At 38.3% G+C, this 1032500-nt stretch overlaps 2 protein-coding genes across 4 annotated transcripts in view; both read left to right on the top strand.

The window, feature by feature from the left end:
* Positions 1-21519, top strand: part of CREB3L2 (cAMP responsive element binding protein 3 like 2) — a 119977-nt gene extending 98458 nt beyond the window's left edge. The window contains exons 3-12 of the mRNA XM_053718993.1: positions 7144-7331; positions 8239-8329; positions 9796-9983; positions 11804-11950; positions 12074-12132; positions 13781-13849; positions 13973-14072; positions 14966-15095; positions 17813-18026; positions 19667-21519. Of these exons, the coding sequence (XP_053574968.1) occupies positions 7144-7331; positions 8239-8329; positions 9796-9983; positions 11804-11950; positions 12074-12132; positions 13781-13849; positions 13973-14072; positions 14966-15095; positions 17813-18026; positions 19667-19742 (1262 nt within the window). The 3' untranslated portion in view covers positions 19743-21519. The remainder of the gene's footprint in view (positions 1-7143; positions 7332-8238; positions 8330-9795; positions 9984-11803; positions 11951-12073; positions 12133-13780; positions 13850-13972; positions 14073-14965; positions 15096-17812; positions 18027-19666) is intronic.
* A 438645-nt stretch (positions 21520-460164) lies between these two features.
* Positions 460165-1021002, top strand: DGKI (diacylglycerol kinase iota). Of its 3 annotated transcripts, XM_053718990.1 has the most exons (34): positions 460165-462787; positions 495603-495711; positions 501734-501829; positions 515475-515549; positions 520103-520159; positions 524638-524736; positions 531775-531846; positions 536091-536207; positions 557847-557921; positions 598774-598869; positions 599022-599104; positions 622984-623044; positions 631041-631154; positions 638780-638917; positions 646304-646382; positions 679016-679071; positions 680677-680739; positions 682916-682989; positions 683353-683464; positions 687458-687657; positions 692027-692089; positions 734074-734174; positions 802424-802503; positions 803252-803290; positions 810627-810696; positions 830163-830203; positions 832400-832527; positions 839794-839916; positions 912473-912498; positions 915680-915717; positions 1009695-1009815; positions 1016895-1016931; positions 1019727-1019826; positions 1020328-1021002. In XM_053718990.1, exons 1-34 carry the CDS (start codon positions 462336-462338, stop codon positions 1020442-1020444), a joined length of 3312 nt encoding a protein of 1103 aa, XP_053574965.1. In that variant the 5' UTR covers positions 460165-462335; the 3' UTR covers positions 1020445-1021002. The 3 variants fall into 3 exon arrangements, with proteins under 3 accessions (XP_053574965.1, XP_053574967.1, XP_053574966.1); XM_053718992.1 differs by lacking the exon at positions 692027-692089 and having other exon boundaries at positions 524668-524736; XM_053718991.1 differs by lacking the exon at positions 692027-692089.
* Positions 1021003-1032500: the final 11498 nt, after the last annotated feature.

The following is a 1032500-nucleotide window of genomic DNA, read 5'->3' as shown; positions in this document are numbered from 1 at the left end:
TCATAAGTGTCGAGAAAAATATGGCTGAAGTGGCAACCCTATCTAGCTCTCAGCAGTGAATTGCAGCTCCTTCAACAAAGGGTAAGAAGAGAGCAAAGCATATTTGATAATATAAGTAAATTGGAAAGTTGTTTAAAACTGTATCTGAATAATGATCGAAAAACTTTGGGTTTTATGTCCCTTTAATACATCCTTAAACTCAAATAGACATAAACAGGGTGAAGTGAGGCTGGAAACGAAGTAAATAATGTAAGGAGGGAAAAAATAGTAAAGGGTTAAAATATGTACTAAAAATAAAAGAAATGGATATTGAATATAGATATATGATACGCTTACAACATTTCTGTGGTCTATCTAGTAGCTGCACAATTGTCAAAATAAACATTTCTGATTAAAGGGTTATTTTTCTGGAGGGAAAATGTAAACTTTCTTTGGCATGATAAAGGTTAATGATTTTACATGTCCCCACACCCAGTGCTTCCAGTAAGGGGTTAAAGTCTCTTTTTTTTTTCTTTCCTATTTTTCCCCCTTCTTAAGTACACAACAGTTGATATCCGGAAGCAGTGGGGTACGGTTCTCCGTCTGACGTCAGCAGTGAAATCAGCCGTAGGGTGTAAACTTAACCCCTTCCTGCTGTGCTCACTCGCCAGCATTCTAATGAAAGTCACAAACTGCAGAGTATTAGACTTCTGCCCCATATGAATCTGTAGGAGAAAGGGCAATAATGAGTCTAAATAAAACTTGTTTACAGTTTACCTAAATGTGGGTTAAAGTCAGGGCTGGACAGGGTGTGCAGATAAATTATATATACATAGAAACATATCGGAATCAGGCGTCTGCAAAGAGTTAACATTGTTGGCTACCAGCCTATTTGCAAGGTGTAAGGTGTTTGCTATATGAGCTGTAAAGCTGTGTATTTAGTTTAGAGGTAATTCCTGAGAAAGAGAATATGTCAGTGAATGTTGTTGGCATTTATAAATCAGTCATACATTTTAATGGCTATAAATTATATAATAAATCCTTATGAATTCTTTTTTTAATTTCTAAACTCTTAATTTTGTTTGGGAACATACAATATTTGTGTGGCTGTGAGGAAATAAAGTTCATTAAAGCGGCTAATTTATAATAGCTGAAATATGGCGTCGCTTAACAGCACTTCTAGAAAAACACAGCAAAAAAAACGTACTTTAAAGGGGATGAGTTGTCTTAATAAAATAAATGACACTAATCTTTTGCTCACGCCTCTATTTAAAGACTCCCTATTTTGTTTGTTCCTGTCATTAACTCATGCTGGCCTACACAAGTCTTTCATTTCTTCACTGGCAGAGTGATCCGATTTGAAAGACAGTGTAGAGAATACCTGTGAGGAATTTAGTGTGTGTCAGGGCTGTTATTGGAATTCTAAAAATTCATACTGCCCTTTAAGATGCATTCTTTATTAGTTTCTCTTCCTAAAGGGTAAGGTAGGGTTATCTTATCTTTGAAAAGCTTAGAAAGAATATGGTATTGGAAGATTTGGTTTATGGACTCAGGTAGCCAGTATATGAGATCTGCTAATATCAGCTGTATTAAAATAAATACACTTTCAATTAAATAATGATACAGATTCTCTTTCTGGTCCTAAATAGGAACGCTGTAACTGGGGTTGCCACCTCAGCCATGTTTTCTTGGACACTTATGAGTTACACATGCTGCAGGGAGAAACATGAATGGCGCTTTCCAGGATTACTATTAGAGTGCTATCCAGGGGTGCAATTCATGTTCTTCCCTGCATGCCCTGCAGCATGTATGTCTCATAAGTGTCCAGGAAAACATAGCCAAGGTGGCAACCCTAGTTTTAATCCTGTTTACATTTAGACCTACATTTGTATCTGATTTAAAGGGATGTAAATGAGTTAGTGTGGGTATAGATTTGTATTGATTAACAGTAACTGCCCCCCCCCCCCACACACATATTTAAAGGGACGGTCAAGTAAAAAAAAAAAAAAGTTCATGTTTCAAATAGGGCATGTAATTTTAAACAACTTTCCAATTTACTTTTATCGCCAATTTTGCTTTGTTCTCTTGGTATTCTTAGTTGAAAGCTAAACCTAGGAGGTTCATATGCTCATTTCTTAGACCTTGAAGGCCGCCTTTAATCTAAATGCATTTTGATGTTTTTCACCACTAGAGGGCATTAGTTCACGTGTTTCATATAGATAACATTGAGCTCATGCACGTGAATTTACCATGGAGACAGCTCTGATTGGCTAAAATGCAAGTCTGTCAAAAGACCTGAAATAAGGGGGCAGTCTGCAGAGGCTTAGATACAAGGTAATTACAGATGTAAAATGTATATAACTATAACTGTGTTGGTTATGCAAAACTGGGTAATTGGTAATTAAGGGATTATCTATCTTTTAAAACAACAAAAATTCTGGTGTTGACTGTCCCTTTAAAGCAGATTACAAACAAATTAATACAGGAGGAGGAGGGTCCTGTTACAAAGATCAGATCTAAGCTGTGGCTACCTGGCTTTTGAGGTTTGCCCAGCCCTGTTTTATACATAACAACCAGCTGGATTGCTGAATTTTTATATTAAAGGGGTAGTCAACACCAGAATTTCTGTTCTTTAAAAAGAAAGATAATCCCTTTATTACTCATTCCCCAGTTTTGCATAACCAACACAGTTATAATAATACATGTTTTACCTCTGTAATTACCTTGTATCTAAGCTTCTGCTGACTGACCCCTTATTTCAGTTCTTTTGACAGACTTGCATTTTAGCCAATCGGTGCTCACTCCTAGGTCACTTCAGGTGCATGCGATCAATGTTATCTATTAGAAACACATGAACTAATGCCCTCTAGTGGTCAAAATGCATTAGAGGCAGTCTTCAAGGTCTAAGAAATTAGCATATGAACCTCCTAAATTTAGCTTTCAACTAAGAATACCAAGAGAACAAAGCAAAATTAGTGATAAAAGTAAATTGGAAAGTTGTTTAAAATAACGTGCCCTATTTAAATCATGAAAGTGTTTTTGGACTTGTCCGTCCCTTTAAGAAGAAAGTCAAAATTAAGCTTTCATGGATCAGATGAAATGTGGTTTTAAGTGACTGTTCAGTTTACTTTTATGATCAATTTTACTTCATTCGCTTTGTTGAAAAGCATACCTAGGTATGCACAGGACTAACCGTGTACTACTGGGAGCTATCTGATGATTGGTTGCTACACACTTATGCGTCTTGTCATTGACTCACCAATTGTACCCAGCTAGCTCCCAGTAGTAGATTGCTGTTCTGAAGCGGACTTTAAATGTGTGTTTAACCAAGCAACAGTGAAATCTTGTGTTTTTTTCCCCTTGCATGTCCCTTTAAGATCTTAACATTTAATTCTTTATCTGACAAACTGGATAGTGTGAGTGATTCATTTCAGCTGGTCCTGTTTTATTGGCAATTCTAAGCTCCACATCAGTTTCTTTATGGGTGGAAAGTCACACAGCGCCCTCTTGTGCTAAATAAGTTTTTTTCTAGGTACATGCTATTGGTTACCTATTTATTTGTGCGCTACATTTTATTTCCTTATATTCACTGTACAATTACTTTCTATTTTCTTATTATTTGTTATGTTGTTTTAGTTGAAAATTGCAATAAATGTTTTCCAGTGCAAGTAAGCAGGAATAAGGGCTATGTAATGGGGATGTAGATCTAGTAATGAGTAGGAATATTTCTAATGTTATTAGATGTATAATAGTTACTACACACACTTATTAAATTAAAGGTACATGAAACCCATTTTTTCTTCCATGACTTGAATTGAACATACAGTTTATATCATCATTTACTTTTATATTCAAATTTACTTCATTATCTTTGTATCATTTGTTGAAGAAGCAACAATAAACCTACTTGGTGGCTGGTTGGACACACTGACTGAGCCAATGACAAGTCGTATATGTGCATCCAATCAATCAGCAGTACTGTGCTGCTTCATAGCCTACCTAGGTATGCTTTTTAACAGATACCAAGAGAACAAAGCAAATTAGATGATAGAAGTTGTTTATAAGTACATGCTCTATCTCAATCATAAGTGTCATTTTATCTTTACTGTCCCTTTTAACCCCTCGTCATAAACGTGGCAGCCTGTAGGCACATGACAAGTCTTTTCGTCGCTGTTAAAACGCTGTTTTTTGGGGGGATCCCCCGCACTACAGGCCGGTGATCGTTGGTGGCCTAGTGGGTGGCACTCCCAGGCTTCATGGGCGTGCCAGTGACGTCACCACATACACATGTGGTGACGTCACAAAGAGGCGGAACCAAGTAGCTGCAAGCTGAACCCCTCTCTCAGCTCCCTTAGCAGCTACAGGGCTCCAAGACCCTCATTTGAAAGATAATTCACTTTCAAATGGCGCCATGCCTTGAATTGTAAATGTAACATTGGCATATTGTATGTATACTATAATTTGTGTGGGTAACTCAATGTAATTTGACCTACAATAGGGTTTAAATGTAGGTAGCCTAAAAAGCTTAATATTGGCTCAGCTGGGGAGGAAAAAAGGCATAGCAGCAAAAGGGTTAATGAAAACAATATTTGTGTGTGATGGCAAGAATGTACAACCAGCATTAAACAATACATAATAAAGCAAAACGAGTATATCAACGTCCCACGGAGAGTTCATCCGTGCATGTTTCTTGGCTGAAAAACGATAGCGTGCATACTTCTGGTACAGGCATCGGGTTTCTCTGCACATAAGTGCGTGCCTTAGTGATTTCTTTTTGTAAAAAAGACAGAAAATCTGGCTGAGGTGTATTCTTGCTGCGGTTTGTGTTAATTCTACCTTTAATTAAACTACTTTCACAAGCATCACAGTTGTAGAGAGCAAGCAGGTGATCAGATTCCTTATATTTGTTACCCTTAAATAATAAATGTAGTCAATTAAAGGAACAGTAACCTCAATTTTTCAGCAATGTATTTTTTACATTGCAGTATATGAACGTAATGCGTATTATTTCCATAGCTAATCCATACAATGCCTTGCAAAAGTATTCACCCCCTTGACTTTTGACCTATTTTGTTACATTACAGCCTTAAGTTCAATGTTTTATTAATCTGAATTTTATGGGATGGATCAGAACACAAAAGTTTAAGTTGGTGAAGTGAAATGAGAAAAATACATACATAAAACTATTTTTTAGAAATAGAAAACAGAAAATTGGCATGTGCGTATGTAATCACCCCCTTTGTTATGAAGCCCATAAAAAGCTCTGGTGCAGCCAATTACCTTCAGAAGTCACATAATTAGTGAAATGATGTCCACCTGTGCGCAATCTAAGTGTCACATGATCTGTCATTACATATACACACCTTTTTTGAAAGGCCCCAGAGGCTGCAACACCTAAGCAAGAGGCACCACTAACCAAACACTGCCAAGAAGACCAAGGAACTCTCCAAACAAGTAAGGGACAATGTTGTTGAGAAGTACAAGTCAGGGTTAGGTTATAAAAAAAATATCCAAATCTTTGATGATCCCCAGGAGCACCATCAAATCTATCATAACAAAATGGAAAGAACATGGCACAACAGCAAACCTGCCAAGAGACGGCCGCCCACCAAAACTCACGGACCGGGCAAGGAGGGCGTTAATCAGAGAGGCAGCACAGAGGCCTAGGGTAACCCTGGAGGAGCTGCAGAGTTCCACAGCAGAGACTGGAGTATCTGTACATAGGACGACAATAAGCCGTACGCTCCATAGAGTTGGGCTTTATGGCAGAGTGGCCAGAAGAAAGCCATTACTTTCAGCAAAAATCAAAATGGCACGTTTTGAGTTTGCGAAAAGGCATGTGGGAGACTCCCAAAATGTATGGAGGAAGGTGCTCTGGTCTGAGACTAAAATTGAACTTTTCGGCCATCAAAGAAAACGCTATGTCTGGCGCAAATCCAACACATCAAATCACCCAAAGAACCCCATCCCCACAGTGAAAAAGGGTGGTGGCAGCATCATGCTGTGGGGATGTTTTTCAGCAGCCGGGACTGGGAAACTGGTCAGAGTTGAGGGAAAGATGGATGGTGCTAAATACAGGGATATTCTTGAGCAAAACCTGTACCACTCTGTGTGTGATTTGATGGTAGGACAGAGGTTCCCCTTCCAGCAGGACAATGACCCCAAACACACTGCTAAAGCAACACTTGAGTGGTTTAAGGGGAAACATGTAAATGTGTTGGAATGGCCTAGTCAAAGCCCAGACCTCAAGCCAATAGAAAATCTATGGTCAGACTTAAAAATTGCTATTCACAATCGCAAACCATCCAACTTGAAGGAGCTGGAGCAGTTTTGCAAGGAGAATGGGCAAAAATCCCAGTGGTAAGATGTGGCAAGCTCATAGAGACTTATCCAAAGCGACTTGGAGGTGTGATTGCCGCAAAAGGTGGCTCTACAAAGTTTTGCCTAGGGGGGTGAATAGTTATGCTCATTTACTTTTTCTGTTATTTTGTCCGATTTCTTGTTTGCTTCACAATAAAAAAATAAAAAAACATCTTCAAAGTTGTGGGCATGTTCTGTAAATTAAATGATGCAAATCCTCAAACAATCCATGTTAATTCCAGGTTGTGAGGCAACAAAACACAAAAAATGCCAAGGGGGGGGGTGAATACTTTTGCAAGGCATTGTATTCGAAATATTTTATTTACACCACAGTAGCCGCTTGCAGACTCCCATTACTGACCGCCCTTTAGGTTAGGTGTTTACAGCCAATCAGAAACCATACTTCTTGCAATGTGATAAGACAGATTGTGTCCTAGTCCCTGCTGTTTAAGCTGCATTGAGTGAACGACGAGTGGTGTATCCTCTGCAGCACAACTAAACTTGTCATTTATTCATTGCAGTTTGGAAAGCAGTGACGCGGGAGTGTGCTCTGTTCAATCCCAATGGGGCAGGTGGTCCGCTTTCTGATTGGCTGTACTGCCTGCACAAGCTAAACAGGAAAAAAACCTAGGGTTACGAAAAGCATATGTGGTAAATCTGTGAACTCCCTTTACTATTATTATAATTATTATTATTATTATTATCGGCCAACAGATTCAGCAGCGCTTTAGGTGTTCAGTTTGTATTTGTATAATGTGTCTTGCCTCATATGACCAGTGATATGACAATTTCTTTTTTCTTTAGCGGATTTGACAGGCGAGGACTGGTGTCTGACGGGAGAGATTCCTGCCCCCCAAATTAAGAGGGAAGCTGCCATTGAGGAAACCCCTGGCCTTGCTCCTTCAGTCACACTGACAAACGCCGCTCTGCCTGTTCTGCCTGTAACGGTGGAGATGGAGAACTCCTCACTACCACAATCAGCACCAGACAAGGTAACTGCACAGTCTGACAGGAGAGGGGGAGGTGTCTGATAAGGGTTTTTGCAAGGGATCTGTGTTTGTGCTGCGCAGCACTTTACACAATAATTCATATGCATCTGCATATTTACTATTAATTTGAAGTGTTTCATTCTGGCATAAGAGGAAAAAATGCAGCAGCATCAATATCTCAGACTGTTTATTAAAGGGACGGTGTACTCATGCAAGCAGCTGTATTCAAAGCTGCAGCAGGAACACCCTTTTAAGTGGGCTGGGCTCTCCCTCTTCCACACACACCGGAAGGTTCATTTCTGTCGCCTCTTGCTTTTGTAGTTTTACTATAGCCAATACCGCAGTATTTCAATGTTACATAGAATTAGCGGTTTCAAGGAAAAGCTGTTATTTTAAATAACAATTTAATACACTCCAGCAGGTTAAATAGAACATTGGTAGTCTATTGAAGGGGATAAAATGTTTTAGTATAAAATTCTTTTAAGGAATTCTCACAGAAGAAAACAGACTTAAGGAACATAAGGTGTGGTAGTTACAGGTACAAGACTCCCAGCAGATGTGGGAGGGATATATACAATTAAAGAATTTAGAATACTCGAGAGAAGCATAAAATAGACTTGAACAAAATAAATGAATCGGTTGCTCTTTATCTGTTTGGGTTGTTTGCTTTTTATGCTAATAATGATATGAGGTCTATGTAATATATTAATATAAATATACAGTGTGTGTGTGTATGTATGTATGTATGTGTATATATATATATATATATATATATATATATATATATATATATATATATATATATATATATATATATATATATATATATATATATATAATACACATAAATAAATACAAATTTTCTTTTAGTGGTTCAGCCTGTGCATTAACCCTGATGTCTTTTTCGCAGGCTAAGATACTGAGTCCCAAGCCTCTTCTTCCGCAGATAAAGCTTGAACCACATGAAGTGGATCAGTTCCTGAACTTGTGCCCTAAGGAAGGTGTGTAGTATCAGAAACTATTAAACGTTTATGTGCGCCAGTGACCAGTGAATAGACTTTAGCAGATCACTTTTAAAGGGGCATGAAACCCAAAAATTCTCTTTCATGATTCAGATAGAGAATACGATTTTAAACAACTTCCCAATGTACTTCTATTATTTAATTTGCTTCATTCTCTTGTTATCCTTTGCTAAAAGGTTTATCTATGAACGCTCAGGAGCAGCAGCGAATCTAGGTTCTAGTTGCTGATTGGTCGCTGCATATATATACTGATTGTCATTGGCTCACCCATGTGTTTAGTTAGAAACCAGTAGTGCATTGCTGCTCCTTCAACAAATGATACCAAGAGAATAACACAAATTAAATAATAGAAGTAAATTAGAAAGTTGTTTAAAATTGTATTCTCTATCTGAATCATGAAATACATTTTTTGGGGTTTCATGTCCCTTTTAACAAATTTTGTATCCAAAATTTTGCATTCTGCATTAGGTGTTAGGAAAACTCACTGAACATGCTGTATAGGGTCTTCCAGTGATGGAAATTACATCAGGTGGATATAAGTGTTGCAACACTTAAAGGGGCTGTCTATACCACAAGTTTTATTGATAAAAGAGATAGATAATCCCTTTCCCTTACCCATTCCCCAGTTTTGCATAATCAACACGGTTATATTAAAGGGACAGTCTACACTAAAATTGTTATTGTTTAAAAAGATAGATAACGCCTTTTATTGCCCATTTCCCTGCTTTGCAGAACCAACATTGTTATATTAAAAACAGGAGACTGCTAGTTCATGTATTTTTAAGATTTAGCACAACACAGTACTGCATGCAAGTCAATAGATAATGTGATCAGGGGGCTGTCAGAAGATGCTTAGATACAAGGTAATCACACAGGTAAAACATATTAATATAACTGTGTTAGTTATGCAAAACTGGGGAATGAATGAGTAATAAAGGGATTATCTATCTTTTTCAAACAAAAAAATTATATTTTAGACTGCCCCTTTAATATACTTTTTATCTCTGTGATTACCTTGTGTCTAAGCCTCTGCAGACTGCCCCTTGTTTCGCTTCTTTTGACAGACTTGCATTTTAGCCAATCAGTGCTGACTCCTAGGTAACTCCACGGGAGTGAGCACAATGTTATCTGTAAGGCACACACAAACTAGTGCTATCAAGCTATAAAAAGAACTGTCAAAATGCACTGATATAAGAAGCGGCCTTCAAGGGCTTCGAAATTGGCATTTTTTATTGAAAGCTAAATAAGGATTATATACAAGTTTCATGTACTGCCTGCAAGCTTATAGATGTGGGACCAGTTGCAGGCTGCTTCTCTGGTAGGTATCAATTAGTAATCAAAAGAATGTATTGGGTCTAGACTAGAATTCTCTAGTCCTAAACCTGCCATTGGCTTGAGATGACTAAAAACAGGCATTTTTAAAAATGTATTTTCTGTTTTTACAGCGCCTACATCAGACTCTCTTCAGCTGCCGCCAACACCCCCCAGCAGCCATGGAAGTGACTCGGAGGGAGGCCAGAGTCCCAGCAGATCATTTCCACCTTCAAGCCCTCTCCAGTCGCAATCCGGTGGTAAAGTGGCCACTCGCAACCCTTCTGCGCTGTCTAACTCTCCCCTGCTGACTGCACCGCATGTAAGCTTCCCATACATTTCTGTTGGCAAAAAAATGTGCTGCTTTTAGTTAATGTTTTTTTTTGTTTGTGTTTTTTTTGGCAGTCAACCACACACCTACATGTTTCACCGAAATTATGGATGGGCATGTAATTTCACCATATTAGTTAAAGGGATATTGAACCCAATTTTTTTTTTCCATGATTCAGATGGAGCATGCCGTTTTAAGCAACTTCCTAGTTTACTCCTATTATCAATTTTTCTTTGTTCTCTTGGTATCTTTATTTAAAAAAAAAAAAAAACAGGAATGTAAGCCTAGGAACCGGGCCATTTTTGGTTCAGAACCCTGCAAAGCGCTTGCTGATTGGTGGCTACATTTAGCCACCAATCAGCAAGCACTTACCGAGGTTCTGAACTAAAGATAGGCCGGCTCGTAAGCTTACATTCCTGCTTTTTTCAAATAAAGATACAAAGATAACGAAGAACAATTTTTAATAAGAATAAATTAGGAAGTTGCTTAAAATTGCATGCTCTATCTAAATCATGAAAGAAAAAACATTTGGTTTACTAATTCTTCAATAAAGCCTCTTGCATGAGGTACATAATTGCTTTACTTGTTCACGAATGCCCTCCATGAGCGGTTTATAGAGAGCTTACTTGATTCTAAAGTTAATTGAATATGACTGTTTTCTAGGGCTAAATACTGAATGTTCTGAACTTATTGACACTTATAGATTTAATGGAATAGTCACGAGATTTTCTTTTGGTGGGAAATTGTCATGAGCATTTCTGATTTCTGCATACTTAAATAGGAAAGTCCAAATTAAACTTGCATGATTCAGATATGTCATGTCATTTTAAGACCCCTTTAAATTCACTTATATACTTTGTTTTCCTGGTATCCGTTTAAATAAAGAATATGTACATATCCTACACCAGTGAGAGCTAGTTGGTGATTGGTGCTTGCACACATTTTGTCTTTTGTGACTAGATGTGATTGGCTAGCTCCCAGTAGTGTATTGCTTCTCCTTGAAAAAAGGATATCAAGAGAATGAAGCAAATTTGATAATAAAATTCAATTGGAAAATTTGTTTAAAATTGTATTTTCTATCTGAATTCTGAAGGAAAAAATTGGGTTTCATGTCCCTCTAAAACAACATTCACTAGATACATTTCATGCACACTCACTAATTATGGGTGCTGTTATTTTGGAACCTAGGTCACACTGTAGGTATCTAAAGGAGAGTTACTGCACATGCGCAAACGCATTAGCCCTAGAACACGGTACAAACTAGATTTTAATATAACCTCAATACTAGGCTTATAATATGTATTTGGTGTTTATGTCACTTTTTAAAGATCAATCTTTCTTTTTTTGTCAGAATGTTCTAAATGATCTGTCATTTCAACATTTAAAAACAGAATTAAAAAAAAAACTACAATTACAGTAGTGCCTTTGTACTTACCGTCACATTGTGTATGTATTCTGCTTGGGTGTTGGTGGGTCTGTTAACATCACTAGCACGTGGATTTGATGTCACTATTGGTTATGGTACCTATTGCCAGTTATTTAATATATATCTATGTATAAATCTCTTTCCTGTCTCCTAAAATATGCAGTGTGCATAGCTCTTCAATATTTTCTCTGACTCTTAAAAGAACAGTTTAAACTCAAAATTAAATTCCCAGAAAATATTTAGGGGAAAAAATATTTATTTTCCAGCTTTCCTTATAATTTAACTCTGATAACTGCAAAACAATGCACGTTTTACATGTATATACTTTGGAACATAGCTTGGTGATTTTTCTTCTTTCTGACTTTCATTACTCTCGACTCTACAGAAGCTCCAAGGAACTGGTCCCCTGATGCTCACCGAGGAAGAAAAGAGGACCCTAATTGCTGAAGGATATCCCATCCCCACTAAACTTCCCCTTACCAAAGCTGAAGAGAAGGCTCTGAAAAAAATCCGCAGAAAGATAAAGAACAAGGTAAGACCCCTCTAGTCCTTGTATCTCATAGAGCAACCAAGTTCATATGAAACCATACGTCCTCCTAGGGTGGCTTTTTATTATTATTGCGATATAGAGGTTTACTCTCATATTTGTCACTAGATCTCTGCTCAGGAAAGTCGTAGGAAGAAGAAGGAATACATGGACAGCCTGGAAAAAAGGTAACTTCTCTCACATCTCGTCCGGTACCAAGGAACACTTACCTAGATTTGCTAAAGCTCACAGGGTTCTGCAAGCTAGTGGGTTAGAGGACCCGTAAGGCTGAATAACATGCAATATTCTTAGTGCAGTTTAGTTATTATCTGTTTTAGTACGTCTGTTAATTTTGGGACGACCAGGCCAACTTGCTTTTTGGGTGAAGATCTATTTTACATGGCAGACGATTTAAAATGAAATACGTTATTTTATAAATTCTGTTCCTAAATAGATTATGTCACAGGCAATAAGTCTAAATAATATTAAGTCTAAAGTGAATAAAAATATTTCATTTTGTAATATAGTACTAGAGTTCATTTTACCTCATGTGGGGAAATGAAGCGTCTCTTAGTTCCTGATGATATAAATCTCTCTGCTCTGGCGAGATGATCTAAAGTACATTCAGTATTGTGAGATCCCTCAAAAAATGTAGAAATGCAAACTTTAGCTTTTAAGTGCTGTTTATCCTGCTATGAATGTAAAAGACACAAACTGTAGATAGCAATATAATGCTCAAGAAAGACCCCAATGATTTTGCCTGATTTCTCTCCATGCCAGCTAGTCTTTGATAATCAGTCCCTTAGGGAGATGTTTAATTTTCCTTTCTAGAATACCACAAGGGAACTGGTTTTATCATATGTTCGAAAGAATTAAGCTCAGCCAAATACCATGGCCGTGAGTGCGGGTATATGAGTGCGGGTATATGAGTACGGGTACACAGTGACACGGATGCATAGTAAAGATAAGTGCAGATACATAAAACACATTAAACAAAAATTAATAATAGAGATGATTTCTGCTTCAAAATGCTTAGTCTTTGAATGGATAGTTTAGTCAAAATTAAACCTTCATAATTCAGATAGCGCATGTACTTTTAAACAACTTTCCAATTCACTTTATCATCAAATTTGCTTTGTTCCCTTTGCATTCTTAGTTGAAAGCTAAACCTAGATAGGCTCATATGCTAATTTTTAAGCCCTTAATTGCCGCCTCTTATCTCAATGCATTTGTCTGTTTCTCACAGCTAGAGGGTGTTAGTTCACGTGTGTCATATAGATAATATTGTGCTCACTCCTGCGGAGTTTTTTTACTAGTCGGCACTGATTGGCTAAAATGCAAGTCTGTCAAGTACTGAGATAAGGGGGCAGTCTGCAGAGGCTTAGATAAAAGGTAATTACAGAGTTAAAAAGTATATTAATATAACCGTGTTGGTTATGCAAAGCTGGGAAATGGGTAATAAAGGGATTATCTATCTTTTTAAACAATAAAACTTCTGGAGTAGACTGTCCTTTACGAGTTTGCTACATATGTATATTTATAATATGAAATCATTATAGATGATCTTTATATATGACAAACTATGCTTTTGCTGGTGTGTACCTAAACCAGGTAGAGAACGGATAGGGGGTGATGGTTCTATGTCTGGGGTGTGGCCCTAGACCTGGTTAGGGAAATGATCAGTAGCACAAGTCATATCTTGCCCATTGAATTAGCACTGCAGAATCTGTTGGCGCTCTACAAATTACTGATGATGATGATGATGATAATAATAATAGAATACAGCGCTGTCCAGTTAGACTGTTTCTAAGACCACTCTCTGACCTTCTTGTCTAGGGTTGAGAATTGTTCCTCTGAAAACAGTGAGCTACGTAAGAAGGTGGAAGTCCTAGAGACCACTAACAGGTGAGATTTGTCATAAGGGGACCTGATTATTGGAGTGACTTGTACTGTGAGTCCTCAACGTGTTCCATGGGCTCACACCACAAGAGCTTACACTCATTGTCTGAAATTTTTTTTTCTTCCCAGAACTCTCTTACAGCAGCTGCAGCGTCTCCAGGCCATGGTAGCAGGCAAAGTATCCCGATCATGTAAAGCAGCGAGCACTCAGACTGGCACCTGTCTTATGGTGAGCGCTGGGCACCTTTGTAGGCATCAGTAATCATTTTTACTATATACTGATCAATTTTCTGATTAAAATTCCTAGCGCTTACCAAACTCTTTACATATAGTACTCTGTCCTGTTGGTTTTTATGTGGGGGGTTTTCTCTTCTGGATTTAGAATTTCTTGGTTTTAAGACACAGACTCAGAGACCATACAGCATCCGACCAACCCCCTTTTCATGTAGTAACTAATAAATACTTATTGCACACTTATTACTTTCTGTTATAGGATTTTACTTTAAGGGGGGAGTAAAATCATAATTAAACTTTTTAGATTCAGATAGAACATGCAATTTTAAACAACTTGTCCAATTTGCTTTGTTCTTTTGGTATCCTTTGTTGAAAAACATAACTAGGTAGGCTCAGGAACAACAATTCACTAGCTGCTGATTGGTGGCTGCACATACTTCATATTCCTCTTGTCATTGGCTGAGCAGAGTTGTTCAACTAGCTCCCAGTAGTGCATTGCTGCTCCTTCAACAGAGGATATCAAGAGAATGATGCAAAATTGATAATAGAAGTAAATTGTAAAGTTGTTTAACATTTTATGTTCTGTCTGAATCATCCAAAGACATCTTTTGTGTTTTCTGATCCCTTTAATCTCATCTATGAGAATTATGTAATGACAAAATACTCAATTTCTCCATGGGGACAAAATGCTCTTGAATATTTCCCTCTCTATTATTTCCTGGTTCCAGGATCTTCTTTTTTTACTTTGGTGTTTTTTTCTATATTCCCTGGTTATACAATAATAGCAGCTGCTGTATAAAAGGCTCATATAACCCTGATTGCTAGTGGTTGCAGGATGACTGAGTGTTCTTTCCTAGCCTGAAATGCTTATACCTTTTGTCCCATCAGGTTATTGTCCTGTGCTTTGCTGTAATATTTGGAAGCTTCACACAGAATTTCGATCTTTACTCATCAGCCACAAAGACGGTACACGAGCCAAGTCGGCATTCTGCACCTGAGTCTTATGCAGCCTCAATAGGTGAGTGGCTGTATTAATACGTTGTAGCTAGGACTTGAACGTCTACTATGCAAAATGTAAATTTAAAAACTCTCAAAACACTATGGGCCAGATTACGAGGGCATGCTAACCGTTACACACGAGCAAAAAGGGGTTTATCACGGCTGTTTGCACGCATAGGATGTAGCACTCCTATTATAAGATGAAAGTAAACGCGTTCGCTTGAGCGCAATTGAAGTCAACGCGTGTGTGGATAGCGCGTCCTCAAAAAAACAAAAAAGTGTGAGAAAACACATCAAAAATACATTACAAAGTACAGTTATGCTAATCATAACACATCTAACAAAAAATATTAAAAAAAAAGGTATAAGGGTTCAAACATTTGCATGTCTGAGACCTCATAAGGCTTTAACAAAGGAATACATACATATACATGTCTAAATATTTATATGTATATGTGTATAAACATACATGCGCTCTATGGTCATTTTGTTTTTTGCGCACATCGGATAGCACGTGAGCGAATACTTTTTGTTTTAAACTTGTAATACGAGCGCAACTGACACACTTACTTCTAGCATAGTTAGCGTGTGAGTGTTAAATACTCCACTTGTAATTATGCCCTATCTCTGTATCCTTTGTGAGTTGTGTTATTGTATAAAATGTATATAAAGTTTGTGCTCAAATATGTAATACTGTGTTTATAGGTCATTTAAATGCACACATCTTATATTAAACTGTGCGGCATAGGAAATACAAGAAGCATTGTCTAACCACCTGTTTATAGACTCAGCTGACAAATTTCAATCAATATTTCTATTCTTACCCTGTGTCCCAAATATTGTAATGTGAGAGATTATTTCAGTCTCAAAACACACGCAAAAAAAATTAATTCTTACTTCTCTATATGCAGTTGAGGTATATAAGATATTACACCACATGCACTAAATTCCTCTTCTGGTTATTTTTTATATATAGGTAGTGTATATTGGCAGTTATGCTGATTTACACTAAAGATGCATAAAAATTAAAACTTTAAAAACAGTATCTGTTTGATATCAAAGTTTACATTATCTTACAGTCTAGGAACACACCACTTGATTAGGTTTTTTCCCTTTGCTATGGTTAATAAGGGTCAGATATAAATGAGTGTGCACATTGATCAAGAAATCTGTCTCGAGAAGGTTGCAGGGACGGGGTTATGGCATCCGCAGGATGCACTGTAGGTTCTCTGTGGGCAGTGAAAACTTTTCTAAAGTTAAATTACATGAAAGCTGTCAAAATAATGGATGTGTATTCTAAATGTTTGGTTTTTTTTATGGTGAGAGAAACATTGTTTAATATCCCTTTTAAAGTGATAGTATACACTCATTTTTAGGGATGCACCGAAATTTCGGCCGCAGAAAGTTTCGGCCAAAAATTGCATTTTTGGCTATTTCGGTTTTCGTTTTTTTTTGCCTGTTAGTTTCGGTAAAATTATTGTGTAGCATATTTCAAATTTGCATATAATGAGTTTTCTAGGATTATACTTTATTTGGATAATTGGTAAAAATTGATTATGTTACATAGAACTAAATGAAGAATAATACAGTATATTGATATTTATAATTGTTTTAAGTAGGGATGCACCAAAATTTTGTTGCAGAAACATTTTGGTCGAAAATGGCATTATTTTTTTGCCTGTTTTTTTTTTTTCTTGGTAAAAAAAAAAAAATAATAATTTGAAAAAATACATTTTCGGTATCAGTTTCGGTTTTTCGGCCAAGTGCATCCCGGATTTTCGGATTCGGTTTCGGTCCAGAATTTCCATTTCGGTGCATCACTACTCATTTTCATATAACTGCATGTAATCGACACTACTATAAAGAATAAGATGCACAGATACTGATATAAAAATCCAGTATAAAACTGTTTAAAAACTTACTTAGAAGCTGTCAGTTTAGCTCTGTTGAAAAGGCAGTTGGAAAGCCCACTGCAAGTGGGAAATAAGACACTCCCTCCCCCTTCTTTTGCATATGAAAAGACCCTTTACACAAACAGGATCAAGTTGGAGAAGGTAGCTGACGGTATTCACATAAAACTTTGGGGCTTGGTTAGGAGTCTGAAAATCAGAGCAATGTTATTTAAAAATAAGCAAAACTTAAAGGGACATTAAACACTAAATACATGCTAGATAGAATGATGCATTCAAAGAAAAGATTAGTCCATAACTAACATGTAGATTTATTTTTTAAAGTTTCATTAGTTGTTTAAAAAGTGACAAAATAAGTGTAAAGTTTTAGTGTCTATAAAACACTGGGAGCTGCCATGTTGTAACTTGTGTTACCTTCTCTGCTGTGGCCAATTAGGGACAGTTATAAATAGGTCACTAGAGTGTGCAGCCAATGGCTGTGCTGGATTTAACAGTGTTCTGCACTTCCATTTCTAACAGGAACTGAAAAGCTCACAATTTCAGAATGGAATTACAGGCAAAGAGGACAAAATAAATAATGAAAGTATATTGCAGAGTTGTTTTATTATATACAATTTATCATTTTATATTACCATCTCAAAGTGTTTAATGTCCCTTTAACATTTATTTAAAAAAAACAACTTCATGGGCTTTATAAATAGATCATCTACAAAACATTTATGCAAAGAAAAAATGAGTGTTTAATGGCCCTTTTAAGTACACTTTTTTTTTCTGGAATACTCTGTGGCCTCTTTGTCTACAACTGTGTTTTTCTGGGTTTTTTTAGTGCGCTCCAGGAATCTCCTAATTTTTGAGGAGCACCACACAATGGATGAAATACACAGCTCAGCAGTGACCATAGATGCACAAGATGCTTGGGAAAGGCACACAGAGAGCATCGCACAGCACAGAGCAGCAATGCTGGAGGCTCTCGGCCAGCCCCGAGAGAAATCATATGCTGTGTCCAATGACAGCATCAGGGATAGTACTATGCGGCACAGGTGAGATGCGCAGGGCTCATTATGTTCTACCGTATGTAAGCTTGATCTTAACATTATAGGCACAAGGAAGGAAAAATGATTCTGATGGAGAGTTCAATTTTATTTTTTTTATTTACTGCTAATATCGAATCTACCTTTTTCTCTTGGTAAACTGAGTGTCTTTCCAGGAAGCATCAGGAGCATGCTTAAAAACTAACAAGCACACAACATACAGACTCTCTGACACACAGAAAGATACATAAAAACTAACACAAGTGCACACACACATATACAGACTCTGACACACACACATAGAGACACAGAAAGATACATAAAAACCAACAAACACACAAATACACTTTCTGACACACACAAAGATACATAAAGATACAAACAGACTCTCTGACACACACACAGACACATAAAGATATAGAAAATCCAACAAGCACACACACATAGACTTTCTGACAGACAGACACACACACACACACACACACACAGAAAGATACATAAAAACAAACACACACACGGACTTTCTGATACAGACACACACATACACAGAAATCTACATTACAACTAACAAGGACACACACATAGACTTTCTGACAGACACACACACACACACACACACACACACACACAGAAAGATACATAAAAACCAACAAACACACACACAGACTCTCTGACACACACAAAGATACATACATATACAAGCAGACTCTGACACACACACACACACACAAACACAGAAAAATACATAAAAACCAACAAGCACACACACAGACTCTCTGACACACACACACAAATACAGAAAGATACATAAAAGCCAACAAGCACATACACACATACAGACTTTCTGACACACACACACAAAGATGCATACAGATACAGACTTTGACACACACACACACAGATACAGCTAGAGAGAGACAACGATACACACACATACAGACTCTCTCTGTAAAGAATACACACATAAAGAAAAATGGACACAACTAAAAAGACACAAACCCACAAACAGATTTTCTCTGAGACACACACACACATAGATAGACATGGGTAAAGACAAACACTGAGACTCTGACACTTACAGACATACCCAGATAAAGAGACACACATATACAGATATTCTGACAAACACACTCACTCATACTTGAATATACACACTCTTATATAGGATACTCAGACACCAACACAACTACTCACAAAAGAAAGACACAGATAAAGAGACACACAAATATACAAACACACAGAAACACTCACAAAGACCAGCAAATACAGGGAAAACAGACACATTTATATACACAGAGGCCCTCTCTCTTACACATATAAACAACGACAAACTCTGACACACAGAGACATACATACACATTAAAAACAAAGTAATTAAAAATAAGTAATTATTAAAACGGATAAAGTATAATACCAATTTGTTCATATAAATAGGATCATGTGTAAACCCATATCTAAAAAAAATAAAAAATAGGCATCTCTGGTAAAATTGAGAACATTTTAAATAAAAAGTATTTGATGTTCTTGTCAATTCAACAGATTATTATCTCTAATACAGTCAATGCACCCTGGTCCTTTTTAATAAAAGAAAGATGAGCAGGATCTGTCAGTCTCTATTTTAATCTTCATTTTTATTTTATCCATTCCAGGTACAGCTCAGAATATGGTCATAACGATACAATGAAAGTAATACAATTGGACAGAAGAGTAAACGCCACTTCCTAATGAAGAAATTGCTTCCACGCCTTCCCCAAATCCCTGCTCTACAGCAATTTTTTTTCTTTTCTTCTTGAGCTGATACAACCACCTTTCAATCTCCTACATCCATTCAGCCATTCGGACTTAACCCCATCTTGATAGGTGAAGGAGACAGGAACTTTGACATAACCCTGGCACAAGTGTTTGAACAAGCAAGTTGCTGATCCTTGCAATCCACTGAATTTTTTTTGTTGAATCAGGATTTTAATAATTCAGTGTGATGGAGTCATTCCATAATTATTCATCAATATCACTGGTCTTTCAAGTTAACCTGAATACAGGTTGGACAACATGATATTTAAATTCCCACTTTGCCCTGCTGGAAAGGGCACAATCCAATTTCTCAGTTTACTTTTTTAGCAACATATCCTTTTTTGTTTTTGATCCTTTAAGCACAAGCTGCAAAAAAAAAGATTTGAGTTCATTGCCAAACGCGCATTTCACTTTTTTGGCTTACAGTGAAATAAAAAAATTTATTTAGCTATTAGGTTATGAGTATAAGACTAATACGTTAGTTTTTGTAACCATATGGCATGGTTTTAAAGGTGACACATTTGGGGAATTAATTAGCACAAAATTTGAGACACTTGATATTATATTATCTACTTTCAATATACAATTGTACACGTTGACAGATTTTACAGATTGTCACTTAAGATGCCAATTTCTGATACTGCTCCATCACTCTGTTTTCCAGTGCCCTTTTTGTGTTAGAATATCTTTTTAAAGAGTAAGCAGGGAAATATATTTATATTGCATCATGATATAATTTTAGAGAGAAAAAAACAAAAACTAAAATATCCCCTTTACTTGAAATTTAATGCAGTCAATAATGCTGAGTGTGTTTATGCCACCCAAAACAATCAATATATATTTTGTAAAACTGAGATCAGCTTTTGTCTTCATCACAAAAAGTCATCTGCTGCCACTGTCTATATATGTATATGTACACATCAGTCCCCTGTTGTAAATAGTATTTATTAGTTTTATCTTTTTACCTGCGACTTCTTTTCCTCAGCAATCATTTCTTCGGCAGTGAGACTAGGGGTTGTGTCCACATGCCTATCATATTTGATCATTTGTTTTATAGCCAGTAATATACACCGCAACCTGCCTGATATTTCTGTCTGTCCAATATGGAGAAATAAAGGCAGCCACCTATAATAGCTAATTAACCTCTTCACTGCTGCAGAGGTTGATACACCATTGATTGGCATAATATTTTCAACATTGACAATTTTACCGAGTTTTTTAATAACACTGAAAATTAAGGGAGTGAGACAGGCAATAATTATTTATGAGACTTTGTGGTTATTTATGACACTCGTGGTCATATTAAATATGACTGGCCAATAATTCTATGTTTGTAGTTGAAGGGCAATTTATTAAAATAAGCTCAAGATTTTAAATCTCTCCCATTTCATGTTTCAAAAAAACAAATGTTCTGCCTTATATGGTTTATTAGAAATGTATAAAAAATTGTCTTTTGTAACCTTTTTTTTTTTTTTGCCACCTTGCTGGCATTGAATAGGTTAAAATCAGACAGGCATTTTTATCTTCAAATCCATTGCTTCGACCTCCTGCCGTGATTCATACAACTTAAGTAAATGTGCTGTATGCCCTGGCACAGAAGGGGCAAAAATTTCATTTTTTGTTCGTTCTGTATTTCAGCTTCTATATTTTTGGTATATTATTTTTTATAAAACTAAAATTGAAAAAATTAAATAAAAATAATGCATAGTGATCTGTGTCTTTGTGTTAAATGTGTGTATTGGTATCACGTTGGCATTTGCTGAAATAACTGATATATCATTTTGATCCATTCAGTATTATTCTGCATATATAGGCCTAGATAGCAAGTGAAGCACACAAATATTACCGCTAACACCGGTCAAGTTAAATCAATAGCACTCATATTACAAGTTGAAAGTTAAAGGGACAGTCTACTCCAGAGTTTTTATTGTTTAAAATATAGATAATCCCTTTAGTACCCATTCCCCAGTTTTGCATAACTAACACGGTTATATTAATACACTTTCTTTTACAAAGATATGACGAGTCCACGGATTTCATCCTTACTTATGGGATATTAACCTCCTGCTAACAGGAAGTGGCAAAGAGCACCACAGCAGAGCTGTATATATAGCCCTTCCCCTCCACTCCCAGTCATTCTCTTTGCCTGTTTTATACTAGGAAGACTTGGTAAAGTGAGGTGTTAGTTTTAGTTTCTTCAATCAAGAAGTTTTTTATTTTAAATGGTACTGGTGCGTACTATTTTCCTCAGGGGGATATGGAAGAATATTTCTGCCCTGAGGTTTGATGATCTTAGCATTTGTAACTAAGATCCATGCTGGTTCCCACAAGACTTTTGAAGGTAACCATGAGACATCTTCAGTGTGCAGACCGGTTTCATGCTACAAGCAGCATTAAGGTATGTGCAGCCTTTTTTTCTGAGGAGACTTGGTGTATCAGAACTGGCTGGCATTATTTCCCTGTATGGAATGGGGTAAGCAGTAAAACCTATTTTAAAAAGAGGGGTGTTACTGGAGTCCCTATTTTATATTTATCATTAGTTGATATTTGGGCATTATGTGACATGGGAGACAATATAAAAAACAATGTTTTATGTTTTTTATTTTTGGCACTTAAAACTTATTGGTTTTATGCTTGAGGGTTATATTGTGTGTGTATCTTTACTTTAGTGCAAAACTGCATTTCCATGCGGTGTTGTTTGGGCCTACTCCAACTTTTGACCTTAAGGGGCGGAGCCTATTTTGCCGCAATTTCTTCAGGCTTAGCAGCAGCAAACAGTAACTCGGTGGCTCCTGGACTGTGTAGCTAGTCTGAAGGGTTGGAAACTTGATTTGAGTACCCTGGGGGCAGGTAGGCGCCACAGCTTTGGTGCAGGGGGTATTTTTATCTATCTTTTGACTACATGTTGATATAAGTACTTCTAAAGCCTTATTTCTGTCCTTGCTTCTGGGTGCAGTAATTTTTGGGTTAACCAATGATATTAAGTTAAATTTGGGAATAATTTAACGTTTTTTGTGCATTTTGGAAAAATTGTTCACTTTTTCATTTCTTAGGCACAGTACACGTTTTTTATAATGTTTATTTCTCTTACTTGGTGTATTCAGTCCACGGATTCATCCTTACTTGTGGGATATTCTCAATCCCTACAGGAAGAGGCAAAGAGAGCACACAGCAAAGCTGTCCATATAGCTCCCCTCAGGCGCCGCCCCCCCCAGTCATTCTCTTTGCCGCTCTAACAAGTAGCATCTCCACGGGAGGGTAAAGAGTATGTGGTGTTAGATTTGTAGTTTTTATTTCTTCAATCAAGAGTTTGTTATTTTAAAATAGTGCCGGTTTGTACTATTTACTCTGAGGCAGAAAGTGATGAAGATTTCTGCTGAGAGGAAAAAGATTTTAGAATGTTGTAACTAAAATCCATTGCTGTTCCCACGCAGGACTGTTGAGTACAGGAGAACTTCAGTTGGGGGGGAACAGTTTGCAGGTTTATACTGCTTAAGGTATGTTTAGTCATTTTTTCTAACAAGCCCTGGTAGTGCTAGAAGACTGACAGAAATCCCATGAGGGAAGGTAAGCCATTTTCTGAGACACTGTATAGAATGATGGCTTCAGTTAAGGGCTTTAATACTGACAGACACTGTGATGGGCTAAATCGATTACTTTATTAGGGTAATCTTATGTTTATTAAGCGTTTTTGACGTTGAAAACACTTTTTGTGGACTTTTTTATGCCTGGCATTTTGTAAGACAGCTAATCTGACTCAGAAAGGCCCCATAACTCTGGAGTGATGAAGGAGGGGGCCTCATTTTCGCGCCTCAATTGCACAGTTAATTTGCAACACAGCTCCATGCAGCTTCATGTGCAGAGCCTTTAGAGTACTGGAGGACTTCAGGGAGGCTTAATTTACACCTGCAATTAACCCTAAAGGAAGGTAAAGCCATAAGACTGTGGCATCGTACTGTAGTGGGTTAAACCGGGTGTTTACTTCATTTTGCTCCGGTTTGGGCATTAAGGGGTTAAACGATTTGAAAATTTGTTTGCAAGTATTTCAAGACATTAGGATCATGTGGTGAAAATTTCATTAAGATCGGATGTTTTTTGATGATTTGGTAAAAAAGTGTGTGCCTTTTTATTATTTAAAGAGACAGTAACGTTTTTTCAAAAAGTATTTTTTTTTCAACATTTTAGTGTTGTCTGAGTCTGTCAAACATGTCTGAGCCTTCAGATAGACCTTGTTCTTTATGTTCAAAAGCCATGGCTGTACCCCCATTGCATTTATGTTTAAAGTGTGCAAAAACATCTAAGCATTTTAAAGATCAGTGACAATTAAAAATGCTGCCCAAGATGATTCCTTAACGGAGGGTAATGAGGATAGTCCTTCTTCCTCCCCCCACGCGTCTACACCAGTTACGCCCGCGCAAGTGATGCCTAGTACCTCTAGCACATTGGCCCCTATCACTTTACAACAATTAGCAGCAGTAATGGATAATTCCCTTGCAGCATTTTTATCCAAACTGCCAGTTTTTCCAAGAAAGCGTGATAGCTCAGTTTTAAATACAGAGGATGAGCAATCTGAAGCTTTGGATAATTTATCTGTAGTACCCTCACAAAACTCAGAGGTAGCAGTGAGGGAAGGGCTGTCTGAGGGAGAAATTTCTGACACAGGAAAAGTTTCTCAGCAGGCAGAGTCAGATTCCTTAGCGTTTAAATTTAAGCTGGAACACCTCTGCGTCCTGCTTAAGGAGGTTTTAGCTACGCTGGATGATTGTGACCCCATGGTGGTCCCTGAAAAATTGTGTAAGATGGACAGATTTCTAGAGGGCCCTGTATACACTGAGACATTTCCGATCCCAAAGAGGGTGGCGGATATTGTGACTAAGGAGTGGGAGAGACCAGGTGTACCCTTTGTTCCCCCACCTATCTTTAAGAAAATGTTCCCATTAAACTACCCTAGGCGGGACGCGTGGCAGACGGTCCCTAAGGTAGAGGGGGCTGTTTCAACACTGGCTAAGCGTACAACCATACCAATAGAGGACAGTTGTGCTTTCAAAGATCCTATGGATAAAAAATTGGAAGGATTGCTGAAGAAAATTTTTGTTCAGCAAGGTTTTCTACTTCAACCAATTGCCTGCATTATTCCGGTAACTACTGCAGCGGCTTTCTGGTTCGAGGCCCTGGAGGAGTCGCTCCAGAGGGAGACTTCATACGATGAGGTCATGGATAGAATTCACGCTTTGGAGCTGGCTAATTCTTTTATCACTGATGCCGCTCTCCAATTAGCTAAACTAGCGGCAAAAAACTCAGGTTTTGCCATTATTGTGCGAAGAGCGCTTTGGCTCAAATCGTGGTCGGCGGATGATGTGTCCAAAACAAAACTGTTAAATATTCCCTTCAAGGGGAAAACCCTATTCGGCCCAGAGCTGAAAGAAATTATTTCAGATATCACTGGGGGCAAGGGCCATGCCCTTCCACAAGATAGGCCGTTTAAGGCCAAAAATAAGGCTAATTTTCGCTCCTTTCGCAACTTCAGGAGCGGACCTGCTGCAACCTCTGCTGCCGCAAAGCAAGATAACGCTTCCCAGCCCAAAGCAACCTGGAAACCCTTGCAGGGCTGGAATAAGGGTAAACAGGCCAAGAAGCCTGCTCCTGCTACCAAGACAGCATGAGGGGTAGCCCCCGATCCGGGATCGGATCTGGTAGGGGGCAGACTTTCTCTCTTTGCTCAGGCTTGGGCAAGAGACGTTCCGAATCCCTGGGCATTAGAAATAGTTGCTCTGGGGTACCTTCTAGAATTCAAGGATTCTCCCCCAAAGGGAAGGTTCCACATTTCTCGTTTGTCTTCAGACCAAACAAAGAAACAGGCGTTCTTATGCTGTGTAGAAGATCTACTAAAAATGGGAGTGATACACCCAGTTCCGGTTGCAGAACAAGGACTGGGCTTTTACTCAAACCTGTTTGTAGTTCCCAAAAAGGAAGGAACTTTCAGGCCAATCCTGGATCTAAAAATTCTAAACAAATTCCTCAGAGTTCCGTCTTTCAAGATGGAAACCATTCGGACAATCTTGCCGATGATCCAGGAAGGTCAATATATGACTATCGTGGATCTAAAGGATGCGTACCTACATATTCCTATCCACAAAGATCACCATCAGTTCCTAAGGTTCACCTTTCTGGACAAACATTACCAGTTCGTGGCCCTTCCTTTCGGGTTGGCCACCGCTCCCAGAATTTTCAAAAAGGTGCTAGGGTCCCTTCAAGTGGTTCTAAGACCGCGGGGCATTGCAGTAGCACCTTACCTAGATGACATATTAATACAGGCGTCTTCCTTTCACAGAGCCAAGGCTCATACGGACATCGTTCTGGCCTTTCTAAGGTCTCATGGGTGGGAGGTGAACGTAGAAAAGAGTTCTCTGTCCCCACTCACAAGGGTTCCCTTTCTGGGAACACTAATAGACTCGGTAGAAATTAAAATCTTTCTGACAGAGGTCAGGAAGTCAAAACTGCTGAATACTTGCCGAGTTTTTCATTCCATTCCTCTGCCTTCCGTGGCTCAATGCATGGAAGTAATTGGTTTAATGGTTGCGGCTATGGACGTAGTCCCTTTCGCCCAAATCCATCTCAGACCACTGCAGCTGTGCATGCTCAAACAGTGGAATGGAGATTACGCAGATTTGTCTCCTCAAATTCAAATGGATCAAAGAACCAGGGACTCTCTTCTCTGGTGGTTGTCTCAAGTTCACCTGTCTCAGGGAATGAGTTTCCGCAGACCGGAGTGGATCATTGTCACGACCGATGCCAGTCTGGTAGACTGGGGTGTGATCTGGAACTCCCTGAAGGCTCAGGGACTATGGTCTCGGGAAGAATCTCTTCTCCCGATAAACATTTTGGAGCTGAGAACGATATTCAATACGCTCCAGGCGTGGCCTCAACTAGCAGAGGCCAAATTCATCAGGTTTCAGTTGGACAACATCACGACTGTGGCGTACATCAATCAACAGGGAGGAACAAAGAGTTCCCTAGGGATGAAGGAAGTAACCAAGATCATCAAATGGGCGGAGGATCACTCCTGCCATCTATCTGCAATTCACATCCCAGGGGTAGACAACTGGGAGGCGGATTTCCTAAGTCGTCAGACTTTCCATCCGGGGGAGTGGGAACTCCACCCGGAGGTTTTTGCTCAGCTGACCCAGCTATGGGGCATTCCAGAGTTGGATCTAATGGCGTCCCGTCAGAACACCAAACTTCCCCTTTACGGGTCCAGATCCAGGGATCCCAAGGCGGCATTGATAGATGCATTAATAGCACCTTGGTCATTCAGTCTAGCTTATGTCTTTCCACCGTTTCCTCTTCTCCCTCGGCTAATAGCCAGAATCAAACAGAAGAAGAATTCGGTAATTCTGATAGCGCCTGCGTGGCCATGCAGGACTTGGTATGCAGACCTAGTGGACATGTCATCGGTCCCACCATGGAAACTGCCATCGAGACAGGATCTTCTAATCCAAGGTCCTTTCAAGCATCCAAGTCTAGTTTCTCTGCAACTGACTGCTTGGAGATTGAACGCTTAATTCTAGCTAAGCGGGGTTTCTCTGATTCAGTTATAGATACTCTGATACAGGCCAGAAAGCCTGTCACCAGGAAAATTTACCATAAGATATGGCGGAAATATCTTTGGTGGTGTGAATCCAAGGGTTACTTGTGGAGTAAAGTTAGGATTCCAAGGATATTGTCTTTTCTCCAAGAAGGTTTGGAGAAAGGTCTGTCAGCTAGTTCCTTAACAGATATCTGCTCTGTCTATTCTGTTACACAAGCGTCTGGCAGCTGTACCAGACGTTCAGGCGTTTGCACAGGCCCTAGTTAGAATCAAGCCTGTCTACAGACCTGTGGCTCCTCCATGGAGTCTAAATTTAGTTCTTTCAGTTCTTCAAGGGGTTCCGTTTGAACCTTTGCATTCCATAGATATCAAGTTATTATCTTGGAAATTTTTGTTTTTAGTAGCTATTTCTTCTGCTTGAAGAGTTTCAGAATTTCACCCTATCTGGTGTTCCATGCAAATAAGGTTGTTTTACGCACTAAACCTGGTTTTCTTCCAAAGGTGGTTTCTAATAGGAATATTAACCAGGAAATCATTGTTCCTTCTCTGTGCCCTAATCCAGTTTCTAAGACGGAACGACTGTTGCACAATCTCGATGTGGTTAGTGCTTTAAAGTTCTATCTAAAAGCAACCAAAGATTTCAGACAAACATCATCCTTGTTTGTTGTGTATTCTGGTAAGAGGAGAGGTCAGAAAGCGACTGCTACCTCTCTGTCATTTTGGCTGAAAAGCATCATCCGATTGGCTTATGAGACTGCTGGTAAGCAGCCTCCTGAACGAATTACAGCTCATTCCACCAGAGCTGTGGCTTCCACATGGGCTTTCAAGAATGAGGCTTCTGTTGAACAGATTTGTAAGGCAGCGACTTGGTCTTCACTGCATACATTCGCCAAATTTTATAAATTTGATACTTTTGCTTCTGCGGAGGCTATTTTTGGGAGAAAGGTTTTTGCAAGCAGTGGTGCCTTCTGTTTAGGTTACCTGACTTGTTCCCTCCCTTCATCCGTGTCCTATTGCTTTGGTATTGGTATCCCACAAGTAAGGATGAATCCGTGGACTGAATACACCAAGTAAGAGAAAACAGAATTTATGCTTACCTGATAAATTACTTTCTCTTACAGGTGTATTCAGTCCATGGCCCGCCCTGATATTTAAGTCAGGTTCAAATTTAATTTACAATAACTACAGTCACCACTGCACCCTATGGTTCTCCTTTTTCTCCTAACCGTTGGTCGAATGACTGGGGGGCGGAGCCTTAGGGGAGCTATATGGACAGCTTTGCTGTGTGCTCTCTTTGCCACTTCCTGTAGGGATTGAGAATATCCCACAAGTAAGGATGAATCCGTGGACTGAATACACCTGTAAGAGAAAGTAATTCATCAGGTAAGCATAAATTCTGTTTTTATGCTATAAATAAGTGTTTAAACGACTTTTGTGGTATTGCTAGTCTGTTCAACATGTCTGACATTGAGGTTTCTCATTGTTCTATGTGTTTAGAAGCTATTGTGCAACCCCCTCTATCATTGTGTAACTTTTGTATTGAAAGGGCTTTACAATGTAAAAAGCATATTTTAAATAAAGTAAGTGTGCCTAAGAATGATTCTCAGTCTGAAGAGAATCAGGATATGCCATCCAATTCTCCCCAAGTGTCACAACCTTTTATGCCCACACAAGCGACGCCAAGTACTTCTAGTGCGTCTAATTCCTTTACTCTGCAGGAGATGGCTGCAGTCATGTCAACTACCCTTACAGAGGTATTTTTTAAATTACCAGTGTTGCAGGGTAAACGCAGTAGGTCAGGTATTAATGTAAATACTGAATCCTCTGATGCTTTATTAGCTATTTTCAATGTTCCCTCATAGTTCTCTGAGTTGGGGATTAGGGAATTACTGTCTGAGGGTGAAATTTCTGATTCAGGGAATGTTTTGCCTCAGACAGATTCAGATGCTATGTCATTTAAATTTAAGCTTGATCACCTCTGCCTGTTGCTTAGGGAGGTTTTAGCGACTCTGGATGATTGTGATCCTATTGTGATTCCTCCAGAGAAATTGTGTAAAATGGATAAATATTTGGAAGTTCCTACTTACGCTGATGTTTTTCCGGTTCCTAAGAGAATTTCGGAAATTATTAGTAAGGAATGGGATAGACCAGGTATACCGTTTTCTCCCTCTCCTAATTTTAAGAAAATGTTTCCTATATCAGATACCATTCGGGACTCATGGCAAGCGGTCCCTAAGGTAGAGAGAGCTATGTCTTCCCTAGCTAAGCATACTACTATACCCATTGAGGAGTGGTTGTGCTTTCAAGGATCCTATGGATAAGAAATTAGAGGGTCTACTAAAGAAATTATTTGTTAATCAGGGATTTCTTTTACAACCTACGGCTTGCATTGTTCCAGTAACTACTGCAGCAGTTTTTTGGTTTGAGGCTCTAGAAGTCTCTTAAGGTTGAGACTCCATTAGATGACATTCTAGATGGAATTAAGGCTCTTAAGCTAGCTAATTCTTTTATTACTGATGCTGCTTTTCAAATTACTAAATTAGCGGCAAAAAACGTAGGATTTGCTATTTTAGCTAGTAGAGCATTTTGGCTCAAATCTTGGTCTGCTGATGTGTCATCAAAACATAAGCTTTTAGCTATTCCCTTTAAAGGTAAGACCCTTTTTGGGCCAGAATTGAAAGAGATCATTTCTGATAGTACAGGAGGTAAGGGCCATGCCCTACCTCAGGATAGGTCGGTTAAAATGAGGGGTAAACAGAATAATTTTCGTTCCTTTCGGAACTTTAAAGGAGGACCCCCCGCTTCTTCTTCTTCCACAAAGCAGCATGAAGGGGTGGCCCCCGATCCGGGACCGGATCTAGTAGGGGGCAGACTTTCTTTCTTTGCTCAGGCTTGGGCAAGTGATGTTCAGGATTTCTGGGCACTAGCACGGTTATCAATTGGAATTCAAGGATTTTCTCCCAAGAGGGAGATTTCATCTTTCAAAATTATCTGCAAACCAGATAAAGAGAGAGGTGTTCTTACGCTGTGTAAAAGACCTTTTTACTATGGGAGTAATCTGTCCTGTTCCAAAATTGGAACAGGGACAGGGGTTTTACTCAAACCTATTTGTGGTCCCCAAAAAAGAGGGATTGTTCAGACCCATTTTTTTAACCTCAAGTGTCTAAACAAATTTCTAAGAGTTCCATCATTCAAGATGGAGACAATTCGAATGATTTTTCCAATGATCCAGGAGGGTCAATATATGACTACCGTGGATTTGAAGGATGCTTACCTTCATATTCCAATCCACAAAGATCATCATCGGTGTCTAAGGTTTGCCTTCTTGGACAAACATTATCAGTTCGTGGCTCTTCCTTTCGGGTTGGCCACAGTACCCAGAATCTTCACAAAGGTTCTAGGGTCTCTTTTGGCGGTTCTCAGACCTGCAAGGGAATAGCGGTGGCGCCTTATCTGGACGATATTCTGATTCAGGCGTTAACATATCATCTGACAATATCTCACATGGACACAGTGTTGTCTTTTCTGAGAACTCACAGCTGGAAGGTGAACATAGAGAAGAGTTCACTTGTTCCACAGACAAGGGTTCCTTTTCTGGGAACTCTGATAGAATCGGTAGCCATGAAAGTATTTCTGACGGAGGTCAGAAAATCAAAGATTTTGAATACTTGCCGAGCACTTCTGTCCATTCCTCGGCCATCAGTGGCTCAGTGTATGGAGGTAATCGGATTAATGGTAGCGGCAATGGACATCGTTCCGTTTGCTCGCTTTCATCTCAGACCACTGCAACTGTGCATGTTCGGTCAGTGGAATGGGGATTATGCGGATTTATCTCCAAAGATAATTCTGGATCAAGAGACCAGAAACTCTCTTCTTTGGTGGTTGTTGCCAGATCATCTGTCCTAGGGGACTTGTTTCCACAGACCCTCGTAGGTGATAGTGACAACAGATGCCAGCCTTCTGGGCTGGGGTGCAGTTTGGAATTCCCTGAATGCTCAGGGTGTTTGGACTCAGGTGAAGTCTCTACTTCCAATCAATATTCTGGAACTGAGAGCAATATTCAATGTGCTTCAGGCATGGCCTCAGTTGGCTTTGGACAAATTCATCAGATTCCAGTCGGACAACATAACGACTGTGGCATATGTCAATCATCAGGGGGAACAAGGAGTGATGATAGAAGTATCCAAGATAATCAGTTGGGCAGAGGCCCACTCTTGTCATCTATCAGCAATCTACATCCCAGGGGTAGAGAACTGGGAAGCAGATTTTCTAAGTCAACAGACTTTTCATCGGGGGGAGTGGGAACTTCACCCGGAGGTATTTGCCTCATTGATTCTCAGATGGGGCATACCGGAATTGGTTTTGATGGCATCCCGACAGAATGCCAAGCTTCCAAGATAGGGATCCCAGTCAAGGGATCCTCAGGCCGAACTGATAGATGCCTTGGCAGTACCTTGGTTGTTCAGCCTAGCTTATGTGTTTCCGCCGTTTCCTCTCCTCCCACGCGTGATTGCTCGAATCAGACAGGAGAGAGCTTCAGTGATCCTGATAGCGCTTGCGTGGCCACACAGGACTTGGTATGCGGATCTAGTGGACATGTCCTCTCTGCCACCGTGGAAACTTCTGTTGAGACAGGACCTTTTCATTCAAGGTCCTTTCCAACATCCAAATCTAATTTCCCTTCAACTGACTGTGTGGAGATTGAACGCTTGATTTTATCGAAGCGAGGATTCTCTGGTTCAGTTATCAATACTTTGATACAGGCTAGAAAGCCTGTCACTAGAAAAATCTATCATAAGATATGGCGTAAATATCTTTTTGGTGTGAATCCAAGGGTTACTCATGGAGTTAAGTTAGGATTCCTAGGATTTTGTCTTTTCTCCAAGAAGGATTGAAAAAAGGGTTATCAGCAAGTTCCTTATAGGGACAAATTTCAGCTTTGTCAATTCTGTTTCACAAACGTTTGGCAAATGTATCAGATGTTCAGTCTTTTTGTCAGGCTCTATCTAGAATTAAGCCTGTATTTAGACCTATTACTCCTCCCTGGAGTTTGAATTTAGTTCTTCGAGTTCTGCAAGGGGTTCCGTTTGAACCTATGCATTCCATAGATATTAAACTATTAACTTGGAAAGTTCTGTTTTTGGTTGCTATTTCTTCTGCTCGAAGAGTTTCTGAGCTTTCAGCATTACAGTGTGATTCGCCTTATCTCATATTTCATTCTGATAAGGTGGTTTTTACGTACCAAACCTGGGTTCCTTCCTAAGGTTATTTCGAATAAGAATATTAATCAGGAAATTGTTGTTCCTTCCTTGTGTCCTAATCCTTCTTCTAAGAAGGAGCGTCTGTTACATAACTTGGATGTGGCCCGTGCCTTAAAGTTTTACTTACAGGCAACTAAGGATTTCCGTCAATCATCTTCATTATTCATTGTTTATTCTGGAAAGCGTAGGGGTCATAAAGCTACGGCTACCTCTATTTCTTTTTGGCTGAGAAGTATCATCCGCCTGGCATATGAGACTGCTGGACAGCAGCCTCCTGAAAGAATTACGGCTCATTCTTCTAGGGCTGTGGCTTCCACATGGGCTTTTAAAAACAATGCATCTGTGGAACAGATTTGTAAGGCTGCGACTTGGTCGTCCCTTCACACTTTTTCCAAATTTTCCAAATTTGATACTTTTGCTTCTTCTGAGGCTATCTTTGGGAGAAAGGTTCTTCAAGCAGTGGTGCCTTCCGTTTATGTTCCTGTCTTGTCCCTCCCTTTCATCCGTGTCCTATTGCTTTGGTATTGGTTTCCCACAAGTAAGGATGAAATCCGTGGACTCGTCATATCTTTGTAAAAGAAAACTAAATTTTATGCTTACCTGATAAATTACTTTTCTTTTACGATATGACGAGTCCACGGCCCACCCTGTTCTTTTTAAGACAGTTTTTCTTTATATTTTTTGTAAACTTCAGTCACCTCTGCACCTTTTTAGCCTTTCCTTTTTCTCTTCCTATACCTTCGGCCGAATGACTGAGGGTGGAGGGGAAGGGGAGGGGCTATATATACAGCTCTGCTGTGGTGCTCTTTGCCACTTTCTGTTAGCAGGAGGTTAATATCCCACAAGTAAGGATGAAATCCGTGGACTCGTCATATCGTAAAAGAAAGTAATTTATCAGGTAAGCATAAATTTAGTTTTTTACCTCTGTGATTACCTTGCATCTAAGCCTCTGCAGACTGCCCCTTATCTCAGTTCTTTTGACAGACTTGCATTTTAGCCAATCAGTGCTGACTCATAGGTAACTCCACAGGATTGAGCACAATGTCATCTATATGACACACATGAACTAGCGCTGTCTAACACTGGAAAAACTGTCAAAATGCACTGAGATAAGAGGTGGCCTTCAAGGGCTCAGAAATTAGCACATGAGCCTACCTAGGTTTAGCTTTCAAGAAAGAATACCAAGGGAAAAAAAGCAAATTTGGTAATAAAAATAAATTGGAAAGTTGTTTAAAATTGCATGTCCTTTCTGAATCATGAAAGTTGAACTTTGACTTTACTGTCCCTTTAAGTTATTGCTCGAGTAAAAGCATCAAGCTCTCTAACATCTGGGGCCCCATTACATATGCAGCTTCGCCCGCAAAAGCCGTTGATGCCGTTTTTTGCACGGTTTTGGTATTCTATATACAGCGTCGCATATAAATGCGGCACGTATATTTCGCTCGCAATTTTTACTCCCATAGGCTAACATGGAACCGCGTTGCAAATTGGTATCCAATATCCAGCGCAAGGATCTTACTCCATTTTTACCTCGCCATAAAAGGCAACCTTAGCAGAGTATGGGAGCACCGTAACTCCCGAAAATGCCTGCAAAAATAAACTAACGCATGCACAATGTCTAGTTGCTTGTCAACCGCAATCCCCCACCACAATAACTAACAAAGTGTATTAACCCCTATATTCGCCATCAAACCCACACCGCAAGTAATAACTAAATTATTAACCCCTATATCCGCCAACCCCAACATCGCAAACTACCTATTAAAACTAGTAACCCCTAATCCGCCATTAACCCACAACGCAATAAACCCATTAAAACTATTTACCCCTAAACAGCTAAAAAAGCCTACAATGCAATAAACCTAACCCCCCCTAACCTAACACCCCCTAAATGAACCCAAATTACCTAATTTACAAAATACTAAAGTTACTATTAAATTAAAAAAAACCTAACACTACTTTAAAAATACAAATAAACTAAGTATAAATTAAAGGGACAGTCTAATCAAAATTCTGGAGTCGACTGTCCCTTTAAGCTACAATTACAGAAAATTAAAAATAAGATTACAGAAAATAAAAAATAAAATTATCAAATTTTAAAAAATTATACCTAATCCCTACGAAAATAAAAAAGACCCCCCAAAATAAAAACACGCCCTACTGTAATAAACTACCAGTAGCCCTTAAAAGGGCTTTTTGCAGGGCATTGCCCAAAGATAATCAGCTCTTTTACAAGAAAATACACAAGCTCCCCAACAGTAAAACACCCCACCCACCAAACCCACCCAAATAAAATAACCTAACACTAAAAACCCTAAACTACTCATTGCCCTGAAAAGGGCATTTGTTGGGCATTGCCCTTAAAAGGGCATTCAGCTCTTTTACTGCCCACCCTATCTAAATCAAATTAAAAAAAAAAAAAAAACCTTAAAAAAACCCTATGTCTAAGCCACAGGTTGCTACTCACTGTTCCTGAAGTCTGGCGAAGAAGGTCCTGTTCCAGACGGTGAAGTCTTCTTCCAAGCTGCGACCTCTACTTTCGTCTTCCTAGAACATCCTTCGCGGAGCGGAGCTGAAGACTGAAGACCGTCGAACGAGGAGCCATGGAGCGTGGAGGATCCTCTTCGTACGATCTTCGCTGCACACTGGATAGAGAATTCAAAGGACGCGATTAAAAATGGCGTCCCTTGAATTCCTATTGGCTGATTTGATTCTTCAAATTCAAATCAGCCAATAGGATGAAAGCTACTCAAATCATATTGGCTGTTCAAATCGGCCAATAGGATGAGAGCTACTGAAATTCTATTGGCTATTCAAATCAGCTATTCAAAGCACCATTATATTTCCAGTTCCCCTTTTTTATGCTTTTTTACTCCTTTTTTATCACCTCACTACTTGGCTATTCGTTAAACTGAGTTGTGGGTGTGGAGCTGACGGGGGTGGATATTGATTATCAAATTGCATCATCAGGTCATCTGTATAAGGTTTGGTGTAAGGCTTCAGGTTCATAATTCAAACATAGGAAGTGCAAATTAATAACAATGAATCATTTAAAGGGACAGTAAGCACCTGGTAAATTCAATATTTTTCTGCAGTAAAGCAATAAATTATAATATAAGGTGAGTGTGACATTTTTAAAAATGCATTAGCACTTTGCTTGCTACAATCGGGTGCGTACCAACCAGGGACACTAGGGTCGCCACTGCTCTCTGACATCCTTTTTTAGGGGTCCCACAGCCACTGTTCCCTCTAAGATGTGCGCTTACTATTTGTATTAGTTTTATTTATATTTTTTTTTATACATTTTATGCCACTTTAATTATGACTAGACTGCCCCTTTAAGCTTCATGTTACTCTTCAAGTGTTAGGACAAGATTAGTAAAGAATTGAATAAATGAAGGTAGCAGTGACTGTCTTTAAGGAATTGCCTAACCCATAAAAGTAATTGCTTGGTCTGCTCCTGCAGAGCTATCAGTCTATGAATTGGTCTAAACTCCTCACCAATCATTGATGGTAGATGATATGAAAGATCTCACCTAGTAAGATAGCTCCTAGTCAAATACAAATGTATCAAAATGTGATCAAAGTGTTCCTGGTCATCAATATATTTTATATTATCTGAGAGAAACATCTAAACTACGCTTAGCCTTTTATCATATTGCACTGTTATTTATTTGATTGTTATGTTTTTGTAAACCACCACTAGGATGAGTACATTTGATTATACAGTAGATAAAAAAATAAGATTTTACAAAGGAAATTTTAATTCAAAGAAAACTCAAAAAAGCTTTTAATCTAGAAATATTTAATGGCGTTAAATCGCCTTTATGTTATCATCCCAGGGGTTAATATGACATTAAAAGCTAAATGAACAGGTAGGTACAGTCTTACCAGATGGGATGGAGTTCATTTACCTATGATACGTTACCCTAATACTGGAAACAGCTGACACGAGGATGTGTATAGTTACTGACACTGCCAGATCACATTGCTTGAAAACATTACAAGACTCAGACCAGTGGTGATTGACAGATGTTATCTGCTATACGTCTTCAGCATTCTTCTTGGCTCAAAGACTCCTACTGAATCCAAATATATCCATTGCAGCTCCAATAGGAGCATGTAAAGCTAATGACACCAAATAAAACTATTGGCACTAATATAATATTATAATATTATAACATTTTGAAGCTTACTATAATCCACTAGCACTGTCTGTAGACAAAATATTGCACAAGAGATATATAAAATATTTTTTTATTTTTTTTATTTTGAAAATATTTTTTTTATTGAGGATTAAGCAGTACAGCAGGTGTCACAACGCAGGTGACTAAAAAATGCACATATATGCAAACATTATATTGTTGTAATGACATAGTAAATATAGCTGTTGATGGGAATACAGATCATATAAATCAGGCATATCAAGCATGAAATAAAATATCTACAGCATAAACCTCATTTTTAATTATTTTGAATAAGAATATAAACCTCATTTGTAAATAGTGTGAACAGACTGTAAATACAGGGGCAAACTAGTACTTCAGTATTATCAATTAACTTAACTTTCTAGGGACTTCATAAAGTCAGTTTAGGAATCATCTCCTATAAGGATTTAAATTTTCACCTAGAGGATGATGAGAAGAGCAGATATTGAACAGATGAACAAAGAGAAATCAGAATAAAACACTAAAGACCAACTTATTCGGTTCAGACAATTTAATGTGTGTCTTATAGGTTTGAGCCGAGTGTATCAGTATTAATCAGGTGAGGTTTTAAATACTCTATCAAGTATGGTGAACCAGAGGATCACCAAGAGGAGAAGTGTATCTAGATACGAAACTGACTTCTCCAGTCCCCGTAAAAGGGGATAACACAAATAGAATTTGCGTCCAAAAGGGGGGGGGGGCGGTGCCTAGTAGTATAGGAACATACTAGGAGAGAGAAAATTAACAACTAACCTAATAAAGTAAGCTGATGGGAGCTCAGGCAGAAACAATTAAGGGCTATCAGTTTTGCTCTTGGGAAAATATATACATATAGAACAGAGCGAGCATGATGTGTAATTTTACAGCCCAGTAATAACAATGCACATAGACAGGATGCATAAAACAGTGAATGGTGTAGTAGAAAATATGAAACTGTAAATAGCTGCACTAGCATTGACTTAGTGAGACCTGTACCGTATATAACAGGGGAACGCAATCTAATAACTAACTGCAAATGAAATGTATAACAAACTCAGGCTAACGTTACTCCTTTAAGTGTGATATTAGCTGTGTAGCTAGTGTTAAGAATCAAAAGGGAATGCATGAATCTCAATCCTCACCAGACTATAATCTACAAACAATATTGAGGCAAACTTTAAAACCTATATAGTTATGTTTTTGAGTACATGACTACTTATAGTTTTATGGGACTATGCTATAACATTATAAGGTAGCAGGAGAGAAGTACATTGGCGTTACACATAATACAAAATTAAGGATAAATTGCACCGGGCAAACAAAAGTTCAATCCAGTCCGGGATGTAAGTCTCAATTGCAATCTGCCTACAGACCGCCAGCTATGTATTTGCCCAACTCCGGACCTCTCACAGGCAATTTAGAAATAACGAGAAAGACATAGGCTGAGTGTAGAGTATAACAAAATCCCAGTGTTCACACTCGCTGCTCCCATTATGAGGACAGATTGTCTGTAAATTGATCTTATCCTGTAATATAAAACTAAATAAATTGCACCCGTGAGCGATATAAAGGGCCTCAGCATATCAGCTTTGGGTAGTAGAATAGAAGACAGTGTGCAGCAGCGCTACGCAATTCACTGTGGGGTCTTGTAAATGCTGCAAACATCCCACAGCAGACACTGGCCGTCCATGGTGTAGCTTGTAAAATCTATGCTTGGGCCTGGGATCTCGCCAGATTAGAGCCACACCATAGACACCCGTCTAATTTCCAGTCTAGCCCACCCCCGTACTACTGAATAAAAATAAATGGAGAAGAGCTACATCGCAGGACCATCTTGGGGCCACCATCATAAGCTCCGCAGCCCCCTGTAACCAATTATTCAACCGCACAGCCAACACAATGCCTCTCTCTCCCTCAGGGCTACACCCAGGGACTTTTAGCATGGATACTGTCCATATCGGCAAGGGTTGAGCCAAGATACAGTAGTCGTGAATGTAAGAGGTAGCATCATGGCATCGATCTGTCCCTCGCGAGTCACCGTTCCCTCTTGCCTCAAGTGTAGAGCTCTTCAATAGGGGCATACGCCCGGCTGACCTGCCAAACACACATATGGAACCCGGTCCGGGGAGCAAATCTCTGTCAGTCAGCGCGGGCGTGGAGGTAAGTTCAGACGTCTGATCTTCAGACTCATGGTGCGTCTCAATAGTACTGCTTATTAGATCGGGCATTATCTCTCCCGGGCTCTGCGGCGCGTCATCTGTACTGTGGCTGCAGTCTTCTGAGACCTCATATGCCGGTAACATAATCTGGGGTGAAGTGAAGGCTCCCTTTAGTTCGCACAGAAAACTGTATTGGAAGTTATCCAGCGCATGGAGTAGGCTGTCAAGTAAGGTATCATTCCTTATCTCTGTGGCTGGAGGCATCATGGCTCCCGGGACAGTAGTTTTCTGGAAACTATAAAAAATAATATCCGTTTTCAGCCCACAGCTCTGAGAACCAAGGCGGGAGGTTAAATTGTGATAAACAGCTTAGTGTTCGAAGTAAACATCAGCTGGGCATATATAGGGCTGTATGCTGAAAATAGTAATATAGTGTACTCATAGCTCAAGACGGCGGATCGTCCTGCTTCACTATCCAGCTGCCGCACCAGCCATCATATAAAATAATAGTTTATGTCCGTGTCTCTTGTCCCAAAAACGTTCACTCCACTGCTTAAGAACCAAACTAGCAGGGGGATATAAAAAGAACTTTGTAGGTTGTTGATAATCTTGGTTAGGTTGATGAAGTTTTTAGGAGCTCAAGACAGACACGTCTTGCTGCTTCAGCTGCTGGCTCCGCCCCCCCCCTATATAAAATATTTTAATGATATGCACTTTTAATTTAATTCTGACAACAACAAAAAATCCTTAATTAAGAGTCTTGAAACACAAAATATTTATTTCATGATTCAGATAGAGCATACAATTTAAAAAATGTACTTCATTCTCTTGGTATCCTTTGTTGGAGGAGCAATGCAATACTGGGAGCTAGCTAGTAACACTTTGGGTGAGCCAAGTACAACAGACATATTTCTGCAGTCTCCAAACAGCAGATAACTTCCAGTAGTGCATTGCTGTTTCTGAGGCTAACTAGGTATGTTTTTCAATAAAGCGAATTAAGTAAATTAGATATCTGATGTACATGGGATGGCTGTTTAAAGTTGCCTGCGCTAGCTGATTCGTGGAAGTTTAATTTTAACTTTTCTGTCCCTTTAATCTTTAGACTGCTCTTGCCTCTGCATTCTCTCAACTTGTATAGTCCCAATTTGCCTTAAACATACAACATATAAGGTATGCTGCATAGCTGGGTTATCCATTGGTGGACCTATTTATTAGGGTTGCCACCTCTGCCATGTTTTCCTGGAGTTACACATGCTACAGAGTGTGCAGGGAGGAACATGTATTGTGTTTCTGGACAGCACTATTCATATACACTATGGGGCCTATCTATCAAGCTCCGAATGGAGCTTGATGCCCCGTGTTTTTGGAGAGCCTGCAGGCTCGCCAGAAACAGCAGTTATGAAGCAGCGGTCACAAAGAACGCTGCTCCATAACCTGTCTGCCTGCTCAGAGCAGGCGGACAGACATTGCCGGAAATCAACCCAATCAAGTACGATCGGGTTGATTGACACCCCCCTGCTGGCGGCCCACTGGCCGCGAGTCTGCAGGGGGCGGTGTTGCACCAGCAGCTCTTGTGATCTGCTGGTGCAATGCTGAATATGGCGAGCGTATTGCTCGCCGTATTCAGCGAGGTCTGGCGGATCTGATCCGCACTGTCGCATCAGGTCCGCCAGACTTTGATAAATTGGGGCCTATATACAGTGGGGCAAAAAAGTATTTAGTCTGCCACCAATTGTGCAAGTTCTCCCACTTAAGAAGATGAGAGGCCTGTAATTTTCATCATAGGTATACCTCAACTATGAGAGACAAAATGTGGAAACAAATCAAATTATGGTGGAAAATAAGTATTTGGTCAATATCAAAAGTTCATCTCAATACTTTGTTATATATCCTTTGTTGGCAATGACAGAGGTCAAACGTTTTCTGTAAGTCTTCACAAGGTTGTCACACACTGTTGCTGGTATGTTGGCCCATTCCTACATGCAGATCTCCTCTAGAGCAGTGATGTTTTGGGGCTGTCACTGGGCAACACAGACTTTCAACTCCCTCCAAAGGTTTTCTATGGGGTTGAGATCTGGAGACTGGCTAGGCCACTCCAGGTCCTTGAAATGCTTCTTACGAAGCCACTCCTTCGTTGCCCGGGCGGTATGTTTGGGATCATTGTCATGCTGAAAGACCCAGTCACGTTTCATCTTCAATGACCTTGCTGATGGAAGGAGGTTTGCACTCAAAATCTCATGATACATGGCCCCATTCATTCTTTCATGTACACGGATCAGTCGTCCTGTTCCCTTTGCAGAGAAACAGCCCCAAAGCATGATGTTGCCACCCCCATGCTTCACAGTAGGTATGGTGTTCTTTGGTTGCAACTCAGCATTCTCTCTCCTCCAAACACGACGAGTTGTGTTTCTACCAAACAGTTCTACTTTGGTTTCATCTGACCATATGAAATTCTCCCAATCCGCTTCTGGATCATCCAAATGCTCTCTAGCATACTTCAGACGGGCCAGGACATGTACTGGCTTAAGCAGGGGGACACGTCTGGCACTGCAGGATCTGAGTCCCTGGCGGCGTAGTGTGTTACTGATGGTAGCCTTTGTTATAGGTCATTCACTAGGTCCCCCCGTGTGGTTCTGGGATGTTTGCTCACCGTTCTTGTGATTATTTTGACCCCACGGGGTGAGATCTTGCATGGAGCCCCAGATCGAGGGAGATTATCAGTGGTCTTGTATGTCTTCCATTTTCTAATTATTGCTCCCACAGTTGATTTCTTCACACCAAGCTGCTTGCCTATTGCAGATTCAGTCTTCCCAGCCTGTTGCAGGGCTACAATTTTGTTTCTGGTGTCCTTCGACAGCTCTTTGGTCTTCACCATAGTGGCGTTTGGAGTGTGACTGTTTGAGGTTGTGGACAGGTGTCTTTTATACTGATAACAAGTTCAAACAGGTGCCATTAATACAGGTAATGAGTGGAGGACAGAGGAGCCTCTTAAATAAGAAGATACAGGTATGTGAGAGCCAGAAATCTTGCTTGTTTGTAGGTGACCAAATACTTATTTTCCACCATAATATGCAAATAAATTATTTCCAAATCGGATAATGTGATTAACTGGATTTGTTTCCACATTTTGTCTCTCATAGTTGAGGTATACTTATGATGAAAATTACAGGCCTCTCTCATCTTCTTAAGTGGGAGAACTTGCACAATTGGTTGCTGACTAAATACTTTTTTGCCCCACTGTATGTTCTTCTGTGCAGCATGTGTAACTTATAAGTGTCCAGGAAAACATGGTTGAGGTGGCAACCCTAATATATATATATATATATATATATATATATATATATATATATATATATATATATATATATATATATATATATATATATATATATAAATATAGGTGTGTGTGTATATAATTATTTCCCCTCAGACTGCAATAAAACCCTCAGAAAATCCATGTGTCCTATTAAAGAAGATGACAGTGCTTTGAATAACTGCTTATTTTAAAGAAAAAAATGCTTGGACAAAGTTTACATTTTAAAAAGACATGAAACCCAACATTTTCCTTTCTTGTTTAGACAGAGCATTGTTTTAATGTTATTCATTTTATATACTGTGAAAATATATGATTCCTCTTGTGATAAAAGCAAGAGTATTGTGATTTATTAATGAAAGGTCAAAGCTTTAACTGCCAACTCACTTAATCTAAAATGGAATTCCTGATTATAATGTCTTCATTTAATATAGATATGCTTTTTATCCTATCATTCTAATATTTTTAGAATTCAAAGACTAGGACTAAATCTGGTACTTATTTTTTCCACAATTTCTATTAAAAAGTTTCATTATCATAAACCCAATTCTGACTGCTAAATATAACACGCAATATATAGCATATATAATCACAAGATTCTTCACAAAAGAAAGTCATGAATTGGGTAGCTATAAAAATTGCCTCTCTAGTGCTTCAATATGTAGTTTATTACTGAGCTACAGAGTCCTTGCTGTTTGCAAAATTTGGAAGAAAGTTTTCAATTCTTTTTCAATCTTAAAGTGACATGGTACACTAGATTTTTCTGTGATCCATGTATATAGCCCATGTGGGAGTGTTATTTTTAAAAAAATGTATTGTTTTGCTTATCTTTAAATAACATTGTGCTGATTTTTAGACTTCTAACCAAGCCCCAAAGTTTTAAATGTATACTGATGTCTATAGACTCCAGCTTGCCCCTGTTTGTGTAAAAGGTTTTCTCATATGCAGGGGAGGGGTGAGAGTGTCGCCTCTTCCCGTTTTCTCAGCCCATTTCAGTGGGTGTCCCAGCCAAACCTCATCAACAGAGCTAAATTGAGAGCTTCTAAGCATGTTTTTAATACATTTTATACTGGATTTTTATATCAGTATCTGTGCATATTCTTCTTTATAGTGGTGTCTATTACATGCAGTTATATGAAAATTGGTGTATATTGTCCCTTTAACCCCTTAAGGACGACAGCACTTTACCATTTTCTGTCTGTTTGGGACCAGGGCTATTTTTACATTTCTGCAGTGTTTGTGTTTAGCTGTAATTTTCTTCTTACTCATTTACTGTACCCACACATATTATATCCCGTTTCTCTCGCCATTAAATGGACTTTCTAAATATACCATTATTTTTATCATGCCTTATAATTTGCTACAATTTATTTTCATAAAATATGAGGAAAAAATGGAAATAAACATACTTTTTCTAACTTTGACCCCCAAAATCTGTTACACTTCTACAACTATCAAAAAACACCCATGCTAAATAGTTTCTAAATTTTGTCCTGAGTTTAGAAATACCCAATGTTTACATGTTCTTTGCTATTTTTGCAAGTTATAGGGCAATAAGTACAAGTAGCACTTTGCTATTTCAAAACCATTTTTTTTTGTTCAAAATTAGCGATAGTTACATTGGAACAATGATATCTGTCAGGAATCCCTGAATATCCCTTCACATGTATATATTTTTAAAAAGAAGACAACCTAAGGTATTAAACTTGGGGTATTTTGACTCTTTTCATGCAACCATTTTACCACCAATCTATGCCAAAGTTTGAAAGAAAAAAAAATGTTGATTTTTTGACAAAATAGCAATGTAAGAATACATTTACTGAGAATATTAAGGGTTACTGCCAAATAACACCCCAATATGTGTTCAGCAACATCTCCTGAGTACAGTGATACCACCCATGTATAGGAGTGTTGGGTTCTCTGGGGGCTAAAAGGCTTTATTTTTAGGGGGCGTATTCCAGTTTTTCAACTTGGAATTTTCACATCTGTCATCATGCACCCATGTCCTATTTGGATAATTTCTGAAGCCGGCCAATATAATTTACCCCCATCAAACAATATATTTTTGAAAAGTAGACACCCTAGGTTATTTCAAATGCTTGTATTTTAACACTTTCCATGCACTAATTCAACCACCAGTCTTTGTCAAACTATTGGGTAGTCATTATTTTGTGTTATTTTTCACACACGTTGTACTTTAGGCATGGATTCTTAGTTCCTGTTATGCGTTACTGCAAAAAAAAACCTCAATATGTGTTCAACAACATCTCCTGAGTACAGTGATACCACCCATGAATAGGTTTTAGATTCTTTCACCTGGGCCCTGTGGTTTCTAGTTACACCTCTGAATTTAGTTATTAAAAGTGAGAGTATTTCTTCTGATAGGCCTATCTTTAGTTTGGGGCCTATCGCATACCACAGTTTTATTTATTGCCATGAAAGTGTATATTTTTGAAATGTTGATACACCAAGGTATTGTATATGGTGTGCTTTGATGCCTTTGGAGCAACCGTTTTAAATGTAGTGAAATGTAAAAATCTGGCACAGTAAAAGTAAAAACACTACCAAAAAAAACATCTAACAGTAAACATAACTAAAAAAAGAATAGCAGCAAATGTCTTTATTTTTTAAAAATGGACCATTGTATGGTACCGCTTGAAGCAGTCCCCAATGCAGAGTCCAGGCTGTCCAGGGCAATCAGAACAGTGATATATGGTGTCCCTTCTCTGCCCCCTCTTGTTACAGACTCTGCATTTTTTTGTGGTTTCTGTTTTGCGGCAGTAGGGGGGATTTTAAAAATAAAATGGGTAGCCCCAACTCTGCTCTCTCCCATCATCGCCCGGGGAGCAGGTGCATCTTGGTACAAAATCCCCGAAATGATCTGGAGCTGAAACTGTAAAAACGTCTGTTTCATTCCGGGGTTTGCTTTTTTGAACAACAAAAAAGCATTGTGGGTTGCAATACGCATTAGGTAAATTGCAACCTTTTTGTACCAGACCCTTGTCTTCCGCTTAATTAGGTAGGGCTGCAGCAGCTGTTATGCCAGATCAACCCCACCCATATGCCGGTTATAAGACTTGATGCACACTGGCTTCCTTATGATCTAAGCTCTGCCACATACAGAGACCACCACCGTCCTCTCTGTGTGGATGGTGGTAAGAAGGTATACATCCTTCTTGTCTCTGTACTTAAGTGCCAACAGCTCCTCTTGGCGCAGAGCTGAGGTCTCCCCCCTTCGTAGCCGGGTGTGTGCAAGTTGTCCTGGGAAACCTGCGCGGTTCTTTTTAATTGTACCGCAAGCTACTGTATCAAAGCAATACAGTAGCTTAAACAAAAGGACACTTGTATAATAATTGTCTAAGTACAAGTGATACCCTTTGTTCATTAGGGGTAATATAGGGTCCCAGACAATCTTGCCAGTGGTTTACATATGTTCTGGGCAACCGGGAGGGTCAAGGTGGCTATCCTTTCCCTCATACACCCGGAAGGCCTGAGTATACCCAGTCTCGCTCTCACAGAGCTTATACACCTTTACACCATACCTGGATCGCTCGGAAGGAATATACTGCTTGAATCCCAGCCTTCCCTTATACTTCATCAGGGATTCATCAACGCATATATTCCTTCCAGGTGTATAAGCCTCTGCAAACCTGGCAGAATAGTGGGTAATCAGAGGGCGGATTTTATACAGCCTGTCAAATTAGGGATGCTCCCTAAGGGGGCACAGGCTGTTGTTGCTGAAGTGCATGAAATGTAGAATCATTTCATATCTCTTCTTCAACATACTCTGGGAGAAAATGGGGGTAGAGCAGATGGGGCTACTGCTCCAGTAGGAGCGAATGGAGGGTTTCTTTATGATGCCCATCAGCATAGTCAATGTCACATTGATGGGGGCCCATTGCTGCTTTGCCAAATATGTTTCAGGCTTTGCAGCACCGAACTGATGGGCATATAAATTAGTTTGGGCGACAATGTTCCCCAATACTTCATCACCCAGAAACACCTCCAGGAACTGTTGGGTGCTAAAACCTACAACATCTATATTGATGCCAGGATTTGCTGTGAAGGGTAGGATATCTGGCCTCTGGAGATGAGGCGTTACCCACTCTTCAGCGACAATGGCAGCAACACGCCTTCTTCTGGCAGGGGGGCTAGCAGCCACAGATACATCATTATTAGTTGAGACTGCATCTAATGATGTATCTGAGAATATGGCAGGGTCAAAATTGGGGTCTGAGTCAGACATAGAGGCATCTGACTCTGATGCAAGGATGGCATACGCCTCCTCAGCGCTATATGTTTTCTGTGACATTATTGTATTTGTCACAGAAAAAAAATACTAAACAAAAAATGCACAGAAAATTTAAATTTAAATTAACTTATTTAACTAAATGGCTGTGAAAAGAGCCTTTGGGTCTCTCAATTTTTAACAAATAAATGAAATAAATCTCTCTCTCCTAAACACAGGTCTCTCTCTCTCTCCAACAAATATGCAAGTGAGGAGAGGGAGGGAGATCCACACTGATCAGAGTCAATATTTACAAATATTGACATGATCAGACAAATGGGATATTTTATTATAATTTTTTTTTGTGGAAGGCTCAGATTGGGTGACCCTAGCTTGCCCCTATGATGAGGCAGGCTAGGGACACCCCCAGAGGCCCCATGATGCACTGGGCAACGCCATCTTGGAAGCCTCATGGGGTGGGGGAGGGGGGCTATATGGGGCTTTTATTTGTTATAATAAAATACTTTAAAAAAAAAAAAATTATACCTAACTAAGTGCCTCGACCCACCGAGGCACTTAGCACACAAGCAGGCCATCGAAAGCCTGTCCGATCGCTTCCGATGCTCTGCTAGACTGCCGGGCTCCACATGGAGCGAAACCGGAAGTGATCACTTGTGGGGCAGTGATCAATCCGGTCCCGGCAGCGCTCAGTTTAGCCAACGACGTACGTTAACTGCATTTTTTTGCAGGACGTACCCCATATGTCGTCGGTCGTTAAGGGGTTAAAAGGGATATAAAGGTCAAAAAAGAAATGTGCATGGGAGCATTTCAATTAGAAATAGAAGCATTTTCTCAATACACTTTCATTAGCAAAAATGCTTCTAGTAAAAGCTATTGCAGTTTCTCTGCGACAGACACAGCCGTGCATCAGTATTCACACACAATACCTGCTCAGAGAGTTAGCGGTGGCTTCAGAAGCAACACACATCACCACCAGCTTGCCAAACAGGCATGTTGTTTGTATACTGGTGCACGGCTCTCACAGCATATGTGCGTATGCTGCAGAAAAACAGTAATAAGTTTTACTAGAAGCATTTTTGCTAATGAAAGCTTCTATTTCACATTGAAATGCACCCATGCAATTTCATTTTTGACCTTTCTATCCCATTAATCAGTAGCTGAAATTACTGTGTTCTGCCTTTAAAAAACATTTAAAAAAAAAGAGTCTCTTAAACACCTTTGAATAGATATTCCTGGAGCCCACTGCCACTCTAATAAACTTATTAACCCCTATTCCTCGGCTCACAGAGCCCACCGCCACCTACATTATACTTATTAACCCCTAATCTGCCGCCCCTACCCCGCCGCCACCTACATTATGTTATTAACCCCTATCCTGCTGCTCCCGGAGCCCACCGCAACTAAATAAATGTATTAACCCCTAAACCGCCAGCCCCCCACATCACCATAAACTAAATTAACCTATTAACCCCTAAAACTAACAACTCTATAACTTTATATTAAATATTAACTCATCCATATCTTATAATAAATTTAAACTTACCTTTAAAATTACATTAAACTATATTAAACTATTAATTAATCTACCCTAACTATTATAATAAAATGACATTAAACTATTAATTAACCTACCCTATTTTAATAAAAATACATTAAACTATATTAAATTAATGATTAATCTAACCTATCTTTTAAACTAAAATTACATTAAACTATATTAAAATAAAAATTAACCTAACATTTATACTAAAATTACATAAAACTAAAAATTAAATTAAATATATTATATATTTAAACACCTAACCCTACTCAAATAATTTAAATCTACACTACAAAATTACAGTTACAAAAAACTAAGTTACAAAAAATAACAAACACTAAGTTACACAAAAAAATAAACACTAGGTTACAAAAAATAAAAAAGAAATGATCAAAGCTTTAAAATAATTACACCTAATCTAAGGGCCCTATGAAAATAAAAAAGCCCCCCCAAAATAATAAACCCCCTAGCCTACAATAAACTACAAATAGCCCTTAAAAGGGCCTTTTGCGGCCCATTGCCCCAAAGTAATCAGCTCTTTTACCTGTAAAAAAAATTTCAAATACCCCCCAACAATAAAACCCACCACCCACACAACCAACCCCCCCAAATAAAACCCTAACTGAAAAAAACCTAAGCTCCCCATTGCCCTGAAAAGGGCATTTGGATGGGCATTGCCCTTAAAAGGGCATTTAGCTCTTTTGTAGCTCAAAAGCCCTAATCTAAAAATAAAACCCACCCAATAAACACTTATAAAATCCTAACACTAACCTCTGAAGATCGACTTACAGTTTTGAAGATCTGACATCCATCCTCCAAGAAGCCGGGAGAAGTCTTCATCGAAGCGGCAAGAAGTCCTCCAAGAAGCCGGCCGAAGTCTTCATCCAAGCACGCAGAAGTCTTCACCCAGACGGCATCTTCTATCTTCATCCATCCGGCGTGGAGTGGGTCCATCTTCAAGACATCCAATGCGGAGCATCCTCTTCTTCTGACGGACTAACGACGAATGAAGGTTCCTTTAAATGACATCATCCAAGATGGCGTCCCTTAGATTCCGATTGGCTGATAGATTTCTATCAGCCAATCAGAATTAAGGTAGAAAAAATCCTATTGGCTGTTGCAATCAGCCAATAGGATTGAGCTTGCATTCTATTGGCTATTCCAATCAGCCAATAGAATGCAAGCTCAATCCTATTGGCTGACTGCAACAGCCAATAGGATTTTTTCTACCTTAATTTCAATTGGTTGATAGAATTCTGTCAGCGCTGACTGAGTTATGAGGTTATAAATATAGTAATATGCTTTGTTGGACACTCAACTGCAGATTTAGTCTAAATTATTTACAAAGTATTTTCATAGAGGAAGAATTCACTCCTGTATTCTGTATTCTTGGTTACAGGAGAGATTTAGTAACTTAGGTTTGATTGTTTGCTGAAGAAGATTGTGACTGTCTCTCTTGGCAATAAACCCTGTGCTTGTGTAGAGGAAACAATGAGAAGAGTTTGTTTGTTTTATCTCCCAAATGTGCCTGTTGAGAGAGCACTGAGAGCAAAGCTGTTGCGGCTGGAGTGTGTACAGGCTGACGTAGGAAGGGGGCGTGGCCAACTGGAGCACTCGTTCACTTGTCTAAGCTTGATATTATTGCAACAACAGTTGTACACCTACTTATTCTGGCAACAGTCTAGGCGTAGGAGGCGGCAGTTATGATATCGCCAGCAGGGAGTTCTGGTAAGAGTGATTGCGGCTGCAAGCGGATACACTGGAACAGAGGTGTATAGCTCTTTCTGAGATTCATTGCAGTTCCTCTCTGATGTTTAATCCTTTAGCGGTTGGTTAGATGGGAGAAGAGGTAGTTTCCTAGAAGTCTTCAAGATATGGTTATCTCTGGTAGTAAATTATAGTCTTGGGAATACCTGAGAGATCAGCAAGTATACGTGCTGTGTGTAGCTATGCTACACGCTAAACTAAATTGATTAGCACCTGTGGCTGTGTTAAGCAAGAATTTATAGAGTGTTCTTAAAGGTACATACACATACAGGTAAACACCTGACAGGTCCCCCCCTCAACGGGGCTGCACCGCAGCAACCGGTCCAGGACGATCAGGATTAGCTTGATGGAAGCGAGCAATGAGACGAACTGCCTACAAGTTAGAGCTGGATTCCCAGGAGTCGTCCTCTGGGGCATACCTCTTCCATCGTATGAGATACTGCAACTGGCCCCTGAATAGTCTCGAATCCAAAATCTGACTGATCTCGTAAATCTCATCTTCGGTGTCAACAGGATTGAGGGGAGCAATGTGTCCCGTGGACCTGATAGGGTGGTATGGCTTCAGGAGGGATACATGGAATGTGGGATGAACACGGAAATCAGGGGGTAAAGCCAAAGTAACCACATTGGCGTTCACGACCTTGGCGATGAGGTATGGTCCGAGAAACAACTTAATTTCTTACATGGAGTACGTAACTTCAAGTGTTTTGTTGACAGCCATACCTTGTCCCCTACATGGTAGGTGGGCGGAACTCTCCTTTTGGCATCATAGAATATTTTTTGTTTCTCCTGTGAGAGTTTGATATTGTTTTGTACATAGGTCTGTATATCCTGGAGTGAGGTGATCAAATCATTGAGCTGCGGAGACGTTGTGTTCAGTTCTGGATACATCTGGAATGTTGGATGATAGGCATAATTGGCATAGAAGGGTGATGTTTTCGTGGAAGCGTTCAAGGAATTGTTGTAAGCGTATTCTGCCATAGGAATGTTTTTAACCCAATTATCCTGTTCGTAGGAACAAAAGCACGGCACTGGTTAACCCTCTCCGTTTGGCCATTAGTTTGTGGGTGAAATGCAGTGCTGTAGCAGTGATCGATCTTTAATACTGTACTGAGTTGTTTCCAGAAACGGGATGTGAATTGTGTTCCGTGGTCTGTTATGATCACTGAGGGAAGACCATGTAGTCTTATGATATTAGTGATGAAGAGCTCAGCAGTTTCTGCAGAGGTTGGTAATTTCTTGTAAGGGACAAAATGCGCCATTTTAGTAAGCAGATCTACAACCACTAATATGGTGTTGTAGCCTTTGGATTTTGGAAGCTCTACAACAAAGTCCATTCCGAGGGTATGCCACGGTCTCCTTGGTACTGGTAGTGGGTTTAGTAGTCCGTATGGCCGAGCTTTTTCTGATTTTGAAGTCACGCAGATTGAACAACTGGTCACATATTCTTTTATATCTTGATTTATTTTAGGCCACCAATAATTTCTGCATATTAATTCGGTAGTTTTATGAATACCTGGATGTCCTACCAGGGGGGCATCGTGATGTTCCAGAAGTATAGCTTGTCTGAGAGAAGGGGGTATGTATAATTTGTCTCCGGTGTAGTATAACCCATCTGGGTTTAAATCTAGCTTGTCCTTCGGGTAAGTTGAATCTTCCTGTTGAGAACTCTGTAGCGTTTTGTGTGATGTATGGATGATTCTGAGGAAATGGTCAGGAGTTAGTATAGTTTGTGGGAGGTTTGGTTAAGAGGGTTTACTCAAATTCCTAGAGAGTGCGTCAGCCTTCCCGTTTTTTGATCCTGGTCTGTATGTAATGTGGAAGGAGAATCTGGTAAAGAACAGACTCCATCGTAGTTGACGGGCTGACAAGGGCTTGCTGGTCTGTAGGTATTCTAGATTCCGGTGATCTGTGTAGACCAATATGGGTATCTTGGTGCCCTCCAACAGGTGTCGCCAATGTTCGAACGAAGACTTGATAACTAGCAACTCTTTCTCACCGATGGAGTAATTCATCTCTGGTGCTGTCATTAAGCAAGAAAAGTAAGCAATGGGATGTATTGGCATGTTTGGCGACTTCCGTTGTGACAGTATGGCCCCAAGAGCGTATTCGGAAGCATCAACTTCCAAGATGTACTGGAGCTCTGGATCAGGGAAACTGAGAATAGGTGCTGTGGTGAATGCTTTTTTCAAGTAAGTGAAGGCTTCTTCTTCAGGTGGACCCTAGTGAAACGTGGTATGCGATCCTGTGAGTCTGCTTAAGGGTTTGGCTATATTTGAAAAACCCTTTATGAATTTCCGATAAAAGTTTGCAAATCCTAGGAAGTGTTGTACTTCCTTGCGATTCTTTGGCCTGGGCCAGTTTTTAATAGTATCAACTTTGTTAATTTCCATTTTAATACCTGATGAAGAGATGCGATACCCAAGGAACAAAATTTCTTTAGCATGGAACAAGCATTTTTCTGGCTTAGCATATAGATGGTGAGTTCTGAGTCATCCAAGTACCCATCTAACATGTTTCTTGTGGTCCTCGATGTTCTCTGAGTAGATTAGGATGTCATCCAGGTAAACAACTACACAAACATCCAGGAGATCTCTAAAAATATGGTTGATCAGGTATTGAAAAGTGGCAGGGGCATTACAAAGCCCAAATGGCATTACTCTGTATTCATACAGACCATAACGGGTCCTGAAGGCTGTGAGCCACTCGTCGCCCTCCCTAATCCTCACCAGATTGTAGGCTCCTCTGAGATCCAGCTTCGTGAAAATTTTTGCTTTACTAAGACGTTCCACAAGTTCCGGTATGAGCGGTAACGGGTATCTGTTTTTAACAGTTCTCTTGTTCAGCTCCCGGTAGTCTATGATAGGCCTCAGTGAATCGTCCTTGTTCTTCACAAAGAAGATGCCAGCACCAGCTGGAGAAGTGGACGGCCTGATGAATCCTTTTTTCAAGTTCTCCTCTAAGTAGGTTTTTAGGTAATCCAGTTCTGGCTGTGATAATGGATACAGATGTCCTACTGGTATAGAAGATCCTGGCAGAAGTTCGATGGGACAATCGTAGGATCGATGTGGCGGTAGAGCTTTCGCTTCCCTTTTAGAAAACACATCCTGAAAATCCTGATATTCGTCTGGTAAAGGTAACTGGGTCACCTGTAACAGTAATTAGAAACATGTTGTTCGGCAATAGGTTGACTTGTATTCCACTTGGAGCGTCTCCCAGTGTATGGTGGGTTGGTGCAATTGTAGCCAGGACAGTCCTAAAACAACAGGGAATAAAGATGATGGTAACACATCAAAGGTTACATATTCAACATGTCCATCTAGAGAGGTAACTTTAAGGGGTATAGTTTGGTTTTTAATTGGACCGGTATTCACAAGAGAACCATCAATCACTCTGACAGACACTGGTTTGAGTTTTAACACTAGAGGGATTTTATTCTTTTTTATTAATGCAGCATCAAGAATACTGGAATATGCCCCGGAATCGATTATTGCTTCAGTTTGCAGCGTCCGCTTGTCCCACTGTAGGGAGAGAGGGAGAGTACAGTAAGCAGGGTTTATAACTTTGCTTGTGAAACAATTACTATAGAGTAGTGACTTACTTCTCTTTTGGCGTATCAACAGGGGACAGTCCCGTACGGTGTGGTTCGGTGCTGCACAATACATACAGAGGTTTCTCTGTTTCCTACAGAGCCTTTCCTCAGGTTGTAGGGGCCCTTTCATTATGCCAAGTTCCATAGGTACAGAAGTATCCTTGGGGGTTATTGCTGCGGATTGAGCTGTATTAGGCTTGTAAGGGATTTCCGTGTGTTGACGTTCTGCTCGTCTTTCTCTCAAGCGACGGTCAATCTGGATAGACAAACTTATAAGTGCCTCTAAGGATCTTGGAATCTCGATTCTTGCGAGTTCATCTTTCAATGGATCAGAAAGTCCAATCCTGTACTGGTTGCGTAATGCAACCTCACTCAATTCTGAGTCAGTAGCGTACAGTTTAAACTCTGTGGCGTATTCTTTTGCAGGTCTTCTGCCTTGTTTAAGCGATCTCATTTTGGTTTCTGCAGATAACTGCTTTTGTGTATCCTCGTAGAGATGGCTCATTTGAGCAAAAAATCCAGAGAGTGATCCCAAAACCTGATCATCGTTCTCAAAAAGCAGGTCTGCCCAAATCCTAGCTTCCCCACGTAGAAGAGATAACTGTCATCACTTTTATGCGTTCAGTATGGTACGTTTTTGGTCTCATCATAAATAAGAGGTTGCAGGTGTTTTTGAACTGCCTGAAGGTCGTCCTGTCACTGCCCTGTGGCTCTGGGGTGTTATCTTTTATGATGGTCTTAAGGTTCTCATTTTGGATTTGCAGCTCTCTTAACCCTTGGGATAACTGGTCCACTCGCTGCGATAAATTATAGACCACTGTTGGAAGATCTGCTGGGTCCATGTTTGGGCTAATCAATATGTCAGCGCTGACTGAGTTAGGAGGTTATAAATATAGTAATATGCTTTGTTGGACACTCAACTACAGATTTAGTTTAAATTATTTACAAAGTATTTTCATAGAGGAAGAATTCACTCCTGTATTCTGTATTCTTGGTTACAGGAGAGATTAAGTAACTTAGGTTTGATTGTTTGCTGAAGAAGATTGTGACTGTCTCTCTTGGCAATAAACCCTGTGCTTGTGTAGAGGAAACAGTGAGAAGAGTTCGTGCCTGTTGAGAGAGCACTGGGAACTGAGAGCAAAGCTGTTGCGGCTGGAGTGTGTACAGGCTGACGTAGGAAGGGGCGTGGCCAACCGGAGCACTCGTTCACTTGTCTAAGCTTGATGGTGATTATCAGTTGAATAAAAAAGACACATATTATTGCAACAACAGTTGTACACCTACTTATTTTGGCAACAGTCTAGGCGTAGGAGGAGGCAGCTATGATATCGCCAGCAGGGAGTTCCGGTAAGAGTGATTGCGGCTGCAAGCAGATACACTGGAACAAAGGTGTATAGCTCTTTCTGAGATTCGTTGCAGTTCCTCTCTGATGTTTAATCCTTTAGCGGTTGGTTAGATGGGAGAAGAGGTAGTTTCCTAGAAGTCTTCAAGATATGGTTATCTCTGGTAGTAAATTATAGTCTTGGGAATACCTGAGAGATCAGCAAGTATACGTGCTGTGTGTAGCTATTCTACACGCTAAACTAAATTGATTAGCACCTGTGGCTGTGTGAAGCAGGAATTTATAGAGTGTTCTTAAAGGTACATACACATACAGGTAAACACCTGACAAATTCTATCAGCCAATCGGAATCTAAGGGACGCCATCTTGGATGACGTCATTTAAAGGAACCTTCATTCGTCGTTAGTCCGTCGGAAGAAGAGGATGCTCCGTGTTGGATGTCTTGAAGATGGACCCGCTCCGCGCTGGATGGATGAAGATAGAAGATGCCGTCTGGGTGAAGACTTCTGCGGGCTTGGATGAAGACGTCGGGCTTCTTGGAGGACTTCTTGCCGCTTCGATGAAGACTTCTTCCGGCTTCTTGGAGGATGGATGTCGGATCTTCAAAACTGTAAGTCGATCTTAAGGGGTTAGTGTTAGGATTTTTTAAGGGTTTATTGGGTGGGTTTTATTTTTAGATTAGGGTTTTTGGGCTGCAAAAGAGCTAAATGCCCTTTTAAGGGCAATACCCATCCAAATGCCCTTTTCAGGGCAATGGGGAGCTTAGGCTTTTTTAGTTAGTGTTTTATTTGGGGGGTTGGTTGTGTGGGTGGTGGGTTTTACTGTTGGGGGGGGTATTTGTATTTTTTTTACAGGTAAAAGAGCCGATTACTTTGGGGCAATGCCCCGCAAAAGGCCCTTTTAAGGGTTATTTTTAGTTTATTGTAGGCTAGGTTTTTTTTTATTTTGGGTGGCTTTTTTATTTTCATAGGGCCCTTAGATTAGGTGTAATTATTTTAAAGCTTTGATAATTTCTTTTTTTTTTTTTGTAATTTAGTGTTTATTTTTTGTGTAACATAGTGTTTGTTATTTTTTGTAACTTAGTTTTTTGTAACTTTGTAATTTTGTAGTATAGATTTAAATTATTTGAGTAGGGTTAGGAGTTTAAATATATAATATATTTAATTTAATTTTTTGTTTTATGTAATTTTAGTATAAAAGTTAGGTTAGATTAATTTTTATTTTAATATAGTTTAATGTAATTTTATTTTAAAAGATAGGTTGGATTAATCATTAATTTAATATAGTTTAATGTATTTTTTATTATAATAGGGTAGGTTAATTAATAGTTTAATGTAATTTTATGATAATAGTTAGGGTAAATTAATTAATAGTTTAATATAGTTTAATTTAAATCTAAAAATAAGTTTAAATTTATTATAAGATAGGGATGAGGGGTGTCGGGGCGGCAGATTAAGGGTTAATAAGTATAATGTAGGTGGCGGCGGTGTAGGGGGCGGCAGATTAGGGGTTAATAAGTATAATGTAGGTGGCAGCAGTGTCGGGGCGGCAGATTAGGGGTGTTTAGACTTGGGGTACATGTTAGGGTGTTAGGTGTAAACGTAACTTTTATTATACCATAGGAATCAATGGGATATCGGGCAGCAGCGAACATAAGCTTTCACTGCTTTCAGACTCCCATTGATTCCTATGGCATCCGCCGCCTCCAGGGCGACAGATTGAAAACCAGGTGCGCTGGGCCGGATTAGTGGTGAGCGTACCTGGTAGTTATTTGATTAGTAGCAAAAGTAGTCAGATAGTGCCGAATTTGCATTCGGAACATCTGTAATGACGTTACTGCCTGTCCCTGCTGCTATCATCGATCTGTGTCGGACTGAGTTACGTCACAAAATTCTACATTTGCCGGTCTGTAGGCTTTGATAACTAAGGCGAATCAAGCTCGCCACAATTACGCTGCGGAATTTCAGCGTATTTGCAGTTGACGGCTTGATAAATAGGCCCCATCATCTTTAGGCTCTTTAAACAAGTCCTGTGGGTTTCAGTATCATATTTATGCTGATGACACACAAACCTACCTTTCTGCACCAGACATTTCCTCTTCCCTGCTGACTCGTGTCACCAGCTGCCTAGCTAATATCTCATCCTGGATGGCTTCTCACTAGTTAAAGCTGAACCTCTCTAAAAATGAACTTCTTCTATTTCCTCCCTGTACCAATCTCCCCATTCCCCAAATCTCACCTACTGTGGACAACTCTGTCATCACCTCTACCCCTCAGGCCTGCTGCTTTGGGGTCACACTTGACTCTGAACTTTCTTTTGCTCCTTAGATTTCTCCTGCCTCTTCTACCTAAAAATATCTCTAAAATGTTTCACTTCCTCAATCAAGACACAACTAAGATCCTTAGCAATTTCCCTTCTTGACTACTGCAATTCTGTCTTCTCTGGTCTCCCTGGTTACTGCCTGTCCCTGCTGCTATCATCATGAATGTCTCTGCCAGGCTCATTTTTCTTAAGCATCGCTCCACATCTACTGCACCTTTTTACTAACATCTCCAATGGCTTCTCTTAGCCTCAAGAATCAAATTCTAAATCTTGACCCTAACATACAAAGCCCTCACCAACACTACACCCTCCTATATCTCTGCTCTTGTCTGCAAATACTACATAACTCGCCCCTTCCACTCTACGCAAGAGACCTACTTCTTATCTCTCATCACTTCTTTCCTCACACTCTCGTCTATAAGACTTTTCTAGAACTGAACCTATCATATGGAACTCTTTGCCTTGTTCAGTCAGTATTGACTCTATTCTTAAAAACCTCTAATGTTCCTTAAAAACATATCTGTTCAGGGATGCGTACTGTCTACTACTTAGGTTCCCCTCTCCCTCAACGTCCCCATGTACATCTTTTAGAGTGTAAGCTCACAAGTCCACCTGTCCTATTGACCATTTTATCTAAAGATGGTTTACAGCTTACAGTGACTCAAGGGCAGGGCCCTCTACCCTTATGATTTATGTAAATGTCTTCTGATTATTGTACTACATAAATGCATACTTATGATTTATGTAATTGTCTTCTGATAATTTTACTCCATAGCTGTATACTTAATGTTACAGTGCTGCCTAATATGTTGGTACTTTATAAATAATAATAATAGGGGCATGGAATCCAAAATTATTCTTTTGTGATTCAGACAAAGGGCTCCATTTCTGAAGCAGCGGATGCTGCTGGTTCGGAGTCCCATCATTTCTGGCTAGTCATAAGACGGCTGCTCCATAACCTGTCAAAAGGTGTCGGATTTAAATAATTTTGATACGATCAGGATGATTGACAGCCCCTGCTAGCGGCTGATTGGCCGCCAGTGAGCAGGGGGCGGCATTGCACAGCATTTTACTAGATACTATAAGTAAATTAGAAAGTTGTTTAAAATTGTATGCTCTATGTGAATCGTGAAAGAAAAAAAATTGGGTTTCATGTTGCTTTAATTCTTCCCTAAAATCTTTTTTTTCATTATTAACCCTTTGTTTCACATTTCTTAAGTTTTGACTCACCTCTATTCTTTTAAGAGTTAATACCAGGTTTTCAGAAGAGTTAAACGTAAAAATAATATCTTGTGCCTTTGCCTCCCTTCTTTAATGCTCGTGGGATATTCCTCTATCAGACCAAACTCGGCCAGTAGTCTTCTTATCATGGCGTCAAGCTGGAATGATAGGGAATATCCCAGAGCAGAGAAAGTTTGCAAAATGAGGTAAGCGGTACTCACAGTAGGCAGGGTAGACTTTGGTGGCAACAGGTAGAGAATCCAGCGGTATGGCAGTTCAAGGGCAAACCAATAGAAGGACCGGAAATCAGCAACAAGGGAATCCAGTTATTTACAGTTCAGGGATAAACCAACAGAATGGTCAGGCAGGTAGAGTTCGGCAACAGTATAGCAATCCAATGGTTCAAGGGTTAAACAGGCAGAGTGGTCAGACAGGCAGAGTTCAGCAACAGTATGGCAATCCAGTACTTTAGGGGTTAAGCAAGCAGAGTAGTCAGACAGGCAGAGTTCAGTAACATTATGGCAATCCAGTACTTTGTGGGTTAAGCAAGTAGAGTAGTCAGATAGGCAGAGTTCAATAACGTTATGACTGTCCAGTACTTTAGGGGTTAAGCAAGCAGAGTAGTCAAACAGGCAGAGTTCAATAACGTTAAGGCAATCCAGTATACAGTAACACCCAGGAGCACACTAAGTAACACCTATACTTGGGCAGTGATAGGTAGAAAGTGAGCAACTTACGCAGGATTTGCGTCACAGGAGATCTTGACCAGCTTCAGAATGCAGCAATGACGTCACTGCCACACTCACACAGGAGCCGACTCTACCCTAGGCAATGAGCAGAACAGCAGGCGCCGCGTCCCTAGCAACAGCTAGAGCAGTGTGGCATGACATAGCCTCCTTTCAAGGGTTCCCTCCGGGAACCAGAGTCAGCCTCAAAGGATGAGCAGCATGGAATCTGTAGATCAAAGATGGAGCATGCACATCACGTGCAGGAACCCAGGAACGATTCACCACAGAGTAACCCTTCCAATGTACCAGATACTGCAGTTATCGGCACCTGTACCTGGAGTCCAGGATCGTAGCAACCTTATATTCAGGGTCACCATAGACCAGGAGTGGAGGAGGAGCAGCTCAGAGACAGGTATATCTATTCTTGATGTAATGCTTGAGTACTGAGATGTGGAAGACTGAGTGTATGCGCAGGGTTTTGGGCAAGGCCACTTTGTAGGCAACAGGAGACAGTCTTTTCAGGACTTTGTAAGGAGCGATAAACCTAGGCCCTAATTTGTGACTGGGTTGATGTAGACGAATATGTCGAGTAGAGACCCAAACATGTTCACCTACCGCGATGGCACGCACAGAAGCTTTATGATGATTAAAAAACCTCTTGTATCTAGAGACAGCTCAATGTAACTGAGAGCGAATACGTTGCCAATGAGTGGTGAGATTAGTAACATTTCGGTCTGCAGCAGGAACCCCTGTGGACTGAGCAGAAAGAGGGAAGACACAAGGTTTATAACCTGCTGCGGCTTGAAATGGAGAACATCATAGAGAAGAATGCAAATAAGTGTTCCTTGCCAGCTCAGCTAGGGGTAACAACTCAGACCAGTTGGTATGAGAGAATTAACAAAGGTTCTAAGATAGACCTTGAGATCCTGATTTACTCTCTGTTAGCCCATTAGTCTGAGGACGGTAGCCAGAAGACAAGGAAACGGTGGTTCCAATCAACTTGCAAAAGGCTCTCCAAAAGGTATAGATGAATTGTGGACCTCTGTCGGAAACAATATTCACGGGAATGCCATGAAGTCATACAACATGCAAGAGAAGAAGAGACGATAATTCTTGGGAAGAAGGCAGTTTCTTTAGGGGTACAAAATGAGCCAGTCTGGAAAATTGACCCACCACAACCCAGATAACCATATGATGGTCAGAAGGAGGGAGGTCCACAATGAAGTCCATTGTTATGTGTGTCCATAGTTGTTTGGGAATGGACAATGAATGGAGCAAGCCAGGAGGTAAGGATCGGGGAGTTTTGTTGGCAGCACAAGTCGTGCAGGCTTTCACATAATCCTGAGCATCAGACTTCATAGTAGGCCACCATACATGTCGGGAAAGAAGCTTAAAAGTCCTTAGCAAACCTAGATGTCCTGAAAGTTTACTATCATGAGCCCAGGAAAGCACAGGAGTGCCTAGGTTCAGAGGTACAAAAAGAAGTGGATCAGCGTTGTAACTTTGCGCTCCCGACCTTCAATTACCTCCATTTTGACCAAAAGGGTATATGTAATAGTGTCGCTCAAGATTTACCAGATATATATAGCATATAACGATATCAGCTGAATACCTCAGGAGTCTGGGGGGTTTATGTATTTGAAAGTAGGTCATTAGCAAGGCTGCAACTGTAGCTTCGACCATACCAGTTCTGAATGACGGCTGTTATCATTGAAAGACATATCAATCTTGTCAGCAGAGTTCAGTGATATCAAGCAGGGCTAGAATAGTTGTCGATGAAAAGAATGTGGGATGATTTTCACCAGATTCAGTTGTTTATATGAGCTGCTATAGTAAAAGGGGTACTTATAATAGGTGATTAAAAGGGCCTAAAGACCCCCATGGCCCCTTGTTTTAACACCTAGAAGCCCATCTTTAAAATAAAGCTCCTGTTCAAGTTTTAAATAGCCAGGTGATTGCAGTGGTAATAGTGATCTCATGGGGGTCTATTTATGAAGCAGCGGAACCGACTGAAGCAGAAGTTAAGAAGCAGTTCCTGCCGATTGGCCGCAAATCTGCAGGGGGCGGTATTGCACTAGCAGTTTACCAGAACTGCTGGTGCAATGATAAATGCCGACAGCGTATGCTGTCGGCATTTATCGATGTGCGGCAGACATGATTCGCTATAGCTCGCTATAGCGGATCATGTCTGTCCGCACATACATAAATAGACCCCATGGTGTGTATAAATATGCATTTATTTGAGTAGAGGCTCATGGGAGCTCGTACGTGCACATCAAAGTTGTATACATATACCCAAAGGACCTTTTTTATATGGAGACAACCCATTCTTCTATTTACAGAGTTTAGACAAAAAACAATACACACTATTTTTTGCAACCTTGTTTATTAAATTTTTAACAAAAATATACTTTTTTTTTTTTACACATTTTGGCTGGAATGTCCCTTTAATTGAGTGTTTTAAACAGTGTTGGAAAAAATGTATGCATTTTTGCAGTTGGAAAGTTATTATGCATCTGACGATCAATATTCCCATAAACGAAATAAATGCTTTATTAGTCTTTATGAGTGCTAATTACAGAATGACAGTAAACTATAGCTAAGCTGTTTTAGGGGAAATGTATGTTTCTGTTAAACACTTACTGACAGAGATATCTGTAACTGTAACATCTGAGAACAGGCGAGGATTTGAAGATATCTTAACTTGAAGAATAATTCATCTGCTTCTTTAATCTGATTGATTTTTGTTCATGAAATCCTGGGAGCTTTATTACCCTTGAGGACGGCATCTCATCCAAAGTTCCCAAATGATCTTTTCTTTCCATATTATCATTATTCAGCAGGAAAATGTGTCCTAATATTATTCATCCTGGTGTTTTAGAGTTTGGTGTAATAGAAGGACTTCTTTTAATTGGAAAACAAGATAATTATTTGTAGATTGAACAATGGATGTTGGGTGTGCAGGGGTACTTCAAGTGCTTGTTCCGATAAATAAAAAACATAATTTATGTAAGAACTTACCTGATAAATTCATTTCTTTCATATTAGCAAGAGTCCATGAGCTAGTGACGTATGGGATATACATTCCTACCAGGAGGGGCAAAGTTTCCCAAACCTCAAAATGCCTATAAATACACCCCTCACCACACCCACAATTCAGTTTAACGAATAGCCCAGTAGTGGGGTGATAAAGAAAGGAGTAAAAAGCATCAACAAAGGAATTTTGAAATAATTGTGCTTTATACAAAAAAATCATAACCACCATAAAAAGGGTGGGCCTCATGGACTCTATTTATCAAAGTCTGGTGGACCTGATCCGACAGTGCGGATCAGGTCCACCAGACCTTGCTGAATATGGAGAGCAATACGCTCTCCATATTCAGCATTGCACCAGCAGCTCACAAGAGCTGCTGGTACAACGCCCCCCCCTGCAGAATCGCGGTCAATCAGCCGCCAGCAGGGGGTTTCAATCAAGTACGAGTACGATCGGGTTGAATTGCAGCGACGTCTTTAGACCGCTGCTTCATAACTGGTGTTAACACGGGCCGTCAAGCTCCTTTCGGAGCTTGATAGATAGGCCCCATGGACTCTTGCCAATATGAAAGAAATTAATTATTGGTAAAGGAATTGTAGCTATTAGGACCTTTTTGGAGTAGAGATCTAAAATACAATAAATATATACATTTGGGCAAGCTGCCTGTAAGATTTATTTATTTTGAAATAGATGTTCTATTATATATTCGTAGGTCCTAGAGAGTAATTTACAAGTGCAATTAATATCGAGTTAGTCAGTTAGCTTAGGTTGGGGCATACCATAGGGGATAGATACATTCAGGCATATGTATGTGGATAGATATATATTTAAATGCTAGTATGTATATATATGTGTACATGGATGTGTCCATGTGTATATCTGTATATATATATATATATATATATATATATATACACAAATTAATTTATACTCTAGCCATGATACAAGCCCAACATCAATATAGGCATTATGATGAAAAATCCCCCTAGAGATGTTATAAGCAAAAGGATAAGTCAAATACTTTGGGTAGAATTACAATAAGTAAATGTATTGCAGTATGCACATTTCTTGAATATAATATGTTAAGATTCCTGTTTGTATGAATTAGGCTAATATCTAATAGCAGAACACAAGTAGTACAAGTTAAATGCTATGGAGTCAAATCACATGTATATAATGTTTGAATTGTTTAATGTTTAAAATGTTTAATGTCCCACAGCTTACAGGGAATAGGAATAAAAAGGGTTAACTTCTGTAACTTACACATTCTAAAGTGTTTCATGTGTTAAACAATTAACAATTAAGGTGTAACCAATCAGAAATGGTCTGTTGCTTTTAAATATGTAGATTCTTACTGTGACAAGTAGCAGCTTATGAGGACGGCTTTTGAGGCGAAACATGTCAGTTGCTATTTGCTGACCATTACTATTTTTGAACCATGTTTGTGCCATTGATGTGGAAATTTTAATATAACGCCAAGGTGTAAATAAAGGAATACTTTTTAAACCCATCTCGCAGCCGGTGCTCCTTTTACTGCTTTTCTTTGTTCTTAATGGAAGTGGCCAAAGTTGGCAACTGGACATCCGAACAAGATCCACATACCAAAACCTGTGAGGCCATGCTGTAGCTACCAGCAACACAAACGATTGTTCCATGATGATTTTGGAGGTCACTCTTGGAAGAAGAACTAGAGGCGGGGAAATATAAGCAGGTTGGTAACACCAAGGAACTGTTAACGCATCCACCGCCTCCGCCTGAGGATCCCTGGACCTGGACAGGTACCTGGGTAGTTTCTTGTTTAGATGGGAAGCCATCAGATCTATTTCTGGGAGACTCCACAACTGAACAATCTGAGAAAACACATCTGGATGGAGCGACCACTCCCCCGGATGTAAAGTCTGACGGCTGAGATAATCCGCTTCCCAATTGTCTATACCTGGGATATGAACCGCAGAAATTAGACAGGAGTTGGATCCAAGATACTTCTTTCATAGCTTGGAGATTGTGAGTCCCACCCTGATGATTGACATATGCCACAGTTGTGATATTGTCTGTCTGAAAACAAATTAACGGTTCTCTCTTCAACAGAGGCCAAACCTGAAGAGCCCTGAAAATAGCACGGAATTCTAAAATATTGATTGGTAACCTCACCTCTTGAGATTTCCAAACCCCTTGTGCTGTCAGAGATCCCCAGACAGCTCCCCAACCTGACTTTCATCTGTTGTGATCACAGTCCAGGTTGGATGAACAAAAGAGGCCCCTTGAACTATACAATGGTGATCTAACCACCAAGTCAGAGAGAGTCGAACATTGGGATTTAAGGATATTAATTGTGATATCTTTGTATAATCCCTGCACCATTAATTCAGCATACAAAGCTGGAGAGGTCTCGTATGAAAACGAGCAAAGGGGATCGCGTCCGATGCTGCAGTCATGAGACCTAAAACTTCCATGCACATAGCTAGTGAAGGAAATGATTGAGACTGAAGGTTCTGACAAGCTGAAACCAATTTAATCATCTCTTGTCTGTTAGAGACAGAGTCATGGACACTGAATCTATCTGGAAACCTAAAAAGGTGACCCTTGTCTGAGGAGTCAAATAACTTTTTGGTAAATTGATCCTCCAACCATGTCTTTGTAGAAACTATACTAGTTGATTTGTGTGAGATTCTGCAGAATGTAAAAACTGAGCTAGTACCAAGATATTGTCCAAATAAGGAAACACTGCAATACCCCGTTCTCTGATTACAGAGAGTAGGGCACCGAGAACCTTTGAAAAGATTCTTGGAGCTGTCGCTAGGCCAAATGGAAGAGCGACAAATTGGTAATGCTTGTCTAGAAAAGAGAATCTCAGAAACTGATAGTCCTTATAGTAACCATTTTGAAAGTTGGCACTCTTACATAACGATTCAAAATTTTCAGATCCAGAACTGGTCTGAATGAATTTTCTTTCTTTGGGACAATGAATAGATTTGAATAAAACCCCAGACCCTATTCCTGAAACGGAACTGGTATGATTACCCCTGAAAGCTCCAGGTCTGAAACACACTTCAGAAAAGCCTGAGCCTTTACTGGATTTGCTGGGATGCGTGAGAGAAAAAATCTTCTCACAGGAGGTCTTACTCTGAATCCTATTCGGTACCCTTGAGAGTCAATACTCTGAATCCATTGATTTTGGACAGAATCTCCCCAAATGTTTTGGAAGAATCTTAATCTGCCCCCTACCATCTAAGCTGGAATGAGGGCCGCACCTTCATGCAGACTTGGGGGCTGGCTTTGGTTTCTTAAACGGTTTGGATTTACTCCAACTTGAAGAAGGTTTCCAATTGGAACCAGATTCTTTGGGGGAAGGATTAGGTTTCTGTTCCTTATTTTGACGAAAGGAACGAAAACGGTTAGAAGCTTTAGGTTTACCCTTAGGTCTTATATCCTGAGGCAAAAAAACTCCCTTCCCCCCAGTGACAGTTGAAATAATCGAATCCAACTGAGAACCTAATAAATAATTACCTTGGAAAGAAAGAGATAGTAATCTAGACTTAGATACCATGTCAGCATTCCAATATTTGAGCTACAAAGCTCTTCTAGCTAAAATAGCTAAATGCATTGATTTAACATCAATTTTGATGATATCAAAAATGGCATCACAGATAAAATGATTAGCATGTTGAAGCAAGCGAACAATGCTAGACAAATCAGGATCCATTTCCTGTTGCGCTAAACTTTCAAACCAAAAAGTTGATGCAGCTGCAACATCATCCATAGAAATGGCAGGCATGAGAAGATAGCCAGAATATAAATATGCTTTCCTTAGATAAGATTCAAGTTTCCTATCTAAAGGGGGTCTTTAAAAGAAGTACTATCTTACATATGAATAGTAGTACATTTAGCAAGAGTAGAAATAGCCCCATCAACTTTGGGGATCTTTTCCCAAAACTCCAATCTAACTTCTGGCAAAGGATATGATTTTTTAAACCTTGAAGAAGGAATAAAAGAAGTACCAGGCCTTTTCCATTCCTTAGAAATCATATCAGAAATAGCATCAGGAACTTGAAAAACCTCTGGAGTGACCACAGGAGGTTTATAAACAGAATTTAAACGTTTACTAGTTTTAATATCAAGAGGATTAGTTTCCTCAATATCCAATGTAATCAACACCTCTTTTAACAAGGAACGAATATACTCCATTTAAAATAGATTTGTCAGTGTCAATATCTGAGGAAGGATCTTCTGAATCAGATAGATCCTCATCAGAGGAGGATAATTCAGTATGTTGTCGGTCATTTGAAATTTCATCAACTTTATGAGAAGTTTTAAAAGACCTTTTACGTTTATTAGGAGGCGGGATGGCAGACAAAGCCTTCTGAATCGCATCAGCAATAATATCTTTCATATTCACAGGTATATCATGTACATTAGATGTGATGTTGAAGGAACAACAGGCATTGTACTATTACTGATGGACACATTGGCCTCTAGTTATTAAGGTCTGGCGGACCTGATCGGACACTGTGGATCAGGTCCACCAGACCTCCCGTATTCAGCACTGCACCAGCAGCTCAAAAGAGCTGCTAGTGCAACGCCGTCCCCTGCAAACTCGCGGCCAATGGGCCGCCAGGAGGGGGTGTCAATCATCCCGATCATACTTTAACCTCCACAAATTTACAACAGATGCACTTAGCTTTGGTAGAACTGTTATCAGGCAGCAGGGTTCCAACAGTGGTTTCTGAGACAGGATCAAATTTGAGACATCTTGCAAATGTAAGAAAAAAACAACATACAAAGCAAAATGATCAATTTCCTTATATGGCAGTTTCAAGAATGGGAAAAAAATTTAAACAGCATAGCCCTCTGACATAGAAAAAGGCAAGAGGCATATAGGAATGGGGTTCTAAATAATTAAATTATTTGGCGCGAAGTATGACGCACAACGCAAACTGAAATTTTTTTGGCGCTAACAACATCGGGAAATGACACACTCACATCATTGTAGACGCAAACTTGTGCAAGGAACTCAGCGTCAACTAAGACGCCGGAAATTACGAATTTGCGTCATCGAACGTACCTTCGCGCTGAAAAAATTCTCGCACCAAGAATGACGCAATAAACTCTGGCATTTTGCGCCCTAGCGAGCCTAATTTTGCCTGCGAAATTTAATGAAAAAGCAGTCAATTGAAAAAAGACTATACCCCAGGTAAGAAAAATATTTTCCTAAATATCACCTAGATTACGAGTTTTTGCGTTAGAGGCTATGCGGTGCTAACGAGCAGTTTTGTCTCACTGCTCACTTACATGAAGCGCTGGTATTACGAGTTTTCAGAAACCCTGTCGTTCAAAGACAAGAAGTGAGCGTTGAGCAAAATTTTGCTCATTACCGCACTCCAATACCAGCGCTGCTTAAGTCAGCGGTGAGCTGGTGTAAAGTGCTCGTTCACGATTTCCCCATAGTTATCAACGGGGAGAGCCAGCTGAAAAAAAGTCTAACACCTGCAAAAAAGCAGCGTAAAGCTCCTTAACGCAGCCCCATTGATTCCTATGGGGAAATAAATTTTATGTCTACACCTAACACCCTAACATGAGCCCCGAGTCTAAACACCCCTAATCTTACACTTATTAACCCCTAATCTGCCGCCCCCGACATCGCCGACACCTATATTATACTTATTAACCTCTAATCTGCCGCTCCGGACACCACCGCCACCTACATTATACTTATGAACCTCGAATCTGCTGCACCCAACATCGCCGCCACCTACATTATATTTATTAACCCCTAATCTGCTGCCCTCAATGTCGCCGCCACCTACCTATACTTATTAACCCCTAATCTGCTGCCCCCAACGTCGCCATCACTATAATATACATATTAGCCCCTAAACTGCCGCACTCCCGCCTCACAAACATTAGTTAAATGTTATTAAACCCTAATCTGCCGTCCTTAACATCACCGCCACCTACCTACATTTATTAACCCCTAATCTGCCGCCCCCAACGTCGCCGCCACTATATTAAAGTTATTAACCCCTAAACCTAAGTCTAACCCTAAACCTAACACCCACTAACTTAAATATAATTTAAATAAATCTAAATAAATATTCATATCATTAACTAAATTATTCCTATTTATTCACATATACTTACCTGTAAAAAAAAAACTAAGCTAGCTACAATATAACTAATAGTTACATCTGAGCTATCTTAGGCTGCAGGGCCATATGTCTGATCTGAGGTCTGATGTGAGTATATAACTGACAGGTACTGCAGGGCTATATGTCTGATCTGAGGTCTGATGTGAGTATATAACTGACAGGTACTGCAGGGCCATATGTCTGATCTGAGGTCTGATGTGAGTATATAACTGACAGGTACTGCAGGGCCATATGTCTGATCTGAGGTCTGATGTGAGTATATAACTGACAGGTACTGCAGGGCCATATGTCTGATCTGAAGTCTGATGTGAGTATGTAACTGACAGGTACTGCAGGGCCATATGTCTGATCTGAGGTCTGATGTGAGTATATAACTGACAGGTACTGCAGGGCCATATGTCTGATCTGATGTCTGATGTGAATATAACTGACAGGTACTGCAGGGCCATATGTCTGATCTGAGGTCTGATGTGAGTATATAACTGACTTGTACTGCAGGGCCATATGTCTGATCTGAGGGCTGATGTGAATATAACTGACAGGTACTGCAGGGCCATATGTCTGATCTGAGGTCTGATGTGAGTATATAACTGACAGGTACTGCAGGGCCATATGTCTGATCTGAGGTCTGATATGAATATAACTGACAGGCACTGCAGGGCCATATGTCTGATCTGAGGTCTGATGTGAGTATGTAACTGACAGGTACTGCAGGGCCATATGTCTGATCTGAGGTCTGATGTGAATTTAACTGACAGGTACTGCATGGCCATCTCTGATCTGATGTCTGATGTGAGTATATAACTGACAGGTACTGCATGGCCATATATCTGATCTGAGGTCTGATGTGAGTATATAACTGACAGGTACTGCAGGGCCATATGTCTGATCTGAGATCTGATGTGAATATAACTGACAGGTACTGCAGGGCCATCTCTGATCTGAGGTCTGATGTGAGTATATAACTGACAGGTACTGCAGGGCCATATATCTGATCTGAGGTCTGATGTGAGTATATAACTGACAGGTACTGCAGGGCCATATGTCTGATCTGAGGTCTGATGTGAATATAACTGACAGGTACTGCAGGGCCATATGTCTGATCTGAGGTCTGATGTGAGTATATAACTGACAGGGGCTGCAGGGCCATATGTCTGATCTGAGGTCTGATGTGAGTACATAACTGACTTGTACTGCAGGGCCATATGTCTGATCTGAGGTCTGATGTGAGTATATAACTGACAGGGGCTGCAGGGCCATATGTCTGATCTGAGGTCTGATGTGAGTATATAACTGACAGGTACTGCAGGGCTATATGTCTGATCTGAGGTCTGATGTGAGTATATAACTGACAGGTACTGCAGGGCCATATGTCTGATCTGAGGTCTGATGTGAGTATATAACTGACAAGTACTGGGCCATATGTCTGATCTGAGGTCTGATGTGAGTATATAACTGACAAGTACTGGGCCATATGTCTGATCTGAGGTCTGATGTGAATATAACTGACAGGTACTGCAGGGCCATATGTCTGATCTGAGGTCTGATGTGAATATAACTGACAGGTACTGCAGGGCCATATGTCTGATCTGAGGTATGATGTGAGTATATAACTGACTTGTACTGCAGGGCCATATGTCTGATCTGAGGTCTGATGTGAATATAACTGACAGGTACTGCAGGGCCATATGTCTGATCTGAGGTCTGATGTGAGTACATAACTGACTTGTACTGCAGGGCCATATGTCTGATCTGAGGTCTGATGTGAATATAACTAACAGGTACTGCAGGGCCATATGTCTGATCTGAGGTCTGATGTGAGTATATAACTAACAGGTACTGCAGGGCCATATGTCTGATCTGAGGTCTGATGTGAGTATATAACTGACAGGTACTGCAGGGCCATATGTCTGATCTGAGGTCTGATGTGAGTATATAACTGACAGGTACTGCAGGGCCATATGTCTGATCTGAGGTCTGATGTGAGTATATAACTGAGAGGTACTGCAGGGCCATATGTCTGATCTGAGGTCTGATGTGAGTATATAACTGACAGGTACTGCAGGGCCATATGTCTGATCTGAGGTCTGATGTGAATATAACTAACAGGTACTGCAGGGCCATCTCTGATCTGATGTCTGATGTGAGTATATAACTGAGAGGTGCTGCAGGGCCATATGTCTGATCTGAGGTCTGATGTGAGTATATAACTGACAGGTACTGCAGGGCCATATGTCTGATCTGAGGTCTGATGTGAGTATATAACTGACAGGGGCTGCAGGGCCATATGTCTGATCTGAGGTCTGATGTGAGTATGTAACTGACAGGTACTGCAGGGCCATATGTCTGATCTGAGGTCTGGTGTGAGTATATAACTGACAGGTACTGCAGGGCTATATGTCTGATCTGAGGTCTGATGTGAGTATATAACTGACAGGTACTGCAGGGCCATATGTCTGATCTGAGGTCTGATGTGAGTATATAACTGACAGGGGCTGCAGGGCCATATGTCTGATCTGAGGTCTGATGTGAGTACATAACTGACTTGTACTGCAGGGCCATATGTCTGATCTGAGGTCTGATGTGAGTATATAACTGACAGGGGCTGCAGGGCCATATGTCTGATCTGAGGTCTGATGTGAGTATATAACTGACAGGTACTGCAGGGCCATATGTCTGATCTGATGTCTGATGTGAGTATATAACTGACAGGGGCTGCAGGGCCATATGTCTGATCTGAGGTCTGATGTGAGTATATAACTGACTTGTACTGCAGGGCCATATGTCTGATCTGAGGTCTGATGTGAGTATATAACTGACAAGTACTGGGCCATATGTCTGATCTGAGGTCTGATGTGAGTATATAACTGACAAGTACTGGGCCATATGTCTGATCTGAGGTCTGATGTGAGTATATAACTGACAAGTACTGGGCCATATGTCTGATCTGAGGTCTGATGTGAGTATATAACTGACAGGTACTGCAGGGCCATATGTCTGATCTGAGGTCTGATGTGAGTATATAACTGACAGGGGCTGCAGGGCCATATGTCTGATCTGAGGTCTGATGTGAGTATATAACTGACATGTACTGCAGGGCCATATGTCTGATCTGATGTCTGATGTGAGTATATAACTGACAGGTACTGCAGGGCCATATGTCTGATCTGATGTCTGATGTGAGTATATAACTGACAGGGGCTGCAGGGCCATATGTCTGATCTGAGGTCTGATGTGAGTATATAACTGACAGGTACTGGGCCATATGTCTGATCTGAGGTCTGATGTGAGTATATAACTGACAGGTACTGCTGGACCATATGTCTGATCTGAGGTCTGATGTGAGTATATAACTGACAGGTACTGGGCCATATGTCTGATCTGAGGTCTGATGTGAGTATATAACTGACAGGTACTGCAGGGCTATATGTCTGATCTGAGGTCTGATGTGAGTATATAACTGACAGGTACTGCAGGGCCATATGTCTGATCTGAGGTCTGATGTGAGTATATAACTGACAGGTACTGCAGGGCCATATGTCTGATTTGAGGTCTGATGTGAGTATATAACTGACAGGTACTGCTGGACCATATGTCTGATCTGAGGTCTGATGTGAGTATATAACTGACAGGTACTGCTGGACCATGTCTGATCTGAGGTTATCCAAATTTTCTGTGGAGGATGTTACCCTAGCTGGAATACACTGTTTTTATAGTAGATAATATGGGGATGGCCTATTTAGTCCAGGTTCTTAATTAATCATCAGAATATCTTTGTAAATATCACAGACAACATCATTTTTATTTACTTTTTGCTGGAACTATATTCTGTTTGTTACCACTCGGTAGAAATAATTTTTGAATTGCAGACCATATATTAACTGCTCATGTTTTGAATAAACAGATTTTTGTTTTTCAGGTTTCTTTAAAATTCACTATTGCAGAAAATTACATTAAAATATTGTGTAAATCAAGATTTCATAAAATCATTTAATATTGCAGCTAAAATGTATTCCACCAGAGGGCAGCACTTACACAATCTGAATTTGTATGCATAACAGAAAGCTTTAACCTGAAAATAAAAACATAAACACAATCTGACATCAGATATTGCTTTGCCTGTCTTTTTTTTCTTTCTAGCTTTCCTTCCTTGTTTGGTGCTTGATTATGTTTTATGTCCAAGATAGACATATGCCAATTAAAACAGATTGAAAGTCTGCTGTGCTAATTGCTGACGTCTCTGCTGTAGGCTATTCAGTGCATCCATCACTGCATTAGTAAATTAATCTTTTATCACAATAATCCTAGGTCTTTCACTGTCTCATTTTATAGCATGACCTCTTGTTTTCTTTTATACCTATAAATACATTTATATCACATCTCTCATTTATCATGTCATTTCCTTTAAGAGATTTGTAAAAAAAAAAAAAAAGATTTAAAGGGGTGTTAAACACCTGTTGCTTTTGTATTATAATTATCTGCTTGTTCCACAAACCCTGGAGAGGCCAAAAAGCCCAAACTGTAACCTGGGTTTCTAAAATGCTGCAAATTGTTTACATCACCTATCTGATTTGCAGCATTTTTAGGAGTGTGGCACAAGCACAAATTTGACACAAAAGCAAGTGGGATTGATTGCTTTGGATAGATAAAGGGAACTATATATATATATAAAATGTTGGAGGTTTTCTGGAATTTGCATGAAATATATTAGCTTCATTTGCCAGTCAATTTTATTTGCTGTACAATTCACAGGTTTACAAATATTTTCTATTCAAATTTAGAAAGTGATTACAGTGCTAGGTATTAACTTTAGTTTTTAAATCCTTAATGATAAAACAAACTAAAACTAAACTTTGCTGAAAAACATACCTAAGTAGACCCACCTATTCACTGCTAAGAGCTAGGTGGTTATTGGTGGCTGCACATTTTCACTGGGTCACCAGATGTGTTAAGCGTTTGTGCAGTTGGGGCAATATTAAAATATTCAACAAATTAGAACATTTTCCTTTTTCCCTTTTTTCCCTTTGAAGGACATTAAAGGGATACGAAGGTCAAAATTAAATTAGCATGATTACAGGAGAGACACTTTTAAATTCACTTCTATTTTCAAATGTGCTTTGTTCTCTTGGTATCCCTTGTTGAAAAATAATACACATATATCCTACACTAGTGAGAGCTAGCTCCTGATTGGTGTCTTCACACATTTGTCTTTTGTGAGTGGCTAACTAGATGTGTTCAGCTAGCTGCCAGTTGTGCAATGGTGTAACTTCAGCAAAAGATAACAAAAGAATGAAGCAAATTTGAGAATGAGAGTAAATTGGAAAGTTGTTTAAAATTGTATTCTCTATCTGAATTATGAAAGAAAATGTTGGGGTTTCCTGTCCCTTTAAATACCTCTTTTTTGTGTAAAAATTCTGCTTTGTCCCACGCTCCCTAGAGAGATAAAAAAAGCAAAGGGCTAGATTACAAATGGAGCGCTAAATTATCTTGCCCCGGCAAAAGGGGGGGGGGGGGGCAAATGCCCTCAAAATAGAGGAGATTATAGGTTTTTTATTTTTTTTAAAAAGTATCATTTTTAAATTAAAAAAAACTGCACTAGGCAGTTTTGGGGTTAAAGTTGGTGGGAGTGGCATTGTCTGTAACCTGCAAATGCTGCAAATGAAATTGTTGGTTTAGGTAATTTTCAGCTTCTGGAACACTGAGGTTACAGATTTTGCTTTTTGGCCTCTCGGGGGCATGGGACAAAGTACTACTTTTACACAAAATGAAGACGTGCTTAAAGTAACACAAACACAAATAGACCATGTGATTTTTAAACAACTTTCCAATTTACTTTTATTATCAAATTTGCTTAATTCTCTTCTTATCCTTTTTTTAAGAAGCAGCAATGCACTACTGGGAGGTAGCTGAACACATCTGGTCAACCAATGACAAGAGACATACATGTGCAGCCACCAATCAGCAGCTAGCTCCCAGTAATGCATTGCTGCTCCTGGGTCTACCTAGGTATGCTTTTCAATAAAGGATACCAAGAGAAGCAAATAAGATAATAGAAGTAAATTGGAAAGTTGTTTCAAATTATACAATGAAAGAAAAAAAAATAGTTTTGATGCCTCTTTAATTATCTGCGTTAGATTATATGCATATGTAAATAAAATAGCATTTAATGTGCCTTTAATGTAGAATCTCATTGCTGTTTTTAGCTCCCTATAAGCAATGCAAACAGTAACACTATTTCCCTATTGGAAAAGATTGTGTGCTAGATTACTAGAGGCGCGCTTATGTTAGCTCACGCGATATTAAAATATGGCACCATCATTAAAACTTGCACTCATATTACTAGTTGAAAGTACACACTACCGCACGGCCGCAAACTAAATTTGCGTTCTTCAGATTAGCGCAACTGAAGTCGTCACATAGACCATTAGGCCTAAATAAAAAGTTGCACCAAACACAATATAAAAACATTAAACTAAAGTGTTACACTCAGATATACACTATCTAATAAAAAATATTACCATAAATTTTAAAAATTAAAAAGTTATAAGGGTTAAAAGGTATATAAATGGAAAGGGCTATAATTTATATATACATACATAGAGATATAAAAATATGAGTATATATATATATATATATATATATATATATATATATATATATATATATATATATATATATACTAGTCCTAAAGCCTGTGTACACGGGCCATTTTTTGCAGTACAGCGGTCCCACCCCATGCTCTCTCTCTATCCCCCCTCTCTTTCTCCCCTCTCTTTTGCTCTTTCTTTCTCCCCTCTCTTTTGCTCTCTCTCTCCCCTCTCTTTTACTCTCTCTTTCCCCCCTCTCTTTTGCTGTCTCTCTCCCCCCTCTCTTTTGCTCTCTCTCTCCCCCCTCTCTTTTGCTCTCTCTCTCCCCCCTCTCTTTTGCTCTCTCTCCCCCTCTCTTTTGCTCTCTGTTCCCCCTCTCTTTTGCTCGCTCTCTCCCCCTCTCTTTTGCTCTCTCTCCCCCTCTTTTGTTGTCTCTCTCCCTCTCTTTTGCTTTCTCTCTCTCCCCCTCTTTTGCTGTCTCTCCCTCTCTTTAGCTCTCTCTCTTCTCCCTCTTGTTTGCTCTCTCTCCTCTCGTTTGCTCTCTCTCTCCTCTCTTTTGCTCTCTCCCTCTCTTTTGCTCTCTCCCCCCTCTCTTTTGCTCTCTCTCCTCCTCTTTTGCTGTCTCTCTCCCTCTCTTTTGCTCTCTCCCTCTCTTTTGCGGTCTCTCTCCCTCTCTTTTGCTCTCTCTCTTCCTCCTGTTGTTTGCTCTCTCTCCTCTTGTTTGCTCTCTCTCTCCTTTCTTTTGCTGTCTCTCTTCCTCTCTATTGCTCTCTCTCCCCCTCTCTTTTGAGCTCTCTCCCCCCTCTCTTTTGCGCTCTCTCCACCTCTCTTTTGCTCTCTCTTCCCCTCTCTTTTGCGCTCTCTCCTCCCACACTTTTGTGCTCTCTCCCCCCTCTCTTTTGCGCTCTCTCCCCCCTCTCTTTTACGCTCTCTCTCCCCTCTCTTTTGTGCTCTCTCCCCCTCTCTTTTGCACTCTCTCCCCCTCTCTTTTGCGCTCTCTCCCCCTCTCTTTTGCACTCTCTCCCCCCTCTTTTGCACTCTCCTCCCTCTCTTTTGCGCTCTCTCCACCCTCTCTTTTGCGCTCTCTCCCCCTCTCTTTTGCGCTCTCTCACCCTCTCTTTTGCACACTCTCCCCTCTCTTTTGCACTCTCCCACCCCTCTTTTGCACTCTCCTCCCTCTCTTTTGCGCTCTCTCCCCCCTCTCTTTTGCGCTCTCTCCCCCTCTCTTTTGCGGACTCTCCCCCCTCTCTTTTGCGCACTCTCCCCCTCTCCGGTCGGCCCCGGCATCTAACCCACCCGGCCCGCCAATGTCACGCCCACATTGCACCTGTCCACACTCATGTCGCACCCGCCCGCCACGCCCACTCCGCACCAGCCTGGTCACGCCCAGGGCCGCCACTAGAAATTTTGGGGCCCCTGACTTAACCATTGATCAGGCCCCCCCCCCTCCTTTGACATGTGCAATTTTTGACCAAGTGACTAAAATGTATATGCACTTTATTCTGAATTGTCTATTTAAACTTGGAAATGTTGTAAAGGTAGTAACATGCAAACACACAGACACACTCATACACTGAAACACACACACACACTTACAAATAAGGATTCACATATAGACACTCTAGCAGACACACAAAGAAACTCAGACACAGACACCCAAACAGACACTCAGCACTTGTTTACATTGACCTGACAAGTAATGAGGTAGACTACAGTTGTAAAAAAAAGGAGATTTAGAAAACAAAATATGGAGTTCTGATTATCTTTTTGTAAAGGAAGATGCCAACTAAATTATGACAACAGCATGTAGTGGCTAAAAGGAAGGGCCCTGAACTGAATTTAAAGGTTAAATGGTAGATTGCTGACTTCCGGAAAGGTCTCATTAGTCTCAAAGTCTGTAGAAAGATGTGAATAATTAGTAGTTAGGTCAAAATGTCCTAAAAAGGAACAGACAATGGACACACACACACATAAACTCAAACTTGCACATACACCCAAGGAAACACTGACAGAGACAGCCTCAGAAAACACACAAAGACATACACACACACACAGAGACACCCACAGAAAACACAGAAAGACATACATACACACCCTCACTGAGACATCCACAGAAAACACACAAAGACATACACACACCCTCACAGAGACACCCACAGAAAATACACACCCTCACAGAGACATCCACAGAAAACACAGACATACATACACACACACACACCCTCACAGAGACATCCACAGAAAACACAGACATACACACCCACCCTCACAGAGGCATCCAGAGAAAATACACAAAGACAAATACACGCCCACCCTCACAGAGACACCCATAGAAAAAGCTCAAAGACATATGCACACACCCTCACAGACATCCACAGAAAATGCACAAAGACATACACACCCAACCTCACAGAGACCAACAGAAAAAAATACATACACACTCATAGAGACACAAACCAAAGCACAAAGACATAAACACAGACACCCACAGAAACACTCACAGGAGGAAACATTTATGCACCTTGCATCCCCTTAATCAACAGTGTGTGACATGCATGATAAAAAAAATGCAGAAATTAAGAGATCACTTTTTAAAGAATCATATTTGTAAATGTGCAAACAAAAATAATTCTGTGAATTCAAAATTGTACATTAATGATCTGGGTAGATGGCTAGATGAAGAAAAGTACTTTTAAAAGGTTGACATATGTTTGTTTGATATTTTCCCCAACCAAGAGCACCACTTCAAATATAGTGTACAAATGTTCCCATCTGTCAGCTGTACTTGTGGATTTTGAAAATGCTGTACTCTATATGGTCTTGGTGGAACCATAAGCTGTGGTACTCATACTATTAGATCTGGTTAAATGCAGGATTTAAGCTTGTTGGTATGCATTTCAAAATTAAGTCAGCTGTAGAGTAAACTGAACAGTTTTAAGTTAACCTGTCTCATTCCAACACTGAGCAATCTTAGTCTGAGAGTATAACATGTTATGCAGATGTAAAAATCTTAGATAAAATGCCTCCTTGTATCTGGAAAGTCCTTGCATAAAGGGGCAGTAAACTGGAATGTAATATATCATTTGTGTATTGAGGAGGAAAAATTTCTGCATGGTTTTAAATATAGAATTTCTACAGCATTGTCAAATAATCATAAATACACTGCTGTTAAAAAAATTTGTTTTTATGAACCCCTGGCCCCACCATACAACTACTACCACACTGAAGTTACAATCTTAAATTGCACAAAGAAATAAAAAACATTTGCTAAGTAATTCCTACCTCCTCTGCAAATGAAAGTGATCAGCCGTCTGACTCAGGCACACGCTCTACAAACAAAGTGCCAAGTCTGTCTCACACTGTGCATAGTGGTTTAGTGCACACTCTGAAATCCTCTCAAATGCTAATACTTTACTCCTTGTAATAACATTCCCCATGCTCAATTAGCACTCTGCTGTAGTACCCACTGGTGGCTGCCAAAATGTAAAAAAAAAAAAAAAAAAAAAAATTTTTTTTTTTTTTTTTTTTTTAGTTCTTGCCTCCTGGGGCCCCCTAGCCCATTGGGCCCCTGACAGGAGTCACCCCTGTCACCCCCTGATGGCGGCCCTGGTCACGCCCACTCCACCACACGACGCCAGGTCAGTTGGAAGGCCAGGTGTGTTTGTCCTCGCGCGCAGTCTCTACTGCGCATGACAGCTTCGGACAAACACACTATGCCTTTTATTATATAGGATATATATATATATATATATATACATATGTATACATGTTTACACATGTGACATGTATATACACATGTATATCAACTTTGGAACCCTTTCCACTCAAATGCTCGAAAACATGAAAAATCTATTTTATTCAATTTTAATATTTACCAATGTGTTTTACTGTGTTTTTATGTAAATATTTTGCATTCCAATGTTCTTCACATAGGGGAAAATGTTATTTGTATTTTTAAATAAATATCCCTATATATATATCTGTATATATCTATACTTGTTAGCCAAGTTGGTTTGACAGGCTGCTGTACCTTTCTAAATATTTGTTTTTACATTGCCCGTCTTTTCATTGCCCCCTTTTTTTAATTTTACTTTCTTTCATGGGAATTGAGAGATGTTCCCAAAGACCCAGAGTGGCAGGCAGGACAGCAGGCAGAATGCCCAAGCAGTATCAGTACGAGGCTGTTGCACACTCGCCTGTGTGTAAGCTGATCATTCAAGAACTAGATTTATTGAATTTATAATCATCACTATATAACTGTATAATCTGGCAGTAGGGGATGGTATAAAAATGTACGTATGTATTTAATATACATATATGTTATATCTGGCACAGCCCCTTTACATGCACTATAAAAAGATCAATCAGACTCACATATCCTACAACCCCTCTACACGCTCCATAAACACATCAATCAGATTGAAATACCCTGCAGCCTCTCTACAACACCTATAAACATACCACTCTCCTGCAGCCCCTCTACAATCATATCCTGCAGCCTCTCTACAAGCCCCATAAAAAAACAATCATATTAAAATCCTCTGCAGCTACTCTACAAGCCCTATAAACACATCAAGCAGATTGAAATACCCTGCAGCCTCTCTACAACACCTATAAACATACCAATCACATCAGATCAGACTCAAATATCCTGCTGCGCGTCCACAAGCCCCACAAACACATCAGAGTCAGATCAGACTAAAATACCCTGCAGCCCCTTTACAACCCCTATAAACATACCAATCACATCAAATCAGACTCAAATCTCCTGCAGCCCTTCCACAAGTTCCATAAACACACCAATCAAATTGAAATCCCATGCAGCCCCCTACAAGCCCTATAAACACATAAATCAGAGTCAGATCAGACTCAAATTCCTGCAGCATCTCTACAAGCCCCAAAACACATCAATCAGAGTTAGATCAGACTTAAATCTCCTGCAGCCCCTCTACAAGCCCCACCAACACACCAATCATATTGAAAAACCCCTGCAGCTCCTCTACAAACCCTATAAACACACCAGAGTCAGATCAGACTCAAATCTCCTGCAGCCCCTCTACAAGCCCTATAAACACACTAATCAAAGTCATATCAGACTCAAATCTTCTGCAGCCCCTCTAAAAGCCCCAGAAACACACCAATCAGAGTCAGATCAGACTCAAATCTCCTGCAGCCCCCCTTTTCAAGCTCTACAAACACTCCAATCATATTGAAAAAAACCTGCAGCCCCTCTACAAACCCTTTAAACACATCAATCAGACTCAGATCAGACTCAAATCCTCTGCAGTCACCCTAGAAACCATTTCAGTTATTTTTAGACTTAGGAAAAAAAGTTTTTTATTAAAAAAGAAGGTTTTTGTGGCAGAGTTTAATTTAAATAGTATATGTAAAGACATGGGACTGTGTACTTGGGAAGTCTTTTATACTTGTTTTATTGAAATTGTTGAGCATGGACCTATTGAGGATCTACACTATTTCAGCTGATTTTTTGAGCTCCATCCACTTAGCCCTCAGGCGTGAACCAATTAATTTTACTGCGCACCCCTATAGAAGTCTATTCAGTTAAGGAATGCATGCTTTCCGCCATGCAGATGTTAGTGCACTAGTGAACAAGCGCAAAAATGGAAGCAGGGATTGCGCTGGAGCAATGTTAACTCTCAACAGAGCTAACATTGTTGTGCCCCTCTTGTAATCTAGTCCAAAATGTTTTCATTAGAATACTGGAGTTCATCTTTCAGATAAGGATTATGTGGGGAGCCCTTAATCATACGACAGACACATAATATGGAGCATATGGTGCTCTAAATCACGTGAGTACAAAGTCGGCAATATTATTTGAAAGCTTGAATTTGAAATGTACTACACCATATGGCTGTTTTCTTTCTACATATATCGTTGAGGAGTAATTGCAAAGACAATCTATGCTAATGGAAATTACATTGATTATGGAAGAAACTCAGGATATACACTTGTGTTTTATTCAGACTTTTGTGTATCACCTTTTTTTTTAATCACACTTGGATTTTGTTTATATTTGTTATTATTACTGTTTTCACTTCAGGATTCAGTTAACCCTTTCATGACAGGGTTAATTTGTCTACATTGGAACAATCGAGAGATTTTAATTATGGGATCGGGTAAGGGGGTGTCCCTATGATGCTAGGCAAGCCCTCCAGACAGCAATCCCATCCTGGGAGCACCGTTGGCTTCAGGACAGCTAAACGCCTAGGTTGTTCTATTCTGTCCTAACGGCGTTAAAGCCTGGCCCCCTGTTATAGTCTCAAATCTGACCTCAAATCAGTACTCCAGGCCCTGCAGCCCCTCTGGGAAGAACATACCCAATTCAGACCACAGATCAAACCTGACTCTGCAGGCCCTTACCTTAAAGGACTATCTTATCATACAACACTTGTCTCCCAGATCTGGAGTGGGGTAGTCTATTGCTCTCTCTCTCTCTCTCTCTATTTATATATATATATATATATATATATATAAATATATATATATTAGCACCTCTGGGTATGATAGCATATATATTAAACATATTTTTTGTTTTCTCTTCACTGTACGAATATATATGTAGAATTGGAGTTGGTTAGGTTTTAATCTCCCATTATTAAAGTATTTCATTTGACCTAGCTAACTATTTCTAAGCGAGATTATCAACTCAGTCTCAGGGCTATTACATTTATACCTTATGTTGCAGCAGAGTCTTGAGACCCCCTGAAAATTTGAAAGTTTAATGCTGGTCAATACCTTGTATCCCCCCTCTTATAAACATTTTAGTTTACAAGAACAATCTCTGCCGATTGGATACAGTCCTCACCTAGACGTTCTTTCCAGTTGCAGGCCCACGGTGAACTACAGAGTTCAATTCTAAGTAAGGAGCCATATGTCTTAGAGAGATCTTCAGTAAAGTAGGCGAGATGCAATACGGTGCTACTTCCACCATGCCCACAATATTACTGGACTATTTCATCATACCATACTTGTCTCCCAGATCTGGAGTGGGGTAATCTATTGCTCTGCTACCTTAGAGCTAATAAGATGCTTGTTGGGACTATTATATTATATATATTAGCACCTCTGGGTATGATAGCATACAGTGGATATAAAAAATCTACACACCCCTGTTAAAATGGCAGGTTTCTGTGATGTAAAAAAATGAGACAAAGATAAATCATTTCAGATCTTTTTCCACCTTTAATGTGACCTATAAACTATGCAACTCAATTGAAAAACAAACTGAAATCTTTTAGGTGAAGGGAAGTAAAAAAAATAAAAAAAATAATAATATTTGTTGAAGCAACTTTTGATTTTATTACAGCACTCAGACTCATACCCCAAAAGACTATCTGCATGGCACATCTTGACTTGGCAAGATTTGCCCACTCTTCTTTGCAAAAACACTCCAAATCTGTCAGATTGCGAGGGCATCTCCTGTGCACAGCCCTCTTAAGATCACCCCACAGATTTTCGATTGGATTCAGGTCTGGGCTCTGGCTGGGCCATTCCGAAACTTTAATCTTCTTCTGGTGAAGCCATTCCTTTGTTGATTTGGATGTATGCTTTGGGTTGTTGTCATGCTGAAAGATGAAGTTCCTCTTCATGTTCAGCTTTCTAGCAGAAGCCTGAAGGTTTTGTGCCAATATTGACTAGTATTTGGAACTGTTTATAATTCCCTCTACCTTGAATAAGGCCCCAGTTTCAGCTGAAGAAAAACAGCCCCAAAGCATGATGCTGCCATCACCATGTTTCACTGTGGGTATGGTGTTATTTTGGTGATGTGCAGTGTTGTTTTTGCGCCAAACATATCTTTTGGAATTATTACCAAAAAGTTCAACCTTAGTTTTATCAGATCATAACACCTTTTCTCACATGCTTTTGGGACACTTCAGATGTGTTTTTGCTAAATTTAGCTGGGCTTTGATGTTTTTCTTCGTAAGAAAAGGCTTCCGTCTTGCCGTCTACCCCAAAGCCCAAACATATGAAGAATACGGGCGATTGTTGTCACATGTACCACACAGCCAGTACTTGCCAGATATTCCTGCAGCTCCTTTAATGTTGCTGTAGGCCTCTTGGCAGCCTCCCAGACCAGTTTTCTTCTCGTCTTTTCATCAATTTTGGAGGGACATCCAGTTCTTGGTAATATCATTGTTGTGCCATATGTTCCACTTGATGATGACGGTCATCACTGTGTTCCATGGTATATCTAATGCCTTGGAAATTATTTTGTACCCTTCTCCTGACTGATACCTTTTAATAATGAGATCCCTCTAATGCTTTGGAAGCTCTCTGCGGACCATGGCTTTTGTGTAGGATGCGACTAAGAAAATGTTAGGAAAGACCTACTAGAACAGCTGAACTTTATTTGGGGTTAATCAGAGGCACTTTAAATGATGGCAGGTGTGTGATGACTCTTATTTAACATGGTTTTGAATGTGATTGCTTAATTCTGAACACAGCTACATCCCCACTTATGCAACCACATTATTTTAGTTTTTCTTGTTTACTTCCCTCCACCTAAAAGATTTCAGTTTGTTTTTCAATCAAGTTGTACAGTTTATAGGTCACATTAAAGGTGGAAAAAGTTCTGTAATGATTTATCTTTGTCTAATTTTTTTACATCACAGAAACCTGACATTTTAACAGAGGTGTGTAGACTTTTTATATCCACTGTATATATCAAACATATTTTTTGTTTTCTCTTCACTGTGCAAATATATATGTAGAATTGGAGTTGGTTAGGTTTTAATCTCCCATTATTAAAGTATTTTATTTCACCTAGCTAACTATTTGTAAGCGAGATTATCAATTCAGGGCTATTACATTTATACCTTATGTTGTAGCAGAGTCTTGAGAACCCCTGAAAATTTTAACGTTTAATGCTGGTCAATACTAGGGATGGGTGAATGTGTTTATATCTGAATTCGAATGTTAGAACGAATGTTATTGTAGAAATTCGATTTACATAATAGAATGTTGATAAGAACGAATATTCTTAAAAATTCGATTTTCGAATGTTATTTACAGTTTTCGAATGTCACATTCGAATTCGAATGTCACATTCGAATTTGAATGTCACATTCGAATTCGAATGTTACATTCGAATATCACATTCGAATTCGAATATTACATTTATAAAACACAATTGTAGACTAGAAACACTATTTCGAATGTCACATTCGAATCGAATATCACATTCGAATCGAATATCACATTCGAATCGAATGTCACATTCGAAATTCGAATAGTACATTTATAAAACACAGTATTAGACTAGAAATACTATTTCAAATTTGAATGTGACATTCGAATTCCAATGCAGCATTCAAATTCGAATATTACATTTATTAAACACAGTTGCAGACTAGAAATACTATTTAAAATTTGAATGTCACATTCGAATTCCAATGTCACATTCGAATTCGAATATTACATTTCGAAATTGAATGAATACATAGCTAAACATTCTATTATTCGAACGAATATTTTCGAATTTAATTGAAAAATTTGAAAACGAAAATTCGAAAATAGAATGTTAGAATGTTATATAAACATTTGAAATTCGATTCGAACGAATGTATCAAAATTTGTTTTAAATTTTGAATTTTTAGAAACATTCGCCCATCCCTAGTGAATACCTTGTATCCCCCCTCTTATAAACGTTTTAGTTATCAATGGGATCTTTAGACTTTCTATCTCTCCCTGGCTCAATATGGGCTCTCATCAAAGCTACAATGCTATTACTTCTACTAGGTCTATAACATATACTTCTCCAAGATAGTACGTATACTGTTGTATAACAGTGTATATTGTTTGGCAGCGACTATATTATATAATGCAGCCAAACTAACAATCCAGGTTTTTGTTACCTAATAATATCGACCTATGTCTTAGACACAAACCTATTGTTGTGCATTTCAGGAATAGCTAACATATATCATGGAGGTCTTATAGGTTTTTATTGGTTCATAAATATCTCACGACTGAGGGTTTACCATTTTATTCATACTTATATTTATATACAGTACCTTGCTTATAATACTAGTTCCCTTGTACATACACGGGCATAAGTTATTGATTACATTTGCTACTTGTAGAGATAACTTATCAACGCAAATATTAATATCCCTATGAGAACATATATTTTTATTGTATCTAAATTGTGGGCGAATACATTTTGGGAAGCTAGAACTGCTATTGCCCTATACTATACCGTTAGAAGATGATACACTATATGGGATTGTTTCTAAAATATATACAGGATACATGGGGGCCAATTTATCAAAGCTTTAACCGATAATACGATGGAATCTGCTTGAATCTCGCGTCATATTCGATGCAAATTGAATCCGCCGTAATTAACATAGCATCAACATCGTAAAATGTTGAAAAGTGTGACGTAAGATACGCTCCCGCGATCTCAATCCGACGCAGATCGATGCTTGCGTCATTCCAGATGTTTAAAATTCACATTCGACTCTATTTGACCCTCTTGCCAATTTATCATACATTCAACAGGTATTCTTGCGTCTTTGCCGCCGCAGTGTACCTATCGTTCAAACCGCCATGCTTGAGGCCGCGAATGCCATAGAAATCAATGGGAGTCTGAAAACCCAGAAAGGTTATGTTAGATGCTGCAAGAGAATGAAGCTTATTACATATTTATGTAAATTAGAAAGTTGATTACAATTGTATACTCTTTCTAAATCACACAGAAAACAAAGAAGTATGTACAGTATCTACATAATATGTTGAATAATAATATTATAATCACATGTAATTTCAAGGGACAGATTAATTTCAAAAGTAGTTTTAATGGCAGGTATTGTCTGTCTGGACTAGTAGATAGAGATACAAATGAAATAAATACATTGCATACTATAGCTAACTTCCTTTTTTTGATCAATCTAATTTCACCATGTTTAACGCATGTAATACAAGTCCCACTGCATTTGGCACCAAATTTGACGCAATACTTCGCACCAAATTGGATGCAATACTCAAACTCCTAAACAGCCACAAACTAGTGACATTTTCCACCACATTGGATTAGGAAATGCATAAAGCACATGGTTTATGACATCAGCCAATCTGATTTAAATATACATTTTATACTATCACTAACTAATCAAATTGCTCAATACTTGTGTCATTGATCACTCATCAGAACTTGTAAGTGCCATTTGTTACATTGTGTATTATACTTTGAAAGTATGTATATGTGAAATTAGTATTAAAGATAAACATTGATGATGACATTAGAACACACAGTGTAATATTTTGGACAATGATTTGAAAAATCGAATGATGTTTGATTCAATATTATCTTAAGATGATAGCTCAAAGGTATAGTCTACCTAACATTAAACTGTCATGAATCAGATACAGCAGAAATTAAAATCACCTCTTTACTGTCATTATATTTTCAACATTTTTCTTAGTTCTTTTGAATTTCATTTTCATTAAGAAATGTCATCTTATATGCCAGCCCATTTTATAACTCCTGTGTAGGGGTGGTGTTTAAATCTCTATCTACTACACTGCAATCAGGAAGGATTACACAGGTGCAGAGAGAAAACTGTCCCAGCTCTTAAAATATCCATTGTTTCAAATAAATACATGATACCCTGATTACATGTTATATTCACAATTATTCTTGCTCAGAATAATAATATATTTACACTATATACATATAGTGGTGTAAATTAACACAGAGATATGAAAGACAACATTGTTTAGAACAAATAAAATTTAGGGACATATAAATATGTTTGGAAAAGATTTCTGACATAACACACATATATATACAAGTATGTTCAAAGATATATGTACAAATTGTAGCATTAATAATCATTTAAAACAAAGAAAAAAACATGAGATATTCATATCATGATTTCTAGAAATACAAATACACATTAATTTATGTGAAAATATCATATCAGAATTTTTGTATAACAAATAAATAAAACAAAAAAATAACTTTCTCTGAGATATTATTGTTTGTTTAGGTATAAATCTAGCTATTTCTTGGACATTAACAGATGAAAAACAAAAGATTAGCTTTAGATCAATGTGCTTGTTCATGGACAGTAATGATATGGTATAATTAAAATTGGAAAAAAACAGAATATCCGCAACATCGATGACTCTTATTTGTCAACAGTCTGATGCTCATCGCTCCATACTTGATGCGCGTGTTTTTGACAGACTTTTTAATAAATAAAGGCGTCGTATGTGGATATCTGGCGAGCGTATTGACTCCAGCGAATGCACCGAGATTGACACTTTGATAAATCGGCCCCATGATGTTCCTTTGTAACCTTTTCAAGAAGTCAACTAACTAAAAGCTTAGAATATTATTTATAACTCAGGTCTCAAGAGGTTATTCTTCGATCCTCTCCATGTTCTAAATGTTTATCTATGTATGTGATATTTGATGTTTTCACCTGATAGTTACTCTTAAACTGATAACATTTCCTTTCAAGATCCTATTATATATCTTATAAAATTAGAAAATTACGATTCACCATTTGAGATCCAAGAGTGGCCTCATAGGTTACTTAGAAGGCTAACAGTCTGATTGGGCAAAAATTGTGTATCCTAATTCTACAAATGTCTCATAACTATGCTATGTATCTCTTGCTTAAGTATTTATTGGTTGTATGTATGAAAATTACTTGTATAATCTAAACTGACATTTATGCTTTGTATGCCTCAAATTGAATCTCAATTCATTTTTATTTTTAAAAATGGAATCCGTTGCAGGTAGGATATCTCCCCTGCCACAAGTCTCAGTTGCAATTTGGGGATGTATAAAAAGAATGTATAACGCAATCTTGAAAGTGCAACTTAATACCAGCTCCATTTGTCATCAAACACACATATTCGCTATCTACAGTCACTCTGTGATTTAAGCATATGAGCTAACTTCAGCTCAGGTTGTCGTCACCAATCTCTTTTACCTTCTAAATGTGGCTCCTCAACTAATCAGACAATAGCCATCCACTCCCTATTTCAGCTCTAAGGGTTCGATTTATCAAGCCATGGCGGACAGGGGCATACATATGCACCCCTGTCCGCCCGAATCCGATGGTTGTATTCCGCATTGCACGCAAGTGCTATTTTGCGCTTGTGTGCAACACTACCCCCTGCCTGTGCACAGCCAATCACGCACGGGCAAGAGCTGGTGGAGGTGGAGAAGAGGCTAGGAAGTGGCGATCTGATGACCGCTGCTTGATAAATACTGACTGCAGGTTCTCTTGTGAGCAAGGTGGAGGGCTTGATAAATCGAGCTTTAAGAGCTCTGTCTGTTCTACGGATGCTGTCTTCTAGTTTCCTTTCCGCTACAGGTTTCAACTCCGCTGGTGTTTGTTGTACACTCATGCCGCTTTGTCACCATCACACCACGTGATCTCTGTAGCCAATAGGAAGCTGGATTTCTCGGGAAATGAGAATATAGTAAAATCCATGAACAATGACAAAGGCTTTTCATATGTAGACAGAGCTTTATATGTAGATAGAGCTGATAATAACCATCAATGCGTTTCGCTGTTTACACAGCTTTATCAAGCTGCTCCTTCAACAAAGGATACCAAGAAAATGAAGAAAATTTTAAAATAGAAGTAAACTGGAGAATTGTTTCAAATTGTATGCTCTATCTGAATCAAGAAAGAAATTTAAGGTGTTTTATCTCCCTGTAACTATATTTTGTGCATTAGTGAAATCCGTGTACACGTTCCCAATATCACCGGCAGCTCTTCTGATCACACATTGATCTCCACTCTGTAACTTTAGAACAAAACAGAAGGCGCCTGCTAGTGCACTAAACAATATACAAAAAACAAAATGAGGCTGTGGTACTCACAAGTGTGGCAGCACCTAAATGTGCTGTTAAATGCAGACTGGAATATCTCAATTTCCCAGCTCACTGACCTCCGGTTGTGGTAATCAACCCCCTGCTCCTGCAGACCATGTAAGGATGGATCTCATTTGTGCACTCTGTCAAAGTTAAAAACATTTATTGTAAAAACACAATATACAAGATAAAATAGGCTGAGGGACTGTCTTGCAACCCTCAAAAGCCTTAGCAGAATCACAACGCGTTTCTCGCCAATACAAGCTGTTTCATCAGGCGTAAATACCGGAGGTCAGTGAGCTGGGACACTGAGATATCCCAGTCTGTGTCTATCAGCACATTTGGGTGCTGCTACACTTGTGAGTACCAAGGCCTCATTTTGTTCATTGTATATTGTCTAGTGGAAAAGCTGTGCTGTATGGAGCTCAGCATTGCCTTATAACTGGGATGCTGAGAAACTGTGAAAAGAAGTAGGCCATACCTCTAAACCCTTTAGGAATGGTTGGGAGGTCTACCATACTCACCGGCATATAAGGAAGCAGGAGTCTTACCGTTCCTGTAACTATAAACTAACCAGTGACTGGTAAACAGCACATGACACGTTTCTTAGAAATGTTTTCTCTAATAACACAGAAGTTCAGGATATGATCTTCCTGTTGATTTAGTTCAGGATAATGCACCAAAGTACACAACGATATCTGTCACCATATAAAATGTTAGTCAAATACTACAGGATTAGATATACTCAGTAATATTACCAGGACGTTTTAGGTTTCAATAAACGTCTATTGGCAGTGCTAGATGCACATAATGAATCATCTAAAATGTAATTTTACACACATACAAGGCACTTATGGGAAAGCCAAATAAGATGGACTAAAGCTGACTAATTTATCAAGATAAGATAAATCTGATACAGCAAATATATTATACACAGATCCAAGACCCACTTTTATTGCTGTGGCATCTTTACTTGTAGAAGGAGAGTCTAACATCCATCAGCATTCACAGCTTCCTTCCTACTGATGAAATGAAGCTCAGGAGGTGAGCCCCTGTCTTGTGAGCAAGAATACACAGAAGTACAGCATGATTACTTAGGGGCCTATTTATTAAAGGTCTTGCTGACCTGATCCGACAGTGCGGATCAGGTCCGCAAGACCTCGCAGATTGCGGAGAGCAATACGCTCTCCGTATTTAACATTGCACCAGCAGCTCACAAGAGCTGCTGGTGCAACGCCGCCCCCTGCTGACTCGCGGACAATCAGACACCAGCAGGGGGTGTCAATCAACCCGATCGTACTCAATCGGGTTGATTTCCGGCGATTCCTGTCCTCCTCATCAGAGCAGGTGGACAGGGTTATGGAGCAGCGGTCTTTAGACCGCTGCTTCATAACTGGTGTTTCTGGCGAGTCTGAAGACTCGCCAGAAACACGGGCCACAAGCTCCGTTCGGAGCTTGATAAATGGGCCCCTTAATGTTAAAGTGATGGTAAATCCTAGCGTTTGTGAAGGTATAAAAATCTAAGGCAGCCCACCGGCAGAACGCTATTTTCACTATTTGGCTCAGAGGTGGCGCACGGCTATTGGCTAAGAGGTGGAAACGTCACCTCTGAGCCAAATAACAAAAATAGCGCTCTGCAGCTCAGTGCGGCGATCGCTTGGAACAAATAAAGGAGCTTTCTGCATGAAGTATTTTATATTTCATGAATGAAAGTCACCTTTATTTGTTTTAATAGTCAATCCTAGCGTTTTGCAAATGCTAGGATTTACCATCACTTTAAGCTTGAAAGAGACACAAAAGTCAAAAGTAAATTTTCATAGTTTAGACAGAGCATGGAATTTTAAGAGACTTTTTAATTTACTTATATTATAATTTAAAAAAACTATTAAAAACAGGGGCACTTTCATTCATGAAAATTGACATAGCACCGTATTTTAAAAACACTTACCTTATTCGTCTGAAACGACGAATCGCCGTTCTGAAACGATGCCCCGCCTGCTTCTTCCAGGTTTACTTACCCAGCAATGGCGAAACTGGCTTCCTCCAATCACGGCGTTGCCTCAGGAAATGATTACCCCAGGGGGGGGGGGGAAGCCGTGATTGGAGGATGCCGGAATCATCATTGCTGACGTATGAAGAGGCTTGCGACGGGCTGGTGAAGCACTGGAGCGGCTTCAAGAAGAAAAGGTAAGTATATTTTTTAAAAACGGCTGAAATGTCAATTTTCATGAATGAAAGTGCCCTTGTTTTTAATAGTTTTTTTTAAAACCGGGCACTTTGACATGAAAATTGACCTTCACTTTAAATGATTTTTTTATTTTACAGGAAATCACCATTAAAGTATATGGGGATTTATGTAGATAAATCATTTGATAACTATTTCTAAAGGATTGTGATTAACCCCTAGTTAAATGCAAGAAATAGTGCAATAATAAAATACAGCATTGATGCAAAGACATCTTGAAATAGGTTGCTGGTAAGAAATTTAGTAATAGCAAACTTTCCATTCCTGGATAAAACTTGTGTATATAATGTCTCTCTTGCTTACTCATAGGGGCCGAATTATCAAGCTCCGAATGGATCGCCGGAAACAGAAGTTAAGACTGCTGCTCCATAACCTGATGCTTTGAGGCCACGGACAGAAATCAACCCGATCAAATACGATTGGATTGATTGACACCCCCTGCTAGTGGCCGATTGTCCGCAAATCTGCAGGGGGCGGCATTGCACCAGCAGTTCACCAGAACTTCTGGTGCAATGATAAATGCCGATAGCGTATGCTGTCGGCATTTATTGATGTGTGGCGGATATGATACGCTACATTGTATCATGTCCGCTCGCACATTAATAAATAGGCCCCATAGAGTTTTATTACTGATTTATAGACCCTGCACTACCATTCCAAAAAGATATTGTTGTACATGTGGTGTGCTGTAGAATTAATACAGTGACAGTAATATGTTTAATTAAAGTGATCAGAAACTTTCCCCTTTGTATAAAGAGATCCAGTAATATTTTAGATGGAGTTTAATTCATTAGTTGTAATGAAGATACGCTTTAACTTTAATGTAGCACTGAAATTCAAATGCTCCGCACTTCAGCTACCCACTTCAAAAGTAATTTTTTGATGAGCTGATGGTTTAAAATGCTCTCCAATTGCTACAAAAAAAAAAGAAAAAAAAAAAGGGCCGTATGGCTAGAGCACTGATTGGAGAACAATTCAAAATGTTAGCTCACAAAAATTTTTTATTTTGAAGTGGGCAGCTGGAGCGCAGGGTATTTGTATTTCAGCACTACAATAAAAAGTCAATTAAAATGTAACTTCATTACAACTCCATTGCTTGATCTTCTGAGTCATCAAGTTCGGCCCCATGTACCTATCATAACTGCCCCTTCACAACCATTACCTCCCCATATAATAAAAACAACAGACTTATTTCTTTGTTACACATTGGCCGCAGCTCCATTATTAAAGTGAAAGTAAATTTAGAGCCTCAACAATAATGCCATCCATTAATGTTCATTAGATTAGTCTAGTCGCTATCTTTCTTTTCAAAAAAACATTATTATTTAGTATTTATATCGTCAATTTTATACCTTTGTCCATAGTTCCTCCGCCCATCCGATCATTTCCTGATTTATCTCCTCTAAACATAAGACCGGTCCCACCCACTCGTACGTGTACATTTGTGCGCGTTCTCGTGCTATGTGTTAATGAAACAAGTGGTGCAAAGGTGTAAAAAAAATGTTTATTTTCATTTATTATTAAATGTCCTGTAATCTGAAAACTAATAGTATTTACTATTTTTACATAAATTGGCTGTTAAAACGAATGGAATGATGCAATATTGGTTCTTGAGATTGGGCACATACTGGAGTATAAGACAATAATACTAATAATGTAACAGTGTGTTCTAGCACCATGCAGCACTACAATCAGCTGCAACAACAAACAATATTCTCATTTATGGATTACGTAGGATCTCCGTCTCAAAGCTTTGTTGTAGTTGCATTAGCTATTGTTTAACTATTTAAAAACCTTCAACTTTAATAAATAAGCTGACAATAGTGAGACTAGCATCGTAACTTCAGGGGGTTAGTGATAGTTTTTTTTTTAAGGGGTTATTGGGTGGGTTTTAGAGTAGGGTTGGTTGTGTGGGTGGTAGGTTTTAATGTTGGGGGGGGATTTGTAATTTATTTTACAGGTAAAAGAGCTGATTACTTTGGGGCAATGCCCCGCAAAAGGCCCTTTTAAGGGCTATTTGTAATTTAGTGTAGGGTAGGGCTTTCTTTTTTTTATTTTAGGGGGCTTTTTTATTTTGTTAGGGGGATTAGATTAGGTGTAATTAGTTTAAAAATCTTGCAATTTTTTTTATTATTTTCTGTAATTTAGTGTGTTTTTTTTTGGTACTTTATATAATTTTATTTAATTTAGGTAATTAATTTAATTATAGTGGTAGTGTTAGGTGTAATTGTAACTTAGGTTAGGTTTTATTTTACAGGTAAATTTGTATTTATTATAGCTAGGTAGTTATTAAATAGTTAATAACTATTTAATAACTATTCTACCTAGTTAAAATAAATACAAACTTGCCTGTAAAATAAAAAATAAACCCTAAGCTAGATACAATGTAACTATTAGTTATATTGTAGCTAGCTTAGGGTTTATTTTATAGGTAAGTATTTAGTTTTAAATAGGAATTATTTAGTTAATGATAGTTATTTTATTTATCTTTATTTAAATTATATTTAAGTTGGAGGGGGTTAGGGTTAGACTTAGATTTAGGGGTTAATAACTTTAATATAGTGGCGGCGACGTTAGGGACGGCAGATTAGAGGTTAATAAAATTTAACTAATGTTTGCAAGGCGGGAGTGCGGCGGTTTAGGGGTTAATATATTTATTATAGTGCCGGCAATGTCCAGTTCGGCAGGTTAGGGGTTAATTTTTTTTTTTAAGTGTTTGCAATGTGGGGGGCCTCGGTTTAGGGGTTAATAGGTAGTTTATGGGTGTTAGTGTACTTTTTAGCACTTTAGTTAAGAGTTTTATGCTACGGCGTTGTAGTGTAAAACTCTTAACTACTGACTTTAAAATGCAGTACCAGGCTTGACAGGAGAGGGTCTACTGCTCACTTTTTGTCAGACTCGTAATACCGGTGCTATGCAAGTCCCATTGAAAAAAGAGGATACGCAATTGACGTAAGTGGATTTGCGGTATTTCTGAGTCTGGCCAAAAAACTGAGCGGTACACCTGTACCTTCAAGACTTGTAATACCAGCGGGCATTAACTAAAACTCCATTCTGATAAAACATCAACATCAGATAAACTGGACCAGTAAGCGGTGCTAGTTCACCTATTAGAAATATAGCCGTCACACCTCTGGACACAACCGTACACTTGTTGAGGCCGTTAAATCAAGACTTTAACACTTGGCTTCTAGAGAACCCCTTGCCCCTAGAGGTCCGCCACATGCACTCCCACCCTGTAGAGAGGCAAAATTTCACCCCTCTCATTTGTCCATATTCTATTAATGACTGTGAATGAACTAGCACCCCCGCCAGCTAGCTGCGACAAGACAAACCTTGCAAATATTGCATTCAAAAGAGTGGGCAGGACTCGGGAGGGAGATGCTGACACTTCATTTTTTTGTCGTTATCTGCTACTTTTTCCGCTCAGCCCCTTAAGTAACGCCTTCTTCACTCCACCCCTTCCTTTTTCCCAACAACCCCAGGGCCTCTTCCTTCCCCAGGTCAAATGCCCCCTCCAGCTCAGCCCTATCTGCTTCCAGGGACCTCTCGGATCTATTTATACAAAGGGGAACGTTTTCCATTACTTTCATACAGTATTTGATCAATGCATTTAATATGCTCATACATGCATATATACACTACAGTAAAATAAAATGAAAGATACATGAAACCCCCAAAATGTCTTTTGTGATTCAGACAGAGCATATAATAAAACTTCTATCCTAAAAATGGCTTTGTTCTAATGGTATTCTTTATTGATGGGTGCAGGTAGCGTGCATCTGTCTTGAATAATACATGGCAGGAAAAAGTGCTGCCGTCCAGTGTTCTTGCAAATGTATAACATTCTTTCAAACAGACACATGCACTCTCCTGAACTCCACACATTACATCTTCACATTCTAAATAAAAGTGGTGGAGGAAAACATATTTAAAGAGCAACATGCCGTTTTTAAATACACTGAGTGAATCGTTAGCCATAAAATCTTACTGCAAATGCAGGGAAGTAATCTCAATGCATGGATGTAACTTCAATGACAGTTCCGCTGGCAGTGATATCCGCGCTAGAAATGGGAGCTGAATTATGTAATATTGAATTAAAGGGACATAAAACCCACATTTTTTCTTTCATGATTCAGACAGAGCATGTGATTTTAAACAACTCTCCAACTTACTTTTATGACCTAATTGTTTTGTTCTCTTGGTATCCTTTGTTGAAAAGGATACCTAGGTAGGCTCAGGATCTGCTGATTGGTGGCTGCACATATATGCCTCATGTTATTGGCTCGCCCAATACATTAACTAGAATTAAGCAAATTAGATAATAGAAGTAAATTTGAAAGTTATTTAAAATTGTATTTTTATAGTAAGGACTTTTTTAACACTTCTTTTGCCCCAGAAAAAGTTCTGCAAATGCCCCTGTATATCTGGGTGATTGGTTAAATAGAACAATGATTTCTAACCACAACAGATACTAATTACCTCAATCACACAATACTAATAAACATTCTGTACTGCAAATGATCTTTCTGAGCTACACAGACAGCCATATATCCCAAAGTGATTAACATAGGCAGTAAACAGTTTTATGCACTTTAGAAAGATCTCAGATCCCCAGACGAGACAGTGTCTAAGCACCACTGTATTAGCTCAGCAATATATTAGTATTTAATGACATTTAGACAGTTGTGCCTATTGCCATTATAGAATTTGTGCCCTGATTTAACCCCACTCCTTGGTTGTAATTTAAATTATTGCTTTAAATGTTTTATGAATTTGATAGTATCTTAAAGTCCATAGATATTTAAAGACAAACTTTATTGTTCAGAAATGTTATAACTAGCCAAAGTCTATAGATTTATCAGTAGACTTGTGCGCGGCGAAAAAAAATCGTTTTGGTTTGTTTCGGATGTTTTTGAATTTCGTTTTTGGATCGATTCGAATTCGGATACATTTGAATGCATTCGTTTCGGATTCGTTCGGATTCATTCAGATTAGAATAAATTTGGATGTATTCGGTTCGGATTCGATTAGTAAATTCGGAAGTTCGGTATGTGTTAGGTGGGATGTGCTGTGTATTAGACTATTATTATGTACTGTAATATTAGGTGTAACCCATAGCAGAGTGATATAACCTAATATACAGTACAATACTAGTGTAATTGTGATTAGTCCATGGCCATCTGAATGTTATGAATAAATCCAATTTATTCGTTAGATTTGGTGCTATGGTAATTCGAAAATTCAAATCGATCCGAATCTCCGAATTTGATAAATTCGGAACGAAACGAAATGCACATGTTTATTTATCAGTTATAATAGTTTGAATGTTTAACATGATATTAAAGTGATATGAAATCCAAACATTTTGTTTTGTGATTCAGACAGAGCATACAATTTTAATAACGTTTCCAGTTTACTTCTATTATCAAATTTGCTTCGTTCCCATAGGTACTTAGATAGGTGTCTGGAGCACTATTTGGCAGGAAATAGTGCTGTCATCTAGTGCTCTTGCAAATGGATAACATTCTTGCACAACCGCTGCTATATAGTGCTCCAGACATGCACGCTCCTGAGCTTATGTCCCTTACTTTTTAACAAAAGATACAGGGCCTGATATTCAAAATCTCGCAGCTCAGGTGAGATGATCTAAGACAGCGGTCGCCAACCAGTGGTGCATGGACCACTGGTGGTCCCCAAGAAGATGTAGGTGGTCCTTGACACCATCAAGCAGGAATTAATCTACTCTGATGGTGTCACCCTTGTCTCGCTACAACTCCCTACAGTGCCTCTCCCTACGCACATTGCGCAGTACTGCGCAAATGCATCTCTGTTTCCAGCTCAAAAGTTGACACTCACCCTTCATCTGTCATATGGAAGTATTCTCTCAGTTCTGTCATTTAGTTAGTTAATTCCAAAAAACAATTCTTAAAAATGTGTAAATATATACATAATGTAAACTTAGCTATGGTTATACTAGTTATGTACAGTATGTGTGTATATATATGTGTGTGTGTATATATATACTGTATTTATACAGGTATAGCTCACTTTACAGCGCTTCACTTTACAGCGCTTTGTGGAGCTGAAGTTCAACCTCCAAGGATTTTGAAACAGTGCTGTAATCATTGTGAGATTGGGAGAAAAGTCACTGGCACCATTTTGTTATGCTTAGTTCACTCTGTATACAGCATTACAGTGCAATCTGTGTCTGTGTTATAGTCTGGCAAATTTTACTACAGTAATTGTCACAATTTTACAGGTGCAGTATTTATTAAATACTGTGCTGTGCTAGTGTTAAACTAAACGTAGCACTATTGCACCCCTAATATATGTTAGTTCAAACATGTTTTCAAGTCTTTAAACAGACTGGCAAGTGAAAAGAAAGCTAAAACTGCCTTGTTACACTTTAAGGCAGTTTTCACTTTACAGCAGGGCTCCGGTCCCTAACAGGCTGTATGAACGGAGTATACCTGTATACACATTATAGAGGTTTGTACCTTTTAAAAAAAAAAAAATCATGTTAGTGGTCCACGGGATTCAAAATTATGAGTTTAGTGGTCCCTGAGGTCCTAAAGGTTGGCGACCCCTGATCTAAGACGTCTCATCAGTATGGAGAGGTCCTTCAAAAATGTTAGAAACACAAATTTTAATTTGAAAGATATTTATCTCACTATGCTGAGTTTTGTATGTGAAAGAGAGACATTTACATTACAATATAAGGTTTAAAAAAATCCCAAAGATTTGGAATGATTCCTTTCCATGCCGGTGAGCTTTTGAATATCAGGCCCATAGAGAGAACAAAGACAATTTGATATTATAAGTAAATTAGAAAGTTGGCTAAAATTGTATGCTCTGTCAGAATCACAAAAGAAACGTTTTGGGTTTCATGTCCCTTTAAGGATATTTGTATAGTATACAGTAGCAATTAATGACTGTGCTGCAATAGATCGGTATACAAAATAAATGTTTTCAAAACATTTAAAACTTTAATTTTGGTAGCAAAAATCAAATTGTTTTGCAGCCCAGAGGTACTCAACTTGAACACCTATAGAGTATATATTATTTCCTTTGGGAAATGACCTGATCAATCAATCACTCTTGGAGTTACTTTTAGTAAGGAATTAAAGGGCAGTAGATTTTGCCAGATAGTGATATGGAACAATGGGGGGTAGTTATCAACGTGTCAACTTTCCTGCCTTCGCCGGCCCAATACGCCCGCCTAAGCTCGCCTCACATCGCCGCCGCGGACCTGAAAAATTTCGCCTAAGTTATCAAATAAAGCTGTCAAAAAGCCGCGCACCAAGTACGGGGCGATGAGCAGTGGACTGTGAGAGTTATCACTCATCCGATCTCGCTGCTCTTCTGCTTTTTCCCAGCTTTATTGCTAGCCTGTCACTAAGCACCCACACTAACTACACTGTTCTACCCCCTATACCGGCGCCCCCGGAGCCCCCCGCAACTAAATAAAGTTACTAACCCCTAAAACGCCGCTCCTAGACCCTGCCGCAACTCTGATAAATGTATTAACCCCTAAACCGCCGCTCCTAGACCCTGCCGCAACTCTGATAAATGTATTAACCCCTAAACCGCCGCTCCCGGACACCGCTGCCACCTACATTATACCTATTAACCCCTATCCTGCCCCCCCTATACCGTCGCCCTCTATAATAAAGTTATTAACCCCTATCCTGCTGATCCCGCACCTCGCCGCAACTAAATAGTTTAACCCCTAAACCGCCGCTCCCGGACCCTGCCGCAACCTATATTAAATTTATTAACCCCTAATCTGCCCCCCCTACACCGTCGCCACCTATAATAAATTTATTAACCCCTATCCTGCCCCCCACTACACCGCCGCCACTGTAATAAATTTATTAACCCCTAAACCTAAGTCTAACACTAACCCTAACACCCCCCTAACTTAAATATTAATTAAATAAATCTAAATAATATTTCTATTATGAACTAAATTAATCCTATTTAAAACTAAATACTTACCTTTAAAATAAACCCTAACGGCTAGATTTAGAGCTTTGTCGGTAACGACCCGCGTAGCTAACGCTGGCTTTTTTCTGGCCGCACCTTTTAAATAACTCTGGTATTGAGAGTTCACAGAATGGCTGCGTTAGGCTCCAAAAAAGGAGCGTAGAGCATATTTAACGCAACTTCAACTCTCGATACCAGAGTTGCTTACGGACGCGGCCAGCTGTAAAAACGTGCTCGTGCACGATTCCCCCATAGAAAACAATGGGGCTGTTTGAGCTGAAAAAAAAACTAACACCTGCAAAAAAGCCGCGTTCAGCTCCTAACGCAGCCCCATTGTTTGCTATGGGGAAACATTTCCTACGTCTGCACCTAACACTCTAACATGTACCCCGAGTCTAAACACCCCTAACCTTACACTTATTAACCCCTAATCTGCCGCCCCCGCTATCGCTGACCCCTGCATATTTTTTTTAACCCCTAATCTGCCGCTCCGTAAACCGCCGCTACTTACATTATCCCTATGTACCCCTAATCTGCTGCCCCTAACACCGCCGACCCCTATATTATATTTATTAACCCCTAATCTGCCTCCCACAACATCGCCTCCACCTGCCTACACTTATTAACCCCTAATCTGCCGACCGGACCGCACCGCTATTATAATAAAGTTATTAACCCCTAATCCGCCTCACTCCCGCCTCAATAACCCTATAATAAATAGTATTAACCCCTAATCTGCCCTCCCTAACATCGCTGACACCTAACTTCAAACATTAACCCCTAATCTGCCGACTGGAGCTCACCGCTATTCTAATAAATGTATTAACCCCTAAAGCTAAGTCTAACCCTAACACTAACACCCCCCTAAGTTAAATATAATTTAAATCTAACGAAATAAATTAACTCTTATTAAATAAATTATTCCTATTTAAAGCTAAATACTTACCTGTAAAATAAATCCTAATATAGCTACAATATAAATTATAATTATATTATAGCTATTTTAGGATTTATATTTATTTTACAGGTAACTTTGTATTTATTTTAACCAGGTACAATAGCTATTAAATAGTTAAGAACTATTTAATAGCTAAAATAGTTAAAATAATTACAAAATTACCTGTAAAATAAATCCTAACCTAAGTTACAATTAAACCTAACACTACACTATCAATAAATTAATTAAAATACCAACAATTATCTACAATTAAACCTAACACTACACTATCAATAAATTATTTAAATAAAATATCTACAAATAAATACAATGAAATAAACTAAAGTACAAAAAATAAAAAAGAACTAAGTTACAAAACATCCTCTTCAACCGACGACTAGACGACGAATGACGGTTCCTTTAAATGACGTCATCCAAGATGGCGTCCCTCGAATTCCGATTGGCTTATAGGATTCTATCAACCAATCGGAATTAAGGTAGGAATATTCTGATTGGCTGTTCCGATCAGCCAATAGAATGCGAGCTCAATCTGATTGGCTTATTGGATCAGCCAATCGGATTGAACTTGATTCTGATTGGCTGATTCCATCAGCCAATCAGAATATTCCTACCTTAATTCCGATTGGCTGATAGAATCCTATCAGCCAATCGGAATTCGAGGGACGCCATCTTGGATGACGTCATTTAAAGGAACCGTCATTCGTCTACTCGTCGGTTGAAGAGGATGTTCCGCGTCGGCTTGGAAGAAGATGGTTCCGCTCCGCTCCAGAAGATTGAAGATGCGGCTTGATAGAAGACTTCATCCCGATGATGGACTTCCGACTTCAGCCCGATGATGGATTTCTTCAGTCGCCGCTTGGATCCAGACTTCAGCCCGAGGATGGACGTCACTCTTCAGCCCCCCGCTTGGGCTTGGATCAACACTTCCGAGGCTTGGATCAAGACTTCCGAGGACGGATCGGTGAACCTGGCAGGGTGAAGATAAGGTAGGAAGATCTTCAGGGGCTTAGTGTTAGGTTTATTTAAGGGGGGTTTGGGTTAGATTAGGGGTATGTGGGTGGTTGGTTGTAATGTTGGGGGGGGGTATTGTATGTGTTTTTTTACAGGCAAAAGAGCTGAATTCTTTGGGGCATGCCCCGCAAAGGGCCCTGTTCAGGGCTGGTAAGGTAAAATAGCTTTGAACTTTTTTAATTTAGAATAGGGTAGGGCATTTTTTTATTTTGGGGGGCTTTGTTATTTTATTAGGGGGCTTAGAGTAGGTGTAATTAGTTTAAAATTGTTGTAATATTTTTCTAATGTTTGTAAATATTTTTTTATTTTTTGTAACTTAGTTCTTTTTTATTTTTTGTACTTTAGTTAGTTTATTTCATTGTAGTTATTTGTAGATATTTTATTTAAATAATTTATTGATAGTGTAGTGTTAGGTTTAATTGTAGATAATTGTAGGTATTGTATTTAATTAATGTATTGATAGTGTAGTGTTAGGTTTAATTGTAGATAATTGTAGGTAGTTTATTTAATTAATTTATTGATAGTGTAGTGTTAGGTTTAATTGTAACTTAGGTTAGGATTTATTTTACAGGTAATTTTGTAATTATTTTAACTATTTTAGCTATTAAATAGTTATTAACTATTTAATAGCTATTGTACCTGGTTAAAATAAATACAAAGTTACCTGTAAAATAAATATAAATCCTAAAATAGCTATAATATAATTATAATTTATGTTGTAGCTATATTAGGGTTTATTTTACAGGTAAGTATTTAGCTTTAAATAGGAATAATTTATTTAATAAGAGTTAATTTATTTCGTTAGAATAAAATTATATTTAACTTAGGGGGGTGTTAGGGTTAGGGTTAAAATTAGCTTTAGGGGTTAAAAAATGTATTAGAGTAGCGGTGAGCTCCGATCGGCAGATTAGGGGTTAATACTTGAAGTTAGGTGTCGGCGATGTTAGGGAGGGCAGATTAGGGGTTAATACTATTTATTATAGGGTTATTGAGGCGGGAGTGAGGCGGATTAGGGGTTAATAACTTTATTATAGTAGCGGTGCGGTCCGCTCGGCAGATTAGGGGTTAATAAGTGTAGGCAGGTGGAGGCGACGTTGAGGGGGGCAGGTTAGGGGTTAATAAATATAATATAGGGGTCGGCGATGTTAGGGGCAGCAGATTAGGGGTACATAAGGATAACGTAAGTAGTGGCGCTTTGCGGTCGGCAGATTAGGGGTTAATAAGTGTAGGCAGGTGGAGGCGACGTTGTGGGGGGCAGGTTAGGGGTTAATAAATATAATATAGGGGTCGGCGGTGTTAGGGGCAGCAGATTAGGGGTACATAAGTATAACGTAGGTGGCGGTCGGCAGATTAGGGGTTAAAAAAATTTAATCGAGTGGCGGCGATGTGGGGGGACCTCGGTTTAGGGGTACATAGGTAGTTTATGGGTGTTAGTGTACTTTAGAGCACAGTAGTTAAGAGCTTTATAAACCGGCGTTAGCCCAGAAAGCTCTTAACTACTAACTTTTTTCTGCGGCTGGAGTTTTGTCGTTAGATTTCTAACGCTCACTTCAGCCACGACTCTAAATACCGGAGTTAGAAAGATCCCATTGAAAAGATAGGATACGCAATTGACGTAAGGGGATCTGCGGTATGGAAAAGTCGCGGCTGAAAAGTGAGCGTTAGACCCTTTCCTGACTGACTCCAAATACCGGCGGTAGCCTAAAACCAGCGTTAGGAGCCTCTAACGCTGGTTTTCACGGCTACCGCCAAACTCTAAATCTAGGCCTAAGATAGCTACAATATAAATAATAATTATATTGTAGCTATCTTAGGATTTATTTTTATTTTACAGGCAAATTTCAATTTATATTAACTAGGTACAATAGCTATTAAATAGTTATTAACTATTTAATAGCTTACCTATCTAAAATAAAGAGAAATTTACCTGTAAAATAAAAACTAACCTAAGTTACAATTACACCTAACACTACACTATACTTTAATACATTATTCCTATTTAAAACTAAATACTTACCTGTAAAATAAACCCTAAGATAGCTACAATGTAATTAATAATTACATTGTAGCTATTTTAGGAATTATATTTATTTTACAGGTAACAAACCCCCCCAAAATAAAAAAATGCCCTACCCTATTCTAAATTAAAAAAGTTCAAAGCTCTTTTACCTTACCAGCCCTTAAAAGGGCCATTTGTGGGGCATGCCCCAAAGAATTCAGCTCTTTTGCCTGTAAAAGAAAAATACAACCCCCCCCAACATTAAAACCCACCAGCCACATACCCCTAATCTAACCCCAACCCCCCTTAAAATAACCTAACACTAATCCCCTGAAGATCATCCTACCTTTAGTCGTCTTCACTCAGCCGTGCAGCGATGGAACCGAGAGGAGACCCGGACCGGCAGAAGTTATCCTCCAAGCGGCGCTGAAGAAATCTTCCATCCGATGAAGTGATCCTCCAAGCGGCGCTGAAGAAGTCTTCCATCCGGGCGATGTCATCTTCCAAGAGGCGCTGAAGAAGTCTTCTATCCGGGCGATGTCATCTTCCAAGCGGGGTCTTGAATCTTCATCCCGCCGACGCGGAACATCCTTCTTTACCGACGGACTACCGACGAATGAAGGCTCCTTTAAGGGACGTCATCCAAGATGGCGTCCCTTCAATTCCGATTGGCTGATAGGATTCTATCAGCCAATCGGAATTAAGGTAGGAAAAATCTGATTGGCTGATTGAATCAGCCAATCAGATTCAAGTTCAATCCGATTGGCTGATCCAATCAGCCAATCAGATTGAGCTCGCATTCTATTGGCTGTTTCGATCAGCCAATAGAATGCAAGCTCAATCTGATTGGCTGATTGCGGAACATCTGTAGTGACGTAAGAATCGATCTGTGTCGGACTGAGTCCGGCGGATCGAAGTTTACGTCACAAAATTCTACTTTTGCCGGTCTCTAGCCTTTGATAACTAAGGCGAATCAGCCTCGCCACAAATACGCTGCGGAATTCCAGCGTATTTGAGGTTGACGGCTTGATAACTAGGCCGCAATGTATATTTTGCCCTATGCTCTTTAAATGGTTTATTTATTGTTTTTATTGTAAACCAGTGACCCGTTGTTGTTTAATGACTAAGTATGAGCCCTCCATATTACTTTGGCCTTGGGTTATGAGAAATATTAAATAGTTGGGGGTTAGAGGGTCTAGGAGCTGCAGATTTCCCAGTGCCTAAGACAGCACAAAAACTAAATACAACACTGAATGACTGTCTAGAATGTTGTAGGGTTAGGATTCTGAATACTTTAGGATTAATTTTAGCTTCTCTGGGGCAGTGGGAAAAACACATTTCTTTCATGTAATTGGCAGGAGTCCATGAGCTAGTGACGTATGAGATATACAATCCTACCAGGAGGGGCAAAGTTTCCCAAACTTTAAAATGCCTATAAATACACCCCTCACCACACCCACAATTCAGTTTTACAAACTTTGCCTCCTATGGAGGTGGTGAAGTAAGTTTGTGCTTAGATTTCTACGTTGACATGCGCTTCTCAGCATTTTTGAAGCCTGTTTCCTCTCAGAGTAGAGCAAATGTCAGAGGGATGTGAAGGGAGTATCACCTATTGAATGCAATGGTTTTCCTCACGGGGATCTATTTCATAGGTTCTCTGTTATCGGTCGTAGAGATTCATCTCCTACCTCCCTTTTCAGATCGACAATATACTCTCATATTCCATTACCTCTACTAATAACTGTTTCAGTACTGGTTTGGCTATCTGCTATATGTGGATGGGTGCAGGGCCGGATTGGGCCGCCGGGATACCAGGAAAAATCCTGGTGGGCCGGCAGAGGCTGGGCTGGGGCAGCTGCAGAAGTGAGTCACTTTTGAGGGAGCGCAGTGGGCTGCCGCTCGGCTATTTCTAATTCCATAGCCGCATCGCTGTTTAAATCACCGCCCATCACCTCCTTACAAATCCGCCCATATCCCTAATCCTTCCTTATAGAACTGCCCACGTAATCCTACTGAGGGCATTCCAACACAGATTCAGTACCCACCCACTAGAATTTGTATACCTGTCTCTCGCCAGCGCCGCACTTGCTTTGAGTCCCTCCCCTTTGTTACACGACATCCGTCCAACGCAGGGAGAAGGCAGTATCGCCGCCTTGAAACAAATTTAAAACCGAGAGCGGGAAAGAAGTAAAAGTTGTGGATTTGGAAATGGTGGCAGCCCAGAGCTCTCCGGAGGTGTAATGGACATTACAATCCATCTGTAGTCAGTCACCCAGGTCAGCAGAGAGGTTGTGAATGTGAATTCGCCTTTGCAAGAAAAAGGTAAGTAATGACTTCCTGAATCCTGGGACTTCATCCCATATAAAAACATACAGTATACTAACATAAACATCAGTGATCTGTGCACCCCTGACTTTCACAACTACGAGATTTATATGGATGTATGCTATAGTTTACTGGAAGCTTTAATTTTTGGTTAATAGTTTTAGGAAACACTTTTAATGATGTCATATGAGAGCCACTGGAGGGAGTTTTAAATGCCCCATGCCTTTTTTGAAAGTGTTAATATTGAAGAAAGGGTGGGGGAGGATTGACAGATTGCTTGTAGGGGTCGGGGCACTTTTGGGGAATGTGTCAGATAAGATGGGATAGTGATCCTATACACTGCCCACTGAGAACAGTTGGAATGTTTATATTGTGCAGATTGCAAATACTTGACTTGCTTGCTGATTGCAGTACCTGTGCGTTTTTATTGATTTGAGGATTGAGAGCAGTGATCCTGCTATTCAAATGGAGGAGTGAGCTGGTGTTAGAATGTGAGCTGTCACTAAGTACTCAAGAACTACCACTAATGTGAAACAGGTTAGCCCTTTCCTTCCAGATCCCTTTCCAATTTCTCCCAGAAAGGGGAGCTGGAGGGGGCGGAGCTGGAGCAGAGGGGGCGGGGCTGGGCCGGTCTATACAAATTTCCAGGGGCGGTCTGATTTCCCAGTACGGCCCTGGATGGGTGTCTTCAGGTAAGTATGTTTTTATTACTTAAGAAACTCTCAGCTATGGTTTGGCACTTTATGTATTTATATAAAGTTTTAAATATATGTGTTGTACTTATATTTGCCATGATTCAGGTTTCAGTATATTTCCTTTTGCAGACTGTCAGTTTCATATCTGGGAAATGCATTTTTTAGAAATGTATTTCTTACCTGGGGTGTAGTTTTTTTTTTCAATTGACTGTCATTTTTCAAATTCGCGGGCAGAATTAGGCTTGCGAGGGCGCAAAATGCTAAAGTTTATTGCGTCATTCTTGGCGCAAGATTTTTTGGGCGCGAAGTTACGTTCGTTGACGCAAATTCGTCATTTCCGGCGTTTTAGTTGACACCAGGTCCTTTCACAAGGTTGCGTCATCTATGATGCGAGTGTGTCGTTTTCGGACGTTTTTGGTGCCCAAAAATATTTTTCTGTTTGTTGTGCATCATACTTGGCGCCAAATATTTTCATTATTTTAGACCCCATTCCTATTTGCCTCTTGCCTTTTTTCTATGTCAGAGGGCTATTCTGTTTGCATTTTTTCCTATTCCTGAAACTGCCATATAAGGAAATTGATAATTTTGCTTTATATGTTGTTTTTTTCTCTTACATTTGCAAGATGTCTCAATCTGATCCTGTCTCAGAATTCACTGTTGGATCCCTGCTGCCTGATAACAGTTCTACCAAAGCTAAGTGCATTTGTGGTTTGTAATAGTTGTCATGATAAACTTTTACATGCAGAAAATGTATCCATCAGTAGTAGTTCATTACCTATTGCTGTTCCCTCAACATCTAATGCACAAGATATACCTGTAAATTTAAAAGAATTTATTTCTGATTCTATTCGGAAGGCTTTGTCTGCCATTCCGCCTTCTAATAAACGTAAAAGGTCTTTTAAAACTTCTCATAAGGTTGATGAAATTTCAAATGACCAACATACTGAATTATCCTTCTCTGATGAGGATCTATCTGATTCAGAAGATCCTGCCTCAGATATTGACACTGATAAATCCTCTTATTTATTTAAATTGGAGTATATTCATTCTTTGTTAAAAGAAGTGTTGATTACATTGGATATGGAGGAAACTAGTCCTCTTGATATTAAAACTAGTAAACGTTTAAATTCTGTTTATAAACCTCCTGTGGTTATTCCAGAGGTTTTTCCAGTTCCTGATGCTATTTCTGATATGATTTCAAAGGAATGGAATAAGCCTGGTACTTCTTTTATTCCTTCTTCAAGGTTTAAAAAATTGTATCCTTTTCCAGAAGTTAGATTGGAGTTTTGGGAAAAGATCCCCAAAGTTGATGGGGCTATCTCTACTCTTGCTAAATGTACTACTATTCCTATGGAAGATAGTACTTCTTTTAAAGATCCTTTAGATAGGAAACTTGAATCTTATCTAAGGAAAGCTTATTTATATTCAGGTCATCTTCTTAGGCCTGCAATTTCTTTGGCTGATGTTGCGACTGCTTCAACTTTTTGGTTGGATACTTTAGCGCAACAAGTATCGGATCATGATTTTTCTAGCATTGTTAAGTTGATTCAACATGCTAATAATTTCATTTGTGATGCCATTTTTGATGAAAAATGTATGTTAAATCTATGTCTTTAGCTATTTTAGCTTGAAGAGCTTTGTGGCTCAAATCTTGGAATGCTGATATGACTTCTAAGTCCAGATTGCTATCTCTTTCTTTCTAAAGTAATAAATTATTTGGTTCTCAGTTGGATTCAATAATTTCAACTGTTACTGGGGAGAAGGGAGTTTTTTTTTGCCTCAGGATAAAAAACCTAAGGGTAAATCTAAAGCTTTTAACTGTTTTCGTTCCTTTCGACAAAATAAGGAACAGAAACCTAATCCTTCCCCCAAGGAATCTGCTTCCAATTGGAAGCCTTCTTTAAACTGGAATAAATCCAAGCCATTTAAGGGATCAAAACCAGCCCCCAAGTCCGCATGAAGGTGCGGCCCTCATTCCAGCTCAGCTGGTAGGGGGCAGATTGAAATTTTTCAAAGATGTTTGGATCAATTCGGTCCAAAATCATCGGATTTAGAGTATTGTCTCTCAGGGGTACAGAATAGGATTCAGAGTAAGACCGCCTGTGAGAAGATTTTTTCTCTCACGCATTCCGGTAAACCCAGTAAAGGCTCAGGCTTTTCTGAAGTGTGTTTCAGACCTGGAGTTATCAGGGGTAATCATGCCAGTTCCGTTTCAGGAACAGGGTCTGGGATTTTATTCAAATCTATTAATTGTGCCAAAGAAAGAAAATTCATTCAGACCAGTTTTGGATCTAAAGATTTTGAATCGATATGTAAGAGTACCAACTTTGAAAATGGTGACTATAAGGACTATTCTGCCTTTTGTTCAGCAAGGGCATTATATGTCCACAATAGACTTACAGGATGCATATCTTCATATTCCGATTCATCCAGATCACTATCAGTTCCTGAGATTCTCTTTTCTAGACAAGCATTACCAATTTGTTGCTCTTCCTTTTGGCCTAGTGACAGCTCCAAGAATCTTTTCAAATGTTCTAGGTGCCCTACTCTCTGTAATCAGAGAGTGGGGTATTGCGGTATTTCCTTATTTGGATGATATCTTGGTACTTGCTCAGTCTTTACGTTCTGCAGAATCTCACACAAATCAACTAGTGTTGTTTCTTCGAAGACATGGTTGGAGGATCAATATACCAAAAAAACCTTTGATTCCTCAGACAAGAGTAACCTTTTTAGGTTTCCAGATAGATTCAGTGTCCATGACTTTGTCTCTAACAGACAAGAGACGTTTGAAATTGGTTGCAGCCTGTCGGAACCTTCAGTCTCAGTCATTCCCTTCAGTAGCTATGTGCATGGAAGTTTTAGGTCCCCTTTGCTCGTTTTCATATGAGACCTCTCCAGCTTTGTATGCTGAACCAATAGTGCAGGAATTATTCAAGGATATCACAATTAATATCCTTAAATCCCAAAATTCTACTTTCTCTTACTTGGTGGTTAGATCACCATCATATAATTTTAGGGGCCTCTTTCGTCCGTCCAACCTGGACTGTGATCACAACAGATGCAAGTCTTTCAGATTGGGGAGCTGTTTGGGGATCTCTGACAGCACAAGGAGTTTAGAAATCTCAAGAGGCAAGATTACCAATCAATATTTTAGAACTCCGTGCAATTCTCAGAGCTCTTCAATTTTGGCCTCTGTTGAAGAGAGAACCATTCATTTGTTTTCAGACAGACAATGTCACAACTGTGGCATATGTCAATCATCAGGGTGGGACTCACAGTCCTAAAGCTATGAAAGAAGTATCTCGGATACTTGTTTGGGCGGAATCCAGCTCCTGTCTAATTTCTGCGGTTCATATCTCAGGTATAGACAATTGGGAAGCGGATTACCTCAGTCGTCAGACTTTACATCCAGGAGAATGGTCTCTCCACCCAGATGTGTTTTCTCAAATTGTTCAGATGTGGGGGCTTCCAGAAATAGATCTGATGGCATCTCATCTGAACAAAAAACTTCCCAGGTACCTGTCCAGGTCCAGGGATCCTCAGGTGGAAGCAGTGGATGCATTGACACTTCCTTGGTGTTATCAACCTGCTTATATTTTCCAACCTCTAGTTCTTCTTCCAAGAGTGATCTCCAAGATCATCAGGGAGCAATCGTTTGTGCTGCTGGTAGCTCCAGCATGGCCTCACAGGTTTTGGTATGCGGATCTTGTTTGGATGTCCAGTTGCCAACCTTGGCCACTTCCACTAAGGCCAGACCTATCTCAAGGTCCGTTTTTCCATCAGGATCTCAAATCATTAAATTTGAAGGTATGGAGATTGAACGCTTAGTACTGAGTCATAGAGGTTTCTCTGACTCAGTGATAAATAATATGTTGCAGGTTCGTAAATCTGTTTTTAGAAAGATTTATTATCGAGTTTGGAAGACTTACATTTCATTGTGTTCTTTTCATAAATTTTCTTGGCATTCTTTTAGAATTCCTAGAATTTTACAGTTTCTTCAGGATGGTTTGGATAAAGGTTTGTCTGCAAGTTCCTTGAAAGGACAAATCTATGCTCTTTCTGTTTTATTTCACAGAAAGATTGCTAAACTTCCTGATATTCATTGTTTTGTGCAGGCTTTGGTTCGTATCAAGTCATTAAATCAATCTCTCCTCCTTGGAGTCTTAATTTAGTTTTGAAGGCTTTACAGGCTCCTCCGTTTGAGCCTATGCATTCTTTGGACATTAAACTACTTTCTTAGAAAGTGTTGTTTCTTTTGGCCATCTCTTCTGCTAGAAGAGTTTCTGAATTATCTGCTCTCTCTTGTGAATCTCCTTTTCTGATTTTTAATCAGGATAAGGTGGTTTGCGGACTTCATTTACATTTTTACCTAAGGTTGTAAATTCTAACAACATTAATAGAGAAATTGTTGTACCTTCCTTGTGTCCTAATCCTAAGAATTCTTTGGAGAGATCCTTACATTCTTTGGATGTGGTAAGAGCTTTGAAATATTCTGTTGAAGCTACTAAAGATTTCAGGAAGACTTCTAATCTATTTGTTATATTTTCTGGTTCTAGGAAAGGTCAGAAGGCTTCTGCTGTTTCCTTGGCTTCGTGGTTAAAGTTTTTGATTCATCAAGCTTATTTGGAGTCGTATCAAGCTCTGCCTCAGAGAATTACAGCTCATTCTACTAAATCAGTCTCTACTTCGTGGGATTTTAAGAATTAAGCTTCAGTTGATCAGATTTGCAAAGCAGCAACTTGGTCTTCTTTGCATACATTTACTAAATTCTACCGTTTTGATGTATTTGCTTCTTCGGAAGCAGTTTTTGGTAGAAAAGTTCTTCAGGCAGCTGTTTCAGTTTGATTCTTCTGCTTTTGATTTAAGTTTTTTCCTTTCATTTATGAGATTAAATTTATATTTTTGGGTTGTGGATTAATTTTTTTCAGCGGAAAATTACTGTTTTTATTTTTATCCCTCCCTCTCTAGTGACTCTTGTGTGGAGTTCCACATCTTGGGTATTGCTATCTCATACGCCACTAGCTCATGGACTATTGCCAATTACATGAAAGAAAACATAATTTATGTAAGAACTTACCTGATAAATTAATTTCTTTCATATTGGCAAGAGTCCATGAGGCCCACCCTTTTTTTATGGTGGTTATAATTTTTTGTATAAAGCACAATTATTTCCAAATTCCTTTGTTGATGCTTTTTACTCCTTTCTTTATCACCCCACTACTTGGCTATTCGTTAAACTGAATTGTGGGTGTGGTGAGGGGTGTATTTATAGGCATTTTGAGGTTTGGGAAACTTTGCCGCTCCTGGTAGGATTGTATATCCCATACGTCACTAGCTCATGGACTTTTGCCAACATGAAAGAAATGAATTTATCAGGTAAGTTCTTACATAAATTATGTTTTTTTACAGGAAAAGTAGGCGATAAAAATGTCCATTTTAAATACAATAATATTGTGTAAAATGTGCAGAAAAGTATTTCAGTCCCAGTTAATATGGTTTACCGTTCTAGCATTAAAAAAAAAGGACTAGCATTAGTGACGTATCTTATAGGAATATACACTATAATATAAAAGAAGCCATACTCCTTGAAAAAGCAAATATGGTGAAACGTATGTCGGATATAATGGACTGACATCACCAGGAGGTTGAGACTATGGGGTCAATTTATCAAGCTCCGTACGGAGCTTGATGCCCCATGAAGGCTCGCCGGAAACAGAAGTTATGAAGCAGTGGTCTAGTGTGGCTGATACAATCAGCCAATAGGATTGAGCTTGCATTCTATTGACTATTCCAATCAGCCAATAGAATGTGAGCTTAATCCTATTGGCTAGTTAAAATAAATACAAACTTAATAAAAATACAATGAAATAAAAATAACACCTAAGCTAACTACAATGTAACTATTAGTTATATTGTAGCTTAGGGTTTATTTTACAGGTATTTAGTTTTAAATAGGAATTATTTAGGTAATAATAGTAATTTGTATTTAGATTTATTTTAATTATATTAAAGTTAGGGGTGTTAGGGTTAGACTTAGGGTTAGGTTTAGAGGTTAATATATTTATTTAGCGTTAGAGGTGTGGGAGGCCAGAGGTTTAGGGGTTAATAACTTTAGTATAGTGGCGGCGACATTAGGGGCAGCAGATTAGGGGTTAATAAGTGTAGTTAGGTGGCGGCGATTTTGGGGGCAGCAGATTAGGGGTTAATAACAGTAATGTAGGTTGAGGCGATGTTACATTTTTTAAAATTATATTGAAGTTAGGGGGTGTTACGGTTAGGGTTACGTTAGGGTTAGGTTTAGGGGTTTATTATAGCGGCGGAGTGGGCGGACGGCAGAATAGGGGTTAATTATATTAAACTAGTGTTTTTGATGCGGGAGGACGGCGGTTTACGGGTTAATAATTTTATTATAGTGGCGACGATGTCGGGGAGCGCAGGAATAGGGGTTAATACATTTTTTAAGTGGCGGCGATGTCCGGAGCGGCAGATTAGGGGTTATTAATTTTATTTTATTATTTGCGATGCGGGAGGGCCTCGGTTTAGGGGTTAATAGGTAGTTTATGTTAGTGTACTTTGTAGCACTTTAGTTATGAGTTTTATGCTACAGCTTTGTAACGTAAAACTTATAACTATTGACTTTAGATGGCATTACAGATCTTGTCATTTTAGGCTGTACCGCTCACTTTTTGGCATACCAGCGCTATGAAAGTCCCATTGAAAAAGGACTTTTTTAAAAGTGCGGTACTAACGTAACGTTGCGTGACGGCCAAAAAGGAAAAACTATGCTTTTTCACTCATAATGCCAAACTCGTAATCTGGCTGAAAGTGATTATAGAAAAAAAACAAAAAAGAAGAAAACCTTCTACTACATTTTCTATGGTATTCATGTACATTTCAGGTGTGTGGGTAGTTTACAAATCATAGTATTGTAAATATGTAACGTTGAGATGGTGAAGAAGGTTTGGAAAAGAGAAAAGGTAAAGAAAAAGAAAAGAGGTCTGTTCTGTAGTCCATTCCAAAACTGAATAGGTGTTGTTATGTTTGAGACAACTCTGTCACGAATTGTTGTTAATGTTGTTTAGCTGTATATCTGTAGCTTTATTTTGTGATATTAAAGTTTAATTTTACCCCGTACATGTTGATTCCATGAGGCAAATTCTTATTTATAGTGAGGGAGATTTTTTTCACCTTCTGCATTTATTAATAATTGTGGTTTTTTTATCATTCTTAAAGACTACACTAATTCACAACAATACATAGAAAATTTCTTAAATTATTAAAAAAAAAAAAAAGTATAATTCACTAGGGGTTGTCTCTCAACTCCCATTTGCTTGTTTGATTCACAAAACACCAGAGGGTGTTTAGATACACTCCAATATGTTTTCTGGTTTTTTTTTCCTATTTTTTGTTCTTTTTCTTTTTTTGTTTTCTCTCACTTCACTTAATGGAAAAAGTATTACACATGTAAAAACCAACTCACCAAAAATGCCTGTAAAATCTAAAGATAAAAGAGCCAAGATGGCTGATACCAGTGTTGATATTCTTTCAGATACAGTCCCTCTAGCTATTGATACTCAGGCCCTTATCAGTCAACTAACCGCCATTTTCTCTCTGCAATTTGATTCTATTAAAAAAGAACTAGGTGTCATTGTATCAGATATAGGAGCACTTTCCTTAGAAGTTAAACAATTTTCAACAAGATTGGTCGAAGCAGAAGATAGGATATCGTCTCTTGAAGATCAGGCAAATGTTAATGAAATAATTATACGAAAACAAGAGGTCAAATTAAACAATATGCAATTGCGCCTGGAGGATCTGGAAGATTGCTCCAGGCGCAATAACATAAGAATTATTGGCCTACCGGAGTCTCCGGAGTTTAAAGATCTGATGACATTCACTTCTACCACCTTACCACAGGCCCTGGGTATGCCAACACGTTTGCTACCATTAGCAATAGAAAGGGCGCATAGAGTTGACCCCAGAAAACTGGTGGGGAATGGGGCCTTTAGACCAAGAATGTCTACCTTCAAGCTCCTGAATTTCCAGGACAAAGTTGAATTATTGAAGTTATTTAAAAAATCTGATCCTGTCGTATTTGGTATCAATAAGATACTACTATTCCAGGATTTTTCTGTCGAGACCCCCGCTAGGAGGAAGGCCATGGCACCATATTGTACCCAGATAATAAACAAAGGCATAAAGGCCTGGTTGATGTATCCTGCTAGAATTATAGTAGATGATAAAGGTTGTAGACATGTATTCAGTGAAGTAGCAGAAGTTGTTGATTTTATAAAAACTCTATCGCCTAGATTTAGAGTTTGGCATTAGCCGTCAAAACCAGCGTTAGGGGCTCCTAACGCTGGTTTTGGGCTACCGCTGGTATTTAGAGTTGTGTAGGTAAAGGTCTAAGGCTCACTTTGCAGCCGCGACTTTTCCATACCGCAGATCCCCTTACGTCAATTGCGTATCCTATCTTTTCAATGGGATCTTTCTAACGCTGGTATTTAGAGTCTTGGCTGAAGTGAGCGTTAGAAATCTAACGACAAAACTCCAGCCGCAGCAAAAAGCCAGGAGTTAAGAGCTTTATGGGCTAATGCCGGTTCTCGCCAACACTATAATAAATATATTAACCCCTAAAGCTAAGTCTAACCCTAACACTAACACCCCCCTAAGTTAAATATAATTTAAATCTAACTAAATAAATTAACTCTTATTAAATAAATTATTCCTATTTAAAGCTAAATACTTACCTGTAAAATAAATCCTAATATAGCTACAATATAAATTATAATTATATTGTAGCTATTTTAGGATTAATATTTTTTTTACAGGCAACTTTGTATTTATTTTAACCAGGTACAATAGCTATTAAATAGTTAATAACTATTTAATAGTTACCTAGTTAAAATAATTACAAAATTACCTGTAAAATAAATCCTAACCTAAGTTACAATTAAACCTAACACTACACTATCAATAAATTAATTAAATAAAATACCTACAATTATCTACAATTAAACCTAACACTACACTATCAATAAATTAATTAAATACAATACCTACAAATAAATACAATTATATAAACTAACTAAATTACAAAAAATAAAAAAAGAACTTAGTTACAAAAAATAAAAAAATATTTACAAACATTATAAAAATATTACAACAATTTTAAGCTAATTACACCTACTCTAAGCCCCCTAATAAAATAACAAAGCCCCCAAAATGAAAAAATGCCCTACCCTATTCTAAAATACAAATAGAAAAGCTCTTTTACCTTACCAGCCCTTAAAAGGGCCTTTTGCGGGGCATGCCCCAAAGAATTCAGCTCTTTTGCCTGGAAAAAAAAACATACAATACCCCCCCAACATTACAACCCACCACCCACATACCCCTAATCTAACCCAAACCCCCCTTAAATAAACCTAACACTAAGTCCCTGAAGATCTTCCTACCTTATCTTCACCACGCCGGGTATCACCGATCGGTCCAGGTTCCGAAGTCTTCATCCAAGCCCAAGCGGGGGCTGAAGATGTCCATGATCTGGCTGAAGAGGTCCATCATCGAGCAGAAGTCTTCATCCTATCCGGGCAGAAGAGGAGATCCGGACCGGTAGACATCTTCATCCAAGCGGCATCTTCTATCTTCTTCCATCCGACGACGAGCGGCTCCATCTTCAAGACCTCCGGTGCGGATCCATCCTCTTCTTCCGACGTCCTAACACAGAATGAAGGTTCCTTTAAGGGACGTCATCCAATATGGCGTCCCTCGAATTCTGATTGGCTGATAGGATTCTATTAGCCAATCGGAATTAAGGTAGGAAAATTCTGATTGGCTGATGGAATCAGCCAATCAGATTCAAGTTCAATCCGATTGGCTGATCCAATCAGCCAATCAGATTGAGCTCGCATTCTATTGGCTGTTCCGATCAGCCAATAGAATGCAAGCTCAATCTGATTGGCTGATTGGATCAGCCAATCGGATTGAACTTGAATCTGATTGGCTGATTCCATCAGCCAATCAGAATTTTCCTACCTTAATTCCGATTGGCTAATAGAATCGGAATTCGAGGGATGCCATCTTGGATGACGTCCCTTAAAGGAACCTTCATTCTGTGTTAGGACAGAAGAAGAAGAAGATGGATCCGCGCCGGAGGTCTTGAAGATGGACCCGCTTGTCGTCGGATGGAAGAAGATAGAAGATGCCGCTTGGATGAAGAAGTCTACCGGTCCGGATCTCCTCTTCTGCCCGGATAGGATGAAGACTTCTGCCCGATGATGGACCTCTTCAGCCGGATCATGGACATCTTCAGCCCCCGCTTGGGCTTGGATGAAGACTTCGGAACCTGGACCGATCGGTGATACCCGGCGTGGTGAAGATAAGGTAGGAAGATCTTCAGGGGCTTAGTGTTAGGTTTATTTAAGGGGGGTTTGGGTTAGATTAGGGGTATGTGGGTGGTGGGTTGTAATGTTGGGGGGGGGGGTATTGTATGTTTTTTTTCCAGGCAAAAGAGCTGAATTCTTTGGGGCATGCCCCGCAAAAGGCCCTTTTAAGGGCTGGTAAGGTAAAAGAGCTTTTCTATTTGTATTTTAGAATAGGGTAGGGCATTTTTTTTATTTTGGGGGGCTTTGTTATTTTATTAGGGGGCTTAGAGTAGGTGTAATTAGCTTAAAATTGTTGTAATATTTTTATAATGTTTGTAAATATTTTTTTATTTTTTGTACTTTAGTTAGTTTATTTAATTGTATTTATTTGTAGGTATTGTATATAATTAATTTATTGATAGTGTAGTGTTAGGTTTAATTGTAGATAATTGTAGGTATTTTATTTAATTAATTTATTGATAGTGTAGTGTTAGGTTTAATTGTAACTTAGGTTAGGATTTATTTTACAGGTAATTTTGTAATTATTTTAACTAGGTAACTATTAAATAGTTATTAACTATTTAATAGCTATTGTACCTGGTTAAAATAAATACAAAGTTGCCTGTAAAATAAATATTAATCCTAAAATAGCTACAATATAATTATAATTTATATTGTAGCTATATTAGGATTTATTTTACAGTTAAGTAATTAAGGTTAAAATGGGAATAATTTATTTAATAAAAGTTAATTTATTTTGTCAGATTTAAATTATATTTAACTTAGGGGGGTGTTAGTGTTAGGGTTAGACTTAGCTTTAGGGGTTAATACATTTATTAGAGTAGCGGTGAGGTCCGGTAGGCAGATTAGGGGTTAATAATTGTAGGTAGGTGGAGGCGACGTTGGGGGCAGCAGATTAGGGGTTAATAAATATAATATAGGGGTCGGCGGTGTTAGGGGCAGAAGATTAGGGGTACATACGGATAATGTAGGTTGCGGCGGTGTACGGAGTGGCAGATTAGGGGTTAAAAAAAATATGCAGGTGTCAGCGATAGCGGGGGCGGCAGATTAGAGGTTAATAAGTGTAAGGTTAGGGGTGTTTAGACTCGGGGTTCATGTTAGGGTGTTAGGTGCAGACTTAGAAACTGTTTCCCCATAGGAAACAATGGGGCTGCGTTAGGAGCTGAACGCTGCTTTTTTGCAGGTGTTAGGTTTTTTTTCAGCTCAAACTGCCCCATTGTTTCCTATGGGGATATCGTGCACAAGCACGTTTTTGAAGCTGGCCGCGTCCGTAAGCACCGCTGGTATTGAGAGTTGCAGTGGCGGTAAATATGCCTGTACGCTCCCTTTTTGGAGCCTAACGCAGCCCTTCTGTGAACTCTAAATACCAGCGGTATTTAAAAGGTGCGGGGGAAAAAAAGCCAGCGTTAGCTACGCGGGTCGTTACCGACAAAACTCTAAATCTAGCCGTATGTTAATAATAGAGAGGAATATATAATAAGGGGTCTGTTGGGAAATTGATCCTGATGTTTATTCTCCAGAGTTTAATGTCAAGAAATGTTGTATATTGGAAAATGTATATATGGTTTTCGGAGGCAAATTACCTGCTTGGACTGGTTTGGGGTTTTTTTTCTTATGGGACCGTTCTTCCCATAAAAATTTAGCTAGTCATTTGCGCAGTGCTAAATATTTTAAGAAACTATGTAGTAAACTAAATCTGATAGATGTTTGGCGGATCCAAAATCCCGATACTCTAGCATATACGTGTGAGTCTAAAGCCCACAGGACGTTCTCCAGGATTGATTTGTTTTTGGTGTCAGAATCTCTATCTATATGGCAAGCTAAGGCAGAGATTAGAGAGTTTCTGATATCGGACCTAGCTTTAATCTCACTAATGTTATCTCTCTCTGCCAAGGGTAAACCACATAATTCGGTGTTTTGCTTCCCTCGTTTTTTATATTCTGATCATAGATTCTGTGTATGGTTGAAACAAAAATGGCAGGAGTATGGTATTAATAATGCTAATTATAGAGAAAAAGTGGAAATTTTTTGGGAAGCTTCTAAAACTGTGCTACGGGGGCGAGATTATGGTTTACTTGCATAGACGAGGAAGGAGGATTAGGTCACGTGAGGTTTCCCTGGCAAATAAAGTAAAGAATACCTACAGAGCGGTACAGAATGTGCCCTCACAGACAAATTGGGATAAGTATCTAGCAAGCAGGAAAGAGCGAGATTTGTTTTTAAAACAAAAGTCACAAGCAGAAGAAGTCAGAATAAACCATCATTATAGGGGGTTCCATGGGTGTTCGGCAAAATATCTTGCAAATCTCACCAAAAATAGGAAGAGGAAATATTTTATACCGGTTATTAAATATGATGAGCTGAGATATTTTGAGACCCAGGGAATTAGTGAAGTACTTGCTACTTATTATCAACATTTATATTCTTCAATGAATATTAATTTGCATAACCAAGAGATATTCTGGTCTAAAGTTGTGACTCCCAAGATCCAATCTGAAGAATTGGCAATATTAAATGAACCAATAACTAGAGAAAAGATTTGCAAAGCTATTGAGAAATTGAAACTGAATAAGGCTCCTGGCCCAGCAGAATTTTATAAATGCCTAATGGACGACCTACTTCCGGTGTTAGAAGTCTTGTTCAATAATTATTATTCAGTAGACAATTTAATTTCATCATATTTTTCAATGGCTAATATCTCCCTTATTCTCAAAAAGGGTAAAAATCCTGAGGCTCCAGCATCATATAGACCGATTTCGGTCTTGAATTCGGATTATAAAATTCTTGCTTCTATTCTAGCCGCTAGATTCTCTCAGTGTTTACAGAACCTTATACACCCGGATCAGACGGGATTTATGACCAATAGGAACCCGAGTAAAAATTGTTGCAAACTTACAACGTTTTTGGATTATGCTTGGAATAAAGAACAAGAACATAAACTGAGTGGGGCTCAGGACATGGCTGTCCTTACATTAGACGCTGTTAAAGCGTTCGATTCTATAATATGGGAACACCTATTCACTTCGCTGGAAAAATTTGGGGTTAGTGGGAACTTTGTTCAGTTTATCCACAGAATCTATTCAAGACCCATATCCTATTTATTGGTAAATGGAACTAGCTCCCCTAAGATAACATTGCAATGCGGTACAAGACAAGGCTGCCCATTATCACCTTTACTGTTTAACATAGCCTTAGAACCGCTAGCGATAAGTTTAAGAAATAGCCTAACGGGGATAGCATTAGGCTCTCAATGTTTAAAAATTCTGTTATACGCGGATGACATTCTAGTTTTTTTGGAGAACCTCCAGCAATCCATTCCAATTTTGACGCATCTGCTTGATGAGTTTAGCTCATTCTCTGGCTATAAGGTAAACTTATTAAAAAGTGAATTAATGTATGTGGGCAAATTCCCTCCTAGCTGTTGTAATATTCCATTTAAAGTTGTCGACGCTATTAAATATTTGGGATTAGAGTTGCATAAGAATCCTAAACATTGGTATCTAGATAATTATGTTCCTCTATTCCAAAAAATTAAATTGGATTTGCAATTATGGGTTTCTTTTCCATTGTCTATAACGGCCAGGGTGAACTTGGTGAAAACCATTATTTTTCCGCGGCTTCTGTACCCAATACAAAACTTACCTCTGCTTTTGACCAATAGTGATTTAAGGAAACTGCATGGCTATTTTTCCAAATTTATCTGGCAAAATAAAAAACCACGTATGTCATTGGCAAGGCTAATACAGAGAACTGGTTCAGGGGGATTATCGTTTCCAGATATCAGGTTGTATAACACTGCAGCTTTGATAAAAGTTGCGATTGATTGGCTAGCTGGAACGAATAGATTTTCTTCTATTGAAGAGGAAACCTTTTTAATATATCCTTTTGCGCTAACAGCAATATTACATTGCAGTCCTCGACAGTTACCCTCTAACATTCTTTCGCTCATAACATTTAAGAATATCATCCTCGCGTGGCATAAGTTCTGCAGAATGTTAGAGATAGATTTTTCTTTTTCAGAGTTCCTTCCTATTCAGAGTAACCCGTTGTTTTCCCCTGGTATTAATCACAGACCCTTCAAATCTTGGGTAGAGAAAGGCTTATGTTTTGTAAACTAGTTATTAGGACCTGATTATCAAATGTTGGCTGGGGAAACCCTTTTTTCCTTATATGAGCTTCCTAGGTCAAATTTATTTGCATTTTTTCAAGTTCGACATTTTGTTGCGGCTCAGAAGTGGAAGTTTCCCCCCGCGGTTGCGTGGTCCAATGTCAGAACCCTGATACAAAAATTTGTTTCTGGCGACACATCGATTTTATTAATATATGACATTATGTTGTCCAAACAAAGTCAGGGATTTTTAGACAAGATCTGTAATTATTGGGTTCCCTCCATTCCCCATATAGATCATATTAGTGACAAACAAAGTTTTAGTACTTTAAACAAGTGTAAAGTCCCATCAAATTGGAAGGAATCACATATGAAGCTTCTTAATTATTTCTATTTAGATCCAGTGAAGCTTGCCAGATTTTATTCTACTAGGTCCCCATGTTGTCCAAGATGTTTGAACCCCAGAGCGGATTTATTTCATGTTTTGGTCGTGCCCTAGAATTAACCAATTATGGTTGAAAATCATATATTGGTTTAATTATTATTATAGTTTATCGATTCCCCTCACGTTCCAAGACATTGTGTTACTATCCTATGGATAGTGACAGTCATTGGGTGCGTACTTTAAACACTATTATATTAGCCGTTAGACAGCTTATATTAAAGAACTGGAAATCTAAAAGAGGGCCGGCGTTTTCAGTGTTTATTCAAGCTATACAAGACAACAGGGTAGGTATAAGATACAACGCTCAAATCTCAAATGCTATTCCCAAAAGGTAAGTGCACCTCCTAACATCAAACCAAAATAGAAAAAGAACAAGGGGATATGGGAATGCGCTGTAAAAAACAGCATATGAGAGGTAAAGAACTATATAAGGAATGTGGATTACACAAGAGTATAATAAAAAAGTTTATATTTGTTTATAATTGTATTACAATAAGCGATGCCGGCATCTGTTACAAAGTAAAATAGTACAATTAAAATAGGATAAGAATCAACATAAAATATAAAACATCAGTGTGTAGTGCTGTAAGTAACTATAAAAATAATAATATGTTGCAAAGTAACACAATGTTAAAATTTAAACAGAGTCAATGTTACCGTCCTTTCACAATCAGGCCAGTGATTAGAGTGTCTGATCCAGCTGTTTATATGAATGCAGGTATGACTTGGAAAATTCCCTCTGCGTTGTTTTTAAAACAGCGAAAAGTTTGCAAAATCTTCTGGCTTGTATCCAATGTCTGTGAGTTAAATTTCAAAGACACATTCACAGCCGTATTTGCGGGATGTCCAGTGCTGTGGACCGGTTCCGGTCAGGAGGTCAGAGTGCAGGAGTAATGATAAGCAACGACAGACTTAGTTTCTTTGAAGTAAAAATGAATCAGACTGCTTTTAACAAATGTGGGTCATGGGTGGGAATTACGCATATAGAGTCAATTCATATATTAAAGAGGCTCAATGCACCACACCTACCGCATATGTAAGTCAAGCAGTTGAATTGCAAATGGAGTTTGTAACAGCGTCCATATTATTCAGATTCCAGTGCTGGACAGAAGAAAGTAGATCATGGGTATGATGGTATTTCCAAGAAAAAAACAACTCTGTGAATTAGAGTTGCTCTCAACCACCTTACCTACTACTTAATTTCACAAGTTATGAGCAAATTTCTACGCGTTTCAGCCTAGTCAGGCCTTTATCAAGATTGATAAATCCACATTCCTTATATAGTTCTTTACCTCTCATATGCTGTTTTTTACAGCGCATTCCCATATCCCCTTGTTCTTCAAGCTATACAAGAGCAGATTGTTTTCGAATCCTATCATTTGAAGGATGCTTTTAGAAAAAAGAATTAAGAAATTTTTATTAGCATGGTACCCTATTATTAAGTCTTATCCCATACCCATACAAAAACAGATTTTATCACCTTGTCTTTCCTCTGCTAGCTTTGCAGAAATGGTTATATTAGAGTTGTTTCCGCATACGTGGATAACAAACGCAGGCGACTTATAATATTAATTATCTCCAGTGTCTTTCTCTTTTCTTTTTCCTTTTTTTTTTTTAATTTTTTTTTATTAGTATTATTATTTTTATTTCGCAGGGTACCCAGTAGCCAGGCGCTGCTAGGTGTAAACTATAAAAATACCGACAAATTTATGTCATATATGTTCTGTGTTAAACTATGCATACAATGCTGTTTTTGGTTATATGCGACATGAAGATTGTATTTTTTGTTCTAAACAGTGTTGGTGACAAATAAAGAGATATTTAAAAAAAAAAAAAATGTGAGTGTATCTAAGGAGATGACTAACCAATTTGGAGGAGTGACCTGTGTCATAGCCCATAGTGCCCAATATAGACAAGTGTGTGGGATTATTAAGAAGCATTTTAAACTTCTTATTGCAGATGACAAACTAATGAATTGTGTAGATAGAGGCATCAGGTGCTCTTTCAGACGTGGCAAGACTATTGGCAACATAATTTCTCCATCAGATCTGCCCCCCGTCCAGTCGAATAAGAGTTCCTGGTTAACCCATGTGGGGATGTTCAAATGTGGGAGAAACAAATGTAAACCTTGTGACTATGCAATATTCTTTAAGACATTTAAATCTGAAGTAACACAGGAATCTTTTGATATAAAACACTGTCTTAACTGTAATTCTACCTATGTCACTTATGTCATCACCTGTATTTTGTGCAATTGGCAATATGTTGGACAAACGACACGTGAAGTGGGGTCTAGACTAAGAGAACACTTTTCAACTATCACTATCGGAAAATCGACTACCCCACTTGTCCAACACTTTGCCCTTTGTCACAATAAAAGCTTAGACTCTTTTAGGTGGCAGGTTATAGATAAAACTGTCCTGCCCAAAAGAGGCGGTGACAAGAATAAGATCTTAAGTAGAAATGAAATGTATTGGATATTTAGGCTTGATACCCGAGTTCCGCTAGGGTTCAACTCAGAATATGACCTCATTAACCATTGGCAGAACTAGATACGGTATACCAGTTCTATGTCCACCAGTTGTCAATCATTAAAGTATGAGTTTGCTCTTTTGAGATACTAACCTTGCCACCTTTGGCTATTCCTCCCCTAGGATATTTTATCTGTAGGTGTCATGGCATCATGTGACTCAGCTCAGGGGATATATCTTTAATCCAATTTATTTTAGAGTCGAGTGTACTTTTTTTGATGATACTTAATTGGCGTTTTGCATGATTGTCTAAATAGTTGAGGGTTGTTGTGTTGTTTATTTGACACGTTTATATCAGGTACATATTACTGCTTGGGATTTGTATCTGTTGCAACTGCTGGGTCTGATCAATGGCTAATCCCTTATGATCTTGCAATCATGGTAAATACTGCTCTGGCATAGTGGTTAGCTTAACTACCTATGATCCTGGGGACCCGGGATCGCTACCCCATAGGTACTTATTAATTATTTGTTATTCATCTAATTATTATTACTGTTTTGACTTGACATCAATCTACAAATATCTCTAATGGAGATACCCCTTTTTACCATTGGGCTACAATTATGATTGTGAGGTATTAGAAATACTACAATATGATTTACTCTCATTATAGCAATAACCATCCTTTATGTAAACAAACTTTTTGTATGATTTCTCCAATATAACATGCTTGGTGTGTTTTTTTTGTGTATTTATTTCTTTTTGCTCTAAACTATGAAATACACTATTGTACTATATAGAGTAACCTGTCTTATCTACAGGTATTTGTACCAAGAAGCTGTAATGCTTTAATATATAGGTAATATCTGTATCTCTTTAAATATATATTTTAAAATATCTATCACACTAAATAGGGGGTCTGTTCCCTTAAGGCTATATTAACAGGCATCATTCAGCTGTGTATACATTGTTCTTAACCAATGGCTGTTTAGGTTAGGGTTTAAGTAGTGTGTTCTCACTATTAAGATTAGCTATGATTACGGCTTTTTAGCTGAAACGCGTAAGCACCTTCTATACAGCTGTTTTTGATCCTTGTTTTTACTGTTGGTGTGGATTATGGACTTTTAATATATTCCTATTGGACACAATAAATGTTAAGTATTATTTAATGGATATTGTTCTGCCTGTCTTTGTTCTTTACACTATTTGTCATAACATAGAATAATTTTAAATAAGGTTAAATTGTGTTTAATTTTTGGGGGTTTATTTAGTAGCCACACTAATGGGCCCAGGGTAAAATTGATATCTAGTATTATTTCTATTTCTGTGATGATCTTTCTCCAGAAGTTTTGAATTGTGTTGCACCACCACCACATGTGAGCCATATTGCTTCCTTTGTGGCCACATCTCCAACAGTGGCCTGATTTATTATGGTATATATATGGGGTAAGGTACCATTTGTGTAGGAGTTTAAAATTAGTTACCAGTAAGGTTAATGAGATTGATGTTTTGGATATGTTTTGTAAAAGGGTTATACTCATTTGAGGTAGAATTATTATTCCCAGGTCGTCTTCCCACTTTTCTAAGTAGGGGGTATGTAGCCGGGTGGGTTGGTAGTCAGAATTTTGTATATTCTTGAGAGAGTATGTGTGAGTAAAGGGGTACGAACGCATACATTTTCGAAATTAGTTAATGGTCTAACCATGTTTCTGGATTGTTCGTGGTGGGTAATAAAATGGTGTACTCGATGATAAATTAACCAATTACGAAAACATGTATATCCCTTGTCTATGAGATCAGATTGTGGTAGTATCATTTCGTTAACAATTAACATATAGATAGAGATGTTTCGTGTAAGAGTATTTGACGGATCAGTTATTGCACTAGTTCCTATCGTGAATTGTCCATTTTCTATTAGCAAAGTTAGGGGAGAGGGATTAGACTAAATGTTGTTGTGTTCATTTAAAATGTGTTCCCACATCTGATAGGTTTCTGTGATCAATGGGGAGTTGTATGGCATTTTTTTTTTTGGTTTCTCTATGTTCCAACACAATCTCCCCAGGTAAGGTGTTTCAGAAATTAAGTGTTCTAATTGCACCCATCTTTTATGGTTATAATGTATGTGCCAGTCCACTATTCATTGTAAGAAGATAGCGTGTCTGTATAGGGTTATGTTAGGTATCCTAAACCGCCTTGTTGTTTGGGGGTTTGCATGATTTTGCTATTGAATCTAGGAGGTTTTCTGTTCCAGACAAAGTCACAAAAGGCTTTTTGTATGCTTGGGATATATTGTTTGGGATCGGTAGTGATTGGAGAATGTATAGTAGTCTGGGAAATATATTCATTTTAAGAACATTTTACCCATCCAATATAATCTTTTTGAGAACCATGACGATAGGTCTCTGATGTTTTTTTTAATCGGTTTTAAAGTTACTTATGTAAATTTCATCTATTGTTGTTGCTAACTTGATACCTAAATAATGTAGCGTGTAAGGACACCATGTAAATGGTGTTAGTTTTTTAACTTTGGTTAGAGTGTGTTCGTCCAGATTAATGTTTAGAACCTCTGATTTTGTTGTGTTTATCTTGAAGTTAGATAGTGAGTTAAAGTTTTGGAATTCTTGCAATAGTGGGGGAATGGAAGATTCTGGGTCTGTAATAGAGAAGAGTATGTCGTCTGCGAAAAGGGACATGACATAAGATTGTGGGCCGATTGTTATTTCTTTAAAGGGACACTAAACGCAATTTTTTTCTTTAATGATTCAGATACAGCATGCAATTTTAAACAACTTTCTAGTTTACTCCTATTATCAATTTTTCTTCGTTCTCTTGCTATCTTTATTTAAAAAGCAGGAATGTGATGCATAGGAGCCGGACCATTTTTGGTTGAGAACCTGGGTTATGCTTGCTTATTGGTGGGTAAATGTCAGCCTCCAATGAGCAAGCGCTATCCATGGTGCTGAACCGAAAATGGGCTGGCTGCTAAGATTTACATTCATCACTCAAATAAAGATAGCAAGAGAACGAAGTAAAATTGATAATAGGAGTAAATTAGAAAGTTGCTTAAAATTGCACGCTCTATCTGAATCATGAAAGGAACATTTTGGGTTCAGTGTCCCTTTAATGAGATGATTTTGTCTAATTTTGGTCGCTATTGTTTCAATGAAACAGGCAAAATGTAGGGGTGAAAGAGCGCATCCCTGGTGGGTTCCATTAGGAAATGTAAAAGATTTTGAAAGGATGCCATTTATTAATAATTTGGCATTGGGGTGTGAATATAGGGAAAATATTCTGGGCAATATTTGAGGACTGAATCCCATATGCATTAAGGTGGATTGTAGGAAATCCCAGTCAACGCGGTCGAAGGCCTTTTCTGCGTCGATAGACAATAGGATTCCTGGGATTCACTTGTCTTGTGCGAATTGAATTAGGTGTAAGGCCCTGATCGTGTTGTCTTTAGCCTCCCGTTTTGGGATAAATCACCTTGATGAAGGCCGATTGTTTTGAATTTGGGGTATATATGGAGACTAGTGTGACCAGTTGGCCATAAAGCAATCCCACTAGGATGATATATCTACCCTCTTTGTCTCTTATGATTTTAATTTCCTTGAATGGGACATTTTTTCTAATTAGGATTTAGGGTGAGAGGCAAAGTAACAGTTGCCATCAGTGTTCCCTCTAAGGACAGTTTTGTGTGCAGCCCAGCAGTGAAACAGTTAACAAGAGAACCATACCTTGCCATCTGCATTGTGTAGTGTTTGCTAATTGCAGGGTGTGGTTACCTAATTAACTGTTTCACTGCTGGGCCGCACACAAAACTGGCCTTAGAGGGAACACTGGTTGCCATATTTGAGTGTGAAGGTTAAGGGTTCTCTGCCTTTGATGAAATGGGTTTCCTGTTGAAATGCTAAGTCTGTTTTGTGTCTGTCGAATTCCCTCAAGGCTTGGGATCTTTTTGATGGTATATTAAGTCCTTTGGAGTTTATTGTTTGGATACTTATGGAATCTATTTTTTTTTGTTTTGTTGATGGTTAGCCATAAGGTGGTAATGTAAGTGTTACTACAAGTGTTGCAATCATATGGTGAATAGCGATATTGAAGTTGCTTGAGTTGGTGTGTGTTGAGTTGTCTTTCAGGAAATATAATATATAATATATAAAACAATAACATTAACTTTGTCAAGAGTGACAAAGGTGAGGAAGCGTTTCCTTCTCTTTGACCCTTGTCAGGGGTGATCTCAATAAATAAATATTTCTATAAATAATATGACCGTACATTCTTGTTTTGTGTTTCATATGTTAGATACGGTCGTGTGTATTTTTTTGTCACCAAGTTGTAATGGCAGCTAAGAGGTATCAAACCAATAAATATAGCTTGGGCATCTATGCTTGATTGCGTTGCTGTTGCCACGTGGAAAACGCAGGCACCCTACTGGCGGGTAAATATTCCATTAGCCGGAATTATAATAATTATTTTGTTTCCACATGTCAGCAGCCAGGTTGATTGTTTATTATACATATTCAATGATGTTATTTTACTTACTAAACATTGTTGAGTAAATGGATATAAAACATTTGTAACTTCAAGTCTCTGAACTCTTCTAACATTATAAACGTAACTATTCATTATGAACTTTATCTCAAACAAATAACTATAGCAAAAACATTTTAAATTTAAAGTTTTGGTATAGCTCTGGATAAGATATTACATCTTTCTAGATAATAGATGTTTATACGACCTTCATATATTGTTGTTGAAGTCTTTAGAAAGAGTGATTTTCCTAGTATGATGTTAGAGTCAATTCACTTGATAGGTGGGTCTTTGGTGTGTCTTTAAGACACTAAATGCCATTGTGAGCGTTGCTGTTTAGGGTAATGTTCTTGAGTTGTGTTCTGGTTTGTAAGTTCCTGTTGCTGTGGTTGTAAAAAAGTTATATTAAGTTCTTTGGAGAGGGTCTCAATGTCGTCGTTATCTTTGTAAACCAGGGTTTTACCATCTCTTTGGATTATGAGGCTAAATGGGAAGCCCCAACAGTATTTGATTTTATTCTCTTGCAGTTTAGAAGTTATGAACTTTTTTCAATTGCGGTTGGGCACAGATCTTGGAATATTTGGAGGTTATGTCCTTGGAAGGATATTGTGCTTTTGGATCTCGCTTGTTTCCAAATAGCTTCTTTTTGTTGATAGGTGGTGAATTTCATAATTATGTCCCGTGGGGGGCTTGCTGGGTTCAGTTTCGCCCGTAAGGCCCTATGTGCTCTTTCTACTGATGTTTCTGCTAGTTTCAGTGAAGGGTCTAGATGCTTAAAAAGCTGAAGGAGATATGTAAGCAGGTTTTCTTGAGTTATATCTTCAAGCACTCCTCTTATCCTGAAGTTGCTGCATCTGCTCCTATTATCAAGGTCCTCAACTTTCAATTGTAGTTCTTGGATAATGGAGTCTTGACAGTTAAGGTGTTGAGTGTTATCACTGACCAGTGAGTTTAGATTTTCTTGACCCTCTTCTAGGTATTTGATACTGGAACCTAGGTCATTTATATTTTTCCATAGGGAGGATACTTCCGATTTTATGAAGACTTTCAGGTCAGTGATATATGTTTTTGATGGGAGAGCAGCTATTGTGTTCTGGACTTGGGATAGTTGGTCAAGAGAGACCTGGGGGAGTACCCTATTGGATTGTGCTGCCATTTTGTCTGTTTGCTTAGCAGGTTCTGGTTCAGAATGTAGGTCTACTTCTGTTGAGTGGAAAAAGAAGCTTACTGGTGGAGTGTTTAATGTTGCCAGTTTTTTAGCAGGTCTGTTTGATTTCCTTGCTGCCATATGCAAGGGGAGAGCAAGCTAATTATACTTGCTTATATAGTGAGATGTCTTCTTATATGTTCAGAGTATTGTGTGCAAATATATGTTAATTTTAGCACCTAGCTGGGTTTAAGAGACTGGTAGGTTGGTCCCTTTGTATCTGTTGCCACTTTAAGACAAACAATGAGCGAAGTTTTCAGCACACTTCTTTATGTTAAGTTGCGTGGAACACTTTTATATGTTGGTTTTCATAAAGGTTAAGTGTAATATTCCTAAGGTTCCATGCTGTTTGCACGTGGGTTAATTTGTGAAAGTGAGCAGTTTAGGTTATAAAGTATTGAGTCGTCTGTTAGAGGAGAATGTTCCAAAAAGGTATAGATTCAGTTGAGATCTAGTTCTGACTGACCCTGCTTAGGGTTTAATATATTTTTAGTGTGGATCACAGCGTGTAAATGTTATGTCCCTTGTAGATCATATTAGTGTACCTTGTTTGGAATGCGATGTGCATTTTGTATATAATGGGCCTTCTGATTTAACTTAGCGTATGCGTAGCAGGCATGTAGAAGGAATCGGCTCTCACCTTATCCGTATTGGTATGATTTGCCGGTGATCGGCATTTAACATCGTTGCAGGATGCTTCAGGTCGCAAGAGTTTGAGCTGTTTTCAACATGGTGTCCGGTCGTCGTCCTCCACAGCTAGTTTTCGGAGCTGTATTTGTGATCGGTCAACGATTTTTCATTCCGGGTTCCTTGAAGGCGTTCTCAGGGTGTTTGGTAGTCGGGTTGGTGACTTTATTCCCTGTTATTTATCGCTGGATGGGACCGACTGAGAAGGAAAGGCCACAGAGCTTCACTGTAGTGAAACCATGTCCATGCACGGCTTCGCCCCGCCTCCTCCTTTCTTGTACGTTTTAACACAATATTATTGTATTTATTTGCTTTCTTTTTATTTTTGTGTATCACATAAGTTGCTTTCTTATTTTGTTGTTTTATAAATGTACAATTCAATTCTAATTAAGGATTTTATGGGGCATTCAGTTTTGAGTTTAATAACCATGTAATTGTTTTTACGTAAAGTTGTGTCAACTATAGAAACCTCCTTCCAATCTTAGCTCTTCTCCAATAAAACCTAGATCCTCTGGCCAACGAAGCAGAATTCACAACTGTTCCGCATATTGCCACGTCGTTAGATCACTGGTCTTCTACAAAGAACACTTAAATATTCAAGCAAACTTTCACATAATTTTTTTGATCTCAACCTTTCGTTTTTAAAAATTCAACACTTCATTTATTTGCACACGCACTTGGATACTTTTTTAATTATATGGACACTTTAATGAACTTTTTGTAAAATTGGAAATTGGATGAATTTTGTTATCTTATTTAGAGCCACAAATTATTCATTTAATAATTATTAATTTTTTTATTAGCACTTATTTTTTTTTTTTTATTTAAATATTTTTATTGGTAAACAATGAAATGAATGTACATATACCAAGGAGACGCAGCTCCAAAACATCAAGACAGAGCTTGGAAAAATAACAGACAATTGGATGCGTCAGAATTGAAATAAACAGTTTCACTTAAAGCAAAATGCTGAGTATATACTTGACTTATCATGCCTTAAACCATGGATGACAAGTCTGAGAATATGGAGGGGAAATCATAATCACTAAAAGTCAAGAAGACCTTTATGTAAGGGGGGGTAGTGGGGGGGGGGGGGGAAGGGGAGAAAGCAGAGAGAGAGAAAGGGTAGTCCAGGTGTGAACGCAAACATACTGAGTGAGTTACAGATATGGGGAAGGTACAGTCAAGGAGCTAAGTGTCCTGGGCAGTTGCGTTGGGTTTCCAGTCTGTGTTGTGAGTCTCCTTCCAATCTGCCCAAATCAGCTCGAATAGGTCAGATTTATTTAATTTGTAAAATATATCCTTTTCCATGGTATATACATAAGCCATATTATTACAGACTACTGGCCAGCTGGGGGGTAGTTCTTTTTTCCAGGAGCATGCTATAGAGTATTTTATAGTCATGAATAGGTAGATGCAGATATACGCATGATGTTTAGGTCGAGAATGTAAATTTAGGTGGAGAAGGGCTGAAGAAAACACCCTGGGGAACCTAATGCCGATACTCTATAGGACCGAAAAACATTTCCGCCATAGAGGTTGAATCACGGGGCACTCCCACCATATATGATGGGCGTTGCCCCTGTGGCCACAGTTTCGTCAGCATTTGGGGGACACCTTCAGGAACATTTTTGCTAACCTAGTGGGTACATAATACCAGTGGGATATAAGTTTAAAATAGGTCTCGTACAACGTTGTGCAATGAATAGCCTTCTGGGTCAGAGAGAAGGCTCGCTCCCACTCCACGGGTGTATTGTGCCTCCCCATCAGCGTTTCCCAGCGGGACAGATGGGCAGGAGTTTCCGGGCTTTGTGACCCGCCTAAAAGCACGTAGTGGGTAGAGAGGGGCCTACACAGCCTATCTCCCCTAGCCCAGATGGACTCCCATAAGTTAATGGCCTATCTAAGGTGGGTTTAAAACCCCAACTGCTTAGGAAACTCTTAATTCTATGATATTCGAAGGATAAATACGAAGGGACATGGGTAGCACCGCTAATTTGGGATAGTTGTTTAAAGGAGTCTCGGGGGGGGGGCGAGGACCAAAGGTCCGATATACGATTAATTCCTAGTTGGGCCCATTTATTAGGGTGAGAGTCTTGAAGACCCAAGAGAAGACCCGCCATGGAAGCGACTGGGGAAGGATGAGGGGCTACATGTGGATGGTGTCGGATTCTATCCCAGAAGTCGAGACATTCACGCACGACAGGGTTGATTAAGGCCAGTTCCCTTCGGCAATGTGGCGGGTCCAGATTAGGTCCCGCAAGGCAATTTGGAATGGCAGCGAGGCCTGTTCAATGGATTTCCATTTAGCATCCGATGACTTTACTCCCCATTGGGAAACATGGGTAAGCATTGCACCTTCATAATACCGTATCACCGACGGGGAAGCTATGCCCCCCGAGGATTTAGGAAGTTGGAGCACTCTATGTGCAACTCTAGGCGGTTTACCCATCCAGATGAATTTGGTGAACCCGCTCTGGAATTAGAGAAGCAAATGTCTGGGTATTTTAATGGGCAGGCAATGGAATAGATACGTCAGCCTGGGGAGGAAAGACATTTTCAACGCCGTGATCCTGCCCAGCCAAGATACATGCTGGAGGTTCCAGTCTTTACGCAAGGAGTGAAGTGAGGTTAAAAGAGGGAGAAAGTTATCTTTAATTATTTGGGGGAGGCTACTAGAAATCCGGACACCTAAGTGTAAAACAGATTGTTCTGTCCAATTAAAATTGTAGTTCTTAGTGAGGGAAACTAATTGCGCACTTGTAAACCCTTGTGTATACACTTGAGTTTTTGATAAGTTTAGCTTGTAGTAAGAGTGGGCACCGAAGGAGGTGAGTATATCTAGGAGTCTGGGAATCCCCTGCTCAGGATGCGACGAGAAGAGGGTGACATCGTCGGCAAATAGTGCAATCTTGTGCGAGGTTCCCGACAGGGTGACACCTTTAATTTGGGGATCAGATCTTATCTGCTCTGCAAGGGGTTCGATCGAAAGGGCGAACAAAAGCGGCGAGAGGGGACACCCCTGCCTGGTGCCATTTGTGATAGAAAAGAGTGGGTAGTGGAAGCCCAGACCGCTCACAGATGCAGTAGGAGTGGAGTAAAGGGCCTGAACAGCCGCTATGAAGTCGGGGGGAATGTGAAATCTCTTGAGGACTGCCCACAGGTATTGCCATCTGACCCGGTCGAACGCCTTTTTGGCATCAAGAGAGATGACCGCAAGCGGCCTATGAAGTTGTGAGGCGAGGGTGAGAATATTAAGGAGTCGCCTCATATTGTCTGGGCCCTCTCGGAGAGGGACGAATCCCACCTGATCCGGGTCAATGAGGGAAGGCAGAAGGTTGGCGAGACGATTGACTAGTATCTTTGAATAGAACTTAATGTCCGTGTTTATCAAAGAGATAGGCCTGTAGCTCGCGCAAAGGGATGGGTCCTTGTCGGGTTTGAGGATGGTGACAATATTGGCTTCTAGAAATTCACTCTTAAAGCAGCCTTCTTTTCTGGCCAAGTTATAAAACTTTAGTAGTAGAGGGGCAAGTTCTTGAGCATAGACCTTATAGAAATGAGCCGGGTAGCCATCTGGGCCAGGGGACTTAAAGGACTTCGCGTTCTTAATAACTCTCAAGACTTCTGGAAGAGAAAAAGGGGAGCTTAAGATGTCTCGTTGTTCCGGGGCAAGCATGGGGAGCGACAAGGTCTTAAGGTAAGTCTCCAGAACCTCCTGAGAAGAGGACTTAGGTGACTCAGCTGTGGCTATATTATGAAGCTTGGCATAATAGTCGGCAAAAGCCTCGCCTATCTGGGATGGAACCCGAAGAAGAGAACCTGAGGACCGTATGGAATGAATCTGGGATGCCCCTAATCTATTCCTAATTTTGTTCCCTAGCAGAGTATCGGCCTTATTGCTTTTATAGTAAAATAAGTGCTTAAGCTTGGTAAGGTTAAGCTGGGTTCTGCGCAGTTCAATCCTGGAAATGTGGTCTTTAAGTTCAATAATTTGGGATGTGGTATTTGCTGTGACTGCACTTCTATTGCGTGCCTCTAGTTGTCTCAACTTGATGTGAGCTTGTGAGAGGGTGAGGCCTGCCTGCTTTCTAAGGTGTGATTGTTTAGTAATAAGGAGACCTCTAATTGTAGCCTTAGCCGCACCCCATAATGTGTTGTCTCTAACAGATAGATTGTCATTAGTTTGAATGAAGTGGGTAATATCTCTGCGAAGTTCCTCTCTAAAGGCTACGTCCTCCAGAATCTGGTGGGGTAACCTCCATTTGGGTCTAATATGAGAAGTGTTAGTAGAAGTTATGTCAGCCTGGACTAGGTCATGGTCAGACCAGGCACAAAGGGATAATTTGGCCATCTTAATCAAATCAAGGGAGTCAGCTATGGAGAAGATGTAATCTAGTCTCGAGTATAGTTGTGGGGGTGCGAGAAATGGGTATAGTCATGGTCGCGTGGGTGTAGGGCTCTCCAGATGTCATACAGGCCAGACATTATTTGTCGGAAACTGTGTGAAAGTTGTTTAGCTGGGGAGGGTGTTAGATCTGAAGACCTGGATCTTCTGTCTATTGAGTGGTCCCAGACCATGTTAAAGTCCCCAGCTATGAGGACCCTCCCCTGCTGGACCTGGGAGAGGACATGGAGAATATGTTTAAGGTATCTTGACTGATTGGAGTTCGGGAGATATATGGACACTAGAGTGTAAGTGACATGATTCAGTTGACAAATAAATATAACATATCTCGTCTGAGGGTCCCTGATAGCTTGCACAAGTTCGAAGGCCAGACGCTTGTGTAACAATATTGCTACTCCTCTGGCTTTTTTACCATAAGAGGCAGTTTCAATATGGGTATAGGACTTGGAGATGAGCCTAAGAGGCTCCTTGTCCAGCCAGTGGGTCTCCTGCAGGAATACCACATCTGGGTTATGATGTTTCAATGACCTAAGTAACAGGCTACGTTTATGGGGAGAATTAAGACCTCTAACATTGTGTGTCAGAAGCCTAAGAGTGGACATAGTCGGTGTGAAGAGTGGGGGTGTAGAGCCCTATGAAGTATCTAGACTGTGTCGTGAGTGGGCGGAAGGGTGAAGGGAATAGAGCTGGGAGGTGAAGGGGGAGGAAGGGGCACTAAGAGGAGTGCCCAGAAGTGTGGTGGAAATAGTCCACCTCAAAGAGTCCTGGAGTGGACTTCTATGTGGGGGCGGAGCAGTTGAGGAAATTAAACTAAGGTACACAAAGTTAAGAGCATCATCAACAGCAGCCCGGCTCTGCGACAAATAAGTACCAAAATACAAACTAACAGTGAAAGAGTAATAAGTAATTTGTTGGAGAACAGTAAAATAATAATCAGCAGAACAAACTTGAAAAAAACAAATTCAACAGGTATTGCAAACATAATTCTAGTGAACATGAGAACATAGGTCCACCGAGTAGCTATGAATTGGTGATAAAATTAGTCCCATACATAAGTTGAAGAGAACGAGCCCAAGGGTTTAAGTGATGGCTGTGGGTTGAGGCAGTTTTGACCTTTTAGCTCTGTGTTCATTGACAGTCCACTCTGGTGCGGAAGCGCGCAACTTAGGGTAGGGAGGGTCCTGTTGGGGAGGGGGCTCTGGTCTAAGACCCCAGTTGGTGAGGAGAGCTAGGCCCTGGGCCAAAGTTGCGGCCACAAAGGTTTGATTGTCCTTGGTGATGATAAGGCGAGTTGGGTACCCCCATCTGTACTTGATATTATTTTTCCGGAGAGTGACAGTGACAGATTGATAGTGGCATCTCTGTTGGAGGGTGTGAGCTTAGAGATCAGGGAGGAGCTGGATGTATTTAAATTTCTCGCTGAGAGACGGCTTCTTGAAGGCTGCTTGCATCAGCCTATCCTTGTATAGAAAACTGTGGAAGCACACTATTACATCCCGCGGTTTGTCTTGAGCACGTTTCTAGAGCGCAGTGCCCTGTGTGCACACTCCATGGTGGTGGTCAAGAACTCCGGGCTGCCAATCAAAGTATGAAACAGTTCCCTCAAGAAGTCCTGCAGCTCAGATGGCGCAATCGATTCCGGGATTCCATGGAATCTGATGTTATTGCACCTGGATCTGTCCTCTACATCTGCCACCTTGAGTTCCAATTGAGAGATTTGGTCAGCCAGGCTTTCTAAGTAGGCTAAGAGGTTAGATTGATCCACCACTATGTCGTCTTGCTTCCGTTCCAGGGCATCCACTCTCTCCCCAATTTCCGAGATCTCTTTTTTGAGCTCTGCTGAACTTCGCTGAATTTCCTGCGTAATGAATTTAGTCTACGAGGCTAACAATTTGTTTAGAGATTTCTCGGTGATGTAATGTTGTGAGGCAGACGCTGATTGAATACTAGATTGGGACTCCTCGTCTTGCGAGTCAGGGTCACTTAACTCTCCTTGGGGTTCCATGTCTGGGTCCTTAGATTGTTGTGAGAAGTGGTCGTAGACTGTCTTCTTAGATTTCGATGCTGATTTAAGAGGCTTCCTACCTAAGTGCGGCATGTTGCAAGGGCTAAATGTTGACAAAGCACCCCAAAACAAGTGTACTTAAGGTAGATTTGCAAGGGACTGTATAATTCTGCTGAAAAAAAAAAAGGATTAGTGAATCATATGGAAAAGTCAAGCATTACTCTTGGTACTGCAGAGCGGGGCTGATTACCATACAAATTGTAGCAATCACATGTTAAATGCAAACACTCAAATACAATAGATCAATTCTGGTCCCTCACCTCAGGGAAATTGGGGATACGACCCGAAGGAAGGGGAAAGGAAATTGGAAGTGACCCAGCCGGACAAGCCGAGTGGGAGCGGGAAGGTGAGGGAATGGAAAGCAGTGGCAGAAAAGTCGAGCAGACAAACTGAGAATACGGTAAATACCAATACAATATTATTCCTGGCAGGTCTCTAAGGGTATAGCTCTGTAGTGTCCTATTGCCTAAATGTAAACTTAAGCTGAATTGTTCTCATGGGTGTACAGTGAGGAATGTCTAATAAATCTAATTAGACCCAGTATCCCGTACTAATTATGTGCAGGGCTGATATGAAGCATGCACACTATAGTCTGAGTGCAGGCAGTAAATACCAATACAGAATTATTCAGGGCTAGGCTTTAGTGGCGAAGCTTTATAGTGTATTATGCCTAGATGTAAGCTTGGTAAGACTCGTTCCCGTGAATGTGTAGAGAGGAATGTATATAAAGCCTGATCTAGTCTGACAGCGTGGTCTAGGTCTATACTGGGCTAATGCAGGATATGAAATCTATTGCCCAAGTCCACATCTAGGTCAGTGTGCTCCACAGTAATAGTAATAATGAGGGTTGTGTATCAGAGTTAAACTGAATCAGTATCAGAGTGAAACTGAATCAGAAGTGTTATGGAGTGGTGTGCTAGACTTATGCGGTGTGTGCACCATAAGATAGAACCTGTAAAATGAAAAAGCAGATTAGATCAACAACACTACACCCTGAAAATGAAGTTCAGGGACACCTGAGCTGACGCAGAAGCTGTGACGTAAAGCTACTCAGCCTAAGAAACCACTTAGCCTGACTAAGAGATACAGTCAATAAACAGTTCTATATGTGCTACAGGCTGTAATTTGAAGTTGCAAATTAGTTCTAGTAATGTCCATACAACTGTTATACTATACAGTGGTGAAGAGTGTCCACGGATGGGATGCGGTGGGACTATGTAAGCTTTATAACTTTATGTTCAGGCCGCAGTGAGGCATAGACTGGTGTAGTTGCAAAGTATAGGAGCAATAATGCAATTGTGTGACCAGGTTGAGAAATTAACATTTAGAGATGTCTTAAGGGATAAGAACTCTGTAGTAAGAACATGCAGTGGGATAGTCTGCAAGATGGGCAAATGTCACTTAGTAAATGAGCAGTATGGATCCCTCAACATTGTACTGGCAGTTCAAACACTCACGTTGCCTGAGCTGTGATAGGGTAGAGAGGGGGTGTTTGCAACCGGCTGTTGAAGTTAACCCTTATGTATTACTCTATGAAAGGCCAGATAGGGAGAACAATTGCTAAGGAAGCAGACAAACTGGAGTATACAGTATCTAATGTCCCTGAGGTACAAACGTGCGTCCCAGCTTAAGATAGTATGAAGCCTGGGGGCCAAACATTTATCCCCTGCATGTGGGGTACTGATAAAGGGGGATGTCAGTGACCTAGGTATCCCACGTGGCAGTAAGGTAGATTGTACGTGACTCACCCGGCCTGTCCTAGTGGGAATGTATATGGAGGTGCCCTTCTGTGTCTCGGCTCACCTTACCGGGGAATCTGCTTGTCCCCTAGAAGCTGAACTGGATGCTGGACCTTGTAGATAAGCCCAACACTTGAAGGCCTCAGGTCCTGCTGGCGGCCCCCTCACTGCGCTGTCAAGATGGCAGCGGTTCGCGCCAAAAAGCCCAACAGGCCCAGGATAGAAAGTCTCACCTCTGAGCTACTAAACAGTAGCAGATGGAAGTTACCGGCAATCCTCTCATACCCTCTGCTTCTCCTCTGCTGGCTGCGTGGAAGGTGCGAGGTGGCTGTGTGTTCCGGTTGGAACCTGATTGCTGCGTGAAGCTTGTGGCCGGTGCAAAAGGTCCTCCGGTTCCTCAACCCTGCTGGTGCGGCTTAATTCTTCAGCTCCGGAGCGGATCCCCGACCCTCCGGAGCCTGCTGCAGGGCGCCTCAGGTACTTTGCTAGAGCCTTAACTCCTTATGCAGCTGAGGCGGTCTCAGAGTTCTCTCAGCACTTGAAAAGGAAGGTTCTCTGTAGTGTGCGATGTCTTCGTCTTGCTAAGGGGCACCAGGCAGGGTAATGGCGTGTCGGCTCAGCAAGCGTGTGGTCAGTAGGTACTCCGGAGCGGATCCCCGACCCTCCGGAGTAGAATGCAATAAAGGGACAGGCTTCGGCTAGGAGCTGTTAAATGTAGTAGTTAGGCCTCCGGAGCGGAGCCCCGACCCTCCAGACGATATGGTCTCACTCAGCCTTTCACCAGCCGGGATGTTTTGAGGCAAGGGCTTAATATAAAAGTGCAGGATCGCAGGAATAGGTCCCTGTTCTTCAGTGCCCTGTTTGCAAGAAAGTATAAACTCCCAAAGCTCTCTTATTTATTAAAAACTAATAAAAGTTGTGCTATCTAATGAGGAGCTCCTGAAAGCACGTCTTCTCTCTCCTGCGGTTAACTCCGCCCCCCTATTAGCACTTTTATAGATTGAACTTGACTATTAATTTGTACTTAATTGTTTTGTCACGATATTTGGTGCACCCTCATTTTATCCATATTGGTTTGAGTTTATCATATATTTTTTTCTGTTCCGCATATTGCAGGATTACCTTTGTGCCTCTCACAGCTTTCCCTTTGGGGTGACATGTCCCTGTTTCTAAAATGAATCCACATACTTTACAGACTCTCCTAGTCCGGATGGTGCCCAGTATCTGCACAATCTCACCCATGACACGGCCAATCGAGCCAAGGAAAAGTTAGGAGGCATGGCAATGACCCACAAAACATAGCAACGGAACTGTTCATTATCATGTTTATACCTTTATTAGGCAACCATAACACAGACTAAACGTTTCATTAACTTTAGTAGATTTTTAAAATGGTAGTAAATGATTTTCTATTCTGACTCATGGCACAACTGGTCAATGGCCCAGATCAGAGGAGCTTCAGCAGAGAGCCATATTGCTTCACCCATTACAGATGCACTTCTCACCATGAGAAGGCAAACCCATAGCTACCACCTACTGTGTGTGGCTACTCTCATCAGTCTGGTCATCACTCATTCCCCTCTCTGTTAACTTGCTGGACCATGACCAACTGCCATGGCTAGAATGTCATAGCTCCAAACTATTAGGGGCACTGGGATAAGGAAGCAGCACAAAAAACAACACTCAAACTTATGGAGCTAGATTAACTAAACATACAACAGCCAAGATGAATTATTAGCAATCCCAGCAATGCTGCTATTGTCATGGCTGACATCTACAGCATAAATACCAAGCACACAACAAATGGAAGACAAGGTAGTGAATCAGGAAGCCAGCAGGACTGATCCTGAATGACATCCTGTAAATAGTGATGTCGCGAACATAAAACTTTCTGCTCGCGAACGGCGAACGCGAACTTCCGCAAATGTTCGCGAACCGGGCGAACCGCCATAGACTTCAATAGGCAGGCGAATTTTAAAACCCACAGGGACTCTTTCTGGCCACAATAGTGATGGAAAAGTTGTTTCAAGGGGACTGTGGCATGCCGGAGGGGGATCCATGGCAAAACTCCCATGCAAAATTACATAGTTGATGCAGAGTCTGGTTTTAATCCATAAAGGGCATAAATCACCTAACATTCCTAAATTGTTTGGAATAACGTGCTTTAAAACATCAGGTATGATGTTGTATCGATCAGGTAGTGTAAGGGTTATGCCCGCTTCACAGTGCGCAGTGTAGGTGATATACCTGCCCTGACCATGCTTTGCAGACCAGGTATCAGTGGTCAGATGGACCCTTGCCCCAACACTGTGTGCCAGACATGCCATTACTTCCTTTTGCACAATCGAGTACAGGTTGGGGATTGCCTTTTGTGCAAAGAAATTTCGGCCGGGTACCTTCCACTGCGGTGTCCCAATAGCTACAAATTTTTGGAACGCCTCAGACTCCACCAGCTTGTATGGTAAAAGCTGGCGGGCTAAGAGTTCAGACAAGCCAGCTGTCAAATGCCGGGCAAGGGGGTGACTTTGTGACATTGGCTTCTTACGCTCAAACATGTCCTTGACAGACACCTGACTGTGGGCAGATGAGCAGGAACTGCTCAAGGCGAGAGACGGAGTGGCGGATGGTTGAGAGGGGGCAAGGATTACAGCAGTGGTTGACGTGGCTGAAGATGCTGGACCAGGAGGAGGATAGCGGCTTTGAGTTTGTGTGCTGCTTGTACTCATGTGTTGATCCCATAGGCGTTTGTGATGTGCGATCATGTGCCTTCGCAAAGCAGTTGTACCTAGGTGGGTGTTGAACTTCCCATGACTCTTCTTTTGGCACAGGTTGCAAATGGCATCGCTGTTGTCAGAGGCAGACACACAAAAAAATGCCACACTGCTGAGCTCTGCGATGACTGCATTCTGGTGGTGGCAACAGCATGCGTTGATTGGCGTGCTGTCTGGCTGACCCCGGGTGCCGATGCATGCTGTCTGACTGTGCCACTAGCTCCTTGCGACGACCTCCCCCTGCTTCCAACTCGTCTCCTCCTCCTCTCTGTCTCCCCATCTGAACTTTCCCCCTGTTCTTCTTCTCTTCTAGCGGGCACCCACATGACATCCACGGACGCATCGTCATCATCAACCGCTTCACTTGTATCTGACAACTCAGCAAAGGAAGCAGCAGCGGGTACAACATCATCATCATCACACCGTACGTCCATGTGTGTAATGCTGCCTGACTGAGACATATCCCTGTTATCTACATCCTCTGGCAATAATGGTTGCGCATCACTCATTTCTTCCAACTGATGTGTAAATAACTCCTCTGACAGATCAAGTGAAGCGGCTGTGGTGCTAGTCTTGGTGGTGGCGGCAGGCGGGCGAGTGGTAACTTGAGAGGTGCCCGAAGCTAAGCTGGAGGAGGATGGTGCGTCAAGGTTCCGAGCGGAAGCTGTAGAAGATTGGGTGTCCTGTGTTAGCCAGTCAACTATGTCCTCAGAACTTTTCGAGTTCAGGGTACGTAGCCTCTGAACACTGAGCATTATTCTAGGGCCAAAGGCAATCACAGCACCACGACCACGATGGCCCCTGCGGGGTGGCCTGACTCTGCCTGTCATTTTTTTTTCGATTAGTGGTACTATGCGTGCAAGATACTGTGACAACAGATATGAGTAGCACTGTGCACTGGCAGAAGATGGCAGAGTAGACGCTGTAGGCCTGATACACACGCTTGCAGACAACTAACTGCTATTCAATCTATTACAGTCAAAATTGTATTTTTTTTTTAAATGTACACTACTGTTACACCAGATATGAGTTGCACTGGGGTGACACTGTGCCCTGGCAGGCCCTGAAACGCACACGTGTGAAGGAAACTGACTGCTATTATTTCACAGTCAAATTTCTAGTTTTTTTTTAACCCCTTAAGGACCAAGGCCATTTTTCAATTTCTTTCCCTTAAAGGAACATTCCGGTCAAAATTTAAATGCACATAGATGAATTACATCTTTGAATAGAAACAAATTTGCAATATAGATGTATTGGCAAAAATTATTCTAGTAAAAGTTATCACTGTTTTAGCACAACATTTTCTCTGCATGTGCACGTGAAGTATAAATAGATATTCTCACAGCACCGGCAATTTAAATACTGCAGTTGTTTAGATCATCAGTGGGGCTTGTATCATGTCAGCACTTAACAAATTGAGTCATTACCAGATGTTAAAAGCACCTTAGGCTCTCTGAGCAAGTGCTGTGTTTAAAATGCTGGTGCACGGAGCATACTTAAATACACTTTTGAAACAGCTATAGCTTTTATTAGAAGCATTTTTGCTAATGCATATATATTACAAAAATGCTTCTATTCAAAACTACAATGAATCCATGTAAAGTAAATTTTTGGCTGGAATGTCCCTTTAAGGACCAGGGCTATTTTTACATTTCTGCGGTGTTTGTGTTTAGCTGTAATTTTCCTCTTACTCATTTACTGTACCCACACATATTATATACCGTTTTTCTCTCCACTAAATGGACTTTCTAAAGATACCATTATTTTCATCATATCTTATAATTTATTATTAAAAATATTATAAAATATGAGAAAAAAATGGAAAAAACACACTTTTTCTAACTTTGACCCCCAAAATCTGTTACACATCTACAACCACCAAAAAACAACCATGCTAAATATTTTCTAAATTTTGTCCTGAGTTTAGAAATACCCAATGTTAACATGTTCTTTGCTTTTTTTGCAAATTATAGGGAAATAAATACAAGAAGCACTTTGCTATTTCAAAACCACTTTTTTTTCAAAATGAGCGCTAGTTACATTGGAACCCTGATATCTGTCAGGAATACCTGAATATCCCTTGACATGTAAATATTTTTTTTTAGAAGACATCCAAAAGTATTGATCTATGCCCATTTTGGTATATTTCATGCCACCATTTCACCGCCAAATGCGATCAAATAAAAAAAAATTGTTCACTTTTTCACAAACTTTAGGTTTCTCACAGAAATTCTTTACAAACAACTTATGCAATTATGGCATAAATGGTTGTAAATGCTTCTCTGGGATCCCCTTTGTTCAGAAATAGCAGACTTATATGGCTTTGGCATTGCTTTTTGGTAATTAGAAGGCTGCTAAATGCCACTGCACACCACATGTGTTTTATGCCCAGCAGTGAAGGGGTTAATTAGGGAGCATGTAGGGAGCTTGTAGAGTTAATTTTAGCTTAAGTGTAGTGTAGTAGACAACCCAAAGTATTGATCTAGGCCCATTTTGGTATATTTAATGCCACCATTTCACCGCCAAATGCGATCAAATTTAAAAAAAACTTAAATTTTTTCGCAATTTTAGGTTTCTCACTGAAATTATTTACAAACAGCTTGTGCAATTATGGCACAAATGGTTGTAAATGCTTCTCTGGGATCCCCTTTCTTCAGAAATAGCAGACATATATGACTTTGGCGTTGCTTTCTGGTAATTAGAAGGCCGCTAAATGCTGCTGTGCATCACACGTGTATTATGGCTAGCAGTGAAGGGGTTAATTAGGTAGTTTGTAGGGAGCTTGCAGGGTTAATTTTAGCTTTAGTGTAGAGATCAGCCTCCCACCTGACACATCAGACTCCCTGATCCCTCCCAAACAGCTCCCTTCCCTCCCCCACCGCACAATTGTCCCCGCCATCTTAAGTACTGGCAGAAAGTCTGCCAGTACTAAAATAAAAGGTTTTTAAATTTTTTTTATAGCATATTTACATATGCTGTGGTGTAGCATCCCCCCTTAGCCCCCAACCTCCCTGATCCCCCCCAAAACAGCTCTCTAACCCTCCCCATCTGCCTTATTGGCGGCCATCTTTGGTACTGGCAGCTGTCTGCCAGTACCCAGTTTGCAAAAAAAAATTGTTTTTTCTTTTTTTCCTGTAGTGTAGCTTCCCCCCCCCCCACAGACCAACCCCCACCACCTGCCACACCAGATATGAGTGGTGGCACTGGGCAAGTGGGCACAGTATATGCTGTGAGCCTGACACACACGCTGGCAGGCAGGCAACTGCAATTAGATTACACAGGAAGAAAAAAAAAAAGTAGACTGATGTTCTAGCCCTAAAAAGGGCTTTTTGGGGTGCTGTCCTTACAGCAGAGATCAGATGAGTCCTTCAGGACTGTAATGGACACTGAATACACTAGCCTAGCTATCGATTTCCCTATTAAATCAGCAGCAGCTACACTGTCCCTCCTTTCACTAAGAATACAGCTTCCGAATGAATCTAAAATGAATGCTGTCCAGGAGCTGGGAGGGTCTGGGAGGGAGGGTCTGCTGCTGATTGGCTGGAATGTGTCTGCTGACTGTGAGGTACAGGGTCAAAGTTTACTCAATGATAACGAATAGGGGGCGGACCGAACATCGCATATGTTCACCCGCCGCGGCGAACGCGAACAAGCTATGTTCACCGGGAACTATTCGCCGGCGAACTATTCGCGACATCACTACTGCTGTAAAACAAGGGGCCCAGCATAACACTCTGCAATTTAAAGATCATAAGATATTGGGGCCTAGTTATCAAGCCGTCAACCTCAAATACGCTGGAATTCCGCAGCGTATTTGTGGCGAGGCTGATACGCCTTAGTTATCAAAGGCTCGAGACCGGCTAAAGTAGAATTTTGTGACGTAAGCTTCGATCCGCCGGACTCAGTCCGACACAGATCGATTCTTACGTCACTCCAGATGTTCCGCACACAAGTGCGGCACATTCTCACTACTTTTGCTAGTTATCAAAAAACTAGCAGGTACGCTCGGCACTTTTACGGCCCAGCGTACCTGGTTTTCAAACCGCCACCCCTGGAGGCGGCGGATCCCATAGGAATCAATGGGAGTCTGACCATAGCGAAAGTACAAGTTCGCTGATGACAGACATCCCATTCATTCCTATGGGAGCTGTCTACACCTAACACCCTAACATGTACCCCGAGTCTAAACACCACTAATCTGGCCCCCTACACCGCTGCAACTAAATAAAGTTATTACCCCCTAAACCGCCGCTCCCGGAGCCCACCGCAAGCTACTCTATACATATTAACCCCTAAACCGCCGCTCCTGGAGCCCACCGCAAGCTACTCTATACATATTAACCCCTAAACCGCTGCTCCCGGAGCCCACCGCAACTATAATAAATGTATTAACCCCTATCCTGCCCCCCCTACACCGTCGCCACCTATAATAAATGTAATAACCCATAATCTGCCCCCCCTACACCGTCGCCACCTATAATAAATTTATTAACCCCTATCCTGCCCCCCACTACACCGCCGCCACTGTAATAAAATTATTAACCCCTAAACCTAAGTCTAACCCTAACCCTAACGCCCCCCTAACTTAAATATTAATTAAATAAATCTAAATAAATTAACTCTTATTAACTAAATGAATCCTATTTAAAACTAAATACTTACCTTTAAAATATACCTTAATATAGCTACAATATAAATAATAATTATATTGTAGCTATCTTAGGATTTATTTTTATTTTACAGGCACCTTTCAATTTATTTTAACTAGGTACAATAGCTATTAAATAGTTATTAACTATTTAATAGCGTACCTAGCTAAAATAAAGAGAAATTTACCTGTAAAATAAAAACTAACCTAAGTTACAATTACACCTAACACTACACTATACTTTAATAAATTATTCCTATTTAAAACTAAATACTTACCTGTAAAATAAACCCTAAGATAGCTACAATATAAATAATAATTATATTGTAGCTATCTTAGGATTTATCTTTATTTTACAGGTAACTTGGTATTTATTTTAGCTAGTTAGAATAGTTATTAAATAGTTATTAACTATTTAATAACTACCTAGCTAAAAGAAATACAAAATTACCTGTAAAATAAATCCTAACTTAAGTTACAATTAAACCTAATACTACACTATCATTAAATTAATTAAATAAACTACCTACAAATAACTACAATTAAATACAATTACATAAACTAACTAAAGTACAATAAAGAAAAAAAGCTAAGTTACAAAAAATAAAAAAATAAGTTACAAACATGTTAAAAATATTACAACAATTTTAAGCTACTTACACCTAATCTAAGCCCCCTAATAAAATAACAAACCCCCCAAAATACAAAAATGCCCTACCCTATTCTAAATTAAATAAACTTCAAAGCTCTTTTACCTTACCAGTCCTTAAAAGGGCCATTTGTGGGGGCATGCCCCAAAGAAAACAGCTCTTTTGCCTGTAAAAGAAAAATACAACCCCCCCCAACATTAAAACCCACCACCCACATACCCCTAATCTAACCCAAACCCCCCTTACAAAAACCTAACACTAATCCCCTGAAGATCATCCTACCTTGTCTTCACTCAGCCGAGCAGCGATGGAACCGAAGTGGACATCCGGAGCGGAAGAAGTTAATCCTCCAAGCGGCGCTGAAGAAATCTTCCATCCGATGAAGTCATCATCCAGGCGGCGCTGAAGAAAAGTCTTCGATCCGGTCGATGTCATCTTCAAAGAGGCGCTGAAGAGGTCTTCTATCCGGGCGATGTCATCTTCCAAGCCGGGTCTTGAATCTTCCTTCCGCCGACGCGGAACCTCCTTCTTCACCGACGGACTACGACGAATGAAGGCTCCTTTAAGGGACGTCATCCAAGATGGCGTCCCCTCAATTCCGATTGGCTGATAGGATTCTATCAGCCAATCGGAATTAAGGTAGGAAAAATCTGATTGGCTGATGGAATCAGCCAATCAGATTGAGCTCGCATTCTATTGGCTGTTCCGATCAGCCAATAGAATGCGAGCTCAATCTGATTGGCTGATTGGATCAGCCAATCGGATTGAACTTGAATCTGATTGGCTGATTCCATCAGCCAATCAGAATTTTCCTACCTTAATTCCGATTGGCTGATAGAATCCTATCAGCCAATCGGAATTGAGGGGACGCCATCTTGGATGACGTCCCTTAAAGGAGCCTTCATTCGTCGTAGTCCGTCGGTGAAGAAGGAGGTTCCGCGTCGGCGGAAGGAAGATTCAAGACCCGGCTTGGAAGATGACTTCGCCCGGATAGAAGACCTCTTCAGCGCCTCTTTGAAGATGACATCGGCCGGATCGAAGACTTTTCTTCAGCGCCGCCTGGATGATGACTTCATCGGATGGAAGATTTCTTCAGTTCCGCTTGGAGGATTAACTTCTTCCGCTCTGGATGTCCACTTCGGTTCCATCGCTGCTCGGCTGAGTGAAGACAAAGTAGGATGATCTTCAGGGGATTAGTGTTAGGTTTTTGTAAGGGGGGTTTGGGTTAGATTAGGGGTATGTGGGTGGTGGGTTTTAATGTTGGGGGGGGTTGTATTTTTCTTTTACAGGCAAAAGAGCTGTTTTCTTTGGGGCATGCCCCCACAAATGGCCCTTTTAAGGGCTGGTAAGGTAAAAGAGCTTTGAAGTTTATTTAATTTAGAATAGGGTAGGGCATTTTTTTTATTTTGGGGGGTTTGTTATTTTATTAGGGGGCTTAGATTAGGTGTAAGTAGCTTAAAATTGTTGTAATATTTTTAACATGTTTGTAACTTATTTTTTTATTTTTTGTAACTTAGCTTTTTTTATTTTTTGTACTTTAGTTAGTTTATGTAATTGTATTTAATTGTAGTTATTTGTAGGTAGTTTATTTAATTAATTTAATGATAGTGTAGTATTAGGTTTAATTGTAACTTAGGTTAGGATTTATTTTACAGGTAATTTTGTATTTCTTTTAGCTAGGTAGTTATTAAATAGTTAATAACTATTTAATAACTATTCTAACTAGCTAAAATAAATACAAAGTTACCTGTAAAATAAATATAAATCCTAAGATAGCTCCAATATAATTATTATTTATATTGTAGCTATATTAGGGTTTATTTTACAGGTAAGTATTTAGTTTTAAATAGGAATAATTTATTAAAGTATAGTGTAGTGTTAGGTGTAATTGTAACTTAGTTCAGGATTTATTTTACAGGTAAATTTCAGTTTATTTTAGCTAGGTAAGCTATTAAACAGTTAATAACTATTTAATAGCTATTGTACCTAGTTAAAATAAATTGAAAGGTACCTGTAAAATAAAAATAAATCCTAAGATAGCTAGAATATAATTATTATTTATATTGTAGCTATATTAGGGTTTATTTTAAAGGTAAGTATTTAGTTTTAAATAGGATTCATTTAGTTAATAATAAAAATATTAGTTAGATTTATTTAATTAATATTTAAGTTAGGGGGGCGTTAGGGTTAGAGTTAGACTTAGGTTTAGGGGTTAATAATTTTATTACAGTGGCGGCGGCGTAGTGGGGGGCAGGATAGGGGTTAATAAATTTATTATAGGTGACGACGGTGTAGGGGGGCAGGATAGGGGTTAATAGGTTTAATATAGGTTGCGGCGGGTTCAGGGAGCGGCGGTTTAGGGGTTAAACTATTTATTTAGTTGCGGAGAGGTGCGGGATCAGCAGGATAGGGGTTAATAACTTTATAATAGAGGGCGACGGTGTAGGGGGGGCAGGATAGGGGTTACTAGGTATACTGTAGGTGGCAGCGGTGTCCGGGAGTGGCGGTTTAGGGGTTAATACATTTATAAGAGTTGCGGCGGGGTCTAGGAGCGGCGGTTTAGGGGTTAGTAACTTTATTGAGTTGCGGGAGGCTCCGGGGGCGCCGGTATAGGGATAGAACAGTGTAGTTTAGTGTGAGTGCTTAGTGACAGGCTAGCAATAAAGCTGGGAAAAAGCCGAAGAGCAGCGAGATCGGATGAGTGATAACTCTCACAGTCCGCTGCTCATCGCCCCGCGGCTTTTTGACAGCTTTATTTGATAACTTAGGCGTATTTTTTCAGGTCTGCGGCGGCGATGTGAGGCGAGCTTAGGCGGGCGTATTGGGCCGGCGAAGCCAGAAAAGTAGACGGCTTGATAACTACCCCCCATGGTAGCTCACTATGTTGTTGGCACTAAGATAATAGTTTTATGTTGGTAGGTTGACACCCTCTGTGGTCAGCACACTGTAAACCAAACAGCTGCTTGTTCTCTGTGTTATCAGTGTAGTCACAATAGGTTAAAAGCAAAACTTTAGTTGCAACATGTTTCTCAGCTCAGTAAAACCAGCTATGTTGTCAGGCATTTGGATGGCATAACCCTTATATCAGTCAAGCCGTCCTACAAAATGGCAACAAGAGTGCACACTTACAGTCCTTTCACTCCAATAAAGTCAGGGAGTAAACCCTAAGGTTAAGACCCACAAGGGGCCTCTCACACTGGCAAACTGGTAAAACTGATGCACTTGCTCATCCTGGAAAAAGTCGAAATACAGCGAATGGGCAAAGTTCTGATGTGTCTTTATATTTTATTTAGAACATAGCTATTCTTTACTGACGGTTTTCCTTTAGTGAAAAAAAGAAACAGCTAAGCAATTTAATTAGCCTTTTTGTTAAATGGCTGTTGGATTTCAACCTTCTGGTTTTCTGTGCAGAACAGAAGGAAGGGTGTATTTGTCACAAGGGGCATGCAAGGGCAGTAAGGAAACCAGGTTGTCTCGGAAATCCCATGAAGTATTTATCTCTCTACCCATTAGATATGGAGATCAGGCTGAGTCACATTACTGTATAATCAAGACTTTTTGGCTCCAGTAAAGCGACTGGCTCACATGCCTTGGCACAATATCCAGCTTACCATTATAATTTTATTAGACATTTCAATTTGCTTCTATTTTTTTGTGTTCATTATGCTAAGTGTAAGCTCTTGGGACCCAAAACTCCGTAATCTAAAGGCTGTTTTTGGGACATATTTTACAGGTACAAACACGTCAGAGGCACTAGAAATGCTTGAATTATAAATGCAGAACAAAAAGAAAAAAGCAGGACCCTAGATTTAACCCATGCTTTGGCAGCAAAAGGGTTAAAGAAAGGGATTTAAACTTCCTTTTAACACTTATTAAACAACAATCAAATGCGAAACGGCATATAGTATGCAATAGCTGTAAGATGAATCTAACACTAAAAGGGACATAAAACACAAATTTTTAAACAGCTTTGCAATTTACTTCTTTTATCGAATTTGCTTCATTCTTTTGATATCCATTGTTGAAAAGCATATATAAATAGGCTCATTAGCTGCTGATTGGTGGCTGCACTGCTATTTCTTCAACAAAGGATATCTAAAGAATGAAGAAAATTAGATATTAGAAGTAAATTGGAATGTTTTTTAAAATTGTATTCTCTATCTTAATCATGAAATAAATATTTTGGGTTTCATGTCCCTTTAATGATATTTATTGGAAGACTGATGTAGATGTAATGAGAAATCATTGATTCAGCTGTTTTGTTTTAGAATATTATTAAATATATAAACAAAATACACAGAAAAAAGAAAACAGTGCCAAGGCTGTATATAAACTGTGAGTCAGCTTTTGGCTACATATAGTAGAAAATCAGTGCTCCTCTGCATTATCATATAAATAAGCTTTTTATGTCACATACAATGAATTAATAACCATTGCCTAAAGAATCATTAAATACAGAAGAATTGCATAATCAACAAAAGCATAGTACGAAGACAGTCCAATAGCACTTACTTTGAATTTCAAATGAGTAGTATTTTTTTCTTATAAATTTCAAAATTTGCTTCCATTTCCTGCCCCCTCTATCATGTGACAGCCATCAGCCAATCACAGACTCATGTATGTATACAATGTGATCTTTTGCACATGCTCAGTAGTAGGGGATGCCTCAGAAAGTGTGCATATAAAAACACTGAGCAACATTTGATAATGAAAGTAAATTGGAAAGTTTGTTAAAACCACGTCATATCAGAATCACAAAAATTTAATTTAGACTTTAGAGTCCCTTTAAACAACATTATGGACAAAAATAAAGGCCCAGATTACGAGTTTTGCGTTAGAGGCTATGCGGTGCTAAAGAGCAGTTTTCACTCACCGCTCACTTACCTACAGCGCTGGTATTACGAGTTTTCAGAAACCCATCGTTAAAAGGCAAGAAGTGAGCGTTGAGCAAAATTTTGCTCATTACCGCACTCCAATACCAGCCCTGCTTAAGTCAGCGGTGAGCTGGTGTAACGTGCTTGTGCACGATTTCCTCTTAAGAAGCATCGGGGAGAGCCGGCTGAAAAAATGTCTAACACCTGCAAAAAAGCAGCATAAAACTCCTTAACGCAGCCCCATTGATTCCTATGGGAAAATAAAATGTATGTCTAAACCTAACACCCTAAGATGAACACTGAGTCTAAACACCACTAATCTTACACTTATTAACCTCTAATCTGCCGCCCCCGACATCGCCAACACCTACATTATAATTATTAACCCCTAATCTGCCGCTCCGGACACCGCCGCCACATACATTATACTTATGAACCCTTAATCTGCTGCCCCCAACATCGCCGACACTTACATTATATTTATTAACCCCTAATCTGTCGTCCCCAATGTCGCCGCCACCCACCTACACTTATTATCCCCTAATCTGCCGCCCCCAACGTCACCACCACTATAATAAACATATTAACCCCTAAATCGCCGCACTGCCGCCTCGCAAACATTAGGTAAATATTATTAACCCCTAATCTGCTGGCCCTAACATCGCCGCCACCTACCTACATTTATTAACCCCTAATCTGCCACCCCCAACGTTACTGCCACTATATTAAAGTTATTAACCCCTAAACCTAAGTCTAACCCTAAACCTAACACCCCCTAACTTAAATATAATTTAAATAAATCTAAATAAATATTACTATCATTAACTAAATTATTCCTATTTAAAACTAAATACTTACCTGTAAAATAAACCCTAAGGCCTAGATTTGGAGTTTGGCGGTAGATGGGCTGTTAACGCTACGCGGGCTTTTTTCTGGCCGCACCATAAATTTAACTCTGGTATCGAGAGTTCAAACAAATGCTGCGTTAGGCTCCAAAAAAGGAGCGTAGAGCATTTTTACCGCAAATGCAACTCTCGATACCAGAGTTGCTTACGGACGCGGCCAGCCTCAAAAACGTGCTCGTGCACGATATCCCCATAGGAAACAACGGGGCTGTTTGAGCTGAAAAAAAACCTAACACCTGCAAAAAAGCAGCGTTCAGCTCCTAACGCAGCCCCATTGTTTCCTATGGGGAAACACTTCCTACGTCTGCACCTAACACTCTAACATGTACCCCGAGTCTAAACACCCCTAACCTTACACTTATTAACCCCTAATCTATCGCTGACCCCTGCATATTTTTTTTAACCCCTAATCTGCCGCTCCGTAAACTGCCGCAACCTACGTTATCCCTATGTACCCCTAATCTGCTGCCCCTAACACCGCCGACCCCTAGATTATATTTATTAACCCCTAATCTGCCCCCCTCAACGTCGCCGACACCTGCCTACACTTATTAACCCCTAATCTGCCGAGCGGACCTGAGCGCTACTATAATAAAGTTATTAACCCCTAATCCGCCTCACTAACCCTATCATAAATAGTATTAACCCCTAATCTGCCCTCCCTAACATCGCCGACACCTACCTTCAATTATTAACCCCTAATCTGCCGACCGGAGCTCATCGCTACTATAATAAATGGATTAACCCCTAAAGCTAAGTCTAACCCTAACACTAACACCCCCCTAACTTAAATATAATTTAAATCTTACGAAATTAATTAACTCTTATTAAATAAATTATTCCTATTTAAAGCTAAATACTTACCTGTAAAATAAACCCTAATATAGCTACAATATAAATTATAATCATATTGTAGCTATTTTAGGATTAATATTTATTTTACAGGCAACTTGGTAATTATTTTAACCAGGTACAATAGCTATTAAATAGTTAAGAACTATTTAATAGTTACCTAGTTAAAATAATAACAAAATTACCTGTAAAATAAGTCCTAACCTAAGTTATAATTAAACCTAACACTACCCTATCAATAAATTAATTAAATAAACTACCTACAATTACCTACAATTAACCTAACACTACACTATCAATAAATAAATTAAATACAATTGCTACAAATAACTACAATTACATAAACTAACTAAAGTACAAAAAATAAAAAAGAACTAAGTTACAAAAAATAAAAAAATATTTACCAACATAAGAAAAATATTACAACAATTTTAAACTAATTACACCTACTCTAAGCCCCCTAATAAAATAACAAAGACCCCCAAAATAAAAAATTCCCTACCCTATTCTAAATTAATAAATGTAAAAAAACTTTTACCTTACCAGCCCTGAACAGGGCCCTTTGCGGGGCATGCCCCAAGAAAATCAGCTCTTTTGCCTGTAAAAAAAAACATACAATACCCCCCTCCAACATTACAACCCACCACCCACATACCCCTAATCTAACCCAAACCCCCCTTAAATAAACCTAACACTAAGCCCCTGAAGATCTTCCTACCTTGTCTTCACCATCCAGGTATCACCGATCCGTCCTGGCATCCGGTGCTGAAGAGGTCCAGAAGAGGGTCCAAAGTCTTCCTCCTATCCGGCAAGAAGAGGACATCCGAACCGGCAAACATCTTCTCCAAGCGGCATCTTCGATCTTCTTCCATCCGGTGCGGAGCGGGTCCATCTTGAAGACCTCCATCGCGGATCCATCCTTCTTCTCCGACGACTAGACGACGAATGACGGTTCCTTTAAATGACGTCATCCAAGATGGCGTCCCTCGAATTCCGATTGGCTGATAGGATTCTATCAGCCAATCGGAATTAAGGTAGGAATATTCTGATTGGCTGATGGAATCAGCCAATCAGAATCAAGTTCAATCCGATTGGCTGATCCAATCAGCCAATCAGATTGAGCTCGCATTCTATTGGCTGATCGGAACAGCCAATAGAATGCGAGCTCAATCTGATTGGCTGATTGGATCAGCCAATAGGATTGAACTTGATTCTGATTGGCTGATTCCATCAGCCAATCAGAATATTCCTACCTTAATTCCGATTGGCTGATAGAATCCTATCAGCCAATCGGAATTCGAGGGACGCCATCTTGGATGACGTCATTTAAAGGAACCGTCATTCGTCGTCTAGTCGTTGGAGAAGAAGGATGGATCCGCGATGGAGGTCTTCAAGATGGACCCGCTCCGCACCGGATGGAAGAAGATCGAAGATGCCGCTTGGAGAAGATGTTTGCCGGTCCGGATGTCCTCTTCTTGCCGGATAGGAGGAAGACTTTGGACCCTCTTCTGGACCTCTTCAGCACCGGATGCCAGGACGGATCAGTGATACCTGGATGGTGAAGACAAGGTAGGAAGATCTTCAGGGGCTTAGTGTTAGGTTTATTTAAGGGGGGTTTGGGTTAGATTAGGGGTATGTGGGTGGTGGGTTGTAATGTTGGAGGGGGGTATTGTATGTTTTTTTTTACAGGCAAAAGAGCTGATTTTCTTGGGGCATGCCCCGCAAAGGGCCCTGTTCAGGGCTGGTAAGGTAAAAGAGCTTTTACATTTATTAATTTAGAATAGGGTAGGGAATTTTTTATTTTGGGGGTCTTTGTTATTTTATTAGGGGGCTTAGAGTAGGTGTAATTAGTTTAAAATTGTTGTAATATTTTTCTTATGTTGGTAAATATTTTTTTATTTTTTGTAACTTAGTTCTTTTTTATTTTTTGTACTTTAGTTAGTTTATGTAATTGTAGTTATTTGTAGCAATTGTATTTAATTTATTTATTGATAGTGTAGTGTTAGATTAATTGTAGGTAATTGTAGGTAGTTTATTTAATTAATTTATTGATAGGGTAGTGTTAGGTTTAATTATAACTTAGGTTAGGACTTATTTTACAGGTAATTTTGTTATTATTTTAACTAGGTAACTATTAAATAGTTCTTAACTATTTAATAGCTATTGTACCTGGTTAAAATAATTACCAAGTTGCCTGTAAAATAAATATTAATCCTAAAATAGCTACAATATGATTATAATTTATATTGTAGCTATATTAGGGTTTATTTTACAGGTAAGTATTTAGCTTTAAATAGGAATAATTTATTTAATAAGAGTTAATTAATTTCGTAAGATTTAAATTATATTTAAGTTAGGGGGATGTTAGTGTTAGGGTTAGACTTAGCTTTAGGGGTTAATCCATTTATTATAGTAGCGATGAGCTCCGGTCGGCAGATTAGGGGTTAATAATTGAAGGTAGGTGTCGGCGATGTTAGGGAGGGCAGATTAGGGGTTAATACTATTTATGATAGGGTTAGTGAGGCGGATTAGGGGTTAATAACTTTATTATAGTAGCGCTCAGGTCCGCTCGGCAGATTAGGGGTTAATAAGTGTAGGCAGGTGTCGGCGACGTTGAGGGGGGCAGATTAGGGGTTAATAAATATAATATAGGGGTCGGCGGTGTTAGGGGCAGCAGATTAGGGGTACATAAGTATAACGTAGGTGGCGGTCGGCAGATTAGGGGTTAAAAATTTTTAATTGAGTGGCGGCGATGTGGGGGGACCTCGGTTTAGGGGTACATAGGTAGTTTATGGGTGTTAGTGTACTTTAGGGTACAGTAGTTAAGAGCTTTATGAACCGGCGTTAGCCCAGAAAGCTCTTAACTCCTGCTATTTTCCTGCGGCTGGAGTTTTGTCGTTAGAGCTCTAACGCTCACTTCAGAAACGACTCTAAATACCGGCGTTAGAAAGATCCCATTGAAAAGATAGGATACGCAATTGACGTAAGGGGATCTGCGGTATGGAAAAGTCGCGGCTGAAAAGTGAGCGTTAGACCCTTTAATCACTGACTCCAAATACCGGCGGTAGCCTAAAACCAGCGTTAGGAGCCTCTAACGCTGGTTTTCACGGCTAACGCCAAACTCCAAATCTAGGCCTCTGATAGCTACAATAGAACTAATAGTTACATTGTAGCTATCTTAGGTTTTATTTTTATTTTACAGGCAAGTTTGTATTTATTTTAACTAGGTACAATAGTTATTAAATAGTTATTAACTATTTAATAACTACCTAGTTAAAATAAAGACAAATTTACCTGTAAAATAAAACCTAACCTAAATTACACTAACACCTAACACTACACTATAATTAAATAAATTAACTAAATTAAATACAATTACCTACATTAAATTAAATTAGCTAAAGTACAAAAAAACCCCACTTAATTACAGAAAATAATAAACAAATTACAGAAATTTTAACTAATTACACCTAATCTAATAGCCCTATTAAAATAAAAAGTCCCCCCAAAATAAAAAAAACCCTAGACTAAACTAAACTACCAATAGCCCTTAAAAGGGCCTTTTGCGGGGCATTGCCCCAAAGTAATCAGCTCTTTTACCTGTAAAAAAAAATACAAACAACCCCCCAACACTCTCATATAACATACACACTCTCATACAACTCACACACCCTCTTAAATAACACACACACACACTCTTATACAACTCACACACCACACACACTCTCATATAACACACACACACACTCTTTTACAACTCACACATCACGCACACTCTCATATAACACACACACTCTCATACAACTCACACACCACACACACTCTTATATAACACACACACACACTCTTATACAACTCACACACCACACACACTCTCATATAACACACACACACACTCTTTTACAACTCACACATCACGCACACTCTCATATAACACACACACTCTCATACAACTCACACACCACACACACTCTTATATAACACACACACACACTCTTATACAACTCACACACCACACACACTCTCATATAACACACACACACACTCTTTTTAAAAAAAAAATATCTTTATTTATAACCAATCAGTGGTACTATAACATTAAGTATGTCTGTTTCACACCACGCAGGGTGTTTTAAAGAAAACTTCCAAAAAGAAAAAGACAAATTTGATACAATCTTGACAGTTATCTAGGCAGTCAGCTCATTACATACTTATGGCTTTAAACAAGTTCCTTTATCATTCTTTTCTTTCCCCTTTTTTAACACTTTATTGGTTATTTCCTTTTTATTCTTAAACTAAAAAAAAACATTAACCAGACAAATAACCAAACCAACAGACAAAAGAAAAAGAAAGACACACACACACACTCTTATAGAACTCACACACCACACACACTCTTATATAACACACACACACTCTTATATAAAACACACACACTATTATATAACACACACACACACTCTTATACAACTCACACACACCACACACACTCTTATATAACACACACACACACACACACTCTTATACAACTCACACACCACACACACTCTTATATAACACACACACACACTCTTATAGAACTCACACACCACACACACTCTTATATAACACACACACACTCTTATATAAAACACACACACTATTATATAACACACACACACACTCTTATACAACTCACACACACCACACACACTCTTATATAACACACACACACACACTCTTATACAACTCACACACCACACACACTCTTATATAACACACACACACTCTTATATAACACACACACTCTTATATAACACACACACACCACACACTCTTATATAACACACACACACTCTTATATAACACACACACACTTTTATATAACACACACACTCTTATACAACTCACACACCACACACACTCTTATATAACACACACACACACACACACACACACTCTTATACAACTCACACACCACACACACTCTTATATAACACACACACACACTCTTATACAACTCACACACCACACACACTCTTATATAACACACACACACACACACACACACTCTTATACAACTCACACACCTCACACACTCTTATATAACACACACACACACTCTTATATAACACACACACTCTTATACAACTCACACACCACACACACTCTTATATAACACACACACACTCTTATATAACACACACACTCTTATACAACTCACACACCACACATACTCTTATATAACACACACACACTCTTATATAACACACACACTCTTATACAACTCACACACCACACACACTCTTATATAACACACACACACTTATATAACACACACACACAATCTTATACAACTTACACACCACACACACTCTTATATAACACACACACACACACACTTATATAACACACACACACTCTTATATAACACACACACACACACTCGTATATAACACACACACACTCTTATATAACACACACACACACACACACACACTCTTATATAACACACACACACACTCTTATACAACTCACACACCACACACACTCTTATATAACACACACACACTCTTATATAACACACACACACACTATTATACAACTCACACAACACACACACTCTTTTATAACACACACACGCTCTTATATAACACACACATTCTTATACAACTCACACACCACACACACTCTTATATAACACACACACTCTTATACAACTCAAACTCACACACCACGCACACTCTTATATACCACACACACTCTCTTACTACAACCTCACTCTCCTACAACACATACACAAGTCGCGACCCAGTAAACATGGTATTGTGACCCATTAATTGGTCCTGACCAGTTGTTTGAAGAACCATGCTTTTGAAAACATTGGACTAGATTACAAGTGGAGCACAAATTTATCGCACACGTGCGATAAATAACCAGCCATTACAAGTGGCTGTTTTTGCTACCGCAAGCTCACAGTAGCAATTAGCGCTTATAAAATTAACAAGAGAACAGATCTCTGCTTAATTTTATAAATGTCTTCAAACTTAAAGTGATGGTAAACTCTCCCTTTTTTAAAATGAGATCTGGAATGTTAGTGATATTTTAATTTAAGTTTAATTAATCAGTTGTAATGAAGTTGTACTATAACTTACTTTTTAATATAGATATGAAATTCAAATTACCTGCGCTCCACCGTCCACTTCAAAAGTACATTTTTCTATGAGCTAAAAGTTTGAACTGTTCTCCAATCAGAGCTCTAGCTTCAACAAAAGTGCTGTATGGGGAGAGCGTTGATTGGACAACAATTCAATCCGTTAGCTGTCAGAAACAGAAACATTGACTTTTGAAGTTGTTCGCGGAACGCAGGGTATTTAAATTTCATATCTAAATTAAAAAGTAAATTATACCACATCTTCATTACAACTGATGAATTAAACATCTAAAATATCACTAACATTCTGGATCTGTTTTTGTTAAGGGGAGAGTTTACCATCACTTTAAGTGTAATATATTTTATTAAAAAATAAATGGCCAGATTACGAGTTTTGCGTTATGTTATTTCCACTGCTCACCTTTAATAGCGCTGCTATTACAAGTTTTCCAAAAACCTGCATTAGCGGGCAATGTGGCAGCTTTGCGCTCGATATTCAAACACCAGCGCTGCTTTGAGCTGGTTTTACGTGCTCGTGCACGATTTCCCCATAGACATCAATGGGGAGAGCCGACTAAAAAAAAGCCTAACACCTGCAATGACGGAGCGCAAAGCTCCGTAACACAGCCCCATTGATTCCTATGGGGAAAGAAAATTTATGTTTAAACCTAACACCCTAACATAAACCCAGAGTCTAAACACCCCTAATCTGCTGCCCCTGACATTGCGACACCTACATTACACTTATTAACCCCTAATCTGCCACCCCCGACATCGCCGCCACCTACATTACACTTATTAACCCCTAATCTGCCGCCCCCAACATCGCCGCCACCACTATACTAAAGTTATTAACCCCTAAACCTCTGGCCTCCCACATCACTAACACTAAATAAATATATTAACCCCTAAACCTAACCCTAAGTCTAACCCTAACACCCCTAACTTTAATATAATTAAAATAAATCGAAATGAAACTTATTATTATTACCTAATTAATTCCTATTTAAAACGAATTACTTTCCTATAAAATAAACCATAAGCTAGCTACAATATAACTAATAGTTACATTGTAGCTATCTTTGGTTTTATTTTTATTTCACAGCTAAGTTTGTATTTATTTTAACTAGGTAGACTAGTTAGTAAATAGTTATTAACTATTTACTAACTATCTAGTTAAATAAAATACAAACTTACCTGTAAAATAAAACCTAACCTAAGTTACACTAACTCCTAACATCACACTAAAATTGAAAACAATTACATTAATTAAATACAATTAAAGGGACACTGAACCCAAATTTTTCTTTCATGCCAATAGGATTTTTTACCCTGTAATTCTGATTGGCTGATAGAATTCTATCAGCCAATCGGAATTCAAGGGACTCCATCTTGGATGACGTCATTTAAAGGAAACTTCATTCTTGAATAGCCAGCGAAAGAAGAGGATGCTCCATGCCTGATATCTTGAAGATAGAGCTGCTCCGCGTTGGAAGGATGAAGATAGAAGATGTCGTCTGGATGAAGACTTCTGCCTGCCTTGAGGACGACTTCTTGTGTTAGGTTTTACTAAGAGTTAATTGGGTGGGTTTTATTTTTAGATTAGGGAGGGACTTTGGGCACAGAAAAAGAGCGAAATGCCCTTTTAAGGGCAATGCCCATCCATATGCCCTTTTCAGGGCAATGCGGAGCTTAGGTTTTTTAGGTAGGTTTTTTTTGGGGGGTTGGTTGTGTGGGTGGTGGGTTTTACTGTTGGGGGGTTGTTTGTAATTTTTTTTTACAAGTAAAAGAGCCGATTTCTTTGGGGCAAAGCCCCGCAAAAGGCCCTTTTAAGGGCCATTGGCAATTTAGTGTAGGCTAGGTTTTTTTATTTTATTTTGGGGGGCTTTTTTACTTTGATAGGGCTATTAGATTAGGTGTAATTAGTTTAAATATTTGATCATTTCTTTTTTATTTTGTGTAATTTAGTGTTTATTATTTTTGTAATTTAGATAAATGTATTTTGTTAATTTAATTTATTTAATTTTAGTGTAATGTTAGGTTTTAGTGTAAGACAGGTAGGTTTTATTTTACAGGTAATTTTGTATTTATTTTAACTAGGTAGCTAGTAAATAGTTAATAACTATTTACTAACTAGTATAATCTAGTTAAAATAAATACAAACTTGCCTGTGAAATAAAAATAAAACCTAAGATAGCTGTAACTATTAGTTATATTGTAGCTAGCTTAGGGTTTATTTTACAGGTAAGTATTTAGTCTTAAAAAAGTATTATTTAGGTAATAATTGTAATTTGTATTTAGATTTATTTTAATTATATTAAAGTTAGGGGTGTTAGGGTTAGGGTTAGACTTAGGGTTAGGTTTAGGGGTTAATATATTTATTTAGTGTTAGTGGTGTGGGAGGCCAGATGCAATCAGCCAATAGGATTGAGCTCACATTCTATTGGCTGTTCCAATCAGCCAATAGAATGCAAGCTCAGTCCTATTGGCTGATTGGATCAGCCAATAGGATTGAAGCTCAATCCTATTGGCTGATTGCATCAGCCAATAGGATTTTTTTACCCTGTAATTCTGATTGGCTGATAGAATTCTATCAGCCAATCGGAATTCAAGGGACTCCATCTTGGATGACGTCATTTAGAGGAAATTTCATTCTTGAATAGCCAGCGAAAGAAGAGGATGCTCCACGCCTGATGTCTTGAAGATGGAGCCGCTCCGCATTGGAAGGATGAAGATAGAAGATGCCGTCTGGATGAAGACTTCTGCCTGCCTTGAGGACGACTTCTTGCCGTTTGGATGAAGACTTCTCCCGTCTTCATTGAGGACTTCTGCCCGCTTGGATGAAGACTTCTCCTGACTGTATGAGGATGGATGTCCGGTCTTCAAAAACTGTAAGTGGATCTTCGGGGGTTAGTGTTAGGTTTTATTAAGAGTTTATTGGGTGGGTTTTATTTTTAGATTAGAGACTCTGGGCACAGAAAAAGAGCTAAATGCCCTTTTAAGGGCAATGCCCATCCAAATGTCCTTTTCAGGGCAATGGGGAGCTTAGGTTATTTAGGTAGGTTTTTTTGGGGGGGTTGGTTGTGTGGATGGTGGGTTTTACTGTTGGGGGGTTGTTTGTATTTTTTTTTACAGGTAAAAGAGCTGATTTCTTTGGGGCAAAGCCCCGCAAAAGGCCCTTTTAAGGGCCATTGGCAATTTAGTGTAGGCTAGGTTTTTTATTTTTATTTTGGGGGGCTTTTTTATTTTGATAGGGCTATTAGATTAGGTGTAATTAGTTTAAATATTTGATCATTTCTTTTTTATTTTGTGTAATTTAGTGTTTATTATTTTTTGTAATTTAGATAAATGTATTTTGTTAATTTAATTTATTTAATTTTAGCGTAATGTTAGGTTTTAGTGTAAGACAGGTTAGGTTTTATTTTACAGGTAATTTTGTATTTATTTTAACTAGGTAGCTAGTAAATAGTTAATAACTATTTACTAACTAGTATATCTAGTTAAAATAAATACAAACTTGCCTGTGAATAAAAATAAAACCTAAGATAGCTACAATGCAACTATTAGTTATATTGTAGCAAGCTTAGGGTTTATTTTACAGGTAAGTATTTAGTCTTAAATAGGTAATATTTAGGTAATAATAGTCATTTGTATTTAGATTTTTTTTAATTATATTAAAGTTAGGGGTGTTAGGGTTAGGGTTAGACTTAGGGTTAGGTTTAGGGGTTAATATATTTATTTAGTGTTAGGGGTGTGGGAGGCCAAAAGCAATCAGCCAATAGGATTGAGCTTGCATTCTATTGGCTGTTCCAATCAGCCAACAGAATGTGAGCTCAATCCTATTGGCTGATTGGATCAGCCAATATGATTGAAGCTCAATCCTATTGGCTGATTGCATCAGCCAATAGGATTTTTTACCCTTTAATTCCGATTGGCTGATAGAATTCTATCAGCCAATTGGAATTCAAAGGACTCCATCTTGGATCACGTCATTTAAAGGAAACTTTATTCTTGAATAGCCAGAGAAAGAAGAGGATGCTCCGCGCCGGATATCTTGAAGAGGGAGCCGCTCCGCGTCGGAAGGATGAAGATAGAAGATGCCGTCTGGATGAAGACTTCTGCCTGCCTTGAGGACGACTTCTTGCCGTTTGGATGAAGACTTCTCCCGGCTTCATTGAGGACTTCTGCCCGCTTGGATGAAGGCTTCTCCTGACTGTATGAGGATGAATGTCCGGTCTTCAAAAACTGTAAGTGGATCTTCGGGGGTTAGTGTTAGGTTTTATTAAGAGTTTATTGGGTGGGTTTTATTTTTAGATTAGGGACTTTGGGCACAGAAAAAGAGCTAAATGCCCTTTTAAGGGCAATGCCCATCCAAATGCCCTTTTCAGGGCAATGGGGAGCTTAGGTTTTTTAGGTAGATTTTTTTTGGGGGGTTGGTTGTGTGGGTGGTGGGTTTTACTGTTGGGGGGTTGTTTGTATTTTTTTTTACAGGTAAAAGAGCTGATTTCCTTGGGGCAAAGCTCCGCAAAAGGCCCTTTTAAGGGCCATTGGCAATTTAGTGTAGGCTAGGTTTTTTATTTTTATTTTGGGGGGCTTTTTTATTTTGATAGGGCTATTAGATTAGGTGTAATTAGTTTAAATATTTGATCATTTCTTTTTTATTTTGTGTAATTTAGTGTTTATTATTTTTGTAATTTAGATAAATGTATTTTGTTAATTTAATTTATTTAATTTTAGCGTAATGTTAGGTTTTAGTGTAAGACAGGTTAGGTTTTATTTTACAGGTAATTTTGTATTTATTTTAACTAGGTAGCTAGTAAATAGTTAATAACTATTTACTAACTAGTATAATCTAGTTAAAATAAATACAAACTTGCCAGTGAAATAAAAATAAAACCTAAGATAGCTACAATGCAACTATTAGTTATATTGTAGCTAGCTTAGGGTTTATTTTACAGGTAAGTATTTAGTCTTAAATAGGTAATATTTAGGTAATAATAGTCATTTGTATTTAGATTTATTTTAATTATATTAAAGTTAGGGGTGTTAGGGTTAGACTTAGGGTTAGGTTTAGAGGTTAATACATTTATTTAGTGTTAGTAGTGTGGGAGGCCAGAGGTTTAGGGGTTAATAACTTTAGTATAGTGGCGACGACATTGGGGGCAGCAGATTAGGGGTTAATAAGTGTAGTTAGGTGGCGGTGATTTTGGGGGCAGCAGATTAGGGGTTAATAACAGTAATGTAGGTTGTGGCGATGTTAGGGACAGCAGATTAGGGGTTAATAAGTGTATGTAGGTGGCGACGACATTGGGGGCAGCAGATTAGGGTTTAATAATATTTAACTAGTGTTTGCAATACGGGAGTGTGGCGTTTTAGGGGTTAATATGTTTATTATAGTGGTGGCGATGTCCGGAGCAGCAGATTAGGGGTTAATAATTTTATTTTAGTGTTTGCTATGCGGGAGGGTCTCGGTTTAGGGGTTAATAGGTAGTTTATGGGCGTTAGTGTACTTCGTGACACTTTAGTTATGAGTTTTATGGTACAGTTTTATAACGTAAAACCCATAACTACTGACTTTCAGTTTACGGTACAGATCTTGTAGTTATGGACAGGCAAACTCGTAATACCGGCGCTATGGGAGTCCCATTGAAAAAGGACTTTTTAAAAAGTACGGTAGTTACGTTGCGCTACGGCCAAAAAAGTGTGCGGTACAGCTGTACCTACAAGACTCGTAATAGCAGCGGTAGTGAAAAAGCAGCGTTATAAGGCTTTTTCACTCATAACGCAAAACTCATAATCTAGCCGAAGGATAGTAGCATCTTTCATTTTTTAATAAAATAACTGCACTAGGCAGTATTTTGGGGCTAAAGTTGGCAGCTGCAGGGTGTTAGAAAAAAAAACGGCACTAAAAAGTTCCTTTACATTTTGTGTTCCCTGTAAATATTTATGTATATGCTTAAATACATATACACATATTAACACATACATATATATGTATATAAGCATATAGATATCTATTTACAATTAGCTGCCATCGCTGCATGACTTATCCCTTTCAATGTGCTAGGTTCAATCTCAAGCCGTGTCTGACGGCATGAGAACATGGCTCCTATTGGAGCCTATGGAAGCGCGCTCTCATGAGCGCAATGCTTCCCAGCAATGCAAACGCAAGCTCACGTTTGCATTGTGCTCAACTTGTAATACCAGCGCACATTAGCGTGCACAGGTATTACTCAGTGGAGCGCAAATATTGCTTTCGCAAATGCAATATTTAGCGTTCCACTTCTAATCTGGTACATTTTTTTTTCTGTTTAAATGTTTGCAAAAAGACACTGTACTTATAACACACACCTCAGTTTAATGTGAAGCATGTGCTGGCTAATCAATCATTTTTATATATGAAATAGCTGTGGGCAGATAATCTTGGCACAGGGCGGGGCTGGGGTCAGTATTCTAGAAGAATATGGTAATTGGATGGAGTGAGAGAAAAAGAGAAATGAGTGGGTGTTTCAGGCACAGTGATTAGTTTGCTAGTTACTGTTGAGGATAGTGCAGAGGAGTGGAACACGCAGGTGACATTTGGGTGATAAGGATGATGATATGAGTGGGTGTTACTAGTAAGACTTATCATTAGACTAGTTGCTGTTGTTCAGTTTAACAGTGGGATTTAGAGTATTGGGTCATTAAGGGACAATGTGTCACAATAGCAGGTATTATTTAAAGGGATATTTTTTTATATATCTATAATATATAGCAGCATTTAAAGAATAAATTGCAAGAGGTCTACATACACAGTACATATACCAAAAGCATTGTCATTTCAGAGGCTTTTACAAATGTAATAGTGGATGTGGACCTGAAAGGGACATTCTAGTACAAAAATGATATGCTCTGAATTTTTAGACTGACCCTAGCTTACAATGACCATGACTATAAGTGGAGCAAAAATATGTTAGCACTATAGTGCGCTACCATCATTACAGCCTAATCATAGCGCCTCCATTTTGACTCTTATAGTACAAGTTACATAAAGATGTGATATTTTCTGGCAAGCTTTTTACAGATATTCTGCATCACTTTCAAGTGATTCAGCATATGGGTAACATTTCCCTTCAAAGTAGAATCTAGTGACACTGCTACAAGCCAGCAGCAACTTAACAAACAGAATACAAATGTCAAAAACAGAAGGCAAAACATACATATTTATTGGCTGACACAGGAATCAATCAACATTGCTGGATCACCATACAACTGTAAATCGGAAACCTTTCTCACCTGCAGTATAGCTTTTTCTGCTTTAGGGTACCGTTTTTTTTACCACGTTAATGAATCTATAACATTTTGTTTTGTTTGTTTGTTTTTAAGATAATTTGTTTAACATTCTAGGACAAATGCAACAAATATAGAAAATTTGTTGTGTTTTTACATTTGTCCAAATCTGAATGCACATGTCAAGCGAGAAATACCTATAAGCCAATGAAAATTAGTTGTATGTTGTACATTCTATACTACAGTTCTTGTGAATATCTCTTCATTTCTATGGAGCTGGGGAATGGTATCTGACTGGCTTTACTGCCCACCTGATTTTGAAAAAGAAAGTGGACTGTCTAGGCCCAGGGTGTCCAAACTTTGCTCTCCAGAGGTTTTGGAACTACATTTCCGATGATGCTCAGCCAGCATTTTATCTAGCTGAGCATCATGGGAAATGTAGTTCCAAAACCTCTGGAGAGCAAAGTTTGGACACCCCTAGGGGCACAGTCATGAAGCAAGCACACAGGGGCAGTAAAGATGCACTTTACAAAACATTAATGATATTTTTAGGATGTGTGATGCATAAACATGGTTATAAATGTGAGATAATAAATAGGATTTGTGCCTTACACTGAGGTAGGTATATAAATGTATGGTTGCACTGAGTTGGGCTATATACTATAAAATGGTGGACTACATTATACTGCAGGCTATGGAGCCTATTTAACAAGCTCTGTATTGAGCTTGATGCCCCGTGCTTCTGGCTAGCCTTCAGGCTCGCCAGAAACACAAGTTATGACCGCTGCTCCATAACCTGTCTGCCTGCTCTGAGGCAGCGGACAGACATCGGCGGAAAAGAAAACCGGATCCAATACAATCGGGTTGATTGACACCCCCTGCTAGCGGCCGCGAATCTTCAGGGGGCGGTATTGCACCAGCAGTTCACAAGAACTGCTGGTGCAATGATAAATGCAGAGAGCGTATGCTGTCGGCATTTATCAATGTGCAGCGGTCATGATCCGCAATATCGGATCATGTCCGCTCGCACATTCTTAAATAGGCCCCTAAGAGTGTTATTCTGAGGTGGTTAGTTTTATATTTATCGTTTGTGAGCATTATTATGAGTGTTTCTTACATTATTTAGTGAGGATGGGTTTCTATATTATAATGAAGGGATTTGTTATCCTGAGGGGTAGACTATTACAATAAGTGGGTATATGACTGTAATGCTGAGCGGGCTGTAATAATGTGTTATTCTGAGGGACCGACACATTATAAAGGTATGTGTGTAGGATGTGTCATGTTAAGTGGTCTATATTTTTATGCTTTTGTATTAACCCAATAAAATTACTATTTTTATGGCGCGACTGCCTCTTGTACTTTATATTATTATGAAGTCATTTTTTTTTTACACAATGGGAAGCTGTTTTGACATAATAGCTGGAGAGAAACCCAACATAAGTGGTGTGAGTGTAATACAAAGGGGAGTATATATTATAATGAGTAGGTGTGTGCCTTATACAGAGGTAGGTATATGTTGTGGTGACAGATGTAGATATAATAATAATAAAAAAGGGGAATGTGTATTATACAGAGATAGTATATATTATAAGGATAATGTGCGCTACCGCAATGAGGGGTATGGGCAATATACTGAGTGCCATATAGAGAGGGGTGTGAGCGTTATACTGAGTGCCATATAGAGAGAGGGGTGTGAGCATTATACTGAGTGCCATATAGAGAGGGGTATGAGCATTATACTGAGTGCCATATATAGAGAGGGGTGTGAGCGTTATACTGAGTGCCATATAGAGAGGGGTATGAGCATTATACTGAGTGCCATATAGAGAGAGGGGTGTGAGCGTTATACTGAGTGCCATATATAGAGAGGGGTGTGAGCATTATACTGAGTGCCATATAGAGAGGGATGTGAGCATTATACTGAGTGCCATATAGAGAGGGTATAAGTATTATACTGAGTGCCATATAGAGAGAGGGGTATGAGCATTATACTGAGTACCATATAGAGAGAGGGGTGTGAGCGTTATACTGAGTACCATATAGAGAGAGGGTGTGAGCGTTATACTGAGTACCATATAGAGAGAGGGGTATGAGCATTATACTGAGTGCCATATAGAGAGAGGGGTGTGAGCGTTATACTGAGTACCATATAGAGAGAGGGTGTGAGCATTATACTGAGTACCATATAGAGAGAGGGGTATGAGCATTATACTGAGTGCCATATAGAGAGAGGGGTGTGAGCGTTATACTGAGCACCATATAGAGAGAGGGGTGTGAGCGTTATACTAAGTACCATATAGAGAGAGGGTATGAGCATTATACTGAGTGCCATATGTAGAGGGGTATAAGCATTATACTGAGTGCCATAGGGAGAGGGGTGTGAGCATTATACTGAATACCATATAGAGAGAGGGGTGTGAGCGTTATACTGAGTACCATATAGAGAGAGGGGTGTGAGCGTTATACTAAGTACCATATAGAGAGAGGGTATGAGCATTATACTGAGTGCCATATGTAGAGGGGTATAAGCATTATACTGAGTCCCATAGAGAGAGGGGTGTGAGCGTTATACTGAGTGCCATATATAGAGAGGGGTATGAGCATTATACTGAGTGCCATAGAGAGAGGGGTATGAGCATTATACTGAGTACCATATAGAGAGGGGGTGAGCATTATACTGAGTACCATATAGAGAGAAGGTATGAGCATTATACTGAGTACCATATAGAGAGGGTATAAGTATTATACTGAGTCCCATATAGAGAGAGGGGTATAAGCATTATACTGAGTGCCATATAGAGAGGGGTGTGAGCGTTATACTGAGTGCCATATAGAGAGGGTATAAGCATTATACTGAGTACCATATAGAGAGAAGGTATGAGCATTATACTGAGTACCATATAGAGAGAGGGGTATGAGCATTATACTGAGTACCATATAGAGAGAAGGGTGTGAGCGTTATACTGAGTACCATATAGAGAGGGGTGTGAGCATTATACTGAGTGCCATATAGAGAGAGGGGTATGAGCGTTATACTGAGTACCATATAGAGAGGGGGTGTGAGCGTTATGCTGAGTGCCATATGGGGTGTGAGCGTTATACTGAGTGCCATATAGAGACGGGGTGTGAGCGTTATACTGAGTGCCATATAGAGACGGGGTGTGAGCGTTATACTGAGTGCCATATAGAGAGAGGGGTGTGAGCGTTATACTGAGTGCCATATAGAGACGAGGTGTGAGCGATATACTGAGTGCCATGGGGTGTGAGCATTATACTGAGTGCCATATAGAGAGAGGGGTATGAGCATTATACTGAGTGCCATATAGAGAGAGGGGTGTGAGCGTTATACTGAGTGCCATATGGGGTGTGAGCATTATACTGTGTACCATATAGAGAGGGGGTGTGAGCGTTATACTGAGTACCATATAGAGAGGGTGTGTGAGCGTTATACTGAGTACCATATAGAGAGAGGGGTGTGAGCGTTATACTGAGTGCCATATGGGGTGTGAGCATTATACTGTGTACCATATAGAGAGGGGGTGTGAGCGTTATACTGAGTACCATATAGAGAGGGTGTGTGAGCGTTATACTGAGTACCATATAGAGAGAGGGGTGTGAACATTATACTGAGTACCATATAGAGAGGGGGTGTGAGCATTATACTGAGTGCCATATAGAGAGGCGGTGTGAGCATTATACTGAGTACCATATAGAGAGGGGGTGTGAGCATTATACTGAGTGCCATATAGAGAGGGGGTGTGAGCATTATACTGAGTACCATATAGAGAGGGGGTGTGAGCATTATACTGAGTGCCATATAGAGAGAGGGGTGTGAGTGTTATACTGAGTGCCATATAGAGACGAGGTGTGAGCGATATACTGAGTGCCATGGGGTGTGAGCATTATACTGAGTGCCATATAGAGAGGTGTATGAGCATTATACTGAGTGCCATATAGAGAGAGGGGTGTGAGCATTATACTGAGTACCATATAGAGAGGGGGTGTGAGCGTTATACTGAGTGCCATACAGGGAGTGCAGAATTATTAGGCAAATGAGTATTTTGACCACATCATCCTCTTTATGCATGTTGTCTTACTCCAAGCTGTATAGGCTCGAAAGCCTACTACCAATTAAACATATTAGGTGATGTGCATCTCTGTAATGAGAAGGGGTGTGGTCTAATGACATCAACACCCTATATCAGGTGTGCATAATTATTAGGCAACTTCCTTTCCTTTGGCAAAATGGGTCAAAAGAAGGACTTGACAGGCTCAGAAAAGTCAAAAATAGTGAGATATCTTGCAGAGGGATGCAGCACTCTTAAAATTGCAAAGCTTCTGAAGCGTGATCATCGAACAATCAAGCGTTTCATTCAAAATAGTCAACTGGGTCGCAAGAAGCGTGTGGAAAAACCAAGGCGCAAAATAACTGCCCATGAACTGAGAAAAGTCAAGCGTGCAGCTGCCAAGATGCCACTTGCCACCAGTTTGGCCATATTTCAGAGCTGCAACATCACTGGAGTGCCCAAAAGCACAAGGTGTGCAATACTCAGAGACATGGCCAAGGTAAGAAAGGCTGAAAGACGACCACCACTGAACAAGACACACAAGCTGAAACGTCAAGACTGGGCCAAGAAATATCTCAAGACTGATTTTTCTAAGGTTTTATGGACTGATGAAATGAGAGTGAGTCTTGATGGGCCAGTTGGATGGGCCGTGGCTGGATTGGTAAAGGGCAGAGAGCTCCAGTCCGACTCAGACGCCAGCAAGGTGGAGGTGGAGTACTGGTTTGGGCTGGTATCATCAAAGATGAACTTGTGGGGCCTTTTCGGGCTGAGGATGGAGTCAAGCTCAACTCCCAGTCCTACTGCCAGTTTCTGGAAGACACCTTCTTCAAGCAGTGGTACAGGAAGAAGTCTGCATCCTTCAAGAAAAACATGATTTTCATGCAGGACAATGCTCCATCACACGCGTCCAAGTACTCCACAGCGTGGCTGGCAAGAAAGGGTATAAAAGAAGAAAATCTAATGACATGGCCTCCTTGTTCACCTGATCTGAACCCCATTGAGAACCTGTGGTCCATCATCAAATGTGAGATTTACAAGGAGGGAAAACAGTACACCTCTCTGAACAGTGTCTGGGAGGCTGTGGTTGCTGCTGCACGCAATGTTGATGGTGAACAGATCAAAACACTGACAGAATCCATGGATGGCAGGCTTTTGAGTGTCCTTGCAAAGAAAGGTGGCTATATTGGTCACTGATTTGTTTTTGTTTTGTTTTTGAATGTCAGAAATGTATATTTGTGAATGTTGAGATGTTATATTGGTTTCACTGGTAAAAATAAATAATTGAAATGGGTATATATTTGTTTTTTGTTAAGTTGCCTAATAATTATGCACAGTAATAGTCACCTGCACACACAGATATCCCCCTAAAATAGCTATAACTAAAAACAAACTAAAAACTACTTCCAAAAATATTCAGCTTTGATATTAATGAGTTTTTTGGGTTCATTGAGAACATGGTTGTTGTTCAATAATAAAATTAATCCTCAAAAATACAACTTGCCTAATAATTCTGCACTCCCTGTATAGAGAGAGGGGTGTGAGCGTTATACTGAGTGCCATATAGAGAGAGGGGTGTGAGCGTTATACTGAGTGCCATATGGGGTGTGAGCATTATACTGAGTACCATATAGAGAGGGGGTGTGAGCGTTATACTGAGTACCATATAGAGAAGGGTGTGAGCATTATACTGAGTGCCATATAGAGAGGGGTGTGAGCATTATACTGAGTGCCATATAGAGAGGGGGTGTGAGCATTATACTGAGTGCCATATAGAGAGAGGGGTGTGAGTGTTATACTGAGTACCATATAGAGAGGGGTGTGAGCATTATACTGAGTGCCATATAGAGAGGGGGTGTGAGCATTACAGGGAGTGCAGAATTATTAGGCAAGTTGTATTTTTGAGGATTAATTTTATTATTGAACAACAACCATGTTCTCAATGAACCCAAAAAACTCATTAATATCAAAGCTGAATAGTTTTGGAAGTAGTTTTTAGTTTGTTTTTAGTTATAGCTATTTTAGGGGGATATCTGTGTGTGCAGGTGACTATTACTGTGCATAATTATTAGGCAACTTAGCAAAAAACAAATATATACCCATTTCAATTATTTATTTTTACCAGTGAAACCAATATAAAATCTCAACATTCACAAATATACATTTCTGACATTCAAAAACAAAACAAAAACAAATCCGTGACCAATATAGCCACCTTTCTTTGCAAGGACACTCAAAAGCCTGCCATCCATGGATTCTGTCAGTGTTTTGATCTGTTCACCATCAACATTGCGTGCAGCAGCAACCACAGCCTCCCAGACACTGTTCAGAGAGGTGTACTGTTTTCCCTCCTTGTAAATCTCACATTTGATGATGGACCACAGGTTCTCAATGGGGTTCAGATCAGGTGAACAAGGAGGCCATGTCATTAGATTTTCTTCTTTTATACCCTTTCTTGCCAGCCACGCTGTGGAGTACATGGACGCGTGTGATGGAGCATTGTCCTGCATGAAAATCATGTTTTTCTTGAAGGATGCAGACTTCTTCCTGTACCACTGCTTGAAGAAGGTGTCTTCCAGAAACTGGCAGTAGGACTGGGAGTTGAGCTTGACTCCATCCTCAACCCAAAAAGGCCCCACAAGCTCATCTTTGATGATACCAGCCCAAACCAGTACTCCACCTCCACCTTGCTGGCGTCTGAGTCGGACTGGAGCTCTCTGCCCTTTACCAATCCAGCCACGGGCCCATCCATCTGGCCCATTAAGACTCACTCTCATTTCATCAGTCCATAAAACCTTAGAAAAATCAGTCTTGAGATATTTCTTGGCCCAGTCTTGACGTTTCAGCTTGTGTGTCTTGTTCAGTGGTGGTCGTCTTTCAGCCTTTCTTACCTTGGCCATGTCTCTGAGTATTGCACACCTTGTGCTTTTGGGCACTCCAGTGATGTTGCAGCTCTGAAATATGGCCAAACTGGTGGCAAGTGGCATCTTGGCAGCTGCACGCTTGACTTTTCTCAGTTCATGGGCAGTTATTTTGCGCCTTGGTTTTTCCACACGCTTCTTGCGACCCTGTTGACTATTTTGAATGAAATGCTTGATTGTTCGATGATCACGCTTCAGAAGCTTTGCAATTTTAAGAGTGCTGCATCCCTCTGCAAGATATCTCACTATTTGTGACTTTTCTGAGCCTGTCAAGTCCTTCTTTTGACCAATTTTGCCAAAGGAAAGGAAGTTGCCTAATAATTATGCACACCTGATATAGGGTGTTGATGTCATTAGACCACACCCATTCTCATTACAGAGATGCACATCACCTAATATGCTTAATTGGTAGTAGGCTTTCGAGCCTATACAGCTTGGAGTAAGACAACATGCATAAAGAGGATGATGTGGTCAAAATACTAATTTGCCTAATAATTCTGCACTCCCTGTATACTGAGTACCATATAGAGAGGGGTGTGAGCATTATACTGAGTGCCATATAGAGAGGGGGTGTGAGCATTATACTGAGTGCCATATAGAGAGGGGGTGTGAGCATTATACTGAGTACCATATAGAGAGAGGGGGTGTGAGCATTATACTGAGTACCATATAGAGAGGGTGTGTGAGCGTTATACTGAGTACCATATAGAGAGGGTGTGTGAGCGTTATACTGAGTACCATATAGAGAGGGGGTGTGAGCATTATACTGAGTACCATATAGAGAGAAGGTATGAGCATTATACTGAGTGCCATATAGAGAGAAGGTATGAGCATTATACTGAGTGCCATATAGAGAGGGGGTGTGAGCATTATACTGAGTGCCATATAGAGAGAGGTGTATGAGCATTATACTGAGTGCCATATAGAGAGAGGGGTGTGAGCATTATACTGAGTGCCATATAGAGAGAAGGGTGTGAGCGTTATACTGAGTGCCATATGGGGTATGAGCGTTATAGTGAGTGCCATAAGGGGTATGAGCGTTATACTGAGTGCCATAAGGGGTATGAGCGTTATACTGAGGGGGTGTGAGCGTTATACTGAGTGCCATATAGAGAGGGGGTGTGAGCGCTATACTGAGTACCATATAGAGAGGGGGTGTGAGCGTTATACTGAGTGCCATATAGAGAGGGGGTGTGAGCGTTATACTGAGTGCCATAAGGGGTGTGAGCGTTATACTGAGTGCCATAAGGGGTGTGAGCGTTATAATGAGTGCCATATAGAGAGGGGGTGTGAGCGTTATACTGAGTGCCATATAGAGAGGGGGTGTGAGCGTTATACTGAGTGCCATAAGAGGTATGAGCGTTATACTGAGTGCCATATGGGGTATGAGCGTTATACTGAGTGCCATATAGAGAGGGGGTATGAGCGTTATACTGAGTGCCATATAGAGAGGGGGTATGAGCGTTATACTGAGTGCCATATGGGGTATGAGCGTTATACTGAGTGCCATATGGGGTATGAGCGTTATACTGTGTAACATATAGAGAGAGGGGTGTGAGCGTTATACTGAGTGCCATATAGAGAGGGGGTGTGAGCGTTATACTGAGTGCCATATAGAGAGGGGGTATGAGTGTTATACTGAGTGCCATATAGAGAGGGGGTATGAGCATTATACTGAGTGCCATATGGGGTATGAGCGTTATACTGAGTGCCATATAGAGAGAGGGGTATGAGCGTTATACTGAGTGCCATATGGGGTATGAGCGTTATACTGAGTGCTATATGGGGTATGAGCATTATACTGAGTGCCATATGGGGTATGAGCGTTATACTGAGTGCCATATAGAGAGGGGGTATGAGCGTTATACTGAGTGCCATATAGAGAGGGGGTATGAGCGTTATACTAAGTGCCATATGGGGTATGAGCGTTATACTGAGTGCCATATGGGGTATGAGCGTTATACTGAGTGCCATATAGAGAGAGGGGTATGAGCGTTATACTGAGTGCCATATGGGGTATGAGCGTTATACTGAGTGCCATATAGAGAGAGGGGTATGAGCGTTATACTGAGTGCCATATGGGGTATGAGCGTTATACTGAGTGCCATATAGAGAGAGGGGTGTGAGCGTTATACTGAGTGCCATATGGGGTATGAGCGTTATACTTTGTACCATATAGAGAGAGGGGTGTGAGCGTTATACTGAGTGCCATATGGGGTATGAGCGTTATACTGAGTGCCATATGGGGTATGAGCGTTATAGTGAGTGCCATATGGGGTATGAGCGTTATACTGAGTGCCATATGGGGTATGAGCGTTATACTGAGTGCCATATGGGGTATGAGCGTTATACTGAGTGCCATATGGGGTATGAGCGTTATAGTGAGTGCCATATGGGGTATGAGCGTTATACTGAGTGCCATATGGGGTATGAGCGTTATACTGAGTGCCATATGGGGTATGAGCGTTATACTGAGTGCCATATGGGGTATGAGCGTTATACTGAGTGCCATAAGGGGTATGAGCGTTATACTGAGTGCCATATGGGGTATGAGCGTTATACTGAGTGCCATATGGGGTATGAGCGTTATACTGAGTGCCATATAGAGAGGGGGTATGAGCGTTATACTGAGTGCCATATGGGGTATGAGCGTTATACTGAGTGCCATATGGGGTATGAGCGTTATACTGAGTGCCACAAGTATCAGGTGTAGTGCACTCTGTACTAGGGTGGCCTGCAGTAGAATGAGAGGATACAGTTTATGCTACGTGTGCTTTTACTAAACAGATAGAATATTATAATGAGAGGGAGGCGGTGGTGTAACTCAGGGACCCGGCCTGTGATTGGCCGGGGAGGAGTTTCCCACAATGCCCCGGTGCCCGCTCCCCCCATGGATGCTGCCGCAGCGCCTCTGCCATTTGCAGCGCTTAGGAGCGGAGCAGTGAGTGTGCCCGGGACCCACCGCTCAGCCCCCGGGCCGGCACAGATATGAACTCACCGCCCGATGGAACCCAGAGCCGGGACACGAGATGCCGGGGAGCCGAGGGAGGGCAGGACACGGCCGGGGAAGCCGCCTTACAAGAGCCTCTTCCAGTGCACCGAGACAGGGAGGAGTCGGTGGAAGAGAAGCTCAGGCACCTGACCTTCCGGAAACAGGTGTCCTACAGGTAAGGGGGGCGAGGGATGTGACATATTGCAATGGAGGGCATTGGTGTGTGACATACAAGTGACAGGGACCCAAATGCTTGTGTCATCCAGGTGAGCGGGGAAGTTGGCTTGTGCCCTACAGGTGACTTGGCGCAGAGGCTTGTGTTCTACAGGTGAGGGGACAAATGGGCTTATGTCCTACAGGTGAGGGGGGCAAATTGGCTTGTGTCCTACAGGTGAGGGGGGCAAATGGGCTTGTGTCCTACAGGTGAATTGGCACAGATGTGCCCTATAGGTGAATTGGCACAGAGGCTTGTGTCCTACAGGTGAATTGGCACAGAGGTGCCCTATAGGTGAATTGGCACAGAGGCTTGTGTCCTACAGGTGAATTGGCACAGAGGTGCCCTATAGGTGAATTGGCACAGAGGCTTGTGACCTACAGGTGAATTGGCACAGAGGTTTGTGCCTTACAGGTGAGTGGGCAAAGAGGCTTGTGTCCTACAGGTGCGGGGGGCAAAGAGGCTTGTATCCTACAGGTGAGGGTGATAGAGGAGCTTGTAACATGTAGATGAGGGGAGGAGGACTTGTGTCATACAGGTGAGGGGGCCAAGAACCTTGTATGCCACAGATGGGGGGGGGGGAGCTTGTGTGAAATAGATAAGAAAGCATTGTTTCATACATGTAAGAGAGCCAAGGTGTAGAATCATAGTGCTGAGACTGGTGCAGAGAGTTGTGTCATACAGGTGAAGTACAGGAAAGCTTGTGTTATACAGGTGAGGGGGACACAGATGCTTGTGACATGCAGATGAGGGACAGAAGTCCTTGTGGGATACAGGTGAGGGAGACACAAATACTTGTAACATGCAGATGAGGGACAGAAGGCCTTGTGTTATACAGGTGAGGGGGACACAGATGCTTGTTACCCCTAATCTAACCCAAACCCCCCTTAAATAAACCTAACACTAAGCCCCTGAAGATCTTCCTACCTTATCTTCACCATACCAGGTTCACCGATCCGTTCTCGGAAGTCTTGATCCAAGCCTCGGAAGTGATGATCCAAGCCCAAGCGGGGGGACAGACGGTCTTGTGTTATACAGGTGAGGGGGACATAGATGCTTGTTACATGCAGATGAGGGACAGACGGGGTTTATTTAAGGGGGGTTTGGGTTAGATTAGGGGTAACAAGCATCTGTGTCCCCCTCACCTGTATAACACAAGGCCTTCTGTCCCTCATCTGCATGTTACAAGTATTTGTGTCTCCCTCACCTGTATCCCACAAGGACTTCATATGGCACACAGGTTTGGGGAGGAAGAATATGTGTGGACGGGGATAATTTTAAACACACATAGAGTTGGCATGGATTGGCTTACAGGGTTTGGTAGGGATAATGTGTGTTCCCTACAGATGATGGGCAGATGTTAAACACACATAGAGTTTGTATAGCTTAAAGGGTTGGATGGGAAGAATATGTGTGCCATACAGATGATGGGGCAGATGTTAAACACAAATGCAGTAGATATGGCTTACATGGTTGTAGAAGAAGAAATGTGTGTCCTTTAGATAATGGGACAGAAGTTAAACACATATGGAGTACATATGGCTTACAGGGTTGGGGAGGAAGAATATGTGTGAAGTACAGATGATGGGGTGATGTTACTGCACTGCAGGGGAGGGTTTCAGCAATTGGTTTCATACAGTCTAAGAGGTAAAGTTGTTCAGATGAGAACCAGGGGGGCAGGCTACATTTAGGTGTGGGTGATATAATAGGTGCACTTCTGGTAAGAGGGACAGTATGACACAAGTAATTATAGAAAGGGCATATATATTACAGGCAAAAATGACAGATAAAATAGTGGCATTCATATTATGTTGAGTATAGGAAACATATATAGTAGTTTGTGGTCATTCTAATTAAAAATACATATGGACTAGGGTCATACCAGATCCAGTTGCCAGAAGACCTGTGTCCTTCAGCTATAGGGCTTCCTTTTGTTGCATACTGAGAGTTATACAGATGGACTTGTGTCAGACAAACCAGGGTTACTTATTCAGATATATATGATGAATCAAATGGGCTTCTGTTTTATAGATGAAGGGAAGAAGAATTAGTACACTTAATAGGACATTAAACTCAAAATGTAATTTCCCATGAAGGGTTTAATTATGCACAATGAAAAAAACTTTATAGTGTGCTTTTATTATTTATTTTGCTTCCTGTTCCTGTAATTTAAATCTGATATTTTTAAGATGAAGTACATTCAATGGAATTCAGAACCCAGCAAAGGAACTCTTTTATTGCTGTCCCTAATTAAATTCAACAAAGGAGATAAGAAAAACATACTCAGGAGGATTTTCAATGAGTATGTCCCTGGACTGCAAAACAATGGAAATCTTTTAAAACATTTATCTTGTATGCACATTTTTTTCAATGCAGGGATTATTTAAAGATGCATATATATAAAAAAATGACTTTATTGTCCTCTTAAGGTCAGGTTTCACAGAGCTGACATATCTAACGAAGGGTAGCTGGCATACAAGAGAAGGGGACAGTATGACATCAGCTGAGGACAGCGAAGTGCCATAAATGTAATGAATATAAAAATATATATGAAGTTACTGAGCTCTGTAAAATTTCATAGCAGTTACACAGGACACAAGTGCTGTACCTAGGGGTGTCAGCTGTCGGGTTAGCGCACATGAGAATATGCGATCATGTTTGCGCGAGAGTGGGTTTTATTCCACTTTTTTCTCTATTGACTTCTATGGAGGAATATGTGAAGGCGCACCCAATATTCTAACTTCAGATTTTTGCTCTAGTCGGGTTACCACTGGAGCGAAAATAGTTTACTTACAACTGCAACCCGACGAGCGCAAAAATCTTACTTCTAGCACACAATTAACACTCAAGCAGGAGCATTAATTTGCGCTTCACTCGTAATCTGGCCCATAGTACCCAGTGATTGGCTGCTGTGTCTGCCTGTCACTTCTGATTAGATGACCTTTCATGTTCTTCTAGGGTGCTGCAATGCTTATGGCTCTCTTGAAGGACTTTACCTATGTGCTTTTTTTGCAGTATTTTAATATATAGTAAGCGAGGGTACGTTCTGTAAACATGTTTGTATAAGGATATCTCTTTAATAGAAGTCATACACACCTGTGTGCACAAATACTACTTGCAGCAGTTTGCATAATACTATATATTACTCTGTTCTCTCATATCTGTTTTGTTATGAATAAGTGTCTGTTGTGCACTTTACATTGCTATTGACTCTAATTCTTAATGTAGATATGATGCCCTATAATTGATAACATATTTAGCCATACACATTTCATTTTAACCTCTAAAAATACCAGTACTGTAATCTGAAATAGTTCCACTGGTTTAGTTTGTGTCTCAATTAGTATCAAAGCTTCCATCTAGCCTGCCTGAGACTTCAGGATTTAGGCAATAAACATACAGTGTACATGCGCGTTCTGGCGTGCAGCCCTGCAATGTTTTTGTTTTTTTATAGTATTGTGTTCTCCAGGGTCTTAACCCTTTTGCTTCCAGAAAAGCAGAACATTGCTGGCTGTTCAAGCACAGAAAGTGTTACTTGGTCAAAGATAGTCTTTACCATTTTTTTTTTAATAAGCTGAATTTTTGTAAAACATTTTCATAATAGTACTGCGGTAACCGATAAGCAGGATGTAATATCTTATCATTTGTGAAATGCATCCCTCCAGGGGGAATAATGGTCTGCGGATTATATACATCTATCCTTCCTTACAATGTTATTTTTTTTTTTTGCTGCCTTATTGCAATTCATCGCTCTGCTTTTATTCCTCCCTCTTGCCCTATTTCAGTTGTATTTGATGTCTTCCAAAATCCCCCTGATATTTATGTAATGAGTTGGAAACATGACTATATTTGGTAAATGCGTATATATATATGTTTTATATGCAAGCATGTTTATCACTGTTTTATGCAAAATGTGGCTTAATAATATTGCAAACTCCAAATCAGTGATGTTGCCGAGTATTGACAGAGCACAAGGAGGTGGGCGTAGGGATTAATTGCATAAGGTGTGTGGGGCAGATGCTTTTATGCCAGCTGGCTAATAGTGGGCAGTGTGCCTTGAATACCTGTTTTTTGAGGAGAGAAGAGATAAGCAAAAGTAAATGCTGAAATGATATATCCTGTGTAGGGTATGGTCTAAACAGGATAGTCAAACATCCATAAAAGTAGTGGGCAATATACAATGACATTTTATAATACTGAGGCTATATATACAAAGTACTTGCTTAATTGTGGTTTAATTTTTGATGGCACTGAATGGTATATGTTTTTTTTTATGGTGGCCAAAAAAGTTTACATTTGGTGCTAACAGGCTGGTCTCCTTTCCTAAACAGATCAAACAAACTGTGGCAGTGTTTATCAACCGTGGTGCTTAAGTACCCCCAACAGACCAGGTTTTCATTATAGCTGAACCAGTGCACAGTGCACTTATATAACTTATAAGTGTCTAGGAAAACATGGCCGAAGTGGCAACCCTAATTACCGTACTGGTCACATAGATATAATACTGTAATATTCATTTTTTATTTATCTATTTTTTATTTATTTTTTCCCTAGAAAAATAGCCACTATTTTTTTAAGCCAAAAGACATGGTAATTGCTTACAAAATATTTTTAAATGATCTATTAATATCTAAACACGTTTTGGGAGTAAATCATTTATACGTTTCATGTGTTGTGTTATTATTTATAATATTTATTATATTATTTATTTTATTATATTTGGTTAGTTATTTTCAGTGAAAACGATTGTCAATGTAAAAATGAAATTGTAAAAGTTCAGTCATTTTGCTTTCTATAATAGTGAAAGATTTCAAGGAAGTATCATTTAAATAATAAAACATTATTATTTATTAACTTTAAAGGGACATTATCAATGTTTTATTTATGCTTTAGAAATTATGCCCATGCATTGCAAAATATCTACATACAAAAACATTAATTTAAGAGCTTTTAGAATTAGCATTTTGTTAGAAAAAATATGCATTGTTTTGCAGTCCTTTTTGAAAGTTGCTTATTTTAACTTTGCTTGTCGGGCCTAATTAGGGACAGGTATAATCTAGCTCTTGCACATATCAACCAATCAATTTGTAGCATTGTAGTGTAGTGTCAGGATTTGGAAACACTGCAATATTTAGAGGTGAATTATAGCAAAAGCAGGCAAAGTAAATAATGAAAGTGCATAATTAAAAATTTTTCGTCAGATTACCAGTGGAGCGGTATTTAACGCTCCTGCTCGAGTGCGAACTCTGCTAGAAATAAGCTTCTTGCCCGCATCGGGTAGTGCTCGTATTACAAGTTGAAAGTAAACAGATTTTGCTCACACGATAAACTGGCGCTTGTAAAAAGCTGAATTTGGAATATCAAGAGTGTTAACGTATTCCCCCATATAGGGTAAATGGAGCAAAGAAAGTGGAAAAGACCCTAACACCTTACTAGCACGCAAAACCCGATTGCAGGGCGACCCTGCACAGGTCACTCTGTGGCCTCCCTCTGCTCCCTGCCACTGGTCCCCAGCTGGTGATTTAACAAGAGGCATATATATATATATATATATATATATATATATGCATAGCCACCAATCAGCAGCTAGCTCACAGTAGAACATTGCTTTTGATTAGCCTGTCTAAGTATGCTTTTTAACAACAAAATATATCAAGAGAGCCAAGCCAATTAGACAATAAAAGTAATTTGGAAAGTTGATTAAAATTGTATGTTCTATCTGAATCATGAAAGTTTAATTTTAATCAAGAAAGTTTATAAAAACACACACTCCCAGTGGGTGAAACAGAGAGGTACTAAAATGTAAATTTTCCATTGTCCTTTCTAATTATTATATACTTTGAGTATACAGTGACTGATAAGATAAGGATGGCTTGTGTATATAAGGTGATATGTAGAGATAAGATAAAGCGATCTGATCTCCCTGCAAGCTGAACCAATATAATCAGGTTGTGGTTTCAATTAGCAGAAACAGCTATGTCATTTACAAAAATAAACATAAAACAACAATTGCCCATACATTTTATAATCTGCAGCTGGTCATTGGAAACAAATGAAGAAGAAACCAAAATTACAGTACACTGTCCCTTTTAAGAGAGCAGGGAAACGGGGGAAGCAGCTGTATGCCAGTTAAGAGATAATAATACAGCTTTATTATTATTATTATTATGTGGCAAGTAAGAGTTTGCTCAGACATTGTGGTTTGCTCCCTGCCTGTGGATCTGTATATCCCACATCAGTAAACCCTGTAATCCTCACCCTGCTATTACTTGTACAGTACACACATAAATCTATCATGACGGGGCTCTGGGACATTGGAAGTGGGCAGGGTCGGCTGTCACAGATTACACACTCATTCCTGCTGTTCTGTAGAGTTAAACAGCCCTCTCTCTCCCAGCATGTAGTTAATGCAAAGCAAAGAAAACTGTGGGATATCATTCTGTGCCATATATGGAAGTACTGCTGTATATAAATATATATATAGCTTACATGTGTGCTATAAATAGAGAGACTTATCTTATAGAAAGATCTCAGAACTCCAGTAAACAAATACATGACTCAGGTCTACCTCCCCAATCAGCCTAAACAGTTTGTAGATTTTTATTGGTCTTTTTTTGCCACGCACCCTTATTTATAAAGGCTTAAGGCAGCTCAAATATTAACCTGTTTGATTATGTGTGCCAAGCAATGCACTAATTCCCAGGGATTCGGCCTGCTCAAGTTCTTTTTCAGCATTAGCATTTCTTGTTTTCAGCAGAGGTCTCTTATTATCCACACCCCAAACAGATCTGAAATGATATGCAAGTATAATTCTGTTCTCTAACCCTTCCACACCCTGAAAAAGGCACTAATAGAGAGTTGATATCTTGTGTTTTAAGAGTAGTTTGTGTGTTTGGCACTATAGTAACTGATGGTTGTACAGTACCGTGCAGGAGTAATGGTGAAGTATTTACTTATAACAGCATTTTTTAAAGGGACATGAAACCAATTTTTTTTTTCATGTAGTGTACAATTTTAAACAACTTTCCAATTTTTTTTTCTATTGAATTTGCTTCATTCTCATGGTATCCTTTGTTGATTGGTTGGTGCACATAGATGCCTCGCGTGATTGGCTCACCACAATGCAATGCATATGGGTGATCCAATAACATGAGGCATATATGTACAGCCACTAATCAGCAGCTTCTGAGCCTACCTAGGTATGCTTTTCAACAAAACATATCAAGAGAACAAAAAAAGTTAGATAATAGATGTAACTTGGAAAGTTGTTTAAATTGTATTCTCTCTCTGAATCATGAAAGAAAAAGCCTGTTTTTCTTATCTGATATTTCCTGCTGATGCCAGTTAAGAATGGATATAAATGAGATGAGCGCAAATGTAAAAATCTCACAGACTTTAGCGTCCCTTTAAATGCCTCAATTGTAAAGTCGTTTGGTAGCATCACTGATTTTACATTATTGTCAGATGTTATTATTATCATTGATGGCCCCAGAATATAGGGGGGGGTGGGCAGACAGTTTAAAGTAGAGGGGGCACTGCCATAAATCTACTATATATGTTTACACACCTCTTAGCATTTCCTGAAGCCTAACTGTAATTTTATGGGTGTGGCCACAGTGAAAGGGGCTGAATCTATGGTGTGTTGGGGGTTGGGTTTATTCTGGGCGTGTCCTGTGTGGAATGGTGGTGCAAATTCACTATGCTGTGTATGGTCATAGCTGGGGGGCGCATGGGGGCAGGCTAGTGCCCCACTAACCCTTCCTGGGGACACCTATGATGATTATCGTTACTGTTAAAAATGATAACAAGAATATAATTTATTTTATTGTTATCCTTAATTTGTTAAGCAATATCGTATTCAGTAGCACTTACCTAGGGGTAGAATACATAAGACTATACATGATAATACTATAAAAGATAATACTTGTTCATAATAATTATATGAGCCTATGGGGCATATTTATCAAGCTCTGTGTTTTCGGCGAGCCTTCAGGTGATAAGCAGAGTGTTCACAGCTCTAACTACAGAGTAATACATTGGGAAATGTTTCAATATACAGTAGCTAGGTAAGAGCTCTGATAATTTAGAAACTTGATACTAGTATTCCTAATGAGTATACTGTCACCACAGGATTTATAACAGCTTTCTGGAAGAATCATTTTTATAGAGAGCACTCTAGCAGCACATTATATTTGAGTGACTTCTGCTGAAATTCTTATAAGTTTATTTATCAGTACATAGGTTGACGTATGCTCTGGCACTAATTTGTGAGTACTGCAGAATCTAGAAGGAGTTCTGGCTGCATATAATATTTGAAAGATGTTCGGTAGTACAGTCATATGTGAGCTCTTTTACTGTACTGTATATTCGGGTTACTACAAAGTAAATACAGTGTGAAGTTTTGGTGAATGCTTTGATACTAAGAGACAGTATTTTCTGTGAATGCTCTCAAAGGAAGTAATAATCCTTTTGCAAGAAAATAACACATTATGTACAGGTGATACCTTTAATAGTGGATACAATTTAGCTTTGAGGATACTGAGGTCCCCTTGTCAGACAGGCAGTATTTATTTAGAGCTCTCACAGCTCATTACCACAGAGTGAGCTATGATCAAACAATGTCTTGGATTGAGCATTGTGTCATTATCTTATTTATAACGTGCAGGTGTCTTAATTATATGAGGAGTGCAATTATACCATAAAATATAGGAAAGCATTATAATAGTACAATATGTTAGATAAACGTTTTATGGTTTTATAATATGTTGGAATTAAATGCTGTTATAATAATAGTAGAAAGCATTTTGACATAATAGATATGTCCTGGTGCTGGCATCTCTAAAAGAACATGCTGGTAAAATAGAACTAATAGTACAGTATCTATCAGAGAATATTGATAATATAGTATATTTGTAATGTCTGCCTGTAGCATTACTCAGAGAGCACAATCTTAGTACATGCACGTTGAAGAAAGCTTTAAAGTATAACTTGGCTTTTTGATCACATTGTTCAGTTTACAAAGTCATGGAGAGTTAAAATGTGAGCCTGGTGATATTTGGGATGGCTTTGACAGCATTTTAGTGGACTGTTTAATTGTATTGAGTTTTCTTGCCTTTACATTGTATCAGGCAACATTTTCAGGACCTTGGACAGTGCTCTGAATATTGCTACTTCAGACACTTGTGATAATCAATTGTGTTTCCTTACGGTTTTGTTTGATGACTTCAAATTTAGAGTTTCTTGAACACTATCTAATTCATCAACGTATTACTCTTTAGCCCTCTGCATCTAGATTTATTTATTGTTTTCATTCTTTAAACTGTTTGAAAAAATCACAGGACTCTCACCATGCAGCTTTTTTTTTTACTCAAGTTTTACAATATCTATAAAATGCCTAAGTGGTCTTATACTTAAAGGGACACTCAAGTCAAAATTAAAGGGCCACTGTAAGTAAATATTTCTATGCCTGTTACTAACTAACTACCCCAAATACGCTTTTTATCAATAGCATTTCATTAACATATCTCTACCGTATATCAGAAATCTTGTCTGCCAATGTAATTGTTTTCCAAACCCACTCCGTGGGTATCCTTTGCTCTGTACCAATCCGTTTACAATACCTAGGTTTCAAAATGGCGCTTTAAACACAAAGTTATTGATTTTAGTATTTTGAACACGCAGTGCTGAAAATAGTGGGCAGGATAATGTGACATCATCGGCGAATAAAAGATATAACTTTTAGAACGTTATGAAACTTTGTTTTGGAGAAAATATAGGTCAGTAGGTTTTAATTAATGTTTATTAACTTTAATATGTTAGTTGTTTAGCTTAAAAATTATAACAGAAAGTAATCCTTTAAACTTGCCTGATTCAGATAGAGCAGCAATTTTAAACGACTTTCCAATTTACTTTCATTAACAAAATGTGCACAGTCTTTTTATACCTACAATTTTTTAGTCACCCGTTCCTAGTGAGCATGTGCAAGAATTGACAGAATATACGTACATGCATTTGTGATTGGCTGATGGCTGTCACATGATAAAGGAGGAGTTTAAATAGACATAACTGAAATTTGTCAGAAAAAAATCTACAACTCATTTTAAATGCTATTGCATTGTCTTTTTATTATGCATTTGTTTATTATGCAAATCTACTGTATTAACTTGTCCTTTAATTATACTTGAACAAAGATAGGAAGATATAGGTTACCTCTTGTGTACTGCATTTTCTTGGATCATTCTTTATGCTAAATACCTTAAGAGTTCCGTAATATTACTGTAACACTAGTTTATTTCCTATGAGAGTACTCCATCTTCACAGCACCTTGGAGAGTGTTCTGACTTTCCAGTATATTAAAGGTGGAGTTAATAATTACTTATTTTGGTGTTCATGGTGTCCTGAGAACTTTGAAACCACAGAGTGTTCATATTGTAGTTTGAACCTTTTAGTAAAGAACCTCAGAGAGTATTCCAGCAGCCCAATACCTCTGAGGGCTTGAAGATAATACAACCTCATGAGTATGTACATTTTATCTTAACTCCAACTCTTTTATAACATGCTTGACAATAAAAAAAATCACCCTTCTGAAACTATAAGAAACATAATATATTGTCTTTATTTTTTCACATTGTATTTCAGGATTTCTCTTTCATTTCTCTTCTCTCTCTTTTATGCCTGTCTTTTCCTTTCAATTCCATTTTGGACCTTGTTCTACTTCGTCAGTGTGGCATAGCTGTTGACCTATCTTCTCCATGTACCCTTTCATATGCGTTGTGTTCCCTTTAGGGATTATGTCAGTTTTCCTGTCTCCCCGGCTGGGGGTATCTGATGCTCCCAGGATTGTCATTATCACAAATTCATTTTCATGGTATGGCTTCTGAGCTGAGCCTTTCCTTTGAAGTCCCTGTCATCTATTTATGTGAGCAATGAGCCTGCTATGTATTAATATATAAAAGTGAATATATTCATGATAACAAAACTGGGTTTCATAATTCCAGACACATTTTTATATATAAAAAAGGGTAATTTAGAGATTGCCTGCACTAGTTATTTTAACTAATTCATTTCCTGACAGCACTACAAAGGAGTTATACTATAACAGACAGAACTATAAAAGGAATAACTCCTTGATATGTATATGGTATTGTGTACTCTAACAATAGACATTTGACTGTTTTTCAATATTGTATATGTTATACTGTATGTGATATATATATATATATATATATATATATATATATATATATATATATATATATATTTAGAATTTATCTGTTATTCTGTTATGGTAGGTGGCTAGCAGAGGAGCTGAGGTCTAATCTGCCATACAGCTTACAGAGGAGGTACAGGACCATGGGCCTAATTATGACTCTGTATACCTTGCATATTTATGTGTGTGTATGTGTGTGTGTGAGTTTGTGTGTGTGTATGTGCATACGTGTGTATATGTGTGTGTGAGTTTGTGTCTGTGTATGTGTGTGAGTTTGTGTGTGTGTGTATGTGCATACGTGTGTATATGTGTGTGTGTGAGTTTGTGTCTGTGTATGTGTGTGAGTTTGTGTCTGTGTATGTGTGTGAGTTGGTTTCTATGTATGTGTGTGAGTTTGTGTCTGTGTATGTGCATATGTATGTATATGTGTGTGTGTAAGTTTGTGTCTGTGTATGTGTGTGAGTTTGTGTCTTTGTATGTGTGTGAGTTTGTGTCTGTGTGTGTGTGAGTTGGTTTCTATGTATGTGTGTGAGTTTGTGTCTGTGTATGTGCGTATACGTGAGTATATGTGTGTGTGTGAGTTTGTGTCTGTGTATGTGTGTGAGTTTGTGTATGTGTATGTGTGTGTGTATGTGCATACGTGTGTATATGTGTGTGTGTGAGTTTGTGTGTGTGTATGTGTGTGAGTTTGTGTGTGTGTATGTGTGTGAGTTTGTGTCTGTGTATGTGCATACGTGTGTATATGTGTGTGTGTGAGTTTTTGTCTGTGTATGTGTGTGAGTTTGTGTATGTGTATGTGTGTGTGTATGTGCATACGTGTGTATATGTATGTGTGAGTTTGTGTCTGTGTATGTGTGTGAGTTTGTGTCTGTGTATGTGTGTGAGTTTATGTCTGTATATGTGTGTGAGTTTGTGTCTGTGTATGTGTGTGAGCTTATGTCTGTATATGTGTGTGAGTTTGTGTCTGTGTATGTGTGTGAGTTTGTGTCTGTGTATGTGTGTGAGTTTGTGTCTGTGTGTGAGTTTATGTGTGTATATGTGTGTGAGTTTGTGTCTGTGTATGTGTGTGAGTTTATGTCTGTATATGTGTGTGAGTTTGTGTATGTGTGTGAGTTTATGTCTGTATATGTGTGTGAGTTTGTGTCTGTGTATGTGTGTGAGTTTGTGTCTGTGTATGTGTGTGAGTTTATGTCTGTATATGTGTGTGAGTTTGTGTCTGTGTATGTGTGTGAGTTTATGTCTGTATATGTGTGTGAGTTTGTGTCTGTGTATGTGTGTGAGTTTATGTCTGTATATGTGTGTGAGTTTGTGTCTGTGTATGTGTGTGAGTTTATGTCTGTATATGTGTGTGAGTTTGTGTCTGTGTATGTGTGTGAGTTTATGTCTGTATATGTGTGAGAGTTTGTGTCTGTGTATGTGTGTGAGTTTATGTCTGTATATGTGTGTGAGTTTGTGTCTGTGTATGTGTGTGAGTTTATGTGTGTATGTGCATACGTGTGTATATGTATGTGTGAGTTTGTGTCTGTGTATGTGTGTGAGTTTGTGTGTGTGTGTATGTGCATACGTGTGTATATGTGTGTGTGTGAGTTTGTGTCTGTGTATGTGTGTGAGTTTGTGTCTGTGTATGTGTGTGAGTTGGTTTCTATGTATGTGTGTGAGTTTGTGTCTGTGTATGTGCATATGTATGTATATGTGTGTGTGTAAGTTTGTGTCTGTGTATGTGTGTGAGTTTGTGTCTTTGTATGTGTGTGAGTTTGTGTCTGTGTGTGTGTGAGTTGGTTTCTATGTATGTGTGTGAGTTTGTGTCTGTGTATGTGCGTATACGTGAGTATATGTGTGTGTGTGAGTTTGTGTCTGTGTATGTGTGTGAGTTTGTGTATGTGTATGTGTGTGTGTATGTGCATACGTGTGTATATGTGTGTGTGTGAGTTTGTGTGTGTGTATGTGTGTGAGTTTGTGTGTGTGTATGTGTGTGAGTTTGTGTCTGTGTATGTGCATACGTGTGTATATGTGTGTGTGTGAGTTTTTGTCTGTGTATGTGTGTGAGTTTGTGTATGTGTATGTGTGTGTGTATGTGCATACGTGTGTATATGTATGTGTGAGTTTGTGTCTGTGTATGTGTGTGAGTTTGTGTCTGTGTATGTGTGTGAGTTTATGTCTGTATATGTGTGTGAGTTTGTGTCTGTGTATGTGTGTGAGCTTATGTCTGTATATGTGTGTGAGTTTGTGTCTGTGTATGTGTGTGAGTTTGTGTCTGTGTATGTGTGTGAGTTTGTGTCTGTGTGTGAGTTTATGTGTGTATATGTGTGTGAGTTTGTGTCTGTGTATGTGTGTGAGTTTATGTCTGTATATGTGTGTGAGTTTGTGTATGTGTGTGAGTTTATGTCTGTATATGTGTGTGAGTTTGTGTCTGTGTATGTGTGTGAGTTTGTGTCTGTGTATGTGTGTGAGTTTATGTCTGTATATGTGTGTGAGTTTGTGTCTGTGTATGTGTGTGAGTTTATGTCTGTATATGTGTGTGAGTTTGTGTCTGTGTATGTGTGTGAGTTTATGTCTGTATATGTGTGTGAGTTTGTGTCTGTGTATGTGTGTGAGTTTATGTCTGTATATGTGTGTGAGTTTGTGTCTGTGTATGTGTGTGAGTTTATGTCTGTATATGTGTGAGAGTTTGTGTCTGTGTATGTGTGTGAGTTTATGTCTGTATATGTGTGTGAGTTTGTGTCTGTGTATGTGTGTGAGTTTATGTGTGTATGTGCATACGTGTGTATATGTATGTGTGAGTTTGTGTCTGTGTATGTGTGTGAGTTTGCGTGTCCTATAGATAATATTCCTGTGGAGTTATTAATGAGTCAGTACTGATTGGCTAAAATGCCAGTCTGTCAAAAGAATTGAGATAAGGGGCAGTCTGCAGAGGTAAAAAGCGTATTATTGTTGGTTATGTAAAACAGGGGAATGGGTAATTAAGGGATTATCTATATTTTTACAAACATTTTCAAGTAGTCTATCCCTTTAATTTCTTTTAAAAAATTAATTAAAAGTTAACATAAACATAAGTGATTTTTGGCTCTGCGAGTATGACAATTAAAATATCTATTGCACATGTGGACAAAAAAACATGATGCATTTCACAATTATTATTTCAGCCATTCACTGACTCAGCAAGCGCTACCCAGGTACTGAACCAAAAATGGTCTGGCTCCTAAGCTTACATTCCTGCTTTTCATATAAAGATACTAAGAGAACAAAGAAATAGTAATAATAGGAGTAAATTAGAAATGTGTTTAAAATTGGGTTTCATATCCCTTTAATATTAAGCCTATATGAGCTGGTGGATAGTGGATATATTGTACGTTTATATAGTGTGTAAATAGTGTGTTATATGTATGTATTATACTGTAAAATACTATATTACGTATTTTAAGTAAATTTGTTATTTAAAAATATGTGTTTTTAACTTGGTGTGTTCTTTTTAGGAACAAGATGTCACGTACGGGTTATTAATATCCCATAGACGACAGTAGCCACTGCTTTTTCATGCTACAATAGTTTGGTTTTTAAACATTGCACTGTGTAAAATGTGTTTTTAAAAGACAACAGCCTTTTTAACATTGTATTTTTAAGTTGCTACAAGTTCATACTGTTCTAAACGCGTTTAGTTCTAATATTACCATCACACTGTACCAAAATGTGCTCTATTTTTATAACACGTTTGGTGCAGTTCGACCGCAATATTAAAAGTAAACCAAAGTTAGGTTTACTAAAGATACAGATTAATTTATTTTTTCTATTATCTGCAATAACATGAAAACCAGTGTGAAACCGTCATGGGGGCCCATTTATCAAGCTCTGGATGGAGCTTGAGGGCCTGTGTTTCTGGCGAGCTGGAGCATTTTTGGCTCTGAGCAGGCGGACAGACCGCTGCAATTCAGTTGATTGACACCCCCCTGCTGGTGGCCGATTGGCCGCGATTCTTTAGGGGGCGGCGTTGCACCAGCAGCTCACAAAAGCTGCTGGTGCAATTCTGAATACGGAGAGCGTATTGCTCTCCGCATTCAGCGAGGTCTGGCGGACCTGATCCGCACTGTCGGATCTGGTCCGCCAGACCTTTGATAAATATCCTCCCTTATGTTCTTTGAAACGTCACCTCCCATCTCACTGAGGATATATCTCTGTTATTTCTGTCCTTACATGTTTATCAAATTAGACATACTCTTACCACCTTCTCAGCTCTTCTTCATAAAATATAAAATACACCCCCGAACAAATGAAAAAATAATTTGCTAATGATTCACTCAAAAACAAACAATATCCTAAATATGTCCTTGTCAATAATCGGTAAACCATGAAGCTGTGCAGCAGGTAACGTCAGTAGTACTTGGTTGTACTGACAGTTTATTCTTAGATTAGGGGGTGTTTTTATTTTGGGGGGGGCTTTTTTATTTTCATAGGGATTAGGTTTAATTTTAGAAACTTTGGTAATTTGTTTTTTTATTTTCTGTAATGTTAGCCTTTTTTTATTTTTTTGTAATCAGCTTTTTTTTATTTTTTGTAACTTTAGTATTTTTTAGTTTAGGTAATTTGTGTTAATTTAGGGGGTGTTAGGTTAGGGGGTCTTAGGTTAGGGGGCGGTTTAAGGGGTTAATGGGTTCATTAGGTTTATTGCGATGTGGGGGTTTTGCGGTTTAGGGGTTAATAGGTTAATTATGTTTATTGCGATGTGAGGATTTTGCGGTTTAGGGGTTCATAGGGTAATTAGGTTTATTGCGATGTGGGTGGCTGACGGTTAAGGGATTAAGGGGTTAATTACTTTATTATTTTGCGATGTGTGGGTTTGCGGTGTATCTCTTAATACTTTGTGTGTGAAGTTCGTTTTTTTGGTATACTTTGTGCGAGCTGTGTTTTTTTTTTTGTTTTTTTAATGTTCCGTTTGCCTTCGCTGCATCCCGGTGGATTCTGAAATTTTCGGAATCCACCTGGATGCAGCTTCGCAACATTCTATTGGCTGCCTCGCGCTGCAAACATTCCATTGAGGATGCGTGCATAACTGCCGACGGCGACGGACATTACAAACGCAATTATAGTATATATATATATATATATATATATATGCACACACACACACGCAATGTTTGCTTATAAAAAACTAGGAATATCTGTATGTGTGTGTGTGTGTGTATTTTCCTATATTCCTTTTACATACAAACCTTTTCATTACAGTATTTCTTTACTGTGTCTTTCATTGGGTATTAAGTGTGATGTTGATTTTAGATTATTATCTTTGCTCATTAAGTATTAATTACTACAACAGTGTCTCTGCATCCTATATATTATTTCCCTGCAACATGATATGCAATGCAAGTTCCTGCTGGGGGTTGCTGTCTGTAATCACTGTTGATGTGGGCAGCTGTACCCATCCCTGCCGAAGCATTCAGCTTATTTTACTTGTAAATATGTTCAACCAGATATAACGTCCTTTGTCAGCTCTTGTCAAGCCAACGTCTGAGCCTCAAGTACTGATGAATAGCAAGATGCTCTGCTCTCCCTGGTGCCAGAATATATTTAAATGCCTTTGCAGTTTACTAACAACAGTTTCCATTTCTACTCATCAGAATTTCCATACAAAAACAATGTATATATGTTCTGTTTTTTAAGCCATTTCATTCCAATATTTACTGTTCATTGGCATTTTCTTGAATACGATTTGTTAAGTACGTCAAAACATGTATATGAAGTGTATTATTAAAGAGCATATATACTGTGTATATATATATATATATATATATATTTATATACTGTATATACATATATATATACTGTATATATATATATATATACTGTAAAATGACAACATAATCCACAGTGCTGTTTGTGTGTGTTATATAATAGTGTGCATCCACACAATTTATTTTAAAGGGATATTTTAAAGGAAAAATGACTTGTTCTGATTCTTTAGAGCATGTCATTTTTTTTAGTATTGATCATAATCAACTATGGGCCAGATTACAAGTGGGGCACTAAATATTTTACCGCTCGCACAGTAACTGCACTTAAAGTAAAAAATTAGGGCGGCCACATTAACACACATATTACAAGTTGAAAATAAAAAGCGTGCAAGTGGAAGACCGAGGCGCGCTATCTTGAGGATTTTCGCTCTTGCTCTATCTTTTTACTTTCAACTTATGAGTGCAAACCCACATGTTTACTTCTAGAGGTGTTTTCACGCGAACGGAAATGCTAAATAATGCGCCACTTGTAATTTGTCCCACAATGTTTACAGAGATCAAGAACAGCAAAAGAAAACAAATTATATGTCAAATGAAAACAGAGATGCATTGTGAAAAAATACAAATAGTAAATAATAAGTAGAAGTATCTGCCCACTCACACAACACTGAGTGAAGACAACTTAACAACAATAAGAAATTGTTAACCACAATAATAATAATAATAATAATAATAATAACAATAATAATAATAATAATAAGTCATAAGTGCCTCATGAGAGCACCTTCCATAGGCTCAGAGATGTCATCAGAACCTTGCACTGCGAAGGGGCTAAGTAGCGCAGCATTTTTAAATATATTTGTATATGAATATATATTTATGTGTTAATATGTGTAAAATCTAGATTTTTTTAAAATAAAAAACTATAGTGCCCTCTATTTTGAGAGCATTTGGGGCAACTCTCACACACACATACTCACACACATACTCTCACGCACTAACTCAGACCTACACACTAACTCATAACACACACTCACACTCTAACTCACACTCTCACTCTAACTCTCACACACACATACTCACACACATACTCTCACACACTAACTCAGACCTACACACTAACTCATAACACACACTCACACTCTAACTCACACTCTTACTCTAACACTCACACACACATACTCTCACACACTTTCTCTTACACTAACACACACTTTCACACACACACACACACACACATACTCTCTGTCACAAACACACTCACACACACACACACACACACACACACACACACACACACACATAAAGACACTAATGCTCTCACACACACACACTCTCTCACACACTTTCTCTTACACTAACACACACTTTCACACACACATACTCTCTGTCACAAACACACTCACACACACATAAAGACACTAATGCTCTCACACACACACTCTCACACACTATCTCTTACACTAACACACTTTCACACACACTCTAACACACACATACTCTCTGTCACAAAGACACACACACATAAATACACTAACACTCTCTCTCTCTCTCACACACACACACACACACACATACTCTCTGTCACAAACACACACACACACATACTCTCTGTCACAAACACACACACACACACACACACACATAAAGACACTAATGCTCTCACACACACACACTCTCTCACACACTTTCTCTTACACTAACACACACTTTCACACACACATACTCTCTGTCACAAACACACTCACACACACATAAAGACACGAATGCTCTCACACACACACACTCACACACTATCTCTTACACTAACACACTTTCACACACACTCTAACACACACATACTCTCTGTCACAAAGACACACACACATAAAGACACTAACACTCTCTCTCTCACACACACACACACACACACACTCTCTCGCACACTTTCACACACACTCTAACACACACATACTCTCTGTCACAAAGACACACACACACACACATAAAGACACTAACACTCTCTCTCTCTCTCTCTCTCTCTCACACACACACACACACACACACACACACACACACACTCTCACACACTTTCTCTTACACTAGCACACACTTTCACACAAACATACTCTCTGTCACAAACACACTCACACACACATAAAGACACTAATGCTCTCACACACACACTCTCTCACACACTATCTCTTACACTAACACACTTTCACACACACTCTAACACACACATACTCTCTGTCACAAAGACACACACACATAAAGACACTAACACTCTCTCTCTCTCACACACACACACACACATACTCTCTGTCACAAACACACACACACACACACACATACTCTCTGTCACAAACACACTCACACACACATAAAGGCACTAATGCTCTCACACACACACTCTCTCACACACTTTCTCTTACACTAGCACACACTCTCACACACACTCTAACACACACATACTCTCTGTCACAAACAAAGACACTCACACATGCAAACATAAAGACACTAACACTCACACACACACTAACACACACTCTCTCACACACTAATTCAAATACAGTCACTCTTTTACACACAGACACACACACACAGAAAGACACTGACAAACACAAAGACACACACTCTCTCACACCCAAAGACACTTAAACACACAGACACACTCCCACACAAAGACACACACGCAAGAGAGAAATAACTGTAAGCATGTGCAGTACAGGGAGTGCAGAATTATTAGGCAAGTTGTATTTTTGAGGATTAATTTTATTATTGAACAACAACCATGTTCTCAATGAACCCAAATAACTCATTAATATCAAAGCTGAATAGTTTTGGAAGTAGTTTTTAGTTTGTTTTTAGTTATAGCTATTTTAGGGGGATATCTGTGTGTGCAGGTGACTATTACTGTGCATAATTATTAGGCAACTTAACAAAAAACAAATATATACCCATTTCAATTATTTATTTTTACCAGTGAAACCAATATAACATCTCAACATTCACAAATATACATTTCTGACATTCAAAAACAAAACAAAAACAAATCAGTGACCAATATAGCCACCTTTCTTTGCAAGGACACTCAAAAGCCTGCCATCCATGGATTCTGTCAGTGTTTTGATCTGTTCACCATCAACATTGCGTGCAGCAGCAACCACAGCCTCCCAGACACTGTTCAGAGAGGTGTACTGTTTTCCCTCCTTGTAAATCTCACATTTGATGATGGACCACAGGTTCTCAATGGGGTTCAGATCAGGTGAACAAGGAGGCCATGTCATTAGATTTTCTTCTTTTATACCCTTTCTTGCCAGCCACGCTGTGGAGTACTTGGACGCGTGTGATGGAGCATTGTCCTGCAGGAAAATCATGTTTTTCTTGAAGGATGCAGACTTCTTCCTGTACCACTGCTTGAAGAAGGTGTCTTCCAGAAACTGGCAGTAGGACTGGGAGTTGAGCTTGACTCCATCCTCAACCCGAAAAGGCCCCACAAGCTCATCTTTGATGATACCAGCCCAAACCAGTACTCCACCTCCACCTTGCTGGCGTCTGAGTCGGACTGGAGCTCTCTGCCCTTTACCAATCCAGCCATGGGCCCATCCATCTGGCCCATCAAGACTCACTCTCATTTCATCAGTCCATAAAACCTTAGAAAAATCAGTCTTGAGATATTTCTTGGCCCAGTCTTGACATTTCAGCTTGTGTGTCTTGTTCAGTGGTGGTCGTCTTTCAGCCTTTCTTACCTTGGCCATGTCTCTGAGTATTGCACACCTTGTGCTTTTGGGCACTCCAGTGATGTTGCAGCTCTGAAATATGGCCAAACTGGTGGAAAGTGGCATCTTGGCAGCTGCACGCTTGACTTTTCTCAGTTCATGGGCAGTTATTTTGCGCCTTGGTTTTTCCACACGCTTCTTGCGACCCTGTTGACTATTTTGAATGAAACGCTTGATTGTTCGATGATCACGCTTCAGAAGCTTTGCAATTTTAAGAGTGCTGCATCCCTCTGCAAGATATCTCACTATTTTTTACTTTTCTGAGCCTGTCAAGTCCTTCTTTTGACCCATTTTGCCAAAGGAAAGGAAGTTGCCTAATAATTATGCACACCTGATGTAGGGTGTTGATGTCATTAGACCACACCCCTTCTCATTACAGAGATGCACATCACCTAATATGCTTATATACACATATAAACACATAAATATATATGTACATACACATATAAACACATAAATATATATGTACATACACATATAAACACATAAATATATAGGTATATACACATATAAACACATAAATATATATGTACATACACATATAAACACATACATATATATGTACATACACATATAAACATAAACACAGAAATATATATGTATATACACATATAAACACATAAATATATATGTGCATACACATATAAACACATATATATTTATGTGTATGTACATATATATTTATGTATATACACATAAATATATATGTACATACACATATAAACACATAAATATATATGTACATACACATATAAACATAAACACATAAATATATATGTATATACACATATAAACACATAAATATATATGTAACCGAACATCTGTGGAAATTAATCACAAAGAAAAAAGGGCGCCTCCAAGTGCAATATTGCAAGATAATAAACAAAAAATAAAATTTGTGCAAGAAAAATACTGACAAAATAAGCAGCACCTATGTGCTGATTGGGGCAGGCTGGGGAATCACAGTGACCCAGCTATACTGATCCAGCGATTGGATGATGGATCTTCAATGGAAACAAATGTAGAATCTGAACAAGAAATCAAAAAAGAGATGGGGGAGCATCTCCTAGTGCATCTCCTAGTGCAATAATGTAATATAAATGGCACAAATGGACAAACTTGAAGATTGTATACTCACAAAGGGAGCAGCACCTATGTGCTGATTGAGGCAGGCTGAGGAATCACAGTGACCCAGCTACACTGCTCCTGCAGCAGGATGATGGTTACCAATATCTCCAAACAAACAATCAGGCTTAGACTTCCATATAAATAACAATTTATTTAAAAATTCAAGGGATGTGAGTGACACCCCAATATAAAAACAATTTTTTAAAAACAGTTGCAACTAGTTTCTCAGCTACAAAGGCTAGGAGCCTGAGGAAACAACCTTTGTAGCTGAGAAACTAGTTGCAACATCACAGAGCTGGTGGATGTTAGAGATCTTGCACTCCCCCCACCTTCCATTTGAGGATGCCCCACAGATGCTCAATAGGTTTGCAGACATGATTGGCCAGTCCATCACCTTTACCCTCAGCTTCTATAGCAAGGCAGTGGTTGTCTTGGAGGTGTGTTTGGGGTCGTTATCATGTTGGAATACTGCCCTCTGGCCCAGTTTCCGAAGGGAGGGGATCATGCTCTGCTTCAGTATGTCACAGTACATGTTGGCATTCATGGTTCCCTCAATGAACTGTAGCTCCCCAGTGCCGGCATCACTCATTCAGGCCCAGAACATGACTCTCCCACCACCATGCTTGACTGTAGGCAAGAAACAATTGTTTTTTTACTCCTCACCTGGTTGCTGCCACACACGCTTGACACCATCTGAACCAAATGAGTTTATCTTGGTCTCATCAGATCACAGGACATGGTTCCAGTAATCCATGTCCTTAGTCTGCTTGTCTTCAGCAAACTGTTTGCATGCTTTCTTGTGTATCATCTTTAGAAGAGGCTTCCTTCTGGGATGACAGCCATGCAAACCAATTTGATGCAGTGTGTGGAGTATGGTCTGAGCACTGACAGGCTGACCCCCCACCCCTTCAACCTTTGCAGCAATGCTGGCAGCACTCATATGTCTATTTCCCAAAGACAACCTCTGGATATGACGCTGAGCACGTACACTCAACTTCTTTGGTCGACCATGGCAAAGCCTGACTGAGTGGAACCTGTCCTGTGAAACCGTTGTATGGTCTTTGCCACCGTGATGCAGCTCAGTTTCAGGGGTCTTGACAATCTTCTTAAAGCCTAGGCCATCTTTTTGTAGAGCAACAATTCTTTTTTTCAGATCCTCAGAGAGTTCTTTGCCATGAGGTGCCATTTTGAACTTCCAGTGACCAGTATGAGAGAGTGTGAGAGCGACAACACCAAATTTAACAAACCTGCTCCCCATTCACACCTGAGATATTGTTACACGAATGAGTCACATGACACGGGGAGGGAAAATGGCTAATTAGGCCCAATTTGGGTGTACTAATTTTTGTTGCCAATGGTTTAGACATTAATGGCTATGTGTTGAGTTATTTAGAGGGGACAGCAAATTTACACTGTTATACAGGCTGTACACTCATTACTTTACATTGTAGCAAAGTGTCATTTCTTCACTGTTGTCACGTGAAAAGATATAATAAAATATTTACAAAAATGTGAGGGTGTACTCACTTTTGTCAGATACTGTATGTGCAGCCACCAATCAGCAGCTCCTGAGCCTACCTAGGTATCTTTATCAACAAGGGATACCAAGACCACTAAAAAAATTAGATAATAGGAGTAAATTGGAAAGTTGTCTTCAAATTACATTCTGTAACTGAATCATGAAAGAAAAAAAATTGGGTTTCATGAGCCTTTAAATTCCTTTGTTATTTGTATGTGCCACCGTTTTTAGTTCCTTGTAGCCTTGTATTTGTTCCTCTATCACTCACAATCACAAATTCTATTTAAAGGTACAGTACATACAGTACCTTGTAATTACATGATATTGCTGTTGTCTTGGTATTCCATAGGTTTACATATCAGCTAAATCCAAACACTTTTAAAGCAAATTAAGCTTTGCTGCAATTGTTTTTCAATAGCTAAACTCCACGCACCACTTGCCTCATTTTGAGGAGCCAATCTGGACTTGATTCTACAAAAGACAAGGCTAACCATGTTCATTATGGGGTAAGTCATAATCTACTGGTAAATTGAACATCTTCTATGAAGATACCATGTTGTGAGGGGTTAAACACAAATACAGGGTTACTAAAATGTTTAATTAGCATGTGATTTTTCAACTATTATGGCCCTTTAAGTCTGGAGATAACTGGACTTGCCAATAACTGGACTTGCTAAAGTCTTAACAAAATGTTCAAGTGTTAAAGGGACATCAAAGCATTTAGTTTTGAATAGAAGTATTTATGCAATACATATTTTTTTTTATAGCAAAATGCTTCTGTATGCTTCAGTGAAAGTGTTTTCTGTGCACACATGGGGTTGCCAGTTGTGTACAGTATTTTAGCAGGCTGTCCAGTAAAATGTGCAAATGTAAAAGCTTCCTAGGCCTCAAGACTTTATGGAGCAGAAAGAAGTGAGGTACAATCAAAGGGTCAAGAAAATTCTCTTTACGTGTGTTAATGTCAGCCACAGAAGTAACAATGATATATTTGTATGTTACTGGCAGCTAAGGGGTAAAATGATTGCTCAGTAGTGAAACATATACATGGTAGGATTAAGAGTGGGGGCTAAGGTGACCACACCTACCATTGTGCCCATTTAGCGGGGCATTGTGTGACCCTAACTACCATTGGGCCCAGTGCCATAGCATTGTCCAGTATTTTTGTGGAAGACATCTGGCAACCCTATGCACAGAGCATATGTAGATATGCTCTGTACACCTTCATTCAAACATTGAATGTGGTCATTATATATATCTATATATATATTATGTGGGTGAGTCGCTGGTCCTCATTTATGAACATGCCGGTGGTCAAGGCTCCAAGACAGGGAACCTGTCTGCCCATGTTTGTGGCCAGCATGTAATAACTTGGATATTCTCCCTGCACTACAAGGGCTTCTTAACTATGTCTTCTGCTTGATAAATGGAGTACATTGCTTATGAATACATGCTGGCTCTCTGAGCTCAATAAAAGCTGTCACTGAAAAAGTCACAAGTTTTGCTCTGTTTTGCATATAAATGTATATTGCAAAATGCTTCTATTCAAAACAGAAACACCTTCATGTGCATTTACGTTTTACATTGTTTGTCCCCTTTACCAAAATCTGCCTTTTTATCACCAGTTAAAGGGATATTAAACAGTGCTGTTTTGGTAAAAACAAAAAGAAACAGATTGTATAAAAAACAACAAACAAATTACTCGTTTTCTTGCATAATGAGCACTTAGAAATTCCGAGTGTAGCTCCTGGGCTGCCTCCAGTGTAATATCGGAGCTGACAACTTTGAAACTTAGGTTACATTCTAACTGACCTAGACCTGAGCAAGTCTGACTCCCTGTTATCTAGTCTATTCATTTAAAGGGACATGAAACCCTACATTTTTCTTTCATGATTCAAATAGAGAATATGCTTTTTAAAAAGGTTTCCAATTTTCTTCTATTATCAAATTTGCTTCGTTCTCATGTTATTCTTTGTTTAATAGATATCCAGATAGGCAGTGAAGCACTACATGACAGGAAATACTGCTGCCATCTAGTGGTATTGCTAATGTATAACATTGTTGCAAAACTGCTGCCATATAGTGCTGCAGATATGTGCACACTCCTGAACTTTCCTTCCTGCTTTTCAACAAAGGATAACCAGAAAACGAAGACAATTTGATAATAGAAATAAATTGTAAAGTTGTTTAAAATCGTATGCTATATCTGAATCATGAAAGATTTTTTTGGGGGATTTATGTCCCTTTAATTGTAACCAGGCTAGAAGTTTTATGACATCAGGCTAAGATAAACCTTCCTGCAGAGGGCTCCTTCTCCTTGTAAGGCTCTGACAGGAAGTAAAGGACAAGCACAAATGTAGGGAAAAAATAAATAAATAAATATATATAATAATATACTGTATACTGTATATTGCAATTATTTCTATTAAAGGACCACTCCGTGCAGTAGAATTGCATAATAAACAAGTACATAATTAAAAGCCCATTTAACAGCTACTCTGAATTTCATAAAAGCAGTAGATTTTTTTCTGACAAATTTATTTTTGATTCTATTTTTCCGGCCCCTTGTATCATGTGACAGACAGCAGCCAATCACAGACTAGAATACGTATACCCTGTGAGCTTGTGCACATGCTCAGTAGGATCAGAAAGTGTGAATATAAAACGACTGTGCAAAATTTGATAATGGAAGTAAATTGGAAAGTGTCTTAAAACTGCTGCTCTATCTGAATCATAAAAGTTTATTTTGACTTGAGTGCCCCTTTAACCCCTTAATGACAACTGACGTACCAGGTACGTCCTGCAAAAACTTGCAGTTAGTGACAATGGACATATCTGGTACGTCAGTTGTCTTAGAGAGTGCAATCGCTTCCAGCAGCTCTCAGGGTATTGCAGTGATGCCTCGATATTGAGGCATCCTGCAATACCCTTTAGAAAGCATCCGATGCAGAGAGAGCCACTCTGTGGCCCTCTCTGCACCAGTAGCGATGCGGCCGTTCGTTGGTGGGTGGGAGCTTACAGGGAGGAGGGTGGGCGGCCCATCGCTACCCGGCATCCGGTTCCTTTAAGTGCATTGTGCACGCCGGATGCCGGGAGCGTGCGGGGGGCTGCGTGCACGCGCGCGCGTGCGTGTGTGCGCGCGCACACACACACGCACTGCCACCAATGAACGCACTGCCACCAATGAATTTTGGTAAGAGGGAGGGGGGCAGAATTTTTTAAATAAAGGATCAGGATCAGGATCTGGATCTGGTGGGGGGTTGGGGCAGCTACACTACAGAAAAAATAAAAATAAAACATGCAAAAACACTTTATTTTTGGGGGAAAACTGGGTACTGGCAGACAGCTGCCAGTACCCAAGATGGTGGCAATTAGGTAGGTGGGGAGGGTTAGAGAGGTGTTTGGGGGGGATCAGGGAGGTTGGGGGTTAAGGCAGGGGTCCATCACAGCTGAATAATTAAAAAAAAAAAAAAAAAAACACCTTTTATTTTAGTACTGGCAGACTTTCTGCCAGTACTTAAGATGGCGGGGACAATTGTGGGGTGGGGGAGGGAAGAGAACTGTCTGGGAGGGATCAGGGGGTGGGATGTGTCAGGTGGGAGGCTAATCTCTACACTAAAGCTAAAATTAACCCTGCAAGCTCTCTACAAGCTACCTAATTAACCCCTTCACTGCTGGGCTTAATACAAGTGTGGTGCGCAGCAGCATTTAGCGGCCTCCTAATTGCCAAAAAGCAACGCCAAAGCCATATATGTCTGCTATTTATGAACAAAGGAGATCCCAGAGAAGCATTTACAACCATTTGTGCCATAATTGCACAAGCTGTTTGTAAATAATTTAAGTGAGAAACCTAAAATTGTGAAAAATGTCACTTTTTTTTTTATTTGCTCGCATTTGGCGGTGAAATGGTGGCATAAAATATACCAAAATGGGCCTAGATCAATACTTTGGGTTGTCTACTACACTACACTAAAGCTAAAATTAACCCTTCAAGGTCCCTACAAGGTCCCTAATTAACCCCTTCACTGCTGGGCATAATACACGTGTGGTGCGCAGCTGCATTTAGCGGCCTTCTAATTACCAAAAAGCAACGCCAAAGCCATATATGTCTGCTATTTCTGAACAAAGGGGATCCCAGAGAAGCATTTACAACCATTTGTGCCATAATTGCACAAACTGTTTGTAAATAATTTCAGTGAGAAACCTAAAGTTTGTGACAACATTTGTGAAAAAGTGAACAATTTTTTTTATTTGCTCGCATTTGGCAGTGAAATGGTGGCATGAAATATACCAAAATGGGCATAAATCAATACTTTGGGTTGTCTTCTAAAAAAAAATATATACATGTCAAGGGATATTCAGGGATTCCGGACAGATATCAGTGTTCCAATGTAACTAGCGCTAATTTTGAAAAAAAGTGGTTTGGAAATAGCAAAGTTCTACTTGTACTTATTGCCCTATAACTTGCAAAAAAAGCAAACAACATGTAACCATTGGGTATTTCTAAACTCAGGACAAAATTTAGAAACTATTTAGCATGGGTGTTTTTTGGTGGTTGTAGATGTGTAACAGATTTTGGAGGTCAAAGTTAGAAAAAGTGTGTTTTTTTCCATTTTTTCCTCATATTTTATATATTTTTTATATTAAATTATAAGATGTGATGAAAAAAATGGTATCTTTAGAAAGTCCATTTAATGGCGAGAAAAACGGTATATAATATGTGTGGGTACAGTAAATGAGTAAGAGGAAAATTACAGCTAAACACAAACACTGCAGAAATGTAAAAATAGCCATTGTCATTAAGGGTAAGAAAACTGAAAAATGGTCCGGTCATTAAGGGGTTAAAGTGACACTGAACCCAAATTTTTTCTTTCGTGATTCAGATAGAGCATGCAATTTTAAGCAACTTTCTAATTTACTCCTATTATCAAATTCTCTTCATTCTCTTGGTATCTTTATTTGAAATGCAAAAATTTAAGTTTAAATGCCGGCCCATTTTTGGTGAACACACTGTGTTGTTCATGCTGATTGGTGGATAAATTCACCCACCAATAAACAAGTGCTTTCCATTGTTCTGAACCAAAAAATAGCTTAGATGCCTTCTTTTTTTAAATAAAGAAAGCAAGAGAACGAAGAAAAATTGATAATAGGAGTAAATTAGAAAGTTGCCTAAATTTGCATGTTCTATCTGAATCACGAAAGAAAAAAATTGGGTTCAGTGTCCCTTTAAGTTTAAAACACAGCTTAGTGCTTTTTTATACCAACGAAATAGACTTTTTAATATCCCTTTAATGTTTATATTTGTACATTCTAAGCTTATGGTACAACTGCACTAATTTATAATGACAGGTATCTCCTTGTGGTAATTGCTTCTATTTCAAACAAGCTGAAGGAATTTGTAAAAATGATCCATGAATGAAAATCCTGTAAACAGACGACTGATAAGGCATATTATAATATGCACCACAGGAGCGTAACATTTATATATGACAGCATGGTGGGTTTAATGGATGAATCCATACTTGTCTCAGTTCAGCTGCATTAATTAAACTCATCCTGATTTAATGATATATTCTTCTTATTTGGTAACTGTGTTTGTATAAGGAGAGTCATAAGATTTTAGGTAAGCCTACATGATGGCGTGTTATAAATAAATACATAGCGCCAGATAACAAGTGGAGCGCTGAACATAGCTTTCGAGAAAGCGATATTAGCTTTCCACTGAGTAATACAAGCGTATGTGCACTGGTATTGCATGTTGAGAGCAATGCGAACGCAACCTCGCGTTTTCATTTCTAGGAAGCATTGCGCTCATTAGAGCGTGCTTCCTTAGGCTCCAATGGGAGCCTTGTTCTCATGCCGTGAGACACGGTATGAGAACTCGCGCAGCACAGGGGGTAAGTAGCACAGCGATGGCAGCAAAATGTAAATATAAATATATATGAATATATGTGTTAATATGTGTATATACAAATATTAACACATAAATATATATGCATAAAAGCATATACATATATATTTACTGGGAACACACAGTTCCCATAGACCTTAATGTAAAGGCACTTTTCAGTGCCTTTTTTTTTTCTAACACCCCATACCTGCTCTCTTTAGACCCCAAAATGCTGCTAACTTTATTTTTTAATAAAATAAATCACACTTGATTTTGGGAGCATTTTATGGACATTTATAAAATTAACCAGAGATCTGCTCACAGTTGCAATAACCATCCACTTGTAATGGCTGATTAATTATAGCGCTCCCGCAAACAGGCACATTTTCCTGTTTGCGGGCACGCAGTAATTTAGCGCTCCACTTGTAATCTAGCCCATAATGTATTATTATTGTTGTTATTATCATATGCAGAGATTAAGTGGTAAACCAAAATTGGCTTTAAAGGGGGTTGAACTTTTTGACAGGCCATTAATTGGAAGTTCATTAAAGGGGCGGAACTTTGGTTGTTCATGTCTAAAAGAGGGCAGGATTTCTCCAGACCCTTAATTTGCATATTTGCATACTTCAGGGGGCGTACTGCTAAAATGATCACAGTTGCAAGGAATGCAATCATTTACCACTGCTGTGCGCTCCACATTTCAAATCCCACAGCACCATCAAAGTATGGGCATAAAGGGCACAGAGCAGCACCATAATACAAATAAAAATTATTTTTGCCTTAGCTTGTACAATTCTGTAAAATTTCCCATCATGTTTACCTCTATCTCTAATAATTATTTTCTAGCAGTGTATTATCACCCATCTAAATTGTACAAATATTACAACTATAAGCCTAACTGAAACTGTGTTCTCTGTGCTAAGTAGTGTCACTAATTAGTGCAAGCCTTTCCCCTAGACCATGTACACCATGCTCTCAGGTTAATTTTACACACCCAAAATACATCCTAGGGCCACTCAAACACCAGCCACTGTAAGTAAATCTTAATATAATATAAACCCAAGAAACTCCCCACCTAAGTACACTAACCCCACCCCTAATCATATTAACCTTACAAACTCCATTGCTAACCACACTACCCCACTCCTAATCATATAAACCCAACAAACTCCATGCCTAACTACATGAACCCCACTCCTAAACATATAAACCCAACAAACTCCACTACTAACCACACTAACCCTACCCCTAATCATATAAACATAACAAACTCCATGCCTAACTACACCAAACTCACCCCTAATCATATAAACCCAACAAACTCCACCGCTAATCACACTAACCCCACTCCTAATCATATAAACCCAACAAACTCCACTACTAACCACACTAACCCTACCCCTAATCATATAAACATAACAAACTCCATGCCTAACTACACCAAACTCACCCCTAATCATATAAACCCAACAAACTCCACCGCTTATCACACTAACCCCACTCCTAATCATATAAACCCAACAAACTCCATGCCTAACTACACTAACCTCACCCCTAATCATATAACCCAACAAACTCCGCCGCTAAACACACAAAGGCAATCTATAATGATATAAACCCAACATATCCACCCCAAACAACACAAAGGCCATCTATAATGATATAAACCCAACAAACTGCACACCTAACTACACTAAACCTTCCCCTAATCATATAACCCAACAAACTTCACTGCTAACCACACACACCACACCTCTAATCACATTAACCCCAAAATCTCCTCCCCTAACCACACAAAGGCAATCTATAATGATATAAACCCCACAAACTCCACCCCATTAACAATAAGCCCATCCCTAATCATATAAACCCAAAAATCTTTACCCTTAACTACCCAAACTTCCCTAAACCACCAAAAATCCACCCAACCACACAGACCCCACGCCTAGTCACATGATACAGGGGTAGGAAATGTTAACAAATTTTGAAATTTAACAGGAAAAAAAATCACTGTTCAGTGTTATTGTTAACTTTTTTTGTGTGTAACAGTTAACTAGAGCTCTGAGGTTGTGCTATACCAATGCGCGTTAAATTCAATTGTGCTCAAGGGAATGCGTTTACCTGTGACAGTCCTGCAAAATGCAGGACAGTTGGGAGCTGTAGTACAATATAGATAATAGAGCTCTCAAGCATATAGGTTAAAATTATTATAATAACAACATTAAAGTGAAGGATTGACTATTGAAACAACCACGGCTAAAAAAATCTTTGCTAAGAGGTAATGTTTTCTCCTCTTAGCCAATAGCCGTGCTTTAAATCCAGCTTGGCGCCCATGGGAGCCGGATTTACCGCACGGCTATTGGCTAAGAGGTGAAAGCGTCACCTCTTAGCAAAAAGTTTTTTAGCCGTGGGCTGCTGTAGCAGCTAAGAACGGCGATCTGTTGAAACAAATAAAGGAGCTTTCTACATAAAGTATCTTATACTTCATTATTATTATTATTATCATTTATTTGTATAGAGCTGCCAAATTCCGTAGCGCTGGATGAAAGTCCCCTTTATTTGTTTCAATAGTCAATCATAGCGTTTGTACAACGCTAGGATTAACTTTCACTTTAAGCTGAATACACATTTCCTTTTTTTTGACAGGATGTAAAATGTGTCTTCTGAAACGTATGTGTGTTTCTGCATTTGCACATATAAATGTGTGACTATGTGCATGTGCACATAATTGTGTGTTCATGTGCATTTGCGTGCATGTGCACATGTATATGAGGGTGTGTGCGTGTGTGTGCACATATGTTTGAAAGTGCATGTATGTGCACATACACATTTTCTTGTATTTGTGTTTGCATGTGCATGATTGTGTCAATAGATGTAAGTCATATTTCTTTGGCTTCAAAATAAATTAGTCTTGTGGTCTATGCATGTGACATCCTGTTTGACACATGTATGTTCACTTATGTGTGTACATGCATGCTCACTTGTGGTTTATGGGTGTGCATATGTGTGTAGAGTGCATGTGTGTGTGCTTGTGTACATGTTTGTGTATGATGTATACATGCCATGGCCTCTAGTTATCAAAGTCTGGCGGACCTGATCCGACAGTGCGGATCAGGTCCGCCAGACCTCGCTGAATACGGTGAGCAATACGCTCGCCGTATTCATCATTGCACCAGCAGCTCACAAGAGCTGCTGGTGCAACGCCGCCCCCTGCAGACTTGCGGCCAATGGGCCGTCAGCAGGGGGGTGTCAATCAACCCGATCATACTCGATCAGGTTGATTTCCGGCGATGTCTGTCCGCCTGCTCAGAGCAGACAGACAGGTTATGGGGCAGCAGTCTTTGTGACCGCTGCTTCATAACTGCTGTTTCTGGCGAGCCAAACACGGGGCATCAAGCCCATTCGGAGCTTGATACATATGCCCCCATATCTTTTTGGCTTCAAACTGAATTAGTCTTTTGTAGTGTATGTAACCTATGACAACCTGTTGGATAAGAAGAATCTAATGGTATTTAAGGAATAATGTTCATCTGTTTGTAGATCCTACAATTCAGCTGCAGAAATGCTGTACCTAGATGTTGTCATCTCTCTGCTTTTGTGAACATAGCTTAATCCAGGTCATGCATTGCATTGCAGCTTTCCTACAGGCTGCACTCGCCATGTGACCGCTTTTGGTGCCTTGGGGTAGGTAGCAGGGACATTGCTGTCTTCTTGAGAGGATTGTGATACAATGAACCATGACAGCATTAAATAGCCATCTATGTGTGCCCAATAGCAAGTAACCTCTTGCTCTCCAAAATCTACAACAACTACATGTAAGAAAGCGTCTTGCCCTGTACGCTGCCAGCTGTAGGTGTAGTGCATCTGCAGGTTGTACTCTCTTTCATAAGCCTCATCTCTGGCTCCCCAGTTGGCGCCATATCTGCACTGCAATGGGATGATATCCAGTATTACCTTTCTGCATGCACACTGTTTAGCACATACTTGTGCTTATAGATACAAATAATATTAAAGGGACAGTCTACTCCATATGTTTATTGTTTAAAAAGATAATCCCTTTATTACCCATTCCCCAGTTTTGCACAGCCAACACGGTTATATTAATAAACTTTCTACCTCTGTGATTACCTTGTATCTAAGCCTCTGCAGTCTGCCCCCTTATCTCAGTGCTATTTACAGACTTGCATTTTAGCCAATCAGTGCTGACTTATGAATAATTCCACTGGAGTAGAGCATAATGTTATCTATATGGCACACATGAACTAGCGCTGTCTAGCTGTGAAAAGCTAATACAATGCACTGAGATAAGAGGCAGTCTCTAGTGGCTTAGAGACAGGCAGACAAGAAGTTGTAAAGTATATTAATACTAGTACTAAAGCCCGTGTACACGGGCCATTTTTTGCAGTACAGCGGTTCCACCCCTTGCACTCTCCCCCATCTCTTTTGCTCTCTCTTCCCCCCTCTCTTTTGCTTTCTCTCTCCCCTCTCCTTTGCTTTCTCTCTCCCCTCTTTTGCTCTCTCTCTCCCCTCTTTTGCTCTCTCTCTCCCCTCTTTGGCTTTCTCCCTCCTTTCTTTTGCTCTCTCTCCCCCCTCTTTTGTTCTCTCCCCCCCTCTTTTGTTCTCTCCCGCCTCTTTGGCTCTCTCCCCCCCCCCCCTGTTTGGCTCTCCTCCCCCCTCTTTGGCTCTCCCCCCCCTCTTTGGCTCTCCCCCCCCCCTCTTTAGCTCTCTCCCCTCTTTTGCTCTCTCTCCTCTTTGGCTCTCTCTCTCCCCTTTGGCTCTCTCCCCCCTTTGGCTCTCCTTCCCCCCCTTTGGTCCCCCCCCTTTGGCTCTCTCCCCCGCCTTTGGCTCTCCCCCCCTTTGGCTCTCTCCCCCCCCTTTGGCTCTCTCCCCCCCTCTTTGGCTCTCCCCCCTCTTTGGCTCCCCCCCTCTTTGGCTCTGCCCCCCCCCTCTTTGGCTCTGCCCCCCCCCCCTCTTTGGCTCTCTCTCCCCCCTCTTTGTCTCTCTCCCCTCTTTTGCTCTCCTCTTTGGCTCTCTTTCCTCTTTGGTTCTCTCTCTCCCCCCTCTTTGGCTCTCCTCCCCCCTTTATCTCTCTCCCCCCCCCCTTTGGCTCTCTCCCCCCCTCTTTGGCTCTCCCCCCCCCCCCCCTCTTTGGCTCTCTCTCCCCCCTCTTTGGCTCTCTCTCCCCCCTCGTTGGCTCTCTCTCCTTTTTGGCTCTTTTTCCTCTTTGGCTCTCTCTCTCCACCCTCTTTGGCTCTCCCCCCCATTCTCTTTGGCTCTCCCCCCCTTCTCTTTGGCTCTCCCCCCCTTCTCTTTGGCTCTCCCCCCCCCTTCTCTTTGGCTCCCCCCCTTCTCTTTGGCTCTCCCCCCCCTTCTCTTTGGCTCCCCCCCTTCTCTTTGGCTCTCCCCCCCCTTCTCTTTGGCTCCCCCCCTTCTCTTTGGCTCTCCCCCCCTTCTCTTTGGCTCTCCCCCCCCTTCTCTTTGGCTCCCCCCCTTCTCTTTGGCTCTCCCCCCTTCTCTTTAGCTCTCCCCCCCCTTCTCTTTGGCTCCCCCCCTTCTCTTTGGCTCCCCCCCCTTCTCTTTGGCTCCCCCCCCTTCTCTTTGGCTCTCCCCCCCCTTCTCTTTGGCTCCCCCCCATTCTCTTTGGCTCTCCCCCCCTTCTCTTTGGCTCTCCCCCCCTTCTCTTTGGCTCTCCCCCCCCCCTTCTCTTTGGCTCCCCCCCTTCTCTTTGGCTCTCCCCCCCTTCTCTTTGGCTCCCCCCCTTCTCTTTGGCTCTCCCCCCCTTCTCTTTGGCTCCCCCCCCCCCTTCTCTTTGGCTCCCCCCCTTCTCTTTGGCTCTCCCCCCCTTCTCTTTAGCTCTCCCCCCCCCCTTCTCTTTGGCTCCCCCCCCTTCTCTTTGGCTCTCCCCCCTTCTCTTTGGCTCCCCCCCTTCTCTTTGGCTCTCCCCCCCCTTCTCTTTGGCTCTCCCCCCCTTCTCTTTGGCTCCCCCCCTTCTCTTTGGCTCTCCCCCCCTTCTCTTTGGCTGTCCCCCCCCTTCTCTTTGGCTTTCCCCCCCCTTCTCTTTGGCTCTCCCCCCCCCTTCTCTTGTGCTCTCCCCCCCCTTCTCTTGTGCTCTCCCCCCCCCCTTGGCTCTCCCCCCCCTTTGGCTCTCCCCCCCCTTTGGCTCTCCCCCCCCCCCTTTGGCTCTCTCCCCCCCTCTTTGGCCCTTCTCCCCCCCCCCCTCTCCTGCTCCCTCCCTGGCTCTGTCTTCACATCGCGGGACCCCGCCCGGCCACGCCCATCGCGGCGACACCCGTCCGGCCACGCCCCTCGCAATGCCTGGCCACGCCCCTCGCGATGCCCGGTCTCGCCCCCATCGCAACGCTCCCGTCGGCCACAAACAGCTGTGAGGTCTGGGGAGCGTGTGGCCGCTTCTCACGTAGCAGACCTCACAGCTGTTGAGTAGCTTACCTCGCGCTCCCCAGACCTCACAGCTGTTTGTGTACCTCGCGCTCCCTATCTCAAGGCCAAGTGTGTTTGTCTGTACTGCGCATGACAGCTTCGGACAAACACACTTGGCCTTTTATAATATAGGATATCAATGCTGGTTGTGAAAGGGTAGTACATTGGTAGTGTTATCTTTCTTTTAAAAGGTAAAGTAGCTATTTATAAACTTCTTAATACACTCCAACAAGTAAAATGGTTCATTTGGAACACATTAAAGGGGATTCATGTTTTAAGTACAACATCCCCTTAACTATAAACATTGCATAGTTACTTTTAAAAATTACTTTATAAGCTTGTCTATATCATTCCCTGGCTCACTAGCCAGGGAATGATAGCAGAGGAGATTTGACAAAGATTGAAGTTAAATCCGCCAATCAGATTTTTCCTACCTTAAATCCGATTGGCTGATAGAATCCTATCAGCCAATCGGAATTCGAGGGACGCCATCTTGGATTTGTCATTTAAAGGAACCGTCATTCGTCGTTAGTCCATCGGCCAGGAAGGATGCTCCGCGCCGGAGGTCTTGAAGATGGAGCCGCTCCTCGTCGGATGGATTAAGATAGAAGATGCCGCTTGGATGAAGATGTCTGCCGGTCCGGATGTCCTCTTCTGCCCGGATAGGATGAAGACTTCTGCCGGTCCGGATGTCCTCTTCTGCCCGGATAGGATGAAGACTTCTGCCTGTCTGGATGTCCTCTTCTGCCCCATCGGATGAAGACTTCGGCCCGGCTGGGTAAAGACGACTCAAGGTAGGGAGATCTTCAGGGGGTTAGTGTTAGGTTTTTTTAAGGGGGTTTTGGGTGGGTTAGAGTAGGGGTATGTGGGTGGTGGGTTTTAATGTTGGGGGGGTTGTATTTTTTTTTACAGGTAAAAGAGCTGATTACTTTGGGGCAATGCCCCGCAAAAAGCCCTTTTAAGGGCTGGTAAAAGAGCTGATTACTTTGTAATGTAGAATAGGGTAGGGACTTTTATTATTTTGGTATTTTTTAATTTTATTAGGGGGCTTAGATTAGGTGTATTTAGTTTAAAATTCTTGTAATTCTTTTTTATTTTCTGTAATTTAGTGTTTGTTTTATTTTGTAATTTAGTTTAGTTTATTTAATTGTATTTAATTGTAGGTATTTGTAGGTAATTTATTTAATTAATTTAATGATAGTGTAGTGTTAGGTTTAATTGTAACTTAGGTTAGGATTTATTTTACAGGTAATTTTGTATTTCTTTTAGCTAGGTAGTTATTAAATAGTTCATAACTATTTAATAACTATTGTACCTAGTTAAAATAAATACAAAGTTACCTGTAAAATAAAAATATATCCTAAAATAGCTACAATGTAATTATTAATTACATTGTAGCTATCATACGGCTAGATTTAGAGTTTTGTCGGTAATGACCCGCGTAGCTAACGCTGTCTTTTTTCTGGCCGCACCTTTTAAATAACTCTGGTATTGAGAGTCCACAGAATGGCTGCGTTAGGCTCCAAAAAAGGAGCGTAGAGCATATTTAACGCAACTTCAACTCTCGATACCAGAGTTGCTTACGGAAGCGGCCAGCTTAAAAAACGTGCTCGTGCACGATTCCCCCATAGGGGCTGTTTGAGCTGAAAAAAAACCTAACACCTGCAAAAAAGCCGCGTTCAGCTCCTAACGCAGCCCCATTGTTTGCTATGGGGAAACACTTCCTACGTCTGCACCTAACACTCTAACATGTACCCCGAGTCTAAAGACCCCTAACCTTACACTTATTAACCCCTAATCTGTCGCCCCCGCTATCGCTGACCCCTGCATATTATTATTAACCCCTAATCTGCCGCTCCGTAAACCGCCGCTACTTACATTATCCCTATGTACCCCTAATCTGCTGTCCCTAACACCGCTGACCCCTATATTATATTTATTAACCCCTAATCTGCCCCCCACAACGTCGCCTCCACCTGCCTACACTTATTAACCCCTAATCTGCCGACCGGACCGCACCGCTATTATAATAAAGTTATTAACCCCTAATCCGCCTCACTAACCCTATAATAAATAGTATTAACCCCTAATCTGCCCTCCCTAACATCACCGACACCTAACTTCAAACATTAACCCCTAATCTGCCGACTGGAGCTCACCGCTATTCTAATAAATGTATTAACCCCTAAAGCTAAGTCTAACCCTAACACTAACACCCCCCTAACTTAAATATAATTTAAATCTAACAAAATTAATTAACTCTTATTAAATAAATTAATCCTATTTAAAGCTAAATACTTACCTGTAAAATAAATCCTAATATAGCTACAATATAAATTATAATTATATTATAGCTATTTTAGGATTAATATTTATTTTACAGGTAACTTTGTATTTATTTTAACCAGGTACAATAGCTATTAAATAGTTAAGAACTATTTAATAGCTAAAATAGTTAAAATAATTACAAAATTACCTGTAAAATAAATCCTAACCTAAGTTACAATTAAACCTAACACTAAACTATCAATAAATTAATTAAATAAAATACCTACAATTACCTACAATTAAACCTAACACTACACTATCAATAAATTAATTAAATACAATATCTACAAATAAATACAATGAAATAAACTAACTAAAGTACAAAAAATAAAAAAGAACTAAGTTACAAAAAATAAAAAAATATTTACAAACATCAGAAAAATATTACAACAATTTTAAACTAATTACACCTACTCTAAGCCCCCTAATAAAATAACAAAGACCCCCAAAATAAAAAAAATGCCCTACCCTATTCTAAATTACTAAAGTTCAAAGCTCTTTTACCTTACCAGCCCTGAACAGGGCCCTTTGCGGGGCATGCCCCAAAGAATTCAGCTCTTTTGCCTGTAAAAAAACACATACAATACCCCCCCCCCAACATTACAACCCACCACCCACATACCCCTAATCTAACCCAAACCCCCTTAAATAAACCTAACACTAAGCCCCTGAAGATCTTCCTACCTTGTCTTCACCATGCCAGGTATCACCGATCGTTCCAGGCTCCGAAATCTTCATCTAAGCCCAAGCGGGGGCTAGACATCCATCATCCGACGGCTGAAGAAGTCCAGAAGAGGCTCCAAAGTCTTCATCCTATCCGGGAAGAAGAGTAGATCCGGACCGGCAACCATCTTCTTCCAAGCGGCATCTTCTATCTTCATCCGATGAGGACCGGCTCCATCTTGAAGACCTCCAGATGGTTGCCGGTCCGGATCTACTCTTCTTCCTGGATAGGATGAAGACTTTGGAGCCTCTTCTGGACTTCTTCAGCCGTCGGATGATGGATGTCTAGCCCCCGCTTGGGCTTAGATGAAGATTTCGGAGCCTGGAACGATCGGTGATACCTGGCATGGTGAAGACAAGGTAGGAAGATCTTCAGGGGCTTAGTGTTAGGTTTATTTAAGGGGGGTTTGGGTTAGATTAGGGGTATGTGGGTGGTGGGTTGTAATGTTGGGGGGGGGTATTGTATGTTTTTTTTTACAGGCAAAAGAGCTGAATTCTTTGGGGCATGCCCCGCAAAGGGCCCTGTTCAGGGCTGGTAAGGTAAAAGAGCTTTGAACTTTTGTAATTTAGAATAGGGTAGGGCATTTTTTTATTTTGGGGGTCTTTGTTATTTTATTAGGGGGCTTAGAGTAGGTGTAATTAGTTTAAAATTGTTGTAATATTTTTCTGATGTTTGTAAATATTTTTTTATTTTTTGTAACTTAGTTCTTTTTTATTTTTTGTACTTTAGTTAGTTTATTTCATTGTATTTATTTGTAGATATTGTATTTAATTAATGTATTGATAGTGTAGTGTTAGGTTTAATTGTAGGTAATTGTAGGTATTTTATTTAATTTATTTATTGATAGTGTAGTGTTAGGTTTAATTGTAACTTAGGTTAGGATTTATTTTACAGGTAATTTTGTAATTATTTTAACTATTTTAGCTATTAAATAGTTCTTAACTATTTAATAGCTATTGTACCTGGTTAAAATAAATACAAAGTTACCTGTAAAATAAATATTAATCCTAAAATAGCTATAATATAATTATAATTTATATTGCATCTATATTAGGGTTTATTTTACAGGTAAGTATTTAGCTTTAAATAGGAATAATTTATTTAATAAGAGTTAATTTATTTTGTTAGATTTAAATTATATTTAACTTAGGGGGGTGTTAGTGTTAGGGTTAGACTTAGCTTTAGGGGTTAATCCATTTATTAGAATAGCGGCGAGATTCGGTCGGCAGATTAGGGGTTAATAATTGAAGTTAGGTGTCGCGATGTTAGGGAGGGCAGATTAGGGGTTAATACTATTTATTATAGGGTTATTGAGGCGGGAGTGAGGCGGATTAGGGGTTAATAACTTTATTATAGTAGCGGTGCGGTCCGCTCGACAGATTAGGGGTTAATAAGTGTAGGCAGGTGGAGGCGACGTTGAGGGGGGCAGATTAGGGGTTAATAAATATAATATAGGGGTCGGCGGTGTTAGGGGCAGCAGATTAGGGGTACATAAGTATAACGTAGGTGGCGGTCGGCAGATTAGGGGTTAATTATTGTAGGTAGCTGGCGGCGACGTTGTGGGGGGCAGGTTAGGGGTTAATAAATATAATATAGGGGTCGGCGGTGTTAGGGGCAGCAGATTAGGGGTACATAAGTATAACGTAGGTGGCGGTCGGCAGATTAGGGGTTAAAAAAATGTAATCGAGTGGCGGCGATGTGGGGGGACCTCGGTTTAGGGGTACATAGGTAGTTTATGGGTGTTAGTGTACTTTAGAGCACAGTAGTTAAGAGCTTTATAAACCGGCGTTAGCCCAGAAAGCTCTTAACTACTGACTTTTTTCTGCGGCTGGAGTTTTGTCGTTAGATTTCTAACGCTCACTTCAGACACGAATCTAAATACCGGAGTTAGAAAGATCCCATTGAAAAGATAGGATACGCAATTGATGTAAGGGGATCTGCGGTATGGAAAAGTCGCGGCTGAAAAGTGAGCGTTAGACCCTTTCCTGACTGACTCCAAATACCGGCGGTAGCCTAAAACCAGCGTTAGGAGCCTCTAACGCTGGTTTTCACGGCTACCGCCAAACTCCAAATCTAGGCCTTAGGGTTTATTTTACAGGTAAGTATTTAGTTTTAAATAGGAATAATTTAGTTAATAAGAGTAATATTATTTAGATTTATTTAATTAATATTTAAGTTAGGGGGGTGTTAGGGTTAGTGTTAGACTTTTAGGTTTAGGGGTTAAAAGTTTTATTATAGTGGCGTCGGTATAGGGGGGGCAGGATAGGGGTTAATAGGTGTTATGTAGGTGGCGGCAGGGTCCGGGAGCGGTGGTTTAGGGGTTAACATATTTATTTCAGTTGCGGCGGGGTCCGGGAGCAGCGGTTTAGGGGTTAAACAATTTATTTAGTTGCGGCGGGGTCTGGGATCGGTAGGATAGGGTTAATAAGTTTATGTAGGTGGCGGCGGTATAGGGGGCGTCAGATTAGGGGTTAATAGGTATAATGTAGGTGGCGGCGGGGTCCGAGAGCGGCGGTTTAGGGGTTAATAGATTTATTACAGTTGTGGCGGGGTCTAGGAGCGGCGGTTTAGGGGTTAATAACTTTATTTAGTTGCGGGGGGCTCCGGGGGCGCCGGTATAGGGGGTAGAACAGTATAGTATAGTGTGAGTGCTTAGTGACAGGTGTATCAATAAAGCTGTAAAAAAGTCGAAGAGCAGCGAGATTGATGAGTGATAAGTATCAGAGTCCGCTGCTCATCGCCCCGTACTTGGTGCGCGGCTTTTTGTCAGATTTATTGATAACTTTGGCGAGCGTATTCAGGTCCGCGGCGGCGAGCGTATTGGGCCGGCGAATGCAGGTAAGTAGACGGCTTCCTAACTAGAGGCCTATATATCTGAATCACGGATACAAAACTTTACAAGATACAATTATCGGAACAGTGAATATAATGATAGTGTTCAAGTCCCATATATCAAAATGAGAGGGTATTACATATACAACCCTGTTAAAAGTGGTAAATCCAGGTCCAGGCAGCTGTCTGTGGTAGGATCCAAGGCCGGGATATATTCTTTATATCCTTTATATTCTCTATAAATTGGAATATGTTCTCTCTGAATCATGAAAGAAATGTTTGAGTTTTATGTCCCTTTCATTTTGAATTTCCTATCCTTTTAACTTTCCCTTTCTAATTATTGTAGAACTTAAAGTGAAGGTCCATTTTGATGAATTAGTGCCCGGTTTTTAATAAACCTATTAAAAGCATTGGCACTTTAATTCATCAAAATTGACACTTCACTGTTTTCTTCAAAAACTTACCTTTTAATCCTGAATGCCGCTCCAGCGATTCCCCCGGCCGTCGGAAGTCTCTGCAGACATCAGAAATGACGAATCAGACTTCCTCCAATCACAGTTTTCCCCCCAGGGGAATCTTGGCCTGATGCAACGCTGTGATTGGAGGAAGCCGGATTCGTCATTTTGGACCCGCGAAGATGGCCTGCGACATGCGGAGGAAGTGCTGGAGCGGCTGCCAGGATTAAAAGGTAAGTTTTTGAAGAAAACAGTGAAATGTCAATTTTGATGAATTAAAGTACCCTTGTTTTTAATAGGTTTATTAAAAACCAGGCACTAATTCATCAAAATGGACCTTCACTTTAACAAATTTTGGAAGACAGGAATGCCTTGTTGCTTTATTTTACACATATATAAATGCAAACATCCTTGTCCAGCTCGCAAAAAGTGAGAAGCTGGCTTCTTAGTATTCCTGCCGGCCGCTAAACTTCTACAATCTTATTTACAGAGTTAGGATCAGGAAGCCTTTTTATTATAAAATTTGTGTTCTCTTATAACCAAGAGACATGTTTAAAAAAGAATTCCTTAGTTTGATGTTGCTTTCACAAATAATAATTGTTTTTCATGAATAAAAAATGTTTCTTTCTTACATGTTTTTTACTTAATATATTGTGTATTTACAACATCAAAATATTGATTTAGTTAATAACAAAAGGTGTCTTTGCGCAGCGCCTTGGGCGTTCTGTAGGAGTGCTCAGGACTTTTCACCTACACCTTATTTAAGGGGATATGAAAGCAACAATTTTTCTTTAATAAATCAGATAGAGAAAACAATGTTAAACAACTTTCTAAGTGCAGGAGACTGTCAAAATGCGCAAATTCCCTCATTGTGGGAAGAGAACTGCCTATAGTACAAGAGGTGCGCTATTGATAGCGGGGGACGCGATAAGCAGTATTACTGGACTGCACTAATATTCATGCACAACTTGATATTACAAGTCCATGGCAAATCACGTTTACCAGAGTAGGATTAGAGTGGCCAACATAGCTTTAGCGCATCCATTACTTTCAATGGATATCGCAACCTCGCTAAATAGCTATGTGTATACATATGTATTTATGTGTTTATATGTGTAATATGTGTGTTTACACATACAAATATATATATATATATATATATATATATATATACCACCAGAAGCAGGGAACCAGCACACTTTTTTTATATTCAGCTGCCGGGGTGCACTTGCAAGCAAACAAATATCCACATAATAAAGCAGGCACTCTCCGTTTTAATTTTATCGTTTAATGGTAAACGTTTTCGGGGTCTCCCCCGTCCTCAGACCACTTACAGATATCTGATAATACACAACTTAAATATCTACTCACCCTCACCGTGTCAAATCACCAACAGACTCCCAGCTTCCGTGTCGCGCAACTGCGCATGCGCGCCCGGAACTAATAAGAGCCGACAAGGACCAACCACCCACTGCTAAAAGCAAAAGTGAAAATCAACATCACACACAATAATGCAGCAGTGTAGACCGCTAACTGCATATAGTACTATACTGCAGAGAAATATTATTACCCTATACACACTGACTCCTTTCTCCTGGACTCTATGGAGTTGATACAGCTGTTAAAGACCTATCACACATCTGGTGGAGGCGAGTTGCTGGTCACACTAGATGTGACCAGTTTATACACCGTGATTCCCCATGATCAGGGTATGGCTGCTATGGTGTACCATCTTCTTAGACATCCTTATGTTGGGCCTCCAGTGGATGTGATGTCGGAACTACTGGATTTCTGTTTGAGATGTAATTATTTCAAATTTGAGAGGGACTTTTATTTACAGATCTCAGGAACAGCGATGGGGTCCAATGTGGCCCCATCTTATGCGAATCTGTTTATGGCCCACTTCGAAACGGTCGCAACTACTGCCTTTGGTGATCACAGAATACGGCTATACCGACGGTATATTGATGATCTCTTCCTTATCTGGTGTGGTACAGAGGATGAGTTACTGGTGTGGTATGCAGAATTAAACAAGGTGAATCCACATATACAGTTGAAGATGACCTATGATATACATACCATCGACTTCCTTGATCTAAGGATCTTTAAGGAAAACACAGGTATCAGCACAACCTTATACTATAAGGAAACTGACAGGAACTCACTATTGGATGCTACAAGCTGCCATCCTCCCAGTTTGAAAAAATCATTGGCAAGATCACAGTTTAAGCGAGTGGTACGCAACAACAGTAACCAGCAAAGGAAGGAACAGCAACTACAGGAAATGTACAAAAAATTCATGGACCGTGGGTATGGTTCTAAACATCTTGACGAATCACTGATTGAAGCGACGGGGCTTACACAGGAAGAGGCACTTATGAAGATGGAGAGGGATAAGAGTGAGGAGAAGAAGATGATCTTTACCACCATCTTCTCACCTGAAAAGCTACAGTTCTCCAATATCTTGAGGGAACATTGAGACATTTTGGAGAGTGACAAAACACTACCTTTTGCTTCCTGTGTGTCACCTTTGGTTGGGTTCAAACGTGGAAGATCACTGAAAGATATGCTCTTGAGGCCCGACAACAGTGACAGCTATATGCCTAGTACATGGTTAAAAACCACGAAAAAAGGTTGCTTCCGTTGCAGTGGTTGCACTACCTGTGGTGGGTTAACCCAGAGCAGCACGTTTCAACATCCATGGTCTAATAAAAAATATAAAATCTTGCACAGGGTGACCTGCACAACCACGTATATTGTTTACTTACTACACTGTCCGTGTGGTAAATTTTACGTGGGTAAGACCCAGGATGATCTCAGGACGAGGATGGCGAACCACCGGTCAGCGATTCGGCTGGCAATCAAGGATGGTGATTCAGATCAACCGGTGGCTCGCCACTTCTGTACCAGTGGTCATGCTGTATCTGACCTTCGGTATATTATCATAGATCACGTTCCACGCAACCCTAGGGGGGGTGACAGGGGCAGGCGTCTACTACAACGAGAGTCTCAGTGGATTTTTAACCTGGAGACTATGTACCCAAAGGGGCTGAATGTCCATTTGGATTACCAATGTTTTTTGTAAGACTTGTAGTGGATGTATGCCTACTGCCACCGTCATAGTTAGATGTGAGCTTAAGATATTATGTTGGGGTATGTCCATGACTGGATTAAATACATGCAATTAAATTGCAATCCAGCTCATTATCTTTTTGACTGGGTTCCCCACTGTTAGTTAAACATCCGTGTAACTGAGGATGACTGTTAAATATTAAAAAAAAGGTGACACGGTGGGGTGCTTTGTGGTTAAGTAATATACACAGGGGTCCAACACCTTTAAGTTGGTTAAAGAGATATTGGGCCAATTGTTCAGTTAGGGGCAGGAGTGTAATACAGGATGAATAATGCAACCTAACACGGATGTCCCTTCTGTGTAAATATGACTGTGTAAATATAACCGTATAAAAATATAATAATATCCCCTTTATGGCAGAATGGTAACAGGTGTATACTTAACATTTGAAGTAATAAGGTGTAAACAAGGCTTGAGGATAGGTCTGTGTATATTTCAATATGCCGAGTATAGGGTAATAATATTTCTCTGCAGTATAGTACTATATGCAGTTAGCGGTCTACACTGCTGCATTATTGTGTGTGATGTTGATTTTCACTTTTGCTTTTAGCAGTGGGTGGTTGGTCCTTGTCGGCTCTTCTTAGTTCCGGGCGCGCATGCGCAGTTGCGCGACACGGAAGCTGGGAGTCTGTTGGTGATTTGACACGGTGAGGGTGAGTAGATATTTAAGTTGTGTATTATCAGATATCTGTAAGTGGTCTGAGGACGGGGGAGACCCCGAAAACGTTTACCATTAAACGATAAAATTAAAACGGAGAGTGCCTGCTTTATTATGTGGATATATATATATATATATATATATATATATATATATATATATGGCTCAAAATTTCCACTTGCCCACTAGCCATTGGCAAGTGAAAATTGAATTGTGAAATTTAGTGAGTGAAGTTGAATCAACATTTACTGTGGGGGTTGTAAATAGCAAAGTTAGCACATTGTATTTGCAAAATGTACACTCCTATTGCAACATTGACAAACATTTTGGGCTATGTGCTAAAAATATTATCTGAAGGGATATTATATATCCTAGAAAGTTTATTCCTCTAGAGATGTAGGGACCCCATTAGTACTTAGGCTGTTACTTCTGAGAGGGTAAACAGGGGCAGAGAGAGGAAAGTGGAGAAGAAATAGTTAAGAGAGAGTGGAGAGAAAAAAAGAAATAGAGAAGATATTTGAGAGAGGAGAAAGAGTGTAAAGAGAAGGTAGAGGGTAAAAAAGAGAAATTGAACAGGGGAGGAAGTGGATATAGAGTTAAGAAAGAAGAGATGATAATTAATAAAAAAAAAACAGGTCTGCTATGACCTTCCATGACTGTCAGCACTCTCTGCATTCTCTCAGTTCAACTTCCTTTTTCCATCCAGCTGTTGTCTTCCCCAAAACCCCTAGTTGATGTTGCTAAATGTTATGCACTTATTTTTGTTAATTTATTTATATCTGTACATACAATATATGTCTATATATAAATCTGTATCTGTGTATATATATATATATATATTACAAAAAATATACTTTCATATATAATTATATATAAATATATATTTAAAAAATAAAAAGTACATTTTCTTCTGCGTGAACATAGGAATTTAAAGTATTTCTAACCCACCTTCGGCTTAGCACAATTGGTATAGCGTAGTGTCTGGTAATTGCGCGATTGATAAAATGAAAAGGCTTTCTTTAGGGCGCCCCTTTAGAGGTCTATGGGGAGAGGGAGTTAGCGCGGTCGCGATATCTGAAGTCCTGAAATTAGCGCACCTGATTCTTTTGCTCTTGTGCTAACCTTTTACTTTTAACTTGTAATACTAGCGCTGAACCGACAGTGCTAATTTTTTACTTTGAGCGTGCCACTTGTAATTTAGCCCTTCGCATTTTACTCAAATCTACATGATTTGTACTGTAAAACCCTTGATATATATTGAGACAGATTAATGCTCAATAGGTGTCCCAGACCGATTTGCAGTAAGTATTCTTATGTTCTAGGTGGCAAAAATAGTGTGAAAAACAAGAAAGAAAATGTATTGCAGTCAGAATACCGTACAGAGGTCCTTACAACAATTCTATTCACTTGTGGTTTTCTCTCTGGTGCTTTATACGTCTCTTGTTTTCCTGGCGATTAAATTTGCATGAAACATTTGACTAAGATTGAAATGTGATTATATTTGCTATTTAAGTGTAGTCATTTGGCTTGCAAATAACTAGAGACGCCAAAAATAAAATGGCATTCAGCTGTAGACAGTCTGGGAAGCTGAGAAAGAAAAATCAGATTAGAGTGGCATTAGACCCATAGTTTAGTTCTCCATAATATGATGAATTATGCATTGTAAAAAACGTACTTTTGTTATTTATTTTGTGTCCATTTTCTGCAAATCATTTTGAAAATTGTAGTTTTTTTAATACACTGCTCATTTAACCCCTCACCCCAATCGGACATAGATCGACATCATGCGGTGCAAAGCCCAGCGTACTGCATAACGTAGATCTACGTCCGACATGTTGGAAGCCCAAGCAGTCTCAGCTGTCAAGTGACAACCAAGACTTGCTGTTTGTGGGTTTCGGGCACCATATGATGCCAGATTGTTGCAGACAGTGACTCTACTACAGAAAATACTAGAGAAAAATGGGAAATTAGAGGGGTGGTCCCTACATAATGATTGCGGGGAGAGGGAAGTGGGAAGGGTGAGGGTTGACCCCTACACTACAGAAGAAAAATATTAATGAATAAATACAATTAAATTAAAAATATTTGTAAACTGGGTACTGGCAGACAGCTGCCAGTACCTAAGATGGCTGCTACTAGTGGGAGGGGGAGGGTTAGAGAGCTGTTTGGGAGGGATCAGGAAAGTGGGTGGGTTGAGGAGGGATCCCTACACTACAGACAATAAGAAGTCCTAAACTGCATACTAGCAAAATGGTGATGAGGACTAGTGGGGGAGAGAGCCTTTTGAGAGGGATCAGGGAGGTGTCAGGTGAGAGGGTAATCCCTGCATTACAATATTATTATCCTTACCAGAAGGCAAAGCCATGCATGTCTGCTATTTCTGAACAAAAAGGATCCCAGATAAGCTTTTACAACCATTTGTGCTATCAGTGCACAAGTTAACAATTTTTTTTATATTTGATCACATTTGGCGGTGAAATGGGGGCATGATATATATCAAAATGGGCCTAGATTAATACTTTGGGTTGTCTACTTAAAAAACCATGGTGATAGCAAAAATACTAAAAAATCTCCAATATTTTGGGCCCATTCTTTTCTGAAATTCCTGGTAGCGAAGGGGTTAAAACATAGTTGCCAACATTTCATAAAAATTTTCAGTGACACTTTGAGGCAGAGCAGGCAAGCAGGTAACTGGAGTACTGATAGTAATAGTATAATTTAGATTTATCCATATTATACAAATAACAGCACCAGGCTCTTAATATTGACAATACCAGTCTCTGGAACACATTTAGGGCATATGGTTATTGTTACAACACAGCATCAAAATTAGGCATATTAGACAAATAATGTGAGAACCCATTTAATAATAATAATATTCCAGTATGAGTTGTTAAAGAACAAAATATATACAGTGCTCAGCATAAATAAGTATACCCTAACAGATTTGTCAGAAAACTTTTACTTACCTTTCAGAAACAAAATTCTATGGGGCACTATACTACAAAATAGTCCCACAAATGCGGGCCATTGATTGCAACCAAGATTTGTTAATTTGCACCCACAACAATGTATTTTTCCTAACAAATTAATTCAAGACCGTGCAGCAAAAATTAATACACCCCAATGAAAGTCATAGGAGCAAAGCTAAATGTCTGACAACAAATTCCTAATTAACAAGAATTCAACTACAGGTGGGTCTAATTATTCATTACACAGGTGTCCAGCAGACAGTTGATTATAAAATGGTGTTACTTAACAAAGAAAACCCCTTCCCATGTCATGCTGTCAGCAATTTGCACCACATGGAAGAGAAATGTCATAAAGCCTGAGAAAGAAAATAATTTATTTACATAAGAAATCAGTCAGAATACTGTAGCAAAAGTGATACAAAAATGCAACCATCTCACAGAGATGTCCAGGCCATCCACGGAAGTTAACATCTCAACAGGAGCGTCTTCTGATGAGAAGGGTTGAAGAAAATCGCCATGCAAGTTCACTGCAGATAGCTAAAGAAGTAGAAAGCCAAACTGGGTTTATTGTTTCCTGTGACACGATACGGCGTACATTGCAGAGGAATGGCATGCATGGGTGTCGTCCATGAAGGAAGCCTCTCCTAAAGCTAATGCACAAAAAAGCCTGCCTAGAGATTGCCAGGACACATGCCGAAAAAGAAGAAGACTACTGGGACTCTGTACTCTGGAGTGATGAGACTAAAATAAATGGTTTTGGAACTGATGGCTTTAAAATTGTATGGCGTCGCAAAGGTGAGGAGTACATTGAAAAATGCGTGGTGACTACAGTGAAACATGGTGGTGGCAGTGTCATTTTGTGGGGCTGCATGAGTGCTGTTGGTGTCGGGGAGCTGCATTTTATTGATGGTATCATGAATTCACAGATGTACTTCTCTATATTGAAAGAGAAGATGCTACCATCACTCCATGCCGTTGGTCGTCGTGCAGTTTTCCAATATGACAATGATCCATAACACACATCTAAGGCCACTGTTGCATTTCTGAAGAAAAACGGGTGAAAGTGATGCAGTGGCCAAGGATGTCTTCTGATCTGAACCCAATTTAACACCTATGGGGAATTCTGAAGAGACAAGTTGAGCATCACTCTCCATCCATCATCCAGGCTCTAAAAGTGGTCGTTCTTGAAGAATGTAAAAAGATAGATGTTGCAATATGTCACCAACTTGTTCATTCCATGCCTAGAAGACTTGGTGCTGTCCTTACAAATCATGGAGGTCATACAAAATACTAGATGTAGTAGTTTTTGTCGGGGGGTGTATTCATTTGTGCATCACCTACTTTGAGTAAACCTGAAGATTTTGTAATCTAAGTTACATTATTAACCTTACTTTCATGTAATGAGCTAAACAAATGTTCTATAAAACTCGTATACTATTAACAGTCATTTATTCTTACAAAAGACCATAACAATAGAAGCATTCTTGCACTATTGAAGTAAAGTTATAATGAAACATAAACCATCTCCTGATAAATTATTTTTAACTGTCCAGCTCTTATATATTATCACTTCCCTGTATATTACAGTATTGCAGGGCTCAGCTGAGTGCACACAGAACTGAAGTGACACAAAACTACCTTAGATCCACTGTCCTAATAGCCTGCAGTAATTCTTCCTAAGTTATCCTGAACTCCTAATGACGCTCTGAGGGCAGAGGTGCAGGGGAAGAGCTAGGCTGCAGTGTGTCAAATTTCTATAAACAGGAGGAGAGACACAGCAAATACTCAGTGCAGCTGATCTTACTGTGTGATTATGCATAGCACCGAACTGGGTGAGCAGTTGGGAGCAAATGGATGTTTGTATTATTTAGTCTGACAGCAATTTTCAATTTTTTTCACTTTGTGTAGGATGGGGTGTACGTTTAAAACCCATGTTAAAATCAGTAAACTGCAGACGATACAGAGTGCTAAAATATGAAAATTACTGTCAGACTAAATAATGCAAAGCTGCAAACAACAATTTATCTACAGTAGTAGCCAAGTAACCCTCCTCTTTTAAATAAATAAGCACAGCTCCTTACCTAGTGTGAAGGAGCTGTTTGTGTATTTTTATCTGATTTGTGGCAGTTTATACATTGGTCACTAAGAGAAGGTGCAGCAAGGGGTCGCTGCCTAGACCTGCTCTGTGTGATCAAGCAGAGTACTGCAAGTACAGCCTCAACGGCAGCTCATCCCATTAAAGGGACAGTCTACACCAGAATTTTTATTGTTTTAAAAGATAGATAATCCCTTTATTACCCATTCCCCAGTTTTGCATAACCAACACAGTTATATTAATATACTTTTAACCTCTGTGATTACCTTGTATCTAAGCCTCTGCAAACTGCCCCCTTATTTCAGTTCTTTTGACAGACTTGCAGTTTAGCCAATCAGTGCCTGCTCCCAGATAGCTTCACGTGCACGAGCACAGTGTTATCTATATGAAATACATGAACTAACACCCTCTAGTGGTGAAAAACTGTTGAAATGCATTCTGAAAAGAGGTGGCCTTCAAGGTCTAAGAAATTAGCATATGAACCTCCTAGGTTAAGCTTTCAACTAAGAATACCAAGAGAACAAAGCAAAATTGGTGATAAAAGTAAATTGGAAAATTGTTTAAAATTACATGCTCTATCTGAATCATGAAAGTTTTTTTTGGCCTAGACTGTCCCTTTAACTTGTGTCACACATGCCCCAGTTCAGCTGCAGTTCTCCAAATCTCCTGGAGGGACATCTCCAGGGACAAAAAAAATCTAGGGACAAACAACAAAATCCAGGGACTGTCCTAGGAAATCAGGGACTGTTGGCAACTATTGGTTAAAGGCTGGAGAGCACCCTATATAATTCATAACCCTAACCCTACAACATTCTAGAGAGTGACTGATTAATCAGGGTAGTTGCTCATTTTTGTCTTCTATTACCTGGCTACAGCAGAGGAAACATGCCAAGGGGTTTGTCTATGCACTGCAAAATGGCTAAATTTGGGGTAAAATACATCCCAGAATATAAAAAATGCATTATGAGTCAACACATCTGGGAGACATGGGAATACCAAGTAGAAATGCTATGTCTTACAATGACTAGTAGAATAGCAAACAGGTATAGAAAAAAAGTGCTATTGTTCTTATAAATAATTCATATCATATTGTTCAGCTTCAATGACTGGGCGCTTCAGCAACATTGAATAGTGAGAAGTAGACTGTATTTGTCCTTTCTCTTGATGTTGTGTGGACTGTTTAACTGAGGAGCGGGAAGATGATTGTTAAACACATAATTAATGCTGTGTGTAAGGGAAGAAATGTTGCTTGAGTTAAATGATTACACATTTTGCCTATACATCATGTTTCTAAATACTGATAGCGGCAGTTTTAAACAAATTTCTAATTTACTTCTATCATCAAATTTTCTTTGTTCTCTTGGTATATTTTGTTGAAATGAAGGGACATAAGCTCAGGAGTGTGCACGCGTCTGGAGCACAATATGGCAGCAGTTTTGTAAGAATGTTATCTATTTGCAGGAGCACAATATGGCAGCACTATTTCATGCCATGTAGCCATTTAGACACCTAACTAGCGCCTAGATTTAGAGTTTTGTCGGTAAAGACCCGCGGTGCTAACGCTGCTTTTTTTCCAGCGCACCTTTAAGACAACGCTGGTATTTAGAGTTGTCTGAATGGCTGCGTTAGCCTCAGAAAAGGGAGCGTTGAGCATAATTTAGCTCCACTTCAACCCTCAATACCAGCGTTGCCTACGGTAGCGGTAAGCTGGAAAAACGTGCTCGTGCACGATATCCCCATAGGAAACAATGGGGCTGAGCTGGCTAAAAAGAAAACTAACACCTGCAAAAAAGCAGCGTTCAGCTCCTAACGCAGCCCCATTGTTTCCTATGGAGAAAGAAAATTTATGTTTACACCTAACACCCTAACATGAACCCCGAGTCTAAACACCCCTAACATTATACTTATTAACCCCTAATCTGCCGCCCCCGCTATCGCTGACACCTACATTATACTATTAACCTCTAATCTGCCGCTCCAGACACCGCCCCAACCTACATTATAGCTATGAACCCCTAATCTACTGCCCCTAACATCACCGACGCCTATATTATATTTATTACCCCCTAATCTGCCCCCCCCCCAACGTCGCCGCCACCTACCTACACTTATTAACCCCTAATCTCCCGACCGGACCTTGCCGCCACTATAATAAATGTATTAACCCCTAAACCTCCGCACTCCCGCCTCACAAACACTATAATAAATTGTATTAACCCCTATTCTGCCCTCCCTAACATCGCCGCCACCTACATACAAATATTAACCCCAATGTCGCCGCTACTATAATAAAGTTATTAAACCTAACCCTAACCCCCCCTAAGTTAAATATAATTTAAATTAATCTAAATAAATTTACTATAATTAAATAAATTATTCCTATTTAAAACTGAATACTTACCTATAAAATAAACCCTAATATAGCTGCAATATAACTAATAGTTACATTGTAGCTATTTTAGGATTTATATTTATTTTACAGGCAACTTTGTATTTATTTTAACTAGGTACAATAGCTATTAAATAGTTAATAACTATTTAATAGCTACCTAGTTAAAATAATTACAAAATTACCTGTAAAATAAATCCTAACCTAAGTTACAAATACACCTAACACTACACTATCAATAAATTAATTAAATAAATTACCTACAATTAGCTAAACTAAAATACAATTAAATAAACTAATCTATAATACAAAAAAACACAAACACTAAATTACAGAAAATAAAAAAATTACAAGAAGTTTAAACTAATTACACCTAATCTAAGCCCCCTAATAAAATAAAAAAAGCCCCCCAAAATAATAAAATGCCCTACCCTATTCTAAATTACAAAGTAATCAGCTCTTTTACCAGCCCTTAAAAGGGCTTTTTGCGGGGCATTGCCCCAAAGTAATCAGCTCTTTTACCTATAAAAAAATACAACCCCCCCAACATTAAAACCCACCACCCACATACCCCTACTCTAACCCACCCAAACCCCCCTTAAATAAACCTAACACTAACCCCCTGAAGATCTCCCTACTATCTTCATCCATCCGGAGCGGAGCCATCTTCCATAGAGCCGACGCGGAGCCATCCTCCTCAACCGACGGACTAACGACGAATGACGGTTCCTTTAAGGGACGTCATCCAAGATGGCGTCCCTCGAATTCCGATTGGCTGATAGGATTCTATCAGCCAATCGGAATTAAGGTAAGAAAAATCTGATTGGCTGATTCAATCAGCCAATCAGATTGAAGTTCAATCCGATTGGCTGATCCAATCAGCCAATCGGATTGACCTCGCATTCTATTGGCTGATCGGAACAGCCAATAGAATGCAAGGTCAATCTGATTGGATCAGCCAATCAGATTGAACTTCAATCTGATTGGCTGATTGAATCAGCCAATCAGATTTTTCTTACCTTAATTCCGATTGGCTGATAGAAACCTATCAGCCAATCGGAATTCGAGGGACGCTATCTTGGATGACGTCCCCCAACTGGCTGCTGAGCATTTTAGTTATTTTGTGAAAAGCCATAACATAAGCAGTTAGGTTCTGTATTGTGGACACGGATAATGACGTCCCCCGGTGTCCCAGTTGCATTATATGCCATGTGTGGTACTAGTAATGCAATTCTCACCTTACACAAATAGCACAATATTTGCAGCAGAGATCTGCAGACTGTAAAGCTGAAAAACAGGATTGCCAAAAATCCCATTAAATGCTACAGAACAAAGAAAGTGGAGCAGATTGTAGCTGTAAATGTGTTGTGGCAGATGTGAGCCCTGCACAGTGTGCATTTTCACTCTCCCTAAAATTAGTATTGTTGCTAAATTTATGCACATAAATGGGAAGTGAATTTGGAGGCATGGTTTGTTTCCATGACATCACAATGGTACCGACAGGACAGGATCTAAATGCAATATGGGCAGAGAGAGGTCCATTGACCTACAGTGAGATCTCAGCAGCAGATACAGGAGAGGGGGGGGGCATTTTCACAACACATCACCCCTCTCCTAAAGCAGATATGGAAAAGATTAGTTTGGAAACATCAATGGCTGCTGAGAAGGGGGATGACACTATCTCTGTAACCCTTTCATCTCTTGAAGAAGTTGGAAGAAATTAGTGTTTATGACTTTTCTTTTAGTTGCACAGCCTGCTTCACAGTCACATAACTAAGATGCTGTGCATTAGAGTACACTGTTGTATGAGCCCATGGTTATAAAGAATAACATATATGTGACTGCATATCAAAAACAAACCTGCTCAGGTGAATTGTTTTTTTGTCTTCGAGGGAACACATCTAGTTGCATAAAAAAATAAGGTGGAAGTAAAATAAATAATACAAAAATAAATGATTATTATTTATCAGGGATCACCACCAGGTTGGCAGCAAAACCTCCTAGACCAAAAAGAAACGAAAAGTTCCCCACATTAGTAAGGGAGGCAAAAAGAAACCTAAAAAAAACAGGTAGTTGTGTACAATCTGAGTAGCTGTGTTTTTAATGTTGATGAATTTAAACTACTTAAACGTGGGTTATTCCTACACCAAAAATAGACAGGTTTAGGGTTAATGTTGATATTCACAAACTACAACGTCAGTTAAAGTTGAGAGATTTTTTTTAAAGGTAAACAGATAGGACAGAGGCATGATTTTAAAGTTCCTTCTGCTTTCGACCCACCTAATACTAATCCTTCTATCCGAAGCTTTACTCATATGCTTTCTGTTGAGTTTGATACATTTTCACCGACTATTAATTTTTAAAATTCAACACAAGGTGAGAAATTAGCTTTAGATAATTTGAGAAATGATAAATCCATGGTCTATTGTAGTTCAGAGTCATTATGATTATAGGAACGAAGCATTAAAGCAACTAACTGACTTATCTGTCTATCTAACCCAGACTTTTTTTTAAAAAAAAACTACTGATGCACTCTTGAAATATTGTTTTGAGGCCGGTGCAATTAATGAGAGTGAACTTGACTATATGATGGTAGATCACCCAATGGTACCGGTTTTATGTTTACTACTGAAAATACACAAAACCTTGACAGACCCTCCTGGCAGGCCAATAGTGTCTGCTAGAAATTCACTTTGTGCTAAAGTAGCTGAGTTCATTGACTATCACTTGCAACTGGTGGTTCAAAACTTATTTTCATATTTACAAGACTCTTCTAATTGTAATTGTAATTCCATGATTAAAGGGTCTAACTTTGTACACCCATTAACAGGAAAAAAGTATGACATTAGAGGGTTACTTTACATGTGAAAATACATTTGTAATTTATTTAATTAAGTGTCCATGTGGGAGGGTCTACATTGGAGAGACCACCCGCAAGGTATGGGAGAGAATTAATCAACATAAGAGCAATATTAGATGTAATAGCTCCAGTCTCCTCCCATGTTTTGCAATATGGCCATAACATTAGCCAGCTCAGTTTCTAAATCATTGACACTGTAGCTTATCCTAGACGAGGGGGGGGGGGGGGTGATAGGGAACTCCTCTTAAAAAGAAGGGAAGCATTTTGGATCCACAAGTTGAATTATATGCAGCCTGTGTGCTTAAATAAAGAATTTGATCTAAATGCTTTTCTGTAAATTAACTACATAAAATTGCTCTTGATACAATCTGCTGTATTCTACATCATAGTGTAGGATTTATACTATTTATGTAAATATGGTTTTAATCTATATTGGCATATATCATTTTAAATGACTATATGAAATGAAACTGCATTAATTATTTTTAGCCACCAGGGGGAGGTGATGCCTCTGGTTTGTGATTGGAGACCCAATTAGGGATATGGCTATATATTGATGCTTCATGTGGTATCAATTATGCATGATTAAGGGCAGGGGGCCCGAAACTTTGCACATCTATGTGACCCCGCTGTGAATATAGGTTCTTTTATTTCAAAGTACTGCTGTGTGTGGATTTATGTATTTTTAATTATATATATATATATATATAGCTATATATAATCATATATATATATATATATATATATATATATATATAGGTGTATATATATATATTGTACCTAAATAACATCAGATGTATGTAGTAATATTTATTTAAGAATAAATACAATATATTCTTCTATGTGAAGAACATTGGAATGTGAAATATTCATATTCTCATGTCGTGTTAGCAAACATGAGAATATGCGATTGGGTTTGCATATGAGACTTCTGTGGGGGAATAGGATTTTTGTGTGCATGATATTCTAAGTTCGGCTTTTTGCACTTATCGGGTTAGCATGCGGACGAAAACAATTTACTTTCAACTCATAGAGTGCAACCCGACGCGTGCAAAAAACTTCTAGCCAGTTAATGCTCGAGCAGGAACGTTAATTAGCGTTCCACTTGTAATCTGGTCCTATGTGTATAACGGGGTAATTTGTACTTAGCATCAAGATCACTGATCACGTACCAACATGTTGCCATGTTTTTGTTTACATGTGGCGTATGGTTATGTCCACCAATAGGAGTTCACACTGCTGCTGTTGTGGAGCCATTGAATTAAAAGGCATGGGCGGTACTATCTATGACGTGTGGTCACGTGCTTGGGCAATGACAATTGGGCTACGTAATGTTGTTGTTATAAAAGTGCTACTGCGTTTACAATGTATACACTGCTGTCTATGCTGTTGTAGCACTTGATAAAGTTGTCAGAGTACACCGAAACGTTATGTAGGTTTTTATGTTTTTAAATAGAAAATAAAAGGTAAGTTTTAGTCTGTGCAAAATCCAGTGTAAAATCTACACTAAAGCTATGTGGTTGAAACATTGTGCATTCCGGTTGTTATGGAGCAAAAGTGAGTGCATCAATTAGGACATATGATTTATATATATATATATATATATATACACATATATATATATATATATATACATAATAAAAACAAGAAAAATGAAAAAAAGAAACTTTTATGATTCAGATGTTGCATATAATTAACAACATTTTTAAAATGAGTGCTGTTTTCAAATGTAGATATTTCTTTTGGTATTCTTTGATTAAAATTCCATAAGAGAATAATGAAGAACGTCTTGATTGCTATATGTATAATGTTATTAAAGGGGTAAATTAGAAATTAAACTTTTATTCATTCCTATAGGGCATACAATTTCTCTGGGAGCATTTGTGTGATTGTCTGTGTATATACTATTCAGACTGTATACTATAGTTTTCATAATGATGTCCATATATAATGCTGGTTTTCTGTAAGCATAATTTGGCCCTGAAAAGATAATGAGTATGTAGAGAAGATTACATGTTAGGCTGTGATGTGGCTGCGTGGCACGTCACTGGGTACACGTAGTGTTCAATTCTGTTCTTAAAGGGATGTTTCATTAAAAAAAAAAATCAAATTATATATCTTCTTTGCACACAGGAATGAAATACAGTTCATCCAAATTCCCATGAAAAAGTGCATCACTAGGCTTTTCATTACAATTAAATAAATCCCAGTCTATTCAAACTACAGTACTTATAGTAAACTTTTCACATTAATTTGCATCACTGTAATACCTCCAATAACTTCTATGAGGATAGCCATCTAAAATTAGTTTTTTAATATATTTTTCCAGAATTTTGTCTGCTCTCCTTATGTATTGGAATGGCTAGAAAATGAAAATGAAGCAAAAAAGAAGAAGAAAGCAAATTAAGGGAGAGGAAGGGATGGGGAGCTACACTACAGAAACATAGGTGGGATGGGGGAGGTTGGAGACCCTAGCTAATGATCACAGGAGGGGGGAGGTGAGGAGACCACTACACTACAGAAACATAGGTGGGATGGGAGAGGTTGGAGACCCTAGCTAATGATCACAGGAGGGGGGAGGTGAGGGGACCACTACACTACAGAAACATAGGTGGGATGGGGGAGATTAGAGACCCTAGCTAATGATAACAGGAGGGGGGAGGTGAGGGGACCACTACACTACAGAAACATAGGTGGGATTGGAGAGGTTGGAGACCCTAGCTAATGATCACAGGAGGGGGGATGTGAGGGGACCACTACACTACAGAAACATAGGTGGGATGGGGGAGGTTGGAGACCCTAGCTAATGATCACAGGAGGGGGGAGGTGAGGGGACCACTACACTACAGATACATAGGTGGGATGGGGGAGGTTAGAGACCCTAGCTAATTATAACAGGAGGGGGGAGGTGAGGGGACCATTACACTACAGGAAAATAAAACATTTAATACAATTAAAAAAATATTAGTATTTATATGTACTGTCAGACAGCTGCCAGTACTAAAGATGGCCGCAATTAGTGGAGGAGGGAGGTTAGAAACTCGGACAAGGGGGGGGGGATATTGTTTTATGGCCGCTTAAGATGTATCGACAGGAAACAGACAAATAACTACGAGACAACTCCTGCTACACCAAATTAGGCTATAATCCTAAACAAGAGTATTTACAAATTTACATGAATCTAATAGAAGGGGCTAAAAATGACAATATTATTACAACTAAGGAATTTCAGTTCCTAAAAGTGACAAATCCCATCGTAGCCACCATTTATGTAATCCCCAAGATTCACAAAAATAAAACTTACCCCCCCACCCCCCGGTCGTCCGATAGTGTCTGGAATTGGTAGTCTCACTGAAAAGGCAAGCAAATATATAGATTACAGATTAAGAAACTATCTCACCCAGATCTCCTCTTATGTACAAGACACCACAAATGTTCTGAATCAATTGGACAATATTAACATCTCAAAGAGTACTTGGCTTGTTACTGCCGATGTAGAATCGCTCTATACCTGTATTAGACATGAACTAGGTTTAGAAGCAATAGAATGGTTCCTCACAATTGGGTCTGAAGAAGACCCCATTCATGATGAGTTCTTACTACAATTACTCAAATTTGTACTCAAATACAATTAATTCACTTTCAACAATTGTTTTTATCTGCAAACAAGAGGTACTGCCATGGGCACAGCATGTGCTCCCACCTATGCCAGTCTGTTTTTAGGCTGGTGGGAGCACAGATATATATTTTCTGATATTAACTCAAGTTTTTTGAAAAAAATTCCCCTCTGGATAAGGTAAATAGACAATGTACTGTTACTGTGGGAAGGTACAAAAGAGGAACTGGATCTTTTTCTAGTCAATCTGAATTCGAATCATCTGAACATCAAATTAACCTATGATGCCAGTTTAACTATGGTAAATTTCCTAGATTTGGAAATAAATAAAACTTCATATGGGACACTAGCAACGGATGTACATAGAAAACCAACAGCGACCAATAGTGTCCTTCATAGCTCCAGTGCCCATGCTCCAAACACAATTCAAGCCCTCCCGATTGGTGAATTCTTGAGAATGAAAAGAAACTGTTCCTCAGATTTGAGTTATAAGAAAAGAGCAAAAGAACTAACAGAAAGACTCCTATTGAGGGGATACAGTAAAAGGGCAATTAAAAAGGCGGAACACAGGGCAAGAGTGACCAACAGGAAGGAGCTACTTCAGAAGAAAAAAATTAAATCTAAACAAGATCAGATAAGATTTATATCGACATACAATCCAGCTAGTCCATATATAAGAAATATACTACAGGATAACTGGCATATCTTGATGTCTGATCCCTATTTAAAAACAATTCTGGGTAACCAAATCCAAACAGAGTACAGGAGAACTCGCAACTTAAAAGATCTAATAAGCCCAAGCCATCTGGAGGGTCAAAAAACAATCAGTGCATTTACACATGGTTCCTTCAATTGCGGAACCTGCACCACATGCAACTACATGTTAAAAAATAAGTACAATACAAGATCGTTTCAGTAAACCTCACAAAATAAATGCACACATTAACTGCCAGACTGAAGGGGTAGTATATGCAGTACGGTGCAAGTGTGACTTATTTTATATCGGCATGACAACCATAAAGATAAGAGTGAGGTTGCAGGAACATCTTAGGAACATCAAGAATGCTGCAAAAGACCTCCAAACAGGAAAACCATTAACCTCAGTGGCAAAATATTTTATTAATAAACACAACTCAAAACAAAGTGATCTAAAATGTTTTGGGTTACAGAAAGTGAAGTTTGGAATTAGAGGAGGGGATGTTGAGAAAACCCTGCTTAAAGCTGAAAGTAAATGGATTTTTTTGTTAAACACACTATATCCATTGGGTCTCAATGAGCATAATAACTTTTCTCCTTTTTTATAACAAGTTTTGAAAAAATAGCCTCTTCAATCTAGCAGATCCTGTGAAATCCAATCCTATTCCTCAGTTGTACACTACCAGATAGACCCCACAAGCTTGAAACTTCAATAGGCATTAGATAAGAGATGATGAAGTCACCACATATTCCTAACTCATCAATTACTCCTTAGTAGCCCAGGATAATCCCTATCACTTTTTATTAATAAGTTCACATTAAAGTACTTTGTAATTTATTTAATACATACACATTTTTAATATTTTATCCTTATTGTAAGGTTGTAATCACTTTATATCAGTGTGTATTACAATGCTTTCACAATATTATTATTATCAGGTATTTGTAGAGCGTCAACAGATTCCGCAGCGTGGTTTTCATGCTTTTCAGTTAGTCTAATTCGTTTCTTTATGTTTGTGTAGTATTTATAATAACCTCACTATTTACGTAACATGGATTTATTCCACGAGTCACAATGTCAACACGTAAATATGAGTTAAATATAAACATTTGCAAATTCACTCACAAACCAAATTGAGATTTGTCACTCACAACCTCCCTGGAAAGGTTCTCAAGGGAATTCTGTAAGTATGAAAATGAATACCGCTGTCATATATTGAATCAATAGACAAGCTTAATCTAGAAAGTATTATCATATGCCCTTTGGATAAATTCATAAAAAACATCTAGTCTGGTACGAAGTATTTATCATCAATTCACAACTGAGGGGAGTCTGCAACTACAAACTTCATACATTGATGCCATATTAGTTACGTATCAACAAGACTCTGGCATGTACTTACCATACTATAAGAACATGCTGGGGATTGGCTAAAAATGGATGACGTTGGTATAAGAGGCATGGCTGTCACGTCACGCTATAAAAAACAGTGAGCGGTGTGCTCACCCTTTGAAAAAGTCGGTTAGGCGAAACATGTTAGGGACTTTAGGGTAATGGTGAGGAGTCCTAAGAGATCCTGTATTTTTAGATTGCCTTAGGCTGCTTTTGGTCATAGTTGTCAATGGGTCTTAGAAGTGTAATATTGTATTGAGACCTGATGGTGGGAGCATGGGGAGTAGGAACACTTAAGGTAATTGTTATTCAAAAGCAGTTGATAAACCTTGCCTGGTGCCGCACGGCAGCTAAACGCGGCTAATATTTGGAACTACATATATATAGAATGTCATCTTTACTCTCATAACATCGGTTACTATAATTACAGTAGAACGCAATACTGCAAGACCTCTTATTACTTTATGTGGCATAATATTAATCAATTTTAATTGCAACAGTAACCGCTCTGGTAAAGCACGTAATTTGACACAATTTGTCTATATATAGCTTCTCAACATATTGGAACCGAGAGATTGTAAACACCACTGCTCTCCCTTTAGGAGACTTTAGTTACTACCATTCAGCTGCTTATATAATATACCGACGAACAATCTAAGTGGCGATAATGGCTAATATACTTATTATCGGTACGCTACCTATAATACTCAACGGTATTCTTCCAAGTGTTTACAAAATTGTTTATGTATATTTGAAGGGACACTCAAGTCAAAATTAGGGATGGGCAAATGTGTTTATATTCGAATTCGAATGTTAGAACGAATGTTATTGTAGAAATTTGATTTACATAATAGAATGTTGATAAGAACGAATATTCTTAAAAATTTGATTTTCGAATGTTATTTACAGTTTTCGAATGTCACATTCGAATTCGAATATTACATTTATAAAACACAGTATTAGAGTAGAAATACTATTTCGAATTCGAATGTCACATTCAAATCGAATATCACATTAGAATCGAATATCACATTCGAATCGAATATCACATTCGAATCGAATATTACATTTAAAAAACACAGTATTAGACTAGAAATACTATTTCAAATTTGAATGTGACATTTAAAACACAGTACTAGAAACACAGTACTAGACTAGAAATACTATTTCAAATTCGAATATTACATTTATTAAACACAGTTGTAGACTAGAAATACTATTTCAAATTTGAATGTCACATTCGAATTCGAATATTACATTTCGAAATTGAATGAATACATAGCTAAACATTCTATTATTCGAACGAATATTTTCAAATTTTATTGAAAAATTCGAAAACGAAAATTCGAAAATAGAATGTTAGAATCTTATATAAACATTCGAAATTCGATTCGAACTAACGAATGTATCAAAATTCATTTTAAATTTTGCATTTCTAGAAACATTCGCCCATCCCTAGTCAAAATTAAACTTTCATGATTCAGATAGAGCAGCAATTTTAAACAACTTTCCAATTTACTTCCATTAAATGTGCACAGTCTTTTTATATTTACACTTTTTGAGTCACCAACTGCTACTGAGCATGTGCAAGAATTCACAGCTTATAAGTACATGCATTTGTGATTGGCTGATGGCTGTCACATGATACAGGGGGAGTGGAAATAACTTTGCAATTTATTTAACAAAAATCTACTACTCATTTGAAGTTCAGACTAAGTGCTATTGCATTGTCTTCTTATCATGCATTTGTTGATTATGCAAATTTAGAATGTTGACTGGTCCTTTAAGTTGGTTTTGTAAGTTTTATACGCACACCTAAGCTTATTCACCACAGCAAGATGGTTAATTTGATAAAATAATGTACTGGTACTTTAATTGTCTTTTTAAATAAAAAATGTAGTAGCCTTTTTACACTATAGGTGTTACCTTTATGTTTATAACCAATCACCCTTGTTGACCAACTAGATTAGTATCACCTGACATTTGAGTTCAAATAACACAGAGCCTTACTATTATAACTAGCCATACATGGCATAACATGTACCTCAGAATATTTTCAACTGAACTCATTTGCAGGGTTATCGTGGATAACTGCTAAAATCAGTACTAAGTATTTTCAAACGAGGGAATGTTAATAATATAACTTACAAAATAAGCACACCATAAGTAGTTCAATCTACGTTATACAAAGTTTTTATCTATTGTGCTTAGTACCGATAATAATATTCCTTATGGTTTCTTCTTAATTGGAGTGAGTGTCAAGATTAGGATAGTCTTCTATATTTATTGGCTAATGTACCAAACATTTAGTTCATGACAAACCGTCTGAGGTGTTATTATTTTTCAACCTCAGGCACTCATTCTCAACCCACCATAGTATTCTCCTCCATCTTGATTTTCAATACCCAATAGTACCACTATGATAGGCTCCTAAGAGTGTTTCTAATTCGGTATCTTCCTATTTTATTGTGTATTTATAATAAAAGTTATATGTTAATTACTCACAGTCATATGTACATATCCAAGACTAATTTGCATTTATAGTTGTCTGGTATATAAAGTGACCCATTTGCATGACAGTTACACCTACTACAACCCCGTGAGTGCTATATATGTAGTCTTTGCTTTTTAAGTGTGGGCTTTCTTGCCTCTCTAATTAGCTGTTTCAAGGTTCGAGAACTATTTGGGGGGATATAAAAATAATAATAATAAAAAAACTAATCTGCAGACTGTCTGCCTGTACCTAAGATGGTGGTGACCAGTGGGGAGTGAGGGAGGGAATAGAGTGGTTTGGAAAGGATCGGGAGGTGGGAGGTATCAGGTGGGAGGGTAATCTCTACACTAAAGCTAAAATTAACCTTAAAAGCTACCTGACTAACCCCTTCACCGCTGGGAATAAAAGAAGTGTGGTGTGCAGCTGCAAATATTACCCTTTTAATTACCAAAAAGCAATGGCAAAGCCATGTATGTCTAATTACCTGAACAAAGGGGATCCCAGAGAAGCTTTTACAATCATTTGTGTCATGATTGCACAAGAGGCATGTAAATAATTTCTGTAAAAAAAAAACCCACGTTTGTGAATAAGTTAACAATTTTTTTTATTTGATTGCATTTGTCGGTGAAATGGTGTCATGAAATATACCAAAAGGGACCTAGATCAATACCTTGGGTTGTCTACTTAAACAAAAAAATATAGTTTTGGCAGGTAAATAAAACAAAAAAGGCTCTATTTCTGGTTAAATGTAATGATAGCAAAAATGCTAAAAACTCTCTGGTATTTTGGGCAAGTTCTTCTCTGAAATACCCGAACATGAATGGGCTAATTTTTTAAAATTTATATTTATATATATGTTACGGGTATACTATTCACATTATTTATAAATGATTTGCCAAATGTCTGCAAATCCTCAACTGTACACATGTACGCAGACGACACAGTAATCTTTGCAAACAATTCCACTCTGCCGCAGCTTGAAGCAGTGCTCCAAGACCAGTTCACAGAGGTAGAAAAGTGGATCTCAAAAAACAAACTCTTCCTAAACACTGATAAAACTGTCACAATGATCTTTGGAACGGTACCTAAATTACACAAACTACAAAACTCCCATCTACGCATCAAAACAAAATCAAATGTCACACTGACCGCAGTCTACTCTTTCAAATACTTGGGTATGTTGTTAGAACCCAATCTATCTTTTGGCCTCCACATAGAAAAACTTGCATCTAAACTCCAATCTAAATATCCAAAACTATATCCAAAACTAGGTGCCCTGTACAGAAACAAAGCCTGCCTCAGCGCTACAGTAAAGGGAAAGATTGTACAGCAAATGCTGATGCCTATCATGGATTATGGGGATGTAGTATATGCACCTGCACCGCAAACTCACCTAAATAAACTTAATACACTGTATAACTCGTTCTGCCGCTTTGTGCTACAATGTAACTACAGGACCCACCATTGTGACATGCTAAAATAACTAAACTGGCTGTTGCTGGAATCCAGACGCACCCTCCATCTTTCCAGTCTTGTGTTTAAGAGCTTTTCTTGGAAGCTCCCACCCTACCTGAGCAGAATGCTCTCCCCGGCTGTTCCCACCTCCTATAACCTCCGATCCTGTACCAGCACATTATTTAGTTTGCCTCAATACAAAAAGAAAGCAGCTCGATCCTCCTTTTCCTACAGAGCACCACAGTTATGGAACGACCTCCCGCACACTTTCAAACCTTCCCCAAGCCTAATTTCCTTTAAGAGATCCCTCTCTACATATCTCAAAACACAAATTCTGTCATGGTTGATTATATATTTCCTACCTGTTCTATGTTAAACTTTGCATATATTGTGTATTAATATTGTTTTTGTATTTTATTGTACCCTATTGTATCAATGCAATATTTTGTGGACCCAGGACATACTTGAAAACGAGAGAAATCTCAATGTATGCTTCCTGGTAAAATATTTTATAAATAAATAAATAATAAGTAAGAAATTCCGGTAATCCTAGGTACCAGGGTAAAATGGATGTAAACCCCAATGTACTGTAATTCCCTCATGTACACTATTTTTTTTTTGCCTCCATCTGAGGCTTAAACGGAGGGGGGGGGGGCTTTTGCCCCCAGGCAGAGGCAAAAAAAAAAAAAAAAAAAAGATAGTGAAGATGGGGAAATGACAGTGCGTGCTATATTTGTTTGGCGCGGTGAGTCCGCACTCTGAGGGGATTTATGATCTTGCATTGGGCTTTACCCACAGCCGCTTGGGTAATATCCATTTTACCCGGGTAATCCTAGGATTACCCAATATCTGACTTTACCCATAACACACACACACATATATATATTATATTATATTAGGGCTGTGTAATATGGAAAAAAATAAATCTAAATTTTTTGATGAAATATTGCAATTGTATTAAAAAATATTTTTTCAACGTGCATTTTGCATTTAAAAATGCATTTAACTGCTTAACCACCAGAGTGACAAAACACAGCCAGGATGCCACCTTACTAGTTTGCGCAGTGTACTGTAATAGTGTGCAGCGTAACATCATGTAACTATTACTGTACCTATGGTGATTTGCATGGTAAAAAATATTCTTACTTGAGCAGGTGTTATAAAAATAGTTAAAGGAACATTCCATTTCTATCGGCGTGCGTATAAAATCAGTTTTACATGTGACTATAGAGACAGCATAGCAAAATTATATATGATGCTTTGTTGCATATATGTGCACTTTAAATGCTGGTTGGCTGCAACATTTCACTTTCATCTTGTAATGCTAGCGCAAGGATAGGAGCACTATTAATTTAACTTGAACAGTGTTAGCCTTTAATAGCGCTAATATTTTTACGCTCCACTTGTAATCTAGCCCTCAGTACAGTCATTTATTTTACAATAGACCGCCCCTTTAATAGTTTGCCTGCATCAGGACACATGTAGTAAGAGTAACTTAAAGGATATAAAACACCTTGTGACTAAAATATAAAATGCTTAAAGGGACAGTAAAGTCAAAATAAACAACTTTCCAATTACTTTTATCATCAAAATTGCTTTGTTCTCTTTGTATTCTTTGTTGAAAGCTAAACCTAGGTAGGCGCATATGTTATTTCTAAGCCCTTGAAGGTCACCTTTTATCTCAGTCCATTGTATTAGCTTTTCACAGCCAGACATTAGGAACTAATGATTCTGTCATTCTAGGAGTATCACGCGGACGCTGTGTTCCGCACGAGCTAAGATTATGAAACTTGTCTTGAAGAAGGCCTAAGAAAAGGCCGAAACGTCGACACTATACTTATGTTAGAACTACAATAAAAGATTATCTTATGTATGAAGTCCTGTGAGTGCCCTCCTTCTCTACTAGTATTCTATACATATTACTTGAGGATTGCACCCAGGCACTGGAAACATTGATGTGGAAGGAGTGCTAGGCCACCGGCTACCACATATATATATATATATATATACACACATATCTATATAAATATATGTATACACACACACATATGGCTGCTCAAGTTAGATTTTACACAATACCCTCATAAGCAGACCAGCAATCCCTATTATCTATTTACTCTTGAGATATATAGGTGTAGATGACATAGCTATAGAGATATATCAAGAGTAAATAGATAATAGGGATTCCTGGTCATCTTAAAGGAACAGTCTATTCCAAAATAAACTTTCATGATTCGGATAGAGAATGTAAGCCCTTGAAGGCCTCCTCTTCTCTCAGGGCATTTTGACAGTTTTTCACCACTAGAGGGTGTTAGTTCATGTGTGTCATATAGATAACACTGTGCTCACGCATGTGGAGTTTAGGTGAGCCAGCTCTGATTGGCTAAAATGGATGTCTGTAACAAGAAGTGAAATAAGGGGGCAGTTTGCAGAGGCTTAGATACAAGATAATCACAGAGATAAAAAGTGTATTTATATAACTGTGTTGGTTATGCAAAACTAGGAAATGGGTAATAAAGGGATTATCTATCTTTTTAAACAATAACAATTCTGGTGGAGACTGTCTCTTTAAGTTCTAAAATACCATAGCATCATCAAGAGGGTTATTCTTATAAATGTACACCAATAGTACAAGCAACACAAGATTCTTAATAAAAATAGTTCTAGCCACAAGAAGAGACTAAATTCAGTGTTATAAAGATTTATATGAGCAAGTACAATTTTGAAGGCAATGAATGTATAGGGCAGTATAAAACTAAAACAAAGGAAATTCCTGTAAAAATTAGGCTAAATAATTAATTAGTAACAACTTTTTAACACTTTACAATTCTAAAACTCACTGAGAATTGAAAGCCTTGTGTCTTTCACAGGGTTAAGTTCTCCCTAAGTGCCACAATGGATAGTGTCTGCTTCCCTCAATGATGTCAGAGTGCAGAGAGTTAATGGGTAATCCTGAGAAGGCAGTCAATCAATTAAGAGCTCAGCCATCGACATATTTATGGGAGCTAAGGAATTTTTTAGCCTTTGCAGAGACTACACGTGCAGTCAGAAGCCAATGTGCACGCCAAAGCTGCCAATGAGATCTATAGCTAAGTTTGTGTTGAAGGCAGCTGGGCCACCCTGAGGGGGGCTGGTCGCAGTCGCGACCTCTGCATCCCCAGTAGTTACATCCCTGGTTTTTACCATCTGGGAGGATTTTGTCAAAGTGGATACCACATACAGTTGAGAACTTCATGGCATAAACCTAATGCACTTCTATACTCAATGCTGTTTTGCTTTTCTAATATATTGAAACAAAATAAATTAATAAAATAAAATAGAATAGAATAAATCAAAATAAAACTATAAATTAATAACCAGTTTAAGGTGAAAAGTCCCTATCTGCCAGTGGAAATGCTGACCTCAACAATAACCTGTTAAGAGAACAGGCTACACGGTTGTGGTCACTGCAGTCAGAGCGAGAAGGGCTCGGTTCCTCGCCTACAGACATCCATAAATCTGCACCACTATGAATTTCTTTTTACTTGCAGGGCTTCTGAGCAAAGTTTAAAAATACTGAGGAAAACAAAAAGTGATTTATTGTTATCACATAATATGTGTATGAACCAATGTTATGTTGGCACTAGAAATATGGTGCAGTGATGTGTCTGTGTTATTGTACAGTCACCAGCACTTACAGGCACTAGATGAGATGGCACCTGATCTCTTCCACTAGCACTGCAGGCACCAGATAACACAGCACCTGATCTCTCTCACCAGCACTGCAAGTAATAGATAAGGCGGCACCTGATGAGGCGGCACCTGATCTCTATTTCCAGCACTACAGGCACTAGATGAGGCAGCACCTGACCTCTCTCACCAGCACTGCAGGCACTAGATGAGGCGGCACCTGATCTCTCTCACCAGCACTGCAGGCACTAGATGAGGCGGCACCTGATCTCTCTCACCAGCACTGCATGCACTAGATGAGGCGGCACCTGATCTCTCTCACTAAGCACTACAGGCACTAGATGAGGCGGCTCCTGATCTCTCTAACTAAGCACTGCAGGCACTAGATGAGGCGGCACCTGACCTCTCTCACTAAGGACTACAGACACTAGATGAGGCGGCACCTGATCTCTCTCACTAAGCACTACAGGCACTAGATGAGGCGGCACCTGTCGTCTCTCACCAGCACTGCAGGCACTAGATGAGGCAGCACCTGTTCTCTCTCACCAACACTGCAGGTACTAGATGAGGCGGCACCTGTTCTCTCTCACCAGCACTGCAGGCACTAGATGAGGAGGTACCTGGTCTCTCTCACCAGCACTACAGGCACTAGATGAGGCGGCACCTGACCTCTCTCACTAGCACTGCATGCACTAGATAAGGCGGCACCTGTTCTTATTTACCAGCACTGCAGGCACTAGATGAAGGGGCACCTGATCTCCCTCAGTAGCACTGCAGGCACTAGTTGAAGTGACACCTTTTCTCACCAGTACTGCAAGCACTAGATGAGGCGCACCTGATCTCTCTCAGTAGCACTGCAGGCAGTAGATGAAGCGGCACCTGTTCTCACTCACCAGCACTAAAGGCAGTAGATGAGGCGGCACCTGTTCTCACTCACCAGCACTACAGGCAGTAGATGAGGCAGCACCTGTTCTCACTCACCAGCACTGCAGGCAGTAGGTGAGGCGGCACCTGATCTCAGCACTGCAGGCACTAGATGTGGCGGTACCTGAACTCTCTCACTAGCACTGCAGGCAGTAGATGAGGTGGCACCTGATCTCAGCACTGCAGGCACTGGATGTGGCGGTACCTGACCTCTCTCACTAGCACTGCAAGCAGTAGATGAGGCGGCACCTGAACTTTCTCACCAACACTGCAGGCAGTAGATGAGGCAGTACCTGACCTCTCTCACTAGCACTGCAGGCAGTAGATGAGGCGGCACCTGAACTTTCTCACCAACACTGTAGGCAGTAGATAAGGTGGCACCTGTTCTCACTCACCAGCACTGCAAGCATTAGATGAGGCGGCTCCTGTTCTCACTCACCAGCACTGCAGGCAATAGATGAGGCTCACCTGATCTCTCTCACTAGAACTGCAGTCAGTAGATAAGGCAGCACCTGTTCTTTCTCACTAGCACTGCAAGCACTAGATGAGGCGGCACCTGTTCTCACTCACCAGCACTGCAGGCAGTAGGTGAGGCGACACCTGATCTCAGCACTGCAAGCACTAGATGAGGCGGTACCTGACCTCTCTCACTAGCACTACATGCACTAGATGAGGCTGCACCTGACCTCTCTCACTAGAATTGCAGGCAGTAGATGAGGCTGCACCTGACCTCTCTCACCAGCACTGCAGGCACTAGATGAGGCTGCACCAGACCTCTCTCACTAGCAATGCAGGCAGTAGATGAGGCGGCACCTGAACTTTCTCACCAGCACTGCAGGCAGTAAATGAGGCGGCACCTGTTCTTACTCACCAGCACTGCAGGCAGTAGATTAGGCTGCACCTGTTCTCACTCACCAGCACTGCAGGCAGTAGATGAGGCTTCACCTGTTATCACTCACCAGCACTGCAGGCAGTAGATGAGGCGGCACTTGAACTTTCTCACCAGCACTGCAGGCAGAAGATGAGGGGCCACCTGTTCTCACTCACCAGCACTGCAGGCAGTAGATAAGGTGGCACCTAACCTCTCTCACCAGCACTGCAGGCACTAGATGAGGCTGCACCTGACCTCTCTCACTATCACTGCAGGCAGTAGATGAGGCGGCATCTGACCTCTCTCACCAGCACTGCAGGCAGTAGATGAGGAGGCACCTGAACTTTCTCACCAGCACTGCAGGCACTAGATGAGGCTGCACCTGACCTCTCTGACAGCACTGCAGGCACTAGATGAGGCTGCACCTGACCTCTCTCACTAGCACTGAAGGCAGTAGACGAGGTGGCACCTGTTCTCACTCACCAGCACGGCAGGCAGTAGATGAGGGGGCACCTGTTCTCACTCACCAGCACGGCAGCCAGTAGATGAGGCGGCACCTGTTCTCACTCACCAGCACTGCAGGCAGTAGATGAGGCGGCACCTGTTCTCACTCACCAGCACTGCAGGCAGTAGATGAGGCTGCACCTGTTCTCACTCACCAGTACGGCAGGCAGTAGATGAGGTGGCACCTGTTCTCACTCACCAGCACTGCAGGCAGTAGATGAGGCGGCACCTGTTCTCACTCACCAGCATTGCAGGCAGTAGATGAGGCGGCACCTGTTCTCACTCACCAGTACTGCAGGCAGTAGATGAGGCGGCACCTGTTCTCACTCACCAGTACTGCAGGCAGTAGATGAGGCGGCACCTGTTCTCACTCACCAGTACTGCAGGCAGTAGATGAGGTGGCACCTGTTCTCACTCACCAGCACTGCAGGCAGTAGATGAGGCGGCACCTGTTCTCACTCACCAGCACTGCAGGCAGTAGATGAGGCGGCACCTGTTCTCACTCACCAGCACTGCAGGCAGTAGATGAGGCTGCACCTGTTCTCACTCACCAGTACAGCAGGCAGTAGATGAGGTGGCACCTGTTCTCACTCACCAGCACTGCAGGCAGTAGATGAGGCGGCACCTGTTCTCACTCACCAGCACTGCAGGCAGTAGATGAGGCGGCACCTGTTCTCACTCACCAGCACTGCAGGCAGTAGATGAGGCGGCACCTGTTCTCACTCACCAGTACTGCAGGCAGTAGATGAGGCGGCACCTGTTCTCACTCACCAGTACTGCAGGCAGTAGATGAGGCGGCACCTGTTCTCACTTACCAGCACTGCAGGTAGTAGATAAGGTGGCACCTGTTCTCACTCACCAGCACTGCAGGTATTAGATAAGGCGGCACCTGACCTCTCTCACCAGCACTGCAGGCAGTAGATAAGGCGGCCCCTGACCTCTCTCACCAGCACTGCAGGCAGTAGATGAGGCGGCACCTGTTCTCACTTACCAGCACTGCAGGCAGTAGATAAGGCGGCACCTGTTCTCACTCACCAGCACTGCAGGCAGTAGTTGAGGCGGCATCTGTTCTCACTTACCAGCACTGCAGGTAGTAGATAAGGCGGCACCTGTTCTCACTCACCAGCACTGCAGGTAGTAGATAAGGCGGCACCTGACCTCTCTCACCAGCACTGCAGGCAGTAGATGAGGCGGCACCTGTTCTCGCTCACCAGCACTGCAGGCAGTAGATGAGGCGGCACCTGACCTCTCTCACCAGCACTGCAGGTAGTAGATGAGGCGGCACCTGTTCTCGCTCACCAGCACTGCAGGCAGTAGATGAGGCGGCACCTGACCTCTCTCACCAGCACTGCAGGTAGTAGATGAGGCGGCACCTGTTCTCACTCACCAGCACTGCAGGTAGTAGATGAGGCGGCACCTGTTCTTACTCACCAGCACTGCAGGCAGTAGATGAGGCGGCACCTGTTCTCTCTCACCAGCACTGCAGGCAGTAGATGAGGCTGCACCTGACCTCACTCACCAGCACTGCAGGCAGTAGAGGAGGCGGCACCTGTTCTCACTCACCAGCACTGCAGGTAGTGGATGAGGCGGCACCTGTTCTCACTCACCAGCACTGCAGGCAGTAGATGAGGCGGCACCTGACCTCTCTCACCAGCACTGCAGGCAGTAGAGGAGGCGGCACCTGTTCTCACTCACCAGCACTGCAGGCAGTAGATGAGGCGGTATCTGTCAGAAAGACCCAGTCTCTGACTTTCACCCTCCCAGAACATTTAAAGGCTAGATTGGGAAATTGAACATATTGTCTGATTAAAGAGCTCTTCATGTGCAACCATACTTACCTAGCCTGTTTTCCAATAAATCCCTTTAATTTCCGCCAAGCCCTATATTTTAAAGAAACAAACCAGTGTCTTCTAATTAAACAATACTGTCAGCAAAGGATTTTTATTTCACAGCCTTTTGCATGCAACCCATAGGGAAATTATGGTGAATGCATCTCTTTGAATTAAACTTTAGCTGTCAGGTTTAACAGGGTCAGAGCAGAAGCAAATTCTATGCAGAGAGCTTATTGATAATTGGATATGTAAAATATATGGCTAAGAGGATATGTAAAATATATGGCTAAGAGGATATGTAAAATATATGGCTAAGAGGATATGTAAAATATATGGCTAAGAGGATATGGTAATAGGATACTAATAACTTGGCACTAAAGCACTTGCAGGGCACTGGTATTACATGACCCTGCTATGCATTTGTGAGCCTGTATGGTTGCTGCATACTATCCCGCAGTTAACACTTTCAGAACAAGGGTAAAACCCCAGAATTTTCTTTTGTGACTCAGATAGAGCATACTGTTTGCAATTTACTTATATTATCACATTTGCTTTGTTCCCATAATATTCTTTACAAAAAGGGTAAGTGTATAGCGCTGAACTTAAAACACTTAAGCCTCCCTTATAATGTCCTCCTCCTAGACAAAAAAGTGAAAAATATCATTTGAAAGTATATGGAAGGCGCTAAAAAAGCTCTAAGGGCTAGATTTATCAACCCTGAGGCGTACAGGGGCGCGTATACGCAACCCTGTACGCCTCAGATCGCCTGTGGCGGGGCGCAATTACCCGCAGGTAATTAACATTGCACACGAGCGCAATTTTGTGCTCGCGTGCAATCCTGCCCCCTGCCCGCGCACAGCCAATCACGCGCGGGCAGGAGCTGTTAATCTCCTCGGTCGGACTCGACCAAGGAGATTGAATTTCGCCAGAATAGATGTGGCGAAGATGTTAGGGAAGCAGCGGTCTGGTGACCGCTGCTTGATAAATCGCGGCGAGCAAGTTCTTGTGAGAACTTGCTGCCGCAGGGGCTTGATAAATCTAGCCCTAAGTGTTAAAGATAAGGAGAGTGATTGTATGTTGTAAAAACAAATGTTATACCTAGCGTATATATCAATATGTCAGAGAATCTGTTTAGGTTACCACCTTCTTTACATCTTAATAAAACGAATGAAACAAATACGGAATTATAAAAAAACCTAAACAGGTTCTCTGACATATTGATACATACGCTAGGTATAACATTTGTTTTTACAAAAGGATCCAGATTGCATTATTGCTACAATATCCCCATCTCACATTTGAGGATCTTTCCTTTATGTTCCAAATAGAACTTTACTGATATATTATTTAGTCACACTCGCAACAAACAATCATTCTCCTTATCTTTAACACTTAGAGCTTTTTTAGCGCCTCCCATAATATTCTTTGTTGAAGAGATACCTAGGTAGGTGCTTGGAGCACTGTAGGGCAGGGACATTCTCATAAAACTGCTGCCATATAGTGCTCCAGACACGTGCACGCTCCTGAGCTTACATCCCTGATTTTCAACAAAAGATACCAAGAGAGCGACGAAAATGTGATAAAAGAAGTAAATTAGAAAGTTGTTTAAAATTGCATGTTGTATATCAAGGGGTGCTCAATCTTGGTGCTCCAGAGGATTTGTAACTACATTTCCCATGATGCTCAGCTAGCCTAAAGTGTCTGGACATCATGGGAAATGCTGGCTGAGCAACATGGGAAATGTAGTTCCAAAACCTCTGGAACACCAAGATTGAGCACCCTGTTGTTTCTGAACCATGAAAGAAAAAATTTGCGTTTCTTAACCCTTTAAGAATATATCCTAGCACTTCTGATCAGACCAATCATTAACCTCATGGCTAACAAAGAGTACATTGCTAGACAATGTATGGCAGACAAGAGATTAAGGGGACATTAAAGGGATATGCATTACATATGTGTATAAAAATGTAGCAGTGATATATTTCAAATGCATCTTTAAGTTGTCCATGTTTTTATACTTACAAAACTTCCAGCTGTTATCCTGACCCCTGAACAACTGTCTACGCTTCTTTTTTTTAGCTTCCTATGCTCAGAGAAAAACAACCAATCAGAGGCTGTATTGCACAAGCTATGTTCTTCACTATGAGTACATTCCCATAGCTGTCATTTTTCTTACTGTCAGTGGGGATTAGGTTTGCCCCCTCGGCTATGTTTTCTGGGGACTTATGACTTACACATGCTGCAGGGTGCATAGTTGCCAACAGTCCCTGATTTCCAGGGACAGTCCCTGGATTTTGTTGTATGTCCCTGGAAATGTCCCTGAAAATCTCCTGGAATTTTTTTTGAAATGTTGGCAACTATGAGGGTGCTGTCCTGGGATGTCCAGCAGTACAATACATGTTCCCTTCTGCACACCCTGCAGCATGTGTAACTCATAAGTGTCCAGGAAAATATGGCCGAGGTGGCAACCCTAGTGGGGATGAATCCCTTTTTACTAGTGCTAATAGCAGCACCTCATATTGCAGATGGTAGTGTCCTACCTCCTGCTCACAGCTGTTAGCATAGCATCATAATTACACTGTCTAGTGGCTGCACTGATTTATGTGCTTTTTTTAGGGCTGCGGAACCTGTTGGCGCTCTACAAATACGTGATAATAATAATAATAATGTGCTGGCGAATCGCATCATCACCTAGAGAAAAAAGACATTTGTTTATAGATTTGTAAGTATCTTTCCATCAGTGAAACGAGCGTTACGTGTAAATAAATATAATTATGTTTTTACATTTACATCTTATTTTTATATAGGGCATCAGCGCACAGATAGTTAAAGGGATAGGAAATTTAAAATTAAACTTGTATGATTCAGATAGAGAATGTAATGTAAAGGCAGTTTTAAAATAACTTCTTTTTTTAAATGTGTTTTGTTCTCTTGATATCACTTGTTGAAAAAGAAACCGCACATATCCTACACTAGTGGGAGCTGCTGCTGATTGGTGCCTGCACACATTTGTCTCTTGTGATTGGCTAACTAGATGGGTTCAGCTAGCTGCCAGTAGCTCAATGCTACTCCTTCAGCAAATGATAACAAGAGAATTAAGCAAATTTGATCATATAAGTAAATTGAAAAGTTGTTAAAAATTGTATGTTCTATCCAAATCATGAAAGAAAATGTTGGAGTTTCCTGTCCCATTAAAAAAAATAATATATATATATATATATATATATATATATATATATTCTTGTGGATACATTGCTGATGTATGTATTTAAGAATCTACTAGTGATAGGTACTAATATCCACAACTCACCCTGAGGGGTTATTAATCAGTACTCTGTGTAGAGTTGCCAGCTTTCTCCAAAAAATGACAGGATAAGCAGACTTCATACCCAAATGTCTACGTCCCCTACCAGTCATATGCCCATACCAGCCCTTCGCTTAGATTTGTAACCTAGGTTACAGGTTTTGCTTATTGGCATCTCTAGTACAATTTTTACACAAAAGCACACAATTTTAAAGGGAAACCATAATATAAATTTGGTTTCCCTTGAATATGTTCCAAATAACGTGTTATACTTACTGCAGTGTATTAAATGTATGGGACATTGTTGATTCGTGTTTTTAAATTTGAAATAGATGGTTTTGCTCATTAAAATCTGTTGTTCTAAAGGACATGCCCATAAAAATGGGCTAAGCCTGCAGATAAAGCATAATTGCTAGTGTTATCTATGTATAAACACACAACCTAATAGGCAATAACTAACTATTATTAAAATGCTTATTGTGTCTGGCAGGGGAATAAGCACAACCAGCTTTTTGAGATACAAAGGGCCAGATTACGATTTGAGCACAAACGTTTGCTTGCAAGCGATATCGGGTTTTTGCAATCATTTGGGCCCCGGTTATATTGAAAGGAAACACTATCGCTTGAGCTTAATAGCATTTACGCTAGAATTATTACGGCGACTTCAGAGCAAAGGGCTTTAACATTGAGATTGAGCCATTACAAGTCAAATTAACGCTCAAACAATGAACCCGAGGTCATAACTAACTAACCTCTATAAACCAGCTTGATTTATATTTAAATCAGTGATTTCCAGAGTTGTTTTGTTAAACTCATGAGTTTCTTCTTTACAGCACCGGCATGAAACAGGTATATTTAATCTATAAATATATTTATCATATACATCATTTAAAACTAAATATTTGCATCCACTTATCAAAATCAATTACAATACTTATATTTCAATGTAAAGTAATATTACTATAATTTATATGCTTGACACAATGCGGCCTATTTATGAAATGTCTGTCGGACCTGATCCGACAGTGCGGATCAGGTCCGACAGACATCGCTGAATGCGGAGGGCAATACGCTCTTCGTATTCAGCACTGCGCCAGCAGCTCACAAGAGCTGCTGGTGCAACACCGCCCCCTGCAGACTCGCAGCCAATCGGCCTCCAGCAGGGAGGTGTCAATCAACCCGATCGTACTCGATCAAGTTGAATTCCGGCGATTCCTGTCCGCCTCATTAGAGCAGGGTTATGGAGCAGCGGTCTTTAGACCACTGCTTTATAACTGCTGTTTCTGGCAAGCCTGCAGGCTCGCCAGAAACACGGGCCCACAAGCTCCGTACAGAGCTTGATAGATAGGCCTCAATGTGTGATATTACTAAACTACATGCACTACTGTCATTTTGTGATTAGCTTACAACAATCCGTCACCCACTCTGCAATAGAAATAGTGGGTCTACTGCTTTCAATAGACAGAAGCGATCGGTGACGCAATCAGTGATGTTTCGGGAGCTTGCGCATGCGCATTGCGTCTTCAGTCCACTATATTTGGCCTACGATCAATTTTAGAAGCAATAATGCAGCCAAACGGTAAATAATACAAATGTAAAAGGAATTATTAACTGGAATGATTTTTAACGATTTTTGATTGATGGAACTTTTTAGGTTTAGTGTCCCTTTAAATGCACATAATAAACATATCTACAATATATCAACCATTGCAAAATTGATACAGATATCAATACTAGGGTTGCAGCTGTCTTCCACTTAAATACTGGACAATCTGTAAGAGACTGGGCATTATGGTAAGTGGGTTAATACAATGCCCCCCCCCCCCAAATCTGTACCTTAGGACTCAACACTCATGATCCTATTATGTATATTTTTCAAAAAGGAACAGTCACTTTGCCCCTTGGCTGAGAGTAACATGCAAATCAATAATAATTTTACCTCTCTGCCAGTGATTTGACCCCCTTGGCTGCCCCGCAATATTTTGTGCTCCATATTTGTAACACATTGAAGCATAGGAGGTCGTTTACATTTAGCTAACACTGATGAACTTTATGTGTCCATTACTTTTGTGAAGATTTTACTGGACAGCCTGCTAAATACTGAACTGTCCAGTTGAAAGTCAGTAATAGGTAAAAAAAAACAAAAAAGATCTAAAACTATACAATTGTAACACACACTTTAACCCATTAACTGTCAAAAAGAAGCACTCATTTATAGGGGTCATGTTACTTGTGAGCAGTGGAGAATACATTTTGGATTTAGAAGTTTGATGCACATTTATTTCTTGCATTGATTGATTTTTTGGTGATCGACAGCCATTAATGATAGTTAAAGGGACCATCTACTCCAGAATTTGTATTGTTTAAAAAGATAGATAATCCCTTTATTACCCATTCCCCAGTTTTGCACAACCAACACGGTTATATTAATACACTTTTTTTCCTCTCTGACTACTTTGTATCTAAGCCTCTGCAGACTGCCCTCTTATTTCAGTTCTTTTGACAGACTTGCACTTTAGCCAATCCGTGCTGACTCATAAATAACTCCACAGGCGTGAGCACGTTATCTACATGGCAAACATGAACTTATGCCCTCTAGCTGTAAAAAACTGTCAAATGCATTAAGATAAGAGGCGACCTTCAAGTGCTTAGAAATGATCATATGAGGCTACCTAGGTTAAGCTTTCAACTAAGAATACCAAAAGAACAAAGCAAATTTGATGATAAAAGTGAATTAGAAAGTTGTTCAAAATCACATTCCCTATCTGAATCATGAAAGTTTAATTTTAACTAGACTGTCCCTTTAACAGTGCTGTTGTGCGGAAATGGAGATTATTAAATATTAACGCAGTTATCAGCCTTTTTTGCAAAAAAAAATACTCTTTACCCATGGAAAAACATCTTTACATGAGTGTGTAGATGCATCTGTTTTGTGTATATTATGTAATAAAATAGTTTTTAGCACTTGTGCAAAAAGCATGCAGTTAGATTCTCCTGCAGAAGCGACTCCCACACACTATTAAAAAGCTGCCATGATTAGCGCGGCCTACATGTGTGCTTGATAGAGGATGCTGTTGTGACGTGTGTCTGCAGGTGAGAATATGAATGAGAGTAAAAGGGGAATAATTAAATGAGGTGAGAAAAAGAGTATACACAGATGATATTTATACACTAGTGTGAACTGGCTTTCTGTGAATGAGCCTCATTAAAGCATCATTTTATCTAGATATAGATAGTGTTATCTCAATGCATTCTCCCCACACGTATAACACCAGCTCTGCAGGACAGAACGAAACATACTGATCTATAATAACAGTTTAGTAGTCTGTATTACTAATGCACCAGCTTAGCTAACTGACAGCCAGATTACGAGTTTGGCGTTATGAGTGAAAAAGCATCGGAACGTTGCTTTTTCCCTACTGCTGCTATTACAAGTCTTGTCAGAATAGCTGTACCGCACACGTTTGTGGCCTTCACGCAACGTCAGTACCGCACTTTTTAAAATGGGACTTTCATAGCGCCGGTATTACGAGTTTTGCGGTGAGGCCAAAAAGTGAGCGGTACAGCCTAAAATGACAAGATCCGTATCGCCATCTAAAGTCAGTAGTTAGGAGTTATTACGTTACAAATCTGTAACATAAAACTCATAACAAAACTGCTACAAAGTACACTAACACCCATAAACTACCTTTTAACCCCTAAACCGAGGCCCTCCTGCATCTCCAACACTAAAATAAAATTATTAACCCCTAATCTGCCGCTCCGGACATCGCCGCCACTTAAAAAATGTATTAACCCCTATTCCGCCTCATCCCGACATTGTCGCCACTATAATAAAATTATTAACCCCTAAACCGCCGCCCTCCCACATAAAAAACACTATTTAAATATTATTAACCCCTAATCTACCGTCCGCCCACTCCGCCGCTATAATAAACCTATTAACCCCTAAACCTAACCCTAACGTAACCCTAACCCTAACACAACCTAACTTAAATATAATTAAAATAAATCTAAATAAAACCTAATATTAATAACTAATTCCTATTTAAAACTAAATACAAACTTACCGGTAAAATAAACCCTAAGCTAGCTACAAAATAACTAATAGTTACATTGTATCTATCTTAGGTTTTATTTTTATTTCACAGGTAAGTTTGTATTTATTTATTTATTTATTTATTTTTTAAAGATTTTTTATTGAGCATCAAAAGATATATATAATAAGTTTTCAAATAATTACAATACATAACGTGCGTGTATAAAGGGCTTTGAAAACTAAAGATAGCATGGGTTAGCCCTGACCGGGCAGAATGTGAGAAATTATAGTTCTCTGAGGTAAAACAAAGAAAAGTCCTTATGGTAGTCCCATAGATGTAGGTTGCTGCTCAATTTCCTCTTTTTCTCTTTTTTTTTCCTTGTAGAAATAATGAACATTGAAAAATTTAAACAGAACATATTGGCATACATGCATCAATAAGGATCAGAAGGATCCAATAACTCAATGGCAGTCTAAGTAAAATAAAATAAAAAAAAAAAAAAAAAGAAGGAAAGAAAAGAAAGGAGAACTCCCTGTTTTTATAACCAGAGTCCATACATTGCGTCATCTGATTAATATTATGGAGTGCAAAGTTTTACCCTGCACTCTACTTCAGGGTTCGAAACAAAAACAGAACAAGTCATAGTACACGTTGTCATATCAGAGTGTGGATGTCTAAAGCGTTCAAGGCATTCACATCGCCCTAAGCGCTCAAAGCATTGAAAGTAATCAAAGTATTTAGGGCATTCAGGGCAATCAGGGCATTCAGAGTACTCAAGGCGCACAAGGCGGACCCCAGCCACAGCTTCCCATCCCCTCTGTCCTGTGCGTGCGTCAGTCATTCCCTATCTCGTGGCAAAGCTCAACTCCTAGGTGGCCACAGCTGTATTATTGTCAGGGTGTGTCGTTGTCCACATCGTTAGCATGGTATCGTGAATGTCTAATCGTCCTGTCAGCAAGTAATGATATCTCTCCAACTGTAGCGTAGTGTTTACCCTAGCTCTCCAATCTGATATTGTGGGGATATAGGTAGATTTCCAGTTGAGTGGGATAAGGGCCTTTGCACTAGACAGTAGCAGCATAAGTAGGGACTTTTGGGCATGTGAGCAGAATTTGAATGGGAAATGGAATAACAACACCTCTGGGGTTCTAGGAACCGTTAAATTGGTGATCAAGCATAATTCTTTCCAGATTGAATCCCAGAACTGTCCAAGTAACAGGCAGTCCCACCACACATGTACTAGGGTGCCCTCCGTCCCGCAACCCCTCCAGCATTTTCCTGTGGTAGATGGATAGATCTTTTTCAATCTATTCGGAGTGAGATACCACCTACTCAGGAGTTTATAATGAGATTCTTGTGTGCGTGCTGAAACCGATACTTTTTTCCCTAGGAGAAACATTTGGGACCATTCCTCAGCTGTAAAAGTGTATCCCAGTTCCCTATGCCATTGTGTGGTGTATTGTGGTAGGGCATTTGCAGGTGAGGACAGGGCTATTTTATATAAGATTGAGATCAAATGTTGAGGTGTATGAGATGATACACACAGCCTTTCAAATTTTGTCATGTCCCTAACAAAGAGGTGTTTATATTTATGGGTACTAATGTAATGTTGTGTTTGGGAATATATGAACCAAGATTTGGCTAAGTTCGGATGTTTTTCCAGTAATTCCTGTGGGGTTTTAAGTCTTCCTTGGATTATAAGATCATTTACACAATTCAATGGGAGTGTGGGTGTGTTAGCCGTCCCCGTCATGGATAAAGGCAAGTCGTGGTTGTCGTATATAGGTGTAAGGGGCCCATATTTAGTGGATATATGCGAGTCTATGGAGACCGCCTTGTCCCATTCATTAAACAGCTCATCTAGTAGTGGCAGTTTTGAGATATTAGCAGGTCTGTGTTTTTTATCTGTCCAGAACAAGGCAGCCAAGTTTGTCTTCTGGATTGTATGCATACCTATTTGCTTCCAGGCTTTGTCAACATGTGTCCAGCACCACTCCACCACTCTCTGCAACAATACTGCTCTCCTGTAAGTTGGGATATGGGGGACACCCAGGCCCCCCTGTTCCCGTGGTAGATATAAAGTCTGCCTATTGATTCTCGGCCTAATGCCGTTCCAAATGAACTCCTCAACTAACGATTGTAGCGAAGCTACAAAGGTGTGAGGTAAAGCAATGGGCACCGTTTGGAGTAGATATAATATCCTTGGCAGGACATTCATCTTAACGACTCCAACCCTGCCGAGCCAGGATATAGTTTTATTCCTCCACTCCGAGAGATCTCTAGTTATCTCCTTTTTGAGCTGGACATAGTTAGCCTCTAGTACTTCAGCACTAGATTGTGAGATATGTATTCCTAAGTATTTCAGGGTACTGGTCTTTTGTATAAAGGGGGAGTGTCCCTTGAGCCATATCTGTGTCTCTAGGGGTATAGATATACCCAGGAGTTCCGATTTCGTAAGGTTGAGTAGGAAATTGGAAACTAACCCATATTTCGCAAACTCCACCAGGACAGCTGGGATAGATGTTTCTATGTCAGTAATGGTCAGCATAAGGTCATCAGCGTACATAGCCAATTTATTTTCAGTGGGTCCTGTCTGTATGCCCTTTATCTCGGGGTTATTTCTTATATTACTAGCTAGTGCTTCTATCGCAATGGCAAATAGAGCCGGTGAAAGGGGGCAGCCCTGCCTTGTCCCGTTAGTAATGTGGAAGGGCTCGGACAGAATGCCATTAACCTTTATCTGTGCATTTGGGTGGGAGTATAAAGCAAATATAGTCTTTAAAAATTTATCGCCGAATCCCATTCTCTTCATGGTACCCCGCAGGAAAGCCCAGTCCACCCTATCAAAGGCTTTCTCTGCGTCCGTAGACAGCAGAGCCAAGGGTATTGAGTTTGATTTAGCATAAGCTATGAGGTGGAAGATTTTCAGGGTGTTGTCCCTGGCCTCCCTGCCAGGGATGAATCCCACCTGATCGGTGGAGATCAGTTTTGGAAGGAATTTGTTAACTCGGGTTGCCAGGGCCTTCGCCAATATCTTAATATCACTATTAAGAAGGGAGATAGGTCTATAGTTTGCTGGTTTGTCTTGAGCCTTCCCAGGTTTTGGCAGCACCGTGACAAAGGCTGACAGCATAGAGTTAGGTAGTGTCCCTGTGTCCGTGAGTTCACCAAATAGTGTTTGCATATGGGGTAAGAGCATTGAGAGAAAGGTCTTATAATATTTATTGCTTAGCCCATCCGGGCCTGGACTTTTCCCATTCGGGAGATCTTTTATTGTGTCCGCTATTTCTTTTTGGGTCAGGGGGGATTCCAAACTGTCAGACTCCTCTTTTGTCAATGATGGAAGGGTCGTGTGAGCTAGGTAGTCTTGTATTTTCTGTGTGTGGGCTGTTTCCCTCTCATTAGTAAGGTTATATAGTTTATAGTAGTAATCACGAAAGATTTTTGCGATGTTATAGCTATCCCGTCTAGTCCTTTTTTGGTCATCTGTCATGGTGTATATATATGATTTAAGCTTCTGGCGGGTAAGGGCTCTCGCCAGGAGTCTGCCTGCCTTGTCCCCTCCCTCATAGTATTTTTGTTTAAGTTTTAAGGCTGAACAGTGTTGTTCCTCTTGTAGGAGTGCCTTAAAGTCGAGCCGTGCCTGAGAGAGTTCCTTTTCCAGTGATATGTTAGTGGTGTCTCTTTTGTGTTTTTCCTCTAGGGTATGAATGGCTTGGAGCATGGAATTATATTTAGCTCTGCGGAGTTTGGCCAATTTAGATTTATGTTTGATCAAAATTCCGCGGAGCACACATTTATGTGCCTCCCAAACCGAAGTGAGTGGTATGTCGTCTTGTATGTTAATGGAAAAGTATTCATTCATGGATGTTTCTATGTCTGCTCTTATTTCAGGCCTGTCTAAGAGGGTGTCCTCAAGTTTCCACAGAAAAGGGGTGTTGAGTGAGTTTGGCCATGTGATATCACATTGCACGGGTGCGTGATCAGACCAGGTGATGGAGGTGATTTCGCTATGAGTGATGTATGAAATACCCTGTGAATCAGTGAACAGATAATCTATCCGTGAGTATTTCTTGTGGGGGTTGGAATAAAAGGTAAAATCCCTTTCTGTCGGATGTGTAGTTCTCCAAATGTCATGTAGAAAGAGGCTTTTAAGTAGAGAATTAATTTGTCTTAGGGTGTGATGTGGAACGCTAGAGACCCCATTGGAAGTGTCAGCTAGTGGAATTAAAGGTGCGTTAAGGTCCCCTCCTACGAACAAAACTCCCTTGGCTGTTTCTTGAATTTTATGTACAACACCCTTCAAGAATGTGTCCTGTTTCGTATTGGGGGAGTATATGTTGACCAATGTGATCAACTTGTTATGGAGCTGTCCCACAAGTATTATGTACCTTCCGTCCTTATCTTTTTCTAGTGTAATTAGTTTAAATGGGAGTTTGTGATGTATAAGGATCCCTACTCCATTCTGTTTGTGGGGGGCCTGAAGACAGGTACACAGTCGGATATGCGTGGCTATGCCATTTCGGCTCTTTGGATCTGATGAAATGAGTTTCTTGGAGAAACACGATATCTCCCTTCATTCTCTGTAGGTCCCTAATTACTATAGAGCGCTTCCCCGGATTATTAAGACCCTTAGCATTTACTGTCAAGAGTCTAATTTGGTGTCGCTTGGGTATATTACGTATGCCCACCATGATGGTGCCAACTAATTTAACTAGAGTCTAGTTGTGAGAGAGTGCTAAGCGTGAGGGGAGGACAATGAAAGAGGCAAACAGAACTATGAACGTCACCGGGGTCCGCCCAGTGCAATGCCCAACACCAAGAGAACAAGTGTTTGAGGTGGTATTGACAATCCAATTGATTGACAGTTGTGTACAGTATTTGAACAAAAGTAAAAACAAGTGAAGTGAGTCTAGAGGGATGTGCCCTGTTAGACCCATAGAGTTGTAAATTTAAGGAGTTTAACCAGACCATTTACGACATAAACTTTGATATAAACAATAACATTGAGATATACGAGCAGCAGCTGCTCCTCCACAACTTCCCTGAGGCATGCTGTGAACCCCCCGCCGCGGACCATAAAGTGGAAGGAGGTAGGGTCCGTCTGGACCAGTTAATGTTGCACAAATAGTGCATCCATTCCATCAGCGGGAGGCCACCAGCGCGCCCCATGCAGACATACATCCAATCAACTCGACAACATCATATTGTAAACATTTTATAAGTTTCTAACAAATAGCTATAAACATGTGTTACTGGGATTCAAAGGAGAATACACTTTCTATTGAGTTGTTAGCTTAAAAAGTTTAACTAAACTATCTGGGTCGTAAGCATTATCATAATCAATAACTGAAAACATTAATATAATCGGATAACAGCTGCCGCTCCGTCACTTGTATATTTTCCCTGAGGCTCAGTGGGACCCTCCCAGCTGTGGACCCTGGAGTGGAGGCTAATATAGACCCTCAGGGCCAAGTATTGCTGCACAAGTAGTGCATCCACTCAGGAAGCAGGAGGCTGGCAACGCGCCCCATTGGGATATTCGTCCAAACATTGTAATTTCAACAGCAATAAAACATAAACATCCTGAGAATATTTAGCATGTGTCTAAGAATATAGGGTACCTCTATTCAAATGGGAACACCAGTATCACTGCAAACATTGTAAGTTCTGCAAGAGTTCCCCCCATCAAGGGGCATATGCAACACCGAATAGAGCAGAATCACAGTCTCAGAATTGTAGAGAAATCCCTATCGCTGCTCCCTGTCAATATCTTGGGCATTAGCATTGTTGGAGTCACTTCTAGCTCCGTCTTCATGAGGCGTCTTGGGAATAGGAGGAGGGGTTATTCCTAATGTGTTACAAAAGGGGCCCATATCCTCAAAGGATCTGTATATTGTGGTGCGGTCTCCTTTGGTGGCCACAATACTTGTAGGAAATCCCCATCTGTAGGTGATCTTTTGTTCCTGAAGGATACTTGTAAGAAATTTCAGCTCCCTTCTCTTTTGCAGGGTTGTGGGGCTTAGATCGGAAAAAATTTGTAAAGACACTCCGGCGTGTGTGATCGGGTGTTTGTTTCTGCTGTGTTTCAAAATTTCTTCTTTATCTTTAAAGTTGAGTATCCTGATAATAACATCACGTGGGGGCGTCTTTGCTGGGGGTTTGGGGCGCAGCGCTCTATGCGCTCTTTCTATTTCAATTGTAGGTGCCATTGGAGTACCTTTGATTGTCCTAAATAAATCCTGTAAATATCCTTGAAGCGCTGCTGGGTGTATGGTCTCTGGGATACCTCTGATTCGCAGGTTATTTCTTCTTCCACGGTTATCTAGGTCTTCTATTTTGTCCATTAGGATGTGTACCATATCCGTGTTATATTGAGCCCTAGCAGATGTATCTTTAACTTCCTCCAGGATATTTTCATGGTGTTGTTCTACACTGTTGACCCTACGTGTGAGGTCATTAAGATCCTTCCGGAGTTCGCCAAAAAGGCCCTTGACCTCAGTCATGACTCCCCGAATGTCCTCTTTTGAAGATAGAAATTTCAAATCTTCCTTTGTAACATATGATGTGGGTAATGCTGTTGTCTGCTGAGTTTGTGAAGACACCCCTTGACGTGGTTCAGGTTGAGGGGATATCGTTTCTGCTGAAGCTGAGTCAGTGGGTTTTAGGTAGTGATTCATGTTTCTAGCTCTGGAATTCTTATCTCCAGTTAAATTCTTCTTTTGGGGCATTCCAGTTTAGGGTTTAGGCAGGCCAGTAGTTTCAGCCCCTCCTATGTAGGTATATATTCTATAGGAGCTGTTAGTAGATTATGATGAGGCTGTCTGTTCCAGGTGGTGGAGGTTATTGTTGGTGCATATGCGCTAGCTGTGATGTTGATATAACACTCTTAACTGGGTTAAATAAACAGGCTAAGTTCTCTTTCTGTTGTGTCACTTTTCCCTGCTATATGTTAAATCACAACAGCACAATTGGCACCCTTATATGCACTCACTATCAAAGAATCCGACCAGCAGCAGTGATATAGCTGTGCTTCTATTGATTTTATTTATTTATGCCCCAGGGTTTGTTTATGTGCGGCCCCCAAAGCGCTCTTGGTAAGTGACTGAAGTGCCTGTATTTGTGTTATGTTTGATCGCACTTGCCCACTGAATATGCGGTCTATGTGGGGACAGGTGTTTGTAGAGAAAGATCTTACCCATAAGAAGCACCTCCTGTGGCAAGGCCTGCAAGCGGGTCTGATGTGCAGCTTCTATGGGACTCACGCAAGGGAGCTGTGCCTTAAGTGTCGGATGCACCGGGTGGTGTTCCGTCTGGCTTCAGTTGTATCCTGCTCTCTAATTTGCGTGCCTGTAATTCTGTGAGTCGCCACCGGTGTGAATTTGCAGGACTCTGATGGCTCCGATGTCGCGCTGGATCGGCTGTCTGGAGAGGCGCGATGTTATCTGCACTGGGATCCGGCTGTGGCCTGCAGCTTGCGTTATGTGGATAAGTGAATTTTATTCACAGAGGCCGTTTACGGGTCTCCGTTTACCTCAGGGCAAGGTGAGGTGACTCTTCTCTCTGTTATCTCTAATTTTAAAGGTCTGGTCTTTCCTTGTATCTCTGATTAATTATCTTGGGCCTAAACAGTGTGCTGGAGCTCTAAGCTATAGTGGCCATCTTCCAGCGCGGCCAAGCTCCGCCCCCCAAGTTTGTATTTATTTTAACTAGGTAGACTAGTTAGTAAATAGTTATTAACTATTTACTAGCTACCTAGTTAAAATAAATACAAATTTACCTGTAAAATAAAACCTAAACTGCCTTACACTAAAACCTAACATTACAATGAAATTACATTAATTAAATTAACAAAATACAATTATCTAAATTACAAAAAATAATAAACACTAAATTACACAAAATAAAAAAAGAAATAATCAAAAATAAAAACGAATTACTCCTAATAACCGCTTGGATGAGGACTTCGCCGCCTGGATAAGGATGGATGTCCGGTCTTCAAAAACTGTAAGTGGATCGTCGGGGGTTAGTGTTAGTTTTTTTTAAGGGTTTATTGGGTGAGTTTTATTTTTAGCTTAGGGTTTTGGGCAATGTAAAAGAGCTAAATGCCCTTTTAAGGGCAATGGCCATCCAAATGCCCTTTTCAGGGCAATGGGGAGCTTAGGTTTATTTAGATAGGTTTTTATTTGGGGGGTTGGTTGTGTGGGTGGTGGGTTTTACTGTTGGGGGGTTATTTGTATTTTTTTTACAGGTAAAAGCGCTGATTTCCTTTAAGGGCCATTGGTAGTTTAGTGTAGGCTAGGGTTTTTTTTATTTTGGGGGAGCTTTTTTATTTTGATAGGGCTATTAGATTAGGAGTAATTTGTTTTTATTTTTGATAATTTATTTTTTTATTTTGTGTAATTTAGTGTTTATTATTTTTTGTACTTTAGATAATTGTATTTTGTTAATTTAATTTATTTAATTTTATTGTAATGTTAGGTTTTAGTGTAAGGCAGGTTAGGTTTTTTTTTTACAGGTAAATTTGTATTTATTTTAACTAGGTATCTAGTAAATAGTTAAGAACTATTTACTAACTAGTCTACCTAGTTAAAATAAATACAAACTTACCTGTGAAATAAAAATAAAACCTAAGATAGATACTATTAGTTATATTGTAGCTATCTTAGGGTTTATTTTACAGGTAAGCAAGTATTTATTTTTAAATAGGAATTATTTAGTTATTAATAGTAGGTTTTATTTATAATTATTTTAATTATGTTAAAGTTAGGGGTGTTAGGGTTAGGGTTAGACTTAGGGTTATGTTAGGAGTTAATATATTTATTAGGGTTAATAACTTTAGTATAGTGGCAGCGGCAACATTGGGGGTGGCAGATTAGGGGTTAATAAGTGTAGGTAGCTGGCAGCGACATAGGGGGACGGCAGATTAGGGGTTAATAAGTGTAATGTAGGTGGCGGCGATGTAGGGGGCGGCAGATTAGGGGTTAATAAATGCAGGTAGGTGTTGGCGACATTGAGGGACGGCAGATTAGGGGTTAATAAGTGTAATGTAGGTGGCGGCGATGTCGGGGGGGCAGATTAGGGGTTAATAAGTGTAGGTAGGTGTTGGCGACATTGAGGGGCAGCAGATTAGGGGTGTTTAGACTCGGGGTTTATGTTATACATTTTTTCCCCCATAGGGGCTGTGTTACGGAGCTTTACGGTCCGCGATTGCAGGTGTTAGGCTTTTTTTTAGCCGGCTCTCCCCATTGATTTCTATGGGGAAATCATGCACGAGCACGTCAAAACACTGCTTGTATTTGGGTGAAGCATGGAGCTCAACGCAACCATATCGTCCGCACAAGCAGTTTTTTTGCAAACCTGTAATAGCAGCGCTATGAAAGGTGAGCGTTGAAAATAACTTGCAAGTTATTAGTGAGCCAGCCATAATGCAAAACTCGTAATCTGGCTGTGAATTAGGCTTCACTAACCAGGCTCCACCCTGCACAAAATGTGCACTTTCAAGTAGTGCACCAGTCTGTACTAACTGGGCACCAGCATGTACTAACTGTGCACCAGCCTGTAGAAGTGTGCACCAGCCTGTACTAACCATACACCAGCATATACTAACCGTGCACCAGCCTGTAGAACTGTACACCAGCCTGTACTACTAACCATGCACCAGCATTTACTAACCGTGCATCAGCATGTACTAACTGTGCACCAGCCTGTAGAACTGTGCACTAACCGTGCACCAGCCTGTACTAATCATGCTCAGCCTGTACTAACCGTGTACCAGCCTGTACTAACCGTGTACCAGCCTGTACTAACCATGCCCCAGCCTGTACTAACTGTGCACCAGCCTGTAGAACTGTGCACCTTGCATCAGCCTGTTCTAACCGTGCACCAGCCTGTTCTAACTGTACACCAGCCTGTACTAACCATGCACCAGCCTGTACTAACCTTGCACCAGCCTGTACTAACCTTGCACCAGCCTGCACTAACCATGCACCAGCATGTACTAACCGTGCACCAGCCTGTACTAACTGTACACCAGCCTGTACTAACCATGCAACAGCCTGTACTAACCATGCACCAGCCTGTACTAACCATGCACCAGCATGTACTAACCGTGCACCAGCATGTACTAACCGTGCACCAGTCTGTAGAACTGTGCACCAGCCTGTATTAACTGTGCACCAGCCTGTACTAACTGTGCACCAGCCTGTACTAACTGTGCACCAGCCTGTACTAACCGTGTACCAGCCTGTACTAACCATGCACCAGCCTGTACTAACTATACACCAGCCTGCACTAACCTGCACCAGCATGTACTAACCATCCACCAACCTGCACTAATCGTGCACCAGCCTGTACTAACCATACACCAGCCTGTACTAACCGTGCACCAGCCTGTACTAACCATACACCAGCCTGTACTAACCGTGCACCAGCCTGTACTAACCGTGCACCAGCCTGTACTAACCGTGCACCAGCCTGTACTAACCGTGCACCAGCATGTACTAACTGTGCACCAGCCTGTACTAACCGTGCACCAGCCTGTACTAACCGTGCACCAGCCTGTACTAACCGTGCACCAGCATGTACTAACTTTACACCAGCAGGTACTAACCGTGCACCAGCCTGTACTAACCATACACCAGCCTGTATTAACCGTGCACCAGCCTGCACTAACCATGCACCAGCCTGTACTAACCATACACCAGCCTGTACTAACCGTGCACCAGCATGTACTAACCATGCACCAGCATGTACTAACTGTGCACCAGCCTGTAGAACTGTGCACCAGCCTAAACTAACCATGCACCAGCCTGTAGAATTGTGCACCAGCCTGTACTAACCTTGCACCAGCATGTACTAACCGTGCATTAGCATGTACTAACCGTGCACCAGAATGTACTAACTGTGCACCAGCCTGTACTTACCATGCACCAGCATCTAGAACTGTGTACCAGCCTGTACTAACTGTGCACCAGCCTGTACTAACTGTGTACCAGCCTGTACTAACCGTGCACCAGCCTGTACTAACTATACACCAGCCTGCACTAACCGTGCACCAGCCTGTACTAACCGTGCACCAGTATGTACTAACTGTGCACCAGCCTGCACTAACCGTGTACCAGCCTTTACTGACCATGCACCAACCTGTACTAACCGTGTACCAGCCTTTACTGACCATGCACCAACCTGTACTAACCGTGTACTAACTGTGCACCAGCCTGTACTAACCGTGTACCAGCCTGTACTAACCGTGCACCAGCCTGTACTAACCGTGCACCAGCCTGTACTAACCGTGCACCAGCATGTACTAACTGTGCACCAGCCTGTACTAACCGTGCACCAGCCTGTACTAACCGTGCACCAGCCTGTACTAACCATGCACCAGCATGTACTAACTTTACACCAGCAGGTACTAACCGTGCACCAGCCTGTACTAACCATACACCAGCCTGTATTAACCGTGCACCAGCCTGCACTAACCATGCACCAGCCTGTACTAACCATACACCAGCCTGTACTAACCGTGCACCAGCATGTACTAACCATGCACCAGCATGTACTAACTGTGCACCAGCCTGTAGAACTGTGCACCAGCCTAAACTAACCATGCACCAGCCTGTAGAATTGTGCACCAGCCTGTACTAACCTTGCACCAGCATGTACTAACCGTGCATTAGCATGTACTAACCGTGCACCAGAATGTACTAACTGTGCACCAGCCTGTACTTACCATGCACCAGCATCTAGAACTGTGTACCAGCCTGTACTAACTGTGCACCAGCCTGTACTAACTGTGTACCAGCCTGTACTAACCGTGCACCAGCCTGTACTAACTATACACCAGCCTGCACTAACCGTGCACCAGCCTGTACTAACCGTGCACCAGTATGTACTAACTGTGCACCAGCCTGCACTAACCGTGTACCAGCCTTTACTGACCATGCACCAACCTGTACTAACCGTGTACTAACTGTGCACCAGCCTGTACTAACCGTGTACCAGCCTGTACTAACCGTGCACCAGCCTGTACTAACTATACACCAGCCTGCACTAACCGTGCACCAGCATGTACTAACCGTGCACCAGTATATACTAACTGTGCACCAGCCTGCACTAACCGTGCACCAGCCTGTACTAACCATGCACCAACCTGTACTAACCGTGTACCAGCCTGTACTAACCGTGTACCAGCCTGTACTAACTGTGCACTAGCCTGTACTAACCGTGCACCAGCCTGTACTAACTGTGCACCAGCCTGTAGAACTGTGCACCAGCCTGTACTAACCATGCAACAGCATGTACTAACTGTGCACCAGCCTGTAGAACTTTGCACCAGCATGTACTAACCGTGCACCAGAATGTACTAACCGTGCACCAGAATGTTTTAACTGTGCACCAGCCTGTAGAACTGTGCACCAGCCTGTACTAACCATGCACCAGCCTGTACTAACTGTGCACCAGCCTGTAGAACTGTGCACCAGCCTGTATTAACCATGCACTAGCATGTACTAACTGTGCACTAGACTGTAGAACTGTGCACCAGCCTGTTCTAACCATGCACCAGCATGTACTAACCGTGCACCAGAATGTACTAACTGTGCACCAGCCTGTAGAACTTTGCACCAGCCTTTACTAACCGTGCACCAGCCTGTACTAATTGTGCAACAACCTGCACTAACCGTGTACCAGCCTGTACTAACCGTGCACCAGCATGTACTAACTATACACCAGCCTGCACTAACCGTGCACCAGCATGTACTAACCGTGCACCAGTATGTACTATCTGTGCACCAGCCTGCACTAACCGTGCACCAGCCTGTACTAACCGTTCACCAGCCTGTACTAACAGTGTATCAGCCTGTACTAACTGTGCACCAGCCTGTACTAACCGTGCACCAGCCTGTACTAACTGTGCACCAGCCTATAGAACTGTGCACCAGTCTGTACTAACCATGCACCAGCATGTAGAACTGTGCACCAGCCTTTACTAACCGTGTACCAGCCTGTACTAACCGTGCACCAGCCTGTACTAACTATACACTAGCCTGCACTAACCGTGCACCAGCATGTACTAACCATACACCAGCCTGTACTAACCGTGCACCAGCCTGTACTATTCCTGGACCAGCATGTACTAACTGTTCACCAGCCTGTAGAACTGTGCACCAGCCTGCTCTAACAGTGCACCAGCCTGTACTAACTGTGCACCAGCCTGTACTAACCATACAACAGCATGTACTAGCTTTACACCAGCATTTATCTAACCGTGCACCAGCCTGTACTAACCATTCACCAGCCTGTACTAACCGTGCACCAGCCTGCACTAACCATGCACCAGCCTGTACTAACCATACACCAGCCTGTACTAACTATGCACCAGCCTGTACTAATTGTGCACCAGCCTGAACTAACTGTGTACCAGTCTGTAGAACTGTGCACCAGCCTGTACTAACCGTGCACCAGCATGTACTAACCGTGCACCAGCATGTACTGACCGTGCACCAGAATGTACTTACTGTGCACCAGCCTGTACTAACCATGCACCAGCATGTAGAACTGTGCACCAGCCTGTACTAATCATGTACCATCCTGTACTAACCGTGTACCAGCCTGTACTAACCGTGCACAAGCTTGTGCTAACTATACACCAGCAGGCACTAACCATGCACCATCATGTACTAACCAGGCACCAGTATGTACTAACCAAGCACCAGCCTGTACTAACCGTGCACCAGCCTGTACTAACCATACACCAGCCTGTACTAAACATGCACCAGCCTGTACTGACCATGCACCAGCATGTACTAGCTTTACACCAGCATTTATCTAACCATGCACCAGCCTGTACTAACCATACACCAGCATGCACTAACCATGCATCAGCCTGTATTAACTGTGCACCAGCCTGTACTAATGTGCACCAGCCTGTACTAACTGTGCTCCAGCATGTACTAACTGTGCACCAGCATGTACTAACCGTGCACTAGAATGTACTTACTGTGCACCAGCCTGTAGAACTGTGCACCAGCCTGTACTAACCGTGCACCAGCATGTACTAACCGTGCACTAGAATGAACTTACTGTGCACCAGTCTGTAGAACTGTGCACTAGCCTGTACTAACCATGCTCCAGCATGTACTAACCGTGCACCAGCATGTACTAACCGTGCACTAGAATGTACTTACTGTGCACCAGCCTGTAGAACTGTGCACCAGCCTGTACTAACCATGCACCAGCCTGTACTAACCATGCACCAGCCTGTACTAACCATACACCAGCATGCACTAACCATGCATCAGCCTGTATTAACTGTGCACCAGCCTGTACTAATGTGCACCAGCCTGTACTAACTGTGCTCCAGCATGTACTAACCGTGCACCAGCATGTACTAACCGTGCACTAGAATGTACTTACTGTGCACCAGCCTGTAGAACTGTGCACCAGCCTGTACTAACCATGCACCAGCATGTAGAACTGTGCACCAGCCTGTACTAACCGTGCACCAGCCTGTACTAACCGTGTACCATCCTGTACTAACCGTGTACCAGCCTGTACTAACCGTGTACCAGCTTGTACTAACCGTGCACCAGCCTGTACTAACTATACCAGCGTGCACTAACCGTGCACCATCATATACTAACCGTGCACCAACCTGTACTAAACATACACCAGCCTGTACTAACCGTGCACCAGCCTGTACTAACCCTGCACCAGCATGTACTAACTGTGCACCAGCCTGTAGAACCGTGCACCAGCCTGTACTAACTATACCAGCGTGCACCATCATGTACTAATCGTGCACCAACCTGTACTAAACATACACCAGCCTGCACTAATCGTGCACCAGCCTGTACTAACCCTGCACCAGCATGTACTAACTGTGCACCAGCCTGTAGAACTGTGCACCAGCCTGTACTAACAGTGCACCAGCTTGTACTAACCATGCACCAGCCTGTACTAACTTTACACTAGCATGTACTAACCGTGCACCAGCCTGCACTAACCATGCACCAGCCTGTACTAACCATACACCAGCCTATATTAACCGTGCACCAGCCTGTACTAATTGTGTACCAGCCTGTACAAACTATGCACCAGCCTGTACTAACCGTGCACCAGCATGTACTAACCGTGCACCAGACTGTACTAATCATGCACCAGCCTGTACTAACCATACACCAAAGTCCATGAATTTCAAGAAAACTCCAGCCACCAATTTCTTTAAAAGACCTTTATTCTTTTGTCATGGGTCCCATTGATATACAACGTTTCAAGCCAGCATTAGGCTCTTAGTCATGACATGACTAAGAGCCTAATACTGGCTTGAAACGTTGTATATCAATGGGACCCATGACAAAAGAATAAAGGTCTTTTAAAGAAATTGGTGGCTGGAGTTTTCTTGAAATTCATGGACTTTGGTGAGACTTGGCAAGTCTGTTACTCCGTGCCCCACTGAAAGAGGAAAATTGGTGTGCTGTTTTCCATTATTTTGATTCTAACCATACACCAGCCTGTACTAACCATGCACCAGCCTGTACTAACCGTACTCCAGTCTGTACTAACCATGCACCAGCCTGTACTAACCGTACTCCAGTCTGTACTAACCATGCACCAGCCTGTACTAATTGTGCACCAGCTTGTACTAACCATACACCAGCCTGTAATAACCGTGCACCAGCCTGTACCAATTGTGCACCAGCCTGTACTAACCATACACCAGCCTGTACTAACCGTACTCCAGCCTGTACTAACCGTACTCCAGCCTGGTCTAACCATGCATCAGTCCGTATTAACCGTGCACCAGCGTGTACTAACCATGCATCAGTCCATACTAACCATGCATCAGTCCATACTAACCATGCACCAACCTGTACTAACCATGCACCAGCCTGTACTAACCATGCACCAGCCTGTACTAACCATGCATCAGTCTGTACTAACCATGCACCAGCCTGTACTAACCATGCATCAGTCTGTACTAACCATGCATCAGTCTGTACTAACCATGCACCAGCCTGTACTAACCATGCACCAGCCTGTACTAACCATGCACCAGCCTGTACTAACCATGCAGCAGTCCGTACTAACCTTGCACCAGCCTGTACTAACCATGCACCAGCCTGTACTAACCGTGCACCAGCCTGTACTAACTGTGCACCAGCCTGTACTAACCGTACTCCAGCCTGTACTAAATGTACTCCAGCCTGTACTAACCATGCAACAGCCTGTACTAACCGTACACCAGCCTGTACTAACCATACACCAGCATGTACTAACCGTACACCAGCATGTACTAACCATACACCAGCCTGTACTAACCATACACCAGCCTGTACTAATCGTGCATTAGCCTGTACTAACCGTACTCCAGCCCGTACTAACCGTACTCCAGCCCGTACTAACCATGCACCAGCCTGTACTAACTACTAATATTTAAAGAGACAGTCAAGTCCCAAAAAAACTTTCATGATTTAAATAGGGCATGTAATTTTAAATGACTTCCCAATTTACTTTTATCACCAATTTTGCTTTATTCTCTTGGTATTCTTAGTTGAAAGCTAAACCTAAGAGGTTCATATGCTAATTTCTTAGACTTTGAAGACTGCCTCTAATCTGAATGCATTTTGACCACTAGAGGGCATTAGTTCATGTGTTTCATATAGATAACATTGAGCTTATGCACGTGAAGTGACCTAGGAGTGAGCACTGATTGGCTAAAATGCCAGTCAGTGCTCAATCTTTATAATTTATAAACATATAAATTATTTCAACACTTAATAACCCCCTTTCATCAGTTGCTTTTTATATACTATAGTGGAATATCAATAGATGTTCACACTTGCAACTATATATTTTATAAGGAGTATTTCACTTACATAAAATATTTACCGGTATGCATAGTGTGAAAATTATCAACATCACTACCTATGAACTTATTGAGTCACCTTTTTTCTAACGATTTATCTCCCCGAATTGGGAGAACTATTTAATCTTTATACCATCTTAGGGTGACTCTCAAACAGAAAAAAACGCCAGTCTGTCAAAAGAACTGAAATAAGGGGGCAGTCAGCCTATAGTGCTGTATTCTAAACGGTCCGTTACTACAATTATATTTACTTGGTTTTGTTTTGTAACCTAGTGGGGAAATTACTATTTCAATAACTCCAATTGTGGAATGATTTAAGTTTAGCGCTTTTCTGTATATCTAGCTATACTTTAGTGCTTTTTTACTATCTGAGGACATAAATATCTTCAGTTTCGTATCTCCTGAATAAATAAATGAACTGATATTTTTGATACATTTATTGAAACCATTTAGCATTAAGAACGTATATGCTGTATCAACTTTCAGGAAATTACAAAAGCAGTGACCAATACTATTAGAAACATCCATTTGAAAACCTTATATGTTGCGTGTCTTGTGTGGGTATCTTACCGGACACGAATCTGTTACTTTTAGCTCCCGGCACATTTGTAATCTCTGCCATTTCCACACTATTTGCACCAGTTGCAATATACAAGATATCATTACCATAGATTCATAATGACTGACAGGGGTATTAACGCTTTAATTGCGAAAGTGATTCAATCCACAATTATACTTTGTACTCCACTGTGCTGGTTTATAATCGGCTAATCTAGCTATTAGGTACAAACTTTTCCATAATACAAATATAAGGAGGTATAAACGTATAAATTATTTTGACACTTAATAACCCCCTTTCATTAGTTGCTTTTTACATATTATAGTGGAATATCAATAGATGTTCACCCTTGCAACTATATTTTATAAGGAGTATTTCACTTCAGAGTAACTTACATAAAATATTTATGCATAGTCCAGAAAATTATCAACAGCACTACCTATGAACTTATTGAGTCACCTTTTTTCTAACGATTTATCTCCCCGAATTGGAAGAACTATTTCATCTTTATACCATCTTAGGGTGACTCTCAACCTATAGTATCCACATTGGACCTTTATTTGGGATATTACAGTACTGATCTTTTCGGTGCCTAATTATTGTGTTTTCGCTATCTGTTTTTACTGTGCGTTTTCCCCATTTTTTTTTTTTTTAATTACCAATAAAGTTTACCTTTTAACCTTTCTGTGTTCCATAACTAGGGACATTCCTGTCTTTTATAAGTGTATATGATAATAAATACACATGACATACAGTGTATAAGTAAAGACACAGATCTTTATTACCAGTGGTATAAATGATGAGGAGTGCTATTTAGTATACACCTTTGTAGTTGGTCACACCACTATCCGTTTTGCTCTAATATACCAGTATACAGCACCCACTCCCTTAGTAAATTCTAGCAATTTTATCAATTGGGTCATCATTTAGTAGTGCCATTCTCTATTCCCCTCTCTCCCTTTTCCTCGTTCACATGAAGTAACAATATGCCTTACTGCACTACTAATTCACCAGCCTACATGCCCCATGCCTGATCTTGCAGTATTCTTGCCTCAGAGTGAGGTAACTATATGGGATACAGCACTACTAATTCACCAGCCTACATGCCCCATGCCTGATCTTGCAGTATTCTTGCCTCAGAGTGAGGTAACTATATGGGATACAGCACTACTAATTCACCAGCCTACATGCCCCATGCCTGATCTTGCAGTATTCTTGCCTCAGAGTGAGGTAACTATATGGGATACAGCACTACTAATTCACCAGCCTACATGCCCCATGCCTGATCTTGCAGTATTCTTGCCTCAGAGTGAGGTAACTATATGGGATACAGCACTACTAATTCACCAGCCTACATGCCCCATGCCTGATCTTGCAGTATTCTTGCCTCAGAGTGAGGTAACTATATGGGATACAGCACTACTAATTCACCAGCCTACATGCCCCATGCCTGATCTTGCAGTATTCTTGCCCCAGAGTGAGGTAACTATATGGCATACAGCACTACTAATTCACCAGCCTACATGCCCAATCTTGCAGTAATAATGCCCCAGACTGACAGGGCTGCACTGGGAAATCAGATCGACCCTGGAAATTTGTATAGACCGACCCAGCCCCGCCCCTCCAGCCTAGCCACACCCCCTCCAGCCCAGCCCATACAAATTCTGAAACTATAATGCTGCAGAGTAACCAGGCTTTCAAAATCTTTTGCCACAATCACCTGCATTAAAAGATTATATACACCAGCATGAACCTTCAAAATATCTCACACTACTGTCCAGATTTTCCTCTTAATTATCAGGAAGAAACCATTGTTGATTTTGCTATATGGCATACTGCACTACTAATTCACTAACCTACGTGCCCCATGCCTGATCTTCCAGTAATGATTTCCCAGAGTGAGGTAACTATATGGCATACTGCACTACTAATTCACCAGCCTACGTGCCCCATGCCTGATCTTCCAGTAATGATTTCCCAGAGTGAGGTAAGTATATGGCATACTGCACTACTAATTCACAAGCCTACATGCCCCATGCCCGATCTTGCAGTAATAATACTCCAGAGTGAGGTAACTATATGGCATACTGCACTACCAATTCACCAGCCTACATGCCCCATGCCTAATCTTGCAGTAAAGATGCCCCAAAGTGAGGTAATTATATGGCATACTGCACTACTTACTCGCTAGCCTACATGCCCCATGCCTGATCTTGCAGTAATCATGCCCCAGAGTGAGGTAACTATATGGCATACTGCACTACTAATTCACCAGCCTACATGCACCATGCCTGATCTTGCAGTAATGATGCCCCAGAGTGAGGTAACAATATGTCATACTGCACTACTAATTCACCACCCTACATGCACCATGCCTGAAATTGCAGTAATAATGCCCCAGAGTGAGGTAACTATATGGCATACTGCACTACTAATTCACCAGCCTACATGCCCCATGCCTGATCTTGCAGTAATAATGCCCCAGAGTGAAGTAACCATATGCCTTTATGCACTATTAATTCACCAACCTATCTAGGTGCCTGATCTTACAATATTAATGCACCAGTCTAGATACTCCATGCTCCATCTTGCTGTAATAATAAGTAACAGTAATAATACCCCAGTGTAAAGTAACAGTATACTAATTACCGGCCTATGTGCATCATGTCCAAATCTGCATTAATTATACCTCAGTGTCAAGTAACAGTATACTAATTGCCAGCCTATGTCCTCTCCTACAGTAATAATACCCCACTGTGATGTAACAGTTAATCATATTACTAATGCACAAGCCTGCACCACCCAGTGACCAGCCCTTAGTAATAATGAAACAAATATACAGGTAGGCGGTGTTCTCTCTCACCAAATTACCCCAATGTATGAACTAGTCCACCAGTATAAAGTTTATAAGAGAAGTTCGTAGTCCACTTATAAATGTAAACCTTCTCCTTTTGATATTCGCAGTAAGGTTAAACAAACTATTGATTTAGTCCCACTGTATAGTAAAGTCCTCTTTAACAGTACAAGGGAGATCCGTGTAGTAACATACCTCCTCTCTGATGAAGCTCAAGTGTGTTTGTGCGAAACATGTCAGGTCTTTCTGCCAGTGATTCTAACTTTGCTGTTGGTTTGTACCAATAAACCCAATGATTGACTTTGCACTATAATGGTCTGGGAGTAATAATTTTTGGATTCCTGCTTAATAATAATGTCCTAGTGTAGAGTAATACTGCACTGCTAATCTACTAACCCACAATGTCCCTTCTTGCAATAATAATACCCCTGTGTGAAGTAACTATTAGTCATACTGCCCTACGGATGCATGATTCTTACCTGTGCTAATACTACAAATTGTACACTAACCTGCACTAACTAGCAGCCCACACAGACAACAACCAGGCAAAACCAGGAAGGGGCACTTTAAACATTCACTCCTATATTACAGCAATATGCCACTATATACATTTTCACTGTTCTGGAAGATTTTCTGTTACTTTTTCCAAAGACAGTAGCTGCACATATCTAGCTGTGAATACATTGAAGATGAAAAATTAAAACTGTTAAGAGAAAAAAATATAAGAGCAATCTGAATGCAGATAACAAGCAGGAAAACAGTAGGGCTGGAGGTTATATCAGAAGATGGGAACTGGAATAAAACAAAATCTATGTAGATGGAAGATATAGAGAGATGGGATTGTGAAATGTAGGTGTTGAAAATCCTCAAGCCAGGCAATTCCAACAGCAAAGAGGCTTAAGGGAATTGCTATGCAAATCTTAAACACAGCACAGAATAAAGCCCAGTAAATCCCAGTGTGCAGAAACCAGTATCTGAATCCTCAGTATTCTTTTCCTCCCACCATTGCTGGCTACTCCTGGTATTTGCTACTGTCTGATACCAATAGTGCTACACACATATGCAAAGCTGAGTGCAGGACCTACAGTAAACTTGCATAAAACCATTCTTTTTATTTCTTATAGCTTAGGGGGGGGGGGGGGGGGGGCTAGGTGACCCACGTGCCAGATTGCTTAGCAGGCAAAGAGGATAAAGATTAGTGTCTCCATGGAAACCGCTTCCTGGCAGAAGTTGTGATGGGAGTTGAGATGTGAGGCTGGGTGCATGCTGCAGACTGAGAGTATGTCATGTGAGGTGACTGACACACATATGCACACGTAGCTGCTAGCACCAATCATTCCAGCTCTGCTCTGTTGTGCAATAAGGAAGTAAAAAAGGAGAGATGAAGAGGATATAGGGAGGTGATTTTTTTTAAATTATCACAATAAAATGAGTTAGTGACATTGTACTTTAGATTTTTCTTTGCATAAATGTTTTGCAGATGATCCATTTATATAGCCAATCTGGGTGTGTTGTTGTAAAAATGTAAAATTTTGCTTATTTTTAAATAACATTGTGCTGATTTTCAGACGCTTAACAAAGCCCCAAAGTTTTAGATTCATACTGATGTACACAGACTTCAGACTGCTTCTGTTTGTATAATAGGTCTTTCCATATTCAGGGGGAGGGGGAAGGTTCTGCTCTCAGCCCCTTTCAGTCGGTGTCCCAGACTAATCTTATCAACAGTACTAAATTGGGAGCTTCTAGGTAGGGCATGTCATTTTAAATAACTTTCTAATTTACTTTTATCATCAAATTTGCTTAGTTTTTTGCTGTTGAAGGCTAATATTAGGTAGGCTCATATGATCATTTCTAAGCCTTGAGGGCCGCCTCTAATTTGACCTCAAGTCTGTCAAAAGATCTGAGATAAGGAGGCAGACAGCAGAAGCTTAGATACAAGGTAATTACAGAGGTAAAAAGTATATTTCTATAACAGTGTTGGTTATGCAAAACTGGGGAATGGTAAATAAAGGGATTATCTATCTTTTTAATTACAGTAATAACATTTTTGGTGTTTACTATACCTTTAACTTTGAAATTTGTCAGAAAATTATCTACTATTCATTTGAAGATCAGACTAAGTGCTATAACATAGTCTTTTTTATCATGGATTGGTTGGGTATACAAATCTACTGTATTTACTGGTCTTTAAAAGCAAATAGATAGAAGAGGAAAAACATAATTTATGTAAGAACTTGCCTGATAAATTAATTTCTTTCATAATGGCAAGAGTCCATGAGCTAGTGACGTATGGGATATACAATCCTACAAGGACGGGGCAAAGTTTCCCAAACCTCAAAATGCCTATAAATACACCTCCCACCACACACATACTTTAGTTTAACGCATAGCCAAGTAGTGAGGTGTAAAAAGAAATAAAAAAGCATACAAAAAAAGAGGAACTGGAAAATAACATTGTGCTTTTATACTAAAAAATATAACCACCAAAAACAGGGTGGGCCTCATGGACTCTTGCCATTATGAAAGAAATTAATTTATCAGATAAGTTCTTACATAAATTATATTTTCTTTCATGTAAATGGCAAGAGTCCATGAGCCAGTGACGTATGGGATAAAATACCCAAGATGTGGAAGTCCACAGAAGAGTCACTAGAGAGGGAAGGATAAAATAATAACAGCTATTTCCGCTGAGAAATTAAATCCACAAAATAAGTTCTTATAAACAGAAGAATCAAACTGAGACAGCTGCCTGAAGAACTTTTCTACCAAATACTTCTTCTGAAGAAGCAAATACATCAAAATGGTAACATTTTGTAAATGTATGCAAAGAAGACCAAGTTGCTGCTTTGCAAATCTGATCAACTGAAGCTTCATTCTTAAAAGCACAAGAAGTGGCAACTGAGCTAGTAGAATGAGCTATAAATCTCTGAGACGGAGACTGTCCCGCCTCCAAATAAGCGTTGTGAATCAAAAGCTTTAACCAAGATGCCAAAGAAATGGCAGAGGCTTTCTGACCTTTCCTAGAACCAGAAAAGATAAAAAATAGTCTAGAAGTCTTCCTGAAATCCTTAGTAGCCTCAACATAGTATTTCAAAGCCCATCCAAAGAGTGTAACGATCTTTCAAGCAAATTCTTAGGATTCGGACACAAGGAAGTAACAACAATTTCCCTACTAATGTTGTTAGAATTCACAACCTTAGAAAGAAATTTAAATGAAGTCCGCAAAACAGCTTTATCCTTATGGAAAATCAGAAAAGGAGACTCACATGAGAGAGCAGATAATTTAGAAACTCTTCTAGCAGAAGAGATAGCCAAAAGGAACAATACTTTCCAAGAAAGTAATTTAATATCCAAAGAATGCATAGGCTCAAAATGAGGAGCCTGTAAAACCTTCAAAACCTAATTAAGACTCCATGAAGGAGAAATAGACTTAATAACAGGCTTGATACAGACCAAAGCCTGAACAAAACTGTAAATATCAGGAAGTTTAGAAATCTTTATATGAAATAAAACAGAAAGAGCAGAGATTTGTCCCTTCAAAATACTTGCAGACAAACCTTTATCCAAACCATCCTGAAGAAACTGTAAAATTCTAGGAATTCTAAAAGAATGCCAAGAGAATTTATGAGAACACCATGAAATATAGATTTTCCAAACCCAATAACAAATCTTCCTAGAAAAAGACTTACAAGCCTGCAACATAGTATTAATCACTGAGTCAGAGAAACCTCTATGACTAAGCAATACACGTTCAATTTCCATACCTTCAAATTTAGCGATTTGAGATCCTGATAGAAAAATGGCCCTTGAGACAGAAGGTCTGGACGTAAAGGAAGTGGCCAAGGCTGGCAACTGGACATCTGGACAAAATCCGCATACCAAAACCTGTGAGGCCATGCTGGTGCTATCAGAAACACATGCGATTGTTCCATTATGATCTTGGAGATCACCCTTGGAAGAAGAACTAGAGGTGGAAAAATATAAGCAAGTTGGTAAGACCAAGGAACTGTTAACGCATCCACAATCTCCACCTGAAGATCCCTGGACCTGGAAAGGTATCTGGGAAGTTTCCTGTTGAGATGGGAAGCCATCAGATCTATTTCTGGCAGACACCACATCTGTACAATCTGAAAAAACACATATGGATGGAGAGACCACTCCCCCGGATGCAGTCTGACGGCTGAGATAATCCACTTCCCAATTGTCTACACCTGGGATATGAATCACAGAAATTAGACAAAAGTTGGATTCCGCCCAAGAAAGTATCTGTGATACTTCTTTCATTGCTAAAGGACTGCGAGTCCCTCCCTGATCATTGACATATGCCACAGTTGTGATATTGTCTGTCTGAAAGTGAATGAAAAGTTCTCTCTTTAATAGAGGCTAAGCCTAAAGAGCTCTGAAGATAGCACGGAGTTCTAAAATATTGATTGGTAACCTCACCTCTTAAGGTTTCCAAACCCCTTGTGCTGTCAGAGACCCCCAGACAGCTTCCCAACCTGTGAGACTTGCATCTGTTGAGATCACATTCCAGGAAGGATGAACAAAGGAGGCCCCTTGAATGATTCGATGATGGTCCAAACACCAGGACAGAGAGAGTTGAATGTCGGGATTTAAGTATATCAATTTTGATATCTGAGTATAATCCCTGCATCATTGATTCAGCATGCAAAGCTGCAGAGGTCTCATATGAAAAGGAACAAAGGGGATCGCGTCCGATGCTGCAGTCATGAGACCTAAAACTTCCATACACATAGCCACTGAAGGAAATGATCGAGACTGAAGGTTTCGGCAGGCGGAAACTAATTTCATTCATCTCTTGTCTGTTGAAGACTGAGTCATGGACACTGAATCTATCTGGAAATCTAAAAAGGTGACCCTTTTCTGAGGAATCAAGAAACTCTTTGGTAAATTGATCCTCCAACCATGTCTTTGAAGAGACAACACTAGTTGATTTGTGTGAGATTCTGCAGAATGAAAAGATTGAGCCAGTACCAAGATATCATCCAAATAAGGAAACACAGCAATACCCTGCTCTCTGATTACAGATAGAAGGGCACCGAGAACCTTCAAAAAGATTCTTGGAGCTGTCGCTAGACCAAATGGAAGAGCAACAAATTGGTAATGCTTGTCTAGAAAATAGAATCTCAGAAACCTATAGTGATCTGGATGAATCAGAATATGAAGATAAGCGTCCTGTAAGCCTATTAAGGACATGTATTGACCTTGCTGAACAAAAAGCAGAATAGTCCTTATAGTCACCATCTTGAAAGTTGGGACCCTTACAAAACAATTCAAAAACGTCAGATCCAGAACTGGTCTGAATGAATTTTCTTTCTTTGGGACAATGAATATATTTGAATAAAAACCCAGACCCTGTTCCTGAAGTGGAACTGGTATAATCACCCCTTAAAGCTCCAGATCTGAAACACACTTTAGAAAAGTCTGAGCTTTCACAGGATTTGCTAGAACATGAGAAAGAATATTCTCACAGGAGGTCTTATTCTGAAACCTATTCTACACCCTTGAGAAACAATGCTCTGAATCCACTGATTCTGATCAGAATCTGCCCAAATATTTTGAAATAATTTCAATCTGCCCCCCACCAGTTGAACTGGATTGAGGGCTGCACCTTCATGCAGTCTTGGGGGCTGGCTTTGGTTTCTTATAAGGTTTGGATTTATTCCAACTTGAAAATGGCTTCCAATTGGAGCCAGAGTCCTTAGGGAAAGAAATGGTTTTCTGTTCTCTAATCTGACGAAAGGAACAAAACTGATTAGAAGCTTTAGATTTACCCTTAGACTTTTTATCTTGGGGCAAAAAAACTCCTTCCCCCCCAGTGATAGTGGAAATAATAGAGTCCAACTGAGAACCAAATAAAATATAACCCTGGAAAGATAGATATAGTCATCTAGATTTAGATACCATGTCAGCATTCCATAATTTAAGCCATAAAGCTCTTCTAGCCAGAATAGCTAAAGACATAGATTTAACATTAATTGTGATGATATAAAAAAAAGCATCACAGATAAAATGATTAGTATGTTTAAGCAAATGAACAATGCTAGAGAAATCAGGATCTGTTTCCTGGTGTGCTAAGCTATCCAACCAAATAGTTGGTGCAGCCGCAACATCAGCCATAGAAATGACAGGCCTGAGAATATAGCCGGAATGTAAATAAGTTTTCCTTAGATAAGATTCAATCTTCCTTTCTAAAGGATCCTTAAAATAAGTACTATCTTCCATAGGAATAGTAGTATGTTTGGCAAGAGTAGAAATAGCCCTGTCACGGATACCAGGCTGCAAGGGTTAAACCCCTACCCCCTATAACCTCACCCCTGTTGTTTCTCAGTGGTTTTGGGCTCCTCAGAGCAATCACAACCCCTGGAAGCTTTGGTTTGCTTGTCTTGTGAAAAGCTGGTGTATGACCAGGAAAACCCTCCTAGGCTGGCCGGGCCCCTGGAACTCCCGGTTGGCTGCCTCACCACGGATACCCGTCTAACCCCTCTTAGGCTCTCCGGGCTCCTGGAACTCTCGGTCGGTCACAGGACAGCAGGACACCCGCTAAATTTACCCCTGGTCGCTCCAGCAACCATGTGCCCCAGAGCTCCGCTCTTTTGGGGATTAGTAGCCCCTAGGGAGGACAAGAGGTGGGGGAATTACTGGAGGGGAGCTGCTTTGAGAACCGGGGGTTTTGGACACCCCTACCCCCATAACTTCAACGGGCTGTATCTCCGGTCCCCAATCACGACGTGCCGCCGCTCCCCCGGGATCACCCCAAAACCGTCACCACTGTGTCCTGGGATTCTGTGGGACTATGTTTGCTATGGAGGCGCCGGTCAGTCTGGAGGGGCGGGAATGGCGGGAAAACTGTGGCATTGTCTCCCTGTTATATCAAGATGTGTGTTTGTCCCAATAAAGGCAGTTCTCTTTTTTCACCTGAATGCTAGTCTGTTTAGTCATTTAGGTGGGCTCCTGCTAGAATCACTTTCCTGGGCTAAATAGGAATCACTTTCCTGGGCTACATAGCAGCTTGTTCCAGGCAGATGAAGGGCCCATTTGGCGGAGCTACCCAGCAGGGGTAGCCGGGGATCCGTCACAAGCCCCATCAACCTTAGGGACTTTTTCCCAAAACTCCAAATTAGCCACTGGTAAAGGATAGACCTTCTTAAACCTAGAAGAAGGATTAAAAGAAGCACCAGGCTTAGACCATTCTTTAGCAATCACATCAGAAACCGCATCTGGAACAGGAAAAACCTCAGGAGTAATCACAGAAAGTTTAAAAACAGAATTTAAATGTTTACTGGTTTTGTTATCAAGAGGATCAAACTCCTCAATACCCAAAGTAACCAATACCTCTTTCAACAAAGACCGAATATATTAAATCTTAAAAAGATAAGAAGATTTATCAATTTCAATGTCTGAAGTAGGATCTTCTGAAGCAGAGAGATCCTCTTTAGAGGAGGATATTTCAGTATGTTGTGGGTCATCACAAATTTCATCAGTTTTATAAGAAGTTTTAAAAGACCTTTTACGTTTATTAGAAGGTGGAATAGCATTCTGTATTGCATCAACAATATCATTTTTCATATCAACAGGGATATCATATACATTAGATGTTGAGGGAACAAGAGATGCTGTACTAGTACTAATAGAAACATTATTGGCATGCAAAAGCTTATCATGACAACTGTTACATAATATTGCCGGAGATAAAATCTCAGCTTGCTTACAACAGATACACTTAGCTTTGGTAGAATTGTGTTCAGGCAGCATGGTTACTACAGTAGCTTCTGAGACAGGATTAAACTGACACATCTTGCAAAATGTAAAAGAAAAAATAACATTTAAACAAAATATCAAATTTCCTCATATAGCAGTTTCAGGAATGGGAAAAAATGCATATACTAAATAAGCAGAAAAGCAAACACCATAGCCCTCTAAAATGAAAAGAGAGCAGGGAGCATAAAGGAAGTGGGGTAATATAACTAAAAAAATATTTTGGGGGGCGGAGCCAACTACCATAGGAGTAGGACGCACACCTCAAGAGCTCCTAATATTTACCTCGATCTTACTAAATTTTATCATTGATAAACACCATTCTATGTCCCTATATTGGAGACTTATATTGCAGACTACCTTCTGAACACAGGTGGAGGAACACTGCAGCGTTATACATCTAAACTTTTTCACCTTTAGCCCTTTACTTCCCTGGGGAGTGCCGGGTGCATGAAAACATGGCTGCGCTCCTTCTATCTCAACTGCAAGATTTATTGGTCCGGCATAATAACTCTCTTTTGGAAGCAGTAGCTGAGGCTTTTAGACCTGCCACTATCTATACTACCACTTCGACCGGTCTAACTGTCTGTGAGGAGAAGGGCATTGCAGATCTAATTACCACCACGCAACAGCCGCCATCTTTAATATCTGTACAGAGATCTCTCCCATTGTCCTACACTAAACATGAGCTTGGGAGACGGGAAGCTGGCAGAGGGCTACACTCTATTTTCATATCACAAGAACCGCTGCTGGATGCGCTCTATAGCAGTTTAAAGAGGTCATCGTTAACAGAAGTTCATTGCTGTATGACTACCGGAACAGCCCAGCTTGAGGCGGTGAGCACTTCTATCTTGACTAACATAATTGACACTTCAGAGAGAGCCTTAAATGTTCCTGCAGTGAGCCAGTCACCTAATACACTGTGTCCCCCCCAGCTAGAACCAAAGTCGTCTCTCTTTGTAAAAAGGAGGAAGAAGCTACGCAAAGAATCAAGCCGAGCCCACAGGTACTTCAGCCTCGCGGCTGGTCTAAATATCATTATAGACTCACTCACAGCCCGTTTCCCGCTATACCTCTCCGGGAGCTATACAAATGTGGGTATTAACCCCGGCACTTCTCCCATATCTTTCCCGACGTCAGATCAGTGCAGAGACGACCGGACTGATTCCCTACAGCAGTGCATAACCGGAGCGGATTATGGCTCTAATGCGAATCTGAACTATTATGAAGCAGGATGATCTGGACTTTAGTAGGTTTTGCGCTCCAAGGAGCTACACACTAAACCGGACACTATTACATCGATTTGTTGTCCCCTACACGTAGCTACCATAGCTTGTGAGCTTATCTCTGATAAAAATTACAGTTCAGGATAGACTATACTGATTTTGCCCTTTTGTGTTTGAGAGTTGATGTTGTTTATACCTTCCCTGCTCCCTAGGCTTAGGAATTCACTCTTCCCTTCTGCACAGATGTAGAACTATGCGCGCCCCATTGCCTATTATAAGTGTATGGCACCTGAGAGCTATATAGGTAATTAAGCGACATTGTTGAACATAGTATTAATTTAGAGTTATTAATGCAAATGATCACTAGAACTTATCTTAGGGGATGCCTTCCCAGTTTCACATAAAATGGGTTTTACTATATTTTTCATAACTTAGTTGAACGCTAAGCAACTCTAACTAGTTTGTTTTACAGGTTAATGACAATGTTCATATACTGCGATATATCATATATAGGCCCCTTTTTGTCTGCACTCACTATACGTATAACTAAATTTCAATGTCTCACTGCATGGTTTTTCCATATTTGCAGGCCCTCATGCTGAGTATTGCCTCATTGTGCTATTGGTGTGTGTGGCTTCTTGCCGCCAGCGGCCGGGGCGGCGGGATGTTATATTCATCAAATAGATAACCCCATAGATTAGTTTTGAATATAGCGGTGCAGCATAATGACATCTGCAACCCATAAGCAATGTTCCAGCCCTTCACTATGTACTGAGACTGCAGTTTTATTCCTAATAATATATCCTTAGTTGATATATGCCCTTGACAAATTCAGACGATTTTGAGATTACTTATGCCAGAGTATATGCTTGGGAGTGCTTTAATTACACTGTTACTTATAGCCTTTTCTATGCTCAGATCCCGGTTCCCCTTGGTTGTCATAACCCCTAGCGCAGGCTGGCCCTGCATTCACATCTAGTTGCACAGCGTCTCACCTCCATAATTATTGAGAATGCTCTATGGCTCTCCCTAGTGGTTCCATATTGAATTCCTAGGCTTTAGTATATAGAATATAGCTCTAATTTATGCCCTTCTAATTCTCCTCATAGACATAAAGTCTTGTTTCTCGCAAATAATGTACTCCTCACCAGGATGCAGTGCTTTATTACCTCATCTTCATTCAGCGTCTTTACCATAATTATTGCAGATATGGATATTATTGTGTATATTTTATTCGTCATAAGTCCAATTACTGCATTTAAATCCCCCCCCCCCCCACACACTATTACCCTCTTGGAATATACCTCCCTACATGGGAGTTCTAACTACGCGGTTTATCTTGTACATACCGCACTTGAAAGATTTAACCATATTTACTTCTCATATCGCATTATATAATAGGGAGCGACATTTGTTGAAATATATCTTGACAATCTACTCTATCAATATGACCATCTTAAGTATATATTAATATCTCTTGATAATCTATTCTATCACTAGAACCATCTAAAATATCTACTGTATGAGTAATAGGGTAAATGAGGTTCCAACCTTTAGTCCAGTACTTCTTCCATTGTGAATCTTGCTTTTCAACATGGAAACCATTTTATTATGAAGTATTATATTTGTGCTGTTTATGGTTTATCACCATGTATCAGATGTATTGTCTTTTCCATAACCTCAAAGTACCCATTGTTTGTGTAATAACGAAAATGAGGTTCCAATTTTCAGGCGAACATTCCTTCCAATGTAATTCTTGCTTGACTACATGGAAACTTGTGATATACTATATCTATGTTATTTTTGGTTTATCACCATGCATAAGTTGTATTGTTTTTTTCCACAACCTCAATAAAAAATTTATAAAAAAAAAAAAAAAAAAAAAAAAAAAAAAAAAAATATTTTAACGCCAAGTATGACGCACAATGCAAAGTTATATTTTTTTTGCCTCCAAACAATATCCGGAAATTATGCAACTTGCGTCATAACAAGTGCGACTTTGCACCAAACAAACTAACGTCAAGACGCAGAAAATGCTGAAACTTGCGACACTATAGACGCAAATTTGCAGCCCAAAATTTTTGCACCAAAATGGCGCAATAAATAACAGCATCTTGCGCCCTCGCGAGCCTAGATTTGCCCGCGAATTAAAGTAAAAACAAGTCAAATTGGAAAAAAAGACTAAACCCCAGGTAAGAAAAAATTTATATTTTAAAAAAAACCTCTTCCTTAAACATGATTCTCATACTGAAACTGTTAAACTGCAAAGGGAAATACACATAGACCTGACTCATGGCAAATATAAGTAAATATATATATTTAAAACTTTGTATTAATACATAAAGCGCCAAACATAGCTGAGAGTGTCTTAAATAATGATACATACTTACCGAAAGACACCCATCCATATATAGCAGATAGCCAAACCAGCACTGAAAACTATCAGGATAGGTAATGGTATAAGAGTATATCGTCGCTCTGAAAAGGGAGGTAGGAGATGAATCCCTACGACCGATAACAGAGAGCCCTTGAAAAGATTTCCCATGAGTGAAACCATAATAATCAACAGGCAATACTCTCCTCACATCCCTCTGACCAACACTGTACTTTGAGAGGAATTGGGCTTCAGAATGCTTAGAAGCGCTTATCATAGAAGAAATCATTAAAATCAAGCACAAACTTACTTCACCGCCTCCATAGGAGGCAAAGTTTGTAAAACTGAAGTATGAGTGAGGTGGGGGTGTATTTATAGTTATTTTGAGAATTGGGAAACTTTGCCCCCTCCTGGTAGGAATGTATATCCCATATGTCACTAGCTCATGGACTCTTGCCATTTACATGAAAGAAAAGGCTCATCACACTCGTGTTAGGTTTACAGATGCATAACTTGTCCCTTCTGATTCCTTAAAGGGACATGAAACCCCCCAAAAAAGTGTTAATGTGATCTTAAAAAGCTTTCCAGTTTACTTCTATTATCTAGTTTGCTTCATTCTCTTGCTATCCATTGTTAAAAAAGAATATCGAGGTATGCTAGGTAGCACTACTGGGAGCTAGCTTCTGATTTGTGGCTGAACATACATGCCTCTTGTCTTGGCTGACCTTATGTGTTCAGCTAGCTCCCAGTAGTGCATTAACGCTCCTTCAACAAAGCATACCAAAGATATATAATAATATATATAATAATAGAAGTAAATTGGAAAGTTGTTTAAAATGATATGCTGTATCTGAACAATTGTAGGTTCCATGTACTTTTAAAACCCTAGGCCTTTTGTGTAATTTTTCTCTATAACCTTACAGCATCTGTGGCTCGTCATACAGGTCAAGTAAAGGACAAAACAGAATGAGTTTGTAATATGTAGAATTGTGTATCTAGGTTTTTAGCAGTTTGTTAAGTGGAGTAAAAGAAATTGAATGACTAACTCTACTACAAATATATTTACACCTTCTCCTTAATGGACAAACAATCATTGTTTTAATTATTTAACTAACCAGTTAATTAAATTAATTAATTTATACACACACACACACACACACACACACACATATATATACATATACACACACACACACATATATATATATACATATAGACACACACATATATATATACATATGCACACACACATATATATATATATACATGTAGACACACACATACACATATATATATATATATACATATAGACACACACACATATATATATATATATATATATAGACACACACACATATATATATATATACATATATACATATACACACATATATATATATATATATATATATATATATACATATAGACACACACATACACATATATATATACATATACACACACACACACACACACATATATATATATATATATACATATACACACACACATATATATATATATATATATATATATATATATATACATATAGACACACACACACATATATACATATATACACACACACACACACACATATATATATATACATATAGACACACACACATATATACATATATACACACACATACACATGTATATACATATACACACACACATATATACATATACACACACACACACACACACATATATATATATATACATATATACATATACACACACATATATATATACATATACACACACACACACTTATATACATATATACACACACATACACATATATATATACACACACATATATACATATATACACACACACACACATATATATATATATATATATATATATACATATAGACACACACACATATATATACATAAAGACACACACACGTATATACATAAAGGCACAAATCGTCACAGTCAGTATTTTTAAAGCTCAAGTCAATGTTGAAAATGAAGAATAAATATAAAAATAGAGATTATATCACAGGGAAACCTCTTCTAAGTGTGTTAGAATCTAGTTGTAAACCCTAGCAACTTTAGCTCTTAAATTAGGCTGTATAATTATGTATACAAATATATGCTAATAATCATGGCCGGTATTTTTTTCTATAAAAATTGGAAACCCTACTAACATATCACTGCATTGCAAACGTTAGCATAACCTTACAATTTATTCCCCAAGAGTAGTTGAGGAATAAACCACTCAAAAAGCCTTGTATCCTTCCTGTTGCTAATTAGATACATATGTAAATTAGCTTGTGCTCTGATTTAACCAATCACTGTACAGAACATTGCAAAGTCAGTAAACGTTCACCATACTTAAAGGGACAGTCTAGTCAAAATTAAACTTTCATGATTCAGATAGGGAATGCAATTTTAAACAACTTTCCAATTCCCTTTTATCATCTAATTTGCTATGTTCTCTTGGTATTCTTTGTTGAAAGCCAAACCTAAGTAGGCTCTTGAAGGCCGCCCCCCCTATTTCAATGCGTTTGCCATTTTTTCGCGGCTAGAGGGCGTTAGTTCATGTGTGCCAAACAGATAACATTTTGACCACAACTAAGGAGTTACAAGTGATAGGGCACTGATTGGCTAAATGCAAGTCTGTCAAAAGAACTGAAATAAGGGGGCAGTCTGCAGAGGCTACAAGGTAATCACCCTACAAGGTAATCACAGAGGGAAAAAGTATATTAATAAAACCGTGTTGGTTATGCAAAACAGGGGAATGGTTAATAAAAGGGATTATCTATCTTTTTAACAATAACAATTCTGTAGTAAACTGTCCCTTTAAATATGATGAACACATTCATGCCCCTTTGAATTTAGTGAAATAAACAGAGGTAATTTATAGTAAAAATAAGCAAAATAAAGAATGACAATACTGCTTTAGTTTTCTTCATTAAAAGTCATATGGGGATTACATAATGGGGCCTATCTATCAAGCTCTGAGAGGAGCTTGACGGCCCGTGTTTCTGGCGAGTCTTCAGACTCAAGTATAAGTTTATAAATGGTTCGTGTGTAACCCAAATAATGTATGATACATCAAAGGTGGGATAAATTATAGCTACAGGAATTTTACAAATGGCCTCATAAAAATAATGCCTGTATTAAACACATAGGCAAAGTCGTAAGAGCGGAGCAGCTATGTTTTTAAATCAAATAAGTATTCCACCTATAATAGTGAATTTGATAACCTAATTACAGTCTATAGTAAGCTAGAGTAAGTAGCTAGTAGGTAGGGAAGCACTCATATGCCTATAAATAATATATTATAATCTCATATAATAGAGTATTAAATCACTCTAAAATAGTGGTTACATTTAATTGTTCTTGATGAGAGTTAGTTGAAATTGTTACAATAATGTCACTAATCCCTATATCAGGGATTATATATAGTAAATAGATGTAACTTATCATATGGAGATAATTTTCATAAAAACTCCCTTAGTTGTATATTTGTTATAAATTAATGCTGGTATTACTGTGTATAGTTTGCATTAATTATGTAACTCAAGAGATGTAGTATGAGGCAAAGGGATAATGTTTTAGTGCTTGGTGTTAACTTTCCAGTTTAGCTATGTCTGGATTTCCCCAAACTTTGACCCGGATTTATTGACCCAGTTTTTAGTAGCACAACAGGTACGATAGTATAAAATTATTATATTTTAAGAGCTAAAAATAAGCCCAATAATAACTCTTATATTGTATATAGTTAAATACTGTTTGCCCGGAGTGCTCACAAAATACATTAAACAGCCAATGCCTGCTTTGATTGGTATTCTTTCACTGCCGATTTTACATATTGCGCTGCTCAGTCTCATTGACATGAAACATACAGTACTATATTGGCTGCTTCAGTGCAGACTTAGGTAGATATTATGTTATACTACTCGCAGAATTACCACAAAGAATTCATGTCTTAGAGCTAACAGCGTCTTCTGATTTAGTTACATATTGCTATCGCTACTAAGTATCAGTAGTATGGGACACAAAATGATTAACTAACTGCTTCATTGCAGTCTTAAGTAAATATTAAGGTATTGTCATTATTGTGCCGCCAAATAGTATCTAAATCTTAGAACGAGCAACGTATTATCTTATCACTAAATGGTGCCAGCAAGTATAGACTTTAAAAACCACAACGAGCTCCCATCAGCTCCCCCTCCTCCCTTGACATGTTTCGCCGGGTTTCCGGCTTTATCAAAAGGCAGGGCGCCGCGGACAACACGGCTATTTATGAGTCTCGCTCCTCCTCCTTGGTTTACGCACAGCCAATCAGGATCCTCCAGTGTTGTAGTGTCATAAAGGAGGAATCATGCAAAGACAGGACGTGTGCAAAAGAGTATATTCTGCAGAGGTATATTAATGTTACCATACAGTGCAGCCCTATCGTTACATTATTGGATTAAATATCATTTAGATGGGATTATTGTTAAACAAAAGAAAACTTAACATCAAAATAAGTGTGTAATTACTTTGAAGATAATTGATACATATTGTGAATAATACATACAGTTACAATAAAATCTTTGAAACATTACTGAGTTGTGTGGATTCTGTATATTTAGTTGAAGTAACGTTCAAAGATGATGATAGTATTGTTAGATTTTGTTGACGTGATAGCCTATAAATTAAACATAAATTCTTAAAGCGTGAACGCCTCTAAGTGCCATTATAACAGAATTAATATATAACTTAAATTTAAAATGTCACCTATTGTGATGGTGGAAAGTTTAAAGTGGAAATATATATAAAAATAAATAAATTGATAATGTGTAAGTTTTTAAATTAATTATTGTGTGTCTTAATAAAGTGCAGGATGTGCCTTTTGTGGTTACGTGTTATTATATAATAAATAATGATTTTGATGAATAAATCGGAATATGTGATGCGTTAGTTGATACTGTGATGCTTAAATCGGTATGCGTAATGTGTTAAATCTTAAACTGTGAGAATTAATGTGCAAAAAATGTCACAAAGACACAGTGTGGCAAAAAAAAACATGCTAGTAGTGAAACCCCAAAATTTCATATTACCATAACAGGTAATTAGTGACTAATAATGAAAAATAAATAATAAAAATAGAAGATAAAAATTAATTTTTATTAATAATAAAATAAAAATTAATGAATTAAAAAGTATGAAGTGAGGGGTCATTAAGGCCCCCAAGTTTTTGATTTGAAGTGAAATATTGTTATATCAGTTTCCTTGTAGGTATGATACATATCTGCACATGTATATATGTGTATAAATATACACATATATGTTATTGGATAAATAATTATATATTTTTAATATCTGTTGAATTCTTTACAGATATGTAAAAAAGTTGTTATTTTCATTTAATCCATAGGGTTGTAAAGAGTTGAGAAGGTAAATCCAACGACTCTCTGCTCGCAAAAGTTGTTGTTCAGTGTCACCCCCTCTGTTTCCAAGTGTTACTGTCTGTATCCCAAAACAGCGGAAATCAGAGGTCTTAGATCTATGTTTTTTGTGGAAATGGGATGCAACCGTTGTAATAATTTTCTTCTCTTTCAAATCTTTGTCAGCATTTCTAATGTTGCTCAAATGTTCAAACATCCGAGTCCTGAACTTGCGTGTCGTCATGCCAACATAATATTTTTTGCAACTACAGGTAATTCCATAAATTACAGATTCTGTATTGCAGTTAATGTGGGAATTGATGGTGTGGATTTGATTAAATCTATCATTAACAGATTTGAGTGGTAGAAGATATTGACAAACTGAACAATTTCTGCACTTAAAATTTCCTAGCGCGATGGGGTTTAGTTTACGTCTTCTTTTTTCAAAGTGGCTGGGACTTAAAAGATCTTTAAGATTATTTGATCTTTTGTATCCCACTTGAATTCTGTCCCCCACGATATCTTTCAGTGTCGGGTCAGATTTAAGTATCCCCAGATGTTTGTTTAAGATATTGACTACCTCTTTCACTTGAGGTGAATAGGTTACAATGATTCTAGTTGTATCATCCTTAGCCTTTTTCTTTTTGTACAGTAATTGTTTTCTGTCGTTTTTTTCAGCTCTCTGTTTGGCTTTTTTTTATAGACAGATTACTGTATCCTCTTGCTTGTAATCTATTTTGCAGTTCAGTTGCTCTCTGTTTGTATAATTTAGGATCTGAGCAGTTCCTTTTCATTCGGAGGAATTCTCCGATTGGAAGGGATCTTACAGTGTGGGGGCAGTGAGCACTATCTGAGTGGAGAAGGCTGTTGGTAGCCGTTTCTTTACGATATACGTCTGTAATAATTTCTCCATCCTGACTCTTCATGATTTTTAAATCCAAGAAAGTGATACTCTCTTTGCTTTGTTCCCACGTAAGTTTGATGTTATGGGTATTTGTGTTTAAAATACTCAGTAATTTATCTAATTTATTTTGAGGGCCTTCCCAGATGAAGAACACATCATCAATGTATCTTAGCCACAGCGGTATGTGCTCCACATACATTGCATTCACATCCGAGAATATGTTATTTTAGAGGTAGTTTATTACTATATCTCTGAACCTCTTGATTATAGCCGAATATCTAGGGATTTTCAATCTCAGCCAATATCTTATTAATCTACTATTGGACAGCATACTCCTTATTATATTAGGTCTTAGTCTTAGATATCCAGTTTTCAAACTGTGAATTTTGTGCCAGCATTTTAGTTTTAACTTACCCAGATTTTAACCTATTCTAATAAAGATTTATGTTTTAATTGATGTGATTCTTTTTCTAACTCCATTATTTAGGGGTCTTTATTGGGTGCTTATTTAGTATCATTTTGTGGTTAGTTCCTCAAGCTAACCAGTATGTAATGCAACTTTTTGGATACATAGCACCTTAACCACACATAATTGTGCAATTCCTGGGCCATTAACCCTATTAGGAACGGTAACAGACCCGATATCACATTAAATGAGTGGTGCCATCAGTTCATCTGAATTCAAGTCTTCAGACTCGCCAGAAACAGCAGTTATGAAGCAGAGGTCACAAAGACCGCTGCTCCATAACCTGTCCGCCTGCTCTGAGCAGGCGGACAGACATCGCCGGAAATCAAGCCGATCGAGTACCATCGGGTTGATTGACACCTCCCTGCTGGCGGCCCATTGGTCGCGAGTCTGCAGGGGGCGGCATTGCACCAGCATCTCTTGTGAGCTGCTGGTGCAATGCTGAATATGGAGAGCGTATTGCTCTCCGCATTCAGCGAGGTCTGGTGGACCTGATCCGCCTTTGTGTTTATTGTCCCTACAGATGCACATTTCTGTTCCTTTGGCTTTACTTATAACAAAACAAAAGTAATTTTGTATCTCATAATGCTGTTTATGGACTTGGGTCTAAACATACATTATTGAGATTTTCATTTTGTACAATTGTCAATGCTTATAATATGTATTTTATGCTTTTTAGACTGAATAAATGTGATCAATATTTGTATTTTTTCATAAATACACATTTGTAAAATATTTTTATATATTAGAAATACTGAAAACTATTTTTTGTTATTTTTTTTTTTAATTAATGACAAAAATCATCTTAGTGTTTGTTTCACATTGTTAATGTCATATTTTTGGAAATAAAGAAATGATTTTGTGACATAAATGCAGCTTACCGTACTTGTTTAATTGGAAAACAGATGTCATAGTGTTACAGATAAATGCTATTATTGATTGAACAAAAAGCATACGCATCAGGCATTCTAATTATATCATTCAACAGTCAAATAATTGGAGTAAAAAAAAATCAAAAGATTATTTTAAATGTCAATTTAAAAACAGCTGGAAATACAGGTACCTACTATTCTACAATAATATGATTTTTTTTAACAGCGTTTGATTTAAAATAAAAAAAATTAGGGTAAATTGCTACATTGATAGCGCTAGCAGTGCAGTTAGAGAACGCAAACAAATTACTTACTCTTAATTAAATTATTGATTACCACTTATCTCCAAATCCTATAAATGAATCACAGCTGACTGCCACTTGCCAGCAATGACAGGAAACATATTTTGCTGGTTGGCCGAGTCATTAAAATCACAATATTTTTAAAATAAAAAATAAAAAAATAGTTTTAGAAAATGTCACTTTAATAAAACTAAGAAGATATTCAATTATTTAAAAAAATAAGCAGAAAAAAATATTAAAAATAAAATTTGCATTGAAATTACTAAAAAAAAAATATTGAACCTCAAAGACTATTTGGTCTCTGATCAAAAAGAGGTGGCTCATATTTTCAAGCAGGTTCTTTTTAATCCGTGATGTAGTTTGAAGTGTATTTAAAAAAAAAAAATGTGCGAATGAAAAAAAAGGAAGCAGCGTTTTTCATCAGCACTTAAAAAAGAAGCAGAGAAATTAGGGTGTTTTTATTTCATGGGGGTTTTCTTTCACAGGTTTCTTTATTTGAAGCTTTTTTTCTGATTTTCAGTTTTTTTTCCTCTGTAACTGGGTCCTGTGTGTGCCTAGAGACATAGCAAAGATTAAATGTTTAATTGGACTAAAGAATAAAATTATGTATTTTGCACTACTTTTTTTAACTACTTTTTTTCTGCACTGCTGTCTGGCACTATTTTCTCGAGTTCTTACAATGGTACTCGCCAGCAAGTAGGTGGCGAAGATTTGGAGTGAAAATAAAAACGTATTTGTAATATCTCTTGCTTTTGAATAGTATTCTAAGCCAATATGGCTGCCTGGGGCATGAAATACTGCAGCTGCGTATATTTTCCTGCAACATATTACGTATCTGCTGAGGAGCTGCGAATATCAGCCTGACCTCTTGATTTTGACTACTGCCTCCTGATTTTGAAGTGAGTTTTGACACAAATTAGCTGCCAAATAAAAATAATGGATGTGCATTGCAATTTTTTTTTTTACTATAATTAAACATAATTAAACATATTATGGAGACATGAAGTTTACTTTAATGTCCCACTCATTTCCGTCAAAGTTTTTAAAGAAGTGGCATGTGGTGCAGAGCCAGGGACTGATGAGTTATGTAGCTGACAGAGGGGCTATAGTGCTGAGGGTCTGAAGAGTTATTTGGGCGACAGAGGGGCTGTAGTGCTGGGGGTCTGAAGAGTTATGTGGGTTACAGAGGGGCTGTAGAGCTGGGGTCTGATGAGTTATGTGGGTGTCATAGGGGCTGTAGTGCTGGGGGGTCTGATGAGTTATGTGGGTGACAGAGGGGCTGCTGTGCTGGGGGTCTGATGAGTTATGTGGGTGACAGAGGGGCTGTAGTGTTGGGGGTCTGATGAGTTATGTGGGTGACAGAGGGGCTGTAGAGCTGGGGGGTCTGATGAGTTATGTGGGTGACAGAGGGGCTGTAGAGCTGGGGGTCTGATGTGTTATGTGGGTGACAGAGGGGCTGTGGAGCTGGGGGTCTGATTAGTTATGTGGGTGACAGAGGTGCTGTAGTGTTGGGGGTCTGATGAGTTATGTGGGTGACAGAGGGGCTGTAGTGCTGGGGGTCTAATGAGTTATGTGGGTGACAGAGGGGCTGTAGTGTTGGGGGTGTGATGAGTTATGTGGGTGACAGAGGGGCTGTAGAGCTGGGGGGTCTGATGAGTTATGTGGGTCACAGAGGGGCTGTAGTGTTGGGCGTCTGATGAGTTATGTGGGTGACAGAGGGGCTGTAGTGCTGGGGGTCTAATGAGTTATGTGGGTAATAAAGGGGCTGTAGTGCTGGGGGTCTGATGAGTTATGTGGGTGGCAGAGGGGCTGTAGTGCTGGGTGTCTGATGAGTTATGTGGGTTACAGAGGGGTTGTAGTGCTGGGGGTCTGATGAGTTATGTGGGTGACAGAGGGGCTGTAGTGCTGGGTGTCTGATGAGTTATGTGGGTTACAGAGGGGTTGTAGAGCTGGGGGTCTGATTAGTTATGTGGGTGACAGAGGGGCTGTAGTGCTGGGGGTCTGATGAGTTATGTGGGTGACAGAGGGGCTGTAGTGTTGGGGGTCTGATGAGGTATGTGGGTGACAGAGGGGCTGTAGTGTTGGGGGTCTGATTAGTTATGTGGGTGACAGAGGGGCTGTAGTGCTGGGGGTCTGATGAATTATGTGGGTGACAGAGGGGCTGTAGAGCCGAGGGTCTGATGAGTTATGTGGGTGACAGAGGGGCTGTAGAGCCGAGGGTCTGATGAGTTATGTGGGTGACAGAAGGGCTGTAGAGCTGGGGGTGTGATGAGTTATGTGGGTGACAGAGGGGCTGTAGTGTTGGGGGTCTGATGAGTTATGTGGGTGACAGAGGGGCTGTAGTGTTGGAGGTCTGATGAGTTATGTGGGTGACAGAGGGGCTGTAGTGTTGGGGGTCTAATGAGTTATGTGGGTGATAAAGGGGCTGTAGTGCTGGGGGTCTGATGAGTTATGTGGGTGACAGAGCTGCTGTAGAGCTGGGGGTCTGATGAGTTATGTGGGTGACAGAGGGGCTGTAGTGTTGGGGGTCTGATGAGCTATGTGGGTGACAGAGGGGCTGTAGAGCTGGGGGTCTGATTAGTTATGTGGGTGACAGAGGGGCTGTAGTGCTGGGGGTCTGATTAGTTATGTGGGCGACAGAGGGGCTGTAGTGCTGGGGGTCTGATGAGTTATGTGGGTGACAGAGGGGCTGTAGAGCTGGGGGTCTGATGAGTTATGTGGGTGACAGGTGTTGTTTTGCTGGGGGTCTTATGAGTTATGTGGGTGAAAGAAGGTCTGGGGTCTGTTGATGTATGTTGGTGACAGAGGATCTGTTGAGCTGGGGGTCTGATGTTTCTTGTGCTTGGTAGAAGAGCTGAAAGGCCAGTTGTATGGGAGTATGATATGGCTGATGTGCCATATCTATCTATCTATCTATCTATCTATCTATCACTAAAAACTAAAAGTCCCACACTGATGCAACCTTGTAGGTATTTAAAAATGTGGTGCCTGTTTCGGCTTCTCTCTGAGCATTTGTGATCACTGCAGAGAGCTGACGGCATGAAGACATGCTTGTTATACAGACGCAGTTATCTGCAAGCAGCGTGAAGACAATGTTGCATGTCTAGTAGCTGCTAGCTGTGTTAAAGAGACAACAAACATCTTGTAAGTATAAGACATTTCTGTTGTCCTTCTATAAAATAACATAACAGCAAGTTTAAAGGGACAGTCAACCCCAAAATTGTTATTGTTTAAAAAGATAGATAATGCCTTTACTACCCATTCCCCAGCTTTGCACAAGCAACATTGTTATATTAATATACTTCATAACATTATAAACTCTACATTTCTACCTGTTTCTAAGCCACTACAGACAGTCTCTTAATCACATGCTTTCTAATTAGCTTTTCACAACAGTAGACTGCTAGTTCATTTGGGCCATATAGATAACATAGTGTTCATGCCCGAGGAGTTATTTAAGATTTAGCACAACACAGTACTAAATGTAAGTAAATAGATAATAAATAAAAAGTTAGGGGGGGACTGTGATACGATGCTTAGATACAAGGTAATAAGTATATTAATATAACTGTGTTGTTTATGCAAAACTGGGACATGGGTAATAAAAGGGATTATCTATCTTTCAAAACAATAAAAATTATATTGTATACTGTCCCTTTAAACATTTTTTACTGTAATTGTTTTTCCATAGGCAAACTCCACTCACCTCTTTCCTTATTTGGAGCAGCCAATCTGAGCTTTAGTCTGCAGACAACAAGGTTATCCATGGTTATAATGTTAGTATAAAATGCACTGTTTTACAGTTGTTATCCATTAAAGCCAACTAGGGGAGTAGCAGTGTTAGTCATGAGATGTCAGCATGGTGCTTTTCCAGTTCTGAGAATTGGAAAACCCACAATTTTAAGAGCTCAATGATATGAAAAGTCATCAAAAGAAAGAAAGAAAGCATATTGCAAAGTTGTTTTACTGCACATAACTAAAGCTTTTATATAAAAATCTCAAGGTGTTTCTTGTCCCTGTAAATACTGTAAGACATGTGTGATCACCTTTTACTCTATGACCTGTTAACCCAGGAAGTACAGTCTGCTGGCCCAATAGTGGGTAGTGACCTCAGTATTAAAGAACCCTGATCTACATGATCTGTGTCTTGCAGTCTTCTCTTGTAGGTATTGAGCACTTTTTTTGTACAGTACCAAGTAGATTGTGGAGTTAATTATATAGTTTATTATATAGTGTTTAGCATACTTTAGTTTACTGGGACAGGTCTATATTTTTTGCCAGCTGGCCATGGGTTATATTTCATACCTATGGTAAGTGGAGTTCTTATTCTACACAATTTAACAATTAACTTTAATCTACTTTTTAATGCATTTGTAGATATAATGGGCAGAGTAGGCGGGTTTATCCATTAAAGTACCCTAAACTCAATAATAAACGTTTATGGTTCAGATAAAGTGTACAATTTTAAGAGACTTTTCAATTTACTTTAATTATCTTTAGCATTTTTTTACTTTTACTTTTCAATTTATTTTGTTGTCTTGGTATCCAGGGCCTGGATTGGCCTACTGGTATACCGGGAGATTTCCTGGTGGACCACCGCAGGTCTACACAATTTAGGGAAGCAGAGCCTGCAGAGGGAGCCTCCGGGAGGTCATGGAGCAAGTCTTATGCACATGCACAGCACATCTATTCTTTCAAGGCTGCTCTGCTCCTGGCAGCAGAACCGTGAGTGGGGGGGCAGATCAGGTGCTGCCTCCACACTGCTGCATGGATGGAAGTCACTAACAGACTCAGAAAAGGGAGTCCACAGAGTGGCCAGACTTTGCAGGAAAGTTGAAGGTCAGGGGTGGTGGGGTGCCCAGCATTCTGGGTTGGTCTTCAAAAATTTCCAGGGCTGCTAGGATTTTCCAGTCTGGCCTTGTTGGTATCTTTTGTTAAAAAACATACCTAAGTAGGCTCAGGAACAGCAGTGTTTGGTGCCTATGTTCAGCTAGCTCCCAATAGAGAATTGTTGTTCTGGCACTGACTTTAACTATGTGATTAACTCATTTACAATAGTAGAATTATAAAAGACATTAACTCTTTAGAACATTTAGAGAATTGTTTTCCTACTTTTATGAACCTTTAACTAATCTGGTATATACTGAAATATATATCATACAAGGTCACAACCCTTTGGGTTTTTTGAGAACAAGGTGTCAGACAAAAAAAGTGAACGCTAATTATTTCTCCTGACATATGTCATTGTCAACAACCAAAATAATCTCATCTCAGCTAATACAGAAAATAATCCTCAAGGGATAGTTTTATATACAAGACAGTAGAACATCTAAAAAAAAACCTTAAACACCTTATGGGGAAAAATGAAATGGGACAAAAAAAGAAATATATGTTTTAAAAATTACACTTGTTTAATAAAATGGAATTCACTTTTCAAGATATTTATCAATTTTACAATAAACTTTGAAATGTGATGTAATAGATAAAAATGTTTATTGCGGCAAATGAAGGCAATTTAGATACAAATTGTTTGTAATATACTTAAGTCCCCTGAAGAAGCAGAGGGAATATTTATGTAAGAAATAAACCAAAACAAACTCATGTTATTACATTGAGAAAACAATTAGACATTTACTTCATGGAACAAATGCTCATTGAATATTTATAAACCTGCAAAAGCTTTTGTCACTGTGCCTCATTCTAAGCTGAGAGAAATAATCAGATAAAGTGATGTGATTGGCCACAGTAAGCAGCGTAGGTGTGAATTGGGGTAATGGATCACGTCACTGGGGAATATAAAGCCCTCTGACTTCTTATATTATCTACAAATGTATCCTTTATCTTTCCTTCTGGAGCACATATGGCATAAAAAACAAGTATAAATATAAGGATGTAGTTTGTTTTATTGTTGCCGGCACAGATTCAGGTTGTACAACTGAACGGTATCACACATAAATGCATATACAAAGTGTCCACAGCACCTTATCTTAAAAATAACTCCTTTATTGGAACAGATTAAAATACATGGACGCTTAGACAAGTTGAAGCAAGTGTCTTATATACACAGAAACTGACTAGGAAGCCAGGAATTACCCCTTCACTAAAATCAAATGAAAATCCACTCCCTCAAAATACAATATTTAGAATAAAACAGAGCATTCAAAATCCCTGATAAGCCCTTTAGGTATCAAAGTATCTAGTTCATGTATCCAGAAGAGCTTCCTTTGTTTGAGTAATCTCTCTCTACCCCCCCCCCCCACACACACACACCTAATAGGATCTATAATACACCAACGTAATGGCTGATCTGATCAATAAAATAAAAAGATTCAGGTGCCTGGGTATCTCTGCAACTCATATTCGACCTATGTTGACTAAGGCAGTCATGGCTTTTATAGGTGGTCTCGCCTATATAAACCAAACAGGGACATACAATCATATATATTACATATGAAGAATCACATGTGAAGAAAGTCTTTGATTTTATATTTACAACCTTTTCTGTATATGTTTATCAAGGCCTACATCTGTTTTGAATAGTTGATCTCTTAGATGTTTAACCCTTCTAAAGACCATCATTGGTTGTTCCTGGAAGGCTTCTGTATTTCTATTACAGTAAAAGGGATAGTCAGTTTCATGATTCAAATAGGGCATGTAATTTTAACTTTCCAATTTACTTTTATCACCAATTTTGCTTTGTTCTCTTGCTATTCTTAGTTGAAAGTTAAACCTAGGAGGTTCATATGCTAATTTCTTAGACCTTGAAGGCCGCCTCTTATCTAAATGCATTTTGACAGTTTTTCACCACAAGAGGGAGTTAGTTCATGTGTTTCATATAGATAACATTGAACTCATGCACGTGAATTTACCAAGGAGTGAGCACTAATTGGTTAAAATGCAAGTCTGTCAAAAGAACTGAAATAAGGGGGCAGTCTGCAGAGGCATAGATACAAGATAATTACAGAGGTAAAATAACTTGTACGTTATTTTCACTGCTCACCTTTCATAGCGCTGCTATTACAGGTTTGCAAAAAACGGCTTGTGCGGGCGATATGGTTGCGTTGAGCTCCATACCTCACCCAAATACAAGCATAGTTTTGACATGCTTGTGCACGATTTCCCCATAGACATCAATGGGGAGAGCCGGCTAAAAAAAAGCCTAACACCTGCAATCGCAGAGCGTAAAGCTCCGTAATGCAGCCCTATTGATGTCTATGGGGGAAAAATGTATGTTTAACCCTAACACCCTAACATAAACCCTGAGTCTAAATACCCCTAATCTGCCGCCCCCGACATCGCCGAGACCTACATTACACTTATTAACCCCTAATCTGCCGCCCCAATGTCGCTTCCACCTACCTACACTTATAAACCCCTAATCTGCCGCCCCCAATGTCACTGCCACCTACCTACACTTATTAACCCCTAATCTGCCACCCCAATGTCGCCGCCGCCACTATACTAAAGTTATTAACCCCTAAACCTCTGGCCTCCCAGATCACTAACACTAAATAAATATATTAACCCCTAAACCTAACCCTAAGTCTAACCCTAACCCTAACGTAACCCTAACCCTAACACCCCCTAACTTTAACATAATTAAAATAATTCTAAATAAAACTTACTATTAATAACTAAATAATTCCAATTTAAAAATAAATACTTACCTGTAAAATAAACACTAAGCTAGCTACAATATAACTCATAGTTACATTGTAGTTAACTTAGGTGTTATTTTTATTTCACAGGTAAGCTTGTATTTATTTTAACTAGGTAGACTAGTTAGTAAATAGTTATTAACTATTTACTAACTACCTAGTTAAAATCAATACAAAGTTACCTGTAAAATAAAACCTAACCTGAGTTACACTAACACCTAACATTACAATACATTAAATAAATTAAAATAACAAAATACAATTATCTAAATTACCCAAAAAAATAAACACTAAATTACACAAAATAAAAAAAGAAATGATCATAAATAAAAACTAATTACTCCTAATCTAATAGCCCTATCAAAATAAAAAAGCCCCCCCAAAATAAAAAAACCCTAGCCTACACTAAACTGCCAGTGGCCCTTAAAAGGGCCTTTTGCGGGCATTGCTCCAAAGAAATCAGCTCTTTTACCTATAAAAAAAAAATACAAACAACCCCCAACAGTAAAACCCACCAACCACACAACCAAACCCACAAATAAAATCCTATCTAAATAAACCTAAGCTCCCCATTGCCCTGAAAAGGGCATTTGAATGGGCATTGCCCTTAAAAGGGCATTTAGCTCTTTTACATTGCCCGAAACCCAAAGCTAAAAATAAAACCTGCCCAATAAACCCATAAAAAAACTGATCCAATCAGCCAAAAGAATGCAAGCTCAATCCTATTGGCTGATTGCAACAGCCAATAGGATTTTTCCCCCCTTAATTCCTATTGGCTGATTTTATTTTATCAGCCAATCGGAATGTAAGGGACGCCATCTTGGATGACGTCATTTAAAGGTAAACGTCATTCTTCAGCAACCATCGTAAGAAGAGGATGCTCCGCGCCGGATGTCTTGAAGATGGACGAGCTCTGTGCCGGATGGGCAATGTAAAAGAGCTAAATACCCATCCAAATGCCCTTTGGGGGGTTTGGTTGTGTGGGTGGTGGGTTTTACTATTGTGGGGCTGTTTGTATTGATTTTTTTTACAGGTAAAAGAGCTGATTTCTTTGGAGCAATGCCCCGCAAAAGGCCCTTTTAAGGGCCATTGGCAGTTTAGTGTAGGCTAAGTTTTTTTTTAATTTTGGGGGGGCTTTTTTATTTTGATAGGGTTATTAGATTAGGAGTAATTCGTTTTTATTTTTGATAATTTCTTTTTTTATTTTGTGTAATTTTAGTGTTTATTTTTTTGCGGTACTGATGTTGCGTGACTGCCAAAAAAGTGTGCGGTACAGCTATTCTGACAAGACTTGTAATAGCAGCAGTAGGGAAAAAACCATCATTATGGGCCATAACGATGCTTTTTCACTCATAACGCCAAACTCGTAATCTGGCTGTGTGTTAGTTATGCAAAACTGGGGAATGGGTAATTAATGGATTATCTATCTTTTAAAACAACAAAAATTCTAGTGTTGACTGTCCCTTTAAGCACATGCCAATGCTTCTTGATTATATTTGTAATATTGTCACTATATGTATTGTATTGGGTTAAAAAGACCGTCCTAGACTTTTATACTTGTTTATTCATTTGCCTTTGTTTGCTAGGAGGGTTTTTTAACTCAATTTAAAATATACTTTTATGATTCAGAAAGAGCATGCAGTTTTTAGACACTGTCCAATTTACACCCATTATCAAATTTTGCACAACCTTTTTATATTCACACTTTCTGGGGAACAAGATCGTACTGAGCATGTGCACTAACTCACAGGGTATACGTATACTAGTCTGCGATTGGCTGATGTCTGTCACATGATACAGGGGACTGGAAAATGGTAGAAAAAAATCTGTTTATTTCAAATTCCGAATAGGTGTTAAATCATTGTTTTTTTATGCATTCTACAGTGATTAGTCCTATAACTAAGCATTTCTGGATAATATTAGGGAGACATCCTCTATTAATGCATGCTACTTTATCTGTATCACTTATATATATGTCTGTACTTCTGTTATACTCAAATAAATATTGTGATATGTTTGTGACAAAATCAAATTAGCTTTGTTCTTTTGGTATCCTTTGCTGAAGCGTAGCCTCTGGAGCAGCATTAGCTAGCTCACAATAGGGTTTGCTGCTCCTGAGCCTACTGAAATATGCTTTTCAACAAAGGTAACCTAGGGCGCGATTACATATGCAGCGTTGCCCGCAAAAGCCTGCAATGTCGGTTTTAGTCCAGCATTGCTATCACATACACGGCTCCGCATATAAATGCGGCGCATATATTTCACCTGTCGCCCACTAATTTTACTCCTATAAACTAATATAGAACCGCATCACAAATCGGTATCACATATTCAGCGCAAGGACTTACGTGGCAAAAATTAAGGAATCTTACTCCATTTTCACCTCGCCACACATAGGCAGGCGCAGCAAGCTTTGCGCTGAAAATGTGACCACTGTAACTCCCTGAAAGTTCTAACTAACACCTAAGGCATGCGCAATATCTACCTGTCAGCTACCATCTACCCCACCGCAATAACTATTTTAATATATATATATACCCCTAATCCGCCAACCCCCACATCGCAAACTACCTAATAAAGGGATTAACCCCTAAACCGCCACCCCCCATCAACGCAAATATACCTATTTAACACTACCTAATCTAAACTAAATTACCAATAGCCCTTAAAAGGGTATTTTGCGCAGGGCATTGCCCTAAGTTAAACAGCTCTTTTACATTAAATAAATAAGTCCCCGTCTAACAGTAAAACCCCCCACCCACCAAACCACCCAAAAAAAAAAAAAACTAACACTAAAAAACCTAAGCTACCCATTGCCCCTAAAGGGGCATTTGTATGGGCATTGCCCTTAAAAAAGCATTCAGCTCTTTTACAAGCCCATTACAACCCTAATCTAAAAAAACAAACAAAAAAACAAAAATAAAAAAAATCCTAAATCTAACCCCCAAATAGGTAATCACCGTTCCTGAAGTCCGGCGGAGAAGGTCTTCTTCCATGCGTTGAAATCTTCTTGGAGGCGGCGATATCTTCTTCCAGCGTGGCAACCTCTTCATCCAGGACCAAGCCGGCACAGAGGTGACCGCAGAACAGAAGACCAGCGACTGTGGAGCCATCGGGTGTGGAGATCCTCTTTGTACGATGATCGTCGCACACTGAAGATGGAATGCAAGGTACCCGTTTAAATATGGGGTACCTTGCATTCCTATTGGCTGAAAAATTAAAATCAGCTAATAGGATTAGAGCTACTTTAATCTTATTGGCTGATTTGAATTTTTGCGCTGGCTGGGTCCTGGATGAAGATAGAAGAGGTCGCCGTGCTGAAAGAAGATATCACCGCCTCCAAGAAGACTTCACCGCCTGGTAGAAGACCTTCTCCGCTAGACTTCAAGAACGATGAGTACCTATTTGGGGGTTAGACTTGGGTTTTTTTTAGATTCAGGTTTTAATGGGCTTGTAAAAGAGCTGAATGCCCTTTTAAGGGCAATGCCCATACAAATGCCACTTATGGGGCAATGGGTAGCTTAGGTTTTTTTAGTGTTATTTTTTTTATTTTGGGGGGTTTTGTGGGTGGGGGGTTACTGTTAGGGGGGAATTAGTATTTTTAAATGTATAAGAGCTGTTTAAGGGCTTTTGGTAGTTTAGGGATTAGGTTTATTTTTTTATTTTTTATATGTTGGTTTGTTATTTTCTGTAATGTTAGACTTTTTTATTTTTTGTAATTTAAGATTAATTTAAACTTAGTTTTTGTATTTTTAAAGTAATGTTAGGTTTTTTATTTTAATTGTAATTTAGTATTTTTTAATTTTAGGTAATTGGGGTTAATTTAGGGGGTGTAAGGTTAGGGGGCTTAGTAATTAAATTAGTTATTTGCGTTGTTGGGGGTTGGGGGTTTAGGGGTTAATAGCTTAATTAGGTTTAATGCGTTGTGGGGGGATTGCGGTTTAGGGGTTAATACATATATTAGGTAGATCACAATGTGGGTGAATGGCAGATTAGGGGTTAATACATATATTAGGTAGATCACGATATGGGTGAATGGCTGGTTAGGGTTGAATGCATTTATTAGGTATATTGCATTGTGGGGGGTTGGCGGTTTAGGGGTTAATACTTTTATTATTAGTTGCGATGTGGGCGGATTGCAGATATAGGGGTTTTGACGTGTGGGGTTTATTTTTGGGAGGCGGGTTAGACTTTTACGGGCAATTTTTTTTTTCTTACGCGCTGGCAGTTTCTAAACTGCCGTAAGTCAGTGGCGACTCCAGAAATGTGTATTTACGCACTTTTTAACTTTAGTGCATGTGCTCAAAATAATGTCAGAATATATAGATTTTGTCTGACAGATTAAAGAGAAGGTAAACTTTGATGAATCAGTGCCCTGTTTTTAAAAATATTATTAAAAACAGGGGCACTTTCAGTCATCAAAGTTTACATTTCACAGTTTTTGTAAAAATACTTACCTTTTATTCTGGAAGCCGCTCCAGCGCTTCCCCCTGTACAACATACTCATCAGTGTATAGATACATCATTATACAGTGCAGCATACTCATCAGTGTATAGATACATCATTATACAGTACAGCATACTCATCAGTGTATAGATACATCATTATACAGTACAGCATACTCATCAGTGTATAGATACATCATTATACTGCACAGCATACTCATCAGTGTATATATACATCATTATACTGCACAGCATACTCATTAGTGTATAGATACATCATTATACAGCACAGCATACTCATCAGTGTATAGTTACATCATTATACAGTGCATCATACTCATCAGTGTATAGTTACATCATTATACAGTGCAGCATACTCATCAGTGTATAGATACATTATTACACTGTACAGCATACTCATCAGTGTATAGATACATCATTATACAGTGCAGCATACTCATCAGTGTATAGATACATTATTACACTGTACAGCATACTCATCAGTGTATAGATACATCATTATACAGTGCAGCATACTCAGCAGTGTATAGATACATCATTATACTGTACAGCATACTCATCAGTGTATAAATATCTCATTATACTGTACAGCATACTCATCAGTGTATAGTTACATCATTATGCAGTGCAGCATACTCATCAGGGTATAGATACATCATTATACAGTGCAGCATACTCATCAGTGTATAGATACATCATTATACAGCACAGCATACTCATCAGTGTATAGATACATCATTATACAGTACAGCATACTCATCAGTGTATAGATACATCATTATACTGCACAGCATACTCAGTGTATAAATACATCATTATACTGCACAGCATACTCAGTGTATAAATACATCATTATACAGTGCAGCATACTCATCAGTGTATAGATACATCATTATACTGTACAGCATACTCATCAGTGTATAAATATATCATTATACTGTACAGCATACTCAGTGTATAAATACATCATTATACTGCACAGCATACTCATCAGTGTATAGATACATCATTATACAGTGCAGCATACTCATCAGTGTATAGATACATCATTATACAGTACAGCATAATCATCAGTGTATATATACATCATTATACTGCACAGCATACTCAGTGTATAGATACATCATTATACAGTGCAGCATACTCATCAGTGTATAGATACATCATTATACTGAACAGCATACTCATCAGTGTATAGATACATCATTATACAGTGCAGCATACTCATCAGTGTATAGATACATCATTATACAGTGCAGCATATTCATCAGTGTATAGATACATCATTATTAGGGATGGACGAATGTGTAAATTTTCGAATTTCGAATGTAGAATGAATGTTATTACCGAAATTCGAATTCTAAATCCGAATGTCGATAAGAACGAATATTCTTAAAAATTCGAAAATCGAATGTTATTTATGAATGTCACTTTCGAATTTGAATGTTTATAATTATATCGAATGTCCACATTCGAAATTTCGAATTTAACATTCTATTTAACAAATACTATTCAGAAGTTCAATAGTTCATGTGGTAGGGCGGAAATCTAGTAAATTGATACATAATAGATACAAATATATCATTTCAAATGTTTCCATATAGAATATTGCATAATTCGAATATTACATTTAAAGACAGCATTAGAAATACTATTACAAACATATAAATTCGAATTTTTCAAATTCGAATATAAATTCAAATTTTTCGAATTCGAATATTGCATAATTCGAATATTACATTTAAAGAAAAAGCATTAGAAATACTATTACAATCTAAATTCGAATTTTTCGAAAATAATATTTTCGAATGTAATCGTAAAATTCGAAACCGAACATTCGAAAATCGAATGTTAGAATGTTATGTAAACATTCGAAATTCGATTCGAACGAACGAATGTGTTAAAATTCGTGCCGTTTTTCGAATGTTGCGAAACATTCGCCCATCCCTAATCATTATACTGAACAGCATACTCATCAGTGTATAGATACATCATTATACAATGCAGCATACTCATCAGTGTATAGATACATCATTATACATCACAGCATACTCATCAGGGTATAGATACATTATTATACAGCACAGCATACTCATCAGTGTATAGATACATCATTATACAATGCAGCATACTCATCAGTGTATAGATACATCATTATACATCACAGCATACTCATCAGTGTACAGATACATAATTATACAGTGCAGCATACTCATCAGTGTAAAGATACATCATTATTCAGTACAGCATACTTATCAGGGTATAGATACATTATTATACAGCACAGCATACTCATCAGTGTATAGATACATAATTATACAGTGCAGCATACTCAGTGTAAAGATACATCATTATTCAGTACAGCATACTCATCAGTGTAAAGATACATCATTATATAGTACAGCATACTCATCAGTGTATAGATAAATCATTATACTGCACAGCATACTCATCAGTGTATAGATATATAATTATAAAGTACAGCATACTCATTAGTGTATAGATAGATCATTATACAGTGCAGGATACTCATCAGTGTATAGATACACCATTATACAGTGTAGGATACTCATCAGTGTATAGATACACCATTATACAGTGTAACATACTCATCAGTGTATAGATACATCATTATACAGCACAGCATACCCATCAGTGTATAGATACATCATTATACTGTACAGCATACTCATCAGTGTATAGATACATCATTATACAGTACTGCATACTCATCAGTGTATAGATACATCATTATACAGTACAGCATACTCATCAGTGTATAGATACATCATTATACAGCACAGCATACTCATCAGTGTATAGATACATCATTATACAGCACAGCATACTCACCAGTGTATAGATACATCATACTGTAGAGCATACTCATCAGTGTATAGATACATCATTATACTGCACAGCATACTCATCAGTGTATAGATACATCATTCTACAGTGCAGCATACTCATCAGTGTATAGATATATAATTATACAGTATAGCATACTCATTAGTGTATAGATACATCATTATACTGCACAGCATACTCATCAGTGTATAGATACATCGTTCTACAGTGCAGCATACTCATCAGTGTATAGATATATAATTATACAGTATAGCATACTCATTAGTGTATAGATACATCATTATACTGCACAGCATACTCATCAGTGTATAGATACATCATTATACAGTGCAGCATACTCATCAGTGTATAGATACATAATTATACTGCACAGCATACTCATCAGTGTATATATACATCATTATACGGCACAGCATACTCATTAGTGTATAGATACATCATTATACAGTGCAGGATACTCATCATTGTATAGATGCATCATTATACAGCACAGCATACTCATCAGTGTATAGATACATCATTATACAGTGCAGCATACTCATCAGTGTATAGATACATCATTATACAGTACAGCATACTCATCAGTGTATAGATACATCATTATACAGTACAGCATACTCATCAGTGTATAGATTCATCATTATACAGCACAGCATACTCATCAGTGTATAGATACATCATTATACTGAACAGCATATTCATCAGTGTATATATACATCATTATACAGTGCAGCATACTCATCAGTGTATAAATATATCATTATACTGCACAACATACTCATCAGTGGATATATACATCATTATACTGCACAGAATACTCATTAGTGTATAGATACATCATTATACAGTGCAGCATACTCATCAGTGTATAGATACATCATTATACAGTGCAGCATACTCATCAGTGTATAGATACATCATTATACAGTGCAGGATACTCATCAGTGTATAGATACATCATTATAGAGCACAGCATACTCATCAGTGTATAGATACATAATTATACAGTGCAGCATACTCATTAGTGTATAGATACATCATTATACAGTGTAACATACTCATCAGTGTATAGATACATCATTATACAGTGTAACATACTCATCAGTGTATAGATGCATCATTATACAGCACAGCATACCCATCAGTGTATAGATACATCATTATACAGCACAGCATACTCATCAGTGTATAGATACATCATTATACAGTACAGAATACTCATCAGTGTATAGATACATCATTATACAGTACAGCATACTCATCAGTGTATAGATACATCATTATACTGCACAGCATACTCAACAGTGTATAGATACATCATTATACAGTACAGCATACTCATCAGTGTATAGATACATCATTATACAGTACAGAATACTCATCAGTGTATAGATACATCATTATACTGCACAGCATACTCAACAGTGTATAGATACATCATTATACAGTACAGAATACTCATCAGTGTATAGATACATCATTATACAGCACAGCATACCCATCAGTGTATAGATACATCATTATACTGTACAGCATACTCATCAGTGTATAGATACATCATTATACAGTACAGCATACTCATCAGTGTATAGATACATCATTATACAGCACAGCATACCCATCAGTGTACAGATACATCATTATACTGTACAGCATACTCATCAGTGTATAGATTCATCATTATACAGCACAGCATACTCATCAGTGTATAGATACATCATTATACAGTGCAGCATACTCATCAGTGTATAGATACATCATTATATAGTACAGCATACTCATCAGTGTATAGATACATCATTATACTGAACAGCATACTCATCAGTGTATAGATATATAATTATACAGTATAGCATACTCATTAGTGTATAGATACATCATTATACAGTGTAACATACTCATCAGTGTATAGATACATCATTATACAGTGTAACATACTCATCAGTGTATAGATACATCATTATACAGCACAGCATACCCATCAGTGTATAGATACATCATTATACTGTACAGCATACTCATCAGTGTATAGATACATCATTATACTGCACAGCATACTCATCAGTGTATAGATACATCATTATACTGCACAGCATACTCATCAGTGTATAGATACATCATTATACTGCACAGCATACTCATCAGTGTATAGATACATCATTATACAGTACAGCATACTCCTCAGTGTATAGATACATCATTATACAGTGCAGCATACTCATCAGTGTATAGATACATCATTATACAGTACAGCATGCTCATCAGTGTATAGATACATCATTATATAGTACAGCATACTCATCAGTGTATAGATACATCATTATACTGCACAGCATACTCATCAGTGTATAGATACATCATTATATAGTGCAGCATACTCATCAGTGTATAGATACATCATTATACTGTGCAGCATACTCTTCAGTGTATAGATACATCATTATACTGTGCAGCATACTCATCAGTGTATATATACATCATTATACAGTGCAGCATACTCATCAGTGTATAGATACATCATTATACAGCACAGCATACTCATCAGTGTATAGATATATCATTATACTGTACAGCATACTCATCAGTGTATATATACATCATTATACTGCACAGCATACTCATTAGTGTATAGATACATCATTATATAGTACAGCATACTCATCAGTGTATAGATACATCATTATACTGTGCAGCATACTCATCAGTGTATAGATACATCATTATATAGTACAGCATACTCATCAGTGTATAGATACATCATTATATAGTACAGCATACTCATCAGTGTATAGATACATCATTATACTGTGCAGCATACTCATCAGTGTATAGATACATCATTATACTGTGCAGCATACTCATCAGTGTATATATACATCATTATACAGTGCAGCATACTCATCAGTGTATAGATACATCATTATACTGTACAGCATACTCATCAGTGTATAGATACATCATTATACTGTACAGCATACTCATCAGTGTATAGATACATCATTATACAGTGCAGCATACTCATCAGTGTATAGTTACATCATTATACTGTACAGCATACTTATCAGTGTATATGTGATGATTCAATAAAGATTATATAAAAAATGAGCTGATTTGAATAAAGCAGGTTTGTTGCTCTTGAATATATAAACCCAGTAAACAATATTGTTCTCAATGGGTTAAATAGAATGAGCAATTACTAAGAAATAAAACATGTCTGCTATGTTTGGATTTGAACCATTGAGATAAACCAAAAATTTGCAGAGTAAGTAGTACAAAGTCTCTGAAGTAAGACTAGAATAAGATCCCATGATGATGTTAGGCATTTAATACATAACGTCTGAATATATATTCTGCGGCATGAAATCAATCTTGCATAATGAGATGCAACAGTCTGTGTAAGAAATATTGGCAAATCTCCACAAATACACTTTAAACAAGGTACACAGTATTATGCTTACAACAGGTAGTTAATATAGGTAGATGCACTGAAGCAGTCTCATTTGAAAACTAGGAGAGATATCTCTGGGTAAAACTTTATATTGGTAATACCTGGATAGCTTAGTTGCAGTCTTCGTAAGCTTAGATGCAGTCCTGTAAGTGTTGGAAAGAAAGTACCTTGCAAAGGAAACCAAAGCATGTTTGGAACAAGTCGACGGGGATGTGTGCAGACCTTTGATCCGGAAGGAGGAGCTGAGGGTTCCGGATAGCGTGAGCTCCGTTTGGTGGCAATGGATGCAGGAAGGCACAGAGCGTTGTCAGCGAACGCAGGAGATGAAACACACTGAGTGACCAGCAGGAATCCAGGGAGCGCTGGTGCGGTCCGTTGGTAATGAATTAAAGCTGATAGGATCTTCGGGCAAATAAGGTTTAGGTTAAATAAACATAAGCCAGACGACCTGAGGAAACAGGAGTGAGTACACTTATCACCTATGCATCAAATGTAATTATCAGGCAACAAACCTAGTAGGAATGGTGATTAAATAGCAATAGGAAGTGGGTAGGAGGGGATATACCTTAAAGGTATATCACAGTATAGATACATCATTATACAGTGCTATAAAGTGCAGGTGCAAACTGAGTAAACAGATGAAGAAAAATCTAAATCAAATATTTAGTGTGACCACCCTTTGCCTTCAAACAGCATCAATACCTCTAGGTGCACTTGAGCAAAGTTAGGGAGTTTGTAAGTATAATGTGTCTGCAGGACTATATGGCAACAGCTTTGCAACAATGTTATACATTAGCAAGAACACTAGATGGCAGCACTAACAATGTTATACATTAGCAAGAACACTAGATGGCAGCACTAACAATGTTATACATTAGCAAGAACACTAGATGGCAGCACTAACAATGTTATACATTAGCAAGAACACTAGATGGCAGCACTAACAATGTTATACATTAGCAAGAACACTAGATGGCAGCACTATTTCCTGTCATGTAGTGCTTCAGACGTGAACACTATCTATATAGATATCTCTTCCAAAAAGAATAACATAAGAACAAAGCAAATTTAATAATATAAATATATTGGAAACTTTTCTAAAATTGTATTCTCTATCTGAATCATTAAAGAAAAATATTGGGTTACATTTCCCTTTAAAAGTCATACAGCAAATCAAGACTGAGCAGAGCAGCAAGACACAAGATAGCTGTACTGCAAGGTCTCCAAATGTGCTGTCCAAGCTCTTCTGAAGAAGCACAAAGAAACAGGCAATGCTTAGGACTGTATACTCTGTGGTCAGCCAGGGATGCTCAGTGCAGCAGATAAAAAACACACATCATGCTTACTTCCCTTCACAATCAGAAGATGTCCAGCAGTGCCATCAGCTCAAAAATAGCAGAAACCAGTGGGACCCTGGTACACCCACCTACTGTCTGAAGAAGTCTGTTCAGAAGTGGTATTCATGGAAGACTTGTGGCCAAAAAGCCATACCTCCAACGTGGAAACAAGGCCAAGCAACTCAACTATGTATGAAAACACAGGAAGTGAGTCGCAGAAAAATGGCAGCAGGTATTTTGGACAGATGAGTCAAAATTTGAAATATTTGGATGTAGCCGAATGTAGTTTGTTTGATGAAGCGTTGGAGAGCGGTACAAGAATTAGTGTACAGGCAGATACTTATCAATCATGCAATACCATCAGGGAGGCATCTGATTGGCCCCAAATATTTTCTGCAGCATGAGGCCCCCAAACATACAAAGTCATTAAGAGTTATCTTTAGATTAAAGAAGAACATGGAGTCCGGGAAGTGATAGTACGGCTTCCACAGAGCGCTGGTCTCAACATCATCTAGTCTGTCTGGGATTACATGAAGAGACAGAAGCAACTGAAGCTGCCTAAATCCACAGAAGGACTGTGGTTAGTTCTCCAAGATGTTTGGAACAATCTGCCTGCTGATTTCCTTAAAAAATATACGTGTAAATATTGATTTGATTTATATTTGTTTTCTGTTTACTCCCTTTGCATTTTGTTAAAGGGACATTAAACACTTTGAAATGTTAATATAAATCAATAAATTGTATGTATAAAAAGAAGTCTGCAATATACTTTAATTATTTATTGTGTCCTCTTTGCCTGTAATTCCATTCTGACATTGTGAACTTTTCAGTTCCTGTTAGAAATGGAAGTGCAGAACACTGTTATATTCCACACAGCCATTGGCTGCACACTCTAGTGACCTATTTGTAACTGTCCCTAACATGGCAGCTCCCATTGTTTTATAGACACACACTTATTTTGTCAATATTTAAACAGTTAATGAAACTTTAAAAAAATACATCTACATATTATTCTCAGACTAATCTTTTTCCTTGTATTCGTCATTCTATCTAGCATTTATTTAGTGTTTATTATCCCTTTAACTGAATTAACTATTAACATTTGTACTTTTTAAAGTATTCTTACTTTACAGCATTTTTTCCCACCTGCCTAAAACTTTTGCACAGTAGTGCATAAGCTCAAAATCATTATACAGAGAAACATATATATTATTAGATTTACTTATTACTGATCTACCTTTGGAGAGGGCCTAAAACATTTTTGTACCATGACCCTCTGTTGAGTAGTTTTTACTCCTTTGGGTGCCGAGGGTTAAATGTAGTGTTATATGTGGTTGCATAATCTTTTTAGAGTGTTTATAAAAGTAGAGAGATGAGTTGTAGCTGCTGATTCACATGACACCAATTTACTGATCTGCTCATTGGAGCCAGCTGTTCCTTTTAGCTTTGGGATGCTATTACTTGGGTAGCAAGTAGACACTGTGGTTTGTGGGTTCATTAGACATCACTACCTTTAATCGTCTCTTGCACATAATACGCTGGGACCACACAAATGATAATAACTATCTGTTGGATTGTATGTTTGTGCACAGTGTGCTTTTAGGAGCTTGGAAACATTCCCAGAATCTCCCGTGCCTGCTGTGCTCAGGATCTGTTTTCACAGGAGGAAAAATGATCCAGCAGCTGTTGTCAGTCTGTCCTGCCTCCTTCCGGCTATTTCCCTCATAAATTAGCCACAGGGGCATAACTTGGTGAAGTGCCCTTGGTGCATAAGCCCTGCTCTATCCACCTGTTCTTGGATGAAAGAGTTAAAGAGCCACTCTGATTACACTGCAGCACATTGGCTCTGTGTATACCTTTTTAATTAGGTGAAACAAATCGACAAGATGTGTTGATGTTATGTCAGTTGACAGTGGTTTAACGTCTTGGCTGCTCCCCTCATTGGCAGTTAAGGGGTTACATCTGTTGCCACTTACCATTTCAATCTGTTACCACATACCATTACCATTCAGTGGTGCATGTACTTTTTGTGTTGCCCTAAGCACTAGAAAATCTTCTGCCCCCAAATCCCCAGCTTGCAACAATTTTACATAATATTTGTAATGTTTGTATTAAGTTTTTTTTTGCTGCCCTATGCACTGGTGGTGTCAGTAACAGGAAACACAGAAGTTAAAACGATAGGAAAGGCAAAATTAGACTTGCATTATTCAGACAGAGCAGGTCATTTTAAATTCACTTCTTTTTTCAAATATTTATAGAATTATGCTGGGATGTGAGAGACAATTTCATTTACATCCATGCAACCCCCTTGTTCAGCCCATTTTACGATAAAAAACAATTATGCTTTGTATTTTGTACTTATAAGTAAGAATTGCTGTGTGTTTTTGCACATCCAGTGCGATTGACGCTGTGCATATTTAATATCATTTATTCCTGTGTAATTTACATACACATTTTAAGTTTTGAACAATTTAACAATACCATTTTTTCCCTGCATATGTTTGTGTGAATGGTTCAATTATTCGTTTGGTAAGATTTTTAAAATACTAATTTTATTGTATACTTTGTAAAGTATGCACCTCCTTCCCATATGAACATGCAGTATACGCCCATTTGAGGGTAAAAAGTAGCTTTATAGGATTCCATCAGGGATGGACTGGCGAGGAATTCTTTAAAGGGACAAACCCCCACATTTTTTCTTTCATGATTCAGATAGAACATATCATTTTATACAACTTTCCAATGCACTTCTATTATCACATTTTCTTATTATATTTTGTTGAAAAACAGAAAGGTAAGTTGAGGAGTGTGCACGTGTTGGCAGCAGTTTTGCAACAATGTTATACATTAGCAAGAACACTAGATGGCAGCACTATTTCCTGTCATGTAGTGCTTCAGACATGTGCACGCTAACTATATAGGTATCTCTTCATCAAAGAATAACATGAGAATTAAGAAAATTTGATAATAGAAGTTAACTTCTAATCAGAAACTTTTTTTAAATTATATTCTCTATCTGAATCATAAAAGAAACATTTTGGGAGAGAGGAAGAGGAGGGGCCTGTGCATACGGCAGGTGCTTTCCTGCAGATTTGCCTGAGGCGGTTTGTCGCGCCTGGTATCTCCCCTGACAGAGACCTGCAACCATCTACATCGTGGTATACTCTATAACACCGTGTGGAGTCACCTACATGGAAATAAAAGACCGTGATAATGCCCTGAGAATGTTCTAAGGTGGCTGCGTGAACATTTCTCCTAAAGGGTTGTTAAAGACCGACACACCTTACCTGCCCCTCTCAACCGGGAGGCCAGGTACACAGCCAAATCAGCTTACAATTATAACTAGATATTACTGGAATACATTCCTACGCTTCTTTTGCCCAATCTCCAAGGACCTATTTTACCTCTCTCCCCACCCACCGGTGATGCGTGTGGGGAGAGTGTAGTGGTGGTCGCGCTTGGAGGGCCGCAGGGGATGCAGTATGGACCGTGCTTTCGCTTGACTCTATGAGCACGTATACACCGAAGATCTGGAGACACAATTCACAATAAGTCAACACTGAAACTCACCCCTGCGCTTCGTCTGCTCAGTCTCACAGCGCCTGTCTTGCCTGTCTCCCCGCCCACCGGTGCTGCGTGTGGGGAGACTGCAGCGGTGGCTGCGTTACGGGGTTTGCTGGGGACGCAGTCCAGTTTGCGCTGTCTTCTGGCTCTGTGAGGTTGGGAGCTGTGAAGACCTGGAGATACCGGAGAGTAGACTCACTTGAGCGGAGGGATCCCATTCTTGAGTCGCGACCCCTACACCGCCCTCCCTGCCCACCGGTGCTGCGTGCAGGGAGCAGGCGGAGTGATTCATTCTAGGGATCAGAGAGATGCAGGGACAGTTCCCAGACTGAGTAGGCTCCTGGCTAACACAGCTACAGTGAAAAACGGATCTTCAGCTGAAGGAGGGACACAGACTGCCGAGTCTGACCAGAGGGGGGTAAGAGTTTGTCTTAACACCACTGGAGAAGTACTCATCCCCCCCCCAATAATAATAATAATAAGACCAATAACTGTCCTATACAAGCAGAGATAGGAGGGCTGGTTAGTAATAACTGTAAAAACGGAGCACGGTGAAGCTCCACTGCAAGATCAATAGGGGCCTGAGCTGGAACATATAACCTCTGTATAAGGAAAAGAACTTAACTCCTACTTATTCCCAGCGTGGTCTGACCTCTAAAAAGGGATAGAGACACTCTCTTGCTCTTGCCCCATTTCAATTTGATCTTGGAACTGATATACAATGGATATCTTAGCTGGTTTTGTTATGTTTGTTGCCCTATGCCAAAAGTGGCAGTTTTGATTATAACTTAAGGATTCTAACTGTGTAGAATTAACAGGAGGATATTTACTTTACTTATTGCATAGATTGTATTGTTTTTTTTTTTTGTTTTTTTTTTCTTGTTTTGCTGTTAAATTCTGCACAAGTAGAGCTGAAGCAGATAGTGATCTATTAACTAAACTGAGAAAAATTGAAACCTAAGTAATAATTTGATGTTAGTTTTTTTCTCTGATGGTTCTTCTTTTTCTGTTTGTTATTAAAAGCTAGGGAAAAATTAATTGCAAGGCTCAAAGTCTTCTGAGGCCCTATAACTTTAGTATAACATTGCATACATTCTATCATATACACTTATTTAATTACTTAGAGGTGGTATGCAGATTTCAAAATATTATAGGTAACCCATAGGGACCAAGTTCTCTCAATAGCGATCAGTCCCATATGTCTTAAAGGGTTACTGCTATCCCTAGGGTTAAACTGATGTAGGCAAAGCTAATATTACCCTGTGCATACTGTATTCTATTTGGGATACCTAAGTTAAGAAGGCTCCCGTCGGGGGAAACCTTGATAGATTAAAAGGTGTATTAAATTATTAGAGGGCTCCGTTCTAGTCAAAGCGTAGCAATCTTATAGTTCATTCTCTGGGAGAGAATAACCCTGGTCGGCCTAGATCACTTCTTTCCCCACAGTCACTACTAAAACACTTCTTTTATATTTTTCTTGGACCCCCACTTTTTTCCTCCCCCCCCCCCCCTCCCTTTTTTTTTTTTTTTCTCTCCCCCTCCACTTAGGCACTTATTTACTTGAGTTCACTGCGATGTTATCACTTTAAGACACAGCACACTTTTCTCCCCACAGGAGGGAGGGAAGGAGAGGGAGGAGGAGGGATTGACTAATTGGTTCTCTCTCTCTCTCCCCCATTCCTCCTTCCCTTCCTCTTTTTTTTTCCCCTCCTTCTCCTCACTTTCCTTTTTAGTCGCACTTATTTATGGATAGATTTTTAAATTCACCAATCACTCACAAAAGCACTCCGCCGGCCATGGCTTCCAGAGTCAAGGAAAGGAAAAACAAAGCTCCACCAGAAACCTTAGTTGAACTGCACCCTGAACCTAGCTCTGCCAGAAGCATTAGCGTGGGTACACACTCGCAAGGACTAGTGAATAGTATCTTAGAAGCCTTAAATCCAAAATTTGAATTACTCCGGATAGAAATAAAACAAGACCTAAATTCGTTATCTAATGAGGTTAAGCAATTTACGATGAGAATCGAAGAAGCGGAGCAAAGAGTCTCCGACCTTGAAGATCTCACATCAGTCCAAAGCACCAAAATACAGGCAAATACTAGTTCCATTAGAGAATTACAGAACAAGATCGAAGATCTAGAAAACCGATCAAGAAGGAATAATGTCAGAATAATTGGGGTCCCTGAATCTTCAGATTATTTAGATCTTCAGAAATTTGCAGCTGAATCACTCCCCAAACTACTAAACTTTCCACAAGAACTGTTACCCTTAGTAATAGAGAGAGCCCATAGAATAGGGAGACCTAGGGATACAGAAGGAAATAAATCTAGGCCCAGACCTATAATTGTACGATATTTGAGCTATCAAGATAAGCTTAAAATCATGCAATTATCTCGTAAGAATTTGCCTGTGCTCTTGGAGGGGACTAAAATATCAATCTAATATACTATATCCGGCTAAACTCAAAATAGAATTTCAGGGCCACATATATTTTTATGAGACCGCTGCGGAGGCAGAAAAGTTTTTTACGGAAAAAGTTGCTAAATAGGATAACAGGCTTTCTGATAATTTAAATGTACTCCATCACATTTCTGATAAACAAAAATGAATGGCTCTGTTTTCTTTTTTTTGCACTAAGTTTTAAGGAGAATTACTCTTCTGGGGACGGGGATGGGGGGGCAACACATATTTTTTTCTCCTTTTTTTTAACATTTTTTCCTTTTTTTTTCTTTTTTTTTTTTCTCTTTTTTCTTTAAGTAACGTTTAAAAAAGGTAAATTGACCTTAACGTCCTGGAACGTCGGGGGTATCTCTTCTCCAATAAAATGCAAGGCTATAATCTCGCAACTGAGGAAATATAACACCGATATATCCTTTATACAAGAGACTCATCTTAATGCGGATGAATCAGTTAAATTGAAAACTTCTTGGGTGAAAGAGGTATTTTATGTACCTGGCATAGGTAGGAAGAGGGGAGTTGCTATCTTACTGGGGAAGAGGTTAACCTACGAAATATTAGCGAAATACTCTGACTCAAATAGCAGAGTTTTAATTTTGAAAATTAAATTGGCAAATCTTGTCTACATACTCTGTAACATTTATGCCCCCAATAATTTTGATTCTAAATTCTGGGACTCGGTTCAAACTAATATTCTACAAATGGGGGAAGGAAGTGTCATATTGGCAGGGGATTTCAATATGGTACCACGAATACCTATTGATAGGCATAGGGGGGAAAAAATATCTGCTTGCAATCTAAGAGAGACAAGTTAGAGGCTAGAATGTTTAGAAATTTAGAGAGTAATTTGGCTCTTAAAGATTTATGGAGAATACAACATCCAGATCAAAGAGAGTATACGTGCAAGGCTAGAAATGCTAACTCCTTTTCAAGAATAGATTTATTCTTAGTCAATGATAAAGTAATAAAGATAGGCTCTACTACTAAGATTGCACAAATAACCATCTCAGATCATGCTCCAATCTTATTAGAGATCCCAATTCGTGGTAAAATGTATTCTTCACGGCGGTTTTTTCCCCCAAAATTTTTATCAAATAATTTAAAATTTAAAAACTGACTAATGAATAAAATGAATTAATTTTTCGCTTTAAATTTGGGCTCAGTCAATAACCCAAACTCTCTATGGGAAGCAGGTAAAGCTGTAATGAGGGGTGAGATTATTGCATATATGGTCAAGCTAAAAAAAAACAACTAGTTTTAGAGAAAATCAAGCATTGAAAGCCCTGACCAATTCTTATAATAGATACTTATCTCATCCCACCCCTTTAAATTGGAGACAATATTCTGCTGCCAAGGGAGAGAGAGATACCTTACTGACCCATAATACGGTCCAAGCCGACTTAAAATCTAAAGCAAAGTTCTATCACCATGGGGACAAAGCCGGTAAATTTCTGGCCAGTTTATATAAGAATGTACAAGGGAACTCCTCAATTGACTCATTGGTAGAATCTGACTCTCTGATTAATGACCCGAAAGAAATACTAGAAACCTTTTCAGATTATTATAAAGGGATTTATTCCTTTAAGGAGTCCGATCTGGTAGCTTCAAGAGATTTCTGGGAAGGCCTGGACCATCCAGTACTTGCTGAAGACGCAGTAAATAAAATTAATGCCCCCATAGCAGATCAAGAGATCCTTCAAACCATTAAGGAACTCCGGTCGGACAAAGCTCCTGGGCCGGACTCATTGCCTAATGAGTTTTATAAGATGCTGGCACCGATTGTCACTCCCCATCTGAAGACACTCTTTAATTACTTCTACATAGAGAGGAACCCTATCTCTATATCCTTCTCCGCCTCTACTACGTCACTAATTCTAAAACAAGGTAAAGACCCTTTAAAAAAGGAGGCCTATCGGCCCATAGCATTACTCAACTCCGATTACAAACTATTGACCTCGATCCTAGCTAAAAGATTACAGAATGAGATTGGGCCTCTTATTAATGAGGACCAGGCGGGGTTTCTAAATAAACGCAACTTAACAGCTAAAATCAGAGAACTCTTTCTGATCCTTGATTACTTCAACAACTCTGAGAAAATACCATCTCAAGACCCAAGGGACCTGACGGTAATAGCGCTAGACGCAGAGAAGGCGTTTGACTCAGTGCATCATCGGCATATTCTGTCTTCCTTGCTATCTTTTGGATTTAAGGATAACTTTGTATACTTTATTAAAAGTCTTTGTGAAAACTCATCAACCAAACTTTCTATTAATCAGCTAGAATCTGGTCCTATTAAACTTCAAAGGGGCACCAGACAAGGCTGCCCCTTATCTCCTTTGTTGTTTGACCTAGCTATTGAGCCTCTTGCCCTCAGAATAAGAAAAGATCTCCAAGGTATACAGATAGGGTCAGTGAAACAAAAAATTGCTTTGTATGCCGATGATGTACTGGTCTACGTCTCAAATACTAGATCCAATATCCCCAAATTACTCTCGATTACAAATTCTTTTGGAACCTTTACGGGATATAAAATTAATCTGGCTAAATCAGAGTTAATGTGGGGTAGGAAAAGTGAGACATCCATGACTGACTCACCTTTTAATGAGGTCAGATCTCACTTTAGATATTTAGGCATCAACGTTTCGCCAAATCCACGAGAGTGGTATGATCTTAATATCTCTCCAGTCTTATCCAAGGTAAAGGAGTATATGAAGAACTGGCAAAATTTTCCCCTCTCATTGACGGGTCGAATTGCTCTTTTCAAGATGGTTCTTCTCCCTAAGATCCTTTTTCCTTTGCAAAATGTACCAGCCATCTTGAAAACTAAAGACTGGAAGAGTCTATGTAAGGCTCTTCGGTATTTCTTATGGAGGTGCAAAAGGCCCCGAATTTCGATTTCTAGATTACATCTGCCCAGAAGGTATGGTGGCATGGCTCTACCAGATCTCAGTTGTTACAGCTTGGTTTTTCTAGCCCGAAATGTATTAGATTGGCTATTAAATAAGAATTACTTCACGAATAATACTCTTGAAATAAACATATTATATCCATATAAGCCCACAGCTTTAATTCACTGCCCTTTGCACTTGATTCCTAAGGAAGTGAAATGCCTTAGCTCTATATACACAATATTACAAGCTTGGAAAAAATTAGGATTTAAATTAGGCATAGACCTATCCATCCCGAAATTTCAAGGATTATGTGGCAATCCGGAATTCCAAAGAGGTACTCAATCACAGGTCTTCCAGAAATGGAATAGCCTCGGACTGACTTATCTCACACAATTTATAAACCAAGAGGCCCGTCTAATTAAAACTTTTGAGTCCTTAAAACAGGAATTCGAACTAAACAATAAAGATTTCTTCGCGTATTTACAAGCTAGGCATTACCTTTCTTTACTTATCGGCAAATATGGTTGGTCCTGGTCTTGGGGGAAACTAGATAGCTGGCCTATCCTGGTTAAAAATAACCTATTCTCCATTTCAACCTGGTACAACCTGTTGGTCAGCCAGAAAGGCGAATCTAATCTAGATTATAGAACGCAAAAATGGAATTTACTGTCTCAAGACTTACATATAGGGCCCAACCAGGTTGAAAGGTCTATAGCCACGATAACACAAACTACTTTATCTGCTAGCTGGAGGGAATCACACATCAAGCTACTATATAGAACCTATTATACCCCGCTCAAAGGATTCAAATGGCATAATTTCAACTTTAATGTGTCTCCAAAATGTTCGCTCCCAGCGGCGGACTTAGTCCATATGATATGGACCTGTCCTCGTTTAACGCAGTTTTGGCGGAAGTTAGAATTTTGGCTTACTAGGGCGCTGAAATTCCCTTCTTTCTCTCTCTCCTTGGCAGAAGTAATCTTCTTCGTTGAATCCCCGACCACTTATAACTCTAAAAAAATAATAAACATGACAATCCTGGCCGCAAGGAATTTAATCCTTAATAAATGGCGAGACACCTCAACTCCGAGTGTATCAGAAGTCAAAAACTACATGAAAAAGCAATGTGCCATTGAGCAGTTGGACATAACTGTGACTTCCGAAAGAGAAATAACTCTCTTTTTTCAGAAGTGGTCTAGATTCATTAAAATTTCCCCCCAGAAAGAAATAGATAATCTAATATACCCCCTTAGAAACTCCGAGACAGTTTTACTAGGACGTTGGTAAGAAAGGCCCCCCCCCCCTTTCTTTCTTTTTTTTTTTTTTTTCTCCCTCTCTGTGCTGCCCTTCCCCATCCCCTCTCCCCGTAGATGTTGAATAGACAACGGTCAAACTGAAATCTTGTTTATGGCTTTAATTATTTATGTGTTTGGAAAAGAAGGGGAGGAAAGGAGAAAATAAGAAAAAAAAAATTTTTGAATTCTATCATGTTACACTTTGTCTACAAGCTATTTATTTACATTCCATCCTCAAGTTTTATAACATGAGATCTCTTCCTCTCCTTATTTTTTGTATATGTATTTCTGCTGAGAATTGCTGATTATTGTTTATGTTGTAAATTTAAAACTGAATAAAAAGTATACACTAAAAAAAAAAAAAAAAAAAAGAAACATTTTGGGTTTCATGTCCCTTTAATAATCTTGCCAGCTCACAGATCATTGGGCCCTTATCCTAGATTAAAAGGCCTTTTCACTTATTATCTCTAATCCCCTGTTGAGGCCAGTTAGTAACAGTTATAAATGAACTGAGTGATAACTATCTCATTTATTTTTTCCAATTGTAAACAATTATAATTTTAAGAAACACAATTTCCAATTCCTTTTAAAAGATGGAAATGCCGACTTTATTCCACGCAGTCATTGGTTGCACACTCTAGTGATCTATTTATAACTGTCCCTAATTGGCCTCTGCAGAAAAGGAAACCTAGGTTACAACATGGTGGAGCCAATTGCTTTACAGATACTAAAACAATACACTTATTTTTAAAAATGTTAAACAACTAATAAAATAAAAAAATACATCTGCATATTATTCTCATGATAATATTTGCATTGAAAACATAATTATATCTGGTTTTTATTTAGTGTTTACATAAACTCTAGTGTTTACTTGAGGTAATTGTATAAATTACCAAATAATAATCATTAATAACATCAAAGTGACAGACAAGTCAAAATTAAACTTGCATGATTCAGGTAGGGTATTCAATTTTAAACAACGTTCCAATTTACTTTTATCATCAAATTAGCTTTGCTTTCTTGGTATTCTTGTTGAAGGCTAAACCTGGGTTGGCTCATATGCTAATTTCTAAGCCCTTAAGGGCCGTCTGTTATCTCAGTTCATTTTGACAGTTTTTCACAGTTAGACACTGCTAGTTATCATTCATGTATGTCATATAGATGACATTATGAGTCAGCACTTATTGGCTAAAATACAAGTCTGTGAAAAGAACTCAGATAAAGGGGCAGTCTGCAGAGGCTTAGATACAAGGTAATCACAGATGTAAAAAGTATATTAATGTAACTGTGTTGGTTATGCAAAACTGGGGATTGGGTAATAAAGGGATTATCTATCTTTTTAAACAATAACAATTGTGGAGTAGACTGTCCCTTTAAGTCATTTCAATAAGCTAATGTCAACCTTGTATTCCTCAGTAAGTAACTTCCTTTCAGCAGATACATGGTTACTCTTCAAGCCTAATTTGTTTATAGTTTACATTTGTCATTCAAGTCATAATAGTGGCAATTAGCTAATTGTCAATCTTTCAAAATAGAAAAAAAACTGCCTTGCTGCCTGTGTAAACAAGAGCGATAAAACATCTGGATAGCTTTACCGCATGTAATAAAATAAAGATGGAATTAGTTGAGTTACAGTTGAGATCCTGTAGAAGAAGATTCTGTTGGTGCATGCTTGCATTTGCTGTGCTAAGTACAACATGCGGTTTTATCATTGCTGTGCTAAGTACAACATGAGAAGCGGGTGGGGGATCCCTGGTCCGGCTTGGCTGCAGAATAAGGTATTAAAAAGAAACGCTGCAATGTGAAGTTTCATGAATGAAAGTGCCCATGTTTTTAATAGTATTTAACTGATTCATGAAAATTTACATTCACTTTAATTTTCGGGGCACTAATTGCTACAGCGAGCTTGCGGTAGCAATAACCAGCCACTTGTAATGACTAGTTAATTATTGTGCTCCACTTGTAATGGCTAGTTAATTATTGTGCTCCACTTGTAATAAATAGTTAATTATCATGCTCCACTTGTAATGGCTAGTTAATTATTGTGCTCCACTTGTAATGGCTAGTTAATTATTGTGCTCCACTTGTAATAGCTAGTTAATTATTGTGCTCCACTTTTACTCTAGCCCTAAATGTTTAGGCTTACAGCTAACGACAGGTTAAGTTGACAAACATGGAAAGGCAGGATTATTATGATGATTTATTTGTATAGACAAAATGACCTTAACGCTGGGTGCAAAGGTACAAACTAGTAGAGGAGGACGGCCCTACTCTGAAGAGCTTACAGTCTACAGGATGACTTTACTTACCAAATGTGTCAGTTATTTAATTGGTTGGTGCTTTGAGGTTTCTGGGCTGCTTAGGTGGCGACCAATCTTACTTTGTGAAACGGTGAAATAAACATAAAGAAAAGAGGCGGAGTGGATAGTGGGAGAGAGCTCGTCTACTGGAGCATCATGCAGAATGCGGGACTCCTGTGAGTTCTGGGATGATGCTCAGACAGGGCTGCCACTCAGCTGGTATTCACTGACATGACTGGTATTTGTAGTGTTCAAGTTAATATAGAAATAATGAGTAAATATGAAAATAAAGGCCCTATCATGGTGAAATGTCCTCTAGGTTTGTTATAATTTGATTAAAAAAATGAATGATCATTCAAATGAGTGGTTTGTAAGATGGCAACTTTTTTGGAAACAATGATGAGGAAAGACACATGCACTATAAGTCAACATTACTAGGCTCCAAGGGTTACAATGACAGGTAGGGGGGATCTTTTTGGAAAAAAAATATGTTATGCTTCCTTTTGGATTGCTGAGCACTCGCTGGTTGGTTCCTTAGCTATCCCAAGCTGCTGAGAAACACACATTATGTGCAAGTATGATACTTTTGATGGCTAGAGAGAGAAAATACTCTTTTTTTATGATTCCTATCCATGTAACTTAAAATCCCAGAATTACCAAAGAAGACGTAAGGTACCAGAAATACTTAGGAAACCACTGCTAGAAATGCAGGACAGCCAAGGCTTATACTTGAGCCACACATTTTAAAGACCTTAATCCTGACAGTATTAAAGTGATGGTAAACTTTAGCTAATCAAATGACATATATGTAATCTTTTCCATTTAAAAGGTATATGTGTACCATTTTTTTAGTCTTTCCATGAAAAGGGTTAAATATGTGCCTATAGTCTTTATAACAATGTTATGCCGGCCCACTGGGATGAACTCTTTATGTGTTTTTTTTTATGACACTTCCAATTAACATTCAATCAGTGTGTGTGTCATATGACACTTCCAATTAACATTCAATCAGTGTGTGTGTCATATGACACTCTTGAAGTCCAGCCCCTTGAAAGCCCATAGGAAGCCTATGTAGAGAGTAGGTGGGACTGCTGTCTATGTCACAGCCCAGCTAAAGAGAAGAAGTGAAGGGGGCAAAGGAACAGAAGATATCAAGTAGGATAATAAATCTTTTATTATAATATATATACACTGTCTGATATTTACCATCACTTTAAGGTTTCTGGGTATTTTGGAGAAATGGTCATGTGACTGCTGTTTTTGTGATAATGCTCTTTCTAATGTGTTTACCTTCCATCATTTTACAGCCACTTGTTCCTTCTCAATATTTTTAATTTGTTACTGTCAAACTTATCTTGAATAATTTTTATTATTATTATTATTAATAATAATAATAATAATAATAATTTGATATTAAAAGGCTCTAATACTCTATGACATTTTACATCTAACCATGTGTTTAACCCAAGTAAAAGGGTTCAATACATAATTGTGTACCCCAGAGTAGCATATGCTAGTAGTCACCAATCACAGGTTGTGTCCAGTTTAGGAGGGAAAGTGTATTTAACCTCAGGGGCTGTGTATTTAACCCTTGTGTGTACATAGTAGTGCAACAGTGAAATATGCTGGCATTTAGTATTCAAGTGTAAATACTTCAACTATAGGAACATGCAAATGTTAGGTGAGCCAATTGCTAGTATATGACTGCCGGAAAACAGAGCTTTGCTATTCCCTAGTCACTATATCTGTTTTGTAGCATCTACCTATAGATATAAACTATTCTTTTAGTTCATTAATATTGCTGCGCTTCTCTTCTCTAAAATGGAGTTCTCATATGTGTAGGATATCAAGACTCAAGGGCATATCTTTTAAAGCGTCAACTAAAAATATGCTTGAATCCCGCGTCTTATTTGTTGCGAAATTGACCCGTCTTAGTTATCAAAGCTTCAAGATCGTCAAATGTTGAAATGTATGATGAAATATATGCTCCCGCAATCTCTATCCGCCGCAGATCGATGCTTGCGTCATTACAGATGTTTCAAATTCATATTTGACTCTATTTTACCCTTTTCCCAATTTATCAAACATTTAACAGGTACGCTTGTGTCTATTCCGACGCAGCGTACCTAGTTTTCAGTCCGCCACCCTTGAGGCCGCGGATGCCATAGATATCAATGGGAGTCTGAAAACACAGAAAGCTTATGTTTGATGCTGCAAGAGAATGAAGTATATTACATAATAAAAGTAAATTAGAAACTTTATTAAAATTGTATACCCTTTCTAAATCAAACAATATTATTGCTCCACATTTGGTGCACTAGTAGATATAGGGATAAAAATGAAAAATACATTACTACTTATGGATTATGTTACAACTTTGCAACACATTTGGAGAAATAATATTGTCCCCTTGCTTTGTAATGAGAGACAAAGTTTTGCTCCAAACTTGTTGCACTAATAGATATAGAGATAAAAATGAAATAAATACACAACACAATATAGCTAACTTCCTTCTTATTTTTTTGGAAAAATCTATTTGCACCATGTTTAAGCCGTGTAATACAAGTTTCACTCTCCAATTCGCCCCAAATTTGACGCAACACTTTTTGCACCAATTATGTTGCAAACTCCTAAACAACCCACACACTAGTGAATTTTTCAACCACTTTTGATTGGAATATGCATAATCACATGATTTATGACATCAGCCAATCTGATTCAAATATACATTATAAACTATCACTAACGAATCAAATTGCTTGATACTTGTGTCATTGATCACTCATCAGAAGTTGTAAGTGCCATTTGGTACATTGTGTATTATACTTTGAAAGTATGTATATGTGAAATTAGTATTAAAGATAAACATTGATGCTGACATTAGGACACACAGTGTAATATTTTAGACAATGATTTTAAAATTTGAATTGATGTTTGATTCAATATAATCTTAAGATGAAGCGCAAAGGGATAGCCCACCTAACATTAAACTGTCATGATTCATATACAGCAGAAATTAAAATCACCTCTTTACTCTCATTATATTTTCAGTGTTTTTCTGACACCTGTGTAGGGGTGTTTTTTTAAAACTAGATTGCAATCAGGAGGGGTTACACAGGTACAGAGAGAAAACTGGCTCAGCTCTTAAAATATCCATTGCTTGCAAATAAATACATATGATACCCTGATTACATAATATATTCGTAAATATTCCTGCTCAGAATAATAATAAATTTACACTATATACATATTGTGGTATAAATAAACACAGAGATATGAAAGACAACATTGTTTAGAACAAAAAAAGGAACTTAGGGACATGTAAATATGTTTTCAAAAGATTTCTGACATAACAAATACACACACACACATATATATATATATATATATATATATATATATATACTGTGTATGTATATATATATATATATATATATATACACACACAAGTATGTGCAAAGATATATGTACAAATTCTAGCATTAATAATCATTTATATAAAAAAAAAAAACATATGAGATAAAAACATATCATGACCTAGAAATACAAATACACATTTATTTAAGTGAAAGTATCATATAACAGTTTTTTTGTATAACACATAAATATAAAAAAACATTTTCTATGAGATATTGTTTGTTGAGGTATACATGTAGCTATTTCTTGGACATTAACAGATGAAAAATAGAAGATCAGCTTTAGAGAAATGTGCTTGTTCATAGACAGTAATGAAATGGTATAAATAAAGTTGGGAAAAACCTGAATAACCGCAACATCGATGACTGTTAGTTAACAACAGTCCGATGCTCATCGTGCAGTACTTGACGTGCGTGTTTTTGACTTTTTTTTATAAATAAGGTCATCATATGTGGATCCGCGCCAGCGATGTCTGGCTAGTGTATTGATGCTGGCGAATGCACCGAGATTGACGCTTTGATAAATATCCCCCTCAGTCCTTAGTTGGTTAAAAGGATATGAAACCCAATGTTTTTTGTTCATGATTCAGATACAGCCTGCAATTTTAAGCAACTGTCTAATTTTCTCGTATTATCAATTTTCTTCATTCTCATGGTATCTTTATTTGAAAAGCAGGAATGTAAGCTTAGGAGCCGGGCCATTTTTGGTTCAGAACCTGGATAGCACTTGATGATTGGTGGATTGCTAAATTGATAATAGGAGTAAATTAGAAAGTTTCTTAAAATGACATGCTCTATCTGAATCATGAAAGAAAACATTTGGGTTTTATATCCCTTAAAGGGATAGTAAAGTCCAAATTAAACTTTCATAATTCAGATAGGGCATGTCATTTTAAACAACTTTCTAATTTACTTTTATCATCAAATTTGCTTTATTCTCTTGGTATTCTTAGTTGAAAGCTAAACCTAGGTAGGCTCATATGCTAATTTCTAAGCACTAGAAGGTCCCCTCTTATCTGAATGCATTTGACAGTTTTTCACAGCTAAAGGGCTTTAGTTCATGTGTTTCATATAAATAACATTGTGCTCACGCACATGGAGTTATTTAAGAGTCAGCAGTTATTGCCTGAAATGCAAATCTGTCAAAAGATCTGAGATAATTAGGCAGTCTGCAGAAGCTTAGATACAAGATAATTACAGAGGTAAAAAGTATATTTCTATAACAGTGTGGTTTATGCAAAACTGGATAAAGGGATTATCTATCTTTTTAAACAATAACAATGTTGGTGTTTACTATCCCTTTAAGCATAGATCTTACTGTGCTATAAAAAGATACACCCTCTAGGAAGTAGAGTTGCCAGTTGTCCAGTATTCAGCGGGACAGTCGCATATTTCTACAGACTGTCCAGTGAAATCTATGCAAAAATACTGGAGATTTTAAATATTCCATTTTTAAAAGCCCTGAGTGGCAGCCAGTGGCGTAGCGTGGGTTGTCAGTGCCCAGGGCAAGGCAAGTATTGCGCCCCCCCCATCCCCATTTTAGATATGCTGCATCTTCTTACATTTGGGACAAACCAAGCAAAGACCCAAGCCTGGTAGATCACATAAAGCAAGGGACACTGTCTCCTCTCCCACAAAATGCTCCCTTAACCATCTTTACTGGATAACTAACAGTTTATTGCTGATGCTACCCATATCCCCAAAATATGTCCCTTGTCATAAGCAGCTGCTAATCAGTAGCGCCTTACAAACAAAGCCATGAAAATAATATATTGGCAATACAAGAGGCAGTGGGTGAAGCCTGCAAGCATTATGTGCTATCCCCCTGTGATCAAACCCTGTCTGCAGCTCTCCAGAGCTGGGCAAATATATACAATATTAAATTTTAAGATTTATTCTATTCTATTTACGCATAGGGGAAAGCCCCCCTTAACCCCCATCTGGTGGTGACATGTCCTGATATGTAAAACTTCATGGTACAAATACTGCAGACCACAGGGTGCATCCACCCCCACATTGCAGCAACCCATATTGTATATGTGGTGCAATAGGTTTTTGGTAAGTCGTTAAAAAGAGGAAAAGGGGACACACAGGTTGGCAGCTGTTACATAAGGTTGTCCCTGCTGGGCAGACTGTCTTTTGGGTGCCAATGACATATAAAAGTGGGGTATATATTCTACCTTAATAAATATAACAATTGTAAGTAATCAATATAAAAGGGGCATGGGACATACAACCCAGCATTACATACATATATGGGGGGAGGGTGTATGGTATTTAGGGGGGTGCTGTTAAATTTATTTACTAACACAAATTATAGTTATTTTTTTTTTACTTTAAATGCAGTAAGGGTGGGTTTAATGTAAATAAAAAAGGCAATGAGCACCCAAACCCTAAAAATAGGTAAAAGTCCACACCTCAGGAGTCCAGCAAGAAATAGATTCAAGATGGGGAATTCATAGGACTTCTTTGATAGGAGACAAACACAGTGAAATGCCTGGTGAGCAGCACAATCCTGGTGCCAGACAGCACACAAATCCCTAAATCTACTTCTGCCCTAGGAAGATCATGGAGGGGAAAAATCAAATACAGGAAACAAGGTCTCATTTTTGTCAACTGTCACAAATATACTTTTTTTGTGCAAGGACAAGATGGCGTAAGTTGTAATCAGAACCCGGTCAAACATGAAAGTATGGTCTCTGATCACCCACCATCCCACTAACTAGGTAACTGGGGTTAACAGAAATGCAGAGCCCAGCCATGCTGCCACCAGTGCCACGGGTTTGAAAGAGATTTATTGCACTTTTTAAGGATTCCTCCCCCCCACCTCTGCTTAGAGATCCTTAAAAAGTGCCCCAGGCAATGCATGGCATTCTGGCTCTGGGTCCTTTGTTGGAAGGGAACTTACTTGTTGGGTAATAATAGAACCGTAATTAAGCTGCATTTTACGTGTTGCTAGTATCAGGAAAAAACAGGGCTATAAGTAAGTCTGGTCCTGACACCTTACCTTAGTCGCGGCATCACCACATTCCTGACGGGTCGCAGAACAGAGCTGGGGGCCTGTCAGAATTTTTAGCCTCCCTTCTTCCCTTTGCTAAATTGAGGCTGAAAGCGCCCCTCAGAATTATTAGATCACTGCTCTATGTGTTATTGGCAGTCAAAGAAGTACAAGTATTGATTTTTATGGGACTGGCAGCCAAGGATATGAAGTCATTGCTCAGTGGTGAAAAATATATATATTGCAGTCAAGGGTTGAATTGAGCCTAAAGTAGTGCTTATAGGATGGGCCATTGTGTAACCCAAACCACCTGTGCCAAGTCACCTACTGGCCAACCAGTGTTTAAAGGGACATTCCGGTCAAAATTTAAATGCACATAGATGAATTACATCTTTGAATAGAAACATTTTTGCAATATACATGTATAGGCAAAAATGCTTCTAGTAAAATATATCACTTTTTTGTATTTACATTTTTCTGTACATGTGAAGCATAGCTAGATATTCTCAGTGCACCAGCCATATATTATATATATTATGAGATGCTACAAACACCTTAGGCTCTCTGAGGAAGTGCTGTGTAAAAAAAATGCTGGTGCATTGTGCATACTTTAATACACTTTTGAAACAGCTATAGCTTTTATTAGAAGCATTTTTGCTAATATAAATTACAAAAATGCTTTCAAAACTGAAATGCAACCATATGGATTCCAATTTTGGCTGGAATGTCCCTTTAATTGGGGGACAGTTGGTAACTCAGTTGGAAAACAGCAGAGGAAAACACAGAGATACCACATTGGCTGTGCAAATAGACCAATCAAAATTTGCTTCTGTCTGGCAATAATTTATTGATAATGTCCAATGATCAATCTATTCTGCTCTATCCAGTTTAGGTTTGACCACATGTAAATATCTTTGTTAATTTTTTTACATTTTCGCTGCTCTCTCTGAAATGACTGTATCTTGTGTGATGGGCGTCTGAGGCCACTTGTCAGGCGATAAACCTTAAAGGGACAGTCTAGTAAAAAAAACTTTCATGATTTAAATAGGGCATGTAATTTTAAACAACTTTCCAATTTACTTTTATTACCAATTTTGCTTTGTTCTCTTGGTATTCTTAGTTGAAAGCTAAATCTAGGAAGTATATATGCTAATTCCTTAGACCTAGAAGGCCACCTCTAATCTGAATGCATTTTGACAGTTTTTCACCACTAGAGGGTGTTAGTTCATGTGTTTCATATAGATAACATTGAGCTCAGGCACGTGAAGCGCCTAGGAGTCAGCAATGATTGGCTAAAAATGCAAGTCTGTCAAAAGAATAGAAATAAGGGGGCAGTTTGCAGAGCCATAGATACAAGGTAACCACAGAGGTAAAAAGTATATTATTATAACTGTGTTGGTTATGCAAAATTGGGGAATGGGTAATAAAGGGATTATCTACCTTTTTAAACAACAAAAATTCTGCTGTTTACTGTCCCTTTAATGAAGGTCTTTGTTTTATTTGTGCTATGAGACTACTTGATAAAAGTGTTTATGGGAGCGATATGATTGCTCACCTTCCCTAGCTGTTTTACAGAATATAAAGAGAAATAATAATCAGTTTCATGAAGAGGGAAATGAAAACATACCTAGCTGGTGCCAACATCTCCAAGCTTAAACCTTTTCACATTACTTGTTGCTATTTAAGTATTGCTGACAAAATAGACGGCTAAACTCCCACAGCACTAAAGAGCTTTGTTATAGTATAAAGATCTCTATGTGATGTAAAAACATAATGGGGAAAGAGAATTTTCATGTTTTCTGTGCTGATAAATAGTACCATGTACAGGAGGGGTGAAATGGCAGCAGAATGTAAGTGTGTTTTGTCTTGAGATTTCAAGTGGATGCGAGGGAGCTGACCTAGAAACCGGAGAGTGACTCACAGTGAGCTCGGGGACTCTTATACAGGTGTTTATTACATAGCAGCTTTCAAGAAATGATTACAAAGTGTTACTTTTTCATTTTTAACCCTTTGTGCAAGCTCCTAGTGCTATTTGTAGCAGAACAAGTGTAAACCTGTTCTGAGCAAAAAATATTATGTACTTTTACATACTAAGCTTTCTCCAAGATGTATTGTATTTCACCCTTGACATTTCTAAATGGGGGTTACAGTCTGATATTTTAACCAACTGGCTGGTAAATGTATGTTTTAAAAAAAAAAAAAAAAAAAAACAGATACAGAAGTGCCCTTTTTTTAATTCCCAGATATGCAGTATCTTTTCCAGTGGTGTCCTCACTCCCCTGTCGCAACTGTTAACTTCCTGCTGCACAGAAAAAGGGGGAAACAGCTGCATTAAGTTATGGGGCAGCAGCACCGCGGTTTGACTGGTTGTGTTCGGCATATTTGCAGTGCAGGGGTCTGACCTGAGATCTGTTGTGGACATAAGGATCTGCAGAGTCAGGGGTCTGATCTGATGTGGTTATGTAGCTGACAGAGGGGCTTCAGGAGGACAATGGATCTAGTCTGAGGTTTGATTTGGTTATGACGCTGAGATACTGTAGGTCTAACAGCCTGATCTGATGTGGTTATGTAGCTGACAGAGAAGCCTCAGGACTATGGATCTAATCTGAGGTCTGATTGTCACTGATGTACTATAGATCTAGCAGCTGTAGGTCTTACGGCCTGATATGATGTGGTTATGTAGCTGACAGAGAGGCTTCCGGACTCTATTGATCTAATCTGTGACCTGATTTGCGAATATTTCGCTGAGATACTGTAGGTCTAACAGCCTGATCTGATGTGGTTATGTAGCTGACAGAGAAGCCTCAGGACTATGGATCTAATCTGAGGTCTGATTGTCACTGATGTACTGTAGATCTAGCAGCTGTAGGTCTTATGGCCTGATATGATGTGGTTATGTAGCTGACAGAGAGGCTTCCGGACTCTATTGATCTAATCTGTGACCTGATTTGCGAATATTTCGCTGAGATACTGTAGGTCTAACAGCCTGATCTGAGGTGGTTTTTGTAGCTGACAGAAAAACCTCAGGACTAATCTGAGGTCTGATTTGGGTATATTGCTGATGTTCTCTAGATCTAATAGCCTGGTCTGATGTGGTTTTGTAGCTGACAGAGAGGCTTCACTATTATGGATCTAATCTGAGGTCTGATTTGAGTATGTCGCTGATGTACTGTAGATCTAGTGGCCTGATATGATGTGGTTATGTAGCTGACAGAGAGGCTTCAGGACCATGTATCTAATCTGAGGTCTGATTTGAGTATATTGCCGATGTTCTGTAGATCTAGCAGCCTTACTTTATGTGGTTATATAGCTGACAGAGAGGCTTCAATATTATGGATCTAATCTGAGGACTGATTTGAGTATGTCGCTGATGTACTGTAGATCTAGCAGCCTGGTCTGATGTGGTTATGTAGCTGACAGAGAGGCTTCCAGACTATGAATCTAATCTGAGGTCTGATTTGAGTATGTAGTTGAGATACTGTAGATCTAGTAGCCTAATCTGATGTGGTTTTGTATCTGAAAGAGAAGCCTCAGGACCATGGATCTAATCTAAGGTCTGATTTGGGTATGTATCTGAGATGCTGTAGATCTAGTAGCCTGATATGATGTGGTTATGTAGCTGACAGAGAGGTTTCAGGACCATGTATCTAATCTGAGGTCTGATTTGGGTATATTGCTGATGTTCTTTAGATCTAGCAGCCTGATCTGATGTGGTTATATATCTGACAGAGAGGCTTCCGGACTATGGATCTAATCTGAGGTCTGATTTGAGTATGTAGCTGAGATACTGTAGATCTAGTAGCCTAATCTGATGTGGTTTTGTAGCTGAAAGAGAAGCCTCAGGACCATGGATCTAATCTGAGGTCTGATTTGGGTATATTGCTGATGTTCTGTAGATCTAGCAGGCTGGTCTGATGTGGATATGTAGCTGACAGAGAGGCGTCAAGACCTTGTATCTAATCTGATGTCTGATTTGGGTATATTGCTGATGTTCTGTAGATCTAGCAGCCTGATCTGATGTGGTTATGTATCTGACAGAGAGGCTTCCGGACTATGGATCTAATCTGAGGTCTGATTTGAGCATGTAGCTGAGATACTGTAGATCTAGTAGCCTAATCTGATGTGGTTTTGCAGCTGAAAGAGAAGCCTCAGGACCATGGATCTAATATGAGGTCTGATTTGGGTATATTGCTGATGTTCTGTAGATCTAGCAGCCTGGTCTGATGTGGTTATATATCTGACAGAGAGGCTTTCCGGACTATGGATCTAATCTGGGGTCTGATTTGAGTATGTAGCTGAGATACTGTAGATCTAGTAGCCTAATCTGATGTGATTTCATAGCTAAAAGAGAAGCCTCAGGACCATGGATCTAATCTGAGGTCTGATTTGGGTATGCATCTGAGATGCTGTAGATCTAGTAGCCTGATGTGGTTATGTATCTGACAGAGAAGCTTCAGGACCATGTATCTAATCTGAGGTCTGATTTGAGTATATTGCTAATGTTCTGTAGATCTAGTAACCTAATCTGATGTGGTTTTGTAGCTGAAAGAGAAGCCTCAGGACCATGCATCTAATCTGAGGTCTGATTTGGGTATATTGCTAATGTTCTGTAGATCTAGCAGGCTGGTCTGATGTGGATATGTAGCTGACAGAGAGGCTTCAGGACTATTGATCTAATCTGAGGTCTGATTTGAGTATGTAGCTGAGATACTGTAGATCTAGTAGCCTAATCTGATGTGGTTTTGTAGCCGAAAGAGAAGCCTCAGGACCATGGATCTAATCTGAGATCTGATTTGAGTATATTGCTGATGTTCTGTAGATCTTGTAGCCTGATCTGATGTGGTTATGTATCTGGCAGAGAGGCCTCAGGACCATGTATCTAATCTGAGGTCTGATTTGCACATGTAGCTGAGATGCTATAGACCTAGTAGCCTGACCTTATATGGTTATGTAGCTGACAGAGAGGCTTTAATACTATAGATCTAATCTGAGGTCTGATTTAAGTATGTCACGGATGTACTGTAGATCTAGCAGCCTGATCTGATGTGGTTATGTATCTGACAGAGAGGCTTCCAGACTATGGATCTAATCTGAGGTCTGATTTGAGTATGTAGCTGAGATACTGTAGATCTAGTAGCCTAATCTGATGTGGTTTTGTAGCCGAAAGAGAAGCCTCAGGACCATGGATCTAATCTGAGATCTGATTTGAGTAAATCGCTGATGTACTGTAGATCTAGCAGCCTGGTCTGATGTGGTTATGTAGCTGACAGAGAAGCCCCAAAACCATGTGTCTAATCTGAGGTCTGATTTGTGCATGTAGCTGAGATACCGTAGACCTAGTAGCCTGACCTTATGTGGTTACGTAGCTGACAGAGAGGCTTAAATACTATGGATCTAATCTGGGGTCTGATTTCAGTATGTCACTGATGTACTGTAGATCTAGCAGCCTGGTCTGATGTGGTTATGTAGCTAACAGAGAGGCTTCCGGATTATGGATCTAATCTGAGGTCTGATTTGAGTATGTAGCTGAGATACTGTAGAGCTAGTAGCCAAATTTGATGTGGTTTTGTATCTGAAAGAGAAGCCTCAGGACCATGGATCTAATCTGAGGTGTAATTTGGGTATGTATCTGAGATGCTGTAGATCTAGTAGCCTGATATGGTTAAGTAGCTGACAGAGAGGCTTCAGGACCATGTCTGATTTGGGTATATTGCTGATGTTCTGTAGATCTAGCAGCCTGATCTGATGTGTGACAGAGAGGCTTCCAGACTATGAATCTAATCTGAGGTCTGATTTGAGTATGTAGTTGAGATACTGTAGATCTAGTAGCCTAATCTGATGTGGTTTTGTAGGTGAAAGAGAAGCCTCAGGACCATGGATCTAATCTGAGGTCTGATTTGGGTATGTATTTGAGATGCTGTAGATCTAGTAGCCTGATATGATGTGGTTATGTAGCTGACAGAGAGGCTTCAGGACCATGTATCTAATCTGAGGTCTGATTTGGGTATATTGCTGATGTTCTGTAGATCTAGCAGCCTTACCTTATGTGGCTATGTAGCTGACAGAGAGGCTTCCATATTATGGATCTAATCTGAGTACGGATTTGAGTATGTCGCTGATGTACTGTAGATCTTGCAGCCTGGTCTGATGTGGATATGTAGCTGACAGAGAGGCTTCAGGACCATGTAACGAATCTGAGGTCTGATTTTGGTATATTACTGATGTTCTGTAGATCTAGCAGCCTGATCTGATGTGGTTATATATCTGACAGAGAGGCTTCCGGACTACGGATCTAATCTGAGGTCTGATTTGAGTATGTAGCTGAGATACTGTAGATCTAGTAGCCTAATCTGATGTGGTTTTGTATCTGAAAGAGAAGCCTCAGGGCCATGGATCTAATCTGAGGTCTGATTTGGGTATATTACTAATTTTCTGTAGATCTAGCAGGCTGGTCTGATGTGGATATGTAGCTGACAGAGAGGCGTCAGGACCTTGTATCTAATCTGAGGTCTGATTTGGGTATATTGCTGATGTTCTGTAGATCTAGCAGCCTGATCTGATGTGGTTATGTATCTGACAGAGAGGCTTCTGGACTATGGATCTAATCTGAGGTCTGATTTGAGTATGTAGCTGAGATACTGTAGATCTAGTAGCCTAATCTGATGTGGTTTCATAGCTAAAAGAGAAGCCTCAGGACCATGGATGTAATCTGAGGTCTGATTTGGGTATGTATCTGAGATACTGTAGATCTAGTAGCCTAATCTGATGTGGTTTTGTAGCTGAAAGAGAAGCCTCAGGACCATGGATCTAATCTGAGGTCTGATTTGGGTATATTGCTAATGTTCTGTAGATCTAGTAGGCTAGTCTGATGTGGATATGTAGCTGACAGAGAGGCATCAGGACCTTGTATCTAATCTGAGGTCTGATTTGGGTATATTGCTGATGTTCTGTAGATCTAGCAGCCTTACCTTATGTGGCTATGTAGCTGACAGAGAGGCTTCCATATTATGGATCTAATCTGAGGACTGATTTGAGTATGTCGCTGATGTACTGTAGATCTTGCAGCCTGGTCTGATGTGGATATGTAGCTGACAGAGAGGCTTCAGGACCATGTAACGAATCTGAGGTCTGATTTTGGTATATTGCTGATGTTCTGTAGATCTAGCAGCCTGATCTGATGTGGTTATATATCTGACAGAGAGGCTTCCGGACTACGGATCTAATCTGAGGTCTGATTTGAGTATGTAGCTGAGATACTGTAGATCTAGTAGCCTAATCTGATGTGGTTTCATAGCTAAAAGAGAAGCCTCAGGACCATGGATGTAATCTGAGGTCTGATTTGGGTATATTGCTAATGTTCTGTAGATCTAGTAGGCTAGTCTGATGTGGATATGTAGCTGACAGAGAGGCATCAGGACCTTGTATCTAATCTGAGGTCTGATTTGGGTATATTGCTGATGTTCTGTAGATCTAGCAGCCTGATCTGATGTGGTTATGTATCTGACAGAGAGGCTTCCGGACTATGGATCTAATCTGAGGTCTGATTTGAGTATGTAGCTGAGATACTGTAGATCTAGTAGCCTAATCTGATGTGGTTTTGTATCTGAAAGAGAAGCCTCAGGACCATGGATCTAATCTGAGGTCTGATTTGGGTATATTGCTGATGTTTTGTTGATCTAGCAGCCTGATCTGATGTGGTTATATATCTGACAGAGAGGCTTCCGGACTATGGATCTAATCTGAGGTCTGATTTGGGTGTATTGCTGATGTACTGTAGATCTAGCAGCCTGGTCTGATGTGGTTATGTAGCTGACAGAGAAGCCTCAAGACCATGTGTCTAATCTGAAGTCTGATTTGTGCATGTAGCTGAAGATGCTTAAATAGTATGGATCTAATCTGGGGTCTGATTTCAGTATGTCACTGATGTACTGTAGATCTAGCAGCCTAGTCGGATGTGGTTATGTAGCTAACAGAGAGGCTTCCGGACTATGGATCTAATCTGAGGTATGATTTGAGTATGTATTTGAGATACTGTAGATCTAGTAGCCTAATTTGATGTGGTTTTGTAGCTGAAATAGAAGCCTCAGGACCATGGATCTAATGTGAGGTCTGATTTGGTTATGTATCTGAGATGCTGTAGATCTAGTAGCCTGATGTGGTTAAATAGCTGACAGAGAGGCTTCAGGACCATGTATCTAACCTGAGGTCTGATTTGGGTATATTGCTGATGTTCTGTAGATCTAGTAGCCTGATCTGATGTGGTTATATATCTGACAGGCTTCCGGACTATGGATCTAATCTGAGGTCTGATTTGAGTATGTAGCTGAGATACTGTAGATCTAGTAGCCTAATCTGATGTGGTTTTGTAGCTGACAGAGATGCCTCAGAACCATGGATCTAATCTGAGGTCTGATTTGGGTATATTGCTAATGTTCTGTAGATCTAGCAGGCTGGTCTGATGTGGATATGTAGCTGACAGGGAGGCTTCAGGACTATGGATCTAATCTGAGGTCTGATTTGAGTATATTGCTGATGTTCTGTAGATCGTGTAGCCTGATCTGATGTGGTTATGTAGCTGGCAGAGAGGCCTCAGGACCATGGATCTAATCTGAGGTCTGATTTGCGCATGTAGCTGAGATACCATAGACCTAGTAGGTTGACTTTATATGGTTATGTAGCTGACAGAGAGGCTTCAATACTATGGATCTAATCTGTGGTCTGATTTGAGTATTTGGCTGATGTACTGTAGATCTAGCAGCCTGGTCTGATGTGGTTATGTAGCTGACAGAGAGGCTTCAGGACTATGGATCTAATCTGAGGTCTGATTTGAGTATATTGCTGATGTTCTGTAGATCTAGTAGCCTGGTCTGATGTGTTTATGTAGCTGACAGAAAGGCCTCAGGACCATGGATCTAATCTTAGGTCTGATTAGGGTATGTCGCTGATGTACTGTAGATCTAGCAGCCTGGTCTGATGTGGTTATGTAGCTGACAGAGAGGCTTCCGGACTATGGATCTAATCTGAAGTCTGATTTGGGTATGTAGCTGAGAAACTGTAGTTATAGTAGTTTTATCTGATGTGATCATGGGATTTGCAGAAGGAGTGCAGGGACAGAGTCTCTTATTTAAGGTCTGATATAGGCATGTAATTGACTGAGGTCTGATCTGAGATCTGATGTGTGCATGTTACTGGTAAAAATGCTGCAGCTCTTTGGTGTCTGACTTGAGGTCTGATGTAACTGAAAGACATGTTGCATCAACTTTCCTGTTTACTTCTATTATTCAATTTGCTACATTCTCTTGGAATCATTTGATGAAAGTTATTTATGCAGCCACCAATCAGCAGCTGGAACCTAGGTTATTTGCTGCTCCTGAGCTTACCTAGATAAACCTTTCAGCAAAAGATAACAAGAGAAAGTAGCAAATTAAATAATAAATGTAAATTGGAAAGTTGTTTAAAATTGTATGTTCTGTGTAAATCATGAATGTTTAATTATGACTTTACTGTCCCTTTAAAGGAGTTGAGATAATTTTTTTCTTTTTACTAACCATCAAGTTCCCTTGTGCCTCTGTTTTTCGGGTTTCTGGGGCTTATCAGGGACATTAAACTGCTGTGCAAAATTACAAATGAATAATAACTACTCAGTATGTTATTGCAGTTTATCCTGTTCCTGCACCTCTTTTCAAATTATTTAGTTCCCCTGTTTTTATACAGATACTGAAGCTCCGCCTCTTTGTACTGGACGCCGCCATCTTGAAGCTCAAGTATTCTCACAGCCTGTGACAGAAGCTGTGCACACTCACAGCTTAGTGATATTGCCCCCTTTTTTACAGCTGTATCATTTGCATGGAATTAGTGTGCATAATAGCTCCTTGAGACCCTTACGGGTGATTAGCTGCGCTTTGCAAGTACCACATACAATACATACATACATAATACATCATGTGAGCTTTACATTTTTCTATTTTTTACACATTTTACGTTACACAAAATATATTTAAAAAAAGCACCCAGCAACAATATAGAGCAATGCAACCTCTGCACAAATGTACAGATCCAGCTCTGTATCCTTGACGCTAACTTGAAACACATTATACAGTTGTCAAGAAGTTCTCAACCTTATTGATCTGTAAATACCCACTGGCTCTGCCACACTGTGTGTGAGAATACCTAAGTTTCAAGATGGCCGCCCCCAGTAAAAAGAGGTAGAACTTCACCATCGAACAACATTTCAAGGGTTAAAATAGAAACACTTTAAAGAGAGCTGTAGCAACAGAAGGTAAGGCAATAGCATAGTGACTACTAACCATTCTGATGAAGCTGTGCCAAGCAATTTAATGTCCCTTTAAGTGCAGTGGCCCTTTGTTATACTTCCCCGTGTTGTTGACACCGGGTCATAATCCGCACTAAAAGCATTACGTCATTATCCGCACTTCAACATAAACTCAAACTATTAAGGATATTATGTAAGAGTGCTCAGTCATATAAAACTTAATTTAGGGAGTCTGGTGAATGTCAAAGACATGCAGTAGGTTTTACAGCATAACAAATAATGAAAAGGATTGAGAATTGAATGGATTTGGTTACATATTACTGTAATGCTAATTTGAATCATGTGGCTGTAAACTTTTGGATGATAAGTTCAAAATACGTATATGATGTGTGTAGTTTTGCAGTACTATGGGCTCGATTTATCAATCAATGGGGGACATATTCCCCCCTATCCGCCCCAGCTCTCCTTTGGCACTATTTTGCGCTCATGTGCATCTCCACCCCCTGCCTGCGCACAGCCAATCTTGCACAGATAGGAGCTGTCAATCTCCCCAGTCGGACGATGCCTGGGAGATTGAAATTCTTCACCTAAGAGGTGGAGAACAGGGTAGGAAGCAGCGGTCTAATGATCGCTGCTTGATAAATACTGACTGCAGGTTCTCTTGTGAGAAGGGCTTGATAAATCGTGAGCTTCCTGTAACCTTTTTACAAGTTAGCATGTATATTTGCCATATCTAACATAAACCTTTTGATGTGTTGACAGTGTGAATTTGCTGTGAATGATATAAGAATTCCTGCTGTATCTTAGCTACTGGCTGTCACACAGCAATTATCAGTGACTATATATATATATATATATATATATATATATATATATATATATATATATATATATATATATATATATACACACACATACAGCTCTGGAAAAAATGAAGAGACCATTGGAAAATGATCTGTTTCTCTGTTTTTACTATTTATAGATATGTGTATTATGTGTTTGGTTACATTTACATTTTTGTTTTATTCTATAAACTACTGACAACATTTTTCCCAAATTCCAAATAAAAATATTGTCATTCAGAGCATTTATTTGCAGAAAATGATAACTAGTCAAAATAACAAAAAAGATTCAGTGTTTTCAGACCTAAAATAATACAAAGAAAACAAGTTCATAGTCATTTTTAAACAACACAATACTAATGTTTTAACTTAGCAAGAGTTCAGAAATCTATATTTGGTGCAATAACCCTGATTTTTAATCACAGCTTTCATGCATCTTGGCATGTTTTCCACCAGTCTTTCACATTACTGTTGGGCAAGTTTATGCCACTCCTGGCGCAAAAATTCAAGCAGCTTGGATTTGTTTGATGGCTTGTGACCATCCATCTTCCTTTTGATCAGAGGTTTTCAATGGGGTTCACGTCTGGAGCTTGGGCTGGCCATGACGGGGTCTTGATCTCGTGGTCCTCCATCTACACCTTGATTGACCTGGCTGTGTAGCACGGAGTATTGTCCTGCTGGAAAATCCAATCCTAAGAGTTGGGGAACATTGTCAGAACAGAAGGAAGCAAGTTTTCTTCCAGGATAACCTTGTACATGGTTGATTCATGCGTTCTTCATAGAGATAAATAAACACTGCATCTTTTTTGTTATTTGACCAGTTGTCATTTTCTACAAATAAATGATCTAAATGTAAATATTTAATTGGAATTTGTAGAAATGTTATCAGTAGTTTATAGAATAAAACAAAAATGTGAATTTTACTCAAACACATACCTATAAATAGTAAAACCCTCCCACTGCCTCCTCAACCCTCCCACTTCCTGACCACTCCTCAACAGCTCTCTAACTAGTAGCAGCTATATGTGGCATTTGCAGCCGTCTGCCAGTACTCAGTTTATAGTATTCTTAATTATGTATTCATAAAAAAACAAACAAATCTGTAGTGTAGTTATCCCCCTCCCACTCCAAGCCATCGTCAATAGGGACCCCTCCCCACCTGTTTCTGTAGCATAGAAACCCCCCTCCCTCCCTCCCCCTACTTCTATGTGCCGCCCACTAGCCTTCCTCCTTCCCTCCCACATCACCCACGGTGTCACCGCAAACCAGTACAGACAGTGACAGAGTGTCCCTGTGTGTTTGACAGTGGGGCCGCAGCATGAGCCAAATCAACACAGTACGCCGGGCAAAGCTCTTTGTGACATAGAACCTACATCCATTTGGCTTAAGGGGCTAAACCTCTGATGGCACAAGCCTGACAAGATCATTACAGCAGGTGTCTCAGACCTCTCCTGTCCAATCCATATTAACCCATTTGGCAGCCATGGTTTCTAAATTAATTTGATTAACTGATTTGAAGAGCACTTAGTCATGCAGAATTACTTGTGTGTCAAGGTGTATTTTACCTGCAGCATAGTACGATAACGACAGTAAGAAATAGCGGGTAGTGGGTGTGGGGTGGGTGCCACAAATAGGTGGTGGGTGAGAAAGACACTGAGCAGTAATTGCTTTTTTTTTCTTTGCCTCATCGAACCTTGGCAAACACAGGCTGTGCAGCTCATCTATTTATAGCTGCTGGGGTCTGTACTTCTTTTCTTAGCATCAGTTAGATGTGCTATCAATTATCCATGATGTTAAAGCTGATAAAAGGAAAGTCATGTGAGACAGGTGCTCAGGGACTGGGTGGGTGAGGAAGAAGGGAGCTAGCCAGGAAAATGTTGTGAGGGATCAGAATAGCTTTGAATAGAAAAGGAGACAAATTAGAGAAAGCTGCTGCAGAAGATAAAAAAGACAGTCTGAGATGCTTTATCAAATGGTGCAAATTCAGAGACTCCTGCAAATCTATCTTTCCTGGTGTTTTATTAATAGCTGCCAACATTGAAATATGTTTTCAAGAGCAAAATGGGGAAAAGAAATTAAGTAAGCAGGTTACGGGAGTATTGACCACACCCACAGCTTGTTGCCATAGGTCTGTCCATTATGCTCCACCCACAATATGCCCACTGTACAGTGCACACTATATATACACACAATATACCCACTGTACAGTGCACACTAGATATACACACAATATACCCACTGTATAGTGCACACTAGATATACACACAATATACCCACTGTACAGTGCACACTATATATACACACACAATATACCCACTGTTCAGTGCACACTATATATACACACAATATACCCACTGTACAGTGCACACTATATATACACAATATGCCCACTGCACAGTGCACACTATATATACACACACAATATACCCACTTTACAGTGCACACTATATATACACACAATATACCCACTGTACAGTGCACACTATATATACACACAATATACCCACTGTACAGTGCACACTATATATACACAATATACCCACTGTACAGTGCACACTATATATACACACGATATACCCACTGTACAGTGCACACTATATATACACAATATACCCACTGTACAGTACACACAATATACCCACTGTACAGTGCACACTATATATACACAATATACCCACTGTACAGTGCACACTATATATACACACAATATGCCCACTGTACAGTGCACACTATATATACACACAACATGCCCACTGTACAGTGCACACTATATATACACACAATATACCCACTGTACAGTGCACACTATATATACACAATATGCCCACTGTAGAGTGCACACTATATATACACACAATATACCCACTGTACAGTGCACACTATATATACACAATATGTCCACTGTACAGTGCACACTATATATACACAATATGCCCACTGTACAGTGCACACTATATACACACAATATACCTACTGTACAGTGCACACAATATATACACAATATACCCACTGTACAGTGCACACTATATACACACAATATACCCACTGTACAGTGCACACTATATATACACACAATATGCCCACTGTACAGTGCACACTATATATACACAATATACCCAATGTACAGTGCACACTATATATACACACAATATACCCACTGTACAGTGCACACTATATATACACAATATGCCCACTGTACAGTGCACACTATATATACACACACACCATCTACCCATTGTACAGTGCACACTATATATACACAATATGCCCACTGCACAGTGCACACCATATATACACACAATATACCCACTGTACAGTGCACACTATATACACACAATATACCCACTGTACAGTGCACACTATATATACACACAATATGTCCACTTTACAGTGCACACTATATATACACAATATACCCAATGTACAGTACACACTATATATACACACAATATACCCACTGTACAGTGCACACTATATATACACAATATGCCCACTGTACAGTGCACACTATATATACACACACAATATACCCATTGTACAGGGCACACTATATATACACACAATATGCCCACTGCACAGTGCACACTATATATACACACACAATATACCCACTGCACAGTGCACACTATATATACACAATATGCCCACTGTACAGTGCACACTATATACACACACACAATATACCCATTGTACAGTGCACACTATATATACACAATATGCCCACTGCACAGTGCACACTATATATACACACAATATACCCACTGCACAGTGCACACACAATATACACAATATGCCCACTGTACAGTGCACACTATATATACACACAATATACCCACTGTACAGTGCACACTATATATACACAATATATCCACTGTACAGAACACACTATATATACACACACACAATATACCCACTGTACAGTGCACACTATATATACACAATATACCCACTGTACAGTGCACACTATATATACACAATATGCCCACTGTACAGTGCACACTATATATACACACAATATACCCACTGTACAGTGCACACTATATACACAATATGCCCATTGTACAGTGCACACTATATATACACACACAATATACCCACTGTACAGTGCACACTATATATACACAATATGCCCACTGTACAGTGCACACTATATATTCACAAAATATACCCACTGTACAGTGCACACTATATATACACAATATGCCCACTGTACAGTGCACACTATATATACACAATATACCCACTGTACAGTGCACACTATATATACACAATATGCCCACTGTACAGTGCACACTATATATACACAATATACCCACTGTACAGTGCACACTATATATACACAATATGCCCACTGTACAGTGCACACTATATACACACACAATATACCCACTGTACAGTGCACACTATATATACACAATATACCCACTGTACAGTGCACACTATATACACACAATATGCCCACTGTACAGTGCACACTATATATACACAATATGCCCACTGTACAGTGCACACTATATATACACACACAATATACCCACTGTACAGTGCACACTATATATACACACAATATACCCACTGTACAGTGCACACTATATATACACAATATACCCACTGTACAGTGCACACTATATATACACACAATATACCCACTGTACAGTGCACACTATATATACACAATATACCCACTGTACAGTACACACAATATACCCACTGTACAGTGCACACTATATATACACACAATATACCCACTATACAGTGCACACTATAAATACACAATATGCCCACTGCACAGTGCACACTATATATACACACAATATACCCACTGTACAGTGCACACTATATATACACACAACATGCCCACTGTACAGTGCACACTATATATACACACAATATACCCACTGTACAGTGCACACTATATATACACAATATGCCCACTGTACAGTGCACACTATATATACACACAATATTTCCACTGCACAGTGCACACTATATATACACAATATGCCCACTGTACAGTGCACACTATATATACACACAATATACCCACTGTACTGTGCACACTATATATACACAATATGCCCACTGTACAGTGCACACTATATATACACACAATATACCCACTGTACAGTGCACACTATATATACACAATATGCCCACTGTACAGTGCACACTATATACACACAACATACCCACTGTACAGTGCACACTATATATACACAATATACCCACTGTACAGTGCACACTATATACACACAATATACCCACTGTACAGTGCACACTATATATACACACAATAGGCCCACTGTACAGTGCACACTATATATACACAATATACCCACTGTACAGTGCACACTATATATACACACACAATATACCCACTGTACAGTGCAAACTATATATACACAATATGCCCACTGTACAGTGCACACTATATATACACACACACAATATACCCATTGTACAGTGCACACTATATATACACAATATGCCCACTGCACAGTGCACACTATATATACACACAATATACCCACTGCACAGTGCACACTATATATACACACACAATATGCCCACTGTACAGTGCACACTATATATACACACAATATACCCACTGCACAGTGCACACTATATATACACAATATGCCCACTGTACAGTGCACACTATATATACACACAATATACCCACTGTACAGTGCACACTATATATACACAATATGCCCACTGTACAGTGCACACTATATACACACAATATACCCACTGTACAGTGCACACTATATATACACAATATACCCACTGTACAGTACACACTATATATACACACACAATATACCCACTGTACAGTGCACACTATATATACACAATATACCCACTGTACAGTGCACACTATATATACACAATATGCCCACTGTACAGTGCACACTATATATACACACAATATACCCACTGTACAGTGCACACTATATATACACAATATGCCCACTGTACAGTGCACACTATATATACACACAATATACCCACTGTACAGTGCACACTATATATACACAATATGCCCACTGTACAGTGCACACTATATATACACACAATATACCCACTGTACAGTGCACACTATATATATACACAATATGCCCACTGTACAGTGCACACTATATATACACAATATACCCACTGTACAGTGCACACTATATATATATATATATATATATATATATATATATATATATATATATATATACACAATATGCCCACTGTACAGTACACACTATATATACACAATATACCCACTGTACAGTGCACACTATATATACAAACAATATACCCACTGTACAGTGCACACTATATATACACAATATACCCACTGTACAGTGCACACTATATATACACAATATGCCCACTGTACAGTGCACACTATATATACACACAATATACCCACTGTACAGTGCACACTATATATACACAATATGCCCACTGTACAGTGCACACTATATATACACACAATATACCCACTGTACAGTGCACACTATATATACACACAATATGCCCACTGTACAGTGCACACTATATATACACACACAATATAGCCACTGTACAGTGCACACTATATATACACAATATGCCCACTGTACAGTGCACACTATATATACACAATATACCCGCTGTACAGTGCACACTATATATACACAATATGCCCACTGTACAGTGCACACTATATATACACACAATATAGCCACTGTACAGTGCACACTATATATACACAATATGCCCACTGTACAGTGCACACTATATATACACAATATACCCGCTGTACAGTGCACACTATATATACACAATATACCCACTGTACAGTGCACACTATATATACACAATATGCCCACTGTACAGTGCACACTATATATACACACAATATACCCACTGTACAGTGCACACTATATATACACAATATGCCCACTGTACAGTGCACACTATATATACACACAATATACCCACTGTACAGTGCACACTATATATACACAATATGCCCACTGTACAGTGCACACTATATATACACACAATATACCCACTGTACAGTGCACACTATATATATATACACAATATGCCCACTGTACAGTGCACACTATATATACACAATATACCCACTGTACATTGCACACTATATATACACAATATGCCCACTGTACAGTGCACACTATATATACACAATATACCCACTGTACAGTGCACACTATATATACACACAATATGCCCACTGTACAGTGCACACTATATACACACAATATACCCACTGTACAGTGCACACTATATATACACAATATACCCACTGTACAGTGCACACTATATACACACAATATACCCACTGTACAGTGCACACTATATATACACAATATGCCCACTGTACAGTGCACACTATATACACACAATATACCCACTGTGCAGTGCACACTATATATACACAACATACCCAATGTACAGTGCACACTATATATACACACAATATACCCACTGTACAGTGCACACTATATATACACAATATGCCCACTGTACAGTGCACACTATATATACACACACAATATACCCATTGTACAGTGCACACTATATATACACAATATGCCCACTGCACAGTGCACACTATTTATACACACAATATACCCACTGCACAGTGCACACTATATATACACAATATGCCCACTGTACAGTGCACACTATATACACACACAGTATACCCACTGCACAGTGCACACTATATATACACAATATGCCCACTGTACAGTGCACACTATATATATATATACACACAATATACCCACTGTACAGTGCACACTATATACACACAATATACCCACTGTACAGTGCACACTATATATACACAATATGCCTACTGTACAGTGCACACTATATACACACAATATACCCACTGTACAGTGCACACTATATATACACAATATACCCAATGTACAGTGCACACTATATATACACACAATATACCCACTGTACAGTGCACACTATATGTACACAATATGCCCACTGTACAGTGCACACTATATATACACACAATATACCCACTGTACAGTGCACACTATATATACACAATATGCCCACTGCACAGTGCACACTATATATACACACACAATATACCCACTGCACAGTGCACACTATATATACACAATATGCCCACTGTACAGTGCACAGTATATATACACACAATATACCCACTGCACAGTGCACACTATATATACACAATATGATCACTGTACAGTGCACACTATATATACACACACAATATACCCACTGTACAGTGCACACTATGGGGCCTAGTTATCAAGCCGTCAACCTCAAATACGCTGGAATTCCGCAGCGTATTTGTGGCGAGGCTGATACGCCTTAGTTATCAAAGGCTCGAGACCGGCAAAAGTAGAATTTTGTGACGTAAGCATCGATCCGCCGGACTCAGTCCGACACAGATCGATTCTTACGTCACTCCAGATGTTCCGCACACAAGTGCGGCACATTCTCACTACTTTTGCTAGTTATCAAAAAACTAGCAGGTACGCTCGGCACTTTTACGGCCCAGCGTACCTGGTTTTCAATCCGCCACCCCTGGAGGCGGCGGATCCCATAGGAATCAATGGGAGTCTGACCATAGCGAAAGTACAAGTTCGCTGCTGACAGACATCCCATTGATTTCTATGGGAGCTGTCTACACCTAACACCCTAACATGTACCCCGAGTCTAAACACCACTAATCTGTCCCCCCCTACACCGCCGCAACTAAATAAAGTTATTACCCCCTAAACCGCCGCTCCCGGAGCCCACTGCAAGCTACTCTATACATATTAACCCCTAAACCGCCGCTCCCAGAGCCCACTGCAAGCTACTCTATACATATTAACCCCTAAACCGCCGCAACCTATATTAAATGTATTAACCCCTAATCTGCCCCCCCCCACACCGTCGCCACCTATAATAAATTTATTAACCCCTATCCTGCCCCCCACTACGCCGCCGCCACTGTAATAAAATTATTAACCCCTAAACCTAAGTCTAACCCTAACGCCCCCCTAACTTAAATATTAATTAAATAAATCTAAATAAATTAACTCTTATTAACTAAATGAATCCTGTTTAAAACTAAATACTTACCTTTAAAATAAACCCTAATATAGCTACAATATAAATAATAATTATATTCTAGCTATCTTAGGATTTATATTTATTTTACAGGCAACTTTCAATTTATTTTAACTAGGTACAATAGCTATTAAATAGTTATTAACTATTTAATAGCTTACCTAGCTAAAATAAAAAGAGAAATGTACCTGTTAAATAAATCCTAACCTAAGTTACAATTACACCTAACACTACACTATACTTTAATAAATTATTCCTATTTAAAACTAAATACTTACCTGTAAAATAAACCCTAATATAGCTACAATATAATTAATAATTATATTGTAGCTATCTTAGGATTTATATTTATTTTACAGGTAACTTTGTATTTATTTTAGCTAGTTAGAATAGTTATTAAATAGTTATTAACTATTTAATAACTACCTAGCTAAAAGAAATACAAAATTACCTGTAAAATAAATCCTAACTTAAGTTACAATTAAACCTAATACTACACTATCATTAAATTAATTAAATAAACTACCTACAAATAACTACTATTAAATACAATTACATAAACTAACTAAAGTACAAAAAATAAAAAAAGCTAAGTTACAAAAAATAAAAAAAAAGTTACAAACATGTTAAAAATATTACAACAATTTTAAGCTACTTACACCTAATATAAGCCCCCTAATAAAATAACAAACCCCCCCAAAATAAAAAAATGCCCTACCCTATTCTAAATTAAATAAATTTCAAAGCTCTTTTACCATTTGTGGGGGCATGCCCCAAAGAAAACAGCTCTTTTGCCTGTAAAAGAAAAATACAACCCCCCCCCAACATTAAAACCCACCACCCACATACCCCTAATCTAACCCAAACCCCCCTTACAAAAACCTAACACTAATCCCCTGAAGATCATCCTACCTTTAGTTGTCTTCACTCAGCCGAGCCACCGATGGAACTGAAGAGGACATCCGGAGCGGAAGAAGTTAATCCTCCAAGCGGCGCTGAAGAAATCTTCCATCCGATGAAGTCATCATCCAGGCGGCGCTGAAGAAAAGTCTTCGATCCGGCCGATGTCATCTTCAAAGAGGCGCTGAAGAGGTCTTCTATCCGGGCGAAGTCATCTTCCAAGCCGGGTCTTGAATCTTCCTTCCGCCGACGCGGAACCACCTTCTTCACCGACGGACTACGACGAATGACGGCTCCTTTAAGGGACGTCATCCAAGATGGCGTCCCCTCAATTCCGATTGGCTGATAGGATTCTATCAGCCAATCGGAATTAAGGTAGGAAAATTCTGATTGGCTGATGGAATCAGCCAATCAGATTCAAGTTCAATCCGATTGGCTGATCCAATCAGCCAATCAGATTGAGCTCGCATTCTATTGGCTGATCGGAACAGCCAATAGAATGCAAGCTCAATCTGATTGGCTGATTCCATCAGCCAATCAGATTTTTCCTACCTTAATTCCGATTGGCTGATAGAATCCTATCAGCCAATCGGAATTGAGGGGACGCCATCTTGGATGACGTCCCTTAAAGGAGCCGTCATTCGTCGTAGTCCGTCGGTGAAGAAGGTGGTTCCGCGTCGGCGGAAGGAAGATTCAAGACCCAGCTTGGAAGATGACTTCGCCCGGATAGAAGACCTCTTCAGCGCCTCTTTGAAGATGACATGGGCCGGATCGAAGACTTTTCTTCAGCGCCGCCTGGATGATGACTTCATCGGATGGAAGATTTCTTCAGCGCCGCTTGGAGGATTAACTTCTTCCGCTCCGGATGTCCTCTTCAGTTCCATCGGTGGCTCGGCTGAGTGAAGACAACTAAAGGTAGGATGATCTTCAGGGGATTAGTGTTAGGTTTTTGTAAGGGGGGTTTGGGTTAGATTAGGGGTATGTGGGTGGTGGGTTTTAATGTTGGGGGGGTTGTATTTTTCTTTTACAGGCAAAAGAGCTGTTTTCTTTGGGGCATGCCCCCACAAATGGCCCTTTTAAGGGCTGGTAAGGTAAAAGAGCTTTGAAATGTATTTAATTTAGAATAGGGTAGGGCATTTTTTTATTTTGGGGGGGTTTGTTATTTTATTAGGGGGCTTAGATTAGGTGTAAGTAGCTTAAAATTGTTGTAATATTTTTAACATGTTTGTAACTTATTTTTTGATTTTTTGTACTTTAGTTAGTTTATGTAATTTTATTTAATTGTAGTTATTTGTAGGTAGTTTATTTAATTAATTTAATGATAGTGTAGTATTAGGTTTAATTGTAACTTAGGTTAGGATTTATTTTACAGGTAATTTTGTATTTCTTTTAGCTAGGTAGTTATTAAATAGTTAATAACTATTTAATAACTATTCTAACTAGCTAAAATAAATACAAAGTTACCCGTAAAATAAATATAAATCCTAAGATAGCTACAATATAATTATTAATTATATTGGAGCTATCTTAGGGTTTATTTTACAGGTAAGTATTTATTTTTAAATAGGAATAATTTATTAAAGTATAGTGTAGTGTTAGGTGTAATTATAACTTAGGTTAGGATTTATTTTACAGGTAAATTTCTCTTTATTTTAGCTAGGTAGCTATTAAATAGTTAATAACTATTTAATAGCTATTGTACCTGGTTAAAATAAATTGAAAGGTACCTGTAAAATAAAAATAAATCCTAAGATAGCTAGAATATAATTATTATTTATATTGTAGCTCTATTAGGGTTTATTTTAAAAGGTAAGTATTCAGTTTTAAATAGGATTCATTTAGTTAATAAGAGTTAATTTATTTAGATTTATTTAATTAATATTTAAGTTAGGGGGGCGTTAGGGTTAGGGTTAGACTTAGGTTTAGGGGTTAATCATTTTATTACAGTGGCGGCGGTGTAGTGGGGGGCAGGATAGGGGTTAATAAATTTATTATAGGTGGCGACGGTGTAGGGGGGGCAGGATAGGGGATAATAGGTTTAATATAGGTTGTGGCGGGTTCAGGGAGCGGCGGTTTAGGGGTTAAACTATTTATTTAGTTGCGGAGAGGTGCGGGATCAGCAGGATAGGGGTTAATAATTTTATAATAGAGGGCGACGGTGTAGGGGGGGCAGGATAGGGGTTACTAGGTATACTGTAGGTGGCAGCGGTGTCCGGGAGCGGCGGTTTAGGGGTTAATACATTTATAAGAGTTGCGGCAGGGTCTAGGAGCGGCGGTTTAGGGGTTAATACATTTATAAGAGTTGCGGCAGGGTCTAGGAGCGGCGGTTTAGGGGTTAATACATTTATAAGAGTTGCGGCGGGGTCTAGGAGCGGCGGTTTAGGGGTTAGTAACTTTATTGAGTTGCGGGAGGCTCCGGGGGCGCCGGTATAGGGGGTAGAACAGTGTAGTTTAGTGTGAGTGCTTAGTGACAGGCTAGCAATAAAGCTGGGAAAAAGCCGAAGGGCAGCGAGATCGGATGAGTGATAACTGTCACAGTCCGCTGCTCATCGCCCCGCGGCTTTTTGACAGCTTTATTTGATAACTTAGGCGTATTTTTTCAGGTCCGCGGCGGCGATGTGAGGCGAGCTTAGGCGGGCGTATTGGGCCGGCGAAGCCACAAAAGTAGACGGCTTGATAACTACCCCCCTATATATACAAACAATATACCCACTGTACAATGCACACTATATATACACACAATATACCTACTGTACAGTGCACACTATATATACACATACAATATACCCACTGTACAGTGCACACTATATGTACAAACAATATACCCACTGTACAGTGCACACTATATATACACAATATGCCCACTGTACAGTGCACACTAGATATATACACAATATACCCACTGTACAGTGCACACTATATATACACAATATGCCCACTGTACAGTGCACACTATATATACACACAATATACCCACTGTACAGTGTACACTATATATACACAATATGCCCACTGTACAGTGCACACTATATATACAAACAATATACCCACTGTACAGTGTACACTATCAGGGCCGGATTTACAGCCCAGGTGCCTGTAGGCACCAAAATCTAAAGCGCCCTCCCACGCGCTCACATGTATGAACAATACAGCCTAAAACTTTATAGAATTATGATTTATTTTTTTAAAGCAGCTGCTAATTTTGCCACATAAATGGTAGTGCATGATCTATAACAAAACACTCCAGAAAGTATTTGCCCAGTATGATGAGATTTTTTAATATAATTTATACAAGAAAAGTGCAGGTTGTCTAGACTGGGGCTTCATTTAGAAACTTTGCTGACCAAGCCTGCAATGTGCACAATCAGCCAAGGGTCAGTTGTTTTTTTAAAGTGTGTTTATCCTGTGGAACAGCCCTGGCATTTTGCATTTTAGCAATAGTATTTATACCTATGCTATTTTATATGAAAGACTGCTCTCTGACTGTACAATCTGTCATTTTGATTTTGACAGCCGCTGCTGCTGCAGCTGATACATGTCCACCATACACTCTGTAATAGCACACAAATAGTCACTTACTGTTACTCCCCAAAAAAGAACCAACCCCCACACACTTACTAACAGGCCGCTCTGGCTGCTCTGTCTGCATTCACTAGAGAAACGGACCGGACCGGCCAGTGTGGTGGCCATCTTTGTTTAGGGCAAAGTTATTATCTACTATTGTGAGTGAGGGCAGAGCCGCAGAGGTGTGCAGAAAAGACATATGGAGCAGAGAGACAGGCGCCCCTCAATGGAAGGCGCCTGTAGGCACATGTCTACTCTGCCTAATGGTAAATCCGGCCCTGTACACTATATATACACAATATGCCCACTGTAGAGTGCACACTATATATACACAATATGCCCACTGTAGAGTGCACACTATATATACACAATATGCCCACTGCACAGTGCACACTATATATACACAATATACCCACTGTACTCTAAAGACCGCTGCTCCATAACCTGTCCGCTTGCTCTGATGAGGCAGACAGATCGCCACAATTCAACCCGATTGAGTACAATCTGGTTGATTGACCCCCCCCAATCGGGTTGATTGGCCGCGAGTCTGCAGGGGGCGGCATTGCACCAGCAGCCCACAAGAGCTGCTTGTGCAATGCTGAATACGGAGAGCGTATTGCTCTCCGCATTCAGCGATGTCTGTCGGACCTGATCCGCACTGTTGGATCAGGTCTGACAGACCTTTGATAAATAGGCCTCAAACTATAAACTGCATGAGATTTGCAGATTCCATTATTATTATTGTATTATTCCTGCTGTAAAGTGCAGGAGATTCAGATACTACAATAGGCAAACAAATATTACATAAAACTAACAAAGACCTCAAGCAAATTAATTATCACCTTGCTATCCTCCAACTTAAAGGGACAGTATACTCCGGAATTGTTATTGTTTAAAAAGATAGATAATCCCTTTATCACCCATTACACGGTTTTGCATAATTAACACTGTTATATTAATATACTTCTTGCCTCTGTGATTACCTTGTATCTAAGCCTCTGCAGACTGCCTCCTTATCTGTAGTTCTTTTGCCAGACTTGCATTTAAGCCAATCAGTGCTGACTCATAAATAACTCCATTGGAGTGTGCACAATTTTGTTTTATCTATATGGCACATATGAACTAGCGCTGTCTATCTTTGGAAACCTGTCAAAATTCACTGAGATAAGAGGCGGCCTTAGAAAAAATTGCATGCCCTATCTGAATCATGAAAGTTACATTTTGACTAGATTGTCCCTTTAAGGTCATGACCCTTTGTTCTGGCACTGTTTCAGCCTCAGCTTTTTAATCTTAAATGTTTCTGTCCCTTTTCAACTGTAAACTATACATTTGGAACCCATCCTTGTAAGTTTTATATTTAGACAATTGTGAACCTGTTTAGCAGTCTTCCTTTGTACAGTTTCTAGTTTATTTATATCCTACTAAAGATACAAGGCACCATATGAAAAGCAGCGGATACTGCTATGGAGCCTTGCATGGCTGCTTTCTGCATTGTAAGTAGCAGAGGTTACCTCTTAGTTGGCGGAGATAGCTCCCCCCGAACACGTTTGTCCTAGAGCCCCTTTGCTTTTTGCGAGAAGAGGCTTTTGAAGCACACCCAATAGAAGTGTATGGGGAAAGGGAGTTAACGGGGCCACTCTGTCCACCCCCCAGATGTTAGTGCGCCTGAGTCTTTGCTCGTGTGCTAACATTTTACTTTCAACTTGTAATACGAGTACAAGAATAGGAGCGCTATTGGTTTAGCTTGGCGCAGTAAGAGCTCATTAGCAATAACAGTTTTGAGCTCCATTTGTGCTCTATGTTTCATGAAACGTGTCAGATGGTGGATCTGCCCCCAATCTCCTGTTGTACTTTATGTAAAAATATTTTTAATTGTTGACAAATAAAATTTGGACTTTAAATTTATTGCTGTCACTTTTTTTTCTATCCTAGTCTCCAGAACTGTACACACATGGCCAGGCTAGTGATCTATAAAGTGTCATCAGTACCTCTGCTTTTCATATGCTTACACCACTATACAAGCAAACATCCCACTTGCATTTAAAGTGAATGTAAATTTTGATGCTAAAGCGCCCAGTTTTTAAAAATTCGGTTAAAAAACAGGGGCACTTTAATTCATTTGAAAATTTACATTTCATTTGTGTTGTGAAAAAAAACTTACCTTTTAAACTTGACAGCCGCTCCAGCTTCCTCCGCCAGTCGCAAACCCTCTTCCTGGGTCTAAAATGAGGAATCCGGCTTCTTCCAATCACAGCGTTGAATCAGACATTGATTCCCCTGGAGGGGAAGCCATGATTGGAGGATGACCTATCCATCATTTCTGACATCAGAAATGGCTTGCGACGACCGGAGGAAGCTGGAGCAGCTGTCAAGATTAAAAGGAGTGAAATGTAAATTTTGATGAATTAAAGTGCCCCTGTTTCTAATCTAATTTTTAAAAACCGGGCACTTTAGCATCAAAATTTACTTTCACTTTAAATTTACATTTTTTTGAATAATGAGAAGTAAAAACTTTTGACATTAAAGGGACATGAAACCCAAACGTTTTCGTTTATGATTCACACAGAGCATGCAGCTTTAAACAACTTTCTAATATACTTCTATTATCAATTTTCTCTGTTCTCTTGGTATCTTTTGTTGAAAAGCAGGGGTATATGCTTAGGAGCTGGCCCATTTCAGGAGCACTATATGGCAGCAGTTTTGCAAGAATATTATCCACTTGCTAGAGCACTAGATAGCAGCACTATTTCCTGTCATGTAGTGCTCCAGATGCCTATCTAGGTATCTCTTCAACACAGAATATCATGAGAACAAAGCAAATTTGATAATAGAAATAAATTGGAAACTTTTTAAAAAGTTTTGCTCTATCTGAACCACAAAAGAACATTTCTGGGGTTCATATCCAGTTAACACTAGTACAGCTGTATCAGTTATGTGCTTTATACTTATTGTATCTATCAGCCAATGAGAATTAAAAGTAGCTATCTGCCAATAAAGATTAGTGGGTAGTACACAGCTGATACTGCTGTATTAGTCTGAATGTTTAATACAAACAGCCTTTACTTTACGTTTTTTTATAGTGATTGTTAAATGTTCCAGTTTCTTTCAATTTTATATCTAAAAGTGTGTTTGTGTTTTTTTAATCTACTGTATAGATTTTCAAAATGTAAAACAGTAGCCACTTATTTCAAGACTCTGGTCCATAAAAAAGTTACAGGCACAGCCATGTCCTGGAGACATAAACTGTAGTTGACACAGGGATTTTGCTTTCCTTGAATTATTTGTGTATATTCATATGTCACACTCTGTGTGCTTGTTCACACATTGGTTTTGTGAGCTTAGTTTGCCTATGACAGAAGAAAAGCTCAATTTAAAGGGACACAAAACACAACATTTTTCTTTCATGATAGAGCATAGAAATTTAAAAAAATGTACTGTTTACTTCTGTTATCAAATGAATTTCATTCTCTTGGTATCCTTTATATAGGAGCATATCTATGTAGTTTCAGGAGAGTGCACGTGTCTACAGCACTATATGTAATTATTTTTGCTTAAATGCTTTTAACACTTATACATTGTGCAAATATTGTAGTATGCAGTGTACAAATATATGAAATTGTTAAAATCATTCATGCAAAAATGCTGACATATAGTAATGTACACACATGTACGCTCCTGAGACTACCTAGGTATGCTCTTTGACCAGAGGCGTAACTAGAAACCACAGGGCCCAGGTGGAAGAATCTAAGAAGGCCCCCCACCCCAAAAAAAGTGAATTTGATACATATCTCTTTTTTTTTTTAACATTTAACACAGAAAAAAATGTGAATCAGATTACATGTCTGCAAAAGGAGGTACCCTGTGCCCACAGTCTGTGAGATGGTCTGACCCCCTATTACTGACCCTACCCACCCCAGTACTTTATAAAGTGATCACAGTAGTCAGTGACATGGTCCAGCCCCCCCGTACTGTATATAGTGGTACTATATAGTGACACTGTTTACCCCCTCCCCCATGCTGTAGTAACAAGGTCTGTAATTTCCTGGTTCCACAAACATACACACACACACATACATGCATACACACACAGTCACATACATACATACACACATGCACACACACACACACACACACACATACAGCACATGCATAAATACACACACAGTCACATACATACATACACACATACACATACACACACACATACAGCACATGCATAAATACACACACAGTCACATACATACATACACACATGCACACACACACACATACAGCACATGCATAAATACACACACAGTCACATACATACATACATACACACATGCACACACACACATACAGCACATGCATAAATACACACACAGTCACATACATACATACACACATACAGTACATGCATAAATACACACACAGTCGCATACATACATACACACACACACATACAGTACATGCATAAATACACACACAGTAACATACATACACACAGTCACATACATACATACACACACACACAGTACATGCATAAATACACACACAGTCACATACATACATACATACATACACACACACACATGCATACACACACACACACACACAGAGTCACATACATACACACACACACACACAGTCACATACATACATACATACAGTACATGCATAAATGCACACAGTCACATACATACATACACTCACACACACATGCATACATACACACACAATCACACACAGTCACATACATACACACACAGTCACACACATACACACACACATACATGCATAAATACACACACAGTCACATACATACATACACACATAAACACCAATGGGTAAAAAAGAAAGGCTAACCCCTGTAGTCAGAGACACTAGTGAAGCATCATGTCACACTCACATGATATCAGTGCAGGTCAACGTTTTTTATTAAATTGCGACCTCTGCACCCCCTGTAGTTTTGTTCCTGTCTTTAACCAAGGATACCAACAGAATGAAATAAGAAGTTGTTGACAAATCCTGTTCTGACTTTCACTATAGATAACAATTTCTGAACCTTGTCTTGTATTGTTATCATGTTTTTTATCCAATGAGCACAATCCTTAAATGTTTCATCCTTTAAAGAGATATTAAACAGTACAAGATTGTTATATATATATGCTCAATTATGTGTAGTTAAAAATCTTTGCAATATACTTTCATTATTCAATTTGCCCCCTTTTTCTGTAATTTAACTTTGAAATTTGTTGGTTTTCTAAATTCTACTGAGTTTCTATAAAGTAATGAAGGCCGCCATCTTTGAACCTGTTTTTCCCTTATCTGTCTTTCCTGAAAAGGCTAATTAGGGCTAAATATACATCTGGCAATAACAGAGACTGTGTGGCTAGAATTATTATCTTACAGGGTTACACACAGCCTTGTTTGCAGTTTCTTTTATTACCTGTTTTATATCTGTCAGTAATTGTCATCAGCAGGAGAGATAGATAAGGGGAAAACCTAAGTTCAAACATGGTTCCCATTGCTTTATTCTAAAGTACTTAAGAGAAGCTAAACCTTTACAATTATATCTTCAATAGTTAAATAACTACTATAATTGTAAAAAATAATTCTACATACTAATTTAGACGTCTTTGCTTTGAAAACATCACTATGGCCTCTAGTTATCAATGTCTGTCGGACCTGATCCGACAGACATCGCTGAATATGGCGAGCAATTTGCTCGCCGTATTCAGCATTGCACCAGCAGCTCACAAGAGCTGCTGGTGCAACGCCACCCCCTGCTGACTCGCGGCCAGCAGGGGGGTGTCAATCAACCCGATCGTACTCGATCGGGTTGATTTCCGGCGATGTCTGTCCGTCTGCTCAGAGCAGGCAGACAGGTTATGGAGCAGCGGTCTTTGTGACCGCTGCTTCGTAACTACTGTTTCTGGCGAGTCTAAAGACTCGCCAGAAACACGGGGCATCAAGCTTCATACGGAGCTTGTTAAATAAAGCCCTATGTATTTACTGTTTAATATCCATTTACCCCTCAAGCTCAAAATTGTTACCTCCCAAAAATAAATCTGCATAGTTAACCTCCCAATGTCATAATCCGAAAACCAAAAGTGCAGAACTCACAACAAACAAAATGGCAAGATGATGGTTTAGCTGAAGGGCTGATTGTAGTAATGCTATAGGTAGGTGCAATTACCCTAATGTGCTCTAAAACCGATATAATATGTGTGTATGTCTTTTTAAAGAGATATAATATGTGTGTATGTCTTTTTAAAGAGATATAATATGTGTGTATGTCTTTATAAAGAGATATAATATGTGTGTTTGTCTTTATAAATAGATATAATATGTGTGTATGTCTTTATAAAGAGATATAATATGTGTGTATGTCTTTATAAACAATATAATATGTGTGTATGTCTTTATAAAGAGATATAATATGTGTGTGTCTTTATAAAGAGATATAATATGTGTGTATGTCTTTATAAACAATATAATATGTGTGTATGTCTTTATAAAGAGATATAATACGTGTGTATGTCTTTTTAAAGAGATATAATATGTGTGTATGTCTTTATAAAGAGATATAATATGTGTGTATGTCTTTATAAAGAGATATAATATGTGTGTATGTCTTTATAAAGAGAAATAATATGTGTGTATGTCTTTATAAAGAGATATAATATGTGTGTATGTCTTTATAAAGAGATATAATATGTGTGTATATCTTTATAAAGAGATATAATATGTGTGTATGTCTTTATAAAGAGATATAATATGTGTGTATGTCTTTATAAAGCAATATAATATGTGTGTATGTCTTTATAAAGAGATATAATATGTGTGTTTGTCTTTTTTAAAGAGATATAATATGTGTGTATGTCTTTATAAAGAGATATAATATGTGTGTATGTCTTTATAAAGCGATATAATATGTGTGTATGTCTTTTTAAAGAGATATAATATGTGTGTATGTCTTTATAAAGCGATATAATATGTGTGTATGTCTTTTTAAAGAGATATAATATGTGTGTATGTCTTTTTAAAGAGATATAATATGTGTGTATGTCTTTATAAAGAGATATAATATGTGTGTATGTCTTTATAAAGAGATATAATATGTGTGCATGTCTTTATAAAGAGATATAATATGTGTGTATGTCTTTATAAAGAGATATAATATGTGTGTATGTCTTTTTAAAGCAATATAATATGTGTGTATGTCTTTTTAAACAATATAATATGTGTATGTCTTTTTAAAGCAATATAATATGTGTGTATGTCTTTTTAAAGCAATATAATATGTGTGTATGTCTTTTTAAAACAATATAATATGTGTGTATGTCTTTTTAAAGCAATATAATATGTGTGTATGTCTTTTTAAAGCAATATAATATGTGTGTATGTCTTTTTAAAGAGATATAATATGTGTGTATGTCTTTTTAAAGCAATATAATATGTGTGTATGTCTTTTTAAAGAGATATAATATGTGTGTATGTCTTTATAAAGAGATATAATATGTGTGTATGTCTTTATAAAGAGATATAATATGTGTGTATGTCTTTATAAAGAGATATAATATGTGTGTATGTCTTTATAAAGAGATATAATATGTGTGTATGTCTTTATAAAGAGATATAATATGTGTGTATGTCTTTATAAAGATATATAATATGTGTGTATGTCTTTATAAAGCGATATAATATGTGTGTATGTCTTTATAAAGCGATATAATATGTGTGTATGTCTTTATATAGAGATATAATATGTGTGTGTGTCTTTATAAAGAGATATAATATGTGTGTATGTCTTTATAAAGCGATATAATATGTGTGTATGTCTTTATAAAGCAATATAATATGTGTGTATGTCTTTATAAAGAGATATAATATGTGTGTATGTCTTTATAAAGAGATATAATATGTGTGTATGTCTTTATAAAGAGATATAATATGTGTGTATGTCTTTATAAAGAGATATAATATGTGTGTATGTCTTTATAAAGAGATATAATATGTGTGTGTGTCTTTATAAAGAGATATAATATGTGTGTATGTCTTTATAAAGAGATATAATATGTGTGTATGTCTTTATAAAGAGATATAATATGTGTGTATGTCTTTATAAAGAGATATAATATGTGTGTATGTCTTTATAAAGAGATATAATATGTGTGTATGTCTTTATAAAGAGATATAATATGTGTGTATGTCTTTATAAACAATATAATATGTGTGTATGTCTTTATAAAGAGATATAATATGTGTGTATGTCTTTATAAAGAGATATAATATGTGTGTATGTCTTTATAAAGAGATATAATATGTGTGTATGTCTTTTTAAACAATATAATATGTGTGTATGTCTTTATAAAGCGATATAATATGTGTGTATGTCTTTATAAAGAGATATAATATGTGTGTATGTCTTTATAAAGAGATATAATATGTGTGTATGTCTTTTTAAAGCAATATAATATGTGTGTATGTCTTTTTAAAGCAATATAATATGTGTGTATGTCTTTATAAAGAGATATAATATGTGTGTATGTCTTTATAAAGAGATATAATATGTGTGTATGTCTTTATAAAGAGATATAATATGTGTGTATGTCTTTATAAAGAGATATAATATGTGTGTATGTCTTTTTAAAGAGATATAATATGTGTGTATGTCTTTATAAAGAGATATAATATGTGTGTATGTCTTTATAAAGAGATATAATATGTGTGTATGTCTTTATAAAGAGATATAATATGTGTGTATGTCTTTATAAAGAGATATAATATGTGTGCATGTCTTTATAAAGAGATATAATATGTGTGTATGTCTTTATAAAGAGATATAATATGTGTGTATGTCTTTATAAAGAGATATAATATGTGTGTATGTCTTTATAAAGAGATATAATATGTGTGTATGTCTTTATAAAGAGATATAATATGTGTGTATGTCTTTATAAAGAGATATAATATGTGTGTATGTCTTTATAAAGAGATATAATATGTGTGTGTGTCTTTATAAAGAGATATAATATGTGTGTATGTCTTTATAAAGAGATATAATATGTGTGTGTGTCTTTATAAAGAGATATAATATGTGTGTATGTCTTTATAAAGAGATATAATATGTGTGTATGTCTTTATAAAGAGATATAATATGTGTGTGTGTCTTTATAAAGAGATATAATATGTGTGTATGTCTTTATAAAGAGATATAATATGTGTGTGTGTCTTTATAAAGAGATATAATATGTGTGTATGTCTTTATAAAGAGATATAATATGTGTGTGTGTCTTTATAAAGAGATATAATATGTGTGTGTGTCTTTATAAAGAGATATAATATGTGTGTATGTCTTTATAAAGAGATATAATATGTGTGTGTGTCTTTATAAAGAGATATAATATGTGTGTATGTCTTTATAAAGAGATATAATATGTGTGTATGTCTTTATAAAGAGATATAATATGTGTGTGTGTCTTTATAAAGAGATATAATATGTGTGTATGTCTTTATAAAGAGATATAATATGTGTGTGTGTCTTTATAAAGAGATATAATATGTGTGTGTGTCTTTATAAAGAGATATAATATGTGTGTATGTCTTTATAAAGAGATATAATATGTGTGTGTGTCTTTATAAAGAGATATAATATGTGTGTATGTCTTTATAAAGAGATATAATATGTGTGTATGTCTTTATAAAGAGATATAATATGTGTGTGTGTCTTTATAAAGAGATATAATATGTGTGTATGTCTTTATAAAGAGATATGAAACCCAAAATTGTCTTTTGTCATTCAGACAGAGCATACAATTTTAAATAATCTTTCCAATTTAGCTTCTATTATCATATTTGCTTTGTTCCTTGGTATTCTTTGTTGAAGAATAGGTAGGCATCTGATGTATTACATGACAGGAACTAGTGCTGCCATCTAGTGCTCTTGCAAATGGATAACATTCTTGCAAAACTGCTGCCATATAGTGCTCTAGACACGTGCACGCTCCTGAGCTTTTCAACAAGCGACACACTGATTTACTTCTAATTTACTTCTATTATCAATTTGTCTTTATTCTCTTGGTATATTTATTTGAAAAAGCAAGAATGTAAGCTTAGGAGCCGGCCCATTTTTGGTTCAGCACCTGGATAGCGCTTGCTGATTGGTGTATATGGGGCCGATTTATTAAGGCCTGAATGTGCCCCAATGCACTGGTTTCCGCGCAAGCCTTCAGGCTCTCCGGAAATAGGAGTTAAGAAGCAGCGGTCTTATGACCGCTGCTCCTTAACTTGTCCGCCACCTCTAAGGTGGAGAACAGCAATCAGCACGATCGGATACGATCAAGTTGATTGACACCCCCTGCTAGCGGCCAATTGGCCGTGAATCTGCAGGGGGCGGTATTGCACAAGCATTGCTTGTGCAATGATAAATGCCAACAGCATATACTATCGGCATTTATCGATGTGTGGCGGACATGATCTGCTACAGCAGATCATATCTGTCCGTCCGCACAAAAATTAACCGGCCCCTAAATGCTAATTTGTATTTGTGTAAAAGAGCTTATTATTATAATTATTATTATAATATTATTATTATTATTATTATTATTATTATTATTTTTGTACTTTAATGGTTTGAGCAAGGTCATGTAGTGTTGGTATCTGCTTGGTGACACTGTATCCTAATGCCATATAGGTATATTCAGTGTGTTTTTCCTGTGCACAAAACCATTTTTACATTGGAAAACCTTTAGGGGTGCTTGGTAATAAGTTTAAAAGTGTTCTCTGGGGTTTATCAAGTCTTTTGCTCATGCAAGTAAATGATAGAAAACCTTATTGGATGTGCTGAGTTATGACATCTGAAATGACAGCAAGGCTATGGGTTATGCCAGGGGGTTTAGTCCTCAGTTCTCCCTAACAGGCCAGATATACAGGATATCTGAGCTGAAGCACAGATGAAAGAATCAGCTAATTAGTAAACGTAGTTATTAACCCGCTCTCACCCAAGGTAATCCTGAAAATCTGGCCTGTTAGGGAGGCACGAGGACTGGTTTGAGAACCCCTGGGTTAGCCTGAAACACTAGCTCTTTAGTCTGCATTATCATTATGTAATAGAGTTTACTACTGTGGAAACAAACCCTCCGGTAACTGATATGGTAGACAGAGCTATTTTTGGAGTCTTAAAGGGACAGTGTGCTGTAGACTTGGTTTAGTAAACATCTTGTAATTACAAGTCATTTCTCTTGTGTTGCTCTACAAAAAGATATCAGTAAAGTCTAATTTTTTTTAAACAAATTAACATCTTGATTGCCTTTTTAGAGGAGCCAGTCTGGGCTTTAGTCTGCAGGCAACAAGGCTAGCTACTGTCATAATAGTATAAAGTACATTGTTTTGCAGTTGTTATAAGTTAAAGCCAATTAGGGATATATATGTAGCAGTGTTAGCCTCGAGAAGTCAGCAGGGTGCAATTCAAGCTCTGAAAATAAGACAATCCTCCATTTTTAAAGATGAATTACATGACAAGGGGGCAAAATAAATAAAGAAAGTGTATTGCAAAGGTGTTTTTATGTTTATTTTTATATATGAAATAGCTGCTTTGCAGACTTCACCTTTTTTGACAGCTTTGTTGAAATGCAACATAAATAGTGTTTGATCCAAGGGTTAGAGCCTATATTTTGTTTTAATGAGATTCCAACACCCCCCCCCCCCCAGCATTTTAACCCCTTAATGACCACAACATACTCTGTACGTCACTGGCCATTAAGTTTTTTTTTGTTTATATCTGGTCACCGGAAATAGTGAGGTCTCATCGCTGGCAGCGAGCCCGTGCTATTGATTTAGTAATCCCCATAGAAAGACCAGCAAAAGGGTATGTTGCTGGTCCTTAAAGGGTTAATGTTTCTCCCATCAGGTTTATTATTTTGTTTACACTCTAAACAGCAAAAGAAGCTGCTGAATTCAACCTCCGTTACAGCAGTAAATCATTTTCTTCTTCATCGTATTAGACTTACTTTACAGGCTCACAGGCGTGTGAGAGCAATGAGCGACACAAATCTTGCTGAAAGTGTATCATGGATGTAACAACCCTTTTGTTCAGGTATGTGAAATCCTGTCCCTGACCAACATTTATCCCTGAGAGCTGGATACAGGGTGTATATTAATGTGATATTAAACAGTATGAGACTGTAATATAGCAGACGACATCTAAAGAAAAGCACCCGGCTCCAGACGATCACAGGACTCAAGAATTATAAAAGCATATTTTAATAGGCATACTCCAAACGTGATACACTTCAAAAGAAAAAAAGGTCAAAAATGTTTCGTATATTCCGTACTGAACTTTCTCAATGAAGGGTCATTGAGAAATTTCAGTATGGAATATACGAAACATTTTTTACCTTTTTTTCTTTTGAAGTGTATCACGTTTGGAGTACGCCTATTAAAATATGCTTTTATAATTCTTGAGTCCTGTGATCGTCTGGAGCCGGGTGCTTTTCTTTGGATGTTGCCTGCTGTATTTTGGAAACGTTTGGTGGAGCGCTTACTTGAGCACCGGTGAATGACGTCATCATCTGGGACCGTTTGTGTTATGAGCGTGCGATAGATGTATCTGAGCTGCGTTTGAGCGTGAAGGCGGCTGAATCATAGTGGCTACATACCGAGGGTAAGGTGTTCATCCTAGAGCGCTGCCCTGTTTTTGTTTGAGACTGTAATATAAATTGTCTAATTCTGTGTAGTTAAAAAAACTTTAGCTTAACACAGAGTGTGCTGAGTGGGAGTTCTGTGGCGTTCTTCCACAGCGGCACTCAACTGCAATGTGCTTGACATCTAACATGGGCACTGGAGAGAACGCCCCTGTACAGGGGTGATGCATAAATCCATAATCAGTAGATCCCCACACTCTGCTCCAAATGTAAAAGCCACATTGTTATAAATAAAAATAGAAAAGCACTCCTTCTGGCATGAAATGCGTTTTTAGAATTTTTCAATAAAATTTCTATTTTAATTTATTACACTCACCTAGGTTACAAGTTTTGCGTTCGGGTTTTAATGCTGAAAAAATGGTAATTTTAGTGTTAAAACAGCACCACAGCCATTACAAGTCTTGTTGGTATAGCTATACTGCAAGCCTTTGAGCCTGTAACGCAACGTCAGTCCCGCACACGTAAAAATTACGTTTTTTTTATGGGACTTCCATAGCGCAGCCATTACGAGTTTTGCAGTGAGGCTAAAAAGCTTGCGTTCCAGCTTATACCAACAATATCCGATTCGCAATCTGAGACCAGTAGTTATGAGTTTTACGCTACAAACTGTTACATGAAACTCATAACTAAACTGTCACAAAGTACACTAAACACCCATAAACTACCTAATAACCCCTAAACCGAGGCCCTCCCACATTGCAAATACTATATTAAACTTATTAACCTCTAATCTGCCGCTCCCGACATCTCCGCCACTAATAAAATTTATTAGCCCCTATTCTGCCGCTCCCCGACATCGCTGCCACTATACTAAAGTTATTAACCCGTATTCCCCTGCACCCCAACATCGCCCACACTATAATAAATCTATTAACCCCTATTCCTCAGCTCCCCGACATCGCCGCCACTAAATAAAGCTCATAACCCCTAAACCTCTAGCCTCCCACATCACTACCACTAAATAAACCAATTAACCCCTAAATCGCCAGCCCCCCACATCGCAACAACCTAAACTAAGCTATTAACCCCTAAACCTAACCCTAATGTAACCCTAAACCTAACAGCCCCTAACTTTAATTTAGCTCTATTTTAATTATGTTAAAGTTACAATTATTAACTAAATAATACCTATTTAAAAATAAATAAATACTTACCTGTGAAATAAAACCTAAGCTAGCTACAACATAACTAATAGTTATATTGTAGCTAGCTTAGGTTTTATTTCACAGGTAGGTTTGTATTTATTTTAACTAGGTAGACTAGTTAGTAAATAATTATTAACTATTTACTAACTACCTAGTTAAAATAAATCAAACTTACCTGTGAAATAAAACCTAAGTTGGCTTACACTAAAACCTAACATTACAAAAAAATAAAAAACACTAAAATTACAAAAAATAAAAAACCTACCATTACAAAAAATAACAAACAAAATGATCCAAAATAATAAAAATTATTCCTATTCTAATACCCTTTAAAAAAAAAAAAACAACAAAACACCCCAAAAATAAAAAAACTTGAATCTATAATAAACTACTAAGGTCCCTTAAAAGGCCCTTTTGTAGGGCATTGCCCTAAAGAAATCAGCTCTTTTCCTACAAAAGAAAAACAAACACCCCCTAACAGTATACAAACCCCCACCCCCAAACACACAAAATAAAAATAAAATAAAACTTAATCTACCCATTGCCCTGAAAAGGGCATTTGTATGGGCAATGCCCTTAAAAGGGCATTCAGCTCTTTTTTCCTGCCCTTAAAAAGGCATTCAGCTCTTTATCTAAAAATAAAAACCCACCCCAAAACGGAAAAAAAAACCATTACGCAAAATAAACGAATAGGATTTAAGCAGCTCTCATTTTATTGACTGATTCGAATCAGCCAATGGAATGAGAGCTGCTTAAATCCTATTGGATGATTAGAAAAGCCAATAGGATTTTATTAGCCCTAATTCCTATTGGCTGATTCAAAATTTTCAGCCAATAGGAATGCAATGGTATCACTAGTATAAAAGGGGTACCTTGCATTTCAATCCTCAGTGTGCAGCAGACGATCGCATGAAGAGGACCTCCATGTCGGATCGATGGACCTCCGCCTGGACCTCTGCCTTGGTCCTCTGCCTGGACTTCCGCCTTGGACCTTCGGCTGGATCTCCACCTCTGCGCATCGTCACTCCGCCTCCGCAGGGTTGAAGAAAATGCCGGTCCCGTGATGGATGAAGATGGAGCCGCCTGGATGAAGATGCCGCCTGCGGGAAGATGGAGTTGCCGGGATGAAGATCGTTCGAGTGGGACTTCAACAACTGTGAGTACCTAAAGAGGGGTTAGTGTTAGGTGTTTTTAAGGTTTTTTGGGGTGGGATTTTATTTTTAGATTAGGGGTTGGTCATTTCATAAAAGAGCTGAATGCCCTTTTAAGGGCAACAAAAGAGCTGAATGCCCCATACAAGTGCCCTTTTCAGGGCAATGGGTAGATTAGTTTTTACTTTATTTTGTGTGTTTGGGGGGTGTTTGTTTTTCTTTTATAGGAAAAGAGCTGATTTCTTTAGAGCAATGCCCTACAAAAGGCCCTTTTAAGGGCCATTGGTAGTTTATTATAGATTCAGGTTTTTTATTTTGGGGTGGGTTTTTTATTTTTTTCCAAAGGGTATTAGGTAATAGGAATCATTTTTATTATTTTGGATAATTTTTTTATTTTTATTTTTATTTAAATTTTTTATTGAGGAAAAAAAATAGATAGATAAATGTGTACAAGATCTATAAAGATGACAATACAATAATCATTTGATATACATGACAAGTGCTGGCCCTCAGTTTTCTACCCCTAAAAATGCTGGTGCAGGCCACTCTTGGACCTTATCTGCTAACTTTATAAATTGCCAGGGGTTTGAATTGAGCTTAAATAGCACAAAAGAAGAAAATAGAAAAAACAACAACAAACAAAGGACAAATTGCATCTAAGGTTACATATGAAAAGAAAAGATATAACGTATTTTGTTGATATAGATGCTTAAACCAGAGCTGATCACCTTGTCTTCACCAAACTCACACTTTAACATTTAATTGGCATTTTTTGCATCTTAAAGTCCAGGCATAGGCGGTAAAGGACCATATCTATTCCTCCCTTATCATATTACTTTGCGTGCATTATATTCATTTTATTAATACTTTCCATGGGGAGAAATATATGCTGCCTCTGAGTCCAAGTTCCAAGTGGTATTTCTTATTAGACCATATCTATTCAGTGATTGTCCCAAAATGCACTGTCCGTGTTTGGCTCCCCTCCTTACATATATATTATTTGTTACTGAGAACCCAGGTGCACCCCCGGCCGCGGGCCGCAAAAGGATCCCAGCTGAGTCTTGTCGCATCACTGCGGAGCCAAAGCTTTATGCTGCATTTATGTTCCTCCTGCAACTATTAATGTCCCAGTGGGGGGGGCCCCCTAACCCCCACATAGAGCCATCAAGAGCGTACAAAAATTACACACATTGCAGAACCTTCCAGAAGAAAACAATAGGATTGTTATATCAAAATACATTTGGTCCATTTTCTGTGGAGGTCAACTTTAACGACAGCTATCATATGACATATATCTAGCATGCAACCTAATGCCTACTATTTTGGATAATTTTATTTGTTATTTTTTGTAATGTAGGTTTTTTTATATTTTGTAATGTTAGGTTTTAGTGTAAGGCAGCTTAGGTTTTATTTTACAGGTAAGTTTGTATTTATTTTAACTAGGTAGTTAATTACTATTTACTAACTAGTCTATCTAGTTAAAATAAATACAAACTTACCTCCTGAAATAAAAATAAAACCTAAGCTAGCTACAATATAACTATTAGTTATATTGTAGCTATCTTAGGTTTTATTTCACAGGTAAGTATTTAGTTTTAACTAGGTATTATTTAGTTAATAATTGTAACTTTCATGTAGCTATATTTTAATTATTTTAAAGTTAGGGGGTGTTAGGGTTTAGGTTAGGGTTAGGTTGAGGGGTTAATAGTTTAATTTAGGTTGTTGCGATGTGGGGGCTGGTGGTTTAGGGGTTAATAGGTTTATTTAGTGGTAGTGATGTGGGAGGCCAGAGGTTTAGGGGTTAATTACTTTATTTAGTGGCGGCGATGTTGGGGAGCGGCGGAATAGGGGTTAATAGATTTATTATAGTGTGGGCGATGTTGAGGTGCGAGGAAATAGGGGTTAATAACTTTAGTATAGTGGCGGCGATATCGGGAGCGGCAGACTAGGGGTCAATAGATTTATTTAGGTGGCTGCGATATCAGGAGCAACAGAATAGGGGTTAATAACATTATGCAGGTGGTGGCGATGTCGGAGGGGGGCAGATTAGGGGAGTTTAGACATGCGGTTTATGTAGGGTGTTAGGTTTAAATGTTAGTGTTTTGTCCCCATAGACATCAATGGGGCTGCATTAAGGAGCTTTTGATTCCGCGATCGCAGGTGTTAGGTTTTTTTATAACCCGCTCTCCCCATTGATGAGTATGAGGAAAGCGTGCACGAGCACGTCAAAACAGCGCTTGTATTTTGTGCCGTATGGAGCTCAACGCAACCATATCGCAGGCCCAAGCCGGCTGTTTCAAAACTAGTAATGGCAGCGCTATGGAGGGTGAAATAACGCAACTTTTGTTGTGTTCGTTAAAAAACCCTATAGCGTGCATAACTCATAATCTACCTGAGTGTTTTTTGAGTGTAGATCACTGGTTTTCAAACCTGTCCTCAGGCCTCCCTAAAGGGCCACATTTTGAGGATATCTGAACTGGAGCACAGGTGAAATAATCAACTGATTAGTAACCATGGTTATTTTACCTGCTCTCATCCAAGGTAATCCTGAAAACCTGGCCTGTTGGGGAGGCCTGAGGGCAGGTTTGAAAACCAGTGGTGTAGAGTGATGATTTACCGCTTATAGTTAAAAAAAAATCCCTTTTCAATGCACTTTCATTATTTATTATATCCCCGCTATGGGTGTCACAATGTTTAAACTTGTTTTCCAATTATTTATCTCTCTCTCTGAGGACATTCAGGGACAGAAAAAAAAACAGGCAAAAAAAAAAGACTGTGCAAACAAGGCTGTTTGGAAAATAACGCCTAGATTTAGAGTTCTGCGGCCAAAGGGGTGCGTTAGCTACGCATGCTTTTTTTCCCCCGCACCTTTTAAATACCGCTGGTATTTAGAGTTCACAGAAGGTCTGCGTTAGGCTCCAAAAAAGGAGCGTAGAGGCATATTTACCGCCACTGCAACTCTCAATACCAGCGGTGCTTACAGACGCGGCCATCTTAAAAAAACGTGCTTGTGCACGATTCCCCCATAGGAAACAATGGGGCCATTTGAGCTGAAAAAAAACCTAACACCTGCAAAAAAGCAGCATTCAGCTCCTAACGCAGCCCTATTGTTTCCTATGGGGAAACACTTCCTAAGTCTGCACCTAACACTCTAACATGTACCCCGAGTCTAAACACCCCTAACCTTACACTTATTAACCCCTAATCTGCCGCCCCCGCTATCGCTGACCCCTGCATTATACTATTAACCCCTAATCTGCCGCTTCGTACACCACCGCAACCTACGTTATCCCTATGAACCCCTAATCTGCTGCCCCTAACCCCCGCCGACCCCTATATTATATTTTTTACCCCCTAATCTGCCCCCCCCCCCATGTTGCCGCTACCTACCTACAATTATTAACCCCTAATCTGCCGACCGGACCTCACCGCTACTCTAATAAATGTATTAACCCCTAAAGCTAAGTCTAACCCTAACCCTAACAACCCCCTAAGTTAAATATAATTTTTATCTAACGAAATAAAATAAATCTTATTAAATAAATTAATCCTATTTAAAGCTAAATACTTACCTGTAAAATAAACCATAATATAGCTACAATATAAATAATAATTATATTGTAGCTATTTTAGGATTAATATTTATTTTACAGGCAACTTTGTATTTATTTTAACCAGGTACAATAGCTATTAAATAGTTAATAACTATTTAATAGCTACCTAGTTAAAATAAATACACATTTACCTGTAAAATAAATCCTAACCTAAGTTACAATTAAACCTAACACTACACTATCAATAAATTAATTAAATAAACTACCTAAAATTATCTACAATTAAACCTAACACTACACTATCAATAAATAAATTAAATACAAATACCTACAAATAAATACACTAACTAAAGTACAAAAAATAAAAAAGAACTAAGTTACAAAAAATAAAAAGATAATTTACAAACATTATAAAAATATTACAACAATTTTAAGCTAATTACACCTACTCTAAGCCCCCTAATAAAATAACAAAGCCCCCCATAATAAAAAAATGCCCTACCCTATTCTAAAATAAAAATTGAAAAGCTCTTTTATCTTACCAGCCCTTAAAAGGGCCTTTTGCGGGGCATGCCCCAAAGAATTCTGCTCTTTTGCCTGTAAAAAAACATACAATACCCCCCCAACATTACAACCCACCACCCACATACCCCTATTCTAACCCAAACCCCCCTTAAATAAACCTAACACTAAGCCCCTGAAGATCTTCCTACCTTGTCTTCACCACGCCGGGTATCACCGATCCGTCCAGAAGAGGGTCCGAAGTCTTCCTCCTATCCGGGGCTGAAAAGATCCATCATCCGGCTGAAGTCTTCCTCCTATCCAGGGCTGAAGAGGTCCATCATCCGGCTGAAGTCTTCCTCCTATCCGGGGCTGAAGAGGTCCATCATCCGGCTGAATTCTTCATCCAAGCGGGGACTGAAGAGGTCCATCATCCGGCTGAAGTCTTCTATCAAGCGGCATCTTCAATCTTCTTTCTTCCGGCTCCATCTTCATCCCGCCGACGCGGAACATCCATCCTGGCCGACGACTTTCCGACGAATGACGGTTCCTTTAAGGGACGTCATCCAAGATGGCGTCCCTCGAATTCCGATTGGCTGATAGGATTCTATCAGCCAATCGGAATTAAGGTAGGAAAATTCTGATTGGCTGATGGAATCAGCCAATCAGATTCAAGTTCAATCCGATTGGCTGATCCAATCAGCCAATCAGATTGAGCTTGCATTCTATTGGCTGTTCCGATCAGCCAATAGAATGTGAGCTCAATCTGATTGGCTGATCCAATCAGCCAATCGGATTGAACTTGAATCTGATTGGCTGATTCCATCAGCCAATCAGAATTTTCCTACCTTAATTCTGATTGGCTGATAGAATCCTATCAGCCAATCGGAATTCGAGGGACGCCATCTTGGATGACGTCCCTTAAAGGAACCGTCATTCGTCGGGAAGTCGTCGGCCAGGATGGATGTTCCCCGTCGGCGGGATGAAGATGGAGCCGGAAGAAAGAAGATTGAAGATGCCGCTTGATAGAAGACTTCAGCCGGATGATGGACCTCTTCAGCCCCGCTTGGATGAAGACTTCAGCCGGATGATGGACCTCTTCAGCCCCGGATAGGAGGAAGACTTCGGACCCTCTTCTGGACGGATCGGTGATACCCGGCGTGGTGAAGACAAGGTAGGAAGATCTTCAGGGGCTTAGTGTTAGGTTTATTGAAGGGGGGTTTGGATTAGATTAGGGGTATGTGGGTGGTGGGTTGTAATGTTGGGGGGGTATTGTATGTTTTTTTTACAGGCAAAAGAGCAGAATTCTTTGGGGCATGCCCTGCAAAAGGCCCTTTTAAGGGCTGGTAAGGTAAAAGAGCTTTTATATTTTTATTTTAGAATAGGGTAGGGCATTTTTTTATTATGGGGGCTTTGTTATTTTATTAAGGGGCTTAGAGTAGGTGTAATTAGCTTAAAATTGTTGTAATATTTTTATGTTTGTAAATTATTTTTTTATTTTTTGTAACTTAGTTCTTTTTTTATTTTTTGTACTTTAGTTAGTTTATTTATTTGTATTTATTTGTAGGTATTTGTATGTAATTAATTTATTGATAGTGTAGTTTAATTGTAACTTAGGTTAGGATTTATTTTACAGGTAATTTTGTATTTATTTTAACTAGGTAGCTATTAAATAGTTATTAACTATTTAATAGCTATTGTACCTGGTTAAAATAAATACAAAGTTGCCTGTAAAATAAATATAAAACCTAAAATAGCTACAATATAATTATAATTTATATTGTAGCTATATTAGGGTTTATTTTACAGGTAAGTATTTAGCTTTAAATAGGATTAATTTATTTAATAAGATTTATTTTATTTCGTTAGATTAAAATTATATTTAATTTAGGGGGGTGTTAGTGTTAGGGTTAGACTTAGCTTTAGGGGTTAATACATTTATTAGAGTAGCGGCGAGGTCCGGTCGGCAGATTAGGGGTTAATACTTGAAGTTAGGTGTCGGCGATGTTAGGGAGGGCAGATTAGGGGTTAATACTATTTATTATAGGGTTTTTGAGGCGGGAGTGAGGCGGATTAGGGGTTAATAACTTTATTATAGTAGCGGTGAGGTCCGGTCGGCAGATTAGGGGTTAATAATTGTAGGTAGGTAGCGGCGATGTTGGGGGGCAGATTAGGGGTTAAATATTATGTAGGGGTCGGCAGTGTTAGGGGCAGCAGATTAGGGGTACATAGGGATAATGTAGGTTGCGGTGGTGTGCGGTCGGCAGATTAGGGGTTAAAAAAAATTAATTATAGTGGCGGCGATGTGGGGGGGCCTCGGTTTAGGGGTACATAGGTAGTTTATGGGTGTTAGTGTACTTTAGAGCACAGTAGTTAAGCGCTTTATGAACCGGCGTTAGCCCAGAAAGCCCTTAACTCCTGGCTTTTCTCTGCGGCTAGAGTTTTGTCATTAGATTTGTAACGCTCACTTCAGCCAAGACTCTAAATACCGGCGTTAGAAAGATCCCATTGAAAAGATAGGATACGCAAGTAGGGGGATCTGCGGTATGGAAAAGTCGCGGCTGGAAAGTGAGCGTTAGACCCTTTCCTGACTGACTCTAAATACCAGCGGGCGGTAAAAACCAGCATTAGGACCCCCTAACGCTGGTTTTGACGGCTAACCCAGAACTCTAAATCTAGCCGTAAGATTGTTAAACTATCTAACAACCTTACTCTGCACAGTTTCTTTTTGTACCTGATTTATATAGTATCTGTCCATAATTGTCCTCAGCAGCAGAGATAGATAATGGGAAAAAGATTATCATGGAAGGTATTATATATCTAAAACAGAATAATCTGATTTGTATTGGCTGCGATATTTATTCTTTGAAATGCGCCCCCTGCTTCCTGCTAACTTTGCTCTCCCCAGTGAAGTTTCCCTTTGCACCGAGCTCCATTACTTTCCATGGGAGAAATCTCGCAACTCGTAGGGGAAGCTCTAGAGCGCCCGCATGTTTTTTTGTGTCACACTTGACAAATCGTACATAATTGTGCCATTAATGGTTCAGACATTAGGGCATATTTATCAATGTGCGAGCGAACATGATACGAAGTACCATATCATACGCTGTCGGCATTTATCATTGCACTAGCAGTTCTTGTGAGCTGCTGGTGCAATGCCGCTCACTGAAGATTCGCGGCCGCTAACAGGGGGTGTCAATCAACCCGATCGTACTCAATTGGATTGATTTCTGTCTGCCGCCTCAGAGCAGGCGGACACAGGGGCGAAACTACAGGGGGTGCAGAGGGCGCAATTGCTTCTTAGATTCTTGCACCTGGGCCCTGTGGTTTCTAGTTACGCCTCTGGGCGGACAAGTTATGGAGCAGAGGTCTTTAGACTGCTAGTTTCTGCTGAGCTTCCATAGAGAGCTTGATAAATATGCCCCATTCTTTCATCATGTTGGGATATCTCAATTCTTTAGCTTTCGCAGATAAACACTGAAATATGTTGGTTTTAGAAACTTTTTTAAATGATTAAATAGACATGAAAGTCAAAAATAAATGTTTCATTATTTAGATAGAGCGTGTAATAAAAAAAAAAAAAAAAAAACTTCATGTGTTTTCTTTGAATCTTACACTTCTTGAGCACTATATGGAAGCAGGGCTTACGACTACTGTATGTTTGTAACAATGTAGAAGAGTGAAGAATACCAAGAAAAAAGTCAATTTGATTAGTGAAGTAAACGGGAAATCTTCTTTAAAATTGAATTCTGTGTCTGAATCCCAAAAGTTTCATTTTGATATTCATGTCACTTTAACTTTTGACATTTATAATTATAAACTCATGAGGGAGTAACTGTCTCATATTTCTCACAGATATGTTAAAAAGAAAGGAAGAAAAACAGATGTTTGAATAATTTTGTAAGGCAAAGTGTAACTGTAAATATTTTCCCTTAAAGGGACAATACCCCAAATTTTTCTTTCATGATAGATAGAGCATACAATTTTAAGCAACTTTCGAATTTACTTCTGTTTTGAAATTTGTGTCATTCTCTTGCTATGCTTTGTTGAAGGAGAAGCAATGCACTACTGGGAGCTAGCTGAACACAGTGGTTGAGCCAATGACAAGAGGAATTTATGTACAGCTACTAATCAGCAACCAGTTTCCAATAGTGCATTGCATCTCCTGAGTCTATCTAGGTATGCTTTATAACAAATTATACCAAGAGAATAAAGCAAATTAGTTAATAAAAGTAAATTGGAAAGTTGTTTAACATTGAATGCTCTATCTGAATCATGAAAGTTTAATTTTGGCTTTTGTGACCTATCACTGTGTTTCCAATTACTTGTTAATACCAGCTGCAGAGTATTAAATGTATAGGAAACTGTTTCTTTAGGTTTATTTTTTAATAGCAAATAGCTGTTTTTTCTAATAAAAACCAGAACGAACTTTGGGCCAGATTATGAGTGGATCGCTATTTAGCACTTTCGTTCTCGTGCTAACTGTGTATAAGTAAACTTTTTGAGCACATCAGATTGCGCTCATACTACAAGTTGAAAGTAAAAAATTATAGCTTGCGCGCTAACCCGATGTGCGCCAAAAGACCAACTTAGAATATTTTACACGTGACAACCTTTTCCCCCATAGAAGTCAATGGAGAAATAAATTGTGCAAAAAACCTGAGTGATAACCCAAACGCATATTTCAAGTGCGCTAACCCGACACGAAAATATGAATATTTTACATTCTAATGTCCTGCACAAAGCAGTATATGTTCTGTTTATTCAGAAATACATGTTTCTACATATATCTGATGGTATTTTGGTACAATATATATCTATACCTATACCTATATATATATATGGATGATTATAGTTATATATACACATGTTAACTTCAATTGTACTCAAGAGATCGTGTTTATTTTCAACGTGTAATACAAGATCAATTTGACATGCTGAGAAGTCACTTGGGATGATCATGATTTTTTTTTATAAATGATTAAAATGATTTGTCCTTAGAGGAGGAAGATGTTTAGGATACTGTGTCCTCCAACAGCTCCTGTCTGAAATTTTTCTACAAGACGTTTGGAGCTCCCAGTCATAGCAGCAGATCCTGGGATTTCACAAATGTGCTGTTATTCAGAGTAGGATCTCTTGAAGGAGCGTTACACAGTATGGAATGTATTTGAAAGGAATAAAAATCATTCAGCATTAGACTTTTCTCCCTTGGGTTTATCTTATTTCAATGTGATATTCAAAAGAAAAGTTTGTTTTTAATAAATGTTATTTGTTTATTGAAAATTGTAGCCAGACCACATGATATTTGTCATAAGAGAGTGATTACAATGGTACTGTTATGATTATATCACAGCTGGGCATGGAATAATGACATCATGCAGTACATACTAATAATGCTTGTTTTTAACCTATATCTTGTCTTCTGAACTGCACATTAAAAGGGATGGCTTGCTATCATTTCTCTCTCCATTTTAATGTGTTCCTAGTTATCTATTTTACCTGATGAAATGTATTAAATTGATTACAAATAGATTATTTAGCTTTATTTTGACATATGAAATAGCTTTTTCTGTCTGTTGTATCCCTACCTATACTGAAAACTTCAATACTTAAGGTTTGGATATTGAAAAGCTATGTAAACATAAACAGGAGAAAAAAAAATTACACTCCCATTGGGGAGTAATAGAGATAAGTGCTAAAATGTTCATCTTCAATTGTTCTCTCTAAGGGCCCGATTCTATAAAGCTCTCTGATCTGGTGAAATTGTTTAAGAATGCTCAATAGTCCTTCTATTTCCCTGGTGGTGGTGAAATTCTATAAAGCCACTTTATACCCTGAAAACAGGGTGTCTCGCTAAGGGGCGTATACTGCATGTTCGTATGGGAAGGAGATGCAAACATTACAAAAGTGCACAATGAAAATCGTAATTTAAAAACCATACAAAGCAAATAACTGAACCATTCACACAAAGAATGCGCAGGAAAACACTGTAGTGTTAAAGTGCATCATAAACTGCATTTTTTAAATACATTTTTTATAAATTAGACAGGGATTAATTGTAATAAATATGCAAAACTTAAATCGTAATTTAAGTACACTAGATATGCAAAAAACACATAGAAATGAATTCCTATAAGTACAAAATACAAAGCATAATTATTTTTTTGTAAAATGGGCTAAACATGGGCGTTCCATGTGCATATATGAAATTGTCTCATCTATCTCAGGATAAGTCTGTAACATGTTTGCTCTACAGATCTCACTGTTTTTTACGCAACTTAAAAGGTGTTGAGCTTTTGTTAAAATACTCAAAACATTAATTACTCTAAAATTAAATCTATGCATACGAAAATAATAGCGATTATAAGGTACAGTGCACTGAAAACAACGTAATTTGTATTAGGCGTAATATTATAGCTTCCAAAACATACACTGGGTTCTCCCTCTTTACTTCGCCTCCATTACCCCAGCGATATTTATTTTAAGTATACAGACAGGTGTGTGTATAAAGAGTTACAGTATGGAGAACTGATCTCTCTTTAAGTTCTGCTTATTTTAATGGATTGTGGTTTCAAAGAGCAAAACTAGTTTGTATACAAAAATAAACCTATATATATATATATATAGAGAAAATAAGAGAGAGAGAGAAAATAAGAGAGAGAGAGAAAATAAGAGAGAGAGAGAGAAAATAAGAGAGAGAGAGAGAAAATAAGAGAGAGAGAGAGAAAATAAGAGAGAGAGAGAGAAAATAAGAGAGAGAGAGAGAAAATAAGAGAGAGAGAGAGAAAATAAGAGAGAGAGAGAGAAAATAAGAGAGAGAGAGAGAAAATAAGAGAGAGAGAGAGAAAATAAGAGAGAGAGAGAGAAAATAAGAGAGAGAGAGAGAAAATAAGAGAGAGAGAGAAAATAAGAGAGAGAGAGAAAATAAGAGAGAGAGAGAAAATAAGAGAGAGAGAGAAAATAAGAGAGAGAGAGAAAATAAGAGAGAGAGAGAAAATAAGAGAGAGAGAGAAAATAAGAGAGAGAGAGAAAATAAGAGAGAGAGAGAAAATAAGAGAGAGAGAGAAAATAAGAGAGAGAGAGAAAATAAGAGAGAGAGAGAAAATAAGAGAAAATAAGAGAGAGAGAAAATAAGAGAGAAAAAGAGAAAGAGAGAAAGAGAGAAAAAGAGAAAAAGAGAAAAAGAGAAAAAGAGAAAGAGAGAAAGAGAGAAAGAGAGAAAGAGAGAAAGAGAGAAAGAGAGAAAGAGAGAAAGAGAGAAAGAGAGAAAGAGAGAAAGAGAGAAAGAGAGAAAAGAGAAAAAAGAGAAAAAGATAAAAAGAGAAAAAGAGAAAAAGAGAAAAAGAGAAAAAGAGAAAAAGAGAAAAAGAGAAAAAGAGAAAAAGAGAAAAAGAGAAAAAGAGAAAAAGAGAAAAAGAGAAAAAGAGAAAGAGAGAAAGAGAGAAAGAGAGAAAGAGAGAAAGAGAGAAAGAGAGAAAGAGAGAAAGAGAGAAAGAGAGAAAGAGAGAAAGAGAAAAAGAGAAAAAGAGAAAGAGAGAAAGAGAGAAAGAGAGAAAGAGAGAAAGAGAGAAAGAGAGAAAGAGAGAAAGAGAGAAAGAGAGAAAGAGAGAAAGAGAGAAAGAGAGAAAAAGAGAAAAAGAGAAAAAGAGAAAAAGAGAAAAAGAGAAAAAGAGAAAAAGAGAAAAGAGAAAAAGAGAAAAAGAGAAAAAGAGAAAAAGAGAAAAGAGAGAGAGAGAGAGAGAGAGAGAGAGAGAGAGAGAGAGAGAGAGAGAGAGAGAGAGAGAAATTGAAGTGCACTCTCAATTGATTTAAAAACATCCAAGGTGCTAGTAAGGCAGTAAATATCCAAACAAATAGCTGGCACTCTCTGGAATTTTTCAATGTGTTTAATCAAACATGTGACGTTTCGGGGTCTTGCTCAGACAAAAGATTGTGATACACCGTGCCAGTAAATACCCATAAATCCCTCCCACTAATCATAATAGGACTGCCTACTAATTATTGTTCTCAGATGGATACTAAATACACATATTCAGCATGATCCACGTATCCAAAATAAGACTCTCTGGGCAGATCTGTAAAATGGTGCACATATAAAAACATTAAAAATATTAAAAACAGTGGAGCATATAACAGTTACCATATTAACGATTCATTAAGTTGCTATGCTGTATTTCATTAGAGAATGTCTTTTTTACATTATTAAGACTCCAACTCTGTGTGTTTTACCCCCTGCAAGCGCATAGTTTAAAGGGACACTAAACCCACATTTTTCTTTAATGATTCTGATAGAACATGCAATTTTAAGCACCTTTCTAATTTACTCCTATTATCAATTTTTCTTCGTTCTCTTACTATCTTTATTTAAAAAGCAGGAATGTAAAACTTAAGAGCCGGACCATTTTTGGTTGAGAACTTGGGTTATGCTTGCTTATTGGTTTGCTAACTGTATCCACCAATAAGCAAGCGCTATCCATGGTGCTGAACCTAAAATGGGTCGGCTCCTAAGCTTTAAATTCCTGCTTTTTACATAAAGATAGCAAGAGAACAAATAAAAATTGATAGTAGGAGTAAATTAGAAAGTTGCTTAAAATTGCTGCTCTATCTGAATCATTAAAGAAAAAATTAGGTTTAGTGTCCCTTTAAGTTCTACTCTGCACTGCTAACACTAAAGATGCCAAGCTGGACACAGCCAGTTATTGCTAGGGTTGTCCGACTGCCACTGACGACTGGATCACTGGCTGTTTTCTGCTCAGAACCAGCAGTACTCTGTGGCTCCCCAGCAGGACTTTAACGATGTGTTTAGCTAGAAGCAGGTAGGTAGGCTTAGGAGTGTACATGTGTCTGGAGCACTAGATGGCATCAGTTTTGCAAGAATGCTTTTTTTTTAGTCCTTATAACTTTAAAAAAAAAAAAATAATAATAATACAGGTAGCCCTCAGTTTACGCCGGGGTTAGGTTACAGAAGGAATAATTGTAAATCAAAACCATTGTAAATTGAAACCCAGTTTATAATGTAAGTCAATCGGAAGTGAAGGAGATAGGTTCCAGGCCCCTCTCAAAATTGTCATAAGTAACACCTAATACATTATTTTAAAAACTTTGAAATGAAGACTTTAAATGCTAGACAGCATTATAAACCTAATAAAATAATCACACAACACAGACTTCACTTGCATTTATCTGCAAACAGTTCTTTCTATGCATTCCAATCTGGACTGAGTTATAGACAGGAAGACCTTGTTCCTTTGAAAGCTGCTCTATAGCTCAGGTCTGGTTAAACTGATTAATTTCAGCTTGCTTGGCTTTGCTGTGACACAAGCGGACAGCTCCACCTACTGGCTATTTTAATAAATGCACTGCTTCTCAATGCTTTTCAATAGCAGTCGCATGACTGGAAAAAAAGGTTGTTATTCTGAAACGGTGTAAATTGAACCGTTGTAAAACGAGGGCCACCTGTATTTATTAGATGGTGTTATTATGAGTGTAACTATACATTCTAGTGTATTTTTTATGTGTTTTGTGCAACTTTTTAGTTTAGCGAAACACTTAACCAGAGCTCTGAAGTAGTAGTAATGATTCTTGCATGAGCACAATCGTGTTTACTTTCAACTCGTAATACGAGCGGTAAACCCCATGAGCGCAAAACCCTCGCAATATACCCCTTATCGCTCGGTGGCACAAACATTTGCACTCCACTCGTAATCTAGCCCTTTATGTAGCCACAAATCAGCAAGCGCTATCCAGGGTGCTGAACCAAAAATGTTCCGGCTCCTAAACTCAGAATCCTGCTTTTTCAAATAATGATACAAAGAGAACGAAGAACAAATGTGTAAATTAGAAAGTTGGTTAAAATTGCAAGCTCTATCTGAATCATGAAAGAAAGAAAAATTGGGTTGAGTGTCCCTTTAATGTTCCTGTAACAAATGCCATTCTGTATAACATAGCTCTCAATATCTAGTGAAGATTTATCAACTGGGAAATTGGGTAACTAGACAGGAAAACAACTTGCAAGTTCAATAGAAATCCACAGTGAACCATATGTCACACACAGAGAACCTCTCATGTGGGGAACTGTAGTATCCTCTCCTCCCTGTGCTGAAAATAAGCTCGCTCAGAACAGACTTTGAATGGCATATTTATATCATCGTACTGAGACTGCCAACATTACTGGGCAGACGTGTGGTGAAAAATGTTTGGGAGAGTCATCTAAAGAATCTGTGTATTGCAGTGAGTCAGGTACACATCAGACAGCACTGACTGTGATCAGATAACGTATACTGTAGGTCGGCTTCCCATAAACATGCTCTGAATACTACAGTGTGGCCCTCCGGGCTGTATTGTTCTATACGGCTCCATATTTAAAGAGACAAGAAGGTCTAACTATGTATACTTACATGGTATGTTTGTAATTGTACTCAGGGGGACACAGGTCATTTTGGCCACGTGGGCAGATGTTGATTCTAAGTGTTTATAGAGCAAATTGCACAAAATAAATAGATATATACAGTTAGGGCAGCGAAGCTTTGGCTTTTCACGCTTGGCTGTGAGTTTCCCGGCCTTTCAGCTGTCACAAAATTCCTGTTTAAAAGATCATGCCCTGATAATATCGGCATCACTCAGCTTGCATTGTGTCAGACCTGTTAGTTCTGTATGAAAAAGAGACGCTGATATACACAGCAACACCTCATTCTGCTCTATTCTGGGGGACAGCTTTATTTTGGGTTTCTGGATATGGCGTCATTCCACAGAAAGCAATGGAGGGAACAGCCTTTAAAACTTAGCTACAGTTTTTCAGGAGGAGATTCCTGGGATGACTGGTAAGTGGCAGCTCGTACGTGAGCCTTGCTTTAGGGACATTAAATGCTAAATAAATGTTATATATATACTGATGTATTGAAAACAACGTTTACCCTGAGATTAAAATGCAGATACATTTTTAAAAATATATACATACAATTTCTTTAAATATTAAAGAAACATTTTTTTTTTTTTTAATTATTTAAAGTAATGGGCATAGCCATGTTGAAGCCTAGGTTTACCCTTGCCTAACTTCTGCTGATGACAGTTGGGGACAGATTTAGGTGTTCAAAAATGGCTGTACGGAATATAGAAAAGTTAAGGTAATTTTATTTATATGATTTAACGTCTCTATAACATTGCTATATTCCACATAGCTGTTTGCAATTTATCTGTCCATAATTGTTCTCAGCAGGATAGATTAGCTAAGGGAAACTTAGGTTTCAACATGGTGAAACCCTTTGCTTGAAAATGGTACAAAATAAATGTTTTACTACATAGAATTAAACATTTTATATTAAGTCTTTAATGCTACACATTCCTTTACCTAAACCTAGTTTGTTATTGTGAGTGTTGGACAAAGGTTTGGGTTACAAGTTGCTGAAGTAGTTGTTTTAATTGAGCAGCAAAAACATCTATTTTGATGTATTTAAAACATCCAAAATCTTCATTTACTTCATCTTGCAATGTCTTGTGATATTACATGTTCTTTAGTACCTTTGCATTTGTCCATGTGTAATACAGAGGGGTCCTTGGCACAACTCCTAATAAAACACTTAAAGTATTCCAATAAATGACACTTTAATGGCTGAATTTATCAGTTGTGTTACCCAGAATATTGGAGTTTAATTTAACTCAGATGTGGCATCATTTAGGTTGTGTGTCCAGACTGGCAATAATATTCTAAAACAAAATATCTTGCAGGCAGTATGGCACTAGCGGTGTGCAGTATGACAGTAGACCAGGGACAGCTCTTGGGTAAGTGTGCCAAGGTTCACATTCCCTGATGTAATGGATGCCAGTATCATTACCCTGCAGGATGGCACCCAGAGAAATCCACACCAGGTGCATTGTTTATGCATTTAAGGGACATGAAACCCATTTTTTTTCCTAAATGATTCAGATAGAGAATACATCTTTAAATTAAACTTTCAAATTTACTTCTGTTATCAATTTGTCTTCATTCTCTTGGTATCCTTTGAAGAGGCATGTATGTGCAACCACCAATAAGCAGCTAGTTCATTGTAGTGCATTGTTGCCCTTGAGTCTACTTAGGTGTGCTTAGCAACAAAGGATACAAAGAGAATAAAAATAGATAGTAGAAGTAAATTGGAAAGTTGTGTAAACTGAAATGATTTATCTAAATCATTTAAAGTGATACTAAATATTGTTGTAATAAAAAAGCACAAAATAGTGGCTTATACTTAAAAGTTAAAATCAATTTAAATAGATGAATGCTACATATTGCAATGATTTTTATATTTTTTTAACTTAATTTGTGCAGTGTCCATTACTTCCTGTCACAGACCTGAGAACCTGAGTTATGCTTGCTTATTGGTGGCTAAATATCAGCCACCAATAAGCAAGCTCTATCCATGGTGCTGAACCTAAAATGGTCTGGCTGCAAAGATTTACATTCCTGCTTTTTAAATAAAGATAGCAAGAGAACAAAGAATAATTGATAATAGGTGTAAATTAGAAAGTTGCTTAAAATTTTACGCTCTATCTGAATCATGAGAGAAAAATGTGGGTTTAGAGTCCCATTAATTAATCTGCTAGACATATAAATACATATTTCTGTAGTCCTAATCACTAAATTTGTCACTAAATGGGGACATGAGGTTGTAAGTCTCTCTCTAGTGATCTAATCATCAGGTAGTAGTGCATACAAAGAGATGTGTGGCCGGCACTGATAGTGTATTCCTGGGATCTGTGCAGTTATCCTGATCTTGCAGCTGTCACTTTCTCAGCTCCTGGGAATGGCTGGAATGGAACAGCTGCCGGAAACAGACATATGACAATGACAGCTGAGCTTCATACTTTGTGATATCATTCCTTTGAAGATGCAATTCTCTGTCTAACGTCACATTCTGTAAAAGACTCTTCTCCCGATTACAAGAAGTTGTTTCATTCATATATTATTATATATAAAACATGTGATATAGAATCTGGAATTAGGTAAATACTGAATGAATACTGATCTCATAAATGCAGCCTAAAAGATTGCACCAATATGAATGGCAAGACCCGTCACTAAAGCCAGATATGAAACAGGCTACAGGAGTGCACCCTGTAACTGTGAATAGAGGCGGGTGGTACAGCTTCCTATTGGCTGTACCTCCCAGCTCTAAGAATGTAAAATAAAACTTACCCCATTGTGCATGTGTATATTGAGCACGCCGTTAGGTTTAAAATAAAGAAATGGAAACATAATGGAACTCTGTAAGTGCGGTCAATTAACTTAAAGTGCTTTCATATTAATTTCCCTTTAAGTGCTTCCTGTTTACATAGCTTTTCAAAAAAGAGATTACAGCAGTATTCATATTTTCAGTATATGCAGTGGATTCAACAGGCAAAAGCAGCTATTTCAAATGACAAAATAAAGGTAAAAATAATTTGCAAGCAATTTAAAGGGATACTTAACCCAATTTTTGTCTTTCATGATTCAGATAGAGCATGAAATTTTAAGCAACTTTCTAATTTACTCATATTATCAATTTTTCTTCATTCTCTTGTTATCTTTATTTAAATATTTGGTCAGCACCTAGGTAGCGCTTGCTGATTGATGGCTACGTTTAGCACCCAATCAGCAAGTGCTACCCAGGTGCATAACCAAAAATGGGCCGGTTCCTAAGCTTATATTCCTGCATTTTTCAAATAAAGATAGCAAGAGTATGAAGGAAAATGTATAATAGGAGTAAATTAGAAAGTTGTTCAAAATTGCATGATCTATCTGAATCATTAAAGAGTGTCCCTTTAACCCCTTGGTGACCGAGGACGTGCCAGGCACGTCCTACAAAAAATGACAGTTAAGGACCAAGGACGTGCCTGGCAAGTCCTCTGAGGTTTCAAGCACTGCTGGAAGCGCTTGTCATCGATTCCAGCCCTTTTCAGGGTATTGCAGCGATGCCTCAATATTGAGTCATCATGCAATACCCTTTTTAAGCACACCGATGCAGAGAGGGCTACTACACAAGACTTTATAGGCAGGAGGGAGAGGGAGGGGGGAATAACTGTTGGGAAAGAGATCTGGGAGGGGGTTGGGTATTGAGGGGGGCAGCTACACTACAGAAACAAATTGATTTAGCCCAAAAATGCCTATAATTGAGCAAACTGGGTACTGGCAGGGAGGTTGGCGGCTAAGAAGAGATCCAACACTGCAGTATATATACAGTATATATATATATATATATATATATATATATATATATATATATATATATATAATCCAATTAGCACGTGTTCCAGCACTCCAGCTTCAACTAATAATGAAGCACCTGGGTGCAATCCTCAATGGATTGTAGATAAGAGCTAGGAAAGGGAGGGCACTCTCAGGATTTAGATACATCAAAGTTAGTTTATTGTTTATAACAACAACGTTAGAAAGTCATAAGGATAGGTCGACGTTTCAGCTTACATAGAAGCCTTCATCAAGACAGATGAACAACTCACAACGGCGACTTGCAGCCGCACACAACACCACCAGCAAAACATTCTGTTTTGTCAGAGGATTGGAAGCAGGCCCATTGAGAAAGGTGCCAGAGGCGCACCGAAACGTCTGGGGTATTTATGTGATGGACTTTGTCATTTGTATGCATTAAAGAAATATTTTACTACAAGACCGGTGAGTGCAGCATTTTTTCTACTCATAAGGAGTGAGAGCTGGAAAGGATATGTATTGTATATGCAGCACCACGGCAATTGGACTGTGTTCAATGGAGTGCACCTTATTTTGAATTTGAATATATATATATATATATATATATATATATATATATATATATATATATATATATATATATAAATAAAGCCTTTTATTTTAGTACTGGCAGACTTTCTGCTAGTACTTAAAGTGAAGGTAAACTTTGATGAATGAAACCCGGTTTTTAAAAATACTATTAAAAACGGGCACTTTCATTCATCAAAGTTTACAAAGCAGCCGTTTTGTTTAAAAATGTACCTCTCTTCTCTTCACAGCCGGAGCAGCTTCCCCCGCCCAGAGATACTCTCTTCTCATGTCAGCAATGACTAATCCGGCTTCCTTCAATCACGGCTTTCCCCCCAGAGGTAACATTGCCTGAGGCCATGCCATGATTGGAGGAAGTCGGATTAGTCATTGCTGACGTGTGAAGAGAGGATCTCCGTGCGGGGGGGAAGCTGCTCCGGCTGTGAAGAGAAGAAAGGTAAGTTTTTAAACAAAAAGGCTGCTTTGTAAACTTTGATGAATGAAAGTGCCCCTGTTTTTAATAGTATTTTTAAAAAACGGACTTTCATTCATCAAAGTTTACCTTCACTTTAAGATGGTGGTGACAATTGTTAGGTGGGGGAGGGAAGAGAGCTGGATGAGGGGAGGTGGTCAGGGAGGGTTTAGGTGGTGGGATGTGTCAGGTGGGAGGCTGATCCCTACACTAAAGCTAAAATTAACCCTACAAGCTACCTTCAATCTAACTAATTAACCCCTTCACTGCTGGGCATAATACAAGTGTGGTGCGCAGCGGCATTTAGCGGTGTTCTAATTACCAAAAAGCAATGCCAAAGCCATATATGTCTGCTATTTCTGAACAAAGGGGATCCCAGAGAAGCATTTACAACCATTTGTGCCGTAATTGCACAAGCTGTTTGTAAATAATTTCAAACCTAAAGTTTGTCAAGAAGTTTGTGAAAAAGTTAACAATTTTTTTATTTGATCGCATTTGGCGGTGAAATGGTGGCATGAAATATACCAAAATAGGCCTAGATCAATACTTTGAATTGTCTACTAATATATATATATATATATATATATATATATATATATATATATATATATATATATATATATATATATATATATATATACATACATACATACATACACACACACACACACACACACATGTCAAGGGATATTCAGGGATTCCTGACAGATATCAGTGTTACAATGTAACTATGGCTAAAAAAAAAATGGTTTGGAAATAGCAAAGTGTTACTTGTACTTATTGCCCTATAACTTGCAAAAAAATCAAATAACATGTAAACATAGGGTATTTCTAAACTCAGGACAAAATGTAGAAACTATTTAGCATGGGAGTTTTTTGGTGGTTGTAGATGTGTAACAGATTTTGGGGGTCAAAGTTAGAAAAAAATTGTTTTTTTCCAATTTTTCATCCTATTTTATAATTTTTTTTATAGTAAATTATAAGATATGATGAAAATAATGGTATCTTTAGAAAGTCCATTCAATGGTGAGAAAAACGGTATATAATATGTGTGGGTACAGTAAATGAGTAAGAGGACAATTACAGCTAAACACAAACACAGCAGAAATGTAAAAATAGCCCTGGTCCCTAACGGTAAGAAAATTGAAAAATGGTCTGGTCACTAAAGGGTTAACAGATAAAATGGAGCAACATATTAAATGGAGAACATTTATATGAAATATATATTTAACCTAAAGTTTAGTGTCCATTTAACTTCTTATATTTGCCAGTGATGGTGAACCTTGGCACTCCACTACATTTCCCATGATGCTCGACTGGACTTCAGAGATTTTAAGTATAATGGAAAATGTAGTTCTGAATAATCTGGGTTGCCAAGGTTCGCCATCACTGATATATGCCATGAATTAAAGGGATATGAAGCCCAGCAATTTCAAAAAAGTTTCCAATTTACTTCTATTATCAAATTTGCTTTGTTCCCATGTAATTATTTGTTGAAGAGATACCTAGGTAGGTGTCTGGTGCACTACATAGCAGGAAATAGTTCTGTCATCAAGTGATTTTGCAAAACTGCTGCCATATAATGCTCCAGACATGTGCATGCTCCTGAGAGTACGTTCCTGCCTTTCAACAAAAGACACGAAAAGAACAAAGAAAATGTGATAATAGAAGTAAATTAGAAAGTTGTTTAAAAATGTGTTCTGTATCTGATCCATTAAAGAAAAATTGGGGGTTTCATTTTCCCTTTAAATGTCCCTTTTTTGGTGGCACTCATGACGCAATTATATACCTTTTTTTTTTTTAATATACCATTGTAGCCAGTTTGGGCACACGTTCTCATAAAGGCTAATTGTATATTTTATATCTTGATCACTGCATGTTTTCAATAGAAAATCATATCTGATAAGAAGTGCGTTATGAGCCAACGGTATGGTCCTAAGGCTGAGACTGTGTTATCTCCCAAGCAAAGAAAAAGCTAATTAGCAGTTGCTGGGTGGGCAAAACCCACAGCAGTTGGCAGACATTGTGCCACGAGATTCAAACAGTAAAGTTAAAGAAACAGTCTACACCAGAATTGTTATTGTTTAAAAAGCTAGATAATCCCTTTATTACCCATTCCCCAGTTTTGCATAACCAACACAGTTATATTAATATACTTTTTACCTCTGTGATTACCTTGTATCTAAGCATCTTCTGACATCTGTCTGATCACATGACTTTTTATTTATTATCTACTAGTCCTAAAGCCCGTGTACACGGGCCATTTTTTGCAGTACAGCGGTTCCACCCCTTGCTCTCTCTCCCCCTCTCTTTTGCTCCCTCTCCCCTCCTCTTTTTTGCTCTCTCTCCCTTCTCTCTTTTGCTCTCAATCCCCCCCTCTCTTTTGCTCCCTCTCTTTTGTGCTCTCGCTCCCCCTCTCTTTTGCGCTCTCCTCCTCTCTTCTGCTCACTCTCTACCCCCTCTCTTCTGCTCTCTCTCTTTACCTCCTCTCTTCTGCTCTCTCCCCCTCTCTCTAATTTGCTCTCTCCCCCCTCTCTTTTGCTCTCTCTCCCCTCCTCTCTTTTGCTCTCTCTCCCCTCCCCTCCTCTCTTTTGCTCTCTCTCCCCTCTCTCTTTTGCTCTCTCTCTCCCCCTCTCTTTTCCTCCCTCTCTTTTGCTCTCTTTCCCCCCTCTCTTTTGCTGTCTCTCCTCTCTTTTGCTGTCTCTCTCCCTCTCTTTTGCTTTCTCTATTCCCCTCTTTTGCTCTCTCTCCCCCTCTCTTTTGCTGTCTCTCTCCCTCTCTTTTGCTCTCTCTACCCCCCTCTTTTGCTCTCTCTATCCCCCCTCTTTTGCGCTCTCTCTCCCCCTCTCCCCTTTCTTTTGCTCTCTTTTCCCCCCTCTTTTGCTTTTTCTCTCCCTCACTTTTGTTGTCTCTCTCCCCCTCTCTTTTGTTCTCTCCCCCCACTCTTTTGCTCTCTCTATCCCCCCTCTTTTGCTCTCTCTCTCCCCTCTTTTGCTGTCTCTCTCCCTCTCTTTTGCTCTCTCTATCCCCCCTCTCTTTTGCTCGCTCTCTCCACCTCTCTTTTGCTCTCTCTATCCCCCCTCTTTTGCTCTTTCTACCCCCCCTCTTTTGCTCTCTCTCCCATCTTTTGTTGTCTCTCTTCCTCTCTTTTGCTCTCTCTATCCCCCCTCTCTTTTACTCACTCTCTCCACCTCTTTTGCTCTCTCTATCCACCCCCTCTTTTGCTCTCTCTCTCCCCCTCTCTTTTGCTCTCTCTCTCCCCCCCTCTATTTTGCTCTCTCTCTCCCCCTCTCTTTTGCGCTCTCTCCCCTCTCTGTTTTGCTCTCTCTCTCCCCCTCTCTTTTCCTCCCTCTCTTTTGTGCTCTCGCTCCCCCTCTCTTTTGCGCTCTCCTCCTCTCTTCTGCTCACTCTCTACCCCCTCTCTTCTGCTCTCTCTCTACCCCCTCTCTTCTGCTCTCTTTCTCCCCCTCTCTCTAATTTGCTCTTTCTCTCCCCCCTCTCTTTTGCTCTCTCTGCCCTCCTCTCTTTTGCTCTCTCTCCCCTCTCTCTTTTGCTATCTCTCTCTCCCTCTATTTTCCTCCCTCTCTTTTGCTCTCTCTCTCTCCCCCTTTCTTTTGCTGTCTCTCCTCCTCTCTTTTGCTGTCTCTCTCCCTCTCTTTTGCTCTCTCTATCCCCTCTCTTTTGCTCTCTCTATCTCCTCTCTTTTGCTCTATCTCCCCCTCTCTTTTGCTGTCTCTCTCCCTCTCTTTTGCTCTCTCTACCCCCTCTTTTGCACTCTCTATCCCCCTCTTTTGTGCTCTCTCTCTCCCTCTCCCCTTTCTTTTGCTCTCTTCCCCCCCTCTTTTGCTGTTTCTCTCCCTTTCTTTTGTTGTCTCTCTTCCCCTCTCTTTTGTTCTCTCCCCCCGCTCTTTTGCTCTTTCTCTCCCCTCTTTTGCTGTCTCTCCCTCTCTTTTGCTCTCTCTATCCCCCCTCTCTTTTGCTCGCTCTCTCCACCTCTCTTTTGCTCGCTCTATCCCCCCTCTTTTGCTCTCTCTCCCCTCTTTTGCTGTCTCTCTCCCTCTCTTTTGCTCTCTCTAGCCACCCCCCTCTTTTGCTCTCTCTCTCCCCCTCTCTTTTGCTCTCTCTCTCCCCCTCTATTTTGCTCTCTCTATTCCCTTCTTTTGCTCTCTCTATCCCCCCTCTTCTACTCTCTCTCTCTCCCCTTTATTTTGCTCTCTTCCCCCTTTCTTTTGATCTCTCTCTTCCCCTCCCTTTTGCTGTCTCTCTCCCTCTCTTTTACTCTCTCTCCCCCTCTCTTTTGCTCTCTCTCCCTCTCTCTTCCCCCTCTCTCTCCCCTCTCTTTTACGCTCTCCCCCTCTCTTTTTCTCTCTCCCCTCTCTTTTGCTCTCTCTCTCCCCTCTCTTTTCCCCCCTCTATTTTGCGCCCTCCCCCTCTCTTTTGCTCACTCTCCCCTCTCTTTTGCTCTCTCTCTCCCCTTTTCCCCCTCCCTTTTGCTTTCTAGATCCCCCTCTTTTGCTCTCTCTCTCCCCTTTCTTTTGCTCTCCCTACCCCCTCCCTTTTGCTGTCTCTCTCCCTCTCTTTTGCTCTCTCTATCCCCCCTCTTTTGAGCGCTCTCTCACGTTCGCACGGCCCCGCCCATGTCACACCCAGTCCCGTCCGTGTCACGTTCGGCCCCGCCCGCGTCATGCCCGCGTCACACCCGGCCGGCCCCGCCCCATCAAGCCCTAGTCAGCCCCAGAATCCCAGATGCCAGGTAAGTCTTTTGAAGGCCAGGTGTGTTTGTCCTCGCGCAGTCTCTAATGCGCATGACAGCTTTGGACAAACACACTTGGCCTTTTATATTATAGGATTGACTTTCATTTTAGCCAATTAGTGCAGTGTCTGCCACAAGCCACAGGCATAATCACAATGTTATCTATATGGCTCACATGAACTAGCAGTATACTGTTATGAAAAGCAAATTAAAAAGCATGTGATAAGAGGGCTTAGAAATGATCATATGAGCATACCTAGGTTTTATTTCAACTAAGAATACCAAGAGAACAAAGCACATTTGATGATAAAAGTAAGTTGTTTAAAATAACATTCCCTATCTGAATCATGAAAGTTTATTTTTGACTAGACTGTCCCTTTAATTTCGAAAGCTCATAACACATTGTAAGAGAATGCATGCAAACTTAAGTTTAATCATAGACCAAGTGATTACAAACTCATAAATTCTTTGTAATCTAGAATATTCCTGCCTATCTCACTTTCCCATCCAATACTGTAAAATAGATTAATACCCATAGACAATTCCAGGTAGTTAAATGAACAATAAAGTCAAATTAATGGTTCATGATTCAGACAAAGGGGCCTATCTATCAAACTCCGAATGGAGCTTGACGCCCCGTGTTTCTGGCGAGTCTTCAGACTCGCCAGAAACAGCAGTTATAAAGCTAAAGACCGCTGCTCCATAAACCTGTCCGCCTGCTCTGAGCAGGCGGACAGACATCGCAGAATTCAACCCGATCGAGTACGATCGGGTTGATTGACACCTTCTGCTGGCGGCCGATTGGCCACGAGTTTACAGGGGGCGGCTTTACACCAGCAGCTCACAAGAGCTGCTGGTGCAATGCTGGATACGGAGAGCGTATTTCTCTCCGCATTCAGCGATGTCTGTCGGACCTGATCCGCACTGTCGGATCAGGTCCGACAGACATATGATAAATAGGCCTCAAAGTATGCAATTTTGAAATTTCCATTATACTTCTGTTATCAAATTTGCTTAGTTCCTTGGTATCCTTTGTTAAAAAGCATATCTAGGTAGGAGCAGCAATGCACTAGTGGTTGTTATCTGCAGATTGGTAGCTAAACATATATTCTCATTGGCTCATGCAATGTGTTCATCAAGATCCTAGTAGTGCATTCCTGCTTCTTCAACACAGGATACAAAGAGAACGAAGCTAATTAGACAATAGAAGTAAATTGGAAAGTTGTTTAAAATTGTATTATCTGGCTGATTAATGAAAGCTTGATTTTTCACTTTACTATCCTTTTAATTATTATTGTTATTTCATTTTTATATTACTTTTCTCTGCTTGCAAAGATCCAAACCATCCTGCCCAAGCGTTGTCCTCTCCATCTCCACTGCACAAAATCTTCTTGTTTCCATCCCCTCTCTAAACTGTCCCATTTTACAGTTGCAAATATTCCAAAGTGCAAATGATTGCAAAATCCAAACCTTTCACGGTCCCAAGCAGTTTGGAAAAAGGGTTTTCTACTACCTGTATTATAATTGAAACGATGTCCCCTTTACATTTCTTTATAATAAAGAAACACAACACTTTCTTACTTGGCCTATCCATGATAAATAACTGTTGTTAGCTTATAATATCTTGCAATTTACACACTTGAGTTGTTTTTGTTATCTGAACGCACCGCTTACTAGATATAAGTCTTTATTCTATTTATACCCATAATCCAGTTAAACTTGCAGCATCTGTTCCACTTTTCATAATTAAAGTTTTTACATTTCGAGATTGAAACTGCTGGTTCTTTCCATAAAGGGAACAAAGAAATACATGAGAATAAAAGAAATTTGATAAAATAAGTTAAATTGTATTCTCCATGTGAATCATGAAAGAAAAATTTTGGGTTTCATGTCCCTTCAAGCTTTCCAAAGCACAGATTAATTGCATCATTTAATATAAACTGATTTGATGATAATATGGGGAAAACATTGGAAAATTGTAATAGTAGCTATTTTTAGCTTAATATTGGCATAAATTTTATCCAGGTAGTCAGTAAAATCAGCCCGGTGGTGTTCCCATTAAGGCTAGATTATGAGTGGCGCGCTGACTGTTGTTGTTGGACTAGCGCTGTCTAGCTATGAAAAACTGTTAAAATGCACTGAGATAAGAGGCAGCCTTCAAGGACTTTTAAATTAGCATATGAGCATACCTAGGTTTAGCTTTCAATAATGATTACCAAGAGAACAAAACAAATTTGATGATAACAGTAAATTGGAAAGTTGTTAAGAATTGCATGCCATCTCTGAATCATGAAAGTTTAATTTTGACTTGACTGTCCCTTTAATGCGCTACGGAATAGTGCAACCTCAGAACTCTGGTTAACTTTTACGCGACACAAAAAAGTTGGACAAAACACATCAAAATTACATTTAAAAGGACAGTTACACTCATAATAACACTGTCTAATAAAAATGATTTTAAGAAAAATATTGCATAAAAAAGTTATAAGGGCTCAAAGATATGAGGTATCAGGTGTAAGGGAAAAAAATACCTGTAAAGGGCTTTAACATAAAGATACATGCCTATACATACATACATATATATATATATATATATATATATATATACAAAATCCCAAATAAACTCTGCACTCACTCCGCTGTTCAACCGCCCAGGGTGCATCCAATGCCGCAGTGTGCCTTTACAAATATCCAAGAAAAGAGCACTCACCAGGACTTGTACCTTAAAGCAATTACCGCTTTATTTTAACAAAGTGACGTTTCGAGGATTTTAACCTCGTCCTCAGACTTTACAACAGTGTACATACCTGAATGCCTTTTAAACCCTCCACCGACTATCACCGCGATACCGGAAGTCACCCGGCGTCCTGTGCGCAAGACTGCGCATGTCAGAGCGTCGGCATGGCAACCGGCCGCGGTGTACACTAAAAACAAAATTGTGAATACAAACGGTTACAATATAGAGCAGTTCAATTGTTACAATCTCAATGCACTTAACAATCTAACACTATCTATTATAAGAGCTAGATAGTTACAACACTTAACATCTCTACGATGCGTGTAGTTTACTGTGTCAAATTTACCTGACTATTTCTAAACTGGGAATAGGTATAGACATAATTTTGAATCAAACATATCACCTAGTATGGCTATACTAGCTATCAGAATACACTTTACTGCTAACATCTGGATAATACTCCCTAACCTTTGGTATCACAGATAACAGTGCCAGTCCAGGTTGGTATTCAACCCTCCGGGCACCAAAGTGCCCAGATTGAAGATCCACCTGGACTCGCACTGCAACAGGAGTCTATCCCTATCACCCCCTCTAGTTGGGGGTGGAATGTGATCGATGATCACATACCTCAGGTCTGCAACCGTATGGCCAGTCAGCGCAAAATGTCGTGCCACGGGTTGGTCTGACCCCTTGTTTTTTATAGCCAATCGAATGGCTGCACGATGATTGGCCATACGGGTGCGCAAGTCGTCGATAGTCTTTCCGACATAGAATAACCCACACGGACAGTGTAATAAATACACTATATGCGTCGTCGTGCAGGTTACTCTATGCCGGATAGTGTATCTGCGATTGGTGGTTGGATGAACAAAGAATTTTGCGTTAGATAAACCACTACATGTGGTGCATCCCGTACACTTATAGCAACCAGGTTTCTTAGTCTGTAGCCAGTTCGATTTTTCGTAGCACAATACAGGGTCAACCTTCACCAGAATGTCCCGTAGAGAGCGTGATCTTCTAAAGCCTACTTGTGGATATCTGGAACCCCTAAATGGCAGATTTTTATCACTTTCCACGATATTCCAGTTCTTTTTTACCAATTTTTGTAGGTTCTGCTTGTCTGAGGTATAAGTAGTCGTCAATATCATCCTTCTCTCTTTATCCCTTTTTGTCACAGTTCTTAAAGCTGTATCCTGATCCATGGAGGTAAACTTCTGGAAGTGTTGGTTAATCTGTTTCTCTTGGTAACCCCTCTGTAAGAATCGTGCTTTCATTTCTATCAACTGTTGTTGGGCATTACTCTGTTTGTTGTTATTCCGCATAACCCGCTTGAATTGAGAGATAGGTAAAGCCTTCTTGAGTGATGGAGGATGGCAGCTAGTAGCCTCCAATAATGAGTTCCTATCTGTCTCCTTTTTGTACAAAGTTGTGCCCAACACACCATCTTCCATAGATATTCGCAGGTCGAGGAAATCTACTGATGTGGAACTCTTGGTCATCTTGAATTGTAGCTTTGGATTAATGGTGTTTAATATCCTATGCCAATCATCTAATTCCTCCTCCGTACCTGACCATAGAATGATCAAATCATCTATATAGCGTTTGAAATATTTAATGTGTTGGTGTAGAAATAGATCCGTGTCACGTTCTTCAAATTCTGCCATAAATAAATTGGCGTACGATGGGGCCATATTAGACCCCATCGCCGTCCCTTGTAGTTGCAAAAAGAACGATTTCTCAAACTTGAAGTAGTTTCTGCTGAGGCAGAGATCCAATAGTTCCAGGATTAACTCTACTGGAGGTCCCACGTATGGGTATCGATTCAATTGTTTGCGAACTGCCATCATCCCCTGTTCGTGTGGTATGGAGGTATACAGACTAACCACATCCAATGTTGCTAATAAGATGGGTTGTTTGATTGTTGGAAATGATTTGATCTCTTTGATCAGACTAATCGAGTCCAACAGAAACGAAGGCATATTGCGGACACATGGTTGGAGTATACTATCCAGAAATACTGCTACCGGTTGTAAGAGGGATCCTATGGAGGACACAATAGGTCTGCCCGGTGGGCAATTCGGGTGCTTATGGATCTTCGGCAGTGTGTAAAAAGCCGGAACCCTTGGGAACTTTACTTCCATAAAGTTCCTTTCTTGTTTCGTCAACCATCCAATCCTGAATGCTCGATCCAAAACTTCATCTATCTGTTTCTTGAACAACATGGTAGGATTGTAGGTCAGTTGTTTGTATGTAGCCGTATCCGTCAGCTGAGAAAGTATCTCTTGCTTGTAGTAAGAATAGTCCATTATGACCAATGCGCCTCCCTTATCGGCCTCCCTAAAGATTAGATCTTTATTTGTGCTCAAGTTATCCAGTGCTCTCTTTTCTTCTTTGGTTAAGTTGTTTCTGCAACCCGGTTTAGCCGAATTACACATTCTCTCTGTGTCATCCAATAGTAGTCTACTGTACGTTTTAATGCTAGGATTTGTACTTGAGCAATCATAGGTGCTTTTAGGTTTTAATTTGTGGATGTTAGCAGTTTCTTCAGTAGTATCTCCAAGTCCCATACCAAAATGCTCCTTCAATCTTAAGTTCCGTTCAAATTTTTGCATATCTATGTACATATCAAAGGGTTTGTAGAAAGCTGTTGGGATAAACGACAAGCCTTTATTTAGTATCTTGATCTCCAACGCTGACAACTGGTAAGAGCTGAGGTTGATTACTATGTCATTCGTTACATTCTGCGTTTGGCTCTGGGTGGTCTTCCCCTTACCACCCCCTCTCCTGATGTGCGTCCGATGCCTGCCAAGTTTTTTGATCTTGTAGTGATCCCCCCATCAAATGATCTTTGTGATGCTTCGGTAGATGTTATCCCATCTGAGTCAGTGCTATTGCCGGAAGAATCTATTGTGGTCATATTTCTTGGTTTGTAGAATCTTGGTCTCCTAGGTCTGATTTCAAAGGTCCTCTGTCTTTCTTCTGCCGAAAGTAACCACCTATAGACCTTTTTCTCTTTATAATCAGATTCTACAGCATCCCACTTCCGATTCTTGAAAGTTAGCAATTCTGTTTCGAAATCCAGTACTTGTTTGGTTAATTTTTCTAACCATTTGTTTTCTTGATCGGCTTCTAGTGTCGTTATGTGTGTAAATTCAAATTGTTGAATTTCGACATCGACTTTATCCAGTAATATTCTCACTTCTTCAATGACCAGAAGCATCAAATCTAAAGCGCATTTATTCAAAATGCTACACCACTTTATGCAAAACGCAGGGTTGTTCCTGCCTATAGTCGGAATGTTCTTTACTCTGAATCCTCTAGGAATAAAGAGTTTCCTATGATAATCTGATAGGAAAGTTCCGTGCAACGTTAAATCGATCTTTCTTTTTTTCAGTTTCAATAATTTTGCATATAGGTGGGAGGGCTGTTCCTTTAGATTCTACAAACCAAGAAATATGACCACAATAGATTCTTCCGGCAATAGCACTGACTCAGATGGGATAACATCTACCGAAGCATCACAAAGATCATTTGATGGGGGGATCACTACAAGATCAAAAAACTTGGCAGGCATCGGACGCACATCAGGAGAGGGGGTGGTAAGGGGAAGACCACCCAGAGCCAAACGCAGAATGTAACGAATGACATAGTAATCAACCTCAGCTCTTACCAGTTGTCAGCGTTGGAGATCAAGATACTAAATAAAGGCTTGTCGTTTATCCCAACAGCTTTCTACAAACCCTTTGATATGTACATAGATATGCAAAAATTTGAACGGAACTTAAGATTGAAGGAGCATTTTGGTATGGGACTTGGAGATACTACTGAAGAAACTGCTAACATCCACAAATTAAAACCTAAAAGCACCTATGATTGCTCAAGTACAAATCCTAGCATTAAAACGTACAGTAGACTACTATTGGATGACACAGAGAGAATGTGTAATTCGGCTAAACCGGGTTGCAGAAACAACTTAACCAAAGAAGAAAAGAGAGCACTGGATAACTTGAGCACAAATAAAGATCTAATCTTTAGGGAGGCCGATAAGGGAGGCGCATTGGTCATAATGGACTATTCTTACTACAAGCAAGAGATACTTTCTCAGCTGACGGATACGGCTACATACAAACAACTGACCTACAATCCTACCATGTTGTTCAAGAAACAGATAGATGAAGTTTTGGATCGAGCATTCAGGATTGGATGGTTGACGAAACAAGAAAGGAACTTTATGGAAGTAAAGTTCCCAAGGGTTCCGGCTTTTTACACACTGCCGAAGATCCATAAGCACCCGAATTGCCCACCGGGCAGACCTATTGTGTCCTCCATAGGATCCCTCTTACAACCGGTAGCAGTATTTCTGGATAGTATACTCCAACCATGTGTCCGCAATATGCCTTCGTTTCTGTTGGACTCGATTAGTCTGATCAAAGAGATCAAATCATTTCCAACAATCAAACAACCCATCTTATTAGCAACATTGGATGTGGTTAGTCTGTATACCTCCATACCACACGAACAGGGGATGATGGCAGTTCGCAAACAATTGAATCGATACCCATACGTGGGACCTCCAGTAGAGTTAATCCTGGAACTATTGGATCTCTGCCTCAGCAGAAACTACTTCAAGTTTGAGAAATCGTTCTTTTTGCAACTACAAGGGACGGCGATGGGTCTAATATGGCCCCATCGTACGCCAATTTATTTATGGCAGAATTTGAAGAACGTGACACGGATCTATTTCTACACCAACACATTAAATATTTCAAACGCTATATAGATGATTTGATCATTCTATGGTCAGGTACGGAGGAGGAATTAGATGATTGGCATAGGATATTAAACACCATTAATCCAAAGCTACAATTCAAGATGACCAAGAGTTCCACATCAGTAGATTTCCTCGACCTGCGAATATCTATGGAAGATGGTGTGTTGGGCACAACTTTGTACAAAAAGGAGACAGATAGGAACTCATTATTGGAGGCTACTAGCTGCCATCCTCCATCACTCAAGAAGGCTTTACCTATCTCTCAATTCAAGCGGGTTATGCGGAATAACAACAAACAGAGTAATGCCCAACAACAGTTGATAGAAATGAAAGCACGATTCTTACAGAGGGGTTACCAAGAGAAACAGATTAACCAACACTTCCAGAAGTTTACCTCCATGGATCAGGATACAGCTTTAAGAACTGTGACAAAAAGGGATAAAGAGAGAAGGATGATATTGACGACTACTTATACCTCAGACAAGCAGAACCTACAAAAATTGGTAAAAAAGAACTGGAATATCGTGGAAAGTGATAAAAATCTGCCATTTAGGGGTTCCAGATATCCACAAGTAGGCTTTAGAAGATCACGCTCTCTACGGGACATTCTGGTGAAGGTTGACCCTGTATTGTGCTACGAAAAATCGAACTGGCTACAGACTAAGAAACCTGGTTGCTATAAGTGTACGGGATGCACCACATGTAGTGGTTTATCTAACGCAAAATTCTTTGTTCATCCAACCACCAATCGCAGATACACTATCCGGCATAGAGTAACCTGCACGACGACGCATATAGTGTATTTATTACACTGTCCGTGTGGGTTATTCTATGTCGGAAAGACTATCGACGACTTGCGCACCCGTATGGCCAATCATCGTGCAGCCATTCGATTGGCTATAAAAAACAAGGGGTCAGACCAACCCGTGGCACGACATTTTGCGCTGACTGGCCATACGGTTGCAGACCTGAGGTATGTGATCATCGATCACATTCCACCCCCAACTAGAGGGGGTGATAGGGATAGACTCCTGTTGCAGTGCGAGTCCAGGTGGATCTTCAATCTGGGCACTTTGGTGCCCGGAGGGTTGAATACCAACCTGGACTGGCACTGTTATCTGTGATACCAAAGGTTAGGGAGTATTATCCAGATGTTAGCAGTAAAGTGTATTCTGATAGCTAGTATAGCCATACTAGGTGATATGTTTGATTCAAAATTATGTCTATACCTATTCCCAGTTTAGAAATAGTCAGGTAAATTTGACACAGTAAACTACACGCATCGTAGAGATGTTAAGTGTTGTAACTATCTAGCTCTTATAATAGATAGTGTTAGATTGTTAAGTGCATTGAGATTGTAACAATTGAACTGCTCTATATTGTAACCGTTTGTATTCACAATTTTGTTTTTAGTGTACACCGCGGCCGGTTGCCATGCCGACGCTCTGACATGCGCAGTCTTGCGCACAGGACGCCGGGTGACTTCCGGTATCGCGGTGATAGTCGGTGGAGGGTTTAAAAGGCATTCAGGTATGTACACTGTTGTAAAGTCTGAGGACGAGGTTAAAATCCTCGAAACGTCACTTTGTTAAAATAAAGCGGTAATTGCTTTAAGGTACAAGTCCTGGTGAGTGCTCTTTTCTTGGATATTTATATATATATATATATATATATATATATATATATATATATATATATATATATATATATATATATATATATATATAAATATAAATGCGTGTGTTTATATGTGTTTACATATGTACTTATGAATTTATATGCGTATATATGTATTTACAGACAAATATACATGTATAAACACATAAATACACATACATATATATATAATTCCACAAAATTACAAAGATAGCGTCAGCACTGTTTCTTGTAAATACATCTTTTCTTTATTGAAGCAGCATGAGGATAAAACAGGAATGTTTCGAGTCCAACAGACCCTTAATCATGAGCATGATTAAGGGTCTGTTGGACTCGAAAATGTTGCTGTTGTATCCTCATGTTGCTTCAATAAAGAAAATATGTTTTTACAAGAAACAGTGCTGACGCTATCTTTGTAATTTTGTGGAATTATATATCAGAGGTAAGCATGCCTCTCCAGGATACGCTAGGATACTTTACCCTACAAAGATTATTGCACTGAGAAGTGTATTGGTAAGGGTGCTGAACTCGCCTTGTTTGTTTGATAAATATATGTATGTATGTATGTATGTATGTATGTATGTATGTATGTATGTATGTATGTATGTATGTATGTATATATATATATATATATATATATATATATATATATATATATATATATATACATACATACATACATACATACATACATACACACACACACACACACACACACACACACACAAACACAGAAGTGCATTAGAGCCCTTTGCAGTCAGGTAGCTGATAGCATGCAAATCATATTTATGCAATATTCATATTTAATAAAGTGTTTAACTATGTATTTATTGTAAATATTTCACATTCCGATGTTCTTCACATAGGGGAATATGTATGTAAAGATATATATAGAAATATGTATTTAAGAATAAATAGAATATATTCTGCTATGTGAAGAACATTGGAATGTGAAATATTCATATTTCAAGTCTGGTTTTACCACTTTTCGTGCTCTATTGAAGTCTATGGAGGAATACATTAACGCGGTCCAGATATCAAAGTTTGGCTTTTTGCGGACGTCAATTTAGCTCTTGTGCAAAAACTTTTTACTTTCAACTTTTAGTACTCGCGCTACCCAATGCACACAAAAGCTTACTTTTAGCATAGTTAATGCACAAGCGGGAGCGATATCTAGCGATCTACTTGTAATCTAGCCATAAATAGGTCCTGGGGAAAACACTGGATATATGGCATGTGACTTAAGCAACTGGGAGTTTTTTTCATTCAATATTTTATTCATATTGAATTTGGAGCCTTGATGTGACCTGCCACAAAAACACAAGTAAGCCGTGCTGGCCTAATTGGCAGTCAAGAGGTTAACTATAAATGTATAAAAGTCTAGATAAGCGTCTGCTACTTCACTAAATAAACACAAATATGCAAATTAGAAAGCTCAACTTTAAAGAAACATACAAATGTAAAATGAAGTTGCATTATTGCTTGCATTTAATGATCACCAAATGTGTTAAACACATAGTTAAATCAGCTCCACTAGAACAGCAATGAACTGCTTAACTAGCTTAAGTTAGTTTAGTTAACATGACCGCATAAGCGCAAACTACATTTGCGCTCATCAGGTTAGCGCAACTGAAGTCCTCACGTATAGGTTTAGGTTGCATCAAACACAACATAAACACATGGCATTAAAGAGTCGCTAGACTTAAAATGACACTTTCACAAATTAGATGGCATTTTTATGAGTATAATGACCTTTAAATAAAACAGTTAAAGGGACATGAAACCCATATTTTTTCTTTCATGATTGAGACAGAGCATGCCATTTTAAACAACTTTCTAATTTACTTTTATTATCTAATTTGCTTCATTCTCTTGATATCCTTTGCTAAAAAAGCATATCTAAATAGGCTCAGTAGCTGCTGATTGGTGGCTGCACATAGATGCCTCATGTGATTGGCTCACCCATGTGCATTGCTATTTCTTCAACAAAGGATATCTAAAGAATGAAGCAAATTATATAATAGAAGTAAATTGGGATATTGTTTACAATGGCATTGTCTATCTGAATCATGAAATAAATAGTTTGGGTTTAATGTCCCTTTAAGTTAGGTTTTATGTAACATTTTTGGTTGCTTCTGGAACAAAGATGACTAACCCAACCGCAGCCTGTCAGTGAGTAATCAGATCTGGCCTGAAAACAAACAGGGTGAATATTGTACAAAGCTGAGGTCTGCTGTGCAGGGCTGTGCTACAGATGCCCCAGCACAAAGCATCATGTTCTCTGCGGTTTTAGAGCACGGGGTGGGTGGGGGGAGTTTAGCCAGAGAGAAAACTCACACCTAGGTAGAGAGGAAAACTCTTTATATGATATTAGCTTGTTTGGAATGATCATTACAGATTTGTGTCTTATTAGTAATGTAACGGGGCTGTTTGGAACATCTATAAAATTAGTAGTAAGGATATTATTGTTATGTAAGTCACCTTAGAGGGTATAATACTCACTGATAACAATGCTTTGCTAAAGGAACTACTTTTTATTTGTATAGTGAGGTAATTGCCACAGAAAATATATTTAAGTGGGGGATTCATTTTGCTTTTATGTAAAAATTGTTCTTTGTCCCACGCGCTGTAGAGAGGTAAAAAAAGCAAATCCTGTAGCCTGCAAATGCTGCAAATAAAATAGCTGGTTTAGGCCATTTGCAGCATTTTAAAAACCTAGGTTACATAATATGCTTTTTGGCCTCTCTGGGGAGTGTGGGACAAAGCACAATTTTTATACAAAAGCAAAAGATGCTTACTGTCCCTTTAAAGGGACATTAAACACTAAATACATTTCATGTACCTCCCTCTAATTATGGGTGCTGCCATTTTGTAACTTAGGTTACACTGCAGATATCTGAAGGAGAGTTACTGCACTTGCGCAAATACATCAGCACTGGAATGTAGTAAAAGATAGAATTCATCATGGTGTCATCCTTGACTAGAGGGAGGCGAAGAATAACCTCAATACTATCCTTCTAAATGTATTTAGGGACAGATTATAAGAGGTGCGCTAAATAACTTTTTCACTCACATGCTAGTGAAAAGTAAAAATTTATCGGAGCCGGGTAAGCATAAGTAGTACAAATTGAAAGTAAAAAGTTAGCACGCATGAGAAAGTCTGGTGTGTGCTATGTTCAGGACTTACTGCAACCACGCTAACTTCTATAGGGATAAGAAACCTAACAGTTATCGCTTTGAGCGTTTAACCCGGCACCATGTTAGATCAACTGAGCTAAACCCGAAAAGAGTTACATTCCAATGTTCTTCACAAAGAAGAAAATATTATTTTTATTTTTAAATATATAGTAAAATAATAAATATCTATACCTCACTCTCTCTCTATCTATCTATATATTTTATATATATATATATATATATATATATATATATCCGTATCAAGAAGGGCACTCTCAGGATTTGTAAATTCAAATAAAATAGCTTTATTCATACATCAACAAAGAATGGTCGATGTTTCGGCCCTTATCCGAGCCTTCATCAGGACATATTAAATCTGCAAACGGCTGTATAGCCAAACTCCCAAAGACGAAGAAAGACGTCTTTCTTCGTCTTTGGGAATTTGGCTATACAGCCATTTGCAGATTTAATATGTCCTGATGAACGTTTAGGTTTAGAATCAAAAGATTAAGAGGGAAAGATGGTGGGAATATATGAGAGGAATGTACCAGCTTGTCTTTGAGATTTAATGTATCATGAATGGTTGGAAAATTGAGTGTATATTGATCTGCTACTGGTGGGCAGACAAGATTTCTAGATATGGGGGGCTATTATCAGGCATCTGATCCAGTTAACTAATCATTCCTGGATGACTGCATGGAGCAGTCCTGAAGGTGAGGAATCCCCAGGCTTTGTCCCACTCTCTCTTTTTCAACATATAAACCTTCTTTTTCTAGGCTGCATGCCACTGCACATAAAAAGTATTTATTTCTTCATAGGATACTAATTTTAGCAGTATACATTTGTCCACACCATAAAATGATCTTGAAATACGCAGTTAGAAGGCAATGTGCTCTATTATCTATCTATCTGTACTGTACTCTCTCTCACACACATATACACACACACACACATATACACACACACGTACACACACAAATATGTATATACATACACACACGTATACACATACACACACACACACACACGTAGACACACACACACACCATATACACACACACGTACACACACAAATATGTATATACATACACACACGAATACACACATGTCCACACATACATAGACACAGGTATACATACACACACGTATACACACACGACGTATACACACACATATACACACAGGCCTGTCTTGGCATCTGAGGATACATCATTCCCTAATATTTTATGACTACATTTCTATAAAAATGAGAAACATTACTATCATTCTGCAATCCCTTAAAGGGCCATAATACCCAAATGTTTAAACACTTGAAAGTGATGCAGTATAGCTGTAAAAAGCTGACTAGAAAATATCTCCTGAACATCTCTATGTAAAAAAGAAAGATATTTTACCTCAAAAGTTCCTCAGTAGCCACATCCCATTGTAAAGGATTTCTAAGCAGCATTTTAGTATGTCTGTCCTGGGACAGCGGAAAGGATGAGCCTCGTGAACTCTCATATTATTTCACCAATCAGGTAAGGGAAGCTTACTATGAAATCTCATGAGAGTTAAGTCAAATCTCATGAGATCACAGTAAAAGAGTTCATGACCTGAGCACTTGCTGATGCTGATTGGCTGCTGTTCATTTCTTCATTTTATTTTTATTTTTACCTGCAGCTGGGAGCAGCTGAGTATAACTTTTTACACAGAACTTACTCTGCTGAGCTGAGGAGATTGTGAGGTAAAATATCGTCCTTTTTTACATAGAGATGCTCAGGTGATATTTTCCTGTCAGCTTTTGACAGTTATACTGCATCCGTTTAAAAGTGATTTAGCATATGAGTATTATGTCCCTTTAAATGGTCAGTAAACAGCTTTTAATTACATGACATTTCGGTTTAAGTCAATTAATGACATTTATGTAGCAGGGTTAAACTTGATAAGGTTGCAATGTGCTTTTCATGACTGATTAGAAAAAAAATGCACAGTGAACGTCCAACCTTTTGATAAAAATGTCAAAACTTATTAAGTATATTAACTTATTAAATATTTAAGGATACATGATACCCAAATGTTGAAGCACATGAAAGTGATGCAGCATAGCTGTAAAAAGCTGACTAGAAAATATCACCTGAACATCTCTATGTAGAAAAGGAAGATATTTTACCTCATATTTCCTAAGTATTCACACCCCACTGTAAAGAGACTAAGCAGCCAGTCAGTGTGATTGTCCCAGGACAAGCTAGGGAGTGTGCATCTGTCGTGCAGGCACAGTCATGTTATTTTCCTATTCAGTTTAAGTAAGTATTAAGTTTAAGTTCTATGAAATCTCATGAGATCCCAGCAAAGGGAAAGCATTACCTCAGCACTGCTGATGCTGAGTGGCTAATTTTGTTTTCCAATTTGCAGCTGGACAGCAACTGAAGTATAACTGAGGCAAAATATCTTCCATTTTTACATAGAGATGCTCAGGTGATATTTTCTTGTCAGATTTTTAAAGTTATGCTGCAGGACTTTCAAGTGATTTAGCATATGAGTACAGTATTATATCCCTTGAAATAAAACTTAAAAGCAATACATCTTCAAGGAAACTGTATCACATTGAAAAACAACATGGTACACAGTACCGGTAAACTTTACATCATATGCGTTTTGGCTTCTGTCTTTCTCAATGAAGTAAGTATTGAACCTCCCCCTCCTACCGTATCATACAAACGTTTTCTCAAGCAAACAATCACAGATACTTATCATAAGCTATTTATCAGCAGGTGCCCCAATAATATATAATTAAAACATCACACATTCTCTATATTTCGATACATTACTATAAACCTACACAATGGTACTCTACTTAGATACATATATTGGTAAAACTATTTGACATACATGGACCGATGTCCAATTAGAGCATAAATAGGACAGAGAGATCATGGTTAATGTAAATGTATAGTACTGGTGATCATATCTTTTCAAAAGTATAAACTCACATCATACTCATTATTCATCAGATATAAAAATTATGATTTAGAAAAACTCCTTTTTCATCCCTTGTGGATGCTGTGTCTGCAAAATAAATATCCAAAAAAACTCTCTCTCATCTCAGAGAGCGTAGATTGAATCAAACAGAGTTTTTTTTTGGATATTTACTTTGCAGAGACGGCATCCACAAAGGATAAATAATGAGTATGATGTGAGTTTATACTTTTGAAAGATACAATAACAATGAGGAAATAACATTTTTTTTTTAGATATGAGGTGCTAAATATCTATGTAGTTACAATTTGGAGCCTAAAGCAAAGTGATTCTTTAATTTCTTGCATAGAGGATCTACATGGGAATGGTGGACAAAAAATGTAATGCGTTATATAATGTAAAAGTTCAGACGTTGGATTTATAATGTAGTATATGTGCTCTGAGATGCTTTGCTGCTGTCTAAGACGTCTCAGACATAGGGATTTACATGTAGTATCTTTGTAGACAGGTTCCTGCTGGGCCATACGTGTGTTGGTTCAATAAAATAGGAATTTATTTAGCTGCTGTTTTCAGTGGAAAAACAATCTAGCTTGTATTGCATTGTGTTTAAGTTCTTCCATCAACACAAATGTATGTGCCTTCCAGTTAGTACAGGGACTAATCCCCAAATCCAGAATTCCAAAATCCAGAATTATTCAGAAATCCAGATTTGTTTGTTCATATTTTCTAAAAACTAAGGTTATTAGTTTTTCCCGTCAGTAAGTCACAGTCTTCTCTGTCTGCATCTTTTGTTTGTTTGTTTTTTGTGTTCTAAAATGTGAATACAAATCTATATTTATTTAAGACAAAAACTATTACTGTCCTGATTACATCACTTTAATCTGAGGGTACTGTGTATATAGAAGAAACAAAAATGATATTGTTTTAGGTTGTAGGTAAAATCTGTATCATGACATGTAAATATTGCCTAAATGGATTAGATTTTGTTGTTTACACTTGGTCCCATCCAAGCTGTCCCATTTTACAGATGCAAATATACAAATATTCTGAAATCCAAACCTTTATTGTTCCCAGCAGTTTGGATAAAGGGTTTTCTACCTGTAGTAATAATTGTGTTAATATTATTGTCACATTCAAAGGATGTTTACAAAATAAGTTCAATCTTATTTTTAATTTCAATAGTAGATACATATCTGAATAACATATGTAGAGGTCATTGCTATATCTGACCAGTCAAAGTAACTGAAGACCCTTAAATGGCGATCCGGTGAGCCTAGAGACCATTGGTTGTCCAGTTTGGTGTAGTTTTACTTGGAGTGAGATTGTTATGAAAATAATGTATAATGCTTCTGTTTAGAGTGGTATATTATCTCTTTGTCCTGAACTGCCAGGCTCACAGGGAAGAATAAAACAGACATTGAAGTTAAAGTTAAACTTTCATGATTTAGATAGAGCATGCAATAAAAAAAATCCAATTGGCTTCTATTTTCAAATTTACATCTTTCTCTTGTTGTCCCCTTTCAATGATAGCATATTGATAGTGTCTATAACATTATATATATTATATAACATTGTTACAAACATTGTTGCATACACTGCTGCCATATAGTGCTCAATACATGCATGTGCCTTAGTCTACCTCTGTATGCTCTTATGGCAATGAGCTAGGTTTGAAAAAAGAATGCCAAGAGTAAATAAGAAAGGTAAATGTAATCATACAAGTAAACTGACATGGTGTTTTTTTTGTGTGTTTGTTACCCCAATGAGCAATTTATTGATCTATCAATCACTATATAACAAATCTAAAAACAGCAGAATAATCACTTTCTTAAAATGTAGGAAGGGATACATTTCGCTCAAAGAGTTCTGATTAGTATTAGGAGCACATATATTGATAATTGTGATGGGCTTAAAGGGACATGAAACCCAAAAAAAAAATCTTTCATGATTCTGATAGAGAATAATATTTTAAACAACTTTCCAATTTACTTCTATTATTTAATTTACTTCCTTCTCATGTTATCCTTTGCTTAAAGGTTTATCTAGGAAAGCTCAGGAGCAGCAAAGAACCTAGGTTAGTGGCTGCATAAATATACCGATTGTCATTGGCTCAACTATGTGATGTGTCGGCAATTAGTAGTGCATTGCTGCTCATTCAACAAAGCATACCAGGAGAATGAAGAACATTTGAGTAAATTAGAAAGTTGCTTAAAATTGCATGTTCTATCTAAATCCTGAAAGAAACAATTTGGGTTTCATATCCCTTTAACAATTATAGTGGGGAGGGGCTGTAGCAATAAAGTACTACACACATGTCCATTTTTCATAACAATATTCAAGCTGAAATAGCAATGCAGCTATTGTTGTTTAATAAGAAGCCCAGGTTCCCGGGTTTTGAAGAAGTTTAAAGGTCCATGATACCAAAATGTTGAAAGTGATGCAGCATAGCTGTAAAAAGCTGACTAGAAAATATCACCTGAACATCTCTATGTAAAAAAGAAAGATATTTTACCTCAAAAATTCCTCAGTAGCCACCTCCCATTGTAAAGGACTTCTAAGCAGCAAATCAGTATGTCTGTCCCGGGACAGCTGAAGGATTGAGCCTCGTGCACTCTCATGTCCCTATTCAGTGTAAGGAAGTTTACTATGAAATCTCATGAGAGTTAAGTGAAATCTCATGAGATCACAGTAAAAGAGTTCATGACCTCAGCACTGTTGATGCTGATTGGCTGCTGTTCATTTCTTCATTTTTTTTTTTTTTTTTTACCTGCAGCTGGGAGCAGCTGAAGTATAACTTTTTACACAGAACTTACTCTGCTGAGCTGAGGAGATTGTGAGGTAAAATATCTTCCTTTTTTACATAGAGATGCTCAGGTGATATTTTCCTGTCAGCTTTTTACAGTTATACTGCATCAGTTTCAAGTGATTTAGCATATGCGTATTATGTCCCTTTAAATGTATTTTTAGGATTTTAGAAGTTTTAGTTTCAGTAGTTTGGATCCTTGGCATTCTGTGACATCGTTCAACAAATATCTATTCATAAGCTGGGTAATTTACCAACTTTACTACAGTGAACAACTGTACTTCTATTATCAAATTTACTTTATTCTCTTGCACTGCTGGGAGCTAGCTGAACACATCCAGTGAGCCAATAAGAAGAGGATTATATTTGCAACCACCAATCAGCAGCTAGCTCCCAGTAGTGCATTGCTGCTCCTTAGCCTACCTAGGTATACTTTTCATCAAAGGATACCAAGAGAACAAAGAAAATTAGATAACATAAGTACATTGGAAAGTTTCCTAAAATTGTATATTCAATCTTAATGAAAGAAAAATCTTGAGTTCCATGTCCCTTTAAATTGCAAACAGGTTGTTACATTAGTAATAAGGTGAAACTTTGGGGAATAATGTATTTAAATACAAACATAAATGTACAACTTTCTGTAAATAAATCACAAAACTAAAGACAAAGTGCAAATGTTCAACAGCTACCGACAGTGACCTTATAACTTCAGAAGGTATCTAGTTATTGTTACTATTATAATGTTGGCTTATTTAGTAAATAATAAAAATGCATTGCGAAGGTTTAGCTAAGAGGAAGAGGGAAAATTGGAATGAGAGAAAAAAAACTAATTTGCATAAATGTGCATAAATGATTTCACATCATAACTCATTAACTAAATGTTGTAGGACTGATTTTATATGATTCATTTACAATTAGATTCCATCACACTTAAAAGAAGTTTCACCATCATAGGGCCTTTATTATTTCAACGTTTATCTGAACCTTAAACATACCGGCCATGTGGGTAAAATACTGGTTGGGTGGCCACTCTATACCAGATGAGTCTTAAAGGGACACTGAAACTAATTTTTTTCTTTTGTAATTCAGAAAGAGCATGCAATTTTAAGCAAATTTCTAATTTACTCCTATTTTCAATTTTTCTTCGTTCTCTTGCTATCATTATTTGAAAAAGAAGGCATCTAAGCTTTTTTTTGGTTTCAGTACTCTGGACAGCAATTTTTTATTGGTGGATGAATTTATCCACCAATCAGCAAGGACAACCCAGGTTGTTCACCAAAAATGGGCCGGCATCTAAACTTACATTCTTGCATTTCAAATAAAGATACCAAGAGAATGAAGAAAATTTGATAATAGGAGTAAATTAGAAAGTTGCTTAAAATTTCATGCTCAATCTGAATCACGAAAGAAAAATTTTGGTTACAGTGTCCCTTTAAGTCACTGAAACTGTCCATGGCATCTTGTAGTAAAATTATCTTTCTACTAAAGACAGAGTAAAAACAAACTGTGACGTTTCGAGGTCTCCCCCTTAATCATACATGATGTATAATCAAAGGGACACTGGACCCAAATTTTTTCTTTTGTGATTTAGATAGAGCATGCAATTTTAAGCAACTTTCTAATTTACTCCTATTATCAAATTTCCTTCATTCTCTTTGTATCTTTATTTGAAAAGCAAGAATGTGAGTTTAGATGCCGGTCCATTTTTGGTGAACAACCTGGATTGTTCTTGCTGATTGGTGGATAAATTCACCCACCAATAAACAAGTGCTGTCCAGTTTGCTGAACCAAAAAATGGCTGGCTCCTTAGCTTAGATGCCTTCTTTTTCAAATAAAGATAGCAAGGTTAACGAAGAAAATGTGATCATAGGAGTAAATTAGAAAGTTGCTTAAAATTGCATGCTCTATCTGAATCACAAAAGAAATTTTTTGGGTTCAGTGTCCCTTTAAGGTGGAGACCCCGGAACGTCACAGTTTGTTTTTAAAATGTCTTCAATAGAAAGATAATTTTACTACAAGGTGCCGTGGACCGTTCAGTAACTTTCTATTGCTTGGGGGCCAGGCAGTGCCTCTGGTTGGCACAAGCACCTATTTGTTCTTACTATACGTTAGATGAGTCTTAAAGGGACAGTCAAGTCCAAAAAAAACTTTCATGTTTCAAATGGGGCATGTAATTTTAAACAACTTTTCAATTTACTTTAATCACCAATTTTGCTTTGTTCTCTTGGTATTCTTAGTTGAAAGCTAAACCTAGGAGGTTCATATGCTAATTTCTTAGACCTTGAAGGCCGCCTCTAATCTAAATGCATTTTGATAGTTTTTCACCACTAGAGGGCATTAGTTCACGTGTTTCATATAGATAACATTGAGCTCGTGCACATGAATTTACCATGGAGACAGCTCTGATTGGCTAAAATGCAAGTCTGTCAAAAGAACTGAAATAAGGGGGGCAGTCTGCTGAGGCTTAGATACAAGGTAATTACAGAGGTAAACGTGTATAATTATAACTGTGTTGGTTATGCAAAACAGGGGAATTGGTAATTAAGGAATTATCTATCTTTTAAAACAACAAAAATTCTGGTGTTGACTGTCCCTTTTTTGCGAGATAGAGATAATTGTGTGTCTTATTTTTGTGAATTGGTGGCAGTAGGATGTATGGGTCTTTGGTTCCAGGCTGTTCAGTTACAGTGAATCAAGTTTTTTTAGATTTGGTTTATCTGAAAAATGGACACCCATGGTGTTTCAGGTCTGCTTGTGTGTGATATATAGATATTTGCTGTAATATAAGTTGTTACATCACCAGGGGAGTATTTAGGTTTTGTGCTGCCCTAGGCACTCAAAATTCTGCTGCCCCCCCACCCCACCCCAGGTTTAAGGCCTTTTTTTAGACATAATATTTTTGGGGCAGGGTGTAAAAAAATAAAAAAATAAATGTCTTTTTAAGTAGATGTTCATCAGGGCTTGCATTCACTCTGGTCACACACACACACACACACATTATATATATATATATATATATATATATATATATATATATATATATATATATATATTAAGACATTATTTTGCAAGTCAGATGATTAAAGTGTTTATATCAGAAAAAAATAGCCTTCACTGTATGATAGTTTGTCAGTAGGTAGTTGTTTAACCTTAAACATCTTCTTTGGTGATTGACAGTTATTTAAGCAAAATATCTGCTTGGATAAATATGTAATGAATATACAAACTGGCCTTTAAAAGTACTTAAAAAATACAACAGTAGTTATGATAAGTTTAGGAATTGTATCCTAGGGGATAAAGTCACATGATACAATCATAATAAAGTATATACTTGTATTGTTTCTGAATGTATTAAATGCATACAACCAGGGGAGTATTTAGGTTTTGTGCTGCCCTAGGCACTCAAAATTCTGCTGCCCCCCACCCCACCCCAGGTTTAAGGCCTTTTTTTAGACATAATATTTTTGGGGCAGGGTGTAAAAAAATAAAAAAATAAATGTCTTTTTAAGTAGATGTTCATCAGGGCTTGCATTCACTCTGGTCACACACACACACACACATATATATATATATATATATATATATATATATATTAAGACATTATTTTGCAAGTCAGATGATTAAAGTGTTTATATCAGAAAAAAATAGCCTTCACTGTATGATAGTTTGTCAGTAGGTAGTTGTTTAACCTTAAACATCTTCTTTGGTGATTGACAGTTATTTAAGCAAAATATCTGCTTGGATAAATATGTAATGAATATACAAACTGGCCTTTAAAAGTACTTAAAAAATACAACAGTAGTTATGATAAGTTTAGGAATTGTATCCTAGGGGATAAAGTCACATGATACAATCATAATAAAGTATATACTTGTATTGTTTCTGAATGTATTAAATGCATACAACAAATTTTCAGTTGTGTTTTAAGTCACATAGTTGTATAGATTCAGCAATAAATACTTATTCTTTGCATGTATGACAGATAGACAAACAGTAAATGTACAAGTATTTAGTGACTAATCCGTTTAAGTATTTTAATGCCTAATGAAGATGTATTGAAGGGAGAAAGGCATATGCTGTTTCACAGTGGTCACGATGTAGTGCACGCTGCACTGTTTAGTCTGTGAGTCTCAATCACGCGGTGGAGCCAGGAAGAATACCGCATTCCCTCTCAGTCCAGGCCAGGCTGCGCAAGTGAGCTCCGCCTCCACTGTCACACGACATGCGCACCCACATACAATCCCATAGGACAGCAATAGCTGGGCCAGCCATTTAAGTCATTTGTAATTGGTTGATTTAGCCACCCGGCCCTGAGTTCAGTAGAGTGGCCCTAGGGACTCAAAATTCTGCTGCCCCTTAAAAATCTGCCTCCCTAGGCACCGGCCTCATTGGCCTATGCCTTAATACGCCCCTGTACATCACTCAGAGCCAATGATCTAAAGCTATCTGCTCTGGCAAATTTATCTAAGAAGTCTCATCAATACTGTGAAGTCCCTCAAAGAATTTTAGAAAAGGAAATTTTACCCTTAGAGCTGTTTTTATTCAGGTTCTGGATGCTGAGGAGATAGACATAAATTACAATAAGATGCTAAAAAAAAAAGCCCCCAAACATTTTACGTAATTTCTTTCCATGGGCCTGATATTCAAATCCTCACCGGCATGAAGAGAAATTACACAATATCTTTGGGATTTTTTTAGACCTTATATTGTAATGTAGGAGTCTCCGTTTCACATAAAGAACACTACATAGCAACATAAACACGTCTCAAGATAAAATCCTGTGTTTCTAAAAACAAATTTAAGGACCTCACTGTACCGACGAGGCTTCTTAGAATATCTTGCCTAAGCGGCGAGGTTTTGAATATCAGCCCCATGACTGAAAATTTTTGATCGTTCTTGTTAATGTATTTTATTAGTTTAGTCTAACATACTGGAGATATTTGCTCTTTATATCTGAGTGCAGTTAAAGGGACATTAAAGGGACACGAAACCCAAAAATTTCCCTCATGATTCAGACAGCACATACAATTTTAAAAAACTTTCCAATTTACTTATGTTATCTAATTTGCTTATTTCTCATGGTATCCTTTGTTGAAAATCAAACCAAGGTAGGTTCAGAAGGTGAGAACTAGCTGCTGATTGGTGGCTGCACATATATGCGTCTTGTTATTGGCTTACTGATGTGTTCCGCTAGCAAACAGTAGTGCGTTACTGTTCCTTCAACAAAGGATACAAAGAGAATAAAGCAAAATATACAATAGAAGTAAATTGGAAAGCTGTTTATAAATATATGCTCTGACTCATGAAAGAAAAAAAAGGTTTTCATGTCCCTTTAAATACAAACTGTAAGCTACGTTATAAAGAATTTCACAATGAATAATGCAACTTTATTTTGTCAAAAAAATATTTTTTTTATGCGTTTCCTTATATCGATAATGTTGACGATAGTAAATATCACATGCTAATCTAGAGGATCAGATGTACAGTTCACAGACTAATGTAAACTAAATGCAATTAAACATGAGGACATACTGCTAACATTTTTGTTTTGTTTTGTTTTCTAACCCTCCAGTTGCTAGAGCATGCCATTTTTGCATTAAGTGTCATTATAGTGTTAAAATGACATGCTCTAATCCGTAAGGGGATGTCATTTTAACGCTAGCGAAGCTGTAATGCTATGTGTTTAACCCCCACAGAGCACTGCTGGTCCCAAGCAGAAACTGCCACTAATCCAATCAGTAGCGCTAGTCACATGACTCAGTTCTGCAATTATTGCTGCTGATTGGAACAGCAGTTGTTTTCACTCCAGACTAACAGTGCTCTGCAGGTCCTAAGCAGGACTTTAACTATGTGATTAACCCTTTTGCGGAGGCTAAAACATAGAGCATTAAAGCATAACTAGCGTTAAAATGACATACCCTATAAGAGTATGACAGCTAAGTGTGACTGCCACTCCTGATTGGCTCTGTGTTCTGCTGGAGAGCGGTAATGTGTGCAGCTCCCAGGGTGGACTTTAAAGGGAAACACATTTTAAAAGGAAAGTTTTGAGGTTATTTCCTGCCTCCCTCTAGTCATGGGTGCTGCCATTTTGAAATCTATCTTTCATTACATTTCAGTGCTGATGTGTTTGCACATCTGCAGCAACTCTCCTTCAGATACCTGCAGTGTAACCTAGGTTCCAAAATGGCAGCCCCCATAATTAGAGGGATGAACTTTAAATATATTTAGTGTCCCTTTAATTATATTTTTATCCTAGGGTCAGTAATGCTAAACCAACATGCTGTAACAGGGTAGAGCATGCTATTTTTGGTTTAGAGTATACCTTTAAATAAATCTGTAATATTTGGTACCACATTAAATCATAGAGTTGCATATAAACTAAACATAACACCCATAACAATTTTTAGGAGGAAGGAGAAATGGGACCTTAAACTTTGTTGAGCTGTCAGCTGTGTCATATTGTTTATTTACTGCCCCTTCCTTCCTAAATGCTTTTGCGGCACGGCTGTTCACATCCCAGCTTAAAAGTTCCATGTGAGTTCAGCCCCTCTTCCTCATTTAGGTTTAAGAAGGGGCCTATCCATAGCTGACACATAGAGACAAGTGTGTAATTTCTAACCAACACTTTATTGTGAAGATTCAGGCACCCAGTCATTAATGTCATCCTTGCTAGGCCCTGTTTCCATGGGAACATTGGTAAATGGGCACGTTGTGGGGTGAAAAGCAAAGGCACTCTGTTTACATGACATTTGCCTCTTATTGTTTTAACTTTCTTATATATCAGTTTATTTTCTTGCTATAAATAGCAGTAAGATTATTATAATAACCTAGAAGGTGCCACATTTTAACCTATTCTGTGCCAAAGGCATTGTCATAAGAGTATTTTCCATCCCTTTGAGTATGGAGATGACTAGATCTACAAAAATGGAAGTGGTAACAAATGTCACAATAGCTACACTAGATTGTGTTCCTGGTGATGGCCTTGATTTTTTAATTTTTAATGATTTATTTCTGTTTAAATAAATATATTTTGCCTCATTGAAAAGTGAACTCTATAAAATTTCTATCATGCAAAAGACCACCATTTGTTGAGGTAGGCTAAAGAGGGTGCATGCTATCTTGAGCATTAAATGTATAACATTGTTACAAACATTGTTGCAAATGCTGCTGCCAAACAGACACATTCACACTCCTAAGCTGCCTACCTCAGTATGTTATTGTGGAAAGGTGCTAAAAGGATACCAAGAGTTTTTATTTTTAAATTGTACATTCTGAATCATGAAAGTTTTGAAATGAAAAATAAAATAAAAATATCTCCCGATTATTTTCAGGATGTGGGGGGGTTAAATGCTTGTGGGCAATGACCCACCAATAATATGTGGGTGTGGCCATGCATGGGAGGGACGGAGTTATGTGCTAAGGGATGGGCTCATGGGGTGTCCAGGAGGTCCGTAATTGTGTCTCAGTAGGGCTTGGTGGGGCTTTGGATATTAAGGGGCTGCGGACAGGAGGCAGATCATACAGCCCAACCAGTGACAATCCTACAGGATGAGTTTAAGAAGTATGAAAATGAATGACTGACCACCAATTAGTAGTGGAAATATGTTTGTCCCTTACAGCCAGAAGACACATCGGGTGCTTAGCTCTGGTTAAAATAGTGTTTTTCAGATTATAGAGGTTGTGGCATTAAACACTGGGCTGCTGTCAGATGACGTTTCTTGCAGATACTTGTTCTTATGCTCTGAAACTCATAGATTCAATCTCTGCCTGAGATTATCACCAACAGCATCATCAAGGTGAATGTACTTTATATATATCAGCAGCACTAGTAATCTGAGATAGCAAAACTGCGCCTCAATTAACTATAGCTGCAACTATACCTAATAATGCGTTTTAACCCCTTGATCGCAAGAGAAAGCCTGCATTGCGCTTCGCCAGTCTGTTGTGCACATTTGAGCGTTCAGGATGCACTAACCGCTCATGATTGATGACTCCAGTAACCACCTATTTTATCTTAAAGGGACATAAAAACAGATAGAACATACAATTTTATACAACTTTCTAATTTACTTCTATTATCAATTTTGTTTTATTGCCTTGGTAACATTTATTGAAGATGCAGCAATGCACTACTGGGAGTTAACTGAACACATCAGTAAGCCAATGACAAAACATATATTTTATATAACAAAATATATTGAGAAATAATCAAATTAGATAATAGAAGTAAATTGGATAGTTGTTTAAAATGACATGCTTTATCTGAATCATGAAAAAAAGTTTTGGGTTTCATGTCCCTTTAAGAAATAAAACATACTGATTAGCCAAGAAGGGTCATGGGTAATGCTAGATAGACTGGTGTATTTAAAGCAAAGATTAGCCAGAAAATAATGTCCCAGTAACATTTGTTCTATAGAAATATGTTCAGAGGAATATTCAAATGGTAAAATTCTACAATTTGTTCATCCCTACTGATCAGATCCTAGAAACATATCATTTACTAGCTTATTACAAGGTATTATTGTCTAACTAACTTTATTTTGCATTCACAATTTTTGTTTTATTTAGTTACTAGGCGATAAGCCTGCCCGGAGGGTAGTCTATGTTTAAAAAATACAAACCCCCAAGCTAAAGTTACAAAAAATTAAAAAAAAGTAAATTACAGAAAAAAAATAAACAAAGCTATCCAAAATAAAAAAAATGAAACCTAAACTTAATACCCCATAAAAATAAAAAAGCAACCCCTAAAATAAAAACACCCCCTAATCTAATACTAAATTACCAATAGCTCTTAAAAGGGCCTTTTGTTGGGAATTGCCATAAGTTAAACAGCTCTTTTACTTACAAAAATGACCAATTACCCCCTAACAGTAAAACCCCCCCACGCACCAAACCCCCCCCAAAAAATACCCTAACACTAAAAAAAAAAAACTAAACTTCCTATTGCCCCTAAAGGGGCATTTGTATGGGCATTGCCCTTAAAATGACATTTAGCTCTTTTACTGCCCTTAAAAGGGCAATCAGCTCTTTTCCAGCCCAAAAAACCCTAATCTAAAAAAAAAAAAAACCCCAAAAGAAAAAAAAAAGCCCAAGACTAAGCCCCAAATAGGTACTCACTGTTTCTGAAGTCCGGTGGGGGAGGTCTTCATCCAGGCGGCTCCATTATCTTCTACCTTCATCCGGAACGAAGGCGGCATGGAGCAGAGGTGTGGAGCTGTCTTCCCCGATGCGTGGATTCTCATCGGCGGTCCTCAACGGCAGTGGTCATCGGCGGGAGTGGCATTCCTCAGTGACGTGGAAGCTCCTCTCTATCAGATGTCTGTCGTACACTGAAGATTGAAAGCAAGGTACCCGCATTCAATTTGGGGGTACCTTGCATTCTTATTGGCTGAAATTTTGAAATCAGCCAATAGGATGAGAGCTACTGAAATCCTAATGGCTGTTAAAATCAGCCAATAAGATTTCAGTAGCTCTCATCCTATTGGCTGATTTCAAAATTTCAGCCAATAGGAATGCAAGGTACCCAATAAATATGGGGTACCCACCTTCGCTCCAGATGAAGATAGAAGATGATGGAGCCATCTGGAAGAAGACCTTCTCCGCTGGACTTCAGGAATAGTGAGAACCTATTTGGGGCTTAATTTTAGGATATTTTTTTTTTTTTTAACATTAGAGATTTAATGGGCTTGAAAAAGAGCTGATTGCCCTTTTAAGGGCAGTAAAAGAGCTGAATGCCCTTTTAAGGGCAATGCCCATACAAATGCCCCTTTAGGAGCAATGGGTAGTTTAGGTTTTTTTAGTGGTAGGTTTTTTGATTTTGGGGGTTTGGTGGGTGGGGGGATTTTACTGTTAGGGGGGGACTTAGTATTTTTTAAATGCAAAAGAGCTGTTTAACTTAGGGCAATGCCCTACAAAAGGCCCTTTTAAGGGCTATTGGTAGTTCAGTGTAGATTAGGGGGTGTTTTTATTATGGGGGGGGCTTTTTTATTTTCATAGGGATTAGGTATAATTTTTTTTATTTTTGTTCATTTTGTTAATTGTTTTCTGTAATGTTAGACTTTTTATTTTTTGTAATTTAGTAGTAATTGGGGTTAATTTAGGGATGTTAGGTTAGGGGGCTTAGTAATTAAATTAGTTATTTGCGTTGTGGGGGTGTTGGCTGTATAGGGGTTAATATATTAGGTTTATTGCGATGTGGTTTGGCGGTTTAGGGGTTAATAGGTTAATTATGTTTATTGCGATGTGGGGAGTTGGAGGTTTAAGCGTTAATAGGTTAAATAGGTTTATTGCGATGTGGGGGTTTTGTGGTTTAGGGGTTAATAGATTAATTAGGTTTATTGCAATTTGGGGATTGGAGGTTTAGGGGTTAATATTTTAATTATGTTATTTGACAATTAGGGGTTAATTACTTTATTGTTTTGCAATGTGGGGGTTGGCGGTTTAGGTGTCTTTTAATATTTCGTGTGGGAGGTTAATTTTTTTTTTTATACTTTGTGTGGGCGGTTTACGTGTTTTTTTTTAATTTCTTGCGGGAGGTTACGTGGTTTTTAGTTATTTTGTGCGGGCGGTTGCGTGTTTTTATTTTTTGTCTTCGGGTTTGCCTACGCTGCATCCAGGTGGATTCTTTTGGCTGCCTTGTGCAGCCAACATTCCTTTGAGGATGCGTGCGCAACTGGCAACGAACCCTTTACGAACCCTTTACAAATGCGATTATAGTATAGATACTGAAAGCAAGACATATATTTAATCCCCAACTAATAATATTTAGTATATCATATAAAAGAGAATGTTTTAAAAAAAATGCATATTGTGTGAAAAAAAAGTGTGATCTGAAAATGTACTGTTTCAAAATGGCGGTGCCCAGTGTGAAGATACAGAGCTTTACTAATGGCGCATGTAAATGGCTAAAATAAGAGATTTAAAGAGAACTGCAGACATTGGAGGAAAAACAGCCTCAATGGACTTCTTGTTAATAGAGAAAGGATTGCTTGACTTTGCACCTGCTAGAGAGTGTTACCTCATGGACTGTGCTTGAATGAGGCCGGACTTGCTTGAGCTTTTGCCTTATTGAGAGTGTTATTTCATGGGCTGTGCTTGAATGTGGCAGAACCTGCATGGGTTTGTGCCTGATAGAGAGTTCTACCTCATGGGATGTGCTTGAAGGGGCAGGACTTACATGGGTTTGTGCCTGATAGAGAGTTCTACCCCATGGGATGTGCTTGAAGGGGCAGGACTTACATGGGTTTGTGCCTGATAGAGAGTTCTACCCCATGGGATGTGCTTGAATGTTGTGTAGCCTACATGGTTGTGCCTGATAGAGAGTTCTACCTCATGGGATGTGCTTAAAAGGAGTGGGACATACATGTGTTTGTGACTGACAGAGAGTTTTACCTCATGGGATGTGCTTGAATGTGGCGGAGCCTGCATGGGTTTGTGCCTGAAAGAGAGTGTAACCTCATGGGATGTGCTTGAATGAAGCAGGGCTTGCATGTGTTTTTGCCTGATAGAGAGTATAACCTTATAGACTGTCAGGGGTGGAACTACCTATGGTGCAGCAGGTGCAGTGGGACCAGTCCCCAAGTGTTGGGCGGGCCCAAAGCTGACATTCTACATGTAGGCATGTGCAGAATATGTGCAATCCTAAAGTAGGGGAGACGTTTATTAGCGCAAGTTGCAGGTCCATCTTATTTATCATTATATCTATCTGCCTGTCTATCTGTTATCTATCTATGTAGCTCGATACTCAAAACCATTATACATAGTAACAGGTATTTTAAAACTATTGCTTACTACTGACTTATCTTTGGGGGGTCCAAATACATTTTTGCACCATGGCCCTCTGTTGAGTAGATCTGCTTCTGTAGACTGTGCTTAAAGGGGACAGGGCTTTCATGATTTTGTGTCTTAGGCCATAATGATGAAAGATTCTGCAGCTTGGAGAGAAAGTTTATTTCAGACTTCACAAGGGCTGAACTCACTGAGGACCTGATATGCACAAACATGCAAAATGTTTAGGATTTTCTTAGCCCTTATATTGTAATGTAGGGGTCTCTCATTCCCATCAAGAACATGGCATAATGAGATAAATAGCTTTCAACATTTTTTTTAGAGAACTCTTCATACTAACAAGATGTCTTGGGGGGTAGTTATCAAGCCGTCTACTTTTCTGGCTTCGCCGGCCCAATACGCCCCGCCTAAGCTCGCCTACCTTCGCCGCCGCGGACCTGAAAAAATACGCCTAAGTTATCAAATAAAGCTGTCAAAAAGCCGCGGGGCGATGAGCAGCGGACTGTGACAGTTATCACTCATCCGATCTCGCTGCCCTTCGGCTTTTTCCCAGCTTTATTGCTAGCCTGTCACTAAGCACTCACACTAAACTACACTGTTCTACCCCCTATACCGGCGCCCCCGGAGCCTCCCGCAACTCAATAAAGTTACTAACCCCTAAACCGGCGCTCCTAGACCCCGCCGCAACTCTTATAAATGTATTAACCCCTAAACCGCCGCTCCTAGACCCTGCCGCAACTCTTATAAAGGTATTAACCCCTAAACCGCCGCTCCCGGACACCGCTGCCACCTACAGTATACCTAGTAACCCCTATCCTGCCCCCCCCTATACCGTCGCCCTCTATAATAAAATTATTAACCCCTATCCTGCTGATCCCACACCTCTCCGCAACGAAATAAATAGTTTAACCCCTAAACCGCCGCTCCATGAACCCGCCGCAACCTATATTAAACCTATTAACCCCTATCCTGCCCCCCCTACACCGTCGCTACCTATAATAAATTTATTAACCCCTAATCTGCCCCCCCTACACCGTCGCCACCTATAATAAATTTATTAACCCCTATCCTGCCCCCCACTACGCCGCCGCCACTGTCATAAAATTATTAACCCCTAAACCTAAGTCTAACCCTAACCCTAACGCCCCCCTAACTTAAATATTAATTAAATAAATCTAAATAAATTAACTCTTATTAAGTAAATGAATCCTATTTAAAACTAAATACTTACCTTTAAAATAAACCCTAATATAGCTACAATATAAATAATAATTATATTCTAGCTATTTTAGGATTTATATTTATTTTACAGGCAACTTTCAATTTATTTTAACTAGGTACAATAGCTATTAAATAGTTATTAACTATTTAATAGCTTACCTAGCTAAAATAAAGAGAAATGTACCTGTGAAATAAATCCTAACCTAAGTTACAATTACACCTAACACTACACTATACTTTAATAAATTATTCCTATTTAAAAATAAATACTTACCTGTAAAATAAACCCTAAGATAGCTACAATATAATTAATAATTATATTATAGCTATCTTAGGATTTATATTTATTTTACAGGTAACTTTGTATTTATTTTAGCTAGTTAGAATAGTTATTAAATAGTTATTAACTATTTAATAACTACATAGCTAAAAGAAATACAAAATTACCTGTAAAATAAATCCTAACTTAAGTTACAATTAAACCTAATACTACACTATCATTAAATTAATTAAATAAATTAACTACAAATAACTACAATTAAATACAATTACATAAACTAACTAAAGTACAAAAAATAAAAAAAGCTAAGTTACAAAAAATAAAAAAATAAGTTACAAACATGTTACAAATATTGCAACAATTTTAAGCTACTTACACCTAATCTAAGCCCCCTAATAAAATAACAAACCCCCCAAAATAAAAAAATGCCCTACCCTATTCTAAATTAAATAAATTTCAAAGCTCTTTTACCTTACCAGCCCTTAAAAGGGCCATTTGTGGGGGCATGCCCCAAAGAAAACAGCTCTTTTGCCTGTAAAAGAAAAATACAACCCCCCCCAACATTAAAACCCACCACCCACATACCCCTAATCTAACCCAAACCCCCCTTACAAAAACCTAACACTAATCCCCTGAAGATCATCCTACCTTGAGTCGTCTTCACTCAGCCGAGCCACCGATGGAACTGAAGAGGACATCCGGAGCGGAAGAAGTTAATCCTCCAAGCGGCGCTGAAGAAATCTTCCATCCGATGAAGTCATCATCCAGGCGGCGCTGAAGAAAAGTCTTCGATCCGGCCGATGTCATCTTCAAAGAGGCGCTGAAGAGGTCTTCTATCCGGGCGAAGTCATCTTCCAAGCCGGGTCTTGAATCTTCCTTCCGCCGACGCGGAACCACCTTCTTCACCGACGGACTACGACGAATGACGGCTCCTTTAAGGGACGTCATCCAAGATGGCGTCCCCTCAATTCCGATTGGCTGATAGGATTCTATCAGCCAATCGGAATTAAGGTAGGAAAATCTGATTGGCTGATGGAATCAGCCAATCAGATTCAAGTTCAATCCGATTGGCTGATCCAATCAGATTGAGCTCGCATTCTATTGGCTGATCGGAACAGCCAATAGAATGCAAGCTCAATCTGATTGGCTGATTCCATCAGCCAATCAGATTTTTCCTACCTTAATTCCGATTGGCTGATAGAATCCTATCAGCCAATCGGAATTGAGGGGACGCCATCTTGGATGACGTCCCTTAAAGGAGCCGTCATTCGTCGTAGTCCGTCGGTGAAGAAGGTGGTTCCGCGTCGGCGGAAGGAAGATTCAAGACCCGGCTTGGAAGATGACTTCATCGGATGGAAGATTTCTTCAGCGCCGCTTGGAGGATTAACTTCTTCCGCTCCGGATGTCCTCTTCAGTTCCATCGGTGGCTCGGCTGAGTGAAGACGACTCAAGGTAGGATGATCTTCAGGGGATTAGTGTTAGGTTTTTGTAAGGGGGGTTTGGGTTAGATTAGGGGTATGTGGGTGGTGGGTTTTAATGTTGGGGGGGGTTGTATTTTTCTTTTACAGGCAAAAGAGCTGTTTTCTTTGGGGCATGCCCCCACAAATGGCCCTTTTAAGGGCTGGTAAGGTAAAAGAGCTTTGAAATTTATTTAATTTAGAATAGGGTAGGGCATTTTTTTATTTTGGGGGGGTTTGTTATTTTATTAGGGGGCTTAGATTAGGTGTAAGTAGCTTAAAATTGTTGTAATATTTGTAACATGTTTGTAACTTATTTTTTTATTTTTTGTAACTTAGCTTTTTTATTTTTTGTACTTTAGTTAGTTTATGAAATTGTATTTAATTGTAGTTATTTGTAGGTAGTTTATTTAATTAATTTAATGATAGTGTAGTATTAGGTTTAATTGTAACTTAAGTTAGGATTTATTTTACAGGTAATTTTGTATTTCTTTTAGCTATGTAGTTATTAAATAGTTAATAACTATTTAATAACTATTCTAACTAGCTAAAATAAATACAAAGTTACCTGTAAAATAAATATAAATCCTAAGATAGCTATAATATAATTATTAATTATATTGTAGCTATCTTAGGGTTTATTTTACAGGTAGGTATTTATTTTTAAATAGGAATAATTTATTAAAGTATAGTGTAGTGTTAGGTGTAATTGTAACTTAGGTTAGGATTTATTTCACAGGTACATTTCTCTTTATTTTAGCTAGGTAAGCTATTAAATAGTTAATAACTATTTAATAGTTATTGTACATGGTTAAAATAAATTGAAAGGTACCTGTAAAATAAATATAAATCCTAAGATAGCTAGAATATAATTATTATTTATATTGTAGCTATATTAGGGTTTATTTTAAAGGTAAGTATTTAGTTTTAAATAGGATTCATTTACTTAATAAGAGTTAATTTATTTAGATTTATTTAATTAATATTTAAGTTAGGGGGGCGTTAGGGTTAGGGTTAGACTTAGGTTTAGGGGTTAATAATTTTATGACAGTGGCGGCGGCGTAGTGGGGGGCAGGATAGGGGTTAATAAATTTATTATAGGTGGCGACGGTGTAGGGGGGGCAGATTAGGGGTTAATAAATTTATTATAGGTGGCGACGGTGTGGGGGGGCAGGATAGGGGTTAATACATTTAATATAGGTTGCGGCGGGTTCAGGGAGCGGCGGTTTAGGGGTTAATACATTTATTATAGTTGCGGTGGGCTCCGGGAGCGGCGGTTTAGGGGTTAATATGTATAGAGTAGCTTGCGGTGGGCTCCGGGAGCGGCGGTTTAGGGGGGTAATAACTTTATTTAGTTGCGGCGGTGTAGGGGGGGTCAGATTAGTGGTGTTTAGACTCGGGGTACATGTTAGGGTGTTAGGTGTAGACAGCTCCCATAGAAATCAATGGGATGTCTGTCAGCAGCGAACTTGTACTTTCGCTATGGTCAGACTCCCATTGATTCCTATGGGATCCGCCGCCTCCAGGGATGGCGGATTGAAAACCAGGTACGCTGGGCCGTAAAAGTGCCGAGCGTACCTGCTAGTTTTTTGATAGCTAGCAAAAGTAGTGAGAATGTGCCGCACTTGTGTGCGGAACATCTGGAGTGACGTAAGAATCGATCTGTGTCGGACTGAGTCCGGCGGATCGATGCTTACGTCACAAAATTCTACTTTTGCCGGTCTCGAGCCTTTGATAACTAAGGCGAATCAGCCTTGCCACAAATACGCTGCGGAATTCCAGCGTATTTGAGGTTGACGGCTTGATAACTAGGCCCCCTTATATCATCTCACCTGAGCGGAGAGCATTTGAAAATTGGGTCCTGAATGTTCAAAAGAAAAAGGGTGGAACTCTCCAGCATTGTGAGCTCTCTCATTTCTGTATCTGAAGGAGAGAAAAGCCCAGTGCAATATAGCACTTCATGATAGGAGAGTTTTGTTACACTTACACTTTGTGCATTGTTTTTTTTTCATATATTATATTTACATTTCAGATTGGGTCCTTTCATTATTATTGTATTTAAGCTTTGCACTTTCTCTTTGATATTTTAATACATTTAGATACCAGCAGTGATTTTACAAATTCTGATTATGTTTTGAAGTTTCTGTGTTATTTTAACAAATTAGGATTATACTTTGTATATTTCTATGTATTGTTTTGCAAGTTACATTGCACTTTGTATTTGCTCCATTGCAAACTAAAACTGACAGTTTCAGAAAGTGGAATTGACATGCAGTACCCTGGGCTGAGCAGGGGAGTTCCCAGGGTATGTCTGAAGCTTTCTTAGAATTCTTGTGATGATGTAAGCATTTTAAACAAGCTGGTCTCACTGATTTATCTTGCCAGCCGTATGCAGGTGAAGTTTGCTCTAAGTTCACTATACACTTATTTAACTGACAGAAAAGTAATATAAACTGAACTATAGGCAAAAGTAAATTGAATTGTAGTGAAAACATTGCTGTTTAATTTGTATTTGATGCAAACTGAGCCTTTTTAAATCAGCCACAGGGGTTCTCCAATTACTTTCTCTCTCCCATGTGAAATGTATCCAAGAGAGCTTCATTACTTTAAAATAAAGGCATCTCTTATCTCTCTGGGACTTCCAAGTTCTGCCCCCTTTCTTAGAAAATTTAGTGGGCCTGATATTCAAAAGCTTGCCGGCATGAAGAGAAATCACGCACAATTTTGGGGATTTTTTTAGACCTTGTATTATATTGTAGGAATCTCCGATTCATATAAAGAAAACTACATAAACATGTATCAAGTTAACATTTTTGTTTCTAACATTTTTAAGGGTCTCGCTTTACTGATGAGACTTTGTAGAATATCTCACCTGAGCTGTGAGGTTTTGAGTATTAGGCCCAATGAGTTCAGCCCCTGTGAAATCTGTGTGATAATTTCTTTCAAAACTAGAGAATGTTTGGCACATAGAAAGTAATGAAGCTCTCGGGGAAACTGAATACACTACCGAATACAAAATAAAATCCATAATATAAAGTGCAAAGTTTAAATCTAATAACAAAGATGACAAACTGTAGTATCCCAGAAGGGGATACAAAAAAGGCGCGCTGATGGTTTTGAAAAAACGGGGCGGGAAAAAATGGGAGTGACAAATAGCTCCGCACTCAAATTGAAAAGCAAACGATGCAACAAAGAATGAAAACATACAAATATGAAAATAAAAAATGCAACAAAACTGAAAACAAAAATCTTCTAGGACAGAGTGATAGTTATCATAGATATAATACCAAGTCCCAATGTGTTAAAATCCGGTGTCTTGGTCCATAGAAAACAGATAGCCGCCAGGAGGTGATTGTGGCGGGGCAGCTCCTCTTGATCCCAGAGAGCGGGTGGGTATTACTGAGGCAGAAAAAGGAAAAAAAGAGGGCGCCAATAGTGTGATAATGTTTGGTTCACAGCAGATAATAAAACACAAATATTGCGCTTACCAAAACAAATTGCACGGCTAAAACTACAGACCTTTTACAGAGAGGACAAACCAACACACAGTATACTAGCCGCTGTATAAGGTGCTAGCAGGCGAGATCGCACTGGTCACAGAACAGTGCCAATTCCTTTGGTAAGCATAATACATGTTTCCTCCATCTTTTTGAAAAAACATATTACACTATGTGGAGTCTCCTCTCTACTTTCTAAGGTATATACATCCTTGAGTTGAATCCACGGAGCACCTGGAGGATACATGCCTATACACAGTGTACTGGCCGCTGAGTAAAGTGCCAGCAGGCGATACAGCACTGGTCAGAGTTCAGTGCAACTTGTTTTGGTAAGCGCAATATTTGTGTTTTATTATCTGCTGTGAACCAAACATTATCACACTATTGGCGCCCTCTTTTTTTCCTTTTTCTAAATCTAATAACAATTTAGCTGAAGTGTAAAGTAATATAGAATGCAAAGCACAAAGTGTAAATACAGCAGAACTGTCATGTCATGCATTGCTATATTGTACTGGGCTTGTTTCTCCTTCACATACAAGAATGCAGGGAACCCCCCCCTGCATTTAAAAAATTAAAAAAAAGTAAAATTACAGAAAAAAAATAAACAAAGCTATCCAAAATAAAAAAAATGAAACCTAAACTTAATACCCCATAAAAATAAAAAAGCAACCCCTAAAATAAAAACACCCCCTAATCTAATACTAAATTACCAATAGCTCTTAAAAGGGCCTTTTGTTGGGAATTGCCATAAGTTAAACAGCTCTTTTACTTACAAAAATGACCAATTACCCCCTAACAGTAAAACCCCCCCACGCACCAAACCCCCCCAAAAAATACCCTAACACTAAAAAAAAAAACTAAACTTCCTATTGCCCCTAAAGGGGCATTTGTATGGGCATTGCCCTTAAAATGACATTTAGCTCTTTTACTGCCCTTAAAAGGGCAATCAGCTCTTTTCCAGCCCAAAAAACCCTAATCTAAAAAAAAAAAAAACCCCAAAAGAAAAAAAAAAAGCCCAAGACTAAGCCCCAAATAGGTACTCACTGTTTCTGAAGTCCGGTGGGGGAGGTCTTCATCCAGGCGGCTCCATTATCTTCTACCTTCATCCGGAACGAAGGCGGCATGGAGCAGAGGTGTGGAGCTGTCTTCCCCGATGCGTGGATTCTCATCGGCGGTCCTCAACGGCAGTGGTCATCGGCGGGAGTGGCATTCCTCAGTGACGTGGAAGCTCCTCTCTATCAGATGTCTGTCGTACACTGAAGATTGAAAGCAAGGTACCGCATTCAATTTGGGGTACCTTGCATTCTTATTGGCTGAAATTTTGAAATCAGCCAATAGGATGAGAGCTACTGAAATCCTAATGGCTGTTAAAATCAGCCAATAAGATTTCAGTAGCTCTCATCCTATTGGCTGATTTCAAAATTTCAGCCAATAGGAATGCAAGGTACCCAATAAATATGGGGTACCCACCTTCGCTCCAGATGAAGATAGAAGATGATGGAGCCATCTGGAAGAAGACCTTCTCCGCTGGACTTCAGGAATAGTGAGAACCTATTTGGGGCTTAATTTTAGGATATTTTTTTTTTTTTTAACATTAGAGATTTAATGGGCTTGAAAAAGAGCTGATTGCCCTTTTAAGGGCAGTAAAAGAGCTGAATGCCCTTTTAAGGGCAATGCCCATACAAATGCCCCTTTAGGAGCAATGGGTAGTTTAGGTTTTTTTAGTGGTAGGTTTTTTGATTTTGGGGGTTTGGTGGGTGGGGGGATTTTACTGTTAGGGGGGGACTTAGTATTTTTTAAATGCAAAAGAGCTGTTTAACTTAGGGCAATGCCCTACAAAAGGCCCTTTTAAGGGCTATTGGTAGTTCAGTGTAGATTAGGGGGTGTTTTTATTATGGGGGGGCTTTTTTATTTTCATAGGGATTAGGTATAATTTTTTTTATTTTTGTTCATTTTGTTAATTGTTTTCTGTAATGTTAGACTTTTTTATTTTTTGTAATTTAGTAGTAATTGGGGTTAATTTAGGGATGTTAGGTTAGGGGGCTTAGTAATTAAATTAGTTATTTGCGTTGTGGGGGTGTTGGCTGTATAGGGGTTAATATATTAGGTTTATTGCGATGTGGTTTGGCGGTTTAGGGGTTAATAGGTTAATTATGTTTATTGCGATGTGGGGAGTTGGAGGTTTAAGCGTTAATAGGTTAAATAGGTTTATTGCGATGTGGGGGTTTTGTGGTTTAGGGGTTAATAGATTAATTAGGTTTATTGCAATTTGGGGATTGGAGGTTTAGGGGTTAATATTTTAATTATGTTATTTGACAATTAGGGGTTAATTACTTTATTGTTTTGCAATGTGGGGGTTGGCGGTTTAGGTGTCTTTTAATATTTCGTGTGGGAGGTTAATTTTTTTTTTTATACTTTGTGTGGGCGGTTTACGTGTTTTTTTTTAATTTCTTGCGGGAGGTTACGTGGTTTTTAGTTATTTTGTGCGGGCGGTTGCGTGTTTTTATTTTTTGTCTTCGGGTTTGCCTACGCTGCATCCAGGTGGATTCTTTTGGCTGCCTTGTGCAGCCAACATTCCTTTGAGGATGCGTGCGCAACTGGCAACGAACCCTTTACGAACCCTTTACAAATGCGATTATAGTATAGATACTGAAAGCAAGACATATATTTAATCCCCAACTAATAATATTTAGTATATCATATAAAAGAGAATGTTTTAAAAAAAATGCATATTGTGTGAAAAAAAAGTGTGATCTGAAAATGTACTGTTTCAAAATGGCGGTGCCCAGTGTGAAGATACAGAGCTTTACTAATGGCGCATGTAAATGGCTAAAATAAGAGATTTAAAGAGAACTGCAGACATTGGAGGAAAAACAGCCTCAATGGACTTCTTGTTAATAGAGAAAGGATTGCTTGACTTTGCACCTGCTAGAGAGTGTTACCTCATGGACTGTGCTTGAATGAGGCCGGACTTGCTTGAGCTTTTGCCTTATTGAGAGTGTTATTTCATGGGCTGTGCTTGAATGTGGCAGAACCTGCATGGGTTTGTGCCTGATAGAGAGTTCTACCTCATGGGATGTGCTTGAAGGGGCAGGACTTACATGGGTTTGTGCCTGATAGAGAGTTCTACCCCATGGGATGTGCTTGAAGGGGCAGGACTTACATGGGTTTGTGCCTGATAGAGAGTTCTACCCCATGGGATGTGCTTGAATGTTGTGTAGCCTACATGGTTGTGCCTGATAGAGAGTTCTACCTCATGGGATGTGCTTAAAAGGAGTGGGACATACATGTGTTTGTGACTGACAGAGAGTTTTACCTCATGGGATGTGCTTGAATGTGGCGGAGCCTGCATGGGTTTGTGCCTGAAAGAGAGTGTAACCTCATGGGATGTGCTTGAATGAAGCAGGGCTTGCATGTGTTTTTGCCTGATAGAGAGTATAACCTTATAGACTGTCAGGGGTGGAACTACCTATGGTGCAGCAGGTGCAGTGGGACCAGTCCCCAAGTGTTGGGCGGGCCCAAAGCTGACATTCTACATGTAAGCATGTGCAGAATATGTGCAATCCTAAAGTAGGGGAGACGTTTATTAGCGCAAGTTGCAGGTCCATCTTATTTATCATTATATCTATCTGCCTGTCTATCTGTTATCTATCTATGTAGCTCGATACTCAAAACCATTATACATAGTAACAGGTATTTTAAAACTATTGCTTACTACTGACTTATCTTTGGGGGTCCAAATACATTTTTGCACCATGGCCCTCTGTTGAGTAGATCTGCTTCTGTAGACTGTGCTTAAAGGGGACAGGGCTTTCATGATTTTGTGTCTTAGGCCATAATGATGAAAGATTCTGCAGCTTGGAGAGAAAGTTTATTTCAGACTTCACAAGGGCTGAACTCACTGAGGACCTGATATGCACAAACATGCAAAATGTTTAGGATTTTCTTAGCCCTTATATTGTAATGTAGGGGTCTCTCATTCCCATCAAGAACATGGCATAATGAGATAAATAGCTTTCAACATTTTTTTAGAGAACTCTTCATACTAACAAGATGTCTTGGGGGGTAGTTATCAAGCCGTCTACTTTTCTGGCTTCGCCGGCCCAATACGCCCGCCTAAGCTCGCCTACCTTCGCCGCCGCGGACCTGAAAAAATACGCCTAAGTTATCAAATAAAGCTGTCAAAAAGCCGCGGGGCGATGAGCAGCGGACTGTGACAGTTATCACTCATCCGATCTCGCTGCCCTTCGGCTTTTTCCCAGCTTTATTGCTAGCCTGTCACTAAGCACTCACACTAAACTACACTGTTCTACCCCCTATACCGGCGCCCCCGGAGCCTCCCGCAACTCAATAAAGTTACTAACCCCTAAACCGGCGCTCCTAGACCCCGCCGCAACTCTTATAAATGTATTAACCCCTAAACCGCCGCTCCTAGACCCTGCCGCAACTCTTATAAAGGTATTAACCCCTAAACCGCCGCTCCCGGACACCGCTGCCACCTACAGTATACCTAGTAACCCCTATCCTGCCCCCCCTATACCGTCGCCCTCTATAATAAAATTATTAACCCCTATCCTGCTGATCCCACACCTCTCCGCAACGAAATAAATAGTTTAACCCCTAAACCGCCGCTCCATGAACCCGCCGCAACCTATATTAAACCTATTAACCCCTATCCTGCCCCCCCTACACCGTCGCTACCTATAATAAATTTATTAACCCCTAATCTGCCCCCCCTACACCGTCGCCACCTATAATAAATTTATTAACCCCTATCCTGCCCCCCACTACGTTGCCGCCACTGTCATAAAATTATTAACCCCTAAACCTAAGTCTAACCCTAACCCTAACGCCCCCCTAACTTAAATATTAATTAAATAAATCTAAATAAATTAACTCTTATTAAGTAAATGAATCCTATTTAAAACTAAATACTTACCTTTAAAATAAACCCTAATATAGCTACAATATAAATAATAATTATATTCTAGCTATTTTAGGATTTATATTTATTTTACAGGCAACTTTCAATTTATTTTAACTAGGTACAATAGCTATTAAATAGTTATTAACTATTTAATAGCTTACCTAGCTAAAATAAAGAGAAATGTACCTGTGAAATAAATCCTAACCTAAGTTACAATTACACCTAACACTACACTATACTTTAATAAATTATTCCTATTTAAAAATAAATACTTACCTGTAAAATAAACCCTAAGATAGCTACAATATAATTAATAATTATATTATAGCTATCTTAGGATTTATATTTATTTTACAGGTAACTTTGTATTTATTTTAGCTAGTTAGAATAGTTATTAAATAGTTATTAACTATTTAATAACTACATAGCTAAAAGAAATACAAAATTACCTGTAAAATAAATCCTAACTTAAGTTACAATTAAACCTAATACTACACTATCATTAAATTAATTAAATAAATTAACTACAAATAACTACAATTAAATACAATTACATAAACTAACTAAAGTACAAAAAATAAAAAAAGCTAAGTTACAAAAAATAAAAAAATAAGTTACAAACATGTTACAAATATTGCAACAATTTTAAGCTACTTACACCTAATCTAAGCCCCCTAATAAAATAACAAACCCCCCAAAATAAAAAAATGCCCTACCCTATTCTAAATTAAATAAATTTCAAAGCTCTTTTACCTTACCAGCCCTTAAAAGGGCCATTTGTGGGGGCATGCCCCAAAGAAAACAGCTCTTTTGCCTGTAAAAGAAAAATACAACCCCCCCCAACATTAAAACCCACCACCCACATACCCCTAATCTAACCCAAACCCCCCTTACAAAAACCTAACACTAATCCCCTGAAGATCATCCTACCTTGAGTCGTCTTCACTCAGCCGAGCCACCGATGGAACTGAAGAGGACATCCGGAGCGGAAGAAGTTAATCCTCCAAGCGGCGCTGAAGAAATCTTCCATCCGATGAAGTCATCATCCAGGCGGCGCTGAAGAAAAGTCTTCGATCCGGCCGATGTCATCTTCAAAGAGGCGCTGAAGAGGTCTTCTATCCGGGCGAAGTCATCTTCCAAGCCGGGTCTTGAATCTTCCTTCCGCCGACGCGGAACCACCTTCTTCACCGACGGACTACGACGAATGACGGCTCCTTTAAGGGACGTCATCCAAGATGGCGTCCCCTCAATTCCGATTGGCTGATAGGATTCTATCAGCCAATCGGAATTAAGGTAGGAAAATCTGATTGGCTGATGGAATCAGCCAATCAGATTCAAGTTCAATCCGATTGGCTGATCCAATCAGATTGAGCTCGCATTCTATTGGCTGATCGGAACAGCCAATAGAATGCGAGCTCAATCTGATTGGCTGATTCCATCAGCCAATCAGATTTTTCCTACCTTAATTCCGATTGGCTGATAGAATCCTATCAGCCAATCGGAATTGAGGGGACGCCATCTTGGATGACGTCCCTTAAAGGAGCCGTCATTCGTCGTAGTCCGTCGGTGAAGAAGGTGGTTCCGCGTCGGCGGAAGGAAGATTCAAGACCCGGCTTGGAAGATGACTTCATCGGATGGAAGATTTCTTCAGCGCCGCTTGGAGGATTAACTTCTTCCGCTCCGGATGTCCTCTTCAGTTCCATCGGTGGCTCGGCTGAGTGAAGACGACTCAAGGTAGGATGATCTTCAGGGGATTAGTGTTAGGTTTTTGTAAGGGGGGTTTGGGTTAGATTAGGGGTATGTGGGTGGTGGGTTTTAATGTTGGGGGGGGTTGTATTTTTCTTTTACAGGCAAAAGAGCTGTTTTCTTTGGGGCATGCCCCCACAAATGGCCCTTTTAAGGGCTGGTAAGGTAAAAGAGCTTTGAAATTTATTTAATTTAGAATAGGGTAGGGCATTTTTTTATTTTGGGGGGGTTTGTTATTTTATTAGGGGGCTTAGATTAGGTGTAAGTAGCTTAAAATTGTTGTAATATTTGTAACATGTTTGTAACTTATTTTTTTATTTTTTGTAACTTAGCTTTTTTATTTTTTGTACTTTAGTTAGTTTATGAAATTGTATTTAATTGTAGTTATTTGTAGGTAGTTTATTTAATTAATTTAATGATAGTGTAGTATTAGGTTTAATTGTAACTTAAGTTAGGATTTATTTTACAGGTAATTTTGTATTTCTTTTAGCTATGTAGTTATTAAATAGTTAATAACTATTTAATAACTATTCTAACTAGCTAAAATAAATACAAAGTTACCTGTAAAATAAATATAAATCCTAAGATAGCTATAATATAATTATTAATTATATTGTAGCTATCTTAGGGTTTATTTTACAGGTAGGTATTTATTTTTAAATAGGAATAATTTATTAAAGTATAGTGTAGTGTTAGGTGTAATTGTAACTTAGGTTAGGATTTATTTCACAGGTACATTTCTCTTTATTTTAGCTAGGTAAGCTATTAAATAGTTAATAACTATTTAATAGTTATTGTACATGGTTAAAATAAATTGAAAGGTACCTGTAAAATAAATATAAATCCTAAGATAGCTAGAATATAATTATTATTTATATTGTAGCTATATTAGGGTTTATTTTAAAGGTAAGTATTTAGTTTTAAATAGGATTCATTTACTTAATAAGAGTTAATTTATTTAGATTTATTTAATTAATATTTAAGTTAGGGGGGCGTTAGGGTTAGGGTTAGACTTAGGTTTAGGGGTTAATAATTTTATGACAGTGGCGGCGGCGTAGTGGGGGGCAGGATAGGGGTTAATAAATTTATTATAGGTGGCGACGGTGTAGGGGGGGCAGATTAGGGGTTAATAAATTTATTATAGGTGGCGACGGTGTGGGGGGGCAGGATAGGGGTTAATACATTTAATATAGGTTGCGGCGGGTTCAGGGAGCGGCGGTTTAGGGGTTAATACATTTATTATAGTTGCGGTGGGCTCCGGGAGCGGCGGTTTAGGGGTTAATATGTATAGAGTAGCTTGCGGTGGGCTCCGGGAGCGGCGGTTTAGGGGGTAATAACTTTATTTAGTTGCGGCGGTGTAGGGGGGGGTCAGATTAGTGGTGTTTAGACTCGGGGTACATGTTAGGGTGTTAGGTGTAGACAGCTCCCATAGAAATCAATGGGATGTCTGTCAGCAGCGAACTTGTACTTTCGCTATGGTCAGACTCCCATTGATTCCTATGGGATCCGCCGCCTCCAGGGATGGCGGATTGAAAACCAGGTACGCTGGGCCGTAAAAGTGCCGAGCGTACCTGCTAGTTTTTTGATAGCTAGCAAAAGTAGTGAGAATGTGCCGCACTTGTGTGCGGAACATCTGGAGTGACGTAAGAATCGATCTGTGTCGGACTGAGTCCGGCGGATCGATGCTTACGTCACAAAATTCTACTTTTGCCGGTCTCGAGCCTTTGATAACTAAGGCGAATCAGCCTTGCCACAAATACGCTGCGGAATTCCAGCGTATTTGAGGTTGACGGCTTGATAACTAGGCCCCCTTATATCATCTCACCTGAGCGGAGAGCATTTGAAAATTGGGTCCTGAATGTTCAAAAGAAAAAGGGTGGAACTCTCCAGCATTGTGAGCTCTCTCATTTCTGTATCTGAAGGAGAGAAAAGCCCAGTGCAATATAGCACTTCATGATAGGAGAGTTTTGTTACACTTACACTTTGTGCATTGTTTTTTTTTTCATATATTATATTTACATTTCAGATTGGGTCCTTTCATTATTATTGTATTTAAGCTTTGCACTTTCTCTTTGATATTTTAATACATTTAGATACCAGCAGTGATTTTACAAATTCTGATTATGTTTTGAAGTTTCTGTGTTATTTTAACAAATTAGGATTATACTTTGTATATTTCTATGTATTGTTTTGCAAGTTACATTGCACTTTGTATTTGCTCCATTGCAAACTAAAACTGACAGTTTCAGAAAGTGGAATTGACATGCAGTACCCTGGGCTGAGCAGGGGAGTTCCCAGGGTATGTCTGAAGCTTTCTTAGAATTCTTGTGATGATGTAAGCATTTTAAACAAGCTGGTCTCACTGATTTATCTTGCCAGCCGTATGCAGGTGAAGTTTGCTCTAAGTTCACTATACACTTATTTAACTGACAGAAAAGTAATATAAACTGAACTATAGGCAAAAGTAAATTGAATTGTAGTGAAAACATTGCTGTTTAATTTGTATTTGATGCAAACTGAGCCTTTTTAAATCAGCCACAGGGGTTCTCCAATTACTTTCTCTCTCCCATGTGAAATGTATCCAAGAGAGCTTCATTACTTTAAAATAAAGGCATCTCTTATCTCTCTGGGACTTCCAAGTTCTGCCCCCTTTCTTAGAAAATTTAGTGGGCCTGATATTCAAAAGCTTGCCGGCATGAAGAGAAATCACGCACAATTTTGGGGATTTTTTTAGACCTTGTATTATATTGTAGGAATCTCCGATTCATATAAAGAAAACTACATAAACATGTATCAAGTTAACATTTTTGTTTCTAACATTTTTAAGGGTCTCGCTTTACTGATGAGACTTTGTAGAATATCTCACCTGAGCTGTGAGGTTTTGAGTATTAGGCCCAATGAGTTCAGCCCCTGTGAAATCTGTGTGATAATTTCTTTCAAAACTAGAGAATGTTTGGCACATAGAAAGTAATGAAGCTCTCGGGGAAACTGAATACACTACCGAATACAAAATAAAATCCATAATATAAAGTGCAAAGTTTAAATCTAATAACAAAGATGACAAACTGTAGTATCCCAGAAGGGGATACAAAAAAGGCGCGCTGATGGTTTTGAAAAAACGGGGCGGGAAAAAATGGGAGTGACAAATAGCTCCGCACTCAAATTGAAAAGCAAACGATGCAACAAAGAATGAAAACATACAAATATGAAAATAAAAAATGCAACAAAACTGAAAACAAAAATCTTCTAGGACAGAGTGATAGTTATCATAGATATAATACCAAGTCCCAATGTGTTAAAATCCGGTGTCTTGGTCCATAGAAAACAGATAGCCGCCAGGAGGTGATTGTGGCGGGGCAGCTCCTCTTGATCCCAGAGAGCGGGTGGGTATTACTGAGGCAGAAAAAGGAAAAAAAGAGGGCGCCAATAGTGTGATAATGTTTGGTTCACAGCAGATAATAAAACACAAATATTGCGCTTACCAAAACAAATTGCACGGCTAAAACTACAGACCTTTTACAGAGAGGACAAACCAACACACAGTATACTAGCCGCTGTATAAGGTGCTAGCAGGCGAGATCGCACTGGTCACAGAACAGTGCCAATTCCTTTGGTAAGCATAATACATGTTTCCTCCATCTTTTTGAAAAAACATATTACACTATGTGGAGTCTCCTCTCTACTTTCTAAGGTATATACATCCTTGAGTTGAATCCACGGAGCACCTGGAGGATACATGCCTATACACAGTGTACTGGCCGCTGAGTAAAGTGCCAGCAGGCGATACAGCACTGGTCAGAGTTCAGTGCAACTTGTTTTGGTAAGCGCAATATTTGTGTTTTATTATCTGCTGTGAACCAAACATTATCACACTATTGGCGCCCTCTTTTTTTCCTTTTTCTAAATCTAATAACAATTTAGCTGAAGTGTAAAGTAATATAGAATGCAAAGCACAAAGTGTAAATACAGCAGAACTGTCATGTCATGCATTGCTATATTGTACTGGACTTGTTTCTCCTTCACATACAAGAATGCAGGGAACCCCCCCCCCCTTGGAGAAGTAAAGCAAAATCTGCTTTTTTGAAAATTTCACTAGCGATCTTGCAATGCTGGAGGTTCATGTTAGATCATCTCACCTGAGCTGAGAGCTTTTGAACATCAGTCCCTTATAGAGACTGTAACCTTATGGACCATGCTTGAAGGGGGAATAGCTTGCATGTGTTTGTGCCTTATAGAGAGTTTAAACTTGTGAGCAGTATATGAAGTGGGTGGGATTTGCAGGACAATATCAGGGTATATTGATGCTGTCCAATGATAAAGGGATGCTTATTACTCCCAGCTACTACAGTCAGATTGTAAACTGTGATCAAGCATAAGTTTATTTGGAACCCAAAACGTACTGGCTGGTATAGAGACCGCTGCTCCATAACCTGTCCACCTGCTCTGATGCGGCGGACAGACATCACCGGAAATCAACCTGATCCAATACGATCGGGTTGACTGACACCCCCTGCTAGCGGCCGATTGGCTGCGAATCTGCAGGGGGTGGTATTGCACCAGCATTTCACCACAACTGCTGGTGCAATGATAAATGCTGAGAGCGTATGCTGTCGGCATTTATCGATGTGCAGCGGACATGATCCGCAATATCGGATTATGTCCGCTCGCACCTTCTTAAATAGGCCCCATCATCTTTACTCCTTCAATATTTAATTGCACTATTTACATTTTTTATTGATTGGCCCTATCATTTTTCTCCTGAGCAGTTATTTAGTAAGATTTTTAAAAACATATTCACACACAAGGGTCTTAAAAAAGAATATTCAAGTATTTTTCCTATATTAAATCTAAAAAGGGGCATTATAAAATGTACTACAGTTTTTGGTTTATGAAAAACTGATGTTATAGTGCTGAAAAAAAGTGATTTTTTTTTAATGTTTGTGGAACTGTTGATATTCACCAAGTTAAGTTTTAGGAGTTTTACTTATCAGCCAGTAAGTACTGTGTCCCTAGGGATGAGATGTGTACAAACAAGCACATCCTGTTAGTGTTAAAAGCAGTTTAAACTGATTTAAATGATCCCCTTTTCACACATAAAATATTATAACACTTTTAAATAGCAGCCTTTCACATGCATGATAGATTTTATTTTTTAGTAAATGTTTACACATGCACTGCTGGGATTTGTATTATTCCTGTCTATAGAATCATGCACAAAGTGACACTTAGTTAACCGCTAGATTCTTAGTGTAATTATACAAAGATCTCAGCGCTCGGGAGCCCTCTGTCATTACTGGCTCAGTATTACAACAAATTGTTTAGAGATGATGGCAAAACAACTCACGTCTGCCTTTTTCTCTTTAATATGTATTCATCTTGTGCTTTAACAGACAGTAAATTAAGATACTATAAGAAATGTTTTCAGTTAATATATTTGTAAGTTGTTTTTTTTTATATCTTGTTTTGATGGGGGTGAATTCATTTCCGATTGTGACATTTACAAGGTGCACACCTTAAAGGGACACTAGTGTCTAAATATAACTTTCATGATTCAGACAGAGCATGAAGTTTTAAGAGGCTTTCCAATTGACTTCCATTCTGAAATAGTGTACTGGCTTTTTATATGCACACTTTCTGAGGCACCTGATTGGCTGATGGCTGCCACATGATACAGGGGGCTGGCAAACTTAAGTAAAGTATGTCAGAAACTTCAAAGTAAATGCTATTTCATGGTCTTTTTATTATGCACTCGTTGGTTACACACTTCTACTGTAATTAATGGAACATTGTTCCGATTTTTAATGTGATTTAACAATATTATTTTACTCAGGGTCTTTTTAGTTCAATATTTAATTTATTTGTTTCATCTGATTTTTAAATTACAATTTTGTGAGTCCTATTGTAATAATAATTGGATACTTGTATAGCGCACAATCTCGAACTTAATCGACTTGCGGCACTGATAACAGGTATTATTATTACCCAACTTAATGGTACTCCTTTTACCGACCTCTGAAGGATGAAAGGCTGAGTGGATCTTGACAGGATCAAACCTGCAACCCTTGGGTTGCCACAGATCTCTGTAACAGTGCATTAGCACGATGAGCTATCTGTCTGGCTTTGTAATGTATGCATCACTTTGTAATACTTAAAGGGACAGTAAAGACAAAATGAAACTTTCATGACTCAGAGGATGCAATTTTAAACAAGTTTCCAATTTACTTCTATAATCTAACTTTGTTTGTTCTCTTGGTATCCATTGTTGAAAAGCATACCTGTGTAGGCTCAGGAGCAGAAATGCACTACTCTGAACTAGTTGCTTATTGGTGGCTGCACATACTGTATATGCCTCTTGTCATTGGCTCACTTGATATGTTCAGCTATCTCCCAGTAGTGCATTGTTGCTTCTTGAATCACAAAAAAAATATTTTGGGTTTCATGTCCCTTTAATGACTTGCATTATTATTTACTATTTATATCAGCTTTTTAGTCTGTAGAAAGTACTATTCTCATACAGTTCAATGGAGCCGAACATTTTTTTAATTCCTTTATCTTATTTGTCTTCACTATTAAACTAGGAAGATTATTGCAGGTTCCAGTAACAATTTTTATACATAAAATCTTAAAATATTCTGTCCTAAAACTATAAATATATCCTTTTCTTTTCCTTTCATAGGTAGCATAAGATATTTTTTTTATTGCTAGCTCCGAAAATTAGGCCATTCTGCCAGAGAATAAAACACTAGCTTTTTATAATAAGATAACTGGAAAATGGGATATTTTCTGTACAACTGACAAATCCCATGCTGCGTCGACAGAATTAGCTGCCAGTTAACTGTTTAATCCATGTCTGTCTGCCTTTCATCTATCTATCTATCTATCTATCTATATGTCTATTATCTATCCATCTATCTATCATCTAATAATCAATCTTTCTATCTATCATCTATACTATCTGTCTATCTATCTATCTATCTATCTATAATCTATGTATACTGTATATCTATCTATACTTTATATCTATCTATACTGTCTATATTTCTATCTCTCTATCTGTCTGTTATTTATCCACCTATCCATCTGTTTATCTATCTGTCTATCTATCTACTGTCTATTTATTATCTATCTATAATCTATCTATACTGTATATCTATCTCTCTACCTGTTTGTCTGTCTGTCTATCTGTCTATTATCTATCCATCTATCTACCCATCTATCCATTTGTTTATCTATCTATACTGTATATCTATCTATCTACTGTCTATTATCTATACATCCATCCATCTATCCACCTATCCATCTATCAATCAACTGAATATCTATCATCTGTCTATTATCTATCTATCTATCTATACTCTATATCTATCTATCTATAATCTATGTATACTGTATATCTATCTATACTGTATATCTATCTATACTATCTATCTCTCTACCTGTCTGTATGTCTATTATCTATCCATCTATCCACTTGTTTATCTATATATACTGTATATCTATCTACTGTCTATTATCTATCCATCTATCTATACATCTATCCATCTATCAATTGATCGACTGAATATCTATCTGTCTATCATCTATCTATCTATCTATCTATCTACTGTTTATCTATCTATCTCTCTATCTACCTATCTATCATCTGTCTATTATCTATATATCTATCTATCTATACTATATATACTGTCAATTTATTTATCTATCTATAATCTATATATACTGTATATCTATCTATCTATCTATCTATCTATCTATCTATCTAGTGGTCTGAGGACGGGGGCAACCCCGAAAACGTTAATCTGTGAAATAAAAGGTTATATTTGAAACGGTGAGTGCCTTCCCCGTGCTTGTTTTTCTATATTGATTTTTTGAAGTGCACCCCGGCTGCTGACACAGTACAAAGAAGAGTGCTGGAACCCTCCTCCTTGCAGTGTGTATATCTATCTATCTATATATACTGTATATCTATCTATCTATACTGTATTTCTATCTATACTGTATATCTATCTATCTATCTCTCTACCTGTCTGTCTTTCTGTCTATTATCTATCCATCTATCCACCTATCCATCTATACTGTATATCTATCTACTGTCTATTATCTAGCCATCTATCTATCCATCTATCAATCTATCAATCTACTGAATATATATCTGTCTATCATCTATCTATCTGTCTGTCTATCATATATCTATCTGTCTGTCTGTCTGCCTGTCTGTCTGCCTGTCTATCTGTATGTCTATCTATCTGTCTATCTGTCTGTCTGTCTGTCTGTCTGTCTGTCTGTCTGTCAGTCTTTCTGCTTACCCACAAGATACATTATTGGGACTTTTTGTTTGGTGTATATTACAGTCACTATTGTATTGTGTTTAACCCATTGCATGTCTAGTTAGGGGTTTATATGAATACTTTTATATATTGCCAGCTATTTTTAGAGCGCCCCCTACGAGTATTTGAGTGACACACACTGTGACTCTCTCTTATTCTAGTCTTTCTGGTTGTCTGTCTATCCTCCCTATTTATTCAATATATAAATTAGCAAATATTATTCTACTTCTCTGTCCATCTATCTAGAGCATTCATTTGCCTGTGCATTTGCTGCCAAAATAATAATGACTAATAATAAATATATAAATAATAGGTGCAGAAAAAAAAAAACCTGTGTTCTCCAACTCAGTCTGATTCAGTGCCCAGCAGACTACACTAAATCCTTGCTAAAGCTTCCTTAAAATAAAAAAATAAAAAAAGAGAACTGCTTTCTACTCTTGTTGGAAGCTATTGATCTCCAGTTGCTTCAAGAGTAATCCTCTTAGGGTCTTTGATGAAAATATGAAAAAATAACTTTTATGTGTTTTGTTTTTTATGTTTGACAGCTTATTGGCTGAATCTTCCACCAAGTTGTTTGATGTGTTGGTTAAAAAATGAAATATTGTTGCTTATTCTATGCTAGGTATAATTTCATGTTTGAATGCTAATTGTGATAAACTCAGCCGAGTATAAATTATGTGAAAATAAAAAGACATTGTTAAAACCGCATAATTAGGCTTAGGATGTCCAAATGACAATAGATTAATCTGATTGCAGATTGACTCTAATTGCAGTTAACACATAAATGTCATTTAAAGAGAATTAAACACATAAAAGAGGAATTCAATATTTGAAAGTTATTTTTGTTGCATTAAAAGCTTAAAGGGACATTAAACACAAATTGTAATTAATCATAATTTACCTTTATATCTAAGAAGAATTTGGCAATGAAAAATGCTGCTTTATTTAGTCAAATGAGTATATTAGTTTTTTCCACTGATTTTCTTGTACCCCAGAATAAAAGGACACTTGCTATGCAGTCACAAACTAATACACATGTATATATAGGATATGAGCATGAACTGTTTTATGCATGTGCTGTTAAATAAAGATATTGTTGTAGCTTTGCCCTCTTACCTTTCCTTAAAGGGATATGAAACCCAAATTTTTATTTAATGATTCAGATAGAGCCGCCAATTTTAACCAATTTTCTAATTTACCCCTATTAATAATTTTTCTTTGTTCTCTTGGTATCTTTATTTGAAAAGCAGGAATGTAAATTTAGGAGCCGGACCACTGTGAGAATATGGCCTAGATTAGAAGTGGATAAATCTATTGTGTACTAACATAGCTCAAGCATAATCAATAGCGCTTGAGAGATAGTCTAGGGTGCACAGATAGTGTGGGTGAGCTAAATCCCTCACATGATAGACTTCTATGAGTTGTCAATGGTGCGCACATACTGGAGGTCTACATATAGTTTTGTGCTATACTGTTAGTAATGGTTAACTTAAAAAGCTCTAAATTTCACATTGGGGTTTTGGATTCTGCTTAAAGGGACAGTCTAGTATAAATTAAACTTTCATTATTCAGATAGGACTTTTAATTTTAATCAACTTTCCAATTTACTTTTATCATCAAATTTGCTTTTTTCTCTTGGTATTCTTAGTTTAAACTAAACATAGGTAGGCTCATATGCTAATTTCTAAGCCTTTGAGGGCTGCCTCTTATCACATGCTTTTTAAATCACTTTTCAACACAGAGAGACAGAAAGTACATGTGGGCCATATAGATAACACTGTGTTCAGGCACAGGGAGTTATTTAAGATTTAGCACAAAACAATGCTAAATGCAAGACAATAGATAATAAACAGTCACAGTCATGTGATCAGGGGGCTGGAAGAAGGTTCCTAGATACAAGGTAATCACAGAGGTAAAAAGTATATTAATATAACTGTGTTGGTTATGCAAAACTGGGGAATGGGTAATAAAGGGATTATCTATCTTTTAAAACAATAACAATTCTATGGTAGACTGTCCCTTTAAGTGCAACACTTATCTAACCATATGTAATAACAGCGCAATGAGCATGCTAATAGCTTATCTCCCTAATAGCACTCCCTGCGCTCTCCTTTACAAGTATAGGGCACGCTAAAAAAGTGTTGGATGCTTTAAGGTGCTTTGATTAAAATATTTAACCATCCACTTGTAAAACTACTAGATTGTTATTTGTGCAAGTTCATGCAAAAAAAATAATGCACCCTGTGCTATTGATTGCGCTCCACTTGTAATTTAGCATTTAATGTATGTCAACTCTAGATGGGGGGATTGTATATATCCCAATCATGTTGTAATAATATAAACTATAACATATGGATAGACAGACAGATAGATAAATAGATAGACAGACAGATAGATAGCACAAAGATAAATAAATGTAGGCAAACATATGCACGATATAAAGACGACCATATTCACACTTGCAAAACATACACACAATTATAAATAGATATACATATAAAGATAGATTTAAAAGTAAACAGACGTATGTTAACTCCTTACCGACCAGTGACATACCCTATATGTTGCTGGTCTTTTAATGGGGCTTGTGTTTTTGACAGCGTGGCTCTCACTGCCAGTGGCAAGACCGCACTATAACTGGAGGCCTGCAGAAGGGAGGGAGGTTGTAATAGCACAGTCTTAACGCTGGCAGCGAGACCTGCACTATTAGGAACCAAAAAAGGACCAGCGATGAACAGGGTATGTTGTGGTTGTTAAGCATACTTAAATAAGTAACTGCAAAAGCAGGAGATATATTACTAACATTAAGGGAAGATAAAGGTCAAAATGTAAAAGGACAGTTTAAACAATTTACTTCTCTTTACAAATTTGATTTGTTCTCTGGGTATCTTTTATTGAAGAGTAAAACTAGGTTGGGTTTAAAAGAGCTCCGGAGTGTGCACGTGTCTTTAGTATTCTATGGCAGCTGTGTTTTGCAACATTGTATAACAAAGCTACAAATAATGTTGCAAAACACTGCTTCCATAGAATATTAAAGACACGTGCACACTCCTGAGCTCTTTTAAAACCAACCTAGTTTTACTCTTCAATAAAAGATACCCAGAGAACGAAGCAAATTTAAAAACAGAAGTAAATTGGAAAGTTGTTGAAAATTGCACGCTCTATTTGAATCATAAAAGTTTAATTTTTACTTCACTGTCCCTTTAAATGTACATAGGTGCATTTCAATATTCAATAGAAGAATTTTAGCAACATGCTCCATTAGCAAATCTGCGGTCAGTAAAAGTCATCACTGTTTTTCAGTGCAGATATGCTGTGAGGACCTTTACACCAGTATTCAAGTTCACAGAGCTGGCCGTGGTGTGTATTGTGTCTGTAAAGACTTCATTTATGTCATACAAGTCACTGCTGACTCTCTGACAAGGTGTAGTGTTTGAATACTGGTGCTGGGGTTGTCACAGCATATGTGTGTATGCTACTGGATAAACAGTTATAACTTTTACTAGAAGTATTTGTGCACATTTCAATCTTCACCTTTCTAGCCCTTTAACAGATTAGACATTTGACAATAAAGGGCAGATAATAGGATGGAGATTTCTTACTGTTTACATAATAAATAGTTCCTACTCATTTTTATTTTGTTACTCTCTACTTGGGGTAAATGGGTGCAATAAAATAATTGTCATCATGTGTGATCTAGACTGTTCAACTGACGGATGAGACTCTTTGTTCAGTAAAATATCTTGTATGTTTGGTACATCACAAATTACTAGGCTTGATATTTAGATGTATTAATAATTTCTATTTTACATAGACTAGATGTTTTCTAAAAGGCTATGGGGAATTAGAATTATTTTTTCAGTAGTAGTCTTGTATGTGCAGGTCTATTTTTGGTAAAAGCAACTTCACAGATGCAAAGGACATAACTTTTATGACTCTAATCTTTGTATCTAGTGGGTTAAATATTTGCAGTTTCAATTAACCTTGTGATATTTACAATGTCATATCAAATGGCCACTCATTTGAAACAGGAGATCCACCTCTTTCAAATGACTTGTTACATATTCCAATTGAAGGGTTTTGAGATATGTGATTTACTACTTAGCCAGGATCAGACTCTTCATGGGGAAAGTTGCACACTACTGCCCAATAGCCTACTTATCTGCCTTTTTGTGTGTGTGTCTATCTATCTATCTATCTATCTATCTATTTATCTATCTATCTGTTTGCCTTGGTGCCTGTTTATCAATTTAACTTCCATACAACTAACAAATAAAACATGATTAGTATAATCTAAAGGGACAGTGAAGACTAAATGAAATGCTCATGATTCAGACATAGCATTGGATTTTCTTTCAGAAAGGATACCAACTAAGCAAAACTCGCTCTCACAAATACAGCCAGAAGTAATCTTTTAACATGTATGGGTTTGATTAGGTATTACAAGTTAAAAGTAAATGTTTGCATGTGAGCAAAAGCCAACAACATTGCTAATTTCTTCTCCCCAAAGACTTCAATGGAGAAAAACCTAATAACGATCTCTTGCACGCTAACCCAATCACGTTTAACCAAGTGAGCTAAACCCGAAGGTACTTATGCATATTTTACACTCCAATGTTCTTCACATAGAAGAAAATGTTCTATTTATATTAAAATAGATCTCTCTATCTCGTATTTTTTGTAAAATATTTATATATATATATATATATATATATATATATATATATATATATATATATATATATGTGTATATACAGACATATATAGGAATATCTATTTAAAAATGCATAGAACATTTTCCCTTATGTGAAGAACATTGGAATGTAAAATATTTACAGTACATACACAATAAAACACATTATAAAATATTACAATTGAATAACAAAGATTTCATATTTTTTTAGGTATTTGACTGGAAAGGGCTCCAAAATATACATATATAAACACATGTATACACATACACATATTTAGACGTTTATATGTATGTATATATACACATTATAGCGCGTATACCGTGTATATGAGTCTTACACTTTATTTTTATGTATTTTTGTTGTGTTTAGTGTAGCTAAAATGTAAGCCCTATCCCTTTGCTCGAGGACTTTAGTCGCAATAACCTGACCGCAAATTTTGTTTGCACTTGTGCAGTCACGTTTACTTTCAACTTGTAATACGCACCCAAATAAGCGAGGTTCGCGATATTTCAATACCGCTTACATGCTACAGTTAGTGCACCACTTGTAATCTAGCCCTGTGTGTTTAACTCATTCTCTACCTGAGGGTCAGCAGCACCAACTATTACATGAGTTGATTATAGAGAGACAAATGCAGCTGGTTTCCAAGATGGAAACTGTTTATTAGCGTTCTTTGCAGAGACAAGAGGAGGTTGCTAATGATAAGGGAGCGCGACATCTAATATGATACACACAGATGGGCTGTACCAGCTGCTGAAAGCTGAAGAAATAAATGACTCCTGTAGGGGCAGGCATCGGCACACAGGCTGCTTAACTAGGCCAAGATAAATGACATCACAGATTGCTGCCCTTATGATGGTTATGTGAGTCAGGGTAGCTCACTTAAAGCTCTGTTTAACTCTTGCAGCTGCAAACCTAAATAAAGTCAATCAATATGTTATCTGTTCGTTTTCTACACAGGAGGAAGTGGATGACAAAACCCCCCTTTATAAATAGATTTTCAGCATGTGTATGAAATCTTCTGTTTAGAACTGAAGACTGAAAATAGTTTTATTACACACACAGAAAACACACACACACACACACATACATACATATATATATATATATACGCAAACATATACACACAAATATATATACACAAACATATACACACATACACATTATATATATATATATATATATATATATATATACACACAGTTACACACACACTCACATACATACACATATAGACACACATATGCACACACATATATATATATATATATATATATATATATATATATATATACACACACACACAGGTAGCCCTCAGTTTACGCTTGCTTGGCTTGCATATCTTTGCTGTAACACAAGTGGACAGCTCCACCTACTGGCTATTTTAATCAATGCACTGCTTCTCAATGCTTTTCAATAGTAGTCACATGACTGCAAAAAAAGGTTGTTATTCTGAAATGGTGCAAATTGAACCGTTGTAAACCGAGGGCCACCTGTATGTATATAAATGCTGACTATGTAGCTGCTGATATATCTCTAAAGGCTGACTATGTATCTGCTGATATATCTCTAATGGCTGACTATGTATCTGCTGATATATCTCTAAAGGCTGACTATGTATCTGCTGATATATCTCTAAAGGCTATGTATCTGCTGATATATCTTTAAATGCTGACTATGTATCTGCTGATATATCTTTAAATGCTGACTATGTATCTGCTGATATATCTTTAAATGCTGACTATGTATCTGCTGATATATCTCTAAATGCTGACTATAGGGCTGATTTATTATGTATCTGCTGATATTTCTCTAAAGGCTGACATATCTCTAAATGCTGACTATGTATCTGCTGATATATCTCTAAAGGCTGACTATGTATCTGCTGATATATCTCTAAAGGCTGACTATGTATCTGCTGATATATCTCTAAAGGCTGACTATGTATCTGCTGATATATCTCTAAATGCTGACTATGTTTCTGCTGATATATCTTTAAATGCTGACTATGTATCTGCTGATATATCTTTAAATGCTGACTATGTATCTGCTGATATATCTTTAAATGCTGACTATGTATCTGCTGATATATCTCTAAATGCTGACTATAGGGCTGATTTATTAAGATTTATTAAGCAGCGTATGCTGCTCATTCCGCGTGAGCCTTCTGGCTCTATGGAATCAGGAGTTAAGAAGCAGCAGTCGTAAGACCGCTGCTCCTTAACTCATCCACCACCTCTGAGGTGGCGGACTGCAATCATCCGCTCAGATACGATCGGAATGATTGACACCCCCTGCTAGCGGCGATTGGCCAGGAATGTGCAGGGGGCGGCATAGCACAAGTATTTCACAAGAAATGCTTGTGCAATGATAAATGCCAACAGCGTATGCATAGGCTCACTGGAAACAGGAGTTAAGAAGCAGCGGTCTTAAGACTACTCCTTAACTCGTCTGTTACCTCTGAGGCGGAGGACAGCCCCTGCTACCAGCCAATTGGCTGCAGATGTGCAGGGGGTGGCATTACACAAGCATTTTTAGTGAAATGCCTGTGCAATGATAAATGCGGACAGCATATGCTACAGCGGATCATGTCTGTCCGCACACTAATAAATCGGCCCCTATGTATCTACTGATAGCTCTCTAAATTCTGACTATGTATCTGCTGATAGATCTCTAAATGCTGACACTGAGGCCCATTTATCAAGCTCCGAACTGAGCTTGTGGGCCCGTGTTTCTAAAGACCGCTGCTCCATAACCCTGAGTACGATCGGGTTAATTGACACCTCCCTACTGGCGGCCCATTGGCCGCGAGTCTGCAGGGGGTGGCGTTGCACCAGCAGCTCTTGTGAGCTGCTGGTGCAATGCTAAATACGGAGAGCGTATTGCTCTCCACATTCAGCGAGGTCTTGCTGACCTGATCCGCACTGTCGGATCAGGTACGCAAGACCTTTGATAAATAGGCCTCTAAGTATCTACTGATAAATCTCTAAATGCTGCCTATGTATCTGCTGATAGATCTCTAAATGCTGCCTATGTGTCTGCTGATAGATCTCTAAATGCTAAAGCAGGGTGTTTCAAACCTGTCCTCAAGCCTCCCTAACAGGCCTGGGACGAGAGCAGGTTAATAACCATGTTTACTAATCAAGCTGATTTGTTCACCTGTGCTCCAGGACATATATCCTGAATATCTGGCCTGTTAGGGAAGCTTGATGACAGGTTTGAAAACCCCTGTGCTAAGTGATCACAAGACTGTTATGTAATGTTCTGTTTCTAGTAATAAACATATGTACTAAATTGTAAATATAATCAACAAACTTTTATTTCAACCGTGTTTGATATCTTTCTGTAATTTACTTCAATAGAGATTATTTGATAAGGAACTGCAAAGCAATGAATACTTTGCTAACGTAATGACCGTGCTTAGCTTTGTTAAGTCCAGTATCAAACCCTTATTGGCTCCTCAAAATAAGGCAGGTGTGGGGAAAGTTTGGCTAAGAGAGTTTGCGCCATGATTACATAGAAGGTGGGGAGAGTTTTTTTTATTACAGCAGACAAGGTGTTAATGCATTCAAAACATTGGTTGCTGCACACATATGTCTATAATTTGCTCACCAGACTTTACTTTCCCTTTAATTAACTTTATTCAATAAAGATATTTGAGTTTTTAGTTGTAGTTATATATATTTTTTTGAAAGTTTCTTAAAATGTGTTTTGATTGGGTAACAAAAGCTTTTCCCATATTGCATCATACTGCAGGAAAGTCATGAAATCAGCTCAGTTACAAAACTAGAAGTGTGGTGTTATTTTGTTTAACACTTCATCTTTCATATGTCCTTTTGCTTTGATAAAGAGGGGGGTGTGGGGGGCACACAGCAAAGCAATTGTTTGATAGTTTAAAAGGGCAAAATGCTTTTTCATTAAAGGGATACCAACCCAAACATTTTCTTTTAAGATTTAGATAGAGCATGTGATTTGAAACAAATTTCCTATTTACTTCTGTTATTTAATTTGCCTCATTTTCTTGCTATATTTTATTGAAAATAAAACCTAGGTAGGCTCAGTGGCAGCAAAGCACTACTGGGAGCTAGCTGCTGATTGGTGGCTGCACATATATGTAATTGGCTTACCTGGTGTGTTCAGCTAGCTCCCAGCAGTACATGGCTGCTCTTCAATTAAGGATACCAAGAGAAGAAATCAAATTTGATAATAGAAGTAAATTGGAAAATTGGTTAAAATGGTATGATCTATCTGAATCATGAAAGAAAAAATGTGGGTTTCATGTCCCTTTAAATTAGATTGCATTTTCCTGTTTATATTATTTAGAAGAAGGATAACTATTCTGGCTTGTGTTTAAAGGGACATGAAACCCTTTCATGCTTCAGATGAATGTCATTTTAAATAACTTTCTAATTTACTTCTATTATCATATTTTCTTTGTTCTCTTGATATCCTTTGTTGAAAATCATGGATGTATGTTTAGGAGTGTGCAGGTGTCTGGAACACTATATGGCAGCAGTTGTGCAAGAATGTCATTCTTATGCAAGAGCACTAGAGTGCAGCACTTATTCCTACCATGTAATGCTACAGACACCTACCTAAGTATCTCTTCAACAAAGAACAACAAGGGGACAAAGCAAAATTTATAATAGAAGTCAATTGGAAACTTTTTTTTAAATTGTATGTTCTGTCTAAATCACAACATTATTTCGGGGTTTCATATCTCTTTAAATGACTCACAAACTCTGTGTACTTGTGCTTTAAAGTGTTAGGTATTAAAGTTTATTAAAGGCTGAAAAGAAATACACACAAGGAACAAGTTTTAAATAAGCTATTTTAACAAAAGAGGAAGGAAAGTTAGCAAACTTTGGTGCAAAAAAAGCCTGAGAAAAAACCATTTTGGTGCATTCTCTTGGGAGGCTGTGTACTGGGAGGAATGTGCACAAGAACTTTCTAAATCTGCAAAAACCATCAACCATTCCCATGTTTGCCTGGACCAGCTGCATGAATACTGCACCCCTCTCTTCTAAATCTATTTGGAGCTAGATTTTACACTGCGATGCACACTTTAAATAACTGCATTTTTACATGGATCTATTGTGATTTCTGATATCCCAGATAAAAATATAAATTATCCTTGTGTTTTGTTGAACAAGTAGTAGAGAATACAAAGGATACTGAACTGAACAGCAGATATGGAATTCTACAGAGGATAAAATAAATGAGATAAATTCTGGTCACATTTGGATAAAATAAAAGACTTCTATCAGGAATACTTCTAAACTACAACCACCTTGAACTACATCCTGATTTGCCATTGCACAGGATCTCCCTCCTACAGTCGCTTTACTTGCATGTAAACGGGGGTCTGGTTTAAAGTTCAGGGCAAAACAACTACTTTTATTTAAAGACAGCTGTTGGGTATTTAAAATATGGAATATGGCCAACGTCTGAGTAATACTTATGGATACAGAGGCAAACACTTTTAATACAGCTACTGTGTTTTTGTCCCTGCCAGTTGTAAATATTTTTGTAAGGTTTCTTTATATGGAAATTGAGTCTTTTGTTATTAGATAATATAATGTATACTTCTTGCATTGCTTTGAATTGGTAGTAAAAATCCTTACCTAAGTGATTATTTTAATATATCAAGCTCTGCAGATATTGCATTTTTTTCTGTTGTTTTTTTATGTGTACATAGTCTATATAAAACAAAGATTACATGGTAACATTTGTTACTAGAATACAATGTCATGGCTAAATATAACCATAGTCTTTGTTATAAAATGTAAGTATAGATTACACATGCTGTGAACTGTAATGTAAGAGCAGGTTACACAATTATAGTGTATTCTTTCTGTGTTAGACGACTGCCAACGACAAAGAATCAGTCATTCATTACGGCCCATCAGGTAAAAAAAACCCCACCAGCGTTAAATTGAGAAGCCTGCTGGCAATCTGATATAGATTTCAAAAAGGAAACACAGAAGGTAGCTGAAGGATTTAAATACTGAGAGTTAATAAGGGGTTTGTATGCCAAGGTGGGAAAAGTGATCATGTATTAAATACAAGGAGGTATTAGAACAGAATCAATTTGCTGTAAGAATAGAGAGCACTTAGGCTTGTTTTAGAAATTGCTCACTGAATTTCTGCACTAGTGTGACCATTAATTATAGGGTGTTGATATGGTTAAATATATTTGATGCATTTATCAGATAAATAGTTTGTTTTTTTTAAAATGTCATTTGTTTCCTATTTGTGGTGATTGATTTCCTGTAAAAAAAAAAATAAGACAAATTTTGACTGACTAAACAGTTTTTTTAAATATGTATCTTAAAAAAATGATTTGCTCAGCTCAGCTCTTAGTATAGAGATGGAACCCAGTCAGAGATTTTCTATCATCTATAGATATTTACATATATAAGGAAAGACATATCTGGTTGTATGGAACCATAGGAATTTCCATGAGCAGATCGTGACAGCTATGGCATTTTGTTTACACTTATGCCAGTGTGTGTACAGAGTTTCTGAGTGACTGCAGATATCTCTGTTAAATTTTACATCAGTTTGATATATTGACTGATACCCTCCCTGCTGCCAAGCCTATTTTTTTTTATCTCCCTGTGTAATGTAAACAGACATCATAAAAAAATACCAAATATTGTACAACTCACTATATATATATATATATTTTGAGGTCTACATATCATTTGAATTTAGGCATTTTAATAAAATGCTCATTTTAAAATCGCTATGCAAGTTTTCTTATTGATTTTCTAGGAGATAAATAACTGAAAATATTTTTTCTCTGGAAATGCTTTCTGTTATATCCTCTTTTTATGAACCACATATTTTTTTTGTATTGTTCGACAGATATTTATAGCTAATGGGACAGAAGATACACATATAAGATTGGGTGTGGTTTAAGATAACACCATCAAAAAAATCTTAGAAATAAGCTGTGGATCTTGTATCATTGAAAATGCTGCAATATTGCAATATGTGCTCTTTATATTCATCCATTGCTTTAGAATTAGGTGACTTTGTCAGTGGAACTGTCAGTCGAAGATCTAAACTGTTTTCAAATTTTTGAAAACCTGTTGTAACGCTTCTTTATCATGGAGAGCTTTTTTCAGCGTCATTTTGGTAAGTCACAACTCTTACAAGAAGACAGGAGATTGAGTCTGACAGCTTCCAAGGTCAGGCGCAAGTCTGGGGCCGGAGCACCGTCATTGGAATTGTTGGCTCAAAGGAGGCTATCTACTCAGACATGTGGGCATTGGACTCAAAGCAAGAAAAAAGATGCCAAAAATCGCAGAAAATCAAGCACAGCCCCTGTTAAAGTGAACCCACGCTTTGCTGTAAAGGGTATCAAAAGAAAAGCATTTATATCTTCAAAAATCCCCACTTTGGAAGAGTTGCTGTGGGACATCTGGGTAGATTGTGGGTTACAAAAACAAAGTGATCTACAAAACATTGACCAAGGCAATAAGAAATCCTTTTTACCTGGACAGCCCACCTCTAGCAGTTACAGCTCAGACAATGAAACTGGCACCGATGTAATATCAAGGTGTGTATGTATCTGCAGTTTTCTATCTTCTGCTAATAATAAATAAATTGAAAATATAATAAACCTCCACACATAATAAATGTAAGAGTTACAAATAGGTTCACACTGGTAATATGGTCTCACAAGATTGGAGGTAGAATTGTTATATCATGGGGCAAATTCATAATGTCAGCACTTGACGTCATAATTTCACAACAGCATTACAATGTGCAAACAATTCTCTAGCGTTTTAGCCCACCTACCGATGATCTATCACGCTTATTGCAGGGTTAATAAACTTTCACTGAGCTCACAAAAACTTTGATTTTAGAAAGCAAAAATTAGAACTCCTTTGTGAAGTAAGTACATTCATTTTAAAAACATTAAATGACTGTATATCTGCTATTATGCACTATTAAACGGAAAACTAATAAAGCAGGCAATTTATTTTAGGTTTGTTACGGCTAGGAATATGACTTATAAAACATGTATATATCTTTTATTCCTTTTTCTAAAGTGGTTTAAGAAATTAGAAGCAAAAACAATTTAAAGGGATATGAAACCCAAATTTACAGATAGTGCATGCAATTTTCAGCAACTTTCTAATTTATTTCTATTATCAATTTGTATTCGTTCTCTTGGTATCTTTCGTTGAAAAGCAGAAATTTAGTATTAGTTGTCGGGCCATTTTTAGAGCACTATATGGCAGCAGTTTTGTAAGAATGTTATCCATTTGCAAGAGCAAATTTCCTACCATGTAATGCTCCATATACCTGTACATACCTAGGTATCTCTTCAACCCAGAATTCCAATTGGAACTAAGCAAATTTGATAATACAAATAAATTTAAACATTTTTTTTAAAAGATAAGCTCTGTCTGAGTTATAAAATAATTGTTTTGGGTTTCATATTCCATTAAACCACACTGAAACGTTACCAATTTGATTCGATTTTTATTAATCAACTGTAAAACTTTAAAATTAAAAGGGATAAAAAGGTTAAAACTTAAATATGCAATATATTTCCATGAGCAAAAATGCTTCTAGCAAATGTTTGAATCAGCATATGCACATATGCTGTGAGTGTCCCATGCACCAGCATTTAAACTACACATTTTCAGCAGTGGCTTTTATGACACAAATTAGGTCTTCACTGAAGCTTCTCTGAGCAGGCATTATGTCTGAATCCTGATCCTCTATTCAGATAGCATTAGTGCAACACTAATAATGTTTTGCTAATGAAAATATATTGCCAGAATGCTTGTAATTAAAGCTAAAATGTTTTCATGCACATTTTAGTTTTGCCCTTTCTATCCCCTTAGTGATCATTTCAGTAGGTATATGCTTATATGTATATATATTTATGTGTTAATATGTGTACTGTATATACACATATTAACACATAAATATATATGTATATAAAGGGGCCGATTTATCATATGTCGGGCGGACAGCGGATCATTTTGCGCCTGACATTGCTGAATGCCGACAGCATACGCATTTAGCATTGCACAATCAGTTCTGGTGAACTGCTTGTGCAATACCGCCCCCTGAAGATTCGCGGCTGTTAGCAAGGAGTGTCAACCCGAACGTATTCAATCAGGCTGATTGCTGTTCGCCTCCTCAAACGGGCAAATTTGCCATAAATTAGTGCTCCGCTTGTAATCTAGCCCACAATATTTGAAGGGACAATCGAATATAAAAATAAAGATTTAAACATACCATTTTGCATTACTGACCCCAGCTATGTATGAGGCTGATTACAATTAATTTTTTGCTGCTGATGAACTGTTTTCTTTGTTGATGAGATCACAATCACCCATTTTTTGTCAGCTGCATTTTTTTCTGTGAAAAATGGCCTTTACCTAACATGTCCTAGTCCTGTTTCTCTGATCACAGTTTACATTTTTGATACTTAGGCTCCAATTCTCAACAAATGTCCTGGTCAAGACGTAGTTTTCCTCTCCAACCTTTGCAGGGGTAACCCTCATGGAAGTCTGTAAAAAAGGGGCTGTCCCTGCGAGTGACGAGATTGATCCCATACAAATAATGAATAAGAGGTCTCCGCTAGGTAAATGTTCACAATGAAGGGCAAAGTACTGAGCGGAAAACTGGAGCGTATTAAAACTTGAATACAAATCAAATTATGCTGTTTTCATTGCACTGTCATTTTCGGATTCATAGGTTTTCCTTTCAGAATAATTAATGTTTTGAGTATTTTGGTGATAACACCGCATTTTAACTGGCGAGAAAAGCAGTGAGAACTGTAGTGTGAAAATGTTTATAGAATTACGCTGGGATGTGAGAGATCCATGGAACACCCATGTTCAGTCTATTTTGTACTTTTAAGTACACATTTCTTGCTTTTTTCACACATCCAGTGTACTTAAAGGGACATTGTACACTAGATTTTTCTTTGCAAAAATGTTTTGTAGCTGATCCATTTATATAGCCCATCTGGGTGTGTTTTTGTAACAATGTATAGTTTTGCTTATTGTTTATTAACATTGTGATGATTTTCGACTCCTAACCAAGCACCAAAGTTTTAGAAGTATACTGAGGTATACCTACTCCAGCTTGCTCCTGTTTGTGTAAAGAGTCTTTTCATATTCGGGGGAGGGGGGGGGGGGAGTGGTGTCTCTTTTTGCTATCCAGCCAATTTCAGTAGGTGTCCCAGCCTAACCTTTTCAACAGTGCTAAACTGGTGTATACTGTCCCTTTAAATTACAATTTATGCTGTGCATAGTTAATATGATTTATTCCTTTGTAATTTAACTACAAATTTGACATTTTTGATAAAATATGATTTTTGGTGAACAATTTTGTTACATTTTTGATGCACCTTACAATACAATTTTTCCAGCATATTTTTGTGTGAATTGTTTGAATTTTTTTGTTTTGTAAGATTTTTAAATTACGATTTTCATTGTGCACTTTTGTAATGTATGCATGTACTTCCCATATGAAAATGCAGTATACGCCCCTATGCGAGACACCCTGTTTTCAGGGTAGAAAGTGGCTTTATATAATTCCACCAGGGAAATAAAAGGACTGCTGAGCATTCTTATAGAATCTCACCAGCCCAGAGATCTCTTTAGAATCAGGGTTTTAGTAACTAATTTTTTAATTGAATTCAGACTTAATAAACACCATCTGCTCAATAAATTAAAAGGTAAAAAAATATTGATAAGCAAGTTTAAACTAAAAAAAAACAAGCAATAAACCAATAAACACAAATGCCCACTAAACCTAAGGTGCCCCTGTTCAAAATTCCTTAACTTGCAATTTAGCCAATCAGTACTGACTCCTAGGTAACTCCACTGGGATGAGCACAATGTTATCTATATGGCACACATGTACTAGTGAAGTCTAGCTGTACAAAACTGTCAAAATTCACAGAGATAAGAGCCGGCCTTCAAGGGCTTAGAAATTAGCATATGTGTCTACCTAGGTGTAGCTTTCAATAAAGAATACCAAGAGAACAAAGCCAATTTGATGATAAAAGTAAATTGGAAAGTTGTTTAAAATGACACGCCGCATCTGAATCATGAAAGTTTAGTTTTGACTAGACTGTCCCTTTAATTTGCCGAGTTCCTCTTTGTTCGCATATAATTAATTCCTGAGAGTAGTTTTTCATTGCATTTACTCTGCATCAGGGAAGTGAGGGCAGATTTCACCCACGCTATGTAGGCTGCATACCAGTGAAACCCAGTTATCGCCAGTCTTACCGCAACATCTGAAAGTTGTTATGCCAGCATCTTTTTTTTTTTAATCTTAAATAGACATTAAAGTAAAATGTGTATATTTGTGTAGTGTACAATATGTCTCAGCAAGAAAAGGGATATGGTACTCAAATGTTTTCTGTGTTCTACCTAAAAAAGAATGTTCCCATCTATCACCTCGTCCACTTGGCAGTTAACATTTCACAAGCAATTATTGCTTGTGCAACCACACCCAGTGGTTCTAGAACTTAAAGGGATAGTCTACATGAAAATTGTTATTGTTTGAAAACTTAGATAATCCCTTTAATACCCACTCCCTAGTTTTCCATAACTGTCATATTAATATACTTTTTACCTCTATGATTAACTGTATCGAAGCCTCTGCATACTGCCCTTCATCTCAGTGCTTTTTACACTCCTACATTTTAGCCAACCAGTGTTGGTTCTTGCATAACCATTATCATTCTCCACGGGAATGAGCAAAATTAACTAGCACTGTCTAGCTATAGAGCAATACTGTAAAAGCTAAACAAAAAAAGCACTGAGATAAGGGGCAGCCTGCAGGGACTTAGACACAGGCAATCTTAGAGGTTATAAAGTATATTCATATATCAATATTAGGTTTGCAAAGCTGGGGAATAGATAGTAAAGATGTTTTTTTAAGTAGACTGTCACTTTAATAATGTAGGGGATAACAAATATGGTGACAAAGTTGAGAGACAGCAAACATAATATATGGAGCCCTTAAAGGGACATAAAACTCAAACATTTTCTTTCATGCTTTAGATTGAGAATACAATTTAAAACATCTTTTCTATGTACTTCTATTTGCTAATTTCTAATGATCTTATTTCATTCTCTTGGTATCCTTTATTGAAGAAGCAGCACTGCACTACTGGGAGTTAGCTGAATGCATTGAATGAGCCAATAGTATGAGGCATATATGTGCAGCCACCAATCAGCAGCTCCTATGCTATGCTTTTCATAAACAGCTGAGATTGCTATTGTAACAAAAAATGTTTAAAGGGACAGTCTACTCCAGATAATTTATCCCTTTATTACCCAGGTGTTTTACGTCCCTTCTGTAGTGTATGCAGAGCTCACTGGGGCTGTTGCTGCAGGTAACGGCGAAGGGGCTAAAGCAGTTTGTTATGCCCCTGCTCCTATATTCAGACGGTGTTCTGTTGACAAGAGGTTTCAATTGAGACTGGGCCCACAGTAATTAGTACAGGGGAAACCTGGTGGTCTCAGGCTCCACCTGCATCCCTCTGAGTACCTTCCTGCAAAACAGGTCTCACAGTGTAATGAACGTGTTTGGGTTTCCCTTTACAAATATGATGACAGGGTTTCCAAAATGGCCACAGAAGTGTTGCTGTGCAGAAAAACCTGCCGCCATTTTGTATAGGGAGTGCAAATCCTCAGGTGGGGACTAACCAAAGGGGGAAGGATGACTCACAGTCATGTGGTGCATCTCAGCGCCTACTATCTGCAAACAGCCAGAAATGGTGCTGTCTACCAGAGGAATTGCCCAGGGGCCCACTGAAATCAAGGTACACCCCTAGTAAAGATCATACAAACATCTGCTGGGTGATCTTGAGGACGGCTGTGCTTGTCAGGGGCAATGGATGTAGGTTATGGGCGAGTGTGGGCGTTTCCTGTCTGGGCATAGGCGGACAAATCAGTCCCTTAGAACCGGAACACTAAGGGGCTGCAGAGGTGGGACCTCCCAACCCTTCACACATTTGCCTTTTACAAAGAAGTTTATATATGACTGGTAATATGATATATATGTTATATATGTATATGCTCTACAAAGGAGTTGCTCCTCTATGACTGTGAGTCACCTTTCCCCTTGGTTAGTGCGCACCAGATCATATGCACTTCCTTTACAAATGTGCTGGTAGGTTTTAATGTGCAAGCATTGACAGAATATACGTACATGCATTTGTGATTGGCTGATGGCTGTCACATGATAGAGGAGGAGGGGAAAAAGACATAACTTTGAAAATTGTCAGAAAGAAATCTCCTACTCATTTGAAGGTCAGACTAAGTGCTATTGCATTGTATTTTTATCATGCATTTGTTGATTATGCAAATCTGCTGTATTTACTGTTACTTTAAAGCTAGCACAATGTGCACACTTGTACAGTCCAAGAATAAACCATTTGAGTGTTTTGTTGAGTATGTTTATCATATCACTTGTAATTGCGGTCAGTTAAGGTTACCTATGAACGTTTCTGTGCTGGTTGGGACAATTTGCAGCATTCCTATGTTAAAGAATTTTACTTCCAGGCTTTCTTTGGAGTGTGGGACAAGCACTAATTTTACAGAAAAAGCAAGCAAAAGATGAAGATATATTGCAATATTATGACATTAATTAATTTATGGGGCATTACATTTTAAATGTAGTGTTCCTTTAAAGCGTTATGAAGCTGAAAAAAATGTATTTTGTGATTCAGACAGAGTAAGTTTCCAATTTACTTCTATGATCAAATTTGTTATGTTCCCATGATGTTCTGTGTTGAAGAGATACCCAAGTAGGTGTTTGGAGCATTACATGTCGGGGACTAGTGCTGCCATCTAGTTCTCTTGCAAATGGATAACATTCTTACAAAACTGCTACTATATAGTGCTGCAGACACGTGCACGCTCCTGCCCCTGCTTTTTAACAAAAAGATACCAAGAGAAGGAAGAAAATTTGATAAAAGAATTAATTAGAAAGTTGTTTAAAATTACAGGCTCTATCATGAAAGAAGAGTTTTGGGTTTCATGTACTTTAAACGGACATAATACTCATATGCTAAATTACTTAATGCAACATAACTGTAAAAGCTGACAAGACAAGGTTATCACCTGAACAGCTCTATGTAAAAAGCTAAGAGATTTGACCTCAGCAGAGTAAGTGCTCTGTGAACAGTTAGAGCTGCTGTTAAGATCGGATCTATCACAATATGTCTCAGTTTCTAACAGCGACTCCCTCCCTCTCACAGTCACTTGTGGTGTTCCCCAAGGTTCCATTCTCAGCCCCCTACTAATCACATTATTTATAAATGATTTGCCTAATGTCTGCAAATCCTCAGCTGTACACATGTACGCAGACGACACGGTAATCTATGCAAACAAATCGGATCTGCCGCAGCTTGAATGCATTGCTATAAAGCCCAGTTCACAGAGGTAGAAAAGTGGATCTTAAAAAACAGAGTCTTCCGAAACCGGCCAAATTGTCACAATGATCTTTGGAATGGTACTTAAATTACACAAACTACAAAATTCCCATCTACGCATCAAAACAAAATCAAATTGCACACTGACCGCAGTCTACTCTTTCAAATACAGTACTTGGGTATGTTGTTAGACCACAATCTATCTTTTGGCCTTTACATAGACAAACTTGCATCTAAACTCTATCCAAAACTAGGTGCCCTGTACAGACACAAATCCTGCCTAAGCTCTACAGTAAAGGGAAAGAGTGTACAGCAAATGCTGATGCCAATCATGGATTATGGGGATGTAGTATATGCACCAGGACCGCAAACTCTGTATAACTCATTCTGCCTATTTGTGCTACAATGTAACTATAGGACCCACCATTGTGACATGCTAAAAGAACTAAACTGGCTGTTGCTGGAATCCAGACGCACCCTCCATCTTTCCAGTCTTGTGTTTAAAGGGACAGTCAACACCAGAACTTTTGTTGTTTAAAAAGAAAGATAATCCCTTTATTACCCATTCCCCAGTTTTGCATAACCAACATAGTTATAATAATACACTTTTTTACCTCTATAATTACCTTGTATCTAAGCTTCTGCTGACTGCCCCCTTATTTCAGTTCCTTTGACAGACTTGCATTTTAGCCAATCAGTGCTCACTCCTAGGTCACTTTATGTGCATGAGCTCAATGTTATCTATATGAAACACATGAACTAATGCCCTCTAGTGGTCAAAATGCATTCAGATTAGAGGCAGTCTTCAAGGTCTAAGAAATTTGCATATGAACCTCCTAGGTTTAGCTTTCAACTAAGAATACCAAGAGAACAAAGCAAATTTGGTGATAAAAGTAAATTGGGAAGTTGTTTAAAATTACATGCTCTATTTAAATCATTAATTTTTTTTTTGGACTTGACTGTCCCATTAAGAGCGTTTTCTGGGTAGCTCCCACCCTACCTGAGCAGAATGCTCTCTCCAGCTATTCCCACCTCCCATAACCTCCGATCCTGTACCAGCACATTATTTAGTCTGCCTCCATGCAAAAAGAAAGCAGCTCGATCCTCCTTTTCCTACAGAGCACCACAATTATGGAACGACCTCCCACATACTTTAAAACCTTCCCCAAGCCTAAAATCCTTTAAGAGATCCCTCTCTACATATCTCAAAACAGAATGCACCTGTCATGGTTGATTATATATTTCCTACCTATTCTATGTTAAATTTTGCATATATTGTGTATTCATATTGTTTTTGTATTTTATTGTACCCTATTGTATCAATGCAATGTTTTGTGGACCCAGGACATACTTGAAAACAAGAGAAATCTTAATGTATCCTTCCTGGTAAAATATTTTATAAATAAATAAATAAATAAGTTGAACCCCTCCCCCCCAAAAAAAACAACACAATAGCCAATCAGCATCAGCAGTGATGAGGTCTTACATTGCTTTGCTGTGATCTCATGAGATTTCACAGCAAACGTTCTTAAAATGAATAGGAAAATAACATGATTGTGCCTGCACATGCCAGATGCACACTCTCTTGCAAGTCCGGGGACTTAAGTCTCTTTTTATTATTATCGGTTATTTGTAGAGCGCAAACAGATTCCGCAGCGCTATAAGCATTAGAGGAGTACAACAAAATATTTATAGGTATCAAACAAGTAGAGGGCCCTGCCAAGATTCACACTGTTGTAGTCAGCTCTTAAGAAGGTGATCTACAAACAGCTGGACTCTTAGGCTTACATGCTAAGGGGGTTCAAGGGGATAGCAATGGCAGAGAGGAACTGGTATAAAGAAAGGTTAGTTTAGGTTTTATGCAGACCTGAGTCTTTAGGGAGAGATTGAAGCTTTCAAAGCTAGGGGAGAGTCTTGTGGAGTGAGGCACAGAGTTCTACAAGATATGAGCCAGTCTGGAGAAGTGCTGTAAGTGGGGGTGTGAGGAAGTAACGAGAGGAGGAAAGTAGGAGGTCATGAGCAGTGCGAAGGTGACAGGAGGGAGAGTATCTGGAGACAAGGTCTAAAATATAGGGGGGAGCAGTGCAGTTGAGGGCTTTGTATGTCAGAGTGAGAATTTTGTGTTTAATTCTAGAGGCAAGAGGAAGCCAGTAAAGGGATTGGCAGAGAGGTGCAGCAGATGAAGAGCGACGTGTAAGGAAGATAAGTCTGGCAGAGGCATTCATTATGTATTGTAAAGGAACTAGGTGGCAGCTGGGGAGACCAGAGAGGACAGAGTTGCAGTAATCGACGCGGGAAAGGATGAGGGGGTGGATTAGAATCTAAGTTGTGTCTTGTGTAAGGAAATGTCTAATTTTAGTGATGTTTTTAAGATGGAAGCGGCAGGATTTAGCCAAGGACCGAATATGAGGAGTGAAAGAAAGAGCTGAGTCAAATGTGACCCCAAGACATCAGGCATGCGGGGTAGGGGTAATGATGGAGTTGTCGACTGTTATAGAGAGATTGGGGGTTTAGATTTTGAAAGAAGGGGGAAAATAAGGAGCTCAGTTTTGGAGAGATTTAGCTTGAGGTAGTGAGAGGACATCCAGTTAGAGATGTGAGAAAGACAGTTAGTGACACGGGTTAGCAAGGAAGGAGATAGGTCTGGTGCAGAGAAGTAGATTTGGGTGTCATTGGCATACAAATGATATTAGTGTGTGAGTATAGGGGTAAGGGTAGAAGAGAGGGAGGGGAGTAGCTGTGAGGGGATAGGGACAAGGGGTCAGGTAGTGAGGTGAGAGTGCAGTGTAAGTGCAGAAACTTCTTCCTCAGTAACAGGGGAGAAAGAGCTAAGTTTATGGCTATGTGGGTTGTGGTTGATTGTGAGCATTTAAGGGGGGGGTGAATTTGCAATGGGGTGTGAATACTTAGGAACTTTTGAGGTAAAATATCTTCCTTTTTTACATAGAGATGTTCAAGTGATATTTTCTAGTCAGCTTTTTACAGCTATGCTGCATCACTTTCAAGAGCGTCAACATTTGGGTATCATGGCCCTTTAAGTACAAAACATAAGTGCTAGACTCTCTGGAAAAAAGTTGAACAAGTGCACTGCTCAGATATATTTTTCAGTGAAAGCAATTATGAATACAATTTGTTATATGTTCATTAATCAATCTATTGTATGTTATATTTTAAAGGGAAATTTTCTGTAATTTAAATTGTAGTGTTTCCACTAACCCTTTAAGGCTGGGGTGAATTCTGCAGAATGCAGAACCCTGACATGCCTATGTGCTGTGCTTTGGTTCAAATGTACAGGATTTGCTTTATATCTGTCCCTAATTGGCCACAGTAAAGGAAGTAAGGTAAACAACATTCAAGAGGGATGCAAAGCAAAATATATATTTTTAACAAAAATGTAAAGCTTGTATTTAATATGTAGATCTGGTGTGGTACAGTGAATAATTTCTGATGTATAAGTACAATAAATATGTTAATATACCTTTAAATTTAAGGTCCCTTTAAAAAAACATATTAGCACCCTATTTATTTTAACTCGCATACATTATCTGGCAATTTAAGGTAAACATCTTGAAAAATAGTATTAACTACATAAAGTTCAGCTGGGCAGATCAGACTGTGGTGATTGACAACCTCTGCTTTTGCTTGATTGGTTGCATGAGAACAGGGGGGGTGTGTATAAAGCTGCTGTTTATAAGAGAGGCTCTCAGACTCCAGTTGCAGTTTTAACAAATTTATTAAAAAAACATCTTATAACAGAATGCATAAACGTCAGCTCTTGCTACAGTTAATGTCTGTGTAACTGCCTTACTCATCAACTAACTATTTCCTGCTGCACTGCAGTGTAACATATATTAAACTTCCCCCTGGAACCAAACACTATCTTTTTTGGTTTCATCCTTTCCTTTTTGGGGAAATGGCAAAAGCTCTCTTTTAATTATTGTAGGAATATGGATCCTGAGATGCAGTCTTTCATTGTGCTAAATATTAGTCCACATAGTCTTTTAGATATTCTGGTTTTCGGATACATCTCCCACTTCTAGTCTGGGTGTTTCTGGATCCCTGTGGTTGTTCTGAACTCTGTTATCATCCTGCAGTCTGTCCGTGTCTGATATTTCACTGTTTATTTCTTCTTGTCCTTCTTCTTCTGAGTTATTTGTCATTAGAGGCTGGTTTGTATTCTCAATGTGAGATTCCTCTTGGGTGCTAGTTTGGGTCCTTGCAGGAGGCCTGTAGTGTCAAGTGCCTCTCAGATGCCTCCTATTTCTCCTCAGGACCTGTCCTGACTCTGTCACCACTTCATATGACCTAATTCCTACAGGAGCTCTTAGGCAAGCCTTCCGCCACTCTTTTCCCTGGTTTGTTTGCGGTTGTACCCACACCTGTTCACCAACATTTAAAGGCCGCAGGTCTTTGGCTCCCTTGTTATATTGAGCAGCTTGCAATGAGCGCTGCTTCCTGCACAGGATTTGGTGTCTTTCATTCATCACTTGATCGTGTATTAACAGACTCCCTCTCATTGGAAGTAATGATTTGGTCCTTCGACCCATCAGTCTTTGAGCAGGACTGCACTCCATGCCTTGTGTTGGTGTGTTGCGATGATCCAAAAATGCTAGATAAGGATCATTTCGAGAAGTCACAGCTTTTTGCAGTAGTCTTTTGGCTGTCTTTAATGCCGACTCTACTTTCCCATTGCTTTGAGGGTATCCTGGTGACTAGGTAATGTGGTCAAAGTCACAACCCATACTAAAGTCTTTAAACTCCATTGAAATAAACTGTGGTCCATTATCAGAACATACAGTGTCTGGAATTCCATATCTGGAAAAATGGGCCTTTAATTTTCTTATTACTGTAGTAGATTTTGTATCCTGAAGATGGTCTATCTCCCAGAAATTAGAGTCATAGTCCACTGTTATTAAATACTCCTTTCCTTGGAATGTGAACAAATCAATGCCAAGCTTTTCCCACAGTCTCGTTGGGATCTCATGAGGAACGAATGTCTCTTTCTGTTGTTTAGTATCAAATGAATGGCATATGTCACATTGGTCAATATATTCTTTTAGCTGTGCATTCATTCCTGGCCAGTAAATACTCTCCCTGGCTCTGCGTAGACATCCTTCCACACCAAAATGTGAAGAATGTATTTGAGACATAATATCTGTTCGGAGATCAGATGGAATAACTACTTGCTCACCTTTGAATAGAATACCATCCTGTACACTCAATTCATCACGTATGTGGTAGAATGGTGAAGTCTCTAGGGGTACCTGTTCCTTAGCATGAGGCCATCCACTCATCACAATTCGCTTTACTGCTTGTAAAGTCTTGTCTTTTTCTGTGCTCTGTTGTATAGCAACAAGTCTCCTGTTTGAGATGGGTAGATATTGGAGCATATTTATAGTTTCAATCTGATGCTCCACAGAACCCTCAATGGAACCTTCTTCTAAATAAGCCCTTCTTAATGTGTCTGCCACTGCCAGAGACTTCCCCGGGCAGTATCTGATACATGCATCATACATCTGAAGCCGTAACATCATACGCTGAAGACGTCAGGGTGCTTTAAGTAAGGGTTTCTTCATGATCCTTTCAAGGGGCTTATGGTCTGATTGCACAGCTACTGTCTGCCCAAATGTGAATTGGTGAAATGTTTCCATTCCAAATAGGACTGCTAATAGCTCCTTCTCTATTTGTGCATAACCTTGCTCTGTCTCTGTCATTGCTCTGCTTGCAAAAGCGAATGGTTGTTTACCTTGCATCAGTGCTGCTCCCAGACCTTTCTCTGATGCATCACATTGAAGTTCTAATGGTTTGTCTGGGTTATAATATTTAAGCACTGGTGCACTGCTGATTTTTTATTTGATCTACTGAAATGCCTCTTCCTGCACCTCTGTCCATTCCCACACTGTACCTTTCTGGGTTAGTTGGCGCAGTGGTTCACCTGCATCTGAGAGGTTTTCACAAAACCTAGAAAGATAGTTCACTATCCACAAAAATCTCTGTACTCCTTTAACATCTGAGGGTCTGGGCATTTCAGTAATTGCGTTTACTGTTTGGATCTGCTTGAAGTCCCTGGGCTGATAATAAGTGACCAATATATGGCACTTCTGATTTCCTTAGCTGACATTTTTCTGGATTTCGTTTGATGTGTCTTTCTCTACAATGATTGAGCAATTTCCTCAACTTTTGATCGTGGTCTTGAATAGCTTCCACATCGGTATCGCCTTCTCCTACAATCAGAATATCATCTGCAATAATCCTGATACCTGGTAGCCCTTCCAGTACATGATTTAGTTTTCGCTGGAACACTTCTGGGGCTGGGCTAATACCCATAGGCATTCGAACCCAGCGGTATCGGCCAAAAGGAGTAGAGAAAGTGGTCAAATAGCTGGATTCTTCCTCTAATTCAATATGCCAAAATCCACTCTTGACATTGCATACTGAAAAAATCCTTGCTCTTGCTAGGTCAGGGAGTATATCATCAATTGTTGGCAAAGGATAATGGCTTCTTTTCAAAGCCCTATTCAGAGGCTTAGTGTCAATGCGAATTCTTAACTTCCCTGATGGTTTTTTCACTACCACCATACTACTAATCCAGTCTGTACTTCTCTCTACAGGGGTTATAATGCCCTGCTTTTCTAAACTGGTAAGCTCCTCTCTAAGGGGTTTGAGTAATGACACAGGAACCTTTCTTTTTAGAAGTCTAACATGCTGTACAAGAGCATCCACTTCCAATTTTAATGTTGCTTCTAGACAGCCTACTCCTTGAAAAATATCTGCATACTCTTTATTGATGGCTGACCATCCCCACACAGTGGCATCTGGGTGGTTGCCATCTTGTTCAACGTGTAGGATATTTTGGTGTTGCACTGAGATCAGATCCATAGCTTGTATAGCTCTACTTCCTAGTATAGAATTACAAACCTCTGTGTCAATTACAACAAACTCAGCCTGATATAACTTGTGGTTGCGTGGTTTTCTTATTTTGAGCTTACATATCCCTATTGGTTTCAGTGTGCTCTTATTATACATCCTTAGCTTTTTATCACAATGTAGAATTTTAGATGTGTCCTTCACCAACCTTGCTGATATGACATTACAGTCTGCTCCAAAATCCGTTTGGAATCTAACGGCTTGTTGGTCAATTAGCATGGTACCAAACAAAGCTGATGGAAATTTGCTTACTGTTTTCTTAAGTGTACAAATCTGAAAAGCTGGTTCCAAGGTCAGACCCAGAATGTCTTTATATTCCTCTAAGTCTTCGGTCTCTCTATAGACAGCTTGTACTGTGGGCTTTCTTTGTTGTGTATTGGCACAGCATTGGCTAATGAAATGATTTGCTTTACCGCACCCTTTACATTGCTTTCCAAATGCTGGGCATTTTTCTTTCAGTTTCTCGTGACGCTTTCCACAATACATACACTGTATTGTCTTGTCTGGAGTCATTGTCATTCTGTTATGACCCTTCCTAAGGGTGTAACTTGTGTCCATCCCATGGACTGACACTGCACTGATGCTGGAACTCTCAATGATCTTCGCCCTCTCTTTAGACAGCTCAGCAGCTCTACCTATTTGAATACATTTTTTCAGTGTTAAATCCACTTCTCTCAGTAGGTATTCCCTAAGTTTAGAGTCTCTTGTGCCACATACAATCCTGTCCCTGATTAATGAGTCTCTTATATTACCAAAGTTGCAAGTGGCTGCCAGTGTACGCAGATCTGTGACATAAGCATCTATTTCTTCATCTTCCCTCTGACTTCTTGAAAAAAATGTATATCTTTCCACAGTCTCATTTTGCTTTGGCTCACAATAATCATCAAATGCTTTAATTAGCAGAGCCAGTGTGGGAGCTGCTGCTTCTGGGAGAAGTCTTTTACCTCTCTGCCTTTTTCTCCAATTAAGAACAGAAACAACTTTACCTTCATCTCCTCTGGTTTGTCAGCCATGATTAGGTCTGTGTATAAAAGAATGTCTTCGTCCCATCTCTTCCTTGCCTGAGACAGATTCCTTGCCTGAAAGGGTTTTAAACCTTCCATATCCTCTTTTGGTGTATTTCTCAGATAACATCCGCTGCCACCATGTATAAAGCTGCTGTTTATAAGAGAGGCTCTCAGACTCCTGTATAAAGCTGCTGTTTATAAGAGAGGCTCTCAGACTCCAGTTGCAGTTTTAACAAATTTATTAAAAGAGCATCTTATAACAGAATGCATAAACAGCAGCTCTTGTGTGTAACTGCCTCACTCATCAACTAACTATTTCCTGCTGAACTGCAATGTAACATATATTAAACTTCCCCCTTTTGGGTCCATACATATTGATACAGTGTGGTCGCACAAGGGAGCTCTTGTACAATCTTAAATTTTGCTAAGCAATGCTGAATTGCTAGTGGCCATAGCATGCGCAACAAGCTCATTATTTGGAAACTTGCCATCCCCTACCTTTACAAATATACCTGTAAATCTATCTACAGTATAATGGGGGTGTTTACATTGTGTGCAGCCTCGTAACACACATTCTCCAATTACATTTATTAGCCTTTGTCCTGGAAACAGAGATGAAGACTCTGCCTTTCTAATCCCCAAAGCTCAAAATATAATCTTTCTTCTTATTATTTAAGATTTAGGGATTGTGCTAATCTCTACAGTGCAACACGATACAGTGAAATCCTTCCAGCTTCTGAACACAGATGCTAACTGCCACTTCCTGGTGCACTTTAGTTCTTGGGTTCTAGGTGTATGTGAAACAATTTTACTCTTATGATCACTCTTTCTTCGTTCTCTTGGAATCTTTATTTGAAAAAGCAAGAATGTAAGCTTAGCAGCCAGCTCATTTTTGGTTCAGCACCTGGATAGCGCTTCCTAAATGTAGCCACCAATTAGCAAGCGCTACCCAGGGTCTGAACCAAAAATGGTCCGGTTCCTAAGCTTTACATTCCTGCTTTTTCAAATAAAGATACCAAGAGAACAAAGAAAAATTGATATTAGGAATAAATTAGAAAGTTGCTTAAAATGTCCTGCTCTATCTGAATCATGAAAGTTAAATTTTGACTAGACTATTCCTTTTAATACTTAGCAGATATGTTGTTCTATAGCAACACAGCAGAACTGTCTTGTATTTACTGTCCCTTTAGCTGCAGGTACAACCAAATTAAGAAGCTTACTGCCATTAAGGGCATGCTCCCTGTGACTGGTTATGACATCATGATAACAACAGGGGTAGGAGGATGGGAGCGCCTCCTAGTGTTCAGTAATGCAGCTTCCACCTTACTCACACACAGCCCCTTCAGCCAATGCCACCGCTAACCTCTCTACACAGGGTCTTAAATGGAGCTCAAAATCCCTCCAACTGCTCTATATGATTGAATAAAATGATCCCTCAACTGTTTAGATTTGCAAATAATGATGTTTAAAAAGATATTGTGTTCCCAACGAAGATATTGTGCTACTAAGTTATTTAAGGGATACCATACTCCAAAATTATATATGCTTTTTTTTTTAATGTCAACTATAATTAAAACTAACCCAGAGGCCAGTCTATTAAAAAAAAAAAAAAAAAACTACACACCCCAAAGCACAAATAACACAAAATAAAACAAATTAAATTACAGAAAATATAAACAAAGCTATCCAAAATAATACCCCTATAAAAAATCCCCCCAAAAATAAAAACACCCCCTAATCTAATACTGAACTACCAATAGCCCTTAAAAGGGCTTTTGTAGGGCATTGCCCTAAGTTAAACAGCTCTTTTACCTAAACAAATTACCAATTACGCCCTAACAGTAAAACCCCCTACCCACCAAACCCCCTAAAATAAAAAACCTAACTCTAAAAAAACTAAACTACCCCTTTACAAATGCCCATTTAGGGGCAATGGGTAGTTTAGGTTTTTTTATTTTGGGGGTTTGGTGGGAGGGTTTTTTTTTTAACTGTTAGGGGGGACTTAGTATTTTTTAAATGTTAAAGAGTTGTTTAACTTAGGGCAATGCCCTACAAAAGGCCCTTTTAAGGGCTATTGGTAGTTTAGTTTAGGGGGTGTTTTTATTTGGGAGGGGGGCTTTTTTAATTTTATACGGATTAGGTTTAATTTTTTTATTTTTGATAATTTTGTTTATTTTTTTCTGTAATTTAAGAGTTTATTATTTTTTGTAATTTTATTTTTTTTTGTAATTTAATGTTAGGTTTTATTATTTTAATTGTAACTTAGTATTGGGGTTAATTTAAGGGGGTGTTAGGTTAGGGGGCTTAGCAATTAAATTAGTTATTTGCATTGTTTTTTTTGGCGGTTTAGGGGTTAATTAGATTTATTGCGATGTGGGGGTTTGGCAGTTTAATGGTTAATAGGTTAAATTGGTTTATTGCGATGTGGGGGGTTGGCTGTTTAGGACTTAATAGGTTAATTAGGTTTATTGGGATGTGGGGGTTTGGCGGTTTAGGGGTTAATTAGGTTTATTGCGGTGTGGGGGTTTGGTGGTTCAGGGGTTAATAGGTTAATTAGGTTTATTGTGATGTGGGGAGTTGACGGTTTAGGGGTTAATATTTTATTTATGTTATTTGCGGATTAGCGGTTAATTACTTTATTATTTTGCGATGTGGGGGTTTGCGGTTTAGGTGTTTGTTAATACTTCGTGCGGGAGGTTTGTTTTTTTTGTTATACTTCGTGTGGGCAGTTAGGTTTTTTGTTATTTTGTGTGGGCAGTTACTTGTTTTTTATTTATTTCTTGCGGGCGGTTACATGTTTTTTCGCGTTACAAACACGATTATAGTATAGATAGTTACAAGTAATCCAGCTTTCTCATTTGTGTACTTCAATCAGAATCAGTACTGGCTGTTAAGTACTTTCAATGCTTATTGGCTGATGGGAACATTCTATCGTTGCTCATTGGTTAATAGACACTCCCTGTAGATAGGTATTTTCTGCTAATGCTCTGTAAACATCACTAGGAAGTACATTTCAGCCAACAAGCTTTGGTAGAAAGTGCACAACTTATAATGTTATTTAAAAGTAAATGTAAACAGCTTTCACTTCATATGTTTGGGAAACTACCAAGATGCTTAAAGGGACATGAAACCCCAAATGTTTATTTTATGATTCAGATAGAGCATACAAATGTAAACAACTCTCAATTCACTTCTATTATCAATTTTGCTTCATTCTCTTGGTATCCTTTATTGAAGGAACAGCACTACTTACTGGGAGCTAGCTGAACACATTGGTAAGCCAATGATAGGTATATTTATGCAGCCACCAATAAGCAGCTAGTTCCCAGCTCTTAACCCTACCTAGGTATGCTTTCCAACAAAGTATAACAAGAAAAAAACAAATTAGATAATTGACGTAAATTGGAAAGTTGTTTAAAATTGTATGCTCTATCTAAATCACAAAATCATTTTTTTGGGGTTTCATGTCCCTGTAAATACTGCACTTTTGTTTGGATGACAGAAAGTACATTATCCCTTTAAACGTGTTAGTACATAATTAAAGGGAAATTAAACCCAATTTTTTTCTTTAATGATTCAGGTAGAGCAGGCAATTTTTAAGCAACTTTCTAATTTTCTCTTATTATCAATTTTTCTTCATTCTCTTGGTATCCCATTTTTGGTTCAGCACCTGGGTAGCGCTTGCTGATTCTATTCATATTCACTCCTATTATCAAATTTACTTTGTTTACAAGTTATTTCTTTGTTCAAAAGCATATTTTGATATGGTCAGGCGCATGTCTGGTGCTCTAAATGGCAGCATGTTTGCATTAAAGTTTTTAACAAGTGGACAGATTGTGTAGCAGTGTTTCTCCACCGCGGTCCTCAAGTAACCCCCAACCGGCCAGGTTTCATTAAAAATATATTATTTGTTTAATTAAACACTGTATCTGAATCAGGAAAGAGAACAGATTGTTCAGTGGTTGATAAGCTGAATTCCCACTGCTTTATTGGTGAACAATGATGTTAGATAAAAAAAAAATAATTTTAAAGTAATTTTTAGCAGTAAATGATTCTATGGTATAATATCTCTATCTATCTATATCTATCTATCTTTTTCTATAATCTACTACCTATCATCTGTTTTATAAGGGCATTTGGTAGGGAATTCCTATCTATCTATAAAACATCCAAACAAAGGCAGCACCACTACGAATTCAAGGAAAACACTTTTATTCCATACACCAGGAGTAGGTATAATACAGCAAGACTACGCTTCGGGTTACATACCCTTAGTCATGTCTCGTTTTCGGGTATGTAATCCGTGGTGGTGCTGCCTTTCTTTGGATGTTTTATCTACTTTTCAAGGTATGCAGTAACCTTTTGGCGTGCACACCTGCATAACGTTGGTGCTGGATTATACTAAGGATTGTGTATCTATCCATCTACCTATCTACCTATCACATCAGTTACTATTTGTGCTGATGATCAGTCTTACTAAAAGAGAGATTCTAGGGGTTGATATGAATCACCTTTCATTACTGAAAGTGCCTGCTGCCCGGTATTTTCATGGTAGTACCTATTTTGCAAGCTCGGTGCTCTATGTTGTAAAGAAGAGAGAAGGGGAGTAAAATAAATAAATAATAATAATAATAATTCTGTATACAGCAGGTCCCACCTATACCCCTCACACCCTTGTTATTTAACTTTGGGATTAGTTTTTACACCTACAAGTGGTATCTAACCTGTCTGATTAATAGTGGAAAAGTCTCAGCTGGAAGTGCGGAAAAGCATTGCTCACTGTAAGCTTGTATTCATATTGTATTACTTTAAATGTTACTATTATTGATAAAGAGCCAGCTATGCCTTATGTAATGTTACCATCCACAGCCTATTATATGTATGTATCATTGTATCTGTATTTTCTACGGCATCCGTTTGTGTCTATTTCAGTTATTTGTGATTATCAGTGGAGAAAACCTTGTTACAGTTAAACTGATCTTGTTTGCTGGGGGGGGGGGGGATTAGGGACAGATATAAATGATTTCTTGCACTGATCAAGCAATCACTATGTATAATGTTACAAGGTTAGTGTTATGGATCCCACAAGATGCTCTTGTTAGTGGAAAAAAGAAAACATTTTCATAGTTAAAGGGTTATAGTATTAAAAAAAGGGCTTTTTATCCATGGTGGGAAAAGCAACATATAAACCTGATCACAGTTTTAGTGCCTGAGTAAATATAAAGTAGAGGCTGGTTAAAGTTAAATTAACATACAAGTATTAGCTAGTGCTCCTTGACTAAGAAGTACTTCAAACTAATGCTCAGTGAGTATTAACAGGAAGTACATATCTACCAATATACAATACCAGGCAGTACCTATCAGCCAATGTCCTGTGTAGCCACTCAAAATCTTTGCCAGGGAATTTATAGGCTCTTATTCATAAGTTGCATGTTATTTGGCTGGAAATAATGAGGGTATATGCTAGTCTGGGCCGGTTTTATAATAAGGCACAGTAGGCACGTGCCTACAGACACCCTCCATAGAGGGGCACCATTCACTGCCTATTATAAATACTGGTGGCAGTGAAATAAAAGCACTGCATATGAGCAGTGGCCATCTTTGTTAAAGTTACTGCAAATATTACGCATGCACAGCATCTGGTTTCCCCCGTGCGTGTGCAATGTTTGCAGCGGCCTCGACAAAGATGGCCAGCACACACGCAAGGTTCTGTTATTTTACTGATGGTAGCCATCTTAGATGAGGTCGCTGGCACAGCAGTGATCGGTGAATGGGAGCACGGGGGAGGCGCTTCAGATTTTGGATCCTACAGGCACCTGGGCTTTAAATCCAGCCCTGATGCTAGTGGTGTCTGAGTATGAGCAAGTGGGTATCTAATGTATCAGTTTCTAGACGTCTTTGCAATAAAGATCCAGCTTTGCTTTTATGTATATTGATTTTGATGTTGAAGTTGTTTTTCTGTAGACTTGTAATTGAATTCAACATGATTTACTGTTTTGTAGTGAGAAAAAATCCCATCCCCTTATGGTTTGCATTATAGAGATAGAGATATACTCTGAGAATTGAGGTCCCTGTGCAATCTATTGCGCAACAATGTTGCAGGGCAGGTTTTTGTGGTGCGCAAACTACATACTTCCGAAATAAATAATCTCATGATCCAGTACTGTCTCTTGATAGTTGAAACTCAGTACAGTAAAGAATATTTTTAACATTGAGATTGTTTGTAGTTAATGCAGACATTGGGAAGAATTGGTGTGAAAACACATATCAGCAATAAAGTTCAATCACCTTTTTGGAAAGAAACATGATACCCAAATGTTAAAGCACTTGAAAGTGATGCAGCATAGCTGTAAAAAGCTGACTAGAAAATATCACCTGAACATCTCTATGTAGAAAAGGAACATATTTTACCTACGTAGTCACACCCCACTCTAAAGAGACTTTAAGCAGCCAATCAGGATGCTAGTCCTAGGACTAGGGAGTGTGCATCTGGCATGTGCAGGCACAGTCATGTTATTTTTCCATTCAAATTAAGGACGTTTACTATGAAATATCACTAGATTTCAGTGAAATCTCATGAGATCACAGCAAAGAAAATCATAACCTCAGCACTGCTGATTGGCCATTGATTTTTTTTCAGCCTGCAGCTGGACAGTAGCTGATATATAACTGTTCACAGAGTACTTTGGTGAGCTGAATATACTGGCCGTGTTCTGCTTAGGAGCTGCACAAATTACATGCTTTAACAAACTAGAACACATCATTTTTGCTTTAGAATGTACCCTGAAATGTTAATATTGTAACAGCTGTTTTTAAGGTGACAGAATTGCAAAGCTCCTTGTTTTTGTTCATTGTTCTGTGACAACCTTATATTTAATTTAATTTAACAGCGTGGCATGCTTACAATTAGTGCTACTGGAGAATATATTTCGAAAACAAAAACAAAAATATTGAATCTTATTTTCTAAACATTTTTTGGTTACACAAACAGTTATTTGTTGATGTAATAGCCCATCAACAATAGAAAAAATATTGTTTTTCTTTATAGAAACAAGAGAAATACAATCTCCATAGCAACAGAACTTTATAAATATCTTAAATTGTTTGAATATAATCTAATGGACACATTAGCCAAACCTTTTATCTAGAAAACTTAATCTAGAAAGGCAATAGTTAAAATGCTGCTGAAGATCATAAAATAAAGTCAAAGTTTATAAAAAAAAAGAAAACCTATTTAGACATTTGTTTTTTTTTAAAATTGGGATATCAAGATAAGATTTAATCAATAGTCATCCATAACAAGTAAAATGCGTAGACAACATCATATAACTGCTTCTTAGCCACTGTCAACTAAAGTGGTATCAGGGAGGAAGCAAGCTAGGCCCAGAGAGTCATGGGTTAATATACAACCCTAAAAAACAGTTATTTCCTAGGGCACTGGTTTTTAAAGCTGTGTTCAGGCTTCCCTAACAGGCCAGATTTTGAGGATATCTGAACTGTAGCATGGGTGAAATAATCAGCTGATTAGTAAACAGTTATTTTACCTGCTCTCACCCAAGGTAATCCTGAAAATCTGTCTTGTTAGGAAGGCGTGAGAACACCAGTGTCCTAGGGTAAATAGATGTCATGCAGAAATTAATCCAGGACTCTGGCTGCTTCATTAGTTACAAGTGGTATTTTTTAGCCATAAAATAATCAGGGTTACAATTTTTTTTTTTTTTTTTATATTCTCTTATTTACTTATAGATTTGTGTGTATCACGTATCAATACATTTGTAATAAGCCACAATACGCCTAATACGTGATATGAAGCTCTACGGCACTGTGAATGTTGTGGAATTACTATTATTTAGCTGATACAAGTGGACTTCTGATACATTTACCTTATTAAAGGGACATAAAACAAGTACTCATTATCTGCTGGAGCATGCCTAGAAGCAAATAAGCTATTGTGAAATACAATGCCTGTGTTTCTGTAGCTAAACACTGATAAGGGGGGTGAATCAGACTACTCCAGACAGTATGGCTATGTAACTAATTTTTATTTTTGAAAAACAAATTAAAATACTTGCCAGCAGTTTTTAAACTATTTTTTTATGCAAACTAGATCTCAACATGTTTTATGGCACGTTAATACTTACTGGGACATTATACAATACTACTAACGATAGGGGTTTTGTGTAGCAAATTCAAATTAGCTTTATTACCATCACAGATTATAAATCAGTGTCACTAAAGAACATTGCATAGAGAGATAGAATTATGGGATATGGTGGAGAATGCTCAGTCTCTAGAAATTATAAATGAAGTGCTCTCCGTATTTTAGGAATGAATTACAGTAATTCTCAGTTTACGGCATGCAATGATATAGTGAGCTGCTCACTGTGTGGGTCATCCCAGCTGTGTTTGACATCCTGTGCACCCAGAGGCTGTATTTACAGAACTACTCCTGTTGGGCTAGTACCCTGTTAAATGGTATCCGAGTAAGTGACAAATATCTCATTACTGTACTATCATTGTATCCTTTAAGCCTTTTACCTGTTGGTATTGTTGTTTCTTGCGGTGCCTGTGTGCAAGCTTACTCCAAAGCACACAAGACATTTATAAAACTAATAAAGAAGGAATCTGTACAAAAGCAGAAATTCAACTCAACCTTTACTGAAACGTTACAATTTTATGTACTTGCTTTGAACTATTTTGTTTTTTAAGCAGTGCCTGCTGCTTCTATCTTAAAGGGATATGAAAGTATTTTTTATGAATCAGATAGAGCATATATATTTTAAAACAACTTTCCAAATATACTTCTATTATCAATTTTGCTTCATTCTTTTTGTATCCTTTACTGAAGGAGCAGCAATGCACTACAGGGAACTAGCTGAATGCATCGGTAAGCCAATGACAAGAGGAGTATATGTGCAGCCACGAATCAGCAGTTAGCTCCCAGCTCAAAGGATACCAAGAGAACAAAGCAAACCAGATAACAGAAGTAAACTTGTGCATGCACATCTTACTTTGTTTGCAAATCATGTTTATGTGTTTTTTTTAAAAAAAAAAAAAAACACATAAACCCCCTGCAATCCTTATGATTGCCCCCCAAAACCTAGCAGATTCTGTATTGTATTTTGTAGTGAGGGGTACAGCCTCTGAGAAGGCTGCTTCCTGCGCTGATTCTGTGCACATTTAGTGAAAATAACGTATCCTGGATTTAAAACTCGTTAATAAATTAACAGTTTGGTATAATAATGCTATTAATATAAATCAAATGTCCTTTGTAATATTGTTAATGGGAAAGTTTTATTGTACAGTCAAAATTAATATATAAATTTGCCCATTAAAAACTAAAACAATCCTGGTCTTATGTTGCCATAATAGTTGCAAAATTAAATGCTCAAATTAGTTAGAGCATGTTATTTTAGGACTACTGACCCTGCACAGCAAAGGGGGTTAAACACACAGTAAAAGTACACTTGGGACTCACAGAGCACTGCTGGTCCCAAGCAGAATCCGCTGCTGTTCCAATCAGCTGAGCTATTTACACTTCTGAGTCAAAGGACATGCAGTACTCTGCAGGTCCCGAGTGGTATTCGGAATTAGAAGAGTCATGGGGGTGACCAGAGGGATTTTTAAAAGGTAAATGTATTAAGGTTTTGTTATGCAGCCATAGCACTAATTTATACGTCTGTGATAGTTAATGCATGCAATTTTTATTTAATTTTTTTATTTATATAAAAAAACAATCTATGTTCACTGGCCCATAAACCTTGTAGTTATTTGAGAGATTCTTCATTATAGAGAGGATTACCTCTTTAGGGTGCAAAAGTGTTATCAAATCTACCCAACTAAAGTATATACAGTTATGCTGGGTATGTAACTATGCAGACACTGAGTCTGATCACACCAAGATTTCACACAATTTATATTGCATTATAATATACAACTAGTCCTAAAGCCCGTTCACACGGGACATTTTTTGCAGTACAGCGGTCCCACCCCTTGCGCTCTCTCCCTCCCCCTCTCTTTTGCTCTCTCTCTCTCCCCCCTCTCTTTTGCTCTCTCTCTCCCCCTCTCTTTTGAGCTCTCTCTCTCCCCCCTCTCTTTTGAGCTCTCTCTCCCCCTCTCTTTTGCGCGGTCTCTCTCCCCCCTCTCTTTTGCTCTCTCCCTCCCACTCTCTTTTGAGCTCTCTCTCTCTCCCCCTCTCTTTTGCGCGGTCTCTCTCCCCCCTCTCTTTTGCTCTCTCCCTCCCACTCTCTTTTGAGCTCTCTCTCTCTCCCCCTCTCTTTTGCGCTCTCTCTCTCCCCGTCTTTTGCACTCTCTCTCCCCCATCTATTTTGCACTCTCTCTCCCCCATCTCTTTTGTGCTCTCTTCCCACCTCTCTCTCTTTCCCCTCCCTTTTGCTCTCTCTCTCTCCCCCCCTCTATTTTGCGCTCTCTCCCCTCTCTTTTGAACTCTCTCTCTCCCCCCTCTCTTTTGCGCTCTCTCCCCCCCCTCTCTTTTGTGCTCTCTCTCCCCCTCTCTTTTGCGCTCTCTCTCCCCCCTCTCTTTTGCGCTCTCTCTCCCCCCTCTCTTTTGCACTCTCTCTCCCCCTCTCTTTTGCGCTCTCTCTCCCCCTCTCTTTTGCGCTCTCTCTCCCCCCTCTCTTTTGCGCTCTCTCTCCCCCCTCTCTTTTGCGCTCTCTCTCCCCCCTCTCTTTTGCGCTCTCTCTCTCCCCCTCTCTTTTGCGCTCTCTCTCTCCCCCTCTCTTTTGCGCTCTCTCTCCCCCTCTTTTGCACTCTCTCTCCGCCCTCTCTTTTGCGCTCTCTCCCCCCTCTTTTGTGCTCTCTCCCCCCCTCTATTTTGCTCTCTCTCTCCCGCTCTCTTTTGAGCTCTCTCCCCCCTCTCTTTTGAGCTCTCTCCCCCTCTCTTTTGCGCTCTCTCTCCCCCCTCTCTTTTGCGCTCTCTCTCTCCCCCTCTTTTGCGCTCTCTCTCTCCCCCTCTCTTTTGCGCTCTCTCTCTCCCCCTCTCTTTTGCGCTCTCTCTCTCCCCCCTCTCTTTTGGCTCTCTCTCCCCCTCTCTTTTGCGCTCTCTCTTCCCCTCTCTTTTGCGCTCTCTCCTCCCCTCTCTTTTGCGCTCTCTCTTTTGCTCTCTCTCTCCCCTCCTCTCTCTCTCCCCTCCTCTCTCTCTCTCCCCTCCTCTCTCTCTCCCCCATCTCTATCTCTTTCCCCTCTATCGCCCGACCGCGCCCGACCACGCCCCCTTCAGGGTTATTCACATCCGGACACGCCCCCTTCACACTCGACCACGCCCCCGCTCACGTCTGGCCACGCCCACTTCTGCCGCAGATCAGACGACAGCTAGGGACTCAAAGGCCAGGTGTGTTTGTCCTCGTGCTGTCTACTGCGCATGACAGCTTTGGACAAACACACTTAGCCTTTTATATTATAGGATATATTAGTTTCAGCAAGGCTGTATTGGCCTACCAGAGTAACAGGAGATTTCCCGGTGGGCTGCAGCAGCTGGGTCTGGAAAGCTACAATTTAAAGGGGTGATTAATGGATGCAAGTGGGTTGTAGGGTGCCTATATAACAATTTGACACCGCTTTAATACAAATTAATAAAATAGAATTCTTAAAAAAAATATTGGGGGAAAGAATATCTCAAAAATCAACAAGATGTCATTTGAGTACACCGTACACACACAATATATATATATTACTAGCATCAGAACTGTAACCTACATGACATTTTTTAAGGATTAAAATATTTTGTTTTCTAACCATAGATTTTTTTTAATCAGCAATTAAGTACTGCATTGCAAAAGAAAACATTTTTAGAAGCATTTAAACTGATGGTTCCAAAACTGTGGTGAGTTTATTTATCTGATCTACCATAAAGGGACATAAAACCCCAAATTTTTATTTCATGATTCAGTTAGAACAAACAATTTTAAACAAGTTTCCAATGTACTTCTATTATAACATTTTCTTTGTTTTCTTGTTATCCTTTGTTGAAAAGCGGGGAGGTAAGTTCAGGAGTGTGCACGTGTCTACAGTACTATATAGCAGCAGTTTTGCAACAATGTTATACATTAGATGGCAGCATTATTTCTTGTGAAGTAGTGCTCCAGACATGTGCACGCTGCCTACCAAGGCATCTCTTTAACAAAGAATAACAAGAGAACAAAGCAAATTTGACAATAGAAGTAAATTGGAACCTTTTTTTTCAAATTGTATTCTCCATCTGAATCAGGAAATAAATAATAGTTTGGGTTTCATGTCCCTTTAATTGTAGCCAGATAGTTGTAAGTGAACCAAGAATATTAGTATTGTCCCTGACAGAACAGTAATGAGTAAAAGGTCAGACTTGGCCTCAGTTTCTGATATACGGCTGAGTCATGTGACTGGGCATTCTTTGTGTTGCAAATGATGAAGGGTAGAGTGGCTGCGGGGGAGAAGAGCCAAACACTTTACTCTAAAATCAAGTCAACCATATGCTGCACATGCACAGATTGAGGAGTCATGCGGCCACACAGGAAGTGCTGCAAAATAGCTGCATTTGTCAGTTAATTAAAGGGACATTCTGGTCAAAATTTTAAGTCACATAGATGAATTACATCTTTCAATAGAAATACATTTGCAATATACTTGTATTGGCAAAAATGCTTCTAGTAAAAGTTATGTTTTAGTGTAAGCATTTTTCTCTGCACGTGCATGTGAAGCATAGCTAGATATTATCAGTGCAACAGCATTTTAAATGCTATAGCTGTTCATAGAGTCAGTGGGGCTTGTATCATGTCAGCAATTGAGTCATTACCAGATGGTACAAGCACCTTAGGCTCTCTGAGCAAGTGCTGTGTTTAAAATGCTGGTGCACGGTGCATACTTAAATACACTTTTGAAACAGCTATAGGTTTTATTAGAAGCATTTTTACAAATGCATGTATGTTACAAAAATGCTTCTATCCAAAACTGAATGCATCCACGTGGATTTAAATTTAGGCTGGAATTTCCCTTTAACCATGTAAGCATTCTGTAGCAGTTCAGTGGGAAGGTTTATTATAAAATGCCGCTGGGCGGTTACCTTCTGGCCCAAGGTTCTGAGGCTGCAATTTTACAATTTACTTCTATTACCCAATTAGCTTTGATTTCTTGGTATCCTTTGTTGAAGTCATACCTAGGTAGGCTCAGGTGAAGCCATGTATTACTGGGAACCAGCTGCTGATTGGCGGCTGCACAGATATATTTATTTTTATTGGCTTGCCAAATTAATTCAGCTACCTTCCCAGAAGTGCATTGTTGCTCCTTCAACAAAGGATAGCAAGAGAATGAAGCACGTGTGATAACAGAAGTAAACTAAAATAAATGTTGGTTTCATGTCCTTTATGACATTGTCTGTAATAGTGCAGGTGTCACTGTTGACAAGACCTGTGTTCTTACAGCCCTGGAAAACCCTTGTATCATGCAACAGGGCATGTCCCTATCATTAAAGAGTTGTGTTATATGTATACAGTTGTCATTAACATTGCTGGCATATAGCCATGTGCACTTTCTTGAGCCTACCGCAGTATTCTGTATGAATAATGAACTTTTAATTTTATCATTCATTTCCATTTAAATGTAGTTTTCTGAAATGTAAAAGGACACAAAGGTACAAAAGAATATTCTGTAAAGTTTCTTGCTTATAACAACATATTTAATCCCTACAAGCGGAATAAACACATATATAGGGGTCAATTTATCATTAGCCGGGCAGACATGATTTGCTGTAGCGATTCATGGTCGCCTGACATCGCTAAATGCCAACAGCATACACTGTCACCATTTAACTTTGCACAAGCATTTCTTGTGAAATGCTTGTGCAATGCCGCCTCCTGCACATTCGCGGCCAATTGGCCGCTAGCATGGGGTGTCAATCATCCCGATCTCACGACCTCTGCTTCTTAACTTAAGTTTCCGGCGAGCGGGAAACTTCAGGCGTAGAATGCAGCATCCGCTGCTTGTTAATTCTAACCCTTAAAGTCAACTCTAGAGCAGCAATGACCTACTGGGAGCTAGATGAGCACATCTAGTGAGGCAATGACAAGAGATATACTGTATGTGTGTAACACCAATCAGCAGCTAGCTCTCAGTAGTTCATTGCTGCTCCCCAGCCTACCTAGGTATGCTTTTCAACAAAAGGAGTCAAAAAGAAATGTGATAATAGAAGTAAATTGAATCTCTTACAATTAGATGCTCTAACTGAACCACACAATGTCATTTTGACGTTTATGTCCCTTTAAATGTTATAAGAAGAATTGTGTCACCATCTCCTACTGCCAGAAGATACAATGCATTGCTGTAATATCACAGCACTCCATATTACTGATATCAGGGGGAAAATCTGCTTTCTTTAGACTTTTATTAGATTTAGCACCTTGATTTCATTTTTATATAGTTTAAAGCAAAGTGTCATACATGGTTTTCCTCTTAAAGGGACAGTAAATTCAAAATGAAACTCATGATTCAGATAGAAAATGCAATTTTAAACAATTTTCCAATTGACTTCTTTTAGTAAATTTGCTTTGTTATTTAGTTGAAGGCTAAAGCTAGTTATGCTGATAGTAGCTTAGGAGCATGCATGTGTCTATAGCAGTCTATGGCAGCAGTGTCTGCAACTATGTATAACATTGCTGTAAACAATCTAATTATACAAACGTGACAGCTCTACTACTAGCCAGAAAAAGAAAAAAATAATCTAATTTGCTTTAAATATATCATTAGTGAATATGGTGCTGCTCCTACGTTCATAAACCTTCTATTCAAATAGACCCAGCACCCTAAGCAAATATGCAAAACTTGTTTATTCCCATCAATAAACACAGGAGGCAAAACATCACGATATAACAATGAGGGGCCCCAACCCATACACTCAAACATTCAGACTGCATTCAAATCCAAAAGCATAAGCTAAAAAAACAACAAGGCATCCCAAGGAGTCATCATAATAAAAAGTAGATTTAAATATCAAGAGGTGTCTCTGTGTTGAGACGCTGCAGCTATAGCACTCTTCCAGTGGTACAACATCATTACAGCATCACAAACGTTTCACAAAATGTATTCATCATAAATGTGACGCTTGGGAGCACAGGCAATAAAATTCGGGTCCAAGCCACCGCTGTATGTAATATTACTGTTCGTATTCCAGCAAACACAGGTTGATACTTGTGGTTGGCTCCTCTTTCGGCAGCATCTCTGTCCACGTGTGATGACATCAATACAACTCTGATGCGCCTTTAGAGAAACCGCCCTTTGTCAAATATCTCTCAAAGGGCGGAGTCTGAAAACGCTTGTCAAACTTGTACCAATGTCATCACACGTGGGCAGAGATGCTGCTGACAGACGCTGTTGATAGCACACCATTACTAAGCGGCTTTTACATCCGATCACGACATTGGGAAGCTAGGAGATGGCTTGTTATCAAAGAGGAGCCAACCTGTGTTTGCTGGGATACAAACTGTAATATTACATACAGGGGCGGCTAGGAACCAAAACGTCACATGGGCCGCGTTCGGGCCGCGCTTACTCCCAGCGCTGGCACATAGGCAGTGGTGATGACGACGTGGCGCTGTGGATACGTCAGCAGTTAGGGAGCTTTGACAAAACGATCCCATTGCAACGTCCCTCGTAACCAAGCATTGACAGAATAGTAGGCATGTGCAAAGTATTAGAAATATTGCATGCAAATAGAAACGTCTCACATATGAATTATATATTGTAATCCATTATCGTGCAGGAGATCCCTTTGTACATGCAAATGTTTCTTAGTAGCTCCCTTACTTGTGAAAGTATTATTACATTTACAACACTTATTTATATAAATATACTATATATAGAAATAAGTGTTGTATATGTAATAGTACTTTCAATAATCGTGATAATAAATAATGCAGACAGGATTAACTTTTACATTATTGTAAACATGGCAGCCTCCACGAGCAACACGTGTATATAATTATACTGTATGCATAGTGTCGCTCGTGGAGGCTGCCATGTTTACAGGCATCTGAGCTTGCTCTGAAAAGTCCCAGCTTTACCAGCACGCTGGAAACGCTGGAACTTGCGTCATCAGAGCTCTGAGGGAACGCCCAGCCAGGGCCGGACTGGGAATAAAAAGCAGCCCTGGAAAAATATGAAAACCAGCCCTATTTTATGTTGAGTCAGTAGAATGCACATGCCCCATTTTTCTCAAAGGGCATTACTGGGATACTCCTCCCCTAATATTATTTCAGAATTAAATTATATTACTTAGTATTAAACATAAATGCCAGATTGATGTTATATAGCAAAACTACAAACTAATTGTATCAATTAATAACCCCTTTAAATTGTAGCTTTCAAGCCCTAGCTGCTGCAGCCCACCGGGAAATCTCCTGGTATCCAGGTAGGCCAATCCGGCCCTGCGCCCAGCGCCTCACTGTCAAGTGTTCACAGAACGCTCCAAGCGAGTCCCAATTCGCTTGGAGCGCTTGCCGAACGTGGCTATACAGTATATGATAAATACATGTTGTGAAAAGTTTGTGATGCTGTAAGGATGTTGTACCGCTGGAAGAGTGCGTTGGTTATGTTAAGGACAATATGTTTATATAAGAACTGTAAAAGGTGTTACCACTGGAGTTTTGTGACATTAGTGTGTACACATATGTGGTGTGGATGTTAACAGTGAGGACACGGTTCATTGATCTCAGTAACTAAGAGGTGTAAAAAAATCTTGCAGAGTGTTTGACACAGAGACATCTCTTGATATTTAAATCCAGTTTTTCTTATGATGACTCGGTTCCCCCTTGGGACGCCTTGTTGTTTTTTTTTAGCTTATGCTTTTGGATTTGAATGCAGTCTGAATGTTTGAGTGAATGGGTTGGGGCCCCTCATTGATATATTATATTGTGATGTTTCCCCTTACGTATTTATTGATGGGAATATTTGTTTAGGGTGCTGCATCTTTTTTGAATATTGCTATAAACAATGTTTCAAACTCTGCCTGGCTAATGGCACATGCACACTCTCGAGATCACCGAGGATTACTCTTTAACAAAGGATACCAAGAGCACTAAGCAAAACTTATAATAGTAGTAAATTGGAAAGTTGTTTAAAACTGCGTGCTCTATCCAATCCATTCTCCATTTTCATTTTATTTTTGTTAAATAAATCATGACACCGTGCAATATGTCATATGTTGCTGTTCCTCTGATGTTGTATTTACCTAATTTTAAATAAAACCTGCTAAGGACCATCTGATTGTTATTATGTATTGATACATAAAACCATAGACTTCAAAGAGGGTGTACTTTCTTCTTCACATGACTATTTGTGTGTATATATATATATATATATATATATATATATATATATATATATATATATATATATATATATATATATATATATATACATATATACATATACATATATATATATATATATATACACACATATATATATATATATACACACATATATATATATATATATACACACATATATATATATATATATATATATATACACATATATATATATATATATATATATATATATATACAGTATATAATTTAAATATACATAGTATATATAAGCAACAGCATTGTAAATTATCTGAATAGAAAAGACATGTTTTTAAATTGTTTTATACGATCATTTTGTTAGAATAATTTACAAACTGAGGTGTTAAGGGCTTCAGAAGCCTTGTGGAGTTAATGTTGCTGGTTTCATTAGCTGTGGCCAGTGGACAATGTAAATAAGCTGGTTCTCTGATGCAAGAAATCACTGTGCAGGATGTTGCAGAGCCAGTTAAATGTGACCATACCTGAAACCGATGTCCTGTTACAATTGTCATAGTGAACTAAATTTTGAATAACAAAAAAGGTAAAAATTCTCTAGAGGCTAATAGGGCAGTAAAACAAATCTGTACTATTTAGTAACATTTGTGAGATAATAAAATGATTAATGATATACTATTTCTTTAGCTGAGCTTTTGTAACCTGGTCCTGTTTTTTCTTTTCTAGGAAAGCGATTTCCCGGTCAGGCCTGCAGCACCTTGCTCCTGTGCATTGTCCTAATGTGGCCATTTCCAACGGACCCGTGAAAGAGCCTCGGACCAGCCTGGACTGGACTGTAGGTTTATTTTTAACTGTCTCCTTAGCTAAAAAAATACAGGAAAACACTCGTAAAGTGGGAACGAGGGGTAAAAAGGAGACAAAAAAATGTTTCCCCCCCAAGGGATTCTGCAACTCAAAATGTGCTACTGAGATGCTGAAGGAAGTGTGTATATATAACCTGTCTGTCTGTCTGTCTTTAAACTGCCTTTCTATCTATTAGGGATGTGCATTTATGAACTTCAGGCTGATCCGAAAGCGTAGGATGGCGGCCACAAGCCGCATTCAAAAATTTTCAGACCCGGATTTATTCTTGTGAAAGTGCAACACACTAAATCCTGGATTTGCACAAATGTGTTGCACTTTCACAGATTGTGCTCCAGCTCCTCCCAGCAGCAGCAGTTTTTACTGAAGCATTTCTGTTCTCTGTCCAGTGGGAACACATGGGAACGGAGTTCCTGCACTATTTTTGCAGGTGGATCTAAGTTCCCCCTGAACAGAGAACAGAAACCTTTGGAGCGTAATCTGGTTAGAAGGATAGTGAGATCCTCTAGTAATGGGCAATAAAACGTCCAACAATACACCAAATACAAGCCTGTCAGTGGCTCTGCTGTGTAATCACCCCTTATTGTGTGGAACATATGGTTCTTGTTTGTTTTTAAAATGTTTTAAGCGTTGACTCTCTTATGTCACTGTATTTTACTTACAGTAAAAAGTTTATACTCTTACATGTTTTTTACTCACATAACTTATATATTGAGATTGTTTAGATGCCCTTAAAGGGACAGTATACACCAATTTTTATTTAACTGCATGTAATAGACACCATTAAAGAAGAATATGCACAGATACTGATATAAAAATCAATTAGAAAACTTACTTAGAAGCTCCCAATTTAACACTGTTAATTGGATAAGCCTGGGACACCCACTGAAAGGGGCTGATAGCATCACCTCCCCCTCCACTGCATATGAAAAGATCCATTATACAAACAGAAGCAGTCTGAAGTCTGCAGGGCCGCCATCAAGGGATGAATAGGGTGACTCCTGTCAGGGGCCCAGTGGGCCCCATGAGGCAAGCACGACTATTTTTTATTTACATGTTGACAGCCATCAGAGGGAGCTACAGCAGAGTGCTATTGAGTGTGGGAAATGTCATTACAAGGAGTAAAGCATTAGAATTTTAGAGGATTCTTATTGTGTACTAAACTACTATACACAGTGTGAGACAGACTTGGCACTTCAGTTTGGACAGTGTGTACCAGAGTCAGGGGGCAGATCACTTTCATTTGCAGAGTAGGTAGGACTTACTTAGTAAATGTTTTTTTTATTTATTTGTGCATAAAAACACATTTTTTTAGCAATATGCAACAGTGTATTTATGATTATTTGACAATGCTTTAGACATTCTATATTTAAAATCATACAGAAATGTTTCCTCCTCAATACACAAATGGTAGGTGCCCTTTTGGCAGATATGATTTTATTATATATATATATATATATATATATATATATATATATATATATATATATATATATATATATATATATATATATATATATATAAAACATTCCAGTTTACTGCCCCTTTATGCAAGGACTTTCCAGATGCCAGGAGGCATTTTATCTAAGATTTTTACATCTGCATAACACGTTATACTCTCAGGCTAAGATTGCTCAGTGTTTGAAATAAGACAGGTTAACTTAATACTACAGCTGACTTAATTTTGAAATACATACAAACAAGCCTAAATCCTGCATTTAACCAGATTTAATGGTATGAGACCTAGTGCCACAGCTTATGGTTCCAAATAGACCATATAGGGTACAGCATTTTTAAAATCCATAAGTACAGCTGACAGATGGGAACATTTGTACACCAGATTTGAAGTGGTGCTCTTGGTTGGGGAAAATGGGTGGGGGGGGGGGGAGAACCCCAAACATATGACAACCTTTCAAAAGTACTTTTCTTCATCTACCCATTCTGACAGATCAATCATGTACAATTTTGAATTCACAGAAGTATTTTTGTTTGCACATTTACAAATATGATTCTTTAAAAAGTGATCTCTTAATGTCTGCTATTTTTTTTATCATGCATGTCACACACTGTTGATTTAGCGGATGGCAATGGGCAGAAATTTTACCTCCTTTGAGTGTTTCTGTGGGTGTCTGTGTTTAGGTCTTTGTGCTTTTGTTGGTGTCTCTATGAGTATGCATGTATTTTTTTCTGTGGATCTCTCTGTGAGGGTTTGTGTGTCTTTTTTTGTGCATTTTCTGTGGATGTCTCTGTGAGGGCGTGTGTGTATGTATGTCTTTGTGTGTTTTCTGAGGCTGTCTCTGTGGGTGTTTTCCTTGGGTGCATGTGCAAGTTTGTGTTTGAATTTGTATGCGTGTCCATTGTCTGTTCCTTTTTAGGACATTTTACTACTGATTATTCACATCTTTCTACAGACTTCTGGAAGTCACCAACCCACCACTTAACCTTTAAATTGTTGTTTAGGCAGTTTAGGGCCCTTCCTTTCAGCCACTGCATGCTGTTGTCATCATATAGTTGTCATCTTCATTGACAAAAAGATAATCAGAATTCCATATTTTGTCTTATAAATCTCATTTTTTGACAAAACTGTAGTCTACCTCATTACTTGTCAGGTCAATGTAAACAAGTGCTGAGTGTCTGTGTCTGAGTGTGTTTGTGTGTTTCTTTGCGTGTCTGCTAAAGTGTCTATATGTGAATCCTTATGTGTGAGTGTGTGTTTCAGTGTATGAGTGTGTCTGTGCGTTTCTGTTTTTGTATGTTACTACCTTTACAACATTTCCAAGTTTGACTACACTTAAGAATAAAGTGCATATACGTTTTAGTCACTTGGTCAAAAATTGCACATGTCAAAGGGGGGGCCCTGATCAATGGTTAAGTAAGGGGACCCAAAATTTCTAGTGGCGGCCCTGAAAGTCTGTATACATCTAAATATTTGGGGCTTGGTTAGGAGTCTGAAAATCAGCACAATGTAATTTAAAAATAAGCAAAGCTATACATTTTTACAAAAACACCCCCAGATAGGCTATATAAATGGATTATCTGCAAAACATTTATGCAAAGAAAAAAATTGTGTACAATGTCTCTTTAGTTGGAAAGTAAAGTCAAAATTAAACTTTGAGTCAGATAGCACATCATTGTAAACAATTTTTCAATGTACTTCTATTATCTAATTTGCTAAGTTTTCTTGGTATCCTTTGTTGCAAAGCACTCCAATTAAGGCTCAGGGGCAGCAATGTACTGCTGGGAGCTAGCTTCTGATTGGTGGCTGCACGTGTGTCTCTTGTAATTGGCTCACTGGATGTGTTCAGCTAGCTCATAGTAATGCATTGTTGTTCCTTCAACAAAGGATAATACGAGAATGAAGTACATTTGATAATAGAAGTAAATTGGAAAATTGTTTAAAATGGTATGTCCTATCTGAATGATGAAGAACAATGTGGGGGTTTCATGTCCCTTTAACCAGCTTCACTACTCTAAGCAAACTATTACGTGCTGGATAGATCTAATAAGAATGCATGCACGTTCTGCTGCCTGCTATGCTGTAAAGCTGGCTTGATCATGATTACATAGTTATGAGAAAATAAACGTTTGAAAGCAAAAGGCTTGGGCATCGTATCAGAGAGGAACTCCCCCTTCCCTGCTTTTTGTGCCATCTAAGACTTCCCCTTTATGGGTGCTCTAGTGGAGCCTTTAGCAGTGCTATATAGCGCTTGTCTTCTGTTTTCTTTACTGATATTACTGGTGTAATATATAACTGATTTATAATTTCCTTGGCCTGTTTTTCATCCCCCCACCTTTTTCCCCCTCTCCTTGGGCCTCAATATTTAAAAAAACAAAGATGACTCCTGACAAAATAGCTACCCTTAAAGGGACAGTCTAATCAAAATGAAACGTTTATGATTCAGAAAGGGTATGCAATTTTTAAACAAATTTCCAATTTACTTTTATCATCAAATTTGTTTTGCTCCCTTGGTGGTATTTTTGAAAAGATAAACCTAGCTAGGCTCAAACTGATTTCTAAACCATTGAAAACCGCCTCTTAGCTCAGTGCATTTTGAAAGTTTTTCACAGTTAGAGAGTACTAGTTCATGTGTGTCATATAGATAAACATTGTGCTCACTCCCATGGAGTTATTTAGGAGTCTGCACTGATTGGCTAAACTGCATGTCTGTCAAAAGCACTGAGATAAGGGGGCAGTCTGCAGAGGCTTAGATACAAGGTAATCACAGAGGTAAAACATATTAATATAACTGTGTTGGTTATGCAAAACTGGGGAATTGCTAATAAAGGGATTATCTATCTTTTTAAACAATAGAAATTCTGGTGTAGACCGTCCCTTTAATGTCACAGGGTTAAACACTCTCACTAAAAACAAACAGATATTTATGTAAAACCAATATTAATATTTCCTTCATTCAAGAGTCCCACTGGATAGAAAATACCCCATGTAATTAAATCTTAAGATATTTCCACATTGTGAGGCGGCTTCCTAGACTAAAAAACAAAGCTGAGTGGTGACTCTTATGAAAAGGACTCTAGATAGGGTCACCATGTCACTACTGGCTAATGCCCCTGGAAAGACTATGATATGGTCTCTTTAAATCTCAGTTTTGTGAGCCAGGCGGACGGGTCTTCATCCAGGCGGCTCATTGCAGATCCTTGGAAAATGAATACTCTTCAGGATATTCAAGAATACTTAGTGCTTAATGACACGAGGCAGATCGAAGATGAGATCTCTGGGCATCACTTAAGACATATCTTACGGGGACCTTCTTTAAGAGGGCTGCGCATCTTCAGCGTGACAGAGGAGCTACTTTAGCTCAGCTTTATGGGAACTCCGGACCCCATAGTGACATTGTCTCTAGCAAGGAGCTAGATTGAGGAAAGTTACTGAAATAATTGAATACATCAAACTTATGGAAGAGAAAGCTTACTTGCTTAGGGGAAAATCCGCCTTGCATTGTGAGATATGGAAGCCATGGAACTCATTGGCCCTTAAAGGGACATGAAACCCAAAAATTATTCTTTCATGATTCAGATATACTTTTCAACAAAGGATGCTAAGAGAATAAAGAACATGGGATAATAGAAGTAAAGTGGAAAGTTGTTTTTAAATTATATGTTCTATATCACCTGTTTTTAAACCTGTCCTCAGGCTTCTCCAACAGGCTATGTTTTCAGGATTACCTTGAATGAGAGTAGGTAATTACGCCATGTTTATTAGTCATCTGATTATTTCACCTGTGCTCCAGTTCAGATATCCTCAACACGTAGCCTGTTAGGGAGGCCCGAGGACAGGTTTATAAACCAGTGTTCTATCTGAATCATGAAGGGTTTCATGTCCCTTTAAATCCCTATCCTAGCCTGGGATTTTAATATCCTCTATCTATACTGGTATCAGGCAAACAGATTGCTATTAGGTCTAGGGATCTCTTTTCTATCTTTGTTGCAAAGAAATGTACTTATATATATATACTACACCCAGCGGTTCTGACAATCTACGTGTTTTATGCAACTGCCAGTAGCTATTTCTATATAATAATGCATGCTTACTTGCATGATCTTGTACCTACTATGTAATTATCTTGTTCAATGTCATTTTCTTTTCTTCTTGGAAAATAAAAATAAAACTTTATATAAAAAAATGTTTGGCCATTGTGAGCCTCATTTGCATATCCTCATCCAGAATCCATTGCTCCAGTGTAAACACTGCTGAGGATTCCTGATGAAAAAAGTCACTTATGTTTAAATGTACAGATTTGCTATGCAATTAATTATTTTATAACATTATTCTGCAGTCATTTTTTTATGCTCAACTTTTTACTCACCATAACTTATATAGAGACCGGTTTCATTTCTTTCATATAAGAACAATCTATATTTCTGCAGAAGCTATATTTAATTTATAATGAAAATGTGAATTACAGCAGAGCCCTGTTCTTAAGGCATTTAGATGTCAGAAGCTTGGAAGAAATAAATGTAACTTTTCTTGTTTGCAGGAAAATGCAGTTAACGGTGAACACCTGTGGCAAGAAACTAACCTGTCTGGTGACCTTTGTTACTTGGGAGAGGAAAACTGTCAAGTTAAATTCTCAGTGAGTATCTGAATGAGCCCTGGAACTGAACAACACATTAAGCCAGAAGGTACTGGGTGGTGTGGGGGATGTCACTAAACCACTGGTTTTCAAACCTTTCCTTAAGCAGGTAAATAACCTAATCAGCTGATTATTTCACCTGTGCTCCAGTTCAGATATCCTCAAAATCTGGCCTGTTAGGGAGAACTGAGGGCAGGTTTAAAAACCAATGCATTAAACTAAAGAACCACTTTACCTTCTCTATCTACTGTATTTATCATCTATACATTTGATCTATCTGTCTATCAATCTGTTTAACTGCCTGCCTGTCCCTTAGATATTAGTTTTGTTTGTAAGGATTTTGGAATATGCAGCTGGCTTTATGAGTCAATTTGATACTAAAGCTACAATGTATTTTTGTTTGAGACGAAATAATCCTTTTTGTCAAGTACCCCAGCATATCTATATAAATATAACTTATAGATAAAACAATGCTTGAGTTATTCTTATTCTGGCAACAACATCACATGCATAGTTTTTTGCCATTTAGACCCTGTCTCTGCTGAAACTTTTTTATTAAGTGTATGGAGTTAGTATTACCCAATACAGAGCTGCACACTTGAGGCAGTTGCCATAGTAACACTGGTTACTATGGAGAAGAATTAGAGTATGTATTAGCTTGGTCTTCTCCCTTAGGGATAGGACCTGTCATTGTATGTTATGGGTTATGTGTACAAGAGCTGAACCTGTCTATTAAATAGTATTACCATCTAATAACTTTGTATCATTTGTACTTCTCTTTTTTACCAGTCAGTTTATTTATACATTATTTAGCTTTACTCTCTATTTTGTGTCTTAAATGGACACAGACTTTTTATTGATTTTGTGTTGCTGGTTTAAATTGCTTTTTTTCAGAAAAGGGTGTCCCTTCCTTTTATTTATGTTTCTGTAGGTTGCGTCCCTGTTAACCAATAGAAATGTGGGAAATGTCATAATCCAGTGAGAAAATGATACTTAAATCAATATGGAATTTAAAGGGACATAAAACCCAATTTCCTCACTATTTAGATATATCATACCTTTTTAAGCAACTTTCCAATTTACTTCTATTATCAATTTTGTTTCAGTCTCTTAGTATCCCTTATTGAACTGAGCTAGATGACCACAATGGTTAAAGGGACAGTCTACACCTTAGTCATCTTAAAGTCTTACTTTAGATTAAAGGAACACTAAACCCAAACATTTCTTTCATGATTCAAATAGAGAATACAGTTTTAAATAACATTCCAATTTACTTATATGATCTAATTTGCTTTATTCTTTAGATATCCTTTGTTGAAGAAATAGCTATGCACATGGGTGAGCCAATCACACAAGGCATCTATGTGCATCTACCAATCAGCAGCTGCAGAGCATATCTAGAAATTAGAAAGTTAAGTGCTAACGACGCCTCTGAGCCATCGCAAATTGTCTCAGTCAGGTGCTGACGACAGCTCAAAGTTGTCGCTAGCACTCACCCACCTTGAGGGCAATCTGGGGGCTCCCACCTACTCTCACCCCGGCAATCTGGCCTGTATAGTGAGGGGCTTCACGATTTGTGCGGTTATGTCACGTGCAATGACATAATGACGTGATGACGTCACCGTGCAACTTTATATAAAATTAACAATGGACAATATAGGGAAATGGGGCATTCTGCTTAGAAGCCTGTATCTCAGGCATCTAAGCAACTACAGACCCCCAAGACCCATTGTTGGAAAGGTAATTGCCTAAGTCTTGGGTATCTGAAAAAAATATATATTTAAAAAAAGTAAAAAAAATAAAAAGCTCAAATCCAACTTAGCACCTAGGTGGGAAATGGCTTAGCAGCTAAAGAGTTAAAATTGCATGCTCTTTCTAAATCATGAAAGAAAAAAAATTGGGTTTCATGTCCATTTAAGCTGCAAATAGCCTCCTGCACCCATTCTATATCATGCAGCAGTAACAGTAAAAAAGTTATTTAAAAATGAATAGTGATTCTGGCTATTTTGAAATGTCTGCCAAGCTCTGCCCACTGATGACATCACAATCTGGGCTACATCTAGTCACTTAGCTGAATAGCATTGACAGTCTGTTGAATCCAATTAGTGAGTCTTTTGTAACTAGTGACGCCTTGAATGCAGCCCAGATTGTGATGTCATCTAAAGTAAGACTTTAAGATGACTAAAGTGTAGACTGTCCCTTTAAGCCAATGACAGGACTCATATATATGCAGCCACCAATCAGCAGCTAGCCCCCCAGTTCCTGAGCTTACCTATGTATGCTTTTCAACATAGAGAAAACAAACAAATTAGATAATGGAAGTAAATTGGAAAGTTGTTTACAATTATATGCTCTATATAAATAACGAAAGAAAATTGTTGGGTTTCATATCCCTTTAAAATTAAAGGCACTCTAGTCAAATCTAAGTTCTCATGATTCAGATAGGGCATGCAAATTTAAACAACTTTTCTATTTACTTTTACCATCAAATTTGCTTTGTTCTCTTGGTATTCTTTTTTGAAAGCTAAGCCTAGGTAGGTTCATATGCTAATTTCTAAGCCTTTAAAGGCCGCCTGTTATCTCAGGGCATTTTGACAGTTTTTCACAGTTAGACAGTGCTAGATCATGTGTGCTATATAGATCATATTGTGCTCACTCCCATGGAGTTATTTATGCGTCAGCACTGATTGGCTGAAATGCAAGAACTGAGATAAGGAGGCAGTCTGCAGAGGCTTAGATACAAGGTAATCACAGAGGTAAAAAGTATATTAATATAACTTCATTGGTTATGCCAAACTGGGGAATGGGTAATAAAGAGATGATCTATCTTTTTAAACAATAAAAATGTTGGAGTAGACTGTCCCTTTAAATGTTTATGATTCAGACAGAATCTAAATAAAAAAAACAACAAAAATGTACCTCTTTCTCTTGGTACCCTTACACTTTGCCCTTTTCCATGAGAGCATACTGAAGTATTTGTTGTTTGTCATATCTATGTATTTATTTGCATATTGTGACATCTGAGTCATTTTAAATTAGAACAGCAATAAATTGAAATACAGCATCTAATTCAGTGAACTGCATTTGTGAATCTGTTTCAGTATACAAACTGAGTTATTTTATATTGTGCACAACTTACATTTGGGTATTTTGAGGTGCAGCAGATTGGGCAAAAGCTTTGGGAACAGTCTGTGGGAGGGGCCAGTGCTCCTATAAACTAATAACTTGATTGGTCTGTAGCAAAGTATCCCTGGATTTTCCCCCCAAGTGTTGGCAACTATATCAGTGCAAATATGTAATAAATAAATGTGTAACAAGTGTAAAGTTTGAGCGTCTATAAAGTAATTATTACTACCATATTAAACCCTAGGTTTCCCTTATCTGATATCTTTTGATGATGACAGTAAGGGACGTAAAGAGATTAGACTAAAATGTGCAAACAATGGCTGTGTTTAATATAGTAGTGCGATAGAGACTTAAAACCTTGTGAGGTAGCAACTTTATCAGCTCATTTATAACTAACTGGCCTAAAAATAAGGGCTTTTTTATTTGTTTTTTATTTAGGATAACAAAGTTACAACATTACTTTATAGAAATTCAGGGGAATTGGGAGGCCTAAAGTTTTCAGAATTAAAGAGACAATATACACAGGCGAGGAAAAAGATGAGGTCATTGTATTCAATGTAGGACTGGTCTCCCTCTCCTACTGGGATGTTGGTTTCTGTTGATGCCTCTTGTTTGCATAGCTTTTACATAGTCAATACTTGGGCTGCGGACGGTCTTCAAATATTTCCAGAGCTGGTGGCATTTCCCAGTTTGGCCCTGACAATCACAAAGTGTTTATTGCTCCTTTAAAGGGACATAATACTCATATGCTAAATAACTTCAAAGTGGTGCAGTATAACTGTAAAAAGTTGACATGAAAATATCACCTGAGCCTCTCTATGTAAAAAAGGAAGATATTTTACCTTAACATTTCTTAATTAAGTGCTGTGTATGTAAACAATTATACTTTAGCTGCTTTCCTGCTGCAAGTTGAAAAAAAGCCAAAAACAAATAGCCAATCAGCTGTAGCAGTGCTGAGATAATGCTTTGCCTTTGCTGTGATCTCATGAGATTTTACTGAAATCTCATGAGATTTCATAGAACTTGCTTAACCTTCTAACGCTGTTACGGCATTCTATTCCGTTGTAACATTGCCGGGCTTTAGCGCCGTTAGGATGTAATAGAATGTCCAAGCCGTTTGGCTGTCCTGAAGCAAATGACGCTTCCTGGATGGGATTGTGATCTGGAGGGCATGCCTAGCTTCATATGGATGCCCCCTGACCTGATCCCATCATTGAAATCTAGCGATAACGTACATGATCGTGGGATTTCAATTTGTCTACATTGGAATTTTTTTTGGATGTAGACAAGTTAACTCTGTCATTAAAGGGTTAAACTAAATAGGAAAATAACATGAATGTGCCTGCACATGACAGATGCACACTCCTTAGCAAGTTCTGGGACAAGCATTGTCTGGCTGCTTAAAGTCTCTTTAAAGTGGGGTGTGAATACTTAGGACATTTGAGGTAAAATATCCCTTTTTTACATAGAGATGTAAAGGTGATATTTTCTAGTCAGCTTTTTACAGCTATACTGCATCACTTTCAATTGTTTAAACATTTGGGTATTATGTCCCTTTAAATAGAATTAACAATAACACACAAGAGCAGCACCTTCAGCCATCTCCTTGCAAGTCTCTCACCAGAACTGTTCAAGAGGTCTTTTCTCTGAAAATACTAAAATGAAATTACCAAAGACCCACTTGTTCCCTAAATCCAAACCAACAAATGCCTAATAGTTGGGGGGACATTAAGCACTAAATACATTTTATAAAAATAGTATTGAGGTCATTCCTCACCTAACTCTTGTCAAGGCTGCTGCCATATTGAAATTTATATTTCACTACTTTCCAGGGCTGATGTGTTTGCACAAGTTACAAAAGGGCAGCACCCATGGAGGGAGATGCATGAAATGTATTTAGGGCTAGATTACAAGTGGAGTAGTATTTTGATTTTTTTCTAGGATTTTCATTTTTGCACTAGTTGGGCTGCGCTGGTATTACAAGTTGAATTTTTTTTTCACCAGCGGTAACCCACATTTGAAAATTGCGATTGTGTTTTCGCATTCCCCCATAGAAGCAAAAAAAGGTTGAAAAAAACACCACACTCTTGCACAAACGACATGACATGAAAATATGAATATTTCATATTCCAAATTTCTTTACATAACGGAATATGTTCTAATTATTTATAAATAAATATTTCTACATATATCTGATGGTTTTTAAAACAAATATATATCGGTCCCAATGTAGCTGTTTCCGCGCATGCCTTCAGGCTCACTGGAAACAGCAGTTAAAAAGCAGTAGTCTTAAGACCACTGCTCCTTAAATCATCCGCAGCCTCAGAGGCACGATCGGGTTGATTGACACCCCCTGCTAGCGGCCGATTGACCGCAAATCTGAAGGGGGCGGCATTGCACAAGCAGTTTTCCAGAACTGCTTGTGCAATGTTAAATGCCGACAGAGTATGCTGCCAGCATTCAGTGATGTCTGGCGGACACGATCCCCTATAAAGACAAATGTTGTTTAATGATTTAAGGAAATCATTAAATAACATAAACTGGGACAAATTATTATCTAATAAAAATACAGAGGATAAATGGATAACATTTAAAACTTTGTAAAATAAATATACACATCAACATATACCATATGGTTATAAAAAATAAAAAATCCAAGCCAATATGGCTAAATTAAAATGTGTTAAAAGAAATTAGGAAAAAACGTAGGGCATTTAAATTATTCAAAGAAAATTGTACAGACTCAACATACCAAACTTATAAGGAATGTAACAAAGCATGCAAGTAGATAAATAGCAAAAAAATCTAAGAAGGACAATATAGGTATATTAAAATGCGGGGAGGGTAGCATGATTAATAGTGACCGGGAGAAGGCTGAGATACTAAACCAGTTCTATTCTTCAGTATACACAAGAGAGGAACCAATGGACGATACTTTGGAACAAACTAGAACATGCAAGACCATACCATTAACTGGGTTATGTCTAGAGGATATCAGGAAAAAACTTGATAATATTAAAGGGACACTGAACCCAATTTTTTTCTTTTGTGATTCAGATAGAGCATGCAATTTTAAGCAACTGTCTAATTTACTCCTACTATCAAATTGTCTTCATTCTCTTGGTATCTTTATTTGAAAAGCAAGAATGTAAGTTCAGATTACTGGTCTATTTCTTTCATGTAATTAGCAAGAGTCCATGAGCTAGTGACGTATGGGATATACATTCCTACCAGGAGGGGCAAAGTTTCCCAAACCTCAAATGCCTATAAATACACCCCTCACCACACCCACAAATCAGTTTTACAAACTTTGCCTCCCATGGAGGTGGTGAAGTAAGTTTGTGCTAGATTCTACGTTGATATGCGCTCCGCAGCAGGTTGGAGCCCGGTTTTCCTCTCAGTGTGCAGTGAATGTCAGAGGGATGTGAGGAGAGTATTGCCTATTTGAATGCAGTGATCTCCTTCTACGGGGTCTATTTCATAGGTTCTCTGTTATCGGTCGTAGAGATCCATCTCTTACCTCCCTTTTCAGATTGACGATATACTCTTATATATATACCATTACCTCTGCTGATTCTCGTTTCAGTACTGGTTTGGCTTTCTACAAACATGTAGATGAGTGTCCTGGGGTAAGTAAGTCTTATTTTCTGTGACACTCTAAGCTATGGTTGGGCACTTTTATATAAAGTTCTAAATATATGTGTTTAAACATTTATTTGCCTTGACTCAGGATGTTCAACATTCCTTATTTTCAGACAGTCAGTTTCATATTTGGGATAATGCATATGAATATCTCAATTAATCAATTTTTTTCTTTCCTTAAATTTGACTTTTTTCCCTGTGGGCTATTAGGCTCGCGGGGCTGAAAATGCTTCATTTTATTGCGTCATTCTTGGCGCTGATTTTTTGGCGCAAACATTTTTTTCTGTTTCCGGTGTCATACGTGTCGCCGGAAGTTGCGTCATTTTTTTTACTTTTTTTGCGCCAAAAGTGTCGGCGTTCCGGATGTGGCGTCATTTTTGGCGCCAAAAGCATTTAGGCGCCAAATAATGTGGGTGTCTTTTTTGGCGCTAAAAAATATGGGCGTCACTATTGTCTCCACATTATTTAAGTCTCATTAATTATTGCTTCTGGTTGCTAGAAGCTTATTCACTGGCATTTTTTCCCATTCCTGAAACTGTCATTTAAGGAATTTGATCAATTTTGCTTTATATATTGTTTTTTCTATTACATATTGCAAGATGTCTACGATTGACCCTGAGTCAGAAGCCACTTCTGGAAAAATGCGTAACTGAGTTTCAGTTCTACCAAAGCTAAGTTCATTTATTTTAAATGTTATAAATGTTTATCTTTAGCTATGGTTTGTAATAAGTTATTATGATATACTTTTACATGCAGATTCCATTAGTATTTATGCTTTATACATTTCCATTCTTAAGTACAAGAAATGTTTAGAAGATTTATAAGAAATATTTTTTCTGATTAAGGCTTTGTCTGACTTCGTGCCTTCTAATACAATTTTTAGGTCTTTTCCACTTCTTTTTTAATTATTGAAGTTTCAAATGACCAACAACATACTGATTTATCCTTCTCTGATGATGTTTTTTTCTCTTTCAGAAATTTTCTTCATCAGATATTGACACTAACAAATCTACTTTTTTATAAATTTTTTATTAAAGTACATTTGTTCTTTGTTGAAGAGGTGTTGATTATTTTGGATATTAAGGTAACTAGTTCTTTAAGACTAGCTGACACTATTTCTGCCTTTTTATTCTTCTGTGATTTCAGAGGTTTTCTTTCCAATTCCCCATACTAGGGAATGGAATAGGCTGAGAATTCTCTTTTATTCCTTCTTTAAAGGTTTTAAACTATATTCTTTGCCAGCAGTTAAATTCGATTTGGAGGGTTCTCCAATTTATTGGGGCTATCTCTACTCCTACTAAATATGCTATTGTTTCTATAGCAAAAAAATATAATAATTTACTTTATATAAGTTGTATCTTATTTATGGAAAATTATTTAGTTTCAGGTACTTTTCTTGGTCCTGTGATATTGCAATTGCTTAATTTTTTCTGTTTACTTTAAGATCAAGTATCAGATTATCATTTATTTTAGCATTGTTAAAGGGACAACATTTACTAGACTAGGTGCTGTTGCATTTGTCTTGTTGTTTTGCATTTTGCAAGTCCTCTGTTTTGACTGGTCCTTTAAACTGTACTATCATGCTAATGATTTCATTTGTGTCTGAATTTTATTGAATATATTCACAAATGAGGGTTAATCTATGTATTTAGCTATTTTAGCTAGAAGAATTTTGTGATTTTTAAAAAAAAAAATAGAAAAGAAAATCCATATTTCTTTTGTTCTAAGATAATCAATTATTTGTTTTATAATTGGATTCAATTCTTAACTGTTACTATGGGCTTCAAGATTGAATTCTAAGACTAAAACTTTAAGCTTATACTAGTTTGGTTGTTCTTATTAAGGAACGAATTCCTGAGTTTTTTCCCAAGTAACATGTTTATAATTCGGGTTCGAATCAGCTCCCTAATATTGCGAGGTACGTGCCGTATTCCAGCTTGGCTGGTAAGGGGCAGGTTAAGACTTCTTTGAAATTTATTTTGGTTCTATTTTGTCCAAATTTCTTTGATTTTATTCCAGTAAGGCTAACACTTTCTTTAAGTGTGTTTCTGTCCTATATATTCTGGGTACTGTTGAAGCATGGCTGGGCACCCATGGGGTTCAAGCGCTGCTCAGACCTGGAATCTTCTGGGGTATTTCTTCCAGTTCCTTTTTTAGGAACTGGGTTTTGGAGTTTTATTCCAACTATTCTGCCTTTTTATGGTCACTGATAGCATTATTTGTTTTCATTAGATACAATAAATGCATATTTTTCATTTTTTCTGTTTTCATTCAGATTATTTCCTGAGGATGCGGAATCTCATATGATTCATTTTGCTCTTCAGTTAGAGGATCTTTTTTTCAAAAGTTCTTGATTCCTCACGTAAGGGTCACCTTTTTTAGGTTTCCAGATGGTTTATGTCACTGTCTTTGTCTCTATCGGACAAGGGACAATTTGTATTGGGTTCCGTCTGTCGGTACCTTTAGTCTCTATTATTTCCTTCAGTTGCTATATATGCATAGAAGTTTTAACAGCATTGGATTCAATTCCCTTTGCTCATTTTCAATGGAAAGATCCTTTCCGGCTTTTTATGAGTGTTGTTTCTTCAAGAACATGGTTGGAGGACCAATTAACCAATCAGTTTGTTGATTCCTCAGACAAGAGTAACCTTTTTTAGGTTTCCAGATAGATTCAGTGTCCATGACTCTGTCTCTGTCGGACAAGAGACGTCTGAATTTGGTTTCAGCTTATCAAAACCTTCAGTCTCAATCTTTCCCTTCGGTAGATTTATGCATGGAAATTCTAGGTTCTTATGACTGCTGCATTGGACGTGTTCCCCTTTGCTCATTTTCACATGCGACCTCTTCAGCTCTGTATGCTGAACCAGTGGTGCAAGGATTATACAAGGATATCTCATTTAATATCTTTAAAACCGATTGTTCAACACCCTCTGACGTGGTACAGACCACCATTGTTTAGTTCAGGGGGCTTCTTTTGTTCTTCCAACCTGGACTATGATCTCAACAGATGCAAGTCTGACAGGTTGGGGAGCTGTATGGGGGTTTCTGACAGCACAAGGGGTTTGGGAATCTCAGGAGGTGAGATTTCCAATCAACATTTTGGAACTCCGTGCAATTTTCAGAGCTCTTCAGTCGTGGTCTCTTCTAAAGAGAGTCGTTCATTTGTTTTCAGACGGACAATGTCACAAATGTGGCATATGTCAATCATCATGAGGGACTCACAGTCCTCTGGCTATAAAGGAAGTATCTCGAATACTTGTATGGGCGAAATCCAGCTCCTGTCTAATTTCTGCGGTTCATATCCCAGGTATAGACAATTGGGAAGCGGATTATCTCAGTCGCCAAATGCTACATCCGGGCGAATGGTCTTCACCCAGAGGTATTTCTTCAGATTGTTCAAATATGGGGACTTCCAGAAATAGATCTGATGGCTTCTCATCTAAACAAGAAGCTTCCCAGGTGTCTGTCCAGATCCAGGGATCCTCAGGCGGAAGCAGTGGATGCATTGTCACTTCCTTGGAAAGATCATCCTGCTATATCTTTCTGACTCTAGTTCTTCTTTCAAGAGTGATTTCCAAACTTCTAAAGGAGCGTTCGTTTATTCTGCTGGTGGCTCCAGCATGGCTTCACAGGTTTTGGTATGCGGATCTTGTCCGGATGGCTCCTTGCCATCCGTGGACTCTTCCGTTAAGTCCAGACCTTCTATCACAAGGTCCTTTTTTTCCATCAGGATCTCAAATCCTTAAATTGAAGGTATGGAGATTGAACGCTTGATTCTCAGTCATAGAGGTTTCTCTGACTCCGTAATTAATACTATGTTGCAGGCTCGTAAATCTGTATCTAGGATGATATATTATCGAGTCTGGAAGACTTGCATTTTTTGGTGTTTTTTCTCATCATTTTTCTTGGCATTCTTTTAGAATTCCTAGAATTTTACAGTTTCTTCAGGATGCTTTGGATAAGTTTTGTCTGCAAGTTCCTTAAAAGGACAAATCTTTGCTCTTTCTGTTCTTTTTCACAGAAAGATTGCTAGTTTTCCTGATTTTTATTGTTTTGTACAAGCTAAGCTTTGGTTCATATAAAACTTGTTATTAAGTCAATCTCTCCTCCTTGGAGTTTGAATTTGGTTCTGGGGGCTCTTCAAGCTCCTCCGTTTGAACCTATGTATTCATTGGACATTAAATTACTTTCTTGGAAAGTTTTGTTTCTTTTGGCCATCTCTTCTGCTAGAAGAGTTTCTGAATTTTCTGCTCTTTCTTGTGAGTCTCCTTTTCTGATTTTTCATCAGGATAAGGCAGTGTTGCGAACTTCTTTTAAATTTTTTCCTAAGGTTGTGAATTCTAACAACATTAGTAGAGAAATTGTAGTTCCTTCATTATGTCCTAATCCTAAGAATTCTAAGGAAAGATCATTGCATTCTTTGGATGTAGTTAGAGCTTTGAAATATTATGTTGAAGCTACTAAGAATTTCTGAAAGACTTCTAGTCTTTTTGTTATCTTTTCCAGTTCTAGGAAAGGTCAGAAGGCCTCTGCCATTTCTTTGGCATCTTGGTTGAAATCTTTAATTCATCATGCTTATGTCGAGTCGGGTAAAACTCTGCCTCAAAGGATTACAGCTCATTCTACTAGGTCAGTTTCTACTTCCTGGGCGTTTAGGAATGAAGCTTCGGTTGATCAGATTTGCAAAGCAGCAACTTGATCTTCTTTGCATATTTTTACTAAATTCTACCATTTTTGATGTGTTTTCTTCTTCTGAAGCAGTTTTTGGTAGAAAAATACTTCAGGCAGCTATTTCAGTTTGATTCTTCTGCTTATAATTTCAGTTTTTTCATTATAAGATTTAAACTTTGTTTTGGGTGTGGATTATTTTCAGCAGAATTGGCTGTCTTTATTTTATCCCTCCCTCTCTAGTGACTCTTGCGTGGAAGATCCACATCTTGGGTAGTCATTATCCCATACGTCACTAGCTCATGGACTCTTGCTAATTACATGAAAGAAAACATAATTTATGTAAGAACTTACCTGATAAATTCATTTCTTTCATATTAGCAAGAGTCCATGAGGCCCACCCTTTTTTGTGGTGGTTATGATTTTTTTGTATAAAGCACAATTATTCCAATTCCTTATTTTTTATGCTTTCGCACTTTTGTCTTATCACCCCACTTCTTGGCTATTCGTTAAACTGATTTGTGGGTGTGGTGAGGGGTGTATTTATAGGCATTTGAGGTTTGGGAAACTTTGCCCCTCCTGTTAGGAATGTATATCCCATACGTCACTAGCTCATGGACTCTTGCTAATATGAAAGAAATTAATTTATCAGGTAAGTTCTTACATAAATTATGTTTTTTGGTGAACAACCCAGGTTGTTCTTGCTGATTGGTGGATAAATTCACCCACCAATAAACAAGTGCTGTCCAGTGTACTAAACCAAAAATTGTCTGGCTCCTTAGATTAGATGCCTTCTTTTTCAAATAAAGATAGCAAGAGAACAAAGAACATTTGATAATAAGAATAAATTAGAAAGTTGCTTAAAATTGCATGCTCTATCTGAATCACAAAAGAAAAAAAATTGGGTTCAGTGTCCCTTTAAGGTAAATAAAACTCCAGGCCCAAATGGAATACACCCAAGGGTGTTAGGGGAATTTAGCACTGTTATAGACAAACCACTACTCTTAATTTTTCAAGATTCATTATCCTCAGGCATAGTACCCCAGGATTGGCGTAAAGCTGATGTGGTGACACTCTTCAAAAAGGGAAGCAGGAATGATAAAGGAAGCTATAGACCGGTTAGTCTGACATCAATAGTGGGGGAGATATTTGAAGGGATTATAAGGGATTACATTGATGAGCATATTCGTGTAAAAAAGATTATGAGTTCAAATCAGCATGGTTTTATGAGAAATTGATCATGTCAAACTAATCTAATTAGATTCCACATTAATATAGTTAAGTTAAGTAAGGTCATTAGGTCAGAGCAGGATAAACTTTCATTACAAAGTGATCTGCAAAAATTAGAACTATGGGCAGGTAAATGGAAAATGAGATTTAATATGGGAAAATGCAAGGTTCTACATTTGGAAGTAAAAATAAACAGGCAATGTATTATTTAAATTGGACGAGACTTGGCTTGAGAGGTGACGTGATTACTTTATATAAATATATTCAAGGTCCATATACAGAGATGGCAGAAGCTCTGTTTATAAAAAAAAATTGTTTGGGACAAGAGGTCACAATTTAAGGTTGGAGGAAAAGAGATTTAATCTCCTGCAACGGAAAAGTTTTTTCACTGTAAGAGCAATAAAATTATGGAACTCATTACTTAAGGAGGTAGTAAATACCAGTACCCTAGATACATTTTAAAACTTGTTTGGATACATTTCTGTCTAAAAAAGCTCAATTAATACAAGCAATCATATCCATGCATTTTGTTTCTAAAGTATATTAGATTTGTATAGGTTGAACTCGATGGACTTCGGTCTTTTTTCAACCTCATCTACTATGTTACTATGTCCGCCAGACATTGATAAATCAGCCCCTTAGTGTTCAATGTACTTATTATCCTTAAAATAATTTAGCAATAGAGAATGTTTTCTATTTTTACAATGTACACATTTATTTAGCTGTCTGCCTCTTTTCATTGAATATAGACAAGCATTATAGGTAAATATTATTGTGCAAAGACAGTAGAATATTTGTTTCCAATGGAAATCTTAAAATGATCAGACCCAAGTGTCTTACAGTAATACCTTATTGATTTTTCAGTGAACAAATTCAGTGAGTGTTAAGGCGCAGTGAGGTTGTTAGGGAATATGAAAAAGTTTGATAAAATTATCATAAAAGGCAGTAATCGCCTTAAATCTTTCTCCCTCTCTCCCAGAAATCTGCTCTCCGTAGAAAATGTGCAGCCTGCAAAATCGTGGTTCACACTGCTTGCATGGAGCAGTTAGAAAAGGTAGGATGGCGCCATCTGCTGGTTAGAATTACACTTTTTTTTTAGCTTTAGTAGCATTTTTAGAATGTTAACCCACTGGGTTCCGTGAGATAGCTTCTATATACATGTATGTAATTTCTACAAACCTAAAGGTTAAAGGACTGTTAAAAGTGACTTAAATATACTATATTTTATTATTAATAATCTAATCTGTGCTATGTGATGTGGAAGTATTTTACAAATAAAATATGATAAGGTTATAATAATAATAATCTTGTGACTGTCAGTACAGTATACTAATCTTGTGTCATTGTTTGACAAAATATTAAATATATCAGTTTGCAAAGTAATGATAGTGAATGTAAAGGGACATGAAACCCCAAATTGTTCTTTCATGATTCAGATAGAGAATGTAATATTAAAACAAGTTTCCAATTTTCTTCTCTTATCAAATTTATTTTGTTGATGAGATATCTAGATAGGTAGCGTGCACATGATTGGAGTAATACATGACAGGAAATAATGATACCATCTAGTGCTTTTGCTAATGTATACCATTGTTGTAAAACTACTGTCATATAGTGCTGTAGACACGTGCACACTCCTGAACTAACATTCCTGTTATTCAACTAGAAAACAAAGGAACATTGATAATAGAAATTAATTGGAGAGTTCTTTAAAATTGAATGTTCTATCTGAATCATGAAAGAAAAAAATGGGTTTCATGTCCCTTTAACTCTTTCTGCTGATGAGCATTCTCTCTATGATACGGTTTTAATTCAAATCATTACAATTTATAATCTGACTACTAGAAATAAGTGAACACTTGGCTCTGTGATGCCTTGGCTCTTTGTGCCCTGTGCTTCTAAGTGCCCTGTGTTACAAGTGCCGAGTTAAGAACTGGAGTTAGAAACTGGAGGGGAAACTGCTGTCCCACTAACAGGTAAAACCTACTAACTATACACCTGCACAATGCTTTCCATGTATTTTCTGATATCTCTGTCTGCCCTTTTCCTAAAAATCACTGCACTTCCCTGTAGCAACAATAACCCACACACTATCATTATCCTACCCTCCCTTCTCTCATCCCCTATGCTGTCCTCTCATGAACTACTTTGTCTCCTTAGAAATACTTCCCCATCTAACTCTCCTGTGTCTAATCATACCCGCTACTACAAGTCCCCCTCTCACCTTCTGTCACTCACACTCCTCCTACTGCTTGCTGCTGGTGACATCTCTCCTAACCCTGGCCCTGCAGCATTAACCACACTTTTACACTCTCACTCAGTCCCCCACTGCAAAAACTCTAGGTCACGCAATCCTAACAATCTCATCTCTATTAACACACAGCGCTTATCCCCTCTCTTTTCTTGTGCTCTTTGGAATGCACGCTCTGTCTGTAACAAACTCACAACTGTTCATGACCTTTTTATTTCTAATGCTTTCAATCTTCTAGCAATTACTGAAACCCCGCATCTTCTGACACTGCTTCCATTGCTGCTCTCACGCACGGTGGTCTCCACTTTAGCCACACACCTAAGCCAGGTGATAGACATGGTGGCGGTGTTGGAATCTTACTCTCCCCCTCCTGCTCCTTTCAGCACCTGCAGCCTCATCCATCTCTCTCCTTTTCCTCCTTTGAAGTTCACTGCATCCGACTATTCTCCCCCCTCTCCCTCAGGGTGGCAGTTATCTATCGCCCCCCTGGACCAACCTCCCAATTCCTTGATAACTTCGCTGCCTGGCTTTCTCACTTTCTCCCTACAAATACACCTGCTCTAATCCTGGGGGACTTCAACATCCTCATTGATAACCCATCTGCCGCTGCTGCCTCTAAACTTCTCTCACTCACAAACTCCTTTGGTCTCTCACAATCCACCATATTCCCTACTCACCGCGATGGACACTCTATTGATTTAGTATTCTCCTACCTCTGCTCTCCCTCTGACGCCACCTGTCTCCCATTTCCCATCTCAGACCACCATCTGCTCACCTTTAAGCTTAATATACAGGCTAAACCTACTTCTCCCCCGCACCTGTAGAAATCTGCACACTGTGGATCCTCTACAACTCTCCAACCTTATTCAAAAACACCTCCCCCACACTTCCACAATATCCTGCCCTGACCTTGCTACAACCCACTATAACAATACTCTCTCCTCGGCACTGGACACTTTCGCTCCTCCCCAAATACGCAAAACCCCACGTCGTCAGCTCCAACCCTGGCACTCTAACCAAACACGCTACCTGCAAAAATGCTCCCATGCTGCTGAACGTGCCTGGAGGAAATCCCGCTCTGAATCAGATTTCCTTCACTATAAGTTCATTCTTTATTCTTACTCCTCTGCCCTTCACTTAGCCAAGTAAACCTACTTCTCTTCTCTTATATCTACTCACTCCACAAACCCTAAACGTCTCTTCTCCATTTTCAACTCTCTCCTTTACCCACCTTCACCACCCCCTTCATCTGCCTTTAGTGCTCAAGACCTGGCAGACTACTTTTTCAACAAAACAATTACCATCCAAAGTAATATCCCAACACAAGTCTGCAACCTTCCATCTCCGCCCCCGGCAACCCCCTCCACCACTCTCAGCACCTTCCCCCCTACCTCTGAGAATGAAGTGAGTTCCCTATTGTCTTCCTCACACCTCACTACCTGCCCACTTGACCCTATCCCTTCACATCTAATACCGTCTCTGTCTTCTACCCTCACTTCAGCTCTTACTCACATATTTAACCTATCCCTTACTACCGGTTCATTCCCATCTTCCTTCAAACATGCAAAGGTCACCCCCATCCTCAAAAAACCCTCCCTCGACCCCAATTCTCCTGCAAACTACCGCCCCATATCACTGCTTCCGCTAGCTTCAAAAGTCCTGGAAAAACTAGTCTTCGATCGCTTAAACCACTTCTTGTCTTCCAACTCACTGCTTGACCCCTTACAATCTGGCTTCCGTTCCCAACACTCAACTGAGACTGCCCTCACCAAAGTTACTAATGATCTTCTTTCTGCTAAAAAAATGGCCACTACTTAATACTTATCTTACTTGATCTGTCTCCTGCCTTTGACACAGTTGACCATCCCCTTCTCCTACGGACTCTCAGCTCCTTTGGGCTCTCTGACACTGCCCTTTCCTGGATCCACTCTTATCTCTCTAATAGGTCCTTTTCTGTCTCCTTTGCTGGTGGCGACTCCTCTCCATTGCCTCTGTCTGTTGGAGTACCTCAAGGCTCTGTTCTGGGTCCCCTACTCTTCTCTATTTATACATCCTCACTGGGAAAACTTATCAGTAGCTATGGCTTCAACTACCACTTCTATGCTGATGATACCCAGATCTACCTATCCGCCCCTTCACTCTCTCCTTCTGTCCTTGCTCACATCGGTGTCTGCTTATCTGGCATTTCTTCTTGGATTGCCTCTCACCACCTAAAAATCAATATGTCCTAGACTGAGCTCCTTCTAATCCCCCCCTCTAATTCTACCCTGGTTCCTAACTTTTCAATCACTGTTGGTGATACCACTATCTCCCCATCACCCCAAGTCCGTGTCCTAGGAGTTACACTTGACTCCAATCTGTCCTTCATTCGCCACATCCAATTGCTCTCTTCCTCCTATCGCAACCATCTACGCAATATCTCCAAAATCCGTCCATTTCTGAGTGCTGAAACTACTAAACAGCTAATCCACTCCCTGGTAATCTCCCGATTTGACTACTGTAATAACCTACTAGCTGGCCTCCCTCTCTCCCGCCTCTCCCCTCTTCAATCCATCCTAAATGCCTCGGCTAGGCTAATTCACCTCTCCCGACGCTCTGTATCTGCTGCACCTCTCTGCGAGTCCCTTCACTGGCTACCCATCCACAGCAGAATTAAATTCAAAATTCTCATCCTGACCTACAAAGCCCTTACCATTGCAGCCCCCCCATACCTGTCCTCACTCATCAACAAATATACTCCAGCCATCCCCTAAGATCCAACAATGACCTGCTCCTTGCATCTTCTACCATCACCTCCTCCCATGCCAGGCTACAGGACTTCTCTCGTGCAGCACCAACCACCTGGAATGCACTTCCCAGAGCTGTTAGACTTTCCCCTAACCTTTCCTCCTTTAAATGCTCCCTAAAGACCTTTCTGTTCATGGAAGCCTATCTCTAAATCAGTAAAAAATTAATTCTACCTGCCTAACTGCTGCCCCATCTAACTCCACACTAACATCATTCTCACCTTTGCAGTCCCCACCTCCTGTTTCTCACCCTCCTACCATCTAGATTGTAAGTTTCCATAGGAACAGGGCCCACAATTCCCCCTGTATTTGTTTTGTTAAACTTTGGTGTCTTCTATATTGTATTGTACTGTACTTTTATCTTTGTACCCATGGACAGCGCTGCGGAATCTGTTGGCGCTTTATAAATAAAGAATAATAATAATAATACGGTTTTGCATTTTACAATATGTAGAATTGATGTGTTACAATTGTTTTGTCATATTACTGAACTATTGTCTTTTAATAAAACTCTGCAGTTATGTCACTTACTTTCTAAAGTTCCTTTTTTTTTTCCTATGTAAATTGCAGATTAATTTTAGATGCAAACCCACTTTTCGGGATGGTACGTCTCGGACTCCAAGAGAAGTAAGTGCACATATGGTGTGAAAATCAAAATACATGCAGTAAATGTTCTCATGTTACTATACTGACAGGTAACTCATTGCAGGATCGCTGCAAACATCGTAAATTATATTATGGAAATAGGTTTTCATGGCAAGACAGAAGGCCTCATATTTAAAAAAATAAATAAAAATATTTATTTAATAAGCTTTTAATTTTATACAGTAAATAAAATTTATTAATGACTCGTTTCCACATATCTCCTTAATTCCAAATAGGCCATTACCTAGAGCAGCAATAAATATTACATATACATTATATATATATATATATATCAATACATTTAAACATTTAATAAAAACAAAAACAAAAATGTACTTAAAGGGCCATAATACCCAAATGTTTAAACACTTGAAAGTGATGCAGCATAGCTGTAAAAAGCTGTCTAGAAAATATCACCTGAACATCTCTATGTAAAAAAGAAAGATATTTTACCTCAAAAGTTCCTCAGTAGCCACCTCCCATTGTAAAGGATTTCTAAGCAGCATTTTAGTGTGTCTGTCCTGGGACATCTGAAGGGATGAGCATCGTGCACTCTCATCTTATTTCACCAATCAGGTAAAGGAAGTTTACAATGAAATCTCATGAGAGTCAAGTCAAATCTCATGAGATCACAGTAAAAGTTCATGACCTCAGCACTGCTGATGCTGATTGGCTGCTGTTCATTTCTTCATTTTTTTTTTATTTTTTTACCTGCAGCTGGGAGCAGGTGAAGTATAACTTTTTACACAGAACTTACTCTGCTGAGCTGAGGAGATTGTGAGGTAAAATATCTTCCTTTTTTACATAGAGATGCTCAGGTGATATTTTCCTGTCAGCTTATTATAGTTATACTGCATAAGTTTCAAGTGATTTAGCATATGAGTATTATGTCCCTTTAAATAAAACATTTTTAATTGTATTTATTTTTTCATAAATTCAATGTATCTTTGTTCCTCTCTAGAGGTGATCACAGGTAAGGAGCACAGGTGTTAAATATACATTTTACAGTGTAAGGTCGGGTTACCATAGCTACAAACTTATAATGGTGAGATTTTTTAAAAATATGATGTCATATGCTTTAACACAACGTTAAAGGGACACTGAACCCACATTTTTTCTTTTGTGATTCAGATAGAGTATGCAATTTTAAGCAACTTTCGAATTTACTCCTTTTATCAAATTTTCTTCATTCTCTTGGTATCTTTATTTGAAATGCAAGAATGTAAGTTTAGATGCCGGCCCATTTTTGGTGAACAACCTGGGTTGTTTTTGCTGATTGGTGGATAAATTCATCCACCAATAAAAAAGTGCTGTCCAGAGGTCTAAAACAAAAAAAGCTTAGATGCCTTCTTTTTCAAATAAAGATAGCAAGAGAACGAAGATAAATTGATAATAGGCGTAAATTACAAAGTTGCTTAAAATTGCATGCTCTATCTGAATCACAAAATAAAAAAATTGGGTTCAGTGTCCCTATAAGTTCTTCAAATCAAGAATTACAAATTCATCAGAAAATAGATTGCACAAGCTGAATAAAATACTCCTGTTACAACGTTACTTTTCCCAACACATTTTACCATGTAGATCCCTGCGGAGTATTATTTTGTCTACTTGCTTTTTATTCTCCCTTTCTTTTATGTGACATTTTAAATTAGCCAAATTTGTGTTCATAACCAGGGATGTTCCAGTGTAATTTCTAAATAGAACAGGGGTGATTTGCAGCTACCTAATTATACTACTCATGATTGGCTAACTGGCTGGACCCTGCTCATGAGTAGCAATTTTACTGTTATGCGTATATCTCTTTAAGACTAATAATATGCACTGAAGTAGTTTGAGGCCAGTCTTGGAGAAAAGCGCTATATAAATACTACAATAAAATACTTTAGTAAATATGATTATTACAATAATATTTCAATGCATTTGAATTAGATATGTTGCCTAAAGGATATATACAATAGAATAAGAAGATCTGGTTAAACACTCACAAGAAACAATAAAAAATGTGCTTCCCTCAGTCTTTTCAAGCCCATAATTTGTCTTTCATGATTTAGACAAACAATGCAATGTTAAAAAAACTATCCAATTTACTTTGATCTCATGGTATTTTTTGTTGAAGAGTTCATGTCAGGAGCACAATATGGCAATAGTTCTGCAAGAATTGTTCAGTATTAGATGGCAGCAGTTTTTGGACAATGCATAACATTGTTAAAAGCTTTATTGCAAAACTGCTGCCATATAGTGCTCTAGACATGTGCACGCTCCTAAACCTGCCTACTGGCTTTTCAACAAAGGATACCAAAAAAAAAGTTTAATAATAGAAGTAAACTGGAAATGTGTATTGTGTTTGAATAAAGTTTATTTTTTTTCACAACAAAATGTCATGATATACGTACACTAAACAATATACTTTGAATAATTAATTTGTTTTAATACATCTAAACTAGTAATTGTAAAGGCAAATGGGCATTCAGATGATCATATTTAATTTGTGTACAAGTTTCATAGTTATTTGTGCTATAATAACTTTTTATTAAAGCAGAAAATAATTGTTTTTAACATGAATTTAGCAGGTGCAAAATCATTAATGGAACAGTCTAGAATAAATATAAAATTCTCTATTTTTTTAAGAGCAGTTTAAACTTTTACCCCAGTAAAGGGAATAAATATATGGTAGAAGGTGTCCCCCTGTACCAATCAGAAGCAGACATGAAGTGTGCCAATCAGAAACAGACATGAAGTGTGTCCCTGTACCAATCAGAAGCAGACATGAAGTGTGCCCCTGTGCCAATCAGAAGCAGACATGAAGTGTGCCCCTGTACCAATGAAAAGCAGACATGAAGTGTGCCCCTGTGCCAATCAGAAGCAGACATACATGTGCATTCTCAACTTACTGGTGCTGTGCTAATCTTTATTAAAACTAAGTAAGAAATAATAATAATACAAATATATATATATTTTTTTTTAAAAAAGAGCATTTTATAGGTACTGGCAGACAGCTGCCAGTACCTAAGATGTCAGCTAATAGTTAGAGGGTGGAGGTTTAGAGAGCTGTTTGGGGGGTATCAGGGAGGTTGGGGGGTAAGGGGGTATCCTATATATATATATATATATATATATATATATATATATATATATATTTATTTAAAAAAAACAGCCTTATATTTTCATACTGGCAGACTGTCTGCCAGTACCTAAGATGGGGGTGATCAGTGGGGGTTGGGGAGGGAAGAGAGCTATTTGTGAGGGATCAGGGGGTGGGAAGTGTCATGTGAGAGGCTATCTCTACACTAAAGCTAAAATTAACCTTTTAAGCTACCTAACCCCTTCACTTCCGGGAATAACAGAAGTGTGATGCACAACTGCAATTAACATCCTTCTAATTACCAAAAAGCAATGGCAAAGCCATATATGTCTGCTATTTCCTAACGAAGGGGATCCCAGAGAAACTTTTACAAACATTTGTGCCATGATTGCACAAGCAGTATGTAAAAAATTTCTGTGAGAAACCCAGTTTGTGAAAAAGTAACTTTTTATTTATTTTTTATTTTTATTTGATTGCATTTGGCGGTGAAATGGTGGCATTAAATATACCAAAATGGGCCTAGATTAATACCTTGGGTTGTCTACTTAAAAATATATAGTTTTGACAGGTAAATAAAAAAAACAATAGCAAAAATGCTAAAAATTCTCCAGAATTTTGGGCAAGTTTTTTCTGAAAGTCCCGGTAGTGAAAGGGTTAAGTCAACTAAATAGCATTCAATAGGCTTTTCAAGGAATGTGATCTCACGAGCATGCAAAACAATGCTTTTAAAACATTCATTTTGCATTCAGATCTTTTATTTTATTAAAAATTTAATTTAGGCATACGCACAAAATTGATTAAATTCACTTAAAAAATAAGAAAATATCTACTGATGTCTGATGGATTGGAATACAAAGTATTAGCAAAGTTAAAGGGGCAAAAAAAAAAATCATTTTTCTTCATGATTCAGTGTTCATACTTCTATTATTACCTCTTAGTATCCTTTGTTGATGAGTAGGTATGCTTAGGAGCATGCACTTGTGTAAAGCACAATATGACAGCAGTTTTGCAACAATGCTTTTTTTAAAAAAAGGTATACATTGTTATTGTCTTCAAAAGTGTGTAACATTGTTAAAAGCATTGTAGCAAAACTGCTGCCATATTATACTACCATCAAGGACACGCTTCTGAGACTTTTTAACAAAGGATACCAAAAGTAAATGGAACCATCCCTCATAAGGGAATGCCCTTATGATAGCCATAGACACTTTACCCCGGTCTTCTAATGGATTGGGATAAATCCTATTATGTTTTTACAAGAAAACACAGAGAGCGTTTGTATCCCTGAGGACCACCCGTCCTGCACTACTAGTGTGTTGCTAGAAAGGCCAACAATGGAATTTTACGGCTGACATGAGCTCTGATGGTTTTTCCTCAGGTCAGACATTTTTCTTGTTGTTCTAACCAGCAGAATCTGGTGAGACATCACTGGGTGCATCGCAGGAGACAAGAGGGGAAGTGCAAGCAGTGCGGCAAGGTAAGCGAGCGACTTTTTTTATCCGTATTTATTTATGTAGCATAAGATATCTGCTAGAAGTTTCATGGTCAAAGACATTGACGTCTGAAATAAAGATAAAACTGATTCCACTACACTTATATTAATTATTATTTTTTAAAAAAGACAATTTAAGGCTCCTACATTAGAATTCATATTTTATAGTGATTTAAAATGATAATGCTGCCATTTGCTTTGATAACACACAGCATGCAGATGGATTTATAAAACGTAACCTACTCCTGCCAAAATGGCAGCCCCTGTAATAGGGTCATCCAGTTTAAGGCCCAAGGGCTACATCTGGAACAGCAAACAGATATCAGTAATTTGTTATAAAAAATACAGTTGCATACTTCTCATTGGGACCTTATGATTAAAAACGCGTTGGCATGGAGAGAAATCTTGCAAAATCCTTTTTTTTTTTTTTTAGTATTATTTTGCAATACAAGTGTCTCTTTCACCCCCAGAACACTTTATTGCATGATAAACAATTGACAAGCTAACATTTGTCTAAAACTATTAGAAAATCCTACCAGACCAGAGAACTTCAGCTCATCATACCGTTAGTAATCGAGCTTGTGCATTTGTACCACATTTGTAAATGTGAGTAGTACAGATACATTAAATAACACATTTTCTATACAGGGCTGGTATGATATCACTGCAGTTTACTAGTCAGGGGCCAAAAGTTACTTGTCCACCCAATATTAAAGTAAGATGCTAATGCAATCTATCATGCTATGCTTTGTTAGGATGTTTTTTTTTTTTATTACTGACCTCAGAGAGCTATAGATTAACACTTTAAAAGGGGATTCTAACACAGTTAAAGTCCAGTTTGCAGGTTGCAAATATTGTATCACCTGAGCAGAACCCAAATTGTTGCCATGTCCTGTTCAGGAGCTACAAAGCTTGCAGCTTTGCAGTGGTTAAATACAGAGAGGTCAATTCTAATATTGTTGATCATTTTTATTGGCTTTTTTGAGGGGGGGGGGCTCCCAATATTCTTTTTTCATCAAAGGTGCCAACGATAACATCACTTCGGTATTGAAGAAAAAAATTGAATTGAATGTTGGGAAACTTACCCACGCAATATATAGACAGCATCGATAGCCAAAGGCAATTGACAAATGTTTATCACCCGCAGATTGAACAATAACACACACTGGATAAATTATAATGATATCGGCCACTGGTCTGTGCATGACCATAACAATAATGGTGATGGACCTTATTTATGATAATATTTGTCAAATCAAACAATGATATTGAATATGTCACCATCATCAAGTAAATGTTAAAAACACACCTATATGCAAGATATTTACACGAGAATGAGGATACTCATAGGAGAGATTTCTGGACCTGCAGAATGAGACCTGGTTGGTGGGTGAGAGGGTCTGAGCAGCCTGGAAAGCACTTTTTTATGATTTGGTTTTTGATGGTCCCCAGCCATTATCAGCCGTTACCTGAGTCATTGTGGGGAAATGTAGCTAGAATATTAAAGGGACAGTCAACACCAGAATTTTTGTTGTTTAAAAAGAAAGATAATCCCTTTATTACCCATTCCCCAGTTTTGCACAACCAACACAGTTATCATTATACACATTTTACCTTTGTAATTACCTTGTATCTAAGCTTCTGCAAACTGCCCCCTTGTTTCAGTTCTTTTGACAGACTTGCATTTTAGCCAATCAGTGCTCACTCCATGGTAACTTCACGTGCATGAGCTCAATGTTATCTATATGAAACACGTGAACTAATGCCCTCTAGTGGTCAAAATGCATTCAGATTAGAGGCAGTCTTCAAGGTCTAAGAAATTTAGCATATGAAATTCCTAGGTTTAGCTTTCAACTAAGAATACCAAGAGAACAAAGCAAAATTGGTGATAAAAGTAAATTGGAAGTTGTTTAAAATTACATGCCCTATTTAAATGATGAAAGTTTTTTTTTTTTGGACTTGACTGTCCCTTTAAGTGATTACTTTAAGAAAAAAACTATTGTCCAATCATGTTTTTCTCATATACAATGAACATTTCTTAACCCCTTAATGACTGCTGCGTACCCTGTATGTCGCTGGTCGTTAAAGGATTGCTTATAATAGCGTGGGTCTTGTCAAGAGCAGCAAGGTCACACTATTAGACCCTCCCTCCCACCTGCTGGCTTCCTAAAATAAAATGGTCTTGCAACCCCCATAGAAAGAACCCCATGGTCTTGCAACCCCCAAAGAAAGACCAGTGACGTATAGGGTACATCACTGGTCATTTAAAAAGGTTAAAGAACCGTAGCAACACCATAGTTAGCTAGGATGAGTAATGCATAAAGTACATGCTCTAACAATTTACAGCTTGACATTTATGAATCAGAATTTTCCTTTAAATGTAGAATAGCGTTTTTTTGTTTGTTTTTTTAACTTGTCTGTGTCAATTTCCTACATCCAGGACTAGCAGACTAACACAAATTTCCAGCTGTGTTATATACTTTTAACTAACTATTTGTGATTATTGTTTACTTTTATTTTGAAGCATTATCTTTAGTAAAAGTGTGAGTATAATGTAATGTGGTTGCTGGTCAATCTTGTTATTAACAAGTGACCCTTAAAGGGGCAGTCTTCAGTAAAATTTGCTGCGTTGCTGAGTACACTGTCCCTTTTAATGTAAACATTTTTTGCAACCACTGCCCTATAAGGTTAAATAACAAAGTATTACACATAAAAACAGGGCCGCCATCAGGGGGTAACAGGGGTGACTCATGTCAGGGGCCCAATGGGCCTGGGGGGCCCCATGAGGCACCAGTGGGTACTACAGCAGAGTGCTAATTGAGCATGGGAAATGTTATTACAAGGAGTAAAGTATTAGAATTTGAGAGGATTTCCGAGTGTGCACTAAACCACTATGCACAGTGTGAGACAGACTTGACACTTTGTTTGTACAGCGTGTGCCTGAGTCAGACGGCAGATCACTTTCATTTGCAGAGGAGGTAGGACTTACTTAGCAAATGTTTTTTATTTCTTTGTGCAATTTCGGATTGTAACTTCAGTGTGGTAGTAGTCGTATGGTGGGGCCAGGGGTCCATAAAAACATATATTTTTTTAGCAGCAGTGTATTTATGATTATTTGACAATGCTGTAGAAATTCTATATTTAAAACAATGCAGAAATGTTTCCTCCTCAATACACAAATGGTAGGTGCCCTTTTGGAAAATGTTTTTATATATATATATATATATAACATTACAGTTTACTGCCCCTTTATGCAAGGACTTTCCAGATGCAAGGAGGCATTTTATCTAAGATTTTTACATCTGCATAAAATGTTATACTCTCAGACTAAGATTGCTCAGTGTTTGAAATGAGATTAACTTAAAACTGTTCAGTTTACACTACAGCTGACTTAATTTTGAAATACATACCAACAAGCCTAAATCCTGCATTTAACCAGATCTAATGGTATGAGTACCACAGCTTATGGTTCCACCAAGACCACATAGAGTACAGCATTTTCAAAATCCATAAATACAGCTGACAGATGGGAACATTTGTACACTATATTTGAAGTGGTGCTCTTGGTTAGGGAAAATGGGGAAAAAACAAACAAACATATGTCAACCTTTTAAAAGTACTTTTCTTCATCTAGCCATCTACCCAGATCATTAATGTACAATTCACAGAATTATTTTTGTTTGCACATTTACAAATATGATTCTTTAAAAAGTGATCTCTTAATTTCTGCATTTTTTTTTATCATGCATGTCACACACTGCTGATTTAGGGGATGCAAGGTGCATAAATGTTTCCTTCTGTGAGTGTTTCTGTGGGTGTCTGTGTTTATGTATTTGTGCTTTGGTTTGTGTCTCAAAGAGTGTGTATGTATTTTTTTCTGTGGGTCTCTCTCTGTGTGTGTGTGTGTGTATGTCTTTGTGTGTTTTCTTAGACTGTCTCTGTTGGTGTTTCCTTGGGTGTATGTGCAAGTTTGAGTTTGTGTGTGTGTGTGTGTGTGTCCATTGTCTTTTCCTTTTAAGGACATTTTGACCTTACTACTGATTATTCACATCTCTCTACAGACTTTGAGACTGAGACCTTTCCGGAAGTCACCTAATCCACCATTTAACCTTTAAATTATTGTTTAGGCAGTTCAGGGCCCTTCCTTTCAGCCACTGCATGCTATTGTCATCATTTAGTTGGCATCTTCCTTTACAAAAAGATAATCAGAACTCCATATTTTGTTTTCTAAATCTCCTTTTTTTTTACAAAACTGTAGTCTACCTCATTATTTGTCAGGTCAATGTAAACAAGTGCTAAGTGTCTGCTTGGGTGTCTGTGTCTGAGTTTCTTTGCGTGTCTGCTAGAGTTTCTATATGTGAATCCTTATGTGTGAGGGTGTGTGTGTGTTTCAGTGTATGAGTGAGTCTGTGTGTGTGTAAGTTACTACCTTTACAACATTTCCAAGTTTAAATAGACACTTAAGAATAAAGTGCATATACGTTTTAGTCACTTGGTCAAAAATTGCACATGTCAAAGGGGGGGGGGGGTGATCAATGGTTAAGTAAGGGGCCCCAAACTTTCTAGTGGCGGCCCTGCATAAAAATAACATTGTAGTGATCAGATTTCTAATCCTATTTTTTTTCATCTAAGAACACTCACTGTAATGAAAAAGGATTTCATGAATTCTCAAAATCCATTTTTTTTTGTTGTTGTTGTTGTTGAAGCTAATTGCCAGCTCTAAAAGCAGTTAGAGCAGTTAGTAATATGCAGAAGTGGTTAAGGTTTCCTTATTGCTGTCCAGAAATCTGAGGGTTGGGCACTGAAATATCTAAAGAAAGGAAATGTGATATATAATAAAAGGAAATAGATTAGATTTTGTATCAGCCTTCACATTTAAAAGGCCATGAAATGTTCGTTTCTATTGAGTTAAATAGAATTACCAACCCGTAAAACAACAAAATGGCACATCATTGGCTTACAATATTTTTTTTTTAAGCATTTGTAATATTACAGTAAATTCCCTTTTGTTACTACACGCCCAATTGAGTACTGTACCATGCACAAACCTTAAAGGGATAGAAAGGTCAAAAATAAAATGGGCAAGGGTGCATTACAGTTTTAAATAAAAAAAAAAAAATTAAATTTAAATTAGCAAAAATGTTTCTGGTAAAATGTATTACTGTGTTTAAGTGGTGTATGTACATATGCTGTGAGGGCTCGTGCACCAGTATGGTGTGTATTGTGCCTATGAAGACTTCATTTGTGTCATACAAGCCACAGAGGACTACCTGAGAAGGTGTAGTGTCTGAATACTGGTGCACGGCCCTCTCTGCATATGTGCGTATGCTTCAGAAAAACAGTAATACCTTTTACTAGAAGCACTTTGCTAATGGAAGTATATTGCAAAACTATTTCTATTTGAAATTCCATATCCTCTGATATTTAGATATTGGTATACATTTTATAGATACTTCTCTGTGGCGCTCTATCAGAAGTTGTTCTGTGAGGTGTACACTGTGTGCCAAAGCACCTCCAATCTTTAGGGTGCTCCCTAGTCATTTTGTTGGGCTGAGGAGAATGGTAAAAATGTCTCTTCTCAGCTTCTGTATTTTTCTGTCAACCCACACACTGAACCAGCTGATTATACCCATCCACAACTCTGCCTCTGTCTATCCTGACTCATGTACAGAGACTCCACCCACAAACACCCCTGACTCAGCCCCCAGCTTCCCCGTCACGCATTGGAGTGCTGTGTGGTAAGTGTTGCCCCCCCAAAAATTAATTTCTAGAACTACTACTGTGTCCTGTATGCAGATTTTTTATTTTCATAACTCCATAATTAAGTCACAGACAACTTCAGGCATACATATACAGAAGCTGGAGTGTAAACTCAAGGTATGTATAGTGTTAATTAAAAAGAGTATTAAACCTAATGTGATACGTGTACCCTTTTCTGGAGTGCTGTTCACTTATGGTTTTGTAAATGTGCACGTGTTTGCCTAAGGGCATGCACAGTAGGTTCTAGTAGAAAATGCAATAATCGCATAAAATCAAAAAGTTAGTACCTTAAAAATGAATACCAAAATTCTTATAATGAAAGTTCAGTATCACAAAAATGAATAGCTCACAGCTAGATTACGAGTTTGGCGTTATGAGTGAAAAAGCATCGTTATGGCCCATAACAATGCTTTTTCCATAACGCCGCTATTACAAGTCTTGTCAGAATAGCTGTACCGCACACTTTTTTGGCCGTCACGCAACGTCAGTACCGCACTTTAAGAAAAGTACTTTTTAATCCCAGTTAGGTGACCACCTTACATGTTGGAGACCATTCTTGACCGCATCTGGGATTAGATCTAATTAAATGGCATTGCCAGGGAACCATGTGTTGGTGGAAACAGGTTGAGGTCCCTTAAGTTTAACCTCAATCGCTTTCATAAATTACCAACATTTGTTCTATAGAAACAATTGACTGCCAGCAACAATGCTGAGTTTACATTTTTGTTCTACCAGTCGAATGACAAAATGAAAACATTTACATAACCCTACTGATGTGAGACACAGGGGTCTATTCATTAAGAGATTAATGACAATTTCTGCCATTAACTATACATTATCTAGAGCCAAACCCAGTATCTCCTGCGAGAAGAGGAGAGTTAGCCCTGCAGAATGCATAGTTAATGCTGTGTACAATTCACCTAAAATAGGAGAATCGGAGGTGAATTGTAAGCAGCATTAACTAACTTCTTGCAGGAGATACTCACTGGGTTAACCCTTTATAATGCATAGTTAATAAAAGATCACCTACAATTCACTTGCAATTCATCTCTTTTTGAATAGTGCCCACATAGTTCAAATTTGTTAAGGAATCTTGTGTGACTTGTATCTAGGGCTTCACCTGCTCATTATTTATGCCTGTTCATTAGTTATTTCAATATAATACATTTTATGCATTTGTTATTGGTGTTTGCAAAATAAAATCTTCCTTCTTAGTCCTGGCATTGCTTTTCATACCTGTTCTGTTTCATTCCCCTTCTTTAGGGGTTCCAGCAGAAGTTCTCATTCCACAGTAAGGAGATTGTGGCTATCAGCTGTTCATGGTGTAAGCAGGCGGTAAGTGCTTAACATGAGCAATTTATTACTGCGCTAGCTGGTAATATTTCAGTGTTCTGTGTATGACGTAAGGATTGCCTATCGCCTGCTTTATTGCATATTATCAGGTTCAGATTCTTCCTCCAGATGACAAATGCATTGATGGAAATTTCTGTAAAGATACAATTTTAAGCAACTTTTTGATTTACTTTGATTAATAAAAAGTGCACAGTCTGTTTATATTTACACTTTTTGAGTCACCAGCTCCTACTGAGCATGTGCAAGAATTCACAGAATATATGTTTATGCATTTGTGATTGGCTGATGGCTGTCACATGGTACAGGAGGAGTGTAAATATATACAACTTTGAAATTTGTCAGAAAAAAATATACTACTCATTTGAAGATCAGACTAAATGCTATTGCATTGTCTTTTTATCATGCACTTGTTTAAATCTACTCTATTTACTGGTCCTTTAATACACCCAGTACAAGCCTTTTGTCACTTGTTCTGAGTGCCCTGTATTTTAAATCAATCTGTCGCTATTAAACAAGTAGTGTTCTTTTTAAAGAGGAAGAAGTATCTGTATCTTGTATTATCCTTTGTAATTATATATGTATAATAATACAGTATGTGATATATTAGTATACTGTATCACACAGTGACGTGTAATACCTGTATATCTGATACAATATAGACTCTAATACAATGTACATATAAAGATAAAACACCAGCAATCTTTTAAGCGCTCACCTATCCAACAATGTACTCCTGGCCCTGCACTCCCTATGTCAGCCATATGCCCACGTTATACCTAAGAACAGACCCTTGACCCTGCAGGTCCATTGTCAGACACATGCCCTCCAGACCTTCAGTCACATGTCTCAGCAGACCTCAGGTCAGACTCTGAAAGCCATACAGTATATTCATATCATACTTCATGTTCTTTTAGCACCTTTTCTAAATTGAGCTGTCCAGGGCTCTCTGTTTCCAGGGCACTCGGTAAGGGACTGATGATTTTATGCTTTCAGATCCAATGAGATGGTATAAAATGATCTTCCAGGACTGCAAGATCCCTCACAAGATTCTAAAACAACAGATTTTGCTAAACTTTTTAAAGGGTTGTTCATTGCATTTCTGTATGTGAAGGATAGACAAGCCCATGCAATAAAAAACTACATGACATGACAGGTCTGCTGTATTTACATTTTGTGCTTTGTCTTTTATATTACTTCATATCAAGTTTTGTTACAGTTAGGAGTTGCACTTTCTATTTTGTATTTCAATGCATATAGATTCTGATTATGCTTTAACAGTTTATGTATAACTTTAACAAGTTAGGGTCATACTTTGTATATTCATATGTATCTTTTATAAGTTACATTGCGCTTTGTATTTCTTCAATTTAAAATAAAACTGACAGTTTCAGTTTCCCAGAGAGCTTCATTACTATTCTCTAGTTTGGAGAGAAATTGTAGTGCAGACTTCCCAAGGGTTGAACCCACTGAATTGTATAAGAAAAAGAGTTGGACCTGGAAGTCCCAGATACATGAGAGATGCCTTCAATTGAAAGTAATGAGGCTTTCTGGGATAGAGAATTTCACATGGGAGAGTGAAGTTAACAGAAAAACACCTAGGGACTTATATAAACGCTCAGTTTGCAGCAAATACAAATTAAACTGAAATGTTTTCACTACAATTTAACCTGCTTTTGTCTCTAGTTTATTGTACATTATCTTTCTGTCAGTTAAATAAGTGTATTGTGAATTTTGAGCAAACATCACCTTTATACAGCTGGCAAGATAATTCAGTGAGACCTGCTTGTGTAAAATTATTCCAGCATTTTATCAGCATTATGATTGAGCTTTAGACATACCCCGGAAACTCCCCTGTCTCTCCCACTGAAGCTGTTATTTTTATTTTACAATAGAGCAAATACAAAGTGCAATGTAATTTGTAAAAGATACACATAAATATGCAAAGTATGATCCTAATTTGTTAAAGTAACACAGAAACTTTCAAAACTTTATCAGAATTTGTAAAATCACTGCTGCATCTAAATCTAAATGCATGAAAATACAAAAAGAGTGCAAAAGAGAAAGCTTTAATTTAATAATTTTCAAAAAACCCAATATTAAGAATAAAGTAATATAAAACACAAAGCACAAAGTGTAAATATAACAAAACTCTCATGCCATGGAGTGCTGTATTGCACTGGCTAGACAGTAGAAATTATTATAGCGCCAAGGAGATATTCTATATAACTAAAATACACACGCTCCTCTGAAATCTCCTAATCAGATTCAAAGTGATAATATTATAAAAGAAGAGTGCCTTACTCCAAAGTAGGCTAAAGTGTATATATAAATTTAATGAATTCGAACATAACAAATGCGCATAAAAAATAAATATCATAAAAGAATAAATCAGAGGAATTCCAATGAGGAAAATAAAAAAGTAAAAATAGAAAAGGAAAAATGGTCCCATTTTTGCCTGTGTTCCTGATTGCCAATACTGCCTGTGTTCTTGCTTTCCCTAATCCTTCTGACACTTACGGCACATGTTTCTTTTGACTGTTACTGCACATTTTCCTTTTGACCATTACCGCCTGTGTTCCTGTTGACTATTTTTGCCTGTGCTCCTGTTGACCATTTTTGCCTGTGTTCCTGTTGACCAATACTGCCTGTGTTCTTGCTTTCCCTAATCCTTCTGACACTTACAGTTAAGGGCACATGTTCCTTTTGACTGTTATTGCACATTTTCCTGTTGACCATTACTGCCTGTGTTCTTGCTGCCAAGGATCCTTCTGACACTTCATTCATATGTTCCTTTTGATTGTTACTGCCTGTGCTCCTGTTGGCCATTACCGTCTGTGTTCTTGCTCTCCCTGATTAATCTGACGCTTAATGCAGATGTTCCTTCTGACTGTTACTGTTTATGTTTCTTCTGACACTGCACATGTTCCTTCTGAGTGTTACTGCGACTGTTACTGCTTATGTTCCTTCTGACTGTTACTGCTTATGTTCCTTGTGATACTTACTGCACATGTTCCTTCTGACTGTTACTACTTATGTTCCTTCTGACTGTTACTACTTATGTTCCTTCTGACTGTTACTGTTTATGTTCCTTCTGACTGTTACTACTTATGTTCCTTCTGACTGTTACTGTTTATGTTCCTTCTGACTGTTACTGTTTATGTTCCTTCTGACTGTTACTGTTTATGTTCCTTCTGACTGTTACTGTTTATGTTCCTTCTGAGTGTTACTGCTTATGTTCCTTCTGACACTTACTGCACATGTTCCTTCTGACGGTTACTACTTATGTTCCTTCTGACGGTTACTGTTTATGTTCCTTCTGACTGTTACTACTTATGTTCCTTCTGACTGTTACTGTTTATGTTCCTTCTGACACTTACTGCGCATGTTCCTTCTGACTGTTACTGTTTATGCTCCTTCTGACACTTACTGCACATGTTCCTTCTGACTGTTACTACTTAATGTTTATGTTCCTTCTGACTGTTACTGTTTATGTTCCTTCTGACTGTTACTGTTTATGTTCCTTCTGACACTTACTGCGCATGTTCCTTCTGACTGTTACTGTTTATGTTCCTTCTGACTGTTACTGTTTATGTTCCTTCTGACACTTACTGCACATGTTCCTTCTGACTGTTTCTGTGTCATTTATTGTTATTTATTATTTATTTTTCCTGTAATATAACTCTGGAAATTATGTTTTCTCCACTGCCCACAAAGAGGCGCTTATTTATATCTGTCTAGTTTGTGGCTGCATCTGCAAAAGGAGACAAGATAAACATACTTGACAAAGTGACAGTTGTAAATGCTTTTAAAACATATCTTTATTGTGATGGGGTTAATCACTGTCCACTGTTCTACTAGGTGCAGAACTAGTAAGAAAAAGCAGTGGATGAATCAGCAATAAGGCTGACTAGTAAATTTTATCTCTGACTAATAAATGATAGTGACATCCAGTCAGCTATGACTATATGACTACAATGTCCCTTTAAATAAAAAATAAAGTTCCAGATTTTCTGTTCTGTAATTAATAGAACATTCCTTAATTTTTGTAAAAGGTCTTTTTTTGTACATAGAAATGTATTAATTAAGTACGTGGTAACCAGACAAATCTGTAACACATTAAAGACATTAGTTTTACTGCTTCTGTAGTGTTTGTAATCCAGGTGATTTAGAAATATATCTGACACAGAGTCCAGCTTCCACCTCTGATTATCCCTTTCTCTGTTTAGTTCCACAACAAGGTGACCTGCTTCCTGCTGCATCACATAGAGGAGCCTTGCTCCCTGGGGGCCCACGCAGCTGTTATAGTCCCTCCTAGCTGGCTCATTAAGGTGAAGAAACCTCAGGTAACTGCATGCTACTTTTGTCTGTGAGGCTCTGATCACGTCCTCTTGGCCCTGACATTTCCAGGACAGCACCCGTATGTATGATCTGAATGTCGCAGTACCGCATGTTCCTCCTGGGATTAACCCTCCTCAATCCCATTGGCGTGTCCTGTTAGTGTTGCATTGTGGGTAACCCTTACCTTACACCCTTTGTACTAAAATTATTGGTGAGATGTTTCCTGCTCAAACTATTTACCCCAGTCATGAATATTTAATGCAATAGATACAAGAGTGGTAGACAATAGGGATGGGCGAATATATTTGCATATTTGTTAAAAAATATTAATTCTTGGTTGCATTCATTCATTATAAATGAATGTTTGCAAAACTGATGACATCTGATTTTTCCAAAAGTTAAAAGGACGGTCTAGTCAAAATTAAACTTTCATGATTTAGATAGGGCATGTAATTTTAAATAATTTCCCAGTTTACTTTTATTATCGATGGATTTTGTTCTCCTGGAATTCTTTGTTGAAAGCTAAACCTGGGTAGGCTTATATACTAATTTCTAAGCCCTTGAAGGCCTCCTCTTATCTCAGTGCATGTTGACAGTTTTTCACAGTTAGACAGTGCAGTTCAAGTGTGCCATAGAGATAACATTGTGCTCACTCTCGTGGAGTTAGTTATGAGTCAGCACTGATTGGCTTAAATGCATGTCTGTCAAAAGAACTGAAATAATGGGGCAGTCTGCAGAGGCTTAGATACAAGGTAATTACAGAGGTAAAAAGTATATTAATATAACTGCTGTTTATGCAAAACTGGGGAATGGGTAATAAAGGGATTATCTATCTTTTTAAACAATACAAATTCTGGAGTAGACTGTCCCTTTAATTTTTCCCTTTATTAAATGTAAACTTTGAATATTTACATGTCAACATTCATTGTTGACTATCATCGAGTCCAGTTTGTCTAATGGCATATGTATTGTGTTTGGTATTCAGTTGTCACATTATATATTCATTCTATAGAAAGTAACATTTGAATGATAGAACAGATGTCAAGGGAAACATTTGTTCGACATTTCAAACATTCGTCCATCCCTATAAACTACATAAACAAATGAAGTTGGGAAGTAAAACAACTTGAAGTTCAAATACATTTTTTTTGTTTTTGTTTATAAGAAATAACTGTAATTTATTATGCAATCATTCTCATACTCAGCTTACAGTAAATAAGGAAATAGTACGCTTCCTTTTTTGCTCTATGCTGCTATGTTAGGAAACATATATATTTATTACTGACCTCGAAATGATGTTGAATGTTATAGATTTTTTTGTGACATTATGTATCAATAAATCATTATATAAATAAGGCATTAGGTTTACCTCAAACTAGATAGTGTGGAGTTTTCCCAGACAGAAATAAAATAAATAATTATAATAATGCTATCAGTTTTACACACATACTGTATATACACAGGGTCATATGTTACCACCATCTTGTTTGTGTTTCTTTCTCCATGGCATAAAATATAAATGGCAAATTAAGCTGTTAGATACTAGTTAATCAGTTTACTGTTAAATATGAAGGGTTCACCAGAGATGGGCCTTTAGAACTCCAGTTTAATATTTATAGTTCCAGGAATAAGTGACTCTACAGTACAGACAGTCCAGAATCTTGAGGTCATTGAATGGGTCAGGTTTTAAATGTCTCAGTCTGGGCACAAATAGGTTCTTTAAAATGAAAGAAAAAAAAAAGTGGAATTTAAAACGCTCAACAGTGCATATAACATTCTTTGTTGTAACACGCCGATATGTATAATATGCAAAAATGCTTCTTTGAAAAGTTATTGTTGCAAAAATGGCAGTAGGACACATGCAGACATACATTTATTTCTTGCTGTGCATTTCACATTTTGTTTTTATATCTTTTTAATTGAGCTGTACCCACGATGAGATATCATCATTAAATTCTGGTTTGTTTGTGACCCTAATGAATCAATATATCTGTTTATTAAATATTGTTTAAAATAGGCTGCTCTCTTGTTGAGCAAGACCACAATCATTTTCACAACCACATGGGAGGTCCTGAAGTTTGTGATAACAAAAAAGGCTTTGCAGACCAATGACACCCAAAAAATACTGATGGCCAAAAGCAATCGGCACATTGATGTTATAAGCAAAGGCCCACAGCAGCCAGCAATACAAATTATGATGACCAAAGGCCACTGGCACTAAAAGACTGACCAAAGGCCAGTGAAACCAATACAAATTGTGCTGACCAAAGTTCAATGGAACACTTACAAACTGGTGACCAAAGGCTAATTGCACCAATACAAGTGTGTTTATTGGGTCAGTACAAATTGTGCTGGCTAATGACCAATGGCACCACTACAACAATATTCACTGCACTTGGCCATTTCTATACCAGGTTGAAGCAGGTGTTTCACAGATTTTTGAATGAGTGGGGGGCGGGGCTAATAGTAATATGATAGATAGTGATTGATGTTGGCAGCTTATGGGTCTAAATGTATTTTTGTGTGAGATGTGGGCACTTTCATAAAATGCTCTTAATGTAAAAACTATCCATTTTAAAACATTATATACTGCATAACCATCCAGATGATCTTATTTTATTTGTGTATGAATGTCAGTTTGTGGGTTTAAAAAAGTCTTACATTTCTATTAAAAAGAAAAAGCAGACCCCCCCCCCCCAAATAAACCTTTATTTCAGAACAGAACACACACACAAAACATTAAAGGGACAGGAAACCCAACACGTTTCTTTTATGATTCAGATAGAGAATATAATTTTAATAAAAATTCCAATTTACTTTTATTATCAAATAAGCGTTCTTCTCTTGTTATTTTTGTTGAAGTGGTAGTTAGATAGGTAGTGTGCACATATCTGGAGCACTATATTACAGGAAATAGTGCTGCCATCTAGTGCTCTTGCTAATGTATAACATTGTTATAAAACTGCTGCCATCTAGTGCTCTTGCTAATGTATAACATTGTTATAAAGCTGCTGCCATCTAGTGCTCTTGCTAATGTATAACATTGTTATAAAGCTACTGCCATCTAGTGCTCTTGCTAATGTATAACATTGTTATAAAACTGCTGCCATCTAGTGCTCTTGCTAATGTATAACATTATTATAAAGCTGCTGCCATCTAGTGCTCTTGCTAATGTATAACATTCTTATAAAACTGCTGCCATCTAGTGCTCTTGCTAATGTATAACATTGTTATTAAACTGCTGCCATCTAGTGCTCTTGCTAATGTATAACATTGTTATAAAACTGCTGCCATCTAGTGCTCTTGCTAATGTATAACATTGTTATAAAACTGCTGCCATCTAGTGCTCTTGCTAATGTATAACATTGTTATAAAACTGCTGCCATCTAGTGCTCTTGCTAATGTATAACATTTTTACAAAACTGCTGCCATATAGTGTTGCAGAGACGTGCACGCTCCTGAACTTACCTTCCTGCTTTTGAACAAAGGATAACTAGAAAACGAGGAACATTTTTAAACAGAAGTAAATTAGAAGTTGTTTAAAATAGTATATTCTATCTGAATCATGAATGAAAATGTTTAGGTTTTATGTCTCTTTCAATTCAGATAGAGCATATACTTTTAAAAAACTTTCCAAATGACTTCTATTTTCAAATTTGCTTTTGTTATCTTGGTATCCTTTGTTGAAGCTGTAGTGCTCTACTAGGAACCACATCAGGGGAACCAATGGCAAAGATAATTTATGTGCAGCCACCAATCAGCAGCTAGCTCCTAGTGCATTGCTGCTCCTGAGCCTACCTAAACATGTTGCTAAAAAACAAGGATGGCGCTAGGAATTGATTTGTTTTCCAAGGAGATAAATATATAATTACAAATATACATATTATACATTAATAACAGGATGCATCCATTATAATATTATGAATCTTATAGTGTTAAACAGTATTTGTTAGATCTTAACATCCGTTGTACTGACTAGTCAGAGTTATTAGATGAAACACAAAAGATCTTAGTAACTCACTGTTACAATATCAAAACTGTCTGTGTATTTTCATCACGGTTCTCCAGTCATGTGACCTGTTGTGACCAATCGTAGGTATTTTATTCCAGCAAATAGTAGTCCATTATCAGAAAATTTGAGTTATGTTGGATCTTGACAAAGGCGTAGAAGTTGCTGGAGGATCCAAGCTGCATGTCAGCACCACTAAACAGTACGGCTTGATTGTGTCATCTAGACCATTAGGGTTTCAGTGGATCCTATAGGCTGTATAGGCAAGCGCTTACTTGTGAAAGCCATCTATCTAGCAGTTTGATTGCCATCCTGGGCAGACACTGATGAGATATCACTCAGAGTCCTAGTTATTTACTATATGTAAATTGTATAATTTCTGCACTGATATATTTGGCTGGATACAGTGTTCTCAAAGCGCTTTAAGTTTATCTCATTTAGAGATCCAACATAATTCAAATGGGCTGATAATGTACTACTGTTGGCTGGAATAACGGACCTATGATTGGTCAAAACAGGTCACGTGACCAGGGAACCGTCCCGAAAAAACACAGACCGTTTTGATTTTGTAACATTGAGTTACGAGACTCTTTTTTGTGTTTCAACTAATAAGACTAGTCAGTACAACGGATGTTAGGCTCTACAAACTAACAAATACTGCTTTACACTATAATATTATAATGGGTGCATCCTGTTTTTAATGTATAATATGTATATTTGTAATTAAATATTTTTCTCCTTGGAAAACGAATCGCTTCTTAGCGCCATCCTTGTTTTTGAGATAATACTAGCAGTTTTAAAATTTGTACAGTTTTCTTACAGACGTTTCTAGGTTTTAAGTGTGTACCTACCTAAACATGCTTTGTAACAAAAAATACCAAGAGAATGAAACTCTTGTTTAGATAATAGAAGTAAACTGGAAAGCTGTTTAAAATTGTATGTTCTATTTGAATCATGAAAGAAAAAAAATGGTGTTTTATGTCCCTTTAAGGACTCCATTTAATATAGTGGCGGCGACGTTGGGGACGGCAAATTAGGGGTTAATAAGTATAATGTAGGTGGCGGCAGTGTAGGGGGGGCAGATTAGGGGTTAATAACATAATGTAGGTGGCGGCGGTGTAGGGGGGCAGATTAGGGGTTAATAACATAATGTTGGTTGCGGTGGGCTCCGGGAGCGGCAGGATAGGGTTTAATAAGTTTATTAGAGTGGCGGTGGGCTCCGGGAGTGGCGGTTTAGGGGTTAATAACTTTATTTAGTTGCAGCGGGGTCCGTGAGCAGCGGGATAGGGGTAAAACAGTGTAGTATAGTGGCGGTGTTTAGTGACAGTATACCAATAAAGCTGGGAAAAAGCCGAAGAGCAGCGAGATCGATGACTGTTAGTTAACAACAGTCCGCTGCTCATCGCCCCGTACTTGGTGTGCGACTTTTTGACAGCTTCTTTGGTAACTTTGGAGAGCGTATTCAGGTCCGCGACAGCGATGTTAGGCGATCTTAGGCGAGCGTATTGGTGCCGGCGAATGCAAGAAAGTTGACGGCTTGATAAGTAGGCCTCATGGACTCTCACCACCTTATAAAAGAACCCAAAATGCATGCTTGGACAATCGAATGTTGATAAGATCGAAAATCCATTACATTTCGGTTATCGAATGTTATTTCCAGATTTTAACCCACCGAATAGCAACATTCAAAATACATAATAGATACAAATATATTCATTACAATGTTTCTATTTCCAATATTGCATAATTCAAATATTACATTTAAAGAGAGCATTAGAAATACTATTACAAATATATTGATTTGAAATGTTCTATTTTGAATGTAGCATAATTTGAATATTACATTTAAAGAGAGCATTAGAAATACTATTACAAATATGTCAATTCAAATTTTTCTAATTTAAATATTGCATCATTCGATTCAAAATATGCAATATTCAAATTAGAAAAATTTAAATTGAATATTACATTTAAAGGTAGCATTAGAAATACCATTACCATTACATTATGTTGTACAAACATATATATATAGACTGACTGCACCACTGTCAGTCAGTGCTTCTTTACTTAATAATAGTGAGAGATCATAACTTGTACAATTATCATATATTCTGTGATTGAAGATGGGGTAATAACTATCTGACTACTTTAATAAAGTAAATACAGCAAAATTAAAATGTAAAAGGAATAGCTTTTAAAGTAATGTATTCATTTTCCCCTACTAATCCCAAGGTCATTTTACGTATAATTGTCAAGTGACATTTTCAGTCATAGCGCTAATGTAGATTAAATGCATTTAAACTAAATTTCACACACTGAAAAGCAGAAATGATACAGTAAACGAAGGTAAATACATTTTAAATGTCAATTAACTCCAGGTCATATTTTTATAATTAGTCCTGTATTTGACAGTTCTTAATTAGAAACAGTGACGAGAGTGCAAATTAAAATGTAAAAGTAGTCTGGGAGTTGTGGAAAAATACGAAATATAGAGAATAGAAATGACATTTTTAGTGTATATTCGTGGAATAAACAAAATTATTTTTTTAAGTCTTTTTGGCATTGGGATAGACTGGTATTTCATTCAGTATCAAGGTTAATATAGTTTAGAAAAAAAATATTAAAATATGATGCACTAATGGAAGAGGAACAATTCACATATGTTATAGCTCATGATTTTTCACCTACATTTAGGCCCAGTGTGCAGAATTCATAAAGACGCTTATAAAAGTGTAAGACCCTTAACTGAAATGCCTTAAGGGTTAAGACACCCTGTAAGTCATAGCCTAGCTGAGAGACTTTGCAACATTGTTGCAGGTTTGGGGGAGGGTTTAAAGGGACAGTTTACTAAAAAAAAATAAAAATCTCCCCTTTAATTTGTTCCCAATGATCCACTTTACCTGCTGGAGTGTATTAAATTGTTTACAAGTATTTCCATTACCTATATATTGGCATTTGAAATTGTTTATTTAGCCTTTGGTATAACCACCCACCATGAAAGTTTTTGGCCTCAAGGCCAAGCTGTGTTAACACAGTCAGAAGAAGAAATTATTACACTCCCAGTGGGTTATAGAAGAGATAAGGTAATAAAATGTTAATTTTCCATTGTTCGCTCCAAGTATTGGTGATTGGTTTATGGACAGATATAAAATAAAGAAGCAGGTATATGTACACAATGTGATAAAGTAATGCAATCTGATAATAGCTACAAGCTCAACCCATTTTATTAGGTTGTGGCTTCAAAACACAAAATTAGCTCATTCATATACACAAATAAGCCTAAAAAAAAGCAAATCTCACACATCACTGCATCTGGTTACAAAAAGTAATTGGAAACACATTAAGGGAAAAACAATTTTATAGTGTACTGTCCCTTTAACTCTACCTGTTGTATTCTGTGCATCCATTTTCCTCAGCCTCTTTGCTGCAGGATCTTCTGACTTTCCCTCCCATCCCGTATTGTCAGTTTGTGGCTGACTTTTGTTTTAATTGGTGTAGGGTTGGCATAGTGGCTGGTGGCAGGGGCATGTGCATTCATTTCTCTGAGTAGGTGCATGTGGTAAATCTAGCATCACCCAGATCCCTACTAGGGTGTAGTTTGTATTCATTCATCCTAGAATGCGGTGTCAGGACCCCGTTTAATTTTTACCAGGGCCTAGTGGAACAGGGGTCGAGCTAATGGGAAGGGCATGATGCAGCATTTTGAAGCCAGTTGCGCCTCTCCCTGCGAGACTGCTGGTCCCATGTTCCATCTGGGTGGCTGGTTAGTTTGAAGAGGCGCTTCCCCCGGCAAGGGGATCTGCAGTTGCAGTGCTGCAAATTCTGGGGTTGTGACATGCTGCCGCATGGATGTGTAGTTTGGCTCTTGCACCATCATATTTAGTTAACACTTCCTACTGAAAAAGTTTAAATTTTATATTTAATAAACATGACCTTGTTGGTCTTATACCCAACTTTTGTGTGTTTATATTTTATTTATCTATAAGGTTAAGTAGCTGGCCAATGGTGGGTTTAACCCTTTTACTGTTTGAATTGGCATGTGAAAACAATTTACGCTAGCTTTTACATTTCAAGCTTTTACTTTTTGACTACAATGCTATTTTACTGTATCTTTAACACTTCTGAAAAAAACAGCTTTCATGCCACTTTAAATACATCACCTATATTTAACACAGTTTTACATTGTTTCTATAATGGGGTGGCCTTACAATTGATTTATATAGTGGCAAACATATATTTTCATTATTTGAATTTATACCCCTTTTTATACATAAGAGTAACTTACTGGCAAAAGGATACCAAAGGAACAAAACACATTTTATAATACAAATAAACGGGAAAGTAGTTTTTTTAATTGTACTCTTTGGGCTCCATTTATCATGTGTTGCGAGGACAACATTGACTATCACGAACCTTGTCTGTTATTAAACATTGCACAAGCTGCTGCTAGCAGAGCCTGTTAATTATCACAGTCGGATCGGGATGATTGAAACCCGCCACCCTTTAGGTGGTAGAGAGGTTAAGTAGCAGCAGACTTGCAGATTTAAATGGACAGTCTAGTCAACATTAAACTCTCATGATTCAGATAGGGCATGCAATTTTAAACAACTTTCCAATTTACTTTTATCATCAATTTTGCTTTGCTCTCTTGGTATTCTTTGTGGAAAGCTAAACCTAGGTAGGCTCATATGCTAATTTCTAAGCTGTTTAACTGCCTTTTATCTCAGTGTATTTTGACATTTTTTCACAGTTAGACACTGTTAGCTCAGGTGTGTCATATAGATGACATTGTGCTCACTCCAGTGGAGTTATTTGTGAGTCAGCACTGATCGGCTAAAATACATGTCTGTCAAAAGTACTGAGATAAGGGGTTTGCAGAGGCTTAAAAACAAGGTCAGAGGTAAAAAGTATATTAATATATAAATGTTGTTTATGCAAAACTGGGGAATGGGTAATAAAGGGATTATTAGTAGACTGTCCCTTTAAAACCGCAGCAACACTGGGGCCCCCAGGGGTATTCCATAAGTGTATTCATTTTTAATTGAACTAGATATTAGAATAATATTGTTAGCATTATTTAAATACTATAGTTTTGTCTCCAAGACATTTAAAATGTGCGGCTGAAACATTTACATAACAGGATTCCAAATATCAACATTATCAGTAAAGATGAAATAAATCTCATTATGTTATCTGTTTTTTATTACTGTATTACTTCATTACACCATCTTAGATACTCATTACCAAAACTGCGATATAAGAAAATACAATTGTATTGTTTTAATGGGAGGAAATGATTTGCTTTGTTTTCCCACTTTAGCTGTTGAGCGACTCAGTGTCTGAGACAAACTATTATCAAGTATAAGACAGGAGGCATTTACAGGAATAGCAGATAGGCTAATGGGCTTAGCATTCCATTTATGTTTGTTAATTCGTGCTACATTATGACAATGCAGAGTATTATTTTCATGACCAATGTTTCCTGGTGGATGCAACTAGCCCAGCACGCTCTAGTTTTACACAGCGCCTTGCTTGTCTGTGTTTTCTAAAAAACAAAAAGAAAACAATATGGATGAAACGTTTTGCACCAATTGTAAGTGCATGTGGTGGCGTTGATGTACTGGAGATTATTTCCAAAATGTAGATTTTCTGCTAAATGAGCATCATAAAATATTATTCATTTATTGGTAAGATGCAAAAAGGTTAATGAAAAACTATTTTTCATTTGCTATATTTAAAAGTGGGTCATTTCAAATGTTTATTGCAGGGTTTTTAATAGTGGATCCCTGAATAAAAATACTTTTTTTTTTTGCAATTGTGCACAAACATGCATTTCCTATGAGCTTCAATACTGATTAATTGGACTTTAAAGGGACCTTAACAATATAATTAACTTTATTTCAATAGATTAATTAGGCTTTAAAGTATATAATATGTCATTGAATATAAATCAAAACCACTGTATTTTATATGTAATTTATCTTCAATTTTCTTATTTTGCTTGTGCACCCATTGGCCCTCATGGGCGTAGTATTTTGTTTTAATAATCAAAGGTGAGTGTTTCAGCCAATCAAAACAATTGTATCAATTACATCAAATCAAGTGAGGTGAGCTGTCACCTTGTGGTTGGTTTTTGTTTTATTATAATAAAAAATGCTGCCACCATGGGGCTGTTGTGGTGACTGGAAAATATAAATTAGAAGGAAATTGTGCATAAAATACTGTGGTTTTGATTACTATCTAAAAGAACTATTGCATATGTCTTGGCCTAATTAATCTGTTCCTTTAAAACGTCTCTCTGTGTAGCATCAGAGCTTTTGCGCTAGCTGCAACATGTGACACGGTATGTTAGATGCATGCAGCTCATTGGCTGAAATATTTCATTAGTCATTTCTTTATATCATATCACTTTAGCAGAACATAACCTGCCTTATTGGTAAAGTTTAATCACAAAAAATACAAATATTTTATAATGTAACCAAATGATTTTACATAAAAAAAGTTCTGTACTTTGTTTAATATTTAGACAGTGAGGTTGAAAGAAATGTCCTGACTTTCATAGCACAGACAGATGTCTTTGATTTTAACTTTTCTTTTTCTTATGTATTTAATTTTTTATACTTGGCCAAAAGAGGAATTTGAAATAAAAAGGATCTCCCCCTGGCAAACTCATGAAATAGTTACAAAAGGTTTTGGTTGTTACATTGAAATCATTCATCAATTTTTTTCTTTCATGATTCAGATCGAACATATTATTATTTTTTTAATAAAAAAAGTTTCCAATTTACTTCTATTATCAAACATACTTCATTCTCTTGATATTCTTTGTTGAAGAGTGTAACCAGGCAGGTAGCGTCCACATATCTGCAGCACTATATGGCAGCAGTGCTAAAGACACGTGTACACTACCTACCTACATATGCTCTTCAACAAAGAATGCCAAGAGAATGTAATACATTTTGATAATAGAACTATATTGGAATTTTTTACCCCTTAAGAAAGACAACATACTCTGTCTTTTGGGCATTTAGGGGTGTAATAGCAACATCAGCAAGTGCACGCTATTTCTGCATGCCTCAGGCTGTAATAGACCTGAAATCCCCATGCAACACCCAATGTATAGGGTATGACTGTGTCTTTAAGGGGTTAAAATTGTATGCTTGTTTTGTCCCACTAAGCCCCTGCACATCTACTTCTGAGTACAAAAATAGTATTTAATATACAGTATTAAAAGTACTATTATTTCATACAAGTAGCTGAAAAGTGTACATTGTATTGCATTCAAAGCATCTGCACAAACACCCTTTCAAATAGGTTATGCAGCTATTTCAAATGAAAAATAAAGGTAAATAAGCTCTTTGCAAGCAATTTAATGCAATCAAGCAGATAAAATAGATCATTGGGAACACATTAATGGGTATAAATGTACAATAGAATAAACCTTTAATAATATAATACAATAGACTGGAGATATTAAATAATAATAGCAGTAATAATAATAATAATAATACAAATAAAAAAAACATGTAAACTTGCAGAGAATTGACATGAAGCAACACAATGAGATTTAAAAATAAATAAATATATAAATAAATTAAACAAAATAAAATAAATATATATATATATATATACTGTATATATTCAAGAGACATGGAAGTCAAAAGTAAACTTTCATATTTCAAATATAATGAAAAAAGAAAATCTACTTCTGTTGTTAAATTTACCTTTTACATCTTTCTCCTATCTATGAGAGCATACTGCTGTAGACTCAGGAGTGTGCATGTGTCATGAGAACTGTAAGGCAGGAGTGCTTGCATTAATGTTATAAGTATGATGTCACTTACACACTCCTGAACCGACCTCAGCTCTCTTGGAAAGGCACTACATTATATTGACTTATACTAAGACAAATGAGTGCACTCACTAACAGAAGTAAATCAGAACATTGTGTTTTTATTCTATGCTCTGCATCATAAAAGATTCATTTTACTTCTGAGTCCCTTTAAGGCATTGGCTCATGGAGAAGAGGTCTCTAGAGTTATTTCTGCACCAATCTCATGTTAGCTGCAGGGCAGGAAAGTAAATGGAAAGCAGATAATTGGCACCAGGTCCACAAATGTGCAGAACTATGTGACTTTTAATCACATACAAGTATATCAAGTCTCAGAGGTTTATACTCAAGTATTAATATAGAATGATTTATTCACATCCCTAGAGGATGAACAACAATATGCATGCTTGTACAGGGGTCAGAAACCTATTACACTTGTGGTATGGCAGCTGTTAATGGCATTAGATGGGCTGCACCAAGAAGTCACATGACTTTTGATGCCATGCTTGTCACATGTCTGCCTTGCTGTTAGAATGTGTCACCGGCAGGTTTTGTACCATCATAAGAGCCCCATGCACAATGCATGAATGGCAGCCCACCGCACACAAGGGAACAAAAGCATCAGATAGTAGCGGGGGAGCAGGAGGTTAGGTAAAGGGACATTAGGCCCAAAGGACTGAGGTCATATGAGGGTATGTGACAGCCAGAGGGGATACAGGGCAAAGGGTCTGAGGTCTGATATAGGTACAGGTCTGACAGAGGGGTTGCAGGGCAAAGGGACTGAGGTCTGATATAGGTACAGGGCTGACAGAGGGGCTGCAGGGCAAAGGGTCTGAGGTCTGATATAGGTACAGGGCTGACAGAGGGGCTGCAGGGCAAAGGGTCTGAGGTCTGATATAGGTATAAGGCTGACAGAGGGGCTGCTGGACAAAGTGTCTGAGGTCTGATATATTGGTACAGGGCTCACAGAGGGGCTGCAGGGCAAAGGGTCTGAGGTCTTATGTATGTACAGGTCTGACGGAGGGGCTGCAGGGTAAAGGGTCTGAGGTCTGATTTAGGTACAGGGCTGACAGAGGGGCTGCAGGACTACGGGTCTACTATGATGTAGTTTGTTATCATCATTATTATTGTTACTTATGTGAATAATAACACTAAATTAATTAATTTATTATTTATTTGGTACACTGCTCATAAAATGGTTAAAACCCCTGTGCTAGTGTATTCACTTTGCATAGAACTATTTGTGCAGTGGTGCTCAAAAAATCTGATCTTTAAAAATGTTATGAAATTGGTAATAATAACAGGATCCCCAACTTATAAGGAATTTAGTTTTCCATTCCCTGTAATCCCATTAATTTATAACCTTCCCCCGACTTATTTTCTTTAATTAATAATAATAATAATAATAAAGACAGACACAAATGGCATTAGAAAAGGTCACTTATTTATTAATGAAACTGAATTATGCCTTTATGACAGTATCATGAGCGATCCTCAAACTGTCAATCATAATAAATCAAATCCAAATCATAAATCCAAATGCACCAGCATTAAATAGAAATATGCGACCCACATAACCAAGGAGCGTGACTGCACGCAACTCAGGGGTGAAATTACTGGCAAATAGCAGGCCGAGAGATCTGCAGATTAGGAGGGCAAAATGAGTTTGACCGACAGACCACCCCTCAATGACCCCATAGTCTACAGACCTCCCCCCATTATCGCCGTACCCATGTGCAAGGCCGCAATATTTACCGCAACATGTATATGAATGACAGTCCTAACCATTCTCAATTACTTGCAATCAACCAGCTCTGACCGACAGATCACAAGCTGATGTCATGCCACATGGTATCATGACCCATAAGGGGCAAGAACACAGGCGGTCTTATCTTGAATGGCACAATGACCACAGCATTTGCCCCTATCCGTGTTGTTCTGTTCACTCCATACGATGTGACCTCTTCATTTGGCAAGCCTTGTTTTATATCTAGGGAGGGTGGGAGGGAAAAAAGACAAAATTATTTTTCTGCCTTGGCATGATGTGCATCAGCTTATATCCCATATGCAACCCCTCCTCCTAGTGACATCATGAATATTAATTAATCAATCCAGGAGAAGCATGACCAGCTGAAACTGTACACCTGGCTTACTCCCCCACCACTTATCTGGCTTACCTAGCTTCTAGTCAATGACCTAGCTTAGGACAACAAACCACACCTTACTTCCCTTTGCTAACAAAGTAAATTCCTTAAAGGGACAGTTTACTCAAAAATTTACTCCCCTTTAATTTGTTCCCAATGATCCACTTAACCTGCTGGAGTGTATTAAATTGTTTACAAGTAGCTCCTTTACCCTTATATTGGCATTTGAAATTGTTGATTTAACATGTGGTATCCCCACCTATTCTGAAAGTTTGTGGCCGCGCGTACCAGCTATAGATAAGCTTTGTAAACACAGCCAGCAGAAGAAATTACACTCCCAGTGCGATATAGCAGAGATAAGGTAATAAAATGTTGATTTTCCATTGTTCTCTCAAAGTACTGGTGATTGTTTTAAGGACAGATATAAGATAAAGAAGCAGGTATATTTGCACAATGTGATACAGTAATGAGATCGGATTATACCTACAAGCTCAACCTATTTTATTAGGTTGTGGCTTCAAAACACAAAATCAGAGCTTTAATATACACAAATAAGCCTTAAAAAGCTAATTTTCATACATTTTTTACTCTGCAGTTGGTAAAAAAAGCAATTGTAAACACATTAAGGGAAAAACTATTTTTGAGTATACTGTCCCTTTAAGCTGTTCCCTTTCTATCCGGTCAGTACACTGTACTGATATCACCTTCTGTTTCACTGTATGTTCAAAACATGAGATTTCATTGTCCAGTGACTTTTTATCTCTCTGTGCCTTTTAGCAAAATGGCTGACAGAGGGGCTGCAGGGCCAGGTGTCAGATGTCTGATATAGGTACAGGGCTGACAGAGGGGCTGCAGGGCAAAGGGTCTGAGGGCTGATATAGGTACAGGGCTTACAGAGGGGCTGTAGGGCAAAGAGTCTGAGGTCTGATATAGGTATAGGTTTGACAGAGGGGCTGCAGGGCAAAGGGTCTGATATAAGTATAAGGCTGACAGAGGGGCTGCAGGGCAAAGGGTCTGAGGTCTGATATAGGTAAATAGCTGACAGAAGGGCTGCAGGGCTAAGTATCGGAGGTCTGATATAGGTACAGGGCTGACAGAGGGGCTGCAGGGCAAAGGGTCTGAGGTCTGATATAGGGCTAAAAGAGGGGCTGCCGGGCAAAGGGTCTGAGGTCTGATATCGGTAAAGGGCTGACAGAGGGGCTGCAGGGCAAAGGGTCTGATGTCTGATATAGGTACAGGGCTGACAGAGGGGCTGCAGGGCCAGGTGTCAGATGTCTGATATAGGTACAGGGCTGACAGAGGGGCTGCAGGCCAAAGGGTCTGAGGTCTGATATAGGTACAGGGCTGACAGAGGGGCTGCAGGGCAAATGGTCTGAGGTCTAATATAGGTATAAGGCTGACAGAGGGGCTGGAGGGCAAAGGGTCTTATATCGGTAAAGGGATGACAGAGGGGCTGCAGGGCCAGGGGTCAGAGGTCTTATATAGGTACAGGGCTGACAGAAGGGCTGCAGGGCAAAGGGTCTGAGGTCTGATATAGGTGCATGTCTGACAGAGGAGTTGCAGACCAAAGGGTCTGAGGTCTGATATAGGTACAGGGCTGACAGAGGGGCTGCAGGGCAAAGGGTCTGATGTCTGATATAGGTACAGGGCTGACAGAGGGGCTGCAGGGCCAGGTGTCAGATGTCTGATATAGGTACAGGGCTGACAGAGGGGCTGCAGGTCAAAGGGTCTGAGGTCTGATATAGGTACAGGGCTGACAGAGGGGCTGCAGGCCAAAGGGTCTGAGGTCTGATATAGGTACAGGGCTGACAGAGGGGCTGCAGGGCAAATGGTCTGAGGTCTTATATAGGTATAAGGCTGACAGAGGGGCTGGAGGGCAAAGGGTCTTATATCGGTAAAGGGCTGACAGAGGGGCTGCAGGGCCAGGGGTCAGAGGTCTTATATAGGTACAGGGCTGACAGAAGGGCTGCAGGGCAAAGGGTCTGAGGTCTGATATAGGTACATGTCTGACAGAGGAGTTGCAGACCAAAGGGTCTGAGGTCTGATATAGGTACAGGGCTGACAGAGGGGCTGCAGGGCAAATGGTCTGAGGTCTGATATAGGTATAAGGCTGACAGAGGGGCTGCAGGGCAAAGGTTCTGAGGTCTGATATCGGTAAAGGGCTGACAGAGGGGCTGCAGGGCCAGGGGTCAGATGTCTGATATAGGTACAGGGCTGACAGAGGGTCTGCAGGCCAAAGGGTCTGAGGTCTGATATAGGTACAGGGCTGACAGAGGGGCTGCAGGGCAAAGGGTCTGAGGTCTGATATAGGTACATGTCTGACAGAGGGGTTGCAGACCAAAGGGTCTGAGGTCTGATATAGGTACAGGGCTGACAGAGGGGCTGCAGGGCAAATGGTCTGAGGTCTAATATAGGTATAAGGCTGACAGAGGGGCTGCAGGGCAAAGGGTCTTATATCGGTAAAGGGCTGACAGAGGGGCTGCAGGGTCAGGGGTCAGAGGTCTGATATAGGTACAGGGCTGACAGATGGGCTTAGGTCTGATATAGGTACATGTCTGACAGAGGGGTTGCAGGCCAAAGGGTCTGAGGTCTGATTTAGGTACAGGGCTGACAGAAGGGCTGCAGGGCAAAGTGTCTGATGTCTGATATAGGTACAAGGCTGACAGAGGGGCTGCAGGGCAAAGGGTCTGAGGTCTAATATAGGTATAAGGCTGACAGAGGGGCTGCAGGGCAAAGGGTCTGATGTCTGATATAGGTACAGGGCTGACAGAGGGGCTGCAGGGCAAAGTATCTGAGGTTTGATATAGGTATATGGCTGACAGAGGGGCTGCAGGGCAAAGGGTCTACTATGATGTAGTTTGCCATCATCATTATTATTGTTACTTATGTGAATAATAACACTAAATTATTTCATTTTTTTTTTTTTTAAATAAATTTTATTTGGTTTTTGAAATAGAAATAACAGTGGGGACAAGCAGGTCCCCTGCTCTAATATACACAAACAAAGGATCGGACACGCAGGTCCAGTTACAAATGCTATCAAAACATTGATATATATGGGAATTTGGGGTGAAAATAGTTCACCCAAATTGAACCCTAATGTGGGCTCTAAATATGGGGGCGGGGGGATTATAGCTAGAGCATGTGAAGTTAAGTACTCCAGAGGCCATTATTAAGGACATTTTCACATTTCAGGAAGAGAAAATTACATTCCAGCTATACAAAGTATTATATCAATCTCTCTGTGTACTATAAATATAGTCAAAGATAGCTTAAAGAAAGCAACATGAAGGAGGTAGCATAGATTGGAAGGTCACAAAGGGGTCTTGAGAAAGCATCCAGCACACGCTGCACTTAGGGCCCACCGCACCCAATACCAACCGTATCCAAAACTCACTGTACCCGGCCCAAACAGTAACCAGCAAACAGTGCCTAGGCCACACAATACCCATCACACTTAATGCCTAGCACACGCTGTATCTAGGACATATACGATGCCCAGCACAGACAGTACACAACACCAGCTGTAACTACTATATATAGAATCTAGCATGCTCCGTACCTAGCCTTTTCAGTACCTAGCCCATGCAGCACATGGTACATACAACACCTGACACAAACAGCACCTGGCACATACAGCACACACAGCACCGGGCACACACAGTACTTCGCCCATACCCAGCGCACACAGTACTCGATACACACAGTACCTAGTACATACCCAGCACAAGCCGTACCCAACACAAGCCATACCCAGCACATACCTAGCACACACAGTACCCAGCGCATATCTAGCACACAGTATCTAGCACAGTACCCAGCACATACCGAGCACGCACAGTACCCAGCACATACCCAGCACGCACAGTACCCAGCACATACCCAGCACGCACAGTACCCAGCACGCACAGTACCCAGCACATACCCAGCACGCACAGTACCCAGCACACACAGTGCCCAGCACGCACAGTACCCAGCACATACCCAGCCCACACAGTACCCAGCACGTACCTAGCACATACCTAGCACACACTATACCTAGCACATACCTAGCACACACGGTGCCTAGCACACACGGTACCTAGCAACATGCCTAGCACACACGGTACCTAGCACATGCCTAGCACACACGGTACCTAGCACATGCCTAGCACACACGGAACCTAGCACATGCCTAGCACACACGGTACCTAGCACATGTCTAGCACACACGGTACCTAACACATGCCTAGCACACACAGTACTTAGCATATACCTAGCACACATAGTACCCAGCACATACCTAGTACACACAGTACCCGGCACATACCCAGCACACACAGTACCCAGCACATACCTAGCACACACAGTACCCAGCACCCACCTAGCACACACAGTACCTAGCAGTTACCTAGCACACACAGTACCTAGCACATACCTAGCACACGGTACCTAGCATATACCTAGCACACACGGTACCCAGCACCCACCTAGCACACACAGTACCTAGCAGTTACCTAGCACACACAGTACCTAGCAGTTACCTAGCACACACAGTACCTAGCACATACCTAGCACACACGGTACCTAGCACATACCTAGCACACACGGTACCTAGCATATACCTAGCACACACGGTACCTTGCACACACGGTACCTAGCACATACCTAGCACACACGGTACCTAGCACATACCTAGCACACACGGTACCTAGCACATACCTAGCACACACGGTACCTAGCACATACCTACCACACACTTCATTTATTATTTATTTGGTACACTGCTCATAAAATTGTTGAAACCCCTGTGCTAGTGTATTCACTTTGCATAGAACTATTTGTGCAGTGGTGCTCAGAAATTCGGTTCTGTAAACATCATATAAAATTGGCAGAAACAGGATCTCAGACTTATTGATAGCTCCTTCTGTTTCACTGTATGTTCAAAACATGAGATTTCATTGTCCAGTGACTTTTTTTTCTTTGTGCCTTTTAGCAAAACGGCTGCAGTCAGCAACGTGTGTATCTGCAATATAAAACAGAACATTGTTACTAAAGAAATTTGAGAAATTATTAAGTAATTCTACAGTTTCTGCTGTTTAGTTATCATGTTTATCAAAATTGGAAGCTGAATAATTATTTTAATTTTCTGTCTCTTGTTTAAAACAAACACTGGAGCAGAATATATTGATTCCTGGGTCAAGATTACATATGCGGCATCGCCCACAAAACCCGGCAACGCCGGTTTTTATGCGGTTTTGCAATCACATATAAGGTGCCGCATATAAATGCGGCACGTATATTTCACCCGTCGCCCGCAATTTTTACTCCCATAAGCTAACATAGCTAACTTAGTGTAAGGTTTATTTATTTTGGTGGGTGGTGGGTATTACTGTTGGGGGGACTTAAATAAAATTTGAATGCAAAAGAGCTGTTTAACTTAAAGCAATGCCCTACAAAAAGCTCTTTTAAGGGCTATTGGTAGTTTACCATTTTTCTATGGGTTTTTGCTGTTAGCATATTACAGTGTTGGGGGATTACATTGCTCCTGTAAAAACCTGTGTGTAAGTTGCTGACACTATATACAATGAGAAGTTTTGTATAGGTCTGTGCATTAATATGGGACTTGTAGGTTATAGTTTGCTCCGCTGCTAGTAATTTTATTTAAATGCAATAAAAGCTGAAAAACCAAACAAAAGCCATTACTATGTGTACATTTGGATGTTCAACTAAAGCACCATTTTTTCCATCTGGTCGCCTGAAAAACACTTTTAATTTGTGTAGTTCTGTTTAAAGGGACATTAAACACTAAGGGCGACATTACAAGTGGAGCGCTTAATATCGGTAATGTACACTGGTATTACAAGTTGAGCACAATGCCAACGCAAGCACATACGATCCAATGGGAGCCTCGTTCTCATGCCGTCATACACGGCATCAGAACCTAGCGCAGCAAAGGGTGTAAGTTGCACAGCAATTTGAAATATTTATGTATATGAATATTTAAGTTTTTATATCTGTATATACATATATTAACATATAAATATATATATATATATAAGCATATACATACATATTTACTGGGAACACACAGTTCCCATAGATTGCAATGTAAAGGCACTTTTCAGTGTCAAATTTTTCTAACACCCCACACCTGCCAAATTTTAATCCCATTTAACTGCTTTTTGCAGTTATATTATTAATTAATAAAGATGCTACTATCTTTATTTTTTTTATAAAGTCTATTATACTTGATTTTGGGGGTATTTGGTGGATATTTATAAAAGAGATCTGACCTCTGGTTAATTTTATAAGCGCTAATTTCTATCACGAGTTTGCGGTAGCTATAACCAGCCACTTGTAATGGCTGGTTATTTTTCTCACACAAATTTGCCAGTTTATGGGCGTGCAATAAATTAGTGCTCCACTTGTAATCTAGCCCTAAATAAATGCTAGATATAATTATGTATTCAGATACAAATTAGCCTGATAATAGTATAAAGACATATTTTTAAAATGATATTAGTTGTTTAAAGAGACAGCAAACACATTGCAATTACAATACATTTCTGTAGTGTTGCTGAACAACATATCAGCCAAGTCTTAACATTTTTAAAACAAATTGACATCCTTTTTACTGCAATTAATAGACTAAATCCACCCACCATTTGCCTAATTTGGAATAGCCAATCAGGGCTTTAGGACACAGACAACAAGGTTAATCACTCTCATAATGTTAGTAAAGTTCTTTGATTTGCAGTTGCTATCTGATAAAGCCTATTAGGAACCCATATGTATTAGAGTTAGCCTTGAGAAGTCAGCAGGTGTATTTCAAGTTATGAGAATCAGAAATTGTTCAATTTTAAGAGCTAAATGACATGAAAAGGGGCAAAACAAATACTGAAAGTATATTGCAAAGTTGTTTCATTTCGCATAACTATTCATTTTATGTAGAAATCTAAAGGTATTTACTGTCTCTTTACATATTGGATAAAAAAAAGTTTTAATATCGATAATGTACTTTAGTTTCTATAAAGTTATAGGGAATTGGGCACCTAGGTTTCTTCTTATATAATCTGTTCTTCTGAGGACAATTGGATACAGGAATAATAAAAAGTCTCTGTGCAAACAATTGTAGTGCGGAAAATAGCAATGTTAACATTGTTAATATATCAGCTCATTTATAACTGTTACTAACTTGCCCCTAGATATGATCTCAAGAAGAAAGGGCTTTTACTTCTAGAATAATGAATCTGGAACATGAGAAAGTCGGGGTAATTAGAAAGCCCACAATTAGCAGAGTTAAATTATATGAAAAGAGGACAAAATAAATAGGGAAATTATATTGCAAAGCATGTTTACTAAATATAATTAAACATTCTCAATCTGTTAAATGGGCCTTTAAGCTGAAGCTCTACCTCCAAATGTCACAGGTAGCAGAATTCTATTGCAAGGCTGTGACTACATTGAAACAAGAAAAATATCAGCAGGAATTACTGTAGGTGTTTGTGTGTAATCATATTTCTCATATAACCATTGAGTACCAGGTATATGCACAGTACCTTTCCTTTATAGTTCAGTGGTTAGTAAAGACACAAGATCATTTACTAGTAGGAAAGCCATGGACCTTTTTCCCGGAGGTTGGGGACGTCACATGATGTGTCCTTTTGTAACCTTACAGGTCAATGCAAAAAATTCCAGTAGAAGGAAGAAAAGAACATCGTTCAAACGAAAAGCCAGTAAAAAAGGCTTTGAGGTAAGAGATTTCTTTTCCAAGGTTTAGTGAATGTTAACTTGGTTCCAGGATTATAACTGGTGTACTACTGAATGCTAAACCAAGTTTGTGTGTATAGTGTACATGTGTATATAGATATACAGTGTGTGTATAGTGTACATGTGTATATAGATATACAGTGTGTGTATAGTGTACATGTGTATATAGATATACAGTGTGTGTATAGTGTACATGTGTATATAGATATACAGTGTGTGTATAGTGTACATGTGTATATAGATATACAGTGTGTGTATAGTGTACATGTGTATGTATATATACAGTGTGTGTATAGTGTACATGTGTATATAGATATACAGTGTGTGTATAGTGTACATGTGTATATAGATATACAGTGTGTGTATAGTGTACATGTGTATATAGATATACAGTGTGTGTATGTATATGTATGTGTGTGTATAGTGTACATGTGTATATAGATATACAGTGTGTGTATGTATATGTATGTATGTGTATAGTGTACATGTGTATATAGATATACAGTGTGTGTATGTATATGTATGTATGTGTATAGTGTACATGTGTATGTATATATACAGTGTGTGTATAGTGTACATGTGTATATAGATATACAGTGTGTGTATAGTGTACATGTGTATATAGATATACAGTGTGTGTATAGTGTACATGTGTATATAGATATACAGTGTGTGTATAGTGTACATGTGTATATAGATATACAGTGTGTGTATAGTGTACATGTGTATATAGATATACAGTGTGTGTATAGTGTACATGTGTATATAGATATACAGTGTGTGTATAGTGTACATGTGTATATAGATATACAGTGTGTGTATAGTGTACATGTGTATATAGATATACAGTGTGTGTATAGTGTACATGTGTATATAGATATACAGTGTGTGTGTATGTATATGTATGTATGTGTATAGTGTATATAGATATACAGTGTGTGTATGTATATGTATGTGTGTGTGTATAGTGTACATGTGTATATAGATATACAGTGTGTGTATGTATATGTATGTGTGTGTATAGTGTACATGTGTATATAGATATACAGTGTGTGTATGTATATGTATGTATGTGTATAGTGTACATGTGTATATAGATATACAGTGTGTGTATGTATATATACAGTGTGTGTATAGTGTACATGTGTATATAGATATACAGTGTGTGTATAGTGTACATGTGTATATAGATATACAGTGTGTGTATAGTGTACATGTGTATATAGATATACAGTGTGTGTATAGTGTACATGTGTATATAGATATACAGTGTATGTATAGTGTACATGTGTATATAGATATACAGTGTGTGTATAGTGTACATGTGTATATAGATATACAGTGTGTGTATAGTGTACATGTGTATATAGATATACAGTGTGTGTATAGTGTACATGTGTATATAGATATACAGTGTGTGTATAGTGTACATGTGTATATAGATATACAGTGTGTGTATAGTGTACATGTGTATATAGATATACAGTGTGTGTATAGTGTACATGTGTATATAGATATACAGTGTGTGTGTATGTATATGTATGTGTGTGTATAGTGTACATGTGTATATAGATATACAGTGTGTGTATGTATATGTATGTGTGTTTATAGTGTACATGTGTATATAGATATACAGTGTGTGTATGTATATGTATGTATGTGTATAGTGTACATGTGTATATAGATATACAGTGTGTGTATGTATATATACAGTGTGTGTATAGTGTACATGTGTATATAGATATACAGTGTGTGTATAGTGTACATGTGTATATAGATATACAGTGTGTGTATAGTGTACATGTGTATATAGATATACAGTGTGTGTATAGTGTACATGTGTATATAGATATAGAGTGTGTGTATAGTGTACATGTGTATATAGAGTGTGTGTATAGTGTACATGTGTATATAGATATACAGTGTGTGTATAGTGTACATGTGTATATAGATATACAGTGTGTGTATAGTGTACATGTGTATATAGATATACAGTGTGTGTATAGTGTACATGTGTATATAGATATACAGTGTGTGTATAGTGTACATGTGTATATAGATATACAGTGTGTGTATAGTGTACATGTGTATATAGATATACAGTGTGTGTATAGTGTACATGTGTATATAGATATACAGTGTGTGTATAGTGTACATGTGTATATAGATATACAGTGTGTGTATAGTGTACATGTGTATATAGATATACAGTGTGTGTATAGTGTACATGTGTATATAGATATACAGTGTGTGTATAGTGTACATGTGTATATAGATATACAGTGTGTGTATAGTGTACATGTGTATATAGATATACAGTGTGTGTATAGTGTACATGTGTATATAGATATACAGTGTGTGTGTATAGTGTACATGTGTATATAGATATACAGTGTGTGTGTATAGTGTACATGTGTATATAGATATACAGTGTGTGTGTATAGTGTACATGTGTATATAGATATACAGTGTGTGTGTATAGTGTACATGTGTATATAGATATACAGTGTGTGTATAGTGTACATGTGTATATAGATATACAGTGTGTGTATAGTGTACATGTGTATATAGATATACAGTGTGTGTATAGTGTACATGTGTATATAGATATACAGTGTGTGTATAGTGTACATGTGTATATAGATATACAGTGTGTGTATAGTGTACATGTGTATATAGATATACAGTGTGTGTATGTATATATACAGTGTGTGTATAGTGTACATGTGTATATAGATATACAGTGTGTGTATAGTGTACATGTGTATATAGATATACAGTGTGTGTATAGTGTACATGTGTATATAGATATACAGTGTGTGTATAGTGTACATGTGTATATAGATATACAGTGTGTGTATAGTGTACATGTGTATATAGATATACAGTGTGTGTATAGTGTACATGTGTATATAGATATACAGTGTGTGTATAGTGTACATGTGTATATATATATACAGTGTGTGTATAGTGTACATGTGTATATAGATATACAGTGTGTGTATAGTGTACATGTGTATATAGATATACAGTGTGTGTATAGTGTACATGTGTATATAGATATACAGTGTGTGTATAGTGTACATGTGTATATAGATATACAGTGTGTGTATAGTGTACATGTGTATATAGATATACAGTGTGTGTGTATGTATATGTATGTATGTGTATAGTGTACATGTGTATATAGATATACAGTGTGTGTATGTATATGTATGTGTGTGTATAGTGTACATGTGTATATAGATATACAGTGTGTGTATGTATATGTATGTGTGTGTATAGTGTACATGTGTATATAGATATACAGTGTGTGTATGTATATGTATGTATGTGTATAGTGTACATGTTTATATAGATATACAGTGTGTGTATAGTGTACATGTGTATATAGATATACAGTGTGTGTATAGTGTACATGTGTATATAGATATACAGTGTGTGTATAGTGTACATGTGTATATAGATATACAGTGTGTGTATAGTGTACATGTGTATATAGATATACAGTGTGTGTATAGTGTACATGTGTATATAGATATACAGTGTGTGTATAGTGTACATGTGTATATAGATATACAGTGTGTGTATAGTGTACATGTGTATATAGATATACAGTGTGTGTATAGTGTACATGTGTATATAGATATACAGTGTGTGTATAGTGTACATGTGTATATAGATATACAGTGTGTGTATAGTGTACATGTGTATATAGATATACAGTGTGTGTATAGTGTACATGTGTATATAGATATACAGTGTGTGTATAGTGTACATGTGTATATAGATATACAGTGTGTGTATAGTGTACATGTGTATATAGATATACAGTGTGTGTATAGTGTACATGTGTATATAGATATACAGTGTGTGTATAGTGTACATGTGTATATAGATATACAGTGTGTGTATAGTGTACATGTGTATATAGATATACAGTGTGTGTATAGTGTACATGTGTATATAGATATACAGTGTGTGTATAGTGTACATGTGTATATAGATATACAGTGTGTGTATAGTGTACATGTGTATATAGATATACAGTGTGTGTATAGTGTACATGTGTATATAGATATACAGTGTGTGTATAGTGTACATGTGTATATAGATATACAGTGTGTGTATAGTGTACATGTGTATATAGATATACAGTGTGTGTATAGTGTACATGTGTATATAGATATACAGTGTGTGTATAGTGTACATGTGTATATAGATATACAGTGTGTGTATAGTGTACATGTGTATATAGATATACAGTGTGTGTGTATAGTGTACATGTGTATATAGATATAGAGTGTGTGTGTATGTATATGTATGTGTATAGTGTACATGTGTATATAGATATACAGTGTGTGTATAGTGTACATGTGTATATAGATATACAGTGTGTGTATAGTGTACATGTGTATATAGATATACAGTGTGTGTATAGTGTACATGTGTATATAGATATACAGTGTGTGTATAGTGTACATGTGTATATAGATATACAGTGTGTGTATAGTGTACATGTGTATATAGATATACAGTGTGTGTATAGTGTACATGTGTATATAGATATACAGTGTGTGTATAGTGTACATGTGTATATAGATATACAGTGTGTGTATAGTGTACATGTGTATATAGATATACAGTGTGTGTATAGTGTACATGTGTATATAGATATACAGTGTGTGTATAGTGTACATGTGTATATAGATATACAGTGTGTGTAAGTATGTATAATATATATATATATATATATATATATATATATATATATATATATATATATATATATATATATATATATATATATATAATGTGTATAGTTCAAATGGTAAGGAAGTCACTCACAGGGTCTTGTTTAAAAGAAATACAAAGTATTAACATTTTGGGGTTTCCCCCATTGTCAAAATGAGTGACTTCCTTACCATTTGAATTATATCTACTACTGAAGTGCGCTCAGGGCAGTGTGGGCTTATTGGGCCTATTATTTTACCAGGAGTGCTACTACATTTGCTGACATTGTATGTGAGTGTGTGTGTGACTGTCTATGTGAGTGTGTGTGTGACTGTGTATGTGAGTGTGTGTGTGACTGTGTATGTGAGTGTGTGTGTGACTGTGTGTGTGACTGTGTATGTGTGTGTGTGTGTGACTGTGTATGTGTGTGTGTGTGTGACTGTGTATGTGTGTGTGTGTGTGACTGTGTATGTGAGTGTGTGTGTGACTGTGTATGTGTGTGTGTGTATGTATATATATATATATATATATATATATATATATATATATATATATATATATATATATATATATATATATATATATATATATATATATATATATATATATATATATATATATATATATATAGGAAAAAGGTTTGGATTTTGGAATTTTGCATCTGTAAAATGGGACATCTTGGAGAGGGTATGGAACCAAGTGTAAAGAATATTATCTAATGTAATATAGGCAATATTTACATGGATTTAGGCAATATTTACAATGCAGGTAATTTGTATACATTTTGATACTTTTGTATACATAGTACCATCAGAAAGCTAGTATAGTACTGTAATCAGAAAGGTCATATTCTCTCTCCCCCTCTCTCCCCCCCCCCCTCTCTCTCTCCCCCCTCTATTTTTTGGTGTTTTATTTTCTTTTTAGGAAGGTGATTTTATGTAAGGGATATCGTTATCCCATAGAAGACACTAGCTGTGGCTTGTTCCATTTACAGAAGTGCATTTTTCAACTTTGCACTATGTAAAACATGTTTTAGGAATTTATGTCATGTTTATATTACATTGTTATAGTCACTATAAGTTTTCACTGTATTGTACATTTTATTTCTATTAATAACACATTTGTTACAGTGTGGCCAAAATATTAGATGTAAACCCATTGTGTACTGTGTAAACTTACTTTGATACATTTCTATTACAATCACACTATAACAAACATAAAATAGAACTCTTTGTTAGGGATAGCTCAAAACCTGACACCATGTCTAGATGCTCATTATCCTTATAGTATGTTGTGTGTCCATTCTCTATGTCTAGATGCTCCTTATCATTATAGTGTGTTGTGTGATCATTCTTCATGTCTAGATGCTCATTATCATTATATTGTGTTGTGTGTCCATTCTCCATGTCTAGATGCCCATTATCATTATAGAGTGTTGTGTATTCATTCTTCATGTCTAGATGCTCATTATCATCATAGTGTGTTGCGTTTCCATTCTCCATGTCTAGATGCTCATTATCATTATAGTATGTTGTGTGTTCATTCTCCATGTCTAGATGCTCCTTATCATTATAGTGTGGTGTGTGTTTATTATCCATGTCTAGATGCTCATTATCATTATAGTGTGTTGTGTGTCCATTCTCCATGTCTAGATGCTCATTATAGTGTGTTGTGTGTCCATTCTCCATGTCTAGATGCTCATTATCATTATAGTGTGTTGTGTGTCCATTATCCATGTTTAGATACTCATTATACATGTCTAGATGCTCATTATCATTATATTGTGTTGTGTGTTCATTCTTCATGTCTAGATGCTCATTATCATTATATTGTGTTGTGTGTCCATTCTCCATGTCTAGATGCTCATTATCATCATAGTGTGTTGCGTTTCCATTCTCCATGTCTAGATGCCCATTATCATTATAGTGTGTTGTGTGTTTATTATCCATGTCTAGCTGCTCATTATCATTATAGTGTGTTGTGTGTCCATTCTCCATGTCTAGATGCTCATTATCATCATAGTATGTTGTGTGTTCATTCTCCATGTCTAAATGCTCATTATCATTATAGTGTGTTGTGTGTCCATTCTCCATGTCTAGATGCCCATTATCATTATAGTGTGCTATTTGTTCATTATCCATGTCTAGATGCTCATTATCATTATAGTGTGTTGTGTGTCCATTCTCCACGTCTAGATGCTCATTATCATTATAGTGTGTTGTGTGTCCATTATCCATGTCTAGATGCTCATTATCATTATATTGTGTTGTGTGTCCATTCTCCATGTCTAGATGCTCATTATCATTATATTGTGTTGTGTGTCCATTCTCCATGTCTAGATGCCCATTATCATTATAGAGTGTTGTGTGTTCATTCTTCATGTCTAGATGCTCATTATCATCATAGTGTGTTGCGTTTCCATTCTCCATGTCTAGATGCTCATTATCATTATAGTGTGTTGTGTGTTCATTCTCCATGTCTAGATGCTCATTATCATTAGTGTGTTGTGTGTTTATTATCCATGTCTAGATGCTCATTATCATTATAGTGTGTTGTGTGTCCATTCTCCATGTATAGATGCTCATTATCATTATAGTGTGTTGTGTGTCCATTCTCCTTGTCTAGATGCTCATTATCATTATATTGTGTTGTGTGTCCATTCTCCATGTCTAGATGCCCATTATCATTATAGAGTGTTGTGTGTTCATTCTTCATGTCTAGATGTTCATTATCATCATAGTGTGTTGCGTTTCCATTCTCCATGTCTAGATGCTCATTATCATTATAGTGTGTTGTGTGTTCATTCTCCATGTCTAGATGCTCATTATCATTAGTGTGTTGTGTGTCCATTCTCTATGTCTAGATGCTCCTTATCATTATAGTGTGTTGTGTGATCATTCTTCATGTCTAGATGCTCATTATCATTATATTGTGTTGTGTGTCCATTCTCCATGTCTAGATGCCCATTATCATTATAGAGTGTTGTGTATTCATTCTTCATGTCTAGATGCTCATTATCATCATAGTGTGTTGCGTTTCCATTCTCCATGTCTAGATGCTCATTATCATTATAGTATGTTGTGTGTTCATTCTCCATGTCTAGATGCTCCTTATCATTATAGTGTGGTGTATGTTTATTATCCATGTCTAGATGCTCATTATCATTATAGTGTGTTGTGTGTCCATTCTCCATGTCTAGATGCTCATTATAGTGTGTTGTGTGTCCATTCTCCATGTCTAGGTGCCCATTATCATTATAGTGTGCTGTGTGTTCATTATCCATGTCTAGATGCTCATTATCATTATAGTGTGTTGTGTGTCCATTCTCCATGTCTAGATGCTCATTATCATTATAGTGTGTTGTGTGTCCATTATCCATGTTTAGATACTCATTATACATGTCTAGATGCTCATTATCATTATATTGTGTTGTGTGTTCATTCTTCATGTCTAGATGCTCATTATCATTATATTGTGTTGTGTGTCCATTCTCCATGTCTAGATGCTCATTATCATCATAGTGTGTTGCGTTTCCATTCTCCATGTCTAGATGCCCATTATCATTATAGTGTGTTGTGTGTTTATTATCCATGTCTAGCTGCTCATTATCATTATAGTGTGTTGTGTGTCCATTCTCCATGTCTAAATGCTCATTATCATTATAGTGTGTTGTGTGTCCATTCTCCATGTCTAGATGCCCATTATCATTATAGTGTGCTATGTGTTCATTATCCATGTCTAGATGCTCATTATCATTATAGTGTGTTGTGTGTCCATTCTCCACGTCTAGATGCTCATTATCATTATAGTGTGTTGTGTGTCCATTATCCATGTCTAGATGCTCATTATCATTATATTGTGTTGTGTGTCCATTCTCCATGTCTAGATGCTCATTATCATTATATTGTGTTGTGTGTCCATTCTCCATGTCTAGATGCCCATTATCATTATAGAGTGTTGTGTGTTCATTCTTCATGTCTAGATGCTCATTATCATTATATTGTGTTGTGTGTCCATTCTCCATGTCTAGATGCCCATTATCATTATAGAGTGTTGTGTGTTCATTCTTCATGTCTAGATGCTCATTATCATTATAGTGTGTTGTGTGTTCATTCTCCATGTCTAGATGCTCATTATCATTAGTGTGTTGTGTGTTTATTATCCATGTCTAGATGCTCATTATCATTATAGTGTGTTGTGTGTCCATTCTCCATGTATAGATGCTCATTATCATTATAGTGTGTTGTGTGTCCATTCTCCTTGTCTAGATGCTCATTATCATTATAGTGTGTTGTGTGTCCATTCTCCATGTCTAGATGCTCATTATCATTATAGTGTGCTGTGTGTTCATTCTGAATTTCTAGATCCTCATTATCATTATAGTGTGCTCTGTGTTCATTCTCCATTTCTATATGCTCATTATCATTATAGTGTGCTGTGTGTTCATTATCCATGCCCAGATGCTCATTATCATTATAGTGTGTTGTGTGTCCATTCTCCATGTCTAGATGCTCATTATGATTATAGTATGTTGTGTGTTTATTATCCATGTCTAGCTGCTCATTATCATTATAGTGTGCTGTGTGTTCAGTCTCCATGTCTAGATGCTCATTATCATTATAGTGTGTTGTGTGTCCATTCTCCATGTCTAGATGCTCATTATCATTATAGTGTGTTGTGTTTTTATTCTCCATGTCTAGATGCTCATTATCATTATAGTGTGTTGTGTGTCCATTCTGAATTTCTAGATCCTCATTATCATTATAGTGTGCTCTGTGTTCATTATCCATGCCTAGTTGCTCATTATCATTATAGTGTGTTGTGTGTCCATTCTCCATGTCTAGATGCTCATTATCATTATAGTGTGTTGTGTGTCCATACTCCATGTCTAGATGCTCATTATCATTATAGTGTGTTGTGTGTCCATTCTCCATGTCTAGATGCTCATTATCATTAGTGTGTTGTGTGTTTATTATCCATATCTAGATGCTCATTATCATTATAGTTTGCTGTGTGTTCATTATCCATGACTAGATGCTCATTATCATTATAGTGTGTTGTGTGTCCATTCTCCATGTCTAGATAACCATTATCATTATAGTGTGCTGTGTGTTCATTATCCATGACTAGATGCTCATTATCATTATAGTGTGTTGTGTGTCCATTCTCCATGTCTAGATGCTCATTATCATTATAGTGTGTTGTGTGTCCATTCTCCATGTCTAGATGCTCATTATCATTATAGTGTGTTGTGAGTCCATTCTCCATGTCTAGATGCCCATTATCATTATAGTGTGTTGTGTGTCCATTCTCCATGTCTAGATGCTCATTATCATTATAGTGTGTTGTGTGTCCATTCTCCATGTCTAGATGCTCATTATCATTATAGTGTGCTGTGTGTTCATTATCCATGACTAGATGCTCATTATCATTATAGTGTGCTGTGTGTTCATTATCCATGACTAGATGCTCATTATCATTATAGTGTGTTGTGTGTCCATTCTCCATGTCTAGATGCTCATTATCATTATAGTGTGTTGTGTGTCCATTCTCCATGTCTAGATGCTCATTATCATTATAGTGTGTTGTGTGTCCATTCTCCATGTCTAGATGCTCATTATCATTATAGTGTGCTGTGTGTTCATTATCCATGTCTAGATGTTCATTATCATTATAGTGTGTTGTAGCAGATTAGGGGTTAATAATTGTTGTTAGGTGGCGGCAAGATTTGGGGCGGCAGATTAGGGGTTAATACATATAATGTAGGTGTCGGAGATGTTGGAGGCAGCAGATTAGGGGTTCATAGGTATAATGTAGGTGGCGGCGGTGTCCGGAGCGGCAGATTAGGGGTTAATAATATAATGCAGGTGGCGAGGATGTTGGGGGCGGCAGATTAGGGGTTAATAAGTGTTAGATTAGGGGTGTTTAGATTCGGGGTTCATGTTAGGGTGTTAGGTGTAGACTTAGAAAGTATTTTCCCATAGGAAACAATGGGGCTGCGTTAGGAGCTGAACGCTGCTTTTTTGCAGGTGTTAGGTTTTTTTTCAGCCAGCTCAGCCCCATTGTTTCCTATTGGGAAATCGTGCACAAGCACATTTTGCCAGCTTACCGCTACCGTAAGCAACGCTGGTATTACAGGGAGAAGTGACGCTAAATTTGCTCAACGCTCACTTTTCTGAGGCTAACGCAGCCATTCAGAAAACTTGTAATACCAACGTTGTTTAAAGTGAGCGTTGGGGAAAAAAGGCTCGTTAGCAACGCAAGTTTTTACCGACAAAACTTGTAATCTAGCCGAGTGTCTTTATGCTCATTACCTAGGGTGCTGTGCATTTATTATCAGTGGCTAGATACTCATTATCATTATAGTGTGCGCGGTGTTCCTTCTCCATGTCTAGATGCTCATTATCATTATAGTGTGTTCTGTGACCATTCTCCATGTCTAGATGCTCATTATCATTATAGTGTGTTGTGTGTCCATTCTCCATGTCTAGATGCTCATTATCATTATAGTGTGTTGTGTGTCCATTCTCCATGTCTAGATGCTCATTATCATTATAGTGTGTTGTCTGTCCATTCTCCATGTCTAGATGCTCATTATCATTATAGTGTGTTGTGTGTCCATTCTCCATGTCTAGATGCTCATTATCATTATAGTGTGTTGTGTGTTCATTATCCATGTCTAGATGCTCATTATCATTATAGTGTGTTGTGTGTCCATTCTCCATGTCTAGATGCTCATTATCATTATAGTGTGTTGTGTGTCCATTCTCCATGTCTAGATGCTCATTATCATTATAGTGTGTTGTGTGTTCATTATCCATGTCTAGATGCCCATTATCATTATAGTGTTTTGTGTTGTGTGTCCATTCTCCATGTCTAGATGCTCATTATCATTATAGTGTGTTGTGTGTCAATTCTCCATGTCTAGATGCTCATTATCATTATAGTGTGTTGTCTGTCCATTCTCCATGTCTAGATGCTCATTATCATTATAGTGTGTTGTCTGTCCATTCTCCATGTCTAGATGCTCATTATCATTATAGTGTGTTGTCTGTCCATTCTCCATGTCTAGATGCTCATTATCATTATAGTGTGTTGTGTGTCAATTCTCCATGTCTAGATGATCATTATCATTATAGTGTGTTGTCTGTCCATTCTCCATGTCTAGATGCCCATTATCATTATAGTGTGCTGTGTGTTCATTCTCAATTTCTAGATCCTCATTATCATTATAGTGTGCTCTGTGTTCATTCTCCATGTCTAGATGCTCATTATCATTATAGTGTGCTGTGTGTTCATTCTCCATGTCTAGATGCCCATTATCATTATAGTGTTTTTTGTTGTGTGTCCATTCTCCATATCTAGATGCTCATTATCATTATAGTGTGTTGTGTGTCCATTCTCCATGACTAGATCCTCATTATCATTATAGTGTGCTGTGTGTTCATTATCCATGTCTAGATGCTCATTATCATTATAGTATGTTGTGTGTCCATTCTCCATGTCTAGATGCTCATTATCATTATAGTGTGTTGTGTTTTTATTCTCCATGTCTAGATGCTCACTTTCATTATATTGTTTTGTGTGTTCATTCTCCATGTCTAGATGCTCATTATCATTATAGTGTGTTGTGTGTCCATTCTCCATGTCTAGATGCTCATTATCATTATAGTGTGTTGTGTGTTCATTATCCATGTCTAGATGCTCATTATCATTATAGTGTGTTGTGTGTCCATTCTCCATGTCTAGATACTCATTATCATTATAGTGTTTTGTGTTGTGTGTCCATTCTCCATATGTCTAGATGCTCATTATCATTATAGTGTTTTGTGTTGTGTGTCCATTCTCCATGTCTAGATGCTCATTATCATTATAGTATGTTGTGTGTTCATTATCCATGTCTAGATGCTCATTATCATTATAGTATGTTGTGTGTCCATTCTCCATGTCTAGATGCTCATTATCATTATAGTGTGTTGTGTTTTTATTCTCCATGTCTAGATGCTCACTTTCATTATAGTGTGTTGTGTGTCCATTCTCCACGTGTAGATGCTCATTATAGTGCTCATTATCATTATAGTGTGTTGTGTGTCCATTCTCCATGTCTAGATGCTCATTATCATTATAGAGTGTTGTTAGGTGTAATTGTAACTTAGGTTAGGATTTATTTTACAGGTACTTTTGTATTTATTTTAACTAGGTAGTTATTAAATAGTTAATAACTATTTAATAACTATTGTGTCTAGTTAAAATAAATACAAAGTTGCCTGTAAAATAAAAATAAATCCTAAAATAGCTACAATGTAACTATTAGTTATATTGTAGCTATATTAGGGTTTATTTTACATGTAAGTATTTAGTTTTAAATAGGAATAATTTATTTAATTATAGTAATTTTATTTAGATTTATTAAAAATAGATTTAAGTTAGGGGGGTGTTAGGGTTAGGGTTAGACTTAGGTTTAGGGGTTTATAGGGGGGCAGATTAGGGGTTAATAAAATTTAACTAGTGTTTGCGAGGCGGGAGTGCGGCGGTTTAAAGGTTAATACATTTCCAGTCCGCAGATTAGGGGTTAATAATTGTTGTTAGGTGGCGGCAAGATTTGGGGCGGCAGATTAGGGGTTAATACATATAATGTAGGTGTCGGAGATGTTGGAGGCAGCAGATTAGGGGTTCATAGGTATAATGTAGGTGGCGGCTGTGTCCAGAGCGGCAGATTAGGGGTTAATAATATAATGCAGGTGGCGAGGATGTCGGGGGTGGAAGATTAGGGGTTAATAAGTGTTAGATTAGGGGTGTTTAGATTCGGGGTTCATGTTAGGGTGTTAGGTGTAGACATAGAAAGTATTTTCCCATAGGAAACAATGGGGCTGCGTTAGGAGCTGAACGCTGCTTTTTTGCAGGTGTTAGGTTTTTTTTCAGCCAGCTCAGCCCCATTGTTTCCTATGGGGAAATCGTGCACAAGCACATTTTGCCATCTTACCGCTACCGTAAGCAACGCTGGTATTACAGGGAGAAGTGACGCTAAATTTGCTCAACGCTCACTTTTCTGAGGCTAACGCAGCCATTCAGAAAACTTGTAATACCAACGTTGTTTAAAGTGAGCGTTGGGGAAAAAAGACTCGTTAGCAACGCAAGTTTTTACCGACAAAACTTGTACTCTAGCTGAGTGTCTTTATGCTCATTACCTAGGGTGCTGTGCATTTATTATCAGTGGCTAGATACTCATTATCATTATAGTGTGCACGGTGTTCCTTCTCCATGTCTAGATGCTCATTATCATTATAGTGTGTTCTGTGACCATTCTCCATGTCTAGATGCTCATTTTCATTATAGTATGTTGTGTGTCCATTCTCCATGTCTAGATGCTCCTTATCATTATAGTGTGGTGTGTGTTCATTCTCCATGTCTAGATGCTCATTATCATTATAGTGTGTTGTGTGTCCATTCTCCATGTCTAGATGCTCATTATCATTATAGTGTGTTCTGTGACCATTCTCCATGTCTAGATGCTCATTATCATTATAGTGTGTTGTGTGTCCATTCTCCATGTCTAGATGCTCATTATCATTATAGTGTGTTGTGTGTTCATTATCCATGTCTAGATGCTCATTATCATTATAGTGTGTTGTGTGTCCATTCTCCATGTCTAGATACTCATTATCATTATAGTGTTTTGTGTTGTGTGTCCATTCTCCATATGTCTAGATGCTCATTATCATTATAGTGTTTTGTGTTGTGTGTCCATTCTCCATGTCTAGATGCTCATTATCATTATAGTATGTTGTGTGTTCATTATCCATGTCTAGATGCTCATTATCATTATAGTATGTTGTGTGTTCATTATCCATGTCTAGATGCTCATTATCATTATAGTGTGTTGTGTTTTTATTCTCCATGTCTAGATGCTCACTTTCATTATAGTGTGTTGTGTGTCCATTCTCCACGTGTAGATGCTCATTATAGTGCTCATTATCATTATAGTGTGTTGTGTGTCCATTCTCCATGTCTAGATGCTCATTATCATTATAGAGTGTTGTTAGGTGTAATTGTAACTTAGGTTAGGATTTATTTTACAGGTACTTTTGTATTTATTTTAACTAGGTAGTTATTAAATAGTTAATAACTATTTAATAACTATTGTGTCTAGTTAAAATAAATACAAAGTTGCCTGTAAAATAAAAATAAATCCTAAAATAGCTACAATGTAACTATTAGTTATATTGTAGCTATATTAGGGTTTATTTTACATGTAAGTATTTAGTTTTAAATAGGAATAATTTATTTAATTATAGTAATTTTATTTAGATTTATTAAAAATAGATTTAAGTTAGGGGGGTGTTAGGGTTAGGGTTAGACTTAGGTTTAGGGGTTTATAGGGGGGCAGATTAGGGGTTAATAAAATTTAACTAGTGTTTGCGAGGCGGGAGTGCGGCGGTTTAAAGGTTAATACATTTCCGGTCCGCAGATTAGGGGTTAATAATTGTTGTTAGGTGGCGGCAAGATTTGGGGCGGCAGATTAGGGGTTAATACATATAATGTAGGTGTCGGAGATGTTGGAGGCAGCAGATTAGGGGTTCATAGGTATAATGTAGGTGGCGGCTGTGTCCAGAGCGGCAGATTAGGGGTTAATAATATAATGCAGGTGGCGAGGATGTCGGGGGTGGAAGATTAGGGGTTAATAAGTGTTAGATTAGGGGTGTTTAGATTCGGGGTTCATGTTAGGGTGTTAGGTGTAGACATAGAAAGTATTTTCCCATAGGAAACAATGGGGCTGCGTTAGGAGCTGAACGCTGCTTTTTTGCAGGTGTTAGGTTTTTTTTCAGCCAGCTCAGCCCCATTGTTTCCTATGGGGAAATCGTGCACAAGCACATTTTGCCATCTTACCGCTACCGTAAGCAACGCTGGTATTACAGGGAGAAGTGACGCTAAATTTGCTCAACGCTCACTTTTCTGAGGCTAACGCAGCCATTCAGAAAACTTGTAATACCAACGTTGTTTAAAGTGAGCGTTGGGGAAAAAAGACTCGTTAGCAACGCAAGTTTTTACCGACAAAACTTGTACTCTAGCTGAGTGTCTTTATGCTCATTACCTAGGGTGCTGTGCATTTATTATCAGTGGCTAGATACTCATTATCATTATAGTGTGCACGGTGTTCCTTCTCCATGTCTAGATGCTCATTATCATTATAGTGTGTTCTGTGACCATTCTCCATGTCTAGATGCTCATTTTCATTATAGTATGTTGTGTGTCCATTCTCCATGTCTAGATGCTCCTTATCATTATAGTGTGGTGTGTGTTCATTCTCCATGTCTAGATGCTCATTATCATTATAGTGTGTTGTGTGTCCATTCTCCTTGTCTAGATGCCCATTATCATTATAGTGTGTTGTGTGTTTATTATCCATGTCTAGCTGCTCATTATCATTATAGTGTGTTGTGTGTCCATTCTCCATGTCTAGATGCTCATTATCATCATAGTATGTTGTGTGTTCATTCTCCATGTCTAAATGCTCATTATCATTATAGTGTGTTGTGTGTCCATTCTCCATGTCTAGATGCCCATTATCATTATAGTGTGCTATGTGTTCATTATCCATGTCTAGATGCTCATTATCATTATAGTGTGTTGTGTGTCCATTCTCCACGTCTAGATGCTCATTATCATTATAGTGTGTTGTGTGTCCATTATCCATGTCTAGATGCTCATTATCATTATATTGTGTTGTGTGTCCATTCTCCATGTCTAGATGCTCATTATCATTATATTGTGTTGTGTGTCCATTCTCCATGTCTAGATGCCCATTATCATTATAGAGTGTTGTGTGTTCATTCTTCATGTCTAGATGCTCATTATCATCATAGTGTGTTGCGTTTCCATTCTCCATGTCTAGATGCTCATTATCATTATAGTGTGTTGTGTGTTCATTCTCCATGTCTAGATGCTCATTATCATTAGTGTGTTGTGTGTTTATTATCCATGTCTAGATGCTCATTATCATTATAGTGTGTTGTGTGTCCATTCTCCATGTATAGATGCTCATTATCATTATAGTGTGTTGTGTGTCCATTCTCCTTGTCTAGATGCTCATTATCATTATATTGTGTTGTGTGTCCATTCTCCATGTCTAGATGCCCATTATCATTATAGAGTGTTGTGTGTTCATTCTTCATGTCTAGATGCTCATTATCATCATAGTGTGTTGTGTTTCCATTCTCCATGTCTAGATGCTCATTATCATTATAGTGTGTTGTGTGTTCATTCTCCATGTCTAGATGCTCATTATCATTAGTGTGTTGTGTGTCCATTCTCTATGTCTAGATGCTCCTTATCATTATAGTGTGTTGTGTGATCATTCTTCATGTCTAGATGCTCATTATCATTATATTGTGTTGTGTGTCCATTCTCCATGTCTAGATGCCCATTATCATTATAGAGTGTTGTGTATTCATTCTTCATGTCTAGATGCTCATTATCATCATAGTGTGTTGCGTTTCCATTCTCCATGTCTAGATGCTCATTATCATTATAGTATGTTGTGTGTTCATTCTCCATGTCTAGATGCTCCTTATCATTATAGTGTGGTGTATGTTTATTATCCATGTCTAGATGCTCATTATCATTATAGTGTGTTGTGTGTCCATTCTCCATGTCTAGATGCTCATTATAGTGTGTTGTGTGTCCATTCTCCATGTCTAGGTGCCCATTATCATTATAGTGTGCTGTGTGTTCATTATCCATGTCTAGATGCTCATTATCATTATAGTGTGTTGTGTGTCCATTCTCCATGTCTAGATGCTCATTATCATTATAGTGTGTTGTGTGTCCATTATCCATGTTTAGATACTCATTATACATGTCTAGATGCTCATTATCATTATATTGTGTTGTGTGTTCATTCTTCATGTCTAGATGCTCATTATCATTATATTGTGTTGTGTGTCCATTCTCCATGTCTAGATGCTCATTATCATCATAGTGTGTTGCGTTTCCATTCTCCATGTCTAGATGCCCATTATCATTATAGTGTGTTGTGTGTTTATTATCCATGTCTAGCTGCTCATTATCATTATAGTGTGTTGTGTGTCCATTCTCCATGTCTAAATGCTCATTATCATTATAGTGTGTTGTGTGTCCATTCTCCATGTCTAGATGCCCATTATCATTATAGTGTGCTATGTGTTCATTATCCATGTCTAGATGCTCATTATCATTATATTGTGTTGTGTGTCCATTCTCCATGTCTAGATGCTCATTATCATTATAGTGTGTTGTGTGTCCATTATCCATGTCTAGATGCTCATTATCATTATATTGTGTTGTGTGTCCATTCTCCATGTCTAGATGCTCATTATCATTATATTGTGTTGTGTGTCCATTCTCCATGTCTAGATGCCCATTATCATTATAGAGTGTTGTGTGTTCATTCTTCATGTCTAGATGCTCATTATCATTATATTGTGTTGTGTGTCCATTCTCCATGTCTAGATGCCCATTATCATTATAGAGTGTTGTGTGTTCATTCTTCATGTCTAGATGCTCATTATCATTATAGTGTGTTGTGTGTTCATTCTCCATGTCTAGATGCTCATTATCATTAGTGTGTTGTGTGTTTATTATCCATGTCTAGATGCTCATTATCATTATAGTGTGTTGTGTGTCCATTCTCCATGTATAGATGCTCATTATCATTATAGTGTGTTGTGTGTCCATTCTCCTTGTCTAGATGCTCATTATCATTATAGTGTGTTGTGTGTCCATTCTCCATGTCTAGATGCTCATTATCATTATAGTGTGCTGTGTGTTCATTCTGAATTTCTAGATCCTCATTATCATTATAGTGTGCTCTGTGTTCATTCTCCATTTCTATATGCTCATTATCATTATAGTGTGCTGTGTGTTCATTATCCATGCCCAGATGCTCATTATCATTATGGTGTGTTGTGTGTCCATTCTCCATGTCTAGATGCTCATTATGATTATAGTATGTTGTGTGTTTATTATCCATGTCTAGCTGCTCATTATCATTATAGTGTGCTGTGTGTTCAGTCTCCATGTCTAGATGCTCATTATCATTATAGTGTGTTGTGTGTCCATTCTCCATGTCTAGATGCTCATTATCATTATAGTGTGTTGTGTTTTTATTCTCCATGTCTAGATGCTCATTATCATTATAGTGTGTTGTGTGTCCATTCTGAATTTCTAGATCCTCATTATCATTATAGTGTGCTCTGTGTTCATTATCCATGCCTAGTTGCTCATTATCATTATAGTGTGTTGTGTGTCCATTCTCCATGTCTAGATGCTCATTATCATTATAGTGTGTTGTGTGTCCATACTCCATGTCTAGATGCTCATTATCATTATAGTGTGTTGTGTGTCCATTCTCCATGTCTAGATGCTCATTATCATTAGTGTGTTGTGTGTTTATTATCCATATCTAGATGCTCATTATAGTTTGCTGTGTGTTCATTATCCATGACTAGATGCTCATTATCATTATAGTGTGTTGTGTGTCCATTCTCCATGTCTAGATAACCATTATCATTATAGTGTGCTGTGTGTTCATTATCCATGACTAGATGCTCATTATCATTATAGTGTGTTGTGTGTCCATTCTCCATGTCTAGATGCTCATTATCATTATAGTGTGTTGTGTGTCCATTCTCCATGTCTAGATGCTCATTATCATTATAGTGTGTTGTGAGTCCATTCTCCATGTCTAGATGCCCATTATCATTATAGTGTGTTGTGTGTCCATTCTCCATGTCTAGATGCTCATTATCATTATAGTGTGTTGTGTGTCCATTCTCCATGTCTAGATGCTCATTATCATTATAGTGTGCTGTGTGTTCATTATCCATGACTAGATGCTCATTATCATTATAGTGTGCTGTGTGTTCATTATCCATGACTAGATGCTCATTATCATTATAGTGTGTTGTGTGTCCATTCTCCATGTCTAGATGCTCATTATCATTATAGTGTGTTGTGTGTCCATTCTCCATGTCTAGATGCTCATTATCATTATAGTGTGTTGTGTGTCCATTCTCCATGTCTAGATGCTCATTATCATTATAGTGTGCTGTGTGTTCATTATCCATGTCTAGATGTTCATTATCATTATAGTGTGTTGTAGCAGATTAGGGGTTAATAATTGTTGTTAGGTGGCGGCAAGATTTGGGGCGGCAGATTAGGGGTTAATACATATAATGTAGGTGTCGGAGATGTTGGAGGCAGCAGATTAGGGGTTCATAGGTATAATGTAGGTGGCGGCGGTGTCCGGAGCGGCAGATTAGGGGTTAATAATATAATGCAGGTGGCGAGGATGTTGGGGGCGGCAGATTAGGGGTTAATAAGTGTTAGATTAGGGGTGTTTAGATTCGGGGTTCATGTTAGGGTGTTAGGTGTAGACTTAGAAAGTATTTTCCCATAGGAAACAATGGGGCTGCGTTAGGAGCTGAACGCTGCTTTTTTGCAGGTGTTAGGTTTTTTTTCAGCCAGCTCAGCCCCATTGTTTCCTATTGGGAAATCGTGCACAAGCACATTTTGCCAGCTTACCGCTACCGTAAGCAACGCTGTTATTACAGGGAGAAGTGACGCTAAATTTGCTCAACGCTCACTTTTCTGAGGCTAACGCAGCCATTCAGAAAACTTGTAATACCAACGTTGTTTAAAGTGAGCGTTGGGGAAAAAAGGCTCGTTAGCAACGCAAGTTTTTACCGACAAAACTTGTAATCTAGCCGAGTGTCTTTATGCTCATTACCTAGGGTGCTGTGCATTTATTATCAGTGGCTAGATACTCATTATCATTATAGTGTGCGCGGTGTTCCTTCTCCATGTCTAGATGCTCATTATCATTATAGTGTGTTCTGTGACCATTCTCCATGTCTAGATGCTCATTTTCATTATAGTGTGTTGTGTGTCCATTCTCCATGTCTAGATGCTCATTATCTTTATAGTGTGTTGTGTGTCCATTCTCCATGTCTAGATGCTCATTATCATTATAGTGTGTTGTCTGTCCATTCTCCATGTCTAGATGCTCATTATCATTATAGTGTGTTGTGTGTCCATTCTCCATGTCTAGATGCTCATTATCATTATAGTGTGTTGTGTGTTCATTATCCATGTCTAGATGCTCATTATCATTATAGTGTGTTGTGTGTCCATTCTCCATGTCTAGATGCTCATTATCATTATAGTGTGTTGTGTGTCCATTCTCCATGTCTAGATGCTCATTATCATTATAGTGTGTTGTGTGTTCATTATCCATGTCTAGATGCCCATTATCATTATAGTGTTTTGTGTTGTGTGTCCATTCTCCATGTCTAGATGCTCATTATCATTATAGTGTGTTGTGTGTCAATTCTCCATGTCTAGATGCTCATTATCATTATAGTGTGTTGTCTGTCCATTCTCCATGTCTAGATGCTCATTATCATTATAGTGTGTTGTCTGTCCATTCTCCATGTCTAGATGCTCATTATCATTATAGTGTGTTGTCTGTCCATTCTCCATGTCTAGATGCTCATTATCATTATAGTGTGTTGTGTGTCAATTCTCCATGTCTAGATGATCATTATCATTATAGTGTGTTGTCTGTCCATTCTCCATGTCTAGATGCCCATTATCATTATAGTGTGCTGTGTGTTCATTCTCAATTTCTAGATCCTCATTATCATTATAGTGTGCTCTGTGTTCATTCTCCATGTCTAGATGCTCATTATCATTATAGTGTGCTGTGTGTTCATTCTCCATGTCTAGATGCCCATTATCATTATAGTGTTTTTTGTTGTGTGTCCATTCTCCATATCTAGATGCTCATTATCATTATAGTGTGTTGTGTGTCCATTCTCCATGACTAGATCCTCATTATCATTATAGTGTGCTGTGTGTTCATTATCCATGTCTAGATGCTCATTATCATTATAGTATGTTGTGTGTCCATTCTCCATGTCTAGATGCTCATTATCATTATAGTGTGTTGTGTTTTTATTCTCCATGTCTAGATGCTCACTTTCATTATATTGTTTTGTGTGTTCATTCTCCATGTCTAGATGCTCATTATCATTATAGTGTGTTGTGTGTCCATTCTCCATGTCTAGATGCTCATTATCATTATAGTGTGTTGTGTGTTCATTATCCATGTCTAGATGCTCATTATCATTATAGTGTGTTGTGTGTCCATTCTCCATGTCTAGATACTCATTATCATTATAGTGTTTTGTGTTGTGTGTCCATTCTCCATATGTCTAGATGCTCATTATCATTATAGTGTTTTGTGTTGTGTGTCCATTCTCCATGTCTAGATGCTCATTATCATTATAGTATGTTGTGTGTTCATTATCCATGTCTAGATGCTCATTATCATTATAGTATGTTGTGTGTTCATTATCCATGTCTAGATGCTCATTATCATTATAGTGTGTTGTGTGTTCATTCTCCATGTCTAGATGCTCACTTTCATTATAGTGTGTTGTGTGTCCATTCTCCACGTGTAGATGCTCATTATAGTGCTCATTATCATTATAGTGTGTTGTGTGTCCATTCTCCATGTCTAGATGCTCATTATCATTATAGAGTGTTGTTAGGTGTAATTGTAACTTAGGTTAGGATTTATTTTACAGGTACTTTTGTATTTATTTTAACTAGGTAGTTATTAAATAGTTAATAACTATTTAATAACTATTGTGTCTAGTTAAAATAAATACAAAGTTGCCTGTAAAATAAAAATAAATCCTAAAATAGCTACAATGTAACTATTAGTTATATTGTAGCTATATTAGGGTTTATTTTACATGTAAGTATTTAGTTTTAAATAGGAATAATTTATTTAATTATAGTAATTTTATTTAGATTTATTAAAAATAGATTTAAGTTAGGGGGGTGTTAGGGTTAGGGTTAGACTTAGGTTTAGGGGTTTATAGGGGGGCAGATTAGGGGTTAATAAAATTTAACTAGTGTTTGCGAGGCGGGAGTGCGGCGGTTTAAAGGTTAATACATTTCCAGTCCGCAGATTAGGGGTTAATAATTGTTGTTAGGTGGCGGCAAGATTTGGGGCGGCAGATTAGGGGTTAATACATATAATGTAGGTGTCGGAGATGTTGGAGGCAGCAGATTAGGGGTTCATAGGTATAATGTAGGTGGCGGCTGTGTCCAGAGCGGCAGATTAGGGGTTAATAATATAATGCAGGTGGCGAGGATGTCGGGGGTGGAAGATTAGGGGTTAATAAGTGTTAGATTAGGGGTGTTTAGATTCGGGGTTCATGTTAGGGTGTTAGGTGTAGACATAGAAAGTATTTTCCCATAGGAAACAATGGGGCTGCGTTAGGAGCTGAACGCTGCTTTTTTGCAGGTGTTAGGTTTTTTTTCAGCCAGCTCAGCCCCATTGTTTCCTATGGGGAAATCGTGCACAAGCACATTTTGCCATCTTACCGCTACCGTAAGCAACGCTGGTATTACAGGGAGAAGTGACGCTAAATTTGCTCAACGCTCACTTTTCTGAGGCTAACGCAGCCATTCAGAAAACTTGTAATACCAACGTTGTTTAAAGTGAGCGTTGGGGAAAAAAGACTCGTTAGCAACGCAAGTTTTTACCGACAAAACTTGTACTCTAGCTGAGTGTCTTTATGCTCATTACCTAGGGTGCTGTGCATTTATTATCAGTGGCTAGATACTCATTATCATTATAGTGTGCACGGTGTTCCTTCTCCATGTCTAGATGCTCATTATCATTATAGTGTGTTCTGTGACCATTCTCCATGTCTAGATGCTCATTTTCATTATAGTATGTTGTGTGTCCATTCTCCATGTCTAGATGCTCCTTATCATTATAGTGTGTTGTGTGTTCATTCTCCATGTCTAGATGCTCATTATCATTATAGTGTGTTGTGTGTCCATTCTCCATGTCTAGATGCTCATTATCATTATAGTGTGTTCTGTGACCATTCTCCATGTCTAGATGCTCATTATCATTATAGTGTGTTGTGTGTCCATTCTCCATGTCTAGATGCTCATTATCATTATAGTGTGTTCTGTGACCATTCTCCATGTCTAGATGCTCATTTTCATTATAGTATGTTGTGTGTTCATTCTCCATGTCTAGATGCTCCTTATCATTATAGTGTGGTGTGTGTTCATTCTCCATGTCTAGATGCTCATTATCATTATAGTGTGTTGTGTGTCCATTCTCCATGTCTAGATGCTCATTATCATTATAGTGTGTTGTGTGTCCATTCTCCATGTCTAGATGCTCATTATCATTATAGTGTGTTGTGTTTTTATTCTCCATGTCTAGATGCTCACTTTCATTATAGTGTGTTGTGTGTCCATTCTCCACGTGTAGATGCTCATTATCATTATAGAGTGTTGTTAGGTGTAATTGTAACTTAGGTTAGGATTTATTTTACAGGTACTTTTTTGTATTTATTTTAACTAGGTAGTTATTAAATAGTTAATAACTATTTAATAACTATTGTGTCTAGTTAAAATAAATACAAAGTTGCCTGTAAAATAAAAATAAATTCTAAAATAGCTACAATGTAACTATTAGTTATATTGTAACTATATTAGGGTTTATTTTACAGGTAAGTATTTAGTTTTAAATAGGAATAATTTATTTAATTATAGTAATTTTATTTAGATTTATTAAAAATAGATTTAAGTTAGGGGGGTGTTAGGGTGAGACTTAGGTTTAGGGGTTTATAGGGGGGCAGATTAGGGGTTAATAAAATTTAACTAGTGTTTGCGAGGCGGGAGTGCGGCGGTTTAAAGGTTAATACATTTATTATAGTGGCAGCGATTTCCGGTCCGCAGATTAGGGGTTAATAATTGTTGTTAGGTGGCGGCAAGATTTGGGGCGGCAGATTAGGGTTAATACATATAATGTAGGTGTCGGAGATGTTGGAGGCAGCAGATTAGGGGTTCATAGGTATAATGTAGGTGGCGGCGGTGTCCGGAGAGGCAGATTAGGGGTTAATAATATAATGCAGGTGGCGAGGATGTCGGGGGTGGAAGATTAGGGGTTAATAAGTGTTAGATTAGGGGTGTTTAGATTCGGGGTTCATGTTAGGGTGTTAGGTGTAGACATAGAAAGTATTTTCCCATAGGAAACAATGGGGCTGCGTTAGGAGCTGAACGCTGCTTTTTTGCAGGTGTTAGGTTTTTTTTCAGCCAGCTCAGCCCCATTGTTTCCTATGGGGAAATCGTGCACAAGCACATTTTGCCAGCTTACCGCTACCGTAAGCAACGCTGGTATTACAGGGAGAAGTGACGCTAAATTTGCTCAACGCTCACTTTTCTGAGGCTAACGCAGCCATTCAGAAAACTTGTAATACCAACGTTGTTTAAAGTGAGCGTTGGGGAAAAAAGGCTCGTTAGCAACGCAAGTTTTTACCGACAAAACTTGTAATCTAGCCGAGTGTCTTTATGCTCATTACATAGCAGATTAGGGGTTAATAATTGTTGTTAGGTGGCGGCAAGATTTGGGGCGGCAGATTAGGGGTTAATACATATAATGTAGGTGTCGGAGATGTTGGAGGCAGCAGATTAGGGGTTCATAGGTATAATGTAGGTGGCGGCGGTGTCCGGAGCGGCAGATTAGGGGTTAATAATATAATGCAGGTGGCGAGGATGTTGGGGGCGGCAGATTAGGGGTTAATAAGTGTTAGATTAGGGGTGTTTAGATTCGGGGTTCATGTTAGGGTGTTAGGTGTAGACTTAAGAAAGTATTTTCCCATAGGAAACAATGGGGCTGCGTTAGGAGCTGAACGCTGCTTTTTTGCAGGTGTTAGGTTTTTTTTCAGCCAGCTCAGCCCCATTGTTTCCTATTGGGAAATCGTGCACAAGCACATTTTGCCAGCTTACCGCTACCGTAAGCAACGCTGGTATTACAGGGAGAAGTGACGCTAAATTTGCTCAACGCTCACTTTTCTGAGGCTAACGCAGCCATTCAGAAAACTTGTAATACCAACGTTGTTTAAAGTGAGCGTTGGGGAAAAAAGGCTCGTTAGCAACGCAAGTTTTTACCGACAAAACTTGTAATCTAGCCGAGTGTCTTTATGCTCATTACCTAGGGTGCTGTGCATTTATTATCAGTGGCTAGATACTCATTATCATTATAGTGTGCGCGGTGTTCCTTCTCCATGTCTAGATGCTCATTATCATTATAGTGTGTTCTGTGACCATTCTCCATGTCTAGATGCTCATTATCATTATAGTGTGTTGTGTGTCCATTCTCCATGTCTAGATGCTCATTATCATTATAGTGTGTTGTGTGTCCATTCTCCATGTCTAGATGCTCATTATCATTATAGTGTGTTGTCTGTCCATTCTCCATGTCTAGATGCTCATTATCATTATAGTGTGTTGTGTGTCCATTCTCCATGTCTAGATGCTCATTATCATTATAGTGTGTTGTGTGTTCATTATCCATGTCTAGATGCCCATTATCATTATAGTGTTTTGTGTTGTGTGTCCATTCTCCATGTCTAGATGCTCATTATCATTATAGTGTGTTGTGTGTCAATTCTCCATGTCTAGATGCTCATTATCATTATAGTGTGTTGTCTGTCCATTCTCCATGTCTAGATGCTCATTATCATTATAGTGTGTTGTCTGTCCATTCTCCATGTCTAGATGCTCATTATCATTATAGTGTGTTGTCTGTCCATTCTCCATGTCTAGATGCTCATTATCATTATAGTGTGTTGTGTGTCAATTCTCCATGTCTAGATGATCATTATCATTATAGTGTGTTGTCTGTCCATTCTCCATGTCTAGATGCCCATTATCATTATAGTGTGCTGTGTGTTCATTCTCAATTTCTAGATCCTCATTATCATTATAGTGTGCTCTGTGTTCATTCTCCATGTCTAGATGCTCATTATCATTATAGTGTGCTGTGTGTTCATTCTCCATGTCTAGATGCCCATTATCATTATAGTGTTTTTTGTTGTGTGTCCATTCTCCATATCTAGATGCTCATTATCATTATAGTGTGTTGTGTGTCCATTCTCCATGACTAGATCCTCATTATCATTATAGTGTGCTGTGTGTTCATTATCCATGTCTAGATGCTCATTATCATTATAGTATGTTGTGTGTCCATTCTCCATGTCTAGATGCTCATTATCATTATAGTGTGTTGTGTTTTTATTCTCCATGTCTAGATGCTCACTTTCATTATATTGTTTTGTGTGTTCATTCTCCATGTCTAGATGCTCATTATCATTATAGTGTGTTGTGTGTCCATTCTCCATGACTAGATGCTCATTATCATTATAGTGTGTTGTGTGTCCATTCTCCATGACTAGATGCTCATTATCATTATAGTGTGTTGTGTGTTCATTATCCATGTCTAGATGCTCATTATCATTATAGTGTGTTGTGTGTCCATTCTCCAGGTCTAGATACTCATTATCATTATAGTGTTTTGTGTTGTGTGTCCATTCTCCATATGTCTAGATGCTCATTATCATTATAGTGTTTTGTGTTGTGTGTCCATTCTCCATGTCTAGATGATCATTATCATTATAGTATGTTGTGTGTTCATTATCCATGTCTAGATGCTCATTATCATTATAGTATGTTGTGTGTTCATTATCCATGTCTAGATGCTCATTATCATTATAGTGTGTTGTGTTTTTATTCTCCATGTCTAGATGCTCACTTTCATTATAGTGTGTTGTGTGTCCATTCTCCACGTGTAGATGCTCATTATAGTGCTCATTATCATTATAGTGTGTTGTGTGTCCATTCTCCATGTCTAGATGCTCATTATCATTATAGAGTGTTGTTAGGTGTAATTGTAACTTAGGTTAGGATTTATTTTACAGGTACTTTTGTATTTATTTTAACTAGGTAGTTATTAAATAGTTAATAACTATTTAATAACTATTGTACCTAGTTAAAATAAATACAAAGTTGCCTGTAAAATAAAAATAAATCCTAATATAGCTACAATATAACTAATAGTTACATTGTAGCTATTTTAGGATTTATTTTACATGTAAGTATTTAGTTTTAAATAGGAATAATTTATTTAATTATAGTAATTTTATTTAGATTTATTAAAAATAGATTTAAGTTAGGGGGGTGTTAGGGTTAGGGTTAGACTTAGGTTTAGGGGTTTATAGGGGGGCAGATTAGGGGTTAATAAAATTTAACTAGTGTTTGCGAGGCGGGAGTGCGGCGGTTTAAAGGTTAATACATTTCCGGTCCGCAGATTAGGGGTTAATAATTGTTGTTAGGTGGCGGCAAGATTTGGGGCGGCAGATTAGGGGTTAATACATATAATGTAGGTGTCGGAGATGTTGGAGGCAGCAGATTAGGGGTTCATAGGTATAATGTAGGTGGCGGCTGTGTCCGGAGCGGCAGATTAGGGGTTAATAATATAATGCAGGTGGCGAGGATGTCGGGGGTGGAAGATTAGGGGTTAATAAGTGTTAGATTAGGGGTGTTTAGATTCGGGGTTCATGTTAGGGTGTTAGGTGTAGACATAGAAAGTATTTTCCCATAGGAAACAATGGGGCTGCGTTAGGAGCTGAACGCTGCTTTTTTGCAGGTGTTAGGTTTTTTTTCAGCCAGCTCAGCCCCATTGTTTCCTATGGGGAAATCGTGCACAAGCACATTTTGCCATCTTACCGCTACCGTAAGCAACGCTGGTATTACAGGGAGAAGTGACGCTAAATTTGCTCAACGCTCACTTTTCTGAGGCTAACGCAGCCATTCAGAAAACTTGTAATACCAACGTTGTTTAAAGTGAGCGTTGGGGAAAAAAGACTCGTTAGCAACGCAAGTTTTTACCGACAAAACTTGTACTCTAGCTGAGTGTCTTTATGCTCATTACCTAGGGTGCTGTGCATTTATTATCAGTGGCTAGATACTCATTATCATTATAGTGTGCACGGTGTTCCTTCTCCATGTCTAGATGCTCATTATCATTATAGTGTGTTCTGTGACCATTCTCCATGTCTAGATGCTCATTTTCATTATAGTATGTTGTGTGTCCATTCTCCATGTCTAGATGCTCCTTATCATTATAGTGTGGTGTGTGTCCATTCTCCATGTCTAGATGCTCATTATCATTATAGTGTGTTGTGTGTCCATTCTCCATGTCTAGATGCTCATTATCATTATAGTGTGTTCTGTGACCATTCTCCATGTCTAGATGCTCATTATCATTATAGTGTGTTGTGTGTCCATTCTCCATGTCTAGATGCTCATTATCATTATAGTGTGTTCTGTGACCATTCTCCATGTCTAGATGCTCATTTTCATTATAGTATGTTGTGTGTTCATTCTCCATGTCTAGATGCTCCTTATCATTATAGTGTGGTGTGTGTTCATTCTCCATGTCTAGATGCTCATTATCATTATAGTGTGTTGTGTGTCCATTCTCCATGTCTAGATGCTCATTATCATTATAGTGTGTTGTGTGTTCATTATCCATGTCTAGATGCTCATTATCATTATAGTGTGTTGTGTTTTTATTCTCCATGTCTAGATGCTCACTTTCATTATAGTGTGTTGTGTGTCCATTCTCCACGTGTAGATGCTCATTATCATTATAGAGTGTTGTTAGGTGTAATTGTAACTTAGGTTAGGATTTATTTTACAGGTACTTTTTTGTATTTATTTTAACTAGGTAGTTATTAAATAGTTAATAACTATTTAATAACTATTGTGTCTAGTTAAAATAAATACAAAGTTGCCTGTAAAATAAAAATAAATTCTAAAATAGCTACAATGTAACTATTAGTTATATTGTAACTATATTAGGGTTTATTTTACAGGTAAGTATTTAGTTTTAAATAGGAATAATTTATTTAATTATAGTAATTTTATTTAGATTTATTAAAAATAGATTTAAGTTAGGGGGTGTTAGGGTTAGACTTAGGTTTAGGGGTTTATAGGGGGGCAGATTAGGGGTTAATAAAATTTAACTAGTGTTTGCGAGGCGGGAGTGCGGCGGTTTAAAGGTTAATACATTTATTATAGTGGCAGCGATTTCCGGTCCGCAGATTAGGGGTTAATAATTGTTGTTAGGTGGCGGCAAGATTTGGGGCGGCAGATTAGGGTTAATACATATAATGTAGGTGTCGGAGATGTTGGAGGCAGCAGATTAGGGGTTCATAGGTATAATGTAGGTGGCGGCTGTGTCCAGAGCGGCAGATTAGGGGTTAATAATATAATGCAGGTGGCGAGGATGTCGGGGGTGGAAGATTAGGGGTTAATAAGTGTTAGATTAGGGGTGTTTAGATTCGGGGTTCATGTTAGGGTGTTAGGTGTAGACATAGAAAGTATTTTCCCATAGGAAACAATGGGGCTGCGTTAGGAGCTGAACGCTGCTTTTTTGCAGGTGTTAGGTTTTTTTTCAGCCAGCTCAGCCCCATTGTTTCCTATGGGGAAATCGTGCACAAGCACATTTTGCCATCTTACCGCTACCGTAAGCAACGCTGGTATTACAGGGAGAAGTGACGCTAAATTTGCTCAACGCTCACTTTTCTGAGGCTAACGCAGCCATTCAGAAAACTTGTAATACCAACGTTGTTTAAAGTGAGCGTTGGGGAAAAAAGACTCGTTAGCAACGCAAGTTTTTACCGACAAAACTTGTACTCTAGCTGAGTGTCTTTATGCTCATTACCTAGGGTGCTGTGCATTTATTATCAGTGGCTAGATACTCATTATCATTATAGTGTGCACGGTGTTCCTTCTCCATGTCTAGATGCTCATTATCATTATAGTGTGTTCTGTGACCATTCTCCATGTCTAGATGCTCATTTTCATTATAGTATGTTGTGTGTCCATTCTCCATGTCTAGATGCTCATTATCATTATAGTGTGTTGTGTGTTCATTCTCCATGTCTAGATGCTCATTATCATTATAGTGTGTTGTGTGTCCATTCTCCATGTCTAGATGCTCATTATCATTATAGTGTGTTCTGTGACCATTCTCCATGTCTAGATGCTCATTATCATTATAGTGTGTTGTGTGTCCATTCTCCATGTCTAGATGCTCATTATCATTATAGTGTGTTCTGTGACCATTCTCCATGTCTAGATGCTCATTTTCATTATAGTATGTTGTGTGTTCATTCTCCATGTCTAGATGCTCCTTATCATTATAGTGTGGTGTGTGTTCATTCTCCATGTCTAGATGCTCATTATCATTATAGTGTGTTGTGTGTCCATTCTCCATGTCTAGATGCTCATTATCATTATAGTGTGTTGTGTGTTCATTATCCATGTCTAGATGCTCATTATCATTATAGTGTGTTGTGTTTTTATTCTCCATGTCTAGATGCTCACTTTCATTATAGTGTGTTGTGTGTCCATTCTCCACGTGTAGATGCTCATTATCATTATAGAGTGTTGTTAGGTGTAATTGTAACTTAGGTTAGGATTTATTTTACAGGTACTTTTTTGTATTTATTTTAACTAGGTAGTTATTAAATAGTTAATAACTATTTAATAACTATTGTGTCTAGTTAAAATAAATACAAAGTTGCCTGTAAAATAAAAATAAATTCTAAAATAGCTACAATGTAACTATTAGTTATATTGTAACTATATTAGGGTTTATTTTACAGGTAAGTATTTAGTTTTAAATAGGAATAATTTATTTAATTATAGTAATTTTATTTAGATTTATTAAAAATAGATTTAAGTTAGGGGGTGTTAGGGTTAGACTTAGGTTTAGGGGTTTATAGGGGGGCAGATTAGGGGTTAATAAAATTTAACTAGTGTTTGCGAGGCGGGAGTGCGGCGGTTTAAAGGTTAATACATTTATTATAGTGGCAGCGATTTCCGGTCCGCAGATTAGGGGTTAATAATTGTTGTTAGGTGGCGGCAAGATTTGGGGCGGCAGATTAGGGTTAATACATATAATGTAGGTGTCGGAGATGTTGGAGGCAGCAGATTAGGGGTTCATAGGTATAATGTAGGTGGCGGCGGTGTCCGGAGAGGCAGATTAGGGGTTAATAATATAATGCAGGTGGCGAGGATGTCGGGGGTGGAAGATTAGGGGTTAATAAGTGTTAGATTAGGGGTGTTTAGATTCGGGGTTCATGTTAGGGTGTTAGGTGTAGACATAGAAAGTATTTTCCCATAGGAAACAATGGGGCTGCGTTAGGAGCTGAACGCTGCTTTTTTGCAGGTGTTAGGTTTTTTTTCAGCCAGCTCAGCCCCATTGTTTCCTATGGGGAAATCGTGCACAAGCACATTTTGCCAGCTTACCGCTACCGTAAGCAACGCTGGTATTACAGGGAGAAGTGACGCTAAATTTGCTCAACGCTCACTTTTCTGAGGCTAACGCAGCCATTCAGAAAACTTGTAATACCAACGTTGTTTAAAGTGAGCGTTGGGGAAAAAAGGCTCGTTAGCAACGCAAGTTTTTACCGACAAAACTTGTAATCTAGCCGAGTGTCTTTATGCTCATTACATAGCAGATTAGGGGTTAATAATTGTTGTTAGGTGGCGGCAAGATTTGGGGCAGCAGATTAGGGGTTAATACATATAATGTAGGTGTCGGAGATGTTGGAGGCAGCAGATTAGGGGTTCATAGGTATAATGTAGGTGGCGGCGGTGTCCGGAGCGGCAGATTAGGGGTTAATAATATAATGCAGGTGGCGAGGATGTTGGGGGCGGCAGATTAGGGGTTAATAAGTGTTAGATTAGGGGTGTTTAGATTCGGGGTTCATGTTAGGGTGTTAGGTGTAGACTTAAGAAAGTATTTTCCCATAGGAAACAATGGGGCTGCGTTAGGAGCTGAACGCTGCTTTTTTGCAGGTGTTAGGTTTTTTTTCAGCCAGCTCAGCCCCATTGTTTCCTATTGGGAAATCGTGCACAAGCACATTTTGCCAGCTTACCGCTACCGTAAGCAACGCTGGTATTACAGGGAGAAGTGACGCTAAATTTGCTCAACGCTCACTTTTCTGAGGCTAACGCAGCCATTCAGAAAACTTGTAATACCAACGTTGTTTAAAGTGAGCGTTGGGGAAAAAAGGCTCGTTAGCAACGCAAGTTTTTACCGACAAAACTTGTAATCTAGCCGAGTGTCTTTATGCTCATTACCTAGGGTGCTGTGCATTTATTATCAGTGGCTAGATACTCATTATCATTATAGTGTGCGCGGTGTTCCTTCTCCATGTCTAGATGCTCATTATCATTATAGTGTGTTCTGTGACCATTCTCCATGTCTAGATGCTCATTTTCATTATAGTGTGTTGTGTGTCCATTCTCCATGTCTAGATGCTCATTATCTTTATAGTGTGTTGTGTGTCCATTCTCCATGTCTAGATGCTCATTATCATTATAGTGTGTTGTCTGTCCATTCTCCATGTCTAGATGCTCATTATCATTATAGTGTGTTGTGTGTCCATTCTCCATGTCTAGATGCTCATTATCATTATAGTGTGTTGTGTGTTCATTATCCATGTCTAGATGCCCATTATCATTATAGTGTTTTGTGTTGTGTGTCCATTCTCCATGTCTAGATGCTCATTATCATTATAGTGTGTTGTGTGTCAATTCTCCATGTCTAGATGCTCATTATCATTATAGTGTGTTGTGTGTCCATTCTCCATGTCTAGATGCTCATTATCATTATAGTGTGTTGTCTGTCCATTCTCCATGTCTAGATGCTCATTATCATTATAGTGTGTTGTCTGTCCATTCTCCATGTCTAGATGCTCATTATCATTATAGTGTGTTGTGTGTCAATTCTCCATGTCTAGATGATCATTATCATTATAGTGTGTTGTCTGTCCATTCTCCATGTCTAGATGCCCATTATCATTATAGTGTGCTGTGTGTTCATTCTCAATTTCTAGATCCTCATTATCATTATAGTGTGCTCTGTGTTCATTCTCCATGTCTAGATGCTCATTATCATTATAGTGTGCTGTGTGTTCATTCTCCATGTCTAGATGCCCATTATCATTATAGTGTTTTTTGTTGTGTGTCCATTCTCCATATCTAGATGCTCATTATCATTATAGTGTGTTGTGTGTCCATTCTCCATGACTAGATCCTCATTATCATTATAGTGTGCTGTGTGTTCATTATCCATGTCTAGATGCTCATTATCATTATAGTATGTTGTGTGTCCATTCTCCATGTCTAGATGCTCATTATCATTATAGTGTGTTGTGTTTTTATTCTCCATGTCTAGATGCTCACTTTCATTATATTGTTTTGTGTGTTCATTCTCCATGTCTAGATGCTCATTATCATTATAGTGTGTTGTGTGTCCATTCTCCATGTCTAGATGCTCATTATCATTATAGTGTGTTGTGTGTTCATTATCCATGTCTAGATGCTCATTATCATTATAGTGTGTTGTGTGTCCATTCTCCAGGTCTAGATACTCATTATCATTATAGTGTTTTGTGTTGTGTGTCCATTCTCCATATGTCTAGATGCTCATTATCATTATAGTGTTTTGTGTTGTGTGTCCATTCTCCATGTCTAGATGATCATTATCATTATAGTATGTTGTGTGTTCATTATCCATGTCTAGATGCTCATTATCATTATAGTATGTTGTGTGTTCATTATCCATGTCTAGATGCTCATTATCATTATAGTGTGTTGTGTTTTTATTCTCCATGTCTAGATGCTCACTTTCATTATAGTGTGTTGTGTGTCCATTCTCCACGTGTAGATGCTCATTATAGTGCTCATTATCATTATAGTGTGTTGTGTGTCCATTCTCCATGTCTAGATGCTCATTATCATTATAGAGTGTTGTTAGGTGTAATTGTAACTTAGGTTAGGATTTATTTTACAGGTACTTTTGTATTTATTTTAACTAGGTAGTTATTAAATAGTTAATAACTATTTAATAACTATTGTGTCTAGTTAAAATAAATACAAAGTTGCCTGTAAAATAAAAATAAATCCTAAAATAGCTACAATGTAACTATTAGTTATATTGTAGCTATATTAGGGTTTATTTTACATGTAAGTATTTAGTTTTAAATAGGAATAATTTATTTAATTATAGTAATTTTATTTAGATTTATTAAAAATAGATTTAAGTTAGGGGGGTGTTAGGGTTAGGGTTAGACTTAGGTTTAGGGGTTTATAGGGGGGCAGATTAGGGGTTAATAAAATTTAACTAGTGTTTGCGAGGCGGGAGTGCGGCGGTTTAAAGGTTAATACATTTCCGGTCCGCAGATTAGGGGTTAATAATTGTTGTTAGGTGGCGGCAAGATTTGGGGCGGCAGATTAGGGGTTAATACATATAATGTAGGTGTCGGAGATGTTGGAGGCAGCAGATTAGGGGTTCATAGGTATAATGTAGGTGGCGGCTGTGTCCGGAGCGGCAGATTAGGGGTTAATAATATAATGCAGGTGGCGAGGATGTCGGGGGTGGAAGATTAGGGGTTAATAAGTGTTAGATTAGGGGTGTTTAGATTCGGGGTTCATGTTAGGGTGTTAGGTGTAGACATAGAAAGTATTTTCCCATAGGAAACAATGGGGCTGCGTTAGGAGCTGAACGCTGCTTTTTTGCAGGTGTTAGGTTTTTTTTCAGCCAGCTCAGCCCCATTGTTTCCTATGGGGAAATCGTGCACAAGCACATTTTGCCATCTTACCGCTACCGTAAGCAACGCTGGTATTACAGGGAGAAGTGACGCTAAATTTGCTCAACGCTCACTTTTCTGAGGCTAACGCAGCCATTCAGAAAACTTGTAATACCAACGTTGTTTAAAGTGAGCGTTGGGGAAAAAAGACTCGTTAGCAACGCAAGTTTTTACCGACAAAACTTGTACTCTAGCTGAGTGTCTTTATGCTCATTACCTAGGGTGCTGTGCATTTATTATCAGTGGCTAGATACTCATTATCATTATAGTGTGCACGGTGTTCCTTCTCCATGTCTAGATGCTCATTATCATTATAGTGTGTTCTGAGACCATTCTCCATGTCTAGATGCTCATTTTCATTATAGTATGTTGTGTGTCCATTCTCCATGTCTAGATGCTCCTTATCATTATAGTGTGGTGTGTGTTCATTCTCCATGTCTAGATGCTCATTATCATTATAGTGTGTTGTGTGTCCATTCTCCATGTCTAGATGCTCATTATCATTATAGTGTGTTCTGTGACCATTCTCCATGTCTAGATGCTCATTATCATTATAGTGTGTTGTGTGTCCATTCTCCATGTCTAGATGCTCATTATCATTATAGTGTGTTCTGTGACCATTCTCCATGTCTAGATGCTCATTTTCATTATAGTATGTTGTGTGTTCATTCTCCATGTCTAGATGCTCCTTATCATTATAGTGTGGTGTGTGTTCATTCTCCATGTCTAGATGCTCATTATCATTATAGTGTGTTGTGTGTCCATTCTCCATGTCTAGATGCTCATTATCATTATAGTGTGTTGTGTGTTCATTCTCCATGTCTAGATGCTCATTATCATTATAGTGTGTTGTGTTTTTATTCTCCATGTCTAGATGCTCACTTTCATTATAGTGTGTTGTGTGTCCATTCTCCACGTGTAGATGCTCATTATCATTATAGAGTGTTGTTAGGTGTAATTGTAACTTAGGTTAGGATTTATTTTACAGGTACTTTTTTGTATTTATTTTAACTAGGTAGTTATTAAATAGTTAATAACTATTTAATAACTATTGTGTCTAGTTAAAATAAATACAAAGTTGCCTGTAAAATAAAAATAAATTCTAAAATAGCTACAATGTAACTATTAGTTATATTGTAACTATATTAGGGTTTATTTTACAGGTAAGTATTTAGTTTTAAATAGGAATAATTTATTTAATTATAGTAATTTTATTTAGATTTATTAAAAATAGATTTAAGTTAGGGGGTGTTAGGGTTAGACTTAGGTTTAGGGGTTTATAGGGGGGCAGATTAGGGGTTAATAAAATTTAACTAGTGTTTGCGAGGCGGGAGTGCGGCGGTTTAAAGGTTAATACATTTATTATAGTGGCAGCGATTTCCGGTCCGCAGATTAGGGGTTAATAATTGTTGTTAGGTGGCGGCAAGATTTGGGGCGGCAGATTAGGGTTAATACATATAATGTAGGTGTCGGAGATGTTGGAGGCAGCAGATTAGGGGTTCATAGGTATAATGTAGGTGGCGGCGGTGTCCGGAGAGGCAGATTAGGGGTTAATAATATAATGCAGGTGGCGAGGATGTCGGGGGTGGAAGATTAGGGGTTAATAAGTGTTAGATTAGGGGTGTTTAGATTCGGGGTTCATGTTAGGGTGTTAGGTGTAGACATAGAAAGTATTTTCCCATAGGAAACAATGGGGCTGCGTTAGGAGCTGAACGCTGCTTTTTTGCAGGTGTTAGGTTTTTTTTCAGCCAGCTCAGCCCCATTGTTTCCTATGGGGAAATCGTGCACAAGCACATTTTGCCAGCTTACCGCTACCGTAAGCAACGCTGGTATTACAGGGAGAAGTGACGCTAAATTTGCTCAACGCTCACTTTTCTGAGGCTAACGCAGCCATTCAGAAAACTTGTAATACCAACGTTGTTTAAAGTGAGCGTTGGGGAAAAAAGGCTCGTTAGCAACGCAAGTTTTTACCGACAAAACTTGTAATCTAGCCGAGTGTCTTTATGCTCATTACATAGGGTGCTGTGCATTTATTATCAGTGGCTAGATACTCATTATCATTATAGTGTGCGCGGTGTTCCTTCTCCATGTCTAGATGCTCATTATCATTATAGTGTGTTCTGTGACCATTCTCCATGTCTAGATGCTCATTATCATTATAGTATGTTGTGTGTTCATTCTCCATGTCTAGATGCTCATTATCATTATAGTGTGTTGTGTGTCCATTCTCCATGTCTAGATGCTCATTATTATTATAGAGCGTTGTGTGTTCATTCTCCATGTCTAGATGCTCATTATCATTATAGTATGTTGTGTGTCCATTCTCCATGTCTAGATGCTCATTATCATTATAGAGTGTTGTGTGTTCATTCTCCATGTCTAGATGCTCATTATCATTATAGTGTGTTGTGTTTTTATTCTCCATGTCTAGATGCTCACTTTCATTATAGTGTGTTGTGTGTCCATTATCCACGTGTAGATGCTCATTATCATTATATTGTTTTGTGTGTCCATTCTCCATGTCTAGATGCTCATTATCATTATAGTATGTTGTGTGTTCATTCTCCATGTCTAGATGCTCATTATCATTATAGTGTGTTGTGTGTCCATTCTCCATGTCTAGATGCTCATTATCATTATAGTGTGTTGTGTGTTCATTCTCCATCTCTAGATGCTCATTATCATTATAGTATGTTGTGTGTCCATTCTCCATGTCTAGATGCTCATTATCATTATAGAGTGTTGTGTGTTCATTCTTCATGTCTAGATGCTCATTATCATGATAGTATGTTGTGTGTTCGTTATCCATGTCTAGATGCTCATTATCATTATAGAGTGTTGTGTGTTCATTCTCCATGTCTAGATGCTCATTATCATTATAGTGTGTTGTGTTTTTATTCTCCATGTCTAGATGCTCACTTTCATTATAGTGTGTTGTGTGTCCATTATCCACGTGTAGATGCTCATTATAGTGCTCATTATCATTATAGTGTGTTGTGTGTCCATTCTCCATGTCTAGATGCTCATTATCATTATATTGTTTTATGTGTCCATTCTCCATGTCTAGATGCTCATTATCATTATAGTATGTTGTGTGTTCATTCTCCATGTCTAGATGCTCATTATCATTATAGTGTGTTGTGTGTCCATTCTTCATGTCTAGATGCTCATTATCATTATAGTATGTTGTGTGTTCATTCTCCATCTCTAGATGCTCATTATCATTATAGTATGTTGTGTGTCCATTCTCCATGTCTAGATGCTCATTATCATTATAGTGTGTTGTGTGTTCATTCTCCATCTCTAGATGCTCATTATCATTATAGTATGTTGTGTGTCCATTCTCCATGTCTAGATGCTCATTATCATTATATTGTGTTGTGTGTCCATTCTCCATGTCTAGATGCTCATTATCATTATAGAGTGTTGTGTGTTCATTCTTCATGTCTAGATGCTCATTATCATTATAGTGTGTTGTGTGTTCGTTATCCATGTCTAGATGCTCATTATCATTATAGTGTGTTGTGTGTTCATTATCCATGTCTAGATGCTCATTATCATTATAGTGTTTTGTGTGTTCATTATCCATGTCTAGATGCTCATTATAGTGTGTTGTGTGTTCATTATCCATGTCTAGATGCTCATTATCATTATAGTGTGTTGTGTGTTCATTATCCATGTCTAGATGCCCATCATCATTACATGGTTACATTTATTTTATATCCTTTTCTAGATGTTTGCCATCCTTATATTGTACTATTTTTTTTATTATCAGTGTCTGTATGCTCATTTCATAGGGTAATGTACATTTATTATTACTGGCTAGATGCTCATTATCATTAAAGTGCACCATGTGTTAATTTATCAACATATAGATTCTCAGTATCATTATACAGTGCAGTGCATTACGTAATATTCACGATTCAGATAGAGCATGACATTTTAATCTTTCAAACTGACTTCTGTTATCAAATTTACTTAATTCTCTTGGTATCCTAATTTGAAGAGTATACTTAAATAAGATCAGGGTTGTGCATGTTTCCTGAGCATTATATGTGATTGTAAGAGTGTGATTTAGTGTTATACAAACATTTATGCCCTTAATGCTCCACACTAACAGTGTTACAAACACTACTGCCATAAAGTGCTCAGGACATGTACATGCTCTTCAGCATATTGCTCTTTAATAAAGGATTCCAAGAAAATAAAGTCAATTTGATTTTACAAATAAATTGGAAACTTGTTTAAAATTGAATGCTATGGGGTAGATTTATCAAACCCTGGACAGACATGATTCAAATCATGTGCCCCCTGCATCGCTAAATGCCAACAGCATACGCTGTTGGCATTTATAATTGCACAAGCATTTCACAATGCCGCCCCCTGCACATTTGTGGCCAATCGGCCGCTAGCAGGGGATGTCAATCATCCTGATCATATCGGGATGATTGCAGTCCGCCACCTAAAAGACCGCTGCTTCTTAACGCCTGTTTCTGGTGAGCTGGTTATTTTTTGTGGAGTCAGCAATAAGCTGCAAGAGTAACAATATTCATTACATTATTGTGTTTTACTTATTTGAGATAACTGTTGTTCAGCAATGTATAGGGGGAAGTGAGATAAAAATGATAATGAAATAAAGCAGGGAATTCATGTAATGGTGAACGTAAGAAGATAGAAATTTTTTTTGGGGGAGATCAAGAAATTTTGATATTGTAAAATCTATAAAGGTTAACTGTGATATAGCTACGGCATATAGGGGAATGTTTGCCTTGTACATAATGCTGAATTGATGGTGGATTTGGGGAATGAGATGATGAAATGAGGGAGTGAGATTTAGATATGGTGCAGTTGATGAATTAAGAGCAAGAGATTGTGGAGGTTGAGGAAACATCTGAAGATGATGAAAATTAGAAGGATAAATAGATAAAGAAATAGCTCTAAATCTAAAAACTGCATCATTACCCATCAAGTTCACATTACAATAATTATGTTCAAGTAACCCAATTATTGCATGTCCCCGGATATTAAAGTGAAAGTAAATCCTAGCGTTTTACAAACACTAGGATTGATTTTTTAAACAAAGGGGACTTTCATTCATGAAGTTATAACATACTTCATGTAGAAAGCTCCTTTATTTGTTTTAACCGATCGCCGTTCTTGGATGCTACAGCAGCACTAGGCAAAAAAATTATTTTGCTAAGAGGTGACGTTTTTACCTCTTAGCCAATAACCATGCAGTAAATCCGGCTACCCTTTATTTGTTTCAAAAGTCAATCCTAGCGTTTGTAAAACACTAGGATTTACTTTCACTTTAAGTATGCAGATATCTGGGTAATCCTGACTTGCATTAATCCAGAGCACTAAACCAGTTTGTAGTAAAATGTTTCCCTCTCTTTTGCACGTGACAAACCTAATCAAGTTTTATATTACCTCTGTTTTGGAGGTTGTTGTGGGGAAAGAGGATGCCTGGCTAACTTTAAAGAAATGTGAATATTTTTTACTTTTATATTATAGGATATTAAAGGCCGGGCCTTTGTTATAAAACCCATCTCCTCCCCCCTCATGAAACCTTTGCTGGTCTTTGTGAATCCAAAAAGTGGAGGGAACCAGGTATGTTCAGTTGATACAATGTATGAAATCTTTTGATTTATGATTTAATACTTATTGCAGAGGAGATGTAATAGAAAGTATGGGAAACCTATCACTTGCCAACTGTAACAATATATACTGTTATGGTGAAAACTTGATTTTTTTGTTATTAGGGTACAAAGGTCCTACAAATGTTCATGTGGTTCTTAAATCCTCGCCAGGTGTTTGACCTATCTCAGGAAGGACCACGAGAAGCGTGAGTACCACAGATAGTAGGGCAAAAGCGCCCAGATAATTTGTTATGGATATGGTGGAATTATCCACAATGTGCACTACTATTATACTCATACTTGATAACAATTTAAATGGTTTAATAATCATATTTTTAGTTAAAAATCACATTTGAATTTAGTAACTAATAATGATTTAAATCTCACTGTATGTACTACTCGGGTTTACAAAATCTGGTAGAAAGACAAATGATCTTGTTGGTGGGATGGATGGGACCCATGGGTTGACGTTTGAGCAGCCTTGTTTTAGAGGGTCATTGTCATGAATATATATATATATGAGCTACATTTGTGTGATAGTCTAGATAAGCATTTATACATTGCAATTATACTAACTGAAACAGCTTAATATTAAAATGAATGTTCTTCAAAATCCTATCTAATATCCTTCCAGTCGAGTGCAGATCTTGGGTTTGCCTTTGTATAGCTGTTGCAGGGTCTTATCTAGCCAGTATAACAATGTGTGTATGCAGGAGTGGGCTGGTCACATGTGTGCGTGCATGCGCCTGATGTCACATGCTTGCTGTTATTTGGAAGACGATTATGATGAACATATTCTCAGACCTCCGCTAGTTAAAGTTCAGAGCTCCCAACCACCTCTCTCCACCTTTCATATCACATAACTTTTCACAGATATAGAGTTTGCTATGTTACCAGCGGATGTGAAAGTCAAAAAATAAACTTTCACAGTGCTGGTAGAACCTACAGATCCATGAGACTTTTCAATTTACTTCCTGTTAGCATTTGTATTTTGTTCTCTTGGTACTATTTGTTTAAAAGGAAACATATGTGGGCTGAGGGACAGCAATGCACTAATGCTAGCTGGTGACTGGTGGCTACACACATATACCTCTTTTCATTGGCTTATCAGATGGGATCTGCTAGCTCCCAGTAGTGCATCGCTTCACTTGAGCTGACTTTAACTATAGTTTCAATACCAGGCTTTAGAAATTCTTGTTCAATATCAGGAACACTGTATCAGCCGTTATTTGATTATTTATTTTTTAATAATAATCATAAGGTGATAAATAAACACAATTGACAAGATTATAATCCACCCCAATGTCCTTAACCCCTTTGCAAGAATTAAATACATAGGAATTAATTCCAATCTTGTTGCTTATGTTCAGAGGCTGTTTTTCAGCCCCCTATATGCCGTTTTTATATCAGAATGATCACAAAGTAAACACTAACACCATTTCTTTACTGAAACATATCGGATCAGATGTATTAAAATACACCACGGTGACCCATGTAATGCATAAACAAACTTTCGTGATTACAATAGGGGACCATTTTTCCACACGTAAAGAAATAATTATATTATGTTGCGCATATACAAAACACTCTGAAGTGGCCCCATAAGCCATTCAAGAGGTCTATATGGTATTGTCTAGATTCATTAAGCTTATATATATCTCTATCGTACAGTTTGTGGGAAGGGAAGGGATTTACATATGTTTATATATTTAATAGACATACACGTAATATCTCGTACAGCTAACAAGATCTGCAGGAAATGCAAGAAATCTGAATCATGACAGCGAGATCTAGAAATGGCATTCAGCGATGGTGTTTTTAAAATGTTTGTTTTTATTTCATACTCACATTTTCGTGATTCTAACTTATAGTAATTTCACCTTCTTAAACAGAGTTTCCATTAGCAATCACATCTTTGTGATTGGGATTTAATATTTTGCCGTTCCATCTTGTTTATTGGCAACTGAGATCTTTTGCACAGGTTTTTACAGAAAACAGAAATCCCCAAAATCGTGTTTTGAAAAATCGTAATTTACAATATCTAGAACCTCATGTTTCCATCTTCTTACTGTAATAGAAATTCAGCAAACACAAACCTTGTTCTGTACAGTGAGGTTTGGAACTTTTACTGATGTTTATCCCTATATCAATTTCATGATTTTACTGTATGAGAATTGTTAAAACCCTGATATAGACTGATATATAAGGTGATATAAGTTGCAGCTGCCTTCTTCTTATGGAAGATAATATCCCACATTGTTTTTCTTGATTTGAAATAAAAATCTCACTAAATTTGAAAGTGAGATTTTCTCAATCAATTATTGAATTTTTTTTCTTCAAATTAAATAAATTTAAAATACTAAAATATCAAAAACATCACTGAGCAAACATACTCAGTATACCCATCATGCCCATATACAAATGGCATTCAGATTGTTTAACACGTATCAGAAACACCACTTGGACCCTATTAACCCATTATGGTGATTGAAAGTGATGATTGTTTGTTAAAGGGACATGAAACCTAAAAATGTTCTTTTGTGATTCATAAAGAGCGTACAATTTTAAACAACTGTCCAATTATTTAATTTGCTTTGTTTTCTTAGTATCTTTGGTTGAAAAGCCTATATAGGTAGACTCAGGAGCTAGCTGTGATTGGTAGTTGCATATAGAAACCTCTTATCATTGGCTTAGCTAGCTCCCATTAATGCATTGATGCTCCTTCAGTAAGGGATACCAAGAGAATGAAGCAAACTTGGTAAAAGAAGTAAATTGGAAAGCGGTTTAAAATTAAATGCTTTGTTTGAATCACACAATTTAAATATTTAAAAGTGCCATTTTGGGGAAATGCAGATATAATATCAAGTGTGCTTGATTAGGTAACATTGCAATTGTTTTGATAAAAAATAAAATACAAAGAAAAAAATCCAATTCTGTTTTCCGATATTGAACGATAATTTCCGAAAGATTGGAATCAACTTCATATGTATATGTAAGCAACAGTGCAATGATAAAATGCTCAGTTTTGTGTATGTAAATTCCTTGTAGAAAAAAACGATTTTCATTAAACGGTTTTTGCATTGTTGCCATAATTTAGACCAGTTAGATAACTGCATGCTATGGGGCCGATTTATCATCGGTCTGTATGACATGATCCACTCAGCACTTATCATTGCACAAGTAATTCTTGTGAACTACTTGTGCAATGCCTTCCCCTGCATATTCGAAGCCAATCGGCCGCTAGCAGGGGGTGTCAATCAGCCGATCGTACAAGTTATGGAGAAGCGGTCTTTAGACCGCTGCTTCATAACTGCTGTTTCCGACGAGCCTGAAGGCTCGCGTGGAAACGGGCATCAAGCTCCATTTGACCCTTGATAATTCGGCCCCTATTTATTCACTGATGCATCAGAAATAAATCTCTGCCCTATTGCACTGTAAATATCCTTACCAAGCTTCTGGTGACATCCTAAATATATGTCACACTTGTCACAGGGTAAGATCATCAGTTTAACCATATATTGCACATACTATAGAGATATTCAACTTTCTATGTAATTCCCCATAAATGTGAAAAAGTTTGCAATGTGCTTTCATTGTTCATTTTGCCTGCTTATTATGATTTTTGTTTAGATTGCAAGCGACTTCCAATAATGATTCTCCTATATGGTTGCTTGATATGTGCAGGAGCTTATTATATTTGTCCCTAATTTGGATATAATGTAAACATACTTTTCAAGGTGTGTGTCCTTGGAATGCAGACAATGCATTTATAAAAATTTATGTAATTTCCTTTTTAAATCTTTTTAGTTCCTTATACTTGGGATAAATAGTTTCATGTCAGTGACTTAATCCTCATCATTTGTTTTAATGGTTGACATCTCTGTGAAGAAAATGTGATATTTTTTAGTATTACTGTATTTTTACTATAGACCACAGCAGTTCTGCAGTTGTAGATAATTTATAGTCCTTCATATAATCTAAAAATGAACAGACACCAACAGGTATTAGTCATTATGCAGCAGTAATTTCATAGGAACGTACAAATGCACTATATATGTACTAGATACAGAACAGTCAAAATGCTAATGTGCATCGGGGGATTTCAGTTTTGAATTAATACATTTTTGTAATTTATTTGTATTAGCAAAAGTGCTTCTACTAAAAGCTATTGCTGTTTCAGTATCATAAGTTCATATCCTGCACATTTCAGTTTTGACTACTATGTGCTTCTAAAGGTGGCCAATATTTTTGCATAGCACATTAATAGGCCATAAACTTGTCAGTGCACAGTCATCTTTTAAGATATTGGCTTAAATTAATAAAGTCCCATGGGTTTCAGTATCATTTGTATGCTGATGGCACCCAAATCTACCTCTCTGCACCAGACCTATCCCTTTATTACTAACTCATGTCGCTAACTGTCTTTATAATATTTCATCCTAAGATTAAAAAAGAATTGCACTTTTGAATTAAAAGATAATTTAATAAAAGAATGGGATGAGGCACTTGAGACAGCATCACTGACACTTTTGAATATTTTAAAGAAATCACTTGAAAACTCACTAGAATTGATTGAGGAAAAACATCACATCACTAAAAACTAAATTATTAGATAAAAATGAACACCAAGAATATAAAACTAGACAAAGAGAAATTATGGTCAAATTAACTACATTGAATAATTATCTACAAGAGGTAAAATGGAGGAAACTCAATAGAGACAAAGATGACCATTTTGATCTAGAAGCTATACAACCTAGCGAGAATGAAAACATGGAAAAACATAACACAGAAAATAACACTAACATGATAAATACTCTACATCATAGAGAGAAACCAAGCTACAGACCTAGACCTAACAATAGATCCTATACAGATATCCACCAAATAACCATTTTGAGCCCAGAACATACAATAGATTTGTCCAGAATAATAGGACCCAATACAATTACAATAGAGAAAGAGACAGATGGATAATAGAAGATTTGCTCCCTCAGATAATCGCCACCATCAACCCAAAGAGGGATTTGTACAAAGAGATTACAACAGATATAATAATTGGACACATTCAGATAATAGATATAATGATAGGACATATCTAGAAAATCAAAGACAATACTATGAACCATCAGGCACATATTGGGGAATAAACAAGATATCATAGGTCACAAAATTCTAACTACACATATGAAAATGAAAGACATAATAGAGATTTTAGGATTAAAACAACTAATCGGTTTCAACCATTAAATGAAGATAACCGGCAAGGAAATGAAAATCATTTTTTAGAGATACACCATCCAACACCAGGAACCTCCAAAAACACAGAACACAACACAGACCCACCCCTAAGAAAAAGAACCAGAGAGGGATTAGAGGAGGTAGAAAGAGAAAGGGAGACAAAAAGAGTGAAATAGCACCTACCACTGGGGTCTTCAATATTAGTGACAAAATATTAAATGAGGAGGAAAAGAGGGTCCTTAGGCCTTAGCTTTGCACCTACAGCTAAACTTAATAAATTCAATACTCACATTAATGTGAGTCAATTTTTGAGGAAACTTACACTCAAAAGATATTTCCTTAAAAATCCAATAGAGAGGAACTGGTCAAAGCCAACACAAACCGGATCTGTTTCCGGCACCCCAATTTGTAAACATTCAGAATTGAAACCAAAGTCAACCTTCTATCCCGTTAGTGAAAAAGGCAGAAATTTAGAAATGTTCGAAAAATTTGTCCAAAAAGATATCGAACAAGCCAATATTAAAAATAAATAAAAACATAATCTGACATATAAGGAAAGAAAGGTATTAAAAGACCTTCAATCTGACCATAACATAATCATTAAACCTGCGGATAAAGGGGGAGGAGTTGTAGTTATGAACAGATTACAATATACTGAAGAAGCATACAGATTACTGGGTGATTCAAACACCTATGAAGTACTTACCTTGGACCCAACAAAAAATTTTTTCTCTTAGACACATGAAATTACTTGATGGGGCAAAAACTAAAAACATCTTAAATAATAAAGAATATGGCTTTTTATCACCAAAACTGGTTAAAATTCCTGTCTTTTATTACCTTCCTAAGGTACATAAAAGTCTAACCAATCCCCCTGGAAGACCCATAATCTCTGGCATAGACTCGTTAACATCTAATCTGTCAAAATACATACAGTGGGGCAAAAAAGTATTTAGTCAGCCACCAATTGTGCAAGTTCTCCCTCTTAAGAAGATGAGAGAGGCCTGTAATTTTCATCATAGGTATACCTCAACTATGAGAGACAAAATGTGGAAACAAATCCAGACAATCACATTGTCTGATTTGGAAAGAATTTATTTGCATATTATGGTGGAAAATAAGTATTTGGTCACCTACAAACAAGCAAGATTTCTGGCTCTCACAGACCTGTATCTTATTCTTTAAGAGGCTCCTCTGTCCTCCACTCATTACCTGTATTAATGGCACCTACTTGAACTTGTTATCAGTATAAAAGACACCTGTCCACAACCTCAAACAGTCACACTCTAAACTCCACTATGGTGAAGACCAAAGAGCTGTCGAAGGACACCAGAAACAAAATTGTAGACCTGCACCAGGCTGGGAAGACTGAATCTGCAATAGGCAAGCAGCTTGGTGTGAAGAAATCAACTGTGGGAGCAATAATTAGAAAATGGAAGACTACTGATAATCTCCCTCGATCTGGGGCTGCACGCAAGATCTCACCCCGTGGGGTCAAAATGATCACAAGAACAGTGAGCAAACATGCCAGAACCACATGGGGGGACCTAGTGAATGACCTGCAGAGAGCTGGGACCAACGTAACAAAGGCTACCATCAGTAACACACTACGCCGCCAGGGACTCAGATCCTGCAGTGCCAGATGTGTCCCCCTGCTTAAGCCAGTACATGTCCGGGCCTGTCTGAAGTATGCTAGAGAGCATTTGGATGATCCAGAAGCGGATTGGGAGAATGTCATATGGTCATATGGTCAGATGAAACCAAAGTAGAACTGTTTGGTAGAAAAACAACTCATCGTGTTTGGAGGAGAGAGAATACTGAGTTGCAACCAAAGAACACCATACCTACTGTGAAGCATGGGGTGGCAACATCATGCTTTGGGGCTGTTTCTCTGCAAAGGGAACAGGACGACTGATCCATGTACATGAAAGAATGAATGGGGCCATGTATCGGGAGATTTTGAGTGCAAACCTCCTTCCATCAGCAAGGGCATTGAAGATGAAACGTGACTGGGTCTTTCAGCATGAGAATGATCCCAAACACACCGCCCGGGCAATGAAGGAGTGGCTTTGTAAGAAGAATTTCAAGGTCCTGGAGTGGCCTAACCAGTCTCCAGATCTCAACCCATAGAAAACCTTTGGAGGGAGTTGAAAGTCTGTGTTGCCCAGTGACAGCCCCAAAACATCACTGCTCTAGAGGAGATCTGCATGCAGGAATGGGTCAACATACCAGCAACAGTGTGCGACAACCTTGTGAAGACTTCTGTCATTGCCAACAAAGGATATATAACAAAGTATTGAGATGAACTTTTGATATTGACCAAATACTTATTTTCCACCATAATTTGCAAATAAATTCTTTCCAAATCAGACAATGTGATTGTCTGGATTTGTTTCCACATTTTGTCTTTCATAGTTGAGGTATACCTATGATGAAAATTACAGGCCTCTCTCATCTTCTTAAGTGGGAGAACTTGCACAATTGGTGGCTGACTAAATACTTTTTTGCCCCACTGTAGATGAATTCCTTCAAACTTATGTTAAGAAACTCCCCTCCTACTTGAAAGATACCACAGAGATTCTACAAATTCTAAATGACACACAATGGGAACACAATTACATCCTGGTGACCTGTGATGTCACATCTTTATATACCAACATAAACCATGAATTAGGGATTCACTCAGTAGAGACCTATTTAGAAAAAGACACCACTCTAATGAAAGAACAGAAAGACTTTATATAGGAAGGTATTAGGTTTATTTTAAACCAAAATTATTTTTCATTTGAGGGTAAGTTTTACTTACAAAAGACAGGGACTGCTATGGGTACAAGATTTGCACCCAATTATGCGAATTTCTTTATGGGATATTGGGAGGAATCCTTTTTTCCTCAGCATAGACTGGGTGCAAATCTTGTACTATACAAAAGATATATTGATGATATCATTTTTGTGTGGAAGGGAGAAGTGTCAGAGTTGGAAGAGATATGTGACGACATGAATAAGAACAATATGAATATAAATTTCACTTACACACATAGTAAGCAGAAGATCATTTTCTTGGATTTGGAGATTGACGTAATTGAAAATCAACTAATTACATCCACTCATTTCAAACAAGTAGATGCCAATAACTTCATACACTATAAAAGTTGTCATCTGGAGAGGTGGAAAAATAATATTCCCAAGGGGCAATATTTAAGAATAAAAAAAAATTGCTCTAGGAACTTAGACTATGAAAAACAAATACAAATTTAAGGAAAGAGGATATGATTAGAAGGTCATACACTTGGCAAAAGAAGTAGATAAAATAGATCGAAAAAACCTTCTATCCTATAAAAATAAACAAAGAGCCAACACCAGTGAAAAAACCCCAGATACAATAGAAATATCTTTTATTACAGACTATAATTGTAACAACAAATTAATTAACAAAACTTTAAAAAAAACATTGGCACCTAGTGCAAACAGACCCCATAATAGGAGATAAAGTACCCGAACATCGTAGGATAATATACAGGAGAGCAAGAAATCTGAAAAGCACTTTAGCTCAGAGTGACCAATAAAAACTCATAGTCAAGAGATAAATCTAGAAGGAAATAAAATAATGGGCTTCTTTCCATGTTTTGGTTGTTGATCTTGCAAATATAGCTGCAAATTGAAGGAAATTGAAGGAAATAGACGTGAATAACTTCAAATTTAAAATGAAGGATACTATAAGGTGTCAGGATAAAGGAGTTATCTACATTATTGAATGTTCATGTAAAAAATGTTACATAAGGGAAACGACTAGAACCCTCCGGGAAAGGATTAGGGAACACCTTCATGTATTGATAGGGTAAACCTCGATACACACCTATACTCACACTTTAGAGAAGTTCATAAAAATAACCTTAAACATTTTAGATTTTGGGGCTTATCTAAAGTGAAACAAAATTGGAGAGGGGGTAATTTAGAAAAACAACTTTTAAAATTAGAGGCACAAATGATCTATAATATGGACATGCTACATCCAATAGGATTAACCTTGACATTCTCTGTCACCTTGTATCCTGTCTTATTGTGCAATCCATAAGGATCTACTCTGACCTAAGGAATCACTACCTGCAATAGGAAGCCGCTGAATAGTTTCCTTTAGGCACTACTAATAATCATTCAGTCGCTACTAGCGACCGCCAAGCCTACAGGTTATCGTGAGTTACTACCTAGTGCTCTTCACTAGTACAAGCAATTGCAAAGTCCACTAAGTCATTGAAAGTGACCGAAGACCATTTAGTCACTGCAAGTGACCACCAAGTTTATTTTCATTGTCCCCCAAGACTTCCTTCCACTGTTAGGAAATAGGGGACATGGACTGAGGATACATATCCTAAATATTCTATACAACTTATTCCACTAGGATCTCCTGCGACACAAAGTGTCTCTACATTAGCATTTATTGATCTTGTTGCCACGATTGCAACAGTGACGTCAGAAGGTTCACGTGAGTCTTTCACAAAAAGCCATCTTCAGATAACGGCCGGTAACGCCAAAGTGAACACAAGTCGCTAGATCGGTCCACTAAGGTCACAATACATTTGTTTCCTCTCATCAGTTAGGATTTCATTGGAACCCACTACAGACACTTCAAGATACCTTCATCTTATTTTTACAGCCACAGGCCTTGGCTACATTGTATTATTTTACTTTTTATGTGCGCAAGTGACTTTTAGCTAATACTAGGCTATTTTTAGGAGCCGATTTATGCAATAAGGGAGCCGTCCCTTTTTCTGTTTCATTGTTTTGTGTAATTTTATTAAATTGTTACATTTTCTTATCTCACCCTTGTTAGTTGTTCTTTGCAAATAGAAAATACAATATATTGATCCTTTATTTTGTAAAATTGCATACATTTTATATTTTGCATTGTCCCCCATAGGCTTTTATTTACACAAGTATTTCACCTTCACTATATTCTTTTTGTAAATTTAGATCTGTGCTTTCATGCCCAATGCCTTGGAGTCACACTTGACTCCTTACATCCAGTCTTTGGTAAATTCCTTCCAGTTCCACCTTAAAAACATCTCCTAATTCACCACTTCATCACACTAAGGCCTAGATTTGGAGTTCGGCGGTAGCCGTCAAAACCAGCGTTAGAGGCTCCTAACGCTGGTTTTGGCCGCCCGCTGGTATTTGGAGTCAGTGATTAAAGGGTCTAACGCTCACTTTTCAGCCGCGACTTTTCCATACCGCAGATCCCCCTACGCCATTTGCGTAGCCTATCTTTTCAATGGGATCTTTCTAACGCTGGTATTTAGAGTCGTTTCTGAAGTGAGCGTTAGAGCTCTAACGACAAGATTCCAGCCGCCTGAAAATAGCAGGAGTTAAGAGCTTTCTGGCTAACGCCGGTTCATAAAGCTCTTAACTACTGTACCCTAAAGTACACTAACACCCATAAACTACCTATGTACCCCTAAACCGAGGTCCCCCCACACCGCCGCCACTCGATTAAAATTTTTAACCCCTAATCTGCCGACCGCCACCTACGTTATACTTATGTACCCCTAATCTGCTGCCCCTAACCCCGCCGACCCCTGTATTACATTTATTAACCCCTAACTTGCCCCCCACAACGTCGCCGCCAGCTACTTAAAATAATTAACCCCTAATCTTCCGACCGCAAATCGCCGCCACCTACGTTATCCCTATGTACCCCTAATCTGCTGCCCTAACATCGCCGACCCCTATATTATATTTATTAACCCCTAATCTGCCCCCCTCAACGTCGCCGACACCTGCCTACACTTATTAACCCCTAATCTGCCGAGCGGACCTGAGCGCTACTATAATAAATGTATTAACCCCTAATCCGCCTCACTAACCCTATCATAAATAGTATTAACCCCTAATCTGCCCTCCCTAACATCGCCGACACCTAACTTCAATTATTAACCCCTAATCTGCCGACCGGAGCTCACCGCTATTCTAATAAATGTATTAACCCCTAAAGCTAAGTCTAACCCTAACACTAACACCCCCCTAAGTTAAATATAATTTTTATCTAACGAAATAAATTAACTCTTATTAAATAAATGATTCCTATTTAAAGCTAAATACTTACCTGTAAAATAAATCATAATATAGCTACAATATAAATTATAATTATATTATAGCTATTTTAGGATTAATATTTATTTTACAGGCAACTTTGTTATTATTTTAACCAGGTAAAATAGCTATTAAATAGTTAAGAACTATTTAATAGTTACCTAGTTAAAATAATAACAAATTTACCTGTAAAATAAATCCTAACCTAAGTTATAATTAAACCTAACACTACCCTATCAATAAAATAATTAAATAAACTACCTACAATTACCTACAATTAACCTAACACTACACTATCAATAAATTAATTAAACACAATTCCTACAAATAAATACAATTAAATAAAATAGCTAAAGTACAAAAAATAAAAAAGAACTAAGTTACAGAAAATAAAAAAATATTTACAAACATAAGAAAAATATTACAACAATTTTAAACTAATTACACCTACTCTAAGCCCCCTAATAAAATAACAAAGCCCCCCAAAATAAAAAATTCCCTACCCTATTCTAAATTAAAAAAGTTACAAGCTCTTTTACCTTACCAGCCCTGAACAGGGCCCTTTGCGGGGCATGCCCCAAGAATTTCAGCTCTTTTGCCTGTAAAAAAAAACATACAATACCCCCCCCCAACATTACAACCCACCACCCACATACCCCTAATCTAACCCAAACCCCCCTTAAATAAACCTAACACTAAGCCCCTGAAGATCTTCCTACCTTGTCTTCACCATCCAGGTATCACCGATCCGTCCTGGCTCCAAGATCTTCATCCAACCCAAGCGGGGGTTGGCGATCCATAATCCGGTCCAGAAGAGGCTCCAAAGTCTTCCTCCTATCCGGCAAGAAGAGGACATCCGGACCGGCAAACATCTTCTCCAAGCGGCATCTTCGATCTTCTTCCATCCGGAGCGAAGCGGCAGGATCCTGAAGACCTCCAGCGCAGAACATCCATCCGGACCGACGACTGAACGACGAATGACTGTTCCTTTAAGGGACGTCATCCAAGATGGCGTCCCTCGAATTCCGATTGGCTGATAGGATTCTATCAGCCAATCGGAATTAAGGTAGGAATTTTCTGATTGGCTGATGGAATCAGCCAATCAGAATCTAGTTCAATCCGATTGGCCGATCCAATCAGCCAATCAGATTGAGCTCGCATTCTATTGGCTGATCGGAACAGCCAATAGAATGCGAGCTCAATCTGATTGGCTGATTGGATCGGCCAATCGGATTGAACTTGATTCTGATTGGCTGATTCCATCAGCCAATCAGAAAATTCCTACCTTAATTCCGATTGGCTGATAGAATCCTATCAGCCAATCGGAATTCGAGGGACGCCATCTTGGATGACGTCCCTTAAAGGAACAGTCATTCGTCGTTCAGTCGTCGGTCCGGATGGATGTTCCGCGCTGGAGGTCTTCAGGATCCTGCCGCTTCGCTCCGGATGGAAGAAGATCGAAGATGCCGCTTGGAGAAGATGTTTGCCGGTCCGGATGTCCTCTTCTTGCCGGATAGGAGGAAGACTTTGGAGCCTCTTCTGGACCGGATTATGGATCGCCAACCCCCGCTTGGGTTGGATGAAGATCTTGGAGCCAGGACGGATCGGTGATACCTGGATGGTGAAGACAAGGTAGGAAGATCTTCAGGGGCTTAGTGTTAGGTTTATTTAAGGGGGGTTTGGGTTAGATTAGGGGTATGTGGGTGGTGGGTTGTAATGTTGGGGGGGGGGGGTATTGTATGTTTTTTTTTACAGGCAAAAGAGCTGAAATTCTTGGGGCATGCCCCGCAAAGGGCCCTGTTCAGGGCTGGTAAGGTAAAAGAGCTTGTAACTTTTTTAATTTAGAATAGGGTAGGGAATTTTTTATTTTGGGGGCTTTGTTATTTTATTAGGGGGCTTAGAGTAGGTGTAATTAGTTTAAAATTGTTGTAATATTTTTCTTATGTTTGTAAATATTTTTTTATTTTCTGTAACTTAGTTCTTTTTTATTTTTTGTACTTTAGCTAGTTTATTTAATTGTATTTATTTGTAGGAATTGTGTTTAATTAATTTATTGATAGTGTAGTGTTAGGTTAATTGTAGGTAATTGTAGGTAGTTTATTTAATTATTTTATTGATAGGGTAGTGTTAGGTTTAATTATAACTTAGGTTAGGATTTATTTTACAGGTAAATTTGTTATTATTTTAACTAGGTAACTATTAAATAGTTCTTAACTATTTAATAGCTATTTTACCTGGTTAAAATAATAACAAAGTTGCCTGTAAAATAAATATTAATCCTAAAATAGCTATAATATAATTATAATTTATATTGTAGCTATATTATGATTTATTTTACAGGTAAGTATTTAGCTTTAAATAGGAATAAGTTATTTAATAAGAGTTAATTTATTTCGTTAGATAAATATTATATTTAACTTAGGGGGGTGTTAGTGTTAGGGTTAGACTTAGCTTTAGGGGTTAATCCATTTATTAGAATAGCGGTGAGCTCCGATCGGAAGATTAGGGGTTAATAATTGAAGTTAGGTGTCGGCGATGTTAGGGAGGGCAGATTAGGGGTTAATACTATTTATGATAGGGTTAGTGAGGCGGATTAGGGGTTAATAATTGAAGTTAGGTGTCGGCGATGTTAGGGAGGGCAGATTAGGGGTTAATACTATTTATGATAGGGTTAGTGAGGCGGATTAGGGGTTAATAACTTTATTATAGTAGCGCTCAGGTCCGCTCGGCAGATTAGGGGTTAATAATTGTAGGCAGGTGTCGGCGACGTTGAGGGGGGCAGGTTAGGGGTTAATAAATATAATATAGGGGTCGGCGGTGTTAGGGGTAGCAGATTAGGGGTACATAGGGATAACGTAGGTGGCGGCGGTTTACGGAGCGGCAGATTAGGGGTTTAAAAAAATATGCAGGGGTCAGCGATAGCGGGGGCGGCAGATTAGGGGTTAATAAGTGTAAGGCTAGGGGTGTTTAGACTCGGGGTACATGTTAGAGTGTTAGGTGCAGACGTAGGAAGTGTTTCCCCATAGCAAACAATGGGGCTGCGTTAGGAGCTGAACGCTGCTTTTTTGCAGGTGTTAGGTTTTTTTTCAGCTCAAACAGCCCCATTGTTTCCTATGGGGGAATCGTGCACGAGCACGTTTTTGAGGCCGGCCGCGTCCGTAAGCAACTCTGGTATCGAGAGTTGCTTTTGCGGTAAAAATGCTCTACGCTCCTTTTTTGGAGCCTAACGCAGCATTTGTTTGAACTCTCGATACCAGAGTTAATTTTATGGTGCGGCCAGAAAAAAGCCCGCGGAGCGTTAACAGCCCTTTTACCGCCGAACTCCAAATCTAGGCCTAAGATTTTAATCCAGTCTCTCATAATTTCCTGCTCTGACTATTGCAACTCCATCCTCTCTAGTCTCTCTACCTGCTGTCTATATCCTTTACAATCCATAATAAATGCCTCTGCAAGGCTGATCTTCTTTACATGTCAATATTCATCTGCTCCACCTTTCTGCCAATCCCTTTACTGGCTTCCATCTAACCTCCAGAATAAAACATAAAATCCTGACTCTGACATTCAAGGCCCTTAATAACACTGCTGCCCCCCTATTTCTCAGACGTTGTCTCCAGAAATGCTATATCCTGTCCCTGTAACTCTGCTCACAACCTCCTTCTCTACTCCGCTCTTGTTACCTCCTCACATTCCCATCTACAGGACATTTCCAGAATGGCCCCTATCTTGTGGAACTCCGCTCCACAAGACTCTCCTCTAGTTTTCAAAGTTTCTAGCGCTCCCTAAAGACTCTACTGTTCTGGGATGCATACAATACACTAACCTTTTCTTACCTCAGTTTCTCTGCTTTTTTTTATCCCCTGAACCCCCTTAGAATGTAAGCCTACGAGCCCAGCTGCTTTGTAGATCACCTTCATGAGAGATGATTTACAACAGTGCGACTCTTGGCAGGGCCCTCTACCCATTTTTCTACTATATATCCTACCTTGCATATCAAACCTATGTTTCTTTCATGTAATTAGCAAGAGTCCATAAGCTAGTGACGTATGGGATATACATTCCTACCAGGAGGGGCAAAGTTTCCCAAACCTCAAAATGCCTATAAATACACCCCTCACCACACCCACAAATCAGTTTTACAAACTTTGCCTCCCATGGAGGTGGTGAAGTAAGTTTGTGCTAGATTCTTCGTTGATATGCGCTTCGCAGCAGGCTGGAGCCCGGTTTTCCTCTCAGTGTGCAGTGAATGTCAGAGGGATGTGAAGAGAGTATTGCCTATTTGAATTCAATGATCTCCTTCTACGGGGTCTATTTCATAGGTTCTCTGTTATCGGTCGTAGAGATTCATCTCTTACCTCCCTTTTCAGATTGACGATATACTCTTATGTACCATTACCTCTACTGATTCTCGTTTCAGTACTGGTTTGCTTTCTACTACATGTAGATGAGTGTCCTGGGGTAAGTAAGTCTTATTTTTGTGACACTCTAAGCTATGGTTGGGCACTTTTTTATAAAGTTCTAAATATATGTGTTTAAACATTTATTTGCCTTGATTCAGGATGTTCAACATTCCTTATTTCAGACAGTCAGTTTCATTATTTGGGATAATGCATTTGAATAATCAATTTTTTTCTTACCTTAAAATTTGACTTTCTCCTGTGGGCTGTTAGGCTCGCGGGGGCTGAAAATGCTTCATTTTATTGCGTCATTCTTGGCGCAGACTTTTTTGGCGCAAAAATTTTCTTTTATCATTTCCGGCGTCATACTTGTCGCCGGAAGTTGCGTCATTTTTTTGACGTTTTTGCGCCAAAAATGTCGGCGTTACCGGATGTGGCGTCATTTTTAGCGCTTAAAGCATTTAGGCGCCAAATAATATGGGTGTCTTTTTTGGCACTAAAAAATATGGGCGTCATTATTGTCTCCACATTATTTAAGTCTCATTGTTTATTTGCTTCTGGTTGCTAGAAGCTTGTTCATTGGCATTTTTTCCCATTCCTGAAACTGTCTTTTAAGGAATTTGATCAATTTTGCTTTATATGTTGTTTTTTCTATTACATATTGCAAGATGTCTCAGATTGACCCTGAATCAGAAGATACTTCTGGAAAATTGCTGCCTGATGCTGGATCTACCAAAGTTAAGTGTATTTGTTGTAAACTTGTGGTATCTGTCCTCCGGCTGTTTGTAATGAATGTCATGACAAACTTGTTAATGCAGATAATGTTTCCTTTAGTAATGTTCCATTACCTGTTGCTGTTCCATCAACATCTAATATTCAGGGTGTTCCTGTTAACATAAGAGATTTTGTTTCTAAATCTATTAAGAAGGCTATGTCTGTTATTCCTCCTTCTAGTAAACGTAAAAGGTCTTTTAAAACTTCTCATTTTTCAGATGAATTTTTAAATGAACATCATCATTCTGATTCTGATAATGATTCCTCTGGTTCAGAGGATTCTGTTTCAGAGGTTGATACTGATAAATCTTCATATTTATTTAAAATGGAATTTATTCGTTCTTTGCTTAAAGAAGTCTTAATTGCATTAGAAATAGAGGAATCTGGTCCTCTTGATACTAAATCTAAACGTTTGAATACGGTTTTTAAACCTCCTGTAGTTATTCTAGAAGTTTTTCCCGTCCCTGATGCTATTTCTGAAGTAATTTCTAGGGAATGGAATAATTTGGGTAATTCATTTACTCCTTCTAAACGGTTTAAGCAATTATATCCTGTGCCATCTGACAGATTAGAGTTTTGGGACAAAATCCCTAAGGTTGATGGGGCTATCTCTACTCTTGCTAAACGTACTACTTTTCCTACGGCAGATAGTACTTCCTTTAAGGATCCTTTAGATAGGAAAATTGAATCCTTTCTAAGAAAAGCTTACTTATGTTCAGGTAATCTTCTTAGGCCTGCAGATGTTGCTGCAGCTTCAACTTTCTGGTTGGAGGCTTTAGCACAACAAGTAACAGATCATAATACTCATAGCATTGTTAATCTTCTTCAACATGCTAATAACTTTATTTGTGATGCCATCTTTGATATCATTAGGGTTGATGTCAGGTATATGTCTTTAGCTATTTTAGCTAGAAGAGCTTTATGGCTTAAAACTTGCAATGCTGATATGTCTTCTAAGTCAACTTTGCTTTCCCTTTCTTTCCAGGGTAATAAATTGTTTGGTTCACAGTTGGATTCTATTATTTCAACTGTTACTGGGGGGAAAGGAACTTTTTTACCACAGGATAAAAAATCTAAAGGTAAATTTAGGTCTGCTAATCTTTTTCGTTCCTTTCGTCACAATAAGGAACAAAAGCCTGATCCTTCCCCTACAGGAGCGGTATCAGTTTGGAAACCATCTCCAGTCTGGAATAAATCCAAGCCTTTTAGAAAGCCAAAGCCAGCTCCCAAGTCCACATGAAGGTGCGGCCCTCATTCCAGCCCAGCTGGTAGGGGGCAGATTACGATTTTTCAAAGAAATTTGGATCAATTCGATTCACAATCTTTGGATCCAGAACATTGCTTCACAAGGGTACAGAATAGGCTTCAAGATAAGGCCTCCTGCAAAAAGATTTTTTCTTTCCCGTGTCCCAATAAATCCAGTGAAGGCTCAAGCATTTCTGAAATGTGTTTCAGATCTAGAGTTGGCTGGAGTAATTATGCCAGTTCCAGTTCTGGAACAGGGGCTGGGGTTTTACTCAAATCTCTTCATTGTTCCAAAGAAGGAGAATTCCTTCAGCCCAGTTCTGGATTTAAAAATACTGAATCGTTATGCAAGGATACCAACATTCAAAATGGTAACTATAAGGACTATTCTGCCTTTTGTTCAGCAAGAGCATTATATGTCCACAATAGATTTACAAGATGCATATCTGCATATTCCGATTCATCCAGATCACTATCAGTTTCTGAGATTCTCTTTCCTAGACAAGCATTACCAGTTTGTGGCTCTGCCGTTTGGCCTAGCAACAGCTCCAAGGATTTTTACAAAGGTTCTCGGTGCCCTTCTATCTGTAATCAGAGAACAGGGTATTGTGGTATTTCCTTATTTGGACGATATCTTGGTACTTGCTCAGTCTTCACATTTAGCAGAATCTCATACGAATCGACTTGTATCGTTTCTTCAAGAACATGGTTGGAGGATCAATTTACCAAAGAGTTCGTTGATTCCTCAGACAAGGGTAACCTTTTTAGGTTTCCAGATAGATTCAGTGTCCATGACTCTGTCTCTGACGGACAAGAGACGTCGGAAATTGGTTTCAGCTTGTCGAAACCTTCAGTCTCAATCATTCCCTTCGGTAGCCTTATGCATGGAAATTCTAGGTCTTATGACTGCTGCATCGGACGCGATCCCCTTTGCTCGTTTTCACATGCGACCTCTTCAGCTCTGTATGCTGAACCAGTGGTGCAGGGATTATACAAAGATATCTCAATTAATATCTTTAAAACCGATTGTACGACACTATCTGACGTGGTGGACAGACCACCATCGTTTAGTTCAGGGGGCTTCTTTTGTTCTTCCGACCTGGACTGTGATCTCAACAGATGCAAGTCTGACAGGTTGGGGAGCTGTTTGGGGGTCTCTGACAGCACAAGGGGTTTGGGAATCTCAGGAGGCGAGATTACCAATCAACATTTTAGAACTCCGTGCAATTTTCAGAGCTCTTCAGTCGTGGCCTCTTCTAAAGAGAGAGTCGTTCATTTGTTTTCAGACGGACAATATCACAACTGTGGCATATGTCAATCATCAAGGAGGGACTCACAGTCCTCTGGCTATGAAAGAAGTATCTTGAATACTGGTATGGGCGGAATCCAGCTCCTGTCTAATTTCTGCGGTTCATATCCCAGGTATAGACAATTGGGAAGCGGATTATCTCAGTCGCCAAACGTTACATCCGGGCGAATGGTCTCTTCACCCAGAGGTATTTCTTCAGATTGTTCAAATGTGGGGACTTCCAGAAATAGATCTGATGGCTTCTCATCTAAACAAGAAGCTTCCCAGGTATCTGTCCAGATCCAGGGATCCTCAGGCGGAAGCAGTGGATGCATTGTCACTTCCTTGGAAGTATCATCCTGCCTATATCTTTCCGCCTCTAGTTCTTCTTCCAAGAGTGATTTCCAAGATTCTAAAGGAGCGTTCGTTTGTTCTGCTGGTGGCTCCAGCATGGCCTCACAGGTTTTGGTATGCGGATCTTGTCCGGATGGCTGCTTGCCAACCGTGGACTCTTCCGTTAAGACCAGACCTTCTATCGCAAGGTCCTTTTTTCCATCAGGATCTCAAATCCTTAAATTTGAAGGTATGGAGATTGAACGCTTGATTCTCAGTCATAGAGGTTTCTCTGACTCCGTAATTAATACTATGTTACAGGCTCGTAAATCTGTATCTAGAAAGATATATTATCGAATCTGGAAGACTTACATTTCTTGGTGTTCTTCTCATAATTTTTCTTGGCATTCTTTTAGAATTCCTAGATTTTTACAGTTTCTTCAGGATGGTTTGGATAAAGGTTTGTCTGCAAGTTCCTTGAAGGGACAAATCTCTGCTCTTTCTGTTCTCTTTCACAGAAAGATTGCTAGTCTTCCTGATATTCATTGTTTTGTACAGGCTTTGGTTCGTATAAAACCTGTTATTAAGTCAATTTCTCCTCCTTGGAGTTTGAATTTGGTTCTGGGGGCTCTTCAAGCTCCTCCGTTTGAACCTATGCATTCACTGGATATTAAATTACTTTCTTGGAAAGTTTTGTTTCTTTTGGCCATCTCTTCTGCTAGAAGAGTTTCTGAATTATCTGCTCTTTCTTGTGAGTCTCCTTTTTTCTGATTTTTCATCAGGATAAGGCAGTGTTGCGAACTTCATTTAAATTTTTTCCTAAGGTTGTGAATTCTAACAACATTAGTAGAGAAATTGTTGTTCCTTCATTGTGTCCTAATCCTAAGAATTCTAAGGAAAGATTGTTGCATTCTTTGGATGTGGTTAGAGCTTTGAAATATTATGTTGAAGCTACTAAAGATTTCAGAAAGACTTCTAGTCTATTTGTTATTTTTTCTGGTTCTAGGAAAGGTCAGAAGGCTTCTGCCATTTCCTTGGCATCTTGGTTAAAGTCTTTGATTCATCATGCTTATGTTGAGTCGGGTAGATCTCCGCCTCAAAGGATTACAGCTCATTCGACTAGGTCAGTCTCTACTTCCTGGGCATTTAAGAATGAAGCTTCGGTTGATCAGATTTGCAAAGCAGCAACTTGGTCTTCTTTGCATACTTTTACTAAATTCTACCATTTTGATGTGTTTTCCTCTTCTGAAGCAGTTTTTGGTAGAAAAGTACTTCAGGCAGCTGTTTCAGTTTGATTCTTCTGCTTATAATTTCAGTTTTTTTCATTATAAGATTTAAACTTTGTTTTGGGTGTGGATTATTTTTCAGCGGAATTGGCTGTCTTTATTTTATCCCTCCCTCTCTAGTGACTCTTGCGTGGAAGATCCACATCTTGGGTATTCATTATCCCATACGTCACTAGCTCATGGACTCTTGCTAATTACATGAAAGAAAACATAATTTATGTAAGAACTTACCTGATAAATTCATTTCTTTCATATTAGCAAGAGTCCATGAGGCCCACCCTTTTTGTGGTGGTTATGATTTTTTTGTATAAAGCACAATTATTCCAATTCCTTATTTTTTATGCTTTCGCACTTTTTTCTTATCACCCCACTTCTTGGCTATTCGTTAAACTGATTTGTGGGTGTGGTGAGGGGTGTATTTATAGGCATTTTGAGGTTTGGGAAACTTTGCCCCTCCTGGTAGGAATGTATATCCCATACGTCACTAGCTCATGGACTCTTGCTAATATGAAAGAAATGAATTTATCAGGTAAGTTCTTACATAAATTATGTTTTATAGTTTTGTGGAATCTGTTAGAGCGCTACAAATCACTGATAATAATAATAATAATAAGCTCATAAAAAAAAATTGTACATTTCAGCTCAAAAACAGCAGAATTCATAAAGATTTCTGATTGTCCCGTGACACTTTCATGAGTAGCTACTCACTCTCCTTTATAATCAATGGAGCTTCATCTCTGACTGTTCACATGCAGGTGCATAGAACACAAAATTTTACATGCTAGGCCTAAGTAACATAGTAATATGCATAGTAACATAGTAATATGCATAGTAACATAGTAGCACACACAGGGCTAGATTACGAGTGGAGCGCTATCTTATGGTGTGCCCATCAGTATTTATTACTTTCCTTTTTTAAAAGGGGTTAATACTTACCTTGAAGTGGAGGCATAAAGGCCCATTTATCAAAGGTCTTGCGGACCTGATCCGACAGTGCGGATCAGGTCCGCAAGACCTCGCTGAATGCGGAGAGCAATACGCTCTCAGTTTTCAGCATTGCACCAGCAGCTCTTGTGAGCTGCTGGTGCAACGCCGCCCCCTGCAGACTCGTGGCCAATGGGCCGCCAGCAGGGGGTGTCAATCAACCCGATCATACTCGATCAGGTTTAATTCCGCGATGTCTGTCCGCCTGCTCAGAGCAGGTGGACAGGGTTATGGAGCAGCGGTCTATAGACCGCTGCTTCATAACTGGTGTTTCTGGCGAGTCTGCAGGCTCTAGCAAGAAGAGGATCAGGTTAGCGCGCTCTCCAGAGAGTTGAGGTAAGTATTAGAGCTAAAACATTTATATTCATGTTAACAAAAGCGTATGTAAATGTTTAACTAAGATTAAATATTTGTTTCATTTTAAACTAAACGAATACTGAATAGTGCAGACAATGAATATTAGGAAATGAATATCCCTGAATATTTGGAACAAAAATTTAATTGAAAACGAAAATTCCTTGGCTGCTCATCTCTAAACATTAATAGAATTTAAACAAATAAAACATTCTCTTGCAGTTTATTAATTCTCTGACTTTCTATTTGGGTGTTTAATTACATTTAAATGTCCCCATGCAAGGACTGAAATCCCTAAAAGAAAAGTCTTCAGGCAAGAAAACACAAGAGCTTTGGAAAATCCATTTAATTTGTAATTAACCAAAAGTTTTATAGGGATTTTGCAGAATTGTGCCAATAACAAAGCCTGTCCTGCACTCATTATAGAAAATATAGCACAGCAGCATACACCTGACTTATTAGCTTGCTTGAGATTGGTAAACCAAACTACATCCCATATATGATCTTGTGTCATGTTAGAAACTAAACAAGTGAATAATTCATTCATTGTTAAATCTAGAAGGACATTAACCCTTTAAAATCAGGCAACTGTAGCTTTGCGATTGAGAAAAATGATAACTACCCCTAAGACTGCAGTCATATAATACTTACTCAGTTACACTCTCCTTCAGTCCTCTGTGTATAATAAATGGCACCGGGTTCAGGGCTGGGCAGGGCAGGCCATGTGCATCTGCTTCCCGCTATGAGGAGGATTCTCAGAGTCTGAGTTGACTCTTTAGGTTGTCAGTGGTTGCACATAATTGGTTAAGCAAATAGCAAGCAGCCTATGGCATGCACAGCTCAGCACAGCGCTCCAGAGTCTGTTTCCCACCCCCACAAGAGACTGTAAAAATAAAATCCACTGCTGGCACTGCACCTCCGCAAGCCTGAGGCCCTCACTCGCACATGTGATTTGCTGCGTGCCTGGCCTGGACAGTGGTAGAACTCCAGGGCCTGGTCTCATCTGCTGCTCGGCCCCCTAAGTGGCGGACTTCCAGGGCCCAGTCACACTTGTGAGCATTGCCATGGAAGTTCTATGTACTAAGTAACATAACATACATAGTAACATACATAGTAACATAATAACATACATAGTTACATGTAGATGAGGTTGAATGAAGACAATAATCAATTGTGCTCAGCCTATACAGATCTTACCCGGTTTACAATAAAGAAAATGCCGTTAAACTTACATTAATAAAATTAGAAGCCTACACATTTAACACAAGCAATCATATCCTTAAATTATGGCTTTAGACTGAAATGTATCAATGTAATTTTTAAATGTAAGGTAATGGCACTCACTACCTCCTTAGACAAGAAGTTCCATAATTTGATTGCTCTTATCATGTAAACAAATTTACATTGCTGTAGATTAAATCTCTTTTCCTCTATCCTTAAATTGTGACCTTTTGTCAGAAACAACTGCCTTGGAATAAACAGAGCTTCTGCCTTGAATAGACCTTGAATATATTTGCATAAAGTAATCATATCACCTCTCAAGCCCCTTTTTTCTAAAGTAAACAGACCCAATATGGATAAACCTCTCCTCATAGTTTAATTCCTCCATTCCCCTTATTAGTTTTGTGGCGCTTCTCTAAAGTTTTTCTAATTCTGCATGTCATTGTTTAAAAGTGTAGGTAAAAGATGCTGAGTGCATCTGTAGAATGCCTGGGAATGCCCACGAACAGCAAGACTACATCACCATAACAAAACAAACATTTACATAAACCGTTTTGCAGGGTTTCCTAAGTGACGCGCTTCTAAATATTGTTTATCTGCATTGCTAGTGGTTCCTTTTGATTGCCCAGTGTCACCCCCATTTCAGCTGTGCCCACAAAATACTGGTGGCCCTTCAGAAGATGTTTTCTGCAGATGACATTGCTAAGTGGGAATTCAACTATGTGTTTAACCTCTTTGTGGTAGTTTAACCTAAATACCTAGAAGCATTTATGCAATATAAAAAGTTGTAAAATTGATTATTATCTTACAATATTGTTTTATAAGTAATCTTACTTTATTATCCACTGACTTAATGTTTGGTCTTATTTGTTTAACAGGCTGGAGCTGTATAGAAAAGTGCCAAATCTCCGTATTCTTGCCTGCGGCGGTGATGGGACGGTAATATTATTGTCTTTCTTGCATGTCACATGTCACTGTTTTTTAAATCTTATGTTTTCTATGAAAGCTAAAGGGATACTAGTGTTACATATTTGTATAATAAAAAATCACCAAAGCATCTTTTAAGTAAATATTACAAACCTCCATGGGTTGGATTGTACGCATCCTTGCATCCAATCAAAAGCCATTCTGCCCCCTCCATTCATAAAATGAACAGTTTGCTTTTGGCACCTCTTCTTAAATGATGTCTGTCATTTAACAGCTGCTGAACAAGAGGTACTGCGAGGGCTCCCATTCCCACCATAAGATAAAAACCTATTAGCGAAACGCGTCAGAGGAATGATAGGAATGTAAGGCAACCAGTTATTTTACATTAATGAATAAACAAAGTTAACATACTTGAGAAAAGAGTGAATTCACTTACACTTTTTTTTAAAATCTATTAGAGAATACTGGTAAATGGGTAACCGTGAGAGTATATTGTAAATGCCATAAATATATGGAGAGTTACTATATATTTGATATTGATGTTTAAATTTGAACTGAAACTTACAGTTAATTGATGTTTCTGAAAAACTGATGCAATGACTGTTATGTGAAACTAAGACCTCGCTCACACCACAGTTTTATTATGCAGGATACCGGCATCACAAAAATGTATTAAATGCATTTCAAACAAAGTGAATAAAAACTAAATAAAGCAACACCCTGTAGAAAGCAGTCAACTCTAACTTGTACAAAATAGGAACAATTTAATAAGTTTAACGGCATTAGAGTGACACCCAGTATGGTCTCCTGCTGCTGTAGCCCATCAGCTTCAAGGTTCGATGTGTTGTGCATTCAGAGATGGTATTCTGCATACCCTGGTTGTAACGAGTGGTTATTTGAGTTACTGTTGCCTTTCTATCATCTCAAACCAGTCTGCCCATTCTTTGACCTCTGACATCAACAAGGCATTGTCGTCCACACAACTGCCGCTCACTGGATATTTTCTCTTTTTCAGAACAATTCTCTGTAAACCCTAGAGATGGCTGTGCGTGAAAATTCTAGTAGATCAGCAGTTTTTGAAATACTCAGACCAGCCCGTCTGGCACCAACAACCATGCCACGTTTAAAGTTACTTAAATCCCCTTTCTTCCCCATTCTGATGCTCGGTTTGAACTTCAGCAAGTTGTCTTCACCATGTCTAGATACCTAAATGCATTGAGTTGCAGCCATGTGATTGGCTGATTGGCAAGCAATTGAACAGGTGTACCTAATAAAGTTGCCGATGAGTGTCTATGTATACTGTATGTATATATATATATATATATATATATATATATATATATATATATATATATTATTTATTTTTTCTTAAGATGTGCACTTCCAATAGCATATCCAAATGTAGATGTATGAGAACCAGGGTCCGGCTGTTACAAAGCCTTTATAAATTTACCAAGAGTTATAATGGGGTAACAGCCGGACCCTGGTTCTCATACATCTAGGTTTATATACTGTGTATATATATATATATATATATATATATATATATATATATATATATATATATATATATATATATATATATATATATATATATATATTGCTATCTTCAATGCAGGTTATTGAAATATTACTATTTCCATAGAGCCACAAAATACCCCATATTGCCTACTACAGTTAGCGCACCACTCGTAATCTAGCCCAATATATGCTAATTGCAAGAACTCCGACTAGTGTTGGGCTAGAAAAGATAGCTGAAGTGAGGCTCCATGATTTTCAAACACGGCGAGACGCCTCTGCAGTAAAACAAGCCTCAATTATTATCTTATAACTTCAATTACATTTAGGCTTTTGGAATTACTATTCTCTCGCCGTAGATAAAAACTAGTTAGTTAAATGGACATGCATGCCAAAGTAATGTGAGTATTTCACACAGAGTCTACAATTTAAAACAAATCCAAATGACTTATTCTGTCACGTTTACCTTTCTCTTGTCTCCTTTATTGAACTTTTCCATGAGAGCATACTCAGGTAGGCTCAGGAGCATGCATGTGTCTTGAGCACTATATGGCAGTGTGCAACAGTGAAAGGATAATAAGAGAGTTTCTCTCTGTAAAAATTAGATTTTCTTTCATGTAATTAGCAAGAGTCCATGAGCTAGTGACATATGGGATATACATTCCTACCAGGAGGGGCAAAGTTTCCCAAACCTCAAAATGCCTATAAATACACCCCTCACCACACCCACAATTCAGTGAAGTAAGTTTGTGCTAGATTCTACGATGATATGCGCTCCGCAGCAAGTTGGAGCCCGGTTTTCCTCTCAGCGTGCAGTGAATGTCAGAGGGATGTGAGGAGAGTATTGCCTATTTGAATGCAGTGATCTCCTTCTACGGGGTCTATTTCACAGGTTCTCTGTTATCGGTCGTAGAGATTCATCTCTTACCTCCATTTTCAGATCGACGATATACTCTTATTTATTTACCATTACCTCTGCTGATTTTCGTTTCAGTACTGGTTTGGCTTTCTACAAACATGTAGATGAGTGTCCTGGGGTAAGTAAATCTTATTTTCTGTGACACTCTAAGCTATGGTTGGGCACTTTATTTATAAAGTTCTAAATATATGTATTCAAACATTTATTTGCCTTGACTCAGAATGTTCAACATTCCTTATTTTCAGACAGTCAGTTTCATATTTGGGATAATGCGTTTGAATCAATCATTTTTTCTTACCTTAAAAATTTGACTTTTTTTCCCTGTGGGCTGTTAGGCTCGCGGGGGCTGAAAATGCTTCATTTTAGTGCGTCATTCTTGGCGCAGACTTTTTTGGTGCAAAAAATCTTTTCTGTTTCCGGCGTCATACGTGTCGCCGGAAGTTGCGTCATTTTTTGACGTCCTTTTGCGCCAAAAATGTCGGCGTTCTGGATGTGGCGTCATTTTTTAAAATATGGGCGTCGCTTTTGTCTCCACATTATTTCAGTCTGATTTTTTCTTTGCTTCTGGTTACTAGAAGCTTGTTTATTGGCATTTTTTCCCATTCCTGAAACTGTCATTTAAGGAATTTGATCAATTTTGCTTTATATGTTGTTTTTTCTCTTACATATTGCAAGATGTCTCACGTTGCATCTGAGTCAGAAGATACTTAAGGAAAATCGCTGTCTAGTGCTGGAACTACCAAAGCTAAGTGTATCTGCTGTAAACTTTTGGTAGCTATTCCTCCGGCTGTTGTTTGTATTAATTGTCATGACAAACTTGTTAAAGCAGATAATATTTCCTTTAGTAATGTACCATTGCCTGTTGCAGTTCCCTCAACATCTAAGGTGCAGAATGTTCCTGATAACATAAGAGATTTTGTTTCTGAATCCATCAAGAAGGCTATGTCTGTTATTTCTCCTTCTTGTAAACATAAAAAATCTTTTAAAACTTCTCTCTCTACAGATGAATTTTTAAATGAACATCATCATTCTGATTCTGATGACTCTTCTGGTTCAGAGGATTCTGTCTCAGAGATTGATGCTGATAAATCTTCATATTTATTTAAAATGGAATTTATTCGTTCTTTACTTAAAGAAGTACTAATTGCTTTAGAAATAGAGGATTCTGGTCCTCTTGATACTAATTCTAAACGTTTAGATAAGGTGTTTAAATCTCCTGTGGTTATTCCAGAAGTTTTTCCTGTTCCTAATGCTATTTCTGAAGTAATTTCCAGAGAATGGGATAAATTGGGTAATTCATTTACTCCTTCTAAACGTTTTAAGCAATTATATCCTGTGCCGTCTGACAGATTAGAATTTTGGGACAAAATCCCTAAAGTTGATGGGGCTATTTCTACCCTTGCTAAACGTACTACTATTCCTACGTCAGATGGTACTTCGTTTAAAGATCCTTTAGATAGGAAAATTGAGTCCTTTCTAAGAAAAGCTTATCTGTGTTCAGGTAATCTTCTTAGACCTGCTATATCAACTTTTTGGTTGGAGACTTTAGCGCAACAAGTAACAGATCATGATTCTCATAATATTATTATTCTTCTTCAGCATGCTAATAATTTTATCTGTGATGCCATTTTTGATATTATCAGAGTTGATGTCAGGTTTATGTCTCTAGCTATTTTAGCTAGAAGAGCTTTATGGCTTAAAACTTGGAATGCTGATATGGCTTCTAAATCAACTCTACTTTCCATTTATTTCCAGGGTAACAAATTATTTGGTTCTCAGTTGGATTCCATTATCTCAACTGTTACTGGTGGGAAAGGTACTTTTTTACCACAGGATAAAAAATCTAAGGGTAAAAACAGGGCTAATAATCGTTTTCGTTCCTTTCGTTTCAACAAAGAACAAAAGCCTGATCCTTCATCCTCAGGAGCAGTTTCAGTTTGGAAACCATCTCCAGTCTGGAATAAATCCAAGCCTTCTAGAAAGGCAAAACCTGCTTCTAAGTCCACATGAAGGTGCGGCCCTCATTCCAGCTCAGCTGGTAGGGGGGCAGGTTACGTTTTTTCAAAGAAATTTGGATCAATTCTGTTCACAATCTTTGGATTCAGAACATTGTTTCAGAAGGGTACAGAATTGGTTTCAAGATGAGACCTCCTGCAAAGAGATTTTTTCTTTCCCGTGTCCCAGTAAATCCAGTGAAAGCTCAAGCATTTCTGAATTGTGTTTCAGATCTAGAGTTGGCTGGAGTAATTATGCCAGTTCCAGTTCTGGAACAGGGGATGGGGTTTTATTCAAATCTCTTCATTGTACCAAAGAAGGAGAATTCCTTCAGACCAGTTCTGGATCTAAAAATATTGAATCGTTATGTAAGGATACCAACGTTCAAAATGGTAACTGTAAGGACTATCTTGCCTTTTGTTCAGCAAGGGCATTATATGTCCACAATAGATTTACAGGATGCTTATCTGCATATTCCGATTCATCCAGATCATTATCAGTTCCTGAGATTCTCTTTTCTGGACAAGCATTACCAGTTTGTGGCTCTGCCGTTTGGCCTAGCTACAGCTCCAAGAATTTTTACAAAAGTTCTCGGTGCCCTTCTGTCTGTAATCAGAGAACAGGGTATTGTGGTATTTCCTTATTTGGACGATATCTTGGTACTTGCTCAGTCTTTACATTTAGCAGAATCTCATACGAATCGACTTGTGTTGTTTCTTCAATATCATGGTTGGAGGATCAATTTACCAAAAAGTTCATTGATTCCTCAGACAAGGGTAACTTTTCTGGGTTTCCAGATAGATTCAGTGTCCATGACTCTGTCTTTAACAGACAAGAGACGTCTAAAATTGATTTCAGCTTGTCGAAACCTTCAGTCACAATGATTCCCTTCGGTAGCCTTATGCATGAAAATTCTAGGTCTTATGACTGCTGCATCGGACTCGATCCCCTTTGCTCGTTTTCACATGCGACCTCTTCAGCTCTGTATGCTGAATCAATGGTGCAGGGATTACACAAAGATATCTCAATTAATATCTTTAAAACTGATTGTACGACACTCACTAATGTGGTGGACAGATCACCATCGTTTAATTTAGGGGGCTTCTTTTGTGCTTCCGACCTGGACTGTAATTTCAACAGATGCAAGTCTCACAGGTTGGGGAGCTGTGTGGGGATCTCTGACGGCACAAGGAGTTTGGGAATCTCAGGAGGTGAGATTACCGATCAATATTTTGGAACTCCGTGCAATTTTCAGAGCTCTTCAGTCTTGGCCTCTTCTGAAGAGAGAATCGTTCATTTGTTTTCAGACAGACAATGTCACAACTGTGGCATACATCAGTCATCAAGGATGGACTCACAGTCCTCTGGCTATGAAAGAAGTATCTCGAATTCTGGTTTGGGCGGAATCCAGCTCCTGTCTAATCTCTGCGGTTCATATCCCAGGTATAGACAATTGGGAAGCGGATTATCTCAGTCGCCAAACGTTGCATCCGGGCGAATGGTCTCCACCCAGAGGTATTTCTTCAGATTGTTCAAATATGGGAGCTTCCAGAAATAGATCTGATGGCGTCCCATCTAAACAAGAAACTTCCCAGGTATCTGTCCAGATCCCGGGATCCTCAGGCGGAAGCAGTGGATGCATTATCACTTCCTTGGAAGTATCATCCTGCTTATATCTTTCTGCCTCTAGTTCTTCTTCCAAGAGTAATCTCCAAGATTCTGAAGGAATGCTCGTTTGTTCTGCTGGTAGCTCCGGCATGGCCTCACAGGTTTTGGTATGCGGATCTTGTCCGGATGGCCTCTTGCCATCCGTGGACTCTTCCGCTACGACCAGACCTTCTGTCGCAAGGTCCTTTTTTCCATCAGGATCTCAAATCCTTAAATTTAAAGGTATGGAGATTGAACGCTTGATTCTTAGTCAAAGAGGTTTCTCTGACTCTGTGATTAATACTATGTTACAGGCTCGTAAATCTGTATCCAGAGAGATATATTATAGAGTCTGGAAGACTTATATTTCTTGGTGTCTTTCTCATCATTTTTCTTGGCATTCTTTTAGAATTCCAAGAATTTTACAGTTTCTTCAGGATGGTTTAGATAAAGGTTTGTCCGCAAGTTCCTTGAAAGGACAAATCTCTGCTCTTTCTGTTCTTTTTCACAGAAAGATTGCTAATCTTCCTGATATTCATTGTTTTGTACAAGCTTTGGTTCGTATAAAACCTGTCATTAAGTCAATTTCTCCTCCTTGGAGTTTGAATTTGGTTCTAGGGGCTCCTCAAGCTCCTCCGTTTGAACCTATGCATTCATTGGACATTAAATTACTTTCTTGGAAAGTTTTGTTCCTTTTGGCAATCTCTTCTGCCAGAAGAGTTTCTGAATTATCTGCTCTTTCTTGTGAGTCTCCTTTTCTGATTTTTCATCAGGATAAGGCAGTGTTGCAAACTTCTTTTGAATTTTTACCTAAAGTTGTGAATTCCAACAACATTAGTAGAGAAATTGTGGTTCCTTCATTATGTCCTAATCCTAAGAATTCTAAGGAGAAATCGTTACATTCTTTGGATGTTGTTAGAGCTTTGAAATATTATGTTGAAGCTACTAAGTCTTTCCGAAAGACTTCTAGTTTATTTGTTATCTTTTCCGGTTCTAGAAAAGGCCAGAAAGCTTCTGCCATTTCTTTGGCATCTTGGTTGAAATCTTTAATTCATCTTGCCTATGTTGAGTCGGGTAAAACTCCGCCTCAAAGGATTACAGCTCATTCTACTAGGTCAGTTTCTACTTCCTGGGCGTTTAGGAATGAAGCTTCGATTGTTCAGATTTGCAAAGCAGCAACTTGGTCCTCTTTGCATACTTTTACTAAATTCTACCATTTTGATGTATTTTCTTCTTCTGAAGCAGTTTTTGGTAGAAAAGTACTTCAGGCAGCGGTTTCAGTTTGAATCTTCTGCTTATGTTTTTCATTAAACTTTATTTTGGGTGTGGATTATTTTCAGCAGGAATTGGCTGTCTTTATTTTATCCCTCCCTCTCTAGTGACTCTTGCGTGGAAAGATCCACATCTTGGGTAATCATTATCCCATACGTCACTAGCTCATGGACTCTTGCTAATTACATGAAAGAAAACATAATTTATGTAAGAACTTACCTGATAAATTCATTTCTTTCATATTAGCAAGAGTCCATGAGGCCCACCCTTTTTTGTGGTGGTTATGATTTTTGTATAAAGCACAATTATTCCAATTCCTTATTTTATATGCTTTCGCACTTTTTTATCACCCCACTTCTTGGCAATTCGTTAAACTGAATTGTGGGTGTGGTGAGGGGTGTATTTATAGGCATTTTGAGGTTTGGGAAACTTTGCCCCTCCTGGTAGGAATGTATATCCCATACGTCACTAGCTCATGGACTCTTGCTAATATGAAAGAAATGAATTTATCAGGTAAGTTCTTACATAAATTATGTTTTTGTATGAACCTAAGGAGTTTTCCATACCCCTCAGTGTTTTATCTTTTCTAAATTGATATTAACCCCATGTCCCAGACCCTGATTTTGTTTCACTTTGCTTTTTCCTTCCTTCTATTAGGTGGGCTGGATCCTCTCTGTCTTGGATGAGCTGCAGGTCAACCCTTCTCCCCCGGTAGCAATTTTGCCTCTTGGCACAGGGAATGACCTCGCTCGCACCCTTAACTGGGGAGGGGTAAGTGCCTTGTCTTTGTTTGTAAGGGTTTGCTGTTTGTTTGTATGTGTGTGTTGCTGTGTACACAGTTTGTGTGTATAAGTATGTGTGTATTTATGTGTGTATCTGTTTTAGTGTGTGTGTGTATATATATGTATGTGTGTATAAGTATGTGTGTATTTATGTGTGTATCTGTTTTAGTGTGTGTGTGTATATATATGTATGTGTGTATAAGTATGTGTGTACATATGTGTGTATCTGTTTTAGTGTGTGTGTATATATATGTATGTGTGTATAAGTATGTGTGTATATATGTGTATCTGTTTTAGTGTGTATATATATATATATATATATGTATGTGTGTGTTGCTGTGTACACAGTTTGTGTGTATAAGTATGTGTGTATATATGTGTGTATCTGTTTTAGTGTGTGTGTATATATATATATATATATGTATGTGTGTGTTGCTGTGTACACAGTTTGTGTGTATAAGTATGTGTGTATATATGTGTGTATCTGTTTTAGTGTGTGTATATATATATATATATATATGTATGTGTGTGTGTATCTATAGTTGCCATCATTTCAAAACTTTTTCCAGTGACACTTTGCATTGATGACCTTCTGTTCAACTGCTCCGCCCACTTAGTTCTGTGATCAAAACACACCAATTTGATAGTAATAGTAAAATTTAGACTAAGCCAAAGTTTTAGTATACAGAATACAGCAACAAACTCTTACACCTACCCCATAAAAATTGACAATACCAGTCTCTGGAACACATTTTGGGCATATGGTTATTGTTACAACACTGCATCAAAATTAGGTAGACACATAATATGTGAATCCATTCAATAATAATAACAATATTCCAGTAGGAGTTAATTTAATTTAAATAATAATATATATATAGATATTTTGAGTGTCCCATTCAGCTTTAAATACCATAACATCCATTGTGATTGGATGCCGATTATAGTCACATGATCATTTTCAAACTGTTTAAGGTGGTATTGTGGTATTTCTGCTTTTCGCATGTTTGACAGAAAAAATATAAATATATATATATATATATATATATATATATATATATATATATATATATATATATATATATATATATATAACACACAGAGAAAACCCAGCACTCACTTACAAGCTCTCAGCTAAGATTTAAAAGCAAAAATGGAAAGGTTAGTCACCGCATCTGGCCAAATGGGACAAGCTCAGGTACCACGTCAAGGTCCTCTCCAATACCTGAGACCCTAAAACAGCCACACAATGCAAGCTTTCAAATCCAAACAAACTGAAAACAAGGGAAGGGTGTACAGGAATATGTAACCACCCTAGACATATACAAAACACGGAAGGGAACTGCACTCTCATACCGGACCGGGTACACATCCCATGACCCTGCAACATGCTCAGCCCTGGGTGCCACTGGCACTCACAGGAAGCTGTGCTGTCCCCAGAGCCACAAGCAGTCAACCCCAGACAGGTCTGGGTGCAAGAACCATAGGGAAAATTACAAAACAAATTAATACAACACACAGAGAAAACCCAGCACTCACTTACAAGCTCTCAGCTAAGATTTAAAAGCAAAAATGGAAAGGTTAGTCACCGCATCTGGCCAAATGGGACAAGCTCAGGTACCACGTCAAGGTCCTCTCCAATACCTGAGACCCTAAAACAGCCACACAATGCAAGCTTTCAAATCCAAACAAACTGAAAACAAGGGAAGGGTGCACAGGAATATGTAACCACCCTAGACATATACAAAACACGGAAGGGAACTGCACTCTCATACCGGACCGGGTACACATCCCATGACCCTGCAACATGCTCAGCCCTGGGTGCCACTGGCACTCACAGGAAGCTGTAAGCCAGTGGCACCCAGGGCTGAGCATGTTGCAGGGTCATGGGATGTGTACCCAGTCCGGTATTAGAGTGCAGTTCCCTTCCGTGTTTTGTATATGTCTAGGGTGGTTACATATTCCTGTGCACCCTTCCCTTGTTTTCAGTTTGTTTGGATTTGAAAGCTTGCATTGTGTGGCTGTTTTAGGGTCTCAGGTATTGGAGAGGACCTTGACGTGGCACCTGAGCTTGTCCCATTTGGCCAGATGCGGTGACTAACCTTTCCATTTTTGCTTTTAAATCTTAGCTGAGAGCTTGTAAGTGAGTGCTGGGTTTTCTCTGTGTGTTGTATTAATTTGTTTTGTAATTTTCCCTATGGTTCTTGCACCCAGACCTGTCTGGGGTTGACTGCTTGTGGCTCTGGGGACAGCACAGCTTCCTGTGAGTGCCAGTGGCACCCAGGGCTGAGCATGTTGCAGGGTCATGGGATGTGTACCCGGTCCGGTATGAGAGTGCAGTTCCCTTCCGTGTTTTGTATATATATATATATATATATATATATATATATATATATATATATATTTATATATAAAAAAATATATATATATACACAATGACATGATAACACAATGATATGATTACACAATGACACAATCACATGATGACACAATGACATGATGGACAATTATATGATTACCCAATGACATGATGACACAATGACATTATGACATGTTTACAGGCAATGACATGATGACACAATGACATTATGTCACGTTTACAGAAGATGACACATTGACATGATAACATGATGACACAATGACATTATGACATAAATAAGGGCTTGTAGCCCGAAACTTGGTCTGAGTTTTATGCTCTTTTCCACTGATTAAAGTACGAGCGCTGTGAATTTATTTTGATACATTTGGGATCCTTTACAGTGACTCCTAAAGTGTGCACGCCTTCTACACACATGTATGGTTGGACTTTCTAGCATATATGAGTGTGTGTGTATGTGTGCGTTTGTGTGTAATGTTCCTACTTTCTGTGTTTGTGTGAGTGTGTGTGTAATGTGCCTACTGTTTGCATGTGTATGTTAGTTTGCATATGTGTGCTTGTGTGTGTGTGTGTGTATGTGTACTGCGCTTACTGTCTGTGTGGATGTGTGTGAGTGTGTGTGTGTAATGTGCCTACTGTTTTTGTGAATGTGTATGTCAGTGTGTGTGTATGTGGGAGTTTGTGCCTGCATGTGTTTGTGGGAATTTGTCCTTGCAGGTTTGTTTTGTATTTGTGTGCTTGCATATAGTGTTTGTATGCTTGTAATGTGTGTGTGAGTGTGTGTTTGTATAGTGCACGTACGTGAGCAGTGTTTCTGCATGTGTTTGTTTGAAGTTGTCTGTCCGTAGTACATGTATGTATGCATATATGTGTGTTAGTGTATGTGTAGTGTCTGTATATGTGCATGATTGTGTGTCACAGGTGTATGTGTGTATGCATGTGTGTATTGTGTTTGTATAAAAATATTGCAAGTTTACTATTCAGGGTACAAGTTACTTAAAGGGACATTCCAGCTAAAATTGCAATCCACATGGGTGCATTTCAGTTTTGAATAGAAGCATTTTTGTAATATACAGGTATTAGCAAAAATGCTTCTAGTAAAAGCTATAGCTGTTTCAAAAGTGTATTTAAATATGCACTGTGCACCAGCATTTTAAACACAGCACTTTCTCAGAGATCCTAAGGTAGTTGTATCATCTGGTAATGACTCAATTTGTTAATTGCTTACATGATATAAACCCCACTGGCGCTCTGAGCAGCTTCAGTATTTAGGATGCTGGTGCACTAAAAATATATAGCTATGCTTCACATGCACGTGCAGACAAAAATGTTAACACAAAAACAGTGATAACAATTTCTAGAAGAATATTTGCCAATACATATATATATATATTGCAAATATGTTTCTATTCAATGATGTAATTCATGTGCTTTTACATTTTGACCGAAATATCCCTTTAAAGTTACTTTTCTTACTCGTTAAAAAAGCCTTATTTTCTTGTTCATTCTCGTTTATTAGATCTGTTTTATTGTTAGAAGTGCAGACATCAGTTTCCAATTACCCATAAATATTTTATTTTCTGTTTCAATTTAATTTAAAGAAAATAAAAGATGCAATGGTCTATATATATGTGTGTTATATACGCAAAGCTGATATTATAAAAATACCAGTAACATTATAATTTTCTATTAATGCATGTTAGAAAAGCTTATTATTAAGGCAGCAATTTTATAATAATATTTGTGCGTCTAATATCACTCAACACCACTAGGGGTCACTCTTAGACCACAAAACACATTTTTAAGTTCCTCCCTGACATATAACTGGGACAAACATCGGAAATCACAGCGGTGTATAGAATGTAGGTATATTTCTGGAGAAGGAAATGAAAGTGGGGAGATATTTACAAACTAAGGACTAGATAATGAGTGAAGTGGTAGTTTGCGCCCTCGTTCGAGTTTTCAAACCGGTTAGAAGTATTTTTTTTGCGCAGTGAGATTTGCTCTCGTATTAGGAGTTGAAAGTAAAACGTTTGCACTCTCGCGTTCGCAACGCCACGGTAACAAATAGATTTTGAGAAGTTGCCAACGCAAAATCGTACTCCCCCATAGACTTCAGTGTATCTTAAAAAGTTGAAAAAAAACCTAAAACCCACAAGTTGCGTAAACACTATTGTGGTTATTGAAAAGCGCAACATAAGAAGATATTGCATATTTCATAATCCAATATAGATGATTATATATAAGTATAGATATAAACCGATATGTAAAGGAATATCTATTTATAAATACATAGAACAGTCTGTACATGTGCGTAGTTAGACGTGTATGTGTCTCATTGTTAAAGCCCTTGCAGTCGGTTTTCTGTAACACCTGAGACCTCATATCTTTGAACCTTTTTAACTTATTATTGCAATATTTTCTTTTTAATTTTTATTATAGTGTTGTTATGAGTGTAGCTGTACTTTTAAATGTGTTTTGCGGCAATCACTCTAGTGTAAATCGCGTTTGCGCTCACGTGTTTGCATTTTATTTTCAACTTGTAATATGAGTGGAATTTAAATTGCGCGCAACCGGACTATAAAACCCGATAGTGCTCTACTCGTAGTCTAGCCCTTAGTAAGTAAATCAGTACACTGCAGCCACCCAATATACAATTACAGGTAGCCCTCAGTTTACGCCGGGGTTAGGTTCCAGAAGAAATGGTTGTAAATCAAAACCCTTGTAAATTGAAACCCAGTTTATAATGTAAGTCAATGGGAAGTGAGGGAGTTAGGTTCCAGGCCCCTCTCAAAATTGGCATAAGTAACACCTAATACATTATTTTTAAAGCTTTGAAATGAAGACTTTAAATGCTAAACAGCATTATAAACCTAATAAAATAATCACACAACACAGAATATATAATTAAACTAAGTTAAATGAACAAAAACGTGCTAAACAGCATTATAAACTTAATAAAATAATCACACAACACAGACTTCACTTGCATTTTTCTGCAAACAGTTCTTCCTATGCATTCCAATCTGAACTGATTTATAGACAGGAAGATCTTGTTCCTTTGCAAGCTGCTTGATAGCTCATTTCTGGTTAAACTGATTAATTTCAGCTTGCTTCGCTTGCATATCTTTGCTGAAACACAAGCGGACAGCTCACCTATTGGCTATTTTAATCAATGCACTGCTTCTCAATGCTTTTCAATAGCAGTCACATGACTGAAAAAAAGGTTGTTATTCTGAAACAGTGTAAATTGAACCATTGTAAACCGAGGGTCATCTGTATTACGTTCTTAGGCTTTTAGCAGAAAACTGTCACCATACTGTAAATTGTACAGATTTGCTCACTTTCTTTTAAAATATCGCCAGATTCACGGATTGCAAGACTGGCAAGATCAAAAGGCAATTTTGTGTGGGTCTGACAATGCTTTTATCATCAGGACCTATGTTTTAAGCAGATTAGCCAGGCAAAATCCTCTCTGTGCACCATAGGCTGGGGAGATGCAAATTAAAGGGACATATGGGTCACAACTGAATTGTGCATGAGTGCATTTCAATGGTAAATAGAAGCATGTTTGCAATGTGCACAGATGCATTTACATTTTAAATAGAAGCATTGTTGCTATATACTTTCATTAGCTAAAATGCTTCTAGTAAAAGTTATTACTGATCCAGTGGCATACGCACATATGCTACATGTGACTAGAGTATCAGTATTTAAACGTCTGCTGCTGGTGTGTAATGCACAGGCGAAGACTTTGTGTTATACAAGCCACTGCTGATTCTCTGAGAAGGTGTTTTCCTTAAAGGGACAGTCTAGTATAAATTAAACTTTCATTATTCAGATAGGACTTTTAATTTTAATCAACGCTCCAATTTACTTTTATCATCAAATTTGCTTTTTTTTATTGGTATTCTTAGTTTAAACTAAACCTAGGTAGGCTCATATGCTAATTTCTAAGCCTTTGCGGGCTGCCTCTTATCACATGCTTTTTAAATCTCTTTTCAACACAAAGAGACAGAAAGTACACGTGGGCTATATAGATAACACTGTGTTCAGGCACAGGGGGTTATTTAAGATCTAGCACAATACAATGCTAAATTTAAGACAATAGATAATAAACAGTCACAGTCATGTGATCAGGGGGCCGGAAGAAGGTTCCTAGATACAAGGTAATCACAGAGGTAAAAAGTATATTAATATAACTGTGTTGGTTATGCAAAACTGGGGAATGGGTAATAAAGGGATTATCTATCTTTTAAAACAATAACAATTCTATGGTTGACTGTCCCTTTAACTGCAAGTGCACAGGGCACTTATAACATATGTGCATATGTCGCTGAAAAACATAACTTTTACTAGAAGCATTATTGCTAATGAAAGTATATAGCATGCAACAATGCTTCTATTTAAAATTTAAATTCACCTGTGCACATTTAAATTTTGACCTTGATATTCCTTTAAACTATGCATCATGCTACACAATGATTGCTTTGACTAATTTATTCCTGTCTTTTATTGGCCACACACAATTTCAAAGGGTGTGTCTCTGGATTCGAAAACAATACACATTTAATTAAGAAAATTATGGCTTCATATGCTTGTATTTTTTTTAAACAATTACTTTGCAAGCAGGTCTTTCTCATTACAGTGCTTAAAGGGACAATGTACTTGGGAAAGCAGCTGATTTGTTAATTGTATTCAAAGCAGCTACAGGGACACCCTTACAAATGGGCTGGGGGCTCTCTCCCATACCTGTTGATACATAGCTTTTCTATAGCAAATACTGCAGTACTAAAATTTCCAGTATAAGTGGCAGTTTAACAAATCAAAAGTAGCTATGTTTAAATGGAAAAATAAAAGTAAAGGAGCTATTTGTAAACAATATAATACACTGCAGTGAGTTAAATGAATCACTGGGAACACATTGAAGAGCAGATTTACATTACAAAGTCCCTTTATTTACTGATATATGCTGGGTGTGTGACATATTATTATCCCTTTCATGCATTGAATAGTAATTTGAGTTTAGTTGGGTAATGTATATATTTTTAGAGTATAGAGAGTGCCATTTTAAGATATGCATTGTAATTTATTTGGTTCATAAGAAAACATTACAGATTAACAGAACTGATGTGAGCAGACAGATTGGTGCTCTAGTCTCAATCAGCCAAAGCAATTTTCCTATCATGTTCTATAATTGGATTCTGTCATATAAATTTGCTTTGTGTTTTATTCAGGGGTACACAGATGAGCCTGTGTCAAAAATTCTCTGCCACGTAGAAGATGGTACCATAGTGCAACTAGATCGATGGAACTTACATGTGGAGAGGAATCCTGACCTTCTCCATGAGGAACTGGATGATGGGACACATAAGGTTAGAGGTCAGATGCACTGCCAGACAATCTGGGGGGTATAAGGTACCCTGGGTGCTGGGAAATAGATGGGATACAAATATAGTAAATGTGATAACAGAGCAAGATGATCATGCACTCTAATTAACTAATCGATGTATAGTTATTTACTGAATTCATTCTCTTCAGCTCAATCTCTACATGGATTGAATTATTTCAGCAAGAACTAAATAGGATGAAAATGTAGCCTGTGTTTGGTTGTGACAGACATTCCCTTAATCACAGTACATAATAAACAAGACATTAGTCCTATTTCTCTTTGTTACATTTTTCTTTTAATAAAACAAAACACCCAGATGATTCTCTCCTAAATAAAACTTTTTATATTTTCAACTTGGTGGAGGCTTGTTACTGACAACCAATAGAGGTGAAGTCTCCCTTATAAGCAAATGCACAGTTCATTCCTAGGGATTGGATATACATTTTACATTCAAACTTAACTTCAAAACAACAGTTTCATGACTGCTCTTTCTAGAGTTTAATATTCCTTTTAACATAGGTAAAAGGAATATAAAAAGTTTTCTTTTATTGGCATTAAAGGGACATGAAACCCAAACATGTTATGTCAGGATTCAGATAGAGAATACAAGTTTAAACAACTTTCCAATTTACTTCTCATGTTTAATTTGCTTCCTTCTCTTGTTATCCTTTGCTGAAAGTTTTATCTAGGAAAGCTCAGGAGCAGCAAAGAACGTAGGTTCTAGCTGCTAATTGGTGGCTGCATATATATATATATATATATATATATATATACTGATTGTCATTGGCTCACTCGTGTTAAAAACCAGTAATGCATTGCTGCTCCTTCAACAAATAATACCAAGAGACTTAAACAAATTAGATGATAGAAGTAAATTAGAAAGTTGTTTAAAATTATATTCTCTATCTGAATCATGAAATATTTTTTTTGGGTTTCATGTCCTTTTAAGTACAAATACTTTTTTTTAGAATTCATATAATTTATTTGTATTTTTTTAAAGTGGAAACTATGAAAACAAGCAATAATCCCTAATTGTGTAATTTCACATTCCAATTGCACAACTGGTAACAAAAATCTCCCCTAAATTCTATGAAGATTTTTGTTGTTAATGTCAGTTGTTAACAACGGATATGTGATCAAGCACATTGTATTCGAAAAGAAGGTCTGGTGCAAAGGCCAATCAGAGCAGTGCACTCCCGACTGGAGGTCACACAAAAGGTGATTAATATTAGTAGTGATACAGAGGGGGAACGTAAAACATAAAAATAAATCATACCTAGATATGCTCAGTAGCTGCTGATTGGTGGCTGCACATAGTTGCCTCGTGTGATTGGCTCACTCATGTTCATTGCTGTTTCTTCAACAAAGGATATCTAAAGAATGAAGCTAAGTAGATAATAGAAGTAAATTAGAATGTTGTTTAAAATTGTATTCTCTACCTGAATCATGAAATATTTTTTTGGGTTTAATGTCCCTTTTAAAAACAGTAAAACTGCTTGATCAACAAATGCAAAGTAATAAAGTAATGCAGTAGATTTTTTTTCTGATAAATTTGACATTTCTTCCATTTCCTGCTCCGTCCTGTATCATGTGATAGCCATCAGCCAATCACAGACTAATATGTATACACCGTGCCAAGCTCAGTAGGAGCTGGTTCCTCGGAAAGAGTGCACTTAAAAAGACTCTACAATTTGATTATGGTAGTAAATTGAAAAGTCTTTTAAAATTGCATGTTCTATTTGAATCATGAGAGAAACATTTAGACTTTTAAAGGACCATTAAAGGGATACTGAACCCAATTTTTTTCTTTTGTGATTCAGATAGAGCATGCAATTTTAAGCAAGTTGCTAATTGACTCCTATTATCAAATTTTCTTCATTCTCTTAGTATCTTAATTTGAAAAGCAAGAATATAAGTTTAAATGCCGGTGTTCTGGTAAGAGGGCGAACTTTGTAAAAGAGTGAACCATGTCACTTCCTGTGACGTTCCATTAGCTGTTTCACACATTTTGGACCTAATGCGCATGCGTGCCAGCATCACCACATACCTGGCCGCATACGTCACTGCTAAAATATTTAGAGCTGTGAAATTCAGGAAACTTTTCTAGAGCGCATGCGTGGGATTTTGGATCATAAATGGTGCGCTCATGGAAAGCTGTTTATTAGGCTCCTCTGCAATATTCGGAACTCCGCCCCCTCACTGCAACTACTCTCATTACTACTACTCTAAAGCTGAGTCTCCGTGCTCGTGCATGACACACAGCTGTTCTCTTTGTCAAACAACCAATATATTTACTGCTGCAACAAATGTTTGCTCTCTTCAATGTCATTGTGTTTCATGCACAAGCACAGAGACTCAGCTTTAGAGTAGTATTAGTAATGGGAGTAGTTGCAGTGGGGGGCGGAGTTCCGAATATTGCTGAGGAGCCTAATAAACAGCTTTCCATGAGCGCACCATTTATGATACAAAATCCCACGCATGCGCTCTAGAAAGGGTTCCTGAATTTCACAGCTCTAAATATTTTAGCAGTGTCATATGCATTAGGTCCAAAATGTGTGAAACAGCTGATGGAACGTCACAGGAAGTGACATGGTTCGCTCTTTTACAAAGTTCGCCCTCTTACCAGAACACCGGCCCATTTTTGGTGAACAACCTGGATTGTCCTTGCTGATTGGACAGCACCAATAAACAAGTACTGTCCCTGGTATTGAACCAAAAATTGGCTGGCTCCTTAGCTTAGATGCCTTCTTTTTCAAATAAAGATAGCAAGAGAACGGAGAAAAATTGATAATAGGAGTAAATTAGAAAGTTGCTTAAAATTGCATGCTCTATCTGAATCACAAACGAAAAAATTTGGGTTCAGTGTCCCTTTAAATACAGTAGAACAACATAATCAACAAATGCATAATAAAAGGGCAATGCAATAAAACTTACTGAGTTTCAAATAAATGACTTCCATTTTCCCCTCTCCCTGTATCATGTGACACCATTCAGCCAATCACACATATATATGTATATACTGTAAACTCTTCCACATGGTTAATAGGGGCTGCTGCCTCAGAAAGTGTGCATAGAATAAGTAAATTAGAACAAACTGTATCTAGATCATGAAAGGTTAATTCTGACTTCTGTTCCTTTAAGTTGCTTTATATGGAAGTATCTAGATCTTTTTTTAAAGGGATATTGTGATGTAAAACTGCCATGTTCTAATTCATTTGGCATTACTAATCCTTGCAAGCACTGCTGCTCCTCTCTGGCTCTCAGGTGTTTTCTTGCTTATGAGCTGCTTGCAGTTAGTAGTGGGGTTTTACCTGCAGGTTTGTAATGCTGAGTACTAAGTTAAAGGGACATGAAACCCAATATTTTTCTTTCATGATTCAGGTAGAGAATAGAATTTTAAACAACTTTCTAATTTACTTCTTTTATTTAATTTTCTTCATTATCTTGGTATATTTTGTTGAAAAGCAGGGATGTAAAGTTCAGGAGCGTGCACGTGTCTGGAGCACTATATGGCAGCAGTTTTGCGTGACTGTTATCCATTTGCAAGGGCACTAGAGGGCAGCACTATTTCCTGTAATGTAGCGCTCCAGACACCTACCTAGGCATCTCTTCAACAAAGAATACCATGTGAACAAAGCAAATTTGGTCATAGAAACCAATTTGAAAGTTGTTTAAAATTTGTATGCCCTGTCTGAATCACAAAATATTTTTGGGGGTTTTTATATCCCTTTAATAACCCTATTTATCTGATTGGATGCGATAATAATTGGAGATGCAAAACTTTGTTATTTGCAAATATATTTTGTTCCATTCCAGTACGAGATGAATGAACAAATACTACATTTGTTCCTTTTGATTTCCCTAATTCATTCACTTGTTATTTGCCTACCCAATAGAAAAGGAAACTAAATGAACGATAGAACAAATGTAACATTAATTCAGTTCGCTTTTGGAAATGAACGATTATTGGTAACGTTTTTTAACTTCATTATTCATTGTGTAAACAAATAATGAATAATGGCGTTTTGCAAATGTCTAATGAAACTTAATCCAGCTGTGACGTGTGACTATCGTGTATTGTGCTAATAAATGTTCCGTGCAAACTGTTGAGCGTTTACTTTTTGGAGAGTATGAGTTGTGCTCTGTGGAGCCCCTTAGTGGCAATGCTTTTTAAATTCATGACCAGATTGTGCGCACAATTTCTTTAATTCAATGATTCCCTAAGTGAGCGGTAGTGCTGCCCCCTGGGGTGGGGGATTACTGAGGGGGGCACTAATAGGCATAAGAGGTGAACGGGAGGGCACTAGGATTACAACATGGGGTGCTAGTACAAAAGGAGTGAAAGATGATTCTAGTGGCCCCTCCAAGTAACTTTATCATAATTTGTTGTCCCTTATCCTAAATGTGCAAAGCAAAACAACTTTCTTGCTCTTTAATTGAAGTTCTACTGCTCTTTGCAAAGGTTTTGTTGAGGCTTTTTCTTCTATGATCGTTCAGGTTTATCAGAAATTACACTACGACAAATTGCAGCCTCTTGTACGGCAGGCTTGCAGTCTTTGTTTTGCCAGCGCTGTATAGTAGCATTATTAAATAGATATGAAACCAGACATTTTTCCTTCATGCTTTAGATAGAGCATACACTTTTAAACAACTTTCCAATTATCTAATTTGCTTAGTTCTCTTGGGATCTTTTGTTGAAAATCCTACCTAGGTGGGCTCAGTTGCTGGGAGCAAACTGCTGATTGGTGGCAGCACATATGTGCCTCATTTAATTTGCTTACTGATGTGTTTAGCTACCTCCCAGTCATGAAGTGCTGTTCCTCCAACAAAGGATACCAAGAGAATAAAGCAAATTTAACCATAGAAGTAAACTGGAAAGCTGTTAAAAATGTATACTCTATTTGTTTAATGAAAGATAAAAAAAAGTTTATACCCCTTTAATGTTAACTGCACAGTTAAGAATCATTGTGTAGTAGCAGGAAACACAGTGAAGGCCTGTTGTGCTTGTCTGAGTAGCTTTGTACACAATCAACCATCTAAATCTTCTATCATCAGAAATGATCTAGTGGGGCACTGCATAACACTTTGGTAAATAGAATACACTTTCTATACAGTTGATTTATTTGTGCTGTAGTACAACTGTGCTCTAAGCAAATACATTACCTCCCTGCTAAGGGACATGAAACCATAATAATAATAATAATAATAATAATAATATAGATTATATAATATAATATATTTTTGAATATTTTTAATTGTTAGTTCTTTATATTCTTTTGAAACATATTTATTATTAGGGGTTGTGCACTGCTGGTCTGAATATTATTTTTGTGGGTTAAGTTAGGGGGTGTCAGTGGTTAGGGGGCGTCAGTGGTCAAGGGGGAAGTGACCTGCAAAAGTTTGGGAACCACTGAATTAACTGTGGCAGTATCATTCTAAAATATTGTTTATACACTTATACTTATTTTATATTTGTCACAGAAATATAAAGTTTTGTATATAATTAGCATCGCCTCTCAGATTATGGTGCTGACAGTGCAGGCTCTAAGACCTGGCAGACTGATCACACACGACTTGCATTATGTAACCTCAATATTATCTGGCTTTGCGGGGGTCAGTGTTGAAAGGAAGCTGATTGTGTTATTTTGCACCAGAAAAGAAGCTAGGGCAGACGGTCACAATATCCCTGTGACAAATTTGTCCTCATCATTTTACAGTTTGTGCACATAACTTAAAGGGATACTGAACCCAGGTGTTTTCTTTCATGATTCAGATAGATAATGCAATTTTTAGCAACATTCTAATTTACTCCTATTATCAATTAATATTAGTTCTCTTGGTATCTTTATTTGAAAAAGCAGGAATGTAAGCTTACAAACCGGCCCATTTTTTGTTCAGCACCTGGGTTGTGCTTGTTGATTTGGTGGCTAAATGTAGTCATCAATCAGCAAGCTCTATTCAAGGTGCTGAACCAAAAATGGGCTGGCTTGTGAGCTTATATTCCTGCCTTTTAAAATAAAAATATCAAAAGAACGAAGGAAATTGATAATAGGAGTAAATTAGAAAGTTGCTTAAAATTGCATGCTCTATCTGAATCATGAAAGAAAAAAATGTGCGTTCAGTGTCCCTTTAATAAAAAATTTAAAAGGCAAGTTTGTTTGCAAGAAAGCGGAAAATCCCACACGTTTTGTTAATTTGAGGGCACATTTTGTTAATTTGAGGGCACATTTTGTTAATTTGAGGGCACATTAATTTGAGGGCACATTTTGTTAATTTGAGGGCACATTTTGTTAATTTGAGGGCACATTTTGTTAATTTGAGGGCACATTAATTTGAGGGCACATTTTGTTAATTTGAGGGCACATTTTGTTAATTTGAGGGCACATTAATTTGAGGGCACATTTTGTTAATTTGAGGGCACATTTTGTTAATTTGAGGGCACATTTTGTTAATTTGAGGGCACATTAATTTGAGGGCACATTTTGTTAATTTGAGGGCACATTTTGTTAATTTGAGGGCACATTAATTTGAGGGCACATTTTGTTAATTTGAGGGCACATTAATTTGAGGGCACATTTTGTTAATTTGAGGGCACATTTTGTTAATTTGAGGGCACATTTTGTTAATTTGAGGGCACATTAATTTGAGGGCACATTTTGTTAATTTGAGGGCACATTTTGTTAATTTGAGGGCACATTAATTTGAGGGCACATTTTGTTAATTTGAGGGCACATTTTGTTAATTTGAGGGCACATTAATTTGAGGGCACATTTTGTTAATTTGAGGGCACATTTTGTTAATTTGAGGGCACATTAATTTGAGGGCACATTTTGTTAATTTGAGGGCACAATTTGGTAATTTGAGGGCACATTTTGTTAATTTGAGGGCACATTAATTTGAGGGCACATTTTGTTAATTTGAGGGCACATTTTGTTAATTTGAGGGCACATTTTGTTAATTTGAGGGCACATTAATTTGAGGGCACATTTTGTTAATTTGAGGGCACATTTTGTTAATTTGAGGGCACATTAATTTGAGGGCACATTTTGTTAATTTGAGGGCACATTTTGTTAATTTGAGGGCACATTTTGTTAATTTGAGGGCACATTTTGTTAATTTGAGGGCACATTAATTTGAGGGCACATTTTGTTAATTTGAGGGCACATTAATTTGAGGGCACATTTTGTTAATTTGAGGGCACATTTTGTTAATTTGAGGGCACATTTTGTTAATTTGAGGGCATCTTTACCTAAAGTGTGCACTTGATTAAGTAAAACAAACACTAAGTGGCCACTCTGGGGCTCTGTAGTATTCTGTCTAATACATAAATCTAGTTCTGCTCTTCATGAGATATCTGTTTGTCTTGCAGCTTCCACTAAATGTTTTCAATAACTACTTCAGCTTGGGGTTTGATGCGCATGTAACGCTGGAGTTTCATGAATCTCGAGGTGAGTTGGGATTTAATAAAACAAAACTCTCTGGGGAATTAGATCAACATAAACTTATGTTACAAAACATCCAGCACTACTGTACATATAAATGATAATAAAACACATAATGCAAAACAAATATTCGCTTCGTTTTGACGAAACAAATATCCGAATGAATGCAACAACAAATTCCTTTATTTTACTTTGTGAGCACGTAAATGAGTTAAAGGGACAGTAAAGTCAAAATGAAACTTTCATGATTCAGACAGAGCATATCATTTTATACAACTTTCCAGTTTACTTCTATTATCAAATTTCCCTTGTATCTTTTATTGAACAATAAACCTAGGTAAGTTCATAGGAGCTCAGGAGCGTGCACGTGTATATAGCAGCCTATGTCTACAGTGCTTATAACATTAATTGTAACAGTGCTATACATTTTTGCAAACGCTGCTGTCATAAAGTGCTAAAAACATGTGCACGCTTATGAGCTCATATGAACTTGCCTAGATATAATCTTCAACAAAATATACCAAGAGAACAAAGCAAATTTGTTCATAGTAAATTGGAAAGTTGTTTAAAGTGACATCTCTATCTGAATCATAAAAATGTCATATTGAGTTTACTGTCCCTCTAAATACAGTCAAAGTTGTGCCACTCACATGAGGATATAGCTGGAAGGCCAATCAGGTCAGGCATACATGCGTATTACTTTTAGCTTGAATTTAAACAATGTTTACTTAACAGTTTTACAGGCCACAAAAAACATTATTAAGTCATGCAAATGCTGCTTTTTTATATGCCTGACAGAATATTTTTAAGAACAATATCCCTTTAAAGGGACACAAAAGCAAATATTTTTCTTTCTTAATTCCGATTGAGCATTCCATTAAAAAAAACAGAAATCTAATTTACTTCTATTATCAAGTTGACTTCATTCTCATGCTAATTTTTGTTGAAGAACATATCAAGGTAGGTAAGTGTGCACGTGTCTCGTGCACTATATGGTAGTGGTATAACAATGTTATATATTGTGCACAGAAGTGTATTATATTATTAAACATATTATTGCAAAACTGTTGCCATATTGTACACAGACACGTGCACACTTACCTACCTAGCTATGCTCTTGAACAGAGGATGCTAAGAGAATGAGTAAATCTGATAATAGAAGTAATTTGGAAATTGTTTGGAAATTGTATTCTCTATCTGAATCATTAAATAAATTAAAAGGTGTTTCATGTGCTTAAAGGGACATTATACACTCATTTTCATATAACTGCATGTAATAGACACTAAAGAACAAGATGCCCAGATACTGATAAAAAAAATCCAATATAATTTTTTTTAAAAACTTACTTAGAAGCTCTTAGTTTAGCTCTGTTGAAAAGGTAGCTGAAAAGCCCACTGCAAGTGGGAAATAAGACCCCCCCCTTCTTTTGCATATGAAAAGACCCTTTACAGAAACAGGACCAAGCTACAGTAGGTATCTGACGGTATTCTCATAAAACTTTGGGGCTTGGTTAGGAGTCTGAAAATCAGAGCAATGTTATTTAAGAATATTTTTTTTAAAACTAAAACTTTATGGGCTATATAAATAGATCATCTACAAAACATATATGCAAAGAAAAAGTTAGTGTATAATGTCCCTTTAAGGATGATGACATGTCTAGCATTTTACAGATTTGTATGAAAAAAATAAAGTGATGCATTTTGGCAAAGGAATAAGACTTTCTCGGGGGATAATGAAGTCTTCACCTTTGTGATTTGGAAGAGACTGAACACAGTAAACAAATATACAAATAAATAGTCACGTTGATTGGAGTAGCCGTGTTAGTCCAGAGATCTAGATATCAAAATAACAAGAGTATTGCATTGAGCAATGATACTTTTTTATTGGACTAACTATACATTTATAAGTTGACACAGGCTTTCGGAAGAGTTCCTTCCTTTATCAAGTCTGACTTGTCAACTTATAAATGTATAGTTAGTCCAATAAAAAATTATCATTGCTCAATGCAATACTCTTGTTATTTTGACATACAAATGTGATCACTTTTAATCTACTAAAAATATCAATTTTAGAATGAATTCCTTCTTACTTTTAACTTTGTGGTTTAAATACTGGATCATTTCTTTAATTAGAATTCATGTTTATTATTTTTAGGATTACATTATGTTTTTTTAGCTCCTTGACTTGCAGTGAGTTGCAGCCCCCCCCCCCTCCATAGCTATGGGGTTAATAAATATGCTATTTTTATGGCTATATATGCTAATTACGCATGGATCTGTAGTATCTAATAATGTTCTGAAATGAAGATCTTGTAGCTGTGCAGAAAAAGCCGCGAGCATTTCATTCTTCTGTGCTTTTTTTGTGAGAACATAACCTCCTGATTCGATTTACTGCTTTTGGTTTATGTTTCTACTGCAATAAACAAACACTTAAGACAAACATTAAGCATAATGTGTTGTCTAATTAAACAGTATGCAAAATGCATCATCAGTGTGTACAGCTGAGCGTTATTTCTTTTGCAGATGACAAGATGCCATATACTGTAATCACAGAATATTAGTAATAATACTGGAAAACTAATAAAAAGGATATTTATCAATTAAATGCCATGATCAGGCTACTAAATATTTCATAGTGAGTAATAAAGGTGAATTGTAATACAAAATGTATATATTCTAATTCTTAAATAGTCTGTACATTTTGCATCACTGACCCAATCTTACTAGATATTGCAGAATTGACATGGGCGGGGCAAAAGGTCTGCCCGCCTTTTCTCTTACAGTTACGTTTAAACCTTTTGCTAAATATATTTAAGAATGAGAGATACCAGCGCCATATTATTATTTAGCGCTTTTACTCGTGTACTCTAGAAGTAAACTTTTATTACAATTTGAAAGTTAAAATCCGCACGAGCGAAAGCTGACTTGCCCTAGCTTCAAGACTTCAGATATTTTGCGACCGCGTTAAATTCTTCTCCCCATAGACTTCAATTTAGTGCGCTGCGCGAGAGAAGTCCTGTAGTCTAGCATGGGAGGAGGATTTGTTGATGAGTGAGGATTGGTAAGGGCTTTTTAGGTCAGAGTGAGAATTTTGAATTTAATTCTGAAGGCCGAAACGATCATCTGGGGTTGCTGTGTTCCTTGTTCAGAGAGGAATTGCCTGGTATTTCGGCGCTGGACTGACCGTAATAGGCGGGATCAGACTGATATACTACAGGAAAGTTCTTCTCTGTGAAAAGCATTACTGGGCTAAAAGAAGCTGCACCCAGGTGGTAAATCGCCATAGAACAGGCTAGCAATAGTATTGAGCCAGTTGTTCGTTCCTGTGAGAGTGCTTCTCTCTCTCTGTGTGTGTATGTGTATATATATAGGGATAACAGTACAATGGAGAAACAATACGATAAAATATTGTATGTGTGTGTGTATATATATATATATATATATATATATATATATATATATATATATATATATATATATATATATATTAAGGTATATGTATATATTACAGATATATACAGATAAATATACAGATATATACAACTACATATATATATATATATATATATATAAGATTATTCTTTATTTATAAAGTGCCAACAGATTCCGTAGCGCTGGCCATGGGTACAGGGATAACAGTACAATGGAGAAACAATACGATAAAAGACAAAATTTTACAGACAAATACAGGGGGCACTGAGGGCCCTATTCCAGTGGGAACTTACAATCTAGATGGGTAGGAGGATGGGAAACAGGAGGTGGGGACTGCAAAGGTGAGAATGATATTAGTGAGGCTATAGAGGGCAACTGTTAATTAAGTGAAGTTAGTTTGTTAATAAGTCGGGTGATAAGCCTCCCTGAACAAGAAGGTCTTTAGGGAACGTTTAAAGGAGGAGAGGTTAGGGGCAAGTCTGACAGCTCGAGGAAGTGCGCTCCAGAGGGTTGGTGCCGCACGAGAGAAGTCCTGTAGTCTAGCATGGGAGGAGGTGATGGTAGAGGACGCAAGAAGCAGGTCATTGTTGGATCTTAGGGGGTGGGCTGGAGTATATTTGTTGATAAGTGAGGACAAGTAGGGTGGGGCAGCATTGGTGAGGGCTTTGTAGGTCAGGGTGAGAATTTTGAATTTAACTCTGCTGTGAATGAGGAATATCTATTTAAAAATACATAGAACATTTTCCTCTATGTGAAGAACATTGGAATGTAAAATACTTTAATACATTTTTTACAATAGCTCTAAGATAATGGCGCAATACAACAATAATCCACTGGATGGCAGAAACGTTCTTCTTTTAAATTTTAGTAACAACTCTTGTTACATTAAAAACATTTAGAATAGCAACATGTCACTAAGGGTTATACACGGTATCAAAAACAAACACTATGGGCTAGATTACAAATTGAGTGGTATTTAGCGCTGCCGCCTAAGCATAAACACCACTAGAAGCATCCTTTCTGCTAACGCTGGTTAGCGCTAGTATTACAAGTTGAAAGTGCGCAAACTTCAAGACTTAAGATACCGCGTTAGCTTCTCCGTATAGACTTCAATGGAGCTCAGTTTTCCAAAAAACCAAACACTTATCGCTTGCGTACTATCCCGACTGCCATTAAACAAGAGTGCTATACCTGACATGAGTTATGAATATTTTACATTCCAATGTTCTTCACATAGAATAAGATGTTCTATTTAGTGTTAAATATATCTATACCTATATAACTTTATGAATATATATATATATATATATATGGGTATAGGTATATTAAGATATAAAAATATAGGAATATATATTTAACAATGCATAGAACATTTTCCCTTGTAAAGAAGATTTGAATGAAAAATATTTGCAGTTTATTCACACTAAAGCACATTATTAAATATTAAAAATGGATAAAGAATTATTTATCATGTTTTTAGGTATGCAACCAGAAAGGGCTCAAATGTGTGTGTATGTATGTATGTATGTATGTATGTATGTATGTATGTATATATGTATATATGTATATATATATATATATATATATATATATATATATATATATATATATATATATATATATATACATACAGTATCTCACAAAAGTGAGTACACCCGTCAAATTTTTCCAAATATTTTATTATATCTTTTCATGTGACTACACTCAAGAAATTACACTTTGCTACAATGTAAAGTAGTGAGTGTAAAGCCTGTATAACAGTGTAAATTTGCTGTCCCCTCAAAATAACTCAACATATAGCCATTAATGTCTAAACCGTTGGCAAAAAAGACCAAGTGAGTACACCCCTAAGTGGAAATCTACAAATTAGGCCAAAAGTGTCAATATTTTGTGTGGCCACCATTATTTTCCAGCACTGCCTTAACCCTCTTGGGCATGGAGTTCACCAGAGCTTCACAGGTTGCCACTGGAGTCCTCTTCCACTCCTCCATGATGACATCACGGAGCTGGTGGATGATAGAGACCTTGCGCTCCCCCACCTTCCGTTTGAGGATGCCCCACAGATGCTCAATAGGGTTTAGGTCTGGAGACATGCTTGGCCAGTCCATCTCCTTTACCCTCAGCTTCTTTAGCAAGGCAGTGGTCGTCTTGGAGGTGTGTTTGGGGTCGTTATCATGTTGGAATACTGCCCTGTGGCCCAGTCTCTGAAGGGAGGGGATCATTCACTGCTTCAGTATGTCACAGTACATGTTGGCATTCATGGTTCCCTCAATAAACTGTAGCTCCCCAGTGCCGGCAGCACTCATGCAGGCCCAGACCATGACACTCCCACCACCACGCTTGACTGTAGGCAAGGCACACTTTTCTTGCCTACAGTCAGTGAAACCATCTGAACCAATTAAGTTTATCTTGGTCTCATCGGACCACAGGACATGATTCCAGTAATCCATGTCCTTAGTCTGCTTGTCTTCAGCAAACTGTTTGCTGACTTTCTTGTGCATCATCTTTAGAAGAGGCTTCCTTCTGGGACAACAGCCATGCAGACCAATTTGATGCAGTGGTCGGTGTATGGTCTGAGCACTGACAGGCTGCCTCCCACCCCTTTAATCTCTGCAGCAATGCTGGCAGCACTCATATGTCAATTTCCCAAAGACAACCTTTGGATATGACGCTGAGCACGTGCACTCAACTTCTTTGGTCGACCATGGCGAGACCTGTTCTGAGTGGAACCTGTCCTGTGAAACCGCTGCATGGTCTTGCCCACTGTGCTGCAGCTCAATTTCAGTGTCTTTGGCAATCCTCTTATAGCCTAGGCCATCTTTATGTAGAGCAACAATTCTTTTTTTCAGATCCTCAGAGAGTTCTTTGCCATGAGGTGCCATGTTGAACTTCCAGTGACCAGTATGAGAGAGTGTGAGAGTGATAACACCAAATTTTAACACACCTGCTCCCCATTCACACCTGAGACATTGTTACACTAATGAGTCACATGATGCTGGGGAGGGAAAATGGCTAAATGGGCCCAATTTGGACATTTCCACTTAGGGGTGTACTCACTGTTGTTGCCAACAGTTTTAGACTTTAATGGCTGTGTGTTGAGTTATTTTGAGGGGACAGCAAATTTACACTGTTATACAGGCTGTACACTCACTACTTTATATTGTAGCAACGTGTCATTTCTTCAGTGTTGTCACATAAAAAGATATAATACATTTTTAGAAAAATGTGAGGGTGTACTCACTTTTGTGAGATACTGTATATCTATCCTATCTATCTATCTATCTATCTATCTATCTATCTATCTATCTATCTATCTATCTATCTATCTATCAATCTATCTATGTATGTATATATATATATATATATATATATACAGTATATATATATATATATATATATATATATATATATATATGTATGTATATATGTATATATATTTATGTATGTATGTGTATTTATGTACGTGTAGTTATTTGTTTATATGTGTATATATGAATTTATATACATATTCAAACATACATACATAAATACATATGTATATATAAATACATACATACACAAATTTAGACGTGTGTGTGTGTATGTATATATATATATATATATATATATATATATATATATATATATATATATATATATATATATATATATATATATATATATATATATGTATATATACATACATACATACACATTCACATTATAGCCCTTTCCAGTCAAATACCTTGTCATATACCATATTCCTTTAAACCCATATAACCTTTTTTAAACAATTTATTTGAGTAATACAGATAGTGTTTATATGAGTATAAATTTATTTTGTGATGTATTTTTATATATATTTTTATCCCCTTACCCTTTACACAAGCTTTTCAATTGTGCTAACTTGACTAACATTTCCACTTGTAATACTGAACTAAAGTTAGTGCATTTGCAATATTGATATTGCAACTTGCGCCATGCTTAGCGTGCATCTTGTAATCTAGTCCAATATTAGGAACATAAGCATCTATGTCCTATTAAGCTTGCTGCAGCTTCTTTAGGACAAAATTTCTAGTGTGTTGTTCACAACTTGAGCAAATCCCTCCCTGCGACGTGCCTGTAAATTTCCATCATACATTTCCCTCAATTCCTCCTTGTACTCGTGGACAGCGCTGCAGAATATATTGGCGCTTTATAAATAAAGTATAGTAATAATAATTTAGCTTTGGTCACGAACCTATAAATATTATTGTGCCTGAGTCTTTTGCTCCCACGCTAAATTTTTACTTTCATCTTTTAATACCAGCGCAAACATACAAGCGCTATTAATTTACCTTGAGCGCAGTTAGCTCTCAACAGCACTAAAATGTATTGCACCACTTGTAATCTAACCCAATGAGTTTAAAAATGTTTTTAAAAATGACTTGTGACTGAAACCTTAACCCATTGTTCTCAAGAACTTGCCTCTTCCAATGCACAGAGCCTGAGACCTGTTGATCTTATCTCTCTATATACATATAAAGCCTCATTATGTTATCTCTGTATAAACAAAGGCCAATACCTAGGTACTCATTTTTTTAATATGTTTGAGAGTTTAAAACTCCCCACCCAAAAGAAAAAGTTATTCGAATTGCAATAATAAACCTAGAACAGCAATTTTCTATACATTTACTAGTCAGCTGGTATAAGGAGTATTTTCAAACACAACATTTTGGGGTAAAATCTGCAGTATGATGTCTTAGTTTTTTTAAACATTTGATTTTCAATTTCCACAGTTTGGGTACTAGATTCATAGTGAGTTTTTTTTTTTTTTACTGATCCATCTGTAGAACAGACCACAAATCGTGTGTCACCTCAATGTCTGTGGCTTAGATATGCAACCCCCAAATAAGTCAAATGTCATCTGGGGTAGTTGATTCTTTTAAAAAATAAATAAGTGTACACTATGATTTTCTTAAAGTGATGTAAACTTGACGTGTTTTAAAATCAGGTCCGGAATCTAAGTGATATTTTGGATGGACTTTAATTGATCACTTCTAATAAAGATGTGCTGTAATTTACTTTTTAATCTAGCTGTGTCATTTCAATACCTCGTGCTCCGGCTGCCCCCTTCAAAACTCATATTTTTTTTGTGAGCTAACAGTTTAAACTGTTCTCCAATCAACACTCTAGCCATACGGCACTTTTGTTTTAACTAGATCTCTGATTGGAGAACAATTCAAACCATTAGCTCACAAAAAATATGAGTTTTGAAGTGGGCGGCCGGAGTGCAAGGTATTAGAATGGCACAGATAGTTTAAAAAGTAAGTTACAGCGCATCTTTTTTGGAAGTGATCAATTAAAGTCCCTTTAAAATATTGTTTAGATTCCGGACATGATTTTAAAAGTGTCACGTTTACCATCACTTTAATCTCCATAAACATCCAGCGGTTTGTATATTTATTGATGCCTAATTTGTTTCATTGTTCAGATATGTAATTATTTTACAGACAGATGGCGGCAGGAGAGGCCTTTTGTTTACTGACAAACAGGAGGACACTGTGTAAAGCTAAATATATCCCAAAACACAAATGTGTTCTGTAGATTTACTTAATTTGTTTTCCTGTGTCCTTAAATCATCACCAAAAGAACAGTAATATTCATGGATTGTAATAAAGGCTAAAATGTTTTAAAACGGAGCACAAAAAGATATTTATTTTCTTCACTTTAATAGGAATTCAATAATAACCTTAAAGGGACAGTCTACACCAGAATTGTTATTGTTTTAAAAGATAGATAATCCCTTTATTACCCATTCCCCAGTGTTGCATAACCAACACAGTTATAATAATATACTTTTAACCTCTGTGATTATCTTGTATCTAAGCCTCTGCAAACTGCCCCTTTTTTCAGTTCTTTTGACAGACTTGCAGTCTAGTCAATCAGTGCCTGCTCCCAGATAACTTCTCGTGCACGAGCATAGTGTTATCTATATGAAATATGTGAACTAACACCCTCTAGTGGTGAAAAACTGTTAAAATGCATTCTGAAAAGAGGTGGCCTTCAAGGTCTAAGAAATTAGCATATGAACCTCCTAGGTTAAGCTTTCAACTAAGAATACCAAGAGAACTAAGCAAAATTGGTGATAAAAGTAAATTGGAAAATTGTTTAAAATGACATGCTCTATCTGAATCATGAAAGTTTATTTTGGCCTAGACTGTCCCTTTAAAGGGCCATGAAACCCAAAGGCCTAGATTTAGAGTTTGGCGGTAGCCGTGAAAACCAGCGTTAGAGGCTCCTAACGCTGGTTTTAGGCTACCGCCGGTATTTGGAGTCAGTCAGGAAAGGGTCTAACGCTCACTTTTCAGCCGCGACTTTTCCATACCGCAGATCCCCTTACGTCAATTGCGTATCCTATCTTTTCAATGGGATCTTTCTAACTCCGGTATTTAGAGTCGTGGCTGAAGTGAGCGTTAGAAATCTAACGACAAAACTCCAGCTGCAGAAAAAAGTCAGTAGTTAAGAGCTTTCTGGGCTAACGCCGGTTTATAAAGCTCTTAACTACTGTGCTCTAAAGTACACTAACACCCATAAACTACCTATGTACCCCTAAACCGAGGTCCCCCCACATCGCCGCCACTCGATTACATTTTTTTAACCCCTAATCTGCCGACCGCCACCTACGTTATACTTATGTAACCTAAATCTGCTGCCCCTAACACCGCCGACCCCTATATTATATTTATTAACCCCTAACCTGCCCCCCACAACGTCGCCTCCACCTGCCTACACTTATTAACCCCTAATCTGCCGACCGCAAAGTGCCGCTACTTACGTTATCCTTATGTACCCCTAATCTGCTGCCCCTAACATCGCCGACCCCTATATTATATTTATTAACCCCTAACCTGCCCCCCTCAACGTCGCCTCCACCTGCCTACACTTATTAACCCCTAATCCGCCTCACTCCCGCCTCAATAACCCTGTAATAAATAGTATTAACCCCTAATCTGCCCTCCCTAACATCGCCGACACCTAACTTCAAGTATTAACCCCTAATCTGCCGATCGGAGCTCACCGCTACTCTAATAAATTTTTTAACCCCTAAGCTAATTTTAACCCTAACACCCCCTAAGTTAAATATAATTTTATTCTAACGAAATAAATTAACTCTTATTAAATAAATTATTCCTATTTAAATCTAAATACTTACCTGTAAAATAAACCCTAATATAGCTACAACATAAATTATAATTATATTATAGCTATTTTAGGATTTATATTTATTTTACAGGTAACTTTGTATTTATTTTAACCAGGTACAATAGCTATTAAATAGTTAATAACTATTTAATAGCTAAAATAGTTAAAATAATTACAAAATTACCTGTAAAATAAATCCTAACCTAAGTTACAATTAAACCTAACACTACACTATCAATAAATTAATTAAATAAAATACCTACAATTATCTACAATTAAACCTAACACTACACTATCAATACATTAATTAAATACAATACCTACAATTATCTACAATTAAACCTAACACTACACTATCAATAAATTATTTAAATAAAATATCTACAAATAACTACAATGAAATAAACTAAGTTACAAAAAATAAAAAAATATTTTCAAACATTAGAAAAATATTACAACAATTTTAAACTAATTACACCTACTCTAAGCCCCCTAATAAAATAACAAAGCCCCCCAAAATAAAAAATGCCCTACCCTATTCTAAATTAAAAAAAGTTCAAAGCTCTTTTACCTTACCAGCCCTGAACAGGGCCCTTTGCGGGGCATGCCCCAAGAAATTCAGCTCTTTTGCCTGTAAAAAAAACACATACAATACCCCCCCCAACATTACAACCCACCACCCACATACCCCTAATCTAACCCAAACCCCCCTTAAATAAACCTAACACTAAGCCCCTGAAGATCTTCCTACCTTATCTTCACCATACCAGGTTCACCGATCGATCCTCGGAAGTGTTGATCCAAGCCCAAGCTGGGGGCTGAAGAGTGACGTCCATCCTCGGGCTGAAGTCTGGATCCAAGCGGCGACTGAAGAAATCCATCATCGGGCTGAAGTCGGAAGTCCATCATCGGGATGAAGTCTTCTATCAAGCCGCATCTTCAATCTTCTTTCTTCTGGAGCGGAGCGGAACCATCTTCTTCCAAGCCGACGCGGAACATCCTCTTCAACCGACGACGAATGACGGTTCCTTTAAATGACGTCATCCAAGATGGCGTCCCTCAAATTCAGATTGGCTGATAGGATTCAATCAGCCAATCGGAATTAAGGTAGGAATATTCTGATTGGCTGATGGAATCAGCCAATCAGAATCAAGTTCAATCCGATTGGCTGATCCAATCAGCCAATCAGATTGAGCTCGCATTCTATTGGCTGATCGGAACAGCCAATAGAATGCGAGCTCAATCTGATTGGCTGATTGGATCAGCCAATCGGATTGAACTTGATTCTGATTGGCTGATTCCATCAATGACGTCATTTAAAGGAACCGTCATTAGTCGTCTAGTCGTCGGTTGAAGAGGATGTTCCGCGTCGGCTTGGAAGAAGATGGTTCCGCTCCGCTCCAGAAGAAAGAAGATTGAAGATGCGGCTTGATAGAAGACTTCATCCCGATGATGGACTTCCGACTTCAGCCCGATGATGGATTTCTTCAGTCGCCGCTTGGATCCAGACTTCAGCCCGAGGATGGACGTCACTCTTCAGCCCCCCGCTTGGGCTTGGATCAACACTTCCGAGGCTTGGATCAAGACTTCCGAGGACGGATCGGTGAACCTGGCAGGGTGAAGATAAGGTAGGGAGATCTTCAGGGGCTTAGTGTTAGGTTTATTTAAGGGGGGTTTGGGGTTAGATTAGGGGTATGTGGGTGGTGGGTTGTAATGTTGGGGGGGGTATTGTATGTTTTTTTTTTTTTTACAGGCAAAAGAGCTGAATTCTTTGGGGCATGCCCCGCAAAGGGCCCTGTTCAGGGCTGGTAAGGTAAAAGAGCTTTGAACTTTTTTAATTTAGAATAGGGTAGGGCATTTTTTTTTATTTTGGGGGGCTTTGTTATTTTATTAGGGGGCTTAGAGTAGGTGTAATTAGTTTAAAATTGTTGTAATATTTTTCTAATGTTTGTAAATATTTTTATTTTTTATTTTTTGTAACTTAGTTCTTTTTTATTTTTTGTACTTTAGTTAGTTTATTTCATTGTATTTATTTGTAGATATTGTATTTAAATAATTTATTGATAGTGTAGTGTTAGGTTTAATTGTAGATAATTGTTGGTATTTTATTTAATTAATTTATTGATAGTGTAGTGTTAGGTTTAATTGTAACTTAGGTTAGGATTTATTTTACAGGTCATTTTGTAATTATTTTAACTATTTTAGCTATTAAATAGTTCTTAACTATTTAATAGCTATTGTACCTGGTTAAAATAATTACAAAGTTACCTGTAAAATAAATATAAATCCTAAAATAGCTATAATATAATTATAATTTATATTGTAGCTATATTAGGATTTATTTTACAGGTAAGTATTTAGCTTTAAATAGGAATAATTTATTTAATAAGAGTTAATTTATTTTGTTAGATTTAAATTATATTTAACTTAGGGGGGTGTTAGTGTTAGGGTTATGCAATCTTTTAGAAAAGATTTAAGACACCCCATTGTAAAGGTTATATTTGATACATTTTTATACAAAAGTTACAATTGATGCATTTTTTATGTATTTGTATTATTATATATTTGTATTTTCATGTATTTTTACGCTGCCCTAATATTTGATGCAGTTTTATGTAAAGGTTATAATTGTTGCATTTTTATGTACCTTTATGTCTTAATAATTGATGCATTTATGTCATGCAAACAATTCGTTTTATAACACACTTTAAGGGATTCACAATTCTTTTATTGGCTTCTCTTATTGGCTTATTTATGTATCTCTTGCGGGATACCATTTTTTCATCTCAATGTTAATAGGGTTTGAATATTTAATATACTTTTTATTTATTTTCTACACTTTTTACACTTTTTATACCTTTATGCCACTTATAATTTTTTCACATTCATACATTTGCCTGTCCATATATCTCTTACGGAATAGTATGAGCCATCTTAATGTCAATGAGGTCCAGATACGGATATGATTGACCAAACTCATTCTAACATATGCTATTAAGCATCACTGCCCCAAGAGATATTTACCGTTATCGATCATATAACAAAGAAACCGAAACCGGAAGTATGCAAATAATACCAAAATCGAAACCGGAAGTAAACATATACCACGTGACTTCCGGTTTTAAACAATGACACGCCGAAGTAAACAAACGGTATGTGACTTCCGGTTTTACGCTTATATGCACAGACACAGACCGACTATTAAAAATAGACCTTAAACAAATTGGTTCATATAAATATCCCTACGAAATCGACCTATTGGGTACAAATAATCTAATCTAATACATTAAAGACCGATATTAAACAGGAATATAGCAACAATCTAAAAACGGAAGTGTAAAGTAAGAAACACTTCCGGGTTAGGAACAGTGACTTTTAGCGCCAAAATGAGAGCGACTCATTGGTTACCTACACACATAAATAGAGCCACCATTACTCACCACAATATAGTCTTGAAAAAGGCCTATAAAGAGGCCGAAACGCGTTGACAAACTGGTGAGCATTATTTTAATATTATTTAAGTTGTGAAGCGTTATTGCACTATGTTATTTCTTTAATTTTCAGGTACCATTAAGGATATCACTGAAAAGAAAAGCACAGTTATTTAATCAAAAAGAAAAACCATCACCACCTACACGAAGACACTTGAGATTTACTTTATAACACTTTACTAGGAGGAGCACCCTTTAACAATTCCCTGATCACTCATTTGGATTACACATACCACTGACCTTTTTTGACCACATATTTTTCTATTTTTCAGTAATTTTATATTTTTATATATTTTTTCATTTATTACATTACTGAGATAATTTCACTGGACGTTATCACTGAACTTTTTATCACTGAACTTTTTAAACCAAGCACAATTTTGGGTTTGTCATCAAAGATTTTTTATTGTTTAAGATCTTCCTATGACTCCCATTTGTTTATCTCCACAATTTTTTTGAGACCTCATAGGAACTATACCCTTTTGGTGATCATTTTTACTGTTTGAATGTTATATTTGACAAGTGTTTGCAAGATATAATCGACAACTGTTTTTATTGTTTTTATTGTTTTTAGATGTATATAGTATACATGGATCCATGTTATTCACAATTATGTTATATGTTTTATGATTTGTAATAAATTCGAATTTATTGAATCTGATAATATCTTCCTTAGCCTACTTATAGGCGCTCTTGGACTATTATTATTTGTAAAATAAATACAAAGTTACCTGTAAAATAAATATAAATCCTAAAATAGCTATAATATAATTATAATTTATATTGTAGCTATATTAGGATTTATTTTACAGGTAAGTATTTAGCTTTAAATAGGAATAATTTATTTAATAAGAGTTAATTTATTTCGTTAGATTTAAATTATATTTAACTTAGGGGGGTGTTAGTGTTAGGGTTAGACTTAGCTTTAGGGGTTAATACATTTATTAGAATAGCGGTGAGCTCCAGTCGGCAGATTAGGGGTTAATGTTTGAAGTTAGGTGTCGGCGATGTTAGGGAGGGCAGATTAGGGGTTAATACTATTTATTATAGGGTTATTGAGGCGGGAGTGAGGCGGATTAGGGGTTAATAACTTTATTATAATAGCGGTGCGGTCCGGTCGGCAGATTAGGGGTTAATAAGTGTAGGCAGGTGGAGGCGACGTTGTGGGGGGCAGATTAGGGGTTAATAAATATAATATAGGGGTCGGCGGTGTTAGGGGCAGCAGATTAGGGGTACATAGGGATAATGTAAGTAGCGGCGGTTTACGGAGCGGCAGATTAGGGGTTAAAAAAAATATGCAGGGGTCAGCGATAGCGGGGGCGGCAGATTAGGGGTTAATAAGTGTAAGGTTAGGGGTGTTTAGACTCGGGGTACATGTGAGAGTGTTAGGTGCAGGCGTAGGAAGTGTTTCCCCATAGCAAACAATGGGGCTGCGTTAGGAGCTGAACTCGGCTTTTTTGCAGGTGTTAGGTTTTTTTTCAGCTCAAACAGCCCCATTGTTTTCTATGGGGGAATCGTGCACGAGCACGTTTTTGAAGCTGGCCGTGTCCGTAAGCAACTCTGGTATCGAGAGTTGAAGTTGCGTTAAATATGCTCTACGCTCCTTTTTTGGAGCCTAACGCAGCCATTCTGTGAACTCTCAATACCAGAGTTATTTAAAAGGTGCGGCCAGAAAAAAGCCAGTGTTAGCTACGCGGGTTGTTACCGACAAAACTCTAAATCTAGCCGAAAATGTTTCTTTCATGATTTAGGTAGAACATAGAATTTTAAATAACTTTCCAGTTTACTTCTATGATCAAAGTTGCTTCATTCTCGTGTTATCATTTGTTGAAGGAGCAGCAATGCACTACTGGTTTAATTGAACACATGGGTGAGCCAATCACAATCAGTATATATATATATATATATATATGCAACTACCAATCAGCAGCTAGAACCTAGGTTGCTGCTCCTGAGCTTTCCTAGATTAACATTTCAGCAAAGGATAACAAGAAAGGGAAGCAAATTAAATAATAGAAATAAATTGGAAAGCTGTCTACAATTGTATGCTCTGTCTAAATCATGAATGTCTAATTATGACTTTACTGTCCCTTTAATCACCCCAAAAGTAAAGCAAACAAGCAAATAAAGAAGAATCTGGGCATAAATTCACTGTGAATAGTATAAAAAAGAGGTGGAAAACAAAATAAAATGTTGCTGCTTTACACGAGGGGCATACTGATGTAGGCTCTGGTATGCCAGAGTTGCAAGCAATGCTGCTGTATCATGAAAGTTAAAGTTTCGCTTTCAAATCCCTTTAAGAGTGACTTTTCTCAAACCAGAGCTGTGATTTGTAAATGTGGTATGTCAGTCATGTGTAGTTTTATAATAGAATTATTAGATGTGTGTATTTTGGAATTCTTTAACTAAACGTCTCTTTTTGTCGCTGGATATATTCATAAAAAGTGCAACACCAAAATATCTGTACATAATAAATATATATATATAGTGCTGTTTGTATTTGTGTAGTGCAGTGTGTGCTTTGTGCTGTATGTATTTTGTGTAGTGCAGTGTGTGTGTGTTGCTGTGTGTGCTGTGTGTCTTTTGTGTAGTGCAGTGTGTGTGTTGCTGTGTGTGCTGTATGTCTTTTGTGTAGTGCAGTGTGTGTGTGTGTGTTGCTGTGTGTCTTTTGTGCAGTGTGTGTGTGTTGCTGTGTGTGCTGTATGTCATTTGTGTAGTGCAGTGTGTGTTGCTGTGTGTGCTGTTTTTCTTTTGTGTAGTGCAGTGTGTGTGCTGTATGTCTTTTGTGTAGAGCCGTGTGTGCTTTGTGCACTGTTGTGTGCTGTATGTCTTTTGTGTAGTGCAGTGTGTGCTTTTTTCTTTTGTGTAGTGCAGTGTGTGTGTGTGTTGCTGTGTGTGCTGTATGTCTTTTGTGTAGTGCAGTGTATGTGTGTGTTGCTGTGTGTGCTGTGTGTCTTTTGTGTAGAGCAGTGTGCTTTGTGCACTGTTGTGTGCTGTATGTCTTTTGTGTAGTTCAGTGTGTGCTGCTGTGTGTGCTGTTTGTCTTTTGTATAGTGCACTGTTGTGTGCTGTATGTCTTTTGTGTAGTTCAGTGTGTGTTGCTGTGTGTGCTGTATGTCTTTTGTGTATTTCAGTGTGTGTTGCTGTGTGTGCTATTTGTCTTTTGTATAGTGCACTGTTGTGTGCTGTATGTCTTTTGTGTAGTTCAGTATGTGTTGCTGTGTGTGCTATTTGTCTTTTGTATAGTGCACTGTTGTGTGCTGTATGTCTTTTGTGTAGTTCAGTGTGTGTTGCTGTGTGTGCTGTATGTCTTTTGTGTATTTCAGTGTGTGCTGCTGTGTGTGCTATTTGTCTTTTGTATAGTGCACTGTTGTGTGCTGTATGTCTTTTGTGTAGTTCAGTGTGTGTTGCTGTGTGTGCTGTATGTCTTTTGTGTAGTGCACTGTTGTGTGCTGTATGTCTTTTGTGTAGTTCAGTGTGTGTTGCTGTGTGTGCTGTATGTCTTTTGTGTAGTGCAGTGTGTGTTGCTGTGTGTGCTGTATGTCTTTTGTGTAGTTCACTGCTGTGTGCTGTATGTCTTTTGTGTAGTGCAGTGTGTGCTGTATGTCTTTTGTGTAGTTCAGTATGTGTTGCTGTGTGTGCTGTATGTCTTTTGTGTAGTTCAGTGTGTAGTGCAGTGTGTGCTGTTTGTCTTTTGTATAGTGCACTGTTGTGTGCTGGTTTGTGTTTGCCCTTGAACATGCAGAAGAACAAATCTTTATTAATACCTTGACTTCAATTTCATTGTCTGGTTGTCATTGACATAACCAATGGAATTCGTCATTTGCTTCATTGTGTCTAATGGAGTGAAACACAAGCCTTTCAGCTCCGTAATACAGCAAACCTCTTGCTCACACCTCATTACACACAATAAAGGAGGCTGACTATCTAGCTGCTTGCAGGCCGTACAGTCAGTTCTAGAGCTCAGGTTGTGATTGGCCATTAGCAAGTATGACTCATTGCAAGCTCGCGCCCCATGGGGAGAGAATGCTAATATGTGATTTAAAATGATCTGGTGGGGTATGTCCTATGTCTTTACTTCTTGCTTAGCTAATAAATGAATATATATTTAACCCCTTTGCTGCTGCTTGAATAACAGTAGGTTACAGCTACTCTCTCCGCTTCTCTTGAAAGCTAATACAGCTCATGCTAATTCACATACATTTGCTAAAATAATGATACAGTAGAATTCAGAAACTAAAACTGATGGGGCTGACTTTAAATAATCACTTATTTATTCACACTTAAAGGGATAGTAAAGTCCAAATTAAACTTTTATGATTCAGATAGGGCATGTCATTTCAAACAACTTTGTTATTTACTTTAATCATCAAATTTGCTTTGCTCTCTTGTTATCCTTAGTTGAAAGCTAAACCTAGGTAGACTCATATGCTAATTTCTAAACCCTTGAAGACCGCCTCTTAAGTGAATGCATTTGACTGTATTTCTATAACAGTGTTGTTTATGCAAAACTGGGAATGGTAAATAAAGGGATTATCTTTCTTTTTAAACAATAACATTTTTGGTGTTTACTATCCCTTTAAAACTTTCACCATAACACCAGCATTTATTAATACACACATGCACAATGTAGCCAATCACAAGCTGCTCTTGACTTGGTCTTAACCTATGTGTTTAACCATCTTTGCGGTGGTAAAACTCCAACTCCTAGATTACGAGTTTTGTTCTAAAAAAGTTGCGTTATTTCACTCTCCATAGCGCTGCCATTACGAGTTACTGAAAAGCCTCCTTGTGCTGTGCGATATGGTGGGGTAAAGGCTGTGACACACTGCAAGCGGAGCGGCGCGCAGCGTGTAGATGCAGCTGTGCGCGCTCAGTGTGTCTTGCCTTTTTATCTCTGAGCAGTCTGCTGCGTCAGGTCGCATAGCTAAGCGCTCAGAGATGAAATATTTGAACTTCAGAAGCGATGCGACGCAGAGCGAAGCAGCTGCTTTGCCTCACGCCGCATCGCTTGCAGTGTGTCACAGCCTTTAAGCTCCATACTGCACAAACTCCAAGCTTGTGCACGCTTTCCCCATAGACATCAATGGGGAGAGAGTGTTAGAAAAAAACTAACACCTGAAGTGCAGAATGAAAAATCTCTGTAACGTAACCCCATTGATGTCTATGGGGAAAAAAAAGTTACGTTTAAACCTAACACCCTAGCATTAACCCCTAATCTAAACACCCCTAATCCGCCGCCCCCGAGATCGCCAACACCTAAATAAAGTTATTAACCCCTAACCCACTGCTTCCGACATCACCGACACTAATAAAAGCTAATAAAAGCTATTAACCCCTAATCCGCCGCTCCCCGACTTCGCCGCCACTAAATAAAGTGATTAACCCCTAAACCTCCGGCCTCCTATATCGCTGCTACTAAATAAACCTATTAACCCCTAAACCTCCGGCTCCACACATCGCCACCACTAAATAAACATATTAACCCCTAAACTGCCAGCCCCCCACATCGCAAAACACTAAACTATTAACCCCTAAACCTAACACACCCCTAACTTTAAATTAAAATTACAATATAATTATCTTAAAATAAATAAAAACTTACCTGTGAAATAAAAAAATCCTAAATTTAAACTATAAATTTACCTAACATAACTATTCTAATATAATTAAAAAACCTACCAATTAAAAAATCTAAAATTACAAAAACTAAAATAAACATTTAATTACAAAAAATAATAAACTAAATTATCAAAAATAAAAACAATTACACCTAATCTAATAGCCCTATAAAATAAAAAAGCCCCCAAAAATAACCCCCCAACCTACAATAAACTACCATTGCCCTAAGTTAAACAGCTCTTTTACCTGTAAAAAAATACAAAGTCCCCCCAACAGTAAAATCCACCACCCAACCAACGCCCCAAAATAAAATAACCTAACTTTAAAAAATCCTAAACTACCCCTTGCCCCTAATGGGGCATTTGTATGGGCATTGTTCTTAAAAGGGCATTCAGCCAATAGGCCATTTTGAAACTGCTACCTTGCATTCAACTTCAGTGTACGGCGGTGACAGTATGAAGAGGACGCTCCGCGCAGGATGTCTTCCAGAATAGCTCCACTCCGTGCCCGCGGAGATGGATGCCCCCGAGATGGATGAAGGCGTCGCCGCCTGGATAAAGATGGATGTCTGGATATCAGGAACCGTGAGTAGATTTTATGGTGTTCGTGTCAGTTTTTTTTTTGTTTTTTTTTAATGGGTGTTTTTTTTTTTTTTAGATTAGGGATGGGCACTTGTAAAAGAGCTGAATGCCCTTTTAAGGGCAGTGTAAAAGAGCTGAATGCCCTTTTAAGTGCAATGCCCATACAAATGCCCTTTTAGGGGCAATGGATAGTTTAGGATTTCTTAGTGTTAGTTTTTTTTATTTTGGGGGGCTGGATGGGTGGTGGGTTTTACTGTTGGGGGACTTTGTATTTTTTTACAGGTAAAAGAGCTGTTTTACTTAGGGCAATGCCCTACAAAAGGCCCTTTTAAGGGCTATTGGTAGTTTATTGTAGGTTAGGGGGGGGGGCTTTTTTATTTTTATAAGGCTATTAGATTAGGTGTATTTGTTTTTTAATTTTGATAATTTCGTTTATTATTTTTTGTAAGCTTAGTGTTTATTATTTTTTGTAATTTTAATTTTTTTTCATAGTGTTAGGTTTTTTTAAATTTGTAATTTAGTTTTTTAATTGGTAGTATTTTTTTATTTTATTAGAATAGTTATGTTAGGTTAATTTTTATTTCACAGGTAAGTTTTTATTTATTTAAATATAGTTATATTGTAATTTTAATTTAAAGTTAGGGGGTGTTAGGTTTAGGGGTTAATAGTTTAATTTTTTGTGATGTGGGGAACCCGGCGATCTAGGGGTTAATAGTTTTAGTTTAGTAGTTACGATGTGGGGGGCTGGAGGTTTTGGGGTTAATAATTTTTTTTATAGTGTTGGCAACGTGGGGACCGGGGGTTTAGGTTTTTTTAGGTTTATTTAGGTGTCGGCGATGTCGGGCAGCGGCAGATTAGAGATACATAAAATTTAATGTCGGGGAGTGGCGGTTTAGGGGTTAATACATTTAAATAGTGTTGGCGATGTGGGTGGACGGCAGATTAGGGGTTAATAACTTTATTTAATAGTTGTGATGTGGGTGGGCGGCAGATTAGGGGTTTATAGGTTTAATATAGTGTTTGTGATGTGGGAGGGTGGCGGTTTAGGGGTTAATAGGTAGTTTATGGGTGTTAGTGTACTTTGTAACATTTTAGTTTTGAGTTTTGTGAAACATTTTTGTTACACAAAATCCATAACTACTGCTCTCAGATGGCAGTATGGCTCGTGTCGGTATAGGCTGTAACGCAAGCATTTTAGCCGCACAACCTGTTATACCGGCGCTATGGAAATCCCACACAAAATTGTCATTTTTTTTTTAATGGACATTGCGTTACAGGATAAAATGCTTGCGGTATAGCTATACCGACACAACTCGTTATACAGTATGCGTTCCTGGCCATTCCAGCATAATGACCAATTTTTCAGCGTTAAAAGCCGTACCGCACTGTAACGCAAAACTCGTAATATAGCCGATAATTATTTAAGGTCAGTAATAAAAACTATTTCATTATTTATCAAATCAGAGCATGTGATGTTTGCATTAGAATGTCTGTCCATACTAATACAATACTGGCTTGGTGGAGGGGATTCATATTTTTTGCTAAGCAGAGTTAGTGTTGCATAATACTGATCTGTCGCAAAAGCTCTACACAGAGTCAGATTCTAGCAGGTCCTAACCAAGCTATAATACTGTATACACACTATACAATATTACACATGCTACACACACACACACACTTTACACATGCTGCACACACACACACACTTTACACATGCTACACATACACACACACTTTACACATGCTACACACACACACACACTTTACACATGCTACACATACACACACACTTTACACATGCTACACACACACACACACTTTACACATGCTACACACACACACACACTTTACACATGCTACACACACACACACACACACTTTACACATGCTGCACACACACACACACACACACTTTACACATGCTACACATACACACATGCACTATCCATATTACACATGTTACACACACTACACACATTTTACACATGCTACGCACACACACACACTTTACACATGCTACACACACACACACACTTTACACATGCTGCACACACACACACACACTTTACACATGCTGCACACACACACACACACTTTACACATGCTGCACACACACACACACACACACACTTTACACATGCTGCACACACACACACACACTTTACACATGCTGCACACACACACACACTTTACACATGCTACACACACACACACACACACACACTTTACACATGCTGCACACACACACACACACACTTTACACATGCTGCACACACACACACACACACACACACACACACACACACACTTTACACATGCTACACACACACACACACTTTACACATGCTACACACACACACACACTTTACACATGCTGCACACACACACACACACTTTACACATGCTACACATACACACATGCACTATCCATATTACACATGTTACACACACTACACACATTTTACACATGCTACGCACACACACATAAACACACGCAATACATATTACACATGCTACACACACACATTATACATATTACACATACTACACACACAGACACACTATACACATATTACACATGCTACACACACAGATACACACACTATACACATTACACATGCTATACACACACATTATACAAATTGCACATGCTACACACACACTACACATACAGTATATTGCACATGCTACACATACACACATGTACTATATGTATTACACATGCTACACACACACACACACACACTAGACATATATTACATACGCTACACACACTACACACACACACTATGCATGCTACACATATACACACTACACATATTACACACACACACACTCAACATATTAAACATGCCACACACCCACTATACATACACTGCACCCACATACACACTATATACAGGCTACACACACTATATACACAGTACACATACTACACATATTACACCCGCAGTGACCCGCTACACACACTACGCATGCTACACATACTCAAACTACACATATCACAATGGCACACACGCTACAAATGCTACACATACTATAATATTATACATGCTACACACACACACTATACATTTTACACATACTGTAATATTACACACACACCAAACATATTAAGCATGCTGCACACACATACTATACACACGCTACACACACTATATACACACTACACATAGTACACACACACTTAAAATGCTACTCATACACACACACTACACATATTAAACATAGTAAAAATACATTATCCACATACTTCACATATTACACAAGATATATATACACACACACACACACACACTACACAATCTAAATAAAAACACACTACACATATTACCCATCTGGTGATAAAACTAACTACACACAAATGCACACACATACACACTATACACCTATTCTCTCATACTACACATGCTCTCGCTCTCTCTCTCTCTCTCTCTCTCTCTCTCTCTCTCTCTCTCTCTCTCTCTCTCTCTCTCTCTCTCTCTCTCTCTCTCTCTCTCTCACTCATACAGATGTTCACACACATACACACACTATACACAAAAACTATACACACACACACACGACACACACATGCACTATACATACACTGTACACACATACACATGTCACACGCACTATACATACACTGTACACACATACACATGTCACACACACTATACATAGGGCTAGATTACAAGTGGCATGCTAATGTTAAAGCGAGTGCGATATAGCAATATAGCGCCTGCGTTAACTGCATGTGTACACAAACTACACATACACACTACAGATATGCACTATGTACACACAGTACAAACAGATACACACATCACACACATATATACACATGCTATATGCACACACACACACACACACACACACTATACACTCACTATAAACACACAAATATTCTCTCTGTCAGGCACACTACACACACACACACTGTACACACGCAATACCCTCACTATACACTCACATTTCATGCACACATTCTTTCTCTCACACATACACACCACACACAATATACACACATGCTGCACACACACAATATACTAACTATATACACACTACAGATATGCACTATGTACACACAGTACAAACAGATACACACATCACACACAATATACACATGCTATATGCACACACACACTATACACTCACTATAAACAAACAAATATTCTCTCTGCCAGGCACACTACACACACACACTGTACACACGCAATACACTCACTATACACACACATTTCATGCACACATTCTTTCTCTCACACATACACACCACACACAATATACACACATGCTGCACACACACAATATACACACATGCTGCACACACAATATACAAACTATATACACACTACAGATATGCACTATGTACACACAGTACAAACAGATACACACATCACACACAATATACACATGCTATATGCACACACACACTATACACTCACTATAAACAAACAAATATTCTCTCTGCCAGGCACACTACACACACACACTGTACACACGCAATACACTCACTATACACACACATTTCATGCACACATTCTTTCTCTCACACATACACACCACACACAATATACACACATGCTGCACACACACAATATACACACATGCTGCACACACAATATACAAACTATATACACACTACAGATATGCACTATGTACACACAGTACAAACAGATACACACATCACACACAATATACACATGCTATATGCACACACACTATACACTCACTATAAATACACAAATATTCTCTCTGTCAGGCACACTACACACACACACTGTACACACGCAATACACTCACTATACACACACATTTCATGCACACATTCTATCTCTCACACATACACACCACACACAATATACACACATGCTGCACACACACAATATACACACATGCACACACAATATACACACATACACACCACACACAATATATACACATGCTGCACACACACAATATACACACATGCTGCACACACACAATATACACACATGCTGCACACACACAATATACACACATTCTGCACACACACAATATACACACATACACACCACACACAATATATACACATGTTGCACACACACAATATATACACATGTTGCACACACACAATATACACATATGCTGCACACACAGAATATACACACATGCTGCACACACAATATACACACATACACACCATACACAATATATACACATGCTGCACACACACAATATACACACATACACACCATACACAATATATACACATGCTGCACACACACAATATACACACATGCTTTTTTTATTTTATTTTTTGGAGTGGAGGCAAGGTAAAAAATGTTTGCACAAGTGAAAACTGACGTGCCCTAGCTTCAGGACTTCAGATATTTTGTGACCACATTAAATTCTTCTCCCCATAAACTTCAATTTAGCGTTCAAACTGGAAAAAATGAACACAACACCATGTTCAACCTACAGCACTAAACACGAAGATAGTTATAAATATTTTGCATTCCAATGTTCTTCACATAGAAGAAAATGTTTATATATATATATATATATATATATATATATATATATATATATATATATATATATATATATATATATATAAAAGGTATAGGTATATACAGATATACAGATAAGTGTATATATATATATATATATATAGGAATATCTATTTAAAAATACATAGAACATTTTCCCCTATGTGAAGAACATTGGAATGTAAAACACTTTAATAAATATTTTACAATAACTCTAAGATAATGGCGCAATACAACAATAATCCACTGGATGGCAGAAACGTTCTTCTTTTAAATTTAGTAACTCTTGTTACATTAAAACATTAAAAACATTTAGAACTGCAACATGTCACTAAGGGTTATTATACACAGTATCAAAAGCAAACTCTATGGGATAGATTAAAAGTAGAGTGGTATTTAGTGCTCCCACACAAGTATAAACACCACTAGAAGTATCCGTTCTGCTAACGCTGGTTAGCGCTCGTTTGCGTTAGTGCGCAAACTTCAAGACTTTGGATACCGCGACCATGTTCGCTTCTCCCCATAGACTTTAATGGAGCTCAATGTTCCAAAAAACCTAACACTTATCGCTCACGTACTAACCCGACTGCCTTTAAACAAGAGTACTATGCCTGACATGAGTTATGAATTTTTTACATTCCAATGTCCTATATATCTATATACCTATATAACTTTATGAATATATACACGGGTATAGGTTTACACACACACACACACATACAGTGTGTGTGTGTGTGTATATATATATATATATATATATATATATATATATATATATATATATACTGCTCCAAAAAATAAAAGGAACACTAAAATAACACATCCTAGATCTGAATGAATTAAATATTCTAATGAAATACTTTGTTCTTTACATAGTTGAATGTGCTGACAACAAAATCACACAAAAATTAAAAAATTGAAATCTAATATTTCAACCCATGGAGTTCTGGATTCGGAGTCACACTCAAAATTGAAGTGGAAAACACACTACAGGCTGATCCAACTTTGATGTATTGTCCTTAAAACAAGTCAAAATGAGGCTCAGTAGTGTGTGTGGCCTCCACGTGCCTGTATGACATTCCTACAACTCCTGTGCATGCTCCTGATGAGGTGGCGGATGGTCTCCTGAGGGATCTCCTCCCAGACCTGGACTAAAGCATCTGCCATTTCCTGGACAGTCTGTGGTGCAACGTGACGTTGGTGGATGGAGCGAGACATGATGTCCCAGATGTGCTCAATTGGATTCAGGTCTGGGGAGGAACCAAGGGCCAACCGCACCAGCATATGGTCTCACAAGGGGTCTGAGGATCTCATCTAGGTAACTAATGGCAGTCAGGCTACCTCTGGCGAGCACATGGAGGGCTGTGACCCACTGCCAAACTGGTCATGCTGGAGGATGTTGCAGGCAGCAGAACGTTCTCCACAGCGTCTCCAGACTCTGTCACGTCTATCACATGTGCTCAGTGTGAACCTGCTTTCATCTGTGAAGAGCACAGGGCACCAGTGGTGAATTTGCCAATCTTTGTGTTCTCTGGCAAATGCCAAACGTCCTGCACGGTGTTGGGCTGTAAGCACAACCCCCACCTGTGAACGTCGGGCCCTCATACCACCCTCATGGAGTCTGTTTCTGACCATTTGAGCAGACACATGCACATTTATGGCCTGCTGGAGGTCATTTTGCAGGGCTCTGGCAGTGCTCCTTCTGTTCCTCCTTGCACAAAGGGAGAGGTAGCGGTCCTGCTGCTGGGTTGTTGCCCACCTATGGCCTCCTCCACGTCTCCTGATGTACTGGTCTGTCTCCTGGTAGCGCCTCCATGCTCTGGACACTACGCTGAAAGACACAGCAAACCTTCTTGCCACAGCTCGCATTGATGTGCCATCCTGGATGAGCTGCACTACCTGAGCCACTTGTGTGGGTTGTAGACTCCGTCTCATGCTACCACTAGAGTGAAAGCACCGCCAGCATTCAAACGTGACCAAAACATCAGCCAGAAAGCATAGGAACTGAGAAGTGGTCTGTGGTCACCACCTGCAGAACCACTCCTTTATTGGGGGTGTCTTGCTAATTGCCTATAATGTCCACCTGTTGTCTATCCCATTTGCACAACAGCATGTGGAATTGATTGTCACTCAGTGTTGCTTCCTAAGTGGACAGTTTGATTTCACAGAAGTGTGATTGACTTGGAGTTACATTGTGTTAAGTATTCCCTTTCCCTTTATTTTTTGGAGCAGTGTATATAAATATATATTTAACATAGAACATTTGAAAGAAAAATATTTGCAGTATATTCACAATAAAACACATTATTAAAAATGCATAAAAAGGATTTATCATGACTCAAGTCACAAATTTGATGACTTGTGACTTGACTCAACATAATCAAGGAAGACTTGTGACTTGACTTAGACTTTGACAGCAATGACTCGAGACTTGACTTGGACTTGAGCCCTATGACTTGCCAAGTCTTTATACATTCTAAAAGTCCGAGTTGTGACCTAGGATGGTCCCTGGAGAATGACAAACAAAATAATATATTTAAAATAGCTAACTAATTTTTGTTTTAATTACAGCCCAAGGCATTTATTTTTGGTCAAAATTTTTTTTTTTAAAGTAGTAATCAGGGTCTTGGCACTGCCTGCTTCTAGTGCTCCGGTGGAGTGTGTTTTCAGCCATGGAGGTATCATACTATGGCCCCATCGTGCACAAATGTCTGATAGGCTTATATCCAATTTATCCTTTTGCAAATGCAATGCCTAATAGCGTTCAAAGAAAAGAACCCTCACTCACATTGACTCTCTCTCAAAGTATGACAGCATAGTATTTTTTAATTACTTGGATTTTTGGGTACTTGGCAGTTGTCTTATTTCTATAATAATTTTGTTACTCTCATTTACCAATAAATGCAGTTTTTTCACTGTCTTTCCTTATGTCAAAATTTCAAATATTAAAGGGATTATAAACCCAATTTTTTTCTTTCATGATTCAGATAGAGCATGCAATTTTTAGCAACTTTCTACATGCTCTATCTGAATCATAAAAGAAAAAAAATGGGTTTAGTATCCCATTAAATATCACATGAAACTGAACTGGGAAAATATTAACATATTGTAAACACCTTCCTTATATGAATTAGTATACATTATATACAGTAGTTAATACTTAGACGCTATGTTATGCAAAGAGTACCAACGACTTGTTGATCACTTGAAGCTGAAAGCTGAGGACTTGACCTAGACTTGCCTTTGTTGACTCAAGACTTGACTTGGACTTGTTTGTCTTGACTCAGGACTTGACTTAAGACTTGCCTGTCTTGACTCGGGACTTGACTTGGGACTTAAATACAAAGGGGCATATTTATCAAGCTCAGAATGGAGCTTGATGCCCCGTGTTTCTGGCGAGCCTGCAGGCTTGCCAGAAACAGCAGTTATGAAGCAGAGGTCACAAAGACCGCTGCTCCATAACCTGTCCGCCTGCTCACAGCAGACGGACAGACATCGCCGGAAATCAACTCGATTGAGTACGATCGGGTTGATGGACACCCCCCTGCTGGTGGCCCATTGGCCGCGAGTCTGCAGGGGGCGGCGTTGCACCAGCAGCTCTTGTGAGCTGCTGGTGCAATGTTGAATACGGCGAGCGTATTGCTCGCCGTATTCAGCGAGGTCTGGCGGACCTGATCCGCACTGTCGGATCAGGTCCGACAGATTTTTATAAATTGGGGCCATCGACTCGAGACTTACTTGTGACTTTCAAACCAATGACTTGGACCCACCTCTGGCTATAACTTAATATTTAATATAGATATAATATTAAAATACCCCGTGCTCAGTCGCCCACTTCAAAAGTACATTTTTCTGTGAGCCAACGGTTTGAATTGTTCTCCATTAAGCGTTCTAGCTACAACAGAAGTACCATATGGGGAGAGCGCTGATTGAACAACGATTCAAAACTTTAACTCACAGAAAAATTTACTTTTGAAGTGGACTGCGGAGCGTGGGGAATATGAATTTCATATCTATATTAAAAAGTAATGTATAGTGCCACTTCATTACAACTGATTAATTAAACTCCATCTGAAATATCACTAATATTCCAGATCTGATATTATAAAGGGTAGAGTTTACCATCACTTTAATATGCATAATGACACATCACACTAAACTTACATTTTAAATGTATCAACACCCAATGGCAGCACAAAGATTTTAATGCATGGAAACCCAAATTTTTCTTTAATGATTCAATTTTAAACAACTTTCCAATTTAACTCTATTATCAAATTTGCAAAGTGAGCCAATGATAGGAGTCATATATGTGCAACCTCCTAGCTCCCAGTAGAGAATTGCTACCCCAAAGCCTACCTAGTTATACTTTTCATCAAAGAGATACAAAGAGAACGAAGCAAAATAGATAATAGAGGTACATTGGAAAGGTGTTTAAAATTGCTTGCTCTAACTGAATCATGAAAGAAAAATCTTTGATTTCATGTCTCTTTAACAGTTCTGCTTTTGCAAACAAAACTCCATTATAAAAATAGCGTTTACTGTCCCTTTGCATCCTAATTAAAGGGACATTAAACACTAAATAAATGCTAGATATAATGTTGCATTCAAAGAAAAGATTAGTCTGAGAATATGTATTTTTTTTAAAGATTCATTAGCTGTTTAAATATTAACAAAATAAGTGTAAAGTTTTAGTGTCTATAAAACAATGAGAGCGGCCATGTTGTAATTTAGGTTACCTTCTCTGTGGTGGCCAATTAGGGACAGTTATAAATCGGTCACTAGAGTGTGCAGCCAATGGCTGTGTGGAATATAACCGTGTTCTGCACTTCCATTTCTAACAGGAGCTGAAAAGCTCACAATTTCAGAATGGAATTACAGGAAAAGGGGTCAAAATAAAGAATGAAAATATATTGCAGTTTTTTTCACATATATGATTTATCATTTTATATTACCGTCTCAAAGTGTTTAATGTCCCTTTAATTTGTCATCACACGATAATAATAATCATGTTGTCTGCATGAAGGGGTAATATGTGCTTATAGGCAATCTAAATGAAGCATATATGTATATCTTCCTCCAATCTCAGGTCCTAACATCTGTATTTCCAAGAACGGATGCAATTATAAACAATACAACCCAATTATTTAATGATTTTACTTCTCATATTGCCTTGTGTATTATTAAACCTTCACCACCTGTTAAGCAACTTTTATTAAAGTCAAAGATGGTTACTGCTAACATTACTAATGACCAAATAATTAGACTATTATACTCATCATTATTGCAGGTGATTTTTCTTTGTTAATGTCATCATTAGCAATGGTTGCTTTAGGCTATTGCTTACTGCTTTATGCAAATTCGTTTGATTTAAAAGGACCCTGTTATTAGTACAAAGCTCATAATACATACAAATATCATGGGTAAAAAATGATGTCTAATATTTTATAATGATATTTACTCTGCCTAAGGGCATCCTTCAGTATCTTAATGCAAATGCTGCATTATATCAAAAAGGAAATGGTTTTGTTTTATGTTACTGTTTTATTTAGTCATTTCTTTTTATAGATGACTGTTTAGCGTGATAACAGGATGTAATGAGTACAGCCGCGGTGTATGGCTTTCAAAACGTTATATGTTCCATTGGCAGTGACATCTCCAGGATTTTCTTATAGGGGGGACAGAAGCCAGAGACCCACTAGTTTTTTTGGGGGTCGGGGATCCGTGGGAGGGGTCTGAAGGTCAGTGTCCAAGGTCAGAAGTGTCATGTGGCATTTCATGGGCAGGTCTGGTGCAGCTGGTGGGAACCTGGGCAAAGTGGTGGTTGGAAAATGAGGGGCAGTCACCTTTGGGGGTGCCCATGGGGGGCATGGTACCTCATGAGTGTGTATGAAAGTTAAAGGGACATTAATTTGCCTAGTACTAATATTACTTCCATCACTTTCCTTGTAAGAATAGGCATAGGTTAAAGGGTGCACATGGTGTGAATTTCACCCCTGACTGAGGGAATGTTGTGGTCTGCATAAATATTTATTGTTTGATCAAGTATTATTGATTCTTTGCACTGGAAGTTTTAAATTGACATATTATCCAATAATGTAGGGAAAGAGGTTCTGTTATACAACAATCTGTGAAAGTATGCACATGCCCTATTTATTCATGCCAATGTACATTAAAAAAAAAAAAACATATGACTGCTCCCAGGCTCTGTACTACAGTGAGAAAAACTTGCTTTTCATTGTGGATCTAGATAATAAATATCAAGGGTACTAGGGTACTGGTGATGTCATCTTCTATTACATATTCCTGCTTTTATTTTTAAATGAAAACAAAAATTTAAACAAACATAAATGCGCTTAATTTTGAATAAAAGTATAGTTGCAATTCACATAAGTATTATCAAAACACGTAGTTAAAGTCGCACACTTGGGCAAATCCCCATTCCGCTCTAGCTGATAATACAGACAGTGATTGGAGCATACAAATGTATGAAGGAACCTGATTGGCTCATCAACGATATCCTCATCTGGAGTAACACAGGAACACAGCTTTTAAGTATGTATTTAACCCTTTGCAGGGGTTAAACACATTTTAAAGAAGGGAATTTGTTTAAAAATTAAATGTTCTGATGAAATAGAGGATTATATTTTGCACTAAAATATTTATTTAAATGAGCCAAAAGGTTTTTAATAAAGTATTTCTCCTTCTAGAGGGCAGTAAAATACTTCACAGTCCTGGCAGATCCTCTATTTGTAAACTACAGACCTAACAACCTTTAATAAATCCAACCCTCTGACTCTTCATTTACAATCTTCTTTTTTTCCCTTTTCCAGAAGCAAACCCCGAGAAATTTAACAGTCGTTTTCGTAACAAAATGTTCTATGCAGGGGTAAGTTTAATGAACGAAGCAGGTTTGTGTACAACACATGGGTAAACTAGATCACAACTCTTTTCCAATCTGCATCATTTACAAATCCTGAATATAATATTCTCAAGAATCAGCAGAAATATTATAATATATTTAAAGGGACAGTACAAAAATTGTGTTGATATTCACAATGGTTGAAAATCAGTTACTTATTTTATATATGACACCACCTCACTTTAGGTACTTGATTAACGCCTTACCCTGCTTCCCTTTGGATCCCTGCATTTTCTAAAGATATTATGTGTCGGACAGGGCAGCAAATCAGAACCTGTACCACACTGAGAGAGTGCACAGTTGTTATCCTATAGGGCAGGCTTGTGATTGGCTGAGATGAGAGATGGGACTTTCAAAGATGCCCTTCTCTGTAAGATAAACACAGATCTTTAGATCTTACCTAATGGATTGTACCAGCCACTAATTGCTTAATTAATATAGCTACGCAGAAAAAACATTAATTGTAATATGACTGCTGTTTTTGTCCTTTATAAAATATTTATTTGTTTTACTATTTCTTTTTACAAGGTAATAAGTCAGGCAAATTATAATTACAAATTATCATCTGTCAATATCTGTAAACACAAATTGTTAGATTACAGTATAACATCACATGACATTGAAATAAAATGTCAGAATAAATATTGAAAAAAATCTTTTTGAAATGACTCAAAACAGAAATAACTTATTTTATAAAGTGTTTTACAAATGGTATGTCTCAAACTTATAGAAAAAAAATAAAGGTAAAGTTATTCTCTCTTATAAGGAAGATCCCCAGTGTACATATTTGTAATCTTTTTATATTCCACATAACCAAATTGTTCCATAATAACAAAATTTAACAACATTCTTTAATCAGAAATAATGATTAGTAGTGCATAAATGATAACAAAAAAGACAAAGCACATATATCTTCCTAACCATACTTCTCATTCATACTCCCCCCTTTCCCCCTCTACATCACACTCTGGCTTGTAATGATATTTATTAACAATGAAATCATTGTGATTATTTTAAAGGCATTGACATTTTCTTTCCATAGCTTATTTTGCCAGAAACAGATTTCCCTCGGAGTAAAATGTATTATTTCTGATTTCTGGTTTGGTCCATGTGAAAACTTTGTATTCAACTTGTTTTTTTTTTTGTTTTTTTTGTGCAGTTCCAATCCATTAAGAGCTCCTAATGACTGCCCAATGTGTTTGAATATAGGCTTTTCACTTAGAGTTACACGAAATCCAACATTTTTTTTTCTCATTTCTTAATTTCTAAGGCATCTTTAAATAGTAAATTCACTTTCTGATGCTTGTATTTTAGTTGCATACAATATTCATAGTTTATTAACTTTTTGTTGCTGTTAAACAAATTTATTTGCAGCATTAGATACATTCAATTTCACATCTCTTAGACCAAACATCATAAAGAGAGAATAATAACATTATTCTAGATATTAGACTATAAAGTAGTTGAACCCCCTTGTAAATTTCCCTTAATACATGAAAATGTTTACAACAAATTATTATAGAACCCTGGGAAATTCAGAGTTACTGATTGGGCTATTTCATTTGTTTTTAGGCTGCATTCTCTGACTTTTTGCAAAGAAGCTCCAGAGATTTAGCCAAACATGTAAAAGTTGTGGTAAGTGTGTTTGGTTTAAACCTAAAGTAACTGTCATATTCTGCAAACTAGAAATGATCACATGGATATCAGTAAGGAACTCAAAATATATTATGCACTTAAAAGGACCTAAAAATGTAATACGTTTTTATTAAATTTGCTAAGACAAATGAACAGTGTACAGTAGTGGAAAAATTAGGCAATGAAAAACATAAAGAATAAAATATCACAATAGCAAGGCTTGGATGTATTTAGTGTAAAAGTAGTTATTTTTATTATATATTTTTTTCACTTTAATTGATTGAGCAGGCAGCATTTGTATCAGTTTGACGGCGTTGCTTCCTTATGTCTTCTAATATGGAGGCGGGTGGTTTCATAGTGTTTTACCCAAGCGTAAACACAGTATTGATTTACAGAATATTTATGCCTACTTGAAAATAAGAGGTGATTAGAAATAGCTCCACCCTTCCAGTCATATTTTGTTTAGGAAATTTGGAGCTAGACAGTGGTATTAGGTGCATTATTGATTAAGGGATGGATAAAAATTAAGGCACAGTTAATAGTTAAAGGATTATTATATAATAGTAAACTATACAGTGGTATTAGGTGCATTATTGACTATGGGCTGGATGAAAATTAAGGCACATTTAATAGTTAAAGGATTATTATATGTGTGTGAAATTAGGTGCATTGTTGTCTAAGGGCTGAATGAAAATGAAGGCACAACTAATAGTTAAAGGATTATTATATAATAGTAAACTATACAGTGGTATTAGGTGCATTATTGACTATGGGCTGGATGAAAATTAAGGCACAATTAATAGTTAAAGGATTATTATATAATAGTAAACTATACAGTGGTATTAGGTGCATTATTGACTATGGGCTGGATGAAAATTAAGGCACATTTAATAGTTAAAGGATTATTATATAATAGTAAACTATACAGTGGTATTAGGTGCATTATTGACTATGGGCTGGATGAAAATTAAGGCACAATTAATAGTTAAAGGATTATTATATAATAGTAAACTATACAGTGGTATTAGGTGCATTACTGACTATGGGCTGGATGAAAATTAAGGCACAACTAATAGTTAAAGGATTATTATATAATAGTAAACTATACAGTGGTATTAGGTGCATTATTGACTATGGGCTGGATGAAAATTAAGGCACATTTAATAGTTAAAGGATTATTATATGTGTGTGAAATTAGGTGCATTGTTGTCTAAGGGCTGAATGAAAATGAAGGCACAACTAATAGTTAAAGGATTATGTAATAGTAAACTGTCAGTGGCTGTTTAAGTGCAATCAAAATCCTGGTGCAAGAAAAAATAACCAAACCCCCAAGCGAGAAGTGACATATGACACATAAAAGTGTGCTTCCCAATACTATCAGTAGAAAGTGCTAAAATATTTATATGCTGCATAACAATTGTCACAATTTCTTGCAACCTGTCACTAACCTGGTGTAGAAAGGCTCAATGACCTAAATATGTATAGCTTAGAGGAAAGAAGGAAAATTGGTGAAATAATAGAAACTTTTAAGTATTAAAGGGACACAGTTCTAGCTTTAAGTATTTTTCACAAAAAGAGCAACATCAGAACAAGGGCTCATGATTTCAAGCTGAAGGGTAATAGGTTCAGGGGTAATTTGCGGAATCACTTCTTCACAGAGAGGGTAGTTGATTCATGGAATAAATTACAGGTGTTACGGACAAACACTGGGGGGGGGGGGTGTGTATACCTGGAATCCGTATAAGGCTATCCTACGAACTACATACATTTTCACTTTGAGGAAATTTTGGGCAGACTAGTTGGACCTTTGTTCCTTATCTGCCATGGTCACCTTGGTGAAAATAAAAATTCACACAAATTTAATTAATCTATACTTTAGTAAAAATTACTAATGCTGTTTAAAAGTGTCACCTAACACTGTCAATTAATAGAAACAAAGAGGGATCTTAAGTGTGTTTGACAATAGGTCTATCAAATGCAGCAAACACACATTACCAGTATTCTAGGTTTTAATCTCTTGCGATTTTCTAACATATTTTTTTAGTTTCATTTGTTCAGTTACCAGATTTGACAATAGGACAAAGTTAATTTATCCATGTTATGCTTGTCAGTATATAAAGTTTTAACCTTATATCACTCGTCTTGTAAAAATGCACTTAACATATTTTTCTTGCAGTGTGATGGCACTGACTTAACTTCCAAGATCCAGGAATTGAAGTTTCAGTGCATAGTCTTCTTAAATATTCCCAGGTAGGTATTTTGTGAGACCTAATAATCAGGGAGAAGTGAGAATGGAAATTATGTTGAATTTGGAAAATACATAATTCTTTATTTTGATTATAGTAAATATTTATTTGTTATAACCACTTCTTACCATACATATAAAGAAAAGTAATGAATTCCTTCAGGTAAAACAGCAGTAATTAACCCTCTTGCTGCCAGACGCTGAGAATAATACATGACACTTAGAGAATAATAATTAAATTACCCTATATTGGGCAGAGGCAGTGATTAACTGTCTTTCTGCCAGAAACATGAATAGATATTAATTCATAGCAACCTCTAGTAGGTTTCATGTACCCAGATTGCTTTATTGTCTTCATTTGAATGTAGGTACTGTGCTGGCACAATGCCCTGGGGCCATCCAAGTGATAACAGAGACTTTGAACCCCAGCGTCACGACGATGGTTATATCGAAGTCATTGGCTTCACAATGGCATCACTAGTGAGTATTAGCAATTTTTGGAATTGAGCCATAAACAAAACAACCAAGGAAATGTAACTGAGCTAATAAGATGCTTAGTACTGTGAAGTAGGATAGTACTGGGGAAGTGGGATTTTATTAGATTAGATTCCTTTTATTGTTATTGTACTAAGTATAAAAACAAAGACAACGAAATGTACTAAGTACCTAATCCATACATAACAAAAAATAGTATAAGGCGGGTGAATATGAATGAGTGGACAAGAATTGAAATGTGCAAAAAGTGTAATGTGTGCAAAAGCAATAATCCGCACAGTAAGGATAATTATCATCATGGCACGAAAGTGCATAGTGCAAATCAGAATAAAGGGACACTGAACCCAAATTTTTTCTTTCCTTATTCAGATAGAGCATGCAATTTTAAGCAGCTTTCTAATTTACTCCTATTATCAAATTTTCTTCATTCTCTTGGTATCTTTATTTGAAATGCAAGAATGTAAGTTTAGATGCTGGCCCATTTTGGTTGTTCTTGCTGATTGGTGGATAAATTCATCCACCAATAAAAAAGTGCTGTCCAGAGTTCTAAACCAAGAAAACAAGCTTAGATGCCTTCTTTTTCAAATAAAGATAGCAAGAGAATGAAGAAAAATTGCAAAAAAAAATTACAAAGTTGCTTAAAATTGCATTCTCTATCACAAAAGAAAAAAAATTGGGTTCAGTGTCCCTTAATGAACCACAGTCAATTTTAGTAAAATAAAAAAATATAAAGTGCAATTGGAAATTACAAACTAACGCCTAGATTTAGAGTTCTGCGTTAGCCGTCAAAACCAGCGTTAGGGGGTCCTAACGCTGGTTTTGGCCGGCCGCTGGTATTTAGAGTCTTGTAGGTAAGGGTCTAACTCTCACTTTCCAGCCGTGACTTTTCCATACCACAGATCCCCTTACGTCAATTGCGTATCCTATCTTTTCAATGGGATCTTTCTAACGCTGGTATTTAGAGTCTTGGCTGAAGTGAGCGTTAGAACTCTAACGACAAAACTTCAGCCGCAGAAAAAAGTCAGTAGTTAAGAGCTTTATGGGCTAACGCCGGTTCATAAAGTTCTTAACTACTGTGCTCTAAAGTACACTAACACCCATAAACTACCTATGTACCCCTAAACCGAGGCCCCCCCACATCGCCGCCACTCTATTAACATTTTTTTACCCCTAATCTGCTGACCGCATACCGCCGCCACCTACATTATCCCTATGAACCCCTAATCTGCTGCCCCTAACATCGCCGACACCTACATAATAATTATTACCCCCTAATCTGCCCCCCCCCAACGTCGCCGCTACCTTACCTACACTTATTAACCCCTAATCTGCCGACCGGACCTCACCGCTACTATAATAAATGTATTAACCCCTAAACCGCCTCACTCCCGCCTCAAAAGCCCTATAATAAATAGTATTAACCCCTAATCTGCCCTCCCTAACATCGCTGACACCTAACTTCAAGTATTAACCCCTAATCTGCCGACCGGACCTCGCCGCTACTCTAATAAATGTATTAACCCCTAAAGCTAAGTCTAACCCTAACCCTAACACCCCCCTAAGTTAAATATAATTTAAATATAACAAAATAAAATAAATCTTATTAAATAAATTATTCCTATTTAAAGCTAAATACTTACCTGTAAAATAAACCCTAATATAGCTACAATATAACGAATAATTATATTGTAGCTATTTTAGGATTTATATTTATTTTACAGGCAACTTTGTATTTATTTTAACTAGGTACAATAGCTATTAAATAGTTAATAACTATTTAATAGCTACCTAGTTAAAATAATTACAAAATTACCTGTAAAATAAATCCTAACCTAAGTTACAATTAAACCTAACACTACACTATCAATAAATTAATTAAATAAACTACCTACAATTACCTACAATTATCTACAATTAAATCAACTAAACTAAATTACAAAAAACAAACACTAAATTACAAAAAAAACAAACACTAAATTACAAAAAATAAAAAAAGATTACAAGAATTTTAAACTAATTACACCTACTCTAAGCCCCCTAAAAAAATAACAAAGCCCCCCAAAATAAAAAAATGCCCTACCCTAATCTAAAATAAAAAGTTTACAGCTCTTTTACCTTACCAGCCCTTAAAAGGGCCTTTTGTGGGGCATGCCCCAAAGAAAACCGCTCTTTTGCCTGTAAAAAAACATACAATACCCCCCCCAACGTTACAACCCACCACCCACATACCCCTAATCTAACCCAAACCCCCCTTAAAAAACCTAACACTAAGCCCCTGAAGATCTTCCTACCTTGTCTTCACCACGCCGGGTATCACCGATCCATCCAGAAGAGGCTCCGAAGTCTTCATCCTATCCTGCAAGAAGAGGTCCAGAAGAGGCTCCGAAGTCTTCATCCTATCCGGCAAGAAGAGGAGATCTGGACCGGCAAACATCTTCATCCAAGCGGCATCTTCTATCTTCATCCATCCGACGAGGAGCGGCTCCATCTTCAAGACCTCCGGCGCGGAACATCCTCTTCTCCCGACGACTAGACGACGAATGAAGGTTCCTTTAAGGGACGTCATCCAAGATGGCGTCCCTCGAATTCCGATTGGCTGATAGGATTCTATCAGCCAATCGGAATGAAGGTATGAAAAATCTGATTGGCTGATTGAATCAGCCAATCAGATTCAAGTTCAATCCGATTGGCTGATCCAATCAGCCAATCAGATTGAGCTTGCATTCTATTGGCTGTTCCGATCAGCCAATAGAATGCGAGCTCAATCTGATTGGCTGATTGGATGCAGGTTTTTTTTCAGCTCAAACTGCCCCATTGTTTCCTATGGGGAAATCGTGCACGAGCACGTTTTTGAAGCTGGCCGCGTCCATAAGCAACGCTGGTATTGAGAGTTGCAGTGGCGGTAAATATGCTCTAGGCTCCCTTTTTGGAGCCTAACGCAGCCCTTCAGAGAACTCTAAATACCAGCGTTGTTTAAAAGGTGCGGGGGGAAAAAAACACGCGTAGCTAACGCACCCCTTCTAATGCAAAACTCTAAATCTAGGCGTAAGGAAGTACTAAATGTATGACATTATAAGTATGTGATATGCAGTGTATTGTAAGATAAATAGCAAACAATGAGAAACAACAGATGTGTACAATATAAGTGTAATATGTGTAAAAGCAGTGGGGACCATGAGAGACTTTTTGTACGCTACACTACGTGTTTTATTAAGTCCTTATTTGCCAGACACAATTCTATAAAATGTTTGTCATACTGAGAGAAAACCAGTAAGCTAGTCTAATAAAAAATACCTCTAACCAATAACCATTAGCACAATACGTAATAACTGGTACTTTAAACCAAAGTATTTATAAATTATGTAAAATTAATGCTGACACCTCAAGACTGCGGTTTTATTTAGAAACTGATCATTTCTTGCAAATGAATGGGATGTTAAAGGGACATAAACCCCAAAACATTTCTTTCATGATTCAGATAGTGTGTAACATTTAAAAAAATTCCAATTAAATTTACCCTGTTCTCACTTTTGGTACCCTTTGTTGAAAAGAAGGTAGGAAGGTGTAGGAGCGTGCACGTGACTGGAGAAAAATATGGCAGCAGTTTTATAACTATCTTATACATTTACATGAACAGGAGGTGGCAGAAGTGTTTCCTGACATTTACTGCCCCAGAAATGTGCACACTACCTATCTAGATATCTATTCAACAAAGAATACCATAAGAACTAAGTAACTTTAATAAAAAAAAAGTAAATTGAAAACCTTTTTTTTAATTGTATGCTCTGTCCTAATCATGAAAGATTTTTTTGGGATTCATGTCTCTTTAACCTACAAATTAGCTTTCGTTTAAGTTGAGTGTAAGACCTCTGTTGGAGTACGAAGATGATAGTTTGATTCCTAATTTCAGTATAAAGATGTTTGGAATCATCTTTTTTAGAAAGAAAATAAAGCATTGAGATCTGCTTTCTGTTTCAGGCTGCCCTCCAAGTTGGAGGTCATGGGGAGAGGCTCCATCAGTGTAGGGAAGTGACCCTACTGACGTACAAGGCTATTCCCATGCAGGTTGATGGGGAACCGTGTCGGCTCGCGCCCTCTCTGATCCGGATATCTTTAAGGAACCAGGCAAACATGATTCAGAAGAGCAAGAGGAGGACGTCCATGCCCTTACTTAATGAGTAAGTACAATAAGCCTACAGATTGCGGCATGGAACTCATGAGCACACAATGGGTGATGGAAGAGTTCAGCATGTCTCCCCCAGCCTGAGCATGTTAAAGGAATGCAAATGGGTGCATTTCAGTTTTGCATAGAAGCATTTTTGTTTATACACGTATTAGCAAAAATGCTTCTAGTAAAAGCTATAGCTGTTTCAAGAGTGTACTTAAATATGCACCGTGCACCAGCTTTTTAAACTCAGCCTAAGGTGCTTGTAATGACTCAAATTGTTAATTGCTGACATGATACAAGCCCCACTGGTGCTCTGAGCAGCTGCAGTATTTAAAATGCTTGTGCACTGAGCTGAGAATATCTAACTATGCTTCACATGCATGTACAGAGAAAAATGTTAACACTAAAACAGTGATAACTGTTACTAGAAGCATTTTTGCTAATACAAGTATATTGTAAATATGTCATTCATCTATGTGCATTTAAATTTTGGCTGGAATGTCCCTTTAAATCACATAAAGCCACATAAAGCTTTGGTGAAGAATACAAATCTGATTACTTGTTTGTTTGTTTTTTTAGTTCTCTCAAGAAACACTTTTTGTTTGATTTCTCTGCTGAAATTTCCCTTTAGCCTTCTAATTGTAATAAAACCTATTTGTTGTGAGAAAAAAAAAACTAAATCATGATTTCTTTTTTTAGCTTATATTAGATTTAACATTATACTTTATTTACAATGGTTTTGATGGATGGGAATATTTTACAGGACTCAGATTTGTTTCCCAGTGTAATTATGGTGCTAGAAATGCCTTCCTCTAATAAATGTATGATGGGCAAAATGCATTTAAAAGGATATGAAACCCAAAATGTTTCTTTAATGATTCAGATAGAGCATGGGATTTTAAATAACTTTCTAATTTACTACTTTTTTAAAAAAATGGTATTCTCTGAATCACAAAATAAATTTTTGGGTTTCATATCCCTTTAAGTTCTCATGGTCCAATAAAAGTAACACAATTTGCAGGTAAAACCACATATAAACTTGTATACTTCTAATTATACATATTGCTGGGAGCTTTTAGCAATAACTACAACCAAGGCTGAATTATACTCATCTTTATACCAATGCAATCTAAGTATGTATCTTGCTTATAACGAGAAGTAAGGAGTCTGCATTGAAACAAAGTGGGCAGCCATCGTTCAGTTGGCATCTGCGGCTGAGAAAGGGCATTGCTAAAGGGAGGCCAGGGTGGTACCTGCATAATGATCTGATACTGAGACTGTGGTGCTCATTTTAAAATAAATTAAAACATTTTCATGGGCCCCTAAAAGTATTGTGTGCCCGCCCTAGGCTCAATCAGCACTATCCCCCCCGAAGGCCATAAACTGAGTTTCTTATTTGGCGATCGGATTCTTCATTGCATTCTACTCTTCAAGAAGAACCATGTTAGCGCTCTCACAACACTGCAAGACGCATTGCAATATACTTCATAAAATTAGTATTGCTAAGTGCACAGCTATACACAACTTACAAAATATGCAGTCTAACGTGTAAAAATCACAATTCATTACATTCTAAACTAAATCATTTTGTTTCTTCTCAGTGCAGTAAACTATCTATATTACATCTTGCTCATTAACACCAAACCCAATTTGTTTCCTTTAATGATTCCGATAGATCATACATTTTTAGGCAACTTTGTAATTTACTCCTCTTATCAATTTTTCTTTGCTCTCTTGCTATCTTTATTTGAAAAAGCAGGAATCTAAGCTAAGGAGCTTAGATTCATGTTAAAGGGACAGTCAACCCAAAAAACCTTTTTAAGTTATACATATAAACTTTCCATCTAACATAATTTACCAATGTAACCCAGTTTTCTAATATATTGTGTTTGCCAGTAAAATCACTTACTGTTTGCGCCGCAGCCGTTTCAATATGTCTGTTAAGCCCCTCCCCTTTTTCATCATCAGTGACATCAGCATGTTCTTGTGATCCATGTAATTTTTCTATCCCCTTCAGTACAATAGGCGCATTGCGCATGTGCAAAAGCCGGTTACGAGGAGGATAGAAACATTACACGGATCACAAGAACATGCTGATGTCATTGATGACAAAAAAGGGGAGGGGCTTAACGGACATTTTGAAATGGCTGCGGCACGAACAGTAAGTGATTTTACTGGCAAACACAATATATTAGAAAACTGGGCTACATTGGTAAATGATGATCGATGGAAAGTTTATATGTATAACTTAAAACGTTTTTTGGGTTGACTGTCCCTATAAGTTCAGCACCTGGGTTGCGCTATCCAGGGTACTGAACCAAAAATGGGCTTAGCTTAAATTCCTGCTTTTTCAAATAAAGATTGCAGAAGAATGAAGAAAAATTGATAATAAGAGTAAATTAGAAAGTTGCTTAAAATTGCATGCTCTTTCTGAATCATGACAAAAAAAAAAATATTTGGGTTTAGTATCCCTTTAAGTAAGACAAACACCATAACTAGCTTGTTTCCAGTTTAAAGATGCAGTAAAGTAAAAATTAAACTTTCATGATTAAGACAGAACATGCAATTTTCAACAACTTTCCAATTGACTTCTATCATCTAATTTGCTTCATTCTCTTGAGATAATTTATTAAAAAGCATACCTAGGTAGGCTTAGGAAGCTTGCTGCTGATTGGTGGCTGCGCATAAATGCCTTTTCTAATCAGCTCAACCAATGTGTTCAGCTAGCTCCTATTAGTGCATTGCTGTTCCCTCAACAAAGAACACCAAGAGAATGATGCAAATTTGAAAATGTAAGTAAATTGCAGACACATGCATGCGTCTAAGCTGAGCTTTAGTCCCTGCTTTTCAAAAAAAGATACCAAGATAAAAGAAGTAAATTAGAAAGCTGTGCAAAATGGAATGCTTTATCTGAATCATGAAAGAAGAAATATATGGGTTTCACATGTTTTTAATTGATACAATTGCCTGGCACTCTAATATTTATATTCAAAGCTAAATATAGCTGGCACCTCATCTGTGTCAGAACTCTTTTAGGGGGAGGTTAGAAATTATCTTGTGTATCTTATTATATATATGTGTTTACACTGTAGTAAACATGGTTTGCTGAAGTCACTGTTAAAGCAATACCAGGGGTATTGTACTTTGTAACTATATGGATATTAGACACATATACAACTAACAATACATTCCAGAATGGCCAAAAAATATTTGTCTTACGCCACCAGCAAGATTCAGACGCTGCCCACATAACCTAATAACGTGCAACTAAGAGATATGTGTCTTGTATAAAACCATTACCTCTGCCAGTTGCATGCATCTGTTTTTTGTACATTTTCTCACAAAAATACAGTTAAATCGCACATAATAATTGTATTCTATATAATATGCATCAGAAGTTAAGTATTGTTGGTAAAGATCTGCATAGAAAATAAATTATTTAAAATATGCATTTTGTTTTACAATCCAGGGACATACACCTTAAAACCATGTTGAACATGTTTATTTTCTCTCCTCTACTGTAGGCAGTTAGACACAGATAAGCACCTGCACTTATCAAGCAATCACTTTGTAGCATGTTACAGTGCAGAGATCTAAAATCTATAGTTGGCATTTCATCTTGTCTGGGCAGTGAAAAACCCCTGTAATGTCCACATGTAAATTACAAGAAAGGTTGGCAAACTAACTAATAAAAGTACACTGTTTTAAATGTATACAAGATTAATTATTCTTTGCATTGCAACAGATCTCTATACAAAAGAAATGCCATTTTGTTTGAAAAATATAATTGTATTGCAGTCTTAGGACAAACTTCTTGAAAAACAACTTTTGAATGTTATTTATGTTAGTTCCTTTACTGTGTCCAATTAAGGACAGACATAATAAGCAGACTCCTTTGCATATTAAACAATCACTACACAGCATGTAGCTGTGTCAATATGTTGACTTCCATGGAATGTACCCAGCCTCTCTGAAACACTGACATTTTATTTACAGGGAAAACAGACAACATAAATAATGAAATATATTACAATTATTATTTTTTTAAATGATGTATAATTAAACAATTGTCTTTTGGTTTTGTGGCTGTAGAATCAAAGAAATTTGCCCTAATAAGAGAGATTTCTCCTGAATGTACTTAATTACAAACACCTACAGACCCCTCGGTACACTGACATTACTGTATCTGTGGCAGGTGGTTCCTCTGGGGCTTCTCACTTCTAACAACCATTGTGCATGTTTATCACTTCATCAGTTGTGTAATTCATTCCTTTGTCTCTGTTAAACTGTTGTGTGTCTGTCTCTCTCCTTCTTCTCTCCCATGCTCTCTCCCCTGGCTTGTGCACTGTCTTGTGTGCTGCTTGTACTGTCTACCACAGTACCCATAAAGTGCCCTCAGGTGACCACAGACGCGTGTCTGCTCCCCCGGATTCCTTCACTGTGTAAGTATCCCACACTGCTTTTTACTCATTCTGATTGGGCGTCCTTTCTCATTCCAAAGGTCCCAGGTTCCTCACTATTCTCTGCTCTTCACTATTTACGGCTCTTCAATCCCTCCAGTGACTCATTTGTCTTCTTGCTGGTACCATGCTCAAAAGCTCATCATTTTAGTCTTCCCCCAAGGACCCTTAAATCGTGGTGTACTGTTAATGACCTTCTTGTAAAAGATCCTACTGTGCTTGAAATAATGATATATTTATTAAGCCTGTTACAAAAAAAATCTGAATTATTGTTCTCCAACTAACTTTGATTCTACATTTTAGTCAGTAGAGGATTTTGACTTGTTCTTTCTGTTCTGCCCCTAAGTACAAAGACAACAGTTTCAAAGTTAAATTTAACTTGTTTCCGATGACTAACTGCAGAGTATAAAATATATGGGAAATGGTTCCTTTAGGTTTATTTTTTTGTATTGCTATTAACCCCCTGAGAGCTGAGACCCCCCATTGCTATTAACCCCCAGAGAGCTAATACACTCATCACAATTATAACCCCCTGAGAGCTAAGACCCCCCTCGCTATTAATCCTATGAGAGATAAGACCTATATAGCAATTAAACTTCAACCACCATAAATACCACTGCAGTCAAATGCCCAACTGCCATAACTCTTACCTCTATTACATACTTAAAGGGACAGTCTACACAAAAATTGTTATTGTTTAAAAAGATAGATAATCCCTTTATTACCCATTCCCTAGTTTTGCACAACCAAAACAGTTATATAAATACACTCTTTACCTCTGTGATTACCTTGTATCTAAGCCTCTGCAAATTGCCCCCTTATTTCAGTTCTTTTGACAGACATCCATTTTTGCCAATCAGAGCTGGCTTAGCTGAACTCCACGTGCGTGAGCACAGTGTTATCTATATGACACACATGAACGAACACCCTCTAGTGGTGAAAAACTGTCAAAATGCCCTGAGAAAAGAGGCGGCCTTCAAGGGCTTAAAAATTAGCATATGAACCTCCTAGGTTTAGCTTTCAAGTAAGAATACCAAGAGAACAAAGCAAAATTGGTGATAAAAGTAAATTGGATAATTGTTTAAAAATACATTCTCTATCTGAATCATGAAAGTTTATTTTGGACTAGACTGTCCCTTTAACCACCATATGCCCTCACAACTTTAAATTCCTAACTTGCCACAACCTCCACTACAATTAACTTTCTAGCCACTAAGACTGCTCCACTACTAGGACCCTTTACCTAAAGGGACTCCCCAAAACTCTTTCATTTACTAAAATAACAATTATTAAACTCCCTTACTCAGCTAAAAGAAGTCACTCTCTTGCACCCTGTTGGCTGGTCATACCAATCAAATGGCATGGACATTACTTCAATTGGTTAATTTTAAAATTAAAATCAACCAATAGAATTTATTTCCATTTCTATTGGTTTAAGACATTTCTAGTAGATGGTTTGAATTTTTAAATACATTCTTATTGGATAATTTAAATTAAAAGCTCAGGAGCACAATATGTATTACATTGTTACAAACACTAATGCCTTTGAGTTCTCATAACAACTACACGCTCCCAAGCCTGCCTCTTTATGCTTTCATAGAAGGGAGCTATTTTTCATTCAAGGATACCAAGAGCATTAAATTGGAATGATTTTTTCTTTAATTGCATGATCTATCAGAATTATTACATTTATAATATTTACTTCTGTGTCCTATTAAGGTTCAAATGGTGCATTATGTTTGGTGTATCTTGTGCAATGTATATGTACAGGTATACCTCACTTTACAGCGCTTCACTTTACAGCGATTCGCTAATACATCGCTTTGTGGAGCTGAAGTTCAAACTCCAAGGATTTTGAAACAGTGCTGTAATCATCTTGAGATTGCGATAAAAGTGACTGGCACCATTTCTCTTACTTGGTGTATTCAGTCCACGGATTCATCCTTACTTGTGGGATATTCTCAATCCCTACAGGAAGTGGCAAAGAGAGCACACAGCAAAGCTGTCCATATAGCTCCCCTCAGGCTCCGCCCCCCCAGTCATTCGGGAGGGTAAAAAGTTTGTGGTGTTAGATTTGTAGTTTTTATTTCTTCAATCAAGAGTTTGTTATTTTAAAATAGTGCCGGTTTGTACTATTTACTCATGTTGTAACTAAAATCCATTGCTGTTCCCACACAGGACTGTTGAGTACCGGAGAACTTCAGTTGGGGGGAACAGTTTGCAGGCTTAACTGCTTAAGGTATGCTCAGTCATTTATTTCTAACAAGACCTGGTAATGCTAGAAGACTGACAGAAATCCCCATGAGGGAAGGTAAGCCATTTTCTGAAACGCAGTATAGAAGGATGGCTTCAGTTAAGGGCTTAAATACTGGTAGACACTGTGATGGGCTAAATCGATTATTTTATTAATGGAATCTTATATTTATTGAAGTGTTTGAAATGTTGTAAACACTTTTTGGGGTTTTTATTTCACCTGGCATATTATCAGACGCCTAGTCGGACTCAGGAAGGCCCCATAACTCTGGACTGAAGAGGGAGGGGGCCTCATTTTCGCGCCTCAGTTGCGCAGTTGATTTTCAAGACAGCTCATGCAGCTTCATGTGTAGAGTCCTGAGAGTGCAGGAGGACATCAAGGAGGCTTATATTTCTGCTACAAATAACCCTAAGGGAAGGTAGGGCCGCGGCAAAGACTGTGGCACCGTGCTGTAGTGTGTTAAACAGGTTGTTTACTGCAATTTGCTCCGGTTTGGTCAATAAGGGGTTAATTGATTTGAAAATTTGTTTGCAATCATTTCAAAGCATTATGATCATGTGGTGAAATTTTCATAAAGATCAGATGTTTTTTGGTGATTTGGAAAAAAAGTGAGTGCTTTTTATTATTTAAAGACACAGTAATGTTTTTTCAAAAAGTGATTTTTTTCTGTATTGTAGTGCTGTGTAAGTCTGTCAAACATGTCTGAGACTTCAGATAGACCTTGTTCTTTATGTTTAAAAGCCATGGCGGTACCCCCATTGCATTTATGTGTAGAGTGTGCTAAAACGTCTAAGCATTTTAAAGACCATCCAGTGACACTTAAAAATGTAGCCCAAGATGATTCTTTAACAGAGGGTAATGAGGATAGTCCTTCTTCCTCTCCCCATGTGTCAACACCAGTTACGCCCGCACAAGCGATGCCTAGTACCTCTAGCGCATTGGCCCCTATTACTTTACAACAATTAGCAGCAGTAATGGATAATTCCCTTGCAGCATTTTTATCCAAACTGCCAGTTTTTCCAAGAAAGCGCAATAGCTCAGTTTTAAATACAGAGGATGAGCAATCAGACGCTTTGGATAATTTATCTGTAGTACCCTCACAAAACTCAGAAGTAGCAGTGAGGGAAGGTCTGTCTGAGGGAGAAATTTCTGATACAGGAAAAGTTTCTCAGCGGGCAGATTCAGATTCCTTAGCGTTTAAATTTAAGCTGGAACACCTCCGCGTACTGCTTAAGGAGGTTTTAGCTACGATGGATGATTTTGACCCCATGGTGGTCCCAGAGAAATTGTGTAAGATGGACAGGTTTTTAGAGGTCCCTGTTTACACTTAGGGATTTCCGATCCCAAAGAGGGTGGCGGATATTGTGACTAGGGAGTGGGAGAGACCAGGTGTACCCTTTGTTCCCCCCCCTATCTTTAAGAAAATGTTCCCCATAAACGACCCCAGGCGGGACGAGTGGCAGACGGTCCCTAAGGTATAGGGGGCTGTTTCAACACTTGCTAAGCGTACAACTATACCAATAGAGGACAGTTGTGCTTTCAAAGATCCTATGGATAAAAAAATTGGAAGGCTTGCTGAAGAAAATTTTTGTTCAGCAAGGTTTTCTACTTCAACCAATTGCCTGCATTATTCCTGTAACTACTGCAGCGCCTTTTTGGTTTGAGGCCCTGGAGGAGTCGCTCCAGAGGGAGACTTCATACGATGAGGTCATGGATAGAATTTATGCTCTAAAGCTGGCTAATTCTTTTATCACTGATGCCGCTCTACAGTTAGCTAAACTAGCGGCGAAAAACTCAGGTTTTGCCATCATGGCGTGAAGAGCGCTTTGGCTCAAATCATGGTCCGCAGATGTGTCGTCCAAAACAAAGCTGTTAAATATTCCCTTCAAGGGGAAGACCCTTTTCGGCCCAGAGCTGAAAGAAATTATTTCAGATATCACTGGGGGCAAGGGTTATGCCCTTCCACAAGATAGGCCGTTTAAGGTCAAAAACAAGGCTAATTTTCGCTCGTTTCGCAGCTTCAGGAGCGGACCTGCTGCAACCTCTGCTGTCGCAAAGCAAGATAACGCTTCCCAGCCCAAAGCAACCTGGAAACCCTTGCAGGGCTGGAATAAGGGTAAACAGGCCAAGAAGCCTGCTCCTGCTACCAAGACAGCATGAAGGGGTAGCCCCCGATCCGGGACCGGATCTAGTAGGGGGCAGACTTTCTCTCTTTGCTCAGGCTTGGGAAAGAGACGTTCCGGATCCCTGGGCATTAGAAATAGTTGCTCAGGGGTACCTTCTAGAATTCAAGGATTCTCCCCCAAGGGGAAGGTTCCACAGTTCTTGTTTGTCTTCAGACCAAACAAAGAAACAGGCGTTCTTATGCTGTGTAGAAGATCTCCTAAAAATGGGAGTAATACACCCAGTTCCAATTGCAGAACAAGGACTGGGCTTTTACTCAAACCTGTTCGTAGTTCCCAAAAAGGAGGGAACTTTCAGGCCAATCCTGGATCTAAAGATTCTAAACAAATTCCTCAGAGTTCCGTCTTTCAAGATGGAAACCATTCGGACAATCTTGCCAATGATCCAGGAAGGTCAATATATGACTACCGTGGATCTAAAGGATGCGTACCTACATATTCCTATCCTCAAAGATCACCATCAGTTCCTAAGGTTCGCCTTTCTGGACAAACATTACCAGTTCGTGGCCCTTCCTTTCGGGTTGGCCACCGCTCCCAGAATTTTCACAAAGGTGCTAGGGTCCCTTCTGGTGATGCTAAGACCGCGGGGCATTGCAGTAGCACCTTACCTAGACGACATATTAATACAGGCGTCGTCTTTCCACAGAGCCAAGGCTCATACGGACATACGGGTGGAAGGTGAACGTAGAAAAAAGTTCTCTGTCCCCGCTTACAAGGGTTCCCTTCCTGGGAACACTAATAGACTCGGTAGAAATGAAAATCTTTCTGACAGAGGTCAGGAAGTCCAAACTGTTGAACACCTGCCGAGCTCTTCATTCCATTCCTCGGCCTTCTGTGGCTCAGTGCATGGAGGTAATTGGTTTAATGGTGGCGGCAATGGACGTAGTCCCTTTTGCCCGAATTCATCTCTGACCACTGCAACTGTGCATGCTCAAGCAGTGGAATGGGGATTACGTAGATTTATCTCCTCAAATACAAATGGACCAGAAAACCAGAGACTCTCTTCTCTGGTGGTTGTCTCAAGATCACCTGTCTCAGGGAATGAGTTTCCGCAGCCCGGAGTGGATCATTGTCACGACCGATGCCAGTCTGATAGGCTGGGGTGCGGTCTGGAACTTCCTGAAGGCTCAGGTAGAATCTCTTCTCCCGATAAACATTTTGGAGCTGAGAGCGATATTCAACACGCTCCAAGTATGGCCTCAACTAGCGGAGGCCAAATTCATCAGATTTCAGTTGGACAACATCACAACTGTAGCGTACATCAATCATCAGGGAGGAACAAAGAGTTCCCTAGCGATGAAGGAAGTATCCAAGATCATCAAATGGGCGGAGGATCACTCCTGCCATCTATCTGCAATTCACATCCCAGGGGTAGACAACTGGGAGGTGGATTTTCTAAGTCGTCAGACTTTTCATCCGGGGGAGTGGGAACTCCACCCGGAGGTTTTTGTTCAGCTGACCCAGCTATGGGTAATTCCAGAATTGGATCTGATGGAGTCCCGTCAGAACACAAAACTTCCCCTTTACGGATCCAGATCCAGGGGTCCCAAGGCAGCATTGATAGATGCTTTAATAGCGCCTTGGTCATTCAGTCCCTCCCTCGGCTAATAGCCAGAATCAAACAGGAGAAGGCTTCGGTAATTCTGATAGCGCCTGCGTGGCCACGCAGGACTTGGTATGCAGACCTAGTGGACATGTCATCGTTCCCACCATGGAAACTGCCATTGAGGCAGGATCTTCTAATTCAAGGTCCTTTCAAGCATCCAAATCTAGTTTCTCTGCAACTGACTGCTTGGAGATTGAACGCTTAATCCTAGCTAAGCGTGGTTTCTCTGAATCAGGTATAGACACTCTGATACAGGCCAGAAAGCCTGTTACCAGGAAAATTTACCATAAAATATGGCGGAAATATCTTGGTTGGTGTGAATCCAAGGGTTACTCGTGGAGTAAGGTTAGGATTCCAAGGATACTGGCTTTTCTCCAAGAGGGATTGGAGAAAGGTCTGTCAGCTAGTTCCTTAAAGGGACAGATATCTGCACTGTCTATTCTGTTACATAAGCGCCTGGCAGCTATACCAGACGTTCAGGCGTTTGCACAGGCCCTAGTTAGAATCAAGCCTGTTTACAAGCCTGCGGCTCCTCCTTGGAGTCTAAATTTAGTTCTTTCAGTTCTTCAAGGGGTTCCGTTTGAACCTTTACATTCCATAGATATTAAGTTATTATCTTGGAAAGTTTTGTTTTTAGTAGCCATTTCTTCTGCTCGAAGAGTTTCTGAATTGTCTGCTTTGCAGTGTGATTCACCCTATCTGGTGTTCCATGCAGATAAGGTTGTTTTGCGTACCAAACCTGGTTTTCTTCCAAAAGTGGTTTCGAATAAGAATATTAACCAGGAAATTTTTGTTCCTTCTCTGTGTCCTAATCCAGTTTCTAGGAAGGAACGACTTTTACACAATCTTGACGTGGTTCGTGCTTTAAAATTCTATTTAAAAGCGACTAAATATTTCAGACAAACATCATCCTTGTTTGTCGTCTACTCTGGTAAGAGGAGAGGTCAGAAAGCGACTGCTACCTCTCTTTCATTTTGGCTGAAAAGCATCATCCGATTGGCTTATGAGACTGCTGGACAGCAGCCTCCCGAACGTATTACAGCTCATTCCACCAGAGCTGTGGCTTCCACATGGGCTTTTAAGAATGAGGCGTCTGTTGAACAGATTTGTAAGGCAGCGACTTGGTCTTCACTGCATACATTCGCCAAATTTTAAAAATTCGATACTTTTGCTTCTTCGGAGGCTATTTTTGGGAGAAAGGTTTTGCAAGCAGTGGTGCCTTCCGTTTAGGTGACCTGACTTGTTACCTCCCTTCATCCGTGTCCTAAAAGCTTTGGTATTGGTATCCCACAAGTAAGGATGAATCCGTGGACTGAATACACCAAGTAAGAGAAAACAGAATTTATGCTTACCTGATAAATTACTTTCTCTTACGGTGTATTCAGTCCACGGCCCGCCCTGACATTTAAGTCAGGTTCAAATTTAATTTAAAATAACTACAGTCACCACTGCACCCTATGGTTCTCATTTTTCTCCTAACCGTCGGTCGAATGACTGGGCGGGGCGGAGCCTGAGGGGAGCTATATGGACAGCTTTGCTGTGTGCTCTCTTTGCCACTTCCTGTAGGGATTGAGAATATCCCACAAGTAAGGATGAATCCGTGGACTGAATACACCGTAAGAGAAAGTAATTTATCAGGTAAGCATAAATTCTGTTTTTGTTATGTTAAGTTCGCTCTGTTTACAGCATTACAGTGCAGTCTGTGTCTCTGCTATAGTCTGGCAAATTTTACTACAGTAATTGTCACTATTTTACAGGTGCAGTATTTATTGAATACTAATGTAATACTGTGCTGTGCTAGTGTTAAACTAAACGTAGCACTATTGCACCCCTAATATTTGTTAGTTCAAACATGTTTTCAAGTTTTTAATCACTGAAAAGAAAGCTAAAACTGCCTTGTTTCACTTTAAGGCGGTTTTCACTTTACAGCGGGTCCCTAACCCGCTGTATGAGCGGGGTATACCTGTAGTTTGGTATGTTTGGTGTATCTGGTGTAATTTATATGTAGTTTGGTATGTTTGGTGTATCTAGTGTAATTTATATGTAGTTTGGTATGTTTGGTGTATCTAGTGTAATTTATATGTAGTTTGGTATGTTTGGTGTATCTAGAGTAATTTATATGTAGTTTGGTATGTTTGGTGTATCTAGTGTAATTTATATGTAGTTTGGTATGTTTGGTGTATCTCGCGCAATGTATATGTAGTTTACGTTTGGTGTATCTAGTGTAATTTATATGTAGTTTGGTATGTTTGGTGTATCTGGTGCAATGTATATGTAGTTTGTTTGGTGTATCTGGCGCAATGTATATGTAGTTTGTTTGGTGTATCTGGCGTAATGTAAATGTAGTATGTTTGGTGTATCTGGCGCAATGTATATGTAGTTTGGTGCATCTGGCGCAATGTATATGTAGTTTGTTTGGTGTATCTGGCGCAATGTATATGTAGTTTGTTTGGTGTATCTGGCGCAATGTATATGATATGTAGTTTACGTTTGGTATATCTGGTGCAATGTAAATGTAGTTTGTTTGGTGTATCTGGCGCAATGTATATGTAGTTTATGTTTGGTGTATCTGGCGCAATGTATATGTAGTTTGGTATGTTTGGTGTATCTGGCGCAATGTATATGTAGTTTACGTTTGGTGTATCTGGTGCAATGTATATGTAGTTTGTTTGGTGTATCTGGTGCAATTTATATGTAGTTTGTTTGGTGTATCTGGTGCAATGTATATGTAGTTTTTGTTTGGTGTATCTGGTGCAATGTATATGTAGTTTGTTTGGTGTATCTGGTGCAATTTATATGTAGTTTACGTTTGGTGTATCTGGTGCAATTTATATGTAGTTTACGTTTGGTGTATCTGGTGCAATTTATATGTAGTTTGTTTGGTGTATCTGGTGCAATTTATATGTAGTTTGTTTGGTGTGTCTGGTGCAATTTATATGTAGTTTGTTTGGTGTATCTGGTGCAATTTATATGTAGTTTGTTTGGTGTGTCTGGTGCAATGTATATGTAGTTTGTTTGGTGTATCTGGTGCAATTTATATGTAGTTTGTTTGGTGTATCTGGCGCAATGTATATGTAGTTTATGTTTGGTGTATCTGGCGCAATGTATATGTAGTTTGTTTGGTGTGTCTGGTGCAATGTATATGTAGTTTGTTTGGTGTATCTGGCGCAATGTATATGTAGTTTGTTTGGTGTATCTGGCGCAATGTATATGTAGTTTGTTTGGTGTATCTGGCGCAATGTATATGTAGTTTGTTTGGTGTATCTGGCGCAATGTATATGTAGTTTATGTTTGGTGTATCTGGCGCAATGTATATGTAGTTTGTTTGGTGTGTCTGGTGCAATGTATATGTAGTTTGTTTGGTGTATCTGGCGCAATGTATATGTAGTTTATGTTTGGTGTATCTGGCGCAATGTATATGTAGTTTGTTTGGTGTGTCTGGTGCAATGTATATGTAGTTTGTTTGGTGTATCTGGCGCAATGTATATGTAGTTTGTTTGGTGTGTCTGGTGCAATTTATATGTAGTTTATGTTTGGTGTGTCTGGTGCAATGTATATGTAGTTTGTTTGGTGTATCTGGCGCAATGTATATGTAGTTTGTTTGGTGTATGTGGCGCAATTTATATGTAGTTTGTTTGGTGTATCTGGCGCAATGTATATGTAGTTTGTTTGGTGTATCTGGCGCAATGTATATGTAGTTTATGTTTGGTGTATCTGACGCAATGTATATGTAGTTTGTTTGGTGTATCTGGCGCAATTTATATGTAGTTTACGTTTGGTGTATCTGGCGCAATTTATATGTAGTTTACGTTTGGTGTATCTGGTGCAATTTATATGTAGTTTATGTTTGGTGTATCTGGTGCAATTTATATGTAGTTTATGTTTGGTGTATCTGGCGCAATTTATATGTAGTTTACGTTTGGTGTATCTGGCGCAATTTATATGTAGTTTACGTTTGGTGTATCTGGCGCAATTTATATGTAGTTTACGTTTGGTGTATCTGGTGCAATGTATATGTAGTTTGTTTGGTGTATCTGGCGCAATTTATATGTAGTTTACGTTTGGTGTATCTGGTGCAATTTATATGTAGTTTACGTTTGGTGTATCTGGCGCAATTTATATGTAGTTTATGTTTGGTGTATCTGGCGCAATTTATATGTAGTTTATGTTTGGTGTATCTGGCGCAATTTATATGTAGTTTATGTTTGGTGTATCTGGTGCAATTTATATGTAGTTTACGTTTGGTGTATCTAGTGTAATTTATATGTAGTTTGGTGTATCTGGTGCATTTTATATGTAGTTTGTTTGGTGTATCTGGCGCAATGTATATGTAGTTTATGTTTGGTGTATCTGGCGCAATGTATATGTAGTTTGTTTGGTGTATCTGGCGCAATTTATATGTAGTTTATGTTTGGTGTATCTGGTGCAATTTATATGTAGTTTACGTTTGGTGTATCTGGCGCAATGTATATGTAGTTTGTTTGGTGTATCTGGCGCAATGTATATGTAGTTTATGTTTGGTGTATCTGGCACAATGTATATGTAGTTTATGTTTGGTGTATCTGGCGCAATGTATATGTAGTTTATGTTTGGTGTATGTGGTGCAATTTATATGTAGTTTATGTTTGGTGTATCTGGCGCAATTTATATGTAGTTTATGTTTGGTGTATCTGGTGCAATTTATATGTAGTTTACGTTTGGTGTATCTAGTGTAATTTATATGTAGTTTGGTGTATCTGGTGCATTTTATATGTAGTTTATGTTTGGTGTATCTGGCGCAATGTATATGTAGTTTGTTTGGTGTATCTGGTGCAATGTATATGTAGTTTACGTTTGGTGTATCTGGCGCAATGTATATGTAGTTTATGTTTGGTGTATCTGGCGCAATGTATATGTAGTTTGTTTGGTGTATCTGGCGCAATGTATATGTAGTTTATGTTTGGTGTATCTGGCGCAATGTATATGTAGTTTGTTTGGTGTATCTGGCGCAATTTATATGTAGTTTACGTTTGGTGTATCTGGTGCAATTTATATGTAGTTTACGTTTGGTCTATCTGGTTTAATGTATATGTAGTTTATATTTGGTGTATGTGGCGCAATGTATATGTAGTTTGTTTGGTGTATCTGGCGCAATGTATATGTAGTTTACGTTTGGTGTATCTGGTGCAATTTGTATGTAGTTTACGTTTGGTGTATCTGGTGCAATTTATATGTAGTTTACGTTTGGTGTATCTGGTGCAATTTATATGTAGTTTATGTTTGGTGTATCTGGCGCAATGTATATGTAGTTTGTTTGGTGTATCTGGCGCAATGTATATGTAGTTTATGTTTGGTGTATCTGGTGCAATTTATATGTAGTTTATGTTTGGTGTATCTGGTGCAATTTATATGTAGTTTATGTTTGGTGTATCTGGTGCAATTTATATGTAGTTTATGTTTGGTGTATCTGGTGCAATTTATATGTAGTTTGTTTGGTGTATCTGGCGCAATGTATATGTAGTTTGTTTGGTGTATCTAGTGTAATTTATATGTAGTTTGGTGTATCTAGTGTAATTTATATGTAGTTTGGTGTATCTGGTGCAATTTATATGTAGTTTGTTTGGTGTATCTGGTGCAATGTATATGTAGTTTGTTTGGTGTATCTGGCGCAATGTATATGTAGTTTACGTTTGGTGTATCTGGCGCAATGTATATGTAGTTTGTTTGGTGTATCTAGTGTAATTTATATGTAGTTTGTTTGGTGTATCTGGCGCAATGTATATGTAGTTTGTTTGGTGTATCTGGTACAATTTATATGTAGTTTGTTTGGTGTATCTAGTGTAATTTATATGTAGTTTGTTTGGTGTATCTAGTGTAATTTATATGTAGTTTGTTTGGTGTATCTAGTGTAATTTATATGTAGTTTGTTTGGTGTATCTGGCGCAATGTATATGTAGTTTACGTTTGGTGTATCTGGCGCAATGTATATGTAGTTTGTTTGGTATATCTAGTGTAATTTATATGTAGTTTGTTTGGTGTATGTGGCGCAATGTATATGTAGTTTGTTTGGTGTATGTGGCGCAATGTATATGTAGTTTGTTTGGTGTATGTGGCGCAATGTATATGTAGTTTGTTTGGTGTATGTGGCGCAATGTATATGTAGTTTGTTTGGTGTATGTGGCGCAATGTATATGTAGATTGTTTGGTGTATCTGGCGCAATGTATATGTAGTTTGTTTGGTGTATCTGGCGCAATGTATATGTAGTTTATGTTTGGTGTATCTGGCGCAATTTATATGTAGTTTACGTTTGGTGTATCTGGCGCAATGTATATGTAGTTTGGTGTATCTGGCGCAATTTATATGTAGTTTGTTTGGTGTATCTGGCGCAATGTATATGTAGTTTTTGTTTGGTGTATCTGGCGCAATGTATATGTAGTTTGTTTGGTGTATCTGGTGCAATTTATATGTAGTTTATGTTTGGTGTATCTGGTGCAATTTATATGTAGTTTGTTTGGTGTATCTGGTGCAATTTATATGTAGTTTATGTTTGGTGTATCTGGTGCAATTTATATGTAGTTTGTTTGGTGTATCTGGCGCAATGTATATGTAGTTTGTTTGGTGTATCTGGCGCAATGTATATGTAGTTTGTTTGGTGTATCTGGCGCAATGTATATGTAGTTTATGTTTGGTGTATCTGGCGCAATGTATATGTAGTTTGTTTGGTGTATCTGGCGCAATTTATATGTAGTTTGTTTGGTGTATCTGGCGCAATGTATATGTAGTTTTTGTTTGGTGTATCTGGCGCAATGTATATGTAGTTTGTTTGGTGTATCTGGTGCAATTTATATGTAGTTTACGTTTGGTGTATCTGGTGCAATTTATATGTAGTTTACGTTTGGTGTATCTGGTGCAATTTATATGTAGTTTATGTTTGGTATATCTGGTGCAAGGTTTTTTGGTGCCTGTGTTATGTTGGAGTCTACAATGTTTGGAGCAGGAGCACTATATGTCTGTGTGCATTTGTTGCCATTGGGTAGAGTTTGATATGTTTTATCGACAGACAGTATGAGTGAGATAAGCAGTGAAGAACATATTGAGTTCTGAGTAAAGGAGTATGATACCCATCTGTTGATACACTTGAAAGTGATGTCACATATCTGTAAAAAGCTGAATAGCAAATATCATATGAACATCTCTATATAAAAAGAGAACATATATTCTTCAAAATGTTCTCAGTTGCCACTTTCATCCGTAAAGAGACTTTAGCAGCCAACTGTGATGTTAGTCCTAGGACTTGCAAGAAAATCTGCATCTGGCACAGTCACTTTAATTCCCTCTTCAGTTTAAAGTAACAGTAAAGTCAAATATGAACTCAGCACTGATGATGATGATTGGAGCAAAGTGTGAACTTTTTTGTCACCATTCAGATGACAGTAGCTCTGGTTTTTACATAGATATGCTCCTGATATTTTCTTGTCAGCTTTTTTCTGTTGTGCTACTTCACGTTTCAAGTGATTTATCATAATAGTATCATGTTCCTTTCAGATATTTTATATAAACAGAGGGCTATGTAAAAACGTACCTGCTCTGCCATCCTTGCACTCATAGCGTGAGCCTCAGAAATTAGCAGCGTATGTGAGAACGTTGCTGCAGAACTTTAATTAAAGGCTCATTTTCATGCTGAACTTGATGAGACAGAGGTAATGAGGATCATTCAGTTTCTGCCTGATTGTTTGAAAGCCAAAGAACATTTAATTAGTTTTACATGTTTGTTTTCTCCAAGGCTTGTTCGTTATTTTGCCACAGCAAGAAACAACAAAACAATCCTCAAAGGAGCTCTTCGCTCTATCTTGTATATTTTCTGCATTTTTTCATATCTGTCATTCCGTCCTGCTGCAGGATATGTAGCAGTGTATTAACTGTGCCTAGAATCAAACAGAAATGAAGCGCAATCTAGTATAGTGGCTCTGCTTAAATGAGTGTGTGTATTGTGTAGTAGTGTCTTATGTACAGATGTGCACACCTACAGATCTCTATCTATCCATCCATCTTCTTTTTTTTTATTTTTTTTTTATTGAGGTTACAACAAGTAGAAAAATACAAATGTAAGACATATTTAGGTGTTTCTATCCATGTTACAGAGTATACAGTAAACGAGTAGAAGAATGTCCTACCAGAGTTTCTTGCCGACCCTACGAGGGGGGTCGGGGTTTTGTAGAACCTTAGTTTTGTATTTCTTTGCTTTTTTTTTTCTTCTGTAAACATTATATATTTGTATATAAACTTTTAAGGTCCTTTGGTATAATGGGGACACAATATTCCATGTCCAAGCTGATGTTTCAAGTATAAGGTTTTCCAGTCGGTCACCATTTCAGGTAGTTCACTAATGTCCAACTAAATATAAGGGTATCGGGACTTTTAAGAAATGTTAGGAGCTCCAAGGGGAAGAATTGGCTCCCAAACTTATATAACATTAACAAAGTGTAAGTGCAATAATCATGATTCAAACATGGTTAGATACTTCTCTGGGAAGAAAAAAAAAAAAAGGGGAAAAGGCGAGGGAGGGAGGTAGAAGATTTTTTGGAGGGTTTCATGGGATTTGTGGAAGTGTATCCCAGTGGCACCAGATATCTGAGTGGAGGTCAAGCACTCCTCTATTTAGGTATACTGCCTCTTCCATAGTTCTAAAATAGGAAAGTACCTCAATGACTTTGTTTAACGGGGGGGGCAGTCTGTTGTTTCAAGTGTCTCGCAATAACTAACTTGGTCGCCATTAGGATATATATGAAGAGATATTTTCGGGGTTTAATAAGTTTGGGGATTTCTAAATGGAGTACGTATGTCTCTGGGCCTTTATCAGCTGGTAGGGATAGGCGTTGACAAATAGAGAGGACTTCTGACCACAATTTCTTAATGACTGGGCAGGTCCACCAGATATGAATGTCATCTCCCTTTTCTCCACAATTCCTCCAACACATCACAGTTGGTTAGTGAGATTCTATGTAATCTGTTAGGCACCCAGTGCCACCTTGGTAGTAGAATAAAAAATTCTAATGCATTGCATAAGAGAAATGTATGTACATAAATAGCACTCAACAACACAATAGAATACTAAGCGATAGGGTTCTATAAAGACACAATTAGAGATCCTCCAATAGAAGGGGTAAGGGGGTAAAACTTAACTTTTAATATAACAATTTAAAATACCAATGTTAAAGGGGCATTATACTCATAAGCTAAATCACTTGAAACTGATGCAGTATAACTGTAAAAAGCTGGCAGGAAAATATCACCTGAGCATCTCTATGTAAAAAAGGAAGATATTTTACCTCACAATTTTCTCAGCTCAGCAGAGTAAGTTCTGTGTAAAAAGTTATACTCAGATGTTGCTCAGCTGCAGGTAAAAAAAAAACAAAATGAAGAAATGAACAGCAGCAAATCAGCATCAGGAGTGCTGAGGTCATGAACTCTTTTACTGTGATCTCATGAGATTTGACTTAACTCTCATGAGATTTCATTGTAAACTTCCTTACACTGAATAGGGAAATAACATGAGAGTGTACGAGGCTCATCCCTTTGGCTGTCCCGGGACAGACATACTGATATGCTGCTTAGAAATCCTTTACAATGGGATGTGGATACTGAGGAATTTTTTAGGTAAAATATCTTTCTTTTTTACATAGAGATGTTCAGGTGATATTTTCTAGTCAGCTTTTTACAGCTATGCTGCATCACTTTCAAGTGTTTAAACATTTGGGTATTATGGCCCTTTAATTAAAAACACAGTGTGATAGAATGAGTGCATCAGCGGTAAGTGTACATTCCCAGTGGGTGAATATCCCTAAGGGGCCAGGGAGGAGAAAACCCCTTATATTAAATACAGGGAAACTTAGCGGTAGTGACTTTATAGGTTAAGGGTATGCCCTTATATGCTTAATGCTATATATGGTCAGATAAATACTGTGCTGACTGGGTGGGGTAACACGAGATAGCATAAGATAATAATTTCATTAACTTCCCCAACAAATTGGGAAATTAAGGTGCTTAAATAGAGGTGTCCTCTGTTAGTCAGTATGGGAGTGGATAACAAACTATATCACAGCTATCTTTGATATACAATCAGTCTCAAGTGTAGTGCTATACTACGTAAAGGTTACTGACAAGGACTGATGAGCTAGCGAAAGTAAGTTGTCTCAGTAATAGCTACCACTAGAGTGGTGAGTAAATTTCACTGCAGCATGTTTAACTGGAGTACTATTGTGATTTTATGCATGGGTTCAATCACTAAACACATAAAGTAATATGGTTAGCTATATCAAGATGCTAGTCCCATTGATATCAATGGAAGTACATAGGTTATAGATTATTGGCTGTTGGCACTACAATGGCCGTATTACATTACACTAAAAAATTAGTAGATCAAAAAATCCCCTGTGATTGGCTATCATAAAGTCAATGCTCCCAAATATATAGAGCTCTTTATTTAACTGGGAGCCATCTTCCAGAACAGCCCCTGTAATATCATATTAGAAGGGTAAAATAGTTTTACTATTGGCCTCTCACTATTGTGTTATAATATGACTTCAGCAACAATAATAGTTAATGTTTAACCAATAAATACACGTGAGTAAGGAATACGGTGAAATCATATGATACATTCCAGGTGTTTAGGTGTATGATAGACTGTTCAGTCTCACATTTACAGATCGGCAATGCCGACTGGCTCGCCACCCCCTAGGGAGATTCCTGGAGCTGAGTGGGAGTTAAATACTAGGTATGGTAATACAGTTACTATATTCTTAACTGAAGGCTTTAGGTAGCATTATTTCTAATGAGGTAGCACATGAGATAAAACTCGGTATATATGCTAGTTGGGGAACACCGCCTCGCTTTACACCTCTCACACTTAAGTTAAAGTTTAGATTAGGCAGCAACAATAATTATTAAATGCCTTTTCAAAAGATTCTGGTGAGTAGGTGGCAGGGCTGTGTAACATATTTAAAGTAAGTTTGTTTTTTTGAAAGAAATTTTTTATTGATGTTTTGAGAGATAGCAAAAAAGTAAAGTGTGTCTGTAAGACAATTTCAACGTAATAATAACGGACATATACATATCAAGTAGGGTGCCAGCATGGGGAGTAACATCTAAATACAAATATGAAATTCCTATCTACCCCCTCCAAAGTTTTATAATGCTATATCCAGAAATAATGATAATCAATGTACAATAACAAGGCATTTTCCAAAATAAGAGGGTGAATCTATAAGATGTAAATGTATCTTAGGCTATATTTGATCATAGTAGTTGGTACAGTATAGCAATGAGCCTCTGATGTATCTACCACATTGTATTAGAAGTAATAAAAACGTATATAAAGTAAAACCTTCAGTCTAATATGTCTGGTAATTACCTCTTATCTAGGCTTTCAGGAAGAACATTTAGAACATGTGTGAGCAAGACTTAAGTTTTCCGTGGAGATACAACAAATATAGTTCTCAACTACTGATATAGTAACAAACTGATGCATTGGAAGTTCACATATCAGACATTACTGTCGTCATCCAAATAATAGTAAAAAAGTCAATGTCCCAGACGTAAAGCTCCGTATGGAACCAAGACATCTCAAGCCAGATTACCCGATGCCAGTCTTAAGGTATGATAACAATAGAATTGAGGTGAAGAAACTGCAGATCGCTGCCATGGGAAGACCTCCCGTTGTTAGTGAGGAGTTTGAGAGCCGGCGTCGCCAAGGCTGGGACCTTCTTCTGAGCGGATGTTTTGTCAAGGACAGATCAGATCGGTGTACTAGAGGGCTGGCCGCATCCCCCGACACAGCCTCCAAGATCTGTGCCATTTTTCTTGTAAAGAGAGCTCGTTCACTTTTAGGTATTTCCTCTCTGACACCTACACAGGATATGAACAGCGGAAGACTCCTCCACGATTGGGCCTCAGCAGTCGTGGAGGCTTGAGATAGCTGTTTTATCTGTAGATCATATGGCTCTGGTTCTAGATCCGCCATCGAAGTCAGCTCCCCCAATGGGGTAAAAGAGGATTTTAGGGCCCTAGGTTGCTACTCATTTTGGATGGTTGGAGTTGGGATAGAAGGGTCCGTTTGGTGCGGGTATCTGTTTGTTAGCTCCGCCTCTGACTTTAGCACGGACCTTAGGTCCTCCATTTTCGTGCAGAATTCCTGCTTGAAATTCTTCAGGAGAGTGGATATTAGGCAGTATGTCTCTTCCATATTTGCCTATGTGACAGGTTCCTTTCGTTGGTAGTGTAGCTCTTGTCCTGGTGTAGTCATTTTCGTTTTATAGTAGTTTGGTGTGTTTGAGGCTTAACCCATGCTGCCGGTGGAGGGATGAAAGGTATGCTTGACAGGCTGTCTTTTAGCGAGGTTCCATAGAGAGTAAAAAGACCAATAATCCGGTAAAATGTTCATAACATTCTATGTAGCAGGAGATTAAGCTTCAATATATAGCTGTATGAACATAAGATGCTGAGTGTTTCAGAAGATATGCAGTGGATTTCTTGGTCTTCTCTTGGAGCCTTAGAAATTGCGACCGGCCATGTTCTTTGCTTGGCCACGCCCCAAGTAAGTTTGTTTTCAACTGTGCCCTCCCCCACTAAGCAGTCAGCTTCACCGACAGTATATTCTTCCCCAGGGGGGAATTATCAGGGGCGTATTTAGGTTTTGTGCTGCCCTAGGCACTCAAAATTCTGCTGCCTCCCCCCCAAAAAAAAAGAATTTAGGCCTTTTTTCCCCTTAATATTTTTTTTGGTCAGTGTAAAATGTTTTTTTTATTTTTTTTATTTTTTTTTTTTCATAACAATTCAAAAGAAAATGGCTAGCAAAACACTTGCATACAGGTGGGTTGAATTGCATGCATGTTATACCATTTTCTCCCTGAGAGAAGGGAGAGAAAAGAAGGGGAGGGGAGAGAAAAGAAGGGGAGGGGAGAAAAGGGAGGGAAAGGAAAGAAGGAAGGGAGGGAGAAGAGAAAAGTGAGTAGGGAGAGGAGAAAATGGGGGAGGGAAAGAAGGGAGGGAAAGAAAGTTATAGAAGGGAGCAAGGGAGGGAGTTGAGAGAAATAAGGGAGGGAGGAAGGGAGGGAAAGAAATAAAGGAGAGGGTTTAGGGAGGGAGTGAGTTGAGGAAGGGTGGGAGAAAGGGAAAGAAGGGAGAGAAAGAAGAATAGACTTTGAAAACAATCACTGCCCTTTACATGCAACAACATACAGTAATTACCATCATTCAAGTAATGAAACGTTTTAAGTGTCCGTTTACTGTTTACTTAGTGGGTTCATGACTGCAGAGAAAGCTATTAGTAGCTAACATACATTAGCACTGAGAGTTTATGATTAGACATCACATGAATGCAGAGAAAGCTATTAGTAGCTAACATACATTAGCGCTGAGAGTTTATGATTAGACATCACATGAATGCAGAGAAAGCTATTAGTAGCTAACATACATTAGCGCTGAGAGTTTACAATTAGACATCACAAGCTGATCTAAGCAGTGCACAGACACATCTAGTCTGTTAGTAACTAAGACCTGCAATAAGCACTGCGCTCCCTGATCCACCACAGCTGACAAGGGGAGGCAGCATATCGGCGGCACAAAGTCTTCTCCAGCCTCACCTTGTAAGCACATCCCCGGGCAAGTTTCTCACCAAGAATGCTTCCACTGCAAAAATGTCAGCAGCTCTAAAGGAAGCAACGGTTTAAAGGAGCACTGCCTGTAAAGAGTGATCTTAATCAGTGCACGTGCCTTGTCTTCTCTGTAAAAGCCTGCACTTTATCGCTCACTGTACTGTGTGCTGGCTTTTAGAGAGATGAAAGGGCAGATGTGCTGCCCCTCCCAAATCTGCTGCCCTAGGCACCGGCCTTGTTGGCCTAGGCCATAATACGCCCCTGGGAATTATTATTAGTTGTTTGTACGTTTACTGCTATATACGGCGACACAAGTAGTCAATTGCTGATCAATTACTACTACTACTACAATTATTTCCGTCAGTTGACAATTTACTTTAGATATGCCCACTAAGATAACTGCTTAATCAACAGTAAAGTCAACCCCAGAAGGGATTATTATTAGCTAATTGTACATTTACTGCTATATACAGCGACACAAATCGCCAGCCATTAGCTACAATTGTTTCTATCTATTGGGAATTTACTTTAAATATAAGAAGGAAGTAACACTCATTCACATATCTGCTATTTAAAAAAAGAGACAACACGTCCCAGCTTGCCCTGACATGTTTCGCCTTTCGGCTTTGTCAAAGGTGGGTCGGCCGCCTTCATATCGGACATTTATAGGCTAGATATTCTTCTGATGTTTGGTTATCTCAGCCTCCTGATTGGCCCCCACTATGGTTTGTATGATAGGTCGGTTTAGGGGTGTGTGTGTGACAGACCGGACTCGGTCGGATATATCAACATTGTTGCCTAGCAACTGTCTCATAGATTGATTCTTATGTTATGTCATTGGAACATATAATGGGGGATTTTTTAGAGATAGCGATGGGTATGCAGATTATATTCCCTACGTATTTAATCATTTATTCAAACTTATAAACTGGTAATAACAGATCCTCAATGTGCATAATTTATTCCACTCTGAATTAGCATTAGTGTGTATCGTAGGTTTTAAATCTTAATGAACAAGCTCTATTGCTTTCTACTGGGGTGTGGATGAATATAGGCTGATCAGGCCAAATTCACTGGGAAAATGGAACTGTCCAGATCTTTCGATTAGGATTTACTCATAACAGAAATTCATAAACTATTACTGTAGAAGTTCAAAGAGGAAGGTAGAGACCATGCTAGTCACCTACCTAAAATTTAAAGACAAGGGCAAATGTGGGGCTAACTTCCAATAGGGTGATACATTAAGGGGACCTTCGCTAGTACCCACATATTTACAAAACTATTACATCCGAGGGGAAGGGGGAAAAAAACAAAAGGTAGGTTACTGTGAAGGGGCACATACGTGATGAATATGACAGTAAAAACAAAAGTATAACTTGTGCGCTTATAAAATAAATAGCGGGAGAGAGTTGTGTATAAAAAGATGCAGTAAGTCCCCCAAATGGAAAACAGGCTGTGACATGCTGATGGTCATGGGATCATTATTTTAAATATAAATCCAAGTAAATGAGGTGAGCACATGAAGTGAGAATATCAAGTGCTGATTTTGGAGGATATATATTCAATCTTGGACACTTATCATAGTAACATATTATTAGAGTGTAAAAATTAAATAAAATAAAGATAAGAGTAAATTTTCATAGAAAACTGTAATAGTTATTCTGTTCATTGAGCCCTTTGGGATGAACGCAATTCAGTAGATATATCCATCTACATTCGACTCTCAATAGGGCTTGTTCAAGTTTGCCCCCTCTAATTCCAAGGGAGATTTTCTCAATCCCCTGGCATTTATGGTCTCTGGGGTTCGAATGGTGGTATAATAAAAAGTGAGATACAACAGAGGAGATCATTTTGCCATCTTCTAGGTCTTTTGAGGCATTTTTATATTTCTTATATGTTCTTGAAGTCTAATGCACAATTTCCTGCTGGTCATACCCACATAGATCTTTGAGCAGCTACAATGTAGCGCATATATTATACTTTCCGTAGAGCAGCTAATATAACTCTTCATTTTGTGTGTGTGTCCAAATCGGTCTTGAATCATGTTTGTCTTTTTGATGTGATTACAAGTGGAACAGGTGCCACATTAGAAAGAGCCCGGAATGACTGCCGTTTTGGTTTTGCCCACCTGATAGTGGCTGCTAGAAACCATATTTTTAATATTCTGTGTTCTCCGGTGTCCTATTTGGACTCTATCCCCTATAATTGGTTTCAGATCATGGTCCATCGTCAATATGTGCCAATGTGTGTTCATAATTTAACTTATTAGGTGAATTTGTGGATTGTATGCTAGTATTAATCTGGTCTGCTCATCCTTGTTTTTTTTCTGTAATAGTTCTCTACGGTTCATGTGTAGGGCCCGGAAATTGGCCTTTTTGATACTTCTTCTACTATACCCTCTATCCACTAGTCTAGTTTCCAGTTCTTTAGCTTGTTGGCTAAATAGCTGATTTTCACTACAATTCCTCCTTATTCACAGGAATTCGCCTACAGGTAAAGATTTGGAGGTGCCAAGGGCATGTGCATTGTTTTTGTGTAGTAAGCTGCTGGTGGCGGTTTGTTTCCTATACAGATTAGTTTGAATTTTTCCATCTGTATCTTTAAATATAGTCAGATCCAGGAAGTTAGTTTCGGATTGACTCATTGTGTACGTTAATTTGATGTTCATATTGTTCTCATTCAATTTTCAAAGGAAGATCTCTAAATCCTCTTTACTTCTTTCCCATAGAAACAGGATGTCATCTATATACCGAATCCATAATAGTATTTGGTCTGTCTCTACTGTATGGGTATCGGAAAATACAATCTGTCTCTCCCACCACCCTAAGAATAGGTTTGCATATGTCGGGGCACATGCTGTGCCCATTGCAGTGTCTTGTACCTGTAGGTAGAACTGATTGGCAAAGGTGAAGAAGTTGAATTTAAGTATAAATTCCAAGAGTTGGAGGATGAACTTATCATGAGTAGGATCTTCATTGGACCCTTCCTCTGAGAAAAATTGTATGGCTTGGAGACCCTTGTTATTTTCTATGGAGGTATATAGGGATTCAACATCCGCAGTTACCAACCATGTTTCTTTTCTTATTGTGATGTTATCAAGTCTTTGTAATACCTCCATAGTGTCTTTAACAAAAGACGGTAGGGCCTCCACAAATTCCCTCAGTCTATGGTCCACATACTGACTGGCACATTCAGATAGGCATTCATTGCCTGACACAATGGGTTTGCCAGGCGGAATATCTATGTTTTTATGGATCTTGGGAATGAGAGAGGAAGTTGTGACTTTTGGTTCTTTGGTCGAGAGAAATTTTGTTTCATCAGAGTTAATTATTCCCTTATTTTCAGCTTCTTTAATGAGATTACTGCTAGATTCACTGGGATTATTAAATAACTTCTGATAGCACTTTTACTGTCTGTTTTTAAGTTGCTTCTCGACCTGTTTGATGTACATAGTGGTGGGCCAGAGAACTATATTGCCCACCTTGTCGGCCTCCCTGATTATAACATCATTCCATGTTTGAATTTCTTTTAGAGCCTGTTTCTCTTCCCTGGTTAAATTCTGTGTTTGGGATCTGATTTATAGCTGAGAGATTTCATGACAGACTACTTGATTAAATATCTCCAAATTTTGGTGACAAATTGTACTTGGGTACAAACGTCGATCTGGCTTTCAGTTTTTTTCTCCATTGTTTAGATTCTGTTTCACTTTCATTCATTAGACTTTCCAAGTTTTTTAAGGCTAAAACATCCTCATCTGACAAAGTGGGATCAGACTTTTTAACAAAGAATTTCTAAGGTTCAAACTACTTGGTAGTAGTTTAAAATATAGTTTAAATAGCGTTATGCAGTGGATTGACCATCTGGTGTCAGTAATAGCTCTCAGCCAAAGTTTAGGGTCTATTTCTTTATGTAGGTCTCTTTCCCATGCTATGATATTATGTTTTTTTTGCACGGCAGGACACTGTAGTAGGTATTGGTAATGTGGCGTTAGAGGTTTATAGCCCTGAATTCCCATCACCCATCTAGATTCCCAAGCCGTAAGGGTTTGTGGTTCTGTGATTAAAAAGCCCCATCCGTTTTAAAAGGGATCTGAAGCGCATTACTTCAAAGTGGAGTTTTGGAGGGATTGCGTACTGGGAAATCAGTTCTGAGCAAGTGGACCAACCAGATCCCTTATGTAAACTGCTAACAGTTTTGATATTGAGTTTAGTTCAGCTGTTGGGATTAGAGTCTGGTAGTCCTTTTAGTAATCCTCTGGTACTTTGTATCAGGCATGGATGAGGTGCTATCATATGCGAGTGTCGTAGTTTATGCCATAGGGATAAGCAGTGTTTGATAATTCATGAGGTAATGAAGCCTGTTCTATTTCATACCACCTAGGGAGTTCTTTAGTGTTGCCCCATGCCGAGATGTGGGTAAGCATAGCTGCTTTATAATACAATTTAAAGTTGGGGAGACCCAGGCCTCCCTTATCAATCGGGGTTTGTAGTATCCTACTTGCAATACGTGGGCGTGAGTCTGCCCAAACATATGTATTTAGGAGAGATTGGTAGGTGGCTAGATATGAAGTTGGAACTTTTACGGGCAAGCATCTAAACAGATATGTGAGCTTCAGTAGAAGTATCATTTTAAATGCCGAGATTCTGCCTAACCATGATATCTCCCTATATCTGGGAAGCGCTAACGTCTTTTTGAGAGTCTGTAGAAAGAGGTTATGATTAGTCAAAATGACACTTTTGAAGTCATGAGAGAGATGGACACCAAGATGTTTGATCCCTTTTGAGTTCCATTTGAATTTGTGCTTAGTCTGTAAGTCACGGAGCTGGAGTTCCGGTAGGTTTAGTGGGTATGCTTCAGTCTTGTCAACGTTTAATTTATAGTAGGAGAGTGTACCAAAGAATTGGAAGAGTTGAAGGAGGTGCGGGAGTGAGAGGTCGGGGTCCGTGAGAAATACTGTCAAGTCATCTGCAAAAAGGCTAAGCTTCTGTTGGGTACTGTGGATATATATGCCTTTAATATCTTTATGGGCTTGTATTGCCGCCGCCAGTAGTTCTATAGCTAACACGAAAAGCAGTAGGGAGAGAGGGCAGCCTTGCCGGGTGCCATTCTGTAGAGTGAAGGACCGGGAACAGAATCCCAGACCTCTCACCCTAGCTGTGGGGTTGTAGTGCTCCCACCGCTTTTCTGAAGGCCTCAGATAAACCTACTGTCTCGAGAACTGCAGTCATATAGTCTCAACGTACCCTTTTAAACGCCTTTTCGGCATCGAACGACAGGGTAAGCAGGGGTCTTTTTGAGCTATCTGCTTCTGAAAATATATTTAAAAGTCGTTGCTTGCTGTCTGTACCTTGTCGGTTAGTGACAAAGCCTACTCAGTCTTTATGAATCATGTCAAGTAGAAGAGGACTGAGTCTGGTTGCCAGGATATTAGCAAAGATCTTTATGTCAATATTAGGCAATGAAATAGGGTGGTAACTCTGGCATAGGGAAGGGTCTTTACCATCTTTTGGTATAGTCAGTATCTATGCCTCAAGGAACTCGTATGGCAATGGAACCCATCTCAAGGGTTTTGGAGAACAGCCTCTGTAAATAAGGGATAAGGAGAGTGGCATAGGTTTTGAAAAAGAGGGGGATATATCCGTCTGGGCCAGGAGCCTTGTATAACTTGAGTGATTTGATAGCCTCTTTAATTTCATAGGGGGTTATGGGGTCAGTGAGATGCTCGTTTTTTGATCATCTAATTGTGGAAGGTTAAGAGAGGTCAGGAAGTTTGAAATTTGGCTTTTGTCTGCTTTAATGATGTCTGGCGAAGAGTCTAATTTATAGTGTTTTATAGTAGGTCATGAAAGCTTTGCCAACCTTTAGGGGAGCATGCTACGATGTCTAGACATTGTAATTTCTGAATTCTTGAGGATTTAGTTTTGGCTCTGAGTTTATTAGCCAGCAATCTATCTACTCTATTACCCCGATAATAGAATCGTTTCCTAAGTCTTAACAGAGACTCTTGTAAACTGAGTATTTCTTTAGCTGTAATTTCTGTGCAAATCTGTCCTATACGGGATGCTAGTGTGGGGTTAGGTTTGCGTTTATTTTCGTGCTCTAAAGTTCTAAGTTCTCCAAAGAGTTGCGCCAGAGTGGCTCCACTTTCATGTCGCAATTGTGCTGCTCTTTTAATGAGAGTTCCTCTAATGTATGCTTTCATTGTGGCCCATAAAGTGACGTCCCTTGTCTGTCCGTTATCGTTCATTTGGAAAAAGTTCTGTATGTCATTGGCTGTCTGTACGGTCCAAGGGGTCTTAATAAGGTGGTCTGCTAAACGCCACAAATGCTTAGGTCCATCAGGGGGGAGTGGGTTGAGGGTGACAATCACCATGTTGTGATCAGACCAGGGGCAGACTAAAATTCTAGCAACTTTTGCCTTGTCAAGATATCTATATATCTATCTGTCTCTCTATTTCTGTGTAAAATTACAAATCCCGCTGTAGCCAATTATATTGCGCCCATTGGACGCCAAAAGAGGCGCAATACGATTGGCCACAGAGTGATTCATCATTTTACACAGAAATAGACTATGCGTTGCAGGAGGAGAAACGGCGGAATGTATAAGAAAATTAAATGATAATTATTTATATAAAATTTAGCTTCTACAATGATTTTGCTAAATGAAAGTGCCCCTCATTTAATTTTAGATTACAAATATTGTTGACATAATCCTTTAAGTTTACAATCACTTTAACTATATACAACATTGTTGAAAATATAACTGTGCTATTCAGAATCATTGCTTTCTACTCTAGACTGGTGGCTGCTCGAACAAGAACAAGGTTATAGTGTCCTTATTATCCAGATTTCACATATGATTAGAATACAGCAGGCATATAAAACATCTCTGCTTGCTGCACTGAGTTAATGTGCTATTGCAGTAATATGAGAGAAAACCAAATTCTACTTAAAAGGATATAAAACTCAAAATGTTTCTTTCATAAATGTATTTCTATTTTCAAATGGCTTTGTTCTTTTGGTATCCTTTGTTGAAAAGCATAACTAGGTAGGCTCAGGAGCAGCAATGCACTACTGGGAGCTAAATGCTGATTGGTGGCTGCATATATATGCCTCTTGTCATTGGATCACCTAGTGTGATCAGCTAGCTCCCAGTAGTTCATTGCTGCTCCTTCGACAAAGGATAGCAAGAGAATGAAGCAAATTTGATAATAGAAGTAAATTGGAAAGTTGTTTAAAATGCAATGCTCTATCTGAATCGTGAAAGAAACATTTTGGGTTTCATGTCCCTTTAATAATAAATGTTCGCATATAACAGCACATGGATATTATTTTGGATTTTATAGTGTGAATGAGTCATTATTCATTTGAGACTTTAAATATATTTCCTTTCACTTTCAAAATGTCTGGATACTCACTAGACATGTACATTCAGAATAGGAATTTTTGTTATTTGATGTATTTGTCCATAAATGATAAACAAATTGTCCTTTAATGAAAATAAATAAATAAATGAGCAAATGCAAGTATCAAACAAATTTGTGGATTTGTTAATTTTGGTTAAAACGTTTACTGAAAATGTGGGAAAAGGCTTAAAATTACTCTATTCAATAACGATCCAGCAATGCCACTTGATTAATTCCAGACAATAAGTATCTAAGCTTTACTTTTGTTCTTGACAATCCTGAACCCCTGCTGCTGGCTTGTAGCAGTAGCACTAACTACTATTTTAACTTTATTTAAAGTGATTCTAAAGTTTAAGGAATTACTGCCCAGTATCTAGAAATACTCTTAAAAACAGGGGCACTTTAATGCATTAAACTTTTCATTACGGTAAACATACTGCAGATCCTCCGCCTGCATCTCCTTCTGTATTTTGCAGATCAATGACAAATCCAGCTTCCTCCAATCATTGCGTGCCCCATTGGGATCCAGTTCGTGGGACACACAACGATTGGAGAAAGCTGAAATCGTCATCGATATGCAAAATACAGAAGGAGATGCGGGTGGAGGTTATGCAGTATGTTTACCATAATGAAATGGTATTTTTTTTATTTTTTTTAAAGTGTGTTTGTAAAGTTTAATAAATTAAAGTACTGCTGTTTTTTTTAGATACTGGGCACTAATTCCTTAAACTTTACAATCACTTTAAAGGGACTTGAAACCCCAAATTTTTCTCCCATGATTCAGAAAGAGAATACAATTTTAAACAACTTTCTAATTTACTTTTATTATCTAATTTGTTTCATTCTCTCGGTATCATTAGTTTAAGGAACAGCAATGCACTACTGGTTTCTAACGAAACACATGGGTGAGCCAATCACAATCAGTATATATATATATATGTAGCTACCTATCAGCAGCTAGAACCTAGGTTATTTGCTGCTCCTGAGCTTTCCTAGATAAACCTTTCAGCAAATGATAACAAGAGAAGAAAGCAAATTAGATAATAGAAGTAAAATGGAAAGTTGTTTAACCCCTTAAGGACACACGCTTTTCCATTTTCTGACCGTTTGGGACCAGGGCTCTTCTTACATTTCTGCGGTGTTTGTGTTTAGCTGTAATTTTCCTCTTACTCATTTACTGTACCCACACATATTATATACCATTTTTCTCGCCATTAAATAGACTTTCTAAAAATACCATTATTGTCATCATATTATTTACTATATATATATATATATATATATATATATATATATATATATATATATATATATATATATATATATATATATAGTATATATAAAAAAAAGATATGGTGAAAAAATGGAAAAAAACACACCTTTTCTAACTTTGACCCCCAAAATCTGTTACATATCTACAACCACCAAAAAACAACCATACTAAATAGTTTCTAAATATTATCCTGAGTTTAAAAATACCCAATGTTTACATGTACAATACAAGCAGCACTTTGCTATTTCCAAACCATTTTTTTTTTCTTCAAAATTAGCAATAGTTACATTGTAACACTGATATCTGTCAGGAATCCCTGAATATCGCTTGACGTGTATATATTTTATTTTATTAGACACCCCAAAGTATTGATCTAGGCCCATTTTAGTATATTTCATGCCACCCTTTCACCGCCAAATGCGATCAAATAAAAAAAATCATTCACTTTTTCACAAACTTTAGGTTTCTCACTGAAATTATTTACAAACAGCTTGTGCAATTATGGCACAAATGGTTGTAAAAGCTTCTCTGTTCAGAAATAGCAGACATATATGGGCGTTGCTTTTTGGTAATTAGAAGGCCGCTAAATGCCGCTGCGCACCACACTTGTAGTATGCCCTGCAGTGAAGGGGTTAATTAGGTAGGTTGTAGGGAGTTTTTAGGGTTTATTTTAGCTTTAGTGTAGAGATCAGCCTCCCACCTGACATATCCCACCCCCTGATCCCTCCCAAACAGCTCTCTTGCCTCCCCCACCCCACTATTGTCCCGCCATCTTAAGTACTGGCAGAAAGTATGCCAATACTAAATAAGTTTTTTTATTATTATTATTATATTTTTTTAAAATACATATTCTGCTGTTTAGGATTCCCCTTATCCCCCAACCTCCCTGATCCCCCCCCAAACAGCTCTATAACCCGCCCCCCCCCTCTACCTTATTGTCCGCAATCTTGGGTACTAGCCAGTACCCAGTTTGCCATATAATTTGGTATTTTTTTTATTTTTAAATATAAAAGATATTTCTCTGCAGTGTAGCTGCCCCCCTCAATAACCTACCCCCACCCCCTCCCAGATCCCTTAGATAAAAATTCCCCCCCCACTCTCTTCCTCCTTACCCTAAACAAATTGTGCCATAGTGTAGCGCTCCTGCCCCCGTGCGTGCGCCCGACCATGTGCGCTCTCCTGGCGCCCCGGTACATGATCCCGCCCCCCTCTGACCACATCCCCCATCGATGGCCGCCCACCCGCCTCCCTGCAATGGCTCCCACTGACCATCGATGGCTGATGAAGAGAGGGCCACAGAGTGGCTCTCTCTGCATCGGATAGCTAAAAAATGTTATTGCAGGATTCCTCAATATCAATAACATGAAAGGATCGCTTCCACCGCTTAAAAAACACTAACAACGTAAAGGGTACGTCCTTGGTCGTTAACAACCATTTTTTGTAGGACGTACCCTGTACGTCGTTGGTAGTTAAGGGGTTACAATTGTATTCTCTATCTGAATCATGAAAGAAATGTTTTGGTTTCATGTCCCTTTAAGTTTAAGCTGTTGTCTAGCTGCCTCTGATGCCTTAATGATGTCCTCCATAGGAAATAACAGACAAAAAATGTTGTTGACAACAAATTAATTCTGAACAAACCTATAAGCGAATTTCTGACTTAACGATATATATGCTTTTTTCATGATGAACAACTTGTCTGAAACACATTTGTGTGCACATGCGTATAATACAGTGTTCCACAAGGTGGCAGTAGTTTGTCAGCAACACAGCTCGAGACTTTTTAACAGTTTTCTGTAATCTTAATATTGTTTGCCACTATTATAAATGGTACAGTATTAAGGAACTTTGCCACTGATTAGAAAGTACCTCTAGGTGCTATACAGGCAGTCTAAGAGGACTGTCAGCCCCTCAGCTTTCACACCACCCAAGTGAAAAATTAATTGCAAAGTCCAACTTATAAAGCAATGTGAAAGTCTAGTAAAACAGATAAAATACAGGTAAATTAAGATTCTTATGTTAACCCCTTGCCTTCAGCGACAGCTGCAACGCACTTCTTCACAACGTCTTGCAAATTATACTGGCAAATCAAGGGTATATATACATTTAAAACCATCACCCATGTGCTAAATCTCAGAACAGTTGCAAAGATAGACAATAAAATCTGCAGCATCTATTTCTTTTTTTCATACCTGTAGATATAAACTGCAACTCCATAGCATTATTAACATACAAAACTGTGGTTTCTGTAATTTACTGATTATATCACAGATTGAAGGACCTGTATGTTGAATAATTGCTTTTAATAGTGTGTTGTAATGCTAATAAGTGTACAGTTAATGGTTAACCTGTTGTGTGTATTTCTTTTTAAGGAATTTGAACTGAGACATTGAGATCTATTTACCAAAGGTTGTGTGTACATGATGCGATACCGCAAACATGTCCGCCAGACCTCACTGCGATCAGCCAATTGGCTATGAGCAGGGGCTGTCAATCATCCAGACTGTATCAGGATGATTTCACTCTGCCATATTTTAGGTGGGGGAGAGGTTAAGCAACACTGATACCTAATTAGAGACCGCTGATACCTAATTAGTGTTTCAGGCAAACCTGAAATGCTGGGGCCCGAAGCCGCTTTCACCGATTGATAAATGGGGCCCATTGTCTATATAGTGGGCATGTGTGTATGTTGGGTTATCAATTTTGCTCATTTTTATTAATATTGCTTATTATTATTTGTTTTGCTCTAAAGGGACAAGAATCCATTTTATTCTTTCACGATTTAGATAGAGCATGCCTTTCCAATTTACTACTATAATCTAATTTATTTTGTTCTCTTGGCATCCTTTGTTAAAAAAGGATACCTAGGTAGGTTCAGGAGCTGCTGATTGGTGGCTGCACTTGTATGCCTCATGTTAATGGCTCACCCTATGCGCTCAGCTAGCTCCCAGTAGTGCATTGCTGCTTCTTCAACAAAAGATGCCAAAAGAATGAAGCAATTTAGCTAATAGAAGTACATTTGTAAGTTGTTTGAAATTGTATTCTCTGTCCGAATCATGAAATAAAATTATTGATTTTTTTCCCTTTAATTGATTGAGGTGGTATCTTTGTATCTATTTAGCGATGTTCCTTCCTAATAGCATCCAATATATGGCAGTGGTAATCTCAGTGGGTTTAAAAGGGAAATGAAACCGAAAATTGATTACAATAGTAAAGATGATCAAATACCTTCAATAACCATTTCTTTCTCCTTTCTGCACAATTTTAAGTTTAATCTATCTCCAAGTCCTATGACAGTGGGCTACCTAGGTAGGATTGCACCAGGTCTTGCAGAAGTGTGCACATACCCACGCATGTGCATTCAGTCCCTGTTGCCATCGCGCCTGCGCAGTGAGAGACTGAGGTAACAAAAAGGTAATGATAGTGCAGTGATGCGCTAATGACAGTGGGATCCATCTGCGCATGCAAACAAGGATTCGGACATCATGGTCTGATAATAGTAATGCTACAGCGCATGCAATTACAAGTGTCCCCATGCACATGCGTTTGTGAGCGTGACTGGTCTCATAAATATGCAAAACAGTGCTCTGATTGACTGCCTGCTTTTTATAAAGCCACAACTTTATATAGAGGTCTGATGATGTAATATTAACAAATAATAATTATTTCGTTTTCATTAGAAAGATGCTTTGTTATGTATACAACATAGATGTGATTTACTTGCAATAAGATTATCTTTCAGGTGCAGCAGTTTTGTTATATGTACTTTGTAAAGTTTTATAACCCTTTAAGCCTGTTACATTCTCAAACTCTTTGGGGCATAATTTGAAAAGTGTTGAATTTTAAAGGGTTTTAAGTCATTTTAACTGTAGAATTTTTTAGATTCTAATTAACCAAATGTACAGCAAATATACTTTCAGGACTGATAAAGAGCATGTAACATCTTTCCAGTTCATTTCTATTATTAAGATTGCTTTGTTCTCTTGGTATATTTTGTTGAAGAGTATACCTAGGTATGCTCAGAATTAGCAGTGCCCTGTTAGGAGCTAGCTTCTTATTAGTGGTTGCACATATAAGGCTCTTGTCATTGGCTCACCCAATGTGCTCAACTAGTTCCCAGTAGTGTATTGTTACCTTTAAACCATCAAAGGATACAAAAGAACAAAGTACATTTTATAATAGATGTACATTGAAAAGTTAAAGGGACACTGAACTAAAAAAATGTATTTCATGATTCAGATAGAGCATGCAATTTTAAGCAACTTTCAAATTTACTCCTATTATCAATTTTTTTCGTTCTCTTGATATCTTCATTTGAAAAAGAAGGCATCTAAGCTTCTTTTTTTGTTTCAGACTCTGGACAGCACTTTTTTATTGGTGGATGAATTTATCCACCAATCAGCAAGAATAACCCAGGTTATTCACCAAAAATGGGTCGGCATCTAAACTTACATTCTTGTATTTCAAATAAAGATACCAAGTGAAGGAAGAAAATTTGATAATAGTAGTAAATTAGAATGTTGCTTAAAATTGCATGCTCTATCTGAATCGCGAAAGAAAAAATTTGGGTTTAGTGTCCCTTTAAGTAAAATAGCACATGAATGTTTCATTTTTTACTGTACTGTTCCTTTAAGTAAAGGGACATTTATCACCAAACTGATAATGGAAATTGTCTTCTTGTGAAATAGTGGTCATCAAAAAGGCTTTATCGGCAGCTGTTAACATACTGATAAATATCACATGATAGACTGTTTAAAATGTGCTTCACCTAGTAGGATAGATGTTACATGATTGGCCAAATGAACTTAACCTGCTGGGGTCTTTAAGTTTTAAGCTGTAGTAGCCATTGTTTGCCCATGGGTTTATAGTTCAGCTAGAGATTGCAAACTGAATGTCAGTTGGGTATTAGGGAGTGGGTAGTGAGTTGGGGGCCATCTTCTACAAAGTAGCAAATAAGTGTCAGAGGGTGAGTATTGTAGCAAGGCCCAGAAGTCAACCAGGGCTGCAACTGTAGTTGAGTTAGGGTTAATTTTTTGGGGGGGATTTTGCTTTAGAAAAATGATGTTTAAAGGTTCACAGTTTTGGGTAATGATGTTTGGGGGTTAATTGTGGTGGTTGTACTGCAGTTAGAATCTGTTACTGTAAGGTTGCTTGAAGGATCATGGATTCTCCCTCATATATTTTTAAGCACTTGGTACCTATTGGCTTACTTTATGATTTACTTTCTTATGTCTTATTTTACTTTACCCCACATTATGATTTATCTAAGGACTTTACACCTGGCCAAGTCAAAGAGTCTGTGTGGTCATAGGGCCAGAAGTTAAAAACTGTGCTGCAATGGAGAGAAATCACTTAAAATCTTTGGGATTTTTTGTAGACTTCATTAAGCAATATATTAGTCTGTCCTTCACCTCCAGACCCTGCAAAGTGAGATAAACTCCTCTCAATGTAATATCTGCATTTATAAAATGATTTGAGGGACTTTACCACACTGACGAGACTCCTTAGATCGTCTCGCCAGAGCAGAGAACTTTAGGTCATCAGGCCCATAGTGACGCCACAAGCAACTGCCACTAGATTGTGAAACATTTGCAAAACACCTTTTGTGCTTCTCTTTGAAAGTAACAGGATGCTCAGTTACTTGTAATCTGTTGTTATGGGGTTTTGGTTCAATCTATTTGCGCCAAGATTTTGATCTATTGGAAGTTGCATCTGTTTGCTACAAGGTTACAAGTATGTGTCAGCCCTAATGCAGAATGTTGTGATAATATTAAAGGGACACTGAAACCAATTTTGTTTACATGATTCAGATATAGCAGGCAATTTTAAGCAACTTTCTAATTTACTCTTATCAATTTTTCTTTGTTCTCTTGGTATCTTTATTTGAAAAAGTAGGAATGTAAGTTTAGGAGCCGGCACATCTTTGGTTCAGCGCCTGGGTGGCACTTGCTAAATGTAGCCACCAATCTCAGCAAGTGCTATTCAGGGTGCTGAATCAAAAATGGGCCGGCTCCTTAGCTTAGATTCCTGCTTTTTCAAAAAAAGATAGCAAGAAAATGAAGAAAAATTGATAATAGTAGTAAATTAGAAAGTTGCTTAAAATTGCATGCTCTATCTGAATCATGAAAGAAAAATTTGGGTTAAGTGTCCATTAAGATCTAACCCAAAGCCTAACTATTCCTCTTCTGGCAGGGAACCTAAACACCCACACTATATTCATAGGCAATCAGTCTGCGCTTATTAGACCTATCTTGTTGCTACTAGTGACAGGTTTATAATGGATATCAGCAGGGAATATGAATTGAGGGCTACAAGTTATATCGTTTTTACTGAGCAGATTCCAAAACAGCATCTGAAAATGTAAACTTAATCCACAGCACGGCAGTTTAAAGCATTTTTGTGGATAACAGTAATTATTTTTTCTACCTAAGGATCTCCTTTGTATAGCATAGTGTCACATGTTCTTTAGAGCTGTGCAATGCACAGTATCGCTAAGCTTTTAAGAATATCTGGTAAAACGTAAGCACAGTTACTAAGCATATTTACCTGAATTCAAGACTCTTTAATCTGTAAGTCTAGTACATAATGTATTAAGATTATAGTTTCAGTTTTACTTGTTCAAAGAACATTAAAAATCAAAGATTATACCAAATGTTAACCCCTCTGGTTTCAAAACACAGTAATACTTGAAGTCCTCCTCTCTGGCAGGTATGGGGTTTGTTAACATCACAATGTATAATTTTGCAGGGTATACACATGCACTCTTATTTCTTCACATTGCATATGTTTAGCCAATGTCAAACACCATATAGTGCAGTCATTATTTAATATTGTTTTTGTTTTATACCATGAATTAATAATGCTACATTCAGTAATAAATTAACAAACAATAAGTACATAGCAGTTAGCAACATCAACTAGGGGTTCTAAAGAAGACAACAGCTAGAAAGAAAAAGGAAGCAGAGAGTGTTGACATTTTTTTTAATAATTATTATCTCTCATCTATCTTTCTCCACTCCCTTCTCTGTTTAATATCTGTTTTTCTCCTCGCAGGCCATATCTTCTCTTTACTACCTTTCTTTACCTTATCTCATATCTCTTAACTCTACCTTTCTCTCCACTTTCACCTCTCCAATCTCTCTCTACCCCTGTTTACCCTCTCAGAAGTGACAGTCTAAGCACTAATAGGGTCCCTATAGCCCTAGAGGAATAACATATATTTGCCCTTTCATGGATACATAATATCCCTGACTCTGACATACAAGGCCCTCAACTGCACTGCTCCCCCCTATATCTCAGACCTTCTCTCCAGATACTCTCCCTCCAGTCCCCTTCGCTCTGCTCATGACCTCCTACTCTCCTCCTCTCGTTACCTCCTCACATTCCTGTTTACAGGACTTCTCCAGACTGGCTCCCATCTTGTGGAACTCTCTGCCTCGCTTCACAAGACTCTCCGCTAGTTTTGAAAGCTTCAAGCGCTCCCTAAAGACTTTACTGTTCAGGGATGCATACAACCAACACTAACCTTTCCTAACTCCATTTCTACCACCTTGAACCCCTTAGCATATTAACCTATGAGCCCAGCTGTTTGTAGATCACCTTCATAAGAGCCGACTACAAAAGGGCGACTCTCGGCAGGGCCCTCTACCCATTTCATCCCGATAAATGTTATCTTGTATAGACGATGCGTTTATAGCGCTGCAGAATCTGTTGGATCTCTACAAATACCTGCTAATAATAACAATATATATATATATATATATACACACACATACATACAGTATATATATATATAATGTTAACATTTGATTTTTTTTTGTCCTTTCCTATACATAAGGGCCCTTTTGCATTTTAAAGGTGTTATAAAGAGAATCTATAAATGCTGACATAGGTAGAAAATTAGCTCAGAGTTTACATGATACAATTATATCGATGTCAGAAATAACGCTTCGCTTCAGTGCATTCCATGATTAAATAATCTACTTTAACTGGGGGAGAAAACATGAACATAATCGTATAAAACCTTTGATTGTTTGTGCCCAAAATTGTTCCCTTTTTAAAAAAATGAAAAGGACATTAAAGAAACATTTTTCTTTTAGATTCATAATCTATATGTTAAAAATGTTTTAAGAATTGTTGCTGACATAAGTGATGGATTTGTAAAACATTTTTTAGGGCCACCTGGTGCACTTGCACCATTCCATACCTTCTAACAATTCCCAGAGGCCTTCCAGGTCTAGGAGGTCTAAGCTGTCTGAAAAAGACATGTGGGTGGAGCTGGGAGGAGATTTGTGGGCAGAGCTTCAGCAGTGGGAGTTCTGTGGGCGGGATGTGCCACGGGCAAGCTGTGGGTGAGATTGAAGGGCCAATTGCAGAAGAGACAGTGAAGCAAAACGCCCAAACTGCGACAATCACTCAATATCTTGGATGAATGTGAGCTCTGCCGTAGGTGTGCACACAGTTGTCACACATCTCCCAGAATATACTAGTTAGAATAGAAAAAAAAACAACTTCACTTGTCTCCCACTTGCACAAGTATCTGCTTGTGCAATAATAAATGCGGGTAGCAGGCACTACTCATTTGCTACCCACTCATCGATAAAGTGAATGGACAGACTCCCTAGCTCATAACTTGGACGTATAGGGGCTGATTTATCATAGCTTATCACGTCCGCATTCATCATTGCACAAGCATTTCTGGTATTATGTGATAGACATCAGCCAATCACAGACTAGTATACGTATACCCTGTGAGCTTGTGCACATGCTCAATAGAATCTTGTTCCCCAGAAAGGGTGCATAAAAAAATACATTTTATAATGGAAGAAAATTGGCAAGTGTCTTAAAACGTCATACACTTTCTGAATCATAAAAGTTTATTTTGACTTGAGTGTCCCTTTAAAATATACACCCTGCTCCTATAACATAGCAGGGCTAAGGATAACTGACTAATAGGAGTACTATACAATTAAATAAAAGTCTGACTCACAAATAAATGGCTGTTTACAGGGTTACGGATTCTAGAATAATTATTGATGGTTCTATAGCACTGTCCCCAACAGCAAACCCTGTAACTGCTGCGGACAACCACAGTTTTTAACCATAGTCTGAAACATTCACAAAAGAATGTTGTCTTAACAGCTGTTCTGTGCTACACTAATGGCAAGATGAGAAAGAATGTTTGTCAAGGGTGCTGATTTGAATAACTTTCTTATATTTTCATTTTATCATTTAGTTTATGCATTTCATCTTTAAATAGAATTTTAGCATTATACTGGCATTAGCAAAAATACTTCTAGTAAAGTTATTACTGCTTCAGAGGCATACACACATATGCTACTTGTGACTACAAGATCTACATTAAAGCGGTTTGGGCTAGATTACAAGTGGAGCGCTAACTGCGCTAGCAGTACCTAGATGTGCTAGTATTGCAAGTTGAAAGTAAAAACGTATCGCTCCAGTGCTAATCCGACTCGCGAAAAAAGCCGAACTTTCAATGTCACTTGCACAATATGCTACTGCCCCATAGAAGTCAATGGAGCAAAACTAACTAACTTCCCTTAAAAAACTTAAAAAGTTACCTATGAAATTAAAAAACAACTAATCTTTTAAAAAAAATACAAACAAAAAAAACTACCATTACTATAAAAATAGAAAAACTAACATTACCAAAACATTACATTACTTTATAAAAGGAACCCTACCATTACTAAAAATTACATTGCCCTAAAGCAGGGTTATCAAACTCAAAGTATCTGGGGGCCACTGGTCAAGTGTTCTTCTCCCATGGGGGCCGCTTGAACTAAGTGAGTCTTCCGAAACTGGACATACTAGGAAATGGAAGTGACATTTATCCAAGTAGTAGTGAATAGTGGGAGTTGTAGCCCACAATAGACATACACAGTTGTAGATTTATCTTGTGAGTACCAAGTGAAGTGATCATCTTAGAACTGTATACCAATGTAAAAAGTTATATTTGCCCAACGCAGTGCGTGGTGGGAGTCTACACTGGATGTTTTGTCTTTATATTTGTCTTGTGAGTGCCTATAGAGAATATCAACTAGTTACAACTCTTAGAACCTTAAAAAAATTGACAGCCCAAATTAATGGTTTACCTGTTAAACAAGGGAGGGCCAGATTAAACTATTTTGAGGGCCACATTTTGGCCCTGGGGCCTGTACTTTGAAACCACTGCCCTAAAGTGATCAGGCTCTTTTCTTTTTTGAAAACACCCTATAACCCTCTAACATTAACCCCCCCCACCCCCTCCCCAAAATAAAAAAAATCTTAAAATAATCTAATCTAAAAAGTGCCCTGAAAAGAACATTTAACATGGCATTGCCCTTAAAAGGGCATTTAGCTCTTTTGCTGTCCATAAAAAAAAAAAAATTAAAAGAAAACCTCTACCACTAAATCCCAAGATGGTACTCACAGAAGATGATGGCGGCGGTGCTTTATCTTCATCCCGGTTGGTCCTTCATCATCCCAGCAGAAGTCCATCTTCTTATCTTCATCCTGGTGGCGGAGGTGGCGGCGGCGGCAGAAGTCTTCATCTTGAGAGCTTAAACATCGAGGTCCTCTTCATGAGGTCACTAGCTGCAAGCTGAATTCTGAATGGGAGGTAATCCTTTTATATAGGGGTACCCTTGCATTCCTATTGCCTGATTTGCATGTTCAAATTCAAATCAACCAATAGAATGAAAAGAAAGTTTGAGCAGTAAAAGTGATTGTGTTCGCACTATCGCATTTACTTTTAACTTGTAATACAAGTGCATATTACCACTCTGGACAGCGTAAATTACTGCGAGTTTGCACAAATTAAATTGCAGTCACCAATTGTAATATGGATTTAAAAATGCTGTGATCTTGTTTACACTCCTATCACTAACGATAGCGATTCACTTGTAATCTAGCCCTATGCCTGATGAGAGAGACAATGGTGGTGGGTATCGCGTCACTGAAGACATCATTTGTGCCATACAAGCCATTGCTGACTCTCTAAGAATGTGTGGTGTTTGAATGCTGGTGCATGGGACACTCACAGCATATGTGCGTATGCCACTGAAAAACATTAAAAATATTTACTAAAAGCATTTTTTCACATCTAAGTATATTGCAAAGATGCTTATTTTTAAAATGTAAATACACCCATGCACATTTTAAATTGACTTTCTATCCCTTTAATCATATGAACTATTTGAGATTTTGGGTTTATTTATCAAAGTGGCAAAAAGGTACACAAATAGAGCCTGCTTTACATTGTGAGAAATGTTCCAAAACGCACTATCGTGACCAGGAAAATCCATAGCCATTTTTTATGTAGGATATCAATATTCCCATACTGTTAATGTTGTTTATAAACCAAACACACCCCAAGATAAAAAACACATTTTTTTTTTACAATAAATAAACTTAGTTAAAATGTATAATGAAGTAGTCTTCCCGAAGGCATACTCAAACACTTCACTATGTAATGCTCTGTCTACTACATGATGTTTGTTTAAATAGTGTTAAACCTTTATGATTCAGATAGAGCATGCAATTTTAAGTAACTTTCTAATTTACTCCTATTATCAATTTTTCTTTGTTCTCTTAATATCTTTATTTTAATGTAAGCTTAGGAGCCAGCCCATTTTTGGTTCAGCACCTGGGTATCACTTGCTGATTGGTGGCTACATTTAGACACCAATCATAAAGTGCTACCCAGGTGCTGAACCAAAAATGGGCCGACTCCTAAGCTTACACTCTTGCTTTTTCATGTAAATTGATAATAGGCGTAAATTAGAAAGTTGCTTAAAATTGCCTGCTCTATCAGAATCCTGAAAGTTTCATTTTGACTAGACTATCCCTTTAAAGTGTAGCTGGTAGGTTTCTGGTAACTTCACAATGGAAATTCAGCTCTGGTAAGTTGCGCTCAAGCAATACTCGTTTAGCTATTACAAGTTGTTGGTCAAAATTTTTAAGTCTTATTTTTTTAACGGGAAGCAGTAGTAGCCTGCTCATTGTGTTCCTATTTCATGTTGTTGGTTAACTTGCGTGTACTTGCTGCGTATTATCAAGTTTTGCATTTTACTCTTTTAAAAACCTAGTATTATGTTAGAATGCCATAGACAAAGGGGCCCATTTATCAAGCTCCGAACGGATCTTGAAGGGCCGTGTTTCTGGCCAGTCTTCAGACTCGCCAGAAACACCAGTTATGAAGCAGCGGTCTAAAGACCGCTGCTCCATAACCCTGTCCGCCTGCTCTGATGAGGCGGACAGGAATCGCCGGAAATAAACCAGATCGGCGGCCGATTGGCCGCGAGTCAGCAGGGGGCGGCGTTGCACCAGCAGCTCTTGTGAGCTGCTGGTGCAATATTAAATGCGGAGAGTGTATTGCTCTCCGCATTCAGCGAGGTCTTGCGGACCTGATCCACACTGTTGGATCAGGTCCGCAAGACCTTTGATAAATAGGCCCCATAGACTGAAGGGAGGTAAATAAAGACTTAAAATAAATATTAATGCTGCTGAATTTTTTGACAATAATAATTGTAATATTAAAGTGATGGTAAGCTTTAAGTGTTTTTAAACCAGGTCCGGAATCTAAGCAATATTTTACAGGAACTTTAAATGAAGACTAATGAAGATGTACTGTAACTTACTTTAGAATTTAGCCGTGCCATTCTAGAACCCTGCGCTCCGGCTGCCACTTCAAAACTTATATATATATATTTTTTTGTAAGTTAACAGTTTGAACTGTCCTCCAATCGGCGCTCTAGCCGTCAACACTTTTTTGTAGCCAGAGCACTGACTGGAGAACAGTTCAAACCTTAGATCACAAAACATATGAGGTTTGAAGTGGGCAGCCGGAGCGCGGGGTATTAGAACGGCATGGCTAGATTATAAAGTAAGTTACAGCGCATCTTCATTAGAAATGATCAATTAAAGTCCCTGTAAAATATTGCTTAGATTCCGGACCTGATTTTAAAACATATAGGGGCATATTTAACAATGTGCAAACGAACATGATACGAAGTAGTGTATCATGTCCGCTGCACATCGTTGCCCATCGATAAATGTCGACAGCATATGCTGTTGGCATTTATCATTGCACCAGCAGTTCTTGTGAACTGCTGGTGCAATGCCGCCCCCTGCAGATTCATAGCCAATCGGCCGCTTTTCAGTTGAATACATTTTTTGGGGGAAGGGTTAAAAAGATAATGTATATGTCAAGGAGTGGGAAAGAAGTCATGGGGGTATGTGTATGTGTGTGTGTGTATTTGCGTATGTGTAAGTCTCTGTGTGTGTGTGTATTTGCGTATGTGTAGGTCTGTGTGTGTGTGTGTGAAATTTGGGTTTCATGACCCTTTAAACACTTGCTTTTGCCTCATACCACATACATTTTAGCACTTGACTTGTAATCTTGGCATCTTGGCCATAGTTAGTTAAGGTAAAAATGAAATAAATGAAATCTAACAAATAAGAGCATATAATTTTTTGGAATAGATGGTCCTTTAAACTCTGTATGAAAAATAATCCCCTATTCAATATTGCTTTATTTGCTGTGATCATTTTGGGATAGGGGTGCCAGATAAGTCAGACTAATTCCTCTCTTGTGTCATTATTTAACTTACAGCCCGCATTCTGTGCCAGACCGACTACGTATCCGAGTCAACAGAATCCGTTTGCAGGAATATGAGGGGCTGAATTACGATAAGGACAAGTTACGCGAAGCCTGTGAGTTTATCGCTGTATCCTGCTTGTGTCTGAACGTTTATTAGCTAAATTATTTCAGATATGTTCTCAAGAGTATAGGACAGAGATACATCAAATGCTATCATGGCTGCTAAGCACTGGACGATTTGTTGTTCAGAACATTTTTTTTTACTTTTTATGGGCTATATTTGAATTAACTATCTGCAGCAAACTCAGATTTATAGAAAGAGGTTTTATTTATATCCAGAATCTCCAAAATGTTGTGATTATTGACTTAAAAGGACATTAAAGTAATTTTTAATATGTAGAATATATATCAGCTATTAAAGGGACAGTCAACACTTCTGTGAACATTATTTCATATTGAAAATTAAAACCCGACGATCCGCCTGCACTATACCCCTCCTGCCTTGCTTCTGTACTAATCAGCGTCGCTAAATTCTCTAATACCGGGTAAATATGGCAGCCGAACTCCCCCCACCGTTACGTAGCTGCCTTCTTCTTCAAATGATCAGCAAATCAGAATTCAATCCTCTGTCAGAAATTGCACGCGCTTGCAATTTCTGACCGAGGATTGAATTCTGATTTGCTGATCATTTGAAGAAGAAGGCAGCTACGTAATGGTGAGGGGAGTTCGGCTGCCATATTTACCCAGTATTAGAGAAGTTAGCGACGCTGATTAGTACAGAAGCAAGGCGGCAAGGCAGGAGGGGTATAGTGCAGGCGGATTGTCGGGTTTTAATTTTTAATATGAAATAATGTTCGCAGAAGTGTTGACTGTCCCTTTAAGTACTGTACCAGAAAAGGTTTGCTTTAAATGCCATGTTTTAAAAGCATTTAAACTGTTATTTTCTGTTAGCAACATTTGCATGGTTTTGCATTCCAGAGATTTAACCCGTGAAAAGATTTTTGAGTAAGGTTTTATCTTACTATTTGCTATCACCAGTTTTGGACATATATCAATGAGTTCCTGCATTGATTAACTTATATCTACGTAGCTTGTAGCTGGGTCAGGGTCTGGAGCTTCTCTTCAGGAAAGGTGGGCGCAAAAAAAATAATCAGCAATACATTGCAACGGGTTGCTTTTTTACAAAACGTAATTAAAGGGACATGAATCCCAAAATTTGTATTTCATGATGCGGATACAGCATACAATTTTAAACGACTTTACAATTTATTTCTATGATTTGATTTGCTTAATTTTCTTGGTATCCTTTGTTGAAGGAGCAGCAATGCACTACAGAGAGCTAGCTGAACACATCAGTTTAGTGAATAACATGAGGAATATATGTGTAGCCACCAATCAGCAATTCCTTAGACTACCTAGGTATCCTTTTCAACAAATGATACCAAGAGAACAAAACAAATTAGATAATAGAACTAAATTGGGAAGTTGTTTAAAATCACATGCTCTGAATTTTGAAAAAAATTAATGTGGGTTTCATGTCTCCTTAAACATTTTGTTCTAGAATTGGAGAGCTATCAATAAGCACAGAATAACACACTGGTATTACAAGGGAAGGGTAAGACAAAATTACCAGAGAATATTTAGCTCATCCTATACTTTCAATGGATTGCACTGCCACTCAAAACATCATTCGCATTACAAGATGTGAGTTATGTACATACACTTACATACACACACACACATATACATACACACACACACACACACACACACACACATACACATACATACATACACACACACATATACATACATACACACACACATACACACACATACATACACACACATACACATACATACACACACACACACTTACATACACACACACACACACATACACATACATACATACACACACATATACATACATACACACACACACACACACACACACATACACATACACACACACACATACACATACACACACACACACACACACACATACACATACACATACATACACACACATATACATACATACACACACACACACACTTACATACACACACATACATACACATACATACACACACTTACACACATATACATACACACACATACATACACACACACACACACACACACACACACATATATATAATATATATATAGTAACAAAGAAAGAAGCATACCATATGTTACTTAGCTGCTGCTGGGTAGCTTTTAATGCAGTCTTTACAAAGAGTATACACAGACAATCTGTTTCAGGTAGCACAGACAGATATGACGCGTTTCATGCATTTGCACATTCGCTTCCTCACAGATATATATATATGCAATTTGAAGATTGCATCACTCTCACAAACTCTTGCAAACTCAGCGATATTCGCACCAGGGTGCATCAAGGATACAATAAGTGAAATGAAGAAAATGCAGTTTCTGGATTTAAAAGTCTCAATAAGCTTTACTGTGTGACATTTTGAGGTTTTCACCCCCCTCCTCAGACTAAAAAATTGTGAACAATGAAACAATATAAAGACATACATAAGCCCATCCCCTCAGTGCACCACCAATAACATGTGAGCTATTTGTATTTTTTGGCGTATTGTACTGTATCATATGAAGATATCAGCATATGGATAAAGGTTAATTAAGCAAATTGACTGCAATGGATACAGGCTCACATGTTATTGGTGGTGCACTGAGGGGAGGGGCTTAGGTATGTATTTATATTGTTTCATTGTTCACAATTTGTTTGTCTGAGGAAGGGGTGAAAGCCTCAAAACATCACACAGTAAAGCTTATTGAGACTTTTAAATCCAGAGAGTGCATTTTCTTCATTTATTCATTTATTTATTGTATCCTTGATGACCCTTGGTGCAAATATCGCTGAGTTTGCAAGAGTTTGTAAGGGTGCTGCAATCTTTAAATTGGATATATCACGTATATTCAGCACCCACCCACTGGCTAAGGATCTCCTCTACCCCAGTACCATCACTTCACTATCACTATCACACCGTCACATTGGGACACGTGTTTCACTATTTCAAGGATTCACCTGGAACATTGGTGATTACCTGTAAGGCTCAGGTAATATAGATACAGCTCAGACAAGTGTTACTCACTAGGTATTACCAACTGAGGTTGAAGGAACTGCAGTATTATCACTCACGGATGAGGATGCAGCTAGGTTACTGTTTGATACAGTAATTACAGATGCCACAGGACCAGAACCGGCAAATTCAATCTACCTGCGATTGCTGAAATTAAAACAAAGAGAGACTGATCTACAACTATACGGGACTTACTTATCAGAATACTACAAACAGAAGATGATCCCGAGAGGATTTAGGGTAAGGAATGTCCATACTATAGGAAGGTCCAATCCAGAATTCTGCAAGAAATGGTGCGCAGTGCTTAATAAATGTTCACTGAATTTGATTTTATTGGTGATAGAGGAAGTGAGAACCCAACTGGGGAAAGTTAAACATGGGATCAGCCAGTTTGAGAGTATTAACATTGTTACAATGCAAAAGGATTCAACGAATGACTGGCTGAATAAATTATCAACACAGATGAAAGAATATCAAGAAGCATTAACCAATTTCAAGAACAAGAAACTACAATATGTTATAGAGGACTATAGAGATATGAAAATGTAGAAATTGACATTAACCCCTGAAGAGCGCAACACCTATTTCCAGAGGAGACCACGAGACAGAGGTGGTATACCAGACGCCAACTAAATACAATTGATAGCAGCTCTGGCTCAGACAATAAGACCCCTTCATCTACACAACAACCCCAACAACTGGCTTCAGGATTCCAATCTTTTTTAGGGGTGACCACCAGGTTCGGCCACAGACGCAGAAGAAGGCCACACACGAGGCGAGGGGGGTTCTGCAAGAAGACCACCTCCACATGGAAGAATGAGGAGGAATTATTTATTAATCTCAGTTCAAGAACGATGACTAAATATGAACTTAAAGTCTTCAATAGGGGACTTAGTTTCGTTCCAACAGCGCAGACCAGACCTTTTGATGTTTGGCTAGATCTGCACAAATTTCAGCGGACTTTGAAATTAAAAGACGTTTTTCAGTTTAGTACTATGGATCCTACTTCCAAGTCATTCAAACGTCCCAGCACATTTAATCCAGTACAAGTTAATCCAAGCATCCAAGCATAAAAACTTATATGCGCCTGCTCACACAAGAAGCACAAACCATGTTTAACACCAAGACTCAACATCTCTACTGAAGAAAGATCGGCCATCTCTGATCTAGCCCAAGACCCCAAGATCATCATCAGACATGCGGACAAGGACGGGGCATTGGTTATCCTGAATTATGCAGACTACAAAGAGGATATATTGTCACAACTGATGGCTACCACCACGTATAGCCCACTGTCCAGGGATCCAACTATGAAATTTCAATATGAGATCAAGCTCATCCTATCGGAAGGTTTAGAGAAAAACTGGATGGATCAAGCTACATATGATTGGTTGATGGTACCATAACCTATCATCCCAATACTTTATACGATCCCCAAGATTTATAAAAGACTTGATAAACCACCAGGAAGACCGATTGTGTCATCAAGGGGCTCCCTGTTTCAGATACTATAGATATGGATCGATCACTTTCTACAACCCCTGGTGTGTATGATGAACTTGTACATCAAAGACTCTTAAGATATGATACAGTCAGTTGCCAACACGCCAGAAGTGGGACCATCACATTTGCTGGTAACAATGGACGTAAACAGTCTGTATACCATCATCCCACATGCCGATGGAGTGAATGCAGTAGAGAAAGCGCCACTGAGATACACTTATGTTGGTCCAGACCCAAAGTATATATGCAGAATTCTACATCTGTGCTTGACACACAGTTATTTCCATTTTGAGACCACCTTCTACATACAACTTACAGGCACAGCTATGGGCTCAAGTATGGCCCCGTCATATGCCAACCTCTGTATGGCTGACTATGAAACAACAGCAATGAAGGTATATGACTATCCCAGCGTATCATTCTATAAAAGATATATAGATTATATCTTCCTCATCTGGAATGGGCCTAGGGATGACCTTGGAGGATGGGTCTCAGAACTCAATTCTATGACGACTCCAGTGAAATTCAAACTTTTGTTCAGTGACGAGAGGATCGACTTTTTGGATCTAAGGATATTAAAAAATGATGCAAAATTGGCCACAACTGTATATCAGAAATCTACAGACTGTAATTATATCCTTCTGGCTAACAGCAATCATCCTAGCTCACTAATCAGGGCTATTCCTAAAGCGCAAATGACCAGGGTGATGAGGAACAACACATTAACAGACAGGGCATCTATGCAAATACAGGAGATGTCCGAAAAGTTCCTTAAGAGAGGATATGCCGAACCACTGATAAAATCATTACTAGCTGGTAAGGAGAGACAAGACGCAGACCAAAGGGTTACAATGACCACTACATTTGGTCCTACATCCCACCTACTAGTGAATGGGATACAGACGAGCTGGTGGGTTCTCCAAACTGACCCCAGCTTACCTTTTACAGAAAGCACCATACCTAGGATGGGATATAAAAGGAACAGCAATCTGAAAGACCTCCTGATAAAATAACTGACCCAACACACTGCTATAAGCAGGAACAGTGGCTAAGTTGCACGACTTGCAGTGCTATGATGCAAGGCTCAACATTCAGGCACCCACATAATAACAAACAGTATAAAATACGACATTACATGACCTGCTCAACCAAATTTGTGATTTATCTATTAAGCTGTGTTAGCTGGAAATTTTATGTGGGTAAGACAGATGATGACATCAGGAAGAGAATGGCCAATCATCGGAGTGCGATCAGGACAGCTCTGGACACAAATAAATAAAACTGATCAACCGGTCACACTGCATTTTTTAGAAGCCAAACATACTGTCAAGGACCTAAGGTTTTTTATTGATAGACCATGTCCCCCCTCTTGGACGAGGGGGTGACAGGAAAAAGAAACTGCTGCAAGTTGAGGCTAGATGGACCTTTAGATTGGAAACACTACATCCAAGAGGTCTCAATGCTAATATTGACTGGCATTGCTTCCTGTAATACCCCCTATGGACTAATACATATGCAATATTAATATTAATATCATTGTCTGTAATCAAGATTTATACTACATATATTCTGCTTACATACGTGGGTGCTCCAGTATGACTACTTAATCACTTTTCCAATTATTGCAAGTATTGCTGTTTCTGTTAATGTGGCTTTATATAACAATTAGGCAAGTGTCAGAGATTTCCCCTGGTCCTCTTAGTGATGCAATAGGATAAACCATGTGTAGTTTTGTTGCAACTTAACACGGTAAGACAGATGTAGATCCATGATCTGGTTGGTTGTTTTTTTTTATATATACTTGCAAAGTTAATTTTTGTATATACTTGCAAAGTCATTTATTTATGAGTATTCTGCCTCCCCTTAAAGATTAGATTATTTTAAGCTTGTCTATATAATGTATATAATGGTATTGCCATAATTTGCTAAGCATAACCCGGTCTCCATTGTGCTGTTTACACATTTATGCATATGTAGTGCTAGGGGCCAATTAGATATTTACACACTGACTAGGCTAGGACAATCCTTATAAAATGTGCAACATGAGATAATAAGTGCCATGTTTTATCACCAATATGTAAGGTTCCTGTGGAGTAAGCGATGGTTGACAGATGCCCAGCCCATGGTGATGTACATTACATTGTTTACTATTAGCGCATGGTCTCTTTTACTTTACCGCTATTGGTTGATACACACCCACTAAGCCACAACCCCTTTTTCGCCCGCGAACAGCGTTAGTGAGGTGTTAATGTCTCAGGGTGCCAGGAATCAGACTGAGACGAGAAGTGAAAAAATAATCACACCTTATTAATAGCAACAAATAATAAAAAGTCCACAAGTAAATAACAAGCCAGGAGTCAAAACCAGAGCTGGTAGTCAGACGAGCCAAGTCAGGAGCCAAAGCAAATAGACAGACAAGCCAGAATCAGGAACAAGGAGAACAGCAGAGTCAGGAACAAGCCAGGGATCAGGAACCAGTAGAGTGTCAGACAGCCAGGTAATACACAGGAACTGGAACTCACAAACAGGTCTGAGACAACGCAAGGGCAAATCATACTGAACAGAGGCCCTTTAAATAATAAGTGATGACATCACAATTCTGAGACTGCAACCTGTCTCACATGGATGATGTACACTAGTCTAGCCATAAAAGGGTGTGCAGGAAATGAGCAGCATCACACAAGATGCACCAGAGTCAGCAAGAGAGGTGAGTAAAATGGCTGCCAGCACAAACAAAGCAGGGAAAAAACCCTGACATCATGCTTGTGATATAGATGGTGTCCTGGGCTTCCAACACACTGTTGTAGCAATGTAATTCAGGTATCCCCATTAGGGGTCTATTGTATAAGCATAAAGTTTGGCTGTATAATTGTACATGAATATGTTAAATCAAATGTTAAACACATGTATTGGTTGTTTACTATCAGTAAATATAGGGCTAATCCGGTTTTGACATTTAAAGACACAGTCCTATTCCTATTCCATTTCCCTACTGCTCAGCTACAACATTAGGAGCAGTAATTAGGGCTATACAGGTATTAAACTAGAATTTAAACATTATGCACTATAGAACTGTTACACATTTGTATAGATGTATATATTATGTCACTATTTGTATTTGTTGGTGTATTGTACTGTATCATATGAGGATATCAACGTATGGCTAAAGGTTAATTAAGCAAATTGACTGCAATGGATACAGGCTCACATGTTATTGGCGGTGCACTTAGGGGAGGGGCTTATGCATGTCTATATAGTGCATTTTGTCTATATAGTGCATTTTCTTCATTTCACTTTATATATATATATATATATATATATATATATATATATATATATATATATATATATATATATATATATATATATATATATATATATATATATATATATACCTGTAAACCCTTTCTCAGTCCAACACTTTGTCGTATACCGTTCCATGTTAAAACAATGTTAACACTCTCCCTGGGTTCCTAACCTACAGCCATACAATGCAAGCCTTTAACTAAACATACTAAGATATACAGGCCTTTTTGTAATTTCCCTAGACACATACATAACACGGAAATGGACTGCTCTCTCAAACCATACTGGGTACACATCCCTTGACCCTGCAAGTATTTTCTTCTGAGTGAAGAACAAAGATATTTAAACTATTTCTTAACACACCTTTAGCTTTAGTGCATTTTGGCTTAGCACGTCTTAGGGTTAGCACTCAAGTGAAAGCCAGAACAGGCTTTTGTAGTGCATCCAATAGAAGTCTATGAGGTGTGGGAACACACTCTCTGACCTCCAGATGTTAGCGCACCTGAGGCTTTTGCTCAAGTGCAACCATCTTATTTTTATTCATGTCACCTTTAAAAAAGCCTCGGCGAAACGCGTCAGGTGAGGCAAGAGGGGGGTCAGAGGTATTTATCTCTCTATTTCACTCTCGACAATACTGCAATGTCCAGGTTTTTATACTGAATAAATGCTACGTTTTTCTGTTACTTTTGAGACTATAGATACTATGTGAGTCAGTATCTGTTTCAATACATTCACGTAACAATATCTATATACTTAATGAAGATTTGAAGCGTCAAGAAAGTTTCTGTTCTAGGCCATACAGTGGTATTTTCCCCTTTTATGTGTTTTTTGGCTTATAGAGATTCCTTGTTCTCTTTGGAATTTCTAAATAGAGCTTAAGAGGTTTAGCACAGTTTAATACCGCTCATCAGTGATTATATACAGCTACTGTTTTGTTTGGACAGTAGCTGCTCCTCTGAGGTGGCGGACAGCAATCCATCCGATCACATACGATCAGGTTGATTGACACCCCTGCAAGCGGCCGATTGGCCGCGAATCTGCAGGGGGCGGCATTGCACAAGCATTTGACAAGAAATGCTTGTGCAATGATAAATGCCGACAGCGACAGCGTATGTGTCCGCCAGACACATGATAAATCGACCCCTTAGTATTGTTACAAGAACGTGTATAAGCAGAGTTAATGGATGTGTACCTGCCAGTGCAAATCTGTCTGTTCGCTTCACTTAAGGAACTGATGTCAGTGCCACAAATATTAACAAACAACCCTATGTCCAGCTATGAAATTTGTGTTCTTGCAGGGAAATCGTAGCCATACATCTGTGATGTGACACTTAAGAACATGCAAAATATGTTTTTAATTTATCTAAGATCTTAAAAAAAAAAAGAACCAACCCCCCCCCCCACCCAGAAAAAACAAAACAACCTTTGTGTGTATGAGCTAAGCTTACAATTTTACAGAGCCCTGCCGGTGTCACTGTGAAAACATTTTTTGCAAGCCTGTGTCAGTGTGAAAAAAAAAATCCAGCGTTCCAACTCTGTTTTACACCGTGCTCATAATGTAATATATCGCGAGCACAGTGTATTTATTGTTCACAGGATTTAACTATTTGTGCACACGCAACAATCACGCAGCAATTTTATTTTTTCTGGATGGTAAAACAGGATGAAAAAGTACGTAAACTGTGTGGTAAACGAGAGCTGATGCGGGATTTTGTGATGCATTATTTTTACAACCGCGGGTTATCAGCAACATTGTTATCTCGTTAGTCGAGATGTAAATTCTAAGGCAGAATGTCTAAACCTCTCTTCTCTGGCAGGATTATATTAAAAGATCTGTCAGTGCCACAACGTTCTTTACAGGATTCTTTAATGAAAAATTAGACATTGCTGTGTATTATGGGACATACCCTACATTATTGTGAAGAAGAAACACATACATAACAGTACAGTGCTCCGTAAGTTAAAGGGACGGTCTAGTTCAAAATTGTTATTGTTTAAAAAGATAGATAATCCCTTTATTGCCCATTCCCCAGTTTTGCTTAACCAACACTGTGATATTAATATACTTATTGCCTCTGTAATTACCTTCTAAGCCTCTGCAGACTGCCCCTTGTGCAGTGTTTTTGACAGACATGCATTTTAGCCAATCAGTGCTGACTCTTAAATAACTCAACAGGAGTGGATTCTTTCACCACCCATGATTTTCGGAATCCACCAGGATGCAGCAAAGACAAACAAAACATTACAAGAAAAAAACAAAAACGGCCGCAATAAGTAATAAAAAAAACTATAAATGCACGCAATAAGTATGAAAAAAACACCTAACCGCCCGCATGAAGTATTAAGAAAAAACAAAAAATGACCTAAAAATATTATTAACCCCTTAATCCGCAAACCCCAACATCGCAAACTACCTAATAAATATTTTAACCCCTAATCCGCCAACCCCCACAACGCATTAAACCTAATTTACCTATTAACTCCTACACCGCCAACCCCCACAACGTAAAAAACTAATTTAATAAGTAAGCCCCCTAACCTAATACCCCCTAAATTAACCTCTTTATTACAATAAAAATAAATTACTAAATTACAATAAAAAATACAAAAAAATTACATTACATTAATCTAATTACAGAAAATAAAAAAACGCTAACATTACAAAAAAATAATAAACACTATCCAAAATAAAAAAATAAACCTAATCCCTATGAAAACAAAAACCCCCCCCCCCCCAAATAAAACCCACTAATCTAATGCTAAACTGCAAATAGCCCTTAAAAGGGCTTTTTGTAGGGCATTGCCCTAAGTTCAACAACTCTTTTACATTACAAATAAACCAATTCCCCCCTAACAGTGAAACCCCCCACCCACCAAACCCCCCAAAATAAAGAATCTTAACACTAATAAACCTAATCTACCCATTGCCCTGAAAAGAGCGTTTGTATGGGCATTCAGCTCTTTTTACTGTCCTTAAAAGGGCTTTCAGCTCTTTTGAGATTTGCCCCCAAAAAACCCTAATCTAAAAAAACAAAACCCCCCACTAAAGCCCCAAATACTCACGGTTTCAGAAGTCCAGCGGAATAGGTCTTCTTCCAGGCGGGTCCATCATCTTCATCCACAGCGAAGGCGGTGCAGAGTGGAGGTCCGGAGCGGTCTTCCCAGAAGTTGCGAGCCTCGGCAGCAGTCATCGGTGGTGCTCCTCGGCGGCAGCAGTGGCACTCCTCGGCGGCGGCGTGCAGGTTCCTCTTCATTCGATCGTCCGCCACACACTAAAGAAAGAATTCAAGGTACCCCATATTTATTGGGGTACCTTGAATTCCTATTGGATGAAATTTTCAAAATCAACCAATAGAAAGAGAACTACTGAAATCTTATTGGCTGATTTGAACAACTAATAGGATTTCAGTAGCTCTCATTCTATTGGCTGTTTTGAAAAATTCAGCCAATAGGAATGCAAGGTACCCCAAATTGATTACGGTACCTTGCATTCAATATTCAATATACCACGGACATCAGATGAAGAGGAACCTCCATGTCGCTGAGGATCGACGCTGCCGAGGACTGCCACATCTGGGAAGACTGCTCCAGACCTCCGCTCTGCGCCACCTTCGCTGTGGATTAAGATGATGGACCCACCGTGAATACCTATTTGGGGCTTTAGTGGGGGGGTTTTTGGGGGGGTTTTGGATTAGGTTTTTTTTTTGGGCAACTCTCAAAAGAGTTGAATGCCCTTTCAAGGGCAGTGAACAAAAAAGCTGAATGCCCTTTTAAGGGCAATGCCCATACAAATGACCTTTTCAGGGCAATAGGTAGATTGGGTTTATTAGTGTTAGTTTTTTTTTATTTTGGGGGGTTTGGTGGGTGGCGGGTTTTACTGTTAGGGTGGACTTTGTTTATTTTTAAAGTGAAAGAGATGTTAAACTTAGGGCAATCCCCTACAAAAAGCCCTTTTAAGGGCTATTGGTAGTTTAGTATTAGATTAGGGGGTGTTTTTATTTTTGGGGGGATTTTTTATTTTTATAGGGGTATTAGTTTAGGTTTAATTTTATTATTTTTGATAGCTTTGTTTATTTTTTTCTGTATTTCTATTTATTTATTTTTTGTAGCTTGTGGGTTTGTATTTTCAACACCTCGGGGGTCTATTTATGTAGGTGTGGACAGACATGATCCGATATAGCGAATCATGTCCGCCACACATCGATAAATACTGACAGCATACGCTGTCGGCATTTATCATTGCACCAGCAGTTCTAGTGAGCTGCTGGTGCAATACCGCCCCCTGCAGATTCACAACCCGATCATATTCTTAGGACCGCTGCTTCTTAACTTCCGCTTCAGTCGGAACTTCATAAATAGACCCCATAGACTGCCCGCTGGGCAGGCTTATCAACATATATATATATATATATATATATGACACACATGAACTAGCACTGTCTAACTGTGAAAAACTGTCAAAATTCAGTGACATAAGAGGCGGTTTTCAACAGTTTAGAAACCAGTTTGAGCCTACCTAGGTACAGCTTTCAAAAAAGAATACCAAGAGAACAAAGCAAATTTGATAATTAAAGTAAATTGGAAAGTTGTTTGAAATTGCATGCCCTATCTGAATCATGAAAGTTTACTTTTGACTAGACTGTTTCTTTAAGCAGTTTAAAAATAGTATTGGAAGAACAAAGTAAAATTTAGAGATGTACATTCAGGCTTAGGACAAATGCAAATTTGTTTGAATTTTGCATATTCATCAAGTCATTTTAGGTTCAGCACCCTGGATAGCGCTTGCTTATTGGTGGCTACCAATAAACAAACACAACCTAGGTGCTAAACCAAAAATGGTCTGGCTCCTAAGCTTTAGATTCTTGCTTTAAAAATTAACGGCTAGATTATGAATTGTGCGTTAGGCTTAAAAAGCAGCGTTGGCCGGTCCTAACGCTGCTTTTTTATGCCCGCTGTTATTACGAGTCTTGCAGGTACAGGCAATCAGCCAATAGGATTGAGCTTGCATTCTATTGGCTGATTGGAACAGCCAATAGAATGTGAGCTCAATCCTATTGGCTGATTGGATCAGCCAATAGGATTGAACTTCAATCCTATTGGCTGATTGCATCAGCCAATAGGATTTTTTCTACCTTAATTCCGATTGGCTGATAGAATTCTATCAGCCAATCAAAATTGAAGGGACGCCACCTTCAATGACGTCATTTAAAGGAACCTTCATTCAGTGTTAGCCGTCGGATGAAGAGGATGCTCCGCGTCGGATGTCTTGAAGATGGACCCGTTCCGCGCCGGATGGATGAATATAGAAGATGCCGTCTGGATGAAGACTTCTGCCCGTCTGGAGGACCACTTCTGCCGGCTTGGATGAAGACTTCTCCCGGCTTTGTTGAGGACTTCGGCCCGGTTGGCTGAAGACTTCTCCCGGTAAGGTGATCTTCAAGGGGTTAGTGTTAGTTTTTTTTAAGGGGGTATTGGGTGGATTTTAGAGTAGGGTTGGTTGTGTGGGTGGTGGGTTTTAATGTTGGGGCGGGGATTTGTAAATTTTTTTTACAGGTAAAAGAGCTGATTACTTTGTGGCAATGCCCCGCAAAAGGCCCTTTTAAGGGCTATTTGTAATTTAGTGTAGGGTAGGGCTTTTTTTATTTTGGGGGGGCTTTTTATTTTGTTAGGGGGATTAGATTAGGTGTAATTTGTTTAAAAATCTTGTAATTTGTTTATTATTTTCTGTAATTTAGTGGGTTTTTTTGTACTTTAGCTAATTTTATTTAATTGTATTTAATTGTATTTAATTTAGGGAATTAATTTAATTATAGTGTAGTGTTAGGTGTAATTGTAACTTAGGTTAGGTTTTATTTTACAGGTACTTTTGTATTTATTTTAGCTAGGTAGCTAGTAAATAGTTAATAACTATTTACTAACTATTCTACCTAGTTAAAATACAAACTTGCCTGTAAAATAAAAATAAACCCTAAGCTAGCTACAACGTAACTATTAGTTATATTGTATCTAGCTTAGGGTTTATTTTATAGGTAAGTATTTAGTTTTAAATAGGAATAATTTAGTTAATGATAGGAATATTTATTTCGATATCTTTTAATTATATTTAAGTTAGGGGGTGTTTAGGTTTAGGGTTAGACTTAGGTTTAGGGGTTAATAACTTTAATATAGTGGCGGCGACGTTGGGGGCGGCAGATTAGGGGTTAATAAATGTAGGTAGGTGGCGGTGATGTTAGGGCCGACAGATTAGGGGTTAATAATATTTAACTATTGTTTGCGAGGCAGGAGTGCGGCGGTTTAGGGGTTAATATGTTTATTATACTGACGGCGACGTTGGGGCGGCAGATTATAGGTTAATAAGTGTAGGTAGGTGGCAGCAACATTGGGGGCGGCAGAGTATGGATTAATAAATATAATGTAGGTGTCTGCGATGTTCGGGGCAGCAGATTAGGGGTTCATAAGTATAATGTAGGTGGCGGCGGTGTCCGGAGCGGCAGATTAGGGGTTAATAATTATAATTTAGGTGTCGGCGATGTCAGGGGCGGCAGATTAGGGGTTAATAAGTGTAAGATTAGGGGTGTTTAGACTCGGGGTTCATGTTAGGGTGTTAGGTGTAGACATAAAATGTATTTCCCCATAGGAATCAATGGGGCTGCGTTAAGGAGTGTTAGACTTTTTTTCAGCCGGCTCTCCCCGTTGACTCCTATGGGGAAATCGTGCACGAGCACATTACACCAGCTCACCGCTAACGTAAGCAGCGCTGGTATTGGAGTGCGGTAATGAGCAAAATGTTGCTCAACGCTCACTTCTTGTCTGGTTTGTAAAAACCCGTAATACCAGCGCTGTCTGTAAGTGAGCGGTGAGCATAAACTGCTTATTTGCACCGCACAGCCTCTAACGCAAAACTCTTAATTTAGGTGAAAGATAGCAAGAGAATGCTTAGTGTTTAATGTCCCCTTAATGTTAAACATATTTTCAAAATATATAGTTAAAATTGTTCCAAAAAGTAAAAAAATCAAAGCATACTTTATTTTTATATTCCTTGATGATTGGACTGAATGTGTCTGATGTGCTGTTAGTTAGTGCTTTAGCTAGTAGTTCAGCACAATATTTACCATATAATCCAACATATTTAACACAGATAATACTTTGCAAGTTGCTCTTGCATAAATTCTTTAAGTTCACATAAGATCTGTATATTATAAGGCTAGTTTATAGTAAACATTCTTATTGCCTACCTGAGTGAAAAAAGGCTTGCGACGGACGGAACCCAAAGCTTGTAACCTGTTGATAGTTGCGTGGAAGGAGATGGGAGTGCAGTAGAATATATACTGTCAAAGTTAAGTGCATAATGTGTGAGCTTACTTTTCATCCCAGTGAAACTTAACCTAGGCAAAATAGTCATTTTTCCCTTTATAACTATATGCTATTTGCTCTAATTTTGCAGTGTGAGTTACTTGATTAATCCACTCTTTAGGGTTTGATAGTTGCAGTTTTTCCAATACCCAGGAATGAGCTTATTGGCTACATTAGTTAGTATTCTAAATAGAGTTCTACAAAAGTGACAAGGCAACTTAACATTGCCATTTAGTAGGAATATCAATGGGGTTTTGGGGATGGAGCATTCTAATAACTTTTCTATTATTCTATGTATAGTTTTCCAGTATGGGTTTATGGCCTGACATTTCCACCATATGTGTAATAGAGTGCCTTTGTGTCCACAATTTCTCCAGCATCTATCAGAGGCTGCAGGGTATATTTGATGTAGCCTTTGGGGTGTAAGGTACCAGTGAGAAAGAAGTTTAATATTGGTTTCCAGTGTGCATACTGCTATCGTTTATATATTGTTTGTCTTTTGGCGAAAGGGAGTAAGTCTGTTTCCCATTTGTATTTCTGAGCATTTTACCCATGCAGGTCTCGCTGTGCTATCTTGCAAATTGCTTATTGGGAGACAAAGTTACATTTGGCATTTGCTTTGGCAAATGATGGTATCGGTGCTGTGTCCTCCCTATCATATTCACTGGACACTGAGAAATTCTCAATTCCACAGAGCTTCATTCATTCGATAAGAGGCCGCTCAGTACTTGCTGGGTCCTCCACATTCACTTCATGTCCATAAACTTTAGGGAATAATACTAATCTAAATATCTCAATTAATATTTTTATCACAGTATTTTATAAACACACAAAAAGATTAAGAGGCCCATTTATCAAGCTCCGTATGGAGCTTGAGGGCCCGTGTTTCTGGCGAGTCTTCAGACTCGCCAGAAACACAAGTTATGGAGCAGAGGTCTAAAGACCGCTGCTCCATAACCTGTCCGCCTGCTCTGAGCAGGCGGACAGGAATCGCCACAATTCAACCCGATCGAGTACGATCGGGTTGATTGACACCCCCCTGCTGGCGGCCCATTGGCCGCGAGTCTGCAGGGGGCGGCGTTGCACCAGCAGCTCCTGTGAGCTGCTGGTGCAATGCTGAATACGGAGAGCGTATTGCTCTCCGCATTCAGCGATGTCTGTCGGACCTGATCTGCACTGACAGATCAGGTCCAACAAAACTTTGATAATTCGGCCTCTAAATCTTTTTTTCATTGCAAACTTTTTAAAGAAAATTAAATATTCTTTATGTTTTGTCAATTCATCATAATTATTATTATTATTATTATTATTATTATTATACCAAATAATGACATTCTGAATCTCAAAATTACCATAGGCAACAAAAGATTTTTTATTAATATTTTTGTCAATTTTCACTCATGCTGTCAAAAAGGGCTGCCCGTGTGTTCTGTGTAGTGAAACATTGTTACATTATGTCACGTTTGCATCAATGACACTAGTTAATTAAGGGGTTGAGCATAATCTTGCGTTTGTTTTTGGTCAGGTAACGATTTCAGCCAGTGGAGGCTCATCCATAAGGACAGTAGGGAATCTATCTAACCATTTGAACTGCTAAACAAAAATAACTTCTGCCACTTCACTTTAGGTTATTTATATTTTTTTGATAAATATATCATTTTAAAAATCCCATTATTCAATTATAGAATTCTTATTCAATTATATCAATTATAGGACTTTCCCTATCCTCCCTCCATTCTTCTCCTATAATTAGTGTTTAGAACAGCTCCATCTAATGGTCTTAATGGTTTAGTGCAGGTAGGGCTAGAACGTTGATTGTGTCATTTAATTGTTATATATTATTGAAAAAACTACCTGTGCTACCTGTATATCAGGGGTGCATTTTTGTGACCCATCAACCTTTGAAAATCCCTAACTGTCACTGACTTCAAATGATATTCTAATTTTTTCCAGTGATCACAATCCCAAAAGTCTTCTGCCAATAATATCGCTGATACCTCCTGGAAACAACATGAAATAATTATCTGTGTTGTTTATCTTCTGATTTTATAATCCAAAAATCATCAATAACAAACAAAATGGTTTAAAGATGATTATCCCAGGTTAAAGGGCTTGTTGATTCATCGCTTTAAATAGTGTGTAGTGATAGCAATAGGTGACGTGAAATTAACCCATTGTGCTCTAAAACAATAGATATATATGTGTACAGGGGCATTATGGGTACAATTGGGAATGTGTGTTTTTTTGTGTTATGGATCTAGCTAATTTTTATTAGTGTGAAAGTCCTTATTATTGTTTTTTTTTATTTTAAATTTATTTTGAAGGAGCAGGTAGGTTTGTAACTGTCAATTGCACCATAAAGTCATACAATATTTGCAAAACTGTTTCATTATAAAAAAAAATTCAATCATTTTAAAAGTGTTGTCTGTTCATTATCAAGTCCTTTTAGCTATGAAATTCAGTAATAGAAAAATGACCCTGTAAATGTGTTGTTGAGTACAGGGTCGGCTCCAGAATGAATGAAATGGGGGGGGGGGGGGGGGCATTTTACAAAGCATGTATGAGAGTCAAATTAAGAGCAGACCTACATATTCTGCTTGAAAGTGTAGCTTCCGGCTGGCTTATCCCCAACTATTAACATTTGGAGAATATGTGCTAAATCACTAGGTAAAAGAATGAAGTCTAAATTCTATGCAGTGCACTAAAACAGAGCCATTAAACTTGAGGCCCCCAGTGCAATAGCTCCTTAAAAGCAATTCACCCCTTAATCACCATGATCCAAAACCCTTAAACTCATTCTCAAATCTCAATCATGTCCCCTAAACAGCCATGCACCCCAAACCCCCCAATGCAATTAACCCCTTTGAACAGCCATGCACCCCAAACCCGCCAATGCAATTAACCCTTTAATCACCATGATCCAAAACCCTTAAACTCATTCTCAAATCTCAATCATGTCCCCTAAACAGCCATGCACCCCAAACCCCCCAATGCAATTAACCCCTTTGAACAGCCATGCACCCCAAACCCCCCAATGCAATTAACCCCTTTGTTTGCAATAGCAGTGAGGATAGTAGGTTTTCAGGTACTGCTTGTAGATTAGATTTAGCTATACCTGTTTCACAATAACTAACGGATATCAGGCTACTTAATACAACCTATGTACTAAGTTTGAACCTATAAGAATATGATTGTATCATATAAATATAAGTCTATAAATGGCTACCGGCTTCTATCAACGCCTCAAAAGTGCACTGTGATTTTAGTCCGGGCCTAAGATCACAGTGCACTTTTGAGGCGTTGATAGAAGCCGGTAGCAATTTACAGACTTATATTTATAGGATACAATCATATTCTTATCATCGTCTATTGTTTAAGAAAATGAGTAACTCACGATAGTTAGGTAAAATTAATAGGGTTAAAGACAAGTCCAAAAGTCTCTAACTTCCAATTCAAAATAAGAGGATAAAACACGGTGCTCCTTGCAGATGCGTGATGCGACCTTACAGTTCGGCAGCTAACTCCGCCCCCAGCATGCAGCATTACATAACAATTCATTATTTTATTTATTATATTTAAAGCGCATGATCATTTCAATATTTTTTAAGGGGGCACAGCATTCTATTTGGGTGGGCATTGAGCCCCAATGCCCCCCCTTGGAGCCGACCCTGGTTGAGTATGAGGAATATAATTTGTGATCAGTAAAACAGGACTTGCACATGATAAAGGGCCATAGTAGTCAAAAAATGTCATGCTCTTATTTATTCATTTTAAGACCCTAGAACTAGACCACTGCTGTTCCTGAGCAGATCCACTCCCTCACTGATCCAGTCAGCAGTGTTAGTTGAACATCTGATTTGGATCAGTGGCGGGTTCTGCTGTGAACCACTTTGCAGGAGTTAGTTACACAGTAATGTAGGGTCCATAGTCTTAAAATGACATGCTCTAAGGAATTATAATGCCATTTTTTGTGCCAAATCAGTAAAACCAGCTGTCAATAAACAGTGGAAATAACTGATTGTGATCACTTTGACATTGAAAACAGCTCATCTATCGCTGTTAACATGCAGATAATTATAAATAGGAAAGATGGTGTTCAACCTTTATTAGTTTATCACTCTCTACAAATAATGAAACTTCTAAGCAGGAAACCACCTTCCACTTGCAAGTAGGTTGTCCTGAGTTGTCTTCCAACAAAAAGCAGCAGCACCTCAATATATTCCAAATATTCTTCTTTATTAGAACAGCATATGGAATAACAACAGCGTTTCGGTCTATCCGACCTTAATCATGTTGTATATTGCAAATGTGTACATTTCATATTTTTAAATACCTTAGAGGAGAAGCCAATTAATTACACAGTTAACCCTTTCTCTATCCTTCAAAACAACGTATCTACAAAGAGCACCTCCTAGTGTTAGTTTATTCACAATAAAAACACCATACATATGCATAAATCCCTCCAATCTTTTTTTTTTAAATAGTTTTTTATTGAGGTAAAATGACGAACATATACAGAATTACAGAAAGAAGTATCATAGCAACATGCCCATTTGTCATACATCAGGATTTACATAGTTAATTAAACAAGCATGTCTTCACATTTGTAAGATCAAAGCATATCCTAACCCAAAGGTACATTTACCAGCCATGGATATTACCTCATTTTGCATAAGTACATTAACAAAAGGACATATAACACAAAACACACATCTAGCATGATACAAGCCTAAATGCAATATCCAATTCGAAACCAATGCGGGCTTGTACTTGTCCTTGGTATCTTCAGCAGAACGTATATTGCATACATTTCCAGTAATAGAACATTTCAACAGGAATATTAACCCTATAGGTGTTATATATTTTGTCATACACTCCCCCTAAAATATGCTAAAGTATGAATGAGACATCTTTCGGGCCATACATCTTAAAAATAGGTACTGTGGAAAACGTAAGGGGTAAAGTTACAGGGGTCCTCTAGGACCCAACCTATTAATGAATTTTATATAAACACTACTATCGGTGGTATAGGCCACCATTTAACTCAGAAGAGAGCCTATTAAATGTATGAGACACAATGTTGTACAGATCTATCATTTGAAAAATTTATATGAAAGATACAAGCTATTTGTACAACTAAGGTCGATTGCAAACTAGGCATATGCTCATTGCAATACGTATAATTACTAACAGGATAGGCATTGAACAACTGTAAGGAGAACTATACACAGTTTGCCCTCTAAACTAGTATAGATGTCCATAGGCCTCAGATGGCGAATACACATTGTATGAGGGGTTACAAAAGCTAACCTCCATCTTATACTAAAACTGTCTTACATCCTTAAGAGGTTACTCACACATCTCCGGAGGTTCATATAACTATATTAACACAATCCCCTCTAAATTTACATAGTGCAATACGTATCATTTAATACATTAGGGATAGCGAGGAAAGCTTTGAAGGTGCAAACTGCTAGCCTCTTGTTTAATCCTCTAGGATATTATAGTCCACTCTTGGACCTCACACTACCCAGGTATACAAATGAGGGATAAAATAGTACAACATTGTATAATAACACTAATTGATCAGGTAATACTGTTTTATCCAGCATATCATCAGAGACATATACAGCATATACTGTGAGGGTTTAATTAAACCGGTCATTATTTTGTCTGCAATAATCCCCCCCAATAAACATTAGTAAATAACATCAGTTCAGCAGAAAGAATGGCACTGAAAAAAGATCTCAGGTCCCCCTTTGGATCTGCTACCCACAGTAATCCCCAATAGAGAGAATATAGGTTACTGTCGGACCTACTTATAAAACATGAAAACATCTGACATAATCATATATACCCAGGAACGCTGCCTCTAGTTGTGTCAAATTATTTGTAGTATCCAAATATGGATAAAGTCCATACATTTCCTCAGCCCCCCATATTGCAGTACTTTATAAAATATTAACTGCGACGTTGCAAACCTGACTGCAAATATACCTTGAATATCCGACTCATATAGGTACGCTGTGGGGAGCATTATTCACATACCCATTGTGCAATTGTGTAGCTTAGTAGAAAACTATACAATAAGGGAAAATGAGTTACTATGGCTGGTGGGCCTCTGTAATAGCCTTCTTAATGCTGCGGTGTTGAATAGCTTGGTATCAGAAAGACCGCAAAATGTTCTCAACTGCTGCCCCTATACAAGAGTAAACTGTAAACTCTAGATGAATTCCCAGAACAATAAATCCCCCTGCGCCAAAGTTAATATATTTGGCTACAAACAATCATTGAAAGAAAGGGGTAAATATTGGGGTACCTAGTAGCACATATCCCAGTACCTGCACATATTTAACAAGTAATATACATTTGAACCTAGTAGTCCTGCTACTACCACTAAGTCCTGCGTCACATATTCCAGGGAGAACTCCACAGAGTGAAGGGTTTTAGTATCGGATCCCTAGATCGTCATTCATATACACCGTAGTGATATAAGAGTCCTCACAAGAATTTAGCAGCTCAGACACTGTTTACCCAACTCCAGTCCGGGTGCTGATTACGCGGGGAACGTTAGAGCGCAGCTCCCATAGGCCGCCACTCACACCCCTGATCGAGGATCCAGGCTCCTGAACATAATCAATCAGTCCACTTCCGATTGCACAATGGAGCCAACATCTCAGGTGAGCCGCCCCTTCATTCTCCCTCTTCAGAGCCGTCAGGTCGGTAAGATAATGAGCAGAGGCAGTAGAGCTGCACATGAGGGAGCCGGCCGCTCTCCCCCGCACAGCTCCATGAAGCCAAATGTCGCCAGCCGCTCCCTCCTGGGACACATTAGGGGGCAGAAATTTCTCACACTTGCTTGCTTGCGTGTCGTCCCGATCTCCCCTCTTGAGCGGTGCAGATATACTCCCCTGTATGGCCATACCCGCATCATTTGACTCTGCCATAGATCTGTCCTCCCGAAAGGGCGCCATTTCCCCAAGGCGGGCGGACTCCATGCGGACCAAAAGCTGGTCTAATCTGTCGCACATTGTGCTTTCAAAGGCGAGCATCAGCTTTTGTAAGGACACATAAAAATCCCCCATGTTCAATATTGAAGTTGGTCAGAGAATGTTTGTATTCTCTGTTAACCCGGTTTCCCCGGGGGGGGGGGGGGGGGGGGTTGCTGAGCTCTCTCTCCGTAGAGGCCACCAGTGAGTCTCAGCGGCCCAGTTTAGGAAGTCCTCTTGATTTTCAAACAAATTTTTTTTTATAGAGTTCCAGTCAGCAAAGTGTCCCCTATGCTTTAAGATGAAAATTCCTGCTGGATAGCTTTTTAAAGTCCAGATTACAGGTGGATTGCAATGCTTGTTTAGAGAGCTCCTAATTTAGCGGCCATCTTGGACCGTAGCCCGGACCAATCCCTCCAATCTTAAGCAGAAATATAACAAGGTAACGACTATATACAAGAAATATCAAAGTTAAATGCAGAGCTATCACAAGTATGGAGACCAATCAATTTCTTTATTCATGCCTATAGGATACAATGCATCCAATTTAAATATACAAAAAGTTTCTCTCTGTTTCAGTGATCTTTCTCTATCTCCACCATGTCTAGTTCTCTAAATGTGTCAAATCACCTTAAACTATAGTTAAGAGATAATGTGACCTGCTTCCAAAAAAGGACTAGATACTGGGGCTTGTTTATTTTTAGTATGTATATTAGACTTGTGCTCAGTAATTCTGTCTCGCATCTTTCTTGTTGATTCACCTATATAGATTTTCACACAAGGACATTTAATCAAATAAACTATATTGCTAGTAAAAAAAACATTAATTTTAAAACTTTTACCAGTTTTGGGGTGAAAAAATATTCACCCTTAAAGGGATAGTAAAGTCCAAATTAAACGTTCATGATTCAGATAGGGCATGTAATTTTAAACAACTTTCAAATTTACTTTTATCATCAAATTTGCTTTGTTCTATTGTTATTCTTAGTTGAAAGCTAAACCTAGGTAGGTTTATATGCTAATTTCTAAGCCCTAAAGGCCGCCGTTTATCTGAATGAATTTTACAGTTTTTCACAGCTAGATGGCGTTAGTTCATGTATTTCCTATAGATAACATTGTCAGCACTAATTGCCTGAAATGCAAGTCTGTCAAAAGATCTGAGATAAGGAGGCAGTCTGCAGAAGCTTTAGATACAAGGTAATTACAGAGGTAAAAAGTATATTTCTATAACAGTGTTGGTTATGCAAAACTGGGGAATGGTAAATAAAGGGATTATCTATCTTTTTAATAACATTTTTGGTGTTTACTATCCCTTAAATAAGGTTATTGCAATTACAATAATATCTTTATCTAACAAATTATACTCCGTAACAAACGTCAAGCGTTCAACCTTCTCATCCTTCTTAGTGTGACCACATCAGATATTCCTTATGGATTTTTTTCTTCATTAGCTCACCAGTAGTTTACTGCAATTATTGTGGATTTTGAACAGGAATTAGCCCCTTTGTGGTGGTCAAGGACATAGTTAGCAAGAATCAGTAATGCTGCTCCGAACATGTCATTTTAGCATTAGAGTGTTCCTTTAAGGCTTTAACATTGAATTCACATTCACTGTGAACAGTCTTTCTAGCATTCATGCTAGTGATTAGAGAGATGCTTTTTGTTACATATTTGGCATAGCTTACCCAAGGGCATTTCCAGACTTTTAAAATTGTGTCTGCTTACAAAAGTTTAATAAAAACAACATATCAAGTCTGGATGGCTTTATTGGTAAGGGGGCATAATTTTCATGTATTAAATCCTGCTTTTTTAATTTAAATCTCTCTTTGCCCTCATTCAAACCCTCTGCTGCTAGAGCAAAGGGTGTTCCAAACATAGTCTGCACTGCATATTTCTGGATGTCACCACCTTTTGGGGAGTTTCTACAATAATATTTAAGGGGTTTGTTGTCACCCACCAGTGCCCCTAGAAATGCTGCTGTATTTACCATAGACAGATACCACATGAATTTCTACAAATCGATAACCATAAATTAAATATAGAAACAGATTTTTATTCTAAATTACTTTTCAACAAAACAAATCCTTCTGTATCCTCACCCATAAATGTCTGGAGTGGGGGGAGAAGGGTATGCCCAACCTTGGAATTTTGCTCTTTGTATTCTAAGCATAAATTCCAAATTGAGCCACCTTTATTAAATGAAGTACAACTAATGAATAGACTGGTATTATTTTTGCCACCCCGAGAAGCATTTCTGCGGATGACTGTGCCCTTAGCGGTTTAGCACATTTTACCTGACAAGTATTGACTTTCCTACCGTTATCTGTAATCGGCTGAGCATTACACACACAATCTATGCTTAATGAGCTTGAGACCAACAGTCACACTTTATGAGCAGGTACTGCCACAAAGTGCATCTCGAGGACGGAACGCATAATCAAAAGAGCTGAAACCCTTAGGAAAGTTATGAGTTCCCCCCAGCAATACACTATTTAATTGCTTTGTAGCATGTACAAAACCCAGCTGGGGCACTGCTCTCTCTGCACGCTGCCAATGTTAGGCGTATAATGAAGTCCCTCTCTGGGTGACGCTTGAAGTCATTAATCAACTCTGCTGATAACAGTTTAATAGAGTCGTGTTCGTCCCTGGACTCATTATTCACAGCAAGTTGAGAGTTACAAGCGTGGCTGCTTTTAGGCAGCAGAGATGCTACTCTTGAGCAATTACAAGGGAATCTGTGTAACTCTTTCACGCTGCAGAGACACGGGGGCTTCTGTTCTCTTGATTAAACTTGAAAAATGCTGACTTATAAAATTTCCTTATTTTGATGACCAAATAAAGGCTTGGAAATCCACAACTGAGAAATTGCCCAGCACCAATCTTTTAGGGGCATGCCAACATTTTATTGTAACATAAAAACCAGTTCCCTACAGAAATTCTAGAATATATGTGACTTGGAATTTGGACAAATAGGAAAAAAAAAAATCACAAATTGTCTGTTGATTGATTCCTGTATCAGGTGATATGTATGTAAACTTCACTAATGTTCTTGACAATTTTGACATTAAAAAATAAGATAAAAACAATCTTTTTGTGTGTGCTGCTGCTGGCTTGTGGCAGAAGCTCTAGCTAGTGCTGTAACTTGATTTAAGATTAACAAAATAACCATGTGAACTAATATAAGACAAAAAAAAAAACTCCTGCAATTTTTTTTATTTTTTATTTATGCACCTTATTAATAAAGTGCTTGTATAAATCTCTTGACCCAAAAGATTATCTCTAGTTATTTATAAATGGACAGTTTCTTTCTCATCTTTTCAGTCCCTCTGTAAGAGTGATCTGCGGATGTTTTCCCCCTTGTGCCGATTATTAATCCATTTTCAAGATATGTCTTGAGATATTTTAATAAGAAAATATATGTTCTGCGGTTGTTAATCTTGCCTTGAATCAATTATTTGGCTTCTTATGTAACTGAAGTTTTATCTTGCAAAGTAGAACATTTCTCATAGATGATTTTAATCTCTTCTTCCCAGACTTCCCTTTTTATACTCCTTGTAGAATCTACAGATATCCCTGTATTTTTCTTTAGACAGTCAAAGGCTCCCCAGGCTGTTTACCCTTGAACAGTTTTAATCTGGCATTTTGTGTCTCTCGTACAAAGAATCACATATCCACTATGCTTAAGCATTTTCACACTATCAAATAAAAGAACAAGACAAGCTGCATGGTCGGAGGAATAGGACATGCTACATAGTCTCTGAGGGATAGAACATGCTACATAGTCACTGAGGAATAGGAGATGCTACATAGTCTCTGAGGGATAGAACATGCTACATAGTCACTGAGGAATAGGACATGCTGCATAGTCTCTGAGGGATAGAACATGCTACATAGTCACTGAGGAATAGAACATTATACATAGTCACTGAGGAATAGGAGATGCTACATAGTCACTGAGGAATAAGACATGCTACATAGTCTCTGAGGGTTAGAACATGCTACTTAGTCACTGAGGAATAGAACATTATACATAGTCACTGAGGGATAGAACATGCTACATAGTCACTGAGGAATAGGACATGCTACATAGTCACTGAGGAATAGAACATGCTACATAGTCTCTGAGGGATAGAACATGCTACATAGTCACTGAGGAATAAGACATGCTACATAGTCTCTGAGGGTTAGAACATGCTACTTAGTCACTGAGGAATAGAACATGCTACATAGTCTCTGAGGGATAGAACATGCTACATAGTCACTGAGGAATAGAACATGCTACATAGTCTCTGAGGGATAGAACATGCTACATAGTCTCTGAGGGATAGAACATGCTACATAGTCACTGAGGAATAGGACATGCTACGTAGTCACTGAGGAATAGGACATGCTACATAGTCACTGAGGAATAGGACATGCTACATAGTCACTGAGGGATAGAACATGCTACATAGTCTCTGAGGGATAGAACATGCTACATAGTCACTGAGGAATAGAACATGCTACATAGTCTCTGAGGGATAGAACATGCTACATAGTCACTGAGGAATAGGACATGCTACGTAGTCACTGAGGAATAGGACATGCTACGTAGTTACTGAGGAATAGGACATGCTACATAGTCACTGAGGAATAGGACATGCTACATAGTCTCTGAGGGATAGAACATGCTACATAGTCTCTGAGGGATAGAACATGCTACATAGTCACTGAGGAATAGGACATGCTACATAGTCACTGAGGAATCGGACATGCTACATAGTCACTGAGGAATAGGACATGCTACGTAGTCACTGAGGAATAGGACATGCTACGTAGTCACTGAGGAATAGGACATGCTACGTAGTCACTGAGGAATAGGACACGCTATGTAGTCATTGTGGAATAGGACATGCTACATAGTCACTGAGGAATAAGACACGCTACATAGTCACTGAGGAATAGGACACGCTACATAGTCACTGAGGAATAGGACATTATACATAATCACTGAGAAATAGGACACGCTATGTAGTCACTGAGGAATAGGACACGCTACATAGTCACTGAGGAATAGGACATTATACATAGTCACTGAGAAATAGGACACGCTATGTAGTCACTGAGGAATAGGACACGCTACATAGTCACTGAGAAATAGGACATTATATATAGTCACTGAGGAATAGGACATTATACATAGTCACTGAGGAATAGGACATTATACATAGTCACTGAGGAATAGGACATTATACATAGTCACTGAGGAATAGGACATTATACATAGTCACTGAGGAATAGGACATACTAAATAGTCACTGAGGAATTGGACATGGTGCATAGTCTCTGAGGAATAGGACATGCTACATAGTCACTGAGGAATAGGACATGCTACATAGTCACTGAGGGATAGGACATGCTACATAGTCACTGAGGAATAGGACATTATACATTGTCACTGAGGAATAGGAGATGCTACATAGTCACTGAGGGATAGGAGATGCTACATAGTCACTGAGGAATAGGAGATGCTACATAGTCACTGAGGAAAAGGAGATGCTACATAGTCACTGAGGAATAGGACACGCTACATAGTCACTGAGGAATAGGAGATGCTACATAGTCACTGAGGAATAGGACATGCTACATAGTCACTGAGGAATAGGACATTATACATAGTCACTGAGGAATAGGAGATGCTACATAGTCACTGAGGAATAATAGATGCTACATAGTCACTGAGGAATAGGAGATGCTACATAGTCACTGAGGAATAGGAGATGCTACATAGTCACTGAGGAATAGGAGATGCTACATAGTCACTGAGGAATAGGAGATGCTACATAGTCACTGAGGAATAGGACATTATACATAGTCACTGATGAATAGGACACGCTACATAGTCACTAAGGAATAGGACACGCTACATTGTCACTGAGGAATAGGACACGCTACATAGTCACTGAGGAATAGGACATGCTACATAGTCACTGAGGAATAGGACATTATACATAGTCACTGATGAATAGGACACGCTACATAGTCACTGAGGAATAGGACACGCTACATTGTCACTGAGGAATAGGACATTATACATAGTCACTGAGGAATAGGACATTATACATAGTCACTGATGAATAGGACACGCTACATAGTCACTGAGGAATAGGACACGCTACATAGTCACTGAGGAATAGGAGATGCTACATAGTCACTGAGGAATATCTTGCAAAGTAGAATATTTCTCATAGATGATTTTAATCTCTTCTTCCCAGACTTTCCTTTTTATACTCCTTGTAGAATCTACAGATATCCCTGTCAAAGGCTCCCCAGGCTGTTTACCCTTGAACAGTTTTAATCTGGCATTTTGTGTCTCTCGTACAAAGAATCACATATCCACTATGCTTAAGCATTTTCACACTATCAAATAAAAGAACAAGACAAGCTGCATGGTCGGAGGAATAGGACATGCTACATAGTCTCTGAGGGATAGAACATGCTACATAGTCACTGAGGAATAGGACATGCTACATAGTCTCTGAGGGATAGAACATGCTACATAGTCACTGAGGAATAGAACATGCTACATAGTCTCTGAGGGATAGAACATGCTACATAGTCACTGAGGGATAGGACATGCTACATAGTCTCTGAGGGATAGAACATGCTACATAGTCACTGAGGAATAGAACATGCTACATAGTCTCTGAGGGATAGAACATGCTACATAGTCACTGAGGAATAGAACATGCTACATAGTCTCTGAGGGATAGAACATGCTACATAGTCACTGAGGAATAGGACATGCTACATAGTCTCTGAGGGTTAGAACATGCTACTTAGTCACTGAGGAATAGAACATGCTACATAGTCTCTGAGGGATAGGAGATGCTACATAGTCTCTGAGGGATAGGAGATGCTACATAGTCACTGAGGAATAGGAGATGCTACATAGTCTCTGAGGAATAGGAGATGCTACATAGTCACTGAGGAATAGGACATTATACATAGTCACTGAGGAATAGGACATGCTACATAGTCACTGAGGAATAGGACATGCTACATAGTCACTGAGGAATAGGACATGCTACATAGTCACTGAGGAATAGGAGATGCTACATAGTCTCTGAGGAATAGGACATGCTACATAGTCTCTGAGGGATAGAATATGCTACATAGTCTCTGAGGAATAGGGCATGCTACATAGTCTCTGAGGGACAGAACATGCTACATAGTCTCTGAGGAATAGGACATGCTACATAGTCTCTGAGGAAAAGGACATGCTACATAGTCTCTGAGGGATAGGACATGCTACATAGTCACTGAGGAATAGAACATACTACATAGTCACTGAGGAATAGAACATGCTACATAGTCTATGAGGAATAGGACATGCTACATAGTCACTGAGGAATAGGACATGCTATATAGTCTCTGAGGAATAGGACATGCTACATAGTCTCTGAGGGATAGGACATGCTACGTAGTCTCTGAGGAATAGGACATGCTACGTAGTCACTGAGGAATAGGACATGCTACGTAGTCACTGAGGAATAGGACATGCTACGTAGTCACTGAGGAATAGGACATGCTACGTAGTCACTGAGGAATAGGACATGCTACGTAGTCACTGAGGAATAGGACACGCTATGTAGTCATTGTGGAATAGGACATGCTACATAGTCACTGAGGAATAAGACACGCTACATAGTCACTGAGGAATAGGACATTATACATAGTCACTGAGGAATAGGACATTATACATAGTCACTGATGAATAGGACACGCTACATAGTCACTGAGGAATAGGACACGCTACATAGTCACTGAGGAATAGGAGATGCTACATAGTCACTGAGGAATATCTTGCAAAGTAGAATATTTCTCATAGATGATTTTAATCTCTTCTTCCCAGACTTTCCTTTTTATACTCCTTGTAGAATCTACAGATATCCCTGTCAAAGGCTCCCCAGGCTGTTTACCCTTGAACAGTTTTAATCTGGCATTTTGTGTCTCTCGTACAAAGAATCACATATCCACTATGCTTAAGCATTTTCACACTATCAAATAAAAGAACAAGACAAGCTGCATGGTCGGAGGAATAGGACATGCTACATAGTCTCTGAGGGATAGAACATGCTACATAGTCACTGAGGAATAGGACATGCTACATAGTCTCTGAGGGATAGAACATGCTACATAGTCACTGAGGAATAGAACATGCTACATAGTCTCTGAGGGATAGAACATGCTACATAGTCACTGAGGGATAGGACATGCTACATAGTCTCTGAGGGATAGAACATGCTACATAGTCACTGAGGAATAGAACATGCTACATAGTCTCTGAGGGATAGAACATGCTACATAGTCACTGAGGAATAGGACATGCTACATAGTCTCTGAGGGATAGGACATGCTACATAGTCACTGAGGAATAGGACATGCTACATAGTCTCTGAGGGTTAGAACATGCTACTTAGTCACTGAGGAATAGAACATGCTACATAGTCTCTGAGGGATAGGAGATGCTACATAGTCTCTGAGGGATAGGAGATGCTACATAGTCACTGAGGAATAGGAGATGCTACATAGTCTCTGAGGAATAGGAGATGCTACATAGTCACTGAGGAATAGGACATTATACATAGTCACTGAGGAATAGGACATGCTACATAGTCACTGAGGAATAGGACATGCTACATAGTCACTGAGGAATAGGAGATGCTACATAGTCTCTGAGGAATAGGACATGCTACATAGTCTCTGAGGGATAGAATATGCTACATAGTCTCTGAGGAATAGGGCATGCTACATAGTCTCTGAGGGACAGAACATGCTACATAGTCTCTGAGGAATAGGACATGCTACATAGTCTCTGAGGAAAAGGACATGCTACATAGTCTCTGAGGGATAGGACATGCTACATAGTCACTGAGGAATAGAACATACTACATAGTCACTGAGGAATAGAACATGCTACATAGTCTATGAGGAATAGGACATGCTACATAGTCACTGAGGAATAGGACATGCTACATAGTCTCTGAGGGATAGGACATGCTACATAGTCACTGAGGAATAGAAAATGCTATATAGTCTCTGAGGAATAGGACATGCTACATAGTCTCTGAGGAATAGGACATGCTACGTAGTCTCTGAGGAATAGGACATGCTACGTAGTCACTGAGGAATAGGACATGCTACGTAGTCACTGAGGAATAGGACATGCTACGTAGTCACTGAGGAATAGGACATGCTACGTAGTCACTGAGGAATAGGACATGCTACGTAGTCACTGAGGAATAGGACACGCTATGTAGTCATTGTGGAATAGGACATGCTACATAGTCACTGAGGAATAAGACACGCTACATAGTCACTGAGGAATAGGACATTATACATAGTCACTGAGGAATAGGACATTATACATAGTCACTGATGAATAGGACACGCTACATAGTCACTGAGGAATAGGACACGCTACATAGTCACTGAGGAATAGGAGATGCTACATAGTCACTGAGGAATATCTTGCAAAGTAGAATATTTCTCATAGATGATTTTAATCTCTTCTTCCCAGACTTTCCTTTTTATACTCCTTGTAGAATCTACAGATATCCCTGTCAAAGGCTCCCCAGGCTGTTTACCCTTGAACAGTTTTAATCTGGCATTTTGTGTCTCTCGTACAAAGAATCACATATCCACTATGCTTAAGCATTTTCACACTATCAAATAAAAGAACAAGACAAGCTGCATGGTCGGAGGAATAGGACATGCTACATAGTCTCTGAGGGATAGAACATGCTACATAGTCACTGAGGAATAGGACATGCTACATAGTCTCTGAGGGATAGAACATGCTACATAGTCACTGAGGAATAGAACATGCTACATAGTCTCTGAGGGATAGAACATGCTACATAGTCACTGAGGGATAGGACATGCTACATAGTCTCTGAGGGATAGAACATGCTACATAGTCACTGAGGAATAGAACATGCTACATAGTCTCTGAGGGATAGAACATGCTACATAGTCACTGAGGAATAGAACATGCTACATAGTCTCTGAGGGATAGAACATGCTACATAGTCACTGAGGAATAGGAGATGCTACATAGTCTCTGAGGGTTAGAACATGCTACTTAGTCACTGAGGAATAGAACATGCTACATAGTCTCTGAGGGATAGGAGATGCTACATAGTCTCTGAGGGATAGGAGATGCTACATAGTCACTGAGGAATAGGAGATGCTACATAGTCTCTGAGGAATAGGAGATGCTACATAGTCACTGAGGAATAGGACATTATACATAGTCACTGAGGAATAGGACATGCTACATAGTCACTGAGGAATAGGACATGCTACATAGTCACTGAGGAATAGGACATGCTACATAGTCACTGAGGAATAGGAGATGCTACATAGTCACTGAGGAATAGGACATGCTACATAGTCTCTGAGGGATAGAATATGCTACATAGTCTCTGAGGAATAGGGCATGCTACATAGTCTCTGAGGGACAGAACATGCTACATAGTCTCTGAGGAATAGGACATGCTACATAGTCTCTGAGGAAAAGGACATGCTACATAGTCTCTGAGGGATAGGACATGCTACATAGTCACTGAGGAATAGAACATGCTATATAGTCTCTGAGGAATAGGACATGCTACATAGTCTCTGAGGGATAGGACATGCTACGTAGTCTCTGAGGAATAGGACATGCTACGTAGTCACTGAGGAATAGGACATGCTACGTAGTCACTGAGGAATAGGACATGCTACGTAGTCACTGAGGAATAGGACATGCTACGTAGTCACTGAGGAATAGGACACGCTATGTAGTCATTGTGGAATAGGACATGCTACATAGTCACTGAGGAATAAGACACGCTACATAGTCACTGAGGAATAGGACACGCTACATAGTCACTGAGGAATAGGACATTATACATAGTCACTGAGAAATAGGACACGCTATGTAGTCACTGAGGAATAGGACACGCTACGTAGTCACTGAGGAATAGGACATTATACATAGTCACTGAGAAATAGGACATTATACATAGTCACTGAGGAATAGGACATTATACATAGTCACTGAGGAATAGGACATTATACATAGTCACTGAGGAATAGGACATACTAAATAGTCACTGAGGAATAGGACATGGTGCATAGTCTCTGAGGAATAGGAAACGCTACGTAGTCACTGAGGAATAGGACATGCTACATAGTCACTGAGGGATAGGACATGCTACATAGTCTCTGAGGGATAGAACATGCTACATAGTCACTGAGGGATAGAACATGCTACATAGTCACTGAGGAATAGAACATGCTACATAGTCTCTGAGGGATAGAACATGCTACATAGTCACTGAGGAATAGGACATGCTACATAGTCTCTGAGGGTTAGAACATGCTACTTAGTCACTGAGGAATAGAACATGCTACTTAGTCACTGAGGAATAGAACATGCTACATAGTCTCTGAGGGATAGGAGATGCTACATAGTCTCTGAGGGATAGGAGATGCTACATAGTCACTGAGGAATAGGAGATGCTACATAGTCTCTGAGGAATAGGAGATGCTACATAGTCACTGAGGAATAGGACATTATACATAGTCACTGAGGAATAGGACATGCTACATAGTCACTGAGGAATAGGACATGCTACATAGTCACTGAGGAATAGGACATGCTACATAGTCACTGAGGAATAGGAGATGCTACATAGTCTCTGAGGAATAGGACATGCTACATAGTCTCTGAGGGATAGAATATGCTACATAGTCTCTGAGGAATAGGGCATGCTACATAGTCTCTGAGGGACAGAACATGCTACATAGTCTCTGAGGAATAGGACATGCTACATAGTCTCTGAGGAAAAGGACATGCTACATAGTCTCTGAGGGATAGGACATGCTACATAGTCACTGAGGAATAGAACATGCTATATAGTCTCTGAGGAATAGGACATGCTACATAGTCTCTGAGGGATAGGACATGCTACGTAGTCTCTGAGGAATAGGACATGCTACGTAGTCACTGAGGAATAGGACATGCTACGTAGTCACTGAGGAATAGGACATGCTACGTAGTCACTGAGGAATAGGACATGCTACGTAGTCACTGAGGAATAGGACATGCTACGTAGTCACTGAGGAATAGGACATGCTACGTAGTCACTGAGGAATAGGACACGCTATGTAGTCATTGTGGAATAGGACATGCTACATAGTCACTGAGGAATAAGACACGCTACATAGTCACTGAGGAATAGGACACGCTACATAGTCACTGAGGAATAGGACATTATACATAGTCACTGAGAAATAGGACACGCTATGTAGTCACTGAGGAATAGGACACGCTACGTAGTCACTGAGGAATAGGACATTATACATAGTCACTGAGAAATAGGACATTATATATAGTCACTGAGGAATAGGACATTATACATAGTCACTGAGGAATAGGACATTATACATAGTCACTGAGGATTAGGACATTATACATAGTCACTGAGGAATAGGACATTATACATAGTCACTGAGGAATAGGACATACTAAATAGTCACTGAGGAATAGGACATGGTGCATAGTCTCTGAGGAATAGGAAACGCTACGTAGTCACTGAGGAATAGGACATGCTACATAGTCACTGAGGGATAGGACATGCTACATAGTCTCTGAGGGATAGAACATGCTACATAGTCACTGAGGAATAGAACATGCTACATAGTCTCTGAGGGATAGAACATGCTACATAGTCACTGAGGAATAGAACATGCTACATAGTCTCTGAGGGATAGAACATGCTACATAGTCACTGAGGAATAGAACATGCTACATAGTCTCTGAGGGATAGAACATGCTACATAGTCACTGAGGAATAGGACATGCTACATAGTCTCTGAGGGTTAGAACATGCTACTTAGTCACTGAGGAATAGAACATGCTACATAGTCTCTGAGGGATAGAACATGCTACATAGTCACTGAGGAATAGGACATGCTACATAGTCTCTGAGGGATAGAACATGCTACATAGTCTCTGAGGGATAGGACATGCTACATAGTCTCTGAGGGATAGAACATGCTACATAGTCTCTGAGGGATAGAACATGCTACATAGTCTCTGAGGGATAGAACATGCTACATAGTCACTGAGGAATAGGAGATGCTACATAGTCTCTGAGGGATAGAACATGCTACATAGTCACTGAGGAATAGAACATGCTACATAGTCTCTGAGGGATAGAACATGCTACATAGTCACTGAGGAATAGGACATGCTACATAGTCTCTGAGGGATAGAACATGCTACATAGTCTCTGAGGAATAGAACATGCTACATAGTCTCTGAGGGTTAGAACATGCTACATAGTCACTGAGGAATAGAACATGCTACATAGTCTCTGAGGGATAGGAGATGCTACATAGTCTCTGAGGGATAGGAGATGCTACATAGTCACTGAGGAATAGGAGATGCTACATAGTCTCTGAGGAATAGGAGATGCTACATAGTCACTGAGGGATAGAACATGCTACATAGTCACTGAGGAATAGAACATGCTACATAGTCTCTGAGGGATAGAACATGCTACATAGTCACTGAGGAATAGGATATGCTACATAGTCTCTGAGGGATAGAACATGCTACATAGTCACTGAGGAATAGAACATGCTACATAGTCTCTGAGGGTTAGAACATGCTACTTAGTCACTGAGGAATAGAACATGCTACATAGTCACTGAGGGTTAGAGCATGCTACATAGTCACTGAGGAATAGAACATGCTACATAGTCACTGAGGAATAGAACATGCTACATAGTCTCTGAGGGATAGGAGATGCTACATAGTCTCTGAGGGATAGGAGATGCTACATAGTCACTGAGGAATAGGAGATGCTACATAGTCTCTGAGGAATAGGAGATGCTACATAGTCACTGAGGAATAGGACATTATACATAGTCACTGAGGAATAGGACATGCTACATAGTCACTGAGGAATAGGACATGCTACATAGTCACTGAGGAATAGGAGATGCTACATAGTCTCTGAGGAATAGGAGATGCTACATAGTCTCTGAGGAATAGGACATGCTACATAGTCTCTGAGGGATAGAATATGCTACATAGTCTCTGAGGAATAGAACATGCTACATAGTCTCTGAGGGATAGAACATGCTACATAGTCTCTGAGGAATAGGACATGCTACATAGTCACTGAGGAATAGGACATGCTACATAGTCACTGAGGGATAGGACATGCTACATAGTCACTGAGGAATAGAACATGCTACATAGTCACTGAGGAATAGAACATGCTACATAGTCTCTGAGGAATAGGACATGCTACATAGTCACTGAGGAATAGGACATGCTACATAGTCTCTGAGGGATAGGACATGCTACATAGTCACTGAGGAATAGAACATGCTATATAGTCTCTGAGGAATAGGACATGCTACATAGTCTCTGAGGGATAGGACATGCTACATAGTCTCTGAGGAATAGCACATGCTACGTAGTCACTGAGGAGTAGGACATGCTACGTAGTCACTGAGGAATAGGACATGCTACGTAGTCACTGAGGAATAGGACATGCTACGTAGTCACTGACGAATAGGACATGCTACGTAGTCACTGAGGAATAGGACACGCTACGTAGTCATTGTGGAATAGGACATGCTACATAGTCACTGAGGAATAAGACACGCTACATAGTCACTGAGGAATAGGACACGCTACATAGTCACTGAGGAATAGGACATTATACATAGTCACTGAGAAATAGGACACGCTATGTAGGCACTGAGGAATAGGACACGCTACATAGTCACTGAGGAATAGGACATTATACATAGTCACTGAGAAATAGGACATTATATATAGTCACTGAGGAATAGGACATTTTACATAGTCACTGAGGAATAGGACATACTAAATAGTCACTGAGGAATAGGACATGGTGCATAGTCTCTGAGGAATAGGACATGCTACATAGTCACTGAGGAATAGGAGATGCTACATAGTCACTGAGGAATAGGACACGCTACATAGTCACTGAGGAATAGGAGATGCTACATAGTCACTGAGGAATAGGAGATACTACATAGTCACTGAGGAATAGAACATGCTACATAGTCTCTGAGGGATAGGACATGCTACATAGTCACTGAGGAATAGGAGATGCTGCATAGTCACTGAGGAATAGGAGATGCTACATAGTCACTGAGGAATAGAGATGTTACATAGTCACTGAGGAATAGGAGATGCTACATAGTCACTGAGGAATAGGAGATGCTACATAGTCACTGAGGAATAGGACATTATACATAGTCACTGAGGAATAGGAGATGCTGCATAGTCACTGAGGAATAGGAGATGCTACATAGTCACTGAGGAATAGGAGATGCTACATAGTCACTGAGGAATAGGAGATGCTACATAGTCACTGAGGAATAGGAGATGTTACATAGTCACTGAGGAATAGGACATTATACATAGTCACTGAGGAATAGGAGATGCTGCATAGTCACTGAGGAATAGGAGATGCTACATATTCACTGAGGAATAGGAGATGCTACATAGTCACTGAGGAATAGGAGATGCTACATAGTCACTGAGGAATAGGACATTATACATAGTCACTGAGGAATAGGAGATGCTGCATAGTCACTGAGGAATAGGAGATGCTACATAGTCACTGAGGAATAGGAGATGCTGCATAGTCACTGAGGAATAGGAGATGCTACATAGTCACTGAGGAATAGAGATGTTACATAGTCACTGAGGAATAGGAGATGCTACATAGTCACTGAGGAATAGGAGATGCTACATAGTCACTGAGGAATAGGAGATGCTACATAGTCACTGAGGAATAGGAGATTATACATAGTCACTGAGGAATAGGACATGCTACATAGTCTCTGAGGGATAGGAGATGCTACATAGTCACTGAGGGATAGGAGATGCTACATAGTCACTGAGGAATAGGAGATGCTACATAGTCACTGAGGAATAGGAGATGTTACATAGTCACTGAGGAATAGGACATTATACATAGTCACTGAGGAATAGGAGATGCTGCATAGTCACTGAGGAATAGGAGATGCTACATAGTCACTGAGGAATAGGAGATGCTACATAGTCACTGAGGAATAGGAGATGCTACATAGTCACTGAGGAATAGGACATTATACATAGTCACTGAGGAATAGGAGATGCTGCATAGTCACTGAGGAATAGGAGATGCTACATAGTCACTGAGGAATAGGAGATGCTGCATAGTCACTGAGGAATAGGAGATGCTACATAGTCACTGAGGAATAGAGATGTTACATAGTCACTGAGGAATAGGAGATGCTACATAGTCACTGAGGAATAGGAGATGCTACATAGTCACTGAGGAATAGGAGATGCTATATAGTCACTGAGGAATAGGAGATTATACATAGTCACTGAGGAATAGGACATGCTACATAGTCTCTGAGGGATAGGAGATGCTACATAGTCACTGAGGGATAGGAGATGCTACATAGTCACTGAGGAATAGGAGATGCTACATAGTCACTGAGGAATAGGAGATGTTACATAGTCACTGAGGAATAGGACATTATACATAGTCACTGAGGAATAGGAGATGCTGCATAGTCACTGAGGAATAGGAGATGCTACATAGTCACTGAGGAATAGGAGATGCTACATAGTCACTGAGGAATAGGAGATGCTACATAGTCACTGAGGAATAGGACATTATACATAGTCACTGAGGAATAGGAGATGCTGCATAGTCACTGAGGAATAGGAGATGCTACATAGTCACTGAGGAATAGGAGATGCTGCATAGTCACTGAGGAATAGGAGATGCTACATAGTCACTGAGGAATAGAGATGTTACATAGTCACTGAGGAATAGGAGATGCTACATAGTCACTGAGGAATAGGAGATGCTACATAGTCACTGAGGAATAGGAGATGCTACATAGTCACTGAGGAATAGGAGATGCTACATAGTCACTGAGGAATAGGAGATTATACATAGTCACTGAGGAATAGGACATGCTACATAGTCTCTGAGGGATAGGAGATGCTACATAGTCACTGAGGGATAGGAGATGCTACATAGTCACTGAGGAATAGAACATGCTACATAGTCACTGAGGGATAGGACACGCTACATAGTCACTGAGGGATAGAACATGCTACATAGTCACTGAGGGATAGAACATGCTACATAGTCACTGAGGGATAGAACATGCTACATAGTCACTGAGGGATAGGACACGCTACATAGTCACTGAGGGATAGAACACGCTACATAGTCTCTGAGGGATAGAACATGCTACATAGTCACTGAGGAATAGAACATGCTACATAGTCACTGAGGGATAGAACATGCTACATAGTCACTGAGGAATAGGAGATGCTACATAGTCACTGAGGAATAGAACATGCTACATAGTCTCTGAGGGATAGAACATGCTACATAGTCCCTGAGGAATAGGACATGCTACATAGTCTCTGAGGGATAGAACATGCTACATAGTCACTGAGGGATAGAACATTATACAAAGTCACTGAGGAATAGGACACGCTACATAGTCACTGATGAATAGGACACGCTACATAGTCACTGATGAATAGGACACGTTACATAGTCACTGAGGAATAGGACACACTACATAGTCACTGAGGAATAGGACATTATACATAGTCACTGAGGAATAGGACACGCTACATAGTCACTGAGGAATAGGACACGCTACATAGTCACTGAGGAATAGGACACGCTACATAGTCACTGAGGAATAGGACACACTACATAGTCACTGAGGAATAGGAGATGCTACATAGTCACTGAGGAATAGGACATTATACATAGTCACTGAGGAATAGGACATTATACATAGTCACTGAGGAATAGGACATACTAAATAGTCACTGAGGAATAGTACATGGTGCTTAGTCTCTGAGGAATAGGACACGCTACGTAGTCACTGAGGAATAGGAGATGCTACATAGTCACTGAGGAATAGGAGATGCTACATAGTCACTGAGGAATAGGAGATGCTACATAGTCACTGAGGAATAGGAGATGCTACTTAGTCACTGAGGAATAGAACATGCTACGTAGTCACTGAGGAATAGGAGATGCTAGGTAGTCACTGAGGAATAGGAGATGCTACATAGTCTCTGAGGAATAGGACACGCTACGTAGTCACTGAGGAATAGGAGATGCTACATAGTCACTGAGGAATAGGACATTATACATAGTCACTGAGGAATAGAACATGCTACATAGTCTCTGAGGGATAGAACATGCTACATAGTCTCTGAGGGATAGAACATGCTACATAGTCTCTGAGGGATAGAACATGCTACATAGTCTCTGAGGGACAGAACATGCTACATAGTCTCTGAGGGATAGAACATGCTACATAGTCACTGAGGAATAGGACATGCTACATAGTCTCTGAGGGTTAGAACATGCTACTTAGTCACTGAGGAATAGAACATGCTACATAGTCTCTGAGGGATAGGAGATGCTACATAGTCTCTGAGGGATAGGAGATGCTACATAGTCTCTGAGGGATAGGACATGCTACATAGTCTCTGAGGGATAGAACATGCTACATAGTCACTGAGGAATAGAACATGCTACATAGTCTCTGAGGGATAGAACATGCTACATAGTCACTGAGGAATAGGAGATGCTACATAGTCTCTGAGGGATAGAACATGCTACATAGTCACTGAGGAATAGAACATGCTACATAGTCTCTGAGGGATAGAACATGCTACATAGTCACTGAGGAATAGGACATGCTACATAGTCTCTGAGGGATAGAACATGCTACATAGTCTCTGAGGAATAGAACATGCTACATAGTCTCTGAGGGTTAGAACATGCTACATAGTCACTGAGGAATAGAACATGCTACATAGTCTCTGAGGGATAGGAGATGCTACATAGTCTCTGAGGGATAGGAGATGCTACATAGTCACTGAGGAATAGGAGATGCTACATAGTCTCTGAGGAATAGGAGATGCTACATAGTCACTGAGGGATAGAACATGCTACATAGTCACTGAGGAATAGAACATGCTACATAGTCTCTGAGGGATAGAACATGCTACATAGTCACTGAGGAATAGGATATGCTACATAGTCTCTGAGGGATAGAACATGCTACATAGTCACTGAGGAATAGAACATGCTACATAGTCTCTGAGGGTTAGAACATGCTACATAGTCACTGAGGAATAGAACATGCTACATAGTCTCTGAGGGATAGAACATGCTACATAGTCTCTGAGGGATAGAACATGCTACATAGTCACTGAGGGTTAGAACATGCTACATAGTCACTGAGGAATAGAACATGCTACATAGTCACTGTGGAATAGAACATGCTACATAGTCTCTGAGGGATAGGAGATGCTACATAGTCTCTGAGGGATAGGAGATGCTACATAGTCACTGAGGAATAGGAGATGCTACATAGTCTCTGAGGAATAGGAGATGCTACATAGTCACTGAGGAATAGGACATTATACATAGTCACTGAGGAATAGGACATGCTACATAGTCACTGAGGAATAGGACATGCTACATAGTCACTGAGGAATAGGAGATGCTACATAGTCTCTGAGGAATAGGAGATGCTACATAGTCTCTGAGGAATAGGACATGCTACATAGTCTCTGAGGGATAGAATATGCTACATAGTCTCTGAGGAATAGAACATGCTACATAGTCTCTGAGGAATAGGACATGCTACATAGTCACTGAGGGATAGGACATGCTACATAGTCACTGAGGGATAGGACATGCTACATAGTCACTGAGGGATAGGACATGCTACATAGTCTCTGAGGAATAGGACATGCTACATAGTCTCTGAGGAATAGGACATGCTACATAGTCACTGAGGGATAGGACATGCTACATAGTCACTGAGGAATAGAACGTGCTATATAGTCTCTGAGGAATAGGACATGCTACATAGTCTCTGAGGGATAGGACATGCTACATAGTCTCTGAGGAATAGCACATGCTACGTAGTCACTGAGGAGTAGGACATGCTACGTAGTCACTGAGGAATAGGACATGCTACGTAGTCACTGAGGAATAGGACATGCTACGTAGTCACTGAGGAATAGGACATGCTACGTAGTCACTGAGGAATAGGACACGCTACGTAGTCATTGTGGAATAGGACATGCTACATAGTCACTGAGGAATAAGACACGCTACATAGTCACTGAGGAATAGGACACGCTACATAGTCACTGAGGAATAGGACATTATACATAGTCACTGAGAAATAGGACACGCTACATAGTCACTGAGGAATAGGACATTATACATAGTCACTGAGAAATAGGACATTATATATAGTCACTGAGGAATAGGACATTTTACATAGTCACTGAGGAATAGGACATACTAAATAGTCACTGAGGAATAGGACATGGTGCATAGTCTCTGAGGAATTGGACATGCTACATAGTCACTGAGGAATAGGAGATGCTACATAGTCACTGAGGAATAGGACACGCTACATAGTCACTGAGGAATAGGAGATGCTACATAGTCACTGAGGAATAGGAGATACTACATAGTCACTGAGGAATAGAACATGCTACATAGTCTCTGAGGGATAGGACATGCTACATAGTCACTGAGGAATAGGAGATGCTGCATAGTCACTGAGGAATAGGAGATGCTACATAGTCACTGAGGAATAGAGATGTTACATAGTCACTGAGGAATAGGAGATGCTACATAGTCACTGAGGAATAGGAGATGCTACATAGTCACTGAGGAATAGGACATTATACATAGTCACTGAGGAATAGGAGATGCTGCATAGTCACTGAGGAATAGGAGATGCTACATAGTCACTGAGGAATAGGAGATGCTACATAGTCACTGAGGAATAGGAGATGCTACATAGTCACTGAGGAATAGGAGATGTTACATAGTCACTGAGGAATAGGACATTATACATAGTCACTGAGGAATAGGAGATGCTGCATAGTCACTGAGGAATAGGAGATGCTACATAGTCACTGAGGAATAGGAGATGCTACATAGTCACTGAGGAATAGGAGATGCTACATAGTCACTGAGGAATAGGACATTATACATAGTCACTGAGGAATAGGAGATGCTGCATAGTCACTGAGGAATAGGAGATGCTACATAGTCACTGAGGAATAGGAGATGCTGCATAGTCACTGAGGAATAGGAGATGCTACATAGTCACTGAGGAATAGAGATGTTACATAGTCACTGAGGAATAGGAGATGCTACATAGTCACTGAGGAATAGGAGATGCTACATAGTCACTGAGGAATAGGAGATGCTACATAGTCACTGAGGAATAGGAGATTATACATAGTCACTGAGGAATAGGACATGCTACATAGTCTCTGAGGGATAGAACATGCTACATAGTCTCTGAGGGATAGAACATGCTACATAGTCTCTGAGGGATAGAACATGCTACATAGTCTCTGAGGGATAGAACATGCTACATAGTCTCTGAGGGATAGAACATGCTACATAGTCACTGAGGAATAGGACATGCTACATAGTCTCTGAGGGTTAGAACATGCTACTTAGTCACTGAGGAATAGAACATGCTACATAGTCTCTGAGGGATAGAACATGCTACATAGTCACTGAGGAATAGGACATGCTACATAGTCTCTGAGGGATAGAACATGCTACATAGTCTCTGAGGGATAGGACATGCTACATAGTCTCTGAGGGATAGAACATGCTACATAGTCACTGAGGAATAGAACATGCTACATAGTCTCTGAGGGATAGAACATGCTACATAGTCACTGAGGAATAGGAGATGCTACATAGTCTCTGAGGGATAGAACATGCTACATAGTCACTGAGGAATAGAACATGCTACATAGTCTCTGAGGGATAGAACATGCTACATAGTCACTGAGGAATAGGACATGCTACATAGTCTCTGAGGGATAGAACATGCTACATAGTCTCTGAGGAATAGAACATGCTACATAGTCTCTGAGGAATAGAACATGCTACATAGTCTCTGAGGGTTAGAACATGCTACATAGTCACTGAGGAATAGAACATGCTACATAGTCTCTGAGGGATAGGAGATGCTACATAGTCTCTGAGGGATAGGAGATGCTACATAGTCACTGAGGAATAGGAGATGCTACATAGTCTCTGAGGAATAGGAGATGCTACATAGTCACTGAGGGATAGAACATGCTACATAGTCACTGAGGAATAGAACATGCTACATAGTCTCTGAGGGATAGAACATGCTACATAGTCACTGAGGAATAGGATATGCTACATAGTCTCTGAGGGATAGAACATGCTACATAGTCACTGAGGAATAGAACATGCTACATAGTCTCTGAGGGTTAGAACATGCTACATAGTCACTGAGGAATAGAACATGCTACATAGTCACTGAGGGTTAGAACATGCTACATAGTCACTGAGGAATAGAACATGCTACATAGTCACTGAGGAATAGAACATGCTACATAGTCTCTGAGGGATAGGAGATGCTACATAGTCTCTGAGGGATAGGAGATGCTACATAGTCACTGAGGAATAGGAGATGCTACATAGTCTCTGAGGAATAGGAGATGCTACATAGTCACTGAGGAATAGGACATTATACATAGTCACTGAGGAATAGGACATGCTACATAGTCACTGAGGAATAGGAGATGCTACATAGTCTCTGAGGAATAGGAGATGCTACATAGTCTCTGAGGAATAGGACATGCTACATAGTCTCTGAGGGATAGAATATGCTACATAGTCTCTGAGGAATAGAACATGCTACATAGTCTCTGAGGGATAGAACATGCTACATAGTCTCTGAGGAATAGGACATGCTACATAGTCACTGAGGAATAGGACATGCTACATAGTCACTGAGGGATAGGACATGCTACATAGTCACTGAGGAATAGAACATGCTACATAGTCACTGAGGAATAGAACATGCTACATAGTCTCTGAGGAATAGGACATGCTACATAGTCACTGAGGAATAGGACATGCTACATAGTCTCTGAGGGATAGGACATGCTACATAGTCACTGAGGAATAGAACATGCTATATAGTCTCTGAGGAATAGGACATGCTACATAGTCTCTGAGGGATAGGACATGCTACATAGTCTCTGAGGAATAGCACATGCTACGTAGTCACTGAGGAGTAGGACATGCTACGTAGTCACTGAGGAATAGGACATGCTACGTAGTCACTGAGGAATAGGACATGCTACGTAGTCACTGAGGAATAGGACATGCTACGTAGTCACTGAGGAATAGGACACGCTACGTAGTCATTGTGGAATAGGACATGCTACATAGTCACTGAGGAATAAGACACGCTACATAGTCACTGAGGAATAGGACACGCTACATAGTCACTGAGGAATAGGACATTATACATAGTCACTGAGAAATAGGACACGCTATGTAGGCACTGAGGAATAGGACACGCTACATAGTCACTGAGGAATAGGACATTATACATAGTCACTGAGAAATAGGACATTATATATAGTCACTGAGGAATAGGACATTTTACATAGTCACTGAGGAATAGGACATACTAAATAGTCACTGAGGAATAGGACATGGTGCATAGTCTCTGAGGAATAGGACATGCTACATAGTCACTGAGGAATAGGAGATGCTACATAGTCACTGAGGAATAGGACACGCTACATAGTCACTGAGGAATAGGAGATGCTACATAGTCACTGAGGAATAGGAGATACTACATAGTCACTGAGGAATAGAACATGCTACATAGTCTCTGAGGGATAGGACATGCTACATAGTCACTGAGGAATAGGAGATGCTGCATAGTCACTGAGGAATAGGAGATGCTACATAGTCACTGAGGAATAGAGATGTTACATAGTCACTGAGGAATAGGAGATGCTACATAGTCACTGAGGAATAGGACATGCTACATAGTCACTGAGGAATAGGACATTATACATAGTCACTGAGGAATAGGAGATGCTGCATAGTCACTGAGGAATAGGAGATGCTACATAGTCACTGAGGAATAGGAGATGCTACATAGTCACTGAGGAATAGGAGATGCTACATAGTCACTGAGGAATAGGAGATGTTACATAGTCACTGAGGAATAGGACATTATACATAGTCACTGAGGAATAGGAGATGCTGCATAGTCACTGAGGAATAGGAGATGCTACATATTCACTGAGGAATAGGAGATGCTACATAGTCACTGAGGAATAGGAGATGCTACATAGTCACTGAGGAATAGGACATTATACATAGTCACTGAGGAATAGGAGATGCTGCATAGTCACTGAGGAATAGGAGATGCTACATAGTCACTGAGGAATAGGAGATGCTGCATAGTCACTGAGGAATAGGAGATGCTACATAGTCACTGAGGAATAGAGATGTTACATAGTCACTGAGGAATAGGAGATGCTACATAGTCACTGAGGAATAGGAGATGCTACATAGTCACTGAGGAATAGGAGATGCTACATAGTCACTAAGGAATAGGAGATTATACATAGTCACTGAGGAATAGGACATGCTACATAGTCTCTGAGGGATAGGAGATGCTACATAGTCACTGAGGGATAGGAGATGCTACATAGTCACTGAGGAATAGGAGATGCTACATAGTCACTGAGGAATAGGAGATGTTACATAGTCACTGAGGAATAGGACATTATACATAGTCACTGAGGAATAGGAGCTGCTGCATAGTCACTGAGGAATAGGAGATGCTACATAGTCACTGAGGAATAGGAGATGCTACATAGTCACTGAGGAATAGGAGATGCTACATAGTCACTGAGGAATAGGACATTATACATAGTCACTGAGGAATAGGAGATGCTGCATAGTCACTGAGGAATAGGAGATGCTACATAGTCACTGAGGAATAGGAGATGCTGCATAGTCACTGAGGAATAGGAGATGCTACATAGTCACTGAGGAATAGAGATGTTACATAGTCACTGAGGAATAGGAGATGCTACATAGTCACTGAGGAATAGGAGATGCTACATAGTCACTGAGGAATAGGAGATGCTACATAGTCACTGAGGAATAGGAGATGCTATATAGTCACTGAGGAATAGGAGATTATACATAGTCACTGAGGAATAGGACATGCTACATAGTCTCTGAGGGATAGGAGATGCTACATAGTCACTGAGGGATAGGAGATGCTACATAGTCACTGAGGAATAGGAGATGCTACATAGTCACTGAGGAATAGGAGATGTTACATAGTCACTGAGGAATAGGACATTATACATAGTCACTGAGGAATAGGAGATGCTGCATAGTCACTGAGGAATAGGAGATGCTACATAGTCACTGAGGAATAGGAGATGCTACATAGTCACTGAGGAATAGGAGATGCTACATAGTCACTGAGGAATAGGACATTATACATAGTCACTGAGGAATAGGAGATGCTGCATAGTCACTGAGGAATAGGAGATGCTACATAGTCACTGAGGAATAGGAGATGCTGCATAGTCACTGAGGAATAGGAGATGCTACATAGTCACTGAGGAATAGAGATGTTACATAGTCACTGAGGAATAGGAGATGCTACATAGTCACTGAGGAATAGGAGATGCTACATAGTCACTGAGGAATAGGAGATGCTACATAGTCACTGAGGAATAGGAGATGCTACATAGTCACTGAGGAATAGGAGATTATACATAGTCACTGAGGAATAGGACATGCTACATAGTCTCTGAGGGATAGGAGATGCTACATAGTCACTGAGGGATAGGAGATGCTACATAGTCACTGAGGAATAGAACATGCTACATAGTCACTGAGGGATAGGACACGCTACATAGTCACTGAGGGATAGAACATGCTACATAGTCACTGAGGAATAGAACATGCTACATAGTCACTGAGGGATAGGACACGCTACATAGTCACTGAGGGATAGAACATGCTACATAGTCACTGAGGGATAGAACATGCTACATAGTCACTGAGGGATAGAACATGCTACATAGTCACTGAGGGATAGGACACGCTACATAGTCACTGAGGGATAGAACACGCTACATAGTCTCTGAGGGATAGAACATGCTACATAGTCACTGAGGAATAGAACATGCTACATAGTCACTGAGGGATAGAACATGCTACATAGTCACTGAGGAATAGGAGATGCTACATAGTCACTGAGGAATAGAACATGCTACATAGTCTCTGAGGGATAGAACATGCTACATAGTCCCTGAGGAATAGGACATGCTACATAGTCTCTGAGGGATAGAACATGCTACATAGTCACTGAGGGATAGAACATTATACAAAGTCACTGAGGAATAGGACACGCTACATAGTCACTGATGAATAGGACACGCTACATAGTCACTGATGAATAGGACACGTTACATAGTCACTGAGGAATAGGACACACTACATAGTCACTGAGGAATAGGACATTATACATAGTCACTGAGGAATAGGACACGCTACATAGTCACTGAGGAATAGGACACGCTACATAGTCACTGAGGAATAGGACACGCTACATAGTCACTGAGGAATAGGACACACTACATAGTCACTGAGGAATAGGAGATGCTACATAGTCACTGAGGAATAGGACATTATACATAGTCACTGAGGAATAGGACATTATACATAGTCACTGAGGAATAGGACATACTAAATAGTCACTGAGGAATAGGACATGGTGCTTAGTCTCTGAGGAATAGGACACGCTACGTAGTCACTGAGGAATAGGAGATGCTACATAGTCACTGAGGAATAGGAGATGCTACATAGTCACTGAGGAATAGGAGATGCTACATAGTCACTGAGGAATAGGAGATGCTACTTAGTCACTGAGGAATAGAACATGCTACGTAGTCACTGAGGAATAGGAGATGCTAGGTAGTCACTGAGGAATAGGAGATGCTACATAGTCTCTGAGGAATAGGACACGCTACGTAGTCACTGAGGAATAGGAGATGCTACATAGTCACTGAGGAATAGGACATTATACATAGTCACTGAGGAATAGGACATGCTACATAGTCTCTGAGGGATAGGAGATGCTACATAGTCACTGAGGAATAGGAGATGCTACATAGTCACTGAGGAATAGGAGATGCTACATAGTCACTGAGGAATAGGACATTATACATAGTCACTGAGGAATAGGACACGCTACATAGTCACTGAGGGATAGGACACGCTACATAGTCACTGAGGGATAGGACACGCTACATAGTCACTGAGGAATAGGACATGCTACATAGTCACTGAGGAATAGGAGATGCTACATAGTCACTGAGGAATAGGACATTATACATAGTCACTGAGGAATAGGACACGCTACATAGTCACTGAGGAATAGGACACGCTACATAGTCACTGAGGAATAGGACACGCTACATAGTCACTGAGGAATAGGAGATGCTGCACTACCAACCCTGCAAGAGGTTAAACACATAGGTAAATAGAAAACTGCTGGTCCCAAGCACACAAGGCAGTTGAGACCATAAGCAACGACAGCTGAGCGACCCAGGCTAACAACTGCCTCTGCTGATTGGCTCACTGTACTAGCAGTGTCCGTTTGGGACCAGCAGTTCTCTTCGGCCCCTGAGCTGCACTTTAACTATGTGTTTAACCCATTTATGGGCATTAAACACACTTCCACAATTTGTAGTGCTAAATATACATGCTCTAATGAATGGAGCATGTCATTTTGCACTGTAATGTACCTTTACAACGTGCATGCAGCTGAGAATACATACGTATGCTCTTGTGAAAAAATTAAAAAAAGTTACATTTGTGATGTAAACTGGAAAACTTTTTTTTTATTGTTTGCTTCTTGAAAGTTAAAGTCTCACTTTTTTTTGTCTTTTTAAAGTACCAAACAAAGGTCTAGAAATACTTTCTATTATGCACTGCATAATGTTTTCTAGACTATCATCTCTTTTCCATCTTTTTCATAAAAACAAATAAAAACAAATTGTCTTGAACTAATATGTTACGTATTTTTGATGTAAATTCCAGTCATCTCATCTTTCTCCCTAAGTTGTCAATCTCATACGTTACCCTCTATCTGTTAAACAGCCTCATTTGAACACAGAGAGCGTCTGAGGCCTTTCATTCCTTTCCAACACATTGCAGCCGTAATTAAAGTAATTAGGACCTTCATCTCCAGCTCTGCCGATAACAATAACGAGAAGATGGCAGGCGACTGGGAGAAGAGGGCTGATTAAACCTGAGCTGCGAGCTCACTGGACCATGAGGACAGGACAAGATTAAAAATGGCAGCTAGAATAAGCTTCAGCTGAGTGATTGTGAGCTTGTGATACCTCCGTTCAAGACTTTTGTCACCTGCAGCACAATTACTGCGTTGTCTTTAATATTATAACCAACACGAAGGCCTCCAAAAGAACATATAGCTTTAAAGGGGCATGCAAAGATACTCTGAGATTGCCATATATAATATTTATATATAAAATGTCATCATACTTTCATTATTTATTTTGCCATGTAATTTAACTTTGGGGCTTTTACAATTCTAAGAATTCGAAGTGCAAACTGCAGACTTTACAAACCTAACCCTGCTACATATTAGTCTGTAAATGGCCTAAAGTAGATGAGAAAATATACTACAATGTAAAACAATTACAGCAGCATTCTGTCTAATATAAAAAAAACAGCAGCAAACTGTCTAATCCAAAATAGCAGCAGCAAACTGTCTAATATAAAATAACAGCAGCAAACTGTCTAATCCAAAATAGCAGCAGCAAACTGTCTAATATAAAATAACAGCAGCAAACTGTCTAATCCAAAATAGCAGCAGCAAACTGTCTAATATAAAATAACAGCAGCAAACTGTCTAATCCAAAATAGCAGCAGCAAACTGTCTAATATAAAATAACAGCAGCAAATTGTCTAATATAAAATAACAGCAGCAAACTGTCTAATCCAAAATAGCAGCAGCAAACTGTCTAATATAAAATAACAGCAGCAAACTGTCTAATCCAAAATAGCAGCAGCAAACTGTCTAATATAAAATAACAACAGCAAACTGTCTAATATAAAATAACAGCAGCAAACTGTCTAATATAAAATAACAGCAGCAAACTGTCTAATCCAAAATAACAGCAGCAAACTGTATAAAATAAAATAACAGCAGCAAACTGTGTAATCCAAAATAACAGCAGCAAACTGTCTAATATAAAAAAACAGCAGCAAACTGTGTAATCCAAAATAGCAGCAGCAAACTGTCTAATATAAAATAACAGCAGCAAACTGTCTAATATAAAATAACAGCAGCAAACTGTCTAATATAAAATAACAGCAGCAAACTGTCTAATATAAAATAACAGCAGCAAACTGTGTAATCCAAAATAGCAGCAGAAAACTGTCTAATCCAAAATAGCAGCAGCAAACTGTCTAATCCAAAATAGCAGCAGCAAACTGTCTAATCCAAAATAGCAGCAGCAAACTGTCTAATATAAAATAGCAGCAGCAAACTGTCTAATATAAAATAACAGCAGCAAACTGTCTAATATAAAATAACAGCAGCAAACTGTCTAATATAAAATAACAGCAGCAAACTGTCTAATCCAAAATAACAGCAGCAAACTGTATAAAATAAAATAACAGCAGCAAACTGTGTAATCCAAAATAACAGCAGCAAACTGTCTAATATAAAAAAACAGCAGCAAACTGTGTAATCCAAAATAGCAGCAGCAAACTGTCTAATAAAAAATAACAGCAGCAAACTGTCTAATATAAAATAACAGCAGCAAACTGTCTAATATAAAATAACAGCAGCAAACTGTGTAATCCAAAATAGCAGCAGAAAACTGTCTAATCCAAAATAGCAGCAGCAAACTGTCTAATCCAAAATAGCAGCAGCAAACTGTCTAATCCAAAATAGCAGCAGCAAACTGTCTAATATAAAATAACAACAGCAAACTGTGTAATCCAAAATAACAGCAGCAAACTGTCTAATATAAAATAACAGCAGCAAACTGTCTAATCCAAAATAGCAGCAGCAAACTGTCTAATATAAAATAACAGCAGCAAACTGTCTAATTCATAACAGCAGCAAGCTGTCTACTCCAAAATAACAGCAGCAAGATGTCTAATCCAAAATAACAGCAGCAGTCTGTCTAATCCAAAATAACAGCAGCAAGCTGTCTAATCCAAAATGACAACAGCAAACTGTCTAATCCAAAATACCAGCAGCAAACTGTCTAATATAAAATAACAGCAGCAAGCTGTCTAATCCAAATTGACAGCAGCAAACTGTCTAATCCAAAATGACAGCAGCAAACTGTCTAATCCAAAATAACAGCAAACTGTCTAATCCAAAATAACAACAGCAAGCTGTCTAATCCAAAATGACAACAGCAAACTAAATCCCGGATTTGGGGTGTGAGTGTATATTTACTTTAGATTTTTTTCCCTTTTATATACATAATGTCCCTGTCACATTTTAAAACCAAGAGAATCGCTGCTGATATCCATCAATGCAGAGAGGGGTAGAACATGAGCTCATTGAGTTTACCTGATACAATTGTATTGATGTTAGAAATAACGCCTCGCCTCAGCGCATTCCATGATTAAATGATCCAGTTTATCTGGGCAGGAGAAGACGTGAACATGACAAGTAACACCTGACAGTCTTTTTGTTTTTGGTATATATTACCGCAGTCATTTTTATTGCCAAAAAAACAAACAAATGTAAACACAAAAGTGGAGGAATTTTCTGTAAACCATCATACAACCTACAGTTACAGTTACCAAATAGAAAAGTAAAAATCTTGGAAAAAGTTGCTTGAAAGTCAGGTTTTTGTTAAAAACGATACACAAGTCAAAATGAAATGTTAATGGTCCCGGCAGAGCTAATAATTAAAAAAAACACTTTTCTAATTTACTTCTATTACTAAATTGACTTCTTTCTCTCATTATCCTTTGTTGAAACTCAGCCCCTTTATATGAGAGCATACTGTGATAGGCTCAATGCACACTCCTGATCTTACCTCAGTAAACTGTTAACAAGAGAAATGGTTATACTTGATAATTCCCAGTCTACTTCTATAAAAGGTTACAAGTGGAGTGCTAATTTATTGCACGCCCCCTTTAAAAAAGGGGGAAAAATAGCCCGTTTACAAGCGCATGATCAATAACCAGCCATTACAAGCGCATGATCAATAACCAGCCATTACAAGCGCATGATCAATAACCAGCCATTACAAGTGCATGATCAATAACCAGCCATTACAAGCGCATGATCAAGAACCAGCCATTACAAGCGCATGATCAATAACCAGCCATTACAAGTGCATGATCAATAACCAGCCATTACAAGTGCATGATCAATAACCAGCCATTACAAGTGCATGATCAATAACCAGCCATTACAAGTGCATGATCAATAACCAGCCATTACAAATGCATGATCAATAACCAGCCATTACAAATGCATGATCAAGAACCAGCCATTACAAGTGCATGATCAATAACCAGCCATTACAAGCACATGATCGATAACCAGCCATTACAAGTGCATGATCAATAACCAGCCATTACAAGTGCATGATCAATAACCAGCCATTACAAGTGCATGATCAATAACCAGCCATTACAAGTGGCTGGTTATTGCTACTGCGAACTGGCGGTAGCAATTAGCTCTTCAAAAATTAGCCAGAGATAAGATCTCTGGTTAATTTTATAAATGTGCCCCAAATGCCCCCAAATTTCAGTGTAGTGTTGGTAATAATACAATAAAAAATGTAGCATTTAAATAAAAAAAAAATATAACTGCACAAAGAAGTTTTAAGAGCTTAATGTTGGTGGATGTGGGGATGTAAAAATCTTGTAAAAAGTTGCTTGAAAGTCAGGTTTTTGTTAAAAACGATACACAAGTCAAAATGAAATGTTAATGGTCCCGGCAGAGCTAATAATTAAAAAAAATACTTTTCTAATTTACTTCTATTACTAAATTGACTTCTTTCTCTCATTATCCTTTGTTGAAACTCAGCCCCTTTATATGAGAGCATACTGTGATAGGCTCAGTGCACACTCCTGATCTTACCTCAGTAAACTGTTAACAAGAGAAATGGTTATACTTGATAATTCCCAGTCTACTTCTATAAAAGGTTACAAGTGGAGTGCTAATTTATTGCACGCCCCCTTTAAAAAAGGGGGAAAAAATAGCCCGTTTACAAGCGCATGATCAATAACCAGCCATTACAAGCTCATGATCAATAACCAGCCATTACAAGCGCATGATCAATAACCAGCCATTACAAGCGCATGATCAATAACCAGCCATTACAAGCGCATGATCAATAACCAGCCTTTACAAGTGCATGATCAATAACCAGCCATTACAAGTGCATGATCAATAACCAGCCATTACAAGTGCATGATCAAGAACCAGCCATTACAAGTGCATGATCAAGAACCAGCGATTACAAGTGCATGATCAATAACCAGCCATTACAAGCGCATGATCAATAACCAGCCATTACAAGTGCATGATCAATAACCAGCCATTACAAGTGCATGATCGATAACCAGCCATTACAAATGCATGATCGATAACCAGCCATTACAAGTGCATGATCGATAACCAGCCATTACAAGTGCATGATCGATAACCAGCCATTACAAGCGCATGATCGATAACCAGCCATTACAAGTGCATGATCGATAACCAGCCATTACAAGTGCATGATCAATAACCAGCCATTACAAGCGCATGATCAATAACCAGCCGTTACAAGTGCATGATCAATAACCAGCCATTACAAGTGCATGATCAATAACCAGCCATTACAAGTGCATGATCAATAACCAGCGATTACAAGTGCATGATCAATAACCAGCCATTACAAGTGCATGATCAATAACCAGCCATTACAAGCGCATGATCAATAACCAGCCATTACAAATGCATGATCAAGAACCAGCCATTACAAGTGCATGATCAATAACCAGCCATTACAAATGCATGATCAAGAACCAGCCATTACAAGTGCATGATCAATAACCAGCCATTACAAGCGCATGATCGATAACCAGCCATTACAAGCGCATGATCAATAACCAGCCATTACAAGTGCATGATCAATAACCAGCCATTACAAGTGCATGATCAATAACCAGCCATTACAAGTGCATGATCGATAACCAGCCATTACAAATGCATGATCAAGAACCAGCCATTACAAGTGCATGATCGATAACCAGCCATTACAAGCGCATGATCGATAACCAGCCATTACAAGCGCATGATCAATAACCAGCCATTACAAGCGCATGATCGATAACCAGCCATTACAAGTGCATGATCGATAACCAGCCATTACAACCTTTAAACAGCTTAGCACCCAGGTGGGAAAGTGCTTAGCACTCAAAGGTTTAAAGGGAACTGCAACTAAACTTTTTTTTTTTTGGTATTGTTTCAGTACCATTTTGGGAGAGATTACGTATACAGCGCAGGCTTCAGCGCAAGCGCTGCAACCCGTGCCACCCGTAATTTCACCTCACTAATCGGGGTATCCAATAAACCCCGCCAGCAGTTCATAAAGTGCCGTAAGTCGGATAAACTAGCGATGTGCAGAAGTGAGTGTAAATACAAATTTCTGGAGTCGCTAGTGACTTACGGCACTTTAGAAACTGCCGGCGCCTAAGAAAAGTAAAAAAAAAAAATCTAATCTCCCGTAAAAGTCTAACATGCCTCCCAAAAATAAGCCAGACGCGTAAAACCTCTACATCCGCAATCCCCCCCTCTCACAACTAATAATAAATGTATTAATTCCTAAACCGACAACCCCCCACAACGCAATATGCCTAATTAAACTATTAACCCCTAATCCACCATTAACCCACAAAGCAATAAACCTATCAAAGTATTAGCCCCTAAACCGCCAAAGCCCACAACACAATAAATGTATCAAAGTATTAACCCCTAAACCCCCAAAGCCCACAACACAAATAAATAAATTACTAAGCCCCCTAACCTAACACCCGCTAAATGTACCCAAATTACCTAAATTACAAAATACTAAAGTTACTATTAAAATAAAAGAACTTAACACTACTTTAAAAATAAAAATAAACTAAGTATAAATTAAAGGGACAGTCTAGTCAAAATTAAAATTCTGGTATAGACTGTCCCTTTAAGATACAATTACAGAAAATAAAAAAATCTAAGATAACATAAAATAAAAAACAAAATTAACAAATTTTTAAAAATTATACCTAATCCCTATGAAAATAAAAAAGCTCCCCCAAAATAAAAACACCCCCTACTCTAAGAATAAACTACCAGTAGCCCTTAAAAGAGCTTTTTGCAGGGCATTGCCCCAAGATAATCAGCTCTTTTACATCAAAATACACAAAGTCCCCCCTAACAGTCCCCCCCTAACAGTAATTCTATTGGCTATTCAAATCAGCCAATAGAATTTCAGTAGCTCTCATCCTATTGGCTGATTTGAACAGCCAATAGGACTTGAGTAGCTTTCATCCTATTTGCGGATTTGAATTTGAAGAATCAAATCAGCCAATAGGAATCCAAGGGATGCCATTTTTAATCGCGTACCTTGAATTCTCTATCCAGTGTATGGCGGTGATCGTACGAAGAGGATCCTCCACGCTCCATGGCTCCGCGGTCGCTGGTCTTCAGTTACAGGGTCGCTGGTCTTCAGCTCCCCCCTTTTCTCTGGATTGTTCCTGGATGAAGAGGTCGCCGCTTGGAAGAAGCCTTCACCGCATGGGACCTTCTCTGCCAGACTTTCGGGAATGGTGAGTATCAACCTGGGGGTTAGACTTAGGTTTTTTAAGGTTTTTTTGGGGGAGTTTGTTTTATTTAGATTAGGGATGGGCAGTAAAAGAGCTAAATGCCCTTTTAAGGGCATTTCCCAAACAAATGCCCTTTTCAGTGCAATGGGTAGTTTAGGTTTTTTAGTGTTAGGTTCTTTTATTTTGGGGGGTTTGGTGGGTGGGGGGGATTTACTGTTAGGGGGGACTTTGTGTATTTTGATGTAAAAGAGCTAATTATCTTGGGGCAATGCCCTGAAAAAAGCCCTTTTAAGGGCTACTGGTAGTTTATTCTTAGAGTAAGGGGTGTTTTTATTTGGGGGGGGGGGCTTTTTTATTTTCATAGGGATTAGGTATAATTTTTTAAAATGTTATAATTTAGTTTTTTATTTTCTGTAATCTTAGATTGTTTTTATTTTCTGTAATTGTAGCTTAAAGGGACAGTCTACACCAGAATTTTTTGACTTGACAGTCCCTTTAATTTATACTTAGTTTATTTTTATTTTTAAAGTAGTGTCATTAATTTTAATAGTAACTTTAGTATTTTGTAATGTAGGTAATTTGGGTACATTTAAGGGGTGTTAGGTTAGGGGGTGTTAGGTTAGGGGCTTAGTAATTTATTTTTTTGCGTTGTGGGCTTTAACGGTTTAGGGGTTAATACTTTGATAGGTTTATTGTGTTGTGGGCTTTGGCAGTTTAGGGGTTAATACTTTGATAGGGTTATTGCGTTGTGGGCTTTGGTGGTTTAGGGGTTAATACTTTGATAGGTTTATTGCGTTGTGGGCTTTGGCTGTTTAGGGGTTAATACTTTGATAGGTTTATTGCGTTGTGGGCTTTGGTGGTTTAGGGGTTAATACTTTAATAGGTAGTTTGCATTGTGGGTTAATGGCGGATTAGGGGTTAACAGTTTTAATAGGTAGTTTGCGATGTTGGGGCTGGCAGATTTAGGGGTTAATAATTTAGTTATTACTTGCGGTGTGGGTTTGATGGCGCATATAGGGGTTAATACACTTTATTATTTATTGCGGTGGGGGATTGCGGTTGACAGGTAGATAGATATTGCACATGCGTTAGGTGTTAGTTTATTTTTGCAGGCATTTTCGGGAGTTACGGTGCTCCGATACTCAGTGCAAGGCTTGCTGTGGCTACCTTGTACGGCGAGGTAAAAATTGAGTAAGATTTCTCCATTTTCGCCACTTAAGTCCTTGTGCTGAATATTGGATACCGATTTGCGCCACAATCCCATGTTAGCTTATGAGAGTAAAAATTGCGGGCGATGGGTGAAATATACTTGCTGCATATAGGAAACCAAAACATCGCAAAAAACGGCGTCGGCGGCTTTTGCGGGCGATGCCGCATATGTAATGGGGCCCAATATGTATACATAGTAGAATGACAGCTACAAAACCAGAAAATACTTTAGCATTTTTATAATTAGTGCAGGTCCTCAGTGATACCCTGTGCAGCGTGTTATTAAAGGGGAGTACTTAGGCAGTATGTAAACAGTCTAATTAAAGGGTCAGTATAGTGCAAAATGCACATTCTCTAATTTTAGTAGAGCATTTAATTTTAGAACTAGTGCGACCCTGCAAGTATATGGGCTCAATGTACTAAGCAGTGTGAGGCCTTGTGGGGGAGACTCATGCATGTGACACTGCTTCCTGCAATGTAGCAAGCAGCAGTCGCCAGTCTGCTGGGTCATATACTCTCCACCACCTCACTTTTCATCCCAGACATGCTCCCCGGGGTAATTGCTCTTGCCTGAGACAAGGGGGCAGCATTACACACTCAAGCAGGTGTGTAAAGATACATGCAGACTGCAGTCGGTTGACATACAGGGTCCACTGCCCTTCGATGCTTGCCTTGGTTTTCTGTTATTAGCTGTATGATAATATAGCATTGTTCCTTCCCCACACAGCTCACTTTTTTCTACACTCCCTAAGCAGCTGTATTGCTTGTATAGAGACACCTACTCAGCTACCACTGTAATAGTAATACAAGTACTGTACTAGCTGCCCAAAGCAAAGAAGGAAATTGTTTTCTGATTACAAATGTAGAGGCACAAAACTTTCCAATTTACTTGAATTATGTAATTTACTTTATTCTCTTGGTATACTTTGATGAAAATCATACCTAGGTAAGCTTAGGTACAGCAATGTGTTACTGGGAGCTAGCTGCTGATTGGTGACTGTACTTATACTGTATGCCTATTGTCATTGGCTCACCCAGAATACCAAGAGAATGAGGCAAATTTGATAATTGAAGTAAATTGGATTTTTTTTAAATGTGCAGTATCAATTATCTATTACCATAAAAACAGTTCATAGCAAACATTAGTGTTGTGTTTTACGCACCTTTAACGTTTCATTTTGATTTTCATCAAACAAAAAAAACTGATTTTTTTCTTTTATGATCAGATGTGACAGCGCGGTCCAGCTCAGTGCTCCTGTTGTGTTTGTAATATTGTGCGTGTTTAGATTCTGATTATAAATTTGAGGCTGCAGCAAGGTCTTAGAGTTGATTGGTTTCTGTAAATGTTAGAGCTGAACTTGCGCAGCACATTTAAATATTGGACTTTTATATCCTAGTGACTCTCAACTGATATGTCAACAGGAATTAATTAGACAGAAAGAAAATAAATAGCACTCAGATCACACCAGATGCTCACAAAGTTAACAAAAGGGCATTAAAATATTTACTGATGAGCATCAATTTTTTTCACAACAAAAGTCCAAAAGTAAAAATTGAACAAATAAAAGGGACATTAAAGGGACAGTCTAGTCAAAATTAAACTTTCATGATTCAGATAGATAGGGCATATAATTTTAATAAACTTTCCAATTTATTTTTATGATCAAATTTACTTTGTTCTTTTGGTGTTCTTTGTTGAAATCTAAACCTTGGTACTGGTAGGCTCACATGCTAATTTATAAGCCTTTGAAGGCCGCCTCTTATCTCAGAACATTTTGACAGTTTTTCACATTTAGACAGTGATAGTTCATGTGTGTCATATAGATAACATTGTGCTCTCTCCCGTGGAGTTATTTATGAGTCTTCACTAATTGGATAAAATGCAAGTCTGTCAAAAGAACTGATATAAGGGGGGCAGTCTGCAGACGCTTAGATTTAAGGTAATCACAGAGGTCTAAAGTATATTAATATAAAAGTGTTGGTTATGCAAAACTGGGGAATCAGTAATAAAGAAATTATCTATCTTTTCAAACAATAACAATTCTGGAGTAGACTGTCCCTTTAAACTAAAAAATTAGGTTCCTTAGGTTTAATTATGATTAGTAAAAAATAATTTGCAGTGACCTTTATGTATTTTGCTCACTATTTCTGCAAATGTTTTCACTGCCCCAGAGAATCTGGAATACATTCTATAGTTCCAGAACTGACCCTGCAACATGCTACACAGTGCAGGAATTTGTTTATATCTGTCCATAATTGGTCAAATCAAATGGGATTAGATAGACAATACTCTCAAGAGGCTTTTTAAGGGGTATGTTGCTATAAATTAATAGTAATTAAATGTGTATATGCAGACTTTTTGAAATGCAGTGCATTATTGCTGAAATGTATTATGCAAAATTTAAAAAAAAGTTTAATTTTCCAGATCCCGTCAAGCATAACTGTTCACCATTTACACTATGATTTTTTCTTTTTCTTACAATTGCTTTCTTTTTTATATTCTCCAGAAAGTTCTTATTAGCAATGTAATGCGCCCGCAACTATACTTTTTAGAAACTCAAAATATACAACAAAGAAATATATTCTGTACTGGCCATGCCAAGATTGTTGCCATTAGTTTTTCCTGGCAGCCACACAGGGTTCCTGTGACCGAGGGATTTATAAAGTTTCTTTCTTGGCTGTATATCGTTCTAGACTTTTTTTTTTTAAACGTGATTATTCGCTAATGTTTGATTTCTGCATAATAATGTTCAGCCCTGTGCACTAATAAATCACAGTGTGTTACAAATTAGCCTGAAGGTTTACATCTCATGAATTATTTTGTTTAGCTACATGCCCAGCACAATGTATACAGCGTGTGTTCTGTTTAATATATTCTACATTAAATACAGGAGAATTACAAAATCAACAAATGTAAAATAAATAGACAATGCAATAACCGTCTGAATTTCAAAAAAAGCAGCAGATTTTTTTTTTTTATGACAAATTTCAAAGGTAATTCCATTTTCCCTGCCACCGATACCCACCAGGCAATCACAAATGTATTTAAGTATATACTGTAAGCTGTTGCACATGCTCAGTAGATGCTGGTGCATCAGAAAGTGTAAATAGAAAAAGATTGTGCACATTTTTATAAGGGTAGAAGTTTTTTAACCCTTTAACCACATGGATGTAGCCTACACATCCCGCATGCTTAAAGAAATAGTCTAATCAGATTTAAACTTTCATGATTCAGATAGAGCACCGGTTTTAAGCAACTTTCTAATTTACTCCTATTATCAATTTTTCTTCATTCTCTTGGTATCTTTATTTGAATGTAAGCTTAGAAGCTGGCCCATTTTTGGTTCAGCACCTGGGTAGCGCTTGCTGATTGGTGGCTACATTTAGACAACAATTAGAAAGTGCTACCCAGGTGCTGAACCAAAAATGGGCTGGCTCCTAAGCTTACATTCTTGCCTTTTCAAATAAAGATACCAAGAGAATGAAGAAAATGTGATAATAGGAGTAAATAAGAAAGTTGCCTGCTCTGTCTGAATCATAAAAGTTTAATTTTGACTAGACTATTCCTTTAAGGGATTTTCAGTCCTGTAATAGCTCAGGTCTCAACAACAGCGGCAAGATGCACTATTACTACATACCTCACTCCATTTCAGAAATAGCGCAGTCTTTCCATTGTTATCACGCGTCACGCTATTTAATTGTGAGTGACAATAACAGCGGATGTGAAGGGCTTGTCGGCTGTTTTTAAGGGTTAAATGTGTATGCTTTATCTGAATCATGAAGGTTTAATGACTTTAGTGTCACTGAGTAAAACTTGTGTTTGGGTTAATGTGATGGGATATATTATTAGAATCTTAACGTTACAATGCTAAGAGTGAAAAAAGTAAGGCCTTAAAGGGACAGGAAACCCCATGATTTTCTTACATTTTAAACAACTTTCCAATTTACTTCTATTAAAGTTATCCTTTGCTGAAGGAACAGCATTGCACTACTGGCAGCTAGCTGAACACATCTAGTTAGCCAATCACAAGAGACAAATGTGTGCAGGCACCAATCAGGAGCTAGCTCCCACTAGTGTAGGATATGTGCATATTCTTTGATCAACAAGGGATACCAAGAGAACAAAGCACATTTGAAAATAGAAGTGAATTTAAAAGTGTCTTAAAGTAACATGCTCTATTTGAATCATGCAAGTTTCATTTTGACTTTCCTATACCTTTAACTTATGATTGCAGAATTGCAAACTCTACTTTTAGTAAAATAGGGGAGATAAACTTTTCCAGTTTCAGTATTACATTTTCCTATTTCTCTTTGAGTGTTTTGTTGAATCAGCTTATTTAATTAGAGCATACTGACGTAGGCTCAGGAATGTGCATGTGTCTTGAGTACTGTATGTATAACCGGCTGCTGAGGGGACTTAAAACTAATTATTGCACTATTGCTTGCAGATAACGGTTTGTTTAACCCCTGCAAAGGCATTAAACGCAGAGTTAAAATCAGCTTCTGAGCAGCAATGCACTACTGGGGGCTAGCTGATTACATCTAGTGAGCGAAATGCGTGGAGCCACCAATCACCAGCTAACTCCCAGTAGTACAAAGCACTTTTAGGGACAAAACAGAGCGCTTCATTGTATGGAACTACCCAGTGGTTAAATTAAATTTGCAATGGTAAAAAAAATACTTTCTATTAAAAGAAACAAATAATAAAAAGATTAAACAAATTAAAAACAACAATAATAAAAGCTTCTAAATGTCATGTGACTCCTAATAAAGGATAGCTATACCACAACTAATAGAACTGCATATGTCTCAAAATATGTGGAAAAGCACACTTAAATAACCAGTCCCGTAATAATAATAAAAACGTGAGTGATATATCGATCATTCCTCTTGGAGTCTGGCGTTTCACTTTCAAACAATCCTCGTATCAGAGTGCTGATGTTACTGGGACAGATCTGTTTGTGCCAGTCTTTGCCACTCTTCAAAGAGGTGGGGGGAACACAAAAGAAACATAGACAACAATATCAAAAACCATAGTATCCCCAAACATGCCAGTCTTTGCCACTCTTCACCTACTGATTGTTTTTCTATATTCCCATTAGAACAGATCCTACCCAAGTGGGGCAGGAACAGGTTTTTACATTTGAGACAAAGGGAGACCTTTTGGATTTGGAAACTCAAAAGTTTGTCCCCTGGTGGTCTCAATGCCAATATCGATATGGCAGCTTTTAACTAGTTTTTTAATATATTTTTTAACATATATTTTGCTGATGGTATCTTTATGATGACTTCTACCACCATTGCCTTATGTGAAAATTAATATAGATACAACATTATTGACGATGGATTGATATAACGTATTCCATGTTTGATGCCTTATGGGTTGTGGTTTCAGCCATACTCATGAGATATGAGCAGTTATAGATGCATATTTGCATGTATAGCTAGATATTATATTTGCATATTATATATGCAAATATAATATAGATATAACATGATTGTTATATCTATATAGATAGGGATAGATATATCGTAGTTCATGTGGGGTGCCTTATGGGTTGTGGTTTCAGCCATACTCATGAGATACGAGACGTGCATAGGTACATATATGCATGTATAGCTAGATAATTTATTTGCATACCATTTATAAATATGTTTTACTAGTAAATTTTATCTGCACCTTTTATTTATTTATTCAGTTTCATAATTTATTGTTGTGTACACCTTCGCATTTTTTTACGTTCTATGCTATAGAAATCTTTAACTTTAGGTCTCTCATATGAGGCTAATATTTACTGTATTGTGATGCATTATCCTGCAAATATTATATTATTTGTTATCCGGATTGATAGATATTTTAGTTTTACCTGCTTTATGTTTATTTTTAGTGTGCGCGATTGGTGTCACCACTTAGAGTTTCCCATTGATAAAAACATATACATATATCATTTACATTCTCGTATTTATACTACTTATATGGACATAGACTTATTTCCTCTATGCGTATTTTATATTTTATATACCCCTTATAATAGTGCCTGTGCAATTTTATCCTGCACGATTTTGCATATATGACACGAGTGGCAGTTTTTTACTCATGCTGTGCACATCGCATAGAGGCTTGAAAAGTATTCCCTCTAACATTGGACAATGACAACCAATGGTAGCTCTTGTAGTGGTCACACCTCCACGCATGCGCTGTTCACTTTAGAAGACGCCGAAAACTCGGCAATAAAAGTTTGTGGTTTTAATCATTTTGTATATTGCACCTGAGGAAACGGTCAGGAAAGACCGAGAAACGTTGTGCTGCTATACTTCAAATAAAGTCTGTTTGTTTTTACTAGACTTTTGCCACGAACCATCATCTTTTTCAATCATACTATCTACAATTTTATTCAACATTTGGATTCATTTTGATACATTGTATCCAAGAGTGTATCTACTTTTACTGGTGTATCCATTAACACCAGTGAACGATCCGGCTTGGCGCTGAGCTTGTGGCTAGTCACTGCATGCTGTTAGCCTGTCGCCGCTCCCACGCTTCAGAGCTGCTCTGACATCCATCAGTGTGAGTTAGCTGGACGACTCCCAACAGTCCAGAAGGCATTTGTGACACTTCTCAAGTGTCATACAGCTTGTAAGTACGGTCTTACTTGTACATTTGGCGTGTTTGAATCATCTGATTGTGCACCATGGTGGCGCCTTCTTTTTTTATCTTTCACATCTACAGATCTGTTTGTAGCCTGTCTCAATCAAAGCCAATCTAGTGAAAAAATAGAAAGACAGCGCAACTCCTAAAAACAATAAAAGTTGCATTTACATTAAAACTAATGTCATCAAGCGTAAGCACGTGACTGACAAACAGGACACGTTGGAGATACATAACAAAGCAGTCAGTACCCACGTGATCAGAATATTTGTACCTACCGCATAGATGCCAACTATTCCCCTTAATCTCTTGGATACAGTTTTTAAGCGAGGAAAGTGGGAGATGGCTAGTGGTTTTTACCAGGACTACTGTTATCATTTTATACGCTTGATGACGCTTGTGAGTGCAACTTTTATTGTTTTAGAGAAGCAATCTATTGTTATTTATTAAAGGGACAGTATACTCCAAATTTCAATTGCAATTTTTAAATATGCAACATGTATTTAAGTAGACTTTCATTCATCAAATTATTCAAAACTTTTTTTTTTTAGTTATCTAATTTATATTGAAAGTTGTACCGCTTGTGTATTCACAGTCTGCCTTCTCTACCGCCGCTTTTTTTTCATATATTTCAAGAATTTCCATTTACCCAATAACGTTTATATCGGTCGAGCTATTTACCTTGTTTGACAGCGCGCGCACAATGACTTCATCTTCTCCTGCTTGCGTTCTGCGCATGCCCCCAATCAGACGTCCATGCTAAGCGTTCGATGCTTACAATATTGCATCTAATAGTCACAAGCGTGATCGAGCTTTTGTGGGAGGATAGAGTTACGTCACATAATTTACATGTGGGAAGTACAGAGTAAGTCTATACCACCCACTTTGGGGACGCCGTGGAGGGGTTGGAGAACGGACAAAAATAAACGGTTAGGATGCAAAAATAAAAATGGAATAAAACATGTTTGAATCTATTTTATCGATAACTGCACTATGCTGTTAAATTGTAAGTATATATCGGAGTTTATAGTTATCTTTAACATCGACTGAGTTTACTGACCCTTTAAACCTTGAATCAGAGTTGTGCTGTCTTTTTCTATTTTTTCACTAGATTAACTCCCAGTAGTGCATTGCTGTTGAGGATATTTACATATGCAACCATGCATATACCATGAGAACAAAGTGCATTTGAGTGTATCGCTGGCTAGAATGAGAACCAGAGCAGATACTGGTCATGAGTGTTTTGGGGAGTTCTTGATGTGTGGTTGAGATTTTTCTCCTAAACTCATTGAAGCAAGTGGAATTTATAGAGAATCTGTTTATAGAGTATTGCGTCTCACATATTAGGTTGTCTTGATATTTTTTTTTATTTTTTTTATTGAATTTTTTCAAAGTTTTCTTTTATGACTTTGCGTCCGATTACAATATTTCCAATATCTGCTCCCAACAACAAGGTTTCAGTTTCGGCTAATATGGGTAGAGTGTTTTTCAGGTTATCACAAACCAAAATGATTCAGACTGCTACAACCTCACTTGTTATTGGAATCAAAACTGAGAATCCATCTGAAACTTACTTATACAATGACCAATTCAATTGTTTTAAAGTCACCTCTTTTGTACAGTGTGTAAAGGAAATCATTGTTTCTATGTGTGAGATGAACCTATTGTAATCTGAATACAGCCTGATAACTGGTAAATAATATATAGGAATGATGGCTATACTAGGCATATTTGCTTAAAGAGATGTCAAATCCACATTTTTTATTTAATGACTCAGATAGAACATGCAATTTGAAACTACTTTCTAATTTACTCTCATATTTTGTCTTTGTTCCCTTGGTATCTTTGGTTGAAAAGCAAGGGCATAAGCTTAGAAGCCGGCCCATTTCTGGAGCACTATATGGAAGCAGTTTTCCAAAAATGATATGCATTTGTGAGAACACTAGATGGCAGCACTATTTCCTGCCATGCAGTGAACCAGATGCCTACCTAGGTATCTCTTCAACACAGAATGTCATGGGAACAAAGCAAATTTGCTAATAAAAGTACATTGAAAGCATTTTTAAAATTATATGTTCTGTCTGAATCACAAACATTTTTGGGTTTCATATCATATGTTACAGCAATATTTTTCCAGCAAGATAATAGTTCCATGAACAAGTCTTTATTGAATATGGGCTATTGTTGCCATGTAGTGCTCAAGACTTGTGCATGCTCCTGAGCTTACATAGATATTCTCACATGGAAAAGAGCTGAGTTTCAACAAAAGTGTTTTTTTTTATATTTTCATAAAAATGTTTTTGAGATTTATGTTCAGCTTCATTTGATGCTGGAGAGGATAATGCTCAGAGGCATAACTAGACATCACTGGTCCTGAACCTGCAGCAACATTGTAGAATGAGAGAACCCTATAACTTTAAATTACAAAGAACCTTAGAATTTTGAATTAAAGAAAACCCTAGATATTTGAATTAAATAGAACCCTAAAGTTTGAATTACAGAGAACCATAGAGCTTTGAATTACAGAGAACCCTAGATCTTTGAATTAAAGAGACTCCTAGAATTTAAATTAAGGAGAACCCTAGAGCTTTGAATGACAGAATACCCTAAAGCTTTGAATTGAGAACCCTAGAGCTTTGAATTAAATAGAACCCTAGAGTTTGAATTACCGGGAACCCTAGAGCTTTGAACTACAGAGAACCCTATGGCTTTGAATTAAAGAGAACCCTAGAGTTTGAATTACAGAGAACCCTAGAGCTTTGAATTACCGAAAACCCTAGGGCTTTGAATTAAAGAGAACCCTAGAGTTTGAATTACAGACAACCCTAGGGCTTTGAATTAAAGAGAACCCTAGAGTTTGAATCACAGGGAACCCTAGCGCTTTGAATTACAGAGTACCGTAGGGCTTTGAATTGCAGAGAACCCTAGAGCTTTGAATTAAAGAGAACCCTAGAGTTTGAATTAAAGAGAACCCTAGGTGAATTCAGTACAAGAGTTCTGGATTTTGTTTTTAGATGCTTACTAAAGCAACTTTAGTACTGGACTCCATATTGTTTGTACTGACTGAATCTGAAATGGTCAGCACTTACAGCTCTGCCTGGTGTATAAGGATCCAACTTGCCATTTACATTTTTGTCAGATCTTTTCAGAAACCTGCAGTAGTAAAACGTACATTGAGAATTGGAACCATGGTCACCATACCTGTCACACAAAGTATTTAGAGATCAGAATTTTTCACTGCCATGATTCAGATTACTAGTGAAGGGAGATGTAATGGGAGAAACAGTACTATTTAGAGAACTTTCAAATGAAATGTACATTTATTGAGATGGTCCAATCAGAGCTGACTGCACTGTTTGCTTCCTTCTGCAGCTATCCCGCTAGGTATTATAGTGGTACGAGGAGACTGTGACCTGGAGACCTGCCGAATGTATATTGATCGTCTGCAGGAGGTAAGTTCTATTACTGTAATATAGCAAAACAAAATATTCAAGAATACTGCATGGGCCATATTAAGTATACAAAGTATGTTACATGCTGTTACATTACAGAACTCTCATATATTCAGGTGTAGCAAAGAACAAACATTTGATAATGGGTTAGGATTTTGATTTACTTGTTTATTTGAGGTTGAGAAAGCTTTCTGTGGACACAAAAGTCAGTCAAGATATATAGGTTTGCACTCTGGTGAAAAATGAAGTATAGATAATATCTAGTAGATAGTTCCAGACCCCTGACTTTAGTAACATAAATTAGGGAGTATTTATATGTTAGCTTATAAGTCAAGCAAGTCTGCATAACAACTTTGTGTATTTGTGGAGTGAGGGCTACAAGGGGCACACACACATCTAATCATAAGCATTCACTTTAATCACTCTTTAGATGGCAATATGCCACTATTTCATGTGTTCAACAAGCATTTCTCTCTTGCTGAACATATTTTGAATGATATTATGTTTGTTTGTTTGTTTTTTAACCTTCTGGGACAATGTCTTCAGGTGCCCATGGCTAAAAAGTGCTTTGCCACATCATAAATAAATAAATGTTGTGAGGGTGAATATCCAATATATATCAGTAAACAGGGTTGGAACTAGATTACGAAATTGTTTGGGGGGTGTAAACATCAAGTATTGAGGGGGGTACTAGAGCAAGACACTATGTAGTTTGCTAGCATAAAACTGTTTTCCCCCCTTACTGTAGGATCTTCATTCTGTGACACAACACAGAGAAAACTGCCAGGTAAGCATAGCACAGTTCTTTTTTATAAGTGTGCCATAGTACTATATTGTAAGCAATGCAAGCCACAGTACTATTTTATAAGTGTGCCATAGTACTATATTGTAAGCAAGCCACAGTACTATTTTATAAGCGTGCCACAGTACTATATTGTAAGCAATGCAAGCCACAGTACTATTTTATAAGCGTGCCACAGTGCTATATTGTAAGCATGCCACAGTACTATTTTATAAGCATGCCACAGTACTATTCTATAAGTGTGCCACAGAACTATATTGTAAGCATGCCACAGTACTATTTTATAAGTGTGTCACTGTACTATATTGTAAGCATGCTACAGTACTATTTTATAAGCATGCCACAGTACTATTTTATAAGCGTGCCAAAGTACTATTTTATAAGCGTGCCACAGTACTATTTTATAAGCGTGCCACAGTACTATATTGTGAGCAGGCTACAGTACTATATTGTAAGCATGCCACAGTATTATTTTATAAGCATGCCACAGTAATATACTGTAGGCATGCCACAGTATTATTCTATAAGTGTGCCACAGAACTATATTGTAAGCATGCCACAGTACTATTTTATAAGTGTGCCACAGAACTATATTGTAAGCATACCACAGTACTATTTTATAAACATGCCATAGTACTATATTGTAAGCATGCCACAGTATTATTTTATGTGTGTCACTGTGCTATATTGTAAGCATAGCACAGTACTATTTGATAAGTGTGCCACAATAATATATTGTAAGAATACCACAGTACTATTCTATAAGTATGCCATAGTACTATATTGTAAGCTTACCATAGTACTATTTTATAAGCGTGCCACAGCACTGTATTGTAGGTGTGCCAGAGTACTATATTGTAGGTGTGCCAGAGTACTATATTGTAGGTGTGCCAGAGTACTATATTGTAAGCGTGCCACAGCACTGTATTGTAGGTGTGCCAGAGTACTATATTGCAGGTGTGCCAGAGTACTATATTGTAAGTGTGCCACAGCACTGTATTGTAAGAGTTCCAGAGTATTATTGTATAAGTGTGCCAAGGTATAATTTTATAAGCGTGCAACAGTACTATATTGTAAGCATGCCACAGTTACTGCCACAGTACTACCGTATAGGAGCTGTGGACGTCTTTGTTCTATATAGATACATTTTGTGCTTTCACATTCCTGTAAAAAAATGTTGCACAGTAAACTCTAACCGATGCGTGTGTTGGTATATTGCACTACATGTGTCTTCTCAGCGCCACTTTTATTAATTCCGCAGTAGAAGCTTGTTTTAAAAAGATAAAAATATTTGATTTTTGATGCAGACTTGAACTTTAGATTTCTCACATCTTCTATAAAGTGCAGAGGACTGAAACTTTGTTCTCTTTATGGATAATAGATTAAGAAACATAGGCTCAGTATGTGACATATTAATTCAGAACAAATAAGGATTTACTGGCCATGTTTGCCATGAAAACTTTTGTATTTTCAGATATTTTTTTTAAATAAAAAACATCCTTTACTAAGTCAGTCAATGTTGCTGTAGGGTCTATAATTTGTAGGCAATATTGTCGGTAATAAGTTAATCTGCTGCTCTTCTGGGGTCAGCTAGGTACATTAAGTGCATTATATACAGTTCTGAGACATGTGATCTACCTACCCATGATTCTCCAGTGCACAAGGTTACTACCAGAGCATTGCTAAAGAGGCTACCTGTTATTATAGGGGACAATAAGGGTTTGTGCTATGGGGCTACCAGAAGTTTGCTACAGGGTTACCAGCGGCATTAGTTAGGAGTGATAACAGGGTTGTTGCTAAGTGAGTATACCAGGGCCATTATTAAGGGGATAACAGGGTTGTTGCTAAGTGAGTATACCAGGGCCATTATTAAGGGGAGTAACGGGGTTGTTGCTAAGTGAGTATACCAGGGCCATTATTAAGAGGATAACAGGGTTGTTGCTAAGTGAGTATACCAGGGCCATTATTAAGGGGGATTACAGGGTTGTTGCTAAGTGAGTATACCAGGGCCATTATTAAGGGGGATTACAGGGTTGTTGCTAAGTGAGTATACCAGGGCCATTATTAAGGGGATAACAGGGTTGTTGCTAAGTGAGTATACCAGGGCCATTATTAAGGGGTATAACAGGGTTGTTGCTAAGTGAGTATACCAGGGCCATTATTAAGGGGATAACAGGTTTGTTGCTATGTGAGTATACCAGGGCCATTATTAAGAGGATAACAGGGTTGTTGCTAAGTGAGTATACCAGGGCCAATATTAAGGGGATAACAGGGTTGTTGCTTAGTGAGTATACCAGGGCCATTATTAAGGGGATAACAGGGTTGTTGCTTAGTGAGTATACCAGGGCCATTATTAAGAGGATAACAGGGTTTTTGCTAAGTGAGTATACCAGGGCCATTATTAAGGGGATAACAGGGTTGTTGCTTAGTGAGTATACCAGGGCCATTATTAAGGGGATAACAGGGTTGTTGCTTAGTGAGTATACCAGGGCCATTATTAAGGGGATAACAGGGTTGTTGCTAAGTGAGTATACCAGGGCTATTATTAAGGCGAGTAACAGGGTTGTTGCTAAGTGAGTATACCAGGGCCATTATTAAGGGGATAACAGGGTTGTTGCTTAGTGAGTATACCAGGGCCATTATTAAGGGGATAACAGGGTTGTTGCTTAGTGAGTATACCAGGGCCATTATTAAGAGGATAACAGGGTTTTTGCTAAGTGAGTATACCAGGGCCATTATTAAGGGGATAACAGGGTTGTTGCTTAGTGAGTATACCAGGGCCATTATTAAGGGGATAACAGGGTTGTTGCTAAGTAAGTATACCAGGGCCATTATTAAGGGGAGTTGCAGGGTTTTTGCTAAGTGAGTATACCAGGGCCTTTATTAAAGGGCCACTAAACCCAAAATCTTTCTTTCATGATTCAGATAGAGAATAGAAATTTAAACAACATTACAATTTACTTCTATTATTTATTTTGCTTCATTTTTTAGATATCCTTAGTTGAAGAAAAAGCAATGCACATGGTGAGCCAATCACACAAGGCTTCTATGTGCAGCAACCAATCAGCAGCTACTGAGCATATCTAGATATACTTTTCAGCAAAGAATATCAAGAGAATAAAACAAATTAGATAATATAAGTAAATTAGAAAGATGTTTAAAATTGCATTCTCTTTCTAAATCATGAAAGAAAAAATGTGGGTCTCATGTCCCTTTAAGGGGAGTTACAGGGTTTTTGCTAAGTGAGTATACCAGGGCCATTATTAAGGGGGATAACAGGGTTGTTGCTAAGTGAGTATACCAGGGCCATTATTAAGGGGGATAACAGGGTTGTTGCTAAGTGAAAATACCAGGGCCATTATTAAGGGGGATAACAGGGTTGTTGCTAAGTGAGTATACCAGGGCCATTACTAAGGGGATAACAGGGTTGTTGCTAAGTGAGTATACCAGGGCTATTATTAAGGGGAGTAACAAGGTTGTTGCTAAGTGAGTATACCAGGGTATTATTAAGGGGAGTTACAGGGTTTTTGCTAAGTGAGTATACCAGGGCCCTTATTAAGGCGAGTAACAGGGTTGTTGCTAAGTGAGTATACCAGGGCCATTATTAAGAGGAGTAACAGAGTTGTTGCTAAGTGAGTATACCAGGACCATTACTAAGGGGATAACAGGGTTGTTGCTAAGTGAGTATACCAGGGCTATTATTAAGGGGAGTTACAGGGTTTTTGCTAAGTGAGTATACCAGGGCCCTTATTAAGGCGAGTAACAGGGTTGTTGCTAAGTGAGTATACCAGGGCCATTATTAAGGGGGATAACAGGGTTGTTGCTAAGTGAGTATACCAGGGCCAATACTAAGGGGATAACAGGGTTGTTGCTAAGTGAGTATACCAGGGCTATTATTAAGGGGAGTTACAGGGTTTTTGCTGAGTATACCAGGGCTATTATTAAGGGGAGTAACAGGGTTGTTGCTAAGTGAGTATACCAGGGCTATTATTAAGGGGAGTTACAGGGTTGTTGCTATGTGAGTATACCAGGGCCCTTATTAAGGCGAGTAACAGGGTTGTTGCTAAGTGAGTATACCAGGGCCATTATTAAGAGGAGTAACAGGGTTGTTGCTAAGTGAGTATACCAGGGCCATTACTAAGGGGATAACAGGGTTGTTGCTAAGTGAGTATACCAGGGCTATTATTAAGGGGAGTTACAGGGTTTTTGCTGAGTATACCAGGGCCCTTATTAAGGCGAGTAACAGGGTTGTTGCTAAGTGAGTATACCAGGGCCATTATTAAGGGGGATAACAGGGTTGTTGCTTAGTGAGTATACCAGGGCCATTACTAAGGGGATAACAGGGTTGTTGCTAAGTGACTATACCAGGGCTATTATTAAGGGGAGTAACAGGGTTGTTGCTAAGTGAGTATACCAGGGCCACTATTAAAGGGAGTAACAGGGTTTTTGCTAAGTGAGTATACCAGGGCCCTTATTAAGGCGAGTAACAGGGTTGTTGCTAAGTGAGTATACCAGGGCCATTATTAAGGGGGATAACAGGTTTGTTGCTATGTGAGTATACCAGGGCCATTATTAAGGGGGATAACAGGGTTGTTGCTATGTGAGTATACCAGGGCCATTATTAAGGGGGATAACAGGGTTGTTGCTAAGTGAGTATACCAGGACCATTATTAAGGGGGATAACAGGGTTGTTGCTAAGTGAGTATACCAGGGCCATTATTAAGGGGATAACAGGGTTGTTGCTAAGTGAGTATACAAGGGCCATTATTAAGAGGAGTAACAGGGTTGTTGCTAAGTGAGTATACCAGGGCCATTATTAAGAGGATAACAGGGTTGTTGCTAAGTGAGTATACCAGGGCCATTATTAAGAGGATAACAGGGTTGTTGCTAAGTGAGTATACCTGGGCCATTATTAAGGGGTATAACAGGGTTGTTGCTAAGTGAGTATACCAGGGCCATTATTAAGAGGATAACAGGGTTGTTGCTAAGTGAGTATACCAGGGCCATTATTAAGAGGAGTAACAGGGTTGTTGCTAAGTGAGTATACCAGGGCCATTACTAAGGGGATAACAGGGTTGTTGCTAAGTGAGTATACCAGGGCTATTATTAAGGGGAGTTACAGGGTTTTTGCTAAGTGAGTATACCAGGGCCCTTATTAAGGCGAGTAACAGGGTTGTTGCTAAGTGAGTATACCAGGGCCATTATTAAGGGGGATAACAGGGTTGTTGCTAAGTGAGTATACCAGGGCCATTACTAAGGGGATAACAGGGTTGTTGCTAAGTGAGTATACCAGGGCTATTATTAAGGGGAGTAACAGGGTTGTTGCTAAGTGAGTATACCAGGGCTATTATTAAGGGGAGTTACAGGGTTTTTGCTAAGTGAGTATACCAGGGCCCTTATTAAGGCGAGTAACAGGGTTGTTGCTAAGTGAGTATACCAGGGCCATTATTAAGAGGAGTAACAAGGTTGTTGCTAAGTGAGTATACCAGGGCCATTACTAAGGGGATAACAGGGTTGTTGCTAAGTGAGTATACCAGGGCTATTATTAAGGGGAGTTACAGGGTTTTTGCTAAGTGAGTATACCAGGGCCCTTATTAAGGCGAGTAACAGGGTTGTTGCTAAGTGAGTATACCAGGGCCATTATTAAGGGGGATAACAGGGTTGTTGCTTAGTGAGTATACCAGGGCCATTACTAAGGGGATAACAGGGTTGTTGCTAAGTGAGTATACCAGGGCTATTATTAAGGGGAGTAACAGGGTTGTTGCTAAGTGAGTATACCAGGGCCACTATTAAAGGGAGTAACAGGGTTTTTGCTAAGTGAGTATACCAGGGCCATTATTAAGGGGGATAACAGGTTTGTTGCTATGTGAGTATACCAGGGCCATTATTAAGGGGGATAACAGGGTTGTTGCTATGTGAGTATACCAGGGCCATTATTAAGGGGGATAACAGGGTTGTTGCTAAGTGAGTATACCAGGACCATTATTAAGGGGGATAACAGGGTTGTTGCTAAGTGAGTATACCAGGGCCATTATTAAGGGGATAACAGGGTTGTTGCTAAGTGAGTATACAAGGGCCATTATTAAGAGGAGTAACAGGGTTGTTGCTAAGTGAGTATACCAGGGCCATTATTAAGAGGATAACAGGGTTGTTGCTAAGTGAGTATACCAGGGCCATTATTAAGAGGATAACAGGGTTGTTGCTAAGTGAGTATACCTGGGCCATTATTAAGGGGTATAACAGGGTTGTTGCTAAGTGAGTATACCAGGGCCATTATTAAGAGGATAACAGGGTTGTTGCTAAGTGAGTATACCAGGGCCATTATTAAGGGGTATAACAGGGTTGTTGCTAAGTGAGTATACCAGGGCCATTATTAAGGGGCAACAGGTTTGATGCTAAGTGAGTATACCAGGGTCATTTTTAAGGGGATAACAGGGTTGTTGCTAAGTGAGTATACCAGGGCCATTATTAAGGGGTATAACAGGGTTGTTGCTAAGTGAGTATACCAGGGCCATTATTAAGGCGAGTTACAGGGTTGTTGCTAAGTGAGTATACCAGGGCCATTTTTAAGGGGAGTAACAGGGTTGTTGCTAAGTGATTATACCAGGATCATTATTAAGGGGCAACAGGTTTGATGCTAAGTGAGTATACCAGGGCCATTATTAAGGGGAGTAACAGGGTTGTTGCTAAGTGAGCATACTAGGGCCATTATTAAGGGGACTAACAGGGTTGTTGCTAAGTGAGTATACCAGGGCCATTATTAAGGCGAGTTACAGGGTTGTTGCTAAGTGAGTATACCAGGGCCATTTTTAAGGGGAGTAACAGGGTTGTTGCTAAGTGATTATACCAGGATCATTATTAAGGGGCAACAGGTTTGATGCTAAGTGAGTATACCAGGGCCATTATTAAGGGGAGTAACAGGGTTGTTGCTAAGTGAGCATACTAGGGCCATTATTAAGGGGACTAACAGGGTTGTTGCTAAGTGAGTATACCAGGGCCATTATTAAGGGGAGTAGCAGAGTTGATGCTAAGTGAGTATACCAGGGCCATTATTAATTGGACTAACAGGGTTGTTGCTAAGTGAGTATACCAGGGCCATTATTAAGGGGACTAACAGGGTTGTTGCTAAGTGAGTATACCAGGGCTATTATTAAGGGGATAACAGGGTTGTTGCTAAGTGAGTATACCAGGGCCATTATTAAGGGGACTAACAGGGTTGTTGCTAAGTGAGTATACCAGGGCCATTATTAAGGGGATAATAGAGTTCTTGCTAAGTAATATCCTAAGAATTTACTAATCTGTGTCATTTTTTTCCTTATAGGATCATGATGGCTCCTTCCCACAGTTGCTCTCAGCTCAACGGCTAAACCCACGATGGTGCTTCCTTGATGGTAAATCTGCTGTTCTTTGTAAATATTTACAGTATCTCCTTTGGGCTGTTGTGTGTGGCCATACAATATCTTTTTTTCTTTGTCACATCCTTTGCATGCAGACAATTTCCTTATGGCTAAGTGACACTTTTCTAATGATCTCTTTATCTAGCTCCATAAAAGTAATCAATTTAATTGACTGTTTTGTAGATATAATAAAAAATGTTTTTATTTAATTTTAAATTGTTAGGTATTTAAATTTAAGAATTATTATTACAAATGGTTTGACAATTTTAGATTTTTTCATACTGCTCTGTCCATTAATGACATAAGCCATTGCTTTCAGTGACATTACACACAGAGATTAAAATGTGGCTCTATTAATAACTGGGTTATCAAACTTTCCAAAGATTGTTTAACAATAAATAACTAAATAGAAATCTGCATACTACAAATACATTTTTGGGAGTTTGCATTTTTATTTTAGATAATTTCGGTGTTTTTTGTTGTTGTAATTTTAGTGTTTTTTATTTTTTGTAATGGTAGGTTTAATTTTTTTAATGTTAGGTTTTAGTGTAAGGCAGCTTAGGTTTTATTTGACAGTTAAGTTTGTATTTATTTTAACTAGGTAGTTACTAAATAGTTAATAACTATTTACTAACTAGTCTACCTAGTTAAAATAAATACAAACTTACCTGTGAAATAAAAATAAAACCAAAGCTAGCTACAATTTAACTATTAGTTATATTGTAGCTACAGTAGCTAGCTTATGTATTTAGTTTTAAATAGGTAGTTAGTTAATAATTGTAACTTTAATATAGCTCTATTTTAATTATGTTAAAGTTAGGTGGTGTTGGTGTTAGGGTTACGTTAGGTTTAGGGGTTAATAGTTTAATTTAGGTTGTTGTGATGTGGGGGCTGGTGGTTTAGGGGTTAATAGCTTTATTTAGTGGTAGTGATGTGGGAGGTCAGAGGTTTAGGGGTTAATAGCTTTATTTAGTTGCAGCGATGTCGGGGAGCAGCGGAATAGGGGTTAATAGATTTATTTTAGTGTGGTTGATGTTGGGGTGCAGGGGAATAGGGGTTAATAACTTTAGTATAGTGGAGGCGATATCGGGAGCGGCAGATTAGGGGTTAATAACATTATGTGGGGTTTATGTTAGGGTATTAGATTTAAACGTTACTTTTTTCTTTCCCCATAGACATCAATGGGGCTGCGTTACAGAGCTTTTCATTCCGCGATTGCAGGTGTTAGGCTTTTTTCTGACGCACTCTCCCCATTGATGTCTATGGGGAAAGCGTGCATGAGCACGTCAAAACAGTGCTTGTATTTTGTGCGGTATGGAGCCTAAAACCACCATATCGCACTTGTAATGGCTGCGCTATAGAGGGTTAAATAACGCATATTTTGTTGCGTTCGTTAATTTCCCTATAGCGTGCATAACTCGTAATCTAGCTGATAGTATTCTAATTTAAAGGAGCAGCAATGTATTACTGGGAATCGCTGCTCCTAGGCCTGACTAGATATCCATTTAAAAAAGTTAAACCAAGAGAAAGAAGCAAATTTAGATAATAGAAGTAAATTAGAGAGTTGGTTAAAATGGTTAAGTTCTTATCAGTAATATTTTTGTCTAAACTGCTTAAAAAAATGTCAACATAATTTATCTTTCAAAAAATACACATTGTCTTTAGAACTAGACTGTAGGATTTTTCAGGAACTAGACAGAGACATGACCATCAAAACCTTTGCAGATTTTAAGTCAGGGAACATTTACTATATTTTGTTAATATTAAATTGTCAGTATATTTATGAAAATCTTAGTAGTGCTATCCAAATAATATATATAAGTTTATGGCAGGGTTATAAACACAATACAAAGAAATAGAAACCCTTATCAACCATGCACCTACTAGACCATACAATTAATATAAATATCTGAATTCTTTTATTTAGTTAATATCCATAAACATATTGAACTATATTTGCAGTAAAAGGAAACTAAATAAAAGTTTATATGCGTAAAACCAACTCTTAAGATATGCTATCCTTCTTACAAAACCCAGAAAAATATACCTTCACAATTCAGCCTTTTATTTATTTAACACAATGGGACTAAAAACCTTTAACATCCAAGCAATACAATTCTAAACAGTGTTTATAAAACAATAGGATAATATATATTCTGCTATTTAACTGCAATTTATCCTAATACAAAATTAACTGACAATATCAGAACTTGCATAGATGAGTTACTTGGTCAATCAGACGCAGATTTAAACAATATATATATAGGCTGTGAAATGCTAATTAAAACACACTATTTCTTTAAATCTATTAAATACAAATTGACTATGCATATAACTTATCTTACAAAACCCTTGTATACATCACCCAAATAAACAGCAATCCGGTTCCCAATGTTTTGCAACAGATCCAATTCGTAGCGGTCTTTAGGTCATCTCATTTGAAAGAAGGTTTTTGCACAAATCAAGGATAAGTTTTAAGCTCCTTGCTGAAGTGAACTTTTTTTTTTTTAGGTATATCGCAGCCAAAATCAGATCACTAATTTTCAACAAGTTACAGACAACTCTCTCTTGTGCATTCAACACTCCCATTATATAATCATTGATGACATCATGTGGGTGGCACTACGGGAGCTGACCTTCCCATTGGTTATCTGGGAAGTCTAAATCGGATTGGCCCTTGGAAATTTCATTTTTAACAGCCAGAAAGAACCTTCTGGCTGTAGTTCTCGCAACATAACACCAGGTGGCAGCATACAGTACAACATAGCAATACAATACAGCATTTCTGACATTTTTAAGCAAGTTAATTTTTTTTTTTTCATAAAATGGTTATTTAATCAGATTACACTCTCTGCTTTAATCATATATAACCCCAATTACAGATGGTTAATATTAGGTTATTTTTTTTTGATTATTCTGATACCAAATATATTATTAACATTTTATTATATCAAGGCAATTTAATACTGCTAATTATTAGCTTAAAATGCATTATAATTTTATCAGTATTCTGGCATTTACATGTGAATAATAGCTTATTTTTAATTCAGTATTGTACTGTATTCCAAGTGAATCCTGTCTATGTAGATCTGAAATAAGAAAATAAATGTTAATAATCACTTCTCTTCAGGTCCATAAACATCTATTCATGTTTTTAAACACACAGAGGCTAAGTAAGATCTTTTGTGTTTTCAAAACATATACATCATTTCTATGTATATCTGAATTTATTTCCTATATAAATATCCCCTGCAGCAATCATCCACCTAATACAATGTGCTTAATTTTAATATATATATATCATGAATCATAATGTAAGTCATTTGTCTTCACTGTATTATCCTAACATTCTAACTTTTCAGTAACTTCAGTTGCCAGACTTTTTGTCTCATACTCACCACATGGGGTCAATCCATGAGGAGTTGTAAGAGTCTTTAAAACAGCATATTTCCTGTTTAGCCAGAAGTGCAGATGAGTATTTGATTTTATTTGTGTCACCTTCCCCCAAGAGGGGTTTTTGCAGTAAGTCTTCAAATAGAGATTCAGTGAGATAGAACTGTTGTATCACACGTGTCAAATTCCAAAGGGGTCCTTGAACACATTCTTTTCTCACCTCACCAAATGTTCTGAGGTTATAAAAATCTGCATATATAGTCAAATGAATAGGGTCACTGAGCTATTTCCTTTAGAAAAGAAATGTTTGTGTTTCAAAAAGGCTCTACTGATCGTCAATCCTGATAGACGTGTATTAGAAGCTGTGTTCAACAAACTCATGTTTAATTAATCCTGAGTTCTCATCTAACATATACAGTGTATAAAATATACATATATATATATATATATATATATATGTACACATATGTAATATTCATCATAATATTCATATACTCTGACATAAATCCCCCTTCCAACTTCAAATAGATGTAGGACACATGTATTTGAATTGGCTTAAAGTCAGTGGTATTTGATGAGGATCAACCGTATACCTCATAGACAGTCTCTTATGAAGAAAGTTTGTTATTTTGAGCTTTCATGTTTATCAGTTAGGCATCTTTAAATTACAGTATGTCTTTAGTGCATTTGGGGATATGACACTTCATTCTCCCTCTATGACTTGTAGTTGGGACCTGGGATGACATGCCCGCAGTTGATTTATATGTACCCATTTATCTATGAAACCTTCATTTTTGGGGATCCGTATTTTATAGGCCACTGGAGATATTTTGTCAGTAATGACAAAAGGACCTTTCCATGAGGGAAGAAATTTCTTCTCCCTAACCTGATCTCTTCCAAAGTTATAAAGATAAACTTTATCATTTATTTCATATTCCTTTTTGGATGTTTTGAGATCATAATAGGTTTTAGTGGCAGTTGCGGCTCTTTCTAAATTCCTTTGAGCAAATGCAAAGGCATATTGCAGGTGCTTTCTTAAGTTTTCCACATATTGATGTGTATTGGCAGCGTTTATCAAATTTTGGTCTGATGTACGGTACAGCAGATGCTGAGGTAGAACCATTCTTCTACCAGTCATCAGCTCAAAAGGTGACATCTTGGTAGCACTACTTGGAGTTGCTCTTAATGCCATTAAGACTAGAGGTAGTTTTATATCCCAGTCTTTACCTGTTTCACTCACAAACTTTTTGAGGATTTTAACAATGGATTGGTTGTAACGCTCTACACCACCACTTGAGGCAGCTCTATAAGCAATATGGAGCTTTCTTTTAACCCCTAGTATTTTCCACATTTTTGTCATCACTTCGCTAGTGAAGTGGGTCCCCCGATCTGATTCGATTCTTTGGGGCAAACCAAATCTGGAAAATACATGGTTGATGAGCAATGCTGCACATGTTTCAGCACTATTGTTAGGTGCACTAATGCACTCTACCCATTTAGTGAACAGGCATGTCACTGTTAACATGTACTTGTTACCTCTTGATGACCTTGTTACCGGACCAATAAAATCAATTTGTATATCTGACCATGGCATTACCATCCCCCTTTTCTGCAATGGCGCTCTATGCGTTGGTGCAGTGGGTTGGAACTGTGGACAGATTAAACACCCTTGACAGTAGGTTTGAACATCTTTCAACATGTGTGGCCAAAAAGCGTAGTCACGCAATATTTCGTACGTGAGTTTGGCACCGCGATGACCAGATGTGGGAGCATCATGGGCATGTTGAAGCATTAGACCTCTGAACTTGGTGGGTACTACCCACTGTTGGATGCCAGTTTTGGAGGTTCTAATTAACAAACCATCCTGTAATTTGAATTGTGATTTAGATTTTATTAAGATTCTCAGATCTTCTTTGCCAATATAATCATCTTTTGAGATGGGGTTGCTTTCAGGATCTTCTATGTGTTTATAGAAGATGCCTACAATGGGGTCTTCTTTTTGACTAGTGATCAGGTCCTCACTAGGAGAATCCTGACTCCATTGTACCAAGTTAGGCTCACTCTGTTGTTTTGCCTGGTTTCTGGTAATGGCTTCTACCTGAATTGCACCCATTAAGTGTTCAATATTAAGGAGTTCTCCAGTTATGGCTCCTTGTTTGGCTAATGAGTCCGCAAGGTCATTGCCTTCCTTATCAGGACCTAAAACTCTGGAATGACCCTTGGTCTTTTTCCAGTGTATGGTTAAATCATTGGATACTACCAGATTATCAATCTCGCAGAACAATTTGCCATGCTTGACTGGTTTGTTATTGCTTTTCTGCATGCCATTTCTTTTCCAAGTTGGCAGGTATTCAACAAAACTGTCACGCACATAATTTGAGTCAGTTATGATCACAAATTCATGAATACCATGTTCAATAGCCATTTCAATGGTTTTGAAAACAGCAGTTAGTTCTGCAACTTGACTGGATCTTGGTCCAATGTTGAAACCTACAGATATATTTGAGAATCCGTTTGCCCCAGTTATACCAATGCCAGCGACTAATCTGCGCTCATTATCAATAGTGGCATGGTAAGAACAACCATCAACATATACCCAAGGTAATGTTTGACAATGGTCCTCATTGTACATTTTATATGGGGAAAGCAATTGTTCCTCCAGAAAATCATCTTCTGATAATTCTTCCCCAGGATCACTAGCAGTACAGTCGTGGAGCTCAGCGAGCCCTTGTGCGACTGGATTCTTTTTATTCTGCTTGTAGCGAATTTCTAAGGGCCAGCCTTGTAAGGAAAGAGTCCACGCTGTTATGCGGCTATTAGACAAATTCCCATCTCTTATTCTCTCACTTTGCAAATATAGCAAAGGCTGGTGGGCCGTTTCTACAATAATTTTCTCGCCCTGTATATAGCTGCGGAAATTTTGTAGAGCCCATACAGTAGATAAGAGGGCTTTTTCGCAATTGTTAAACTTTATTTCTACTGGGGATAGATTTTTGCTCACATAAGCAATGGCTTTGTTCAAATTATCATGCTTTTGGTATAACACAGCACTCATGCTTACATCTGTGTACCCTGTTTCTAAGTAGAAAGGTTTACCACCTTCAGGGTACGCTAAGCAAGGTGCTTGAGTGAGTTTTCTCTTCAGCTCTCTGATGGCTGTCTCTTGAGACTCACTCCAGTGCCATTTCACATCCTTCTTTAGAAGAAGTAGTAGTGGTTTAGCTAATTCCGCATAATTATCAATGAATTTGCGAGAATAATTCGTCATACCCAGGAATGATCTCAATTCCTTTAAGTTAGTTGGGTTTTTAGAATTCACTATAGCTTCCACCTTTTTCTTCTGGGGATTTAATCCATCAGAGGTAACTTCATGTCCCAAGAAGTTTACACGAGTGCGGCACCATTGAGCTTTTTGCAGGGATAATTTGACACCTGCCCTTTTAAGTTGGCTGAGGACGTGTTTAAGCTCTGCAATGTGTTTTTCAAAGTCTGTGCTTTTGATTAAAACATCATCCACATAAGATAAGGTCCCCCTTTCCAGTGCGTCAGGCATAGCCTTATGCATGAATACAGCAAATTCATGTCCAGAATTTATGTATCCAAATGGAAGTCTCTGGAATGCATACTGAATCTTTTGGAAGGAGAATGCTAGCTTATATTGGTCCTCTTCATGTACCTTTATGGTCCAATATCCCTGTGCACAATCAATGGCAGTGAATATTTTGGATCCCTGCATTTGTGCTAGACACTGGTCAATGTATGGTACAGGCCAGCCAGACATGTATACTCGTTTGTTTAGCTGTCTTAAGTCAGCACACAAACGCCATTGTCCATTGGGCTTAAGGACACCTAGAATAGGATTATTATAAGAGCTGTGCACCTGTCTGATAATACCTCTTTCTTCCAAATTCCTTATGATCTCTGCAAGAGAATCATATGAGGCTAAGGGAAGTCTGTATTGTTTGACAAATACAGGTGGCGCATTAGGATCTGTTTGTATTCTTGCAATGTGCAAGTCTGTGGTACCACAGTCATAAGAATCCTTAGCGAAAATATCCTTGTACTCCATCAGGAGTTCTCGCAGCTGTTGGCGTTCATCATCGCTAGAACAGCCATTGGCTAAGGATATTTGCTCTTCGACTATTTGCTGAAATCCTGGAAAGATTTCAGGCTGTCCTATTTCATAGGCTTCTTCCAACCTAGAGGTGAGATCCCCTTGATTATAATTTACATTGCTCCCATGACTCTGGGGATTGGGGTAATCTTGCTGTTTGATTGGCTGATCAAACACTAGAGAGGCTTCTTCAATTTTACAGATGCCTTCCTCTGAGCTGAAGGGATAAATAGATTGAACATTAAATAGACCCTCTGGCATGGATGCAAAGGATTGTTCTATTAATTGTTCTTCAGTTAGGTATCCTTCAGGTATTAGCCCAATTACATTATTCTGGAATCCAAAAGTGTAATAACTTGATTCCAGTGCATATCCTATGGTAGTTCCCTTGGATAATGTTATATCCTGTGGGGTCATGTTATGCACAATAATATTTATTGGAACAGTTCCAATATTCACCATAGGAGTGTAGGTTACTGAGACACCCAGATTTTGTATTCTATGGGAGAGGCAAATCAGTGTTTCAGAAGTTTTTAATTTCTGACCTCTCTTTACCTGTAAGGGTAAAAAAAATTTATCAGCCCCAGCAGGAATTATAACATCGCTAGATACCTGCATATTCACAGCATATGGCAATTGCTGGTTTGATTTCAGGGCTGCATTTTCATCCTGAAATACTTCAGGGTCCCCCTTTAACCTGCTCCAGAGGCAAGAATTAATCAAATCTATTTGTATGGCATATCTATGTAAGATATCATTGCCAATGTATATTTGATTATGGGGAGTATTTAAAACTAAAAACAGGTGCTTCACTGACTTATTACCAATAGAGATAGATAATAAGCACTTAGCTGTGATGTTATAGCTTTCAGACCTGTCATCCAGGCCGTTGACACAGTGGTCTTGGGGAGAAAGATATTTAATCACTTTAGGTTCAGCTATTTGCTCTAATAACCCTTCGCTTATATAGCTAGCTTCCTGTTTTAAATTTATTTTAGCATACTTGGTTTTACCAAGGTCATGCACTTGTATAGGGATAAATAGATCCTCTTTAACTCTCTCAATCCCTGTGAGGTATTGAGCATGGTCTCCCCCTTTAGGGATTTTAGGATCCCCCTTGTGGAGTGATATGGTTAATATATCGCCATCTAGGGAGATATTCGCTATTTTTCCGGGCGAAATTTTAAAAGTATTACCATCAGAGCCACTAAAAGGAGTCTGATCGTCTATTTGTAGAATAGTGATTTCAGGTGCAGAGTTATTCCTGAAATGAATCTCCACAGCATCTGGTTTCTCTTCCACCACGTGACAGCTATGTCGGGCGTGAGATATACCAGATTTTTCATAATTGATAGGCCGTTTAACTTGCGACCAAATTACATTATTTATGCAATCAATTATGGTGCTTAATCGTTTCAGGAGATCACTACCAATAATTAAACGATCAGTTGGCAGATCCACTATAATGACAGGGTGTCTTATGACCCTGTTCCCCAATTTAAATTTTAACCAGGCAGTACCGTAGACTTTTAGGGAGTCACCCCCAACACCTATTAGAGAACCGTCAAATTCTTTTATTTTAGGTTTGTGGGGTGTTAGCTCATTTAGCTGTGTGTAGTATCTGTGGGATAGGATAGTTGCCTGTGACCCAGTGTCAATTAATCCCCTGATAGGGTTGGAGACTGAATCTTGCAGCTCAACTAGTACATAATATCTTCCTGCAGTTTCTATCATTTCACACATAAAATTTGCATTCTCATACATTTGTGGGCTTCGCCACGTATTACCTGAGTTTGCCATGCTTTCCGATGCAGAAGAAGCTTCATACCTACCTGTTTCCTCTATGACAGGGTCGGCTGGATTCTTTTGTACTGCATCTGTGGAAACAAGGTTAAGAGAGAGCTGCAAAGGAAGAGATTTGTTAACTTTTTCCGGCTGATGTCGCTCATTGTCACAGCTAATTTGTCCGTTTCCGGTCTGTGGGGAGATAACATGATTAGTATCATTGATATTTATTACTACATTTTGTATATCTCTCCCCTCCCCTTCAGGTGATACTGCAGTATTTATGACTGTGCCTGTGGTCCACTGCTGACCACTGGCTGTACCCCTAAAAAAGTATTGTTCGGTTGCTGAGCCGTAGATTTTTGACTCATATTAGCGATTTGTTCGCTCAACCGATTTAATTGGGTAAACAGCATATCTACCTGATTGTACAAGTTACCTCTACCCCTGGGCCTATCTCTTGGTGCCCCATTGTACTGATTCCTGGACCATTGGGTTCCCTCAGAATCAGGGCCACTATTTCTATTCTGGCGTGGTTGCCCCTGGGGTTCAGCTTGTTCAGTATTAATATTTTGGGGAGCATTATATACCTGGGGTGTCTGGTTACCCTGAGAATATCTTCGCCGTTTATTGTATCTACCCTTGCGCGGATACCAATTATTTGGTGAGTATTCTCTTTGTGAGTAATTATTCACCTGATTATGTCCCCCACTTTGGTTATAGTCTCCCTGCGCATCAACCTGTGTAGGGGGAGGGGCAGAATTAAACCTCTGTGGAGATGGCCTGTTTTGACTGGCCACCTCTGCATAAGTCCTCTTGTTAGACTCCAAATTGAGGGGGCTAGGTGACACCCTAGTTTCTGCCACAATTTTGGGTTTTGACTCCTTTTTAACCCCCTGCTCACTGGACTGCTGAATAGAGTATAACTTCGTACTCTCTTTGATCAGCCATTCCAATGAGCAGTCCTCATCAAAATCTCTAGCTAAGTTGATTTTGATGGGTGTAGGCAATGCTTCAAAAAAATAAATTTACAAATTCTGAGCAGTCAAATTTGGGATTATCTTCAGCCATACTGTACGCATTTTTCAATACAGAAAGGAATTCGATTGGACTCTGATTCGCACGACACTTTAAACCATATACCGCTATCTTTGCGGCAGTTTTAGTGCGATATTGCCCGAATTCTTTTCTGCATTGTCGTTTTACCCCATTCCAGGAATGAATATTCATATCCTTTAGTGAGGCAAAGAATTTGTGATGCTTACTGTCAAATACCCAAGGTAGAAATTCAATTTTCAATTTCTCACTTGTAACATTCATTATAGCTAACGCATTTTCAAAAGCCTGTAAATGATCAATTACAGATGTTGTTCCCTTATTGGAGAATATAGGTACTGCGCGTTGTACGAAAGTGATTATTTTATGGGAATCATAGACTTTATCAGACTTATTTTGGGATTCTCTGTTAGAGTTTCCCTCCCCCGCATCAGCTGCGCTACAGCTGTCCTCTGGATTTACATCCTGAGGGGATTGTCTATTTGGGAAATCTACTTCTGACCCGTTAGGGGTCATTTGTCTATGTTGTTCTATATATTTTCGTACCTCGTCCCTGACGCGTTCGCTAAAGGAGTTAGCATTATCTGTATTATTCTCATTGCTAATATAGGGGTTTTCATTATGGCGATATGACCTTTTTAAATCGCTTAATTCTCTCTGGCTTTGCGCAAGCTGTTTATTTAAATCTTGTATCTGCGCGATTAAGTCCATATTGTGCTTATCTAAGGTGGCTAGGTTTTGGGCAAATTCATCCATTTTATTTTTGGCTGTTTTTAAACCCTCTTCGCGTCTGCGCGAGGAACGAATACTATTTTCTAGCTCCTGTATTTGCAATCGTTTGTCTGTGACACAAAACGACATTTCGTCAATTATGCATATTAAAAGGGGCCAGGATTTTAGTATTAGTTCGTCTCGCTTTATGGGAGCTTTGCATTGATTAATCATTAATAATTCCTGGAAGAATTCATTCTCTTCATTCCACATATTATTATTAACGGTAATATTTTTAGCCCTAGTTTCAAGCATATCCATAAAATCATTTAATTCACCCGCAATATTAAACTTCCCTTTAAGGTAACTTAAGATATCTTTCTTAAGGACCTGACCTTTAGTAATAGGTATGGTTATGGGACCAATTTCATTGCTATGTATAGAATTAAATGAGTCACTTCTGGCTACAGACATTATTGTATTGGTTTAGTATTTATTTAACTAAAATGCTAATACAATTTTTGCCAATAAAAAGAGAGAAAAAATTTTATATTTCAAAAAAAAAAAAATATATATTATTAATTTTGAAATATGAAAAATTAATATTCCGAAATATGAAAAATTAATATTTTTGATTAACTTTGAAAATATGAAAAATTTATATCTTTGATTAATTTTGAAATATGAAAAATTAATATTTTTATTAATTTTTCAAAATTAATCTTTAATAATATTTCAAGATATTAATGTCAATCTCGAAATATGAAAATTAATATTTCAACTCTTCAAAAAAAAAAAATTATATCTTCAAAATATTAATATCGAAATATGATTTTTTTTAATTTTTTTTTCTCTTTTATAATAATTTCTATTTACTTACAAATATATTATATCAATTATGATGGATATTATTAAATCTCTCAGCAGTGCCTCCAATTATTATGTCAGTATATTTATGAAAATCTTAGTAGTGCTATCCAAATAATATATATAAGTTTATGGCAGGGTTATAAACACAATACAAAGAAATAGAAACCCTTATCAACCATGCACCTACTAGACCATACAATTAATATAAATATCTGAATTCTTTTATTTAGTTAATATCCATAAACATATTGAACTATATTTGCAGTAAAAGGAAACTAAATAAAAGTTTATATGCGTAAAACCAACTCTTAAGATATGCTATCCTTCTTACAAAACCCAGAAAAATATACCTTCACAATTCAGCCTTTTATTTATTTAACACAATGGGACTAAAAACCTTTAACATCCAAGCAATACAATTCTAAACAGTGTTTATAAAACAATAGGATAATATATATTCTGCTATTTAACTGCAATTTATCCTAATACAAAATTAACTGACAATATCAGAACTTGCATAGATGAGTTACTTGGTCAATCAGACGCAGATTTAAACAATATATATATAGGCTGTGAAATGCTAATTAAAACACACTATTTCTTTAAATCTATTAAATACAAATTGACTATGCATATAACTTATCTTACAAAACCCTTGTATACATCACCCAAATAAACAGCAATCCGGTTCCCAATGTTTTGCAACAGATCCAATTCGTAGCGGTCTTTAGGTCATCTCATTTGAAAGAAGGTTTTTGCACAAATCAAGGATAAGTTTTAAGCTCCTTGCTGAAGTGAACTTTTTTTTTTTTAGGTATATCGCAGCCAAAATCAGATCACTAATTTTCAACAAGTTACAGACAACTCTCTCTTGTGCATTCAACACTCCCATTATATAATCATTGATGACATCATGTGGGTGGCACTACGGGAGCTGACCTTCCCATTGGTTATCTGGGAAGTCTAAATCGGATTGGCCCTTGGAAATTTCATTTTTAACAGCCAGAAAGAACCTTCTGGCTGTAGTTCTCGCAACATAACACCAGGTGGCAGCATACAGTACAACATAGCAATACAATACAGCATTTCTGACATTTTTAAGCAAGTTAATTTTTTTTTTTTCATAAAATGGTTATTTAATCAGATTACACTCTCTGCATTAATCATATATAACCCCAATTACAGATGGTTAATATTAGGTTATTTTTTTTTGATTATTCTGATACCAAATATATTATTAACATTTTATTATATCAAGGCAATTTAATACTGCTAATTATTAGCTTAAAATGCATTATAATTTTATCAGTATTCTGGCATTTACATGTGAATAATAGCTTATTTTTAATTCAGTATTGTACTGTATTCCAAGTGAATCCTGTCTATGTAGATCTGAAATAAGAAAATAAATGTTAATAATCACTTCTCTTCAGGTCCATAAACATCTATTCATGTTTTTAAACACACAGAGGCTAAGTAAGATCTTTTGTGTTTTCAAAACATATACATCATTTCTATGTATATCTGAATTTATTTCCTATATAAATATCCCCTGCAGCAATCATCCACCTAATACAATGTGCTTAATTTTAATATATATATATCATGAATCATAATGTAAGTCATTTGTCTTCACTGTATTATCCTAACATTCTAACTTTTCAGTAACTTCAGTTGCCAGACTTTTTGTCTCATACTCACCACATGGGGTCAATCCATGAGGAGTTGTAAGAGTCTTTAAAACAGCATATTTCCTGTTTAGCCAGAAGTGCAGATGAGTATTTGATTTTATTTGTGTCACCTTCCCCCAAGAGGGGTTTTTGCAGTAAGTCTTCAAATAGAGATTCAGTGAGATAGAACTGTTGTATCACACGTGTCAAATTCCAAAGGGGTCCTTGAACACATTCTTTTCTCACCTCACCAAATGTTCTGAGGTTATAAAAATCTGCATATATAGTCAAATGAATAGGGTCACTGAGCTATTTCCTTTAGAAAAGAAATGTTTGTGTTTCAAAAAGGCTCTACTGATCGTCAATCCTGATAGACGTGTATTAGAAGCTGTGTTCAACAAACTCATGTTTAATTAATCCTGAGTTCTCATCTAACATATACAGTGTATAAAATATACATATATATATATATATATATATATATATATATATGTACACATATGTAATATTCATCATAATATTCATATACTCTGACAAAATTCTAAATCACCTTCTACAAAGCAGATAACAGAATAAATAATTACATCTCTTAGCATACACAGATATGAATATTTTATACTAATTTTATTCCAGTTGTAAAGATAAATAACATTTTACTGCATTGGACATTAATGTAGAGAAATTACTATTTTTTTTTGTATGGAATAGAATCTACCCCAATATGTTCAAATCCACAGGTATAAATGACTCCAGTTAGAGAGGACAGGGAGGGGTAGGAGACAAAGGATGTATCACATGTATCCTTCTGTGCTATAACTTCTATTATTAAATAAAACAACTTTGGGCCGTATTAGGAGTGGGGTGCTGTTTCGTGCAACCAATATCAGGTTTATCGCAGCCGTTTACATGCGTCGGAAGGAGCACTTGTATTACAAGTTGAATGTAAATGCGAACGCTTGAGCACAATTGCATTTATGCTGGAATCATTACCGCAAACTCAGAGCTCTGGTTAACTGTTACGCAAAACAAAAAAGTATCACAAAACATCAAAAATACATTAAAAAGTACAGTTCCACTAATAACACTTTCTAATAAAAGTTATTTAAAAAAAATTGAGCAAAAAGTCATAAGAAGTGGGAGCGATAAATAGTCGTAATCTAGCCCTTTATTTTTTATTGTGTAGTGACAATACAGAAGACAAAAGTTAGTAATGAGTGTGCCTTAGTACAAGCCTTTGAAATGGTTTCAGTGGATAATATTAAAGTGATTGTAAACTTTAACAAATTAAAGCCCAATATCAAATAATACTCTTAAAAAACAATGGTACTTTCAGTCATTAAAGTTTACAAATATGCTTATTTTTTTTTATTTTTTTTAAATAATTACCTTTGCGTTATGGTAAATATAATGCAGATCCTCCACCCACATCCGCTGCTATCATTAGCATATCAATGACAAATCCAGCTTTATTGCGTTGCCCACGAGCTTGACAAAAAAGGGGGCACACAACGATTGGAGGAAGCCGGATCCATCATCGATATGCTAAGGAAAACAGCAGATGCGGTCGGAGGATCGGCTTTATGATTACTATAACGCAAAGATAAGTATTTTACATTTTTGTATTCAATAAGCATCTTTGTAAACTTTAATGAATGAAAGTGCCCCTGTTTTTCAAGAGTATTATTTGATACTGGGCTTCGTTAATGTTTACAATCACTTTAATTTAGTATCTTTTTTTTCTTTCAAAAGTTTGTATAAGCTGCATTAAAAAAAAATTATTGTTAAAACTTATTAATTAAATAAGTATAGTAAACGTTTGCAGTAGTGACCAAGTTATTAAAACATTGCCTATTATAATCCAAAAGGAAGTGATAACAATTTGTTCAACATTGTTTCCTGTAATTATCACCTTTCCCAAGAAAAAATACCTTTATCTACCTCTTTATCTTATCATAAATTATTTTGAGAATACGTCTTCCTGAAGATAGTTCTCAGCATTGGTTGAGAAGGAGAATATTTTAAAAGGACATGGCACCCAAAATGTGTATTTTAGGATTTAGATAGAGCTTACAATTTTAGACAACTTTCCAATTTAGTTCTAATATCAAATTTGTTTTGTGCTCTTGGTATCATTTGTTGAAGAAAAAGCAATGCACATGGGTGAGCCAATAGCGTGAGGCCTAAATGTGTAGCCACCAATCGGCAGCTCCTGAGCATATCTAGATTTGCTTTTCAACGAAGATCACCAAGAAAACTAAGCATTAAATTGTTTACAAATATCTCCTTTAGCTTTATATGAAATAGCTGATTTTGCATATGGTATCCCTGCCTATACTGAACATTGCCATAAAAAAGCTGTGTAAACATACTGTAGCTAGCAGAAGAAATTACACTCCCAGTGGGAAGTAGGTGAGATAAGCAATAAAATTTTAATTTTCAATTGTTCTCTCTAAGAATAGGCCTTTAGTTTACAGACAGAGATAATATAAAGAAGCATGTGAGTGTGTGTGCAGAAAGCAATAACATAAGGAAATCTGATTTCCCTGCATGCTCAACCTTATTTGATGGGCTGTGGTTTCAAAGAACAAAAGCAGCTATTTCATATACAAATATAATTTCTCATACATTTTATACTCTGCATCTGGTATAAGAAATCATTGGAAACCAGGCATGTGTATTTGGAGGTTTCAGATACCTCTGTATGGGGAAGAAGGCGGTCACAAGCGGCGTTTGGTTATTTATGGAGCTGGATTTCTTCTTGGATTCGCACAGATCTTTCACAAGAAGAAATATGGCTCCAAAAATAGCCAAACGCTGCTAGTGACCGCCTTCTTTAAAGGGACAGTCTACATTATTTTTTTATGGGTTAAAATGATAGATAATGCCTATAACTACCCATTCTCCAGCCTTGCATAATCAACATTTTTATATTAATATACTGTATTTTATAATCTCTAAGTGTGTCTGTTTCTAAGCCCCAGCAGGCCACCCATTATCTAAGTGCTTTTTAAATCTTGCAAAACAGCTAGACAGTGCTAGCTCATGTGTCCCATATAGATAACATTGTGCTGCCTCCTGTGGAGAATGATAATGGCTATACAAGAACCAGCACTGAGTGGCTAAAATGCAAAATTTTAAAAAACACTGAGATAGGGGGCATTCTGCAGGGGCTTAGATAAAGGTAATCATATAGGTAAAACATCTATACTATATTTGCGTTTGTAATGTCCGTTGCCGTCGGCAGTTGCACACACATCCTCAATGTTGAATATTGGCTGCGCACACAGCCACTGCATCCAGGTGGATTCCGAAAATGGCAGGGTGGTGAAAGAATCCATCTTCAGTGGATTCTTTCACCAGCCTGCCATTTTCGAAATCCACCAGGATGCAGCAAAGGCAAGAGGAGCCTTACAAAAAAATAAAAAAACACCACCCGCACAAAGTATAACAAAAAAAACCCCGAACCTCCGGCACGAAGTATTAACACATACACCGCAAACCCACACATCGCAAAATAATAAAGTAATTAACCCCTTAACCATCAACCACCCACATCGCAATAAACCTAATTACCCTATTAAGCCCTAAACAGCAAAATCCCCATGTCGCAATAAACCTAATTACCCTATTAACCCCTAAACCACCAAACCCCCACATTGCAATAAACATAATTTACCTATTAACCCCTAAACACCCACATCGCAATAAACATAATTAACCTATTAACCCCTAAACTGCAAAAACCCCACATCGCAATAAACCTATTTACTCTATTAACCCCTAAAACGCAAAGCCCCCACTTCGCAATAAACCTAATTAACCTATTAACCCCTTAAATCACCAAAACCCACAATACAAATAACTAATTAAATTACTAAGCCCCCTAACCTAACGCCCCCTAAATCAACACTAATTACCTAAACTAAAAAAATACTAACGTTACAAAAAAAAAAGCTAAGATTACAAAAAATAAAAAAGGCTAACATTACAGAACATAAAAAAACAAATTACCAAAGTTTACAAAATTAAACCTAATCCCTATGAAAAGAAAAAAGCCCCCGAAAATAAACCTCCCCCCTAATCTAAGAATAAACTGCCAGTAGCCCTTAAAAGGGCTTTTTGCAGGGCATTGCCCCAAGATAAACAGCTCTTTTGCAGAAGAAAAAAGTCTAAGTCCCCACTAACAGTAAACCCCCCCCCCCACCCACCAAACCCCCCAAAATAAAAGAACCTAACACTAAAAAACCTAAACTACCCATTGCCCTGAAAAGGGCATTTGTTTGGGTATTGCCATTAAAAGGGCATTTAGCTCTTTTAGGAATTGCCCACCCTAATCTAAATAAAAAAACTAAAAAAAAAACAACAAAAAAACTAAGTCTAACCCCTAGGTTGGTACTCACTGTTCCTGAAGTCCGGGGGAGAATGTCCTGTCCCATGCGGTGAAGTCTTCTTCCAAGTGGCGACCTCTTCTTTCTTCTTCCAGGAACAATCCGGCACGAAGCGGAGGGCGGAGCTGAAGACTGATGACCGCGGAGCTGAAGACCGGCGACCCTGGAATTGAAGACCGGCGACCACAGAGCCATGGAGTGTGGAGGATCCTCTTCGTACGATTGCCGCCGTACACTGAATAGTGAATTCAAGGTACGCGATTAAAGATGACGTCCCTTGAATTCCTATTGGCTGATTTGATTCTTCAAATTCAAATCAGCCAATAGGATGAGAGCTACTCAAATCCTATTGGCTGTTCAAATCAGCCAATATGGATGAGAGCTACTGAAATTCTATTGGCTATTCAAATCAGCCAATAGAATTTCAGTAGCTCTCATCCTATTGGCTGGTTTGAATTTGAAGAATCAAATCAGCCAATAGGAATTCAAGGGATGCCATTTTTAATCGCGTACCTTAAATTCACTATCCAGTGTACGGCAGCGATCGTACGAAGAGGATCCTCCATGCTCCATGGCTCCGCGGTCGCTGGTCTTCAGTTCCAGGATCGCTGGTCTTCAGTTCCAGGGTCGCCCTCCGCTCCGCGCCAGATGTTCCTGGAAGAAGAAAGAAGAGGTCGCCGCTTGGAAGAAGACTTTACTGCATGTGACAGAACCTTCTCCCCCGGACTTCAGGAACGGCGAGTACCAACCTGGGGGTTAGACTTAGTTTGTTTTTTTTAATTTTTAATTTTTTTTATTTAGATTAGGGTGGGCATTTTGTAAAAGAGCTAAATGCCCTTTTAAGGGCAATGCCCAACAAATGTCCTTTTCAGGGCAATGGGTAGTTTAGGTTTTTTAGTGTTAGGTTTTTTATTTTGGGGGGTTTAGTTGGTGGGGGGTATTACTGTTAGGGGGGGACTTAGAACTGTTTGTAACTGCAAAAGAGCTGTTTAACTTAGGGCAATGCCCTACAAAAAAGCCCTTTTAAGGGCTATTGGTAGTTCAGCATTAGATTAGGGGGTGTTTTTATTTTGGGGGGAGCTTTTTAATTTTCATAGGGATTAGGTTTAATTTTTTTATTTTTTAAATTATTTGTTTATTTTTTTCTGTAGTTCGATTTTTATTTTTATTAACAAAACATAGACTGCCCTCTGGGCAGGCTTACCAACTAGTATTAATATAACAGAGTTGGTTATGCAAAACTTTTTAAACAATAACAATTTGCAAGTAGACTGTCCCTTTAAGAAAAATAATTATATAGTACACTGTCCCTTTAATGTGCTTAAGTAACAGAAAAGAGGGAGAGAGGGAGAGAGGGATTTTCCCATCTGGTCCTATGACATTTTTCTGCCTTGCACTGATCATTGAAGACAATGTATCTATTAACACTTTAATTCAAATATCTTAGCTCATATCATTCATGTTCCTTTACAGCTTCCTCTGCTGACCGGTTTTATCGCATCGACAGGTCACAGGTAGGAAAACTCAGTTGTGTTATTATTGTTGTCCGCATCACTTTCTACAGATGCATTGCGCAACTCTATGCAGGTATTGCAATAAGTGTTAATATTTAAGCTTTCCACTGTAACTGTGAATGTATTGTTTAGACTTTAAAGCTTAAATCAGATATCTGGTTAATTTTCTAAAAGTGTCCCAAATGCCCTCAAAATAGAGGGAATTGTAGCTTTTTATAAAAAAAAAATCTAGCATTTTTTTTATAAAAAAAACTACACTAGGCAGTTTTGGGGCTTTAAAGTTAGCGGGAGTGGGGTGTTAGAAAAAAACAGCACTGAAACTGTGTGTTCTCATAGACTGCAATGCAATTATATATATATGTATATGCTTATATACACATATATTTATGTGTTAATATGTATGTATGTATATATGTGTGTGTGTATATATATATATATATATATATATATATATATATATATATACTGTACATAGACTGCCCATTGCTGCGCTACTTACCCCCTTCGCTGCGCAAGAGAAAGAGGAAAGAGAAAAAGGAAAGTCAGTTTTTATCTTGAGAACATTGTGTCTGACAAATGGGTGGTCCCTGCATTTAAGTATGTGAAGGTGAGCCATAAATTATAGTAGGGCTCACAATGTTTTAATTATTTAAATATTGTATAAAACAAATAAATTAAATATTGAAATAAAATGTTTAGAAAAATAGTATTGAAAAAGGAAAAAAAAAAATATTTAAGATGCACATTAGAAATAAGAATAAAGCTACACTGTGGAATTTGTATTTGTAAGAAATTGAAAGCGTATTATTTTCCTTATTGTAAACTGAGTTTCCCTGCCTCTGCTAGTGGGCTGAACAGGGGAGTTCCACAGGTTTAGCTGAAACTTCTGTGCTAGGTTTGGCATATTCTCTAAAAAAAAAATTCCCTGCAGTTCTCGCTGTTTTATCTTGCTAACTAAAAGGTGCAAGTTTGTGTCTAAAACACTAAACACGTATTACCAAAACAAAAAACACATGCATTAAAAGCAGTTGTTAGATACTATAATGCTTAAAAAGATCTAGAACATAACACAGAAGAAGAAAAAAACAGTGAAGGGAGAAAAAAAAATCTATTTCTCATCTGAAAAAAATCACACTAATTTAAACCATCCAAAAAATGGAAAAAAATCATAAGCATGTATCTATCATATAACTATATATACACACACGTGTGAGCATTTCATATGGAAGAGAGGGTTAATGAATATTTTCCCTAAATTTAATTTCTTCTCTTTTAAGAAATCACTAAGCAATTGGTTCTGATTTCATGTGCAAGATATTATGATTTGGGCACTTAACACATTTACAAATGTTAAAGGGATTGAAAGATCAAAATTGAAATGTGCATGTTATTTCAATCTTAAAGGGACACTGAACCCAAATGTTTTCTTTCGTGATTCAGATAGAGCATGCAATTTTAAGCAACTTTCTAATTTACTCCTATTATCAAATTTTCTTCATTCTCTTGGTATCTTTATTTGAAATGGAAGAATGTAAGTTTAGATGCCGGCCCATTTTTGGTGAACAACCTGGGTTGTTCTTGCTGATTGGTGGATACATTCATCTACCAATGAACAAGTGCTTTCCAGGGTCCTGAACCAAATAGATTAGATGCCTTCTTTTTCAAATAAAGATAGCAAGAGAACAAAGAAAAATTGATAATAAGAGTAAATTAGAAAGTTGCTTAAAATTGCATGCTCTATCTGAATCACAAAAGAAAAAAATGTGGGTTCAGAGTCCCTTTAAATATAAGTATTTTTGCAATAAACTAGCAAAAATACTTCTAGTAAAAGCTGTTACTGTTTCAGTGGCTTATGCACATATGCTACGTGTGACTAGAGCATCAGGATTTGAATACCCCGCCTGCTTAGAGAGCCATTGCTGACACTATGAGAACCTGTGGTGTTTGAATGCTTTTGCACTCACAGCATATGTGCGTATGCTGCTGAAATACAATAATAACTTTTACTGGAAGTGTTTTTGCTAATTTAAAATGCTTCTATTTCAAATGTAAAAGCACCTGTGCACCTTTCTATCCCTTTAATGGTAGGATATGCACTATCAAATCTGTAGAAAATGCAAAGTGTTGCTTTATAACTACATTTTTTTGTGAAAACAGGGATTGGATGGTTGAAATAGTAATTTTGTGTATTTTTAGGAACATCTGCATTTTGTAACTGAGATCTCCCAAGATGAGATATTTATCCTAGACCCTGAGACAGCCGGATCCCCGCAGGAGAGCACAGGGATAGGAATGCCAGATCTTGTAGTAGAGCAGCCATCAGGGTGAGTATGTGTTTTATGGGACAGTGTAATACAGTCTTGTTTAGCCAGACATGAGAGCTGCATCCTGTAACAGGGCCCTTAAAGGGACAGTCTACTTGAAAATGTTTATTGTTTCAAAAGATAGATAATCCCTCTATTACCCATTCCCCAGTTTTTCATAACCAACACAGTTATATTAATATACTTTTTACCTTTGTGATTATCTTGTATATAAGCCTCTGCAGACTGCCCCCTTACCTCAGTGCTTTTGACAGACTTGCATTGTAGCCAATCAGTGTTGACTCATAAATAGCTCCACTGGAGTGAGCACAATGTTAGCTATATGGCACACATGAACTAGCACTGTCTAGCTGTGAAACTGTCAAAATGCAATGAGATAAGAGGCGGTCTTCAAGGGCTTAGAAATTAGCTTATGAGCCTACCTAGGTTTAGCTTTCAACAAAGAATATCAAGAGAACAAAGAAAATTTGATGATTAAAGTAAATTGGAAAGTTGTTTTAAAAATTGCATGCCCCATCTGAATCATGAAAGTTTTATTTTGACTAGACTGTCCCTTTAAGTAGGGGTGCAGGATAGAGGGCAAATTAGTCATATCTGTCATGTAGGACCATGTCATGTCATCATTTCTAAAGATTTTTCATTCTGAAAGGGACATTAGTAAAAATAAAATTGTTAGAAATTGAAGAGATCTGTGTGCAAAATAATGTTTTACTATACATAATTCAGTATTTTTTGTGGGGAATTAAAATTGGAGTTTAATGTCATTTGAATCTGTTACCTCACATCTGGATATATATGTCATTGACACAAAGTAGTGGACATCAAGGACCATATTGACGTGCATCATCCAAACAACCTAAATATCTGTGCACCTCTGTGTGAGAAATTAGACCCAGGCAGACCCAATTAGCTTCCTAACTTATGTACCACCCTCCCTCATAGCCCCTTGAACCAATCACAGAGGCTTTACCATGACAGAGCACATGAAAGACAAAGTTAAAAGTTTGGTCTTTGATGTGGAAAATACTGCTGGTCATTTAAGGGTTAAGAATAATTGTCTTAATATTATTTCATATTGGCTTCACTAAGACATTGGACCTTTGTAAGGATAATTTACTTATCCTAGCCTAGTGCATTCTGTATTAGAAACAATTCCTGCCTTCCTCTGGCTTCCCAGAAGTGCTCTTTATATCTGTAATTGGAAATACAACCTCCCCAGTGCCATTAATCCTCTCTAAACTATAATGAAGTGAGACTTGTTGCAGGGGTATGATATTTCAGTACTAATTACCATGGATTAGAGAGCATTTGGAATGGAAAACAGGAGATATATCAAATGTATTAAATATTATCTCTATTTTTCCCAAGCAATGAACATTAGCGTAAAAAATGTAAATATATATATACTGATATATATATATATATATAAACTTTTTGTTTTAAAGAATAGTACTGTACATATTTATATATACTTTTGTGCTATCCACTTTTTAATGTGACAGAGTAGTTCATACTCATCAGTTGGTATAAGTGCTTTTAGTGAGCAGGGCTGGTCTTAACTGCAAAGTGGCACGGACGTACCCTTTTAATAGCGAGTGTCTCACTGAAAGCGGAGGCATTCCACAATAGCACTGTCTTGCCACTGTTACAGTGAAAATGTCAGTTGACCAGTGGCGACTCTAGCAACAATATATAGGGGGGCACATAATATACCACAGTCAAAACTTAGGGGGCACTAATAATTTTTGCCACTATATCATACCACTGAAAAAAAAAACGAAATTATTCACAAATGTGTGTTTATGAGTGCATGAGTGTGACAGCAGTGTGTGTTATTTACAAATATGTGTACTGCAAGAACACCTTGCAGCCGCCTTATTTGTTTAATTCAGCACCCTTAGCATTTGCGGGGCCCTGGGCAAGACAAATTTGGGAAGACCCCCAGCCCAGCCCCCTAATTCCTCACCCCCATTAAATCTGAAAATTAGGATTAAGGTTGTATACTGAGAAAGTAAAATGCACCACAGAAATGTCAAAAATATGTATCTGTAAAAGTCCAGTCAGCTGTTAGAAAGACTTGTGACTAGACTTTTTGAAATGTCTCTTAAAACAAGAGTAAGGTGAGAATTTAAACTAAAAAATATAGAACTGTCATTATCAGATAATGGTGGGGCAGCTAAGATCCTCCAAAACTTTGCTTTAATCAAACATCACTTGGCCTTGTCCCATACATTAAGTCCAGAACATGAAATCTCAGAGCAAGTGCATAAGCCCAACAACCCCTTTAAAGGGATAGAAAACCCACATTTTTTTTCTTTCATAATTCATATAGAGCAGCAATAAAAAAAACAACAACTTTCTAATTTACTTCTATTATTTTTTATTTGTTCTTTTGGTATCTTTTGTTGAAAAGCAGAGACGTAAACTCAGCAGCCGGCGCATTTCTGGAGCACTATATGGCAACACAAAGTTATCCATTTGCAAGAGCATTATATGGCAGCACTATTTCCTGTCATATAGTGCTCCAGATGCCTACCTAGGTATCTCTTCAACACAGAATATCATGGGAACAAAGCAAATTTGATAATAAAAGTACATTGGAAACTTTTTTTTAAATGTTATGTTCTGTCTCAATCACAAACCATTTTTTCTTTTTCCCCATATCCCTGTATGCAGAAACAAACCCAAACCTCTAACCAGCTGAAACATACAATACTCCTTCATAAAAGCAGGCTGGTCTGGGTTTGATATGTTGGAAATGTTGATTCTTAAAAGGACATTAAAGACATGTTTTAATGTGTGCATCATTCACTTTATTGCAAAGGATCTGCATGAAAAAAATGTATAATTATTATTTTATTAGAAAATATATAAATGAACTCCTGCACATAGTAAACAAGCACTATGCAGCATGTAGGAGCGTCAAGGTCCTGCAGTCCACAAGATGCACTCCAGCCTCTCTGGGGGAACATTACAATTTTCAGCATTAACTTACAGGAAAAGCAGGCAAATTAAGTCATAGAAGTGCATTGCAAATTTGTTTCATTATGCATAATTCAAAATGTTATTATAAATGCCCCATTAAACTGGTGACTAAAAAATGTAACCTTTTGTTACCAAACGCTAATGGCAAGCCACCACTTCAATTTGCCCAGAATGTGAAATCTCGCATTAGTACAAGCCCACACTGCCTCACTGTCCCTTTAAGAATTAACATTTGTAAATGGAACATATTAATACAGTATAAATTAAAACTGCTCACTCTGTCCTATATATACAGTGTGTGTGTGTGTGTATATATAGTACACTACATTCTCTAATTATAATAATTATGAAGAGTATATACACTGATAATGTCACACAGTGATGTATAAGAAAGATGAGGTTCTATACTGATGTTAAAAACGCTGTACCATATAATGATTATGATGCTGAGGGGCTTGACACATGTTGCACTGTATAATGATGTGGGTAAAATATTTCATATATATATATGTATATATATATATATATATATATATATATATACACACACATATATACATACATACACACACATACATACACTATGTGTCTGGGTGTTTAAAAAAAAAAAAAATCAATATTTTATTCTGCATTATGAAACATATAAATATTAAAATATATAAATACACACTTGTGTTGAAGAAAATCTACATGATTATATACACACACACATATATATATATATATATATATATATATATAGTAGTTAAAAAAGGAGAGTGCCACACACTGAGAAATGTATATTTTAGTTACTTAGTTGTAATCAACTAAAAAATGTTATGCCACTATCTTATCACTTGATTAAGGGCTGAACTGCAGCTGTTTTTAGAAACAAGAAAGGTTGTATGAGAGTATATAAACAGCGCTCTATACAGAAAATATAAACTATAAATACACAATGTGTAGAAAAAAACACTTTATTTTACTGACAGACCATGTCTTAGAACATTTAAAAAGATATAACATAAACCTATTCACAAAGCAATAGTATTAAATGTTGCTATTGTATATAGTCCTAACACATAGGTTAAAAAACTATTTGCACAATGGAGGGCAAATTTAATTTTTTGAGATATAATGGAGCAGTATTGTCCCCACTTTCATACAATATACAAATTTACAACATACAAACATGTAGTATTAAATCACAAGTATAAAAACCTTTTAAAAAACTAAAAATCACCTGAGGAAGGGGCGTGTCCCTGAAACTAGTAGTGGTAACGTATACACAGAGTCTGCTCAGGCAAGTGTTTGCAGTTTCTCTCGCTCTTCATTTATCAGAGTACTATATGATTTTTAGTTTTTTAAAGGGTTTTTATACTTGTGATTTAATACTGCATATTTGTATGTTGTAATTTGTATATTGTATGAAAGTGGGGACAATAGTGCTCCATTTTATCTCAAAAACTTTTAGTTGCCCTCCATTGTGCAAATAGTTTTTTAACCTATGTGTTAGGACTATATACAATAGCAACATTTAATACTATTGCTTTGTGAATAGTGTATATGTTATATCTTTTTAAATGTTCTAAGACATGGTCTGTCAGTAAAATAAAGTGTTTTTTTTTACACATTGTGTATTTTGTATTTCTAGTTTATATTTGCTGTATACAGTGCTGTTTATATAATCTCATACATATAAATATATATATATATTCAAAAGAACTGAGAACAATGCCATACTGTAATTATATTTGAATCACTCACTGGACTGTAGGCAAGTATCTTCTAGCAGTTAAGGAGTTAATATAACTTTTTTAGGACAGAGGTCTAGCTGAAACAGCAATGGGGTGAAGGAATGTTGCACTGCTGTGTATCCACTATTCATATATCATGCAGGACAGGAGGAAGGAGCTTGAAAGAAAACGGCAGGGAGAATGAGAGTGATAGTACCCACTACCAGCTGTGCATACCGGCCCAATGAGGGGAGGGGAAATAAGCAAAAGCAGGAGCTTTATTTCCCGGTCAGCAGCACTGAGACAGTAGGAAACCTGAACACTCATTTTCAGTACAAATTTGCCGCACATAAGGAAGTCGGATGTTGCACACGCCCCCTTAGCAACAGTGGTAACTGCAGCAGTATTATTTATTGGTTGAGTTTCACCTGACCTGCCAGTCACACTGCACATAACTTAGGAGCAAGGGTTATGTAGGCTGCCAGTGCCTTGTTAAATGATGTGACTGCTTTTTAAAAGTTTAACTTGGACTGACTCCACAACAAGCCTGACACCTATACCCTGGTTTATTGCTCCCAATCTCTGTGCTCCAAAGGGTGTGCCTGGTGGGGGGGGGGGCACATGGGGCAATGCATAAACTAGGGGGGGCATTTGCCCCCCTTGCCCCCTGTAGCGACGCCACTGCAGTTGCAGGGGTTAAAGAAACCTAAAACACTAAGGGCCAGATTACAAGTGGAGCACACAATATCGCTTTTGCTAAAGCGATATTTGTGCTCCACTTTGTAATACCAGCACATGCAAATGTGCGCTGGTATTACAGGTGAGGTGCAATGCGAACGTGACGTTGTGAATGCATTGCACGGAAGCATTGCACTCACGAGAGCGTGCTTCGATAGGCTCCAATGGGAGCCTTGTTCTTATGCCGCGAGACATGGCAAGAGAACTAGCGCAGCGAAGGGGTAAGTTGCACAGCGATGGGCACCAAATGTAAATATACTGTATATGTACATACATATATATTTATGTGTTAATATGTGTATATATATTTACAGGGAACACACAGTTCGTATTGACCACAGCTGCTATATTTAAAAAATAAATAAAGAAAAACGAACACAAGTTCTGGGGCATTTGGGGGACATTTATAAAATTAACCAGAGATCTGATGTCTGGTTAATTTTATAAGCGCTAATTGCTAGTTTTCCCATTATCTTATCTTCCCTGCCGAGGCCAGGTAGGGACAGATATGAATAAGTTACAAGAGTGAGCAAACAATGGCTGTGTGGAATATTGCATTGTTAGCCTTGTGAAGTTTTGAGGATATTGGAAAGCCCATTAAATTCCAAGCAATATAAATAATTATAGTATATTGCAAAGATTCTTTACAACACATAATGAAACATTTTATATTACAAACCCAAAGTCTTTAATGTCCCTTTAAAAAGAGTGGGACACTCAAGACAATGAAAATCATTTTTTATAATCCTTAAAAAAAATATAGAAATCAAATTTTTTAGATTTAATATTAAAAAATAAAATACTTGAATGTCCTTTTAAATACCCAATCTAGTACTAGAAAACATAACACAGTACTGATGTGTTGCAAACTAAGAGGATAAATCATCTTGTGGCAGCAAAAGATCTCTGGCATTAGACAAATACATTCTGTCAGTCCACTGCATGATGGTTAATGCTATTTTAGTATGGCATTAAAGGGACATTTTCAGATTGTAATATAAAGTCTTTAATTATATGTAGTAAAAAAACTTTTGCAATATAAATTTATTTTCTTCTCTTTCCCAATAATTTAATTCTGAAAATTGTGGACATTCCAATTCCTATTAAAAGTGAAAGAGCAGACTCCAAATTTAAAGGGACATGGAACCCACATTGTTTTTTCTTTCACGATTCGGATGGAGCATGCAATTTTAAACAACTTTTCAATTTACTTCAGTTATCTAATTTGCTTCATTTTCTTGGTATCCTTTGTTGAAAAGCATACCTAGGTAGGCTCATGAGAAGCAGTGCATTACTGGGAGCTAGCTGCTGATTGGTGGCTGCAAATATATGCATCATGTCATTGGCCCAAATTTTTGGGTTTTCTTTAAGCTTAATAGGGAACTGTTTCACTATTGGTATCGTAACTGGATCTATTTAATTTTCAAATAACTCTGGCTTCAAAAAAACGGAGAACAGATTGTAGGTGTAATTAGTTCATTAGATAGAAGCTCACTAGCTGATAAGCAGAACTCCCACATCTCTATTGGTGGACAGTGACACACCATAAACACATAAAAACATTTTTTTTTTATCAGAACAAAAACATCTGTTTTACAAAGAAAACTGACATTGTGAAATGAATCTTTCTATATGCAAAATAAAAATAGTGATTTTAACATTGTTTTAACTATAGGTTATTTTACTAATAATGATGCAAACCAAAATAGCATTTTTTAGTGCATTATGGGTTATTATTTTGTCTCCCTCTCTGAATGCTGTGTGGAAAATATAAGTCTTTGTTGTTCTGTATTGACTTTCACATCATTTCTATCTGATCCTTTAATAGGCCGTCAAAATGGTTGACTACAGCTTCCCGGAAACGGATAGTGAGCGACAGCAGTGTGCCAGGAAGGATTCCCATGCACTATGACACCTTAGACCAGGGACCATCATCCTCCCCATCTCTGCAGTAAGATATTATTTGCAAGTTATCCCACCCTGCCTTCCTTTATGGTTTCTAGCTTCTGTTGATACAGTTTAGTGGTTGATCACAAAGTATTCTCGGCTTGTTAATGCTGCCAATGAGCTGTTTTCAATGTCAAAGTGATCGCAATCAGTTATTTTCATTGTTTATTACCAGCACTTTTTTTCATAAACATTTTGGTGAAAAACAGCCTGATACTTAACATGTGCCATCTTATTTATTCTGATCGTAATCCAAATTCTCCATACAGAACAACACATTTACAGGGTCATTTTTCACTTATCATATTCAACAGCTAAAAGAACTTGTTAAAGTGAATGTAAATTTTGATGCTAAAGTGCCTGTTTTTTAAAAATTCGATTAAAAACAGGGGCACTTTAATTCATCAAAATTTACATTTCACCCATGTTGTGAAAAAAAACAACTTACCTTTTAATCTTGACAGCAGCTCCAGCTTCCTCCGCCCGTCGCAAAGCCTCTTCCTGGGTCTAAAATGAGGAATCAGGCTTCCTCCAATCACGGCGTTGAATCAGACACTAATTCCCCCAGGGTGGAAGCCGTGATTGGAGGATGACCTATCCATCATTTCTGACATCACAAATGGCTTGCAACGACTGGAGGAAGCTGGAGCTGCTGTCAAGATTAAAAGGTAAGTTTGTTTTCACAACAGGAGTGAAATGTAAATTTTGATGAATTAAAGTGCCCCTGTTTTTAATCAAATGTTTAAAAACCGGGCACTTTAGCATCAAAATTTACATTCACTTTAAACCTTGGGAACCACTTTTCAACTTTCGACTTATTGCCGAGTACTCCAACATTTTGGTTTTGAGCTTGGGACTGAAATTACCTGCTGCATATTAGATGAAGTAATGAAGCAACATCACTTAAACGGACATGAAACCCAAAATTTTTCTTTTTGATTCAGATAGAGAATACAGTTGTAAACAACTTTCCAATTTACTTCTATCATGTAATTTGCTTCATTCTTTAGATATCCTTTTTTGAAGAAATAGCAATGCACATGGATGAGCCAATCACACGAGGCATCTATGTGCAGCCACTAATCAGCAGCTACTGAGCCTATTTAGTTATGCTTTTCAATAAAGGATATCAAGCGAATGAAGCCAATTAGATTATAGAAATAAACATAAAAGTTGTTCAAAATTGCATGCTGCTCCTTAATCTTAAATCTTAAAGGGACAGTCAAATCCAAAATAAAGTTTCATGATTCAAATAGGGCATACAATTTTAAACAACTTTCCAATTTACTTTTATCACCAATTTTGCTTTGTTCTCTTGGTATTCATAGTTGAAAGCTAAACCAACAGTAGGTAGGCTCATATGCTAATTTCTTAGACCTTGAAGGCCGCCTCTAATCTAATCTGAATGCATTTTGACAGTTTTCACCACTAGAGGGCATTAGTTCATGTGTGTCATATAGATAACTTTGAGCTCATGCACGTGAAGATACCTAGGAGTCAGCACTGATTGGCTAAAATACAAGTCTGTCAAAAGAACTGAAATAAGGGGGCAGTTTGCATAGGCATAGATACAAGGTAATTACAGAAATAAAATGTGTATTTATATAACAGGGTTGGTTATGCAAAACTGGGGAATGGGGAATAAAGGGATTATTTATCTTTTTAAACAACTGTCCCTTTAAATAATTTTTTCGGTTTCATGTCCATTTAAAAGTTAAACACTTCATGGCTGATCAATTGAAGTTAAAAACCCCCCATTAATAATAAACACCTTACCATTAATAACATTTTGTGAAATCCCTAACCCAACAAATACACAATCTGTCACTGTTTAAATCCCTTAGAGAGACATTTACACAATTACACACACGTCACCTATTAGAGTCACTACACACTATAAAATGGGAAATGTACACATTCAGGCCCTTCGGCTTGTGATGAAAGCGCAAGACCAACAAAATCAACATTTTGTTGGTTGTTGAATGTGCGCATTTCTTTTTTTTATTACGAAATCGCAAGATTAACACAGCAGATACAGATTTTGTGTTGTTTTCAGAAGGGTAGCAATTGCAAGCTTCAGGGAGATTAACTGCAGAACCATTTTAAGATTGTGATCACTGACAATACCGATGTTCAGAAATCATTATCCTCCAAAAACAAGATTATGATCAACACATTAACTGGCATTTTAGACTTTTTTTAATTGAAAATGGCTTTTTTATGCTCACTTGTCAGTTGTTTGTCTTTGTTGATTAATTTATAGAAAGTTGGTGCTTGGGGTCAAGCTATATAATTACTTGCACAATACAGTTATCTGTTAATGATGCTTTTAATAAGATCTAATAGGTAGCATCATAATCATACTAGGAGATAAAGGACCTTAGCATTAAAGGGACATGAATACATTTCTTTCATATATGCATCAGAAATTAAAATATCCATACAAAACACCTCTGGGTAAAAGCATTAAAAACGTAATTTTGTTAGCACAATTTGCATTGTTTTACAGTCGAAGGATGCACCCCCTAAAAAAAACTCTTGAATGCTGTTTGTTATTTGTTTTGCTGTAACCAATTAGGGACGTACATAAATTAGTCCCTGCACTTATCAAGCAGTCAGTGTGTAGCATGTTGGAGTTCTTAATTCTATGGAATGTACTCCAGCTACTCTGGGAGCAGTGGAAACAAAGAGTTTTGTTATTTAAAGGGACAGAAACCCCAACTTCTCTTTCATGATTCAGAGCATATAATTTTAAATTTACTTCTATTATCTAATTTGCTTCATTATTTGCATGTCCTTTGTTGAAAATCATAGCAAGGTAGGCTCACCCTTTGGTCCTATTTGCTGATTGGTGGCTGCACATATAAAATTTAAATTCCAACTTCTGTTGTCAAATTTGATTCATTCCCATCGTATTCTTTGTTAATGACATATCCAGGTAGGTGTCTGGAGCAAAGGATACCAAGTGAATGAAGCAAATTTGCAAATAGAATTAAAATGAATATTTCTTTAAAATGATATGCTCTATCTGAATCATGAAAGAAAAAAAATCAGTTTCTTTAAGCTTAATAGGCAACTGTTTCACTATTGGTATCATAACTAGATCTCTTTAAAGGGACATGAAACCCAAAATGTTTCTTTCACGATTCAGATAGAGCATACAATTTTATAAAAGTTTCCAATTTACTTCTTTCTCATGTTATTCTTTGTTGAAGAGATATCTAGAGAGTTAGTGTGTACGTCTGGTGCACATTAAAACAAAACATTTAGTGACCAGCGCCAAAATAAGATACTACAAACTCCAACTAGATAATAGGACACCCTCTAGAAGCCTATAAATGAATCCAACAGTGACTAAAAAATACTAGGGAGCGCTCACAGGAGCTTAAGAGTATAACTAAACAGGACCAATGAAAATTCAAAATATCAATTTAGAATATAAAAATAAAAAAATATCAATTTAGAATATAAAAATATTAAGAGTAAACCTATATCTCACAAGCGCAGAAGATTAACCACAAAAGTGGACACAGGACTAGTCACAACAGTTATTTCCTAAGAATAAATTATAATTTACACTATGAAGGTGCCGGTTACAAAAACAGATTTATTCAAAACAATATTCATAAATGTAAAAAATATTGATTGTAAGACATAAAATGTAAGTATTTTAATTACATAAATATTGTTAAAAAATATAAAGGTCGAGCTATTATAATTTAAATACACATTACAGAAACAATATACAATACAGAAACAATGTTTAAAAAACAAAAAACACTGATGTAATAGTTCTTAAAAAGATATGGGGCTTTTTAATCCTTAGAGTAGCAGCTGAGTAATACCCCTGTAAAGCCAAAGTGTTCGTATCAAGGCTATATGACAATGTGGCCGTCTTATTTAGCTTGTAACATATGTTAATCCAGAGGTCTCCATGCGGATGTGCAAAAGTTTAATGGAGCCGTCCAATTGGTTGTTACAGATGACACTGTGCTCCTACGAACAGAGACTCCTCTTAGTGTTTTATCACAAATGGAAATAACAAGTGTATATCCGTACTCGCATATCAGTTAACAGGAGCCGGCTTCTAATATGCAGAGCACCGATCGTGCCGTGGACCACCCACAGAGTGTACGAGTTTGATGTTGGGCAGGAGTGTTAGGCTGTACAATAAACTGGATTCGGCTAGAAACCCGGTGACACAATGCAGTATTCTTTTATGGGTTTAGAATTGGTATTACAAAACTAAACATCCAAGACCCGCGTCAGAGGTCAGTACTGCTGTTTTCACCATAATTGGTTATTTTGCCTGAATCAGAGGTTTAAAATATCAAAAGCTTCCTTTCTGGAGCAGCAAAACGATGACTAGTCCTTTTGTGGTTAATCTTCTGCACTTGTGTGACTAGTCCTGTGTCCACTTTTGTGGTTAATCTTCTGCGCTTGTGAGATATAGGTTTACTCTTAATATTTTTATATTCTAAATTGATATTTTTATATTTTTATATTCTAAATTGATATTTTTATATTTTTATATTCTAAATTGATATTTTTATATTCTAAATTGATATTTTTATATTTTTATTTTCTAAATTGATATTTTTATATTTTTATTTTCTAAATTGAAATTTTGAATTTTTACACGTCTGAAGCACATAACAGGAAATAGTGCTGCTATCTAATGCTCTTGCAAGTGGATAACGTTGTTACAAAATTACTGCCATATAATGCTACAGACATGTGAATACTCCTGAGCTTATCTCCCTGATCTTCATTATAGGATACCAAGAGAACAAAGAAAATGTGATACTAAAAGTAAATTAGCACATTATTTAAAATTGCATCTTCTATCTGAATCATGAAGGAAAGACAAATGTTGGGTTACATATTCCTTTAAAGGGGCATAAAACCCCATTGTTTTCTTTCATGATTCAGATAGAGCAACTATAATCTAATTTGCTTCATTTTCTTTATATCTTTGTTGAAGAAGCAGCAATGCACTACTGGGGACTAGCTGAATGCATTGGGTGAGCCAATAACATGAGGCATATATGTGCAGTCACCAATCAGCAGCTTCTAAGTCTACCTGGGTATCCTGTTCAACAAAGGATATCAAGAGAACAAAACAAATGAGATAATAGAAATTGGAAAGTTGTTTAAAATCATGTTCCTCTAAAGTGACATTATACACCCAAAAAATTATTGGGTACTTAAATGAAGAATTCAAAGAAGATACAGTTTGTAATTGACATGTATTAGCAATTTTGCTTCTAAAGCTTCTAAAATTGATGATAAAGTTTCACTACATAAGAATACGTTCGTAGGACACACTAGCTATAAAGCAAGGAGTTTTTCCTCGCTCCCTAGCTAGTGTCCTTATAGCCAGCCCCCATGCTAGAGCCGCTAATACATGTCAATTACAATCCCCTCCCTGACTGTTCCACTGTGCAAGGGATCTCACTCACTGGGCCCCGTGCCCAGCACCCTGTTTCTCCCTTCCAATTGGCTGCTTGCCAGCTAGCTGTCCCCCTCCGTTTCCAGACTGAGCCCCGCAAGAGTAAAGTTCTGCAGGAGTGAGAAGGGCAGCGGGGACCGTGCAGGACAGCGGGAGTGTTATATTGTATACCTTGGGGGACAAGCGGAGTGGGACATCAGGCATTGAGTGGGGGCAGCTAGAGTACATAAGCATTTATCTTTACAGTTTTTGCCACCGCCAATTAAAACAGCTGACTGAGAAACATCCTAAACCCTATTACCAATGTGCTGGCTCAATGTCTTTTATGTCATTATAATGCGTGTGGTGTAGAGTCTATGCAGTGGCATCTGAGGACTGTCCATTTTCCTATTGTCCCTAAACAGTAGCTGAATATTGAATATGGGCATTCTAACACAATTCAGAAATGTCAACACACAGCTTCTGTTTAGGGACAATAGGAGAACGGACAGTCCTTAGATGCCACCGCATAGAATCTACACCACACGCATTATAATCAATATGTATGACTGAAATTGAGGAAATTGACAGTTGTGTGATAATATTGTAAACCAATTAAAACACCGTTCTATCATGATTTTAGCTGTATAGAAGCCCACCCCAAAGACCACATAGCAGATTAAATAAATCACATCCTTGTCCAGTAATGTTAGAAAAAAAATAAAAATAAAGGCAACACATAGAGCAGCGCAGCTGTAGTTAGAAGCAGAACTTTAATAAAGAGTAATAAAGAGGCATGGTCACCAATGGTCTGTACGATGTTCAGTGCCCACTGCCTGTGGTTCCTTGTGCACAACTCCCAGAGACAACAACAGGCTCCGCTATGTCACACAAGGGTGTACAGGCTGTTATTATGTGTTGCAGCATTGTGGGCTGTGCGTGAGTATGATAGTATCATAACTGTGTGTGAGTATAATAACAGCCTGTTCATTGCTACAAAGTAATAACACAAAGGTAAACTCACACAGCAGCCACTGCATCAGTATCTGCTATTTCCGGAAGCGCTATCATTACAAGCCGAGCCGTGTTATTACTTTGTACCAATGCACATTGGTAATAGGGTTCAGGATGTTTCTTAGTCAGCTGTTTTAATTGGCGGTGGCAAAAACTGTAAAGATAAATGCTTATGTACTCTAGCTGCCCCCACTCGATGCCTGATGTCCCACTCCGCTTGTCCCCCAAGCAGGGGCGTATTATGGCCTAGGCCTACAAGGCCGGTGCGTAGGGCAGCAGATTTGGGAGGGGCAGCACATCTGCCCTATCCTCTCTTTAAAAGCCAACACACAGTACAGTGAGCGATAAAGTGCAGGCTTTTACAGAGAAGACAAGGCACATGCGCTGATTAAGGTCGCTCTTCACAGACAGTGCTCCTTTAAACCATTGCTTCATTTAAAGCCGCCGGCATTTTTGCAGTGGAAGCGTTCTTGGTGAGAAACTTGCCCGGGGATATGCTTACAAGGTGAGACTGGAGGAGAAGCAGCCTTTTTTTGGTGGCGGCAGCAGAAATTTGAGTTCCTAGGGCAGCACAAAACCTAAATACGCCCCTGCCCCCAAGGTATACAATATTACACTCCCGCTGTTCTGCACGGTCACCGCTGCCCTTCTCACTCCTGCAGAACTTTACTCTTGCGGTGCTCAGTCTGGAAATGGAGGGGGACAGCTAGCAGGCAAGCAGCCAATTGGAAGGGAGAAACAGGGTGCTGGGCACGGGGCCCAGTGAGTGAGATCCCCTGCACAGTGGAACAGTCAGGGAGGGGACTGTAATTGACATGTATTAGCGGCTCTAGCATGGGGGCTGGCTGTGAGAACACTAGCTAGGGAGCGAGGAAAAACTCCTTGCTTTATAGCTAGTGTGTCCTACGAACGTATTCTTATGTAGTGAAACTTTATCATCAATTTTAGAAGCTTTAGCAGCAAAATTGCTAATACATATCAATTACAAACTGTATCTTCTTTGAATTCTTCATTTAAATAACCCATATTTTTTGGGTGTATAATGTCCCTTTAAGTTACAGGAAAAGCAGAAAAATAAATAATGGAAATACACTAAAACGTTTTTTTCCCTGTGTATAAACATTTTGGCTTAGATTTCAAGTGGAGCAGCATTTTGCACAAGGTACCTAGTGGTAAATAAAATTTATACGGCGAATATACGTGAGCTACTTTGATCTTTTATTATAAATTGAGCAACATTTTTTCACTCAAGCACAAAATATCCTTTGAGCACAGATTATCAGATTAGTGAGCAAAATGTATTTCCCATTGTTAAGTTTCACGAAACCTACCAGTTGTACGTTAAACAAATGCAAATCACTGATACAATGGTCCTTTACATTACAAGTGTTTGGATTGATACATTTGTACAGTGTGAAATAGCAATAACCATTTACATATGGTAAATTAACCTTTTCAGCTCCAAAATGATTATCAAACTTGTGAATGAATTACGTATCTATTTGAACTGGGGCATTATGGGTATAGTGGGCATGTGTGTAGAATGGGTTATTTATTTGAATGAAGGTTGTATGGATATTATCAGTGGTTATAACTTTCCTCATGTACAATAGTGGGCTTTAAATAGTTAAATTACTGTAAAAAGTGTTCTTGATAAAGAGCAAATTTTCAAAATTGAAACTATTGAGCTGCTTTAATCGCACAATACTGTAATTTCTGACTTTACAAAAGGGGGATACTTGCAGGAACCTGCTCTCTGCAGCCATTAATTGACTGGGGTGCTGGGCACTTTTGCTATCCTGTATATGGCACAGTACTAAATGTGGTACAGGTGTTTGGTGGTGTGTTTAACCCTTTCATTTTGGCATAAACACATAATGCAGAGTTGATTTTTCTAAAAATTAAGCACTTCTAATAAATAAGCAGTTTATTTTTTTATTATGTACTTTTAATGTGATTTGTTCTTGTTAAAGGGACATGAAACCAATTTTTTTCTTACATGATCTAGGTAAATTTTTAACATAGAATTTTAAACAACTTTCTGATTTACTTCTATTATCCGATTGTCTGTTCTCCTTGCATCCTTTTGTTGAAAAGCAGAGAGGTAAGCTCAGGAACATGCAGTTTTGCAAGAATGTTATACATTTGCCAGGGCACTAGATGGCAGCAGTGTTTTCTGTCATGTAGTGCTCCTGTCGTATGCAAGCTTCCTACATAGGTATCTCTTCAACAAAGAATGCAATGAGAACTAAGCAAATTTGATAATAGGAGTTAATTGTAATATTTTTAAAAATTGTGTGCTCTGTCAATCACAAAAGAAAACAAACATAGGTTTCATGTCCATTTAGAATACTGTGTCCACAGCCAAGGCATCATAGGAAACATCTATGGTTTACTCTATTGTAACAAAACAATCTGTAAAAGTGAACATTTTATCCTAGTTACTTAACTCAGTGCATGTAATGTATTTGTGAGAATATTGCAGCTCATGCTTTATTGGGAGTAAATTTGTATTAAAGCAACATACAATGGCAAAGGGAAATGCTCACACTTTTGTTGCCAGCGGTTTAGACATTAATGGCTTATTTAGAGGGGGGGATTTACACTGTTATACAGACTGTACACTCACTACTTTACATTGTAGCAAAGTGTCATTTCTTCAGTGTTGTCACATGAAAAGGTATAATAAAATATTTACAAAAATGTGAGGGGTGTACTCACTTTTGTGAGATACTGTGTGTATATCTATTGGACCATGCCATTGAACACAATTTCATGAATAAAGAACTAACGGAATATCTATATGTGGAAGAGCCGACCACCCCATATTTCCGCATTGCACCTAAAATACACAAGGGACTGAAAAATCCCCCTGGACGACCCATTGTGGCTAGCAATGGGTCCTTGTGTGAAAGATTGGGTGGCTGGCTCGACCACATTCTTCAACCCATTATGCTGGCACTCCCTGGGTATATCAGGGATAGTACACACCTGCTTACACAGATTAAAGATATAACCTGGAGTGACTCTTATGTATGGGCTACCATTGACGTGACTGCCCTTTATTCAAATATTCCCCATTCAAAAGGATTGGAAGCTATTGCCTTTATGCTACACAGATACTCAGATTACAGTGATGAGTTTATATCATTTATTGTCCAAGTAACTGAGTTTCTGCTAAAACATAACTTTTTCATTTTTCAAGGTACTTATTACCTACAAAGACGAGGCACGGCGATGGGGGCAAAATTTGCCCCTGCCTTTGCCAATATCTATATGGGGTGGTTAGAATTTAACATGATTTTTTCAGACCCATCTCCATACAAAAGGAATGTCATACTTTATGGTCGCTTTATAGATGACATTATCATCATCTGGGAGACCAGTGAAAGTTGTCCTGTTAACAAATTTGTAGACTTTTTGAACAAAAAATTAATACAATTTGACATTCACAGCACAGACACATAGTCAGACTATTGATTTCCTAGATCTAAACTTAAAGGCTTTAGATAATAGAATCTCCACATGTACCTATCGCAAACCCTTGGCCAGAAACACAATATTGAGAGCCGATTCCTGCCATCTCAACCACTTAAAAAGAGGTATCCCGAAGACTCAATATCTACGCCTGAGGAGGAATTGTACAGAATTAACAGAATACTACTCCCAGGCCAGGGAACTAACCAATAGGTTGACAGACAGAGGCTACCAAAAAAATTCACTATTACAAATAGAAAAACAAGTGTCAGCTTTAAACAAACACAATTTACTTCAAGAGAGGAATAATCTAGACAAGACAGCGACAATTGACAAGACTGTACTACCTAACAAAAACCTCTTGTTTATTACACAATTTAGTAGACAATACAATCAGATTTGTAGCATAGTAAAGAATAATTTGGTCATTCTAAAAGGAGATGATGCCCTAAAAGATATCCTAACACCTGGAGTCAAGTGCATAGCACGTAAAGCCCCTACCATAAGAGACATAACCAGTAAACAGTTTACTGATAAAGCAACAGTGGGCTCCCACTGGTTAAGCCCAAAACCAGGATGTTTTAAATGTGGTCATGTACCATGTAAAGGGTGTACTAGCATAACGGTGACTGACACTTTTTCCTCAAAAGTTATGAATCAAGTATTCCATATTAGGGAAAGAATTTATTGTAATTCGCAATATGTTATTTATTTAATTAATTGTCTATTTTGTTCTTGCCAATACGTAGGTATAACTACTCGCCCACTGAAAGATAGGATTCGAGAGCACCTGCGCTCTTTGGATGATAAAGAACCTAGAACGCCAGTAGCTAAACACTTCAGATTGCATGGCATGGGTTCTAAATATTTTTCCTTTATAGGCATTGACATAATGAAAAAACATCCCAGGGGGGTGATAGGGAAAAAGCCTCAGGAAAAAAGAAGTCTTTTGGATTGTCAAGCTACATACCAGGGCACCAGAGGGCATCAACAAGAGGATGGATGTTGACCTATTTGTTGAATAGCCCTCTGCTTCCCAGGTATCTCCCCAAAGTTTATCTTATTTCTGACCCTACTATTATGGTTAAATCTCTACTGTTCCTTATCCTTGGAACCGCATAAAATTAAAATTAAAGTTAAAATTAAAATTAATCTAAAATTAATAGAGAATAAATGCCAAAGTAGTGCTCCCACATTAATATTTGATTCCTTCTTTTTTTAAAAAAAAACCTGTTCTCTTATTTATGTGAATTTCTTTTGTATGTTTTCTTTTAATTATATTTTTTAAATATAGATTATGATTTTTTATCTTCTCCTTAAGTATAATCGTTTCTTTTTTGGCTAAGGATATTTATATTGTAATTATTGTTATTTTTTCATTATAAATTAATGACTAACGAGCTATTGTTCATCTACTTAGTCTTGCCAAAATTTAATATTTGTTATCTAACTCTTAATTCATATGTATTGTTTATTTTTTACATTTTATTTTTTATTTTTTATTATTTATTATTTTTTCTTTAGAGTTTATTATAATAATTGTTTATACTAGAGGATACACTTATTATCACATTTCATTTACATATAATATGGAGTTTCGTTATGTTATTGTTTGCACATTTATATTTGTAAAAAAGAATGAGTGACTTACCTACAACAAATCACTTTGCTATTACATACTACAGGTGTAATCATTGTGTTTCTGGCTAAATTGAGCCCTGATTGGTTGCTTTGTTGTATATAAGTTCACCCACACCTTGAACATATCACCTCTGATGAAGCGCATGTGCGCATGCGCGAAACGCATCAGGTGTTAAGGCTTTGTTCTCACCTATGTACTAGCACCTTGCCAATAAATCTGTTTTGAACCGATCTTGAGTGAAGCATCGGCCTCCTTTTGTCCTCCTTTGGGGATCTTCTGCCTTTATATATATATATATATATATATATATATATATATATATATATATATATATATATATATATATATATATATATATATATATATATATATATATATATATATATATATAATCGCCATGTATAATCGCCATAGAACAGGCTAACAATGGTATTGAGCCAGTTATTCATTCCTGTGAGTGCACTTCTCTCTGTGTTTATATATATATATATATATATATATATATATATATATATATATATATATTTATTTATTTATATATGACTTCTGTAACTAGAGAGTCTAGTAAAGTAAAATGAAATTCTTGAAACCGTGGAGTTTATTCCAAGACTTAAGAAAAGCAAGTGAGTTAGACAAATCCTTAAATTAGTTTTTCAAAAGACTAAAATATACTCCATTTAATGTCAGTTTTAAATGACCACTAAATACAGCAGAATTGCATAATAAACAAGTACACAATGAAAAAACAATGCAATTACACTTACTGTATTCTGATTTTCAAATAAGCAGTAAAAAATGTTTTGACAACATTTATCCCCCCCCCCATTTACTGGCCCCCCTGTATCATCAGGCAGTCACACACTAGTATACGTATACCTTGTGAGCTTGTGCACACGCTCAGTACAAGCTTGTGCCTCAGAAAGTGTGTATATAAAAAGACTGTGCAAAGTGTCATAATAATAGTTGTTAGAGGCTTTTATTACAACCAGGCACCGTCTTTGCAGATCTGCTCCTATCACTGGACTCTGACAGACACTCTAGTGAGTACTTGGAGAGCTGAATAACACAGGCGCTTGGTACAATGTAACACAGTTTATTATGTTATGTTTATTATAACAACACACTGATTTAAATAGCATGAAATGTACATTTGAACAACGCAATCATTAGCTAATCCAAGGTAACGGCAGATGTTTGTATCTTGTAAGTAAGTGATAAATCAGCATCTCTGATATCTGTAGGTCTAAAGGTAGATTTATTGCTGAAAGGACAATGGAGGGGAAGGTGGAAATCTTAAAATACATTCATGATGTATAGTTCACATATGAACTGCATGAATTTACTAGGTGGTCAGCAATTTGCACATAGCTTTTAGAGGTCAAAAGGACATGTGTAGTATTTGCAGAATTGATGTTACATAGTTTGATTAACAGAGAATTACACAGCAAGCTATAGTATTACGCTAAGTTACAATAATGATACATTGTGTTTATACTATAATTAATGAAATGGTACGTATAATGATACATAGTATAATATAGTATTCTTACAGTAGTTAATTGGAAAGTCTCTTAAAACTGCATGTTCTATCTGAGTCATTAAAGTTTAGTTTTGACTTTACTGTTCCTTTAAGATTGCACCAAATCCAGAAATACTTTTAATTTTTTTTTTAAAGAGTTGCAAGGATACTCTTAAAAGAGTCAGATAAATGTGCAAATGAAAGTAAAATATTTGAGGATATCTGTAATATTAACAACTTTTTGTGTATTGGTGCATTGTGTGTAACAAAATGCTTTAACCCCTTAGTGACCAGACCATTTTTTAATTTTCTTACCGTTAGGGACCAGGGCTGTTTTTACATTTCTGCGGTGTTTGTGTTTAGCTGTAATTTTCCTCTTACTTATTTACTGTACCCACACATTATATACCATTTTTCTCGCCATTAAATGGACTTTCGAAAGATACCATTATTTTCATCATATTGTATAATTTACTATAAAAAATAAATAAAATATGATGAAGAAATTTAAAATCTTACACATCTACAACCACCAAAAAACTCCCAAGCTAAATAGTTTCTAAATTTTGTCCTGAGTTTAGAAATACCCAATGCTTACATGTTCTTTGCTGTTTTTGCAAGTTATAGAGCAATAAATACAAGTAGCATTTTGCTATTTCCAAACCAATTTTTTCCAAATTAGCAATAGTTACATTGTAACACTGATATCTCTCAGGAATCCCTGAATAATCCTTCACATGTATATATATTTTTTTAGTAGACAACCCAAAGTTTTGATCTAGGCCCATGTTGGTATATTTCATGCCACCATTTCACCGCCAAATGTGATCAAATAAAAAAAACTTTAACAAACTTTAGGTTTCTCACTGAAATTATTTACAAACAGCTTGTGCAATTATGGCGCAAATGGTTGTAAATGCTTCTCTGGGATCCCCTTTGTTCATAAATAGCAGACATATATGGCTTTGGCATGCCTTTTTGGTAATTAGTAGGCCGCTAAATTCCGCTGCGCATCACACGTGTATTATGCCCAGCAGTGAAGGGGTTTATAAGGTAGCTTGTAGGGTTAATTTTAGCTTTAGTGTAGAGATCAGCCTCTCACCTGACACATCACACCCCCTGATCCCTCCATGACCCCCATCAAACAGCTCTCTTCCCTCCCCCAGCCCCCAATGGTCACCCCCATCTTAAGTACTGGCAGAAAGTCTGCTAGTATGAAAATAAGAGGGGGGGGTGGGTTATATATATATTTTTAAAAATATATATTCTGCAGTGTAGGATCCCCCTTACCCCCTAACCTCCCTTATCCCCCCCAAACAGCTCTCTAACCCTCCCCCCTCTACCTATTTGCCGCTATCTTAGGTACTGGCAGCTGTCTGCCAGTACCCAGTTTGCTGCTAATTATGCGAATGTTGTTATAAAAAAATTAAAAATCCAATTTTTTTTCTGTAGTGTAGCTGCCCCCCCTCATTATCCTTGCCCACTCCCCCTCCCAGATCCCTTCCCCTTAACGGATCACAAATAGGATCCCCCTCATTACCCCTCCTCCACCCTCCCTCCTTCCCCCTCATTACCCCTCCTCCACCTTCACTCCTTCCCCCTCACTGTGGCTCAATTTTTTTAGAAGGGAAGTTCCTGTAGCGCGGCATAGCGGTCCCACTCATTCCTGCCTTCCTCCAGGAATGGGCCGCCCACCTGCCTCCCTCCTAAGCCTCCCACGCCACCAACGACCGGCACCATCGCTGTCCAATGCAGAAAGGGCCACAGAGTGACCCTCTTTGCATCGGCAACTGACCCGAGGGTATTGCACAATGCCTCAATATTTACAACCATTCCTTCTGGAACCTAACCCCGGCGTAAGCCGAGGGCTACCTGTATATAGAACAGTCCTAATTATTAGGAGAAATTACACAGGCAAATAGCAAGTACTGTCTTGAAATAGTTCTTACTGGAAACAGGTACAAGCAGGGAAAAACTGTACAAACCAGTAAAGCTGATGTTCTTGTGCAGGTTCAGACAGACAAGAGTCAGTACTGAAAGGCCTACTTCAGGGCTAAGGACTGTAGTACTCACTTCTGGGCTAAACAAATGAAATACCACTCCTGGGCAAAGTAAAGGGAATGCCCGCTTCTGGGCTAATCAAAGGAAATACAATGTGCTGAATAAAAGCTACAAGCAGCAGCGCTGGAGACAGGATAAACAAATAGGCACAGCAGACAATAAGGTACTGGAGCTGGGAAATTACAACAGGGAAATTACAAGCAGTAGTACTAACTGTGCCAAATGCAGAGACAAGGTTAGGACAGTCCAAGGTTCAAATGCAGGCAGCAGGTATCCAAACATAGGCAATGTCATCAGCAGGAAGTCCAAAAAGGAACAGGATAGACTTCAATGCCAAATCAAGGAGAAAAGGCATAGGTTGCTCAACATGTAGTTAGAGAGGGATTTCCTAATTGGCTAGTATCAAGAGAGGGTGGAGCTGAGAGAGATACATACTGATGATAATAATCCTCCACACCCCCCTGCAATTAATCATCCTCCAGTTGCACAAGCAGAGCAAACTGGACTCTGAACATAGAGGCCCTGGTTCAATCCCAGGCAGGGCCCAGCAGGGGGGGTCACCAACAACATCCCCGCTGTGCAGTTTGCATTTTAGTACAAACAGAGCTTATGGGATCCTGACATAAATAGTTACCTTTTCCATTACTTACAATGAGAAATACAAAAGATATTTTGTGGTCTTATTTCAATCCTGGTGTAGTCTCTTGTAATTTGTTGCTAAATCTCCATACAATTGACTTTCATTATACCTGCCTTTACCTGGTGTAAAACATACCTCCCAAGATCTTCTAGAGCAGTAATGGCAAATCTTGGCACTCCAGATGTTTCAGAACTACATTTCCCATGATGCCTAGGCACTCTGGAATCCAGTCGAGCATCATGGGAAATGTGGTTCTGGAACATCTGGAGTGCCATGATTCGCCATCACTGTCCTAGAGACTGTCTGGGATGGGGAGTGGGAAGAAGTCAAAGGGAATCGCCGCTTTTAGGCTAATCAAAGGAAATACAATGTGCTGAATACAATCTGCAAGCAGCAGCAAAGTCAGTGCTGGAGACAGGATAAACAAATAGGCACAGCAGACAATAAGGTACTGGAGCTGGGAAACTGCAACAGGGAAAAACCAAGCAGTAGTACTAACTGTGCCAAATGCAGAGACAAGGTCAGGACAGTCCAAGGTTCAAAGGCAGGTAGCTAGTATCCAGACTTAGGTAATGTCAGCAGCAGGCAGTCCAGCAAAAAACAGGGACCGGATAGACTCCATAGCCAAAGCAAGGAGTGAAGGCATAGGTTGCTCAATATGTAGTCAGAGAGCACTTCCCTGATTGGCTAGTATCCAGAGAGGGTGGAGCTGAGAAATAAACATACTGATGATAATAATCCTCCACAAACAACTGCAATTAATCATCCTCCAGTGGCACAGACAGAGCAAACTGGACTCTGAACCTGGAGACCCTGGTTCATTCTCAGGCAGGGCCCAGCAAGGGGGTCACCAGCAATGGTTTGCATTTTAGTACGCACAGAGCTTATAGAATCCTGACACAAGTAGTTGCTCTCTCCATTTCTTACAATGAGAAATACAAAACATATTTTGTGATCTCATTTCAATCCTGGTGTAGTTTCTTGTAATTTGTTGCTAAATCCCCATACAATTTACTTTCATTATACTTGCCTTTACCTGGTGTAAAACATACCTCCCAAGATCTTCTAGAGCAGTAATAGCAAACCTTGGCACTCCAGATGTTTCCGAACTACATTTCACATGTTGCTTAGGCACTCTAGAATCCAGTTGAGTATAATGGGAAATGTGGTTCTGAAACATGGGGAGTGCCATGGTTCACATCACTGTCCTAGAGACTGTCTGGGATGGGGAGTAGGAAGAGGTCAGGAAGAGGTCACAACTGGGATGACATTAGTCTGCTTGTCTTTTTTTAAGAAGGCTAAGGGCGTGGAGGAGCAATACTCTCTGGAAGAGAAGGAGGCTCTGATTAAGGCTTGGAGCAATGAAATAAAGCAGCACTCAGCTTTGAGACGTATCCCTACTGAAATGTACTAATGGCATAAAAATTATTCCTAAAATAAAACAAAACCAAAAAGATAATGAATTTATAGGAGTCTGCTAATCGGCTGAAATAATTAGTGAACCAAAGGAGCTATTAGGTCAATGATACAAAATCACCAGTTCAATACTTGCAATGCAAGGTCCTGAAAATAGTTCTCTTTAAAGAATGAATTAACAATAGTTGGTACATTCACTAACAAGAGTTGGTACAGTCACTCTTTATCCTTGACGGAGGCTTTTCTGAAGAGAGCACAGCAGTTGGGGGATATAAGCAATGGCCTACTGCCAAAAACCACCTGTGGGGTATTATTAGGCAGGTAGTGTGTTCTTTGGGCAATCACACATTCCTGGCAAGCAAAAAAACATAGGCATCACAGCTTCAAGTGGGAAGTGAAATAGAAGATGAACATTGAGGCTAACTATGCAAGTCCTACTTGTGGAGGCATCTTCAGATGAATCTCATACTACAAATGGGAGGAGATCGAGACAGAAAGAACCTCCATGCTGGCTGTGTAGGGCAAAGAGGGATTAATATGGCTGCAGAGTAACCAGTAATGCAGCCAAGTAAGTATTCAATATAACTATTTAAATGTATATGACTTTTAAATTATAATTTACCTTCTATAAAAACACTTAATATTAGTGATATTACTTATCATAAGTGTAAATCAACAACACCCAGAGAGATCACCCAATCTATTGTTAATGAGGACAACAACATTTCAGTATTTGTTTGCAATAAATATTTTTTTTTTCTTTTTTAGGCAGTTTACATGAGTCATTAGAGGGACCGTGAGGTTGCATAAAGCCCACTGGCAAGGGAGAGGAGAATAGAGGCCAAAAGGAGAAAACTTATTAACTGTGACTGGAGTCAAATCACCAACAACCTCAACCAGATCTATACTCACCTCCCAAGCTGAAAGCAGTTATACTGTGCTTCAGATTGGACAAGGAACCTCATCCTGTACAGCCAGTCCATAAGCACCATACAGTACCTACCTACTGCTTTCAAATCCCAACCAGCAAATCTTCAGCTACCTTCCCCCACTAGCATGACAAAGAACTATAAGGGCATCTCCACTACCACCTTTTTAGTCACCACTGTAGATTTTCATTTTCCCAGCACCACCACTACTTTGGTTGCATTATCATGCCCTGTCTGCTTCCACCAATTAACCAATGGACCTGATGGGTATGGTGTGAGGAACAGGATTCTAACACTATGACCACAGCCAAGCCTAAAAACTCCAGTACACAATTGTGCCTCATCAATCAAGACAACTTTGGGGTTCTATTGCAGCACGAAATGCAGAGAGACACTATAAACACATTATTCCTGAGAAGGCTGGATATAGTTTTCACAAGCCCCACTGTTACTCCATCCAATCCTACCTTATGACTATCCATAAAGAGTGAGATGTATCTGCATCATTATCTGCCCTCTCATAAGGGACAGGAGCCAAACCTCCCTCTGTGAAACCCTCCTTGTCAAGGCAGGGACTGTTTATACAAATATTTCCTTATTTTTCTTATCTCTGGTTATGCATTAGAAATCATTTAATTAATGTTCCATTTTTCAAAGTCAAAACACATATTTATGTTAAGGACGCAATACCTATTTAACTAGTAATATAAAAATCTTACTATACAATGATGCGTAATTTCTATTTTAATACCTCATTACGACTGGTTAAATGCCTCTATATATTGCACAAGTACTGGTTAACTATGGACTATTCTAATACATCATGATAAGTGAGTCATTCTCTCTTGTTAATAGGAAACTACTATATTAAATTGTTTAATGGGTCATGTATATATGGTAAAATGTACTACCTCGTTATTTTTCATTTTTTATTGCCTCTTCTCTCTCACTTGTTGTGTAAGAATGATAATTTATTGTGTTATGAAGCAATTACGTTATTTTGTGACAATACATTTTATTGCCCTGTAAGACCAGTGCACACACATTTATATTGATTTTGTATGGATTAACATCCTGTTTTAATGGCATGTATTATTGATATGCTAAATAAACCAAAACTTAAAACTGATCATATTGTATGTTTTTTTTATGTATGTTAGGTTAAAAAATGAATATAGTTTACCACACTTAAAAAAAAAAAACAACTGAAAATGATATGTAATTTTAGAATATTTATCTATGTTTTACTGTAAATTAATAGGACAGTACAGTAATTACAAGATTTTTCTATAGTATTGCAATAAACTAACATAGTAGTGCAATTTAACCCTTTGAGTGCTAATGACGGCTTTGAGCCGTTACAGAGTTTCTCACTCTGGTGCTAATGACGGCTCAGAGCTGTCATGAGCACTCTCCCAACTTGAGGGAGATCTGGGGGCTCCTAACTGCTCCTACCCCAGTGATCGTGCCTGTAGAGTGACAGGCATTGCTGGGGCTTCACGTGATGCATGGTGACGTCACGCGCAATGACGTGATGACGTCACCGCGCAACTTTATTTATACTTAACAATGTTAAGTATAGGAGGAGGGGTCATGCTGCTTAGAAGCCTGTATCTCAGACATCTAAGCAGCTACAGACCCCCAAGACCCACTTGCGGAAAGGTAATCGCCTAACCTTTACAACAATGTAAGTATTTTGGGTCTGTAAAAAAAAAAAGTTAAAACAATTTTTTTTCAAAAATTAAAAAACATAAAAAAAACCTTAGAAAATATTAGCACCCAGGTGGGAAAGTGCTTAGCACTTAAAGGGTTAAAGAAGGGTTGACGAAAATCATCAGTATTCATTCATTTACTTTAATGTTTTTAAGGGGTTAATAATTACCTTAAAGGGACACTGAACCCAAATTTTTTCTTTCGTGATTCAGATAGAGCATGCAATTTTAAGCAACTTTCTAATTTATTCCTATTATCAAATTTTCTTCATTCTCTTGCTATCTTTATTTTAAATGCAAGAATGTAAGTTTAGATGCCGGCCCATTTTTGGTGAATAACCTGGGTTGTCCTTGCTGATTGGTGGATAAATTCATCCAACAATAAAAAAGTACTGTCCAGAGTCCTGAACCAAAAAAAGCTTAGATGCCTTCTTTTTCAAATAAAGATAGCAAGAGAACGAAGAAAAAGTGATAATGGGAGTAAATTAGAAAGTTGCTTAAAATTGCATGCTCTATCTGAATCACAAAAGAAATAAATTGGGTTCAGTGTCCCTTTAATGTGCTCTCCATGCTCTCCAGAGCACGCTAAGGTAAGTATTGTAGCTAGAGGTGGACTTTTCACATATAGCTTTGAAACATTTACATTTGTTTTAATGAAAACAAATTAAAATGTTTAACAACAATTCAGTTTTTGTTTAGTTTTAAATGAAATGAATGCCGAATTGTGCAGCCACCAAATTTTCCTGAATATTCAGAATGAAAATTTTGTCCGAAACAAAATGTGTGGGCTGCACATACTAGGTGAGTTTGAAAATGTTTGGAATACATTATCACCTAGTTTGCTACAATTATTTTGCAATCGGCAAACTTCACCCACCACGGCTTATTTGGAGCAGCCAATCTAAACTTGTTACTGAAGCAGACAAGGCTAGCCACAGCCATTATGTTAGCAACCTCTGCATTGTTTTGCAGTTCGTATATAGTCATCTAAGCTTAAAACAATTAGAAGCAGATATGGTGCAAGATTAGGCTTGTGAAGCCTGACATGTATACTTCATTTTTAGACATATATTCCAAGAAAGGAAGCATCAATTATAAAAGTATGTTGTATATAGGGTTGCTACCTTTTGCCCAGAAGATTCCTGGACACTTTCTAAATGGGGGTGGAGGGGGCGTGGCTTGGGGGCGTGGCCTCGTGCGGCCTCAAAATTAATATGAAATCAAATGTGTATATATATATATATTATATATATATATATATATATATATATATATATATATATATATATATATAAGCTTTCAACCAGCCGAAAATACGTTATATTTAGCAGAACTTAGGGAGCATAAGGAGAAAAAATATATATATCAGCATGAGGTAACTATAGTTATAACTTGGTGTCAAATGTTTTTTTTAACTTTGAAACAATGCACTGTGCACACTAAATAAATACTTGTCCCCAGTAAGTTGGACCGGTCACCGGCTGCATGAGCACGCACCTCTGCTCACTCATTGTCTTCTTGTCTGATTGTCTCCTCCTGACTGAGTCCTTACACAATCTGCGCACGCAGTGCAGGCTCAGCGCAGCGAGGAACATGGAAATGACGTCACGTGACCCTCCTCCTCCCTCCCTCCCACATACTCCAGAGTCAGACAGCGCAGGTTCCGTCGCTCCTCCTGCCGGGTTATGAGCTCCTCTGGCCAGCTGTTTTTTTAAAATCTGCGGTCAGTGCTGTGCCAGCCCCAGGGGAGCTCTTAGCCTGGGGCATGGGACATACAGTCCCAGACCGGGACTGTCCCGGTGAAACCGGGGCAGGTGGCAACCCTAGTTGTATAGTATATTTTACTACATATAATAAAAACTATATTTATTACAGTCTCAAAGTGTTTACTGTCCCTTTAAATATATTTTATAGTACATTATATAATATAGCAAAACATACGTAAATGCATTTTGCATGTAGAAAATAGTGCAATTCACTTAACTAAAGCAAAGGTAAGCTGGTAACCATTTACCTATGGACAGATCTAATTATATCGTCTATTAACATACATAACTGGGAAATGCGAAAGCATGTGACAGAAAAATATAGTGTATATGAACACATTTAACATAACATTTATATTCTAAAAATAAATCCATTAAATCTATGCAGAAAGACACTGCCACATGATTACTATACAATCACATCAATCAATAGGTGCTATATCACTGAATTAGTTATAGTACAACAGTACAGTAGTTGTATAAAACATACAAACAGCCTATAAATAGCACTTAAAAGGACATGGAACCCCCACTTTTTCTTTCAGATTCAGACAGATCATGTGATATTAAACAACTTTCCAATTTATTTATGTTATCTAATTTGCTTTGTTCTCTTGGTATCCTTATTTGAAAAGCACAACTAGGTATGCTCAGGAACAGCAATGCATTACTGGGAGCTAGCTGCTGATTTGTGGTTGTACACAAATGTCTCTTTTCATTGGTTCACCAGATGTGCACAGCTAGCTCCCAGTAATGCATAGCTGCTTCCTCAACAACGGATACAAAGAGAATGAAGCACATTTGAGATAACATAAGTAAATTGGACTGTTTAAAATCACATGCTCAATCTGAATCATGAAAGAAAAAATGTAGGTTTCATGTCCCTCGAATTCACGGGTGCAAAAAATCCTCACCTGTGCCCCTCAGGTTTACATGAAAAGTTTAAAATATTGAGGACTACACTCCATCAAATATGGTGCCAATTGTTTATTCTTCACATAATATTATAGCAAGTTTTCAATGCACCTGCAGAATAGAATAGACCCGTCCCCTCCTCGGGCTACGTAAGCAAAGCTAATAAGTCCACCTTTAAATAATATAACAGCAGAGGTGTAACTACAAACCACAGGGTCCAAGTGCAAGAAATAAGGCCCCCCCCCAAAAAAAAAAAGGTGAATTTGATTCATATCTTTTTTTTTTTTTTTATCATTTAACACAGAAAAAAAAAATCTGATTACATGTCTGCAAAAGGAGGTACCCTGTGCTCACAGTCTGTGAGATGGTCTGACCCCCTATTACTGTATATAGTGACACTGTTTAACCCACCAGTAATGTATATAGTGAGTTAGTGACATAGTCTGTAATCTGCCGGTGAGATGACTGGCCTGAACCTACCCGCCCCAGTACTTTATTTATAAAGTGACCACAGTAGTCAGTGACATGGTCCACCCCCCCATACTGTATATAGTGGTACTGTATAGTGACACTGTTTACCCCCCCTGCCCGTCCATGCTGTAGTAACAAGGTCTGTCATTTGCTGGTTCCACAAACATACACACACACAAACATACATGCATAAATACACACACAATCACATACATACATACACAAACATACACATACATGCATAAATACACACACAGTCACATACATACACATACACATACATGCATAAATACACACACAGTCACATACATACATACACACACACACACATACATGCATAAATACACACACAGTCACATACATACATACACACACATACACATACATGCATAAATACACACACAGTCACATACATACATACACACACATACACATACATGCATAAATACACACACAGTCACATACATACATACATACACACACATACACATACACATACATGCATAAATACACACACAGTCACATACATACATACACACACATACACATACATGCATAAATACACACACAGTCACATACATACATACATACATACACACACATACACATACAAGCATAAATACACACACAGTCACATACATACATACATACACACACATACACATACAAGCATAAATACACACACAGTCACATACATACTTACATACACACACATACACATACATGCATAAATACACACACAGTCACATACATACATACACACATACACACACACACACACACACATACATGCATAAATACACACACAGTCACATACACAAATACACACATACACACACATAAACACCAATGGGTAAAACAGAAACACTAACCCCTGTAGTCAGAGACAGAGACACTAGTAAAGCATCACGTCACACTCACATAATATCAGTGCAGGCAGTGGCAGGTCAACATAATTTTTTTGAAGCTGGGTTCCCACCCTCGGGGGCCCAGTCACAGTTGCGACCTCTGCACCCCCTGTAGTTCCGTCCCTGTATAACACTCTGCCCTCTATCAGCAATTATTCAATTAAATGATTCCACCTTTAAATAAATTAAACAAAATAAATTACCTCAAGCTTTTCATATATCCAAGGTTGTAAGGTAATTTCCTAATATATATAGGGCCAGATTATAAGTATTGCGCTAAATATCTTTTTTGCTCGTGCATTAACTGCAAAGTAAAATTTTAATGCGGCTGGGTTACAAGTTTAAAGTAAAAATTAGCACAAGAGCGAAAGTCAGGTCGCTAACTTCATATGTTGGAGCCCTTTCTGACCATATGCCATATCCCCTTTAACCCTTTTAAAACCTTTTTATTAATATGATATATTTTTTATTAAAAAGTGTATATCTGTGTGTAATACTTTAACATGTTTTTGATGTGTTTTGTGAACATTTGTTTTTAATTCTTACAGTATAATACAGGTCAGAAGTTGTGCTAAATATTTTAGCACAGTTTCAGCTTTCACTCGAGCACAAACTATAACTTTCAACTTGTAAATTAGTGCATTCGCAATATCCAAGAAATGGAATGGTTGTGCACGAGCAAAGTTCGCCCTGATAATTTTTCCCTGGTTAACGAGCTTTTACCATGGACTTGTAATATCAATGTTGCACACTAATGGTAGTACGGTCAAGTGAAACTGGCTATTATGCGTGAGCTATCATCAGCGTGCCACTTGTAATCCGGCCCATAATAATACAAATCAAATGATGCCCCTCAGGTTAAATAATATAAGAATAAATTAATTAAAAATTATTACCAAACAAAGAATACTAACCAAAGCATGACAAAAGAGAAACGGTCCCTGCATGATAACAATATTATTATATAACGGGGGTTAAAGAGATAGGAAACAAAAACATTTTTGCGATTCAGATAGAGCATACAATTTTAAAAAAGTTTCCAATTTGCTGATATTATCAATTTTACTTAATTCCCAAGATATTGTGTGTTGAAGAGATACCTAGGTAGGCATCTAGAGCAGTGGTTCCCAACCTTTTTTTCTCTCCTGTACCCCTTGATTAGGCTTTTCATTTATGAGTACCCCCTCTCTTCATTACCCCAACCCATCCCTCAAAATAAAGGAAGCACTTTTTTTTATAGGGGAGGTAAGCTATACCTGAATTGCATACGACTGTACGCGTATCAACAGGATTAGAGCTCAGATACCCCAGGTTGGGAACCGCTGATCTAGAGCACTGCATGACAGGAAATATTGCTGCCATCTAGTTCTCTTGCAAATAGATAATATTGTTGCAAAACTGCAGCCCTATTGTGCTCCAGAAATGGGCAGGCTCCTAAGCTTACATCCCTGCTTTTCAACAAAAAATACCAAGAGAATGAAGAAAAATTGATAATAGGAGTAAATTGGTTGTTTAAAATCACTTGCTCTATCTGAATCATGAAAGAAACAATTGGGTTTCATATCCCTTTAACCCCTTAACGACTGAGGACGTGCAGGGTACGTCCTCAGAAAAAAGGCAGTTAACGCCTGAGAACGTACCCTGCACGTCCTCAGTGTGGAAAGCACCTGGAAGCGATCCTGCTCGCTTCCAGATGCTTTCCGGTTATTGCAGTGATGCCTCGATATGGAGGCATCCTGCAATAACCTTTTTAAGTAATCCGGTGCAGAGAGAGCCACTCTGTGGCCCTCTCTGCACCGGAGATCGGTGGCTCCCTGCGTTGGTGGGTGGGAGCCGGACCGGGAGGCGGGTGGCGGCCATCGATGGCCCTGTTGATGTGAAGGGGGGCGGGATTGTGGGCGGGGGTGGCTGGGGGCGCGCACGGGCGCGCGCGTGCACGGGAGGGTGGGGGCGGGCGCGTGCACGGGGAGGGAGCGGGTGGGAACCGCTACACTACAGAAAATGTGGAAATAAAAAATATAAAAAAATGTCAAAAAAAAAAAAAAAAAAGGATCAGCAAGGTGGTGGGGGTTTGTCTGTGTGTGGGGGGGAAGCTACACTACAGAAAAAAAAACCCAAACAAAAAAAAAGCACTTTTTATTGTAAACTGGGTACTGGCAGACAGCTGCCAGTACCCAAGATGGCCCCCAATAAGGCAGAGGGGAGGGTTAGAGAGCGGTTTTGGGGGGAATCAGGGAGGTTGGGGGCTAAGGGGGGGACCCTACACAGTAGCATATGTAAATATGCTAAAAAAAAAAAATTTCATTTTTTTTTAAAAACCCTTTTATTTTAGTACTGGCAGACTTTCTGCCAGTACTTAAGATGGCGGGGACAATTGTGGGGTGGGGGAGGGAAGGGAGCTGTTTGGGAGGGACCAGGGGGTGGGATGTGTCAGATGGGAGGCTGATCTCTACACTAAAGCTAAAATTAACCCTGCAAGCTCACTACAAACTCCCTAATTAACCCTTTCACTGCTAGCCATAATACACGTGTGAGGCGCAACAGGATTTAGTGGCCTTCTAATTACCAGAAAGCAACGCCAAAGTCATATATGTCTGCTATTTCTGAACAAAGGGGATCCCAGAGAAGCATTTACAACCATTTGTGCCATAATTGCACAAGCTGTTTGTAAATGATTTCAGTGAGAAACCTAAAATTGTGAAAAATTTTACGTTTTTTTTAATTTGATCGCATTTGGCGGTGAAATGGTGGCATGAAATATACCAAAATGTGCCTAGATCAATACTTGGGGTTGTCTACTACACTACACTAAAGCTAAAATTAACCCTACAAGCTCCCTAAAAGCTCCCTAATTAACCCCTTAACTGCTGGGCATGATACACTTGTGGTGCGCAGTGGCATTTAGCGGCCTTCTAATTACCAAAAAGCAACGCCAAAGCCATATATGTCTGCTATTTCTGAACAAAGGGGATCCCAGAGAAGAATTTACAACCATTTATGCCATAATTGCACAAGTTGTTTGTAAATAATTTCAGTGAGAAATCGAAAGTTTGTGAAAAAATTTGTGAAAAAGTGAACGATTTTTTGTATTTGATCGCATTTGGCGGTGAAATGGTGGCATGAAATATACCAAAATGGGCCTAGATCAATACTTTGGGATGTCTTCTAAATAAAAATATATACATGTCAAGGGATATTCAGGGATTCCTGAATGATATTAGTGTTCCAATGTAACTAGCGCTAATTTTGGAAACAAATGGTTTGGAAATAGCAAAGTGCTTCTTGTATTTATTGCCCTATAGTTTACAAAAAAAGCAAAGAACATGTAAACATTGGGTATTTCTAAACTCAGGACAAAATTTAGAAACTATTTAGCATGGGTGTTTTTTGGTGGTTTTTGATATGTAACAGATTTTGGGGGTCAAAGTTAGAAAAAGTGTGTTTTTTTTCCATTTTTCCTCATATTTTATCTTTTTTTTTTGTAGTAAATTATAAGATATGATGAAAATAATGGTATCTTTAGAAAGTCCATTTAATGGCGAGAAAAACGGTATATAATATGTGTGGGTACAGTAAATGAGTAAGAGGAAAATTACAGCTAAACACAAACACCGCAGAAATGTAAAAATAGCCTTGGTCCCAAACGGACAGAAAATGGAAAAGTGCTGTGGTCATTAAGGGGTTAAATCGTATTCCTGAGACTCTTATTAATGTATCCATTTTTTGGATTCATGAGGCTTCTTTTATGAAGTTAAGGATGCAGTCTCCTTATAGTGCGGGGTAGGTCCTGATTTACATTACTCACTCATTCTTCCAGGATGATTAGGAACTAGCACTGCTCTCATGCCATTGCCTGCAGATTTAGTTGCTTGTGTAACCGTAAATTCCAGCAGCTCTGCCCCTCTCCCATGCTCGGGAACCTTGCATGCCTACAGTATATGCTATAAAATGGTAGCCAAACTCCTCATAAACAATATAAATGCCTGTCCCTATAGTCACACTGGTTGCATTGGTCACGGCTCTCTTCATCATCCAAAGGGGTTAAAAAAAATCAGTAAAAGGGTTCAAAGTTGCTTCCTCTTTTGCATCTACCTCTGAATTGTATAACATTTATTTTCCATATCACTATGGTGTGCACCCTATCTTTATGCATTTTCATAATATCAAACTAAAGTGTAAATAGAAAAAATACTTCACCTTCCCTGGGAGAGTTCTGATTTCACATAAAGGTTGCATTAAATCACACATTGGTAAGTAAATCATAAGCTATCATTCAGCTTTTGTAAGTACACAGTCTTGTGTTTAATTTTACAGAAATGTTGGTGCCTGTGGTCCATACATTTAAGTAAAGCTTAACCCCTAAAGGTAAATGATCTCCGCCTCGGCAAAGAGGATTACCTTTTACATTATATTGCATTTAAGTTCTTCAAGATATTTAAAGGGACAGTCTAGGCCAAAATAAACTTTCATGATTCAGATAGAGCATGTAATTTTAAACAATTTTCCAATTTACTTTTATCACCAATTTTGCTTTGTTCTCTTGGTATTCTTTTTTTTTTTTTTTTTTTTTTTAATTTTTATTTATAACCAATGAAAGGCACAGTGTTACAAAATATGTTCCATCACCCACCTCGCAGGGCGGTGTTTGAGACAAGAATTACATTACAGTATATGTCAACATTACAGCATGTAAATTTGCGTATTCTCCAATGAATCTTAAAATATTTGATAAATGAGTACTTGTACCAAATCATTGGGGTTTTTTAATATTATTTAACTAAACAACAACTGATAATACACACATCACACACACAAACCAATCAACCAACCAAAATATAACAAGCAACCAGTCTCATCCACAGGGCAGTCTAAAGTTCCAGTATTTGTAGACGTTCAGCCACGTCGTCCACAGGGTAATATTAGTAACAGATTCTCTTAAAGCAAGGGGAATCACAATAAGATGCTGGGTGACTTACCATATACCTAGACTATATGTTTTCAACCTGAGTAACGAATCTGCTCAGAAGTAATAGTGTTCCCAACCCTAATACAAGAAACAGTTGGGCTCATGTAATAGCCCCATTCAAACATGCGCACAAGATAGAATGTGAATAGTACAAGAGCAGGAAAGTTAGAGTATGATATGTTTCCCTTATTCACTCCGTTTAGCAGGGGGGTCATGTAGATTAATGTAAGCATTATGAGTTAAAATGGTTTGTAAGGGCAAACTTATATATATCAACCAAGCTTAAGCCAGCTGCGGTGATGCAGAAGGATTACATTACTTATTGTTGGATATGATATTAGGGCTCTCAATTATATAGGCGATGTAAGAGAATATTTAAAGCTGAGGTCAATGCAGCTGGTGTATTTACAGGAGTTTAAGGTGTCCTTTGGAGCCCACCTACACTTGCCAGTCAATTTTAATCCAAATGTAATTTTGCAGACATTACCCATCATTGATTAAAATAATAGGTCGCTTAACTATATAGCTGCTGTAAGAAAACTCTCTGGCGGGTTACAGAGCACGGTCTGACTTCACCATTAAAGGGTTGCTCTAGCTTTTTGTACTTCTGATCACAATACTTTTTGGTAAATAGGATCGGGCTCTGGCAAATAAATACTATGCTGGGATACTGAAGGAAACAACATATACCTTGCGTGGATCAAACAGGCTGCATGAAGGACAAGCAACAAAAAAAAAAAAAAAAAAAAAATCAAACGGCACACAGAGCTCTTCTGCTTGAACAGGGGGATGGGGAAAGGAAAGTACAAGCTCAGACACAGGAAATGTAGAAATCCTATAAGAAAATAAGCAGAGTGATATATAAATGGCCAACAGGGCCAGAGTTGAGAACCGCTATAAAAACGTTAGCAATGTGCTGCGGCAAGTTTACAGGCTGATTTCCAAACAGGTATTATAACATGAGTCCACAGCGTGCAAAGTCGAATTTAGCTAGTCAAATGTTATTGTATTGTTCCAACTCATTACTTATTTACACAGGAGTTAGCCCCGGGTGTTACAATTTGATCTGGGGCGGCTCTCTCCTGCTGAACCCCATCGTGTGAGCAAAAATAACAGAGCAAAAGTCAACCAATACCCGTAGCTAAGAGGATCCTATATTGTTTCTCCCATTTTGCAGATCTCTTACCCATGGTGTTAGGCACATTATCTCTCAGGCTGATACTTAGATATGTAGCGATCTTGATTTTTAGTCCGTGTTTGTGGCCATCATGTCTGACCTCATATGCAGTGTTGGGGGTAAGCGAAGCGGCAGTGGGCTCAACAGGAGTAGCGGCAGAGTATGCGGGGTTATAGGCAGTCTCTTTTCCAAAGCCTAGGCCAAGATCTGCGACTGGAGCCGAGGTGGCCGTCCAACAAGCCATACGGGAGAGCGGTAAGCTGTGCTTCAGGCATTTAGCCGGTTCTTTGGTGCCAATCTCCCTGATCGCCTGGAAGTCAGGTTCTGAGGGCACAAACCACCGTGCGCGGGACAAGGGAGGTGGCAGCAGGCTCTCCTCTGGTCCGGAACTTAGTTCCAAGATGGGCTCCACTGGATATATAGTTGGAAGGACTGTTCTGCTCACCGGTAGGTGTGGGGCTCTGAAGCTGTCATGAACATCCATGAAGGAGTCGGCTCTTGTGATAGGCGCAATGGCTAGCTTCTTCTGTGAATCAGGTTGTTTCTCATTCGATAGTAATGCGCATAGGTCAGTACAGGTATGCACAAGTCTCTCTAGCTTTGGCAAAAATATGATTTGTAGTTCCGCTAAGATGTAAGAGCCAGCAGAGCCTTCTTTGATGCTGGAGGACTCCATTGTAACTGGACAAGAACTTTATTAAGAAACAGAAACTTTGTTAGATGTATGTACAGTGTGGTGGTATTATTCCCGCCACGCAGCCCAACGGCTTTATTCTTTGAAATGACGTTCCGGGGTAGAAGAGTTGTTGATCCTTCTATCTGCTAGGTGTTCCCGGACAGCTTGCCTGTCAAGGGAGATGCAGATGGCATAGATAGGTAGCAGCAATATTAGAGTTAGGAGCAGAATTCCTCAGAGCTGATGAAGCCTGCAGCCATCTTGTAGGGCCGCCCACCGGAAGTCTCCTCTCTTGGTATTCTTAGTTGAAAGCTTAACCTAGGAAGTTCATATGCTAATTTCTTAGACCTTGAAGCCCACCTCTTTCAGATTGCATTTTAACAGTTTTTCACCACTAGAGGGTGTTAGTTCACATATTTCATAACACTGTGCTCGTGCACGTGAAGTTATCTGGGAGCAGGCACTAATTGGCTAGACTGCAAGTCTGTCAAAAGAACTGAAAAAAGGGGCAGTTTGCAGAGCCTTAGATACAAGATAATCACAGAGGTTAAAAGTATATTATTATAACTGTGTTGGTTATGCAAAACTGGGAAATGGGTAATAAAAGGATTATCTATCTTTTAAAACAATAACAATTCTGGTGTAGACTGTCCCTTTAATCTCTCGGTTGGCAGAAATGTTATGCTGCTCCTTCCTGCTATTAAAGGGTTAAGACAATGGAGATATATTGCAGCAACCTCTTCAGTGATTATTTTCTAAAGCTGTTATGGTATAGAGGTGCAGATAGTCTTATTGCTCTTGAAGAATAGCAAGTTCATTGCAGTAGGTGGTGCTACAAAATATTTTCATTGAGGATAGATACCTAGTGGGCCGATTTATCATGCGTCTGCCGGACATGATCTGCCCTATAGTTGATGGTCCTCAAATATGTTCTCAAGTGACGTAAAAGTAAAAATTAAACTTTCATGATTCGGATAGAGCAGGGATGGGGAACCTTGGCACTCCTGATGTTTCAGAAGTACATGACCCATGATGCTTAGTCACTCTGAAGTCCACTTGAGCATCATGGGAAATGTGGTTCTGAAACATCTGGAGGGCCAAGGTTTCCCATCCCTGGGATAGAGCTTCCAACTTTAAAAACGTTTTCAGTTTGCTTATATTATCACATGATATTGTTCTTTTGGTATTTTATGTTTTAAAGTATACATAGGTAGGCCTTACTAAGAGCTAGCTGATGATTGGTGGTTACACATATATGGCTCTTGCCATTGGCTCACTATGGGGCTGATTATCTATTCCTCGTCACATCAGATATTATTTCTTCCCGCCGACCTTCGCAGAGGCTGCCCTAGTGGAATTATCTTAAAAAGGGGGCAGTCCCTTCCAGTGGCCAGATGTCTCCTACTGAAATTAATGGAGTTTTCTGGAAAGGGAAATTTTGCTGTGTAGGGTGAAGTTAGCAGGGGGCGCATTTTAAAAATGAAATCCTGAAACCAATATAAATCACATTACGCTGCATTCTGCGTATAGCATCTTACAAGTGCCTATATTTTCATATTCATGTGTTTTTCTATTAGGATTATGTATTTTGTCACAACCTCGCCACCTTTTTATTTGCGAGAAAAAATTGTGCGAACTGTAGCGCAGAAATGTTTACAGAATTACCCTGGAGTTTGAGAGAAAATGTCATACACGCTCATGTTACATACACGCTCAATTACACTTTGTACTTTGTGATTTTTTTATGGTTTTTTGCACATCCAGTGTTCTTAAATTACTATTTACGCTGTGCATATTTAATGCAATTTATTACTGTGTGATCTATATACAAATGTTACCTTTTTGATTAAATATGATTTTTGGTGAACAATTTTGTTGTGATTTTTTATACACCTTAACAGTATACTTTTTTGTTCCTGTGTATTTTTGTGCGTATTACTCATTTCGTAAAATTTTTAGATTACGATTTTAATTAGGCACTTTTGTAATGTATGCATTTCCTTCCCATATAAAAATGCAGGATACGCCCCTTAGCGAGACATTATAAGTGGCTTTATATAATTCCACCAGGGAAATAGAAGAACAGACGAGCATTCTTAAATAATCACACCAGCCCAGAGACCTTTAGATCATCTGCCCCTAGATGTCTTCAACTAGCTTCTATTAGTTAATTGCTGCTCTGAAAATAACTTTAACTATGAATTTAACCTTCTTGAAAATGTGTAACACATAGTTATACGCAAGTAAAAGTACAGTATTAAAATGCTTTAGCACATTAAAGAGTATTTCGTTTTTGCAGTTTTATGTCCTTTTAAAGGAGTATTTTTTTTAAATGTGCATAGTTTATACTAACAATGAAGAAAATATTTGTAAATACTCAGGGACACACCCCTTAAAAATCTCTTGAATATGTTTATCAGGTCAGCTTTCCTGTGGCTAAGCAATTACTATGTAGCATGTAGCTGAGGCAGTTATAAGGATAGTCAAAACTAAACTTTCATGATTCAGATAGAGCATGCAACTTTAAGCAACTTTCTAATTTACTTCATATCAATTTTTATTCATTCTCTTGGTACCTTTATTTGAAAAAGCAAGAATGTAAGCTTAGGAGCCGGCCCATTTTTGGTTCAGAATATATGGGTAGCGCTTGCAGATTGGGTGCTAAATGTAGCCACCAATCAGCAAGCGCTACCCAGGCTTGAGCTTTATCAAAGGTGCGAGCGGCCCGTCAAACATCCTTCTTTTATACCTCATTAGGCCAATAAAAATTCAAGTCTGTCTACTCACCCCCATAGCGGCATTTCTCATTGGCTCAGAGCAAATACCAATCATTGGCCGCCATTCGCGGCATACAATGACCACTCCCCCACTCGTCAGAGGGGGGATTTTGTTTATTGTATCCGTAGGAGCAAGTCTAACATCAAACTTTTTTATTTGTTTATTATTGGAAAAAAGGGAAAAGAGAAAGTTCATCTCATATGATCATCTTTAGAGGAGAAATTTATATAGAAAGAAACCTTGATGGCAAATGAATTGAAGCAGACATTGCATATAATTTTTGACATTAGGATAAGCGGTACTATGCATGTATCGATCTGTTATACTGTGTACTGGCATCATATACGTATAACTATGTGACCCAATTCATAAAATCACATCTTATCATATTGTGTAGCATGGACAGTAATTATTATTGGGACTATTTCATCAGGAAAAATAATAGATCCATAAATAGAATATTTTAAAGATATTATAGAATACATATTCCATAGATATGGGTATATGTTATAGATATACCCATATCTAAAGAATATGGATTCTATAATATCTTTAAAATATTCCATTTAGAGGTTTTGTGCTTACTTTTTATGTTGAACTTTGGCTATTGAGGATGATGCCCTGAATTTTTTTCAATAATTGTGTGAGAACACCTGAGCGTCAGTATAGCATTAAAGCGGGACTCAAGTCTAAAATAAACTTTCATGATTCAAATAGGGCATGCAATTTTAAACATCTTTCCAATTTACTTTTATCACCAATTTTGCTTTGTTCTCTTGATATTCTTAGTTGAAAGCTAAGCATATGCTAATTTCTTAGACCTTGAAGGCCACCTCTTATGTGAATGCATTTGACAGTTTTTCACCACTAGAGGGTGTTAGTTCATGTATGTCATATAGATAACATTAAGCTCACGCACGTGAAGTTACCTAGGAGTAAGCACTGATTGGCTAATATGCAAGTCTGTCAAAAGAACTGAAATAAGGGGGCAGTTTGCAGAGGCTTAGATACAAGGTAATCACTGAGGTAAAAAGTGTATTATTATAACTGTGTTGGTTATGCAAAACTGGAGAATGGATAATAAAGGGATTATTTATCTTTTTAAACCACAAAAAATATTGTGTTGACTGTCCCTTTAAGCCTCCACATTGTCCACTGATGATGGAAGTCACCAAAACATAGAGTTAATTTGACTATAGGGATCTTTTTGCATTGTTGCTTGGTGCCACACAATGGGCCTCTCTGTCCTTTGAATCCTAAATTGCAACCTCCATAATCTATACTAATAATATGGGTGTTTAACCCCCTGTTGTCCCTATTACTCAGACAGTGCTACTTTGTTTTCTCATTTTAAATGATTTTATGTGGTGTTTTTGTAATGCACAGTATTAAAAGCTATGTTTTATTTATCGCTCCCCTTGCATCATTCTCCCTTAACAAGTGTGTGCCAGAGATTTATAGTTTCTTTTTTGTATCTTACTGAATTTAATCTATATTTTCTCTTGGCACCCCCCACATCCCTGAATTCTACTTTTTGAGATTTGTATGGGCTTATATATATGTATATTTGTAAATAAGTTCAGCATCTTTTCACTCTTTATACAAAAATATATTTTTAATGTAATTTACTGATAGGTAAACATTGGTACTGATATCTATATTATCGCTATGTTTTATTCATGTTTTTACAAATATTGATGATGCTGACATATTCATAATTTATTATTTGGCGCAAATCTATTATTGTCAAAAAGGGATTTTGGCATTGTTGAATTAGCCTGCGCCATTTTGTTTTTCTGGTCTGAGCATGCGCAGCCGCAGATCTTTGGCCCATTTGTGCTATCTGTCAGTATGTGGGTGATGAGTATTTATCAAGTGCCTTTGGCTGTTGAACTGAGTTTGCTTTTTTGTGGTTGATAGTTATTCAATAACTTGAGGTCAGATGGATTGCGATTGCCAATGTCAATGTTGTTCATGCTTTATATGGGCAAATTCTCCAATATCCGCTCGGATCTGATATGCTCTTTTTCAAATATAGAAATGGCGTTATCTTTTGCACCATCAGAAAAGGTATTCTAAAACTGCAAATCACAAGAGTTTAATTTTGACTTTCATGTTCTTTTAATATCCCTTTAACCCCTTTGTTACCAGGACTTTCAGAGAATAACTTGCCCAAAATTCTGGAGAATTTTTAGTATTTTTGCTATCACTCCATTTAAACAAAAATATAGCCTTGTTTTGTTTTTAATTTACCTGTCAAAACTATATATTTTTTTTAAGAAGACAACCTAAGGTATTGATCTAGGCTCATTTTGGTATATTTCATCACCAAATGCAATCAGCAGATGATTGTTATAGACGGTGACACACACAGTGTTACCGTCTGTATTGATCAGGCATCTGCCTTCATATGGAATATGCAGCAGATGCCTGGAGTTTAGGAACTCCAGCTCTCGGCTGTAACGTTACAACTGAGACTGCTAGAGCTGCCTGCATCTCCGACGTATATATACGTCATGCTGTACGATAGGCAAAGTACCATACAATGTATATATACGTCATGCTGTACGATAGGCAAAGTACCATACAATGTATATATATATACGTCATGCTGTACGATAGGCAAAGTACCATACAATGTATATATATATACGTCATGCGGTACGATAGGCAAAGTACCATACAATGTATATATATACGTCATGCTGTACGATAGGCAAAGTACCATACAATGTATATATATATACGTCATGCGGTACGATAGGCAAAGTACCATACAATGTATATATATACGTCATGCTGTACGATAGGCAAAGTACCATACAATGTATATATACGTCATGCTGTACGATAGGCAAAGTACCATACAATGTATATATATACGTCATGCGGTACGATAGGCAAAGTACCATACAATGTATATATATATATACGTCATGCGGTACGATAGGCAAAGTACCATACAATGTATATTTACGTCATGCTGTACGATAGGCAAAGTACCATACAATGTATATATACGTCATGCGGTACGATAGTCAAAGTACCATACAATGTATATATATACATCATGCGGTACGATAGGCAAAGTACCATACAATGTATATATATACGTCATGCGGTATGATAGGCAAAGTACCATACAATGTATATATACGTCATGCGGTAGGATAGGCAAAGTACCATACAATGTATATATACGTCATGCGGTAGGATAGGCAAAGTACCATACAATGTATATATACGTCATGTGGTAGGATAAGCAAAGTACCGTACAATGTATATATACGTCATGCGGTAGGATAGGCAAAGTACCATACAATATATATATATATGTCATGCGGTAGGATAGGCAAAGTACCATACAATGTATATATACGTCTTGCGGTAGGATAGGCAAAGTACCACATGATGTGTATATATATATATATATATATATATATATATATATATGTGATGTGTATATATGTCCTATTGGATTAAGGGGTTAAATAGACAACCAGTGTTACCGTCTGTATTGATCAGGCATCTGCCTTCATATGGAATATGCAGCAGATGCCTGGAGTTTAGGAACTCCAGCTCTCGGCTGTAACGTTACAACTGAGACTGCTAGAGCTGCCTGCATCTCCGACGTATATATACGTCATGCTGTACGATAGGCAAAGTACCATACAATGTATATATATGTCATGCTGTACGATAGGCAAAGTACCATACAATGTATATATATATATACGTTATGCTGTACGATAGGCAAAGTACCATACAATGTATATATATATATATACGTCATGCGGTACAATAGGCAAAGTACCATACAATGTATATATATACGTCATGCTGTACGATAGGCAAAGTACCATACAATGTATATATACGTCATGCTGTACGATAGGTAAAGTACCATACAATGTATATATATTCGTCATGCGGTACGATAGGCAAAGTACCATACAATGTATATATATATATATATATATATATATATATATATATATATACGTCATGCGGTACGATAGGCAAAGTACCATACAATGTATATATACGTCATGCTGTACGATAGGCAAAGTACCATACAATGTATATATACGTCATGCGGTACGATAGTCAAAGTACCATACAATGTATATATATACGTCATGCAGTACGATAGGCAAAGTACCATACAATGTATATATATACGTCATGCGGTACGATAGGCAAAGTACCATACAATGTATATATACGTCATGCGGTAGGATAGGCAAAGTACCATACAATGTATATATACGTCATGCGGTAGGATAGGCAAAGTACCATACAATGTATATATACGTCATGTGGTAGGATAAGCAAAGTACCGTACAATGTATATATACGTCATGTGGTAGGATAGGCAAAGTACCATACAATATATATATATATATGTCATGCGGTAGGATAGACAAAGTACCATACAATGTATATATACGTCATGCGGTAGGATAGGCAAAGTACCACATGATGTGTGTATATATATATATATATATATATATATATATATATATATATATATATATATATATATATATATATGTGTGTGATGTGTATATATGTCCTATTGGATTAAGGGGTTAAATAGACAACCTTTAGAAAGCTCTGAGCCTATATTTTTTTTACAAGAAACTTGCCAGGCAGCAGCAGTCAGGTAAATAGTTAATTGTCTTATCGTCTTCCTGACTAATTGCAGTGATCTGGACTACATCAAACTCACAATATTTGATGAACTGTTTCCATACTATTGTGGTTGTGTTTCACTAGATTGCTTAGTTTTTCTTTTATTACTCTTGCACCAGAAGTTTACTATTGCACATATGTTGTTAGAGCAGCATTTAGTTATCTGAACTAGAGCACAGGTGAAATAATCAGCTGATGGGTGAGAGCAGGTCAGTAACCATGGTTACTGATCAGCTGATTATTTAATCTATGCTGTACTTTTAATATCATGAAAACCTGGCCTATTGGTGTGCCCTGAAGAATAGAGTTGAAAAACACTGTGTTAGAGTGAACTGTTTTTTAGAAGATTTATATTTTTTCATGTCAGTTTTGTTCTGTTGTTAGGGTTTTGGATGTGCTTTTGTGAATGCTGGTATCCATAGCAGTAGAACTCATTCTATCCTGCAGGAAGTTAAAGGAACATAACACAAAACATTTTTCTCCCATGATTGGTTTAGAGCACGCTCTTTAAAAAACAAAAAGCTTTTCACTTTACTTCTGTTTTCAAATTTGTCTTGGTATCTTTTATTGGAATACATACCTAGGTAGGCTAAGGAGTGTGCACATGCCTGGAGCACTAGATAGCAGCAGTGTTTGCACAATCCATAACATTGTTAAAATCACTAATGCAAAACTGCTGCCATATAATGATCCAGATGTGCATGCTCCTGAACCTACCTAGGTATGCCATTCATCAAAGGACACACAGAGAATAAGGTATATTTGTTAACAGTTGTAAGTTAGAAAGTTGTTTAAAATTGTATGCACTATCTTAGTTATCAAATAAAATTTTGGGGTTTCATGAACATTTAACAGTTGCAAGATAAAAGATGCTCCTTTTAATTCACTGGAGCTGAACTTGCTACTTGCTACTCTGTTGAGGGGTGGGTACAAATCTTAATGAATCCCAGCTTTAATGAATCTAGGCCTATGATTGCATTGGTTTGTATTTTCATAGTTGCTAATATTTGGAGGGGAAATTCCAGCAAAGCAACCCATTAAGCAGATTACAGGAGAGCTGATCAAGCCCATTGGCTGTTTATATAGCTCCACCCACTCGGTTCCACTCCTAAAAAATATTAAACATTGTATATTCAGTCTAATGTAAGTGGACTACATGTACCAATGAAAATCAGCTATATACAGTATATACAACAATTCTGGCGTTGACTGTCCCTTTAAGTCAAGAAAGCAAAAGAAAATCCTTCATTTCATATGGACGGAAAGGTTTAGGATATGGTGTTTATGTTTCCAACAACTGGTGACTGCGTATATATTGTGGCATTTCAATTAATGTGGTGCATCACTCTCCCTGGATGTATCGTTTAACCCCTTGGTTTCCAGAAAAGGCTTCAATCAGATCTCATGCACTTGTCTCGGCAGTGAAGGAGTCAATAAAGATTTTCAGCTCCAATCTCTTTTCATGCGTCCTCAGGGCACAGAGAAAATGAGATTGTAATTGCCGGCATGCAAGAGAAAATTAATTATACGTTCTGCTTTTTAATCAAGCAAGCACTGCGTTAATTCTCTTTATTTCAGGTGGGATCTGATTAGATGTGTCGATGATGATAGGAGAGGGGGGGGTTTCTGTACAAGAGGAGGTCTCCCCTTCGCCACCACACCTGGAAGACGCTGAGCCGTCTTATATCCCAAAAGGAGTTGTTTTTTTTAGCAATACTAAATAAAGACTGAATTTATTGGTTTATAACAGAGATATTTAAATCAGTCTAAGTGTACCAGACAAAAAAAATGTTTGGAGCTCTAACATTTGTTTTTGACTTTATATTTCATATCAACATGTTTAAAGGGACAGACTACTCCAACATTTTTATTGTTTAAAAAGAATATTCCTTTATTACCCATTCCCAAGTTTTTAATAGCAACACAGTTATATTAATATTCTTTTTACTTCTGTGATGACCTAAGCCTCTGCAGACTGCCCTTTTATCTTAGTTCTTTTGACAGACCTGCATTTTAGCCAATCAGTGCTCACTCATAAATAACTCCATGGGAATGAACACAATATTATCTATATGGCACACATGAACTAGTGTTCTCTAGCTGTGAAAACTGTTAAAATGCACTGAGATAAGAGGCATCTTTCAATGGCTTAGAAATGAGCATATAAGTCTATCTAGGTTTAGCTTTCAACAAAGTATATCAAGAGAACAAAGCAAATTTAATCATTAAAGTAAATTGGAAAGTTGCTTCAAATCGCATGCCCTATCTGAATCATGAAAATTTAACTTTGACTAGACTGTCCATTTAAAAACATTATTTATGGCTGTACAATGAGGTAGCCAAAGTTTTAAGAGACAGAAAATACCTCAATATTTTTATATAAAATGTTAATTTATCCATAAAGAAGCTTGCAATATAATTTAATTTATTTTGCCCCTTTTCATGTAATTTAGCTTTGAAAACTTAGCAATTCTAAATTCTCAGAACTTCAAATGCACCCTTCTGATTTCTCAAGGTTAACCCTGCCTCATATGTATCTCTAATTTCGCTTGAACTAATAGCAACTACAAAATGATGCATTTTATATTAACTGACCATGACTACCCTTGTTGTCTGCAGACATAAGTCGTGGGTGGAGTTTGGCTATTCAAAAACATTTGAAGCAATCAATGTTAATTTGTTTTAAAAATGTTTAGACTTGGCTGATATGTTATTCTATAGCAGCACAACAGAAGTGTCTTGTAATTAAAAGGTGTTTGCTGTCCCTTTAAGTTGAATCAAGTTTTCTGTGTTAAAGAGACATAATAATGCCATTAGAGCATTTTATCATTGCACAAATTGTAGTGCATCTGGGTGGAAACCTACACACACATCATACATGTAGTGGTTTTTTATCTCACAAAACAATTAGAGCTAGATTACAAGTGGAGCGAACGGTATTTAAGGCTCCCGTGCCAACTCTGCTAGAAGCAAGCTTTTTGTGTGCGTCGGGTAGTGCTTGTATTATAAGTTGAAAGTAATTTTTTTCTGCAAAAGAGCTAACCCGATGTGCGCAAAAAGCCGAACTTAAGAATATTGCGTGCGCAATAACGTATTCCCCTATAGAAGTCAATGGTACAAAAAAAAAAAGTGGGTAAAAACCTAACACCCTACTCACACGCAAACCCGATCACATATTCTCAAGTGTGCTAACCCGACATGAAAATATGAATATTTCACATTCCAATGTTCTTCACATATAATAATGTGTTCTATGTATTCATAAATACATATTTATACATATATATGATGGTATTTTGATAAAATATATATCCATACCCATATATATATATATATATATATATATATATATATATATATATATATATATATATATATATATATACACACATGATTATATATAGGTATATATATATATATATATATATATATATATATATATATATATATATATATATATATATATAAAACAAAGAAATGGGGAGAGAAACAAGGTAAGGGACAGTCTACCATAGAATTGTTATTGTTTTAAAAGATGGATAATCCCTTTATTATCCATTCCCCAGTTTTGCAAAACCAACACAGTTATATTAATATACTTTTTACCTCTGTGATTACCTTGTATCTAGGAACCTTCTTCCAGCCCTTGATCACATGACTGTGACTGTTTATTATCTATTGCAGTGTTTTTCAACCAGTGTGCCGTGGCACACTAGTGTGCCGTGAGAGATCCTCAGGTGTGCCACGGCAGACTGACAACAGTGTGACATATTTTTTAAACTTTGCTTGTTTTTTACTCCCAGAGCAGGGGTAGTTTGTAGGAGGCATGGCATAACAGCACAATACATACAGTATGTGTGAGTTTGTGTGTATGTGTATATATATATGCTGTATTAGGCTAGAATGTGTGATTTTTTTAAAATTTTGGGATGGTGGTGTGCCACAGGATTTTTTTAATGTAAAAAAGTGTGCCACGGCAAAAAAAAGGTTAAAAATCACTGATCTATTGTCTTAAATGTAGCATTGTTTTGTGCTAAATCTTAAATAACCCCCTGTGCCTGAACACAGTGTTATCTATATAGCCCACGTGTACTTTCTGTCTCTTTGGGGCCCGTGTTTCTGGCGAGTCTTCAGACTCAGCAGAAACAGCAGTTATGAAGCAGCGGTCACAAAGACCGCTGCTCCATAAACTGTCCGCCTGCTCTGAGCAGGCGGACAGACATCGCCGGAAATCAACCCGATTGAGTACAATCGGGTTGATTTACACCCCCCCTGCTGGCGGCCCATTGGCCGCGAGTCTGCAGGGAGGCGGCATTACACCAGCAGCTCTTGTGAGCTGCTGGTGCAATGCTGAATACAGAGAGCGTATTGCTCTCCGTATTCAGCGAGATCTGGCGGACCTGATCCGCACTGTCGGATCAGGTCCGCCAGACCTTGTTAAATAGAGGCCTTTGTGTTGAAAAGAGATTTAAAAAGCATGGATAAGAGGCAGCCCTCAAAGGCTTAGAAATTAGCATATGAGCCTACCTAGGTTTAGTTTAAACTAAGAATACCAAGAGAAAAAAGCAAATTTGATGATAAAAGTAAATTGGAAAGTTGATTAAAATTAAAAGTCCTATCTGAATAATGAAAGTTTAATTTATACTAGACTGTCCCTTTAATTAATTTTGGTATGGTGCAGACCCTGAAAACATTTATATATTCTTAAAGAAAAAGAGAGAAAAGAAAGAGGATACACTTACGTAGCCTCTCAAAAGCCAGGGATTTCAGCACTCAAAAAGTTTTGTATATTTATAAATAACTTTATCACACAAAATTATTTCAATCAATTTAGTACGGTAATTTATTTTGGTTGCTTTCACTCAGGTGCATAGCATAAACTCAACAAGTGGGTCTCCTAGAAGGGACCACATCCATAATAATTACATAAATGTTTATAATACATATCTAATATTGTGTAATATACAAACTACACCTTTAAATATATAGATATATATACTGTATATGAATATATATTTATAACTACATATAACATATTTTATGTACATTGGAATGTGTAATATTTACAGTACATACACAGTATAACACTTTATTATTGCATAAAATGCTTTTGCATGTTTTCATCTACTTAATGCAGTAGAATTACATAAATAACAAGTGCATACAAAACAACAATGATTTAACACCTACTCTGAATTTCAAATAAGCAGTGTATTTTTTTCTGTCAAAATAATTTTTTTCTACCATTTTCCCGTCCCCTGTATCATGTGACATACATCAGCCAATCATAGGCTAGTATACGTATACCCTGTGAGCTTGTGCACATGCTCAGTTGGATCTTGTTCCACAGAAAGTATGAATAGAAACAGACTGAAAAAATTTATAATGGAACTAATTTGAAAAGTGTAGAAAGCTAACAAAGATATATCACCTGAACATCTCTATATAAAAGAAAGGTATTTTATTTAAAAATGTCTTCATTTCACAATAGTAAATGCACAGTTAACAGTTATCCTTCAGCTACTGTCCAGCTGCAGGTTAAAACAAACTAAACAAATGCCAATCTGCATCAGCGGTGCTGAGGTCATGCTTTGCTTTACTGTGATCTCATGAGATTTTACCGAACTCTTGCAGGATTTCATAAAAAACTTCCTTAAACTGAATAGGTAAATAACATGACTGTGCCTGCACATGCCAGATGCTGCACACTCCCTTGCAAGTCCTGGGATTAACATCCTTTTTACATAGAGATGTTCAGATTATATTTTCTACTTAGCCTTTTTCAGCTATGTGCATCACTTTCAAGTGCTGCAACATTTGGTATCATGTCCCTTTAAGACCACTTTTGACATGTGTATGACTGTGCCTGGTCACTTGTAATGTGCATAATTATAATAATGAGTAATAAGAAGTTTTACTCTAAGGCTTGACAAAAAGTGAAAACCTCTTAATGCCCCGTTATCAAACTAATACATTGTAAAACAACATTTAAACTTACACCAATAAAATAAGAACCAATCATGTGCTAGAAAGTGGGCCTGGTCTCCCAATATCCAAATTAGCTCATTTTTAATTTAACATTTTACTTCTATTCTACATGAGGGTTAAACGGACAGGAAACCCCAACATTTTCTCTCATGATCTGGATAGAACAAACAAATTTAAACAACTTTACAATTTACTTCTATTATAAAATTAGCTTAATTCTCTTGTTATCCTTTGCTGAAGAAACAGCATTGCACTACTGGCCGCTAGCTGAACACATCTGGTTAGCCAATCACAAGAGACAAATATGTGCAGGCACCAATCAGCAGCAGCTCCCACTAGTGTAGGATATGTGCGTATTCTTTTTCAACAAGGGATACCAAAAGAAAAAAGCATTTGAAAATAGAAGTACATTTAAAGGTGTCTTAAAATGAAATGCTCTATCTGAATCCTGCAAGTTTAATTTTGACTTTCCTATCCCTTTTAGCTCCTAATGAAAACCACTGTATGAAGACTGCTTATTTGGATAGTGGGAGACCACGCTCACTTGCTAGCACACAATTTGCTCTTATTTTATTGTTCAAGCTGTACTTTGTTTTATTAGCTTAAAAAAACAACATCTCATACGATCTGGTTGATTGACACCTCCTGCTAGCGGGCAAATGGCCGCAAATCTGCAGGGGGGCGGCATTGCACAAGCAGTTCACCACAACTGCTTGTGCAATGTTAAATGCCGACCGCGTATGCGGTTGGCATTTAGCGATGCAGGGTGTACTTTATGGAATTTTATTGGGTCTGCAGGGGTGACCCTAAATGTTTTCACCCAGATAATATATTTCTATGATTTGCTTGAGATAGAATGATGGTCTAGATTCTATATGTAATAAACAGAAATGTAATATATTTTTTATATAACCAAGAATTATCATTAAATAAGATCCAGACATAATAAAATACCAGAAATAAGATACATTTGCTATTGTATAATTGGATTCCTTGTTTAGTGATAGAGCTGGTCACTCCCTTTATTTTCCCAGGAAAACATCTTGGAGCTGCGGCTAGCGAAGGAAATTACAAAACAAAATTCTAACCTTGGACAGCCAGTACTGTGTGTTCCTTATCTCTCTCGTAATTAGAGTAAAATTCCTTTGTAATGATAACATAGCTGCTTGTAAAAGCAAGAGAAATAAAATACGTTTAACTATTGATGCTATAGAGAAGTGTGAGTGTGTATATAGATGATGAAAAGAAAACCATCCATGTGATTATATATATCGCATCAAATAAAAACATAATTTATGCTTACCTGATAAATTTATTTCTCTTGTAGTGTATCCAGTCCACGGATCATCCATTACTTATGGGATATATTCTCCTTCCCAACAGGAAGTTGCAAGAGTCCACCCACAGCAAAGCTGCTATATAGCTCCTCCCCTAACTGCCATTACCAGTCATTCGACCGAAAACATGCAGAGAAAGGAAAACCATAGGGTGCAGTGGTGACTGTAGTTTAATGGAAAAATTACCTGCCTTAAAGTGACAGGACGGGCCGTGGACTGGATACACTACAAGAGAAATAAATTTATCAGGTAAGCATAAATTATGTTTTCTCTTGTTAAGTGTATCCAGTCCACGGATCATCCATTACTTATGGGATACCAATACCAAAGCTAAAGTACACGGATGATGGGAGGGACAAGGCAGGTACTTAAACGGAAGTTACCACTGCCTGTAAAAAACCCTTTCTCCCAAAAATAGCCTCCGAAGAAGCAAGGTATCAAATTTGTTAAATTTGAAAAAGTATGAAACGCAGACCAAGACTCCGTCTTGTAATCTGTTCAACAGAAGCCACATTTAAAAAAGGCCCAAGTGAAAACCACAGCTCTAGTAGAATGAGCTGTAATCCCTTCAGGAGGCTGCTGTCCAGCAGTCTCATAAGCTAAATGAATTATGCTTTTTAACCAAAAAGACAGAGAGGTTGCTGAAGTCCTTTGACCTCTCCTCTGTCCAGAATAGACAACAAACAAGGTGAATGTTTGATGAAAATCTGTAGTAGCTTGTAAGTAAAACTTTAAAACACGAACCACGTCCAAATTGTGTAATAGACGTTCCTTCTTTGAAGAAGGATTAGGATCATACAATAATGGAACAACAATCTCTTGAGTGATATTCTTGTTAGATACCACCTTAGGTAAAAACCCAGGTTGGTACACAGGACTACCTTATCCGTACGGAGAACCAGATAAAGAGAATCACATTGCAACGCAGATAACTCTGAGACTCTATGAGCCGAGGAAATAGCTACCAAAAAGGAACTTTCCAAGATAGAAGTTTGATATCTATGGAATGAAAAGGTTCAAATGGAACTCCTTGAAGAACCTTAAGAACCAGCTTTAAGCTCCATGGCGGAGCAACATTTTTAACCACAGGCTTGGTTCTAACCAAAGCCTGACCAAATGCCTGAACGTCTAGAATACCTGCCAGACGCTTGTGCAAAAGAATAGACAGAGTAGAAATCTGTCCTTTTAAAGAACTAGCTGACAACCCTTTTCTCAAAATCATCTTGGAGAAAAGATAATATCCTGGGAATCCAGACTTTACTCCATGAGTAACCCTTGGATTCATAACAATAAGATATTTACACCATATCTTATGTTAAATTTTCCTAGAGACAGGCTTTTATGCCTGTATTAAGGTATCAATTACTGACTCGGAGAAGCCATGCTTTGATAACATCAAGCGTTCTGTCTCCAGGCAGTCCATCTCAGATTAGTTATATTTAGATGGTTGAAAAGACCCTGAGGTAGAGGGTCCTGTCTCAGAAGCAGAGACCGTGGTGGAAAGGATGACATGTCCACCAGATCTGCATACCAGGTCCTGCGTGGCCACGCAGGCGCTGTCAAAAGCACCAAAGCACTCTCCTGCTTGATCTTGTGCAAACCCCTCCGGAGGGAATTCCCACTCCCCCGGATGAAAAGTCTGACGACTTAGAAAATCTGCCTCCCAGTTCTCAACACCTGGGATAGGGATAGCTTTTAGACAAGAGTGAGTCTCTGTCCAGTGAATTATTTTAAGACTTCTAACATTGCTAGGGAACTTCTGTTCCCCCTTGATGGTTGATGTAAGCCACAGTCGTGATATTGTCCGACTGAAATATGATGTACCTCAGAGTTGCTAACTGAGGCCAAGTCTGAAGAGCATGGAATATCGCTCCCAGTTCCAGAATATTCATTAGAAGGAGGGTCTCCTCCTGAGTCCACTATCCCTGAGCCTTCAGGGAGTTCCAGACTGTATCCCAACCTAAAAGGCTGGCATCTGTTGTAACAATTGTCCCATCTGACCTGCGGAAGGTCATACCCTTGGACAGATGGACCCGAGATAGTCACCAGAGAAGAGAATCTCTGGTTTCTTGGTCCGGATTTAACAGGAGAACAAATCTGTGTAATCCCCGTTCCTCTGGCTGAGCATGCATAGTTGCAGTGGTCTGAAATGTAGGCGTGCAAACGGTACTATGTCCCTTGCCGCTACCATTAAGCCGATTACATTCATGTACTGAGCCACCAAAGGGCGCGGATGGAATGAAGAACACGGCAGAAATTTAGAAACTTTGACAACCTGGACTCCGTCAGGTAAATTTTAATTTCTACAAAATCTATCAGAATCCCTAGGAGGGAAACCCTTGATATTGGGGATAGAGAACTCTTTCCTTGTTCACTTTCCACCCATGCGATCTCAGAAATGCCAGTACTACGTCCGTATGAGACTTGGCAACTTGGATGTTTGACGTCTGTATCAGGATGTCGTCTAAATAAGGGGCCACTTCTATGCCCCGCGGCCTAAGGACCGCCAAAGTGACCCCAGAACCTCCATAAAGATTCTAGTGGCTGTAGTTAACCCAAAGGAAAGAGCTACAAACTAGTAATGCCTGTCTAGAAAGGCAAACCTGAAAAACCGATGGTGATCTTTATGCATCGTAATGTGAGGATAAGCATCCTTCAAATCCATTGTAGTCCTCTATTGACTCTCCTGGATCATAGTTAAGATGGTACGAATAGTTTCCATCTTAAATGATAGAATTCTAAAGAATTTGTTTAAGATCTTTTAGATCCAAAATAGGTCTGAAGGTTTCCTTTCCTTGGGAACCACAAACCGATTTGAGGAAAACTGTGTCCCTGTTCCTCTATTGGAACTGAATGGGTCACGTACACAATGCAAGAATGTCTCTTTCTTTATCTGGTTTGCAGATAAATGTGAAAGGCAAAAACTCCCCTTTTTTGGGAGGGAAAGCTTTGAAATCCAGAAGATATCTCTGGGGTATAATTTCCAATGCCCAGGGATCCTGGGCATCTCTTGCCCGCGCCTGGGCGAAGAATGAAGTCTGCCCCCTATAGGATCCGTTACCAGATAGGGGTCCGTTCCTCATGCTGTTTTAGAGGCAGCAGCAGGCTCCTTGACCTGCTTATCTTTGTTCCAGGTCCGGTTGTCTCCAGACCGCCTTGGACTGAGCAAAAGTTCCCTCTTATTTTGCCTTAGAGGAAGTTGATGCCACACCTGCCTTGAATTTTCAAAAGGCACGAAAATTAGGCCTTTTTTGTCCCTTGATTTGGACCTGTCCTGAGGAAGGGCATGATCTTTTCCTCCAGTGATATAAGTAATAATCTCCTTCAAACTAGGCCTGAATAGGGTCTGCCCCTTGAAGGGAAGTTAAGTAGCTTATTTATTAAAGTCACGACAGCTGACCATGATATAAGCCATAGCGCTCTGCGCGCCAGTATAGTAAAAAACAGAATTCTTAGCCATTAGTCTAGTCAAAGGAACAAAGGCATCAGAAAACAAAGGAATTGGCTAGCTTAAGTGCTCTAAGCTTGTCAAATATATTCATCCAATGGAGCCTGTAAAGCCTCATCAAGAGACTCAAACCAGAACGCCGCAGCAGCAGTGACAGGAGCAATGCGTGCAAGGGGCTGCAGGATAAAACCTTGTTGAATAAACATTTTTTATCCATTGGATCTAAAAAAGCACAACAGTCCTCGCCAGAGGTAGTGGTACGCTTAGCTAGAGTAGAAACTCTTCTCTCCACCTTAGGAACTGTCTGCCATAAGTCCCGTGTGGTGGCAACTATTAGAAAACATTCTTCTAAAAAATAGGAGGGGAAGAGAACGGCACACCTGGTCTATCCCATTCCTTATGAAAAATTTTAGTAAACCTCTTTAGGTATTGGAAAAACATAAGTACACACCGGCACTGCATATTATTTATCCAGTCTACACAATTTCTCTGGCACTGCGATTGTACACATTCATTCAGAGCAGCTAAAGCCTCCCTGAGCAACAAGTGGAGGTTCTCAAGCATAAATTTTAAATGTAGAAATATCAGAATCAGGTTAAATCATCTTCCCTGAGTCACAAATATCACCCACAGACTAAGCATATTGTGAGGTAGTATCAGACATGGTTCTTAAAGCGTCTGTATGCTCTGTATCTACCCCCAGAGCTGTTTTGCTTTCCTTTAATTTCAGGTAGTCTGACTAATACTGCTGCCAGTGTATTATACACAACCTTTGCCATGTCTTGTAAAATAAACGCTATGGGCGCCATTGATATACTTGGCGCCATTTGAGCGTGAGTCCCTGGAGCGGGAGTCAAAGGGTCTGACACGTGGGGAGAGTTAGTCGGCATAACTTCCCCCTCGACAGAATCCTCTGGTAAAATAAACGCTATGGGTGCCCTTGATGTACTTGGCGCCATTTGAGCGTGAGTCCCTAAAGCGGGAGTCAAAGGGTCTGACACGTGGGGAGAGTTAGTCGGCATAACTTCCCCCTCGACAGAATCCTCTGGTGATAATGTTTTTAAATACAAAAAATGATCTTTATTGTTTAACATGAAATAAGTACATCTGGTACACATTCTAAAATGGGGTTCCACCATGGCTTTAAACATAATAAACACAGAGCCTCCTCTATGTTAGACATGTTAGAACTAATAAAGAGACTAGTAAGCTTGGAAAACACTTTAAATCAAGTTAACAAGCAAATATAACAAACGTTACTGTGCCTTTAAGAGAAACAAATTTTGTCAAAATTTGAAAAACAGTGAAAAAAGGCAGTAAATCAAACGAAATTTTTACAGTACATGTAATAAGTTAACAGAGCATTGCACCCACTTGCAAATGGATGATTAACCCCTTAATGCAAAAAACAGATAAAAAAAAAAAACGACATTTTTTTAAACAGACACAACAAAACTGCCACAGCTGAGCTGTGGATTACCTTCCCTATAACTGTTTCTATGCAAAATTTAAGCCAGCCATGTGGAAAAATTAGGCCCCAATACGTTTTATCACCAAACATATGTTAAAAAAACGATTAAACATGCCAGCAAACGTTTTATAACACATTCTTATAAGAGTATGTATGTCTATTAATAAGCCTGATCCAGTCGCTATCACTGCATTTAAGGCTTTACTTACATTACTTCGGTATCAGCAGTATTTTCTTAGTCAATTCCATTCCTTAGAAAAATATATTACTGCACATACCTTAGCATATATCTCTATCAATCAGCCTGGTACCAGTCGCTTTCACTGCATTTAAAGGCTGTACTTACATTACTTCGGTATCAGCAGTATTTTCTTAGTCAATTCCATTCCTTAGAAAAATATTTTACTGCACATACCTTATTTGCAGGAAAACCTGCACGCCATTCCCCCTCTGAAGTACCTTACTCCTCAGAATGTGTGAGAACAGCAACTGGATCTTAGTTACGTCTGCTAAGATCATAGAAAAAACGCAGGCAGATTCTTCTTCCAAATACTGCCTGAGATAAACAGCACACTCCGGTGCCATTTAAAAATAACAAACTTTTGATTGAAGAAATAAACTAAGTATAAAAAACCACAGACTCTCACGACCTCCTATCTATGTTGAGACTTGCAAGAGAATGACTGGTAATGGCAGTTAGGGGAGGAGCTATATAGCAGCTTTGCTGTGGGTGGACTCTTGCAACTTCCTGTTGGGAAGGAGAATATATCCCATAAGTAATGGATGATCCATGGACTGGATACACTTAACAAGAGAAATAAATCTCTTTTCAGGGTATTTGTACCCCTACAATACCCTGATAAAATGTTTGTCTCTAACTGTGGGGTTGATCACAGTCTTACTTTTGTTTCTTAAAGATATCTATTTCTGAACTTCAGACAGTATTGTAATTGTGTTTTTCGGTGATACCAATCTCAAAAAGCTTCTACTTTTAATACCCCTGAAACTCAAACTTGTTAACTCATTAACAAAATAGTTATCTGCACCATAAAAGGGGTATAAAACCCAAGTTTTCTTTTATGATTCAGACAGAGCATTTCATTTTAAATTTACTTCTATTATCAAATTTCCTTTGTTGCCATGGTATTCTTTGTTGATGACTTACTCACATACACATGCACATACACTCTAACCCACCCAAATATAAACATACACTCTCACACACATATATACACTCACAGGCAGACTTTCACATACACAAGCACATGCACAATCACAGCTATACTCACAAACAAACACATATACACACATACACATACACAGGGAGACTAACACACACACAAACACATATACAATCACAGACACATACATATACACATGCACTCAGACACACACACACACACATATACACACTCACAGGGAGACTGACACACACACAGGCACATACACAATCATAGGCACATACATATACACATGTACTCAGACACACACATACACACACAAGCACATACACAATGACATGCACATACATATGCACACACACACAGACACACACACCATCACAGGCACATAGATATACACATGCACTCAGACACACACACACATATATACACACATACACACAGACAAGCACATACACAATCACAGACACATACATATACACATGCACTCAGACACAGACACACAAGTACATACACAATCACAGGCACATAAATATACACACACAGACACACACAGGCACATACATATACACATGCACCCATACACAAACACACACACACATATATACACACATGCACAAGCACATACACACAAGCACATACACAATCACAGACACATACATATGCACATGCACTAAGACACATACACACACATATATACACATTCACAGGGAGACTGACACATACACAATCACAGACACATACATATACACATGCACTGAGACACACACACATATATATATACACACTCATAGGGAGACTGACACACACACACAAGCACATACACAATCACAGGCACATACATATACACACACACACACAAGCACATACACCATCACGGGCACATACATATACACATGAACTCAGACACAAACACACACATATATACACACATGCACAAGCACATACACACAGACAAGCACATACACAATCACAGACACATACATAGACACACACAGACACACACAAGCACATACATATACACATGCACCCAGAAACAAACACACGCACATATATACACACTCACGGGGAGACTAACACACACACACACAAGCACATATACAATCACAGACACATACATATACACATGCACTCAGACACACTCACATATATACACACTCACAGGGAGACTAACACACACACAAGCACATATACAATCACAGACACATACATATACACATGCACTCAGACACATACACACATATATACACACTCACAGGAAGACTGACACATACACAATCATAGACACACACATATACACATGCACTCAGACACACGCATATATACACACTCACAGGGAGACTGACACACACACAGGCACATACAAAATTATAGACACATACATATACACATGCACTCAGGCACACACACACTCACAGCCAGGGAGACTGACACACACACAGGCACATACACAATCATAGACACATACATATACACATGCACTCAGACACACACATACACGCAAGCACATACACAATCACAGGCACATACATATACACACACACACACAAGCACATACACTATCACAGGCACATACATATACACATGCACTCAGACACAAACACACACATATATACACACATGCACATACACACATACACAGAGACAAGCACATACACAATTATAGACACATACATATACACATGCACTCAGACAGACACACACACATATATACACACTCACAGGGAGACAAGCACATACACAATCACAGGCACATACATATACACACACAGACACACACAGGCACATGCACCCAGACACAGACACATATATACACATTCACAGGGAGACTGACACATACACAATCATAGACACATACATATACACATGCACTCACACACACATACACACACACATATATACACACTCACAGGGAGACTGACACACACACAAACAGGCACATACACAATTATAGACACATACATACACACGTGCACTCAGACACACACATATATACACACTCACAGGGAGACTGACACACACACAGGCACATACACAATCATAGACATATACATATACACATGAACTCAGACACGCACATACACACAAAAGCACATACACAATCACAGACACACACATATACACACACACACACACACATACACCATCACAGGCACATGCATATACACATGAACTCAGACACAAACACACACACATATACATACAAGTGCACACACAGACAAGCACATACACAATCACAGACACATACATATACACATGCACTCAGACACACAGACAAAAGCACATACACAATCACAGGCACATACATATACACACACACAAGCACATACACAATCACTGGCACATACATATACACATGCACTCAGACACACACACACACACACACACACAGACATATGCACAATCAGACACATACATTTACACATGCACTCAGACACACACACAAAGAAACACATGCACAATTATAGACACATACATATACACATGCACTCAGGCACACACACACACACACTCACAGGGAGACTGACACACACACAGGCACATACATATACACACACACAAGCACATACACAATCACTGGCACATACATATACACATGCACTCAGACACACACACAGACATATGCACAATCAGACACATACATTTACACATGCACTCAGACACACACACACACACACACACACACACAAAGAAACTCATGCACAATCATAGACACATACATATACACATGCACTCAGACAAACACATGCAAGCACATACACAATCACAGGCACATACATATACACACACACACACACACACACACACACAAGCACATACACTATCACAGGCACATACAGATACACATGCACTCAGACACAAACACACACATATATACACACATGCACATAGACAAGCACATACACAATTACAGACACATACATATACACATGCACTCAGACAGACACACATACATATATACACACTCACAGGGAGACAAGCACATACGTAATCACAGGCACATACATATACACACACAGACACACACAGGCACATGCACCCAGACACAAACACATATATACACATTCACAGGGAGACTGACACATACACAATCATAGACACATACATATACACATGCACTCACATACACATATATACACACTCACAGGGAGACTGACACACACACACAGGCACATACACAATTATAGACACATACATACACACATGCACTCAGACACACACATATATACACACTCACAGGGAGACTGACACACACACACACAGGCACATACACAATCATAGACACATACATATACACATGCACTCAGACGCGCACATACACACAAAAGCACATACACAATCACAGGCACACACATATACACACACACATACACCATCACAGGCACATGCATATACACATGAACTCAGACACAAACACACACATATATACATACAAGCGCACACACACACACACACACACACACACACAGAGACAAGCACATACACAATCACAGACACATACATATACACATGCACTCAGACACACAGACACACAGACACAAGCACATACACAATCACAGGCACATACATATATACACACACACACACACACACACACAAGCACATACACAATCACTGGCACATACATATACACATGCACTCAGACACACACACAGACATATGCACAATCAGACACATGCACTCAGACACACACACACACAAAGAAACACATGCACAATCACAGACACATACATATACACATGCACTCAGACACACATGCACAATCACAAACACATACATATACACATGCACTTAGACACACAAACACACAACACATGCACAACCACAGACACATACATATACACACACATACCAAGCACATACACAATCACATGCACTCAGACACACAAACACATGCACAATCACAGACACATACACATGCACTCAGAAACACACACACAATCACAGACACATACATATACACATGCACTCAGTTACACACGCACACAATCACAGACACATACATATACACATGCACTCAGTTACACACACACACAATCACAGACACATACATATACACATGCACTCAGTTACACACACACACAATCACAGACACATACATATACACATGCACTCAGTTACACACACAGATGATCACAGACACATACATATACACATGCACTCAGTTACACACACACACACACAATCACAGACACATACATATACACATGCACTCAGTTACACACACAGATGATCACAGACACATACATATACACATGCACTCAGACACACATATACACTTATGTCTTATTTACTAGAGCACAAAATGTATCTAACAGGTGTGGAGAAGGCTACTATAAAACTACATGAAGGGGCATGTTTCAGATGTCAACAGTAGATAGAGAAAAGTAAATTAGTTTTTTTTTTTATGTGGACTAAGATTTCTCGGTCCATGTTGCAAGATGAAATCTGTGTTGACAGGGCTTAGATTACTAGTCACACACAGCTGAGCTGAAGAGATATTCCTCAGTATGTGCAACTAATCTCATATACTTAAGGTCACCTGTCCTCTACGGCTTTTTCCTCCCGAATACATATCCCACCTGCAGATTGTTCTTGAAACTGATGGAACAATTTGGTGCTTTGTTGCAGGGTGCTGGGGTTGATCTATTCCAGGCACACAATCCTCGGATGGTAACTATTTAAACAATTGTTTCAGAATGAAGCAGGACACCATAATAATTATTCATAGCTTTTCAGGGTGAAAACCGCTTTCATAACTCAAATTGCTACTTTAATTTAAGGTGATAAGTAGAGGAAAAATAATCATTTTGGCTCCTGACTGAAATATTCTTTAAAGGGACAATAAGCATCTGTTGCTTTTGTGTAAAGAAAATGCTTGTCCCTGACTCCCTAGTGAAGACAAAAAAAGCAAAATCTGTAACCTAGGTTTCAAATTGACAAAATTTTTGGTCTCCTATGGAGAGTGGGACAAGCAACATTTTTACAAAAACGCAAGAGATGTTTAATGTCCTTTTGACTTCTCTGCTGCCAGGATAAGCTGCAACACATTGCAATTCAATTGCCACCCCCTCCCCCCAGGTCAATGTCATGTTCAGTAGTGCGCAGTTTATCAGATCTTATGATATTTCTTGTAAACATAGCAGGTGATCACATACTGCTACATTGTTTCAGGTTTTATTTAAATTTGCTCATCGACTGTATCTTACAGGATTGTGATGCTTTGTGGTTGGAGTTATTAAATCACCCGACTGCATCTTACAGGGTTGTGACAATCATTGGTTGTGGGTAACTAAATCCCTCTGACTGCATCTTACAGGGTTGTGATGCTCATTGGTTGGAGGTATTAAATCACCCGACTGCATCTTACAGGGTTGTGATGCTCATTGGTTGTGGGTATTAAATCACCCGACTGCATCTTACAGGGTTGTGATGCTCATTGGTTGGAGGTATTAAATCACCCGACTGCATCTTACAGGGTTGTGATGCTCATTGGTTGGAGGTATTAAATCACCCGACTGCATCTTACAGGGTTGTGATGCTCATTGGTTGTGGGTTTTAAATCACCGACTGCATCTTACAGGGTTGTGATGCTCATTGGTTGGAGGTATTAAATCACCCGACTGCATCTTACAGGGTTGTGATGCTCATTGGTTGGAGGTATTAAATCCCCCAACTGCATCTTACAGGAGGAGTGGACATAGACATAACTGAAATTTGTCAGAAAAAATCTACTACTCATTTGTAGTTCAGACTAAGGGGTAGATTTAACAAATGTCAGGCAGACATGATTCGCTATAGCGAATCATGTCCGCCAGACATCGCTACATTTAACATTGCACAAGCATTTCATAAAAAATGCTTGTGCAATGCCTCCCCGTGCACATTCATGGCCAATTGGCCGCTAGCAGGGGGTGTCAATCATCCCGATCATACCTAAAAGGTGGCTGACAATTTAAGGAGCAGCGGTCTTATGACCGCTGCCTCTTAAACATCGGGCGGAGCACTCAGCATCAGCTGCGTGGTGAATCTCTTCCTATGAGCTATTGCATTGCCTTGCTATCAGGCATTTTTTGATTATGCAAATCTACTGTATTTAGTGGTCCTTTAAAAATAATCCTAGATTTTAAGTGGCCAAGGCTGGATGACTTTCTGAGCATAACAGATATTCAAAGAGAAGACAATTCATTATTTTAAAACATTAGAGGAATGGGGGCGTCTCTGGGCAGTGGCCATGATGGGTCTCATTATCTGAGGCTGCAGAAGTAATCCAAAGAATCCCTCTTTGATATCTTTAGATGTGTTATTATCTGCTATAAGTTTTGCTGTGTTAATGAGCTCTTGGCCCGGATCTGGACAATTAAGACTCTAGGTGGCTGCTTAACTATGGGATCTTAACACCTGACCAACCCCCCCCCCCCCATGGTAATCTGGTTCATGCAGTCACATTACGACTTTAAAAATGGAGGAACTGTATGTAGTCATGCAAGCCCTTTTAATGATTTAGAGTGTGAGATTAACAGATTTGACGGTCTCTTATGAAGCCCACAAACATAGTGGGTACTGTCTTTGCGACAGAAGTATCAATGGTTGTAGAACCAATTGCACAGAGAAGGGCAAATAAACATGAGCCAGCTACCTAGGGAGGGAGGTCCTGTAAGCCCCCTGCCTAGTCTATATGGGAGACCTTTTTATTTTATTCCTCAGTCCCTGTACAGACTGGTCTTTATTATTTATTGAGGAAAGATATGACACATAGGGGGGCATATTTACCAAGCTCGCATCGAATACGATCAGGTTGATTGACCCCCCTGCTAGCAGCCAATATGCAGGGGGCGGCATTGCAGTTCCAGCAGTTCACGCTACATCGTATCATGTCCGCTCGCACATTGATAAATATGCCCCATAGTCTTCTTACACCTTCACATCAAAGCAGGGTTTGTTAATAGAAGTGTTGGTGACATATTACACATTGTAACGAACTTGATCTTTGTTACGTCATTGTGACAGTCAAGTTATAGTATTTAACCCTTTATAAGTGTAAGCTATAAAAACTCAAATGGGATTCGCTTAGTGAAACATTAATGATATTGTATTTGATTGTGTATCTTTACAGTGTCTATGGTATATGTCTATTGTAAGTGAATTTTGACCCTCAATAAAAATTATAAATAAAAAAATTCCCAGATGTGCCTTTTCATTTTTGGCACTGGTATTGGTCAGTATTTACTAAGAACATTAAACTTAGCAAGATTTTATGGTCACCTTCATGTACCTTTAAATCTAGTAAAATTATAAATCTAATTTAATATTGACATGGAATCCAGATAAACATTGTAAGCTAATATACCCATCTACTTAAAGGGACATTATTTCATTAATATCAATTTGCAGGAAAACAACTTTGCAATATACATTTTATTATATATTGTGCTGATGTTTCTTGTAATTTTCTGTAAAATAAAACTTGTCAAGCGGCTGGGGGACATAACAAGCTTAACCCTATCAAATATCTGTCCCTATTTGTCTCCAGCAGAGAAGATTAGATCTGGAAATGCAAAACAACGGATAGTTTGCTAACGTAATAACCATAGCTGGCCTTGTCTGCTCAAGTAACAAGTCCGATTTTTTCTCCTCCAAATAAGGCATGTGGTGCCTTCAAATTCACCTACTGCCCCCCCATTTATCATTCTGTGTGTGTGGACAATGTTGTCACAAAGGGAACCTGTCCCACATGCTTTCAATACTATCGAGCAGCATTGTTTTCCAGAATGTAAGATTGCACAAGCATTTGCTCATGTAACCCAGCTCCCTGCTCTCACTCAACGAATTAAGCAAGAGCAGGGCTTGTTAGTGAAAGGAAAAGCCTACTGTGACCCTCATACAGCACAAAACTCCTTCCCAGCAACAACTAATCCTTATTTTATCAATGTTCTATTTCTATCTTGATAGACATTTTTAATACATTTTGTGTATATATATATATATATATATATATATATATATATATATATATATATATATATATATATATATATATATATATATATATATATATATATATATGTTCTTGTGAATATACAAATATATGTACACTTTACTGTACCTTCCAATATAGGAAATATTCAATAGTGTGTATATATATTATTATTATTCTTTGCGCCGACAGATTCCGCAGTATATATATTTCATTTCCACTGATAGAGGGGGGAAAAGTAATTATAATTTTATATATATATAGTAATAACAAAGAAAAGAGTATATTTGCAATTCTAAAACAGAACAGAAAACCTTCACCTAGTTTAGAATCCCAAGATACTGCATTTGCGTCGCCGTCAGGAATTAGGCAGCACTAGGTGGCAGTAGATACACACACAGCTTAAGCTAGACAACCATCTGACTTTCTTCTGTTCACCACAAATAAATTGTACCAGTCCCAACTCTTCTCCAGGGAAGCTGCACATTAGTATTTAAAGAAATACTCTGTAATAAAAACATATAGGAAGAAACAGGGAATTTAAATGAAACAAATACAAAAACAAAGTCTACTGTGTGTTTGCTCTCAGTCATTAAAGAACTGTTTTGTACTTAGAAATGTTTTTAAAAAGTTAGATTACATTCTGTCAAGTATATTCCATTTCACCTGAAAATGCTTGTTTTGTATCACATTCCGTATTAAAGGGGAGATTTGTAAATAAGTAATTTTTAATAGGCCGATACTCAGAAATTTAAGCTTGTCTTGGTGCAGCCAATCAGAATCTTCATGAACTGCGTACCACTTGCACTGTTCACCAAAGAAGCCTTTGACCTAGTTTTTTTAGAAAATAATACAGCCATAGGGAAGAGACGTAGGTAATTTTTATGTGGAAATATTGTATGGTAGATTTTTATAATTGATTTTAGACATTAAAATAAGCGCACTCGTATTTTATTGCTGATTTTTCAGTGCCACTTTATGAAAGACACGGCATGAGAACTAGCGCAACGAAGGGAGTAAGTCGCACAGCGATGGACAGCAAATATATATGGGGTCTCCATAGGTTCAGGCATAGCTACCGGTGCTGGAGGAACAGGAGGATGACAACGTGAGGCTTGTAGGGCAGAAAGCATTTCAGTACACACATGTAGATTACGCCTCTAGTTTGCACTCTCGCATCCGTTGGTTGATCTGTATGCCCAACAAGAAAAACATTTCTAGAGAAGTCTCCTAGGAGTCTGGACTCAAGCCAATTCATCTTTAGTTGCTTTGGATAAACCAAGACAAAACTGATTCCAAACAGCTGCTTCATTCCAACCATATAAAGCAGACCAGTGTCAAAATGTAATTTTCCACAAGTATGGTTTCCTTGCTGTAGGGAATGTAGATTAGTATCAGCAATAAAAGCTAACTGGAGATCTTCATATAAAACATGCATGGCTCCAAAAAGGAATCCAATGAGTGGCGACAGGGTTCATTAGTCTCCAGGAGTTGGTGGGCCCAGAAGCTTCATCTAGTAATGTAATAAATTTACAAACTTTTAGAAAGTCAGTGACATAGGTATGTGGTTTAAGTGAGAACAAAAGCTGTCAGGATGTCTTAAAACCTCTGTACCAAGCTCGGTCCCCAGAGAAACGAGCCGGGAGAGGTACTTGTGGTTCAGGTATATATATGCAGTGAAAGCAGAAGTTCCGTAATTACTAGCTACAGTTATGCTTTCTTCCAGTTTAGTAGCTTGTAGGAACTGTAGGAATGCCACTGACACTACTGTGTTCAAGATCACACTCCCTATTCCTGGTCACTAGTCGGCGTCAGGTGGAAAGATTCCTTAAACAGGGCAGGTGGCTGGCAAGGCAAGATCATTAAACAATCCGAGGTCAGGACAGGCGGCTTGTTGGCAAGGGCATTAAACAATTCTTGGTCAGGGTAGGCCACTGACAAGTCAAGGAGGCCCATTTATCAAGCTCCTTAAGGAGCTTGAAAACCGCTGCTCAATAACCCTGTCCGCCTGCTCTGAGCAGGCGGACAGGAATCGCCGCAATTCAACCCGATCGTATACGATCGGGTTGATTGACACCTCCCTGCTGGTGGCCCATTGGTCGCGAGTCAGCAGGGGGCTGCGTTGCACCAGCAGCTCTTGTGAGCTGCTGGTGCAATGCTGAATACGGAGAGCGTATTGCCCTCTGCATTCAGCGAGTTATTGCAGACCTGATCAGGTCCGCAAGACCTTTCATAATTTGGCCTCAATGGGGCATATGTATCAAGCTCCGAATGGAGCTTTATGCCCTGTGTTTCTGGCGAGCCTGCAGACTCGCCAGAAACAGCAGTTATGAAGCAGCGGTCACAAAGACCGCTGCTCCATAACCTGTCCGTCTGCTCTGAGCACGCGGACAGACATCGCCGGAAATCAACCCGATCGGGTTGATTGACACCCCCCTGCTGGTGGCCTATTGGCTTTGAGTCTGCAGGGGGCGGCATTGCACCAGCAGCTCTTGTGAGCTGCTGGTGCAATGCTGAATACAGAGAGCGTATTGCTCTCCGTATTCAGCGAGGTCTGGCGGACCTGATCCGCACTGTCTGATCAGGTCCGACAGACCTTGATAACTAGAGGCCAATGTCTTTAAACAATTCAAGGTCAGGGTAGGCCAGGCTATGAAAAGACTGAGAACAGAAATGAGCACTTGATAGATGGAAACTGGCCAAAGAAACAAACAATGCAAAAACACACTGACACTATTTATAAAGACCAGGGGGTGTGACCAGCAACAGATGAGCAACATGTATGGTTACCTATATAAGTGCATAAGCAAATTATTCAGTGATGTCGACCACTAAGAAGGTGAGAAGCACATGCACGTGGATAACAAATAAGAACACCTGCCACATTGCCAGACCTGGACGCACGTCTATGTGGGAGCAGCATATGAACATGAGCAAGGGATACCCACATAGCCACGTGACCCTAGACTACCAGATATGGACATCCGCCATCGCAGCAGGGAATGTACCTGACATGCAAAAACACTCACTTTGGAGCCCTTCCCAGTTCAACACCTTGTCATATACCTTTCAATCAATGATAAAACTATTGTATTAATAAAAAACACATCTATATCTCTCTTTCTATCTTAAAGGGACAGTCAACACCAAATGTATTTTTGTTTAAGGCAACGCCTTTACTACCCATTCCCCAGCTTTACACAATCAAAATTGTTATATTAATATACTTTATAACATGATTTAAACCTTTAAATTTCTGCCTCTCATCACATGCGGCTAGATTACGAGTTTTGCGGTAACAGGGGTGCAGTGCTAACTTGCAAGTTATTCTCACCGCTCACTTTCCTACAGCGCTGGTATTACGAGTTTTTACAAACCCGGTGTTAAAAGGCAAGAAGTGAGCGTAAAGCAAAATTTAGCTCCATATCTCACTCCAATACCAGCGCTGCTTAAGTCAGCGGTGAGCTGGTGTAACGTGCTCGTGCACGATTTCCCCATAGGAATCAACGGGGAGAGAGGGCTGAAAAAAAGTCTAACACCTGCAAAGAAGCAGCGTAAAACTCAGTAACGCAGCCCCATTGATTCCTATGGGGAAAATAAATTTATGTTTACACCTAACATAAACCCCGAGTCTAAACACCCCTAATCTTACACTTATTAACCCCTAATCTACTGCCCCCGACATCGCCAACACCTACATTATAATTATTAACCCCTAATCTGCCGCTCCGGACACCGCCGCCACCTACATTATACTTATGAACCCCCAATCTGCTGCCCCCAACATCGCCACCACCTACATTATATTTATTAACCCCTAATCTGCCGCCCACAATGTCGCCTGCAACCTACCTACACTTATTGACCCCTAATCTGGTGCCCCCAACGTCGCTGCCACTATAATAAATATATTAACCCCTAAACCGCCGCACTACTGCATCGCAAATACTAGTTTAATATTATTATCCCCAATCTGCTGTCCCCAACGTTGCCGCCACTATACTAAATGTATTAACCCCTAAACCTAAGTCTAACCCTAACACCCCTAACTTAAATATAATTACAATAAATCTAAATAAAAATTAATATTATTACCTAAATTATTCCTATTTAAGACTAAATACTTACCTATAAAATAAACCCTAAGCTAGATACAATATAACTAATAGTTACATTGTATCTATCTTAGGGTTTATTTTTTATTTTACAGGCAAGTTTGTATTTATTTTAACTAGATAGAATAGTTACTAAATAGTTATTAACTATTTACTAACCACCTAGTTTAAATAAATACAAACTTACCTGTAAAATAAAACCTAACCTAAGTTACAATAACACCTAACACTACACTATAATTAAATGCATTCCCTACATTAAATACAATGAAATAAATTAAATTAAATTAGCTAAAGTACAAAAAAAACAAACACTAAATTACAGAAAATAATAAACAAATTACAAGATATTTAAACTAATTACACCTAATCTAAGAGCCCTGAAAAGGGCATTTGGATGGGCATTGCCCTTAAAAGGGCAGTTAGCACTTTTGCGGCCCAAACCCTAATCTAAAAAATAAAACCCACCCAATACACCCTTTAAAAAACCTAACACTAACCCCCTGAAGATCGACTTACTGTTCTGAAGACCGGGCATCCATCCTCAAGGAAGCGGCAGAAGTCTTCATCTAACCGGGCCGAAGTCCTCAACGAAGCCGGGAGAAGTATTCATCCAAGCCGGGCGAAGTGGTCCTCCAGACGGCATCTTCTATCTTCATCCATCCGACGCGGAGCGGCTTCATCTTCAAGACATCCGACGCGGAGCATCCTCTTCATCCGTAGTCTTCTTACTGAATGACGGTTCCTTTAAGTGACGTCATCCAAGATGGCGTCCCTTAGATTCCGATTGGCTGATAGAATTCTATCAGCCAATCGGAATTAAGGTATAAAAAATCCAATTGGCTAATGCAATCAGCCAATAGGATTGAAGTTCAATCCTATTGGCTGATCCAATCAGCCAATAGGATTGAGCTTGCATTCTATTGGCTGTTCCAGTCAATTGATAAATGTAGGTAGGTTGTTAGGGGCGGGAGATTAGGGGTTAATATTATTTAACTAGTGTTTGCGAGGCGGGAGTGTGGCGGTTTAGGGGTTACGGCGATGTCGGGAGCGGCAGATTAGGGGTTAATCATTTTAATATAGGTAGTTTATGGGTGTTAGTCTACTTTTTAGCACTTTAGTTATGAGTTTTATGCTACCGCATTGTACCATAAAACTCTTGACTATTGACTTTCAAATGCGTTAGAAATCTTGACAGGGTAGGGTGTACCGATCACTTTTTGGCCTCCCAGGAAAGACTCGTAATACCAGCGCTATGGAAGTCCCATAGAAAAAAGACTTTATGAAACTTACATAAGTCGTTTTGCGGTAAGGCCAAAAAAGTGTGCGGTGCCCCTAAACCTTCGAGACTCGTAATACCAGCGGTAGTAAAAAAGCAGCGTTAGCACCTGTTAACGCTTCTTTTTAGCGTACCGCAAAACTCGTAATCTAGGCCATGTTTTTTTTATTAGCTTTTCCCAACAGGAGACTGCTAGTTCATGTGAGCCATATAGATAACATTGTGCTCACTCCCATGTGTTGTGCATGACACTGCACTAATTTGCTGAAATGCAAGTAAATAGATAATAAATAAATAGCCATGTGATCAGGGGGCTGTCAAAGGAGGCTTAGATACAAGGTAATCACAGAGCTAAAACTTATATTAATATAACTGTGTTGGTTATGCAAAACCGGGGAATGGGTAATAAAGGGATTATCTGTCTTTTTAAACAATAAACATTTTGGAGTTGACTGTCCCTTTCATTTAAAACATAATTTGAGACTATGTAGAACATCATTTTTTTTAGCGCACCTTTGGTTAAGGCCAGATCTGGGTTTTGTAGCGCACCCCATAGAAGTCTATTAGGTGAGGCATTTAGAGCAGCCGCTCTATCTGAACTCCAGTCCAGAAGTTTGCATGCCAAGGCTTTCACTCGAGTGCTAAAATTCTATTTTCAACATGTAATATTGGAGCCTAATGAATTAATGCAATGAATACAATGAAAAATTAATTAAATTAATATAACTTTTCTGTTTTTTTAATGATCTTATTAAGAAAGTAGCTGGCATGACCATCACAAGCAATTGTTGCAGAGTTAGACAGTGATGACTAGTGGTCATTTACAGAAAGGGTTTTGCAGAAATATAAAACATTCTTAAGGAGCTTGTTATGATTTTTTAATTACTCTACTATGGTAATACTCATTAAGGTCTATGACCATCATGGACATTATCTTTCAAGACTATAAATAGAGCTATCAGCGATCTTGTTGAATAAAGTTGCATTGCGGTAGTTGTATTGCTGAAGTGTGTTCCTCATGGGGAAAGCTGTCTTGTGCACTGTGATTAACATTGATATATAGAGTATTTAACAAAACTGGGATGATCTATGATACTTTGAAAAATGGTGATCTGTCCTAAATCAACTTGTTAATGTAAATGACAAGCAAGGAACCCATCATTGAAGTTTCTTTTTGGTCATTAATAAACGTGATAGTGGTCTTGAACTGTTGTATATAATTGTAGGTGTCTCAGAACACAATGTTTTCATCAAAGTGGTATTGCAGAATTCTGATGACCTGTGACCTATCCTTAATGTGGTCTCTCTATTATCATTTGGGTGGTCTTGTAGCACTGCCATAACCAATGATATAATTACAACATTGGTCTTTCAAAACTGGGATGAGCAATGAGCTTAATACAAAATTGATCTCAAAGGACTGTGATGAGTAATGATACTATCAACGAGTAGTCCAGCTGGGCTGGGATGGACATTACTTATCAAGGAATTGATCTATAGGGACTGTGGCAAACAGTAATCCTATTATAAAAGCAGTGTTGCAGGGATTATACAAAATAGGGCTTAATCAATTATTTGTTTTTATAGAACTTTATCCAGCAAAGGTACCTTTACATAAGGACTGTGGCAGATTTATCATTGGCAATGATGTATCACAAAAGTGTAGTGGGATTTTATGTGAATGGTCTGGCAAGATAATAATGGGTAATTATTAGACATGTGCGTTTCGTTTCATTGTTCTAATCTAACCGTAGTTCCCCGACATCGCTGACACTAACTAAATCACTAAATAATCCTATTAACCCCTAAACCGCAGTTCCCGACATCGCCAAAACTAACAAAACCTATTAATTCCTAAACTGCAGGTCCCCGACATCACCGACACAAACGAAACCTATTACCCCTAAACCGCAGTTCCCAAACATCGCCGACATGAACTAAACCTATTAACCCCTAAACCACAGTTCCCAAACATCGCTGACACTAATTAAACCTATTAAACCCTAAACAGCAATTCCCGACATAGCTGACACTAACTAAACCTATTAACCCCTAAACCGCAGTTCACAAACATTGCCGACACTAACTAAACCTATTAACTCTTAAACTGCCGTACACCCACATCTCAAACACTATCTAAACCTTTTAGCCCTAAACCGCCGGCTCCCACATCGCAAAACAACCTAAATTAAACTATATTAAGCCCTAAACTTTAACATAATTAAAATACACCTAAATTAAAGTTACAATTATTAACTAACTACCTATTTAAAAATAAATACAAACTTACCTGTGAAATAAAAATAAAACCTAAGCTAGCTACAATATAACTATTTACTAACTACCTAGTTAAAATAAATACAAACATACCTGTGAAATAAAAATAAAAACCTAACATTACAAAAAAAATTACAATTACAAAAAATAATAAACACTATAATTACAAAAACTAAAAAAACCATTTACAAAAAATAACAAATTAAATTAAAATGATCCAAAATAATAAAAATTATTCCTATTCTAATACCCAGTTTAAAAAAACAAAACACCCCAAAATAAAAAAAACCTAATCTATAATAAACTACCAAGGGTCCTTAAAAGGGCCTTTTGTAGGGCATTGCCCTAAAGTTAACAGCTCTTTTGCATACAAATAAAAACAAACACCCCCTAACATTACAAACCCCCACCACACCAAACCCAAAATATAAAAAAACCTAACTAAAAAAAACAAATCTACCTATTGCCCTGAAAAGGCCTTTGTAAGGGCATTGTCCCTAATAGGGCATTCAGCTCTTTTACTGCCCTTAAAAGGGCATTCAGCTCTTTTTCGGCCCATTAAAAGCCATAATCTAAAAAAAAACACCCCCCAAAAAACACTAACCCCAAAATCGGTACTTACAGTTGCTGTAATCCTGCAAAAGATCTTCATCCCAGCGGCAAAGCATCTTCATCCAGACAGCTCCATCCTCATCCATCTCGGGATCGGCATCTTCTTCATCCCTTCGGAGGCGGAGCAGGCGATGCACAGAGTCGGAGGTCCAGGTGGAGGTCCATCAGTCTTCTTCATGCGATCGTCCGCCGCACACTGAGGAGTCAATGCAAGGTACCCCTTTTATATCCCAATAGGGATTAAAGGGGAAAAAATCCTGTTGGCTGTTGCAATCAGCCAATAGGCTTGAGCTCAATCCTATTGGCTGATTGCAACAGCCAATAGGATTTTTTGCCCTTTAATTCCTATTGACTGATAGAAATCTTTCAGCCAATAGGAATGTAAGGGACGTCATCTTGGATAACGTCACTTAAAGGGAACCTTCAGTTTACGGCAGCGAACGTAAGAAGAGGATACTCCACGCCGGATATCTTGAAGATAGACCCGCTCCACGCCGGATGAATGAAGATAGAAGATGCCGTCTGGATGAAGACTTCTTGCCGCTTGGATGAGGACTTCGCCGGCAGGATGAGGATGGATGTCCAGACTTCGATAACTGTAAGTGGATCGTCGGGGGTTAGTGTTTGGTTTTTTTAAGGGTTTTTTGGGTGTTTTTTTTTTTTTTGGTTAGAGTTTTGGGCAATTCGTAAAAGAGCTAAATGCCCTTTTAAGGGCAATGCCCATCCAAATGTCCTTTTCAGGGCAATGTTTAGCTTAGGTTTTACTGTTGGGGGGTTGTTTGTATTGCATTGTAAAAGAGCTAGGGTTTTTTTAATTTTTGGGGGGCTTTTTTATTTTTATAGGGCTATTAGATTAGGAGTAATTCGTTTTTATTTTTGATAATTTCATTTTAATTTTTTGTAATTTAGTGTTTATTTTTTGTAAGTTAGTAAATTGTATTTTATTAATTTAATTAATTGTATTTTATTTTAATGTTAGGTTTTAGTGTAAGGCAGGTTAGCTTTTATTTTACAGGTAACTTTGTATTTATTTTAACTAGGTAGCTAGTAAATAGTTAATAACTATTTAATAACTAGTCTACCTAGTTAAAATAAATTCAAACTTACATGTGAAATAAAAATAAAACCTAAGATAGCTACAATATAACTATTAGTTATTTTGTACCTAGCTTAGTTTTTTTTTACAGGTAAGTATGTATTTAGTTTTAAATAGGATTTAGTTAATAATTGTAAGGTTTATTTAGATTTATTTTAATTATATTTAAATTAGGGAGTGTTAGGGTTAGACTTAGGGTTATGCTTAGGGTTACGTTAGGGTTAGGTTTAGGGGTTAATAACTTTAGTATAGTGGCAGCGACATTGGGGGCGGCAGATTAGGGGTTAATAAGTGTAATGTAAGTGGCGGCGATGTTAGGGGCAGCAGATTAGGGGTTACTAACTGTAATGTAGGTGTCGGCGATGTTAGGGGCAGCAGATTAGGGGTTAATAACTGTAATGTAAGTGGCGGCGATGTTAGGGGCAGCAGACTAGGGGTTAATAACTGTATGTAGGTGGCAGCATTGTTAGGGGCGGCAGATTAGGGGTTAATAAGTGTAATCTAAGTGGCGGCGATGTTAGGGGCAGCAGACTAGGGATAATAACTGTAATCTAAGTGGCGGCGATGTTAGGGGCAGCAGATTAGGGGTTAATAACTGTAATGTAAGTGGCGGCGATGTTAGGGGCAGCAGACTAGGGGTTAAAAACTGTATGTAGGTGGCAGCATTGTTAGGGGCGGCAGATTAGGGGTGTTTAGACGTGGGGTTTATGTTAGGGTGTTAGGTTTTAACGTTACTTTTTCTTTTCCCCATAGACATCAATGGGGCTGCGTTATGGAGCTTTTCATTCCGCGATCGCAGGTATTAGGATTTTGTTTTTGCCGGCTCTCCCCATTGATGTCTATGGGGTAATCGTGCATGAGCATGTCCAAGCAGCGCTTGATTTTGGTGCGGTATGGAGCTCAACGCCACCATATCGCCCGCACAAGCCTGCTTTTTGTAAACCTGTAATATCAGCGATATACGGAGGTGAAATAACGCCGCTTTTGGTGGTCGTTAAAATCCCTATAGCGCTCAAAACTCGTAATCTAGCTGTATGTATTTGTTGATTGTGTATATTAGATATATTGTACTGTTCGAACATAATCTGTGTTTTAATTGCCTTAATAAACAGCCTAAAAGGTGGAGGTTTCCAATTTTTCCAATTTTTTAAATCAAATTTCGGACAATCATAATAGCAGTATTAACCAGGCTACAACTCTGCATGTTAGAAGTCTGGTATAAAAAATAAATACATTTTGGCTCTATAACAAAGTGATCTGCTGTATTTTTATTTATCCAAAAATTAACTTTCTGCCATAGCTGTCTTATTTTCGGACAATACCAAAAGCAAGGAAGTAGATCCGCTGCAGGGGAGTGACATTTATAACAATGATCTTGACGGTCTTGTGACCATCTAGCCAGTCTTTTCGGCATAATATAAGTATTGTTAAGAAGCTTTAAATGGGATTCTTTCCAAGAGAAAGAAAGGAGAGCACCACATACCCAATTGATACCCATCCTAATTGTATCAGTCTCCACATCTTCAAAAATCTTAATCCAATATAGAGATATTTTCCTCAAATTTAACTGACCTTGTTTTGCCAACAATATTTTATATAATAACGAGATTGAATGGTTCACCTGCCTATAAAGGTTAATGTAGTCGCCTAATTTACCAAAATGTTCTGACCACTGTCCCAACTGCATCTTCTTATCGATATAATGAAGCAGTTGAAGGTATGCATAGAAACTATTATTAGGAAGATTATATTCAGTGGCAATACTCTCAAAAGTTCTGATACCAAGCTACCCTTCCAAAGTTTGTACTTCCATAGTTAAACCATTATTAGCCCACCTATTTAATACCTCAGACTGAAACCCAGGCTGAAATTCTGGGTGACCTCTAATTGGTAAGAAAGCAGATATATGAAAATTAATCTTTAATAATAGACAGAGTTGCTGCCAAGATTAAACCTCATTGTAAATACCGGACATCATTTTAATATTTTCAGGAAGTTGCGCATGTAGGCAATGTAAAACAGCTTTAAGTGAAAAAGGCTGTATTAACTTTTCCTCTATCTTTATATTTGTTAAATAGTTAGCTGAAAGGAGCCAGTCCACTCCGTGCCTTGCGAGTATTAAAATGTTATATGACCTAATGTCCAGAAATGCAAGGCCTCCAAATTCTTTAAGCTGAGAAAGTCTGACTATAGAGAGCATATGCCTATGCCTATTCTTCTTCCAAAAAGTTTTGGCACATTCCCTATTAAAAATCTTAATATCCTTATCTAGAATAAACAGGGGTAGATTATTTATAATATATAGTAGTTGAGGGAAGAGAATAGATTTAATAATCATTACTTTGGCTGTTAATGAATAAGTGAAGAGACTCCAACGATGCAGTTTGGGGACTATATATGAAAAAAGGGTTAGTAGTTAGGTTTATACCACATATTGGGATCTCTATGTAAATTAATTCCCAGGTATATAAAACTTTCTACTTCTCTAAAATTGTGTTGTGTGAAGCTGTCCTTATTTTTGTGTATCCATACTATTTTTGATTTTTCTGCGTTAACCTTATACCCAGAGATTGAACTGAAAAGATTGAAAATCTTAAGGGCTATTGTGATGTTTTTTTGGGGTATTTTTGAAATAGATTAATAGATCATCTGCATATAATGAGAGCACACATAATTGACTCCCCTAATAGGTTTATTGAGATTCGGCGATGTCGGGGAACTGTGGTTTAGGGGTTAATAGGTTTAGTTAGTGTTGGTGATGTTTGGGAACGGCAGTTTGGGGGTTAATAGGTTTATTTATTGTTTAGTTAGTGTCACTGATGTCGGGGAACAGCGGTTTAGGGGTTAATAGCTTTATTTAGTGCTGGTGATGTGTGGGGGGTGTGGTTTAGGGGTTAATAGGTTTAGGTAATGTGGGGGATGGTGGTTTATGGGTTAATAGCTTTATTTAGTTTCTGCGATGTAGGTGGCGGAGGCGGTTTTAGATAATTATGTTTAGGCAATCGCCGGCAAGTTATGTTAAATTAAATAATTTTTTCTGATCCTTTCATTTTTTCTGATCCATTCTTTATTCATATTCATTATTCTATTCTAAACTTCAAAATAGAATAATGGATATGAATAAAGAAGCGATCCGAAAAAACGAACCGATCCGAAAAAACTATTTAACTTAACATAACTAATTTGCCAAAACAAATTTTTTTTTTAAACTTAACTAAACTAATTTGCCTAAACAAAATTATTTCTTTAACTTATGAAAACTAAACAAAACTAATTTTTAAGCATTGCACATGTCTAGTAATGATATATATCATAAGAGGTCTCTTAGGATGAGCCTTGACTCACTGAGCAAAGAAACTAGACTGATAGTTAATGCATCATTCAGAACGTTTGTCCATCAACTGAGTCAGTATAAAAATTGAGATTTTAAGATGCAGCTCACACTTTCACCTTGACTAACGTAACTGTGTTATGATCATTTTGATTTTGCAAACTGCAATAACTCTTTTTTTCCCTATGGTCTGTCCTGCTTAAGGTGTTTGAGTCTGACTGATTTATTTATCTTTTTTTTTTATCTTATTTCAGATCACCAGTGTCAGTGGAAGAACAAGGTGAGACTTATGTATATGTGTAAATATGTATTTAACCAGAATATTCTCTAAATATTGTTGCCTGTTTTATACAAAGGGAGAGAACAGTGTTCCTGTTTGCTTTCAAATACATGTTTAACAGCACACCATTTTAACTCATTAAAGGGACAGTCTACACCTTAGTCATCTTAAAGTCTTACCTTAGATTATGCAGCAAATAGCCTCTTGCACCCATTTCTATATCATGCAGCAGGAATGGTAAGAAAGTTATTTTAAAATTTCTGGAATCTTTAAAAGGGATGCCAAGCTCCGCCCACTGATGAGATCACTATCTGTGCTGCAAATGGCGTCCAATCAAAAAAGGCTCACTAGCAGAGTGCCTAGATGGGATGAGCTTGGCAGCTATTTCAAAGTGGCCAGAAGCAATAATAAAATAACTTTTTACAATTCCTGCTGCATGATATAAAAAATGTGCAGGAGGCTATTTGCAGTTTTATCTAAGGTAAAACTTTAAGATGACTAAGGTGTAGACTGTCCCTTTAATGAGTTAATACGGTGTGAATTTTGGGATATTATAAGTTCTCTGCATTATAGATTAAAAGATACTAAAATACGTAAAATCCGATGCATGCGTTTAACATATTTAATCCCTTAAATATATGTGACTTAAAAAAACAAAAAACGTTGCTTTGCTTTATACACCAGCCTTGAAAAACATAACAAAAAACAAGATGATGCTTTACAGATATGATCAGAAAACAGATGCCTGTACTTACAGAAACACTTTTACAAAGATATGTTGTTTAGCTGCAATACATTTTGCAGCCATTTAAGCAAATGATTTAGCACTGCTTAGTGAATGTGCCCTATGGCATCTTCTTAGTGCACTGTCCAACAAAATAATGCAGTAAATCAGCTTCCTTGCAAAGCTTGGCTCAATGATTCTTGGCATTCAAATATCTCCTCCATAAATACCTTCCAGGCAGAAGTGAGAAAGAAACATTCATCAGGGCTACTGCAGTAGAAACCTTGGCAGGATTTTCTGCAGCTGGAGTGACCACTCTCAGTGATTTTTGTTCTGCATTGCAGACCCCAGGATCTGCATATATCTGTTCAAATGAGATTGCGCCTTCTTGAAAAAGGTTTTTATGGGGGGGGGGGGCGCACATTTATGAACGCTAAATCTAAACATTGTCACAACAGTGGGCTAGATCACAAGAGGCGTGCTATTGTTAGTGCGGGGCGTGAAAAGCTATATCGCAACAGCAGTAACTAGCGCGTATATTACAATTTGAAAGTAAATGGTTGCACTCAAACAAACGAAATTTGGGCTCACCTGATTAGTGCCTGAAGACCTATCGTAAACTGTAAGAGTTAAAAAAAAAAGTTGCACCAAACACAACATAAATAGTACATTTAAACAAAGTATTACACTGAGATATACACTTTCTGATAAAAATATTTTATATAAATATTAATAAAAATGTTTTACAAGCATTAAAAGGGATTTTGTATTTGACAAGAATGGCTATTATGTACACATATATGTCTAAATAAGTGTACGTGTGTGTGTATATATATATAAATATATATATATATATATATATATATATATATATATATATATATATATATATATATATATATATATATATATGTGTGTATGTATGTGTAAATCTGTATATACATACATATATTTATTTGTACACTTTTTTTCATGATTCGGATAGAGCATGCAATTTTAAGCAACTCTCTAATTTACTCTTATCATTAAATTTTCTTCATTCTCTTGGTATCTTTATTTGAAAAGCAGTATTGTGTGCAAAAATAGTTGCATCGGGCAACGGTGCTGCTGATCGTGGGCAACATTGTTGCCGATCGTTGGTGGTGTAGGACAGTTAGAAGGAAGGCGGGTGGGCAGTCCATTGCTGGAGGGGGCTTTTTGGGAGGGATCAGGGAGGTGGGAAGGTAAAAGGATAATCCAACACTGAAGAAAATAATAAAAAAAAAAAAATGAAAAAAGATCTAAAACTGCATACTGGCAACCTGTCTGTCAGTACTTAATAAGATGGGGGTGACTAGTGGGAGGGGGGCGGTAGGGGAAGGAATAGAGCTGTTTGAGAGGGATCAGGGGGTTGGAAGTGTCAGATGGGAGGCTAACCTCTACACTAAAGCTAAAATTAACCTTATAAGCTACCTAATTAACCTCTTCACTGCTGGGAATAATAAAAGTGTGGTGTGCAGCTGCAATTAGCGGCCTTCTAATTACCAAAAAGCAATGGCAAAGCCATAAATGTCTGCTATTTCTGAACAAAGGGGATCCCAAAGAAGCTTTTACATTCATTTGTGCCATGATTGCACAAGCTGTTTGTAAATTATTTCAGTAAGAAACCTAAGTTTGTGAAAAAGTTAACTTTTTTTTATATATAATCGCATTTGACAGTGAAATGATGGTATGAAATATACCAAATGGGCCTAGATCAATAGTTTGGGTTGTCTACTAAAACAATATATGTATAGTTTTGATAGGTAAATAAAAAAAAACAAGGCTCTATTTCTGTTTAAATGTAGTGATGGCAAAAATGCTAAAAATGCTCTGGTCTTTTGGAGAAAGTCTTAGGGTTAGATTTATCAATGTGCCGCACATCAATAAATGCAGACAGCATAAGCTGTCAGCATTTAACATTGCACAAGCATTTCTAGCGAAATGCTTGTGCAATGCTGCCCCCTGCACATTCGCGGCTTAGCAGGGGGTGTCAATCAACCAGATCATATCCGATCGGCCTGATTGCTGTCCGCCACCTCAGAGGTGGAGGACGAGTTAAGGAACAGTGGTCTTATGACTGCTGCTTCTTAATTCCTGATTCCGGGGAGCGGAATAAGCTGGTTGACAGCTTAATAAATCGTCCCCTTTGTCTGAAATCATGAAAGAATAAAATTGAGTTTCATATCCCTTTAAGTCTATCATCCACACTGTAGTCTTTGTGTCTCTCATCTATTGTGTCAAATTTCATATTTTATTATACAAATCTATATTCAGAATTGCCTTTTACAGAGATTCAGAGCTGTTTTTATTAATTAGTTACTGTGTCTTATACAGACATTCCGATCTGTTCTTATTAAACAGTTACTATGCGATTATAAATGTATTTCTGCAATGTATTTTCTGTATTTAACTACAATGTTTCTACTTCATTTTCAGCACTTCTAGATGCAGTTGTTGCAGGTGATCTTGCTAAGGTCAGTTACAGGTATTGTTACTATATGTTGTACAGATTCCAGCCTTTTTCATAAAAAAATGGCTCTTTATTTTTTACATCAGGGATTGAAGACATTTCAAACCTGCTATAGGCTCAGCTATGTCTAGGTTGGAATCAGAACTCTTTTTTTGCATTGATTCTAGGGGGCCTATTTATCAATTTGCGGGCGGACATGATTCGCTGTAGAAAATCATGTCCGCCCGACATTGGTAAATCTACCCATAGGTGTTTTGCACTTTTTGATGTAAAGTATCTGCTGATATGCACAGATGTTTTAGTATACAGCAGAACAATATCTAATTGGCCATGAGTAGCGCTGGAACCAGGCACATCTCTTAGGTGACTCCGGTATTTTCTTTGCCCAATGGTAAATCTCTTGAAAAAGGCTTTAAAGTCCCAGAGACATCTGATCAGTGCTACTTGTAGCACACAGAGTTAAAGAAAAGTAACAGATTATAATGTTTCATCACTTAAACAGTCATGTAATTGTGTAACTTTGGTTCATCAAACATCAATAAGTTATGTAAATATTTTTTTTTTATGGATGGTTTGTGACTATGCTTTAGGCTTCAAGTTCTGGTAAGAATGCTACATTATTTATATTACATGAGTCCAAACTCAAACAGGAAACAAACACTTTTCTTTATAACAAAAATGATTGCCAAGAATGAGAAAATGATATGACACTGGGCTGTGTATTAAAGACAAAAGACAGGAATGTGTAGCTAACAGAGACGTTCTTGATATGTGCAGGATTTTGTTTTCAGTAAGCTGTAGAAGTAAAAAAAAACAACTAATCATACTGTAATATCAATGTAGCCCATAAAATGCAAGATAAAGAGGCGTATATCACTAAAGCTCTCTGGACTTTTATATATATATCTATCTGTAATATGACAAACACAACAAAGTACTGCGCTAGCTGTATGTACCGTTCTGTATATAAAAAATATATAAAAATATAATTTATTGAAAATATTCCTATACAAATACTTCAAAGTTAAAACGTTTCAAATGTGAGTGTCTACAATACTTTTTTTTTATATGTAATTTATTATATATTAAATCAACTTTGAAAAATAACAGATAAAATCAAATAAGATCCAATATATGGTAGATACTTACTTCATGGCTCTAGGAGTATGGTAAAAAACTGTCTGTTGTTTTCACTTCCTCTGGATACTTTCACTTCCTCTGGATACTTTCACTTCCACTGGATACTTTCACTTCCACTGGATACTTTCACTTCCTCTGGATACTTTCACTTCCTCTGGATACTTTCACTTCCACTGGATACTTTCACTTCCTCTGGATACTTTCACTTCCACTGGATACTTTCACTTCCACTGGATACTTTCACTTCCACTGGATACTTTCACTTCATCTGGATACTTTCACTTCCACTGGATACTTTCACTTCCTCTGGATACTTTCACTTCCACTGGATACTTTCACTTCCTCTGGATAGTTCTCCCGTAATGATGAGCCGTTGGTGCTGCTTCTGTTTTCACAGGGCACTAAGGAGTGCACTGACAACGAAATACACTAAAACCATAAAACACAGAGCGCATCCACGACTCAAGGGGAATCCAAAACAATTTAATTCCGAGCATACAATTTGTTGCACTTACAAGAGAGTAAAGCAAATGTGCCTTGGTTATAACTGGTCCGTGAAACAGATCCGGGTAACAGTTCCGTACGGCTTAGGGTAAGGTGCTCTTTATATCCTCCTCCTGTATACCCTCTGCTTTGATTTAACACTTGGAACTTGTTCAACCTCTTTTGCGGCTTTTGCTGGATACTAATGGTTGTTCTGACGAACCTTCCTGTGGTCTACGCGTTTCGTCCTGCTCATTCAAACTTTTTCAAGACACTGCGTAGGTACCGTGTCAGAGGAGTATGCCAGGGCTGAGGATGAGTGTTTGATTTCCGAGCTATGGTAAGAGGGGCAAGATTGTCAAGGACGGATGTAAGGGTGGAATTATAGTGGCAGATAGATTGGTCAGGGCAAAAAAGGAGGAGAGGGATGAGAGGAGAGGTTCGAGGGAATTAGCAAGCTGTTGCTGATCTAATGACATAATGCTTCTGTGAAGTTTGGTGTGAGGAGTAGAAGGAGGGAGAGTTGTAGGGAGGGATGAGATGTTGCAAGTGAGGAAATGTTGGTCAGAAAGAGGAAAAGGGGAGTTTGTGAAGTTTGAAATAGTGCATTGATAACTAAAGATCAGGTCAAGAGAGTGACCGTCTTTGTGAGTGGGAGAGTCAGTTTATGTTGTGACAAACCGAAAGAGGAAGTGAGTTGCAGAATAAGTTTTGCAGAGGAGGCAGTGGGATTGTTAAGAGGGATGTTGAAGTTGCAAAGGAATTAAAATGTATCTTCCCCTTAGGACTAAATTTGAGGAAGGGCACTATGTATAAGTTGGACACTGTCAAAAGGTGTATATACATACTATGTTATATATATATATATATATATATATATATATATATATATATATATATATATATATATGTGTGTGTGTGTGTGTGTGTGTGAATGGCAGGATAGTATTAATACGGTGCAATATATTTTCTTTACATTGTTCCAAACTAGAATTTGTATTGTAATATAAATTGTATAGGACATGTGATGTGCTGATATTGGATTTAGTTCGTATAGTCAATTTTTATAGTTCGATTCCTTCTGCATAAGTTATTTCCGATACCTATCACTGATATCCTATAGCATGAGTTTGTCAGCATAATTAAAGAGACACACAAGCAATTCAGGGTATTCCACATAAAATGTTTAGGAATGAATGTTTCTAATGAAACTGATATAATTGTTTATGCCTGATATATAAGGGTTTTATTTATGACTGAATACAATGCTCTTATTTTGTATCTGTATAATCTTCTATTGTATCGCTATTTATCACTTGCGTATATTCAAATATGATGACAGAAAATGTGACAATGTTACTTGCAAAACTGCTACCATATAGTGCTCTAGTCTAGACACATGCACACTCCTGAGCAGTGGCATATTTAGGTTTTGTGCTGCTCTAGGCACTCAAAATTCTGCTGCCCCCCCCCCAAGTTTTAGGCCTTTTTTCCCTTTAATATGTTTTGGGGTCAGTGTGTAAAATGTTTTTGTTTGTTTTTTATAACAATTCAAAGGAAAATGGGCTAGCAAAACACTTGCATACAGGTGGGTTGAATTGCATGCATCTCATACCATTTTCTCCCAGAGAGAAGGGAGAGAAAGGAACCCGGAGAAAAAGGAGGGAAAGGAAAGAAGGGAGGGAGAGAGAGAAGAGAATAGAATAGAATAGTGGGGAGGGAGAGGAGAAACGGGGGATGGAAAGAAGGGAGGGAGAGAAAAGAGTGAAAGAAGGGAGCAAGGGAGGGAGTTCAGAGAAAGAAGGGAGGGAAGGAAAGAAGGGAGGGAGGGAAAGAAAGAAAAAAGGGAGGGAGTTGAGGGAGGAAGGGAGGGAGAAAGGGAAAGAAGGGAGCAAGGGAGGGAGTTCAGAGAAAGAAGGGAGGGAAGGAAAGAAGGGAGGGAGGGAAAGAAAGAAAAAAGGGAGGGAGTTGAGGGAGGAAGGGAGGGAGAAAGGGAAAGAAGGGAGAGAGGAAGGAGGGAAAGAAAGGAGTGAAAGAAGGGAGCAAGGGAGGCAGTTGAGAGAAAGAAGTGAGGGAGGGAAAGAAGGGAGGGAGTTGAGGAAGGGAGAGAGAAAATGAGGAAAAGAAGAATACACTTTAAAACAATCACTGCCCTTCACATGCAACAACATACAGTAATTACCATCATTCAAGTAATGAAACTTTTTAAGTGTCCGTTTACTATTTACTCCGTGGGTTCATGAATGCAGAGAAAGCTATTAGTAGCTAACATACATTAGTGCTGAGAGTTTATGATTAGACATCACATGAATGCAGAGAAAGCTATTAGTAGCTAACAAACATTAGCGCTGAGAGTTTATGATTAGACATCACAAGCTGATCTAAGCAGTGCACAGACGCATCCAGGCTGTTAGTTACTAAGACCTGCAATAAACACTGCGCTCGCAGACCCACCACAGCTGACAAGTGGAGGCAGCATATCGGCACAAGGTCTTCTCCTCCAGCCTCACCTTGTAAGCATATCCCCAGGCAAGTTTCTCACCAAGAACGCTTCCACTGCAAAAATGCCAGCGGCTCTAAATGAAGCAACGGTTTAAAGAAGCACTGCCTGTGAAGAACGACCTTAATCAGCACACGTGCCTTGTCCTCTCTGTAAATGCCAGCACTTTATGGCTCACTGTACTGTGTGCTGGCTTTTAGGCCACCTAAATAAAGTTATTAAGCCCTAATCTGCTGCTCCTAATATCGCCGCCACTACAAACAACATATGAAATGCATTCATTTGACCACAATGAAACCATTATTACAATCCATCCAAAAATATTTAACACATTTAACACGTAAATCCCAACATTTTCCCAGATATTATCCGGGTACTTAGAAATCTTAAAGGCAGAGTGCCAGAGAAAAGGGTTAGGGATGTGTGTTTCAGGGACAGAGCTGGGCATGACTAAGGTCTTGGATGAGATTAGGTGTACAGTGGGTGTGGCTATGCTGTCTGTGATTTCATTTTGTGAGGAGCACAGCAGGAGGAACGTCAGGACAGAGCTGGGCATGACTAAGGTCTTGAATGGGATTAGGTGTACAATGGGTGTGGCTATGCTGTCTGTGATTTCATTATATGAGCACAGCAGGAGGAACCTCAGGACAGAGCTACCAAACAGTGAGATCTTTCAAAATGAGGGACAGCTGTTTCCATACATCTTTATTAGACTGCTCCAAACACCTTAATGGATATCTGAACCCAAGGAAAAAAAGTTTTTCTCTCAGTTTTTAGTCTTAAGAGCCCCTCTCTTTCTTTAAAATGACATTAAACACCTTGAGTTGTGTAAAATTGTTTTTGTCCCACGCTCCCTAGAGAGGCCAAAAAGCTAATTCTGTAACCTGCAAATGTTTCAAATAAAATAGCTGGTTTAAGCAATTCGCAGCATTTTTAGATCCTAGGTTACAGAATTTGCTTTTTGGCCTCTCTAGGGATTGTGGAACAAAGAACAATTTTACACATATAAAGATGTTTAATGTCCTTTTAAGGTTGCTTAGCAATGCCATTGCTCATTAACATAATTATACATTAATTTCTAATCTCCATCCTATAAATAAATATAAATATCTATTCCCATGGGAATAAAAAGCAGCCCTGGAAAAATTTGAAGACCAGCCCTATATTTCATTGAGTCCGTAGAATGCATGTGTCACAATTTCCTAAAGGGGATTACTGGGATACTCCTTCCCCCAATATGTTTTTTTTCAGAATTAAGTTATATTAGTTTGTAGTAAAAAACAAACAAAAACACCCCCATAGTGTTGTTATATAGTCATCCTACAACCCAGTTTCATCCATTACAGTGTGATCTGGAGCAGACACTCAAAACAGTGTGTCACTGTCTCATATTGTGACTTGACTAGACATTATAAACCATTCAAAGGGGGAGAACCAAATGGTACATGGTCTAGGTTATTACACTTACAAGGAAATACGTTGTGACCCTAATACGTATAGCTCAGAGTAGAAAAGCGTGGTGATACACCAGATGCACCAGCCCATTAAATTGTAGCCGGCCAGCACCAGCTGCTTCCGGCCACCAGGAAATCTCCTGGTATCCTGGTAGGCCAATCGGGCCTTGCTAAATATCTGTTTATATGTACACATTAATGTGTTTTTATATAAAATAATAACCTTCCCTAAACCCCTGGTATCCTCACTACTGTAGCAAGCCATGATTTTGTTTAAATTGATTGTTACAGATAGTAATAGGGTGCTTAGTGTCACTTATTTCATCTACTCTTAGGCTAAAAAGACATAAAAGTCAAAATGAAACTTTTAGGATTTTAAACATTTTTGTAAAACATTTTTTAATATTATAACAATACAAAGTACAATGTATGTGATATTCCTTTGTACATCCATTTTTCAATATCACCTTTAGTGACATAGTTTATCCTAGTGCAAGATATTTCTCAATGACATTTTTATGTCACTTGGTGGGTCCAAAGCAATCCTTATAAGTCTCTAATAAAGAGTCCAAGTTTCTTATAAGATCCCCTATGATTTAGGATTTTTAGATAGTGAGTGAACCTCAAAAAAACAAAACAATTTGCTTCTGTTATCAAAATGAGCTATTTCCCATTGTATAATTTCTATGAGAGCATACTGATGCACATGCTTTCAGCTTTATATGTATATTATTGTTACATTGTTTCCATTGAAGTTAATTAAAAGGTTTTATCATATGGCTATTAATGGATTGTTCAGTACAATAAGTTGAAATTGTTTTTGTTTTATATATGTTTATATTTTTTTATTTTATTTTAATGTGTATAGCAAATACATAAAAGTATATAGCATATACAGCACAAAAAGGAGCTTTATTCACTTTAGCCAATCAGATCCTGTATTGATTGGGCACAGTCTTTTCTCATTGGCTGAACAGAGCAAAACTGTATTTGAAGAAAAAAAACACACACTCCGCTCTAAATAGAATCATAAAAGTTAGCTATGGCATGTGCAAATGTTTTTTTTAAAGTGAATGTCAACTTTCAAGAATGAGTGCTTGGTTTTTAAAAATACTATTAAAAACAGGGTTAAAATACTTACCTTTTGTTGGGGGGATTCTGGTAGATAAAGAAAAAGGAAGGAGAAAATAAACTCAGGCTTAACAAAGGCAAATTTTACAAAAATTATATTTTGCAGCAAATTTTAATAGATGTGCTAACTACTTGATCCTGATGATATTTCTGCTTTAAAATGGTGGTGTCATTTTAACTACCATTATACCATAAAACAGTTGGTTCATTTTTGTTATAAAACAATATAAACCCTCATGATCCTGGCAGGAAGTTCGGTCTAATAAACCTTCTGCTCGGCAGTTAGTTATGGACACTTTCCCTATCATATTGATATCAGATGGCTCACATCATCAGGAGCAGAATGCTACAATATGTCTTTATTGTAACTTACATATGCGCTTGTACATCATGCGGTTTTATAGAAGCCAGTTACGCTGTAGCATGAAATGAAGTCGCTCTCATCTGGCAGAAGCTGCTAAGAAGAAAGGACCCAATGCATCAATGTGAGATGACCCCACAGCAGGTATTACAGAAAGCCTAGTGTATATGGCAAATGGAATATGCTGCACTACAGAGCCTGGAAATAACTCTGCTTTGTAAGTCACTACAGATGTGCTGTCTTAATGCTTAAATATACATAGTGTAATCATAAAATGGCATTATGAGTTTGTGGTTATTGCTCAAATTCTTGTGCACAACTATTTTTTAACACTGGGAAGCAGGCTAAACACTTAGGTGTCTATTTCAAATAATCACAATACAATAACTCCCAATGTTTCTAGGATGGGAAGGTGAGACTTGTTGGGGAAGCTGAGACTTGTTGGGGAAGCTGTGATTGAAATAGGCAGGGTGATAAGTGTGTCATGGGCTGGATTTGGTGTGATATAGGTGGGACATGTCCTGGGTGCAGCTGGAGTAGTTTATACAAAATAGGACATTTGACCTGAGCATAAAAGCTGTAGTAAGGACAGCAAGCAAACTTCCAAATCTGTGACAATCTCACAGGAACCTAGATGGTTGTGACATCCACAGAGGCCATGCAACGTGCATTGCATAGGTTTTTGCGGTGTTTTTAATTTTAAACAGGTTCCATATGATTTGATAACCCCTTAATTCCCTATTTATCTTTTCAAATTCATTTGTATTACAAACCCTTGCTAGACCTTGGTGGTGTTGGGGGGGGGGGGGAGTAATCTGACACAGCGTGGTTCCAATTATTTAGAAAACAATTTGTGATGAGAGTGGGAGGTGATGTCACCAGATGGGGGCGTGGCTTATAGCCGTTTTTTTCTATGTCGCAGTTACTAAGTTAGATGTGTTGTACAAGCTGCATATTTCTATGCTCTGCAATAAAATAGCGTTGTTCCTTCTATGCTGTGCCCTGCATCTCATAACATGGTGTCAGAAGTTCTTGCCTGCGCTTCTGTTTCCTGAGTAATGACGATGTCAAAGTTTACCCCAGCTGAGCCTTTTGATTTCTCTCAGCCTGCTGCTTGGCCGACATGGCGTCATCGGTTTTAACGTTTCAGGATTGGCTCCAAGCTGGACAAGGAGAGTGGTGAAGTTAATTCTCTTTTATACTCTATGGGGAAAGATGTAGAGCCAGTGTGTAATGCCTTTACTTTCCAAGAAGCATTTGACTTTGAAATAGTTATGAACTTTGTGCCCAAAAGAAATGTGATTCATGAGAGGGCTTGTTTTCACAAACGTGCTCAGCGTGTGGGCATTCATTTGTGCACAGCCTGTATGAACTAGCTGAATTTTGAGAGTTTGGTGTTGCTAAAGAAGAGCAAATCAGAGACAGAATTGTCATAGGAATTGCAGATGCTGAGGTCTCACTGACGCTACAGTTGGAGGCTGAATTAACATTAGATGGGCTATTAGGATGGCCCACCAGAGTGAACTGGTGAAAAAGCAAAGTGCTGATCTGAGGTCTGAGAGTATTGTGCATAAAGTGCAGCAGTTCAGGAGAGCTGCAGGTGAAAGGCACAGTGTAAGCGGTAGACCAAGGGCAACAGAAAGGCCCAGAAGCAGATGGGCACAGCAGGCTCGCTGCACGCGGTGTAACCGTACCCATGATCAGAATGTTGTATACGCCGCTAAAGATAAAAGATGTAGAAGGTGTAACCGAATGGGTCATTTTGAAGTGGCGTGTAAAACTGAATACATTAAGGAGATGCTGGTGGATAGTGACCAGGAGGGTCAAGAAGTGTCTTTTGTAGGGTCTGTTGTTGAACGGTCTGGTTAAGACGAAGATTGTTGGGTTACCCTTACTGTAATGGGAGCCAAGGTTGCCTTCAAGATTGACACTGGAGCAGACATCACTGTTATGTCCCTTGCAGCATTTATAAAACTGCCTCAACAGCCTCAGCTGGCGAAAGTTACAACAAAAGTTCATAGTCCTGGTGGCCGCATCGATTGTGCAGGGAAATTTCTTGCCAGCAGTACAAGCAGAGGAAATTCACCATGTAGGTACATGTAATTAGAGGTCAGTGTGCTAACAACCTATTGAGCAGGAAAGCAACCTGTGGTTTGGGCCTCGTCGTGAGAGTGAATGAGATTTCTGAAGACATGTTTGGTGAATTGGGCCTACTGAATTGCAACCCAGTCCATATATCACTTAAAAGTGATGCAGTCCCATACAGCATTACCACTCCTCATAGAATTCCGTTCCCGCTCATGCCTAAAGTGGAGAAGGAACTTCTGCATATGAAGAATATGGGGGTTATTGAAGTGGTTGTTGAAGCAACTGACTGGTGTGCCCCCATTGTGCCTGTTGCAAAGAAAAACAGTAAGGTACGCATCTGCGTAGACTTGAAAAAGCTGAATGAGGCGGTGAAGAGAGATATGTGCTGCCGACGCTTGAAGACATAGCTCCAAAAGTTCTTCTCTACACTGGATGCTTCCAGCGGCTTCTGGCAGATACCTCTAGATCAAATACAAAAGATAGACCAGCCCTCATGCAAGGATGGTTAGGCACAGCCGTGAGCCACTGCCAAGCCCACAAATAGTATAGCAGATAATAGAGATGCTGTATCCATTACCTTAATAAAATCCCTTTATTATTGGAGTAACAACAATCACAACATTTCGGAGTGGTCCATGATTAAGGGGACCGCCCCGAAACATTGTGTTTGTTGTTGATCCCTATGCTCCAATAATAAAGGGATTTTATTAAGGTAATGGATACAGCCTCTCTGTTATCTGAGATACCTCTAGATTCCTTACACCGGTAGGTCGGTTTTGCTTCTGCAGACTCCCCTTCGGGATATCCTCTGCTCCTGAAATCTTTCAAAGAGAGATGAGTTCCCTCCTTAGGGACCACGAGGGCATGTCATGGACGACATTCTAGTGTATGGGTCTACATTGGAAGAACATGATAAGCCATTGAGCTGTGTGCTGCAGACCATTAGAGAGTCCGGGCTTAAATTAAATAAAGAGAAATGCCATTTTAGAAAATCTGAGTTATGTTACTTTGGACATATCATCTTTGGAGATGGCATCAAGCCGGACCCTGATAAAATCCTTGCTATTGAACAGATGAAGAGTCCTTCTGATGTATACAAGCTGAGACAAATATTGGGCCTTGTGTGTGGGCAGGTTCCTTCCAGATTTATCCACAGTACGGCACCCTTTCACAGAGTTATTGAAGAAAGATGTTGCCTGGGTCTGGGGTCCTTCACTGGAAGAAGCTTTTGTACAGGTCAAGTCCTTGCTGGGGTCTGCCCCAGTTTAAGGGTTCTACGACCCTTCTAAAAAGACTGTGGTTAGTGCTGATGCAAGCAGTTATGGGCTAGGGGCCATACACTGACGGCTGCGGAGTCGAAATACGCCCAAATTGAGATAGAGTGCCTGGCTGCAGTTTGGGCCTCTGAGCGCTTCCAGCGTTACCTAGTGGGTTTAGAGAAATTTAATCTGGAGACTGACCATAAACCGCTAGTCCCTCTAATCAACTCCTATGATATTGACAAAACACGCCTAAGATGCCAGAGACTTCTAAAGAGGCTGTTCAGGTTTAACATTCAGGCAGTGCATGTGCCGGGGAAACAACTGGTAGTGGCAGATGGTGGCCTGGGATCAGTTCCGATATTGCAAGCTACGTGTTAAAATGTGTTTTTTGCTGGGAACGCCGGCCTACTCAGAGAAGTGAGCCCTTGATTTCTACTCCGCTGCCTGCAGGCCCATGCTAGAAAATAACTGCTGATTTGTGCGAACTGCACGGTAAAAAGTACCTAGTCATGATTGACTACTATTCCAGGTATTTGGAGATTGCACCCTTAAATGAGATCACCAGTCAAGCCGTTATCACTCGTCTCAAGAGCATGTTCGCCCGGTGGGGCATACCAATGGAGTTAGTGAGTGATAATGGAATGCAGTTTGCTTCCATGGAGTTCAGCAGTGAATATGATTTTGTCCATTCTACGTCAAGTCCACATTACCCGCAGGCCAATGGAATGGCTGAAAGGGCAGTTCAAACAACAAAGTTCATTTTGAAGCAATCTGAGCCGTACCTAGCTCACTTGGCATATAGCCCGACTCCCATCCAAGCCACAGGTTTTAGCCTGGCACAGTTAATGCTAAGACATTGGATTCACACCACTTTACCCTATGTGGGTGTCTTCCAGCCAACCAGCTCTATTGCTCGGGATGATGTCCTTAGGAGGGATGAAGAGGCTAAAAGGGGTTATTGATTCTTCTACGACAGAAAACACTCAGTGAGGCCCTTGCAGGAGCTGAATGTTGGGCAAAGTGTCAGAGTAATTGGATGCTCTCCTGAACCAAGGTCTTATGTAGTCCTTACTGATGGAGGGACAGTCACAAGTCCAAATAGAAGACTTTTTTAGCTGGTACCTGAGAGTTTGGGTGTGGATGCCTCAGAGCCACCGCTGGTGGGATCCCCTGTTTTAAGAGGGGTGCCTTCCCCTCAGCAAGATCACAGCGGGGATACTTCTTTGCTTCCAGCAGACTCTTAATCACTTTCTTCTGTATCAGAGGACAGTTCATGTAAAATGACTTCAAGTGGAACAGTAGTGAAACTTCCAGCCCGATATCGGGATTAGCACTAGTTAGAGCAGTGACTGGAAGAATGGGCAGAATAATCCCATGGTCACTGTGGACTAGGGTAGTCTGTTCAAGTCAGGACTGTATTTCTTGTTGTTCATATATATTCTTTTTAACTTATTATTTGTCATACACTAAACAAAACTATTTTGTATGCTTCTTGTATACCTTGTTTTGATGTATGCTTTGTCCTTTGAAAAAGGGGAAGATGTGATTAGAGAGGGAGGTGACATCACCGGATGGGGGCATGGCATATAGCCGTTATTGTCTATATCGCAGTTACCAAGTTAGATGTGTTGTACAAGCTGTATACCTCTATTCTCTGCAATAAAATAGTGTTGTACCTTCTATGCTGTGTCCTGCATCTCATGACACAATTTTTTTCCAATTGTTTTCAAATGACTTTTGGACTTTAGAATTGTTGAACAAACATTTGTTTGCCTTGAGAAAGTCACTTCTGCAGTGAAATGCATTTCAGAGCAGATAACTGAGTGATGTCACTGGGAATGGATACCTTTTTAAAGGGCTATTCTCGTGACAATTTGTGTGTTCGTGTGAATTTACATATGTACTGTATATGTATTTAGTACCTGATATCCTGTACAGCTAACAGGATCTTCAGAAAAAGTGAGGTCAGGACACCAACATCTGGAAGTAACATGTAGCAATCAGTTTCTATAACTGCTTCTTTCTATTTCACACTCACATTGTTTTGATAGTCACTTTCAGTACTGGTGTCTTCATAACCGGGTTTTTAAATGAGACTGTACCTTTGTAACTGGGATATCGAACAGGATTGTGCCTTTGTGACCAAAAAGATAAAACTATTTTTGCATCTTCATCCCTGTCAAAAAGATCCAATTCTGTTTGCAAGCCGGGTCACAAACGTGAGATGGTAGTTTAATTTTGTGTGCAGTATTCTGGGTTGTACGTACTTCACTACAGACTTCATCTCATCCGTTACAGGTGGATTCATTAAAACAGAGCGCTGTCAGATTAACTCTGTTTACGGACTTTGTATTTTCAATACCTGATCCTACTATTGTATCCTTGATATGTATTTAAAGGCATATGAAAAGCAACATTTTTATTTCATGATTCAGGTAGAGCATGCAATTTTAAACAACTTTCTAATTTACTTCTACTATAATTTCTAGAGCACTATATGGCAGCAGTTTTGCAAGAATGCTATTCATTTGCAAGAGCACTATATGGCAGCACTATTTCCTACCATGTAATTAATCAGGTGCCTCCCTAGGTGTCTTTTCAACGCAGAATATCATGGGAACTAAGCAAATTTGATATTAGTACTAAACTGGAAACTATTTTAAAATGCTATGCTCTGTCTGAACTGGGTTTCATATCCCTTTAATTTTGTTATTGCTTTTCTTTTAGTTTTAGTGTGCTATAATATATTGGGCTTCACAGTTTGTTCAAGTTTAATCCCGTTTGAAATCGCTGTCACAAAGATGTGATCCCGTTTGAAATCCGTCACAAAAGTGTGATCCTGTTTGAAAGCCCAGTCACGAAGGTGTGATCCTGTTTGAAAGCCCAGTCACGAAGGCACGGTTCCTCTTGAAAGCCAGTTTGCGAAGGTGTGACCCTGTTTGCACTACATTTTTGCAGCTACATTATTGCAATGGAGTGGTTTCACAGTTTATCTCATTTTAGAAGAGAAGATAAGCTGCAGCAATGTCCTTCTAATAGAAACCCATAGTGTTCTTCTTGATTTCAGATGTAAATCTTGTAAAACCAGAAAACTGAGCTTTTTAAATGGAAATTCTAAAAAAAGAAAAAAATACTTTTCAAATATTAATCGTCAATTTAATAATTGAGTAAACATACCCAGTATACCCATCATGCCTATATATATATATTCATGTTGTTTACCAGTTATCAGGATGGATTTGGATTAAAATAGGTTAACCTCACACATGTAAATGAGTATTTCCCTTACACACTGTACAAAGGGGTTGATTAAAAAAACCTGTAATATAACCTTAAGAGGTGTGACTGAGCTATTGTACTTGCCATTTTCAGTTGGGTTACCTGTTTCAAATGTAAAAGTAATTAAAGGGACACTTAAGTCAAAATTAAACTTCATGATTCAGAAAGAGCAGCAATTTTAAACAACTTTCCAATTTACTTCCATTAACAAAATGTGCACAGTCTTTTTATATTTACACTTTTTGAGTCACCAACTCCTACTGAGCATGTGCAAGAATTCACAGCATATACGTATATGCATTTGTGATTGGCTGATGACTGTCACATGATACAGGGGGGAGTGGAAATAGATATAACTTTGCAATTTATTTAACAAAAATCTACTACTCATTTGAAGTTCAGACTAAGTGCTATTGCATTGTCTTCTTATCATGCATTTGTTAATTATGCAAATCTACAGTGTTGACTGGTCCTTTAACACCCGAAAACATGTTTTCTCAATTTTCAGGGAACATTTCTATTGAAAACATGTTTGCAGCTGTGGGCTTTTTATCAGCCAAATCCATTTTGGATTGATATCACCTGAAAAACACACTTCCTAAATTGTCCGAAACAGATTTATCAGGTGCAAATTTAGCCTTTTAAGGGTACTGCCCTAGTGACAAGCCCTTTGTACCATATGATGGCAAATTTGTACTCAATACAGCATTTTAAAAATGCCAAAATGCTGTTCCATCGCATTTATTAATGAGACAGTCAAGTCATTAAACTTTCATGATAGGGCATGACATTTTAAACAACTTTCCAATTTACTTTTATCATTAAATTTACTTTGTTCTCTTGGTATTCTTTGTTAAACCTAGGTAGGCTCATAAACTGATTTCTAAGCCCTTAAAGGACGCCTTTTATCTCAGTGCATTTTGACAGATTGTCACAGTTAGACAGTGCTAGTTCATGTGTGTCATATACATAACATTGTGCTCACTCTCGTGGAGTTAATTATGAGTCAGCACTGATTGGCTAAATTGCAAGTCTGTCAGAAGCTTAAATACAAGGTAATCACAAAGTTAAGAAGTATATTATTATAACAATGTTGGCTACACAAAACTGGGACAGTCTAGGCCAAAAAACCTTTCATGATTCAGATAGAGCATGTAATTTTAAACAATTTTCCTATTTACTTTTATCACCAATTTTGATTTGTTCTCTTGTTATTCTTAGTTGAAAGCTTAACCTAGGAGGTTCATATGCTAATTTCTTAGACCTTGAAGGCCACCTCTTTTCAGAATGCATTTTAACAGTTTTTCACCACTAGAGGGTGTTAGTTCATGTATTTCATATAGATAACACTGTGCTCGTGATCGTGAAGTTATCTGAGAGCAGGCACTGATTGGCTAAACTGCAAGTCTGTCAAAAGGCTTAGATACAAGATAATCACAGAGGTTAAAAGTATATTAATATAACTGTGTTGGTTATGCAAAACTGGGGAATGGGTAATAAAGGGATTATCTATCTTTTAAAACCATAAAAATTCTGCTGTAGACTGTCCCTTTAAACAATATTATTATTTTTTTAAATAATAATAAAAAAACACAATAGCCACACTGAAATTTTATGATTTTATTTAATTTTTTTTTAAACTGGTTCTTAAACAGCTCTTGTTTATTTTACATAGTTTTTTTTGTAATTTAACTTAATACATTTGCTTTATGTGTAAAGGTTATCATCTTGATGCTTTAAATATAAACATTAAGGGCTATATTACAAGCGAGGCACAATCGGTTTTGTGCTAGCGATATCGTGTTTCCACAAGCATTTTTCATTCCTCTGATATTACAAGTAGGGTAAAATTGCGATTTCGCTAGCGCAATCTCCTTTTACGCTTCAAAACCTTTTTTCTGCAATCTAAGAGCTGTGGTTAACTGTTAACAAAAAAGTTGTGCAATACACTTCAAAAATACATTGCAAAGTACAGTTACACTCATACTAACACTGTCTAATAAAAAATATTTCAAAAAAATATTACACAAAAAAGTTATAAGGACTCAAAGATTAGAGATCTTGGGTGTTAGAAAAAAAAAAGGCAGGCAAATGGCTTTAACATTAAGACATATGGCATAATCATGTCTAAAGATGTATTTTTATGGGTATATATATTAGTCTGATGAAGGGGTGAACACTTCGAAAAGTTACTGTATATAAAATTATGTTGTACACCTGATAAGACCAGAGAGTGCTTCGTCCTTCAGCCCTATATATATATATATATGTACATATTTATCAATGTATTTATATGTGTATATATATATTTACAGTCATATATACACGTATAGAAACGATAATATATATACTGTATGTACACATGTAAACATATATATAAGTGCATTGTATGCCTTTGCCATTAAGCAGATAAAAACATGATAAAACATATTTATGCAATATTCATATTTAATAAAGTTTTTAACTATGTATTTACTGTAATAATTTCACATTTGTTAATGTGAATATGCTATGTTGTATGCGCGATGGGTGTTTTTTTTCAACTATTTTTTTTTCTCCTCTGACTTCTATGGGTAATGCAAAAAGGCTATGGAGTTTGCCCTATCTCGGTGTTAGGGTTTTCCCCCACTTTTTTCTCCATTGATCTCTAGGGGGAAATACATGCATGTGCGCAAATACTGGTTGGTTAATGCTAACGTAAAATAAATTATTACCAACGCAACCCGAATAGCAGAAAAAGCTTAACACTAGCAGTGTTTTCGCTAACGCAAAAAAATAAAATACTGCGCCACTTGTAATCTAGCCCAAAAATGTTAATTAAATGCTTGTGTGCTGTTTAGAACCAGCAACAAAGCCTCAGTGAAGATATTGGTTTTTATAAGTATTTTTGTTGTTTTGTTCACCTCTTGCACATAACAAACAAACATCGAACATGAACTATTTTGCTATAGAACATGTATGTTGAATTCATTTTGGGTGATTGACACTTATGGGCTGGATTACGGTTGGCTCGCTAACTGTTGCACATGAGAGAAAAGGGGTTTATCGTAGCACTTTGCGTGCTTCAAAAGTAGCGCACATATTACAAGTTGAAAGTAAATGTGTTTGCTTGAGCACAATTGAAATTACTGTGCATTGGGATAGCGCAACTTCAGAGCTCTGGATAACTATTATGCTTGACCTAAAAACACGAAACACATCGAAGATACATTTCAAAGTACAGAAACACTCATAATAACACTGTTAAAAAATTATTAAAACAAAATATTGCATAAAAAAAGTTAAGCGCTCAAAGATATGAGGTCTCAGGTGTTAGAAAAATAAAAGGGCATCAAAGGTCTTAAACATAGAGATACATAAACATATCCATATCTAATTATGTATATGTATATAAATATATATATATATAAGTATAAATATACATTGTACCAACAAAAATATCATATATATATATATACTATATATATATATATATATATATATATATATATATATATATATATATATATATATATATATAGTATATATATATATATATATATATATATATATATATATATATATATATATATATATATATATACTGTATGTATATATATATATATATATATATAAATATATATATGTATGTGTGTAAATATGTATTTATGAATTAATGGAACATTATCTTCTATGCAAATAACATTGGAATGTAAAATATTCATATTTCATATTGGGTTAATGCAATTTTAAAAAAATGCGATCGGGCTTGCACGCAAGTATTAGTGTTAGATTCTTTCCACTTTTCACTCTTTACTGAAATCTACGGGGAAATACGTTAATGCAGTTGCTGATATTCTAATTTCAGCTTTTTGCGCGTGCTGGGCTAGTGCTTGTGCAAAAACGTTTTACTTTCAACTTGTTATATCAGTGCTAAATGATGCGCGCAAAAATGCTCAGTCTAGCAAAGTTAATGCGCGAGCAGAATCTCAAACTACCACTCCACTCGTAATCTAGTCATAAGTGTTCATTCAATAATTGAGATTGCTGTGGATGCAGCATAAGCATAAAATTGCCGTTTACCATCTTGGGAAATACTAGCGCTCAGCAGCACACATTATATGCACTTGCAGGGTTTGGCAGCCTTGAACCACCCATCTCCCTCAACCTTTTGGTCACACAAGTGACTGTTCCTTTTGGGGGGGATTAAATGGTACAGTGAATCAAGCAGGTGCTTCTACTTAGATATAAAGACCAAGTTCCAGGGGAGATTTGGCTCCTCTTGCCCCCTCTTTGGATGACAATATTTGCTCTACTTGTATTTCTGTATAGTAGAAGATTTCCAATACACTTTTGAATGTTCTTTGTTTTAATGCCATGACTACTTACAATATTTATTGAAAATATCTGTTCTCTGGAACTTTATTAAATACAGGTAGAAAACCCTTTATCCAAACTGCTTAGGACAAGAAAAGGTTTGGATTTCAGAATAATTAGGATTTTTGAATATTTGCATCTTTATTATGGGACAGTTTGGATAGGGGATGGAACCAATTGTAAACAACAAGATCTGATGTCATTTAGGTAATATTTACATGACATAATACAGCTTATACATGCAGGTTGCATCCTATAAGTAGTTTTATATAATTTTTAACACTTTTGTATACATATTACGATCAGAACGATAGTACAGTTCTATAACCAGATTTGTTGTTTTAAATAAATATAGTAATTTACATTTTAGGACAAAAAAAAATCAAGCCAAAGGAGAAGGCATAGACGATTGTCACTTAAAGGCAGGAAAAAAATAGTAATTTTTGATAATTTTAATTAAAAAAAAAATAGTAATTAAAATTTTTGGATTTCAGAAGGTTTGGATTTTGAAATTGTGTATTTGTACCAAGTATTACATCAAACAGTTTATCCTCCAAAATAAGAGAATAACAACCGTAAGGAAAGTGAAATTGATAATATGCCTTACTTAAAATGTGATATATAATGTGAAAACATAATTAATTAAACAGTGCCGAGCAAATAATAATAATTATAAATATATGCAAATAGTGATAATAAACAACCAAAGCAATAAATCAGTAGATGGCAAATACATGCTACAATAGAATAAACATCTTAATAGATTAGGCATTTCTTAACATAATTATCATCATAACAAGCAAAGAGATATATTTGCATATTTTCTAATAACATATTGCAACAATTCTACATTATTTATCTTTAACAGATATGCCCTTATTTCATAATAATAATAATAGCAAGCAAAACTAATTTGTATGCATAGCTCTGTTTATATATGAATATGTGATTATATATACACACACACACATGTATACTGTATATATATATATATATATATATATATATATATATATATATATATATATATATATATATATATATCTATATTAAAACCACGGGTGAAGTTGTCCTGTCCCCTTAGCAGAAAAATACCCCCGAAGCATAATGTTTCCACCTCAATGTTTGACAGTGGGGATAGTGTTGTTGTTGTCATAGGCAGCATTCCTCCTCCTCCTCCAAACACGGAAAATTGAGTTGATGCCAAAGAGCTCAATTTTGGTCTCATCTGACCACAACACTTTCACCCAGTTCTCCTCTGAATCATTCAGATATTCACTGGCAAACTTCAGACGGGCCTGTACATATGCTTTCTTGAGCAGGGGGACCTTGTGTGCGCTGCAGGATTTCAGTCCTTCTTGGTAACTATGGTCCCGGTTGCCTTGAGATCATTGACAAGATGCTCCAGTGTAGTTCTGGGCTGGTTCCTCACCATTCTCATGATCATTGAAACTCCACAAGGTGAGATCTTGCATGGAGCCCCAGACCGAGGGAGATTGACAGTTATTTTGTGTTTCTTCCATTTGCGTATAATCACACTAACTGTTGTCACCTTCTCACGAAGCTGCTTAGCGATGGTCTTGTAGCCCATTCCAGCCTTGTGTAGGTCTACAGTCTTGTCCCTGACATCTTTGTACAGCTCTTTGGTCTTGGCCATGGTGGAGAGTTTGGTATCTGATTGATTGCTTCTGTGGACAGGTGTCTTTTATACAGGTAACAAGCTGAGATTAGGAGCACTCCCTTTAAGAGAGTGCTCCTAATCTCAGCTCGTTACCTGTATAAAAGACATCTAGGAGCCAGAAATTTTGCTGATTGATAGGGGATCAAATACTTATTTCACTCATTTAAATGCAAATCAATTTATAACTTTTTTGAAATGCGTTTTTCTGGATTTTGTTGTTGTTATTCTATCTCTCACTGTTCAAATAAACCTACTGATCATTTCTTTGTCAGTACAAACGTACAAAATCAGCAGGGGATCAAATAATTTTCCCCCTCAATGTATGTATATATATATATATATATATATATATATATATATATATATATATATATACACATATACACAGTATATATATATAATTTTCATCACGTTTTCTAGAAAGTCTCCATTATTAATGTGTCTTTCTGCCTCCTCTTTCATCTAATTTGTATCTTTATGAATATATTATATGCTCTCTTTACATTAGCATAGTGTGATATACTGTATAATAAGTCCTTAAAATACTGAGTGCTCATCTTATATACACTGTATACTTAATCAAAGACATTAGATGTTCAACTTTGTTGTTAAAGGACCACATGCAGCCAAAGAAAAGAACATAGTTTCTTGACATTAGGTAAGATCACTAAATAAAATCATGCTGCCAAAAATATATTCATTTTATGATTTAAAAACAGAGATGTATATGACATCCTAGAGTATTTTTAGATATATGTCTGATTTTCATTAAATCCTGGCCTATCTCTAGCCTTTGTGGTCTCAATTGGACTTAACAAGACTAAATAAATGAAATGTAATAATACAAAATTCTGGATATCACACTTTCAAAACTGTTGCTGCTTAAAATACTCTAAGAGATATCTCTCTTTGATGTTTGAGGCAATAATAAATATTAAGAAGTTATAATACCTTTTATATAGTATAACTTGTTGGTTAGTCTTCTAGGGATGAATGCTTGTCATGCTAAGGATAGGAAGTGTGTTGTGTACCAAGATAAAGCACTACAGGTTTTTAATGAACATCATCAATATAACTTGTCATTTTCATAGTGAGGTGGATGGAGAGGTCTTGCCATTTTTACAACCTGCTTCTTGCTCAGTGATGTTTCCAGTGTTATCATGGATTCTTGTAAAATCAAGTGGCTTCATGCTAAAAAGATTAGTTTTATGCAAGATGATATTTATTCATTCTGAAATATCATCCCAATTTAATTTTCTTTATTTTTGAAAGCTCTCTTTACTTTGGTTTACAAGGATTTGTTAGTATGAAGTCTTAATTTAACATGATTTTGTGTGTTACATTTTCTCTCTTTCTGTCATCATCCCAAAATGGAGAACCATAACTTCCTCTTCTGTACAACATAGTCTACAATAAGATATATATAACTTGGTTTACATACTGATGTTTGTTTCGTTCTTTATAGAAACATGCTGATCAGTTTGATGAGACATCCTATAAATATATAAAAAAAGCTAAATTAATTTTTTTGCATAGCATTCTTCAAATCCTTTGGTATTTTAGATTGGACTTTGCGCACCAAGAATATAGATTTCTTCCAAAATAACTCATTTTTAAAAATGTCTTTTGAATAACAAGTGCAAAATCTTTATCATAAACTTCTTCTTTGGTTTAGTTCTTGCAACTACTTTTTAATCTTATTTATTAATTTGTTTTAAGAACAGAGGTTATTCAAACTTCAGTATCAGACTTTAGTTCTTGTGGGCTACAGACAAGCTAGGCATTATCAATTTCACTTCATGCGGATTTATAAGATTATTTTACACCAATTTACTGATTTAGAGTTAAAGTGGGAGTTTTACACAAATATTTATAGTCTGTAATACCCATTTTAAATGTATTTCCTTCAACTAGTGGGGCTATCGTGGCAGCCTAGTGTCCAATTCTTCAAATTTACTCAAGCGAACAACAAGTTGCCAGTAGGATGCATTTTGGACTGTTATACAAGGATCTTCATATTTAGCTATCCTATACCAAATGCTTCTGCGGGGAGGACAACCCACTCCTTCTTTCTTTGACAGTCGAAACCAGTTTGGATTTTGTTTATATTCATTTAATTGTTTCCATGAAGTTTCTGCAATAATCATAATATTCTCTATGATATTATAGTTATATATGTGCTGAATAGGAATTCTTGATTCTTTTAGTAGCTCATGGTCCAGGCCTTTACAGATTATTGTTTTGTAGATTTCATCATCCCTACTTATATTATCTGTTTGACTAAAAATCTGATATTCCATCCACACACGATTGAAATATTGCATTACTGATTCATCAGGCAACATGTTTTCACCTGGAAATATATTGGTAACCATTGATTCAGGTATGAGGCATGCTACAACATGCTTGCAAGTTACTAGCCATGAAACCTCTCCCCTTTTCACTTCCAAAGGCAACAATGAAAATGCACTTAATGTCATACATTGAAAGAGTACTCTTGGTAAATCTTTGCTAGTCCAGTTTTCTACTTCCTGTCCCTGTTGCCATCTATACAACCACTGCATAAGATTTTTGTCTGTTATTGGGCCCATGATATCTGCTATATTTTTTACTTCAAGAAGTGCTGATAAATGACTTGTTATCATGTTCTTATCTCCATCATAACCATGAGTTTTACTAACTACAGCTCCAGGTGGAATATACATTCTAGATTCAATGTGATCTATTATAGCTTTCAATGTATTAGACGTTTTGGACTCTTTTGAAATAATCTGTAGACCCATCTTAACTGCCTTTTGTAAGTCTTGAAAATCTGTACTAACTCTTTCAAAATTGTTTTTATACTTGGAAGCTTCACTTCTCCACTTTTCCTCATTCATCTCAAGTTCTTGCACGTGAGCCTTGGATTCTTCAAACTGTTGTCTAACAAACAACACCTTCTTTTCTAGTGCCAAACAGCTTTGTTTAGTTTTTTCATTTTCTGTAACCAGTTCTTGTATTTTTGCTTCCAAATATGTTTCCTTTGTCTTATGTCTTAGCATTTGTTCCTCTAAATCTTTTTGAACTTTCTGTTGCTGTTGTGTCTGCTCATTTAGATCTTTTTGAGCTTTGTTTTTTTCTTCCAATACTTCAAAATTATGCTTAGCAACCATATATAGTTCACGCCAAACTTTTGCCCTCTGCTTGCCGGACCTAGGTGGCTTCTTCCCAGAACTTTCAAATATTATGCAGGCTTTACACCATTCCTCCCATAGTTTTGATATTTTATCTTTCGGATAAGATTTATTAGAAGCCAAATAAACAAATGATTTCCATGATTTACACAAATCACCCCATCGGCTGTCTCTCTTCTTCCAGGATACCAAATTATGTAAAGCCTCCATATTAATCCAATGAATGTTTACAACCACTGACTAAAGATTGTAATTGCCCTTGTTAATCCAGAGATCCACAGAACTAAGTATCCCACGACTTTATGGATCATCAGCCTTTCATAGAGTTTTTTTCTGGGTCACAGCTCTTCCTCAAATTCGAATGAGGGTTTGCAGGTTTCTGTAGAAAAAGACAGATTTGGTTGTTTATTCTGTACCTGAATGTGCATGTCAATGGGAACTAGAGTATAATTATTTTTACATCTGATATATCATTGTGGATCAGAGCAAATAGATAGTTTCTGTAGTGAAATGTATTGTGCACTAAACAAATTGCAGTCTGTAAGACTGAGGAAGCTATCTACATTTTCTAACTGGAAAAATTTATATTTATTTGATTTGCAAAGACATTGAAGAATAAACCATTATAAGAATAGAAAATCTGCCACCAGACATTGTACTGACTGTCTTATATATAAGAAGTAATAATAATAGCATCAAATAATAATAATAGCAATACATTTTGGACCATGGGGGGGAGGGGTCAATTCCAAATACTTTCTAGTGTTGAATTTAAAGGGATAGGAAAGTCCAAATTAAAACTTCCATGATTGAGAAAGGGCATGGCATTTTAAGACATATATCCTGAGCAACAGTGATGTACTACTTGGAGCTAGTTGGTTATTGGTGGCTACAAATATTTATTTCTTGTCATTGGCTCACCAAATATTTCAGCTAGCTCCCAGTAGTGCATCACTGCTCTGAAGTTGACTTTAACTATGTGTTTAATCCATTTGCAGGGGTTAAATACCTAGTTATATACAAGCAATAATGCAATACTCTAACATATTTGAGCTTTTTTGTATCCCTTTAAAACAAATTTAAAACCCCATATGGGAGTACAATACTACAACTATTGATGAGTAATTGATAACAAATTGATTCAGTATAGATACAAATACTGAAGCTGAGCACTATACTGCCTCCTTATAGCCACTGTCTACTAGAATATTAACAGCACTTTACTACATATTCTTAGTAGAACAAGATATTAAACTGCATGACCCATCACAACTTATTGATCTATGTGATATTTGTTAGTTACTAGCTGCAGAAACAAGTATTGCATTTCTACATTAACTAAATCCACTCACTGTGAATGTTTATAAAAAAAACACAACATATAGTAATAAATACTGTAAATACTACAAACATACTGATTACTTTGTTACACATAGCAACACCACAGAATTATAACTACTGATTACTTTACACATAGTAACACCACAGAATTATAACTACTGATTACTTTACACATAGTAACACCACTGAATTATAAAACATAATTTATGCTTACCTGATAAATTTATTTCTCTTGTAGTGTATCCAGTCCACGGATCATCCATTACTTGTGGGATATTCTCCTTCCCAACAGGAAGTTGCAAGAGGATCACCCACAGCAGAGCTGCTATATAGCTCCTCCCCTAACTGCCATATCCAGTCATTCGACCGAAACAAGCCGAGAAAGGAGAAACCATAGGGTGCAGTGGTGACTGAAGTTTAATTAAAATTTAGAGCTGCCTTAAAAGGACAGGGCGGGCCGTGGACTGGATACACTACAAGAGAAATAAATTTATCAGGTAAGCATAAATTATGTTTTCTCTTGTTAAGTGTATCCAGTCCACGGATCATCCATTACTTGTGGGATACCAATACCAAAGCTTAAGTACACGGATGGTGGGAGGGACAAGGCAGGAACTTAAACGGAAGGAACCACTGCCTGTAGAACCTTTCTCCCAAAAACAGCCTCCGAAGAAGCAAAAGTATCAAATTTGTAAAATTTTGAAAAGGTACGAAGCGAAGACCAAGTTGCAACCTTGCAAATCTGTTCAACAGAGGCCTCATTTTTAAAGGCCCAGGTAGAAGCCACAGCTCTAGTAGAATGAGCTGTAATTCTTTCAGGGGGCTGCTGTCCAGCAGTCTCATATGCTAAACGGATTATACTCCGAAGCCAAAAAGAAAGAGAGGTTGCCGAGGCCTTTTGACCTCTCCTCTGTCCAGAGTAAATAACAAACAGGTGAGATGTTTGGTGAAAATCTTTAGTAGCCTGCAAGTAAAAACTTCAATGCACGGACTACGTCTAGATTATGCAAAAGACGTTCCTTCTTTGAAGAAGGATTAGTGCATAATGATGGAACAACAATCTCTTGATTGATATTCTTGTTAGAAACCACCTTAGGTAAAAACCCAGGTTTTGTACACAGAACTACTTTATCTGAATGAAAGATCAGATAAGGAGAATCACAATGTAAGGCAGATAACTCCGAGACTCTTCGAGCCGAGGAAATAGCCATCAGAAAAAGAACTTTCCATGATAGAAGTTTGATATCAATAGAATGAAGGGGTTCAAATGGAACCCCTTGAAGAACTTTAAGAACCAAGTTTAAGCTCCATGGGGGAGCAACAGGTTTAAACACAGGCTTAATTCTATCTAAAGCCTGACAAATTGCCTGAACGTCTGGAACTTCTGCTAGACGCTTGTGTAAAAGAATAGACAGAGCAGAAATCTGTCCCTTTAAAGAACTAGCTGATAGTCCTTTGTCCAAACCCTCTTGAAGGAAGGACAATATCCTAGGAATCCTAACCCTACTCCATGAGTAATTCTTGGATTCACACCAATGAAGATATTTACGCCAAATCTTGTGTTAAATTTTCCTGGTGACAGGCTTTCGTGCCTGTATTAAGGTATCAATTACTGACTCGGAGAAGCCACGCTTTGATAGGATCAAGCGTTCAATCTCCATGCAGTCAGTCTCATAGAAAGTAGATTCGGAAGATTGAAAGGACCTTGTATTAGAAGGTCTTGTCTCAGAGGCAGAGTCCATGGTGGAAAGGATGACATGTCCACTAGGTCTGCATACCAGGTCCTGCGTGGCCACGCAGGTGCTATCAATATCACTGATGCTCTCTCCTGTTTGATTTTGGCAATCAGACGAGGGAGCAGAGGAAACGGTGGAAACACATAGGCCAGGTTGAAGAACCAAGGCGCTGCTAGAGCATCTATCAGTGCCGCTTCTGGGTCCCTGGACCTGGATCCGTAACAAGGAAGCTTGGCGTTCTGGTGAGACGCCATGAGATCCAGTTCTGGTTTGCCCCAACGGAGAACCAATTGAGCAAACACCTCCGGATGGAGTTCCCACTCCCCCGGATGAAAAGTCTGACGACTTAGAAAATCAGCCTCCCAGTTCTCTACCCCTGGGATATGGATCGCTGATAGGTGGCAAGAGTGAGTCTCTGCCCAGCGAATTATCTTGGAGACTTCTGACATCGCTAGGGAACTCCTGGTCCCCCCTTGATGGATGATGTAAGCCACAGTCGTGATGTTGTCCGACTGAAATCTGATGAACCTCAGTGTTGCTAACTGAGGCCAAGCTAGAAGAGCATTGAATATTGCTCCTAACTCCAGAATATTTATTGGGAGGAGTTTCTCCTCCTGAGTCCATGAACCCTGAGCCTTCAGGGAGTTCCAGACTGCACCCCAACCTAGAAGGCTGGCGTCTGTTGTTACAATGGTCCAATCTGGCCTGCGAAAGGTCATACCTTTGGACAGATGGACCCGAGATAACCACCAGAGAAGAGAATCTCTGGTTTCCTGATCCAGATTTAGTAGAGGGGACAAATCTGTGTAATCCCCATTCCACTGACTGAGCATGCATAATTGCAGCGGTCTGAGATGCAGGCGTGCAAATGGCACTATGTCCATCGCCGCTACCATTAAGCCGATTACTTCCATGCACTGAGCCACCGTGAGGCGCGGAATGGAGTGAAGAACACGGCAAGCATTTAGAAGTTTTGATAACCTGGACTCCGTCAGGTAAATTTTCATTTCTATAGAATCTATCAGAGTCCCTAGGAAGAAAACCCTTGTGAGAGGAGATAGAGAACTCTTTTCTTCGTTCACTTTCCACCCATGCGACCTCAGAAATGCCAGAACTATCTCTGTATGAGACTTGGCAATTTGAAAGCTTGACGCCTGTATCAGGATGTCGTCTAGGTAAGGAGCCACCACTATACCTCGCGGTCTTAGAACCGCCAGAAGTGAGCCCAGAACCTTTGTAAAAATTCTTGGGGCTGTAGCCAACCCGAATGGAAGAGCTACAAACTGGTAATGCCTTTCTAGAAAGGCAAACCTCAGGAACCGATGATGATTCTTGTGGATCGGAATGTGAAGGTAGGCATCCTTTAAGTCCACTGTGGTCATGTACTGACCCTCTTGGATCATGGGTAAAATGGTTCGAATAGTTTCCATCTTGAATGATGGAACTCTGAGGAATTTGTTTAGGATCTTTAGATCCAAAATTGGTCTGAACCACAAACAGATTTGAATAAAACCCCTGTCCTTGTTCCTTCCACGGAACTGGATGGATCACTCCCATTACAAGGAGGTCTTGCACGCAGCTTAGGAATGCCTCTTTCTTTATCTGGTTTGCAGATAATCTTGAAAGGTGAAATCTCCCTTGTGGGGGAGAAGCTTTGAAGTCCAGAAGATATCCCTGAGATATGATCTCCAATGCCCAGGGATCCTGAACATCTCTTGCCCACGCCTGGGTGAAGAGAGAGAGTCTGCCCCCTACTAGATCCGTTGTTGGATAGGGGGCCGATCCTTCATGCTGTCTTGGAGGCAGCAGCAGGCTTTCTGGCCTGCTTGCCCTTGTTCCAGGACTGGGTAGGTTTCCAGGCCTGCTTAGATTGAGGAAAAGTTCCCTCTTGTTTTGAAGTAGAGGGAGCTGATCCTGCACCTGCCTTGAAATTTCGAAAGGCACGAAAATTAGACTGTTTGGCCCTTGATTTGGCCCTGTCCTGAGGAAGGGTATGACCCTTACCTCCAGTAATGTCAGCAATAATTTCTTTCAAACCAGGCCCGAATAAGGTCTGCCCCTTGAAAGGAATGTTAAGTAATTTAGACTTTGAAGTCACATCAGCTGACCAGGATTTAAGCCATAGCGCCCTACGCGCCTGGATGGCGAATCCGGAATTCTTAGCCGTTAGTTTATGAACAATGGCATCAGAAACAAATGAGTTAGCTAGCTTAAAGGGACACTGTACCCAAATTTTTTCTTTTGTGATTCAGATAGAGCATGCAATTTTAAGCAACTTTCTAATTTACTCCTATTATCAATTTTTCTTCGTTCTCTTGCTGTCTTTATTTGAAAAAGAAGGCATCTAAGCTTTTTTTTGGTTTCAGTACTCTGGACAGCACTTTTTTATTGGTGGATGAATTTATCCACCAATCAGCAAGGACAACCCAGGTTGTTCACCAAAAATGGGCTGGCATCTAAACTTACATTCTTGCATTTCAAATAAAGATACCAAGAGAATGAAGAAAATTTGATAATAGGAGTAAATTAGAAAGTTGCTTAAAATTTCATGCTCAATCTGAATCACGAAAGAAAATTTTTGGGTACAGTGTCCCTTTAAGTGTTCTAAGCTTGTAATTAATTTCAGTCAATGGAGCTGTATGGATGGCCTCTTCCAGGGCCTCAAACCAGAACGCCGCCGCAGCAGTGACAGGCGCAATGCATGCAAGGGGCTGTAAAATAAAACCTTGTTGAATAAACATTTTCTTAAGGTAACCCTCTAATTTTTTATCCATCGGATCTGAAAAAGCACAACTGTCCTCAACCGGGATAGTGGTACGCTTTGCTAAAATAGAAACTGCTCCCTCCACCTTAGGGACTGTCTGCCATAAGTCCCGTGTAGTGGCATCTATTGGAAACATTTTTCTAAATATAGGAGGTGGGGAAAAGGGCACACCGGGTCTATCCCACTCCTTACTAATAATTTCTGTAAGCCTTTTAGGTATTGGAAAAACATCAGTACTCACCGGCACTGCATAGTATTTATCCAGCCTACACAATTTCTCTGGCACTGCAATTGTGTCACAGTCATTCAGAGCAGCTAATACCTCCCCAAGTAACACACGGAGGTTCTCAAGCTTAAATTTAAAATTAGAAATCTCTGAATCAGGTCTCCCCGATTCAGAGACGTCACCCACAGACTGAAGCTCTCCGTCCTCAGGTTCTGCATATTGTGACGCAGTATCAGACATGGCTCTTACAGCATCTATGCGCTCTGTATCTCATCTAACCCCAGAGCTATCGCGCTTGCCTCTCAATTCAGGCAATCTGGCTAATACCTGTGACAGGGTATTATTCATGATTGCAGCCATGTCCTGCAAAGTAATCGCTATGGGCATCCCTGATGTACTTGGCGCCATATTAGCGTGCGTCCCTCGAGCGGGAGGCGAAGGGTCCGACACGTGGGGAGAGTTAGTCGGCATAACTTCCCCCTCGACAGACCCCTCTGGTGACAATTCTTTTATAGATAAAGACTGATCTTTACTGTTTAAGGTGAAATCAATACATTTAGTACACATTCTCCTATGGGGCTCCACCATGGCTTTTAAACATAATGAACAAGTAGTTTCCTCTATGTCAGACATGTTTATACAGACTAGCAATGAGACTAGCAAGCTTGGAAAACACTTTAAACAAAGTTAACAAGCAATATAAAAAACGTTACTGTGCCTTTAAGAGAAACAAATTTTGGCAAAATTTGAAATAACAGTGAAAAAAAGGCAGTTACACTAACTAAGTTTTTACAGTGTATGTAACAAGTTAGCAGAGCATTGCACCCACTTGCAAATGGATGATTAACCCCTTAATACAAAAAACAGATTAACAAAACGAAAAATATGTTTTTTCAACAGTCATAACAACTGCCACAGCTCCTACTTTTGAAGCCTTTTGAGCCCATCAGAGATGTCCTAACTGCACCAACTGTAACTTTTATACTATAACAGTGGAAAGCCTCAGGAAAACTGTTTCTAGCAAAAATAAAGCCAGCCATGTGGAAAAAACTAGGCCCCAATAAGTTTTATCACCAAAGCATATATAAAAACGATTAAACATGCCAGCAAACGTTTTATATTACACTTTTATAAGAGTATGTATCTCTGTTAATAAGCCTGATACCAGTCGCTATTAAATCACTGCATTTAGGCTTAACTTACATTAATCCGGTATCAGCAGCATTTTTCTAGCAAGTTCCATCCCTAGAAATATGTTTACTGCACATACCTTATTGCAGGAAAACCTGCACGCCATTCCCTCTCTGAAGTTACCTCACTCCTCAGAATATGTGAGAACGGCAATGGATCTTAGTTACTTCTGCTAAGATCATAGAAATCACAGGCAGATTCTTCTTCAAATGCTGCCTTTGATAAAACAGTACACTCCGGTACCATTTAAAAATAACAAACTTTTGATTGAAGTTAAGAAACTAACTATAATACACCACTCTCCTCTTACTACGTCCATCTTTGTTGAGAGTTGCAAGAGAATGACTGGATATGGCAGTTAGGGGAGGAGCTATATAGCAGCTCTGCTGTGGGTGATCCTCTTGCAACTTCCTGTTGGGAAGGAGAATATCCCACAAGTAATGGATGATCCGTGGACTGGATACACTTAACAAGAGAAATACTGATTACTTAACACATAGTAACACCACAGAATTATAAATATTGATTACTTTACACATAGTAACACCACAGAATTATAACTACTGATTACTTTACACATAGTAACACCACAGAATTATAAATACTGATTACTTAACACATAGTAACACCACATAATTATAAATACTGATTACTTTGTTACACATAGTAACACCACAGAATTATAACTACTGATTACTTTACACATAGTAACACCACAGAATTATAACTACTGATTACTTTACACATAGTAACACCACAGAATTATAAATACTGATTACTTTGTTACACATAGTAACACTACAGAATTATAAATACTGATTACTTTACACATAGTAACACCACATAATTATAAATACTGATTACTTTGTTACACATAGTAACACCACAGAATTATAAATACTGATTACTTTGTTACACATAGTAACACCACAGAATTATAAATACTGATTACTTTGTTACACATAGTAACACCACAGAATTATAAATACTGATTACTTTGTTACACATAGTAACACCACAGAATTATAAATACTGATTACTTTGTTACACATAGTAACACCACAGAATTATAAATACTGATTACTTTACACATATTAACACCACATAATTATAAATACTGATTACTTAACACATAGTAACACCACATAATTATAAATACTGATTACTTTGTTACACATAGTAACACCACATAATTATAAATACTGATTACTTTGCTACATAGTAACATCACATAATTATAAATACTGATTACTTTACTACACACAGTAACACCACATAATTATAAATACTGATTATTTTGTTACACATAGTGACACCGCAGAATTATAAATACTGATTACTTTACACATAGTAACACCACAGAATTATAAATACTGATTACTTTGTTACACATAGTAACACCACAGAATTATAAATACTGATTACTTTGTTACACATAGTAACACCACTGAATTATAAATACTAATTATTTTGTCACACATAGTAACGCCACAGAATTATAAATACTGATTACTTAACACATAGTAACACCACAGAATTATAAATACTGATTACTTAACACATAGTTACACCACATAATTATAAATACTGATTACTTAACACATAGTAACACCACATAATTATAAATACTGATTACTTTGTTACACATAGTAACACCACAGAATTATAAATACTGATTACTTTCTTACACATAGTAACACCACAGAATTATAAATACTAATTACTTTGTAACACATAGTAACACCACAGAATTATAAATACTGATTACTTAACACATAGTAACACCACAGAATTATAAATACTGATTACTTAACACATAGTAACACCACAGAATTATAAATACTAATTACTTTGTTACACATAGTAACACCACAGAATTATAAATACTGATTACTTTCTTACACATAGTAACACCACAGAATTATAAATACTAATTACTTTGTAACACATAGTAACACCACAGAATTATAAATACTGATTACTTAACACATAGTAACACCACAGAATTATAAATACTGATTACTTTGTTACACATAGTAACACCACAGAATTATAAATACTGATTACTTTGTTACACATAGTAACACCACAGAATTATAAATACTGATTACTTTGTTACACATAGTAACACCACAGAATTATAAATACTGATTACTTTGTTACACATAGTAACACCACAGAATTATAACTACTGATTACTTTACACATAGTAACACCACAGAATTATAACTACTGATTACTTTACACATAGTAACACCACAGAATTATAAATACTGATTACTTTGTTACACATAGTAACACCACAGAATTATAAATACTGATTACTTTACACATAGTAACACCACAGAATTATAAATACTGATTACTTTGTTACACATAGTAACACCACTGAATTATAAATACTGATTACTTTGTTACACATAGTAACACCACAGAATTATAAATACTAATTACTTTTTTACACATAGTAACACCACAGAATTATAAATACTGATTACTTTACACATAGTAACACCACAGAATAATAAATACTGATTACTTTACACATAGTAACACCCCTGAATTATAAGTACTGATTACTTTGTTACACATAGTAACCCCACAGAATTATAAATACTGATTACTTTACACATAGTAACACCACAGAATTATAAATACTGATTACTTTGTTACACATAGTAACACCACAGAATTATAAATACTGATTACTTTACACATAGTAACACCATATAATTATAAATACTGATTACTTTGCTACACATAGTGACACCACAGAATTATAAATACTGATTACTTTACACATAGTAACACCACAGAATTATAAATACTGATTACTTTGTTACACATAGTAACACCACTGAATTATAAATACTAATTACTTTGTCACACATAGTAACGCCACAGAATTATAAATACTGATTACTTTACACATATTAACACCACATAATTATAAATACTGATTACTTAACACATAGTAACACCACATAATTATAAATACTGATTACTTTGTTACACATAGTAACACCACATAATTATAAATACTGATTACTTTGCTACATAGTAACATCACAGAATTATAAATACTGATTACTTTACTACACACAGTAACACCACATAATTATAAATACTGATTACTTTGTTACACATAGTAACACCACATAATTATAAATACTGATTACTTTGTTACACATAGTAACACCACAGAATTATAAATACTGATTACTTTCTTACACATAGTAACACCAATGAATTATAAATACTGATTACTTTGTTACACATAGTAACACCACTGAATTATAAATACTGATTACTTTGCTACACATAGTAACACCACTGAATTATAAATACTGATTACTTTGTTACACATAGTAACAACACAGAATTATAAATACTGATTACTTTGCTACACATAGTAACACCACATAATTAAAAATACTGATTACTTTACACAAATTAACACCATATATAGTAATGGATACTGGTAAGTCTGTTACACACAGTAACCCCCACACAGTAATAAATACTGAATACTCTGTGACACAAAGCATACACAATACAGTAACAAATACTGATTACCTTGTTATACACAATAATCCCATATACAGTGATAAATACTGATTATCTTGCTACACACAATAACCCTACACTAAGTTACAATTATACACAGTAACACTACATTTAATAAAAAAACTACTGAAAATCTTATTACACAAAGAACCAACACACAATATTAAATACTTATTACCTTTCTTACACACAATAACCCCTAACACAGTAATAAATACTGATTCCATTGTTAAGTATCACAACAAAGTATCATATGATAATTACCTTGTTCCAAAAAAGTAACCCCCACATACAGTAATACATAGGTATTACCTTGTTACAGAAAATACCACCACACACAGTAATCAATTTTGACTACTACCTTGTTACACACAGTATTACCTTGTTATATTATTATTATTACTTGTATTATTTAGAATAAAAGGATTGCTGTCTGCATTGATATAGTGGAGTTCCCACCAACCCACAAATACATTTGCATATGAAGGGGCAAAGTTGAATACAAAATTCATTATTGAACAGAAAATAATTGTGGTTTAGGAGGAACTCCAGACAATCATGCAGAAAAACCTTGACTTCATCCTGAAAAGATGTTTCTATATCCAAAAAAATATTTAAAGGGACAGTCAACCATAGAATTGTTATTGTTTTAAAAGATAGATAATCCCTTTATTACTCATTCCCCAGTTTTGCATAACCAACACAGTTATATTAATGTACTTTTTACCTTTGTGATTACCTTGTATCTAGGAACCTTCTTCCAGCCCCCTGATCACATGACTGTGACTGTTTATTATCTATTGTCTTAAATTTAGCATTGTATTGTGCTAAATCTTAAATAACCCCCTGTGCCTGAACACAGTGTTATCTATATAGCCCACGTGTACTTTCTGTCTCTTTGTGTTGAAAAGAGATTTAAAAAGCCTGTGATAAGAGGCAGCCCTCAAAGGCTTAGAAATTAGCATATGAGCCTACCTAGGTTTAGTTTAAACTAAGAATACCAAGAGAAAAAAGCAAATTTGATGATAAAAGTAAATTGGAAAGTTGATTAAAATTAAAAGTCCTATCTGAATAATGAAAGTTTAATTTATACTAGACTGTCCCTTTAACTGCCGAATGCCAAGAGTTTGAGGAATTCAAGAGTACAAAGACACTATGGGGCCTATTTATTATGTGTCTGTCCGACATAAACCGATCAGCGGATCATGTCCGACAGACATCACTGAATGCGGAGAGCAATATGCTCTCCCCATTTAGCATTGCACCAGCAGCTCTTGTGAACTGCTGGTGCAACGCCGCCCCCCTGCAGATTTGCGGCCAATCGCCCGCTAGCAGGGGGTGTCAATCAACCCGATCGTATTGGATCGGGTTGAATTGTGGCGATGTCTGTCTGCCTCCTCAGAGCAGGCAGACAGGTTATGGAGCAGCGATCTTTGTCACACACAAAGAAGGGATGCAGAGCGGGAGGACGAGAATTTATTAGCAACTCTAGTAGCACAGAGGCTTCAATAAAAGACCAGGGCACTCCACCTAGTGGAAGTATCACCCCCCAAAAGAGAAAGAGAGGATGAAGGGGAATCACAGGCTACAGGTAGTCTGGGTCAAAAATATACCACAGTTAGGCAAGTCACTCTCACTCCAAGAACACTCGTACCACTAGTTAGAAATACGATAGGTGTCAGTGCGGGTGCAGAAGGGGGCCTGAGTGCTAACAACCTATTTGAAACCCATAAGGTGGAGAATGTGACTGATGCTCTGTTTATGACCATAGGTGAACAGACCATGATCAAACCCTCTGACTCAGAGCAGTTTATGTCATGGGCACTGAAATACCCTGACCCTGGGAAGCACCCTTTGGTGGCAATAACGTATCTCAAAAGGGTCACAAACAATATTTGTCTGGCAGGTCCTGAATATCGGTTCTTGTTGTCCGATATAGATTTCCCTGGGATCTATAAGCTCCTGGACCCTAAGTACGATTATCCTGAAACTATGGGCAAATATGTATGGAGAACCACTTGGGTGGCAGAAAAAATGTGGCAGGCAATTTAGACATTTTAAAAATCAGCATGGTGATTGGAAACATATTACAAAGGCAGCCGCATGTAAACAGAAACCAGGAGTGCAAGTTTCAGATTTTATTAAGAGGTTCGGAGATTGTTGGAGACAGGAGTGTTGTTTAGAGAGTGCAGGATATTAAGGGCAATTATATGTGCACTAACCTCTTAGTGACCAGAGCACTTTTCCATTTGTTGACGTTTAGGACCAGGGCTTTTTTTACATTTCTGTGGTGTTTGTGTTTAGCTGTAATTTTCCTCTTAGTCATTTACTGTACACACACATATTATATACCCTTTTCTCCCCATTAAATAGACTTTTTTATAAATACCATTGTTTTCATCATATCTTATAATTTACTATAAAAAATAAAAAAAATATGATGAAAAAATGAAAAAAACACACACTTTTTCTAACTTTGACCCCCAAAATCTGTTACACATCTACAACCACCAAAAAACACCCATGCTAAATAGTTTCTAAATTTTGTCCTGAGTTTAGAAATACCCAATGCTTACATGTTCTTTGCTTTTTTGCAAGTTATAGGGCAATAAGTACAAGTAGCCCTTTTCTATTTCCAAACCATTTCTTTTCAAAGTTAGCGATAGTTACATCGTAACACTGATATCTGTCAGGAATCCCTGAATAACCCTTCACATGTATATATTTTTTTTAGTAGACAACCCAAAGTATTGATCTAGGCCCATTTTGGTATATTTCATGGCTCCATTTCACCGCCAAATGCGATCAAATAAAACAAATCATTTTACACAAACTTTCGGCTAGATTACGAGTTCTGCGTTAGCCTTTAAAAGCAGCGTTGAGAGGTCCCAACGCTGCTTTTTAACGCCCGCTGGTATTACAAGTCTGATAGGTACAGGTGTACCGCTCACTTTTCTTCCGCGACTTGAGGCTACCGCAAATCCCCTTACGTCAATTGCGTATCCTAACTTTTTAATGAGATTTTCCTAACGCCGGTATTACAAGTCTTGGACAAAGTGAGCAGTACACCCTCTCCTGTCAAGACTTCTACCGCATTTAAAAGTCAGTAGTTAAGAGTTTTATGGGCTAACGCCGGAACATAAAACTCTTAACTAAAGTGCTAAAAAGTACACTAACACCCATAAACTACCTATGAACCCCTAAACCGAGGCCCCCCCCACATCGCAAACCCTATAGTAAAAATTTTGAACCCCTAATTTGCCGACCGGACATCGCCGCCACTTTAATAAATGTATTAACCCCTAAACCGCCGCACTCCCGCCTCGCAAACACTAGTTACATTTTATTAACCCCTAATCTGCCGTCCCTAACATCGCCGACACCTACCTACAATTATTAAAACCTAATCTGCCGCACCCAACGTCGCCGCTACTATATTAAATGTATTAACCCCTAAACCTAACCCTAACCCCTCTAACTTAAATCTATTTTAAATAAATATAAATAAAATTACTATAATTAAATACATTAATCCTATTTAAAACTAAATACTTACCTATAAAATAAACCCTAATATAGCTACAATATAACTAATAGTTACATTATAGCTATTTTAGGATTTATTTTTATTTTACAGGCAACTTTGTTTTTATTTTAACTAGGTAGAATAGTTATTAAATAGTTATTAACTATTTAATAACTACCTAGCTAAAATAAATACAAAATTACATGTAAAATAAATCCTAACCTAAGTTACAATTACACCTAACACTACTCTATAAATAAATTAATTAACTAAATTAAATTAAACTAATTACAATTAAATTAAATAAACTAAATTACGAAAAAAACAAACACTAAATTACAGAAAATAAAAAAGAAATTACAATTTTTTAAACTAATTACACCTAATCTAATCCCTCTAATAAAATAAAAAAGCCCCCCAAAATAATAAAATTCCCTACCCTATACTAAATTACAAATAGCCCTTAAAAGGGCCTTTTGCGGAGCATTGCCCCAAAGTAATCAGCTCTTTTACCTGTAAACAAAAAAATACAATACCCCCCCAACATTAAAACCCACCACCCACATACCCCTACTCTAAAACCCACCCAATCCCCCCTTAAAAAAACCTAACACTAACCCCCTGAAGATCACCCTACCTTGAGCCGTCTTCACCCAGCCGGGCAGAAGTCTTCATCCGATCGGGGCAGAAGAGGTCCTCCAGACGACAGAAGTCTTCATCCAGGCTGCATCTTCTATCTTCATCCTTCTGGCGCGGAGCGGGTCCATCTTCAAGACATCCGACACGGAGCATCCTCTTCTTCCGACGGGCTAGCGACGAATGACGGTTCCTTTAAGTGACGTCATCCAAGATGGCGTCCCTTGAATTCCGATTAGTTACTGGTGACACTAATAGGAAAAAACGTTTTGGTTTAATTACAAATAAAACGTTTTTTGAGGGACTTTAAGGGGTCTTTGTGGCTTGTTTAAGGGCTATTAACCCACATGGCTAGTTTAAGAAACACTCTGTGGTATTTTTTAGGCCCCATAACATCGAGTGAGGTGGGTGGGGCCTATTTTCAGTTGCACAGTTTATTTACCTCAGAAGCATCCAGCTACTTCTCCAGAGATTCCTGCTGTATTTGAGGGCTGTAAAGAGGTTTTTTTCCCCATAAATCGTTCCTAAAGGGCAGGTAGGCGCCACAGTAGAGCTGTGGCAAGGTGCTGAACGTTATTTTACCGGTTTTGAAGTTTTTTTTAAAATTTCGTTGTGTTTACTGCTTTTTTACACTGTTTTGCAGAGTTTGTGCAGCTTTTTTTTCTCTTAAAGGCACGGTACCGTTTTTTAAAAAGTGTTACTTACTTTGATTAAAGTGTTTTCCAAGCTTGCTTGTTACATTACTAGCCTGTTTAACATGTCTGACACCAAGAAGAATCCTTGTTCTATGTGTTTAGAAGCCATTGTGGAACCCCCTCTTAGAATGTGTCCCACTTGCACTGATATGTCTATAAATTAGAAAGAGCATATTTTAGCACTTAAAAATATTGCAATAGATGATTCTCAGTTAGAAGGAAATGAAGGTTTAGCATCTAGCTCTCCCCAAGTGTCACAACCAGTAACGCCCGCACAGCCAAGTACCTCTAGTGCGTCTAATTAATTTACTTTACAAGACATGGCCACAGTTATGAATAAAACCCTCACAGAGGTTTTCTCTAAACTGCCTGGTTTGCATGGAAAGCGTGTCAGCTCTGGGTTAAGAACAAATGCTGAGCCATCTGACGCTTTAGTAGCCGTATCCGATATACCCTCACAATGTTCTGAAGTAGGGGTAAGGGATTTGTTATCTGAGGGAGAGATTTCTGATTCAGGAAAGACATTCCCTAAGACAGATTCTGATATGACGGCCTTTAAATTTAAGCTTGAACACCTCCGCTTATTACTCAAGGAGGTATTAGCTACTCTAGACGATTGTGACCCTATAGTGGTCCCAGTGAAATTGTGTAAAATGGACAGATACTTAGAGGTTCCTGTTTACACTGATGTTTTTCCAGTCCCTAGGAGGATTGTGACTATTGTTACTAAGGAGTGGGATAGACGAGGTATTCCGTTCGCTCCCCCTCCACGAGTCCTGGCACCATACAGGACTCGTGGCAGACTGTTCCTAAGGTGGAGGGAGCTATTTCTACTATTGCTAAGCATACAACTATACCTATCGAAGACAGTTGTGCTTTCAAAGATCCTATGGATAAAAAATTAGACAGTCTCCTAAAGAAAAATTTTGTTCATCAAGGTTTTCTTCTCCAACCTATTGCATGCATTGTTCCTGTAACTACTGCAGCTGCTTTCTGGTTTGAGGCTCTAGAAGAGGCTCTCCAGGTGGAGACTCCATTAGAGGACATTATGGATAGAATTAAGTCCCTTAAGTTGGCTAATTCTTTCATTACAAATGCCGCTTTCCAAATGGCTAAATTAGCGGCAAAGAATTCAGGTTTTGCCATTTTAGCATGCAGGGCGTTATGGCTTAAGTCCTGGTCTGCTGATGTGTCATCAAAATCTAAATTGTTGAACATCCCTTTCAAAGGAAAGACCCTATTCGGGCCTGCACTGAAAGAAATTATTTCAGACATCAATGGAGGGAAAGGCCATGCCCTCCCTCAGGATAAAACAAATAAGATGAGGACCAAACAAAATAATTTTCGTTCCTTTCGGAACTTCAAGGGTGGTCCCACTTCAGCTTCCCCTGCAGCACAAGAGGGGAATTCTGTCCAATCCAAGTCAGTCTGGAGACCTAACCAGGCTTGGAACAAAGGTAAACAGGCCAAGAAGCCTGCTGCTGCCTCTAAGACAGCATGAAGGGGTAGCCCCCGATCCGGGACCGGATCTAGTAGGGGGCAGACTCTCTCTCTTTGCTCAGGCATGGGCAAGAGATGTTCATGATTCCTGGGCTTTAGAAATTGTGTCCCAAGGATATCTTCTGGACTTCAAAGACTCCCCCCAAGGGGGAGATTTCACATTTCTCAATTGTCTGCAAACCAGACAAAGAGAGAGGCGTTCTTATGCTGTGTAGAAGACCTACATACCATGGGAGTGATTCGCCCAGTTCCAAGAGCGGAACAAGAGCTAGGTTTTTACTCCAACCTGTTTGTGGTTCCCAAAAAAGAGGGAACTTTCAGACCAATCTTGGATCTCAAAATTCTAAACAAATTCCTCAGAGTACCATCTTTCAAGATGGAGACTATTTGGACTATTCTTCCTCTGATCCAGAAGGGTCAATATATGACTACCGTGGACTTAAAGGATGCGTATCTACACATCCCTATTCACAGAGATCATCATCAATTCCTCAGATTCGCATTTCTGGACAGGCATTAGCAGTTTGTGGCTCTTCCCTTTGGGTTGGCCACGGCTCCCAGAATTTTCACAAAGGTGCTAGGGTCCCTTTTGGTAGTTCTAAGACCGCGGGGTATAGCAGTGGCGCCTTATCTAGACGACATCTTAATTCAGGCGTCGACTTTCCAGCTAGCCAAGTCTCACACGGACATCATGTTGGCTCTCACGGGTGGAAGGTGAACATAAAAAAGAGTTCTCTCGTCCTTCTCACAAGAGTTTCCTTCCTAGGGACTCTGATAGACTCGGTAGAAATGAAAATATTTCTGACAGAGGTCAGAAAATCAAAACTTTTAATCACTTGTCGAGCTCTTCATTCCATTCCTCGGCCATCAGTGGCTCTGTGTATGGAGGTAATCAGACTTATGGTAGCAGCAATGGACATAGTTCCTTATGCCCGCCTACACCTCAGACCACTGCAACTATGCATGCTCAAACAGTGGAATGGGGATTATGCAGATTTATCTCCTCAACTGCATCTGGACCAAGAGACCAGAGATTCTCTTCTCTGGTGGTTGTCTCAGGACCACCTGTCTCAGGGAATATGTTTCCGCAGGCCAGAGTGGCTCATAGTTACGACAGATGCCAGCCTGCTTGGCTGGGGTGCAGTCTGGAAATCCCTGAAAGCACAGGGCTTATGGTCTCGGGAGGAATCTCTCCTCCCGATAAACATTCTAGTACTGAGAGCGATATTCAGTGCGCTTCAGGCGTGGCCTCAGCTAGCTGCGGCAAAATTCATCAGATTTCAGTCAGACAACATCACGACTGTAGCCTATATCAATCATCAAGGAGGAACACGGAGTTCTCTAGCGATGATGGAGGTAACCAAAATTATCCGATGGGCGGAGGATCACTCTTGCCATCTCTCAGGAATCCATATCCCAGGGGTAGAGAACTGGGAGGCGCATTTCCTAAGTCGTCAGACTTTTCATCCGGGGGAGTGGGAGCTCCATCCGGAGGTATTTGCCCAGCTGACTCAGCTATGGGGCACACCAGAATTGGATCTGATGGCGTCCCGACAGAATGCCAAACTTCCGCGTTAAGGGTCCAGGTCCCGGGATCCCCAGGCAGTACTGATAGATGCTCTAGCAGTGCCCTGGTCCTTCAATATGGCTTATGTATTTCCTCCGTTTCCTCTCCTCCCACGTCTGGTTGCCAGAATCAAGCAGGAGAGAGCTTCGGTGATTCTGATAGTGCCTGCGTGGCCACGCAGTACTTGGTATGCAGACCTGGTGGACATTTCATCTGTTCCCCCGTGGACTCCTAATCCAAAGTCCGTTCAAGCATCCAAATCTAATTTCTCTGCGTCTGACTGCTTGGAGATTGAACGCGATGATGGAGGTAACCAAAATTATCCGATGGGCGGAGGTTCACTCTTGCCATCTCTCAGCTATCCATATCCCAGGAGTAGAGAACTGGGAGGCGGATTTTCTAAGTCGGCAGACTTTTCATCCGGGGGAGTGGGAGCTCCATCCGGAGGTATTTGCCCAGCTGATTCAACTATAGGGCAAACCAGAACTGGATCTCATGGCGTCTCGTCAGAACGCCAAGCTTCCTTATTACGGGTCCAGGTCAAGGGATCCCCAGGCAGCGCTGATAGATGCTCTAGCAGTGCCCTGGTCCTTCAGCCTGGCTTATGTGTTTCCACCATTTCCTCTGCTCCCTCGTCTGATTGCCAAGATCAAGCAGGAGAGAGCTTCAGTGATTTTGATAGCTCCTGCGTGGCCACGCAGGACTTGGTATGCATGGTGGACATGTCATCTGTTCCACCGTGGACTCTGCCAATGAGGCAGGACCTTCTAATCCAAGGTCCGTTCAAGCATCCAAATCTAATTTCTCTGCGTCTGACTGCTTGGAGATTGAACGCCTGATTCTATCAAAGCGTGGTTTCTCTGAGTTGGTCATTGATACCCTGATTCAGGCTAGAAAGCCTGTCACCAGGAAAATCTATCATAATATTTGGCGCAAATATCTTTGTTGGTGTGAATCCAAGGGTTACTCATGGAGTAAGATTAGGATTCCTAGGATTGGAGAAGGGATTATCAGCTAGTTCCTTAAAGGGACAAATATCTGCTTTGTCTATTCTTTTACACAAACGTCTGGCAGATGTCCCAGACGTTCAAGCGTTTAGTCAGGCCTTGGTCAGGATCAAGCCTGTATTTAAACCTGTTGCTCCGCCATGGAGCCTAAACTTGGTTCTTAAAGTTCTTCAAGGGGTTCCGTTTGAACCTATGCATTCCATAGATATTAAGCTTCTATCTTGGAAAGTTTTGTTTTTAGTAGCTATCTCTTCGGCTCGAAGAGTTTCTGAGTTATCTGCTTTACAGTGTGACTCACCTTATCTTATTTTCCATGCAGATATGGTGGTTTTACGTACCAAACCTGGATTCCTTCCTATGGTTGTTTCTAATAGGAATATCAATCAGGAAATTGTTGTTTCTTCGCTGTGTCCTAATCCTTCTTCAAAGAAGGAATGTCTGTTGCACAATCTTGATGTGGTTTGTGCTTTAAAGTTCTACTTACAAGCAACCAAAGATTTCCGTCAAACATCTTCGTTGTTTGTTGTCTATTCTGGTAAGCGGAGAGGTCAAAAGGCTACGGCTACCTCTCTTTCTTTTTGGCTGCAAAGCATCATCCGTATGGCTTATGAGACTGCTGGCCAGCAGCCTCCTGAAAGAATTACTGCTCATTCTACTAGAGCAGTGGCTTCCACATGGGCTTTTAAAAATGAGGCTTCTGTTGAACAGATTTGTAAGGCGGCGACTTGGTCTTCGCTTCATACTTTTTCCAAATTTTACAAATTCGATTCTTTTGCTTCTTCGGAGGCTATTTTTGGGAGAAATGTTCTACAAGCAGTGGTGCCTTCCGTTTAAGGAACCTGTCTTGTACCTCCCTTCATCTGTGTCCTAAAGCTTTGGTATTGGTATCCCACAAGTATGGATGAATCCGTGGACTCGATACATCTTACAAGAGAAAACAGAATTTATGCTTACCTGATAAATTTCTTTCTCTTGTGATGTATTGAGTCCACGGCCCGTCCTGTCTATTTAAGGACAGGTAGTATATTTTTATTTAAAAAACTTCAGTCACCATTGCACCCTATAGTTTCTCCTTTTTCTTCCTAGCCTTCGGTCGAATGACTGGGGGGTGGAGCTAAGGGAGGAGCTATATAGACAGCTCTGCTGTGGGTGCTCTCTCTGCCACTTCCTGTAGGGAAGGAGAATATCCCACAAGTATGGATGAATCCGTGGACTCGATACATCACAAGAGAAAGAAATTTATCAGGTAAGCATAAATTCTGTTTTCTTTTTTATTTTCTGTAATTTAGTGTTTTTTTTCGTAATTTAGTTTATTTTATTTAATTGTAATTAGTTTAATTTAATTTAGTTACTTAATTTATTTATAGAGTAGTGTTAGGTGTAATTGTAACTTAGGTTAGGATTTATTTTACAGGTAATTTTGTATTTATTTTAGCTAGGTAGTTATTAAATAGTTAATAACTCTTTAATAACTATTCTACCTAGTTAAAATAAATACAAAGTTGCCTGTAAAATAAAAATAAATCCTAAAATAGCTATATATATGTATATATGTATATATATGTAACTATTAGTTATATTGTAGCTATATTAGGGTTTATTTTATAGGTAAGTATTTAGTTTTAAATAGGATTAATTTATTTAATTATATTAATTTATTTATATTTATTTAAATTATATTTAAGTTAGGGGGCGTTAGGGTTAGACTTAGGTTTAGGGGTTAATAAATTTAGTATAGTGTCGGCGACGTTGGGGGCGGCAGATTAGGGGTTAATAATTGTAGGTAGGTGGTGGCGACGTTGGGGGCGGCAGATTAGGGGTTAAAAAATATAATGTAGGTGTTGGCGTTGTTAGGGGCAGCAGATTAGGGGTTCATAAGTATAATGTAGGTGGCGGCGGTGTCCGGAGCGGCAGATTAGGGGTTAATAGTATAATGCAGGTGGCGACGATGTCGGGGGCGGAAGATTAGGGGTCAATAAGTGTTAGATTAGGGGTGTTTAGATTCGGGGTTCATGTTAGGGTGTTAGGTGTAGACTTTTCCCATAGGAAACAATGGGGCTGCGTTAGAAGCTGGACGCTGCTTTTTTGCAGGTGTTAGGTTTTTTTTCAGCCGTCTCAGCCCCATTGTTTCCTATGGGGAAATCGTGCACGAGCACTTTACACCAGCTTACCGCTGATTTAAGCAACGCTGGTATTACAGTGAGATGTGGAGCTAAATTTTGCTCAACGCTCACTTTTCTGAGGCTAACGCAGCCTTTCAGAAAACTTGTAATACCAGCATTGTTTTAAGTGAGCGCTGGAAAAAAAAGGCTTGTTAACAACGCACGGCTTTACCGACAAAACTTGTAATCTAGGCGTTTAGGTTTCTCAGTGAAATTATTTACAAACAGCTTGTACAATTATGGCACAAATGGTTGTAAATGCTTCTTTGGGATCCCCTTTGTTCAGAAATAGCAGACATATATGGCTTTGGCATTGCTTTTTGGTAATTAGAAGGCCGCTAAATGCCGCTACACACCACACGTGTATTATGCCCAGCAGTAAAGGGGTTAATTAGGGAGCTTGTAGGGTTAATTGTAGCTTTAGCGTAGTGTAGTAGACAACCCAAAGTATTGATCTAAGCCGTGTTTGGTATATTTCATGCCGCCATTTCACCGCCAAATGCGATCAAATTAAAAAAAATTGTTCACTTTTTTACAAACTTTAGGTTTCTCACTGAAATAATGTATAAACAGCTTGTGCAATTATGCAATTATGGCTTGTTAACAATGCACGGCTTTACCGACAAAACTTGTAATCTAGGCGTTTAGGTTTCTCAGTGAAATTATTTACAAACAGCTTGTGCAATTATGGCACAAATGGTTGTAAATGCTTCTCTGGGATCCCCTTTGTTCAGAAATAGCAGACATATATGGCTTTGGCGTTGCTTTTTGGTAATTAGAAGGCCGCTAAATGCTGCTGTGCATCACACGTGTATTATGCCCACACATGTGTATTATGTTTATTAACCCCTTAATGACCACAGCACTTTTCCATTTTCTGTCCATTTGGGACCAAGGCTGTTTTTACATTTCTGCGGTGGTCTTTAGCTGTAATTTTCCTCTTACTCATTTACTATACCCACACATATTATATACCGTTTTTCTCGCCATTAAATGGACTTTCTAAAGATACCATTATTTTCATCATATCTTATAATTTACTATAATTTTTTTTATAAAATATGATGAAAAAATGGAAAAAAACACTTTTTCTAACTTTGACCACCAAAATCTGTTACACATCTACAACCACCAAAAAACATCCATGCTAAATAGTTTCTACATTTTGTCCTGAGTTTAGAAATACCCAATGTTTACATGCTCTTTGCTTTTTTTGCAAGTTATAGGGCAATAAATACAAGTAGCACTTTGCTATTTCCAAACCACTTTTTTTCAAAATTAGCGCTAGTTACATTGGAACCCTGATATCTGTCAGGAATACCTGAATATCTCTTGACATGTATACATTTTTTTTAGAAGACATCCCAAAGTATTGATCAAGGCCCATTTTGGTATATTTTATGCCACCATTTCACCGCCAAATGCGATCAAATAAAAAAAATTGTTCACTTTTTCACAAACTTTAGGTTTCTCACTGAAATTATTTACAAAGAACTTGTGCAATTAAGACATAAATGGTTTTAAATGCTTCTCTGGGATCCCCTTTGTTCAGAAATAGCAGACGTATATGGCTTTGGCGTTGCTTTTTGGTAATTAGAAGGCCGCTAAATGCCACTGCGCACCACACATGTATTATGCCCAGCAGTGAAGAGGTTAAGTAGGGAGCTTCTAGGGTTAATTTTAGCTTTAGTGTAGTGTAGTAGACAACCCCAAGTATTGATCTAGGCCCATCTTGGTATATTTCATGCCACCATTTCACCGCCAAATGCGATCAAATAAAAAAAACTTAACATTTTTCACAATTTTAGGTTTCTCATTAAAATTATTTACAAACAACTTGTGCAAGTATGGCATAAATAGTTGTAAATGCTTCTCTGGGATACCCTTTGTTCAGAAATAGCAGACATATATGGCTTTGGCATTGCTTTTTGGTAATTAGAAGGCCGCTAAATGCCGCTGCACACCACACGTGTATTATGCCCAGCAGTGCAGGGGTTAATTAGGGAGCTTGTAGGGTTAATTGTAGCTTTAGCGTAGTGTAGTAGACAACCCAAAGTATTGATCTAAGCCGTTTTTGGTATATTTCATGCCACCATTTCACCGCCAAATGCAATCAAATTAAAAAAATTGTTCACTTTTTTACAAACTTTAGGTTTCTCACTGAAATTATTTACAAACAGCTTGTGCAATTATGGCACAAATGGTTGTAAATGCTTCTCTGGGATCCCCTTTGTTCAGAAATAGCAGACATATATGTCTTTGGCGTTGCTTTTTGGTAATTAGAAGGCCGCTAAATGCTGCTGTGCATCACACGTGTATTATGCCCAGCAGTCCAGGGGTTAATTAGGGAGCTTGCAGGGTTAATTTTAGCTTTAGTGTAGAGTTCAGCCTCCCACCTGACACATAAGACCCCCTGATCCCTCCCAAACAGCTCTCTTTCCTCCCCCACCCCACAATTGTCCCCGTCATCTTAAGTACTGGCAGAAAGTCTGCCAGTACTAAAATAAAAGGTTTTTAAGCATATTTACATATGCTGCTGTGTAGGGTCCCCCCTTAGCCCCCAACTTACCTGATCCCCAAACAGCTCTCTAATCCTCCCCCTCTACCTTATTTGGAGCCATCTTGGGTAGTCAACAGAAAAATAGATTTTTTTTTAAACTTTTTTTTTTCTGTAGTGTAGCTTCCCCCCCCAAGACCATCCCCCCACCGCCTCCCAGATCCCTTAGCTATTTTATTAACCTATTCCCTCCCTCCTTTCTCCCACTTACAATTATAAATTTTTCTGTAGTGCAGTGGTTCCCAGCCGCTCCCTCCCCGTGCATGTGCTCGTCCGCCATCCCCGGTGCACGCGTGAGGCCCACCCGCCTCTCACTTCGGCTCCCACCCACCAACGTTTGCGACCATCGATGTCCGGTGCAGAGAGGGCCACACTGGAGGGGTAAAGAATGTTATTGCAGGATGCCTCGGTCGTTAAGGGTATTACGTCCTCGGTCATTAAGGGTATTTTTTTTGAGGACGTATGTCGTCGGTCATTAAGGGGTTAAATGTTTTTTCTTAACTTTTCTCACATAATTTTAGCTGGGGATCGATCCTAATTTGGGATACAATTTAAAGTGTATTTTTTCCTTGGCTTATATTAATTGAATATTAAAATCTTTGAAACTTATCTGTACAAGTTTATTTACTGTTTCACAACATGTCTGATATGGAGCAAGAGCCTGCTCTTATGAATTCATGCTTATTATGTTTAGATGCACAAATTGCAGCTCCTATGCAATTTTGTTCTTCATGTGTCAAGAAAACCTTGCAAAATAAAGGTATAATTTTGGAGCCTAATGTCTCTAAGGATGAAGCTGTTAAAATAATACCTCAGCTTTCTCCTGCTACATCCCAAGCCTCAATGGCATCACATGCAGTGTCCTGCGGTTCCTCTATAACTCCTAGTGGAGTTTATTTAAAAGCAGAAATTGCTACCCAAGTATCTTCAGCGGTATCTGCGGCATTAGCTGCCATTCCCAGATTACAGGGAAAATTACACATACACACACAAAAATTGAAATGTGGTGGGCGGGGCTTAAAAAATCATAAGACCAAAGTAATATAAAATTCTAAATAAAGTCATATATTTTAATACATTTAGGCAGCAAATCAAACCTCTGGTATGGTTATGTGAGCTATGTATTTAATTAGCCTTTGCAAAGACATTGCTAAATATTTTTATCTTAATTGGACATTTAATAATAAATTCTTTAAAACTGCTCTCTGCATTCCCCATTAATATTCTAATTCTGGCATTTAAAGTCAGCAAAAATGCACAGTAACATACTACATAGCATACACTTACATATGCAGATACACACACTATATAACATACACTTATACATGCACGCACATACACACACACACTACATAGCATACACTTACACATGCAGATACACACACACTACAAAGCATACACTTATACATGTAGATACACACACACTACATAGTATACACTTATACATGTAGATACACACACACTACATAGTATACACTTATACATGCAGATACACACACACTACATAGCATACACTTATACATGCAGATACACACACACTACATAGCATACACTTATGCATGCAGATACACACACACTACATAGCATACACTTATACAGGCAGATACACAGACACTACATAGTACACACTTATACATGCAGATACACACACACTACATAGCATACACTTATACAGGCAGATACACAGACACTACATAGTACACACTTATACATGCAGATACACACACACATTACATAGCATACACTTATACATGCAGCATACACTTATACATGCAGATACACAGACACTACATAGTATACACTTATACATGCAGACACACACACACACTACATAGCATACACTTATACATGCAGATACACATACACACACATGCAGATACACATACACACACACTACATAGCTTACATTTATACATGCAGACACACACACACTGCATAAACTTATACATAGAGATACACACACAGTTATGGATACAGATAGACACACACACACACAATACATCATATATGGGTATCTGTAATTCATTTTATGGGGTTCTGGGGTTGGCAAGCACATTAGCTGGCAGTCTGCGGCTGCCACTGTTCGTTACCCAGGTATTAGCACTGCTCATTGTATAAAACTGAAGGCATGCTAGTATTATCACCAGGGGTTAGACATCATCACTACCAGAGGTAGGTTAGAGAGGTCATCATTACCCGTGGTGAGAGTGTATACAGCCTTCTTACTCCTGCTTAACCCACACACCATTCCTTTTACACAGGGAATCTAACAGCTATCTAACCCTGTGAGAGCAAAGCCAGCTGCTTCTGAGTATGGGCCCAACAGAATTTAATTTTTTATATATATATATATATATATATATATATTTATTTATTTATTTTTTAATGCCTGGGGCGAATCGGGACAGATAGCTAGCAACCCGGGACAGGGGGACAGACCCCTAAAATCGGGACTGTCCCGCGAAAATCGGGACAGTTGGGGGTATGGCATATGCTGTCAGCATTCAGCGAAGTCTGGCGGACATGACATTGATAAATCTGCCCCCAAGAGTTAATAGTGGGAAGGTTTTTTGAGAAAGATAGGGTACACTTGGCCAAATGTGTAAAAAATGTTGTTCTCTTATCCCATAATCTTAATGGTACCATTTTTAATCCCCATATTATACTGAGTCAGTGGCCTACTACAGCTACCTTAATCTATAATGCAGCTAGACAAGTCAATTCTACAGCTTTAACTTTATGGGATGGGTCCTACCTGTCTTTTAAGTACATTCAGAACTTTACTGTAATCACACTGAGCCACATAACACAATTAGTAGATGGTTCTGGCGTAACAATAAACATAGGTAAACAGACCGGTGCGCACCTCAGACCAGAAGAAGAAGAGTCCCTTCTTGCCCTCCATTTATCAAGTTACCTTATGGCTATTATCGGCTTTGTGAAAGTTATACCATGCAGTCACCTGTCAGCTTGCTACCTGGGGTACTTACCTCCAGCTTAAAAGTGATATGAAACCCAATTTTTTTCTTTCATGATTTAGATAGAGCATGACATTTTAAGCAACTTTTACTCCTATTATAAATTGCTCTTGGTATCTTTATTTGAGAAGCAGGAATGTAAACACAATCCACACAGCACTAATAAATAATCAGTGTTACAGCTTGAAGACAAAACACAAATGCTGGTTACATGTTACACACACACTAGTGTGACACAGAAATACACACAAGCAGCGTCACACAAACACACAACACTAATAAATAATCACAGTGTTACAGCTGGAATACAAAACACAAGTGTTGGTTACATGTTACACACACACTAGTGTGACACAGAAATACACACAAGCAGCGTCACACAAACACACAGCACTAATAAATAATCACAGTGTTACAGCTGGAATACAAAATACAAGTGTTGGTTACACGTTACACACACACTAGTGTGACACAGAAATACACACAAGCAGTGTCACACAACACACAGCACTAATAAATAATCACAGTGTTACAGGTGGAATACAAAACACAAGTGTTGGTTACATGTTACACACACACACTAGTGTGACACAGAAATACACACAAGCAGTGTCACACAAACACACAGCACTAATAAATAATCACAGTGTTACAGGTGGAATACAAAACACAAGTGTTGGTTACATGTTACACACACACTAGTGTGACACAGAAATACACACAAGCAGTGTCACACAAACACACAGCACTAATAAATAATCACAGTGTTACAGCTGGAAGACAAAACACAAATGCTGGTTACATGTTACACACACACACTAGTGTGACACAGAAATATACACAAGCAGCGTCACACAAGCACACAGCACTAATAAATAATCACAGTGTTACAGGTGGAATACAAAACACAAGTGCTGGTTACATGTTACACACACACTAGTGTGACACAGGAATACACACAAGCAGTGTCACACAAACACACAGCACTAATAAATAATCACAGTGTTACAGGGGGAATACAAAACACAAGTGTTGGTTACATGTTACACACACACTAGTGTGACACAGAAATACACACAAGCAGTGTCACACAAACACACAGCACAAATAAATAATCACAGTGTTACAGCTGGAAGACAAAACACAAGTGCGGGTTACATTTTACACACACACACTAGTGTGACACAGAAATACACACAAGCAGCGTCACACAAACACACAGCACTAATAAATAATCACAGTGTTATAGGTGGAAGACAAAACACAAGTGCTGGTTACATGTTACACACACACTAGTGTGACACAGGAATACACACAAGCAGTGTCACACAAACACACAGCACTAATAAATAATCACAGTGTTACAGGGGGAATACAAAACACAAGTGTTGGTTACACGTTACACACACACTAGTGTGACACAGGAATACACACAAGCAGCGTCACACAAACACACAGCACTAATAAATAATCACAGTGTTACAGCTGGAATACAAAACACAAGTGTTGGTTACATGTTACACACACACTAGTGTGACACAGAAATATACACACGCAGCGTCACACAAACACACAACACTAATAAATAATCACAGTGTTACAGCTGGAAGACAAAACACAAGTGTTGGTTACATGTTACACACACACTAGTGTGACACAGGAACACACACAAGCAGCGTCACACAAACACACAGCACTAATAAATAATCACAGTGTTACAGCTGGAAGACAAAACACAAGTGTTGGTTACACGTTACACACACACACTAGTGTGACACAGAAATACACACAAGCAGCGTCACACAAACACACAGCACTAATAAATAATCACAGTGTTACAGCTGGAAGACAAAACACAAATGCTGGTTACGTTACACACACAATAGTGTGACACTGAATTACACACAAGCAGTGTCACACAAACACACAGCACTAATAAATAATCACAGTGTTACAGCTGGAAGACAAAACACAAGTACTGGTTACATGTTACACACACAATAGTGTGACACAGAAATACACACAAGCAGCGTCACACAAACACACAGCACTAATAAATAATCACAGTGTTACAGGTGGAATAAAAAACACAAGTGCTGGTTACACGTTACACACACACACTAGTGTGACACAGAAATACACACAAGCAGCGTCACACAAACACACAGCACTAATAAATAATCACAGTGTTATAGGTGGAATACAAAACACAAGTGCTGGTTACATGTTACACACACACTAGTGTGACACAGAAATACACACAAGCAGCGTCACACAAACACACAACACTAATAAATAATCACAGTGTTACAGCTGGAATACAAAACACAAGTGCTGGTTACATGTTACACACACACTAGTGTGATACAGAAATACACACAAGCAGCGTCACACAAACACACAGCACTAATAAATAATCACAGTGTTACAGCTGGAATACAAAACACAAGTGTTGGTTACATGTTACACACACACTAGTGTGACACAGAAATACACACAAGCAGCGTCACACAAGCACACAAAACGAATAAATAATCACAGTGTTACAGGTGGAATACAAAACACAAGTGCTGGTTACACGTTACACACACACTAGTGTGATACAGAAATACACACAAGCAGCGTCACACAAGCACACAAAAGTAATAAATAATCACAGTGTTACAGCTGGAATACAAAACACAAGTGTTGGTTACACGTTACACACACACTAGTGTGATACAGAAATACACACAAGCAGCGTCACACAAGCACACAAAACTAATAAATAATCACAGTGTTACAGCTGGAATACAAAACACAAGTGTTGGTTACACGTTACACACACACTAGTGTGATACAGAAATACACACAAGCAGCGTCACACAAGCACACAAAACTAATAAATAATCACAGTGTTACAGGTGGAATACAAAACACAAGTGCTGGTTACACGTTACACACACACTAGTGTGACACAGAAATACAAAAAGAAAGTGTGGAGGAGGGATAGCGCTAACGAATAGCTGAGAGCCAAAATATCTAAAAAACTCAAATGAGATAGCTAAAAAACTCTAATGAGATAGTACATTACTAGTATAAATAAACAATAAAAATCTAATAAAAATTAGCGTATCTACGTAGCCAAAAAAAAAAGGATTGGATATATATGTACAAATAAATCAATATTTATTATAACAATATAAGATAAATTCTAACATAAATTCTAACAGATAACTCCTATAAAAGATGCCGGCATCAGGTAAAAAATAAGTGTATCTAAAAGACTGCAATGAGAGTGACTATCTGAGGTTCTCAAATAAACAAACTTATTAGCAGAATTATTAGCAGCTTATATGACTAAACAGAATTATTAGCAGCATGTATAACTAACCAGAATTGTTGGCAGCCTATATGACAAAAACCGATAAAATAGCTACAAAGTCTATTAAAAAGTCTATTAAAAAGTGCTTGATATCAGTATTCCCAAAATGGAGCTTATCCGTGGGTGATAATGTTTACCAGTGTGATCCGTGGGTGGTAATGTTTACCAGTATGATCTCCTTAGGGGGTAATGTTTACCAGTATGTCAATTCAAAGACCGGGTAAAAACGGAGTGATGTAAGGAGTAACTTTATCTTCTTTCTGTATGGCTTTCCTCCGTTTTTTCAGTATCTGTCCGTCCTTCGCAGCAGGTATCCAGCGTGTGGAAATGGTCCCAGAGGGATCAGGTTCCGGGTTAGAGTTCAGTTCAGATTTCCAAATAGTAATGCGCCGTTGTGCAATATTTCAGCCTATGAATAATAGACCTTTAAAAAGCACTCTGGGTTCGTTTTCTGTGGGTCCTGGGGCAGGAATTACACATGCAGAGACGGCTCACCTGTAATCAGTGACCGCTCAATGTACCTGTCCTATCCACCAACGATACCTCAGCTATTAAAGAGATATAAAATGTATAAAATGTATCAAAGTTTAGTAAGCAAGTTCTATGCGTTTCAGCCTCCAGGGGCCTTTATCAAGATGCTTACTAAATGTTTAGGCCATTTTAAATAGCCCTCTCTCCTTTCTCATTGGATAATACCCAGCCAATAGTGAATAAGCTATTGGAGATATGTGAATCATTGTGTTACAAACATTTTAGTAAAAATTGTTACACTATTTTGTTGATTCATATGTTTACACTTGATTTTAAGTATCTATTATTTGATTCATTTGATACAATAAATCCAATCTTGGCAACCTCTTATTGATTATGGAAAAAATATAAAAAATATAAAAAAGTTATTAGAATATATACGGAAAAAATATATAAAAATATATGTGTGTATATAAACAACAAATGTTTGAGAGGATTCTGTCTCTACTAAGTTTCTAAATGGTTTTGGTAGTTATATGTGTGTGTTAATGTGATAGTGTTAGAGATAGCAAACATTTATACAAAGTAATAGCAATTTCATGAAGTTTGTGCAAAATTAGGAATTAGTTTAAAATATATACATATGTATTATAAAATATAAAATCATACATGTGTATAAAAAGATTATTTAAAATTCTTTTTTTGAAAAAATTGAAAAATTGGATTTTCATATTAGCCTACTAAGATCCATTTCGGAGTTCAGGCCATGGGGGTGGAGGGTTTTAAAATTAAATATAAATTCAGCTTCCTTTTTTAATAATACATTGTTAATATTCCCTCCCCTACTCCCAAGATTAATTTGTGTTACACCCCAATATTTAAAATCTTTTAGACTCCCTTCATGTTTTTCTTTAAAATGGTTATATAATTTTGTTTCTGAAGAGCCGTGCTCTATTTTTAAAATATGTTCCCGGATGCGATCTCTTAAAATCCTACTCGTCTGTCCAAAATAGAACAGATTACATGAACATTTGATGCAATAGATTATATTCTTATCAGAACATCTTATTAATTGCTTTATTTTAAAACTGAAGTTTGTGTTATGTGATTTTAAATCTTTTATCTTATGACTGTGTTTGCATGACTTACAGGTGTTACACGGAAAAAAAACAATTAGTTTATCTCCTTTCATATCTTTATATGTAGAATGTTGTTTTTTTTCCTTATATTCACTGGGAGATAATAAACTCTTTAAGTTTCTAGCTTTTTTAAAAATTATATCAGGTTGATTTTTTACTTGATTCCCTAGTATATGGTCCTGTTTAATTAAATACCAATGTTTTCTCAAAATCTTTTTGACTTCATAGTGTTCTGAGCTAAACCCAGTGATGAAAGGTACAAACAGTTCATTAGATTTTTGTGCAACGGATTTCTTTTTTGGTAGTAATAAGGTGTTTCTATCAATTTTAGCAACCTCTTGTTGTATTTTGCCTATTCTATTGCTGTCATAACCTTTCTCTATAAATCTGGTAGTTAATATCTGGGATTGTGTCTGATAGCTTTCTAGAGATGAACAATTTTTCTTTACTCTCATATACTGGCTTTTTGGGATATTGTGTTTCCATTGATTTAAATGGCAACTGGATGAATGTATATAATTATTAGCGTCAATCGCTTTGAAGTAGGTTTCAGTGTGTATTTGATTATCATTAATTTCTATTGAAATATCTAAAAAATTGAGTTTCCTACAACTATATTCATGAGAGAAGGATATTCCTAAGTTGTTACTGTTAAGATCTGTTAAAAATATGTTTAATAGTTCAACGTCCCCACGCCACACAATAAAAATGTCATCTATGAATCTGCAATAGAGCACAAGGTTCGCCTCCCAATGGCCATTGTAGATGTAATTATCCTCAAAATGGCCCATAAACAAATTAGCATAACTGGGGGCGAACCTTGTGCCCATTGCAGTTCCCTTAGTCTGGAGAAATACCTCCTTATTGAATAAAAAACTGTTATTTTGTAGGATAAAACCAATACAATCCAGAATAAATTTATTTTGAGTCTCAGATAGATCTATATCTCTGTCTAAAAATGATTTAATAGCTTCTTTTCCCATATGATGTGATATATTAGTATACAAAGAATTGACATCACATGTTGCCATAATGTAATTTTCTTTCCATTCTAGGTTTTGGATTTTATTTAGAAAATGTGTCGAGTCTCTTAAATATGCTGGTAGCGTTATCACATATTTCTGTAGGAAAAAATCTACATATTGGGATAGGCCTGATGTAAGGGAACCTATCCCAGAGATTATGGGACGGCCAGGGGGATTTTTAAGATCTTTGTGGATCTTTGGTAGAAAGTAAAAGGTGGGGGTCTTAGGATATGTTGTATTTAAAAAGTTAAATTCTGATTCATTAATTATACCTTCTTTCTTAGCCTCTTTAAGTAATGTTCCTAGTTTTAATTCCTGTTGCTTTAATGGATTCTGTTTAAGTTTAGTGTAAGTAGTCTTATCTTGTAAGATCCTATTTGCTTCTTGGATATAATAGTTTGTGTCCATTAGGACAATGCCCCCACCCTTATCTGCCGGTTTCACTACTATATCAGTATTATTTTGTAATTCCTTAAGCGTTTCACTCTCTTTTTTACTCATATTATTTTTAAAAGGTTTGCTTTGATCGAGTATTTCTAAATCTTTCTTTATATTCTCCTCAAATAGTTTTATGTGTTCGCTTTTCTCCTGTATAGGAAAGAAATCGGATTTAGCCTTCAGGTCTGTATGGATGTAACTGTTTTGTGTGTCTCTGTGTTGTATGGGATTTTTGAGAAAGTATCTTTTTAATGTGAGTTTTCTAATGTACTGATTGACATTAATTAAGGTCTCAAATTTATTGAGTCTGCATGATGGTGCAAACGTGAGGCCTTTTCCTAATACTTTCTCTTGTTCTTCGGTTAAAATCACTTTACTTAAATTAAATATTCCAACTTTCTTTTTGCTTTCTATCTCCTTTGTGATTTGTTTAGAGGTTCCTCTCCCTCTTCTACCTCTAATCTTCTTTTTCCTTGTGTGTTTCTTTCTGGTATTATAGCTCCTGGATAATCTCTTGATGGCCCCGCCTTTGCGGGGACACCCTCTAAAAAATGTTTTGTCTGTGTGTTGTCTTCTTGTATGTTTGAATTTAGTTGTTTCCTGAATTGATGAGTTCTCGCGGGGCTCTGTTGTGCTTGTAATGGTGTATATCTGTTTTGAAGGGGTATTCTCCAGTTTTGTTGTTCATTATAAGAGTGTTTGGGGTATTCTCTATACATATTATATGAATGGTTTGATTGATTTCTAAATCCATTGTCATTTTGTCTATTATTATGTCTGTTGTCATTGTATCTGTTATTGTAATAATTGTATTGATGACTGTAAAAATCTCTATCTGAGTTTTCATGGTTCTGATATCTATTTTGGTATCTGTGTTGATACCAATTTTGATGACTATTGGGGTACCAGTTTTGGTGGTTTCTTTGGTTATATGTATTATCGTAACCTCTCTCATTGTTGTATTGATTATATCCTCTCCTTTGTGGTATATACTCTTCTCTTTTTGTGTGCCAGCCATTATTTGTGTTTCTACTTGGTGTTTTTGGCCAATTTTCAGAGTCTATGTTCTGATATTCATTCTCATTATTGTGATAATTTTCAATTCTCTTATTTGGCTGTTTATTCACTTCTTCAATTCTTTTGTGATTCTGATAATTAGTTTTATGTTTATTATTTGTATAATTGGGTACATTTTCTTTATCTTTATTCATGTTTTTCTTTTTACTAAATAAATGTGCTATTTCTCTTCTAGAGTTATCTGTGGTGGGGTTATCAATAATAATTTCCTCTATATTCCTTTCTATAGTAATTTGTTTGGAATTACTCTCATCTTCATTTGTTTTATAATCTGTTGTATCTCTTTGAAATTTTGAATTTTTCTGCAAGGTGATGTTATTTTTAAGTTCAGAGGTTCTCCTTATTATTTCAATTTGTGTGTTCTTGTGTTCCTCATTTTGTTCTATGCTGTTCATTTTATTTTTTATAGTTTCAATGTCTTTTTTTACTTCTGAAAGTTGTATATTTCTCGCTTAGAACAAAATGAGGAACACAAGAACACACAAATTGAAATAATAAGGAGAACCTCTGAACTTAAAAATAACATCACCTTGCAGAAAAATTCAAAATTTCAAAGAGATACAACAGATTATAAAACAAATGAAGATGAGAGTAATTCCAAACAAATTACTATAGAAAGGAATATAGAGGAAATTATTATTGATAACCCCACCACAGATAACTCTAGAAGAGAAATAGCACATTTATTTAGCAAAAAGAAAAACATGAATAAAGATAAAGAAAATGTACCCAATTATACAAATAATAAACATAAAACTAATTATCAGAATCACAAAAGAATTGAAGAAGTGAATAAACAGCCAAATAAGAGAATTGAAAATTATCACAATAATGAGAATGAATATCAGAACATAGACTCTGAAAATTGGCCAAAAACACCAAGTAGAAACACAAATAATGGCTGGCACACAAAAAGAGAAGAGTATATACCACAAAGGAGAGGATATAATCAATACAACAATGAGAGAGGTTACGATAATACATATAACCAAAGAAACCACCAAAATTGGTACCCCAATAGTCATCAAAATTGGTATCAACACAGATACCAAAATAGATATCAGAACCATGAAAACTCAGATAGAGATTTTTACAGTCATCAATACAATTATTACAATAACAGATACAATGACAACAGACATAATAATAGACAAAATGACAATGGATTTAGAAATCAATCAAACCATTCATATAATATGTATAGAGAATACCCCAAACACTCTTATAATGAACAACAAAACTGGAGAATACCCCTTCAAAACAGATATACACCATTACAAGCACAACAGAGCCCCGCGAGAACTCATCAATTCAGGAAACAACTAAATTCAAACATACAAGAAGACAACACACAGACAAAACATTTTTTAGAGGGTGTCCCCGCAAAGGCGGGGCCATCAAGAGATTATCCAGGAGCTATAATACCAGAAAGAAACACACAAGGAAAAAGAAGATTAGAGGTAGAAGAGGGAGAGGAACCTCTAAACAAATCACAAAGGAGATAGAAAGCAAAAAGAAAGTTGGAATATTTAATTTAAGTAAAGTGATTTTAACCGAAGAACAAGAGAAAGTATTAGGAAAAGGCCTCACGTTTGCACCATCATGCAGACTCAATAAATTTGAGACCTTAATTAATGTCAATCAGTACATTAGAAAACTCACATTAAAAAGATACTTTCTCAAAAATCCCATACAACACAGAGACACACAAAACAGTTACATCCATACAGACCTGAAGGCTAAATCCGATTTCTTTCCTATACAGGAGAAAAGCGAACACATAAAACTATTTGAGGAGAATATAAAGAAAGATTTAGAAATACTCGATCAAAGCAAACCTTTTAAAAATAATATGAGTAAAAAAGAGAGTGAAACGCTTAAGGAATTACAAAATAATACTGATATAGTAGTGAAACCGGCAGATAAGGGTGGGGGCATTGTCCTAATGGACACAAACTATTATATCCAAGAAGCAAATAGGATCTTACAAGATAAGACTACTTACACTAAACTTAAACAGAATCCATTAAAGCAACAGGAATTAAAACTAGGAACATTACTTAAAGAGGCTAAGAAAGAAGGTATAATTAATGAATCAGAATTTAACTTTTTAAATACAACATATCCTAAGACCCCCACCTTTTACTTTCTACCAAAGATCCACAAAGATCTTAAAAATCCCCCTGGCCGTCCCATAATCTCTGGGATAGGTTCCCTTACATCAGGCCTATCCCAATATGTAGATTTTTTCCTACAGAAATATGTGATAACGCTACCAGCATATTTAAGAGACTCGACACATTTTCTAAATAAAATCCAAAACCTAGAATGGAAAGAAAATTACATTATGGCAACATGTGATGTCAATTCTTTGTATACTAATATATCACATCATATGGGAAAAGAAGCTATTAAATCATTTTTAGACAGAGATATAGATCTATCTGAGACTCAAAATAAATTTATTCTGGATTGTATTGGTTTTATCCTACAAAATAACAGTTTTTTATTCAATAAGGAGGTATTTCTCCAGACTAAGGGAACTGCAATGGGCACAAGGTTCGCCCCCAGTTATGCTAATTTGTTTATGGGCCATTTTGAGGATAATTACATCTACAATGGCCATTGGGAGGCGAACCTTGTGCTCTATTGCAGATTCATAGATGACATTTTTATTGTGTGGCGTGGGGACGTTGAACTATTAAACATATTTTTAACAGATCTTAACAGTAACAACTTAGGAATATCCTTCTCTCATGAATATAGTTGTAGGAAACTCAATTTTTTAGATATTTCAATAGAAATTAATGATAATCAAATACACACTGAAACCTACTTCAAAGCGATTGACGCTAATAATTATATACATTCATCCAGTTGCCATTTAAATCAATGGAAACACAATATCCCAAAAAGCCAGTATATGAGAGTAAAGAAAAATTGTTCATCTCTAGAAAGCTATCAGACACAATCCCAGATATTAACTACCAGATTTATAGAGAAAGGTTATGACAGCAATAGAATAGGCAAAATACAACAAGAGGTTGCTAAAATTGATAGAAACACCTTATTACTACCAAAAAAGAAATCCGTTGCACAAAAATCTAATGAACTGTTTGTACCTTTCATCACTGGGTTTAGCTCAGAACACTATGAAGTCAAAAAGATTTTGAGAAAACATTGGTATTTAATTAAACAGGACCATATACTAGGGAATCAAGTAAAAAATCAACCTGATATAATTTTTAAAAAAGCTAGAAACTTAAAGAGTTTATTATCTCCCAGTGAATATAAGGAAAAAAAACAACATTCTACATATAAAGATATGAAAGGAGATAAACTAATTGGTTTTTTTCCGTGTAACACCTGTAAGTCATGCAAACACAGTCATAAGATAAAAGATTTAAAATCACATAACACAAACTTCAGTTTTAAAATAAAGCCATTAATAAGATGTTCTGATAAGAATATAATCTATTGCATCAAATGTTCATGTAATCTGTTCTATTTTGGACAGACGAGTAGGATTTTAAGAGATCGCATCCGGGAACATATTTTAAAAATAGAGCACGGCTCTTCAGAAACAAAATTATATAACCATTTTAAAGAAAAACATGAAGGGAGTCTAAAAGATTTTAAATATTGGGGTGTAACACAAATTAATCTTGGGAGTAGGGGAGGGAATATTAACAATGTATTATTAAAAAAGGAAGCTGAATTTATATTTAATTTTAAAACCCTCCACCCCCATGGCCTGAACTCCGAAATGGATCTTAGTAGGCTAATATGAAAATCCAATTTTTCAATTTTTTCAAAAAAAGAATTTTAAATAATCTTTTTATACACATGTATGATTTTATATTTTATAATACATATGTATATATTTTAAACTAATTCCTAATTTTGCACAAACTTCATGAAATTGCTATTACTTTGTATAAATGTTTGCTATCTCTAACACTATCACATTAACACACACATATAACTACCAAAACCATTTAGAAACTTAGTAGAGACAGAATCCTCTCAAACATTTGTTGTTTATATACACACATATATTTTTATATATTTTTTCCGTATATATTCTAATAACTTTTTTATATTTTTTATATTTTTTCCATAATCAATAAGAGGTTGCCAAGATTGGATTTATTGTATCAAATGAATCAAATAATAGATACTTAAAATCAAGTGTAAACATATGAATCAACAAAATAGTGTAACAATTTTTACTAAAATGTTTGTAACACAATGATTCACATATCTCCAATAGCTTATTCACTATTGGCTGGGTATTATCCAATGAGAAAGGAGAGAGGGCTATTTAAAATGGCCTAAACATTTAGTAAGCATCTTGATAAAGGCCCCTGGAGGCTGAAACGCGTAGAACTTGCTTACTAAACTTTGATACATTTTATACATTTTATATCTCTTTAATAGCTGAGGTATCGTTGGTGGATAGGACAGGTACATTGAGCGGTCACTGATTACAGGTGAGCCGTCTCTGCATGTGTAATTCCTGCCCCAGGACCCACAGAAAACGAACCCAGAGTGCTTTTTAAAGGTCTATTATTCATAGGCTGAAATATTGCACAACGGCGCTTTACTATTTGGAAATCTGAACTGAACTCTAACCCGGAACCTGATCCCTCTGGGACCATTTCCACACGCTGGATACCTGCTGCGAAGGACGGACAGATACTGAAAAAACGGAGGAAAGCCATACAGAAAGAAGATAAAGTTACTCCTTACATCACTCCGTTTTTACCCGGTCTTTGAATTGACATACTGGTAAACATTACCCCCTAAGGAGATCATACTGGTAAACATTACCACCCACGGATCACACTGGTAAACATTATCACCCACGGATAAGCTCCATTTTGGGAATACTGATATCAAGCACTTTTTAATAGACTTTTTAATAGACTTTGTAGCTATTTTATCGGTTTTTGTCATATAGGCTGCCAACAATTCTGGTTAGTTATACATGCTGCTAATAATTCTGTTTAGTCATATAAGCTGCTAATAATTCTGCTAATAAGTTTGTTTATTTGAGAACCTCAGATAGTCACTCTCATTGCAGTCTTTTAGATACACTTATTTTTTACCTGATGCCGGCATCTTTTATAGGAGTTATCTGTTAGAATTTATGTTAGAATTTATCTTATATTGTTATAATAAATATTGATTTATTTGTACATATATATCCAATCCTTTTTTTTTTGGCTACGTAGATACGCTAATTTTTATTCGATTTTTATTGTTTATTTATACTAGTAATGTACTATCTCATTAGAGTTTTTTAGCTATCTCATTTGAGTTTTTTAGATATTTTGGCTCTCAGCTATTCGTTAGCGCTATCCCTCCTCCACACTTTCTTTTTGAACTAAGGGTGTACTTTATGAGGTTAGCACACTCCATATTGGGATTAGCTAGGAGAGCAGAAGTGTAGTATCCCTAATCACATTCTACATTTTTGACACAGAAATACACACAAGCAGCATTACACAAACACACAGCACTAATAAATAATCACAGTGTTACAGCTGGAATACAAAACACAAGTGTTGGTTACATGTTACACACACACTAGTGTGATACAGAAATACACACAAGCAGCGTCACACAAGCACACAAAACTAATAAATAATCACAGTGTTACAGGTGGAATACAAAACACAAGTGCTGGTTACACGTTACACACACACTAGTGTGACACAGAAATACACACAAGCAGTGTCACACAAACACACAGCACTAATAAATAATCACAGTGTTACAGCTGGAATACAAAACACAAGTGTTGGTTACATGTTACACACACACTAGTGTGATACAGAAATACACACAAGCAGCGTCACACAAACACACAGCACTAATAAATAATCACAGTGTTATAGGTGGAATACAAAACACAAGTGTTGGTTACATGTTACACACACACTAGTGTGACACAGATATACACACAGGCAGCATCACACAAACACACAACACTAATAAATAATCACAGTGTTATAGGTGGAAGACAAAACACAAGTGCGGGTTACATGTTACACACACACTAGTGTGACACAGAAATACACACAAGCAGTGTCACACAAACACACAGCACTAATAAATAATCACAGTGTTATAGGTGGAATACAAAACACAAGTGTTGGTTACATGTTACACACACACTAGTGTGACACAGAAATACACACAAGCAGCGTCACACAAACACACAGCACTAATAAATAATCACAGTGTTACAGCTGGAATACAAAACACAAGTGTTGGTTACATGTTACACACACACTAGTGTGACACAGAAATACACACAAGCAGCGTCACACAAACACACAGCACTAATAAATAATCACAGTGTTACAGCTGGAATACAAAACACAAGTGTTGGTTACATGTTACACACACACTAGTGTGACACAGGAATACACATAAGCAGCGTCACACAAACACACAGCACTAATAAATAATCACAGTGTTACAGCTGGAATACAAAACACAAGTGTTGGTTACATGTTACACACACACACTAGTGTGACACAGAAATATACACAAGCAGCGTCACACAAACACACAGCACTAATAAATAATCACACCGTTACAGCTGGAATACAAAACACAAGTGCTGGTTACACGTTACACACACACTAGTGTGACACAGAAATACACACAAGCAGCGTCACACAAACACACAACACTAATAAATAATCACAGTGTTACAGCTGGAATACAAAACACAAGTGTTGGTTACATGTTACACACACACTAGTGTGACACAGAAATACACACAAGCAGCATCACACAAACACACAGCACTAATAAATAATCACAGTGTTACAGCTGGAATACAAAACACAAGTGTTGGTTACACGTTACACACACACTAGTGTGACACAGAAATACACACAAGCAGTGTCACACAAACACACAGCACTAATAAATAATCACAGTGTTACAGCTGGAATACAAAACACAAGTGCGGGTTACATTTTACACACACACACTAGTGTGACACAGAAATACACACAAGCAGTGTCACACAAACACACAGCACTAATAAATAATCACAGTGTTTTAGGTGGAATACAAAACACAAGTGTTGGTTACATGTTACACACACACTAGTGTGACACAGAAATACACACAAGCAGCGTCACACAAACACACAACACTAATAAATAATCACACAGTTACAGCTGGAATACAAAACACAAGTGTTGGTTACACGTTACACACACACTAGTGTGACACAGAAATACACACAAGCAGCGTCACACAAACACACAGCACTAATAAATAATCACAGTGTTACAGCTGGAATACAAAACACAAGTGCTGGTTACATGTTACACACACACACTAGTGTGACACAGAAATACACACAAGCAGCGTCACACAAACACACAGCACTAATAAATAATCACAGTGTTACAGCTGGAATACAAAACACAAGTGCGGGTTACATTTTACACACACACACTAGTGTGACACAGAAATACACACAAGCAGTGTCACACAAACACACAGCACTAATAAATAATCACAGTGTTTTAGGTGGAATACAAAACACAAGTGTTGGTTACATGTTACACACACACTAGTGTGACACAGAAATACACACAAGCAGCGTCACACAAACACACAACACTAATAAATAATCACAGTGCTACAGGTGGAATACAAAACACAAGTGCTGGTTACACGTTACACACACACACTAGTGTGACACAGAATTACACACAAGCAGCGTCACACAAACACACAGCACTAATAAATAATCACAGTGTTATAGGTGGAATACAAAACACAAGTGTTGGTTACATGTTACACACACACTAGTGTGACACAGGAATACACACAAGCAGCGTCACACAAACACACAACACTAATAAATAATCACAGTGTTACAGCTGTAATACAAAACACAAGTGCTGGTTACACGTTACACACACACACACTAGTGTGACACAGAAATACACACAAGCAGTGTCACACAAACACACAGCACTAATAAATAATCACAGTGTTACAGCTGGAATACAAAACACAAGTGTTGGTTACACGTTACACACACACTAGTGTGACACAGGAATACACATAAGCAGCGTCACACAAACACACAGCACTAATAAATAATCACAGTGTTATAGGTGGAAGACAAAACACAAGTGCGGGTTACATGTTACACACTTACACACTAGTGTGACACAGAAATACACACAAGCAGCGTCACACAAACACACAGCACTAATAAATAATCACAGTGTTATAGGTGGAATACAAAACACAAGTGTTGGTTACATGTTACACACACACTAGTGTGACACAGGAATACACACAAGCAGTGTCACACAAACACACAGCACTAATAAATAATCACAGTGTTATAGGTGGAATACAAAACACAAGTGTTGGTTACATGTTACACACACACTAGTGTGACACAGAAATACACACAAGCAGCATCACACAAACACACAGCACTAATAAATAATCACAATGTTATAGGTGGAATACAAAACACAAGTGTTGGTTACATGTTACACACACACTAGTGTGACACAGATATACACACAGGCAGCATCACACAAACACACAACACTAATAAATAATCACAGTGTTATAGGTGGAAGACAAAACACAAGTGCGGGTTACATGTTACACACTTACACACTAGTGTGACACAGAAATACACACAAGCAGCGTCACACAAACACACAGCACTAATAAATAATCACAGTGTTATAGGTGGAATACAAAACACAAGTGTTGGTTACATGTTACACACACACTAGTGTGACACAGAAATACACACAAGCAGCGTCACACAAACACACAGCACTAATAAATAATCACAGTGTTACAGCTGGAATACAAAACACAAGTGCTGGTTACATGTTACACACACACTTGTGTGACACAGAAATACACACAAGCAGCGTCACACAAACACACAGCACTAATAAATAATCACAGTGTTACAGCTGGAATACAAAACACAAGTGTTGGTTACATGTTACACACACACACTAGTGTGACACAGAAATATACACAAGCAGCGTCACACAAACACACAGCACTAATAAATAATCACACCGTTACAGCTGGAATACAAAACACAAGTGCTGGTTACACGTTACACACACACTAGTGTGACACAGAAATACACACAAGCAGTGTCACACAAACACACAGCACTAATAAATAATCACAGTGTTACAGCTGGAATACAAAACACAAGTGTTGGTTACATGTTACACACACACTAGTGTGACACAGAAATACACACAAGCAGCGTCACACAAACACACAGCACTAATAAATAATCACAGTGTTACAGCTGGAATACAAAACACAAGTGTTGGTTACATGTTACACACACACACTAGTGTGACACAGAAATACACACAAGCAGCGGCACACAAACACACAGCAATAATAAATAATCACAGTGTACAGCTGGAATACAAAACACAAGTGTTGGTTACATGTTACACACACACTAGTGTGATACAGAAATACACACAAGCAGCGTCACACAAACACACAGCACTAATAAATAATCACACCGTTACAGCTGGAATACAAAACACAAGTGCTGGTTACACGTTACACACACACTAGTGTGACACAGAAATACACACAAGCAGTGTCACACAAACACACAGCACTAATAAATAATCACAGTGTTACAGCTGGAATACAAAACACAAGTGTTGGTTACATGTTACACACACACTAGTGTGACACAGAAATACACACAAGCAGCGTCACACAAACACACAGCACTAATAAATAATCACAGTGTTACAGCTGGAAGACAAAACACAAGTACTGGTTACATGTTACACACACAATAGTGTGACACAGAAATACACACAAGCAGCGTCACACAAACACACAGCACTAATAAATAATCACAGTGTTACAGGTGGAATAAAAAACACAAGTGCTGGTTACACGTTACACACACACACTAGTGTGACACAGAAATACACACAAGCAGCGTCACACAAGCACACAAAACTAATAAATAATCACAGTGTTACAGCTGGAATTCAAAACACAAGTGTTGGTTACATGTTACACACACACTAGTGTGACACAGAAATACACACACGCAGCGTCACACAAACACACAGCACTAATAAATAATCACAGTGTTACAGCTGGAATACAAAACACAAGTGTTGGTTACATGTTACACACACACTAGTGTGACACAGAAATACACACAAGCAGCGTCACACAAACACACAGCACTAATAAATAATCAGTGTTACAGCTGGAATACAAAACACAAGTGTTGGTTACATGTTACACACACACTAGTGTGACACAGGAATACACATAAGCAGCGTCACACAAACACACAGCACTAATAAATAATCACAGTATTACAGCTGGAATACAAAACACAAGTGCGGGTTACATGTTACACACACACACTAGTGTGACACAGGAATACACGCAAGCAGCGTCACACAAACACACAGCACTAATAAATAATCACAGTGTTACAGCTGGAATACAAAACACAAGTGTTGGTTACATGTTACACACACACTAGTGTGACACAGAAATACACACAAGCAGTGTCACACAAACACACAGCACTAATAAATAATCACAGTGTTATAGGTGGAATACAAAACACAAGTGTTGGTTACATGTTACACACACACTAGTGTGACACAGGAATACACACAAGCAGTGTCACACAAACACACAGCACTAATAAATAATCACAGTGTTATAGGTGGAATACAAAACACAAGTGTTGGTTACATGTTACACACACACTAGTGTGACACAGGAATACACACAAGCAGCGTCACACAAACACACAGCACTAATAAATAATCACAGTATTACAGCTGGAATACAAAACACAAGTGTTGGTTACATGTTACACACACACTAGTGTGACACAGGAATACACATAAGCAGCGTCACACAAACACACAGCACTAATAAATAATCACAGTATTACAGCTGGAATACAAAACACAAGTGCGGGTTACATGTTACACACACACACTAGTGTGACACACAAATACACACAAGCAGCCTCACACAAACACACAGCACTAATAAATAATCACAGTGTTACAGCTGGAATACAAAACACAAGTGCGGGTTAAAAAAACAAACACAAAAACAAAAAAGAACACATTTCAGTGAGTTCTCGTTACCTTGTTATACATTTTACATTATAATGTTCATCCATTCACTTTTTTCCAGGGTTGTTATAGAAATGTGTGTTTAGTGTGATGATTGCAGGTTTATAGTGGAAAAAAAAGGAAACCCCACCTTTTGGCCCTTATCTGCCTCAGGGTGGGCTGTGGTGAGTCCTTGTTGTTCAAGGTTATAAACTAGTAGAGAAATATTAACAGGAAGTTAGTAAACTCGTATATTCTATTTGCCATGTAACACGCATCAGTACAATACATACATAGGCACACGCTTGCGCTCCTACATAATGCACTAATAAGTACTGTGTGCAATGTCTTACACATATACACATACACACATAATGCAGTAATAAGTGCTGTATACATCACACACATATACAATATCACACATACACATACACACATAATGCAGAAATAAGTGCTGTATACAATGTCACACACATATACAATATCACACATACACACATAATGCAGTAATAAGTGATGTATACATCACACACATATACAATATCACACATACACATACACACATAATGCAGAAATAAGTGCTGTATACAATGTCACACACATATACAATATCACACATACACACATAATGCAGTAATAAGTAATGTATACATCACACACATATACAATATCACATATACACATACACACATAATGCAGTAATAAGTGCTGTATACATCACACACATATACAATATCACACATACACATACACACATAATGCAGTAATAAGTGCTGTATACCATGTCACACACATATACAATATCACACATACACATACACACATAATGCAGTAATAAGTGCTGTATACATCACACACATATACAATATCACACATACACATACACACATAATGCAGTAATAAGTGCTGTATACGTCACACACATATACAATATCACACATACACATACACACATAATGCAGTAATAAGTGCTGTATACAATGTCACACACATATACAATCTCACACATATACACATGCACACATAATGCAGAAATAAGTGCTGTATACAATGTCACACACATATACAATATCACACATACACACATAATGCAGTAATAAGTGCTGTATACATCACACACATATACAATATCACATATACACATACACACATAATGCAGTAATAAGTGCTGTATACATCACACACATATACAATATCACACATACACACATAATGCAGTAATAGGTGCTGTATACGTCACACACATATACAATATCACACATACACATACACACATAATGCAGTAATAAGTGCTGTATACAATGTCACACACATATACAATATCACACATACACATACACACATAATGCAGTAATAAGTGCTGTATACAATGTCACACACACATATACAATATCACACATATACACATAATGCAGAAATAAGTGCTGTATACAATGTCACACACATATACACATAATGCAGTAATAAGTTCTGTATACAATGTCACACACATATACAATCTCACACATACACACATAATGCAGTAATAAGTGCTATATACAATGTCACACATATACACATACACACATAATGCAGTAATAGGTGCTGTATACAATGTCACACACACATATACAATCTCACACATATACACATAATGCAGTAATAAGTGATGTATACAATGTCACACACACATATACAATCTCACACATAATGCAGTAATAAGTGCTGTATACAATGTCACACACGTATACAATCTCACACATATACACATACACACATAATTCAGTAATAGGTGCTGTATACAATGTCACACACACATATACAATCTCACACATACACATAATGCAGTAATTAGTGTTGTATACAATGTCACACACATATACACATTCACACATACACAGTCCACACTGAACAATAACAGGTACTGTATTAAACAAACCTTAAAGGGCGATTGTAGTATGACAATTACATGCTCTAATCTAATGCTGTAATGCTATGTGGTTAACCCACACACAGGGTTAATCTCATAATTAAAAGTTCACTTGAAACCTGCACTGCTTGTCCATAGCTGTTGCTGATACAATCAGCAGTGTCAGACGAATGACCCAGCTGTGCGACTAGCACTGCTGATTGGATCAGCAACAGTTTCCGCTTGGTATGCACAGAGCACTGCAGGACTATAACCATGATAAACCCCATTGCAGGGTCTAAACAAATGTAACTAAAATTTAATATTCATTTTTTTTTTAATAAACTGAATACCAATTAGTGCAGCCACCGAATATTTGGGGAAACAAATTTCCCTGAATATACATAACGAAGATTTCTTGGCTGCACATATATAGTATGTGTGCATGTATATATGTCTATATATGTATAAACACATATATACACTTATATACACATATAGGCCCCTAGTTATCAAGCCGTCAACCTCAAATACGCTGGAATTCCGCAGCGTATTTGTGGCGAGGCTGATTCGCCTTAGTTATCAAGCCCTAGATACCGGCAAAAGTAGAATTTATTGACGTAAGCTTCGATCCGCCGGACTCAGTCCGACACAGATCGATGCTTACGTCACTACAGATGTTCCGCACACAAGTGCGGCACAATCTGACTACTTTTGGGAGTTATCAAAATCCCAGCAGGTATGCTCGGCACTTTTCCGGCCCAGCGTACCTGGTTTTCAATCCGCCGCCCTGGAGGTGGCGGATCCCATAGGAATCAATGGGAGTCAAACCATAACGAAAGTTCATGTTCGCTGCTGCCTGACATCCCATTGATTCCTATGGGAAGTGTGTACACCTAACACCCTAACATGTACCCCGAGTCTAAGCACCCCTAATCTGCCCCCCCTACACCGCCGCCACCTATATTAAACATTTTAACCCCTAAACCGCCGCTCCCGGACCCCGCCGCAACTCTAAGAAATCTGTTAACCCCTAAACCGCAGCTGCCGACCCCCGCCACCACCTACATAATACCTATTAACCCCTATCCTGCCCCCCTATACCGCCGCCACCCCTAATAAATATATTAACCCCTATCCTGCCGCTCCCGGACCCCGCCGCAACAAAATAAATAGTTTAACCCCTAAACCTCCGCTCCCGGACCTCACCGCCACCTATATTAAACTTATTAACCCCTAATCTGCCCCCCTACACCGTCGCCACCTATAATATTTTTATTAACCCCTATCCTGCCCCCCCTATACCGCCGCAACCTATAATAAAATTATTAACCCCTAAAGCTAAGTCTAACCCTAACCCTTACACCCCCCTAAATCAAATCTAATTTAAATCTAACGAAATAAATTAACTCTTATTAACTAAATTATTCCTATTTAAAGCTAAATACTTACCTGTAAAATAAACGCTAAGATAGCTACAATGTAATTAATAATTACATTGTAGCTATTTTAGGGTTTATATTTATTTTACAGGTAACTTTGTATTTATTTTAACTAGGTACAATAGCTATCAAATAGTTATTAACTATTTAATAACTACCTAGCTAAAAGAAATACAAAATTACCAGTAAAATAAATCCTAACCTAAGTTACAATTAAACCTAACACTACACTATCATTAAATTAATTAAATAAATTAAATACAAATACCTACAAATAAATACAAATAAATACACTAACTAAAGTACAAAAAATAAAAAAAGAACTAAGTTACAAAAAATAAAAAAATAATTTACAAACATTATAAAAATATTACAACAATTTTAAGCTAATTACACCTACTCTAAGCCCCCTAATAAAATAACAAAGCCCCCCAAAATAAAAAAATTCCCTACCCTATTCTACATTTAAAAGATACCAGCTCTATTACCTTACCAGCCCTTAAAAGGGCCTTTTGCGGGGCATGCCCCAAAGAAAACAGCTCTTTTGCCTGTAAAATAAAAATACAACCCCCCCCCCAACATTAAAACCCACCACCCACATACCCTACTCTAACCCACCCAAACCCCCATTAAAAAAAAACTAACACTACCCCCCTGAAGATCATCCTACCTTGAGTCGTCTTCACTCAGCCGAGCCAAATTCTTCATCCAATCCGGACAATGTCTTCATCCAAGCGTGGCGCTGAAGAGGTTCATCATCCGGCTGAAGTCTTCATCCAAGCGGGGGCTGAAGAGGTCCATCATCCGGCTGAAGTCTTCATCCAAGCGGGGGCTGAAGAGGTCTTCCATCCGGCTGAAGTCTTCTATCAAGCGGCATCTTCAATCTTCTTTCTTCCGGCTCCATCTTCATCCCGCCGACGCGGAACATCCTTCCTCCACGACGAACTCCCGATGAATGAAGGTTCCTTTAAATGACGTCATCCAAGATGGCGTCCCTCGAATTCCGATTGGCTGATAGGATTCTATCAGCCAATTTGAATTAAGGGAGGAATAATCTGCCTCAGGGTGGGCTGTGGTGAGTCCTCATTGTTCAAGGTTATAAACTAGTAGAGAAATATTAACAGGAAGTTAGTAAACTCGTATATTCTATTTGCCATGTAACACACATCAGTACAATACATACATAGGCACACGCTTGCGCTCCTACATAATGCACTAATAGTGCTGTGTGCAATGTCTTACACATATACACATACACACATAATGCAGTAATAAGTGCTGTATACATCAAACACATATACAATATCACACATACACATACACACATAATGCAGTAATAAGTGCTGTATACGTCACACACATATACAATATCACACATACACATACACACATAATGCAGTAATAAGTGCTGTATACAATGTCACACACATATACAATCTCACACATATACACATGCACACATAATGAAGAAATAAGTGCTGTATACAATGTCACACACATATACAATATCACACATACACACATAATGCAGTAATAAGTGCTGTATACCATGTCACACACATATACAATCTCACACATTCACACATAATGCAGTAATAAGTACTGTATACAATGTCACACACATATACAATATCACACATACACATACACACATAATACAGTAATAAGTGCTGTATACAATGTCACACACATATACAATATCACACATAATGCAGTAATAAGTGCTGTATACAATGTCACACACATATACAATATCACACATAATGCAGTAATAAGTGCTGTATACAATGTCACACACATATACAATCTCACACATACACACATAATGCAGTAATAAGTGTTATATACAATGTCACACACATATACAATCTCACACATATACATATACACACATAATGCAGTAATATGTACTGTATACCATGTCACACACATATACAATCTCACACATACACACATAATGCAGTAATAAGTACTGTATACAATGTCACACACATATACAATATCACACATACACATACACACATAATACAGTAATAAGTGCTGTATACAATGTCACACACATATACAATATCCCACATAATGCAGTAATAAGTGCTGTATACAATGTCACACACATATACAATATCACACATAATGCAGTAATAAGTGCTGTATACAATGTCACACACATATACAATATCACACATACACACATAATGCAGTAATAAGTGCTATATACAATGTCACACACATATACAATCTCACACATATACACATACACACATAATGCAGTAATATGTACTGTATACATTGTCACACACATATACAATCTCACACATATACACATAATGCAGTAATAAGTGCTTTATACAATGTCACACACATATACAATCTCACACATAGACACATAATGCATTAATAAGTGCTTTATACAATGTCACACAGATATACAATCTCACACATATACACATAATGCAGTAATAAGTGCTGTATACAATGTCACACACATATACAATCTCACACATATACACATACACACATAATGCAATAATAAGTGCTGTATACAATCTCACACATACACATACACACATAATGCAGTAATAAGTGCTGTATACAACGTCACACACATATACAAACTCACACATATACACATGCACACATAATGCAGTAATAAGTGCTGTATACAATGTCACACACATATACAATCTAACACATATACACATGCACACATAATGCAGTAATAAGTGCTGTATACAATGTCACATACACATATACATTCTCACACATACACACATAATGCAGTAATAAGTGCTGTATATAATGTCACACACATATACAATCTCACACATATACACATAATGCAGTAATAAGTTCTGTATACAGTATCACACACATATTCAATCTCACACATATACATATATAGACATAATGCAGTAATAAGTGCAGTATACAATGTCACACACACATTTACAATCTCACACATATAAACATAATGCAGTAATAAGTGCTGTATACAATGTCACACACATATACAATCTCACACATACACACATAATGCATTAATAAGTGCTGTATACAATGTCACACACATATACAATCTCACACATACACACATAATGCATTAATAAGTGCTTTATAGAATGTCACACACCTACACTCTCACACATACACACATAATGCAGTAATAAGTGTTGTATACAATATCACACACATATAAAATCTCACACTTATACACATACACACATAATGCAGTAATAAGTGCTGTATACAATGTCACACACACATATACAATATCACACATATACACATAATGCAGAAATAAGTGCTGTATACAATGTCACACACATATACACATAATGCAGTAATAAGTTCTGTATACAATGTCACACACATATACAATCTCACACATATACACATACACATATACAATCTCACACGTACACATACACACATAATGTAGTAATAAGTGTTGTATACAATATCACATACATATACAATTTCACACTTATACACATAAACACATAATGCAGTAATAAGTGCTGTATACAATGTCACACACACATATACAATATCACACATAAACACATAATGCAGAAATAAGTGCTGTATACAATGTCACACACATATACACATAATGCAGTAATAAGTTCTGTATACAATGTCACACACATATACAATCTCACACATATACACATACACACATAATGCAGTAATAGGTGCTGTATACAATGTCACACACACATATACAATCTCACACATATACACATAATGCAGTAATAACAGAATTTATGCTTACCTGATAAATTACTTTCTCCAACGGTGTGTCCGGTGCACGGCGTCATCCTTACTTGTGGGATATTCTCTTCCCCAACAGGAAATGGCAAAAAGTCCCAGCAAAGCTGGCCATATAGTCCCTCCTAGGCTCCGCCCACCCCAGTCATTCGACCGACGGACAGGAGGAAATATATAAAGGAGAAACCATATGGTACCGTGGTGACTGTAGTTAGAGAAAATAATATTATAAACAAATTTCCCTGAATATACATAACGAAGATTTCTTGGCTGCACATATATAGTATGTGTGCATGTATATATGTCTATATATGTATAAACACATATATACACTTATATACACATATAGGCCCCTAGTTATCAAGCCGTCAACCTCAAATACGCTGGAATTAAACTTCAGCCTCCGCTTGGATGAAGACTTCAGCCGGATGATGGACCTCTTCAGCTCCCGCTTGGATGAAGACTTCAGCCGGATGATGGACCTCTTCAGCCCCCGCTTGGATGAAGACTTCAGCCGGATGATGGACCTCTTCAGCGCCACGCTTGGATGAAGACATCGCCCGGATTGGATGAAGATTTTGGCTCGGCTGAGTGAAGACGACTCAAGGTAGGATGATCTTCAGGGGGGTAGTGTTAGGTTTTTTTAAGGGGGGTTTGGGTGGGTTGGAGTAGGGGTATGTGGGTGGTGGGTTTTAATGTTGGGGGGGGTTGTATTTTTATTTTACAGGCAAAAGAGCTGTTTTCTTTGGGGCATGCCCCGCAAAAGGCCCTTTTAAGGGCTGGTAAGGTAATAGAGCTGGTATCTTTTAAATGTAGAATAGGGTAGGGAATTTTTTTATTTTGGGGGGCTTTGTTATTTTATTAGGGGGCTTAGAGTAGGTGTAATTAGCTTAAAATTGTTGTAATATTTTTATAATGTTTGTAAATTATTTTTTTATTTTTTGTAACTTAGTTCTTTTTTTATTTTTTGTACTTTAGTTAGTGTATTTATTTGTATTTATTTGTAGGTATTTGTATTTAATTGATTTAATTAATTTAATGATAGTGTAGTGTTAGGTTTAATTGTAACTTAGGTTAGGATTTATTTTACTGGTAATTTTGTATTTCTTTTAGCTAGGTAGTTAATAACTATTTAATAGCTATTGTACCTAGTTAAAATAAATACAAAGTTACCTGTAAAATAAATATAAATCCTAAAATAGCTACAATGTAATTATTAATTACATTGTAGCTATCTTAGGGTTTATTTTACAGGTAAGTATTTCGTTTTAAATAGGATTCATTTATTTAATGATAGTGTAGTGTTAGGTGTAATTGTAACTTAGGTTAGTTTTTTTTTTACAGGTAAATTTCTCTTTATTTTAACTAGGTAGCTATTAAATAGTTAATAATTATTTAATAGCTATTCTACCTAGTTAAAATAAATTGAAAGTTGCCTGTAAAATAAAAATAAATCCTAAGATAGCTACAATATAATTATTAGTTATATTGTAGCTATATTAGGGTTTATTTTAAAGTTAAGTATTTAGTTTTAAATAGGATTAATTTAGTTAATAAGAGAAATATTATTTAGATTTATTTAATTAATATTTAAGTTAGGGGGGTGTTAGGGTTAGTGTTAGACTTAGGTTTAGGGGTTAATAATTTTATTACAGTGGCAGCGGTGTGGGGGGGCAGGATAGGCGTTAATAAATGTATTATTGGTGGCGACGGTGTAGGGGGGGCAGATTAGGGGTTAATAAGTTTAATATAGGTTGCGGCGGGGTCTGGGAGCGGCAGTTTAGGAGTTAAACTATTTATTTCGTTGCGGCGAGGTCCGGGATCCGCAGGATAGGGGTTAATAACTTTATTATAAGTGGCGGCGGTATAGGGGGGGCAGGATAGGGGTTACTAGGTATAATGTAGGTGGCGGTGGTGTCCGGGAGCGGCGGTTTAGGGGTTAATAACTTTATTTAGTTGCGGGGGGCTCCGGGGGCGCCGGTATAGGGGTAGAACAGTGTAGTTAGTGTGGGTGCTTAGTGACATCTTGTCAATAAAGCTGTCAAAAAGCCGAAGAGCAGCGAGATCGGATGAGTGATAACTCTCACAGTCCGCTGCTCATCGCCCCGTACTTGGTGCGTGGCTTTTTGACAGATTTTTTGATAACTTAGGCGAAAATTTTCAGGTCCGCGGCGGCGATGGTAGACGAGCTTAGGCGGGCGTATTGGACCGGCGAAGGCAGGTAAAGTAGACGGCTTGATAGCTACCCCCCATATACTTATGTATATATATACACTTTTGAGCCCTTCCCAGTGAAATACCTTGAAATATGTAATATCATTTAAATTAATTTTTAATGTGTTTTACGTAGAAATACTTTAAATTCATATGTTTTTCACATTAAAAAATGTTCTCTCTATATATATATATAAATTGTAGATAGACCTGCACTCAGGGTTCAATTTTATCCACCCAGGGTGCTTCCAAGACATTGATAATAGCAAGAAGAAAGGATGCACTCTCCAGGATTTTCAATGTTACCCGTTTAATGTAACGTTTCGGAGTGTTATCCCCTTCGTCCTGGAGAGTGCATCCTTTCTTCTTGCTATTATATATATATATATCTGTATATATTCTTATAGATATCCTGTAGGTATAGAAATATAGTTTACAAATAAATATTCAGATTTATATAGAAATATATATTTTAAAATAAAAAGAACATTTTCTTCAATGTGAAGAACATAAGAATTTAAAGTATTCCTAACTCATATGGGGTTTAGCGCAGTTGATCTAACGCTGTGTCAGGATAGAGTTTGAGCAATAACTGTTAGTTTTTTTACAGTGCACCCCATAGAAGTTTACAGGGAAAAGAAGTTAGAGCGGCCGTGGTATCCAAAGTCCTAAAGTTAATACTCAACGCTGTAATCTGGCCCAATGGGATTTGTCAATTTTATCAAGATTTTGGACAGAGGCTTGTAGGTCAGCATGACTTGCAGTTCCCTAAAGCAGGGCTCGGCAAATTAGATAAAAATCTAGGAGAAAGCCCAATAATTTAGGATCCAGAAACTTTTAGCCATCCATATTTTTTTTTACCTAGCTAGCTATTTATATATCTATCTCAGAGCTTGACAATTTTTTTTCCCTGAGTCTTTTAAGATGACAAACAGAATGTAAGTGAAGGGAGTCTTGACTGAAGCGCCTTAAGGGTTAAAGTCAAGAATTTAACTTGTGTGTGGCAACTTTTTTTGCAATGTTGCAGGGTGGGTTTACTGCCTACCTTATAAGGTTTTTCCTTTGGGCTCATCTTCCTTTCTCCTGGGATTAAGTGGTTTTCCCCTCCATCCAGTTCCCTAACAAATTCAGTTCATACAACAGTTCTCCCCAGGATGAGCACATGTAGAAAGGCTAGCAGTCCCCTGGTTCCTACTGGAGTGGGATATCTATTTATATTAGGCTGACCATATTGCCCCTTTAAAACGGGACACACATGAAAAATAAATATGTCAGGGCTGTTTAAAGAAATATTCATCTAGATTCCGAGTTTTACGTTACGGTGCGGTATGGCTTTTAACGCTGTAAAAATGGCCATTACGCCGGTCGTGTCAGTATTGCTGTAACGCAAGCATTTTAGCTTGTAACGCAACGTCCATTCTGCACTCAAAAAAATGAAGTTTGAGTGTGAGATTTTCATAGCGCCGGTATTACAGGTTGTGCATTCAGTCTAAAATGCTTGTATTACAACCTATACCGACACGATCCATACCGCCGTCTTAGAGCAGTAGTTATGGATTTTGTGAAACAAAAATGTTTCACAAAACTCATAACTAAAGTGTTACAAAGTACACTAACACCCATAAACTACCTATTAACCCCTAAACCACCGCCCTCCCGCTTCGCAAACACTATTTAAAACTTATTAACCCCTAATCTGCCGCCCACCCACATTGCGACTATTAAATAAACCTATTAACCCCTAATCTGCCGCCATTTTGAAACAGCTACCTTGCATTGAACTTAAATGTACGGCGGTTACCATATGAATAGGATGTCTTCCAGGATAGCTCCGCGCCACCGGGATGAAGATAGAAGACGTCCCCAAGATGGATGAAGGTGTCGCCACCTGGATGAAGACTTTTTGCCGCCTGGATAAAGATGGATGTCCGGACTTCAGTTTTTTTTTTGTTTTTTTTTGGGGTGGGTTTATGGGGGAAAGCGTGCACGAGCACGTAAACTCAGCCCTTCACTTTTGTGCGGTATGGAGCTTAACGCACCATAACTCACAGCACGAGGAGGTTTTTTAGTAACTCGTAATGGCAGCGCTATGGAGAGTGAAATAACACAACTTTTTTGGCATTATTTTCGTGCCCTATGTAGCGCAAAACTCGTAATCTAGGCGATTGTGACTAATGTTCCATTATAAGAACCCTGACATATGTATTTTTTATGTGTCCCTTTTTAAAGCAGCAATATGGCCACCCTAATTTATATCCTAGCAGGTGGGGTCCGGGACCACTTTTTTATGCCAGGGTCTGGACAGAGTGGGGCCATGCTAATGGGAGGAGCATGATACTTCAGGCTTGAGCCTGAAGCGCATTTTTCAATGGATCTGTTGACCCAAGCTTCAGAGGACGCTTGCCATAATTATTTTGTGGGTGAGACTCAGCAGGTGCCTTGCAGAATGAGCTGTTTTGGGGCCCTGACCTGCTTGTGCTTGGATATTTTTATTTATACACGTATATTTATACACACATATATTTATACACGTATATTTATATACACATATATTTATACACGTATATTTATATACACATATATTTATACACGTATATTTATATACACATATGTTTATACACACATATATTTATATACACATATATTTATACACACATGTATTTATACACATATATTTATACACGTATATTTATATACACATATATTTATACACGTATATTTATATACACATATATTTATACACGTATATTTATATACACATATATTTATACACACATGTATTTATACACATATATTTATACACGTATATTTATATACACGTATATTTATACACGTATATTTAGGAAATCACTTGACGCCTACCTGTTATTGGAATTTTTCCAAAATGTTTATAAATAAACAAAACCATCTTGGTCTTTGCTACAACTTTTTTTAAGTGTTGTTATTTGAATCTTGGGGCTGGGGTCCCATCTTTTTATGTTTAGGATCTTCAACTGTAATAAGCAAATGTTTAACCCTTTGTAATAAACAACTTTTCCCTTCTACTTTTAGTGTATTTCACTTAACTGTAGAAATTAAAATTTTATACCAGCGGCATAATTATTGCTAAGTCACATTCATCTTCAGAATACTGTGTTTTTTTTTAAATTGTATTTTAAGTGTTGCTCACTGGTGGGAAGTTCGGAACACAACTGAAACCTATTTCCAGATTTTCTGTTTATCTTCAAATATCGTGGGGTGGTAACATTGTCCTAAACTCAGGAAGCTGCATATCAATATTGATTATTATAATGCAATTTGAAAAATTAGATCCACTCCCTTTTGTCTCATATGAAATGGTAGGCAGGTCCTGAGGAATATTTTTTTTTTTTTAAATTAGCAAAACTTTGGAAGTCATTATGTCCCACAAGCCTTGAAAATTAAGTATAAAAAACTAACAAATATAAATACATAAAAAATACTTAATATAAGTATTATGCATAGAAAATGTATGATATAACCCTATGGCTGAGAGGAAAAGACAAATTGGCAACTTAATTTTTGTATTACTACCTCCTAGTGCACTAAATTACTGTTTTGTTTGTTGCCAGTTCCTGAGAGAATAAATAAACATATTTCAATGTGTAACTGATAGCAGAGGGGTTAAACTTTAGCCCCTCTGCTGTCAGTAACACAGAAACGTTTATTTAATCCCTAACAACCAAGCAACAAACAAAAGCATAATTTAAACCTCGGGAGCTAGTAATGCACTCATTTAAAGGGACAGTCTAGTCAAAATTAAAGGGATACTAAACCCAATTTTTTTCTTTCATAATTCAGATAGAGCATGCAATTTTAAGCAATTTTCTAATTTACTCCTATTATCAAGTTTTCTTCGTTCTTTTGGTATATTTATTTGAAACAGCAGGAATGTAAAGCTTAGAAGCCGGCCCATTTTTGGTTCAGGAGCCTGGATAGCACTTGCTGATTGGTGGCTACATTTAGCCACCAATCAGCAAGCGCTACTCAGGTTCTGAACCAAAAATGGGCCGGCTTCTAAGCTTACATTTCTGCTTTTCAAACAAAGCTACTAATAGAATGAAGAAACAATTATAATAGGAGTAAATTAGAAAGTTGTGTAACATGGCATGCTCTATCTGAATCATGAAAGAAAAAAAATTGGGTTTAGGTATGAACTTTATCAATAACTTCAGCATGGAGGAGAAATCCATGATACCCAAGCTTTGGCTTTTGGGATTTACTAGCCCTCCCCTTACTTGAGGAGCCTGCAGCTACACCCTCCCTCCCTCCACAGAGACATGAGGTTGCCCTAGTGTGGATCTAGACACAGTAAGACATACTATGCACTAGGAGTACTCCATAGATTGAAAGTGAAGTGTACACTCTGTCCAGAAACCCTTCACAGCTCTTCCTTCAGTACCGCTAAGCAGAAACAATATAGTGAGGGTGTTTCTGCTAAAGGTAGTGTGAGCAGGCACACAGTCCTTAAAGGGATCTCCTTCTATCAGAGAACAAGAAGCACCTCCAACAGAGATCCGCTGCCCAGTCAGTTTGGTTATCATTTACCCATTGGTTTATTCGTTCACTCAGAGGGCTATTTGGTTATTAATTGTGAAACCAATTAAACTAATTTTTTAATATTTTTTCAATATTTTTGCATTTGTTTAAAAAAAAAAATACACATCGGTTCTGTTTACCATCTCTCTTATTCACTCATACCTACACCCATAAACACTAGCATAACAGATTTATAAATGAGTACAGAGTATGTTATACACACAATAGAAACATAATCACTGGTTAGTATGCTGCAAAAACACACCATCAACACATTGTAATATGCTCTGATGGTTCCCTTGTCATACAATGAGCAAAACTGCGCTCTGTAATCTGCATTATGTATCTACAGAAGGGAGGAAAGATCCAGAAAGGAACTGTGTGAAGTAGTGGCCACACAGTGTCTTTGTAGGGGATGATTATTTTGGGTAGTAGTAATCTCAAGTGGTCATGTAAGCTCCTTGGTGGGGTTGTTTAAATAGAGAGCCCTTTCCAGGCCCCCTCAATCTACAGAATACTTCCCAAGTATTTTGGGCCAAGTCCTTTGTCCTAATTCTTTTTTAGGTTTAGGTTACAAGCCCCATTTAAAGACATATTTAAGTAACCATTAGATTATCCCATGCAGGTCCCCACAGTCTCCATTATACATTAAATAATGTAGAGGGGGGCCTGGTCTGGGGATTATAAATATAGAGAATATAGCAGTGTCTTAAATCTGTGAGTGAGAATATTCCCCTGTGCAAATAGAGCTTTATGTATTTGTTAAAATTTAAAAATGACTGCTTTTGTCTATATAATATATTTAAGACATTGACGCTGTTTATTTTACATTGTGACATGTACCTATGCCAGTTTCACTGTGAATTTGAGTTACAATGTTTGCCTCACCATTCCTCAGTGGAGTGCAATTAAATGTTTTCCTCACCATTCCTCAGTGGAGTGCAATTAAATGTTTACCTCGCCATTCCTCAGTGGAGTGAAAGTAAATGTTTTCCTCACCATTCCTCAGTGGAGTGCAATTAAATGTTTTCCTCACCATTCCTCAGTGGAGTGCAAGTAAATGTTTAAGTCACCATTCCTCAGTGGAGTGCAAGTAAATGTTTACCTCACCATTCCTCAGTGGAGAGCAAGTAAATGTTTACCTCACCATTCCTCAGTGGAGAGCAAGTAAATGTTTACCTCACCATTCCTCAGTGGAGTGCAAGTAAATGATTACCTCACCGTTCCTCAGTGGAGTGCAAGCAAATGTTTACCTCGCTTTCCTCAGTGGAGTGCAAGTAAATGTTTACCTCACAGTTCCTCAGTGGAGTGCAAGTAAATGTTTACCTCGCCGTTCCTCAGTGGAGTGCAAGTAAATGTTTACCTCGCCGTTCCTCAGTGGAGTGCAAGTAAATGATTACCTCACCGTTCCTTAGTGGAGTGCAAGCAAATGTTTACCTCGCCATTCCTCAGTGGAGTGAAAGTAAATGTTTACCTCACAGTTCCTCAGTGGAGTGCAAGTAAATGTTTACCTCAGCATTCCTCAGTGGAGTGCAAGTAAATGATTACCTCAGAATTCCTCAGTGGAGTGCAAGTAAATGATTACCACTGTCGTAAGACCACTGTGTTGGGAGATCCTTTTTCTCCTTAGCCTTGGCTGAGAGGGGGCCGCCACAGGATTCTCCGGAGCTCCGGGGACCAGAAAGAACGCACACAGCCACAGCAGGTGTTTCTTACTAGTTCCCTTTGTTATTAGTATACACAGCAGTTATAAAGCAGTCTCACATCACATGAGGCAACAGGAATTGCAGTTACAAGAAGTAACAGAAAATGCACATATACGTCAGTCTGAGAAACATGGTACAGGAAGTTGTGGGTGCTGTTGCTGTATTACAGACAATCATATGAGTTTCAAACTACCATCATGTGTCGTTTACAAGTTACCTAATAACATGATATACCCATCACACTGCTCCTTAACTCAACCGCCACCTCTGAGGTGACTGATAACTTTCATCGTGATCAGATACGATCAGCATGATTGACACCCCTAGCGACCGACACTTGATAAATCGGCCCCTTGGACTAAATGTATATACTTTGTATACAATAAAACAGACTTTTATCTGCAACTGAGGATTAGTCTGCAACTTGTTTTCTATTTGATATACTATCTGTAACATTGTGCAGATCAGTGTATTGCTGGAGGGACCAGCATTTAGCTCAGTGCCCAAAATAGAGTCCAAAATTTCTTATCTGGCCCCACTATTCATTACACATTACTCCTCCATAGGTCCCCAATTACGACCACTTTTCCCCAACGTAAGACCACTTTTCAATTCAGCTTCTATTTATATTGTAGATATGAAGCATTTTGATTTTTTAACTCCAATTAGGGGTTGGTATAATCCATTTATTCATACATAGTATGCGACTCTTTATCTATAGGATATAATCCAATTTTATTTAGTACTCTCAGAAAAGTTTAATATATATTCATACATAGTATGCCATTCTATTTCTAATTATCCCCGTGCTGTACAGCGAATTTACACGTCTTTTATCATTGAAAGAGCTCACAGCACCTGGCAAAAGCCAGCGCCATATTTGTATTATATATTCTATGTGTGTAAATATTGTATTAGTGTTCATTTGGTGCTCTACAAATAACTGATAATAATAATATGTGTTTAACCCCTTCGTGCCAGCACCAAAGTGTTAAAGGGACAGTCAAGTCCAAAAAAAACTTTCATAATTTAAATAGGGCATGTAATTTTAAACAACTTTCTAATTAACTTTTATTACCAATGTTGCTTTGTTCTCTTGGTATTCTTAGTTGAAAGCTAAACCTAGGAGGTTCATATGCTAATTTCTTAGACCTTGAAGGCCGCCTCTAATCTGAAAGTATTTTGACGGTTTTTCACCACTAGAGGGTGTTTGTTCATGTGTTTCATAGAGATAACATTGAACTCACGACGTGAAGCTCCTAGAAGTGAGCACTGAGTGGCTAAAATGCAAGTCTGTCAAAAGAACTGGTAATCACAGAGGTAAAAAGTCTATAATTATAACTGTGTCAGTTATGCAAAACTGGGGAATTGGTAATAAAGTAATTATCTACCTTTTTAAACAACAAAAATTCTGGTGTTGACTGTCCCTTTAACATCGAAACAAAATTCTGGTGTAGATACAAAAAATAAAATCACGCAATCGTCAATGTGATCACATGATTTCAAGGCTGGGATTGGATCAAGGCTGTCCTTTTGATAAAGCCGGAAACCCGGCGAAACATGTCAAGGGAGGAGGGGGAGCTGATGGGGGCTCGTTGTGTGTTTTAATAAGTCTATACTTGCTAGCACATTCAATGATCATATACAGCTCGTTCTAAGTTTTAGAGACCATTTGGTGGCACAATTATGACTATATCTTAATATTTATTAAAGACAGCAGTTAACAAATCATTTTGTGCCCCATACAACGGACACTTAGTAGCGACAGCATTATGTTATTAACCAGAGAACGCTGTTAGCTCTAAGATTTGAATTCTTTGTGGCAACTCTGTCAATATTAAGCAGCGCAATATGCAAAATTTAGCAGTGATCCTCATTAGAATATTGCAGAAAGGATACTAATTCAAAGCAGGCATTGGCTGTTTAACGTAGTTTGCAAGCACTCAGGGCAAACAGTATTTAAATATAAACAATATAGGAATTATTATTGGGCTTATTTTTAGCTCTTTCAATATAATAATTTCATACTGCTGTATCTGCTGTGTTACTCTTAATTGGGCAAATAAATCTGGGTCTAAGTTTGGAGATACCCAGATATAGCTAAGATGGAAAGTTAACACCAAGCACCAAAATCACTATCCCTGTTGCCTTATATTATATCTCTTGAGAAACAGAATTAATGCAAAGTATACACAGTAATACCAGCATTAATTTATAATAAATGTACAATTAAGAGAGTTTTTATGAAAATTATCTGCATAGGATAAGTTACATCGAATTATTATATATAATCCCTAATATAGGGATGAGTGATATTATGGTAACAACTTGAACTAACTCTCATTAAGAATAATCAAATGTAACCACCATTTAAGAAGAGATGAAATATTCTTTTACATGAGATTACAATATACCATCTATAGGCATAGGAATGCTTCATTACTTATTAGTTTCTTACCACAGCTAACTATATACTACAATTAGGATATCAGATTCACCACTTGAGTTGAAAACATATTTAAATTTACAAATATAGCTGCTCCGCCCATACTGCTTTACCTATGTTTTTAACACTGACATTACTTTTATGAGGCTATTTGCTAAATTATTGCAGCTATAATCTATTTCACCGTTAATGTATCACACACTATTTGGATAACATTTGAACCATTTATAAAATATTTGGCTCTATGCCAATTATCAATAGGGTGTTGAATCTGTACAAATAATAGTGTAACAATAATTGAATCTGTTATTTTAGAGATAATTTATCATTACATCTCTGAACCTCTTGATTAAAGCCGGATATTGAGGGATTATTAATCTCAGCCTATGTCCTACTAATCTGCTACTGAACAGTAGACTCCTTATTATATTAGGTCTCAGTCTTAGATATTCAGTCTTACAACTGGGAATTTTGTGCTAGCATTTTAGTTTTAATTTACCCAGATTTTTACTTATTCTAATAAAGATTTATGTTTTAATTGATATGATTCTTTTCCTAAACTCTATTATTTAGGGGTCTTTTTTGAGTGCTTATTTAGTATCACTTTGTGGTTAGTTTCTAAAAGGGACACTGAACCCAAATTTTTTCTTTTGTAATTCAGAAAGAGCATGCAATTTTAAGCAACTTTCTAATTTACTCCTATTATCAATTTTTCTTCGTTCTCTTGCTATCATTATTTGAAAAAGAAGGCATCTAAGCTTTTGTTTGGTTTCAGTACTCTGGACAGCACTTTTTTATTAGTGGATGAATTTATCCACCAATCAGCAAGGACAACCCAGGTTGTTCACCAAAAATGGGCCGGCATCTAAATTTACATTCTTGCATTTCAAATAAAGATACCAAGAGAATGAAGAAAATTTGATAATAGGAGTAAATTCGAAATTTGCTTAAAATGTCATGCTCAATCTGAATCACAAAATAATTTTTTTGGGTACAGTGTCCCTTTTAGCTAACCAGTATGTAACACATCTGTTTGGATACATAGCACCTTAACCACACATAATTGTGCAATTTTTGGGCCATCAACCCTATTAAAGAACGGTAACAGACCCAATATCACACTGAATGAGTGGTGCCATGAGTGGTTCAATCTGAATTTAATTTGATCATAGAGCACTGCCTATGCTGCTAGGCATGCCCCCAGTCCGATTCTTGATTGCGTCAAAGAGGGAGGCTGCAGGACGCCGTATAAGGTAGGGCGTTCCATGCCGTCCTTATGGTGTTAAAGCCCAGAGTTGTTAGGACGTAATGGAAGACCTAATGTTGTTCAGGGGTTATATATAGAGTATATATGTGCAGTAATGCACTACTTGGAACTAGTTTTAAACATCTGGTGAGCCAAAGACAAGAGGCATATATGTGCAGCCACCAATCAGCAGCTAGCTCACAGTAGTCACAGTAGTGCATTGCTGCATTTGAGTCTAAGAATGTATACTTTCAATGTAGGATACCAAGAGAAAGAAGCACTTTGAATAATAACAGTAATTGTCTGCTTTATCTGAATCATCAAAGTTTAATTTTGACTTTACTGTCCCTTTAAAAATTTGTTCTTACATTATATGTGCTTAAAGGGACAGTCAAATCCAAGTTTTTTATTGTTTAAAAAGATAGAAAATCCCTTTATTACCCATTCTCCAGTTTTGCATTACCAACATAGTTATAATAATACATTTTTCACCTCTGTGATTACCTTGTATCTAAGCATCTTCTGACAGCCCCCTGATCACATGACTTTGTATTTATTTTCTATGGACTTTCATTTTAGCTGTGTTGTGCATAACTTCACGGGCATGAGCACAATGTTATCTATATAGCCAACATGAACTAGCAGTCTCCTGTTGTGAAAAGCAAATAAAAAAGCATGTGATAAGAGGCTGTCTGTAGTGGCCTAGAAACAGGCAGACATTTAGAGTTTTACATGTTACAAAGTATATTAATATAACAATGTTGGTTATGCAAAACTGGGGAATGGGTAGTAAAGGCATTATCTATCTTTTTAAACAAAAACAATTTGGGTGTTGAGTCGACTGTCCCTTTAAGCAAGTGTTTCTGCTAGACAGACATCCTGAATAACAGCTGGCTACAGATAAATACCAAGTAGCAAGATATAGTTTGGAACCATGTGACAGATAAGATTAGAAACCTATTGTCCCTTGAAGCGTCTGTTGCAATATATCATAAGCATTATAGTTCTTCGGAAAAGTACAGCTAATGATGTGAAGTATTTGTGGGAAGGTATAATTCATTTTTACATTTTTGTGATTCCATTTGCCTTAAAGTCAAATGAAATATAGATAAATATTCAGATAGAGAATGAAATTTTAAACAACTTTCTAATTCATTTTTATTATCACATTTTTTTTTTTTTTAAACTTGGGACGTAAGCTCAGGAGCGTGCATGCGTCTTATATGTCAACAGTATTGCTAGAATATTATCTAATTGCAAGAGCACTAGATCGCAGCACTATTTGCTGCCATGTAATGCTTCAGACATTTACCTAGGTATTTCTTCAGCAAAGAATACCATGGGATCAAAGCACATTTTTTAATAAAACCAAATTGGGATTTTTTAGTGATCTTGCTAATGTATAACATTGTTACAAATCCGCTGCAGGAGTTCAGGAGTGTGCACGTGTCAGCAATACTATATGGCAGCAGTTTTATACATTAGCAAGAACACTAGATGGCAGCATTACTTTCTGTCATGTAGTGATGCAGAAATGTGCGTGCTACCTATAGATATCTCTTCAACAAAGAATACCATGAGAATGAAGCAAATCTGATCCTTAAAGTAAGTTGGAAACATTTTTTTAAATTGTATTCTCTATCTGAATATGAATAAACACTGGGTATAAGAGACAGGAAATCCGGCACAGATAACCAACAGCTGGAGAATATGGGACAGTATACTGCCGTCCCCTGCAGGATCACTCTAATGGACAGCCTCTTGGAAACACCCACATTCAACTCACAATAATACAAATAGGTAGAAACTGAACTGGCTCAAATAGGAAAGTTATTTAGAAGGATATGGGTTTCTTCATTTTATCTACAAAAGGGGGAAATAAAGAGTTTATTAAAGATGGAAAATGAAACAGAGGAAATAAATGCATCCTAAGTGAATTGGTTGGGGCCACAGGGGGAGCCTATATGGGGTATTAGATGTCTGCATTCCACTGTATTTTCTAAATAAGTGGTGGGCAACTAAAGACCCCCTCCTTCAAATCCTCAAAGGTCTATGGATTTCCATGCTCCGTGCTTAGTTTTTTATTCCCTATTTTGCATCTACCAGATCCTCTAACCATCCAGATACAAATGTAATTAACATTCCCAGCACATCAAGGTTACTGAAGGAAGTTGGCAGTCTCTAAGTCAATTAAATCTTCATTTAGATCCTCATTTATTGACAGAGTGGGAAAAGTACAAACAAGTTTTGTGTGCGAAGAAACAGTGACTGACCCGAGCTACACTGTACTTCTCTTTATACGGAATCTGTGACAAATACATTAAACTACAGCAAATAAATCTACTGCATAAAAAACATATTCTGCATAAAAACAGACACTAGTTATAAAATTAGTGGCAGCAGATGTTTAGTAACTGCAGGTTTTGACTGTATTATAGTTCATTTTATAGTGACAATGTTATCTGCTGTAATGATTATCTAGTAAAGAGCAACTGAGCACTGCTGCAAAAAGCAATCGTACATACAATTATCTAGATATCAGTTTTGTTTTTATTTATGGGACCCCTTCTGCCCCAGTAACTGCAATCACAAGTTCCCTACACCGTAGTAAATTCTATCTACAGTTAATCAGGCTAATGCATATTATTAAACATTTTTTTCTCAAGTAAAAAAAAAAAAACTTGTCTTCATTTTGGTGGGAAAAATCAGAGAATGACAATATTTCAAGGTTCCAAGACCGCATTAAACACTATGGGGGGATTTAATAAGCAGCGGATGCTGATTTATTTGCCGATGTTTCCGGCTTGCCGGAAACATAAGTTAAGAAGCAGGGGTCATAAGACCGCTGCTCTTAACTTGTCAGATACGTTCGGGATGATTAATACGCCCTGATTGGCCGCGAATGTGCAGGTGGCAGGTGTTTCGTTATTCTTTCCTTATTCCCCTCCAAAGAGCCACTTTGCAGACACCTTTTACAGACGGTTAACACCATCAGTATTACTGTTAACAGTGTTGTTAAGGTCACTGGGTGCATCACACTTTTTCTAATTTCTTTAGTAAGGGGAACAAATGTTTAACACCATGGAGCCGATTTATTAAAGGCTGAATGGCCCTGAAACAGCAGTTATAAAGCAGCGGTCTTAAGCTGCTCCTTAACTTGTCTGCTGCCTTGAACAAGCGTACAGGGTTCTTTAGACCGCTGCTTCATAACTGCTGTTTCTGGTGAGCTCGCCAGAAACACGGGACGTCAAGCTCCATAAGGAACTTGATAGATAGGCCCCCATGTCTTTATCATTTATGGTTTAGTAGGGAGGACAAATGTTTAACACCTTTCCTTTACCATTTATGGTTTAGTAAGGTGGATACATTTTTAACACCAAGGGGCCGATTTATCAAGGGCCGAATGGCCCCTGATGCCCCTATTTCCGCACTAGCCTTTAGACTCGCCAGAAACAGCAGTTAAGAAGCAGCGGTCTTAAGACCACTGCTCCTTAACTGGTCCGCCGCATCTGATCCTATACAATCGTGATGATTGACACCCCCTGCTAGCGGCCGATTGGCCGCGAATCTGCGGGGGGCGGCATTGCACAAACAGTTCACTTGAACTGCTTGTGCAATGCTAAATGCTGACAGCATATGCCTTTACCATTTATGGTTTAGTAAGGAGGACAAATGTTTAACACCATGGGGTAGATTTATCATAGTGTGAGCGGACATGATACAATGTAGTGTATCATGTCCGATGCACATCGATAAATCGATAAATTTATCATTGCACCAGCAGTTCTTGTGAACTGCTTGTGCAATGCTGCCCCCTGCAGATTTGCGGCCATTCGGCCGCTAGCAGAGGGTGTCAATCAATCCGATCATATTTGATCGGGTGGATTTCTGTCCGTGGCCTCAGAGCAGGCGGACAAGTTATGGAGCAGTGGTCTTTAGACCGCTGCTTCATAACTTCTGTTTCCGGCCCCCATGCCTTTACCTTTTCTGGAGTAGTAAGGAGGACATATGTTTAACGCCATGGCTTTACCTTTTCTGGAGTAGTAAGGAGGACATATGTTTAACGCCATGGCTTTACCTTTTCTGGAGTAGTAAGGAGGACATATGTTTAACGCCATGGCTTTACCTTTTCTGGAGTAGTAAGGAGGACATATGTTTAACGCCATGGCTTTACCATTTATGGTTTAGTAAGGTTGAATGAATGTGATAAATTATATACACCGTGCCATTAGATAAACTGGTCAAATAAGGGGACATATTCAATTCCATTAGCTCCACTGATCAAGTGAGAGAAGGAATTATTTTTTAGTATGTGCTACTTTCCCAGTATAGTGGGAAGGTAATTGATTGACACTATGCCATATGCTTCACTGATCCAGTAAGGGAATAAATGATCCACATCATACCTTTACCTCCAATGATTGAATGAGATGGGCATGTGTTTTAGCTCCACTGGTCAAGTGAGAGGAACAGATGATGTAGTCAATGCTATTGGTTCTACTAGTCACATTAGGAGGGAGTGATTTTCATTATACCTTTAACTCTAGTGTTCTAGTGAGGAAGACACGGATATACACAATGCCATCAACTCATCTGGTTTCATGAAGGGGACAAATGATCTACGCAATGCTATTAGCTTTCCTGATTAAGTAAGGGGGTAAATTATTTTCACTGCCTTAGCTGCTCTGGTTGAAGTTAGGAGTCAAATAGTGTATACCATGCCTTTAGCTCCTCTGGTCAAATGAGAGGGACAAATAATTTACGCCATGGGGCTGATTTATGAAAGTGCGAGCGGACATGATACAATGTAGCGTATCTTGTCCGCCTCACATCGATAAATGCTGACAGTATACCCTGTTGGCATGTATTATTGCACAAGCAGTTCTTGTGAACTGCTTGTGCAATGCCGCCCCCTGCAGATTCACGGCCGCTAGCAAAGGGTGTCAACAGCCCGATCGTATAGGATCGGGTGGATTGATGTCCGCAGCTTCAGAGCAGACGGACAAGTTATGGAGCAGCGTTCTTTAGACCGCTGCTTCAGGACTGCTGTTTTAGGCGAGACTGAAGGCTCATGCGGAAACAGGGGCATAAAGCTCTATTCGGAGCTTGATAATTTGGCCCCCATGCCATTAGTTTCTCTGGTTAAGTTGATGAACTGTGCAGCATTACTTATTTGCAGGTTTCCAAACATAATAATATTGGAGAATGAAAATGGATGGTTGGCCCAGTACAGGTGTTTTATACATTGACCTTTTAAGATCAGAGTTTTTTTTATAATAGGCAGTCAAGGAGCTATACAAAAGCAGGCATGTATCAAGCATTAAATGCACAGGTATTAATTTAACTGCTTTCTATGGCTCACATGTTAACTATGCTAGACGGAGGCTTTTTGTGTGCGTCGTGTGGCGCTCATATTACGAGTTGTAAGTGAAAAGTTTGTGCGCAATCAAAACTCAACACATGCAAAAAGATAGACTTTGCAAAGTCGCGTTAACGTATACTCTCGAGCAAATGCAAAAAGCCGGAAAAAAAACCTTATTAAAAGCGTGCTACAGTTAGCACACCACCTGTACTCTAACTCTATGTGTTTTATAAATTCCATTTGATGCTTATTTTTTTCTCTGCTTCCTACTGTGTCTCATTCAGGTTTCTTTGCTTTAACCAGGTAACAGAGTATTGCAAGAAAGGGGCAAACTTACGGATCCAGGGACCAGAGACAGGATCCTTGCTTCACGTGGCAGCTAGAGAGGGACACAGCGAGATCGTTCAATACATCTTACAACAGGGTGAGATTCATTAGAAGTAGATTTCCTAGCAGGTTTTAACTGTGCCCTAAATGTTAATTAACACTTGCTGGAACATGATACTATAGCAGCGACATCAGGTGTGAAGCCATTTATAGTATACATTCAAGGAAAATATTACATTAAACGTTCTTTAGCTAACTTAGAGTAATTCTTAGCAATAAGGGAAACGAAATGCAATGCAATAAAGCATGGAATGAAGTACAAATTGTATTCACTTTTGTAGATTGTATTTAATGTTTTATACATTGCAGTGCACTTAGGAACCTCATTTTTATTCATATTGTTTGGTATAATGGGTGTTGTAGCATCAGTAAGTCAGCTGGTCAAAGACATTATACTGGTGTGTGAGCATTTGGCGCATCTTAGAGCATATTCTTAAATCCTTTTGCCTATGCAATATTGTTTGGAAGCTCCTTCTGAGATTTAATGGGGCTGATTTATCATTGGCCTGTCCGACATGATCCACTCAGTGGGTCATTGCACAAGCAGTTCTTGGGAACTGCTTGTGCAATTCCGCCCCCCTGCAGATTTGTGGCCAATCGGCCGCTAGCAGGGGGTGTCAATTAACCCGATCGTATCTGATCAGGTTGATTGCTGTCAGCTACTCAGAGGCGGTGGACCAGTTAAGATCGCTGCTTCTTAACTATTGTTTCCGGCGAGTCCAAAGGCTCGCATGGAAAAAGGGGCATCAGGGGACGTTTGGACCTTGATAATTTGGCCCCAATGTATGACCTTTTAAAACAACCAGTGCATCAGGAATAAGATCTATTTACATATTAAACTGCCAATACATTTTAATTTGTACTTAACTATATATTTAACCATGTTAAACCTCCTATGTCCTGTCCTGTTCCATTAGGGTTTCAACTTTTTATTTTATTCCAAATTTGGGCCGTGCTATATTTCTATTAAATGTGTGCTATAATAACACTTAATAATGGGAACAAGTTACTTATTCAGCACCATGAAATATCTCTATTTAATGAGCTATTTATGTATTTAAAGGGACATAATACTCATATTTTAAAATGATGCAGTATAACTGTAAAACGCTGACAGGAAAATATCACCTGAGCATCTCTATGTAAAAAAGGAAGATATTTTACCTCACAATTTTCTCATTTCACCAGAGTAAGTTCTGTGTAAAAAGTTATTTTTCAGTTACTGCCTAGCTACAGGTAAAAAAAAGAACTCTTTTACTGTGATCTCATGAGATTTCACTTAACTCTCATAAGATTTCATAGTAAACTTCCTTCAACTGAATTTGGAAATAACATGAGTGTGCATGAGGCACACTCCGTTGCAGGTTCCGGGACAGGCAGACTGCTGAAAGTCCTTTACAATGGGGTGTGAATACTTAGGACATTTTGAGGTAAAATATCTTTTTTTTTTACACAGAGATGTTCAGATGATATTTTCTTGACAGCTTTTTACAGCTATGTTGCATCACTTTCTACTGTTTCAACATTTGGTTATAATGTCCCTCTAAGTATCTCAACTGATATACTATAAATACAAGTTTGTAAGGGTTTGGCCTATGCTATGCACGAGATATAACACAATTGCTTGGTGCCAATTATTAATGGAGAATGACAAATCAGATCTCAGTTTAATCTTTCCATAGCCTCTTGGCTGCCAGTAGATTATGGTATTTTATAGATAATAGTAATTTCTGTTGTTTATGTCTGGACTAAGACTATAAACTTTCAGACCTTGGAAAGTCAGACCGTTTGAATGCAGTACATAAGGGATGAACCAAGCTGCATTCCACAAAAAGTCAGGGTCTTTCTGAAAACGGCATATTGCAGGAAGGATTAACTTGGTGGTGCCCATTTCTACAAACACACTATTCAAATGACTTTGGGTCGATAACTATTCTTTAGAAAACCATATCAAATGATTTATCTACAAAAATCCCCATAGACTTGATTTTTTGTGATTTGCCCTATTGTTGTTAGTGCAGTTTAACTCTTATTCCTGTTTAGTTTTATATATATTATCAGTTTAGCCAACTGGTCTCCCAGAGAAAACCTTGCAAGCATAGCAATTGCAGGATAGATATGTTAGCCTACAAACATATATTGGTTAATAAGTACACTTCCAGTGAGCACCCTTGTTCTTGCTGATCCTGTGATATCCATATTACATAGAAGATGACACAAAATAAAATCTTAGATATTTATGTACATAATACAAAGTGTCTCTGCATTTTGCTCTGGCAAGCAATGGGTTAACATCATTGCAGCCTGACTGTGACCCTAGCTCCCTCTGTCTCAGTACTGCAGCCCTTTCACAAAATCTCCAAACAGCTCCTGCCTTTTCCCTGACACCTCCCTGTTTGCTCGCTTTGTTTCCCTGCTACTCCTGCTGATACCTCCCCCAAATCTTTTTCACTACCAAAACTCTTGTTTTTTTGTCTGTTTTTTTCTCTCTCAGCACCCGCTGGGCACTGACTGACAGTCCTGTAATGGCATCTTCTCTAAAGCGTCTTCCCTTTTTTTGTGTTAGCTATGCATGGGGATTTGGGATGGATGGCTGATGATTCCAGGGTTACGCTGCCTGCGATGTTGGTGACAGTTCTGTATGGAATCGTTGCCAAAATAACTAGCATGCTTCACTGTACCTTTAGAAAAAGTGCTTTAAAATAGTCACAGAACTGGATAGTTCTATTAATTAATTTCATCAGAATTTAGATAACATGATAGCGCTAATCCAGTAACTTGAGATATACGGCAATGCGCAATTCAATGCATAGAAAGACTAAGACATTATTTACTGATCCCTATGGTGAAGAAAAACATATGAGGAATGTGTGGGAAAGATACAGGGACAAATCATAAAAATGCCAATGTTTTCAGTTGGGAAAAGGACATACAATTTAAAATGCAATTCCCCATTAATTAATTAATTAATTCATTCATTCATTTTAAAATGAAGTACCGTTGCAATAAAATTTTAGTTTTTTTTTATATATATATTAAAAATTGCGCTTGTCTCACATTCCCTAGAGCAGAAAAACAAAATCTTTGGGCTAATTATGCTGCAAAATGCTACAGATTGACTGAACTAGCTGCATTATCGTATCTTCCTTATTTGTAGCCACTTAAAGGGATAGTCTAGTCAAAATTAAACTTTCATGATTCAGATAGAGCATGCAATTTTAAGCAACTTTCTAATTTACTCCTATTATCACTTTTTCTTTGTTGTCTTGGTATCTTTATTTGAATGTAAGCTTATTAGCTGGCCCATTTTTGGTTCAGCATCTGGGTAGAGTTTGCTGATTGGTGGCTACATTTAGACACCAATCAGAAAGTGCTATTCAGGTTCTGAACCAAAAATAAGCTGGTTCCTATGCTTACATTAATTGCCTTTTCAAATAAAAATACGAAGAGAACGAAGAAAAATTGATAACAGGAGTAAATTAGAAAGTTGCTTAAAATTGCATGATCTATCTGAATCATGAAAGTTTAATTTTGTCTAGTATATTCCTTTAAGACTAAAAGGGTTTGTGCACTGCTCTCAGAAATCACTGTGTAGCATATGTTGTTGGGTCAGATAATTTGCAGTTTTCTTAAGTTTGGAATCTGGGCTCCAGCCTTTCTAGGGAGCATTGGGACCCCCCACTATATTTTCAGCAAAAGCAAGCAAAATAAATTTCTCTGAATAGGTTCTTGGACCTATAAAACTGCAGGTACCAGTATCTTATCATTAAACAATTGTTCATTGTACATGCCCTGCTTGGTACCAAATACATTGGGCTAGATTCAGAGATGCTTGAATAAGGTATAAAGAGGGTTAGGGTGTTCTGCAGGTAATTGTCAGGAGCAGGTCAAGTCAAAATCAGAAGAGCAGTACCAAAACTGTGTCTCAAAACCCAAGGAGCTTAATATTTAGTTAAAGGGACAGTAAACGTTCAGAATAATGTTATATAAATCTGCACACATAGTGTGACTGGGTGTGCTGTGACTAGCCAGCAAGCCCGCATAGTGCTTTGGATATCCAAGACCCGCTCAATAGATACTGGAACGGAGTATAACTTTACACTTCAAAATCTGGAAATACTTTTAATTTTTGCAGTTACCGCTAAAATAATATTATATAATTCTGCACTGTGTGATATAACATTATTCTGAATGTTTACTGTCCCTTTTAAGGGACAGTGTACACAAATTTTCATATAACTGCATGTAATAGACATTATTATAAAGAAGAATGTGCACAGATACTGATCTAAAAATCCAGTATAAAACATTTTAAAAACTTAATTAGAAGCTCCCAGCTTAGCACTGTTGATGAGGTTAGGCTGGGACACCCAGTGAAAGGGTCTTGGAAAACAAGGAAATCAGACACTCCCCCCTCCCCTGCATATGAAAGACAGATAACATAAATAGAAGCCAGCAGGATTCTGTAAACGTGCGTATACATCTGACACTGTGGGGCTTGGTTAGGAGTCTGAAAATCAGCACAATATAAAAAATAAGCAAAACTATACATTGTTGCAAAAACACTCCCAGATGGGCTATATAAATGCATCAGCTACACAACTTTTATGTAAAGACAAATCTAGTGTACAATGTCCCTTTAATATTAGCAGTAGCATGGGTCCCGTTGCCATAACCTTAGCGCACCCCTCCTCCAGTCTTACGCTATTCGCAAGGCCTTCTTCCACCTGTGATACCCTTCTTCTGCAATACCCTTACAGCAAAACCTCCTCTCAGAACACAACAACAGGCAGGAGACAGCTCGTCCTGAACCTAAAGCTGTGCTCTATTCTCTTGTGTTCCTTTGTTGAACAAGAAGCAATGCACTAATGGGAACTATCTGAATACATCAGGAGAGCCAATGAGAAAAGGCATGTATCAGCGGCCAGCTATCAGTAGCTAGCTCCTAGCAGTGTGCTGCTGCTTCTGAGCAAACCTTTGTATATTTTTCAACAAAGGATACTAAGAGAATGAATCAAATTAGAAAACACATGTGAATTCAAATGTTTATCAAAAGAAAAAAATAGTGTTTCATGTCCCTTACCTAGTGGAACTCATTCTATGAGAGAGAATTGATCAATTGAACGATAGATGTGACTCTATTAATTAAAATGAAGCTGAATTTGCAACTCAAAATTGTGACAATGGTCAGGTATAAGTCTTTTCAATTTGTGATGTTGCTGCAACTTTTTTCCACACATAAACATTGAATGTAGAAAATGAATTTGAGTCACAACATTCAGTCTTTCTGAGCTTAAAGGGACATTAAACCCAAATTTTTTCTTTCATGATTTAGAAAGAGCATGCAGTTATAAACAACTTTCTAAATTACTTCTATTAGCTATTTTGCTTCTTTCTCTTGATATTCTTTGCTGAAAAGCATATCTAGATAGGCTCAGTAGCTGTTGATTGGTTGCTGCACATAGATGCCTCATGTGATTGGCTCTCCCATGTGCATTGTTCTTTCTTCAACAAAGGATATCTAAAAAATGAAGCAAATTAGATAATAGAAGTAAATTGGAAAGTTGTTTAAAATTGTATTCTCTATCTGAATCATGAAAGAAAAAATGTGGGTTTAGTGTCCCTTTAAGTTTTCGCTGCTAGTCCAAACTTCTACCAAACTCCTATATATGTATTTTACTTGCTATGCAAGACCGGCATCACATTCTTTATGTGTTTCTAACAATAATATCCCTGGGCCTCTATTTAACAAAGTCTGGCGGACCGGATCCGACAGTGCGGATCAGGTCCGCCAGACCTCGCTGAATACGGAGAGCAATACGCTCTCCGTATTCAGCATTGCACCAGCAGCTCACAAGAGCTGCTGGTACAACGCCGCCCCCTGCAGACTCGCAGCTAATCGGCTGCCAGCAGGGGGGTGTCAATCAACCCGATCGTACTCGATCGGGTTGAATTCCGGCGATGTCTGTCCGCCTGCTCAGAGCAGGCGCACAGGTTATGGAGCAGCGGTCTTTGTGACCGCTGCTTCATAACTGCTGTTTTTGGCGAGTCTGCAGGCTCGCCAGAAACACGGGGCATCAAGCTCCATTCGGAACTTGATAGATAGGTCCCCAAGTCTCTTCCTTCCCTGGTAATACTGGGGATTCGCATGCAAATGTTACAGAGATCACAGGTACTATCCTGCCTGTAAGTACATCTTATACCAGGATATCTAATAGAATTAACGTATAACAGCTACAGGGATATGTCCTGAGCCCCTGGTAACATTTAGCTGTATTCATTTTGTTTTCTCCTAAGGTGTTTTTTCATAGTGGAATGATTTTACATATTTAGTGAACTGGCTCTATAGAATATTAACCAGAGTTAGATTTATATCATTGGCAGTGCTAGACGCTGCTTAACAGTTAGACATTCCGTGTCCCTAACTTGTTGTCACTCTTGTACCCAGGGATGTGACCACTAAAAAGTGCACTCACGTTTGCTCGCTCATGTGCTTTTAAGACAAGTCTATTCATTCCCTAGTATAGTTTATAATTGTGTTCACTGGTCGGTAGGGTGTATAGAACACAGAGATTCAATGAATTCCATTCCTGAACTAATGTCTAGCCACAGCGTTGCAACCTTAAAACTGCACAATTCAACGAGATTTGTATGCGCCCCTCATCATAACCTTACACAATAAACACATTGAAATGAAAGGGGGAAAAAGACACTGTTGCCAGTTTTAAAAAAAGTGAGAAATGTCAGAGATATATTAAATAATACTGCACATTAATTATTAATGCTACACACCTCTAGAACCCCCATGGCCAAACAGTGGTATCAGCAGGGGGCCAGTAGACCCCCATGGGCCCCCTCAACTGTGGTCATCCCTCCTTCTATAGTTTTCCCATACCCAGAACTTGCCCGACCAGAGCTGGAACCCCCACTTCACACTTGTAGCCTACCAATGATTTGCCCGGCCTCTGACATGCAGGGCTGGCTGGAGCTGCTGCAGTGCCTGGGCAGAGTGGTGGTGGGAAGTTACCACTGAAGGGGAGGGCAATCATTATGCAGGGAGGGCTAGTAGTCATTTTATATCTGAATTCCTGAACATGAGCTCTTCTCTCTTCCCAGGGCCTTCAGATTTGCTGGAAATGGCAGAACGAACCACGTAAGTTCTAACCATGTCACATAAACTTTTCCCCAACAAAAATGTATTTAGATGTCAGGGATTGGGGCAGGCACATATGGGTAAAAGTAATAAACTGTTCATTGAAATATTATAAATAAAATATATGGTAAATGTATCCTTCAGTTATTAAGTTTCTGCTCTAGAACAATGTTGTCAGTAGTAAACTGTCACCATGGAAATTGCAAAAACAGAATTAAATTTATAGTAGGGCTCCACGATCTTTGTTTACATTGGAAAAACCTTAGTGTGTTTTTAAAAGACCGTTAAATACAGTAGATTTGCATAAACAACAAACACATGATAACAAGACAATGTAATAGCACTTAGGGGTAGATTTAATAAAGGGCAAGCGGACATGATTCACTGTAGGGAATCATGTCCGCTCGACCTCACAAAATACCGTTAGCATACGCTGTCGGCATTTAACATTGCACAAGCCAATAGGCCGCTAGCAGAGGCCGTCAATCATGATTTCAGTCCGCCACCTAAAAGGTGGCAGACAAGTTAAGGAGCAGCGGTCTTACGACCACTGCTTCTTAGCATCGGCTGCTTCATAAATGGAGCCCATATTCTAAACTTCAAATGAGTAGTAGACTTTTTTTCTGACAGATTTTGAGTAGTAGATTTTTTTCTGACAGATTTTGAGTAGTAGATTTTTTTCTGACAGATTTTGAGTAGTAGATTTTTTTCTGACAGATTTTGAGTAGTATATTTCTTTTCTGGCAGTAGGAGATGGTGACTTTGCATATTTTTTTTTTAATTGAAGTAAATTGTTATTTAAAATTGCATGCTCTATCTGAATCATGAACGTTTAATTTTGATTTGAGGGTCCCTTTAACATGACCCCTAATCTTTATATTTTCATTAAAGTTTTAAACAAGCAGCAGTAAAGAGTTTATGCTTCACGATTAAGAATTTATGTTCAAGGAAAAACACCATGAGCATCTTTGGATATTTTCCTAATTCTCTGTGACACACAACTCAGGCCAGTGACATCCAAGGTTTTTCCTAGAGAAAAAAGTTAAACTTATGGTTGTTACAGCATTTAAACACAAGCAATATCAGAAAGGATCTATTATCTAATCCGCAGGGGGAATCTATCCACCAATCAGCATTAGTAGAAACTACTTATTAGCCAACGAGCATCAGTATAAACAAAGTGAACTACTGATACTGATGTATTCATTACAATTTAAATTTTGAATAACCTTTAACTTGTCAGGTTAAAAAAAAAACACATTTAAAAACTGCTTTCATATGGATGATTTTTCAGGATAATGTCCCTTAAAATTATTTATTTATTTGTCTCTATGTCCAGTTTTTAGGACATCCTCAAATTACGGGAAAAGATCTAAGGGTTTTAGACAAATTACAAAGAATTTGCATAACATTTAATAATAATTTAATTTAAAAAAATCAGTGAAAATAATGTGATTGGTGGCTACATTTTGCCTCCAATCAGCAGACACCACCCAGGTCTGAACCAAAAAATGGGCCGGCTCCTATGCTTACATTCCTACTTTTTCAAATAAAGATAGCAAGAGAACGAAGAGATATTTATAATAGGAGTAAATTAAAAAGTTGCTTAAAACTGCATGCTCTATCTGAATCATGAAAGAAAAACTTTGGGTTTTGTGTCCCTTTAACTTTTTTTTAATTAGCAAAGCCCTTTAACAACATAATGTTCCAAAACTTTAAAAGTATTTCTGGTAAATGATTTTACACCCAAAATGTTACATCAAGAATTTGTACTTTATTAATTGTAACAGTGTTTGATATCTTTTTTTATTTGAGAGCTGCTGAAATCCCTTTTCTTTATTATGGCTGCTTTTAATTGGCTCTTAAACCACCCATGAGAAAATAAAAACATGATAAACCCATTATTAAAATATCTGAACTAAATAACATTAGCTGATTTTATAATCCCTGCAGTTGAGGGCAATATTGGTTAGGGTTAATTGGGGACGAATTTGTTAAGGTTTATTGCAGGTTGGGGCAGGGTTGTTTATTGTATATTGCAATGGAGATATGGTGGATTACAGTTTATTACTTTTTACGGCTCGGTTGATTATGGCTTATTGCCTTTGGGGTCAGGATTGTTTAGAGATCTAGGGGCCGATTTATTATTGTGCGGGTGGACATGATCCACTGTAGTGGATCATGTCCGCCGCACATTGATAGATGCCGACAGCATACGCTGCTTCTTAACTTTAGTTTTAGGGGAACCTGAAACTACGAGGGTAGATTGCTGCATTCGCTGCTTGATAAATCTACCCCTTAATGTTCATTCTCTGGGGTAGATTTACCAATGTCTGTCCAACATGATACGCTGTAGCATATCATGTCCGAAAGACATTGCTGAATGCCGAAAGTGTAAGCTGTCGGCATTTATCATTACACAAGCAGTTCACCAGAACTGCTTGTGCAATGCCACCCCCTGCAGATTTGCGGCCATTAGGCCGCTAGCAGGGGGTGTCAATCAGCCAGATCGTATAGGATCAGGCGGATTGAAGACCGCAGCCTAAGAGGCAGCGGATAAGTTATGGAGCAGCGGTCTTAAGACCACTGCTTCATAACTGCTGTTTCCGGCGAGCCTGAAGGCTCGTGCGGAAACAAGGGGAACAAGGGCCATTCGGCCGTTGTAAAATCCACCCCTCTATCTGAATCATGAATGTTTAAGTTTGACTTTAGTGTTTCTTAGAACCTTGCTTTCTGAATCTAATATGTATATAATTTACATTCACTTAACATTATTTATGTCTTTTTTGGTTTAGGGGAGAGACAGCACTACACAAAGCCGCCTTCCATCGGCACAGACGGGTTTGCCAAATCCTTGTAGATGGCGGAGCCTGTGTTTTAGTGAAAGATGCCAAGGTAATAAATATAAACTCTGGATACACAATGCTTTCAGATTTCCATCCACAACCATTACATGTAACTAAAGTTCATTCATAATATTCTTATAAAGGTAAATGTATTTTAATGTTTTTTTGGCCTCTTTATTTTCTTCCCCTGCTCATTGCCATCTGTCTGCATTAGACAGCTCACAGACGCAAGCCTCGTTCCCTTTCTCACTAGTTCTCCTTGTTTATCAGTCTATTGGAAAGTCTCCATCTTTATCACTAATCCACTTTTTCCTATTCTTATAAAACTGTTATTGTTCCTCCAGATTCTTAATATGGCCTCTGCTAATCCTTAATGTTTGTTCATCTCCTTCTGTATTTCTTCATCATTTTTGTTTCTATTTTGTAATTACTCCATTTTCATCTCCCCAAATTTGTTCCTTCCCACTATATTTTTGACCCATCATCTTCCATGACCTTCTTCCTTTCTTCTTTGTTCATTTCATTATCCATTCCCTCCCATCCCCAACAGGGCAAGACACCTTATGACAAAGCCCAGGAGGCAGGAGAGACAGAACTTGCATCTTACCTGGAAATGTGTCAAGCCAAGCAGCAGGTTTCCAATGAAGATCTAGAAACGGCAGTCTAATGGGGTGACATATACTCCAGGAAGAGATGAGAGACCCTCAACAGTAAGCCCCTGGAGAACATCATCCCAGGTGGAAGAAGCTGGATGAATAAAGTTCCCCTCCCTCATGCAAAATAACCAGTGGAGGATTTCTGTCCAGTTTCTAAGGGCTACTGAGTCTTGCCATGGATTTGCAGTTCTCTTATGCATTGATGTTGGCGAAGAAAGGGTAAAGAGGAGCAGAGCTGGGGCTGACAGCCCACCTCAAGTGGAAACCTATCTGTTTTCCAGTAGGAAGCATGAACCTGTCCAGTGTCTTTATTCTCACTATGGTCAAAATTCACAAAGCCCAGTCAGAGTGAAGAACGTCTAGGCCTGTTCAGTGTTATAAACCTCACTCTCTGTTTTGGTATCTGCAGTGCCGATTTATTAAAATGGAAGAGACTGAACTATAGTCTATGTGTGGCTAAAATTTTGGGGAGGTTATTTCCAAAATATAAATAATGTATCAACCTTCTTGTTATTTGGAAGCAAACCTGTATTGTTTCCTTCTTTTATAAACAACATGTCAAACTTTAACCAATCTGAATGCTCAGTCCAATAATGCTCAGACTTCTGAATAAGGTAGATGTTTACCGGATATATTTCCAAGGATACAACACACATTTTATTACCAAACATCCACATACTTTTTAAGGTCTAAAAATAATTATCCATAAAAAATAACTGACATTTAAGTGATATACTTTTATTTGCTATATAATGAATCCCCATTCAAATATACACTAGTTTGCCATGAAAGACTTCTTATTTAAATGCAATGATTGTGGCTTTCTTTTTTATTGCATTACAGTCCACTTAAAGGGATAGTCTAGTCAAAATTGAACATTCATGATTCAGATAGAGCATGCAATTTTAAGCAACTTTCTAATTTAATCCTATTATCACCTTTTCTTCATTCTCTTGGTATCTTTATTTGAAAAATCAAGAATGTAAGTTTAGAAGCCGGACCATTTTTGGTTCAGCACCTTGGTAGTGCTGGCTGATTGGTGGCTAAATGTAACCACCAATCCGCAAGCGCTACCAAGGTGCTGAACCAAATATGATCCGGCTCCTAAGTTTACATTCTTGCTTTTTCAAATAAAGATACCAAGAGAAAGAAGAAAAAATGATAATAGGAGTAAATTAGAAAGTTGCTTAAATTTGTATGTTCTATCTGAATCATGAATGTTTAATTTTGACTAGACTATCCCTTTAAGTTTAAATTAGTTACAAATTTATAATAGGATATCATTAAAATCTGTTTTTCTTCCACTCCAATTGGAAATACAGAGTTTTCAATGAGATGAAGGGTTTGTAGGGGTAACCACACACCTACATACGAACACAATTATAAATGAACATACTGATGATTATATTTTATTTGTGTGCAAGTTTCATAACTTAAAATGGTGATTTAAGTAGAGATCATAATCCTGTTTCTAAAAATAAGAATTAAACAAAGCCAAAAGTTTAACATAAAAAGCCACATGAACAGCCAAGTTATAGATACCGACCTAAAAATGTGTTTTCTTTTTTAAGGTTGAAGCCGTTGAAATAGAAAAGTCTAAAAATCAAAGAAAAATGTTTTTTGAAAAGTAAAAGTAAACCACTGACAAATTTACTTAGTGCAAGGTACAGGTGATGATTATACCAGGGTCTTCATAAACAGTGCAGGAGGCTGATTTAGAGTCATTGTTGTGCTCATGACTGCTGCTTCTTAACCTCTCTGAGGAGATAAATCCCTCTTGTGCGATTGGTCGGGTGAGAACAGGGGTGATGCTGCACATGGAAATCTTAGTTGGCAACCACGTCTGTCTGTCTGTCATATAGTAAATAAGGCTCAATAAGAAGATACTGGAACAACCCAGTCTGGGTGTTGTAATGGATTCAACATTTATTGGAATAACCTCAATTTATAAAACCACATACACAGCTACTTTACTGAAATGGAATAGATCAGGGGCATCAAAAGTTTATGCTCACACTTATGCTAAACATAAAATCAAGCTTTTAGTTTACAAATACATAGAAATTAGTTACTATCAATGAATTTCATTTATCTGTACATCTCAGATTTGCAAAATTTGGTACAAATGCACATTTCTTTCTAATAACACGGTGAGTCCACGGATCATCATTAATTACTGTTGGGAATATCACTCCTGGCCAGCAGGAGGAGGCAAAGAGCACCACAGCAAAGCTGTTAAGTATCACTTCCCTTCCCACAAACCCCAGTCATTCTCTTTGCCTGCGTTGCAAGGAGGTGGTGAAGTTTTGGTGTCTGAAGAAGAGTGTATTTATTTTACTTCAATCAAGAGTTTATTATTTTAAAGACCAGAGTAGGTTTGCTCTTATCTTTCCTATCAGGATTGGGTCTATTAGTACTCCACGTCAGTCTCTTCAGTAGGGCAGTGGTGGCTTTAAAGCCGTTAGGAACTTGTGGACCTTGTGAACTTGTGGACCTTGCTGTGTTTTCCTAACATGTTGCTGCCCTGGTATAGAAAGCCTGAGTACGTTTACTCTGTCTTTCCTTGTTTCACAGATCTCTGTGAGGAGTGGCATCCTCTCAAGCCAGGTGAACTGTCCTCCTGCCGGACAGCTAGATGCATGTAAGTGCCTTTTTGGTCTTCTAGGTTAGGAGATGGGCACTTAAGAAATAAAATAAACTGCATCTTTATTGGGACTGATTATTCCTTTGGGAAAGGATTACTTAGGCAGTGGCAGGACCTCTTATATGTGTGAGACATGCGGGGAATTCTCCCCTGAGGCTTTATTTTAAATGGTGCCCTTTACATCCTATTTCTGTTACTTTGCACTGTATTACTCTGCCTGTTTTTAACTGTTACTGCTGTAGGCAGTGTTATCCGGATGTATGCACTGTAGTTCAGTGGTGATTTAAGGGTTTGAGTGTACCGGAGGAATAGTTGTTCTGATGCTTTAATTTTTAATGGTTTTGTGTCTATGAAGCGCGGAGTTGATTTTAACAGCGCACTTCATTTTCCTTGTTCTGCTAGCTCCGCCTCCTAGAAGAGCTGTGCCATTTTCGGCTTTCTGTTCCGGATCTTAAGTGCCTGCCTTCTTCTCACTGAGAATGGCGTGGTCTTAGACCTACAGTCCCTGTGAGAGACTTTCTTAGTAGAGCTGATTCAGTCTTCCTGTGTTTTAAGTTGTTCCCGGTGCACTTGATGCTCCTTTTCATGGTGGGAGCTGCTCTCTTGTTGTCACTAGCTCTGCGTGATCCAGTTCTCCCTGCACTCTAACACTGACAAGACATGGTGTGTGCTGCTATGCATTAGCCCCATGCACCTGCACAGTTAAGGTTGGATTAAATATAGAACTAAACAGTTATTTTTATTTCTATATCACAGGATGCTTAATATTATTGAAATATTTTAAAGTGACAGGCACATTATTAAAACATTCCCAAAGCCTATAATATCTTAAGATTAAGTAGTTTGGGGTATTATTCTTGGATCAGGGGGCTGCTCTATGGATTCTTCCCTCTTATATCCTAAGGCATTTTTATTTATTTTTAAAGTGACAGCACAATTATTTAAAATATGTGATTTTTGTGCTGTCAGTTTGATTTTGGAGCTTGAGTTCTGCTCCTATGGACAAATTTGATTTTGTTTTGCCCTATAAATTGTATAGGCCAGGAAAAAGTGTCCTATGTAATTTCCTTTTATTTTTTGAGCCTCACGTCTCTTAGGATGATGCTGTTTAGGCATTGCCACAGCTTTCTCCTCAAGCGTACCAAACCTTAATGGCTACACATATAGAGGCCCATTTATCAAGCTCCGTATGGAGCTTGTGGGCCTGTGTTTCTGGCGAGTCTTCAGACTTGCCAGAAACAGCAGTTATGAAGCAGCGGTCTAAAGACCTCTGCTCCATAACCCTGTCCGCGTGCTCTGATGAGGCAGACAGGAATCGCCACAATTCAACCCGATCAAGTACGATCGGGTTAATTGACAACCCCCTGCTGGCGGCCGATTGCATTCAGCGATGTCTGTCGGACCTGATCCGCACTGATAAATCGGCCTCATTGTGTCCAGCAATTCCTCTCAATCTCCTGGAGGAGCTTATTTGCCTGCAGAAGTTGTTGCACAGGGATCTTTGGCGATATCTGCAGCATTATCTGCTTTTCCTATGTTAAAAGGAATACGCAAGAGGAAAATTAGAAATTCAGCTAGTAAGGTTTCTGTTCCATTTCCTGCTACTCTGGCTGACCTTCCTCATAGGTCTGATGTGGAAGAGACGCCAGTAGCCTCTGAGGGTGAAATCTCAGATTCGGACGATATAATTCCTTAATCTGATACTGAAGTAGTAGCCTTCAGATTTAAGCTTGAACAGCCTCTGTGTATTGTTGATCAAGGTTTTTGGCTACATTGGAGGGACTCTGATACGCATGTCATTGTCAACCCTAAGAACCTAGTAAACCAGACCGTGCTAGGAAGTTTTCCTTTCTCTATCTCCATTAAATATCAGGGCGGACGGTGCCTAAGTAGTAGGGACCATTTCTCCTCTGGTTCAGAGAACTGTGATCCCTAGAGAGGATTGCTGCTCTTTTCAGGATCAATCAACTTACATGGAAGTTTGTATTGCCACTGTGTCAAGTGGGGCATCTTAAGGGTGTGACACCTTGTCTGATTTCAATTGCTAGGGACTCCCTTGGAGGAGATCCAGAACAGAATTTAGGTTCTTTATCTACCGATTCTTTTATTTCTGATGCTACCATGCAGGTTTTCCAAGCTTCTGGCGCTTCCTTTTCAAGGGTAAGCCCTTGTTTGGTCCTGATCTGTCAGGTATTTTTTCTGATATTACGGGTGGAAAAGGGTATTTTCTACCACAAGACGAGATGAATAGTCCTAGAGGAGTTTCCCCCCATTACGGGAATCGGACAAGTGGGCGGCTGTATCTCTAGGTTTGTCTCCAATAGAGGATACAAGATGTCCTAGATAGGTTATGGACTTAGTATCTCAGGTTTTCTACATAGAATCATACCTTCATCTCAGTGGCAGGTTCCTCCTCTCAATTTTATCTGCAGGCCAGATAACAGTGAGACTTTTTTTAAAGTGCATTTGGAACCTCCTTTCCCTGGGATAGTTCTAGTTGGTCCAAGAGGGTCAGTTCATGGTGACCATAGACCTGGAGGACGTGTATGTTCAAGTTCCTAAGTTTTGCCTTTCTGTCAAACACTTTCAGTTTGTGGCTCTTTCCTCTGGCCTTGCCATAGCTCTCAGAGGGGGCTATATTGCCAGTGATCAGGTTTCAGTGAATTGCTGTGATGACTTTCCTGGACGTCATAAGGTTCAGGTGCCATCTTTTCAACAAGCAAACTCTCATACAGAGACCTTGTTGTTTTCTTCATTCCACGGATGGAAGTGAATCTGAAGATGAGTTCCCTTGTTCCAGCTACAGGGGTAGTTTCTTAGGGACCATATTAGTTTCCCTATCTCTGAAAATATTTTTTTGACAGAGGTCAGAAAATAGTGGATTTTTTCTTGCCTTTTTTTGGCATTCTACTGTTTGGCCATTCTGTGGCTCAATATATAGAGGTAATTGGTCTGAAAGTTGCTTCATTGGACATCATTCCTTAGCTTGATTCTATCTGAGTGTCGGGTGTTATGCATGTTCAGATAGTGAACCAGGGGATCCTGTGGCTCTGTCTTGCAGGATAGATCTAGAATTAGTGGTAGAGTGCTCGCTTAGCTTGCGAGAGGTAGCGGGATTGTTACCCACATTCTCCAGTTCTCAGGTGCTTCTGTCTCAGGGCACATGCTTCCGGAGACTTTCCTGAGTAATAGTGACCAAGGTCGCTAGCCTGTTGGATAGTGATTATGGACTTGGGAGGTTTCTGCTCTTCCCATAACCATTTTGGAGTTGAAAGCAATCTACATTGCTCTGATGGCTTTGCCTCAGTTGTCTTAACCGTTTTTTCCGGTTCTGGATGTACAATTTCATCTCAGTGGTTACGTAAACCACCTGGGAGGAACCTGGAGCTCCTTTGCCATGATTGGTGTGTCTTCTTGAGCAGTCAGATTTTTCATCCCGGGCAGTGGGTTCTCCCAGAGGTGTTCTCTAGGTTAACCCACAATGGGGGGTGCTGGAGTTGGAGATGGCAGTATGCCAAGCTTCCAAGTTATGTTAAAGGTTTAAAGATCAGCAGGCTGCTCTGTTAAATTCCCTGGCGTTTCCTTGGGAATCAGTCTGACATCACTGTTTCTCAGTTTGCTCCTCTTCCACAAATCATTGTTCGTATCAAACAGGAGAGGCGTAGGTAATTCAGATTATCCCTGCGTGCCTCACAGGACTTGGTATACAGACCTAGAGGAGATGTTATCTCTTCACCTTGGAGACTGCCTCTGAGTAAGGACCTTCTGATCAAGGCCCCTTCTCTCATCCAAATTTTGTTTCTCTGAAGCTGTCTGCTTGGAGATTGAACACTTAGTTCCCTCTAAGCATGGGTTTTCAGATTCAGTCGTTGAGAATTTGATAAAGGCTGGTAAGCCTGTGACTAGAGAGATTTTACCATATAGTATGGCGTAAATATATGTATTGGTATTAATCCAAGGGCTACTCTTGAAGTAGAGTTAGGATTTCTAGAATTTAGATTTTTCTCCAGGAGGGTCTGGAGAAGGGTTTGTCAGCAAGTACTCTGAAGGGTCAGATTTCTGCCTTGTCTATTTTGTTAAACGTCTGGCGGATGTGCCAGACGTGTAATCCTTTAGTCAGGCCTTCGTCAGAATCAGGCCTGTGTTTTAATCTGTTACTCCTCCTCCTGGAGTCTTAACCTTGTTTTTAGAGTTTTACAGCAGACTCCGTTTGAGCCTATGCATTCCTTAGGTATTAAGATACTAAGTTAGGTTTCCTTCCTAAGGTTGTTTCGGATAGGAATATTAATCAGGAAATCATTGTTCCTTCTTTGTGTCCTAACCCTTCTTCTCATAAGGAGCGTTTGTTGCACAACCTAGATGTGGTGCGTGTGCTGTAAATCTACTTGCAAGTGACTAAAGACTTTTGCCTGTTTTGTTTGTCTCTTTCTCTGAGAAACGCACGGGCCAGAAAGCTACGGCTACTTCTCTTTCATTCTGGCTGAAGAGGATAATTTGTTTGGCCTATAAAACTGCTGGACGGCAGCCTCTTGAGAGAATCATGGTTCACTCTACAAGGGCTGTTTCTTTTTCCTGGGCCTTCAAAAATGAAGCTTCTGTGGAACTGATTTGCAAGGATACAACTTAGTCCTCTCTACATACTTTTGCCTCGGCTGCAGTCTCTTTTGGGTGAAGGGTTCTTCAAGTAGTGGTGCCTTCTCTTTAGAAGGCACCACTACTTTCATCTGTGTCCTCTAGCTTGGGTATTGATTCCCAACAGTAATTAATGATGATCCGTGTACTCACCGTGTCATTAGAAAGAAAACAAAATGTATGCTTACCTGATAAATTTCTTTCTTTCTTGACATGGTGAGTCCATGGCCCGCCCTGTTTTTTGTTATATTAACCTCCAGGCACCTCTGAATCTTGTGTTGTTTCCTTTCTCTCCTTTCCTTCGGTCGAATGACTGGGGTTTGTGGAAGGGAAGTGATAAAGGGACAGTCTACCATAGAATTGTTATTTTTTTAAAAGATAGATAATCCCTTTATTACCCATTCCCAAGTTTTACATAACAAAGTTATATTAATGTACTTTTTACCTCTGTGATTAACTTGTATCTAGGAACCTTCTTCCAGCCCCCTGATCACATGACTGTGACTGTTTATTATCTATTGTCTTAAATTTAGCATTGTGTTGTGCTAGATCTTAAATAACTTTCTGTGCCTGAACACAGTGTTATCTATATGGCCCACATGTACTTTCTGTCTCTTTGTGTTAAAAAGAGATTTAAAAAGCATGTGATAAGAGGCAGCCCTTATAAATTAGCATATGAGCCTACCAATGTTTAGTTTAAACTAAGAATACCAAGAGAAAAAAGAAAATTTGATGATAAAAGTAAATTGGAGCGTTGATTAAAATTAAAAGTCCTATCTGAATAATGAAAGTTTAATTTATACTAGACTGTCCCTTTAACAGCTTTGCTGTGGTGCTCTTTGCCTCCTCCTGCTGGCCAGTAGTGATATTCCCAACAGTAATTAATGATGATCCGTGGACTCACCTTGTCAAGAAAGAAATACATTTATCAGGTAAGCATAAATTTTGTTTTTCTAATTAGCTAATTAGAAATGATCAACTACTGATTTTTTGTTTTCTGCTCACAGATACCGAGGGCCACAAAAAAACCTTCGGCAGGGCAGATTGTGAAATAGACCTTTTTGTGATTAGATTAAATGAAATCTTGACAATGATTTTGCTCTTGTTCGTCACATGTGTGAGGCAGATAATCGGAAGAATGGGACTGTGTTCCGGGAAATATAAATGTTAATGCCCTGCAATGGCAGTTCCAGAAACCTTGTTATAAGGGGGCAAATATTTCAGGGTGCAGAGCCATGGGCCGTGCGTTCTGGCACAGGGTTATGCCAAACTGGGGCGCGATCCGATATAGATCGCAGTTTGCGGCGCAAGCGAGGGAACCGGCGTCGCCCGCAGTTTCAGCTCGCAACTCGAGCTATCCTATATAAGTCGCCGTCAGATGCTAACGTGCCGTAAGTCTGACAAACCAGCGATGTCCAGAAATCTGCGCAAGTACAAATTTCTGGCGTCGCCAGTGACTTGCGGCACGTTAGAAACTGCCGGCGCCTATAAAACCTGACTAAAGTCTAAAACACCCGCACTGTCTAACACGCCTCCCTAACATAGCCCGACACGTCTAATACGCCTCCCTAACATAGCCCGACACGTATAACCCTCTATCCGCTATCCCCCCTCACTATCCTAACAATGAAAAAGCTATTAACCCCTAAACTGCCGCTCCCGTACCCCGCCGCAACCTAATAAAGTTATTAACCCCTAAACCGCCGCTCCCGTACCCCACCGCCAGCTATATTATATCTATAACCCCCTAAAGTGAGCCCCTAACACCGCCGCCATCTATATTAAAATTATTAACCCCTAATGTAAGACCCTTACACCGCCGCCATCTCTATTAAAATGATTAACCCCTAATTTAATCTACCTACCCCGCCGCCAGCTATATTATCTATATTAACCCTAAGTATATTATAGTTAATATAGGTATTACATTATATATATTAACCCTAATTATATTAGGGTTAATATAGTTACTATAGTATTTATATTAAGTATATTAACTCTATCTAACCCTAACACCCCTAACTAAATTTATATTAAATTAATCTAATTCATTTATAAACTAAAATATTCCTATTTAAATCTAAATACTTACCTATAAAATAAACCCTAAGATAGCTACAATATAATTAATAATTACATTGTAGCTATGTTAGGGTTAATATTTATTTTACAGGTAAATTGTTAATTATTTTAACTAGGTATAATAGCTATTAAATAGTTATTAACTATTTAATATCTACCTAGTTAAAATAATTACCCAATTACCTGTAAAATAAATCCTAACCTAAGTTACAAATACACCTACACTAGCAATAAATTAAATAAACTACAAACATCTATCTAAAAATACAATTAAATTAACTAAACTAAATTACAAAAAAAAACAAACACTAAATTACAAAAAATAAAAAAAAAAACAAGATTTTTAAGCTAATTACACCTATTCTAAGCCCCCTAATAAAATAATAAACCCCCAAAATAAAAAAAATTCCCTGCCCTAGTCTAAATTAAACAAATTTCAAAGCTCTTTACCTTACCAGCCCTTAAAAGGGCCTTTGTAGGGCATGCCCCAAAGAATTCAGCTCTTTTGCATACAAATACAATACCCCCCCCCCATTACAACCCACCACCCACATACCCCTATTCTAAAACCACCCAAACCCCCCTTAAAAAAGCCTAACACTACCCCCCTGAAGATCTCCCTACCTTGTCTTCACCACACCGGGCTGAACTCCTGATCCGATCCGGGCGATGTCTTCCTCCAAGCGGCAAAGAAGAATTCTTCCTCCGGCGATGTCTTCCTCCAAGCGGCAAAGAAGAATTCTTCCTCCGGCGACGTCTTCCTCCAAGCGGCAGCAAAGTCTTCATTCTTCCGGCGGCATCTTCAATCTTCTTTCTTCGCTCCGCCGCCGCGGAGCATCCATCCCGGCCGACTACTGAACTACGAATGAGGTACCTTTAAATGACGTCATCCAAGATGGCGTCCGCCGAATTCCGATTGGCTGATAGGATTCTATCAGCCAATCGGAATTAAGTTAGAAAAATCTGATTGGCTGATTGAATCAGCCAATCAGATTCAAGTTCAATCCGATGGCTGATCCGAACAGCCAATCAGATTGAGCTCGAATTCTATTGGCTGATCGGAACAGCCAATAGAATGTGAGCTCAATCTGATTGGCTGATTGGATCAAGTTCAATCGGATTGAACTTGAATCTGATTGGCTGATTCAATCAGCCAATCAGATTTTTCTAACTTAATTCCGATTGGCTGATAGAATCCTATCAGCCAATCGGAATTCGGCGGACGCCATCTTGGATGACGTCATTTAAAGGTACCTCATTCGTAGTTCAGTAGTCGGCCGGGATGGATGCTCCGCGGCGGCGGAGCGAAGAAAGAAGATTGAAGATGCCGCCGGAAGAATGAAGACTTTGCTGCCGCTTGGAGGAAGACGTCGCCGGAGGAAGAATTCTTCTTTGCCGCTTGGAGGAAGACATCGCCGGAGGAAGAATTCTTCTTTGCCGCTTGGAGGAAGACATCGCCCGGATCGGATCAGGAGTTCGGCCCGGTGTGGTGAAGACAAGGTAGAGAGATCTTCAGGGGGGTAGTGTTAGGCTTTTTTAAGGGGGGTTTGGGTGGTTTTAGAATAGGGGTATGTGGGTGGTGGGTTGTAATGGGGGGGGGTATTGTATTTGTATGCAAAAGAGCTGAATTCTTTGGGGCATGCCCCACAAAAGGCCCTTTTAAGGGCTGGTAAGGTAAAGAGCTTTGAAATTTGTTTAATTTAGAATAGGGCAGGGAATTTTTTTTATTTTGGGGGTTTATTATTTTATTAGGGGGCTTAGAATAGGTGTAATTAGCTTAAAAATCTTGTTTTGTTTTTTTATTTTTTGTAATTTAGTGTTTGTTTTTTTTTGTAATTTAGTTTAGTTAATTTAATTGTATTTTTAGATAGATGTTTGTAGTTTATTTAATTTATTGCTAGTGTAGGTGTATTTGTAACTTAGGTTAGGATTTATTTTACAGGTAATTGGGTAATTATTTTAACTAGGTAGATATTAAATAGTTAATAACTATTTAATAGCTATTATACCTAGTTAAAATAATTAACAATTTACCTGTAAAATAAATATTAACCCTAACATAGCTACAATGTAATTATTAATTATATTGTAGCTATCTTAGGGTTTATTTTATAGGTAAGTATTTAGATTTAAATAGGAATATTTTAGTTTATAAATGAATTAGATTAATTTAATATAAATTTAGTTAGGGGTGTTAGGGTTAGATAGAGTTAATATAGTTAATATAAATACTATAGTAACTATATTAACTATATTAACCCTAATATAATTAGGGTTAATATAGTTAATATATATAATGTAATACCTATATTAACTATAATATACTTAGAGTTAATATAGATAATATAGCTGGCGGCGGGGTAGGTAGATTAAATAAGGGGTTAATCATTTTAATAGAGATGGCGGCGGTGTAAGTGGCTTACATTAGGGGTTAATAATATTAATATAGCTGGCGGCGGTATAGGGGGATTAGATTAGGGGTTAATAATTTTTATATAGGTGGCGGCGGTGTAAGGGGTCAGATTAGGGGATAGATAAGGTAGATGACAGCGGTGTAAGGGGTTCTAATTAGGGGATAGATAAGGTAGATGGCGGCGGTTTTAGGGGCTCACAGTAGGGGATTAGTTTATGTAGATGGCGGCGGGGTCCGGGAGCGGCGGTTTAGGGGTTAATAACTTTATTAGGGATTTCGGGGGGGGGGGGGGGATC

The sequence above is a fragment of the Bombina bombina genome, chromosome 6, assembly GCF_027579735.1.
Source record: "Bombina bombina isolate aBomBom1 chromosome 6, aBomBom1.pri, whole genome shotgun sequence".
Lineage (NCBI taxonomy): Eukaryota > Metazoa > Chordata > Amphibia > Anura > Bombinatoridae > Bombina > Bombina bombina.
The sequence above is the reverse complement of the archived record's forward strand: the minus strand, read 5'-3'. Positions and strand labels throughout refer to the sequence as shown.

Bases quoted from the DNA above. Each gene is read 5' to 3' on its own strand.
- DGKI (XM_053718990.1), top strand. From the start codon at position 462,336: ATGGAGAGCTTTTTTCAGCGTCATTTTGGTAAGTCACAACTCTTACAA. The intron at 515,550-520,102 runs GTAGGATGGCGC...TGTAAATTGCAG, and splicing joins GCATGGAGCAGTTAGAAAAG to ATTAATTTTAGATGCAAACC. The intron at 679,072-680,676 runs GTAAGTTTAATG...ATTTGTTTTTAG, and splicing joins ACAAAATGTTCTATGCAGGG to GCTGCATTCTCTGACTTTTT.